The 989,070-nt window shown below is 42.7% G+C and overlaps 3 protein-coding genes and 3 non-coding genes across 16 annotated transcripts; 3 read left to right on the top strand and 3 right to left on the bottom strand.

Moving 5' to 3' along the window:
- The first annotated feature begins 76,028 nt into the window (after positions 1–76,028).
- KCNH1 (potassium voltage-gated channel subfamily H member 1) lies at positions 76,029–497,717 on the top strand. Of its 3 annotated transcripts, XR_007473256.1 has the most exons (12): positions 76,029–76,297; positions 107,140–107,263; positions 111,006–111,112; positions 122,853–122,981; positions 131,946–132,064; positions 171,019–171,492; positions 257,117–257,546; positions 374,690–374,889; positions 380,669–380,921; positions 403,968–404,164; positions 491,777–492,910; positions 495,136–497,717. XR_007473256.1 is itself a non-coding variant. In XM_004275288.3 (11 exons), exons 1-11 carry the CDS (start codon positions 76,219–76,221, stop codon positions 492,629–492,631), a joined length of 2,886 nt encoding a protein of 961 aa, XP_004275336.1. In that variant the 5' UTR covers positions 76,029–76,218; the 3' UTR covers positions 492,632–497,717. The 3 variants fall into 3 exon arrangements, 2 of the variants coding, with proteins under 2 accessions (XP_004275336.1, XP_004275335.1); XM_004275288.3 differs by having other exon boundaries at positions 171,019–171,411; positions 491,777–497,717; XM_004275287.3 differs by having other exon boundaries at positions 491,777–497,717.
- Positions 340,455–340,562, bottom strand: LOC117203474 (U6 spliceosomal RNA). Its single transcript, XR_004486243.1, has one exon. It is a non-coding gene; the product is annotated as a U6 spliceosomal RNA (small nuclear RNA).
- A 2,964-nt stretch (positions 497,718–500,681) lies between the features above and the next one.
- On the bottom strand, positions 500,682–860,150 carry HHAT (hedgehog acyltransferase). Of its 8 annotated transcripts, none has more exons than XM_049701435.1 (12): positions 859,707–860,150; positions 846,133–846,266; positions 832,435–832,502; positions 796,561–796,674; positions 781,189–781,269; positions 778,050–778,265; positions 768,690–768,861; positions 713,281–713,431; positions 658,502–658,537; positions 591,488–591,689; positions 557,545–557,689; positions 500,682–501,665 (listed from the first exon to the last, which is right to left on the bottom strand). In XM_049701435.1, exons 2-12 carry the CDS (start codon positions 846,221–846,223, stop codon positions 501,574–501,576), a joined length of 1,368 nt encoding a protein of 455 aa, XP_049557392.1. In that variant the 5' UTR covers positions 846,224–846,266; positions 859,707–860,150; the 3' UTR covers positions 500,682–501,573. The 8 variants fall into 8 exon arrangements, 7 of the variants coding, with proteins under 7 accessions (XP_049557392.1, XP_033293968.1, XP_049557396.1 ...); XM_033438077.2 differs by having other exon boundaries at positions 781,189–781,383; positions 859,707–860,149; XM_049701439.1 differs by having other exon boundaries at positions 781,189–781,383; positions 859,631–859,756.
- On the top strand, positions 649,476–649,561 carry LOC117203470 (small nucleolar RNA SNORD86). The gene has a single exon (XR_004486240.1). It is a non-coding gene; the product is annotated as a small nucleolar RNA SNORD86 (small nucleolar RNA).
- On the top strand, positions 822,230–822,345 carry LOC117203472 (U5 spliceosomal RNA). Its single transcript, XR_004486241.1, has one exon. It is a non-coding gene; the product is annotated as a U5 spliceosomal RNA (small nuclear RNA).
- A 76,320-nt stretch (positions 860,151–936,470) lies between the features above and the next one.
- Positions 936,471–947,665, bottom strand: SERTAD4 (SERTA domain containing 4). Of its 2 annotated transcripts, XM_033438079.2 has the most exons (5): positions 947,305–947,665; positions 945,228–945,588; positions 942,177–942,368; positions 940,832–940,947; positions 936,471–938,968 (listed from the first exon to the last, which is right to left on the bottom strand). In XM_033438079.2, exons 3-5 carry the CDS (start codon positions 942,349–942,351, stop codon positions 938,210–938,212), a joined length of 1,050 nt encoding a protein of 349 aa, XP_033293970.1. In that variant the 5' UTR covers positions 942,352–942,368; positions 945,228–945,588; positions 947,305–947,665; the 3' UTR covers positions 936,471–938,209. The 2 variants fall into 2 exon arrangements, with proteins under 2 accessions (XP_033293970.1, XP_004275342.1); XM_004275294.3 differs by lacking the exon at positions 945,228–945,588.
- Between the last annotated feature and the right edge of the window lie 41,405 nt (positions 947,666–989,070).

Here is a 989,070-nt window from a genome sequence, read left to right as displayed (position 1 = left end):
GGACGTCATTTATTCCAGTTTGTTTCCCTTTCCTCTATGATCTTGACTTCTTGGGCCTGGCTACCTTGGTTGCTCTTCAATGTCTTCAAATAACTGACTTATTTTTGTGTTTTACCTACATTTATAGTTGTCCTTGATGGGAGTGTTAATTTGAGAAGAGCTTCTCTTAAGAAGCTTAACTTTAGACTTAAAAACTGGAAGTCTAAAGCCTATGCAGCCTTTTAATGTTAAAAGAACCATACATTTCCAAATACTATTTATTAGACTCTTAGATTTTTAGTATCTTCTGTTACACCAAATAGCAGATGGCTTTCAAAGTTGTTCTCTCCTTGTGAGATAATCATATAACTGTTCATTATGTATCTATCTATCTCTTCTATTACATCTATCCCAACAGAAGAGTCTTTGAATAGCAACAAAACAAAAGGGGCCAAATACGTTAGCTGAGCGGGAGAAATACAGTTCTTTCTTAAGTAAATCATGATGAATCAAATCCTTGCCTTTTTCCCATTTAGAATCAGGGTAGTGGCCTATAGTAGTGCATTTTTGTTCTTGAAATAACTTTCTTTGGTCCTACTTTCTATAGCCCTCAGGTAGTAGCTTATCATAGTAGTGACTTTCCAAAAGGCAACTGATACATCTTTGCATTTGCCAGTAGACTATATTCATCAAAATTTTAAACTCTTTTTGTGATTTGGCATCCATATAGTTATCCACGATTCCTCAACTGAATGCCTGTCTTGTTTCAGGCACTGAGCATACAAATGGTGAATAGACACATGGCTGTTCTAGTCTGTGACAAAAATGACATGCCTCAGGGGTCTGAAACACGTAGAACTTAATCACTCTTATTCTTGAATACTGCCATGCTGTTGCACTGTCTTGAGTTATAGTTGATCTGTTTTCTCCATCACTGATGCTTTTGAAACTGTGAGGTTTGTAGGGCTGTTTCCACATTGCATGCTGTCATTCTCTTTTTGGTGGTGATAATGTTTTTTTTTTTCTGTCTTGTTGCATCTCTCTTCTCCATGGTAACTTCTTGAAGCTGCCAGAATGATGTAACTTTTTTTCTTTTCTTTTTTGTTCAGCCACTTCTGCATGGTTGCCAATGGAAACCAGATAAGTAAGTATTAAGTGTAATATTAATTTAAATATTCTGTGTCTGGATAGAGATAAAGTGCATGACTTTTATGACATCTATTTCAAACTAGCTTCAGGCACTTTCTGCATTTACTTTAAGCCTTTTGTCGGGCTGCTCCAGAGTGGGGGTTCCTGGAAGGCTGAGTACCAGATAAATAGGGTGATATGTATGAAGAGAAAGTCCAGACAATGTAGTTGGAGAGATTGGGGAGGAAGACAAGCACTATGGCATATTTTAGATGGTCCTAATTGAAAAAAAGAATATGAATGAATAAGGACAGACCTAAGGGTAATTTTTTAACTCATTCTTGGCAGCTTTTGCTTTTAGTTCCCAAGTAGTAAAGGACTAGTGGGAAAGAAAGGCCACTCACTGGATAAAGTCAGCAAACTTCATCCTGTTCAACTTTTCTCTTCAATGAGCTCATCAGTCCACTTTCAGCTTCCTAAATTCCCACTGACCTTAATTCTGTAGTTTTAATCTGCTCTTTCACTTTGTGACAGTTATCAACTAGTTTCTTCTCCAAACCCACCATTCTATTCCCTGTTTTGTGTTCTTGGACCCTGCAAACTACAGTTTTTGCTTTACCAGCTGACCCACTCCACCTTAGGCTTTGATAATAGGGGATGCTAGAGGAAAGCTATAAGTCTGGAGGAAAAAGAAACTTCCTCCTTCCTGTTTACGATCATTGTCACCAAGCAGTGATTCTTCACCTTAAAAGTGGCAGCCCTAAGAGCAGTACTTGCTTCCCTTAATGATTATCTTTGTGAAAACTTAGCTTCCATGTTTGCCTTTTCAGGGTCCTACAAATGACTAACAACTATTTAAGTTAAATTCTCTCTGTTGAATAATTTGTGTAGTTTCTCTCTTTCGAATTGGGCCCTGACTGATGCATATGTGCCATCTTTTTTCTTCCCTAAGAAGTACCATAGGTTTATGGCACACTAAAGGCATATAGAAGGTGGCCAATATTCCTATCAATGGGGCTCCATACCTTCTGGATTCCGGGTGAGGAGCATATACAGTTACATAAAGCTTTCCTTATCAGACAGGAACAAGGTAGTATATAATCACTGATTTCTATAGCACGGAAATTTCTCATAATAAATTCAGCCCAACACAGAAAACTGATGACAGCATAGCAAATGAGGTTTGTTACAACCCACTGAGCTTTCCAGATGCGCAGGCTCAGCGGCCATGGCTCATGGGCCCAGCCGCTCCGCGGCATGTGGGATCTTCCCAGACCGGGGCACGAGCCCGTGTCCCCTGCGTTGGCACGCGGACTCTCAACCACTGCGCCACCAGGGAAGCCCCCCACTGAGCTTTCTTTTTTGGTTCTTGAAGATAATGGAGTGCTCCAAATGGATGAGGCTTGGAAACTCAGTTGAAGTCAGCTGCAGTTCTGGCTTTCACAGTAGTTTATACTTAGCACTTGTCATAATGTGTTATTAAATAATTATTTGAGTAATTTTTAACTGTTTATTTATCCAACTGGGCTGCTTGTTAAGGGCAGGGACTATGTCTGTTTTGTTCCTTTCCATATTTCAAATTCATAGCACAGTGGCTGGCAGAAAGGTGGTCAAAAAATATTTGTCAAATGGGAAGCAGAAGGAAAAAAGATAATTTAAAGTCTAAAGCCCACAGGGGACATATTGTACAACATGTTCCTTTTTGAGAGTCACTAACTTGTCCATATGCCTAGGACATCATTTTTCTGTAAACTTCCTCGTCTATTGTTTAAGGATATCACCAACCATGTATAGAATTTAGGGAGTGAGTTGGTACGTAGTGGTTGTCATTCTACTTCTTTTTCCTAGTAATCTTTTATAAAGGAGGACAATAAGTTTTCTGGTCCCTGAAAAATAGTAGACCTGAAAACCTTTCTGCTAAAAACATCTAGAAGTACTGGATAATAGCTAACAAGCATGGTTTTAAATGCATTTCTGAGTTGGGCCTTGATTTTTTTATCTACTCTGATAATTCCTCTCCCCTTCTCCATTTTTGAAGTGTTTAGTCCATTAACATTTAATGTAATGATTGATATGGTTTAAGTATGGTGTTTTATTATTTATTTTCTATTTATATCCTCTGTTTTGTTTGTTTGTTTTGCTATTTCCTCACTTTCAACCCTCTTTGAATTATTTGAATAATTTTTTGAATTCTACCTTTATTTATCTACTAGCTTTTTAACTATATTTTGCATTAATTTCTAGTTGTTCACTCCAGAGGTTATAATACATAGCATTAGCTTTTCACAGTCTGTTTGGATTTAATGTATCATGTCACACACACACAAAAATGTATAAATTTCTATTTGTATAGTTCCATTTAACCCTCTATCTGCCATTCCTTTATGTTCTGGTTGTCATCTGTATTACATCCATACATGTTATAAACCCCAAAAGATAATGCTATAATTTTTGCTTTAAACAATCATGTTTATTTTAAATAAATTATAGGAAAAATAGACATATATATTTATCAGGTATTTACCATTCCTGATAGTCCTAATTCATTCCTGAAGATCTAAGCTTTCCTTTGGTGTCATTTCTCTTCAGTCTGATGAAATCCCTTTAGCATTTCTTCTTTAGTGCACATCTGGTGGTAGTGAAATCTCTTAGTTTAACTTTACTTGGAAATGTTTTTAGTTTTCTTTAATTCTCATAGGAGATTTTTGTTAGATACAGCATGGTAAATCAATAGTTTCATTCTTTAAGCACTTGAAAAATATTGCTCACTGTTTTCTGGCCCTCATATTTTCTGGAAAAGTCCAAAATCATTGAATACTTTTCCTCTTGTGTGTAATGTATTGGGGTTTTTTTGGGTTTTTTTCCTGGCTGTTTTCAGAATTTCCTCTTTATCTTTGGTTTCAGCAGTGCATTGGTTACCTATTGCTGTGTAGCAAATTATTTCAAAACTTACCAGCTAAAACAATACACTCTTATTATCTCACAGTTTCTATGGGTCAGGAATCCAGAATTTGGGCACAACTTTCTGAGTCTCTCACACATTTCAGTCTTCTCAGGTTTGACTGTGAGGAACCTGCACATAGTTCACTCATGTGATTGTTGCCAACATTCAGTTCCTTATGGGCTGTTGGCCAGATGACTCGGTTTCTCATGAACTATTGTCCAGAGGCTTCCCTCAGTTCTTTGCCACATGGTCCTCTCCATACAGCACCTCACAACATGGCAGCTTGTCTCATGAAAGCAAGCAAGCAAGAGGGAGAGAGAGAGAGAGTGAAAGACAGAGGCAGAGAGACACAGAGAGAGAGTGCTACCAAGAGTTATAATTTTTGTTACCTAATCATGGAAGTGACATCGCATAGCTTTTCTGTATTCTATTCATCAAAAGAAAGTCACAAGATTCAGCTCACACTCATGGGGAGGGATTACACAAAGGAATAAATACAAGGAGGTTGGGGTCATTGGGAACCATGTCAGAAACTACCACAAGCAGTTAGGCTATGATATGTCTAGACATGATTTTCTTTGTGTTTATCCTGACTGGGATTTGCTAAGCTTCTTGAATCTATAAATGTATGTCTTTCACCAAATTTGCGAAGTTTGTTATCATTTCTTCACCGTTTTTCCTATCTCATTCTCTCTCCTCTCTTTTTGAAATTCCAGTTGCCTCTGTGTCAGACCTTTTGGTTTTATCCCTCAGATTCCTAAGGCTCTGTTAATTTTTTGATAATTTTCCCTCTGTTTTCAGATTGGATATTTTCTAGTGATCTAACTTGAAATTAACCAACCCTTTCTATTCTCATCTTTGTTCTGCTATTAAGTCCACCCATGAATTTTTTAATTGCAGATATTATATTTTTCAGTTCTAAGATTCCCATTCAAAATATGCAACCATGTTATAACCCTTATTAGGCATTCTTCCTAATTTTTTAGTATAATAGTAGCCTCAAAAGATGGAAGTCATCAGACCTCCCACAACCTCTGGAAAGACTGCTGCTTAGAAGATATTCAACAAATGTTTACTGATTCGAATTTAATTGTAACAAAGCAAGTGAAAGCAACATCAAGCCATAGAAAGCCCAGGAAGGAAGCAAGAAACAAAAGGTAACATTATTGACTAGTTTTGGGAAGTCAGGCACACTAATAAGTTTGATTACTGGAGTACAAAAAAGGAGGGTATGTCTTAACTCACAGACAAGGAAGGTTTTAAATTTGTGTGGCAGACAGACTGTAAGGTCACTCCATGACCTCTGTCTCCTGGTGTCCACACCTTTGTGTAATCCCTTCCCCTTGAGTGTAGACAAGATTTATGACTTGCTTCTAACCAATAAAATATGACAAAGGTCATGGGATGCCATTCCTGTGACTATGGTAGGTTAAGTAAAACTCCGTGTTGCTAGCAGATTCACTTACAAGCTCTTTTTGCTGGCTTGATGAAGTAAATGGCAATGTTGGGGAAACCTACTTGGCAAGAAGCTACAGGTGGCCTCCAGCCTCCAGCCAGTAAGAATCTGGGCTCTTGGGCTTCCCTGGTGGCGCAGTGGTTGAGAGTCCCCTTGCCGATGCAGGGGACATGGGTTCGTGCCCCGGTCTGGGAAGATCCCATGTGCCGCGGAGCAGCTGGCCCCATAAGCCATGGCCACTGAGCCTGTGCGTCTGGAGCCTGTGCACCACAATGGGAGGGGCCACAGCAGTGAGAGGCCCACGTACCAAAAAAGAAAAAAAAAAAAAAGAATCTGGGCTCTTATAGCCACAACACACTGAATTCTGCCAATAGTTCAAATGAGCTTTAAAGCAGATTTTCCACCAGTTGAGCTTCCAGATGAGAACACAGCCCAGCTAACACCTTGATTGCTGCCTTGCAAAGGACCCAGATAAGCCATACCTAGACTCCTGACCCACAGAAACTGTGAAATAATAATGTATGTTACTTTAAGCCACTCAGTTTGTGGTAATCTGTTAGGCAGCAATAGAAAATTAATACAATCTACATTGTTACAGAATTTTGATACCTTTTATTTTGTTGATATTGAGTTTCCTAACTGTTTTTCATACTTAGTATGCTGCTTGAGTTTTTGAAAATGAAATATTTTGAGAGGAGCAGTTTTATAGTGTAATCGCAGGAAAAATAGGACTCTGGGGAACCCACAAGGAAAGCATTTTTTTAAATGATCTGGTGTCAGAAATTCCACTCTTGAGAATTTGCCCATAGAAATAAATTTTTAATAGCTATTGGCAAATTACTCTCCAAAACGAGTATAATGGAAATGTTATAATTCACATTTCCACAACAGTGTATAAGTACCCTTTTTCCTACATCCCTGTAACAAATTACTCCTATCCATCTGTTTTAGTTTTCTAGGGCTGCCATAACAAGGCCACAGAGACTGGATGGCTTAACAACTGACATTTATTTTCTTACATTTCTGAAGGCTAGAAGTCTGAGATCAAGGTCTTCGACAGGATTGGCTTCTTCTGAGGCCTCCCTCCTTGGCTCGTGGTTGGCTGACTTCCTCATATGTTTTCACATGGTCTCTACTCTGTGTGTTTATATCCAAATTTCCTCTTTATATAAGGACACCAGTCATATTGGATTAGAGCCCACTCCAATGACCTCATTTTAACTGAATTACCTCTTTAATAAAGACCCTATATCCAAATACAGTCAGTTACATTCTGAGGTACTGAGGGTTAGGACTTCAACATGTGAATTTTGGGGAAAAGACACAGTTCAGCCCATAACACCATCCCATAACACCATCCTTTATGGCTTAGCTTAAATATCACTTCCTCAGGGAAACACTTCCTGACTCTGAAAGAAGTTTGCATCCCTCTGTTTTATATATATACACACACACATATACATAAATGTTCCTACACTTCTCCTTTATGACATATCATAATTGTAATATTATCTCATTTTTATAAAACAAACCATGATATTCTCCTTTATATAAAGTTTGTATATTTGTGTGTAATAATATGAAAATGGAGAAAGGTATAGAAAGATACAATCTAGACTGGTAACATTGGTTACATGGGGACTAGAGGGGAGGGTCCAGTAAGAAGAGTGGGAGAGATATAGTAAGCAAGCAAACAAAAAAAAAAACCTAAATCAACAACAAGAGCTGAAGAAATATGATGTCCATGTATGCATGGATAATATTATACAATTTATTATTCAAAATTTTTTTTCATTTCCTATCTATTGTTGTATGGACAAAGAATTGCAAACTCTAAGTGACATTGGAATAAACATTTCTTTATCTTCTATATCTGTGGCTTAGCTGGGCTAGCAGGGAAGACATCACTCAATGTGGCTCTCACCCTCTTCCTGGGGAAGCTGGGACAGGCTCTTCTCATGGAATGGCAGAAGCTCAAGAGGTCAAGAGGAGATGTGAGAGGCATCTTTGGGCCTCGGCTTGACACTGGCACATTGTCACTTATTGGCCAAAGAAAGTGACAAAATCAAGGGATGAGGAAGTGTACTCTAAGCCTAGACTTGGGGATAGGAGAGGGAGTTAATAATTCTGATCTAATCTACAAATATAAATCTATATTTAGAGTTATGCATTTCTATGTGTACATAAAGAGTTTTATGAAAGGCTAGACCTCAAATTAATAGGAGTTTTGTGAACATGGTAGATTTTGAAATCGTTTTTACTTTAAAAAAATTATTTATTTATTTATTTATTTTTGGCTGTGTTGGGTCTTTGTTGCTGTGCACGCGCTTTCCCTAGTTGCAGCGAGCAGACGCTACTCTTTGTTGTGGTGTGCAGGCTTCTCATTGCTGTGGCTTCTCTTGTTGCAGAGCACGGGCTCTAGGCATGTGGGCTTCAGCAGTTGTGGCACGTGGGCTCAGTAGTTGTGGCTTGTGGGCTTAGATGCTCTTCAGCATGTGGGATCTTCCCAGACCAGGGCTCGAACCCATGTCCCCTGCACTGGAGGTGGATTCTTAACCACTGCACCACAAGGGAAGTCCCCTACTTTTTGTTTTTTTTACTTATGTGTTGTTTAAATTTTTGCCATCCATACACTTTTGTATAATCTTACCATAACAATAAAGATATTTTATTGGGGGATAAAAGTAATTTTTTCAGGTGAGGGTATAGTGGGGAGAGGGAAGAGCAGTGTAAGCAGAGAAAGCCCTCCAGATTCAGGCCAGCTTGACACACAGCCATGAATCTATAAATAACTTAAGCAAAATATTTTCTGTCATCATGCAAAACCACTGCGTTGAGTCATGTAGATACTCAACTATAACTTGGTATATTATCATCCTAACTTAATTTAATAATTACTTTATACTCTGTAAGAAAATATACTAAAGCAGTGTATCCCCAGAACCTAACTGATCTCTAACCCCTCAGGGAGATTTTCAAATTAAATAAATTTCAAAGCCTTATTGCTCACTCAAGTCCATGACATGGGGCTTAGAAATCAGCATTTTTGCCCAGCTCCCAGACAATTTTTATGATTACCCACATTTGGAAACCCTTGGATAAAGCTAATTTTGTAGAGTTTTTCCTGCATGCCCTCTTCCACACAGATGAAAAAAGCAAGGAAGAAACTAATGACCATAATTTGGGGGGATAGGGGAGATGGAAATGTTGAGAATGCTTGGATATGCAGGAAGGGAACTCCATGAGAGAGAAAGTGGAGGAAAACCAAGGAAGATGCAGCTCCTCTGACAAGCTTGTCAAGTTTGTCTCAATGTGGAGAAGCAAAACCAAACTGACAGACACTTAACAATCTGGACCAGTTTTCAAAAGTTCTTTGTATTACAGCCAAAGGAATTTGAAATTTACAGCCATCCAAGGTAAAGTAATTTCCTCCTCGTATTTCACATGGGTAAAATGTGCTGAGAAAAGTAAACCTAGACTAAAAGTACAGAATACATATTTCTTGTCCTCTTGCCCTTCTTAAGGGCTGAAAAATTCCATTTCTACCCATTGCATCTTAAACATCTCACTTGCTCACTTTTGGATGGAGTCTTATACTCCAGGCTATAAAAGATAAACACAAAGTCCGTCAGGTACAAAGATCCCAATTTTTAGCCACAAATTTGACCAATTTGTCCCTTGTGTCAATAATTAAGAGGGCCAAGAAAAGAGTGAAGAACAAATAAAAATGTGATTAGAATTACAAAAGAAAACACAAGTCACGAAACTCAAACTAGGGTCTGGTTCTACTGAAATGTGCTGACTCTGGTCTGGGGGAAATGCCACTCTACTGTGGCTAGACCCAAGGAGTTCAAACACGGCCCCTTCTCTCCCTCAACTTTTCCATCCATTATTCTTCCCTAACGTCTGCTATTCACCACTATATTAAACGTGGTGATGTCTTCATAAAAACAAAAGCAAAACAAAACTTCCAGTTCTCCTAGACATATACCATAAAATACTCAAGGTTAAAAGCACTGCCTTCCCTTCTCAAGGGGCAGAAACTTAACCACATGAATATCACTTCTCTTTAGGTTGTTTTGGAGAATATTTTTTGTAGACCAAATTTACTTAGTAATTTTATAAAAACAGCTGCACACTCACTTCCAATTTGAACTAGCGAAGTGCTTTTAAAATCCTTTAAGTTTATTTGAAGTGCAGTTAAATATAGTGCTCCAATTTAGTAAATGTGTGCAATTTGTTTTCAGATTTCAATTGTTTCAGTTTTGTTCCAGTGTCAGGCTAGGCTGCCACAATTAAAACAGTCTTAGAAATAAAAGGATGAGTCCAGTTAAATAAATATTTTTGTGTTATATTTGGTCTCACTGAGAGAAGAGTTTTTTCCTTCTGATAAAGGGACAGCAGGTTGGGAAGTGCTATGTCAATGATGTTTATGAGTTAAAAAGTTGTTAATACAGCTTATCATATGATGCTTTGAAATGGAGGTGGGGAAAGGAAGCAGAATGCTTTAGGTGATTATTTTAACAATATGTTAAGCCATACTCTTATTCCAATTTCCAAGATAGTGACCCAGAAAGAGATAAAAGAAGGAAAGGAGAGATTCAGCCAAAGAACGATTTTGGAATGTTTGAAAACTGGGTCAGATGGCGGCATTCCTCCCATTGCTCTTCCTAAATTCAAGTCCTCAAATGCATCTTGCTTCTCAAACAAACAGAGTTTATTTTGCCTTAAGGGAAGTCCTGGGAGTTTATTTTTTTTAATGCTAAGAACTTAACCAAAACTTCAACCAAAATAGCAAAGCAATTCAGATTGTTTTCATTGTTTTAAGGGGACCAATGATAGTGTTAGGGACTGAATGTCTGTCTCTCCAAAATATTTAATGTGATGGTATTTGGAGGTGGTGTCTTTGAGAAGTAATTGGGTTTACATGAGATCATGCGAGAGGGACCTGCATGGTGGGATTAGTATCTTTATAAGAAGAGGGAGAAACACTAGAGTTCTTTTTCTCTCCCCCATAAGAGCAAGAAGATAGCCATCTACAAGCAGGAAGAGAGTCCTCACCAGAAACTGAATCTGCCTGCACCTTGATCGTGGACTTGCAGGCTGCAGAACTCTGAGAAACAAATGTCTGTTGTTTAAGTCACCAAGTCTATGGTATTTTGTTATAACAGCCTGAGCTGATTAATACAGATAGGTTAAAGAGAGTAGTAGTCATGGGATGTACAGGACAATCTTAAAAGTAAGTGATGGGACATGTAGCCCGAGCATAACAGAAATAAAGTAGAATAGGTACAAGTTAATCAGCTGGTCTTGTGAAAACCAGACTTAAAAGGAATATATAGGACTTCTACTTCCAACCATTACTGAAATAATTGGTCTTGAATTTCCTATCCTACCTACAATAAGAAAACCAGACAAAACGTATGTTTTCAAGATATTTCTTTATTTTTGGTTTTCAGCAGTTTGACTCTGATATGCTAACTAGCTGTGGTTTTCGTTGTATTTATCCTGCCTGGGATTTGTTGAGCTTACTGGATCTGCTAGTTAACATGTTCCACCAAATTTGGGAAATTTTCAGCTATTATTCATCAGATATTTTTCCTATCCCATCCTCTCTCTTCTCTTACTCTGGGACTCCAATTACATGGTCCCATAGGGTTTTGAAATGGTTCATTCTTTTTTCTCTTTGTTCTTCATATTGGATAATTTCTTTGGATCTTTTTAGAGTTCCCTGATTCTTTCTACTGCCATCTCAAATGTGATGTTGAGTCCATCTAGCTAACTTTTCATTTCTATCATTCTACTCTTTATTTCTATTTGTTCTTAAAAATATATATAATTTCCACATGTCTGTTGAGATTATCTATCTGTTCACACATCAAGACCATGTTTTCCTTTAATATTTGAACACATTAAAAAAATCTTTATTGCAGTATAATTGCTTTACAATGTTGTGTTAGTTTCTGCTGTATAACAAAGTGAATCAGCTATATGTATACATATATCACCGTATCTCCTCCCTCTTGTGTCTCCCTCCCACCTTCCCTATCCCACCACTCTAGGTGGTCACAAAGCACCGAGCTGCTCTCCCTGTGCTATGTGCTGCTTCCCACTAGCTACCTGTTTTACATTTGGTAGTGTATATATGTCCATGCCACACTCTCACTTCGCCCCAGCTTACGCTTCCCACTCCCCATGTCCTCAAGTCCATTCTCTACGTCTGCGTCTTTATTCCTGTCCTGCCCCTAGGTTCTTCAGAACCTTCTTTTTTTTTTTTTTATTCCATACATATGCGTTAGCACACGGTATTTGTTTTTCTCTTTCTGACTTACTTTACTCCGTATGGCAGACTCTAGGTCCACCCACCTCACTACAAATAACTCAATTTCATTTCTTTTTATGGCTGAGAAATATTGCATTGTATATATGTGCCACATCTCCTTTATCCCTTCATCTGTCAATGGACACTTAGGTTGCTTCCATGTCCTGGCTATTGTAAATAGTGCTGCAGTGAACGTTGTGGTACATGACTCTTTTTGAATTATGGTTTTCTCAGGGTATATGCCCAGTAGAGGGATAGCTGGGTCGTATGGTAGTTCTATTTTTAGTTTTCTAAGGAACCTCCGTACTGTTTTCCATAGTGGCTGTATCAATTTACATTCCCACCAACAGTGGAAGAGGGTTCCCTTTTCTCCATACTCTCTCAAGCATTTATTGTTTGTAGACTTTTTGAGGATAGCCATTCGGACCTGTGTGAGGTGATACCTCACTGTAGTTTCAATTTGCATTTCTCTAATGATTAGTGATGTTGCGCATCCTTTCATGTGTCTGTTGGCAATCTGTATGTCTTCTTTGGAGAAATGTCTATTTAGGTCTTCTGCCCACTTTTGCGTAGGGTTATTTGTTCTCTTCATATTGAGCTACATGAGCTGCTTGTAAATTTTAGAGATAAATCCTTTGTCAGTTGCTTCCTTTGTGAATATTTTCTCCCATTCTGAGGGTTGTCTTTTCATCTTGTTTATGGTTTCCTTTGCTGTGCTAAAGCTTTTAAGTTTCATTAGGTCCCATTTCCTTATTTTTATTTTTATTTCCATTTCTCTCAGAGGTGGGCCAAAAGGGATCTTGCTGTGATTTATGTCATAGAGTGTTCTGCCTGTGTTTTCCTCTATGAGTTTTATAGTGTCTGGGTTACATTTAGGTCTTTAATCCATTTTGAGTTTATTTTTGTGTATGGTGTTAAAGAGTGTTCTAATTTCATTCTTTCACATGTAGCTGTCCAGTTTTCCCAGCACCACTTATTGAAGAGGCTGTCTTTTCTCCACTGTATATTCTTGCCTCCTTTATCAAAAATAAGGTGACCGTAGGTGCATGGGTTTACCTCTGGGCTTTCTATCCTATTCCATTGATCTATGTTTCTGTTTTTGTGCCAGTACCATACTGTCTTGATTACTGTAGCTTTGTAGTATAGTCTGAATTCAGGGAGCCTGATTCCTCCAGCTCTGTTTTTCTTTGTCAAGATTGCTTTGGTTATTTGGGATCTTTTGTGTTTCCACACAAATTGTAAAATTTTCTGTTCTAGTTCTTTGAAAAATGCCATTGGTAATTTGATAGGGACTGCATTGAATCTGTAGTTTGCTTTGGGTAGTATAGTCATTTTCAAAATATTGATTTTTCCAATCCAGCAACATGGTATATGTCTCCATCTGTTTGAGTCGTCTTTGATTTCTTTCATCAGTATCTTATAGTTTTCTGCATACTTAGGGAGGTTTATTCCTAGGTATTTTATTATTTTTGTTGCAATGGTAAATGGGATTGTTTCCTTAATTTCTCTTTCTGATCTTTCATTATTAGTGTATAGGAACCCAAGAGATTTCTGTGTATTAATTTTGTATTTGCAACTTTACTAAATTCGTTGATTAGCTCTAGTAGTTATCTGGTAGCATCTTTAGGACTTTCTATGTATAGTATCATGTCATCTGCATGCCATGATGACTTTACTTCTTCTTTTCCAATTTGTATTCCTTTCATTTCGTTTTCTTCTCTGATTGCCGTGGCTAGGACTTCAAAAACAATGTTGAATAATAGTGATGAGAGTGGACACCCTTGTATTGTTTCTGATCTTAGAGGAAATGCTCTCAGTTTTTCACCATTGAAAACAATGTTTGCTGTGGGTTTGTCATATATGGCCTTTATTATGTTGAGGTAAGTTCCCTCTATGCCTACTTTCTGGAGGGTTTTTATCATAAATGTGTGTTGAATTTTGTCGGAAGCTTTTTCTGCATCTATTGAGATTATCATATGGTTTTTCTCCTTCAATTTGTTAATATGGTGTATCGCGTTGATTGATTTGTGTATATTGAAGAATCCTTGCATCTCTGGGATAAACCCCACTTGATCATGGTGTATGATCCTTTTAATGTGCTGTTGGATTCTGTTTCCTAGTATTTTGTTGAGGGTTTTTTGCATCTGTGTTCATCAGTGATTTTGGCCTGTTGTTTTCTTTTTTATTATTATTTTATTTATTTATTTATGGCTGTGTTGGGTCTTTATTGCTGTACACGGGCTTTCTCTAGCTGTGGCGAGTGGGGGCTACTCTTCGTTGCGGTGCATGGCTTCTTATTGCAGTGGCTTTTCTTGTTGTGGAGCATGGGCTGTAGGCATGCGGCTTCAGTAGTTGTAGCATGTGGGCTCAGTAGTTGTGGTTCATGGGCTCTAGAGCACAGGCTCAGTAGTTGTGGCACATGGACTTAGTTGCTCTGTGGCCTGTGGGATCTTCCCCAACCGGGGCTCAAACCCGTGTCCCCTGCATTGGCAGGTGGATTCTTAACCACTGTGCCACCAGGGAAGCCCTGGGGTTTTTGTTGTTGATACTTCTTTTTTCTGTAATTGTGTTAGTTGTAAGGTTAGGTTGTTTGAGATTTTTCTTGTTTCTTGAGGTAGGATTTTATAGCTATAAACTTCCCTCTTAGAACTGCTTTTGCTACCTCCCATAGGGTTTGGGTCATTGTGTTTTCATTGTCATTTGTTTCTAGGTATCTTTAGATTTCCTCAGTGATCTCTTGGTTATTTAGTAGCATATTGTTTAGCGTCCATGTGTTTGTATTTTTTACAGTTTTGTCCTGTAATTGATATCTAGTCTATAGTGTTGTGGTCAGAAAAGGTACTTGATACAATTTCAATTTTTTTTTAATGTACCAATGCTTGATTTGTGACCCAAGATATGATTTATCCTGGAAATGTTCTATGAGCATTCTGAGAAGAAAGTGTTGTTGTTTTTGGATGGAATGTCCTATAAATATCAATTAAAACCATCTTGTTTAATGTGTCATTTAAAGCTTGTTTTTCCTTATTTATTTGTATTTTAGATGGTCTGTCCATTGGTGAAAGTGGGGTGTTAAAGTCCCCTACTTTTATTGTGTTACTGTTGATTTCCCCTTTTATGGCTGTTAGCATTTGCCTTATATATTGAGGTGCTCCTATGTTGGGTGCATAAATATTTACAATTGTTATAGCTTCTTCTTGGATCGATCCCTTGATCATTATATACTGTCCTTCTTTGTCTCTTGTAATAGTCTTTATTTTAAATTCTATTTTGTCTGAGAATTGCTACTGCAGCTTTCTTTTGATTTCTATTTGCATGGAATATTATTTTCCATCCCCTCATTTTCAGTCTGTATGTGTCCCTAGGTCTGAAGTGGGTTGCTTGTGGACAGCATATATACTGGTCTTGTTTTTGTGTCCATACAGCCAGTCTATATCTTTTGGTTGGAGCACTTAATCCATTTACATTTAAGGTAATTATTGATATGTATGTTTCTATTACCATTTTCTTAACTGTTTTGGATTTGTCATTGTAGGTCTCTTCCTTCTCTTGTGTTTCCTGCCTAGAGAAGTCCCTATAGCATTTGTTGTAAAACTGATTGGTGGTGCTGAATTCTCTTAGCTTTTGCTTGTCTGTAAAGGTTTTAATTTCTCCATTGAATCTGAATGAGATCCTTGCTGGGTAGAATAATTTTCATTGTAGGTTTTCCCCTTTCATCACTTAAATATTTCCTGCCACTCCCTTCTGGCTTTCAGAGTTTCTGCTGAAAGATCAGCTATTAACCTTATGGGGATTCCCTTTTATGTTTTTTGTTGCTTTTCCCTTGCTGTTTTTAATATTTTTCCTTTGTACTTAATTTGTGATAGTTTGATTAATATGTGTCTTGGCATGTTTCTCCTTGGATTTATCTTGTATGGGACTCTGCACTTCGTGTACTTGATTGACTATTTCCCTTCCCATATTAGGAAAGTTTTCAACTATAATCTCTTCAGATATTTTCTCAGAGCCTTTCTTTTTCTCATCCTCTTCTGGGACCCCTATAATTCAAATGTTGCTGTGTTTAATGTTGTCCCAGAGGTCTCTGAGACTGCCCTCAATTCTTTTCATTCTTTTTTCTTTATTCTGCTTTGCAGTAGTTATTTCCACTATTTTATCATCCAGGTCACTGATCCATTCTTCTGCCTCAGTTATTCTGCTACTGATTCCTTCTAGAGAATTTTTAATTTCATTTATTGTGTTGTTCATCATTGTTTGTTTGCATTTTAGATCTTCTAGGTCCTTGTTAAAAGTTTCTTATATTTTTTCCATTCTATTTCCAAGATTTTGGATTGTCTTTACTATCATTACTCTGAATTCTATTTCAGGTAGACTGACTATTTACTGTTTTTTTTTTTTTAAATCTTTATTGGAGTATAATTGATTTACAATGGCATGTTACTTTCTGCTTTATAACAAAATGAATCAGTTATACATATACATATGTTCCCATATCTCTTCCCTCTTGCGTCTCCCTCCCTCCCACCCTCTCTATCCCACCCCTCTAGGTGATGACAAAGCACCAAGCTGATCTCCCTGTGCTATGCAGCTGCTTCCTACTAGCTATCTATTTTACGTTTGGTAGTGTATATGTGTCCATGCCACTCTCTCACTTTGTCCCAGTTTACCCCTACCCCTCCCCATATCCTCAAGTCCATTCTCTAGTAGGTCTGTGTCTTTATTCCAGTCTTACCCCTATGTTCTTCATGACATTTTTTTTTCTTAGATTCCATATATATGCCTTAGCATATGGTATGTGTCTTTCTCTTTCTGACTTACTTCACTCTGTATGACAGAATCTAGGTCCATCCACCTCACTACAAATAACTCAATTTCGTATCTTTTTATGGCTGAGTAATATTCCATTGTATATATGTGCCACATCTTCTTTATCCATTCATCTGATGATGGACACTTAGGTTGTTTCCATCTCCTGGCTATTGTAAATAGAGCTGCAATGAACATTTTGGTACCTGACTCTTTTTGAATTATGGTTTTCTCAGGGTATATGCCCAGTAGTGGGATTGCTGGGTCATATGGTAGTTCTTTTTGTAGTTTTTTATGGAATCTCCATACTGTTCTCCATAGTGGCTGTACCAATTCACATTCCCACCAACAGTGTAAGAGTGTTCCCTTTTCTCCACACCCTCTCAAGCATTTATTGTTTCTAGATTTTTTGATGATGGCCATTCTGACTGGTGTGAGATGATACCTCATTATCATTTTGATTTGCAATTCTCTAATGATTAATGATGTTGAGCGTTCTTTCATGTGTTTGTTGGCAAGCTGTATATCTTCTTTGGAGAAATGTTTATTTAGGTCTTCTGCCCATTTTTGGATTGGGTTTTTTGTTTTTTTGTTATTGAGCGGCATGAGCTGCTTGAAAATTTTGGAGATTAATCCTTTGTCAGTTGCTTCATTTGCAAATATTTTCTCCCATTCTGAGGGTTGTCTTTTGGTCTTGTTTATGGTTTCCTTTGCTGTGCAAAAGCTTTTAAGTTTCATTAGGTCCCACTTGTTTATTTTTGTTTTTATTTCCATGTCTCTTGGAGGTGGGTCAAAAAGGATATTGCTGAGATTTATGTCATAGAGTGTTCTGTCTATGTTTTCCTCTAAGAGTTTGATAGTTTCTGGCCTTACATTTAGGTCTTTAATCCATTTTGAGCTTATTTTAGTGTATGGTGTTAGGGAGTGTTCTAATCTCATACTTTTACATGTATCTGTCCAGTTTTCCCAGCACCACTTATTGAAGAGGCTGTCCTTTCTCCACTGTACATTCCTGCCTCCTTTATCAAAGATAAGGTGACCATATGTTTGTGGGTTTATCTCTGGGCTTTCTATCCTGTTCCATTGATCTGTATTTCTGTTTTTGTGCCAGTACCATACTGTCTTGATTACTGTAGCTTTGTAGTACAGTCTGAACTCAGGGAGCCTGATTCCTCCAGTTCCATTTTTCGTTCTCAAGATTGCTTTGGCTATTTGGAGTCTTTTGTGTTTCCATACAAATTGTGAAGTTTTTTGTTCTAGTTCTGTGAAAAATGCCAGTGGTAGTTTGATAGGGATTGCATTGAATCTGCAGATTGCTTTGGGTAGTAGAGTCATTTTCACAATGTTGATTCTTCCAATCCAAGAACATGGTATATCTCTCCATCTATTTGTATCATCTTTAATTTCTTTCATCAGTGTCTTATAATTTTCTGCATATAGGCCTTTTGTCTCCTTACGTAGGTTTATTCCTAGATATTTTATTCCTTTTGTTGCAATGGTAAATGGGAGTGTTTTCTTGATTTCACTTTCAGATTTTTTATCATTAGTGTATAGGAATGCCAGAGATTTCTATGCATTAATTTTGTATCCTGCTACTTTACCATATTCATTGATTAGCTCTAGTAGTTTTCTGGTAGCATATTTAGGATTCTCTATGTGTAGTATCATGTCATCTGCAAACAGTGACAGCTTTACTTCTTCATTTCTGATTTGGATTCCTTTTATTTCCTTTTCTTCTCTGATTGCTGTGGCTGAAAGTTCCAAAACTATGTTGAATAAGAGTCGTGAGAGTGGGCAACCTTGTCTTGTTCCTGATCTTAGTGGAAATGGTTTCAGTTTTTCACCATTGAGGACGATGTTGGCTGTGTGTTTGTCATATATGGCCTATATTTTGTTGAGGAAAGTTCCCTCTATGCCAACATTCTTCCAGGTTTTTATCATAAATGGGTGTTGAATTTTGTCAAAAGCTTTCTCTGCATCTATGGAGATGATCATATGGTTTTTCTCCTTCAATTTGTTAATATGGTGTATCACATTGATTGATTTGCGTATATTGAAGAATCCTTGCATTCCTGGAATAAACCCCACTTGATCATGGTGTATGATCCTTTTAATGTGCTGTTGGATTCTGTTTGCTAGTATTTTGTTGAGGATTTTTGCATGTATGTTCATCAGTGATGCTGGCCTGTAGTTTTCTTTTTTTGTGACATCCTTTTCTGGTTTTGGTATCAGGGTGATGGTGGCCTCATAGAATGAGTTTGGGAGTGTTCCTCCCTCTGCTACACTTTGGAAAAGTTTGAGAAGGATAGGTGTTAGCTCTTCTCTAAATGTTTGATAGAATTCGGCTGTGAAGCCATCTGGTCCTGGGCTTTTGTTTGTTAGAAGATTTTTAATCACAGCTTCAATTTCAGTGCTTGTGATTGGTCTGTTCATATTTTCTATTTCTTTCTGATTCAGTCTTGGCAGGTTGTGCATTTCTAGGAATTTGTCCCTTTCTTCCAGGTTGTTCATCTTATTGGCATAGAGTTGCTTGTAGTAATCTCTCATGATCTTTTGTATTTCTGCAGTGTCAGTTGTTACTTCTCCTTTTTCATTTCCAATTCTATTGATTTGAGTCTTCTCCCTTTTTTTCTTGATGAGTCTGGCTAATGGATTTTTCAATTTTGTTTATGTTCTCAAAGAACCAGATTTTAGCTTTATTGATCTTTGCTATTGTTTCCTTCATTTCTTTTTCATTTATTTCTGATCTGATCATTATGATTTCTTTCCTTCTGCTAACTTTGGGTTTTTTTTTTTCTTCCTTCTCTAATTGCTTTATGTTCAAGGTTAGGTTGTTTATTCGACATGTTTCCTGTTTCTTAAGGTAGGATTGTATTGCTATAAACTTCCCTCTTAGAACTGCTTTTGCTGCATCCCATAGGTTTTGGGTCGTCGTGTCTCCATTGTCATTTGTTTCTAGGTATTTTTTGATTTCCTCTTTAATTTCTTCAGTGATCACTTCGTTATTTAGTAGTGTATTGTTTAGCCTCCATGTGCTTGTATTTATTAGAGATCTTTTCCTGTAATTGATATCTAGTCTCATAGCGTTGTGGTTGGAAAAGATACTTGATACAATTTCAATTTTCTTACATTTACCAAGGCTTGATATGTGACCCAAGATATGATCTATCCTGGAGAATGTTCCATGAGCACTTGAGAAGAATGTGTATTGTGTTGTTTTTGGATGGAATGTGCTATAAATATCAATTATGTCCATCTTGTTTAATGTATCATTTAAAGCTTGTGTTTCCTTATTTATTTTAATTTTGGATGATTTGTCTATTGGTGAAAGTGGGGTGTTAAAGTCTCCTACTATGAATGTGATGCGGTCAATTTTCCCTTTTATGGCTGTTAATATTTGTCTTATGTATTGAGGTGCTCCTATGTTGGGTGCATAAATATTTACAATTGTTATATCTTCTTGGATTGATCCCTTGATCATTATGTAGTGTCCTTCTTTGTCTCTTGTAATAGTCTTTATTTTAAAGTCTATTTTGTCTGATATGAGAATTGCTACTCCAGCTTTCTTTTGGTTTCCATTTGCATGGAATATCTTTTTCCATCCCCTCACTTTCAGTCTGTATGTTTCCCTAGGTTTGAAGTGGGTCTCTTGTAGACAGCATATATATGGGTCTTGTTTTTGTATCCATTCAGCCTGTCTGTGTCTTTTGGTGGGAGCATTTAATCCTTTTACATTTAAGGTAATTATCAATATGTATGTTCCTATTCCCATTTTCTTAATTGTTTTGGGTTTGTTATTGTAGGTGTTTTCCTTCTCTCGTGTTTCTCGTGTTCCTTTAGCATTTGTTGTAAAGCTTGTTTGGTGGTGCTGAACTCTCTCAGCTTTTGCTTGGCTGTAAAGGTTTTAATTTCTCCATCAAATCTGAATGAGATCCTTGCTGGGTAGAGTAATCTTGGTTGTAGGTTTTTCTCCTTCATCACTTTAAATATGTCCTGCCAGTCCCTTCTGGCTTGCAGAGTTTCTGCTGAAAGATCAGCTGTTAACCTTACGGGGATTCCCTTGTGTGTTATTTGTTGTTTTTCCCTTGCTGCTTTTAATATGTTTTCTTTGTATTTAATTTTTGACAGTTTGATTAATATGTGTCTTGGCATGTTTCTCCTTGTATTTATCCTGTATGGGACTCTCTGTGCTTCCTGGACTTGGTTACCTATTTCCTTTCCCATATTAGGGAAGTTTTCAACTATAATCTCTTCAAATATTTTCTCAGTCCCTTTCTTTTTCTCTTCTTCTTCTGGAACCCCTATAATTCGAATGTTGGTGCCTTTAATGTCCCAGAGGTCTCTGAGATTGTCCTCAGTTCTTTTCATTCTTTTTTCTTTATTCTGCTCTGCAGTAGTTATTTCCACTGTTTTATTTTCCAGGTCACTTATCCTTTCTTCTGCCTCAGTTATTCTGCTATTGGTCCCTTCTAGAGTATTTTTAATTTCATTTATTGTATTGTTCATCATTGCTTGTTTCCTCTTTAGTTCTTCTAGGTCCTTGTTAAGTGTTTCTTGCATTTTCTCTATTCTATTTCCAAGATTTTGGATCATCTTTACTATCATTATTCTTAATTCTTTTTCAGGTAGACTGCCTATTTCCTGTTTGTTTGTTAGGTCTGGTGGGTTTTTATCTTGCTCTTTCATCTGCTGTGTGTTTTTTTGTCTTCTCATTTTGCTTATCTTACTGTGTTTGGGGTCTCCTTTTTGCAGGCTGCAGGTTCATAGTTCCCGTTGTTTTTGGTGTCTGTCCCCAGTGGCTAAAGTTGGTTCAGTGGGTTGTGTAGGCTTCCTGGTGGAGGGGACTAGTGCCTGTGTTCTGGTGGATGAGGCTGTATCTTGTCTTTCTGGTGGGCAGGTCCACGTCTGGTGGTGTGTTTTGGGGTGTCTGTGGCCTTATTATGATTTTCGGCAGCTTCTCTGCTAATGGGTGGGGTTGTGTTCCTGTCTTGCTAGTTGTTTGGCATAGGGTGTCCAGCACTGTAGCTTGCTGGTCATTGAGTGAAGCTGTGTGTTGGTGTTGAGATGGAGATCTCTGGGAGATTTTCGCCGTTTGATTTTACGTGGAGCTGGGAGGTCTCTTGTGGACCAGCGTCCTGAAGTTGGCTCTCCCACCTCAGAGGCACAGCACTGACTCCTGGCTGCAGCACGAAGAGCCTTTCATCCACGTGGCTCAGAATAAAAGGGAGAAAAAGTAGAAAGAAAGAAAGAAAGAAAGAAAGAAAGAAAGAAAGAAAGAAAGAAAGAAAGAAAGAAAGAAAGAAAGAAAGAAAGAAAGAAAGAAAGAAAGAAAGAAAGAAAGAAAGAAAGAAGATAAAATAAAATAAAGTAAGATAAAATAAAATAAAGTTATTAAAATAAAAAGTAATTTTTAAGAAAAAAATTTTTTTAATTAAAAAAAAAAAACGGACAGACAGAACCCTATGACAAATGGTGAAAGCAAAGCTATACAGACAAAATCTCACACAGAAGCGTACACATACACACTCACAAAAAGAGGAAAAGGGGAAAAAATAATAAATCTTGGTCTCCAAATCCACCTCCTCAATTTGGGATGATTCGTTGTCTATTCATGTATTCCACAGATGCAGGGTATATCAAGTTGATTGTGGAGATTTAATCCGCTGCTCCTGAGGCTGCTGGGAGAGATTTCCCTTTCTCTTTGTTTGCACAGCTCCCGGCCTCAGCTTTGGATTTGGCCCCGCCTCTGCTTGTAGGTCGCTGGAGGGCGTCTGTTCTTTGCTCAGACAGGATGGATTCGAAGGAGCCACTGATTCGGGGGCTCTGGCTCACTCAGGCCAGGGGAAGGGAGGGGTACGGATGCGGGGCGAGCCTGCAGCGGCAGAGGCCGGCGTGACGTTGCACCAGCCTGAGGCGTGCCGTGCATTCCCCTGGGGAAGTTGTCCCTGGATCCCGGGACCCTGGCAGTGGCGGGCTGCACAGGCTCCCCAGAAGAGGGGTGTGGATAGTGACCTGTGCTCGCACACAGGCTTCTTGGTGGCGACAGCAGCAGCCTTAGCGTCTCATGCCCGTCTCTGGGGTCTGCACTGTTAGCCGCGGCTCGCGCCCGTCTCTGGAGCTCCTTTAAGCAGCGCTTTTAATTCCCTCTCTTCGCGCACCAGGAAACAAAGAGGGAAGAAAAAGTCTCTTGCCTCTTCGGCAGGTCCAGACTTTTCCCTGGACTCCCTCCCGGCCAGCTGTGGTGCACTAGCCCCTTCAGGCTGTGTTCACGCCACCAGTCCTCTCCCTGTGATCCGACGGAAGCCCAAGCCTCAGCTCTGAGCCCCCGCCCGGCCCGGCGGGTGAGCAGACAAGCCTCTAGGGTTGTTGAGTGCCAGTCGGCACCGATCCTCTGTGTGGGAATCTCTCCGCTTTGCCCTCCGCATCCCTGTGACTGCACTCTCCTCCGCGGCCCCGAAGCTCCCCCCTCTGCCACCCGCAGTCTCCGCCTGCGAAGGGGCTTCCTAGTGTGTGGAAACCTTTCCTCCTTCACAGCTCCCTCCCAGTGGTGTGGGTCCCGTCCCTATTCTTTTGTCTCTGTTTATTCTTTTTTCTTTTGCCCTACCCAGGTACGTGGGGGGTTTCTTGCCTTTTGGGAGGTCTGAGGTCTTCTGCCAGCATTCAGTGGGTGTTCTGTAGGAGTTGTTCCACATGTAGATGTATTTCTGATGTATCTGTGGGGAGGAAGGTGATTTCCGCGTCTTACTCTTCCGCCATCTTCACCCTCTCTCCTATTTCCTTTTCATTTGTTAGGTCTGGTGGGTTTTTACTTTGCTCCTTCATCTGCTGCATATTTCTCTGTCTTCTCATTTTGCTTATCTTACTGTGTTTGGGGTCTCCTTTTCTCAGGCTGCAGGTTCATAGCTCCTGCTGTTTTTGGTGTCTGCCCCCAGTGGGTGAGGTTGGTTCAGTGGGTTGTGTAGGCTTCCTGGTGGAGGGGACTGACTGTTGCCTGTGTTTTGGTGGATGAGACTGGATCTTGTCCTTCTGGGTGGCAGGACCACGTCTGGTGGTGTGTTTTGGGGTGTCTGTGAACTTATTATGATTTTATGCAGCCTCTCTGCTAATGCATGGGGTTGTGTTCATGTCTTGTTAGTTGTTTGGCTTAGGGTGTCCAGCACTGGAGCTTGCTGGTCATTGAGTGAAGCTGTGTCTTAGCGTTGAGACGGAGATCTCTGGGAGAGCTCTCGCCAATATTACATGGGGCCAGGAGGTCTCTGCTGGACCAATATCTTGAACTTGGTTCTCCCACCTCAGAGGCTCAGGCCTAACACCCGGCCGGAGCACCACAGCCACATGGTTCAGAAGAAAAGGGACAAAAGAAAGAAAGAAAAATAAAATAAAATAAACTTATTAAAATAAAAAAATATATTATTAAAATAAAAAAAATTAAAAAGTAATTTAAGAAAAGAGGAGAGCAACTAAACTAATAAACAAATCCACCAATGATAACGAGTGCTACAAACTAAACTAAGATAAACATATAACTCAGAAACTAGTCAGTTGCATACAGCAAACCCCAAGTCTACAGTTGCTCCCAAAGTCTACTTCCTCAATTTTGGGATGATTCGTTGTCTATTCAGGTATTCCACAGACGCAGTGTACATCAAGTTGATTGTGGAGATTTAATCCACTGCTCCTGGGGTTCAGCTTTGGATTTGGCCCCACCTCTGCGTGTAGGTCGCCCTCTGGCATCTGTTCTTCGCCCAGAGAGGAGGGGGTTAATGGAGTGGCTCATTAGGGGTCTCTGGCTCACTCAGGCCGGGGGGAGGGAGGGGTACGGATGCGGGGCGAGCCTGTGGCGGCAGTGGCCGGCATGACATTGCAACAGCCTGAGGCGAACCGTGTGTTCTCCTGGGGAAGTTGTCCCTGCATCACGGGACCCTGCCAGTGGTGGGCTGCACAGGCTCCCGGGAGGGGAGGTGTGGATAGTGACCTGTGCTTGCACACAGGTTTCTTATTGGCTGCAGTAGCAGCCTTAGCGTTTCACGCCCGTCTCTGGTGTCCACGCTGATAGCTGCGGCTTGTGCCTGTCTCTGGAGCTCGTTTAGGTGGTGCTCTGAATATCCAATATTGGGATGCACCCCAAAACAATGGTCTCTTGCCTCTTAGACATGTCCAGACTTTTTCCCGGACTCCATCCTGGCTAGCTGTGGTGCACTAGCCCCCTTCAGGCTGTGTTCACGCAGCCAACCCCAGTCCTCTCCCTGGTATCCGACCTCCGAAGCCTGAGCCTCAGCTCCCAGCCTGCACCCACCCTGGCGGGTGAGGAGAGAAGCTGGTGAGTGCTGGTCGGCATCGATCTATGTGGGAATCTCTCCGCTTTGCCCTCCGCACCCCTGTTGCTGCACTCTCCTCCATGGCTCTATGCTTCCCCCGCATCTACCCCCTGTCTCCACCAGTGAAGGGGCTTCCTAGTGTGTGGAAACCTTTCCTCCTTCACAGCTCCCTCCCAGAGGTGCAGGTCCCGTCCCTATCCTTTTGTCTCTGTTTATTCTTTTTTCTTTTGTCCTACCCAGGTACGTGGGGAGTTTCTTGCCTTTTGGGAAGTCTGAGGTCTTCTGCCAGCGTTCAGTAGGTGTTCTGTAGGAGTTGTTCCACATGTAGATGTATTTTTGATGTATTTGTGGAGAGGAAGGTGATCTCCACTTCTTACTCCTCCGCCATCTTGAAGGTCCTCTGAACACAATTTAATGCTTTACAAAATTTGCTTTGATATCTTTGATTTCTATATATAAAATATGGGCCCACTTGGGATCATTGCCTATTGACTTCTTTTCCTCCTGAGTGGGTCATGCTTTCCTGTTTTTTTGTACAGCTAATAATGTTTGGTTGAAAACTGAAGATTGTAGATAATACATTGTAGCCATGCTGGATACTCTTATAGTTTTCTAAGGATTGTTGGGTTTTTATTTTAATAGGCAGTTAACTTGACTGAGCTAAAACAGTTATTGTCCCATTGGTATCTCCCAGGCACTCATAAGTTAGTCGTTGGCCAGTAATATGGGCAGATTTATGTTCATATTTTGACACTTTTGCACTTCTAGAATTGTTTCTAAACTTCTAGCTATTCTTTCATCCTTGAACTCTGTCCTCTGTCATATTGAATGACTAAGGCTTCAGTTTTCTGCTTCTGGAAATATGGAGTTTAGGGGAATATTTTAAGACAAAAACACCAGAAACTCATATTCTTACTCATTTCACTTGTGGATTTTCAAGCATAAATTCTCATCTGGTTTCTTCTGAGAGCCTTTAAATAATGGATTTAAAAAAATATTTCAGCCAGATTTCATAATTATGATATGTGGATTTGCTTGAACACGTCACCGCACAAATATGGGAAACCAGACTTTCTCTCTTATTTTTGAAAAGTATTTTTACTGCATTTACAATTCTCTTCTGACAGCATTTTCTTGTTTTTTTTTCAGCACTTTAAGATCTGTTCACTGACTTCTGGCCTCCACCGTTTCTAGTGACAATTTAGCTGATTTGATGTTTCTTATCATTGTTCCCCTGTATGTAATGTATCTCTTTTTCTCCAGCTTGGGGTATGTGCGTGTGTGTGTGTGTTTTGAATTTGTCTAGCTTGGGGTTCACTAAGCTTCTTGGATAAATATGTGTCTAAATACATCTTTTTTTCACAAAATTTGAGGACATTTTAGCCATTATTCCTTCAAATGTATGTTCTGCTTCATTCACTGTCCTCTTTCCTTCTGGGATTCCAATTACACACACTAGACTGCTTATTGTATTTTAAAAAGAATATTATTTAAAGCAAAAATAGTAACATTGCATACTGGGATTTATATAGAAATAAAATACATCACAAAATGGCACAAAATATGGAGGGATAGGAAAGGAATCATACTGTATACTCTTCTTACATTGTATAATATTAACCTTAACTAGGCCATAGTAAGTTAAAAGTGTACAGTGTAATTCCTAGAACAGCCACTGAAAATAACTCAAAAACAAACAAACAAAATCAAAGGAGGAATTGAAATGTAATATTAAAACTATTAGAGTAAGCCAAAAGGGAAATGATGAAGACATGAAATAATAGATGTGGCACACAGAAAACTAAAAGCAAGGTGGTAAACTCAATTCCAACTATTATATCAATGATCAGATTCACTGTAATTGGATTAAATACTTCAATTAAAAGGAAAAGATTGTCACAATGGATTTAAAAAAAATGACTCAACTGTCTACAAGAGAATGTACTTTGAATATAAATACACAGATAAGTTCAAAGTAAAAGGATGAGAAAAAATACACCATGAAGTAATAAGCATAAGAAAAGAGTCGTGATTGTATTAATATCAAAGTAGACTTAAAGAAATATCACCATAGATAAAGAGGAACATTTTTTAAAATTGAAGTATAGTTCATTTACAATGTTGTATTAGTTTTTGATGTACAACAAAGTGATTCAGTTTTATATATATAACTTTTTCAGATTCTTTTCCATTATAGGTTATTATAATGCAAGATATTGAATATAGTTCCCTGTGCTGTACAATAAATCCTTGTCATTTATCTATTTTATATATAGAAGTGTGTATGTTAATCCCAAGCTCCTAATTTGTCTCTCCTCCCCCTTCCCCTTTTTCTGTTTTATAAACAGAAATTTTCTGTTTTATAAACAGAAATTTCATTTGTATCATTTTTTTAGATAACACATATAAGTGATATCATATGATATTTGTCTTTTTCTGTCTGACCCACTTCACTAAGTATGATAGTCTCTAGGTCCATCCATGTTTCTGCAAATGGCATTATTTCATTCTTTTTTATGGCTGAGTAATATTCCTTTGTATATATATACCATATCTTCTTTATCCACATCTGTTAATGGACGCTTAGGTTTCTTCTATGTCTTGGCTATTGTAAATAGTGCTGCTATGAACATTGGGGTACATATATCTTTTTGAATTAGAGTTTTCTTCTTTTCTGGATATATGCCCAGGAGTGGGATCGCTGGATCATATGGTAAAGGAGGAATGTTTTATAATGATAAAAGGATTAATTCATTAGTAAGACATAACAATCCTAAGTATCTATAAACCTAATAACAGAACTTCAAAATATGAGAAGCAAAACTGGCAGAACAAAAGGGAGAAATAAATGAACCCACATTTTTTTTTTTTTTTTTGGCCACACCACACGGCACGTGGGATCTTAGTTCCCCAACCAGGAGTCAAACCCATGCCCCCTACATTGGAAGTGTGGAGTCTTAACCACTGGACTGCCAGGAAAGTCCCCACAATTTTTAACATCCCTCTCTCAGTAATTAAGTGGATAAAACAAGCAGACAAGAATCTATAAGGACGTAGAAGACAGGTCAACCAACTTGACTTGTTTAAAATTTATAGACTATTTCACCCAACAACTGCAGAATATGAATTCTTTCAAAGTGAATATGGAATGGTTGCTAAGCTGGACCATATGCTGGATCATAAAATAATTCTCAGTATTTTTCAAAAGGTTGAAATCTTACAGAGTATATTGTCAGAACATGATGGAATTAAATTAAAAATTAATTACATATAAAATATCTAAAGAAACTCCAGATATTTGGAAGTTAACACATTTTTTCTCTAAACCATAAAAAAATCATAGAGGGAAGTAGAAAATATTTCAAACTGAATGATAATAAAAAATAAAATATTAAAGTTATGAAAAATGTTTAGAGGGTAATTTATATTTTTAATGCTTTTGCTAGAAAATGGGAAAGTTCTCAAGTCAATGATCTCAGTTTCTACCTTAGGAAGTTAGAAAATCAGGAACAAATTAAAACCAAATAAAGTACAAGAAAAAAATATAATAAAGAATAGAAATCACTAAAATAGAAAAAGTACAAGCAATAGAGAATAATTAACAGTTGAAAGTTAGTTTTTTGAAAGAAGTAATAAAATTGACTGACAAAAAGAAAAGGAGAAAACACAAATTTCTAAAATCAGGAATGAAAGAGGGGATATCACTATATAGATTCTACAATGTTATCTGGGGTGATGGAAATATTATATATCATAATTGTTATTTTGTTACATGGTGTGTACATTTGTTAAAACTCATTGAATTGTGCACGTAAGACCTATGCATTTCACTGTAAGTTGTACCTTAAATTAAAAAAATTAAATTGAGTATATCATGCTCTTAGTTGGCTTCTTTCTTTCCTTCTGTGTATACTTTTGTGCAAACCCAGGTTTAGGTAAGACTTGAATTTATTCAACCCATTCTCTAACTTGCAAATGCAATCTTTGACCTATTCATTTTGTAGTTACTATAATTGTATATTCTTATTTCCTTTCTTCCTAGATTATAAGGTCTTTAAGAAAAGGACTGCCCTTTCTGTATGCCATGTTCCGAGGACCTCATATGGTACCATGAATTTTGTGGGTGCTTGACAAATATCTGGATTATTTCTTGACTCTCAGCTTTTGATCATAATTAAAGCAAGTAGAGCTAAACCAAGATAGGGTCAAATATCAGGCATTTAAGAGAATGAATTAGAGCATAGCCGCAAGTGGTTATATGAGTGTTTGTGCACATATAGCTCTTTGTTCCAAAACAGATGAACAACGATTTGGTTTCATTCCACATTAGCTATTGCTTTTCTCATCCATACCAGGCATGATTAACACTCTCCGTTTTCAATGAGTCTACAAAGTCATCTCAAGAATGTTACTTTGTTATAAAAATGTTTAACAAAGTTAAAGATTACTATGACTCACTTTCTTGTCAGAAACTTCATGAACAGAAATGAAATCACAAATAGTAATCACACAGGATGCAGAGGAAAAAATTCCCTAATGTCAGTGAAATAGTTTAATATGTATACAAGTATATACAACATGCTCATGGTAAATATTAATTAAAAGAACATCAAATAGGGGGGAAATATCAAATACGCATTGGAGTCAAACTTGAGAGTCGATAAGTTTAACTTCTAAGAATATGCCTTTGTGGGGGACAAGATGAATTAAGAGGGCAGATGAGAGAAAGAGAAGAAGTGGAGGAAAAATTGGGGTGAGAAGGACTTATTTTTAAGGCATCAGAAAATTGATCTCATTATTTCAGGAGCTGTATGCTCCTTTCTTTCATCCTCAGCGTTTCTTGTGTATTGATTTTGTACCAGGTGTTCCGCAAAGCTCCATGACTATTGCGACAGTCCCTGCCCTTTAGGTAGCCTGGGACTCATGGGGATACTGCAGGTGTATAGGTACAAAGTGCGTCATCTTTCTGGACATTTGGGCAACTTCTGTCTTACTATGTTTGTTCACTTATGGATCCTAGTACTCTCCCCCTCCACAGTTAGATTTCACACTCTTATGAAGAAACATGCCATGTCTTATAATTTCATCTTTAATTTTACACAGTACTTAAGGCACTGTAGGCAGTATAGCATTACTGTCCTTAGACTCCAACAAAGGGGACTTTGCCTTGGACCATATGCCTCAGAGGGCTTCATTTATCATACACACAAAATATAAATGTGTTAAGTAACCCATGGGCAGTATGTCACTTGTGATTTGTTGAGCTGCGGCAGAGCAGAACCTGTAATCCTAAACAGCCTCCCTCAAGACTAACCTGCTCAATGTCCTCAGAATAAAAGTTGACCATATCTGAGTGCAGTGAAGGTGACAGGTTGTGCCATTGCCAATATCAGAATCAAACAGCATTCCTGAGGGAAGGATTTGAGCAGTAAAATTTCCTAAGTAAGAGAAAGAAAACAAATTAACTCTCAGATTATAGGAATAATAATATAACAGTATTATACAATATTTGTTTTTCTCTTTCTGACTTATTTCACTCTGTATGACAGTCTCTAGGTCCATCCATGTCTCTGCAAATGGCACAATTTCCTTTTTGACTGTAAATTGATACAGCCACTATGGAGAACAGTATGGAGTTTCCTTAAGAAAAGAAAAATAGAACTACCCCATGACCCAGCAATCCCACTACTGGGCATATACCCTGAGAAAACCATAATTCAAAAAGATACATGCACCCCAGTGTTCATTGCAGCTCTGTTTACAATAGCCAGGTCATGGAAGCAACCTAAATGTCCATCGACAGAGGAATGGATATACATATATACAATGGAACATATATACAATGGTACATATATACAATGGAATATTACTCAGCATCCACTTTCTTGCTCACAACAATTGAACATGGCATCTGAGAAACATTTTGTAATATTAAATGATTCACGTTACTCTTAGATTGATATATATGTAGGTCTAGATATAACATGGGTGAAGTGTGATACTGATCCTTTACATAAAAGCTTGGATATAAATATTGATTTAAGAGATGGTAAAATATTTTTATATGATAATAATTTATGTGATGAAATTAAAGTACTTTGTAATATTTAACAATTACAGTAATTTGTAATTATACATTTATTACAATAAGTTTATATTTTATTTATGTTAACAAATTTATTATGTTTGAACATGATACATAAAGTTCATGATTTGTTTCTGAATCTAAGTAATGCTCTAGAGATTTTTTTTTTTTTGCGGTACGCGGGCCTCTCACTGCTGTGGCCTCTCCTGTTGTGGAGCACAGGCTCCGGACGCGCAGGCTCAGCGGCCATGGCTCACGGGCCCAGCCGCTCCGCGGCATGTGGGATCTTGCCGGACTGGGGCACGAATCCGCGTCCCCTGCAATGGCAGGCAGACTCTCAACCACCGCGCCACCAGGGAAGCCCTGCTTTTGAGATTTTACTTCAGGTGCTGTTACCTCAGCAAAGTTTCTCTAAATTGAAATTAGTAAAAAACAAACAAACAAAAAATCCAAAATTTATATAAGAACTTCTGTTGTTCAAGAAAGGTCATCTAATTTGGGATAACTTAGAGTAAAAGCAAATTATGTGAAAATCTTGATTATGACCACGTAATTAGTGATTTTGCTAGAATGAAAACTAGAAATGTAAATTTCATACAAAAAATGTAATTAATGAATTGTGTATGCCTTTGTTCTGTTTCATTGGTAATCACTGGCTCATCAAAAGAACAACACCCAGACACATCCAGTAGTAATTAACTTCAGTTGCTTTTGATATTTAGCTGACTTTTGGTCATATGAAAACATAGTTTTAGTTATTAAAAGTTTTTTGTTGTTATGAAAGGCAATTTGTCAAGGTGAGAGGATAGAACATATTTTAGTTGAAAGCTTATTCATGTGTTGTATAACTTTCAAGTATTTTCTCTATTGGTATGTGAGTCTCCATTAGTACTCTTGCCAGGGGCCGAGCAAATACTAGGGAAAGTTCTACAAAGTCATATATGATGAATACATTTTTGTTTATTGGTTGACATAAGATCTTCATGGGAAATAAACATTTTCTTCATGGTTATAACTGTTTTCATTTTTAAAAAAACACAAAGCTTGCTTTGAATTGTTGAATATCTTTTTTCAAGCAGTTTTAAACCAGCATCTCCAGTGATTTCCTTTTCTTCTGAACAACTTCCATGTATTTAAATAGCATTAGAAAATGTATCAATTTGTTTCCCTTCTGCTCTCTGAAGAGTTGGGATGTAAAGTCATGAGATGCAGAGCAAAGTGGGCCTGGCCTGGGGCGGGGGTGGGAAGGTAGAACCAAAGCCCACACAGTAGCGAAGTGCATCCAACTGGACTTGACCCCATTCCCATCCAGTGTGAGGAGTGAAGAGCCCCAATGGGAGGGGGCCCTTTATGTTTGGGGGCAGCACAGTGTGGGTTTTACAGCTGATCTGGGTGAGGAGGGCATTCACGTGGGGGGCATCCCAGAGGGGAATTTTGGAGCCAAGCAGTGTGAGAAGGGTGCCAACGTAGGGCAGCCTGGCAAGAGGTTCCAGAGCCTGAACAGAATAAAGAGGGCATTAGGCAGGGGAGATGTGGCAATGCTAATGGGAGATGGATTAAAAACAGGGGGATTGATCAAAAAAGTAAAGATATCCAGAAAAAATAGGAATCAGAATTTTCATTGTTTAATGGAAAGGGAGAAAACTAGAAAGAACACTGTGGTTGTATATTTGTGAACTCATGGATTTCAATACATATAATAAATTAAATTAATTAAATAAATATAGAATTAAATATAGATGTGAAGGTGTGTGTGTGCCATCGCCTTGCAGTAGCACCTGCTCCCTCCCTCCCCAATAGCAATGAACACCCTTTTCACCCAGGTTTCTAAGTATCCTTTTCTACTCAAAAGAATCAGAGCTTCTTGGAGATGACTGATTTCAGGGCTCTGTCAAAACTTTTGGGACATCTTATTGAGCCAGAGAGTACAAGTGTTCTGGGAATGATAGGACCATGTCCAAAGGACACAGAAGCCAGCTGAAAGGAGATCCCACTCCTTTGAGCATCAGAAAGATAATGACATCTGTTATCTAAGTGGTGGTAACCCCTTGAATATAAGAGGAGGTCATAAGTCCATGCTAATGTAAATTCCTACATGGAAAGTCTGATGAAGAATGGGATATTTGCAAATGCCCATCGACAGATGAATGGTTAAAGAAGATATGGTACATATATACAGTGGAATATTACTCAGTCATTAAAAAGAACAAAATAATGCCATTTACAGCAACGTGGATGGACCTGGAGATTATCATACTAAGTGAAGTAAGTCAGACAAAGACAAATATCATATGATATCACTTATATGGGGAATCTAAAAGAATGATACAAACAAACTTAGTTACAAAACAGAAACAGACTCACAGACTTAGAGAATGAACTTACAGTTACCAGGGGGGAAGAGTGGGTGGGAGGGACAGATTGGGAGTTTGGAATTGACATGTGTGCACTGCTAGATTTTAAATTTAAGATTTAAAATATATAACCAACAAGGACCTACTGTACAGCACAGGGAACTCTGCTCAATACTCTGCAATAACCTAAATGGGAAAAGAATTTGAAAAAGAATAGATAGATGTATGTGTATAACTGAATCACTCTGCTGTACACCTGAAACTAAAACAATATTGTTAACTATACTCCAATATAAAGTAAAAATATTTTTAAATACTAAATTATTTCACATCTTTAAAACAATGTTTAAATGTGATCTATAGAACATTGCAAACGATTTTTTTTTAAACCCACATTTGTTTATTTATTTATTTTTGGCTGTGTTGGGTCTTCCTTTCTGTGTGAGGGCTTTCTCTAGTTGTGGCAAGCGGGAGCCACTCTTCATCGCGTGCGTGGGCCTTTCACTATCGTGGCCTTTCTTGTTGCGGAGCACAGGCTCCAGACGCACAGGCTCAGTAGTTGTGGCTCATGGGCCTAGTTGCTCCACGGCATGTGGGATCTTCCCAGACCAGGGCTCGAACCCATGTCCCCTGCATTAGCAGGCAGATTTTCAACCACTGTGCCACCAGGGAAGACCCACAAAAGATTTTTTTAAAGTAATGTGAAAATATTACAACCTAAATGAATTCTTAATGTCACAAGTGTTTTACTTTGATGATGTGCCTTTGATTTAATTTGGGACACTTCTAAAAGGATACTTTATTTGTGTTTGTTATAATCTTTGAAGTGCTTGGAAATAGAATTTCTGCTTAATTTTTTAAAAGTGGATTTAATTAAATAAAAACTTTTGATAAAGTTTGAAATAAAAGTGCCTCTACAGGAACTATTTATTTATTAGAAAGAGAAGAGTACGTTTACCGTGGAGAAGTTGGCAGACATCACCTTAATCAAATGATTAAGGCTGACTTTCTCAGTAAAGGAATAAATCAAAATCCTGCACCCCTGATAGAATGCAATCAGGAGATCACAGCATTGTTTCATAATATTGCTGCCAAGCATGCATCAGCTGAATTTAATCATGAGAAAACACCAGACATTGGGAGACATTCTGTAAAATAACTGGCCTGTAATCTTCAAATGTGTCAAGGACATGAAAGTCAAGGAAAGACTGAAGCATTGTTCTAGGCTGAAGAAGACTAGAGAAGGGACAACAAAACGCAGTACGTGACTGTGAGCTATACCTATAAAGGACATTAATGGGACAGTTGGGGTCTGGAGATTAAATGGGAGTGTAGTGTCTGTTAACTTTCTGTGATGGTTGTATTCTGGATCTGTAGGAGGCTGTTCTTGTTTGTAGAAAATATACACTGAAGTATTTGGGGGGTGATGTGGCATCAGGTTGGCAACTTATTCTCAAATGGTTCAGGAAGAAAAGGCCTTTGAATTCTGCTTACAACTTTTCTGTAAGTTTGAGATTGTTCCAAGACAGAAAATTTATACTAAATATAAAAAATAAAAATAATCCTTCAAGTTGGCTAATATAATTCAGAAAATGAATAGAATATAACAAATCAATTTTAGCCAACTAACCTAATGACATTTTCAGAGCACAGTTTTAAGTAGGACTGCTCAGGTTGTTCTAATGAAATGGGAGATAAAAATGCAAGAAACTGTGTGCTTTCTAAGAGATAAATAATCACAAAATACCGCAGAGCAAGGAGAGATGCCTACATTCCGTAGGAACACTGAGTACTCAGTACCGGGGGCTAAAGTGGACAGCTGAGTGTAGAGCATATTTCTACATCATTAGAGTAGAAAATAGCATGTGTATCTGTCTGCTAAGACAGAGCATCACAAGTGGCTTCACTGTTAATTAATTGATTGATTGATTCATCCTGGCTCTGCCATTTACTAGCGTAAGATCTGGACGAATCACTTAAACTCTCTGTGCCTCAGTTTCCTCATAGATAAAATAAGTATAATAGTGCCTACCTCGTAGGCACTCACAGAATGAACCTTAAACGAATTAGTATGTGTACAATGCTTAGAACACTGCCTGGTACAAAACAAGTGACATAAAAGTATTAGCTATTGTTGTTGTTATTGTTATTAACTCATTCATCAAAAGTACAGTTTGCATTCTTCAATATTAATAACACTGACTCCATGGTGCATCTCCCTACGAGGAGTTGAGAGAAACTTTCCCTGCTGTGGAAATTCCTTATCCCATCCCCCAGCCTGTGTCCCTTTGGTCCCTCCTTAATGGCAGAGTGTCAGTACCCAACATGGCTTGACCCCAGCTTTTCATCCTGATCCTAGAATCCCACTGGCTGAGCTCGGAGCCCTTAGCCAGTATATCCAGGACATATCTTTTATTTTCTGGCAAATGGTTCATTGTTTTCCTTCATTCGACTCTGCCTTTAAGATGTTGGGCTCTTCTTTACCTCCTTTTATTTATTTATTTTTTAATTAATTTATTTTTTTAACATCTTTATTGGAGTATAATTGCTTTACAGTGGTGTGTTAGTTTCTGCTTTATAACAAAGTGAATCAGCTATACATACACATATATCCCCATAGCTCCTCCCTCTTGTGTCTCCCTCCAACCCTCCCTACCCCACCCCTCTAGGTGGTCACAAAGCACTGAGCTGATCTCCCTGTGCTATGCAGCTGCTTCCCACTAGCTATCTATTTTACATTTGCTAATATATATAAGCCCATGCCACTCTCTCACTTCATCCCAGCTTACCCTTCCCACTCCCCAAGTCCTCAAGTCCATTCTCTACCTCTGTGTATTTATTCCTCTCTGGCCCCTAGGTTCTTCATAACCTTACTTTTTAAGATTCCATATATATGTGTTAGCATATAGTATTTATTTTTCTCTTTCTGACTTACTTCACTCTGTATGACAGTCTCTAGGTCCATCCACCTCATGACAAATAACTCAATTTCGTTTCCTTTTATGGCTGAGTAATATTCCATTGTATATATGTGCCACATCTTCTTTATCCATTCATCTGTCAATAGACATTTAGGTTGCTTCCATGTCCTGGCTATTGTAAATAGAGCTGCAATGAACATTGTGGTACATGACACTTTTTGAATTACGGTTTTCTCAGGGTATATGCCCAGTAGTCGGATTGCTGGGTCATATGGTAGTTTTATCTTTAGTTTTTTAAGGAACCTCCATACTGTTCTCCATAGTGACTGTATCAATTTACATTCTCACCAACAGTACAAGAGGGTTCCCTTTTCTCCACACCCTCTCAAGCATTTATTGTTTGTAGACTTTTTGAGGATGGCCATTCTGACCTGTGTGAGGTGATACCTCATTGTAGTTTCGATTTGCATTCCTCTAATGATTCGTGATGTTGAGCATCCTTTCATGTGTTTGTTGGCAATCTGTATATCTTCTTTGGAGAAATGTCTATTAAGGTCTTCTGCCCATTTTTGGATTGGGTTGTTTGTTTTTTTGATATTGAGCTGCATGTGCTGCTTCTACGTTTTGGAGATTAATCCCTTGTCAGTTGCTTCATTTACAAATATTTTCTCCCATTCTGAGGGCTGTCTTTTCGTCTTGTTTATGGTTTCCTTTGCTGTGCAAAAGCTTTTAAGTTTCATTAGGTCCCATTTGTTTATTTTTGTTTTTATTTCCATTTCTCTAGGAGGTGGGTCAAAAAGGATCTTGCTTTGATATATGTCATAGAGTGTTCTGTCTAGGTTTTCCTCTAAGAGTTTTATAGTGTCTGGCCTTACATTTACGTATTTATCCATTTTGAGTTTATTTTTGTGTACAGTGTTAGGAGTGTTCTAATTTCATTCTTTTACATGTAGCTGTCCAGTTTTCCCAGCACCACTTATTGAAGAGGCTGTCTTTTCTCCATTGTATATTCTTGCCTCCTTTATCAAAAATAAGGTGACCGTATGTGCGTGGGTTTATCTCTGGGCTTTCTATCCTGTTCCATTGATCTATATTTCTGTTTTTGTGCCAGTACCATACTATCTTGATTACTGTAGCTTTGTAGTATAGTCTGAAGTCAGGGAGCCAGATTCCTCCAACTCCAGTTTTCTTTCTCAAGATTGCTTGGCTATTGGGGTCTTTTGTGTTTCCATACAAATTGTAAAATTTTTTCTTCTAATTCTGTGAAAAATGCCATTGGTAGTTTGATAGGGATTGCATTGAATCTGTAGATTGCTTTAGGTAGTATGGTCATTTTCCAATGTTGATTCTTCCAATCCAAGAACATGGTATATCTCTCCATCTGTTTGTATCATCTTTAATTTCTTTCATCAGTGTCTTATAGTTTTCTGCATACAGGTCTTTTGGCTCCTCAGGTAGGTTTTTTCCCAGGTACTTTATTCTTTTTGTTGCAATGGTAAATGGGAGTGTTTCCTTAATTTTTTTCTCAGATTTTTCATCATTAGTGTATAGTAATGCAAGAGATTTCTGTGCATTAATTTTGTATCCTGCCACTTTACCAAATTCATTGATTAGCTCTAGTAGTTTTCTGGTAGAGTCTTTAGGATTCTCTGTGTATAGTATTATGTCATCTGCAAACAGTGACAGCTTTACTTCTTCTTTTCTGATTTGGATTCCTTTTATTTCTTTTTCTTCTCTGATTGCTGTGGCTAAAACTTCCAAAACTATGCTGAATAATTGTGGTGAGAGTGGGCAGCCTTGTTTTGTTCCTGATCTTAGTGGAAATGGTTTCAGTTTTTCACCACTGAGTATGACGTTGGCTGTGTGTTTGTCATATATGGCCTTTATTATGTTGAGGAAAGTTCCCTCTAGGCCTACTTTCTGGAGGGTTTTTATCATAAATTGGTGCTGAATTTTGTCGAAAGTTTTTTTCTGTATCTATTGAGATGATTATATGGTTTTTCTCCTTCAATTTGTTAATATGGTGTATCACATTGTTTGATTTGCATATATTGAAGAATCCTTGCATACCTGGGATAAAACCAGTTGATCATGGTGTATGATCCTTTTCATGTGCTGTTGGATTCTGTTTGCTAGTATTTTGTTGAGGATTTTTGCATCTGTGTTCATCAGTGATATTGGCCTGTAGTTTTCTTTCTTTGTGACATCTTTGTCTGGTTTTGGTATCAGGGTGATGGTGGTCTCGTAGAATGAGGTTGGGAGTGTTCCTCCCTCTGCTATATTTTGGAAGAGTTTGAGAAGGATAGGTGTTAGCTCTTCTCTGAATGTTTAATAGAATTCACCTGTGAAGCCATCTGGTCCTGGGCTTTTGTTTTTTGGAAGATTTTTAATCACAGTCTCAATTTCAGTACTTGTGATTGGTCTCTTTATATTTTCTATTTCTTCCTGATTCAGTCTTGGCAGGTTGTGTATTTCTAAGAATCTGTCCAGTTCTTCCAGGTTGTCCATTTTATTGGCATAGTAGTAATCTCTCATGATCCTTTGTATTTCTGCAGTGTCGGTTGTTACTTCTCATTTTTCATTTCTGATTCTGTTGATTTGAGTCTTCTCAAATCAGAAATCAGTCTTCTTAGTTGGCTCTTACTTGTTGGCTCACCATATTCCATTTTGAAGTCTACACAGTGTCTTCAATGCATTTGAAACTTAAATACTTTTGCATTGTTATTTGATGTTTTATATTTCCAATACCCATTCAAAAACTTAGGCCTCAAAAAGTCTAAGATTATGAGCACATGGAACACTGACAGAGGAGGGCTTATGTCATTTTCTTAGGATCGTGTGCAAAATTCTGAGCTTTAATTATTGTTACCAATCAATAGTTAGATTTCAGTTCTTGTTTGTTTGCTTCTGTTTATGGGACTCATTTAGGCAATTCTTTTAAGGTCTGTGAGTCACTTATTTATGCATCTATTGCCATGTCACTGTGAAGAGCAGATGGCAGTAAGTACATTTTGACTTGATTTAAGGACTTGAATTTCCCTTGCATTTATGGATCGCCATATTTAATGCTGCCTTCTCTTTTGAAGTTGCTTGCTTGTAAACATCTGAGAATCTACAGTAAAAATCTGTGTGTCCTTTATCTCATCTAGCACTTATGGCTAAATGTATACATCTGTGGATAGAATATGTACTTCAGAGTCAGTCACAGCTGTGTTTATCACCTGGTTCTTCAAGAATGTAGTTCATAGTAGCTGCATGAATTTGAGCAAATGTCTTCATCAAAGAACAGTGATATTGACTGTGACTCCCCAAAAGACCACCAGAAGAAACAAACAACTATTGATCAAACAAATCTAAGTGTATTGAATTTACTATGGTAAGGGTGAACATCACCTTGACAGACATAGGAACATCTCAGAAGAGAGAGGTCCAGGGAGGATATTTATAGGATTTAGAGTTAGGCTGCAAATTTTTTAAGGTGGAGAACTAGTTGAGATTGGGCAGAAATGATGACATAATAGCTTTGAATTGGTGGGCCCAGTGGGACAAGCATGTTGTTAATCTTAGAATGAACCTATTTTAGTTGTCTCATACTCTTATTTTCCTGGAGCGAGTAGTTAGGTCATTTTTGCTTCTTTTCAGCACTGACTAACATGGGGATAGGAAGGTATGTCCATTTCCAGGACTGTTTAACATAGGTTTAGGAAGTGTATTAGTTTCTGTTCTCAGTGATCAAATTAGGTCATAAGATTGTTGTGTTAAATAGAATACAGTATGTAAATGAGACGGGCACTAAGTGCTCATCAAAATGTTAGTTTTTCTCACTCCCACACCAACTGCTCCCCAACCCTTCCACCTTTGCTTATATGGGGATCTCAGCTTCATATTAATGAATACTATGGTATACCATAGTATTAGTACTATGTACTAATACCATAGTATTAGTACTCAAAAAATTTTGTTGAATGAGTAAATGAAAATCAAAATGTAAAATTTTAAAAAATCAAAAGCAAAGTACTTTGTAGAGTTTTAATACTAGTTGAAGCCCATGAAACCTGATTTTTTCCAAACATAATTAATTTATTGCCTTACCAAATGCAGTTTTCTCATTAACTTATTAAAGTTCTAGAAACTTGAAAACCCAAGGGAAAGCACTTAGATTTTGATCCCAAATATTTAGGTAAATTATTTATCTTTGTTAACTCTTGTGGGGAAAAAATTATCCAAATTAGTGGAGTCATTATTTAAGATATTCTAAAGAGTCTATAGCATCAGAATAAAGTGGGAGGTCTGAAGATCAGTTTCCTTCTTTAGCATTTTTTCATCTTTGAACTGATAGCCTTAGTTTTTAAATCACTCTTATTAGAAAACAGTTTCAGTAAATGCTCATTCTGTTTGCATCTACTTTTATCAATAGAGGCTCATATCTCATAATGCTCTATTTTCCCACAGTACTCACCTGTTTTCTTCTCTACCCCCAGGCCCTCCCACACACGAAAGGAGGATCCTAACATCAGATGGAAATGACGTTAGTCAGCAGTTCCCTGATAATTAGAGGCTCCCAGATCTTTTAAAGGCACACATATCAGAATACCTTTCTCTCCTCACCAACCCCTAGGAGATTCTGATGCAGTTAAGTCTAAACCAAGCATTTGGGAATCTGTTCTTTTTAAAAGCTCCTCAAGAGATCCTGGTGATCAACCAGGTTTGGGAACCACTCTCTGAAGATTAAGGTCTTAAGGGCACTCACAACCCAGGACGCCCGTGGTTTCAGAGGAGACCGGCATCCTCTGAGAGTCATTTACACACATCAGGTGCAAGTGCTTGGATGTTTTTCTTTTCTACAGGCATCCCAGTTTCAGTGGAAGCAAGCAGGGCACATCTGGTTACAGGCATGCTTCATTAGTTGCAAGGATAATACAACTGTGACTTTTTCTTTTCTGCAGGGACAGCAGGAGGGTAAGATGAACAGGAAAAGGAAAATGAATACAGTAAAGTTCTATTCTTCTTTTAAGAATTGTAATCCCCTTTATTCATTCATGTGCACTATATATAAGGATTTGAGGTGTCACCTGACAACTGATTATGAAAACCTCATCAAGAAATGTCTGAGTTTCTATAGAATTTAAAGCCCCAGACTGATCTATTTTAGTTTCAAAGCAGGTGCTAATTCTTATGGCTACTGCAGGCCTCTCTCACTCTCTCCTGTGGCATTGGACTAATAATAGTTACCATTTATTGGCACTTGCTATATTCTTAGAACAAGTTAAGCAGTTTCTCTACTCTGTCTCATTTAATCCTCACGACAACACTGAGATCAGTTATCCTTTTATTACATAAGAAGAAACTGAGGCTTGGAGAGATTAAATAACTTACCCAAGGTTAGACATCACATAAATTGCATAACTAGAATTGAGACCCAGGTTTTTTTTAGCTCTAAGACCTGTATGCCGAAGGATTCACCGATTAGTAGTTAGGACTGTGGACTTTGAGCCCACCTGCCCTGGGCTCAGCCCCAGCTTTGTAACCTTGGGCAATTTGTTGAACCCCTCTGTGCCTCAGTTCCCTATCTGAAAATGGGGTTCTTAACTCAGTTAATACATGGGCAAAATATTTGGACAGATAGCAAATAAGTGTGTAAAAAGATGCTCAAGGTCATATATCGTTAGGGAATTGCAAATCAAAACAACAATGAGCTACTACTGCACACCTGTTAGAATGGCCAAAATCTGGGACACTGACCATACCAAACTCTGGGGAGGCGGCAAAGCAACAGGGACTCTCATCATTGCTGGGGAAATGCCAATTGGTATAGCCATTTTGGAAGACAGTTTGACAATGTCTTACCTAGCTACACATACTCTTACCGTCTGATCTAGCAGTCATACTTTTTGACATTTACTCAAATGAGTTGAAAACTTATACCTACACATAAACTTGCACATGAATGTTGATAGCCGCTTTATTCATAATTGACAAAACTTGGAAGCAACCAAGATGCCCTTCAGTAGGTAAATGGACAAACAAACTGGGACATCCATACAATGCAATATTATTCAGCATCAAGCCATGAAAGACATGGAAGAACCTTAAATGCATACTGTTGGATGAAAGAGAAGCCACTGTGAAAAGGCTACACATTGTATGGTTTTGACCATATGACATTCTGAAAAAGGCAAACTATGAAGAAGGTAGAAATTGCAGTGATTGCCAGAGGGTCAGGGTTAGGAAGAGAGGGATGAATAGGTGGAGTGCAGGGGAATTTTAGGGCAGTGAAACTCTTCTGTATGATACTGAAATGATGGATACATGTCATTACACATCTGTTAAAACCCACAGATTGTAACAACACAGAGTCAACCCTAATGTAAACTAGGGACTTTAGTTAATAATAATGTATCAATATTGGCTCATCAATGTAATAAAAGTACTACACTAATGCAAGGTGTTAGTAATAGGGAAGACTGTGTTTACGGTGGGGTGGAAGGGGGAGGAGGAAAAGGAGGGTATAAGGGAACTCTCTGTACTTTCTACATAATTTTCCTGTGACCCTCAAACTGCTCTAAAAGAGAAAGTCTACTTAAAAAAACAGAGGGTTATTGGGAGGGTTTGATGAGTTATTATAAATAAAACAGAACAAGTGCCTAGCACATAGCGAGTACTGAATAAAAGTTTATAAATAGTAATAATAATATTGTTATTATTACTATTATCTCCACTGCTTTCTTGGAAATGACCCAAACATTTTTCTGGAAGAAACCTGAACTTTTGGTGGGAAACTTAGTGTGACCTTGGGCAGATAACATAAACCCTCTGAACCTCTGTTTCCTCCTCTATAAAATGTGGATTTCTTAGGTTGTGGTGAAGATTTAATGAGTTGATGCACATAAAAGGTTTACAACAGTGCCTGGCATGTAAGTGTACACTAAACATAGCTACTTTTTTTTTGTCTTCTATGCTATCTTCTAACCCTTAGTACTCTGTGGAACTCTGCTCAAGCATACTACCTAATTGTTTCTTTTTCCTTTGCTTGCTCCTATGTCAGCCCAAGAGCCCTTAAGCACCTTTTAACTCATTAACTCTGGCCTTGGTACAGGGCATAGCACACCGAGATGCTCAGTATCTGCTGAACAAACAAATGTTCAGAGCTACAGAGCTGAAACCTGGACAGTTCACCTGCAAGGAACCGTTTAGCATTCAATGTTGTGAGAGCACTTAAGTTACAGGTCTTATTTGCAGTATGAATGAGAAATAGTACACTTGATTTTCTGGGGCGTCCTCCTCTTTTACTATCTACTGTGGCTTGGGATCTTCTTAGCTTATTCTAACATTTGGGCACTTTTCCTATAATACCTATCTCCCACCTCTCTATAGTCAGGTTTACTACTTGGACAATATTGCCATGAATTTCAGCTGTTTGATCATAGGTTCATGGTCCTATGGTTGACTTTGAATTTGAAAGGTATCCTTTCTGGTATGTTAACCTCTTTTCATCAGAGAGTTTATCAATAGCTAAACTTCACTGTCTGATACAGATGCTAGGTTTCAAATAAACTTTAATGTTTAAGGGGGCAGAATTACAAATATTCCACCATAGTTAATTACTTTTTCTAGAATGGTGTATGTATATGTATGTGTGTGCATGTGCACGTGTATGTGTATGAAAGATTTATATTGTTTTCTGTTTCTTTATGAATTTTACAGATACTTAATTAAAATATATAGACACTGAATGTTCTCAAAACAGAACCACTTCTTTATAAGTGTATAAAAGATTGAAGTGTTTATGTATAGCTCTTCTAGAGAAAGGTAGAACTAACAAAGACACAGTTTTAACAACAACTAGACAATCTATTGCCTTACACTTTTAGATGTGTTAATTATGATTAAATTCATGCATGAAAATTGAGATCAAGTTATTCCAAACTAAAAATATCTAGGGAAAGTGTATATACAAGATGTGATATCATTAGTGGTTATTCTAATAATAGGTCGGAACACATATATACCTTTTATAAGTAAACTCTAAATTATAGTTGTTCACTGGTCCTCTTGAATCTTAATCTTTTGAGGTGGCCTGGAGAACGCATTTGGTTTATCAATGCGTTGATGGTGTAGAAAATCCTCAAAGCAGAGAACCCCTTCTTTCTCTGGAAAGTTTATCAATACGTCAGTGAATGCTCATCTCTGTTATTGAGCCAATCAACTGTGCTTACTGACTATTCCAGCTTCACTGGGAACCCTTAGTCTGAGAAGACAATGTTAGTAAAGTGCTTTTGGTTCCTTAGAAAAGAGGCATTTCACAAAAATGGAAGGGATATATCTTTAATAATTTAAATTCTTTTTAGAATGCTAGAAGTCTACTCTATCCTGAGGACCTTGCACATAATAGGCTCTGTATCATTGTGATAAGGGAGGGAGGACTCTGCAAGGCCAGGTATGATTCCATTCTCTAAGATAAGAAAACTAAGCTCCCAGGTAGTCAAGTGACTTTTCAATGCCTACATGAAACTTGTCTTTCTGCCTGATTTACCTGCTCCCACTCTCCTTCCTGCAAAGGTGTAAACTTCCCATAACTTCCTTAATTTTTCATTACCATCAGATTACTGCCAACTGGTCTCACTGCCTCCAGGCCTAGCCCATATTAGCAATATATTTTCTACATTGCAGCCGAAATGATCTTTGGAAAATACGAATCTAATCCTATGACTCCGCTCTTTAAAATCCTTCAGTTGGGGCTTCCTTGGTGGCGCAGTGGTTGAGTCCGCCTGCCGATGCATGGGACGTGGGTTCGTGCCCCGGTCCGGGAAGATCCCACATGCCGCGGAGTGGCTGGGCCAGTGAGCCATGGCCGCTGAGCCTGCGCATCCAGAGCCTGTGCTCCGCAACGGGAGAGAAAAAAATCCTTCAGTTGTTCTTTGAGAGAGTAAACCTCTAACAGGGCTAACAAGGTCTGACACAAGCACCCCATCAGCCTCCCTAAACACATCTCTACCCACGTGTCCTCTCATCCTCTTAGTTAAGCTGCACCACGTCTTGACCTTCTATTTCCTCAGCCTGTAATGCTCCCCCTACCAACTGATCCTTAGAATGGGTAATTCCTGCAGGTCTCAATTTATTTTCTTATTTTTAATTGGAAAATATTTTAATGTCTTTTCATTTTCCACGTAATAAAATCATTATTATTCCTGAAGAACTCCTAATCCTGGTTAATGTTCTCATTTGAAATGTTAACTGATTCACACTCTGGCATGCTGTAAATCTATCATTTCCTTGTAAAGAGCACTTTATCTGAATGTTCAAGTTACTATCAACTAGACTATCTTAAGCTACAATATTTGACCTGTGCCATAAAAATCTTTGTTGTGTTAATACTACTGATTTTAAATTTCATTATAATTGGTTCTATTTCAGTGTACATTTGTATTGTTACATAATTTTTTCAATTTCAATTGTTTTGGAAAAGCTTCCTCTGAACCTCCATAGTTCTGCAGTGTGTGAATGAACCCAGCATGAAATGTTGCTGGATGACAGACCCTAAGATAGAGTTTGAAACAGATATTATTTTACTCTCCATATACCTAGAACATGAGTCCACATATTATCACATGAATTAGCAATGTACATCATGCATAAATTAAAAAACATTTATTTTTCCATTATGCAGGTTCTCTAAAAAGCAAGCTATAATACAATTCTAAACTCAAGCTTTAATACATATTTTAGACATGATAATTCAGATTTAATAGTGACAATAACAAAAGAGCTTCATGTTCCTGTACTATGCTGAAAGGATCATTCAATAGCATTTAGTAATTACTCATATCTTTCCTTATTTTTCTTTTCCTTAATCAAATTAAAAAGCTAGAGAAGTAAGTTTCGGAAATAGCAAGAAAGTTTGCCTTCCTGGAGGAGAAAATTATCATTAGTCCCCAAAAAGCAGGAGTGTAAGTAGTTCCTGAGATAAACTGTAAACTCCTGAGACCATTTTTCTCTAGGAGATTCAGCCCACTGAGCTCAGATGAGAGCCACGCACATGTCACCTCAGCACCTTAGGGTGTGTGAAATGACCCGGCCCACTAGCTGCTCCCATGCTCCTGTTGGATCCAATGTGCAGTGTTGTTTCATTGTTACATCACATACAGTTTACACATTAATTTTCGAAGTAACAGCCGAAGGTTTACCTTGTTTTGCTTTTATTTCAACTAGTTTTTCACTGTCATGAGTGTTCTATACGAAATGATATTCACAGGAGAAATTTCTATTTTGTATCAATTCACTTACTATTTGGAATGTTCTCAAAGGTGACATAAGGTAGCCACTGTGGCACATGGATGTGGGTCACTGATCAGCCTTTGTACTTCTCATCTTCTCCAACTTGGCATCTGGCAGTGAGGGAGGCTCAGCACTTATCAGCCCTAAATCCTATAGGGCTGGCATTTAAGCAACTTCTGGAACTGAGTTGGGTGCATGGGTATGGGAGTGGGTAGAGCAGAGCTGGGGGCTAGGAGGCAAACTGACATTTCTTCCTGATGCAAGGGAAGGTGATGGACTAATTTTGGGAGAGACCTAAGGAGAATGAACCAGGGCTCACTGGCTGGCTGGACATTGGTTCATCCCTTTGCTGAAGGTCATTGTTACCACCAGCCCTTCTTCCTCCAGTCAGGTTCACTGTGGCTCCATTATTTTCTGTCAGGTTTTTACTCCACTTCTGTTTTTTTCTTCAGATCTCAGTTAGACCTCACTTTCTCTCCCCGTGCCCTACATATCTGTTCTTACTCTTCTTACCCATTTCCCCAATTTTGCATCATCAAAGATCTGGGAACTTTGATGGTAAAGCACATCTACTCTTTTGATCTTTCTGGGGATGCGGGGAAGTGGAGAGGCTGGAAGGCACAGGGAAGGAACAGTCCTGAATTGGCAAGTATTGCCTCCATCACATAAATGACTAGGATCTCTGTTCCCATTAAAAACAAAGCTGTTTGCTTCTCTTTTGCAAGATCTTGTGTAGCTTCATGGTTCCTGCATTGGGTAAAAAACTGGATTATATGGCATGCAAGAATCTCTGGGTCTAAGAATCTAGCTTTTCTCCTGGGTAAGCTATCTTTCTGTACTTGGGTTCAGTTATCATGCTCTTCCCATGTTGCAAAATGTTTGATCCAAGATAGCTATAAGAATTAATGAGAAATATCAATGTAATTGAAGAGGTACTGAATTATTGCCCTCTGTTAATTTCTTATCATTCTTAAGGCAATACCATCAGACATGTACTAGTAAATGTGTAACAACCAGCCCTCTAAGGGAGAGGGGAAAGCCCATATTTGCCATATTTACTTCTTTCTGTGGTAGACATACTCCCACCATGGTCTGTTTCAAGGTCCCAACCTGCAGTAGCATACCACTATGTAGCATTTCCACTGGACAGATTTAAATAGGTGTGAATAACTTCAAGGAGGCGATAATAGTAAAGTAGCAAAATAGAATAGTAGTAAAGTAATGAAATAATTAGGAACTGATGAGTTTTGAGTATTTGTTATCTTTATTTTTAATATAATTTATTTAATTATAATTTAATTGTATTCTAATTTAATTTAATGTTGAATAATGGCTGTATTTAGCAACTGGCTTGCAAAATTTTTTTTTTTTTTTAATTTTATTTATTTATTTATTTTTGCAGTACACGGGCCTCTCACTGTTGTGGCCTCTCCCGTCGTGGAGCACAGGCTCCAGACGCACAGGCTCAGCGGCCATGGCTCACGGGCCCAGCCGCTCCGCAGCATGTGGGATCCTCCCGGACCGGGGCACGAACCCGTGTCCCCTGCATCGGCAGCCGGACTCTGAACCACTGCGCCACCAGGGAAGCCCTGCAAAATTTTTGAAAATCTGTCAATCAGTTCTCGTAAACTGATGTGAGCCAGTTCAAACACATCATTGAATACAGTTTTCTCCCCTTAGCATGAAAGTTCTGTTCACACTGAGATTCAACAAACATGAAATTTCCCCCCCTCCCAATTCCCTTTAGGAATTTAAGTTGTGTGTAAAGTTAGAGTTGTCAGTTAGGCAGTAAGACTTTTGCAGGTAAGAAAGGTTAAGAGATGTTACAATGATCTTTTCTCACTGTCAGGCTATTTTTTTGTTTGTTTCAGTATGCTTTTTCCACATGAAAGGAACACACACCAACTTAACAACATATGGAAGCTTATATCTAATCGTTTACTGTAAATGGTCGCTTCAAAGGTAAATATATAAGATTTAAAATGATTTAAATCTTCTTAAAAGATAATTGACTCTTTAGACAAAAATAATAAGAATGCATTGTGGTGTTTATAGCATGTATAATAAAATATATGACAGTAGGAAGAATTCTTCCAGAAAATTGCAGAGGAGGGAATATTTCCCAACTCATTTTGTGAGGCCAGCATTACCCTGATACCAGAATCAGACAAACACATTACAAGAAAAGTACAGACCATTATCCCTTGTATACAGCAAAATTTCTAAAATCTCTCATGGGGCTCCTAATCCTATTCTACTGTCATTCTCTTGTGTACAGTAATGTTAGGGTTTCCTAGCTGGCTTTTCTGCCTCTCCTCTCCTCTTTCTTATTCATTTTATATACTTTCACTAGATCATTTATCCTTGCATATGCTTTGATGATGCCATTGCTCTATGGAAACAGCTCCTTACTGCATACTAAATAAATATAAAGTAGAGTTATTGCAGGAGGTGTTGAGGAAAATCTCTCTCCTACTAGACCATTAGGCAGAGTGTTCAAGGGTGATATATCATTGCTATGCTCTTCTCTGACATAGAAAAGGTCATGAAGTGACCGCTGGCCCTAACTATCCAACTTGTACACTCTGACATCAAGCTCACCTGTAATAACATGAAAATGATGATAGCTAACATTTATTTATCAAGTACTATGTGCCAGTCATCGTGTAAGTACTTTACATGCATTATTTCACCTGTATAATGGGAATAATAATAATTCCTGCCTCATAGAGTTTTATGGGGATCTAAAAGAGCATACAAAGTGCTTTACACCGTGTGGCAAATATTAAGTGCTAAGCTGTTGTTGTTGTTGTTGAATCTTTATACTCTTAAGAAAGTTGCCATTATTAACCTTTACTTACAGATGAGAAAATAGGCACAGAGAGCTTACATAAGTTGCCCAAGATCACACAGCCAGTAAGAGGTAGAGTCAGGTCTCAAACTGGTTCTGTTTGACTCTAAAACTTGTATTTTCAACCATAATGCTGACCTGACTCCAGTAGGAGATTATTTCTACTCCTTTGCTCTTCAGTACTGAGCTAGCTCTAAATCAGCTGGATCTGTCAGAGTGTCTTAGTATGAGTTGATCCTCAAAAAATGTGGTTGATAAGAAAGACAGTCTTTCCATGAACCATTTCTGGAAAAGGTCGATACTCCCTGGGAAACAATTCACACATCATTTCCCACTTCCCCCTGCCCTAAAGCTAATATGGATTTTTAAATGCTGACAATATGTGAGAAGCTAATTTTAGACTTTCTGTCTCTGTTAGGAACTAGAAATATGAAACAATGAGTTGATGATTTGAGCAGCTATCATATCTTTTCCAATTACTTTGACAATCAGAGCATTGCTCTCTGTCCTGTGTTTTATGAGATTATTTATTTATTTATTTTTACATCTTTATTGGAGTATAATTGCTTTACAATGGTGTGTTAGTTTCTGCTTTATAACAAAGTGAATCATTTATACATATACGCATGTTCCCATATCTCTTCCCTCTTGCATCTCCCTCCCACCCACCCTCCCTATCCCACCCCTCTAAGTGGTCACAAAGCACCGAGCTGATCTCCCTGTGCTATGCGGCTGCTTCCCACTAGATATCTATTTTCCGTTTGGTAGTGTATATATGTCCATGCCACTCTCTCACTTTGTCCCAGTTTACCCTTCCCCCTCCCCATATCCTCAAGTCCATTCTCTAGTAGGTCTGTGTCTTTATTCCTGTCTTACCCCTAGGTTCTTCATGACATTTTTTTCCTTAGATTTCATATATATATGTTAGCATACGGTATTTGTCTTTCTCTTTCTGAATTACTTCACTCTGTATGACAGACTCTAGGTCCATCCACCTCACTACAAATAACTCAATTTCGTTTATTTTTATGGCTGAGTAATGTTCCATTGTATATATGTGCCATATCTTCTTTATCCATTCATCTGATGATGGACACATAGGTTGTTCCCATCTCCTGGCTATTGTAAATAGAACTGCAATGAACATTTTGGTACATGACTCTTTTTGAATTATGGTTTTCTCAGGGTATATGCCCAGTAGTGGGATTGCTGGGTCATATGGTAGTTCTATTTGTAGTATTTTAAGGAACCTCCATACTGTTCTCCATAGTGGCTGTACCAATTCACATTCCTACCAGCAGTGCAAGAGCGTTTGCTTTTCTCCACACGCTCTCCAGCATTTATTGTTTATAGATTTTTTGATGATGGCCATTCTGACCGGTGTGAGATGATATCTCATTGTAGTTTTGATTTGCATTTCTCTAATGATTAATGATGTTGAGCATTCTTTCATGTGTTTGTTGGCAATCTGTATATCTTCTTTGGAGAAATGTCTATTTAGGTCTTCTGCCCATTTTTGGATTGGGTTGTTTGTTTTTTTATTATTGAGCTGCTTGTAAATTTTGGAGATTAATCCTTTGTCAGTTGCTTCATTTGCAAATATTTTCTCCCATTCTGAGGGTTGTCTTTTGGTCTTGTTTATGGTTTCCTTTGCTGTGCAAAAGCTTTGAAGTTTCATTAGGTCCCATTTGTTTATTTTTGTTTTTATTTCCATTTCTCTAGGAGGTGGGTCAAAAAGGATCTTGCTGTGATTTATGTCATAGAGTGTTCTGCCTATGTTTTCCTCTAAGAGTTTGATAGTTTCTGGCCTTACATTTAGGTCTTTAATCCATTTTGAGCTTATTTTTGTGTAGGGAGTGTTCTAATCTCATACTTTTACATGTATCTCTCCAGTTTTCCCAGCACCACTTATCGCAGAGGCTGTCCTTTCTCCACTGTACATTCCTGCCTCCTTTATCAAAGATAAGGTGACCATATGTGCATGGCTTTATCTCTGGGCTTTCTATCCTGTTCCATTGGTCTATATTTCTGTTTTTGTGCCAGTACCATACTGTCTTGATTACTGTAGCTTTGTAGTATAGTCTGAAGTCAGGGAGCCTGATTCCTCCAGCTCCGTTTTTTGTTCTCAAGATTGCTTTGGCTATTCGGGGTCTTTTGTGTTTCCATACAAATTGTAAAAAATTTTTTTCTAGTTCTGTGAAAAATGCCATTGGTAGTTTGATAGGGATTGCATTGAATCTGTAGATTGCTTTAGGTAGTATGGTCATTTTCCAATGTTGATTCTTCCAATCCAAGAACATGGTATATCTCTCCATCTGTTTGTATCATCTTTAATTTCTTTCATCAGTGTCTTATAATTTTCTGCATACAGGTCTTTTGTCTCCTTAGGTAGGTTTATTCCTAGATATTTTATTCTTTTTCTTGCATTGGTAAATGGGAGTGTTTCCTTAATTTTTCTCTCAGATTTTTCATCATTGGTGTATAGTAATGCAAGAGATTTCTGTGTATTAATTTTGTAACCTGCTACTTTGCCAAATTCATTGATTAGCTCTAGTAGTTTTCTGCTAGCATCTTTAGGATTCTCTGTGTATAGTATCATGTCATCTGCAAGCAGTGAGAGCTTTACTTCTTCTTCTGTGATTTGGATTCCTTTTGTTTCATTTTCTTCCCTGAATGCTGTGGCTAAAACTTCCAAAACTATGTTGAATAATAGTGCTGAGAGTGGGCAACCTTGTCCTGTTCCTGTTCTTAGTGGAAATGGTTTCAGTTTTTCACCATTGAGGGCGATGTTGGCTGTGTGTTTATCATATATGGCCTTTATTATGTTGAGGAAAGTTTCCTCTATGCCTTCTTTCTGCAGGGTTTTTATCATAAATGGGTGTTGAATTTTGTCGAAAGCATTCTCTGCATCTATTGAGATGACCATATAGTTTTTCTGCTTCAATTTGTTAATATGGTGTATGACATTGATTGATTTGCATATATTGAAGAATAGTTGCATTACTGGAATAAACCCCACTTGATCATGGTGTATGATCCTTTTAATGTGCTGTTGGATTCTGTTTGCTAGTATTTTGTTGAGGATTTTTGCATCTATGTTCATCAGTGATATTGGCCTGTAGTTTTCTTTCTTTGTGACATCCTTGTCTGGTTCTGGTATCAGGGTGATGGTGGCCTCATAGAATGAGTTTGGGAGTGTTCCTCCCTGTGCTATATTTTGGAAGAGTTTGAGAAGAATAGGTGTTGGCTCTTCTCTAAATGTTTGACAGAATTCGCCTGTGAAGCCATCTGGTCCTGCGCTTTTGTTTGTTGGAAGATTTTTAATCACAGTTTCAATTTCAGTGCTTGTGATTGGTCTGTTCATATTTTCTATTTCTTCCTGATTCAGTCTTGGCAGGTTGTGCATTTCTAAGAATTTGTCCATTTCTTCCAGGTTGTCCATTTTATTTGGCATAGAGTTGCTTGTAGTAATCTCTCATGATCTTTTGTATTTCTGCAGTGTCAGTTGTTACTTCTCCTTTTTCATTTCTAATTCTATTGATTTGAATGTTCTCCCTTTTTTTCTTGATGAGTGTGGCTAATGGTTTTTTCAATTTTGTTTATGTTCTCAAAGAACCAGCTTTTAGTTTTATTGATCTTTGCTATTGTTCCTTCATTTCTTTTTCATTTATTTCTGATCTGATCTTTATGATTTCTTTCCTTCTGCTAACTTTGGGGATTTTTTGTTCTTCTTTCTCTAATTGCTTTAGGTGTGAGGTTAGTTTGTTTATTCGAGATGTTTCCTGTTTCTTAAGGTAGGATTTTATTGCTATAAACTTCCCTCTTAGAACTGCTTTTGCTGCATCCCATAGGTTTTGGGTCGTCGTGTCTCCATTGTCATTTGTTTCTAGGTATTTTTTGATTTCCACTTTGATTTCTTCAGTGATCACTTTGTTATTAAGTAGTGTATTGTTTAGCCTCTATGTGTTTGTATTTTTTAGAGATCTTTTCCTGTAATTGATATCTAGTCTCATAGCATTGTGGTTGGAAAAGATACTTGATACAATTTCAATTTTCTTACATTTACCAAGGCTTGATTTGTGACCCAAGATATAATCTATCCTGGAGAATGTTCCATGAGCACTTGAGAAAAATGTGTATTGTGTTGTTTTTGGATGGAATGTGCTATAAATATCAATTATGTCCATGTTGTTTAATGTATCATTTAAAGATTGTGTTTCCTTATTTATTTTCATTTTGGATGATCTGTCAAATTGGTGTAAGTGGGGTGTTAAAGTTCCCTACTATGAATGTGTTACTGTCGATTTCCCCTTTTATGGCTGTTAATATTTGCCTTATGTATTGAGGTGCTCCTATGTTGGGTGCATAAATATTTACAATTGTTATATCTTCTTCTTGGATCGATCCCTTGATCATTATGTAGTGTCCTTCCTTGTCTCTTGTAACATTCTTTATTTTCAAGTCTATTTTAACTGATATGAGAATTGCTACTCCAGCTTTCTTTTGGTTTCCATTTGCATGGAATATCTTTTTCCATCCCCTCACTTTCAGTTTGTATGTGTCTCTAGGTCTGAAGTGGGTCTCTTGTAGACAGCATATATATGGGTCTTGTTTTTGTATCCATTCAGCCAGTTTGTGTCTTTTGGTGGGAGCATTTAATCCATTTACATTTAAGGTAATTATTTATATGTATGTTCCTCTTCCCATTTTCTTAATTATTTTGTGTTTATAATTGTAGGTGTTTTCCTTCTTTCATGTTTCTTGCCTAGAGGAGTTCCTTTAGCATTTGTTGTAAAGCTTGTTTGGTGGTGCTGAACTCTCTCAGCTTTTGCTTGGCTGTAAAGGTTTTAATTTCTCCATCAAATCTGAATGAGATCCTTGCTGGGTAGAGTAATCTTGGTTGTAGGTTTTCCTCCTTCATCACTTTAAATATGTCCTGCCAGTCTCTTCTGGCTTGCAGAGTTTCTGCTGAAAGATCAGCTGTTAACCTTACGGGGATTCCCTTGTGTGTTATTTGTTGTTTTTCCCTTGCTGCTTTTAATATGTTTTCTTTGTATTTAATTTTTGACAGTTTGATTAATATGTGTCTTGGCGTGTTTCTCCTTGTATTTATCCTGTATGGGACTCTCTGTGCTTCCTGGACTTGATTACCTATTTCCTTTCCCATATTAGGGAAGTTTTCAACTATAATCTCTTCAAATATTTTCTCAGTCCCTTTCTTTTTCTCTTCTTCTTCTGGAACCCCTATAATTCGAATGTTGGTGCCTTTAATGTCCCAGAGGTCTCTGAGATTGTCCTCAGTTCTTTTCATTCTTTTTTCTTTATTCTGCTCTGCAGTAGTTATTTCCACTATTTTATTTTCCAGGTCATTTATCCGTTCTTCTGCCTCAGTTATTCTGCTATTGGTCCCTTCTAGAGTATTTTAATTTCATTTATTGTGTTGTTCATCATTGCTTGTTTCCTCTTTAGTTCTTCTAGGTCCTTGTTAAGTGTTTCTTGCATTTTCTCTATTCTATTTCCAAGATTTTGGATCATCTTTACTATCATTATTCTGAATTCTTTTTCAGGTAGACTGCCTATTTCCTCTTCATTTGTTAGGTCTGGTGGGTTTTTATCTTGCTCCTTCATCTGCTGTGTGTTTTTTTGTCTTCTCATTTTGCTTATCTTACTGTGTTTGGGGTCTCCTTTTTGCAGGCTGCAGGTTTGTAGTTCCCGTTGTTTTTGGTGTCTGTCCCCAGTGGCTAAAGTTGGTTCAATGGGTTGTGTAGGCTTCCTGGTGGATGGGACTAGTGCCTGTGTTCTGGTGGATGAGGCTGTATCTTGTCTTTCTGGTGGGCAGGTCCACGTCTGGTGGTGTGTTTTGGGGTGTCTGTGGCCTTATTATGATTTTCGGCAGCCTCTCTGCTAATGGGTGGGGTTGTGTTCCTGTCTTGCTAGTTGTTTGGCATAGGGTGTCCAGCACTGTAGCTTGCTGGTCGTTGAGTGAAGCTGTGTGTTGGTGTTGAGATGGAGATCTCTGGGAGATTTTCGCCGTTTGATATTACGTGGAGCTGGGAGGTCTCTTGTGGGCCAGTGTCCTGAAATTGGCTCTCCCACCTCAGAGGCACAGCAGTGACTCCTGGCTGCAGCACCAAGAGCCTTTCATCCACATGGCTCAGAATAAGAGGGAGAAAAAGTATAAAGAAAGAAAGGGAATAAAAGAAAATAAAATAAAGTAAAATAAAATAAAGTTATTAAAATAAAAAGTAATTATTAAGAAAAAAAATTTTTTTTAAAGTACAGAAAAAACAACAAGAAAAACGGATGGATAGAACCCTAGGACAAATGGTGAAAGCAAAGCTATACAGACAAAATCTCACACAGAAGCATACACATACACACTCACAAAAAGAGGAAAAAGGGAAAAAATAATAAAGCTTGCTCCCAAAGTCCACCTCCTCAATTTGGGATGATTCGTTGTCTATTCATGTATTCCACAGATGCAGGGTACATCACGTTGATTGTGCAGATTTAATCCGCTGCTCCTGAGGCTGCTAGGAGAATTTTCCCTTTCTCTTCTTTGTTCGCACAGCTCCCGGGGTTCAGCTTTGGATTTGGCCCCGCCTCTACGTGTAGGTCTCCTGAGGGCATCTGTTCTTCGCTCAGACAGGACGGGGTTAAAGGAGCCGCTGAATCAGGGACTCTGGCTCACTCAGGCCGGGGGAGGGAGAGGCATGGAGTGCGGGGCGAGCCTGCGGCGGCAGAGGCCGGCGTGACGTTGCACCAGCCTGAGGCGCGCCGTGCGTTCTCCCGGGTAAGTTGTCCCTGGATCCCGGGACCCTGGCAGTGGCGGGCTTCACAGGCTCCCCGGAAGGGGGGTGTGGATAGTGACCTGTGCTCGCACACAGGCTTCTTGGTGGTGGCAGCAGCAGCCTTAGCGTCTCATGCCCGTCTCTGGGGTCTGCGCTGTTAGCCGCGGCTCGCGCGCGTCTCTGGAGCTCCTTTAAGCAGCTCTCTTAATCCTCTCTCCTTGCGCACCAGGAAACAAAGAGTGAAGAAAATGTCTCTTGCCTCTTCGGCAGGTCCAGACTTTTCCCCGGACTCCCTCCCTGCTAGCGTGGTGCACTAACCCCCTGCAGGCTGTGTTCATGCTGCCAACCTATGAGTTTATTTTTAATGGCCCCATTCACAAACTAAGATGCTCTGTAATTTGCAACTCTTCTGTTGCCTTCCCAACACCAACTGAGCATTTGATTGCCTATTTTCATGTCATTTTCTAGCCCCTAGGCTTGCCTACCACTCCATGTCAGCACCCTCAGTGTCTCTCTATCATCTCCAAGATCAAATAAAACTCTTTATTCTTGGTTTATGTAACCCACATGTCAATTTTAAATCTATTACCCACTGATGCCTAAATAAGGTTATGTCAAACCACAAGAAATCCAAGTTCTTCTTCAAGAGTCTCTGATCCTTTTGCATGAACACTCCTACTTCTGGGCTTGAGTTTTAGTGGGTAATGCCTCTGCAGCAACTCAGATATTTAATTCTGCTTCTTTTCAAGTTTACAAACAGTTAAGGAATCCCACAGAACTTGGCTAGAAAATTAGCTGACACAAAGCTAATCTTGGAATGGTTTACACTGCATTAATGCAAATGACTTCAAATTGAATATTAAGCATGCTTCTTTTTGAAATGCCTTTTAGTTACTCAAACACAAAGAATTTTTACTGGCTCTTCACCCTTCCTGGTCTCCAACTGCACACCATATTCCTGATTCTCCTCTTCCCCTCCATTTTCAGGAGCTAAAACACATTTCTTTCTTTGCTTTAGGAAGATCACGCTAGCCACCTCCTAAAATGTTTACCTTGGTCTCTGCTGACATCCATGTGGCCTATCACCAAGCAGCAGTACAAGTACTGACTCAAAAAAATTATAGTAACCTTCTTAAGAAGAATTCTCGTGCCAGCTCTTAAGATAATAAATTTTTCACTTCCATTATATCACAAAGCCCTTTTGACCCAATTTTGCTTACCCTCCCAAGCCTCATCTCCCCACTACTCCATGTGCCTTTTCTGCTATCAACACACTACATTCTTCCCCCTTCCCATATTTTAAAAACATGTCACTACTTCTTCTGGAAGTATATATGTTTATATTTATTTAAAATATACATATATATTTCAAAGGAAAATCATGCCTTTTATACAAATATAAAATAAAAACACATCAAAGATTTTATTTAACTCAATTAATGAGGGAGCTAGTAAGATGCTACAACTGGTTCAAAGGAGAATCCAAAGAGTAGCAATGTAATAGGCCATCAGAAATATTTAAATGAACTTTCTTCAAAAGTGCAAAACTGGCTTATTCCACATTGGGGGAGGAGAATCAACTGAACATCCATCAGAAACAATTCATTTGTACATTTCTGGACAAGAATCATTTGCATTGCTATAAGTTGTCTACAAATTACAGAGTTGTAAATAGCTCAAAGATCATGAAAGACACAAAGACCCCCTAAACCAGACACCTTGGAAGGGTATGCTAGACACTGCCTGGTTTTCACTGAAGTCATCCCACAACCTTTTTGGTCCATTTCTAAGTCTTTCACATTTTTTTTTATACTCTCTCTCTTTCTACCATGTTCTGCTCCTCTTTTTCCCCATTTGGTTTACCCATGCTGGTTCCCAGTGGTTAACTCTTTTCTTTCTAGACACTCCCACCCCATCTGTTTAATAACCTAACAGCAATTTGTTCAGAATCACTATCAAGCTAACCAGTGGTTTGCAAAATAATTAATTTCTTTCTCCTTTTGAACAAAATCAGGAAAATGTTTTCTTGTGCTTAGGCTTCTGGTGCCTCTAATGTTTCATTCAGCTGGGCTTGGAGACTTGAACTAGCTTTAACTAGCTCTACAGTTTCTCAATATATATTCCCATATCTTAGACTTCAATTTCTTCTTTATGACTTTGGAAAGTTGAGTACAGTTTAAATAGCATTCTCTTTAACAAAGAAGGTAACAGCAAAGGGGACCTTTAGTAATCCCATTTTCTCTGTCATTTGTTATATTTATATGCATACATATTCTCCAAATGGTGTTCCTCTGCCTGTGTATTCATTTACTTGCTCTAAGAATAAGATTTTGGCCGCCTACAACCTTTTCCACAATTCTCAGAATATTGAAGGAGTCAGTCTCTGGCATTTGGTTCACAGGTTGATACAACTCTCTGGCATTTATCTTTTGTCATTTCTGTATTTATGTCCTTCTAAATTTGAACTACTTGGAGAGCCATAGATGCTCTGGTTTCTTTATGCTCTTTCTTCCTTATTGGGGTGATTTATAATAGTACTTTTAGAACTGTGTTGTAATAGTCAATAGTTACTTTAAAGGGGTAAATTGAATTAAGGCTCCTGATGATTCATTCGACGTAGTTCTGAAACTGAGCAGGACCCTGTGAGGCTCCTGGGCGTGAAAGACTTTCTGTGTCCCCCATTCCCGTTTCTTGTTTGTAGGGAACAGACTCCAGCCTCCATGACCTTCCCTGAGTTCCAAAGGGCAGATTCGAACAGCTGCTAATCAGGGAAGGGAGGGGATGCAGAGACAAGGGAGGAGACCACCTGAAGTCAGATTAAAGGAGTGCAAACCCTGCACACACCCTAATCCTTATTAGCAACTCCACCCTTGAGCCACTGTTATAAAACTCCTCACCAAAACCTCCCTGGTTGGGACACCCAGATTTTGAGGCCCCAGCCTGCTGTGTCCCCCTTTGTGTTCCCCCCCTGGCAAAACAATAAAGCTGTTCTTTTCTACTTCACCCAAAACTCTGTCTCCGAGATTTGATTCAGCACCTGTGCATAGAGGCTGAGGTTTTGGCATCAGTTCTTACTAAAAGATAATTTACTAAGTGACTTACTAAGTAGCCACAGAGTGGGCCTGTTAATGCTGAGATAGTATATTCAGAGAAGGAGGGCCACAGTAAGTAATCAAAGTGGCATTTGAAGAGCAGAAGAAAGTAGACCCCATGCTGGCGAGAGTGAAATCTTGTGAGAGCAAGAACTTGTGTTATGTAAACAAACCAAAGCTATCTAAAGAGAATCACAATGATTTCCCAGTGACTTAAAAGCACAAACAGAAATTACTACTCAGTTGGATTTTCATTTCTGAATTGTGCCCTGTGTTAGGCACAGAGAGGGAGGTCTTATGCTGCTCTCCAGGATTTTGGGTGCAGTTAGACAGTCATTTTTGTGATTCAGGCTATAAAAACTGCTGCTCACAAGGCTGGGCGGACTGAGGATCCCTAGCCTGGGGTGGGGGAGGAAGGCACTACCTGAGGCAGACACAAGGGTGGGTGGAAAGCCAGGCTGAGGTGGGTAGCTCTCACCTTAAGCATGTTGTCATCAGTAGGCACCCTCAAGGCTTCTGCCCACTGCTTCTCTTAGGCGGCCTCTGCTACAACTTCTGGAAAGGTGGGGGGGGGGGAGACTTTAGCTTCAAAGATAAACTCCCAGAATTCATGGTTTTCCTTCTTTCTCTTCTCATGCAGTGTCCCTCTTCCATCCCCCTGAATTATAGGCAGTTTAGTTGCATAAATTATTTTTAGAAAACTAAAAGGGAAAGGCAGGGCATAAAGTGTATGACCAAAAACAAATCAACAAACAAGTGGACAATGGAGTGCCAGATATTGCTCTCAGTGCTTTACACTTATTAATGTATTTAATCCTCATCACAACCAAGTGAAGCAGATAATACGTATGTCCATTTTGAAGATGTGCAGCGTATATAAAATTACTTGTATCACTCAGCTATTTAGCCTTGCAATGTAGTGATCCATTCAAAAAGGGATTCTTCTTGTTTTACACGATTTACAGTCATGTGTAATCCCAAACCTTGGTGGGTTTAGGGGGAGTTAGTGGGGGAGTCCTTCTTTCTGAGTAACTGAGTTAATTTCTGCCCCCTAGTCCAAAGCATCCCTCCCACCTCCCTTTCCTTTTTTTTAATTCCTAAGGGAATAAATTCCACATGTGAAGACTGGTCACATTTTTCTGCAGTTGGCCACACCCAGAAATGTTGATTTAGCATTTCATACCACTATTGAAATCACACTGAATCTTCCAGCTCTCTATAGATCATGTCAAACTTCATGACCTGTTTCTTTATTTGTTGATCTGTCCATGATCTTCACCAGCAATATAGCCATGATAACAGATCCTCAGATGGTTTTGTGTATATTTGATGAAGATATTTCACTGATATAAGTTGATATTAAGTCTCTTTTTTTTTTAGGACTCTTTTAAACATTCTTTTGCATTATTTGAAACTGCATACAATAGGATAATGAGCTCTAACTCTTTTCTTTTAGGATAACTAAGAAAGTTTACTATACCCCCAAAGACTGTCAGAAGCCACCATTGTTCCCTTAAGAATAATAATAGCTAACACTTCCACAGTGCTTGTACGGTGCCAGGCACTGCTCTAATTGCTCCCTCTATATTATCAAATTGAATCCTCACAACAACCTACACAAGCAAAATGAGTTTGACTTGCTTTCCTGTCATTTTCTTCTAATTCCAAGTCTCATGTGAATGCAGTAAGTAGTGGGACTTGTGTCACATGCTTCCACTTGGTCGCAAGGGAGGCTGGCGAGGCAAGCTGCTGTCTTTGCTTTGGGAGTTAGGGCTCATAATGAAGGAAATGAACACAATATAGAATGTGTTTGAAAGATGCTAGGAAACCCTAAATATGAATAATACCACTACAGAGACACAGGAGGAAAATCAGTCATATGGCGTCACAGAAGCCAAGGAAAAAGTGCCACCAAGAGGCCCAGTACTATGAGGACTGAGAAGTGTTCATTGACTGTAGTGACACGGAAGTCACTAGTGACTTTAGTGAGGACCATTTCCGCAGAGTGATGGGAGGGAAGGGAGATGGATTGGATGGAGAAAAGAATAAGAGGAAATGGAAGTAGTGAGTTTAGGCAATTCTTTACAGATCAGCTGTGAAGAAGAGGAGGGATGCGCTTAGATTAGGTCACAGAAACGCTGTGGCTTCCATCTTGGGCATCCACTTGTGCTCTCTCACTCAGCCATTCTGAGGGAAGGCAGCTGCCATGTTGTGAGCCACCTTATGGAGAGGCTCACATGTCAAGGACTGACAAAGTAGCTTCTGGCTAACACCTGTGAAGAATTAAATCTTACCAGAAAGTCTTGACGGGGCTTGGAAAGAGATCCTCTGCCAGCTGAAACTTCAGATGAGACCACAGGCCTAGCCAACAGCACGACTGCAGTCTCACGAGAAACCTTGTACCAAAACACCCAGGATCTGGATTCCTGACTCATGTAAACAGTGAGATAATAAATACTGGTTGTTTTGATGCCTCTGCCTGAGACAGGAATCCACCAGTGCTGGTGGGAGCTAAGTGCTAAAGCGTGGGGTTAGGAGAACAGATCTGGGGAGACCACTGTTGGCTGTGTGGATACAACAGAGGGGATAGGAGTGAGGAGCTCTGTGGCCAGGAATGCCCCTAGAGGAAGTGTGGTCTGCCTAGGAAATGAGACACTGTGGTCAAGTGGTGCGCAAGGGGCAGGGCCGCCAGTACCCCCACATGCCAACCCCTGCCTCCATGGGCACTGGGAGGGACTCCCACCAGAGCGAGTGTGCCCCAGTCTCTGGTCCCCTGTCCATCAGAGGGAAAAGACTCAGCTCTAACCACCAGAGTGTGCAGGCACCAGTCCCTCCCACCAGGAAGCCGACACAAGCCCCTGGACCAATCTCAACCACCAGGGGCCAGACAATAGAGCAAGAGGAACTACAACCCTGAAGTCTGTGTAAAGGGACCATAAACACAGTGAGTTAGATAAAATGAGACAACAGAGAAATATGTTGCAGGTGAAGGAGTAAGGTAAAAACCCACAAGACCAAATAAATGAAGAGGAAATAGGCAATCTACCTGAAAAAGAATTCAGAGTAATGATAGTAAAGATGATCCAAGATCTCAGAAATAGAATGGAAGCATGGAACAAGAAGATAGAAGAAATGTTTAACAAGGACCTAGAAGAACTAAAGAACAATCAGTGAAGAACAACACAATAACTGAAATGAAACATACACTAGAAGGAATCAATAGAATAACTGAGGCAGAAAAAGGATAAGTGAGCTGGAAGATAGGATGGTGGAAATAACGGCCATGGAACAGAATAAAGAAAAAAGAATGAAAAGAAATGAGGAGAGTCTCAGAGACCTCTGGGACAACATTAAATGCACCAACATTCGAATTACAGGGGTCCCAGAAGAAGAAGAGAAAAAGAAAGTGTCTGAGAAAACATTAGAAGAGATGATAGTTGAAAACTTCCCTGACATGGGAAAGGAAATAATCAGTCCAGGAAGCACAGAGAGTCCCATACAGGATAAACCCAAGGAGAAACATGCCAAGACACACATTAATCAAACTAACAAAAATTAAATACAAAGAAAAAAAATTAAAAGCAGCAAGGGAACAGCAACAAATAATACACAAGGGAATCCCTACAAGGTTATCAGATAATTTTTCAGCAGAAACTCTGCAGGCCAGAAGGGAGTGTCAGGACATGTTTAAAGTGATGAAAGGGAAAAAACTACAACGAAGATTATTCTACCCAGCAAGGCTCTCATTCAGATTCGACAGAGAAATCAAAAGCTTTACAGACAAGCAAAAGCTAAGAGAATTCAGCATCACCAAACCAGCTCTACAACAAACACTAAAGGAACTTCTCTAGGTGAGAAATACAAGAGACGAAAAAGACTCACAGAAACAAATCCAAAACAATTGAGAAAATGGTAATAGGAACATACATATCGATAATCACCTTAAATGTAAATGGATTAAGTGCTCCAACCAAAAGACACAAACTGGCTGAACAGATACAAAACAAGACCCATATATATGCTGTCTACAAGAGACCCACTTCAGACCTAGGGACACATACAGACTGAAAGTGAGGGGATGGAAAAATATATCCCATGCAAATGGAAATCAAAAGAGAGCTGGAGTAGCAATTCTCATATAAGACAAAATAGACTTTAAAATAAAGACTATTACAAGAGACAAGGAAGATAATGATCAAGGGATCAATCCAAGAAGAAGATATAACAATGATAAATATTTATGCACCCAACATAGGACCACCTCAATACATAAGGCAAATGCTAACAGCCATAAAAGGGGAAATCGACAGTAACACAGTAATAGTGGAGAACTTTAACACTCCACTTACACCAGTGGATAGATCATCCAGACAGAAAATTAATAAGGAAACACAAGCTTTAAATGACACAATACACCAGATAGACTTAATTGATATTTATAGGACATTCCATCTGAAAGCAGCAGAATACCCCTTCTTTTCAAGTACACACAGAACATTCTCCAAGATAGATCACATCTTGGGTCACATATCAAGCCTTGGTAATTTTAAGAAAATTGAAATCATATCAAGCATCTTTTCCAACCACAACACTATGAGATTAGAAATCAATTACAGGAAAAAAACCTGTAAAAAACAGAAACACATGGAGGCTAAACCACAATCTCCAAATTCATCACACCACCATCCCACCCCACCACTTTCCTCCCTTGGTGTCCATACGTTTGTTCTCTACATCTGTGTCTCAATTTCTGCCCTGCAAACCGGTTCATCTGTGCCACTTTTCTAGATTCCACATATATGCATTAATATACGATATTTGTTTTTCTCTTTCTGACTTACTTCAGTCTGTATGACAGTCTCTAGATCCACCCACATCTCTACAAATGACCCAATTTCGTTCCTTTTCATGGCTGAGTAATTTCCATTGTATATATGTACCACATCTTCTTTATCCATTCCTCTGTCGATGGACATTTAGGTTGCTTCCATGTCCTGGCTATTGTAAATAGTGCTGCAATGAACATTGGGGTGCATGCGTCTTTTTGAATTATGCTTTTCTCTGGGTATATGCGTAGGAGTGGGATTCCTGGGTCATGGGGTAGTTCTATTTTTAGTTTTTTAAGGAACCTCCATACTGTTCTCCATAGTGGCTGTATCAATTTACATTCCCACCAACGGTGCAAGAGGGTTCCCTTTTCTCCACACCCTCTCCAGCATTTGTTGTTTGTAGGTTTTCTGATGATGCCCATTCTAACTGGTGTGAGGTGATACCTCACTGTAGTTTTGATTTGCATTTCCCTAATAATTAGTGATGTTGAGCAGCTTTTCATGTGCTTCTTGGCCATCTGTATGTCTTCTCTGGAGAAATGTCTATTTAGGTCTTCTGCCCATTTTTTGACTGGGTTCTTGTTTTTTTAATATTGAACTGCATGAGCTGTTTATATATTTTGGAGATTAATCCTTTGTCCATTGATTCATTCGCAAGTATTTTCTCCCATTCTGAGGGTTGTCTTTTCGTCTTGTTTGTAGTTGCCTTTGCTGTGCAAAAGATTTTAAGTTTCATTAGGTCCCATTTGTTTATTTTTATTTCCATTACTCTAGGAGGTGGTTCAAAAAAGATCTTGCTGTGATTTATGTCAAAGAGTGTTCTTCCTATGTTTTCCTATAAGAGTTTTATAGTGTCCGGTCTTACATTCCGGTCTCTAATCCATTTTGAATTTATTTTTGTGTATGGTGTTAGGGAGTGTTCTAATTTCATTTTTTTCCATGTAGCTGTCCAGTTTTCCCAGCACCACATATTGAAGAGAATATCTTTTCTCCATTGTATATCCTTGCCTCCTTTGTCACAGATTAGTTAACCATAGGTGCATGGGTTTATCTCTGGGCTTTCTATCCTGTTCCATTGATTTATATTTCTGTTTTTGTGCCAGTACCATATTGTCTTGATTACTGTAGCTTTGTAGTATAGTCTGAAGTCAGGGATTCTGATTTCTCCAGCTCCGTTTTTTTCCCTCAAGACTGCTTTGGCTATTTGGGGTCTTTTGTGTCTCCATACAAATTTTAAGATTTTTGTTTTGGTTCTTTTAAAAATGCCATTGGTAATTAGAGGAATTGCATTGAACCTCTAGATTGCTCTGGGTAGTATAGTCATTTACACAATATTCATTCTTCCAATCCAAGAACATGGTATATCTCTCCATCTGTTTGTATCATCTTTAATTTCTTTCATCAGTATCTTATAGTTTTCTGCATACAGGTCTTTTGTCTCCTTAGGTAGGTTTATTCCTAGTTATTTTATTCTTTTTGTTGCAGTGGTAAATGGGAGTGTTTCCTTAATTTCTCTTTCAGATTTTTCATCATTAGTGTATAAGAATGCAAGAGATTTCTGTGCATTAATTTTGTATCCTACAACCTTACCAGATTCATTGATTAACTCTAGTAGTTTTCTGGTGGCATCTTCAGGATTCTCTATGTATAGTATCATGTCATCTGCAGTGACAGTTTTACTTCTTCTTTTCCAGTTTGTATTCCTTTTATTTCTTTTTCTTCTCTGATTGCTGTGGCTAGGACTTCCAAAGCTATGTTGAATAATAGGAGTGAGAGTGGACATCCTTGTCTTGTTCCTGATCTTAGAGGAAATGCTTTCAGTTTTTCACCATTGAAAATGATGTTTGCTGTGGGTTTGTCATATATGGCCTTTATTATGTTGAGGTAGGTTCCCACTATGCCCACTTTCTGGTGAATGGGTGGTGAATTTTGTCAAAAGCTTTTTCTGCATCTATTGAGATGATCGTATGGTTTTTATTCTTCAATTTGTTAATATGGTGTATCACATTGATTGATTTCCATATATTGAAGGATCCTTGCATCCCTGGGATAAAACCCACCCTTGATCATGATGTATGATCCTTTTAATGTGTTGTTGGATTCTGTTTGCTAGTATTTTGTTGAGAATCTTTGCATCTATATTCATGAGTGATATTGGTCTGTAATTTTCTTTTTTTGTAGTATCTTTGTCTGGTTGTGGTATCAGGGTGATGGTGTCCTCATAGAATGAGTTTGGAAGTGTTCCTTCCTCTGCAATTTTTTGGAAGAGTTTGAGAGGATGGGTGTTAGCTCTTCTCTAAATGTTTGATAGAATTCACCTGTGAAGCCATCTGGTCCTGGACTTTTGTTTGTTGGAAGATTTTTAATCACACTTTCAATTTCATTACTTGTGATTGGTCTGTTCATATTTTCTATTTCTTCCTGGTTCAGTGTTGGAAGGTTATACCTTTCTAAGAATTTGCCCATTTCTTCCGGGTTGTCAATTTTATTGGCATAGAGTTGCTTGTAGTAGTCTCTTAGGATGCTTTGTATTTCTGCAGTGCCTGTTGTAACTTCTCTTTTTTCATTTCTAATTTCATTGACTTGAGTCCTCTCCCTCTTTTTCTTGATGAGTCTGGCTAATGGTTTATCAATTTTATCTTCTCCAAGAACCAGCTTTTAGTTTTATTGATTTTTACTATTGTTTTCTTTGCTTCAATTTCATTTATTTCTGCTCTGATCTTTATGATTTGTTTCCTTCTACTAACTTTGGGTTTTGTTTGTTCTTCTTTCTCTAGTTCCTTTAGGTGTAAGTTTAGATTGTTTACTTCAGCTTTTTCTTTTTTTTTGAGGTAGGCTTGTATAGCTGCAATCTTCCCTCTTAGACCTGCTTTTGCTGCATCCCATAGCTTTTGGATAGTTGTGTTTTCATTGTCATTTGTCTCCAGGTGTCTTTTGATTTCCTCTTTGATTTCTTCAGTGATCTCTTGGTTATTTAGTAACCTATTGTTTAGCCTCCATGTGTTTGTGTTTTTTACGTTTTTCCCTGTAATTCATTTCTAATCTCATAGTGTTGTGGTCAGAAAAGATGCTTGATATGATTTCAGTTTTTTAAAATTTACTGAGGCTTGATTTGTGCCCCGAGATGCAATCTATCGTGGAGAATGTTCCATGTGCACTTGAGAAGAAAATGTAATCTGCTGTTTGTGGATGGAATGTCCTATAAATATCAATTAAATCCATCTAGTCTATTGTGTCATTTAAATCTTGTGTTTCCTTATTAATTTTCTGTTTGGATGATCTGTCTGTAAGTGAGGTGTTAAAGTCCTCCACTATTACTGTGTTACTGTCGATTTCCTCTTTTGTAGCTGTTAGCAGTTGCCTTATGTATTGAGGTGCTCCTCTGTTGGGTGCATATATATTTATAATTGTTATATCTTCTTTGGTTTATCCCTTGATCATCATGTAGTGTCCTTCCTTGTCTCTTGTAACATTCTTTATTTTAAAGTCTACTTTATCTGATATGAGTATTGCTACTCCATGTTTCTTTTTTTTTTTTTTTTTTGTGGTACGCGGGCCTCTCACTGTTGTGGCCTCTCCCATTGCAGAGCACAGGCTCCAGATGCGCAGGCTCAGCGGCCACGGCTCACGGGCCCAGCCACTCCACGGCATGTGGGATCTTCCTGGACCAGAGCACGAACCTACGTCCCCTGCATTGGCAGGCGGACTCTCAACCACTGCGCCACCAGGGAAGCCCCTCCATGTTTCTTTTGATTTCCATTTGCATAGAATATCTTTTTCCATCCCCTCACTTTCAGTCTGTATGTGTCCCTAGATCTGAAGTGAGTCTCTTGTAGACAGCATATATATGGGTCTTGTTTTTGTATCCATTCAGCTAGCCTGTGTCTTTTGGTTGGAGCATTTAATCCATTCACGTTAATGGTAATTATCTATATGTGTGTTCCTATTACCATTTTCTCAATTGTTTTGCATTTGTTTTTGTAGGTCTTTTTTTTGTCTTGTGTTTCTCACTTAGAGAAGTTCCTTTAGTGTTTGTTGTAGAGCTGGTTTGGTGGTGCTGAATTCTCTTAGCTTTTGCTTGTCTGTAAAGCTTTTCATTTCTCCATTGAATCTGAATGAGATCCTTCTGGGATAGAGTAATCTTGGCTGTTGCTTCTTCCCTTTCATCACTTTAAGTATATCATGCCACTCCTTTCTGGCTTGTAGAGTTTCTGCTGAGAAATCAGCTGTTAACCTTATGGGAGTTCCCTTGTATGTTATTTGTTGTTTTTCCCTTGCTGTTTCCAAAAATATTTCTTTGTCTTTAATTTTTGCCAATTTGATTACCTTGTGTCTTCATGTGTTTCTCCTTGGGTTTATCCTATATGTGATCTCTGTGCTTCCTGGACTGGTGGCTATTTCCTTTCCCATGTTAGGGGAGGTTTTGACTATAATCTCTTCAAATATTTTCTTGGGTCCTTTCTCTCTCTCTTTTCCTTCTGGGACCCCTATAATGTGCATGTTGTTGCATTTGATGTTGTCCCAGAGGTCTCTTAGGTTGTCTTCATTTCTTTACATTCTTTTTTCTTTATTCTGTTCCGCAGCAGTGAATTCCATCATTCTGTTTTCCAGGCCACTTATCCGTTCTTCTGCCTCAGTTATTCTGCCATTGATTCCTTCTAGTGTAGTTTTCATTTCTGTTATTGTATTGTTCATCTCTGTTTGTTTTGTTCTTTAATTCTTCTAGGTCTTTCTTAAACAGTTCTTGCATCTTCTCGATCTTTGCCTCCATTCTTTTTCCGAGGTCCTGGATCATCTTCACTATCATTATTCTGAATTCCTTTTCTGGAAGGTTGTGTATCTCCACTTCATTTAGTTGTTTTTCTGAGGTTTTATCTTGTTCCTTCATCTGGTACATAGCTCTCTGCCTTTTCATCTTGTCTGTCTTTTTGTGAATGTGGTTTTTGTTCCACAGGCTGCAGGATTGTAGTTCTTCTTGCTTCTGCTGTCTGCTCTCTGGTGGATGAGGCTATCTAAGAGGCTTTTGCAAGTTTTCTGATGGGAGGGACTGGTGATGGGTAGAGCTGGTTGTTGTTGCTCTGGTGGGCAGAGCTCAGTAAAACTTTAATCTGCTTGACTGCTGATGGGTGGGGCTGGGTTCCCTCCCTTTTGGTTGTTTGGCCAGAGGCGACCGAACACTGAAGCCTACCTGGGCTCTTTGGTGGGACTAATGGCAGACTCTGGGAGGGCTCACGCCAAAGAGTACTTCCCAGAACTTCTGCTGCCAGTGTTCTTGTCCCCACGGTGAGCCACAGCCACCCCACCGCCTCTGCAGGAGACCCTCCAACACTAGCAGGTAGGTCTGGCTCAGTCTCCCATGTGGTCACTGCTCCTTCCCCTGGCTCCCCATGTGCACACTACTTTGTGTGCCCTCCAAGAGTGGAGTCTTTGTTTCCCCTAGTCCTGTCGAAGTCCTGCAATCAAATCCCACTAGACTTCAAAGTCTGATTCTGTAGGAATTCCTCCTCCCGTTGGCAGACCCCCAGTTTGGGAAGCCTGACGTGGGGCTCAGAACCTTCACTCCAGTGGGTGGACTTCTGTGGTATAAGTGTTCTCCAGTTTGTGAGTCACACACCCAGCAGTTATTGGATTTGATTTTATTGTGATTGCACCCCTCCTACCGTCTCATTGTGGCTTCTCCTTTGTCTTTGGATGTGGGGTATCTTTTTTTGTTGAGTTCCAGTGTGTTCCTGTTGATGATTGTTCAGCAGTTACTTGTGATTGTGGTGCTCTCGCAAGAGGGAGTGAGAGCACGTCCTTCTACTCTGCCATCTTGAACAAATCCAATTTGTTTTTTGTTTTCATATATCCTGCCTTTTCAATTTGAGAATTTCTTTAATTGTGAGATATTTGATTTCTTTAATTCTGGAAAATTTATTCTCATTATTCCTTTGAATGTTGCTTCTTCCCTATCTATGTTTTTATTCCTTAGGGAGTTCTTTTCAGACCTATGTTTGAGCCTTTCACTCCATCCACTTATCATTTACATTTCCCATCTATTTATTTCTCTAGGCTACGTTCTGTGTAATTTCCTTTTCAGTTAGTTGGATCTAGACTACTGTTTAAAATACCCAGGGGATTTTTTAATTTCTGTGAATATTTTAAATTTTCTTTATTTTTTTCAAACTCTGCCTGTTTTTTATTTTTTGTCATAGTGTCTTGTTTTCACCTTAAGGATTACATTTCTTTCTTATTTTCTGAATATTTAAAATATGCATCTTAAAGTCTCTTTCAACTTGCTCCAGTCTGCATTGTTCCTCAGTTGTCGTTTTCTCCAATTTTTAATTTGACCTCATTTACAGTGTAGAATTATTTTTGGTGTAATTTGTAATTATGTCTGTATGCTTACTATTGGGGGTAATTTTTATCAGTTGGACCTTAAAGTGTACTGGTTGGTATAAGTTTTTCCTATCAGGGTAGTTTCTTACTGGTTTCTGACAGGGTCATGTGACATTTCTGTATAAATTTCTTAGCACAAAATTCCCACACTGTGAGGGTAGCTGGGACAATTCTATCCCACATATGTGGAAAACTTGGTCAAGGGGTTCTGATTTGTGAAGGTTAACTGTTTCCACCCATGTTCTGGACCAGCTGAGAGCTTGGACTGGTAGGTTCTATTTTTCCAGGTTCCTGAGTCCATCAGGGATTCAGTTCCAGTTTCCCCACCATGAATGGGGCCTGTGTCCTCAGCTGACATCATCACACAAATACTAAAACTGCAGACGCTAAGGAGCATTTCTTTGGGGTTACACTCCCCTGTTCTACCCCCTGTATTCCCACCAACTGCTATGGATTCCTTCCTATTTTTGACCTCTGAAATTTCCCCCTATTTGCTTTTGATCTTGGCTATATATTAAAGATAAGCTTAAAAACAATTTATTTGGCATCTCTATATGTTTGGGGTAGAAAGGCAATACTTACTAGCTCAGTCCCTATCTGGATTGTAACTTTCTAATTATTCTTTAAACCCATTGTAATGTGGACAAACCCCACTATTCCATTGAAAATGTTTCTACTAAGGTCTCAAATGACCAACTAACCATTCTATTTGGTGGACATTTTCCAGTTTTATAGCACACAGCATATGATTGTGTTCTTTACGCTTCCCATTTAAAGATCCTCGCCCTCTGACCTTCTATGAAATGGCTTCTCCCAGTTCTCCCCACTTCCAGGTTGTTCCTTTTCACTCTCTTTTGAAGGCTATAACCTGGTGATTTTCAATCTCTGGCTCCATCCAGATGTTTCTCTTGGGCTCTGCACCTGTGCAACCAGCTGCCTACTTGATATTTCTCTGCAATGTCTCTCAGGCACCTCAACCTTTTCAAAATGGAATACAATTTTCCTTAAATATATTTAAAGAAGTGAAGAGGAATAGAGTTATTTTTATTGATCATGAACTTCAAGGGAGAAATTTTATATGAATGTAGAAGAATAGTGGTTTGGATATGGTAGTGAGGAACTGGATGAATTCTCATCTCAACTTCTGGCTTCTAGGTGATGAATATCTTCCAAAGGAGTAGGGTCTGTGGGACTCGAAGACCTTAGGGGAGAGCCAAGTCTCAGTGAAGAGAATGCAGGAAAGTCTTTAGTGAAGAGATCAAGCTGAAATGTAGTTTGTGGACAATGACGGCAAGATTTGGAGGACACAACTGAGAGAGGAAAGTAGCTGAAAGTAGAGAAATCATAAAGAAGCTAAGAGCTCACTAAGTGTTTACCGAGCTTTGTGAGGGCAGGTGCCGCTCATAACCATCTTTGCTTCTTTAGAACCTAGTCCAGTGTCTGGTGTACGCTAGACTCCAAGCAGATGTTTGTTATAATAAAATGAGACTGTTGTAAATGGCTTTTCATTATTTTTCATGAGAAGGATGAGGTAAAAGATCCTGTTCTCTTTTGATAAGAGGAAATGAGAAAGAAGGATAATAGCTTTGGGCATTTAGAAGGATATAACCCAGTTTGACAAACATTTTAAAATGCCTATTAGGTTAGCCGCAGTTGAGTGTCACACACACATTAGTGCATATTTTCCCTGCAGTCAATTACATTCATGGACTATGATTCTTATTGAGGCAGATTCTCATCTTTTTCCCAGCACTTGGTGGGAACAGGGTGGGGAGTAGATATCTATAATACAGAATAGATCTTTCCAATGGATATGGCCTGCCCAACACTTCCTATATGTCTATTAGAAAATACATTTTGAGAAGCGAAATTACATATAATAAATAATAAGTCAGTCATTGGGTTATAGAAGCTGAAATTTCCCATACTGCCTATCCCCCCCCCACCCTTTAGATATTTCACTCATGGTGGCCGGGTAGGTGAAATCATCTCTAGGTTCAGTTTCTCCTAATAATGCTACTAGTTTTCTGATGAGGAAGCACCGCTGCTTGCCATTCTGGCTCCCAGGACTTCCAGGACTCAGCTCTCTCCTATTCTGAGGGGTTCTTGGCTTTCTGAAATATGTCACCTATATCTCGTGGTCTTAATAAAAGAAAAACAATGTAATTCCTGTCTTTGTATGATGCCATCTGCCTCCTCTGGTGTGTAACATTGCCTTCCTCTTCATTTGATAGATTTTGTTGTTGTGCTTTGAGATTTTTCTGTCCTCTCCTGGAATCTTTTCCCAGCCAGTCTGTAGAGCTCTATCTCCATGCTCTCTCTGTAGCGTTATACCTTCATCATTATGAACTCATTTTGTGAAGTCACAAATTACACCATGGCTTAATTATATTTATGAGAACAGAGATTGATAAAGTTCATCTGTGTTTCAGGGAGCTTGCCATCTATTGTATGATACAGACATAACCATGTGTTATAATCGAGGGGTAACCGCAATACTGAGGGTATAGGAGAGGAGGACCACTGAGACACTGGCTACAGACATTGGTGTAAAATTTTAGAAGTTTTCATTTCATACTCTGTATTGCCCTTGGTAGAAGTTCTAGACAGATAGAACCCAATTTCTGCAGGGAGGGACGGAGGCAGTTTAATTGGAACTCTGGTCCCAGGTACTTAAAGCTGTCCCTTTGAATGAAAAGTGGCTTTGCCTGTTATGTGAAAATACAGAGGCTCTTTGCTAAGGCACAATGGTGTATTGTGGATCTATTATAAAGGTGTTACCAATTTTGACCAATTTGTAAGATTAAAGTTTGTTCTAGCTGAGTTTCCTACATTATAGTGCTAGATCTCAGAACTTTTAAGCTGAGCAGCTCCTGGAATTGAATACAGAGTAGGTAACAGAAGGTGGGAAGTAAGACGTAAGAAGCATAGTATATGGTACTGTCAAGCCAGCCCCAACAAAGATGGTATGTTTACCCAACAAGGAGCTACTGTATAGCACAGGGAACTCTGCTCAATGTAATGTGGCAGCCTGGATGGGAGGGGAGTCTGGGGGAAAATGGATACATGTATATGTATGGCTGAGTCGCTTTGCTATGCACCTGTAACTATCACAACAATGTTAATCGGCTATACTCCAATTTAAAATAAAAAAAAAGATGTTGTGTTTACTGAACACGTGCAACCTAGGCCTACAAATATCAAAGAGAACCTGGACAGGGCAGAACACAGCTTTATTCCCACAGTCAGACAGTGTTGAGGGTAGGCCAAGGGAATGGGGGAACAGAGGATGTGCTTTTGTAGATGCTGTGAGATATCCTCAAACTGAGTAGTGATGGTGGTTAAAGATTGCTGACTTTTTAAGTGTTAAGTCTTTTAATCTCTTTGAGTGTGCCACTAAAAATTATTTCATTCAAAATGGTGCCAATACACACACACACACACACACACACACACAGAGCACACAGAGAGCCACTGGAGTAGCACATCTGAAATTAAAATGGAAGATATTTCCTTGTTTCTTTTTCTTATCAGGTAGCATACCAAGGCTTTAACATCTCTCATCTCAAATGACTATAATCTGTTTCCTTTATACTCGAGCCCTGAAACATGAGAGCTCATTAAAATCTGAGAAATTTTATTAATTCTCTCTGATAGCTCCCCCCCCAATTCTTTTCTTTATCTTCATTTCACAAGCAGGATTATGAAGTTGCTTGATAGGTTTTTAATATCGTCATGAAAAGTCTTCCCTTGGGCATGTTTGTGCAGTAGATAACATAACCTTAAGAACCTTATTCAAATGAATGTATTCAAATGAAGTGGGCAGACACCACTGAACCAACTCAGCATCAATACATTTCAAAGGTCTCATCGACACTGTTATCTCATTTGTAATAGAACAAAGAACCACTAGACGGAGCTAGGGTTTAAGAAATCACAGCTTTGAGTTGGTGACAGCTGTGCCGGGTAGAATGTTATCTTATGGAAGAAGTGTATCATTACTGATTTCAAAGCCCATGCAAGCCTTCCTAACTCTGCAAACAGCCGTCATTTGTTTATTTTGTGTCTCCACAAGATGAGACACAGGGTGATGTCTGTAATGGCCCAATTTATTTAGTCACTCTAATGATGACGTCTGACCTTGGTGTAGTACTTCACAATTTAGAGTGTGGTCCCCTACATAATTACGTTTGATCTTCACAGCAACTCTGAGAGATTGCTGGGCAAGAATTAGTTCCTCTGTTTTGGAGATGAATAAACTTGAGATGGTATCTGCAGTACATTAGGATGCGTCAGGATGGTTAACCCAGACAACTGAGGTTGCACAGTTATTTTCCTCTTACATTCTTGTGTAGACTGTTGGTTGCCCCAGCCTGGAACTAACTAGAATACTATCAACTCATTCTTTTTGTGGGGCATTTCTTTAGTCTCTGATCACACACCCTCTGGGGACACATAGTGAAAAGACAGATAAAGCCTATGTGCAGGTAGAAATCTCCCCAAACTGGTGAACAAACTTGTCTGAGCTCCTGCCCAGAAACCTTGGGTTGATGTGATTCTTATAACAGGAGGCAGATGTGAAGACCAGCACATCATCCTCAGCAGGGTGGCCCATCCACCAGGCCAAGGCTGTGCTTTTTAATTGATGTAAAATGTCCGGGGAAGCTGCCCCCCCATGCCCGCCCGCCTCCTAGCATTTGCCCTCAGAGAGAAGCCCCCCTGTTTATATGTTTGTCAGACACACTGTTACTGTGTCCTAACGTCACACACTGATCATAACAGGTTGTGCTTCAGCTAAAAAAAAAAAAAAAAAAAGTTCTGTATATATACGTGTATCTTCTTGGTCTTTTAGTAAAATATTCTCTGGATAAGAGTGGAAATCAAGTCAGTCAGCAAGCAAACTTGTCAAACGTCTGGAACCTGCATTTTTGCCTTTGGTTATCTTTAAAAACAAACCAAGACAGCTCTTCTGGAGCTCACCCAGTCACTCTGCAAGTCTGACCGCTTACAGTGCTTCATTAATTAGTGGTCAAACCACTGGCTTCAGAAACCTGGTGGGGCAACTTTCACAACTGAGGCTAAGAAATCCTAGGGGCCAGCAGGAAGGTGTTCTAAGAGCCTCAGAGGTTCCAAGGGCTCCTGCCTGAAACGGAGCAAACGAGGAGAGGTACAGCATCATGCTCCCCCTCGACTCCGTGCGACATCGTTGGGAATTAACCCACTAAGACAGCTGTTCCTCTGTCCTCCTCTCCATCCAGCCCAAGACGCTTTCTGAACACGTTTCCCGTCCGTGTCCAGAGGGTGGCGCTGCCCGCCCAGCCTTGGCCCTCCGCCGCGTTCGGCTTCCCAGCCGCTGCGGGAGCGCCCCGCTAGGTCTCCAGCAGGCCGTCGGGGGGCACGCGCCCGGTAGGGGGCGCTGCGGGCCCGGGCGCGGCGGCTCCCTCCGCCCACCCGGAGGCGGCTGCAGCGAGGCGAGCCCCGCGCGAGTGCAGTGCGAGGCGGGCCGCGGGGAGGGAGGCGCGAAGAGGGCGCTAGGGCGGCAGCCGGTGGGAGCCGCCGCCCCTGCCCGGCCGGGTCCCCGTGGGGCGCATGGGGCGCTTCGAGCCGGGATCGCTCGCGGGCCCCGCGCCCAGCTTGCTGCTGTCCTGAGAAGCTGCGCCGGGACGCCCCCAGACCCCGAGCTGCCGGGAGGATGACCATGGCCGGTGGCAGGAAGGGACTGGTGGCCCCGCAAAACACGTTTCTGGAGAATATTGTCCGGCGGTCCAATGGTAAGAGATGCATTCGGATTTGTTACCCCTGCTTTTTATCTGTGCCTTTATTGCAGACGCCTCCCGCCGCTCGGCGCCAGCAGATGCAGCAGAACCCCGGGGCTCTGATGGGAGCCGCGGCGCGGGCGCTGGGGGCTGCCTCCCGGGGGCTAGGAGAGGTGGGCAGGGCAGGGCGGGGTCTGATGGGCCCCCATCCCAAGAGGAGAGCTCTCCTGGGGTCGCTTTTTGGGCCTTTCTCGCACCTTCTTGGTCTCATCTTCAGGGAGTGTGACAGTTGATGAGCAAAGTACTGGGAAAAGTGATGGGAAGCTGGTCTCATTAGGAACGGCAGCGCGTTCCCCCATCGGTACTGCCCGCCCCTCCACTTAGGCTCTCTGGGTTCTCTGGCCGTTCCCCACGGCGCCGCCTCTACCGGGAGAGAGCCCCAGTAGAGACCCGCGACTCCGAGTCCCGGCCCCCGAGGGATGGGAGGATGCGGCTGCTTCCACCTTCCATCCAGGCAGCTGAAAAGTACGAATGTAGGAACGTGGGAACCTAGGGACGGGCTGCAGGCTGCCCGATTCCACCTCCTCAGCCACCCAACCCTCCGAGGTTAAGTGAAGTCTCCTGAGGGGCAGGGTTTCCTGGACTCAGGTGGAAAGTGGAGGGCACAAATGCAGAGCTGGCCAAGTGGTCACAGGTACAAACCTGTCGTCGATCCTCTCTTCCAAACCACAGCAGTGTTTTATGTCTATAATTCTTGCTCCCCTATACATTCCCAAACTCACCAAACCTGTAAATGTATCTATTATTCAATAAGGTAGTGCTCCCAGATCCTCTCTTTTCCAGCGGCTTTAAGACGGCATGAAGCGGTGGGAGGCGAGAGTCCTAGGAGCAGAGATGGAATGGAAACATTTCAAAAGCCTTTAGTACCCACAGCAAAGCTTCCTGGAGAAAGCACTTACAGAGCAAACAGGAACCCAGCAGTTGGAAGGTGCAATGCACACCCGTTCATCAAAGGGCTAAAATGAAAGAGGACAAGCCTAGAGATGCTCTTTACAGGCTCCTGGACCACTCTCATTCCAGAGACAGATGACATTCTATTAGGAGGAGGTGAAGAGCCAACTCAGGAAATGGGCTTTAAAAATGTGTAAATATCACCATTACCGAGCCTTAAGGAGCTTGTGTTAAAACTATGTGCTTCTATTGGGATTTAGTTAGGAATTCAGGGGAAGGGCATGAAAGTGACTTATGCTACTAGGAAATACTCTTTAATTTAAAAAGTGATCTAAGTTTATCTTATAATAAAAAACTTAGCAACTAGGATAGCAAATCGTAATGTATTATTCAAGTACTTACAAAAATGATCATTTATTGTGTGACTTGAAGAATTTTGGGTCAATCACCTTTCCTTTCAAGGACTTCCTCACTCAAACTAAGGTGGCTTTTAGAACAAGGTCACAGCCATTACCTGGGGAGGGAAGGGGATGATAATTACTACATGAACAGCCACAATGAACCCTTCTGCCATGAAAAAGCTGGAGCTGTTCGTGGCTTAAGTAAAAATCACCATCTAAGAGTTAATTTGCTGTGATTGCTTTGTTGTTGGCCTGTTGAGGGAGATGAACAGAGTCTTGCTATTTGGGGATCCCATTGCCAGTGACATAAACTTTCTCAGAAATATCAATGACAATTCCATGTTTTAGTGAAGAGGCAGTGTTCTTTAAGTTAGAGGTGAAACTGCATCTAACATTTACCTTATTCTGTTTTTGAGTGGAGAGAGTGGCAAGAGAATCTTAAACGTAGCAATCACAAGGTTCCTTAGGCTTGCTGGAGGAATTTAAGAATCCTGGAGCTAATACCACAATAAAATAATAAAAACCATGAATTCTGGAGCTGACACAATTACAAAAAATCCTGGAGCTGAGAAGGCAGAATACCTTCTAGCTTAGTTGATCTTCTTGGACACCCCCCTTCCCCCCACTGTAAGCAGGCATAGACTGTCAGTAGAATAAGTGCCTGGCAGCGTTGTTAGCACTGGCCTTTTAATTTCAGCACCAGTTCCAACAGCTGGACTCTGATTAACCAACCAACCAAACAACATCAACAACAAAACCAAAACATCTTGGGAGGAGAGGTGGATGAACATTTAAAATGATCTATTGTTTCAGAAAGACTGTGATCTTGAAATGTGGGATTTAAGTTTTTAGTGACCCCTTTCATTGGATTTCCTGAACCCAAAGAGAAAAAACAATTTGGACTCTTGGAAATATCACAGTATCTATAAGTATTATGTTATTTTACTGTGATGGAAAAAAATCTATTTAAAAATATTGATTGTCTCCTAAAATCCACCAGCCCCTTTTTGGGGGGGGGCATTAAAGTGTTTAAATAGCATTTTACCTTAAAATAGCAATACTTTATTTATTTATTATCTTTATTGGAATATAATTGCCTTACAGTGGTGTGTTAGTTTCTGCTTTATAACAAAGTGAATCAGCTATATGTATACATATATCCCCATATCTCCTCCCTCTTGCGTCTCCCTCCCACCCTCCCTATCCCACCCCTCTAGGTGGTCACAAAGCGCCCAGCTGATCTCCCTGTGCTATGCAGCTGCTTCCCACTAGCTATCAGTTTTACATTTAGTAGTATATATAAGTCCATGCCACTCTTTCACTTCGTCCCAGCTTACCCTTCCCCCTTCTCCTGTCCTCAAATCCATTCTCTACGCCTTCATCTTTATTTCTGTCCCGCCCCTAGGTTCTTCAGAACCTATTTTTTTTTTATTTTAGATTCCATATATATGTGTTAGCATACGGTATTTGTTTTTTTCTTTCTGACTTACTTCACTCTGTATGACAGACTCTAGGTCCATCCACCTCACTACAAATAACTCAATTTCATTTCTTTTTATGGCTGAGTAATATTCCATTGTATATAAGTGCCACATCTTCTTTATCCATTCATCTGTCAATGGACACTTAGGTTGCTTCCATGTCCTGGCTATTGTAAATAGAGCAAAATAGCAATACTTTCTGATCATTTTATTGGGTATTTTCTCCTAGTGGCCCTATGCAGTATTATTGTTCCTCTTTTACAGATCAAAAAACTGAGTCCCAATAATATTAAGTGACTTATTGAAAGTGGCAGGCAGACAGTGCCTGAGGCAGTTCTTTAGAGGGGATCATTCATCCTTCTTGTAGCATCATTGTTTCTCCAGCCATTATGACTTAGCCTGTGGAACTGTTTTTATCATCCTTAAAAAAAACTCTCATTATATGCTAATGGATAATAGAACTGGATTTTTTCTGGGGCATTTGAATATCTGGTGTCTGGGAAATCATCAGACTGTCAGCTGAGACAGATCTTAGGTGCTCTGTCATCTGCCTTTCCTTCTCTATCATTGTATAAATGAAGAAATGAAAGCAAGTACACTTTCTCAAATACTTAAGGGCAGAACTGATGAGACCCTAAGCTCCTTGACCCCAGCATCACGTTCCTTATGGTACACCATGAAACGACCTTCCTTGTGTTACCATTATTTTCTCTAGAGGAGCACAGTTTCCCAGTGGAGATTAAATAAAATGTTATAACAACAGGAACAGCAGCCATTTTGGCTAACAGCCATGCCACCACATCCAAACACAATAATAGGGCAAAGGAGAAGCTAATTCTGTTTCAAGGAAGGACAATATTTTCACCTTTGTCAATGGTTTAGCTGGAGCCATAGGGAGGATAACGGCACTTATCTGTGCACCCGTTGTAAGGTATTAAGTTCCTTCTCATGGAACATCCCTTTGATACTCATAAGCCAGCAAAGGAGATGCAGTGTCTCCATTTTGGATTTCAGGAACTAAGAATCCTCAGGTTAAGTAATTTACCTACAGCTGGTTAGTAAGGGGCAGAGTTAGAAAAAGGCAGTTAGAGGCAGCTCAGGGAGTAGTCAGCAGTCGTTACTGGTTTGTTCATTCAACAAAGATTTATTGAGCATACTTATTGGACACTGGGGATATAGTGGAAAACAAGAAATCCTCCTTACCCTTAGTAAGTTACATTCTATTGAATCTTGGTCCAAGGATCCTGCCCCTATTCCACAATGTTACCTGGCTGCAACTCTTATTTAAACCTGACGTTGTATTTTGAAAAAAGTTTAAAAGATTACTGGCCTTGGTGGGACTAAAATCTAGTTTAACTTTCTTTGATATATTCTGAAACCATTTGAAGGTGCGATTTGATAATTATCTTTTTTTTTTTTTTTTTGCATAGTTGTAAGTAATCAGCAGGAACAATTAGCACCCTAGATGGGGTTTGATTTTGCTTATGCTCATTTCAGATCCTTCTGTGGACTTCATGGCCACATAGGCAAAGCCAGCCTGTTTCTCTTTATATTCATGGTTGGAAAGTGTTATTCCAGAATATTTTTTGATGGTTGCTTAAATCGGTAGGCACTTACTGTCAGAATGCTCTCTGAAGCAAATAGATCTGTCTTAGGAAGGCTGGCAGGCCTCCGTGCCAGGAAACTACAAAAATATTACCCTAAATGGTCCCATTCTAGGCGGAACATATGTTTTAGTGTTCGGAAACCTATATCAAACAATGGTAGGTGCCAGTTAAGAACCCAAGCGTGTTAGCAGGAGTGAAGCACAACACATTCTGGCACAGATTTATGTACATGTGTAATTTACAGATTGCTAAATCAGCTGTGTTTTTGTAACAGTTAAGTTGGTTCAGGTTGTTGATGTTAAGTAGTTAGCAAACAGGGTGAGAGCCACGGGTAATGTTGTGTCTCAGAGAGGGGCTGAGCCGTGGGAATATTTATAAAACAGAACACTGGTTAAAATCCATTGTTACTCTGAATGGGCAATGGATGATAATCTGGATTACTACCAGTTCAACAGAACTTGTTTTTTTCTTGTAATATGTTCTAAGATGACCTTCAACCCTGGCTCAGCTGTCTTTCTCTGAAAGAGTCACAAGTTTAATCTATTGACTGACATTGGCTGGGGGATTGAGAGGATGAAGCCTTGTGATTTAACGTAAGGCAACAAGGTTTCTAAACTCCGTGATTTTTATAAAATCCATATATTTTAATAATCTGTCATAAAAGAGTAGATGCATTTGAGGAACACTGTGGTAAATGGAATCTTTGGCTTCGCTCTTTCCAACACCAGCTCTTCATTTATGATTGGGCTTCCTTTGGCATGGTTCCTTCAGCATTACCTTGAAGCTCCTCAATTCGTCCCTTCCTCTTTATTTTTTGTTAGATAGTTAATGCCTTGTAAATGAACATTTAAAACACACTTTAGTTATTTATTCAAAGAAGCCCTTTATGTAAAGTGAGGATCTGCTTTATGCATTCAGGGTATTTGGACCAGGGTTGTAGTTGTTTTTTTCTCTTTAAGTGGTTACACCTATAACTGGTGAGAAAGAGAAATAGAATCACGGAATCTTAGGTCTGAAGGGACATACTTTGCAATTCCTTTTCCAGTGTTTGAATCTTCTGCAGAGCATCTCTCCCATTCACTTTTCTTTCTTAAGCAACTGTAATTGTGAACCGGTTTCTTCCCCTCCCTTCCCTCCTTCCCTTCCTCCTTCTTTCTTTTTATCGTCATTGTCTGATCTCACCAAAATCTGCCCTCTTACAGAAACTGCTCATTCCAAGTCTGCCCTGTGGAACAAAACCTAGCCCACTCCTCTTTCCACCTGAAAACCATCTTTTCGGTAGTTTAATAACAGTTATCTTGTCTCCATTCCTCTCCCTTGTTTTTATAAAACCTTTTTTATTGTTTAATACCATAATAAAAAAGCACACAAAATAATTTTGTGCAGCTTAACACACTTGTATAAAGTAAATACTGTGCTGTCGCCACGTAAGTGACATCTTGCCAACTCTCCAGAATCCCTGGGACCCTTCCTGTTCCCAACTCTGTTACTCTGTTACGGTGATCATAATTTCCTCATAATTTCCCCCCATATTTTTACCACCTTGTTTTGCATTCCTGGACACTACAGTTTATTTTTGTCTGTTTTTGAGCTCTATATGTGTGGGGCCATACAGCACGGATCCTTTGTCAGTTGGAGATTCATCCCTGTCGTTGCATGTACTGTCATCGGCTCATTTTCACTGCATAGTACTTTATGGTATGACCGTACCACACATTGTATTTATCCATTCTGCTGTTGATGGTCACGTGTTGCTTTGTAAACTGGCCCCCTTACAGGGATGGCAAGGAGAGACGGAAGAAAGAGGCAGACCACTCCAGATTGGTAGGTGGCAGGTTTAATAAGCAAGGGAACTTACTTACCAGGCATGTCGTGGGCACTGCAAGACGAGTAGATCTCTGCACCCACCTGCCAAAACTGAAAGTTTAAATAGAGGCCTTAACTGGGTTAAGTCAGGTATTCGGTCTACATGGTCTCAACAACACCTTCCTCTCTCCTTGGAACCGCTCCTACTGTGGGAGTGGTGGGCAGAGTGTACATTCCAAGGACAGGGGAGGGGGTGAGGAGTCTCTGATTGCCTGGGTCCGGTTCAAGGGTCAACTAGCGGTCACGTCCTCTCGCTGACCTCCTCCAACAACGTGTGAGTCGTTACCAGATTTTTGCTATTATTGATGCTACAAATATTCTTGCTACAAATATGTCTTTTGGGCATATATTGGGTGTGCACTCTCACTAGCAGTGTAGGAGAGTTTTCATCATTCCACAACATACCCTTGCCAATACTTGCTATTTTCTCCTTAATAATGGCATTGCCCAAACAATCTAGTAACCAGTAAAACAGAGTCACTTAGGGTGATGTTAGTAGTGAGCACATGATCAAAATGAAATGAAAACAGAACTTGCCCTTGTCCTTTGGGAGGCTTCACTATCTACTGTGTATTTAAATGTTATTACAGTGTGAATTCCCTCACCGTAATGGTAAATGATATGACAGACTCGCACAGTTAGAACTGTGTGCAAAGGACACATGCAAGTGTGTGTGTGTGTGTGTGTGTGTTTGTGTTTGGGAGACTCATTTTCTTAAATTGAGAAGCCTTGCGGACATATTGTGTAAGAATTGTGAGCTGGAAGTGAGAAGGGACTAGGAGGTGAATGACATGTTTATTTTAGTGAAAGAAATAAAACAAAATGACTGAAGGAGGGGTGCCGATTTCATGGAGGAATCAAAAAATCAAAGACAAATTAAAATGAAAAGCCAAGAATAGCTTATGGTTCGGTTTCATAGACACGGCAGACCTCCTTTGTGCCACATACTGTGCGAGAGACTGGGACTCGCAAAAGTGACTGAGATGTTTGTGAAGTTGGGGCTCATTGAGGAGCGCGTGATGAAGATCGACGTGCATTGCAAACTTGCCAAAAATTTAAGAGACGCTATGCCAATTCAATACTCACCACACATTTTTTTTCCGTTGTAAACATCTCACCCCAAATGATTCTGAGATTTTATATCTATTTAATTTTTTTGTGAGATTGGATATGGGATAACCAGATCCCTTACGTTGACTTAAAGGGGAAGATTGCAGGATGTGTGAAGCTTTGTTTTGCTGTGGTGGAAGTTTTCTTAACAACCTCTCACTCCTCTGGGATGTCCCATTGCCCTGTCTTCTTTGGCACGAGGTTTTGGGTTGCTTACCCATTGCTGTGCCTTTCCAGCCTTTCTTAGATGCTGGAATTTGTTTGATGCCCTGGCTGTTCTCTGTGCAAGTGCAGTCTTGCTGAACAGATTGCAGTTTGGCCAACTTCCGTGTCTCCCTCAGTTCTCCTGGCCTCGGCTCTAACAGTCATGTGTGGCTGTTAAGGACAAAACTACTTAGCTCTTCTGATTGGATATTAGAGAATTATGCCAATTATCAGAATCGGTTTGCTTACTCATCCTAAGATTGTTCATTCTGTCAATTAAAATGACAACTCTTTTGATTAGTCCTATGTTGCATAAAACTGATGTTCTGAAATTAACAGAGTCAATCCTGTAATTATTAATGTTAACAATTAACCGAGAGTGCCTCAAGGCTCTCATTTCTCATAGCTTCTTAAAGGGTCTATGATGACATCAGGTGCTTCTATAAAGAAGAGGGATGGCCTCTTGTTACTTCCTTCTTCCCTTAAAGCAATGATGTAGGCACCCGCCACCAGCATTCTCAGAGGGCTGGAGTCAGCATTTGAAAGATGATGCTATTTTGGCAAATTTTACCAGTATTTGTCTCCTGCTTAACTTAGGTTTCTATTAAGAGTGAATTTGGAAAGCATATTTTAGAGTAGAGCTTTATAACTATGGCAAAGAAAATGGAGTTGAGGGATAAAACTAGATTTATTTCATCTACATGGGTTTCTAAGCTTACATTTTCTTTACTTTTGTTTCCTCTCAGCATTATTGGGACCGAATTGATTAGAGTTCCATGCTGCAATCTTTAAGGTTGTTCTTTGAGTGTCTACAAGGGCCAGTGCACTGCTTACCTTCTCTGTGCCTCCCTCGGGCCATTCTCTTCTCTTCTGTAACCTGTTCTGCATCCTGGGAGGCTGAGCCCCACGGCTTATGTCAATAGGCTCCCTTGCTTCCTGGATGGCTTCACAGCACCATGAGATGGGGAAGGAGGGGTGGGAGTTTGTAGTATTTATTCTCCTCGTTTCCTCTCTGCAGGGTCATCATTGTAGCCTATCTGTTTTACCTTGATTAAAGGTTACATCTGCAGATTGCTCTCTTTGGGTTTGGGTAAACCTCAAAATTTGTAACTGTTACTAACCCTGGGGGTCCTGCCATCCCTGAAGTTTTCCTCCGTGGTGTGCTGGGGCAGGTGCAGCCGGCTGGTCCTACCTCTGAAGATCTGGTTATGCCCATCTTTTCCCTATTTCTGGTTCAGGGACTTCATCTTGATAGCTTGAACTCTGCCATCTGGGAGTATTCACACCTCAGAAATTGGCAAATGGTATAAATCGGGGATTTTTCTCCCCCAGAGAGCTATACTAGTTGTAAGCACCAATTATAATTATTGGTTAAAACCATGACCTTGCACAGATTAAACAGCCTTTCTCACGTGTGCGCCTGGCCGTGAGCCAAAGGTTCTACATGTGTCATCTCCTCTCATCTCACTATGACTCTGCTGTGGGCACTCTCACTGTTCCCACTGCAGAAACTCAGGTTTAATAAAGAGATTAAGTAAATTGCCTTTGGTTAATTTCTAGTGGTAGAATCTCTAGGAACTTGTTAGGAATGCAAATTCTTGGGCCGTACCTTATATCTAGTGAATCAGAAACTTGGGGGATGGGGCCCTGTTACCTGGGTTTTACTCAGTCCTCCAGGCAATTGTGGTGGATGTTGCAGTTGCAGGACTACTGCTTCCGAGCCAACCCCATGCGTCTCTTTACTTGAGAGGTAACTACGTGGCTGCCAGGGTGTATGGATGGAGGAAGGCGTGTGTTCGAGGGTGAGTGGTCTTTTTCTCTATAGACTTTCAACTGGTTTCCCAGTTTTTGCTCAGATCTCATTCCTGCCTCAGGTAGTAGCTACTAGCATTTCAAGGTCCTGAGTCTCATTAAGCCCCCTCCTTGTCCAGCTCCCTTTGGAATTTTAAAATTGGCTTCTTCTGCTGCACATCATCCTCCATCTACTTTTCATCTTCCAGAAACTGAGCTCATGCCTGCTGGTGACTCTTGTTGTTGTGTGTATATCTCTTGAATTTCTCAGCTATCATTCATGAATGAGGAAGTAAATGCATGTGCTCAATCTGCCATTTTGAAACAATCATTGGTAGTGTTAAAAGACGAAGGAGAGGGCTTCCCTGGTGGCGCAGTGGTTGAGAGTCCGCCTGCCGATGCAGGGGACACGGGTTCGTACCCTGGTCCGGGAAGATCGCACATGCCGCGGAGCGGCTGGGCCCGTGAGCCGTGGCCGCTAAGCCTGCGCGTCCGGAGCCCGTGCTTCGCAACGGGAGAGGCCACAACAGTGAGAGGCCCGCATACTGCAAAAAGAAAAAAGGAAAAAAAAAAAAAAAAAAAGACGAAGGAGGTCCTAAATTCTAGTCATTCTCGTTCTGTCAGGTAAAATTCCCCTGGACGCTTTTCCCACCTGGCTAGACCATCCAGGGATAGTGCTCCTGCCCAGCTTCACTCACTGTGCCACCTTTCTCCGTTATTCTTGTCAAATGATAAAACTAAAGCAATTTAGTAACGACTTCGATGTCCTTTATTTAAGGGAAAACAATCCATGGACTGGGGGAGTGCAGGGCCTTACCAGCCGTGGAACACTCTTCCCGAGGGATCTGAGGCAGGAGCGGGTTTTTTTTTTTTTTTTTTTTTTTTTGCGGTACGCGGGCCTCTCACTGTTGTGGCCTCTCCCGTTGCGGAGCACAGGCTCTGGACGCGCAGGCTCAGCGGCCATGGCTCACGGGCCCAGCCGCTCCGCGGCATGTGGGATCTTCCCGGACTGGGGCACGAACCCGTGTCCCCTGCATCGGCAGGCGGACTCTCAACCACTGCGCCACCAGGGAAGCCCAGGAGCGGGTTTTATAGAGCATTAGGAGAGGCATCTCAGAGCCGGGGCACGTTTGCCTGGGAGGTTGGGGATTTCCTTCGCAGGCTAGCTGGTCCTGCTTTCCAGCTCCGGCGTTGGAGGATTGTGACCAGCGTTAGGTTTCCTTGACAGTGAGTTGTTTCCCATAAGGGCAGGCTGACTTAGGTTGAGGTCTGTGATGTGGGCCACTGGAGTGGCCTCTGTTTCGTGGGTCCTGATACAGGAATTAACTTTGTCATTCTCTCCCCCAGCTTCACAATGCCCACCTCTCACTTGTCTCTAGCAGTGCCTTCTCTTTGAATGTTCTGGTTTTCTTCTCTCTCTGTATCTCCCTCTGGGTCTCAGTCTCTCCTGTACCGTCTCCGAGGGTCTTGAGCTCTCTCCTCACTCACTCTCTGGGTCTTGCTGTGGGTCTCTTACTCTGCAGTGTCCTCTTCAGCTCTGCCTCATGCTCTGTTGCCCGCCCCCCCCAGGCTCCATGCCTCTCCGTCTCCTCCCCTCTTCTCTCCTTTCCTCATCTCTGTGTCTTCCTGTTTGTCTCTGCCCATTGCTGCTTGCCCTGCCGCTGATTGTCTCTGTTGCTGCCATCTGTCTTTATCAGTCTCTGTCTGTCATCTCTTTCCATCTGTCACTGTTGCTGTCCGTCTTTGTCTGTAGTCTCTGCCTCCACCTCTCCATCTCTGACCCTCTCTTGTCTGTCCAGTGCTCCCCTCACGTTGCCTCAGTCTCTACTCTTTTGTGTATCTGTCCGAGGTTCCCATTTCTCTTCCAAGATGGCCTTTCTCCACCTACTCACCAGCATTGCGCCTGGTCAGCTCTGCCGACTTCTCAGCTTCAGGGTTTAGTTTTTGTTCTGGAGAGAGAATCTGATTGGCCCAGCTCTGACTGTGGATTGTTTGGCCAGTTGTCCACTCCTGGTCTACTCTGCTGTGTCTGGGTCCTGGATGGGGGAGCACAATGTGGAGTTATGTGATATACAGATAAAGCTAGGCAGGGAAGTTGGGTAGCGCTTTCCAGTGGACAGAAGTGTCCCCTGCACTCCTGTAATGCCTGGGACAAAGTAGATACTCAAATATTTGTTGCATTAAACTAAGCTGCTCTGAGATTCCTTCCATCCACCCTGATGCTATGCCCTGTCCTCACTGAGCCATTTGCCATGAAAGTGTTAAAATAATACAGGAGGTAAATGTAAAACTAACCTTAAAAAATCTTTTTCTAGTACCATTCAATATTTTTATATCGCTTACTTTAAGCCACTTTTTTTTTAGTTCTGGAAATGAAATTTTTGTGTTATTCATTGATGGTCTAGGAATTTTGTTTAAAGTGCATATAATATGTACAGATGTGTGTTAAGAAATTATTATGACTATAAAAATGAGAATAAAACACCTGGTTGACTAATCTATTGCACCACTTTTTAGCACTTGATCAGACAAATAAATGTTTCTTAGCAGTAATTCAACATATCATTGACCTCTTATTAAGTAAAATATCATTGAGTAATGAAAACATCTATTTCATGTATATTCTCATTGGCTTCCATTCTGCTTGTGAAACGAATTCTTCTGTTTTTATTGTTTTTACGCGGGCCTCTCACTGTTGTGGCCTCTCCCGTTGTGGAGCACAGGCTCCGGATACACAGGCTCAGCGGCCATGGCTCACGCATGGGCCCAGCCGCTCCACGGCATGTGGGATCTTCCCGGACTGGGGCACGCACCCGCGTCCCCTGCATCGGCAGGCGGACTCTCAACCACTGCGCCACCAGGGAAGCCCCTGTTTTTATAGTTTTAAAATCCTTCAATTTGATGCTGAATGAAGATGGAAGTCAAACTTTTGAAACCACATACTTAGGGGTAACTACCCAGTCAATGAAGCGTTTGAATTTGCTTTTGAAATTGAAATGTCTCTCCCCGTTGCAACTTACTGACTTAATCAAAATGTATTTCTGTAGGATATTAAAATCAGAGACAAAGCAAACACCTATTAAATCTCTTGGGAGTTCAGTTTGTGTAGCGCAAAGATTGGGCCCTTGACAATTTGGAAGAGTCATTTTCATGGAATTTTATCGTTGAAAAGCCACAATAGAGCCACAAAATGACTTTTGCTGATATTAAGATTTTAGATGTACCAAACTGACTTCGCTTCTTCTCATCCCATCCTCTCCATTCTCCCAAACCTTTTGATCTATCTTTTTTGTTTCAAAATTTTATTGATTCATTCATTTAGCAACCACATTCCATGCGTGTGTAACTGAGGCCCTTGGCAGTGAAATATTAGTGTTTCTTTTTTTTTTTTTTTTTTTTTTTTGCGGTACGTGGGTAGTGTTTCTTAATTAGAGCCAGGGCCAGGACTTCTAACTCACAATCCTATTCTCTTTTCACTGCATGCATTTTACATGAAAGAATGAAAGCATTAATTGGAAAGCACTTTGGTGTCATTGGGATCCATTGTCGTCCTCTGCCCTCTCATACTTTTGTTGTTTAGAAGGAGTGAGCCTGTAAGTGAAGGGTGAGGTGATCTAAGCCACTAATTACCACGGGCCAAAGTCCCCCCCATAATGTCACTTGAGGTGCGATGGAAAGACCCATCCCCATCTGCCTCCCCCACCCACCATATGTCAACACCTTCAACATTAGGGATTCTGGGCATCAGGTTAAGCATTATTCTGTCCCTAGGGTCCTGTCTTAAAATTCAAACCTTCTGAGAGAGGTGATACTTTAATCACTAACAGCTAACTCTGAATTTGTTTATAAGACAGTGTTTTTCCACGATGGGAGAAATAAGTTGATCTAAGTGACAGAAAGCTCAGAAAAGAGAGAAAAGTACAGAAAGAGGAGATGAAGTATCCCAAACTTATTCTGCTTCACAATCTTGCTTAAGCCAGATCTTCACTATATTGTAAACATTGTTGACATATAACATACAAGTGGCAAAATCCTCTAGTAACTGTAGATAAAAGATGACTAGTGCCCAAGGAGAATCTAAAGACCAGTTGTCATTTCTAATTGAGTCCAGAATTTTTTTGGCTACTAACATTTCAGAAACAATCCAGGGGAGATTGCAATTTGTGTGAGTTAATAATAAAGATGATGATGATGTCAATGACAATGGTAACATCAGGTATGCCTGGTACTGTTCTAAGTGCATTCATTCATTCATTCAACCAACACTCATTCAGTACTACTTCCTATGTGTAAGGCACTGTTCTAGATGTTGGGCATTCAGTGGTGAAAGGAAAAAAAAAGGCACTCTCCCTCATGAAGCTTGCATTCTACCAGGGAGGCAAATAATAAGCAAACAAGTAGATGCATAACATGTCAGATGGTGTAAAGTGATTGGAGAAAGTAAGGGAAAAGGAAACACGTGTTGTCAGGTGGAGTTTTTTTTTTTTTAAATTAGTTGATTCATTGGATAGCTATAGGAAAGGGACTAACAATTGGCAAATATGCTAAGAGTCCTACATTTGGTTAGGTGTTTTTTGTTTTTATAAAAATTAATTTCTGGTATGGATTTTATTTAGGTTCAGGTAAATAAAATCATTGTTTCCTGGTCTTTGTCTAGTGCTTATATATATACCTCTTGTCCTCTTCATTGATCTCAATCAGTCTTGTATTGTTCTAAAAGAAAAAAATATATATTTTTACTCAAACCTGCTTTTTGTAAGAGCGCTGATATCCTTAGTAAATCTATAACACTGAAAGTGTCATGAGGATGTGTTCTCTTCTAAGAAAAATATCCCGAGTTATTAGAAGCATATTGTGAAATATTTACTGTAGCCCTCTAAATAATCGGTGTTGGCAGGGAACAATAAAGTTGTGTGAACGGCTCGCTGAATGTAGCTTTTATCTGTGTAATTGCCCAAACTGAGTCACTTTTCTAAGTCATTGCTTTAGTTAGTTTCTCCTTTGTTAGTTGTGGTAATTATGATGAAAAGCAATTTTCTAATAATTTCTTTTTAGACTATCTCTGTGTTATGCTTTATGGGCAAATGGTAGGTTTGGGATGATTTTGACACATCTGACTACCGCCGTGTGGTTTGGCTCATACCCCATCCTCCAAAGAAACTTTACATGCTTGGGGGAGGGGACTCTTTCAAATGTTTAGAGAATGTTTGTTTTATTCTACTAACTGGAGGAAAACGGGTGTGTGGGCTGAGAACGGTTGAATTTAGGAAGCCTTACATTTAACTGCGTGCAGTCTGACAGCTAAAGACCCTCAGGGAGTAAAAAGGCATCAGAGGGAGACTGTGGAATCTGGTTAATTTGCATCAAAGGCCTGGAGCCAATGGGAACTTTCAGATGAGAGCCAATGAATAAATTATGTCTCCTTCCTCAAGCAAGGGCAGCCAGGTTGAACCCCCATGTTTTACTGAACAATGTGGAAGAGACTTGATCAATTCAGAAAATATGAATTTGGAGGCAGGCTTAGTGCTTCAGATGGGCCACTGGCTGATTGGAAGTTACACATTCTACCTGAAAAACCTGTATATGTGTACACACACACACACACACACACACACACAAGATATGTATGTATATGTCAAGAGCATATATCTTACCTGAATTTTATTGATTCCAAAGACAGATTTAGGCATTTTCTGTATATATAAGTGGACACACCAATATATGATTTATCGCTACTGTAGAATCCCTTGACAATACAGTACTTTTTTTTTTTTTTTTTCGGTACACGGGCCTCCCACTGTTGTGGCCTCTCCCGTTGCCGGAGCACAGGCTCTGGACGCGCAGGCTCAGCGGTCATGGCTCACGGGCCCAGTCGCTCCGCGGCATGTGGGATCTTCCCAGACCGGGGCACGAACCCGTGTCCCCTGAATCGGCAGGCGGACTCTCAACCACTGCGCCACCAGGGAAGCCCAGTACAGTACATTTTTACATTAATACTGTACATCACATCCTGTCTCCAAATCCAAACAATTCCACTGAGCAAAAGCCGGATACAACACAGTTCACCTGAGATGTATCACGTCCCACTGAGTCGAGTTTAGAAGGTGTTTCTGCTATTTTTAAAGTGACCCAGGCTCTACAGAGTCCAGCGTTTGGAGAAGTGATGTTTCAAGGTGAGGGCTGGTTGATGACTCCACATGGGTGTGAAGCTTGCCAGGTTGCAGAGGTGTCTTCTTATTCGTTCTTTGTTATGAGCCCAATTACTTAGAGCATCAGATTTTATTACTGCCAGAAGCATGGAGATCTTCTAGTTTGCCCCCATCGAGACTCACAGAGCTGAAGTGACTAACCCACACAGCTCATCAGGGACAGCACTGCCACTAGAACCCAACTTGTCCTTGTCCCCATTGTTACTCTTTCACATGGTGCTCTGGGAACCTAGGGAATAGCTGGGCAATGGTGGATTAATAAGGTGGCTCTTACCCCTCATTCTTCCACTGACTTTCTTTGTTGACTCGGTTCCTTGGTGCTTCTCCATGTCATCTCAGGGCCTTTTTCTCACTAGGTGGCCTCTGCTTGTAGAGTCTCCATATGGCCTGTCCTCTAGCTGGACTTCTCACCTGGCAGCTCAGGGCTCCCAAGAGTACAGAAGCAGAAGCTGCTGGACCTTAATGCTTATGGGATTGGAGTGACATCCATTCTACTGCAGTCTGTTGATTGGAGCATATCACAGACCCACCTAGTTTTAAGGGGACAACAGAAAAGCGTGAATGCAGGGAGGCACCGTTTATCGGGGGCTACCAGTATAATCTAAACTGTTTATAGTGTTGCTTTTTTTTTATATAAATTAATTTTATTTATTTATTTTTGGCTGCGTTGGGCCTTCCTTGCTGAGTGCGGGCTCTCTCTAGTTGTGGCGAGCGGGGGCTACTCCTCATTGCAGTGTGGGCTTCTCATTGCAGTGGCTTCTCTTGTTGCGGAGCACGGGCTCTAGACGTGGGCTTCAGTAGTTGTGGCACACGGGCTCAGTAGTTGTGGCTTGCGGGCTCCAGAGAGCAGGCTCAGTAGTTGTGGCGCATGGGCTTAGTTGCTCTGCGGCATGTGGGATCTTCCCAGACCAGGGCTCGAACCTGTGTCCCCTGCATTGGCAGGCGGATTCTTAACCACTGCGCCACCATGGAAGTCCTATAGTGATGCTTTGACTGTACCAGCTACCATTGAGTCAAGGGCCTGAGACATGTAAGGGGTTGGTCTTTCTAAAAAACATTTTTTTAAAAAAGAAGAGAGAAAGTGAAAAGGTCTGACAAAGCACTAGTAGTGTTCTAGAAGGGATTGTATTGTCTCTTTTTCTGTAGGTATTTTGTGAAGACTGTCACCAGTGTGATTCAGTAGTGCCAGGAGGCAGGAGAGCAGATGCTCTCTCAGTACCCTTTGGAGTATTAGAGGTTTGCTCCTTGTTCATGTGTCAGAGCCCATTTTATCCTCATTGGAGACTGGCTGAAGGAGCCAGAAGAAGGTCAAAATATAGCATCAGCTTTTTTTTACTGTTAAACTAGATTAGAGAACATAGCAGTGCTATCTGTCTCCTTCCCCAAGCCTAGGTGTTGGCTTCTAGGCTGTGAGTTACTGACCTACACCTAGGCCAAGAATCTGACAGCAGAGGGCTGGCAGGGCCTGTCGCAAGTAGGTTCTGAGTGTCATAAGGAGACAAGTAGCTCAAGCCCTCCCTCTCTTCTCCCACCACATTGGGGCTCAGGCTAGTTTGAGAGGCCAAGACACACAGAGTGGACACCTCTTGCTCTTGGTATGCCTACTGATAGCTTGATGACTCTACTTAGGGAGGTATAAGTGAGGGGGAGGGAGAAAGGGGTCGAAAGTATTCATTACAACATTTCTTTCTAGCGAAATGCCCAGCTGTGGAAGGATAAGTGTTGCCTTCATAAAAGCCCTTTACTAAAGTAGAGCTTGATAGAATTACTGTATTCTGCCTAAACTAGTGTCCCAGAGTACTACCAAGGACTCTGAAGGCGTCTCAGAATTTGTGAGCTCTGGTTCTGCTGATTCTGTTTAAAGATTATTGCAGAATGTCATACAGTTAAGAACATTGGCTTTGGCGCTTGTGATGGTTAATTTTATGCATCAACTTAACTGGGCCATGGGATGCCCAGATATTTGGTTAAACATTATTGTGAGTGTTTCTGTGAGGGTGTTTTTAGATGAGTTTAGCATTTAAATGAGTAGACTGAGGAAAGCAGATTGCTCTCCCTAATGTGGGTGGGCCTCATCCGATCAGTTGAAGGCCCGAATAGAACGAAAGTCTGACCCACTCCCAAATAAGAGGGAATTCCTCCTGCCTTACTGCTTTTGAGCTGGGACATTGGTTTTTTTTTTTTCTTGCCTTTGCGTTTGAACTGAAACACTGGCTCTTCCTTGGTCTTGAGCCTGCCAGCTTTCAGACTGGAACTTATACCATCAGTTCTCTGGGTTCTCAGGCCTTCGGACTCAAACTGGAAGTATACCACTGGCTCTCTAGGGTCTCCAACTTGCCAACTATAGACTTTGGGACTTGTCAGCTTCCACACGCACCAATTCCTTATAGTAAATCTCTGTCTGTCTTTCTGTCTCTGTCTCTATATATATGTCTATATATATCTCCTATTGGTTCTGTTTCTCTGAGTAGCCTTGACTAATACAGTGTTAGATGTGAGACAGTACCTGCTCTATTAGATGTGTGATGTAGGAAAAGTTCCTTTGATTTTCTAAGCCCTCTTATAAGATCTATAAAAATGTGTTAATACTAGTGCCTGCCCACCTGACAGATGAGTATTAATACATGTGGTCTTGGTGGTGGTGATGCTGTCTTCATAGATGAAGAATGTTAGATATCCTAACATTTCTCAGTTTAAAATCTTCAAATCTCTGAGATCCAGATCTGGCCAATTCTTTTTGTTTGTTTTCGAGTTTTTTCTTGGCCGCGGCCTGTGGCTTATGGGATTTTAGTTTCCTGACCAGGGATTGAACCTGGGCCCTCAGCAGTGAAAGCGTGGAGTCCTAACCACTGGACCGCCAGGAAATTCCCCAGATCTGGCCAATTCTGATGCAGTCTTAGGAGATTACGTTATTTTTTTTGATATTTTGTCCATGCAGTGGGTTACTTTCCCAATTGTTTTGTTTGGCTTCAAAATAAGTTTTCATTTACTGAGCTTGGAAATAGTAAATAATCTGAGTCATTTATGGTTGGATGTGGAATGCACATCTCTCCATTTGGCTAGAAGATCTGTGTCACTTCACTAGAGCCCTCTTAGTTGGCATTCTTAACCAGCAGGAATATAGCCAGCTGCCTGGAGGAATGAAGGAGCCTTGGCTCAACAAAGTTGCTGTCATGGAGTCCTTGCACCAGAATTTATGCACTGTTTTCAGGAGATTCCCACTTTCTGTGCCTGTCTATTCTCATGACAGATACACTTCTGGAGGAATGATGGCAAATTGACTCAGACCCACCTAGGTCCACTTCTTTATTTTATTTAACAGATCTTATCTCTCCCTCACAAGCTCCTACCCCACTGACCAGCAAGGGGAAATTAGTTAGTGGGGGGAATCTGAACCTCCCAGTTAGTATCTCAAGCTCTTCCAGTTTAGGTAGTCTTTTGGGGCAACTCGGTTTGTGTTCAGATGCCGATTCTACCCACCCCATATGCTTCTCTCCACATGGTGTGTGTGGTGGAGGCAGGCACTTGCGTCACCTCTGGGACCTCAGATCCCCAGATGCAAGGCCTTATTTTCCCCCACTATTTCTTTGGATCTCTGGCAATGGCCGCTGGTCGCTGGGTGACCAGTTGATCTGTGGGGCTCAAGTCTGCAGTTGGTGAACTTATGTTCTGTTCTTTGGATCGAACAGAACTTGGTGCTCTGCCCCAACTCAGCATATATTCTCTTTCTGTGTGTGTGTGTGTGTGTGTGTGTGTGTGTGTATGTAACTTGACCTAATCGAGGCTCTCACTGGCCCTGATAGTTTCCTGAACCCTCAAATTAATCTTAGGCTTGGGCAGTTTGACATGCAGCATTTGTCTACATGGTCACCCCACTCCACTCTGATAACCATCTGCTTAGGCAACTACAGCAGCAGTGGGACAGTTGGAACCTTCTGGATCCTTTCCAGACCCCATAGGAGCTGAGGGAGGCTCAGGAGTGCTGACAGGACCAGCACCTTTGAGTCACCAGTGTGGTGGTCTCTCCCACTCCTGAGTCTCAAATGGAGATCCAGACACAACATCTCCTCTCTCCTCCTCCTCTCCTGTCCTTCCTCCTCTTCTATCATTGTGTGGAAGGAGGACTGCTCTAGAAATAGGTTGGCACACTAAATTTTAAGAAGTAAGAGGTGATAGTTTACAAGAGAGAGAAGAGATGAAACATTGGAAAGTTAGACAGGAGAACCCAAGCATTTAGAGGAGGAACAATTCATTCCACCCACGTCAATATTTCCTGGGGGCATCATTGTATATTACAAGGAAGAATCATAATATAGGATGACAATAATGGTAATGGTAACTCACAAAGGTCTCATTATACTTAGCATTTTTACAGGGGGGCACATCAATCTAATGTGTTGCAAAGATTTTCATAGAAATGGTCTGATCTTAGTACTTAGTGGAATAAGAAGGAGACTATGTAATATAATGATTAAAAGTACGGATTTTGAAGTCAGATAGACCAGGTTCAAATCCCAAATGTACCCTGCTGTAACTATGTCCTTAGAGAGTTTTTTCATGAGTAAAATGATAAAGTCCATGACACTTCATTCAGTAAAGTAATACCACCTCACAAAGATTGTTGTAAAGGTTAAAAAAAACCCTACTTTGGTATATGATAAAGTACTTAGTACAGAGCCTGGCACAGAGTAAATTTCAGTGAATGGTACCCATTCTCATCAATACCTGGAATATCACCTATGTAGAATCCCTTAGTTCTTGATGATATGTGATGTTATGGTATTTGTATGGGTAGCCCCCAATTTACAAATCCAGAGATTGTGCTCTGGAATGTAATTTATAGATTACTTATTTATATCTTATTAATTGAAGAGAATCCAGAATATGCCCTTTTCCCGCCAACCAGAGCAGGGTACACATGCGGGTGCTAGGGATGGGGTAGGGAATGGGGAAGAATTTCTAAATGCTTGGGTTCTCTGGTATTAGAAGGAAATGTGTTTGTGACTGGAACTAGAATTCTTTCCTTCATTCACTCCAAGTCCTTGGATAAAGAGGGAATTCTTTTGTTTTCTCCCAAGGCATATTGTTTAATTAATTTGTTTGTTCAATTGAAGAATAGTTAATTTACAATATTGTGTTAGTTTTTGGTGTACAGCAAAGTGATTCAGTTATACATACATATATAAATACAATTTTTCATATTCTTTTCCATTATAGTTTATTACAGGATAGTTGGAATATAGTTCCCTGTGCTATACAGTAGGACCTTGTTTATGTACTTTATATAGAGTAGTTTGTACCTGTTAATCCCAAACTCCTAATTTATCCCTCCCTCCCATCTTTTCCCTTTGGTTCCCATAAGTTTGTTTTCTATGTCTACGAGTCTGTTTCGGTTTTGTAAATAAGTTAATTTGTATCATATTTGAGATTCGACGTACAAGTGATTTCATATGATATTTGTCTTTTTCTGTCTGACTTACTTCACTTAGTATGATAATCTCTAGGTCCATCCATGTTGCTGCAATGGCATTATTTCATTCCTTTTTTTGGTAACTGAGTAATATTCCTGTGTGTGTGTGTGTGTGTGTGTGTGTGTGTGTGTGTGTGTGTACACCACACCTTCTTTATCCATTCGTCTGTCAGTGGACACTTAGGTTGCTTCCGTGTCTCGGCTATTGTAAATAGTGCTGCTGTGAACATTGAGGTGCATGTATATATCCAGAGAAAACTCTAATTCAAAAGAGGGAATTCTTAGCCCTTCTATCACATAGTGAGTAAGGAGTCTTGCTATTTGGAAGCTATAATTTCTTGCTTGGGTTAGCAATGAAAGGAAACGCTTTTGGAATTTTATTCTATGATGAGAAATCCCCTAAGTGGATGATCAATAGGCTGATGATTCTATTTCTACTGCACTTCCTGTTCTTTGTCTCCTTTCTAAAGTCAAAGAAAATGCTAGTGGACTTGGTTTTTCCCAGATAAGGCTGTAATATGCATCCCAGGAACAGTGGCAATGCTTGAGGAACAATCACTACCTTTAAAAGATGACCAGAATACTTTTATGAGAAATTACAGTGATATCTGGAGCTTGAAATATATCCTGTTCTAATTTTTTTAGTAACTGAAAAATTTAAGCAATAAGTTAATCTTTTCTGATTAAATTCATTAAAAATTAAGAATATACTTATTTTTATCAAAGTAGTATATGTTCATGGTTAAAAATATCAAACTGAAAAGCTTATAAAGAAAAACAGTCATCCTATGCCTTGTCCTTTCACCCATCCTGCTCACCAGAGGCCACATTTTCTAATTTTAGCTGTTTCTTCTTATAGTTTCTGCCAGGTCTCTAAATAACATGCATTATAGCTATTTCCAGATTTATCAATTTTAGGTATTATCTGTTGACTTCTGTTAATTTATTTGAGCTTTTAGCTTACTTTATCTACTTCCTACCCCTCCTCCTAATATAATTATATTACTCCCTTATTGATTATCTTTGCAGCTTTAAGTGAAATATTTATACCTTTCTTTTTACTGTATCAGCTCTAGATACCATCTCATGATTGTTTTCTCTTCTCTCTCTAAGCTTATCATTTGTATTTTTGCAGTGTTAGAATTGATGTGGTTATTCAGATACTTATAGTTAAATATTCCATGCTTTGAAATGTTTTTGACATCTTTATTAGAGTATAATTGCTTTACAATGTTGTGTTAGTTTCTGCTGTATAACAAAGTGAATCAGCTATACGTATACATATATCACCATATACCCTCCCTCTTGCATCTCCCTCCCACCCTCCCTATCCCACCCCTCCAGGTGGTCACAAAGCACTGAGCTGATCTCCCTGTGCTATACGGCTGCTTCCCACTAGCTATCTGTTTTACATTTGGTAGTGTATATATGTCCATGCCACTCTCTCACTTCATCCCATCTTACCCTTCCCCCTCCCTGTGTCCTCAAGTCCATTCTCTACGTCTGCATCTTTATTCCTGTCCTGCCCCTAGGTTCTTCAGAACCACTTTTTTTTTTTTTAGATTCCATATATGTGTTAGCATACGGTATTTGTTTTTCTCTTTCTGACTTACTTCACTCTGTATGACAGACTCTAGGTCCATCCACCTCACTACAAATAACTCAATTTCATTTCTTTTTATGGTGGAGTAATATTCCATTGTATATATGTGCCACATCTTCTTTATCCATTCATCTGTCAATGGACAGTTAGGTTGCTTCCATGTCCTGCCTATTGTAAATAGAGCTGCAGTGAACATTGTGGTACATGACACTTTTTGAATTATGGTTTTCTCAGGGTATATGCCCAGTAGTGGGATTGCTGGGTCGTATGGTAGTTCTATTTTTAGTTTTTTAAGGAACCTCCATACTGCTCTCCATAGTGGCTGTATCAATTTACATTCCCACTAACAGTGCAAGAGTGTTCGCTTTTCTCCACACCCTCTCCAGCATTTATTGTTTCTAGATTTTTTGATGATGGCCATTCTGACTGATGTGAGGTGATACCTCATTGCAGTTTTGATTTGCATTTCTCTAATGATTAGTGATCTTGAGCATCCTTTCATGTGTCTTTTGGCTATCTGTATATCTCCTTTGGAGAAATGTCCATTTAGGTCTTCTGCGCATTTTTGGATTGGGTTGTTTGTTGTTTTGATATTGAGCTGCATGAGCTGCTTGTAAATTTTGGAGATTAATTCTTTGTCAGTTGCTTCATTTGGAAATATTTTCTCCCATTCTGAGGGTTGTCTTTTCATCTTGTTTATAGTTTCCTTTGCTATGCAAAAGCTTTTAAGTTTCATCATGTCCATTTGTTTATTTATTTATTTATTTTTTTATTATTATTTTTTTGCTGTACGCGGGCCTCTCGCTGTTGTGGCCTCTCCTGTTGCAGAGCACAGGCTCCGGACGCGCAGGCCCCGTGGCCATGGCTCACGGGCCTAGCCACTCCGCGGCATGCAGGATCTTCCCGGACTGGGACACGAACCTGCGTCCCCTGCATCGGCAAGCGGACTCTCAACCACTGCGCCACCAGGGAAGCCCCCTATTTTTGTTTATATTTCCATTTCTCTAGGAGGTGGGTCAAAAAAGATCTTGCTGTGATTTATGTCATAGAGTGTTCTGCCTATGTTTTCCTCTGAGTTTCATAGTGTCTGGCCTTACATTTAGGTCTTTAATCCATTTTGAGTTAATTTTTGTGTATGGTGTTAGGGAGTGTTCTACTTTCATTCTTTTACATGTAGCTGTCCAGTTTTCCCAGCACCACTTATTGAAGAGACTGTCTTTTCTCCATTGTATATTCATGCCTCCTTTATAAAAAATAAGGTGACACTATGTGTGTGGGTTTATCTCTGCTTTTTTTATCCTGTTCCATTGATCTATATTTCTGTTTTTGTATCAGTACTACTGTCTTGATTACTGTAGCTTTGTAGTATAGTCTGAATTCAGGGAGCCTGATTCCTCCAGCTCCATTTTTCTTTCTCAAGATTGCTTTGGCTATTCGGGGTCTTTTGTCTTTCCATACAAATTGTGAAATTTTTTGTTCTAGTTCTGTGAAAAATGCCATTGGTAATTTGATAGGGATTGCATTGAATCTGTAGATTGCTTTGGGTAGTATAGTCATTTTCACAATGTTGATTCTTCCAGTCCAAGAACATGGTATATCTCTCCAGCAGTTTATATCATCTTTACTTTCTCTCATCAGTGTCTTACAGTTTTCTGCATACAGGTGTTTTGCCTCCTGAGGTAGGTTTATTCCTAGGTATTTTAATCTTTTTATTGCAATGGTAAATGGGACTGTTTCCTTAATTTCTCTTTCAGATTTTTCATCATTAGTGTATAGGAATGCAAGAGAATTCTGTGCATTAATTTTGTATCCTGCTACTTTACCAGATTCATTGATTAGCTCTAGTAGTTTTCTGGTAGCGTCTTTAGGATTCTCTATGTATAGTATCATGTCATCTGCAAACAGTGACAGCTTTACTTCTTTTTTCTGATTTGTATTCCTTTTTTTTTTTTTTTTTTTTGCGGTACGCGGGTCTCACTGCTGTGGCCTCTCCCGTTGTGGAGCACAGGCTCCGGATGCGCAGGCTCAGCAGCCCTGGCTCACGGGCCCAGCCACTCCGCAGCATGTGAGATCTTCCCAGACCGGAGAACGAACCCATGTCCCCTGCATCGGCAGGCGGACTCTCAACCACTGCGCCACCAGGGAAGCCCTGTATTCCTTTTATTTCTTTTTCTTCTTTGATTGCTGTGGCTAAAACTTCCAAAACTATGTTGATTAATAGTAGTGAGAGTGGGCAGCCTTGTCTTGTTCCTGATCTTAGTGGAAATGGTTTCAGTTTTTCACCATTGAGAATGATGTTGGCTGTTGGTTTGTCATATATGGCCTCTATTATGTTGAGGTAAGTTCCCTCTGTGCCTACTTTCTGCAGGGTTTTTATCATAAATCGGTGTTGAATTTTGTCGAAAGCTTTTTCTGCATCTATGGAGATGATCATATGGTTTCTATTCTTCAATTTGTTAATATGGTGTATCACATTGATTGATCTGTGTATATTGAAGAATCCTTGCATTCCTGTAATAAACCCCACTTAATCATGGTGTATGATCCTTTTAATGTGCTGTCGGAATCTGTTTGCTAGTATTTTGTTGAGGATTTTTGCATCTATATTCATTAGTGGCAATGGCCTGTAGTTTTCTTTCTTTGTGACATCTTTGTCTGGTTTTGGTGTCAGGGTGATGCTGGCCTTGTGGAATGAGTTTGGGAGTGTTCCTCCCTCTGCTATATTTTGGAAGAGTTTGAGAAGGATAGGTGTTAGCTCTTCTCTAAATGTTTGATAGAATTTGCCTGTGAATCCATCTGGTCCTGGGCTTTTGTTTGCTGGAAGATTTTTAATCACAGTTTTAATTTCAGTGCTTGTTATTGGTCTGTTTATATTTTCTATTTCTTCCTGGTTCAGTCTCAGAAGGTTGTGCTTTTCTAACAATTTCTCCATTTCTTCCATGTTGTCCATTTTATTGGCATAGAGTTGCTTGTAGTAATCTCTTATGAACGTTTGTACTTCTGCAGTGTCAGTTGTTACTTCTCCTTTTTCATTTCTAATTTTATTGATTTGAGTCTTCTCCCTTTTTTTCTTGATGAGCCTGGCTAATGGTTTATCAATTTTGTTTACGTTCTCAAAGAACTAACTTTTAGTTTTATTGATCTTTGCTATTGTTTCCTTCATTTCTTTTTCATTTATTCCTGATCTGATCGTTATTATTTCTTTTCTTCTGCTAAGTTGGGGTTTCTTTGTTCTTCTTTCTCTAATTGCTTTAGGTGTGAGGTTAGGTTGTTTTTTTGAGATGTTCTTGTTTCTGGAGGTAGGATTGTTTTGCTATAAATTTCCCTTTTAGAACTGCTTTTGCTGCATCCCATAGGTTTGTTGTGTTTTCATTATCATTTGTTTCTAGATATTTTTTGATTTCCTCTTTGATTTCTTCAGTGATGTCTTGGTTATTATGTAATATCTTGGTTAACCTCCATGTATTTGTATTTTTTCCAGATTTTTTTCCTGTAATTGATATCTAGTCTCATAACATTGTGGTTGGAAAAGATACTTGATACAATGTCAATTTTCTTAATTTTACCAAGGCTTGATTTGTGACCCAAGATATGTTCTATCCTGGAGAATGTTCCATGAGCACTTGAGAAGAAAGTGTATTCTGTTGTTTTTGGATGCAATGTCCTATAAATATCAATTAAGTCCATGTTGTTTAATGTATCATTTAAAGCTTGTGTTTCCTTATTTACTTTCATTTTGGATGATCTGTCCATTTTGACTTGGTTGTAGAAATTGGAATTTAATAATGTGTTTACATGACAATGATGTGATATAGTATGATTTGGTTTCCCTTCCTGCACAGCTTTTGTTTTCTTTGATGTTTCTAGTTTTCTTTTCTGCCCCCCAAATTATATATGTTTACTAAACTTTTTTTTTTTTTTTTTTTTTTTTGCGGTACACGGGCCTCTCACTGTTGTGGCCTCTCCCGTTGCGGAGCACAGGCTCCGGAGGCGCATGGCTCACGGGCCCAGCCACTCCACGGCATGTGGGATCTTCCCGGACCGGGGCACGAAACTGTGTCCCCTGCATCGGCAGGCGGACTCTCAACCACTGCGCCACCAGGGAAGCCCTAAACTTTTTTTTTTTAATTTTAACGTGCCTCAGTATCTTTTTTTAAAAAAAATTTTATTCATTCATTTATTTATTTATTTTTGGCTGCATTGGGTCTTCATTGCCGTGCGTGGGCTTTCTCTAGTCGCGGCGAGTGGGGGCTGCTCTTCATTGTGGTGCACGGGCTTCTCGTTGTGGTGGCTTCTCTTGTTGTGGAGCATGGGCTCTAGGTGTGTGGCTTCAGTAGTTGTGGCATGCGGGCTTAATAGTTGTGATTCGTGGGCTCTAGAATGCAGGCTCAGTAGTTGTGGCGCATGGGCTTAATTGCTCTGCAGCATGTGGGTTCTTCCCAGACCAGGGCTTGAACCCGTGTCCCCTGTATTGGCAGCCAGATTCGTAGCCGCTGCACCATGAGGGAAGTCTGCCTAAACTTTTTATGTTATTCCAGATTATCAGGAATATCATTAATTCCTGACCTCCTTTATCTCTAAATAACTTCTCTTCTGGAACTTCTGTTCTCTGAAGCAATCCATATTGAATGTTTTCTATTAGCTTCCTTTCCTGCTTTCTATATTTGGAGCCACTTTTTTTTCCTAGTTCCCATGTTGTCTTCTTTCATGTATTACTCCCTCATTTTGCTGATACACATCCTCAAGTAACTTCCTAAGAAAGAATATATGGGAAATAAATTTCCCAGATCTTACCTGAAGATCATATCTGAAAATATTGTTATTCTACCCTCAGATTTGATCGTTTAATTAAAAAAAATGTCTTCTGTCCTATGCTTGTGTTGTTCTTTCTGCTCTTCTTATTAGGATGCATGCTGTTTTTCTTGATTGATCTTCTGTGTCTTATTTTTTTATGTCTCTTTCTGTACTATACTGTGTGAGACTTTATTTTGTCTTCTAACATTTATGCTGAATTTTTAATTGTTACTTTGAATTTACAGGAGCTCTTATTTACTTGTTCATTTGTTCTCCTATGGGTCTTCCCCACCCCCACCCCCACCCAGCATCTTGTTTTTGTTTTATGGGTATATTGTCACTTGAGTCTTTCTGAGGATACTAATTAGTTTTTTTTCTTTTTTTAAGTTCTTCTTAAGAACTTAAGAGAGAGTTAAACTGACTAGACTTCACATGAACTCAGGGATAATTCAGTGAATTTTGTACTTCTTTTAAGGCTTAGTTACTCAGTTCAAGAAACGTGAGTTTTTTCAGGGAGAGAAGACCAGCATGAAGGGTTAGCTTGTCTCCAGAATAAAGTCAGAGCTCCCTGATATTCAAGACCCTTTGCAGTCCAGTCTGCAGGCTCACCTCCTGCTCATTCGTCTTCCTGGCTGCCCTGTGTGTACACCAGTCTGCTCTGTGTCCTGTGCTGCCCGACCTTTGCTCATGCTGGGTCCTCTGCCTGAAATTTTCTGTTCTTCCCACAGCCTCTTACATTTACCAGAGGCAGGCGTCGTATTTTCAGTTCTCTATCTATTTTTGTGTCATCTGTGGCAGGTACATTTTAGGCATTGAAAATGTTTAAGTGAATTTTACTCATCCTTCCAGACGAGAGCAACTTCCACTGTGACCACTCAGAGACACAGTCCTTTACCTCCCTCGAACAGAGTTAAGTATTTCATGCCCTGTTTAGGTAGTTGTATGCAGGCCTATTTGTTCTGGTAAGTTCCCGAAGGGCATGGGCCATACCTTGTCAACCTGGATATCCCAGCGTTTTGCATTGTGCTTGATATACAATGGGAACTTGAAGTATTTGTGCATATATAGGGAGAGACAGAGGGAAGGACTGGCTGTGTATTTTTACTAAAGGCATATTTATAAGATTAGCAGGTTTGCAGATTCACTTCATGATGGTGCTGTTTTCTGTTCCTTTTCAGTATATCAAAGCATTCCCAAGAGTACATTAAGAGTAACTTACTGTATTACTCATCACAATAGATATGTACACAGATGCGTATCTTCAGCAAAGAGAAAGAAATTGAACAAATAAGTGATAGGCGCTCTCTAAATTTAGCCAGGGGTTAGCACTTTGAAGCTGTGTGTATTCATAAAATGAATCCCTCTAGTTGAAGTCCCTGCTCAGACTGACGGTAAGCGTAGCTTCCATTGCTAATAAATAAGTAAGTAAGCTCTTCTTTCATTTTAATTCTGCTACTTCTGACTGTGGAACCAATATTGTTGTTTTATCTGATGCTGAATCTCTGACCCTATGAGGCTCAGGTTGGCTGCAAGTGCCATAGCCCATGAGGTCAGCAGTGCCCACGTCACCACACCCAGGGGTTCTCAGTGAGGAGTCTTACTTCCAGTACACAGCTGAGCTCTGACAACTTGGAGTAGAAGGAAATTTTGAGCAGGAAATGAAGGAGGCACAGCACCCACCTTAGATTGGGGAGCCAGGCGTAGGATCCCGGGTGGCCCTGAAGGCATCTGCAGGCTGGGTGAGGGATGCAGCCATGCTCTCCCAGCAGGAAGGCGTGGATGAGCACCCCACGACCTGGTGACCACCTGCTAGTTCCCTCTCGTGTCCACCGGCAGAGGCTCAGGTGCGTGGGGTCCATCTGGCTGAGGTCAGGTCTCTCTTGGTGGGGTGGGGAGCCACTGCTACAGGCCCTTTAGCTGTCAGCTTTCCTGGTGGCCGAAACCACCAAGCAGAGACATCACCTTTCACCAAGATTGCTCACACTGGAAGGGGCTGCAGCAGATTGTGAGGGCACAGTGAGGTAGGTACCATCCTTTTGGACCACCAGAAAGGAACAGATATCCAGGTACGCTGTATAGCTGGAGCACTGCCGAGAGTCTTCTCAAAGCTGGTGGCAGCTAAGCTGCCCACTCAAATCTAAGAGCCTTCGAATGTTTGCAAGTGTTAATAAACAAACCAAATGTCAGAAAAAAGAGTAGATTATGGTATTTAGCTATTCCTCCTGCCTCTCCTTCCTCTTTTCCTCACATAGATAGGAAAGGATGGTTACCCATATTGTGCATAAACTGTAAATGCTGTACTAGAACAAAATTAACCTCCCAATTAAATGAGGACATTACATGTCACCATAATTCCACTCCACATAGTGTATATATATATAAACAAAACCCCCTCCGGTTTACAACAAAAGAAGGGTCTGTATGTGTGTCCTTTCATTCCTTTTTTTGGTCGGGTGGAGGTGTGGAAGGGGTGATTATTCTGTGGAGGGGAGAGAGCCAAGCCAAAATAATGATTATATTGAAGTTCTGGATGTTATTTGCTTAAGGTCTTGAAAAGAGAAGAGGGACACTTGATTTCCTGAGCACAAAAGGTATCGAAGACTTCTGATCTTTAAAAATGTGGAAAGTGGTGAGAACACGCTAAATAGCCCAACATATCTGGCTTACTTAATCCCCGCATCACAAGTGAATGGTGGGCCGGTGCTCCATGAAAGAGCTCTGCAATGTGCTTTCTGCGGCTCCATGATTTCAAAATCAGTAAGAAAGTTTTTGTCATTGCCAGCATCTTGATCAGGTTCTATAGAGCCCTAGCATTAGGAAGGTCTAAGTCACTTCTTTATGGAGAGGAAGGCTCTCTGGTGTGTGTATTCCAGGAGGCAACCTGCTGTCCCCTTGCCTTTCTAAGAAGGCCTTCTCCTCCAAGGATCAGCAAATATTAATCAGGGTGCATAAGGCCAGTTTGTAGCTTCTGCCCAAAAGACTGACAGGGCCAAGATGCTGGATGGAGCCCAGAAGAAATTACTTTTGGATTCTCTCTGGCTCCACATTACCAGCATAATCTCATGGAGATGAAAAATTAGGACTTGAGTATGTCTTACGGAAATCACTGGATTTCTGCCGAAAACGTTGGTTGGTTGGTGAAGCATGCTTCCTTTGGAGTACAGAAACCTCAGCATTTGCATTCCAAATATTCAGTTCTAAAGCTCTGTTCTTCTGTATTCCTCAGAGGGCCATTTTGGAGGGAAACAAAAATACCTGGATTGGTTATTATTTATGTCCTCATTGATTCTCAACTAATGTCTTGCCTCATATGCCCTTTTCTTTTCTCCTTCCCCTTCTTCTTCTTCTGTTTTTTTTTTTTTTTTAACAGATACTAATTTTGTATTGGGGAATGCCCAGATAGTGGACTGGCCTATCGTGTACAGCAATGATGGATTTTGCAAGCTGTCTGGCTATCACAGGGCGGAAGTGATGCAAAAAAGCAGTACCTGCAGGTATTTATGTTTGGGGTTCTGTTCAACACTCTATCATGGTATCTTTTTGGAAAAAGAAACTGGCTTACTCAGCTTGGGAATTTCCTTTCATGCAGCGTTCATTCAGGAATATTTATTGCACGATCATCTCTAGTTCACACACTGTACTGGGAAAATCAAAGAAGATCTAAAACATAGTCCCTACAGCTAATGAATTTACAGTCAGTGACATGGGAGAAAACCTAGAAAAACTCAGGAAAATCATTTTATCAATAAAATGTGAACTCAAAATTTTATGAGGGTTTAGATGGAAATTATGTGAAAGAAGATTAAGTGAAATCAAATGAAATGGATGATTTTAGATGATTAAATTAATTTTAAAACACGTATGGCCGTTTTTTAAGAATAAACAGCATGTTGGAGACAAGGGCCTTGTTCATAGGGCTTTTCATCAGAAAACGAGAAGAGAACCATGTCTTGCTGCCTTGTTGCTGTCACATCTCTCTCTGATCACTGACTCAAAGGCAGAAGCAAAGGGTGCTGTGAAGCTTGTGCATTTGACAGGGTTCCTAACCAAGCAGCGCTCTTGGGCTGTGGCACTAGAAAAGCTCTTTTAGAGCATCTTCAAGGTGTCCTGCGGAGCGTGTGACCCGGACCCTGTGCTGCCCCAACAAGGTCTTGGCTCCACAGCCTTTGGCGCCTCTCACTCCTCGCCTTCCTCAGAGTCTTCTGTCTTCAGTGGTGTTCGCATGCAGTGGAATCATTTTCCTAAACCTGCTACACCCAAAAGTGAACTCATCTCCAAAGGGTGGAAAAACCCATCTGACCCAGTCATAGTCTTTGGTTCTCAGAAGTTGCATTTTCTTGATATTAAATCAGCCAAGTAACTCATTTGGTGAAAAGTATTAAATGTTTTGAAAATATTATCATTTTCTTAAATTTTAGGTTTTTGGGACTGGGAAATGGAAAATTGAAGATTCCCTCAAAGGAGAGGGGTGGGATACGGAGGGTGGGAGGGAGACGCAAGAGGGAGGAGATATGGGGATATACGTATATGTAGAGCTGATTCACTTTGTTATACAGCAGAAACTAACACACCATTGTAAAGCAATTATACTCTAATAAAGGTGTTAAAAAAAAAGATTCCCTCAACGGTTTAAAAATGATGACTCAAGTATTACGATAGAATTCTCTTATATTCTCGGTGTGCTGTTATCCTCTTAAGTATCTGTGTATGTGCATCTGTGTCTCCATCTGTACGTGCACGTACACAGTCAGAACACACTGGGAGAGTGAGCTTCGCTTCTTCGTGTGACTTGAGCAGCCTTTCCTTACCTTTCTTGCTTCTTATTGGCTATAGTCAGACACTTTAAGAAAATCAGATAAGAGAACTGGATAATTTAGCCAACTTTCTTTTACGCGCAACTCTAAGAAACTTATTTAATTCCCTGAAGGTGTCCCTTCTCTAGAAGGAAAGTAAACGTGCCTTTGTGTTAGCCACATCCCTAATTGCTCAGGAGCCTTTTGGCTTATTTCTTGCATTGCAGGCATCTGAAATCTAATGTCCAGACAAAGGAAATGTACACCTACCACTAAACTACAACTTGAAAAAGTACATAAGAGTAAGGAAAGCTGGGCATAATTATGGTACTTCATTGATTTGAAGACTCCACTTTGCAGGGATTGGTTTTACCTTGTGAAGGAAATTGCCAGCCTATACAACCATCACATAAGTTGAGGTCACTTATCTAGCAAATCCATTCAGAAAGGGAAAGTGGGAGGAAGCTAAAAATGCCTTAGAGCAAAACCAGCTAAGTAAAATGGTTATAGAGCTTAAGTTTTTACCTCCTGGGAGAAAGAAATCCTCTTGTTCTCAGGCATGGCTAATTTAGTCTTGATCTATCCTTCTTTTTAAAGGTAATTCACCAAGCTCAATTATCTGTTTTCCTGGTTTATAGATGAAGAACACAGCCCCAAAGCAGAGTACTACATGAGATGGGCTCACGGGGAACCACAGATAATAGCATCTCTCAGTGGGCTGGGAAGGGACGTGATAACAAAAGTGACACAGAATTCATAAAGTCAATAGCTAGGGCACTTTTCTTGCAGGGTGCTGGAAAGTGGAAGCTCACAGTAAGCCCACGGCTGTTCCAGTATCAAGCTGAGCATGGCGCTTGACTTGGTGGTTCAGGAATTGTGCTTGATAACTTCTGAGGTTCTTGTTAGTTCTGAAATTCTGTGATTCTATGATTCAAGTCATCAAGAAAAAGCTAAATTGCACAGTTAGGTATGCGCAGTTTTAGAAGATGGGTTGTGTATTGTTTGGGAACCCACGCCGCTGCTTCTATACATTACATAAGCCTTGAGGGCTGAGCATGGCTGTCCTTCCTTGTTGGTGTCGTCTGAAGGCCTGGGGTGGGCAGGGGACATGCTTGGGCGGGTCCATGGGCAGCCTTTGTTGGAGGACTGGCTTTTCCAGCCCCATTGAGGGATGGTTTCTCTCCTCTCACGTTTTGTTAGTGTCGCTCAGCCTAGTTGTTGGGAATGTTATCCCATTCCTAGAGGGAAAAACCTTGGTCTTCAGACCATATTCAGTGTGCGGACCCAAGAAAATGGACAGTCCCGGCAGTTTTCCTTCCTCTGCTGAGAACCAGTATTAGTAGGCAGAAGCTTCTACTATCCAGAGGTTTTCTCTAATTTTTTTTCAGGATGCTTATTTACCCTGTTAGTTTACTTTTCTCCAAATTGTGAGGAGTGTGGAGAAGTATTAGAAAGAATTTGTAGAATTTTATCATCTGGATTTATTCAACCCAGAGCTCTTTTTTCTTTTTTAGTGGTGGGGTAGGAAAAAGAGCTGCACAGACAGTGGCTGAATCTTCTGTTTGCTGAATCTTCTTTTCTTTCCTTAGCTACAGTATGTCTTGATGTTTAGAGCATCAAATTGCGCCCTTTTTCTTGTTTGGTGACTTTTTTTTTTTTTTTCCTATTCTTTTGTTTAATTTGTTAGGAATTAGAAGAGGAAAAATCTGTGGTCCAGATTTATTCTGCCATCCTTCTCGGGACGTCTCTCAGAGTTGTATTTCTAAAATGCAGATCTCGTTATGTAACTCTTTTGCCTGAAACCCTGCAGGGGCCCTCCCTGCATTGCTTTCGGGATAAAGTTTAAATGACTTCACCTGACCTGTAATGCCATGATCTCCTCCATGATCTGGCCCTTGCTTACCTCTCCATATTACCTGTTGCTAATTTCCCCCTTACTGTCTACATTCCAGACATATGGAACTGAACCGTATTCAGGTTCCAGAATTAACCTTCCTCTCACCTCTGTGCCTTTGCACATGCTTGTCTTTTGCCTAGAATGTTCATTTCCCTCCTTTTCTCAGCAGATTTCCACCTGCTCTTTAGAGCTCTTTTGTTCTTGCCTCTGGGAAGCCTTTTCTGACCACTCAGTGCTCTGTGCCTATTCTTAGTGTTGTAATTCCTCATGTGTTGGTCATACTATTCTCTAATCTACTGTTTTCTGATCTACTGTTTTCTAGTGTGTCTCATTCGACTGTCAGTTTTGGGGGGACAGGGATGGAGTCTTGATTCCAGCTCAATCAGTAAATCGTTTTTGATTGAACAAATGTTTTCATTGTGTATGTGTGTGTGTGTGTGTTCCACAGTGCATAGCACAGTGCTGGGTATAGAGCAGGTAAAAACAGATGCTTGTAGAATAATAAATACTTGTTCATCTAACTTGGGCTGTTTGGTTGCTTTGCAGTTTTATGTACGGGGAGCTGACTGATAAAGACACCATTGAAAAGGTGCGGCAAACATTTGAGAACTATGAGATGAATTCCTTTGAAATTTTGATGTACAAGAAGAACAGTGAGTATTCAGACCATTCTGAACCATACCTTGATGTGCTTGGAAGAGTAAAATATCTCCTCTTTCTCTGTTGCTGTCTTAGGTTTTCTTTTCTTGCATCAGCTAAATGTTGTTCCTTGAAGCCAGTGTGTATGTTGGGGTAAATTGTATGGATTGATGAGTTACAGTTCTTCACATGAGCATTTGTACTTGTCACTAACCAATTAAGACTTCTTGATCTCTTTTCTGCCCAGAGTTAGTGTTTTTCCTATTGGTTTCCTTATGTTGAGTTGTTGGCCTAAGGCACTTGTAGACTTTAAGGCTTCTTAGGTGGGGAAGGAGGAGGTGGGTTAGAATCTCTGTCCAGTTCACATTTGTATCTATCTCCCTATAGCACTTAGCACAGCGGGTAACACCAGTAGATGCCCAATTAAGAGTTTCTAAATAAAATTTTGTTTCCCTGGTGACCCCAGTTTTCTGTCAGAGACAGTATTAATCAAATTAATACTGTAATCACTGTTAGTCAAAATGTATTGTTAATTGGTATTTGTTTTGTGTATAATAACTTCCACAAGTATATTAATGAAGAATCTAGGTCAATAGCTATACACAAGTATAGAACTTGCTTTCTCTTAGCAGTTTCCTGTTGAATGGAGATTAATTGTATTGGAAGTATGGAAAGTGGGCTGTATGGAAACATAGCCGTAGCAGGGCTGCAGAGATGTTGAAGAGTGCTTTGTTTTTTAAATTTAATATAATTTTTATTATTTTTTAATTTTTGGCTGTGTTGGGTCTTCGTTGCTGTGCGCGGGCTTTTCTCTAGTTGCATCGAGTGGGGGCTACTCTTCGTTGCGGTGCAAGGGCTTCTCTGGCTTCTCTTGTTGCAGAGCATGGGCTCTAGGCATGCAGGCTTCAGTAGCTGTGGCACGCAGGTTTCAGCAGTAGTGGCTCGCGGGCTCTAGAGCGCAGGCTCAGTAGTTGTGGTGCACAGGCTTAGTTGCTCCACGGCATGTGGGATCTTCGCGGACCAGGGCTCGAACCCATGTCCCTTGCATTGGCAGGCAGATTCTTATCCACTGCGCCACCAGGGAAGACCGAGTGCTTGGATTTTCCAAAACACTATTTGGTTGTAAGAAATCCTGTTCTTTATATGTAGGATTGAACTAAGTAGGTCATTGGTTCACTAGAACATTTCCAGAATGGCCCAGGTGGCACGTTAGGATAAGTGTTTATTTTGGTGGCATTCAGGATGATATGTTTTGCTCTGGAAAGCAGTGGGCACATGTGGCTTTTATCTGGAAGGAGCTGGGACTGTTTTTCAGTCTGGAGTGTTAGTGCAGGCAACTGAGAGGACTCTTTGCTTGGTGGCCAGTGCAGACGCTGAGCTGAGAGATTAGCTTTGGGCATCAGCAACTCTGAGAGGGTTGGTCCTGCACTTTCACACTAGAGTTGCTGCCTTGTACCATTTCACCTCCTCAGCCAGTAGGTCTAGTTCCTACCTCGAGACCTACCCTAGTTCCTACCCTGAGACATTTTGCCAAATAGGCCTGAGAGGAATGAGGTGAAAGACTGTGACTGGCTCCATGCCAGCCCTTCCTCTACGGGAGACACAACTCAAAGCAACAGCTGTTCCCAGGAGCACGCCAGCAGTGCCTTTGCATGGGAGGGGAGGGGTCTGCCCGTGTGCCCAGAGCTAAGGGAGTGAGTTAAAGGTTTCCCACACTGGTAGCTTTGTGTCCTGAACAGTGTGGATTTCCCCACATCACAGACTACTAATCAGGTAGGCGTATCACAAAGATAATGCCTTGCGTTTATACTTTGCTTCAGAGTTTTCAAGCTTCATTAGACTGTGCATTTAACTTGCTCAGAGTCAACTATACATGGTGGGCATAAAAGGAAGAGAGAGGGAAACATAATTAAAACTGAATTAGTGATTCCACTTGCTATTCTCTTCAGTGGGCATGTACCCCAGAGTGAGTATGAGATGGCAGGGGGGAATCTACTGTTCCCTCAGCTGCCTCGGGGGCTGAAGGCCTCGTATTGTGAGTATCTCATCGCACTGAGGGTGATTCTGGTACTTCTGGTTCTGTACGTTAGGTAGACATGGCCTAGGCATGGAAGCCAGTCAGTTCAACTGATGTTTTTACCAAAGAATCAGCATCTCTTCCCTCCCTGGAGGTTGTGGTGGGCTTATTGAGAGAGACGCATGCCAGTCACCAGAGTGGCATGTCAGCCTGGGCATGGACTCTACTTCATGGGTGATGTGAAGGCATTCTCAAGAGCAACTGTGGTCATATGCAACTTCTACCCTACCCTTTGATTTTAGAAAATACACTCTGTGGAAGGTATGACGTCACTCTATTTAAAAATGTTGAGAGAGCCCTGTGAAGTAGTCATGGCTGGCGTTACGTATCTCCATTGTATCACAAGGTAAATTCCCCACCCGAGGTCATGCAGAGCCAGGACCTGGTTTCCAGTGCTTGCTCCATGGCTGTTCTTTCCAGACGGGGTTGGTTTTAGTCAGGGCACAAGGCAGGGCCACCACATATGGTGGTGCAGGCTCTACCCTGCATGGGGGCAACCAGAAACCAGTTTGCTTGCTAGGTCCTCAGTGCACCCTGGCCTAGAATTGCCTCTGTGCTGAGGGAGGAACTTCTCTTTCTAATTTACACAAGGATGTCCAGTGGGCTGGCAGGGGTTTCGTCCAAGGCTAAGCCTGTACATAAAACATGAAGCAGACATGGATGCAGATAGTGTTGGTTTCTTCCTAGGAAACTGTGCACTGTCCCCAACTCCTCCAAATCTACCCTCACCTGAGGAAGAATTTAGAAACTTCAAATTATTTTTTAAGCCTGGGTATTTTACAGTTGCACCAAATTCTATGTTTTTGTTAATAGCTTTTTACTGACCAACTACAGGCATACCTCAGAGATATTGTAGGTTCGGTTCCACAAATTTTTTGGTTTTCCAGTGCATGTAAAAGTTGTTATAGTGGTATACTGTAAACATAACTGTCTATTAAGTATGCAGTAGCATTATGTCTATAAAAAAACCAATATGTATGCCTTAATTAATTTTTTGCTAATCATCATATGAGCCTTCAGTGACTTGTAATCTTTTTGCTGTAGAGGGTTTGAAATATTGTGAGAATTACCAAAATGTGACACAGAGACATGAAGTGAACAAATGCTGTCGGAAAAATGGTGCCAATAGACTTGCTCAATGCAGGGCTGCTACAGACCTTCAACTTGTTAAAAAATAAATGTGGTGTCTGTGAAGCGCAATAAAGCGAGGTCTGACTATACTCTGTCAGACAGTAGGCTTGCTCCTAGGAACGCGGTTATGAAAAGACAGACCCAGCCTCTGCTCCCACAGTGTTTGCAGGGGTCGGGGGCCACATCACAGTATAGAGCTGTAAGTGTTTTGATGGTGACATCACATGGGGGGTGTCCCTTCACCCTAACTTAGGAGGTCAGGGAAGGAAGTCTTCCTAGCAGGCAGGAAATTCATGCAGAAACTGAAGGATAGTGGGGAGTTAGGCAGAGAGAAGGGCAAAGAGTATCCCAGGCTGATGAAGGGCACGTGGAGAGGGCAATAGGGGAGAGCAGCACTGACATTTGAAGAAACGCAAAGCAGGGCTCCTCAGACTTTGACAGGATATATAACATCACCTGCAAATCAAAAAAAGTATATACTTGTATTCGGTAGGTCTGCAGAAGGGCCCAAGATTCTGCTCCAGGTGATGTTAATGCCGCTGGTCCAAGAATCACACTCTGAGTAGCAAGGACAGAAAGCAGCTGCAGTGAAGGCTGGCTTCCATGCCTACAGGGTGTGTCTCTACCCGGCTGGATCCCCTGCACCCAGCACAGTGCCTGACCCAGAAGGTGTTCCACCTGAACTCATGGAGTAATTAAATAAATCTGTAAATGCATGGGTCACCAGTGTAGCTGGAGAGGTTGAGAAGGGCCGGTCATGCAGCCACGTTAAAGAGTTTAGAATTTGTCTTAAGAGCAGAGGTGGTGGGGACAGAGGGTGGCGTGAGAGGCGTTGAGCGGTTTTAAGCAGGGTTAAGTGTGTAATAGTAAGATTTTCATTTCAGAAAGATGACTCCGTTAGAGAGTGGAGATGGAATGCATCGTAGGAGACCAGAGGTGGGAGACCCGTTAGGAATCACCGTGGCGGCAAGATGATTGTGGCCTGCTGGGGGAGCGGTGGGGAAGAGGCAGCTGAGAAGGAGAGGTGTCCGGGGAAATGGGAGGAGGCTGAGCCTAGGGACTTGCCAGTGGAGCCCACTGACTGGCAAGTGTCTAGCACACAGCCCAGCCCAGAGGAGGCGCTCGGCCCACGTTTGCTGAGTGACTTTGAAAGGAACTTGACAGTTACCAAGAAACAGATGAGTGACCCAAGAGTATGTGATTCACAGTGAGGGCTTCGGAGCCAAGGAGCAAGCCTTGTGGGGCTGAACTGACCGGCTGGCCCGGGAGGAGCAGACTGAACAGAGATGGATGGGAGGAGAGAGAGGAGGAGGCAGGTTTGCCGCTACTTTCACAATTTGTAGTTCAATAGATTGAAACTTTCAGCATTTTAAAGCAGTATGGAGTCCCGTGGGGGAAATGTCACCCCATTTGAGATTTTAAAATGTGAAATGTCATCATTTAAAGGAAAGTTTTTTTCTTTTTTCTCTGATTTTTAAATGAATGCATTTTTACTATGGAGAACACGTATGAAGGCTTAAAGAAGAAAATCAATCACCCTAAAGACTCAAAGACTTGGAGAAATACTACCATCCTATTAACATTTTGGTGTTTTGTCTTGCACATGTTACATAGTTGAGACTTTGACATGTATGCAATTTGAAATTGTACATTTATTTAATTTTTTTATCATAAAAATATCCTTATCATTAAAATTCCCCATAAATATAGTTTAGAAGGAATTTTATTAACACTTCCTTTATTGTTGGATATTTATGAGTCTCTAAATTTTCTTGATTAAATATAATGTTGAGGTGAAGATCTTCATGCAAAGATATTAGTTGACATTCTGAAATATTTCCTAGAAGTTGAAAATTCCTGTGTTAAAGAATGTGAACCAAGGTTCCTGAGACATTTTGCCAAATTGTGTTCCAGAATTGAATGCATTTCCAAGTTCACTTGCAGACTGTGAGTGTCTGACTCATTGAATTGCTCTAGCACCAAACAGATTGCCTATAATTACATTTTTTTGTTTAATGAGTATTTTTAATGCTAGTGAGAGTGAAGTATTTTTCCTATTTAATATCCATTTAAAATTACTTTTTTATGTTAATTGTTCAGATTCTTTGCCCATATGTTCTATTTAATTCTTGTGATTTTCTTTATAAACTCTTAATAAATTGTTTTGATTCTCCCCCCTCCCATTCTTTAGTATTTACAAGGATAACTTTGTAGAAAGCATCCGCTAGTGATAGGCATTCATGTTTATTTTACCTTTTGGGGAGTTGGAAGTAATTAGCAGAAGGCTTCATGGTGTGTTTTGGAATGAGTGTGTGTAATACTATTACCTATCTTGGAGACTGGCTTATTTGAAACGTTTCTTTCTATCTATTGGCCAGTCTGACCAGTAAACCTGGGCATTTTGGAATTGCTATATATTTTGTATTGTGACTTAACTCATTCTCAGTATGCTGGATCATTTTCTCATATCAATGACAGTCATCATTCATGAACTCATTCAGCAAATATTTAGGTGGCCACTTTTGGGCTGGCCAATTAGTTTTTCCATTTTTCGAACAAGAAAGGTAAGAAGTATCAGCCCTTAGTGAAATCAGTTCACCCTCTGGATAACACCCCCAGCATTTGACTGACTCCACAATTCATGGTGTGGCTGGGGACCCCGGTTTGGGAGCTGTGGATCAGCTTCTCCAGCAGAGAAGCCCAGGGAAAGGCAGCTTAGAGCAAGAGAAGCTGCCGGCTAAGTCCTTATTGATTACCTACTGCAGGCCTGTGGGTTTGAGCCAAAGAGATCCACATATAAGAAACCGACTCTGCCTTTGAGGAGGTGACAATCTGTTGTGAAGACAAATCTAATAGGAAACAGTCGTCTTTTGCCTATTTTACCAATAGATTGTCTTTTACTTTTTCGGTACTAGAAGCTGCTTATATGTGAGGGATATTGACCCTAAATCACACACATAGTGAAAACGTTTTGCCTATTAAAATTTTTCTCTTTAATTAAAGACTTTTAAAATACCATATAGAAGTAAAAAATGTTTGTCAGTCTTTTCCTTTATGGTTCTGACCTTTATATAATACTTAGGAAGCCCTTCTCCTTACCTAAATAATAAAAGTATTCTTCCATTTTTCCTTCTGTTACTTTTATAGCACTCTTTATTATCATCCAGCTCTTTCTTTCCAATTTGAAATGCTCTTTTTACACATGCTAAGTTCTCACACATTTCATGGGTTTGTGTCTCTCCTCTTTTTCCTTGTGTAACTTATTAGCTACATGAGTTTGGTTAAAATGCGTTCCCACTTGGGTTGTCCATATTTAAATTGGGGATAATGTCACAGTAGCAATTCCACTTCACAGAGTTGTTGTGAAAGGTAAACCGTGATGTGTCAGGGTTTGGCCCCGCTGGAAGCACTCAGTAAATGATATTATTGTCTTCATTATTGCTTGTTTTAGGGTCATTGCCAATGGCTCCTAGTTACTATAGTACGTAGTCGCTGTCATACGTTTTCTCTTCAAAAATTTCTTGGCTGTTCTTCTACCTTTACTTTTCTATTTGAATTGAATGTCAATTCATCAAGATCTGAGAAAAACAAATGAAAAAAGGAACAATTGACATTCTGATTGAAATTGCATCCAATTTATATATTAAAAAGGGAGGCTTGACATCTTACAGAATTGATTCTTTTAATCTACAAACAGTGTAACTCTCTCCATTTATTGAGGTTTTGTTTTTTGCCCTTCAGTCAAATTTAAATTACATGGAGGCTTAAGCATTGAATTTTCTACCTTTTCCCTTGTTATGGTTGAGACTGGCCCTTTTCCTTATGAACAGGTGGAGGCAGCTTTGGAGTTTCATTAAACACCTTAAGATACATTCTCTTTTAAAGTCATACGAACACCTCTTTGAGGTGAGACTGAACATTTTAACCTTATAGGTAAAGAATTTAAAAGGAAGGAAGAATGGAAAGTAAGAGTTTTAAATATCTGTGTATCATCGTACATTTTAACTTAGTCTAAAGTAGGTCTATTATTCCCATTTTACAAATAAGGAAACTGGTTCTGAGAGAAGTTAAAGTGGCGTGGCCAAGACATAAAATAAATGAAGAGATAGGGCTCAAACGCAGGGCTTGGGATTCTGAATCAGATGTTCTAATGGCCAGTGGTCACTACTTACCCCCTCATGCTCTCTCATCCTGTCTACACTTGTCATTTGTCTCAATAAAGTTGACTCAAATCCTATTGGTCTGTTTCCTGGGGCCGACTGCCATTCTCTAGTCTAGTTGCTGGACGCATCGGAATGGCCCAGCACATGCAACCCTTCTCAAGAGCCAATCACAGTGGCTTGGTCAATTCTGTTGCTGTCAAACGTGGCCTGGATGCCTGGCTCTAGAGAGTACCTGGGAGGAGGTCCAGGGAAGGAGGCCAAAAATTCTCTCATACACCTGAGCCTTGCTGTTTTGTTATCTGACTGTTGTGGTTGAGAAAACATATAGCCAGGTTAGGTTGTCAGGTTCATTACTGCATAACCCAAGGGAGCTACGTAAGGGATGACCATCACAGAGTGACCAGAAGGAGGAGCCTGACCTGGAACTCCCCTTCTACTGGGCATCCTCATCCAGGAGAGAGCTGCAGCCTTTGCCATCAGTAGGATGTGTTTCTCCTGGATTTGTGTATTGATCTGCCTTTAATAGAAAATTTATCATGGACCCTTTGTTCTTTTTTGCAGAAACAGGGCATTAAGTACTTGCTTTTCTTGGTTTTTCCCAGAATTTTAACCTCTTCCTGATTGTGTGTGTGTGTGTGTGTGTGCGTGAATATTTGTGCATTCATTGTCTCTCTTTTATCCTGATGGAATGGATGCTGCTGCAGAATCTGGGCTGTAGGAGAGGTCCCCAGAGGCCAACTGCTCGGGCGTCTGCCCCCGGACAGGTCTTTATTTGAATGGAGCCAAAGGGTTCCTGAATATCCCTGGGTGCATCCAGAGGGGTGTAAGGGAAATTGGGTGGGTGGGGCTCTGGGCTATGAATGGTTCATGTTTGCTTGAAGGAACTGTTTCATGTACTGAGACTTTGAGTATTGTTTCATTAGTTAAAAACGCTTCGCTCTAAAAAAGCGAAAGGTTGAAATGACTGGTCTGTGCTGTCTAAGAGGAACTCATAGTCTTTTTGGGAGGAATGTCAGAAATGAAAATTTAAACCCATTCTTCATTCCTAGATTGTTTGGGTGTGACAATTTGGGAGAGAGGCAGGTCTGAGTAACTGTGAAGACACTGGAAGTAGGATTTATTTCTTTGAAGCTCAGCAAGCATTCCTAGAGCTTGTTGAGTTTCACCACTGCAGTCCGGTGCTTCCTGGTGTTGAGCATCGTAATGGCCTGTGTGACGCCCCACGGGCGTCTGGATTGGATGATCCACTGCATTGGATGCCATTGGAATAGGGGTGCAGGACCATCAGACAGAGGAAGTAGATCAGTTCTCCTGCCCTTGCAGTGCATTATGACTTATTTACAGAAATAGTCTTCAACTGTTAAGCTTTGAGGGGGCCCAATACATAGCACTTTCTTTTCCTGCCTGTGGTCAGAAACAATTGGGAGAGATACAGGAATCATGCAAATGCAGGTTAAAATACCACCTTTATGACTCGTAAAGCAGATCCTAGAAAATGTAGTTTACATCTGTGGGCAGGTGAGTTTCTAAAAGTGAATCCTAGAATCAGACTTACCCACCCAACCCAGGTAACACCGGAGAACCTCCTCCTCCTACCAGCCATCCCCCCTGCCCTTTGACTTCTCCCCTAACATTTATAGAATGGGGAAGTAGAGCGGATTGCACACTAATCTCTAAGCAGAGGAGGAGAAGTGGCCAGGCTACACATGTCCAATTCTTGTCCCCCAAATTGCCAACCCAGGGAAAAAGGCCTGGAGTGTTACACTGAAAGGTGTCCCTCCACGAGGAAACAACAGTAGGAGAAAAGAGGTTCCTACCCTCAACAAGCCCAAGTGATCAGCCGGCGAGGAACTCTTAAAGTAATACACACTGACTCTATGAATTTTTGGCACAAGAAACATATTTAGATATTGGAACGGAATGATAAGAGTAGCATGCATTTAGTCAGGGAACATTTCTGGAAGGAAGCAATGGGCACAGTGTGGTGGAGAGAGGCACATGGCTTTAAACAGATTGACCTGTTGAAATGGAGGAAAGTTCACGGGGAGCTTGAACTATGGTAAAATGAAAAAGGCCTCCCGATATGACAAATACAGTAGCTCTTGTGATCTGGGAGATGTGGGTTAGTGTCATCAGTCCTAGTAGTCATAAAGATTAGGTGGCACAGTCCCAAATGGAACAAGTTCATAGATATCAGGCCCAGCTGGTACAACACAGGGGATGGCCCATAGGCGGCAGCTGTGAAGGGGATGGGTCTGGGGATTGCAGCAAGACGAGGCTCCTGGCGTTAGACAACATGCGGGGCCTCTCTTCTGATTTATTACTAGTTTGGTAAATTTGGAGTGCTTTCTTGTTTACCCAGCTGAGAGAATATTACTCAGTTTTCTTTAGAGCAAAAAGAAAAGATTTGGTTTTCCTCCTTTTGTCTTACCAGCTAGGATACAACTGAGAGCTGTGGGTACATGGGCTCGATTGGTGTGATGCTTTCTTTTGAGTTTTCTGTTGCTTAATTGAAAGTGGTTTAAAACCCACTGCAGGTTCTGAGGAGGATACTGGGAGGAGTAGTAACACAGACCTTCCAAAAACAGTGGATAACTCAGAGACCATATTCTTTTTGATTTTGGAACACTATGTGTGATTTTTTTTTTTTTTTTTTGGCCGTGTCAGTCAGGTTGTGGGATTTTAATTCCCCGACCAGGGATCAAACCCAGGGCCTCAGCAGTGAAAGTGCAGAGTCCTAACTACTGGACCACCAGGGAATTCCCCTGATATTTGTAAGGTGGATTTTCCTTTCAAAACACATTTTTCTTAGGGTGACACTATCATGTATTTGTCTTCTAAGAGTACCCAGAAACCAGCAGCTAAAAAGGGAAGGGGAAGTGGATAGAGGTTTAAAATTAACTGGATGAATATATAGATAACCAAGATTTAAGGAGAACGTATTCCTATCTGATCCGTTTGCTGCCTGTTTGACTGTACATTGTGGGGTTATTCATACTTACATATGAATAAGTGGTATAGTCAGATATATAATCTTGTAATTGTTAAGTAAAATTGGTTAATCCTAATGTTAATCAGAGATGTCTCTCTGTCCTTGTTGTATAGTATAGAGTTTGATGTGATTGCAGGCAGAGAGACCCAGGTGACCTTTTGGGGATCTATTTCCATCTCCAATATTTAGTGAGTTGTTTGCTTGCTATCTCCTAAAATAAAATATGTAAAACGCTGAGCACAGCACCTGGTACATAGGAAGCTTCTCTAATACTTAACAACATGGGGAAATATTTACTGTATTTTAATTTGAAAATGGTTATAAAATAGTATGTAAAGCGTTATCCTGGTTATGCAAAATTCAACAAATAGTTATTAAGTTCTTATATGCCAGATGCTGTTTTAGGAACGGGGATACAAGAACAAGATGGGGTGAACATACCATTGCTTTGTGCCCCATTTAATTTTGTATCACAGAAGAGATTGATAGATCTTGCTGTGGTGTCCTCAATAGATAGAAAACATCTGTTTCTTTTCCTTCTTTTTTCTGTTTTTGGAAACCAGAGACTGACTTTGTGCAGATATTTTTCCATAGATACCTGAGTGGGTGACCTCTCTGAGAAGTCAGTCAGATGAGCCCTGCCCACCTTCTCCTTCTGTGATTTAGGGCAGTGCTTTGGAAGAGCTCATTTATCCCCCAGTTTAGCTCAGGAGCAAGGATTGGAAGTTGAAACATTCATTGAGCTTCCTAAAGTACTAAGTAATCACAGCTGAAACCCACCTGGAAACTCCCTTTCTGGGGGAACCTTTGCGAGGAGAATCATTATGGTGATTCTTTTCCTTCCTCACTGTGTCCTTATTTGCCATTGTATAGGACCTTTGGGATTTTTATTCTGGGGAGAGAGGTTTAGAAACATAGTTTCTAGCCCATGGTCCATTGAGCCAAATTGATGGATTCCCAAGCTGAATTTTGGCACTGGGAGCTTTTAGCAATGGAAATTTGAGTTTCATGGTCGGCCGGCCATGGCTGGCAATACCCAAACTGGCCCCTATTCTTTACTTGTTCACTACATGGTCTAAGGTAAGTCTTTAGGTCTCTGTACCTTAGATCAGGAGGGATTTTCAACCCATTTTCTAATCATTTTACAAGGGTTAAGAAATCTGCACTTACAAAATTATTTGAACAGGAGAAAACTCCCCACTGAGTAGTTACTATGAAAGTTTTTATTCCAGCAAGAGGAAAAATTAATGTTGTAAAACCCAGTCCCTGAAGGAATGAAACGATTCTAAAAACGAACTAATATTTGTACCTATTCATTCCCAAGTCTTTACTTCCATAGCCCCTCAAATGAGAATACAAATTACTGACCAACCTTTTGGTATTTCTTTCAGGGACACCTGTGTGGTTCTTTGTGAAAATTGCTCCAATTCGAAATGAACAGGATAAAGTGGTTTTATTTCTTTGCACTTTCAGTGACATAACAGCTTTCAAACAGCCGATTGAGGATGATTCATGTAAAGGTTTGTAATTCTGATTTGTACAAATAATTTTATGCCTTTTTAATTTTTTTGCCTATAGTGTGACTCTCGTTACAGAGAATTTGAGGTTGCCAAGGCAATCTCTGCACAAGGATCAAGATTTAAACTTTAATTTGTGTTGGGTAAAGCATTGTATCGTTCTGGAATGTATTGAGGGAAAAGAAAGTGAGAAAAAAAAGCTTTGGTTAGGAAGGCATTTGAATCAATTTCATACCTTTGTAGATTAACCCTTTCCAAGTAGACAGAAGAAGGTACCTGGGCACCTCTGGTATTGTCAGAATCTTTGCAGGTTTTCACATGACAGATGTCAGTCACCCAAATGTGACAGTTCATGGTCACATTCATCTTATTTCTGTATAAACTTCTTTAGATTTGACTGAGTTCTAGCATTTTAAGAGTGTTAAAGTAGATTTTAGTACATCTCTGCCTCTGTGGTTGGTTAAGTCTGTGACTGGTTAATTCATTGGAAACATGGCATTAATGAGGCCAGTAACATTCCTGTATGGGTCATTTAATCAGCTCTGGGACCACAGATTTTAGCACTCACCTCAGCCATATCACATGCATGTATTGTTTAAATAACACTGGGGACCTAGGAGAGGAGATGGCTCAGAATTTCTAGAACAACTGTACTCCCGACGAGGTCCAGCTCATCAGGAAGCACAGAAGATGTCATTCCCAGAGGTTTGGGCTTAGGAGGTATCACAGCAGTCTTTTCCATCCCCCTGAAGGTAACCAAGCGGCCAGGAACTCTTTCACGTTGCAGTGTTTCCTGGCTCTGCGGCCGATTTTCCGGCTCTACCAGAGGACGCTACTCCTTGCAGTTTTCTGAGACGCAGCAGAGAGATAAAAGTGGAGTTCATGGGAGAGTCAGACTGGGGCATGTTATCCTCGAGGTGACAAAATTGTGATTGTTAAATGGCAAGAAATAAAAAACATTCTGTGGCTGCTCCCTTGGGGGCTGTGTCCTCTGAGGATATTTAAAATCCTACCACATTGGATGCTAATATTTATAGAGTTCAGAGCACAATGCTGTGTACACCGGAGCATCCTATTTCTTTTGTAAGCTATCTATAGCTCAGTAAGTCAATCACAGCCTGCCTTTGGGGTTCAAGACCAGAGCAGGTGTAAATAAAGTCTCTTAACTTGTCTCACCCTCCGGCAGTCTCCTTTTCTCCTGCAGATTTGTGATTCCCTGAGTTCTAGTTTCTGACCTGAAGATTTCTCAGTGCAGTAGCTCTTACACAGCGATAGGCTCACTCATGATGAGTGTCATCTTGCTACCATCTAGAAAGGCCGTTTACTTTTTTAACTGAGTAGACTCATAAATAGCATTTTAAAGGTAATCTGATATGTTCACAGTTATTTTTGCAAGTTTTCTCTGAAAAAGGTGAACTAGGGGATGTAATTGAGTCAGAATGTTTTCTTATCATCACCACTGGAACATTTTCAGGTGACGTGAGGGATTGTTTAGTAGGAAAGGCAGAGTTAACCGAGAATGCTCCCTGCATGCCACCTAGGTGTCTGCCTGGCATTCTCATGAAATCTGAAAGAAGAGATAAATCAGATTGATGCAGTGAGACTCACTGAGGTTTATTTTCCAGGAATAAAATGCTCTGTTTCATTTTTCCTGCCTCACTGTTGTATTTCCCTTGCTGATAAGGGTTTTGGTGGATGTGCGCACACACACACACACACACGCACACACACCTTATTCCCTGTTAGCCAAGGGGACCAGATATTAATTCTTTGTCAGTGAAATAAATTGGAGTAATACGTGACTTGATTTCTAAAAAGTAAAACACACACACACACACATACACGTACATACTCTTTAGCCCTCAATATAGGAATGCTGGTAGTGGATCATGCTTAATATTTCTTCCAGGACATGACTTTATAAGCCTGTTCGCTCCAAATGCTGTGGCAGATATGTTTAGACCCTCCCACTTGTCATGTCACTGTGCCCCTGACCCACTTCTATTTGGTGGTCTGTTTAGGACAAGGTCAAATTTTATATTAGTCTGTTGCTGATGGAAGAGCATGATAATTCTCCAGGCCTTTATCGTTATAAGTCTCTAAACTGCAGTTCTGGCTGTAAGGGTCCGATCTAGATGGAAAATACGCTGCCATGTGGCTGGATTATTCTCCTGACTTGACATTTCTACTTGGAGTTGTTCTCACATTGTGAGAGTCCAACAGGTCCAGCCGGGCTTTCAGTACAGTGCCTCAATTAGCATAAAGAGCCTTAAGAGTGTTGCTGACCCAGGCTTGTGTAGAATTCACTTTTGAGAGGGAATGGAAGGGTGGATAATGGAAAACCCCAGAAAATCCCTAGATAATTGCTTTTTGGCATAGCAATACAAGATGTTTTCCCACCATTAGGTTAGACTTTTATTTTTTTTTTTTTCGGTACGTGGCCTCTCACTGTCGTGGCCTCTCCTGTTGCGGAGCACAGGCTCCAGACTCGCAGGCTCAGTGGCCATGGCTCACGGGCCCAGCCGCTCCGCGGCATGTGGGATCTTCCCGGACCGGGGCACGAACCCGTGTCCCCTGCATCGGCAGGCGGACTCTCAACCACTGCGCCACCAGGGAAGCCCTAGGTTAGACTTTTTAAAGTCAACTGTGCTCAGATTGTCTTTAAAATGACTTTGTTTTCTCTCATCATGTTGTGCCTAACTTTGGGGCTTGAGAGTCGGGTGAATGCATCCTAATGGTGACTCAGGAAACCAGTTGGTGCCTAACGTTTTCCCATAAACCACACACAAAGGGGAGAACACATGGGATCACTGGCGATAAACTATTTTAGCATCTGACACAAAGTAACTCCCCTTTGGCCCTGAGCTCCGAGCACATGTGATGGGCCCTGAGGATGCTCCCTGAACCCCCTCTTTTATTTAGTGTGTCAGTTCTCATGACCCTTTTCATGAATTATCCAGACCCCTGACTTCCTCATCTCCTCTTTCCTGTTCATCTTTTGGCTACTTCCCTTTCTCTCTGATAAAAAGTGCCCACAGGTGGCATGGAGCAAGGGATCAAGGCAAGCTAGGTTTGCTGTTTGGTAACGGCTCTGCGGGGTGTGTGTGTGTGTGTGTGTATGTGTTTTTAAAGGCTGAATGAGAGAGTAGGTGAGAATTCTTGGTTGAAATGAGACTCAGTGAGGCTCCAGGCATTTCATTTCTTCCTCATCTCTTGCTTTTCTGGTACTTTGGATAATTGGGAGTAGGTTGCAGGAGTGTTTTTCTCTGTCCCATCCACCCTTCAAAGCCAGGAGTCTTGGGCAAGTGGGTAGAGAAGAATTAGAGTGTAGGGCTCAGAGTTTTCTCTTTACATTGTTCACCCAAGGATGAGTCACCCCTCTTCTTTTCTCTCTTACCTCACTGAATCATCTCACATTAAAGGAGCACATTCATTTTCAAAGATCCACTAAAGTAAATTTAGTATTATCTTGTAAATTCAGAGTTAAAATTGAGCCAAGAGTGGGCAATAAACGGAATGTAAAACTCCAGAGGAGATTTTTAAAGGCCAAAGATTTAGAATATTCAGGGCTGAAGCCTCCGGCAAGCTGTTGTAACTGCCAACCCTTCTCCAGGCGTCTTCATGCGGGATATATGTGAGGTGCTCTTGGGGGAGAAAGAGTGTAATGGACACAAGCCACAGGCTCCACCACCAATATTAACATTTTCTCTCTCGGCCCTTAGGATGACTGAAAGGTGATGATTTAGTGACTTCTGCTTGAAAAAGCCATCCTAGGTTTTTGGTTACTTGTACATCAGTAGGGAAAAGAGCTGGGGCAGAAGACTTGAGGACACCTAGTCATTGTCCAAATTGACCTGGTAGTGTCCTGTGTCCATTGTTCTCTGCTGGATGTTGGGTTATGGCGCCAGCTCCTCTAAGAGGATCTGTGACTCTTCAGATTAGGACAAGCCCGGCCTCGTCGCCTCCTCACCAGGGCGAGGATACTTTAAGGAGTCCTATGCAACCTCTGTTCCAAGTGGCTCAGCATGGTTTCCCAGGGAGGAGCCTGTAGGTCTGTCTTTCCTAGTATCTCTGGACTTAACCCTTGGAGGAACTGGAATTCCGGGTCATCCCAGAACCATCTCTTTGGGCCTAGGGAGGATACAGGGATGTGTGGGCTAAAGCAGCCTAGTGGGAGACTCACCCCAGTTGACACCAGTAGCCAATGTGGGCTCAAGCAAGGGAGATAGTGGTTGTCCTTACTGAGAACGGAGAAAGAACCCAGTAAATGCTTTTTAGCTGCTTGCTAGATTGCAAACTGCATTCCCGTCCTTCTGTCCTTTTTTCCCTTTCATGCTTCCTCTTCCCCTCCTGCTCGCCCCGTCTCATTTTTCCTGATCATGTGATGCTTTTGATCTTCCCACGGCACCCCCAGCCCTGCCTCTGCCTCCCTTGTGGTGACGTTTATGACAGAGCTGGAAGAACCCTGAGCTAGGGGTTTCTTCATTTGAGCTCAGTTCACTGTTAAACCCCCAAATGGGATATAATTGGAAGGGTGGGTGCAGAAATACCTCCTAAAACTTAACACAGTTTGTAAAATGGGCTACTTATATTTTGGGGCTTTATGTCTACCCGAAACCCAGGTAGAAGTAGGATAATAAGAGAACACAATTTGTTCTTCATGCACATTTATTCAGCATACGCACTTACTGGGTGTCTTTGGGGTGTTTAACCTTATGCTAGATGCTGACCTTAAGGAAATGTCTAAGAGCCCCTGCTCGTTACAGTCTGTTTGGAAGATAGGCAGACAGGTGAGCAAATAAGAACAATAAAGCCTAATCAGTGATCTAATAGAAGTCTGCCTAAGGCAAATGGGGGTGCACGGGTTGGAGCAGGCAATTCTGCTAGGGTAGGGTGGTACCAGGGAGAGGCTTCCTTGAAGGTAGCTGCCTTATTTTCCTTGTGGAAAATGACCATGTGGCTTCCCTTAAGCAAGATCATCTTGAGCTGGATTCTCATTGGCTTATTCTCACCCAGTTGACCCTTTGGACAATAGGAAATTGATTTTTCCAGGAATGTTTTTCCTGATGGCTCTGCTATGAGGGACATTGTTCGTCCAAATTGTCCATGTATATTCCACCAAACCCATTTGCTTCTCTTCTGTGGTTTCTTAAAATTTTTATTAAAGTATAGTTGATTTATAATATTGTGTTAGTTTCAGGTATACAGCATAGTGATTCAGATACATCTATCTATCTATCTATCTATATATTCTTTTCCATTATAGGTTATTACAAGATATTGAATATCGTTCCCTGTGCTATGCAGTAGGTCCTTGTTGTTTATCTATTTTATATATAGTAGTATGTATCTATATGTTATGTTAATCCCATACTCCTAATTTATTCCTCTCCTCCTTTCCCCTTTGGTAACCATAAGTTTGTTTTCCATGTCTGTGAGTCTGTTTCTGTTTTGTAAATAAGTTCATTTGTATTATTTTTTTAGATTCCACATAAAAGTGATATCATATACTTGTCTTTTTTAGTTTGACTGACTTTCTTCTATGTTTTTAATCTCATTTCATGTCTGTCACTCCAGTCACTCAAACCAGGGACCCAGAGGCCACCTGGCTTGCCTCTTCTCTCCCTCTACAGCCATTGATTCTACCTCTGCAGCTGTTGTCAAGTCTCCCCTTGTTACCTGGCTCAGGCCGTAGCACTGGTCCAGGCCCTCGTAGTGTCTTGCCTGGGATTCTGACTGGTCTTCTATCTGTTAACCCCCCTCCGCCCTCTTTATAGTCCACTATCCACACTGCCATTTTGTCCTAAAATTCCCCTACTATATTTAAACTCCTTCATTGGATTCCCTTCGGGTTTCAGGTTGAAGTTCAAATTTCTTAACTTGCCATCTAGGTTGTTACCACCTAAGTTCTTCTCGGCCTGGCCCTTGACAACCTCTTTAGCATTACTTCAGGCCACTGCCTGCATCCTCCTCCCCTCTACGGGCCACGCTCCATTCATCTAGCTATTAAGAAGGTCTTACTCTTCCCTGACATATTACCCTGTTGTATGATTTTTCTGCCTTCATAGGTGCTGTTCCTTCTGTGTGGAATGTCTGTCTTTTCCTTCCTGACTTCAAGTAGTTCCTACTCATCTTTTAAAAGTTTGCTCTAGTGTCACCTCCTGTGGGAAGCCCTCCCTGACTGCCCAGCCTGGATTAGATATGCCTTCTCTGGACAGTCTTGGCCATAGTGTCCTCTACACACCTGTTATAGAATTTAGCTTACTATATCATACTTTTTTATTTACTTATCAGTCTTCCCTACTAGAGTACAAGTTCTTTGAGGCCAGAGTCTGTGCCTTTTTTCATTTTAGTATCCCCAGGATTTAGCACTGTGATGGTATTTACATAGTAGTTATGTTTAGAATTAATATGTGAATGAATGATGTTCTTTCACCTGGCTCAGCATGAGTCCTGTTAGAAAGTGTCTAGAGTCCAGAAAGGACAACATGGGGGTGGAGCTTGGGAACTTATTTCCTTCCTTCAGAATAGGCAGAGTCTGCCTATCCTGGTAGAGGTGTGATGGAAGATTTCACACTGCCTGTCCATTTCCCAATCCAACACCCATTCACCTTCCTGTGCCCTTCACTCAGCCACCTGAGAGCCAACTCTTTTAAGAGCCACATTCTTGAAAAGAGAATCAGGGCTAGAGTGAGGGGCTAGCCTGGGCCTGGGGAAATGCCCTGAAGTCCAGGGATCTTTCTTTTAATTTTTTGTGCCATGTCATCTGATGGACCAGGGCCCTGAGCCCTGCCAAGCAGGGTCTGGGATATCTGCCCTGCTAGCTCCCTCTTATCATTGGTGCCAGAGTGTAGGTTGTGGTGGTGGTGGATGGGTAGGATTGAATGGGGGGGGGGGCGTGTTTCAGAGCCCTTGCTGATGTTTGAGTGCACAATTGTTTTCTCACCAGTTGAAAAATATACTTTCTGCTCCTCTTGAAAAACGTTGCAGAATTCAATTCCAGCTTTGTTTTCAGCTGTAGGAGAGCCTGACTCTGAAAGAGACTTTAAAAAATTCTAGTCCACGGTTCACACAAGCAAATTCCAGTGAACACTTTCATGAGTGGCCCATTTGGGGAAGATGTCAAATACCCCTGGAGAGTCTGGGCTGTCCCCTCCTGTCAACATCAGTGGGAGTCCCCGCAGCCCGACCACCGTGAGCCTCTTTTCAAGGTGACCCATATCTCTGCTTAATGGCATCGGGATGCGTGAAAATGCCACCATCTTTTATTAAAGCCCAGAACTTCTGGAATGAGATGAAAAGGAACTTGATTTGCTATTCTTGTTATGTTGACAAAATTTATACAGATCTTGATTCTTAAAGGTTGTGCAAAAAAAGGGCCATCATTCTGCTTGACCTCATTGTCCTGTGGATTCTGAGTCCGTCTTATAGAGGTGCTCCAGGGTAGAATTTGGTAAATGAGATTTCTGCTGCAAGGCACTGGCTACTTCTAAACTCTAAAGGACAAAAAATCAAATTGCCTAGTCTCGCTTTTAGCTGTCATGTAAAAATAGTTGCATGCTGTTTATTTGCTGTACCCCACATCCAGGTCTTTGGAGCTCCCTCACCCCAAGCTTGGTTTTGAGAACCCCTACAGACTTTCAGGGGTCTCATGAGGCAATTGGCACGGTCGTAACCTTGATGCAGATGGCTTGTTGGATATTGGAATGGACGGTTGTCTTTGGGGACCTTTAAATGATTCCTCATACATATTAAAATCTTAGTAAAGATCACTGGTACATCTTAGATTTTGGAGTATAGAGTGGTCTGGATTAGAAAAAGACAAGTGTTTTACTTTCCTTGGAGGGACTAGTCCAGAGGGCCAAGGAGGCCTCAGGACAGTCTTTGTTTTAGCCCAGTAAACTTAGCCACTTTGTTTTACCAGGAAAATGCATCCTGCATTTAAGGCATGTAGATAGAGTCTTTTAATTTCCACTTTACAGATGAGATCATTGAGGCCCAGATAATTTAAACAGTTTGTTGGTGACCTCAAGCAGGCCAGAGGCAGAGATGGGATTTGTATCCAGATTTCTTTACTCTAAGTTCAGTACTCGGCTCTTTGCGTTGCTAGTTTTCAGGGGACCTACCTGCCATCAGCTGTCCTTCCCCCATCCTAGAGCAGACTAAAATCAATTAGTATTGTTTCCCCACCTACCCATGGACTAAATTCATTTATTATTCCCCTGGCTTTGGAGAAGGTAGTACATGGAACGGCCATTTGACTAGCTTGTCTAGTCATTTAAAACCCAGAATCAGCTTAGTCTCTGCTAGGATCAGACGACAGGGGGCTTGGGAACAGCCTGAGCCATAGGGTCAGAGAAACATCTTGACTGCCTGGTGTTGTCTGGCAGAAAAGCCTTGGGCCAGAGTGGGGAGATCTGGGCTCTAGACTCTTAGCTACCTAGGCACTCTGTGCCTCGATTTCCCTAGGTGTAAAACAGTGCTAAGACCTGCCGTACCTGCTTCACCAAACTATGATTAGGGCCAAGTGAAAGTACAAGGGAAAAGTGCATCACTGCACAGATCTGAGCAAGTCTAGGTGCTTTTTTTTTTTTTTTTTTGCGGTACGCGGGCCTCTCACTGTTGTGGCCTCTCCCATTGCGGAGCACAGGCTCCGGACGCGCAGGCTCAGCGGCCATGGCTCACGGGCCCAGCCGCTCTGTGGCATGTGGGATCTTCCCGGACCGGGGCACGAACCCGTGTCCCCTGCATCGGCAGGCGGACTCTCAACCCCTGCGCCACCAGGGAAGCCCTAGGTATTTTTCTGATCAGCAAATCTTGATTACGAGGATGGCCGAGTGACTTGTGGATGTGCAGGAGGACATGGAGGGTGGGCGTCTGCTTCTGACAGGGTAACTCGTGGTATGAATGTCCGAGCACCTTCAGGACCTGGTTGAACCTGTCTCTCCTGTCTTCCACATGCTCCAGGCTGGGGGAAGTTTGCTCGGCTGACCAGAGCACTGACAAGCAGCAGGGGTGTCCTGCAGCAGCTGGCTCCCAGCGTGCAAAAAGGCGAGAACGTCCACAAGCACTCCCGCCTGGCCGAGGTAAGGGCAAGGGTTTAGCTCAGCTTAACCCTCACTCACTTCCATGGGGTCCCTGGGCTGAGAAAATGGTCCACAGTGAGTGTGATGGCTTGGAAGGGGCCTTCAGGACCCCAGACTCTTGTCTTGGCTGGGCTATACACCACCATGTGTGACCTTGGGTAAGTGATCTAACTGCTGTTAGTTGTGTACTCTCACATATGTAAAAGGAGCTGCAAACAACTCCATTCAAAATTGGTTGAGATTACAGTTGTCAGCTGACTCTTTTGAAGGAGTAGGGAAGGAGCTAGAAGTGCTATATACATGAAGGGGGTTTGACTTATAAATCATAACCAACTTTGTTATTTGAGCAATACATACTATTATAGGAAAAGAAGATACAGGAAGCAAAGAGGAAGAAAATAAAAATCACCTAGAATCCCACTAACCAGATAACATTGTTATAATTTTTGTGGACATGCCTTAACTCTTTTTTGCATTTAAGAAATATTCTATTCCTAAAGCCTAAGAAATACATTTTTTCACATTAATGAAGTTGAGATATATCTAAGAATCAATGTGTATGTTTAAGATGGGTTGTATTGCCTTTTCTTCATTTTATAAAGTTATGAACATCTTTCCAGGTTAATAAATATACTTAAAATTATTGCTGTTTCCATAACCTTTGTAGTAAGGAAAATTCATGGTGGTGGTATTCTCCCTTTTGCTGGCACAAGTGAGAGGCTGGGAAACCTGGACAAGATATTTGATCAGGCTTAATGCACCCAAATTATTATTATCTGTCTTTGGTGGTCCTGCATCCAAATCACTGTTATCTCCCTTTGGTGGTGCCTGGTCTTTTTTTTTTTTTTTTTTTTTTTCCAACTAGACCAGGGTAAGACCAATTAAGAGCATTATACTTTCCATGTAGCAAATTTCCATCTTACCCAAAGATGGCAGAGTTAGCTGTCTCTCTGCCTGGTCGTGGCCAGTCAGTTCCTGATCTGTGCTGAGATGACAGGGCACTTTCTGACCTGCCTCTTGGCTTCCATATCCCCGAGGGAGAAACTCCCAGCACGGTGCAGCTGACAGTGGGTGCTCTGCATATGTGCACCGAATGTTGAATGGGTTGACTACAGAAGATGTCCTTATAGCAGCCAAAAGCTTCTGCCAGCAGTGGGACGGGGGGCATTCATTTGTGTTGTATTAGAGAAGGTGAGATCCTTGGATGATGGCAGCATCATTTTTGTCATGATGTGGGCTCACCTTGCGATAGAAAGAATAAAAAAGAGACCCTTCAGCTCACAGCCTGCACTTTCTCTGTCCCTGCTGCTTCTTTTGGTTAATGATGTTCCCTCCTCTCCTACTGTCTCCAGCTTGCTCACTCTTATCCAGCCACATTCCTTGCTGTTCCTCTTATACACCAGGCTTGCTCTTCCCCCAGACTTTTGTGTTCTACTCCTTCACCAGCTGCAAGTCTTTGCTCAGATGTCATTTTCTCTATGTGGCTACCTCTGTCAGAGATACAAGAACTGGTAGGATATTTGTATGTTAAGGGATTGATTGTAAGGAGGTGCTTGTGGGGACTGGGGAAGTCCAGAATTCGTGGGGCAGCTTGGCCAACTGGAAACCCTTGGGAGGAGCTGGTTGGTGCTGAAGTCCCAGGTGGAATTTCTTCTCAGGGAAACCTCAGTTTTGCTCTTAAAGCCTTTCAGCTGATTAGATGAGGACCACCCAGATTATGGAGTATAATCTCCCTTCCTGCAAGTCAGCTGATTGTAGATGTCAATCACATCTACAAAATACCTTCACAGAAGCACTTAGTGTTTGACTGAACAACTAGGTACCATGGCCTAGCCAAGTTGACACATGAAACTAACCATTACAGTTTAATCCTTGTCAGTTCGGCACCCGTATACATTTCCTTAAACCATACTTAATCTCCAAATAAAGATAATAACAAAGTCATACTTCCACCTAACATGATCCAGTTATGTTGCATATTACCGAAACATACCAGCCCTTTCCCCAGAAGAGGATGCAAAGTCCTCGGGTGAGATCGCCACTCCTTGATACCCTGTAACTTAAACAGTGTGATGTAAACTTAACTCTTAACATCTTATGTTAGATAATAAGGGAATAAGACAGGGAAGAAAATAAAAATATTTGCCTTATATATACACTATATACTATATATATATATATATATATATATATACAGACACACACAGACACACACACTATAGTGTGTGTATATTATATATATATATATATATATACAAACATTAATAACAAAATAAGAAATACTCATTAACTCTTAATCCTCTCCTTAACCTGCTCTACGTTATGCTCCACTTAATGGCTTCCAATATACTATACAGTTTACTTATTGTGTTTATTGTTCACTGGTATATCCCAAGCATTTAAAACAGTGTCCAGCACATAGTAGATGCTCATCAGTAGTAAGTGTTTTTTTTTTTCCTTAATTGATCGAATGGATGAAAGAGAGGAAATCATGTTAATGTTTTTGCCTAACTGTCTGGCATGAGTAGTTGCTCATTGATTGGCAATATGAGGCAAACATCTGGGTCCCATCCCAGGGGCTGCTAAATTTTAATTAACCTGGCTAGAGGCTTATGGATTTTATTGATCTTTTCAAAGAACCAACTTTTGGTTTGTGGATTTTCTCTAATGGTTTTCTGTTTCCAGTTTCACTGATTTCTGCTCTAATTTTTAATTTTTTCTTCTGTTTAGTTTGGAATGAATTTGCTCTTCTTTTTCTAGCTTCGTAAGGTGGAAGCTTAGTTTATTGATTTTTGATCGTTCTCCTTTACTAATGCATGCGTTCAATCCTATAAATTTCCCTTTAAGCACTGCTTTCACTGCATCCCACAAATTTTGATAGGTTGTGTTTTCATTTTCATTTTGTTCAAAATATTTAAAAATTTCTCTTGAGATTTGTTCTTTGGTCCCAGGTGTTATATAGAAGTGTGTTGTTTTATCTCCAAGTATTTGGGGATTTTACAACTGTCTTTCTGTTATTGATTTCTGGTTTAATTCCGTTGTGATCTGAGAGCAGACACTGTATGATTTCTATACTGTTAAATTTGTTAAGGTGTGTTTTATGGCCCAGTATGTGGTCTATCTTGGTGAATGTTCCATGTGAGCTTGAGAAGAACGTATATTCTGCTACCGTTGGATGAAGTAGTTCATAGATGTCCATTATATCCAATTGTGTGTTGAGCTCCACAACATCCTTACTGACTTTTTGCCTGCTGGATCTGCACATTTCCATTAGGGGGTGTTAATGTCTCCAGCTATAATAGTGGATTCATCTATTCTCCTTGTAGTTCTATCAATTTTTGCCTCATGTATTTTAATGCTCTGTTGTTTGCTGCATACTCATTAAGGACTGTTATGTCTTCTTGAAAAATTGACTCCTTTATCATTACATAATGCCACTCTTTATCCCTGATAACTTTTCTTGCTGTGAAGTCTGGTCTGTCAGGAATGAATATTGCAACTCCCACTTTCTTTTGCTTAGCATGAGTATGTTAAATCTTTCTTCTTATTTTAATCTACATGTGCATTTATATTTGAAGTGGGTTTCTTGTCGACAACGTATAATTGGATGCTGTTTCTTGATCCACTTTGACAATCTGTGTCTTAATTGGCCTATTTAGACGACTGACATTTAAAGTGATTATTGATATAGTTGGATTAATATTTACCACATTTGTTGCTGGTTTTTATTTGTTGCCCTTGTTCTGTATTCCTATTTTGTCTTCCACTCTTTTCTGCCTTTTGTGGTTTTAACTGAGCATTTTATATGATTCTATATTTTCTCCTTCCTTAGCATATTATACTTTTTTTTACATTTTTTTTAGTGGTTTCCCTAGAGTTTGGAGTATACATTTACAAGTAATCCAAGTCTACTTTCAAATACAGTGGTCCCTAGGTACCCAAAGGGGGATATGTTCCAGGACCCCCCACAGGTACCAAAATCCATGGATGCCCGAGTCTTTTATATAAAATGGCATGGTGTTTCATATAAATTATTCACTATTCACATCCTCTCATATACTTTTTTTTTTTTTTTTTTTGGCGGTACGCGGGCCTCTCACTGTTGTGGCCTCTCCCGCTGCAGAGCGCAGGCTCCAGACGCGCAGGCTCAGCGGCCATGGCTCACGGGCCCAGCCGCTCTGGGCACGTGGGATCCTCCCGGACTGGGGCATGAACCCGTGTCCCCTGCATTGGCAGGCGGACTCTCAACCACTGGGCCACCAGGGAAGCCCTCTCATATACTTTAAATTATCTCTAGATTGCTTATAATACCTAATACAATGTAAACACTATGTAAATAGTCATAAATATAATGTAAATGTTATGTAAATAGTTGCTGGTGTGCAACAAATTCAAGTTTTGCTTTTTGGCACTTTCTGGAATTTTTTTTCTGAATATTTTGATCTGCACTTGGTTGAATCCACAGATGCAGAACCCACGGATTTAGAGGGCTGACTGTAATACTGTACGTAGTGCTTCATGGGTAGTGCAAGTACCTTGTAATAAAATACTCCTAATTCCTCTGTCCTGTCCATTGTGCCATTGCTGTGATTCATTTCACTTATTCATAAGCATGCAAAAGCATATATATGTATACAGTATCAAATACATTGTTGCTGTTATTTTGAACAAACTGTTATCTGTTGGATCAATTAAGAATAAGAAAAATTGGGACTTCCCTGGTGGTGCAGTGGTTAAGAATCCGCCTACCAATGCAGGGGACACGGGTTCAAGCCCTGGTCTGGGAAGATCCCACATGCCACTGAGCAACTAAGCCTGTGCGCCACAACTACTGAGCCTGAGCTCTACAGCCCGCGAGCCACAACTACTGAGCCCGTATGCCACAACTACTGAAGCCTGTGTACCTAGAGCCTGTGCTCCACAACAAGAGAAGCCACCTCAGTGAGAAGCCTATGCACCACAACAAAGAGTAGTGCCTGCTCACCGCAACTAGAGAAAGCCTGTGCGCAGCAACGAAGACCCATTGCGGCCAAAAATAAAAAAAAAATTCAAAAAATATTTTAAGAATAAGAAAAACAAAAGTTTTTCTTTTACCTTCCCTTATTCCTTCTCCAGTGTTCCTCTTTTTCATTAAGTAGATCCAAGTTTCTGACCTATATCATTTTCTTTCTCTCTGAAGAACTTCTTTATAAATTTCTTGCAAGGCATTTCTGCTGGCAACAAATTCCCTCAATTTTTATCTGAGACATTATTTATCCTTCGCTTTTGAAAGATAATTTTGCAGGGTACAGAATTCTAGGTTGGTGTTTGTTTTCTCAACACTTTAAATATTTCGCTCTACTCTCTTCTTGTTTGTGCAGTTTCTGAGGAGATTTAGGATGTAATTCTTATCTTCGTTCCTAATAGGTTAGGTTTTGGTTTTTTTTTTCCCCTTCCAGATTCTTTCAGGAATTTTTGTTTGATTTTCTGCAGTTTGAATATGCTGTGCCTAAGTTTTTTTCTTTTCTTTTCACTTATACTGCTTGGTGTTTTCTGAGCTTCCTGTATCTGTGGTTTGGTGTCTGACATGAATTTGGGGAAGTTATCAGTCATTATTGCTTAAAATATTTCTTCCATTTCTTTCTTTCCTCTCCTCTGGTATTCCTATTCCATGTGTGTTATACCTTTTATAGTTGTCCCACAGTCCTTGGACATTCTGTTTTATTTTACTTTTTGGTCCTTTTCTCTTTGCTTTTCAGTTTTGGAGGTCTCTATTGACATGTCCTCAAGCTCAGAAATTCACTCCTCTGCCATGTCCTGTCCACTAAGGAGCCCATCAAAAGCATTCTTTGTTTCTGTTATAGTATTTTTGATCTCTGGCATTTCTTTTTGGTTCCTTCTTAGAACTTCCATCTCTGCTTACATCATCTGTCTGTTCTTGCATGCTCTCTATTTTAACCGTTAGAGCCCTTAGCATATGAATCATAGTTTTTAAAATTTCTGGTCTGATAATTCCAGCATCCCTGCCATATCTAGGTCTGGCTCTGTCTCTTCAAACTGTGTTTTTTGCCTTTTACTATGCCTTGCAACTTTCTGTTGAAATCTGGACATGATGTACTGGGTAACAGGAACTAGGGTAAAGAGACCGTTAGTGTGGTATAAGATGTCGGGGGAGAGGAATCATTCTATAGTCCCATGATTAGGTCACAGTATTTTAGTGAGTCTATGCCCCTGGGCTATGGACTTAACAAGTGCTTCTCAGTTAGTTCCCCATTTAGACCAAACAAGATGAGGCAGTATGGCCTGCAGTGGTGTATTTCTCTTTCCATATGCCAGAAGCTAGAGCAATTGGGTATTTTTCTATACTCAGGTGAGTTAGGCTCTGATAAAACCCCCCAAATTAAGCTCTGGTTAACTAGTTTCTCCGGAGGGCAGGCCTTTTTAAGAGGAAGAGCGTGCTGTGGTGTTTTTTAAAATGGTTACTTTTCTATTCCTCTTTCCAGGAGCATGGGGATACTTTTCTCTGATGTTTACTGTGAGAATCTGGTGGAGCTCCTGGAAGTAAAACTCACAAATGTGCGAGGCCCCTGCCCATGACTGGATCCCCCTAGAATTTTTAACTCTCAGATTTGTCCGTGCTGAGGCTGCGGCAATTTGGTAGTTACAGTTTAGGCTTTCCTGTCCGGTACTAGTTCTTGTGGAGGTTTCTGCTTCTGGGTTTTTTCTGGCAAGTTGTGATTCTCTGTATTCACCTGTCTGTCTCTCCAATTTTTGGTGCAATAGTTTGTCCTCTGACCTCACCTCTTGTGTGGAACTAAGAAGAGTTGTTGACTTTTCAGTTTGTACAGCTTTTTACTTGTTAGGATGGAATGACAATTTCCAAGCCTCTTACAACCTGCACCAGAAATTGGAAGTTGGCTAGTAAGTGTTCAACAGAGAAAAATCTTTTCCCTGTCTAAAGCTTACAGCCAGTGTCCTGATGAGTTTTCTCACTGGTAAATGTCGTTGATCAAATGGAGATTGAGTAAGAGTATGGACACCTCATTGAAACCTCTCCCACCTCCAGGAAAAAAATTGACACAACGCACAAGTGGCTGGGAATGGCAGTTTTGCCTTTCAATGGGTTGCACATGTGATTTTCAAGGCCAACTTATATCCCTGTTTGAACTCAGGCAATTTGGCTTTCGTCCTCACATGAGTCCTCTTGTCTCCCTCCTGGACTGATTCTAGAAAAGAAGGAAGCACGTACTGTGTGCCAGGATCTGTGCTGCTCATCTTCTCCTTTAATCCCCTAGACATCTTGGAGCAGTGTTATAGAGGGGGAAACTGGGGCACAGGGAAGTTCATTAACTTGTTTGTGGTTCACCTGGCAGTAAGTGGTGGACTCTGGATTGAGAACCAGGTTTATGTGACTCCAAACCCAACCTGTTTCCCATCTGGGGCACTTCCTTCTGAGCACTGTCTCTTCTTCCCAGCCCTCTGCTACTGCTTATACTAGGGTTACCATACCTTCCAGCTTTAGACCTGATAGGGGACCATGGTCTCTCTCATCTCAGGATGGGACACCAAGTCCACTTCATCTCGCTATTCTTCAGCACTCCATCCTCTTCCCTCAGGCTAGTGTGAGCACTTGTTCTTTTGGAGGGCCAGTTTATTTTCAGATCTTAAATATATCCTATGTCATACACGCACCCTAATGTTCATGGCAGCACCATTTGCAATAGCCAAGACATGGAAGCAACCTAAATGTTCATCAACAGATGAATGGATAAAGAAGATGTGGTATACATATTTATAATGGAATACTATTCAGCCATAAAAAGGATGAAATAATGCCATTTGCAGCAACATGGATGGACCTAGAGATTATCATACTAAGTGAAGTCAGACAGAGAAAGACAAATATCATATGATATCACTTATATGTGGAATCTCAAATATACAAATGAACTTATTTACAAACAGAAATAAACTCACAGACATAGAAAACAAACTTAGGGTTACCAAAGGGGAAGGAGGGGGAGGGATAAATTAGGAGGTTGGGATTAGCAGATACAAACTACTATATATAAAATAGATAAACAACAAGGTCCTACTGTATAGCACATGGAACTATATATATATATATATATATATATATAGATAGATAGATATAGATATATATAGATAATGAATCACTTTGCTATACACCAGAAACTAACACAACACTGTAAAGTAACTATACTTCAGTGAAAAAAAAATCTTATGTCAGTACATAGATCAGGCTAGAGGACCCTTTTCACAGGTTGGGTTCTCTGGGATGCAGATACTGCATAACATCTGTGAAAGAAAAGGGGGAGGAAGCAGCATTGGGCAGGGAGGGCATCAGACACAGTGCAGATCCGATTGAGGCTCTGCCAGCCTGACAGGGAGCTCTGCAGCAGAGAAGGCAGCAGAGCAGCCCCATGCAGAGCAGGAAGGGCTGGGCTCCTCAACCACCTTCTTCTTCTTTTTTTTTTTTTTCTGTTTTTTGTGTTTATATATATATATAACATCTTTATTGGAGTGTAATTGCTTTACAATGGTGTGTTAGTTTCTGCTTTATAACAAAGTGAATCAGTATACATATACATATGTTCCCATATCTCTTCCCTCTTGCGTCTCCCTCCCTCCCACCCTCCCTATCCCACCCCTCTAGGTGGTCACAAAGCACCGAGCTGATCTTCCTGTGCTATGTGGCTGCTTCCCACTAGCTATCTATTTTACGTTTGGTAGTGTATATATGTCCATGCCACTCTCTCGCTTTGTCACAGCTTACCGTTCCCCCTCCCCATATCCTCAAGTCCATTCTCTAGTAGGTCTGTGTCTTTATTCCTGTCTTATTCCTAGGTTCTTCATGACATTTTTTCCCTTAAATTCCGTATATATGTGTTAGCATATGGTATTTGTCTTTCTCTTTCTGACTTACTTCACTCTGTGTGACAGACTCTAGGTCCATCCACCTCATTACAAATAGCTCAGCTTCGTTTCTTTTTATGGCTGAGTAATATTCCATTGTATATATGTGCCACATCTTCTTTATCCATTCATCCGATGATGGACACTTAGGTTGTTTCCGTCTCTGGGCTATTGTAAATAGAGCTGCGATGAACATTTTGGTACATGACTCTTTTTGAATTATGGTTTTCTCAGGGTATATGCCCAGTAGTGGGATTGCTGGATCATATGGTAGTTCTATTTGTAGTTTTTTAAGGAACCTCCATACTGTTCTCCATAGTGGCTGTACCAATTCACATTCCCACCAGCAGTGCAAGAGTGTTCCCTTTTCTCCACACCCTCTCCGGCATTTATTGTTTCTAGATTTTTTGATGATGGCCATTCTGACTGGTGTGAGATGATATCTCATTGTAGTTTTGATTTGCATTTCTCTAATGATGTTGAGCATTCTTTCATGTGTTTGTTGGCAGTCTGTATATCTTATTTGGAGAAATGTCTACCTAGGTTTTCTGCCCATTTTTGGATTGGGTTTGTTTTTTGTTATTGAGCTGCATGAGCTGCCCATAAATTTTGGAGATTAATCCTTTGTCAGTTGCTTCATTTACAAATATTTTCTCCCATTCTGAGGGTTGTCTTTTGGTCTTGTTTATGATTTCCTTTGCTGTGCAAAAGCTTTTAAGTTTCATTAGGTCCCATTTGTTTCTTTTTGTTTTTATTTCCATTTCTCTAGGAGGTGGGTCAAAGAAGATCTTTCTGTGATTTAAGTCATAGAGTGTTCTGCCTATGTTTTCCTCTAAGAGTTTGATAGTTTCTGACCTTACATTTAAGTCTTTAATCCATTTTGAGTTTATTTTTGTGTATGGTGTTAGGGAGTGATCTAATCTCATACTTTTACATGTACCTGTCCAGTTTTCCCAGCACCACTTATTGAAGAGGCTGTCCTTTCTCCACTGTACATTCCTGCCTCCTTTATCAAAGATAAGGTGACCATATGTGCGTGGGTTTATCTCTGGGCTTTCTATCCTGTTCCATTGATCTGTATTTCTGTTTCTGTGCCAGTACCATACTGTCTTGATTACTGTAGCTTTGTAGTATAGTCTGAAGTCAGGGAGCCTGATTCCTCCAGCTCCATTTTTCATTCTCAAGATTGCTTTGGCTATGTGGGGTCTTTTGTGTTTCCATACAAATTGTGAAATTTTTTGTTTAGTTCTGTGAAAAATGCCAGTGGTAGTTTGATAGGGATTGCATTGAACCTGTAGATTGCTTTGGGTAGTAGAGTCATTTTCACAACGTTGATTCTTCCAATCCAAGAACATGGTATATCTTTCCATCTATTTGTATCATCTTTAATTTCTTTCATCAGTGTCTTATAATTTTCTGCATACAGGTCTTTTGTCTCCTTACGTAGGTTTATTCCTAGATATTTTATTCTTTTTGTTGCAATGGTAAATGGGAATGTTTTCTTGATTTCACTTTCAGATTTTTCATCATTAGTGTATAGGAATGCAAGAGATTTCTGTGCATTAATTTTATATCCTGCTACTTTACCAAATTCATTGATTAGCTCTAGTAGTTTTCTGGTAGCATCTTTAGGATTCTCTATGTATAGTATCATGTCATCTGCAAACAGTGACAGCTTTACTTCTTCTTTTCTGATTTGGATTCCTTTTATTTCCTTTTCTTCTCTGATTGCTATGGCTAGAACTTCCAAAACTATGTTGAATAAGAGTGGTGAGAGTGGGCAACCTTGTCTTGTTCCTGAAACTGTGATTAAAAATCTTCCAACAAACAAAAGCCCAGGACCAGATGGCTTCACAGGCAAATTCTATCAAACATTTAGAGAAGAGCTAACACCTATTCTTCTCAAACTCTTCCAAAATATAGCAGAGGGAGGAACACTCCCAAACTCATTCTACGAGGCCACCATCACCCTAATAACAAAACCAGACAAGGATGTCACAAAGAAAGAAAACTACAGGCCAATATCACTGATGAACCTAGATGCAAAAATCCTCAACAAAATACTAGTAAACAGAATCCAACAGCACATTAAAAGGATCACACACCATGATCAAGTGGGATTTATCCCAGGAATGCAAGGATTTTTCAATATACGCAAATCAATCAATGTGATAAACCATATTAACAAATTGAAGGAGAAAAACCATATGGTCATCTCAATAGATGCAGAGAAAGCTTTCGACAAAATTCAACACCATTTATGATAAAAACCCTCCAGAAAGTAGGCATAGAGGGAACTTTCCTCAACATAATAAAGGCCATATATGACAAACCCACAGCCAACATCGTCCTCAATGGTGAAAAACTGAAAGCATTTCCACTAAGATCAACCACCTTCTTGCTCAGTTATTGGCAGGTGCCTCCCTGGGAAGCTCAGGTTTCTGTCCCTTAGGAAGCCAACAGGAGGCTGTCACCTAACTGCACACTCCACAGTGGGGCAGGGAATCCTTTCTTGAAGCAGGATCTAAGTCTGCCACCAGCTTGCTTCTCTCTTTCTGCCTTTATAGGAAGGAAAGTCACGGTCGATGTATGAGAGAACATCCCTCCTGCTCAGCAGGATTCACTCTGTGGTCTTCATGCGGGAGTGATCCTGCTGGGCTTTGGTCTGGCTGGGACAACTCTTTGCTGCCAGCTTCTCTCTTCATGGAAAGGCTGGGGGGGGGGGGAAGATATGGACGAGAAACCATCTTTTCCTGTCACATCTTCTCACTCTTCCCTATGAGGGACCCAGGTCCAGATAAAATCTGAGCTGTGCGTTTGTGATAGCTGGAGTGCAAGCATGCCCATTCAGCCACATCACAGCTCACAGCTCATGACGCTCAGCATCTCACTGTAAGGAGATCGGGTAAATGCTGTCTGTGCTGCTGTTTTTCATGTAGGTGACAGGCGTAGTGGGCTGAAACAGCATCAAATGTTACTGCCCACTTGACAACTTACCGTGTGATTTCAGGCAAGTCATTTCACTGTTAAGAACTTCCATTTCTTTCTCTTTCTTTTCTTCAAATGGAGGAATTGACTTCAATTGAGAATAATATGTACTTATAGATTTGTGAAGAGTAAGGGAGCTTCTGAATGTGAACAAACACTTCGGTATATAGAAAATGCTCAATAATGTTAGTTTAATATTAAATTTTAATTTTTGGTTCTTTATATTGCTTTTAAAATTTTTCTCAAGAGAAAGAAATCTTGCTATTTGCAGTGACATGGATGGACCTCGAGGGCATTACGCTAAATGAAGTATGTCAGACAGAGAAAGACAAATACTGTATGATCTTATTTTTATGTGGAAATAAAACAAAGCAAAACAAAACAAACTCCTGGTCTCATAGATTAGAGAACAGATTGGTGGATGCCAGAGGCAGGGGGTGAGGGCAAGTGAAATTGGTGAAGGGGGTCAAAGGATACAGCCTACCAGTTATAAAGTAAGTTCTGGTGAAGTAATGTAAAGAATGGTGCGTATAGTTAGTAATACTGTATTGTTTATTCAAAAGTTGCTAAGAGAGTAGTTAGAAGTTCTCATTACAAGAAAAAAAATTAGTAGCTACATGTGGTGATGGATGTTAAGTAGCCTTATGGTGGAGATCATTTTGCAATGTATACAAATAATGAGTCATTATGTTGTACACCTGAAACTAATAGGATGTTACCTGTCAATTCTATCTCAGTAAGCAAAATTTCTCAATTTTCAGAAATAAAACAGGTTCTTTATTGGATTTTAATACATAGAGGTATATAAAATAAAAGGTGAAACATCCACTGTTTCTTGAAGTAACCATTTTTAAACAGTGTATGTTTTTAGTAAACTATATATGAACAAGTGTTCATTTATGTTGATATTTTTTTAACAAAAATGTTGTCATACTATTATATATATTATTTTCCGATCTGCTTTTTTTCCCACTTACTAGTATATTTGGGATATTTTCCTAAGAGCATATATCCCCTTCATTTTTTTTTAATGGTTGCAATGTATTCATTGCATGACTATATCCGACGCTATTTAGTTGTCCCCTTGTTGATACATAATTAGATTGTTACCAGTCTTTGGTTATTAAAGATAATGCTTCAGTAAACCTCCTTGTATGTGTATTTTTGGTTTTAATTTAGAAACCTTTAAAATATTCAGAGTAGTAGAGAGTAATTTAACAAGCATTCATTTATTTATTCTGTTTATATAGTACATGCTGACAATTCCTCACTTCAAATTTTTTTTTAAAAATTAAAATATTACAGAGGAATCCCCTGGTGGTCCAGTGGACTTGGCGATTTCCCTGCCATGGGCCTTGGTTCGATCCCTGGTCGGAGAACTAAGATCCCGCAAGCCACTCAGCGTGGCCAAAAAATAAATAAATAAAATAAAATATTACAGGTAAAGTTGAGGTCCCCTTAGAACTTATTCCCAGAGGTAATCACTACCCTGAAGTTGTGTGTCTCCTTGCTATTGATGTTTTGATTTTTTTATTACTTATATATTTATCCCTAAAACACATATACTCTGATTGTGTGGTTTTAAAAAATATATTTGCACAAATGATATCATATTGTGATATTTTATGACTTGTGTTTTACACTCAACATTGATTTTTGAAAGCTTTCTATTTTGAAATTATTATAGACTCACGGGAAGTTGCAAAACTGGTACAGAGGGTGTTCTCTACCCTCCACTCAGCTTCCCTCAACAGTAGCATCTTATATAACTACAGTATAATACTATACAGTAAAACATATAACTACAGGAAATCAACATGTGTAGAATATTGTTAAACTAAAGATCATATTCAGATTTCACCAGTCTTTACATGCACTCATTTGTGCATGTGTGTGCCTTTGTATATACATGTAAGTGTATATTTAGTTTCATAAGAACTGCCAAACTATTTGCCAATTGCAGTTGGTTGTATCGTTTTACATTCCCTCCAGTAATGTATGAAACAGCCAGTTTATCTATATCCTTGCCAGCATTTGGCATTGCCGCTCTTTTTTATTTTAACCATTTTAATAAGTACGTAGTGATAGCTCATTGTGGTCTTAATTTGCATTTTAGTAATGGCTAAAGATGTTGAACATCTTTTCATGAGCTTGTTTTACAACCACATTTCCAGCTGGTGAAATGCCAGTTCATGTCTCTTGCCCGTTTTCTAATTGAGTTCTGTTAACATCTCTTCCTTTTTTATTGCTTTAGAAATGTCAGCTTACTTTAAATCCTCTCTTTTGGTGTTTACTTTCCTCTTGTAGTGAGCTTATGTACAATCTGAGTTTTTGGTGGGAGTCCAGTGGGTCCCCAACTGATGAGGCATCTGGATGTGGTGGTTGAGTTTGCCTGTGCCGTATTCATAAATTTTCACCTGGATCAGACCAACTTTCCTGTAAATGTTTTTAGCCCTGGGGCTCCCAACTATGTCAACAACGTGAGTTTGGTTCCACACTCGTATACGGCACATACCTGGCGTTCTGATCTCTTACAGATCATCCTTTTTCTACCCAAAAGTCTGGACAGATGACCAGTTTCTTTTTTATGTCTCTGAGATATGGGTAGACACTTCCTGTTCCATGTCTCTTTGTTAGGGCAGCCCCTTGTCACCCCAGCAAAAGCATATGGGTTCCCTTCCTGTCCCCTCCAGTGCACACCCAGCTCTAACAACCCCTGTTTCTGAAAAACTCCTGGGCTGTTTGGTTTCAGTTCCTACTGGCTGCTTTGGTTTTGCATTCCTGTTACGGTTCTGGCACCTAAGATTTTGAACTTTATTTCTTTTTAAATGTTTGTTTAAATTTTTAAACAGCATCTCAATGTGTTTGGTGTGAATGGACAGCTTACCATATTTACTTAGTCCACTCTGTAGATTGTTAATTCTCTAAATACTTGTGCTAATATGAATATAATAGATTACAAAAGTGGAATTAAGGAGACAGAGGGTACAAACGTTTCAAACTGGGTAGAACCTGCCAAAGTTCACACAACAAGGTTGTACTAGTTTACACTGCCAGTTTCTTTCTTCTCTCACCATTACCAATATTAATTGCTATCAATTGTTTTACTTAATCTTAAGTTTTAACGTTTCAATTAATTTTTAAGGGAAGATCATCTTTTTTTTTTAATGAACTGCACAAGGATTTGGTCTGATAAATATAGAGGCTGCCTTCCTTACATGCGTGAAAGTGCTGCCGCCCATCAGTAGCAGAGGCATGAGGAGCACGAGACGGCCCAGCACCAGCAACCTCCGGCAGGCAGCTGGACAGAGATGCAGAGAGCTCAAGTTTACTTACTGAACATGTGTACAGCTGGGCTTACTGTCCACATTCCCAGGTGACAAGCAGGTATGCTGTGCTCTGCTGAGGGAGAGTGGAAGGTGGGTATGTCCAGTCTGAGCTAGTGTCAGGGTCCCTAGTTTTTTTGTCCCACAGACCAGAATCACCAGTAGAAGCTGCCAGGAGGTATGTGAGCAAAGGTGTTTTTTTCTGAGAAACAGGCTCTATGTGACTTGAGATTTCCTGCCCGCTTTTTTTTTTTTTTTTCCCTCTTTGGTTGTTGACTTCATTTGACTCTTCAGACTCAGGGAAAAGTGACAACACTCAGTGGCGTCTCACCAGCAACACCGCATTCTATTGCTCTGCACAGGAAAGTAACTTGGCAACAGGAGCTTCTGCCACAAGTACCTGGGTTTGGAGCTCATTTTGCCTCTTGCAAAGAGTCTTTTTAAACACTCTCAACTATCGCAATATGCCGTAGGCTGTGCCTGGTAGTAAGTGTCATTTCTGGAGGTGTTTTGGGTGACCACCTGATGGCACGTGGAAGGTGAGCTTTGAAGTGTGGCTGGACTAATGGCCTTGCCATTGCCGTCGAGCTTTGAAGGGCAGCCTGGGCTTGGTGGCTCTACGTGCCCTCAGGGCCATGAGGTTCCTTCTAGTCAGTGCTCTCTTGTCTAAGGGCTAAAGTCTTATGGGGGGATTCTTTTCTTTTTTCCTAGGAGGGCCATTTGGGTTATTCAAGCAGGCAGGGGAAAACTCAAATGTTCAGCAATGCCAGGGATCAACTCTACACTTGATTTTGATTAAAAAAAGTTGTAAATGAACAGCTGAAATGACGTTTACGGATTTTCTGCAGGGTTTATTTTTTTTTCCCCCTTAGAGACAGGATGATGTAGTGGAAAGAGAAGGGGATTTGGAGTCAGACTGACCCGAGTCCTGTCCAAAACTCCAGTACGTTCCAGCTGTGTGACTTTATAAAAGTTACTTAGCCTCACTCATCTTTCCTCATCCTCATTAAATAAAGATACTACTTACCCTGAAAGACTGTCGTGAGGATTTGTGATGCTTTAAAAGACAGGCCCGATCTTATTTCTCCCTGCTTAAAATTCCTTTAACATCGTCTTGTTACTTCTTTGGATAAATTTAAAATTTACATTGTGACTTACAAGACCTAACTCACCTCTCCAGCCTGATCTGCTAGCTCTCCGCTCACTCTCAGTGTCAGCCTGGTGGCATTCACACTTGTCACACTCTCCCCTGGACCTTGGAAATGCCCTTCCTCTGCCTGCAGCTCTTGCTGTGTCTCTTGACTGGCGTCGTTCCTACCCATCCTTCCTTCAAGTCCCAATGTAGACATCAGACCTCCCCTGTGAGGCCTTCCCAACTGCCCCTGCCCCACCTCAGGCCAGGTAGGCCTCCCTTTCGGAAGCCCTCCTTGGCCTGGGCAGTTTCCTCTTTGAGCACTCAGGCCCCTGGGAAGGCTGTTGTTTAACATTGTCTTCCTCCAACAGATGAAAGGTCCATGAAGGCAGGGGCAGTATCTCTCTTGTTTATTCCACATGCCTACCACTGAACACAGTACCAACACGTAGTAGTGCTTGATAAATGTTCATTAAATGAACGAAGGAAGAAGGATGCAAGCCCTTAGTTTAGTAAATATTGATTCCCTTCCACATTTAACCTCTTCCTCCCCTCGTGAAAGTTGACTGCCTTGATCATGGATAATGGACAACTATTTGTAGCTGATTTGATGATGAAAGCCACGTTTCCATTGACTCCATCACCTCATCATAATTCTCAAAAACTTGAGTTTTAAAACTGTAGCTGAAGAATTCAAAATAAAAAGTTAAAAGAATACCACTGAAGTACTCCTCAGCAAAATAGGAAGAAAACAAAGATTGTTGCGCGATTGCATTTCACTCTGGGCTGATATTTGCGGAGGTATCGTGGGTTGGTACTCTACTGTGACATAAAGTATATGGGTTAATACTTTTAATTGCTTCCCACTGCCTTTATCTCTTCCATTAAAGAGCAAGTGCATCATGGAAAAAGTTCTAAAAATAGAGCCTGCCTGGTTTATGGAGAAGGGTGTTTATGACAAGAATTATGCAGTTGTTTAGCTCAGATGTCTGAAGCCCCAAATCAGGTTTTATTTTGTGGCTAGGGCCTTGTTAACATCCAGCTCTCCCTTTTTGTTTGAATATGCTTTTTCTGGCGGGAACACACTCTGTCCTCACTCTGTGGTCACAAAAAACCCATGTTGTTTCTAAACAGGGGAGGTTTTTGGAGCTGTACTTGGGGAAAGGGAAAGAGACACACGTATAAGAGGGAGAGGTTATGCCTGGAGTGAGGGGTTTAGGGAAGCGAGATTTCTCTTCACTCACAGGGCAGGATGTTTGAGGCAGTCGTGGGAGATGGTGGTGGTGGTGATGGTGCTGTTTGTGGAGGTGCTCTATCTGTGGCCTTAAATGGTGAATGAAGCCAGTTTGGTGGGCAAAGTGGTGAGTACCCACTCTGGGCTTCCCTGAAAGAGGAAGTTCTCTGTGTTTGACTCTGGTTTCTTCTGCCATCATCCAAGGTGATGATGCTGACATTCCCCATGAGATGGTGGTCTTGAGACGGCTGGGTCCTCTGACTCTTGTTGGGGGCCCTCCTGGCCATGATGGACTGGCCAGGTTTTCAGGCTCCCAGGGAGACCTTAGAGTTGGCGCGTTATCTCTGTCCCATGCTGCTTCCTGGTTCAAGTCCACATCCTCTCTTTCCTGGCATTGTGCAGCATCACGTAGCAGGTCTCCCTGTGCCTCCAGGCTTGTCTCTTCTGGTCCTTCTTCCACACCGATGCTCAGGTACCCTCGCACAGAGCAATTTGATTAGGCACCTCCCTTACTTACAGTTCTTACCTTGGTGTAAAGGGCATGTCAAGGCTTGCCCTCCCCTCCCTTATATTCAGCTTCATTTCTCAGTATTGGCCTCTCTAGATCCCGCCCCCCACCCTCCCAAGTGCAAACAACAGCCGCAACAAAAGGCAAAAAATCCCGCTGCCTCAGCACACCAGGCTCGTTCCACAGTGAGCTCTTATACCACCTCCTTCACCCTTCCCAGCTTGTACATACTGCCTGCTGGAAATGCCCTGAGTTTTGTCTGTCCGAGGCCCATCCTTTAAGGGATACGGGACAGTCACCTCACACCCAAGCCTTTCCTGATGACCTAAGTCAGTTTGCTGTCTCTTTCCCTCTGCTCTTTTTTAAAAAATTTATTCATTTATTTTTGGCTGCATTGGGTCTTCGTTGCTGTGAGCAGGGGCTACTCTTCACTGCGGTGCATGGATTTCTCATTGCAGTGGCTTCCCTTGTTGTGGAGCACGGGCTCTAGGCGCACAGCTTCGGTAGTTGTGGCACGTGGACTCAGTAGTTGTGGCTCGCGGGCTCTAGAGCGCAGGCTCATCAGTTGTGGCTCACGGGCTTAGTTGCTCCGCAGAATGTGGGATCTTCCCGGACCAGGGCTGGAACCCACGTCCCCTGCATTGGCAGGCGGATTCTTAACCACTGTGCCACTAGGGAAGCCCTCCCTCTGCTCTTAAAGTACTTTTATCCACGGTCTCTTACCACTTGTTGCATTATATTTTCATAGTTTGTTTGCACATCTCTCTTCTCTTCTAAACTGTGGGATCTTTGGATCCTTGTGGGTAACTTTTGGTGTCCAAGTGTCCATGGATCTTTTTATTAGGAGACCATAAGGGTCCATAGCATTGATGGGGTCTGTGAAGCCATTTTGTCCTTTTTTTTCCCCAAACAAATCTATTTTATCAGTCTCCCTTTCTTCCCAGGCCATTTTAGTTCTGTCATTCTTGGTCCCCGATCCTTGAGAAAGCCAAAACATTCAGGTTAAAAGGATGTACTGCATGAGTTGGAGCCTTCCTGATTCTCACTGAGAATTTCCTGAACCAGTCTTTTTTTTAATTTGTACAACAATCTTCGGGCTTCCCTGGTGGCACAGTGGTTGAGAGTACACCTGCCGATTCAGGGGACACGGGTTTGTGCCCCGGTCCAGGAAGATCCCACATGCCGCGGAGAGGCTGGGCCCATGAGCCGTGGCCGCTGAGCCCGCTCGTCCAGAGCCTGTGCTCCACAACAGGAGAGGCCACAACAGTGAGAGGCCCACGTACCGCAAAAAACAAACAAACAAACAAAAAAAACCCTTCATTTTTCAGGTGAGGAAACTGAGGCATGGAGGCCTTGCCTTGCTTAAGACTGATCAGCTGTATCACTTCTATGTGGAATCTAAAATATGACACAAATGAACTTATCTACGAAACAGAAACAGATTCGCAGACCCAGAGAACAGACTTGTGGTTGTCGGGGCGAAGGGGGGTGGAGGAGGGATGGATTAGGAGTTTGGAATTAGCAGATGCAAACTATTATATATAGAATGGACAAACAACAAGGTCCTCCTGTATAGCACAGGGAACTATATTCAATATCCCATGATAAACCATAATGGAAAAGAATATGAAAAAGAATGTATGTCTATGTATAACTGAATCATTTTGCTCTACAGCAGAAATTAACACAACATTGTAAATCAACTATACTTCAATAAAATAAATTTTTTAAAAAAGGTTGATCAGCTGTGAAATCAAGACTGGGGATTCCAGGCCGGGGCTTGGCCAGGTTCAGCCTGCAAGAGCTGTATCTTGATTGACTTGCTGTGTTTGCCACCCTGTCTCTGATGCTCTCCCCAGCCACCTCTTTGTTATCTGACGTCCTCCCTTCTCACCACCCCCCCACCCCAACTCGCACACAGTTAATGTGTACACACATTTGTGATTCACGTTTTTTAATCTATTTTTTTGGTTGTCTGGTGTGTGCTTAGTTTATCCATTCCAAATCTGCTTTTGAGAGCAATGCCTACATTTGTTTAAGTTAGTTCGGGACATTCTTATAGTGCAGTGTAATGTCATGGTTTACACTTGTGTTGTCCAGTGTGGTGACCGTATGTGGCTATATGGGGCAGCTTGGGTGTGGTTCATCTGAATTGAGAGGGGTAGTAAGTTACACTATACCTACTGGATTTAAATCACTATGATAAAAGGAATGTAAAATATCTCACTAATAATTTCCTGTATTGATTACATGTTGAAGTGATAATATTTTGGATATGTAGGTTTCAATTATTGGGTTGAATATTATAGTTCACTTGATCTGTTTTCTTTTACTTTTTTTTAATGTGGTTATTAAAAAGTTTAAAATTGCATTATATTTTCTTTGGTTAATGACTGTGGGCTTTCAAATCAGATTTGGGTTTGAATCTCAGCTTCACCACTTAATTCGCTTTGTGGTTTTGGGCAACATAGCCTCCTTGGGATCATTTTTCTTACCTGTAAAATAAAGACTAATGTCTACCTCACGTGGTTATTGTAAGGATTAAATTGTATTTTGTACATAAAGTGCTCGGCCAAGAACCTGGCATGAGAGCATAGCAGTTAAAAGCATGGAACTTGGAGTTAAACTTGACAAAGTTTTCAACACTGGCTGCACTCTTTAAAACTTTTGTGGCCTTGGACAAATTACTTTACTTCCCCAAGCTTCAGTTTCTTCATTGTAAAATAGGGATGATAATAATATGTACCTCATAGACTTGTGAGGATTAAATGCAAGACTATGTAAAGGGCTTACTAGCTCAGGGTAGGGCATACAGTAAGCACTCAATAAATGATAACCAGTGCCATAATACTTCTGGGGAAGGGCACCTGCTGGAAACTTTCGTGATGTTAAATGGTATATGCGGACTCCGGTTTTTATTTTTATTTCTTCATGACAGTACATATAATAGGAATATGGCCCTAAGATATAACACATTCTCTCTTTTCTATATCATGGTTATTATCGTGTTTGTAGAACATTCTTGATACTACATTTTCGTCAAGAATTATACTTTTATTTGAGTCTTTTTTTCTAGCTTTTTCTTTGGCTGTATTTGTTCAGTCAGTCATTCACTTCTGCAGGTGGTTTTGTTAAGCACTTACTACGTCCCAGACACTGTGCTAAGGACAGAGTATGTGGTGGTAAGAAGACAAACTTGTGCCCTCACGGAGCCTACAATCTAGTAGGAGAGACATCTGTGAACAACTGAATAAACACTGTAAGAGGAACAAACCTGGTGATGTGATAGAAGTCAACAGAGGAAGGGAGGTGGTAGAGAGTCTGTTTCAGAAGGTGGTCAGGGACGGCCTCTGTGAAGAGATGACGCTGACACTGAGACCCAAAGGTTGGGAAGAACCATCCATGTGGAGAGTAGAGGAGGGGCATTTTGAGCTCCCCTCAGGTGGGTAAAGAGCTTTGGTATTTTTTTTCAGAAAGCAATGGGGTCGAATGGTTGGTGTGGGGATGAATGGCTTAGATGGGGTTGGAAATTGCCAGGGGCAGGTAAATTACAAAAAGACTGTTGATGTTGTTTGAAGTTCAATGTAAGAAGCGGGAGGGTTTTGATCAGGGAAGTGATATGATCAAATCTGAGTTGCTGTATGGTACATGAACTTGATGGGGGGCCAGAATGGAAGTGGGGTGAGGTTAGGAAGCTACTGCTGTGCTGCAGTGAGAGGGGTGGTGCACTGGATGGAGTTGTAGAAGTAAGTCGGAAAATGGTGACTGGATCCTGAGTCAGATGTATTTGGTGGTAGAAGCAGCAGAACTCCCTGGTGGGTTAGTTCTGGAGGTTTTCTTGAAGGGAGATATCAGCTGCACACTTTGTGGTACCGTAGCAGGAGAGAGTGGCATTAAGAAAGCCAAGCAAGGAGAGTGTTTCAAGAAGGAAGAAGTGTGAACATCTGTAAACAGCTCCTGAGAGCATGAGTTAGATCAGGATGGAAACGTCCATTGGATTTAGCAACACTGAGTTTGTTGGTGACCTTGACAATAGCTGTTTGATTAGAGAGTGGAGGCAGTAGTCAGGTTGGGGTGTGTTGAAGGTGATTGGAGGGGAGAATGTGGAGCCATCGTGTTTAGGTCACTCTTTCAAAAACTCTGGCCATAAAGGGGGAAGAGCAAAAGGAGCTGAGCAAGAAAGGGCATTTGATTGATGTCTAAAGATGCTGATGGAATGATCCTGTGTCCAAGGAGAGGTTGATGGGAAGAAAAGAGGGGGAATCATGGGGGGTGTAAAGCACTTGAGGAGGGGGAGGAGAATGAGATTCAAAACACGTGAGAGGAATTGGCCTTTGATAGGAAGAAGGCACTTCCTCTGTAGAAACAGGAAGGAGGCAGGTGGATGAGGGTGGAGACTGATTTATAGATACATGACCATTGGAAGACTGGTTCTATTTTTTTCAGCAATTCATTAGGTAAAAACTTGAGCTAAGAGTGAGGTGTAGCAGAGGAGCACATAAGAGCTTAGAGTGAGATATTATGATCTCTCATCCACTTCAGCAAAAATCACTTTGCATGGTGACATTCATTTGACACAGAAAGGTTTCAGGGTAAGTGTAGTTTGGTCCTGCTTCTTCTTTTTTTTTTTTTGCGGTACGCGGGCCTCTCACTGTTGTGGCCTCTCCCGTTGCGGAGCACAGGCTCTGGACGCGCAGGCTCAGCGGCCATGGCTCACGGGTCCAGCCGCTCCACCGCATGTGGGATCTTCCCGGACTGGGGCACAAACCCGTGTCCCCTGCATCGGCAGGTGTACTCTCAACCACTGCGCCACCAGGGAAGCCCCCTGCTTCTTTCTTAATCTAGCTTGGTGCGGCTTGGGGACTAAGGTAGTTACTCTTCAGGGAGACAGGCTCTGGCCAATGTGGCTGGTTCAGGACTTTAATTAGGAAGTCCTGGAGAAGGTCTGTAATGGGAGATGGTACCTTTGATGACAGGTGGCATGTTGCCATCATTCAGAAGTCCTATGGAGAATCAATAGTTTATGAAGAGTCAGTATACAACAGAAGAAAAGCACTGAATCAGGAAACTGAACTTGAGCTTATGGTCCTGTTTTGTCATCTGCTATGTGACTATGAGCAAATCATTTACTCTCTGCGTTTATTTTCCCAGTCTATAAAATAAGAAAAACACCAGCCTTCCCATCTCATGAGGTTGCGTGAGATGTGATGACGTATGTCAGTGTTCTGTGAAAGGCATTTCAGGCTGTACAAATAGTTTCATGAAAAGACTCGGGGGCTTGGAGCTGGCGGCCTGGCTTGTACTCACAGCTCTCTGCTTACTCACCCCTGGTATGACTCAGGATGAGTCACTTCGCCGCACGGAACCTACATTTTCCCATCTGTAGAACACCCTCACAGGGTGAACATAAGGATTCAGAAGTACAGTAGAGGACTTTGGAAGTAAAAGTGCTAGAGAAATGTGATAATCAGCCTGATCTCCCTGTTCTTCATTTAGGGAAAAGCCCAAACTCTATTTTCCTTCCAGAATCAGTCTTCAAGATGAGCATTCTTTGACTCCATCAATAATGGCTTATAATGAGCCCTTTCTCTGGGCAGAGCCTGGGTGTTGTAGGGGGAGGGATGGGGAAAGTGTGAACTAACATTACACTAGGAGAAGTGGTACCTGCGTTTGGGGGAACTGCTGTCTGATTGGACGTGTAGGACAGACGCAAGCCCACTCTTAGGAAATGCGTTCTGGAAGGGCTGTGAGCTGTCTGCCTTGGGAAGATTCCATTGTACAAGACTTATCAGATGGAAGAATCTAGAAGCACATGCTCATGCTGATAAGCATAGAAAAGTGGTGGGAGAGAGAACTGACCCCGCAGTGGTCACCGGGACCACTGCACCAGGTCATTCTTCTGTCTCCGCTTCTGCTGAAACTTTCTCTGCAAAGTTTTGAAGCGTCACTGAGCATCTAACATTGAGCAAACTTGTTATGGCTGGATATAAGGTCGGTATTCCATCTCTTTTGACTCTGCACCCAGAGACTTCTCCCTTTGGACGACACTAACCCTTTGCCAGACGAGAATATTCAGAATGATTCTGAGAAAGCTTTTTCTCCTGAGGGTGGCAGTCATGGAGCTCATCAGAGCTGTGCTGTTACCTGTTGTTCTGGTCTGAATCCATTCCTGTACACATTTCTGTGGAGGAAGGTGGGTGAGTCTCACAGGAATCTTTCTGATAAACATCAGAAAGTCACTTGTCATTACACTCTGAAAAGACTATTGGTGTCAGGTAGTTAACTGGATGCAAAATACTCTTTTGGTCTGGGAAGTTTTCTTAAGAATCTTGATTTTCTGTAATGAAGAACTCACTCCTTGGAATTTCCATCTTCTGTTTTCCATATAATTGCTAAAGAGTTCATATCAGAGTGAAATACATAGGATCTCAAGTCAGACTATAAAAGCTTGGCCTTAGGGGAAAAATTCATAGCTTTTAACATAAAGATTTGGAAAGAGAATGTGTCACATTTATCCTCATCAAATGTCCTAGCTTCCAAGCCTCCTTGCAGAATGTAGATATCCTGTGTTTGCAATGTGAAAGTCTGCATCTCAGAGATGGGAAGAGGAAACTGAATACAAGTTCTAACATCCCTCCCTGTCTATCCTAGCACCTCTGTCTATACCCATCGAACACATGTTGGAATAGCAGCAGAGGGAGAGTCTCTGGGTCAGCCTGGCATTGTTGGGAGGTATGAAGACACTGTTTACTCAGGCCTTACTCAAGCGGGCCTAATAGTGTCCTGGAAAGCATCAGAATGGGAAATGCACCTGGGAATAATTATGGATTAAATCAAACTGTTACAGGAACAGCCATTTTTCTCTAAAAGGACATTTCCTTCTTGGAGTTCCAAGCGACTCTGGTGTGCAGTCAGCAGACGGCTGCTTGTGGATTCTTTTGACTTCTTGCTGAATGGTCTTATCACTGTATTTTGCAAACATACTGTATTAAACCCCTAAGTAACTCACCTCCCTTTCCCCTGCCTTTCCCTTAGCTCAATGCCCAGGACTCCTTTCTTACAATGCTTGTGATTCATCTATATTCAGTTGATTTTTTTAAAAATTAAATTTCTTATTTTGAGGTAACTGTAGGTTCACGTGCAGTTTTAAGAAATAATACAAAGAGATCCCATGTGCTTTTTACTCAGTTTCTACTGATGGTAACTTCATGCAAAACTATATAGTACAGTATCACAACCAGGATATTGACATGGGTACAGTCAAGATACAGAACATTTCCATCACCATGAGAATACTTCATGTTGCCTTTTTATGGCCACACCCTTCCTGCCTTTTAAGGAGTTAAACCCCTGGCAACCACTGATTTGTCCTCTATTTCTATAATTTTGTCATTTCAAGGATGTTATATAAATGGAATCATGTAGTGTGTTGTCTTTGGGGACTGGTTTTATAAACCTCTGGAGATTCATCTAGGTTGTTGAATGTATCAGTAGTTGACACCTTTTTCTTGCTGAGTAGTAGTCTATGGCAGCGGTCCCCAACCTTTCTGGCACCAGGGACCGGTTTCATGGAAGACAGTTTTTCCACGGACCTGGGGAGAGGGGATGGTTCACGCGGTAATGCGAGCGATGGGGAGCGGCATATGAAGTTTCCCTAACTCGCCCACCGCTCACCTCCGGCTGTGTGGCCCGGGGTGGGGGTGGGGGCTGTTGCGGACCCCTGGTCTATGGTATGGATGTGCCACAGATTGTTTAACCATTCATCTGTTTAAGGACATCTGGGCCAATTCTGATTTTTAATATTACAGATAAACTTTCTGTGAGCATTCATGTACAAGTTTTTGCATGAATATAAATTTTCACTTTTCTGGGATAAATGCCCAGGAGTGTAATTGCTGTTGCATACTTAGTTGTTTAGTAAACTGCCAAACTCTTTTCTGGAGTGGCTGTCATTTTACATTTGTATTAGCAATATATGAGAAGTCTAGTTTATGTGCAGTCTCAGCAGCATTTGATGTTGTCACTATTTTTTAGTTTGGCTATTCTGATAAGTGCATAGTGATATCTCATTGCATTTCCCTGATGGCTAATGATGTGAACATCTTTTCACGTACTTATTTGCCATCTGTGTATCCTCTTGGGTGAAATGTCCATTCATACCTTTTCCTCATTTCTGATTGTTTTTTATTGTTGAGTTTTGAGATTATATATTATAAATTATATATCCTAGATCCTATTTCTTTATTGCATATGTGGTTTGCAAATATTTCCTCCAAGTCATAGCTTGTCTTTTCATCCTTCTAACAGAGTCTTTTGCAGAGCAAAAGTTTTAAAGTTTGATAGTGTTCAGTTTATCAGTTTTTTTCTTTCATGGATTGTGCTTTGGTTTCAAGTCTAAGAACGCTTTGCCTAGCCCTAGGTCCTGAAGATTTTCTTCTATGTTTTTTTCTGAAAGTTTTATAGTTTTATGTTTTACATGTAAGCCTGCAGTCCATTTTGAGATAATTTTTATATAAGGTATAAGCCTTATATTGAGGTTCATTTTTATTTTATTTTTTATTTTTTTTGCCTGTGAATGTCCTTTCCTCCAGCATCATTTGTTGAAAAGGCTGTCTTTCCTCCACTGAATTGCTTTTTGCGCCACTGTCAAAAATCAGTTGGGCATTTGTGTGGGTCTATTTCTGGGTTCTGTATTCTGTTCCATTAATCTGTGAGTCTATTTTTCTATCAATATCACTCTGTCTTAATTACTGTGCTGTATACCTTGAAATTGGCTAGACTGATTCCTCCCACTTTATTCTTCTTATCCAAAATCGTTTAGGCTATTCCTGTTTTTTTGCCTTTCCACATAAATTTTAGAATCATCTCGTATGTATCTATAAAAACTCTTGCTGGCATTTAGGTAGGAATTATGCTAAACCTATATCAATTTGGAGAGAATGGAAGTCTTTAGTACGTTGAGTCTTCTAATTTACGTGCCTCCATTTATTGATATCCTCTTTGATCTCTTTTATCAGCATTTTTTTTTGTTTTTGACATCCAAGTTCTGTGCATGTTTTATTATACCTATAAAAATACTTAAGTATTTTTTTTTAGTGATTATAAATGGTACTGTATAACTTTGGTCTTCATTTCTAGTATACAGAAATACAATGATTTTTGTATGTTTATCTTGTGTGACCTTGTTGAACTCACTTATTCTAGGAGTTAGTATGTAGATTCCTTGGAATAGTCTGTGTACCCCATTATGTCATTTGCAAATCGGGATATTTTTATTTCTTCCTTCCTGATCTGAATGCCTTTTATTCCTTTTCTTTTTCTCTCTTTTTTTCTTTTCTTTTTGCCTATTGCAGTGGCAGTACTATATGGAATAAGAGTAGTGAAAGGTGATACTTTGCCTTGTTCTTGATGTTGAGAAAACTTTCAGTCTTTGACTATTAAATATGATGTTAGCTGTAGGTTTTTTATAGATGCTCTTTATCAAGTTGAAGAAGTTTCCCTCTGTTTCCATTTATTTCTGAGTTTTTATCATGAATAGATGTTGAATTTTGTCAAATGCTTTTTCTATTACATTGATTCATTTTTCAGTATTGAATTAGCTTTCCACCCTTGGAATATACCCCACTTGGTCATTCTTTGCATATATTGCTGAATTCTATTTGTTACTATTTGTTAAGAATTTTTGCATCTATATTTACGAGAGATACTGTTCTGTAGTTGTCTTGTTTTTTTGTACTGTCTTTGTCTGGATTTGGAATCAGGGTAATACTAGCTTCACAAAATGAATTGAGAAGTGTTCCTTCTACTTTTATTTTCTGGAAGAGATTGTGTAGAATTGTTATAAATTCTTTGTTAGATTTTGATACCATTATCCATTAAAACCATCTGGGCCTGGAGATTTCTTTTGGGAGTCTTAAAATTATGAATTCACTTTTCTTACAGTTTATGGGGCTATGAATTGTGGTAGTTTGTGTTTTTCGAGGACCATTTCATCTTAAGTAGTAAAATTTATACGTGTAGAGTTGTTTGTAGCATTCCCTATTATCTTTTGGGTATCTACAGTTTATAGTTGTATCTCCTGTTTCATTCCTGATATTAGTAATTTGTAGCTTTTCTGTCGTTTTTCGTTTAAGATTTATTTATTTATTTAACTTATTTTTGGCTGCGTCGGGTTCCAGTTGCTGGCACGTGGGATCTTTCATTGCGGCACACAGGCTCTTCGTTGTGGTGCATGGGCTTCTCTCTAGTTGTGGCATGTGGGTTTTCTCTTCTCTAGTTGTGGCGTGCAGGCTCCAGGGCGTGTGGGCTGTGTAGCTGTGGCGCGTGGTCTCCAGAGCACAGGCTCCGTAGTTTGCAGCAGGCAGGCTCTCTAGCTGAGGTGTGTGAGCTCAGTAGTTGTGGCACCTGGACTTAGTTGGCCTGCGGCATGTGGGATCTTAGTTCCCTGACCAGGGATTGAACCCGCATCCCCTGCATTGTAAGATGGATTCTTTACCACTGGACCACCTGGGAAGTCCCTTTCTGTCTTTTTTTTCTTTTTCAGTCTTGCTATAGGATTTCAATTTTATTTTTATTTTATTTTATTGATTTTTTAAAACCATTGATTTTCTCTATTGTTTTCCTGTTTTCAACTTCACTGATTTCTGCTCTTATTATTTCCTTCTTTCTGCTTGCTAATTTAGTTTTATTTTGCTCTTTTATAGGTTCTTGATTTGAGACTGCACATTATTGATTTGAGACCTTCTTTTTCCTTATGCAAATATTTAGTGCTATAAATTTCCCTTTCAGTACTGCTTTAGCAGCATCCCACAAATTTTGATATGTTGTATTCTCATTTTCACCTAGTTCAATGTATTTTTAAATTTCCCTTGCATCTTCTTCTTTAGTTCATGGATTATTTAGAATTATATTATTTGGATATTTAGTTTCCAAGTATTTGGATATTTTCCTGTTATCTTTCTGTTATTGATTTCTAGTTTGATTCCATTATAGTCAGAGAATATACCTTGTGTGATTTAAATTCTGTTAAATTTGTCAAGGTTTGTTTTATGGACTAGTATATCATCTATCCTGGATAATAATGTTCCAGTGCACTTGAAAAGAATGTGCATTCTGCTTTTGTTGGGTTGAGTATTTTATAAATGTCGATTAAATCCTGTTGGTTAATGTTGTCATTGAGTTCTTCTATATCCTTGCTTACTTTCTTTCTAGTTGTTCTATCAAAGGTTGAGAGAGGAGTGTTTAGGGTTTGTCTATTTCACCTTTCAATCAGTTTTTGCTTCATGTATACTTGGAGCTCTTTTGTTTGGTGCATATACATTAGGATTTCTATATCTTCTTGGAGAATTGACCTTTTTATCATTATGCAATGTGCCTTTCTGTGTCTGTTGTTTAGTTTGGGTAATTTCTATTGTTTTGTCTTTAAGTTCACTGATTCTTTCCTCTGAAAAATTGATTTTCTGTTCTTCAGGCAGTTTGATGTTTTCTTGGTTCTTGGTATAATGACTGACTTTTTGTTGAAATGGGCATTTTGGATATTATGTTATGAGCCTCTGGATCTTATTTAAATCTTTTGCTTTAAGTGACTACTTTTGACACAGATGTGGCAGAGGAGAAATAGGTATCCCCTCATTTCTGCCAGGTTGGGTAGAAGTCCAGGTTTCCAACTCAGCCTCCATTGAAACTTGATGGGGGCTCCTTGTTACTGATGGGTAAGAAAAAGAGTTATAGCTCCCCACTAAGGTTACATTGATACCTCTCTGCATTGTGGGATGGGGGGCCTCATTACTGCTGGGGGGAGGTGAAAGGAAGTCCAGGCTCCCTACTGGGACTTCTTTGGTAATACTCCAGTAGGAAGGAGGTGGAGGCTGGGTGCATCATTACAGCCTCAAGAAGGGGGAGATCTAGGCTTTCTAGTAGGCTTTGCTGACCTGGATGGGAGTTGGATCACAGCTTTTTCTGTAGTGTATGGACATGGTAGAGTGGTTATTATCTAAAGTTTTCTACCTTTTGAGGCTGTCCCCTTCCCGGTTCTTCTGCTAGAGAGAGTGGGCTTTTGTTGGGACTCTTTTTGTCTGCACTCATTGGTGTTTCCAGGTTGCTCCAAGTCTAGGAATATATGAAGCAAAAAGAAAACCCAGAGAATTCACCACTGTATTATTCCTAGCCAGTTTGCTTTCCTTTCTTCACCTTTCAGAGTCTTCCTATGTTTACTTTATATATAACATCCAGGGCTTTCAGAGGTACTTAGAGGGAGGAATAGGGAAAAGTATGTCTATTCCATCTTTCTGGAAGCAGAAGTCTCATTCAGTTTACTTTTATTTGTTTTATTCTTACAGGTCAATCACTTTTCCTACCTGAGATCTCAGGGCCCAAGTGTCCTTAATCATACTTGTATAAATTCCTTTTCATGGGGGGAGAAATTTAGATCCTAGTTCTTGAAGAGCTCTGCACATTGGTGGGAAGGGTGGAAATAGTTCCCATACCCAAACTGCACACTGGGCCCTCTGTGAACTTATAGCTTTCTTTTGCTCACCTTTAAGGCCTGGGGCCAACCCTAGGGGGACCAGGGATATTCAGATTATTTCATATTCACTAAGGGGTCTTTACCTCTAGAGGAAAAAGAGACGTTCCCATGACACTAGAGGAAGTTTCACCTAGGGGTTTATAGAAACCTATAAGTGGCACAGAGGAGCAGCTGGGGTGGGATTGGGTGGGGTGGGTCCCTTCCAGCTTGGCCTGGCCTCTAAAAGCAGAGGTTTTTGCCTTTGACTGTAGAGGGTGAAAACCATCCATGATACTTTCTTGGAGCCAAGCTTCTCTGCACTTCATCGTTCGCTAAGTCTGCTTCCTTAAAAGTCTGTTATTTAGAGAAATATAAACTTGATATGAGACAGCATGTGTTTTTAATTCAGCTAGACCTAGTTTGGGATCCTTGTTCCATCTTTTGCTAGCTGTGTGACCTTGAAGTTCAGTCATTCACTTAGAAATCATCCTGTAGTGACTGCTCTGGGCCAGCCACCATGCTGTGTTTTGGGAATAAAGTAATGAGTACCGTTCACTGCTCCCTTTTCTTCACTTTTTAACCAATAGCAAGTCCAGTTGGTTTTACTTCAAAACTCTATCCAAAATTGGACTACTTTTCTCCATTACCCTTCTTCCCAGGCTTTTATAATAAGTTCCCTGATGCTGTTCTTCCCACTAATCCTTTGCCTCAATTCATTATCTACACAGCAGCCAGGGTGACCTTTCAAAAACATGCATCAGATTATTATTTGCATACTTAAGACCCTCCAGTTATACTGAGAATAAAATCCGACACCTCCCCGTGGCCCACTAGGGCCTGTGTGGTCTGGTTTCTGCTTCCCCTCTGAGGTCATCTAGCATCTTTTCCCCCCGTCATGGCTTTAGTCACACCTGACTTTTTTCTCTTCCTAAAAATATCAAACTTCTCCTACCTTGGGGTCATTACACCAGTTATCCTCTCTACCTTGAATAATTTTTTCATCAAAGTTTGAATGGCTGGTGTCTTGCTTTCATTGAGGTTTTAGTTCAAACACTCTCCTCTTACTTCTCAAGTCACATTCTGTCAAAACACTGTGTGCCCCTCCCCCATCATCTTATTTAGCTCTTCTTACAATTTGAAATTATTTTTATTTGTCTACTACACTGAGTTCCATGATTTCTGAGAGCAGGAATCATGCTGTTTCCTTCATTGCTGTGTGCCCAGTATCTAGAACAATTCCTGGCACTGAGCAATCAATATTTGTTGAGTCAAGTTGCTTTTCTTTTTTTAGTAGAGTGCATTATTTTATTTTATTTTACTTTACTTTATTTTATTTTATTTTATTTTACTGGAGTAAAATTGCTTTCTAATGTTGTGTTAGTTTTTGCTATACAATGAAGTGAATCAGCTATATGTATATCCTCTATTCCCTCTCTCTTGGACCTGCCTCCCACCAACCCCCATCCCACCCATCTAGGTCATCACAGAGCACCGAGCTGAGCTCCTTGTGCTATACAGCAGGTTCCCACTAGCTATCTATTTTACACATGGTAGTGTATTTATGTCGAACCTAATCTCCCAATTCGTCCTACCCTCCCCTTCCCCACACCCTGTCCACATGTTTGTCCCCTACACCTACATCTGTATTCCTGCCCTACAAATAGGTTCATCTGTATATGTACCATTTTTCGAGATTCCACATATATGTGTTAATGTACGATATTTGTTTTTCTCTTTCTGGCTCACTTCACTCTGTATGGCAGACTGTAGGTCCATCCACATCTCTACAAATGACTCAATTTCATTCCTTTTTATGGCTGAGTAATATTCCTTTGTGTATATGTACCACATCTTCTTTATCCATTCATCTATCATTGGACATTTAGGTTGTTTACATGTCCTGGCTATTGTAAATAGTGCTGCAGTGAACACTGGGGTACATGTGTCCTTTTGAATTATGGTTTCTCAGGGTATACACCCAGTAGTGAGATTGCTGGGTCATATGGTAGTTCTATTTTTAGTTTTTTTAAGGAAACTTCGTACTTTTCTCTATAGTGGCTGTATCAATTTACATTCCCACCAACAGTGTAAGAGGGTCCCCTTTTCTCTGCACCCTCTCCAACATTTATTGTTTGTAGACTTTTTGATATGAGGTGATACCTCATCATAGCTTTGATTTGTTTAATGATTAGAGAAACAAAAATGATTTGTTTAATGATTAGAGAAACAAAAATTATTTGTTTCTTTAATCATTAGTGATGTTGAGCATCTTTTCATGTGTTTGTTGGCCATCTGTATGTCTTCTTTGGAGAAATGTCTATTTAGGTCTTCCACCCGTTTTTTGATTGGGTTGTTTCTCTTTTTGATGTTGAGCTGCATGAGTTGTATGTATATTTTGGAGATTAATCCTTTGTCAGTTGCTTCGTTTGCAAATATTTTCTCTCATTATGAGGGTTGTCTTTTCATCTTGTTTATGGTTACCTTTGCTGTGAAAAAGCTTTTAAGTCTCATTAGGTCCCATTTCTTTATTTTTGTTTTTATTTTCATTACTGTAGGGAGTGGGTCAAAAAAGATCTTGCTGTGATTTATGTCAAAGAGTGTTCTGCCTATGTTTTTCTCTAAGAGTTTTATAGTGTCCAGTCTTGCATTTAGGTCTTTAATCCATTTGAGTTTTTTTTTAATATGGTGTTAGGTAGTGTTCTAATTTCATTCTTTTACATGTAGCTGTCCAGTTTTCCCAGCACCACTTATTGAAGAGGCTGTCTTTTCTCCACTGTATATTCTTGCCTCCTTTGTCATAAATTAGGTGACCATATGTATGTGGATTTATCTCTGGGATTTCTGTCCTGTTCCATTGACGTGTATTTCTGTTTTTGTGCCACTACCATACTGTCTTGATTACTGTAGCTTTGTAGTATAGTTTGAAGATGGGGAACCTGATTCCTCCAGCTCCATTTTTCTTTCTCAAGATTGCTTTGTCTATTCGGGGTCTTTTGTGTTTCCATACAAATTGTACAATTTTTTGTTCTAATTCTGTGAAGAATGCCATTGGTAGTTCGATAGGGATTGCATTGAATCTGTAGATTGCTTTGGGTAGTATAGTCATTTTCACAATATTGATTTTTCCAATCCAAGAACATGGTATATTTCTTCATCTGTTTATTTCATCTTTGATTTCTTTCATCAGTGTTTTATAGTTTTCTGAGTACAAGTTTTTTGCCTCCTTAGGTAGGTTTATTCCTAGGTATTTTATTCTTTTCATTTTAATGATAAATGGGATTGTTTCCTTAATTTCTCTTTCTTATTTTTTGTTGTTAGTGTATAGGAATGCCAGAGATTTCTGTGCATTAGTTTTGTATCCTGCAACTTACCAAATTCATTGATTAGTTCTAGTAGTTTTCTGATGGCATTTTTAGGATTCTCTATGTATAGTATCATGTTATCTGCAAACAGTGACTGTTTTACTTCTTCTTTTCCAATTTGTATTCCTTTTATTTCTTTTTCTTCTCTGATTGCTGTGGCTAGGACTTCCAAAACTATGTTGAATAAGAGTGGTGAGAGTGGACATTCTTGTCTTGTTCCTGATCTTAGTGGAAATGCTTTCAGTCTTTCACCATTGTGAATAATGTTTGCTGTGGGTTTGTCATATATGACTTTTATTATGTTGAGGTAGGATCCCTCTATGTCCACTTTCTGGAGAGTTTTTATCACAAATGGGTGTTGAATTTTGTCAAAAGCTTTTTCTGCATCTATTGAAATGATCATATGTTTTTTATTCCTTAATTTGTTAATATGGTGCATCACATTGATTGATTTGTGTATTTTGAAGAATCCTTGCCTCCCTAGGATAAGTACCACTTGATCATGGTGTATGATCCTTTTAATATGTTGTTGGATTCTATTTGCTAGTATTTTGTTGAGGATTTTTACATCTATATTCATCAGTGATATTGGTCTGTAATTTTCTTTTTTTGTGATATCTGTGTCTGGTTTTGGTGTCAGGGTGATGGTGGCCTTGTAGAACGAATTTGGGAGTGTTCTTCCTTCTGCAATTGTCTTGGTAGAGTTTGAGAAGGATCAGTGTTAGCTCTTCTCCAAATGTTTGATAGAATTCACCTGTGAAGCTGTCTGGTCCTGGACTATTGTTTGTTGGAAGATTTTAATTACAGTTTCATTTTCATTACTTGTGATAGGTCTGTTTATATTTTCTAATTCTTCCTGGTTCTGTCTTGGAAAATTGTACCTTTCCAAGAATTTGTCCAATTCTTTGTGGTTGTCCATTTTATTCACATATAATTGTTTGTAGTAGTCTCTTACAATCCTTTGTATTTCTGTGGTGTCAGTTGTGATTTCTCCTTTTTCTTTTCTAATTTTATTGATTTGTGTCCTCTCCCTTTTTTTCTTGATGAGTCTGGCTAAAGGTTTATCAATTTTGTTTATCTTCTCAAAGAACAAACTGTTAGTTTTATTGATCTTTGCTATTGTTTTCTTCATTTCTATTTCATTTATTTCTGCTCTGATCTTTATGATTTTTTTCCTTCTACTGACTTTGGGTTTTCTTTGTTCTTTCTCTAGTTGCTTTAGTTGTAAGGTTAGATTGTTTATTTGAGGTTTTTCTTGTTTCTTGAGGTGAGATTTCATTACTATAAACTTCCCTCTTAGAACTGCTTTTGCTGTGTCCATAGGTTTGGGGTCATTCTGTTTTTGTTGTCACTTATTTCTGTGTATTTTTTTTTACTTCTTCTTTGATTTCTTCAGTGATATCTTAGTTATTTAGTAGTGCACTGTTTAGCTGCCATGTATTTGCATTTTTTACAGTTTTTTTTTCCTGTAATTGATTTCCAGTCTCATAGCATTGTAGTTGGAAAAGCTGCTTGATATGATTTCAATTTTTAAAAATTTACCAAAACTTGATTTGTGACCCAAGATATGTCTATCATGGAGAGTGTTCCATGTGCACTTGAGAAGAAAGTGTATTCTGCCACTTTTGGGTAGAATGTCCTATAAATGTCAATTAAATCCATCTGATCTGTTGTGTCATTTAAAGCTTCTATTTCCTTATTTCTTTTCTTTTCTTTTTTTTTTTTTTTTGTGGTACGTGAGCCTCTCACAGTTGTGGCCTCTCCCGTTGCGGAGCACAGGCTCCGGACGCACAGGCTCAGTGGCCATGGCTCACGGGCCTAGCTTCTCTGCGGCATGTGGGGTCTACCCAGACCGAGGCACGAACCCATGTCCCCTGCATCAGCAGGCGGACTCTCAACCACTGCGCCACCAGGAAGGCCCATCCTTATTTATCTTCTGTTTGGATGATCTGTCCATTGGTGTAAGTGGGGTGTTAAAGTCCTCTACTATTATTGTGTTACTGTTGATTTCCCCTTTTATGGTTGTTAGCATTTGCCTTATGTATTGAGGTGCTCCTATGTTGGGTGCAAAAATATTTATAATTGTTATGTCTTCTTCTTGGATTGATCCTTCGATCATTATGTAGTGTCCTTCCTTATCTCTTGTAACAGTCTTTATTTTAAAGTCTATTTTATCTGATATGAGTATTGCTACTCCAGCTTTCTTTTGATTTCCATTTGCATGGAATATCTTTTTCCATCCCTTCACTTTCAGTCTGTATGTGTCTCTAGGTCTTAAGTGGGTCACTTGTAGACAGCATATATATGGGTCTTGTTTTTTATCTGTTCAGCCATTCTGTGTCTTTTTGTTGGGGCATTTAATCCATTTACATTCAAGGTTATTATGGATATGTATGTTCCTATTACCGTTTTCTTAATTGTTTTGGGTTTGTTTTTGTGGGTCTTTTCTTCTCTTGTGTTTCTTGCCTAGATTAAGTTCCTTTAGCATTTGTTGTAAAGCTGGTTTGGTGGTGCTGAATTCTCTTAGCTTTTGCTTTGTCTATAAAGATTTTGATTTCTCCATTGAATCTGAATGAGACCCTTGCTGGGTAGAGTAATATTGGTTGTAGCTTTTTCTCTTTTGTCACTTTAAGTATATCCTGCAACTCCCTTCTGGCCTGCAGTTTCTGCTGAAAAGTCAGCTGATAACCTTATGGGGATTCCTTTATATGTTATTTTTTGCTTTTCCCTTGTTGCTTTTAATATTTTTTCTTTGAATATAATTTTTGTTATTTTGATTAATATGTGTCTTGGTGTGTTTCTCCTAGGGTTTATCCTGTATGGGACTCTCTGCACTTCCTGGAGTTGGGTGACTGTTTCCTTTCCCATGTTAGGGAAGTTTTTCACTATAGTCTCTTTTAATGTTTTCTCAGACCTTTTCTTTTCCTCTTCCTCTTCTGGGACCACTATAATTTGAATGTTGGCACGTTTAATGTTGTCCCAGAGGTCTCTGAGATTGTATTCAATTCTTTTTTCTCTATTCTGCTCCTAGGCAGTTATTTCCACCATTCTGTCTTCCGCTCACTTGTTCTTTTGCCTCAGTTATTTTGCTATTGATTCCTTCTAGTGTATTTTTCATTTTAGTTATTGTGTTGTTCATATCTGTTTGTTCTTTAGTTCTTCTAGATCTTTGTTAAACATTTCTTGTATTTTCTCAATCTGTGCCTCCATTCTATTTCTAAGATTCTGGATCATCTATACTGTCATTACTCTGAATTCTTTTTCAGGTATGTTGCCTATTTCCCCTTCATTTATTTGGTCTTTTAGGTTTTTACCTTGCTCCTTCGTCTGTGACATAGTTTTTTGTCATCTCATTTGTTTTTTGATGGGTGGGATTGTGTTCCTGTCATACTGGTTGTTTGGCCTGAGGCTTCGAGCAGTAGAGTTTGTAGGCTGCTGGGTAGAGCTGGGTCTTTGTGCTGAGATGAGGACCTCCAGGAGACCTCACTCCTATGAATATTCCCTGGGATCTGAGGTTCTCTGTTAGTCCAGTGGTTCGGACTCGGAGTTCCCACCACAGGAGCTCAGGCCTGACCTCCAGCTGGTGAACCAAGATCCTGCAAGCTGTGCGGGGCAGCCAAAAAAGAAAACAGGAGCAGAAGAATAACAAAGGGTCAAAAATAAAATAAGATTAAAAAACTAACAGATATGTTATAAAGAATAAAAAAAGTAAAAATACAGGTGAAACAACAGCTGCAAGGTAAAACAGAAGTATAATAGTAAAAAAGAGGAGGGAAAAAAAAGCTGGAAAAGTCCCTGGCTGTGAGGGGCGGGGCTCAGGCAGGGGCAGGGTTTAGGTGGTGGGGAGGGGCCTATGCTTAGGACCCACTGGGCTGGAAAAGGCACCAGTGGGCGGTGGGGGGGCTGGGGGGGACTTAGGCTCAGTGTAGCAGGAGGGTCCCAGGAGTGCCTCTGGCCTTGAATGGCAGAGGACCAGATCCAGGACCCCAGCAGGCTAGACGTGTTTGCCCCCATCCTCTGATCCTGAAGGGCCCCTCCCTGTTGGCCTCTCTTCTTCTTCCCCTCTCTCCCTCCCTCCTATGCCCCTAGGGCTCATGAGGCCAGAGGGGGCCCTGGAAGGCAGAGGACCAGACCCGGAAACCCAACAGGCTTCCTGGGCCGAGTCAGTGGGGGAAACACCCGTGGTGCTTCCCCTGATTCCCTGGTCCTGGAGCGCCCCTCTCGCCCACCTCTTCTCTTCCTCCTCCCTACCCCCACCTCTACGCCCCTAGGACGGACGTGGCCCGGAGGGGGCCTCGGAGGGCAGAGGACCTGGCCCAGGCCCCAGCAGGTTTCCCGAGCCTGATTGGACAGGTGAAATGCTAGGTGCACCCCACCCCCCATCCTCTGAGCCCCCGAGGGTCCCTCCAGGTGTGGGAATCCCTCCCCTCTCCCAGCCACCCCTCAGGGGTGCCTGTCCTGCCCAGCCTCCACTTCTCCTCCCCCCTCGCTCCCTTCCACGTCCTACCAGGTCGCTTGGGGGTTCCTCCTATCTCCTTAGGCATTGAGGTCCCCCACCAGCATCTGGCAGGTGCCCTAGTTGTGGGGAGACGTGAACTCTGCATCCTCCCCCACCACCATCTTGACTTCAGGAACCAAGTTGCTTAATTCTCTTGTGCCTCAGTTTCTCACTTGTCACACAGAATAATGATTGGCTAATAAAACAAGGTTGTGTTTAGAATTAAGTGAGATAATACTTGTATGTGGAGTACTTAGTACAATGATTGGCTCACAGTAAGCTGAATAATAGTGTTTTATTGTTTCATATGATTGATTATATTACAATGTTCAATTCCATTCTGCCATAGTCCTTTGGTACCTGTTCTTGCATCTAATGATCCGTCTGGAGTGTTATGAGTATTCGGCTCTGACAGGTACTGACTGGTTTGATGCTGACAGTGAAATCCTAACTTAGTTCTCTCTTGGCCATTTTTTTCTGTACAGGTTCTGCAGCTGGGCTCAGACATCCTTCCCCAATACAAGCAAGAGGCACCAAAGACTCCCCCTCACATCATCTTACATTATTGTGTTTTCAAGACCACGTGGGATTGGATCATCTTGATCTTAACCTTCTATACAGCCATCCTGGTCCCTTATAATGTCTCCTTTAAAACCAGGCAGAACAACGTGGCCTGGCTGGTTGTGGATAGCATCGTGGATGTTATCTTTCTGGTGGACATTGTGCTGAATTTTCATACCACTTTTGTTGGACCAGCTGGGGAGGTGATTTCCGACCCCAAACTCATCCGCATGAACTATCTGAAGACGTGGTTTGTGATTGACCTTCTGTCCTGTTTGCCCTATGATGTCATCAACGCTTTTGAGAACGTGGATGAGGTTAGTGCCTTTATGGGTGATCCAGGGAAGATTGGTTTTGCTGATCAGATTCCACCACTCCTGGAGGGGAGAGAGAGTCAGGTACATCCCTCAAATCTCAGACCTTGTTGTCATGTCTTTAAATTAATTGTGGGTGGTCAACAGAAGAGTAATTAAATGGGTGGGAACTAGCATGACTGATGTCTGGAACATAGGGAGCATGATGCTTGATTGATATCCTCGCCTGGTGTTTTTGTCCTTTGGAGGTTTGGAGGCCCTGCATGTCAGTGGATGGATGTGGAGGAGACCAGAGGCTTCCTTCTTATTCCATGTGGAGTTCAAGCCACTGGCTTGGGTGGTGGGGCTGCAGAAGCAGGCATGCATTGCCATTGCATTGATGAATCTTTCACTTGGTATACAATTGCTGAATGCCTACCTACTGATTACTCTCATTATGGGGACTTTTCTATTATCTGCTGCTGACCTTTGGCTGTTTGAAAGCTAATTAACTCTTGGCAACAGGGATGGTACTCTCCTCCAAGTTTGCTTGCGTTTTTTTTCATTTTCTTTCTTTCTTTCTTTCTTTTTGGTAAATGTTGGGAAAGAATGAGTTGTTTCTTTGCTGAAATGAGTTTTGGAGGCGACCAATGGCGTTCAATTGTCCATGCTCTCCATTGCCTAAATTTGCTGAGGTAGTCAGTCTGTGGTTAAGCCTGGCTCTTGTGGCCAAGAGGAGTACTGCTGCTGGATTACCCTGCTGTGGGTTGTTAGTCCTACAGGCCATGGAAGGAATTAAAAGAAGGTAAATGCTCTGTAAATGTGCTGGAATCAAGACATGCTTCAACAGTCACTGAATGGGTGCCTAGGACATGTTGCAGCAGGAAGGGGCCACTGGGCTGGTTAAAGTGATTTTCTCCTTTGAAAAAGCAAGGATGTAACGTCATGGCAAAGGAAAATGTCAGGTTCTTAATCTAGTTTAAGTGTTCTATGGAAATCGTTCTTCCTTTTTCCTACTCTTCAGTTGACACTTTAGATGGCAGTACACCTGGTAAGTCTTCAGCCTCAGATAGCAGCGGCCCTCATTGCCTCAGATTACAGAGGGTCCCAGAGGTCTCCATCCAGCTGGACTGCTAACTGGGTGGGTCATCAGGAAGCCATCGGGAGGCTGAGTTGAGGCAAGATACTCTCTCAGGGCTAAATGGCTAGTGGGACTCAGCCTTGAGAGAGTTGGAGGGAACAGCCAGCTTCCTGCCAGGATAACAAAACCTGCCAGTGACTAGATGTCTTGCTGGTGGCATAGTGATGCCTCTCTGCCTTCAGATCAGTACCAGCAGTGGGCAAGGACTCCAGCCCCTTCCTCTGTGAGGACCCAACTACCTACTACTTTTCTCTCCAGTGAAGAGGAGCTGAGGTTCAGATGCTCCAGACTCAGAACAACCCCTGCTTTCATCTGTGTGGTGTGTTTTAATAGACTTTAAAATCCCAAGGAATAATTCTCTGAGTGGCTCGTGTGGATTTTTTAGGGAGATTAAATGAGTCGAGACTGATCATTTACAAGAGAAAAATCGTCCCTAAAGTGAATGTTGGGATTCTTAAATGTGAATTTTAGTACATGTTGGGAATGATATTTTTCACTGTGAGCACATTTCTAGAAATTTTTATGTTAGTTAGTGAGGAAAATATGATCATTTTGGCTTAGATAATTCAACTGAAGATTTCAACCTAAAAGAGCTTCTTATACACATATGGGAAGTGAAATTTAACTTTAAAAAAAGTGATTGAGTTTTTAAAATAAACCATTTGCTATTTATAGCAATGGCATTAAAATTTTGCAGATAAATAGAACAGTTCTTCGGCTTCCACAGTTTCTTATTAAACACTGGCAGAGATGTAAACACATATGTGAATGTGTCAAGATTACCTTGTAGGTTAGCAGAGCAGAGAGCTTCTTCCCAGGCTCTGTGTATGTTGGGCTGGAATTCCTTTGCCATTAACTGTGAATACCCTGACGTGGTTTCTGATTTCCAGATTCATGAAATAGATTGTAGGTAGGAAAATCATAATTTCTCTGTAGATTTCTAGTTGGCAAAGAGTTTAGCATCAAAGCTCTTACTACCATCTCTTGATGATAAATAATAATATAAATATTAGGGGATTCTAATGATTTGCTTCTGTAAAGTCTTGTTTTTATATTTAGTAGCTCTGTTTAAAGCTTTGGCTCACACCTGAAATAATGCCTTTCCATGACAACTGTGGTGGAGTTGGGGAAACACGAGGAAGCTGAAGATTTGCCTGCTGGTCCTCTTGTTCTCACCTCTTAAGACAGCTGGGAACCTTGTGCATGTCATTTAGCCTTTCTGGGTTACAGTTTTCCTAGCTACATCTTAGGGATGATACTACCTTACCTGCCTGAAGGCATGGCATTTGGGTGGTGGATTTTGAGTTCCCTGCCGGCTGCAAAATCTGGTGAGTTCTAAAATCTCTTTTGTGTTAGTCTCACCTCCAGACTCACTATAAAAATGAGAGGTCCAGCCCCCTGACCTCCTACCTTTTGTGGGAGTTGGAGGAAAGTGGGGTAGGATGGGGACATTTAGCAGGTTATGGTGAGTAGACCTGTTGGAGATCAGAGCCCAGTTGAAGTATCATGTAGTTTAACCCTCTTAACTCACAAATAACCCAGGGGATATGACTCACTCAGGATGGTGTAGCAAATCATATGGTCACAGTAATGAGTCACCTTCTGACTCTTCTCTGTTCTAATAGTGACAGATTTGATAAAATAGGGACCGAACACTGAAGAATACTGTTGAGTCGAAACTGACCAAGAAGCTCCTGATGTGTGTGGCTCACCTATTAGCTTGGTTGTCGTGAGTGGGAGGTTGGGTATTAGGTACGGGGAGGTGGGCAGCTGCATTTTCCCTAAGGCAGCTGGGGTGGTGATGAGATGGGCAGGTTAAGATACTCACCAAGGGACAGACCCAGCACCCTTTTCCAGGTACAGGCCTTTTTGTTAAAAGGCACCATAAAATCAGTGGGCATGAAGGACTGGTGGGGCTAAGAGGAGGTTGGGGAGCCTGTGAAGGGCACCTATCTGTTGTCTACGTTCACCGTATGCTGTCTTCTTATCCAACACTCTGCTGTGAGGTTGCTCGTCTAATATTGCAGCTCCCTCGGCTCTAGGCCCTTCCTCTAAGAGAGCGTGGGGAGAAATAGGAAATTATTGATTCATTTCTCATAAAAATTACATGGAGCTGCCCTCACTCTGGTGTCTTCCTAATTATGCCAATGGAATTGTGTCTCAGTGGAGACCACCAGGGAAGAGGGGAATGAGCAGCGGGGGCTTTGCCATCTGTGTGTGTGGGGGTTTAGGGTGAGGGCATGGGTGTTGAGGTGGAGGCTCTTAGAGTGAAAGGATCGGACCCTCCCCAGCCTTGGGTCAAGAAATTAGGTTCGATTGCGAAAGCCAACAATTGTGAACTCAGCCTTGTGGATGGAGCCCATCTCCATGATTTCAGCCACACGGATGATCCCTTTTGGCCAGCTTGGTTCGCTTATGTAGGTGGCCTACATTTTCGTAATTCTCCAGTCTGTTGGTTGGTAATCATCTGTTTTGGAGGCAGTTCGTGAAAATGTTTGCATATTAGTTAAGCTGGTGAGAGGACAAAAGGTCTGAAAATGGAGTGGACGAAAGCTAGGAAGGGGTATGCTGAAGCAAAAGTCAAATGAGTCTCTTTCAAGCACTTAGCAGATTATTGGCCTGGTATGCTTCATGCCTTAAGTATGGAACTATTAGTCACAACACATATTCCCTCTCCGAAGGAGACCTTATTGTTTACGGACATTGGAGTATGGAAGTGCAAAGAGGAGGACGGAGCCAACTGTGCCACCTCCCAGGTCACAATTCTGGTGCCTTGGGGCCAAGAGCTTCCTTCTTTCCCTGACTCTGTAACCTCGGACAGCAACACCACTGGATAGTGGTGGTCACAGCTGACACTTGCCAAGAGCACACAGAAGATGCTTAGCCAGAGCAGAATAGGACTAGATGTGCGGATGGAAAGATCAGCAGCTTCCCTTTATGTAGTGCATCTAACCTTCCAAAATACTTTCACACAGATTATCTTTTTTATTATCGAAATGTGGTTGATGTACAATATCATGTTAGTTTCAGGTATATTCCAGAGTGACTTGACATTTGCAAACATTACAGAACGTTCACCTGTGCTAAGTCTAGGAACCATCTGTCCCCATACAAAGTTATTAAAATATTATTGATCATATTCTTTGTTGCACAGATTATCTCTGTTTTAGCTCTGTGGTGGTAAAAAAACCACACTGAACTGGGAGGAAGGCGGTTTGTCAGCTAGGTGTGACCGCCACCCAGCTGTGCACACTTACAGAAGTCATTTCATCTCCTTGGACTTTGCTTACCTCACCTGTAGGATGGTGCATTTCAGCTGTAACCTTCAGTGGCTCTAGGGCAGGTATTGTCCCCGCTTTGCAGATGAGGGGAAAGGACCAGGTTGTCCAGGGAGTTGAAACTGGACTCTGGTCTCCTGACTGCTAGATCTGTGCTTTACCCTGCCACTCATGCTGCCTCATCAGAAATTTGGAGACAGAGTGAGCAAAGCTGTGTGTTTCATTCCTCAAGTCCCTCTCTCTGAATCCTTCCCTGGCCTGGCCCCTTCCGCACAGCGCCTTCCCCCCACCGCCGACCTCCGCAGCTGAGGGGTGAGAGGTTTGGGCGGTCAGCCTGGGTGACCCTAAGCTGAGGTCGCTGGTGCATGTGTGTAGGGCCGGACAGTGAGCGTGGGGTCGGAAGTGACTCCACAGGCTGGTTGCCCGCCCTGCTTCTCTCTCCTTGACAGATGGGCACCCCTCTGGGTTCTTCTAGGATCACTATTACCTATGATTTCCTTATCACTGATGCTGAAAGCAAATTGGACCCATGTACCTTGCTCATCCCATTGATTTGTAGTTTTCAGGCCTTACCTGTGGTTTCTATTTAAGTAGATGGATACCGTTCGAGTTCTCACACAGGTGACGCCTCTGCTGTCCAGCTGTAAGTCATGAGATGACTAGGACTTTTCTTTCCTGGACTTCCAGCAATACAGGCAGTCCCCGTGTCTTGTCATAGCAGTTATTTTTATTCACAGACTATTTTTCAGAGCACTTTTAGGTTTACCGAGAATACAGTAGAAAGACCACCTTTACCATCCGCAGTTTCCCTATTATCAGCATCTTGCATGAGGGCGGTATGCTTATTATGGCCAATGTTGAGGCATTATTATCAGCGAAAGTCTATAGTTTCCATTAGGGGTCACTCTTTGCAATATACATTCTATAGGTTTTTGACCAATGGAGAACGACATGTGTCTACCATTGCGTATCACACAGAGTCGATTCACCACCCTAAAGATCCTCTGTGCTCCACCTCTTCATCCCTCCCTCCCCGCTAACTCTTGGCAACTACGGATCTATTTACTGTCTCCATCATTTTGCCTTTTCCAGAATGTCCTAAAGTTGGACTTATACAGTATGTAGCCTTTTCAGATTGGCTTCTTTCACTTAGAAATAAGTACTTAAGTTTCTTCTGTATATTTGGGGGGCTATCAGAGAGCATATTTCTTTTTATTTTTGAATAATATTCCATTGTATGTATGTACCATAGTTTATTATTTCATAATACAAAGTAAAAAACCCCGTTGCTGATAGCATTGGTTATTTAAGCTTGATCAGCATAGGTCTGGTCCTGGGATTTCCTCCTTCTGTGATCCCTTGGACATGGAGAGTGGGGAGGAGCTGAGACACTGACATGCCGACCAGCCCATCTCAGCAGCCTGTGGTATCTCCTGGGTAAAAACCGAAAACGTTTAACTCAAGTTATTATGTCTAGTAATACAACAGACAGAAAAACGAAATTGTATTATAGTATCCTCACACTTCATACTGTTTTCCTTGGCATTTCTCTTTTCTGTTTGTGCTGAGTATTTCTACCATACATTTATTTTGGCAAAAAGAGGACAAAACCAGACACCCTGTAATTTTCATCTAAGTGTCTCATTCGTGGGAGGAAGTGTTGTTCTTGGGTGTGTTTCTCTTCTGATGATCGAGACTTGTCAGCAGTGCCCGGTGGCTGAGGTCTGACTTCAGTGATGTTATCAATGTCACTACTGTCCCCATGCTGGCAATATTGTCATCTCTCCCCTCTCACCTGTGAGGGCAAGCTGGCATAGAAATTTTCCTCTTAGTTTAATTTAAAAAAATCAGTCTTCTTCCTGACTTGAGCTTACAGGAGCTGTGAGCTCAACGATTGTGTCAAGGATTGTGGAGGTTCCATGCCTCTTGTTCAAGCAGAGGCTTCAAACAGAAAAGCAGGCTGTAGGCACTGTACCCTACACAGTCACCTGAATCAAGATCACCCTAGGTGCGTGTGTGGGGACCAGGGAAGTGGCTGGGGGGCATTTTTAATGGGAGGAAGTTGATCCTGGGTGGCTTCCTGGAAGCAGTGATTTACTATGAGACTGTGATTCCAGAGTTTAAAAAAAAATGTAAAAACTTAATGATGCTCCAAAAGCATTGCACTTTGGAGCAAAATAGACTCAGCTGATGTGCCTGATTCCCCTCTGCTCTCACATTGTCTGTTTTCTCTCAGGCTCCTTTTTGGCCAACCCAAGTTCTACTCTTAATTCTCCACCAACTTTTCTTGGAATCTTGTTTAGGGTGTTCCTTCTTTAAAGAAAACTTATTGACTTAGGTGGTAGGGGATTGGGATACAACTCTTCAATTTTCTCCCAGTCTAGTGGGGACCACTGATAATAAACACCAATAGAGGATGTGAGAGGGGTCAGCTCAGGGTGTTATGTCTTACTATCGAGGAGCATTTAGCCTATCGAGAGAATCTAGGAAGGCTTCCTGGGAGGAGATGACTGGGGTTAGTCTGGTGAGGAATAAGGAGGGCAGTCTTGTAAGAGGAGAGATCGTGTGCAGAGGGAAGCGCTCTTGGGGACTAGCAAGGTATTCATTACGTCCAAAGCAGAGAGTCAGCATTGGGGGACAGAAGAAAGTTGAGAGTAGGAGGCAAGATCCAGTGATATAGAATCCCAGGGTCTTGCCAAGGAGTTTACCTTTTGTTATGTGGGCAAAAGGAAACCATAGAGGGTTTTCCTTAGATGATCTTATGATTGATTTTGATTTTTGGAAGTGCACCCAGACAACAGTGGTGTGAATGAGAGGGAAATGACGAGTGTCTCTACTTCCCCTCCTCTTGTTCTGTTGATCCTCCTGCAATCAGGCTGATACCTCCACCACGACACTGAGCCTTGGTCATATTTCAAGTGATTGTGCATGTTTAGGGTTATTTTTGGACCCTATGCTGTTCCACTGGTTTATTTGTCTATTCTTAACATCAGTACTACACTGTGTTAATTGGCATAGCATAATAGTAAATATTAATCAGTTACTGCCTTTGTTCTTTTTCTTCAAGACTGCTATGTCTATTCTAGGATCTTTGTACATACATTAAAACTTAGAGTCAATTTCCACCCAAACCAAAATATAAAAATAAAAAAAATAAAAGGCCTGTAGGGATTTTGAGTGGAATTATATTGAATCTAAAAACCAATTTGGAGAGAATGAAAATCTTAATATTGAGTTTTCCAGTTCATGACCATTGACCAGCCATATGTTTAGGTCTTCTTTAATTTCTCTTAGCAATATCTTGTAGTTTTCAGTGTCAAGGTCTTAACACACTTTTTTTTTTTTATTGTTGTTGTTAAACTTATTCCTAGATACCTGATATTTTTGGTGCTTTGTCAGTGGGATTTAAAAACTTCTTGTTTTTAATTGTTTATTGTTAGTATAAACCATTTTATTTACCGACTTTGCAGCAAAGTTGCCAAATTTGCTTATTAATGTGAATATTTTGTAGGTTCTTTTGGATTTTTATATACACAATTATGTCTTTGTGAATAAAAAAAATTTTATTTATTTATTTCCCAAAATCTTTACGTTTTATTTCTTTTTCTTGAATTAGTGCTGGCTAGGATCTCCAATGAAATGAATGGAAGTGGATAATAGACATCCTTGTCTTCAGGAGAATATGTTCAGTATTTCATCATTAAGTATTTAGTTGACTAATTGTTTTTAGTTTGCGAATACTCCTTATTAGGTTAAGAAAGGTCTCTTACATTCCTAGTTTTATGAGAATTTTTATCATTAACAGGTTTTAAATTTTACCAAATACCTTTTATGCATTTATTGAAATGGTATGTTTTTTTCTCCTTACTTTTGTTCATGTGGTGAGTTATGTTGATTGACTTTTGAATGTTGTATTAGCCATGCATTCCTGGAATAACTCCTACTTGGTCATGAGAGATTGTCTTCTTTTATATAATTGTATATGATTTTCTAATATTTAGCAATGTTGTATCTATGTTCATGAGAGATATTGGCCTTTCATTTTTTTTTCTTTGTGATGTCCTTGTCAGGGGTGATACACAGGGGCGTGTACCCTCTTCCACTGTCTCTGAAAGAATTTTTGTAACATTGGTAGTACTTATTCCTTAAATAATTCATCAGTGAAGCTGTGTGGCTCTGAAATTTTCTTTGTGGGAAGATTTTAAATTATGATTTCAATTTCTTTAGCAGATATAGGACTATTCAGATATTCTTTTTTTTTTTTCTTGTGTCGGTTTTGCATTGTTGAAGATTTAACCATTTCATCTAGTGTGCCAAAGTTTTTGGCAAGAAGTTATATATAATATACAATTATTCTTTTTAAAATGTTTGTTGGATCTACAGTGATTTTCTCCATTTATTCTTCATTGGTCATTTGAATCTTATCTCATTTGGTCAGTTCATTATGGTCAGTTGTGGTAGTGTTTTGTTAATTTTATTAATCTTTTAAAAGAACCAACTTTTGACTTAGCTAATTGTCTGTTTTCTGTTTCATTGATTTTTGTTCTCATTCTTATTTTCCTTTTTTGTACATTTTGTTTGGATTTAGTCTGTTTTTCCTCCTAGCTTACTGGGATGAAATCTTTGATCATTCAAGCAGATTTAATATATGAATTTAAAGCTTTAAATTCATATTTTAATATATGAATTTAAAGCTATTTTATCCTCTAAAAACTTTTTAAAGGCATCCCAGAAATTTTAATGTCATAATCCCATTATTTAAGTTCAATATACTTTCTTATTTCCACTGTCATTTCTTTTATTTAAAAGTGTGTTGCCTAGGGCTTCCCTGGTGGCGCAGTGGTTGAGAGTCCGCCTGCCGATGCAGGGGACATGGGTTCGGGCCCCGGTCCGCGAAGATCCTGCATGCCGCAGAGCGGCTGGGCGTGTGAGCCATGGCCGCTGGGCCTGCACGTCCGGAACCTGTGCTCCGCAACTGGAGAGGCCACAGCAGTGAGAGGCCCGCGTACCGAAAAAAAAAAAAAAAAGTGTGTTGCCTAATTTCTAAATATTTGATAATTTTCTAGTTATCATTTTATTATTGACTTCTAGATTAATCCCTTAGTAGTAAGAAAATATATGATTTTAATTCTTTGAATTTTGTTAAGACTTGCTTTATGGCTCAGTATCTGGTCTATTTTGGTAAATATTTTTTATGAATTTACAAAAATGTATTTTGCAGTTGTTGAGTGTTGTATTCTCTATATGCTAATTAGGTCAGGTAGATTAATAGTTTTAAAAATTGTCTATATTATTACTAACTTTTGTCTGCTTGTTCTATCACTTATGGAGAGAGGTTTGTAAAATCTTCAACTGTGATTGTGAAATTGTTTATTTCTCCTCTCAGTTCTATTGATTTTTGCTTCATGTATTTTTAGAGCTATGCTGCTATACGCATACACGTGTAGGATTGTTGTGTCTTCCTGTGAATGGGTCCTCTTGTTATTATGAAATATTCCCATTTTTATTTAATAATGCATTATATGCATTATGCATTTTTATTATAATGCATTTTAAAATGCATTATAATGCATTTATGTTTGTCTGATATTAATATAGACATCAACTTTTTTTTAGATAGTGTTTGCATTGCATGCCTTTTTCCATCCCTTTCCTTTAAGTTTCTTGTGTCCTTATTTTTAAAGGATTTTTTTGTAAATAAATAGCAAAGGATTGGGTCTTTTTATTTTTTGAAAATCTGGTCCATCAGTATTTGCCTTATATTGATAGTTGGAATATTTAGTCCGCTTATTTTTTATCATAAGTGTTGCTATCATTGGGTTTTAGTTTACCATCTTGCTATTTGTTTTCTATTTCTCATACCTGTTTTTAGGTTCCTTTATTCCTCCTTTTCTACCTTCTTTGGATTAACCAAGTATTTGTTTATTATTCCATTTGATTTTCTTTCAGTATTTTTTTAAAGACTTTTTTTTTAAATGTGCATGTACCATTCTTTTATATATATTAATTAATTAATTAATTAATTTTATTTTGGCTGTGTTGGGTCTTCATTGCTGCGTGCAGGCTTTCTCTAGTTGCAGCGAGTGGGGGTTACTCTTCATTGCAGTGTGCAGGCTTCTCATTGCGGTGGCCTCTCCTGTGGAGCACGAACTCTAGGCATGTGGGCTTCAGTAGTTGTGGCTCGCGGGCCATAGAGCACAGGCTCAGCAGTTGTGGTGCATGGGCCTAGTTGCTCCATGGCATGTGGGATCCTCCTGGACCAGGGATTGAACCCGTGTCCCCTGCATTGGCAGGTGGATTCTTAACCACTGCACCACCAGGGAATTCTTTAAAGACTTTAAAAACAAAATTTTATTTATTTTTGGCTGCATTGGTCTTTGTTGCTGCACTTGGGCTTTCTCTAGTTGCTGTGAGTGGGGGCTAGTCTTCGTTGTGGTGCGTGGGCTTCTCATTGTGGTGGTTTCTCTAGTTGCAGAGCATGGGCTCTAGGCACGTGGCCTTCAGTAGTTGCAGCATGCGGGCTCTAGAGTGCAGGCTCAGTAGTTGTGGTGCACGGGCTTAGTTGCTGCGTGGCATGTGGGATCTTCCCGGACCAGGGATCGAAGCCGCGTCCCCTGCATTAGCAGGCATATTCTTAACCACTGTGCCACTAGGGAAGTCCCCTTTCAGTGTTTTAGTTGTATCTTTTTGTATTTTTCTTTTTGTGCTTACTGTAGAGATTACAGTTGCCTTCAACACATATTAAAAGCTATTTAAATTAGTACTTTTACCACTTTTCAAACAACATAAGATCTTTAAAACAGTTTAATTTTATTTCACCTCCTTCTTGCCCTTTGTGTTATTTTTGTTATAACCCTACAAGTCTTTGTTATCATTATTGCTTTAAATAGTCAATATCTTTTGTATTTGTATTCATGCATTTTTTTACTCTTCCCTTATTTCATGTTTACTTCTGGGATCATTTTTCTTTCAGCCTAAAGATCTCCCAGTTTTTTTCCATAGTGTACTTCTTTTGGTGATGAACTTTTTAATCATTTATTTGAAATATCTTTATTCTGCCATATTTTTCCTGGGCATAAAATTATTAAACATAAAAGGTTTACTTTTAACTTTGAGCAGTTTAAATATGTTATTGCTTCTGATGAGAATTCAGATGCCATTCTATTATTATTTTCCTGAATGTAATTTTTTTCCCCCTTGAGACTTCTTTTAAAAATTTCTCTTTATTTTTTGTTTTCAACATTTTGACTATTAAGTTCCTAGGTGGGCTGTTTTTTCTTTCTTTTTTTTTTTTTTTGTATTTATCTTGCTTCATATTTGCTGAGCTTCATGAAGTTGTGGATTGATGACTGTTATAATTTTTGGAAAAATCTTAGCTCTTCTATCCTCGTATAATACTTCTGCTCTATTCTCTTTCTTCTTTCCTTTTAGGACTCCAATTATATCAATTTTAGGATTGTTTGACTATATTCTACATGTCTCTTATGTTTTGTTCTGTTCTTTATTCTTTTTTCTATCTGTTGATTCGAGCTGACTAATTTTTGTTGACTTATTTTCTAATGCGTGAATTCTATCTTCTGTTTTGACCAGTATTCTGTTAAACCCATCCAAATAGTTCTTAATGTCAAATATAGTTTTCAATTCTAGAATTCCCATTTGATTCTTTTTTTCCTTTTGTAACAGGTTGTGATATAATTCATATACCATAGAATTCAACCTTTAAAGTGTACAATTCAGTGGTTTTTAGTATATTCACAGAGTTGTGCAACCATGACCAAAAAAAGTTAATTGTGGTAAAATATACACAACGTAAAATTCACCATCTTAACCATTTTTAAGTGTACAGTTCAGTAGCACTAGTCCATTCACATTGTTGTGCTACCTTCACTACCATTCATCCACAGAACTCTTTGCACCTTGCAGCATTGAAACTCTGTACCTATTAAACAATAACTCCCTATTCCCCCTCCCCCTAGCCTCTGGTAACCACCATTCTTCTTTCTGTCTCTATGAGTTTGACTACTCTAGGTACCTCATATTGGAATCATGCAGTAGCTGTCTCTTTGTGATTGGCTTTTTTCACTTAATGTCTCCAAGGTTAATCCATGTCATAGCATGTGTCAGAATTTCCTTTTTAATGGCTGAATAATATTTCATTGTACAGATATACCACATTTTAATGCATTCATCTGTCAATGGAACTTGGGTTGCTTTCACTTTTTGGCTATTTTGAATAACGCTACTGTGAACATGGGAGTACAAATATCTACTCAATTCCCTGCTTTCAGTTCTTTCGCTATATACCCAGAAGTAGAATTGCTGGATCATATGGTACTTCTATGTTTAATTTTTTGGGAAACTGCTATACTGTTTTCCACAAGGCTGCACCATTTTACATTCCCACCACCAATACATAAGGGTTCCAATTTCTTCTCATCCTTGCCAACAATTGTTATTTTCTGTATATAGCCATCTTAACAGGTGTGAGCAGACATCCTAATGGATGAGAGGTGGCATTTGCTTCCTTTTATAAAAAACAGATGTTCTTTACTAGTTTTTCTTCTTCCTCATACATTTAAATACAGGCAGAGGAGAGTATTCAGAGAGGTAGGAAGTGAGACTATTGAAAGTTATAGAAGCCACTGGAAGATGAAGTTGTAGCACAGGAGGAATGACCTGCTGAAAGGCCCTTCTGGACTCCTATGTGCTGAAACTCTGTACCTATTACAGAGTTTGGGTTACGTGGATTGCAGAAGGCTTCCTATGGTGGGGGGGGACTATTTGGGAAGTGATTGGAAGAGGGGTGGAACTCTGATGTTGGGGAAAGGAAAAGGACCATATGAGAGTGGGAAAAACTAAGCACAAGGCATTGCACGTGGGGCTGAAAGAAACAGATTTTTAAATTTTTTTTTTTTTGTTTTGGTCTCTATTTGTGAAGTAAGACAAATGTTAGTGAAAAACTAGCTGGACTAGTCACTTATTAGTAACTTTAACTTAAGTGAAACTGTAAAAAGCAGTAGGAAGTCCATGATCTGGCTCTAACTGATGAGAACACTGGTGGTCTGAGGTGGAGCTGTGCAGACAGCTTATGATTTCTTCCTATGTTATATTGTGATGTTTAACTCTGGAGTCCACATATGTTAGCTTATAAGAAAGAGTGCTTCAGGCTTCAGAGGAGAAATATTCTGTTTCAAGGATGTGCTTCTATGGGAAGCCAGACTATGAGCTAAATTTGAGAGCCTCTGGACAATTTTCAGAAAAAGAATTTTTTTATTTCAATTTTTTTTATATGTTACCTGTAAAAATTTAGAAAATATAGATGAATAAATAAAGATCACCTATAATTTTCTCTCATTGTTAACATTTTGGTATATATTGTTTCAAGTCATTTTTTCTTCCTTGGAATATATGCATATATATGTTTGCATATATTTTATTAAAATGGAATTAAACTGTGTGTAGTGAGTTGTAACCCATTTTATTGTCTAAACAATAGGTTTTATCTTTCTATGACATTAAATATTCTTTTACAACATGAATTTAAGTAATTAAATGATAGTCTGTTATATGGACATATCATAATTTAATTAGTGTTTGATATCTAGGTAATCCCTCCTCTTTTTTTTTTTTACTTTTTTAATCATAATAAACAAGCCACAGAGAATATCTTTGTACATAAATCTGTATCACATTCCTGATTATTCATTTTCTTATTCTTTTTTTATTGTGCAGTACAACATACATAGGAAAGTACTCAAAGTAGAAATATGCTTCTAGATGAATTCTTACAAAGTAGGCATCTATGTGGCCATCATCAAGGTCAAGAAATAGGTCATTACCAGCACCTCAGACATCCCTCATATATCCTAATCACTTCTTCCTCCCCACCACCCCAAAGTAGCCACTATTTTAACCCTAATTTACTCTTGCCTATTTCTGAACTTTACAGAAATGAAATAAGACAATAATGTATTCTTTTATGTTGTCTTATATATTTTGTTTAGTACCACTGTTGGGAGAGTCAGGCGTGTTTTGAGTGTATCAATAGTTAGTTCATTGTCATTGTTGCATGTAATTGACTGTATGAATATACTTCAGTTTATTAATATAATGTACTGTTGACATGCATTTAGGTTATTTATGTTTTCATTTGATGAATATTCTTATTCACACTCTAGTACATGCATTTCTATTGGAAAGAGTGGAATTGTTGGGTCATAGGTATTATGTGTATTGTTAGTAAATACTGCCAAACAGTTGTTGTCCAAAGTGGTTGTACTAAGTGGTTATAATGTTTGAGAATTCCACTACTTTGCTTTCTTACTTTTCAATTTGTTTACTTCTAGTTAATCTAGTGAGCTTGTAGTGGTTTCTCATTGTAGTTTTGATTTGTATTTTCCTAATGCTTGAAAAGGTTTAGCATCTTTTTATAAATTTTAGTTGGGTGTTTTCATTTTTGGTTATCCTCTTTTGTGAAGTGCCTGTGTGTCTCTTTTTCCATATGTAATAGATTTTCTTTCAACAGAAGTGATTTGTAGAAGTTCTTTATATAGTCTGGATATGTGCAGTTTATGTGCTGTAAATATTTTCCCCCACTGTATGGCTTTCCTGTTTCCTCTCTTACTGGTGTCTTTTCATGAGCAGAAGTTCTTAATTTTATTAGAAAAATTTATCAATCTTTTTATGTGCCTTTGTGGCTTGTTTAAATTTCATACTCCCAAGTTCATGAAGATATTTTCTTATTATCTTCCAAAAGTTTTATTGTTTTCCATTCAAAATTAGAACTGCAATCCACTTGGAACTGATTATTATGGATGGTGTAAGATAGAGATCAAGTTCATTCTTGATCTCCATATGGATATGGATATTTGGTTGACCTAGGACCATTCATTTGAAAATACTATTCTTTCTTCGTTTGTCTGTAGTCCAGTCTTCAGCATATCAAGCTGTAGTCCAGTCTTTAGCATATCAAGCATCTATATAGGCATGGAACTTTTTCTGACCTCAGTTCTTTTCTCTTGATTTGTCTATATATTCCTGCACCAATACTGTGTAAATTAATGTAGTTTTGTAATGAATTTTAACATTGGTTTTATTTCTTCCTGAAATATTTGGTAGAATTTACCAATGAGGCAATCTGGGCCTGTTCTTTTTTAGAGCAGTTTTTCAATTATAGGTTTAATAATCAAAGACCCATTCAAATTTTCTGTTACTTCTGGACTCAGTTTTGTAAACTATATTTTTCTAGAAAATTTTCTAATAAGTTTCAATTTGCAAAAGTTATTAGCGTACAGTTGTTCATAAATAATATCCTTTTATCTTTTAATGTCTATAGGACATGTAGTGATGTCTCTTTTTTCATTCTTGATTCCTGCTTTTGGTTAATTGGATAATTGGTTAATTCCTGATATTGGATAATTAGTATTGCCAGAGGTTATTAGCTTTATTATTAAATATTTTCAAATAAACAACTTTGTTTTAAAAATTTGGAATTTTAAAAAATATTTCTGGTGCTTTGAGCCTTTTAACATTATGAAATGTGTATGTCTAATAATAATTTTCCTTTGAAGTCTACTGTGTGCAATATTAATAGAGCTATACCAGCCTTTTCAGTTGTTTTTAGTGTTTAATGGTATATTTTTTCCATTGTTTAACAGAAACCCTGCTATATTTTTATTTTTAGACATATATCTTCTAAGCAGCTTACTTTTAATCCGGTCTGGTACATTTGCCTTTAATTTGAAGGATTTAATTAATTGCCTTTAATTAATGTGTTATTTTGGTTTATATATTCTGTCTTATTTTGCTCTTTTTTGTCCCATCTTTCTTTGTTTCTTCTTTCATCTCATTTATTACCCTCGTTTGGGATTGGTAATTTTGTGTTATTCCAACCCTCTATTAATCTTTTATTTTCTTTAACTATTCTTTTAGTGGGTACCCTGAAAAATACACCATGATTTTTCTAATTATGATAAATTAATATTTATGCCTCTTCCCAGATGTTGCAAGGATTTTAAAACACTTTAGATTCTTTTTAACTTATGAGCTGTTGTTAAGTGTATATATATTCTATATGTATTTTCACTGTTGTTTCATGCAGCCAGTACTCATTTATATCTGTTATCCCTTTCATTGCTCCTTATTGCTTCCACCATCTCCTAGCTTCCATCTGGTAAATTTTTCCTTCTAGCCAGAGAATACCCTTTAGTATTTAATTTAGTCTGCTGGTGATGAATTTTCTTGAGGTTTGTTTGTCTGAAAATATCTTTATGTTGCTTTAATTCTTTAAAGATGTTTGCATTGGATATTGAATTCTAAATTGGAAATTACTTTCTTTTGGTTATTTGGATATATTTTTCCATAATCATTTGACTTCTATTATTTTCTTAGAATTCAGCTCTTGGGCTAATTGTTGTTTCATTGTAGGAATTCTGTCTTTTTTCATGTGGTTGCTTTTAAGATACTTTCTTTTTGTTTTCTTTTTTTCTTCTTCTCCCCTTCTTCTTCTCCCCACCCCCTTTTCCTTCTTCTTCTAGCAGTTTTATTATGATATACCTAGGTATGGCCAGCATCTGCTGGGGACCTTGTGGGTAAGAGATAATTAATGAAGGGGTGATTGACAAAGGCATTGGGCAACATATAGCAAAACAGTGGGAGATAGTGTAGACCTGGAGCTAGTAATAGCAGGAGGCTGGATTAGGATTAGAGTTCAGAGTCTTTACCACCCCAAGTATGAAGGAGTAAGAGGAACTTTTACTAAAAGCTGGAAACAGAGAGACAATATGGAGAAAGCCACTTTACAGGAACTGTCACTTTTGGTCAAGGGATGCAAGCAACCTATGTGACCTAGGAGACAGTGGGGGAATAAATACCCCAATCTCACTTTCCTTTCTTCTCCCTCCAGTCTCCTTCTCATGACAACCTGGGCTACTGAGCATGAGTGTGGATTTAGAGGAGCATATGGGGTTCATAGGGATTCTTGAATCTGTGGCTCAGATGTCACAAACATTTTCTGTAAAGAAACAGATACAAATTTTAGGCTGTGTGGGCCACATATGGTCTCTCCTCCTTCTCTTCTTCTTTTATGACCCTTTAAAAATGTAAAAACCATTCTTAACTCACAGGCCATATCAAAATAGGCAACTGGCCAAACTTGGCTTATCCCTATTATGGATTGAGCATTTTTTTCTTTTTTTTTTGATCAATTTTAAGGAATTTTCAGCCACTACCTCTTTATAACTTTATTTCTAGTTTCTCTTTCCTCCACTTTGGAATTCCCAGCACACATATGTTAACCCTTCTCACTGAATCCCCGTCTCTTCTACTTGCTTTTGTATTTTCTAATGTTTTGTCTTTCCATGTTTTATTCTGCATATTTTTTTCCTGATTTATTTCCCAGTTTCCTAATTCACTCTTTAGCCTTGCCTAATTACTTTTAAAACCTTCTATTGCATTCTTAATTTTGGTTATGGTATTTTTAATGTTAGAATTGCCATTACCTTATTTTATAGTTTCTAGTTTTCTGCTGAAATTCTTGATCTTGCCTTTTATCCTGTTAAATACATTAAGGATAATTATCTTAATGTTTCTGTATTCAATAACTCTATAATCTGGAGTCTGTGTGGGTTTTGTCCTGTTGTATTCTATTGCTTCTCTTAATTTTCTTACATATTGTTTCATCTCTTCCTGTGCCTGGTTATTTTTGACTGTGTAGTGGACATTCTATGTGAAAAGTTGTAAAATATTGTGGGTCCTAGGATGGCATTATTTTCCTCTAGAGAATATTAAAATTTGCTTCTTGCAGGTAACTGTAAGACCACTAGCATCCAGACTCGCTTGAATATAAATCCAAGTATTGAGGTGATTTGAAGCTGTATTTCAAAACTTTCTCTGGCTTACTTTGTTCTGAACAATAGCCACTGTGGTTCCATCCCAAAGCAGGATTACCAGGGCCCTTTTCTTTGGTAGCCTCCAAACTTTTACTTTTGTTCTCTTAAATCCAAGAGGCTGTCAAAAGCAATGCTCAGATCTTTAGCCTCTTAGCTGACCCTACAGAACTGGCAAATACTCCAGGGGAAAACCATTTCAAATGGTGGACTCACTCTTTGCAGTTCCATCTTCTTCTGGATTTGCCTCCATAATTCTTCACTGCCTTGCTAGCTTACTGATGCATTCAAGCTGATTTTTAAAAAAAAGTTTGTCCAGGGTTTGCAGTTGTTTTCAGTGAGAGAGTTTGTCTAAATTTCTTATTCCACTATTACCAGAGCCCCTGATTATTTCTTTGGGAAAATTATTAAAAGTAGAATTATTAGGACAGTGGGAATACACATTTTAAAGGCTTTTGATATATGCCGCCAGCTTGCCTATCAGTAAGATTGTACAAGTTGACAAAGGTTTGTGCTAATTTTCTCACACCTCACCAACACCAGATATTAATTGTTTAAATTGCTAAATAGATAGGTCAGAATTGGAATTCCACTGAGCTTTTATTAGGACTATCATTCAGACTGTCTGGGTTTGAACCCAGCTTCTGCCTTTTACTAGCCATATGACCTGGAGCAGTTATATTTAACTTCTTTGTACACCGTTTCTCATCTGAAGTATTGCAATAAAGATTATATCTGCCTCATGGGATTGAGGTGAGGATTAACTGAGTTAATCCAAGTGAAGTGAGTAGAGCAGTGCCTGGTATACTAAAATCTCTGAGTGAATGTTAGTTTTACTCTTATTTTAGTTATTAATATTTATCTGTTCTTGATCAGGGGCCAGAGGACAATGCTATTGAGGTCTTTTATAAAATTAATTTTTATTGGAGTATAGTTGCCTTACAAAGTTGTGTTAGTTGTTGTACAGCAAAGTGAACCAGCTACACATATACATATATTCCCCTCTCTTTTGGATTTCCTTCCCATTTAGGTCACCACAGAGCACTGAATAGAGTTCCCTGTGCTTTACAGCATGTTCTCATTAGTTATCTATTTTATACAGGGTATCAATAGTGTGTATCTGTCAATCCCATCTCCCAATTCATCCTACACCCCCTCCCCCCTTGGTCTCCATACGTTTGTTCTCTACATCTGTGTCTCTATTTCTGCTTTGCAAATAAGATCATCTATACCATTTTTCTGGATTCCACATATATGTGTTAAAATACGATATTGTTTTTCTCTTTCTGACTTACTTCACTCTGTATGACAGTCTCTAGGTCCATCAAGGTCTCTGCAAATGAACCAATTTCGTTCATTTTTATGGCTGAGTAATATTCCATTGCACATATGTACCACTTCTTCTTTATCCATTCCTCTGTTGATGGACATTTAGGTTGCTTCCATGTCCTGGCTATTGTAAATAGTGCTGCAATGAACATTGGGGTGTATGTGTCTTTTTGAATTATGTTTTTCTCTGGGTATATGCTCAGTAGTGGGATTGCTGGGTCATACGGTAGTTCTGTTTTTAATTTTTTAAGGAACCTCCACACTGTTCTCCATAGTGGCTGTATCAATTTACATTCCCACCAACAGTGCAAGAGGGTTCCCTTTTCTCTACAAGCTCTCCAGCATTTATTGTTTGTAGATTTTTTGATGATGGCCATTCTGACTGGTGTGAGGTGATACCTCATTGTAGCTTTAATTTGCATTTTTCTAGTCATTAGTGATGTTGAGCATCTTTTCATGTGTTTGTTGGCCATCTGTATGTCTTCTTTGGAGAAATGTCTATTTAGGTCTTTCACCCATTTTTTGATTGGGCTGTTTGTTTTTTTGATGTTGAGTTGCATGAGCTGTTTGTATATTTTAGAGATTAATCCTTTGTCAGTTGCTTCATTTGCAAATATTTTCTCTCATTATGAACGTTGTCTTTTCATCTTGTTCATGGTTTCCTTTGCTGTGCAAAAGCTTTTAAGTTTAATTAGGTCCCATTTGTTTATTTTTATTTTTTACTTTCATTACCGTAGGGAGTGGGTCAAAAAAGATTTTGCTGCTATTTACGTCAAAGACTGTTCTGCTTATGTTTTCCTGTAAGAGTTTTATAGTTTCGGGACTTACATTTAGGTCTCTAATCCATTTTGAGTTTATTTCTGTGTATGGTGTTAGGGAGTGTTCTAATTTCATTCTTTTAAATGTAGCTGTCCAGTTTTCCCAGCACCACTTATTGAAGAGACTGTCTTTTCTCTATTGTATATTCTTGCCTCCTTTGTCATAGATTAGGTGACCATAAGTGCGTGGGTTTATCTCTGGGCTTTCTATCCTGTTCCATTGATCTATGTTTCTGTTTTTGTGCCAGTACCATACTGTCTTGATTACTGTAGCTTTGTATTATAGCCTTAAGTCAGGGAGCCTGATTCCTCCAGCTCCATTTTTCTTTCTCAAGATTCCTTTGGCTATTCGGGGTCATTTGTGTCTCCATACAAATTGTACAATTTTTTTGTTCTAATTTTGTGAAAAATGCCATTGGTAATTTGATACGGATTGCACTGAATCTGTAGATTGCTTTGGGTAGTATAGTCATTTTCACAATGTTGATTCTTCCAATCCAAGATCATGGTATATCTCTCCATCTGTCTGTGTTGTCTTTGATTTCTTTCATCAATATCTTATAGGTTTCTGTATACAGGTGTTTTGCCCCCTTAGGTACGTTTATTCCTAGGTATTTTATTCTTTTTGTTGCAATGGTAAATGGGATTGTTTCCTTAATTTCTCTTTCTGATCTTTTGTTGGTAATGTATAGGAATGCAAGAGATTTCTGTGTATTAATTTCATATCCTGCAACTTTACTGAATTCATTGATTAGCTCTAGTAGTTTTCTGGTAGCATCTTTAGGATTTTCTATATATAGGTTCATGTCCTCTGCAAACAGTGACAGTTTTACTTCTTCTTTTCCAATATGGATTCCTTTGATTTCTTTTTCTTCTCTGATTGCTGTGACTAGGACTTCCAAAACTATGTTAAATAATACTGGTGAAAGTGGACACTGTTGTCTTGATCTTAGAGGAAGTGCTTTCAGTTTTTCACCATTGAGAATGATGTTTGCCATCAGTTTGTCATATATGGCTTTTATTATTTTGAGGTAGGTTCCCTCTATGCCCACTTTCTGGAGAGTTTTTATCATAAATTGGTGTCGAATTTTGTCAAAAGCTTTTTCTGCAACTATTTTTTTTTTTTTTTTTTCTGTACACGGGCCTCTCACTGTTGTGGCCTCTCCCGCTGCGGAGCACAGGCTCCGGACACACAGGCTCAGCGGCCATGGCTCACGGGCCCAGCCGCTCCACGGCATGTGGGATCCTCCCGGACCGGGGCACGAACCCGTGCCCCCTGCATCAGCAGGAGGACTCTCAACCACTGCGCCACCAGGGAAGCCCTTCTGCAACTATTGAGACGATCATATGGTTTTTATTCTTCAATTTGTTAATATGGTGTATCACATTGATTGATTTGTGTATATTGAAGAATTCTTACATCCCTGGGATAAATTCAACTTGATCATGGTATATGATCCTTTTAATGTGTTGTTGGATTTGGTTTGCTAGTATTTTGTTGAGGATTTTTGCGTTTATGTATCAGTGATATTGGCCTGTACTTTTCTTTTTTTGTAATATCTTTTGGTATCAGGGTGATGGTGGCCTCATACAATGAGTTTAGGAGTATTCCTCCCTCTGTAATTTTTTGGAAGAGTTTGAGAAGGATAGGAGTTAGCTCTTCTCTAAATGTTTGATAGAATTTGATTGTGAAGCTGTCTGGCCCTGGACTTCTTTTTGCTGGAAGATTTTAAATCACCGTTTCAATTTCATTACTTGTGATTTGTCTGTTTGTATTTTCTATTTCTTCCAGGTTCAGTCTTGGAAGGTTGTAGTTTTCTAAGAATTTGTCCATTTCTTCTAGGTTGTCCATTTTATTGGTACATATTTATTTGTAGTAGTCTCTTATGATCCTTTGTATTTCTGTGGTGTCAATTGTAACCTTAACCTCTTTTTTCATTTCTAATTTTATTAAGTCCTCTCCTTTTTTTCTTGATGAGTCTGGCTAATGGTTTCTCAATTTTGTTTATCTTCTCAAAGAAACAGCTTCTAGTTTCATTGATCTTTGCTATTGTTTTCTTCACTTCTATTTCATTTATTTCTGCTCTGATCGTTATGATTTTCCTTCGGCTAACTTTGGGTTTTGTTTGTTATTCTTTCTCTAGTTGCTTTAGGTGTAAGGTTAAGTTGTTTATTTGAGATTTTTCTTATTTCTTGAGATAGTATTGTACTGCTATAAACTTCCCTCTTAGAACTGCTTCTGCTGCGTCCCATAGGTTTTGGGTCATCGTGTTTTCATTGTCATTTGTTTCTAGATATTTTTTTATTTCTTCAGTGATCTCTTGGTTATTTAATAGCATATTGTTTAGCCTCCATGAGTTTCTGTTTTTTACAGTTTTTTTCCTGTAATTGATTTATAATCTCATAGCGTTGTTGTTGGAAAAGATTATTGATATGATTTCAATTTTCTTAAATTTACCAAGGCTTGATTTGTGAACCAAGATGTGATCTATCCTGAAGAATGTTCCGTGTGCACTTGAGAAGAAGGTGTATTCTGTTGCTTTTGGATGCAGTGTCCTATAAATGTCAATTAAGGCTATCTGGTCTAATGTGTCTTTTAAGGCTTGCATTTCCTTAATAATTTTCTGTCTGGATGACCTATCCATTGGTGTAAGTGAAGGGTGAAAGTACCTCACTATTGTGTTACTGTCGATTTCCCCTTTTACGTCTTTAGCATTTGCCTTATGTATTGAGTTGCTCCTATGTTGGGTGGATAAATATTTACAATTGTTATATCTTCTTGGATTGATCCCTTGATCATTATATAGTGTCCTTCCTTGTCTCCTGTAACAGTCTTTATTTTAAAGTCTGTTTTGTCTGATATGAGCATTGCTACTCCAGCTTTCTTTTGATTTCCATTTGCAAAGAATATCTTTTTCCATCCCCTCACTTTCAGTTGTATGTGTCCCTAGGTCTGAAGTAGGTGTCTTGTAGACAGCATATATGTAGGTCTTATTTTTGTATCTATTTAACCAGTCTGTGTCTTTTGGTTGGGGCATTTAATCCATTTACATTTAAGATAGTTATTGATATGTATGTTCTTATTACCATTTTCTTAATTGTTTTCAGTTTGTTTTTGTAAGTCTTTTGCTTATCTTGTGCTTCCTGCCTAGAGAAGTTTCTTTAGCATTTGCTGTAAAGCTGGTTTGGTGGTGCCGAGTTCTCTTAGCCTTTGCTTGTCTGTAAAGCTTTTGATTTCTCTGTCAAATCTGAGTGAGATCCTTGCTGGGTAGAGTAATCTTGGTTGCAGGTTTTTCTCCTTTATCACTTTAAATATGTCCTGCCAGTCCCTTCTGGCTTGCAGAGTTTCTGCTGAAAGATAAGCTGTTAACTTTATGTGGTTTCCTTTGTATGTTATTTGTTGCTTTTCCCTTGCTGCTTTTAATATTTTTTCTTTGTATTTAATTTTTGATAGTTTGATTAATATGTGTCTCAGCATGTTTCTCCTTGGGCTTATCCTGTATGGGACTCTCTGTGCTTTCTGCACTTGACTATTTCCTTTTCTATGCCAGGGAAGTTTTTGACTATAATCTCTTCAAATATTTTCTCAGACACTTTCTCTTTCTCTTCTTCTTCTGGGACCCCTATAATTTGAATATTGGTGCATTTAATGTTGTCCCAGAGGTCTCTGAGACTGTCCTCATTTCTTTCCATTCTTTTCTTTATTCTGGTCCATGGAATTTATTTCCACCATCCTATATTCCAGCTCACTTATCTGTTTTCTGCCTCAGTTATTCTGCTATTGAGTCCTTCTGGTGTGTTTTTCAGTTCAGTTATTGTGTTGTTCATCACTGATTGTTTGTTCTTTAGTTCCTGTAGGTCCTTGTTAAACATTTCTTGTATCTTCTTGACCTGGGCCTCCGTTCTATTTCTGAGATCTTGGATCATCTTTACTATCATTACTCTGAATTCTTTTTCCGGTAGATTGCCTATTTTCTGTTCATTTATTTGGTCTTGTGGGTTTTTACCTTACTCCTTCATCTGCAACATATTTCTCTGTCTTTTCAGTTTGTCTAATTTACTGTGTTTATGGTCTCCTTTCCAGAGGCTGCAGGGTAGTAGTTCCTCTTGCTTCTGTTGTCTGCCCCCTGGTGGGTGAGGTTGGTTCAGGGGCTTGTGTAGGCTTCCTGGTGGGAGGGATTGATGCCTGCACACTCTGGTGGGTGGAGCTGAGTCTTTTCCCTCTGATGAACAGGGCCGCATCAGGTGGTGTTTTGGGGGTGTCTGTGGGCTTAGTATGACTTTAGGCAGCCTGTCTGCTGATAGGTGGAGCTGTGTTCCTGTCTTGCTGGTTGTTTGATGTGAGATGTCTAGCAATGGAGCCTGCAGGCAGTTGTGTGGGCCTGCGTTTTGGTGTTGATATGGATACTTCTGGGAACGTGAACACCAATTAATATTCCCTGGGCCTGGGAATTCTCTGGTGGGCCAGCATCCTGAGCTCAGTACTCCCACCCCGGAGGCTCAGGCCTGACCCCTGGCCGGGGAACAAAGAGCCCACAAGCTGTGCAGCTTTGCTAGAGTAAAAAGAAAGAAAAAAAAAAAGAAAAGAAAACAAACCCCAAGACAAATAGCAAAAACAAAAACAATCCAACAGCAACAACAACACAACACACACAGAAAATAAAAAAGAAGAAAGAAAACAAACAGGTACACCAGATCCAAGCAAATGATAACAACAAAAGCAAAACCAAACTAAGAGAAACAAAGGAACAGACAGAGAAGAAAAACAAAACAAAACAAGAGAACAAACAAACAAAAGAACTCAAAAGTGAGAACAATCAATAAGGACTAAACTAATAAAAAGAGAAAATGAAAAATAAATCAAAAAGAAAGCAAACTAGAAAGAAAAGGCAAAGAAAACATAAAACAGCCACATAAAAATGATAAAAAAATTGAAAACTTAAAAAAAGTTAAAAAATAAAAGACAAAGAACAAAAACAAGAAAAAAACCACAAAGCAACAACAAAGTAAAGTAAAAATAGAAAAAACTTTAAAAAGATGTATTTAAAACATTTTTTAAAAAAACATAAAAAATAACATATAATGAAAACAACACCAGCAACAACTGAACAAAATGAAACAAAGAAGAAAAGCATAACAGTGCTAAGAATCTTTTCCTGGGGCCTCCTCTTGCAGTGTTCTTGCCCCCACAATGAGACACAGCCAACCCCCACCTCCCCAGCAGGCCCTCCTGTGCCTCCAGGTGGATCTTGGACCTGCTGTGGGCACTGTGGGAACAGCTCAGACTCTGACCTGGCCCAACTCCCACGTGTGCTTGCCCCCAAAGTCCACTGCTGCTGACGTAGACCATTTTCAGTTGTGGGAACACTCACCTCTTCAGATATCCCACAGATGTAGGATTTACCAAGCCGATCGTGGGGATTTAATCCGTGACTTGTGCAGCTGCAAGGAAAGATTTCCGTTCGTCTTCCTTAGTCAACCGCCCCAGGGCTCAGCTTTGGCTTTAGCCCCCCCTCTTTGTGTGTGCCACCCTTAGGCGTCTGTTCCTCACCCAGGCAAGAGGGAGCGAAAGCAGCGGCTGATTGGTGCACGCTTACTCTGGCCGGGGAGGGGTATGGCGGCCGCAGCTGGGGTGTGTGGGAATTGCCTGTGGCGGAGTAGACCAGCAGGCAGTTACAACAGACTGGGGCACACTCACTCTGGTGGGAGTCCCTCCCAGTGCCCGTCGAGACAGGGGCCAGTGTGTGGGGGTACCGGTGGCCCCGCCTCTTGCGTGCCACTCAGCTATGGTGCCTCGTTTCCTCGGTAGACCACACTTCCTCTAGGGGCATTCCCAGCTGTGGAGCCCCTCACTCCCATCCCCTCTTTTGTATCTGAGCAGCCAACAGCAGTCTTCTCCCTGGATCCTCTCTGTTAACCCCACACTTTGGGATTCAGCCCCTGCCAGCACTGTCAGATTCCTGACTCAGGCAGAGGCACCCAGGGCTGATTCTCAAGGTGGCTTTGGGCAGTGCTCAGGACCCTGCAGCCCACATGGGTGGAGGAGGCCTTGGCTTGAGGGGCGGGCAGTCCTGCCCAGATAGGTACCCCTTCCATTGCCCCTAGAGGCCAAAGAAGCTGGCAGGTGGGGAAAGGGGTTGCAATGGCATCCCCACTCCTTGCACGCTACTCAACAATGATGGCTTGCTTTTATGGTGTCCCTGGCGTTTTCCGCAGACTTTACTGGTTGTGGAGCTCCTTACTCCTGTCTCTTCAGGCTGTTTTTTCACAGCCAACAGCTGTCCCCTCCCTGGTTGCACACTCCAAAACCTACTGTCTAGCACCCAGCCACCCTCTGCAACAGGAGATGCACGACTCAGGCTGGGGTGCGCAGGGCTGTGGCACAGACCATGTGCGCAGTTCTTATTTTATCCTGCCTTCCACAGACGTCTGCTGTGTTCTCCTTTGATCCCCTGAAGGTCCCTTTCTGTCCCAGCTGATTTCCCCACCCTGAGGGGGTTTTTCTGAGTGCAGGGACCTCTGTTCACCTTCAGCTTCCTGCCAGGGTTGCTGATCCCTTTTCTGATTCCTCTTTTCTTTCTCTTGTCCTACCTGGTTGTGAGGGGATTTTTTCTTGTCTTTTTAGGTGTCCGAAGTCTTCCACTAATGTTCAGTGGGTGTTCTGTGAGAATTGTTCCATTTGTAGATGTATTCTTTTTTTTTTTTGTGGTACGCGGGCCTCTCACTGTTGTGGCCCCTCCCATTGTGGAGCACAGGCTCTGGACGCGCAGGCTCAGCGGCCATGGCTCACGAGCCTAGGCGCTCCACGGCATGTGGAATCTTCCTGGACCGGGGCATGAACCCGTGTCCCCCACATCGGCAGGCGGACTCTCAACCACTGCACCACCAGGGAAGCCCAGATGTATTGTTGATGTACTTGTGAGGAGAGATGAATTCTGCCATCTTCCTATTCCTCCCCCAGTGCTATTGAGGTCTTGCCCATGTATTTCTTTCTAATTCCCATGTCTGTCTCTCAAAATCTTAATCATTCTTCATGGCTTAGCTCAGATATTCTTCACTTTAGACACCTTTTCTACTTTCTCTGAGCCAGGTGTGATATATTTTTATATTTTCAATGGATTGACTTTTTTGTCCCCTTCCCCAAATTCATATGTTGATGTGATGGTATTTAGAGGTGGGACCTTTGGGAGGTAATTAGATCATGAGAGTGGAGCCCTCATGAGTGAGATTAGTATCTTTATATAAGAAGAGGCTCTAGAGAGCTAGCTAGTTCTCTTTCCATTATGCAAGGATGCAATGAGAAATCCGTTATCTGCAATCTGGAAGAGAGTCCTCACTAGATTTCCACCATGCTGGCAACCTGATCTTGGACTTCCGTCCTCCAGAACTTTGGGGAATAAATTTCTGTTGTTGATAAGCCAGCCAGTCTATGGTACTTTGTTAGAGTAGTCCAAATTGATACTATACAACCCTCATAGAATATTATTTAGATGTGGATTATAGCTAAATTCTGTCTTGTACTACAGATTCACTGTGCATTATCCATAATCCCAAAACCCAAAGGCTGTGAAAATTGAGTTTTCATAAGCTTATTCACTGCAGAATCTCCACTGACCTGAACGTACTTGGAGAAACCTGCCCCAAACTGATAGGTACTACTTATGGTACCTATCAATGCTCAGATGTCTCTCTGCAGAAATGTTAATGTGCTTGAGGATAGGGTGCTGCCCAACTCTACTCAGGGGTATTTGGTCATACACAGTATATGGACTCTATTAACTATCTGAATTCTGAAACCATCTGGGTATAAGGGGTTTGGGTAAGGTATTTTGGACCTGTTTAGGTAGTTGTGTTTATTTTAATTTCAGGAAACATGTCTTAATCCTGTTAAAACTAACTTCAGTTTCTTAGAAGGTGTGTGTGTGTGTGTATTTTTTTAATTTGGCTGACAGTGACAGAAAACCTAAACAACAGGCCTGGAAATAGGGGTTTACTTTTTCTCCCACCATTACAGATCTGTTGGTAGACAATTGGTAATATGGATTCGGTGACCTAAGTTTGTCTGGGCTGAGATTTCTGTGATTCTCTTGGTCTTCCCATGTGGGCACAGGATGGCTGCTCTAGCTCTAGCCATCAAGGTCATGTTCCAAGTAGGAAAAAGGAATAATGGCAAAAGACAAAAGAGCATGTGTGGCCTGAAACTGTTCTCCTTTTAAGGGTTTTTTTGGAAGTCTATCCAATGACTTCTGCTTATATCTCATTGGTCAGAATCATGTCCTATTGTTATTCCTCTCTGTAAGGGAAGGAAGTGTAATTTTTAGCTTGGTACATTGTTCCTCAACAATATACTTCCTAGTATAGTAGGAAGGGGAAATTTGTATTGGAGAGACAATTAGCAGTCTTGGCTACAATAATAAATCTCTTTTGAGAACTTAATAAATGTTTAGTAAATGACACACTTTATCTCTTGAACCCCTCACAAGAATCTTATGAATTTGACATGTCATCATCCCATTTTACATATGAGGAAAGTGAGGCTTGGAGAGGTTAGTCATTTGCCTAAGGTAGCACTACTCATGGAATTTGAATACAGGCTTGTTTGAGTCTAGAATACACTTTCAACCAGTCTGCTATACATCAGCTAGGGTAAAACATGGAAAGGTTAAGTAGAAGCTAGATTGTGAAGGGTCTTGATTGTAAAAAAATAAGAGTTTAGGCTATCCCCAGGCCTGCCTCATGGTTTCAAAGTGGTTTGGATTACACATCTGGCTAGTCAGATCCATGGCTTCATGCTATGGGTTTCTTCTCCCTTTTGTTGAACCTTGTGCTTTTCCTTAGCAAGACCTTGGAAGGGAGCCCATTCTTTAAGACCCTGCAGAGATAGCATCTTCTCCATGAAGACTTTTCCAGGCTGACATGGTCCCTTCCTTTTGTACATTCCCACACTATTCCATGCACACACAAACCAAAATATCTTTATGTTATTGTTGTATCATTTTGTTACATAATTAATTATGGTCAGACAATTTGACTGGAGAAAAGGGATTGTGTCTTGTTCTTTTGTGATTTGTGGCACTTAGCACAGTTTCTGGCACATAACAGGCACTGAGATATTGACAGAACGAAGGAAACAATGAAAGAGTGAATCAAGATCGCACAGTTCAGGCTAGTAAGGGAAAAAAGTCTGCAGAAAGTATGTTTTTATTTTAACTAGAATGCTTAACAATTGGTGGTATCATCATTTGAATGTGATTGATATCAGCTGCTCATGAATGGGTATACTATGTTTATAGGAGAATGTTGGCAGTTCTGTGTTTTGAGTTAATTAAAATTTGCATTTAATTCTTTCATTGCCTTTTAAACTCTAGAAGAGCCTTTTCCCCCTAATACTCTATAGAAGAGACTTTCTTTCCTAACACTAATGTAATTACTTAATATTTCTATAGTGTTCTATATTTTTACATCTTTGCTTTGAATCTCACAAAACCTTTATAAGTACAGGTTTTTGTATATGTATTACCTTCTGACTATGGATGGAGTCCAGGACACAGAGAGATTGGTGCCATTGCTGGGAAGCACATAGCCAGTAAGGGACAGAACAAATCTTGTTTTCTCAGTTGAGGTTCCAGAATTACTACATGTTTGGATGATGACTTAACCTCGAGTTCACTGCAGACTAGGGACCCTATTTGGCTTAGATCATTGTGACTTCTATTGGATTATCCAGCCTTTACCAACAACAGCATGGCATAGCCACAATATATAGAAAAAGGAGTCCAAAAAATGTGTAAACTCTACTAAAAGTTTATGAGAATGCAAACTTCTTGGGGAGTTAGTGTCAAACATATTCCTTCAAGCACAGGAAAGCTCTGTGGATAAGACATAAGGTTTGGGGATTAGCTGAGGTGTGTCTCAGGGTGCTGGCTAGGAGACAAGTGAGCATTGACTGTCTGATAGCAGAGGCTTTTGTAAGAACTAAAGACTAAGCTTTCCTTTAAGAAGCAGTAGTTTCTGTGTGTGTGTGTGTGTGTGTGTGTGTGTGTGCGTGCGCGTGCGTGTGTGCGCTGTTACCTTCTTAATATGTTGAAAACTTTTGAAGGCATAGTACTCAGTGCTTATTAATTGACTACATGAATGTCACTGTATGCATATTGGAAATTAGAGCGTATGAGAAGCACTCCTTCTAGGTTGAATAAGATACTCCCTAGTGAGTGGTATGAGATGATCAAGAAAAGTCCCTTAAAAAATCATCTCTCTTATCATACTAAGTGAAGTAATTCAGAAGGAGAAAGACAAATACCATATGCTATCACTTCTATGTGGAATTTAAAATATGACACAAATGAACTTATCTACAAAACAGAAACAGACTCACAGACATAGAAAATAGACTTGTGGTTGCCAAGGGGGAGGGGAGTGGGGGGATGGAGTGGGAGTTTGGGGTTAGCAGCTGCAAACTATTATATATAGAGTAGATAAATAACAAGGTTCTACTGTATAGCACAGGGAACTATAATCAATATCCTGTGATAAACCATAATGGACAAGACTATGAAAAAAAGTGTATGTATATAACTGAATCACTTTGCTGTACAGCAGAAATTAACACAACATTGTAAGTCAACTATAACTCAATTAAAAAAAAAACTTAAAGAAAACATCTCTCCCACTAGGCTACTTAACAGTTCTTTGACTTTTTTTGTTGTTGTTGTTCCTTGTTCCTTATATATTTTCATATTAAGCCAAGTAACTTAAAATAGTGCATGAGTTTTCAATCATTATAATTGTGAGGGTAGAGGTGCGGGCCTGATCTCTCATAAACTTCGGTGAGTAAGAGAGAAGAATGTGTACTCCATGGTCAGACCCCAGCCATGGACGGCGAGGGCCCAACCTAGAGTTTTTCAAAGCATAGCCTGCCTCAGAGACATGGATGGCGGTGCTGGAGATGGTCCCAATGGTCCAAAGATGTACCCATGAAAGCAGTGCCAATAGTGAGTGTAGATTTAGGTGTGTTGTAAACAGATTGGCAGACCATTTGGGGCTATTTAGGAAAGAGAGATGAAACCACATTAAAGTGAAACATAATGAAAAAAATAGAAGATAAAGAGTGCTAAGCAATAGAGGAGAGTTCCTTTTTTTAGTTACGTTTTTGTATAACCAGACTTCTTTGAAACGGATGTATAAAAATGAAAAGATTCTATTTCAATAGAGACAGCGACAAACAGCAAGGTAACACTTAGAGGAAAGAATGGGACCTTGTAAAAGATGTCATTTCAGATGTTTTACAGAACCCCTTATTTATGTCTCAATCCAATAAAAGTGTGTGTGTGTGTGTGTGTGTGTGTGTGTGTGTGTGTGTGTTTTGAAAGCAACCACTAGAACAGATGAGGTAGTAAATATGAATGTGTTTTGTGCTCTTCGGCAAAAAGTATGACAGAAACGTACTACCTCATGTCTGTTTATTCACTGGTTATGGATGGAATAGCACCAGAAATGGAGCTCTGTGTTTAGTGCTTTGGGAATTTTAGAAAAAAATATAATTTCTTCAGGTGGATGGTTTCAAGCCAGGTCTGCAGAAAAGGGGTGGCCTGAGACTGGCAGAGAGAATTGTCATTCGGTCAAACAGCAGCACCTTTTATCACGAACTAACCAAATGCCTGCTTGATTCTGTCTGTTACTAGCTATGTGGCCTTGGGCACATTAGGTATCCTCTTTGAACCTTGGTTTTCTTACCTTTAATGAGGGCAGTGTCTATCTTGCAGGAGGTTGAGGAGGTTAAATTAGATAACATGAGACTAGTGCAGTGCCTGGCACATTGCTGGCACTTGGTAACTAGTACTGCTATTATTATTTTTGTTGTTGTTGTTAGCCTTGGAAATGATCTGAAACCAATTACTAACCCCACAAGGATGCTTGGCTTCAGGAAGTATTGCTATGGTGAAGCTCATCTTTATTCTTGAGGTTACAGACTTGAACCACCTTGATGGTCATTCACACTCAGCCCCTTATGGAGCCTTGGCTAAAAACGAGAGGCTCCAGTTGCAGGAGAGATTTTGTACACAGCCAGCTCTAAAGGCCACGCCAGAACGGCAGTGCTGAGGGCTTATTCTGCTTTTTGGTTCTGGGTATAACGTGACTGCACATTAAAATCACCTAGGTTGCTTGTTCTAAATGTCCATCCACAGATGAATGGGTAAAGAACATGTGGTGTATATATATAACAGAATATTACTCAGCTGTAAAAAGAATGAAATAATACCATTTGCAGCAACACGGATGGACCTAGAGATTATCATACTAAGTGAAGTGAGTCAGACAAAGAAATATCATATGATACCACTTATATGTGGAATCTAAAAAAATGATACAAATGAACTTATTTCCAAAACAGAAAGAGAGTCACAGTCATAGAAAACAAACTCATGGTTACCAAAGGGGAAAGGGGGAGGGAGGGATAAATGAGGAGTTTGGGATTAACATATACACACTCCTATATATAAAATAGGTAACAAGAAGTCCTACTGTAGAGCACAGGGAACTATACTCAATATCTTGTAATAACCTATCATGGAAAAGAATCTGAAAAAGAATAGCTACATATAGCTGAATCACTTTGCTGTACACCCGAAACGAGCACAGCATTGTAAATCAACTATACTCTAACAAAAAGTTTTAAAAAATCACCCAGGTTGCCTGTTGAAAATACATATTCTCAGGCTCTACCCCAATCTATTGAATGTGAGTTCTGAAACTCATTTTAACACCCTCCTCAGCTGGTTTTTTCTGTAGCCAGCCCAGCTCCTGACTAGCATTTGGAGTCGCCTCAGACCACTTGGAAACTTTCCTGTCGGGCTGGTAGTGGCCTCACTAATCTTCCAGGCCTTATCTGCTTCTTCCCTGTTTTCCTCCATCTTGGAATGTCTTTGAACTTTGACCTACTGGCTACCTTCGCTCTCTTCTTTCTCTCAGGCTTGTCTTCCCTGAGTTCTTCACCACCCCTCCAAATTTGAATCAAGGAACACTTACTGAGCTTCAGAGAGGCAAGGTGAGCAGACAAAGCAGAGTGAGTCCTTGCTGCCTTTGCTCTTTGTGCCTTGCTCCACTGCACACATCTCTTTGTCTTGTAGTGGTGACAAGAACAATTATACCATAAAATAGCTACTACTTCTTGGGCACTTACCATGTGCCAGGCATGTGCTGAGCTAACTGACTATACTCATCATCCGGTTCATTTTATCTTCACAACTCAATGAAGGAGTCTTACTCCCATTTTAGAGGAGAGGAGATTGACGCTTAGAGTGACAGTTTGTTAAGGAGTGGCGCTGACATTCTCACTGTTGGATTTCAAGTGCCTGCTCTTCACCAATTTGTTGATCCAGGGGTTGGTATTTGCATCAACCTCTGCTGATAGGTCAGGGGGGACTTGAATCTTTAGTTGTCCAAAAGCCCCTTACATAAGCTAAATGCACCCTCAGATGTTGGGAAAGTGAACAAGTGGATGCAGAGGTCCTTGCAAAGTGCTCTGAGAGTGCAGAGGAAGGCATTGTTAGATGGACACGGGGGGATTTCATGGCGGAGGCGGCAGATGGCCTGTGCCTTAAGGGAGAAGTCTGGTTTTGACAGATGACACTGTAACCAAGCAGATTTTCCTCCACTGCTGCAGCGAGGATGATTCTGAATTGTGATGCCAACATCCACTAAGGACTTGAATGTCATAACATATCGGGGTGGGGCTTAGCCTACCTTTGACATCTGTTGATATGATTTCGCTAATATTGATAATAGAGCTCCTTGAGCCATAGTTTACTAAGTAGAGCTTCAAATGTGGAAAGCATATAGAATATGTTTAGATTTTTAAGCTTTTCAGAGGAAGCAGAGGTGTCCCAGAATAAAAGATGGCCTGTGTTGGTTGAGGACCATCTGAGGAAGCATGTCTTGAGGCTGGTCCCTCTTAGAGAGGGGTCAGGAATGCCGAAGATGAGGAAGTTTAACCAGGGGAAAAGTAGTATCAGGAGGTAGGAGTAAAGACAGACCCTCTAGGACAGCCACAGTCTGGAGTATGAGCAGCATGGTGTGTTCAGGGCCCGGCGAGCTGCCCTGTAGAGGACAAGAGCATAGTGTGTGAGGAAGGAATTGGGAGTTGAGGTTTGAAAGGTGGGGTGGGGCTGGATCGTGGAGGGCTCTGAGTTTAGGGTAGCCTTTTTTTTTTTTTTTTTTGCGGTACGCGGGCCTCTTACTGTTGTGGCCTCTCCCGTTGCGGAGCACAGGCTCCGGACGCGCAGGCTCAGCGGCCGTGGCTCATGGGCCTAGGCGCTCCGCGGCATGTGGGATCTTCCCGGACCGGGGCACGAACCCGTGTGCCCTGCATCGGCAGGCGGACCCTCAACCACTGCGCCACCAGGGAAGCCCTAGGGCAGCCTTTTGATGACGGTACACACAACGTTCGTCCTAGACTTTAACTCCAGCAATGGAATTGATTTTATATCATCTTGTCCAGTAGTGTTACTGAATCAGGTCCTGCTGCTTGCTGCTCAAAAATCGATACTCAAGAGAGGCAAATGTTGGTAGAAAGGAAAGTTGCTTTTTTTTTTAAATTGAAGTAGAGTTGATTTACAACGTTGTGCCAATCTCTGCTGTACAGCAAAGTGACTTAGTTATACACATACAGACATTCTTTTTTTATATTCTTTTCCATTATGGTTCATCACAGGACACTGAATACAGTTCCCTGTGCTACGCACCAGGACCTTGTTGTTTATCCATTCTAAATGTAACAGTTTGCATCTACCAACCCTAAATTCTCAGTCCATCCCTCTCCTTCCCCCTCTTCCGCTTGACAACCACAAGTCTGTTCTCTATGAGTCTATTTCTGTTTTGTAGATAGGTTCATTTGTGCCATATTTTAGATTCCACATATAAGTGATATCATATGGTATTTCTCTTTCTCTTCCTTACTTCACTTAGTATGATAATCCCTAGTTCATTCATGTTGCTGCAAATGGCATTATTTCATTCTTTTTCATGGCTGAGTAGTACTCCATTGTATATATGTACCACATCTTCTTTATCCATTCATCTGTCGACGGACATTTAGGTTGTTTCCATGTTTTGGCTATTGTGAATAGTGCTGCTGTGAACATAGGGGTACATGTATCTTTTTGAATTACAGTTTTGTCCAGGTATATTCCCAGGAGTGGAATTGCTGGATCATTTTTAGTTTTCAGAGGAACCGCCATACTGTTTTCCATAGTGGCTGCACGAACTTACATTCCCACCAACAGTGTAGGAGAGTTGAAAGGAAAGTTGCTTTTAATCAGAACGCTGGCACTCTGGGGAGATGGTGGACTCAGTGTTCCCCAAAAAACACCTCCAAAGATTCTGCTTAGCCATGAAAATTTTTAAAGGGAAAAAGGGAAGTAATCTCAGTTAATCATTGATATAGGGGGTCAGAGTCATCGCCATCCCCCACTGTGTGCAGGCTTGTCATGCAGGCTCGTAGATGCTGTCTTGTTCACAGTTTGTTCGCGAGATTACTGAACTGGAAGCTAGGGAAGGGATCTGGTCATCTGTTAGTTACTTATTCTTCATTTCTACTTCTGTGATCTACAGAAAGAACCAACCGGTTAGACAAGGCATTGTGTGATTGAAAGATCTGACAAGTGTGCTAGGACCAGAGATGAGTAGAGCATGGGGGTACCTGCGTTAAGGTTAGTGACAAGACAAAGGGCTGCCTTCTGCAGAGAGCTCTTTCCTGCCCCAAAGCTGCTTGCAGTAGGGGCCAAAGCAAGGGCTTTTTGGGGGGCATCCCACATAGTTATCTTGCCTGTTTTCCCATAATCCATGTTGGTATAACAAAATATAGGTTGTCCAGGTTATTGTAGAATTCTAACTAAACTCCATATTATAATGCTTTAAGCACTTAAAGTTTTCACCATACCATAGCTTTTTTCCACATGAAATCTCATTTTTGTTTCTCATAATCAAAATGGTTGGAATATAGATCTTGGAACCAATAATAGTTATCACTTACTGAGTTCCCAATATGTGTTGGGCACTGTGCCAGTGCTTCATAAACATTGTCACTCTGCATCCTCCCAGTTGTGCAGGGTAGTTGTGATTATTTCTGTTTTGCTGATGAGGAAACCAAGGCTTAGAAAGGCTAAGTAGCTTCCTCTCTCATAGAGCCCCCAAAGGTGGAGCCAGGTTTGGAATCCACATCTGTCTGACTACTGAGTCAGTGTTCTTTCCACCAAACTCTGCTGCCACCTCATCTTCCAATGGGATAGCTAATGTTCAGAGAGGGTACCTTGCCCAGGGTCACACTTGGAATGGTGAAACAGTAGCTTGTCCACGTCATTGTGAGTCTTTTCTTGACGTGTGAGCAGCCTGCTGGCTGCCAGATTTCCCTAGCATAACACTTAGTATGACATGAGTAAATGGTCAGCTGGCCCCTCTGGAATGTTGCAATGTTCATTCTTCTTCATTTACTCCAAGGATCCACAGTCCTCCCTCCCTTAATAGTTAGGTCTCAAAGCTCCTAGTGTTGGCTGCTTAGTCATTATACCCTCTTCTCATATTTACGATTGAATTCACCTATACTTGCTGTGTAAATCCCCAGAAACAGGCTGTTTATAAAGGGCATTTTGACAAGGCTGTAACTCCAGCCTGCTTTGAGGATGCTGCTGTAATTAGTTATAGGCTGGCATTAGCTAAACTGAATAGAATCCATCATGCTTATTAGATGTGGTGGGGGAGATCTGCACCCTGAAGGATCAGCAGGAAAGACACATTAAATATAGATGAGCTGAGTATTTTCCCAGGCAGCTGGATATACAGAGCAGGGCCATGTGTTCATAACACAGCTTTTCTGCAGTGGCACAGAAGAAATAGTAGGGACTGGGGAAGAGAAAGTACTTAGAAGCTTTAAAAATAAATTGGGCTGGTTACAGAGTGCCCCTTATAAAAGCCAAACAGCAAAACGTGAGAGTAGAAAACAGAGTAAGTGACTCTTCAGGTAAATTACCAAAGATTTTTCAGGTAGGATGAGTTATGTCCAGCCATAGGTATCTGATATCTACAGATTATCCTAGTAGCCCCATGGTTTTCACAGCATTTGAGAAGTTTGACTGTTTTCAATCTCCTGAAGTGCGATATATAAGATGCTCTAGATCACAATTTCTTTGCAGTTTTTTTTTTCATTTTTGTTCCTCAACATCAAATCAAACCTTTATTAATAGCCTGATTTTAGGAGGCACTGGGGCATATGAGGTATATGGCTCTGTTCACTCGGTATTTTGGAGGACATGCTCTTGTTGTGGCTGGCTACGTAGATGTCACAGTCAACCCAATATTTAAGTATCTAAATGGATAGACTCTAATATTGGGTTTGTTGTATATATGCCAGCTGGGGAGCAAATCTCAGCTCATGGTTATAATAAAATTCACAGACTGGTTTTGATGTCTGTTTCTGTTTACAAAATTAGTATTTGGTGTCTTTTACCTTTGTTTTTGCTTCATAAACACATTAGACGTTTGTCAAAGATTTCACTCACAGCACAAGCTCACATCTCTAGGAATCCTGAACTTAGAGTGTGGCCCTCGTATGGGGAGGATGCATTGAAAAACCACGAAGCTTGGCCTCACTGTGTTTTCTTTTACCGTTGGTGAGCTGGCCCAGGATCCCAGGAGCACTTACAGAGGTTGTGAAAATGCCACTGTTTGGCCCAGTTCATTCCTGGAAAAGCAATCTAAAATGCATGACAGTAGCACCTCTCCTGTGAAAAAAAAGAAAAAGGAAAAGGAAACGGAGCTCCCTAAGTTTTCATTTCCTGTTGGATACCTTGCTACACTTACTCTGCATCTCCCCTGGTTGTTGCTAAAACCTAAGGAGATACGTTGACCATCTCTTATGTTCGTCCTACTAGGCATGTCCGTCTCCAAGGCATGATAGAGACACACACAGCTAGTGGGAGAGCACTGCCATTTGACAAATGAAATTTACTTGCTTTATTGAATGTTGTCAAGTCTAATTTCAAGCAGGCAGCACAACATAAAGCATAGCTCCTATTTTATTTTGTTTTTATCCTAGAGTAAGAATCTGATTTTTTCACTCTACTAGAACATGGGCATTGCTTCCCTGCTGAGCCTCATATATTAAACAGAAATATTTGTATAAAGTGCTTATAGGTCCTCTGTTCTCACAGAATCCAATTCTAAGTTCTCATTCCCCAAATTAATCATTATGACCATTTATTATGTCTTGGGGCAACACTTTCAAATGTGTTACTTCTAAATATTTATTCCACTATCAGGAGATGACTTTCCCAGGTGATGGCTTATTGCAATGGTGCTGGCTTGAGTTACTGTGCTTAGTTTATTTTAGGTTCATCTGAATTTTTAAACAGTTCTTGGCCTGTCTCGCAATAATAAAGCTTTTTATTACTTTTCACATCCTTTTCCTATCTGTTATTTAATTTTATTTTCAACATCCCTGTGTGGATGTTGAAAACTTTATGAAAAAGGAAGGCAGAGGTCAGGAACAATTGACTTGTTCAAAGCCTTATTGCGGGTGGGACTAAGGATCAGATTTCTTGACTTCTAGACCAATTTTCTAATTCTTGCCTGATTGGTTCCTGAGCTTTTCCTTGTAACTGATATGATCTTTATTTTTGACATCTTCTTTCAGACCACGACTCTTCCCCAACCTACACACCAGACTTACACACGCATGTTCATACATGCATGTGTTCTCGCATATGGATTTCCCTTCCCCCTCACTCCCCATCATACCTTGAAAATTTCAGCTCCTTGCTCTGTCCCCAAACAGTCTTCCCTTCTAAAACAAAGTGGGAAATGAAGGCAGTTGGAACAAAGGAAACGATTCTGATGTGGAGGAAAAAATGTCTCAGGAAACTTTGCCTGAGTCACTGAAATTTTGGCCCCATTTCTACTTCACTTTGACAGTGTAGATGGACTTTGGGCAATTTGAACATATTTATAGAGAAGGAGAATCTGGTTTCGGATTATGTCACTCCTAGTTGAGATAGTGTTTATAGCTAGCCAGCCAAGAGATTTTTATATTGAAAAAGTTTCCCCCATATTAATTACCCAAGTCACTTGGAAGAGCCCCACAGTCACTCCTACTCAATCATTAAGAAAGCCAAACAGTGACTCTTCTTTTTCAGGCTGGTGATTTTCTTCAGATAGCCGTGGCATGATAAGGGATGATTCATTTTTGTTTGTTTGTTTCTCTTATGACTCATTCACGGGCTAAGGAGTCCCTTGGACTAGACGTAGTTCCTACAGCAATCATATCTCTAACGCTTAGCTTTCTTTTTGGCAGTCAGTTCCTTGGCATGTAGTCCAACATGGTTGATGTGTAGAATAAGACCTGGGTTAGATTCCTTGCCTGTTTCCATCTCGTCTAAATATGCTATAAACACTGTCTGCCTTGACTGGGAAAAATCTTACCTGAATGACTTTAGCACATGTTACCCCATTCATGAAAAATTTGTTCCTGAAAGCCAAAGGATTATTTAGAAAGAGGGATATAACTGTTCCAGCAATGGGATGTTAATGAAATCTTCTTCACAGTTTTAAGACACCTAATGAAGATTTAGAAAAATTGTCATAGTGGAAACACATAGGCCTTGGAGCTAGAGGACAAGAGTAGCAGTTATAACTAAGCTTCCTTATCTTTATATGTAAAATTCAGTTGGCAATATCTGCCATCTCATATATATATATATATATATGTGTGTGTATGTGTACATATACATGCCTACACACACACACACACACACACACACACACACACACACACACACACAGTGCCTAATATTGGGCTGGCCAAAAAGTTTGTTCAGATTTTTCCATAAGACGTTACAAAAACCCCGAATGAACTTTTGGGCCAACCCAATACATCGTGATGCCTGTTCTCATAGCTTCTTATGTTGTTGCTTCTCAATGTATATTGGGTGCCATCTCCCTACGGAGAGCCTACGATTAGAGTAGAGAGCTGGATGGACTGTCTCTGCCTATTACTGCTAATACCTTTTTCATGACCAGATAATTCAGCTGCAACAGTCAGAATCTCTTTCAGCCAAGATTGTGTCATAAAACTGTACATTATTCTTTTCTTTTCTTTTCTCTGGGGTTCCTGCTGACCCATCTGTTTGTTTGCACATGCCATTTCTGTATCATCTTCCTTCAATATGCATTTGTAATGTTATAGCTTCTTAGCTCACAAGACATTTATCCCAACAGCCTCCTAGGTGGATTGCTTCCTGGTAGTGCACTGGAGGGTAGGGATATCAGGCTGTCATCAGCATGCTGCCTGGAAATCCAATGATAGGGTAAGTTAGCTATAGGCTGATTACCTCAGGCAGCAAGCCCTGTTATCAGTGTGAAGATCCTTGTGGGGCCCCACCTCGTCCTCTCCGTTATGGCTGCCTTGACCTGCATCTGGGGATCAGGTTTCCATTTGAGCTCCTATCCCTTGTCCAGCTACCAATTTCATGTGGTACTGATTCAGCAACTGTTTCAGATGAAGCCTGGACTAAAGCTTTTCAACCATGAAGGAAGCCATTTCAAGGGAAAATGAGATGGAAGAGGTGGACAGAGCGTATTTAATCCAAATTTCTGAAATAATTTAACATTTGGGGATATGTTAATTATATTGCCAAATTACAAATGTCTTCGTTTATTATTCTGCTAGAACCTCCTGGTGTTACTTTGTCAAATGCAAAGGATAGTGCAATAAATATAATAAATAAAACTGTATTATATTCTTTAATTTGATTTCACTAATTAATCTTGCCTTTTATTTCAATTTCCTATTACAAATAATTTAATTCATTAAACACTTAATTAATATTTTGTTTGTATAAAAAAAGTACCGTATAAAGTTGGCTGGAGGTGAGAGATTGGGGGATTGTTGAGAAGCCACTAAAACTGGTTTTAGTAAAGTGTAACTGGGAAACATTCTCAGGTTTAACCACCAGAAAACACTCTAAAGCTTGAAATAAAAAGCCTCTGAGGAAAAATTATAGATAACATAAGGACTTCCCTAGTGGTCCAGTGGTTAAGAATCCGCCTTCTAATGCAGGGGACACGGGTTCAGTCCCTAGTCGGAGAACATGCTGTGGGACAACTAAGCCTGTGCTCTAGAGCCCGCACACCACAACTAGAGATCCCGTGCACTATGACTAGAGAGCCTGCGTGCCACAACTAGACATGCCACATGCCACAACTACAAAGCCCATGTGCTACAACTACTGAGCCCATGTACCACAGCTAGAGAGAAGCCTGCATGCTACAACTAAGACCAAGGCAGCCAAATAAATAAATAAATATTTTTTTAAAAAAGAAAGATGAGTGAAATAAACAAAGAATATTTAACAAGAAAAGGTAATATAAGAAAAATAATTGATTAATACCTCAAATATATAGGCAAAGATTTAATATCTATAGTAATCGTTCACAGAGATGAGAAAGATGAATAAGAGCAAAATTGGAGAGTGGAAAATTCACTCAATGGGAAACACAGATAAAAAAGTTCAACCTTTATAATAATTAAAAATGCTAAATTAAACAATAATGAGAAATTAAAAATACAGGCTACCTATGGCTGAGTGAGGAGGTTGGCAAATTCTCTCCCTAAAAGGTAGCTCTAAAACTTGACAAAATCGGCAAAAATAACAATTTCAGTGCTCTAGAAATTGGCCTAAGTTATACAATAATCTGAGAAGCATATATACTTAAAAACCTGCAGAACTTCAGGTAAGAATAGTGACAGTTTGTGACCTTTTCGCTTGGAGGTCCTCTAATATCCTCTCCTTCCCCCACAGCTCTGTTGGCATGGTGCTTCTACCAGGGCAAGGCAGGCTCTCGAGGACTCACAGCTGTACTGCTGCAGTCAAAGGGGATTCATTTGATTTGGATTAACTGGTGATGCCCACACCTATCAGCATTGTCATGGAAGTGACAATCTCAGTGGTAGGGTGAATGGGGAAGGCCACCATCTCTAGTAGCTTGAGGTTACAGCTGTGATTAATGCAAGCATATTTCTGACTGGGATATAGCAAAGACCAGAGAGGGCCCAAACTAACCACATACTCCTGGGCAATTGAGGTTGTTTGCACATGCAGAGGAGACAATAAAGACCTAACAGCAAGCAAAATACTATGCAGATTTAAACAACTTGAACTTTGAATGGACTCCCCTACCTACATATATATTCACTGGCAGAGGAAGGAAGCCTTATTGGCTTGAGGTGTTTGATCACATCCTTTGTCCTATCATTGACTGACATCCAAACTATGTAGACAGTAGACACAGGAGTGACTCCTAAGAATCCAGTCTTAAAAATAAAAATAAGAATAATAAAAGTTAAAAGAAATACAACTTAACAGAGGCAACACGACCACACACAGTGAGGGAGACAGAATTCACAGATTTCCCTCAGGCAAGGTATAAACAAACAAACAACAATAACCTTCAAGGGTAGAAAATCGGGATCCAGAGTTACTATGATTCTATGATTCTATTATCTATAATATCCAGTTTTCAACAAAATATGTTGACGCATACAAAGAAACAGTAAAGTGTGACCCATACTTAGGAAAAAAAAAGCAGTCAATGGAAACTGCCTCTCAGTGTCCTCAAATGTTGGGTTTAGCAGACCAGGACTTCAAAGAAGCTATATGCATGTTCAAAGAACTGAATGGAACTATTTAAAGAATTAAAGGAGAGTATGAAAATAATGATTCAACAAATAAGGAGCCAGATATTATAACACAGAATTAAACAAGAATTCTGGAATTGAAAAGTATAGTAACTGAAATATAAAAAATTCACTAGAGGGACTAAACAACAGATTTAAGATGGAAGAAGAAACATAAGTGAATCTGAAGATAGATCAATAGAAAAGATCTAATCTGAACAGAGAACAGAGAGAAGAATAAAGAAACATTTATGTAGTAAAAGACAAAGTGCAAATCGTGAAATCTGAAAGAAAAAATTGCTAGTAGGCTTATTGATACAATTAAAGGCCTACTTCTCATCTGAAACAACGGAGGCCAGAAAACAATGAAATGACATATTCCAAGTGATAAAAATAAAAGCAAAATTCTATTGAACCAAATTCAACCAAGGATCCTATATAAATCAAAATTATCCTTCACAAATGAAAGTAAAGTAAAAACATTCCCAATAAACAAAGAATGGAAGAATTGGTTGCTAGCAGGCATGCTTTATAAGATATATTAAATGAAGTCCTTCAGAATGAAAGGAAATGGCATTAGATTTAACTTGAATCCCCAGGAAGAAAAGAAGGACATAAGAATAGTAAATACATGTATTCAAAGACTATTAAATGTACCTCTTTATCATTTCTTCTCCTAACTGCCTTAAAAGACACAAGATTGAATGAAGGAAGAATTATAATCATGTATTGTTGAGTGTATAACATATATAGATGTGATATGTATGACAATAATAGCACAAAACTCTTTAATAATGGAAAAAGAGGGAACACATCAAACAGACAGAGAACACTCTATGAGACTAATAATACTTTAATAACAAAGACAATATAAGATATAAGAAAACAACAGACCAATATGTCTTATGAACATAAATACAAACCTTCTCAACAAAATATTAACAAGCCAAATCTGGCAACATATAAAAATAGTTACTCACCATGACCAAAAGGAATTTATCTCAGGAATGTATGGTTTTAACATCCAAAAATTAATTAATATAATATTACCACTTTAATAGAATAATGTACAGAGGCCACATGATCATCTTAATAATGCAGAGAAGGCATTAAAGAAATCCAACACCCATCCATGATAAAGACTCTCAGTACACGAGGAGTAGAAAGGTACTCCCTCAACCTGATAAAGAGCATCTATGAAATACCCACAGCTAACATCACAGTGGTGAAAAACTAGATGTTTTATCCCTAAGATTTGGAAGAAAGAAACAAAGGAAGGAAGGAAGGAAGGAGGGTAGGAAGGAAGGAAGAAATAGAAGAAAGAAAAGGAAGGATAGATGGGAGGAAGGGGGGAAGTTAAAGGTATTCAGATTGGAGAGGAAGAAGTAAAGCTATCTTTATCTGCAGATGAAATGATTCTGTGTGTAGAATAGCAAGAAATCTACAAATTACCAAAACTAATAAACAAATTTAACAAGATAATAGGATGCAAGATCAATATACAAAAATCAATGCTATTCTTATATACTAGCAACAAAAAATCGAAAAAATGAAATTAAGAAACCAGTTTTATTTACAATAATATCAAAAAGAATAAAAGTTGGATGACTTACACTAATTGAATTCAAAACTTGCTCTAATGCCATAGGCACCAAGAAAGTATGGAATTAGCACAAGGATAGACATATAGATCAATGGAGTAGAATTTGGAATCTAGAAATAAACTTTACATTTATGATCACCTGTTTTTCAACAAAGGTGCTAAAACAGTTCACTGGGAAAAGGGATAATCTTTTCCCCAGATGGTGCTGAGGCAGTCAGGTATCCTTATCCCTTCCTCAAACCATATACCAAAATTAACTCAAAATGAATCATAGCTCCAAATGTAAAAGCTAAAGCTATAAAAGTTCTAGAAGAAAACATAGGAGAAAATCTTTGCCACCTTGCGTTAGGCAAAGAATTCTTAGATACAATACCAAAAGTATAATATATAGAAAAAATGGATAAATTTAACCTTATCAAAATTAAAAACATTTGTGTTTCAAAAGACACCATTAAGAATGTGAAAATACAAGTTACATACTGGAAGAAATATTTGCAGATCATATAACCAATAAAGTACTTGTACCTAGGATATATAAAGAACTCTTACAATTCAATTAAACAATCCATTTAAAAATTGGCAAAAGATTTGAAAAGACTTTTCACCAAAGAAGGTATTCAATGGCTAATAAGCATGACTAAAGATCCTTAAAATCATTAACCACTAGGGAAATACAAATTAAAACAAAAATAAGATATGTCTACTCATCCATCATAATAAAAAAGACAGTATCAAGTGTTGATGAAGATGTTATGAAACTGGAATTCTTATACACTGCTGGTAGGAATGTAAAATGATGTAGTCACTTTAAAAAATATTTGGGCAATTTCTAAAACATTAAACATAAATTCACCACACACCTGAGAGATTCCACTCCTAGTTGTCTACCTATGGTATGTAAAAGCATATGCTCACACAAAAACATGTATGTAAATGTTCATAACAGAATTTTTAATAATAACTGAAAACCTGGAAACAACCCAAATGTTCAACTGGTGAATGAACCAAAATTTGGAGGATACTAGAAATGTAGTAAAGCTGTATTGTGGTGTTGGTTGCACAACCTTATACATTTACTAGTCATCATGAACTTCACACTTAACCCAACATAGTGCTCATTCTTGAAAGGTTGTGGTGAAACTGACAAACTAATACTTTGAAAATGGTTATGAACCTTTGGGAAAATAATGTAGTAATAGATGGCTAGAAAAAATATATTAATATAAACTTTTGGACCTAACTCACTCTTTAAAATATTCATTGGAAGTAATTCAAAGGAAGAAAAAAATCCCATGTGTGTGAATATTCCTGCAGCATTATCTCTAAACATGTAACACTGGAAACAACCTAAGAGTCTCATAATAGTGAAACGTTTACTACATCATTTGGATGAAATGTGATATTTTCATTTAAAGATAGCTACAAAGACTGACATGGATAAATATGAATGTGATTCTTATAATCAAGACAGGCTTTAAAATTAAATGTTTACTATAGTTAAATTGTATAAAATTATGTATACTGGGCCTACACTGGAAGGGAATGTTAACTGTATAGTTGACTATCTTTTTTTTTACCTTTAAAAATTTTCATTACTCTTGATATGGAATAGTCAAAATAAAACAAACATGGCACTGTGAAGAAAAAATAATGACTTGACAGTATTGGAGACATTTAAATTTGAATAGAGAAGAAGGGATAAATGAATGGATGGATGTATGGATAGGAGTTTTGCTTCATAGGTTCAATTGACATGCTTTGGTGGTTGATTAGGATATGGGGTTGAGAGAGAGAAAAGAGTGTCTGTCTCAGAAGATGGTGATTCCATTAGTAGAAAAGGAATACAGATACAAGGAGAATAAGTCTAGGAGCCACAGGCAAAGAAAGTGATTCCATTTTTGGTTATGTTACTGAGCATACACCTGAAATAAATGTATCCAATTAATGTTATTTCTCTTTTGGATATATTGAGTTTGAAGTGCCCCTGTGATTTCCGCATTGAGATGTCCAAAAGTCAGAATGAAATAGAAGTTTGGAGAGAAGTTGGACTGAAAGGATTGATATGGAAACCATATGCCTGTGGGTGCTAGAAAATCAGGAAGAGTCATTAAAGTTGATGATTAGGCATCGTTGTGACATGTAAGAGGGAAGATAAGGTAGATGATGGATGTCAGATGTCAAAGGGTAGAGGACTAAGTAGATGGGAGGCAGGCAGCCTGTTTAAATATATTTTGAGAGAGATGAGACAAAAGTCAGTAGCAAGACAGGGTTTTCCATAGAGATTTTCCTTAAGATTTTAGTCGAAAATTTATTGTTGCTTGAAGAACACCTGCATTCATTACTGCTGTGAATGCACTCAGCCCTCTGACTTTAATGGACCCTTGCTGGGCAGATATAGACCTTTCCTGATGAAGTAAATACAATTTCATTGTGTTCTGTAGCTGAAATGATTGTTACTCTAATGATAATTTTCTACTGCAGCGAAAAAAGAATTTTAAAAATCAATTTGTCATTTTACTGCCTCTTACAGTGACTGTCTTCATCAGAAAACAAACTAGCTTGCCAATTTTGACAGCTTCTTTGTTAAAAGCAGGGTTTTATCTTTTCTTTTCTCCCACAGTATAAATAAGCCTTTTAAAAAGTAACTTTAGGGCAACTGAAAATCATTAAAGAGATGGAGAGGTTTCCAGATGAGGACCAACAAAAAGATTAAAACTCCTTAGTCTGAAATTACAGAGGTGGAGCGGGTTGGAATTGGAGTCTAAATTAACAAAAGCTATGAGGAAACAATCTGGTCTGCAAGTCTCAGACACAAAATGGGAGACAGTCTTCTAGCTGATAATACCTACCTCATGAGGTCTTTGCTAATATTGAGAGATACTGTGTATAAAAATGCTTTGTAATCCATCAAGCACTATTCAAATGTATGACGTTATTATTAGAACTTGGTGGGTGGTATTTTGGGAAAAATAGGAAAAAACTGCTTTATGATTGGGTAGGGAGCATGAGCCAATAGTGCATAAAGAGAACTTAGAGAGCCTACATAAGGTCATCTGCATTTGCACCTGAGGGGATTTTTAAGGCCTTGTCTGTACCTTCCCTTTACCTTGAATGTGAACTACCACATGCTTGTGATCACATCTATTTGTTGAACCCAATAATAGGTTGGATGGACACTAAACCTACCATTTCTCTTAGTATATAGCATTTTTAAAAAGTTTATTTCACACTTAAGGATCAGTTTTTATTAAGATTTGTTTACTGAGGTATAGTTTATTTATAATATTATAATATATATATAAATATATATAAATATAATATATTAATATATAATATATTTTATATATAACAATATATATAATTATATATTAATATATTATATTAATATATATAATATATTATATATTAATATATAATATATATATAAATATAATATTATATTTACTGAGGTATAGTTTATTTATAATATTATATTAGTTTCAGGTGTTCAACATAGTGATTCAAAATTTTAATAGATTATATACTCCATTTAAAGTTATACAATATTGGCTATATTCCCTGTGCTGTATACTATATCCCTGTAGCTTGTTTATTGTATACATAGTCATTTGTACCTCTAAATTGCCTATCCACATCTGTGCTGCTCCCCATTCCCCCTCCCCACTGGTAATCACTAGTTTGTTCTTTGTATCTGTGAGTCTGTTTATGTTTTGTTATATTTGTTCATTTGTTTTATTTTTTAGATTCCACATATAAGTGATAACTTAGAGTATTTGTTTTTCTCTGTCTGGCTTATTTCACTAAGCATAACACCCTCCATGTTGTTGCAAATGGCAACATTGCATTCTTTTTTATGGCTGAGTAATATTCCATAATATATATACATATATATGTATATATATACATATATATATGACATCTTTATCCTACTCATCTGTTGATGGACACTTAGGTTACTTTCATATCTTGTCTATTGTAAATAATGCTGCTATGAACATTGAGGTATATGTATTTTTTTTTCTTTTTTTTTTTGTGGTACGCGGGCCTCTCACTGTTGTGGCCTCTCCCATTGCGGAGCACAGGCTCCGGACGCACAGGCTCAGCGGCCATGGCTCACGGGCCTAGCCGCTCCGCGGCATGCAGGATCTTCCCGGGCCAGGGCACGAACCTGTGTCCCCTGCATCAGCAGGCGGACTCTCAACCACTGCGCCACCAGGGAAGCCCTATGTATCTTTTTGAATTAGTGTTTTCATTTTCTTTGGTTGTATACCCAGGGGTAGAATTGCTGGATCCATATGGTAGTTCTATTTTTAATTTTTTTTGCAGAAGCTCTGTACTGTTTTCCATGGTGGCTCCACCAAATTACATTCCCACTGACAGGGCACGTGGGTTCCCTTTTATTCACATCCTTGCCAACATTTGTTATTTATGGTCTTTTTAATGATAGCCATTCTGACAGGTGTGAGGTTGATATCTCATTGTGGTTTTGATTTACATTTATCTGATGATTAGGGATGTTGAACATATTTTCATGTGCCTGTTGGCCATCTATATGACTTCTTTGAAAAAGTGTCTATTCAAGTCTTCTGCCCATTTTTAAATTGGGTTGTTTTGTTGTTGTTATTGAGTTATATCAGCTATTTATATACTTCGGATATTAACTACTTATTGGTCATATCATTTGCAAATATTTTCTCCTATTCAGTAGGTTGCCTTTTCATTTTGTCAGTGGTTTCCTTTGCTGTGCAAAAACTTTTAAGTTTAATTAGGTCTCATTTATTTATTTTTGTTTTTGTTTCCTTGTCCTTAGGAGACAGATCCCTCAAAATACTGATATAATTTATATCAATCAGCCTATATCTATCTGCTTATATTCCCTTCTAGGAGTTGTATTGTTTTAGGTCTTTAATCCATTTTGAGTTTATTTTTGCATAGGATGTGAGGAAATGTTCTAGTCTCATTCTTTTACATGTAGCTGTGCAGTTTCCCCAGCACGACTTATTGAAGAGACTGTCTTTTCTCCATTGTGTAATCTTGCCTCCTTTTTTGTGGATTAATTGACGATAGACATGTGGGTTTATTTCTGGACTCTCTATTCTGTTCCATTGATCTATGTGTCTGTTTTTGTGCCAGCACCATACTGTTTCGATTACTGTAGCTTTATAGTATAGTGTAAAGTCAGGGAGCATGATACCTCCAGCTCTGTTATTTTTTTCAAAGTTGTTTTGGCTATTCATGGTCATTTGTGTTTGTGCAGAAATTTTAAAATTATTAGTTCTAGTTCTGTGAAAAATGTCCTTGGTATTTTGATAGGGATTACATTGAATCTGTAGATTGCTTTGGGTAGTATAGTTGTTTTCACAATAATGATTCTTCCAATCCAAGCACATGGTATATCTTTCCATCTGTTTGTGTGGTCTTCCATTTCTTTCATCAGTGTCTTATAGTTTCCTGAGCACAGGTCATTTACCTCCTTAGGCAGGTTTATTCCTAGGTATTTTATTCTTTTTTCTGCAGTGTTAAATGGGATTATTTGCTTAATTTCTCTTTCTGATAGTTCATTGTTAGTGTTTAGAAATGCAAAAGATTTCTATATATTAATTTTGTATCTTGAAACTTTACCAGATTCATTGATGAGCTCTAGTAGTTTGTTGGTGGCGTCTTTAGGCTTTTTTATATATAGTATCATGTCATCTGAAACAGCGACAGTTTTACATCCTTCTTTCCAATTTGTATTCCTTTTATTTCTTTTTCTTGTCTGATTGCTGTGGCTAGCACTTCCAAGACTATGTTGAATAAAAGTGGTGGGCTTCCCTGGTGGTGCAGTAGTTAAGAATCCACCTACCAATCCAGGGGACATGGGTTTGAGCCCTGGTCCGGGAAGATCCCACATGCCGCAGATCAACTAAGCCAGTGCGCTACAACTACTGAGCCTGTGCTCTAGAGCCCACGTGCCACAACTGCTGAACCCTCACGCCACAACTACCAAGCCCATGCACCCAGAGCCTGTGCTCCGCAACAAGAGAAAGCCATCACAGTGAGAAGCGCATGCACCGCAGTGAAGAGCAGCCCGTGCTCGCCATAACTAGAGAAAGCCTGTGCACAGCAACACAGACCCAATGCAGCCAAAAAAAAAAAAAAAAAAAAAGTGGTGAGAGTGGGCATCCTTGTCTTGTTCTTGATCTTAAAGGAAATGCTCAGCTTTTCACCATTGAATATGATGTTAGCCATAGGCTTGTCATATGTGGCGTTTATTATGTTGAGGTATGTTCCCTCTATATCCCCTTTGTGGAGATTACATCCCTGGGTTAAATCCTACTTGATCGTGGTGTTGGATCCTTTTAATGTATTGTTGGATGCAGTTTGCTAATATTTTGTTGAAGATTTTTGCATCTATGTTCATCATTGATATTGGCCTGTAATTTTCTTTTTTTGTGGTATCTTTGCCTGGTTTTGTATCAGGGTGATGCTGGCCTCATAGAATGAGTTCAGAAGCATTCATTCCTCTGCAATTTTTTGGAATAGTTTGAAAAGGATAAATGTTAACTCTTCTCTAAATGTTTTATAGAATTCACCTGTGAAGCCATCCAGCCCTGGACTTTTGTTTGTTGGGAGTTTTAAAATCACAGTTTCAAGTTCAGTACTAGTGATCGGTCTGTTCATATTTTCTATTTCTTCCTGGTTCAGTCTTGGGAGATTGTACCTTCTAGGAATTTGTCCATTTCTTCTGGGTTGTCCATTTTATTGGCATATGGTTGTTTGTAGTAATCTCTTATGATCCTTTGTATTTCTGTGGTATCAGTTGTAACTTCTCTTTTTTCACTTCTGATTTTATTGATTTGTGCCCTCTCTTTTTCTTTATGAGTCTGGCTGAAAGTTTATCAATTTTTCTTTTCAAATGAGCTCTTAGTTTTGTTGATCTTTTCTATTTTTTTTAGTCTCTATATAATTTATTTCTGCTCTGATCTTTATGATTTCTTTCCTTCTTGTAAATTTGGATTTTGTTTGTTCTTCCTTTTCTAATTCCTTTAGGTGTAAGGTTAGGTTGTTTATTTGAGATTTTTCTTATTTCCTTAGGTAAGCTTGTATTGCTTTTGCTCTTAAAATTGCTTTTGCTACATCCCATAGAATTTTGGATCATCATGTTTTTGTTTTCATTTGTCTCCAGGAATTTTTAAAATTTCTTTTATTTCTTCAGTGATCCATTGGTTGTTCTGTAGCATATTGTTTTGTCTCAATGTAGTTGTTTTTTGTGGGGTTTTTTCTCTTAGTTGATTTCTAGTCTTATAATGTGGTGGGAAAAGATGCTTGATATGATTTCAGTTTTCTTAAATTTACCAAGGCTTATTTTGTGGCCTATCACATGATCTATCCTGGAGAATGTTCCATGTGCAGTTGAAAAGAATGTGTATTCTGCTGCTTTTGGATGGAATGTTATATATATACACATACACACACATATATATAGTCCATTTGTTCTAACGTGTCATTTAAGGCCAGTGCTTCCTTGTTGATTTTCTGTCTGGAGGATCTGTCCATTCATGTAAGTGGGATGTAAAAGTTCCCTATTATTATTGCGTTACTGTCAGCTTCTCCTTTTATGTTCATTAATATCTGCTTTATGTATTGAGGTGCTTCTATGTTGGGTACATGTATATTTACAATTGTTATATCTTCTTTTTGGATTGATCTCTTGATCATTATGTAATGTTCTTCTTTGTCTCTTGTAACAGTCTTTATTTTAAAGTCTATTTTGTCTGAGATAAGTATTGCTACCCTGGCTTTCTTTTCATTTTCATTTACATGGAATACCCTTTTCCGTCCCTTCACTTTCAGTCTATGTGTGTCTTTAGATCTGAAGTGGGTCTCTTGTAGACAGTATACATATGGGTCTTGCTTTTGTATCCATTCAGCTACTCTATGTCTTTTGATCAGAGCATTTATTCCATTTACATTTAAAATAATTATTAATAGATATTTACTTATTGCCATTTTGTTCATTGTTTGGGGTTGTTTTTGTATTTCTTTTTTGTTCCTTCTTTTGTTTTCTTCCCTTTTGATTTGATGACTATCTTTAGTGTTATATGTTTGGATTTCTTTCTCTTTTTTGTGTGTTTGTCTATCGTAGATTTTTGGTTTGTGGTTTTGAGGTTCATATATCTATATGTTTATATATGATTATTTTAAGTTTTGGATATCTTCATTTCAAATGCATTTTAATAAGCCACATTTTACTCACCTCCCCTCATCATTATTGTTTTTGATATCATATCATATTTTACATCTTTTTGTTTTGTGTATCCTTTAACTGCTTATTGTGGATAGAGATAATTTACTACTTTCATCTTTTAAGCTTCCTACTAACTTTGTATATGGTTGATATACTACCTTTACTGTATATTTGTTTTTACTGATGAGCTTTTTCCTTCATAATGTTCACGTTTCTAGTTGTGGCTATTCTTTTACACTTAGAGAAGCCCCTTTATCGTTTCTTGTGAAGCTGGTTTGATGGTGCTGAACTCTTAGTTTTTGCTTGTCTGTAACACTTTTGATTTCTCCATCAAATCTGAATGAAAGCTTTGCTGGGTAGAGTATTCTTGGTTGTAGGTTTTTTCTCTTTCATCACTTTAAATATGTCGAGCCACTCCCTTCTGACCTGCAGAGTGTTTACTAAAAAGTCAGCTTATAGCCTTATGGAAGTCCTCTTGTACATAATATGTTGCTTTTCCCTTGCTCCTTATTATTCTCTCTTTATTTTTAATTTCCCCCATTTTAAATACAATGTGTCTTGGTGTGGTCCTTTTTTGGTTGATCCTGTTTGAGACTTTCTGTGTTTCCTGGTCCCGGATGTCTGTTTCCTTTCTCAGGTTAGTGAAGTTTTTGGCTATTATTGTCTTCAAATATGCTACCTGCCCCTTTCTCTCTTTCTTGTCCTACTGGGACCCCAATAATGTGAATGTTAGTATGTTTGATGTTGTCCCAGAGGTCTCTTAAACTGTCCCCATTTCTTTTTATTCTTTTTTCTATTCAGCTTAGTGATTTCCATTACCCCAGCAGTCCCCAAACTTTTTGACACCAGGGACTGGTTTCGTGGAAGATAATTTTTCCACAGACGGGGGCAGGGGGAGGGATGGTTCAGGCGGTAATGTGAGCAATGGTTCAGGCAGTAATATGAGTGATGGGGAGCGGCAGATGAAGCTTTGCTCATTCGCCTACGACTCACCTCCTGCTGTGTGGCCCGGTTCCTAACAGGCTGCGGACTGGTACTGATCCACAGCCCAGGGATTGGGGACCCCTGCAATACTCTGTCTTCCAGCTTGCTGATCAATTCCTCTGTATCATTTAATTTACTGTTGATTCCTTCTTGTGTATTTTTCATTTCAGTTATTGTACTCTTCAGCTCCTTTTGGTTCTTCCTTATCTTTTTTACTCTTTGTTAAACTTCTCACTGTTTTCCTCCATTCTTCTCCCAAGTTCTTTGATAATTTTTCGATTATTACCTTGAACTCTTTCTCAGGTAGATTGCCTATCTCCACTTCACTTAACTTTTCTTCTGGGGTTTTATCTTGTTCCTTCTTTTGGAACATGTTCCTCTGTCACCTCATTTTGCCTAATTTGCTGTTTTTATTTCTATGTACCTAGCAGTTTTGTTAAGTTTCCCCACCTTGGAGGAGTGGCCTTTAGTAGGAGACAGTATGTAGCCTATTTAAAGCTCCTTTAAACTATAAAATAATATATATTAGAAAACAAATATAAAAATGAATAATTATTTAACATCTCACTAGCCAAAGGAAAAAATATCCTGATTTGTTGAGTTTACTAATATCCATGGTATAAATATTTCCTCCATAGCTGATTTAAAGCTACCAACACAAGAGCACTGAATGTCATTTGGGAAGAAATGCAGAGTAGTACATCATTATATAATATTTTCACTATCCTGACACAGTAAAAGTAAGAACTTTGAGAGCATGGACAATAGTAAAGTGGAGTAAAATCAAAAGCAATATCCTTTGAGTAGTTATTACATTTGCTTTTAATATAATTTAATTTTGTTTATATAATTTTATCTTATTTTTTTAATTTTATTTTTTTTGCGGTACGCAGGCCTCTCACTGCTGTGGCCTCTCCCACTGCAGAGCACAGGCTCTGGACGCGCAGGCTCAGCGGCCACAGCCCGCGGGCCCAGCCGCTCCGCGGCACGTGGGATCCTCCCAGACCGGGGTACGAACCTGCGCCCCCGCATCAGCAGGTGGACCACCAACCACTGCGCCACCAGGGAAGCCCTATAATTTTATTTTTAATAGTGGCTGTGTTTTAACAACTAGCTCTCAGACTTCCTGAAAAATTAACAATTGCTCACTTGAGCACATGTGAGCGGGTTCAAGTACACAATGCTCTGAATAACTTATTGGTTACAGACGAACTAATATGGAGATCAGAAAATATTTAGGCCTATAAAATGATAAAACTACTATGTATCCAAACTTGTAGGATGAAGCTAAGATATTACTTACATGGCAATTTAAAATATAAAATGCTTCTATTAGTAAAGAAGGAAGATTAAAAAATAATGAAATAAGCACTCAAGATAGTGAAAAACAAGTGGATAAATCTTTAAAAAGTAGAAGAAAGATAATAAAGATGAAAACAGAAATACAAAGGTAAGATCACCAATGTGAAAAGTTGGTTCTTTGAAGAGACTCACAAAATTAACAAAACTTTGCTGAGATTAATCCAGAAAATAAGAGAAGACACAAACAAAAAGTAAAAATAAGGCATGTATACAGATGTAATAGAAATGTAGAGAAGAGTAAGGGGAAATTGGGGACTTATAACAATATGTTTGAAAACTTGGATAAAATAATACAAGTCTGGGGAAGGGGATTTAAAATTGACTAAATAAAAAATATAGAAAACCTGAATTGTCTTATAACAATTAATACTTTGAGTGTTTTTTAATAAACTTCTAATAGAGAAAACACCAATACCAGGTGATTTTATAGATTTTATAGATACTGGACTTTCAAGATACATATCATGGTAGTCATATTTTAAAGTTTTTCAGAGAATAGAGAAAGGATAATTCTCCTAATTTATTCTGTAAGGCCAGTTAAATCACAATACCAAAACACACAGGGGTGGTGTGGGAAAGTAAAATTACAGGCCAAACTCATTCATGAATGTGAATGTAAAATTCATAACCACAAAAGAGTAAATATAATGCTGTACTGTACATAAAGGGTAGTATTTCACAAGTCAGTTTTGTTCCAAGAATGCATAGGTGGTTTAATACTAGAAAATATATAAGTCTAATTCATCACATTAATGGATAAATGGAGATAAGCAATACAGTACATATTAAAGATGCAGAAAAGGTAGTTTATTAAAAGCCAACACCCATTCATGATCAAAACTCTTAGCGTCTTAGAAATAGAAGAGAACATTCTTAATCTGGTAGAGAATATGTACTAAAAACCTCTGAAAATATCATTCTAATGGGGACATTTACAAAGCATTTTTTTTTAAATCAGGGCAAACCTGCTGACCAACACAGCTTCAAGTCAACATTGTAGTGGAAATTCTTACTAGTACAGTAAGAGAAAAAGAAGAAATAGTGTAAGGGTTGGGAAGAAACGAAAGAAGAAAAATTTAGTGGGAAGATATTCTCTAACAAATATCCAGACTCTCTCATAACAACGGGACAATTGGGACAATGTGATATTGATGCAAGATAGACACATTGGCTGATGGAACTTAGGCCAACACAAAGGGAAATCTGATAACGAACCAAGGTGGCACTGCAAGTCACTGGGGAAATAAGTAGTTCTTGGATGTTTGATTATTTGTGTGTGCAAAACTATATTGGTTCTTTCTCTCATACCACACATAAAAATAAATGCTGGATAAATTGTTGACTTAAATGTAAAAGGCAAAACTTTACAACTTTTAGAACAATATATGGAAAACCCCTATCCCCTTGGATAGCAAAGAATTTCTTTAAAAAAGTTAACGATAAAAGTTTTATAAAAAAGGTAACCATAGAAGTTTGATATGTTCGACCACATTAAAATTGAGAATTTCTATTCAGCAAAGACAGCATGAGAAAAATAAAAGACAAGTTACCAGTTGAGAGATCCATGCAAAACTTATAATTATTAAAGTACAAGTATTCAGAATATATATTTTTAAAAGTTCAACAAAGCAATAAGAAAAAGGCAAAATGCATGAATAGGTGCTAGAAGAGGAAACACAAATGGTCAACAGTATAGGAAGTGATGCTCTACCTCTTTTGTAACTAGAAAAATAGAAATAAGTATGCAGTGAGATACTCTTACATACTCGATAGCTCATGAAATTTAAGAGGTTTTACAACATCAAGTGGCAAGAACGTGATGGCACCGTATAAAATTCAGCAGTACTGCTATAGAATCCTAAATTCCCTAGAATCTCATGCAAAGGTGCGCCAAGTGACATGTTCAAGGATGTTCGTAGCAGCATTGCTCCTAAGAGTAAAAACCTGAAAACAACCCAAATCTCCATCAATGGAAAAGTAGACGCATATATTGTATATTCACCCAATGGAAAGTTACTCAGTGATAAAAATGAATAAATTTCAGTTATTTGCAGTAACATGACTGAATGTTAAAACTATAATGTTTACTAAAATCAGAGCAAAACTCAGGAGAATGCGTAAGGTCTAATTATTATGTTTATAAAGCTCAAGAACAAGCAAAGCTAAGTAACTTAGTATTTAGGGATCCCTATACTTGTTAGATGTATGTGTGTGTGGGAGAGAGAGAGAGATAGAGAGGGAGAGAGAGAGGGAGAGAGAGAGAGGGAGAGGGAAGAAAGGAAGGAAGGAAGGAAGGAAGGAAGGGAGGGAGGGAGGGAGGGAGGGAGGAAGGAAGGGGGAAAATAGAGAGAAAGAGAATATATTAGCCACAGCATAAGCACTGCTCTGGCCATGCCTAACAAATCTTAAAAAAGCAAGACCTGAAGAGACCAAAGTATATCCAAATAACTTAATGGTGTCCCAGAACAAAGCTAAGTAATATTTATAGGAATACAAAAATATCCAGCATCAAATGAGGTAAATTTACAATGTCTGGCATCAAATAAAAAATTACCAGTCATGCAAAGAAATAGAAAAATATGATGTATGGTGAAGAGAAAATTCAGTTAATCAAAACCGACCCAGAAATGATACAGATGATAAAATTAGCAGATAAGGCATTAAAGCAATTATTATAATTGTATTCCATAAGTTTAAGAAAGGAGAAAAGACTGAGCATGTTAAGTGGAGTCATGAAAAATATAAAAAGACCCACATTAAATTTCTAGAGATGACACAGACTTTGAGAATGAACTTACGGTTATGGGGGCGGGGGGAGGGAGGGATAGATTGGGAGTTTGGGATTGACCTATACGCACTGCTATATTTAAAATAGATAACCAACAAGGACCTACTGTAAAAAATAAAAATAAAATTTCTAGAGATGAAAACTACTATATCTGAAATAAAAAAATATGTTGGATGGACTTAACAGTAGGATAGAAAATATAGAAGAAAAGATTAGTAATCTTAAGGATATTCCGGTAGAAACAATCCATAATAAAATGCAGAGGGGAAAAAAGCATGGGAAAAAAATTGCTTTTTGAAAGATGCTGTTAAGAGAATGGAAAGATAAGCCACATTCTGGGAAGAACTGTTTGCAAGTCACATATCTAATAAAGGATTTGTACCAAAATATAGAGAGAACTCTTAAAACTCAATAATAGTAAAACAAACACCAAATAAATACAGGCAAAGACTTTTAACATACATTTGATCAAAGTAGCTATAAAGATGGCAAATTAGCATTTGAAAAGTTGCTCAGCATCATTAGTTATCAGGAAATGAAACTAAAACTATAATATCATTACACACCTATAAAATAGCTAAAACTAAGGACTGATCATACCAAGTGTTGATGAAGATGTGGAGGACCTGGAATTCTCACACACTGCTGGTAGAAATTTACGTAAACTAGAACAATCATTTTGGAAAACAGTTTGGAAGTTTCTTAAAAAGTTAAATAATACATCTAGTATATGACCCAGCTATTCAACTTTCATTTGCCAAAGAGAAAAGACAGCATATGACCATATAAAGTTTGTATGCAAATCTTTTTGGTAGCTTTATTTGTGTTTTGTTTAATTGGACAGTCCAAAAGTCCATCAATAGGTAATGCATAAGCAAACTGTGGCACATTCATGCAATAGAATACTACTTAGAAATATAAAGGAATGAACTATCGATATATGCAACAACACATATGAATTTAAAAATATTTTTGCTGAGTGAAAGAAGCCATAATATACACTGTATGATTTCATTTATATAAAAATTCTAGAAAATGCGAACTAATTTATATTGGGAGAAAGAGATTAGGCTGTAGAGTGGGAGATTACAAAAGGAAACTTTTGGGGTGATGAATATGTTCATTATCTTGACTGTGGTGATAGTTTGATGAACATGCAAAAATTAATTATGCCTCAGTAAATTTTTGCGTAAAGCAAGAGAATAAATAATCTAAAATTTATGATAGTAGTGACTTCCGAAGAAGGTTGGGAAGAAGCACATAGGTAGTTGCAATGGAATTGGTAATGTTTTAGTTCTTAGAATGGGCAGTGGTTTGTTGTTTTTATGTAGCATGTATATTTAAATAATTCTTTTATCTATATAAAAATTAAATAATAAATTTAACACAGTGTTGCTGGTGGTGAAGAACATTTCTGGCAGAGAAAGCATTTTATGTTAAGTTATGAAGGCAAGAGAAAGCATGGCCCATAAGGAAAACTGCAAGTAGTCCAATATATCTGGAGCTGGGAGCAGAAGAGGTCAATTATGAAGAGAGAAGATGTAGGAGGTTGACTGGTACCAGGTTAGAGAGGGCCTTGAATACCACACTGAGTTCCACCGTAACTTGAACATTGCTTATAGGTACTGGAAAGCCACTGAAGGATTTCAGGCATGGAGGAGATAGAATTAGGTTAGAATTTTAAAAGAATGGAAAATTTCTCCTTATGGAGGCCAGATTGAAGGGGGTTACACCTGAGCCAGGGGACCAGCTGAAATGTTGTTGGAGAAACCCATGCAAGAGAAGATGAGTGCTGTAGAAATGGAGAGAAAGGGATAGATGCAAGACATTTCCAGAAAAATACTGAGAAACACTAAGAGAGAGTTGTCATAGAAGCCAGGGAAGAGAGAATTTTAAGAAAGACATGATTGTCAACAATGGTACATATTACAGGGAGATCAGATACACAGGACTGAAAAAGCTATCAGTAGATCTGATAGAAGCCATACGGTGAGTCCAAGTAAGGTCCTGAAGGTGGATGCCAGCTTGCCCCAGATTCAACTTGAGTGGTGAGAAAGTGGAGACCTGGGGTGAGGAATTCTATTTCTGGAAACTGGTTTGTGCCTGGAGGGAGGGAAAGAATTTCTCTAAGCCTCTAAAAAAGAGGCAAAGGTGGCTACAGATATAGATATAATCATAGGTGTAGGAGATGGAATTTGAGGGAGTTGGTATTTGATAAATTTGATTATCTGGGTCAAATTAGAGCTGAGTTAACTTTTGGAATTGGGTATGGAAGTTCAGAATAGCTGTAATAACAGAGAAGGAGCTGACCAATGAACAAACAAACAAACAAAAAATCACGTAAAATTACTGCTATGATTAGGGCCAGTGCATATAGTTGTCTGGCTTACATACAGCACAAGACTAGAGACACCAATATTCTCATAATAGTCTATGTGAATGGTACCCTGGAGGGTTGTGAGGTATGCAACCTGAACAACTGTACCAGGCAGTCTTAGCTACAGGCTAGACTGAGATTAACCTTAAGTTTGCAGTAAGAACAATCAACATGTTTGTGTGATTTTTCTCTAAGAGTGAATTTTTGGATTGATCCCAAATATCCAAGGTTAGTGCACTTTTGGGAGCATGGAGTAGAAAGACAAATGGCTGGATATTAAAGATGACTGTTTGAGGGCAGTGGGAATGCTGAACTTTCATCTCTGTTCTAGTTTAGATGTCCCTATGGTCTCATCTCCTCCCTGTACTATGAGTCTTATTAGTCTCCTCCCCAAAGCTGTAAGCTCCAGAAAGAAGTGGCCAGTCCTTACTATGTGCATGTGTGACCCCATATTCCCATGCCCAGGTCACACATAGTAAGGACCCCATAAATATCTGTTGGATGGACTGATGGATAAATAAGGTCAAGGTACATGGGGAAGGAAGTTGCATCATTAAAGAGTTATGGACCACAGTAAAAAGAAAGAGTTAGAGTGCATTTGATGTGGTGAAGTAGGAATAAAGGTATGAAGGAGCTGGAAGGGGTTTGTGGCCAGAGGTGAGTATGGCAATGTTTGAGATTTTAGAAATTAGTATAACCTGGTGAAGTGGAAAAGCCTCAGATATGGCCCTGGGAGTGGGTGCTGGGGGAGAGGGGAGGTGATGAGAGGAGGAGGAAGACCAAGGCATATAGTGTGTGTGTGTGTATGTGTGTGTGTGTGTGTGTGTGTGTGTGTGTGTGTGTGTGTGTGTGTGTGTAGTTGACAAAAAAATTAATGATCAACATAAGAAAGAAATGAAAAATTTTATTTGAGCCAACCTGAGGATTTTAACCTGGAAGACTGTCTCTCAGAGAGCTCTGAGAACTGTTCCTAAGAGATAATGGGGGAGGCCAGTATATATGTGATTTTCCCTAAGGGGTACATGCAGTCAAGCACACATCTTGGCAGAAGGTTCCTACTATTCATGAGGAGCAGACATCTTGGTTAATGGTTTTAGTGCTTTTCTGAATATGGGAAGGTGCATATATCTATTTCTCCTGCAGATATCTAACTATCTGAGGACCAGTTTTGCCAGTTTTCCCATGCCTCATTCTCATCTTCACCCTTAATTCCTTTCAGGGTGTGTTGTAGGTCAGTGACTGTAGTGGCTAATGACTTGATTCTTGTAGAACTGGCTAGTGGGCAGCATTCATTATTTTATAATCCCCTCCCTTTTGGCCTTAATTTGGACCAGGTTTGGGAGGCATTTCATGACCAGTCTGCCCCTTGGCACTAGGAATGCTCATTCCCAGGTCAGATGAGGATTTCATTGATAGCCATTCAATGCGCTGTTACTGGACGAGGCCCTTTTGGCTTTTTACTAGCCAAAAGCCTCTGGACTGTCTGTCTTACTAGTCTGTTATGGTCCAGGAAATGGTTCCCTCTTGTTGCTTCCTTCCTTATCCGGAGTTAAACTGTTACAATCCTTGATCTTACAGAACTATATATTTGGTTGCTCATTTCAAGTGGCTTCGTCATCCTTACTTTTTTGAAGCCTCAGTCACACATCTGGTAATGCAGGAAACAATAATCTTGTAAAATAGGCAGAATAGAAGTAATGATATAGCTAGTAACATTAATAAGGTCATAAGTACGTATTTAAGCTAAGAACTGCCGTTAGATGCAGCCCTGTATCTCCCCAGTGTCTGACCCAGTCTGTTCTGCACCAATCACTATTTTTAAGGGAAATGATATATTGGCATTGTACCTAAAGTTCACCAAAGATGTCTGCACATACAAGGCGAGTGGTGGGTCATGATGACCCCTTATAAGATTAAGAAAAGAATGTTCTTCTAAAGAGTTACGTGGTTGGCACCAGAAGAAGCAAAATTGATCTTTATGGTTGAGCAGGTGTTTCTGCTGTTGCATAGGTCTGTTCAATGCATAATGCAGATGCACAATGCACAGTAGCAGGAAAGGAGGAGGCCCAAAGGGACAGAGAGAAATTTTATGTTTAAATTTTTCTCATCTTGCCTTAAAATACAAACTTTATTTCATCACATCTGTTTTCATTCTTGTTCTGTGTCTGTGTAGCTTGATAATCTTTTCCTCACTGACTTCTGATTTCAGAAGAATACTGTATTTGATTAAAGCCGGTTTCACAGGCTTCACCATTCTTTCTTTTAAAAATCCTCCCTATACCCAGCCAAATGATTCATAGCGTCTTTATATAGTGTTATCTCATAATGTTGATGCTAAGGCCTATAATTGAGGTGAGTGGTTCTGTGAACAGAATATAATTCTTTTGCAGCAGCTTGGAATGTGCCAATATAATGACCAGATGAACAATTACAATGGGCGATATGGCTCGTTGTGGAAGATCTGCAGAGAGTGCTAATCATACCGTTACTAAACTCACCAGCAGAAACCTGGACCATTTGCTGATGCATCCCATTCATTGGCTGGTTCTCTTCTCACCATTTATTCAACTAACATTGGTGAAGTCCTCTAGGAAGCTCTACGGGAGGTGGAAAAGTAGCAGAAGGCATAGGTCCTGCCCTTGATCTTAGTATCTTGTTGGGAGAGAAAACACACTGGGATGTAACAATTGGGAACAATGTAAAAAAAAAATCTATAGTCAAATTACATAATAAAGCAAAAGAGTGACCTATTTGGATTGTGGTCACTCAGGGAAGACTCCTTGGAGAAGGTGAGCCTAGAGTTTGGTCTTGAAGAAATTGGTCATGATGTTGAAAACTCGGCCTCTGTGCACCAGTGCTGAATCGAATCTCGGAGACAGAGTTTTGGGTGAAGTAGAAAAGAAGAGCTTTATTGCTTTGCCAGGCCAAGGGGGACACAGTGGGCTTGTGCCCTCAAAAACTGTATGTCCCAACCCAGGGGGATTTGGTGAGGAGTTTTATAGCAGTGGTTCAAGGGCAGGGTTGCTGATAAGGAGCAGAGTATGTGTAGGGCTGCGTTTCTTTAACCCGGCCTCAGGTGTCTTCTCTGGAATGAAGAATGCTAACAACTTCCATTTGTTGGGGGTTTTAGTTCTGTAGAAGAGCTCGAAGATATTGTTATGTGTCTCCCTTGAGGGGGAACGAGGACCCTGCCCCAAGGCTGCACTAGTGTTTCTTGGCTACTCCTCCCTTGTCTCTGCATCCCCTCCCTTCCCTGATTAGCAACTGTTCAAATCTGCTCTTTGGAACTCAGGGAAGGTCATGGAGGCTGGAGTCTACTCCCTACAAACAGGAAATTAGGGACACAGAAAGGCTTCCGTGCCCCACAGGGTCCTGCTTGGTTTCAGTCAGATTTGGGTTAAGACCTTAGACGGGAACTTGAAATGCCAAAGCTAAGGAATCAGCAAGTCTTGTATGAGTCTCCAAGGAGAGATGAGGCTAGACTTCTGGGGCTGTGATGGCTTGTTATGGGACATGGGTTCACAGAGGAAATGAAGTCCAGCTGACTCATGTTTGAATTTGAGGGTGGTCGGTTTTTAATGGCTCTGGCAGACCCCAGGGAATTCATGGTATTGTTCTTTTTCCCTTTAAATATAAAAATCATGTAACAATATTAAAGAAAATTATATTAAAAGAAAATAGTTCACTATATATCACCCTAACCTAGGGATCAGCAAATTGTCACCATCTGGCCAAATCCTGCCCACCACCTGTTTTTGTATTGCCTGTGAGCTAAGAATAGTTTTTACATTTTTAAATGGTTGAAAAAAGCCAGAAGAGAAGAATGATATTTTGCGATATGTGAAATGACATGAAATTCAAATTTCAGTGTTGATAAATAAAGTTTTATTGGAACACAGTCATGCTCATTTGTTAATGTATTATTTTTGGCTGCTTTGGGCTAACATGGGCAGAGCTGAGTAGTTGTGACAGACTGTATGGCTTCCAAAGCCTGAAATATTTACTGTGTGGCCCTTTACAGAAAATGTTTGCTGACCCCTGCCCTAATCCACTACTTTTTCATTTCTGCTCATTTCCTTCCAGTCTTTATCTAAACGTACATGTAATTTACATGGTTGTACACATGTTTGTACACAGCTTTTCTCACTTTGTGTTGTAAATATTTTTCTGCTATAGTCATCATAATTATAATTTGAACGAGCTTGTATTTGTATAGTGTTTTAAAAATGTAAAAATGCCCTTATATCCATTGTCTTGTTTTATTATCACAACAACCCATGTGATAAGAGGGAGACTTGGTGATGAAGTGATAAACTCAAGGTCACACAGATAGCAAGCAAGTAAAGTCAGGATTTCTGACCCCAAATCCCTTATTTATTTTATTTTACAATATGTTCTTCTGATAATTATATAAGTTTTCCAAAGTTAATGTAAATTTATTTTTATTCTTTTATTTTTTCTATTGTTGGATATGTAGGTTGTCCCCGTTTCTTCAATTTGACCAGTAGTGTCTCAGTGAACATAACATGTATAGCTTATTTTGTCTTTCATTTATTTTAAGGAGCATTTGGATTTGTTTTAAATTTGCTTTTCAGCATTCCAGTGGTGTGAATGGGGGTAGGGATTGAGCTGTGGATATGGGGGGTAACGATCTCACCCTTGTTCAGAAGCTGCCTCCTCGGAGGCTGATCTAATTTCCAAAGTCATTTCATAGTTATTTGTGGAGTTCCTGTTAACACCAGGCACAGGGCCAAGTAGGTTCTGGGGATTTGGTGTTGAAATTGACAGGGCCCCTGCCGTCAAGAAGCTAAGTCATGTATGGGAGGCAAGGGGGGGGACAGGTAAGCTGGCTGTGATAGCACACAGTGTGAGTACACGGGGATACCGTCTGGATGCTTGGCAGCAGGCTGCCTTGGCTGGGAGCTCAGGGAAGAGTCTTAAAATGAAGGATAAGTAGGGAATTGACTGGGTGAAAAGGGAGAAGAGGACGGTGGGAGGAGACATCGTTTCAGGCAGGGTGACCAGTCTCTGTGAAGGGAAGGCGGTAAGACAGAGCTGGTGTGTCTGAGGAATTCAGGTTGTTCAGTGTGGCTGGAGTGTAGGTGTGTGAGGAGGGGAGAGAGAAGGCAGGAGGGGCAGGCAGGGGCCAGATCACCAGGGACTTGCGTGCCCCACTGGGGAGCACGGACTGTATATATCATGAGGGCGTTGAGGAGCCTGAGCAGGAGAGGAGTGTGACCAGAATTGCCTTTTAGAGAGAATAATGGGGTTGCAGCGTGGAGGATGAATTAGATAGGGGTGGGCTTGGAGTCAAGGGGCCAGTTAGGGCAGCTGGGGCAGCAATCCAGGTGACAGACGACCATGTCGATGAGGATGGAGAAAGTTGGACTGGTTCTGGAAAGAGGTAGAGGCACAAGTAATAGAACTGCACGATTGCCTGTATGTGGGGAATGAGAGACAAGGGGGAGCCAAGCCAAAGATAACATCCAGCGTTCTGGAATGGGTGTTTTCTGTCTTTTAGATTTTTTTTCATCTATTAATGTCCAGTAAAAGGATTATTGGGAAATAACCTTTGAAGGTTCTTGATATGATTTGAGGGTAGTACATTCTCAAAGAAGCAATCAGTTAATAATACCAACAAATGGCTTTTTGTGCGGGAGAGTCATTTGATAAAACTAGTGTAAGATGGTAGAAACAGGTAGGTCAAATTCAGTCAGAGAGCCCTGGATGGATGCAGGCCTGAGGATAAGGGTAGGGTTTTAGCTATAACTTGTCATGTTCCTCCCAATAGCTAATCATGTGTTCATGATCATTCAGGAATCAATTACTGTATGCCGACCATGTGCTGGGTCTGTCCTGGATGCCTTAGGGACATATCTAGGTGAAAGGAACATGTTCTGTTCCTAAGAAAGTGTTTATATATGTAATAGGAGGTCAAGATAGAAAAACCTTTGGTAAAAGGTAGGACATGATGAATGTTGTAATAATGGTACCAAATGCTGTGGGAATTCAGTGAGAAGAGATTGATTACAGAGAGGGGCGGAGGGGCAGGGGAAGGGGAGATTCAGACCAGGCTTCCATGAAGAGGTATTGTTTGAGCTGGTTTTTATTGAAAAACGGTAGAAGTTTTAGACACATGGCTGAGAATAATCCAGGTGGAGAATAAAACACAAATCTGGGGACATGATACTCCCTTGTTTATTGTGAGATCTGTCTTTTGGGCTGAAGTGGATGCCCCAGAGAAGGCAGTGCCGTGTACTCTGCATCTAAAACTGGATGAGTATTACAGGAGTTTCTAAAGCCAGGAGTGTCCCAGCGATTGTCCGCTTCACAAACTAGTGTCCTAGTTTTGGTCCTGAGTGAAGCAAATGGAAAAGGATTTACAATTCCAAAACATGGTTTTGCCTCCAGGCTTTCACCAGTGAGGGGAAGGGCATCTTGCCTCCCTCAGGAAGACTGGTCTGCTCCCTGGCTTCCAGGACGGGCAGGTATGCTGGGACTGCTTTCCGGCCCAGTGCTCCCTAATTCCCCCAGGAAAGTACAAGCCCTGCCTCAGGCCACTAGGACCTGCTCCAACACCAGGGGGAGATATAAAGTTTGACCTTGTGACCTTGTGATTCCTCTAAGACATTTTCAGTTATTTAATGAAAACCAAGGGATAATGTTCATGGAAATACTTTGTAAACTCCTAAGTGCTAGGTGGATGCGATGTATCCATCCATTCAACCGATCATTACTGAGAGCTTGTTGCAGTGTTCTAGGTGCTGAGGATACAGCAGTGCTCCTCAGCGTGGTGTTTACCTTGTAGTATGGGGGCCAGGCAATAAACAAGCGTAAAGCCTATAATATATAAAATGCAAAGCCCATACAGTAGTCCCCTCCACCCCTACCCCTTATCTGTGGTTTTGTTTTCCATGGTTTCAAATACCCTCGGTCAACTGTGGTCCAAAAATATGAAACGGAAAATTCCAGAAAGAAACAATGGTGTTTAAGTTCTAAATTGTGTGCTGTTCTGAGTGGTGTGATGAAATCTCCAGCCATCCTGCTCTGTCTCACCCTGGACATGGATCATCCCTTTGTCCGTTACTCACTTGGTAGCTACGTCAGTTACAAGATTGGCTGTCGTAGCATCATGGTATCCCAGTGCTTGTGTTCAAGTAACCCTTATTTTACTTAATAATGGCCCCCAAATACAAGAGTCATTATGCTGGCAATTTGGATATTATTACTGTGCCTCATTTATAAATTAAACTTTATCACAGCCATGCATGTATAGGAAAATATATAGTATATAGAGTTCACCCTTGATCAACATGGGTTTGAACTGTGTGGGTCTATTTATATGCAGATTTTAAAAAATAAATACTATGGTTCTACCCAATCCACAATTGGTTGAATCCGCCAGTGCGGAACAGTGGATATGGAAGGCTAACCATAAAGATATACACAGATTTTCGACTGCTCGGGGGATTGACACCCCTAACCCCTGCATTGTTCAAGAATCGACTGGATAGGGTTTGGTTCTATCCTCAGTTTCTGGCATTCACTAGGGGTCTTGGAATGTACCCCCACAGGTAAGGAGGAACTACTATAAATGCTCTGGAGAAAAATGAAACAGGGAAGGGGATAGGGTATGTTAGAGAGAGAAGTAAATCTGAGATTTCTGGGGGCTGCGGAGGGGAGAATGGGGAATCCTTGTTTCATGGATACAGTGAGCTCTCCCTGCACCTTTGTTGTTTTATCTGTAAGATGGTGGATGTGGGCTCTGTGATCCCTGCGGTCCCCTCCTGAGCCAAACTTCTGTCATCCCAGGACTCCTGAGTGAGGCTTATGTCCTGCATTTAGGTTTGGGCCATTTAGTGGTCCCACCCTTTGGCAGCTTCCTTTGGCCATCTGCTTCCTGGGCTGGAGAACCATGGCTCTGTTCACCTGCCTGGAGGCCTTTGCAGCTGAGAGCTCTTTTCTGTATAAATATGGGACTGTCCTACTATCACCAGGAAGGGACTTAAATTACTGTCTCTAAATGCATCATGACTTTAAAAACCATTTATAAATAATATCAACAGTGCCACCAGCACTCACTTGTAGAGCTTTAGATTTTAATTTTCCAAAAGATGTCCCTATGAATTTTTTTGCTGTAGCCTCACTATAGCTCTGTGTACCAGCTGAGAGTTGGAAGACCTGCAAAATGGCCCCAGCTTGGCCACTGGCCTTTGGGTTAGTCTCTTCCCCTCTCTGGGCATCAGTGGCTTTGGCGAAGTGATTTGAATAATAAACAGCACTTAAAGAACTGGAGCCAGTTTCCTGTCACTGGGACTGTTACGTGTGGGGAACCCATAGTTACGGGATCTCCAAGGAACTTGCATGAGGTGCTGCCCTGGGTAGTGCTGGGATGCCATTCTGCCTGTCTGCAGGTTGGTCACCTTTTAAGAACCCAGAGTCCTCAGTCTGTACAAATACAGCACAGTTCCAATCTAAGCTTTTTCGTGTCATTGGTTTTTAGGTGATTGAAGGAGCGTCATCTTTTCATTCTACCACTGCTTTTGTTTTTTACTTTTTCATTCTGCTACTTGCTGTATATACACACAGCCTACTCGCTGCTAGAAGAGAAGGTGGCAATCATCAGTCTCTCCTACTGTAGCCAAGTTGGCTTTGGGGGAGGACTTCCTGAGTGAATGGAGGAAAAGAGCAGGCTCGTTGTGTCTTTGGAACAGCCGCGGAAGGGTTTGATTTTATTGCTTGTTTTTAAAATCTGATTGCAGCTCATCATCCCCCATGGTTGCTTGTCCATCAGTTAATTCATAGTCCATACATTTATATAAAATGGAGAGAATTATACTATTTATCCTATAGGATAGTTATAAGAATCAAGTGAGTTAATGCATATAAGAGTTAGGACTGCTTGGCGTATTGCAAGTGCTTAATGAATTATTGTGGTTATTATTTGTTATGACTTAGCATGGGGTTGACAGGTCAGGGTCTATACACTACTTTTCCATCGCAATAAACTTGTAGGTGGCATGTTTGTTATTTTAATAATTTCTAATCATTGTAGTCAAAGTGCTAGATCTTTAAAGCGCATTTAGAAATACAAATACCTAGGTGTAAGTTGTGTTCTATTAGTTTTCCAGATATCCTCGGGCTTTCATATCCTTATCAGGTGTATGGCCAGGCCACTCAACATGGCTGTTCTCTTGCTCTTTGTATGCCCTCTGACCCAGTCCCCGCTTCACCTGCACCCTACTCACATGAGCGTGCTTGTCCCCACCCCAGCTGGCGATTGTTCTAATGCTTAGGCCAGAACAGGTCCACCTGCTAGCTTATTAAAGGAAGGTATCTGCCCTTGTGTTGGTCGTTAACCTGAGAGGCTGTGAGGGAGGAGCCTCAGCTGCTGGTTTCCCTGGTAACTGATGAGCCAACCTGAACGTCACTTCCGCTATAAATGCTAGCCTGCGATGCTGCCATGTTCTGCCTGCTGCTTGCTGTGTGTGATGTGGTGTTGCTCAGGACCTTCTGCCTCAGCCTGCGTAAGAGTCCCTTGTCCAGTAATCCATTGATGTCTCTTTTGCTGTCTCTGGGCTCTTTCTTCGGTCTTGAGGCTGGGCAGTTACAAAGCTTGGGGGTTGCAGCCCAACATCAGGCGAGACTGACTTTCACCTACCCCTGGGGCTCTGCCTCTCCCGTTGTGGAGTACAGGCTCCGGACGCGCGCAGGCTCAGCGGCCATGGCTCACGGGCCCAGCTGCTCCGCGGCATGTGGGATCTTCCCAGACCAGGGCAGGCGGACTCTCAACCACTGCGCCACCAGGGAAGCCTGTCTTTTTCTTTTTTCTTTGGCTGAATTTTTACAGCTGAAGGAAAGCAAGCCGACCATTTCTTGAGTAATGACAACAACAGCTAATACTTCTGTGAGCATTAACCCTGTGTAAATGCATTTCCTCCGCTTTACAGGTGAAGAAATGAGGCTCAGAGGTTGAGTAACCTACTAGGGTCACAGAGTTAGTAAGAGCATGGCAGAGGCAGGGCCTGGCCCCAAGCCTGAGTCCTATATGTGGCTTTGTGTGTACATGGGACCTCCTCATGGTGGCTTTTTTTTTTTTTTCCTAATGAGAAAATAATTTCTTTTCTCTGTGGCTTCTCTTTTTCCCCAAAGTTGTAGTTGCTGATTAGTTTAACCACAGAGAATGGTGATTATCTTTACTTACTTCCACCTGCTTCCGTAAAGTTTGGAGCTCTATACTTACCAGAAGCCTCTTTAAGGAGCCATAGTTTTTCCTTACAATATTCCTACAGAGACTTACTCTCAGAGGGCCAGATGTTAGTAGAGTGAAGCTCTGTGTCTGTCATTGCTTCATGGAATGGAAGAGTCTAGAATGATCCCATCACCACTCACTGCTGAGGCTGCATGGAGGAATAGCCCTTGAGGGCTTTCAATCTGTTGTGAAGATGGGACAGAGTTAAAACCATGAACGATATTAGAGGCGAAGCACAGACCCTTCTTCTAGCCAAAAGGGAGTTCTTATTACCTTAAACCTAGGATTCCCTGAATTTAGGACCATGCTGTCATCTGAGAGTCTTCTGTTTCTCCCCCTCCCTTTCTCAGTGCCCTGTGTGTCAGTAACATCGAGAAGTGTCCTGGGGCTAAGCTGACCCCGTAGCCTGCGCCAGGGACCCTTCTTTGAGTTCCCTGTGGTCCCTCAGAAGTGTGCCCAGCAGCTTGTGTAGCTCTCGTCCTGGAATGCTCTGTGCCCTGGGGCTTGTGCTTGCTCAATGCAGGTGAGCTAGTTCCTGAGCTCTGGGAATACTTCACACCTGCCCCAGTTCTCACAGTTACAACCTGGGTGTGTGGGCTACTGGCCTGCTGTTTGCTCTGCCAGGCTCCCCAAACCTCAGGAACCTTTCCCACATCTAAACCAGCTGCGTGAGTCATCCCTCCTCGCCACCCTGGTGGAGGCCTCAAGGCCATACCCCACGTTCCCAGTGCTTGTCACGAGGCTATACATTTGGGGGCTACTTTATAGCTTTTGGGGTCTTCTGGGGTCTTTTTGAAGCTTGGTTTTGGGTGAAGATGAGAATGAAGTGGATCATGTCTGGGGAAGGAGGGTGTCTTTTAAGCCACATTAGATTGCATAGGGAATGATCTGCACCTCTCCTCTCCATGAATTAGTGTCATCACCTGTGGTCTGGAGGCCCAACCGAGTCTTCACATGTCGCTAGTTAAGATGATGCTTTCATAATATCAGTGTTGTTTCCTGTCAAGAGCTCTGGCCAGACAATGATTTGTGAACCAGTGCGCTACTTGGGCCCCAGTGCTGAGAACTCCTACAGACATGACCCTCCTGGAAGTCACTGGGATTTTCACCTGTGCCATTGATTTGACTTAAATTCTCTGATAATTTAAATCAGCCTAAAGCAGATTGAGGGCATGGCTGATTCTGCAGCAATATCAGACTTGCAGACACAACATAATTTTATTGCTTCCTTCATAGGAGAGAAAGTACAGTCTAGGCTACTTGGATTCATTTCACTTCCCTGCAAGAAGAAAACCTGAGATTACTATTCTGAGAAAGACAGAGACATGGCTTGATAAAACCAGATTCTGTATACTATATCCTTTGGATTTTATTTGGCCAGTGATAACGATTTCCATTTTTGGAGCCTCTAGAAAGGAAAAGAGCCTGATGGTATAATATCACAACTAAATACATAGTTTATTTTATGGTTTGAATTGTAAACAGAAGGAAAGTGGATGGTTTTAAGCAAAATTTCTAAACTTCCTTCAGTGATTGTTTTCTAAGACTGCAGATATGCCTTTTGGATACATTATTGGATTAAACGAATGGAAGGTTGCAAGCTATCCCATTTCTGGCTAAAAGCTCCCTTACACTTCCTAACCACATCCTTCCCCTGAATATGGTCCACAGACCTGTTAGGTGAACTAGAAACAAATTCCGTTTATGCACCACCCCCAGACTTGTGCTCTTTCAGTCTTTATAGTGGCAGCTAACTTGTGTTTGCTGCCACATTGCAGTCTGTGTTTTCAGGCTGTGTCATTTGCAGGCTGTATTCTTCTCTGTGGTCTGATCGTAGGCACTGTGAGGGCAGGGGATTGTGTCTGCCTTGGTTTTGTATCACTGGTAGCTCTGGGCTATGTCTTCCTATACTAAGTTTTCAGGAAATGACTGAATCAAATTAAATGAGAGTAAAGTAAAATGTTGAAGGAATGAAAGGGAAGCAAGTTATATTTAAGCTTCAGGGAGTAACCTCCAATAAGATCTGGTAAGCCAGTTTATTCCATTATGCAGTTAAAATGGACCTGCAGTTCTCAGAGTGGTGGGATCATCATGGAACATTTATTTTTGAAGTCATCTCTGTTTTAAAGATAACAAACAAACCAAGCTCTGTTAATAAAGTAGTAAATCCTTATAACAGACCTCTAGACTTACTACTGTCACTTCTCCTTGGAGAAAGTCTCAGGGTGAGTTTCCATTCAACAAACACTTATTGAACATCTGCAAGGTGCTAGAACTCAAAAGACGGGAAATTAAAGGTGGAGTCTTTAGAGCAGAGGGTTAAAAGCATACTCTTGGGAGTCAGTTGGTCAGCGTTCAGATTGCAGTTCTGCTACTTTCTACCTGTGTGATTCTGGACAAACGATTCTATCGGTTTCTTCATTTGTAAATTGGATATATAATATACCTACCTCACAAGATTAAGAGGTTTAAATGAGATAATGCTTGTAAAGCCCTTACTGTGTCTGGCACTTAGTAAGTACTCAATAAATTGCTATTTTCATTAAATTAAAATAATTAACTGTTACTCTCATGGAAGGTGTGTTTCCTGATCTCAGGGGCCTGCCAACCTAATATAAAGACCATGTGACCCTCCTACCCCGGAACATGTGGTACTTGCTGCTCCCTCTGTCTGGAGCATGCTTTCCTTAGATGCTCCGGTGGCTCAAATTCTCATCTCCACTAACTGTTACTTAAATGCCAAGATCTCAGTGAAGTTTTCCTTCACAGCCGTATTTAACACTGAGTGTCACCCCCTCTTCCTGGCACTCCTTATTTTCATTTCCTGCTAGTTTTTCATCTTATTGTCATAACATATAACATACCATTTATTTTACTTATTTTGCTTATTGTCTGTCTTTCCCGATTGAATGAAAGTGCCAGAAGGGTGAGGATATTGGTCTAGTTCATCACTCATCTATTATCAGTGTTTGAAACCATGTTTGCTTCATATTACACGTGCTCAGTAAGTATTTGTTGGAAGAATGAATCAAGGACCAGTCACGGGAATCTAGTGCAGGGCATGTTGAACTCTGCCTTTGGGTATCAGGAAAGGCATCATGGGAGAGATGACTGTGTTACGTGTTAGACTAGCAGTTCTCAACCTTTCTCCCACTAAGACCCTGTATTAGTCAGGGACCTACAGAGAAACAACCAGTAGGATGTATATATATTATAAATATATAAAAATCTTATCACTATCTATGATCAGGATTATTGGCTTATGGTGATTATGGCGCTGAGAAGCCCCATAATCCACCATTTGCAAGCCGGAGACCCAGGAGACGTGGTTAACGTCTAGTCTGAGTGCAGGAGAAGACTGATATCCCAGCTTGAAAGCAGTCAGAGAGCATGAATTCTCCCTTATGCGACTTTTAGTTCAATTCAGGCCTCCAGTGGATTGGACGAGGCCTGCCCACACTAGGGAGAGTGATCTACTTTACTCAGTCTGTTGATTCATCTCACTCCAGAGTCACCCTCACAGACACACCCAGAATAATGTTTAACCAAATATCTGGGCACCCTGTGTCCCAGTCAAGTGGACACATACAGTTAACCATCACGGACACTCAGTGGATTATGTTCCTGAATATGATATCAGATCCACAGTTTCTAGGGTGCCACCGTGCCTATACTCCTTTTTCTGCGGGTCAAGAAAGCAAATTAGAATTCAAACAAGAGAGTAATACTATTATTGGGATACATTTGAGTTCACTCTAATATTTATTTTAAAAGGTGAACTACTTTTAAACTTGATACAGTCACAATTTTAGTAATAAATATGTGAGTCATCCTACCACTGGGGTGTTGAGAAATGTCCTTAAGGATGGGTAAGGGTTTGCCAGGCAGACAACCAGGGTTGAGTCTGAAGTCACAGCATGTGTGAAGGCATGAGGGCATAGTGTGATTGTGGAATCACAAATAATTTGATATGATTAAAGCAGAGGATGCCTGGGAGGGAAGCAGTGAACGATGAAGCTGTCCAAGACCAAATTACAAAGGCATTTTTTTTTGCTCAACGAATGGAATTTTATTCAGAAGACAATGAAAGCCATTGAATGGTTCTAAGCAGGGTTGGGTCATATTTTAAAACTTGTATTTAATTATTCTTATAATTTAAGTTTTAAAATTTTTGGATAAACAAAAATTCACATGGTATAACATTCAAAAGGATATTACAATGAAGAATCTCCCTTCCTGGGACCATGAGTGTTTCTAGTATCTTATGTATAGTTCCATAGATATTATGTGTACAGACAAGAAAATATTTTTCTGTTTTTATCCAAATGGCAGCAAATTATGCATTGGAATACTGCTATGCCTTAACATCACGCTTGTAAAAAGAACATTCAATTAAAAGTTTGCATAGCTAAGATGAAGACATCTAGTTTTTCACTTGGGAGACTGTATACCTTGGGCACATTCTCCAGGCTGGGGAATAGGAGCTGGGCTGAGGGTTAGACATGTCAGACTGAGGAAGCCATGGGGTATGCCAGTGACATGCCCACAGGGGTCTTAAGGTCAGGAGAAATGTCTGGTTTGGAAAGATGGATTTATAGGTAGTTAGTATATAGATGGTGGTTAAAGCCACATTAATGGATGCAGCTGCCCAGGGAAAGGGGTATATTGCGAAGAGAAGAAGGCCAAGAGCAATGCTTTGGGGAATTATTGTTATAAAGCAGAAACTAACACACCATTGTAAAGCAATTATACTCCAATGAAGATGTTAAAAAAAAAAAAAAAAAAAAAGACGTGTTGTGGGAACTAAGGGAGGCAAGTCCATCCCACATTGTGGTAGTAGTCAGGGTTCAAGTCTGGCTAATGTAAGGAGGAAAAAGTTTATTCAGTTATGACACAGGATAACCACTTTTGGATTGGGCTTTTTTATTCCTTATGTTGTTTGTGAATATACCTATATGGTTGCCTGTTGTTGTGATCATGCTTTGCCACTGTTGCATAGGATTCCATAGTGTAAACATGTAACTATTAATTTATTCCAATGTGTATTACAATATGAGTGATTTTCAGTTTGTGTCTATTGAGAATAGCACTGGTCTATAAATTCTAGAACTTGAGGAAAAAAAAAAAAAGGATGTTAGGTACAGAAAACATTTGGAGGCTATGCTGCTAGGAACAATGCCCTAGATCATATAGCAGAGCTGGTCCAGTGAACATACCACTGCTGTTGATACTGGACATGGACTCGAAACATGCAGTGCTGACAGCACATCAGTGGACCCTGGGTATCAATTCCAGAATTGCTCCTGCTGCTTCTGGAAACTGGGTGATGCTGCCATGCTCTTGCAAAAGGGGTCCTGCACACTTCCTCCATTGGATACCATCCAGCAACTGGGGTGGGTGTCTCTGATGGGCAGGTTCTAGGTCATGTGCTTGCCCATTAGCTGCAAAGGAAGCTGCAGAGGAAGGTTTATGGTGTCTTCAACTTCTGGGTGGGAGGTGAGCTCTATTTTGTAAGATGGTGATTCCCCAAACATAGGCAGACAGTGTAGACCCTGTGTGGCCATGAAGAATGTCACATGCCCATTACAGGTATCAAACGCTGAAGGTATGACAATTAGAAGGTGACTGGTGACCTTTGAGACAGTAGAGTCTGGGAAGTGGTGCGAGTGGACATTTGAGTACAGTGGGTTGGGAAATGAGGAAACTGAGCCATTGTGTGTTGATTATGGTTTCAGGAAGAGAAGGAGAGTTAATATATCTGGAGAGTTGCATAGGACTAGAGACGGTAGTATGATTATAGTCAAGAGAAATGAGTCTGTGAAGGGGAGCTTTCAAGACAAAGGAAGGGAATAGAGGGAAGGGTGAATGGTTGATGGGATGATGTTCCTGGGTGGGTGAGGAGTGAGTTTTGGTCCAGTGTGGAAGGATGGTGCAAATGCTCATGCTCGTGTTTGTGAAGGTGGAATGTAGATGAGAATTGATACTCATGGCCTCTGCTCTCTCTCTGAATTGGGGAGATAATGTTGGCTGAGAATAAGAAGGCACAGGTCAGGTGGGATGTTGAAGAGAGTAGTGAAGATTTGGAATAGCTGTTGATGGGAATGGGAGAGGGGGTTGCTCGATGGAAGAGGAGAAGGATGGGTGCGAAACATCTGGGGACTTAGCTGAGAATGGAAATGATAGCTCAGTCCCTGCGCTGCTGGGTTTGGCAGGGCAAGTGGGGCGGGAGGGCAAGGAGAGAGATTGTGAGGGTTGGAGGAGGGTACTTGAAGTGATGCAACAGGGTCGAGTATGATGCGAAAGGAGGTGAAATCTGGAGACAGCTGATGGTTGGGAAAAAAAAGATGGTGGTAGAGATATGAAAGAGAAGCCCAAGAGCAGGTTGGATGTGATAAAGTGGGAGGAATGGAAGTGTGTAGTCATTGTGTTGAATGCTGGTGTGTAAGATTTCAGAGATGGAGCAGTTCCCAGTGATGACCAGGCCTGGAGCGGGGTGGGGGGCGTTGAAGGTCACTGGGAGTAGAGAGACTGGAGTGTTGAATGATTTTTCCCCATGAACATTAAAGTTTCCCATGCTGATAGCAGGAGATGGGCTGGCAGCCAGGTGATGAAAGGGGGAGGGACAGAGAAGTTGATAAATAGGATAATTAATAAAAGATGAAGCCCAAGTTCTGGCATATTTGTAAGCATTCAATAGATGTTAACTATCAATAATCAGATGACAGTAATGAGGAGGTGGTATTGCTGGATGGCATGAATCTTAAAGAAGGCGAGAAGGCGAGTTTCTTTTTCTTTTTCTTTTGAGTGTCAAACAACTCTTAACAGGAAGATGCAAGTGTGGAGTTTGAAACTCCCTACTCCTAACTCCAGGATGGGGAAAAGCAAGGTGCTTGGGAGAGCCAGTTTCAACTAAAGCAGGAAGGTGGTGGGAACAATCCATGAAAATCCTGAGGCTGGGAATTTCTCTATGCATGAGGATAGGTTCTAGAGGACTCTGAGGAAGCATATGAAGGAGACCTTTAGCTGGAGGAGGATGTGGGAGAAGAGTAATTTTGAGTAATGTGAGGTTGAAAGCAATCAAAAAAAATAGAGTGAACCTGCAGAATTTGCTATGGATGCTATATATCACCACACAGACTTGGAAGCCTGGGGAAACTTTTCAGGAACCCGAAAGACTGAGTTGTTCTTTTCAATAACACTTTGTCATCAGTCTGTGACAGTGTTATTTTCATGTGTACGACAGGAAAAAAAAAAAAAGAGCAGAAGATTGATGAATATGGCTAGTTGAGGCAAGGTATAGCCCAAGTTAACAAAATAATTTGGTCTGGGTAAGTAGGCAAAACTTGATAGTTCACACACGAACGAATCTGATAATTACCAAATGTCCATTTCAATCTGAATAACATCAAGATCACTACAACTGAGGTAATTGAGATTTCAGAAGGCTTCCTTCCAGTCGTACTTGTTGGCCTTCAATGGTGAGGCTCACCAGCCCAGGTTCTCACTGTCCTACAGCCATGTGGACTCAACTTGAAATCCTTGGTTCTTCATAACTTTAAGGTTTTGATAAAGAACTCTCTGGAACTATCTAAATGTGAGGCAGGACTTCTGATATAAGAAGTCCCTGGGGAAATGTGATTCTCTACCATATGGTGCTGTCATATTTTTAGCGTACTAAAATTTTAAAAAAGTTTGGAATATTCTATTTATCTAATCCACTGAACTTCAGGCAAATAAGGCAAAAAAAGCAAATTAATAGCTTGAAATGCTTTTAAACAGCTAGAATTCCAACTGTTAGTGCGATAAGAGGGAACTGATGCAAAACCGTGTAATAGAGCATCTGTGTATATACAGATAACACAGTGAGGAAGTGCTTATTTTATATTGTTCCAGAAGCTCATTAAAATGAGAAAGAATTCTCTCATAAGCCAAACTCTTCAATTTAGTTTAGAAAACATTTGAGACCCTCTCTGAGAAGGTGCTGGTTTTAAACCTTGTATAGCTATATTAGTTTCCTAGGGCTGCTGTGACAAATTACCACGAACAGAGTGGCTTAATACAGCAGAAATTTATTATCTCACAGTTCTGGAGGCTAGACATCTAAAATCAAGGTGTCAGCTAGGCCATCCTCTTTTTGAAGGCTCTAGAAGAGAAGCTGTTCCATGCCTTTCTCTTAGCTTCTGGTGTTGCTGGTAATCCTTGGCATTCCTTGGCTTGAAGACATCACTCCAACCTCTGCATTCATAGTCACACGTGTCTTTCTGTGTTTGTCTTATAAGGACACCTGTCATACTGGATTCTGGGTCCACCATATTCCAATATGACCTCATCTTAACTAACTATACCTGCACTTGTGGCCCCATTTCCACATAAGGTTACGTTCTGGGGTTCTGGGGAAGACTTGAATTTGGGGAGGAACACTATTCAACCCAATATAAGAAGCTTCTAAAATGAATAACAAATGGCTTCTACCTTCAGGAAGATGTAGTTCTGATGTAGTTGGGGAACCGGGTATAGGAAACTTTAATGCAAAGTGATGGATACAGAATACCGTGGACACATGGAGGGGTGGGGGATCGGTTGTGACTCCGGGGTGGTCATAGAAGTCTCTAGGGTGGAGGTAGTGGCAGACCTGAACGGAAGGGTAACTAGTGTACCAGCTGGCAGAAATTGGGGACCTGGGCATTCTGGGCTGAGGGAGCAGGCACAGAGATGCCAGTATGCATCCACTGTCTGGGATGCTTGTGTTGTCTGGAGTATATGGCCAGAGGATAGCACAGCCTTTGGGTAGTAGTTGCATGTGATGTGGTGGCCACTGGGAAGGGATGGAGAAGGGAAGAAGGATGAAGTGCGGATGGAGTGTAAGGGAGATGTGAAAGGTGATGGGACCCAGTTGTTCATCTGTGTGAATGCCTGCCACAGAATGGGATCTTCAAGAGGTACGGGAGAGTTCAAGGAGAGGCTGAATGACCATTCCTTAAGGGAGCTCTAGAAGACTTTGCTGGGCTCAGAGGAGCTGGACTAGATGATTTCTATGCTCCCTCTCAGCTCTCAAGTTCTGTGACTATTAGGTAGAAGTATCTCTTCACTAATTATATTAGTTATTAGGCTTTTGCTAATAACTAATTAGTTATTATCTCTCATTAGTTATTAGGCTTTTGCTTCCTCTCTCCTTTCTTTCTATCAAGCATCTTCCACATGGCAGGCACTGAAGATGCAATAGTGAGCAAGAAGACAAAGACAGCACCATTTTAATCTCTTCCCTGTAGCATTAGCACACGGAGTACATAGTCGGTTCTCCATAAATGTTGCTTTGGGTTGAATATGAGTGAGGAAAAAATGACGAGGCAGTCATTTTGCCCTGGGTAATAAGTTCTCCTTCAGAGTAGAACTGCTTTGAAAGATGATTGCAGGAAACTCCTTATGAGGAGGTGGCGAATAAGTGGCTGCTTATATGTGTTTGATTTCTGAGTCATCAAAAAGGCTCCTTTGCCTCCCAGAATATCTCCTTCCAGGCTGTGGGTGTTTTTTTTTTTTTTGCGGTACGCGGGCCTCTCACTGTTGTGGCCTCTCCCGTTGCGGAGCACAGGCTCCGGACGCGCAGGCTCAGCGGCCATGGCTCACGGGCCCAGCCGCTCCGCGGCATGTGGGATCCTCCCGGACCGGGGCACAAACCCGTGTCCCCTGCATCGGCAGGCGGACTCTCAACCACTGCGCCACCAGGGAGGCCCACTGTGGGTGTTTTTAATTCCACTATTGGAAGCTGGTTTCCCTCTGATAAAATGCAAATACTCTGTGGAGAGAGGATATCCATTTACCCTCATCCGTCTTTTACACCTTAATATGAGGATTTTCTCATGGCAGATTTTTGAGAAAAGCACATGGAGGGTAAAGGGGAGCCAGGGGATGAATACTGGACATGCCAACGGTAAACTTCATCATAGTTAGCAGTTTGGATGAACCGACCCTGGGGATGTAGTCCCTTGGCCTAGAAAAACCCATTATTATCTGTTTGCAGGTGTATGTTGGGCCAGAAATGATTATTTCTCTTGTGAGTTTTATGGCTACAAAACTGTTATTTGGTTTTTTTTTTTAATTTTTATTTTATTTTTGGCTGAGTTAGGTCTTTGTTGCTGCACGCGGGCTTTCTCTAGTTGTGGCGAGTGGGGGGCTACTCTGCGTTGTGGTGCGCGGGCTTCTCTTGTTGCAGAGCATGGGAATCTAGGTGTGCGGGCTTCAGTAGTTGTGGCACATGGGCCCAGCAGTTGGGGCTCACATGCTCTAGAGCTCGGGCTCCGTAGTTGTGGTGCATGGGCTTAGTTGCTTTGCGGCATGTGGGATCTTTCTGGACCAGGGATCGAACCCATGTCCCCTGCATTGGCAGGCGGATTCCTCTTTTTTTTTTTTTAGCAGTACGCGGGCCTCTCACTGTTGTGGCCTCTTCCGTTGCGGAGCACAGGCTCCGGATGTGCAGGCTCAGCGGCCATGGCTCACGGGCCCAGCCACTCTGCGGCATGTGGGATCTTCCCAGACCGGGGCACGAACCCGTGTCCCCTGCATCAGCAGGTGGACTCTCAACCACTGCACCACCAGGGAAGCCTGCAGGCAGATTCTTAATCACTGTGCCACTAGGGAAGTCCCCGTTTGTTTGTTCTTTTTTTAAAGGGCAATAAATCCTACCTCCTTCACCCCTACCTCAGTGAAATAATTTGTGGTAACCTGATCTGTGGTTTTTATTGCCAAGGCTATGCTCCATATGGTTTTAAGTGTTCATTTGTCAGAGACAGCTAATGATAGCTGCTGTAACAAATATCCCCCAAAGTTTCAGTGGCTTACTTCAGAGGTTCCTTTTTTTATTGACATCACAATAGGTTTCAAGATGATTTGGTGGGGGAGGGGGTGTTCCACATAGTCTTCCAGGTACCCCGGGCCCTTCCATGCTGTACATCCACCATCTTCAGTACTTGGCCTCAAGGAACACATGCCAGGGAAAAGAAAAAGCTTGTAGAGAAAGCACACTTAATTTTTAGCTGTCTTGGCTTGGAAGTGACACTCATTTCACCTCACATTCCACTGGCCAGAACTAGTTCCAGAGACCCACCCAGATGGAAAGAGGCTGGGAAATGTGGTTAGCTATGTGCCCAGGAGAAGAAAGCAGCCTTGGTGAGCCTCTGACACAGACTCACTAGAAAGCATTTACACGTTTTCCTTCAGTCTGTGACGTATCCTAACCCTTGGGGGTTGTCATTAAGGGTATGGAGGACAAAAGAGAATAGCAGTGACCTGGAAACTGTCCAGTCCTTAGGATAGTGAAAAGTCATTCATTCTACCTGGTGAAGGGCATCATTCTGCTGCTGGATTTTTGCTACGTAAGGGAGACCGAAGTCTTAGTTCAAAGAAATGTCTTTATGCCATTTGCTTGTTTGTTTGCTTTTTAATAGAAGTAGGAAAAGTTTAATGGAAATCTCCTTTCCCTACACCTTGGAATCACTTTGGAATAGGAGTTTTGAGGTTTTGAATGTTACAGCTTCTGTAATATGTTTCAGTTCCCTTTGGAGATAAAAGTACGTGAGCATTTGGAGAAGATGTAGAGCTCTTCCAGTCCACCTCCCACATTGTCTAGACAAGAGAACTAAGAGGTAGCTGCATTGTCCACATTCACATAGGAAGTTAGTGGCTTACCTGGGCGTCAGACGCCATTTTACAGATTTCTACACTGGTATTCCTGCCCCTACCACAGTGCTATTCCCTAGAGAACTACTATTCGGAGAATAGGCCTGTCCCGGTGGGACTGGAAGGAGGAGGCTTGACCAGGTGAAATCAGTCTTCTTCTGGCTCTGAGATTCTTTGATTGACTGTGATTAAGTACATTGTGTCTGATTGTATCCCTGACCTGAGGGAAGTGATGTAGCCTTCCAAGAATTTGTAACTTTCCTGAGAAAACAGAATCTCAGTTCTTTATTCTTCTCAGCTGTTTCTTTATTTTTATCTTAAAAACTATTTTTTTGTAATTGTAAAGTAAATACATATAAGCGTAACAAAAATATATACAAATATAACAAAAATTGCCTGTAATTCCATAACTTGACAGTGCACCAGTAACCACTGTTAAAGTTTTATGTTTTTCCATGTGTGTTTCCTGTTTTTCAACACATAAATATTTGTATATGTATGCACAATATAGAGTGAAATATACAATATGAAATAAATATGCAACTCTTAAAATATTTCATTACTTAATATGAAATGTTACACAACCCTTAATATTATATTATATTATTTATTTTTAACATCTTTATTGGAGTATAATTGCTTTACAATGGTGTGTTAGTTTCTGCTTTATAACAAACTGAATCAGCTATACATATACATATTGCCCCATATCTCCTCCATCTTGCGTCTCCCTCCCTCCCACCCGCCCTATCCCACCCCTCTAGGTGGTCACAAAGCACTGAGCTGATCTCCCTGTGCTATGCGGCTGCTTCCCACAAGATATCTATTTTACATTTAGTAGTGTATATATGTCCATGCCACTCTCTCACTTTGTCCCAGATTACCCTTCCCCCTCCCCGTATCCTCAAGTCCATTCTCTAGTAGGTCTGCATCTTTATTCCCGTCTTGCCCCTAGGTTCCTCATGACCATTTTTTCTTCTTCTTTTTTTTTTTTATAGATTCCATATATATGTGTTAGCATACGGTATTTGTTTTACTCTTTCTGACTTACTTCACTCTGTATGACAGTCTCTGGGTCCATCCACATCACTACAGATACCTCAGTTTCATTCCATTTTATGGCTGAGTAATATTCCATTGTATATATGTGCCACATCTTCTTTATCCATTCATCTGTTGATGGACACTTAGGTTGCTTCCATGTCCTGGCTATTGTAAATAGAGCTGCAGTGAACATTTTGGTACATGACTCTTTTTGAATTATGGTTTTCTCAGGGTATATGCCCAGTAGTGGGATTGCTGGGTTGTATGATAGTTCTATTTTTAATTTTTTAAGGAACATCCATACTGTTCTCCATAGTGGCTGTATCAATTTACATTCCCACCAACAGTGCAAGAGGTGTGAGATGATATCTCATTGTAGTTTTGATTTGCATTTCTCTAATGATTAATGATGTTGAGCATTGTTTCATGTGTCTGTTGGCAATCTGAATATCTTCTTTGGAGAAATGTCTATTTAGGTCTTCTGCCCATTTTTGGATTGGGTTGTTTGTTTTTTTAGTATTGAGCTGCATGAGCTGCTTGTAAATTTTGGAGATAAATCCTTTGTCAGTTGCTTCATTTGCAAATATTTTCTCCCATTCTGAGGGTTGTCTTTTCGTCTTGTTTATGGTTTCCTTTGCTGTGCAAAAGCTTTTAAGTTTCATTAGGTCCCATTTGTTTATTTTTGATTTTATTTCCATTTCTCTAGGAGGTGGGTCAGAAAGGATCTTACTGTGATTTATGTCATAGAATGTTCTGCCTGTGTTTTCCTCTAAGTGTTTGATGGTGTCTGGCCTTACATTTAGGTCTTTAATCCATTTTGAGTCTATTTTTATGTGTGGTGTTAGGGAGTATTCTAATTTCATTCTTTTACATGTAGCTGTCCAGTTTTCCCAGCACCACTTATTGAAGAGGCTGTCTTTTTTCCACTGTATATTCTTGCCTCCTTTATCAAAGATAAGGTGACCATAGGTGCGTAGGGTTTATCTCTGGACTTTCTATCCTGTTTCATTGATCTATATTTCTGTTTATGTTCCAGTACCATACTGTCTTGATTACTGTGGCTTTGTAGTATAGTCTGAAGTCAGGGAGCCTGATTCCTTCAGCTCTGTTTTTCTTTCTCAAGATTGCTTTGGCTATTCAGGGTATTTTGTGTTTCCATACACATTGTGAAATATTTTTGTTCTAGTTCTGTGAAAAATGCCAGTGGTAGTTTGATAGGGATTGCATTGAATCTGTAGATTGCTTTGGGTAATAGAGTCATTTTCGCAATGTTGATTTTTCCAATCCAAGAACATGGTATATCTCTCCATTTATTTGTATCGTCTTTAATTTCTTTCATCAGTGTCTTATAATTTTCTGCATACAGGTCTTTTGTCTCCTTAGGTAGGTTTATTCCTAGATATTTTATTCTTTTTGTTGCAATGGTAAATGGGAGTGTTTCCTTAATTTCACTTTCGAGTTTTCATCATTAGTGTATAGGAATGCTAGAGATTTCTGTGCATTAATTTTGTATCCTGCTACTTTACCAAATTCATTGATTAGCTCTAGAAGTTTTCTGGTAGCATCTTTAGGATTCTCTATGTATAGTATCATGTCATCTGCAAACAGTGACAGCTTTACTTCTTCTTTTCCAATTTGGATTCCTTTTATTTCTTTTTCTTCTCTGATTGCTGGGGCTAAAACTTCCAAAACTATGTTGAATAAGAGTGGTGAGAGTGGGCAACCTTGTCTTGTTCCTGGCCTTAGTGGAAATGGTTTCAGTTTTTCACCATTGAGGACGATGTGGCTGTGTGTTTGTCATATATGGCCTTTATTATGTTGAGGAAAGTTCCCTCTATGCCTACTTTCTGGAGGGCTTAATATTATTTTAAAATGAGTAATGATATGGAAAAATGCTCATATGTATTTGTATACTTACACACAGTATAATTAGAATAAAATTCCAATTTTATTTGTCTTATTTTTTTATTTGCTTTTTAAAGGAAGTAAAAAACGAAAAAAGCTAATGGAAATCTCCCTTCCATATACCTTGGAAAAACTTCGAATTATATTTTGCATAAGTATACAAATATACATGAGCATTTCTCCATATTATGGCTTACTTTGAAACAATGTTTTTAAGGTTGCCTTTTATTGCATCTCAGGGAATACCTGTGCTGAAAGACCAGCCCTGGTGAGTGGAGGGAAGGAGTTGTTAGTATCATTGTTCTTGGCCCTGACCCTGTGCTCCTCTTCTTCCAGGGCATCAGCAGCCTGTTCAGCTCTCTGAAGGTTGTCCGGCTGCTCCGTCTGGGGCGAGTGGCCCGGAAGCTGGACCACTACATTGAATATGGAGCAGCCGTGCTGGTCCTGCTGGTGTGTGTGTTTGGGCTGGCTGCTCACTGGATGGCCTGCATCTGGTACAGCATCGGGGACTATGAGATCTTTGACGAGGACACGAAGACCATCCGCAACAACAGCTGGCTCTACCAGCTGGCAATGGACATTGGCACCCCTTACCAGTTTAACGGGTCCGGCTCAGGGAAATGGGAAGGGGGTCCCAGCAAGAATTCCGTGTACATCTCCTCGTTGTATTTCACCATGACCAGCCTCACCAGTGTGGGCTTTGGGAACATCGCCCCATCCACAGACATCGAGAAGATCTTTGCAGTGGCCATCATGATGATTGGTTGTAAGTATGCCAGTGGCTGGCGCAAGGGGCAGGGGATGTTATGTTTGTCCATCCTTTCTGTTAGCTGGAAATAGGATAATGGCTACAGTGCCAGCAGGATCAGGGTGGTATAGCTTAAAATAAGGGAGAGATTTTTTTTTTAAAGGCTGGCTTTATAGTTTTCCTGATAATTTAAGCAGTACATGTTTACTGCAAAGAAATTTAGAAAATACAAAAGAGCACAAAGTAGAAAATAATGACCAATCATACATAATTCTACTTCTTAGAGATAACTGCTATTACCTTTTGGTGTTACAGATTATTGTCTATCCATATCTGAACACACAGAAACAGATTTTTATAGTTAAAATGAGATCATGCTATACATCTTGGTAAACTCCTTGTTCATAGAGCAGTGAATTGTGGAAGCCTTTCCATGTCAATTTAAAGATAGCTCTAGATCTGCACCGTCCAATATGGTACTAGAAGAAGAAAGTATGAAAACAAAATCTGAAATATCTCACTAATAATCTTTTGTATTGATTATACAGTAATATTTTTGTTAGAGTGGGTTAAATAAAATATTCTAACACAATAGTTTCATATATCTTTTTGCTTTTTTTAATGTGGCTCCTAGGAAAATTTTAAATCTTATTTCTGTTGGACAGTGCTTATCTAGATCAGCATTTTTGATGTCTGCTTGATGATTGAGAAATTTTCTAAATCCAAAAGAAAAAAAAATCTACAGGAAAGAAAAAAGTCTCTGTTCAGTTGAGAAGTAATGGGTTTTTGGATTAACTTGACTGAAAAACAAACAACCCTAGTTCTTGAGGAAGGTACAGTTGGTCCTCTGTATGCATGGATTCTGCATCCTCGATGTAACCAACCAGGGATTGAAAATATTAGAAAGAAAATTCCAGAAAGTTCCAAAAACTTGAATTTTTGGCATGCCGGCAACTGTTTGCATAGGATTTACATTGTATTTACAACTATTTACATAGCATTTACATTGCATTAGGTATTAAAAGTAATCTAGAGGTCATTTAAAGTATATGGGACGATGTGTATAGCTTATATGCAAATACTATGCCATTTTATATGAGGGACTTAAATATCCGTGGGTTTTGGTATCTGCAAACCTATTCGTCCTGGAACCAATTCCCTGTGGACGGAGGGATGGCTGTACTTAATTTTCAAACACTTAACCATTGACCATTGTGTCGCTGTTGCTGTTGCCAAGTCTGGAAACAGCCTTGGGCTGGAAACAACAATGAACTCCCCTCACTAAAGGGAGACTTAGGAAGTACTGACTAGACCTAACTGGACTGGGGAAAGCACATGAACTTGAGTGGATTGACTCACTGTGAACCTGCTACACGCACCTTGTTGGTGCTTCCATGCCACATTGTGACGTGGGAGAGGACAGTCCTGTGCAGCATCAGTTTGGACGGTAGTCTGGTCACACGCAGGCAGAAACCCTTCTGCTTGATGTGCTCCTTCAGGGTGGTGTTGATGCCTTGTTACGCCAACCAGGGAATTCTAAGGCCAGGGAAACTGAGGCTTCAGTTGGTTTTGCTTTGTCCAACCCATCTGCGACCCAGTGTCCCCTTCTGCAAGTGGATTTTGTTACCACCAAGTGTCCCTTTGCTGCTTGGCGCCTCCTGTTTTGCAATTACCTCGTCAGGTCTGATGCCATCTTTTGCTAAAAGCCCCCTCTTCCAGGCCCGGAGCTTGCCTCTGAGTGTTTACGCAGTGTGTCTAAGGCATAATTGATTTGTGGGAAGTGTGTGCCAGTGGAGCTTTGGGGTCTGCTCCTTTCTTTAAAATGGGTTTTAATAGAGATGATTGCCTGACCATGGGAAGCAGCGTTAAGTATCTGTGGGTGGCTAATTACTTTAGCTTAATTAGAACTTGAGGCGCTTTCTCATGTCATGTAAAAGGATTTAAGACCTTTGCTTTTCTAGAACTATTTCAGCCTTAACGTCTCCAGTTTTCTAGGCTGTGCTTGCAGCATTTTGTGAGCCTTGGGGCAGCAGTAAACAACCAGATGCACCGTGCACAATTTCTGTCTCTTAGAGGGCAAGATGCGACGCCCTGTCAGTCGAAATACTTCATTATATGCACTACAGAAAATTTGCTATGGGTGGTCAGTTAGGAAATGGGCTCCATTTCATGAGCTCCCCAAAGACTTTCAAATATGAGGAGACTTCCTTGCAGCTTTTTACCTGGAAGAAAAGAAAAGAAAGAAAACAGCTCTGGTGGCATATGAGGATAAGCTGTTTTTCCAAAACCATTCTCCTCTGGAGAGCGTAATTTCCTGGCTGTAGTCTCTAAGGAAAACCCAAACAATAATCATCACCTCTTTTCTCTCCCCACCTTCTCAGAGCTTTGTGATGTTTCCATTTCTTTTTTAAAAAAAAGTGTAATACGCAGGCAGTCACCTCTGCATTATGCAGCGAAGTATGATATTTAGGTAGGCAAGTCAGCTTAATAGTCACCCCATTTCCTGATCACTTACTATTTGCCAGGTGCTGTGATAAGTACTCTACGTACAACTACTGTTCGCAACAACTCTATGCCTTTAGAGATTATTAAGTCCATCTTACAAGGAAATGGAAGCTCAGAGAAGTTAACTGCTTTCCCCAGAATACAGGGCTGGTAAGCAGGGCGGACAGGATTTGTGTTCAGAACTCCCTGAATCACAAGCCCTGCTCTCCCCACGGTGCCCACCTGTGGTGGCGTGGGCTGAGAACACAGACTTCAGCAGCCTGCCCTCACTGGCACACTCACACTTTGAAAATTCTCTCCATAAATTTGAACAAACTGGCAGTTTCTGCAGTGGAAAGTGTTTGTACTCTTGCCTATTGTTGTTTTAAGAACAAGATTACGGTACAGACTCAGGGGACCAGGTGCTTCAGAAGCCAACCATTTTTTCAGCCACCTGTCACAGTTACAGCTCTTCCCCTTTTCGCGTGACATCGGACAAATTCTGGTGCTAACAACAGTTATTTCATTCTGTGTAATGTGGTGGTAATCATCCTTGTAAACTCACATTCCGAACCTTTGTTCAGGACAGCTGCTGATGTCTTATTAGACTTATGGGGTTCTCTTTTATCTTACTTTGCCTGTATGCACATGTGCACGCTTGCATCCTTACTGCATGGTTCCCGGGATTGGATAACCCCAGAAGTAGGATCTCGGACAACAGAGAGCACTGACCGCAGCCTGCATTTATCCCAAGGGGTCAGTGCCTCTCCCTCCCCGTCCCTCCGGCAGTCAGGCCAGCATTCCTCAAGGAGAGTAGAGAGACACAAAGCCAATGGACTTTGAAGTACTGGTAACATTGTGATTTTCTCCTCTTTGCATCGAATTTTACATGCATTAGTAATAGTATTTCTTGACTATTCTGTTGCCCTGTATTAACCATATTATAGATTATCCAGAAGCCTCTGTTGCTTCTCCTCTCTGTGCTCTGTTACTGAATATCTTATTATAACTTGGCTAATTCCCCAGAGGATGCCAGGAAACTGGAAAACTAAATATTTTCAAGCTTGCCCACCTTTCTCATTTCTGATTTAAAAAAAAAACTGCAGTAGGAAGAGGTGAAGACTTGGCTAAAATGAGCATTTGTGATCATCTCTGGGTGTAGATGATCTATGGTGTCTCCAAATGCCTGGTTGTATGTCTGACTTCCACTCTGGGGTCTTGACCTGGGTCGGGGGCAAGTCAGCCCTGCCCTGACCCTCCTGCCGTCCTCGCGTGGGTCTTTGGTGATCTCCAGCAAGGGCTCACCCTGAGGTGTGATGGGTAGATTCCCTCTTTTGCACATCTGGTCCGCCTGTGTGTTGGTGATGCTGAGAGAAACAGAGGGCCACTCTGGCCCTCAGTGTGTCACCTGGGAGAGGATGCCCCCACTCAGCAGGCACATACTGAGTGCCTCCCTTGATGGACTCTGAGGGTCGGAGACTGGACCTGTGGGTGTCACTGCCAGGAGTCAGTGGTCTAGTGGTGGTCGGGGCCCTACTGCCCACCAGCCAGTGACTAAGGCCTGGAGGTGGAGCCTCCCCTGTGGCCTGAGCCTTGCCGGGGCCTTTGAGGGACCTCCTCCAAGAGGGATTGCTGGGGGTGGGGGAGAGTCCCTTTATCTGGGGGTATCCTTCTCAGGTTAAGGACATGACCCTGTCTGGGGGATACTCTCCAGGGAGAATTTGATGGTGAAGTGACAGTTCCCATTTTCTTAATATGGTCTTTGTGCTTTTCCTGTTCTCTCCTCATAATGTCATTGCTGTCATCCTGTCATTAAATTAAGCCACATTTGTTTCCTTTCTCTCTGATAATGGCAGACACTCTCCACCCCCTAGCACTGCACAACACCTGTCTCTTTGAATTTTTTTTTCCTCCCCCATCTGAGCTCCTTAAATCCAGAGCAGAATGTCAGTGCTGAAGGAACCCTTGTGAGTATCTATTTAGTCCACAGCAGCCCCTCCTAATTCTTCTGCTGGGCCGGATCTCATCCTGATTTGTGCTTCAGTCAAGTTCCCCTACTCCCTCCCCCGGGTGGGGGGCTGGGAGCTCTAAGAGAGTAACTGGGCTCAGCCCTAGGGTTTCCTTATATCACCTCCTTTCTTGGAGGGAAGGGACACTAGTAACCTGCACTCCGCACCTTTGACCCTACCACCTGACCCCCATGCAGTATGCTTTGTGGCCCCCTTTCAGCTTAGATTATTATTTGCAAGCTTTTCCCTGCCTCCTTCAGGATTTTGTTTAACCATTCTTATTTCTTTTCATTCACCTTTGCTGAATATGCCTTTTTGCATTCTGTGCCAATATACTGTTTTTCCCAAAATGACTGGGTACACCTCCCTGGAGGCTGTAAAGTTACTCTTAGGAGACTTCAAACACATAACAGACTCTTAATAAATATGTATGGTCTTGTTGAATCCAAACAGTTGAGAAGGTTCTGGAGTTTTAGAAGTGGTATTCAGTGACACTGGCAAAACATCTTTATTAGTTAGGGTACAGGTTCTGTTACTGGACAGAGACACAGTAATAGTAGCATCAACAGGGTTTATGTTTCCTAAAAGCTTGGGGCTGGTCTGGCTGCTCTGCAGTCCTCAGAGACCAGGTTTCCCTGCTGTCTTAAATACATGACTTCCATATTGGGATCCCATATGGCCGTTCCAGCTTTGGCCATATATTCTTTTTCCAGAAAACAGAAAGAAGGGGAAGGGGAAGCCTGGCTGAACTCTTTCCTTTTGAGAACAAGACTAGGAAGTTGTGCATATTGCCTTTGTTCATATCACATTGGCTGGCGCTTGGTAACCTGGCCACACACCTAGCTGCAAAGGAGGCTGGGAAATGTAGTCTTCTGGGTGGTCATGTATCCAGGTAGGAATACAGTAATATAGACAAGGAGAACAGTTAGTGAGGGATGACCAGCAGTGTGTGTCTACCTCAGCTTTTCTCCCTCTCCTCATCTCCTCTCAGTTGATACCAGCAAACATTAGCTCTCCATGACAGGCAGGCCCTGTTGGAGCTTCATCCCTGAATTGTTAGTTGAGAGATTTGGGTTCAAGTCCTAGATCTGCTCTCTGCTTTAGGTTGTACCCTTTCATTTCCTGTGGATTAGGGGTAAGAAGCTCTCCTGACCATCTCACCTAGTTGAAGTGAGAACTAAATGAGATAATGACGTAGGATAGCTCTTTGGAAAGTTGAAAAGCTACATTCAGGTGTTGTGATTTTATTGTTAATAGCGATTATTTCTTGCTCAGCTCCGTTAATTTTTTTCCTTCCTGTTCTCAGAAAAAAAAAAGATTGCTGCTCCCTTCTCAGGAGCATGGGAATGCTGTTTAATTTCATTTTGGGTTTATGTTTATTTTGGGAAATGGGGCGGTGTCCAGAACACTATGGCAGAAATAACTATTCATTTCTCATTTATTCTTAGAGTTTTCTTCCTAGCCAGCAAATCAGCTTATTTTTCTTTAGAACCTGATTTTTTAAAAAGTTCTGTCTGCCATTCCGCATTTCAGGTGGGTCTCCCCATCTTTAACACAACCTCAGGCTACTTTCTGTCCTCTGTAGCCCTGCCGCCTTTCCTCCAGAAGACCGTCTCTGGTTACTCCCTCCTGGTTCTCAGCCCTTCATTGTCTCCATACTTTTAGGGTTGAAAGACCCTGCTTTGGGCTTACTTACTTGCAGTTAGAGTCACACTGCTCTGTAAATATTCTTGTGACTTCATAGTTACCTTTCTTGTCTCAAGTGTATTTCTTTTTTTTTTTTTTTTTTTTTGCGGTACGCGGGCCTCTCTCTGTTGTGGCGTCTCCCGTTGCGGAGCACAGGCTCCGGACGCGCAGGCTCAGCGGCTATGGTTCACGGGCCCAGCCGCTCCACGGCATGTGGGATCTTCCCAGACCGGGGCACGAACCCGTGTCCCCTGCATTGGCAGGCGGACTCTCAACCACTGCACCGCCAGGGAAGCCCTCAAGTGTATTTCTGACTGGCTCCTGTGAAACTCTAGGCTCCCAGAGGGCAGGACCTGTGGGTCTCCCTGCCCTTCCACTTCTCCTTTGTGCCTGGACACATACTGATGGAGTGTGGGGAAGAGCACAGGCTTTAGAACTGGCCAGTTCTTTAGAACTCTACTTTGTAAAAAAAAAAAAAAAAAAAAATTTTAATTGAAGTATAGTTGATTTACAATGTAACAGTCTCTGCTGTATAGCAAAGTGACTCAGTTATACACATATATACATTCTTTTTCTATTTTCTCTTCCATTATGGTTTATCACAGGATATTCAATATAGTTCCCTGGGCTAAACATTAGGACCTTGTTGTTTATCCACTCTATATGTGATAGTTTGCATCTACCAACTCTAAACTCCCAGTCCATTCCTCTCCCTCCCCCTCTCCCCCCTTAGCAACCACAAGTCTGTTCTCTGTGTCTGAATTTGTCTCTGTTTTGTAGATAGGTTCATTTGTGTCATATTTGAGATTCCACACATAAGTGATAGCATATGAGATTTGTCTTTCTCTTTCTGACTCACTTCACTCAGTATGATCATCTCTAGTTGCATAGAACTCTACTCTTGGTTAATGCTTTGAACCTTGGCCGTTTCCTCTGCTGAAAATGGAGATGCCAGCCCCTCCCTGATCATATTTGCAGGCTGAAAGAATGAAATGATGCCATGTACCTAGCACAGTGCTTCACACATGGGGTGTTCAAACAATGGTAGTTCTCTCCCTGGCCGCACCCCACACCCCCATTCCCTCTCTTGTACTACATTTCTAGGACTCATCAAAGTATGATGCTTCTCAGTCATTTGTTAGTCCTTTGGGTATGCTCTACTTTACACAGATTTGAACTTGCATAAAATATCAGGTGCCTTGCAGTGTTTAATGTACAGGCCATTAAAATGTGTATATCTGGTTGTGAGGTTCCCTAGATACAAAGCTTCTCTAAAAAAAAAAAAAAATTGGCCTGACCGCAGAGCAAGTTAGGGGAAGCTCTTAAAGGAGGAGAAAGTCATTTGTGTGGTCGGGAAGCATCACTTTCCAATCCTGACTGGCAGGATTTTCACTGGGTAGGAAATGGTACCACATGGAGTGATAGTGCCTCTCCCTGGAGGAGAGAAGGGACTAGAAACAGTCATGCGCTGAGCACCAAGATATGCCGATGCCATGCTGGGAACTCTACTCAACAACCTCACACATGGGCTTTATTATTCCTGTTTTGCAGGTAAGAAAACTGAGGTTCAGAAACACAAAGTCACTTATCTGAGGTCACAGTGTAAGAGGTGGCTGAACTGGGTTTTGAACCCAGTCTTATCTGACCTCAGAGTTGCACTTTGTTGCTTCCCTTGCTGATTTATGTTGGAATGTTGGGTAGGGGAAAGTGTTCTCTTCAGTGTGTGTGTTGTTGGGGGCAGGGAAAAGAGTTAGAGAAGGGGGCTGTGGAAGGATTGCAGAGAGGATGTGCTTTCCCTGGAAGCCTTGTCTGTTATTGTAAATGACAATTATGGTGACAAAAATATCTGACTGTGTGTTGTGGGAAGACACTGGATTACTTGTTCGTAGCTGGGTTACTGCACTGGGCAGAAGCGTTTATAACAATAGTCTTAGATGTTAGGAAATTCTGACAGTGGGAAGCCAACTGGATGAGGGGTATTGTCTCTGACCTTTTGGATACCCATGTCATTTGCAAAATCCTCTTTCCCTTTTCAAATGTAATTTTCATCCAAGTGGGAGCTATCCTGTGGAGATGTTGCTGTAGTCAAGTCTTTTGTTTCTGTCTATTGTCTCCTTTGAATTTCTCAATACTCCATGGGACAGGTAGTATTCTGTTTTTTTTGGATAAGGAAATTGTGGAGGAACTTGCCAAAGGTCGCACAGCTAGTTAGAAGCAAAGCTGGGCTCAAGCCCGTGTCATCACTCCCAGCTCAGTGCTTTCCCTGCACTTCCAGATCACCATGGTAGCAGTTGGTGCTGGTAGCCATGGATCACAAGTTATGCCAGTAGACTGTGGCACCTGGCTCCTTTGTGGGATGTCCTCAGAGCTTGATGAGAAGAGGTGAAGGTGGATGGAGAGTGGTTTACCTCTATTTTCAGCAAGGAACTTGACTAATCAAGTTTCACACCTCTTCAGCTGCTTTTTATCCAGCCTTTATTGTGGCTCTCAAATGCTAGGCTGACAGCTACAGACAGCTGGGGCAAAATCATACAGAGAAAATCATGTTCCTTTCCTTCTTTAAAATTGGTGAGGGGAGGGCTTCCCTGGTGGCACAGTGGTTGAAAGTCCGCCTGCTGATGCAGGGGACACGGGTTCGTGCCCTGGTCCGGGAAGATCCCACATGCCGCAGAGCGGCTGGGCCCGTGAACCATGGCCGCTGAGCCTGCGCGTCCGGAGCCTGTGCTCTGCAACGGGAGAGGCCACAACAGTGAGAGGCCTGCGTACCGGGGGAAAAAAAAAAAACAAAACAGTAAAATTGGTGAGGGGAGGAAAGCCCACCAGGGAAATGTTTTCTAAAATATACATGAATAAGTATGGTCCCTAAGAAGACATACATTAGATTTACCTGCCAATTCCCCAGAACCTCAGTCAATCGAGTCTGAGTACCTCTTTATTTGGTTAACAAACATTTCTTGAGTGTCTGCCGTGTGCCAGGCATCATGAGTACTGAGGATGGAGCGTTGAATGAGAGAGATGTAAGCCCTGCCCTCATGGTGCTTATGGTCTGCTGCGGGGGACCAGATCAGTAAATAAGAAATGGCTGTGACGTGAGATGAGTCTCTACTAAGGAAAGGACAGGTTGTTATGGAAACATGTGCAGGGGCCCCTCACACAGTCAGGGGTCAAGGAGCGGGGTCAGGGAGTATAGACCCCATTTATTCGGGAAGAGCTCTGTGCCCGGCCCTTCCCAAGATTTTTCTCATTGCATCTTTTTTGCAGATGTCTCCCCGGTCAGACTTCAGCTGCCTGGGGTCGGGGGCTGTGTGGGCCATTACCTGGTCCACAGTGGGCTCAGTAAATATTGAATGAATGCGGTAAAGGAGTTAAAATAAGACATCATCCCTTCCTCGGTTTGCTTGCGATCTAGTTTGGGAAATACTAATGCGAACAGGAGAGACCATGTGAAGCTGGAAAGCAGTGAATGTTCGTGGCATAAGTGGAGCCAGTTTGTGCTTTCAGACTTCTGGGAGACTGTGATCATTTCTATAAAGTGGTGGTAAGAGTGGCATTAAGGAGAGTTTACTCAGCCAGTGAATAATGGGTAGGATTTGTGTGACGTACAGGTGGAGAGGCAAGCATAGCACTAATAGTGATGTTAGTGAGCATATGCTATGTGTAGGACACGTTATACATATTCTTCATGAAGTCTCCTGACACTGCTGTGTCACAGGTGTTATTATTCCAGTATTACAGGGGAGGGAACTGAGGCTCGAAGAGTTCAATGATCTTCCCCTGGGTCAACCTTATTATGACTGGTAGAGTCAGAATTGAAACCTAGATTTCTAATCCCAAGCTCATTGTCTGTCCACCAGTCTGCACTGCCACCCATGACCATGGCCGTGGAGCAGAAGGCTGCAGGGAAAGCAGCACTTCCTGCCAAGTAGGACAGTGGAAAGAGAGGCATGCCGATCTGAGAGGGGCTGAGCGCCCGCTGTGTGCCTCCTGGCTCGTCAGCCTCTTAGATTCCTTCCTGCAGGAGGCTGTTGCTTGGTCACCACCTCCGACAGTCCATCACATGCCAAGAGACAGGGATTGCAACAAGTAGCAGTAAGGCTAAGCTGCTGAAGTATTTGAACACCAGATCTCAATCTTTTAGTCTGTCCTTTAGAAAAAACATCACTGGCTTGCAGATTTTATCTTTTTACTTGGAGGATACCACCAGTGATTTCTGCATTCTATCACTCAGACTAAAGGTGCCGCAGCCACGGTATTGGTCAGCTTGTCTCCAAGACCGCCCCCTTTTCCTGGACAGCTCCCTTTTGAATTGATGCTACCAGAGAGGAGACTAGATAAGGAGGATGGTTTCTGAAAGCTAATCTTCACTGCCATCAAAACCTGTCAAGCTGCACGTGCAAAAGACATTAGGTCAGGAACATAATTTTAATTTCTGAAATCATTATGACAGACAGTCCATGGGACCAAAAGAGATAAGCATGGGTACGAATCCTTGGTTCCACAACTTAATAGTAAAGTGAACAAGGTACTTCATTCCTCAGCCCGTTTCTTCATTTGTAAAATGGGGATGATGCACATTCACTGGCATAAATGAAAGTGAAGGGTCTTCCCTTTCAGAACGTTTCCGTCTGGTGCTCAGCCTGGAGCCGTAGATGGCGGGTTGGTTGATGGTGAGGCCGTTCTCCCAGCACCTTTAGTCTGCATGTTTTGCTTGACAGTTCAGCCAGGGACATTGGCTGGGGTTTTAGAGGAGGAGGAGGTGTTGTGTTCAAAGGCGGTAATGGAATTAGGGCAGCACAATGCTTTGCATACGGAAGAGCTTGACAATGGTTTGTTGGTGGAACTAGACATCAAGACAGAAATCTTCTGGTGAGGATGCTGCAAAACGAGGAGCTGTCGGGGCTCACTCCATAAATCCTCACCTGATAGTGACTTTGCAAACTTGAAAAATGTTTCCACTTTCACTTTTCCCCATTGTGGTCCTCTGTGCTTGTGTGAGAGAGAATAATTTTAGTTCTTGTCAGCTAGAGGTCTGGCTCTGAATCATAGCTACATGGTGATAAAAACCCACTGTCACCGCAAGAAAGCTTGGCAAGGAGAGAGGTCTTGGTAGGAAGAGCAAAATCAGAGCAGGAGGCTGAGAAAGAAAATCAAATCTGTGAAAAACTGCCAGTGGGTTCTGTAGAGCTGCAGTGCCCTGCTTGTAGCACTAACCCTGTGCAGCAGGGTGACCCTTTGTTCCTCCTTAGGGATGGGAAGAAGGGCTGGGCTGGGCTGGAATGGGGGTGGCAAAGCTAGAACAGGGGAGGGGGCCCCTCTTCCTAAACATAACTGCAGAACTGAGGGCCAGGCCCCCTTCTCCGAGCTCCCCGGGTTAGGGATGAAGCAAACAGAATGCACCCATTGGAGAAACAGCAGAAACCCTAAAGGGTCCCTGCAAAGCAAGGCACAAATGCACAGCTTAACGGAGAACAGCAGGCTGACTGCAGCTCTGAGAGACAGCACAAAGCAAGGGGAGCTCTCGGGCCACGGGACTACCTGTCAGGCCTGACCTTGCTACAAAGCAAGCGGAAAGGCAGGGAAGAAGCAGAAGCCACAGGTTCTCCTCTGGCAGTCTTTTTGATTCCATCCCTCCTGGGAAACTCAGGTGTTTAATTACACTGAGCTGAGCTCACAGGCAGACACTGGAGGCCTGGCTGGAACTCAGCATCTTAACGCATAGACGGGAGGCAGATTTCTGAGCACACGGTGGAATGTGTGATCTGGGCCTTTGGTCTTTGCTTCTCTCCGTCCCTCCCTCCCTCCCTTCCACAAATATTTATTAACCCCCTACTGTGTGCCAACCACTTAGAAACGGTGAAGACATGTGGATAATCAGTCATCCTTCTTCTGTGATAATTAACCAGATCTCCAGTTATCTCGTGGGTACTTACAGAATTTTGGAATTGAGAAGGACCTCAGGTGTCGTCAAGGTCACCTACCAGTTAGATCCTTGAATCTCTTGCCTGAAGTTTGAATGCCCCCAGGATGGGGCCATTCCACTTGCAGATAAGCTCAAGGGTGAGAACTTACCTCTTATATAAAAAGCTAAAATTCCCTCCATACGGATTTCACCCCTTGTACTTGGCTCTTTGCTCCTGGGACTTCGTGGGAGAAATCTAGCTTTTCTTTTACACAACAGTGCTTCAAACATTGGAGAACTATTATGTCTGCCTTGAGGCTTCACCTCTTCGAGACGGATAAAACCAACTTCTCTGTGGTTGTGAGAACTTTCTCCATCTAGATAATGATTTTTTGTGTGTCCTCTCTTATGAGGACACAAACTCGGTTGTCTGCCTATAGTTTGACTAGAGCAGAACTGAGCGGGACCATTGCTTTCCTCATGTGAAACCACATTTATAGATTGAAAGAGCATCAGAACTAGAAGGGGTCTTAGAGACCATCTGTTCTAACAGCATCATCATGCAGCTGAAAAGGTGAGGCCCAGAGAGAGGAGGTGACTCAACTAGTTAGTGGCAGAGCAAGAAAAGGACTTAAGTCTCCAAAACCCCCAATCCTCCAAGGTTTGAGCACTTTCCATCACGCCTCACCGCATCTCAACATCTCTTTAGCCTGCTCTTATTTCAAATTTGTAGTTTTGACTACTACATGATACTGTTAATTAAAATTCACTGGCGCCAGCTAGAAATCCTAAGTTATTCCATAGGTTCTACTGTAAACTATGTTTCTACCATCTTCTGCTTTTCTAGTTGACTTTTTGGGGCCAAGTCCATGATCTGACATTTACCCAAGTATGTCTCCCCATTTTCCTTGGCTGCACAAATCTGGGGATATAGTCATGAGACAGCGTCACTGTAGTAGGAACAAAACAACAATTTCTTTTTCTGTCCCTTTTCAGCAAGGTCATTAGAACCTAGCTCATGGTTTAAGAGGTATGAATGATGTCTCATGATCACTCAGGAGTGACTGTAGACGCCTTCTGCTTCCACCTGGTACGTGGCATCCATTTTCCTTCCTTGGTCCCCCCTGTCACTTACGACATGGTTCCCCAGTTACGACCTCCACCCTGCTGAGCTGTGGATCTTTTTCTCTGCCAAAGCGCAGATGTTACTCATTCCATGTCACCAGCAGTGACATGCAGGAGCTCTGGACTTTGCTCCAGTGCGAGTGAAACGCCCTCCTCCCACCTGTGCTAAACTCTGGCACCAAGACAGAACAGGATCACATTTATGTTGCCAGTGATAGAACACTTTCATTTGTCTTGCTTTAAAAATTTTTTTCTTTTAATTCCGGTTTCTTTTCTTAAACCCTGACTTGGATGCTCTTAGTTTGGGATAGAAGACACCGTGTATGCTGCCCTCTCTCTCTCGCTCTCCTGCTGTCTCACAGAATCTCACCTTATCCCAAGTTCCTTGTGCTTGGCAAACATCTGTGTATGGAGAAACCACATTTCTACCATTCTTTGCTTTTACAATTGGCTTTTTGGACCCAACTCCATGAGCACCAGTAGGGTGAACCCTTCCCCACTGGGGTACAACTTCTTGACGCTATAGGAGGGCCTTTGTTCCCTGACTACCTGGAGGTCTTAACCCTGGAAAGCACCGTTAGTTCCCCACACCGCTCGCATCTGAGTGGCTCCTGGAGCCTTGCATGTAAATTCCAGCCTTTGTGCCCCTGTGTGCTTGGGTGCAGCTTTGACCAAATTACAAGTTTAGATTTATTTTTGATTATTTGATTGTCAGATATATGATTTGCAAATATTTTCTTTCATTCTGTGGATTGCCTTTGCATCTTCTTGACGGCGTCCTTGGCACAAAGTTTTTAATTTCATGAAGTCCAGTTTTTCTGATTTTTTTCTTCTGCTGCTTGTGCTTTTGCCATGTTTAAGGATGGTGATCTTTAATCTACCCGTTATTTGTAGATTATAGTTATTATGGTTATTACCTCCTTTGCCTCAAGTCATCCATGAATTTGATCGACATGTCATCAATTTGAGGGTGTTCTGAGCCATTTAATTATTCCTTCACGTTCTATTGTGTAATAGCAGTACATACTCTGGTAACACTCCCTCCTCCGACTACTTCTGAAACTTACAGGGAAGCTTCCTAAATCTCTCAGAGAATCAGAGTGAATGTGCCCAAAGTGCTGAATTGATAGCAAGACACAGCTCATAAATTCACAGCTTTATCATGGATAGGATACTTGGAAACACTGCTTTGTGAATTTCACCCACTGAATGTCTCTTTTTCCCATTGGTAAAAGGAGACATGGGAAATGGCTCTGAAACTATCTTAATTTTTCTGGGATACTGCTGCAAGCTGGAACCGAGATGGTCACAGGGTGGAATGACAATCAGCATTGCTCTCCAGGGGAGGCTCCCGAGCGTTACCTGAGTCTGGGAGGGGGCGCGTGGTGTTGAACAGGGCTGTCTGACCCAGCAGCATCTTGTCATCGGGTCCCCTGGCACCGGGTCTGCCACGATGCTCTGGCAGCCACAGCTGGCAGCTGCTCGCCCCGCCCCGTATTCAGTCACAGACCCGCTTCTCACAGTCAGCTTGGCCCTGGAGACTTGGCTGTTTCTAATCCCCAGGCTTAGAAGCTGAGCAGGAGGCCTGGGGCAGGGAGGGGACTAGCACGAGGTCACATGCTGACCTTTCCACAGCCGGCCCAGCTGGAAATAGCACCTGGGAGGGACTTCTGTCTCCAGGAGTTCAGACCTGACTGTGCCTCTCTCGCCCGCATTGCCCCTTTAGCCAGCTGCACCCCTGGGACCCTGAAACCAGCTGAGACAGACAGAAATTGAGAGGAGTGTGCAGGTGAGCCTTGATTTGAGGGAAGTAAATGCCTACACTGGAGTTAGTGGATTTGATTCAGGGAGAATGAAAATAGGAATTCTAGTTCCCCACACTGATACACTGCTTTGCAGTAAACAGAGTGTATTGTATACATTATGCCACTTAATCCTCGTAGTAACACAGTTGAGAAAGTGAGTCTCGGAGTGGCTTACCGACTTTATCCCGTGACACAGCTACTGAGTGGAAGAACCAGAGCTTACATCGAAGTGTTCCCAGGTGTCCCCTGGGCACCCCACAGCTGCCCCTTTGGGAGCCCCACTGAGACCAAGGAGCGGCTGGACCAGTTCCACCTTGTTCTTTTTTCACTGAGATGAAAGTCGTGAGCCTCACAAAGAGCTCCCTTGCTCGAAAATCTCAGTGTGAACTGTTTATTATTAGCAGTGGTCTGAGTTCACTGGCCTCAGGGCCACATGTCCGGAACTGAAGACCGATTGACCGTAGAGGAGGACCAGTGCTCTGCTCTGGGGAGGGGTCTGTGTTGGCCACTTGTACCATGGTCAATATAAGGGAGGACAAGTGACCACAAGCCTCCAGTGCTCTGTGTCTGGAAGCTCCGTACCGGAGCTTTTCTATGTTTGGAACAGTCAGGATAATGACATTGCTGACGATGATATTAAGAGCTGTTCAGCTTTACTGAACACTTACTATAGACCAGTGTTTCTTAGCTCCTAATAACTCATTTAAACCTCACAATGCTATGAGATGGGACTATTATCATCATTCCCATTTTACAGGTATGAAAATAGAGGCACAGAAAGGTGGTAAGTCGTTTGCCTCAAATCAGCTGGGAAGTGGAGGAGCTGGGATTCACAGACTCCAGCTGCAGGTGCTCAGACCTACCCTGTGCCAGACCCTGGCGGTACAGGCAGCTTTCAGGGTGTGGCTCTTTCTTCCCTCTGTGCTGACTCTTCGCCCCTGCTTCTGCCTCTCTAAGGGGCTGAAGGTGTGGGGAGTCGTGAGGGAGGGCAAAGTGATGGAGACCCTCTGACGAAAACGGGCAATAGAGATGTTCTTCTCCTTGCGTTGCCTTAGCTGCTCACTCTCCGTGTGGCTCTGGGAAGTTCCCAAAGCCAAGGGTTATCTTCTGAGCTTCAGTTTCCTCATCTGCAAAATGGAGATGATAATGTCTACTTGGCAGGGTGGTTGTGAGGTGTAGATGTAATGTCTGTGAAATCCCTGAGAGGGGGCTTGACACAGAGTCAGTACCAAATAAATAGGGCTGGAGTTATTAATCACTGTTATTATTCCTCTTCCTCCTCCTCTGTGTCCCCAACCCAGGTAGAGATGTGGGTATTGCCTAGTGAGCAAAAAGTTGTCTGACCCCAGGTCACTTTCAAAAAGGGTACAGAGGCCCATGAACTGAGAGAAGGTGGCCTGCCCCCATGCACCCTGCCCCCAGAGCCTTCTCCTCTTGTTGTGAAATGGCAGGCGTTATTCACTTATTCATACCATTGGCCTTTGAGATAAATAACAGTGCCCCAAAGAGAAATTTCTCCATATTTTCCACTGAGTTTATCAACCCTCCCTCCCCAGCTTTGAGTCCAGTAAAGATGGAGCCCTTGCATGGTGGGGATGGGGAGACGGGAGGCCTGAGGAGAGAGGGTCCTGGGACCAGCGGGGACAGAGCCTGAGAAGGATGCCGTCTTGTACGGCGTGGAGGCTTCTGCGAGGTCACCACTTTGCAGGACTTACTCAGCTGCTACTTTCCCCCTTTAATCAGGCTTTTTGCAAAGCAATTATCTCATTATTTAAATGACCTCCAGTTGCATGTTCTCACATTCATAACTTAATGACCTAAATTATGCATATTAGTGAGAGAAAAGTACTTGACATGGCTTTGCGGCTGCCTGATACATTCCCAGGTTCCTTAGAGGCCGTGAGTTGCGCTTATAGGTGCATGTTTCCAGGTAAGTAAAGCGATCACAGAACAAGAGATCTACTGAAGGGCTACATGCCTTTCCATGCTGACTGCAGCTCAAGGTCCTCAGGCTGGGCATCTTGGCTGGCTGTCTCCCTCTTAGGGGTGGAGATGAGGAGAGACAAGCGTTGGTGATGGGCCCACTTCAATGTCTGCCCCCAAGGAGCAGTTCTCCTTTTCCGTGCCTCTGTGATTTACCACCTGGAGACAGGAAAGTAACCCCCATCTCTCCCTTCCTGAGAGAGGCAGATACTTGGGGTAAATTTGAGATTTACTCTGTAACTTAGTTCAGAACTTTCCAGAGAGAACTTCAGTGGGAAAAACCTCAAGGGTTGACTTGCGTATGTTACTCTAAACAGGAGGTAAACAGGGCCTTAATCTCTTCGTTATGGCATTCCACTTTTTCTGAACTACTATTGAATGCCTGCTGTGTGAAAGACACAAATACTTAGGTATTTCCAGGTAACCAAATAGACCTTTCTTTACTCTCAGCCTGCATATCAATGACAATTTTTGCTATTTGCTGCTGTAATGAAATATATACTGCAGCTACCGTCTGTGCTTAGAGTGGGTGGTGGGAATATCGCTGAGCTATTCAAGGAAAGACAAATGCTTTTGCCTAATTGTGCTTCCGGAGGCTTGCCATCGTCCTGTAGTGCTCTCAGCCCTTCCTGAGTCTTCCCGGAGAGATTGCCGATTTACTGCCTGTGATTGACAAGGATATTTTATTCATTTGATTGCTCAATCAAAAGGTTGAGCAGCTAGAGGCTGAGAATAAATAAAACAGTAAATAAAGTTGCAAAGAGATGACAGTAGAAGGGGGATCATTTAAATGCGGGCGAGAAGTCCTATGATTAGAGTTCTAAAAGAAGACATGGGTAGAGATTACCTAAACCAGTCTTAGGGCCGAAGGAACAATGGATGTTTACTGTGACCTGAAGGCCAACTAGACTCAGCTGGGTGAAAAAAAAAAAGAGAGATGGGAGGACATGGAGGCCATCCAAAGAAGAGAGAGTATTTGAAGAGAATGAAATGAGTTCATATAGTGGAAATGTAGTGGGAAAGAGAGCAACTAGCAAGCATCAAAGCTCCAGGAGAAAGTAGGGGTTAATTTTTTTTTTTTGCGGTACGCGGGCCTCTCACTGTTGTGGCCTCTCCCGTTGCGGCGCACAGCTCCGGACGCGCAGGCTCAGCGGCCATGGCTCACGGGCCCAGCCGCTCCGCGGCATGTAGGATCTTCCCGGACCTGGGCACGAACCCGCATCCCCTACATCGGCAGGCGGACTCCCAATCACTGTGCCACCAGGGAAACCCAGTGAGGGTTAATTTTAAAGGGCCTTAAGTGCTAAAGAACTTGCACTTTAGACTGAGGGCAGGACGGACTGTCCAAAGATGTTCATTGGGGAATTTTACCACTGGAGAATGGATTGGAGGGCAACAAGACCAGAGGCAGAAATGACAGGATGTTTTTGTATTATTTCAGTGGAGAAATGTGGGTGATGTGAGCTAAGGCAGTGATAATGTGGAAGGAAGGAGATGGAGGGATTCCAAAAATATTAAAGAGCTGGGCACTTCTTGGCCATGTCCCCGCCTGGGGCTGGGGACAGAGCGTGCCTCTGCACTCCTACTTGCTGTGGGGCTTCCTTCCCAGCCAGCCAGGTAGCTGCGACATTTTCACAATGCCCAAAAGCTACTTGCAGCCATATGGAGGGTCTGTGGGCGGCCGGGCAGCAACAGTGGGGAACAGCCGGCTGGCTGGCAGTGATGATGGGTGAGCACGGCTCCTGAAGCCAAAACTTCCCTCTCGGCATCCCTCCTCCTCCCCCCCGCCACCGTGTGCAAGGGCCCAGGGGTCACGCAGGGGTGGAGAGACACCGTGGTCAACAGCACAGCAGCATCATTATTTGTTATTTTTCCTGCAGTGCCCTTTGCTTGAGCTCCTCTAGGGCAAAACTGAAGAAACGCTCTGTCTTTATGGGATTATTTTGCTAAAGGAACAATCGGTCCGATCCTAAGACTCAACCCCCAGCCCCTCACCACGTGTGGATCTTGCCCCTCCTGGTGAGGCCCAAACTGGTTCCTGTGCTCGTGGTTGATGTTTCCAAAGGGTCTGTTCGTCACAGTCTCCCCAGGGCCCCCCACCCCTCTGGGCCACCCATATGTGCACCTTGGAAGGTGCCCAGCACCCTTGGGGAGGCCAGCCCTCAGCACTGGCTGAGAGGTGGCAGTGGTTGGAAAAGGGAAGGCTCGCCTCTGTCCTCCAACTGCCTGAGGTTGGGAGGTCTAAGTGCTTAGATCTATGCTCTTCTGAAATCACTACCCATTTGCTTTTCTTATTTGGGGCCCTAGGACTTTGCTGCAAGGTCTCAGGTCCTGGGGTCCAGGCTTATCCACACTTGTATTCCTCACCCACCGTGGCCCCCTCCTCCTGCCTGTGGGAATGACCACACTCATAACCTGTTGTGTCCCCAAGTGTTGCATTCCTTCCTTCTGGCTTTTTGCCTTTCTTTCTCACTGCTCTCTCTCACTCTCCTCTTCCTAAATGAGTCTGGGCCTTCGGTGTTTCCCCGGCAGCTTCACTGCGTTGTGAAGGAGAGATTCTCGCTCCCTCCTCAGCCAGGTTTTGGGCCTGTGCTTTGCTCAGAGCTGAAGACGGTGCCGGGGTGGTTGGCTGTGAGGTCAAAGACCCTCGAGGGTCATAGCCTCTCACCTGGGGCCTGTCCCAGCGGCATCCGGATCCCAGCCTCTGAAACCAGGCAGGGCCCTGACCCTTTGTTAGTTGTGGAAGAAACTGCTTCAGGGAAGAAGACCCCTCCTTCCTGATCTCCTACATCCAAGGCAGGGCTGGCTTCTGCTGACGTGGATAGAAGCACGGGGGAAGCAGTTTTTCTAAAACTCCTCATCTGCCCCTCCCACCCTACCCCACTCCAGCCCTGATGCCCCAAACTGGCTTCCTTGAAGTTACTAGGAATAGAAGGGATTGTCTCTTCTAGGGTGAAGAGAAGGGGCAATGGAGTGGGGCCTGTGTGTCACTACTGTTAAGCTCAGCAGCTGTGGTGACAGGGCTCTGCAGCACTTCAAGGCCCAGGAACCCACGGTGAGAAGGGCCAGTTAGATCTGTTACTCTGGCTTCGGCTGTGTCCGTGCTGCAGCAGGAGCCCTCTGGCCTGACCGTGAACTCCTAGACGGTGGAAACAGCAGCTCCGGAAGGCCTGGTGTGGCTCCCTGACCCTCCGGCTGCAAACAATCTACTCTCTGCCTTCCTCTGTGTTTCTTCTTTCCAGGACCTCGTTGGTGTTTGTCTTGGAGTTGGTCCTACCCCAATGCGTAGGAAGTCACATGGTGCCCTTCTCTCCGTGGATCGGGCTGCGGGGAGAAGACCCTGGCCCCGAGGGCTTTGTTGCCTTCCCTGTGCGTACACCGAGCCATCGGTGCTATCAGCAGGGGTGACACAGGAACCTTGCGTAACCGCCCCGCGATGTGCTCCTCTGAACTATAGTTGCATTGTAGTATCATTTTGTCTCTACCTGACAGCATTGTTTCCAAACCTCTAAGCATCAGTCAGGTTTTAAAACCCACACGGAGAGCTGTCTGTGTGGACGGTACTTTCCTTTATTCTTCATTGATCACATGAATGTGTGGAGTTCTGAGTTCCAGGGCGGGGCCAGGCCATGGGGATCGCGGTGATGAATCACTCTGAGGCCACCCTCAAGGAGCTTATCATCTGGTGGTTATTATTGAGAGTTATTTAACTCTCGGTCAAAGTAGGTGTGATAAATGCTGTAAAAAGTCTCTGGAGAAAGGGCTACAAGAGTTTGGAGAATGAGAAATGACTTTCCAGAAGAAATAGCTCTTGTGGCTACGAGAGCAGGCCTGTGAGGACACCGTGTTGATGGCAGGGAGCTTCTCAGAGGTCTGGCATTAGAATTACCGGGGAAGCAGGGATTTAGTCATATACAACGCCATGTTTGATGTGGGTGTTGAAGAAGGCTCTGTATAATTTGGGTACGGGGACATTTATCCATCTGGATGTACCATGGATCTTAAGCAGCCAGAAGGGGCAGAGTCAGGGGTCCTGCCTGCTTGGGAAGACCTCATTTAGTGGGCTTAGAAGACATTTAAACAAAACAACCAGCAAATATGGGTAGCTCACAGACAAGGAATGCCAGTTTGTAGGACAAGTGGGTCTAGGTGGCCTGGGCTGCAATGATACAATGTATGAAGCTGGGTAGAAGAGGCAGGGAAAGGCCTCTTATTTTCTCATTTTGAGAAGAAGAAGTGACATTCAGAGGTCAGGGATTCCAAGTCATAGGAGATGGGGTCCTGGCCCCAAGTAGCTCATCATCCAAGTGACTATTATCCCCTCACATAAGACACATGCATGGGGCAACAGGCACTGTATGAAACTGTTCTTCACCATCTCAGGGTCAGCAGGGTTGAGCCGAACCTGCAAAGCCACTCTCCCTCCTGATTTTCTTAATTCTCTTAATAGCACCACGATACCCCCAGATACCAAGCCCTTACCTCAGTCGCTGGCCTTTCCCCTCCCTTCCCTTCCTGTGTCACTCCTCCCTGGAAAGCCTGTAGAGTCACCTCCACAAGAACGCAGTGTCCACCCACTCTGCTGGTTCTCGTTACCACACCCCAATTCTGACCCCATCGTGGAAATATTGCGAGAGCCTCCTGATCTGACCTCCACTTCCTGCTTTTCCCTCTTCTACCCATCCTGCACGTGGTCACCCAACTCAGCCACCCATGTGGAGGTTGAACCAGAGGATGCAGGTGGAATGAGGCAGAGTCCTGAAAGGAGGGTAGTGTCGTTGTCTGGGTGAGAGCCTGGTAGGCTCTGACGATGGCAGTGGAGATGGAGGGAAGTGAGAAGGGCCTGGATAGATTTTCAAGGTGGAACGAATAGGACCAGGTGATGGATTGTCTGAGAAAGGGTTGGGGCTCAGGTTTTGAGACTAGTGGTGGGCTGGTTTGATGGAGGTGGGTTGGGTGTGGAAGCGGGGGTGGGGGCCCTGCTAAGAGGCAGATCGTGAGTTTGGATTAAGTATGTTGAGTTTGAGCTATCCAAGAGATGTGAGTAGAGAATTGACATACGGGGCTGGGGCTAAGGAGAGAGGTTTGGCCCAGAGATAGAGATCTGGGAGCTGCTGGCACATAGGTTCCCAGTTAGATCAGGCCATTAATAGCGTACGTACCGTTACATGCAGCTTCCCTACTAAAGGCCTTGAAGGCAGTGTGCATGCTTTATTTTTGCTCGGGTAATGTGAGCTGTGCATGACTGTAACAGGGTATGAAGCTGGCCTCTTTCTATCTGGCTGGGTTGAGGAGGAGGGTGGGAATAATGGAGAGCAAAGAACTATCTGCAGTAAAAAAAAAAGCCCATCAGTGAGGAAATTCTGCTGTTCCTTTAATCAACGGCTATGACAATGACCATGGCCCTTCTATTAGCCCCATGGAGAGGCGACTTGTGTGAGCCATTCACACTATCTCCTCTCTCCATCACGACCTTGGCCCAGTGTTTGTACACCACAGCAAGGAGTGTGGCTAACTGCATCAACCCACCTTGGTACCACCCACCGGCCTGGTTATTATTCCTGCTTCTGCCCAGAGTCCTATTACAGAAGTTCTCTATGCAGAGCAAACATGCCCAAGTGCTTCTCACCTCCCACGGCCTTCCCTAGCCCACCAGGCCTCACAAAACGTATTTGTCCTCTCAAACGAAACGGTAATCTTGGCTTCTCTAGAGTCAGTAGTCCAGAGATGGCTCCAGCTGAAAAATAAAGAAACAAAGGAATTTTTAAGTGCGTTTCTGCTCAGACTAACTGTCTACACAGGCCCAGCTAGGATCTGACAGGAGCACAGAGAGGGCTTGTGCCGCATGAGCTCTTGTCCTCCCAGCTCTCTCGGTACATCAATGGGGACTGTTCCGAGCAAACTCGATTCCCATCCAGACGTCGCTGTATTTTTGAACTGCTTAATATTTGTGTCATTATCTGTTTAAGGTCTGTCCTCCCCTCTGTAAGCTCCTTAAAGGGAAGGAAAAAAGTCTGTCTTGTTTACTGCTGAATTCCCTGGGCACAGGGCAGTGCCTGGCGGGCAACAGGTGCTTAGGGTTAAAGAATTATACTTATTTACTACCGTTTTATCCTGAAGTTTCCTCCTTCATGAGAAGTAGATCTCATCTACTTCTACTATTATGGGTTTGGTTTTTTAAAAAATCAAACTTTATCATGTATGACTTTGCAGTATTGATTTTTTTTAAGAGCAGGATAGTGGTTAACAGCCTGGGCCTTAGCATTTGGCAGACCTGGGCTTGAATCCTGTTCTGCTCACCTAATACCTGTGTGACCGTGGGCAAGCTCCTCAACCTCTCTGTACCTCATTTTCCTCATCTGCAAAATGGGGACGAGTTTCTTACCTTAAAGTCTTGTTGCAAAGATCAAATGAGATTACAAGTATAAACCGCCTAGTACAGGACCTGGCCCACCAGTTAGTAGTAGTGGTATGTTACAAATCTGTTCTCTATGTCTATGAGTCTGTTTCTATTTCGTAGATAAGTTCATTTGTGTCACATTTTAGATTCTACATATAAGTGATACGGTATTTGCCTTTATCTTTCTGACTTACTTCACTTAGCATGATAATCTCTAGGTCTGTCCATGTTGCTGCGAATGGCATTATTTCATTCTTTTCTACAGCTGAGTAGTATTCCATTGTATATAGGTACCACGTCTTCTTTATTCATCTGTTGATGGACATTTAGGTTGTTTCCATGTCTTGGCTATTGTAAATAGTGCTGCAATGAACATATTTATTTATTTTATTGGACTATAGTTGCTTTACACTGCTGTGTCAGTTTCTGCTGTACAGCAAAGTGAATCAGCCATACATACACATATATCCCCTCTTTTTTGGATTTCCTTCCCATTTAGGTCACCACAGAGCACCAGGTAGAGTTCCCTGTGCTATACAGTAGGTTCTCATTAGTAATCTATTTTATACATAGTAGTGTATATATGTCAATCCCCATCTCCCAATTCATCCCATCCCCCTTCCCCCTTGGTATCCATACGTTTGTTCTTTATGTCTGTGTCCCTATTTCCGCTTTGCAAATAAGATCATCTATACCATTTTTCTAGATTCAACATATAGGCATTAATATCCGATATTTGTTTTTCTGACTTACTTCACTCTGTATGACAGTCTCCAGGTCCATCCACATCTCTGCAAATGATACAGTTTTGTTCCTTTGTATGGCTGAGTGATGTTCCATCGTATATTGTACCACATCTTCTTTATCCATTTCTCCGTTGATAGACATTTAGGTTGCTTCCAAGTCCTGGCTATTGTAAATAGTGCTGCAGTGAATATAGGGGTGCGTGTATCTTTTCGAATTACAGTTTTAATCGGATAAATGCCCAGGAGTGGGATTGCTGGACCATATGGCAACTCTATTTTTAGTTTTTTGAGGAACCTTCATACTGTTTTCCATAGTGGCTGCATCAATTTACATTCCCACCAAGAGTGTAGGAGGGTTCCCTTTTCTCCACACCCTCTCCAGCATTTGTTATTTGTAGATTTTGAAATGATGGCCATTTTGCCTGGTCACATTTTGAGAATGGCTGTTCTAGGTATTGGGTTCCCAAAATTAGGATCATGGTCAGATATTTAGGGCTAATCTGGGCAAGGAAATCAATGAGACTGATTGAAAACCCTGTAAGGTGCTGCACACATCCCGAAGTCTGAGCATCTTCAGCTCCATCTTTCTTCCTCCTCTTGCATCCAGGCAGGTAGATAGCTCTCTGCAGAGACTTCTGGCACCTTTATCTTCTCCATACTTTCTGCCTCCACCCGAGTCCAGGTTCTAATTACCTACCACCTGAATGTCCCCTCCAGGAGTCTCTCTGGGGTATGACACTGTGCTGTAGGAGAAAGAGTGTGAATTCTGGAGTCATCTAGAACTGGCTACACATTTCATTTTTCATGAGGCATTGGTTTCCTCAACTGTAAAAGGGGGTAGCCAGGACTCTCCTCAGGGGTCTTATAGTTCTAATGAGATCAAAGTCACACACCTGGCACATGGCCTGTTTCACAGTGGGTACTGTGCCCACTGAGTCCTGCCAGCTCACTTCTGGGCATCACCAAATCCTCCTCCTCTGAACACCCATGGTACCTAAAGTCAATACTATTTGCATCTACTGCTCACCTGCAGGCTGTGTTGTTTCTTAACAAGTTTCTCAAGATGGAAAGACGGGAGGAAAAACCATGCCTCTTAATGTTTCTGTACCTTCCATGGGGCTGAGGTTTATAAATATGTATTGTTTTGTATAAAAGAAGTAGAGGGTGCATTTTCTGCCCTTGCCAGATGAACAGTTCAGTGGATGACACATTGCATTTGTACAAGGAAATATTGTGGTCCTTAGAAAGTGGTATTATCAACAAGTGACATCAGCAGGCAGGTCAGATCCATGGACAAGAGATGGCTCCTACAAACATATCTGTTTAACGGAGGAGATTTCCAAGCCTTTGCCAATGGTGGACATATTTTGAGTATTTTTTAAAAAATAACATAGTCCGCAGGGAGGAAAAAAAGGATGTAGTGGCTTAGAGTTATCTAGAAAGATGTTAGACTCATCCAGGTGTTACTGGAAGAGCCAGCTGAGAGGTGAGCCTGACCAGTCACTAAGAAGCCACTCCCACCAGCCCCATCGTCATGCCAGGTCCTGAGGAAACCCTCTCTTCTTAGAGCCTGCAGACTGGTGCAGGCTCTAAGAAGAGAGGGCTCTTCTGGTCTTGGAGCAGTGGCTCTCCCTCTCTGTTTTCTACCTCTTGGCTCCCTCTGTGACTTGACCCCCTGAAAGTCCTCAGAATGGCAGGAAACAAAAGCCCAGGAAAAGGTATTTAAAGGCAGGATTTGCTTTTTGCTCTCCTAAGTACACCGCCCCTCCCCCCTCATACCTGCAAAGGCAGGTGTGCACGCCAGGCCTGTACCTACTTGGAGCAAGGAAGAGAAAACCATAGCCAGAGCAATGAATATCTCAGTAAATGCTCTTGTCTCATTAGAAGATCATAGAAGGGCTCTTGTCTGATTTCCTACTCCACTGGAGCCTGCAGGAACCCCAGATGGAGGACTGGGGTGTCATCATCGCATGTCTGGGAGAGAACAATTGATCTCCTTGGCTCCCCGTGAAGGGCACCACAGAGTGTTTGAGATGGAAGGCAGTCCCTAAAGCGGATCCCTAATCTCTAATGTCCTGATGAGATTATAACCAACCCAGATAGAATGGGTAATTATTTGTCTTAGGTTTCAAGATGTTTAAGCCAGACCTCCTACAGTCTTCTTGCCTGCCCAGTTTTGTGTTCAGGTCATGTAGCTTCATCTGCTCCCAGATAAGAGGATTTCCACTTCTCTTTTCTGCTGAAGGAAGCACAACTGGCTGACCTTTTTCTCTTATTGGCCCTTATTGGCTGGCTTAAGGACCAACCCCTGTCTGTGCTCTCCATCACAGTGGTCAAGTTGCCTTTGAGTCATCTAGGTGTTAGTCGCCATGGTGCTGGCTTAACCAGAGCTCATTTCTGATCCGACTGTGATTGTACAAACCCTAGGGCCACTGAATGCTCCTTCTTGAAGAAGATCATTGCATTGAAATGTGTGGACTGGTTATGGGCAAGGGTTTGTTTGCCAAAACCAAATAAGCTTGTTTAAAAATGTTGCGGGGACATGGTCTGAGGGGGGATCCTATTCTATTGCTTAGAAAAATAGGATCTTCTTTGCTAGGAGAACCCAGAAAAAGATGGGATTTTGTTATGGTACCATTATCCAAAACCATGGAGTTGTTATCCCCTCCATGGAGTAATAGGAATAGGAAAGCAAAGTCTGCCTTCTTCCTTTTTCTTATTTTCCCTTCTTTTCCTCTTTTGTTCCTGTTCTTTCCTCCTCCCTATTTCCCTGCTTCGTCATCCCCTTCTGTTCTTCCTTCTTATCTTCTTTCTTTGTGTATCAGATCAGCGTGAGTTCTCCTAGAGAAAGCTGAACTTGACCCTGGGATGGCAGAGGCAGGAACCTGGACTGTCTGCATATCAGGTTGCTAGGCAGGTTCAACTGACCTTTCTGGAAGAGGCCTTCATTTTTAACCATAGATTTTTGGTTCATATGTAGAATAAACTACATCCTTCAGAGATTTAGCTGAGGTTCTAGGACCTAGGACCCTATTCTTTCCTTATTCTGTTTGCTTGCTCGCCAAATTCTGCTCCTCAGCCGGTCTGTCCAAGGTGGAGATAGGAAAAATGAAAGAAGAAAAATCTCCAGTCTTTATGGGGGCAGTCTTTGAGCTTATGTTTATCACAGCTTTACCCCTCAACTGCTTAAGAGTTTGAAGGCAACCGCCCCCAGCCTGGTTACTGGTTAGGTTTTCTCTAGGGTTTCTGTTTCTGATGGCAGGGATCTGTCAGGTAACATTTCAGAAAGATCCCGTATATTGATGACACCAACTTCATCAGTTACCTCTGATCTGGGGTAGTTGAGACTAAGATCTTAGAATTAAGGACTGGGAAGACTAGTTCTAGACTTTGTCATTTAATCACTTTGGATTGTGGTTCCTGTATGTAAAATGAGGGGGCATGGTCCTGTCTTAACTAAGGTCCAGGGATGGGAAGGATTTACGGAGATTGTTGGTATAAAAGCTCCTTGTCGTAGCTCACGTTAAGTTTCTTCTCACACGCCCTAACTCATGATAAGCAGTACCGGTAACAGTTGTTGACAACCTACATTACCCAGGATCTCTGGTGGCTGTCTGCAGTATTTACAGCCACCAGAGATCCTGGGTAATGTAGGTTGTCACTCGGATTGCTTGTCTGATGATCTGTCTATTTTAATCTCAGTTGCACGATGAGGTTTAGGGGGTGTGTATGCCCATGAGTGAGCCTGCGTGTGATTTAGCTCTCTTGGAGAAATGAAGGCAAAGAGATGGTCCTGCTAAGTTGGAACAATGTGAGAACCAAGGAGGAATATGAAGCCAGGAAATGAGGAGCCCCTGCCTTCTTCCTTTTCAACAGCCTCCTCCAAAGAGCCTTTTTCTTTGGTTTGGGCCATATCTCTTCTCTGATAACTATCTCTACCCTGTCTTCTGCTCTCAACTTTTATCCCTGCCCTACATTTGATGGTCCTGATGTCTTTGACTCCAGATCTCTGTTGATAATAGGTGTGTGGGGAGATAATTATGAGCCAGAGGGGCCTTCTATTGCATCCTGCGAGCAGATGAGATATGGTACCTCATCTCTCATCTTCCTCCCCTACCTAACCAACATATCAGCTTCTGATGCCTTGTTAGGGATGTATTAGAGGACTTCCTGTTTCATAAAGGGATAAAACAGAAGACCTATGTAGTCTCTTTCAACCCTGAGATGCTATTAGTGTCCTACGGATCACCCATGCCATTCCCCATTGTGTTCGAAGCAATGGCAAAAGTCAGCATACCTCTGTGATACTGCATTAACCTTTGTCAATTACTGTGCCAGGCATGTGTTAAGATATGAAGATGAATAAAGCACAGACCCTATCTTTAAGGAGCTCAGCGTCCAGTGGAATGATAGACACATAAACTGAGTGTTAATATACAGTGTGATTGATTGGGTCAAGATTGAGTAACAAGGTTGGATTTACCCTCTTTCCTGAAAACAAAATAAAACAAAACAAACAAAACAGATGAAACAATACTTTAATAAGTTTATTTTATTTATTTATCTTTGGCTGCCTTAGGTCTTCGTTGCTGCGCGCAGGCTTTCTCTAGTTGCGGCAAGCGGGGGCCACTCTTTGTTGCAGTGCGCGGGCTTCTCATTGCGGTGGCCTCTCTTGTTGCAGAGCACAAGCTCCAGGCGTGCAGGCTTCAGTAGTTGTGGCACACGGGCCCAGCAGTTGCAGCTTGCGTGCTCTAGAGTGCAGGCTCAGTAGTTGTGGCTCATGGGCTTTGTTGCTCCGTGGCATGTGGGATCTTCCTGGACCAGGGCTCGAACCTATGTTACCTGCATTGGCAGGCGGACTCCTAACCACTGCACCACAAGGGAAGCCCTGAAACAGTACTTTTAAAGATATTGGGCATCAAGCAATGAAGGATGGTGATCCTTGAGACACAGGAAGTAAATGAGGTTAACCATGTGATTCCCCCAGCTTACTGCCTTGGGAGAATTTCCAGGCCATGGGTGCAGGCAGGGGAAACCCAGGTAGAGGCAGAGCCTGAGGAGATGGAGCTGAGAGTCTGGGGCAGACCAAGGTAGCGAGATTTCACAGAATAGAGTGTCAAACAGAAGATGGCTGAACGGAGGAGAACTCTGGAGATATACCGAGTGTCTCCCTCGAGTCTTCAGGAGACCACTAATTAGTGCACGTCAAGGAAGAAACTACCCAAGACTAGGGAAAGGACTAGCCGAAAGGATAAAATAGTGCTCGGTGCTCACACAGGGCTGAGAACAGTGACTATTCCCGCCAGCCAGCCTGAATTCGTAGGCATTGGGTTGAGTTTTCAGGAGATTCTTTCCTCGGTAGTGGGGAATAATTAGCTTTAGACTAAACACTGCCTTCGTCCAACCTAGCAAATCTCAGAAGCAAGACCTGCAAGGATCAAACTGTTTCCAAGTGACTAAACTGTGTCCCAGAACAAGTCTCAAGAATATATTATAGGTATACAAAAATACCAGCACCCAGAAAGCTCAAATTCACAAAGTCTGGCATTCAGTAAAAAATTACCAGTTAGACAAAGAAGGAAGAAAATACAATGCATGATGAGAAGAAAAATCAGTTAATCAAAACTGACCCAGAACTGTTGCAGATGTTAGCATTGGTAGACAAAGACACTAAATTAGTTATTCTAACTGTATTCCTTAAGTTACAAAAGTTGAGACATGGAAGTTTTTTTTTTTTTTTGGATCCAGATCAGGCTTCTAGAGTTGAAAAGTACAATGTCTGAGGTTAAAAAAAAATGCACTGGATGGGATTAATGGCAGAAGTAGACACTGCAGAAGAAAAGGTTAATGAACTTTAAGACATAGCAATAAAAGCTATCCACAATGAAACTCAGAGAGAAAAGAACTTAAAAAAATGAACAGAGCATCAGTGAGCTATGGCAGAACTTCAAGGGGCTAATATACACATAACTGGAGTCCTTGAAAAGGATGGGAGGACAAAAGCAATATTTGAAGAAATAATGGCTGAAAAATTTCCAAACTTGGTGAAAACTATGAATTCACAGATCCAAGAACCCAGGAAATCCCATGCACCAGAAATATGGGGGGAAACAACCTACACCGAGGCACAGCATAATCAAATTGTTCAAGATCACTGATAAAAAGAAACTCTTAAGAGCAACCAGAGAGAAAAACGTGTTGTATACTAAGGAGCAGAGATATCAGATTTCTCACTGGAAACAATGCAGGTAGAAGACAATGGAGCACCATCTTTAAAGTAGTGAAAGGAAGGGAGGAGGGAGGGAAGGAAGGAGGGAAGCCCTACCAGCCTAGAATTCTATATCCAGCAAAAATATCTTTCAAAAATAATGGTGAAATGAAGACATTTAAGACATACAAAATCTGAAAACATTTATTACCAATAGAGAAGCACTATAAAAAATGTAAACAGAAGTCCTTCAGACTAAAAAGAAGATGGTACTGGATGGAAATACGGGTCCATATAAAAATGAAGAGGACCAGAAATGATTGCCTCTCTGCCTGAATAGGTATCTCCTCAAGCAGAAAGTGGAGAAAGGCTGTACCTGGCAGAGGGTACCGCATTTGCCAAAAGAATGAGCCTGGTTTGCAGTTGGGTTCCAGGCATCAGGGAATGATAAGTGTGACTGGGGGAAGGGGACAGGGGCTAAGGGTGAGAGTTTATTCTTGACTTCAGTCTTGGTTTGTGCTCAGTAATGCCACCTGAAGGCAAATAGGAAATGGTGTTGGCTTCAGATACTCAATTAAACCGAGAAATTGCCCTTCAGAGGTTTGAGTAACTGTCTGGGGCCAAGTAGGGGAACTTTCATCCTGAGCTTGTCCTAGAAGAGTGAAGTACACTCACAGTAGGCCAGTGACAGACCTTTTGCCCTCTGCCTGGGGTCTCCTCTGGAAGGGATGAAAGACACTCATCCGAAGATGTCATTCAGCCTCAGCTCAGGAATTGTGGTACAAACTGGCGTGAACACCTGGCAGAGAGCAGGACAGTTTGTGAACAGACATCTGCAGCTCTGCCCAGCACAGCCTTGCTCGGGGAGTGGCTACCTGCCTGATGCAAACATGGCTCCTGGCCAGGCCTGAGGAGTGAGGGGAGGGATGGAGGGTGGTGAGCCGGCTTCCTGGCTGCTGCCGCTCTTCCCCCACCAACAGCGGGAGTGACCCTGAGGTTAAGGAGAGATCAGTCTGGAGACTTGAGGGCCTACCTCCATGACTTACAAGTTGTGTACCCTTGGGCAAAGACACTTAATCTCCCTGAACTTTAGATTCTTCATCTATGTAATAGAGCTGGGAAGAACTTTTCTACCTACCTCAGGATTCTTGAGGCTCATAAGGTGATAAGTGCAAGAGTGCTTTGTGAACCCTCAGGTGCTCTACAGGGACTGAAGTTCTTTGGGGGAAGGGGAGCCCTCTCTAGCTCTTGAGAAGAAGCCTGCCTTCGCTGTAGATGCCATGTTGTTGGACTTGATACTGTTGAAGCTGAAGATGGCCAGGCATGGTCCTTGCCTGGCATTAGAGTGAGGCTTGTTGAAGGCTCTGTCCTTTTCAAAGAGTAATGGCCCTTTAAAGGGTAATGGCCTTGGCTCTATGCATGCACGTGCTTGTGGGTGCAACAATTTCTCTGTCTTCTCTTTGCTGCTCCCCAGTTTCTTTTTCTGTCCGTAACTCTCCCTAGATCTGATTTAGGTATCCAAGGACAAAGCTTAGAGCTGTTAGTGGCTGCAGAACTGATAGAGGCTGATAGCTCATCGTCCAGAGCCTGGGCTTGGATGAAGAGGTTTGCATCAGACCAGATCTAACTCAGGCCCTTGGTCTACCCATCTGTATTTAATCCTTTGATGAACCTTGTCCAGTAGTCATTCATCAGTGCAATGAATATCGCTTGAATCTCTTTATTTCAGACTCTGTACTAGGTTTTGTTTCCTTTTCCTGAATAGTCCAAATTCAATCAGACTTGCTTGGAATTGATGAAACTGGGCTGGCCAAGAGAGAATATCATAAGCCTATGAATTTGTATAGCTCTTTCCTTATACCCTACAGCGCTGTTCTCATGGCTGCCTTGAATACTCTCAATGACACTATGAGGTATGCAATTAATTTTTGTGCACTCGAAGACAGCCTGGCTGGAATGAAAATAGATTAAGCCGCCTGCTCAAGGATGCACAGCTAGTAAGTGATGGGCTCAGGATTCAATCCTAGCTTCTGATTCTAGAATCCCAGTGTCATTCATAACAGGACACAGTGTGCCTCATCCTTGAGGAAGGCTTACAACTGCCAGGATGTGTGCTTTGTGTTGTTCTAGGGCCAAGAGAGGGTTTGTAGAGAAACTCCTTCATCCCCAGATCTGGTCTGGTCTCTGGTGATCAAGCACCAACGTGCAGGAGACAGGCTGACTTGGTTAGGCTCCCATGTATCAGCCAGGAAAGAAGAGCTTTTCTCTGTCGGAAGCAAATCCCTGATGGCATCCTTTGTCTTCATTAGCACACATTCACTGCTCTAAAGCACTGAGCTTACCACCTATGACTGAATTCGTTTACATTCATTTCTCTGAAAAGGCCTAGACTCCGATTGAAAGTTTTGCTAAATGCTCCCTCCCCCCCGCAACTTCATACCTAGCGCTTGTTTCTGGTCTGGATTTGTAATTTAGGGAGAAGATTAGGTGACTTTATTTTTTAGGGCAGGATTTATTCATTTTAACCCCCAGCACTGCTAGCAGAATTTATTACTCATTCCTGCTAAATGTTGGTGGCTGCGTGCTTAACAGTCCTTTCCACAGTTTCTGTGTTTTACTGGGTATTAATGACTCCATTTTGCAGAGTGATAATGTGGTGATGCTTTTTCTTTTCAGGGCTGAAAAGCTTTAGAGATTCTGCCTGATGTGGCTTCTAATTAGGATGGAAATTAGATACAAGCATTGACTTCTTCCTTCTAAACAAAGAGAAACACCTTAGCAATTTTCCAGCAAAGCAGATGCAGCCTGAAATGGGAATGATTCTCCCTCTTACTCCTCATCCTCCTTGCGTTTGTGTTTTCTTCTCCATCTTGACTGCTCACAATCACACCAAAAGCTTCTCTGACTCACAGCAAAGGAGTCAGCAAGTTCCCCTTCTAACCTTGAATGTTTCATGCTTTGTAGTAATGAAGGTGCCACTGGGTTTGCCATGTGAGCCTGCTCTGGTCTCTGCAAGCCCAGGTCTCAGCACTTAAGAATCTGGAGGGTGATTTTTGATCTTGAGGAATCAAAAATCTGAGGAATGAGGTCGAATGTGTTCTTGGTTGGTGGCATAAGATAATTCCTTCCAGAACTAACTCTCTGAATCTATCCTGAGGGCTTCCTCAATAGGAAGTTAACTTCTTTCTCTCGTCTTCACATGGGGATGGGCTTTGCCCAATCGCTGTTTTGTAAGAATATTGCTTATTTGCTTGATAGGTGCATCCGTAAGTGCACATGGCTATAGGAAAACCACCCTTTGGGGGCACTGCTTGTTTTAACAATATCTAAAGGAGTTCTTTCAGCTAGAGATTCCATAAAGCCCAAAGATGCCAACATACAGAAATAACTAAGTACAATATTGAATTCATTTACCAGATTTATAATTCAGAAGCAGAATTAAGTGACTTCATTATTTATGCATTTAATTTATTTCTGTGCATTTGTATGTTTGGCTTATATTGTCAGTGACAGGAGGAAAGGGACTATTCATTCACTCATTTATTTGGTACCACCTGTATTCCAGGCAGTCCCTTATTGGGAATACTGTGATGAGCAAGGTAGACAAGGTCCCTGCCATCCTGATGGAGAAACAGAAAAATAAGTAGTAACTAGAGGGAGGAGATCAAGATGGCAGAGTAGGAGGATGTGGAACTTACCTCCCTCCATAAACACATCAAAAATACATCTATATGTGGAAAAGTTCTCTCTGAAAATTAACTGGAAACTGACAGAAACACTCCTGTACAACTAAGGCTGTAAAAAAGATCCACAGAGAATCGGATAGGAAGGGAAGAGAAGGGATCGTGTTGGGACCTGTGCCCCCTGGAGGGGACTCAGAGGAAAAAGAGGTTACATGGAGGGAGATCTTCCCTGGGGAGTGAGTGGTTTGAGCCACATATTGCATGCCCAGCCTGCCCTGCAGCACAGCTCCAAACCAGGATGATGGTGGCAGAGGCCAAGGAGAGAACTCAGCTGTGAGGGACAAAGATGCAGACTTGAGTTACTCGGGCTTAAACCAGCAGTGGATCAGAAGCAGACCCGATATCTGTCTCTGGCCAGGCCACCACAGCCCATGTCCAGAGCCATGCCAAAAGCCCACACAGGCCTCTCTCACTCCAGCACTGCTCTGGGGTGAGGGTGCCAGTGCTGGAAGTGGGGAGAACACACACTTAAAGGGAACGGAACCAGCTTGGACTCAACCCTCAGGGCTTCTGCTCCAGCAGCTTGAGACCTGCCCCCACCCCTAGTAGGGCAGTGATGGCCACTGAGCAGAGAAGCCCTGCCTCACACCTGGCACTGTATCTAGCCCCTCCATTTCCAGGTCCACCTCCTACCAAGGTGATAGCTTCCAGCACTCCCTGAGGAAAGATGTGACCTGTGTTCACATCAAATCCAGCTATCCCACCAAAACCACTGGGCACGTGCAGACTGTGTCGGAATGCTCTCACATAAGGACAGTCCTTCAAAACCACAATATAGAACTGTTTCACCTAATTTCATAGTGACAGAGAAAGTTAAGCAAAATGAAAAGGCAGAGGAATTAGTTTCAATTGAGAGAGCAAGAGAAAAATCCCTGAAAAAGAATGAAAAAAAGTAAACAATTTACCAGATAAAAAATTCAAAACATTAGTAATAGGAATACTAGCTGAATTAGGGAAGAGAATGGATGAACACAGTGAGAATTTTAACAAGGAACTAGAAAATATAAAAAAAAGACCCAATCAGAAATGAAGAATTCAATAACTGAAATGAAAAATACACTAGAGGGGATTAACAGCAGATTAGGTGTTACAGAAGAAGGCATAAATGGTCTGGAAGATAGAATAATGGAAATCACCCAATCAGAAGAGCAAAAAGAAGTATTTTTTTAAAAGTTAAAGCAGTTTAAGGGATCTCTGGATACCATCAAGTGTATCAACAGTCACATTATAGGGGTCCCAGAAGGAGAAAAGAGAAGAGAGTCAAATATATTTGATGAAATTATGGCTGAAAAGTTCCCAAAGCTGAAGAAGGAAACAGATATCCAGGTAGAGGAAGCACAGAGGGTCCCAAACAAGATGAACCCAAACAGACCCACACCAAGACACATAATTAAAATGGCAAAAGTTAAAGAGAATTATAAAGGCAACAAGAGAAAGTCAAAGAGTCATATACAAGGGAACCCTCTTAAAGCTCTTAGCTGATTTCTCTGCAGAAACTTTACAGGCCAGAAGGGAATGGCATTATATATTCAAAGTGCTGAAAGGGAAAAACCAGCAACCTAAGATACTCTACCCAGCAATATTATCATTTAAGATTGAAGGAGAGATAAAGAACTTCTCAGACAAACTAAAAGAGTTCATCAATACTAAACCTACCCTAAAAGAAATGTTAAAGGGTCTTCTCTAAGAAGACCCTTAGAGAAAGGAAAAGGTATAACAGGAAAAGGAAAAGAAAAGGTATAACACGTAGTATGAATCTATAGGAAAGAAAAAAATTCCACTAGTAAAGGCAAATACATAGTAAAGGGTGAGGATCAACCACTTAAATAATATAGTGTGAAGATTAAAAGACAAAAAGTATAAAATCAATTATGACTACAGTAATCAGTAAAGGGATAAACATGAAGATATGAAATGTGACATCACAAAATATGGGAAGGAGAGTAAAAAAATGTAGATCTTTTAGAACATGTTTGAACTTAAATGACTACCAGTTTAAAACAAGTAGATATGCTTATAGGTCAATGTATATGAACTGCATGGTAACCACAAATAAAAACCTACAATAGATACACAACAACTAGAGAGAAAGGAACACAACCATACCACTGAAGAAAATCACTAAACCATAAGGGAAGAAACAAAAATAAGAAAAAAACAGAATAACTAAAAACAACTGGAAGACAAATAATATAATGGCAGTAAGTATATACTTATCAATAATTACTTTGAATATCAGTGGACTGAATGCTCCAGTCAAAAGATGTAAGGTTGCTGAGTGGATAAAAAATAAGACTCGTCTATTTGCTGCTTATGAGAGACTCACCTCAGAGCTAAAGACACACAGGCTGAAAGTGAGGGGATGGAAAAAGATGTTTCATGCAAACAGAAATGGTAATAAATCAGGGGTAGCAATACTCATATAAGACAAAATAGACTATAAAACAAAATCTATAACAAAACACAAAGAAGGGCATTATATAATGATAAAAGGATCAATAGAAGAGGATATTGTACTCGTTAACCTATGTACCCAATACTTGAGCAACTAAATATGTAAATATTAACAGACATAAAGGGAGAAATTGAAAATAATTCTATAACAGTAGGGGACTTTTAATATCCCATTTACATCAATGGACAGATCATCCAGATAGAAAATCAATTAAAAAAAACAGTGGTCTTAAATGACACAATAGACCAGTTAGACTTAATAGGTATCTACGGGACATTCCATCCAAAAACAGCAGAATACACATTCTTTTCAAGTGCACATGGAATGTTCTCCAGGATAGATAACATGCTAGGCTACAAATCAAGTTACAACAAATTTAAGAGGATAGAGATTATATCAAGCATTTTTTTCTGGCCACAGACGTATGAAACTAGAAATCAATTGCAATAAGAAAAATGTGAAAAGCACAAGCACGTTGTGGATAATAAACAACATGCTACTAAAAAACCAATGGGTCAATGAAGAAATCAAAGAGGAAATCAGAAAATACTGATAAAAATGACAATGGAAACACAACTTTCCAAAAATCTATGGGATATAATAAAAGCAATTCTAAGAGCAAAGTTTATAGCGATACAAGCTTACCTCAAAAAAAAAAAAAGAAAAATTTCAGACAACCTAACCTACCATCTAAAGGAATTAGAAGAAGAACAAACAAAGCCTGAAGTCAGCAGAATGAAGGAAATAATAAAGAACAGAGAGGAAATAAATTAGAGATCAAAAAAGAAAATATTAATAAAAAGGTTAATTAAACCAAGAGCTGGTTTTTTGAAAAGGTCAAGAAAATTGATAAACCTTTAGCTAGGTTCATGAAGAAAAGAGGGAGGACCCAAATAAACAAAATAAGAAATGAAAGAAGAGAAATAACAGCCAATATCACAGAAATAAAAACAGCCATGAGTGAATACTACAAATAGGTATATGCCAACAAATAGAACTAGAAGAAATAGACAAATTTCTAGAAACATACAACCTTTCAAGACTGAATCAGGAAGAAATAGATAATCTGAACAGGTGGATCACTAGTAGTAAAATTGAATTTGTAATACAAAAACTCCAAGCAAACAAAAGTCGAAGACTGGATGGCATCACAGGTGAATTCCGTCAAACATGAAGAAGATATAATACCCGTCCTTCTCAAACTATTGCAAAAAATTGAAGAGGCAGGAACACTCCCAAATTCATTCTACAAGGCAACCATTATCCTGATACCAAAACCAGACAAAGACACTACAAAAAGAGAAAATTACAGGCCAATATCTCTGATAAATATAGATGCAAAAATCCTCATCAAAATATTAGCTAACTGAATTCAACAATATGTAAAAAGGCTCATACACCAGGATCAAGTGGGATTTATTCCAGGGATGCAAGGATGCTTCAGTATTCACAAATGAATCAGTATGATATACCACTTAACAAAAAGGAAGGATAAAAATCACATGATCATCTCAATAGACACAGAAAAAGCATTTGACAAAATTCAACATCCATTCAGGATAAAAACTCATCAAGTTGGTATAGAGGGAACAAATCTCAAAATAGTAAAGGCCATTTATGACAAACTCACAGCTAAAATCATACGCAATGGTGAGAAGCTAGAAGCCTTTCCTCTAAAATCAGGAACAGATCAAGGATGCCTACTTTCACCACTTCTACTTAACATAGTATTGGATGTCCTAACCACAGCAGTCAGACAAGAAAAAGAAATAAAAGGCATCCAAATTTGAAGGGAAGAAGTAAAACTGTCACTATTTGCAGATGACATGATACTATATGTAGAAAACCCTAAAGTCTCCACCAAAAAAACTATTAGAGCTGATAAATGAATTCAGCGAAGTTGTAGGATACAGGATTAACATACAGAAATCCATTGCTTTTCTATACATTAATAATGAACTATCAGAAGGAGAAAGCAGGATAACAGTCCCATTTAAAATCACATTAAATTAATCAAATACCCAGGAATAAACTTAACCAAGGACGTGAAAGACCTATACTCTGAAAACCATAAAACACCAATGAAGGAATTTGAAAATAATACAAAGAAATGGAAAGATATCCTATGTTCTTGGATTGGAAGAATTAATATTGTTAAAAAATCTATACTACCCAAAACAGTCTACAGATTTAGTGCAATCCCTATAAAATACCCATGACATTTTTTGCAGAGCTAGAACAAATAATCCTAAAATTTATGTGGAACCACAAACGACCTCAAATTGCCAAAGCAATCTTAAGAAAAAAGAACACAGCTGGAGGTATCATGCTCCCAGACTTCAGACTACACTACAAAGCTACACTAATCAAAACAGCATGGTACCGGCACAAAAACACACATATAGTTCAGTGGGATAGAATAGAGAACCCAGAAATAAACCCATATACCTATGGTCAATTAATCTACAACAAAGTAGGCAAGATTATACAATGGAGATCAAACAGTCTCTTCAATAGGTGGTGCTGGGCATACAAAGGAACGAAATTGGGTCATTTGTAGAGACGTGGATGGATCTAGAGACTGTCATACAGAGTGAGGTAAGTCAGGAAGAGAAAAACAAATATCGTATATTAACGCATATATGTGGAACCTAGAAAAATGATACAGATGAACTGGTTTGCAGGGCAGAAATAGAGACACAGATGTAGAGAACAAACATATGGACACCAAGAGGGGAAAGCATGGGGGGTGGGGGGGTGGGATGAATTGGGAGATTGGGATTGACATGTATACACTGATGTGTATAAAATTGATGACTAATAAGAACCTGCTGTATAAAAAACTAAATAAAATAAAATTCAAAAAAAATAAGTGGTGCTGGGAAAACTGGACAGTTACATGTAAAAGAATGAGATTAGAACATTCTCTAACACCATATACAAAAATAAACTCAAAGTGGATTAAAGACCTAAATGTAAGACCAGAAATCATAAAACTCCTAGAAGAGAGCATAGGCATAATGCTCTTTGACATAAATTGGAGCAAAAAGTTTTTTGAATCTGTCTCCTAAGGCAAATCAAATAAAAGCAAAAAACAAATAAAACAAATTAGACCTAATTACTTAAAAGCTTTTGCACAGCAAAGGAAACCATCAACAAAATGAAAGACAACCTACTGAATGGGAGAGAATATTTGCAAATGATATGACCAATAAAAGGTTAATATCCAAAATGTATAAGTAACTCATACAATTCAATACCAAAAAAAAAAAAAAAAGCCTGATTAAAAAAGGGGGCAGAAGATCCAAATAGATATTTTTCCAAAGAAGACATACAGATGGCCAACAGGCACATGAAAAGATGCTCGGAATGGCTATCATCAAAAGACCACAAATAACAAATGTTGGCAAGGATGTGGAGAAGGGGAATATTTGTACACTGTGGGAATGGAAATTGGTGCAGTCAGTATGGAAATTCCTAAAAAACTAGAGAGAGAATTATCATATGATCTAGGAGTTCCACTTCTGGGTATATATCTGAATAAAATGAAAACATTAATTTGAAAAGATACATGCACCCCAATGTTAAGAGCAGCATTATTTATAGTTGCCAAGCAACTATAAAGTTGGAAGCAGCCTAAGTATCAACAGATAAATGGATAAAGAAGCTGTAGTATATACAATGGGATATTACTCAGGCATAAAAAAGAATGAACTGTTGCCATTTGCAACAACATGGATGAACCTATAGAGTATTATGCTAAGTGAAATAAGTCAGACAGAGAAAGACAAATACCATTTGTTATCACTCATATGTGGAATCTAAAAAATAAAACGAATGTATGTAAAACAAAACAGAAACAGACTTAACAGTTATAGAGAACAAAGTACTGGTTACCAGTGGGGAGAGGGAAGTGGGGAAGGGCAAGATAGGGGTATGGGATTGAGAGATACAAACTACTATGTATAAAATAGGTAAGGAACAAGGATATTTTGTATAGCATAGGGAAATACAGTCACTGTTCATAATAACTTTATGTGGAGCATAATCTATAAAAATATTGAATCACTGTGTGGTACACCTGGAACTAAGTAATACTTAAATCAACTATGCTTCAGTGAAAATAAATTAAGTAAGCAGTAACTATTCCCATTGGTGGGTGTGCTATGAGTACTGAGGCTATAGATATATTGTATACGTTCCTCAGATGGTTAATATAGCAATAAGCATGTAGAAGTTGTTCAGTTATTTGCAGAACACATGAATTGAATAATTTGTATGCAGTAGTGCAGTGAGAAAATGGGCACAAATTTGGGGAGGACGTTTTGGGTGGTAATGGGGTCCCCTCATTGTCAGTACTGTTGCCAGTGAAGCTGGTGTGTGTTGATGCAGGTGTGGAAATGGGGCATCTCGCATCCTGCTAGCTAAAGACTTTGATGGCCTGTTCACTTCCTGAGGTTGCAGTTTCCTTCATGCCCCCAAGGAAGCTGGGCCTCAGAACCACTTTTCTATCTGATTTAGGTACTGATGAGCCTCCCTTTGTCACTACAGTCAGTGTCCTGCTTCAGATTCTGCAGCCCATCTTCTGCCCTCCTGCTAAGCCCCTGCCCTTGCTCCCTTCTTTCTTCTTTTCCACACAAATGAGCCAATCGATTACACCTCTAATTAGGGATGGCATAGCTGAACATCTAGAAAGCATCCTTCTGCCTCTGGTGACAAATAGCACATCCTGCAGGCAAGTTATTTATCCTGACTGGTGAGCTGTGGAAGTCAGGCTTGGTGGTATTTGTTTTTTTTTTTTTTAGTTGAGGGGAAAGCTGCACCTTAAATTGACTTAGAATTTCCCTTGGGAAAGAGCAATCACCAAATTATTTGGGAAGTGGTTAACTCAAGCTGAGAGCTAGGGTTAAGTGCTGGGGAAGGAGGGGTGGAGAGGACAAGCTGGTATACTTAATCCATTTTGAGTTGATTTTTATAGAGACTCACTGGAGGTCGAGCAAATTATACCTGCATTTGGCCATGGACTTAGAGGGGTGTAATGGTGCTAAGTTACAATAAGGGCACTAAAGGATTCCACGAGAAAACTAGATGTCCTTTGCAGCCCCACACAGAGCCCAGTAGTTTGTGTTCCTTGCTGCTTCAGTGCTCCTTGAAAGAATACAGATCCCAATGATTTCTTTTGTTTGTGGACATTAAATGCTGCTGCATTTTCATGGTTCTCAAGAGAAGCCCATAAAATCAAAGGCCCTACAGAGATGGGGGCGGAGCTCAGGGGACTTCTGTAGTTGTAGGGAGAAAGAAGAGCAATGAAGAGATTTCAGTTTTCCTCACAGGTCCATTTACCTCTGGCTATTTTAGTATAATTTCAGGAAATAAGTCTTGGTCCATCCCCGTCTATGGAGGAGTGAAGAATTGAATCTTAGGGAAATGGGCAAAACCACTTTTCCTCCCATCGTCGTAAGCAATGAGATTCCAGAGAGTATTTGTCAATGGAAAAGGGGAAGATGGGGGAAGAAAAGGTTTAGGATTGGGGGCAGGAAGGATAGATGAGGGGTTCAATTTTGTGCTTATTAAATTTGAGATGTCAAAGAGAGTTGTTTCCAGGGTTCTTTAATCTGATCTACCATTCTATTTGTCTATCATGGCATAAACATCTACTTTAATGTAGATGTTGAATATGTTTTGACCAGTAGTTCAGTTTTCTTCTTTGCTGTTCTTTTTTTTTTTACTTATTTATTTTTGGCTGCATTGGGTCTTCGTTGCTGCGCGCAGGCTTTCTCTAGTTGCGGCTCGTGGGGGCTACTCTTCTTTGGGGTGCACGGGCTTCTCATTGCAGTGGCTTCTCTTGTTGCGGAGCACGGGCTCTAGGCGCACAGGCTCTAGGCACACGGGCTTCAGTAGTTGTGGCACGTGGGCTCAGTAGTTGTGGCATGTGGGCTCTAGAGCGCAGGCTCAGTAGTTGTGGTGCACAGGCTTAGTTGCTCCGCGGCATGTGGGATCTTCCTGGACCAGGGCTCGAACCCATGTCCCCTGTACTGGCAGGTGGATTCTTAACCACTGCACCACCAGGGAAGTCCCTTCTTTGCTGTTCTTTAAAACATTATCTTAATTATTCATATACTGTTATTCTTGTATTGAAATTTTAAAATAAGTTAAATTGCCCTAAAAACTCTTGGGAATTTGCTTAATAATATTGAGTCTTACCATAATATATTATTTCCCCATTTATTCAAGAATTTAAACAGATTTCTTATGATATAGATTTGATAATTTTCTCCATAAATGTTCTACACATTTTTATTAGGTTTATTCCTAGATGTTTTACACTGTTTATTTCTATTGTGAATGTCCTCTCTTTTCTTATTAAATTTTATAATTGATATTGCTTCTCAAAATAATGCTATTAATTTTTGCATGTATATTTTATATCCAGCATCCTCCTATTCTAATATTTTCTGATGATTTTCTTGTGTTTTCTATGTAGATAAATAAATAATCTACATGTACAATTTTAACTCATGTTCTAATCATCATCGCTCTTTGTTTTTATTGAATTTTGGGGACATTCCATATAATATTCAACAGTAGTAGTCATATTAGGCTTTCTTCTTTTGTTCTTGACTTTAAAGGCAAAGCTTTTAAGGTTTTACAATTGAGAATAATGTTGATTCTAGGTTTTGGATAGATGCCCTTTTCAGGTTAAAGCAGTGCTTTCCTAACCTTGGCTTTTTAAGAGTAATTCATGGTAAGTTTTATTGAATGCTGCTTCTGTATCTCTTGAAAAGAATCTATGTTTTATTTCAGTCTATTAATGTGAATTACATTGACAGGTATTCGTTCCCCTTCCTTACTTCATTCCCCTTCTTCCTCCCTCTTCCCTCTCCTCCTCTCTCCTTTACCTTATCTCAGGTAGAGAGAATTGAGTTACTCATACTCCCCAGAGTATGGGACACTCCCACCCTTGGTCTGTCAAGGTCCTCTTTTTTAGAAAAATTTATTTATTTTAACATCTTTATTGGCGTATAATTGCTTTACAATGGTGTGTTAGTTTCTGCTTTATAACAGAGTAAATCAGGTATACATATGCGTACATCCCCATATCGCCTCCTTCTTGCATCTCCCTCCCAGCCTCCCTATCCCACCCATCTAGGTGATCACGAAGCACCGAGCTGATCTCCTTGTGCTATGTGGCTGCTTCCCACTAGCTATCTATTTTACATTTGGTAGTGTATATATGTCCATGCCACTCTGTCACTTCGTCCCAGCTTACCCTTCCCCCTCCCCATGTCCTCAAGTCCATTCTCTATGTCTGCATCTTTATTCCTGTCCTGCCCCTAGGTTCTTCAGAACCATTTTGTTTGTTTGTTTTTAGATTCCATATATATGTGTTAGCATACGGTATTTGTTTTTCTCTTTCTGACTTACTTCACTCTGTATGACAGACTCTAGGTCCATCCACCTCACTACAAATAACTCAGTTTCGTTGCTTTTTATGGCTGAGTAATATTCCATTGTATATATGTGCCACATCTTCTTTATCCATTCATCTGTTGGTGGATACTTGGGTTCCTTCCCAACGTCCTCTTTTTGATTATTATTACTCTTTTCACTTTAACTCCCATTTTACCTTCTATTTGTATATCTAGAGATATGCACATCCTTGAGAAACATAGCAGATATTGTGTGTATGTTGGGGTATGTGTATGTGTTTAATTTACATGAAAGTTATTGTGCTATCATGGGTTTTTTTTTGTTTCATTCAACACTGTGGTCTTTGGCATTATATCTATACTGTTACATATAAATATATATAATTTTAAAAAATTAATTGGAAAACTTTTAATGATATGATAGAAATCTATTACTTCTGATGTGATTCTGCAGAGAATGCAAATGTTATACAAAACTACATTTTACTTATCCAGTCCCCTAGTGATGGACTTAGGTTACTTCCCGTGGTTTGGTACCACAAACAGTGGCTGTGATGAATATCCTTGTTCGTGTTTCCATAGGACCTTTGGGAGAGTTTTTTTTGAGTATATAGAGATGAAAGTGTAGCATGTTTGCTAGGTTTTCTAATACTGACCAATTCTTACTTTTCTGTGATAAATCCTACTTGGTCATCAGTTAGGATGCTTTTGGCTATAGATAGAAATTTCTAACTCCAATTGGCTTAAACATTGGGAAAATGTATTATCTCACATTATTAGATACCTTAACGTAGATCTCCTGCACACGTGCTGGCTCAGTGAGCATCAGGTTCCTTCCGTCTTTCAGCTCTGGCATCTTCCACGTTGACATTTCCCTCTGCCAGAGTTCCAGGGTTCACATGCAGGTACTACAGTGCCCAGCAGAAGTAGAAGACAACTTTTTTCTTTGACTCCTTTTAAAAGTGAGGAAACTTTCCCCAAAAGCTTCCACCTCTATGCTCAGCAGACTTTCTTTTGTGCCTCATTGGGCAGAATTAGATTACATGCTGAGGCGTAACCCACTCCCCAGCCAGGGAAATAAAACCCTCACAAGTGGTTTATATGAGTGATACTTAAACATGGCTGCACATTAGAATCTCCTGGAAGCTTAAAACAATGAATCAGAGGCTGTCAATTCTGCTTATCTGAACTGCATTTACTAATGTTTTATCTAAACTTTTTCCTACTGTCTCAATGTCTTTTGTGGTTATTGGTCTATCTGAATTTTTAAATTCTTTGATTTGAATCTTTTATGATCACCAGTCTTTTTATGATTATTTGCTGTCAGCTGTATCTGGAGTAATTTCTCCATAACCATTTCATATATTATTTTTGTCTTTTCTTTTTATGACTTTGAACCAATGGCATGTTCTTCTCATGGCAAAAGGCAGGGGCACAAGAGGGAAATCCCGTCTATGCAAGTACATTTCAAGCCTTCGTTCATGGTAAACTTTCTAATATCTCACTTTTCAAATAAGTCACACGGTCAAGTCCAAACACAAGGAGTAGGCAATTTCATTACATCCACCATAAGACCATTGTAGGGGTGTAGATAATAAAATTGCTCAGGAGAATGAAGAAGTAAGACCAGTGATTCAACCTACCTCAGGTAGGAAGTGAAAAGGGCAATTCAGTGGTTCTGGTAGCCAAAGAAGAGAATGGGCAATTCTGTCCAAAGCTGTAGAAAGACCACAGACTAGTAGACCTTATAAAAGGCCGCTTAATGTGGCTCAGAGGTCGCTGGTGATTTTTAGAAGAGATTAAAAGTGTTGGCGGATAAAAGCTGGATTAAAGGGAGTTAAGAATGAGGTGGTAGAAAACTGAGAGAATTGATAAGCCATGTTTATGAAGAGCTGGGAAGGGGAAGAAAAGAACATATTCCTTTTTTTTTTTTTTGTAAAATAGGGGAAATCTGGGAATGTTTAGAAGCGGAAGTGAAGGGAGATTGAAGCTGCTTAACTGGTAGTTAAAGAATAATTGTAATAGGTCGGGCAGAGGGATGGTGTATAGAGTAGATGGAAAAGCTAGCTTTAATCATCACCATCATAACTAACATTTATTAAGCATTTGCTGTGGCCCAGGCACGGTACTTTACATGGATTGTCTTACTTAACCCTTAAAATAACCATAAAAGGTACACAGAATGCATTATCCGTATACCAAAGTATGAACACAAGCTCAAAGGGAGTAAGTAAATTGCCTAGGGCTACCTAGCTAATAAGTGGCAGAGCTGGTACCAGAATCCAAAGGCAGTGTTACTCATTCTAAGGAAGGATGGTGTGGAGCAATGATGAGTTGAAGTGAAGATGATTATGTACCCTCAAGCCTAAGGATTTCACAACTATGTAGCATGTTGGTGCTGAGTAGGGAGAGAAACAGGCAACTACCGTAGGAAGAATATATAAATATCATTGAGGACCACGGTGATATTAGGATCACTCTGTAATGGGCCAGTTCTCATCCCCCTGTCAGAGATCTTCACCTTGACAATGGATACTGAGAAACAAAAGGAACTAAGATTTGAGACACAGCATGTCCACTAATGAGTTGTGACTAGTAAGATGCTGGGACCAGGATAAGAACACTGGGGAAAAGCTAGCTGACTAACAGAGGCTGCAACTATTAGCAGAGATGTGAGTATATTTAAAATAGGGCTTTGAGGAGGGCTTTGGATGACATTGCTTACAATGGGAAAAGGGAGCTGAAAATCTTGCCTGGGAGAGTACCCTGTGCTTTTTCATCCCAACCCTGCTGCTGGGGAAGCCCACAGTGTTCTGGGTTCAGAGGAAACCATCAGACCTAAATCACATCTTGGATGTTGAATACCACAGAGACAGTTTTAGGGGTGGGGTGGGAAGGAGGGGCAACACTAGGTCTTTTCTTTTTAACATCTTTTTTGGAGTATAATTGCTTTAAAATGGTGTGTTAGTTTCTGCTTTGTAACAAAGTGAATCAGCTATACATATATCCCCATATCTCCTCCCTCTTGCGTCTCCCTCCCACCCTCCCTATCCCACCCCTCTAGGCGGTCACAAAGCACCAAGCTGATCTCCTTGTGCTATGTGACTGCTTCCCACTAGCTGTCTATTCATGGCATCAGTTACTTCTACTTCCATATGTGAGAGAGTAACTGGGACTGGATTTGTTCTCCTACTGAAAAGACTAGAAAAAACGGACAAAGTCTATGTAACAACTCTTTTCAGATACCAGACAACAGGCAGTGCAGTCCTCTGACCCCTCAGAGAAGAGAAACAAATGAGGTGAGCCCTATGATAGTATTAGTTTTCTGTCTGGAGGCACGTTCTGGACCACAGTACCGACTCAAACGTAGTATGGTTGTATCACAGAGTTTAGGAGATAGAAATTAGATTTTGGAGAGGCTGAGGTGGCTGGAATGTGCTATATAGAAAATTCTCAGGATCTGCCTAGAGGTCCTCTTGCAGCTACCTCTGAGTACTAACTGTAGGGTGAAACTGCATGAGGCCAGCAAAGAATGACTGAGTACCTGTAAGTTGAATAATTCCTAGAGGTAATACAGGGTTAGTAGAAGTGTGAGTTCTAATCGGCCAGGGTGGAGGATCCTTGATGAACATTAAGGGCATTCCAAAAGAGACCCCAAAGAGTCACAGCTTAGTAATAGGATTAAATGAATCCTAGAGTAAATTCCGCTTAATAAAGTTTTAATAAAACTTAAAGGATCAAGCTGATATGCGAGTAAATTAACTACCTACGAGAACATAGCCCAACACTCATTAAAGAAGACAATAAAATCCAACATTCAATAGCATAAAAGACACAATTTTCAGTATCCAATCCAAAATTATTAGACATACGTTAGAGCAAGAAAAGTCCATAATTAAGAGAAAGATCATTTAATATCAATAGAAAGAGGGTCAAAATGGCAGAGAAGATAGAATTAGCAGGCAATTCCTTCACAAGAGCTATTATAAATATGCATGTAATTGGAGTCCCAGAAAGGGAGGAGAGTAAAAAAAAATCAGAGGAACAATGGCTAAAAATTTTCTAAATTTTATGAAAATTATAAGCTCACATATCCAAGCAGCTCAACAATCCCCAATCAGCATAAACACAAAAGAAGATGACACCAAAGGAATTACTGACCAAATTACTGAAAACAGTTTATTAATACAAAATTTTAAGAACAGATAGAAAACTATTACATACAGACATAAAAACGTTACTTACAGAGGAACAAAGATAACACTGTCCACATACTTCTTGCCAGAAACTTTTTCAGCAGAAGAAAAAGAAATGTCATCTTTAAAGTGCTGAAACAAAAACAACCACCAAATAAGCTATTAACCTAGACCTCTATATACAGTAAAAATATCCTTCGGGAATAAACATGAAATGAAAACCTTTTCAGGGAGACAGTGCTGACAGAATTCTTCACCAGCAGACCTGAAATGCAAGTTCTTAAGGTGACTAATATCAGTGAAACTTAGATCCCCATAAGTGAGGGAAGAGCATCATATGTGGGTAAATACAAAAGAGTAAAAAGCCAACCTCAAAAGGTGATATACTTTATGATTCTGTTTATATAACATTCTTGAAACAACAAAATGATAGAAATGGAGAACAGACTAGTGGTTGCCAGGGGTTAAGGAAGGGAAGATGGGAGGAGAGTGGGAGGGAAGTGTGTGTGGTTTATACAAGGAAAACATGAAGAATCCTTGTAGTTTTGAAAAGGTGCTAAGAAAGTATTTCAATTGGGGAAATAGTCTTTTCAAAAAATGGTGCTAAAAGCTTGTTAATCATATTCAGAAATGCACCTCAACCCTCGATTCACACTAGACACAAAAATTAACTTGAAATAAATATAAAAATTAAAACTGAAACTTACAGAAATCATAGGAAATCTTTGCAGCTGTGGGGTAGGCAAAGATTTCTTAGTGCACATAAAAGAAAAAGTGAACACGTTGGATTTCATCAGAAACGCTATTAAGAAAAGACACCATTAAGAAAATGAAATTTCTAGCCACAGAGTAGGGTAACATAGCTGATAAAGGATTTGAATCCAGAATATATGAAGAACTCATACAACTCAGTAATAAAAAGTCAATTCAATTTTTTAAATAGACAAGAGACTTGGACAGACACTTCACAAGAGAAGATATATGAATGGCCAAAAGGCACATGAAAAGATGCTCCATTTAGTCATGAAGGAAATGCAATTTAAAATCAATGAGATATCCACGAGGATGACTAAAATTAAAAAGACTTCAACCCTCATTTATTGCTGGTGGGTGTGCAAAATGGTATGAACATTTTGGGAATCAGTTTGTCAGTTTCTTATGAAGTTAAACATATACTTACCATAATGCCCAGTGTTTCCACTTCTATGCATTTACCAAAAAGCATTGAAAACATATGTCCACACAAAACTTGTACATTAATGTTCGTAAAAACCCAAATCAGAAAATCCCAAATGTTCATGAACAGATGAATGGATAAACAAATTGTAGTATATTCATATGAGGTAATACTATCAGCAATAAAAAAAGCAGTGAACTAGAGATACACAGGTTGACTATCACATACATTAAGTTGAGTTTGTTTAAAAGCCAGATCCAAAGTAGTACACACTGTATGATTTAATTTATGGGAAATTATAGAAAAGGCAAAGCTATCTTACAATGACCTAAAGCGGATCAGCAGTTGCCTGGGGCTGGGCATTAGGGCATAGATAGAGATGCACAAGGGAACTCGGGGAGCTAATAAAAATGTTCCCTATCTTGATTGTGTTGGTGGTTACATTTGTCAAAACTCATCCAACTGTAAACTTCAAATGGGGACATTTTATCACATATAAATTATACCTCAGTAAAGTTGTTTTTTTAGAAAGCAGCAGCATCTAGTTGCTTTTCAGTCTACCTCTGGCACACAGCCCCATATGCCAGGCTGAAGCAGGCACCTGTAGGTGTTTCATTCCATTCTTGATATTGCCCAGGTTTTATATGACATTTTATACATATAAAGGTATGTGTATGTATTATGCATATATATGCACATATGAACATATGCTTTATTGAAATAAAACTCACATACCATACAATTCACACATTTAAAGTGTACAACAGTTTTTACAATATTCACTGAGTGGTGAAACCATCTGCACTATTAATTTTAAAACATTTTCGTAACCTTCAAAAGAAACCCCATACCCATTTGCAGTCACTTCCTATTTCTCCCCACATCTTCTAGCCCTAATTAGATTAATAGGGCTATTACTAATCTCCTCTCTCCCTTCTACCCCCATATATATGTGTGTATATGTGTATGTGTGTGTGTGTGTGTGTATATATATTATACATACACATATATATATATATTTTTTGCCTATTCTGGTCATTTTATATGAATTAAACTGTACAGTATGTGGCTTTTCTGACTGGCTTTTTTTTCACTTAGAATAATGTTTTCAAAGTTCATTCATGTTGTAGCATGTATCAGGACTTCATTTCTTTTTGTTGCTGAATAATATTCTATTGTGTGGATATACCACATCTTATTTACCCTTTCATCAGTTGATGGACATACAAGCTGTTTACACTTTATTTGGCTATTATGAAAAATGCTGCTATGCACATTCATGGACAAGTTTTGGAGTAGACATGTTTCCAATTCTTTGGGGTATATACCTAGGAGTGGAATTGATGGGTCATATGGTAACTCTATGTTTAACATTTTGAGGACTGCCACACTGTTTCCCAAAGCATTTGCACCATTTTACATTCCTACCAGCAGTTTACTAGGGTCCTCTGTCTCTGCATCATCACCAGCACTTGCCTTTTTGAGTATCACCATTCCAGCGGTGTCAAGTGGTATCTCATTGTGATTTTGATTTGCATTTCCTTGATGATTAAAGAAGTTGAGCAACTTTTCATGTGTTTATTGACCATTGGTATATCTTCTTTTGGAGAAAAGTCTACTCAGTTCCTTTGCCTGTTTTGCAGTTAAGTTGCCTTTTAAATTACTGAGTTGTAAGAGCTCTATGTTCTGGATACAAATCCCTTATCAGATTTATGATTTGCAAATATTTTCTTCTCTTCTGTGGGTTATGTTTTCACTTGCTTGATGGTATTTTCTGCAGCACAAAGGTTTTTAGTTTTGATATAATCCAATTTATTTATTTTTTCTTACTTGTGCATTAGGTGTCATAATTAAGAAGGCTTTGCCTAACTGAAGGTCATAAATATATACACCTATATTTTTTTCTAAGAGTTTAATAGTTTTAGTTCTTATTGTTTGGTCTATGATCCATTTTGAGTAATTTTTCTGTATGGTATGAGAAAGGGATCCAACTTCATTCTTTTGTATGTGAATATCCAGTGGTCCCAGCACCATTTGTTCAAAAAACTGTTCTCTCCCCATTGAATTTTATTGGTATATATGCATTAAAAAAAAACTAAATATGGCCTTTAACATACTTTTTGGATTCATATTTAGCATGTGCATCTATCAGCTGCCTGAGAAGGAGAATAACAATAAGGGTCAAAATGGGAATTCCCCCATCTTATTTGATTGTGGTTTGCCCCAAAGGCTAAATTTCAAAATAAAAAGTATCTGTTTTAAGGGGTTGGGGAAAAGCAGGAGAGGGGTCTTGTTCCATTTTGAAGAACAGAGATTCTGAGCTGTGCCCTTCTCCTCCCCACTCTGGGAAACGTGACTAGCGGGGAGGAAACTGGGGAGGGACCAGCAGGGCAACCCACACACCTAGCTTCCATCCCATCTGGAAGGAATGGGACTGCTTTCCAGAGTCTTTCTTTATTACATAAAATGCATTTATTAGCAAGAGAAATAGCATTTATGAGTTACAAGGCTTAACTGTGGCCTTCTGTGTACACTGTGAACCTTTAGGCATCAAATAAACAATTTCTGATGAATAAGAGGCTGCCTTTTTTTAAAACCTTGTTCCCACTACCCTAGAACCTAAGATCATTTTGTTTGCAGCACAATGTTCTGGAAAGATTATCAGCTTTGAGTCTGAGTAAGTTGTTAACAGATTTAGATCTGGATTTGATACTGTTTCTGTGCTTAAAAACTACGCGACCTAGGGCAAGTTATCTAAACCCGTTGAGTTCTGTTTTAGGTGCAAAATGGGATAATGATAAACGACCTTGAAGTGTTATTGTGAGGACTAAATTAATGAGCTGTCATAGGAAAACGTGGTCCAGACCTGGCACACACAGCTCTGCAGTGGGAGAGTATGTGCCCAGGACTCTGCTAGGTAAAGGGCGAGAGCTCGGTGGATGCACTGATAGGGTCACCAGGTAAATCAGATCAGGCCTCTCTATCCCTTGGCATATCTGAACTTAGAATTTCCTTTTTTGGAAGCTCTACGTGGATTCAAGGAAGTTCTCTTGGCCATTCCTTACTTTTGTGGGAAATAGGTATTGCTGGCTGCTCCCTTTGTGAATCTTCCAGCCTGTCACCACAACCGAACTCAACATGCATGCCCTGAAAGTTCCTTCTCCCACCTTCCAGGACAGGACAGATTCCATTAGTATCTGGTTTTCTTGACAGCACATTGGCTCCAGGGAATATGAGTGGAGGAAGGGGACACTCCTATCATGTTATACATTTTATTGGCTCAGCCAATCAGCTGTGAGCTGAGGCTTCCCCAGGTTGGGATAAGGACCTCTCCTCTGTGTTCCTGAGTGTTTCTTTAATGTTGCCTTTCCCACAAGAGCAGGGACTGGGTCTTATTTCTGTTTTTATGCTCAATGCCTAGCATAGTGTACCTGTCACATAAGTGGATGCTCATGGGTGTTTTAGGTAAAGCATGAAGAAACCCTTTCCAGTCCTGTCCCTAACTATTGAAAATATCCAGGCAAATCTTTTTTTTTTTTTTTTTTTCAGTATGCGGGCCTCTCACTGCTGTGGCCCCTCCCGTTGCGGAGCACAGGCTCCGGACGCGCAGGTCCAGCGGCCATGGCTCACGGGCCCAGCCGCTACGCGGCACGCGGGATCCTCCCGGACGGGGGCACGAACCTGCGTCCCCTGCATCGGCAGGCAGACTCCCAACCACCGCGCCACCAGGGAAGCCCCAGGCAAATCTTCTTGATCTTAGGCTCATACCCCTGTGTGATATGACTTGGTTTCATCCGAAGGTCTGGCCATATGACTTGGTTTCATCCGAAGGTCTGGCGTAAACAAAATAGGCATCCATTCTCATGGTATGATTTCTGGAGTGCTGGTAAGGACTTAGGACCCTCATTTATTCCTTTTCTAAAAACTGAAGTATAGTTGATTTACAATGTTATATTAGTTTCAGGAGTACATAATGATCTAATAGTTTTATAGATTATACTCCATTTAAATTTCTTATAAAATATTGGTTATATTCCCTGTGCTGTACATTACATCCTTGTATCTTATGTATTTTACACCTAGTAGCTTGTACCTCTTCATCCTCTTCCCCTACGTCTCTCCTCTCTGAACCCTTCTCCCTGCTGGTAACTACTAGTTTGTTCTCTGTATCTATGAGTCTGTTTCTCTTTTGTTATATTCATTTGTCATTTTATTTTTTAGATTCCACATGTAATTGAAAACATACAGTAATTTCCTTTCTCTGACTTCACTAAACATAATACTCTCCAGGGTCATCCATGTTGTTGCAAATGGTGCAATTTCATTTTTTATGGCCAAGTAATATTCCAATATATATATGTCTCACATCTTCTTTATCCATTCATCTGTTGATGAACACTTAGGTTGCTTCCATATTTTGGCTACTATAAATCTGCTGTGAACATTGGGGTGCATATATCTTTTCAAATTAATGTTTTAGTTTTCTTCAGGTGTATTCCTTTTTTCTGCTCCTACGTGCTGGAAATTCTTTTAACAGAGTAAAGCCTTTCACTGTAAAAAATATTAAATGTAGTTATTGGTGTGCACAGTAACTTACTGACCCAAATGTGCCCTGAGCCAGTGCTTCTTGGTCGTAAATGTATGTACAGATCACCTGGCATGAAGTTCATAGCTCTGCCTTTCTCCAGTGCTCTCAGGTGACGTTGCTGCTCCTGGCCTGTGGACCATACTTCGAATGGAAGACTCTGTTATGGGCTGAATCGTGTCCCCACAAGATTCATATGTTGAATCCTAACCCCCAGTATCTTAGAGTGTTACTATATTTAGAGCTAGAATCTTTAAGGAGGTAATTAAATTAAAATAAGGTCATTAGGGTGGGCCCTAGTCTAATATGACAGGGTTCCTTATAAGAAGAGGAAATGAGGACACAGAGGGATAACAACACAGATTGACCATCTACAAACCAAGGAAAGGTGCCTCAGAAGAACCAACTCTTCTGACACCTTGATGTCAGACTTCTCACCTCCAGAACTGTGAAGACATAAATGTCTGTATTTAAGCCACTCAGTCCGTGGTGCTTTGTTATGGCTGCCCTAGCAACGAATGCAGGCTCAAGCTGGGGCTTCTCAACGGAGAGTGTATCTATGATGCTGTTACAGAATTTAGATTTAAGACTTTCATTATTAGACCTACTAGGTGAGCACCCCCAGAGCAAACACCAGGCCTGAGTATAAACCATCCCAAAGAGCAATTTCTCTTGCTGGAAGTTCTAGCAAGGGGTTTTGGGTGAGGGGTGACTGTCTGGTGATCACTGCAAAAGCTTAAACGAAGAGAAATTAGAATTCTCCAGTGAGAATGTGCCCGAGTGGGTGACTTGTCCACATGGCTGACGGAGCCAGGGAAGGAGGAAGAGGCCAGGCATAGATCCTTGCATCCATCCGTGTTCAGGGACTTCAGTGTTTCATCCGGCTCAACTTTCTCACTGCCCCCCACCCCTACCCAGGTAGGCTGCCTCAGAGGTCAGTGGGGAAAACAGGTCTGGGTTGGAGGATGGGCAGCAGAAATCTTCCCTGAACACCCATTCAAAGAGCAAAGAAGCAGCAGACATTCAGTTCCTTCGAGGGGGTGTTTCCGGATCTCCTGGAGGAATAGGAATGGGGATTACTGTAGCCAGGCTCTGGTTTGTGAAAGCTACGTGAAACACCCCTCACAGCAAGCCTCTCTAAAGACTGGTCGATACTCATGCTAAGAATGAGTTTAATGAAAAATTTTGACTCTAGCTAAATATGAAAAATAGGGTTTTTAGATGGCAGCTGCCCATACAGTTTGGAGCTCTTGCTCTATAACGGACTCAGTTGAGAACTCAAGATTCAGTGAGGAGGAACATTTGAAAGTGTCTTGATGTTGAGGGTGAAGAGACATATAGGGGAAGAGGCAAGGATGACTCCAGAATATCAGTACCATTGCCTGGGGCATGAGGTCAGCTGCCAGCCAAGAGGCATATTAGACTAAGAGCAAGATAATTGCCTGATTTTTTTAAGCTCGTGAAATCATTTTTTGAAAATAAATGAGATATCTAACTATAGTTCAAATACTGGCAGGTAGATGACTCACTGAGGGAGAAAATACTGAGGGGAAAAGTAGATTACAGCAGAACTCAACCCCATAGACCATGTGTGAAAGCCTCATCAGCATTTCCAGCTGAGCCATGAGGCTCTGTCACAGAAAAACAGCAGGTAGGTGAGGAGGGCAGGGGCCCCTGAACATCCCATGAGGTTTACTGAGGCTGGGCTTGCTCTCCGCGTTGCCAGTGGAGCAGCTTCCATCTCTGGCTAAACTATGTGTGTGTGTGTGTGTATATATATGTATATATTTTTGGGGGGGGGGCTGCGCCGCACAGCATGTGGGATCTTAGTTCCCCAACCAGGGATCGAACCCGTACCCCTTGCATTGGAAACGTGGAGTCTTAACCACTGGACCTCCACAGAAGTCCCTAAACAATATTCTTGGTACCGTCATCTGCTCTGTGTCTCGTGTTTAGGTCCCTGCCTAAAAAGGGAGAACACAGTCAAGCTCACATTCTTAAAAATCAACAGACATTTAGAGCCTGGATCTCCCTCTTCTTCCTGGGTGCTGCCTGCAGCCTCAGCCACTGTGCTCACACCTTTGGTGGAGCCATTGGCCAGCACAGGGGAGGTATATTTGGGGGTTCGGGAGGAGAATCAACTCTGCTTAGAAGCTCACACAGATAAGGAGAGGTTTGAGGAGGTGTGGGTTCGTATCTCTTTTCTTTTAAAATCTTTGTTTAAACACTGAGAGGATCAAAGTCTTGGTCACCTTGCTGCGGTTTCTACCCGTCCTTATTGTGTTTCCTTCCTCTCGCTCTCAGTGGGTGCCTTTGCCCAGGGCTGATGATATCACTGGCCTGGGCTGTGGACCAGTATGGAGGTGGATAATTCTTCAGGTGATGCTCTTGAGAGGAGACTTCCCAAACTTCCCCACATTTGTACCTTTGTTCTTTTTCTCCTTCATCACTAAACATTTGTATCCAGGTGTAGTTAGGTCAAAATGAATAAGGAGGGCAGCCTTTTCAAGAGAAAGAAATTGCAAAGGGTAGGTTGGGGGTGGTCCCCAGGCATTTCTAGCATTAGCTAAAAGTCTGTTGTTTGAGTTACTACTTCCTCTCCATGGGGTTGTCATAATACGAAAGCCAGGGCTATGGATAATTGCTCGATTCCCTGTACTCATACATATATAGGCTGATATGAGGTGCAACTTGCACCTGAATGGGCTGGTGCCAGGTCAGTGATACACTCAGTTGTCACTGGTTGGGACTGGTGGACACCCACCGGTTGCCAGTCTGGTCTCCAGGCCTCCCAGACATAAGCTCTGCCGTCATCCCATTCATTCTGCAATGGTTGTGGATTGTCCAAGTCCCTTTTCTTTCCTTTGTGGTTGATCATATTGGAATCAAGCCCTGATTATTCTCCCCTCCTCCTAGACTAGATGAATTAGCTGAGCCTCAATTTCCTTATTTGTAAATTAACGGGCTCCCCCCTCTATTTTTGTTATTCTGTGAAAGGAAATAAAAGCTTTCTCATTATGACTTGATAATAAATGGTGATTGGAAGGACACTCCATTATTGTGTTATATAAAATCAGGTTTGCGGATTTCAAGTTAATGTATGGTTTCCAAATATAAAGGCTCCTTTCTTCTGATAATGGATCATTTGCTGAATTTTTCCTACTTAACATAGAGTCATATAAATGAGAGTAGCACATTTCTGGAATAATGTGATTTTTGATCCTTGGTTATTTTATCAAGAATATCAAACACATTACACCACTAGCTAAGACTTTGGTCTCGTTTTTCACTGGATAAATCCCTTTATTGCTAGGGAAATTAAAATGTTATGGATTCAGACTCATCACTGTCCTAGAAGAAGAATTGAAATGCTAGACAAAGAATTCACAAGTGGCAAAGGAGAATTGGGCTGACTTTAACCAGGATGGTTTGAGTCTGTAGGCAGAATTTAACAAGGGTATTGATCAGAAAGACAGGAATAACAAACAGTGGATCCATCTAGCAAAAAAGATGTGAGTGAGGGTGATGGCGAAAGCTGAGAAATCTCCCCCAAATTGTATTTCTCTGACACAGGGCTAGGGACAGTTGTAGCTTTGTGAGCTCTTGAAGGTGAATACTTCTCTAGTTAGTTCTACCCAGTGAGGCTGAGTCTGGGCTCTGTGGGGTTCCCTGGTCTCTGGTGCCCTTGCCCACCCAGGAGCTCTTGGTCCTCTTGTTCTCCTGTAGGACAGAGTCCCTGGGGGATTTGAGGTCCATTGGAAAATTTTGGACACTGGTGAGCTCAGTGGAGTTGGTCTCTCATGGCGAGCCCTAGCTCTGTCTGTTTGTCCTCTGTGTTGGTGGCCAGGCCTTTGGAGAGCAGCCCTGGCAGGAAGGGCTTTGCTACATCCCAAACGTGGGCCACCTTCCAAACTTGGCCTCTTGTTATTTTGTACCTATTGTGCTCCATACACAGGGCTAGGGCATTTTCCATGTGATCTGTTTTTAAAGCCACAAAGGCCCTGCCAGCTAGGTGTTATCTCTATTTGCCAGAAAAGGAAACTGAGACTCAGAAAGGAACAGAAGTTCACGTGGCAAGTGGCAGAGCTGTGGGTTGGATCTAGGTCCGTCTCACGGCAGATCCCTTGCTCTTTTCTATCACAACTGACAAATGTTACCGTGGCAAAATGAATGTTTTAGTGGCTTTTTTTTCTCAGCAAATTATGGACTAGAATCATTGAAATAGAAGGGTTCTTAGAAATCACTTAGATTATAAATTAAATCTACTCTACCAGCCAAACAAAGCATTTATATGGAGCCCATATTATTTTTTATTGAGGTAATAGTTAATTGACAATGTTGTGTTAGTTGCAAGTGTACAGCGAAGTGATTCAGTTATATAAATATATATTCAGTTATATGTTCAGTTATATATGATTCAGTTATATATGTGTGTGTGTATATATATATATATATATATATATACAACACATACGTATTCTTTTTCATATTCTTTTCCATTATAGGTTATTAAAAGACATTGAGTATAGTTCCCTATGCTATACAGTAGGTCCTTGTTGTTTACCTATTTTATGTATAGTAGTGTGTATATGTTAATCCCAAACTCCTAATTTATCTCCCTCCCCCTTACTATCCCCTCTGGTAACCTTAAGTTTGTTTTCTAAATCTGTTAGTCTATTTCTGTTTTATAAATAAGTTCATTTTTATCATTTTTTTAGATTCCACGAATAAGTGATATCATATGATACTTGTGTTTCTCTTTCTGACTTACTTCACTTAGTATGATAATTTCTAAGTCCATCCTTGTTTCTGCAAAGTGGCATTATTTCATTCTTTTTTATGTCTGAGTAATCTTCCATTGTGTATACGTGCCACATCTTCTTTATCCATTCATCTGTCAATGGACATTTAGGTTGCTTCCATGTCTTGGCTATTGTAAATAGCGCTGCAGTGAACACTGCAGCCCATATTAATTGAGGGCCTACTCTGTGCTCAGCGCAACACTGGGTCTTCCAGGAGTTACCTCGCTCAGCCAGCCACCTCCCCAGCCTTCTGCCTCACAGTCTTTCCTTGTTCCCAAGCTCCCAGCTCCAAACACCTGAGCTTTTTTGAGCTCTTGAACATGCCAAGCCCTTCCTTCCGAGCCATTGCCAGTGACGTTCCTTTGGCCTGGAACTCCCCTTCTCTACTGTTGCCTTAGCTGGCTTTTCCTCATCCCTCATCCCTCCCCTCAGATGCTTTTTTTCCCACTCTCTGGCTGGAAGAAAGTCCATCCCCTACCCCATGTTGCTTTCTAACACACTGTTTTTTTAACCCTTCTGAACACATCTAATTTGTAATTACATATTTGTTTATTTACTGATTGTTTCTTTCTCCCCCACTAGACTTTAAGCTATGTGAGGGCAAAGGCCAAGGCTGATTTGTTCACCAGAACATCCTTAGCATTTAGCACGACTTCTGACACACAGTAGCGGGCACTCAGTAAATAGTTACTGATTTTGGAGTGGGTCTTGTAATCCCCGATCGATGCCACTGAAGGTCAGAGAGGTAATGTGACTTCTCAAAGTCACCCACCTAGTAAATGGAAAAGCTAGGATGCCAGTCTAGTTCCTGACTCTCAAAATCCAGTGCTCACTTCACTTCACAGGCCGGTGACTTTTATTTAAAGAGAGTAGCTTTCTTGCCTCATTGATGGGCTGATGGAAACAGATTCTTTTAGCTGTTGTAGTTATGTCTTAGCTCAGGATTAGAGAAAGTACCAAATGAGGTACCTGGACACATCAGACTGTGAACACTTAGAAGGAGGAGGCAACATAGCCTCTGGTAACAGGGAGCTCCTTGGGCTCAAGAGTCACAGATGCCCAAAGGCTGGCAGTGCCATGACCAGAGAGAGGCCTGCGTTGACTCCCTTCTCTGTGTCCCAGAGCAGACAGCACATGGCTTTGTCTTATGAGAATCCATGAGCCAGGAAGACTGACTTTGAATAGCCCCATAGGTGAGCAAGAAGCCGGACTTGGTAGGCGTTAGAAGGCGGAGAGCTGCCTCTCACTCCCTGGATCTGAAATGACCTCTTTGGGAGTGAAAGGAGACACTGAACGTGGCTATTGGAGGCCAGTGGGCTCTCAAGAGATGGAAGGGGCATCTGGAACAAGCTTTAGAATGTGGGCTTTTGCTCTGCTCCTGGATGCTAACAAGCAGAGCCCATTTTCCCTTTCCTCCCATGAAAGGCTGTTATTGTGGCTTTGACTCATTGCAAGTCACTGATATTAGAGTGGCCTTACTCTGCCTCTTGGTTTGCTGTTGGGGCTGCTGTGTCAGACCTGAGCTGGTGCCCCAAAGTCCCTCTGGAGTCCCTGCTTTGCCCAGGCCGAGCCTGCAGAGCTGTACGAGGGGTGATATGCCTGCCCATCTTTGGAGCGCACTTTCAATTCAGCAGTTCATCTCTTTTCTGCATTCAATCCTGCTACAAATGCTTTTAGGTAAAAAATACATGGCTTGCTTTACCCCTTTGCTGCTGATGTCTTCCTTGACTTTTTGTCTTCTTCCTTTTCCGAAAGCCCTTCTTCCTTGGACGGGCCCGTGCATGAATGCTTTGCTTTCCTCCTTCTGACGTGTGTTCAGCTTCCTTCCCCAGTACAGAGAATACTCCCAGGGAGGATTTATTATTATTTTTATTTTTATTAATATTGGAAACTGGAGGAAAGGCATTCCTTGTCATAAAATGGCAAAAAATTAACTGTGTTCTAGTGTTTCGTGGAAGATAGAAATTGTAGGCAATGAAACTGGATATTTAGCTGAGGAGATTTCCAAGCAAAATATTGAAGTGTTTTATTCTTCCTGACTGCTTATAGTAAAATGCAAAAGCAGAGAGATGAATTTAGGAAGGAATTGTTAAGAATAAAGGGGCCGTAAGTTGAAGATTTAGAAAATTCTCAGCCTATCCACATTGCCAAACATGAGAAAGAATTTGAAGAGAAAATAAAGAGTATGGCTGGACTGTTAGTAAAGAGTTTTGGGGATTATATGAGCAGAAACACCACCAGTTTGAACCAAAGGGGACAGATATGGGGCAAAATGAAGGAAGGCTGTTGGACTTCTTGAGTTTGAAGACAGGATGATAGAGCTGACAGGATGATAGAGCTATTTGGCTGTGAATGTGTGCTGTCCTTCAAGAAGAAGAAAAATGACCCTGAAGGCAATTCAGAGGTCACCAGGGCCACCACCTCAGTTTCAACAGGCCAGATGGCTTCTGCCTAAAGTATTGGGGGTGGGATGTTCTGTAGAACCATGGGGGCAGGGCCTCCCGGAAACTTGGGGGCAGGACCTGGCTTAGCAGATCCTCAGGAGTAGAACCCCCAACTAGAGCTGTGAGGCTGATGCTGCCACCCCAGTGGGGCTGAAGGGCAGAGTATCAAACCAAAGAGGATTATTCTTGGGCCTCAACAGCTCATGGAATTTGCCTTACTAGGTTTTGGACTTGCTTTGGGACCCATCACCCCTTTCTTTTTTCTGATTTCTTCCTTTTGGAATGGGAATGTCTGTCCTATGCCCGTCCCACAACTGTGTTTGGGAAGCACATACCTTGTCTGGTTGCGTAGGTTCAGAGCTGGAGATAAATTTTTCCTTAGGATGAATTGTGTCTCAGCTCCCACTCATATCTGATTTAGATGATATTTTGATGAGACTTTGGACTTTTAGACTATAGAGTTGATGCTGGAATGAGTTAAGACTTAGGGGGCTGTTGGGATGGAATTAATGTATTTTGCATGCAAGAAGAACATGAATTTTACAGGACCAGAGGTGGAATGATATGGACTGAATTGTGTACCCCCAAAATTCATATGCTGAAACCTTATCCCCCATGTGACGATATTTGTAGATAGGACTCTTAGGAGATAGAGTTATATGAGGTCATAAGGATGGGGTACTAATCTGATAGAACTGGTGGTTTTATAAAAAGAGGACAAGCGATCATTATCTTTCTTCACATGCATGCACTGAGGAAATGCCATGTGAGCACACAGCAAGAAGGTGGCCATCTGCAAACCAGGAAGAGAGCCCTCACCAGGAACTGAACTTTGCTGGACTTTGATGTTGGACTATCCAACCTCCAGAACTATGAGAAAATAAATTTCTGTTCTTTGAGCCACCCAGTCTTTGGCATTTGTTTTGGTGGCCAGAGCTGATTAATACATTGGGATGCTGAAGATCACTCTCAGCACTAATGATCACTCACTCTTGCACTAAAGGGTGGTTAATATGGACTGTTGAATCTTGACAGAACCCAACTTAAATGCTTATCGTGTTGAATTGAATTCATTAAGACAAGGGTCAGGAGAAAGCAGGCGTGTGACCAACCAGCCAATGAGAGAGACATGAGCCTTAGAAGTTTTGTAGTGTTCATGTCCCAAGTTCTTTATGTCATATCATCTTCTAGGTGTAAAATGATAGGCAGGAGAAATCATGTATTGAGTAATTAAATTCAACAAATATTTATTGAATGTCTACTATCTGTAAGGTACCTTGCTAAGCCTGATTAGAAGGTATTAAGAGTCATAAGATATGGCCTCTACCTTCCAAGAACCTATAACTGTGGCATTCCTGACTCAACAATTCTTAACCACATAGGTGGACATTATCAACTTTTAACATCCTTCAGGTTATTACCCAGAGATTATAACTCTTATTCATCTTCAAGGATAGTTGCCTTCCAGGATCTGGCCAAGTCTATCATTCAGTTTTCTACTCTTCAACCATGACCTGTAACCTAGAGTTTGGGGACTGGCTGTGTTCTACCTACCTTTGTTCCTGGTCATCTTGACCACTGGGAAGATGGCAGAAATCTTCTAAAAAATGGAAAAAGGAGTGGTAGGTTCATGTATTACAAGAAGTATTGCATGAAAACTTGACTTAAGTTAGGTCCCTGTAGGAGATGTTAGAAGATGAAATTTAAATTTAAGTATAGTATAATTTCCTAATAGGCACTAGTGATCATAATGAAACTTCTAACCAGTGATTATGATTTGCAGTGAGAGTAACTTGACCCTAATGAATGGAGGCATTCATTGTGCTTCTTCAGTGTTGTCTGAATTTTGCTCTTTAGCCATGACATTGAACAACAGGCCATTTTAACTTTTGGATTGGGTGTTACTCTGCACATAAATGATGAGATTTTGTCACCTTGCTTTGAAATCTAGTACCTATCTCATAGGTATATTTCAAGGGGCAGGGATGTCTTTTGACTTCCCCACAAAAAATATGGAAAGAACTTGCCTTTCTTGTTGACACTGCCTTTGCCTTCCTGCAACTGTGGAAAAGGCTGTAATTTTTAAATTTGTGGGAATATTGGAGATTTGTGGGTTAACTGGCAATATATGCATGCTACAATTAGTCTCATTATGCTTTGATTATACTAATTAAACTCTTGTCCTGGAGAGTAGGGATTCACTCATTTTTGTTCCCTGCATCTCTCCAAATGTGCATGTGGAAGTTGCCTTCCTGTGGTTTTGTCAGCACATGGGGCAGGGGCCATGCTTGTTCATCCTTATACCCCCAGCACAGTTCTGGCATGTATAAGTGCTTATAGATGTTTGCTGAATTGAATCAAACAGGTAGGGATGTAGTTTGGAAAAGCCATGATGGTAACTCCAATGGCTGCTAAACTTGTTCTCCATGTAACAGATGCCTGTATTTGCTAGCCCACACAAATGCTTTGGAAGTCTTCTCATTCCCATCCATTTTCCTGCATTAGCAAAATAAATAAAACAACAATCTACCTGCAAGGTGAGAGATGGAAGAAAGGCGGAAACATATATTTCAATGTCGATTTTACACCAGACACAGTGTTAGGAACTTTCACATACATCATCTTAATTATCACCAAAGTGTTTTTTTCCCTGGCCCCAGCAGGTTGATTTGAACAAAAGCCAGCTAAAGCCAAAAGGAAATTGCAACTTGGCTTGATAGAAATCCCTAAAGGCATCTGATGCTGCTGAAGGGGATTGATAAAAACAGGTTCAGCAGAAGTCCTTCTTTGTGATCTCATCATTAAATCATTGCCTGTTGGGAAAACAATTACCTAGATTATATACTGACTGTAAGCCAAATGGATCATATTACTTCTTACTTAGAGTCGGTTGCTATTCACCTGGACAAGGCAGCTGACAGTTTCTGAAGGAGAAATGTGTATGAGATAGAGATGGGAGGCAAGTTCCCTCCTTAGTATGTCTGTGCTTTAAAAGGGGACAAAATAGGTTACACTGTGGTAGATAGGCTTCTAGAACAAAATATGATTACAGACAGTAAACAGCTGCCTTTCATCGCTGACAGTAAATGTGAATATTAATAGAGTAAATGTTAATACATATTAATTATATAATATAGTAAAAATATATAACAATATATATTAATATAATTATAAATAATTATTAATGGTATATTATATATATTATTATTTTTATATATGTTAATGGAATATTAATGTTTTATACACAAACATGCATTAAATGAACGTGATCCTGTGACTTTCTGGAAAATACTGTCAGTCATTTGGTTATGTATTTTTTTTGTTCCCTTTTTTTTCTTTTTTAAAAATCTTTATTGGAGTATAATTGCTCTACAATGTTGTATTTCTTTCTGCTGTATAACAAAGTGAATCAGCTATATGTATACATATATCCCCATATCCCCTCCCTCTTGCATCTGCCTCCCACCTTCCCTATCCCACCCCTTCTAGGTGGTCACAAAGCACGGAGCTGATCTCCCTGTGCTATGTGGCTGCTTATTACTAGCAATCTGCTTTACATTTGGTAGTGTATATATGTCAATGCCACTCTCTCACTTCATCCCAGCTTACCCTTCCACCTCCCCATGTCCTCAAGTCTATTCTTTATGTCTGCATCTTTATTCCTGTCCTGCCCATAGGTTCTTCAGAACCTTTGTTTTTTTTTTTTAGATTCCATATATATGTGTTAGCATATGGTATTTGTTTTTCTCTTTCTGACTTACTTCACTCTGTATGACAGACTCTATGTCCATCTACCTCACTACAAATAACTCAATTTCGTTTCTTTTTATGACTGAGTAATATTCCATTATATATATGTGCCACATCTTCTTTATCCACTCATCTGTCGATGGACACTTAGGTTGCTTCCATGTCCTGGCTATTGTAAATAGTGCTGCAGTGAACACTGTAGTACATGACTCTTTTTGAATTATGGTTTTCTCTGAGTATATGCCCAGTAGTGGGATTGCTGGATCGTATGGTAGTTCTATTTTTAGTTTTTAAGGAACCTCCATACTGTTCTCCATAGTGGCTGTATCAATTTACATTCCCACCAACAGTGCAGGAGGGTTCCCTTTTCTCCACACCCTCTCCAGCATTTATTGTTTGTAGATTTTTTGATGATGGCCATTCTGACTGGTGTGAAGTGATACCTCATTGTAGTTTTGATTTGCATTTCTCTAATGATTAGTGATGTTGAGCATCCTTTCATGTGTTTGTTGGCAATCTGTATAACTTCGTAGGAGAAATGTCTATTTAGGTCTTCGACCCATTTTTGGATTAGGTTCTTTGTTTTTTTGATATTGAGCTGCATGAGCTACTTGTATATTTTGGAGATTAATCCTTTGTCAGTTGCTTCTTTTGCTAATATTTTCTCCCATTCTGAGGGTTGTCTTTTCGTCTTGTTTATGGTTACCTTTGCTGTGCAAAAGCTATTAAGTTTCATTAGGTCCCATTTGTTTATTTTTGTTTCTATTTCCATTTCTGTAAGAGGTGGGTCAAAAAGGATCCTATTGTGATTTATGTCATAGAGTGTTCTGCCTATGTTTCCCTCTAAGAGTTTTATAGTGTCTGACATTACATTTAAGTCTTTAATCCATTTTGAGTTTATTTTTCTGTATGGTGTTAGGGAGTGTTCTAATTTCATTCTTTTACATGTAGCTGTCCAGTTTTCCCAGCACCACTTATTGAAGAGGCTGTCTTTTCTCCCTTGTATATTCTTGCCTCCTCTATCAAAGATAAGGTGACCATATGTGCATGGGTTTATCTCTGGGCTCTCTATCCTGTTCCATTGATCTATCTTTCTGTTTTTGTGCCACTACCATACTGTCTTGATAACTGTAGCTTTGTAGTATAGTCTGAAGTCCCAGAACCTGATTCCTCCAGCTCTGTTTTTCTTTCTCAAGATTGCTTTGGCTATTCGGGGTCTTTTCTGTTTCCATACAAATTGTGTGATTATTTGTTCTAGTTCTGTGAAAAATGCCATTGGTAGTTTGATAGGGATTTCAATGAATCTGTACATTGCTTTGGGTAGTATAGTCATTTTCACAATGCTGATTCTTCCAATCCAAGAACATGGTATATCTCTCCATCTGTTTGTATCATCTGTAATTTCTTTCATCAGTGTCTTATAGTTTTCTGCATACAGGTTTTTTGTCTCCCTAGGTTTATGCCTAGGTATTTTATTCTTTTTGTTGCAGTGGTAAATGGGACTGTTTCCTTAATTTCTCTTTCAGATTTTTCATCATTAGTGTATAGGAATGCAAGAGATTTCTGTGCATTACTTTTGTGTCCTGCTGCTTTACGAAATTCATTGATTAGCTCTAGTAGTTTTCTGGTAGCCTCTTCAGGATTCTCAATGTAGAGTATCATGTCATCTGCAAACCGTGACATTTTACTTCTTCTTTTCCAATTTGTATTCCTTTTATTTCTTTTTCTTCTCTGATTGCTGGGGCTAAAACTTCCAAAACTATGTTGAATAAAAGTGGTGAGAGTGGGCAACCTTGTTTTATTGCTGATCTTAGTGGAAATGGTTTCAGTTTTTCACCATTGAGGACGATGTTGGCTGTGGGTTTGTCATATATGGCCTTTATTATGTTGAGGTAAGTTCCCTCTAGGCCTACTTTCTGGAAGGTTTTTATCATAAATGGGTGTTGAATTTTGTCAAAAGCTTTTTCTGCATCTATTGAGATTATCGTATTTTTTATCCTTCAATTTGTTAATATGGTTTATCGTATTGATTGATTTGTGCATATTGAAGAATCTTTGCATTCCTGTGTTAAACCCCACTTGATTATGGTGTATGATCCTTTTAATGTGCTGTTGGATTCTGTTTGCTAGTATTTTGTTGAGGATTTTTGCATCTATGTTCATCAGTGATATTGTCCTGTAGTTTTCTTTTTTTGTGACATCTTTGTCTGGTTTTGGTATCAGGGTGATGGTGAGCTCATGGAATGAGTTTGGGAGTGTTCCTCCCTCTGCTATATTTTGGAAGAGTTTGAGAAGGATAGGTGTTAACTCTTCTTTAAATGTTTCATAAAATTCACCTGTGAAGCCATCTGGTCCTGGGCTTTTGTTTGTTGGAAGATTTTTAATCAGTCTCAATTTCAGTGCTTATGATTGGTCTGTTTATATTTTCTCTTTTTTCCTGGTTCAGTCTCGGAAGGTTGTGCTTTTCTAAGAATTTGTCCATTTCTTCCATTTTGTTGGCATAGAGTTGCTTGTAGTAATCTCCCATGATCCTTTGTATTCCTGCAGTGTCAGTTGTTACTTCTCCTTTTTCATTTCTACTTCTGTTGGTTTGAGTCTTCTCCCTTTTTTTCTTGATGAGTGTGGCTAATGGTTTATCAATTTTGTTTATCTTCTCAAAGAACCAGCTTTTAGTTTTATTGATCTTTGCTATCATTTCCTTCATTTCTTTTTCATTTATATCTGATCTGATCTTTATGATTTCTTTCCTTCTTATAACTTTGGGGTTTTTTTGTTCTTCTTTCTCTAATTGCTTTAGGTGTATGGTTAGGTTGTTTGTTTTAGATTTTTCTTGTTTCTTGAGGTAGGATTTTATTGGTATAAACTTCCCTCCTAGAACTGCTTTTGCTGCATCCCATAGGTTTTGGGCTGTTGTGTTTTCATTGTCATTTGTTTCTAGGTATTTTTTAATTTCCTCTTTGATTTCTTCAGTGATCTCTTGGTTATTAAGTAGTGTATTGTTTAGCCTCCATGTATTTGTATTTTTTACAGATTTTTTCCTGTAATTGATATCTAGTCTCATAGTGTTGTGGTCAGAAAAGATACTTGATACGATTTCAATTTTCTTAAATTTACCAAGACTTGATTTGTGAACCAAATATGATCTATCCTGGAGAATATTCCATGAGCACTTGAGAAGCAAGTGTATTCTGTTGTTTTTGGATGCAATGTCCTATAAATATCAATTAAGTCCATCTTGTTTAATGTGTCATTTAAAACTTGTGTTTTCTTATTTATTTTCAGTTTGGATGATCTGTCCATTGGTGAAAGTGGGGTGTTAAAGTCCCCCACTATGATTATGTTACTGTCGATTTTCCCTTTTGTGGCTGTTAGCATTTCCCTTATGTATTGAGGTGCTCCTATGTTGGGTGCATAAATATTTACGATTGTTATATCTTCTTCTTGGATTGATTCCTTGATCATTATGTAGTGTCCTTCTTTGTCTCTTGTAATGGTCTTTATTTTAAAGTCTGTTTTATCTGATATGAGAATTGCTACTCCAGCTTTCTTCTGATTTCCATTTGCATGGAATATCTTTTTCCAACCCCTCAGTTTCAGTCTGTATGTGTGTCTAGGTCTGAAGTGGGTCTCTTGTAGACAGCATATATATGGGTGGTGTTCTTGTATCCATTTAGCCAGTCTGTGTCTTTTTGTTGGAGCATTTATTCCATTTACATTTAAGGTAGTTATCGATATGTATGTTCCTATTACCATTTTCTTAATTGATTTGGGTTTGTTATTGTAGGTCTTTCCTTCTCTTGTGTTTCCTGACTAGAGAAGTTCCTTTAGTATTTGTTGTAAAGCTGGTTGAGTGGTGCTGAATCTCTTAACTTTTGTTTGTCTGTAAAGGATTTAATTTCTCCATCGAATCTGAATGAGATCCTTCCTGGGTAGAGTTATCTTGTTTGTAGGTTTTTCCCTTTCATCACTTTAAATATGTCCTGCCATTCCCTTCTGGCTGGCAGAGTTTCTGCTGAAAGATCAGCTGTTAACCTTATGGGGATTCCTTTGTATGTTATTTGTTGCTCTTCCCTTACTGTTTTTAATATTTTTTCTTTGTATTTAATTTTTGATAGTTTGATTAATGTGTGTCTTGGTGTGTTTCTCCTTGGCTTTATGCTCTATGGGACTCTGTGCTTCCTGGACTTGATTGCCTATTTCCTTTCCCATATTAGGGACGTTTTCAATTATAATCTCCTCAAATATTTTCTCAGTCCCTTTCTTTTTTTCTTCTTCTTCTTGGACCCCTATAATTCGAATTTTGGGTTTGTCCCAGAGGTCTCTGAGACTGTCCTCAATTCTTTTCATTCTTTTTTGTTTATTCTGCTCTGCAGTAGTTATTTCCACTATTTTATCTTCCAGGTCACTTATCCGTTCTTCTGCCTCAGTTATTCTGCTATTGATTTCTTCTAGAGAATTTTTAATTTCATTTATTGTGTTGTTCATCATCGTTTGTTTGCACTTTAGTTCTTCTAGGTCCTTTTTAAATGTTTCTTGTATTTTCTCCATTCTATTTACAAGATTTTGGATCATCTCTACTATCCTTACTCAGAATTCTTTTTCAGGTAGTCTGCCTATTTCCTCTTCATTTGTTTTGTCTGGTGGATTTTTACTTTGATCCTTCATCTGCTGCGTATTTCTCTGTCTTCTCATTTTGCTTAACTTGCTGCGTTTGGGGTCTCCTTTTCACAGGCTGCATGTTTGTAGTTCCCATTGTTTTTGGTGTCTGACCCCAGTGGCTAAGTTTCGTTCAGTGGGTTGTGTAGGCTTTCTTGTGGAGGGGACTGTTGCCTGTTTTCTGATGGATGGGGCTGGATCTTGTCTTTCTGGTGGGCAGGACTGCACCCAGTGGTGGGTTTTGGGGTGTCTGTGAACTTATTATGATTTTAGGCAGCCTCTCTGCTCCTAGGTGGGGTTGTGTTCCTGTCTTGCTAGTTGTTTGGCATGGTGTGTCCAGCACTGGAGTTTACTGGTCGTTGAGTGGAGCTGGGTCTTAGCGTTGAGACGGAGAGCTCTTGCCAATTGATATTACGTGGGGCTAGGAGGTGTCTGGTGGTCCAATGTCCTGAACTCGGCTCTCCCACCTCAGAGGCTGAGGCCTCACACCTAGCTGGAGCACCAGGACCCTGTCAGCCACATGGCTCAGAAGAAAAGGGAGAAGAAAAAAGAAATATATAAAATAAAATAAAGTTATTAAAATAAAAAATTTTAAAAATATTATTAAAATTTAAAAAGTAATTTAAAAAAGGAGAGCAACCAAATCAATAAACAAAACCACCAATGATAACAAGCACTAAAAACTGTACTAAGATAAACATAAAAATCAGAAACTAGTCAGTCACATACAGCAATCCCCAAGTCTACAGTTGCTCCCAAAGTCCACCACCTCAATTTTGGCATGATTCGTTGTCTATTCACATATTCCACGGATGCAGGGTACATCAAGTTGATGTGGTGATTTAATCTGCTGCTCCTGAGGCTGTTGGGAGAAATTTCCCTTCTCTTCTTTGTTCGCACAGCTCCTGGGGTTCAGCTTTGGATTTGGCCCCACCTCTGCATGTAGGTCACCCCTTGGTGTCTGCTCCCTGTCCAGACAGGATGGGGTCAAAGGAGCAGCTGATTCGGGGGCTCTGGCTCACTCAGGCATGGAATGAGGGGCCAACCTGCAGTGGCCGAGAGGCTGGCGTGACATTGCACCAGCCTGAGGTGCACCATGTGTTCTCCTGGGGAAGTTGTCCCTGGATCATGGGACCCTGGCAGTGGCAGGCTGCACAGCCTCCCAGGAGGGGAAGTGTGGATAGTGACCTGTGCTCATGCACAGGCTTCTTGGTGGCAGGAGCAGCAGCCTTAGCATCTCGTGCCCCTCTCTGGTGTCCGCGTTGGTAGCCGAGGCTCGTGCCCATCTCTGGAGCTTGTTTAGGCGGTGCTCTGCATCCACTCTCCTTGCGCACCAGGAAACAATGGTCTCTTGCCTCTTAGGCAGGTCCAGACTTTTACCCAGACTCACTCCCGGCTAGCTGTGGCACACTGGTCCACATCAGGCTGTGTTCACGCAGCCAACCCCAGTCCTCTCCCTGGGATCTGATCTCTGAAGCCCAAGCCTTAGCTCCCAGCCCCGCCCATCCCAGCGGGTGACCAGACAAGCCTCTCTGGCTGATGAGTGCTGGTTGGCACCGATCCTCTGTGTGGGAATCCCTCTGCTTTGTCCTCTGCATCCCGTTGCTGCGCTCTCCTCTGTGGCTCCGAAGCTTCCCCCCCGCTACCCCCCATCTCCGCCAGTGAAGGGGATTCCTAGTGTGTGGAAACCTTTCCTCCTTCACAGCTCCCTCCCAGAGGTGCAGGTCCTGTCCCTATTCTTTTGTCTCTGTTTTTTCTTTTTCCCTATCCAGGTACCTGGGGAGTTTCTTGCCTTTTGGGAAGTCTGAGGTCTTCTGCCAGCGTTCAGTAGGTGTCCTGTAGGAGTTGTTCCACACGTAGATGTATTTTTGATGTATTTGTGGGGAGGAGGATGGTCTCCAGTCTTACTCCTCTGCCATCTTGAAGGTCCTCCATTTGGTTATTTTTAATTAGCCTTGGCCTCCCCAGGCCTACATTAGTGTGGACCAAGACATAAGAACACATAGGGGCCAAATAATGTCCACTTAAGGGCAGTTCATCCCCAGTATGTCAGGTGCTGGGAGATTTTATTGTGGAGACACAAGAATTCTAACCCAAAGACCTGCTGAGAACAGATGCCAGAGTAGAGTTACAAAATGGAAAGATCGGCGTTCGGCAAGACTAGGGGGAGAGTAAACGTTTGTCACGTGTCTGCTTGATCCTTCCACCTTCTAAAGAGGTGAGCGTATTAGTGTTTGGTTTGCTAATGAATTATACAGCGGGTTGCTCCAGGGGGTCCATTTGCTGAAGGTGGGTGCTCAGCCTCATGGAGCCCTGAGCACTGTTAGCACCATTAATGGTCCATCGTAATTGTCCAGTGGTCTAGAAATGGCACTCCTGCGTTTCTTGAAAGCTCATTAATTCAACCTGAGAAGGAGCAGAGCTATACACCACACGGTCGATGTAATAGCATCCATTCTTCTCACTTCTTTGCAGAGAGCTCTCCCAACCTTCTGCAGGTCTGGTGATGGGTCCATGTTGGATGGTTTTGAATATTTTGTAGGCACATTCTGTATTTGTTTCACTGACGGCATTTTAGAGGAAAAACTGCTTTCTCCTTAACTCTGGCTTGTTGGCTTGTTACTAGATGCGTGAGGGAATGTGGGTGGCAGGGCACCCGTCCCCAGCTGGAAAACAGCAACTCCCTAGACTTCTTGCAGTCTATCAGGGTTGTCAACCCCATCATCACTGAGGCGTTTTTCAGCCTGCCTTACTTAAACTCCAGCTATCTTGTCACCTGAATCTGAAAATAGTGACACCACACAAGGGTGATTATGACTAATAAATGTCATGATTAAAGGAAGTATAGCCACTCAGTAAATATTAGTTGAATTTGAATTCCCCCATCACCCCTGGAGCATCACCTCATTAAAGGTATCATACTTTTGGCTGGTATATGATAGGTATTTTTCATCCTGTCCGTTTGTTAGCTCATTCCCTCTCCATCTGTGTTCCTTGTCCATCTGCCAACCTAGAAAAACCTTCTTCATGTTTATAAATGAAGAGTTCAGTTTTTTTTAGACAACACTTTTTATGTTTTGGGTTTTATTAAGATGGAGTGCTGTAGCATATTATTATTTGCAAGGAATAATTTAGTGTCTTATCAAGATAATTAAGACACTATGTTTTCTGTAGGTGAGCCTGGTCGTGGTAGGGGAGAAAACAAGGTACTCTTGTGCCCTCATGCTGTTTTTGGCTAACGGAGCAAATGTGAAATCCAGAGCTGGTGGATACAAAGTCAAGTTTGCACGTATGTTAGATTTACTGTGTGGGTGCATGTTGGGTCAGTGTCCACAGCCAGCCTGCAGTCAGTGGAATTAGGGCACTCAAAGGGGTATTTCTTTGCAGGAGTTTGTTAAAGAGGGCGCTCATGTTCTACCCAATTTAAAACCTGTTTTTCAGAAGTTTTCAGGATTTTCTCACACCCTGTCATCCACATGTATTTCTTAATCCCCACCAGAGTGTACATGGGGGTTTAAAGACATCAAGTCCCTGCCTCTGAACCCTCTGCCCCTCCCTACTTGTGCTTAGATTCCAGTAGTAGTTACAGTACCCAAGGGTCACTTGCTCCTGTTGATTCATTGGTTCTTAGGAAAAAAGACAGCCTCTTGATATATACAGGGACTATTAGTGGACAGTTTCCCCTGTATTAAAATAAGAGAAGAGATTGTGGAAGACTTGAGGTGTAAGATATATTAGCCGCTATTATTCCAACAAAGATTCAAGAATCTGGATCCTTGTGACCCAGTTACCTTTTCCTCCTGTCCCAGAAGGTTGGTTAAGTTGTCACAGTGGGTGGTGGAAAGAAACGTAAATTTCTTAAGATGCTCTTAAGAGCATCTACATTTAATCCAGATTTATAGGGTAGTAAAAGTCACCATCTCTCAATTAATTATGATTTTTCCTAGCCCGACTCATGTTCTAAAAATCAGACTTTACTGTCTTTACAGTGCAGAGGATCCCAGAGGCTTAGGGCTGGAAGGAACTAGCTGTGAGCTTACAGTCTCTGGGTTTTACAGTGAGCCTTGGAGGCTGGTCTGTTGTAGTATTAATGATATCAAACCACCGTGGCTCCCTTTTAGAAGAAGACAGGTATAAATACATTTCACTAAAATGAGAGTAGTTAGGAGGAAGGCGAGGCATAAGCTAATGAATCTCTTAAATTCTTGAATGGTATTAAGCAGGAAACAGCCCCATTTGTGATCCCATTAATGACTGACCACTTGGGGGCTCAGGCTTTGAATCATTTTTTAAGTAGCAGGGACAGATTTTTGCAGATGCTAAGGCTCTGTTTTGCTTGACCACCTTTCTGTTTACTGGCCCACATTGTAGGACAGCTGGCCTGGTGCCCATTTAAGAGGAGAAAGGTAACAGGCCAACATAAGATTCCAAACCTCGAGTCTGACCTCATTAGAAGTGTGCTTACTAGTGGTGTAAACCGTGGCATCCTTCCTCCTGATGGTTTGGATGATCTTGTGACTTGTTTGAGTTTTGTTATTTCAACAGTAGCAGGGAGGCAGCTGTAGTTTAGGAGATATTCCTTTGTGTCCAAGATGATACCCCCTCAGAACACTTTGAGTACTGACTCAGACCATCCCCTTGCCTTTAGACCATCCTTTGAAAACAGACTTTAACTTTCCTCGTCCCTGGAGAAGACTTAAGACTTGCTTTTGCAAGCCCTGTTTGCAAAATTCTAGAAGCAGGTGCTTCCAAAAGTCTCATCCAGGCCCACCTGGTGTGATGTTACCATTTCCATCTCACCTTTCCTAACTGGGTGCAGAGGAGAGCCTCATCACAGCTAAGTACCTCTCTTGCCTTGCCCCAGGCATGTGTACCAAAACCATGAGTTGCCCCAGCCAGTTCTGGTTTTCATGGGGCTTTTTCCCCTTGTTTTCTTCTCCATCTTTCTTTTTTCTCACAATGTATTTTCTTTTCCTTGCCTTTCATTTAACCCTCTAAAAGCCTGGAAATGTTCAGGAGAATGGTTGCTATGTTTTTGTTTTTTCAGATCTAGGCTACTTTTTTGAGAGAAAAACAACTCCAGAGCCGTTATCTAAGGTGTGTACTTTGCCTTTACTGGAAGAAAAGCACTGTAATTCAGCTAATGCTACAGATGAGAGACATCTATTCTACGATCCATGCTGTCATAGACTGAGAAAAGTAAATATGTGATCAGACATTTCCTGGAGAAAACTTTAAGAAAACATTAGAGTATGCACGTGCATGTGCGTGCGCGCACACGCACACGCACACACACACACACACACACACTCCTCCCTCTCCCAGCACTAGTTAGCTTGCTCATGGATCCTGGGGCCATTTCCTTATTACAGCCAGATCCCCCTGTAGACAGACAGTCAAGAAATCCTTCATTTGTTCCAGAGAAGATAGAATCCAGCCTGAGTGCTAAGTCAATTCCTTCTGCTATAAATACAGATTTTTTTCTTTAAAGTCTATCTTTAAAAGACAGTTTTAAAAAACTAAAAAGTTTTAAAAGATACACAGAATATTTCCAACTGAAATTGAGTAGAACATCACTTTAAAACTGAAGTCACATTTGATATACAGCTATGCTGTCTTATAGCCCTCTGGGGACTTTCCTTACTGTAAACTTGGAAAGACTTTGTGAAAATGCTATTTCATTGTTAAGATGATAGGAATTTGTTTAGCTCTTTACAAAGTATTCTCACAAACTAATAACAATGACAGTAACAATATCTGGTGTTTATCAGTTGCTGAGTATGTGGCAGACACTGTTCAAAGTGCTTTCCAGGCTCATTTAATCCTCTCAATAACCCTATCACATACGGACTGTTATTATCCCCATTTTCAGATGTGGAGACTGAGACATCAAGGGGCTATGTAACTTTACCCAAGTCACACAACCAGTAAGTGCTAAGGCAAAGAATTCAACTGAAGCTATGGTTGATTGTAAGGCTTTTGTACTTCCCACTACCTCGTGTGCCCTCTTAATCATTAGTGTCAAGTGAGAATCCTGTTTCAGATCAGTTAAGCGACTTCATTCTGGTGCCCCAACCAGAAGTGACCAAAAAAAGATTTAACGTTTTTCCTTTTCCTTTTACTGATTTTTTTCCCTTCTATGTCATGAGCCTCTAGGTCAATATTTTATTGAACTCAAAACATTCACTGAGTCCCTGTTATGCACCAGGTGCTACATGACCTTTGGTGGTACAAAGATAATGAACTTACTGTCCTTAAGGAATTCACAATCTGAATTTGGGGGATTAAGCAGATAAAACACAGAGACAAATGCAAGCAGTGTGGAAAATGTTCTACTAGGGCTAAGTACATGGCATTCTGGGAACAGAGGATGGGGCACTGTCCTAGTCTAGGGACTGTCCAGAGAAGCTTTGTAGGGGAATTGAGTCTCCAAGAACAAATGGGAATTAGCCAGATTGAGATAAGAAAGATGTTGTGGACAGAAGAAATACCTTGTGCAAAGGCCCAGATATATTTGAGAGCACAGAGCCTTTGGGGACCTCCAAGAACTTTTGTGTGACCTTGAGTTTAGAAGAAAAGAAGCCAGAGAGATGGGCAGGATTTTGATAATGAAGACTGCTGTAAGTCATTGTAAGCGGTGTTGACTCTGCAGTTGGCTGTGTCATTGAAGAATTTTAAGCAGGTCAGGTAGAGAGCGGGATAGAATAGATGAAGTAAGCTTAGAGGCAGGGAGACCCATTTAGGAGGCTATTATAATTGTCTAGATAAGAAATGATGAGGGTCCTGACCTAAGGCAGAGGCAGTGAGTCAAGCTTTTTCTGCCCCCCCAGGATACACTTAATTGCTTCACTTGTTGCCTTCAGCAGCCAGCCTGTCTGCCTGGCTGTCCATTCAGCCCCTGAATCTTCATCCCTTTCTTTGTCTTCCCGTACTGCAATTCATGTACCTGTCTCTCCTATTAGACCTCAACTCCTCAGAGGCAGCCAGTGTATCTTTTTAATCTTTATTTTCACTGTACAAGTACTGTGTCTGGTACATGTTTTTCAAGTTCATAATGGAGATCAGTTTAGTATGGCCATAGTCTAGGGTCCTTTTTGAGAAGGACTAAAGGGACTGTTGGAAAGGAAGGATGAGGGGGTAGAACTCTTTTGCTCTACAGTAAATTGAATGGCGTTGACAGATGAGAATTGCATATGACTTTACTTGGACTCTGCCAAAATGCATCAGCGTTCTTCTGGGATTTAAGGTAATTTCCTGGCAGGCTTAATGTTTACTATTAGTAACGTTTACACAACTTCTGTGCCATCTCTTAAAAACGAATTAGACTTCAACACAAGTAATTAAAGATGGGAATAGCAAAAAAAAAAAAAAAAGTTGGGAATAGCATCGTTCGATTCTATTACCTATGTCCCTGAGCACGAACCTACCTTCTACACTGTAAGTGAAACCCTGCTCTCCTCCCTGTAAGTTGTATGGGGGATGGACATTTAGCTAAGGGGCTTGCAAAATTTCTTCATCTTTTAAAATATGAAAGCCTCCACGGAAGCCAAATAGAGAAATCAGATTTTTACAAGGAGCTGTTCTTGCTGAAGTCAGGGCCAGTTTGGGGGGCCCACAGCCTTGTCCAGCTGCCTTTTCCACCCCTTCCCCACTCCTAAATAAAGGGGCTGTGAAAAGCACTAATCAAGACCATCCACATTTTCCCACCTAACTATTCACTTTGATCTAGTTCTCTTAAGTTTCAAACTATTATTACACGAGCTTTTCACAGGCACTCTGGTTTTGTTTTTATGTTCCATCACTTTTGGACCCTGGTGTCTTCCAACAAGAGGGGGATTTGGCTTCTCTTTTGTCTTCCTCCCAGGTTCTCATATACCCTTCTCCAGCACTGACTGGAAGACATTCTTGCACCTTGCAGTAGATGCCTTCCAAGACCTTAACCCAGAGATAATCATCATTTAGGTAAAAGACTTATCCCACTACTGGGCATATACCCTGAGAAAACCATAATTCAAAAAGAGTCATGTACCAAAATGTTCATTGAAGCTCTATTTACAATAGCCCGGAGATGGAAACAACCTAAGTGTCCATCATCGGATGAATGGATAAAGAAGATGTGACACATATATACAATGGAATATTACTCAGCCATAAAAAGATACGAAATTGAGCTATTTGTAGTGAGGTGGATGGACCTAGATTCTGTCATACAGAGTGAATGAAGTAAGTCAGAAGGAGAAAGACAAATACCGTATGCTAACACATATATATGGAATTTAAGAAAAAATAATGTCATGAAGAACCTAGGAGTAAGACAGGAATAAAGACACAGACCTACTAGAGAACGGACTTGAGGATATGGGGACGGGGAAGGGTAAGCTGTGACAAAGCGAGAGAGAGGCATGGACATATATACACTACCAAATGTAAGGTAGATAGCTAGTGGGAAGCAGCCGCATAGCACAGGGAGATCAGCTCAGTGCTTTGTGATCGCCTGGAGGGGTGGGATAGGGAGGGTGGGAGGGAGGGAGATGCAAGAGGGAAGAGATATGGGAACATATGTATATGTATAACTGATTCACTTTGTTATAAAGCAGAAACTAACACACCATTGTAAAGCAATTATACTCCAATTAAAAAAAAATAACTGGGAAAAAAAAAGATCCTTTATTGAAAGGATAAGTGTTAAGAAAGTAACATTTCCCTTGAATTCACGCAGTTTATTGTTCTTGTTAAAATTTAATTATACCTCACGAGCTCTGGCGCATGTGGGTATATTTAACGGCCTTTGTGCTTTTACCGAATGTGTTAAAATTAATACTTGGCCTTACAGAAAAAGAGGCTGAACTCTGTGCCTAAAGATTTTTCAGGATTACTAAGAGGCTTAAGAGAGATCAAAGAGACCTCAGTTTGTTTGTGCCTACATGTGAAAAAGTAGTTATTTTTTTCTTGAGCCACAGAGAAAGGATTTGCATACATAAAATTTGGTAGAGGATTACTTATTGGAAGAAATGAAAGGCATTCTATGGGTAAGAGTTTTTAGACACTTTGTTGAAGATGATCAGCCCAGTTCTCTCTTCTGTCTTAGCCCCGTTCTCCCCATCTGTTTTCAGAAAGCTTTACCGCTTATGTTCAGAAGCCCACCAAGGGTTGGGGTGAGGGGCTCCCTGTCAGCCCTGTTAGGTGGCTATGTAATGAATTCTTTCTGTCCAGTAAGGTAATGCTGAGGTTGTGCCCCACTTTTTTTTTTTTTTTTTTTTTTTTGCGGTATGCAGGCCTCTCCCCTTGCGGAGCACAGGCTCCGGACGCGCAGGCTCAGCGACCATGGCTCAAGGGCCCAGCCGCTCCACGGCATGTGGGATCTTCCCAGACCGGGGCACGAACCCGTGTCCCCTGCATCGGCAGGCGGACTCTCAACCACTGTGCCACCGGGGAAGCCCTGTGCCCCACTTTAGAAATCTGATTCATAAACACAATAGATTCAGTAATTCTCAGCTCTATTAAGGGTGATTATTCACTTTGAGAAAGGTCTTTGCGAGTAAGTGTATTTACCCCAATTCCTGAAAATAGCCCTCTTAATGCTTCCTGGGGACTGTGTATGGATCAGGTATACAATCTAGAGGAAGGAGAAGAGAAGCGCAAAGCTAAGATGTTTAGGGATCTGCTGGCTCTTTGCAGAACAATCCACAAAGGTGATGAAGAATCTCTGAAATGATTTGTTTCTCAAATTCAATTTATACATATCTTTTTTTGTAGAGATGCAACACCCATTTAATGATTTGTCTAAAGAGTATCACAATTGTAATTTTCTGATATTCGATGTGCTGTATAATATATAAGACATTTCAGTATATAGAATGATATCTGCAACCCCTTCTGAGTTCCCTCCAGGGCTCAGTGAGAAGCCAAGGATAGAGAATTTAACTTTCTCTCACTATGAGCGTCACTTGTGATCTCTGAAGGGTGGTGCTTACCTAGAGATTTAATTCTGCCCCCAGATAACAGTTACTTTCTTTCAAGAAGGCTAGTTATTGAGGGCTCATATACTCAGCCCTCAATAGTTATTGAGGGCTGAGTATATGCCAAAAATGTGCTGGCTAGGTAGGTTTCAAGGAGAGGATTATCAAACATCTGAGCAGAATCAGATAAGGGGCCAACCTCACCAGGAGTTCTCTGCTTTAGTACATTGTAGGAATTTGGCAAATCAGGACATATCCAGAGAGGACTGACTACAGGGAGAAGGTTCTGGAAGGCATTTTGGTTGAGAAAATGTTGAAGAAACAAGGGCTATTTACCTGGAAAAGGGAAGATTTTTGGTAAAGAGATTCATGAAAAATGTCTCAGTTCTCACTGTTCAGTATGATAGCTGCGAACCACACGTGGCTATTTAAAGTAATTAAAATTAAATAGAAATTTAAAAATTAGCTCTTCAGTTACACCTGCACATTTCAAGGGCTCAGTAGCCACATGTGGCAAGTAGTTATCATATTGGACAACACACAGATTTCCATCTCTGCAGAAAGTTCTGTTAGCGCTGCGCTGCATATCTGAGGGATTTCATGTAAAAGAAAGAATGGATTCAAACTGCATATCCCCAGAAAGTACAGTTTTGCCCAATGGAGAAGAACCAGGGGGGAAATTTTTCCAACACTTGAGGTAGTCGGGAACAGAAGAAGCAGAGTCGGAAGCTCTCTAAGAGGGGAAATACTGACTCTCGGTGACCCTCGTCCAGGATACTAGAGAGGAAGTATGAGCATCTCAGCTGTCAGACTTTGTCTGCTTGTGCATGTCAGGCCCTGAGCCTCAGCCCAGCCAGCACACTCAGGCACCGGTTCAGAGCTCTCTGCAGCTTCCTGCATTCTATGTGATAGAAAGTACCTGGTAGCCTGGCTAAGACCAAACTCAACTTCCTCTCTCCGTTCTGTTTTAAGCTGATTTAAACCCTCCTTGGGAAGTTGGTAATTTACAAAGCTCATGAAAAGCTTTCAAAGAAATTATGCCTACAAAAAAATGTATTTCTGGAAACTCAAAAATGGGGATATACTTTCTGAAAATAAATTCAGGTGGTTGATGGATGAGGATAATGAAAAGGCCTTGTTTTCTAACCCTATGCAGCCTTGAGTTATCCAAGACCCTATATATTCATACACTTGAACTTAAGCCGAATAAAATAATCAATTAGCAGTTGGCAGCAGTTTCTCCTTGGATAAGACACAAAGCAAATAGTTGGCCTGTGTTTGGAGAGGTCGGTGTTTGCAGGGTATCTTAATGGCAAAGTCATGCTTTCTCAAATACTTGGTCAAATTTATATAGAATTGAGGGACCATAATAAGTAGGTATTTATAAAGCTCTTTAGTAGCTTTTGAAGAGACTGTGCCTGAGAATTCAAATAATTATTTCTGGAAATCTGAAACCAGGGTTGGTTACCTGAGGGCATTCCTTAATTGAAGCTTGATGGTGTTGCCCTGCCTAAGAATCTCAGTTCTGGTCAAGCCTGGGCAGTTTTATTGGTCTTTTGGAGTTCTGAAAGGACACTCTCAAACTGCCTGAGAGTACCAGAGGAGGAAAATGACACTCATTAAATATTTTAGGATTGTCTGTCTAAGAGGTCAAGAGAAAAAAGGAATTGCATTTCTGTAGAGTCACTGGAGACAGATTGTGGTCTGAACACCTCAGCTATCTTGGATTGACCTTGCCATTTTCCAAACTCTCCATGGGAAATCATTGTCTACTCTTTTTTTAACCTTAGTTGTTTATTTTTCAATGTCTTTTAATTTGCTCTTTTGAGGACATGGATGGCATGGATGGTGTAAGCAGCTGGTCTCTCCTCTTCCTTCTCTCTCCTCTCCTATTCAATACAGAATCGGGTTTACTCCTATCCAATGGATGGGGATAAAATATGCTCTAGGCAAGTGTTTTTTTATCATTGATGTTTTCTAACCCGCCCTGTGCTTGAAACTCAGGTATCAGTCCTGTGCCCTGACCCTCTGAGAAAATGTCTCGTCCAGGCAGACACAGATGATTTATTTGCCAGAACTAAGTTTCTTCGGGAAAGCATCCTTGGTTTGATCTGGCTACACTGAGAAAGGAGCTCTTGACTATGTCTGTACACGGTCAAGAGAAAGTTCTCATGGGCAGTGATGAAGTTAAATGAAATTAAAGGATGGGTGGAGTTTGTGGCATGGGTGAGGGGGGCAAAGCATTCCAGGGAGCGGAAGTGGCACATGCAAGGGGAGAGAAACACCAGAGCTTGAGATGTTTAAAGGAAACTCAAGGATGGTTCTGTGAAAAGAAGTAATGGGAGAATCACTCATTTATTAACAAATATTTATTAAGAACCCATGATTTGGGCTTCCCTGGTGGCGCAGTGGTTGAGAGTCCGCCTGCCGATGCAAGGGACACGGGTTCGTGCCCCGGTCTGGGAGGATCCCATGTGCCGCAGAGTGGCTGGGCCGTGAGCCATGGCCACTGAGCCTGCGCGTCCGGAGCCTGTGCTCCGCAACGGGAGAGGCCACAACAGTGAGAGGCCCGCGTACCACAAAAAAAAAAAAAAAAAAAAGAACCCATGATTTGCTAGGTACTGTTCTAAGCACCAGAAATACAGTAGTAAATTTTTAAAAATTCCTGCCCTTATGGAACTGATATGCTAGAGAAAGGAGTCAGAAAGTAATCAATGCGTATAATCAAAGTTTTAAATTAGTTCTTTCTAAAGGGCTATAATAATAATAAGGGCTACATGAGTGTTTGATAAACTGAGTAATTTTGTGTGTTGGTTAGAAGGCAATAGATCCTGTCAGGGCTGGGGGGTGGGTATTATAGAGTTTGGTAAAGAAAATTGGAAGTGCCGAAGGGAGGGTTGGGAGTGGGTTGTAATGTTACAACCTCTTTGAGAAACCTTTTTGTTTTTTTAAGATGACTTTGGATTTATTGATGACTTTTAAAAAAATTTTTATTGGAGTACAGTTGCTTTACAATGTTGTTAATTTCCGCTGTACAACAAAGTGAATCAGTCACACGCATACATGTATCCCCTCCTTTTTAGATTTCCTTCCATTTAAGTCACCACAGAGCACCGAGCAGAGTTCCCTGTGCTATACAGTAGGCCCTCATTAGTTATCAGTTTTATACATAGTAGTGTATATACGCCAATCCCAATCTCCCAGTTCATCCCACCCCCCATCCCGCGTGGTATCCACAAATTCATTCTCTATGTCTGTGTCTCTACTTCAGCTTTGCAAGTAAGTTCATCTGTATCATTTTTCTGGATTCCACAATAAGCAATATTATACGATGTTTGTTTTTCTCTTTCTGACTTGTTTCATTCCGTATGACAGTCTCTATGTAAAACTATGGAACGCTTCACGAATTTGAGTGTCATCCTTGCGCAGGGGCCCTGTTAATCTTCTCTGTATCGTTCCAGTTTTAGTATATGAGAGCAGAAATTAATCCTCATGCCGAAGCGAGCATGAGAAGGCTTTTTGAAAATGCACCATTGAGCAAAGACTTAAAAGGGGTATGGAGTTAACAATACGGTTATTTTGGTAAAGAGCTTTCTGTGCGGGTAACAGCTGGTGCAAAGACCATGAGGCAGAAGAGTGTCTTCAGGAAATAGCAAGGATGCCAGGGTGGGAGAATGAGGCTGGGGAGATGGGAGGGGGGCAGATAGAAGGTCACCATAAGGACTTCGGCTTTCATTCTGATAAAATGAAGAGTTGTAAAGACTGACTTCGATTTTAAGAGGTCAGCCTGGCCGCTCTATTGAGAATAGACTTTGGGGGGTAAAACTAATGGCCACGTGATAAGGCAGCCAGCTGGGCAGCCACACAGGGTACTAACCTGTAAAGGGCACTAAAATAGCACTATGATAAGAAAAAGATCGTTCCTACCAGAGCTCACCTCAGGGAAGGTACAGTACATACCAATGAAATTTAATCAAGGACATGAGTAGTTGGGTAACAAAGGTATCCACTGAATGCTCTCTGAGGTCTGTGGGTCTAGTGAACTGTAGGCTTTTTGTTCTGCTGAGTGGGGCACTACAGTATAGGGCCAGAGGTATGTTATCAGAACCGTAGAAGAGAGGCTTCCGTCCACCTTGAGCTCACACCTCCTTAGACTGGGGTTCTTATTGATCAGAGCATCCAGAGAGCTGAGTTTCAGTCCCACCGCCCTAAGGGGAAATGCAGGGCTGGATCCTCAATGACCTTGAATGCCCTTCAGAAAATACCTAGTTACATAACCCATACACACTTTCATGATGGCCTTCTTTTCCCATCTCCAGACCCCGTAGGAGGAGAACCTATTCCTTCCTCCTGGGAGCAGTTTTATTCCACTCTTCAGTAATAAAGATTCATTGTTACTCAGAAAGACATTGTAAATCATTTCTAAAAGCCTCCGCTCTTGAACAATGGGGTTTAGCTGAGGATGGTTCAGAGGATTAGCTGCTGCTGTCGTAAAGATCTGGCCCCTACCTGGGAGTAGAGCCCTGGGGGTCACTGACATGGATGAGTAGTTCCCAGAACCACAGTTCAGAAAGGACAGTCTAGTCACCAACAGCCTGCTCTAATTCAGCACACTTTCGTTGAGTGCCTGAACCATGACTTGTGTCCTTGATGGAATCACTTCTGGCTCTATCATCTGTCCCCTGAGAATAGCACTGTTGTCAATCCCGCCCAGATTAGATCAATTAGCAAGGAAGAAGCAAGCTCATATATGCATGCTATTCATTCAAAGTGTGCATATAGGCATTTAGTATGAAGAACTGCTATTTCACTTGTAAGTTTGTTTAATTATGATTATGGAGTGACAGAAGTACAAGTGTAGCAGGAATTTTCTATATTAATCACCTCTGTATACATGTCAAATTAAAAATGTGCACAGTGTCTATAATTCTTTCCTTTTTCTTGGTGTTTGTTCTGAATACGTTTACTGAAATATACATTTATGTCTGAATCAAATTTAAAAATTGGGGCTTGTATTTTATTCATCTTTTTAAAATTTAACTTTTCTAAATTTAACTTATTACATTTTGACACAAGTATTAATCTGAGATAAATTGGATATTTGAAAAAATTAAAAATGAATTCTTTACCAGAGATAGCTTGAGAAGCACTGAACTAGAAAACTAAGAAGAGGGCATATGGTACTATTTTTATTTCTTACCTGTGGAGACTCTCCAGACCCATCATCAGCTGTGCTCCGAGCTGTTTTCTACTTACAACAATGGGTTTATGGGACGCCATCTACCCCCATTCTCCTGTCCTCACACCCACGACTGCACAAGGTGGTTCCCTATGGAGTTAGTAATGCTGCCCACAGAGAAGGAAGTGAAAATAATAAAGATAGAACCTCACATCGGCCCAACTCATTTGAGACAATAAAGCCAGCTATAAAAGAGTCAATCAAAAAGGTCAAACAATGTAGGGGTCACGGCATCTTACCCCTCATGGGAAGGAGAACTTTAAGGTTATTTTTCCTTTTCCTTCTTTCTAAAGGGAGCACAGCTATCAAAATAAGAAAGCTGACAACCTCCAGTGCAGCTTTCAGGATTTCAGTTGAGAATATCTATGAAGTATTTTCCTTCTCACCATGAAATTATCTGCTAAAGCAATTCTGCAGTCACTCTGAATACATACAAAGTAAAATGACTTACACTCTGAGAGTTACATTTCCAACTGACGACGTGCAAAGAGCAGCTTTGCAAAATGTACCTTTGTGTGCAGAGCCCAGTGAGCAATTAACTAGCCCTCTTGACAAAGCTGTGTAGGCACAGAGCCTGGGCAGCACCTTTGCCAAGTCTGCCCCAGGCCTGCCGAGGTGGCACGTGGCGACTCAAAGTCTAGTGGGAAACATATTCACCATCAAAGAGCTAGTTTCTTAAACCAGGGTAGAATATAAATTTACTTTTTTCAATCACAAAATTCAATTCTAACCTTTTAAAAACAGCAGCTGGCAAAATCCTTCATGAATATGCATTCTCTCCTTAACTTGTAATTTTGTCATGCAACAAACATTAACAAATACTGCTATATTTCAAGGCTCTAGGTGGAGAACCGGGAAGATCAAAGATGAATGACAGTCTCTAAGGTAAAGGAGCATTTGCCATGTAGTAAACAAGTAATTATTTTAATACCTTATTTATACATTACAGCCTACATTTGAACATCACAACTGCCCTCATCCCAATGAAACAGGCAAGAATGAGTTATGCCATTTTGCCAAAGAGGAACTGGAGATAGGATGTATTAAATCATCTTCTTATGATCATACCACAAACAGCAGATCCAGAACATAGTGCTGGCTAAGAGCATGGCTTTGCGGTCAGTGGGATCTGGGTTCACAAGCCAGTCATCACCTTAGCTGGTTATTTTGGATATGTTAGCCCATTTGTACTTCTGCCTTCGTTTTTTTTTAAATTTTATTTATTTATTTATCTATTTATCTATCTATCTATTTATTTATTGGCCACGCAGCATGTGGGATCTTAGTTCCCTGACCAGGGATCGAACCCACTCTCTGCATTGGAAGTGCTGAGTTTTAACCACTGGACCGCCAGGGAAGTCCACTTCTGCCTTCTTATCTATGAAATGGAGATAACATCTGCCTCATAGGCTATTGTAGGATTAATTGAGAAAATGTTTGTGAAGATGGGAGGAACTCAGTAAGTGATGGTAGGTGTCATTATTTCATCAAGAATCCTTTATTAAGCTTCCATTTACATACACTGCACTATGTGGAAGATAACCTAGACATAGGAACTCACCATATAATACAAGGAGAAACAGACAAAGGATGTAACACAATAAAACAAAAGTGACAAATCAGGCACTGATAAGGACTGCCTCCTCAGTGTTCCTGTAGCAATATCTAGATCTCAGAGCACGTATGGAATATGCTGTCATTGTCAGGGTCTCAGGCACTCTACCCTCACCCTTCACCAGTAGATTATGAACTCCAGGTAAGTTTTAGTATGTTCTTAAAACCTTACTTATTTACTCTATAAATACTGATAGAGATCATAGAGTCAGGGAATGAGTGCACCAAGGATACAGCCGTGGTCCTCGCCCCTGGGGACATGCCATGTAGCAGACACTCAACAAAAGCGTGCTGAATTAAGGTAGATTGTTGATGATTAGATTGTTCTTTCTGGCATTTTCCAGTTGTCTTTCTTTTATTGATTTCTAGTGTAATTCCATTGTGGTCTGAGAGCAGACATTGTATGATTTCTATTCTTTTAAGTTTGTGAAAGTGTTTTATGGCCGAGAATGTGGTCTGTCTTGGCAAACATTCTGTGTGAGCTTGAGAAGAATGTGTACTATGTTGTTGTTGGATAAAGTAGTCCATAGATGTCCATTATATCCAGTTGATTGGTGGTGTTGAGTTCAGCTAGGTCCTTACCGATTTCATTCCTGCTGTATCTCTTCATTTCTGATAGAGGGATATTAACATTCCCAATTATGATAGTGGATTCATCTGTTTCTCCTTGCAGCTCTATCAGTTTTTGCCTTGTGTAGTTTGACACTCTGTTATTAGGTGTATACACATTAAGAACTGTTATGACTTCTTGGAGAATTGACTCCTTTATTTTATTGTTATTTTATTTTATTCATTTTCAGTTTTTATCTAAAACGAGGCAAGTAGTGCTGTGTTTTCAAAATTCACTTTTGGGTCTTCATTAGTTAACTAATTATCCAAAAATAGTTAACTTTAAATTATCTTTTGATGAAAAATGAATCCATAGAATTTTTTATGCATAAATCTAGGAAAATAGATTCAAAACATTCTATCAAATTCAGAAAATATTTGGCGATAACTTTCGGCAGATGTGCTGTATCAATATCATCACCTCTTTCACTGATAACTGTTAAATTCTGGAACATGGTGTAAATGTGGAAAGTGTTCTTTTAAGCATCTAGCTTTTGTTTTAGGTCTTCAATCTTATCTGCCATTGAAAAACATTGTTTCTCCCGTACATGAAAGTATTAAGATCATTAAAATAACAAGGACAGGCAAATAAACAAGTCTGGCTCTAATTCATATCTTTACAAAGTTGGGACCAAGCGGATTTCTTCCCTTGTAAAACACTAAGAGTTTATTCCGCACTGCAGACATTGTTGAGAGAGCTTTTCCTCTCGATAACCATCAAACATCAACATGCAGTACTGTTGTGTATGATTAGCCACCTTCTTGATTATTCATTCAGAGTCACCGTGAATTTAACTCATTTACCTTTACGTCATTTACTATCTTTACTACGTCACTAAGTTCAATGTTTAGTTTAGCTGACTTATTTTTGAAGCCAGTCTTTCTCAACAAAGGCAGAAGTGCATTAATGTACATTCTGGTGTAAGTTTATTAATATGGGTACTCACTCCAGAATGTTTTCCTATCATTGCAACTGTGCTGTCAGAATATACTTGTACACAAAACAAACTCCAGACCACACCTGTTGACAATGTAATTCTTTTTAGCTTTATACATTTGAAAGCTAGTTGTGTCTTTTGACAATGAGCATGAAAAAATTTTTTTAAAAAAGATTCTTCCTTCATATCACCATCGTGTTCAAATTACATCTGTACTGAAAGATGGCCCTATTAGCCGTATCATTGGACAAGTCAGGTTGCAATGAAAAATACTTCACTTGCTTTATTTGGTCTATGAGTTGGTCTTCCATATCATTAGCCTGGTATGTTAATCTGTGGTGTCATTTGAAAGTGGTAGTGGACCTACCTTCTTTGCCAAAGATTCATGTTTCCAAACAAACACCTCTGCTGCAGATTGTCGCTAATGTCTCATCAATTGCATAGGTTTTTTTGGTCTTAGCAACCTGAGGTGCTATTTTAGTAGAAGTTCACAAAGCATGACTAAGTAAAATATTGAACATTTGCTTCTGTGGCTTTCTAATGCAATACTTTTTTATTTCAAAGAATACTTTTTAGTTTTGAGCTTTTATTTTAGCCTTTTGTGAGTAAATTGCTGCCCAAGAAGTTTTGAAGGAATCACTAGTTAGAACGTTTCTGCCAATAACACACTTTTGGGTCTAGCATGCCATCCTCCAACATGGCTACAAACCCAGCCCAAACTTAGTATATGAGGAATGATCCTTCAAAATAAAGCTAGCATGAAGTCTTTGGTCTCCATTTCTTCGGAGTCACTTCCATTGCCGTTATTTGGTTTCCTTCTACTGATGCATTCAGATAAAGTATGTCTTTTCTTGAAACGAACAAAAAAGTCATGTGTGATTTCTTGTACTGTTTGTAAATTAGAAATAAAAATGAGTAATACAGTTTTTTCTTTCTCAATTTAGCTAGTAATGTTAAGCTATAAGTTAAGCACGGTTGATTAAAAATTGAAATCATGAGAATAATAAGTTAGAAAAGTAAATCCATGCCAACATTTTCTCTCTCTTCCTTGTCTTTTGTGGCCTCTCTCATCTGACTTCTTAATCGACACTTCTCACGTGAGCTGACGAGGAGGTGGGTAGGAAGACATTTCTCTAGTAATTGTTGTTTAAAATCCCTCTGTAGCCTAATTCATGGAAAAAACAGGGAGACCAGGGTTTCGTGCCTTGTGTTTTACATTTCATGTTATTTCCTAATGAGTACAGTAGTATCTAATTGTGTCCCGGAGGAATGAGATGTTTTCACCATCCCATGTGTAAGATCCATGATTATACTGATGATAGGGATATGTGGCAACAAAAAAAGGTGCTAGCTTCAGGTCAACAAATATATTTTGAACACCTACAATATGCAAGGCCCTGTGCTACATGTAGTAGGGAACACTAGAGTAAGTCAATCATAGTTTCTGTCGTCTGTGAGCTGACAAATATAGGGTGTTGGTTATCTGTTGCTGCATAACAAATTACTCAAAGCTTAGTGATTTAAAACAATAAATGATTTTTTATTTAGCTCATACATCAGCAGCTGGGCAGTGGTTCACCAGGGTGTCTCATTTCTGTTAGGTTGTCGGTAGGCTCAGCTCAAACAGGGACTGGATGATCCACTTTCAAGATGGCTCACTCACATGGGCAACAGATTGGTCCCTGGATGTAGGCTGGGAACTCGGCTGGGGCTTTGAGCCAGTGACCCAGGTTGCTTTCCAGGTAGACCTCTGCACAAGCTGCTTGAACATCCTCACAGTATGATGGCTGGGTCCCAAGTGTTAGTGTCCCAAGAGGTCAGGACAGAAATGCATGGCGCTTTTAAGACCTAGCCTCAGAAGTCACATAGCATCTCTTCTACTAGCTTTATAGGTTGTACAAAGACCTGCTTTTACAGGCAGTCACAAAGACCTGCCAGGTTAAAAGAGAAGGGAGCAGACCTATTGATGGGTAAGTGGCAGGATTATAGAAGAGCGTGTGTGATGGGACATATTGTTGTAACCATCTTTAGAAAATAACAATCTGCCATACAAGTTATTCATTCATTCATTCATTCATTCATTTAACAGATATTTATCAGTCACCTACTATGTGCCTGATACTGTTAAGGGCTGAGTATTCAAAGATAAATAAGACATGGTTTCTGCCCTAAAGGAACTGACAATTGTAGGAGAGAAAGAAGATATAATTGACTATATGTAATAAAATATAAGTACTATGCCAGAAGTTTATACAAATCACAGTGGTGGCACAGAGAAGGAGAGGTGGTAAGATTTCTCAGGGAAGTTACATTTGCGACGGCTCTAGAAAGGTGTGTAGGGCAATAGTTCTCAAAGCGTGATCTGTGTATCCATGGGGATCCCCAAGAGCTTTTCAGGGAGTTTGTGAGGTCAAAACTATGTACATAATAGTACTAAGACATTGTTTGTCTGTGTTGATGTGCGGACTGATGGTACAAAAGCAATGGTGTGTGAAACACTAGCCCCTTAGCATGAATAAAGGGAGTGCCAAATTGTATTTGTAGTCACTGTATTTTTCACTGCTGTGCACTCATTAAACAAAAAATTTGGTTTCATTCAAGAATGCCGTTGATGAAGCAAAAATGATTAAATTTATTAAATTTCGACCCTTGAGTACATATTTTAATATCCTGTGTAACAAAATGAGACTTCTATGTAAAGCACTTCTGCATACTGACATTCTTTGGCTGTTTCAAGGAAAAGATTTTGTGCAATTGAATTTCTAACTGAAATAGCTGCTGTTTTCAGTACCGTTTTTACTTGAGAGAACAACTGACAAACTAGGGTTTTTCAGACTTGAGTATTTGGCAGACATTTTCTTGAAAATCAATGAGGTGAGCCTGTCACTTCAAGGAAAACAACTGACGGTATTCGTTGCCAATGATAAAATTAAAGCTTTCAAGCAAAAATTAGAATTGTGAAAAACTGGTATCTGCCACCATGAATTTGACGGTTTCCAAAGAATGGTTTGATGGAATTGATGTGATTAACAAATAGGATTTTTTGGTCTTTTTTAGTGAAATGTCGGTTTGGCACAAAGAAATGTGATTTTTGGAAGAGCTTTGTAACTCAGGGAACCCATATTTTCCAAATGACCAGCGCATGATGTTCAGAATCACGCATGAGAAAAAGGTCCTTTCAAAGAGTAAGAAAGACCTATGGATTAATGTAACAGAGTATGATAATTTTATTGATGTGGTTTCAGACTCCACATTAAATGGTAAGAAACTCCCACTTGTTGAATTTTAGGATAGTGTCAAAGAACAATGTTCTCAGTTATCCGAAAAGGCTATTGAAATAGTCTTCCCTCTTCCATCTACATATCTGTGTGAAACTGGATTTTCTTTATATACTTCAACCAAAACAACATATCACTTAAGATTGAGTGAAGAAGCAGGTATAAAAAGTCTGTCATCTCTGAAGCCAGACATTAAAAAGATTTGGAAAAATGTAAAGCAATAACAGTCTTCTTACTAATTTTTTAATGTTTTGGACAATATTGTTATTTTCATCACGTATATTATCTATGTTAACATATGAGTTTATTATTTTTTTCAAGTGGATAAGCAAATATTTTTAATTTCCTCAGATTTAATTTCTAACATGGTGAATAGTGATAGATGTAATTCACATAAATAAAAGCTCTTTGTTTTCCACAGTCCTTTAAGAGTGGAAAGGAGGCCTGAGACCCAAATTTGAAGCCAAAGTATAACAGGGTCACATTCACCAGCATAATGTACATGCTGGGAACAAAGGCTTGGAAGCCCGAGTGGGAGAGCTAGGCAGCTCGGAGGACTGTACATGCTCAGATGGGTGCCAGTGTGGGGCAGGAGACGAGCAGAGGTGTGAGATGGGGCTGGCTGGTGGGCAGGGGCCTGCGCAGTGATGAAGTGCTCAGGCGCTTCGAAGATGAACTGCTTTGAATCTTCTTCCACCACTTGGTTCCTGTGTGATGTGGGGCAAATTACTTAACCTCTCTTTATCTTAGTTTTCAAATATTTCAAATAGGGATAATCATAGCACTGTTCGCGACCAGGGTTCTTGGCCTCCTTAATCAATAGAGGCCAGACAAGAAATTCAGGCAAGGCTTTATTGGGGCCCCTGCTACACCAGGGAGGGGCAAGAACAAGTAACAGGTTCCCTTGCTCACTCGCACCCCAAGCTGGGGGGTGAGCCAGTTCCTTATATGGGGTGAGAGTAGGGACGGGTCCAGGGATTGGGCCAGAGGCGTGGCTTAGGTGTTTTGCCCACTGCTTTGGTAGTGTTGAGTGTAGGGGGCTCTTCAGAAGTGGCAGTTGGGTTTTTGGTCTCTTTGTATCTTTTTGTCCATAATTTGCCCCAACTGCACATACACGCAGTTATTTTTAGTCCCTTATAGTTTCTTTGTATTTTGTTGCTCCAGGAGATGTTTGTCCAGGTGCAAGCATGGCAGCAAAGGGTTCCAGGTCCCAGGTCCCAGCCTGTCTCAGCATCTATTATCTAAGTCTGTAAGAATTTATGAAACAATCTATAAAATACTTGATGTGGTGTTTGGCACAAAGAAAGCTCTCAATAAATGTTGGCTATACTAAGGTGTTTGGACTCTATTCTCTAGTAAGGAGAGTATTGAGAGGGTTTTTAGCAAGAAAAAGACATGACTGGATTAAGATGTGCTGTAAGTGACATACGGGGAGGGTGCATGTTGTACTTTCAGCTTTCCTTGATGCAGTATGGTCCTCAGCAAAACACCTCTGAGTTCCACTGGCTATGTTTGGGGTGGAGATCTTCAACCTCACGAAGCCTCCTGGGCATCCCAGTGCAACACTTACTTTAGGAGCAATTTTACATACCACTGGGAGTCAGTTCTCTTCAGTGGAAAATTTTGCTAGCCTAGTAACTTTCAAATTTGGGTTGATTTTTTTTCTCCTTTTCTCTCAAACAGCACTTCATGTGCTTTACTAGTTACAAAATCATTTCACTCTCCTCAAGTAATTGGCGGCCTAGTGCCTCTTCTTACATTACCATAGTCTCTGAGGTGGCCAGATGTTGCCGTGAGCACAGTTTGCAGAACTGGGCTGGGCTGCGAGCAGCCCATTGGGAGAAGAGGCACTAGGGGCCAAGAAATCACTGGGTTATTATGGACAGTGAAATTCAGTTCATCAATAATGTATTGAGGGTTTACTCTGTGCCAGGTACTGAGAAGCAACAGAAGTGAAAGAATGTACCTCCCACCCCCATCTCAGAGAAGCTTGCCTGTCCTTTTAGGAAGGAGGATGAGGCATGTTTGCAAATAACTACATTGTGAGTTGTGTGTGACAAGTGCTAAAACAGGAGTAAAAGAAAAGTGTTTTGGGAACCCAGTGGAGAGCCTGTTTCAGGCTCTGGGAGGCTGGCAAAGACCTCATGGCATTTGAGCTGGGCCTTGAAAGTGGGGTCAGGTTCTAGCAGGTAGGAAAGGTCTTTCCGTGGAGAGAACAACATGACTAAAGATAAGGATGTAAAGCAGGCAGCATCGGACTTCCCTGGTGATCCAGTGGTTAAGACTATGTGCTTCCAAAAAAAAAAAAAAGACTATGTGCTTCCAATGCAGGGGGCGCGGGTTTGATCCTGGTTGGGGAACTAAGATCCCAAATGCAGCATGGCCCCCCCCCAAAAAAAGGAATATAGCAGGCAGCGTCAGCAGCATGATTTGTGGGGCTCAGTGCAAAATGGAAATGCGAGGCTCCTTGTTCAATAATCATTAAGAATTTCAAATCAGTGACAGCAGAGCATTTAACCAAGTGGGGGACCTTCTAAGGGCAGAGTCCATGTGACTGCAGAGGTTGTATGTCAGTGGACTCAGTCCTCAATGCAGGGTGCACACTTGGAAGGGAAGGGTTGTCTGAAGCATAGCTGTGTGACTGTGAGTGGTGGAAGACAAGTGTGCAAAGGCAGGTCGTGTTACTGAATGCAAGTTTTGTGAGGCCAAACCAACCAAAAGGTCAGAGTTTGGAGCAGAGAAAGGTTTATTGCAGGGCCATGCAAAGAGATGGGTGGCTCGTGCCCAAAAAACCCCGAACTCCCTGAAGGGTTTCAGCAAATCATTTTTAAAGGCAAGTTGAGGGAGGGGTGTGGTTAGTTGTTGCAAACTTATTGGTGTAGGAATCCTTTGTTCTTGCAGCTGTCTGGATAGATCAGGTCACGATGTTCCCATAAACCTCCAACAAGACAAGTGTTATTCTCTGTTCTGCAACTTTTTATCTCTACATGAATGGACTCAAAAGTCAGAGCCCTGAGAATAGGCTATCCTGTATATTTTAGGCTATAGGCAACATTGCTTTTTTTTAATTAAATGGTTTGTGTTCGAATTTATTTATTTATTTATTTATTGGTTGAGTTGGGTCTTTGTTGCGATATGTGGGCTTCTCACTGTGGTGGGTTCTCTTTGTTGCAGAACACGGGCTCTAGGTGTGTGGGCTTCAGTAGTTGTGGCACATGGGCTCAGCAGCTGTGGCTTGTAGTCTCTAGAGCACAGGCTCAGAAGTTGTGGCACACGGGCTTAGCTGCTCCGCGGCACATGGGATTTTCCTGGACCAGGGCTCGAACCCTTATCCTCTGCATTGGCAGGCGGATTCTTAATGACTGCGCCACTAGGGAAGTCCCTAGGCAACATTCTTAACTCAAAGCAAAAGCAATAGAATAAAGAGGTTAAAGTAAAAGAAACAGATCTAATATGGAGTCAGATTTGTTCTTCCCTATTACAGTTGCTCCACATGCTTGGACACCATGCTTAGGAGGGTGGACTGGATGGGGAACGCCTGAGTTTGGAGCTGGGATTGATATGACCAAAAGAATGCTTTGAAAAGATGGCTACTGCAGTGTAGAGGCAGGATTTGAGGTGGTTTGGGAGGAACTGAAGAGAGGACCAGGGCTTGGGAAGCCGTTGAAATGTGGACCTTTTGAAAAGGAGTGGTTCTAGAAGAAGCAGCAGGAATGGAATGGAAAAAGTGGATGCCAGACACATAGAAGAAATAGAGATGTCAGGTCATGGAATCGAGAAGGGTGAGGAAAGGAGTATGCAGAAATGATACCCAAATGTTTAGCCTGTGTGATGGGACTGATAAGAAAAGTTGAAGGAGAGTTGGTGGGTGAGGAAGTCAGTCATTCAATCCATGTTCTTTGAACGACTGGCTAATTATCTGCAGTGGATTTAACCAAGCAGTAAGAGTTAAATGGTGGAAATAACTGAGTGTGTGTACATTCTTCTGCAAAGGGCAGTCCCTGTGCCCTCAGTTTATATATATATATTTATATATATATATATATTTTTTTTTTTTTTTTTTTTTTTTTCTGTACGCGGACCTCTCACTGCTGAGCCCTCTCCCGTTGCGGAGCACAGGCTCTGGACGCACAGGCTCAGCGGCCATGACTCACAGGCCCAGCCGCTCCGTGGCATGCGGGATCTTCCCGGACTGGGGCACGAACCCGTGTCCCCTGCATCGGCAGGCGGACTCTCAACCACTGCACCACCAGGGAAGCCCCCCTCATTATATTTAATGAAGCTCTGAAAATGTCCATGGGTTCATAGCACACACTAGTGGCTTGGTGAGCAAGTCTTGATTAAGTGCACATCCGAGTGTCTTGGCTGGGCATAAGTCTTAGGCCTGGCCCCTGCCCACTGACGCAGCCTGTTCTCTCACCACTCTCCATCCATACCTGGTGCCCCAGGGCTGAACTAGTTGCCTTTGCTTGGGAGCCTTCCTTCCCCACTCCACTGCCATACCCCTTAGCTCCCATTTATCTTTCAAAACTCTTTTCTGGGCATGCTGCATACCCTGCCCGCTTCCGCCACCGCCAGTCTAGATCTCACCCTGACCACACCATGGCTCATTTGTTTGTTCATATGAGACCAGGTCTTATCAGACATTGTATCTGAGCGCTAGTGCCAGGCCCACCAGAAAAGAGACACTTGGCAAATGTTTGTGGAATAAATGAATGAAGAGATCAAGTTTGTCCATTGGACTGAAGTGATTGTCTGAAAACCCATTCAATTTCAGTTAAGTAGTTGTACTGCTTTTAGTTCCAGAATGGGCACAAGATCTGAAATTTCTAAACAGCAGAATAACCAAATGCCAAATGAGGTTCAGTTTGATCATTCTGACAGCCCAGCCCAGATGTTGTAACCAGAGACCAGGGAGGAGCAGGGCTGTCCCAAGTGGGAGATGGGGGTGGAAGTGGTCCACACTAGTGGTTTGTCTGTGAGAATTTTAAAATATTAAAATACAGGGACTTCCCTGGTGGTCCAGTGGGTAAGACTCCCCGCTCCCAATGCAGGGGGCCGCGGTTTGATCCCTGGTCGGGGAGCTAGATCCCGCGTGTATGCCGCGACCAAGAAGTCCATATGCCACAATCTACTGCAACTAAGACCCGGCACAGCCAAAATAAATGAATACTTAAAAAATATTAAAATACGAATTGAAAGTTGGAATATTTCTATGATCACCGTGAGCTGGCAGTTCTAAATGTGTCCGTGATAGAACACTCGTCCCCCTGAGACTGATCATACGTGTCCCTCAGAGCGACCCAGTGAGCCCCATTGGGGAGCAGCACAAGGTTTTGATCATGCCTCTCAGGGCAGAATACAGACTATTTATCTGCTCTTTCTAAGCCCTGGGCCCCTTCGAACTTCCCTTTTCCTCATATTGATGGCAATGTCGTAGTGACCCTCCTAGGGCAGCCCTGTCACTTCTTGGGTTCTTTGCATCCCTCCTTTCAGATTCAGGGGGGGCATCCAGAGGGTCAGTTGGCTCAGAAGAGCCCCTCCGAGTAGAGTTGGAATCTAAGTTTTAGAAGAGAAGTGGAGGGCTGTCACAGAGCCAGGACCTCTGCTCTGTGTGTATGCCTGCGGGGGAGAGATGTCTAAGGGAGGGGAGGAGGGTCTACTGCTGATCTTCCAATTAACCTGCACACGTAGACCTCACTCAGTATGTTTCTGAAACTCCTTGCCTTGTGCTGAATTAAGCTGGAAAATATTTCAAAAGTTACAGAAGCTGTGGCAATTTGAAAACTTACTAGCCAACATTTTATATCAGAATTAGCAAATGGCAACTTAATTCTGTAACAGATATTGAGACCCTGTCTTGGCAAACCAAATTACCAATGGATCACTCATAAACATGGAAACGGTTAGTGTCTTCCTTGGCCTTACGCCAGCCGACGGGTGGGCTGCTCTGATCCCTCCCTTGAAACCCATGAGCGGAGAAGCATCTGCATCCTGGGATGCTGTTTCAGTTGGTCATGTCTGTGCTGAGCTCAGGGTGGGAGATAGCAAGTATAGATAAGGAGTTCCATTGCCTTCGGGGTAAAAACCCGAGGACACCCTTCGTGATGTGGGTCTTGTCATACCCCAAGCTCTTCCCTTAGGATTGCCCCACCACTACCCTTGAATTCTGGGCACCAGCCATGCTGAGAGACTTGCAGTTACTCAGACAAGATTTGTTCTCTCTAATCAAGGTATAGTATGCCTTGGACATACTATTCCCTTTGCGTGGAATTTTCCATGTATCCCCACTCCCTCATTTATCAGAATAATTCAAGATGTTCTGGCATCTTCTCATGCAGAAGGCCTTTCTTTGCTCAGTTCCCCAAATGGGGTCAGCTAGATGCAGACTCTGTTTTCATGTATATATTTATGTTGCAGCTAAATAACCTCGCCTGTTCTCTAGCCCATGTTGCCCTGTCCCTGCTTTCAGCTCCTTTGCAGACGTTATTTCTGTCATCTGGAACACCTTCCCGCGTGCTTCCTTCTAACCTTGGCCTTGCCCCTCCAGCAGAATTCTCTGAGGGTTATTCTACTTTCAAGGCTGATTGTGTTTTTCTAAGCACTGTTCTTACATTCTCTGACAGCTTCTGCCAAGTCAACTGTTCAGTGGTGATGCCGTGGTGAAAGTGAATCAGAAATCTAGAGGAATTCACCACTTGGGGCTTTTCTATTAACAACATCACTATCAACAGAACAGTAGAATTTAATAATTTCTGATTGCTGTTTTGGGGACAAATTTATCAAGGTATGGAAATACATTATTAAGTAAACTAAATACAAGTTGAACGTTGTTTTTTTTCCTCCCTAAATTCAACACATCCACCACTGCTAAGCTTACTTTTTATTTTCCTCCCTACCCTCAGGGTAAACTTGACTGTCTTGCAGCCCCAGCAATTCAGGGCAGAAAGCCCAGGACCCTTGGCCTGTCCTAAGTGTCACGGCAGACACTGAAGCTTGGCTGTTCCAAGCCCTGGTGAGGGCTCTGTTTTCTCCCCCTGACACTTGATGAGTCTCCTTAGCCATCTCTCTTCATGAAACATAATGACCTTGCTAATTTCAAGGCCTAAAAGTACCTTTTTCTCTACACATTATTTCTTAAACTTTCCTCTTTAAAGTGAGAAAAGAGAAAAAAATAAAGACTGTGATATTTTCCTAGTCTCTGTAAAATCTCAAGCTAGCCCCTGATTATTTCTCCTCAACTAAGAAAAAAGTCCATTTATCAACTTAGTACTAATTTCTTCAATTAACTACTCCCCCTGTTTTATTCTTTTAATCATCAGTACCCAATTAGCACTAAGTACTTCTTGGCTAAGCCTGTGTTTTATAATCTGTTTCAGAAAGACATCACACTCTTTTCCTTAAACATTTTTAAAACAGTTGAACATAACCAGACTTTCTCAAAACAAGGCATCTAGTGGTTACTCACAGACAAATTTAGAGGTTCACAGATGGGGATGAGATAATGGTGCCTGTAAGAATCATGGGATGTTTTAAAACCTCTACTTGCTCACCTCTTCTTACCCTACTTTACCCCTGAGTATAACTAAATTTTAGGAAACTATAATTTTTAAAGGGCTTTTTTTGGTGATTCTCATATGGCCCCTGGTTGAGAATCATGCTCATGGTGGTTCCGGGTGGGTAGGACCCATCTGAGTATTGTTGATTTCAAATATTAGTTACACTGGGGAGCACAGTGGAGAAGTCAGATGTGATAGATCTGGGATGCTTCTGGAAGACTTACATTTTGAGTTGGATCTTGAATGATAATAACATAGCAATAACTGACTTGTACTGGGCACGTACTGCACGGAGCGCTTCACGTACATCATCACATTTAATCCTCACCAAAATCCTACTGTAAGGCAGATGGTGTTATCCCCTGTTTACAGATGAGGAAGACAGAGATCAGAGAGATCAAGTGCTTTGCCCAAAATTACACAGCAAGTAAGTAGCAGAGCTGGCATTTAACCCTCAGTCGTGTGACTCTAAAGCTCTACTGCTATGACGTGTCAGACTTAGTGGGAAGGAAGTAACAGAGACTCAAGGTGTGTGTATTGGCAAGAGAATTATTTCGTACCTGATCAAAATCTTTGTGGAAGACAGATATCTGGGCTTATAAGAAGTCCTCAGAGTCAATTATGGACATCATCATTAGACTGGAAATTACCTTTATGTCTCTAAGAAGATGAGAAAGGCCACGTTTTTATCATCAGGAGTAGGCCTAGTGTGTTATCATCCACTTCAAGTTTTCTTTCTAATTCTGTAATCAGAATTCATAATCATGGTCATTTTTTGGAGATCAGAGGGACTTTAGATCCCATGCATCCTGTTTTTTGTCTGACTCCCTCATATGGCAGATTTATTTATTCAAGGAAAGGCAGCAGAGTGTAGAGCAATGGTTTTCAACTGGAGGTGAATTTGCCCGCCAAGGGACATATGGAGACATTTTTCATTGCCACAACTGGGAGGTGCTACTGGCATCAGTGAGTAGAGGCCAGAGATTCTGCTAAATATCCTGTAACATAAAAGACAGCTTCACACAGGAAAGAATTAGCTGGCCCAACATATCAGTAGCGCTGAGGCTGAAAAACTGGTGTAAAAGTTCAGGGCATGGACTTTGTATTTAGACTGCATGGGTTTGAATTCAGCTTCATACTTGCTAGCTGTGTGACCTTGGCTAAGTTACTTAACCTCTCTGTGGCCCATCTGCAATTAAGGCTGATGCAGTCCTACCTCATAGGACTGTTAAGAGATTTAAATATTCAATATCAATGAAGCATTGGAACAGTATCTGGCACAGCAGACATGTGTTTAGAGAGGCATCTGGTACAGTGGTGGAGTCAGTTCCCGAACCAGCCTGCCTGGGCGTGAATCCTCCATCTGCCTCTTACCAGCTTTGTGACTTTGGGCAAGTCGCTTAAACATTCTTGACTCAGGTTCCTTATGAGTAAAATGAAGATAATAATAGTATCTATCATTAAGATAAGTCATTTATGCAAAGTGATTAGAACAATAACTCTTACATCATAAAAACCATATAAGTACCAGCTGTCATCACTGTTACTATTATTCACTTATTCATTCATTAAACAAGTATCTGGGCCTCCTGTGTCCGAAGGGGTGGAGTCACTTGCTTTACATCTAGTATTAGACAGCAGAGTCGGGATTAGGACCACTGACTCAGGAAAGGACAGCTCTGTCCAGTATGATCGTTTACGACTCTCTGCTTCTTGGCAGTAGAAAGCTGAGGGATCTATCATTCTGGGTAATTATTACTTTGGAGGCAATGTGGAGAGAGGTACCCTGACCTACCGTGTCACTTAGCAACTAAATACCTCCAATTCTGCTTTTGAAAAATTAGGAGACTGACGGTGGTTCAGGGAGGAAAACCAGCAGATGCTGGAGGTATTGAGATCAGAGTAGTCAACAATGAAAAAGTGATTTTAATTCTTTTATTATTATTGAAGGAGGTATTTCTTTAAAAGGCCCTGTCTGTGGTCATTGTGCTGGTCCAGTTTAGTTCACCGTGGTGATAGTAGTACTTTCTGAAAAGTTGTTTTTTTCATTTTGAGATGTAAAAGATAAGTCTGATATATGTATACATATAGCTGATTCACTTTGTTGTACAACAGAAACTAACACAATATTGTAAAGCGATTATACACCGATAAAGATATAAAAAACAATAAAGGCCATTGAAATGACACCAGCATTTTAAAAAAATGTTTGAGCTTTGTGTGAGCTTATAGCTTTAGTAGACATAACCTTAACTGGGGTCATTTTCCAATGGTAGTTAACATGCTTGCTTAAATGGCTTTAAAAACGATGTCATTTTAGATGGCTTTGTTAATTAGATTCTTTTTGATGACTCATGTTGGAGAAATAGGGCTCTCATTGTGAAGTAAAGCAAGACCTGGGTTTGCAAACCTGCAAGCCAGCCAACCGTTAGCCAGGTATGACTGTGCCTAAGTGGTCGTCTCTTTGCGATCAAGAACTCAGGAAGCGCAAAATAAGTGAAGTAGCAAATTATTTGGAGACCTTTCCAACCTGCATCTGACCTTCTTGATTCATGTGCAGAAGTAATTCCCTGTGGAAATTGCTGGGCCTTTATCTGTGTTGCTATTAAAACACTGGTTGAAATGAGGTGGCACAGGCTGCATTGTTAATGGGTTACCGTGGGGTGGGAGCTGTTGTTTTATTCGACAGATGAGAAATAGCTGAAAATGACCTTCTGTCTCCCCTGTAAGAATTTTGCTTGTTAAGTGACAGTCACCAGCACGGTAGAGTTTTAACGTGGTATAGGAATTTGTGCTATTCTTAGCAAGATATTAAATGAGAGTTTGCAGGCTTTTCTTGTTATAAACTAGGGAACGTAAGAGTGTTTTATATTCTCTGATTTCTGTGCCCAGGGCAATAGCTGTCCAACTTGAGGAGGAATGAGGGCATAGTTCTAGCAGGAAATTCAGAGTTGAGTGTAGTCTATCCATCAGTGTCCCATACATCAAGGTATTACTGGCCTGTAGGATTGCTCTTTGTTTCTCTCCTGGCTTTATTTCCATTGTTCTGTCCAGTGGAGTAAGGTTAGCTGTCTTCATAGCTCCTTTGTGCTTCCTCAGTTTGGCCCACTATCTATTTTTTTTGCCTCTGACCATCCTCCTCCCTTCGGGTAGGCCTTAAACTTAAAACTTACAGGGAAATTCTGAGGATGAGTATGATTTAAAGCAGTGCTTCTCAAACTTCAAGGTGCATCGACATCACCTGAAGAGTTTGAAAAAATACAAATGCCTGGGCATCATTCCCAGAGATTCTGATCCAGTAGGTCTGGGGTGGGCCTGAGAATTTGCATTTCTACCAAATGCCCATGTCCAAGACCAAACTTTGAGAAGCTCGTGTGTGATATTATGATTTATAATAAGAAATATAAATATATTTAGTCTTTGTCCCTATTTCTGGCACAGCTAAAACCCTTGGAATTTCCTGTGATGAAACCAGTAAAGGTGTCTCTTGTTGTGTTAATGCGTGACTTATGGGTCCCATCAAAGGATGGGGCCTGGTTGCCAGTGGAGCCAACCATGTGATTAGAGGCTTAGAACTTTTAGTCCCACCCCTGACCTCCTGGGAGGGGAGGAAGTCTGAAGATTGAGTGCAGTCACCAATAATTTAATCAATCATGCCTATGTAATGAAGCCTCCATAAAAACTCAAAAGGATGGGTTTTGAGAGCTTTCAGGTTGGTGAACCAGAATGTTTCCACATGTCACCATGCTAGACCCCAAACTCCAGAGGGGCAGAAGTCCCTTTGTTTGGAGCCTCACCCTATGTGTCTCTTCATCTGGCTGTTGATTCTTGTCCCTTAATATCTTTTGTGATAAACCAGTAGTCTAGTGAGTAAAAGGGTTTCCTAAGTTCTCTGAGCCACTCTAGCAAATTAATCAAACCAAAGAGGGGGTTGTGGGAAGCTTTGATCTATAATCAGACAAGCAGAAGCACAGGTGACAACCTAGACTTGCAGTTGGCATCTGAAGTGGAGGGCTGTCTTGGGACTGAGCCCTCAGCTTGTTGGAATCTGATGCTCTCAGAATTGAGCCAAATTGTAAGACACCCAGCAGGTGTTGGAGAATTGGTGACACTGTGTGAGAAAAGCCCACCCACATTGTATTTGGATCTAGAACTCTTCTTACTTTGTGTAATTGAACCTGGGCAAACTCACCTCTTTGGAACAGTCTCTTCAATTGTTAGTCAATTGCATTTGCTGAGCACCTGCAAAGGAATGCAAAGGGATATGCCCCTGAAATGACTCCACCAAAGGTCCTGCACTCTGTAAAGTCTTCTGTTTAAGGAAAAGCACAAGCTATATGTTTCAGGAAGAGGTACCCACTCAAAGCCAAGGACTGAGGAGACTAGAGTCCAGGGGTGATTGATGGAGGGATGTTAACATTTGGTGGTTCAAGAAAGAAAACTAAGATTTATTTCGGGTCTACCCCGTGCCAGCGTTGTGGTTGGTATTTGTCGTGTTAATTCGTTGAATCTTCACAGAAACCCTGAGAGGTGGAGATTACGCTCTCCCTTTCATAAATGAGGAAACTGAGGCTCTTAAGACTTGAATTCGTGGCTGGGCCAATAATTCAAACTCAGGGTTTCTTCTCTTCGGAGCCCAAGCTATTTTCATTGTGCCATGTTGCTTCCCAGCATAGCACATGACTCACCTGAGTACTGGGTTGACGTTTGTTGAATTAAAACATCTGATGATTAAGTCAGTGAGGGAACATTTCCAGGAAATGATAACATAGAAACAGTTCTTAACCATCCTGCAATTAATTCTTGTTATTACTTATTGAGCATTTATTATATACCAGGTACTGTGATAAGCATTTTATGTACCTTATACCACTTATTTAAAAATAAACTAAAAGGTAATTAGTAACTCCGTTATATATGATGAAATTTAGAGAGGGTGAATGATCCCCCTGAGGTTGGGAGTGGAATCAGGATTCCAAATTGCAGCTTTTAGTCTCCAAAGCAGGACTTTTTGAGTTCTCGTATGCCGGCTTGATCTGCTAGCATGGCAATGAGCAGTTACTTCTTTTCCTTCCCATTGTTACTACCCATTTCTTCCCAGACAATGAGATTCATCAGCTATGGATTTCAAGTCATAGGAAATAAGATTGTGAAAGTTAGTCACCAGTTACCATGCCAATATAAACATCCTCACACCCACTCCATCATTATCACGTTAGAAAAAGCAAAAGCAATAACAGCAGCAAAGGCCAAAAATACGACATTAAGAGAAATAGATGTGTTGCTGTCATGCGGGCCAGATGACATGGAGTAAGGACTAGATCTAGTTCCCAGGCCTTATTCCCTTCCCCCTCCCTGCTTACACTTATTCTTCAGTCCTTCCTCATGCACAAATGGCTTCATTCAAAATCACTAAGTAGTCAGTATTTCAGCTGGTATGTCAAAGTTCTTAGCATTTATGGATTTTAGAGATTCCTTTGAAGGTCTCTTTTTGTACATGATGAGCTGGTTTCAGACATCTCTCTTCTGGACTCCAATATTTTTCTGTAATGATAAATTTTGAGTCCACCTATGCAATTGAAAGACAAGAGTCCCATTCAGGCTAGTGTTCCAGGTTATTGTCTTGAGGAAACGCTCTTGGATGTGCGTATTCTTGACAGTTGACTGCAGGACAGTGAGCTGTAGGGGAAGATAGATTTAGGGTCTGTATGTTCCTGCTCTGTACTCCAGGCACTTTCACACAGTATCCCATTTCCCCAGCAACCCAGGGAGGTGAGCAGGTGTTTCTCCTTTTGTCAGACTAGCAGAAATGGAAGGCAAAGAAGTAAAGTAATTTGCCTCTAAGTGACTGAGCTGGAATTTGAACCCAGGAGGGTATAACTCTGTAGCCCGCATCTTTATTTCCTTATCAGATAATATGATGGGTGCACAAGTCACTGCGTTCACCGATCAGGATTTGCTGGGCTACGCCTAATGTGGGAAGCAGAAGATTCAACTTCTGAGCTCCTTCTCTGCCTTTTTAGACTCTAATTGCTGTATCTCATTAATGTCTTGGAAGTGAGAGGGTGTCTCTGGACTGCTTTGAGCTCTCAATGCCAATGTTGGGTGTGTTAATAACCTTCCCCCCAAACCCACCAGTGTAGCTACCTGACTTAACGAGCATTTCATTCTCATCAGGTGGCTGCCAAATGGGGAATTAGGATCATTAGACTTGTGATTTTGTTTTAAGGGAAATTCATATAACGTCTTTTATTTTTTCTTCAAAAGAAAAAAAAAGGAAGAAATTAAGCGGCATTAAAATAAGCAGCAGTGAAGCATAATCTTAATGGATATTGAATTTCAGGCGCTATCTGGTTTAAAAACAGAGATTGGAAGGGGCTTCTACTTCCTCAGTTTTTCCTGTGGGTACCTATGAAATCTGGGGTGCAGGGTAGCCAGGGAAGGAGTAGAGTTAAAGAAGGGGCGAGGGGAGTGAGGGAGAGAGAATGTTATAGTCTATATTCAGAAAATGGGCTTTTTATACATAAGCAACTCTTTTTTTTTTTTTAGCCGGCCGTGCGGCATGCGGGATCTTAGTTCCCTGACCAGGGATCGAACCCGCGTCCCCTGCAGTGGAAGCACAGACTCTTAACCACTGCACTGCCAGGGAGGTGCAACTCCTCTCTTATCTATAAGGTTGCTTATAGATAAGCAACTCTTTTGATCTATCCCTGCTCTTAAAAAAAAATCAGTGAATAATCTAACCAGCTTACCTAAAGAAGAAATCAAAACCAATGTTTATGTCCATGGAGTTTGACAACATATGGTAAATTAAAACACGAACTGCAATAAAAGAAAGTCTTAGTAGCATGCTTCTCAAAGGTCTCAGTTGTAGCAGTATCACCTGGGAACTTGTTAGAAATAAAAATTCTCTAGGGCCCACTCAAGACCTACTGAATCAGAAACTAGCGGTAAGACCCCCAAACTGTTTTAAAAGCCCTGATGAACTTTTGCTGGAAATTAAGAGTACAGAAACAAACAGAGGTTTGAAGGTAGAGTCTTCTTTAAATTCCAGTTTATTATCTGGAATTCTGCATTGAACGAAGTCAGTTTGGATAGACCCACAAACTACCAACAGAGGGCAATGATTTTTTTTTTGTTTTTTGTTTTTTTTTTAAACATCTTTATTGGAGTATAACTGCTTTACAATGGTGTGTTAGTTTCTGCTGTATAACAAAGTGAATCAGCTATATGTATACATACATCCCCATATATCCTCTCCCTCTTGCGTCTCCCTCCCCCAGAGTAACTGTTAATTCAGAGCCAGGCTGTGGAGTCTTCCTTGAGGGTTGTTATAGCTTGTAATTGGTCTGTTCATATTTTCTATTTCTTCCTGATTCAGTCTTGGCAGGTTGTGCCTTTCTAAGAATTTGTCCATTTCTTCCAGGTTGTCCATTTTATTGGCATAGAGTTGCTTGTAGTAATCTCTCATGATCTTTTGTATTTCTGCAGTGTCAGTTGTTACTTCTCCTTTTTCATTTCTAATTCTATTGATTTGAGTCTTCTCCCTTTTTTTCTTGATGAGTCTGGCTAATGGTTTATCAATTTTGTTTATCCTTTCAAAGAACCAGCTTTTAGTTTTATTGATCTTTGCTATTGTTTCCTTCATTTCTTTTTCATTTATTTCTGATCTGATTTTTATGATTTCTTTCCTCCTGCTAACTTTGGGGTTTTTTTTGTTCTTCTTTCTCTAATTGCTTTAGGTGCAAGGTTAGGTTGTTTATTCGAGATGTTTCCTGTTTCTTAAGGTAAGATTGTATTGCTATAAACTTCCCTCTTAGAACTGCTTTTGCTGCATCCCATAGATTTTGAGTCGTCGTGTCTCCATTGTCATTTGTTTCTAGGTATTTTTTGATTTCCTCTTTGATTTCTTTAGTGATCACTTCGTTATTGAGTAGTGTATTGTTTAGCCTCCATGTGTTTGTATTTTTTACAGATCTTCTCCTGTAACTGATATCGAGTCTCATAGCGTTGTGGTCGGAAAAGATACTTGATACAATTTCAATTTTCTTAAATTTACCAAGGCTTGATTTGTGACCCAAGATATGATCTATCCTGGAGAATGTTCCATGAGCACTTGAGAAAAATGTGTATTCTGTTGTTTTTGGATGGAATGTCCTATAAATATCAATTAACTCCATCTCGTTTAATGTATCATTTAAAGCTTGTGTTTCCTTATTTATTTTCATTTTGGATGATCTGTCCATTGGTGAAAGTGGGGTGTTAAAGTCCCCTACTATGAATGTGTTACTGTCGATTTCCCCTTTTATGGTTGTCAGTATTTGCCTTATGTATTGAGGTGCACCTATGTTGGGTGCATAAATATTTACAATTGTTATATCTTCCTCTTGGATCGATCCCTTGATCATTATGTAGTGTCCTTCTTTGTCTCTTCTAATAGTCTTTATTTTAAAGTCTATTTTGTCTGATATGAGAATTGCTACTCCAGCTTTCTTTTGGTTTCCATTTGCATGAAATACCTTTTTCCATCCCCTTACTTTTAGTCTGTATGTGTCTCTAGGTCTGAAATGGGTCTCTTGTAGACAGCAAATATATGGGTCTTGTTTTTGTATCCATTCAGCCAATCTGTGTCTTTTGGTGGGAGCATTTAGTCCATTTACATTTAAGGTAATTATTGATATGTGTGTTCCTATTCCCATTTTCTTAATTGTTTTGGGTTCGTTATTGTAGGTCTTTTCCTTCTTTTGTGTTTCTTGCCTAGAGAAGTTCCTTTAGCAGTTGTTGTAGAGCTGGTTTGGTGGTGCTGAACTCTCTCAGCTTTTGCTTGTCTGTAAAGGTTTTAATTTCTCCATCAAATCTGAATGAGATCCTTGCTGGGTAGAGTAATCTTGGTTGCAGGTTTTTCTCCTTCAACACTTTCAATATGTCCTGCCACTCCCTTCTGGCTTGCAGAGTTTCTGCTGAAAGATCAGCTGTTAACCTTATGGGGATTCCCTTGTGTGTTATTTGTTGTTTTTCCCTTGCTGCTTTTAATATGTTTTCTTTGTATTTAATTTTTGACAGTTTGATTAATATGTGTCTTGGCGTATTTCTCCTTGGATTTATCCTGTATGGGACTCTCTGTGCTTCCTGGACTTGATTAACTATTTCCTTTCCCATATTAGGGAAGTTTTCAACTATAATCTCTTCAAATATTTTCTCAGTCCCTTTCTTTTTCTCTTCTTCTTCTGGAACCCCTATAATTCGAATGTTGGTGCGTTTAATGTTGTCCCAGAGGTCTCTGAGACTGTCCTCAATTCTTTTCATTCTTTTTTCTTTATTTTGCTCTGCAGTAGTTATTTCCACTATTTTATCTTCCAGGTCACTTATCCGTTCTTCTGCCTCAGTTATTCTGCTATTGATCCCATCTAGAGTACTTTTAATTTCATTTATTGTGTTGTTCATCATTGCTTGTTTCATCTTTAGTTCTTCTAGGTCCTTGTTAACTGATTCTTGCATTTTGTCCATTCTATTGTCCATTCTATCTCCAAGATTTCGGATCAACCTTACTATCATTATTCTGAATTCTTTTTCAGGTAGACTGCCTATTTCCTCTTCATTTGTTAGGTCTGGTGGGTTTTTATCTTGCTCCTTCATCTGCTGTGTGTTTTTCTGTCTTTTCATTTTGCTTATCTTACTGTGTTTGGGGTCTCCTTTTTTGCAGGCTGAAGGTTCGTAGTTCCTGTTGTTTTTTGTGTCTGTCCCCAGTGGCTAAGGTTGGTTCAGTGGGTTGTGTAGGCTTCCTGGTGGAGGGTACTAGTGCCTGTGTTCTGGTGGATGAGGCTGGATCTTGTCTTTCTGGTGGGCAGGTCCACGTCTGGTGGTGTGTTTTGGGGTGTCTGTAGACTTATTATGATTTTGGGCAGCCTCTCTGCTAATGGGTGGGGTTGTGTTCCTGTCTTGCTAGTTGTTTGGCATAGGATGTCCAGCACTGTAGCTTGCTGGTCGTTGAGTGAAGCTGGGTGCTGGCGTTGAGATGGAGATCTCTCGGAGATTTTTGCTGTTTGATATTATGTGCAGCTGGGAGGCCTCTTGTGGACCAGTGTCCTGAAGTTGGCTCTCCCACCTCAGAGGCACAGCACTGACTCCTGGCTGCAGCACCAAGAGCCTTTCATCCACAGGGCTCCTTAATTTGGGATGATTCGTTGTCTATTCAGGTATTCCACAGATGCAGGGTATATCAAATTGATTGTGGAGCTTTAATCCGCTGCTTCTGAGGCTGCTGGGAGAGATTTCCCTTTCTCTTCTTTGTTCTCACAGTTCCCAGGGGCTCAGCTTTGGATTTGGCCCCGCCTGTGCATGTAGGTCGCCGGAGGGCGTCTGTTCATTGCTCAGACAGGACGGGGTTAAAGGAGCCGCTGATTCGGAGGCTCTGGCTCACTCAGGCCGCCGGGTAGGGAGGGTCACGGAGTGTGGGGTGGGCCTGCAGCGGCAGAGGCCGGCGTGACGTTGCAGCCTGAGGCGCGCCGTGCGTTCTCCCGGGGGAGTTGTCCCTGGATCCCGGGACCCTGGCAGTGGCGGGCTGCACAGGCTCCCCGGAAGGGCGTGTGGCTAGTGACCTGTGTTCGCACACAGGCTTCCTGGTGGCGGCAGCAGCGGCCTTAGCGTCTCATGTCTGTCTCTGGGCTCCGCACTTTTAGCCACGGCTCGCGCCCGTCCCTGGAGCTCTCTCAAGCAGCGTTCTTAATCCCCTCTCCTCGTGCACCAGGAAACAAAGAGGGACGCAAAAGTCTCTTGCCTCTTTGGCAGGTCCAGACTTTTCCCGGACTCTCTCCCGGCTAGCCGCGGTGCACTAACGCCCTGCAGGCTGTGTTCACGCCGCCAACCTCAGTCCTCTCCCGGCGCTCCGACAAAAGCCGGAGCCTCAGCTCCCAGTCCCGCCCGCCCCGGCGGGCAAGCAGACAAGCCTCTCGGCTGGTGAGTGCCGGTCGGCCCGATCCTCTGCACTGGAATCTGTCCGCTTTGCCCTCCGCACCCCTGTTGCTGTGCTCTCTTCCGCGGATCCCAAGCTCCCCCACTCCGCCTCCCGAAGTCTCCACCCGCGAAGGGGCTTCCTAGTGTGTGGACAGTTTTCCTCCTTCACAGCTCTCTCCCGCTGGTGCAGGACCCGTCCCTATCCTTTTGTCTCTGTTTAGTTTTTTCTTTTGCCCTAACCAGGTACGTGGGGGGTTCCTTGCCTTTTGGGAGGTCTGAGGTCTTCTGCCAGCGTTCAGTAGGTGCTCCGTAGGAGTTGTTCCACGCGTAGATGTATTTCTGGTGTATCTGTGGGGAGGAAGGTGATCTCCGCGTCTTACTCTTCCGCCATCTTCCCGGAAGTCCGAGGGCAATGATTTTTAAATGATTACGAAAAGGAAAATGATTCATATTCTTTCTTTATCTCTAAGCTTTGATACAACTGCAGAAGTGGCAACTTACTTATTTTTCTTCTTGAGTTTAGGAGTCCATTATCCTGTGCAAGTTGTTTATTAGAAGGTGGGGTGCATTTTCTAACAGAAATAATTTTATGAATAATGACCAACTTCCTAGAGAAGCCCACAAGTCTGTTTAACACACCAATTATTAAAAGTATGGTGGTGAGGGTCTAACAGCTCTGCAGAAGCTGGTCACCTGGAATTCCAGAGATGCCCTTCTAACCAAAGGACAGGCTCTTCCCTTCTTCACTTCCTTTTGGTAGCAGGAAGATTAGGTGCACCTGTCGTAGATGTCCCAAAGAGACAGAGATGGGAGGGGGGAGGGGATTGTGACAGATGGCTCTCAAGACCAGGATGCTGTGAGGAGAATGGGGAGCTAGAGAGCCAGTTACATGTCGCAGAGAATAGCCAGGAGCTTAGGACCTGTGGCTTCCTGCTCAACACACTTCTTAGTTCCAGACTCACCCCTTGACCTTCTGCTTTCTGTCCCACCAAAGATCCTAGGGGTTGTGATGCCTACTTCCTTTGCCATTGCTCTTAATGTGTTGCTTCTGACTAGGGCTTCCTTCTATCTAGCGTCCATAGAATAGAACAGTCTCTCAATTTCTCTTCTCTCTTGCCTTTTGAGAAACTGTGAATTTTATCCCAAATGCTGAAAGATAGCTGACTAGAAATAAAAAGTATCCTTATTAATGCTTATCCTTCCCTCACTCCATCCTGTGATTACTATTACCACCCTGATCATCTACTCTTTCTCACCTCTCCTCTCTTTTCCTTTTCTTGTCACTTTGATCTGCTGGAGGAAAGTTAAGAAAAGAATAAAGGAAGAAAAGAATAAAGGGAGAAAAGAATAAGAAATAAACCCAGAAAGATGTTCTTGAAATGAAGGGCATAAATTCTTGGGTCGAAAGGGCTTATTGAAAGCCTAGCACAATGGATGAAAACTGAACCACAGCAAAAGGTACATCCTTATGAATTTGCAGAACATTGTGAAAAAAAAGAGCTTCTAGAGAGAAAAAAACAGGTTCACTGTGAAAGATGAAGGATTTGAATGCTTTTGACTTCTCAACAGCAAGACAATGGGCAATGCTTCCAAAATTCTGCGAGAAATGATTTCTAATCTAGAATTCTACATCCAGACAAGGTATTAACTGAGTACGAGTCAACATATTAGGTCTCAAAGGTTTTGCTCCCTTATAGCCTTTCTCAGAAAGCTATTAGAGGATATCTTCAACCAACAAAAACAAGTAAACCAAGACACCAGAAGACACGGGGTGCAGAAATTGAGGGCTCTAACTGGAATAAGTGGAGTGACTTCCCAGGATACTGGAGTGGAGACAGCTGGCATTAGATCAATTCAGAAGCCTCCAGGGAGGACTTCTTTATGGAAATGGAGTGGATAGACCAACTAATGTGTTTTAATATGTTAAGAAGAAACTTATTTATCTGTGGGAGAGTTTGGAGTCAAATTAGCCACAGGTAAGCTAAGCAAATGAAAAGACAAAGTCTGTTATTAGAAAACATTGCAGGAAAGGAAAAGTAACTGCAGTCATCACATGAAAAGTAATTACATGACTTAGATGTGACTAGCATTCATCTAGTTATAATATAAGCACAGATAATTGTCTCACCAAGATGGTGATATAAATATCCTGGGGGCAATGGGAAAAGGAGTGGGGTTTGAGTATGAGATTGGAAGTAAGGGATGGGGTAGTAGGAGGAAGCTAAATTCTCAGAGGTGGGTGGATGATGCCTGAAACTGAGGCATCAGCACACAGTGATTTGAGCATGATGTTCAGATCTGGCGATCAATAGCAGAGCAATCAGCTAATTGAAAGTGGCTGCTTCTGCAGAACAGGAAATTGACAAGGAAGAAGGCTGAGAGGACTAAGGATTTAACACAATGTCTTGGCCATTTAAATGACGTGTATGTATAATGTATATAAAAAGAAACACAAAATTTTCTAAAGAGAAATGAAAACTTTTGCTACCCTTCCCCCCAAATTCCATACAGCAATTTCTAATTAAGGGTCAGAGAATACGGTCTTATTTTTTTCTGGGTAGGACTCAGAGCTCTTGGTGTGATACAATATTAACTCTTAACCACTCAAATAAAGAAACCTGCTCTTATCCAAATCAGCATTTTGCCTTGGCATTGGTAAAGGTCTTCTTACTTCTTTCCCAACTTGGAAGGACCTAACTAATCCACACTGAGAGTCATCCAGCGCATCCTCTTCCCTGTGGGGTTCAGTTATGTCCAGTGACACAGCGACGTTACAATCTCCCTCTCTCCCTCCCCATACCACACTCAAATATCTGTTGAAGTCGTAGATGGACTTTAGGTCTTCCCTTCCAGTTAGGTTTTGAGTATTTAAAGGCATAATGCCTCATGTATAGATATCAATAAATAAAATATACACATTCAGAGCATATAACCCTACTTCACATAAAATTAGAGAAGGGACACTGAAAGCAGAATTACCCGTTTTTAATAATAATAACATTTCATAATAGTAATAATAATTGAATAAGGCCCTCCTGAGGAGCCTTAACCTTCTGAATGCCTCAGAAACAAAGAAGGGTGGGAGCAGCCCTGGGCTGTACATGATGGACGTGGCATCACTGCCTTAACTGTGTGACCAGCACCCCAGCGTCTCAGACCCGCACCTGGTTCTCAGATCATGGACAAGAGAGCTATTCTTACTGTATTGATTTGGTGTAACTAGTTTTTTAAGCTTAAGATTCAATCAATTTTTGGCAGCCATTCTAAAAATAGGCGCCTCAACTCTGCATTCTTGACTTCTGGTTCACTGTGGACTGGAAAACAGAGCTGAGTCAGGAGTGCCATGCAGGCTTGTTGAGTTACGGTCAGACTCACTGGGAACAAGGCTGGTCCTGACCGCACTCGGTGGCATTACTGTGCTGGAGGAGCAGCTTCGATCCCGTCTTGTGTGAGGTTATTTCTGAGCTCAGAAGAGCTGTGTCTGCGTTATTCAGGCTTGACGACTTCTGCTTTTCATCTGGTTCCTTTTGTTCAGATTGACACCACTCCTGGCGCCTTTCCAGAGCTGGCAGTCCTCTTTCCCATCCTTGTTTGCAATTCTTGTTGGGTGGATTTGTGTCCTCGGTTTTCCAGGCAGCCGTGTCCAGTGCTCCTGGGCAGATTTAACCGAAGATTTCCTTCCCTTCCTTCTAGAGCTATGCCTTTATTATTTTTCCCTCCCTTAGTCTGTCAGCCAAGCCTGAGTAAGATTATTTGAAAGAAATGATTGGGGTGTATCCATACAATGGGTTATATTCATCAGTAAGAAGGAATAAACTATGGATACATGCAACAGCATGAATGGATCTTGGACATTCTGCTAAGTGGAAAAAGCCAGTCTCAAAAGGTCACATACTGTATGATCCTGTTTATATAATGTTCTTGAAATGACATAATTATAAAAAAAGGAGAAGAGATTAGTGGTTTCTGGGGGGGAGTGATTATAAAGGAATAGTAGAAGGGGATGGCTGTGGTGATGGAACAGTTCTGTATTTTGAATGTGGTACTCAGTACATGAATCTACGCATGTGACACTGTGACACAGAATTACACATACACTTTATGGCAATGTGAATCTTCTGGTTTTTATATTACGCTCTAGTTATATAAGCTGTAACCAGTGAGGAAACTGGCTAAAGGGTATACACATGGAATCTCTCTGTACTATCTTTACAGCTTTCTGTGAATTTATAATTATTTTAAAATAAAACTTTTTTTAAAAAAAAAACTATTGCTATATGCAACAACATGGATAAATCTCAAAATAATTATGCTGAATGAATAAGCCAGTCAGAAAAGGAAACAAAAAAATACAGATAATTAGACTACATCAAATCTAAAAACTTTAATGCTGCAAACCATACCATCAAGGAAGTGAAAAGACAACCGACATGATGTGAGAAAATATTTGCAAATCATGTATCTGATAAAGGATTTATATCCAGAATATGTAAAGAACTCTTATAACTCAATAATAAAAAGATAAACCCAACTGAAAACCGAGCACAGGATTTGAGTGGACATTCTCCAAAAAGACATGCCAATGGTTATTAAGCACATGAAAAGATGTTTAACATCATCAGTCATGTGAGAAATGCAAAGCAAAGCTACAGAGAGATAACAGTTCACACTCACTAGGATGGCAATAATCAAAAAGACAGATAATAACAAGTGTTGATAAGGTTATGGAGACATTTGGGACCCTCATACCCCACTGGTGGGAATGTAAAATGGTGCAGCTACTTTGGAAGATACTATGACAGTGCTTCAAAATGTTAAACATAGTTACCATATAACACAGTAATTTTACTCCAAGAGAATTGAAAACATGTTCATACAAAAACTTGCACAGCAGTGTTCATAGCAGCATTGTTCATCAGTGGAAAGGTCCCAATGCCCATGAACTGATGAATGAATGAATGAATGAAATACGGAATATCCATACTATCCTTAATATTGTGAACATTCGTCAACGATAAAAAGGAATAAAGTACTGATGTGTGCTACAACATGGACGAACCTTGAAAACGTTCTGCTAAATGAAAGAAGCTACTCACAGGAAGCCACATGTATTATTTAATTTGTAAGAAATATCCAGAATAGGGAAGTCGAAAGGGACAGAACGTGGATTTGCAGTTGCCTAGGATTAGGGGATTAGGGAGGAAATGGGGAATGACTGATAAATGGGTATAGGAATTTCTTTTGCAGGGGGGCATGAAAATATTCTAAACTTAGATTGTGCTAACGGTTGCACAACTCTATAAATGTACTAAAAGCCATTGAACTGTACATTTTAAATGAATGTATTTTATGATGTTTAAAAAGAATATATACTGTCTGATTACATTTATATAAAATTCTTGAAAATTCAAGCTAATCTATGGTGACAGAAAACATCAGTTGCTTGGAGATGGGAGGCGGAGGGGGAGGGATTATAAATGCACATGACAAAACTTTTAGCGGTGATGGATATGTTACTATCTGGATTGTGGTGATTGTCTTATGGGTGTCTACATATGTCAAAGCTTATCAAATTGTATATGTCAACATGTAAAGTTCATTGTGTGTCAGTAGTAACTCATTTTTGGGCTTCCCTGGTGGCACAGTGGTTGAGAGTCCGCCTGCCGATGCAGGGGACACAGGTTCGTGCCCCGGTCCGGGAAGATCCCACATGCCGCTGAGCGGCTGGGCCCGTGAGCCATGGCCGCTAAGCCTGTGCGTCTGGAGCCTGTGCTCCGCAACGGAAGAGGCCACAACAGTGAGAGGCCCGCATACCGCAAAAAAAAAAAAAAAAAAAAAAAAAAAATAGTAACTTATTTTTAAAGTAAGGCATAGCAAAAGCATGTGAAATTCACTAATATGACAAATATTTATTGGGTACTGGCATAACATTAGCTCCCCCGGCTGCAATGGCAAGGAAAAGCTGAGTCCAGCCTTCAAGCCTATTGTAAGGGCACAGGCAAAGAAAGAATATGATTGCAAAATGGTGTCTATAACACGAGCTCAGTGGAAATACAGATAGTCCCTGACTTAGGATTTTTCGACTTTATAATGGTGTGAAACCGATATGCCTTCAGTAGAGACCGTACTTCCAATTTTGAATTTTGATCTTTTCCTGGGCTAGTGATATGCAGTATGATATGCTCTTGTGATGCTGGGCAGAGGCAGTGAGCTGCAGCACCTAGTCAGCCACGCGATCACAAGGATCAACCATTCTGTTTTTCACTTTTAATACAGGATTCAATAAATTACATAAGATATTTAACACTTTATTATAAAACAGGCTTTGTTTTTCACGACTTTGCCCAACTGTAGGCTAATGTTCGTGTTCTGAGCACGTTTAAGGTAACTAGGCTAAGCTGTGATGTTTGGTAGGTTAGGTGTATTAAATGCATTTTTGACTTACGATGTTTCCAATTTATGATGGGCTTATTGGAATGTAACCCTATTGTAAATCGAGGAAGATCTGTATGCCTGGGGAGTTGCAGTCACCCTCACGGGGACAGATGGAGGGGAGGAGTGTTGGGGAGGCTTCCTGGAAGAGGTAGCACTTGAGCTTAGCATTCAAGGGCAAATGGGGGTTACGTGTAGAATGTGGGGTTTTATGATGACGTAATGGTCCTTCTTCATGACACTAATGTAGGCGGAGCAGCAGTAGCATGTAGTAGGTGCTTGTTACATCTCCAGGGGACCTGATTTTATTCTGTTCATATCAAAGCCATGCTTTTTGCCCCAGGAGCCACATCACAGTGAAGTGGATTGTTGTGTTGACATGCACCTTAACAATAAATACAAAGCAAAGATATAACATCCTTCAGTGCTGTTGGCAGACTTGCTATTATTTAATTATTTGTGATTACATTTTTAAAGTCTGTTTACTGTGTTGTTTGCTGTGTGAGAACCAGGACTGAGTGGCACATTCCCCATCCTGTCTCTGGCAGGTAGTGTAGTTGGCACATAGCAGGGCTTTAAAATGATGGCTTGCTGATAGGTTTGGATTTGGGCTGGTCCAGAGCACCTAACACATTTGACTGAGGGCTTCAGGCATGGTTCAACCTTTTTGTGAAAAAACGTATGCAGTGAAGCAGTCCAGTTCTCCTGTACCCAGCCCCCACTGCTGTCTGTCTCCTACTTCTGGCCCCAGTCATGCCAGCTGCCCCACCCTAGCCCTGCCTCCCACAAGTTTGTCCTAGTGACCTGGTGTTTGGAGACTCTTTCTTTGGGTCCACTTCCAGAGGCTTCATGGGGTGAGGTTCTTCTGAGAAGGTCAGAAGCATCTGCCAATGGGTGGGCAGCTCTGACCATTGGACTGCTCTGAGGAAGCTGGGCGTTCTTGGGCCCTAGTTCACGGACCACTGATGTGTATTTTCCCTCCTCCTCTCTTCTCTAGCACTTCTGTATGCCACCATCTTCGGGAATGTGACAACTATTTTCCAGCAGATGTACGCCAACACCAACAGGTATCATGAGATGCTCAACAGCGTCCGGGACTTCCTGAAGCTCTACCAGGTTCCCAAGGGACTAAGCGAGCGCGTCATGGATTACATCGTGTCTACCTGGTCCATGTCCAGAGGCATCGACACAGAGAAGGTAAGGAGGCGACAGGTTCAGGTAAACCACTTGTCTCTCGGCTTTCCCAGGGAGACCTGAGGCTCACCTAGGGCAGTGCTTCTCACACTTGACTGTGCATCTGAATTCTCCTGGGTGTAGTTTTGGAATCCCAGGTCCTACCTCCAAAGATTTTGATTGCTTCCAGATCAGCCTTTCTCAAGAACTGGCAATTAAGAGATATTATTTTAGAAATTGGAAAGGCAGGGGTGTCTCCTGGAGAAGAGACAGACCTGCAGTCTAACTCTCTAGGACAGGATTTCCCAGGCTGGTATGCTGATAAGAATCAGGGCCACCCAGGGTGAGATGGCCAGTGTTACTGATTTTCCTTTCACCTCGGACTCCAAGATGGCACAGAATTGCTGCTGATCCGCTCTTTATTCAAACTTGCGCTATTTTGTTCATCATGGATTTTTTGCATGAATTTTGATTTTTCAGAGTATTGCCCTAAACTCTGATTTATCTTGATGACTGAGTTTTTAGCATCTCCTTAAATTTTGTGTCCAAGGCTGTTGCCTTACTCTAGTCTTGGCTCTGCTGAGAATCCCATGATATGGTCATTAAAAACAGATTCCCAGCCACAATCCCAGATCTTTGGAATCAGAATTTTGTGGGGAGGAATGGGGTGGAGCGGGGATTGGAAATCTGCATTTTTAACCAATGTCCTCTTAGTTAGACGAGCCTGGGAGATACCGACCAAGGGCTTGTGCCTTAATAAGCAGTTGACTTAACCAGAGCATCCCTTAGGCTCCTTTTTAGGCATCAGTTTTCCCACCTGTAAAGTGGAAATGGCAGTAAATATCTATCATTCTCCAAGAGTTGCATTATTCTAGATGCATTTCAATAAAGTGAAGAAAATTTGGTGGTACTGGAAAGAATAGAGAAAAGATACAGTGGACTTTCAATTAATCATTTATGAATGATCTCCTTTGTAATATTTGCTATGAGCAAAGATGTAATCCTAGGTTAGTTTTTCTCTGCTTCTCAAGTCTTTTTAATAGCACTTCTCTCTTTAATCACCATTCCTTAAGTGCTCAGGGAATACTGATACCTTTCATTGTTAGAATGAGGCAAACAGAACGATATCACGATTGCAAAAGTACCTTATGACACCTTCAGAGCCAAATTCAGCTGCCTTGGGGATCAGCTCTCCATGCTCCTGGCCTTTCTCCATTGGAAGAGTCAGTTGAGAGTTGACAGTTTAATTGGGGAAATTTAACTAAATTTAACTGATCCCAACTTAAACAGAACAATACCTTGATTGATTGAATATCTGCCATAATAACAATAACCAGCTACCCTGTCTTGAAGGTGCATTAAGAGCAGATGTTTGGGCTTCCCTGGTGGCGCAGTGGTTGGGAGTCCGCCTGCCGATGCGGGGGACGCGGGTTCGTGCCCCGGTCTGGGAGGATCCCGCATGCTGCGGAGCGGCTGGGCCCGTGGGCCATGGCCGCTGGGCCTGCGCGTCCGGGGCCTGTGCTCCGCAGCGGGAGAGGCTGCAATGGTGAGAGGCCCGTGTACCACAAAAAAAAAAAAAAAAAAAAAAAAAAGCAGATGTTTACTGCACAACTGCACATGCCTGGCCCTGCATTCGTGCTTCACTTAGGCTTCATGACAACGCTGGGAGGCATCCGCTCTTACTTCTATTGAAGGGATGAGGACACAGCAACCCAATTAATTTTATTAATTGCCCCTGGTCACAGAGTTCAGAATGGCAGAGTCAGGGTTGGAACCCAGTTTTGTCTGACTTCAAAATTTGTGCTTTTCCTACTATTACTTTTTTGTTGTTGTTTTTAATTCAAAACATGTACTGGAGGGAAGAAGGACGAGTCCAGGTGAAGTTGCCCTCATTTCTCAGACAGGCAGGTCATCGGCTGGGTGGGACTTCATCCCTGGCTTTGCTAACCCCTGGCGCCGCTGTGCCTGTTGTTTCTGCTCTGCCGTCTCAACCAGGTCCCTGTAGCTTCTGTGGGTGCCTGGCAGCTGATGGAGCAGAAAGGAACTTTGATCTCTCAGCCCTGGGGCTCCCTTTCCCAGGGGCCAGGATGCCTTTGTAAATCTGGTTGTTGGGAAAGAAACCCTTTCCTGCCCTCACTGCAGGGCTCGGCTGGGTGGCTGCCCATGGGAGACAGCACCCATCAGCATTGGCCCTCCCTTCCCCTCCCTGCTATCTCCCTGGAGGACTCTGGGATTTGCCCCACGTCCTGATCCAGATGGAAGGGGGACTATTGTGACACTCAGTGCAGAGCCCAGCCCGGCCTGGGGTGGCCGCTATTCCTTGGCAGGCAGCTCCTGGGGAGAAAGCCAGTCCCAAGGTTCTGAGCCCTTCCCTGGTTTCCCTCCCCTCCAATCTAGGTCAGAATGGTCGATGATGACCAGGCGATGTATGTGCGATGGAAGGGTGGGAGTGCTGGGCAACTCCGGTGTTACCAGTAATTATCTGATGACCTTGAGCACATCATTGGTCCCTCTGAGCCTCAGTTTTTCCTTGTCTGTGATACATGGAAACTAGATGACTTTTAAGAATAAGGCTGACCTCTAAGGCCCTTTTAGCTCTGACCTCCTGGACTTCAAAGCCTCCCTCAGGCTGACCTGCTGCTCTGCTGTGATAACAATGTCAGACATGGCAGCTCCCATGCATTGAGCCCTGTCCCACGCCGGGCATCGTACCAGGACTTTCACACAGCAGCTCATGGAATCCTCTGAAGAATTCTATACTCAAGTTAGAAGAAGAAGACTTGGGGAAAGAAGCATAGCTTCAAGTCCACACGACTAGTACATGTGGAAGCCAGGACTTGAATCCAGGTCTGCTTGATCCTAAAGCCTGTTCTCGCATCCATGCTTCATCCTAACCCCCACCCCTCCTCTCCCCCAGGGAGACTCCATGAACTTCTGTGGTGACAGCTCCTTGGGGCCTTCGAAGCCTCAGGGATCAGCAAGAGTGGTCTCTCCTCAAACCAAGTAGAAGGGCAGGTGGCCCAGGAAGGCTGCGGGGTCTTGAGCTGACACCCGCCCTCAGAGAGAGGCGTTCAGGAGCCCCTGCCAGTGTGAAGCCAACAGAAGAATGATGGAGATGCTGATGGCCGTGAGAGTGTAATTTCTCAACTCCAAGTGCCCTCTCCTCTCCACATGTGCTTTCCCGTGGCTCTGGAACAGTGCCCACGAATAAAGCATTATCTCCACACTCTGCCAGCAAAGCCCAGCCCAAGGGAAAGGAAATATTTAAAGGTGAGATCACCTAGAGAACAAATCTTTGTTTCAAACCACTGGGCACGGTTTTGACATGACAAGCCAGTGTTCCCCACTCCCTGGTGTTCTGCTTGGAGAGAAGAGGATCCAACTTAAATCTGCATTTCTACAGGAGTCTTGTTTTACTGAACCCGAAGGAGAAGTACTTAGTGAGCGCTCTGCCTGAGCATTGGCTGTCTGAATTTTCCTCTGCCTCAGTCAGTCCTCCATCCCCACTCCCAGAGAGCATGCTCACTTCCTTGGCATCCTACAGCCCCAGAGCAAGAACGCAGAGGCACATAGAGGACGGGGACCTGCATTTATTGAGTCCCTGACTGGGGCCAGCTGCTGTCCTGAGGATGTGTACTGGTAGATATAATTTCATTGACTCCTCATAAGGCAACATTAGCAGCATGCTTTTTTATAGAAGAAACTGAAGTGTAGAGCAGTTAAGTCACTTAGAGAGGAAGGAACTGGGATTTCAACTGTTTGACCTCCTCTTTCCAGTGCAGAGCATGGGGGCATGCAGAGGGGTGGGATTGGTGCAGAGCTGTCCTGGGCAAGGTGAGATTTGAGCTGGGTTTTGAAGGAGGCTGAGGGACTTCCAAATTCGGAGGTGAGGGCTTCCCTGGTGGCGCAGTGGTTGAGAGTCCGCCTGCCGATGCAGGGGACACGGGTTCGTGCCCCGGTCTGGGAAGATCCCACATGCCGCGGAGCGGCTGGGCCCGTGAGCCATGGCCGCTGAGCCTGCGCGTCCGGAGCCTGTGCTCTGCAATGGGAGAGGCCACAACAGTGAGAGGCCCGCGTACGGCAAAAAAAAAAAAAAAAAAAAAAAAAAATTCGGAGGTGAGCACCAGATGCAGAGGCAAATGTCCTGTGCTGAGGCGGAGAAGCAGGGGTGGGGAAGTAACCAGCACCCCAAGGAAATGTCTTCACTTAACACGTTTGATTTTATGCCCCCAGCTTTGTTCACAGGCTAGGACAGGAGAAAGGATTATTTTAGGAACACTCCTGACTTTTCTGGAAAACTACACTTGAAGGTGTCCTCTTGTGTTACTTCGTGCTTGCTACGTAAGGAGCTATGAATGATTTCTTGCAAAAATTTAGTCCAGAGAAATATTTCTCTCCATAGGAAAGGCTGAGAAATTTTTATTTCTTTGGAATATGAGACCCCCATGGCCTCTTACAGTTCCCATTTTGCCTTGAGTTCCTAGACGCTGAGAGTCAAATTACAAGCCCTTTTGTTTGGGGCAGCTTTATCATATAAGAAGTGATTTGTATCTAAACTGGGCTCTGGAGTCAGACTACCTAGTTGGAGAGCCCAGCTCTGCAGTTTCCTGGCTGTGCAACTTTGAGCAAGTTATTGATCTTTCCTGTACTTCAGTTTCCTCATCTGTAAAATGGTACCATAATAGCACTTACGTCATAGGGTTTATGTGAGGATTTCAATTAGCTTGAAAACGTAAAATCACAACTCTCCTGACTTTCCCTCTGCTTTCTTTCTTCATTGTTCTCCTTAGCACTTACTGCTAAATGTTACTTATTTTGTTTTTTATTTGCAACTAGCCCTAACCTCTAAATTTTACTTATTTTGCTTGTCCCCTCCCACTAGATAGTAAGTCACACAAAGGCAGGGGGTTTTGTTCGCGCTACATCCTCAGAGCCTAGAATGATTCCCGGCATACAATAAGGTATTCCATAGATGTGTGTGAAATGAATGAATGACTCCAAAGTGCCTAGCAATGCCTGGCACGTAGGAAGTGCTCAGTAAATATTACTTAATATCTTTCTTCAAATCACATCCACCTTCAGTCCATCAACAGACCATGTCAGCTGTATCTTCAGAATACATTCGGAATTTGATTACTTCTCACTGGCTTCCCTGCCAGCATCCCAGTCCAAGTCCCCTCACTGCTCACCTAGACACCTGCAGGAGTGAGCTAACTCGATTCCTGGCTCCACTCCTGCCAGCCTACAGTTGGCCCTCTAACTCCACTCTGGAGCTGCAATGATCATCTTAAAATATAGAGGATGCCCTGTCACTCCCCTGTTCCAAGTCCTCCAGTGTGTCCCCATTACACTCAGTATCATAATCAAGATCTTTTCATAGTTTAAAAGTCTCCACATGCTCTCGTGCTTGACGTTCTCCTGAAACCTCATCTCCCATGCCCACCTTTCCCGTCATTCACACTGGCTATTGCTCAGGTCTCCTCACAGCCTTGGCTATTCCGCTGGAATGTTCTTCTTTCATAGGGCTCCTTCTGACACGTTATGTAGATGTCAGCTTAATTGTCACCTCCTCAGAGAGGGCTTCCCGGATTTCCTGTCTAAAGGGTCCCAACATACTCCCAGCTCCCGACTCAGGCCCCTGTCCTGAGCATTTAGCACAGATTTTGGGGTCACTGCGGCTGTCTTGTCCATTGGTGCCTTGAAAAGTACGGTCTAGTCTAGTGGGTGTTGCTTCCGTCCTGGGAAGCAGTGAGCTGGAGGCCACACCGAGGATCCTGACACTTTTTCTCCCCATGCTTGCCAGGTCCTGCAGATCTGCCCCAAGGACATGAGAGCTGACATCTGCGTGCACCTGAACCGCAAGGTGTTCAAGGAGCACCCGGCCTTCCGGCTGGCCAGCGACGGCTGCCTGCGGGCACTGGCCATGGAGTTCCAGACGGTGCACTGCGCCCCAGGGGACCTCATCTACCACGCGGGAGAGAGTGTTGACAGCCTCTGCTTTGTGGTCTCCGGCTCCCTGGAGGTGATCCAGGATGACGAGGTGGTAGCCATTCTAGGTAGGTGTTGCCTTTGCTGGATGGAAACCTGCTGGTACCTGGGGTTGGTTTAGCTACTGCCTTCAACCAGAAATGGCTCCACAGGGCAGGACCAATGGTTGGCATCCATACATCTATCCAGCAAATATCTGAGTGCCTGTCTTGTGCCAGGCAGTGTTTGAAGCGCTTGGGATGTTTCAATGAAAGAAATGGATTTTGTCCTACAGGGGTTCTACTGGGGAGAGGTGAACAAATTAGCAGACATTTGTATACAGTGGAAGGGACATCTAATCCGGGATTCAGGTATTGGGGATGGCTTCCTGGAAGAAATGACATCGAAGTTGAAACCTAAAAAATGAATATGAGTTAACATGGTGAAGGGAAGGGACAAAGGAGTATTCTATGCAGAGGGGAAAGCATGTGTGAAATCACCACAGAGAGAGAGAGAGAAGTCATGATTCATTTGTACAAGTGTGTGTACTCAGTGTGGCTGGAACACGCAGAGTAAGGAGGGGTGTGGTGAGAGATGAGTCTGGGAAGGGAGCTCTGAGCCCTAGGCAGATCATGGCAGGCTCTGGAAGCCATGTTAAGGGACTTGGATTTTATTTTGGGGAGCCAATGAAGGGTTTAAAGCAAGGGAGAGGCACGATCAGATTTGTACTTTAGAAAGATAATTGTAGTTGCAGAGTTAATTGAAGGGGGAAGACCGGGGTAGGGAGATGAGCCTGGAGACCTGTTATCTAGGGGTAAGTTGGTGGAGCCCCGAACTAATATTTGTGGTGGGCAGAGGGAGAGAAGCAAATGGAGTTGACATATTTAAGAAGTAGAATCAACAGCACCTGATGATGGTTTGGCTGTGGGAGGAGAGGGAAGTCAATGAGGACTGCAAGATCCCTCACTTGGAAACTTTGGAGGCGGCGTGCCAGGCACTGTAAATAGGGAGTGTGGGGGGAGGAGGCATGACATGGGGGAACGTGGGTATTTGGTATTTGAGCATCAGTGGCCTTTGAGAGATTCATCTGGTTGCCTGAGGCAGCTGCAGAGCAGCTCTTTAGTGGGGGCATGTTTACCTCTCTGAGGGGGCAAGCCCTCATAATAATACCCATCATTTATGGTCATCTATTCTGTATCAGGCATTTTACATACAGATGCTCAGTTCATCTTTACAGTAACCCTATGAAGTAGTTTTATTATCCCCATTTTGTAGATGAGACACTGACAGCTCAGAGAGGTTGAGGAACTTTCCCAAGTCTTCGTAGCTGATGAGGTCCATGGAGCCAGCATCCTGGGGTCCCTCTGACTCCAGAACCTCTGCTCTGATCTATTTAGCATCACTTCATTCCCAGTGTTAGTATGTAGTTTGCTGACCCGTTCAGTTGCCAGACACCGCTAGACACTGTGGGCTTCTTTTTTTTTTTTTTTTAATCTTTGGGTGTGCTTTCTTAGGAAACTGAGGCAGGGAGACGTTGTTAAACTGAAGTTAGACTTGAGATTCAAACCAAGTATCAAGACATAGATAGTATCTTTTTTCTAAAGCCTAAACTTTGTTTCTGCTTGATTTGAGAGTATATGATATGCAGCCTCTTTTCTCCCCTGACCCTGAGCCAACTTGCCCTCTTGATCATATTCTACTCAGGTTAACCCAAGGATGCTTTGTATTCCTTCAGCGTGTGCTGACAGATGGTGGGAGGGAGGCTGGGATAGAGATTCAGTGGGGGATGGAGGCTGAAACTGTTTGTCGAAATAAGTTTTGGATTCCTAGTGTCCACTGAACTCTGCAGACAGGATTATTATTCTGTTCCTTGCCTTTCTCATCCACAGAGACATGAGATTTGACGTGTGTGTAAGGAACAGCACACATTAAGGGCAAAGCCATTGCTTCAGTATCACTGCAGGGAAAGGTTACTTATCTCTACCTTTAATACTATCAGTGTCCCCGATAAAGAGGACTTTCCTTTAGCGATGGCTCTCTCAGGACATTTGCCTGGCTGGGAAGAAGAGTCACTAGTGACTCTTTCCTTATTTGAATTTGAATTTGATCCTTTGGTGTAGGTCATCTTTCACCCATTCCCTTCACTGATAGCTCACCATATGCCTTTCCAAGGGGTCTAGCCTCAGACCAGTGCCATCTCCCTTACATATTCACACTCAGGGCTTCCTTACTGACACCTCACCACGCCCCCCCCCACCCCCCGCCCTAAGCTAAACAGCTGCACTATTAGGGGTTGGGTTTGGACACCTAGGCATGGAGGTAGGAAGAGCTGCAGAGGGTGAGGAAGGCAAATGATTACTTCCCAGCCCCATCTCATTTCTCCTCAGCCGGGGCTTCTTGTGGGGAAGCAACCAGGGCTTGGTTCAATTTTGATTTATTTGGTCAATTGACTACTTCTCCAAGTCCAGCCCTCCGCCTCGGTCCCTCCTGGGCATCCTGCCAGCTCTAGCCAGCAGCGTGGTTGGGGCCTCTGAAATAGCTCAGCAGCTTCAGATTCAAAGTGGTTGCTGCCCTCATGCTGTCCAGACTTGAAAAAGCAGGTATCCCCAGGAGCCAGATTGGGTCCAGAAAGTAGGTCCAAACTTGACGTCCTAAAGAATCTTTGACATTTCAAGAGGCTCTTATTCTTTAAAAGGATAACACAGGCCCTTTGAATGAACTTGACCTCTGGGCCAAGGGGTGTAAGAGAGTCCAAGCTCTTTTTCCCTTGGAAACTTCAGAGTTTTGTTGTTGTTTTCCTCTAATTAGAGTACCTTCTGCTCAATGAACTGAAATCAGTTAGTTCTTGTAGAGAGGGTTTAAGCATCCAATGGCTATTAGAACTAGATCTTTAGTGTCCTTTGATGCTTTTCAGTTCAGTCCAACTGAAATTTATTGAGGCAACTGGCACAGAGGTGGGGATGCATCACTGGATCAAGCATGAGCCCAGCCTTCAAGGAGCTGCTGCAAGGAGTTCCTCAAGGAGGAGCCTGACATTATTTAAAAGGCACCAGTCACACTGCTTGGCAACTCTTACCATAGAGAGAATACAAGTGCTTCTAGAAGGTTATAGGACATGTAACTATTGAGCAGCTACTGTGTGCCCAGTGCTCCAGTGAGAATAGCCAGGGAATCCTTAGTTACCATAAAACAGGAGGCTTTTGGAAAAAGCCCAGAACTCATCCATCTCATTCCTTTGGTCTCTAGTCTCTTGTTATCAGTTCACTCATTTACGCTCTGCTCATCTGTTTCCTCCTTCCAGTTCTAACATTCCACTCCCATTCTCTGTTTCATTTTAGCACAGACTCCAAAAATGAGGAAAAGGGTCAGGACTCATAACTGAGTGTGTTCAGTATGTGTTAAAAATAAAACCCTTTCTAATAAAAGTTTTCTAGAAAAGTGTTTTTCAAACTTTCTTGACTCAATGTATATTGTATTATGAGCTAATAAACACACGTTCACACACACAATTATACATAAAACGCAGCACTGAACTCTTGCTGCGTGAAATGCAACCTCGTGTTTTCTACTAGATTCTGTTCACTTTCATTTAAAAAGAAATGGACCGTCATGACCCACTAAATTACTTACTTGACCTGCTGTCAGCCCGCAGTTTAAAAACATGGTCCCACAAACACAGACGACCTCTCTCCTGGATTGAAAGCCATGCTGTCCCCTGAGGACAGAGAATATACTAGATGATCTCTTGTGTTCTCCCTTCCCTCTGAGGTTCTCTGCCTGATTTTTGAGGTGATACCCTCCTAATCTCCTTTTGGAATTCTCTTAGAAATCACTTCGTGGCTTCTCTAATTTAGTTTCTTGGCTCTTTGAAATAAATTCAAGCCTTTAGCCTGTGCATTTTATTCATTAGATTTTTTTTTTTTTTTTTTGCGGTACACGGGCCTCTCACTGTTGTGGCCTCTCCCATTGCGGAGCACAGGCTCCGGACGCGCAGGCTCAGCGGCCATGGCTCACGGGCCCAGCCGTTCTGCGGCTTGTGGGATCTTCCCAGACCGGGGCACGAACCCGTGTCCTCTGCATCGGCAGGCGGACTCTCAACCACTGCGCCACCAGGGAAGCCCCATTAGATTTTTAAAAAGTAATCTTCTAGTTTTTCATAGATATCAGAATAAAAAGTCACAGGTCCTCATTCTGTCCCTGCCCCAGTGGTACTCTTAGCATCTGCAAGTCAAGTAAGTTGTTATCTCAGTTCTGTGTTAGTTGACCAATGTAAATGAGAGATGAGCTTTCATCAGGGCTCAGCTCGAGTGTGATCCGTCTCTCTGTGTTTCCATCTTATAAGTGCAGTGTTTAAATGCTCCTGTTTCACTGTGATTTAGAATCCCTGTAGTAACTTTTATGGGTTTTGCATTTTAATACTTAATTTATATTTTAATCTCAGATCATCTTGTATCTTTTTGTTTTGGTTTGGTTCATCGTCTTGGGCAAGACAGACGTTTTTGTTGCCAGGCTACACTGAGTAGTGGAAAGAGCCCTGGAGACTGGGGACTGGAGATGTAACTGTGACCCCAGTTCTGCACTAACTCCCTGCAGGAGTTGCCACTAACTGGTTAAGTCTCCAAGGCCTCCTGTGGTTCTGCTAAGACCATCACACTGCCACAATTGCATGTCGACTCATCTGTCGCCTATGAGCTGAGGTCCTTTGGTTTCATATCTCTGGCATGGCCCAGCACATGGAAGGTACTGGGGGCTGTTTGCTGAATTGAGCTGAATTGAATTGAAAGGCAGAGGCTGGGCTGTGAAGGGCCCCATGGTCCAGAATAAGGGGCTGGACTTTATCTTGGGGGGATGAGGGGCCCAGAGAGGGTTTTAAACACGGCAGTGACATGAAGATTTGGGTTCCACAAATATCGAGGCATGGAGGCTAACAGGGAGTCTCAGGTGAGAAATCATGAGGGCCTGAGTGAGGTGGTGGAAGGGAGATGGGGAAGAAGAGCCAGAGAGAGCAGGAGAGGGGGAACCTCCAGGATATGGAGCTGAGAACCATGAAGGGCAGCAGTGGGACGTGGGCTGGAGAGGCAGATCTGGGCTAGCCTGTTGACGTTTCTAAATGTGAGCCTGAGGAACGAGGTAGTGGGAAACCACCAAGGGTGGTGAGTAAAGTGTGACACTGTTGGAGCTGTGATTTGCAAAAATTAACGAATTTGACATAGAGACAAGGAGACCATTAGGTGACTGCGGCTTATAGTAAGGATGAAAGCTGTTATGGTGTGGGCCGGAGAAACCGAGACAGGAGTCGGGCTGCCAAATAAAACACAGATATCCAGTTAAATTTGAATTTCATATAAACAAAGAATAATTTTTAGCTGAAGTATTTCCTAAATATTGATGGGGCATGTGTATGCTAAAATGTACCCATTTATCTGAAATTCAGATTTAACTGGGTGACCTGTACTTGCTGAAGCTGGCATGGAAGGGTCAGGTGGCTGAGACATTCTGGGAGGAGAGTCTGAAAGGTTGTAAATAATAGGATGTGGGGAGCAGATACAGGGAGGTGAGAGGGGACTGACCCCCGGTGGGTGGAGAGATGGAGGCGCCGACAACAGAAGAAACCAGTCAGGAGGAAGAGGTGGTGAGAGGGAAAGGTGATGAGCTCGGTTTGACTTGTTGCGTTTAAAGGCCAGTGGGGTATCCAAGTGGAGTGTTTAACAGCTACTCAGAAAGGCAGGTCTGGAACTGGTAAAAGAAGCTAGGGCTCAAGACAGAGATTTAGGATTCAGAGGAAAGAATAGGAACCTGGGGAGAAAAAATAGGTGCAGAGTTAATAGAGCTTTCTACAGGAAATTCTCATAACTTTAGAGCCCAGACAGAGGGGACTGGTTAAATCAAAAAATATGGTAAATCAAGGCAGTTGTTATGATGGTATAAGAAGTTTGATTGGAATGCAAAGTGTTTCAAATATAATGTTAAGTGGAGAAAAAAGCAGAATATATAACTATATATGCAGTAACTGTAACTACATAAAAATGCATATGAGTGGAAGAAAGATGGAAAATGTACCAACACGTTAACTGAAGCTTTCTGCATGGCGGTCTTAAGAGCCAATATTTTCTACTTTTTCAATATATGTCATTTATTTTATACAATGCACACATATCCTTTTATAAACAAAAGGGGAAAAATCAAGTCAATTTTGAATTCTTATCTGTAGCCATCCTGGAAAATTATCACCTGCTTTCAGTGGAAGATTTGTGATGTGTTCACTTAGTGGAGAGACATTTGGCTAATTTAATTTTATCTAACTGCACTTGTGAAGAACAAAAGGAGAATTGTCATGATGTTTCCAAGCCACGGCTTTAATGTAACCATTTATGTGTGGGCCCCCCTTCAGATAGCTATGCCAACATTGTTTCCTCAGACTCATATAGTCTCCACGAGGAAGGCTGGTGACCCATACTGGGGTGAAATTTTAATTCCTTTAAGGAGAGCATTTGTATCATAGGGTAATTTCTAACATCCATCATTTTTATTTCTTCTTTTTAAATAGGTCCATAAATTTTCAGCTCAGCATTAAGCTGGATCAGAGGGAATTACAGGAGTTTTTCTGAGCAGGTCAGCAAATTCCTTCTGGAGTCAGGCTGACAATGCAGCCACCACCTGAGGACGCCAAGGTTCTTGCACTTGGACTGGGGGCCAGTCCTGTCCTCAAAGTCATCCATCCTAAGTCATTCATAGTCTTTCAAATCCTCTCCCACCTTACATTATTCCACTCAGACCCATCTTTTCATTGATCTGTTGATTAGTTCATTCCATAAAAATGCCAGGTGTAGTGCTGGGTCTTGGAGATAAAACAGTGAACCAAACATACACTCCTGGCATAGAACTAACAGTCTCACCAGGGAAACAGACAAGTGAACATGCAGTTTCACGTATAAAATAGAGTGCCAAGAGTTGTAATAAGAGTACGAACAGGATGCTATGGGAGCTTATAAGACAGGCATCTAATTCAGCCCAGCCAGAAGAAATCAAGGAAGGCTTCCTGACAGAGGTGGCATCTGAGCTGAGACTTCCATGATGAACCGAATTCCACCAGGTGCATGGGAGCAGGGTGTGCTGAGCATAGGGGATTAAAGAGAGAGTGTTCCCTGGCAGAGGGGCAGCATCTGCAAAGACTTTAAAAGATAAGAGTCAAAAATCGCATTTGTGTTTAGAAAGATCATCCTGGCTGCTGTGAAGAGAATGGGTAGCAGGCAGGGAGACCAGTGAGGAGGGTGCTGAGAGAAGAGAGAGGCCTGAACTGACTTAACAACAGTGAGAATGGAGAAAAGTAGACAGATCCAAGAGATATCTGATAAATTATCAGAGCTTGGTCATTTATTGAATATGGAGACAAGCAAGAGGGTAGAGTCTGCAATGACTTGGACAACTTTCACAGGGAGGAAAAACACTGGAGGATGGGCAGGTTTCCCTGGGTGCAAGACCAGTTCCAGTTTTGAATCTGTGGATTTGAGCTAAGTGCAAGTATCCAGTGGCAGATTCTATGGACTCGGAAGAGAGATCGAAGCTCGAGGTATAAACCTGGGGATCATTGAGATCCAGGTGACAACTGAAGCTAAGGGAGAGGCTGAGAAAACTCGAGGAGAGAGAGGAGGGTAAGAAGCAACAAGGTCTAGAGCAGAGCCCCAAGGAATACCAGTTAATATAGGACACATGTAGGAGTCCGAGATGGACCGCCATCAGAGGGGGAGAGGCCAGGAGAGTGGGATGTCACAGAAGCCAAGGAGGGGCAGAAAAGGGCATTCTCAGATGCTACAGAACCACATTTCAGTGACTAGAAGATGCCACGGATGACAAGACACACCAGTATTCTGTGGCCCACTGAGAAATAATGCTGCCGATTAAACTGTGACATATCATTGATTGGAAGGCATCTTCTGATTTCAGAGATAAAAAATGCTAAACAACTTAAGTATATCTTAGAATCAAAGAGCTTTAATATGTTGAGGACTAAAATCTATCTTTTAGGCTGTTATCAGGAAAAGAGTTATTGACCACGGTGAGAGTAATGTTGAGTATAGGGTCAGAAGCAAGATGAGAGGTACTTGAGAAATGAAGAGGGTGGGAGTTGGGTTCAGGGCTGCTTCATAATTTGCATACATCTCTCCCAGAGTTCTGAACCAAGAGAGAGAGAATAAGTAAGATGGGCACCAGTCAAAATATCACCTTTTATTTTTGTGATAAAGCTAATATCAGAGAATATGCATTATATTTGCATCCAATAGTGCTTCCCAATATTAAGCCCCAGGATTGACCCACCCTTGTGTTGCTGACCAGCACAAGCCTACCCCTGTGAGGGTCTGCCCTGTATCTCTGGTGGCAGGAGGGACAGAGAGAACAAGCTCCTGGCAGGCAGATCCCAAGGAGAGCGAAGGGGCTGGCCTGCACACATGCAGGGTCTCCTCCCAAACTCATTAATCAGATGAGGGCACGAGGGAGGCCAGGAGTGTGGTATACCTGAAGCTGTCTTCTGGGCAGAAAACATCAGGAATAGGAGCAAATCATTCCCCCCTTGATAGTCAGAGCATGGAAGCAGTGTAAATAACACAGCCAAGAAATTGAGTCCTGAAAGAAAGGAGAACATAGCCCAAACCAGCTCTCTTCATTCCTGACCATCCAGCTTTCCCCCTGCTGTTTGAAGGGATTTCCCTTCTCTTTCATGTATCTGAATTCTCTTGCCTCACTGTAGAAGGCTAGCTCCGTTCCCTTTTTCTCTATGAAATCTCTCTAGTTCTGCCCAGACTAGCCTCCCACATATCTTGGTATTACATTTTTGTTTGTTTTAACTTCACTGTTACATACATGTAAGTTTTGTCTCATATTGTAAGCCCCTTGAATGTAGAGATGATGTCCTATCTTTTTGTCCTATCTCCCTTAATTGCTGGAACACTGCCTGATCCATAATAGGTCAGGCCAAATTGCTGAACCGGTTTGAATTGTGTGCAGGAGGGTGGTGAGACGTAACCCCACCTTTGGGAACTCCCAATCTCATAGCTGCCTGGGAGAATCAGAGGCAGTTCACATCGCACCTGGTGTATGACGTTACAGATTCTCGTGTGGGTTTCATTAACCAGATATGTGGCTGAACCACAGCATGGTCCCATCCCTAATACAGAGATGGTTTGCAGAAGAGCAGAACAATTGTTCTCCTTTGTACCAACTTGAAAAGAAAACAAATGTTTCTTGAACGTCTCTGAACTCTCCTACAAAGCTTAACATGGGACCAAACCTTTCTAGAAGGAGATGCCCCTCTGAGAAGTGGGGTGAACTGCACACCTGGAGCCACGCCTCCTGAGCATCTCCAGTCCCTGCTTTCTCTGTCAACAAAAAAAATCCAGTAAAACATGTTGGCTCAGCACCTGACATCACAACACAATCCGATACAATCTGGCACTTAAAGCTAAGGCTTTATTCCTAGTAGTAGATCTTCATGGCTTGGATGGGAAGGCAAATGGATGAGATTTCCACCGTGTCTGTCTGTCTTTGATGTACATTCTCACGTCTCTAAACTGCAGCAGATGAAGCAGAGGTCACAGACTGCCAGCATCTTTTTTTTTTTCCAGTGAGAACAAGAAGGGCTTGGTGGTTTCACTACAGATAAGACGAGGCAAAATTTATGAGGGGTCAGAACTCTGCTTAGCTACTCTCCCCCATGGTCTCAGATAATGCAAGGGAAATGTCCATAAGCGCATGCGGGAGAGTTAACTCTTCCAAAATTAGCTTGAAAGCCTGGACTTTAGCACCTTTGGGGCGAGGTACATGGCGGATGCCTGAAGCGGGGTCCCTGGCCAGTGCCTGGCCTCATGCACAGGGACCCCTCAGCAGATCCTGGGCCCCTGTCCATAGTCAGGGCTGGTGTGGGAGGTGGGTGGGTACCACCAAGGTGTTTAGCTCAAGTCGTTGGAGCTTTTGCTCTGAATGTGCTGCCAGCGCCTCCATCGTCATGTCCATCCGATTCTTCAGAGGTGCAGAAGCCCGTGCTTTTTCCTGGAGCAGGTGAAGAAAGCAGATGTGTGTATACCTGCCCCCGCAGAACCCAACACACTGTACTGCCCCAGTGGACCGTGGACTCCTGAGTTGGCTAGGATGTGGACTCAGCTGCTCCAGCAAAAACCCGAAATGATAGAAGCTTACACAAGACAGAAACTTCTAGCCTGTTGCTTCATCCTAACGAGGTTGTCACCTTGGCTTCCTGGCCCAAGAGAGCTCACATCTTGTTCCAGCCAGGAGGAAGCGGGGAGAGGGGAAGGGCAGGGCATGACCCTAGAGGTGGCACACACCCCTCTGCACCCCTCCCCTTTACCAGAGCTCAGACAAATGGCCACATTTAGCTGTAGTGCAGTCTTTCTTCTGGTCATCTTTGTGCCCAGCTATAAGGCATGGGTTTTATTTCCATAAGAGGAGAGAATGGGTTCGGGGAACATGTGGATTCCTAGGCCATGGCTCCTTAAGGTCAAGGCTGTCCCTCATTTATCCTCTTTCCCATCACCTAGCATGGTGCCCGCCCCAGGTAGAGCTCCCTAAATGTTGACTGAAGAGGAGGAGGCTGCTTGAGAGAGGGGATGCAGAAGACAACCCACTGGGAGCATTTCTCTCTCTCCCAATGTGGAGGCTGCATGGCAGTGGGGGGAAAGCCGGTGGGTCACGGACAGTCATTTAAACCTCTCTGGAGCCCTCTCTTCTCTTTCAAACGGGGCTGATGATCCCTGTGGGATTTGCTTCACACGGCTGTTATAGAGGACTCTTCTTTCATTGTGGCTACTAGTTTTTGAGCACCTACTCTGTTCCAAGCACGGTGCTAAGTGCTTTGTTCACATTATTTCATGTAAATCTTAAAACAGCCCTGTGAGACGGGTATTATTCCCACATTTTCTAGCTGAGTGAATTGAGACTGGGAGAGGTTAGGAAGATGCCTAGTGCCTTTGCTTTGTTTATGCATCCAACAACCATTGAACGCCAGCTGTGTGCCCAAGACCCTGCTGGGGACTGGGCAATGGCAGGGATGAAGAGTGTTTGCAGAGTGCAAGGGCACACGTAATGGGGAGCTGCTCTGGTCAAGGGTCAGGGAGGAGGTGTGGGTGTAGTTCGAGGCATGAGAAGGAGTTATCCAGACCGAGGAGCAGGGCGGAATGTCTGAGGCTGCGCTGAGATGGCCCGGAGGTGAGCCGGGAGCCGGACTTGGAGGGAATCTGAGAACCCACTGTGACTAGAGGCAGAGAGTGAGGGGGAGGGGCTGGCAGGGGCTGCTCCAGCACCCAGCAAGGCGGACCTGAGCTTGAAGCCAGCTTGTCTGGCCCTGAAGCCTGTGTTAAGAGCCTCATCCTCCTCAACTATCCAGTTCAGTGGGTGTGCAGTCTGCTCAGGACTTGCCTGGAGGGATTAATCCAGCTTCTTTGTTATCCCATAAGCAGAATTATCCCAAGGGCCAGGAGAGAGAATGGCTCTCCCTTAGAGCCTCCCTGGACTATGCCAGGATCTCTGCAGCCACATTTCACCGTCCTGATGCAGTGACAAGGCCCCTCTAGTCTCGAGATGGCTTGAGGGCAGAGGACTTCCTGATGCCCCGGAGAGGAGGAATAAAGGCACTAGGGATGGCCCTCACTGCAGTCTATATTCCTGGCACCTCTCAGCGCCCTGGGTGGAGCTCCGAGCAGAGCAGCGTTGGTATCACATGCTCACTGTAGAGTCTGGAAGGTGCTTAGATGAGTGTGCAGCTGAATGAGGAGACCAGGCATTTTCGTCAAAGGATTACAAAATATACTGTCCACACTCATCCCTGCAGGCAAGTGAAGGAGCAGATAATCCAAAGGCTTCTGAATGGCTTTCAGTTCTGCTAAAGAGACATATCCTGTGCCTCAGGGCCTTTGCACGTGCTGTTCCCTCTTCCTGGAATCATCTCTGTGCTGTGTTTTTATGCTGGTTCACTGAAACTCATCCTTTAGGTCTCAGCTCAGATGCCACGTCTTCCTGGAAGCCTGAGCTTGAGCCGGATACCCCTCCTGTACTCTCCGCATCATAGCCCCTAACGTGTTAGAATCACCTGAGTCTCTCTCAACTCCACTGCATCTGTCATCCCACTGCTATACCTCAGCACCCAGAACAGTGCCTGCCAAGAATTGCATGAGTAACCGAATCAGTTCTTTCTCAGTGGTGTGGGCCTAGAAATGGCTGATGATTTTAGCAGCATATGATGACTTTAACTGCAGAATTATGTTTTGCTTAGTACAGGATACCACTGTCAGTGGTCTTTATAAGAGGACATGATAGGGAATAGTGAAGAGAAGCAGCTGGGGTTTCATTTTTGCTCTGACCCCTCTGGTCCGCCAAGCTCACTCACAGCCAGTCTTTTAAAAACGGGGCTTTTTTCTGGAGTGTTCTAAACTCGGTTGTCCGTTTTTGCAACTCTTTAATATTCAGTAGGCTGTGGATCTTCTCAGGTCCCCAGCACCTCTTGAATTGTCCCCAATCACCCCTCTTAACCCTCCCAAACCCCCCACTCCCATCTTCCTTCCCGCTTCAGCCTCTGCAAGTGGCTGTTCCAGCCTCTGCCCTTCATGACGCCAAATTGTCTACAGGGTGTTTGTTTTCTCCTGTGCTGGACTCCTTGCAGAGATCTCCCCTCCCTCTCTCCTGGTGCCACCTTATCCCTCTGTCCCAACTCCCACCTCTGTCTTGTGAATGTTCCTCAGCCCCACGTTTGTACCCAGAGGGCTGTTTATGTCTATGGCAAAAGTGGAGGCTCAGTAAAGAAAGCTGCGTATGATTGGGGGTGGGAGGGCAGGAGGATTAATTATCACAGGGATGTTTGCTTGGAGTTTTAATGAGACTGCCTTTCCTTTATTCCCCCTCCCTTTTTTTCCTTTTTCTTTTCCCCCCAGCTCAGAATATCCACTTAGAATGTCTTTTAGAATCTTAGAACCTTAGGTTTTAACATTCTGCACCCAGCGCCTCAGTGTAATAAATAAATCAATAAGCTGAGGGTCTCAAGAAGTTTGATTGCCGAGTGCATTGGGGTACCTTTTGTTCTTCGGCGAACGATCATTTCACACTAGGGAACAAGAGATGAATGTGGTTATAGAGTTTGTCCTGGCCTCCGATTCGTAACCCTGACCTGGTAAGTCATTATTCCAGCGATGTGTGTAACTTACAAGCAGCCTGCCAAATGCTCTATGTCCTTCCCTTTGACAGTTTTCCCAAGTTATATGTGTCATAACTTTATTTCTCATTTGCCAGAATAGTCTTGGGTTTGTTTTTAATCTGACGGGTCCTCTGACACCACATTCTTAAATCTCACTAACAGGTCATTTATACCAAAAAGGCTGCCTTGACAGCAAGAAAGATTGTATGATTTTCAATTTGGGTTGAAAATCAAATGCAAGCTATGACAACACTGAGACTTCCTAGACCCTACAAGTTAATCATTATGATCTTACCTTGAAATGCCTTTTGTAGTAGGAACTAGTCTCCATTTATTGTTTCTGTCAAAACCTTTGATTGGAATACTCTTCACAATGGGAATATTGCCATTTCTAAACATGCACTGATTTATTTCCTGGAGTGTTTCAAACACAATATGTTTGCCTTTTGTTGTATGCAGTAGATATGCTCCTGAAGAGTTGTTTATAAACTGAATTTTTACAGGTAAACTCATATGTTAAAGGCACATGAGGGGCTATTATTTTACTTTATGGGTTCTTTTATAATTAGGAAGACTACTCCTAATTCATTTGAGAATGTTCACATATTGGGCTTTGTTTAAATGAAGTAATATTTTTTCTGATTACAAGATATTACACTTTAATTGAGTAAAAGCATAAATAAGGAAAATCACAATTTGTAAATCCACCTCCCCATCCCCAGGTAACACAGTTAATATTTTGATATATTTCCATTGAGTCTTTTTTTATGTCCATTCTTATGACATGGGAACATAATGACTACATTGCTAACTGACCCACATTTCCCCACTTCGTGTCTTCAACAATTTTCCCTCATATTTTTCTTCTGTAGCCTTTTTTTTGAACTTTATTTTTTATACAGCAGTTCTTATTAGTCATCCATTTTATACATATTACTGTATACATGTCAATCCCAATCTCCCAGTTCATCACACTACTATCCCCCCACTGCCACTTTCCCCCCTTAGTGTCTATACGTTTGTTCTCTACATCTGTGTCTCAATTTCTGCCCTGCAAACTGGTTCATCTGTACTATTTTTCTAGTTTCCACATATATGCGTTAATATACAATATTTGTTTTTCTCTTTCTGACTTACTTTACTCTGTATGACAGTCTCTAGATCCATCCAAGTCTCTACAAATGACTCAGTTTTGTTCCTTTTTATGGCTGAGTAATATTCCATTGTATATATGTACCACATCTTCTTTATCCATTTGTCTGTTGATGGGCATTTAGGTTGCTTCCATGACCTGGCTATTGTAAATAGTGCTGCAATGAACATTGGGATGCATGTGTCTTTTTGAATTATGGTATTTGCTGTATGCCCAGTAGTGGGATTGCTGGGTCATATGGTAATTCTATTTTTAGTTTTTTCAAGAACTTCCATACTGTTCTCCACAGTGGCTGTAGCAACTTACATTCCCACCAACAGTGCAAGAGGGTTCCCTTTTCTCCACACCCTCTCCAGCATTTGTTGTTTGTAGATTTTCTGATGATGCCCATTCTAACTGGAGTGAGGTGATGCCTCATTGTAGTTTTGATTTGCATTTCTCTAATAATTAGTGATGTTCAGCAGCTTTTCTTGTGTTTCTTGGCCATCTGTGTGTCTTCTTTGGAGAAATGTCTATTTAGGTCTTCTGCCCATTTTTGGATTGGCTTGTTTGTTTTTTTTAATATTGAGCTGCATGAGCTGTTTATATATTTTGGAGATTAATCCTTTGTCCGTTGATTCGTTTGCAAATATTTTCTCCCATTCTGAGGGTTGTCTTTTCGTCTTGTTTATAGTTTCCTTTGCTGTGCAAAAGCTTTTAAGTTTCATTAGGTCCCATTTGTTTATTTTTGTTTTTATTTCCATTACTCTAGGAGGTGGATCAAAAAAGATCTTGCTGTGATTTATCTCATAGAGTGTTCTTCTTATGTTTTCCTCTAAAAGTTTTATAGTGTCCAGTCTTACATTTAGGTCTGTAATCCATTTTGAATTTATTTTTGTGTATGGTGTTAGGGAGTGTTCTAATTTCATTCTTTTACATGTAGCTGTCCAGTTTTCCCAGCATCATTTATTGAAGAGACTGTCTTTTCTGCATTGTATATCCTTGCCTCCTTTGTCATAGACTAGTTGACGATAGGTACATGGGTTTACCTCTGGGCTTTCTATCCTGTTCTATTGATCTCTATTTCTGTTTTTGTGCCAGTACCATATTGTCTTGATTACTGTAGCTTTGTAGTATAGTCTGAAGTCAGGGAGCCTGATTCCTCCAGCTCTGTTTTTTTCCCTCAAGACTGCTTTGGCTATTCAGGGTCTTTTGTGTCTCCATACACATTAAAAATTTTTTTGTTTCTAGTTCTGTAAAAAAAGCCATTGGTAATTTGATAGGGATTGCATTGAATCTGTAGATTGCTTTGGGTAGTTTAGTGATTTTCACAATATTGATTCTCCCAATCCAAGAACATGGTATATCTCTCCAACTCTTTGTATCATCTTTAATTTCTTTCATCAGTGTCTTATAGTTTTCTGCATACAGATGTTTTGTCCGCCTGGGTAGGTTTATTCCTAGGTATTTTATTCTTTTTGTTGCAATGGTAAATGGGAGTGTTTCATTAATTTCTCTTTCAGATTTTTCATCTTTAGTGTATAGGAATGCAAGAGATTTCTGTACATTAATTTTTTACCTTGCAACTTTACCAAATTCATTGATGAGCTGTAATAGTTTTCTGGTGGCATCTTTAGGATTCTCTATGTATAGTATCATGCCATCTGCATACAGTGACAGTTTTACTTCTTCTTTTCCAATTTGGATTCCTTTTATTTCTTTTTCTTCTCTGATTGCCATGGCTAGGACTTCCAAAACTATGTTGAATAATAGTGGTGAGAGTGGACATTGTTGTCTTGTTCCTGATCTTAGAGGAAATGCTTTCAGTTTTTCACCTTTGAGAATGATGTTTGCTGTGGGTTTGTTGTATATGGCCTTTATTATGTTGAGGGTAGGTTCCCTCTATGCCCACTTTCTGGAGGGTTTTTATCATAAATCGGTGATGAATTTTGTCAAAAGCTTCTTCTGCATCTATTGAGATAATCATATGGTTTTTATTCTCCAGTTTGTTAATATGGTGTATCATATTGATTGATTCACGTATATTGAAGAATCCTTGCATGCCTGGGATAAATCCCACTTGATCATGGTGTATGATCCTTTTAATGTGTTGTTGGATTCTGTTTGCTAGTATTTTGTTGAGGATTTTTGCATCTATATTCATGAGTGATATTGGTGTGTAATTTTCTTTTTTTGTAGTATCTTTGTCTGGTTTTGGTATCAGGGTGATGGTGGCCTTGTAGAATGACTTTGGAAGTGTTGCTTCCTCTGCAGTTTTTTGGAAGAGTTTGAGGAGGGTGGGTGTTAGCTCTTCTCTAAACGTTTGATAGAATTCACCTGTGAAGCCATCTGTTCTTGTACTTTTGTTTGTTGGAAGATTTTTAATCACAGTTTCAATTTCACTACTTGTGATTGGTCTATTCATATTTTCTATTTCTTCCTGGTTCTGTCTTGGAAGCTTATACCTTTCTAAGAATTTGTCCATTTCTTCCAGGTTGTCCATTTTATTGGCATAGAGCTGCTTGCAGCAGTCTCTTAGGATGCTTTGTATTTCTGCAGTGTCTGTTGTAACTTCTCCTTTTTCATTTCTAATTTTATTGATTTCAGTCCTCTCCCTCTTTCTCTTGATGAGTCTGCTAATGGTTTCTCAATTTTGTTTATCTTCTCAAAGAACCAGCTTTTAGTTTTATTGATCTTTACTATTATTTTCTTTGCTTCTATTTCATTTATTTCTGCTCTGATCTTTATGATTTCTTTCCTTCTATTCACTTTGGGTTTTGTTTGTTCTTCTTTCTCTAGGTTCTTTAGGTGTAAGGTTAGATCGTTTATTTGAGATGTTTGTTTTTTCTTGAGGTAGGCTTATACTGCTATAAACTTCCCTCTTAGAACTGCTTTTGCTGCATCCCATAGCTTTTGGATCGTCATGTTTTCATTGTAGTTTTTGATTTCCTCTTTGATTTCTTCAGTGATCTCTTGCTTATTTAGTAATGTATTGTTTAGCCTCCATGTGTTTGTGTTTTTTCCCCTGTAATTGATTTCTAATCTCATAGCATTGTGGTCAGAAAAGATACTTGATATAATTTCAATTTTCTTAAATTTACTGAGGCTTGATTTGTGACCCAAGATGTGATCTGTCCTGGAGAATGTTTCGTGGGCACCTGAGAAGAAAGTGTAATCTGCTGCTTTTGGATGGAATGTCCTATAAATATCAATTAATCTATCTGGTCTATTGTGGCATTTAAAGCTTGTGTTTCCTTATTAATTTACATTTTGGTTGGTCTTTCCATTGGTGTAAGTGAGGTGTTAAAGTCCCCCACTATTATTGTGTTACTGTTGATTTCCTCTTTTGTAGCTGTTAGCAGTTGCCTTCTGTATTGAGGTGGTCCTATGTTGGGTGCATATATATTTATGATTGTTATATCTTCTTCTTGGATTGATCCCTTGATCATTATGTAGTTTCCTTCCTTGTCTCTTGTAACATTCTTTATTTTGAAGTCTATTTTATCTGATATGGGTATTGCTACTCCAGGTTTCTTTTGATTTCCGTGTGCATGGAATATCTTTTTCCATCCCCTCACTTTCAGTCTGTGTGTGTCCCTAGGTCTGAAGTGGGTCTCTTGTAGACAGCATATATATGAATCTTGTTTTTGTATCCATTCAGCGAGCTTGTGTCTTTTGATTGGAGTATTTAATCCATTCACGTTTAAGGTAATTATCGATATGTATGTTCCTATGACCATTTTCTTAATTGTTCTGGGTTTGTTTTTGTAGGTCCTTTTCTTCTCTTGTGTTTCCCACTTAGAGAAGTTCCTTTAGCATTTGTTGTAGAGCTGGTTTGGTGGTGCTGAATTCTCTTAGCTTTTGCTTGTCTGTAAAGCTTTTGATTTCTCCATCAAATCTGAATGAGATCCTTGCTGGGTAGAGTAATCTTGGTTGTAGATTCTTCCCTTTCATCACTTTAAATATGTCATGCCACTCCCTTCTGGCTTGTAGAGTTTCTGCTGAGAAATCAGCCGTTAACCTTATGGGAGTTCCCTTGTATGTTATTTGTCATTTTCCCTTGCTGCTTTCCATAATTTTTCTTTGTCTTTAAGTTTTGCCAGCTTGACTACTGTGTGTCCCGGCATGTTTCTGCTTGGGTTTATCCTGTGTGGGACTCTCTGCGATTCCTGGACTTGGGTGGCTATTTCCTTTCCCATGTTAGGGAAGTTTTCAACTCTACTCTCTTCAAATATTTTCTCGGGTCCTTTCTTTCTTCTCCTTCTGGGACCCGTATAATGCGAATGTTGTTGCGTTTAATGTTGTCCCAGAGGTCTCTTAGGCTGTCTTCATTTCTTTTCATTCTTTCTTCTTTGTTCTGTTCTGCAGCAGTGAATTCCACCATGCTGTCTTCCAGGTCACTTATCCATTCTTCTGCCTCAGTTATTCTGGTATTGATTCCTTCTAGTGTAGTTTTCATTTCAGTTATGTTATTGTTCATCTCTGTTTGTTTGTTCTTTAATTCTTCTAGGTCTTTGTTAAACATTTCTTGCATCTTCTCGATCTTTGCCTCCATTCTTTTTCCGAGGTCCTGGATCATCTTCACTATCATTATTCAGAATTCTTTTTCTGGAAGATTTTCTATCTCCACTTCATTTAGTTGTTTTTCTGGGGTTTTATCTTGTTCCTTCATCTGGTACATAGCCCTCTGCCTTTTCATTTTGTCTATCTTTCTGTGAATGTGGTTTTTGTTCCACTAGCTGCAGGATTGTAGTTCTTCTTGCTTCTGCTGTCTGCCCTCTGTTGGATGAGGCTATCTAAGAGGCTTGTGCAAGTTTCCTGATGGAAGGAACTGGTGGTGAGTAGAGCTGGCTGTTGCTCTTGTGGGCAGAGCTCAGTAAAACTTTAATCTGCTTCTCTGCTGATGGGTGGGGCTGGGTTCCCTTCCTGTTGGTTGTTTGGCCTGAGGTGACCCAACACTGGAGCCTACCCAGGCTCTTTGGTGGGGCTAATGGCAGACCCTGGAAGGGCTGATGCCAAGGAGTACTTCCCAGAACTTCTGCTCCCAGTGTCCTTGTCCTCACGATGAGACAGAGCCAACCCCTGCCTCTGCAGGAGACCAACACTAGCAGGTAGGTCTGGTTCAGTCTCCTATAGGGTCACAGCTCCTTCCCCTTGGTCCTGGTGCACACACTACTTTTTGTGTGCCGTCAAAGAGTGGAGTCTCTGTTTCCCCCAGTCCTGTCGAAGTCTTTCAACCAAATCCTGCTAGCCTTCAAAGTCTGATTCTGTAGGAATTCCTCCTCCCGTTGCCAGACCCCCAGGTTGGGAAGCCTGACGTGGGCACAGAAGCTTCACTCCAGTGGGTGGACTTCTGTGGTATAAGTGTTCTCCAGTTTGTGAGTCACCCACCCAGCAGTTATGGGATTTGATTTTATTGTGATTGTGCCCCTCCTACCGTCTCATTTTGGCTACTTCTTTGTCTTTGGATGTGGGGTATCTTTTTTGTTGAGTGCCAGTGTGTTCCTGTTGATGATTGTTCATCAGTTAGTTGTGATTCCAGTGCTCTCACACGAGGGAGTGAGAGCACATCCTTCAACTCTGCCACCTTGAACCAATCCTCTATAGCTTTTTAAATTGAAGTATAGTTGACATACAATATTATATGTTATGGGTATACAGAGTAGTGATTGACAATTTTTAAAGGTTATATTCCATTTATAGTTATTAGAAAATGTTGGCTATATTCCCCATGTTGTACAGTATGTCCTTTTAGCTTAGCTTATACCTAATAATTTGTACCTCTTATTCCCTTACCCCTATATTCCCCCTCCTCCTTCCCTCTCCCCACACTAGTAACCACTAGTTTGTTCTCTGTATCTGTGAGTCTGCTTCATTTTTGTTTTATTCACTAATTTGTTGTATTGTTTTTAGATTCCACATGTAAGTAATATCATACAATATTTGTTTTTCTTTGACTTATTTCACTTAGCATAATACCCTCCAAGTCCATCCCTGTTGCTTCAAATGGCAGCATTTCATTCTCTTTTATGGCTGAGTAGTATTCCATTGTGTGTTTGTGACATGTATACACACATATACCACATCTTCTTTATTCAATCATCTGTTGATGGAAGCTTAAGTTGCTTAAAGGAAGTAATAATAAGAATTAGGCAAGATTACCAATGGTCTACTCTCAATAGTTCTGGCTTAGTTATACCACATTTGATCACAGTAGGAGACTGCAGAACTTGTAAATTCCGCATTTTCTCACTGATGGGCAAAACGCTCACTTAAGAGAACCTGCCCATTAGAGCCACCTCTAGCTCTTTCTCATCTCGTTATTTCAGGGAAGGAAGTGGGGTGCCAGTTCAGAGCTGGGATGATTTTCAGTGTTCTGCTGGAATATTAGGTAAGCCCTTAAGTAATTTCTCATGGGCCTCTCATCCTAGAATTCTATGATTCTGTTTGTTCTGGTTATCTATTTCTGCTTAACAAACAGCTCCTAAATTTAGTGGCTTAAGAAAGTAATTGTTTCTCATGATTCTGTGGGTTGTTTGGCTCAGATGGCTCGTTCTCCCTTGAACTTCCCACGCGTGGTTTCTGTCCAGCATTGGCTGGGGCTACAGTCATCTGAAGGCTCGACTGGGCTGGATGGCCAAGATGGCTTGCTTACATGACTGACAGAGCCTGGCTGTCCCCAGATCACTTCTATGTGACCTCTTGTGTGGTTTGTTCTTCTTAAAACATGGTGGTTGGGTCCAAGAGGGAGCATCCTGAGAGTAAGTGTTCCAAGAGACACAGGCAGAAGTTACAAGGCTTCTTATGACCCTGCCTGAAAATCCTGCAACATCATTTCTGCCACATTCTATTGGTGAAGGCAAGAGACTAAAGTGAGTTCAGATTCAAGGAAAGGGAATTAGGCTTTGCCTCTTGAAGTAAGTTGCAGTATATGTGTAGGGTCCTTTTTTTTTTTTTTTTTTTTTTTTTTTACTGTTTACCATACTGCATGTCAGATAAAGAGCATTCTCTAGGAGAATAGGATTACATAATTTTGAAAGGTGTGAGAGGCACTGCAGAGCAGTAAAGAGGGGTTATAGAATGCTCCATATGTATGAATGAATTGGCCAGCCTTTTTGGTGAGAACTCCATGCTAGGGAGCACACACTGAATGAACCTCTCTCCATGGAAGCCAGGTGGTGTCACACCGAGAGAAACATTACCGTCCGCTGGCCTCTGCCCTACATTAGCCCACTCATATAACAGATGGCTGAAAAACACCTGGTAAGGGAATTTAAATAACACAGTTTTGAAGGCATATTTACCTAAATGCTACCCCAAGCATGTATCCTACTCATATTGAGTTGGTGAAACCATCTTCATAAATTAGAACTACACATTATTTCACAAACACATAGAGTAATGTGTCCAGTATACTTGCTTTTCAGCTCACGTAATGGAGGTGCTTAGAGAGGGCTGTACCCGTGGAGTCCCTTATGTACTTAGAGTGGACACTTTTTGGTGTTTGAGAAAAAGTCAAGTTCTGTCTAGATGCTTAAAACTCTAATTGCCTCCTTAGCCTGAATTAGGAAAACAGTTGCCCTGTGAATCACACTGAGTCGCGGGTACCTGGGTTCTCGCTGCAGAGTGTGGCTGATCTGGTTGCATGGGCTGACAACTCCCTTGAGAGTTGTTAGATTGGTTTTCACCCTTGTTGCATTGTTTCCTTCCCCCCACCACCCCCCTCCCCCAATACTCCTCTCTGGCTCCCTGGGGATTCAAATTTGTGTTTATCTGTGCTGAAAATTTAAAAGCAAGAGAAACAACATTTCAAGCTATTTATAACCAGAGGCTGTGCCAGGAATGAATTAAGCTTTGCATTAGACATATGTTAAAACATGGGTTTCTGGGAAAGGTAGGAAGAATATCCCTAGGTGTGAAAAACAGATATTTAGAGGAGATTGATAGAAGTTTGACCCAGAATATGGCTATGTGGGATGAGTACTCCATTGACTTATTATTAAATATATTGTTAAATATAGTCTTGTGGAATACTAGGTATAGAGGATCCTGGAGATGCCACTTATATAGGGCCCATCTTTTTATACCGCCATTAGGGCATTTGGCAAGGGGAGGAACATGGAAGGAGGTATGGGAGAGAGGGTGAGGAATGAGGCGCCATGCAAACATAAACCTCAGGGCAGTGGACAGAGTGTGGGAGAAGAGGAACTCCACTCTTGCCTGACTCCTTCCATGTAGGTCATCCTAAACGGGGGAGACACCGCCTGTACTTCAGCTTCCAATGAAGAGTCCACACCCTCCCCACTGCAGCCTAGTGTGCGCCTCTCAGTCCCACTAACGTAGACCCACCGTTCACCTTCATTCCTCACTTCTCTTTTGCCAGCAGATATTGTGAGAACTCCTACTGTGTGCCAGACACTGGGTGTTAGTGGAGAGATGAGACACAGGAATGCTCGTGTTGGGAGACAGACAAAAAACAAGTAAATAATATAATTGCAGACTATGATTGATGCTTCGGAAAACCGTGGGTGATAAAGAATAACACAGGGCTCCCATTTTGGTTAGGGTGTTCAGGAGGTCACAAATGAACCCAAAGTTATTGGTTGAACTTTGACATATATCCTATGGTATTTTAAAGTTTCTTAAATTGCATGTTGCTAAGGTCCAAATTAAAACCATTTTTGCCTTTTCTGAGCCCAAGCCATGGGATGCCAAATGGACAGCAACTCTGGGAGACAGTGGGAAGCCAACCCTGATAGCCAGACACCTCCTACTGATACTTTCCTCATCACCATTTTCTCTCCTCAGGGAAGGGAGATGTGTTTGGAGACGTGTTCTGGAAGGAAGCCACCCTTGCCCAGTCCTGTGCCAACGTCAGGGCCTTGACCTACTGTGACCTGCATGTGATCAAGCGGGACGCCCTGCAGAAAGTGCTGGAATTCTACACAGCCTTCTCCCACTCCTTCTCCCGGAACCTCATTCTCACCTACAACTTGAGGAAGAGGGTAAGCTGGCAATTTCAGTTTCTTTTCTACCAAAGGCAGTCTCTGTACACTTAGGATAACCACGTGAGCCAGGAAAGTCCTTTTGCTGTTTACTTCAATGGAGCAATTGGTTCTGTAGAGGTTCTGTTTGTTGCTTGCTCTTTGGAGCTTTTGCTATGAAATGAGAGAGAAAAGGATATTGCTAGATTAAAAGATGGATTGATTTTGGTGCAGAAGGGATTTGCTCATGAGTGTGTCTGTGGGCTTTTCCTCAGTAAAATCCTGACCTTCTAGCATTTTGAAAAGATGAGTAAAAAATGAGGTTGTTAGTCAATAAAATGGCTGAGTGGGACCACTTAATTAATATAAACCGAATTCTCCCTTGCGACTGGGACCCACTAAATGGTGTGAGGCTATTAGCCAGCTGGTAATAAGAATTTTTTTTAAGATATGAAAATGATTCAGTTGAGTCCAGAAAATAAGAGATGGAATCTGATTGCCTAGAGAATATTTTGTATACAACTGTCAATTTAAAGGACTGAGAAATGATTTGTAGTTTTAAAACCAGAAGATTTCTCATCTGAACTTGTTTCTTTCACCCTCAAATCATCAGAACTGCTCCGTCTGTCTCTGTGAGGATTAAAATATGTCTTGTACTCTTGAGGTTTTCATGACTGATTTTCTTGCATTTCATTTATGTCCTTCAGTTAAGAAGTAGCTCTCAACCTATAGACATCATCTGGGAGGATTGTCATAGGAATCTTTCCAGAAATGACCTCACGATCTGCCCCCCCCCAAAACTGTTCCTCTTCTCGTGACCCCTGTCTCTATTAACATTGTCTGTCTCGCCCCGGGGTTCCAGGTTAGAAACACTGCCGTCAACACTGATGCTTCTTCCCTGTCTCCCACGCCTCAGTTTACTCATCAGATCCTGTTGGCTCCACCGATGCTCTCAAACCTGGGTCCACACTTTGCAACCCCCCTCAGGGCTCTTCCTGAGCTCCTGGACCACGGTGCCCCTGATACAGAGTCTCCCCCTGTTCTGAAGCAAGCATAGGCTCCAAACACACCCTCCTCCCCTGTGTCTCTCCTCAATGCGGCGCTTCCTCCTTGGCCACTTATGTGACCTTAAAGACTAATGGGATGACGTCACTCCCCTCCATAAAGACTTTTTGCACCCACCCTAACTACAGGATAATGTCTGCAAACTTCAGCACGGCTTATGTAGTTTTTCACATCTGGCCCAAACTTAACCCCCGAGCTCCAACCCCAGCACTCCAACGCCCACCAGGAGAATGGCCCACACAGCTCTGCAGACATGCCACACCCTTTCAGAGCACTGTCTCTCTGCATGGGCTTCCTGACCTGGAATTCTCTTCTCTTCTTCTGTGTGTGACACATTCCTGTTAACCCTTAAGAGTCTGCTGAAATGTTTATTTGTTCATCAAATCCAGTACATGCCAACTGAACTAGACTAGATGTATAAAACGGAGTAAAACTCAGTGCCCTAGCTTCAGGAAGCTCAAGTCTAGTGGAGACAATCCACACGGGAAGGCTAAGTGTGGTGCACGATGCTAAGTACAATGAGTGTGATTTGTACAAGGTGTTAACGGGGTCATAAAGGAGAAGGGCAGATAAAGCGGGAGTCAGGGAGAAAGTATTGGTGGGGGCGGTGATGCCTAAGCTGAGTCTTAAGGGATCAGTTTGCCAAACAAAGAGGAGGGTTGCACTTGGAGGAGCAGCTTGAGTAAAGGCTCAGAGAAAGGAAACAGCCTTTTGCCAAGTTCTTTGTACAAAGCTCCAAACGCCTGTCATTGGGTTACCCCCACAATGTGCTTCTACCTATTTGACATTCCTTGAATTGCACTGCCTTGTGAGTCCCTGCTCAGAGACCTGGGAGGGCAAGGGCTTGGTATCCCCAGTGCCTAACCCAGCACGGGGAATTATAAAAACATCCGGGGATGGCATGGAGAAAGAGATGGGATCTCTGGGCCTCAGTATCCACATCATAAGATGTGAGGTTGCGGCCGATGATTGATGATTTTTATGGTTCTGTGACTGGAAAGCTGGTCGTTTAAATGCCAGTGGGGAATGGGTAGTGGGGGAGAAATGTGCATTCATAGTTCTTCCTTGTTTGTCTGCGAACATGGAACGCTTGCTGGTGATAGTTTTAGCCAAGTGGATTCTCTTAAAGTCTATTTTTTGATGGATTTCTTCTTTTTATGAAAGCAAGTTGATTATGTTCAGCCTTCAGTGTTGCTGATAACATAGGTTGGAAAAATTGCACAGTTTGGGTTACTTGGAGGACTAATCATCTTGGAAAAATTGTGGATCAAGTAAATCTGTCTTAGAAAAACAAGGACGACAACAAAAACAACAGTGTGTCAGCGGTCAGATTGTTTTTGTAAGTGCAGAATGATTGACAGCTCTGCAGAAGAGAAGACTCGGGACGACGTTTCTGAAGGGCTGTGTGGAGGAGCATTTGGCGTAGTCTGTGTGGCCACAGGGTGCAGAGGTGGAACCAAAGCTGTAGACAGTATAAGAAAGACCTCGGAAAGGATCGGAGCCGCCCGTTGAATTCAATAGGTATCTGGTTTCTTGTCCTGGAAGTATTTAGGCATCCCCTGGAGACCCCTCAGAGACACTGTGGAGAGGACTTAGCCATCCAATGGAGAGTCAGATCAGTTGATCTTCAAATGTCCTTCCAATCGCAAGTGCCTATGAGTTTGATATGGATCCGAGAGAATTTTAGTGAGGTCTTTTATATAAAGAAAAAAAAAGAGGCATTTTGGTATATTCATTGTAGTCTCTCATTTTGTCCTTCTGCGAATTAATGCCTAGTTACATAGGGCATAGAAGATGAGAACATTACATGCATGAATCATTCTTGTAGCTATTTTTTTCTGGCCAAATGAAGTGTATTCTTGCGGCTGTTTCTATCTTGGCAAAATCGAGTGTGTTATTTGCAAAGATTCCTGAGAACACAGTGCCTTTGACATCTGTTTGGGGAGTTGTTCGGTCCTGTCGATGTCCTCCAGTGCACAGCAAGAACTCTGTGCTGGAGGGTGCCTCCATGAACATCCAATCTCTCCTCCATTTCACCACCACCCTCATTTCACAAATATGACATTTTATAGAAAGGTCATAGTAAAGAAAGAACCGGAGCCAGAAATGACTCATTGACCAGGTCTCTTCCTGCTTCTCACAGCTTCATAGCTGACCCTAGCCTCTGTATTCCAAGTCTCACCCCCTTATCCCTGAACCCATGTGTATGAGCACCACCCAGCCCTTGGCACTGCTCTTGGGACCCAACTCATGGAGGACCTGTTACCTTCCTCCAAAGACACCTGAGGTCACAGGCAAGGATGAAGGAGGCAGAACCTGAAGGCCGATCCAGCATTTTGACCTTTGGTTTTCCTTGTCTGTGGGCTCTGAGCCAGATGAGACTTTAGTCTGCATCCTGCTCTGCCACTTAGTGCTCTGCAAGCTCTAAATGCTTCCCCATCTGTAAAATGGGGCTGATGGAAAGGTCTACTTGTAAGATAATTATGAGGATTAAATAAGATAATATTTGCAAAGCTCCTACATACAGGTTCTAGAACACAGTATGTGCTCAATTAAACTGTGAGTTATTATTTTGTTTCATGCACTTGACACTCCTTATCTTACGCTTCTGCCTTTGTGTATACAGGGTACCCGCTCTGCAGAATGGCAGGGCACTTGCTCTGCAGAATGTTCCGTGGGGTGGATGTTATCCCAGGGTTCTCTGCACCTCTTGCAGCAAAGGAGGGGCCAGCTGCTCTGGCCTCACTGTCCCTTTAGCTCCTGTCAGTGGCGAGGTTGGCGCACACCCACTCTTTTGGCTAGTTCCATTCAAGGAGGGAAAAATGAGGTTGTTCTGACCTGTTAGGTCAGTCACCAGGGCATCAGTATTTTGCCAAGAGGAAAGCACGGCATCCTCCTCTCTTCTGAGGAGGTGGTGTGTACTTGTTCATGAAAAAAATGGGAAGTGGGACCTTCCTCATCTCAGACCCTCGGCTTCCTAGGATGTCAGGCTCTCCGGGCATTTTCCTACAGGCAATCGGAGCTTTGTGCACTACTAATAGTAACGTGATTACCAACTCCAGATATGTCACAATGTCAGTATATGTTTTATGTCAGCTTATTAAATCCTCAGAACAACCTCATGACATTACAGTACCAACCCCACTTCTCAAAGGAAGCAGCTAGGACCCCATGGAGAAGAGAATCACTTTTCCAAGGCCACCCAGCTCATAAGGGGTAGATTCCAAACCGGCACCTGCCCCCATCTTCCTGATAAGCAGCATTGCATCCTGTGGTGGGCCTCGGTTAAGTGTGGCTCTCAGCTTTTCCCATGTTGGCATTCTTCAGCTTCTGCTTTCTCCCAGTCTGTTGACTTTTCAGGGGTGGCACATATTGTCTCCAAAATATCTCCAATGGCCTTTACTACCCTTCAGGACACTTGGAGGATACTTTATTGTACAGTAAATCCCAGTCACATCCCGGGTTGCGAGACATGAGAGGTTTTCCCATCAGAGTGACAGCTACACCATTGGTGGGTGTGCTGGGGAGGCATGGCCCGGCAGGTCAGCTTGGCCGTGATGTTAGTGACTTACTAAAAAGAGTACCCGCTTTGGAGTTAAGGACCTGGTTTTGAACCCTGGTGTGACTCCTGATTAGCTGTGTGCCCTTGTGCAAGTTACTGAACTATTCTAAGCCTCAGTTTCCTCATCTGTGAAAAGGGTCTAATAAAAAATCCCTCCTAACTAGGTTTATTGAGAAGATCATATGCATTAAAACAAAAAAAAGTTGACATAGTGCCTATAGGAACCACTCGCTACATATTTATTCCCTCTCTTCCCCGCCACCCATCCTCACCTTCCACCTTCAGTCCAGGAGGTTCTGAGTTCATGCTTTGCCCCTCTTTGTTTATAACTGGACCCTTTCTTGAATCATGTTTCACCTGGGCTCTACTCTGCTTACGACTGGGGAAGAGGTCTCACTTCCCAGGTGCTGGCTAGGAGATTGGTTCTCCTGCTCATTGTTAGGACAGTAGAGGAAGTGCACCTCAATTAAATGATGTATTGCAGATAAGCCGTTAGGTAATTAGCAGCAGGCAGTGCATGGGATAATTGGCATGTAGGTGGTTAGTAGGGTGGCGCTCATTCTCTGTGTAGGGCGATTTATTTTTAAAGCCAGTATTTTTATGTTTTTAAGTATGTTTTGCATCGTGTTTGCATATAGTAATTTGTTCCAGGATGGATTTTTCTTAGCTTGATAAGGCCCCAACATAGTGAGTTTGGGAGGGAGTTGGGACTGTAGTTACTGGTGGTTTCAAAGCACCAGTTTTCTAAAACTGAGGTTGCCATAGTGAATTGTCTTGAATACTATATGTACATTTCTAGCCCACTTTAACAAAAGGGCATTTTATTCTGGTGAAGAGGAGGTCAAAGCATTGGAGGTTTGGAGAGAGCCCTGTGTATAAGTGGCATTGGAAAGGCTTTCAGTTTTCTCCCTGAACGAATTCTTCTGGAAGGCTGATAAGATGGAAAGAAAGCACCACAGAGCCAGGTGCTTAGAAATACATCCCCTTCCTCACCGAAGAACTAAGTTTTCAAAATGATCTCTACACAGCCCATATTTTCCTTGTCATTCTTCCACAGTGAGGGCTTCTGCAGAATTAAAATCATCTATTAAACTGTCAAGGTATAAAGATTATTTTAAAATCAGGGTGTTGGAATTAAGGGTGGGAAGGGGACAGATGATGTGAGTGATAAGACCATAATTCTTTCTGGACAACAAAATATAAACCAAAGCCAAGTCCTTTTTCCATCAAGAGGATCAGAAGTGATGTCAGGGACCTGGGAGGCCCTCCATGGATTTTGGGGGACACTCCTTAGTACCCCCAAAAGCATATAGCAGAAACCCATCGTGATCCTGGGAGTGGGAGGTAATGAAAGGGCTCCATGCTTCACTATGTCTAACTCTGCTTAAACTGCAGGTGGTCAGGCTATATCCAGCCATTTCCAAGGTAGCAATAAAGTTCTGCAATAAGTATAGGCTTTAAAGGAAGATATTCACATCTGGGCTCAGCCACTTGTGAGCTGGGGAGGTGTGGGCAGCGGGGGGGGGGGAATTTGAACAAGTACAACTATTTCTCTTCTGTGGGTTCATTCTGTCTACCCCACTGGGTAGCTGTGGAAGGGTGATCAAGTGCCAGGCACAGTGCCTTACAGGTAGTAGGTACACAGCTGGGTTAGTTCTCTTCCATTATCGGTAGGAGTGGAGACAACAGAGCAAAGAAGGAGAGCAGGGACTGTAATAGTTTGGCTCATAGAATAATCCTGTGGAGGCAAGTCAAGAATACTTGAAATACTTCAAATCCTGGCTCTCCTTTTAGTGACCTTGGGCCAGTTACCTAACCTCTCTGGGCTCCATTCATTCACTGATAATATAGGAGTGGTAATAGTACCTTAGAAAGGTGCTTTGACGAAGCAAGTTCTCAATGTATGTGTTGCTATCCTTATTGTTATTGATGAGCTTTGTTTTTCTGGGAATTCAGAGGCCCTGTCAGGTGCTAAATGTTTTAAAAGGGGAGTAGGGGCTAAACTGTAACACCTGGAAATCTCCCAGACAGATGATTCCAAGATCTGTGCCTGGGCCCCCCAAGTAGCACCAGAGGACCAGGTGAGTCATCAGGGAGGTTTGGTAAAGCATGGTGCTGTCGGACTCATCATCACAGATCCGATTTCCTCCTAGGACAGAATAGATGGAGGGACTGGAAGAGCCCGACGTGGAGGCAGTGGTGCGGGAGGGAAGCTGTAATTTATCTTAACTCTTATCATCCTTGACGTCCTGTGACACAGTGTGTTTATCACAAGTTAGAAAGGATCCGGCCTACCTTAGAGGACTGCCATGCCAATGCAGTCCTTTGGAGAGTGATGTACCTTCCTGATATTTTCTTAGAAGTGTGTGGTTGACTCATAATAAACAGGGTGGTGCTAATGAGTCTGAGACCACGGGCTCAGTCCCCAGGTGAGCAAGCTGGCGTCCCGAAGTCTCAGATGTTTAGCCCAACATTTCTCACATTTATTTGGCCCCTGAACACTTTTTTGAATTATACCAATAAGTATTTATTATCTTTTTTTTATTATTATCTATTTTAATATACTTAATAGCATCCATCAGAGCTAGTGTTTTGCAGAACATCTTTGGGAAACAGGAACTAGATGATCTTTCATCTCTCTTCTGGCTCAAACGGTCAGTGACCTGTAGAATGGACAGGGCTTGTCGGTGAAACATCAAGAAGCCAAAGAGACTCAGCAGTGGGAGTGTCCCTCACTGGGTCCTCGGGAAAGCCCCAGCAGAGGTTGCTGGCGGAGGCTCCCTGCCTTCTGAACGTCCTCCTGAACTCAGCCTTCCCTCACCTCCCCACAAGGGCTCGGTAGCCCGTTGCTTTCTAGAGGGCAGCCAGCCTTACGTTATCAAAGAGAATTTGGCTGCACATGTGCTAAGAGAAGGCTGCTGAGACATGTTTTCGCCCTGGCCTCAAAGGCCCTCCTTGCAAGTTACTTTCCGGTTAGTTTATTGGCTCAGTCAGATTTCACGTTCCTACCTCATCTGCCATGTGTCTGAGCTTCCTTGTTCCCATTTAAATGCTCTTCCTACTCTGAAAAGTTTTCTCTTTGGCTATGAGCTCATTCTTATAAATTTTGCCAGTGAGTCATGGAGGTTTTTATTCCAGCCACTGCTCTTCGTTAGTGGAAAGTCAGGATTTGAACCTAGACTGCCTGTCATAATGATAACTACCTTCTAAGAGATGTTAGAATAAAGGAATCAAATGTGAGTTCAACCCCTCCAAGGGAGCTTGGGATGCTGGCATCAGGAGCTCACACGCAAATCTATCCCAGCCCAGATACCTGTGTAGATGGTTTCTAGTATAATGTGTGTCACGGAGCTACCCAATTTTGGTGCTTCTCACTGCAAACTTTGTTGAGTGTAATTTACTTGTTACCAGTGTCGCTTAATGGTCTTGTCCTGCCTTTCCTTAACTTAAACTTCTAGAGTAAATCCACAGTCAGGCCAGGACTCCATATAGCTTCTCTTCAGTCTCTCTGGTATAGGTGAGACCCTGTGTCCTTTTGATCCAGTAAGCACTGGTCATCTCCCTGGTAGCTCTCGCTATACTTCCAATTAACTCTGTGTGTCTTTCTTGCTATATAGAAGCTCCTTGAGGGCTGAGCCTTTGTCTGCCTGACTCGCCTCTGTCCTGATCAATTCTCTTAGAGCTTAGTACAAAGTAAGCATTCAATAGTTGAATGAATGAATAAGTGAATGAATGAATGAACGGACTTGCCGAGCAACCAGCCAACCAACAAATGAACATACAAGTCCATCAACTTATTGGCCATGTGCCTTTCTCTTGTTATTGCTATAGATTTTTGAAGCCTTGACTGTAAGATGGTATCTGTAGAGACACCTCTCCTTTCTCCCTCCTAATCTTTGCCCATATATCCCACACCATCCCTTTCCCATTTTTTCTTCCCCAGGCCCTGGGTATAGAGATCGCTCAGCCTCTGTAGGTACCACTGATGCCAGCATAAAATAATAACAATCACCCTCATATATTGAGTGTTTCCCAGCCAAGTACACGCTAAAATTTTTCTGTGCATTATTATCTCATTTCTGTGCAGAGCAACCTGAGGGCAATTAGGTTAAATAATTTGCCCCAGATCCAGTAAGCTAATTGGGGCTAGAATTTGAGCCCAGGTCTGGCAATCACCAAGACTGTACTCTTGCTTTTGTGCCCCTCCTCTAAGTGTGGACCCCATGTCCCAGATCCAGGGATAGCAGCACTGGTCCCTGTGCCCTCAGTTCCCCTGAGGAGCCTGTCAGCCACACAGGGCTTCGGAGGCTGCAGCACGCCCTGCCTGTCTCCTGTGTAATTCCATTAGAGAGCTGTGGCCTAAGGGCATCTCCGCCTCCTGGAAGGCACCGCAGGGCTAGATGGTTTGCTGTTTGTTCAGAGAAGGGGGAGGGGGATCCAGGTGCGTCACATAATCTAACGATGGAGTAGAGAAACCAGAAAATCGGAGGCAGAGTGATCCTCCTGACAAGCTCTCTTTGGCACGTGGGTCAGCTCCGGCACCATGGAGGTGGCATAAAAGCCTTGTGATGGTCTGTGGCTGGAACGTCCAGAGCTGCAGTGTGTCCCAGACCATCATGAAAGGCCAGAGGAATGACCTTCAGCTCTCAAGTGGGTGGCCAGCTGGGCTGGAGATTCGCAGCTGGGCAGCCTGGAGAGTCACACTGGGGCCCAGAGCACAGCCAGGGCTGGGGAAAGACCTTAACGTCAGAGCGGGCATATGAGAACCATGAGTCTAAGCCCTCTCTAGCCCAGGAGTAGTTAGCAAAGGCTTTGAGGGGGTAACTTTGAGCTGGATCTTGATGGAGGGGAGGTGGGAATTTACCTGACTGGGAGAGAAATCCAGTCCTATGGGGGTACACTTGTGTCTTATGGAAGGCAACTCTATGCCCCGTGGAGGGGACCCCCCCATGCCTGATGCCAAAAACTCAGCCTCTATGCACTGGTGCTGAATCGAATCTCGGAGACAGAGTTTTGGGTGAAGTAGAAAAGAAGAGCTTTATAGCTTTGCCAGGCAAAGGGGGCACAGCGGGCTTGTGCCCCGAAAAATTGTTTGTCCCAACCTGGGAGGATCTGGTGAGGAGTTTTATAGCGATGGTTCAAGGGTGGGGTTGCGGATAAGATCAGAGTATGTGTAGGGCCTGCACTCCTTTAATCTGGCCTCAGGTAATCTCTTGATGAGCTTCTCCGATCCTTTTAATCTGGCCTCAGGTGGTCTTCTCTGGAATGAAGAATGCTGACATCTTCCATTTGTTGGGGGTTTTAGTTCTGTAGAAGAGGTCGAAGATATTGTTATGTGTATCCCTTGAGGGGGAACCAGGACCCTGCCCCAAGGCTGCACTATTGTTTCTTGACTTCTCCCCGCCTTGTCTCTGCATCCCCTCCCTTCCCTGATTAGCAACTGTTCCAATCTGCTCTTTGGAACTCAGGGAAGGTCATGGAGGCTGGAGTCTATTCCCTACAAACAAGAAACGGGGGACACAGAAGGGCTTCCTTGCCCGGGAGCCCCACAGGGTCCTGCTTGGTTTCATGCCACATGGTGGACAGCACGTAGAGATGGCTGGTTAAATGGCTGCATGGATGACGGGAAAATAGTGAATCTAATCAGTAAGAATCTGAGAAGAGAGGGCCGGCTGAGGGAACCACTAGCCAGTCTCCTCACCTCTCAATTTTTTTTCTTTTTTCTTTTTTTCTAAAACTCCACCTGGTTTTACCTATGAAGAGGTTGCTTGAAGACTTCAAAAGGGCATTTGTCCCAGACTTACAGGCGAGGGCAGCTTCAGGATTCCCCTTTCCTAGAGGTGTCTAGAGACCCCAAGGAGAAGTGGACTAGGATATGATGCTCTCCGGGGTCTAGAGTGAGCTTGCTATCTCTTCTGTACCCAACAGTGTTATAGGAACCCAGCAGCAACTCAAACCTTTTTACTTTCCAGGCTTTTACATCCACCTGACTGTCCCTGGGCTGCCTATAATAGCAAAAGCCTGCGCATTTTCCAGAACAGATTTAATTTTTAAGAAGCCCCTTGTTACAGGCAGCATGCCGAGGATGGTGCCTTTTTCCTCGGAGATCTATTTGCAGACAGCTCCTGCGTTCTGCTGCATTTCCCAGCACACTCCTCGCAAGTGCTTAAACCAGACATGAAATAGCTTCTGGTTCACAGAGTATGAATTTTTAAAAGAGGGTACTTGTTTGTATTATCGCAGGGAAAATCTTGCACTTCTCCAGCTGGAGCACATCATACATTTGGCGCCTCCTGTTGGTGAGGTGTGATAGTGCATCTAACCGTGTTGGACCTCTGTAACCAACTGGATGCATGGAGAAGAGAAGCTGGTCCCAGTAACTTAAACAGGGAGAGGGCTTCCCCAGGCCTGGGACAAATCCTATGGCAGATGGCAGCGGGTGGGAGAATGACATGGAAAAAGAAGAGAACACCTGCAGAGTTAGGAATTGGCACAGATCACTTAAAATCCTTGGTGACCGTTGTTAATTGGACTTGCAATGATCATTTCACAATATCTACAAACATTGAATCATTATGCTGTACACCTGAAACTAATAGAATGGTACTTGTCAATTATATCTCAATTAAAACAATACTGAAAATCTTCACAAAATACACTACTCAGGGCTCTAGCTAGCAGCAGGCCATGTAGTAAACTGGTGACATTTCCTTCCCTGAAGTCCCATTCTCAAGCAGTTGGAGGAATTTTGCCACAGGAATTTGAACTCGATTTCATAGAAGAGATGATGCAATGATTATGTAAGGCTCGGGGTGGGGGTGGGGTGTGAAGGGTGCTGCTTTCTCCGACGTCCTCTCTGTTTGGTTTTCACTTGGCTCTGGGGAGGACTCAGAAAACTTGCTCTGAGAGGAAGCCGCTTCCTTTTGCTCTAGGACAGTGAGGGTGTGGGGAAAGAATTGGGCTAAGGGAAAGAAAGGGGAGAGAGAAATAAAGGCAAAGGATACCTGTGACTGGAGAGCTGCAGGGGGATGAGTGGATTTGGCGGGCATTATTTATCGAAGAGGGGAACCCGGTCCTTGCTGTGCACAGCTGGAATTTCGCGCAGGGAGGCAGATGCCTTTGCTAACCCCGAACTGTGAGCTGGGCTGGAAGAAAAACCCAGGGCAGAGCCAGCGTTCCAAATTCAATTTTCTCAACCCTTCTGCCTCAAGGCCAGATGAATCCAGCAGCAGAGCGGCTTTGTTTCACTGTTTGTTTCACTGCATGTCGGGGCAGCTGAGAAGCTGCCAGGCTCTTCATCCTGGGCTTTGTGTTTCAGCACCTTCCTAATTCCACTCTGACGTTTCTCTCAGGTTAGAACCTGAACAGGGAGGCTTTGGGCACAAGGCTTGCTGGCTGGTGCTCCTAATTACGGTCCCAGGGACAAAACTCCTTGGAGTCTATCATCAGTCACTTCAAGCAGTGTTTCTCCATGTCCCCCAGCCCAACTCACCTGACAGCACAGCTGCGTCCCGTGCCATGTGCAGGGGTAGCACCCATGGTGCTCTGTGTTTCTTCCTCCCCGCTCCGCACTGCTGGCGACTGCTCATGTGCTCAGGGCTCACAGAGGGGGCCAGAGCATAAGCAGCTGCCCCTTTGTCCCTGTGTGGGCTTTGGCTGCTGTCTCCTTCTGCAGAGCCAGGCACTGTTTGCACGTGGGCATGAGAGCCCTTCTCACATCCATGGCTAGAGGTTTGCGGGCTGTCTGCCAGCAGTGTTGCTGTTGCCGTGTGTGTGTGTGTGTGTGTGTGTGTGTGTGGTGTGTGTGTGTGTGTACTCACGTGCACACACGCAGCATTTCCTCCTGTCAAATACTAGTCCTAAAGGAAGCAGCCAGGGAGAAGAGAGCTGGATAATCCACCAACCATTCCCTGGATCCAATCACCCCAAGCATCTTGTTCCTTCACCAGCTGGTGTTGTCGGGTCCGCTTTGCTTGGCTAGGGAAGTAGTTTTTTCTTCCTTTGCATGAGCGGTAAAGATTCACCTGACATCTGTAAGCTCAGAAACCCTGTCATGAGCCACATGGTGATCCGTGGTTATTCATCTACATGTATACTTTATGGAGGGTAAATGTCCCCATTTGGGGCACTTGCTTGAGCCCCAAATCCTTCGTAAGTACAATAGGCTGATTATAGGGCTGGGGAAGGGCCTGGGGAGAATAGGAACCGTGCATGTAATGCACTCTGGGTGCAGGACCTTCTAGGCCAGGGGCCTTTCATGGCAGTTACAAATAATTCATGCCTACAAGCCCCCAGTGGGTTTACTATGGGTTATTTATGATCCTGAGGCTTTGGTTCAGGAAACAAAAGATGCTCCTCCACAGAAGCAGTGGGAATCGTGCGTCCGAGGCCCTGGCCTGAGACTGACAACAAATGTCCAGGGCGCGTGTTGACGCTTCCTGTCACTGAGGCCAAGGACAGCCCCGTGGAGGAGCCTGGCCTCAGGCTTTCTTAGGCTGTCAGTGGCATTTGGACTTCAAGTTTCAATTGTAGTTGACTTTGTTTCCACGTTATCTGCACGTCTCTACTATTATTTACGACTATGTCCTGTATGGCCTAGCAGTCTCAGATTTCCTTGGAGCTTCCCAGGGTAAAGAAAACCATCAGACCAGAAGCTTCTCTAGGTCGGTACACTGGTATCTCCCCACCGTCTCCCAACACGCACTCACACAGGGGATCCCCAAGTGCATTAGTGTGCTGCAGCAGCTGCTGTAACAGATGACCACGCACCGCAGGGCTAAAAACAACAGGAATTTATTCTCTCACAACTTCTGGAGCCCAGAGGTCAGAAATGGTGGCAGCAGGGCCAGGTTCCCTCTGAAGGCTCTGGGGGAGAATCCTTCCTTGCTTCTTCCAGCTTCTGGTGGCTCCTGGCGTCCCTTGGCTTGTGGGGGCATAATGTCCATCTCTGCCTCTGTATGGCCTTCACCCTTGGCCTCTGTGCATCAAACCTCCCTCTCCTTTCACTTATAAAGACACCAGTCATTGGATTCGGGGCCCACCCTAAATCCAGGATGATCACATCTCGAGATCCTTAAGTTAATTACATCTGCTGAGACCCTCTTTCCAAATAAAGTCACATTCACTGGTACTGGGATTTAGGACTCGGATATATCTGATGGGGAAGGGTGTCATTTAACTCAGTATGCCTCCCTTTCCTCTTCCTCATCTGCCTTCTCTTCTTCCTCTTTCTACACTTTTACCTCCTCATCCTTCCTTCTTCCTTCCTTCTCCTCTGCTCCCCTTTCCTCCTCTCCCTTCATCTCTTCCTTGAGTACATTTCCAGCACAGGAATTTTTTTTCTCATAAGGAATAGTCTTGTGTAAGTTGTGTTTCTTCTCCTGGATGGTTCATGGTTCTTGGAATAAAGTCCCAGTATTTGGTTAATCCTTCAAGTCCCAGAATAAAATATCATTTTCCTTTGCGTTCTCTTGAGTAGTGTCTCCTTTGAACCCTGTGGAACTCTCGGTTTGACATAGAGATTCACAAAGCACAGGAAACATCAGGGTCACAGAAAAGAGCTTTGTATTAGACATTAGAGAGAACTTCCTTCTGGTAAAGGTTATGAGGTGCAGTAAGTAATACCTAAGCGGGTTATGGACTCCCCTTCCCTGCAAATGGTTAAGAACAACCCTTTGTTGATTGTCTAGCTCTGATCTCTGTCGTTTTCTTGTTCTGAAAATCTTTGATGGATTTTTCCAGTCTCAGAATAAAGTCCAGGCCCAGGGATCTCATATAAGCTCATATTCCAGCTGCAATGCACGTTGCATCTTCATGCTGTTGTCTGATGCCCAGCCCCACAAGTTACAGAACATGCTGTGTACTTACTTCTGCATGTGTCCTCTCCCTCAGGATGTCCTTCACCCTTCCTCACCACCTCCCTTCAAACCAATCCAGTCTTCAAACCCCAGCTCGGCTTCTTCTTCCCACTTCTTCCCTCAGTCTGCATCCAGCTAGAATCTCTCTCTCCTCTGCTATTTTGTTTGTCCTTTAGAGGAGCTATCACTCATGGTTTCATGTAGGATTAAGCACATACTTAATTTTTCCTCTGGATTTGGGGGCCTTGTATTTTTATTCCTTGCATTTCTTCCTCCAGGGCCTGGCACTCATTAGACAATAGTTTAGGCTACTAGAGTCCCAACTAAATTGCCACTCACCCTGCCTTTGTGGTTCAAGTTTAAAGTTCGCAGGTGGGGCCCTGTGTTCTCAGTCAGCTTTCTCATTCACCTGTCTCCATCAGGCGCCCTCAGGCCCGGCTGGCTGCTCCCCCCCAGGGTGACAAGTCATCTCAATTTGCCTGGGGCTATCCTGGTTTCAGCATTTAACGCTCCACATCCTCAGAAACTCCTCAGTCCCAGGCAAACTGGTCACCCTACTCCACGCTCACCTTCTCCTGACTCTTGTTGAAAATCTCTGTGAGTTGAATTGTAAGTCAGCCTCCATCTCTCTCTAGACATTTGTCATATGGCCACTAAAACCGCTTTCCTTACCTGCAGGTGGGTGTCTGTCTGGCTCTGGCCCTGCACAGCCTCCGCAGGGCTTCCCCCAGTGCAGTCTCATAAATGTGACTGTGAACTTCCCACCAGCCAGCAGCGTCCGCATATTCCTGCTGTCTCTTCTGTTCCACCTCAACCCAAACTCACCTGATCCAAGTAGCTGACCCTCCCAGGCAACCGCTCACTTCTCCTCCCCCACCCAATTGCTTGCCTTTATCCCATCAAAGAGGTCCTGGGAGGATTGATCCCAGTCAGAACCCTCCCCTCTCTGGAGCCGCAACTCAAAGATGCCTCTTCCATAAAGTTCTCCCCAGGAAACTCCTTCCTGCCAGCTTATCACCCACCCACCGCCCATCATTCTTCCTCTGGGGGCTCCTAAGTGATTGAATGCAGCAGGACCTCTTGGGGAAAGTACCTGGTGGCCTGGACTAGCTGTCGGGACCTGGGTTCTACCACAAGTTTACCATTAGGGCACGTTCTTAACCTCAGTTTTGGTCATTGTAAAATGAGAAAGTTGAGTGAGCTCTAATGTTCTTATCAGCCTTACCAAACTTGGATTCTAAGGCTACCTGTCCACCCTGTCTGCTCTGCAGAGCATAGATACTAATGTCCTAAGCAACGCAGCATTGGCAGGAGGCCTCTGAGATCACATCCCCTATCACCTGTCCCTACTTGAGTTGTAATTCCCATCTTTATCTTTGATTCCCCATAATCCCATCCTGGCCTGGCTGTGAATAGGACAAAAAGCTGCCACCTACAGCTTAAGAGATTTTAAAGTACAATTCGAAGACCATGATTCCTTTCCCATGACTTGGCTTACAAAACTGAAGATTTAGGAGGAGAGGTTCAATTCCTGAGCGTTGTCCCTGGCTCAGTTTCCACCAGACCCAAAGCTATGTCTGATTTTTCCCTCTGTGCCCCAGATGAACTTGTCAGGACCTACTTGTTGCTGCCCTTGAATGTCCTCCATGTAGCTGAATCTGTTGAAGCCATGGGCTGGGTGACCATCTGCTTCAAAATCTATCACGTGTGCATGTCTCTGCGTGTGGTGCACACACCGTTTTAACGTCTGCACCCACTTTACTTTCACATATTTTATCTCATCTGATCCTTGCAGTAATTGGTGAGGTTGATGCTCTTATTTCTCCATGCAAAACCTGAGGCTCAAACAAGGGAAATGTGGGAGTATGTGGCAAAATAGAACTTGAACACAGATCCTCCAACTCCAAATCCCACGTCCTTTCCACTGGGCCACCCGCCCGTGTGTGCCTGCGTTGGATCCCCCCACCTCCAACAAGGGCCCTGAGAACACTGCACTGACAGAGGTGGCCGAGGGGAGCTGCTTCCTCCCCAGGTGAGCGCTGTAAACCAGCGCCTCTCAATCTTTAATGCGCACACAAATCAGCTTCAGTCTTGCTAAGATGCAGATTCTAATTCAGCGGGTCTGGGGAGGGGTCAGAATTGCATTTCTAACGAGTGCCCGGCTGATGTTGTTGTTGCTGGTTGTGGACACTTTGAGGAACACACTTGAGTGGCAGGGCTGTAGGCAGCTCTGGTTGACACGTGCAGAGGGGAAAGGATGAGGAATCTGTATCTTCCCAGGCCTGTACCCTGGAGTCCACTGTTCTTCCCCAAGTGGCCAAGGATGTTGAGAGGCCCAAGAACACTGATCCCTGAGGTGGAGAGGGAGTACTTCTGTGTAGAAACAGCTCACGGCTGCCATCACCCAGGGCTCAGATGGTGAAAACAGGCGGTCTCCCTGGGGCCACAGTCAGGGTGGGGAGGTGAGGGCCTGCCGGAGAGATGATGGTGAAGGTCCCTTCTCACCCTGACACTGAGGTTCTGAGCATAGTACTGAGCTATTTCTCTCTGGGGCTCTCTGAGTACTGCCCATGCTGTCCTTTGTTTGCTGTTCAATCCCCCTATACTGGGTATCCTCTCTCGCCCTAGCGAAAACCTGCCCATCCAATATCATCCCTTCTTATTTAAAAGCCCAGTTGAAGACACTCCCAAAAGCCTTCCCTGGTGCCCTACATCCCGTCTGCCTGTCTGTGTACAGGCGGTGTGCCTGCCTGGGCCCTGAGGTTGCCGTGGGCAACTTTCTTGCCCAGCCAGGTGCGCTGGAGGCCTGTCCTATTTGGGTTCTTCTTGAGGGGCTAAGTGAACCTGGTGGGAACCCTGACGACGTTTGAGTGGGACGGGAGACTGGACGGTGTCCAGGGCTGAGCCTCCAGAGCCAGGTGAGACCTGGCTGCCGAAAGCAGTAGAGCCAGAGGGAGAATTCAGTCTCGGGCAGAGCAAGGAGGCCAAAGCAGAGCAAATGTAGGGTGAGGAGAGGCTGTGAACAGGAAATGTTAGAAGGCTGAAGCCAGGGACAGCAGGAACAGGCAGAACAGTGTAAGGGTTTCAGGCCTGAGACTGTAAAGAAAGCTGAGGAGGGGCAGGCCTGGCTCAAGGGGTCTAGTGCAGGGAGGCCTCTGGGTGACAGGAGCCATGGGGGGGTCAGACAGCCCAGTCGGGGAAGGGGACAGGTCTCCACAAAGCCAGATCCAGCCTTCCAGTTAGAAAAGCACCTCAGAGTGGATGTCCGCTTGGAGTGGGCCAGGAGGGTCTTTGGTACAAGGGTTTGGGTCTCCTCTGGAAGGGCCTGTGTTTGTTGATCTTGGCCTGGGAAGCTCCCCTCCTAGGGAAGCAACATATTTTGGCAGAGTTATGATTATGGTTATATAATTTACACAATACCATAACATTGTTTTTGTTGTTGGTTGTTTTTATTACCATTCCCCAGTACTGAGTTTCTTCCTAATGTGCTGCCCTGTGCTAGGCACCGTGCTGTCTCTAAGACAAATCTAAGGATTTCAAGGGTGGGGACTATGTTTGGGGGATTATATGTACTTCTATACATAATAGTTGCTCAATAACTCCTCCGTTAACCGAGGATTTCTTTCTCCTTCTGATCTTTGAAAAGTGGCTGTCTGTGAGACACATTGAATGTGGTGTGTGTATGTGTGTTTTTGTTTTGTTTTTGATGGTCAAGGTTGGGCATTAAGGAGTGGAAATCATGCAGTAAGAGAACCCAAATTCCCACCCTTCCCCTCCATCCCCACAGAGTCCAGCTGGACTCAGGAGCATGGCTTGTTGGGTCCTATTAGCCTCCTGTATCTTACACACGATGCATCGTCCCAGGACCTGGCCTCTGTGCCCTTGCAGCTGTGGCCCCTTGACAGAGTGAAACCAGCTCTGCCCGGGAGCAAAGCCAAGGCATGCTCTAGCATGAATTCCGCCTCGCATCACATTATCCCGGATAGATGGCGTTTAAGTCTGGTGACCATAGTTTCTCAACTGGCCTACATAGCAAAGGTCTTTTCAGCTGCTTTCAGGAGCAAATGGCTATCTGGAAATAGAGTTCGGATATACCAATACCAGAATTTCCATATTTAAAAAAAATGGAGAATATTTAAATCCTGGTTTCCCCAGAAAATGGAGGGGATACAACGCCCCCATAAAGCATTTCCTCCCAGAGACCTCCGCTGACCCTCGTGCTCCCAGTGCAAGTTAGTCCTCCTATTGGCTTTTACTCACAGCACCCTTTTTCTCCTTTGTAGCCTTAAACAATTTATAATTTTAAATATACAATCTTTGTTTGATATTTGCTTCTCAGAGTTTTTTCCCCTGCTGTATCCCCAGTAATTAATGGTACCTGTGTGTTACAGGCTGGGTCCCTCTGATCTTTACCTCTCAGGCATTAGGCAGTGGTTCCCAAGGTGTGGTCCCTGGCTGGAAAGGCAAATTCTTGGCCCTACCCTAGATCTATTGACTTAGGATCTCTGGAGCTGGATCCAGAAACCTGTATTTCCATTCCTGTAGTGATCGTAATGTCTCTAAATCTTGAGAACCATTGCATTAGGGTTTGGGACCAGTTCTACAGGGTCACACGGCATGGGTTAAGGAACAGCCTTACGTGGGCTGAAGGTCAGTAAGAGAAGAGAGACATAAAGAGAGGTGTCGGGGCCCATTCCGGGTCTGTGTTCCAGCGGAGGGACCCCACCGCTCACGCATCTTCCCTCTCAGACAGTAAGGGAAAGAGCAGGCCGGCATGAAGGGCCTAGAAGGGCCTTGGCACAGGCAGGCTGGAGCTGGGGAGCCAGCGGATTACAGGAGTAGTCTGGGGAAGGTAGCTGCCTGGTACCCGGAGAAGCTGTAGACCCCACTCCAACAGAATGGAGATCCCCCGCCCCTGGGAAGCACCGCTTGAGCGCCACCATGCCCACAGGGAGAAGGGGACGCTCCCAGTCTCAGCTGGCTCACGGCCCAGACAATGCAGGGTGAGATCCCTGGGTCGTCCTGGGGCAGCTCTGCTCACAGCCCTGGCACATAGCAGGCATACGAGCTTTTAGGGGTGGGTAAGTAGGGTCACTTCCAACTCTGGAGACTGATTCTGCTTTTCTGAGGTTTGGGTTGGTCACCAGCAGACTCACAGCTGCTCTCGATTATTGAAGCTGAATTGTTTAATGATCTCTCTTGGCGGGCGGGCCAGAGGCTACATTAGCACCAGTCCTCACTCCTAGAAACAGGTGCTTGTGCTGGATTTCCCGATTCCTCACTCCCACGTGGGCAGCCTGGCTTCCTGCGAGGCCTTGAGGGTTCTCTGTTCCACCCCTCTGGTTGTAACCAGCACCCCCAGGCTGTCAGGCCTACTCAGGCCAGTGAACAGTCCCAGTCCCTCTCCCCCAGGACCGCCCAGGTAGAGACGGTGACTGCGAGTATTTCTTTCTACCCCAGTGGGAGAGCTATCTAAAGATCTGACCCCAAAGCCTTTCCATGAGGCGGCCTGGCCCTCCTTGCAAAGCTGATCTTGCCTGTATTCCCACCATTTCTCCCAAGAGCCTCTCCCAGGGCACTCGGATTGACTGTAATTGCTCAATTAGCAGCCTCCGAACAACTGGTGAGGAACCAATTACACAGCGCCTTCCCTGCCACCTAGGGAAATGGCAGGGGCTGTCTGGTGGGCAGGCCCCCAACCCCAGGCTCTCATCTCTTTCCTCTACCCTCCATGCCTCTTGCTTTGGCCAGAAGTTCACATTTCTCCCCCATCTTTTGTGAAGTAACGTCTTTATCACATGAAACATTTACAAATGGCTCCCTTCCTTGACTCTTAATCTCTTCTCAGTGCTTTAATCTCTATCTTCTTTCTTATTTCCTTCCTGCTGCAATACATTTTCTGGACCTATAAATAATGCCATTGACAATGCTTTGAAGTATTTTTGTAGTATCCTCCACCCCTGAAAACACAGACAATCAGATACACACAGACACGCCATGAACTGAGCTGCACTGATCTGTTTCTATAACTTGAATCTCTCAGGTCCATTATTCTTCCTCTTCCTCTGCATTAGGCTCCCGCAACTCATTAAACCTGCTCCAGGTATGATTACCTTCCAGGCAGCTTCTCTGGGACCTCATCCACAGGTGAGAGCTGGGAGGGTAGGACATTAGGGACCTAGCCAGGGCCTTTATTTACTGTCCTTTATTGGGAAAGTGCCTGAGGCAGCAGAAGCAGACTAAGACGTGAACCACAATGCTCCCTCTGTAATTCAGCCCAATCCCACAAGCGTTGCTGTGTGCCCAGGAAAACTACGAGTGATTCAGGGGTCTGGGTGTTGAGCCCACAGGAAATGGAGGGTATGGGACTCTCAAATAAGGAATCCCACTTTACCTCTGTTGGACTCCAGCTGGTTCAGGTGTGGACTTAGAGAGAAAAGCCATGGGTACTAGTACATAAGGACTTCTGGTTGAGTGAAGGGAATCCTTTTATGACAACTCTCTTTGGCCAAAGGTCTCCTTGAACCAATGGTCCCCTTTTGCTAAGATTTACTCCAGCCAAATTCTCAGAAATAAAATAAGATTTGTTCCAGCTAAATTCCCAGAAATAGAATAATTCCTTCAGAATTCATGGTGACTAGGTTTGATCCATTGTCATTTTCTTCATTGTTTTTGTTCTCTCGGCCTTTCTGCGCCCTAACTTGTTGCTTCTGAGAAGGCCTGCGTCTGTGCGGCGTCATCCCCACTTGCCCTGGGCTCCAGCAGGTGACTTCCTGACTCAGCCCTGGCAGCTCACCCAGTTGTCTTCCTTCCAGGAGTTATGAGGGCACTATCAGTAATCAATTTACCTCAGGCAAATTAAGCCAAATCTTGCCTGCCAGGAATCCTGTCTATTCTACTCCTTTTTTTTTTTTTTTTTTTTTCTGCTGTACGCGGGCCTCTCACTGCTGTGGCCTCTCCTGCTGCGGAGCACAGGCTCCGGACGCGCAGGCCCAGCGGCCATGGCTCACGGGCCCAGCCGCTCCGCGGCATGTGGGATCTTCCCGGACCGGGGCACGAACCCGTGTCCCCTGCATCGGCAGGTGGACTCTCAACCACTGCGTCACCAGGGAAGCCCCAACAGGTTTTTTTAATGCAGTTCTTTAGAACACTTCCACATTGATGTCAAGTTAATTAACACAGACGGTCACTGCAGGGGTCCCCAAGTGCCCCGGCTGGCTGTCCTTTCAGATTGGCAGGATGTTGACTCTTGCCACTTGGTACCTAAGGCTGGTCTCCGGCACACAGAATATTGGCGGTACACTCAATGTGTCACCTGAAAACTGGGCTTGAAAACACACACCTCAGGTTGGGACTCAAACCCCGCCGAAACCCAGATTGGGACTTGAGCCCATGGTCTTCTAATTAGAATTCTAATGGTCTTCTAATTAGAATCATTCACTTACTAAGGCTCAGGTTCTTTATGTCTCAGTGCAGAAGGAATTCAGTGGGAGGCAAAGTGATAGGCAAGAAGTAGATTTATTTAGAGAGAGACACATTCCATAGAAAGAATGCAGTCCGTTTCAAAAGGCGAGAGCAGCCCCAGGGCATGGGGTCGTCTTGGAAAGTGAGAGCAGCCCCGAAATATGGTGCAGTTACTTTTTATGGGCTGGGTAATTTCATAGGCTAATGAGTGGAAGGATTATTCCAACTATTTGGGGAAAGGGGTGGGGATTTCCGGGAACTGGGCCCCACCCACTTTTGGGCCTTTTATGGTCGACCTCGGAACTGTCATGGTGCCTGAGGGTGTGTCATTTAGCATGCTAACGTATTACAATGAGCATATAATGAGGCTCAAGTTTTACTGGAAGTGGAGTCTTCTGCCGTCTTGGACCTAGTTGGTTCTAACCAGTTTGTGTCATATCCCCAATGGCTGTCATTCTTTTAAAGGTTGCCCCCTTCCCTACTGTTTCAGGTTCACCTCTTGGGTGTCGAGCCAAAAGACACAACCAAGCCAAAGATAGGAGAAGGAAGGATTTATTATTGTTTGCAGCAAGTAAGGAGAGCACTGAGGATTATTCCCAAAGCAGTGTCTTCCCCAACAGCAAAATCGGGGAAGTTTTAGGCTACAGGTACATGCATATTCATGAAGGGGCTTAAGCAGAGGAGAACTCAGAGTAGAATTGGGACCAAGGTCCACAGAGTCCAGGCTTTAGTTGGTTGAAGTCAGGGGTCAACATCATCATTCCATCTTCCACCTGGGTGGGAGCCTTATTTCCTGTAGAACTCAAAGATATATTATTATATACATCCCTTGAGGAGGGATTAGGACTCTGCTTTATCACTGCACTATTGTTTGGCCTTTCCTCTGTTCCTGCATTCCTTTGTTCTATTTACTTATTTATTTATTTATTTTATTTATTTATTTTTGACTGTGTTGGCTCTGTTGCTGTGTGCGGTCTTTCTCTAGTTGCGGCGAGCGGGGGCTACTCTTCGTTGTGGTGGCAGGCTTCTCATTGCGGTGGCTTCTCTTGTTGCGGAGCATGGACTCTAGGCACACGGGCTTCAGTAGCTGTGGCATGTGGGCTCAGTAGTTGTGGCTCACGGGCTCTAGAGCGCAGGCTCAATAGTAGAGCATACGGGTTTAGTTGCTCCATGGCACGGGGGATATTCCCAGACCAGGGCTCGAACCCATGTCCCGGGCATTGGCAGGCGGATTCTTAACCACTGCTCCTTTGTTCTTTTAAGATCGTTAATTACTGAGACCTGTTCAAGGGGAACCATTGTGGCTCAGATCACAAAATGGCTTAGGCCAAAATGGGTTCTCTTATGTCAAGAAAACCATTCCTGGTTCTCTTTCTCTGGGGACCGCCAACCTATCTGCTTACAAGTTTGGGATGCACACTCTGTGGGCTAGGGCTCTCTGTGAGGGCCTTGCATTCAGCACTTGTACCTCCATCCTCCTCATGCCTGCTTCCCAGCAGCAGGGCTTGGGTAGAACAATTGCTCAGGTGCAGCTTAGTGTCAAGGCCCAGGGCTTGAAGGCCCAGGAAGGAAGATGGCCTGAATCTTCACTTCTGCCTGGCCCCATCTTTTACAGCTGCTGTGTTTTCCCTGTCCCTCCTCCTTCCTCTTCCCGCGCCTGTACAAGAAGTCCTGAGGAACAAGACTGCTAAGGAGGAATCTGTTTGGCCTGGTCCCTCTGCACTCTTCTTGCCTTTGGGGATTTTCCTGAACCATTTATACTGAGCGTGTTATATTTACCAGTGTGTTTTGGTTTAGTAATATGAATTCATCCATCCCATTGTTGGTAGGCTCTATGTTTACAGAAGCCAAAGTGAAGAGGAAGTTTGGCAAGGTTCTATTATTTTCTACGTCTTAATGATCGTGAGTCATGTGGTGACATGATTCAGAAAGCTCTCCCGGGCTTCCCTGGTGGCGCAGTGGTTGAGAGTCCGCCTGCCGATGCAGGGGACACGGGTTCGTGCCCCGGTCCGGGAAGATCCCACATGCCGCGGAGCGGCTGGGCCCGTGAGTCATGGCCGCTGGGCCTCCGCGTCCGGAGCCTGTGCTCCGCAACGGGAGAGGCCATGAAAATGAGAGGCCCGCGTACCGCAAAAAAAATTAAAAAAAAGAAAGCCCTCCCGCTCACACTGAGCAACACCCCCCCCAGCCATTTGAAGGGCCCCAGTGACAGGTGATCAAAGCCCACAGTGGGCCAATTTAAATGAGCACGTGTCCCTTCAGGTGGAAGTTATTTCATCTCTTTAGAGACTTGATCTTATGGGGAGAAAGCAGACACCTTGATCACTCTGATTAGGAGTGACTGAAGGCATTGCTTCAATTCTGGTTTTGAGACAGCTACCTTTCCCAGTCTTGGCCTCTGGAACTGGCTCTGCCTGATGATCCAGGATTCCTCCCTCTCGTCCATTGTTGCAGAAATGCTCTTCATCCCTTGCTCCTCACTCCCTGTCATTACCATATGAAAGAGACATGCTGAGTGTGTTTTGGCTCTCACTAGCCTGAGTTTGGTTCCTCAAAAGGCTCTTGAATAAAGAAAAATAGTTTTTAATCATAAAATTTAATCAGAGACTTTTTCTCAAAGTAGGGAGAAAGGGAGGTGACTATTTCTAATTCGCCTAATTAAATCCCGACAGGTAAATAACAACGGGCAAAGGAAATAAGACATTGGCAGCCTGTAAGTAAAATTCTAAAAGCTTTCCAGAAGAGAACAGTTCTGGCAGAGGGTAGGACTGAGGATCTAGGAATAAAGGAAGGAAAAATGCACCCAGAAACAATAGAGCTGAGTAATCGGGAGAGGAACAGCAGCGCTGAAAGTGAGAGGTCTCATAGCATGGCTAACATTTCATCAGGTCTAAATATAGTCACCATTGTTAGAAGGTAACAGTCCATTTTTAGAAAAAGATAGGAGGGAATGAAAAGAGCTTTATCAGAGAGTTGATTTTGAGACTATTTGAAGAATATAACTGAATATAATTCGAAGAAGACAGGGTTGGGCATTCTTTTCAGAGATGGTATTTCCTGGTGTGATGGGGGAACACTTCTAACGTATTGACGGAAATCAGTGTGTCAGACTTGATTGTCTGGTTCGTCTTTATCTGTCTGTGCCCTCCTGCCTTGTGTACCCGTCTCTCTATCACACCAAGCTCCTCCCTTCCTTCAAAGCTCTGGGTAGGCCTCTCTTTTCCAGAAAGCTTTACTATATTTATTTAGCTCTTATCCCTCCAGCAGCCTGATATTTTTACTCTACGGAGTTGCTGCAGATTTTTTGTTTGTTTGTGTTCATGTGTTTGTTTTTCCTCCTGGTATTCTGGGGTGATCTTGAGGACAGGCACTAAGATGGAACAGCTGGGCTCTTCCACCTGCAGAGTGTAGGACCTGGCCTCCTGGAGCTGGTTTCAGGGGTCCATCCTCTTTGGGCTCATGGAGGACACTGTCCAGGGTGCTGATCAACTGTTGGTCATTCAGTTAAGATGCCTTCTGAACTTCCAGAAATCTTAGATGGAAAATTCATTTTGGCTAAAGCCCTATGGCTGATTTCAGTTAGAGTTGAGAAATACTATCAGTGGACACTCATGCCAGACTGTTAAAGAGCTTTTACCAGCACTTCTTTCTCTCTGATCCCTGCTGCTCTCCTTCCAATGAAAACAAGCCTGGTGATGTCAGAGAAATTGTGCAGGATCAGCCCAACAGACAAAGCTCATGGTGGTTTGGGTCCTGCCAGGTGGGCATCATCTCTGAGGATTTTCCATGGCCAGACACGGCCTTGCAAAGGCAAGAAAGCAAATGACGCAGTCCAGTGGGGACCTCAAGCTATTGCTTGCGGGGGCTGTCGTATTCCAGCAGCTATGCTTTAGGTGGAAGGGATCAGTCCTAGACACTGTGCAGGAAGATGACTGACTCTACTGTTCTAGCACTTGCCAGGACTGAGAATGAGCATTTTTGAGCACACAGTTGGCCACTCTCCCTCTCAATTCTGTGTTCTTTCTTTAGCAACCAAGCTCTAAACTCTGGACTCTTTTCACACACTCTGCCACTTCAGTCTTGGGCTTCCATTTTCTTTTCAGTAAAATGAGGAGTTAACCTACGCTTTAGAGCTATAAAGGAATATGGGAGCCTGTTAGTATTATTTTTAGTACAAAAGTGACATTTTAGGGTAGAGGAGTTCTTAGAATGTCAATAGCAAGACAACTAAACTAGTCTGACTAGAACTCTCATGGAACGTGTAACACTTCTGCTGAGTGGCTGGGGAACCCAGAGCAGGAGAGAACAAGAATCAGGAAATGAGATAGCCCATCAATTAAAGTTGTTACGTTTTCACACAACAGAAAATGACACTGGCTAATTTGAAAAAGAAAGAGAATTTATTGGAAAGAGGTACAGTGGCTCACAGAATTGAAAGTATAGATGAAGAGTCAGTCTGAGAAAAAAATGGATCCAGGACAGGCCAGGTATCCAGGCCAAGACTGTCAGGGCACCACTGCTGGGATGGATACACTCCAGTTGGTGTTTCCTTCCTCCCATTCCTCAGGATTCACAGACCCAGGAGAGAAAGCTCAAATGTCCCAACTTGGATCATATGACCAACTTAGCTAGATTTGCTCATCCTTCAAAAGCATGTAATGAGTGTCTTTGATATGTCAGGCTGTGTTATGTATCAGGCATATATCAGTGAACAAAACTGGTGCCTTCACGAATCACTTGATATAGGGTGGTCAGAGAAGCCTTCACACAGAGTAGGAAACATTTGAGGAAAGACTCAAATCATATGAGGGAGCAGGCTGTGTAGTTATCTGGGGAAGAGGGTCTACACAGAAGAAACAGCAAGTGCGTAGGCCCCGGGGTGTCCAAGAGGACGCAAAGAGACCAATATTGTTGTGTGGAATAGGTGAGAGAAGAGTGTTTGGAGATGACATCAGAGAGGTGGAGGTGGAAGACTCATCCCTGTAGGACAATATGTGGACATTGTCTCTCACTCTATGGCAGATGGAACTGTTGGAGGATTTTGAGTAGGAGAGTCATATGCTTTGACTTAGATTTTGAAAACATCAATCTGGTAGCTACTTTGAGAACAGAATAGGACAAGGATGGAAGCCGGGAGATCAGTTAGGAAAACACTGTAATAATTCAGACAAGAAATGATGGTGACTTGGTGCAGGATGGTAGCAGTAGAGGTGTGAGGAAAAGTGGTTGGATGCTACAGCAGATGTTCCTGTGGGAGTAGGAGAGAGAGTGGTAGACAACTGCAAGGCCTTTGGCCTGATTAAATGGAAGGATGGAGTTGAGACTAAGTTGATGAAAACTTTTAGAGGATGGAGTATGAGGGATGGGAGAGGGTGGAATCAGGATTTCAGAATCAGAGATCAAAAAGGGACTGGCTATATAAATTTGAGAGCTATCTATCTATCTACCTACCTACCTACCCATCTACCTATCTACCTATCTAATATAAAGCCACAGTACTGGATGAGATATGAGTATGAGATGACCTGGAGAGTAAATACCTATAGAAAAGGGAAGAGATCAGAGGTCTCCACCCTGAGTAGAGGAGTATAAATATTAACTGACCTAATACTACTTGAGTGAAGGACTAATGTTCATAATTCTAAATGTCAAAAGGTAAGATAGCAGAGAAGCATGTAGTCTTTTGTTACTGAAGAAAAACAATCAAAATATTCATTAAGCATACCTTAATACATAATGAGAAGCCCACCTTCTCATTATGCAACAGATGACTTTCTTTCTTTCCCTTGGTCTCCTCCCTTTGGCTGTCTCCCCTCATCGTTGCTCTCTCTGTGACTGAACTGCTTAGCTGATACCACTTTCCACCAACATCTTGAGCACAGTTGCTTGTTGCTGTGCCTGCTGGCTGCCCAGTGACCACCCTTCCTCTTTCCCTCATTCCCACCTTAAATTCAATGGTAGAAACCCAGATGTTAGGGCATGGGGAGGCTGGAAAGAAAAGATCTGATCACCTCTTGGCTTTGTCCACTCCTTTCTCTCCTTGCTTTGGTCCTGTATCAGAAAGTGGCAGCAGCCTCCTTTAGGAAGTGCTGAATCATATAATTCAGCATAAATGGTGATGCTTGGGGTGGGGGAGGGGAAGGCTCTTGGGTGAGCAAGGAGCCCAGCCTCATAATCTTGCCTAGTGATTGTCCATGCTGTGTGGAAAACCCAGGAAGGAGGTGTGAGTACTTTGAGAATTACAGCCTAGACAATCTGAGAGGTAGTCATGACCGTTTGAGAAACTACTTCCCTGACTCTGCCCTGCCTGTCTAACCTCATCCTTCACTCATCTCCCTGCAACCTGGGTACTGAGGTGCTTGAGACTATTTGGGGCCCATTTTTGTGTGCCTTTTAAGAATTGATATGTCTTCTTTTTCAGGGTTTGTTTCCTGTCTTTACCATTAATCTGGGAATTCCCAAAGGCACAGACTGTATGCAACCTCTGTACCCCGGTCCTGAACAATCTTAGAGCTGCTCCCTTTCCTCGGGAGAATCCCCTTTTTTTAAAAAATCTGAAGGCTAAAAAAAAAAAAAAAAGATAAAAATAATACAAAACAATCATAACTTGAAATGCAGCCTGCAGAAAGCAAAATGGATAAGATAATGAAAATGACTATAATGAAACATATAAAGCTTTGAACAAAACACCCATGCAGGAGTAAAGAAACAGTTTTGGCAAAACTGAAGTGACAGGAAATGGCTAGTGTCAGGAAAGGCGTGTGTGTGTGTGTCCCCTGGACCTGTGCACTCAGCTGGAGGGGAGAAGACAGTATTGTTAGACTCATAGGCAAGCAAAAACCCTGTATCCACTGCAGTCGAAATATAGAAACTTTTTGGCAGCCTTCTTATCCTACAGCACTGGGTTGAGGATTGACCAGTCCACTTGTGTAGATGGAATCCCTACTCTCTGGGTGTGACAGTTCATGTTTACAGGCTGTAGTGCTGGGCAAGTATATCCTTCATCTTCTGTGGCACCCACCACCCCATCCCAGCATTATACATGCTCCCACCCACATGCCCACATACACACATTTATTCATCAAACATTTGTTGAGTGTCTTCTATGTGCAGAAAATACATAGAGAGCTGAAGTCTTACTCCGCGATGAGCAGGACGTCTGAAAGATGAGATGGACAAATAACAATTAATGGAGATAGAGCATGATGGGTGCTGCCTCAGGGACACACACTAGGTCCGTGGAGGCTTGAGGGGCTGAGACGTCTCACAGACAGGGTGCTGCCTCCCTTGGGTCTCGTCAGGTGAGGGGGGTCACAGGTGGATTGGGAGGCTGTATGGTAGGCATTCCAGGGAGAGCACTCAGAACATACGAGACCCAGAGGTGTGAAAGAACAGGGAAGTATGGGGACTTTAAATCATCCCAGACTAAATGGTGGAGTCCATGCACGAGTGACTGGGGGAAAGAAGCAGAAAATGAGGCCAGAGAGTTTGGTGGAGGCCCATGTGGAGGGCCTTGTAGCCTGAGGGGCCTCCAAAGGGCTGTAAATAGGGAAAAGATATGGTCTTTTCTTTTTTTAACTAGATACAAGGAGGAGAGAAATATTAATATTAATAGCTAACATTTCTTGAGTGCCTGGCATGGAGCATTTCATATGTATTACTTCCTTTAATCCTTCAAACAGCCTTATAGGGCAGGTACTGTTAAGACTTTGTGTTTAAGTGGGCACCCTCTCCAGGTCCTAAGAGGCCCCAAGAGCAGGCGGGCCATTACAGAGCCAGGGCCTGCAGCTCTCTGGCACAGGGCTTAGCATCTGCCCACATGTGGCTCAGATGGCAAAAAAGAAGGCTGAGCCACCCGGAGAGGTCCCTGCCTCTGCTCCAAAAAAACTGCTTCCTGGAGCATCCACTGTACCCAGGAATTTCAGAGTCGGGGGAGAATTATGTAAGAATAAAAGCAGATGCTTATGGAGTAGGATGCAAACTTTGTCTAATTATAAGATAAACGAAAGATAAAAGAAATGTTACATTTCTGATGGGCCTTGAGCTGGCCCTCTCTTTTCCCTCTTGCTTCCTGCCCTTTCTGGAGCATCTTTGGTGGGAAGGTTTAAGAAGCTCAGGAAACCATTGTTCTGACCCCCAAAGAATAAACAGCGTCTAGCGAGGTCTCTGTAGGTGGGGGCTGCCTGAGAGTAGTTGGGACCAGCTGAGGAGTGGGACACCTGCCACGACTCCCCCAGTTCATCAGCTTTGTAAGTTCATCATTCTTTGGAACTGAGTGCAGTATAAATAATGACAGTCATGTACATTTGAAGGTTTTTGTTTGTTTGTTTGTTCTTTTAAGTCTATGATTCCTTGTTGCAAGATTTCAGAACCTTGTCTAGTAGCACCATGGACAGCGCTACATGAGCCAGGACTGATTTGCTACTGACTCTAGGGGAGCTGAGTGTGATTTCTGAAATGTGAGAAATAGAAAGGTTAGTTGAAGGTGCTCCAGGCACTAACTTTGTGGAGATAAAAAGTGTTTATGACCAGACCCTGCACAGGGCAGAACAATGAAGCAGCTGACTTGTCCTCCTACCCTCTCCTCCCATGATCTTCCCCTCTTTGTTGTGTATCTCAAATGAATTTGTATCCCCCGGCCCAGTCTCTCTCTTCACAGCCCTGCCCAAATCTGCTCTCCTCAGAAGCATCTGTGTCCTGTTCCCTGATTGTGAGTCATATGAGGGCTTCCTCTTAAGCAAGAAAGTTCAAAATCCCAGGAGAACCCTGGTACATGCTCACGGCCAGTATGGCTTACTTATCACAGGAGGCAATGCCATTTTACTAACTATAGTGATATCTTGAATTTGCTCCCATTAAAACATCAATTTTAATGCAGAACCTTATCAATTGTTAATAGTGTGATTTTTTAGTCTTTGTGACTAAAGTAATTACTTTCCGGTATGGAAAGTAATTGAGGGTGAAGGGGGCCTCTTGGCCGCTGCCAGATCCCCTACTTCATCTGCACATAACTGGACAAGCATTGTGCTGCTTTATAGCCGCCCATCATAGTCTGGATTAACCTTCAGGTAAATTCCAACCCTTAGCCAGATTCCCATGAGCTTTGCTTCTTCTTTCCAAGTCAGAACATTTTCCAAACTTAAGCTCATTTGACTTCTACTCAGAAAGTCCATACACAATTTGCACAGCTTTCTGGGAAGGGGAAGAAGTACATTCTCTCAAAAACTTAAGGCAAGAAAGAAAGGAAAAATGAGGCCCTGTCAAATGATACTTTGTTTTCCATTATGCTTGCTTCATTTAATTGATAATTTGATCTCCTGGTTCTTCTGTCACCAAAAGCAAGTAGGAAGGAGCTTGTTTGTTCAACTCTGACAGATTGAGGGGTCCTGGGCATCTGAAGGATTCAGCTCAGGGAGCTGCTGCACCCTGGGCTCTGAATGACTCATCACCTAATCCAGAAAGTGTTGGGGCCTCCTGTGTGCTGAAGACTGAAGGAGGTTCTGTCCTAGAAGACAGCTAGAGGGAAGAACTCTGCCCTTGAGCCATGAACACACAATAGATGAGATGGCCAGGCTTGTGGCGGAGTATAAGGCAAGGATGCCCTGCTGTAGGAGCTCTATAAGGGCAGAGGTCAGGGTAGACTCCAGTGGTTGGGAAGAACCCTGGTGCTTGTGCACAAATCGTGCCCCTTTCTTGTCTGACGCGCTGTCTTCCCAGGTACCTCTCCTGCCATGTTGATGGTCTGTCCGTGGACTGCTTGGTTTCTGAATGTGAGGCTACTGGGTTGATACTGGAGCTGGTGGTGAATCCCAGAGGAGCCCACACAGGGTTACCTCATTCTGCCTATTGGGAGCGGGGCTTAGAACACAGTTCCTGGAGGGGAATTTATCCTCAACTAGCTAGCCCCTCTCGGGGCCCTGGCCTCATGGTAGGAGGAGCATCTGCCACTGTTTTCAGTGCTCTGATGGCCACAGCTGGCCTGAGCGCCCTCTGAGCTGATGAGCTCCTAAATGATTCTGAGGTGCCCAGGGGCTGCCTCCCGCTTTGGTACTCCAGGCCTCGGGCTACAGGAGAGCACTCATTTGCTTCATTTGTTCCAACCTGACACAAGTCAGCTCTGCACAGAAAATCAGAAGTGGCTGAGAATAAAAGGTGTGATCTCGCCTCTTTGACGTGGGTGGTGAAGCACCTGCTGAACTGGGAGCAAGAATCAGGCAGGGCTGGGCTTCCCTGGTGGCGCAGTGGTTGAGAGTCCGCCTGCCGATGCAGGGGACACGGGTTCGTGCCCCGGTCCGGGAGGATCCCACATGCCGCGGAGCGGCTGGGCCCGTGAGCCATGGCCGCTGAGCCTGCGCATCTGGAGCCTGTGCTCCGCAACAGGAGAGGCCACAGCAGTGAGAGGCCCGCGTACCGCAAAAAAAAAAAGAAAGAATCAGGCAGGGCTGACTTCCGTATATTGGTTCTCTCACTTGCCTGGTGTTTGCTCAGGTAATGATCTGTGGGTTTAATAAATGTACCTAGAGCTCTGTTACTTTACCTGAGAAGTCCATCAGAGCCTCCCTAAGACAGCTGTTATTTGAACAGCAACGTATGTGTTTTGGAAAAGGTAATTTAATGTGAATTTACACCATTCATAGTTTTTCAAAGGGCTTATGGCATTTCCTGAAATCCTACCTCTTTCATAAAATTTCTCCAGTAACTGGAAATAAGACCTTGAGTTCCTCTCCTTCCAGTAACTCACTTTTTAAAACTCTGTAAATAAATTGTCTGTGGAGAGAGAAGGTCTTGTGATAGATAAAAAGAGAAGTGGGCCCACCATGGTGAGGGGCTGTACAGTGATGGTGAAGCATGCAGGCTCTGAAGCCACACCACCTGGGTCCAGATGCTGACTCTGTCTCTCCTACCTGGTGATGTGATAATGTGGTAATATGTAAATTGTTTTGGGTAGTATTGACATGGGAAAGTCTCTTAATGTCTCTGGGGTAAGTGGCAGAAAAGAGTTGGACCCCAAGAGTAAGAGCTTTTTATAAAATGCGAAGAGCTATGTACACATTATTACTGTAACTACAAATAACATTTCATAGGAAGTTAGGGAAGGTGATGGAAGAGCTAGACATATTTCAGCATCATTTCTGCTCTTAAAAAGCTTGCAGTCTAGCTGGAAAGATAAAACACAAGAAAATAACAGGGCAGAGGCAACTCTCAAATCTTCTCTCCCTGTTCTCTAATCAGTTGGCCCCTTCTCTGTCATAGATTCAGCTGTCTTGTAAACAACAGAATCCTCATCTTTCATACGGAAGAGGAGAATTTAAAAGACAGGACAAGTATGCTAAATGTCCAGGTACCTGCCTGGATGGTGTCCAGAGGAGAGGGTTATAATGGTCATTGAATATATCGCAGGTCACAATTGAAAACAGAAAAGCCACTTGGTTTGATTATGATTGAGCATGAGTAGGCAACATGAGCATTCCAAATTGCTTTAAGTGTCTTTGGAAAAGTATGAAACACAAGGGTGTGCTGGGCTCGTGCCTGGATAAGAAGCTTGCTGCAGGGCCAGGCAGCCCTTGAGGCCAGGCAGCCCTTGAGGCCAGGCCAGGAATCCAGACTGTTTGAATACACTTTTGCTGGCTGCCATGTCAGACTTCCTGCCTTCTCAGAAAGTCATCCTGCCCCTACCCACCCCTGACTCCTTCAAAGTCATAAGACACCAAAAGAACTGCAGGTTAGAAAAGCATGGGAAATACTGGCAAGTTTCATCACTGATTACTAGATACACTCAAAATTGGAGGGTGTCAGAGGTAGGGAATGAGACAGGGTTATCACTCAACTGCTTCTCACCTCAAAGCCATTTGCTATCCTTAAAAAGATGACTTGCCAGGAAGCCGCTAGGTACCCAAGGTCACCTGGTGAATGGCTTAGGCCATTTCACTCTTTTTTTATACTTTCCAGTCAAGAGCTCTCTCTGAGTTAGATGAGCCATGCTTTGACACGCAGGAGTTTAGCTCTGACCATGTCCCTTTGGAAACTGGTAACACCTGCCTTTTAGAAAGAAAATAATTTGGACATTAAGTCTAATTTTCCTGCCTAGCCTCAGGCAGTGATGGTTCTCAGCTGTAGCTTTGAGATTCGTCACCATCATAATAGCAAACACTTACACAGCACTTACTATGGGCCAGGTACAATGCTTAGCACTTAGCAGGTGTAACTATTTTAATCTTACCCTTGTGTCATAATTGCTCTGGAAAATAAGACGACTGACCCTTATTTTAGAGTACAATTTTGGGCTTTACTGAAAGCTGCCTGCAGGAATGAATAGGGAGGGCCCAGCCAGAGGCTGGGGGACTCTCCAATCTCCATTCCTTCACTGGGTGGTTTATAAAAGAGGGTGGGGTGGGCAAAAAGACAATGGATAATCTTTAGCTATTCTTTAGCTAATGGATAAGTCTCAAGCAAGGTGATATGCCAACCTACAGCATTACAATGCTCTGGTGTTGACTTAACTTTTCATTTGCAAACTTTGAGAGCTATTTATAGAGCACTGATAATATGCTTTTGAAAGGATATTTATCCAGGGGGAAGGGTCTTCTCAGTTTGCTAGGAATTTTCATTTTTTTCCACACCCTGAGGAACAAGTACTCCATCTGTTACTGAGTAAGACAGATGATTTCTTTTTCCCAATAAGTTATGAGATGTTTTGCGAGTAATTTATTACTAATGACAATCAACTACAAATGTTTTCAGATGATTTACTTTAAAAGAATTATACTGCATTCAAGATTATACTTATAGTAATGCCATTTCACTCATTTGTATTTCAACTTGCTTTCTTGAGTAGAGAGAAAGGGGGAATTATAGCTCACAAGCTGGGAGGGCCCCATGGCAACGTACAGTGTGTTTGAACATCCCTTGCCACGTGTCAGGGTGACACTATTGCCCAAAGTATTTAATGCTAGATTTGGAGTATTTCCACCTGAAGTTTCCCTTTGATTTTGAAGCATGGGGGAAAGACAGGTGAATTTTTTCTTGATACTCTCTTAACCAAAGTTCAGGCCAGCAGCAGGAAGAATAGGCAAATACAAAATGAAAGGAAACCTAAAGGAAAAGCCATTTATTATGATTGATTTGATCTCTTGATTTATAAATGTACCTTGTGCTCTAAATTCCATTCCCCTCTCTATCTGCATGCTGGGGAATTTTAAAATACAGGATGGATTTTAAAATTTCCATTTCCAGCAAGACATTTTCTGGCTCTGTTTATGCCCCCGAGGTTAAGTAGCAAAGCCATCAGGAAAGGCTGCACCTTCTACCTAAGGGTCTTTCTAATCCAAGGCTGAAGTTTTCCATTGTAAATACATTTGAAGCTGCCTCTTCCTGCTGAGCTGATCAATATTGAATGCGGCGGCTAGATCCCTAGGGGTGTGTGTGTGTGTGTGTGTGTGTGTGTGTGTGTGTGTGTACATGCATATAGCGCATGCCTGTGTACATACTTCAGAGCAATGATCCACACTATTTCTTTCCCTATTTCAAGTAAGTGCCTGACATGGAATGTCCAGAGAGAAATTTATTTGTGATTTCTATGTCATCAAGGCAAAAAACTCACCCTAAGTTCATGTTTGGTAATTGCTGTATTGAAATCTATTATTTCTCCAATAGTTTCCATCATTCATTGTTTCATTTATGCAATCACCTGTCGTTCTATGTGATCTCTCTGTATAGTCTATTCACCTATTCCACCCTCCACCATTCATTGAGAATTCATTATGTGCCAAGCACTGGAAAGGACAGACACAGTCTCTTTCACATGGACTGAGGCTCTGACATTCTCAAAAAAGAAGGCACAAACTCAGTATGGAAATGCAGAGCTCATTAGAACTTGGACAAGGATGCCAAGAGTCTTCATACCCTTAGGCCTCAGTTCATTATGGTTTGAGAGAAATTGTCTGCCAACTTTAGTTCCTGAAGAGCTTATTTTAAAATGTAAGCGCTTGTGCCAACCCCCAGAGTAGATTAATTAAGATTCAGGAGATATTGGGTGTTCCCCATGAGTGTGCATTTTTAACAGGTACCAGGTGATTGTGAAGCAGGTGGTCTCTGACCATAAAGAATATAGTATTGGAACCTCCAAGCCTCCTTTGCTGTCCTTTAGTGGTCCAGCCACAGTTGCTTCACTTTGCTTTGTGCTTCAGATCAATCTCTTGTTTGGAGGATCACCAAGATCCCTGTGGGATTAGCGGTGAAAATCCCTAGGGACAGGAGATAGGCTTCAAAAGGGTTTTGTTTTTATTTATTAATTTTTTTAAGTTATTTATTTATTTGGCTGTGCCAGGTCTTTAGTTGCAGCATGCGGGATCTTCATTGCTGCATGAGGGATCTTCATTGTGGCATGCAGGATCTTTAGTTGCAGCATGCGGGACCCAGTTCCCTGACCAGGGATCGAGCCCAGGCCCCCTGCATTGGGAGTGCGGTGTCTTAACCACTCGACCACCAGGAAAGTTCCCAGAAGGGTTTTGTTTTTAAATGTTCTGCTGCTTTCTATCCCATAATAGTCTTCTGTACTCTTTCAAATATTGGAGGGAGGATGAAAATGTGCCTGGCTCTTACATGTCAGCAGAAGCTAGAGTCCAGAGAAGACTTGTCAAGTCATTTCCAAAGAACCAGACCTTCTCATGCTTTGATTGAAAGGAGCTTGTTTTGTTTGAAGTCAGGACAATTTCTTGTATATTTGGTGGCAGAACATCTAGACATATTTTTTTAAAGATTATCAATATCTCAGCTTGCTCCCATGCCTGTAGCTGCACACACCTCTTGCACCATTTTGTCCTCAACAACGAAAAGTTAACCAGAGGCTGTGATCCTGTGTCCTATGGACTTCTTGAGTAAGGGAAGCCTCTGTGTGCACGTTGGAACTATCACATACTTACCGTGAAGGAGACCCTGTGGGAATCTGCCTTGGTTTTGCTGATCAAAAATAGGGCTTCAGTATTGAAATATGTACTTCTTTTCCCCCTTTGAAATACACATTTCTCTGTGTTCTGTTGGCCAGAATAGTTTCTTTTGCAGTACAAGGAACTTACAAGAGAGCATGAAAAGACTTTGTGGTCTTCCTAACCACACACAGCATGTGAATTTTTGATGCGTTGCTTTGTTCCTTCATTCCTTCATCAAAAAGAAGGCATTGATATGTCTCCTGTCTACCAAACACTGGGCATGTGAGAATGATTAAGAGGCAGTTCCTGTCCGCTAGAAGCGTATAGCCTAGAGAGGCAAACAGATAACTATAATATAATGTCACAAGTGCTGTGATTGCCCCGAGGTGGGGAAATTTTCACAGAGAAGGTAACATTTGTACTGGACCTTGTTGGATTCGTAGGAGCTTAGTGGGCCAAGAGGGGTAATGAGCTTTCCTGACAAAGGATACAGGCCCAGCAAGAACAGAAATATATGGATGTATTAATATATGACCTGGTTGGGGAACGGTGTGGTATGGGATTCAGCACAGGGGACTGGGAAGGAGAAGGGGCTGGAAAGCCATTTTGTGAAGGGCCTTCAGGGTGACTTAAAACATTTAAACGAGGCAAATGCCGTCCTGGCTGCCCTGCAGAAGTGAGCTTCTACAGCTGGTCATTAAGCTCCTGATCATCTTTGATGCCTCTGTGAAGACTTCCTCCATTCAGATTTCCTTTTGTTCAGGAGGCCTTCCCCAATCACCCTTCATCCCCTCCTCCCCGGCTGAGTTAAGTGATCCATGGGCAGGTCCACCAGTTAGCCACCACGTTGGGTTATATTTGCCTTTTATGTATCAGGCTTCCCCGCTGGACTAGAAACTTGCTCAGGTCAGAGGCTGGACCTTACTTGGTGTTTTTCACCCAGAATCTTGGGTCATGTCTAGCACAGGTAGGATGCTCAGTAAATGTACCTTGGATGAATGTATGGAAACTGAATGAGTTCCCCACACTTCCCTGTAAGATGGAACCTAACATGTCACACTGAGGGGCTTAAAAATACTTTCATAAGTAATTCAGACACCAAAACATGTCTGTGGTATGCGGCTGTGAGTAATGAGAATGGAAGTTGCATGAGATGAACTGTGAGGGATGCCTTAAGGCAGTTATAAGCTATAATCTTATAGGGTAAAGAGGAAAGGTTTAATTAGATGGCAGTGACAGGCTGAAGGCTCTGAGTATCCAAGCCTTTATTATACAACCCAAACTAGCTGTCTCAGCTAAAGTGGCCATGGTGGCTCTCATCCTCAGAAAAACAGACGCTTTAATATGGAAAATTATTTTCCATCATTTCCTCATGACAGGAAAAGTCAGGGAGATGGGACGTTCTGTTCCACATGGCAGTCGGCGGAGGATGTTTAAATCCTGATGATTTTGCCCTAGAAAATGAGAGCTATTAACTGAAGCATTCGTTGGAATTGGCAGGCAGGACCTATCTGTCTGAACAGATGAGGTATCAGCATGGTGTGGGCCGTGGATGCCTTCGTGAGTTGAAACACTCACTGTGGGCCCCAAAAGGTAGCATGAGACCCTGAAGTCAGTCTCCAGCTCAGCCTTCCAGAAGCACATGGTGGAACTGGATGGTAAAATAGAAACATTTTGAATGTCTGAGAATCCTGTTCGCAAAGCCCATGCACTCTGTTGTATGGGAAAGACTCTTAGCCCTCAGCCTGTTTTCTTAATCCTATTTATAAGGAAAGTAAACATGATGTCAAATGGGATTTCCTTTTTCTGAAACCCAGGTCTCCCAGTATGTCCAGTAGGAAAGCCATTTGATGAATTTTTTAAAATCTCTAGATTATTCCTTCAGGATTGGCAGTATTGCAGAGAAAAGGAAGCAGAGGCCTGGAATCGGATTCAGATCCTACTAGTGACTAGATTCGTGGTTATCCAGCCGTGGTTGCACGTTGGAATCATCCAGGGAGCTTTAAAAAATACTCTACCCCAGAGATTCTGATTTCATTGGCTGACCATGCAGTCTGGGCACGTGATTTGGGGTTCTAAGAGTCAGCCATGGTTGAGAACTACTGTATTTTATAAAAGAATCACCTTGGAAAAGTTACCCAACCTCTGTGGGTCTTATTTTTTCTTGCCTGTAGACTGGGGATTATAATATGAAACTCACAGAATCGTGAGAATGAAATCAGATAAGGTCTGTTCAGTGAGTGATGATTACTGACAGCTATTACCACATTGCTAAAGATGGGATCATGGATGGCCCATGGAAGCTGGTGACCTTGGGCTTCCCATGTGAACAACCCAGGCCACACTCTTTCCCAGCCATGGTGGGGACCACATGAGAGGCTGTGGATACCCACGTGTGGTGTGTGGCAAGGAGTGTTCAGCTCACTGCACGGACAGATCACAGGCTTTCTTTCCACATGAGGACATCCGATGCTGTCCAACCAACTGTGCTTTGACTCACAAGTGCCCCTTGGTTAACCTTCTGAAGGCTGGACTTTTCCACTCCCATGGCTAACTTCCATTGTTTGTCTTCTTTGTCCTAGAATTATTGATTTCTTGTTTTTTTCTTTTTAATCTTCAAGAAATCAGGACCTGAAGCCAGAAGAGCCATGGGAGCAAAAACACCTCGCTTTTATTTTTCTCTTTGTTGCTTAGCACATGGGCTGACAGTCCCTAGACTGTCATGAGAAGGCCTTTCTGTTTTGGTGAGGTCATCAGGTTACCAATTAGCTTTACTTTAAAGGAAAGATACATTAGGAAAGAGTTTTTTCTGTGTTTCCCTGGGGAGGGCTTTCTGGGGGACAGAGTGAACCCTACCTCCCTTCCTCTCCTCCACCTCTGAGGAGTGGCTGGACCCACAAAGGAGGGCTTCTCTCCCTGAGGGCCACCATCACTCCTAGCGCAGAGAAGTTAGCATTGACTGCCATGATTGACCATGACCACCATGACCTTCCTCACAAAAGAACATTTTTCTGGTGGCTAAAGGGTGAGAGATGTGGTATTTTTATTCTGTATAACATAGTTGTTTTCTGTTTGTTTGTTTGTTTTACAGAGAAGTGCAAGGCTTTTTATTTTTATTATTTAAAAAAAATATTTATTGGAGTATAGTTGACTTACAATTGTTGTGTTAGTTTCTGCTGTACAGCAAAGTGAATCAGTTATACATATGCGTATATCCACTCTTTTTTAGATTCTTTTCCCATATAGGTCATTGCAGAGTATTGAGTAGAATTCCCTATGCTATACAGTAGGTCCTTATTATATATAACATAGTTTTTAGATTTTAAGTTTAAAAATGTAAGTTATCTCTGTTTTTTCAGGGAAGAAGGAGATTTGAGAGCTCTTCAGAGATACCCAATATGGGTGAGGCCAAATGGGTTTCCTGTCTGATCTGCCCTGCTTACTTAAGTACTTTGGTCAAACATCTTTACTGATTAATTTTACCCTTACAGTTGAATGCCCTTCACAAGTCTATTTACATTTCCATAAATTGGTGTTGGTTTTATCAGGATAAGTTATCTCCTTGGAGGCCTGACAGGAACGGGCAGTACATTAACCCCAGCAAGGCTAGTATGAGATATTTCCAGGAATGCCTTTGTTCCTCTACACATATGGGGTTAAAACAAACAGTCCAGTTTCTGGGAAGCTGTCCTCTGTTCATCACGTAAACTGAATCTCTCTTCTTCCATCCCTCAGGCTTTAGATTACTATATTTTACTAGACCCAATTATAGGGAATTTCAGAAATTCATAGGGAAGGATAAGCATACATTCCATCAACTTGTATTGAGTCATACACTGTGCGAAGCCAAGAGACGGAAGATGAATCAGACCCCAAGGAACTCAGGTGGCTGCGAGGAATCCTATGCCTCTATTATCTTTCTGAAGAATAAAGGCGATAAGCATGGGGCAGGTGCACGCAGAGGCAGGGGTGGTGGAGCACAGAATTCACCTGCGCTATCAACCCAACCAGGCACTTCTCTGCTACCCGCTCGCTGGGCACAGGAAACCTGATCCCTTCGCTCAGGGAGCCCCGGCTTTCCTTCATTCCCTGTCTATTCAGTGGGCTCCTGCTATGTGCCAGGCATTGCTCTCAGCCTTAAGGATAGAGCAATTGACAAGACAGCCGCAGTCGATCTGTGATGGCCAGAATAACGGGGGGAGGTGGGTGCCTCCCTGCAAGATGGGAGAGTAAAATATGAATATGGTGACGATGTATAAGCACACGTAACAGCAAACTCCAAAGCCAGAACAGCCCTGGAGCCCCAGGAACCCTTCTGGGGATAAATCAATAGTCCTTTCTCTCTGTAGGGCTTCATCTTTTGCAAGTGTCTTTCCATCCTCACCTTTTTCACTCCACCTCAAGAAGCAGCACAGCCTAGATTGTTATCCCTGTTCACAAGTGGGGTGTGGGGAGACTGCTTGGGTTTAAAGTGCAATCTCTTGGCCTCAGAGCAGATTTTCCATTTTATGTTTTTGTGGAGCTCGTGGTCTCTTGTGAGGCTCCAGCTCAGGGCATTAGTCTCCTTATAGAGTCTGGGGCGGGAACCCACTGGAATTTCTCAGTGCTTGGTCATGGACTGTTGGGCATGGAGGGAAGGGCGAGGGTATATGAGAGAGAGAGGCAATCTTCAGCAGATCATGAGTCAGCTTAGAAACCTAAGGACAAAAAGGTGGGCCAGGTTTGTGGTCTCTCCTGGAGCCACAGGGAAAAGGACAGCTCAGATGTAGCAACTGGCTTCTGACAGCTTCTGTCTGCAGCTTCTGACATGTCTCAGAAAGCAAGGAGGAGCTGAGACAGAGTCTTCTCTGTGCCTTGTTGCCTGGGGGCAATTGTGTTCATCCACAGAGTCTAAATTTTATTCCAGCCATCCACTTCTACGCACTTAAGTCTCAGAGTCATGTCAGGGATCTCATTATTATTAAAAAAAAAAAAAAACACCTCGGGCTTCCCTGGTGGCACAGTGGTTGAGAGTCCGCCTGCTGATGCAGGGGACACGGGTTCGTGCCCCGGTCCGGAAAGATCCCATGTGCCGCGGAGCGGCTGGGCCTGTGAGCCATGGCCGCTGAGCCTGCGCGTCCGGAGCCTGTGCTCCGCAACGGGAGAGGCCACAACAGTGAGAGGCCCATGTACCGCAAAAAAGTTAAAAAATTTTTAAAAAATTAAAAAAAACACCTCAAGAGAAAAGGCATTTTATAAGAGCTAAATATTTTATTAACCCAAACCACCAAGTGCTTATACAGCTGGTCACAGCCTTTGTGAGCCTGAGCTCTTGCATTCAAGAATTTTCATTAGAATTAAAAATCACTCTGATGACCAGGCTGGCGGTCAGAGCTAGGACAGCAGGACCTGGGTCATGCTGGTTAAATTTAGGTGTTTTTAGTCCCCAGAGCATCAGGTATGTATTGTGTGTGCAACTCCAGTGGCAGGTGGAAAAGCCACAAGATCCAGTGGAGAGAGCTCTTGAGCTGAGCCAGGAGGCTTGGCCTGGCTTCCCCACCTTAGCTCCAGGCTCCTGTGTACAGCCAGCACTTCCCTCCTGCTCTCTGGGCCACTGAGTCCTAGGTATAAAAAAGCAGGTTGAACTTGGGTCCCTCAGGGTCCTCCTAGCTCTAAGGCACCAGGGGCAGTAGTTTGGCTTGCAAGAATGATAAAGGAAGCAGCTGCAGAAGGGCAAGATGACAGCAGTGTCAGGGCTTATCCTTGTTCTATGACACCCAGTTTTTGTTGACTCTGTTCTCCTCCCACTAGCCCCTGAGGAGGCCCAACTTTCTGGACAAACAGTGAGGGGCAGAGAGAACATCTCAGCTGCTCTAATTGCTCCTCTCCTTGGTCAGGAGTGAGATCTGCCACCTTTTCCCAGCCAGGGTCCCTCTAGGCAGGGATCCAGCCAAGGAGAACAGGTGAGACAGTGTGGCGATGCCACTACATGTTTTATTACACACGCCATTTTTGGCCAGAGTTGGTGAGAAAAACAATAGATCTATATTGTTCCCAGCTCTTTTGAACAATCAGGTTCAAGTGAACCCATTTAGATATAATTAAACTTATAACCCTTATGACTTTTCCCTTTTCTTTAGCACAGATTGTTTTGTGTTCTGCCCCAGACTGTCCCCCAGCTAACCTGCCCTTGAGTGACACCACCTTCTTTACTGTTTAATTGCAGCTGCTTATTCTCACTTTGATATCATTGCCTATAAGATGGGGGTTTCATGGTCTAGACAAGCCAGTGCAGTGTCAGCCTTCATGAAATTCTATTTGGTTAAACCCTGCTGTCTTCTTGGTTCACCTCATTTTTTAGTCAGAAGAATGCCAAGAATTCCTCAATTCTCTCCCCTCCCCAATGCTTCCTTCCCACACATCTTTATTTTCTTGTACTCTCTCCAGAAGTTCTGGCTCACCATACTAATTTTACTGCTTCTACAAATCCTTGATGCTCTTTCTACGTTCTGTAAAGTGGTTTTCTCCTGTTAATTCTACCTACTTGGCAGTTTGCAAATTGCCTTCTCACAAGTCCTGTTTGGCCATAGCATGGCCCTCCTGCTATGGGGGCTTCAGGGTAGAGCAGTGGTGTGGCCCTCGCTTTCAGAGAGCTGAAAATCTGCGCACTCCCCCATTCAAGAGGAGTGGAGGAAAGGGGATGGAGAAACACACACACACACACACACACACACACGCACACACGCACACACGCACACACGCACACACGCACACACACACACACACACACACACACACACACACACACACCCCCGAGGGGAGGGAGGGAAGGGAGCCCAATGTGCCAGCCTTGGGTTGGGGATTTAACCTTTTTTGTCTCATTTGATCCTCATAACATCTTGTGAGGCAGTATTGGACTGCTTTCCAAATTTACAAATGAAGCAACATGCTCCAAAAGTTAAAAAGAGTGTCTATTAAAAGTTAAAAGAATTATGCATCTCATTCCACAGATTCAGTTAGGCAAGAAAAATGACCTTATTGTTCTGTAAATCAATTTAGGTTTTATTTCAAGCCCCCATAACTACAAGTGACAGCACGTTCAACTCAGGAGATTCGGGGCCACTCCCCCATTTCTCAGGGAGTGGTCCAAGTTCTGGCCAGCACTGTTCATTTAAAACTTTCTGTGATGATGGAAACCTATTTGCACTGCTCCATGCACCTAGCTCCTAGCCATAGGTGACTGTTGAGCATTTGAAATGTGGTTAATGTAACTGAGCTAATGACTTTTCAGTTTTATTTAAATTAATTTAAATTTAAAGAGCCATGTATGAATGCCTGTCATACTAGACAATGCAGTTGTGGGCAAAATCACATGGTTCAAAGGCATTTGGTGGGTCTTCGCTGAGGGCTTATCTGGGAATCGTCATTTACCATGTTGGGAACCCTGAAAATGATTCTGTTTCTATTGAAATGTCCAAGGTGTTGGTCCCTGCAGGCTCCTGGGTCCCTTTTATTCCTGACCCTGGGCCTCTTTAGGACTGGCTCCCTCTTCGCCACCTCTTCACAGTTCATTGGCTCTAGGATGACACTGTGTAACATGGGCCACTAGCCATGTGCACACGTTGAGCACTTGAAATACAGATGGTGAAGACTGATAGAAGGAAGGTACAATTGCGGACCTGGGGACTGAATGCCTTGACTGGTGGTCACACCCAGAGCTGGGACATGTCGGGGATGTGATGGGATTCATCAGTCAAACCCTAATGCGTCAGGATATGTAGTGTAAAAAGTACAATGGAGGGCTTCCCTGGTGGCGCAGTGGTTGAGAGTCCTCTAGCCAATGCAGGCAGGGGACACGGGTTCGTGCCTGCGTCCGGGAGGATCCCACATGCCGCAGAGCGGCTGGGCCCGTGAGCCATGGCCGCTGAGCCTGCACGTACGGAGCGTGTGCCCCGCAACGGGAGAGGCCACAGCAGTGAGAGGCCCGCGTACCACCAAAAAAAAAAAAAAGTACAATGGATTTTGAAGACTTAGTATGAAAAAATAGAATATCACATGTCATTATTTTATTTTAGATTCCATATATATGTGTTAATGTATGGTATTTGTTTTTCTCTTTCTGATTTACTTCATTCCGTAAAAAAAAAAAAAAAAAAAACACGTTCTGAAGAACCTAAGGGCAGGACAGGAATAAAGACGCAGGCGTAGAGAATGGACTTGAGGACACAGGGAGGGGGAAGGGTAAGCTGGCATGAAGTGAAAGAGCGGTATGGACATATATACACTACCAAACGTAAAATAGATAGCTAGTGGGAAGCAGCCGCATAGCACAGGGAGATCAGCTCGGTGCTTTGTGACCACCGAGAAGGGTGAGATAGGGAGGGTGGGAGGGAGATGCAAGAAGGAGGAGGTGTGGGGATATATGTATATGTATAGCTGATTCACTTTGTTATACAGCAGAAACTAACACACCGTTGTAAAGCAATTATACTTCAATAAAGATGTTAAAAAATGATCATATTTTAGACATATAAGGCTAAATTACATATTATTAAAATTAGTGGGGGTTTTTGTTTAGTTTCCATTGTTTTATTCTTCCTTATTCTTTTTTTAAATTTGTTTAAATTTTTTAATTTTTATATAATCTCTAAAGGTTACTTTCCATTTACAGTTATTACAAAATATTGGCTATATTCCCCATGTTGTACAATACATCCTTGAACCTATCTTATAGCCAATAGTTTAGACCTCCCACTCCCCCACCCCTATATATTTTATACATATAATATATAAAATTAGTTTTATCTTTTTATTTTTTTAATGTAGTTCTAGAAAATTCACATGTGTGACATCTGTGGCTCGGCTTAAATTTCGGGTGGAGAGCACGAATCAAGGGAGTCACCGTGCTACTCCGAGCCTCCTGAGGGAGATGCAAATCCACTTCCGGAGAGTCTGGCCTCCAGGATGGGGAAGGGTCAAGGCAGAACTGGAAATACACATTTCACAGTGTTACTCCCCCCACCCCAGCACCTGGGCTCTCCGGTGAGTTCTAAAAGAGAAGAGGGTTCCCAGCCTGGAGCTGGACCTCCCTACAGGCTGAGGGTCTGTCCGGGGAGTGAAGTGAGGCCCAGGAGGGAGGGAGAAAGTACAGTCAACCTCAGCCTAGGGCAGGGCCCGCCTCACCTTGTCAAAAGCTGAATCCCTGAGGAGAGGGAAGAGCAGGGCCTGCTGAGGGCAGTCTGGGGACTAAAGTGCATTCATATGCTGACCCATCAGGGTTTGACTGATGAATCCCATCACATCCCCAAGATGTCCCACCTCTGGGTGTGACCACCAGTCAAGGCATTCAGTCCCCAGGTCCGCAATTGGATCCTCCCTCTCTTACCCCAGACCCTAGCTGAGGACCTGGCCCTTCAAAATCCTTTGGGGAATGCTTGTAGAACACACTGGGCAAATGAGGACAGTGTCTCACCTAATCCCAGAGGCTCCCTGGGAGGCAAAGAGGAGCCACTTATGAAGCAATTTAGAAATGAATTAGTGTGTGGTCAAACAGAAGACAAAACTCAAACCAAAGATGTGAACTCATCTTTTTTGTTGTTCTCAGTCCGTCAATCAGCTTGTGTGCCCAGCACCTACTCTATGCAGAGCCCTAATGATCTCCATGGCTGGAATGGGGAGGATAGGAGCCCTCAGGGAGCTTGGTTGTAGAGGCTGTGGGTCACTGTGCCCATGGAGCACATAAACACCTGGAGGTGGGGAACGGAGGCCTCAGTGAACGTAGTAGACATGTTGGGGAAGGTAAACTTCCATGCAAGTTGGAGTTCAGAAATCAAATTCCATTTTAAATGCCTGTAAGGGAGACCCCACTGTTTGAAGAAACCTGCAGCAGATCATTCCACAATGTAAGTCCTTCAATAGTAGCATACAATTGTTGGGGGGGGGGTTCAGAAAAATCTGGATTTTTTTTGTGGGTCACACACTTTCTCAAATCAAAACCCACCTGAGCGTTGCAAACAGAACATCTTTAAGCAGGGATGGGGGTGCTTAGAAAACAGATGCCAGGGAACGTGGTGCGTCAACTTGCCGGTGGCTTTCTCTGAGGGGCTATTCCCATTGTCCCAGGATTTGCTTCCCTTTGGATCCCTGAGACCAGGGCAGCAGGGCTCCTGCAGCATCTCCTGAAGTTCTGTCTGGAGAGCTGTCCTGCTACTCTGATCTCAGAGCCTGTGCTGAGGCTAGAAAGACCCCACCGAGGACTCCTCCTGTCCCAGGGCCCCCAAACGCTGTGTTGTTTGGCTATATACCTCAGAGAGCATGTCTCCTCCAGTCCCCACAGAGAGTCACACATGGGCTGGTGTTTATGATTATTGTTGCTGATGTTGGGTTAGAACCTCAAGCCCCTTTTTCTCAGCCCTGAAAAATTACGGTTACTCATGATTGTCTATAACAATTAACTCTTGATAGGAAAATTATGCCCTAGTGATTATGGTGCAGAATCCCGGGGAGGTTGTTATGAGAGATCAGTGATACAAACTCGACCAAGTCAAACTAATCCCATTAAGATTTTTATTGTGAGTTGTGTAAATCTGGCTGTTGACAGTCGAGGCTCAGCAAAAGAAAACTGGGCTCCGCATCCCTCCTGGTCCACAGGCAGGGAGTGGCCAGAGGCGTGCTCAGTGCCTGGGCGTGAGCCATCTGGTGCAGGCAGCACATCTGTTCTTCCAGAAATGGTCCTAAGCCTGTCAGAGTGGGTGGAGCCTGTCCTGGCCCCTGATGGAGGAGAGCTGGGAGTTTCTATTCTAGAACTTTCACTGAGTCATTACCAGTCTTTACTGCTGTTGGGCCTTCCCGTGAAGGCAGATCTTTTCCGTGGACTTGATCTGAAGTCTTCCTGCTCCGAGGTCTGGCTTCTCCATGCCCTCCTTCCAGGACTAACACAGTCCTCCGACAGAGAGTCTGTGCTGGTCAGACATCACCATGGAGCATCCCTTTGGGAACCAGTCCTCTGTCTGAGGAGACAGCGTGCACCCCAGAACATTCCAAGGGACTCCTCTTAGAGCAGTGCCACTGGCAAGTGGGATCTTGCATCAGCCTCATACGGGTACTGCCTGAATTAAGTACCCGCATTCATTTCTTACCTTCTGGGTTGTTCCCCCCAAAGGAGAGACACCTAGATAGACAAATGGCGTAGAGAGGAGCTGGAATGCATAACAGATGGAGACAAAAGGATACAGACCACATCCTCTCTGAGGACAGGAACGGTGTGGTGATCCTCATGGTGTGTCCAGAGTATAGCCTAGAACACTGGAGCCACGGGGCTACACATTTGAGTGAATGGATGAATTAAGACCGTAATTCATGAATTAGGGTGTGCATGTATATTGACCCCTGTCATAAACATGTAATACTGACCCCTTGTGTAATGCAGCAAACTCACTGCATGAATCATCACATTTAGTCCTCGATGGCCCATTTCGCTGATGAGCACACTGAGTTTTGGGTTGAGAAATTTGCCTAAAGTCATATGGGAAGTAAGAAACAGACAGCCCAACCCCAGGTAAAGGCCGGGGGTGGGGGGAAAGGACAGACGAAAATGTTTAACAAGCACCTATCCTGAAGCAGGTTTCATTTAAAACCCTTTCATCTACCTTATAACGATTGTCGTAAAGTTCCACGAGATAGATTTTACTCTTCTTATTGACAGATGAGAAACTGAGAGTCAGAGAGGTTAAGTGATGTACATTAAGCACTCACAGCCATCAGCCATTGCACAGAGACGCTGCATCACAGTTCACATGCGATTCCACAGCCCAGAGCTCCTTCTGTGAACTGCGTGCCTCCCCACTGCACTGGACACAAGACAAAGGCCTCTTCACTTCTCACATCAGGAGCAGTGCAGGCAGCACATTGATCTGTAGGTTGGAGAAAGTTATCAATATTCACACCCTTTTGTTTAGGACAATCAAGAGAAGCCACCCCCCTGAGTGGTGGGAGAATGGTTGAGCCCTTCGAGGTCACTGAGGCTCCCAGCACACAGGTCTGCTTTGTTGGTGCTGAATTCCTGCTAGTTCCACCCAGAGCCACCTTGGTCCTGAATGAAGTTAACTTCTGTGTATTTGACCTCTGAACTTTCCACTTCGTGAAAATAGATTATCTTTAAGGCAATGCAGGCAGGTGTATACTGATTACTGCTTATGGGCCTGGCCCTGGGCTGTGTCCTGAAAATTCAGACATGAATAGGACAGGCCAGAGGGAAAGGCAGAAAAGTCTATGTCAGAAGGAAAAATGAATAAGTGCTAAATTAAAGCAATTGTCATGAACTGTGGGAACAATTACTTTAGCCTGGAAATATATAAGAAGGCTTCCTGGAGGAGGTGGCATTCGAGTTGGACTTGAAAGAGGAGAAGTTCTCTGGGCATAGAATGAAGGGCCAGACATTGCAGGCTGAGAAGAGAGTAAAGCTGAGACAGAAGGTCTGTTCTTCCCCCCCAACCACTTCCCTAACTCCCACACCTCTGGGCAAAAACTCACCACCCGAAGCCAAGGATAATTGGGTAGGCAAATCTATTTCTTTAAGAAGATCAGGGAAAGGGATCACATCTTGATATATATTTTACCCCCAGAGCTTACAGACCTGGCAATTAGAAGATGCTCATTTAATGTTTATGGAAGAAAGAGAGAATGGATTGCATTCCTCAAAGCCAGAACAGAACTGCAACTTCAGTGCTGAAAGTGTGATTTGGCACTTTGATGATCTCTTTGTGAGTTAAGGGCTGGAAACTTCCAATCCTATTGCCATCTTTGCTTTGGCCTCTAGGAGACACAGAACTAGATTGATGGCATCTGTTAGAACTTTGTGTTCGGTTTTCAGCTATATCTCATTTGCTACCTTTGTTTTCTTTCTCTCCTCATTTTCTTGCTAATGTTATCATTTATCTTGTCTTTTATGCATTTAAAAAAGCACCGCCGATTCTGTTGGTTTTTGAATAGAGTTGGAGAAATGGTTTTTTAAAGGTGAGTGAAATCAATTGGCAAACACAGGAGCAAACCAAAGTAAAGGATTATTGCCTGCATAAGAGCAACCCTCCCGATGAAGAAGGTGGAGCGAAAAGGATGCACGGAGCTCTCTGAACAAGTGCCAGGTGAGCCAGGCAGAAGGGAGGCCACCAGCTCTGCGGCTGGGATGCGGAGGGAGGAGACTGTTCACAGCTTCTCCAAGGCCTTGGCACTGGGCGGGGGCTCACAGGCTAGCATTCTGGGGCTCGCAGATTCCTGTTCATGTGGATATGCAACTCTCAGACCCTTTAGTGAACTTAAGACAAAAGCATGAGGGCCCCAGGCATTAAGAGAAAGCGAAAATGAGTCTTCTGAAAAGTTGGAAGCCAGATTATTTATGGCAGCAGCAACACAGTTGTAGATCTCCTCCTGCTTCCTTCAGCATTGTTTTTAGGTGAATGGACAGCCAAGCTAGTTGAGGAAAAAGTCAAAACGAAGTAGGTCTAGCATCAAATCTTCACTCACCATACTGCCAAGAACAGATTCTGGGCCAAACAGATCTGGAAAGTGCAGGAAGTCAGTCTCAGTCTCAGTCTCAGTCCCAGTCTCAGTCTCTGTCTCTGTCTCTGTCTCTGTCTCTGTCTCTGTCTCTGTCTCTCTCTCTCTCTCTCTCTCTCTCTCTCTCCCCCTCCCTCCCTCCCTCCCTCCCTCCCTCCCTCCCTCCCTCCCTCTCCTTCTCTCCCTCTCCTTCTCTCCCTCTCTCCTTCTTCCTCCTGTGAGAGGCTTAGGAATGGGAGTGCGGTTTGGGGAGATGATGGGGAGCCAGGCCTGGGCCCTGAAGAGGCTACCTCCACCAGTCCCCCCAGCTCCTCAAGACTTTAAGATTTACTCACATCTTAGCAGAGTCCCAGGTAGCAATCCCGGTGCGATGGCCCAGCAAGATTTCTAACTGCAAGTAGGATGACATTTGCATCAACCATAGTGTCTTGCTTCTTCCTCTCCCTTCCCCACGGAGGGGCCAGGGCTAGCCAGGGAGAGGCTGGCTCGGCTAGGAGTGGACCAGGGGTGAGTTCCACAGGTAAAAGGAAACTCTGGGACCAGAGAGGAGGACTGAGCTGGAACCTCTGCAGAAGAGCAGAGTCCAGGAGGGGCCAGATGGGCAGCGTGTTTAGAGCTGGTACTTTGAAGGGAAGCAGGTTGGAATTTTGGAGCAGAGGGCAGGGGCCTCATGATGACCCCTGATCATCCTCTGTTGCTGCAGAAGTGAGGGCGGGCTGGCCTGGATTATAGAGAGTAAAGACAAAACCTTCCCTTTTTAAAAAAAAAAAATTTTTTATTTTTGGCTGCATTGGGTCTTCGTTGCTACGTGCGGGCTTTCTCTAGTTGTGGCGAGTGGGGGCTACTCTTCATTACAGTGCATGGGCTTCTCGTTGTGGTGGCTTCTCTTGTTGCGGAGCACGGGCTCTAGGCACGTGGGCTTCAGTAGTTGTGGCTCACGGGCTATAGAGCGCAGGCTCCATAGTTGTGGCGCACGGGTTTAGTTGCTCCACGGCATGTGGGATCTTCCTGGACCAGGGCTCGAACCCACGTCCCCTGCATTGGCAGGCAGATTCTTAACCACTGCGCCACCAGAGAAGTCCCTAACCTTCCCTTTCTAGGTCACTCTGCATCCCTGGCTGAGTCTGCTGAGCTCCCTTATTTTAACATGGGATCCATGAGGGCAGGGTTTGTGCAAAGCAGCAGGTGTGACAAAAGAGCCTATGTTTGAGGCCAGGCAGACTTGAGAATGAATCCCAACCCTGCCACTTACTAGCCGTGTGGTGTTAGGCAAAAGACAACCTCTCTGAGCTTCATCTTTCTATTCTATAAAATGGGGATAAGAATATCTATACCACAGTGTGTTCAGGAGGACCAATTGACATAGTGATTGTGCAGCGTAGAGCCCATTGTCTCCCTGTGTGATGCATCCGCAAACAGGAGGACAGTCTCTCCCAGCCCCATGTGGGAGAGCTATGAGCTGGGGGAGGGCCCAGGCACAGTGCCTGTATAGCTGTTGGATCCATTTATCTATCTATCTACCTGTCTACCTATCCATACATCCATCCATCCATCCATCCATCTGTAGCTTCTGCATGTGTGTGTATATCTCTATCTCTATCTCCATCTCTGTATCTGTAGGATTGTGGCTCTGACCCTTAGTTAACTTAGCTTCATGATGGCACCATCAGCACAAATGGTCTGTCCTAAGACTCTCTGTTAATTTGCTAAAGCTGCCATAACAAAGTACCACAGCCAGGATGGCTTGAGCAGCAGGCATTATTGTCCCACAGTCCCAAAGGCTTGCAGTCTGAGGTTAAGGTGTCAGCAGGATTGGCTCCTTTTGAGCTCTGTGAAGAAGAGGCTGCTCCAGGCCTGTCCCCAGGCTTGTGGTGGCTTGTGGGATCCTTTGGTGTTCCTCGGCCTCTGCTGCATCACCCTGATCTCTGCCTTCATGTTCGCACGGCATTCTCCCTGTGTGTATGTCTGTCTCTGTGTCGAAAGTTTCCCTTTTTATAAGGACACCTGTCATATTGGATTAGAGGCCCATCCTACTCCAGTAGGACCTCATCTTAACTAATTACATCTGCAATGAGCCTATTTCCAAATAAGGCCGCATTCTGAGGTTCTAGGGGTTAGGATTTCAACAGATGAATTTTGGAAGACAAAGTTCAACCCATAATGGTCTCCCACTCTTTTATCCAACTGCCCTTGCATTCATGACACGGCCGTGTAGGGTCATGGCCACAACATGAAGTGGCGTTTGGGGGATTTGAGTCAAATGAGAACCCAGAACTTGAATCCCCAACCTTGATTTGCTAGGACCTAAAAAGTGGGTGGTTAATGTTATCTCTTGGACCTCATCGTCTTGAGTTATTTATGCCTGTCTCCCGCACGTGTAAAAGAGAGAGAAGTACCAGGGTACCCTTAGCCCATACACCCCTCCCAGGTACTACAGCCCCTGATCTTAGGGCTCGAACACAGATACCGCCCCCAGCTTGTCCTTCCTCCCAGGGAAATAAGACTCGTGCTGGTGGGAGGAGTTTGGAGACTGTTAAAGTAACCAAACGGAGACTTTTCACTTTGGAATTGGGAATCTGAATGTTGCAATAAGACCAAACGTTCTAGCCTTGCAGGAAGGCTTCTCACACATTATCCTGATCCCGTTCAAATTCCTTCTTATTTCAGCCTGTTGCCTCAGCACTTGTGCCTGAGTGGGTGAATGCACTTGAGAATGAGTGTGAGGGGACCCTTCCCCTTGGTGAACTCCAGGAATCCTGCAAAAGTAAAGGAACTCTGTCTAATCTGGGAGTGATCAGCAAGTTTAAAGAGTTCATTTGTGGAGCCAGTAAATATGAAACTGTCTGTCACCTGTGACTGTGTCCATGGAAGATCTAGGGATGTTTACTGTTTCATTAAACATCCAGGCACAGAAAGGGTATGTCCTACTTTAAAGGCTCAGGTTTCCTAGACGGTAAAAGTTTCCGTGAATGGAGGAAACCTCATGGGTCTTCGCGTGTGATGTGTGCTCTGGGTGCTATAGGTGTGGAGGCCTCTGCATTGTGCATCACTGCAGGAAGGGGCACAGCTCCACAGCCCCTGTCGGCTCCAGGGTAATGCAGTCTTAGTGCCAGACCCTTAGGAGCTCACAGGAGGTCCAATGCCTTCCTACCTATCTCTCCATCACTGTGCACATGGAGGCCGCCTCTGGAGAGCTCCGTTGGTTGGGGAGTCCCTTCTCTCAGCCACCCACCCGTCCCCCGACCTTTTCCAACTCCACCATCCTCTCAAGAGTCCTGGCTCTTTCCTCAAAGAATCACAGTGGACCTTTTAGTCCCTCCGAGGGAGCAGATGGCTGACTTTTCAAGCCTTGAGAAGGCAGCATCTACTGGACTCCCAGACAACAAGCTTCCTTTTTGCTCATGCCAGCTACCACTCACTGCACAAATTTGAAATGAAATTCAACGATTCATTGGAGAAAACAAAAACAGAAACAAAATTCTTCTACCCGGGGTGGACAGGAAAAGGAGTGAAATAGGTGAGGGTAACTGAAAAAGCTTCCTGCTCTCCTTGTGTGCTCTTCATGTGTATCATGTAAGAAGGTTGTGTTCATTCATTCAAGAGACAGTTCCTGAGCTCCTGCCATGTGCCAAGCACTGTGCTGAGCTCTGTGGGGATGCTGAGGTGAATCAGCCATGAACCCTGCCCTGAGGGGCTGATAAGTTAGTGGGGGAATTTGGACATTTACACAAAAGGCTAATTCAGGGTAGAAAGTGTTGCTTATAATCAGAGCAGAATGGAGATGGAGCTATGTTGAGAAAAGAGTTGAGCACTTCTGGCTGGGAGGCTCAAGGAAGGCTTCCTGGAAGAAGTGGCATTCCTCAGGCCTTTGCTGCAGGGATAGCATTTGAACCAGTGGAAATGGGCATGGGGGAAGGAGAGAGCAATCCAGTCTGAAGGCAGCATGAACAGCTTCTGGAGTGGGGTGGATGGTGGGCACGCAGCACGGGTGTCCTTTGCCTGGAGAGTGAGGGCTTTAGTAAACACATGTGATGCAGCCCCACGCGTGGCATTGTGTTTACGCATCTGTGCTACGTGCACAGGTGTGTTCGCGTTTGCATTGTGTCCGGTCTCATCATGTGCCCCAATTACATGCCTGTAAGGTAGCTGGAGCACACTTCAGACTGGGTGGCAGGCCAAAAGGAAGGCCTCGTTGGCAGTTCTGTGAAAATTGTGTCTGCTTGAATAGATTCATCTGACATTTCCAGGGAGCACAGGGAAGGCCCCTTTTATTTGTTCTGTCCCCAGGACCAGATGCATTGATTGCCCTTTTATAGGCTCTGAAGGGGAAAGAATGGCCAGGCTGTAGGAGTTTTCATCTTTGTTAGCACGGAGGGGCTTCTTAGAAAATGCTCCTGCAGACAGGCCACATCTGGAGCTCATGGCCCGCCCCTGGGCTTGGGCATGAACCCAGCTGCCTGGGGAAGATGGTCAGCTTTCCCCTGCACAGCCAGCATCTTCCTGGCTGTTCCACTCACACCTAAGGTCTTTGCCAAGAACCCGGCTCAGGTGGCCACTTCACTGACCATATATATAAAACACGCACAGGGGAGTGGAGCAGAGCTGGGCTTGGGTTTTACTGCCAGTAATTGCTTGTGCTGTCCCTGTCCTTGAACAGTTCTTGATGTAAGTAGCTCTCTCTGGGAGCAAAGTCTGGGTCAAGCCAGAGTGGATGCCTGCCACCTCATTACGGGAAGATTCTCTGCGCGCCCTGCGGAGGCTAAGGCCTTGTGCTTCTCGGTCCTGGGAGCACAAGGATGGACACTTCACTTCTGGCATGGGGGACCCTGCTTGGCCACTGAGTACCTGGCATTCCCTCCTGCCCCTTCTAGGCATGGCTGCCCTTGCCCACACCTACCAGACTCCTCTGAGATATTGGTCCAACAACAGTGTAAATGGAAAGCGGACCTCAGCGCCCTCTTGTACCCATCCCCGCACATATTCCCTCCCCACTCCCCTAGCACCTGCCGTTCTCCGGGACCTTGAATTCCCAGAGAGGAGGGACCACGCTTTCTGCCTCACACCCAACCTTCTGTGTGGTCCTGACATCACTCGGGTTTAGTACTGTTTGTCAAATGAGAGGTAAGAGAGGGAAAAGAGCAAGCGCCCATCAGGGACACCCCCGCCCCCCTCCCCAACCATGCTCAGGCTCTTCCATTAGTGCTGATGTGTCCTTGAGCCTCAGTCTTCTCATCTGTGAAATGAAAACAATCGCATCTACCTGGGCATTGTGGTAAGAATTAGCCGCTGTGCTTAGCACATATTACCAGTAAGCGCTCTTATTGCCTTCCACCCACCTGATAAGAGGGACAGTCTGAGACTTAGGAGAGCGGGCCGGTCCCCAGTTCACGCTGCTGTCTCCTGGCTGTGGGGCCTGTAGGACATGCCTACCCCTCTCTGGGCCTCAGTTTCCTCATTTGTGACACAGAGAAGTTGCACAAAGTGAGGACTGAGGTCCTTTCCAGCCTTGACAGTTTGTGGTTCTAATTAGATCGTTCGGCAGCAACCACCCACGTTCTGAGTCATCAGCCATGGCTCACATAATCCCAAGGAGTGACTAAAGCAAAGGTCATTTTTGTTTGACTTTCAAATATTTTGCTTATTTTATGGTAGATTTTACTTTCCACGTTGCATTTTGCTCAGGCAAATACTAAAGGTTGTTTGCTTTGTTTGCATCCCCTGAGTACACCCGTGACTTTGGGTAAGGAAGGGGCGTCATCACGCCCTCTGGGGAACATTCTCCGCCTGACACAGTCCTGGCTGTGAGCGGTGGTGTCTGAATTTTGTGAAGCTGATGGTGGCAAAGGCTGAGTGAGTCTGGAAGAGGCTTTACCTCTTCCTGTTTCTACAGAAGGCTTCATCGAAAAGGGGAGATTTTCAGGATGAATGAAAATAGTGACAATGAGGAGTAGAATTAATTGGTGAAAAGACAGGATCTGGGGCCCAGTTCTCTGGATATGAATCTCAGTTATACCACTTAACCTCTCCAAGTCTCAGTTTCTTCATCTGTAAAATGGGGCCAGTGATAGTACCTACCTTAGGGTTATTGTAAGGATTAAATAAAATATAACATGCAAAGAGCAGGTGGCACGTCTTCTGGCTCTCAGTAAGCATTCAGTAATGCTGCTGGTGATTATGATTATCGTGGGGGGAGCGTTGTTTAGGGGTGGCGTGGCATAGGAACAGGCTGGAATTGGAATTAGCAGCCTCCAGCATAGGGGAGAGATGCAGTATAGCCTGGGAGGGAGGATGTAAGGAGGAGCGATCATAAGGGGGTGAGTGTGGGCAGGGAAAAGGACCCTGACTCAGAACTACAGGGCAAGGGGGTCCCCAGGGGGAGGACGACCAAGGAGAGGCAATGAAGCCTCAGAGTTGGGAGCCCTGAGATTTGTCTTCTGATCACTCTCCTTCTCTTATATTGAATATCTTCAGAGCAATCAAATTAGGGTGTTTTAGCCTTTTTTTTTGGTTATGGAAATTGTAGCCAAATGGACTCTGTCTGGGCCTCAGTTCCCCGGGTACACCTCTGGCTCAAGCGGCACTAGAATTTGGCTTTCCAGCTCCCAAAAGCCAGCCCCAAGACTCCGTCACTGTCCTTCTGATGGACGCTGCTTGGTTAACCAAAAATCCACGCCCCAAGAAGTTCGTTTTCTCTGTCTGGCCTGTGACCTCCATGCATTTCTTGAGATGAAGGTTAAACCCCCAGGGAAGAGAGACTTGAGAGGCCTGTAATTCTTCTCTGCCAGCTTTGTTAGCTCCTCAGGTGGAGGAGAGTCTGCCAGCTGCAGGAGACTTCAGATTGGAAGCTTAGAAGAAAGGGTTTTTTCACCAAAGGCCTGAGCTGACAGTTCCTTTCCCCAGAGAGGCTGGCAGGTCTTGCTTATTTTGGGTCCTTCTCAGCAGGCACCCTCTATTTTTCCCTCCAGCATGGGCTGGCAGGGAGGCAGAAGGGAGGGATGTTGATGTCTGTGGTTTTCTCCAAAATTGTCAATGCCGATGAGATAAATTCCCATCTCCAGACCAGGCGCCGCCCCACCTCCCTGCTTTCCCCCTCCTCTCACTTCCACCTGGGAAACCTCAGACCAAGCCCCTCCCCGACCTACATTCAGCCCCACAGACCTCTGCTCACTGGGGAGGGAAAGAGAGCTTGAGTTTGCAGCCTAGCAAGGAGAAGGCTTCTGAATGAATCATTTGCTGTCCTTGACTTTGCAATGTATGTATAGGAAGAAAGGGTCCTGACAAGGTGCTCTCCATGTCTGAGAAGGAATGAGCAAGTGGAATTGGATTGAAATAAAAGCAGACAAAGCTGTGTGTGTAAATGAAATTGACCATTGGATGATTAAATACAGAATTGACTCTATGGCCCTTTAAGAACAAAAGTAGCATTTAGGGTTGGAAGAGCCAGGGACCTTGCTTCTCCCAGCCTCTGTCCTCATCTACAGAAGTAAGAATACTTGGCCCACATACACTGCGGGGCCACTGTGATCCCAAAGGAGACACTGTGTGTGCCAGCTTTCTGTCAACCGTAAACAGGGAGCAAATGTCAGTTGTCATATTGTTAATAATGCCAGGCGTGATGCCCGTTGCATTGAATGGTTGAGAAGGTCACTGGCCTGAAGACGAAGGACTGGACCACGTGACCTCCTGAGGTCCCTCTGACTCTAGCACTGCTCTCCAGGCTCCTCTGCCTTTGTTATCAGAGGAGCCCCGGCTACTGGGAAACAAAAGAGGAGGAATGGGAGTGAGTCTGGCGGAAAGGCTGTGTGTGTGTGTTTGGGGGGTCTGAGGTCTCTAATCTTTGAGGTTTAGTGATTGTTATTGGAAAAGAGGATGATAATCTAAACATTGAAATGGCCAGGAAGTCAAGAATCCTCCTATTGTACTGTTCCTCGCCCCTCCCTTCCCTTAGGCTTCCCAGCAGGGGGCAGGAAGGGCCCCTGCCATTGAGACTTGTTCTCAGGTGGCACCAGAGCTTCCCTCATCCTTGACCCAGGGAGATTGCATTGTGGTGTCTGTCCTGGCCCAGGGCACCTCTCCCTGCCCTGGCGTTGCCTCCTTAAGCTGAAAGCTGGGCATCAGTGATTGGCAGTCTTGGCAATGGCAGAGTGATGGGCCTCATCTCTCAGAGGACTGTGTGCTGATGGGGGGAGCGCTCTGCACTGCAGCCCTGGAGCTCCATCTCTGAACATGACCCTCCTGCCGGGCTCCTGCATTCCTGTTGTTCATCTTAGCTGCTGGCCTATGCCATCCTGCTTTGGAGCTGGACCATTTCACAGCAAAATGAGAAACTAAGAGCACAAGCCCAAGATTACAGGTTTAGCCGAAGAATAGACTGGTATACGTCAAAATCAGATGCTGTGTGCCCTGCATGATGCCTGGAACTGAGAGGGACACAGAAATATGAGACATGGTCTCTGTCCTCAGACATCTCATTAGAGAATTAGGAAGGTAGCATTTAATCTTATCTTTTGTAGAAGCATCAGTGAAGAAAAACAAAAGGACATGATCAAGTATATGTTAATAATATTAATAGGTAATATTCGTTAAGTGTGTATTATGTATGTGCTATGCACTTCACATTATTTCTTTTAATCCTTATAATAATTCTATAAAGTAGGTAGGCACTATTATTAGCTCCATTTTACAGATGAGGAAACTAATATTCAAAGACATTAAAAACTTTGCCAGCAATATATGAGAATGCTGGCTTCCCCACACCCTTATCAACAAAGTGGATTGCCAAACTTCTGAATTTTTACCTCTCTGATAAAAAAAAAAAAAAAAAAAAAAGTATCTCAGGATAGTTTAAATTTACACTTCTCTTATTATGAGTGAGATTTGGCTTTTTTTCATATGCTTAGAGTCATTTAAATTTCCTTTTCTGTGACCTCTCTTCATATCCTTGTCCATTCTGAAAATTAGAATTTTTTAAATCAATTTTTAGATGCTAGTTTTTGTAATAATATAAATTACAGATATTCGCCCATTTTGTCATTTGTCTCTAATTTTGCATAAGTTGTCTTCTGTCATGCAGAGGGTTTTTTATGTAACCAAATCTACTATTTTAATTTATAGCTTCTGGTTTCCAAGTTAGTTAGAAAGGGCTGCCAGTGGTCTCTTTAAAAATTAAAATAGTAAAATTATGTTAAACAGGGGGCATTGGACATAGGCATTTATTTTTTCTTCTTTCTCCTGAAAACCCAATGAAATTATGCTAAAGAAATTTAAAAAAAAAAAGAAACCCATAAGGACAAAAAAAATTGAGATAAATTTTTAGCAGATAGATAGTGGATGGAGGAATGGAAACTGATTTAGTAAAGCGGAGGAAGCTGCAGCCCAGATGCAAAAGGGGCTGAAGATGAGAAAGGAGTCTTTTTTTTTTTTCTCTTGTGAAACCCTAGAAAAGCTCTGGTCTTAGAAGTTCAAATCACCATGGGGGTGGGGAGAGAGAAACTGCAGCACTAAAACCAGGCGGTTGATTTAAAGTCTTTATCTGGTCACAGTAAGCTCTCTAGCTCTATATCTCAGCCTCATGCCACCGGGTAGCTGTCGAGTAAGTGCAGGGATCAAAAAGAAAATGCTAGAAAAAAGCAGTAATCAAAAGGTAAATAAGAACTTTTGAGTCTTAAAATATAGGGTAGCAGAAAATTTTAAACAAAATAAGTCTGGAAGGTAAAGTAAGGAAATCTTTCAGAAGGTAAAATAAGAAAACAAAGTGAGAAAAAAGGGGGTGGGGGGAAGGTGATAAAATTGAACCATCAATCCCACATTTCAACTTATAGGAGTTCCATAAAGAAAGAAGATTAAAAAATGGAGGAGAGAGGGCTTTCCTGGTGGCGCAATGGTTGAGAGTCCGCCTGCCGATGTAGGGGACACGGGTTCGTGCCCCGGTCCGGGAGGATCCCACATACCGCGGAGCGGCTGGGCCCGTGAGCCATGGCCGCTGAGCCTGCGCGTCTGGAGCCTGTGCTCCACAACGGGAGAGGCCGCAACAGTGAGAGGCCCGCGTACCGCAAAAAAAAAAAAAAAAAAAAGGAGGCGAGAAAAACTATTGAAGAAAATAATATAATAATACTTTTCAGAACTGAAGAAGAACCCTCAGGTTTCAAGGTCATCAGGTGTCCAGCTCTTTGAGGAAGGAAGCTCTTTGTCCACATCAAAGCATGTTGTTGTGAAATTGTAGAACTTCAAGGGATTGAAAAATAAATCCTAAAAACCTACAGAGGGATGTAACAGGTTACTTTCAGAAGACTGTTAATCAGAGTGGATATCTCAATAGCAACGCTGACATACAAAAGCTAGTGGAGCAATACTTTCAAAATTCTGATGGAAAATATCTTATCCCAGAATTCTGTACCCAGGCTGTTAGTCAAGGGTGAAGATAAAGACATTTTTAGGAATGCAGGGATTCAAATGACTTTCAGGACATTTTTCCCATGTGGAGCCACGAGTGGCTCCTACAAAATGAAGAGGAAAGTAAAAAAGAGAAAATCCAGCCATAGGACAGCAGTGGAGGGAGATCCTAGGACTAGAAAGATCAGCCAGACCAAATTGGAGCAAAGGGACTGAGGGTTCCAGAGAGCCTGTCTCCAAGGGTAAAAAATGGAACTAATGTACTTAAATACATGGGATATGTTATTAATGGGCATAAAATGGAGGTATTAGAACATAGGAAATAAATTAGTGATGGGTTCATGGACAACGAAGCCAATTAAGAAGTCTGAGATAATAATTAACTCTAGGAAGAAGAAAGGGTTGTATTCAAAAACAAAGGAAACCTTGGCTAAGTGGCAAAATTCGAAGCTAAGACTGTTTGATCCCAAAGTTGGTGCCTTAGAATCTTTTTTTTTCTTAAGATTTTTTTTTTTTTAATGTGGACCATTTTTAAAGTCTTTATTGAATTTGTTACAATATTGCTTCTGTTTTATGGTTTTTGTTTTTTTGGCCGCGAGGCATGTGGGATCTCAGCTCTAGACCAGGGCTTTAACCCGCACCCCCTGCATTGGAAGGCGAAGTCTTAACCACTGGACCGCCAGGGAAGTCCCTGGTGCCTTTGGATCTTCCAGGAGAAGAAAGCTCTCCCTGCTGCAGAGTAACTGTGTGACCTTAGTAAGCCAGCTCTCCCTCTCTGGGCCTTAGTTTCCTTACCTGTACAGTGAATGGATTACACAAAAAGGACAAACTGTACATGAAAAAAATGGAAAATTTTGATCACGTCAAAGTGAAAAATATTGGTATGACAAGAAGCCATAGAAAACGATTAAAAGACAAAGTTATGGACCAGGACAGCAGTTAGCAAACCAGACTCAAATCCGGCCCACCACTTGCTTTTGTAAATAAGGTTTTATTGGAATACATCCACTCCCATGCATTTACGTTTTGTCTGACTGCTTTTGCACTACAATAGCAGAGTTGCACAGTTGCAATAGAGACAGTATGGCCCGCAAAGCAGAACATATTTACCGTCTGGTCTTTTACAGAAAAAAGTTTGCCAACCAGTGAACAAGGAGATTTTTATAACATATGTAAACAGCAACAAATTAAGACCTGCCTATGTGATATGATAGATGTGTCCTGGGAGCGGTATCTTCGGCGGCTTGTCACCCCCAACTTGCCTTCATTGGCTCACATGTTGGCTGGCTGATTTTCAAGGGGCAGCAGCAGGGAGGGGGCTCCTCCTAGGTACCCCCCAGGAGGGGTACCTGGGACCATCAGGGAGTCACCACTGAGGAGTGGCTGTGTCCTTGGCGGCTGGGCAGGAGGGAAGCGAAGTAAGCCTGGCTTTGTGGGCTCACACCTCGGTTTGAATCCCAGCTCTACTAATTATCAACCAAATAACCTCTGAGCCTCGGTGTACACACTTATGAAATAGATGATGAGCGTTGTAACCCAGCTGCTGACTCTACTTATCTGATAAGATTGACTTTTTTTTTTTATCCAGAAAAAAAACATGTGTAGAATGTGGTATACTGATGAAATACTTTTGAAATATCCCTGGAAATTGGGGATGGGTGAGAGGCGCAGAGGAAGGCACGTAGGAATTTGTGGATCCTGCCAGGGGTGGGCAGTAAAACTCTTTGGCCACCTCCCATCCTAACCTCTCTGGTTCCCACGTTTCTCCTTTGGTCATGCAGAGTGACTTCCCCTGCTGCCTGCGGATTGGCCGACCCCAGGCGGGGAGTGCTGCAGGAAGGGGGACAAATGCCCCCAGAGTGGGCTCTTGTCTAATTCTTGGAAATGAATTGTCCAAGGAGCAAAAGACTTTATTGGGAACGGGCGTCTGGGAAGAGAGAAGCAGGGTAACGAAACCCAGGAGAACTGCTCAGCCACGTGGTTTGCAATCTCAGGTTTTATGGTAATGGGGTTAGTTTCTGGGTTGTCTCTGGCCAGTTATCTTGTTTGTGCCCATATTTGGTCTGACTCAGCATCCTTCCTGGTGGCGCACGCATCTCTCTCCATCCAAGATGGATTCCAGTGCAACAGATTCTGGAATGTTGGCAGGACAATATTATGGGCTAGCGTCTCCTCCCTCCTTTTGGCCCCTCTTGAGTTCTCCTGGTTAGTTTTTGGTGGCGACACCCTGTTCCTTACTGGGACCTCCTGTTGTGAGACAACTCAGGCAAGTAGTTTTCATCATGCCTGGCCAAGGTGGGCTGTTTCAGTCATCAGTTCCCTAACAGGAAGGTGGGGGGATTCTACTCCTGCCCCAAAGATGGCTTATGGAAGCTTCTTCTCCACCAAGTGGGGCTCTCTCTTGGCCATTCCCACAGTCACATTACAAAGGTATTCCTCTACCAGTCTTGGTCTGAGCAGCTCTGTGTCCACACAGTGCCCAGGTCTGACCACACACAGCTCCTTTGGCCCCGGTGGCAGGACTGCCCTTCCCACTGAATCAGTGACACAGGAGGACCACATTCGCAGAATGAGGAAGGTGAGACCTTCAATCCAGGGGGACTCAGGGCAGGAACTGCACTTATTACTGGGCATCACGAGTGCCGTGCCGCGTGCTGTATTAGATCTCCCTTAATCCACATGTCCACCCCAGGGAGCACACTGTTCTCTTTATACTGGCTATAAATATGTCAGAGAGACCTGCTTTGGGGAGGAGAAGGTCCAAAATACAGAGGCAGAGAGTGCAGGTAGACATCTGGCCTGGAGGCTATCGACTGAAAAAAATGCACAACCTAAAAGTTGAGAGTAATGTTTTATTTGGCAGACAAAACTGAGGACTTACGCCCGGGATGCAGCTCAGATAGCTCTAAGGGGCTGCTCAGAAGAGGCAAAGGAGGAGCCAGGATATATAGGAGTTTTTGCAACAAAGACCAGGTATCAAAAGATTACTGTTATTTAAAGAAAACCAGACATCTCAAATTAATGAATTTAGCGTAAGGGAAGATGCGAGAAAGTCTGGGCTCATTGAAATCATTCCTTTGATGTGCATCTCAGCTATCTGGGGCCAGTGCTTTCTCATCCGAGTGTCCTCAGGGTATACCATTGGCGGGCATCCTGCTTCTATCCTGAGTTCCCTCCGGGCGCACCGTGGAGGCAGCTATAGTGGCTGGTGGCTCATGTCTGTAACATCCTTTGTTTACTTATATGGCAGGCAACATTTTTTCATTGACAAGACATAAGCTTACCCACGTGGGTCTGTTATACAGTAGGCTAGGGGAAAGACTGGTGAGAAGGAAAGTGAGTCCCATTTTCAAATAAAGGCGTTTTCTACTCCCAGTGAGAACCAAGGAGGAAGGAGCAGCTGCACATGCCTCCTGGAGGGGGCTTAAGCTGGAAGGCACGTAGATGCTACAGCCCACAGCCTCGGGTGTCAGACAAGCCTGGGCTTGGCCCCTCACTCACTGTGTACCCTCTCTTGGCCTCAGCTTTCTCATCTGTATAATGGGATGACAACAACAGCTACCTTCTACCTTGTCTGGATTCATTGAAATCATGTGTGCACAGTGTTAGAACAAGGCCTGATGCACAGGGAGCGCACAGCACCTGGCAGCCGCTGTCATCAAATGATTCTGGGTCCCCTCTGGGGGTGCAGCCCCTGCTTCTCCCCTTCCATGGTTTGGGTTTAATGTCTCTGTGCCCTCTCTTCTCTGCCGTTTCTTATTTTATCCTCTCTGTGAAGCTCTTCTGCAAAGGCTTCTTCTCTTTCTCTTCTTCTCTCCCTCTTGCTATGCTCTGTTCTGTCTATCGTCTCTTAGGGCCTCTGTCCCTCTCGGATGCCTGATTCCCCCTGAGCGGGAGCAGGCATCCTCCAGGCCCACTTCTCCTGCTTCCTCCGGACCCTGTGGCCCATTTCTTGCTCACGGAGGATTTCCCACAGGCTAAGCTGGGGGAGGGACCAGCCCTCGGTGGTCAGAACAGACAAGTGGGGCCAGTTTGCAGCACTTGTGCTCCCATCGCCTCCTCTCCCTGAGAAAAGCCAAGAATACTGCAGGCATCCCTGCTTCAAGTTTGTGGGCTGATATAGACGTGGGATGGGAATGACAAATTGTCCAGACGTTCAGCTTCTGGGTCAGCTCAGACGCCAAAAGTTGTTCCTACAGTGAAAGCTTCATCAGAGAAATGTTGAAAAACTGAAGGCCAGATTCTGCAACCCAACAAACCAGCCTTCCTATCCTGTGTGGGATTCAGGACCAACTTCTGCCATCTGGATATCAAAAGGAGGAGAGAAATACAATCTGTAAGCTGCCTATCCACGCACCATGTGCTTATAATGATATCGTGTGAAACACATGCAGAGGAAAAGGAGGTGGAAGTGATGTCGTCACTTGATCTGCACCACAAGCCCCCTAATTTTGCATTAGCTGCTTCCTGAAAATTAAAACATCACTTTCCCAGACGCATTGATGTGCGTTACTCTGTTGGAAACAGGCTTGCCTGGTGCAGGGGTGTGTCTGATGGAAGCAAGATGAAGGTCCTTGGAAAAGATGGCCTTTGGCAGATTGCATGGCCAGGCCCCTTTAGCAAGGAGCTGGTCCCTGAGCTCAGCACAGATCCATGGGCCAGAAGGAGGGCAAACCCCCTCCCTCTGTGTCAGCGAGTGGCCGCAGAACCAGCGTACAGTCTGTAATTTTGTGTGAATGTGCAGTTTGGGACACAAATTATTGCATTTGCTCCGTAGGAATGAGGAGTCATCTGGGATTGAAATAAACACACCCTATGTCTGCATTTGGCAAAGGGTCTTAGGGGGCTGCAAGAGAAGCAGAGGAGCACTCCTGAGGGCTGAATTGACTTCTCAGCCCCCAGGCCTGGAGCCTGATCCCAGCGTAGGAGGCAGCACAGGGTCTGGGTAATTGACATTGGTCCTACTTTATCATTATCTCATTAATCCTCAGGGGTGTTCAGTGCTTAGCCCAGGACATGCTCCAAGCCCAGTGCAAGTAGGTATCCTGCCATGTTTCTTGTGTTCAGTCCACCAGAAAAGTCCTACTAGCCCCCACGTGCTCAGCTCTCTCCAGAGCCCTGGTGACCTTCCCAGCACATCTTCCAGAGCAGAGAAGCATGAACCTCTGCCCTACCCAAGGTCCCTTCATCCTGGAATCTGCAGGGATCTCAGCTCTGATGACAAAGCTTGGATATCAGCCCACTTGGGCTCTGGTCATGGTTCTGCAGACTAATCGAGTGAACTGTCAGCAGAGGACTTAACCCTCTCTGAGCCTGGGTCCCTCACCTTTTACAGAGGGGTGATAATAGTTCCAACTTGATGGGCTTGTGGTTGAGAGTTAAGATAAGGCTTGTAAAGGCTTAGCATTGGGCTGGGCTCAGTAGATGGCTGTGAATTACACTGCTTCACCCAAGGTCACAGCTGGCCAGTGGATGATTCCTCTAAAGACGGAGTATTTCTAAGACAGACTTGGGTAAAAACCTGCCTCTGCCTTCCCTGCACAGGCCTCTGTGCACACTGTTCTCTGGAAGCTTTAGAAACAACAGGTCCTTTAAAGGACGAGAATAGACCGAGCACAGAGGAGGGAGGGAGGGGACCCTCAGTGCTCGTAGCCAAGAGAACAAGGAGAAAGTCAAGGCCTTGACTGTAGCCCTCACAGGCTCCAGAGAGAGAGACTAAAGTGCTAATGACACCAGCAAAGGTGGCATTAGCCAGGGCCCCTGCCCCAGCCCCCAGTGGCAGCCTGTGGTGAATAACACAGGGGCTGTGGGTCATCATGTGGCGGTTAAAGTTCCTCTCCTTCTCATATGTGGTGAGGTTTCCACTGGAACCTTCTTCCTTCAAGGCTTCCCCCTCAGTGATAGTCCAATCAGGAAAACGGAAATTGAAACGACACTAATTTTTTTCTTTTCTTTTTTGCTGAGGATATAATATTTATGTTTAATACTGCTGCTTGCTTTAACATCTCTTTGTTTGATATTAGTATTGCCACATCAGCTTTCTTTATTGTTTACACAGTATATCTCTTTCCATCCTTTTCCTTTCATCATTGTGTTTAAAATATGTCTCTTGAAAGCAACATATAGTTAAGCGTTGTTTGCTTATTTTTGAAACTACACTAATTTTTAAAAAAATTTTTATTGGGGTATAATTGACTTACAATGTTGTGTTGGTTTCAGGTGTACAGCAAAGTGAATCTGTTATACAAATACATATATTCACTCTTTTTTAGATTATTTTCCCATATAGGCCATTACAGAGTATTGAGTAGAGTTCCCTGTGGTATACAATAGGTCCTTATTAGTTATCTATTTTATATATAGTAGTGTGTATGTGTCAATCCCAATCTCCCAATTTATCCCTCCCCCACCCCTTCCCCCCCAGTAACCATAAGTTTATTTTCTACATCTATAACTCTGTTTCAGTTTTTGTAGATAAGTTCATTTGTAGCCTTTTTTTAGATTCCACATACAAGCAATATCACATGATATTTGTCTTTCTCTGTCTGACTTACTTCACTCAGTATGACAATCTCTAGGTCCGTCCATGTTGCTGCAAATGGCATTATTTCATTCTTTTTTATGGCTGAGTAATATTCCATTGTATATATGTACCACATCTTCTTTATCCATTCCTCTGTTGATAAGGTTGCTTCCATGTCCTGCTATTGTGAATAGAAACTACACTAATTTTTTAAGAGAAGATTTAAATAAGGGAATTGGTGAAAGAGCAAAAAGGAAAGGTTGAGGATGCCCAGAGATTAATAATTAGAAGAAGCAGCACCCCCTCCCAGGGATGGGGGCAGAAAAAAGGTATCATTATTAAATCCTGGAAGGCCAGAAGAGGGCCCCAGTTTCTGGAAGGGGCGCTCCATGCAGCTGGTGTCAGACCTCTGAGGAAGAGTGCTGCACGTTTGGTGCTGGGACACCTGAGGAAAAGATAGCCCAGGGCGTGTCCCCAGAGCTCTACGGGCAGAGCTTGGCTTGGGGATGCTCAGTTCACGAGGAACACCATAGAACTGTACTCTGACTGCGCTGTGCACACAGCTGGGCTGCTGCCTGGGCCTTGGAGGAAGCATGGCAAAGCTTGTGCAGGGAACACCACGGACGCTGCTGGAAGGTGGGGCTGAAGCTAACCACTGCTGCTGGTGCCATAAATATAGGAGCAGAAAGCAAGGAGGAAGTCTCTTCTCCTGCCTTTCGCTCCTGCCAGGGCCTGCCATTGGCAGAACCTAACTGCAAGCCAGCTGGCAGGGAGTCTGGCAAACATGGTTGGCTGGCTCTCAGTGCAAGCATTTCCAAGCAGAGTATGGAGGGTGGATTTGGTGCTCATCAGCAATAGTAACTAATACACACACACACACACACACACACACACATACACACACACACACACACACACACACACACACACCCTGGGGTGCACTGTCTAATTTCACCCTCCTGGTGTTCATATATAGATTGTAGTAAAGAGTTTTATTCCCAAGTTAGAAAGACAAAACCAAAGGCCAGAGAAGTTCAGTGATTTGCCCAAGTCAGTCAGTCACCAAATAGTCCTTGAACGCCTACTGTGTGCCAGGCATTGTTCTAGCTTTAGGACCACAACAGGGAACAAAACAGAGCTTGTTTCAGTAAGGACACTTGTATTAGAACTGGGGGAGTGGAGACAATGGATGAGGAGATAATCAAAGCACACGTAGAGACAGGTAAATACATCAGTACTCTCACGTACCAAAAGCAAATAGGTGTATGGGAAGTTAGAAGAGGTCCAGGCTTCAGGGGACAGGTATGTCCTAAATACCAAGAACCCAAGTGAATGGCCAGTGGCCACTCTGAGTCACCCTCCGCATCTGTGAACTGAGAGCTTTGCTCTCAGGTGTGGAAAGGTTCTTCATCAGAGCAGATTCTGCAGAGCAGCAGATCAGGGGGCGTCTCGTCATGATGAAGCTGGAAGAGGTAAGCAAAGGCCTTGAGCCCTCAGTGGCAAGGCCAGAGCTGCTCTCAGGAACTGTTAGTTGCCCCCTCTCGTTAGGAGAGTGGCTCAATCCACGGCTCAGGAACAGAGCAGCGCCGACCTGTAAAGAGTGCCAGCATCATAAAAAGGTGGGCTGCCCTGGATGGTGCGAGTAGGATAAAGGCACACAGGGTCTAAACCATCTCCAGGATTCTAAGGAGAAGCCCCTGGCCTGGCCTCCCTCCCACTCTGTCTCATTCTCCGTGGGTCCTCTGTAAAATGCAGCTGCTTCAGATCAGCTCAGGCCAGGAAAGCATTGGACCATCAGCTCCCGAGGGGAGGGTTCTTTTTGCTTTCCTTAAGTGTGGACCAGCCACCTCGCCCATCATATTCAGTGGGCACTGCATGAAGACTTTTTGAATGGCTGATCAGAGCTGTTTCCTTGTGGAATGAGGTTTTGGGAGGGTGTCATTTCTCTGTAAGACACAACATGAGGTTTAAAACCAGCGCGAGGGATTCAGGATAGGTCTAAGAAAGGAAGTACTGAGCACAGAGGGCCCCGGCTGCTCTCCTGACAGGGTCTGGGGCGGGGGTAGGGGCCAGATGGGGTGGTCCAACTCCACGGGTGATTCACTGGGGCCTCTCTGGTGTCAGAGGAATGGGCTATATGATCCAGGCCCCATTCCATCCCTAGGATGGAATGCATTCTAGGGTGCCTACAGCTGCAGACCCCTGAGAGCTCTTCCCTACCTGGGGGACAGGGCGTGGCTCCTCTCCCCACCTGCACATGCCCTGCAGGCAGAGGGCTCAGACAGTACAGACGTAAATCACCCTGGCCGAGTTATTTTTGTCTTCAGATTCAGCATCTCAGGGCTCTGTCCAGGATGGAACTTGGAACTGGGAAGTGGGGTTAGCGATGCCTGGTGTCCAGGAGGGAAGCACAGAGGGAGAGAGGGCTGGTGTAGTCAGGAGGGTCAGGGGCTACATGTGTGCAGCTGGTACACAGGCACTGAGCAGGGACATCTTGTCTTCTGAGCGTGTGTGTGTGTGTCTGTGTGTCTGTGTGTACACGTGCATGACCTCTAAACAAGAGTGAAATATATGCCCACGTGGCAGTCTTGCTGTATTTCCCAGTATATGTCTATTTTCAGGTCACTGGTTCTCAAATAGAGGTGAAGTTTGGGGCAGGGGGTAGGATGCATAGACATTTTAATTTCATTTTTTAACTATATAATTCAGTGCCATTAATTACATGTACAAGATTGTGCGCCCATCACCATCATCCATTTCCAAAACTTTTTCATGATTACAAACAGACACTCAGTAACCGTTAAGCAATAACTCCCATTCCCCATTCCCCAAAACTCTCATAGCATCTAATGTACTTTTTGTCTGTATAAATTTGCTTATACTAGATGAGTGGATCTTATAAGTGGAATCATATAATATCTGTCTTTTTGCACCTGGCTAATTTCACTTAGCATAATGTCTTCACAATTCAGCCATGTTTTAGAAGGAGTCAGAACTTCATTCCTTTTCATGATTGAATAATATTCCATTTTATGTATATACCACATTTTGTTTATCCATTAATCTGTTGATTGACATTTGGGTTGTTTCCACCCTTTGGCTATGGTGAATAATACTGCTTTTGAGCACTGGTGTACAAGTATCTGTTCAAGTGCCTGCTTTCAATCCCTCTAGGTATATATCTAGGAGTGGAATTGCTGGAATACATAGTAATTCTGTGTTAGCTTTTTGAGGAACTGCCGAACAGTTTTCCATAGAGGCTGCAGCATTTTATATTGCCGCCAGCAATGTGTGAGAATTCCAATTTCTCCATACCCTGTCAAAATTAGTTATTTTCTGTTTTTGTTTTTTATTAAAAACCATCCTAAAGGGTGTGAAGTAGTATCTCATTATGGTTTTGATTTGCATTTCCTATGACATGTATTGTTGAATATCTTTTCATGTGCTTTTTGGCCATTTGTATGTTTTCTTTGAGAAATGTCTGTTCAAGTTATTTACCCAATTTTTAGTTGGATGGCTTATATTTTGTTGTTGAGTTGTAGGAGTTCTTTATATATTTCTGGTCATAAAATCCTTATCAGATATTTTCTCCCATTCTGTGGGCTGTCTTTTCACTCTCTTGATTGTATCCTTTGATGCACAAAAGTATTTAATTTTCATGAAGTCTAATCTACCTATTTTTCTTCTATTCCATATGCTTTCAGTTTCATAGATAAGAAATCATTGCCAAATCAATATTACAAACATTTCTCCATATGTTTTCTTCCAACATAAAATTCCATTTTATGGTTTTACCTCTTACATTTAGATCTTTGATCCTCTGTGAGTTAATTTTTGTATGCAGTGTAAGGAAAGGGTCCAGCTTTGTTCTTTTGCATATGGATATCAAGGTCTCCCAGCATCATATGATGAAAAGACTGTCCTTCCTTGGAACCTTTGTCAAAAATAATTAACTGTATAGGTTTAGGGTTTATTTCTGGATTCTCTATTCCATTCACTGTTCTGTAAGTCTGTCCTATGCCAGTACCACTCTATTTTGATTACTGTAGCACTGTAGTAAGATTTTATATCAGGAAGTATGAGACATCCAACTTTGTTCTCCTTTTTCAAGATAGTTTTGTCTATTCAAAATCCCTTGAGAATATATATGAAATTTAGGATGTATTATTTTATGTGTGTAACAATGCCATTGGGATTGTACTGAATCTATAGATTGCATTCACCAGAATTGTCATATTTTTTAAATTAAAGTATAATTGACATACAACATTCCATTAGTTTCAGCCATACAACATAATGATTTGACATGTGTATACATTGTGCAGTGATCACCACAATAAGTCTAGTTACCATCTGTCACCATAGAAAGTTACAGAATTTTTTTGGTGTGTGTGATGAGAGCAGCTTTAATATTTGCAATACAGTATTATTGACTGTAGTCACCATGCTGCACATTATATCCCCATGACTGATTTATTTTATAACTAAAAATTTGTATCTCTTGATCCCCTTAAGCTGTTTCACCCACTCCCCGATACCCTCCCCTTGGCAACTACCAATCTGTTCTCCATATCTATGAGGTTTTTTTGTTTGTTCATTTGTTTTGTTTTTTAGGTTCCACGTATAAGTGAATTCATAAAGTATTTGTTTTCCTCTGATTTATTTCATTTAGCATAATACCCTCAAGGTCCATCCATGTTGTCAAAAATGGCAATATTTCATTCTTTTTTATGGCTGAGTAGTATTCCATTGTGTGTGTGTGTGTGTGTGTGTGTGTGTGTGTGTGTGTGTATCTCCTGCACCTTCTTTATCCATTCATCCATCGATGGGCACTTAGTCGGCTTCCATGTCTTGGCTATTGTAAATAATGCTGCTACAAACATTGGAAGTGCATATATCTTTTCAAACAAGTTTTTTCATTTTCTTTGGCTAAGTATTCAGAAGTGGAATGCCTACGTTATATCATAGTTCTATTTTGAAATTTTTGAGGAACCTCCATATTGTTTCCATAGTGACTGCACTAATTTACATTCCCACCAACAGAGCACAAGGGTTCCCTTTTCTCCACATCATCGCTAACACATGTTATTTCTTGTCCTTTTGATAATAGCCCTTCTGACAGGTGTGAGATGATAGCTCATTGTGGTTTTGATTTGCATTTCTCTGATGATTAGTGATGTTGAAGATCTTTTCATGTGCCTGATGGCCATCTGTATGTCTTCTTTGGAAAAATCTCTATTCAGGTCCTCTGCCTACTTTTTAATTGGATTGTTTGCTTTGTTGTTATTGAGCTGTATGAGTTCTTTATATGTTTTGGATGTTAACTCATTTTAGATATATGATTTGCAAATATGTTCTCCAATGCAGTAGGTTTCCTTTTTATTTTGTTGATCTTTTCCTTTGTTGTACATAAGCTTTTTAGTTTGATGTAGTCCCATTTGTTTATTTTTGCTTTTGTGGCCATTGCCTTTGGAGTCAGATTCAAAAAAATATCACCAAGTGTGATGTCAAGGAGCTTACTACCTATGTTTTCTTCTAGGAATTTTATGGTTTCTGGTGTTACATTCAAGTCTTTAATTCATTTTGAGTTAATTTTTATGTATGGTGTAAGATACTGGTCCAGTTTAATTCTTTTGCATGTAGCTGTCCAATTTTCCCAACACCAGTTATTGAAGAGGATATCCTTCTCCATTTTTGCCTCCTTTGTCATAAATTAGTTAGCTATATATGTGTGAGTTTATTTCTGAGCTTTCTATTCTGTTCCATTGATCTATGTGTCTCTTTTTATGCTAATACCATACTGTTTTGATTACTGTAGCTTTGTAATATAGTTTGAAGTCTGGAAACGTGATGCTTCCAGATTATAGTTCTTTCTCAAGATTGCTTTGGTTATTTGGGATCTTCAGTGGCTCCATATAAATTTTAAGACTTTTTGTTCTATTTCTGTGAAAAATGCCATTGGAATTTTGGTTGGGATTACATTGATTCTGTAGATTGCTTTGGGTAATATGGGCATTTTTACAATATTATTTCTTCCAATGCATGAGCATGGTATATCTTTCCATTTTTTTGTCTTCTTCAATTTCTTTCATTAATATCTTATAGTTTTCAGTGTACAGATCTTTCACCTTCTTAAATTTATTCCTAGGTACTTTATATTTTTACAGTTGTAAATGAGATTGTTTTCTTAATTTTGGTTTATGATGGTTCATTATTAGTGTATAAAAATGGGACAGATTTTTGTATGCTGATTTTGTACCCTGAAACTTAACTGAATTCATTTATTAGTTCTAACAGTTTTTTTGGTGGATTCTTTAGGGTTTTCTATATACAAAATCATGTTATCCACAAACAAATAGTGACAGTTTTGCCTCTTCCTTTCCAATTTGGGTGCCTTTTATTTCTTTTTCCTGCCTAATTGCTCTGGCTAGGACTTCCAATTCCATGTTGAATAAAAATGGCAAAAATGGGCATCCTTGTCTTCTTTCCAATCTTAAGGGAAAAGCTTCCAGCTTTTCACATTTGAGTAGGATGTTAGCTGTGGGTCTGTCATATATGGACTTTATTATGTTGAGGTACATTCCATGTATAACCACTTTGTTCAGAGTTTTATCATAAATGGATATTGAATTTTTCCAAATTCTTTTTCTGCATCTATTGAGACGAGCCTATGATTTTTATTCTTCATTTTGTTAATGTGGTGTATGACGTTGATTGTTGTGAATATTGAACCACCCTTGCACCCCTAGAACAAATCCCAGTTGATCATGTTGTCTGATCCTTTTAATGTGTTGTTGAATTCAGTTTGCTAATATTTTGTTGAGGATTTTTGCACCTATGTTCATCAGGGATTTTGGCCTGTAATTTCCCTTTTGTGTGGTGTCCTTCTCTGGTTTTGGTATCAGTGTAATGCTGGCCTAGTAAAACTTTTCAGAAGAGTTTGAGAAGGATAGGTATTTAATCTTCTTTGAGTGTTTGTAGAATTCACCTGTAAAGCCATCTGGTCCTGGACTTTTGTTTGTTGGGAGTTTTTGTTTGTTTGTTTTTTTAAAATTACTGATTCAATCTCCTTACTAATAATTGGTCTATTCAGATTATATTTCTTCATGATTCAGTCTTGGAAGATTGTATGTGTCTAAGAATTTATCCATTTCTCATAGACATCTATTTTTTAAAAGATCATCAGGTGGTTCTGGCCCTCTTCACAGATGATAACCACTGCTGGGACAGGGGAGGTGGGTGACTCTAGGCTTCCTCCCACAAGGCATTGCCAAAGTGAAGGAGCTCTGAGTTACACAGTTGGGCCATGTGCTTCAAGGATGGAGCTTTTGATGAGAAGTGGGGAGAGGTTAAAAGCTCTTCAGTCTCTAAGAGGTGCCATTTAGGGCTGGTCTCCCCAAGTTTTCTTCTACTCTAATGATTTCTTCTGAGAATGGGGCCACTGTGACCCTTCTCCCTGAAAGGCCAGTGGGGTGAGTGGGGGCCCCTGGGAGTGGAGGCATGGACAGGCAGGCTACTAAAACTGCCTCTGATAGGACTAAAGGTAGCCTCATGGCTTACAGATGGTTTCATCCGGCTTCCTAGGGTGGGAGACAACAGAGGAATCGGTAGCATGTGTTTCTTGGAGATGTCCACAGTGCTGCAAATGCCCCTTGGGAACATGGTGTCGGTGAGGCCACAGGTTGAGATTCAGAGTTTACAGATCATGTCCATTTCTCTTATACCATGACCTGGCATGCCTGTCTAGAAGCAAGCCATGTTTCATTTCATCTGCCCTTTCCTCTGCTTCCCTGGGTCACTCCCTCCATACCTGTCGTTAGCTAGAGTCACAGCTTTCTACCTGGTCTCCCTCCCTTCAATTTGTCCAAACACCCCACCCCCCTTACCCAGTCATTTCTTTTTTTTTATTTTGCTGTACGCGGGCCTCTCACTGTTGTGGCCTCTCCCGTTGCGGAGCACAGGCTCCAGACGCGCAGGCTCAGCAGCCGGGGCACAAACCCGTGTCCTCTGCATCGGCAGGCGGACTCTCAACCACTGCGCCACCAGGGAAGCCCTACCCAGTCATTTCTTAAACGTTGCTGCCCTTTGTGCTTTGCACAAAGAGAAAGGTTCTTGTGGCCCCTGGGGCAAAGCTCGGAGATGGCCTCCCCTGCTGGGAGGTTACACGGGAATAATTGAGATGTAGCTCTGATGTAGCTTGTGTGTACAGCAGTCTACCTTGCACCAGCGCTGCCTGAGAGCCAAAGCAAGCATTAGCGTCTTCAGCTTGCAAATGAGGAAAATAAGGCTCAGAGAGGAAAGTTTCTCGGCTAGTTGTGGCTGGGGTATGACTCAGACATGGTTAGCTGGCTCTACACACAGTGCTGGAAGAGGATTCTGTGAGAAAACAGAACGCAGACTCAAGCTCTGGCCTCCTCTACTTCTGATGGTGTTTGCAGAGAAGGCTGCTTGAGCCCTTGGGTGGGCTCACCTTGCTACGTGGTCCAGGCTGCTCCCTCCTGTGCACCCCTCCTGAGTGAGCCCCGACTCTCAGTGGTCATTGTGGGACCAGGCGTGACTCTAGAGCTGGGGTATGGTGCCCACACTTTAGCAGGGACAGGGAGACCTCTGTCCTGGCCTAGGAAGGCAGTGGAGCTACTGGGGCAGAGACCCCGCTGTAACGCAGTGCTGCACGGGCAGAGAATGCAAGTGTGAGGATGGAGGAGACCCCCTCTAGTCACCCCTCTTACACATGCACCCCATATTCCATAGGGGAGGGGACTAGGCCTCAAAAGGAAAAGCTCAGGGAGCCAATAACCCTCTCCCTTATCATTAAGAGCCCTCCACCTCCGCGGAGCCCGTCTCCAGACCACTCTTTCTACTCCCCACCCCCACCCAGGCGCTCTTGCTTCTGCACGGCCCTGTGGGGAATGCAAGATTCCTCCCAGCTGGGCTCCCAGTTCCTCCCCACCGCATCCCCATCACTGAAACACCCCCCCAGGGATAGGGGCAAACGGGACTAGCTCTCCAGACGAGTCCCATCGCTTCGTTCAGGGCTGCTCTGCTGAGAGCTCGCGAGAAGGCACATGTACCCGAGTGCACATCAGGGAGAGAACTGGTCCTCACTCTGGGATTGTCCCACGCCACCTCTCACCTCTCCCCGTGAGGGGGGTGGGAGACTTCACCGTATAGCCCAGGTGTGCTGAATGTCTGGAGTTCAGATGTGGGTGGGACGGCAGTGGATGCTTTCTCAAGGAGGGCAGAACCGGCAAGTTTCCTTGGCACCTGAGCGGCTGCGCCCTGATGGAGCAGTGGGAAGGCACCCCACTTGGGGGTGAGGCATTTGATGGCTCTGAAAGTCAGCATCCTAGTATAAGAAATGGGAATTTTAACAGTGCAACAGAAAATTATTTATTGGGAGAGTCAGACCCTAGAAGAATCCAGTGAAATTGTTCTAACCATCATGTTTCAAAACTAGACAATTGCTTGAATCGAATTCTTTGCTCTAGTGCTTTGTGCGTGGGACGGTATGATCTGCTGGCTGAAATGATGAGTGTCACAGTAGCCCAGTCACATGCCACAGGGTGACACAGATCACAAGGGACGGTGATAGTGATGTCAGAGCCAACTCTTCAGTAACATACAAGTTCTCAGAATTCTCAGTTGTTTGTCCATTTTGGTAGAAAGCGACAATTTTTAAGAGTGGAATTACAACTATGCAACTATGCAAATATATGCTTTGTATCCGATTCTTTAATCCAGAAAAAATAAGAGAATGCAGCCAACCAGAAGATGTTGGGGGTGGGAGGTGGATGGACCGTTCCTTAATTATTGTCCTCTTTTGGCGGTGAGAAGGACAAACTGCAGAGGTAATCCAGAGTACATCAGGTGCAGGCTTGCCTGGGTGAATGACTTCCGCATCCACTTCACCGGGTGGCTGTGAGGAGTGAGTCACAGATGTGTACAAAGTGCTTAGCCCAACATCTGGTCCTTTGTTGAATGCCTGGTTGGTGTTAGCCGCTACTTGTGTTGAAGGCTCAGCTGAGGAAGGGAGAAGCGCTGGAGAGTGACTCGGATGTAAGGTGGTGATGAAACGTCAAGTCTCAGCGCTCGCCTGTCTCTCCCGACGCTGGGCTCCCCTTGCTGCTGTTTTCAGGACAGACCCTTTCCCATTTTCCAGGCCGGAAGGCAAAAAGAATATTCAGAAGACTATGCCTAGGGTGGAGATAAACCTGGTCCCAACTTTCCAAAGCCATGATAAGCAGGATTGTGCAGGAGTAGAAGGTTGAAGGGGGTGGAGGGCAATGAGCTGAACCCTCAGACAGGGAAGTATTTGGTGGGTTCGATTTCTGCAAGTTGCAGTTCATCTTCACCTTTTTTTAAATTATTATAGTTGATTTACAATATTGTGTTAGTTTCAGGTGCACAGCAAAGTGATTCAGATGTGTGTGTGTATATATATATAATTTTCCATTATAGGTTACTACAAGATATTGAATATAGTTCCCTGTGCTACACAGTAAATCCTTGTTGCTTATCTATTTTATGTATAGTAGTTTGTATCTGTTAATCCCATACTCCTAATTTCTCCCTCCCACTCTCTTTCCCCTTTAGTAACCAACCGTAAGTTTGTTTTCTGTCTGTGAGTCTGTTTCTATTTTGTATATAGATTCATTTGTATTATTTTTTAGATTCCACATGTAAGTGATATCATATAATATTTGTCTTTCTCTATCTGACTTACTTCACTTAGTATGATATTCTCTAGATCCATCCATGTTACTGCAAATGGGAATATTTCATTCTTTTTAATGGAGTAATATTCCAGTGTGTGTGTGTGTGTGTGTATGCCACATCTTCTTAAACCAGTCATCTGTTGATGGGCACTTGGGTTGTTTCCATGTCTTGGCTAGTGTAAATAGTGCTGCTATGAACACTGGGGTGCATGTGTCTTTCTGAATTATGGTTTTCTCAGGGTATATGCCCAGGAGTGGGATTGCTGGATCATATGGTAGCTCTATTTTTAATTTTTTGAGGAACCTCCATACTGTTTTCCATAGTGGCTGCACCAATTTACATTCCCACCAAAAGTGTAGGAGGGTTCCCTTTTCTGCACACCCTCTCCAGCATTTATAACTTGGAGACTTTTTGATGAAGTCATTCTGACAGGTGTGAGGTGATACCTCATTGTGGTTTTGATTTGCACTTCTCTGATAATTAATGATGTTGAGCATCTTTTCATGTGCCTGTTGGCCATCTGTCCTCTTTGGAGAAATGTCTGTTTAGGTCTTCTGCCCGTTTTTTTGATGGGTTGAGGGTTTTTTTCTTTTATTATTATGAGTTGTATGAGCTGTTTGTATTCTTTGGATATTAAGCCCTTGTCGGTCACCTCGTTTGCAAATATTTTCTCCTATTCTGTAGGTTGTCTTTTCGTTTCGTTGATCATCTCCTTTAATGGGAAAAGGTTTTAAGTTTGATTAGGTCCCATTTGTTTATTTTTGCTCTTATTTCTTTTGCCTTCAGAGACTTATCTAAGAAAATATTGCTACAATTTATGTCCCAAGAATGTTTTGTCTATGTTCTCACTAGGAGTTTTATGATGTCATGTCTTATATTTAGGTCTTTAAACCATTTTGAGTTTATTTTTATATATGGTGTGAGAGAACATTCTAATTTTATTGATTTACATGTAGCTGTCCAGCTTTCCCAACACCACTTGCTGAAGAGCCTGTCTTTTCTCCATTGTATACTCTTGCCTCCTCTGTTGTAGATTAATTGACTGTAGGTGTGTGGGTTTGTTTCTGGGCTCTCTATTCTGTTCTGTTGATCTATATGTATGTTTTTGTGCCCACACCACGATTACTGTAGCTTTGAAGCATTGTCCCAAGTCTGGAAGGGCTATGCCTCCAGCTTTGTTCTTTTTCCTCAGGATTGCTTTGACAATTCTGGGTCTTTTGTGGTTCCATATCAATTTTAGGATTATTTGTCCTAGTTCTTTGCATCTTCCACTTTCTTAAGTTCTCCTATGGAATCATGAGACAGCATAGTGTTAACCTGATTTCAAAGGTCACGATTAGTGCTTCCCTAGACAGGGGGAAGGTGTTGTTGAGGGAGAGTTGGAGGCTGAACGCTGGTCTACCTGTCTTAGCACTGGAGCAACTCTGATGGGGGAGGCGTGTCACCAGCTCCACATTTGGCCCCATTTCTTCCTGCTTGATTGGTGACTTGGCTCACACTGAGGAAAGACGGGTGGGAAGAGAGACTGCTCTGGCTGGGAGAGGTTGAAAGGTCTACGAGACATCGATATAGCCATGCTGTGTGTGGGAAAATTCAGGTTTAGAGTTGGGGCTGGAGTGAAAAGCAACATTACTTTGTGAATGTGAAGGGAGGGAGAGGTTTCTCACAAGTGTCACTTCACTGCATCACTGCAGCAAGGTTGGAAGTAGGAATTTTTGTTGAGAAGACAACTGAGGCTTAGAAAGATCAAGAAATTTCTTCAGGGTCACAGCAGGGTGGGCGTCTGTACCAGTCTCGTCAGCACCTCTGTTGGCTCTTAGCTGCATGAAGGTGAGGTGAGCATTGAAGCAGAAAGACCTCATGGAGCACAGAGAGCAAAGGGCAGGGCTTTGGGGGAGGACCGCATTTAGGGGATGGAGGAAGAAGAAGCCATAAAGGAACTGAGTCCTAGGACTGCCATTACAAATTGTCTCCATCTGGGTGGCTTAAAACAAGAGGAATTTATTCTCTCACAGTTGTGGAGGATAGAAGTCTGAAACCAAGTTGTCTGTAGGGTTGGCTCCTTCTGGAGGCTCTGAGAAAGAATCGTTCCATGCCTCTCTTCTAGCTTTTGGTTGCTGTCAGCAATCCTTGGCATTTCTTGGCTTGTAGCTACAAAACTCCAGTATCTACCTCTGTCTTCACATGACCTTTTGCTCTGTGTTTCATGTCTTCTCTTTTCTGTCTCTAAGAAGGACACTTATCTTTGGATTTAGGGCCCACCCTGATGCAGAATGATCTCACCTTAAGATTCTTAACTTGTTACGTCTGCAAAGACCCTTATGCCAAGTAACATCACATTTTGAGGTTCGGGTGGACGTATCTTTTGGTGTCTGTAATTCAGTCTCCTACACTGAGGGAGCACAAAGCAAGGAAGAGAGTGGCAAATATGGCCCTAGTGAAAGGCCAGAGGCAAGTGGCTCCCACACAGCAGTGCCATCTCTTCTCTGAGCAGCAAACAAGGGATGTATCTGCTTCACTTGGTGGCTTTGAGAAGGAGAGATCCTCATTCCTCTTGGGTTTGAATCTTCCTGAAGACAGGAACAGGTGCATCTGTAGGAGTCTTTCAGACACAGGCCAGTCTGTCAACAGAACACCTTGCTGACCCTCTAGTTTTCAGTGGGGGCCCTCACAAGAGTGAATGAGATGATGCCACTCCTCATGGGATGTCACTAAGGGATCATGGTCATGGTCCCTAAGGGACAAGGTCATTCTTGATTAATGCCAGAAGAAAGTGCAGATGTTGCATGGTAGTGGGAGGGACTGGCCTGTGAGCCGCACTCTGAGAGCCACTGGACCAGGCCACTTGAGAGCAGAGGACCTCTAACCTCTAGATTCTTCATGGATAAAGTCCACTGGGACCTCTGCATTCCTGTTCCTCCTACCCGGTGCCGTGCCCTGAGGGTAACTGGTGACCTCACCACTGTGCAAGGAGGCAAGGTCTTCCCAGTAACCAAAACACTCAGCTCATGTGTCTTACAGCTCCTCTTTCTTGCCTTGACCAATCAAAGCCTGACTCTCACGCTAAGTCACACCCCTATCCTGATAAAGGACCACACTAATAGGTCCTAATGTACCTAGTGAATCCTCTCCTTAAAAGCTCTGAGAGCCTCAGCCTCATGGCCTCTCCCCTCACCTTGGCCCGATCTCTCTGCTTCACAGTTCTGTCCCTGGATTCTTTAGAGAACTTGCTGATGGACTGGGAGTAAAAGAAACTAGTGGAGAGAGGTGGGGGGCAGGGATGGAGGTTATCAACGTATGTGAGAGAAAAATCACCCTTTTCCCTAAAACCAAGGCATTTTCCTAGCAGAATGGCTTAGAACATGGGCATGGATGGGGGCTCAGATGGCTGAGGTTTGAATCTTAGCTCCACTATCTGAGTATCCTTAGGTGGTCACCTACCCTTTCTAAGCTTGGTTTCTTCATTTAAAAAATGAGGATAAAGACTTTCCCCACCTGCTGGGGCTGCTATGAGGATGTCATGAGATAGCACACATTTAACAAAGTCAAAAATGTAACAAAGTGAGCCCCTCCCACTGGGACTACTACCACAAAGATATCTTTCTCTGGTGGGTGGCCTTTCTGCCTTTGTGTCATTACATGTGCTTTTCCCTGTGTGAGCCCCTTTGCCCAAATCTTGCACCTTTTATTCCCAATTCCAGCTCATCCTTCTAGAATCATCTCACGGGTCGTCCTCACAAAGAATGATACATAATACATTTACTCAGCAACTATTAAATGTCAGGTACTCTTCTTAAGAGTTTACTTATATTATCCAACCTTATCCTCATGATAGCCCTATGAAATCAATAGCTTTATCTGCTTTTACAAAGAAACTGAGGCTTGGGGACCATGATCCCAAGTCCGTCTGGGATCCAAAGCTTGTGCTCATGTTGCACGTGACTCCACTGACTCCACCCTCCCCCTCCCCACTCCGGGCACATTTAGCACCTTGTGCTTCAGCATGTGCCCACACGGAGGACAGCAGAGTGGCAGTGATCTCACCAGTCATCAGCCCTGGGGTTCTGAGTCCCTGGTCAGCAGATCTGGCCTGGGCTGCCTGGGTCAGAATCACCTGGGATCTTGTTGCAAATGCCAGTTTCTGACGCTGCCACGGGAAATTCTCCCTCAGTACATAACAACACCTCCTCCAGGTGGTTCTGAAGTGCAGCTAGATTTGAGAACTGTTGTTCTGGTCCAGCCAAGCAAGGACATGACTTGCCCAAGGTCACAGAGCAGCCAGTCAGCAGCAGAGTTGGGACCACTCTAAGCCTGTGTTCTTTCTACTGTTCTCTGTGTGTTTCAGATTTGGGCCATGCGTCTGAATTCAATTAAAACCAAAATAAATCCCTTTTGGTTTATCTATGGTTTTCTCTGATTCATACGTCAGTCTCTATTTATGCAAACCACTGAGAATTGACATTATGTAAATCTTTTTACTCCCCAGTCTAAGCTCTTTTAAGCAACTGGACTCCCATTCTCTGTGCTGTCAGAACTCTAGGTGGTCCATTTCCCTCCCAGGGCTGTCTTTCCCCTACGTGTGCTGCAGGGACCCTGTTGCTCAGTGACCCTGAGGGGACTCCTCCCCTTGGTCTGGTCTTAAGGGGGCTTAAGAGGGACTGGGCCCTCCTTAAATGCAACCCAGAAGAGGCAATCGATGGTCCTGACTCACCTCAGCTTCCAGTGGGATTACTTTTTCAGACAAACTTGAAAATAACTGCTCAGGAAGCCCTGCAGATTGAAGAGCCGGGTGTCAATTCAGTTCAGCTCAACAACTGTTTGTTAACGGCCTCCCAGGCTCTAGGCCATTGCTTGCTGAGCCTTCAGAGGAATGTGGAGATAGATGAATGAGGCACAGCAGCCACCTCTGCCCTGGGGCATTCTCTGTCTCCCCATATACAGTCAGTCACGAGCTGCTCAGCATTCAGCATGGGTCTCCCATGCCCAACACATCAGGCACCCCTGTGGGCTGGCAGGACTCTGTCTGGCTAGGGAGGATCCAGACCTATCCCATCAGTGGTGCCTGGACCAGTGTTAGCCTGTGTCTAGGGCTGGACCTCCCCAGTGGGTGATTAGTGGGGGTCCCTGGTAATAACCTCTCCAGACAGACCCTGGCACCTCTCTGTTGATGTGGCCCCTGTCTACGGACTGCTGATGTGAAGAAAGGTGACGTCAAGGCAAGAGCACTGGCCAATACCCTGAAGTTCTGTTTCTGCTTAGCTGTGTGACCTTGAGCAGGCCACCCTACCAACTAAACCCCAGTCTCCTCCACTGTCAGATTGTGGAGGAAGTCCTTGCACACCTCCCAGGAGCTTTAGCTAAAATGAGATGATGCACTTGAGTATGTGGAATATGCTATAAAACACAACACAAAGTACTGTATTATTAAAATCATTCATTGTTCATTCTCAAAGGGACTTTAGAGATGACCTCATCCAGTGGTTTTCATAATGATAGTTCAGGCCACAGAATCCTTTCCTGGGATGAAATCTTACATTGAAGCCCAATACGTAACAGGAAAATGAAAAGAAAGAAAACCCGGCACAACTCTGCTGGGAGCTGAGGGAGGAGGTTGTCCTGCTGGGTGCGAAGGGGCGGCTTGCTCAGGGCCCAGCAGGGCTGAAATGAGCACTCCCGTCTTCCAATTCCTAGTCCAGGCTCTTCCCATTGACATCGGACTGTCTTCCACAGGAAGATCCAAGTTTACATAAAAGAAAAATTCAAGAGCAGTTGTCCTTAGATCTAAAATACTTGGTCAAATGCCTGGTCACAGCTGCCTCTGGAGATGAAGACTCCATGACTAACTTTAACTTCTCCAAAAAATCAGCTGAAGCTAGTAAGCAGAGGCCTAGACCTCAGACTAGAAAAGCTGTTAGACCACATCAGCGCTGGTCCCCTTGGGGGAATGCTAATTTTACTTGCTGATTCTCAAAGGCAGGCTCAGGCATTTCTGCAGGGCAGAAAGATGTTCCCTAGTTTACCTGCCCATTGGATGAGCCAGTGATGTTCAGGTGGGGCTACCCCAGGCACACAAGATGACCCTTTAGGAAAAGCCAAGAAGCTTCAGAAGACTCAGCACAGACCCAGACACGCACGTCCCCTCCCCAGGAGAGCCCCAGCCCGTGAGTGCTGAACTGACCCCACTGATGATGTGGCCACAACATCCGAATATGCTGCCCAGGCCAGGCCCCTGGCCCCTGGTCCAGGATTCTGACCCCCATGAGGCATTTGGTTGAAGAGCCCAGTATTTCCATGCCCTCAAGGAGGAGCTACCATTTCCCGTCACACATATCCACCATGGATGCATATTAAGCATTTGTGAGCCTACTGGTATACTTCATACTTCACCGTACAACCACTTGGTATAGGAAGTTTGGGGTTGACTCCTCAATATCTGAAGAAGTACTTCTCTTTAGTCTTAAGACATCTCATTTCCGGTCTCAAGGGCCGCCTGACCTTTGATGTTGAGAGAGCTGTTAAGAGGACCCTGTGTGTTCTGAGCCAATCCCTTCCTTTTATTACATTATGACCTCTGTGATTGCATCTTTCCAGGTTAAGACATTCTCACATTGATTCATCGGCTCATATTTATCTGTTCTTCACCCATTCATTTCTTCATCCATTCTACAAATATTTATCGAGGACCCCCTAGGTGCCAGGTACTTTCTAAGTGCTGGAAGTAGCGAACAAAACAGACAATCCCTGCTCTCGTAGGGTAGGTAATAAATTTTTAAAAAGTAAAAGACACAATGTGACATGCAAAGTACAGTGCTAGACCTGCAGGGAGCCTTCAGGGGGCATAAGGTGTGGACGTAAGTAACTGGTATCTTGTTTGGGAATCGTTGCTTGCAAGGAATAGAACCCCACCCAAACGAGCTCAAGTAAAAAGGGGGATATTGATAAGAATCAGATGTCCTTCAGAATAAAGGCAGGACCAGAGCAATCGGCTCTAAACGTCATCATCTCTTTGGGGTATATTCACATTGTCATATGTTCTCCCTTCCTCCCTCTTTTTCTCATTCCTCCTCTCTGTCCCACCTTCCTTTCTTATCCCCTTTGCCCCTCCTCCCTTCTCTAAGAAGGGGTGTGAGTAGGGGAGGCAACAGATGGCATCACTACTACAGGTGGACGCAACATAGTAATTAGGGCAGAAGAGTGGTGTGAGCACAGCAAGGGCTGTTAGGGTTGGGAGGTGGGAGGATGACTTAGAGCTCCATGAAATCAAAGAAGGCTTTCTGGAGGAGGCGCTGTTTGTGTTGGGCCTTGGTGTGAGGAGGATTTGGACTCCTCTTGGAGATCAGGGTCCATTGCTAGAACAGAGAAAGGAGGTGGAAGACTGCCAACTCAGAGCACCGGGAGGACAGACAGAAAAGGTCCTGATCACTCTACTTATCATCATCCCTCCATCCCTATGATGCCTTCAGTTAGGTTCCTCTTCAGAGTGGATGGGATTCTCCTGAGTGCCATGGCTTGGATCTGCAGGATCCAGACTACAGGAGCACATGGGCTATGGCTGAAAAGGACCTGGGGAGACAGGGTTATGGAATTACATAACCCTGGGCAGGGCAGAAGACAGATAAGGGCAGGGCTGGGAGAAATGCTGTCCCGTGGAGGTCAGAAAGCCACTCACTGGGACCCAAGTAATGTGGCTTGAAGATTTAGCCAGGTGGCAAGAGGGGCGGCTGCTCCGTCCTACTCACCTGTTACTGTCAAGTCATCCAGTGACAGAAGCGTTGATGGAGAAGTCACGTGACAGGTGAGCCTCCAGTCTGCCAACGATGTGCTGACTGATCGCTGGCATCAAGCACGCAATTCAGTGTTTGTTGGGTTCCTCTGTATTTATTGGCACTTCATATAAAATGACAACGTTGTCGGTCATATCTGAGAACCTAATGAGTGGCGCCATCCGAGAGCCCCGGGTGGGGTGGGGCGGGGCCTTCCTGGAGGAGGTAGAATGAGTCACATATGATATGTGTCTACAGGTTAGAAAACAAAAAGGCCTTGAAATGGTGGGGACAGGAGGATTCGTTTTGAGCGTTCACAGTTAGCCAGTGCTTTCACATAAGTACTCTTCTGTTGGCTTTCCATCAAGTCGGAAAAGGAGGGATTTTTCCCACTTTTGAAGGAGGAAATAGAGACTCAGAAGTTAAGATACCTGTTGAGATCACACAACTAATTGGCAGAGCTGGGACTTAATTCTGTCTGACCCCAAAGCCCAGGCTCTGGGCTTGCCAACACACGTGCCTCTCCAAGAGCTGGGGGGTCCTGCAGCAAGTCTCTGGGGCAGGTTCTGGGCTGGTCAGAGGCTGCCCGCACAGGGCTGTCCAGATTGTGATGATGGAAAAGCTGCCCCTGTCCCTCCCACAGACCTCTCCTCTACTTCTCAAGGATCTCAATTCCTCTGGTCCCCAAACCAGCATTTACAGTTTAAAAAATGACCTATTGCAGGTTGCTTCTCTCTTACAAGTTCAGGTATGGGATGAGTCAGACATGCCCCTGAGTGTACCTGCTACACGCAACATAAGTCAGAAATTACAGGGCTTTCCCATAATCGGATGTCGGCGCAAGGGAAACCCTGTAACATGTGGCTTACGCTGCACTCAGATCCAGCGTCTTGAGACGGTATTGTTGGCTGCTGTCCATCCACTGCATGAAGCATTGTCATCGTCAGGAAGAACTTGTTGGACGTTGAATGGGTCTGGGGCTTAACTGCTTGAGTACAAGTGACTTAGAGGAGACCTATCTGTTATGTGACATTTAGCCACTCTGAGCCTTGATCTCCTCTTCTCTAAAATGGGGATAACAATATGTGTCCCTGTGGCTTTACAGTGTCGTCGTAAGAAATATACGAAGTAACATTAAGGTCACGGGGCCTTTCTTCTCCCGTAAGCTCCCTGACGACAGGGAGGGCTTCTGTGTGAGAACAGCGTGTACTTTTCACAGCCAACTGCATTCACGTAGGGTCCAGATCTGCAGATGACAAGGGCAGCCTTAGCCGTCACCCTGCCTGGGAACCCGGCTGAACTTTCTTGCCCTGGACTGTGGTGTAGAACTTCAGTGCATCAGAATCACCGGGGGAGCCTTTTAAGTTACAGATTCAAGGGCTTCCCATCTGGTGACTTTTAGTGCAGTAGGTCTGAGGTGGGGTCAGAGAAATGATTTTTGAAAAGCTTACCAGGTGATACGGAATTGCAGGCCAGAACGGGTTAACGGGGACCCAGGCTCAGAGGCCAGGACAGGCTCCTTGGAGGAGGCCACTTGGCATCTCCAACCTCTAGGCCTGTAGAGATGGAGAGGTTGGGGGTTTGTTTCTGTTGAAGAGGATGACAGCAGGAGTCAATTCCTTGCTGTTGGAGAGGTGGGAACGAGGGTCAGCAAAGGAAAGTGATGGCAGTCACTGAGCAAGGACCTGGAGGTCTTGCAGGGATGTGACTGGACTGTGAGCCCCCTCCCTTAAGGCTGGAGCAGGACACCAGGCCTGTGATGGGCAGAGGGGCCGAGCTTCGCTGATGCCACAGCTGGGTTAACAGGACGTGTCATTCTGTCTCCCTCCAGATCGTGTTCCGGAAGATCAGCGATGTGAAACGGGAGGAGGAAGAGCGCATGAAACGGAAGAACGAGGCCCCCCTGATCTTGCCGCCGGACCACCCTGTCCGGCGGCTCTTCCAGAGGTTCCGACAGCAGAAGGAGGCCAGGCTGGCCGCAGAGAGGGGCGGCCGGGACCTGGACGACCTGGATGTGGAGAAGGGCAGCATCCTCACCGAGCACACCCACCACGGCCTGGTGAAGGCCAGCGTCGTCACCGTCCGCGAGAGCCCTGCCACACCCGTGGCCTTCCCTGCGGCCACCGCATCCACAGGGCTGGACCACGCCAGGCTGCAGGCGCCGCCGGGGGCCGACTGCCTGGGCCCCAAGGCCGGCGGGGGTGACTGGGCCAAGCGCAAGGGCTGGGCCCGCTTCAAGGACTCCTGCGGGAAGGCTGAGGACTGGAGCAAGGTGTCCAAGGCCGAGTCCATGGAGACGCTCCCCGAGAGGACAAAGGCGAGCGGTGAGGCCACGCTCAAGAAGACAGACTCGTGTGACAGCGGCATCACCAAGAGCGACCTGCGTCTGGACAGCGTGGGCGAGGCCAGGAGCCCCCAGGACCGGAGCCCCATCTTGGCCGAGGTCAAGCATTCGTTCTACCCCATCCCTGAGCAGACACTGCAGGCCACCGTCCTGGAGGTGAAACACGAGCTGAAGGAGGACATCAAGGCCTTGAACACCAAAATGACGAACATTGAGAACCAGCTCTCTGAGATACTCAGGATATTAACTTCCAGAAGATCCTCTCAGTCTCCTCAGGAGCTGTTTGAAATATCGAGGCCCCAGTCCCCAGAATCAGAGAGGGACATTTTTGGAGCGAGCTGAGAGGTCTGCTGGAAAAAAACAAGTCGAAGACAGAACACCCTATACCCTCCTGCCCTATAGACATCACCTCTACCACACACACCTACATGACCAACAACTTTCAAAGCAGCCTCTTCCCGACAGAAAATCCAAGTGGGACCAGTCGCTTAGGCACGCTCTCTCCTTTTCTCTATCTGGGGGAAGGTCCGGGAAGAGGAGTGTGCCACCACCCTGCAAGACGGCAGCTGCATCTGAACTGTCTTTGCACAATTTTGGAAGAGGAGGCACGCCATCTAAAGGGTATTTTCCTTCATTTTAAATTTTTTACTGCCATGATATTTGTAAAAGATGAAAACTACCAGGAAAGAACAGCAGCCATTGGGGATTGGTGGGAGAGCACCGAGAACCCCTCGTGTATATTACCACGCTGGGCTCCTTCGCCAGGACCGCCAGAGACTGTGGTGGGCACAGGGAGTTCCCAGCATTCCCTGCCCTTGGACAGCCTGTGTCTGAGGTCACCGTCTATTTCCCTACTGTAGTCATTTGTAACAAGCTCGGGACAGGGGGAGCTTGAGGGACAGGGAGGGGAGGGTAGAGCCTTTCGACTTTCTGTCTCTAACGGTTAAGGCCGAAAAGCAGCTGAGGTGCTTTGGGTGCCTCCTGTAGACACTTCGAGCCGGGAATCTTCAGGTCTCACTTTCCCAAAAGAAATGAGCCAAGTGTAAGAGCTGGAGAGGGGCGGTGGCGATCCAGAGGTTCTCTGGGCTATGGTCTGCACCCTGCTCCTATAGGATAGTGGAAGGGGAGGGCCCTGGAGGCCCCGGATGAATCTCTGGCTCGGCTCCATGCCACTGGCCTCATCACACAGGCCCTTTGCTTCTTTTCCTTCTTGACCTCTTCCCAAGTGTTCCTGTGGCATTCCTCAGGGTATGGGGCATCGGCAGGAAGGGTGATGAGCCCAGATTTGCTTTATTAGCAAAGCAGACACACACACATGACCTCAGAAAAATGATTGTAGCGAGTGCTGTGTTTCTATTATGACTCTTGTTGGGATTGCCCTAGAGAAGTTTGTATTTTGTCCACGGCATGGGTTCATTCTAGGACACTCAGGAGCCGTGCTTGGCCTTATTTTTAAGCTAATCTCTTTATCTCATACTAAAGTCAGTAGGACTTCAAGAGAAACCATGAGATTGCAGGGCTGTGATTGTAGTGGCTTCAGGAGCTGGAAAAAGAGAAAGAGGCAGGAGTTTCCAGACTCTCTCTGTAAAGTGATGGAGAGAGGTGGCTGCGGGACAGTGGTCCACGAGGAAGGTCTGAGCTTAGAATGATGATCACGGAGACACCTATGGGCCATCCAGGTCCCTATGCCATGATGCTCGGGACTGTCCGCTGCCTCACAGTCCCCTGGGTTCAGGTTATTCGTGTGCTTGGGCTCCTTTCAGTGGTGTCTGAGAAAGGAAAGAGATCTCTCCCAGACAAAGTGGAGAAAAGGGGTCAGGACCCTAAAAATTGATAAGTAATATTGGAAGTTCAGCTCTAAAAACTCGGCTTTGAGAGAGTGAAATTAGGAGTGCAGGTGATCTGGAATGATTAGTGACAGCATGGAATCGTCTAGGGCACTGACCTTCTGCACATGTGATGCTGTGGCAATCCCGTCCTTAGCACCTCTGCCTGGCATTGCTTTGCAGTAGAGATCCTGGATCCCAAAGTTGATGTCCCTCAGTACTGAAGGGAACCTGACAGGTCAGGGCCTGCCCTACCAAAGATAGCTAGTGTTTCTGAAAGCCTCCTGTCTGAGCCTACCCGCTCTCTTTAGTCCTGCTCAGTGGCCATGGCATGACCCAGGACTTGGACCTCAGTTGTCTGTGCAAGAGTGGGGCTGTCCTCTCCTGGCTGCCAGGGTTGGCACAGACAGCCTTGGGGAGCAGAGTCTGAAAGGTCAACGTGAGGGTCCTTCCCCAGAGGCCCCACACACTCAGGCAGCTTCTTCCACGAGGCTTACAGGGGTGCCCCCGATGCTTCCCGAGGCTGAGACATTATTGGATTCAGCCTCAGATGGCAGCATACAAAGAAGAAGTGAAATTTCCCAGGGCCGAGAGTCATGACCGTTAATGACTCTGGGTAAGCCGTGGGGCTTTCAGCCTCTTTAACTTGAGAAGCTGCCAGCTAGTCTTCGGGGCTGCGGCTCTAAAATATCTGGGATCCCATCTGCTAGCTGCCCCTGAATCGTTCCAGCGTGCCATTCCTTAAACAGGCTCATCAACCTGCTTCCGGAGTTTAGGACTCACCACTTGTAAGGCAGGGCGAGGGCCCTGATGACTGCAACCTCCAACTTCAGAAGCACCTGCCCAGCACCCTGCAGGCCCTTCCCTCCAGCTCTGCCCGAGGGGTACAGGTGTCTATTAAGAAATGACCCCCCAGCTGGTTCTGAGGGGCAAAGATGCTAATGTGTGAGGCTTTGAAGTCCAGACCTGTTTTGGGGGGAAAATAATGCTTCGTGAATGTACTGCTTGATCAACTCCTAGGATTCAAACTGGGCTAGTGATGAGAAACCCGGATCCGCTCATCTTGGGGTCACAGGGCCTGCAACCCATGCTCCTGGGGGTGACAGCGCACCACAGGTATGGCTGTATATGCTTTTATTCTTCTCCCCTTAAGGATTTAAGGATTTTAGGGATTTTTGCTATAATGGTTTTCTCTGGAAAAAAAAACAAAAACAAAACATTTTTAAATGAGCCAAACCTTCTTTCCTTGCATTTTTATGACATGCACTTGGCCGTGGGCTGCTTCGTACTAACTACCTACACCCTTGCCCAGATGCCGCTCTGGCTTCCCAAGCAAGAACCACGAGCTTCAGATACCACTGACTCAGCCTTCCACTTATAAACCGTTCTCTGGTGGCTGAAGAGAGATTAGGGAAACGAAAGGTATTTGGGTATTGGACCCAACCTTTAGACTTCAGAAAAGTTACGCCGAGAGATGTAGCTTTACCTGAGCTACTTTTTTCTTTTCGAGGGAAGGGGACATGTCGTTATACCATTGCAGAGTGATTGCTGGTTACTTGATCTCTTACATCAGTTCCTTACTTTGAATGTCATTCATAGGGAGGCTCCATTTCCCAGGGTACCCTAACAGACAGGCTGTTTAGAGTAGGAGGTCCTGCCCCTACCACTTGGTTGGTTGCTGAACACGGCCACGCCCACCCCCGCCCCCACCTTGGCTGGAGGTGTGGGAGTGAGGGGTGAGTCGGTGAAATCAGGCGGTCAACAAGATGGAGTGCTTGTTCTTGGTGGAGACGCCGTCTCCAGCAATGACTGCTGCCGTTCCATGTACCTACAAAGGCTGCCCCACCGGCTATGACGAGATTCCCATAGGAAGGAGTGGGAGGCAGCCATCTGGTTGAGAAGCCTTGGTCCAGTGCACAGTCTTGGTACCTCCACCTTCATCCATCCCCTTCCCTCGCACTCACACCCCCTGGCTTGATTCTTTCTAAGACTTTTCTATATATTCTGGACCTCAGATTAAATCTGTGGGCAAAGGGTTTGTAGCTCGTGGTAGGCAGCCAATGGCTTCTAAAAACTCTGATGCTACAGCAACATGGGCCCTAGCGTTTCAAGGCTGTTCCCATTTCTTGTTATCCAATTCCTGGGCTTGTTTTACCCTCAGCCTTCTAGATCATCCTCTGCGCTGCTGCTGGTCCTGGAATCCTCTTTCAGAAGTGGAGTTAGCACAGCTCAGAGTAAAAATGCACCCCATCACACCACCCCATCCAGCGACCTTCCTCTCCTGAATCCTTAGGTGGGAAGGGAAAGCATTAAGCCAGCTGTTAAGCTTTGTGCCCAAGCCTGTGGGGAGTGGATGAATGCCTTCGAAATAACCAGGTACGTGTAGGAAGAGCCTTGTCTCCCCTTGCTGCCCTGACCACCAGTTAGCACATGCACCCTCTGGGAAATTTCAGGAGCCCTGGTGGACGTACAAGTGGACGTGCGCTTGATGCATAGGTTGTACAGTGTTTTGCAATAAAGATGTTTAGCCTTAAGACCCTTGAATGGCACTCCAACTGTGATGGAGCCGCCAACACTCTCTCCTCTCCTCCCTCCTCATGTAGTGTTGCTTAAAGAGGAGGCCCACTGAGGGCGCACTCAGGCCCCCGGACAGCCTCTCTTCTGTCACTCCATCATTGTACTGCCTTCTTTCTTGCTTCGATAAAAATTACCTTCACCAGCTCTCGTGCCCTCCAACTGGACGAGATTTCACTGTCCTCCCAGCACTAGCTGCGGCCATCAGAGACAGCACCATTTTCTCACCCATCATGTTCATGTTGAGATGTTTTCATTTCCACCCCCTCACAGTTCAAAAGAATCAATGTGAACTTGCCTCCTGCTTAAATTAGTTTCAAATGAAACTTCATTCTCATGCGAGCATATCAGACTTACTTATTCGGGAAACTTTAGAACTGGACTTGAATACACTGCAGGTGCCGGACCGGTGGGTGCCCTCCCCGCCCACCATTAAACTTTTCTTAGAGCCACTGTCTCTTTATCTGTGACTTCTGAGTCAGCCAACAGATCCATTAGCTGTTCAATGAGACGTTCACGGATCTTGTATCAGGATATGAACTGCTTTTATGCAAAGAGAGATACAAACCCGCCCCCGCCCCCACGATGAATGTATTCTCAATATTCAGACGCCGTATCTGTGCATCTGTTGGAGACTGCCCACATCTGACATCTCACTGACACTGCGAGAACGCTTCTACTCACGAGCAGTTCGTCATCCTGGGGCTCCTCCTTGTATCAACACTCTTGCCATTGAGTCCTGCCAAATCCTTCATTGGATTTTTCTTCTTCCTTTGCATCTGTCACTTTGTCCACAGGAGCATGAATCAACAGACGTGCAAACGAGCTGAGGCTACTTGTGTGGTCAGCTGAGTATGCTGACAGAACTCCACTGTATGACTGCAGCCTGGGGATGGTAAGAGGGACAGGTGGGCCCCTCCATTGATATTCCCTTCTCAACATTTTTAAACAAGCACAAATGATATTTGTTAAAAAAAAAAGTTTAATTTTATTTATTATGGTAATAAACTATTTTATACATGATCATACATGATTGCTTTTGCCTTGCCTTTTATAGACTTTCCAGGCATTGAATTGGGTGTTCGCACCTAAGATGATGACAGAACAAGGTGGTACTTTCTAGTCCTTTTCAAGAGCCCGGGGAGCTCTCATTTGGATAGCACCTGTAACTCCGGTTTTCGGAGAACTTAAAATTCTAGAGACACCAAGATTGTGTGCCAGTCAAAGTACTGCATAGCAAGAGAATGGTTGTGAAGGAGCTTCACCATATGATCTTGAAATAGAGCTGTATCTGCTATACAAATGTACAGAGATGCTCTCCAAACCTGGCATCACTGGAAAATTGCGGTATAACACACTGAACACAGAACTGAAGCTGACCTCCCACCTAGAACTGAACTTTTTAACCTTTCTTGAACAATTTGGATTAAAATTTGTGTACTCGTGCTTTGCTGCCTTTTAAAACATACATACTGTCAAAAACTTTACTGAGTCTTTTTGGAATGACTCAGCGTCAACAGTATGAGTTCTGATCTGTGCTTTAATTCACTAATCGTCACAGAAGCCATTAAGGTAGAGGACCGCGTGTCCCTAAGCTAGTCCTGTACACCAGCACTGTTTCAGTTCTGCTGTGGTTTGAACAGCTATTGCTTCCTGCTCATGGCAAGAGTCTCCAGAGTACTGCCAACATGAGTTCTTATTTCATACTAACGGACTACATTTCAAAAATGGCACTTTTCTTCTTATAGACAGTACAACTTAGGGATGAGGAATCTGTGATCTGCAAGCCCTATTCAGGCCTCTGCTGGATTTCATAGGGCCACAGTATAAATCCAGTATTTTTGATGACTTTCTCCCCACACCCTATTATTTTTTTACATTGCAGAAGAGCATAATAAAACTATTTTAAGGGTGATATTTTTTAAAATTCCAAATGATTGATGTTCATTGCAAAAGTCCCACCTCATAAAGCACTAAACATATTGTACTCTTTAGATATCCTCAACGATGAAAAAAAAATCTTTCTTTGTGACTATGATTTTTATAATTAGTCAAAAGGACTAAGCAACACAGAGCCAAGTAATAGATACTACATTTTGGATGACAAATGGGTTTCAACAATAAAAAAGAGGGATTTTGTTGGTTGGTTTTAAAATAAAACAATTACCCTGAAGAAGGGCCTCAGAGAGGCATCTCACCATGCACTGAGAGAGGCCAGGACCGTCCAGATAATCTGGTTTCTCCACAGTTGGCCTTTCTGTATGGATGTGTTCTGGTACATTTGCTAGAAAAGAAACTCATTGTATTATGGTTAATTTGTTATACTTAATCAGTAATTCTATTGTTACCTTAAATAAGCAATGAGCAGTCTCAGTTTCTCTAAGGGGAAACCCCCTCCCACTAAATTACTGTTCTCCCAATATGCAGATCATTATACAATTATATATATGATTGATATATTTTCTTTCTACGTCTGCAGCCTTTAGTAGAACAAAAGGCTTCTTCTGTCACTTCTCAAATAAATTAATCTGCGGAAATAATGAAATAAACACTTTTCAGCCTTCTTGCACGGTCCCAAGAATTAGTAAAAATCACCAAGATTTTGCTGTCCTTCAGATGTTTTACTTGCCTCCTTGGGGCTCATCGTGACGACCATGCTTGGAGCTCTCCGGTTTGCTCACAGAGCTAGGTTGGAGTCAGAGGATCCTGGGGCTAGAAATGATCTTGGGATCTGTCTAGCTGTTTCCCTTCCCTGTGCTTGAAGTGGCCCAGGGCTGATAACTATGGAAAGTGACGCATCGGATGCACCTCAGCTGGAACTGCTCTGTCTGCTCAGACACCTCGGGAGTCTTTCCTTTAAAGGAACTCCAAGATTTGAGCTCATATGCATGAAAAGAGACATCATTTTCATATTACAGTTGGAGAAAAGCAAGAGGTTAAAGAAAACACTGGTCCTGGATAATCCACATATTGTGTAACCAGGCCTCAAATATATAGATAGCTAAAGACAGTAATCATTTACTCATTCCTGAGAACCACTCTAAATCATAGAATAGCTTGAAAGAAATTCAGGGCTATTACTTTCAAATATATTCACTGACTCTTCCAATGTAGTTTAACGAGTAAATAAGCCTATTTATTTTTATATAAATGGCGTCTCTGAAGAGTTGAAAATATTTTGCACTGTTTATATATGCACATGCATTAGACATTTCCCTGCAATCATCTTCACACTACCTTTTCCCCTGTAAACTTCAGCCAAGAGGGTTCTGGCTGACCACAAATCTTGAATGTGTTAAGAGTCCATGAAGTTTTACTGTATTCATCTGACGGCTCAATCTTCCTCAACTTCATCCCCGCCTTAAAACTTCGCAGCACCTTGGACTCACCTGCCTGTCTCCCCACCCCCCGTCCTTTACCAAGGCAGCTGCCGAGGCGACTGCTGCCCTGGTCTGCTTGCCTCCCTCCAGCCTCTGTCCTTTGCTGCAGCTAACACGGTGTGTGCCCCTCCCTGGCATCCACGGCTGGTCCCCTCCCAACTCTCTTCCGAGCAGAGTGGCTAGGAAGAAAGCACGTCGGCAAAATGGTCCTGCACCAGGAGTTTAAACCTCATTGAGCTAATAACCACAGCCCGGACACAAGGACAACAGCAAGTGACTAACGGGAGACGGCGGGGCCCAGACCAGGTCCAGGTGCACTTTCACTCAATGACAATTAATTCACGTGCTTGAGATGTTCTATTCTCCCACAATTGGGTACACTCTGGATTCAAATTTTGAAACTGCTTCACTTACCCTCTTGCCCCCTCAGAAGACAAAAATCCAAAGCCACACAGAAGTATTCTGAATTATCTACCACTTGGGGCCATTAGTGGCCTGTCAGCATCTTTCCAGAAGAGTGAATAATTCAGAATTAGGTACGTGTGTTTTGATTTTAAACATTTTCCTCAAAAAATATTCAAAACAATTTTACAAAAATATGAATTATCTATGTGATAGAAAAGGCTCCATTTTATTGGAAACAAAACAAAACAAGGTAAACCACAGAGTGTAAACCGCTCAGTGGGAAGATGACTGCTGAGACTTGTGTGAAGAGAGGAGAGACCACAGGAAGTCATCTTTACCCTCTATGACTTGCCTGATAGCACCTGTCTGTGATACACTATTCCTTGGTTTTTAAATTCTGCTTCTTTATTGGGAAAGAGTTAACTGTCAGGTAGAGGAACTGCCATGTTTATACTTCTCTGCAAATCTAGGGAAGAAGCAGCCAAATGTAGATCAGCTCAAGTAACAGCTCTCCTTGGGTACTGACTCCTTGCAATGCCACAGAACACATTCAGTCTTCTCTGACCCGGTAATTAGAAACACCGCTGTGGCTTTGTCACCTCCCTGCTGAGGAGCTGAAGTGTGAAGCTGAACCCAGGGCTGGTTCTACAGACTGCACTGCAGGACGTGGGGAAGGGGACACTCGAATGCCACTGACCCAACATGTTTCAGAAATACCGCCCAGGGGAGGACAGGCCTATCACTAATGAGAATTTCTATGCCTCAGTCAAGAAATGTCTATTACATTTCATTCTTGGTAAAGGAGAAAGAACCCAAAGGGCCCTTGGGACTGGATTCTGGATCCCGTCACCATGTGCAGATAGGCAAGACACTTTACTGCTTTGGACCCCAACCTACTCAACAGGAAGGCTGGGAAGATGATCTCTAAGTTCCCAAAGTTATGAGAGCTCAAGCTTCCAGTCTTGGAGTGAGGTAACTTCGACAAAAGATGAGCAGATCAGGCACTGCTCCCCTGGAGGTTACCTTGAGGTGCAAGGTCAGGGTGAAGCACTATTTGTCTTGGAAGCCAGCCAGAAGGGCTGACCGGGGCCCAGCGCCATTAGTTCACGGAGTATGTCTGGGCCCAGGCAATGCCCACGTGAGAGTAGCAGTACAGGAATCCCAGGACAGAGAGGGTCACACACGGCCAGCCTGCAGGGAGAGAACAGAGATAGAGGATGGTTAGGAATGTCCGGGGCAGGACCTCCCACCGGTCCAAACTGTCCCCTTTGGAGAAGGCAACTCAGGAAACAACGTGGGCCTCCGTTTATGCGTTAAGACACATGCCTCCTAGAAAGTCTGCACTAACTGGAACACCAGCAAGTTGATCCCTATGTCCCCACTGGGAATGGGTCAGCATAAAATGAGGGGGTGCACTATAGCACATGCAAATTACGTTGAGAAACAGGACAAGCTTTTAAAGAATACATATTTAGAAGACTAACGTAGTTAGTAATCAAAAAAGATGAAACATCCATGAGACACATAGCAAATCTCAAAAATGTACATTGACCATTCTATTGAATTGAGTGCCGCCTGCCAGCACACAGAAGAGGGCCTACATTAAACATTCAGTTTCAGAAGTCAAAGCTCTTAGTGGTTCCTTCTACAAGTACTTGTCTTAGAATATCTGATGTTGTTTTCTTCTTTTTTACAAAATAACAGCCCTCTCTGCTACTTGTTACTTAGTGATCTCCATGTCTTCTACATGTTTCACTTATTCAAACACTGGGGGCTTGGGGAGCCAGAGGTGCTGTGGAAGGTACCAGATGCCAAAATAGAAAGATTTAGTCCTGTGTCAAAGGTGCTCTCACTTCAGCGTGGAAAAGACAAACACCCTCCAGTGGGATTTACGAGCCATGTAATGTGTGCTAGGTAATGATGTGTACAGAGCACATTTAAACTGCACCATGGGAGATGAGCAAGAGATGTCAGATGGAAAGGAACCAGGGACAAGCTACCAGAGAGACCACTTGACGTGTGACCTTAATGGGGTCATCCAAGGAACAGGGATCATGTGATGTGACTACTGCACAGGGAGGGGCGGGCAGGGTAGGGACAGAAGTGGGAGGAGGGAAGCCACTGAGGGTGATTATAACTCTGGCAGGCTCTCTCCTTGCTAAGTCAACCATTAGTTACTATTATTAATATGACATAGGTTCAGTCAATATAGCATAGTGGTTAAGTGCAGTTGCTGAAGTGGAATTGGACACAAGTTCAAATCCTGGCTCTGCCACTTGCCAGCTGTGTGACCTTGAGCAACTTAACGAATCTCAAATGTAAAACTAGGAGGGACAGAGCAACTTACTGAATAGTGTCTTTATAAGGTGCCACAGACTGAATTGTGTACTCACTCCTCAGTTCATATGTTGAAGCCCTAACCCTCAGTGTGATGGTACTTGGAGGTGGGGCCTTTGGGAGGTAAATAGGTTGAGATGAGGTCATGAGGGTAGGGCTCTCATGATGGGATTAGTGCCCTTATAAGAAGAGATACCAGAGACCTGGCTTCCTCTCTCTCTATGGCCTATAAGGACACAGTGAGAAGGCAGCCATCCGCAAGTCAGGAAGAGAGTCCTCACCAAGAATAAAACCATCAACCAACAAAACTTTGATCTTGGATTTTCCAGCTTCCAGAGAAATAAATGTCTGTTGTTTAAGCCACCCAGTCTATGGTATGTTGTGATGGCAGCCTGAGCTAAGATATAACAATTGTGTGAAATGATGTAAAGACCTGCACAGTGCCTGGCCCATGGTGGAGCACTAAAGAAAGGTAGTGATGTAATAGTGGTATTGAGAGGGTACAGAAGTCCTGCTACACCAAGATTAGAGTGACAACAGGGAGAGCAAGCCCTGGTCTTCCTCCTAACTCCTGTCTTCCCCTTGCTCCTGGGACTGGCTTGGCACAGTGTTTTCCCAGGCCCTGATGGCAAGAGAAGAAAGGGCAGCAGAGGAGGCCCAACAGCCTGGCTCTAGGACAAGTACTGCAGTCCCACCTCCCGTCTGCTAGTCGGCCAGGCTAAGAGTTTCCTATACCTGCTGGAACAAATTACCCCAGACTTAGTGACTTCAAAGAAAAGAAATTTATTCTCTCACACTTTTGGAAGCCAGAAGTCTGAAATCAAGGTGTTGGCAGAGCTCCCCTCTCTCTGAAGGCTCTGGGGGAGGATGCTTCCTTGCCTCTTCCAGTTTCTGGTGACCCCAGGCCTTCCTTGGCTTATGGAAGCCTTCTTCCCTGTCTCCTCTTCTCTAATAAGGACATGACCAGTCATTGGATATAGGGTCCACCCTAAATCCAGGATAATTTTTTTCTCAAGATCCTTAACTAATTATACCTGCAAAGACCCTATTTCCAAACGAAGTCACATTCTGAGGTTCTAGGTACATATGAATTTTGTGGGTGCTATTCAGCTCAGTACAGCCAGGTACTTTTTCAAGCTTCAAGACAGACCCATCCTGCCTGGAGGCGCCCTCAGATCCCTCACCGCTGTGGCTCAGACACAGATGCCAGGGGACCTTTCAACACCTGGTCCTCAGTAGCCTCAGGGAGCAGGAAGAGGGGAGGGGGCTTCAGGTGCAGGAGGCGAACCCAGACTTCAGCTGTGTTTAGGGTAAGGCATCAGCACGCGTTTGGTAAACACAGAAACCAGAGGCTGGCTGCAGAAGTGGGAGAACGGGGATGTTTCATTTACACAAAGCTGGGCCTGGGGAATGGCACAGCTGTGCTTGGCCCCGAGGCTGTCAAGGCACATCCCTGTGAAAGCTTCTGCCCAGCACACAGAACTGCAAGGAGCCCTGCCCAGAGGTAAGGCATATACATGTTCAGTCTGGACCACAGCTGGGCCCTGAAAATTCTCCCTGGTGTTACTGCATGCCATGCACAGAGGCAGCTAGACAGCAGTAATCCTGACGCTACTAGGAGACCGTAGCAGGATCTCAGTTTCTCTATCTACACATTGGAGGTCAAAAATAAATAAAAGCATGTGAACTAAAATAAAATCACAGGTTTGGTAGTGCTTTTAAAAAGTATTTCAGAAAGGCAAAGGATTACCTGAGAATTCTCTTATGTACACACAACTCATTGGTCTTTTTAATGCATGAGTGTTCCTCCAGACAGTAGCCCCAGTGTGTACCAGATGGCATTCAAGAACCCATTCTCCTTTCCTGACCTCAGGAGTAAGATACGTGATGACAACAAAAAGAGAGATTCCACAAGTCACCCTTCCATAGCATTCAACCAACACTGGACGAGCATTTGCTATGTGCCTGGCTCCGTTCTTCAACTGCGGCTGCTGCTAACCAAGCAGATGTGGCCCAAGCGTGACAGGGTGCTTGGGGCAGAGGCCCCTCTTCATCAGGGCTCAGATAAACGCAGGATCATAAAACTGGAAATAAATGGACGGTCATTCTGGCAACATGCCAAGGGTTGCTGTGACACACGGTCATCCAGGCTTGCCAACTGTTAACAAAAAAGATGGCATCAGAAAGTGTTCTGTCCCGCCACAGGAACAGGGATCTCATCCTTCGGCCCTCTCTCCCCCTGGCCTCTCCCTACTAAGTTTTCTTCTTCCATGTTGTCCTTTCTCACCAGGCTTTCCAAACCTATGTGTCCAGAAAACTCCCTTATCCCCATATCCTCAAACCCATGCATGCATACACACACACACACACATCATTAATGTGGCTTATAGAGACTGGTAGGCTGTACTGTACTGGTCAAAGGAAAAGATCCTACTTTAGGGCTGAAGCCCCCTGCACATGCTGTTCATTTACGGCTGGGCCCCCAGAGTCAATGATATGTGCAGCTTCCTGGTGGGCTTTTGATACCTAACAAGATGCAAACAGGTGAACACTTTGAACAGGTGAACAGCGAGGCAGCATTGAAGATATTAAGAACAGTGTGCTAGCGAGTCAGACAACAGTTGCAAAGGACTGGGGTATACAGTTAATAGGACAGATTATTTAACAGATACAGTGAAATGCATATAAGCAGGATGTTTAGCACAATAAAGTCAATTAAGAGGACCAAGGTAGGCGTATAATATATGGAGTTAATAGGTGGCTGTATCATGATATTGTTAATAGGATATTGGTGGGTTGTATAATAACTACAGCTAATGAAAGACAGGTAGGACACAGAGGGGAATGGCTGTAGCTAATAGAAAGTGAGCCATGTAATTTGACTTGAGGTTATTAAGGCTGAGCCTCTCTCTGAGCAATTACATCAGTAGGAAAGGACTAGAAAGGCAGAGGTTCAGGACACTGAAGGAAAAGACCGTTATCATGCAGGGCCATGAGAAGTCAAAGGATATCTCCAGCTGGGTTTCTGGAAAGTGAAGGGATAATCACAACAAGAAGCAGGTCTAATGAAAAATATTGTTTCAAAAGTAATGTTATAGAATGGTGCAGCCACAGTGGAAAAGAGTACAGAGGTTCCTCAAAAAAATCAAACATAGAATTACCACATATATACCCAAAAGAATTAAAAGCAAGAACTAGAAGAGGTATTTGTACACCCAAGTTCACAGCAGCACTGCCTCCAACAGTCCCAAGGTAGAAGCAACAAGCATCCACTGACAGATGGATACACAAAACGTGGTCTACATATATAACAGAATATCAATCAGCCTTAAAAAAGGAAATTCTGACACGTGCTACGACATGGGTGAACTTTGAAAGCATCATGCTAAATGAGATAAGCCAGTAACAAAAGGGCAAATACTGCAAGATTTTCACTTATATAAGGTACCTAGAGTAGTCAAATTCACAGAGACAGATAATACAATGGTGGTTGCCAGGGGCTGGGAGGAATGGGGAGTTAATGTTTAATGGGTACAGAGTTTCAGTTTTGCAAGGGGAAAAAAGATCTAGACATGGATGGTGGTGATGCTTGCATAGCAATGTGAATGTACTTAACACCACTGAACTGTAGAATTAAAATGGTAAATTTTATGTTATATAATTTACCACAATAAAAAATCATGCTGAATGAAAGAAGCCATCAACAAAATAATACATGCTGTATTATTCTACACATATAAAATGCAAACTGATTTATAGTAACAAAAAGCATGTCAGGGGTTGCCTGGGGCTGGAGCAGAGGGAGAAACAGATTACAAAGGGGCACTAGGAATCTTTGGGGATGATGAAGATGTTTTGCATCTTGATCATGGGACAGTCTTTCAGGGTATATACAACTGGAAAATACATTAAATGGATACATTTTATTGTGCGTAAATTATTTCTCAATAAAGTTGTCATAAAAAAAAATTTAAAGGTGTTCTTGGAACATTAGCAAATCACAGGCTTGTAGTACTCTACTGCAATGTCCTAGGCTATATATGCCCCAAGGTATTCAAACAAAAGATGCAATTCATTTATTTTTAACATCTTTATTGGAGTATAATTGCTTTCCAATGGTGTGTTAGTTTCTGCAGTACAACAAAGTGAATCAGCTATACATATACATATATCCCCAAATCCCCCCTCTCTTGTGTCTCCCTCCCTCCCTCCCTATCCCACCTATCCAGGTGGTCGTAAAGCACTGAGCTGATCTCCCTGTGCTATGTGGCTGCTTCCCACTAGCTATCTGTTTTACATTTGGTAGTGTATATATGTCCATGCCACTCTCTCACTTCGTCCCAGCTTCCCCTTCCATCTCCCCGTGTCCTCAAGTCCATTCCCCACGTCTGCATCTTTATTCCTGTCCTGCCCCTAGGTTCTTCAGAACCATTCTTCTTTTTTTTTAGATTCCATATATATGTGTTAGCATACAGTATTTGTTTTTCTCTTTCTGACTTACTTCACTCTGTATGACAGACTCTAGGTCCATCCACCTCACTACAAATAACTCAGTTTCGTTTCTTTTTATGGCTGAGTAATATTCCATTGTATATATGTGCCACATCTTCTTTATCCATTCATCTGTCGATGGACACTTAGGTTGCTTCCATGTCCTGGCTATTGTAAATAGAGAACATTGTGGTACATGACTCTTTTTGAATTACGGTTTTCTCAGAGTATATGCCCAGTAGTGGGATGCAGTTCATTTTTTGATATGATGCTGGGTCTTCAGTCCCTCACCTCCCTAGGGGCAGGAGGACTTGCCATGTGTGGGACTGAACACTGGGCTCCTCTCTTCATGCTTTCTTCTGCTGGGGCCTCTGAGGAGGACAACCAGAGGAACTCTCTTAGCCATGCCGATGTATTCAGCAGCTGAATCAGCACAAATCCCTATCCTGGGGAAGAAATCAATCCTTCCTAATGGGAGAGGAGTTAACTGAGTTGCTGCATTGTGTATGAGCTATCAATTACCCCATCAAAGGCTTGCTCTGCTGTCAGGATGGGCAATGCTGCTGAGCCTGTGACCGCCATCTTGGCTCTAACAAGGCTTTTTTTTTTTTTTTTTTTTGCGGTACACGGGGCTCTCACCGCTGCAGCGCACAGGTTCCGGACGCGCAGGCTCAGCGGCCATGGCTTACGGGCCCAGCCGCTCCGCGGCATGTGGGATCCTCCTGGACTGGGGCACGAACCCGTGTCCCCTGCATCGGCAGGCGGACTCTCAACCACTGCGCCACCAGGGAAGCCCTAACAAGGCTTTTTTAAAGGCCACATCCTGCTGTTAACCATTTTTAGAAGAAAATGGCTGGTGACCAGCATGTGAACAAACTTTGCAGTGAAGCCTTCTTCCCATCCTTGCTTCCAGTCAACCAGAAACATAGTCCCTAACCATATGTGAGTAGTTTACAAAGAATATGCAATCTACTGTACAGTTTACAAAGAATACACAATCTTTTTTTTTTTTTTAGTTTATTTATCTATGTTTGGCTGCGTTGGGTCTTTGTTGCTGCACGCGGGCTTTCTCTAGTTGCAGCGAGCGGGGGCTACTCTTCGTTGCGGTGCGCGGGCTTCTCATTGCGGTGCGCGGGCTTCTCATTGCGGTGGCTTCTCTTGTGGGGCACGGGCTCTAGGCACACGGGCTTCAGTAGTTGTGGCTCATGGGCTCTAGAGCGCAGGCTCAGTAGTTGTGGCACACGGGCTTAGTTGCTCTGCGGCACATGGGACCTTCCCAGGCCAGGGTTCGAACCCATGTCCCCTGCATTGGCAGGCGGATTCTTAACCACTGCGCCACCAGGGAAGCCCAAGAATACACAATCCTAGTGAATCCTCACAACACCTTGAGATAGAAATTACTAACCTATACTAATATTCTTTCTTGAAGCTATATTGCCTCAACGGGGCCCAGAGTCCACATCCCAAGGCCAGGGTGTCAGACTGAATCCTACCTGGAGGATAGTCTGAAGGACTTGAGTCTGTCCTTTAGTTTTATCTACAATTATCTATCATTTATCTACCATTAACAATGCCCTAGCTTCCTCCCTCCATCCACTCAGGCAAGATTTCTAGCCAGAGGCTCTGACGCCCTGTGGCCCGTTGTCCCTCCCACTCACCCACTGGCCCGTTGTCCCTCCCACTCATCCACTGCTCAGTCGTCCCCTTGCTGAGCCACAGTTCTCCTGAGGGTTGAAGGACATCTTGACCCTCTCAGCTTGGCTCTTGGGTCCCTACAGCTGGACGGATAGACTCTCACCTTCTGGCCCCATGAAGCAGCAATGTCACCCAGCGACTCACAGCCATTCTAAGAAAGGAAAAAGAGGAGCTTCCCATCCTAAGAGCCATCAGGCTACAAAGGAAACAAGTCTCACCTCTCCAGACAAACTCGCCTTGGCTGGAGCCTAGAACACAAATGTGAAGGATGTATCATGATCATCAAGGGCCACCAACATATCCATCCATAACCCTGGGGATGCAGGTGCATATATAACAGCCCACATCACCATCTGGGTGAAGACGAATGTGAGACTGATGAATTTCAACCTCTACAGCGGGCCTTTGTGAACGGGCAGGCTCGGAGGATATGCAATAGGGAAATGGAATGAAGAGGTGATTCTCGGAGATGCTGCAGAAGACAGAGACATAGGATGTGGTGACTGATGGAGTTGGGGGCCAAAGAACACACTCCCTCTCACTGACCCTGAGCACTGCCTCAGACGGTACCCTCAGGGCTGACACCAGCTGGTGCACCTCAGAGAGACCACACCTTACATTAATAGACTGATGCGCTACCCTACTAGTTAGTAAAAGCCATGGTCCCAGCCTCCCCTCAGGACCTCTCCTCTGATATATATAACATCCAAAGGAGTAACACCTGGTTCTGTAGGGGCCTCTAGGACCTGCTCCAGCACTTAGCCACCATCTCTTTGAGTTGACTGGTCTGTGCCCGTGCCTTACCATTTGTTAGATATCTTGAATACCATCCGCACATCCTACATATATATTGCTCTGCCTTGGTGGCATTTTCTACTCTGGGGCCAGTGAAGGCCGAGTGTTTCTTTGCTTGGAGAACGAGCTCGTGCATCAGACTCTAGTCCCAGAGGGGCTGGCTCAGGATCTGAGAAACACCAGGGCACTCTCTGCACCGCCCCACCGGCTTCGCTACTGTCATTTCATTAATTATTCAGAAGGACTTTATACGCTGTCTTCATTAAAACAGCTTGCTCTTGACAGCACTTTATTTTTAACAATACTCAGATCTGATGCGGGGAAATGAAAAAGGGCCTTGGTAGCTTTATTTCAGACTTATTTTCCCGAGTAGCCCCAGCCCGGAGATATTGTGGAGCCGTTCATCAAATGGTCCTGAGCCTGCAGACCTTCCTTCACAGCTCAATTTAGAGCTTTCATCTTAATAAAGCTATAGGACAGGAGCCTTTTCCTGTCCAAGGGCTACCTTATTTATTTATTTATTGTTTGCGGTACGCAGGCCTCTCACTGTTGTGGCCTCTCCCGTTGCGGAGCACAGGCTCCGGACGCGCAGGCTCAGCGGCCATGGCTCACGGGCCCGGCCGCTCAGCGGCATGTGGGATCTTCCCGGACCGGGGCACGAACCCGTGTCCCCTGCCTCCGCAGGCGGACTCTCAACCGCTGCACCACCAGAGAAGCCCAGGGCTACCTTATTGAAGGATACACAGCAAGAGCACAGCTGCCCAGGCTTCCAAGCCTGTACACTGCTGGGTCTATTTTCAAACCCATGGGCATATGCACAGAAGGTCTAAAGAACAGGCTTTTGCTATCTAGGGTTAGAATAACCATTTCTTGCCTTCAAGTCGTTTATAAACCAGGGCCTCAAACCCAGGTTTTGAGGCCTCGGTGTTCTTTCAAAAAACGCTCAGCTGCCTCTTTCACACCCTCGCGTGAGAAAGAAGAACTAGGTGGTTCTAATTTGTTCAAAATTGAAGCATGAAATTCTAGGGCACTGGTTCTCAAACACGAGCCCACATCAGAATCACCAGGAGGGCATGTTAGAATGCAAGGTCCCATCCCCCAGAGTTCCTGATCCAGGATGTCTGGGTGGGCCCAAGATTTGCATTTCTACCACGATCCCCAGTGATGTGGATTCTGCCGGTCCAAGAGTCACCCTTTGGGACCCCTGTTCTAGGGCACTCTGCACAGGGCTGAGGGAAGAGCTTATACCGGTCGTTCACACACCGACTGGGCTCTCTCTCGAGCAGAGGGCATGGATGAGCACTGAGCATTACAGGTCGCCAGGTGCTTTGCTGGCTGCACTCCACATCCTCACAAAAACCTTCTCAGGGAGGTATTATTCGCTCCACTTCACAGAAAAGGATACTAAGCATCAGAGAAGGAGAGTAACTTTCTTGAGGTCTGACAGCCAATTGGTCATCAGGTCACACTTGGAACTCACGACCGTGTGGCTCCAAGTGTGCTCGGCCGCCTAAGCTCCAAAGCCCTGACTGGCCTCGGACGGAGCACAGCGGGGAAAGGCTCACGTCAGAGCCCCACCTCCTAGCGTGGTGTCTTTCCTTTAAATCCTCTGCCTCCAAATCTTGCTTCATCCCTCTACTCATGGTGCTAAGGCAACAGGAAGTGGGAAGCATCAGGTTCATATTTTTAGGCGTCATCTTCACTAACTTGCTTGGTCACCCCATCTCTGGGGTCCTCAGTTTCCCCATCTTTGTCATAATTGGGAAAAGAAAGCCTGGATGAACATTTTACACCCCTCGTGGTGGCAGCTGCCTAATTTAGACTGGGGCCACGATGGAGCATGTCCCCAGTGCCTGGATGGTCTTTTATTAAAATTGTAAGAGTCACAGTTATTTGATCCTGGCCATGGGCTGAGCCTGCACAGGGTGTCCAGCAGGGAGACAGAGAGGAAGGGGTGACAGACGGCCCTCAGAGGGCTTCCTGCCATCCTGAGCAACAGTCATTTGCCGGGCGCTGTGGGCACATTTTAACAGGCACGAATAGCGTGCCTTCAATAACTCGCGTTGTTCACAGTCAATTTCACATTCTGAGGAAGCCAACCTGTGCTGTAGTTTTCACCCTTCCCCACCTCCCAGCACAAGCCCCGCAGACCGGTGCTTACGGAAGCACTCGCTGCCATAAAGCAAAATCATCTCACGTGAAACTGAGGACGTGGGGAGAACAAACCAGAGCCACTCTTTCTTATCCTGACAGCGTGAGTAGAAGGTGGAGCTGAGAAAACACAGATTTTCTTCTCTCTCCAGGGCAGGTGGGGGACCTGCTTCCGAGAAAACTGTCCCTGCCGTTGCTGCCACGCCCCCAACTCCGGCCACTGGGGCCAAAGGCTGCGCAGTCGGATCACGCTTCCCAGCTGTTTCTCTTCCTTCACGTGTTTTGTTTTAAACAGGCTGATTAGGGCTATTGTTCATCGTTCATTCATGACCACGTAACATAACACGGCGGAGACTGCCTAGCAAATGAGCTCGGGGAAGCGGCTTCCCGCAAATAAAGGGCTGGCGCGCAGTGTGGGGCAGGCTCCCTGTCGCACCGCCCTGACAACCACTCACCCACCTGGGCATTTATGAAGCACCTACTGTGTGCCCAGCGTTTAGACAGGCAGCCTTGACACATGTCACACAAGCAGTCTGAGCCTTCATCTGAGGCCTGTGAGAACGTGCCCCCAAAGGCTAAGAGCACGCTCGGGGCCCCCAACTCTCCACCTAACCTTGCCGTTTGGCTCTACAGCTCCACCTCCAAACGTGCACATAACGGAAGGCTTGGGGAAACACAGACGACAGAGACAAATTCTCAAACACCTGGGCCAGCCGGGATGATGGGCTGACACTAATAAGTTGACATTGCACTAGGATGAAAATGGCTGAGCTTAACGGTTTTTGTTTTGTTTCCTAATCCAACTATATACATATGGGATGGCGGCGACCTGGGATCCATGTCACGGGAGGAGGGGTTGACAGACCTGGCAATGTTTATCTGGAATCACGGAGACTCTGGAGAAGAGAAAAGAAGTACCTGCAAATATAGAACAGTCTACCCTTTGGAAGCAGGATGAGGAGACATGTGCACACCCCACAGGGGGTGCTGGTTGGGGGAGGGACACTCTGGAGGCAGAGAAACACTCTGGCAGCTGGAGCCCTCCAGCACTGGAACAAGCTCAGGACACTCTGAGCATCCCCATCCAGGGGAAGGCAGCAGAGGCAGGACAGGCGGCAAGGAGATTCCTCTTCTGGACTGGAGGTGGAATAGGTCTGAGAGTCTGTGAATCGGCTCCTTTCTTCCCAGGTCACTAGGACCAGGGCATCCATGGTAAAATGGTCAATGAATAAACAGACATGGGTACATGAGTACTTCTGAGTACTCAGTCACAAGACTCCCAAATCCCTAATACTGGTAATCAAAAATAACAGTTGTTGCAAAATCCCTGATCAAGAAACCCTATATATGTACATCCGGCCTCTATCTTCCCAGCCCATGGGACATGCAGCCAACGGACAGAAGTGCCCACAGTTGAACAGCTGAAGCATCATCTATGCTTGTGTGCGTGCCTGGGAGAAGAGGCGCCTGTCACCACTAAAGGAATACACCAGGGAGAGCTGGAAAGGAAGAGAAAGAGAGTGACGCCTAAATCACGTGAACCTCTGAAAAGGTGATGTCAGCAGATCCGGCTGACACGTTCTCTTCCTAAAGCAGTTATTAGATAAATGACTCCAAATTACTTGACTTAAATTTCTCAGCAAAGAATGCAATGATAAAACCAAGCTCCCGGCGGCGGTGGCAGCAGCATCTCTCCCCCGGAGCTCTTGGGGGCAATGGCGGGCTAGGCACTCCAGCCGCCCCTCGGGAAGAAGGAAATGTTCCTGCCTGTCAGAGCCACCTTTGTTCTCACCTCGCCGCTCCCACTTACTGTGTCTGCAAAAGTGTATTTTGCTCATCTCCACGCTGAGGAACGGGTTCAGATTGAGCACGGGAGGTACTGCGGCGCAAAGGGCTTGTCTGTGCACCATCCTCAGTGGGCGCAGTCGGTGGCCAGGATGTAGTTTCTCTCTAAGGGTACTGAGCCCAGAGGTTTGGTCTCATTAGTGCCGACTTTAACCACCTGAGCTGCTGCTCGCCTTCTTCAAAAGGCACTTGACAGAAGCACGAAACAGCTCTGAGATGAGTTCAGAAAAAACGTGGCTCCAACATTTATAAATGGTATTCGGGAAAGGCATCTTCACTTCCTAGGTGCTGGTGTAAGGAAGGCTGTGGGAAACAGAGGTAAGAAGAATGTCTAAGCTCAGGGGATGTGCTGCTGGCAGCAGCGTCCACATGTCCCCCAGCCAGCCAGCCAGCTTGAGGCGGGGGTAGCAGCCTGCTCATCCCACAGTAGCACAGAGCACCTAGGTGGTCCTGAGCACCAGGTGAAGGCAGCACAGGGAACGGCCAGCCACAGCCTCAAGGAGCCCGGGGCCCTTCTCTGCTGAAGAAAAATCAGCGCTTCCATGGGATGGGGCAAGGGCTCTTAGGTCACTGTTCCGGGGAGGGAAAAGAAACACGGAAGACTCCATAGGGCCCTCCCATCAAACCCACACACACTGGAGACCCAGGGCTCTGCTGAGGGTGAACAGAGAGGCACAGAGCAGCCCCACATCATAGCTGCTTTTCCTCTGCAGGAGGGTAAGGCTATGGGGCCATGTGCAAGCATGGGGCAAGCATGGCTCTGGACAGTGGCCATGGTCACTGCTGCTGTCACCTAAGGCCACAGGGCACACAGGGGCTAGCGAGAGGGATGTGTGTTCAGCCTGTGAGAGAAAGCACACACGTGTGAGTGTGGACTCGAGCAAGGCTGACCAATTCCAGGCACCATGTTTTACAAGTGACATGATCACACAGAAGCCACTTCAAGGAGGGTCCAGAAGGGCTCCTCAGGGTGGGCATGCTGATAAGTTAAAGTTTAGCCTGGAAAAAGGCCACGAGGCCACGTGGAAAGAGAATTAATTAGGCTTGATTTACGTCACTCCGGAAGACAGAACTGGGGCCAAGAGATGGAAGTTACAGGCAGATTTTGGCTCTTACCAAAAGGAGCCTGTAACATTTACAGCCGCCCCATCCTGGATGCCCACCCCTGTCGGCATTCATAGTAAGGATGGCTGCCTCTGATGGGCGATGGGACCAGATGACCCCTTCCAACTCTTAAAGAGATTACAGCCCTGTAAAATTCAAGTCCTCAAATCATCTTCCCCTCTCCCTGCCCCAGGAAAGGTACAGACAAAGACTGAAGTTAGACTAAAAGACCACTGCAGTCAGGTGCAGGGGGAGAAGGGGCATCCTGTCTGGACTGGGAACAGAAAGCAGGGTTCTAGCAAACTGTGGAAATGTCACAAGATACGACAGATTCTTAGTGAGGTGCTTATGAAGATATTTACCTGACATATAGAGTGACTCAGACACGTTTCTGATTACAGAGAAAGATGTTTTTGTGCCTTAAAGACCCCATTCCAAAGGAACACTGTGTTCCTCTCAGGCTACTGACTCTAGCCCGTGATCCTGAGGGTGGGTCTGCCTGGGACAACAAGGCTAGTACTGCCAGAAGCTGGGATTTGTCCCCCGCTTCCAAGGGTCCCTTCTGGCACCCCTGCTCACTTGGGCAGCCTGGATGTACCTGATCCCATGCAAACCTTTGCAGGGAGCAAACATTCAGCAATCTCACACGGGGTGCTCACAGGGAAGCACTCTTCCTCCCTTGCCCATCTGCTCAGAACCAAACACCTCGAACCAGTTTTCTACGGGGCAGAGAAGACAGGACAGGGCTCTGTTGAAGTGGAGCTGAGGAGGTGCAAGGCAAAGGCAGCCTGGATCTCTCCAGGGATGTTAAGAATTAACTAATGGTAATTAGCTGTAGTCACTAATAAGGAATGAGCACCCTTCCCCGCCGCCTCCTCTGAGCTTCCTGCCCAGCCAGCAGGAGTGGCGGGAGGCTGGGACCCTTCAAGGAAACTCATCCCACTGTTTACTCTCTTCCCGGTAGTCTTTACATGGGATTAATTGTCGGGCTCCAGGGAAGGGACAGCCTCCAGGGAAGGGATCTCAGTTGCCGCAGTTTCTGGCGTGGTTCTGCTTGTGACCTCAGAGCACACATGACACTCTGGACTCCTTGCAGAGTTCCCAGATGCTGCCTCGGTGTGGGTCAACTCAGGGCGTGGAACCAGCCCGTAATGCGCTTTCTCGGATTCCTCTAAAGGGACAAGGCAGTGTGTCTCCGCGAGTCAGCTCTATGGCGTGGATCTGGACTCCCCCGCCATCTGACCCGTCACATCTACCCAGTTCTTCCTAACTTGTGTCCCAGCAACGGAGCTTGAAGTGGTGATGGAACTGTGACAGTCCACTCTCCCATGACACTCCTGGGTGGAGGTCTGACCTTGGCTGTTGGCATCTTTCATTGCAGAGCCTCCACCTCCCTCCCCTAGGAGGCTGCCCTGTGCTCCATTTGGGAAGATTTGGCTCCGTTCTTGCTGTAAGGGCTGGGAAGGATCTGATCTTAAACTAATCATCTTCGTGACTCATCATTCAACATTACTGAGCTCCTACTACATACAGGGCACTGGGTTAAGTGCTAGGGATACTGGAGAGATTAAAAGGCTGACTTGCAGTTACAGATACAGGAATTCCACGTAAAAAGATAAGTCATGACCTCAGGGTGTCTCCCAATGTGGAGGATTTTTCCGTGCACTGGACATAATGTCAAAGGCTGGTAAAACTGGACAGGAAGAACTGGCTTCTGTGCTCAAAGAGCTCCATTCTGGAGAAGGAGAACCCAGAGCACTGAAAGCCCGGCCGTGGAGGACACAGGAGCAGAGAGAGCTACGGAAATGTGGACCGCCTTGACTTTGACCATCACCAGTGCGTGAGCCAGAAGGGCCAGCCACGGATAGCTATTCCACTCTCTTAAGCACATACCTTCCAGTAATTTCCGTCCTCTGGATAAACCCTCCCTCAGTGGAAGAAGGCCTGCCCTCCAGTAAGACTGTCCATCCAACAAGACTTAGAATGGATTTTTCCCCCAGATTTTAATCTATTTTTTGACCAGGTAACGCACAATATAAAATTCAAATGTACCAAAGAGTAATGCACAATATAAAATTCAAATGTATCGAAGAGTAAGCAAGGAAAAGTAAATCTCTATCTCCCAACCTCGTGTCCAGTCCACCCAATTCCTCTCCCTGGAAGGTCTGTTTCCAGTTCCTTGTTTCTACTCCCAGAGATATTCTTTGCACACAGAAGCATAAACATATATATCCATATATACACATGCACACATACAAATACATACATACACATATATATATTTAAAATGGTTTTTAACTCTTCATTTTGAAATACGTATTATTTTGAACACAAACACTACACACACTGTTCATTTCCTTATTTTATTAAGGTTTTATATACGGGGGATTGTTCCATGTAAGTACACGTAATGCTGCTTCATCCTTTTGAATGGCTGTGGAAATTTCTGACTTTATATACCATAATTTATTTACCTGACTCCCTCTGATGGGTGTTATGTCCATTCTAAGTTTTGCTAATACAAACAATGTCACAATAAATATTTTTGTAGAACACTTCATTTCACATGTATGAAAGTATATGTGAATGACAAATTCCTAGAAGTGGAATTTCTGCTGGGTCAGTTTTGGTAGATATTTCCAAACCATTCCCTACAGAGGAGTTACCGCTTTATACCCCAAGACGAATGTATCAGGTTAAACTTTTTGATCTGTGCAATCTGGTGCTTGTAATTTGCATTTCTCTTAATGAGGCTGATATACAAATACTGACTCCTTATGTTGTATACCTGAAACAAATATAATTTTATATGTCAATGACACCTCGATAAAAAAAAGAGTGAGGTTGGGCATCTTTTCATTTGTTTCAGAGCCACTTGTGTTTCACCCTTCTGTGACCTGTCTATTCAAGTCCTTTTTCCACTCTTCTACTAAGTTGGTGCTTTTTTTCTCACGAATTTTAGGGGTGAGAGTGGTTATTACTATGCCCAGCCTGAAGGGTGTTCTGCAACCATCAACAAGAGTGTGAGGTCAAGGGCGCTGAGTCAGTGGGTAGCTGGCCACAGTCAGGGACAGGCCTGGGTACAAGCTGCTGAGATGGGAGCAGTCACTGTGAGCAATCTAGGGGCCCCCATGCAGGGATCCCTGCCCAAAGAACACGGCCGGCACTAGGTTCCGCCTTCTGTAGCAGCTCAGTGTTCCACTGTTTCTGAATCTTTATTAAGTGAAGAAATCAAGACAAAGTTCTTTACTATTGGCATCATAATCTCTGCAGAGAGTTCTTGGTGAGCCAGGCAGGAAAGGCTGTATACTTCTATCTCCCTCGATACGGCCCTTCAGCTGGGAGCTGGGGCAAGGCTTTATTTGCCTGCCTTCCTTCCCTCCCTCCCTCCTTTCTTTCCTTCCTTCCTTCCTGCCCTGCTCTCTCCCTTTCATTCAACTCCCTCCCGTCCCCTCCCCTCTCTTCCTTCTATCCACCCCATCCACTGCTCACTTAATACTGAATTGTGGGGCAGGCAAGGCTTTGCTCCCTAAGCCTTCTCTCATGCATCTCCCAGTATAGCTGGGTGACATGTGTACCGTAACTAGCATCTATTCCAATGACTTACCCTCTACCTCCTTGACAATTAGGTCTTCCTTCAGTTCTGAGCCAATCACAACGGATGGAATTAAGGATTATATAAATGAGCCTCAGCCACCCCATGCAATGGGCCTCGAGGCCAGGGTTCTGGGCTGTTGTGAGCCTCTCATCTACTGCTCCACTAGCCCCTTCTCTGCGCTTTCCTTACCGCCAACCAAGTCCTGGCCTAGAGGCTGCCAGTGGCAAGTCCGGATGTCTGCTTATTACTGTGAAACCCAGGTTTTCTATGTTCCTCTCCAGGATGGTCCAGGGCTGATCATGAAGCTTGTTTTGCTCCTCAATTCTGAGCAATTTCTACTAGAATGGAGGAGGAAGAGGAGGGGAAGAATGGACTTCTTTTTGTTTCCAGTTCTTGTCAGTATTCCTCCAGCACTAGAAGGCGGCAGTGGCTTCAAACTGCAGCTCCTACTCACACTCTCAAACTCAGCAGCACTCGACTCCCTTAAGGTCTAAGAACCAGCCACAGCACCCCTGGTCTGAGGTTCAGGCATGAGCCAGAGGGCACCCCTCCGAGATCTGAACACCAGCTACCAGGGGCCTCTTCTCTGAGCTCCCACAGTCCAGTGATCCTACCCCTTCCTTTTTATTTCCCCAGCCCTAGGCTTAGTAACTGCTTTCTACAGTTGCTAATATCTGGGTTACTTCAGGGTCCCTTTTTGCTCTTTCAGCCTTCTGATACTTATGTAATTCCCTGTATTAAATCCCTCTGTTTGAAATACCTTGCATCATCTCTATTTTCCTGACTAGACCTTGACTTTGTGCATCACTTAACTCCCAGTTTTAGCCCAGAGCCTTATAAGTGCCCCCTGTGGTAGCAGGAGGACTAGGGAAGGAGAAAACAATAATCATGTTGAGTCTGGAGAGGTGAATGGGGGAGACTGCCATGCACAGAGGAGGGACCCAAGATTCTGGGGGTTCACCATTTAAAGAGAATCACCTGGAGGGTTCTCATCCAAGTATTATTTCTCCCATAGTCAGAGTCATGATCTGTTGTAGTTTTTTTAATTGCTCCAGGCTGCATTCTGAGCTGGTTCTTCTCTCCCTGCCAGAGATGAGACTGTATAACTCCCAGGAGACAGTTATCCAGGGCTTCTCAACACAATATTTAATCAGTAAAATTTCTTATAGTGAATTATCTTCTCTTTCTCTTTCTGAATTTATAATATGAAAATATGTTTTAAAAAAACACAACCCCCCCCCCATATTTGGCCCTCCTGGACGAACTAGAGAAGGAGTGTGCACGAAGTAAATAAGTTAATAAAGGGTAGGCTTGCCCAGTGCCCACATACCTCTCCATCCCTTATAAGGAGAGAAGGGTTCAACAGCTCATTCCCTACCTTCTCCATCCCTTATAAGGAGAGAAGGGTTCAACAGCTTATCTTGTCTAAATTAATAGCTATAAAGGGATATCCAGTTGCTCTAGAATGAGATTAAAAATTCCTTTTGTCCAGAAATAAAAGCAAAAATAAACAAGCGGGACCTAATCAAACTTAAAAGCTTTTCACAGCAAAGGAAACCATCAACAAAATGAAAAGACAACCTACGGAATGGGAGAAAATATTTGCAAATGATGTGACCCACAAGGGGTTAATAATGTCCAAGATATACATACAGTTCATACAACTCAATATACAAAAATAAACAACCCAATCTAAAAATGGGCAGAAGACCTAAATAGACATTTCTTCAAAGAAAACATACAGATGGCCAATAGGTACATGAAAAGATGTTCAAGATCACTAATTATTAGAGAAATGCAAATCAAAACTACAATGAGGTATCACCTCACACCCATCAGAATGGCCACCATTAAAACGTCTACACATAATAAATGCTGGAGAAGGTGTGGAGAAAAGGAAACCCTCCTACACTGTTGGTGGGAATGTAACTTGGTGCAGCCACTATGGAGAACAGTATGGAGGTTCCTTAAAAAACTAAAAATAGAACTACCATACAACCCAGAAATCCCATTCCTAGGCATATATCTAGACAAAACCCTAATTCGAAAAGATACATGCACCCCCAGTGTTCATTGCAGCACTATTTACAACAGCCAAGACATGGAAGCAACCTGAATGTTCATTGACAGATAAATGGATAAAAAAAGATGTGGTGTATATATATATATATATATATACAATGGAATACTACTCAGCCATAAAAAAGAATGAAGTAATGCCATTTGCAGCAACATGGATAGACCTAGAGATCATACGAAGTGAAGTAAGTCAGAAAGAGAACAACAAATATCATATGATATCATTTATATGTGGAACCTAAAATATGATACAAATGAACTTATTTACAAAACAGAAACAGACTCACAGACATAGAAAACAAACTTATGGTTACCAAAGGGGAAAGGCGGCAGGGGAGGGATAAATTAGCAGTTTGGGATTAGCAGATACAAACCACTATATATAAAATAGATAAAAAACAAGGTCCTACTGTATAGCACAGGGAACCATGTTCAATATCCTGTAATAAACCATAATGAAAAAGAATAACTGAATCACTTTGCTGAACATCGAAATCAACTATACTTCAATAAAAATGGTTTTTAAAAACCACAGTGAGATATCATCTCACACCTGTCAGAATGGCCATCATCAAAATGCCTACAAATAACAAATGCTGGAGAGGGTGTAGAGAAAAATGAACCCTCCCACACTGTTGGTGGGAATGTAAATTGGTGCAGCCACTATGGAAAACAATACAGACGTTCCTTAAAAAAACTAAAATAGAGCTACCATGCAATCCCACTCCTGGGTATATTTCCAGAAAAGATGAAAACTCTAATTCAAAAAGATACATGCACCCCAATGTTCACAGCAACACTATTTACATTAGCCAAGACATGGAAACAACCCAAGTGCCCAACAACAAATGACTGTTTTAAGATGTGATATACTTATGTCCCATTTTTTATATATAATATATAAATGGGATATTATTCAGCCATGTATATATAATGGGATATTATTCAGGCATAAAAAAGAATGAAATATTGCCATTTTCAGCAACGTGGATGGACGTAGAGATGATCATACTAAGTGAAGTAAGTCAGAGAAAGACAAATATTGTATGATATCACTTATATGTGGAATCTAAAAAATAATACAAATGAATCTATATACAACATAGAAACAGACTCACAGACATAGAAAACAAACTAAACTTATGGTTACCAAAGGAGAAGGGGAGGTGGGGGGATAAATTAGGAGTATGGGATAAACTACTATACATAAAATAGATAAGCAGCAAGGATTTACTGAATAACACAGGGAATTACATTAAATACCTTGTAATCACCTATATTGGAAAATAATCTGTAAAAAACATGTATATATATAGCTGAATCACTTTTCTGTATACATGAAACTAATATTATAAATCAACTATTCTTCAATTAAAAAATTGCCTTTTGTCCAAGAGCTTCCAATCATTCTGATAAGAATTTGAGTTGTAGCTGAATCCCCTTAAATGTGTTTACAGTGGGCTAAATTCCAAAACTGCAAATAAAAGGCTTCTGTATTATGTTTGCCCTTTTAATAAAAAGCAAAAAATAATCAGACTATGTTCTCCCCTTTGTTAAACCCAAGAACGTACCTATACTCCAACCTGTTCAATGGAATCTTTAAAAATAAGTTTTAAAAAATCCTCTCTTACTTCCGTCCTCTCTCTAGGATGAGGAACCACAAAGCAGAAAGGAGTAATATTACCCACCTCCATGGTTGGGCCAGTTTCAGGAGCCAGAACCCTCAGCCCCAGAAAAGAGCCCTGCCCCTGGACTCAGGAGTCTGAGTTTCACCCCATGTCAGCTATATATACTAACTTCATGTTAGCTATATATGCTAACTTCTCTGAACCTCTTGTTTTCTTTTCTTTAAAACCAGATTGAAAAATCTCCACTCACAAAATCATTATGATTCTCCATTCATTCAGGAGGATGCCTGAAGAGAGCAAAACATCTCAAAACTCTAAGTCCAAAAAGGTTTCCTTATGCCTAAAACCTGCTGTTGAACAAGCCCATTTCTGGCTTGTAGAGGTATGGAGACACAAACCCTGAATATACTCTGCCTGCATAAACATTTTGCTATTTTGTTGTTTCTAACCCCAAACTTGCTGCTGTTACTTAAACCTATCATCCCATCAGCATTGCTGTTTGTCAACAGCATGATTTCTGTAACACCAGCTTGGATCCCCACGCCCAACATTTCAACATTCTGCTTTCCCACTTCCCATAAGCCAGACAAGCTGGTTGACACCTACGTATGACAGGTCAAGGTCATTCGTGACTCTGACCCCTACGTGGTCACTGCCAGAGACAACACGGACCCTGAGGCAGCCACCTTTCAGACACAGTGCGGGCAGTGTGGACGGCGCCAAGCAGCCCACCCTCATAACTGGAAAAATAGTGTGCTACCTGCGTCCCACTATCTGAGGGTCATCCTTGTACAGTAAGGTCTACCATGGCCCTGGCAAGGTTTGCCTCTAGTACCACCAATCATTGCTGTATTCAGTGTGGCCAGCACCATGTGGGAGCTACCTCGGTCTGACCCACTCAGGCCTATCTAGGTTATTCTTTGGGAGCTGATATGAATCCACGGCTTGTTTTGTGAATTCCTTTGTAATTGTGCTATGCTTAGACTCCTAGAAATGAGTCTATATTCCTAAGCCCACTGAGACATGGGGGAAAAGGGACTTCTGTGTATGCTGGGTGGTCAGAGGGCACCCAGAATGGGATTCCAAATGCCATCTGAAGACTGCCATGTATCTGAGGATAATCCCCATGTACTAGAGTTGAATATATAGCCAAATATATGCGAAATATCCCTTGTACCCTCCTCAAGTATTTAAATGGCTGAGGCCAAGATGATACAGATGGGCTTATCCAAGGATTTAAATCAGTGTAAGCTGTTTCATATTCCCCAGGTGGGTTATTTAACACAAAATTCAACAGTGGTAGATGTCTGAGTCTGAATAAATTATAGAATCATTATGCTGGGAATGGTCTGTTTTTAAAAGGCTCAATTCTGGTGTCACTTTAACTGAACCACAAATTCCCTGAATATTTTTGCATGCAGACATGTTAATTCAAACGTTCATAATACAACCAGTTTTTGCATTTTGCATAATGCACTTTCAGAACTGTGTGCAATTTTACAATTAATCCTGCATTTTGTATGAACACACATGCAATACATACAGCCACAGATTTTTCTACAGAACAAATCAATCCTCCTTGGAGGGGAAAAAAAAAAAACTGCTGGAGAATGCATATGCTGCTATGCATAATCAATCAGCTTGTGGGGCTTTACACCAAGTGCATATGGATTTAGGGTCTTGGGATAATAACCAAAGAGCACTGAATAAGCAATTGGACACTGAGGGCAAGACTGAAGACCTTTACTGATGAGTAATGAACCCAGAGTAGTGAAATGACAGAGAAAAAAACAGATGCTGCCAAGATGGGGGGAACGTTTTCTCCACCACCAGCTCCACCAAGTACACAGCCAGGGGAGGAAGGGCCTGAATTATAAATGCATGGCTTATTATTCAACATAGTTTTGGAAGTTTTAGCCACAGCAATCAGAGAAGAAAAAGAAATAAAAGGAATCCAAATCAGAAAAGAAGAAGTAAAGCTGTCCCTGTTTGCAGATGACATGATACGATACACAGAGAATCCTAAAGATGCTACCAGAAAACTACTAGAGCTAATCAATGAATTTCGTCAAGTAGCAGGATACAAAATTAATGCACAGAAATCTCTTGCATTCTTATACACTAATGATGAAAGATCTGAAAGTGAAATTAAGAAAACACTCCCATTTACCATTGCAACAAAAAGAATAAAATACCTAGGAATAAACCTACCTAAGGAGACAAAAGACCTGTATGCAGAAAATTATAAGACACTGATGAAAGAAATTAAAGATGATACAAATAGATGGAGAGATATACCATGTTCTTGGATTGGAAGAATCAACATTGTGAAAATGACTCTACTACCCAGAGCAATCTACAGATTCAATGCAATCCCTATCAAACTACCACTGGCATTTTTCACAGAAGTAGAACAAAAAACTTCACAATATGTATGGAAACACAAAAGACCCCAAACAGCCAAAGCAATCTTGAGAATGAAAAATGGAGCTGGAGGAATCAGGCTTCCTGACTTCAGACTATACTACAAAGCTACAGTAATCAAGACAGTATGGTACTGGCACAAAAACAGAAACAGAGATCAATGGAACAGGATAGAAAGCCCACAGATAAACCCATGCACATATGGTCACCTTATCTTTGATAAAGGAGGCAAGAATATACAGTGGAGAAAAGACAGCCTCTTCAATAAGTGGTGCTGGGAAAACTGGACAGCTACATGTAAAAGAATGAAATTAGAACACTCCTTAACACCATACACAAAAATAAACTCAAAATGGATTAAAGACTTAAATGTAAGGCCAGACACTTTTAAACTCTTAGAGAAAAACATAGGCAGAACACTCCATGACATAAATCACAGCAAGATCCTTTTTGACCCACCTCCTAGAGAAATGGAAATAAAAACAAAAATAAACGAATGGGACCTAATGAAACTTAAAAGCTTTTGCACAGCAAAGGAAACCATAAACAAGATGAAAAGACAACCCTCAGAATGGGAGAAAATATTTCCAAATGAAGCAAATGACAAAGGATTAGTCTCCAAAATTTACAAGCAGCTCATGCAGCTCAATATCAAAAAAACAAACAACCCAATCCAAAAATAGGCAGAAGACCTAAACAGACATTTCTCCAAAGAAGATATACAGATTGCCAACAAACACATGAAAAAATGCTCAACATCATTAATCATTAGAGAAATGCAAATCAAAACTAAAATGAGATATCATCTCACACCGGTCAGAATGGCCATCATCAAAAAATCTACAAACAATAAATGCTAGAGAGGGTGTGGAAAAAAGGGAACCCTCTTGCACTGTTCGTGGGAATGTAAATGGATACAGCCACTATGGAGAACAGTATGGAGGTTCCTTAAAAAACTACAAATAGAACTACCATATGACCCAGCAATCTCACTGCTGGGCATATACCCTGAGAAAACCATAATTCAAAAAGAGTCATGTACCACAATGTTCATTGCAGCTCTATTTACAATAGCCAGGACATGGAAGCAACCTAAGTGTCCATTGACAGATGAAGGGATAAAGGAGATGTGGCACATATATACAATGGAATATTACTCAGCCATAAAAAGAAACAAAATTGAGATATTTGTAGTGAGGGGGATGGACCTACAGTCTGTCATACAGAGTGAATTAAGTCAGAAAGAGAAAAACAAATACCGTATGCTAACACATATATATGGAATCTAAAAAAAAAAAGTCCTGAAGAACCTAGGGGCAAGACGGGAATAAAGACGCAGACCTACTAGAGAATGGACTTGAGGATACGGGGAGGGGGAAGGGTAAGCTGGGACAAAGTGAGACAGTGGCATGGACATATATACACTACCAAATGTCAAATAGCTAGTGGGAAGCAGCCGCATAGCACAGGGAGATCAGCTTGGTGCTTTGTGACCACCTAGAGGGGTGGGATAGGGAGGGTTGGAGGGAGGGAGACGCAAGGGGGAAGAGATATAGGGATATATGTATATGTATAACTGATTCACTTTGTTATAAAGCAGAAACTAACACACCATTGTAAAGCAATTATACTCCAATAAAGATGTTAAAAATAATAATAATACTAAAAATAAATAAATAAATAAATGCATGGCTTCAAGTCTCCTCAGCGAAACATACACTGACTATATGTTCATAGTAGTCCTCTGAGGATTAGCACCACGGCACTCAATTTGCTTGAATATTTTTATCTGTGGTTGCCCTGCAGAACGCCACCACCTTCTGCAAAAGTGCTTCAGGTGTTGAGAAATGATGATGCCACACACGTACCAAGAGTGTATAGAAAGTTGTATTACTCACAGAATGAGGATTTCTGGGGAAAGCAGGCACCCAAGCCATCCTGAAAGGGAGTGGCAAATGGCTTTGGTTTCTGTCGTGGTTGGGGGCAGGGCCAGGGTTAGCAGTGGCTGGGTTTGCATGGTTTGAGTTTGCCACCAGCACCCAGGGAAGGAGAGTCTATTTTCTTGTTGGCTTGCCCAGAGATGGGACACAACGGGATGAAGGAGGGTGGGGTTTGGGTGCTGTCAGCAGTCGAACATCCAAAATGGAGCCAGAATATTTATTATCATCTTCCTATCTTCCAGCTGTCATTTAGGGATTTAAATGAAATCTACCTATGCTGAAATTTACCTACTGTGTGACTCAACCTACTTAAACTCTCTCCTCATCAGTAAAAATTGCATAACATTTAAAATAAATGATGTCACACATATCAGAGGAAACTGGCTCAGTGGCTGCATAAAACAGACACTCAATAATTGTTTCTGAATCTCAATCTGGAAATTTAAGGAAAAAAAAAAAAACCTGTTTCCTTCCCATAGTTCTATCTCTACCCTTAGTTTGTATTCTTATAAAAACTGGAGAGAGGCCACCAGTTCTAGTAAAGACTCTTGAAACTATTTAGCAGAGATGTTGGGATGAGGTTAAGAAAAGGGGAGTAGACAGGTAATAAGGCTAGTGGTGGTGGGAGGAGCAGGGAAGGTGGTGGTCAGGGCACTGCAGAGGGTGACTCCCCCAAGATGTGTCACAGAACATGCCTGTCTGAGGCATCTCTGCTGGTCACACTGAAAGGTAGGTGTCCTGGCAAGTATACCCACCGCTGGTAGAGTGGGTAAGGACAGGAAATGGTGTTATAGGTTGAATTGTATTGCCCCCAAAGCATGTGTCCTTATGTGGAAATTCAGTCTTTGCAGATGTAATCAAGTATGAGGTCATAGTCAATTGGAGTGGGTCCTAAATCTGATACGTTTGATGTCCTTATGAAAAGAAGAAAGAAAGACACAGAGACAGACAGTCAGAGAGCCTGCCATGTGATGCCCGCCTCTGCAGAGATTACAGTGATGCAGCGGCAAGCCAGGGGACACCAAGGATTGCCGGCCACCACCAGAAACAGAGAGACGAGGAAGGATTCTCCCCAGGGTCCCAGAAGAGCATGGCCTTGCTGACACCCTGATTTCAGACTTCTAGCTTCCAGAACTGTGAGAGAATAAATTCTGTTGTTTAAGCCACCATGTTTATGGTATTCTGTTATATCAGTTCTAGGGACCTAATATGATAGAGAAAAAATCATCCACTCCTTCTTTGAAGATCTGAGTAATTTTATTCAAAATTGGAATAACTGGGGATGCTGACATTTTTTGTTTTAGAATGATGACCAAATTGCAGGCCTTTATATATTGCCAATTACCCTTTAATTCCTCAAAATTATTTTAAATATAAATGAGAACATGTTTTATATAAAATATCTAGGATTTTGGCTTAAAATAATTTTTATACTCCATGGTTAATAGTATAACAAATTCACAAACAGAAGATAAAAGATGCATTTCTGCAAGATCTGTGAGCAAAGACAAAATGTTAACAATGATTATTTCTGGGCTATGGGATTATGGGCAATATTTCTTTTTTTGGTAACTTTTAAAATTTCCTCATTGTATAAAAAATATTTTCAAAAGAAACACACTTTTACTTTCCAGAGACATTATTATTTTCATAAAAGTAAAAGATAGGATTCAGGGCTTCCCTGGTGGCGCAGTGGTTGAGAGTTCTCCTGCCAATGCAGGGGACACGGGTTCGTGACCCGGTCCGGGAAGATCCCACATGCCGCGGAGTGGCTGGGCCCGTGAGCCATGGCCGCTGAGCCTGCGCATCCGGAGCCTGTGCTCCGCAACGGGAGAGGCCACAACAGTGAGAGGCCCGCGTACCGCAAAAAAAAAAAAAAAAAAAATAGGATTCAATGCCTTGTCTTATGGGCTTTTGTCTTGACTTCTTATCCTGGGGCTTGGGGATGTGTTCATAGCCTGCTGATTAGGCCTAAAAGGATTAGAATAGGGCATGCAGTAGTAGGATGCATTTGTTCCTTGCGAAATTGGAAAAAGATGAACTTATTCTGCCCGCACGAGAGACTCAAGCCAGGGAGTGTGAGGGTAATTTTTTTCTGATATAGTATAATAAAATGGATAGTCTTCTTATTCTCAGGAGTTTTCACAAATGAGCCTTACAGTTCTGCTGCCTGCTCATAAGTGTCTTTGCAACAAAAATCAAATATATTTAGTAAAAATAAATGGAGAGTTCATGTTCTGCAATGACCACATAAACTTAATACAGCCTGTCTCCTGCTACTTACTAAAATGACATTACCAGGGCTTCCCTGGTGGCGAGTGGTTAAGAATCTGCCTGTCAATGCAATAGACACGGGTTCGAATCCTGGTCCGGGAAGATCCCACATGCCACGGAGCACCTAAGCCTGTGCGCCACAACTACTGAGCCTGCGCTATACAGCCCGCGACCCACAACTACTGAAGCCTGTGCGTCTAGAGCCTATGCTCTGCCACAAGAGAAGCCACCACAATGAGAAGCCCGTGCACCGCAATGAAGAGTAGCCCCCACTCTCTGCACCTGGAGAAGGCCTGCACGCAGCAATGAAGACCCAATGAAGCCAAAAATGAAAATTAATAAATAAATAATTTAAAAAATTACATTATCAGCAACAAGAATTATAAAACTTCACTAATTAAGACATTACAGTATTGGCCCAAGAAACAAATAAATCATTGGACATCTGATTTATGACAAAGACTGCACTGCACATCATTGGGGAAATGATGGTCTTTTCAATCAGTGTTGCTGGGTCAATTAGATACTCACACAGAAAAAAAAATCGTCATCCCTATATCATATCATACACAAAAATTAGTTTTAAATGGAGTGGAGATGTAAATGGGAAAAATAAAAAAGTAAAAGGTCTAGAAGATAATATAGAGCGATACCTTCGTGACCTTGGCATAAACAAACACCTTCTTAAGGAGGACACAGAAACCACTAACAATGAAGGAAAAGATTGATAAACAGGGCTTAATGAAAATTAAAAATGTCTGTTCATCAGAAAACATCATTAAAAGAGTAAAACATGGAAGCCACAGAGGGGGAGAACGTATTTGCAATATATAAAACCAACAAAAGACTCTTAACCTGGAATATATAAAGAATGCTACGAATCAAGGGAAAAAAAGGCAACTGACTCAATTTTTTTAAATGGCCAAAAGACTTCTAAAGGCATTTCACAAAAGAGAATATACAAGTGTTCAATAAACATATGCAAAGCTAAGTACACTTTAGTCATCAGGGAAATGTAAGTAAATTCATGATGAAATCTCACACACACACACACACACACACACACACACACACAGAACAGAAGATCAAGAAGATGGACAACTCGAAGTTTTGGAGAGGATATAGTCATTGGAATCCTCGTGCACAATGTTTAGAGAATAAATTGGTGCAACAACATTAGAAAACTGATGACTTCTACGGAAACTGATCATATACACATTCTAAGACCCAGCAATTCCACTCCTGGGCTCACACCCAATAGAAATGTGTACATATGTCCAGTAAAAGACCTGTACAAGATTTTTCACAGTAACGCTATTTGTAATAGCCTCAATCTAAAAACAACCTATAAAGTCCAGTGGAACAGATACATGAATTGTGGTATATTCATACAATGAGATCTTATACATCAATGAAAGTGAAAAAACTACAGCTATATGTAATGATATTGATGAATCTCTCAAACATAATGTTAGAAGAAGGCAAAAAAGAGAAATATATTAAGATCTGCTAAAACATGATGTACATGTTCCTAAAAATCACCACACTATGCAAAATCATGCAGTTAAAACCATAGGGCCTAAGGGGGAAAAAAACAGAGTTAGGGGGCATAATACTCAAAAACCTTGCCAGTGACACACAAAAGAAAAAAAAAGATAGAAATCTAATCAAAGTGGTAGCATGGTTTTACACATGTAAAATGATGAAGAAATGAGTAAATACTAAAACAAACAGTACTTTAGGTTTACAAAGATCTGAAGTTTGCTTATGGAAGTGGGTGTCAGAAGGGCTGCAGCCTGCAAGTTACTATATACAAAGTGATGGAAGGAGGGTTGACTGACATTGGATGGAGTGTTGTAACAGTAGACATGGCTGGGTGTGGCTCACAACATGCTAGCTGGACTGAGGAGGCTGGTAGACCTTTGAGGTGTGTGCGTGTTGTGCATTCCTATGGGCTCGGTTCAGCTGGGTGCAGTTTTCTGCGTTCACCTAGAGTTTCTTGAGGACAACACTGTGCATAAGCAAACACTAAACTGCATTATGCTCAAATTGTTCCCTAATGTATCAATCATGATGGAAATTTGCATTTCCAAAACAAGCATTACAGCAGAACAGATAGTACCTTATTATTCTATTTAAATAAGGTTCAAACACAGGCAAAATTAATCCGTGACATTAGACATCAGGATGTTGTTTACCGTAGAGTGGGTTGTGACTAGGAGGGATCACAAGGAGAAACTTCTGGAGCGCTAGGTACTAGCTAAACAGGTATGTTCAGTTTATGAAAATTCATCCTGCTGTACACTTAAGATTCGTGCCCGTTGATTTACATATATTTTTAAATAAAAGTTCAAAAAAACTTTTAAATTGAAAAACAAAATCTGCCCCTTTTCAGGAAGGCTTCCTGGGCTTTTAGGATAAGTACTGAGATTTTCCTGCCCCACTGTATGGACATCCAGTTCCTCGCAGAACACAGGGTACACCAATCACTGACACTCATGTCACATTTATACAGCTCTTTTCATGCAGTGTTCAGTAGTTCATCATTCATACCCCAAAGAATTACAAACGAGGATTCCTAAATTATCAACTCCAGACAGATAGTTTAGCAGAAACTGCAGCATTTTCTTAGCCAGGTGAAAATAGCATTGAAGAAGGAACTACATGACATGGATTCAAGTCTCAGCTGTGCCATTTTCTAGCTAATTGGGTTTGGCAAGTCACTTCACCTAAGTTCTAGTTTCCTCACCCACTAAATAAGTATAATAATTCTGTTCAATCTGTCAAATAGGACTGTAATGCAAGTGAAAGTGCTTTGCAAAATGTAAAGAGATATACATGCATAAGGTGTTGATACAGTATTTTCTCTCTCATGTTTAACTAAAATTTAGTTTAAGCCTCCTCTTTCCCTGTTGGTGTACATCAACAATGTTGTGGACACCAAAATCCCAAATAACAAGGATGCTGGCATTAGCCTAAATTTTTTTATACAGCCTCGTGTGTAATTAGGGCTTCCACAAAGGCATTTTGATGGTGATGTTGTGAGGGATTTGTTGCTCTGATGCATTAATGTCTTCATCAGGAAAACATGTGTCCACTCAGCATTTGGAGTTATGTGCAGATCTAGAGACACTGTAAAGGCTTCCTCCCCACCACGTTGGAGTCAATACTCAGTTATCTGTGTTCAGAGAAGAGTTTTTGCTACAGCTAACACTGCCCCCTTTCCACTCCCCCTGACCCTGGTTCATTCTCTTCCTAAGGCCCCTCCATCCTGTCTCCTAAATTTTGAGTTTGTTTTTTCTATCACGTAAATTGAAGAGGGCACAAAAATCTGTTATCTAAAAATATGCCTCTAAACGCAGATGCTGGACTTCCCTGGTGGTCCAGTGGTTAAGACTCCGTGTTTACACTGCAGGGGTTCGATCCCTGGTTGGGAAACTAAGATCCCACATGCCATGCCGTGCGGCATGGCCAAAACAAACCAAAGAAACTAACTAAATAAATCTTATAAAAAATAAACGTAGATGCTGATTATTTGGATAAGTTCTTTTGGATTATCCATATCATTGTATATACGGATGCTGCCTAGAGGTGCTGGGCTGTTGGGTTCTTATCTCCTTCCAGAATCTCAAAGCTCATTATAAATTCTGCCCACTAAACTCAGTGGGAGAGGTTCACACACAGAATAATGCTTGCTCCTTCTTAGCCATAAAGCAACTCTTCCACGCTTGAAGGAAGGACACTAGAAGGGAAACTAGAAATTTCCCATATTGTTAACTAATGCTTGTATTAATAGACCGAATTATGCGACCAAAGGTCTCAAGGGTGACAGAGAGAGCATTTCAATTAGAAGCATTAAGAGTGTTCATTAAAATACAGAGTTGGGGTGCTATCCTAGACCTACCGAATCAGAATCTCTTAGAGAATCTCAGGGTTACGCATTTTAAATAAGCTTGTCGGGTGGTTCTGATGGGCAATAAAGTTATGAAACAACGGTCCTGGAGGTTGGGCAAGAGAACGGCTGACAACATACTGATTAGTGATGACACAAAGGGAAGCAATCTCGTTAAGGAAGCTGTGTTAGAACCCAGAAGCCCTTGTCATTCCTCACATAGCCTTCCTGACTGGCCTTCCTGTTCCTAGTACTGCTCTCCTCCAAATCAGCCTCCACATTACCTCTACATGGATCTTTCAAAAGTGAGATTTGTGCCACTCCCTCGCAAAAGTCTTTCTGTGACCCACCCCTATTTCAGCCTATTAAGGATGAAGTCCACACTCCATGGCATGGCATGCGTGGCCTTCGTTATCTTGTCTTCAAGTTACCTTTTTGGTGTCCCCTGGTGCAACCAGCCTATTCCCTGACATCATACGTCACATCTTCTCCTGCTATGATCCTAAGATGCTTGCAGTTTCCTGAATGTACAATTTTATGCCTCCATGCCTTTGTGCAAGCTGTGCCCATCCCCTAGGTCTGATACTTAAACATCCTTTAAGCCCAACTCTGAGGTCACCTCCTCCATGGTGAATTTCTCACCCAGAAGATAAAGTTAACCATTCACCTCTCTGTCCCCAAAACACTATGTCCCGAAGCACTGTGGCACACTGTGCCGTATTTGATTATCACTGTCTCCCAAGCACCTAGCACAATGACCAGGAGAAATACAGGAAGGCCCTCTCCTTTAAGCAATTTTCTCTGTAAAAAAAGATCTTAGCCTCATCCAGACTCATCTGAGCACTGTACCTCTTTTGCCTGAATCAAATAGGCAGAGACACTTCCCACATTTCTTATTTTCTTACTGTGTACTTTTGCTTCTTTTAGTAAAATCCTCCCTCTGGTAGCAATTTTTTACAGCAAGGCAAAAAGTATGACCCAACCCTCCAGCAATCTTGTTGGGGCAGCCATGAAGTGAGAAAAGTAATCAAGAGGCAAGCTTGAAAAATAAGAAAAGTAAGTGATAGGTAACTGTGGACACAAATAGAATGATAAAACAGAAGCAGAAACAATTTTATTATAAGTTACCTGTTTTCTTCTAGTTTTGTTAAAAAACAATGACTTTCTGAGGAAAGGCATGGCTCCCACGACAGGTCTGTGTGACCACCGTTTGTCTATCTGTCATTTGAAAGTCAGCCAAGTAACAGCACTCGTTATGTTATCTGACATCTTCGTGATTGACAGCCCTCAGAATGCAAATGGTCCCTTCCTGTCCCTTATTACAAATGTTGTCAAAAACCTTCTCACATAGGAAACTCAACCTGGAACCAAGACAAATGAGAGTGGACCCACTCTCATTTGGACCCCTTCGCATTGTTACCCAATGTGCAGACAAACAATTGGGGAAAGGGAAATCAGGTTTATCAAGCGAAATCCCATGTTCCCATGTCATAAACTGGGTGGCCTGGCCTCCTCCAAACAGCCCAGAGACATCTTCTTGGGCGGAATGTTATATCCCCTGGCTCAACCCTCAGTTACCTGTTTTCTTCTCCCCCTAAAAGCCAGAGGTTATAGGTAACTCCCTTTGGTACATACCCCTGGCCCCTGGAAGTCTTCTAACAGCAAAGGAATACAATCACCATTTAAAACAAGATATCAGATTTCCCCTTTTATTTTCCTGACAGCAGGTGAATCTTCTCAGTTTTTTTCCCCCAAGGTCACATGAAAATGTCACCAGAAAAATAAAGAAAAGTCCGGAGATGTGCTGCCTAGAGACCTAAATAGGGCTAAAATTAGCAGCTGCCTCCCTCTCCGGGCAAGAGCTGGCAGCAGCTGGAGTGTGACAATACCCCGAGGAGAACAGAGGGGAGCAGAGAGGCGCCGCGGGCATGCTGCCGCGGGCATGCTCTGTCCCCCACCAGGGCGCAGGGGCTTCGAGCCTCGGGCTGGCTGGACGCTGGGCAGCTGCCGAGTGGAGCATCGGCCCTGCCTGCCCCCCCCGGAAGCCTGACGTAGGGTGACGTATACCTCCAGACCAGCTATTTCTATCTGCTGCTTCCTGTATAATCAATGTCATGGTCAGAGAAGGTCACACGAGCAAGAGACAAATGTTAAGGCAGGCGGTAGTTGGAAGTTTGGCTTTGTTTTAAAATCAGCTGATTTGGGATTTCCCTGGCGGTCCAGTGGTCACGGCTCCGCGCTTCCAATGCAGGGGATGCGGGTTCGATCCCTGGTTGGGGAACTAAGATCCCACATGCCACACGGCGTGGACAAAATAAATAAAACCAGCTAGTTAGTGCACCCCTGGATGGTCACTGTGGGTCCCCGCCTCTGCCCGCCCATCTTCACCAACCATCACCACTCTAACCTGACAGGGATCACCCATGAAAGATGAGATTTCTCCAGGAACTAGGAGGTCAGCTTGCCTTGCTTCTCACCTTCACTGGGCTCTCACCACTGGGCTTCTGGCTCAGAATACCCTACTCTGAGTGACTACATTTACCACGTGGCATTGTTGTGGCCGGTGTGTAACTGCTCCCACCCTCATTTCAGACCTTTGGGATGCCTGTCCTGAGGCCCATGCCCAGAGAGCAAAGTCTAAGGTGTGGATCTCAACACCTGAAGAGTGTGTTTCTGACCGTCCAGCTCTGGACTCATGCTCTGCACTGCGTTTCTTATAGTGGGGAAGGAGTCACTCCCCGCCCAGCTCAGTCCTGCATCCGACCCCTCCACCCACCTTCCCACACCACACAACCTGTACGAGCTTCCTAGGGCTCCTGAAACAAAGTACCACCAACGGAATGACTTAAAACAACAGAAATTTATGGTCTCACAGTTCTGGAGGCTAGAAGTCTGAAGTTAAGCAGCTGGCAGAGCCATGGTCCCTCCGAGCCTCTAGGGGAGGTTCCTTCCTTGCCTCTTGCAGCTGCTGGTGGTCCCAGGCCTTCCGTGGCATGTGGCAGCTCAAGTCCAATCTCTCCCTCTGTCTTCACATGGTCACCTTTTCCTTGGGACTTTACATTATCCTCCTTCTGTGTACGCCTGTCTGTCCAAATTTCCCCTTTTGATAAGGACACGAGTCCTGTGGATTAGGACTCACCCTAATGGTCTCCTCTTGACTTGAGTCCCTCTGTAAAGACCCTATAAGGTTACATGTTGAGACACTGGGATGGGAACTCCCACCTATCTTTTTGGCGACACAATTCAATCCATGGCACCTCCTTTGCCATGCCCTCCTCTCTGAGTAGGTTCCCCTTGTAAAGAAAACTCCACAACAGCAGGTAATATGACCGGGGGCAGCTGGCAGGCTACAAGAATCCATCGCAGGGTCAGTGCAGAGAAAAATGGTCCAGATGAGGTTCAAGTGCCTGTCGGCATGAAGCTCTAACCTCCCCAACAATCCTGTGTGGAACCAAACAGGTGCTCCCCAAACAGGATTCTTCTTTTTCTCTATCTTTATTTCAAGACAATGAAAGGTTTTTCTCCATAGTTTTCATTCTCATTCACTGACTATTCACACAAATACTTGACTGCCTTAATTACACTCCAGAGAGGTGACCACAGCGCCTGACAGAATTTCTGAGGCGAGGGAACATTCCCCTGGATTCCAGCTCCTGATCTGTACTGCAAAGAAAAGAACCACAAGCAGCCCATGCTGCTGCCTTCTGCTGCATTTCCAGCGCTGCACAACACAATATATCACGGTCACAGGCCTTTGGCTCTTACAATAGCCATTCCTGAGATCGTTTCGTTTCTTTGATAATTCAGGTGGCACACCCATACAAAATCATTTTCTCCTTCCACTGCTTTCTTGGTCTGAGCAAGGGTGATGAGACACAGGACGGCAAGCTAATGCAATGCCCGAGTAAGCCTAAAAGGGGCAAAACCAACACCCTGAGGGCTGGTTCGTCCGGTGAGCCGGAGTCCTCCACCCACGGAACAAGATTAGGATAAAACTACAGCAGTCCCTCCTTGTCTGCGGGAGATATGTTCCAAGACCCTGGTGGATGCGTGAAACTGCGGATAGTACTGAACCCTATATATACTGGTTTTTTCCTATACATACACACCTATAATAAAGTTTAATTTGCCAAGTAGGCACAGTAAGAGATGAACAACAATAACTGATAATAGAACAATTATAACAATATACTGTAATAAAAGTTATGTGAATATGGTCTCTCTCTCTCTCTCTCAAAATATCTTACCGTACAAATTTAATGCTTTTCCCATCTTAACTAAGTACCTGTAATGCACCGTGGGCATAACTTTTGCAATTTGAGGTATAACAGCAAAACTAGCATGAACTTCTTTTTCCTTCTTCATAATTTCATGTATAGAAGATTCATTCTTACTGTAGATCTTAGCAGCTCAGCGTACAATTTTTTTTTTCTTTCCCTATTAAGTCAAGAACTTTCACCTTTTCACTTAAAGGACGCACTTCATGGTTTCTCCTTGGCATATCTATACTGCCGGCACCACTACTCCTGTGCTTTGGGGCCAGAATTAAGTAAAATAAGGGTTACTTGAACACAAGCACCGGGATACCGTGAACAGCTAACCTGATGACCAAGACGCATACTAAGTGATTAATAGGCAGGACAAGCTGTACAAAGGGATGATTCATGTCCCAGGTGGGTTGGAGCAGAACAGCACGAGACTTCACCACACTACTCAGAATAGCATGCAAGTTAAAACTTAAGAATTGTTTATTTCTGGAATTTCCCAGTTAATATTTTCAGACTGCAGTTGACAAAGGGTAATTGAAACTGAGGAAAGTGAAACATAGGATAAGTGGGTACTGCTATAGTTGTAGAGAGACACAGACCAGCTGGCGGCCAATCCAGCTAGTGGCCACGGGCTGGTCTATCAGCTCCAGAAACTCTAGGTCTGACCTCTGTCACCTAGCCCCAACCGCCTACTGATAACTACCAGAAACAGAACAACAAACTAGGCACCCTAGATTCTTGTCTCCAACAATGACACACAGGCATGTTCTGGGATGAAAACTGTGGTCACCTGCACGGTTTAGTTCTCACAGAGCAGAGAGGTCAGTGTAGTATAATACAAAGCTAAGGGATTTGGCATCAAAGGGCTTCTAACTCACCTGGTTCCTCTGCTTCCCAGCTGTGTGACGATAACCAAGTGTCCTGATCTCTGTGAACCTCAGTGTTACTAGTAATACTGTGATGATGTCTGCCTAACTATCTCACAGGGGGTTGTTGAGAAGAGCAACTGAACTAGTGACCTGGAAATTACTTAACCAACAATGAAGAGTTAAAATAGTAACAATGGATGCTACTAAGTGGCATTAAATTATATTGAGTCAGAGGACTCAGGAAAATCTGAATGCCAGGTAGCCTAGAAATCTGTGCAAAGGAAAGGAATACTTGGGCTCTGGTCCCACACCCTATGCAGACTCCACGTGGCCAGACTGGACCACAGAGAAGCTCCTTTAAGTGAGATCAGCCTGAATGTCTCAATGTCCCAGATTTTAACAATATGGATCTCTCTCTCTCTCTCTCTCTCTCTCTCACACACACACACACACACACACACACATACATGCACACACACACACACACACACACACACACACAGAGTGTTAGTGATTATTTCACAGAAAGATGCAGAGCTGGCCAAGGCCTTAGCCCCCAGGCTTGCTCCTGGCTTTCCCCAACCAAAACAAAGGGTCTGAGTTACCACACGGGAGGCAGAGAAACTCTCTGCAGGGAGAAGAGGGAGGGAATCTGGGAAGAAGAGGTCAAGGGAGAGATGGCAAACTGGGACCAAATTCATGGGATCATCTAAACGACCACACTCTTGTGTCAAGTGAGGTAGACTGCAAAAAACAGTCAGTCACACTCCTTCACTCCTACTCGTATCAGCACGCTTTACAATATGATTTCGTAGCTCTTCCTATCAGGAGATGGAATCTATTTCCCCTCCCCTTGAATTTGGGCTAGTATATCACATGCTTTGGCCAAAAGGATGCAACAAGACTGATTATGTGCCAGTTCTGAGCCTGAAAAGCCTTGCATACTTTCTGCCTTCTCTCTTGAACCACTATGACTGCCATATGAACAAGTCTGGACAGGTCTGCTGAAGGATAAGAAATCAACATGGAGCAGACCTGACTCAGCCAATTTGTCCTAGTCAAGGCCCTAGAAATGTGACAGCCCAGCTAAGATCAGCAAATCCAACCCAACCACAGCTGACCCATAGATGGATGCATGCAGCCGTCCTAGACCAGCCAGACCCCAGTTGACAGAGAGACCCATGAGTTATATAAATGCTTATTCTTTTAAGCCATTAAGTTTTGGGATGGTTTGTTATGTAGCAGTGGCTAACTGATACATGCTAACCTCAACCACTGTCCAGTCCAAATTAACACTTCTCCTTTGGGCAAGGATAAAGATGGTGAGATGGGACTCAAAGGACAGAGTGACCTTCTCTCCCCAGTAGAGCAGTAGTCTTCAAACCGGGTTATGCATACCACTAGGTGTATTCAGCAGGACTTTCCAAAGTATAAACAACATGGAAAACTTTAGAAGAATGGATTTCCAGATCCTAAAAATTAACCTAAAGCTAAGTTTCTCCTTTCCCCTTCTCTTCTCATAAAATATCCTTCATCTCACTTTAAAAACAAAAAAACCAAACTTCCTCCCCATCTTTCTTATCTCAGATTATTGCTCCAGGATGTAAAAACCTCAAGGGAATCAGTACAACACTTTGAGAAACTATTTGACAGTGGCTATGAAAGCTGAATATATGTACACCCAGTGACACAGCAATCCCCTCCCAGGTATAAGCCCAACAAAAATGAGAGCTTCACCACAGGTCATATACATGACAGCCCATAGGAGCTCACAGCTATTATGTTCATCAACATTAGAATGGATAAATTGTGGCATGTTCACACAATGAAATACTTTATAGTAGTGATAAGCAGGAAAAATCTATAACAACACTCCAAAATATGAATGAATCTCTCAATACGATATTGAGCAAAATAAGCCAGACACAAAAGAATACATATTATGTGATTCTCTCTCTCTTTACAGAATCACATAATATGTATGTATCTGTGTGTGTGTGTGTGTGTGTGTGTGCATTAAACGAACAAGCTCCTCACAGAAAGCTATGCATTTAGATGTCAGAATAGGGCAGGTAGTAACTGGTAGGGGTCATGAGAAGGAGCCTCTAGGTGCTGGTTATACATGTGTGTTTGCCTAGAGAAAATTCTTATGATATGTGCACTTTGCTAGGCTATGTTATATTTCAATAAAAAGCTTTACAATAAAGGAACAACATAAAGGGACAATTAGATAATTCCTTTAATCAAATAACCATAAATTCCTACTCCATCCATTTCAAGAGAAATTTTACTTTTTATGTTTAATAATTATGTATCAAACAGTATCGTCTTTAAGAGGAGTTATGCACTAATAAGAACTGTAATGATAACTCAACCCAGGAGAAAAATGATTACACTTCTAGCCTTACAGTGGTAGAAAAACAAACCAAAAAAAAAAAAACCAGTGCCACAGAGAAGTATGATAGTTGATAAAGGACATAACTTTGAGATAAGACAAAATTCTGTGGGAGCAATGAAATGGAAATATGAAATCAAGGAAATGTTACTGTGAAAGAGCATCTTGCTCATTTATATTTTTAAAGGATGATGGTGGATATCAAATCACTAAGTTATTTATAATTTATATTATTTAGAGGCATTGGTTTATCTTTTAAATGTCAATATTTATAATATGGCAAAAATTAGGTATTTCATAATTATTTAAATTTATAATACAAGAAATTAGATGCCTACTTTTTTTTTATATACCTACTTTAAAACACTTAACAGGGTACATAATTTCTCAAAGTTACTCTATTAGGAGGCACATAAGCCAAAAAAAATTATACCAAAAAAATGATTCAGTATAAAAGAATCTCCCCAAATATCCTTCCCTTAAGGACCTGTTACAGTGGTGTGTTCCACCAACATTATCTCATTAATCTACATTAATCATATGCTTTTGGTTACAAGTTACAGAAACCTAACCGAACTGGATTGTCAATAAGTGAAGGATCTGAGATTTAACTCTACTTGCAAGCAACAAATTAGCCTGCCACAGTTTCATGGATTCTGGCAGAAGACATGAGACTCTTAGGTCAGAGACGAAGGACTTTCTCGCTCATAGCAATAAAAGTCGCCAGAGCATTTGTACCGTTTCCCTGAGCCCCAGATCCCACAATGCGATGTGAAGAGGGCCAAGGTGATGCCTGCACGTGCAGTGGTTATGTTATAGGAGATAAGCCCCAGACATAGGAATCTAAATCTTTTATAATGGGCAGTAAGCCTGCCTGACCTTTGCCCCAGAGAGAGAGATTATTTTTATTATACTGGACAGTAATCAAATACCCTCTACTTTGGAGAAAGACACTATCTCCATCTTCCAAAGATGTTTGCTATACAAATATTCTTGGAAAGACAGCCTGGAACAAAAGCAGTCAGTATATCTGCTCAAAAGACATGCAGAAACACAAGAGAGCCCTGGAGAATTATGTGAACTGAGTAAAGAATAGAGGTTCCTATTATTGAAAAGCACATGTATATGTTGGCTTCAAGATCTCCTGGAAATCAGGAGCTTGGGATTAACATACACATGCTACTATACATAAAACAGATAACCAACAAGGACCTACTGTATAGCACAGGGAACTCTACTCAATATTCTGCAATAACCTATGTGGGAAAAAAAATCTGAAAAAATATGTATAACTGAATCACTTTGCTGTATACCTGAAACTAACACAACATTGTAAATCAAATATACTACAATAAAATCTTTTTAAAAAAGAATATGTTGGGGCTTCTCTGGTGGCGCAGTGGTTGAGTCCGCCTGCCGATGCAGGGGACACGGGTTCGTGCCCCGGTCCGGGAGGATCCCACATGCCGCGGAGCAGCTGGGCCCATGAGCCATGGCCGCTGGGCCTGCGCGCCCGGAGCCTGTGCTCCGCAACGGGAGAGGCCACAGCGGTGAGAGGCCCGTGTACCGCAAAGAAAGAAAAAAAAGGGTAAAAAAGAATATGTTGCAGTGGGTTGTCTCAAAATACTACCTCCAAAATACAGTTTCCAACATGCAGTTCTTTCCTCTTGGCTTCTCTACTGGTGACAGCAAGAGGGCTGCCAGCAGCTCCAGCCCAATATTCTGACACCTCTGCAACAAAAGAGAGCTTCTCCTCCCTGACGGTTCCAACAAAAACTCTGGAATTGCACCACGTGGGGAGACAGACCATACTGACGGGCCAGTCCCGCTCACATGTTGACCCCTAGATCTCAGTATGACATAGACTGAAAGTAGGGTAACAGAGATTTGTTACCAAAGAATGCGGAGCAAGTGTTGAACAAGCAAAACTGCAGCTTTTCCCTACACTGCTCTCTAAATGCCCTCAAGGCAACAAATCTCACATGTGTACTTCTGTGAAATTAAGCATCATTTCACAGATTCTTTTTTTTTTTTTTTTTTTTTGAGGTTTGCGGGCCTCTCACTGTTGTGGCCTCTCCCGTTGTGGAGCACAGGCTTCGGACATGCAGGCTCAGCGGCCATGGCTCACGGGCCCAGCTGCTCCGCGGCATGTGGGATCTTCCCGGACCGGGGCACGAACCCGTGTCCCCTGCACCGGCAGGTGGACTCTCAACCACTGCGCCACCAGGGAAGCCCACAGATTCTTATTTTAATAAGACTAGCAGTGTGTCCAAATTGCTATTTTATAATCAAATTTCTTGAGAAAGAAGCTACTGCAGTGGTGCAGTGGTGCCACATCCAGTGGCAGATGTTCTGTGTAATAGCAAATGTTACTCAATCGTGCCACGGTGGACTAAATAATGGCTCCTCCAAGGATGGTCATGTCCTAATCCCTGGAACTCATGCAAGTTGGCTTACCTGGCTTTGCAGGGACTCTGCAGGTGTGATCAAGTTAAAGATCTTGAAATGGGAAGATTAGCCTGGATTATCCAGGTGAGCTCAATAATCATAAGGGTCCTTATAGGAGAGACACAGGAGGAGTTAGAAAGTGGGCATGCGATGATGGGAGCAGAAAAACAGGACAGAGAGGAGGAGATTTTACAATAGCCAGGACATGGAAACAACCTAAATGTTCATCGACAGATGAATGGATAAAGAAGATGTGGTACATATATACAATGGAATATTATTCAGCCATTAAAAGTAACAAAATTGGGTCATTTGTAGAGATGTGGATGGACCTAGAGACTGTCACACAGAGTGAAGTAAGTCAGAAAAACAAATATCGTATATTAACGCATATATGTGGAATCTAGATAAATGGTACAGATGAACCTATTTCCAGGGCAGGAATAGAGACGCAGACGTAGAGAATGAACATGTGGACACCGAGGCGGGAAGGGGAGGGTGGGACGAATTGGGAGATTATATGTCAATACATATACACAATACCATGTGTAAAACAGATAGCTAGTGGGAACGTGCTATACAGCACAGGGAGCTCAGCTTGGTGCTTTGTAATGACCTAGATGGGTGGGATGGGGCGGGGGGAGGGGATATATGTATACGTATGGCTGATTCACTTCGCTGTACAGCAGAAACTAACACAACATTGTAAAGCAATTATACTCAAATAAAAAATAAAATTAAAAAAGAAAGATGCGGACGGAGCGCAGGGAGAGGACTGGGGTTGGTGGCTTGAACACAGCCTGAAGGGGTTAGTGTACCACGGCTAGCCGGGAGGGAGTCTGGGGAAAAGTCTGCACCTGCCGAAGAGGCAAAAGACTTTTTCTTCTGTCTTTGTTTCCTGGTGCGCGAGGAGAGGGGTTTAAGAGCGCTGCTTAAAGGAACTCCAGAGACGGGCGCGAGCCGCGGCTAAAAGCGCGAACCCCAGAGACGGGCGGGAGACGCTAAGGCTGCTGCTGCTGCCACCAAGGGGCCTGTGTGTGAGCACAGGTCACTCTCCACACCCCTCTTCCGCGGAGCCTGTGCAGCCCGCCACTGCCAGGTTCCTGGAATCCAGGGACAACTTCCCCGGGAGAATGCACAGCGCGCCTCAGGCTGGTGCAACGTCACGCTGGCCTCTGCCGCCGCAGGCCCGCCCCGCACACAGTGCCCCTCCCCCCCCCCGCCCCCCCCCACCACCAGCCTGAGCGCGCCAGAGCCCCCGAATCAGCGGCTCCTTTAACCCCGTCCTGTCTGAGCAAAAAACAGACGCCCTCCAGCGACCTACACGCAGAGGCGGGGCCAAATCCAAAACTGAGCCCCTGGGGGCTGTGAGAACAAAGAGAAAGGGAAATCTCTCCCAGCAGCCTCAGAAGCAGCGGATTAAAGCTCCACAATCAACTTGATGTACCCTGCATCTGTGGAATACCTGAACAGACAAGGAATGATCCCAAATTGAGGAGGTGGGCTTCGAGAGCAAGATCTATGATTTTTTTCCCTTTTCCTCTTTTTGTGAATGTGTATGTGTATGCTTCTGTGTGAGATCTTGTCTGTATAGTCTTGGTTCCACCATTTGTCCTAGGGTTCTATCCGTCCATGGTTTTTAAAAAAATTTTTTTCTTAATAATTAATTTTAATAACTTTATTATACTTTTCTTTCTTTCTTTCTTTCTTTCCTTCCTTCCTTCCTTCCTACCTTCCTTCCTTCCCTCCTTTAAACAACGAATCATCCCAAATTGAGGAGGTGGTCTCTGAGAGCAAGATTTATGATTTTTCCCCCTTTACCTCTTTTTGTGAGGGTGTATGTGTATGCTTCTGTGTAAGATTTTGTCTGTATAGCTTTGCTTCCAACATTTGTCCTAAGGTTCTATCCGTCCCTTTTTTTTCTAAATAAGTATTTTTTAATTCAATAACTTTATTATACTTTATTTTATTTTTACTGTCTCTTATTTCTTTGTCTTTTTTCCTTCTTTCCCTCCTTCCTTCCTCCCTCCCTCCCTCCTTTCTTTCCTCCTTGCCTTCTTTCCTTCTTTGCTTCTTTCTTTCTTTCTTTCTTCCTTCCTTCCTTCCCTCCTTTTCTTCTTTCCTTCCTCATACTTCTACTAATTCTCCCTACTTTTTCTCCCTTTTATTCTGAGCCGTGTGGATGAAAAGCTCTTGGTGCTCCAGCCAGGAGTCAGGGCTCTGCCTCTGAGGTAGGAGAGCCAACTTCAGGACACTGGCCAACAACAGACCTCCCAGCTCCACATAATATAAAACAGTGAAAATCTCCCAGAGACCTCCATCTTAACACCAGCACCCAGCTTCACTCAATGACCAGCAAGCTACAGTGCTGGACAACCTATGCCAAACAACTAGCAAAACAGGAACACAACCCCACCCATTAGCAGAGAGGCTGCTGAAAATCATAATAAGGCCACAGACACCCCAAAACACACCACCAGACGTGAACCTGCCCACTAGAGAGACAAGATCCAGCCTCATCCACCACAACACAGGCACTAGTCCCCTCCACCAGGAAGCCTACACAACCCACTGAACCAACCTTAGCCACTGGAGACAGACATCAAAAACAGCAGGAACTACGAACCTGCAGCCTGCAAAAAGGAGACCCCAAACACAGTAAGATAAGCAAAATGAGAAGACAGAAAAACACACAGCAGATAAAGGAGCAAGATAAAAATGCACCAGACCTAACAAATGAAGAGGAAATAGGCAGTCTACCTGAAAAAGAATTCAGAATAATGATAGTAAGGATGATCCGAAATCTTGGAAATAGAATAGACAAAATGCAAGAAACAGTTAACAAGGACCTAGAAGAAATAAAGATGAAACAAGCAATGATGAACAACGCAATAAATGAAATTAAAAGTACTCTAGATGGGATCAATAGCAGAATAATTGAGGCAGAAGAACGGATAAGTGACCTGGAAGATAAAATAGTGGAAATAACTACTGCAGAGCAGAATAAAGAAAAAAGAATGAAAAGAACTGAGGACAGTCTCAGAGACCTCTGGGACAACATTAAAAGCACCAACATTCCAATTATAGGGGTTCCAGAAGAAGAAGAGAAAAAGAAAGGGACTGAGAAAATATTTGAAGAGATTATAGTTGAAAACTTCCCTAATATGGGAAAGGAAATAGTTAATCAAGTCCAGGAAGCACAGAGAGTCCCATACAGGATAAATCCAAGGAGAAATACGCCAAGACACATATTAATCAAACTGTCAAAAATTAAATACAAAGAAAGCATATTAAAAGCAGCAAGGGAAAAACAACAAACAACACACAAGGGAATCCCCATAAGGTTAACAGCTGAACTCTCAGCAGAAACCCTACAAGCCAGAAGGGAGCGGCAGGACATACTGAAAGTGATGAAGGAGAAAAACCTGCAACCAAGACTACTCTACCCAGCAAGGATCTCATTCAGATTTGATGGAGAAATTAAAACCTTTACAGATAAGCAAAAGCTGAGAGAGTTCAGCACCACCAAACAAGCTTTACAACAAATGCTAAAGGAACCTCTCTAGACAAGAGACACAAGAGAAGGAAAAGACCTATAATAACGAACCCAAAACAATTTAGAAAATGGGAATAGGAACATACATATCGATAATTACCTTAAATGTAAACGGACTAAATGCTCCCACCAAAAGACACAGATTGGCTGAATGGATACAAAAACAAGACCCTTATATATGCTGTCTACAAGAGACCCACTTCAGACCTAGAGACACATACAGACTGAAAGTAAGGGGATGGAAAAAGATATTCCATGCAAATGGAAACCAAAAGAAAGCTGGAGTAGCAATTCTCATATCAGACAAAATAGACTTTAAAATAAGGACTATTAAAAGAGACAAGGACACTACATAATGATCAAGGGATCGATCCAAGAAGAAGATATAACAATTGTAAATATTTATGCACCCAACATAGGAGCACCTCAATATATAAGGCAAATAGTAACAGCCAAAAAAGGGGAAATCGACAGTAACACATTCATAGTAGGGGACTTTAACACCCCACTTTCACCCATGGACAGATCATCCAAAATGAAAATAAATAAGGAAACATAAGCTTTAAATGATACATTAAACAATAGGGACTTAATTGATATTTATAGGACACTCCATCCCAAAACAACAGAATACACATTTTTCTCAAGTGCTCATGGAACATTCTCCAGGATAGATCATATCTTGGGTCACAAATCAAGCCTTGGTAAATTTAAGAAAATTGAAATTGTATCAAGTATCTTTTCTGACCACAACGCCATGAGACTAGATGTCAATTACAGGAAAAGATCTGTAAAAAATACAAACACATGGAAGCTAAACAATACATTACTTAATAATGAAATGATCACTGAAGAAATCAAAAAGGAAATAAAAAAAATACCTAGAAACAAATGACAATGGAGACACAACGACCCAAAGCCTATGGGATGCAGCAAAAGCAGTTCTAAGGGGGAAGTTTATAGCAATACAAGCCCACCTTAAGAAGCAGGAAACATCTCGAATAAACAACCTAACCTTGCACCTCAAGCAATTAGAGAAAGAAGAACAAAAAAAACCCCAAAGCTAGCAGAAGGAAAGAAATCATAAAAATCAGATCAGAAATAAATGAAAAAGAAATGAAGGAAACAATAGCAAAGATCAATAAAACTAAAAGCTGGTTCTTTGAGAAGATAAACAAAATTGATAAACCATTAGCCAGACTCATCAAGAAAAAAAGGGAGAAAACTCAAATAAATAGAATTAGAAATGAAAAAGAAGAAGTAACAACTGACGCTGCAGAAATACAAAAGATCATGAGAGATTACTACAAGCAACTCTATGCCAATAAAATGGACAACCTGGAAGAAATGGACAAATTCTTAGAAATGCACAACCTGCCAAGACTGAATCAGGAAGAAATAGAAAATATGAACAGACCAATCACAAGCACTGAAATTGAAACTGTGATTAAAAATCTTCCAACAAACAAAAGCCCAGGACCAGATGGCTTCACAGGCGAATTCTATCAAACATTTAGAGAAGAGCTAACACCTATCCTTCTCAAACTCTTCCAAAATATAGCAGAGGGAGGAACACTCCCAAATTCCTTCTACGAGGCCACCATGACCTTGATACCAAAACCAGACAAGGATGTCACAAAGAAAGAAAACTACAGGCCAATATCACTGATGAACATAGATGCAAAAACCCTCAACAAAATACTAGCAAACAGAACCCAACAGCACATTAAAAGGATCATACACCATGATCAAGTGGGGTTTATTCCAAGAATGCAAGGATTCTTCAATATACGCAAATCTATCAATGTGATACACCATATTAACAAATTGAAGGAGAAAAACCATACAATCATCTCAATAGATGCAGAGAAAGCTTTTGACAAAATTCAACACCCATTTATGATAAAAACCCTGCAGAAAGTAGGCCTAGAGGGAACTTTCCTCAACATAATAAAGGCCATATATGACAAGCCCACAGCAAACATCATCCTCAATGGTGAAAAACTGAAAGCATTTCCACTAAGATCAGGAACAAGACAAGGTTGCCCACTCTCACCACTCTTATTCAACACAGTTTTGGAAGTTTTAGCCACAGCAATCAGAGAAGAAAAGGAAATAAAAGGAATCCAAATCATAAAAGAAGAAGTAAAGCTGTCCCTGCTTACAGATGACATGATACTATACACAGAGAATCCTAAAGATGCTACCAGAAAACTACTAGAGCTAATCAATGAATTTGGTAAAGTAGCAGGATACAAAATTAATGCACAGAAATCTCTGGCATTCCTATACACTAATGATGAAAAATCTGAAAGTGAAATTAAGAAAACACTCCCATTTACCATTGCAACAAAAAGAATAAAATATCTAGGAATAAACCTACCTAAGGAGACAAAAGACCTGTATGCAGAAAATTATAAGACACTGATGAAAGAAATTAAAGATGATACAAATAGATGGAGAGATATACCATGTTCTTGGATTGGAAGGATCAACATTGTGAAAATGACTCTACTACCCAAAGCAATCTATAGATTCAATGCAATCCCTATCAAACTACCACTGGCATTTTTCACAGAACTAGAACAAAAAATTTCGCAATTTGTATGGAAACACAAAACACCCCGAATAGCCAAAGCAATCTTGAGAACGGAAAAAGGAGCTGGAGGAATCAGGCTCCCTGACTTCAGACTATACTACAAAGCTACAGTAATCAAGACAGTATGGTACTGGCACAAAAACAGAAATACAGATCAATGGAACAGGACAGAAAGCCCAGAGATAAACCCACACACAAATGGACACCTTATCTTTGATAAAGGTGGCAGGAATGTACAGTGGAGAAAGGACAGCCTCTTCAATAAGTGGTGCTGGGAAAACTGGACAGGTACATGTAAAAGTATGAGATTAGATCACTCCCTAACACCATACACAAAAATAAGCTCAAAATGGAATAAAGACCTAAATGTAAGGCCAGACACTATCAAACTCTTAGAGGAAAACATAGGCAGAACACTCTATGACATAAATCACAACAAGATCTTTTCTGACCCACCTCCTAGAGTAATGGAAATAAAAACAAAAATCAACAAATGGGACCTAATGAAACTTCAAAGCTTTGACACAGCAAAGGAAACCATAAACAAGACCAAAAGACAACCCTCAGAATAGGAGAAAATATTTGCAAATGAAGCAACTGACAAAGGATTAATCTCCAAAATTTACAAGCAGCTCATGCAGCTCAATAACAAAAAAACAAACAACCCAATCCAAAAATGGGCAGAAGACCTAAATAGACATTTCTCCAAAGAAGATATACAGACTGCCAACAAACACATGAAAGAATGCTCAACATCATTAATCATTAGAGAAATGCAAATCAAAACTACAACGAGATATCATCTCACACCAGTCAGAATGGCCATCATCAAAAAATCTACAAACAATAAATGCTGGAGAGGGTGTGGAGAAAAGGGAACACTCTTGCACTGCTGGTGGGAATGTGAATTGGTTCAGCCACTATGGAGAACAGTATGGAGGTTCCTTAAAAAACTAAAAATAGAACTACCATATGACCCAGCAATCCCACTACTGGGCATATACCCTGAGAAAACCAAAATTCAAAAAGAGTCATGTACCAAAATGTTCATTGCAGCTCTATTTACAATAGCCCGGAGATGGAAACAACCTAAGTGCCCATCATCGGATGAATGGATAAAGAAGATGTGGCACATATATACAATGGAATATTACTCAGCCATAAAAAGAAACGAAATTGAGCTATTTGTAATGAGGTGGATAGACCTAGAGTCTGTCATAGAGAGTGAAGTAAGTCAGAAAGAAAAAGACAAATACCGTATGCTAACACATATATATGGAATTTAAGAAAAAAAAATGTCATGAAGAACCTAGGGGTAAGACAGGAATAAAGATGCAGACCTACTGGAGAACGGACTTGAGGATATGGGGAGGGGGAAGGGTGAGCTGTGACAGGGCGAGAGAGAGTCATGGACATATACACACTAACAAACGTAAGGTAGATAGCTAGTGGGAAGCAGCCGCATGGCACAGGGATATTGGTTTGGTGCTTTGTGACAGCCTGGAGGGGTGGGATAGGGAGGGTGGGAGGGAGGGAGACGCAAGAGGGAAGACATATGGGAACATATGTATATGTATAACTGATTCACTTTGTTATAAAGCAGAAACTTACACACCATTGTAAAGCAATTATACCCCAATAAAGATGTTTAAAAAAAAAAAAAAAGAAAGATGCTACACTGCTGGCTTTGAAGAGGAAGAAGGTAAGCCATGAGCCAAGGGATATAGCCGGCCTCCAGAAGCTGGAAAGGCAAAGAAACAAATTCTCCCCGGGAGTTTCCAGAAGGAACCAGTCTTGCCAACATCTTGAGTTTAGCCCAGCGAGACTGATTTCAGACTTCTGGCCTCCAGAACAGTAAGAGATAAAACTGTGCTCTTTGAAGTCAATAAGTTCATACTAATTTGTTACAGTGGCCACAGGAAACTAATGCGAGTGGCAGCATACAGCAAGTGGTCACTGTCCGGTGTGCTGGTAAACAGAAACCAACTCAAGGATGGGGTCTACTGCACAAAAGAATCTGCTCCCAGAGCTGAGACACCTGAGAATGATGAGTCTTGCTAGATTTGCCCTTCTGTTACAAAAATGTTACTGAATTCCAAATTAAATATTCTTAACTTTAACACTTAAAAAAAATGTTCAGTAATGACCTGAGGAGGTTTGGTGAAAAGGGCCTCCAGCGTGTGGGATAACCATTTCAGACTGCCAGGGCACTTCCCTTTCACTGTCAGCTGGCATTCACTGGCACGGCTCGTGCTGAGCTACTTCTGCACCCACTGGTAATATAATAACAACAGTGATAAGCAGTCAAATAAATTAATAATATAAATTCCAGGATGTGTGTTCATTTCAGAAATCCCACGTGACTTCTTGGTTTGAGCCTTAGAGTACAGACTTGGGAATGCGGCTACAGATAGCCTGTTATATATTGAACACATATCAGGTTTAATTAGAGGATAAAGGGAACTTATTTAAATTTTTTAAATTATTTTGGTTTGATTTGTAACATGCTTTTTTTTCCTATTGAGAAATAACTGACATATAATTATGGAGCTATAATTGACATGTAATATTGTATTTGTTTAAGGTGTACAATATAATGATTTGATTGTAATATGCTTTTGAATATCACACTGCATATATATGATTGAGGGCCAATGAGAGGTAGAGACTTCGCATCAGTAAAAATCAAAATTGTTTTCTTTTTATTCGATGAACTGTGTCTAACCATACTATCCTTTACTTGATATTCTATTTAAAGACACTTTAAAACGTTCCCAAATTCCATAAAACTCTTTTCAAATGAATTCGCAAAAACTCCTGGTTAACAGCAAAAAGTTTCACACGACCTCACAGAAAGCAGGACTTAAATGCATGATGATTCAAGCTCCTTTCTAGATATTTTAGAAATTCTCTCAGCTTTAACATAACCCCAGGCACACTTCTGGAGAAGAACTCCCACTCCCTATTTCTCACGTCCTATGCCTAGTGACTTGTGCTGAAATACTTTTAGGAAAACTGATGCCCACGACATCTGGGTGACCACGTGGCGCAGAATGAAGAAGAAACCAAGGCATCTGAAAGTCTTGAAATTCAGATTCCAAGAATGGTCTGTAATGGACCAATGTGCAACCATGGATAACTCGCTTCACCTATATCTACGTATCAACTTCACTGCCAATACGATGGGTGGGAAGCACCTGCTCCTCAAATGCTTCTAGAACTTGCAGAGGATCCAGTGGGGCAGAAGCAGAATCAATCAGAGCAATGAAAACTCCATTGCAAGGTAAGGGCTAGTGAAGAGGGTGAAATAAGTAATCACAAAGAAGGTGCCTGAGACACTGACATCTGCCTTCTGTCTCCCCTCATCAAAGATGAAATTTTAGTCCCAAGAATGTGACGAGATGTGAGGGGAATGAGTTTCTATTTAACCACAGCCTTTAGGAATTTCCAGTGCAACACCCCAATTCGGCTTTAAATAAAATGCCTGTCCAGAGCCATCTGAGTCAGGAGATGACTGAACTGCCTGGACAAGCTAGTAATCAGAGAGAAAATATACTGTCTCCTTTCTCAGCTAGAGATAGCAAGCAAATATGGGGAGTGTAAAGGTTCTGACCTACGTAAGAAAATTGCTAGCTCCTCTCTCATTGCAATCTGGTGGGAAAACAACCCAATTCTCCTCGCCTTGACACAGGGTCAGGAGCTAAGTGTTGAGATGGAGTTTGCCAACCTAGATCAGGCAACAAGAAGAAGGGAAAACAAACACGTGTGTGTGTGTGTGTGTGTGTGTTTGTGTAAGAAAGAAGAAGAGTCAGGCAGGAGAAAGGTTGATGGATACCATGTCTCTATCACCTCCAACAGATGCAGGATCTGGGGCTCTACCACTTAGGAAATGATTAGGTTCCTTTTTGACAAAATCCATGCCTTCTGTTGACTAGATGGACTTTTCAGAAGGAACACGACCCTGCACCCAAACAACATTATGAAGCTCTCAGCCCCCTCAAGGCCAGATATATTCCCAATGCATACCCATCCCCACTGACTGCCTTTTCTCCCCACTGTCCCAGGACGACAGAGCACTGCAAGGATGCTTAAGACACAGATTTGGAGATTTGGAGTTATAATGCATTGATACTTTTGAGTTACAGAGCAGTCATCAACTGCTTGTTCAAGAAATTAACTTACACTTCAATGTCGAGATTTTAAGGCAGACATGAGAAAGCTCCTTTCAACAACAAATCCTTTTCAGAGCCACAGAGTTATGTAAGAAGCAACCTGTGTTTGCCTCTGCAAAGCATGACACAGCAGGGTCCCTCTTAGAGCAGGCTTAGGGACCAAATCCCCAGCCACAGCCTTCTCAGATCCCTAGACCCAGCTAAGTTCCTTTAAATACATATATAATAGGCTTAAACAGTCACACTCCTCAAGCTGCTTGATGTAAATTTCAATAGTAAAAGTTGGGGGATTTTTTTAAAAGGCAAAGATCTAGATTCTTTATTCTCCACTGAATTAACTGAACATTACTTTTCCAATCTCTGCAGCAGAGATAACACTGTGTGACATGTACCAGACCCCCAGAAAGCCGCTCAGCATTTCCATCCTGTGGCTGGCATTGTCCACTTTTCTGGACAGCTGGGCAGAGTGCACAGCAGAAAGGGAAGGATCTGGGTTTACAGCCTCACATCACCAACCCCGTTGAGACCAGGATAGAGATATTTACATAAGGTAAATATTTAGATATTTACTAAAACAAGCTTTGTAGCTTAAAGCAAACAAATCCATGTCTCAAGCAGTGAACTGGAGTCAGGGAGACAAGGCAACTCCTCCAGGCTAATCGTGAGATACTTCTAGAGACACCAGTGATACCGGGAAAAGGCTCCCTAAGGATTAATGAGGCTGTCCTTTAGGGCGTGTGTGTATCCACATCCCATTCACTGTGGGGCACTGGTAATCTCCTCCATAATCCCTGTCCTCCTTGGACACCTTGGAAGTCTGTGGTGCTACCAGCTCCTCTCTGTCACTGCAAGTCCCAGCCCATCAAGGCACAAAGGGACAAGGGTGGTTACCCTTGGGGGAAGATTTACCTTCCCATGAAAGCTGGAAATCTAGAGACTGAGCTTAACCGCTCTCCGTTCCCCACAGTCAGACCTCCTGGCTCACTCCTTCATGTTTTCCTCCGTGTGTACAGATGGGTCTTGGAAAAACAGCTCCTGATCACGTGGCCAAAGGAAGAGGCCAGAGACAAGCAGGATGTCTAAGTCCTGGCTCATCCATCAGCAGCTATAGGTACAGCACAACAATCCCTTATCTGAAACCTTTGGAGCCAGACGATTTTCAGAATTCAGGTTTTTTTTATTTTAGAAAGCTAATATGACACCCCCAGCAGCGGCTGAGGAAGCAGCCTATAAACTCATTAGTACTTTTTTGTACCAAAACATGAATATTCATACTAATCTTCTATCAGGTCAACCAAATTAGTTATGAAAAGAAATCCAGAGTTCTCAAGGACGGTAGATTTGGCACCATCTGGTTCACTTTCCTCCAAGAGATATCTAAATTCAATCACTCAGGGATAAAAGACCCGCAGCGGGGAACAAACGAGGTAACCACCAAACCCCCAGGAAACCTTCCCAGACTGAGGGCACCCATGGGACAGACCAGCTGAGATGGGACCAGGCTGACGTGAAGAATCTCTGACACAGAAAATGCCTTCTAAGCTGAGCTGCCCTGGCCTCAGAACCCAGAGAGAAACGATTCCAGGGCCCTCCATATTCAGAGAATCATTCGCTCGGGACTCCAGCATCTGGCTCCAAGGAGGACACAGGTATATCCAGTTGTAGATCATAATAGGACCCACACAGCAGAAGCAGACCAGATATTTCAGAGCCCCGCTCCCCGCTCCCCCGTGTGCCTGATGTTAGCTCCACCGAGTGCAGGGCAAATCACGCTTTGATCTTCATGTCTTTGAGAAGCAGAAAGAACATCTTATAGCTGCTATCTTTCCTCTGCCCCTTTAAATGCCAGCATCGCCAGCTTTTACCTCCCAGCTGTCTCTTCTCACTCTGTGTATGCTGCTCGGCGAACTGTATCCACTCCCACGGCCTCACCCACCGCCTCCATGCCCTGTCTCACAGTCATTCCGTCCATCCTCCTCCCCAATGCCAGGTCACATTTTTAACTGCCTCCTGGGCGCCTCCAGCCAGTTGCCTCATGTGCCCTGTCCTGCCGTGCCACAGCCTACGGTACCTGTGTGCTTCCCCACATCTCCCTGAACTGCATTTAGGGTGGTCACATGACTGGTGCTGGCCAACGGAATGTGGCCAGAAACGCCGAGTGTTGCTTCTGGCGGGGGTGTTTAGTACCTGGTGACACTGTCCCCGTGTTCTCTTCTCCTCCATAATGCCGGGACAACAAGGTGAAGAATCAAAACAGAAACCATCTAGCTCCTGGAGTCACTGCTTAGAAAAAACCACTGGACCTTCACTGAACTGTGAGAGGAATACACTTCTATGGGGAAAAATTGCTGAGAGTTTGGGATGGTCTGACGTAGCCGCTAGTGTTCCATACTCTCTGTGAAGTTCAACTTCCACAGGAAGGCCAGCCCTCCGTGCTGTGACGTCCAGCAATCCCCTATGCCTTTGGCACAGCAATTACCTGACTCTGTTGACACGTCTGCATGTCTGGCTCCCACATTTGTGCTTCCTTCTCCACCCTTGTCTTCTCAGTGCCTCACAAGTAGCAAAAACCCACTGCGTTTATTTACTGAAGCAAAGATTAGAGTCTTCTTGTTCATGTGACCAGCAAAGCCCAAGTCAGCATTTTCCAGAGTCATCGTGTTCTTTGCACTGTGCTAGGCATGGTGGGAGGAGGCAAGAAAGGTCGACATTGTGTTGCCCACTTCAAGGAGGATTCTTTTATCTTTAGGTCCTCTGCACCCCATTAACTCCCATCTTTTTTTTTTTTTTTTTGGGCTGTGTTGGGTCTTTGTTGTTGTGTGCAGGCTTTCTCTAGTTGCGGTGAACGGGGGCTACTCTTCGTTGCGGTGCGCGTGCTTCTTATTACAGTGGCTTCTCTTATTGCAGAGCACGGGCTCTAGGCATGTGGGCTTCAGTAGTTGTGGCACGTGGGCTCAGTAGTTGTGGCTCGCAGGCTCTAGAGCACAGGCTCAGTAGTTGCGGCGCACGGGCTTAGTTGCTCTGCGGCATGTGGGATTTTCCCGAATCAGGATTCTTTTTTTTTTTTTAATTAATTTATTTAATTTATTTATTTTTGGCTGTGTTGGGTCTTCATTGCTGCGCGTGGGCTTTCTCTAGTTGTGTCAACAGGCTTCTCATTGCGGTGGCTTCTCTTGTTGTGAGGCATGGGCTCTAGGCGCACAGGCTTCAGTAGTTGTGGTGCGTGGGCTCAGTAGCTGTGGCTCACAGGCCCTAGAGCACAGGCTCAGTAGTTGTGGCACCCGGGCTTAGTTGCTCCGCAGCATGTGGGACCTTCCTGGACCAGGGCTCGAACCCGTGTGTCCTGCATTGGCAGGCAGATTCTTAACCACTGCGCCACCAGGACAGTCCACCTCCCATCTTTATTAAAGGGCAGCTTCCACTTAAAAAAGTACCTGGTCTTTTCAGGAACTATCAGCTAAAACATTTCTCAGAAAGCAAGATCAAAGGGGTATTGTAGTGACAAGATGAAAGCAGAACAGGGCTCTCTCACGGTCCCTTTGAGCCTGGCTCACCTAAGCCTGCCACAGTTTAGATTCATGACCTGGCACCCTGGGATCATGCAGCTGTGTTGGGGTTATTTCTGTTGTGAAAAGAGCTGCAGCCAAAGCATCGCTGGCTTGTCGGGGACCCAGATGTAGAGGTAACAGCCTAGCCATGACCATTACCACTTGGCAAAACTTCCGAAACCAAAAACACAAAACCAGGTCACTGGTCAGGGAAACGGAACAGGGGACCTTTGCTCTGAACACACAGTGAACTGGCTGAATAATGTGCTCTGTGAGCAGTTCCCATTCTCCCAATACTCTTAGGACGTGATGTAACTCTCAGTTCTAGCCCAAAGGAAATGATGACCATAAATAAATGATGACCAATTATTAATGCAATGCAATTACTAATGCAATTTTACCCGCTGCAGGGGTGACTCTGCTGTGGACATGGAGACATACATGACATTAAACACATGTACATTAAACATCAGGTTGGTTGCTGATGCTGGCAAGCCAGTGTTCAGAAAAACAAATCCACAACAAAGAGGTGTGGCAAACCAGGCACCGTGCCCATAGCAGCAGCACAATGGGGCTTCTAGGACATTCTCCTGGTAGGACGTTCAGGGTATTAAGTGGAACAAGGTTAAGACTCTACAGTGTAGTGAAGGCTGATCTAAAGATAGCAGGGAAGATTAGGAAAAATCCAATAATTGGAGAGGTAACTTAGTAGAAGGGGATGATAGAGTTTGGGAGATGTGGGATGGTACATTTTGATGATGAGTATCACACACGGCAGATAAAATGTACATCAAAATAGGGAACAGTTAAAACCACAGCTAAACACAGGACTTTGCTCCTGGCTGGTATGTTTATAGGTCACACACCACACACAGAACAAGGAATGCCTCCCCGCCGTCACATACGGGATACCAGCGGCACAAATGCGGAAAACAAGAAATTGTCTGAAAACAGCAACTTACCTTGTATGAAGATCCTATTCCAGTAGATTTTCCCGACTTGATTGCCCCCAAGAAACACCAGGTTGGACAGGATCAGCATGGAGGTGGAACAAGATGCCAGGGCAGCATGGAGTCGACGGCGAGCTTGTGGGGAGAGGAACTGGGCCTATGGGGAAAAGGTAGAAGGCATCTCAACACAAGGGTGGGAAAAATCGGGCTGAGACATCACACAGCCTTTCTCTGTTACCAGCTCAGGATGCCTCCCTGCAGAGCCTGAGGTAGGTTGATATTTAAACAGCTCTCAAAACTTCTATTCCGGCAAGATGCGCATCCTGGTGTAAGGAATGAAGTGACACACTCCCAAGTTGCTATTTCCTATTGCCAAAATGGGCTTCCCTCTGACATGCGTAACACAAGCACCGAACCTAGTGAGGATCTAGCTGAAATGTCTCCACACGCTTTCTGCACATAAACCTACAGGTACAAGAACTGTTTAGACTCCTCTCCATGACAACAAGCACAACTCTATGTCATGAGGTCAAGCTCAGGGCGATCTTCTGGGCCAGTTAACTTGACTCAGGGAAGCACCCCCATAAATCTGACCCACTAATAGTGGGAATCCCATTAAGAGGGTTCAGGAGAATCAGTACAAGCCAACCCCCTTCCTGGAATCAGAGCTCAGGGTACATGCCCCACCGAGAGTGAACTTGTAGCAGCATCAGAGAATGTCAGCTTATCACAGCGCCTAAAACATGCAGGAACTGGAGAGATGACTTCCAGTAATGATGATAAAAATTTCTGCTCGTCCGTCCAAGGTCTTCACTGCACTTTTCCTCCCCTTTTAATATTTTCTCAGGGATTTCAAAACTTAAACAAAGTGTTTATTTCTCAGCGTTGATCATTCTGGTGCCCTACTGAGTAGGATCACAATGCTGTGGCTGGAGTAGGTGCGCCCCATCGGTACGTGCACAGGGATTGTCCTTCGGGACTGCAGATTCAGAATGAGAACCAGGTACGGCTCAACCCAAGGTTTCCGACAAATACCTCAGCTTAATCCAAAGACACAGAAAAGAGGGATTTCCCTGGTGGTCCAGTGGTTAAGAATCCACCTTCCAATGCAGAGGACATGGGTTTGATTCCTGGTCGGGGAAGTAAGATCTCACACGCTGCGGGGAAACTAAGCCCGTGCGCTGCAACTAGAGAGCCCGCGGGCTGCAACGAAAAGATCCCGCATGCCGCAAAAAGACCCGAGGCAGCCAAATAAATAAAGATTTTTTTAAAAAAAACAAAAAAGACATAGGAAAGAGAGAGAGCAGAGGTTCTAGAGATCATTCCTGAATATCTTCTTAAAGCCTGCACATCTCTAGGGTCACTTGCATCTTGATTTCAGCTGTGCTCCTGTTACAAACAGAATTCTGAATTAACAAGCAAGAAGGACTAAGCTAGAGGGTGAGTCTCAAATAGGAGATTTACTTATTCCTGGTGACCCTATTATGGATCATCTGTGGCTACTCTGTAAGCCTTGGTAGCGTCCTCTGAAAGCCTAGAGAAATGAATTCCTGATCCCCTCCCCGTTTCTCCCCTGCCAATCCCAGGTCTGGTCTGTAGGCTCAGATGTACCTGCTACCCTATAGCTTCCCATCCATGGCTCTCTCCTCTAGCATCATTTTGGAGCATGGGTTTTACTGCCACCATCTGTGAGAGTGTGACTTTCTCATGGATAAGCTGTGTAGCAGGCAGTGACTAAGTTGTCTGCCTGCACATGGTTGTTCTGGAAAGCTCTCATGTGATGCTGACATGCCCCTGGTTAGAGGCCACCAGACAAGATGACCTCTAGTCTCTCCCCCTCCTCTGAGAGGCCACAAGCATGCACAGGGGATGCTGCCAAACGAGACCAGAGAAGAGAGAACTACACAGCATAAAAACTGGTAATGAAAGAGAAACAGGGATGAAGCAGGATTGTAATTCAGCACTCTTCACCTCTGAGAATAAGGAGACATTAATCTGCCAGTTTCTGCGTTTTCGAGCAGAGGAAGATACTTTCTGAGTGTTACTGACTCAATTAGCAGTGACTCAGGAGGTGGGGTGAGAGGAAGCAGGGAGATGGGGGAAAAATCCACAATAATAAATCCAGAAAATATGAACTGTTGTAATTGACATAAATGTGCCCAAATAATTCTCTCCAGGTACAGGGGTCACTGATGACACATTTGATGTCTAAGGAACGTGAGGAACTTCTGTTCAAACGCTATCAGTCTTCCCTAACCTTATATCCTGTTAGGGGAGTTCAAAGACCCCACTGATCTTTCCCTTTTTAATGTCGATTACAGAGAGTGCACATTGCTTGGTTAAAGCTCAAAGTGGTTCTCCTTTTGTGGGAAATGATTACAATTATTAAATAATCAACACAGAGATAACCAGAGAGGAAAACACTGTTTGCGTTAGGTTGCTAAGCGGGGCTGTGGTGCCGGGTTACCCGGTACAGGGCGAGGGCCAGGCTACAGGGGGAGGCAAAGCTGGGGGGCAAGAGGCAGAGCAAGGGAAGAGATGCAGCAGAGAGTGAGGGCTGGAGGCATGGGGATCCTCTCTCCAGCACCTGAGACCCTGGTTCCTACTGCTCTTCCTTTGATTCTCTGATTACCCCAGTATCTCTCTCAGCTACACGATTCAATAAATTCCTATTTCTGCTCAGGAAAAACGGAAGTCAGAGTAAGAGCAAATACAAAGGAGTCTCTTATCTCAGAGACAGGAGGGAAGATCTAAGATTTGAAATGACCGACCACAAGTCAATCTTTAGAAATAGTTAATTTATTTTTTAAAAATTAACAAGAATGGTAAAGGCACAGGCTGTTGGAATCAATAGGCTAGAAAGACTTAAGGCGAAATCAAGATGCTCATGGGCAATTCTTGATTATCTGACCCCCACCCCGGGGTGAGTGGGTGGAAGACAAAATAGACGATGATAAAGAAAATCCCAAAACCTAATTTTAACTAAGAGCCCCATCCTCTGAACTGGCAAAATTAGCCTTGCCAACACGCAGCAAACTTGACAGAACACTGTGTCTCTTCATTGTGAACCAGTGGGAAGGCAGAATGATGAGCCAGAAGAAAGGAAAAAGAGGACCCGTCTGGATAATCCACAGGAGGGTAATAATTAATAGCAAAGGGGACGGAAGCCTTGGCTGTAACTCGTCTTTCCTCTTTGGGTTCCCTCGTCTCATCGTAGAAGGTGACAGATTTGACATCAGGGATTTCTTTCTATCTTGGGAACCATCTGGCCTTAGTCATTGGTTTACAGGAACTCTAGAGGTAAGCACCACATTCAGGGTTCCCAGGAGAAAAAAAAATGCCATCTGGGCAAGGCTGGAAGAGTATATTCCCTTGGCCCAGCCAGCTCCGTCAATAAATATGACTTTCTGGGCCCCTAGGGCCACAGGGCCAAAATTCCCACCTTAAACACTTCCTATCTTTTGCACTGTCTCTTCTGAAGTCCTATTGCAAGTACTGTCATCACTCCTGTGGTCCTTCCCATCTAGGATACAGGTTGTTTATGGGCAGGGTCAAGCCTCACATGTTAGTCACCCATCCTCATGGCTCAGGTGCTTGAAAGGTTGAGGAATTGTAAACCAAATAGAGAGGGAAAAAAAAAAATCATTGTGCAATGAAGATCCATCAGGTATGAAAAGAACTGCCGACTTGATCAGATAAGGCACTGATTAGTAAACAGATTTTCATTTTCATTACCATGACTACATGAGGATAAAAAAGAGCCCTGGTCTCATCATGGTCTCTTCCCAGAGGACAGATGAGTCTGTGGCCATCCAGTATTCTGGCAGCAAAAAACCCCAGGGGACGTTTGGAAATTTGCTAGACATTTTCGGTTGTCCCAAGGACAACACAATTGGCAGGAGGTAACTGTGGCATTTGATGGGCCAGGGATTATAAACATACTGCAATGTGTGGGATAGAACCGTCCTGGCCCAAAATGTCAACAGCGCCCTCTTGAGAAAGGGTTAAAGGTTTTCTTCTACTTTCATTGTAGAGCTAACTTCTCTCTCGGCCCATGGGGCACAGAACCTCCCTTCTGCTCTCATCTCTAGGAGCAATGGCAAAAACATGCCTGTTTCCCCCTGGGGCCCAGAAAAATGCACCCCAGGGCAGGGAAAGCGTCCTTTTATAGTGTCCCAGTGCTAGGCCCCCTCGCTCCCCCCTCCCCACTACCACCTGGTATCACATTTGAGAGAGGGGGAGCCTCTTGTGTCCCCAGTTATGTTCAGGCAAGACGTAGCAACCTCCTCACCCTCACAGCCCTGAGACCTGGAGGAGAAAGGAAGAATGGGAGGCCAAGCACGTTGGAAAGCACCACTTTGTTCCCCTACAGGGATGACCAGTGCTTTCGCACTGACTCTTAACTCATGCGACAGGTTGGGGCAGTTTCTCTCCATGTTAGTGTCAATATAACCCACTCTTCAGGCCCAAGAGCAGGTACCCTCTAATTCCTCGGGGTGAGCTCACTGTCTCTGAAAGAAGAAACAAGGGCTGGTGTGTGGAAATGCTATAACTAACAGTTTAGCGACAGCTCTAAACTTCCCTCTAAGACACTAACTCCAAAGGTGAGGCATGTAACCCAAACAAAGGAAACCTGGGGCTGAACTAAACGTCTGTCAGAAGAGTTTGCAGTTCCTGCTGCGAGGTGTCTCCAAGTGTGTTTATTCATATCTCCATGGCAACCCCTCTATCTTTTCCAGTCAACATCCTGTCCTTGGAAATCACAGGACTGGCCAGGCAAACAAGCCAGGGCCTGGGGTGGGGGGTGCGGTCCACGGAATCTGGGTCAGAAATGATGCTCAGAGTGGCCATGGGGGTGAGAAGCAGATGGTGTGGTGGGGCTGCAGGTGGCTGTGCTCCGGGGGCCCCGCACTTGTCCACGGAGGGCCCGCACGTGGGGCTGAGACAGGAGGAGGGGACGGGCTGAGCATCTGGGGGAGCATATGGGCCGGAGGAACGGCTGCTGGAGACAGTGACAAAGGCTTGGCAAGTGGGACCTGATGCTTTTTATTTTTAAGTGGGGGAGAAGCTAAAAAAAGAAACTGGGTGGGTTTGAGCAGCTGGACACAGTTCTTCCATATAATCACTGAAGTTTTTCATTTTCTAATAAAAACACTAACGAGAGGGAAAGAGAGGATAAACAAGGACATGGCAACGGGAGAGACTAGTGCAGACCAGGGAGAGCAAACGAGGGGTGGACACCCCACAGGCCATAAAGATGAGACCAAAGACAACAAAAGAAACAATTATAGCTCTTGTGAAAGAGAAGGGTGGTCAGAGTGAAACGCTCAGGGTCAGGAGGACCCAAACCCCAAACTCATTCCAGTGTCCCTGTCCCATCTCTGTACCAATCTGCCAGGACACTGCTCCCCTTGCTTCCATTCTCAAGGCACTTGGGTCATTTCCACTTAGAAGTCTGTTTTACCAGTTACTCATCTCTCTCATGTTCCCACCAGCATGGTAAGTTCCTGAAGGACAGCGTGGCCTATTCTTCAATCTGTAACACCCAAGGCCCACGCATACTCTGTGTGTGCTCAGTAATTATCTTACACCTGTTCCTCCCTTTGCCCTACGTAAGTTACGGAATCTCCTGACTTCCTTACTATTCCATCCCCATGCTATATCCAAGCCAAATGAATACATGAAGGCACTCAGAAAGCAACACTTTGTACACGTATGGAGTGTCAAAAAATCTCTGGCCAATGAAGTTAAAATTTTCAATCTCTGTTTGCTACTGTGATCTAAGCAATACATGCTCCTAAGAGAGAGTCAGACACCTGCAGTGATGAAAGCAAAGCCGGCTTTGCTTAAACGGAACAGTTACCTGCTCCACAGTTTAGAAGTCCAGTTCAGTTAAAAACAGCAGAGGCTATAACTTAGGATCCAAATCCATGCAGCATATGAAAAGATTTCAGAGAACTTTCAAATAACTAAGGAAACAGCTGTCTCCTGTTACATTTAGAAAGCTTAAGCCATATATTAAGTGCCTGGGGTCTTGCTAAAAGTTCTGGAATGGCCAACAGAACCGTGTCACCCTGTGTTTTTACTTTTCCACTACCATGGACCCACCTCCAGTCTGTACGTCTCTGCTCTGGATTTCGCAGAAGACTCTTTCTTAACTGGCATGCTCTACTCTGGCCTTTACTCCTCTAGTTCATCAAGCACACTGACTATGACTCTCCATTATGCAAAGTATTTTAGTGGTTTTTCGTTGCTTACAGACTAAAATCCAAACTGGGAAGGCACTTTACAATCAGAGCCCATTTCACTTTCCAACCTTAACTCCTGCCACTCTTTATCAATGGTATAGCTCTATTCACTGCTCTCCAAACATAACATGCACTTTTACATCTCTGTGCCTTTGTCCAAGCTGTTTTCTCTACTTAGAATGTGCCCTCCTTATTCCTTCTTCAAGCTCCAGCCCAATGTCAGCTCAGGAGAGCAATGGCTTTGGACCAGCCCAAATTGGGTTCAGGTTCTGGCTTTCCACCTTTTAACTGTGCTGCCCAGAGCAAGCTCAGGATCCCCATCTACCTAATTCACAGTTGGTATTTGATAACCGTAGGCCACCCTAAACCTGGGAGTGTTGATCACCTATTTTCTGTTTCTATAAGCTATGGGATAGATAGCATCAATCTATATAGGTCTTAGAGAGCTACAATTTTTAATGTAAAAAAATTCACTATGTGAAGAGCTTTACCTATACTGCAAAGTAGGTTAAATTATTCCCATTTTACAAAGGACGAACTAGAGGAGCAGATATTAAGTAACTGGACCCACGTTATATACACTGGTAAGTACAGAGCAGGATTCACACAGGTTTCTCTAATTCAATGTCTTCCTACCCCCCACTACATTATACAACTTCATGTCTGTGTAACAGTGATTATCCCCTCCTCTAGACTGGAATCTTCAAGGAGTTTATCTCTTCAGTGCCAGATACAAAGTAGATTTTCAAGAAATGTTTGTTCCACAGATACTTCATACATGTGTTCCTTTAGCAATGGTTGATAGATACCCACCAAGTGTCAATTTCAGGACCTCAATATTTTCAAGAACAATATGGCTTAGAATGACATTGGACTTTTAAAAAGCAATTGGAATTCACAATTACAGAAGGAGGTTCAGTATATCTCCCTAGAAAATGACACCTAACAGACCAAAAGTAAGAAAGAATACAGAGTTGCTGAATAGAAATTAATAGGTCTAGCATCCAAATTGAAAAGGATGAAAAATTACCTCTGTTCACAAATGACATGATCTTATACGTAGAAAGCACTAAAGATTCTATTTAAAAAGTTATAACAAATTCAGCAAAGGTTGCAGTATATGAAATTAACATGCAAAAATCAGTTGTATGTCTATACATTAACAATGAACAATCTGAAAAGGAAATTAATAATTCCATTGATGATAGCATCAAAAAGAATAAAATACTTAGGAATACACTTAACAAAGGAGGCAAAATATTGTACACTGAAAACTATAAAACATTGTAGATGTGACATCCATATTCATGGGCTGGAATACTTAATATTGTTAAGATGACATTACCACCCAAAGCTGTCTCTAGCTTCAATTAAATCCCTATCAAAATCCTAAAGATTTTTGTTTGCTGAAACAGAAAAATTCATACTAAAGTTAACATGAAATCTCAAGGGACCCCTGAATGGTCAAAACAATCTTGAAAAAGAACAGGACAGTCGATCAAGATGGTGACATAAGGGGGTCCTGAACTCCACTCCTCCCATGGAGGCACTGAATGGACAGCTATATATGGAGCAATTCCCTGTGAATAAATCGATAAAATATAAGAAAGTATCAAACAGAAATCATAGAGCTGAAGAATACAATAACTGAACTGAAAAATTCAATAGAAGGGTTCAACAGTTCAACAACAAACTAGATCAAGCAGAAGAAGAGATCAGCAAACTCAAGGACAGGGCAGTGGACTTCATCCAATCAGAGGAACCAAAAAACAAAAAAAAAAACAAAAGAATGAAAGTTAGTGAAGATAGCTTAAGGGACTTATAGATCCCATCAAGCAGACCAATGTATTATGGGGGTCCCAGAAGGAAAACAGAGAAAGGGGCAGAGCACTTACTCACAGAAATAATGGCTAAAAGCTTCCCTAACCTGGGGAAGTAAACAAACATCTATATCTAGGAAGCCCAAACAGTACCAAATAAGATAAATCTAAAGAGACCCACACAAAGACACATTATAATTAAACTGTGAAAAGTTAAAGACAGAGAGGACCTTAAAAGCAGCAAGAGAAAGCAACTTGTTATATACAAGCGAACTCCCATAAGACTATCAGCATATTTTTCAATAAAAAGTTTGTAGGCCAGAAGGAGCAGCATAATATATTCAGATTGCTGAAAGAAAAACACTGCCAACCAAGAATATTCTACCTGGCAAAGCTGTCCTTCTGAATTGAAGGAGAGATAAAGAGTTTTCCCGAACAAAAACAAAAAAAAGAAAGCTGAAGGAATTCATCACCACTAGACCAGCCTTACAAGAAATGTTAAAGGGGGTTTTTTCAAGTTGAAAAAAAAGGATGCTAATTAGTAACAGGAAAACATGTGAACGTATAAAGCCTAATGTTAATGGTGAACACATAGTTAAATTCAGAGTACTCTAATGTTGTAATTGTGGTGGGTAGATCACTTATAACTCTAGTATAAAGGTTAAAAGCAAAAAGTTTTAAAGACAACTACAAGTACAATAATTTGTTAATGAATACACAATGTAAAAAAATGTAAATTGTGACATCCAAAACATAAAATGTGTGGAGTGGAAGTGTAAAAACCTAGAGCTTTTGTATGCATTTGAAGTTAACTTGTTATCAGCATAAAATAGACTGTTATAAGTATAAGATGTTTTATGAAAGCATAATGGCAACCACAAAGCAAAAACCTACAGTAGATATACAAACATAAGGGAATCAAAGCATACCACTACAGAAAATCATCATATCACAAAGGAATAGAGCAAAAGAGGAACCAAAACACAGGAATTACAAAACAAACAGAAAACAATTAACAAAATGGCACTAGTAAGTTCATATCTATCAATCATTACTTTAAGTGTGAATGAACTAAATTATCCAATCAAAAGGCACAGAGTGACTAAATGGGTTAAAAAACAAGATCCAGCTATATCATGCCTACAAGACACTCACTTTAGCTTTGAGGACACACACAGTGAAGGGATGGAAAAAGATATTTCATGAAAATGTAAACCAAAGAAGGCTGGGGTAGTTAAACTCTTCAACAAATGGTGCTAAGAAAACAGGATAACCACATGCAAAGCAGTGCATTTGAACCCTCACTTTATACCAGATACAAAAATTAAGTTGATGAATCAAAAATCTAAACATCAGGGACTTCCCTGGCGGTCCATTGGTTAAGACGCCACGCTTCAACTGCAGGGGACGCAGGTTCAATCCCTGGTCTGGAAACTAAGATCCCACATGCTGCATGGTGCGGCCAAAAAAAAAAAAAAAAAAAATCTAAACAACAGAATTGAAACTATAAAACTCTTAGAAGAAAACATAGGAAAAAAATTTCATGATATTGGATTTATCAATGATTTCCTGGATAGGACACCAAAAGCACAGGCAACAAAAGTAAAAATAGATAAACTGCACTTCACCAAAATTAAAAACTTCCATGCATCAAAGGACACTATCAGGCTTCCCTGGTGGTGCAGTGGTTGAGAGTCCGCCTGCCGATGCAGGGGATGCGGGCTCGTGCCCCGGTCCGGGAAGATCCCACGTGCCGCGGAGCAGCTGGGCCCGTGAGCCGTGGCCGCTGAGCCTGCACGTCTGGAGCCTGTGCTCCGCAACGGGAGAGGCCACAACAGTGAGAGGCCCGCGTACCACACACAAAAAAAGAACACTATCAACAAAGTGAAAAGGTAACCCAAAGAATGAGAGAAAATATTTAGAATCACATATCAATAAGGGATTAATATCCAGAATATATAAAGAATTCTGACAACAGAAAAACAACCCAATTCAAAAACAGGCAAAGGACTTGAATAGATATTTATCCAGAGAAGATATACAAATGGTCAATAAGCACATGAAAAGATTGTTCAATATCACTATTCATTATGGAAATGCAAATCAAAACCATAATGAGCCACATGAACCACACCTTTACACCTACTAAAATGGCTATAATCAAAAACAGAAAATAAGTGTTGATGAGGATGTGGAAAAATGGAGTCCTTGTGCATTGCTAGTGAGAATGCAAAACGGTGTAGCCATTGTGGAAAACAGTATGGCAGTTTCTCAAAAATTAAAAATAGAATTATCATATAATGCAGCAACCCACTTCTAGGTATATATTCAAAAGAAATGAAAGCAGGGACAGAACAGATATTTGTATACCAATGTTCATAGCAGTATTATTCACAGTAGACAAAACAAAGAAACAACCCTAATGTCCACTGATGGATAAATGTGTAAGCAAACTATGATATACATGTAGAATGGAAATACTGCTCAGTCTTAGAAAGAAAGGAAATTCTGACAGACACTGCAACATGGATGAATCATGAAGACGTTAGGCTCAGTTATAATCATGACACAGAAGGGCAAATATTGCACAATACCACTTATATACAGTACCCAGAATAGTCAAACTCATAGAAAAAGAAAGTGAAATAGTGGTTTCCAGGGATTAGGGGGAAGAGGTAACAGGAGTCATTGCTTAGTAGGCACAGAGTTTCAATCTGGGATGATAAAAACATTCTGGAGACTGATGGTGGTGACAGTTGAACAACAATGTGAATGTATTTAATGACTCTGAATTTTACATGTAAAAGTGGTTAAACTGGTAAATTTTCTGTTATGTATGTTTTATCACAAGAATTATTAGGCCTTGTCTAATAGACAGATCTGCTGAATAGTGAATACATGCAATTTTCATACACATGTGGGCCATAATCAAACTGAACGTGTACTAAGCCAGGAAAGGAATATAAGTACATTTTAAAAATTTATCATGAAGTTTATGCTCACCAACAACAAATATTAGCAAAAATTAACACACTGGTAAATTACTTTAAATTTCATTCATTTTAGCTAAAAGTTTTTATTCCAGGAATAAGAAAATGGATAAACTTTGGCAAGTGTGATCAATTAAGAAAATAAGGTGAAATAAAACAATAAGGTGAAATAAAACAACAAGAGGAAATAATACATACGACATTTAAAAATCTTTGGAAAGTATATAGCAATATATTTGGAAACCTAGATAAAAGATAATTTATCTAGAAAATTTAAACTACCTAAAACTCTCATAGGAAAAGTAGGAAGACTAAAAAAAAAAAAAAGCATAAACATAGAAGAATTGAAACTGTGGTCAAAGCTCTATGCTCAAAGAAAAACTGCCCAGATATTCTTAATGAGAAAGTTCTACCAGATGGTCAAGAAATGGATAATTTCCATCTCATAGGAACTGTTTCAGAGGGTAGAAAACCATGGGAAGCTTCCACTCATTTGAGGATGCCAGCACAACTCTGATACCAAAGTCATAAAAAGCCAAAACAAGAAAAGAAAACCAGAAGTCAATCTTTGTTCCAGAAATTACCTTAAAAATTCTAAATTAAATAGCCGCAAATCAAATACAGGAATGGTTCAAAGAATACTCTCGATCAAGTAAGATTTATCCCAGGAATGGAAGGATGATTCAACATTAGAAACATTAGAAATCCACGTAACTCATGGGATTAAATAATTAAAGCAGAATAATCATATGATAGCTCAATAGATGACAATAAAGTAAGCTTTTTTAAGTTGATAAAGAGGGTATATCAAAAACCCAGAGAAAATATTCCCACTAGCTTCAAGAAAAAGACATTTTTGGGGCTTCCCTGGCGGCGCAGTGGTTAAGAATCCGCCTGCCAATGCAGGGCACACGGGTTCGAGCCCTGGTCCGGGAGGATCCCGCATGCCGTGGAGCAACTAAGCCCGTGCGCCACAACTACTGAGCCTGTGCTCTAGAGCCCCCGAGCCACAACTACTGAGCCCATGAGCCACAACTACTGAAGCCCGTGCACCTAGAGCCGGTGCTCAGTGACGAGAAGCCACCGCAATGAGAAGCCCACGCACAGCAATAAACAGTAGCCCCTGCTCGCCGCAACTAGAGAAGCCCGCGCGCAGCAACAAAGACCCAATGCAGCCAAAAATAAATAAATATTTTTTTAAAAAACAGTAATTAAAAAAAAAAGAAAAAGACATTTTTTTCCTGTATCATTCAAAACTGTACCAAAGGACCAAGTAGAGTGAAACAATTAAATGCAGCAAGAGTTAAAATTGTTGGCAAAAACAAAACTGTCATTATTTGTAGATGATATGACCATCAATCTAGAAAATTCAAAGGAAACAACTGAAAAATCACTAGAGCTAAAAAAAGATTTAAAGTAGATGCAAAATGATCAACTCAAAACAAAAATCAATACCTTTCCTACACAATAGCAATAATTCAAAAAGAAATGCACAAGACTTCTGAGAAATGATAAAACTTTATGTAAGAACATAAAGGAAGACTTGAATAAATTACTATTCAAGGCTGGGAAGACTCAGCATTACAGACATGTCAACTCTACTCAAAGATACAATTCAAAGCAAATCTAATAAATTCCAATATAAATACCAAAGGGTGTTTTGAGAAACTTCACTTTTGAGGAATTCTAAGATTCATACAGAAGAAGCAATGTGCAAAAACAGCCAATGTAACTCCAAAAAAGAACAAAAAGGAGCACAGGACTTTCCTTACTGGGAATCAAGACATTCAAAACTCTAATATTTTAAACAGGACTAATTAAATAGATCAATGCAACAGAAAAGAGAGCCCAAAAATGAACCCGTGTGTATCTGGATATTTACAATATATTAAATGTGATCTTTCAAATCAGTGAGGGAAAGATTACTGAATAAAACAATTTTAAAATGTAGAAAGCATTCTTGGTGCAGGCCATACAAAAACAGGCAGCAGACCAGATTTGGTCCCTGGGCCATCCTTTGCCAACTCCTGCTCTATTCTATTCTCTGTATTGCCCTAAAGAAACACTTTATGAACAAGGAGGCATGAACAGGCAATGTACTGCAGCTGCATTTGCAAAAGAAAAAAAAAAATGAGAGGCAACCTAAATTTTCAATAGAATAATTTTCAACAATAGAATAAATCAATTCTCACATATCCAAATTATGTCCAGTTATGCAGATCTACATACTCTAATATAGAAACATTTTCAGAACATAATATGAGGAGGGAAAAAAGTGAAAACTTAAAAATATTTATACATTTCTAAACCACACACACACATATATGTACATACAAAGTATGAAAGGTATGCAAGGCTACACTGCAATCTGATAACAACGGCTACCTTTCATGGGAGGAAAGTGAACAAGGTGTGTCTGTTTGGGTGATGAGTGCCTTAGAGGAACTTCAGCCTTATCTGTATTTTTTTCAAGATCATATGGTCATAAATGACTTCATAAAGTATAAAGAATAAAAGAATAAAAAAAGGAAATCTAGGAATCTTTCCACTAAATGACCCTAGAGCCTGGCCACCTCCCCTGAGTATAGAGAGTCAAGGCACATGGGTGGAAAGATGGAATCCAGACGACCATCACACCCAAGTCGTGGCTGCTCATGGCACTGGGGTCCTCCCTCTCTAAGCAGCACTGAGGTCCATTGGGACTATTAAATAAGCCTAGGATGTCACAGCTATGGCCTCAGCTATATCCTGTTCAAACACAGAAACAACAGCTTAGGGCAAGGCCTGCTTCTAAAGCAAACTTGACATTTAAAAATCTAAAACTGACAAACAGGTAAAGCATTCCAAAATAATTCACCAAATGATGGCACAGAAAACTCTTCTAGTGACATTCAGTTAAACATAGTAGATGAGACATCTCTGCTCCCTTCACAAACCCCATTAAAATGAAAAGTAAACATTTGAAAAGGTATAAATCCACAGACAAGGAATGGAAGAGAAGTGAACAGTAAGTGAGCAAAGTCAAACCATCTTTATAAGATAGAAAGCAGATGAATGAATTAGCAGAGCCGAGATACCTGAATACTACTAGATGCCAAAGAGAAGAAAAGTCACTCATATACCAGGTCCCCAGAAGTCCCAGGCATTAGAGATACCATATACCACAGACAACAACAGTAAACCACGGAGGAAAAAACCAGAGATTGGTTAAAAACCTGGGTAATGAGCATATGGACCACAAGGATAAAGATCCTTCTTTCTCCCCATCCCCACCCCCACCCATGATGAAGTTTTTTTTTTTTCCATAAATAAACTCCATCAAAGAGATTCTAAAGTCAGGGACAATAAGCACAATGACATTTCAGAATTACCAAAGGTATCTGCATTAAGCTTCTAGAGAGAAAAACAGAGTACATACAAGGAATCAAGAATTAAATGGCATTTCTCAACAGTAAAGCTAAAAACTAGAAGACAAATAATATCTTGAAAATTTTCAGGAGAAATTACTTTTCAACCTAAAATTCAGTGCTAAGATAATCAATTAAATGTGAGGGTAGAATAAAGAGAGTTCTAGAAATACTAGGTCTCAAAAAAAAATAAAAAAGTATCACCCATGATCCCTTTCTAAGGAAGCTACTAAAGGATGTGCTCCAGCAAATCAAAGGGAGCGGGGGGGAAACAAGGAGATCTGGGGCCCAAGACACAAAGATTCAGCCTAGGAGAGAGGAAAGGGGACATGTCAGGACAACAGCCACAGAGCAGATCTGAAGAGAAATAATCCAGATGGGAAGGGAGGATGGAAGGTCTCCAAGAAATATTTTCCAGGTAAAGAGAACTGACAGATTACCAGAGACATCTGACCACATGGAAAATAAAACACTATTCTCAGAGATTTTTCCAATTTTATTAGGGAGTTTGGAAAGAAGTGATGACAGTAAACCAATTCATCAAACAAAATAGGCAAGGCAATTCTTAATCTGAGTTGCGGAAACGGGTGACTAAGAAAGAAAATGCAATTATAGAACATTAACTGGTTTGGCAGGGAGCCACACTTAACATAGTGATGATAATGTAAACACTGAGTTCTGATTTAACAAAAGGGAGAGATATTATTACATTAGGAGGAGAAGTGGGGAGTACATCTAAGAGGCTAAAACCTCATGTAGAAATCACTCAATATTTATAATCCATAAGTGAAGAATAATAGAATATACTTTAAAAAGACAGAGGTAAATATCAGAAACAACTAAGAGAATTGAAAGTTGTAGTGGGGTGAATTGGGAGATTTTGATTGACATATATACACTAATATGTATAAAATAGATAACTAATAACCTGCTGTATAAAAAATAAATAAAATAAAATTCAAAAAAATTGTTGCTAATGGAGATAAGAACATAAGAGTGGGAGGAATGGAGAGAGCTCTTCTATTTATTTATCTAAATGAAGACTTGTGTAATATTTGACTTTTGAACCATGAACCTATTTTTTTTAAACTTCCTGGGTTTCAGTTTTTCACACTGTAAAATAGGGATAATGATGATATTTACCTATCAAGCTACTATTAAAATCACACGAGATAATGCAGTAAAAGTGCTTTGGGGAACATTCTCACTTCCCTTGGACCAATTTTTCAGAAGAGTTCTTCCACAGACAAGTTGTGTGGAGCCACACTTAAAACACAAGTTGTCTAAGAACTGAGGGCTGTTTTGTCGACTCATCGAATGCCAAATCTGCACAAGCAGCAAGGAGATGGGACGTGGATGAGTAATCTAAGTGGCTTGGGTTTATCATGGAAGACTCCTAGTCTGAAATCAAGGAGGCTTGAATAGATCATGAGAAACTGGATTTGACTTCTTTCTATCAAACTAACCATCTGTTTTTAGAAAGATTACTTATAAATTCCTCATCTTTAGGTTCCTCATCTGTAAAACTGGAGGTAGTAACACTTGCCCTGAAGGGTTGTTGTGATGGGTAAATAATATAATGAACATGAAAGATCTTTGTGCAGTGTCTGGTGCAGTTCCTTCTACAGCACAGGATGGCAGTTACAATAGTCGCACATCCATCTGCTCCTGAGAATGGCAACTTTAACCTTCAATTTCTAACATAAACTAAGCATCCAGGGTCAACTAAGCAAAACCGGCGGGTAAGTCCACCCTCTTCCCTTTTCTCTCAATAATCTTTGATTAGATAGCAATACTTATTCACTGTAGAAAAGGTTGAAAATATAAATGAGCCAAAACAAGAAAACATGCACCATAAATAATGTGACCATTGACGTTTTGGTGTATAACCTTCCATACGCTTTTCTATGTTTCAATTTCTAAATAAAAATGCATTTTTATTATACCTACTATTTCACATTCTTCATTTTCATCTTCTCACAGAGAAATTATTTCAACATCATCACTTTCAAAAGCTGCATAGTTGGCTTGACAGATGTCCTGCACCGTTTATATTATACTCTTTCCTGTCACCCTTCAGGGGTTAAACAGTGGCCGTTCCAACACTCAATCTGGCCTACTGAGTGGATTACAGGGTTGACACCAGAGGAGAAAGCAAGAGCCACCTTAAATTGTGTGTTTCAATACATGTTGATGATCAAGAGTACATTGATTCCAACCCAGCTCATCTCAAAAAAGGCCAGCAGCTGCTTGATATGCTTTTTAAAGCAACATTTATTTCTAGGCATTGAAAGGAATGTGAGATATTTTGGAAGTCCTGCGCATTTCTGACATCTCAGAGATTTAAAAATGAATAGATAGACAAAGATTTACTGAGCTCTGCCCACCAGAGCAACAGCCATCTCTACCCACCACCAGTCCCTCCTGTCAGGAAACTTACACAAGCCTCTTAGATAGCCTCATCCACCAGAGGGCAGACAGCAGAAGCAAGAAGAACTACAATCCTGCAGCCTATGGAACAAAAACCACTTTCACAGAAAGACAGACAAGATGAAAAGGCAGAGGGATATGTACCAGATAAAGGAACAAGATAAAACTCCAGAAAAACAACTAAATGAAGTGGAGATAGGAAATCTTCCAGAAAAAGAATTCCGAATAATGATAGTGAAGATGATCCAGGACCTCGGAAAAAGAATGAAGGCAAAGATCGAGAAGATGCAAGAAATGTTTAACAAAGACCTAGAAGAATTAAAGAACAAACAAACAGAGATGAACATTACAATAACTGAAATGACAAATACACTAGAAGGAATCAATAGCAGAATAACTGAGGCAGAAGAACGGATACGTGACCTGGAAGACAGAATGGTGGAATTTACTGCTGCGGAACAGAATAGAAAAAAGAATGAAACGAAATGAAGACAGCCTAACAGACGTCTGGGACAACATAAAAACAACAACATTCGCATTATAGGGGTCCCAGAAGGAGAAGAGAGAGAGAAAGGACCAGGGAAAATATTTGAAGAGATTATAGTCGAAAACTTCCCTAACATGGGAAAGGAAACAGCCACCCAAGTCCAGGAAGCACAGAAAGTCCCAGGCAGGATACACCCAAGAAGAAACACGCTGAGACAAATAGTAACCAAATTGACAAAAATTAAAAACAAAGAAAAATTATTGAAAGCAACAAGGGAAAATGACAAATAACATACAAGGGAACGCCCATAAGGTTAACAATTGATTTCTCAGCAGAAACTCTACAAGCCAGAAGGGAGTGGCATGATATACTTAAAATGATGAAAGGGAAGAATCTACAACCAAGATTACACTATCCGGCAAGGATCTCATTCAGATTCAACGGAGAAATCAAAAGCTTTACAGACAAGCAAAAGCTAAGAGAACTCAGCACCACCAAACCAGCTTTACAACAAATGCTAAAGGAACTTCTCTAAGCGGGAAACACAAGAGAAGAAAAGGACCTACAAAAACAATCCCATAATAATTAAGAAAATGGTCATAGGAACATACATATCGATAATTACTTTAAACGTGAATGGATTAAATGCTCCAACCAAAAGACACAGGCTCACTGAATGGCTACAAAACCAAGACACATATATATGCTATCTACAAGAGAACTACTTCAGATCTAGGGACACATACAGACTGAAAGTGAGGGGATGGAAAATGATATTCCATGCAAATGGAAATCAAAAGAAAGCTGGAGTAGCAATACCCATATCAGATAAAATAGACTTTAAAATAAAGAATGTTACAAGAGACAAGGAAGGACACTACATAATGATCAAGGAATCAATACAAGAAGAAGAAATAACAATTATAAATATATATGCACCCAACATAGTAGCACCTCAATACATAAGGTAACTTCTGACAGCTATAAAGGAGGAAATCAACAGTAACACAGTAATAGTGGGGGACTTTAACACCTCACTTACACCAATGGACAGATAATCCTGACAGAAAATTAATAAGGAAACACAGGCTTTAAATGACACAATAGACCAGATAGATTTAATTGATATTTATAGGACATTCCATTGAAAAACACCAGATTACACTTTCTTCTCAAGTGTGCATGGAACATTCTCCAGGATAGATCATACCTTGGGTCACAGATCAAGACTCAGTAAATTTAAGAAAATTGAAATCATATCAAGCATCTTTCTGACCACAACGATATGAGATTAGAAATCAATTACTGGAAAAAAAACGTAAAAACCACAAACAAATGGAGGCTGAACAATACGTTAGTAAACAACCAAGAGATCACTGAAGAAATCAAAGAGGAAATAAAAAAATATCTAGAGACAAATGACAATGAAAACACGACAATCCAAAACCTATGGAATGCAGCAAAAGCAGTTCTAAGAGGGAAGTTTATAGCAATACAAGCCTACCTCAAGAAACAAGAAAAATCTCAAATAAACAGTCTAACCTTACGCCTAAAGGAACTAGAGAAAGAAGAACAAACAAAACCCAATGTTAGCAGAAGAAAAGAAATCATAAAGACCGAGCAGAAATAAATGAAATAGAAACAAAGAAAACAATAGCAAAGAGCAATAAAACTAAAAGCTGCTTCTTTGAGAAGATAAAGTTGATAAACCATTAGCCAGACGCATCAAGAAAAAGAGGGAGAGGACTCAAATCAATAAAATTAGAAATGAAAAAGGAGAAGTTACATCAGACACCACAGAAAAACAAAGCATCCTAAGAGACTACTACAAGCAACTCTATGCCAATAAAATGGACAACCTGGAGGAAATAGACAAATTCTTAGAAAGGTATAACCTTCCAAGACCGAACCAGGAAGAAATAGAAAATATGAACAGACCAATCACAAGTAATGAAATTGAAACTGACTAAAAATCTTCCAACAAACAAAAGTCTAGGACCAGACGGCTTCACGGGTGAATTCTACCAAACATTTAGAGAAGAGCTAACACCCACCCTTCTCAAACTCTTCCAAAAAACTGCAGAGGAAGGAACACTCCCAAACTCATTCTATGAGGCCACCATCACACTGATATCAAAACCAGACAAAGATACTACAAAAAAAGAAAATTACAGACCAATGTCACTGATGAATATAGATGTAAAAATCCTCAACATAATACTAGCAAATAGAATCCAACAACACATTAAAAGGATCATACACCATGATCTAGTGGGATGTATCCCAGGGATGCAAGGATTCTTCAACATATGCAAATCAATCAATGTGATACACCATATTAACAAACTGAAGAATAGAAACCATATGATAATCTCAATAGATGCAGAAAAAGCTTTTGACAAAATTCATCACCGATTTATGATAAAAAAATTCTCCAGAAAGTGGGCATAGAGGGAACCTACCTCAACATAATTAAGGCCATATATGACAAACCCACAGCACACATCATTCTCAGTGGTGAAAAACTTAAAGCATTTCCTCTAAGATCAGGAACAAGACAAGGATGTCCACTCTGGTCAGTAAGATTCAACATAGTTTTGGAAGTCCTAGCCACAGCAATCAGAGAAGAAAAAGAAATAAAAGGAATACAAATTGGAAAAGAAGAAGCAAAACTGTCACCGTCTGCAGATGAAATGATATTATACATAGAGAATCCTAAAGACGCCACCAGAGAACTTCTAGAGTTAATCAATGAATTTGGTAAAGTAGCAGGATACAAAATTAATGCATGGAAATTTCTTGCATTCCTATACAGTAGCGATGAAAAATCTGAAAGAGAAATTAAGGAAACACTCCCATTTACCATTGCAACAAAAAGAATGAAATACCTAGGAATAAACCTATCTAGGGAGACAAAAGACCTGTATGCAGAAAACTCTAAGACACTGATGCAAGAAATTAAGGATGAGACCAACAGATGGAGAGATATACTGTGTTCTTGGATTGGAAGAATCAATATTGTGAAAATGACTATACTACCCAAAGCAATCTACAGATTCAATGTAATCCCTATCAAATTACCAATGGCATTTTTTACAGAACAAGAACAAAAAATCTTAAAATCTGTATGGAGACACAAAAGACCCCAAATAGCCAAAGCAGTCTTGAGGCGAAAAAACGGAGCTGGAGGAAACAGACTCCCTGACTTCAGACGATACTACAAAGCTACAGTAATCAAAACAATATGGTACTGGCACAAAAACAGAAACATAGATCAACAGAACAGGATAGAAAGCCCAGAGATAAACCCACACACCTATGGTCAACTAATCTATGACAAAGGAGGCAAGGATGTACAATGGAGAAAAGATAGTCTCTTCAATAAGTGGTGCTGGGAAAACCAGACAGCTACACGTAAAAGAATGAAATTAGGGCTTCCCCGGTGGCGCAGTGGTTGAGAGTCCGCCTGCCGATGCAGGGGACACGGGTTCATGCCCCGGTCTGGGAGGATCTCACATGCCACGGAGTGGCTGGGCCCGTGAGCCATGGCCAGTGAGCCTGCACGTCCAGAGCCTGTGCTCCGCAACGGGAGAGGCCACAACAGTGAGAGACCCGCGTACTGCAAAAACAAACAAACAAACAAACCAAAACAAAAAAGAATGAAATTAGAACACTCCCTAACACCATACACAAAAATAAACTCAAAATGGATTAAAGACCTAAATGTAAGACCAGACACTATAAAACTCTTAGAGTAAAACATAGGAAGATCACTCTTTGACATAAATCACAGCAAGCTCTTTTTTGATCTACCTCCTAGAGAAATGGAAATAAAAACAAAAATAAACAAATGGGACCTAATGAAACTTAAAAGCTTTTGCACAGCAAAGGAAACTACAAACAAGACGAAAAGACAACCCTCAGAATGGGAGAAAATATCTGCAAATGAATCAAGGGACAAAGGATTAATCTCCAAAATATATAAACAGCTCATGCAGCTCAATATTAAAAAAACAAATAACCCAATCCAAAAATGGAGGGAGGACCTAAATGACATTTCTCCAAAGAAGACATACAGATGGCCAAGAAGTACATGAAAAGCTGCTCAACATCACTAACTATTAATGAAATGCAAATCAAAACTACAATGAGGTATCACCTCACAGTGGTTAGAATGGGCATCATCAGAAAATCTGCAATCAACAAATGCTGGAGAGGGTGTGGAGAAAAGGGAACCCTCTTGCACTGTTGCTGGGAATGTAAATTGATACAGCCACTATGGAGAACAGTAGGGAGGTTCCTTAGAAAACTACAAATAGAATTACCTATGACCCAGCAATCCCACTACTGGGCATATACCCAGAGAAAACCATAATTCAAAAAGACATATGCACCCCAATGTTCATTGCAGCACTATTTACAATAGCCAGGTCATGGAAGCAACCTAAATGTCCGTCGACAGGCAAATGGATAAAGAAGATGTGGTACATATATACAGTGGAATATTACTCAGCCATAAAAAGGAGCGAAATTGGGTCATCTGTAGACGTGGATGGATCTAGAGAGTGTCATACAGAGTGAAGTAAGTCAGAAAGAGAAAAACAAATATTTTATATTAATGTATACATGTGGAACCTAGAAAAATGGCACAGACGAACTGGTTTGTAGGGCAGAAATAGAGACACAGATGTAGAGAATGAATGTATGGACACCAAGAGAGGAACGTGGCGGGGTGGTGGTGTGATGAATTGGGAGATTGGGAATGACATATGTACACTTATGTGTATAAAATGGATAACTAATTAGAACCTGCTCTATTAAAAAATAAATAAAATATAATTCCAAATAAAATGAATAGATATATATACATACATATACACATATATAAATGCAGTATATATATGCTACACACAGTCACAGCCTATATACACAACACATATCATACACTGTAAATAAATACATACTGTAAAAATATATTGCACTAAGTATGTGCATATTATTTTGGAATGAAGTGACTATTTTACCTTTCCATTGATAATAGGAACACTGGAAACTCATGGTCTGCTACCTCCAGTGGGTAATTTGGATTTTCTGGGAGGAAAAAGAGACCCAGATTTGGAAACACACATCCAAAGCTTCAGCATGTACATAATAAGACTGTGCTTCTTCCTAAGCTCATCTATAGAAAACTGCTAGGCACTAGATTATGCTGTCGAAGCAGAAATCAGGGTCTCTCACATAAAGAATCTCATACCACAAGCCACCTAGAAAAGCCCATTTCAACCATTTACATTCAAGCCGTGGAATCTCAACTTTGGCTCAGTATTCTTTCCCGAGGCTACAGTTCCCCAGGGTGAGGGTTTGTGCTGCGCACTTGGAGGGGAGAATGGACAAGAGTGCCCTGGCGGCAGCAGTGATGAGAGAGCTGCCCCTGCATTGCTCAAGCCTAAACTGAGAGGGACGGGAAAGGCAGCAGAAGCCCCAGAGCTGACCAGACCAGCTGGGCTGAATATCTGAAAATTGCCTCCATTTCAAGCCTTCTCTGTCAGATAGCAGACTCAGTAATGGAAAGTTAAAAAAGAACCTTTGAGAATGCTTTTGCCTTTCTAAACATATTTGAACTAAAAGGTGGAATTATTTGCACGATTCTACCACTCAGACCAAGAGGGGTTAAGGCACGGGTTCAGATTCCCACAGAGAAGAAAATGTATAACCAGGTAATTGCATCATGTTTCCTGCATTGTTAATGATCCTTTGGAGTGGGAGACAATGAGGGGGGCGCCAAGAGGTCGTCATCCACCAAGGAACACATTGTTCATAACAACGGGCATTGCTTTTTTGAGACCCAGGGGCCCAGGTGAGGGCTAGCAAGCTACTACAAAGGCTTATTTAACGTGTGGGATTAATATGTTAATTTGATGCTCTCCTGTTTGGTTAAGTGTTGCATTTCTATATTTCTAAGTCTGGCATTCAAAACTCTTTATGGGGGGACTATTTGGCCTCTCTAACCTCTTTTCCTCCATCCTCCCCAGTGACAGCCCCTTGAGTGTCAAAGCAGCCTCCTCACCTGAGCATGGCATGCCCACGCCTGACTCCAGGCTGTGTGTGCTAATCCCCTAGCCTTGAGCCTGTCTTCTCTCTACCTATCCAAATCTTAATTCCTCAGAATCCTACTCAAGCCCCAGATCTTTAAATAAACCATTCCTAAAAGCTTAGCTCACTCTGACCACCACCCCATAAGAACATCAGCTGCCTCTATGACTCATTTGGGTCTCTCTGCACATAATGCCTTATACTGGTCCTCAACTGGTGTGCACACATCTTGCCTCTCCAACCAAATCATAAACTCGTGAGGATGGGGATGATGACTCACCGCTCTTCTCTTCCACTGTTAGCTCTCTGACATGGAGCCATAACCTCACCTTACTTGACTCCCCAGTAGCATCAACACCATTGACCACTCCCTCCATGAAGTACCTTCTTTTTCTTGGTCTCTGTGAAATTATCCTCTAGATTTCCCTCCCACCTCTTGGTCCCTCCTTCTCTATCTAATTTCTAAATGTTGGTGTCCTCAGTTCATTCCTGGGCAGTCTCCTTTTCCTCTCTTTCTGTACTCCCTCTCTTTAGAAAGTCTCAGACAATTCCACAGCTCCAAAATATCATCTACATGCTCCCAAACATCTGTCTCCAGCCCAGACCTTTCTTCTGAGCAATGCCTGGGAAGAATAGGCCAATTAGTATTTTATGATATTTATGAAGACAAGTCCATTTTTTAAATATAAATCACTTAGCTCCTCATGGAGAAAAGCCCTCATTCCATGGTTTTATTGCCTCTCTACTCCAAAGGAGCCACTACAAAGATGATCATCCTGATAGGAGGCCAGGTGAGATACCTTATTCATGGAGAAAATCAACTAATAATAGACTGTACCATTAAACACTGATAGACTAGTACACTGTATTCACTGAAGCACCAAAAGAATATGAAGAAAAAGGAATGAGGAGGGAGGGATCAAGTCTTTCACTCAGAGTTCCCTAACTGCAATGTGTCTCCCACATAGGGTGCTGAAATTTTTTTTTCCTAGATGAGCAAACTCAGAAACAAAGGACCAGCCAGGTTGACTCTGCCTAAATGGGCTCAGTCTAAGAAGGGTTCTGGTCTGAAGAAAAGGGTCACTGACAGGAAGCACTTGATCTCTGTTTGTCGAAATGAATGCAAGTGGTGGAGGAATAGAAGATCATGAGCCATTGTCCAACAGAATAACTCTTCTCAGACCAGTTTGCTTTGTATTCCTTCAGTGAGTTAGCTGGGCTATGATCACTGACCTCCAGTGAAAAGGTTTTCTGATCAGGCCAACTGCCATGTACATCTTGCCAACTGGTGAGTTAGGGTTCCACAGAACTAGGAAACCATTGGGTGGATCATGCCAATAGTTTTACAATCAATTATCCTTTCAGGCTGACTGATCTCTCAAACTCCTCTTCAAAATCAAACTGATCAATATAACTGATAAACTGAATGGACATCACCACAGAGCTATGGGTTCTTTCTGACACAGCAGAGCATCAGGTCCCTCCAAGAACCATTAGACTGACCGTCCATGATTTTCACTGGAGGCATGTTTTCTCAATTAAGTCTATACATAGAAATTTTACTGCTTCAGATAGGACATAAATCAGCTCAGCAGGATACTCTTGGCACAAAGAAGAAGGGACAAGGGCTGGGGGAGGAGGATGTATTTAAATTACTCAATGAAATGGAAATCAGGGGTAGGGTGGGTGAGCAGCTTGAGATATAGATTCTCCTTTGTGTAGGAATAACTAACAAGCACCCTGAAGGTGTCTTACTTCAAAGGAGAGATCAAAAGCTTTAAATGATACATTAAACAAGATGGACTTAATTAATATATACAGGACATTCCATCCAAAAACAACAGAATACACATTCTTCTCAAGTGCTCATGGAACATTCTCCAGGATAGATCATATCTTGGGTCACAAATCAAGCCTTGGTAAATTTAAGAAAATTGAAATCATATCAAGTACCTTGTCCAACCACAACGCTATGAGACTAGATATCAATAACAGGAAAAAATCTGTAAAAAATACAAACGTATGGAGGCTAAACAACACACTACTTAATAACCAAGAGATCAATGAAGAAATCAAAGAGGAAATCAAAAAATACCTAGAAACAAATGACAATGAAAACACGACGACCCAAAGCCTATGGGATGCAGCAAAAGCAGTTCTAAGAGGGAAGTTTATAGCAATACAATCCTACCTTAAGAAATAAGAAACATCTCAAATAAACAACCTAACCTTACACCTAAAGCAATTAGAGGAAGAACAAAAAAACCCCAAAGTTAGCAGAAGGAAAGAAATCATAAAGATCAGATCAGAAATAAATGGAAAAGAAATGAAGGAAATGACAGCAAAGATCAGTAAAACTAAAAGCTGGTTCTTTGAGAAGATAAACAAAATTGATAAACCATTAGCCAGACGCAAAAAGAAAAAAAGGGAGAAGACTCAAATCAATAGAATTAGAAATGAAAAACGAGAAGTAACAAGTGACACTGCAGAAATACAAAAGATCATGAGAGATTACGACAAGCAACTCTATGCCAATAAAATGGACAACCTGGAAGAAATGGACAAATTCGCAGAAATGCACAACCTTCCGAAAATGAACCAGGAAGGAATAGAAAATATGAACAGACCATTCACAAGCACTGAAATTGAAACTGTGATTAAAAATCTTCCAACAAACAAAAGCCCAGGACCAGATGGCTTCACAGGCGAATTCTATCAAACATTTAGAGAAGAGCTAACACCTATCCTTCTCAAACTCTTCCAAAATATAGCAGAGGGAGGAACACTCCCAAACTCATTCTACGAGGGTCTCACCCTGATACCAAAATCAGAAAAAGATGTCATAAAGAAAGAAAACTACAGGCCAATATCACTGATGAACATAGATGCAAAAATCCTCAACAAAATACTAGCAAACAGAATCCAACAGCACGTTAAAAGGATCATACATCATGATCAAGTGGGGTTTATCCCAGGAATGCAAGGACTCTTCAATATATGCAAATCAATCAACGTGATACACCATATTAAAAAATTGAAGGAGAAAAACCATATCAGCATCTCAATAGATGCAGAGAAAGCTTTTGACAAAATTCAACACCCATTTATGATAAAAACCCTGCAGAAAGTAGGCATAGAGGGAACTTTCCTCAACAAAATAAAGGCCATGTATGACAAACCCACAGCCAACATCGTCCTCAATGGTGAAAAACTGAAACCATTTCCACTAAGATCAGGAAGAAGACAAGGTTGCCCACTCTCACCACTCTTATTCAACATAGTTTTGGAAATTTTAGCCACAGCAATCAGAGAAGAAAAAAAATAAATAAAAGGAATCCAAATTGGAAAAGAAGTAAAGCTGTCCCTGCTTACAGATGACATGATACTATACACAGAGAATCCTAAAGATGCTACCAGAAAACTACTAGAGCTAATCAATGAATTTGGTAAAGAAGCAGGATACAAAATTAATGCACAGAAATCTCTGGCATTCCTATACACTAATGATGAAAAATCTGAAAGTGAAATTAAGAAAACACTCCCATTTACCATTGCAACAAAAAGAATAAAATATCTAGGAATAAACCTACCTAAGGAGACAAAAGACCTGTATGCAGAAAATTATAAGACACTGATGAAAGAAATTAAAGATGATACAAATAGTTGGAGAGATATACCATGTTCTTGGATTGGAAGGATCAATATTGTGAAAATGACTCTACTACCCAAAGCAATCTACAGATTCAATGCAATCCCTATCAAACTACCACTGGCAGTTTTCACAGAAGTAGAACAAAAAATTTCACAATTTGTATGGAAACACAGAAGACACTGAAGAGCCAAAGCAATCTTGAGAAAGAAAAACAGAGCCGGAGGAATCAGGCTCCCTGACTTCAGACTATACTACTAAGCTACAGTAATCAAGACAGTATGGTACTGGCACAAAAACAGAAATACAGATCAATGGAACAGGATAGAAATCCCAGAGATAAACCCATGCACATATGGTCACCTTATCTTTTTTTTTTTTTTTTTTTTTGGCGGTACACGGGCCTCTCACTGTTGTGGCCTCTCCTGTTGTGGAATACAGGCTCCACATGCGCAGGCTCAGCAGCCCAGCCGCTCCGTGGCATGTGGGATCTTCCCGGACCAGGGAATGAACCCACGTCCCCTGCATCGGCAGGTGGACTCTCAACCACTGTGCCACCAGGGAAGCCCTGGTCACCTTATCTTTGATAAAGGAGGCAAGAATATACAGTGGAGAAAAGATAGCCTCTTCAATAAGTGGTGCTGGGAAAACTGGACAGCTACATGTAAAAGAATGAAATTAGAACACTCCCTAACACCATACACAAAAATAAACTCAAAATGGATTAAAGACCTAACTGTAAGGCCAGACACTATTAAACTCTTAGAGGAAAATATAGACAGAACACTCTATGATATAAATCACAGCAAGATCCTTTTTGACCCACCTCCTAGAGAAATGGAAATAAAAATAAAAATAAACAAATGGGACCTAATGAAACTTCAAAGCTTTTGCACAGCAAAGGAAACCATAAACAAGACCAAAAGACAACCCTCAGATTGGGAGAAAATATTTGCAAATGAAGCAACTGACAAAGGATTAATCTCCAAAATTTATAAGCAGCTCATGCAGCTCAATATCAAAAAACAAACAACCCAATCCCAAAATGGGCAGAAGACCTAAACAGACATTTCTACAAAGAAGATATACAGATTGCCAACAAACAGATGAAAGAATACTCAACATCATTAATCATTAAAGAAATGCAAATCAAAACTACAATGAGATATCATCTCACACCAGTCAGAATGGCCATCATCAAAAAGTCTAGAAACAGTAAATGTTGGAGAGGGTGTGGAGAAAAGGGAACCCTCTTGCACTGTTGGTGGGAATGTAAATTGATATAGCCACTATGGAGAACACTATGGAGGTTCCTTAAAAAACTACAAATAGAACTACCGTACGACCCTGCAATCCCACTACTGGGCATATACCCTGAGAAAACCATAATTGAAAAAGAGTCATGTACCACAGTGTTCATTGCAGCTCTGTTTACAACAGCCAGGACATGGAAGCAACCTAAGTGTCCATCAACAGATGAATGGATAAAGAAGATGTGGCACATATATACAGTGGAATATTACTCAGCCATAAAAAGTAACGAAATTGAGTTATATGTAGTGAGGTGGATGGACCTAGAGTCTGTCATACAGAGTGAAGTAAGTCAGAAAGAGAAAAACAAATACCGTACACTAACACATATATATGGAATCTAAAAAAAAAAAAATGGTCATGAAGAACCTAGGGGCAAGTCAGGAATAAAGACGCAGACCTACTAGAGAATGGACTTGAGGATACAGGGAGGGGGAAGGGTAAGCTGGGACATAGTGAGAGAGTGGCAGGGATATATATACACTACCAAACGTAAGCAGCCAGATAGCACAGGGAGATCAGCTAGGTGGTTTGTGACCACCTAGAGGGGTATGATAGGGAGGGTGGGAGGGAGGGAGACGCAAGAGGGAAGAGATATGGGAACTTATGTATATGTATAACTGATTCACTTTGTTATAAAGCAGAAACTAACACACCATTGTAAAGCAATTATACTCCAATAAAGATGTTTAAAAAAAAAAAAAGGAGCGATCAAATCGAGAATTGGCAAGAAGTAGTGTCTCTCTACTGATGCTCAAAATGTTTCCACTTATTAAAAGATTTCTGTGCTGAACACAAATTCTAGCTCCCCGGGAGAGTACTTGTACAGAGAAGAAGCATGCTGCTTTAGCAGTAACTCCTCTTCATTCCACCCTGCTTGGTGCCTTGTGAAAATGCCTTTTGTCAGCTTCCCACAGCTCTGGGCCTCAGTGAGTCACAGCCAATATTCCCCCCTCTCATAAAGCAGCAGGGTACCAGGAAGGCTAACTCCTCCCTACCCTTTTCTTTCTTCTATATATATTTTGTGCATCACTAGACCAATTAGCATTTTGCCGTCACTAGACCAATTAGTGTCTACCCTGCTACAAAACAATCTCCCTATATAATGTTCAATAAGCCTCAGCCTTAGTGAGTTCTTCCAGTATTCAATCTATATTCTTCATGCTGCTGTGTAAGCTGATCACCTCTTATATGCCCCTCAGTGAAGTCAGAAAATATATTCACTCATTCATTCAGCAAGTAGGTACTGCATGCTTCCTCTGCGCCAGGCATCATATATGTCAAGGATGCAGATCTCTGATTTCATGATGCTTACAGTCTGGTGAGGGAGATAAGGATTAAATAAATTATTGTGTAAAAATATTTCATTGTAACTGTGATAGGTACAGCAGAAGAGACCACGTACAAGGTGCCCCCAAATGAGTTACTAATTGGGACCTGATTGACTTAGGAGGGTCAGTGAAGGGTACCCAAACAAGCTGTCATTGAAGGTGAAATCTGAAGGATGAAATAGGAGGGAAAGGAGCAAGAGCACTGTAGAGATGGAAGAGCCTGTGCGGGGGAGGTGGGGCTGGAGGGCCCAGGTATGTAAACGAACAGAAGGAAGGACAGAGTGCGAGGGGAGAGAGGCAGAGAGGATGGAGAGAGGTAGCAAGATCGAGATCAGCCAAGGCCTTATAGGTCATCTTCAATATTGTGGACTGAGCCCAGAGAAAACGGTATGCCACTAAGGATTTTAAGGACAACAGCATGGTTCGTTAGGTTTTTATTGAGAAGCATCATTTACTACTATGAGAATAATGAACTGAAGAAGGCAGAAGTGGAAGCAGGGAGACCAGTTCAAAGCTACTTGGTAGACTGGGCAAGAAATGATAACAGTGGGGTTAGGATGATTCAGTGGAAATGGAAACAATTTTTAAAAATTAAGATCTACCTAGGAGGTAGAACGTACAGTACATACAGGTAGAACTGGGAGAGAGGGAGGTACAAAGGATAACTTGATGGTTTTGGCCTTGAGTGACTAGAAAGATGACGGTGGCTTCTGTAGAAAGAGAGAATGCTAGAGGCAAAGGAGCTAATTGGAATTATTGGGGGACGGGGGTCCACGAGGTCAGTATTAAGCATGTTAAGTCTGAGATATCTGTGAGATATTCAAGTAGAGAGGTTCAGTAGCCAGCTGGATATACAAGGCACCACATCAGTAATAAAAATCATTCTATATTATAGCAGAGTCAAACACTATATACTTTTACTTTTCTTTTTTCTAGAAAAGGGGTATGTTCCAGAACTGTATTATTCAAAATGGAAGCCACTAGCCACAAGGGGGCTACTTAGATTCAAATTAATTAAAGTTAAATAAATTAAAAACTAGTTTCTCAGTGATGCTAGGCGCATTTCAAGTACTCAGGGTGGCTCGTGACTACTTGTATTGGACAACACAATGGACACTTCCATTACTGCATAAAGTTCGATGGGAAAGCCCTGGCTAGAACGTCAGAGGGCTTCCTATTTACAACACTCAGCTCTGACTGGTCTTTCAGTGAGCGTTCAACTGTCACCAAGAAATAGAATCCTACTGTATTTTGTGTCCCAGACAAAGCTTTGAGGTTGAAGATGAAGAAGATATGGGAAAAGAAGTAATGATAATCCTTGTTATTCAGATATCTTTCAATCCATCATAAAAAAAACCCAACAAAACAAAACAGATGAAGGATGAAAGGCATGGGGAGAGTGTATAAGAGGCATGCGGAGAGAGCCCATATTTTAAAAATACTATCAGATCAACTGGGGAGACTAAAATCAGATGAAATTAAGTACCAAGGAGGCATTAAGTGCTTATTTGGATTTTGACAAAAGAATGGTAAATTTATAGCCAATATTTTACAATAACTATAAATGGAGTATAACCTTTAAAACTGTGAATCACTATGTTGTACACCTGTAACATATAATATTGTACAATAATATTGTACCTCAATTTTAAAAATGAATGGGAAATGGATTCATGAAAGAGAGGGAAGGATGTAACCCAAGTGGGGAAACAATTTATTCAAAAGGCTGTGTACATCTGGAATGCCAGCCATGTTTTTCTGAAAGAAAACAGAATCTGTGCTGAACTGTATAAGAAGCAGAGTAATGGAGAAAAAGTCCTTAAGTGGACAAGTGGAAGAAGAACTAAAGAACCCAATTTGGAAGCATTAATTGTGTACTGACTTACTGAGGCTAACTCAGACACGCAGCTAACCACTGGGGATATAAGTGATAATGGGGTCCTGACCTTGTGCTCAAGGAGATCCTAGTCTAAACAGCCATAGCCAACCACCAGGCTGTCAGGATGCAAGACAGGTGATAAAAATAGGTTTTACAAAATGTGTTCTTGCTCAATAAGTATGTAAACTAAACACCACATTTGCAATATACAAGACGTATATCTCACCAAAGAAATGCATGTTCAGAAATTACTATACACCTGGGAGCTTGAATTGTGGATGGAAGCTCAAATGAGGTGAACACGTGAAGGTCCTGGAATGAGCTGTGATGGGGCAGAGCAGACATTCAAGTGCTTCATCCTGTGAGCATGTCTTTTCACTGTCTTCCTTCATTTTTAACCAAAATTAACAAGCCAGACACTACATTGCACAGCGTGGGTTACTCCTTTAATATTTTAGATTCTTTAGATTTCTTAGTAATGTAAGCCATGGCTCAAAGTCTACGGAGCTCTGCATAAGATTAAGTTCAAGGTTAATGTCAGACCCTTCATGAGGGAACATGGAAATGTGTCATAGGGCTTCAGCCGGGGCTGAAAAGAATTTTCTGGCTTTCATGCCTGATGACTGGGTTTCCCACTTTGGGGAAGACTACTTAGATTTGACGGTGAAGTTTGTAACCTTTATGATACCACCCTTTATGGTTTTTCTTTGTGTTACAAAGCCATGACTTTCATTGAAATTCCACTTTCTACTGGAATTCACTGACATTTCTTTCCTGCTGATTGCTGGGTACTAGTACTGAATAAAATACTTATCTGTAAACATACATAAACATATTTAACTTCCTTCAGGAGTGTTATTTTTGTTATGTGCTTTGTATCCGTTTTTATTGAAACAACTGTCCACTTGTACTATGGCTATCTTTATAGAAAAACACTCAGATGTATTATATTTTGGTGATGTTGGCTTTTTGAAATACATTTGCTTTAGTTGCAAATACGGGGGGAATTTACCCACGTTAATCATTTCCCAGTAAACTTCTTGTGTTTTACTGCCTGCCATGAACACTGATGTTAGCATATTTCTTTTTAGATACTTTTTTTCACGGTTATCGGAATATTGCTGCATATTCAGAATTGATGATTTCCTATAAGATTCTAATACATACTGTGCCACACTTACATGATAAAACACTTGCTCATAGTTTAAAATCACTTAAAATACGTGTGTAAAGAAAAATGCTTAATTTTCCAAATCATTTGCCTATAGAGTGCAAATGTGTCTTAAATCCTTACCTGATTTTTATACTACTAGAACTTATCAAAATAGCAACGATTAAAAATACCAGTACTACTCAGTATTGGCAAGGGCATTCTCAGGCACTGTTGGGTAGGAATGTAAATTGGCAAACTTTGTCTACAGGGCAGTTAAGAAACAGGTAAGCAAGTATGTATGGCAAAACTTAAAAGTGAGAAAAACCTTTAACTTAGCAATGTTACACTGAATAATGCACCCTGGTTATGATAGTCATCTCAATGCAACTGGTAACTGCAGAAAAACTGGAAGAACATGTTAATAATAGGAGACTAATTAAATAAGTTATGACACATCCACATAATGGAATTCTATGAAGCCATTAAAAAGGGTTGTTAGAGGGCTTCCCTGGTGGCGTAGTGGTTGCGAGTCCGCCTGCCGATGCAGGGGACATGGGTTCGTGCCCCGGTCTGGGAGGATCCCACATGATGCGGAGCGGCTGGGCCCGTGAGCCATGGCTGCTGAGCCTGCGCGTCTGGAGCCTGTGCTCCGCAATGGGAGAGGCCACAACAGTGAGAGGCCTGCGTACCGCAAAAAAGGAAAAAAAAAAAAAAGGGTTGTTAGAAATGCATTTGATGACAAAGAAAGGCGTCCTGATACAACTGTATCTCTAGTATAACAGCATGTTTTAAATGGTGTGTGTGTGTGTGTGTGTGTGTGTGTGTGTGTGTGTGTGTGTGTGTAGAGAGAGAAAAAATTTAGAAGAATGGGATTAACAGTGGTTTCTCTTGAGGAGACCTTTTCCTTTCCTTATACTTGTCTGAATTTTCTAATTCTCATATAATAAATATGTATTACTTTTATAGTTAAAACATTTATTTTAAAAAAATAGCTACAGAAGCCTCTTTTTCAGCTGTCCTACCTCTGGGCACACGAGTTTTGAACCAATCTAGCAGGAATGGCCCACAATGGGGTAAACGTGATGACCGCCTTCCCTCCCAAACCCAGTCCACCGAGCGTGGCTGTCCCCTACTGCACAAGCAAGGACCCAGCTCACCAAGCTGTCCTGGACACGCGGCGCCTGCACAAGCCTCTGGACTCCGTTCTCCACGGTGACTCCCAGCCAGTTGAGTGTTGCCCAGCACCAGAGGTAGTCATTCCCACCATGCCAGAAGCTCACAAACGCAAACGTCATTGCAGTGGAAAACAGTGTCCCTAGCAGGCCGTGCTGGGACCCGCCCGCTGGAATGTACACATACCTAGAGACAGAAGAGGCTTTTAGGAACCGTGTGGAGGGCTGTCCCGGCAATACCGCTTGCTCCCGGGCTTGATTCTCCCATCACACATTGCTGTTCACTGTGTGCAGACCCTTCCTGACTTCCAGGAAGCCACAGAGCACTCCCTGAATTCTCCATCACACACGGAGGTGGCAATACATAAACCTCAGCTCTGAGGGGCTTTAGCTTAAATGAACACACAGGCTAAAGAGCTCTCACTACTAGAGCAAAATAGCACTTATAGGAGGCAGGGTGAGGAGTACTGAATTTAGAGTTTCTAAAAGGGGTGCACCCCACCGTAGCTCACTCACAGAATGGCAGTTAAGTTTCTGGTTACATGAGGACACCAGACTTCAAGGCAGGTATGTATTTTACAGCTCAAACTATTAAGTTTCTGGTAAAACCAGTATTTAAGCACAATTGCTGAATTCAGGTCCCTAAATGGCAGGACAGCTCCTGCAGAAGAGGGGAGCCAAGGCCAGACCCTCGAGCTTTCCTGGGAAGCTGCCCAGAAGCAGTACGAATTCGCACAGTGCTCACAGGGCAGCCGGCTTATCACCCGAAAGCTACAGCCATCCCTCGGATATGTTCTCTACTGTTGAGACAGCTGTCTGACTACATACCCACAGAGCCGTGTTCTTCAATCAGTATGTTCCTGCCAGAGTTGGGCAAAACTCACATCTTGGCTTGTCAGGATCTGGACAACTAGGAACACACCCTCCTTACAGCAGCCTTTTTTAAAAAGCCCATAGGCCTTTGTTTACTGCTGGTCAGTGCTTCTTTGTCCAACCTTCTTCCACGAAGGAGAAGGAAATCATCATTCCCTGAATACCCAGTGTGTCCCAGGCACGGCACTAGACACTTTCCATGGATCACTCAGCTTCATTCTTTGAAACAACATATGCTGTTCTAGCATGCCAACCCATGGACAAGTTGTCTTGTTTATATATTATTTTAATATTTTGTCAGAAATGTTATCTTTAAAATCATTTTCGAATAGAACAGTTTTATAGGCAAGCCAAAAAAAAAACAAAATAAAAACCATTCCCCAGTCAATAAATACTTCTAAAGACTATGTGACTATAAGTAGTTTTAAATGTCCTCCCTCACCTTCAAAGGTGCTCCAGGTTAGACGGTAGCTTATGTGATCAGCTTAGCTAGCCCCACTATCTGGGTGAGAAAAACGGGCTGGGAAGGGGAAGGGCCTAGATGCAAATCTGCGACTATGGCACCAGAGTTAATGTTTTCCATTACACCTCTGGGTTTATTTTGAAAGCCCTCCTACCTTACATCCCAATCTGAAACAAACCGGAAACCGTGTGAGAGTGTAGGTATTTCAGAAACAAGCGAAGCAAAGAAAATACTTTCTCTTGTGCACAAACAAGACCATCTTGACAATCAAGTTAGCAGATACGCATCAAGCACTCACTACCGCTTAAGGAATCCTCCATCTGCTGTCAAGCATTTATTTAGGCCTCCAGGGCAGTCCTGGCATTATGAGCAACGCAGAGACACAAGACGTTGTTCCTGCCCAAAGGACAGGTAGAGCTGGTTGTGAAACAATAGCAAACAAGTCCCATCATTAAGCTGATATGGTACTTGTTTGCTATATGATACGGTAGAAAGTATACCAGGAGGGCTTAAGAGTGTGGAGGAGAACAGGGTCAGTGGAGGCGAGTGGGTTACGGGAGGCTTAATGGTAAAGGTCCCCACCCTGGCAAGGCCTAGAGGATGAATTTTGCCAGGCAAAGGGGAGAAGGGTGGGTGCTGCATCATGGACCAAAAAGGGGCGGGCAATGAGCCCGAAAAGCCTGACAGCCCCAGGAACAGGTGTTTTATTTGGCATTCTGCTGCCCCCTACAGGCTACTTGGTTATTGGTGTAGAACGCTCAGCAGAGGCAAAAAATGGACCACCAACCTCTGCAGCCTCCTACCTGCATGAAGGTAACGACTGACCCATCATGGAGCTCCATGGGGCTACACTCCACTTCACACAATCAGTTCTGTGTGTAAGAAGGTTGTACGTTAAAAAAAAAAATGGGGTGGTCAAACCAAGTTCAAAAGGATAAGGAATAACTGCTGTTTACAGAAACGTTGCAGATAATCATTTTATAAAACAAGTTAATTCTGAGCCTAATACTCTTCTCATCCAACACTGGTGTGTTTTATGTTGAGATTTTTGTTGTATCTCACTACGTTAAAGTGAGCTGCACTACATATATCAGAAAACCCCAGTAGAGAATAAAAACCTCGCATCGTCCACATCAATGGTCCTTAATATTAGATTCAACTCCAAAAAGAACATGTTTTCAAGCTTGTGACCAGGAAGCATCTAGCCCCATAATTACACGCACAGCTATTTCAGGCATCTCTCGGCATCATGGCTTTGCTACTTTGCCTTCAAAAGTGACAGCCGACAAAAATCTCTGAAAATGCCTTTTACTCCAGAAATTCATATATGGCAGGTCTCCAAGGACATGAGGTTGCTTGCTTGGTTTAAACCAGAAGAGGGTATGGTTTCTAGACTGGAAGACAAAAATCCCTTCTTCTCTCTTAATTTGAAGAAGGCAGTAGATACAGCAAGGAGAGCGAGCATGTTTCCTTTTCACAGATTCTACCAGGCTTGTGTCAGTTCCATGACTAATAAAAACAGAAGTATGTGTCTCTTTTAGAAAAGCAGTAGTACGACCTCACTCGCTTAGATCCGCTGCACACTGAAATTGATTTCCCAGTGGAAGAAAGCATTCAGTACCACCTTCTCAGCGAAGCAAAAATAAAAAGATTTTTTTTCCTGTCAGTGACTGTGTGAGCTTGAGTGTGCACAAGGCCTGCCCCTGCCAGGATGGCTTCGTGGGGTCACTGCTTGCAGAGAATGTTGCCTGAGGTAGTTACCATCCATCTGTGCCACCTTATTAATTTAAAACCACCTAACAGAATTAATGCAACATAGCAAACTCCCAACTCAGGAGGAGGAACCTGTCTAAAATGTAGATGTTATTTATAATGTCTACCCTCTACTGAATATCCATGTACCAGGTATTTTATATAAACTGTTTCTAATCACTTACACAACTTTGCAAGAACCAGCCCTATTTTACATGGGAGAGGTGGAATCCGAACCTGGAAGGAACGTTCTACTTTCAGAACCCCTAGGCCTGTGTTCTATGAAGCCATTTACCGTAATGGGAGCATCTCTTGGTGAGATGTTCCTCTGATTCAACCAAATCTTCAAAGTGGTCTCCACAGAAACATCCAACCAGTATTTTATTAACTGAAGAAAGATGCTCGTTATTTACAAAGGAGTTTAGGCCAAGGAGCTCTGTGCCAGAAAGCCAGAGTTACAAGTTCCATTTTTAAACAGACTAAATAAATTCCTTCCGTCCCTCCTACCGTCTTGTCCAGGCAGGCGTCCTGCAGATGTCTATGTTAGAAGTTACGTGTAAGAGGTTGATGGTTGGGGCTTGTTGCTGAGTAGTAGGCATACGTGAAGGGAGAAGAAAGTATCTACTTCCCTCACACCCCTCTGGAAAACAACTCAAGAATGTTTGACAGTTGGGACAGGGGTGGTGAGAATCCACGTGGTAACAATAAATGCTGGAGCGGCTGTGGAGAAAAGGGAACCCTCTTGCACTGTTGGTGGGAATGTAAATTGATACAGCCACTATGGAGAACAGTATGGAGGTTCCTTAAAAAACTAAAAATAGAACTACCACACGACCCAGCAATCCCACTACTGGGCATATACCCAGAGAAAACCATAATTTAAAGAGGGACATGTACCACAATGTTCACTGCAGCACTATTTACAATAGCCAGGTCATGGAAGCAACCTAAATGTCCATCGACAGATGAATGGATAAAGAAGATGTGGCACATATATACAATGGAATATAAATATAATACAATACAGTATATAATATATACTATATTATATAATATATAATTATACTATGTTATATATAAAAATATAATAAAATATAATGTAAGTCTCAGTCATAAAAAGAAACAAAATTCAGTTATTTGTAGTGAGGTGGATGGACCTAGACACTGTCATACAGAGTGAAGTAAGTCAGAAAGAGAAAAACAAATACCATATGCTAACACATATATATGGAATCTAAAAAAAAAAGGTTCTGATGAACCTAGGGGCAGGACAGGAATAAAGATGCAGAGATGGAGAATGGACTTGAGGACATGGGGAGGGGGAAGGGTAAGCTGGGACAAAGTGAGAGAGTAGCATTGATATATACACACTACCAAATGCAAAATAGATAGCTAGTGGGAAGCAGCCGCATAGCACAGGGAGATCAGCTCGGTGCTTTTTGACCACCTAGAGGGGTGGGATAGGGAGGGTGGGAGGGAGATGCAAGAAGGAGGAGATATGGGGATATATGTATACATATAGCTGATTCACTTTGTTACACAGCAGAAACTAACACAGCATTGTAAAGCAACGATACTCTAATAAAGATGTAAAACAAATTTAAAAAATTTTTAAAAAGACATTACTCTTAACATCACAATGCTCTCTTTTTTTCCAGGACCTACTCAATAGCTTCCTGGCTTGCCATGTTATTTTCAAACCCTTTGCCACGAACCCCAGACCCTAGCGAGGTAAGAGGATGAGGCACCTAAGATACTGAAAGACTTGGTTTTTACTGTCCCATGGATTGAGCTGAAGTTGCTGACTTCCCATCTTCAATTACCTATTACTTGGCTGAGCTGGGGCAGGCAGTGGCTGACATCCTATTCCAGCTCTGCCTTATCTTTCTACCCTATTTCCCACTAGTTCTCTTGAAAAATCCTGAAATCCTGAACAAATGGGGCTTTCACACTTCTGCGCTTTTGGTCATACCATTTTCATATCCTCCATCCTCTCTGGTTTCCCAACTCCTCCAGGAAGTCTCTTTTAAATATTCCCACTCTCTATTTAACCCAGAGAACCTACTGTTTGTACCACTGAATTGAACAGTTATTCATCAAAAGATGTCTTTTCTATTATGATGGTCATTTCAGCTAAACTGTAAAATTCTTTTAGGCAGTTCTACATATGTGTGTGTGTGTGTGTGTGTGTGTGTGTGTGTGTGTGTGTGTGTGTGTGTGTGTGTGTGTATGCATGCATGCGTTATTATACAGTTACTAGTCAACACTATTTAAATACCTAACAATATAATTTTCATTTACTTTTCATAATCTCCAATAGCTTTTACATTTGTGATAAACTGTCACACTGTCACAGACCCATTATGAAAGATTAGGAAACAAGGAAGGATTACACGGACCTGCTCTCATTATTGGGGAGACTTCGGAAGACACTCATTCCCAAAGAACATAGAGACCTGACGGCTCTGAAGTCTCCCCACACTTTGTAACCCTACTTCCCCTATTAAAGTAAAAATCATGCAGCCCCAAAGCTCCAGACATATCCCAACCTCGAGAGATTTCAAAAATGACAAGTACTAGTCTTTTAAACACTAGAGTCTTAGTGGCTGGGAAGGGAGGACTTCTGGCTGTGTCCCACTGGTGGTAAGGTGACCCCACCTTGGCTTCACCTGGGCTCTGAGATGAGTTCCTGCTTAGAGTTCTCTGCAGAGGTGGCCGTGCTCTCCTAAACCCAGCTCTCACGGGCAGTGGCTCCCGCAACCCGACCCTGGCTCTGGCTTTGGCCTTGGCCCACATCTGAGTTCTCTTTCTCACAGCCCGGTGATGACCCACCAGTCAAATCCCCATCCTCTAGGTAGTGGACAAAGGTCTGGTGTTTAGCTCTCACACAGGAACTAAACTATATATTTACTTATTAAAAGTTTTCAAAGGAAGATGCACGCAGAAAGTATAATTTACTTTTAATATCTTTCTGCCCAGTACAGATCATAATGGGATTTTAATAAGTAAAAACCAGCAGTTGGTTAATGGGCATCTGCAGACCTTATCATCTCCGGAGGCTAAGAGAGGTCCACTTTCAAAGCAGAGGGCACGTCTGAGCTGGGCTAAGACTTTACTGAAAGATGCTGGCTAAAGGTTTTGTATGCAACTCTGAAAAATTGCCTATTAAAAATGTTATGTCCTATTTGGCAACAAAATAGTGTGGAATTTATAAAACAGAGATTAAAACCTGGCTATATTTAGTCTACACTTAAACTTCTAGGTTCATGTAATTAGATGCCAACATTTTTTAAAAAATTAATGTTTTCATTCCACGAAGCCAGTAGCTCAGTGGGCTGAAGTACCGTGCTGATGAACCTAAGCCTATAACTTCCATCCTAGAGAAAGATTGAACTCTACCCTCATAAACCAAAAGCCAAACTCTAGCTCCCCAAAAGCTCTATCTTCCTTCCTGCGGAAGAGGCTAAAAGAGCATGAATGGCTCAGCCCAGCTGCCCTTACCACTAGAACACGCCCAAGCAGCAACAGCAGCAAGGCATGGGACAAGAAGGAGGGCAGCACCTGGATGCTGGAGATGTGGCCTTGATCCCGCTCTGCCACTTACCAATCTCTGTAACCTTGACCTTGACAATCAAGGCTGCTCAGCTTAAGTCTGTACATTGAGCACATACTGGGAATGTTAAAATCTTCTTTGGTGTGAGTTGTTGTAAAGATCAGATGATACAATACACGTTTAAGGAGTCTGGAGATTTGAACACTCCATGTAAACAGAAGGTTGTATACTTAATAACAATGGGCCAGCGGCAGCATGCTTGCACTCAGGAAAAAACAAGGTGCCGTTATCATAATGATTAGCATCCCTATATTTTTCACAAGCATTTCAAGGCACCAAGACCTCCGGCCTGCTTGCTCAGGGATGTTCTTCACTTAAAACCATTAGCCTTAAATATGCCACCATTGGCACCAGGTTGCTTAGTGCTAAGGGGTCAAAGCTAGAGCGGAGGAAAATTTTTTTCTCCTACTCTTCTAGGTTCTTTGGCTGGGCTAACAACATAAGAGACATAGGCAGATGAATAGGAGAAAGACAAATTTAATTACATATGCAGGGGAGTTCACAAAGACAGTGAGACTCAAGGGCAAGTGAGGCAGTTGAGGCTCATATGCTGTCCTGAGCTACGGAATGGGATAGGGATCTGGGGCTTCAACGTGTAGGAAGGGAATTCCCAGGGTGATTAAGAAGAGCAGATGTTTGGCCATTAGAAGTTTGCCCTGCCCTGCAGATACGTCTTTCAGATAAATATGTTATCTCTGGGAATAGCTCTTTTTCTGGTACAGGCCCCCTGTCTAAATTCTTTGAGATAGTTAAGTCAGAGGGAAAAGTTTTTCCTGAGTCTGCTGGATCTTGATTGCCTGCAGCTCAAAATAATCCACATGCCAAAGTGGCATCTTTGGGGGGTTGCACATTCTGCCCCCCTTCAAAGTTATGGGTTCAACACTCACATGGACTTGTTGATGATGCCTAACCCAGCCACCTGATACAGGCTACAGAAGATGCTGTAGGGGCCATGTGGGCGGACCAGGGCAAAGCAGCCTCTACCACAACTTGGTCCGATACCAACATCTCACCTTCAAATCGCCGTAGCCCTTCCGCTCAGGTCCCCTCTTATCTACAGAGTACAAGTCACCTCACCAAGTCCTTTCCTTATAATGGGGGACTGCTGGGCGGCAGGACCAGAAAGTGCTTATACTGGTTTAGTCATTCAACTCGTTTAAAGCAGCCTACTAATGTTCCAGAGGTTAGAGTCTTGGTGATGCCTAAGTCTTTGCAGTATTACAACCTTCATGCTTACAGACTGAAAAAACAAACAAGTCTTTAAGATGTCCTTCTTCAAAAATGAGCTTCTAGTCACAAATGAGAGATGGGAAGGCCCAGCGGGGGAGTGAGCAAAGAAAGGGGTGTGTGCTTTTTCCCTCCATGGGGCTGCTAACCCTCTTTTGCTTAAGAGCACACTGAAGCCTCAGCAATCCCCAGGGTTCCCGGGCCCACATCTATTCTGGGTTATACATAAACACCATATAAAACAGATTCTTTGGAGGTCTGAGCAAAGGAGAGTGAGCGGGAGTTTGCACTCTCCAGTGCTAAGGACTTGAGTCTCATCGCTAATAAAAAGGTCCTCAAAGCCTCAGTTTAATAACCACCAAGACTTCCTGGCTGCCTGCCTGTCTTCCCACCTTCCTCCTGAGAGGATGCTGAAAGCATCTATAAGCTGCCCTAGGCCGGACCAAGAGGGGGAGGGTACAAAAAGCCAGCTGTTGTGCAGGCAAACCCGCATGTTTGTAGGATGGAGGTGTGTGTGATTCCGTGTCTCAGAGTCAGAAGGAAAGGGTTGAGGGGAGAGACCCCATTGTCCCCTTCTCCTAACACACTTCTCAGTCTTTGCTCCATCAGCAGATCCCAAACCCAGGGTCCAAATTACCACCGTCGGGGCATATGCCTCCTCTTATCAGCGGCTGTACTGTGTCTCCTTTGTGCTCCCTTTTCAGCTCTGCCTCTCACCCACATCCTATTCGGTGCCACTCCTGCTCGTCCTAATCTTCTCACTCATTTAGCACAACTGTTAGGAAAATGTTCACTATAAAACGAACATGTACAACTCAAAAATGACTGTGCTGGTACAATGCCTTGGGTGGGTGGGGGGGCCTCTAGAAGAACGCGCTCTGCAGACAAGTGCGCTAAAGAAATGCCTGACCGAATGCTGAAGCGTTTCATTCTCCACCTGGGCTGGTGGTGTGATGATTTTGAGACAGCCGTGCTGGACAGGTCCCCACTGAGGCAGGCCCACAGCCTTGACAGGTGTATACTCTACATTCCTATGCTGACACAGTATCTCAAGTGATAAAGCCCAGTAGCTTGGTCACTCGGGCAAAAACAAAAATGAACCGCTGAGGCAAAGAAGAGGCAAATCCTTTGTCCTCGGGAAGCACCCAGTCTTAGAATGGCAGTCCCTAGCCTCAGGGGTCCTGCTTACAGTGCATAACCATCACATTACATCCTAAACTAAAACCCATCAGCCTGGCTTTTTAAAAATCATTCTCCCGCTGGCTCCCTCCTATGCCATGAACTCCATCTTACGAGTTTCCAAAACAGATTCTCCACTCCAATTAATGAACTTCATTCTTGCACAAGTGTGGGCCCTACCATCATGCCAGCCCACCCCCCAATCATGTAAGACCTCTGTCTGTCCTTTCCACCATCTGATCTTTCAAAATGGGTTCGGCATTCACTTCAGGGACTATTTCCCCCAGCTGATCCCACTGAATGCGGGTGGCCCGATGATTCTTCATCTCTGCAGAATTCACGTGTTCGTCTCGGGCTAAGTTATTTCTTCAGACTTGTTGATGTGCTGTTCCTTAGCAATTCTGAGCTACTTCATCAGGTCTGAGGGTACGTGGGACTCCCCACCTCACAGTCAAGACATGGATCAGAGAACTATAACATTTCTCTTTTTATTTCCCCCAGAATCTAACTTAAACTCTGAACTCGGGGGCGCTCAATGAACCCTGATCAACTGCCTTCTTTTCCTCATCCTCCTTTCTCTGACTCATTCATTCATTCCCTTCCTCTTTTCCTTGTCACTCTATATACACAAAAGAGAATTCTCCATCTGGAAAGCGTGGCCTCCTGAGTAAATGTCCTTGTTCACGTCTGCCTCCACCACTTTCTTCTCTAAAGGGCTATGGGGTTTGGAGGGTGATATTTACAAAGTCAGACTAAATCACAGATGCCAGCTGGAGGTGCCCCTAAGTGAGGGGACAGCTGGCAGGGACCGAGAGGTGGGACAATTAGCAACTCCAGCTTCCCCAGGAAGCTGCCAGAAGTACCCAAAAGGGAGATTTAACCAAAAAGCAAAACTTCAGCGTTAAATGGTTTTAGTATTAGAGACCCAAACTGGGAGGTTTAAGATTTGTGACATTAACCTTAAAAGCCACAAATAAAATCCTGGACATGCTCCTCAGGACCAGATGCGTGCGGGGGCGGGTGTTCGCGAGGCCAGCGGGAGTGTGGCTTTGGCCCTTCGCTGGATCGCTTGGCTTCACTTTGCTCACAAAATCTCTCCCTCTGCCGTGAACGTCACTTCCAAGTCCGATGCGCACTTTGGCCACAAGAAAAGTAGTGAGGGGTCAGGACCACTGTTGGACATGAATGAATGCACACACATACATACACACACACACACACACACACACACACACACACACAGAGTACCTCGGAGCACAGAGGAGAGTGGAGTGTGGATGGGGAAGCCAAGGTCACAGATTTCAGTGATGGTCTCTTTTCCAGGCCTTGGTTTACAACTGGTAAAAGTTTCAGGGCTATGGGACAACTAGGGGTGAGGTCTATATAGTTTGGAACATTTGGGACATAAGCACGAATGGTCTTGAAGAGTTATGATCAATTACAACAGTGTGCTGCTTTGCTACTGGTCTCTGCTAAAACAGAAAGATCTGTCTTCCCTAATGAATTTTCAGGACACGGAGCTCCTAAAACCATAGCTTATGCTCCTGAGTTCCCCATTCCCCCCACTTCTCTGCTGCCATGAAGCTAACGTATGAACTAACGCAAAATGCACAAGGAGAGGGTTATCTGAAGGAAGCCTGAAGTGAATCTTGACTCAAGGTGACAAATCCTTTCCTAAGAGCAAATTTCCACCCCCACCCCCACCCCACTCCCAGTTTATCTGCTTCGTCACTTCAGACATACATATTCTGGACTTCCTTAAAAAGTAACAGTCATTGGTAATAAAAATGTTCAGCTGAGTGGGCCACAGATGGGTTTCAATGCCCAGAAAGGGAGAAAAATGGGAGAAAATGCCAGCAGGTATACAGGTACCTCTTTCAAAAAACTGCCATTGAAGACTGTTTTCAGGAGGAAGAAAAATAAAGGTCCCAGGCAACGAAGTGCTGTTTAAAAAATAATCAAAGATGCAGACCTACTAGAGAATGGACTTGAGGACACGGGGAGGGGGAAGGGTAAGCTGGGACGAAGTGAGAGAGTGGCATGGACATATATACACTGCCAAATGTAAAATAGATAGCTAGTGGGAAGCAGCCGCATAGCACAGGGAGATCAGCTCGGTGCTTTGTGACCACCTAGAGGGGTGGGATAGGGAGGGTGGGAGGGAGGGAAATGCAAGAAGAGATATGGGAACATATGTATATGTATAACTGATTCACTTTGTTATAAAGCAGAAGCTAACACACCATTGTAAATCAATTATACTCCAATAAAGATGTTAAAAAAAAAAAAAAGAAAGAAATTATCCTAAAAAAAAAAATCAAAGAGAAATGGTTGCTGGTGGTAATAAAGAGGCTGCTGCTCCCTCTCTGGACTGAACTCAGTACTCACAAATCAGCTCTAACAGAACTGTTCCGAGTGCCTCTCATTTATCATAATTATGATCCACAGTCCCTACCAGACATGACACCTTTTAAGGCTGGGCACTGGAAGAGAAAACTGATAATGCTTGGGTCTGGGCATGAATGACGATAAATCTGCAGCAGCGTCCAACAAAACCACGCCAGCGCAACACTTAATGGAAACAAAGTAAGAGCATCATCCCATGCCCGGGAAACAATGCCCCATAAGCATTTTCCCCTTAATGCAGCGAGAGCCACCCAGATGACGCTGCTTATTCAGAAGATGCTATGGTATAATTGAATGAACTCTTGAGTGCCCATTTAGAGATTAATATTTTAAGAGCTAGCATTTTACAGAGACAGTCTAAGGATGACATTCAATGTGTGCCACAAAAGGGAGTCTCCTGTAGATTAAGAATGCCACCGTTTATACAATAAAACCATACGAAATCCAAAGATGTCAGTCATGGAACTGGATATTAACATGGTCGTCCATGTTGGGAAACAGTCCCTTCCCAAGGGTTGGAGAAAGACGTAGACCGTCAGAATGGGATTTTGCTCGCCAGGCTCCCTCTCAAGTGGGGTCGAGGTGAAGAAAGAAGCTTTGTGGGCTGCAGAGTACTATGCTTGACTTTTACCTTATCCCTGACAAAGGCGGGCGGAGAGGATGACGGGAAATCAGGTTCTCTCAAGCAACCTGTGGCTAATACAGCTGCAGAGAAAAGCCAGATCTTGAGTCCGAGCCTGCAGAGAGGCAGCTGGGGTCCAAATGAAAGAAGTGCTGTTGCCAGCTCTCCCCTCCCACACCACCATCTTGCCTCCCGGTAAAAGAGCAGACAAAGGGCTTCCCTGGTGGCGCAGTGGTTGAGAGTCCGCCTGCCGATGCAGGGGACACGGGTTCGTGCCCCGGTCCGGGAAGATCCCACGTGCCGCGGAGCGGCTGGGCCCGTGAGCCATGGCCGCTGAGCCTGTGCTCCGCAACGGGAGAGGCCACAACAGTGAGAGGCCCGCGTACCGCCAAAAAAAAAAAGAGTAGATAAAGAGCAGCTCCCAAGCAGAGTCATTCCGTGGAAGCCAAAGGGGCAAGGATGTCCCCTCGGAGCTCCTGCCTGCCCGTGGAGTCTCACTGGCTCAGGCTATAGCCACTAACACAAAGCTAAGGCCCGGTAACCGGTCCAGCAGGTCTGGGCCTCCAGCATCATCAGCTTCCCTAAGGAAGGAGGAAAGGACGTGGAGGACATGCAGTCTATTTGGGTCATGTGCCCAAAGACAAGGTGTAGGGCAGGAGGTAGCTGACTCTCGGTTTACTGTTGGCGCCTTAGGTGGCACAGATGAGGAAGTCTGTTTTGAGTACTCAATGAACAGACCCTTTTCAATTCCATGGCCAAGTCTAGGAGACAGGGAGCCCCCTTCTAGAATGAGTCTCTGGAACCTCCCGAGAGAGAGGGTGCCTGCCCAGGCTGCAAAGCACAGCACACACGGGCTGTATGGCCGTGGGCTTTAAACAGCAGCTCCTCGTAGGCAGTCAGGAGCCGAGAACCACCCAGGGGGATGCTGGAGTGGACCAGATGGAGGGGACAAGCAGTCTGCTCTTCAGAGTTCAACTCTGGGGCCAACATCCCCACCCATCTGGCTGTCATCACGTCTGCGACAATTTCCTGCTGTGTCCCGGTCATGACTAGACCCCTGAGGCCTCAGGCTGGACTGGAGGGCACTGCCTTAAGTGACCTCTTCCGGGAGTTTCAGGACTGCAATTCTCAGTCACTTCAGTCCTCAGTGTTCTAGCTCCTCGGCGAGAAGTTTGCTGGGAGAATGGAAATCTCTCCACCGCACTGGATGTCAAGGGTGACTCCCCAGTCACACTGGCAACAACTCACTCCACAGACAGCCTTGGGGCGGGTCTGGGGCTTATGCTCTGCCTCGGCAGCACCGGCCCCTGCACGTGTGGCTGCCTCTGATGCAGCTGCGGAATCCAGCACCCCCCATCCTCTCAAGGAACCCCTCGTTCTCGGGGGCTGCCCTGTGCACTGACAGGTGCCCAACACCAATCTTGAAGGGAGCTCGCATCAGGGTCTCTGCTGAGCCCCTCAGGGCTGCACAGCTCTTTGGAGGACCCGAGTCCAAAGTCCCTCGGGAGTAAGACACCCCACGGCATCACACTCTGAGCAGGGCACAGGACCCTGCCAAGGAAATGCCACCCTTTAAGGGCACAAAGCATATGAAACTCTAACGGAGACTCTGAGTTGCACCTGTATAACCTGGTATCACGTAACTGTACAGCGACTGTCCACTAGACTCAAACCAAGGGACTCCTTGCTCCCAAATCATGCATGTGTGTATTTGCTTTTGTGAAAGGAATGTGCCTATAAAAAAAATATGCCCACTAGCTACTACAGTCTAGGCACTGTGAGAGACACTGAGATAATAAAAAAATGAATAGAAACGTCCTGCTGCCTGGAGTGGATGGTCTAGCGGTAGAATTAGACATCTAGAGGTACAGTTAAAAACTGCACATCAAGGCAGAAGGAAATACATGCAGCCTAGAGATGTAAACAGCGCGCACGTGCTGGGGGTGTGCAGGGGAGGGGGGAGGGGGAGGGTCTGTAGAATGGTCCCCAGGGGAGGGTTTATAGAGAAGGCCACACCTGAGATAGAGAAGGAAGGGACTACAGAGAGAAGGGGGGCTCTATTTTGCCTTTACTGACTAGTTGACATCAATTTCAAGTTAACACTAATAAGGCTGGCAAACTCTCCCCAAAGCCAATGTCAGAGGAAAAAGTTTATCATTCCCTTCTTAAATCTCTCAAGGAAAAAAAAAATCTTAAAAGTTGACAAATCTGGGCTTCCCTGGTGGCGCAGTGGTTGAGAGTCCGCCTGCCGATGCAGGGGACACAGGTTCGTGCCCCGGTCCGGGAAGATCCCACGTGCCGCGGAGCGGCTGGGCCTGTGAGCCATGGCCGCTGAGCCTGCGCGTCCGGAGCCTGTGCTCCGCAACGGGAGAGGCCACAACAGTGAGAGGCCCGCATACCGCAAAAAAAAAAAAAAGTTGACAAATCTTTAGAAAATGTAATCTTACATTTCCCTTTGGAAAATCTAAATGGCAGGCTACAGAGAGATATTTGGGCACATGACACACGAAATAAAATGAGGCTTTCTTAACGAGTTACCTGGGAGCCAAGGGCACCTAGATGTCACACGTGGATGTTAATGAGGCTGCCTGGGGGGTGAGCCTGGCTTGGCAGGCAGCACCTCGCGTACATGCCAGGATCTGTCTCTACCTCCATAACCCTGAACTGCTGTGACCCAGGCAGGACCAGAGTGTCAATCTAGGAGATACACTATTTATAATCCACGTCCAGTTCACCTCATAGGATTGTACATGATCATCAGATAAGGCAAAAGGGATGAAAAGAACTGAAAATTAATGTAAAACAAATGATTATTATACTAACAGTATATAGATAATAGTATATTAGGATTACCATTAGCCATAATAATCAAGGAAGGAATTTCCAATGAATTAAATATTTTTCTTAATAAGGAAGAGAGAGAGAAAACACTGACTGCTCACCATAAGGCGGGCACTGTGCTGAACATTTTACATGTTATTCAATGTCCTAAACTACCCAGGGAATCTGCCCACTCCCCCCGTTTACAGATGAGGAAAATAAAGCTCAGAGAAGGTTATTTACAGCCCCAGTCAAAGAACTGGCAGACTAGATCTATGTTGCATCAGAGTACAGGACCCAGACCAACTGGTACGAATCACAGGGAAGCATGTTCTCTTCACTCTGAGCTGTCTGAAAGGAGAAAAGGAACACAGCTAATCATGGAGCAGGGAAGGAGAGTCAGGTCTGCTTCCAAAAACGCATGCTCTTTTCACTAGATCAGGTGGTTTCCCCACGATAACTACAGACTTGAGGCATAAATAACCTGTATGCCTAACATTAAAAAGATAGTTAAGAAATATTAGATTAAATACTATCTATCTTTTGACCCCAAATAGGTGTCAATCACCATATTCAGTGCTTTCTACAGCATCTCATTTGATTTAGATGGTACTTTAGCATCTTTTGGTCATTTCTGGGAACCTAAATTATCTTTGTAGCAGCAAAGCATGACAGTTCTAGATAAGTGTCCAGATCACTATGGGATGACAAAAATCCAGTGAACTTCCACTCAAATAAATCTGGTAGAAATGTATTATAACACCTCAAAGTCTAGAGGTCAAGGACAATCCCCTCTTGTTGGCACAAAGGACCCTGGAGACAGTAAGGATCTGAGAGATCATCTTGTGTACGGCTCCCCCTGTACTATACCCACAACCAGAAACCATCCAGCCTCCACCTCAACACTCTCAGTGACCAAGAACTCTCGGCTTTTTGAAACAGTCTTTTCTACCCTTTTAGGACAACTTAGATTGGAGAGAGCGTGCTTCTCTGTACCTTTCGCTGTTGACCCTGGTTCTCCTCTCTGAAGCAACATTTTGAACATGGGTACCGGGTCTTCAACTGGCAGCCTGTCAAACATCTGATGAAGGTTCTCATGTCTCTCCAAAGGTTTGATTTTGGACACAACGTATCCTCAGTTTCTTTATCCATTCTTTTACACCCAGTTCCAAATCTCCTGCTATAATTTCCCTTTTTCTAGATATTTCCTCATTTGTCTGTGTTCCCCTAGATTCTGATACCTGAAATAGACTGCACATTTATGGAATGACATGAATAGTGAAGAAGAGACTCGGAATACCGTATTCTTTTTCTAACCATATATTCATATCAACAAACATTTTCTACGCATTTTCTACGCATTTACTATATTCCAAGTACAACAATTAGCAGTGGAGACATTCAGGAACATGCCATGGAAGACTGCCCTCAGAGAGCTTACTAACCTATTATAATGATGAAGCCCGTTGTGACATTTATTTCAAGGCAGCCTTATCTCATACCAAAGTCTGCACCTACTATGTTCCTGAGAAAGTCAAGACCATCGCATAAGAGTGCCCTCACTTCTTTCCTAACCACATACGTTTTTCTCTCTTTCGGTACCTATCCACTCATTCATTTATGTGCCCACAGTGGAAGAGATGTCCTTTCCATGACTAAGGCTACCTCTGCTCTTTTGTTCTATCCACTTCTGACTCCTGAGGGACCATGCTCCATCAATTACCCTGTATCCTTATCCAGCTTAACTGAACTGGTTCCCTCCTTAGCACAAAGACATAGTTTCCAGTCCTTCCTATTTTATAAACACCCTTCTTTTACCCCGCAACTTCTACTTCTTCAACTTTGATCCTAACTACTTTTCTTCACAGTCAAGCATTTCAAGATCCTTGAAGGAGCAGTCTACACCCAGTCTCTAAGCTCCCCCACTCCCAATCGATCCCTAACCTGTTGCAATCTGACTTCTGTCCCTCCCCACTACATTCAAACAACATTTGTCAAGATCATTAATGGCCTCCAGATCGCCAAAGCCAATGAATATATTTATATCTTCCTCTTACTTGTCTGCTATATTTGGCATTGCCTGTGTCTTGCATTTTCCTCTTTTGATAAATTTCTGCTTTATGTCTTACCGTTACAGCACTACTTATGTTCATTATAGAAAATTTAGAAACAGATATATAAAAAATCCAGAAATAACCATCAATGACCTTTTTGTCTACATTCTCTCTGACATCTTCCTATAAATACACATTATGTACCACTTTAGGAAACTGCTCTGTTCACCTAATCTATCACAAGCATCCTTCCGTGTCTCCACCTTCCTTATTCACATTCTTTCCTCCCTTGGCTCCAGTGAAACCACTGTTTTTGTTTTCCTTTTACCTCCAGAGCCATCGCTTCTCAGTCTCCATCGCAAGCTTCTCACTTTCTGCCTCGTTCTAAAAGTGTCAGCAGCTTCTCAGGGCTCTCTCCCTAGACCTCTATACGCTCACACTGGGGGGGCTGCACTGGCACACTGACAAAGCTGTCACTGAGTGTGGGTTCATCTATCACAGCCAGCTAGTCTGCCACACATAGAACAGGTAAACAGAGATGTTAATATACAGAAGATGCTCAAGGAATCTCTGCTACACTCATCAGAAGGCAAGAGGAAGGGGGAGAAGGGCTCTGGTGAGCAGTACTGCTGCAGACATGACTTTCCCCAGCAGTAGACCCATCTGAGGGCAAGGAAAAGAAGAAAGAAGGAGTGAAAGGAAAACGACAGAGAAGCACCAAAACCAATCTCTCTCCTTCACGCCTTTGCTGAGAGCTGGATCTGTCATGCAGTGGCTGAGAGGCACTACTGAATGGGCAAGAAGAAGCTCCCAACCGGCCCCTCGGGTGGTCAGCCCCCAGCAATCCCTGGGCACAGGTACCCTTGGGAGGTGACCCTGAAGAAGTGCTCCCTGTATTTCACTCTAGAACCCTGCCCACCACGCCTCCCACCTTCCCACCCACTCTCTCATGAACTGCCTTCCACTCCCTGACCCACCCCAGCTTCACCTCTCAGCTCTTTCCCAGATTAACGTCATTCAGCTGCCAAACCCAAAGGACAACCCCTGACCTCCAACACAATTTTTTTTTTTGCTATTCTTAAATTTTTATAACTATACAAGTTTTCAGTTGCTTCATTCTCTTGACTACAGTTGAATGCCATAGGTTGAGACCTAGTCTGTTACTTGAAGCTACAGCCCCAAATGCCCAGTATACGTCCTTATTCCCTCTAGGTGCTCGCCACAGGCAGAATCACCTGACCCAGGGGCATTAACATAGGAGCTTAAAGTGCAGTGGTTGAGAGCGTGACTCCTCCCCTGGGTTCTCATTCCACCTTCACTTACTAGCTGTGAGGCTCTGAGTCTCAGGGTCCTGACTGGTCGAGTGGAGGTAATAAAACCCACCTCATAGGCTTGTCATAAAGATGACCTGGGATACTGAATGTAAAGAGCTCAGGACAGTGCCGGGCATACAGCAAGCACCCAATAGATGTCAGATGTCAGCTGTGACAAGGAAAACACACCTGAGAAGAAGACAAGTGAAGAGAAAGCAAGAGAGCCGAGTCCTCTCTCCAAAGCATTAATGTCCTCACATCCACAGCAACTTCACAATTCTTCACCCACGCCCACCCTCTTCACCCTTAGTGATCGGATTGAAAAGAACTTCTACAAAGCACTCTTTTCCTTATGAGCATTACATGCCTTAATAAGCTGGACCAGTGGGAGTCCCAAATGTCAACAATTCAGATTAGAAAAATACACATTATTCCCAAGTACCCTCTCTAATTAGTGTTTACATGATTTGTATGGCTAGTATATTTTACACTAAAGGGTGTTCTAGAAATAGCAGTAAATACCCAATGTCCTAAGAGTTCAATAGCTAGCTAAAATTGAACTGGCTTATTGCATGATATTTGTGAGTTGTAATCCTGTAATTAAGGCTTCATTAGTCCCTGCAATGCCAGGGCTCTGTAGTGGTTGATTTAATATGATGAAGTTTGTCATATTCAGTTAACCTGTCATATTCATTCATTCACTCATGCATTCATTCATTCCCTACTTTGGGTACCCACTATGCACCAGGCACTGGGCTAAGTATTGGGGATATACACACCTCAGTGATGTCTCCCTGAACATGTCATGGCACCGGATACCTCTTGTTTCACCATCTCTAGGTGAACCTTCATGAAGGATTTATTAAGTGGCTTTTAGGTATCAGACACTGTGCTGGGCACGATGAGAAATATAAAAATGCTAGAGACACACTCCTTACCTCCATGGAACTGAGGATCTGATTGATAGACTAAACAATCACTGCTTGAAAGAGACAGCAGTGTGAGTGCCTCTGAAAGACGAATAACAATTAACGTTCATCCAGTACCTTCTATATGCCAGCCACCTGGCTGGGCACTTGCCACATTTAAACCTATCAGGTAAGTTAAAAACTTCCCATTTTCCAGAAGAGGAAAACTACTCAGTGTGTTTAGACTTGGACTCAGATCTGTCTCTGAAACTGGCATTTTGTCGCCATACCATGCTAACCCTTAGCTCAATCTCTTCAGCTAAAACTTATTTATATAAAATGTATGCAAAACTAGGTATAGAATGGCTCATATTTTAAAATTACGAACAGATTTATTTTTAAGAGTTCTTAGTCTTTTAATCCTATAAACTCTTTATGACTAAACCAATAGCCCCTCTCTCTGCCCAAAAACGTAGCCCATGATCACCCAGAAGCCATAACAAGAGGCAAGAGCATAGGCCAGGAAAGAAATTACCTGGTTCCACAGGGCTCGTCCCAAACTCAGCTGGGGACTGAAGTATGGCAAACGATTCTGTATTTAAAGTAGGAAAGAGGGTGGCCACTGTCACCATATCTCTCAATTCTTTCTTTGAGAAAAGGTTTATGAAAGAACCTTGTAGAGAATCTGGCCCTCAGTAATGATTAACTTCTGCGATGGACTGATTGTGTCTTCCCTAAATTCATATGTTGAATCCTAACCCCCAATGTGATGGTATCAGGAGGTGGGGCCTTTGGGAAATAATTAGTTCATGAGGGTGGAGCCCTCATGAATGGGATTTGTGCCCTTATAAAAGGGACTCCAGAGAGCTCTCTTGCCCCTTCCACCATGTGAGGACACAATGAGAAACCAGCGGTCTCCAGGTGGAAGAGCACCCTCACCAGAACCTGACCATGCTGGCACCTGAATCTTAGACTTCCAGCCCCCAGAACTGTGAGCAGTAAGTTTCTAGTCCACCCAGTCTATGGTATGCTGTTGTAGGAGCCCGAGTGGACTAAGACAGCTTCCTTCTGTCTCCATGGTCAGTGTAGCTCAGGGTTCGGCATTTCTTAATCTGCAAAGCTTTCAAAGTGAAAAAAGAAAAAGGAAAAAAGGAATCCGCCATGCTGTCCCCCGCTCATGCCATCTGACAATGTCACTGCTGGCCTTTTTCTACTGGCTCTTTCTAACCTGCAGTGTCAGCGCTCTGCACCACAAACATGTCTCAGAATAATCCCATTTGGGGAAAAGCAACCAAGTATGAGAGAGGCAAGATGTCAGATACGTTCTCATCCTTTCTCTCTTTGTTCACATTTCTAAAAGAGAACAAGCAAGAACTACATTTAATCTTCAAGAACTAAATACCAATTCGAAGGTAGGGCCTACTCCTTAGAATGGTCCCAGAGAGAACCTGGAGGCCTGAACACCTCAGTACTGAGTATTTTCACATGATTCTAAAGGTTCATGAGAAAGGAAAGCACAGGAAAACTTTACAGAGTGGCGGAGCTACGAGGTGGTCAAACCAAAAGAAACAAACATTGGATCCTACTAAATGGCCTTTTGGGGCCTTCTAATGTCATAGTGGACCAAAGCTCTCACTCCCCTGACCATTACCCAAATTATTTCAGACTCATCAGGTTCTCAGCCTTATTAGAAACATTTCTGGGTGGAAATGCTATAATTTCTTAGATAATAAGTTATGGAGCCTGGAACATATTTTTTCCCTTATAACACACACACACACACACACACACACACACACCCCTTCATTTTCCTGGTAGCAAAATGACTAGACAGTTGAAAGAAGGAACAACATCTACATAACTCATGGCAGAGCTGCCAGCGCAGCATCACAATCAAATTAAATCCTGGGGCTTCCTTGGTGGCTCAGTGGTTGAGAGTCTGCCTGCCGATGCAGGGGACACGGGTTCGAGCCCTGGTCTGGGAGGATCCCACATGCCGCGGTGCAACTGGGCCCGTGAGCCACAGCTACTGAGCCTGCGCGTCTGGAGCCTGTGCTCCACAACGAGAGGCCGCGATAGTGAGAGGCCCGCGCACTGCGATGAAGAGTGGCCCCCGCTCGCCGCAACTGGAGAAGGTCCTCGCATGCACAGAAGCGAAGACCCAGCACAGCCAAGAATAAATAAATAAATAAATAAATTTAAAAAATATATATATAAAATAAAATAAAATAAAAATTAAATCCTGGTTGGTTGAGCACATGTAGACCAGATCTGAATTTCTGTCTCTGACCTGTGGTCCCCAGGACCTTTTGGGGGGAAGACCTGGCCATTTTTGTAGATGGCAGAATCCTGCAGCCGGAAGATGTGGCTTTAGGAGCCAGACAGGCCTGGGTCCAAACCCCAGCTCCACTACTCCAAACATCAGCCCAACTCTGCAAAGAGCTAAAAGCTACATACAACGGGTGCTGGATAATATATGCTGAATGGAATTAAAAATTAGGCCTATTACTAAACCCTGCTTCCCATTAACCTTTTCTGACAAACCTCTCCTCTAGCACTTAGGATCCACTCCACTGGTTCAACAGATAGCTACTGAGCACCTAATACGGGCCAAGCAGACAGAGATTAAATTGTTTATTTAAAATTGTGAACAAAACAAAGTCTCTGCTCTCACGAAGGATTCTGGTGGAGGAGACTTAAATAATAAACAAATGAATAAGTGAAATACTTTGATCCATAATAATTTTGATTATACTTTTGTTAACAATAATTAATTAACAATACTTTCTGTGAAAAAATAAAGATAAGGGGCTAGAGTAGGATGACGTAATTTAGAATCTCACTACAGATGACACTGTGTTATTCACTACTCTTTCCTGTATGTTAATCCGTATCCTGAACTAGGAGATAAACTTCTGGGGCACACACATCATGCCTATAAATTCTTTATTCTCTATGACATCTGTTAGAGTGTGAAGCACACAGCAAATGTTCAGCAAATTCCTATCAACTGACTAAAACTGAACTGGCTAAAGAGGATTCCTTCAAGTTAGAGGTTACCTAATTCCATGAGTTACTACTTGACATCATTATGAAATAAACAGGAACTTTACAAATACAGTCTCCTCACTATTTCCAGACTAGGAGGTATCTTATATACTCCTCATCCTTACAACTGATCTGATGCCAAGACAGAGCCTAGCCTTCCATTTCAATTTCTTTGGGCACCTTCCCCAAGGATGTCCATCAAACCACGTACCAACCATCTGACCCCACTCTATGGATGCCTAATCCTGAGAAAAACCTCTTTCCTCTGGAGCTGCTCTGGAGCTATGAAGAAAAGAGCAGAGATTGTTTAACCACATGGAAAGGAAAGTATTTTCCTTCCTCATTTTGCCTAAACATGTGAGCCTTTTCAATGAGGAATACCTCAAAACTGACCAGGGCTTCCCTGGTGGCGCAGTGGTTGGGAGTCCGCCTGCCGATGCAGGGCACGCGGGTTCGTGCCCCGGTCTGGGAAGATCCCACATGCCGCGGAGCGGCTGGGGCCGTGAGCCATGGCCGGTGAGCCTACGCGTCCGGAGCCTGTGCTCTACGGCAGGAGAGGCTGCAGCGGTGAGAAGCCCGCATACTGAAAACAAACAAACAAACAAAAAAAACTGACCAGAAAGCAACAAGAAAAGAAAGTAACTAAATCCATTTCCTAACGCTAAACAGCTTTTTTCCCTTCCCTATTCCTTTTCCCTAGCAATTCTCCCAACAGAATCACTAAACACTAAAAAAACCACTCAAGCCAACAAAAACAGACCCAAAGGCAAGTCCTGGCAGGTGGCAAGTGTCTGAGCTTTGGGACAAATGCATCCTTTGTGTCTGAATAAAGTAGCAAGAGAAAGAAACAGAGGGTCAGCTAAGTAGGAGAACCCTGCTGCAGCACTCTGCAAAACAACGTCACCAGCCTTCACCTAAAGCTCCCACTATCCTGATTCCTTCTGTAATACTAGGAACCACCTAATATTTGTGCTTCGTGAGGCACATTTCATAGTTTTTTTAGCTTTCACCCAACTACCATTTGTTGGATACCTTCTAGTAGAAGGTCCAGTGTTAGGTGTTATAGGATATTCAAACCTGAGGAAGAAGAAAGTCTCTGCCACTTGCAATATGGTATTTCCCCCAAATACAAAGTGGAGTCAACCACTGTTATTACCTAAGCTGAAGAAAAAATCCTTGGGGATCCAGGCCCATGTGAAGTGCAGCCACTTGCCCAAGACAGTTGAAGGTCAAGTAGGAACACTGCCCTTCTGGCCCTCCTAGAAGATGTGTCTGAACGCTCATGTAGACAGTGTCACCTGGCCTGCTCTACCTACATACTCCTGTTCACCCAAATAATCAGCTAACACCTTTCCCACTTCTTCCCTGACAGTAGCCAACAGATAACTGGCCCTGGGTACCTACTACCCAAGCAGGAGGCAGTCGTTCAGAAATGTGACTTGGGTTATGATCTCAACACTGGGAAGATTACAAAACTGCTCAACTCTCTGAACCAGGGATTGTGGAGCTGGAAAGGTAGGGAGGGGAGGTTGGCTCATCTGGGACTCACCCGTCATCTAAGGAAACTCTGACATCTGCGGGGGTATTTACTATAAGGAACCAGTCCTTGACTCATAAGAAAGACCTTTCTGTATCGTTTATCCAGCAATTTGCCAAGTGTCAGTTAATAGCGTAATGCATTAAATGAACTTTAAATGAACTATATACTCAAAGTTGGCCCCAGCAAATACAGCCTCTCTTCCTGAGGTCTCTTTCTCATGTACGAGTCTTCAGTGTCACTGGGCTTTCTCCACACTCCTTCAACACACTCAGGCGACAACCAGCACAGTCTGTAGGAAACCTCACATGAATTTGGCTCCCATGCCCCTCCAGCCACAATGCTGCACCCTCCCTCATGTAAAAGGATGAAATGCCTATCTGGCTCTGCAGGAGGTCACTGACTTTGAGCTGTTTTCCTGGTGGTACTAAATTATGGTGAGTCTGATACACTTACTCTCCCAGAACAAATCACACCCATTTGTGAGCGACTGGCCAGTTTAGGGGTAACATCTTTGCGATGTTGTGGTCAGCAAGTTGCTATTTTGGGGCAAATTACATGAAGTTAAATTTCACAGTCTTGGTCTCATCAGTGCCAGTCTGCAACTCAAAGAGCTAATCGACGGCATCTGCCAAGCTGCAATCAGTCTAACGTGGGCACGAAAGCAGAGCTGTCGTGTTGGACTTCGGGCTGCTTCTGAGCCTGCGGGAATGGTCTATGTGTGTATCAGTGGAAGGAAAGGACGTGCAGGGGTGGGAAGGTGATGACAGGAAGGCAGTACCGCGTGTTGGTAAGATGGCAGGGAGGGCAGCCCCCGGAGTCCTGGTGAAGCAGCGGGGAGAAGTGGGAAACAGGATGGGTGAGGATGCTTTTCCATATTCATGCACTTAACAATGTCTGGGGCTGACCACAATAACGCAGGTAGTGATAAGCAAAAGGGACACAGTGCTGCTCTAGTAGAACTGCCATTTTCGCAAAGATGGAGTCAAATTATAGAAGGTTTAGGGGTTTTGCTTGTTTTAAGAAAACTAGGTGAAAGATACCACCTAAGAGGAAACTCTCTCTGAAGGCTGGGTGACATGAGGAGGTGGTTGGTGGGACTGTGACTTGCAGCTGCTGCCCTGCCCCCCGACCCCGCCCTATCCCCACCCCTTCTGAGAGCTGGGGACTAGCTGAGAAAAAACAGGGGTGAGGGATCCTGGGCATATATCCAGAGAGAACTCTAATTTGAAAAGATACATACAGCCCAATGCTCATTTTAGCACTATTTACAATAGCCAAGACATGGAAACAACCTAACTGTCCACTGACAGGTGAATGGATAAAGAAGATGTGGTACAGGGAGATCAGCTCGGTGCTTTGTGACCACCTAGAGGGGTGGGATAGGGAGGGTGGGAGGGAGGGAGATGCAAGAGGGAAGAGATATGGGAATGTATGTATATGTATAACTGATTCACTTTGTTATAAAGCAGAAACTAACACACCACTGTAAAGCAATTATACTCCAATAAAGATGTTAAAAAAAAAAAGAAGATGTGGTACATATATACAATGGAATATTACTCAGCCATAAAAAATGAAATAATGTCATTTGCAGCAACATGGATAGACCTGGAGATTATCATACTAAGTGAAGTAAGTCAGACAGAGAAAGACAAACACCATATGATATCACTTATATGTGGAATCTAAGGTATGACACAAATGAACTTATCTACAAAACAGAAACAGGCTCACAGACATAGAGAACAGACTTGTGGTTGCCAAGGGGGAGGGGGAGTGAGGGAGAAATGGACTGGGAGTTTGGGATTAGCAGATGTAAACTATTATATATAGAATGGATAAACAACAAGGTCCTACTGTATAGCACGGGGAACTATAGTCAATATCCTGGGATAAACCATAACAGAAAAGAATATGAAAAAGACTGTATATATGTGTGTAACTGAATCACTTTGCTGTCCAGTAGAAATTACCACAACATTGTAAATCAACTATACTTCAGTAAAATAAATTAAGAAAAAAAAAGACAGGGGTGGGGGGGAAGGAAGAGGAGCAAAAGTGTGGAACAGACCAAACCCTCTGCAGATCACAGGGCTGAGCCTTCACAAATTACGTTTTCAAATGAAAACTGTCATTGCAAAAAAAAAAAAAAAAAAAATCAGGTGGAAGGAAGGGTGAAAGAGAAAAGAACAAAGATGGCTACTGCTCTTATGAAAACAGGGACTCCAAACATCAACATTAATAAGCAGATTTACTGGTGGGAAGAAATTCTAATCAATACCTATAAGGCTCCGCTGGCCCACCTTTCCTTGCTGGCTTTAATAACACTTCCCGGCCCTTATCTGATTGGAGTCCACACACATGCGTACTAACGAGGCCACCAGCACTGAATTTACTGCTAGGCTTCCACGGGGCCCAACAGGCATCATTTCTGTCCCTGAGTGCCTGTCAACCATACATGAGTCTCGTGCCATTAGTTCAGTTGGTTTGTTGGTTAGCCTCTAAAGGTTTCGACCCAGGTGTCTGATCACGGCCACACTGCCGAGTCCTGTTATCTGACGGTTATCAGGGATGGCATGTGAAAGACTGGCTGTGTAAAACAGCACCAACTCCCCCACGAAAACAGAAAACCAGAGAACTTCTTCTGACAGTGATTGACTGATGGCCTCTTCTGATATTTCCCTAATGGCCCCAGGTATTCTACGTCATCCCCACCCTCCCGGGAACTCCCACTGATGGGTGCCACTTCCTGAACAGGATCTCAGCCCAATTCCAGGACTTCTCAGGCCATGTGACCTACAACTCCAATCTCATACATGAATTAAAACTAATCTCTTTCCTGTTGCCCCAGTACAGGCAGGAATTGTTGTATGTTCTACTGGCTCAGAGAGAAGGGGAAGCGGGTTCTGTAAGCACACGTTTCTCCTCCCCCCCCGTGTGTGCTTCACTTCTGGTGTCAGGGTGGGATCGTGGGAGGAACAGATAGAGAGAGCTCTTCTCAGGTGAGGGCTTATGACAATGAGATAGTCCCCTTTCTGTGGCCTGTCCCTGTTTCCTCAAACTGGCTCGTGGTTAGTTTTTCCTTGGGGCAATGTGTCCAAACGCCAGTCTTTTGTGGCAAGCTTTTATTGGTTCTTAGGAGAGACCCCCTCCAGAAGGGTCTGGGTGTGAGGTGTCCACCCAAAAGTTCACCACGGAGCTCCCATCCATCCATCCTCTGGTCTTTCTCAGAGGAGGCCCAACCCATACCTTCTTGCTTCTGCGACCCCTTACCTGGTAGACAGCTTTCTTGGCAGAAGAGAAGATGCCAGCAAGACGGCTCAAGCCCTGGCACCTTCCAAGAGGCCCATCCAACAGACATGAACCTCGGGTATTCTAGCCTTACCAGATGGCCACAGAGCAGACTGCTGGATGGCAACCCCTTTCCAGACTCTCCATTTCTCCCCTGACCCCATCTCCAAACCACAGCAGCTCTGGGATTTTGCAAACCTGGTGGCTCGACAACTTTCAGAGGTGAGGTAATCACTAGTCCTGATTTAACTGAGGGGGAAGAGTTTTGGGCACCCCCAAATTTTATGAGTTATTTTCTTCGGATCGTCCTGTCTCAGCATCAGAGAGGGGAAATACTCCTTCTCCTTCCCCCAGGGATAGGGAATGGAGGAAATCAAGAGCATCTATTTACAAACACCTCACTCCCCCTAAACCCCTTTCCTCTCTTCTGGTCCCTTAATATTGGCAGGTAGGTGGCGGGAGGGGGCACGTAGGGCTGCTTCTCTGACTCAGGACTTTCAATAATCCCTGGCAGCCCTCTGCACTTAGAATGTGGGGTTCATTGCCTCTTGTCCCAGTTTTGGATCTTCACCAGCTTCCCAGAATAAAAAGAAAACTCTCTCTTGGCATCACGTTCCAACAGTTACCCACCCTTAGCTCAGATCTTCACTGATCACATGGGGCACCTTGAGGAAGACTAGATGGTTCCACATAAATCCATTCCTAAGGACAGGAAATCCAGGAAAACCCACCCTCCTGGCCATGCTTTAGGGATGGCATCTCCCCGCTTAAAGGACCACAGCGCCTTTACAGGCTTAAGCTGAAAGCTACCCGCTTCCTCCCCAGCATCTCCCCTACACACAGCAGCAATGCACTGACACACATGCTCACGGCACCTCCACAGACTCACACACACAGACCCATGACTCTCTCTGCGTAGAGAATGGTACCTTCATCCCCAAAGCCAAATCTCAACCTTCAAGGCCCAGACCCTACACTGAGCTCTAACCGAGACTTCACTCAACAGTGAAATCACTCCCTCGGCCCTCAGAGTTACAGCATCATCAGAGCACAGTACCGAACCAAAGCTTGTCTGCCAGGCCAGGAGAGCAAAGCAGCAAAATGAGGCTATGCCCTTAGCTGAATGAGAGTAGAGAGTGATGGTTTTCCTGGAAGTCATTCATTCAACAGTATATTTGAACCCCTACATTATCATAAACACTCTAGACGGTACTGAGGATACAGCAGTGAACAAAACTCTAATTACACAATTATAACAGTGGGTTGTCCTCGTCCTAAAATTATTAACCTACGTGTTTTTACCACTGCTGCTACTATTACAGTCTCTGAAAATTCCTGCTAGAAAAATCACAGGCACTCACCGTCCCCATCCCTGCCCCTCCACACACTCTGCTCATAAACGCCGTCTGCCCTCGGTTTCGCTCACTCACTCATGCAAGGCTTTATGTGCCCGTGATATATGACAACATAAACGGAGCCTGCTCCTCTTGAAACTTTCCATAAAAATACACATCTAAGTGATGAATATTTATCCAGGGGAGAAGACAATCTCAGGGCCATTTCTAATAACACGTCAACCCCAGACAGGAGTAGGAGGGAGCTGGAGACTAATGAGGTGGATAAGTATAATTACCAGCACCAGGAGAAGGCAGGGCCGGGGGCGACCAGAGGAGGAGAGAAAGAGAGGAAAGGAGGCAGAGCGTGGCCGCGACAGCCCCGTCTGCAGAGGAAGAAACCGAGGCCCACGGAGAGGTGATTTGGGAAGCTCACACCACAGGGGACTAGGCCAGTCCTGAACGCCAAGATGTTTAACCCTGGCCTCCGAGAAGAGCCCTGTAGGATGCTCTGCGAGCAGGTAGCAGGTGTAGGGACGGAACTTGGAGGGGCCTGTGAAACCCCATAGGTAAGCGAGCTGCCACTCCAAAATGCAGATGGTTTTCAGCCTCTTTGCCCTGCGCATGCTCTTGTGTCTAAAGTCTCTCTCTTTTGCCTTCGTGGGTGTGTGTCTGTCTTCTCCATGATCCTGGAAGCAGCTCGATGGAAGGAATAATGTCCCTCCCCTCCGCCTGAAAGGTTCCTGAGAAGAGGGAAGCTGTGTAGCCTCTCTCCACCCCAACCTCTCTGGGAGCCTCTGAAGTCAGAGTGCAGAGAGGGGCCCCAGCTGAGAGCTGAGGAAGAAGAGGCAGCAGGGGCTGCCAGGCTCTGAAAATTCACCGGACTTGGCCCTTCTTGCTGTGGACCGAGAAGCCAGCCTCGGTCCCCTGCTTGTGGGCAGCCCTGGAGCCCCTGGGGGCAGGAAACCTCCACAGCTGCCTCTGGAAACCTGTCTTCCTCTCCTCTCCTCAGCCCCTCAGTCTACTGGAGCAGTAAAAGATGCTGCAGACAAGCACAGATGGTTTACAGTCGCTGGAATGAGAGAGAAACTGCATTTAGTCATTCATTCAACCTGCGCTTACTGAGCCCAGGAACTGCAGTAAATGCTGGGACAAGAAATGGAGGAGGTAGAGGAGACCTGCCCCTGCACTCATGGAGCTCACAGTCCTACAGAGAGGCAGGCAGGGGGTGGGACGGGGGGGACGGGCAGCTATGGTCGCACAGAAGCCAAGCACAAAGGAGGGCAAGAATCACCCTGCGGGGGGAGAAAGTCACAGAACACGTCTCAAAGGAGTGCTGACGGCGACAGGACACAACCACCACGACCACCACGTGCATTTGTTTTCCTGGTGGATAGCTGAGTCTCTCTCCAGGAACTGCCCCCAGTCAGAGCTGCCAAGGGCCCAGCCGCTTCCTAGAGGCAGCTGCACCCAGTAACTGGTCAGAGGGAGAGGGCTGTAAAGGTCTAGCCTCTCTGTCTCAACTGTGAAGAGCATCCCAGCTCCAGAGCTACCCATGGGGCTCACTAAGGGAGGCCTCTTTGTGAATGACAGCAGCTCAATCTTCCCTTTGCTTAAACCCGCTTCCCGCGCTCCCTCAAAGGTGTTTGTCCAAAAAGCACTTCCCAGAAAAGAATCTGCACTCGGGATACTGAATATAGTTCCCTGTGCTATACAGTAGGACCTTGTTGTTTATCCACCCTGTGACAAATCATAATGGAAAAGAATATGATAAAGAATACACACACACACACACACACACACACACACACACATAGAGAGAGAGCGAGCTGAGGTACTCTGCTGTCCAGAAGAAATTAACGCAACGTTGTAAATCAACTATACTTCGATAAATTTTTTTAAAAACCCAAAGGGGAAAAACAAAGAATCTGCACTCAAATCTCTACCTTGGAATCTCTTTCCCAGATAACCCACTACCTCAGCCAGGTACAGGGCACAGGCAGAGGTTTTGGGGGAAGACATCTCTGAAGGAGGTAAGTCTGATGCATAAATAACTTACATTTTAAACAAGTAAAGCACTATTTGTCAAAGATGAAACTTTCTCCCAAAGCACTCAAAGTTATGAGACGTCTGGAGGAATCTATACGGAAAATTCTAACGCCTGGAGGAGTTCTCTCGAAACCTAATTCCCGCCACCTGCTTCCCTGTGGACCCTCTTCATTCTTCACAACGCTGTTTATCCACAGAAACAAAATGTTACCACTGTCACAAGGAATACAAATGGGGGGAAAGCTGCTCTCGAGGCAATCAATAACGCCGAGGGAACAATGTCACTGCAAACTTTTTATTTTTTTTTTTAACTGCTGGTCATGGATTTTGAAGCAGAAAGAAAGGAAACTGAACTCTTCACATTGTAGCTGACTGTCAGTAAGGACAGCCTGTTTCCCTATCAGAGTCTAGTTTCGCCACTTTGCAGAAAAATCAGAGCTCAGGCATAACTGAAATGGCCTTGAGAGTGAATTAAAAAACCAGCTTCCCTTTCCAAAACTTCAACATGGCAAAACCTTCAGGAGCTCAGCCATTCTGCAAAGCTTGCACGCCTATTTACAAAGGTAAAAGCTTCTGCGAAGTACCTTAGTTACCAGAGCAGCCTGGGAGACAATAAACCAATTTGTTTTCCCCTCCATAAATCATTCATAATGTTGCTATGACATTTAAAGTTTAAAACGGTTTTATGACTTGAGATTAAAAAAGAATCATTCCAATAAATTTCTTATAACCGAGAGGATTCCTGGCATTTTGATTAAGTCGTTCCTTGTGATGATAAAACGGTATCTTGAATAATGAAGGGGGAGAGCATTCATCACTTTAAAGTCACTGGTGGCTGGTCCTGGAAGCCAACAGCCCAGCTGCCTCTCCTCGGGGATTACACAGAAACACAATTAGAAAAACAAACTACCCATCTTCTAGCAGGGTTAGAATTTTCAGAAGAATTACTAACTCTGAGCTGTCTCTAAAATGGTGCAGGATCATCAGAATGGGGACAAGGAGGGCTGGGCGCCCTCCTTCCAGCTGGTCGTGGAATAGGGGTGGGGGAGGGCAAGGGTTCTGGGTCTTGTCTCATGGACGGCATTTCCACTGGGGGTTGCGGTAGGGCAGCACTGAGAACCTCTGCAGGCACTTAAATTTGTGCAGTGGAGTATGCGTCACATCATACAAGGAACCCAAGACTTGTGAAGAGTCAGGACATCGTTGCTGAAACCCACACTCTGGCTAACGTCAGGATTCTTGACACCACAAGATGTGTGCATCCGAGTGGTGTCGGTCTTCAGAAGATGTCCTCATTCCCGTTGAGAAATCATCACTTCTGAAGATGAGACAAGCCACTGAGAAGTAAATGTTGGGTTTCAGTGGGGTTAAAAATATCTTTTTCACCTCTCCTCCCCTACCCCACTAAGCCGTTCCCGGCAGGGGAGAAGGGAACCGAAGCAGCATTTACTGAACGCCTACCACGTGCTCGTCGCTGTGCTCAGAGCTTTCCATCATTTAAGCTGCAGAGAAATCCTGAAGTAGATATTAATATCACCATTTCACAGTTGAGAAAACTGAGGTTCAGAGAGCTGAAGTAACCCACCCAAGGACACAGATTGTGGAAGGCAGATTCCAATCTCAAGACTGAGAGTGCTTTTTCTGCTGTACAGACAGATCTATTTCTCCAACGTACTTCTGGACGCACACATGATAACCGCGGCTCGGACAGGCAAGTCACCTACAAAGCGGTTAGAAACCCAAGCTAGCTGAAGCATAAGTCGATGCTGAGTTTTGGATTTTAGAAAAGAGAGAACGCCTTGTGGCTGGAAGAGTCAAACAGCTTTGGAGAAGAGCGTGAAACGTAAGCTGGGCGTGAAGGCAGAGTCACGTTTAGAGGATGAGAAATAGGAAAGAAAACACTTCAGGAACCAGCACAAAGGCCTGTGCTGGGAATTGGGAGGTGGGGACTGACAGTAAATTTCCTCCTCGTTGGCCGTAATGAGCCTTTGGTACATGCATCCCAGGATAGACAATGACTCATTATGCTGTTTTAAAAGGCAGAATGTGAGGAGTGGGGTCCAATTTAATAAGAATAAAAAATTGCATTTATGGATATCTTAATCTTTTCAAACCTTTCCCTTCTTCGTTTTTATGCTGTCATAATGCCACAGGGCTAACAGGGCACGCATTATACCGCTCAATTTAAAGAGAGGAAAAATGAGGCGTAACTGACCCACAACTGCCCCAGGTTAATGGTGAACCTAAAACTCAAGACTCGTAACTGCCAGACCCTGCAGGGGCATGGATGATTTCCCATGAACTGGCCACAGAGAACTGATCAGAGCTCTGGGTTCTCCTCCACACACTTTCCTTCATACAGTTTCACAAGTTCAGCAGCCCTGCTGGCTTACCATGGACTTACTAGAGGACCAGGGACTCTGAATATCAAAGCCCACACAAGACCACACTCTGCTATAGCAGCAACAAAGACCCAACACAGCCAAAAATGAATAAAATAAAATAAATTAATTTTTTAGAAAAAGATTTACTATTTTCTAAGCCTTGTTGTATATATCCTTCGTATATAAACAACAAAACGCATTCCCTCACTGCCAGTAGCTCAATACTGACCCTTCATTCTAAGAACCTAAGCCTCGGTTGAAAAAAAAAAAAAAAAAAAGAGATGACATCTCATCCTGCCTCCTTCACCCTACTTTCAATGATAAAAATAACAATGAAAACAAAAACAACGATAATACCTAACTTAGCACTTTGAACGTATTATGCCATTTGACCCTCACAATGACCCTGTGAGGTAGGTACTATTATTAATCCCATTTTACAGATGAGCAAACTAAAGCACTAGATGCCCAGGGCAGTCAGTGGCAGAGCCAAGACTGAAACCTGGGAGTCGGGCTCCAGGGTCCATGTTCTTAACCACTGCACTGCCATCTACCACCTGGGAGGCCCCGCCCAATGAGAGGCTGGTGGCAAAGTACAGAATACCTTCCCCCTGGTGAGCGGGGGTCTAGAACAGTCTGTTGCCTGCTCCCCAGTGCACCAAGGAGAACCAGAGCCCTGGATGTGGCACGGGCATCAAGCTGCAGCCTGGCTCCTGTCTCCAGCCTCCTCTACCCACCTTCTCCCTGGAGTCCCCTGCCTCCTACTCTGGGGTCCTTGGCTTGGACCCTGATTCACCCTTTCATCCATTTGTTCTTCATTCATTCATTTGTTCGTTCATTCATTCGACTTACAAATAACTATTAAAGATTTACTATTTTCAGGATTTCCCTGGTGGTGCTATGGTTAAGAATCCGCCTGCCAGTGCAGGGGACACAGGTTCGAGCCCTGGTCCGGGAAGATCCCACATGCCGCGGAGCAACTAAGCCTGTGCGCCACAACTACTGATCCTGCGCTCTAGAGCCCGCGAGCCACAACTACTGAAGCCCGTGTGCCTAGAGCCCGTGCTCCGCAACAAGAGAAGCCACCAGAATGAGAAGCCCGCGCACCTCAATGAAGAGTAGCCCCCGCTCGCCACAACTAGAGAAAGCCCGCATGAAGCAACAACGAGCCAACACAGCCAAAAATAAATAAAATAAATTAATTTAAAAAAAAAAAAGATTTACTATTTTCTAAGCCTTGTTGTAGGCTGGGGGGATACAGGCTTTCAAAGCAGCTACTGTTTCTGTTAACCCTAGCATCACGTCCCCTTCAACAGAGCCCCAGAAGCTCTGTACCTCCTCGCATCTGCCCCAGTACCCACCATGAGAACACCAACGCAGGCCACAATCAGGCCTGAGTTCACAGTGGCTCGCTTGGCTTTAGTAACTGGGTCAGGCCCTTTTCCCGGGTGTCTGTGGGAGCTTTCCCCAAGTTCCATGAGGGGCACCAAGCAGATGGAAACGTTCAAATAAGACAACAGCAACTCCCGAGGATGGCCCATCACTTCTGGTGACAGTAAGCACGGTGGGATATGGAATGAGAGAGCAAACGCAGCTCTCTCATCAGTCTCCCCTGAAAGCTTCTTGGACTCTGTTTCATGTAAACACCACCTTGCCGCTAGGTTGTTTTATACTCCTTTTATGTGAATAGTTTCATATGGTGACTTTTCAAGCCATCGCACTTCAAAGCCAATTTGCTGGGCTCTCCACACACACTTGGGAACCAGCACCTGTGCGGTGTGACACACCTGCTCAAATAGCCCAGGTTCAGTAAAGGCTATGGGAAGTGGGTCCCTGAGGGAGGCTCTGGAGCCCCTGGGGTACTTGGGCAGATTTATAAAATAAAGCTATCTGGGGGGAAACTTGGGAGGCTGAGTCACCAGAGGCTTTAGAAGAAATGAGGTTTTCACAACTCACTCAATCGTATTCCTCACAGCTCCCAACTCAATGTTATACACACAGTGGGGGTCCGCTAAGTCTAGAAAATAAAAACAGTAACTAGATTACTGGAGTATTGCTAAATAGAGGCCCTTCGGGACCTGCCTTAGTAAGCAGATAAAACCAATGTGCCCTCGTCACAGCTAGCAAGAGCACTGCTCAGGGGCCGCGATCCAGATTCTGAACGGGCTCACGCGTGCCCCTGTCATTTTCTGTTAATACTATTAACAAGTCAAGTAGCTTGCTTTTTCATAGAAAACCAGTTCAAATTTCTGCTCAGGCTGTCCTCAGATTATGAATCAAATATTTTTTTTTCTTGCAATCTATTAAATTTAATTCTCTATATTACATTTCAACCCACACTGCTATCTGCAGACCAGTAAGGCCACCTGGGACCATCTGAAAAAGTCCAGAGAAGTCCTGCCCAGCTCAATTCAAAGCATCGTTATCTATCACTTCCCTCTAACTCAAAGCCCCAAGCCATCTTTGACTCCACTCTCCCCTCATTCTTACCCATCAAGACTCATTCATTATCAAGTCCTGTTTCTCCCACTTTCGTGATTTTCTCAAATCACCCCATCCGACCCCCTCCCACTTCCACGGCGAAGATTCAAGCCCTTCTCGTTGAGGGCGCAGATCATTGTAACAACCTTCTTACCTATCACTATGCCTCCATCCTTGCCACCACCAGCCGCCACATACTCTCCATACTAAAACTGGGCTATCGTTTTAAAAATATGATCCTGTTAATCCTGTGTTTAAAGCCATGCAGAGGCTCCACAGTGCCTGGGTAGGGTTAAGCCCCAGCTCCCTGGCCTGTTCCTCAAGCCTCCCCTCTCAGCATGAGACAGGCTGTGACCTGGGACCCTTTGCTGCAGTGCTTACACCTGGACAAACATCTCCTCAAGCAACAGAATACAAAGGAAATATAAGGGACTAAAAATAAATGCGTGCATGCACAGCTGGGGAAAATTATGGACAACAAGATACAAAGAGACCCAAACCCCAACTACCACTTCTGAAGAGCTGCGGGAGGGAAAGCACCTTGTCGGAGTAAAAAGCAGGGTACTGCGCATGTCCCCGGCACATACCACCACCAAAAGGGTGGGAAAACGACCTAAGCCCCGCCTCTGGCCCAACCCGTGGACACACGCCTACCCTCACCCCATATAAAGAACCAGCTCACTGCCCCTGGGCAAGCAAGCGAGCAAGGGAACCTGTTACCATGACAGTGGCCATGACATGGCCACTTGGATCTAACAGACAGTTCATACGCTATGTGCAACCCAAAGGCACAGAGGGGAGAACTGTCAACAATGTGTTCTGGACTAACAACCACTTCAGCTCCGAGGTTAAGTGCAAGGTAAGGAAAGCAGGTGTAGAGAAGTAAGGTTGGAAAGGTGACCTGGGGTCCAATATGAAAGCCTCTGATTGGCAGGCCTCTGACCCTCACCCTGTGGGCAGAGGGAGGGGGGTTTTCAAAGGAGACTCTGATCCATGTTCTGAGAAGGTAATGAGGCAGCAGAAAGGCTGGACTGAAAGGGCAAAAGAACACAGGCGATAATATGAAACACAGCGAGAAGACTATTGAAGGGTCCTATGAAGAAATGATGAGAGCCTAACGACAAATTAAAAGAAGGGAAAACATGCAATTATAAAAATTCATAAAACCTGAGTTTAGAAGTGTCAGGAGAGATTATTTGAGCAACCCCTTCAGTTTTTCAGATAAAGCATGAAGAACCATCCCACCCATGAGGTTAGCCCTTCCTGTCACCTTCTCTTCCTATCCTTCTAGTTAGCCTACCTTTATGAAATGTGCTGAATTTCTTTTCCTTCAAAACCCACCTGCTTTTTTTTTTTAAAGTTCCTTTGTCGTTTCCTGATCATGGACTCACTAAATGTGCTTCCCCCTTCTCAGTCGGACTGAGGTTCTATAGAGGCTTTGGAACAGGAAAATTAAAACCTTTGCTTAACTCTGGTCATTACAGTGAAGTAAATGTAATTTTCTCCATGATGCTTGCCTGTGAGCAACAGTGTCACATTAACCCACCTCTATAGGCAACCACCTCTGAGAACAGCCCCTAAACCTTTTGCAAATGTAGAACAAAACAATCGAAAATACAGAATCACACACATATATGCAATATCTATACAACACATATATGACTTAGGATAATATTGATTCTTTTACACAAAACACTGAAGCAGTAAAAATAGTTTCGGAATTTTATTAATTTCCTACACCTAACACTGGAACGGCAAAAACAGGAAAAGAAGCTAATGCTTTTGCTGGATTGGAGAGAAATCAAGATGTGTTTGTCAAACACAATGACCCCAGTGGGATAACCATGACAGTGGTAACCCAGGGGTAACAGTTCAGTGACAGCAAGAGACATCTAGGCAGTTGGAAGCCAGTCTCCCCCATCTGTTTATTTCCCACCTCCAGGCTGGAGAGGCTGGCAGATGGGAAAGCGGAATAGTCAAGGTCTATAAGGATGCAAAGGCATCATTCCTGTCAATAGTGACAGTTTCTCGTCTTGTCCATCTTGAAACAGTTTGAATTGCACCTTCCTTTGCCACCCAAAAAGTAGGGCTGGAGGCAAAGAGAACAGCCAGGAAGACATCCAGGGGGAGCGGGAAGAGAAAGCAGAGGGAGGAGAGAGACGAATCCACCAACTGGTCAGTTGCCCTGTTTAGACACTGGGGCACTACAGGCAACCACTGAAAAAAACCTTGACAGACTCCCCTAGCCAACTCAGAAGATGATCACCAAGGAGCCGCATGGCTGGCCTGGAATACTGAGCGGACCCCGGGCTGACTCATTCAGACTAGGCTGCAGATGATTGCATCGAAGCTCTCTAAAGTTCCCCCGTGGAAGTGGATATTCTTTTTGAGGACGGTCAACCTTCATGGGTAATGTACATTTTCTCAGAGGGTGGGTTCACAGGTACTGCATAAATACCAATTGTAAGGGATTACCCTAAGCCATCTCCAGAGGCACAGACCTACCCCTGCAGCTCTTCACCCCCAGCCACGTATGCACTGCTATTCAGGGGCCCTTCCACCACCCCCGTGTGGCCTTGATATTACCAAAGTGCCCAAGAACTCAGGTCCTGGAGTTGAACTACTTGAGTAAATGTTCGGCCGTTTAACCTTATATAGTTACTGACACTCTCTGAGCTTTCTAACTTTAAGTGGAGTAATAACAGTACTCTCTAACGTCAAAAGGATGTCCTGAGATTTAACTGAAATAACACATACAAAACACTCAGAAAGTACCTGAAACTTAATGAGTACTCAGTAAATGCTGGCTCTTATTGTCATATTTTCTGTGTATTTTGTCAGTCAAGCGGAGTCAAGAGCTCTTTAAAAAGTGAGGAAAAAGTAGTTTGTAGGCTACAGCAAGTGTTGGAATAGGCACAGTTCAACTCATTTTATAGATGAGAAAATTGAAGCCCGATAGGTAGAGTAATTTGGCCAGTTTTATATAGATAGGTAGGGGCAATCTCCTGGCTCCTAAGCCATTGTTCTCTTTAATACACACGTGGAACATGATGTATTCAGGTACAAAAACAGAAAGAAATTAAGATAATAACTTATGGTTAGGTCAATTGACTCATTATAGTGTGAATATGTCTGTAACTAGTGTCATTTAAGGAAAGTACTGGAACATGTGTTATGATTTCTGGTTAGAATGAAAAAACTAGAATTTTCCATAAAAAATGTTCAACTCAGGGGCTTCCCTGGTGGTGCAGTAGTTGAGAGCCCACCTGCCAATGCAGGGGACATGGGTTCGTGCCCCGGTCCGGGAAGATCCCACATGCCACGGAGCGGCTAGGCCCATGAGCCATGGCCGCTGAGCCTGTGCGTCCAGAGCCTGTGCTCCACAACAGGAGAGGCCACAACAGTGGGAGGTCCGTGTACCGCAAAAAAAAAAAAAAAAATGTACAACTCAGATGAAAAAGTAATTGCATGTTTCCAAATCATTGTTCAACCCATATTATGTATTGCATAATAATTACTGCTTTCTGGAACTTTAACCATAAAACTCTCTAACTGAACTCTACTGTACTTTACAACCTTGCCCATGTTTTTCATTCCCATCTCAAATCCCTGCTAAAGCAAAAACGAACAGCAAGCAACAACAAAGAAACGAGCCCAATTCTGGTTGGCGTGCTTGTTTAGATGAGCCCAAGAACATAAGAGTGGCAAGATGCCAAGGGACTGAGTGACCCAAGACCTTAGTTTCACAAAGAAACTGAAACTTGAAAGGGAGAAGAGTCGATGACTTGTTCCATATCATATACCTGGTGGTTTCTCTAAATAACCTTCCTCCAAAACCCTGGATTCTCCCCAATTCTCCCCTGGATTCTCTCTCTTTCCTCTTCATAGTGATTAATCCCAGTGCAGTGACACAAGTTTACAAGTCCCATCTCAATCCCTGGCTTATTCAGAAGATGCAGTGCAGTGGGGTAGAGAGAGGACTCGGGAGTGGAAGGGATCTGGATTCAAATTCCCAGACCTGCTAATTACTGCCTGTGAGACCTTGTCAAGTCTTTAACCTCAAAGAGCATGAGTTTCCTACTCTAGAAAATGGCAATAACCCACCCTCTCTTTGTTGGATTCACAACATTTGGGGAGACAATGTTTATAAACAGCCTGAACACGGTACCCACAAAGAGCAGGCTCTTAGTAAGTCATTACTATGGTTTTAGTTGGAAATGTTGCTCAGTATTTTTTCAAATGTTTTAATAATATAAAGTTTATCTTTTCATTTAAAAATCAACATTTACTCACTGAAGCAAACATATACACACAAACATCTGTGTGGATATGTGGTGTATGAGACAGAGAGAGAGAGAAAAGAAAAAAAAATCACTTCTTGTCCCACCATCAAAGAAAATCATGTCAATATTTTGGTATGTTTTTCCCCAGTTTTCTTCCCAGGCTACGTCGTAGATGTTTGCTACATTGTTGTAGTTATATTTAAATGCAATTAAAATCCTGATGATAAAACCATAATGGAAAAGAATATGAAAAAGAATATATATATGTACAATTGAATCACTTTGCTGTACACCGGAAACTAACACAACATTGTAAATCAACTATGCTTCAATTTTTTTAATTAATTAATTTTTTAAAAAGATAATGCCCTATGATAAACATACAAGATCATTATTTCTCTTATAACCACGCATTCTAATCAACAGATAACCTTTAGCTAACAAAGTAGCCTACACACTGTTAATTCTTAATAAATATTTGCTGAAAATCCTGATGATAAATGCTACCTCAGAGAGAAGCTGCTCTGGAAGATCCTTTATGTCAGATTATAGGATTATTGCCTAAGTTAGGAATAATGATCCCTAACAACATTCTTTACTTTAAAGTTTCATCCTGGTGCCACTGTGAAAAGAAGCACCAAACCCTCCGCCACCTTCTGTCATGAGAGTGGCTAAGACATCAGGGTGGCTCACTAGGTGACGAGTGTCCTCAAGAATTTAGGGATAAATTTAGTATTACGCCTGATGAGAGGCCCACAGAGCAATCCAAACTTTTCATACTTCATTATTATTTGATTTATAATTTTTATTCTACTTCAAGCAACTTTTTCAATTCCAGGTTCCAAGGTGGCGCACTTCATAAGTCCTCGATTATCTGAAAATGTCCTTGTAGTAAGAACTTTTCTTGACTGGAAGGAAGAGACACCTGCTCATGTCCAAGAGGATTTCCTGTAATGGCACAGGATAAAACTCGAAAGATGAAAGGGCTTCATGGGAACAAGAAAGGAACTGAGGTAGCAACCCTGTCTCCTTTCACGGCCACTCTGCTTCCCTCTGACCCTGGTCTCTTCTCCTGTCTCTCCCCCGATCAGCTTCTCTGCGTCCTCCTAGTTTCTGCTTCTCCCTGAAGGTGTTTTTTTTTTTTTTTTTTTGCGGTACACGGGCCTCTCTCACTGTTGTGGCCTCTCCCGTTGCGGAGCACAGGCTCCGGACGCGCAGGCTCAGCGGCCATGGCTCACGGGCCCAGCTGCTCCGCGGCATGTGGGATCTTCCCGGACCGGGACATGAACCCGTGTTCCCTGCATCGGCAGGCGGACTCTCAACCATTGCGCCACCAGGGAAGCCCTCCCTGAAGGTTAGTTTGCACGTGGTTTGACTTGCCACGGTGCTAGCAATACTCTCATCCCTGTGACTTCCCAGCTCCAGTCTTCAAACCAACCACCACATTTTCTCTGCTCCAAAATCCCTGAAGAAGAATCTAATTGGCTCGCTCATCTCCATTAGCCAACTCTTAAGTCACAGGTTACTTCCGAGAGATGTCCACTCCTGGTCCAACCAGGTTAGCTGGAGATGGCAAGTCACATGGCTCAAGGGCCCACCTACTCCTCAGGGTCCTTAGAGTTGAAGGTGATTCTACGAGAAGAGGGCCTGACCACAGCAGGCACCTCAAAGCATCTTTAGAGCAGTCCTTCTGTTGACTTCACACATTAAAGCAATTCTACTGGATATAAACTTCTCGAACTACCGTCTTCTCCTCTCAGTACTCGGTTACATCATTTCACTGTGTCTGGCATGAAGTGTTACCAAGCAGACGTCTGACATCTTTTTCCTCCTTATAAGCAACCCTGTTTTCTGCTTGGATCCTTATACACTTTCTTCCTTGATTCAGGAATTTTAAAATTATGGCAGACTGTGCCTCCATATGGCTCCCTTTCTGTGTATTTTGTCTGTAATACGGTTAGTCCTTTTAAGCCCAGAAAAGTTTTTCTTTTCTTATTTTTTTTTTTTTTTTTTTTTTTTTTTTTGCGGTACGCGGGTCTCTCACTGTCGTGGCCTCTCCCGTTGCGGAGCACAGGCTCCGGACGCGCAGGCTCAGCGGCCATGGCTCACAGGCCCAGCCGCTCCACGGCATGTGGGATCTTCCCGGACCGGGACATGAACCCGTGTCCCCTGCATCGTCAGGCGGACTCTCAACCACTGCGCCACCAGGGAAGCCCTCTTTTCTCTTTTTAAAAATGATTTCTGCTCTCATTGTTCCGGTTTCATCGTCAGGAACCTCAATAATTCTATTCTATATTTACTACTTCCTCTCATGATATTCTACTGTTTTTTCTACATTGTGGAAGAACATCTCAAGACTGCCTTCCACATATGAGTCCATATTCTAAAAGTGTCAATTCTGATCTTAACATTCTTCAAGTGAATTTTAATTATGTGTTTGCATCCTTATTCTTCCTATAATCCTTTCTTATTTCCCCTAACTCCATTTTCTTCCCTTCTTCTCCTCTATGTATGGCTCACCACTCCTATTTCTTATATACCACCATCTTCTTGTTTCATTCTGAGTAAAGAATTTTTAAAATATTTCTCCTGTTTCTTACAATAAATCACCTTACAGGTCTGCTCTTGCGCTGAGATGTAGGGTGATGTGGCCTTTGTTTTATAATGGAATTGTTTTTCAATGGCTAAATATTATTTTTATATATATATAAATCCCTAGATGAAGTAAATTATATTCAGACTTCGCATCTATCAACAACTTGATATCTATCAACAAAAACTATATTGCCTTTTACTTTTTTATATATTACATTCAGCATTATATTTAGGAGATGGAAATAACTCATTTGCATGATGTAGGATAATAGCAGATTATAGCACACAATGAATCCATTCTGATTAAAGTCTATATGGAGAAGAGCAAAGAATACAAAATACATACAACGGTTGAAAGGAAAAATGCCATGTAATATAAAAGATACTCTAATCACTCTTTCTAACTATGAAGAAAAGAAAACCACTAAAAATTCTTACAGCATTTAATCACTCAAAAAAGGACCCATAAAATTACTTTCTATAAAATTAATAGATCATGAGAGATTATCACAAGTAACTATATGCCAATAAAATGGACAACCTAGAAGAAATAGACCAATTCTTAGAAATGCACAACCTTCCGAGACTGAACCAGAAAAGAATAGAAAATATAAAACAGATCAATCACAAGCCCTGAAATTGAAACTGTGATTAAAAATCTTCCAAAAAACAAAAGCCCAGGACCAGATGGCTTCATGGGCGAATTGTATCAAACATTTAGAGAAGAGCTAACACCCATCCTTCTCAAACTCTTCCAAAATATAGCAGGGGGAGGAACACTCCCAAACTCATTCTACAAGGCCACCATCACCTTGATACCAAAACCAGACAAGGATGTCACAAAGAAAGAAAACTACAGGCAACATCACTGATGAACATAGATGCAAAACTCCTCAACAAAATACTAGCAAACAGAATCCAACAGCACATTAAAAGGATCATACACCATGATCAAGTGGGGTTTATCCCAGGAATGCAAGGATTCTTCAATATATGCAAATCAATCAATGTGATACACCATATTAACAAACTGAAGGAGAAAAACCATACGATCATCTCAATACATGCAGAGAAAGCTTTCGACAAAATTCAACACCCATCTATGATAAAAAAAACCTCCAGAAAGTAGGCACAGAGGGAACTTACCTCAGCATAATAAAGGCCATATATGACAAATCCACAGCCAACATCATCCTCAATGGTGAAAAGCTGAAACCATTTCCACTAAGATCAGGAAGAAGACAAGGTTGCCCACTCTCACCACTATTATTCAACATAGTTTTGGAAGTTCTAGCCACAGCAATCAGAGAAGAAAAAGAAATAAAAGAAATCCAAATCGGAAAAGAAGAAGTAAAGCTGTCCCTGTTTGCAGATGCCATGATACCATACGTAGAGAATCCTAAAGATGCTACCAGAAAAGTACTAGAGCTAATCAATGAATTTCGTCAAGTAGCAGGATACAAAATTAATGCACATAAATCTCTTGCATTCCTATACACTAATGATAAAAAATCTGAATGAAAAATTAAGGAAACTCCCCCATTTACCACTGCAACAAAAAGAAAAAAATACCTAGGAATAAACCTACCTAAGGAGACAGAAGACCTGTATGTAGAAAACTATAAGACACTGATGAAAGAAATTAAAGATGATACAAACAGATGGAGAGATATATCATGTTCTTGGATTGGAAGAATCAACATTGTGAAAATGACTATACTACCCAAAGCAATCTACAGATTCAGTGCAATCCCTATCAAATGACCAATTACCTTTTTTCACAGAACTAGAACAAAAACTTTCACAATTTGTATGGAAACACAAAAGACCCTGAATAGCCAAAGCAATCTTGAGAAAGAAAAACAGAGCTGGAGGAATCAGGCTCTCAGAGTTCAGAGTATACTACAAAGCTACAGTAGTCCAGACAGTATGGCACTGGCAAAAACCAGAAATATAGATCAATGGAACAAGATAGAAAGCCCAGAGATAAACCAATGCACATATGGTCACCTTATCTTTGATAAAGGAGGCAAGAGTATACAATGGAGGAAAGACTGCCTCTTCAGCAAGTGGTGCTGGGAAAACTGGACAGCTACATGTAAAAGAATGAAATTAGAACACTCCTTAACATCATACACAAAAATAAACTGAAAATGGATTAAAGACCTAAATGTAAGGCCAGTCACTATAAAACTCTCAGAGGAAAACATAGGCAGAACACTCTATGACATAAATCACAGCAAGATCCTTTTTGACCGACCTCCTAGAGAAATGGAAATAAGGTCAAAACTAAACAAAGGGGACCTAATGAAACTTAAAAGCTTTTGCACAGCAAAGGAAACTATAAACAAGAAGAAAAGACAACCCTCAGAATGGGAGAAAATATTTGCAAAGGAAGCAACTGACATAGGATTAATCTCCAAAATATACAAGCAGCTCATGCAGCTCAACATCAAAAGAACAAACAACCCAATCCAATAATGGACAGAAGACCTAAATAGACATTTCTCCAAAGAAGATATACAGATTGCCAACAAACACATGAAAGGATGCTCAACATCACTAATCATTAGAGAAATGCAAATCAAAACTACAGTGAGGTATCACCTCACACCGGTCAGAATGGCCAACATCAAAAAGTCTACAAATAATAAATGCTGGAGAGGGTGTGGAGAAAAGGGAACCCTCTTGCACTGTTTCTGGGTATGTAAATTGATACAGCCACTATGGAGAACCGTATGGAGGTTCCTTAAAAAACTAAAAATAGAACTACCATATGACCCAGCAATCCCACTACTGGGCATATACCCTGAGAAAACCATAATTCAAAAAGAGTCATGTATCCCAGTGTTCATTGCAGCACTATTTACAAATAAATCACAGCAAGATCTTTCTTGACCCACCTCCTAGAGTACTGGAAATAAAATGAAAAATAAACAAATGGGACCTACTGAAACTTAAAAGCTTTTACACAGCAAAGGAAACCACAAACAAGACTAAAAGATGACCCTCAGAATGTTCTCTGTCTTCTTAAACAAACAAGAGTCCAAGCTCCTTCTCAGGCAATGCACATGAAAATATAACGAGGTGTCAGCACCCAGTCCATTTCCAGTTTCTAATGGGTATTCTCTGATATGGCTCATCTTTCCTCAGTCCATTTCCTTGCTCATCCAATCAACCAACCAATATGACACATTAAAATGATGATTTCCGATGTGTTGGCAGGGCCCCTCCGTCTCCGTTCTCACCTCCAGCAGAAATGCACCACTACCAGTCCAATCCCACATCTCCCACTTCCTGCCTACTTAACTTATTACCATCAGAGTCAGTCTCCATATTGATGCAGAAAGAGAGGTGCTTATGAAGGGAGGAGGAACAGAACAACCGTATTGGGACAAAATACAACAGCTATGGACTGGCGGAGGGCAGTTCACTTTTCTGGTGGGGACAGACCACGTGTTTCTAAACTGGTGGAACAGATACCAGGAGAAGGGCGAGGGCACTGCACAGCACGGTATGCAGGAGCCACCGAGTTCCTTCTTCAGACCAGCTCCGTGTGCCATGTTAAAGGAAATTTCTCATTGATTCTTGCAACAAGCTGAATTCCAGCCCTACTTCCCAGTATTTATTTTCATCTCTTCCAGTGTTTTCCAGACATCATCATGGGTAAATGAGTGAGGCTGTATCAGAAGCCAGAGGCAGACATCATTTTAAACTTGAAGCCCTTATAGCCACCTTTTTCGCATCCTCTTTAGGTACAGTTCAAAACCAGACATGGTATTTTATTTTATAGAAGTTTCTCAACCAAGAGCAATTCTTCTCTCCTCACCCCACCCTCAGGGACATTCTGCACTGTCTCGAGACATTTTTGGTTGTCACAACTGAGGCTACTACTGGTATTTAGTGACTAGAGGCCAGAAATGTTGCTAAACATCTATGGTAGACAGGGCATCCTTCCACAACAAAGATGTTCCTGATCCAAAATGTCACTAGTAGCAAGGTTGAGAAATCCTGCTTTATATTTTAGCAAGGGTCCAATTTAGACAGTAGTTCTTGGGGGAACTCTTTGACAGAGGCCTTTGCTACTCTCCCGATCACCTGTATTAGCACCACATCCCTTATCTGAACGCCCCAGCTACATTCACTTTCTGTTGATTAGAATACACAAATCCTTCTCCAGCTGAAATGGGAAAGGACAGCTTTTGCCCTCTTTGGTCTTCCCATCAGGTGATGCAGTGCAGGAGAGACACACGATCACTAAAAGCCCCCAGGCCACCAGCAGTAAAGTGGTGCTGAATCCAGCATGACTGGGGTAGACACACACAAAAACAGCAGACAGCTGGGTTCCCCAGTGGGAAACTGGGGCGAACAGGACACATTTTGTCTAATTAGACAAACGGGGTTGAAAGAGCACCGGAAAGATGCTCCGAAACTCATCCTCAGAATACCAGCAGCAGCTTTGAACCAACAGGACTCAGAGCCTCTGGGCTGCATGGGTGGTGGACGGTGTGGGTCTGCGTGCGGGAATGGGCTACATTTATACAGCTGTCTCAGCGCCTTCAGATAGGTATCTGTATACTGAACAGCAGTGGCTTCGGTGATTACCTGACGAAAGCTCTAAAAGTATTTTCCCCAGTTAAAGGGAAGAAAACATTTAAAAAAAACCTCTGCCACTTTAAGAGAACCAGAGCAGTTACCCATGAGGCACGGCTGGACGTGACACGCCGGTACGCCAGGCCTCTCTGCAGCAGCTCTCTCTGAGCCAAGGAGCTGGCTGCTGGCTGAGTAATTGCTGGAATTAGCCTCGAGACCTCAACGCCCACTGCCAACATGCTCTTCTGGGCTCTGTAATTCAGAACCACGGGGGGTAATGCTACTGGTTGCAACGCTCTTAGCGTTTTTACATGTTTTCTGTGGTTGTCACTTTGGTTTGATCTGGAACATTGTTTATTTTGTGTCTTTGTTCTTTGGCTCTTGGAAATACACCCGTGGGTATGCTAGACACAGGGATTCTCCCTATCTCCAAAAAAAAAAAAATCAACCAAAACCTTTGCTGTATTTCCCATGCAGATGCAGCAGAAGGAGATACAGACCCTCACACATATCAGCAAGAGCATCCCTCAAAGTAGCTTCTGTTATAAAAGGCCAGTCCAGGTCTGACGTCTGATGTGTGGACAGAGCTTTCTGTACATGAAGCTGACTGGTTTCCTGCTCTTCTCCCTCCCCCAGCCACAGGGATTCCAGCCAATGTCCAGAGAATCATCAGCTACGAAACATCGATTATTTTTATATATGTTTCTCTTAGATCCTTGAAAGCAGGGCACATTTCTTCCACCTTAGAAAACAGCAAGAGGCAACCGACTGCCACATTATCCAGTCCCTTGTCCCCACAAGATTACAACCCAGTGGGTTAGAACAACGGGCTGGTAATTAACCTTAACGATATTTTACAAGGATACCAAGTTCTTCTGCATAGATCATCTAGCCCAGTCCTGCCCAGGGTGAGGATGGGCAGGGGGGCGGGCATTCCACCATTCAAGACATTTATATTAAACAAAGCGCTATACTAGATGCCATGGGTTTTTCAAACACTCAAGGAAAAGTGGAAGGGAGGAAGACCCACCCAACTATATTTAAAAAATAATAGAAAGGAAATAAATAGTCTAGGATAAACAACAAGGTCCTAATGTATAGCACAAGAAACTATATTCAATATCCTGTGATAAAACATAATGGAAAAGAATATAAAAGAAGAATGTATCTATGTGTGTAACTGAGTCACTTTCCTGTACAGTAGAAATTGACACAACATTGTAAGTCAAATATACTTCAAAATTTTAAAAAATAGAAAAAAAAAGAAAGAAAATAAATAGTTTAGATTTGGCTCAGCAAAGAGAGTAGAAAACCAAGTCCCATCATTCAGTTATAAATATTGTCCTTAGGAATTTGTCCAATTCCGCAGATTTCCCACTAGGACACTCTTCCTTCAATATTCCACAACAACTGGGAAAGCTTGAGCACTGGCATTTCTAACCGGCTTAATCTTCCTGACTATGTTATAAATGTTTGCTTTCCCTCTGCAACTAGACCACAGGAAATTTAAGCAGTTGCTTACTCTTCTGCCCCCTCGCTGGCCTTAATGTACTCTGCATACAGTAGGAGCTCTGTGCATGGTGAATAAAACAGAAAATCTAGTATCTTTAACTCCAGTCTGGGGCATCAAGGAGATCAGTGTTCTTGGATGGCTCAAGTGCTCACAGGAATCTGTCCACTTTCACCAAGGCACAGAATCCTACAATTACATATGGTCAGAGCTAGAAGAGACCTTTTAAATCATAAGGTATTTTACAGATGAGTAACTGATGCCCAGAAACGTAAAGTGACTTTCCCAAGACCATGAAATGAATGGAAAAGCCAGGACTAGAATCGCGGGGCTCTAAAGCATCAGATGTGAGTAAAAAATGTCACAGAACCTAGAGATAAAATGAGGAACCTCTCCCCTCTGCCTACCCTGATAGAACAGAAGGAGACAGCATATATTTGCATCCCATCCCAACTGAGTAATTTGCTTGTGTAATCAGATGCACTTCCTCGGCTAAGTGCTTTCCAGTTCACTGTTTGGCTTAAAAAATGATTAAAAGGTTCAAAAACAATTATCTATTTCCATTTCCAAAATGGATTTTACTGCAATAGACTCTGTATTAATAAACACATACAAATGTCACTCTATGAAGAACATATTGTCTGCAAATAACCTTTCAATTAGAAACAGACGCTGTGGCTTCCAGCATCTAAAGTGTTTTTAATTGAAATGGCCTGGTTGCAACTGAAATCAGGCTGGAGGCAAATTCTTTCCACTCAGGCTCTGTTCTGAAGGTCTGACCTTCCCTTGGGATTTTATGTTACTACTCTCAAGCACCCGGGATGCACACACAGCCCTCCAGTCCAGAATGTGCTCCTGACTCTGTCCTTTCAATACAGAGCATCCGGTCCTTGCCAGTAAGCAGTGTCCACACTGACTTAGGAGGAGGAAAGGAAACTGTGCTGGTTGCAGTCTATGTGGATATTTCTCACTGGATCCAAATTCAACAAATGTGGACCGAATGCCTATTACATGTTAGACCCTGTGAGAAGTACTTCACGCGAGCTTTCTCTCCTTACCCTTGAAGCAGATCGGATCGTAGACAGATAGATGAGAAGTCAACAACAATGGCCGTCATTTAGGGAACTGCCCCAAGTCTTTCACATGCATTAACACATTTAAGGCAGAATCCTCATTATCTCCATTTTACAAATGATCAAACTAGGGCTCAGACCTAGCACATGGGAGAGGAGGGATTCATACCCAGGTGGTCTGTCCACAGCCTGTGCCTCTAACTTCTATGCCAGGCCATATCTCTTGCCCTCAGCAATAAAGCAGCCTACTCTTCTCCTGGGGTTCCTCCTCTTAAATAATGCTGGGGATCCTTTATCCCACAGTCCCTTTATCTACAGGCCAAGGGTCTTCCACATTTTCAGGTTTATGGAACACTCTCAAATACACTCTCGTCTACTATAGCACACGTTTCCCTAAATACCATAGTCCATATGTCACTGGTAAATAGGAGAACAACGTCCATACAAAACACAAATGGTGTCTGTTTATATGTAATTTTTTCTTAGCTTGTTAATACTCAGCCCCAAGTAAAAGCATCTGAACACAAAACTCACTAACAGAGCTGATTACATTACTGTACCAGGTACCCATTCATCCCGCCCCTTTTTCCTATTAGCCTAGTAGAGCCACATGCTCTGTCACAGACAGACATAAGGCACAGTTCTCGAAGATGCAGTGTAAAAGAACATCACAAAGCAAGGATCCACAGCCGTCCATCTCAGTCATCACTCAAATCTGTGTGAAGCCTACAAGCACTTTTCCCCACCCCCCTCTAACCTTGCCTTCAGAACTCAGCAGTCTCTATCCCCCTTCCATCAAGGTACCGTCACCTTTTAAGGTAAAGGCTGGTACTGCCTAGAACATTTATTTCTTAGTAATTCAGTGTGACTTTCCAGTTGAGCTGACATCCTTATTAGGATTGTTGTTTTTCTTCGTGTTCTGGATGGAGTTTCATAGATTTGGGGTGATCTATCCAACTCTCTTTTCCCGTAAGTCCTGTTATCTTTTTATGTGCCATTTTATATAACCTGAGATTTTTCAAGTTTGTGTGCCTCGCATTACACCAGAAACACCTTGAATTGGCAGCACAACCAAAAGCATGAAACTGTATCCAGTTTCCTCAAGATTCCCATGGTCTCTGGTCAGCACTGAGTTGCTGTGAGGACAGAGCTGCCTTGGCCACGTCCATTTGTATAGTCTCCCATACCATTCAGAGTTTTTAGCTGTAAACAACAGAAGGCACTCTAGATAACTGAAGCAGAAGCGAAATTTCTTAAGGACATTAGGTCACAGAACATCTGGGTGGACCAGTGAATCAGGCTGGGAGATGACGGATTCACCAGAGAGCCCCTGCAGGCCCTACTGCAGATGCTACTACCACCCTCTCGAGAAACACTTCAGTGGGACGCCTCTCCTGACTGCCTTCTGAATCAAAGTCACCCCTTTGATGCATCTGACTGGCAGAGCCTGTAATATATTCTGGTACTAGCTTCCAGGGAGACGCAGAAAGTGACTTTTTGACTTGTACTTTGAGGAGGTAGAGTTCAGAAGGCCAGACATTTCCCAAAGCCAGAAGGATGTTCAAAAGGTACTTACTGAGTAGCCAGAGGATGGAGCAAATGTCCACTCTACTTAGGAAGCAAACTGTACCCAACTCTTGGCAAACATTGATCTCCTGGTACTAGGCTGGTGCCCTACCAAGCCCCTCCCCCATAGCAAGTCGACCCCTTTCCTCACAGGTGTGCTTGCTTCGATGTTCTGTCTGATGTCCACCAACTCAACAGCACGTATCATCCTCATTGCAACAGACCTTGATCTTGTATGTTGACTAACATTTGGAAACATCCCCAAGGTTCCAAGGCTTATTAACTTATTAACAGGTCATGTTCAAAGGAGTAACATATTCCCATGAGCACACCAGGATTTTGACAATCCCCCAAAAGAAATGATGGAGAAGAAAGTCGCTACCCTGACTCACAGCATCATACCTCCTCCCTGGTACATCAGCAACTCCTCATTCCTACAGACTGCAGGGTATGCCCAACTCCCAGCTCGCTGACTGTCCCTTCACACATTCTTCTCATTTGGGTAGAGGTTTTCTGAATGCAAATGAATCTTCTCTAATTGATATAAAAGTTTTCATCATTTTAAATGTTGGTATTATTAGTATTATTGACATATTAGTGATAAAGATCCTCCCACTCTAGTACATTAATAGGCTACACTATGCATTTTCTGCTGAAGGTTTTTTCCCTTCAGTACATCAATTCCATTGTCTAAGTGAGGACTTCAGATGTGTTAGGATACATATGCGTAAGTAATTTTTAACTACAACTACACTTTCCCAGCAAACTTTAGTCACCCATTTCCAAGTTACTGCTTAGAATCTGAGCCTGACTTTATTTTTTTTTAATTTTTTATTGAAGTATAGTTGTGTTAATGGTGTGTTAATTTCTGCTGTACAGCAAAGTAACTCAGTTATACACATGTACATTCTTTTTTATGTTCTTTTCCATTACGGTTTATCACAGGATATTGAATATAGTTCCCTGTGCTATACAGTAGGACCTTGTTGTTTATCCATTCTATATATAATAGTTTGCACCTGCCAATCCCAAACTCACAGTCCATCCTTCCCTCCCACCTCTCTGGCAACCACAAGTCTGTACTCTATGTGTGTCTGTTTCTGTTTCATAGATAGGTTCATTTGTGCCATGTTTCAGATTCCACATATAAGTGACATCATATTGTATTTGTCTTTCTCCTTCTGACTTACTTCACTTAGTATGATAATCTCTAGCTGCATCCATGTTGCTACAAACGGCATTATTTCATTCTTTTTTATGGCTGAGTAATATTCCATTGTATAAATGTACCACATCTTCTTTATCCATTCCTCTGTTGGTGGACAGTTAGGTTGTTTCCCTGCCTGACTTTGATCTTTCAAACAGCATTCAGTGGAGCTTATTTTAACCAACACATATCAACACTTCCCCCCGCCCAGTTAACGGTCCTGTCTCAGGAGATGTTGATAGACAAAAAAGACATCACAAATGGTCCTCATGGAGCTCACTGCCTCTCTGGGGAGACAGGAAGTGTGCCATGATGATGTGGTGGGGTAAGAGCTGTGAGGAAAAAGAAATCACAAGAGGCTGTGGATACATGTTGGAGAGCAAGGAGGCAACTCGGAAGAGGTGATGGATGGCCTGTGACTGAAGGGTTGAGTAGGAAACAGCCTGGAAGCAAGGGGGAAGGGGAAGAACTTTCGGAAGAGGATATAAAAGCCAAAGAGAGCATCGCCGGTTAGGGCGACACTGTTCGGCGTGACTATGGCTGGTGCCAGGGCAGCAGGAGGGAAAGTGGTGGGAGCTGCGGCAGGTCAGACCTTCACAGGGCTTGTATGGCCTGATGAGGAGAAAGCTTCAGGCGGATTTCAACAGATGACAGGACCCAACCTACCTTTTGAGGCATCTGTGGTGGCAGAGTAGAGGGTGGATTTGAGGAGGGTGAGGCGAGAGGCAGGGATGCACACAGAGGCTAAGGTGGTCATTCTCAGCATCCAAGGACTTGAATCAATGCAGAGGAGAGCGAGGAGGAGGGCATACAGTTCAAAAGGAAAAACAGCACTCAAGACCTTGCATGGCCCAGTCCAGGACAACCTCCCAGCCTCCCTGTGCCCCCGTCACTCTGCACTTCAACCACTAGGACCTTTTCTGTCCATCCTCCTGGAATGCACGCTGCTCTTTGAGGATACTTTTCCCTCCACCTCAGCACTGCCTCCTGGGGAGCCTTCCCCCCGGGGAGCTCCCGTTCCACTCCCGGGTCAAGTGCCCTACGCACTTGTAGGACCATGTGTCTCCTTCTTGGCACTACTGGCTACTATACTTGTCCACAAACGTGTATGATGTCCCACAGACAGTTCTCTGCTCCCGAACCCTAAGCCCCATGAGAGCAGGAGCCATGTCTCTATTTGCTTCCTACTGTGTTCTAGCCCACAGTAGGTACTAAAATGATCTGACGATACATGAGTGGATTCCTGCATTTAGAACGACTGATCTCACCCATGTGGTATGGATTTGCTTGATATAACTCATGTTTTTGAAGTGCCCGACTTTCCTCCTAATAGCAGCATTTCACAAATGGGGAAACGGCAGCCGTGATATGAAAAAACTTGCTAGTCAAGTCACGTTGCTAGTAAGTGCTAGAGCTGGCTTGGGTTTGGGCTACAGCCAACTCCACCTGTTCACGTCCATCCTGTGGACACACCATCTGTTGCCAGGTGCTCAAAGGAAAATGGAGGAGAAAGCAAGCTCAGAGAGCTTACATGTCAATCATCAAACCGAAGAGAAAGCACCATCCTAGATTTCTCTTTAAAAAAAAAAAAAAAATTGGTGTTGCCATTCAGTCTGCTATCACCCCAGCAGATGAACAAGGAGTCAAGTGAAGTATAATGATGGTGACAAAAATGAACAATTATTAAGTGCTTACTCCATGCTGAGTGCTATTTTAAGCACTTTAAATATATCAATGTCACCTCATCCTCAAAAAAAGCCTGGGAATTGGGTATTATTACTAATACTCTGTATAGATGAGGAAAGTCGAGCACAGAGCTGTCAAGTTGGTCACAGAATCAACAGTGATGCAACCAGCATTCAAACCCAGGCAGCCCAATACCGGAGCCTGAACCCCAAGCCACCAAGCGTGACCTTCAAGACGGCAGAGCGCCCCAGGGGGAGCACCTAACTCCTCCAGGGGAGCCAGCAAGAGCTCTGCAAGAGAGGTCATGACCTCTGCACCCAGTGCTGAGAAGGCCTATATGGGAAGAGGGAAGCAAACACGCACAAAAAGAAAGAAGAAAATTAAGGAGCGAGTCTTGTTCAGGGAACAGAAAGAAGTTAATGCGGCTGCTCATGGGGCTAAGAGTTAAGTCAGGAAAAGGCAGTTGAATACATGGCGGTGGAGGGAGGAAAATGGCTGATTAAAACTGCCTTTTGTTGGTTTGTCTGTAAACTGTGTTTCGATTCAATGGCTGGGCTGAGGGGACAGGTGGAATGAGGAAGAAAGTAAAGGTGAGGTTCACAATAGAAGGGAAACGGAAGATGAGGGGCCTCGGTTACGATGCACACAGTACAAATGAGGAAAACAGGGCACGTTCGGTTAATATTTAACAGGAGGAACTGACAGAACTTAGGGACCAAAATGGGGGACGTGAAGGGTGGTGACGAAGGGCATTTCCAGACGGCCCCCAAGGTTTCTGCATTGGTTAATATGGGTGGGGAGCCATCCCTAAGATGGGGGGAGAGTAGGGATGGGACAAAGGGGAGGTTGAGAGGGGGTAAGAGTAGATAAGGAGGTCCTTTTGGGGCAAGCTGAATGGCTAATAAGATGCATGTTGATCTTTCAACTAAGCAGGCAGAAATACAATTGAACACCCAGCACCTCTACAAAGGGAGCAGACACATGGCATTATCATGTAGACCAGTGTGGGCCAAGAGAATGTTCGTGATGATGGAAATGTTCTATATCTGCCTTGTCCAAGATGAGAGCTACACGTGGCTATAAGCACTTAAAATGTGGCTAGTGCAACTGAGGAACAACAAAGTTTGTAATCTTGCCGGACTTTAAACCATTTAAACTTACATAGCCACAGGTGGCTAGTAGCTGCTGTATTGAAGAGCACAGATCTGAACAGGAGCGGCTCGCTAATAATAAAAACACCAGAGCTGCTCATCAGAGGCTGCCGAGACTGGAAGGGACCTTAGAGTTTATCAGGTATAATTTTCTCATTTTACAAAGAAGAAAACTAAGGCCCCCAACAGGAGAAGTGACGGGCACAAAATCACTGCAGCGAGAGAGCAGCAAGGCAGGCTGGAGCCACGGCCTTCTGTATCTGATCCAATGCCCTTTCCATTTCACAGGCTGCTTCTGGTACGGATGCAAAAATAACTGCAATTTTATTTAAATCTGGAGTGTGGAATCCATGCGGCTCATGGGCAAAGCCAAGTAAAGATCATGTACTCCCCCTGCCGAGCGAGACATCCCAAACATCGCTGGGTAAGCAGCTACATCAGATACTTTAGAAGCAGGTAACAGAACCCACTCTGGTTAGTTTTAATATGAAAGGAATCGATTAAGGAAGGATCAGCAGTTTGCACAATCTCTGAGAGAGGGTCTCAAAGCCAGGCTTGGAGGCTATGCAGTCAGGTACTGTTGTCAAATCACACCACCACTGCTCTGATGGGGACCCTACCGTGCCTACCACTGGGCTCAGGGGAACGGCCAGCCAGATATCTGCCTCTCCACGCTGGACGGCACTGCTGCCAGGATCACCGGAATGCATTCCACGGCCCCCTCCCTCCACATGTCATTCTCAGTAAAAGCTAAAGAGAGGGGAGGAGACTCTTACAACAAAGGAAGGCAAGTTTCTGGCTTCTACCTGGTGCAGAAGCCCCACAGGTCAGAAATTAGGAAAAGAATTTTTTAAAAAGGCACCGGGCTTCCCTGTTGGTGCAGTGGTTAAGAATCCACCTGCCAACACAGGGGACACGGGTTCGAGCCCTGGTCTGGGAAGATCCCACATGCTGCGGAGCAACTAAGCCTGTGTGCCACAACTACTGAGCCTGTGCTCTAGAGCCCGTGAGCCACAACTACTGAGCCCGCATGCTGCAACTACTGAAGCCTGCGTGCCTAGAGCCCGTGCTCCACAACAAGAGAAGCCCCCGCTCTGCTCGCCACAGCTAGAGAAAGCCCGCGGGCAGTAATGAAGACCTAAAGCAGCCAAAACTAAAATAAATAAATTAAAAAAAAAAAAAGGCAACACCACCACCACTTAACAAATGCCCTGTTGAATAAATACCCCATCTGTACTGGTTTGGACCATGGATTTTACAGCCCATCCCACTTAGCAGCATCCTTCCCTGACCCAGAGCTTTGTACACTTAAAATTATGTCTCTATATTCCAAATTTTCTCAATTAATTCACCAGGGGCTCTTCTCAATTTTTTAAAGGATACATTTATTCACCAGAACATCTATATTGATAGAAGCTGTGTATGGTGGGAAGTGAATTATGCATTTCGACTCTTAGAGCGTGAAGGGTTTCTTTTCTTTTCTTTTTTAATCTGGATTTTCTAATTAACAAACTCGATATAGCACAGCCATGAAGATGAACAATTCTGGAAAGCTCTTCCTCAGAAATGGCAGCAGTAGGAAGGAAGCAAGAGTGGATCTGAGAAATCTTCTAAGAACTGAAAAGTATTGTAATGTGAGGCTTAATCATCGAGGCTCTTCCATCCTAAGATTCTACAAAGGGAAGGAAAAGACTACAAATCATTCCAGGTGTTGGAGTCTGGGGGAAGAGAAATGCTGTCTTGGACAGTGTGATGGGGGAAGCCAGGAAGGGGTTCAGTCTGTGACAAAAACTGAGAATGTACCAACCGAGAATATGAGGGGAGAATATACCAACTCATTATGCAACAGCTCTCATGAGCGAACCAGATGGAGTTCTCCTCCAGGCAGCCCCAAGGTGGGGGACCAGTGCTGTACTTAGATCGAGGAGGCCTCCTGTCCTGAGGGTGGCCGACATCCAAGGGGCGCGGCACAAAGACAGGAGCACGGAGGGTTAAGAACTGGACCTACAGAGACTCCACAGTGAAGGAACGAGAGCTCACGAGGCAAGATGGTTACTTGTCCCCATGAGAAAGCTACAAACACCACCCCAGGTGGCCTTCCCAGAGCCAAGCCACAGTCTCCAAATGCCTATTGCCAGGTTCCACCATCGTTTAACTGCCTCCAGGTTCATGTCCACATGTATAATCACACCTTTTACAACACACCAAGCAAACGTAAACAGAAGGAAATTAAAGGATAGTTAGGGCTACTGTTACTCAACACAGAGTAGCTTTCACAGCAGCTGGTTGTCAAAGAAACTTCCCTGAGGAGCATGGACAGGCCTGGGTCACCAAGCTCCAGCTCACGGTAGAGCAGCATGGTAATGGCTGAGGTTCAAAGATCACAATTTCACTAAATTCCTAGCTAAGCCTGACACAGACCTGTTACACCCCTACTGAAAACCCTCCAATGGCTCTTACTGCATCTAAAAGAGACCCTGCTCTTCTTCACCGTCCGGCCGTCGCCTCGTCCTCCAGAATCATTTTGGACCCTTGGCTCCTTGCTCCACACCCTCCAGCCCCACGGGCTTCCCTCCTTCCATTCCTCAAGGGGCTCCTTCCCATCTCAGGGTCTTGGCGCTTGCCCTTCCCTCTGCCTGAAACAGCCCAGCCTCAGATCTCCCCCGGAAGCCTCTTCCCACTCACCCTTCTCTTACCCAGGGTCACCTACCGCCTCCAAGAGGCCCTTCCTGCCCATGCTATCGAAGGGAGCTAGCTCTCCCACCTGGCTCCTCCATCACATCACGGGCAATACAGGGCTTGCTTACTTGTTTTCTCTGTCTTCACCCACACAAGGCAAGCCGAGGGAGGGCAGGGGTATTGTCTAGCTCATCATTGCTTTTATCCCAGCTCCTGGAATAGTGCTTAGACCACTTAATTGGTTGCATAAATAAATGCATTAAAAGAAAAAAGGATCACGGTGATGGTTGACCAGGGCTCCCTGACCTGTACAGGCCTCTGCTATGGGGGTAATGGCCAGTCCTGGTGTCTGAGTGATTCCCTGGGCCCAGCACAGGGACCAACTTTCCAGAGATCTGAAGACAAGGGGTAACACCCCAAAATATGGACTCATTTTCCACTCTACCTTCATTGGCCGAGCAGCTTCCAAGAACACAGGCCGCATCTCCCAATACCTGGCAAACACATGCAGTATTGCCTCACGAACTGATTGCTTCTCTGAGGTACCTACCAGTGTATTTGGGGAGAAGCTTCGAGAACAAGTTGAGGAGCGGCTGTCCTATGAGACTGGAGAGATTCCACGAAAGAATCTGGATGTCATGAAGGAGGCAATGGTTCAGGCAGAGGAAGCGGCTGCTGAGATTACTAGGAAGCTGGAGAAACAGGAGAAGAAATGCTTGAAGAAGGAAAAGAAAAGGCTAGCTGTGATTGCCCTGCATCTTCAGAAAACAGCAGTAGGACCCCGGAGGAATGTGAGGAGACAGATGAAAAGACCCAAAAAGACGAAGAAGCAAAAGCCCCAGGAGGCTCCTCAGGAGAATGGAATGGAAGACCCCCATCTGTCTCCTCCAAACCCAAAAAAAAAGAAATCTTTTTCCAAGGAGGAGCTGGTTCGTAGTGATCGTGAAGAGACAGCTGGCAGTGGAAGTCCTACCAAGAGGAAGAAATCCTTCCCCAAAGAGGAACCAGATAGTGACCCTGAAGAGTCAGGAGACAGGAGGGTCCCCAAGAAAAAGAGGAAATTCTCTTCCAAGGAGAAGCCTCTCAGCAGTGGACCTGAAGAGGTTGCTGCCAGCAAGACCTGCAGCTCCAAGAAAAAGAAAAAGCTCCGAAAGCTATCCCAGGAAAATGAGAATAGACATTTCCCTAGGAGGGCACAACTTACAGAGATATTTCCCAACCCATCCCCTATAGCCCAATAAAAATAAAAACAAATTCACGAGTCAAAAAAAAAAAAAAAGGAGATGGTTACTAAGTCATGTTACATTTTTGAGAAATAAAATGTATTCATTAAACATTTTTTTAAATTAATGGCGCCAAATGCTCAGGCGACCACTTCCCTATGCTCTATGTCCTTGGGTTAGTCAGACTAGAGATACTGGTTTCAGCTCTGTCACCAGGAAAAGGAACTTTCTCAGTCCATTGCTCTACTCTTTTTTTTTTAATGGAATAAATATTACCTTATTTTAAAATGGAGATATAATTGACATATAGCCTGTTAAAAACAAGACAATGGGCCCAAGATGGAGACACTTATGCTGAGCGTGGAGAAGGCCGCATCTGAGATGGACCTGAGAGAAGCAGGACTTGGACATGGGGGCAGGGTGGGCACTTCATGCACAGGGAACACATGAGCCAAGAAAGGAAGCCAGGGAATGGGGGAAAGACAGAAAGCAGCATTTAGACCCATTTGGCGGTGACCCAAAGGAGAATAATGGTGAGATGAGATGGAAAGGGAGCCTGAGACCTACTGTGGTGGACCCAGGACATTGGGCGAGCAGGGAGGGGATTAGTCTGGTTCTGACAGAGGAAAGAGAATCACTGACTGGTTCTGCGCAGGGAGAGACAGCATCAGGTAAGTTGTCAAGGGTTCAGAAAGGGACAGTGAGCTGCCTAAAGTCACACAGGTAGGGGAGGGGCCAGGCCTCAAACCCTGTTACCCTGATTCCAGAGGTGAAGTGGGGTCGGGGGAAGGACAAAACTAACCCCTACTACGTCCCCACTGTTTCCCCAGGCACGGAGCTAAGTGTTTTGCATATAGTATTAAACCTCACTACAGCCCTATGAGGGAAGAAGCCCAAATTACTGACAAAGGTGCATATCTTTCCTCCAGAAACAAAGGAAAGGGTGATGTGAGAGAAGGTGAGGAGACAGACTCAACAGGATCTGGAAGCTGACGGGGCCCGGGAGCAACGGTGGCTGCAGTCACCTTCTCTTCAGCACCCTGCCTGCATCCTATGATCTTTCTCCGTGGGGCCGCTTTGGGATCCGGCTTTCTTCACGTACAAGTTCCTCGCTTTTCATTGAAAACACTTTGTTACTGGAACACCACACAGCTCATGAAGTCGAATGAAAGGAAGCTTTAAAAAGAAGGCTGGGAGGCTGCAGTCCCTGCAAAGGAGAGGCGTGTGCAGTGGCCAGGGACCAAGGGGACTTGGTGGCTCCGACCCAGGTGCCACATCTCTCCTCCCACTGCCACTAAGAGGGGATCAGCAGTGCCTGATCAGGGGCAGAAATGCAGAGGTCAGGCTCCCTCAGGCGGGGGCAGCTTTTTAATCAGCTCATTTACTTTTTATACCACTATTAAAAAATTATCTACGTAGACAAACAAAAGTTGACTTCCGTGTTATAGTCACACAATAACAAATTCAAAATCCTATGTAACAAATCAGGTATTTGGCCTCTGGGTTATCACCTCTGTGTGTGCTGAAAAATAGATATATATTGGTTTTATCTTCCCTCCTTTTATATTTGTCTATAAAAATATACACAGGGCTTCCCTGGTGGCGCAGTGGCTGAGAGTCCGCCTGCCGAGGCAGGGGACACGGGTTCGTGCCCCGGTCCGGGAAGATCCCACATGCCGTGGAGCGGCTGGGCCCGTGAGCCATGGCCGCTGAGCCTGCGCGTCCAGAGCCTGTGCTCCGCAACGGGAGAGACAACAGTGAGAGGCCCGCGTACCGCAAAAAAAAAAGAAAAAAAAGAAAAAATATATATATACATAATGGTTTCAAGTATGTATTTAAGTTGTTTCTAAGCTACTAGACTGAATACAGATGCTAATTATCTTCCTGGTTCTTACTCCCAGGACCAAATGCCCACATTCTTCCTCAACATCTCCGCTTCCAGAGCAGCTCAGAGCCTAAACAGGTCTCAACTGTCCTGAGGAGACACAGGAAAGAGAGAGGCTTATCCCCAGCACTCTTCCTTCTCCTTCTCAGGAGGACACCTTTAGCCTGAAATGAATCTCGCTTTTGACTACTAGACTTCTTCTTTTTGTGTGTGTGTGTGGTATGCAGGCCTCTCACTGTTGTGGCCCCTCCCGTTGCGGAGCACGGGCTCCGGACGCGCAGGCTCAGCGGCCATGGCTCACGGGCCCAGCCGCTCCGCGGCACGTGGGATCCTCCCGGACCGGGGCACGAACCTGTGTCCCCTGGATCGTCAGGCGGACTCTCAACCACTGCGCCACCAGGGAAGCCCTTGACTACTAGACTTCTTAAAGATGCAAGGCGGACTCTTTTGAACATATTGGACATCATACAATCCAAGACATATTTCAAATGACTTCTTTATCAGCACCGTTAACTATAGCAAAAGTGGTGGTGAACTTCAGGGTGCTCAGAATAGAGGTGGAGAAAAACTACCCTGTGATTCATGAAGCTTCTGTTCTGCTGTGGGGCTGGGTTTATGAATGGGTCAGGTAGGTACAGGTTGTCACTAAGGGAAAGCTAAAAACCGTTTTGCTTATTTCAGAATTCAGTGAACCATTAATTCACACATCACTGAAATGTGCTGCCCTCCGACAATTCAAAGACCCTCCAGACCATTGTGGGATCCCAGGATCAACCTCCAGAAGAAGAACAAAAGACACTACAGAAGTGAGCAGCTGGCCCATTCTACCTTCTCTCTCACCAGAACAAAATCACGCTTCAAAAGGGCACAGCTGTGCTGTTTCATGGACACATTAGCATTTGTACAGGATTGAATCTGCACTATACTGAACATTCTCTAGGCAGAATCTGTTTGCTTATGCAAAGGAATTTATCTTCTGATGAGTGTATTAACTCCAGAGAGCTTCTCAAACAGCTTTAGGGCCATGCCTGAGGCTCACTGCCTTTTTCTGTTTGCCTAAGAAGTACCCATGGCATCACCGCCACACTGCACTTCTGGTCCTGACAGGATATCAAAACAGTCTCCCAAGGACAAAAGTAATGGCTCTGATGCACTCACACATGGACTTTAGAATAAAAAGGTAAAGTGATGACCTTTATTGAATAAATTGCTTTTCTTTTTTTGGCAGCGCCATGAGGCTTGTGGGACCTTAGTTCCCCAACCACGGATTGAAACCAGGCCCACGGCAGTGAAAGCACCGAGACTTAACCACTGGACCACCAAGGAATTCCTGCTATTTTTTTTTTAAGTTAGATTCTTATTTGAAATATGTATTTGAAATGGATTAAATAGCTAAATATAAACAATACAGAAAGACGAAAACACAGGTGAATACTTTCCTGTTTTTTACATGCATAAGCGTCGGAGCAATTGTTTAAAAAAAAAAAAAACACTGACAAATTTTATCTTTCAGACAACATGTAAGAGGGATGTCTCCAGGTTTTCTTTGAAAAGTCACGAGAGCATCCTGTATTACTTAAACCGATTCCCCAACCTGAGGAACTTAGAAGAGGGCAGGGAGGTAGGTACAAAGCAATTAGAGTATACCTTTCATAAAAGGGGTAGGGCTGGCTACAGTTCTGGGTAAAATGAAATATGCCTCAGTCAGCAAGAATCAAACCGAACATCACTAGTCAATTCTACTTTCTTGCCAAAACTTAACTAAGCTAAATTTAAACAAGCCATCCTGTTATCTAAAATCAAAGCGCTGGTTTCTTCTGTAATCTCTTTTCCTAGATTGGTCACTTTTTTCCTTTTCCTTTTGTAGCATCACATTAAGAATTCCAGCCAATATTCTTCTGAGGCTATTTCTTAAGTGAGTTGTGATTACTGTTTCCTGAAAGTCTTCCCTTTGGTTTCTGTAAGATGCAGAAGGACTGAGCACACTGAGTTTTCCCACAGTCATCATAAAACGCCAATATCAGAAATGCTCACATTTCATTAAACGTGACAGCGCCTTCCGGCCCCATAGCTCAGTGAAGCACTCCAACAACTTAAAAGGAAACATGTCCCTCCCTGCAGTTGCCCAGGCTGAGATCACAGATAGGGCTCTTGCCTTTGTGGAAACTGATGTCATTCCAGAGAAGTCGACATTGCTTCCATCAACGTAAAAGATGCAGCTGATTAATTTCAGGCATGCTGCAGCTTCTTTCCTTCCAAACGCTAAGCATTCAATACAGCGGGACAACCCAGAGTACATGCTAAGAGTTTACTGGAGCCAATAAATGCAGTTAATTAAAAAAAAAAAAAACTATGCCAATTCCCTTTTACAAAGGGAAATATATTTTCTTCTCCCGGCCATCACAGAACAAGAAGGGTCCCACAAGTACGACCCCACATTCTTCCAACCTCTAAGGTGCTCTCCAGCGGTATACTTCCAGGAAAGCGCCATTGCCCACTGGAGTCACTAAGTCACCATTCACTGCTTTGCTTCTTCGTTCCCCCGGCAATCGTGTGCTGCTTCTCTCCACCCAACTGAAAACACTTTCTCTAAGTCTAAAGGGCACTTAAGACCTTCTGGTGGCTAAATACAAGAGCTCCTCCAATTAAAAAGAAAAAAAAAAATCCCCACTCAAACCACCTTCTCCACCAGCTGCCATGCCTTTCTTTCCTCCCTATCACAGCTTAACTTCTTAAAGGAGTTGTGCTGCCATTCCCTCACCTCCCACTTTCATTGTGCCCACACCCTTCTTCAACCCCGCTGGCTTCTGGGGTCGACATGCAGATGAAACAGTTCTCACTAAGGTGCCCAAAGATCAACAGGGCTCAATCCCCACCAGGCATGACCTCCCAAACTGGGAGCAGAAAGGACCCATTTTCTAAAGACAGCTGCAAACAAAGGGGTTTGCACCCCATCCTGGGATTACTAAGAGATGGACAACTGACTGCTCCCCCAACCACCTCCCTACCCCACGCCCGGCCCCACCCTATCCCCAAGCTGGCAAGAGGACCGAGGAAGAGACTCCTTCGAGCCCCTAGGTTCCTGGCTTAATGGGGAGTGCTGCTGTATGTTGGGGGAGGGGATGAAGAGACTTCATCCAGAGACTGGGCATGCCTGCAAGAAGGGGAGACTTTTACTCCCACAGTGGATAACAGTGGGCACGTTGATTTGTCCTGCCCCTACCAGAGTAAAAGAAAGGAAAACTGCAGGAAGATAGCAGGGCAGAAAAAAGCCCCAGATCTGCTTGGTTCACAGAACAACCGATTAAGGTGACTAGTTGAGCATCTTACTAGCACGCACCCATAAGGGCCTCCTGCCAGGGCCAGGGCGTCCCAGCATCTGTTCCAGTTACATTAGAGGCACTTAACCCTTCCCTCTGCCTCCTCTGCACCCAACATAGGAAACACGGTTGGAGCCCAGAAAAAGGACAGGGAGGAGGGGTCCCAGAGGCAGACCACCCTCCTCACTTCAAGTTGCTCAAACCACAAGGCTGGCAAGAGATGAGCTCAGGGAAAGCTTTAAATCAAATGTCTATTTTCCTCACCGTGGTATTCCCAGATGTAACCAAGGAAGTGGCACATGGTAGGCTTAATAACTATCTGTTGAATAAATGAACAGCTTCTTCTTAATCCTCACCCTCTGTGTCCTTTCTGCCTCATTTCATTCATTTACTCATTCAGTCACTTCTACACAATTGTTTTTTTCTTTGGTTGGTTGGGGTTTTTTTGTGTTTTTTAACATCTTTATTGGAGTATAATTGCTTTTCAATGGTGTGTTAGTTTCTGCTTTATAACAAAGTGAGTCAGCTATACATATACATATATTCCCATATCTCCTCCCTCTTGCGTCTCCCTCCCACACTCCCTATCCCACCCCTCCAGGTGGTCACAAAGCACCGAGTTGATCTCCCTGTGCTATGCGGCTGCTTACCACTAGCTATCTATTTTACATTTGGTGGTGTATATATGTCCATGCCACTCTCTCACTTTCTCCCAGCTTACCCTTCCCCCTCCCCATGTCCTCAAGTCCATTCTCTAGTAGGTCTGTGTCTTTATTCCCATCCTGCCCCTAGGTTCTTCATGACCATTTTTTTTTTTTTAGATTCCATATATATGTGTTAGTATACAGTATTTGTTTTTCTCTTTCTGACTTGCTCCACTCTGTATGACAGACTCTAGGTCCATCGACCTCACTACAAATAACTCAATTTCGTTCCTTTTTATGGCTGAGTAATATTCCATTGTATATATGTGCCACATCTTCTTTATCCATTCATCTGTTGATGGACACTTAGGTTGCTTCCATGTTCTGGCTATTGTAAATAGAGCTGCAATGAACATTGTGGTACATGACTTTTTTTGAATTATGGTTTTCTCTGGGTATATGCCCAATAGTGGGATTGCTGGGTCGTATGGTAGTTCTATTTTTTTTTTTTTAAAGGAAACTCCATACTGTTTTCCATAGTGGCTGTATCAATTTACATTCCCATACACAAATGTTTGCTGAAGGTTGATTCCATCCAGTTTAATTATGGAAAGATGATTGAGGCGTGTTCCCTGCCCTCAAGAAAGTTACTAGAGAAAGTAAGAGAAGTACAAACTTGCAGCTACCACAGTAATTACGTGAACAGTAGCACAGGAGTAATACAAAGTACCAAAGACATTAACTCAAAAAATCCAAACAACTCCCTGAAGTACACCCAGACAGTTTTTCTTATCGGTTTAGGTATAGAATTCTCATGCCTGCCTTTCCCATGACCACTGGCCCTTTAACCCTCCTAACTAAAATACATTTACCCTTGATGTGTCAAGGGTAACTGTTTACACACTGCCTTGTGTGTGTCATATCCTGGAGAAAGCCAGGATAATCCAGATTCCTTGGGTCTGGGGTAGGCCAAGGAGATTTCCAAGCACAGCCTTGCATAAAGACCTAGAGAAAGGACAAGGTATGTATGGCTTTGCTCGGAACACCGCCATATGCAATCTGTCACAGAGGAAATGCTGCTGGTTTAGGATCAAGGTGATGCCAAAGATGTACATGTCCCCTCAGACAGCATCTTAACCACAGGGAGATGGCCATGCATTGTGGAGAACTGAACTACTGTAACATCTACCCAGAAATCACATGTGATTTACAATACTGTTTATTAGTAGACTCAGAATTAATTAGCATTTAGAGCTACATATTTGCAGAAAGTAAATCACTCTACATGATTTCTGGTTTCCTTGTGATCTTAGCTTATAGTCCCTCAGCAACCATTATTGCTCCCCACATTTATTTTTGATAGGTATTTTTAATGACCACTTTCCACCATTATTAGAATAATGAATATAACTCAATATAATAAAAAATCTAAAAAGTACAATAAAGTTTATAACAGGAAAAATATTGTGCATATTATTACCAACACTGTTAATCTTCTGGTATATTTCCATTTAACCTCTGTTTGATTTAATAGCTATTTGGAATTAATATGCCCCATAAGCCAACGCTGGTAAAAATCACCAATATACTAGGATATAAACTGCGATCTCTTTCAATGATGAACAAGACTGTATCTTCATGGTTGTGAAACAAGTAGTAGATTCAGTTTAAAAAGCTTAAATTCAACGGAGGGAAAATTGGTCAAGAGGGTTGTTTAATGTATGAACGCAAGCTGGCTCTCTTCACTTTTCTTTTTTTTATAAATTTATTTATTTACTTTATTATTTATTTTTGGCAGCGTTGGGTCTTCATTGCTGCGCACGGGCTTTCTCTAGTTGCGGCGAGCAGGGGCTACCCGCGGCATGTGGGATCTTCCCGGACCAGGGATCGAACCCATGTCCCCTGCATTGTCAGGCGGATTCTTAACCACTGAGCCACCAGGAAAGTCCCCTCTTCACTATTCTATTTGTCTTTCCAGTAGCCCAACAGTTGGGTAACTATCATTTCAGATACAAACCCCTTTAAAAATAAATTCCTTTGATTGTTTAAAAAGAATATTCTTGTGTGATTCTGGGAGGCACAAAAAACAGAGCTAGTGGTATTTTCTTGTCAAATATATGGTTGCCATTATTTATCAAGATATCTCACAAGGATTTTATTTTCATCTCAGTATTCCATAATAGACACACTATTCCAATGATACCTAAAATAAAAACTATTGGCTTACCTAACTAAGAAATCATGCAGTCCAACGTCAAAATACCTGTTGAAGGGAGACAAAGACAAGCGTATCAATAGAAGATATTCACAGCAGTGGTGAACTTGACCAAAAATATATCATTCACATTTGGAACATGGTGAATATATGGATTACTCCATGACAGTGGTTCTCGAAGCATGACCCCTGGAGCAACCACAGCAGCATTCCCAGGTCAAATTCTCAGTCCCCACCCTCACACACTGATTCAGAAATCCTGGGGATGAGGCCCAGTAATTAGCTTTAACAAGCCCGCCAGATGATTCTGATGCAGAACCACTGCTTCATGAGAGCAAAAGTATCTCAGCAAGCCTAAACTCTCTCTCTCTCTCTCGAAACAGAAGCCAGAAAAGTGAACTTCACCACTTTTCCAAAAGGGGAGTCATTTTATAGCACTAGTTGTCTCTGATGTTCATTTACTCAAAAATAAATGAAATTATGATTTAAAAGCATGAATCCACACTGGCCAGAGGGAAGAAGAGGGGTGGGGGAAGGTGAACTCTGTTCTTCCATCTCCTCCTGGCCATAGTCCCTGGAGCTTTTCGCAGGAGAGAACAACCCCCCCATATCCGGGTCCGCTCTAGCAGGGAAGGGAGAAGGCAGTTCCATGCACTCGCTGGTTGCATTGTGCTTGGGCGTCACACAAGCATCCAGAAAACCCTGGGCGGTAGTGGACCCCTTCAGTCACAGCCTCCCTCTGACACCACCAGACTGGCTCAGTCCATATGAGTGGGACGGCCTTGGTTGCCCTAATGAGCACGCTTGTTCCCCCTAAACCTCTGCCTGCTTAGCCGGTGTCCTTCTCTCACCTTTGTGTCTGGCCGTGAGTAAAAAGACTGGCCCGAGTCACGATGGTGCCGCCCACCAGGTATAATCACTACTCCTAACACCTGGATGGTGGTGGTTATGTGCCACCCACTGGACTGGCCCCCCCAGTTAGCAAGCAGCCTGGGGCAAGCCCGAGGGACTTCTGTCCCTACAGACAGTGAGCAGTGGACTCAGAAATTCCCCCTAGAGTGGGGTCCAACTGCCCAGGCAGGCCCTGACTGTCCCTAGCATCCGGGTCCACCCTAGCCCTTCCCTGGAACATCTCAGCCTACTTGGCACCCCACCGTCCCTGACATATAGCAGGTGATTATAGATATTAAGATTCCTTGTGGGATACCTTTAAATGACAAGATTCTTTCATGCGCTCAAGCATCTGTTTATAGATTATAGACACAGGGTAGGTGAGAATAAACAAAGCCAAAATACGAGGTACCTCATTTATTATATCACTTACCTGAAATAGTTATATAATTCAGGGAAACTCAAAGTCAAGGTATTGTGCGTAAATTCCATCTACTCATAAGCCTCTGAGCAGAGCTCTAGAGGGAGATATACCTGCAGGGGTAGCTGATTTGTTTCAGCTGATTTTACATTGACCTGGATAAGGTCAATTCCTATACTCATATTTAACACAGATTTAAAAAAAAAAGAAACAGAAACAGAAATGGTCCCTCCTCTCGACCAAAACCAAGGCTACATTGCTCAGCAACATAAGTAAAACCTTCATATGACAGACAGCAATTGTACGTTTGCCAGAACAGCAATATGGGCGGTAGAAGTATGTATGGATTAAAACAAAGATTTCAGTCTTTTCAATTACACCAGCAACAGACTCTGTTACAGGAATCAGAGGATGAAACAGACATGAAAGGAATCACAGAGACCCTCAGTGTAGAGGTGCGGTAGGGGAAGAAGACCCTCAAGCAATAATGAAAAACCTAAAAATATTCATAGAAATTGTTATTCATTTAGCATCTAGAAGGTAGCAACTACTCTGTTCAGTACTCACACACGTACCTGGTTGCCGGCGAGGTAGGTACTGGCATCCCCATTTATCGGTGAAGGAACTAGAGTGCAGAGGCTAAGTAACTGGCACAGAGCTCACAGCTAAGAGAGGACAGAGCTGGGAGTCAAACTGAGCCCTGAAAGCCATGAATTATGTGCTCCTCCCACTAAAAGTACAGGCTCTCACTGCCCCTCATTATTACTAATTGAAAATGGCTGTTGATTTTAAATCAGCGCTCCTTTCCACCTCCACCTGACCTCTGCTTCCCCCTGTTCCGGGCAAGCCCACGGTCTCTGCAGGCGCCACCTACCTCCTCGGGTCTTAGAGTCAGCCAGGCTCTGGAAAGCTGTGTCGATTCTCTGGGCTCCAGCTTCCCCACTGGGAAAAATGGAGACCCCTTACTCGTAGGGAGGTTATGAGAATTAAGTGAGAAAATAGAGAAAATACGGGGCTTAGCACAGTGCTTGGTCCACCACGTGTACTCAATAAATAGTAGTCTCCTTTCCTCCAGTTTTTAAGAGTTGTTTTAATGGCAGCCCCATTCCTAATAACTCAGCAGGAGAAGCAAGACACATTAAAAAGAAGGACATATGGGGCTTCCCTGGTGGCGCAGTGGTTGAGAGTCTGCCTGCCGATCCAGGGGGCACGAGTTCGTGCCCCGGTCCGGGAGGATCCCGCATGCCGCGGAGCGGCTGGGCCCGTGAGCCATGGCTGCTGGGCCTGCACGTCCGGAGCCTGTGCTCTGCAACGGGAGAGGCCACAACAGTGAGAGGCCCACGTACCGCAAAAATAAATAAATAAATAAAAAGAAGGACATAAGTTGTCTTACAATGCAGCCCAGAAAGGGAGGCCATTAATCCAGGGCACGGGCAGGGCCTGAGCCCTGGAGAAGGGGGCAGCGGGGCTGGAACTCTGAGGGGCGAGCACCAAGCTCAGGGCATAGGCAGGCGAGCCGGAGGATCAGTGTCCCACAAAGAGCCTTGAAGCTGAGTGCAGGGGTGAGGGCTGGGGTCACGGGGAGCCTCACCCTGCCTGCCCCGCTCCTGACCAGCATCTCATACTGGCACACCAATACACACCAGTGCACACCCAGCTTCACCTGTAGCTATGGCGGCCCTAAAAGTCAGGGTCTAAATGTACAGAAGTGAGGGGCTGTGACACAGGTTGTGTTTCAGACTGTTTCCTCTCATACACGTGTGACTGGTGGCGGATGGAATTTGAGGCTGGGACAAGCGGAGGACTTTCAGCATCCTTGTGACAGGCAAGCTGTCAAGAGAACAGTATAAAGAAGGGGTCCCCGACCTTTTTGGCACCAAGGACCAGTTTCGTGGAAGACAATTTTCCCACGGACCGGGGGGCAGGTGGGGGGGCAGAACGGTTCAGGCGGTAATGCGAGCGATGGGGAGCGATGGGGAGTGGCTGGCGAAGCTTCGCTCGCTCCCCAGCCGCTCACCTCCTGCTGTGCAGCCAGGCTCCTAACAGGCCGTGGGCTGCTACTGGCCCGAGGCCCAGGGAGTGGGGACCCCTGCTATAAAGGGTTAATAATTACCTGGAAACAAGTAGAATGGAGATGGTCGAGGTGAGGGTGGGATGGAGATTTGCATCAGAAAACGTGACAGGAAAAATGCAAGAGGACAAAAACAGAACTATTTCATAGGTAAACATATCTTACTCCTTTACGGCATTAATTCATCTGGTATTCATTCATTCGATAGATATTCCATCTGGGCCTTCTATGGGCCAGGCATTGGTCTAGCCCTGAGGATGCAGTGGAGGGTAACATAACAAGGCACCTACTTCTCATGGCACTCACATTCTAGGTGGAAGAGATAAACAACAAATAAGCACTTACATACAGAAGATAACATCAGAGGGCAGAGAATGCACACACAGTGACAGCACAGAGGGACAGGCCACACAGGCACTCTGGGAAGGCTTCTCTGAGGTGGTGACATTTGGGTTGAGATCTGTATGGTCAGAAAGAGCCAGCTATGCAAAGATCAGAGGATCTAGTGTTCCAGGCAGTAGGACATCCAGAGAAAGGGCCCAGGTTGGGAAGGAATGGGGCAGGTGAGAGATGGAGAAAGAAGGCCAGCGTGACTGGAGAATGGTGAGCGAGGGGAGACGGGGACAGCAGAGGTTGGGAGAGGGGGGCAGGGACCAGATCTGAAAGGACGCATGCATGATAAGGAGTTTGGGTTTTAATTTAACATTGATAGGAACAGAGGAGTGGTATTTTTTCCTTTATTTAAATTTCATTCTTCCAGCGGTAGAGCTGTGGTATGCTTTGGTTTGCATATTAAAAAGAACACTCTGGGTGTCCTGAAGAGAATGGATGGTAAGAGAAGCCGGAGGGCAGGGAGACCACTTAAACAGCCATTGCAGTCCAGGTGAGAGATGATGGGGGCTCAGCCCCCAGATGGAAATACTGGAAACAAGAGAGGAGAGACAGGGACGGATTCCAACAGGATTTTGTGTGGAGTCAAAAAGACTTGTTGACAGACTCATGCAGGGTGGAGCAAATAAAGGGAAACATAACCTGCAAAATAGGTGCGAGTGCCTCTTATCACTCAATTTCAAACCAAGCAGCCTCAAAGTCTTGGCTTCTTAGGGAATTACCACCTCAATAACGCTTGGTGACCCACATGCAGATTAAGGGAATGAGAATGGCCTGGTGATTACTTACACTTAAAAATGGCCCACCTGTTGGGAGAGCTATAAGTCATAGCAATATTTTTTTCTTTTTTTGTTGTATTAATGTATTGTGGTGAAGTATACATCACATAAAATTTACCATTTTAACCATTTTTAAGTGTATAGTTCAGTGGCATTAAGTACATTCACATTGTTGTAAAACTATCGCCACCATCCATCTCCAGAACTTCATCTTCCTCAAGTGGCACCCTGGGTTTCCTCTATACAATGGAAAAGCTGATTTGGGCTCCTTCCAAAGGGTTCGGGGTGGGGTCTCACCTGTGGGGCTTTGTCTTTAATTTCAAAACACAAGCAAACCAGTGAACTCTAGAAATATGTTCTCCTTGGTTTTCCTGGATAGATGAAAAAGGTGCCTTAAGGGAGCTAGAGTAGGAAGAGAATACTATTTTTGTTTTTAGATTTGTATGCCAGGCACTGCTAGGCAATCTGTGCATTCTTTCTTTTAATCCTCGCAACCACCCTGCAAAATAGGCCCCTGTTTCATAAAGCTGCATGGCCTTATCCCCAGCCACCTAGCTGGCAAATTGCTGAGTCAAGACCTAGCTCAGAGCACCAGATGCCAAAGTCTGTGTTTTTCCCTTCATGCATTTAGCTACTGACCCATTTAACACATATTTACCTTGTGCCTACAATGTGCCAGGTGGTGGGGATTCAGAAATGCATGGCACATAACCCCCCTGCTTAAAGGAGAGCAGAGCCTAGTAAAGAGGTGGGAAAGTCAATAATAATTCAATACAGTGCGATCGATATCAAACGCTGTCTCCCTCGGTGAACTGCAAACTCCTTAAGGGCAAGAACCAAAGGCAGTCACCAAGTAGATTCTCAGTATCTATTGGGTGAATCTGAGACAGGTTGGGACCTGGGACCCGGGACTCTTTGCTGCAATGCTTGTACCTGGACAAACGTCTCCTTGAGCAACAGAATACAAAGAAACTATAAGGGACTAAAAATAAATGCATGCATGCACACAGCTGGGGCAAATTATGAACAAGATACAAAAAGACCAAAACCCAACTGCCACTTCTGAGATGCATGGAGCAAAAGCAGGGCACTGCGCACCATCCCCTCCCCCCAACACACTCACAGAGCACCACAAGGGGTCACCCAAGCCACTCCTCCAGCCCAACCCACCGGTCCGCCCCAACCCTAACCCCATTTAAGGGACCAGCTGGCTCCTCCTCAGGCGCGAGCAAGGGAACCTGTTACTTGTGTTCGCCCCCTCGTGCTGCAGCAGGAGTCCCAATAAAGTCTTGCCTGAATTTCTCGTCTGGCCTCTTATCAATTTCTATTGATTAAAGAGTCCAAGAACCCAGATGGGTAACAAATCAACGTGTGACTGATGTGCTGTCAGAAGGCACCGACGCCCCCGCCTGCTCTGGCACTTAGCATAGTACACTGCAGATAGCAGATGCTCAAACGTAATCATTTAACACATCCACTACTATATGTAAATATATAACATTAATACCCACAGATAGAAATGGGGCTTCGCTCCTGAAATAAGATACCTACCAAACTATAGCACCATTATTCTGATCACCTTTTAAGAAAGGAATCTCTCACGGCTACCAGCTCACAGTAAACCAAGATATCCTTATGAGGAGACATAAGAAGCAGCGGTCCTGTGCATATTATTCCCGGTTCCTTAAGGAAAATAAAGATGGGAAATCTTCTGCGTGCATGTGTGACGTGGACATTTTTGTTGTCTGAACATCACCTGATAGCAGCAACAGTTTGACAGAGGAGAGGGAAATGTGGAACAAGCTGCAGTATCCTAACAAGGCAGTGAATTTCCCATCACAAGACGAGTTCAAGCATGGGTTAAAAGGGTGTTTAGAGGAGACTGAACCATCAGACAGAAAACCAGAATGGATGAACTTAAAGCTGCCACCTAGCCTCAGGCTTCCGACTCCCTGTTTCAGTCACTTTCAGGAAGCATCTCTAAGTTTGAAGCCTCACTTCCATAGCAGTAGCTCGTGTCCGATAACCATGAGCAAATTAGTAGACTGTGCCTGGGCTAATGCTTCCATTGCAACCCTGACGGTTTATTTATTACAATTCTGACTGCTGTTCCTGTTGGGGCCTCACAGTGCATCAAAATTAGGGTCGTACCACCTGCCAGAGTGGTGTGCACTTACAGTTACTCACAGAGCACAGAGAACCCCCTCTGAGAAAAGGAAGGGTCAGGCCAACACAGCATGTCCATGGCAGAACTCAGACCAGAGCCCACAGTTAGATCCAGGATCTGTTCTGCTCTGCCAGGCTGCCTGCCTTTTGGGGTCCTGGTCCTCTCTCTCAGGCTGATCTTGGCTGCTTGGGAGCTAGAGTTTAAAAAAAAAAAAAAAAAGCAATGAACTGTGGCCAGAAGCTGCAAATCTCATATAATCAGTGAGGTATGGTTTAGAACAGCGGTCCCCAACCTTTTTGGTACCAGGGACCGGTTTTGTGGAAGACAATTTTTCCACGGACCGGGGCTGGGGTGGGGGATGGTTTCAGGATGATTCAAGCGCATTACATTTACTGTGCACTTTATTTCTATTGTTATTACCTTGTAATATATAATGAAATAATTACACAACTCACCATAATGCAGAATCAGTGGGAGCCCTGAGTTCGTTGTCACTTGCCACTCACTGATAGGGTTTTGTCTTGTTTTTTTGTTTTGTTTTGTTTTTGTTTTTGCGGTATGCGGGCCTCTCACTGTTGTGGCCTCTCCCGTTGCGGAGCACAGGCTCCGGATGCGCAGGTCCAGCGGCCATGGCTCACGGGCCCAGCCGCTCTGCGGCACGTGGGATCCTCCCGAACCGGAGCACGAACCCGTGTCCCCTGCATCGGCAGGCGGACTCTCAACCACTGCGCCACCAGGGAAGCCCACTGATAGGGTTTTGATATGAGTCTGCAAGCAACTGATTTATTATGGTCTCTGTGCAGTCAAACCTCTCTGCTGATGATAATCTGTATTTGCAGCCGTTCCCCAGTGCTAGCATCACCACCTCAGCTCCCCCTCAGATCATCAGGCATTAGATTCTCATAAGGAACCTAGATCCCTCGCATGCGCAGTTCACAGTAGGGTTCACGCTCCTATGAGAATCTAATGCCGCCGCTGATCTGACAGGAGGCGGAGCTCAGGCAGTGATGTGAGCGATGGGGAGCGGCTGTAAATACAGATGAAGCTTCACTCACTTGCCCGCTGCTCACCTCCTGCCGTGAGGCCCGGTTCCTAACAGGCCACAGACCGGTAGTGGTCCATGGCCCAGGGGTTGGGGACCCCTGGTTTAGAACCACTGTTGTTATGGCCACTTAGCATGACACACGTGGGGCAGTATTTGGTGAGGTACCATATTCAGATCTCAATCCTTGCCTCGCCTTCTTCAATGTACAATCCTCACAGTTTTTCATCTCCAGACCTGTTTATCCCACGAGTGGGCTGCCAAAGTTTAGCTCTCACATTCCTACCTGGGAAGTTTGAAGACTGACTTAAAGGGCTGGAGGTCAAAACGAAATCAAGTCACTAGGAGAATAAAGTTTACACCCAGACTCAAGAAGCCCTGATTAGTTCTGGTTGGGCTACCTAGCTTAATTTCAAAGAGTGAAAAAGACCTTAAAGTTTATCGGCTCTAACCTCCTCACTTGGCAGTTTAGGAAAGAAAGGATAAGGAAGATGAAATAATTTGAAACACAACGGGCAGCAGAGCTGAGGCTTAACAGTCCAGGTCCCCTAGACCCCAGTTCTAATTTATTCAAAGTGTCACAATAGCGCCCTCCTCTCAGCCTCAATCAGCGTCTTTATTTTCGGAGAATGCTCAGGACATAATATTGTTACTTAGAACAGGCTTCCTGTTGACATCATATAATAACCGACATCAGGTCACACCATCTCCATCACCACCTGTAGAAGTCCGTGTATAGAGTCTGCAGCATGCCATTCCCTCACTTTCTTATGCTTTTCCACAGTCTGGTCCAGTCTGGATCTAACCTGCCTATCAATTTGAGATTAGAGCCTGCACAGTCACGAACAGAAAGTGATGTGGGGAAAACAGGGAAAAGTGAAAGTGAAGTTAGGCCAGTCAGATCCCAGTTGGCAGCCAAAACATGTTTGGTGAAATACAGTTTGACGGGAAGGTAGAAAATGAGAATTGTAGCCCTGGGAGGACAAATTTTCAAAAACAAACATAGTGAAAGCTAGTGCCAGGTTTTCACATGACAGCTCTTCACTTTATCAGACAAGTGTGTCTGCCATCAGATTATCAGGGAGCAAATTCTGAGAAAATAACCCCAAAGCCTAGAGATCTGGACATCTCATACTGTCGGAGAAAGACAAGAAGAGAAGGCACAGTGCCAGGCATACGTGGCTTGGGAGTGAAGAGCTATCCTAAACTACAGCGGAAACCACATCCCATGTTTCCTTATGTGGAATTAGAAATTCAAGGTCTGCTCTCTGGCTCTCCCACTTCATAGTATTTGATCTCAGGCAAAAAAAAAATAAATCATCCTTGCATGTCTCAGTTTCGTTCACTGTGGCATGGAGATGATGATACCTACAGTGCCAAAAAGGAATAAATGTAGTGGGTACAAGTGCATTCTACAAATGTTCGAGATTATTTTCTCTCCTCCTCAGTCTTTATTATGTTCCTAAAAACTCTTCTCCAAACTGCACTAGTGCTACTTATATTCATTCATTTATCCCACAAATATTTATGGAGCCCCTTCCAAATGTCATGCACTGCAATAGATGCTTAGAATACAAAAGTGAACAAGAAAGCTAAGTTCCCACGCTTGTGTACATTCTAGAAACAGGTCCTTTATCCAATGTGTGACTTGAAATATATTCTCGCAGTCTGTAGCTTGTCTTTTTATTTTCTTAAAATTGTCTTTTGAAGTGCAAAAATTTTGAATTTTTAAATGTCCAACTTATCAACTTTTCTTTTATGGATCATGCTTTCAGTGTCATGGCTAAGACATCTTCGCCTAACCCACAGTCTTGAAGATATTTCTCCTATGTTTTCTTCTAAAAGCTTTAAGTTTTGCTCTTATATTTAAGTCGCTAAGCTATTTGAAGTTAACTTTTGTGCATGGTGATCTAAGTTCATCTTGCTTTTCATTTCTTCATGTAAAACTATCCACTAGACATACTGGCCAACATGAAAGGTCACTGGCAGCTTGGACCAGTGCAGTCTCACTGAGTGGCTGAAATGGAAGCCAGGCCAGAGTGAAGAGTGAATGAGAAGGAGAGGAAGCAGGGACAGTGGGTATAAATAACTCCCAGGTTGGGAATACAGCATGGTCCTAAAGGGGAGAAGGGAGGGTCGTAGCTTCAGAAGGATGAGAGGTGTTTTTTTTGGTTCATCTAGGGGGAAATTTTCCACTGTGCCAAGGGATGGGTGCAGAAGCCAGCAGAATTAGTAGAGGGAGGTCTTTTAACAGAGCATGAGACAAAGTCATCCATTGAGAGAAAAATGGATAAGAGTTACGTGGTAGACATTTGCTGCTTCTGTTTGCTTGCTTGTTTATTTTGGGGGAAGTCTGACATCCTTCTGGGGACCTCCCTCTCACCCACTGTGTCCAGTTCTAGCGAGACAGTCAGTTCCTGTTTCTGCCTTCCTGAGGAGGATAGGAAAGACACCGAGGCTAAGCCAATGGGATTCTTGTTCTCAGGATTATATTTCAAATGTAGAGATAGCAAGGAAGAAAAAAAAAAGAATTAAGGCTGATCCACCCCAGATGTTGCACTTTGATATGTCCATAACACTTTTCTGATGTGGCTACAACAAATCCTACTAAAGAAGCAATTCTCTGCTTCTTTGTTCTATTCTATTCCTAATGCACAAGTCCTTGTCCATTAAAATAATAATAATGTCTCAATAGAGCTTTACATTTACAAAGCACTGTCACAAACGTTCTTAACAAACTGTAAGGAAAATTAGGGCGCGTATATTATGCCCATTTGCTAGCTAAGGAAGCCAATGCAGGGTGCCTAACAGGGACTGGCCCATAGGCTCAATAAATATGTGAATGAATGAATAAATGCATGAATGAAGGTTAAATGATTTGCCTACAATCATATCGTTAATAAGGAACCCAACTTCAACTTGAACGCAGATCTCCTCATTAAAAATTCAGGGCTTTAGGACATGGAAGCAACGTAAGTGCCCATCAACAGATGAATGGATAAAGAAGATGTGGCACATATATACAATGGAATATTACTCAGCCATAAAAAGGAACGAAACTGAGTTATTTGTAGTGAGGTGGATGGACCTAGAGACTGTCATACAGAGTGAAGTAAGTCAGAAAGAAAAAAACAAATACCGTATACTAACACATATATATGGAATCCAAAAAAAAAAAAGAAAGAAAGAAAATGGTCAGAAAAACCTAGAGGCAAGACGGGAAAAAAAAAATTCAGAGCTTTTAAAGTGACATATATTATAAATCAAATGAGATATGCTTATCAAAAGATTGTGTTTGTAATTTCTGGACTAGGAAAGATTTTTTTTTTTTATTCTTAAGAAGAATACACTGGGTTTGGACGCCTGAAACATAGTAATAGGGGATATTAATTGCTGAGGTAGGACTATGGTAGAGGGGGTCCCCTCACATTAATAAAATTAAAGCACCTACTGATGGGATGGACAGGGTCTTGTAAAAAATCAAACAAACTGGGCTTCCCTGGTGGCGCAGTGGTTGAGAGTCTGCCTGCCGATGCAGGGGACACGGGTTCGTGCCCCAGTCCAGGAAGATCCCACATGCCACGGAGCGGCTGGGCCCATGAGCCATGGCCGCTGAGCCTGCATGTCCGGAGCCTGTGCTCTGCAAAGGGAGAGGCCACAACAGTGAGAGGCCCACGTACCACAAAAAAAAAAAAAAAAAAAAAAAAAAATCAAACAAACCAAAAGACCCCCCAAAAAACAAACACAGTGTCCAGCTGCTCACGAAACAGGTATTTACATTATAACAGCAGGGGAGGCATTCAGTAAGGGCTTCCCAGAGGAGGTAATGTTCTAGCTGGGGTTTGTAGGATAAATAGAAGTTGGCCCATCTGGGGTGGGAAGTGCCATCTAGGCAGCATGTCAATTCCATGGTGCTTAGGCTCCTCCCCCTGGAAGCCAGTTACTAGGACCCCCACAGAACATCACTATGGGCTGGAATCTAAAATATTGCTGAGTAGAAGGAGAGCTGGCTCCAGAGCCATAGGAGATGGTGATAGATGTACTCTTCTCTCTCCCAAGCAGCACTTGCAGTGATGATGCCCAGAAGGCAACCAGAAGCAACAAGACAAAAGGAGAGAAAACATACCCCCATGGAATTGCTGATGCGGCCCTGCTGATCTTTGTGCCCAGGTTGCCCTTGACAACCTGACTACCGAATTATCTCCAAATAGAAAATGAGAACATCTGATCTTCGCCTTTCATTCCCCCATCAGGGAAGATATATAGAGACATGGGCCTCAGCTTCTGTTTATAAAGTAAACTGGACCCAAGATACTCAGTGTTTCGGGAACCTCGACAAAGTAGGTCAGGCCTCAGAAGGTTGGGATTGGGAACTAGGCAATTAAACAAGTCAATACTTATCCCCCAAATGCCACCAAAACACAGGAATTCAACACAGAGCAAATGTTAACACAGTCTTAAAAGTTGAAAAGTCTTCCCTGTACCTGTATATTTACAATCAGTCATCTGATTAAAATCCTGTTCCACCATACAGCATTTCTCTTGTGCATACAACATTACGATGAGTGATCCCTCATGCCATGTGCCTCATGAAGCTGTTCATTATGGTCTGAAGAATTGCATCACATGATCATCAATGATCTAGTTTCACTCCTGGGGACAGTCAAACATTTGGTTCTGCCACTATTAATAATCTAAGGCAAATAGGTTTGAAAAGACAGAAATAAGGCTCAAGTATGTTTAACTGGGGTGAGGGACACAGGTTCTTCCTCTTTTTTTATACTGAAACAAAAGATTCATTACCATAATTGGAATTTCAAAAAAATGAAATATATATATTATATATATCATTATATATAAAAATGATACTTGATAATACATTTTATAAATAAATTAGATATTAGTGTCAATTCTCACTAATTTGTACCCTTTCCCTCTTCAGTTTTATTTTCATACTAATTATATATGGGAGCCTTGATAAGAATGCCCCTTTGCTATTTATTCCCTACTTGACTGTCCAAGATGTAAGCAGAGTTTCAGGGTTTTAAAACAATGGGTCTCCAAGTCTTTGCGGCCTCTGCTATGCTAATTACTAGCAAAATTTCTTAGTCTCTCCTTAGGCATCTCTTTTACCTAGGTGGCTCCAGCTAATCAAGGTGAATATGACTATCTTTCCTTCTGTAACTTTCTATCAAATTCTCTTTATTGAAATTCAGAAGAAAAAAATAGAAGAGGTTACAAAGCAACCTTTGTCAAAGGGAAAATAACTCACATTGCAATAAAGCAGATACAGGTATAGGGAATGGGGAGCAGGGAGCAGAGGGGCACAGATGAGGATGGAACTTTGCAGGGCTGTATCACGGTGCAAGACCTGAGGCTTAAAGCAGCATGACACAGATGGTCTTACGCAAACCAGACAGGACATACTGCATGGGACTGATCAGCCCAGCACAGCCAGCGAGGAAAAATCAAGAGACAGCAAGGCAGAGAGCTAATACACACAAAATCTCTTGACTTTTCACAAACCATCATGCAGACATTTGCTTTTGTTTTTCATAGTTATAATGCCAAAGCCAGGTCAGTGGGCCAAGCCTACGTCAGCCTCATTAGTGGTTCTTTGTTCCATGTTCTGGATGTAACCAAGCAGGACCCTATGGGGCCTTCCAGGGACAGCCCTCCCCTCGTATCCTGTGCTTTCGCTGCCCTCTGAAGTACCTAGATAACAGTATCTCATGCACATTTCCTGAGTTACTTTACAGATGCAGAAAAACCCCACCAAATGAAGTTAACTACTTGATGACCATGAGCACATAGTCTCCAGGCCTACTAGAGCCTAAAGATGGATAATGTTAACCACTGTGACACCACCCTGTTACCTAACCATCAACCAATCAGAGAATTGGACACGAGTTGATCACATGACCTAGAAATACCCTCCCTCACCTTGCCTTTAAAAATGCTTTGCTGAAACCCATCGCGGAGTTTGGTCTTTTCGAGCATTAGCTTTCCAGGACTCCTTGTCTGGCGCCTTACAATACGCGCTGCACTTTCCTTCGCCACAACCCAATGTCAGTAGATTGGCTTTACTGCGCATGGGGGGAGAGTACCCAAGTTTGGTTCAGTAACATGGATAGAGAGGAAGGCATCTCATACAGCTGACGGATGATGCTGCCTGGTCTACAAGGACTCTGGCCTTCAGGGATGTACACAGCTTTGAACCTCAAGAGACCTTCAGTTCTTTAGCTCAGCAGTCCTCGACCTGCTCACTCATACTGTCAGTGGGCCACGTCTGCATTATGAAAATTAAGCCCTTCTCCCATTGAATGTTACTGAAAATGAGATAGGCTTCAAAGGAAAAAAAGATCTCACTTCAAGAAAGAAAAATGATATTGTAAATAGTCTTCAACATTTTAAAGTTCACATATTTCAGGGAAAATTAAATTTTACTACACTTAATAGAAACACTGAGAAAAAGTAGCATCATATGCATATTGTACCACAAACCTTGTTCTTCTAAACATAAACCCATTCAACAGAATAAAGAATTTTCTTCCTCCCTTCAACAAATATGTGTCTAGTCCCTGCCTTGGGCCAGTTACTGGCAGGTGCTGAGGGCAGTCTCTCCTTGTAAGAGTTTACTGGTTAGGGAGGTAACTAATACACAAATAAAAAATACAGTAAGCCCAGATTGCTAGGAGAGCTCCTCTTTGAGAGCCAAATGGGCCTCTGTCCCTGGGAGCCTGCTGAGAATAACAGTCCTCCTCTGATCCTCCCCTGCAACTTGTGATGGAGAAAAGCCCTCAGTCACAAGATCTCAACAAGTCAGAAAAAACCTATGGTTGCAGGGCTGAGAAGCAGTATGAGCATTTTGAAGCACAAACAGTAAACAGCAAACCACAAGGCTTCTTGTAAAACAGCTGCTTTCCAATCAATTGGTAGCACTCCTTTTACTCCTAAGAAACTACCCCATTTTGAAACTCCCACAGTTTTAAGTTAAAAGCCAAGGGTGAGGAGGGCTTCCCCGGTGGCGCAGTGGTTGAGAGTCTGCCTGCCGATGCAGGAGACACGGGTTCGTGCCCCGGTCCGGGAAGATCCCACATGCCACGGAGTAGCTGGGCCCGTGAGCCATGGCCGCTGAGCCTGCGCGTCCGGAGCCTGTGCTCCGCACCGGGAGAGGCCACAACAGTGAGAGGCCCGCGTTACCGCAAAAAAAAAAAAAGCCAATGGCCATATTTTTTTACTTAGTGTTGTGCTTTCCACTGGTCTCTTAAGTGTTTAACTAGAGACTTCCTAGCCTGCTTAGAGTCTCTTAGTGCTTCAAAGATCATTTGTTCTTTTTCAGTCACTTAGCGTTTTTTAAAAAATCGGCTAGGAAAGCTAAAACAGGTTTGCTTTTCACAGCAGGGTATATTAAGCTATATTAAAAGTCACAGCTATAAATATTCTATAAGAGTCCTTTAAATAGGGCACATTGTTATGTATGTAATAAGCCTTCTTCACAAAACATAAAAGTTTAATTATAAACCTACATCTTTATCTACAGGTAAACCCCTTTATCTACAGGTAAAATTTCCCACAAGCTCATTACTCAGACCACACCCACAGGCCAATAAGCAAACAGAAAAAAAAAAAAAAAAGCAGAAAGTATAATTACTATCACAAACCCAGATATCATATTCCACAAGATACATGAAACAAGTCACACAGTTGGCATAAAATATGGCCACAGATTTGAAGTGAGAACCCACAAACAGCAGATGTGTTGGCAGATGACCAGATGGGTAAGTGATGCAGCACTACAGAAATCAGATGGGGGACTAGGAAAGGACACAAGCACAGGCTCATTTTATTTAAGGATAAACAGACCCACACAGCCCATTTAAGACTTCAGTTGTATTGTTTCATTGTAAAAATCACTGGTGTTCATATTCATGATCTGAAAGTCACTGGTAACTAACCATGGGTATAAAAGAGCGGAGCTTCTTAAATGGGCTTCTGCCAGCTAATGTACACCTCTGTCCAATGGCACACAGTATGAGACATCGTAGAGCAGTGTTTCTTAAACATTTTTTCACATGACCCACATTAAGAAATGTAGTTTATATCTCAACCCAGTATTCACAAATATCTAGGGAGGTTGTGGTAGCCAGGCTCCAATGTTGTCCTCAACGGCCCTTGCCTCCTGGCATCACAGCCTTGTACAGTCCCCACTGTGCCAGGATTGGTCTGTGTGACTAACGGAATAGAAGAGAATCATGGCAGAAGTGATGAGAGGAGGTTATAAACAAGACTGTGGCTTCTGTCTTGGAGATGCTCTCTTGCTCTCTCTCTCAGGTCATGTGCCCTGGGGGAAGCCAGCTACGATGTCATGAGCAGCCCTAAGGAAAGACCCACATGACCAGGAGCTGAGCCTCCAGCCAATGGGCACAAGAGTGGTTGCAAGTGGTTCCTCCAGCCCAGTCAAGTCTCCCGATGACCACAGCCCTGGAGGGTAGCTTGTCTTCAACCTGAGTCAAACCATCCAGCTGGGCAGCCACGGACCCTCAGAAATAATAAATGCTTGTTGTTTTAAACTGCTAAGTTTTGGAGTGATTTGTTACATAGGAAGAGATAACTACTACAGGTATATAACTGAAACAGAGACTTCCAAGAAATCTGACTTACCTTTACTCTGAGCAATTCACAGTGATGCTTTCTATTCTATGTTTCAAAACGCTGTCTGCAACCCACGAAAATGATTATGACCCACTAATAGGTCATAAACCTTTGTGATTCATGAGACATTAATAATATACCAAATATCTGGAATCCCATAAATGCATATATTCACATATAAGTATACATGCATATATACATGTGTGTATATGGATAGAGACAGAGCATATAGATATGAGAGAGGAGTACGTGCTAACAAACCACATCTATATCAATTGTTTCAACTGATTCTCACAATAACTCTGATAGTAAAACCAGGATTAAAATCCCCACTTTCCAGATGAGTAAAAAAATGTTGCTCAAAATAGCTATTTAAATTGTCTAGAGTCAAAATACTAAAAACAGGAGAACTGAGCCCAACACCCAGGTGTTCTGATTCCTGGTTATTCCCCCAGATGTAATCCATTACATATACTTTCTAATCTATTTGTATTTATATAAAGATATATTTATATGAAGTATTTATTACATATTCATCTTAACTGTTACATATGATGTATATTGATATTGTTTGTAATCTATCATATAAATATCTCCCCTGCCCTTCATTTCACACTCTGCTGGTTTTACTCACAACTCACTGGCTGTTCCTTCTCAGATGCCTTTGCCGACCTCCAACCTGTCAGGTCAGAGAGCCTTGGCTCACTGGTCCTCGGTCCTCTTCTCGTCCCCATATATTCATTGTTTTGGCAGTCCCGCCATCCTAGATCCAAATTTTAAATGCTATCTGTATGCCCAAAACTCCCAAATTGGTATTTCCGACCCAGACCTCCCTCTTATCCTCCAGACCCACACATCTCCCTGTGTTTTTTAAACATATCTAGTCGGATGTCTAAAACAAGTTTCAAACTTAGCGTATCCAACAGCTGGTGTTTGTCAAGTGGAGTAAAAGTGGAGCTTCGTTCTCCCTGACACTCCAAGGACAAAGTTAATGGGAGGAGCTGAGCTCTGCTGGAGTAAAGAGATAAGATGCCCACTCCTGAGGTTAAGGAGACCTCCCCAACTACAAATGTGCAGAAAAGTTCCATGGGGGTCAAAAAGGGAGGGGGCGCCACCCCATTATAGGTGGTGTCAACCTCCCCATAGGCCTCTGCGCTGGACTCCATCTTCGCAAAAAGATGTGCACACATATGGGGGAGGGTCCTAGGACAGGTCAGGTGTGGGGAAAGAAGTAAGAACTGGCCCAAAGTAAACAAAGACCCGGAAGAACTGCCCTATATAAATGATTTAACTACCTCTTCACTGCGCTACTCCTCATTAGGGAGGATGCACACACCCTTTCTCTCCCAGTGTGTATTTCTGCCTTGCCTCTGTCTTAAATAAACAAACTGTTTCTCTGTGTGCTCTCCCACATGTTGTGCTGTGTCTCTAATAATAAACTTTGTACCTGTTTTTACAGTCTTTGCCTCCTCGAGAAATTCATTTTTCAAATGGGGCAAGATCCAGGGCAACTTTGCCTCTAGCCTCTAGCCTCTAGCCTCTAGCCCCTAGCCCCTGGTGGATGAGCAGTTAGCATTCCTGATTTTTCACCCAGGATACCCAGGTTCAATTGCTGGCCAGGGAACTAAGATCTTGCTTCAAGCCACCACTCTCTGCTGTCTCTCCAAGATCACAATCACACAGTGCATAGATAGTGAGTATACAGAAATGACCAAGATATAATCCCTCTTTCACAAGTATAAAAGCAGTGAGGAAAGACCTACACGTGAATAGGCCGTCATTCTATCATGTGATAAGTGGTAGGATTAAAGCAAGAACTGGAGCAATGGGAGCCTAGAAGATGCAGACAATGACACGTGGGTAGGCCAATCAGAGGAAAGGAGACTTGACTGAGTTGAGCTTTGGAGGTTGAAGAGTTAGCCAGAGGATGTAGCAGGTGAATGGAGAGGATGTACATAGATGTGTAAGAGTGCGTGTGTGCATGCGTGTGTGTGTGTGTGTGTGTGTGTGTGTGTGTGTGGTGACATTCCAATCAAAGGAATCGGCTTATAGAAATAGAGACCAGAGGAAATATGTCCCATTAGGTGAATGGAAGTGGGGAAGGTATTGCAAACAGTTGATACGACTGAGGGGCAGAGGCAAAATGACAACAAAATATAAACAATCATGTAACCAAGCAGGACCCTACGGGTCCTTCCAGGGACAGCCCCCTCCCTCATCTCCTCTGCTTTCACTCCTCTCTGAAGTACCTAGATAACAGTATCTGATGCACATTTCCTGAGCTGTTTCACAGATGTGAAAACCCCAACAATGTAAGATGTTAACTACCTGATGACCATGAGCACACAGCCCTCAGGCCTCCTGGAGCCTAAGGACTGAAAATGTTAACCCCTGTGACATGGCCCTGTTACCTCACCATCAACCAATCAGAGAATTGTGCACAAGCTGATCACATACCCTGCGACACACCCCCGTCCACCTGGCCTTTAAAAATGCTTTGCTGAACCCCTTCGGGGAGCTGGGTTTTCCTGGGGGGCATGAGCCACCTGTATCCTTGCACGGCCCTGCAATAAACCTTTCTCTGCTCCAAACTCTACCTTTTCGGTTTGTTTGGGCTTCGCTGTGCGTTGGGCACATGAAGTTGCCTTAGGTAGCAATCAGCATAAGAGTGAATGTTTATTGGGTGTTTGGCATGTGTTAGAACTCATTTAATCCTCACAACAACCCTAAAGGATTCTATTATTACTATCATCTGTTTTACAGTTGAGGCAGCTGAAGCCCAGAAAGGTAAATAGTTTGCCTAAGGGTTCTCAGCTAGGAAGCGGCACAGGCAACTCCTAACCCGGGAGGTGTGGCTGCAAACCCACAGCAGTGAGCTCAGCCTTCACGCTGCCTCTCTCAACAAGCTCGCACATCAGAGTCTGCAGTTTATCCTAAGGGCACTAGGCAGCCATTACAAGCAAAGGAATGACTGGCCACAGATTCGTCTTCTGCCAAAGATCCCACCCTGGTCCCAGTGAGGGAACGGAGGAGGTGGGGAGGCCAGTTCTGAGAGATGGCGGTGGTCCTGCTGAGATCAGCCCGAGGTGCCTGGACCAGGCTTGCACCAGCATGGACTAGGGTCACAGAGGATTTAGCAGCACATAAAGAAATCACTGACCCTCTCCCATCTCTTCCCACTTTCAATCAAGGGCTTTATGTAACGTCATTAAAAAAAAAAAAAAGTGGTGTCTTTGGGCAGGTTACATGAGATGGTTGCAGAATAAAAAAGCTTCAACACACATTGGCTGTTTTCAACTGTTTCTTTATGGGACTTCTGGGTTTGGCCTGGTGCTCCTTGCGATGTGTTATTTTTGTCTCTGGTGTGAATAAAATGGTTTTGTAATTTCATATTGTAAGTACTCTTCTAGATGCTAAGTAAAAATCTCTCCTGTGTATGTTTTTCTTAGTAGATGAAAGTCTTCACAATCTTTCCCTATTACTCAGCTTAGACTTGACGAAAATTATGATGTTGACACCCAGGTTAAACGCCACAGACCTGATTTCAATTTCTAGTATAATGCCACCATCAGGTCTGTGGGTCCTGTTTCATTCCTTTTGTGAGAACATTAGTTTTGACTAATCTTATTAAAGGTTTTTGCCTGAGGACACGCATGCGTGTCAAACCTGGGGACTTTTCTAAGGCGTGTGATTCAGCCAGAATACCACCTCTTGGGTGAACATGAACGTTCTCAGATTTGGCATTTGAGTCTCAATTTTCATGTCCAGAGGGGTTCTCCTCTAGAGAATTCTCCCGGGAGCCAGGTCTAAGTAAAGGTGTGTCAACACCAAATGAAGATGGTTCAAGAAAATCAGTAGAAACACCTCCTCACTCATTTAAACTTGTGGTCGTTCCTTCTGGCAGAGCACCTGCAGGGGGCTGAAATTTCTCTGAGACGCTCAGAGATACATTTTCTTTCTTTAGAACGTGTTAAAGGCCAGTTTTCCTCTTAATTTAACAAGTCTCTTTGCCTCCCCTTCTTCTAAAACATTGGTTGGCCCATCACTTCATTGAGGCCCAATGGAACTTGAAGGTCTGGCAGCCTATGAGCCCGGAGTCCAGCTCCCTTATCAGACATCAGGGAGCCAAGCTCAGATGCCAAACCTGGGCTGACTCAGGGGCCTCTTGGCTGGTTACCAAAATGGTGTGTTTCAGATACATTGTGGACTTTTGTCAAGTTACTGTTCTTTCTAAAATGGTTTCATAAGGAACAGACGTGTGGTTGCCAAGGGGGAAAGAGGGGTGGGGGAGGGAAGGATTGGGAGTTTGGGATTAGCAGATGCAAACTAGTATATATAGGACGGATAAACAACAAGGTCCTCCTGTAGAGCGCAGGGAACTATATTCGATATCCTGTGGAAAAGAATATATATATGTCTAACTGAGTCACTTTGCTGTACAGCAGAAATCAACACAACACTGTAAATCAACTATACGTCAATAAAATTTTTAAAATAAAAAAATAAAATGGGCTGATAAGATTCTTTGCTTCCTTACATCTCAGTGGTTAGTAAAGGCTCTATGTTAGGACATGGGAAAATGTTTAAGGACTATGCCTCCGACAGATAAGCCCACTCAGTTGATTTGAAATAACCTTACGTGATGTAATGACCTTCCCAAAGGAAGCACCATAGGCCACTGGAGGCAAATACTTGCAAGTAACGTGGGATAAGCGTCCAAAACTTTCCACTGCGCCCTTCTTTAACTAAAGGCATGCACTCGACAGGTGTACGCTCTGATTAACATGGTCAGGGGCAGTTTTCCTGGATTCTCCAGATTAGTCAACATGTAGGACACCTGACCTCCAACCTCAGCTTTACAAGCTCCAAATAAGAAACTGAAACACAGCAGCTGATAGTTAGCAGGACTGCACTGAAGACCCGTTGCCACGGAGTAGACAAAGAACATTACAAAAAGAGACCCTGGTCAAGAGAAACTGCCGAAAAACTCGGGGAGGCTGAGAACAAACAAAATAATGCTATGGGGACAATTACAAACACAAGCCAATGGCACAGAATAAGATCCTCAAATCAGGCCTGCTTCTCTCTCGTGAAGACTTTAATCGGCGTGTCCACAACATTTCTGTATTTAACTATGTAGACCAATCATGTAGTTAAATTCACAGGGTCTCCAAATGACTCCTGAGTCGCTTCTCCTAAAGAATCCCGGTGCGGCCCTGACCCCAGGTTTCTTCTTCCGCTCTTCCCACTCTCTTCCCTCCAGCTTGGCTAATCGCACGCCCCACACTTGGCTCTTCACCGCCGGCAGAAAACTATTACCACCAGTAACGCAACCTTTTGCAAGACTGTCATATTTGAAAGAAATAACTTATATTGCATTCAACTTCAGCTCTACCAAAAATGAATAATCAAAATAACGCCTTTTTTTTTTTGAGTTGTCATCTGAGAACACACTATGTGCATTACTGTGAAATTTGGTTACACCTACTGTTTTTCAAGGCTAGAATGTCTTAGGTGTTCCTTCCAGGTAGTATCTTTTAGTCTAGTGCTTAGTATCATTGCTTTTTTTTTTTTTGAATTTTTGAATTTTATTTATTTTTTTATACAGCAGGTTCTTATGAGTTATCCATTTTATACATATTAGTGTATATATGTCAATCCCGATCTCCCAATTCATCACACACACCCCACCCCACTCCCACCCCACCCCACACCCCCCAACCGCCCCCCCACCCGCTGCTTTGCTTTTTTATCAAAGAGATTGAATCTTGAATGAACAAGCACCGGAAATCCCATTACATATCAGTTGATAGAATTTATCGTAAACCATTCAGGAAAGTATCGCTTCTGTTGTTCACCTTTTGTTATGGAAATTCCCTTCTCCTCTTACACCAAACTGGATCATGGGATTCCTCCAGGACCCTATTTGGCTTCTGGGCTATCTGTGAATGTTTTCTATCTTAGTCATTTCATTCAACCATTGAACAAATAATAACGGAACACCTACTAGGTGCCAGGCATCGTTTTTGTCTCTTGGAATACATCAGTGAACAACACAAACACGGAGATCTGTTCCAACGGGGAGAGAGAAACAATAAGCAACACGCACTACAGGTAAGTAGACCGTATAGTGTGTCAGGGGATGGTGAGCGCTGGAGCAAACAGAAAGAGTAGAGTGGGGAAAGGGAGATGGGTGGGGATGGTCAGGGTGAGTCTCATGTTGAAGGTGACCCCTGAGTCAAGACCTGAAGGAGATGAGGGAATGTGTGATACAGAAGTTTGGGGGAAGGCCAGAAGAAAGAAAGGAAGAGCCAGGTGACTTTTATAGGTGTCCCTCTGTATTATGAACTACCGCCCTGAACTGTCAAGTTCTCCAGCAACTCTGGACCTCTTTTCCAAGGTGTTCACTATCCATCTCTCATCACAATGAAACATACCCATCTTTCCCGGTCGTCAAAACAAATGTGCAGGAGGATGGTGCTCTGTGGCGACCACCATGAACCTTCCTTCAGAACGCTCTTGATCTTCCATCTTTCAGCTGGATGCCCCGAAGATCATTCTCTTTGAAGTCCGGGAAGAAACTCAAATAGGTGTTGTGTGGCTCTGCAGGAAACCGTGTTTATCCTCTTCCATTGCTGAAAAGCCTTCTTGGTAGCTTTCCCTTATTTTTAAGTCTTAACTAATCCTAGGCATTCCTAGCCATTACCATACCCTCCCAGTTCTGCAACGCCCCGTGCTCTCACCCGTGGTCCTGAGCCCCTCCCTCCGTCCACACCTGCTGCGTTGCCATCTGGCTGACTCCCAAGCTCTTCCACAGCCACACAGATGCATGGCAGCCCCCGTTCTCTTCTGTCTTCTCCCACCCTCTGCCCCAAGATCTGGATGTCTTAGGAGTGAAACCTGAAAAATCACATCATAGGTAGGAAGCATAGACAATGAAAACGATTTAAAATAATTACATGGCTTTAGGTGGAGAAGGACTGGGGACTTTATTATCCCTCCATTTTAACTTCCTCAGAGGCAGATCTTTCCCTCCTTTTTAAAAAGAGCTGATGAGCCTTTCAAAGCCACAGTATAAACAGCAAATCAAGCTTTCCTTTAGGTCAGCAGCCTGTGCAGGATTTCATGACATGGAGGAGGGGACACTTGCCTGCCTGTCACCAAAGCCAATAAGAAGAGAACCAAGAGGCTTGCTCTTAGATGACACTGACTCCTGAGCCGGATGCTCTTGACTCTTGAGTTTGCAGAACCCCTTAACTTTCGAAGTACAAAAACTACAGGAAAAGTACTGGGACAAATCCGCTCTAATTAACCACCTCAGAAGCTGATGTGACGCATGGGAACCACTGTTCCTTCCCCGCACTGAAGGTCTGTGTGTGGACTCTGACTGTCCCCTTAAATGGACACACCCTCAGCCAGTTCTACCATCATCTAGCAGATGAGGACACAGAGCTGCTGACGGTCAGAGTACCTAGAAGAGCACCCAATCTCTAGACAAAAGCTCTAGTTATTAACAATGCGAATAGCACTTTCAGCATCTCCAGAACAATCCTTCAGAATGAGCGAAGAAGAAATGCGAAGCTGACTGGAGTGGCTTCATTATAGGTAAGCGTTAACTTAAAATGTAGGCTCAGAAGGAATTCAGAAATGTGCCCTTTCACAGACTGTTACAGAAATTCACCTCCCTTCCTTCGAGAATACTTTGTGTCTATGCATCTCTACGTTATAGCTAGCAAGAGTATTAATTAACATCCTGATGATAGAATTAACATTAACATAGAATGATAGAATTAACATTCTATCATTAGAGATAATTTGGAGGGTAAGAAATTATTAAAGAAGGTAACTATGCAAAGTGCCTGTTTTGCCTGACCCAAGAGCAGACTCTGTAGGGTTGATGGATATGGACAAATGTGTGAGAGTATCGATTCAAGCCCATAAAATCCCTACCTCAACTTCCAGAATTAGAGAATTTTAAAGCTGAGGAAGATTTTAAAGACCCTAATTCTAGTCCCTCTTTTAGCATTAAAGGAAACTGAGGTCCAATATGACAGCTTATTAGATGCCCTCTGGAAACACAAGACAACATAGGGCACGCAGTCTTTGATCCCATGGTCCAAGTGGCCCTGGGACATGAAGAGTTGCTGGCGGAAGAGGTCCGCATGTCAGTTCTGCTGGGAGCCCCCAAGGAGGCAATTAAATAGCCCCTGTTCTTAAGCATCTGTGAACACAAGGATGAGGCCATAGCTCTGAGTGGATATGACTGGTGAACAAGTCTACAGAGCCTGACCCTGAACCCACAGAGAAGGACCAGCCTCCAAGCGATCATATTCTGGAGCTCTAACTGTGCCACGTGTACTAGAGGGAGGAGTTCCTGTGTTAAAAGCCAAGCACACAGCTGTGTTCCTTATTCTCATTCCCATCTACGTCCTGGGCCCCCTCTTACATGGCAGCGGGGGGGTCTGGCCTCTTTGTTCTTTCTCCTTCCTCACTCACATTCTCACATACCCTCTTCTCTCTCTTGTTCTTCTTGAGTCGTTTGACATGAGACAAGACATTGAAGTTCAAGTTTGGGTCCAATAATGAGCAAAGAGACCCCAAAAACCTCATCTTACTAATACTCTGCACATAGCCATGACCCTGGACTTATTTGTAGACACTTCTGGGACCAGAGGAGAGAAAGGTTATTGGCAGGACAGAGGTTTGCACATATGAGTATCCTTCCCAAATACCATTTGAGCATGTCCAAGGCAGGTTGATGGGGGCCTCACTGGCTAAGACTGGGACAATGTGAGCACTAAAAAATGAAGTACAGTAACAAATTATAAACCTCTGGAAAATAGGAAGTGGTGCAATTATACAGATAATAGTGAGTTAAACAAATGGGCGAGAGGCTGCTGTTTACAATAGAATGCCAAGTGCCGACTGGTAAGCGCCAAAGTTGGAAAATCATCATTTTGCAATCACCACAGTGAACACTGGCTCAGGCAACGATCACCCATAATGCTAAATCTGGGGGGAATGTCTTAAAGAAGAGCAGAATATTTCTATCATACTAAAGTGTCTCCTACAGAATGCTTATGAGTTACAAGGCCAAAAAAGTAGTACTAACTATACAGTAGATAAATCCTTATCTACTGAAGTGTTCAGTATTCTCTTCCAGGATGGTGAAAACTAACATCACCAATGAGACGGTTGCTCATGATCTGCCTCCAGATGTGATGCCCTAAATAGGACACAATCAGGACTTCCCTGGTATTGCAGTGGTTGGGAATCCGCCTGCCAATGCAGGAGACACGGGTTCGAGCCCTGGTCCGGGAAGATCCCACATGCCGCAGAGCAGCTAGGCCCGTGTGCCACAACTACTGAGCCTGTGCTCTAGAACCCACAAGCCACAACTACTGAGCCCGCATGCCACAACTACTGAAGCCCACATGCCTAGAGCCCGTGCTCTGCAAAAAGAGAAGCCACCACAATGAGGAGCCCGCACACTGCAACGAAGAGTAGCCGCCGCTGACCGCAACTAGAGAAAGCCCCCCAACACAGCCAAAAATAAATGAATGAATGAATGAATGCATAAATTTTTTAAAAAACGACACAATCTAAATCTACTCACAAGGAAACAGCAGACAAACTCAAAATGGGGAATGTTCTATTAAATAAGGGGGAACTATACTCTTCAATGTCATAAAAGACAGAAGGGCTGTGAAAATCTTCCAGGTGTGAGGAAACCCTACAACCACAGCTCCATGGTAGCCCAGAACTTTCCACTCTCTCCTCTGAAAGACATCAGGCATGGAGTTAATAACAGGGTATATCATTCCTATATGAATAATGAATGGGTGGAAAATCAGAAGTTGTTTTTTTTTTAATTCACAGACCTCTTACATAAGCTAGCCCACACTGAATCTTGCAAAAATGAATAAAGTTAGCCCTCTCTTCAAAGATGAGCCTGTCAATCAGCCACAATCCCACTTTGCCTCTGGGCTTTGCTTCTTAACTCTTTTTTTTTTTTTTTTTCTGAATTGTGAATTCACAGCATTCTGAACCCAGCTTTTGCTTTGTGGTAAAAAATGGATTTATCTTTATACTATAGAAATAGATTTATACTATAGAACGGTGGATTTATACTTCTATTATCCTACTTTGGTTGCTATGTCTTAATCCCCTTTCCAACTGAACTTTCAAAAGGCAGTACATTTGAAGATATACAGTACATGTAATACAAACAACTTTCTTCTGGGAGCTGAGGTCCTAGTTCAGCTGGATATCTAAAATACATCACTTCTTCGACTTTGTACTATAGAATTATTTGTCTAGATCATGGTTATTGAACACAACCAGAAGCTTATCTATTTTTCACACTACTTCCCCTTGCCCCCCCCCCACATACACACAACCTACAGCTGGAAGGAGCCATTAGAAATCAAGCAGACCTCTCCCTGTCTTAGGATGAGAAGATATCAGGAGCCCCACTTCACAGATGAGACAATCACAGCTGACTTAAGTTCATGCAAGCAGGCAACACTAACTATGGGATTAGGATCTGCCAGAGGCTCCAAGAAGCATTCACTGTACTCTTCTAAACAAATTTATACAATCAGTATAAAGTATTGCATTTCACAGTCTAGCTCTCCAGCTCATCTTGAGAATCACTAATATGGTTTGATTCATTACTTTTGATTTCCCACCATGTGAACAGTCTCAGCGCTCTCCTCATAGCACTAGAAGTAAAGGTCTGTGGACTCGGTGCCAAAGTAACACTAGAAAGATTTACAGTGACAAAGGGCCATCGAAACAGAAAACAGTGCTATTATTTGTGCATTAGTTAAATTTACTGGTGGTAAATCGACAAGAGGTACATTCACATCAGACAATGTGGGTAAAAACCAGCCCACCACACGGCCCCAGTGTCTGGAAGCACAAAAGGGGCTACACAATACAACACAGTATCTTTGGAAAATAACCCCTGGCTTTGAATCCAAGACGGGAAGCCGAGATCCGCTTGAGAGCGTGAGGAAATGAGAGAGTGATGAAAAACTACCGTCGTGAGCCCATTACACCTTTTAAGCAGTGAAAAATTCATTTAATAAACCGACTGAAGCCTGAAATCGAATTAAATCTAAAAGAGGCATCAACCTGAAATGCTAATAAGTTCACACTTAGATTGTATACAAGGCAGCTCTGCCGTGCGTGCCTTTAATAATGCATTACCCAAAGTCTTTTCTGTATTCATTTGAGCCATGCAGCCACGTGACGTGAATTATTTCTACACTCTACTCTGGGTACAAATATCTTCACGCAGGCAATCTGTCTGGCCACGTTCTCCTTCCCTGTCAAGGTGAATGAGATGTGGTTCTCAAGGGATGTGATTGTGGTTGTGAAAAGGAAAGTCAAAACAGTAAGGATACATCCGTACCTTTCATTACGAAAAACAATGGAGTATTTTTCTAATTACTCGGCGTCCTGTATTTAATTTGAATGTGCAAGACTAAGAATGCAGATTGCCAAATTGCTTTATACAAACTAAAGCTTCAATTAGTTCAATTTCAAGCTGGAGCCCATCTTCAGACAGGCACCGGTAGCATTGGGTACAGCAATCCTGTGGTTCAGCTCTCTTTTAGTTCCTCCCGAGGCTGTGCTCCCTTTTTTAACCTGAGAGTGGTTTAGGGGCAGAGGAGGGGCTGGAAAGTTCTTGTAAGCTGTGAGCCTCACAACATCAAGGCCTGGTTCTGGGTTACTACAACACCCTCTTAACTGCTCACGGCTCTTGCCCTTAGCCCTAAGGACTGGTCTCATAACACAGTACAGTGTCACTTCCAGCTCAAATCCTTTCCACGTCTGCCCATCTGTGATGGTTCACTTTATGTGTTGACTTGACTCGGCTAAGGGATGCCCAGATAGTTGGTAAAACATTATTTCTGGGTGTGCTTGAGAGGGTGTTTCCAGAAGAGATTAGCAATTGGAATCAGTAAACTGAGTAAAGAAGATCCACCCTCACCAGCGTGGGTGGGCATCACCCAATCCATGGAGGTGCTGAATAGAACAAAAAGGCAGAGGAAGGGGGAATGCGCTCTCTGCTAGAGCTGGGACATCCATCTTTTCCTGCCCTCGGCCATAGACACTACTGATTCCCAGACCCTCTTACACAGACCAGGATGTACACCATCAGCCCCGGATCCTCGAGCCTTTGGACTGGGACTTACACCATCGGCTCCCCTGGACTCAGGGCCTTTGGACTCAGACTAAATTATATCACTAGCTTTCCTGGGTCTCCAGCTTGCAGATGGCAGACAGTGGGACTTCTCAGCCTCCATAGTTACATGAGCCAATTCCTATAAAAAGTCTCCTCATATATACAGTTGACCCTTGAACCCTGTTGGGGTTAGGGGCTCCATCAACCCTCTGTGCAGTCGAAAATCCATGTATCAAGAGTCGGCCCTCCGTATCCACAGATTCACCTGACTGTGGACCGTGTAGTACTTTAGTATTTGCTATAGAAAACCATCCATGTACAAACAGACCTGCACAGTTCAAACCTATGTTGTTCAAGGGTCAACTGCATGTATTATTGGTTCTGTTTCTCTGGAGAACCCTAAATAGTAAACTATCTAACTCGGATAAAATGCACAATAGTTTACAAAGCCCTACCTGACACATATACGTACACACGCACATATATTTTATTTATATGTGTATGTGCGTAATTATATATATACACATTTACACACACGTATACATATATATACGTGCACATATACATACATATATATACACATACGTATACATACATATGTATATATACACACACACGTATAGATACACAGGCAACCCTCGAACAACATGGGGGTTAGGGACGCCAACTCACCACACAGTCAAAAATCCAGGCATAACTTACAGTTGTCCCTCTGTATATACGGCCCCTCTGGACCCACTAATTCAGCCAACTGCAGATCGTGTAGTACTGTAGTATTAACTACTGAAGAAAATTCACCTATTTAAGTGTCCCTGCGCAATACAGACCCATGTTGTTCGAGGGTCAACTGCATTGATTACTGGCTCTGTTTCTCTGGAGAACTCTATCTAGTAAATCTTCTAACTGCAATAAAACGCACAACGGCTTACAAAGCCCTACGTGACCTGCCATCCCCCCCACTCCCGTCTCCTCTGATCACTCCGCACTCCATTGCAGCTGCCCTGGCCTCCTGGCTCCTCCTAGAGCACTTTGGGCATGTTTACAGCCCGGGGCCTCTGCGCTGGCTGCACCCTCTTCCTGGAACCCTTCTCCGGATGTCCATGTGATTCCCACCGTCTCCTCCAAGTCTTCACCAAATGTCACCTTCTCAGTGAGGCCGACCCTGATCACCCCATTTACAGTCAGTCCTCATTATTCTCTGATTCTGTATTTGCGCATTTGCCTACTCACTAAAATTTATGTGTAACCCCAAATCAATACTTGACGTACTTCTGCAGTCATTCACAGACAAGCTCAGAGCAGAAGAAAATGTGAACCACCCAGCACCCATGTACCTGGCCAAGACGGAACGAGACAGCACTCTGCTTCTTGTTTCAGCTCTCAGACTGTAAACAAGTGTCCTTTTCATAGTCTGTCTGGTACCATGTGTTTTGTACCTTTGTGCTTTTTTTTTTTTTTTTGGTGATTTCACTGTTTAAAATGGCCCCCAAGGATACTGCTGAAGTTCTGTCTACTGTTCCTAAGCACAAGAAGGCTGTGATGTGCCTTACGGAGAAAACATGTATGTTAGACAACCTCACTCAGGCATGATTTATAGTGCTGTAGGCCATGAGTTCAACAATATATATTAGAATCAACAATATATATTATGAATCAACAATATATGAATCAACAATATATATTAGATAAGTGCCCTTAAACAGAAACGTACATTAAAACAAGGTTACATATTGACTGGCTGACAAAAATGTTGCAACCAGAGACTCACAGGAACCTAATCCTGTATTTCCCTAGGAGCGATGGCTCAGTATTCGCTGATTCAGTGTTCGCAGAACCTTTATTGACTGAATATTGCAACGCTTCCCCTGGAACTCCAGATCTCCCTTACCTGGCTTGAGTTTTGCCACAGCATTTATTATGTCCTAACATGCCATATTACTTATTTATTATGTTGATTATTATCTGTCTCACCAGCTGGAAAGTAAATTCTGTGAGAGGGCATGCTCTCACTTGTTTTGTTCACTGCTCTGTCCCTAGCACCTAGCACAGTTTTTGGTATAATAGGCACTCAGAAAATATTTGTTGGATCAATAAACGAATACACAAATCAACGGACAGTCAGAACTTCCCCTGAAGCAGGGGTCTGGACAAGAAGGTTCCTGCAGGGTAAGTCACACACGAGGGCATCAGAGAAACAAGGAATACGGTGGCGATTCTGGGCTGGATAGGGTTCATGAGAGGAAGGTGAGAGAAACAACAGCTCAGGGTCAGCTGAGACTAACGGAGGTGGAGGCCAGATGGGACAGAAAAAGTTTGCCCGCAGGCTCTGAAGCTGAACCAGGTGGACAGTTAGGAGGTTTCTAAAGGTGGACTGTACGCTGGGAAGGTGCAGATCACCTGGGACACAGAACCCAATGAGCTCCAAATGGAAGGGAAAGGGGGCACCAGGAGCACCCATAACGTTTCCTAGGTCTCTATATGGTCAATGCAGAACTGCTAAAAGAAATTATTAATAATCCTTGATAAATAAATTGCTGACATTGGTTCCCCCGGAATAAGTTCCAGAGGTGCCCAGGTAAGGAGGACTGTCTCACCAATCAACAGCTGCAGGTCAGAGTGTCTGCCCGGGCAACTTTTGACTTGGGGCTCGACTCTGACAACTCAGCTTGTGTTCTGCCTGTGGAGTCTGAACTACACAGGCTACACCTCTCCCAATCCTCATTCACTCGCTGTCAGCACACCTGTAGGGTGACCGCAACCCATCCTGCCCCAAGTGAATTCTGATATGCTGTGCAGCTTATATTTTAAGTCAGTTCACCCCAACCACATACATCTTTAATGTCTGCATGATTCAGTAACAGCCAGAACATGAACCTTATTTAATTTATAAAGAAAGATTAAACCCTCATTTCCACCCCAGCACGTACGCAGCGTTAGCCCATTAACAGGTGGAGAGACTAAAACTTAGAGAGGTTAAACAAACTTAATCAAGGTCACAGACCTACTAAAGAAAGAATGTGATGTCGGGTCTGTCAGACTCCAAAGGTCCACCTTATTCTCTGTACTATGTAATTCTTTAAATTCTTTTTAAACAAATTGATATAAAAATTGCTGTACTTTCTCGACAGCTTTATGTCAATGGTCACATATTATTATCCAAATGAAACAACTTATTTTATATATTTTCAGGGAATTCATGTAAATCAATTTATTTTTCATGGTGTCCATTAACTCTATGATATTTGCACCTTAAAGACCTAACTGTTTAAACCTAATTATTGTTAAAATATTTTTTTAAAAAAGCTAACATTAAGTAAATGAAGACATGTTATTGAGAAAGGACATGGTGTCCCAGCTCTACTACTTACCTCTTTGGGAAAATCATTTAACCTCTATGGCTTTTATTTTCCTTGTCAATAAAATGGGAATAATAAAAATAAGACCTTCTCTGACTAACCCACTGAACCCACAAATGAGACAACAGATGTGGAAGTATTTTTCAATGCTGAAGTACTTTACAGGGTCAAGGATGGTCATGCCTGACTTGGGATACATTACTTGTTGCCATTTAATTCCCTGAGGGCAGAGACTACCCTACTCAGCTCTGTATGCATAAATTGGTGGCTGGCACATAGTAGGTGCTCAATAAATACTTACTGAACAAAGAGAATTTGGACTTTTAGTTATAATCCCTTAAGACAGCATTTACAATTTATTTAAATAGTCTGTAAGTGGAAGATAATAATAAAATCAATCATTTTAATATTTGAGAATGAAATATGAAGTTGCAGAATAATTTGGAAATAAGCCCATGCACCAGGGACACTCTGCTCAGTGAGATGCTGATGAAACTTGCCTTGGAAAAGCAGACAGGTTTTTTGCTGCCCCTGCTGCTGGGCACCTCCACCAGTGGTCCCAGCACTGAGCCATCAGTCATGAATTTAACCCCACATGGTCCAAGTGGCTTTGCAGACAGACCGCCCCATCGTGCTAATCCTCTCACAAATGCCCTTCTCTCATCGTGGAGGGAGGGGCTTCGGACAATTATTCTCAATACCAGAAAAACATCAAGGCACATTCCCTGCCGCCAGCAGTTCAAGTATCCATCTGTGTTTGGAGGAGCAGCATGTTTGAGAAACTCACAAGAACAGCCTGTGTGGAGTTCTCAAGGGCAGTTCCTGTATCTCTCTACATTGTGCTGACATAGCACTAAATCCCTGTAGCCCAGGCTCCATCATGGAAGAGCTTTTATAGGGTGGGAGACGATCGCTTTCCCCACCTCACCTCATACCCTCCCCTCTCCTCTGACTCCTCAGCCAGGAGACCTGGACCTCAGGTCACTAAGGATTTTCCCAGATTACCAGAGGTAACCCTAACCCTCCCCTTTTGCCATGCCAAGGAGTCAAGGACCACAGTCAAATCCCTCAGGTCATTCAAGCCGAGGTCTCCCACTCACACCCACACGAGGTGATGGCACAGTTTCTTGGTTTTACTGATAGGACTTGAGGGACCAATGACCTTCAGAAAGTAAAGTGCACAGACCACGTGGTAGTTGCTCATGATTTTGAGTCAAACACAAAATTCTGGCAGACGATCTTGCCAGCAACCTTTAGGAAATTAAATCTGCTGTCAAATAGGAAATGAAACACAGAAAACCTGACATACAAAACCGGTCCCCCGGATTTCTTTATGGACCAACCTCATGGAACTGAGTGACCACACAACTATTAGGAGAAAACACACCCTGTCTCAGATATACCACATCTCACCCTGTTGTCGAAACTCACTTGAGAAATCCTAGGGAATCTAAAATATTGGCGCTCAGTTTTTGCAGTAAAACTGCAGACTGCAAGAAGGGTACCTAATCCCAGCTGTAACAAAAATATAAGTAGTCTGGGAGATATATTGCTACGACAATTACTGTTACCAGTGAAGTCAGTTGCCAACTAGGCAAGTAATATCTTTGCATGCAAATTTATGTTATTGTAAGCAGCTCTTTACAGGAAACCACCCTCAGCAGGAAGCCCCTTTTCTTGTCACTTTGGCAAAGCTATATTGTAACTAACTTTCAAACCAGGCACCTGCATGCTCTACTCATTTCCAGCCCAAGCACAGCTTTCAAATATTTTAATCACATGATACCTTGCCTAACTTGCCGGTTCTTTCCATAGATCAAAGAAGTGGAAATGAAGAATAAGTAATTAACAGATGACCAGATCTCCTCCCTAGCTTCCCCTTCAGTAATCTCTGGAACAAGCCATAAACAAAGCGTGTGAACAAGCGAACATCTGGAGGAAGATCACGAGGAGTCCACAAGCCTGCACACACTGGCAGGTGGCGTGGACTCTGACCCCCATCTCAATGCTTAACTGAAATTACTTCCCTGTTGCTTTTTTTTTTTTTTTTTTTTTGCTGTACGCAGGTCTCTCACTGTTGTGGCCTCTCCCATTGTGGAGCACAGGCTCCAGACGCGCAGGCTCAGCGGCCATGGCTCACAGGCCCAGCCGCTCCACGGCATGAGGGATCTTCCCGGACCGGGGCACGAACCCGTGTCCCCTGCATCGGCAGGCGGACTCTCAACCACTGCGCCACCAGGGAAGCCCCCCTGTTGCTCTTTAAATGCTTTCATGGCTGAGTAGAATCTTCAGAGGTTGTTTCTGGGGGACACTGAGTCTACCATCTCCCCAGATTGCTGGCATTCTGATTAAAGGCAACTTTCCTTTCTACCATGTGTGAGTAATGATTCTGTAAGCAGCGATCAGCGGGACCCCCATTCGATAACATTAGGATGACAATGTATCATAATGGGATTTGGGCTACGTCACCACCAAGCCTCTGTGAGTCCATTTTCCTGTCCCCCTGATAAGAACCCTGCTTCCCACCCACAGCAGAAGAACCTCAACTGTAATAAGGAAGCCAGCAACCTCGTCTGACTGCTGCTAACTCATTCACTGTTCACAACCCAGTTGGCACCTGTAGGATACCCAAGATGTATATTTTAATTAACTTCTTAGCAAATCCTCTATACACTGCTGCTAGCAACATTTCCCAGAAACATCACGACTACTTGTATCTATCATCTCGACTTTAACAGTAAGGTCATGTCTGCAGGCATTGCTTTCCAGAAGCCTGGTGGGCCAGATCTCCTGTGTAAATAGTCTCATAGGGAAAGCCGTGCCCCTCCCTGCAATGGGGAGCAGGAAGGAAGCCCTCCAAAATCCAGAGAAGGTTGTCTGCAGGACACAGTCAGCTCCCAGGAGAGAGAGGTCAGACGTTCCTTCCTGGATGGCACATTCCCTCACCCGTGGGCTTCTTACACAAGAGGAACAATTCTAGGAGAACTGAGGGAAGAGGGCAGAGAAAGGGAGAAGTCCACATGAAGGAAAAACAAGTTGGAGGACAAACGCATCCTGGACAACAAATAGGGGTGGCTCACTGTTCCTAAGTTTCTGTGACTGTAGGTCAGTGGCCTCCATCTTGCTTGGGTGGCTCCAAGTCTGGTTTGACTGATTCCTTATCTCGGCATCAAGAGCTACCCCCCAGGCCCCTCCTTACCTTGGGGCTGATTGAGTTCACCCTCCCCCCCCATCTCTTTAGTCCCTCTGTGGTCCCCTCCCCTGAGAACACCAGCAAAAGCTCCTGCTGGAGTTGTTCCGGGGCCCAGTCCCGGTGACCCATGTGAATGTAAGATACTGAACGTTCACAGATACTTAGAGTCACCCAAGGCCATCGTCCAGGTAGTCTACGGTCATGGCATGTCAGCGAGGAGGAGTCCTTAGGAGACCTCTAGCCCAGCCCAGTGCCCCTTAAGTTTTAATGCGCACACAATGTTCCTAGGAGATCTTGTTAAAAAGCAGATTCTGACTCAGTAGGTCTTGGGTGGGACCCAATATTCTGCATTTCTAAAAAGCTCCCAGAAGAGGCTATTCCCCAGACCATACTTGGGCTAGCATGGCTCTTGCTAAATACAGACATTGGCTGTATTAAATACCAAAAATACAAAATAACCAAATACAAAATAAGTAAGGTATGGTAGTCCCTGGCCTCCAAAAGCTCAGTGAGCTAGACACAATGACTGCAAGAGCATGTATACGTATTAAAATACATGAACGTACACTGTACCATGGAGTAAAGAGGAGACAGCAATCCCTCTGCTGGGGGGTTCAGCACAGCTTGACAGACACTGAAGCTGGGACTGACTTGAAGACTATGCGGTATCTTGCCTGATAGAAGGAGAAGCATGACAGCGAGCCCTGCAGAACTAGCACATCAGCACCAAGGTCATGAAGGTTTGTGAGAGAACTGGATGGGCTCGACTGAGGAACAGTGACCAGTTCTGCCCCGTTGTGTTATAAGGTGAGTGAGAAGCATTTGAAATGGTAGGTTGGAGCCAGGTTTGTATGTCATGCTTAACAATGAAATATTATTAGAGAATTAGTCTTAACTTTACCCTGCAGGTTATCTATAGCGTACAGTACTCAGGAGGCGACAGTATTCATCTTGTTCATTAGGTAAGTAGTTGGACAGTATCAGAGAATTTCATTAGCACACCAAGAGAAAAATCTTTGAATGCCTACTGTAGTCAGGTGGATCGAATAAAGATGGCAGGTAACATGTCTGGAGCTAAAGTAGTCTGAAATCTCAGGACTCACAAGGTGGATGACATCAAATATTTTTGTACTTCTTCTTGGTATAATGGGAAAAGGAAACCTAGTTACCCGCGGTGCTAGGGAAGGTATGAATTTTCACATACTCATCTACAAGCAAATGCATTATGCATCTAAACCTTTCTTATTAAGAGGATTAGGATTTAGATTTTAATGCAATTAGAATGTACTACCTATGTGACTCTGGAAACATTACTTACATCTCTAGTTCTTACATGGTGATGATGATATTTAAATCCTTATCCAACGATACTACTACAAGAAAAAAATATGTTAATTCTAACAGGGGACTTTTTAAAACTAAAACAATGTATTTTGTTCTCAGCAATCCCTACTTCCGGTTTGTCCAACTGCTCACAGATTTAGCACTAAGTCTAACTGAATTGGATCTTAGGGTATTTTTCTCCATATTAATAAAGAACACCCCCTTCTATCTATAATACCTGGGCCACAAGGCTCTCTGCCCTAGAGGAGAAGAATATGTCAAAAGAGAAGATAGAAAACCTGCCCCTGTGACTCAGTGGACTCTGGGAAGGGGAGGAAGGGATGAAAGAGGATGGAAGAATTCAGAAACCTGTCCCGGCTCCTCTTCCCATCAGCCCACCCCATGACACCCTAAAAGGGAAGTCCATTATACAGATGGAGATAAAAACCCAAGCAGAGAGACTCCGTCTTTCCTTTCTAGTTGGAACTCTGAGAGACCACCTTGCAGGATGCTCTCTACAACAAAGGGTGGCATATTGGAAGATATATAGTTAGGCAGAGTGAAGGAGAGAGCGTAGCTGCATTGCTGAGTCTCCTTCAGCAACCTTATGGCAAAAGAGATTCAGAAGTTCCACATGGAAGGTAGTAAGATGAGAGCCAATAAATCTGGTTTAGGGACACCTGTGATGAATGGCAAGGTGAGTACACTGCAAAGTGTAGTGCACAGCCTTGCCAGGGCCTGGCCGAGACTCAAAGGGGTCTGCCTAGTCAAAAGAACTGTGATGAGGCAGAGTCAGGAAGACAGGAAGTCTGGGCCAGCTTCACCGGCTTCTTTGCATTAGACTCTGCACAGGTTCCTGGGGCTCAGATAAGATCCGCATTCTCCTTTGAGTCCACTCTAATGGGGCTTTTGCTCCTATCACTTCACTAAAACTGCTTCTGTCAAGGTCACCAGTGACCTCCATAGGGGCAACTCCAGTGTCAATCCTCATCTTCCTTTACTACTTTAGGTAGGGATATGGAGAAGCAGACTGGACACAACAGAAGGAAGGAGCAATGAACTTAAAGATAAGCCAATAGAAAGTATCCAAATCAAAACACAGAAAGGAAAAAAAAAAGAATTGGGAGGCAAAAAAGACAAGCCAAGCATCAAAGAATTGTGGGATAATACCAGACAGTCTAATTGGAATGCCAGCAGGGAAAGAGAAAATGCTAGGAAAGAAATATTTGAAGAGATAATGCCAAGAATTTTTCAAAATTAATGAAAGAAAATAAACCATAGATCCAAGCTCAGAGAACTCCAGGCAGAAAACAAAGAAAACTATACCTAAGCACATCACAGTCAAACTGCTGAAACCAAAGGTAAAGGGAAAATCTTGAAGTCAGCCAGAAGGAAAAAAAAAGAAACACACAGAGGAATTATATGAGACTTCTTGTCAGAAACGAAGCAAGCCAGCAGATAATGGAAAGACATCTTTAAGACGCTGAAAGAAAAAAATAACTGTCAACAAAAAATTCCATACCCAGTAAAACTATCTTTCAAAAATGAATACAAAATAAGAACATTTTCCCCCAAAAAAGAAATAATAGTTTATATAATTCATTGCCAGCAGACCAGAAGGCTAAGGAAGTTCTTCAGGCAGAAAGAAATATAATATCAAATGGAATATTTGGATTTATACAAAGAAATTAATAGCACCAGAAATGGGCTGGGGAAGAGAGTTATCGTTTAGTGGGTCTGGAGTTCGTGTTTGGAAAGATGGAAAAGTTGCACAGACGGATGGTGGTGATGATCACGGAATAATATGAATGTACTTAATGCCACTGAACTGTACACTGTAAAATGGTTAAGGGACTTCCCTGGCGGTCCAGTAGTTAAGACTCTGCACTTCCAATGCAGGGGGGGCATGGCTTTGATCCCTGGTCAGGGAATTAAGATCCCACATGCTGCACGGCACAGGCAAAATAAAATAAAATAAAATGATTAAAATGGTAAATTTTCCCATCTCGTTAAGGGAAAAAATGTAGATACTTCAGTAACTGAAGGGCGTCATAATATCACAGGAAAGGAAAGTACTGATAAGAGCTCAGATGATGCTATTGACCTGAGCTGCATTCAAGTTCACATTAGTATAGTGACCTTAGGTGATAAACTTTATAAACCCCAAACTACTTACTTGTTCATTAGGGAACTAAACTCTTCTTCAGAGATATATTGTGGGAACTGATATAACCTTTGAAAAATACATAGCTCTATATAGTGACATGGAGTAAACCTTCAATAAATGTGAGCTCCTCATACTACAAAAAAAGTAAATTTTATATTAAATTGTGTATGTTACCATGATAGATAGATAGACAGACAGACAGACAGATGGGTAGATACGAAGGCATAAAAAAAGAACAAATAACAAATGGGATAAACAGAAAACAATTATCAAGAGGGTAGATTTAAATGCAGCCACACCAGTAATAACATAAATGCCCCAATGGTAGAGACTGTCAGTCTGGATAAAAAAGTAAAACTCAACTCTGTGCTGTCTACAAAAAAAATTATTTTAATTATAAAAACACACAAGGTTAAAAGTAAAAGGATGGAATAATATATGCCATGAAAACACATCAAAAAAAAAAGCTGGATTCACTATATTAACATTAGACAAAATAAACCTCAGAACAAGAAATATTAACGATAAAGAGGATCATTATAAAATGATAAAATGGTTCCTTCATCGAGAAAGTATAACACTCCCAAGTGAGAGTGCACGCAGCAGCAGAGCTTAAAATTCATAAAGCAAACATAAAATCCAAAGCCCTTAAAACGGCCCCCTGTTCTCTTGGCCACCCATTTGCCTCTGCATTTACTCTTGCTCCTTCTGCCCCACCACACTGGCAGCCCTGCCATGCCTTCCACACCGAGGCTCACGCTCTGTCCTCCACGTACTTTCTGCTGGGAACACCCTGCTCAGCCACGCATGTGGCCACTCGCTCATTTCGTCCAAGGCTCTGCTCACATGGCGCCTCCTCAGTGAAACTTCCTCGTCCGCCACATTTCACACTGCAACTGCTGGCACTCCCTATCCCCTTCACCTGGCTTATCTTTCTCTGTAGTTATGAATTTCTAACAAACTACCTAGTTTACTTATTTTGCTTATTATCTTCCTCTTATTATTATTATGGAAGTTCCATAAGCGGCAGGATGTTCTGCTTCTTTTCTCACTACTTCACGTCATGAGCCTAAAACAGCATCTCCCCCATAGGCACTCGACATTTACTGACTGGCTTTTAAAACTGAAATGCCCTCTTCCAGCCCCATTCCCAGATATCATAATGAGGGAGAGTGCATAAACTGTTTGAAATAGAGAGATTACATTTATTTGGTATATTAGAGTGATAACACATGAACTACGCTCCATGACGTGGAGAATATGAAAATGACCAGCCCAGTACCTGGCACATGTGATCACTTGCTCAGCCCTCTTGCTCCACTCCTTTCCCATCTCTCCAAAAGTTTGGGGACTTTATCACATACACTTTTGTACAGCCGAAACCTAACAGAGCCTGGTTCATGGGAGGCATGATGATAAATGAAGAAATGAGCCCTCCTCTTTATTTTTTTTAAAACATCTTTATAGGAGTATAATTGCTTTACAATGGTGTGTTAGCTTCTGCTTTATAACAAAGTGAATCAGCTATACATATACCTATATCCCCATATCCCCTCCCTCTTGTGTCTCCCTCCCTCCCTATCCCACCCCTCTAGGTGGTCACAAAGCACCGAGCTGATCTCCCTGTGCTATGCGGCTGCTTCCCACTAGCTCTCTATTTTACATTTGGTAGTGTATATATGTCCATGCCACTCTCTCACTTCGTCCCAGCTTCCCCTTCCCCCTCCCCGTGTCCTCAAGTCCATTCTCTACGTCTGAGTCTTTATTCCTGTCCTGCACCTAGGTTCCTCAGAACCTTTTTTTTTTTAGATTCCGTACATATGTATTAGCATACGGTATTTGTTTCTCTCTTTCTGACTTCCTTCACTCTGTATGACAGACTCTAGGTGGATGGACCTGAGCCCTCCTCTTAATGCCAACTCATTCAGAACATCTTGCTTGATAAGCCCAGCTGGAAGTAATCTCCGCTGCCCCTGTACTCCACATACACTCACTGCCTAAATTAGTCTTTAAGCCTTGCCATATTCTGCCATGTATTTGATATTTAAGCACATGTCCTCAGAGGGCAAACAAAATTCACATTTCTTTATTTCCCTCTGTTCTTCTTAGCACATGGGATATACTCAATAGTTACGTCTTAAGTGAATGGAAGTAGCATTAGAAAAGACGGGAACCACAGTACGTTTCACCTCTACAAAGAAGAGTCCTGAATGGCTAAGAGCACGCGTATTACCAGCTATATAACAATGGTATATTGTCATATAGTCAGTAACAAGATGTTATATATGATAGGGGTATACATGATAATGATCCTACCACAGACATCACTCTAGCCATAACTGAATTATACGCTCATTCATTCATTCACTGTTCATTCCACAAACATTTACTGAACGCCTCCTAACTGCTCAGCGATGCAAAAGGCGTATGTGATACGATAGGAGCACAATGCTGGCCCTGCCTTGAGGAGCTCAGAGCCCAACAGAAAGAGACAGGCAAGTTGACAAGTGATAATAATGCCAATGGGTACAAACCATGGTAATAGTGAAAGTACAGAGCGTACCATGGAAGCACAGCAAAAGGGTACCTAATTCAACCTTAGAGAACCAGGTATCCCAGAAAAGGTGCAGTGTGAGGTAAGAACAGAAGATGCAGAAGTAGGAGGGAACAGAGAATGGGTGGAGGAGGAGGTGAATGGGCAAAGGCTCTCAGTGAAGAGACAGCTGATGGCCTTGGAGGCAACAGAGAGTCCGACAGAGCCAGGACATCGAATTGCGGGAGGGGCTGCAAGGAGATAAGGGTTCCCTCCCCTCTCACACTGAGATCCCTCACATCCAGCCCCCAGCCCCTTTACTCCACTGAAGCAACCTCTCTTGATAAGGTTAGTAATAACCTTCAGTTGACAAACCCCAAAAGGCTTCATCACCCTCAACCTCAGAAGCACTGGGCTCTGGTAACCACTTCCTCCTTTCTCAAAACACTCTTTGCTCTTCTCGGTAAAATATGCTCCCTGGTTGTTCTTTTTTATTTACCAAGAGAAGTTGGCCTTCTCTAGCCAATCCTCTTTTTTTAATCTGCTTTACAGGCTCAAACCTGTCCACCCAGGCCGAAAGTGCTGAAGTCCTAAAATCTCGGTCCTTGTTTGAAGACTAAATTCCTCCCTGGGCCTACAAGGTCATCTTTGGTCAGAGACCCCACCTGTATGAAATCTCATCTCAAATGAGCCCCAAACATGTGCTCTCTGCACACCACACAATGGCCTTCTTTGGGCCAGAGAACTGCCACATTCTCCTACCAGAGGGCCTTTGGACATGCCATTTCCTCCTCCTGGAAAACTCTTTCCCCTTCTACTCAACTTTCAGACCTCAGGTCAATCCATATCTCAGCAGAGGAGCTTTCTATGATGAGAACAAATCCCCCTACACAGGTTCTAAGAGCACCATGGATCTCCCCTTCACAGTATCTGTCTCAGTGCAATTCTATTAGTTTTTGAATTCGTATCTCTCTTCCCCATTAGACTATCACATGGCAAGTGCTCAGAATAAAGAGAATGAAAGACAGTAGCTGGGACCACATCAGGAAAGGCTCTGCAGGAATCTGTTCTCCTTCCCAGGGCTAAGGGTGATGGTAGCAAATGTTTCTTAAAGCGCGGTCCGTGGACCACAGATCACTTTAGTTGCTTGACAAAATTCAGATTACCGGGCCCTACTCCAAACTACTCAAATAGAATCTAGACACGGACTCCTATTCTGCCATTTAATAAGCCGTGCAGATGATTCTAACACATACTATCATCTGAGGCCTACTCCTCAGTCCACTAGGAATAGTGATGTGGAATCTGACCATGGTTTAGACCAATTTTCCAAGGGAACATGCACTCAGGGGGGCAACCTGGGATGCCAGGAGCAATCTTCACTCAAAGCAAAGAAGCGAGGGCCTGCCTTCCCCTCGACTGATAAGTGATCAAGCTGGTCCTACTCCTCCCAAGCCCAGGCCCAGGCAGGAGACGTTATATCATGTAAAACAGGGAGAGAGGACAGAGAGGAGAAGCAATGGATGGAAAGCTCCAGGGGGTCCAAGGAGGAGAATCTGAGGTTCAGTTACTCAGAACCCCCGGGGGGCAGAATTTTCCCATCCCAGATGACACCTACTCAGCCCCTTTCTTTTCCTCAGGAGGCTCCAAATTTGACCCTTATCCTTTGCTTCTGCACAAACACCACTGACGGTCCACGATGAGGGTTTCACGCCTTCCCACCCACTGAAAGAGGACAGCCTCTCCCTAGTCTGTTATCCCTGAAATAATGAAAGTCCTTTAAATTTTTCTTTTTTTGTTGTTGTGGTGGTGGTGGTGATGGTGATGGTGGCTGGTTTGCTGGTTTGGGTCCTTTAATGAGGAGGAATAAGAGTTGTTTTCTTTACTCACCCCCTGCTCTTTTTTGCACCAGACCCAACAAAGAAACACAAATTCCCTCTTGGATTCTAATGGTAAGTCATTCAATACAGAAAAGATAGAAACATTCACATTTGAAAGAACACAGAACCTAGAATGCACACTGTAGGAGTGGGAGCCCAGAAAGAGCCTCAGGTGCAACATAGGAAACAGATTATACGGAAGCAGGTGGCATTGTATAAATGCACCATAAATGCGGTCAGGATGGCAGGTTAGCCACTGGGAATAATTAAGTTCGACCCATACTTCACATGTAAGCCAATTTCCCTTTTATCTCTTAAAGGAGTGGGAGGCCTGGGGGATCATCTTTCTTTACTTGGGATATATGTTTGTTGAGGGCCTACTATGTGCCAGGCCCAGTGCTAGGTGATGCAGAGACTATGGAGAGCGGGTTTCTGAGAATCTACAGAAAAACTCTTTCAGTAGCTTGCGGATCCCCAAATGAAGGATTCTTGCCTTATATAAAAGTTAGTAAATGTCAAATGGACTTCCTCAGATTATCACCAAAGGCAGAAACTACACAGGAAAATAAGAAGAGACCTCACCGCATACAAACGTAAAACTGATACATCAAAATGCCTATAAACATTTCAGGGAAACAGCAGGTTGCACTTTGAATTTAATCCTCAGAACGGAGGTGGGGCAAAAAGCAACAAGGGTTTGCTAAAGGGAGGGCGTGAATTAGAAACAAGAGAGTGCTAAGTGCCCATAAGGTTACCGGCTGGCAGATGTGGGACGATTCTCCATCCTTGTTGACAAAGAGGGTCTGACCCAGCCTGATGTAAGACAAAGAAACAGAGCAGGAGGGGGAGGACAGCCATCAAAGTGGCCACGTGCCAGGGGACACAGGAGGAGGAGACACTGGCAGGAGAAACAAAGTCCAGTTTTTATGTGGCCTCCTTCCCACCTCCACTGAGGCAGCCACTTCTGGATCGCCATTTGTAACGTAAGGGATGTAACGTAAGAACAGAAACCCCGTGGACCCCACACCATTCCCTTGGTCATTTACTCAGGGTTAAATGTCAACTCCCTGTCTCCTCATCCCTTTGGTACATAGAGGCCGACCCACTGCCCGACTGCCCCCTCCCCTCACCCCCTGCACCATCTCCCTTTCTAGGGAGTCAGTACAAAAGCCATCGTCATTCTCAAGTATCCCTGAGTTCCAGAGCCTGTCACACAAGCCTTACATTCCAGACCCTGGAGGAGGAATCCACTTCAGCTCCATTTCACTGGAGACAGTGAAAGGCAGTGATTCGGAGCACAGATGCTACAGCCATGTGTCGGGTTCAAATCCCAGCTCCACCACTAACTAGCAGTGTGATTTAAGGATTTAAGGTGTGTGATTCCATCAGTTTCATCATTTGTAAAGTGGGGATAATAGAACCTACATCGTAGGAGTTTTGTGAGGATTACATAAGTTAAATCTATAAAAGCATTTAGAAATGTGCCTAGTGTGATGTACGCACTGTTTGCTGCCACTGCCTCTATTATTATTATTACTCCTGCCATACCTGTTGACCCTTGAACAACACGGGTTTGAACTCTGTGGGTCCACTTATCCTCGGATTTCTTTCAATAGTAAATACGACAGTACTATTTGGTCCGAGGCGGACTGAATCCAAGGATGCGGAACCACGGAACCATGGATACAGAGGACCAACCATAAATTATACGTGGATTTCCAACTGTCAGGAGGGTCGGCGCCCCAACCCCTGAGCTGCTCAGGGGTCAGCTGTATTCGTTGTGAGGACATGTTTTCAAAGCACTTCCCTCCAAGTCCTGTTCCGCGTTCTCCATCGTAGCCCCTCCCTTGGAAAAATCCTATCTCCAAAGAGAAACAGTTGTCAAACTCCTCTCTCACATCAAAGTCTGAATGGAATCTCTTTTCTTCCTGTAAGTTTGCAACTTTCTCCCTCATCTGGTATCAAGGACGTGGCACAATGTCAGATAAAATAATGATAGTAATTAAGTGAGAAAGGCGTACATCCCTCCTTCCTCACAAGGCAGATTCATTCTCAGGAAAACTGCAAGCAGACACAGTATTTTGGCAAGCCATGTACACACATTTAACGAGAAAAACAGGGAGACAGAGAGGGTGGGGTATTGACAGTGGTCACGGTGTGTGTACCTCAGCAAGGACATGTCAGTGCCAGCGACACAGAGCAACTGCTCAAACACCAGATCAAACTATTTGAAAAATCTCGCTCTTCAGACCTTTAGTGTCCAAATTTAGTGTCCAAAATTACAGAGAAGAGTGACTATTCACCCATTCAGCACATATTTCCCGAGTGCCCACTACATGCTGGGAACCAGGGAGGGTGCTGGGGACACAGCACTGAACAAAACAAGATCTGATCATTGCCCTCAAAGAGCTTATAGTCTGCTGGGATATGAACAGCATGGCTGCTGCATGACAAGTACAGAGTCTTAGTTCCCAGAGATGAGTATTATAATATCCCCATTTTCCAGAGAAGGAAACTGAGGCACAGAGGGGGGTCACTGGGTAATGAGGAACAGAGGCAGGATGCAAATGCAGGCAGTCGGGCTCCACGTCTGGGCTCTGGTGACCGGGTGACCAACGAAAGCCTTCTGTTTGAAGATGCCCTGGTGTTTCCTGCATCAAAGCGCTTCGTACTCTAAAAAGTTTGAGGGTTCGCTCAGTAATACGTGAACTGAAAACACTCTCCACACAGGGAGAAATGGAGAGAGGAGCAGAGCAACTGCCTTTGAAGTAAAAATAAATCCAGGAAGCAAAACATATGATGGCTCACAAAATCTGTCTCAACTTGACATCCCATCTCTGCTTTGATTTACGGAAGTCTGTGCTTGGAGGAAAAGGTAAGAGGATTTTTGAAATATGAATGGAAGAAGAAAGAAAATATGTTTTCTGAGTCTGTTGGGATTCAGAAGAGAGAAGGGTAGACTAAGAGAGGTATCCAAAATGTGAGAGAATACGAATGGCCCGCAGCTGGAAACTATTTGCAAAAAGAATTCCCGCAGGGGTGAAGGGGAGGTCGCGATGGTCTAGATTTCAGGGACCCCCGTGCTTCCATTTTGAAATCCACGCCTCCCACATATCGCCCTCCACCCCCACTTGCCACATCCTCACCCAGCCACCCGATCAGGCCTTTCTTTTCTGAGAAATTAAAAAACAAACAGTGCAGCCTTTACTCTCCTGTCTGCAATTCTGATTATTAGCTAACGTGTTGATGTCTACAGTGTGCCTGCTTGCGTTCACTGCTTCAGCACATGGTCTCACTTCACCCTCGCACCTCCCCAGTGAGGCAAACACTATGATTCGCCCCATTTTGATACCTCAGAAAACACAGGCATAAGGAGGTTAAATTACCTGCCCAATTACACGGGCTGGGGAGGAGTGGGAGTATTTTAGCACGAGGATACTGGTGGTCACCTCCATCCAGTGGGGCTGGGGCTAATATAATGGTAGAACTGCAAGGGACCATAGACATCATCTAGTGACGAGAGTCTGTCTTTCATTTAACAGAGGAGGAAACTGAGGTAAAAGTAACCTGACCAAGCTCCCTCCTGAGGGCAGAGCCCGTCTCTTTTCCACCACAGTCTGTATCTCTGAATTGTCACATCTCAGGCTCAGAGCTGGACCAGAGCCTCTCTTCAGCCAGTCTCATCCACTGCTTCCCCAACCCGGCCCATCTCTCAGTCACCTCTGGCTTTGTTAGATTTTCAAGTGCAAAAAAGTAAGAAGCTACCACTTCCTGAGGAACGACTATACCCCAGGCTCAATCAACCCTCATGTGACCACGAGGAGGCAAGGGCTATTATTATCTCCATTTTAGAAACAAAAAGATTGGCCCAGAGACTTTTAATCATTTGCCCAAATCACACAGCTAGTATGTGGTGTAGCAAACTCTTAGTTACTAGTTGCCTCCAAAAAACAAGTGAACTCTTATTAACAGCACCTGTTAATAAGCATCCTTTCTCCTTTATGTTCATAATTTCCCTGCTTTCCCCCCAACAATGCTGGTAGATACGGTGTGTATTTCACAAACTCCATGCTTGCCATCCTGCCCCGCAACTTGAGGTTAAACGTGATTCAAAGGCAGGACTCACACAAGGCCAGGACTCATATAAAGTCGGCAGTCTGTGTAGCTGTTTTTTAATCATCTACTGCAGGCCTGGACCAACTCTCCATCTGGGAACCTAAATTCTTCTATTGACCTAACAGTTCATGCAATCAATGCCCCACTGAAAAAGGAGGCTCGGATTCCTCCCATCCCCAGTCCAAAGACGTCCCCATACATTAAAGTCTAGTAGCCACCAACAGCACCCAGATCCCTCTGGGATAAGCAGTGATGCATGAATTTGCCTGTGAAGACCTGAGAGCATCATAGTTGAAGAAATGCAGAGGGCAAGCTGTGCGAGATTCCTGAGATAATTGAAATTGACCCATAACTCACCAGCCACCATGGGAAATTCTATCACTTTGCACACTTTGCTTCCATAGCTAGAAATCAAATCAGAAGAACATGATCAGATTTCTAATTTGGAACCTCAGACACGCAATGTCATCTTTAATGACTCCTGGAAAAAGATGCTCATTACAGATCTCAGCCTACCTAAATTAAAACCTGAAACCCCCCCAAATTAAGCAGAAAATTCTCAATTTCTCATGTCTGTACAGCCACAGAAAAATCACACAAGCAGGAATACACACACTCCTTAGGGGTTTGTTCTGCCTGCAAATATCTGAGCAAGAATTACACGAAACAGAAGAGCTAGTAGGAAAAAAAAAATAAACACATCAGGTCCTAACTTTTACGTTTGGGCCATCTGGGCGAATAGCAATTTTTCATGATCAATTTGAAGTATCATGTCAGGGAACATTATCTCTCTGCTGATGGCCAGTTTCATCTCTTCTGTAATGTGGAGCTCAGATTCCTCTGATACGGTCAGCTGCCGGCTTCAAGTCTTCTCTCACTGCTAAGGGGGCTGAAAGATGGTGCAATCAGTCAGCACAGGGTTCAGGTGTGTAAGGCTCCTTTCAAATAGGAGGCTAAAACTCCATCTCTCATCCTCAGTTGTAAACCTCATTCAGTGTGGATTTTCTAGAAGCTTAGGTAGCCATTAGACAATCTCCGGAGATTGGTTTTAAATCTCTTCCCTCCACTTCCGATCCACCTTGCCCTTTGCGTCACTGGATGAGTGGCTGCCACAGCCCCGCAGAATGAGCTGCATCACCAGGTTTCACAGCTGCTCATGACTCAATTCTTCTCGAACCTTAACCCAGGAAGGGGGAGCAATGCCCTGTCTACAGCAATGCCTCAATGATGGCCCAGAAATATTAGATATAAATAGAAACTACAGATTGGAAATTTTATTTTCCTTTGGCATGGCTTCTTACGGAGAAAAGTTAGAGAATGGGGACCAGGACCACTGCAGGGTTATGCGACCAGATCCTGACTATGAGCATCGTAAACTAAGGGTGGGGGAACATCATAAATAGTGCAAAGGAGAATCTACAATTTTTATTCTTTCTTTTTTCACTTAAAAAACTACTTCTTCTGAACCTTAAATTAGGCACCGAATTGCTCAAAAAGAGTTCATCTCCCTTCCTAAATTCAACTACTTAATGTGGAACAGTTATTGTACAAAGAATGAAGGCCCAAGCATTTCTACATATAACTGGCAAACCAGAAAACCCTTCAAGAAACTGAAACAAACATGAAGGGGCAGATCTACACCCATGCCTGCTAAAGGAAGCCAGGATACAAGTCTAGGTCACAACCAGGAAAGACCATGTCTGCTGCTTCATCCCACGCCCTTGTGAGCACCGCCCTTTAGAATCACATCACTCCAAGCAGTCACCCCAGAGCACCCCCTCAGAGTAACTTTTCATGATTACTCTCTTGCCCGCACAGTAACGGAGAGGGAGGAGGGAGGGTTTCAACAAGCTGGGGTTTACACTATTTGAGTCTGGTTCCAAACAAGAATGACAAAGGTCTTGGCAGATATACTTTCTCCACCTCAGTGGTTTGTCTATAACAGAGGATCCTGGACAAAAAATAAAATACTTAATTCACTCGCCTGGAGCCAGCATGCATGCCAAGAGTCAAGGATTTTTTTATTATCCCAGCCAACAGTGGAGAAGCCCTTTAGGAGAATGTGCTTCCCAAGAAATGCATGAGAGCAAGCATTCACACCAAGGAGGCAGAGGAACCCTGCTGGGTGCCCACAAGGCATTCATCACATGTCCCCCAGGCCATGCTAGGTCCCAACCCGTCTATTCAGTAAATTACTTTTATGAGCAGGTCAGAAGTGAACAGAGCCTTCCAACGAGGCTCACCTTTCAAACAGAACCACTTCCTGGCCCCCTAGCTACAGAGAGAGCCCCTTTCCTAAACTTGCCATTAAACCCAGGCAACTTATGATACTTGATGAAATAATTAAAGACAAATCACAGTTCTAAGAGGGAAGTTTATAGCAATACAATCCTACCTTAAGAAACAGGAAACATCTCAAATAAACACCTAACCTTGCACCTAGAGCAATTAGAGAAAGAAGAACAAAAAAACCCCAAAGTTAGCAGAAGGAAAGAAATCATAAAGATCAGAGCAGAAATAAAGAAAAAGAAATAAAGGAAATGATAGCAAAGATCAATAAAAGTAAAAGCTGGTTCTTTGAGAAGATAAACAAAATTGATAAACCATTAACCAGACTCATAAAGAAAAAAAGGGAGAAGACTCAAATCAATAGAATTAGAAATGAAAAAGGAGAAGTAACAACTGACACTGCAGAAATACAAAGGATTATGAGAGATTACTACAGGCAACACTATGCCAATAAATTGGACAACCTGGAAGAAATGGACAAATTTGTAGAAATGCACAACCTGCCAAGACTGAACCAGGAAGAAATAGAAAATATGAACAGACCAATCACAAGCACTGAAATTGAAACTGTGATTAAAAATCTTCCAACAAACAAATGCCCAGGACCAGATGGCTTCACAGGCGAATTCTATCAAACATTTAGAGAAGAGCTAACACCTATCCTTCTCAAACTCTTCCAAAATATAGCAGAGGGAGGAACACTCCCAAACTCATTCTGTGAGGTCACCATCACTCTGATACCAAAACCAGACAAAGATGTCAAAAAGAAAGAAAACTACAGGCCAATATCACTGATGAACATAGATGCAAAAATCCTCAACAAAATACTAGCAAACAGAATCCAACAGCACATTAAAAGGATCATACACCATGGATCAAGTGCGGTATATTCCAGGAATGCAAGGATTCTTCAATATATGCAAATCAATCAACGTGGTACACCACATTAACAAACTGAAGGAGAAAAACCATATGATCATCTCAACAGATCCAGAGAAAGCTTCTGACAAAATTCAACACCCATTTATGATAAAAACCCTGCAGAAAGTAGGCATAGAGGGAACTTTCCTCAACATAATAAAGGCCATATATGACAAACCCACAGCCAACATCGTCCTCAATGGTGAAAAACTGAAACCATTTCCACTAAGATCAGGAAGAAGACAAGGTTGCCCACTCTCACCACTATTATTCAACATAGTTTTGGAAGTTTTAGCCACAGCTATCAGAGAAGAAAAAGAAATAAAAAGAATCCAAATCAGAAAAGCAGAAGTAAAGCTGTCACTGTTTGCAGATGACATGATACTATACATAGAGAATCCTGAAGATGCTACCAGAAAACTACTAGAGCTAATCAATCAATTGGGTAAAGTAGCAGGATACAAAGGTAATGTACAGAAATCTCTGGCATTCCTATACACTAATGATAAAAAATCTGAAAGTGAAATTAAGAAAACACTCCCATTTACCATTGCAACAAAAAGAATAAAATATCTAGGAATTAACCTACCTAAGGAGACAAAAGATCTGTATGCAGAAAATTATAAGACACTGATGAAAGAAACTAAAGATGACACAAATAGATGGAGAGATATACCATGTTCTTGCATTGGAAGAATCAACATTGTGAAAATGACTCTACTACCCAAAGCACTCTACAGATTCAATGCAATCCCTATCAAACTACCACTGGCATTTTTCACAGAACTAAACAAAAAATTTCACAATTTGTATGGGAACACAAAAGACCCCAAATAGCCAAAGCAATCTTGAGAATGAAAAATGGAGCTGGAGGAATCAGGGTCCCTGACTTCAGACTATACTACAAAGCTACAGTAATCCAGACAGTATGGTACTGGCACAAAAACAGACATATAGATCAATGGAACAGGATAGAAAGCCCAGAGATAAACCCACGCACCTATGGTCACCTTATCTTTGATAAAGGAGGCAAGAATATACAGTGGAGAAAAGACAGCCTCTTCAATAAGTGGTGCCAGGAAAACTGGACAGGTACATGTATAAGTATGAGATTAGAACACTCCCTAACACCATACACAAACATAAGCTCAAAATGGATTAAAGACCTAAATGTAAGGCCAGAAACTATCAAACTCTTAGAGGAAGACGTAGGCAGAACACTCTATGACATAAATCACAGCAAGATCCTTTTTGACCCACCTCCTAGAGAAATGGAAATAAAAATAAACAAACGGGACCTAATGAAACTTAAAAGCTTTTGCACAGTAAATAAAACCATAAACAAGACCAAAAGACAACCCTCAGAATGGGAGAAAATATTTGTAATGAAGCAACTGACAAAGGATTAATCTCCAAAATTTATAAGCAGCTCATACAGCTCAATAACAAAAAAAACAAACAACCCAATCCAAAAATGGGCAGAAGACCTAAATAGACATTTCTCCAAAGAATATATACAGATTGCCACCAAACACATGAAAGAATGCTCAACATCATTAATCATTAGAGAAATGCAAATCAAAACTACAATGAGATATCATCTCACACCAGTCAGAATGGCCATCATCAAAAAATCTAGAAACAATAAATGCTGGAGAGGATGTGGAGAAAAGGGAACACTCTTGCACTCCTGGTGGGAATGTAAATTGATACAGCCACTATGGAGAACAGTATGGAGGTTCCTTAAAATACTACAAATAGAACTACCATACGACCCAGCAATCCCACTACTGGGCATATACCCTGAGAAAACCATAATTCAAAAAGAGTCATGTACCAAAATGTTCATTGCAACTCTATTACAATAGCCAGGAGATGGAAGCAACCTAAGTGTCCATCATCGGATAAATGGATAAAGAAGATGTGGCACATATATACAATGGAATATTACTCAGCCATAAAAAGAAATGAAATTGAGTTATTTGTAGTGATGTGGATGGACCTAGAGTCTGTCATACAGAGCGAAGTAAGTCAGAAAGAGAAAAACAAACACCGTATGCTAACACATATATATGGAATCTAAGAAAAAAAAAAAGTCATGAAGAACCTAGGGGTAAGATGGGAATAAAGACGCAGACCTACCAGAGAATGGACTTGAGGATATGGGGAGGGGAAGGGTAAGCTGTGAGAAAGTGAGACAGTGGCATGGACATATATACTCTACCAAATGTAAAACAGATAGCTAGTGGGAAGCAGCCACATAGCACACGGAGATCAGCTCAGTGGTTTGTGACCACCTAGAGGGGTGGGACAGGGAGGGTGGGAGGGAGGGAGACGCAAGAAGGAAGAGATATGGGAACATATGTATATGTATAACTGATTCACTCTGTTATAAAGCAGAAACTAATACGCCATTGTAAAGTAATTTACTCCAATAAAGATGTTAAAAAAAAAAAGACAAATCAAAGCAATTACTTGACATTCCTTACAATAATCACATGACATTTCTAACCCCAAGAAGCAAAGTGGACCAAAAATAAAATGTGTACAAGAGGCTTAGATCAATTCAGCCTTCATAATAAATTACTATGGAAAACCAGGATGTTTGTTGCATGCTGTCTACTCCCCTTCCAAGAGCATCATTAGATATAACAATATTCACTGAGCTCAGAGACGAAATATAAGACTGGATGAGCCAGGATGGATTTTCTGAGCAGGGCCAGGATTCGGGTGAAGCGAATGGAGGCTTCTAAGGAGCACCGTTGAAGTAGGTATTGCCTCCCACAGATGTGCAAGTCCTCAGCCTGAGGTTCTTACATTAGCTTTGCAATTGCAAAAGCCAGCCGGCCACTTGTTCCACACTGGAAGTGATAATAAAACACAGTGGCAAGCAAGCCCATCTGGAGAACGACAATCAGAAACAGCAGGGGGAGCTGAGGGATCTTTTAGAACAAAGACTCCAGGGCAACTATACGTTTATGGGGCAAAATCAAGAAGACTAAGAAAACTCAGAAGAAGCACCTGTGTACCCAAGTGCATGAGTGTAGGAATAATATAAGGATAGGGACTTCCCTGGTGGCGCAGTGGTTAAGAATCCGCCTGCCAATGCAGGGGACACAGGTTCGATCCCGGGTCCAGGAAGATCCCACATGCCGCGGAGCAACTAAGCCCGTGCGCCACAACTACTGAGCCTGCGCTCTAGAGCCCACGAGCCACAGCTACTGAAACCCTTGCAACCTAGAGCCTGTGCTCCGCAACCACTGAGCCCACATGCTGCAACTACTGAAGCCCGCACACTTAGAGCCTGTGCTCCGCAACGAGAAGCCACCACAATGAGAAGCCCACGCACCACAACGAAGAGTAGCCCCTGCTCGCTGCAACTAGAGAAACCCCTCGTGCAGCAATGAAGACCCAACACAGCCAAAAACTAAACAAACAAATAAATAAATAAGGATGAAAGCTAACGTCTGTAAACACCTACTATGTGCCAGATGCTTTCAACGTACATATTAGCTTATTTAATCTTCAAAACAGCTTTTAGAGATGAGTATTATTATTATCGTTACCATTATTCTTACCATGTAAGAGATAAGAAAACTGAAACTTAGATTTAGTAAGTTGCCCTGGATCTGAGAGCTAGTAAATGCCCTGGCCTGTGCTATTAACCTAAGTCTATTTTTTTAATCTACAGTCCCACATACAAAGACGTTATTTTCAAGAAAAACAGACAGCGATGAAACCATCAAAATATACGTCATGGGGGCTTTCCTGGTGACACAGTGGTTATGAGTCTGCCTGCCAACGCAGAGGACACGAGTTTGAGCCCTGGTCTGGGAAGATCCCACGTGCTACGGAGCAACTAGGCCCGTGCACCACGACCTCTAGGCCTGCGCTCTGGAGCCCACGAGCCACAACTACTGAAGCCCGCGAGCCTGGAGCCCGTGCTCTGCAGCGGGAGATGCCACCACAGTGAGAGGCCCGCGCACCGCAACGAAGAGTAGCACCTGCTCACTGCAACTAAAGAGAGCCCGAGCGCAGCAACAAAGACCCAGTGCGGCCAAAACTTAATTAATTAATTTTATATAGATAGATAGATAGATAGATACACGTCATGTCCCAAGTTAGTAAAAAACCGCTTTAGACATAGCCCTTTGTGTATCTGTACACAAACTTGGTGAGAAACTTTCGTACCTCACAATTTTCATAGCCTGACAATATTTTTGAGAGGGTCAGAAAACATGGATTGCCATCCTGTTACACAGATTAAAAAAACCGAAGGGCCAAACGCGACTTGAGTGAAGGGCAGAGAAAGGATGGTGGCCCAGGCGCTCTGAAGCTGGCCAAGCCATGGGTCCTCCCACTGGATGTCCCTGAAGGGCTTTAATAAACCAAGCCACTGACCTCCACATCCCCGTGAAACTGAACATGGTGCTCACACAGCGAGGGAGCGGCGGTGGCGTGAGTCCATCCAGGCGCATGAGCAGAGCTGGGACACCAAAGAGCACCAAGTACTTCACATAGAAGAAGAGCACTTGGGCCAACGCCAGTCCTCCTGAAAGACAGAGGGGCCTGTGAGACACAGCGACAAGAAGTGGAGCAATCTCCTGGGAAAGATGCAAGGCTCCAGAAACACACTACCTGCTCCCGCTTCTCCGACCACTCCCCTCCCCTCCCCGCAACTCACACATTTAACAAGTCTCCCATGTCGGTTCTGGGCAATGATATTTTGGCATTAACAAATACTGAAATCTCCTTTATTATTGTGACAGGCAACAGGACCTCTTAACAGTCATGCTTTTACAAATGCTACAAAAGGGCACACTTTAAAAATACACAGATATGTAAATAAATAAATAAATAAATAAATAAATATATATATATATATATATATATATATATATATATATATATATATATATGGCATTAAAAACTATTAGAAAGGAAAAATCCTTCCCAAATCCTTTCAAAACCTCACGTGAGTTCACACCCACTAGGATGGTTAGAAGCATAAAGTCAGATCAACAAGGGGGCAAAGATGCGGAGAAACTGGAACCATCATACACTGTTGGTAGGAATGTAAAATGATGTGGCCACTTTTCTTTTTGGCCACGCCACACAGCATGGGGGATCTTAGTTCCCTGACCAGGGATCAAACCCATGCACCCTGCAGTGGAAGCACAGAGTCTTAACCACTGGACCACCAGGGAAGTCCTGATGCGGCCACTTTAGAAAACATTTGGCAGTTCTTAAATGATTAAACATACAGTTACCATATGACCCAGCAATTCCACCCCTGGGTATATACCCAAGAGAAATGAAAACAGGGGTCCACATAGAAACTTGTACCTGAATGTTCATAGCAGCATTATTCACCCAATAATGTGGTTAATAATCCGCCTCCCAATGCAGAGGACACGGGTTCGAGCCCTAGTCCAAGAAGATCCCACATGCCCTGGAGCAAATAAGCCCGTGCACCACAACAACTGAGCCTGAGCTCTAGAGCCCGTGAGCCATACCTACTGAGCCCGTGTGCTGCAACTACCGAAGCCCATGCACCTAGAGCCCGTGCTCCGCGACAAGAGAAGCCACTGCAATGAGAAGCCCGCACACCACAACAAAGAGTAGCCCCTGCTCGCTGCAAATAGAGAAAGGCCGTGCGCAACAATGAAGACCTAATGCAGCCCAAAATTAATAAATTTTAAAAAAGAAAGAAAGAAATGAAGTACTGATACATGCTGCAACATGAATCTTGAAAACAACATGCTAAGTGAAGTGAGCCACAAAAGGCCACATATTACATGATTCCATTCATATGCAAGTCCAGAAGAGGGAAACAAAAACAGAAATAGAGACAGAAAGTTGATTACTAGTTCCTTAGCACTGAGGGGCTGGAGAGCAAGATTATGGGGGGTGGTGGCTAAATGGTAGGGGCTTTTTCTGAGGTAATGAAAATCTTCTAAAATTGGTGGTGGTGATATTTGCACATATCTGTGATATACTAAAAGCCATTGAGTTGTACACTTTAAATGGATGGATTGTATGATATGTGAACTCTATCACAATAAAACTATTAAAAAAAAAAAAAATAAGGGCCCCAAGCTATAAGAACCAGCAGCTTCTTGGCCAGAACTGTGTCCTTCTGGAGCAAAAGGAATGCAGGGTGTGGGCGCAGGGTGAGATCTGAGGCCGAGACACATACTCTGGCGCCACAGGCCTCCGCCTGCACCCTCTGAGGGCGACCCACGTCTCCAGCTGGAGCTCAGGATGCTCTACTGATTGACACATCCCTGTGGGCTTCTGGGCCAGTTGCTTCCAACCTCTTCACCCTGCGAGGAGGATGGGACATCTGGGCTCTAGGTCTACGGGGCACCACAAACCTGGGCAAACTGCTGGCCTCAGCAGCAGCGTGAGGAGGTGAAGCGAGTCTGCCAGAGCAGTGCCCATAAGGAGAAGGCCAAGGGCAAAGTGCACGAGGAAACCCTGGAGTAGATGACCAGTGGCCACGTGCTGTCCAACCTCCAAACTCACCTTCCCCAGCGTGCAGGGAAATAATGCAGGGCAGGCTGATGCCACTGACCAGCTTATCTATGGGATAGTCTGAAGGAAAGAGCTAAGCCTTAAAGAAGTACTAGCAGAAGATATTACTATCTGGTCCTCTTGATGTTACACGAGGATCTTTGAAAGAATATCACTACCAAGGAATGTGTGTCTATAAATAGTAACTCTGCGCCAGAAGAAACACATAAGCCCTTTTCTGAATATACAATTTGGGCAAAGGCAAACAGTGGTTCAAATTCAACAGCCATATGTCTTATAAGGAGAAAACCCCAGGAATCACCATGTCTCAGTCCCATTCGGGAGTGGTCAAACAGGTTCTTTTTGGAAACCAGACTACAGTCATATCTGTTGGAAGGGCTGGTATATAACGGTAGCCTTCTTGGATGTATCTGATAAGACACAAGAAAAAAGCTGATGTGTGTGCATGTGTGTGTGTGAATACATATATATGTGTGTGTGGGTGTGTATATACAAATTCAACAAGAAGAGGGATATATATGCTAACAATACGATCCTAAAAGCATTTGCTGGGGGGCACAGGACTACCCTGAATGGTGGAGAAATCAGTTCCATTGGCTGAGATGGCAGTGAGGGAACCTATAACATATTTCAAAATGAACCACCAGGCTCTAGTCAGAAAAGTCTCAGAGCTACCAAAAGGCAGGACAGAAGTAAGAATGACTAATTAAAAGGCACAAAGCTTCCAGATCTGACAATGATCAGCCTGAAGAACTGAAGGTATCAAAGGACCTATGGAAGACTGAACATGGATGGTCAAGGCCACCCAGAGCTCTTTTATAGATGAAGCATAGGAGATTTCTTTTCCTTGTTAACGGATACCAGATCAGGAAGAACAGGCTGCTCCTCGTCTCAAATGCTGCCTTTAATTTGACATTTTTTTCGTACAGCTGTTATATATGAGGCATATGAATTTAAATCCATAACTGAATCTACATTTTTGTGAATCACCATTTGCATGCAATCGTCACCATTTGTTAGTACTTTCATATGGAACTAGGCTAAGGAAAGGGTTGCTTTTGTACAGGTATTTAATAGAACTCTGTGGCTAGATCTAATTGAAGATAACATAATTGGGGATTTTTTCCCCCAATATGGATGGAAAGCACAAGAAGCCACATATTTATCAATATGCAACAAGTGCCCCATTTACCTGATATTGAGTATTTTTTTATGGATTAAGATACAAAAGGCTTAACTTTTTCCTTGACATGTTAGTAACTGGTTCATAAGCTTATAGAAAAAGAAATGATACATAGTGGTTGTTAAAACATTATAATTGTGATTTCTGTATTTAGTCTTTCTGAAAAAAAAATGTGTTAAACCCATGTGTTAAACCCATGAGTTGAACAATTCTGCTCTCTTGCTGTTGATTTCTATCATCCCTATGAAAGACGCATGGCTCATTCTTCTTTCCCCTTGACCTGAAGATTAGTCTTTCCCTTTTAAGATTTGGCCCAAGGTTTCAGGGCTAACAATCTCCTAGGGATTAACAATCTCCCACTAGGAATATGATATGCTGGAAGGCAACATAAGAAAGAAAAATATCATATGATATCACTTATATGTGGAATCTAAAAAATGGTACAAATGTACTTATGTACAAAACAGAAATAGAGTCACAGATATAAAAAAAAACAAACTTATGGTTACCAGGGGGGAAAGGGGGGAGGAGGAATAAACTGGGAGATTGGGATTGACATATCTAAAATAGATAACTAAGAAGGACCTACTGTACAGCACAGGGAACTCTACTCAATACTCTGTAATGACCCATATGGGAAAAGAATCTAAAAAAGAGTGGATGCATGTATATGTATAACTGATTCACTTTGCTGTACAGCAGAAACTAATACAACACTGCAAATCAACTATATTCCAGTAAAAATTCAGAAAAAAGAATACAAGTGACTCTACTCTGATTGAAAGTTATTTGACATACATAAATTGAACTCACTTTCAGTATATTTAAAAATACAAAATTTAGCTATTTTTTAAAATATTTTAAAACATTTTTGCCAGGATTATATTTAAAAGATCTTCTTACTAGCAGGAGTTATGATTGGTTTTAACCTAACCCAACATCTTCCTCCCAAAAAAGTCATAGATGAGTTCATACGTTACACTCATTCATTCAACAAGCATGTCCCGAGCACCTGACCACTGAATCACTAGTTCGTTGCTATGGGAAGTAGACTAGTGGTCAGACCAGGTGGTGACCCAGGCTTCAGGGAGCTCACAGGTCAGTTTCATTACAGGTCCATTTATCTCTCCCCTTGGCACTTGGTGTTTTCTTCTGCCTTTATGCCCTATCCCACCGTTTCCTGGCAAAATCCCATGTATCCTTCAGGCCCCAATTCCAATATGGCCTCTTCTTAACTTCCCTATGCTTCAAGTGGAATCAATAACTTATTTTGCATTAATTCAATATATAATTATTGAGCACCAACTGCTTACCACATACTGAGCCATACAGTGTTGAATAAAGACATGAGATCCCTGCTTTATGGAGTATACAGTGTGTTAAAAGTGACAGAAAATAATGTAAATCAGGAGTGGGATTAAAATCCTCACGTCTAGAACAATCTGAACACAGTGACTTAGACAAATTTGTTAGAACACTTAAAACTATTCGTTGTAATTATTACATGCCTAGTATGGTGTAGATGCTTGGTATACATCAGTGGACATTCCTGCCTTCATGGGGCTTACATCTTAACAGGACTCAACAAAAAACAGACATAAAAATAAATGAATTCTATATGGATACTAAGGAAGTATGGCAGAACATATTCCCCAACAGTGGCTGCAATGATATCTTCCATCTCACATGCCCTTCTGTAATGTAATCTTGCCACTCCCCCCATCAAAAGTAAATCTGGGCAGATCCTAGGACCAGGAGATTCAGAAAAAGTGATGCTGTTCCAATTCCAAGTGTAGCCTGTCATCGGCCTGGCATCTTCTGCTTCCTGCCCTTTGGAACGCTCACTCCTGGATCCAGCTGCCAGGCTGCGAGATGCCTGAGCCACGGAGAGAGGCCACATGAAGATGCTCGAGAGGACAGCACCCGCTGAGCTCCCAGCCAAGTCAGCCTCAATTGCCAACCGTGTGAGGAGCCACCTTCGATGTCCTGCCCAGTAGAACCTTCAGATGCCTGCAGCACGAGCTGATATCTGGCAGCAACCACAGGAGAGACCCCAAGCAAGAACTACCCAACCGGGCTTCCCTGGTGGCACAGTGGTTGAGAGTCTGCCTGCCGATGCAGGGGACACGGGTTCGTGCCCCGGTCCGGGAGGATCCCACATGCCGCGGAGCGGCTGGGCCCGTGAGCCGTGGCCGCTGAGCCTGCGCGTCCGGAGCCTGTGCTCCGCAACGGGAGAGGCCACAACAGTGAGAGGCCCGTGTAACACAAAATAAATAAATAAATAAATAAATAAATAAAAGAACTACCCAACCAAGTCCTGTCAACCAACGAAACAGTGAGAGAGAGGAAATCACTGTTTTCAACTAAGTTTGGGGACGGTTTGTTATTCAGCAACAGCCCACTGGGACAGAGGGTGATAAATGCAATGGAAAAAGAAATAAAAATTGTTGAGCAGGGTAAGGGAACTCAGAATGCAGAGATGGCAGGTGCTGCTATGTTTTAAAAGGGGAGTCAGGGCAGTCCTCATTGAAAAGAGGATATTTGAGCAAAAACTTGAAGGTAAGGGGGTGAGCTATGCAGCCCCCCAGCTCTCTCCAGGCTGTCATCATCCTTTGTTCTATGGTTTGTGCTGTGATTATCACACCAGACCACAGTTGTACCCATTCTGCGAGACCACAAGCTTTTCAAGATCAGGAATTATATCATATGCCTCTTGCATTCCCAGCACCTAATATCTGACCTATAATTAAAGCTTAATAAATGTTTCCTTGAAAAGTAACTAAATTGATAATTCACCCTGTAGTATGAAAACTATTTGTATCAGGGTTTTTCTGGGAAGTATACTGCTTTCTAAGATCTTAATCCTCTATTCTGAGAACTAAGCCACTACTGAAGTTCAGACCTGCCACCAAATAAAAGAATCCTCTGTGGGTCTGGGACTTCCCAGCATCAAGAACAAAGCCGGGAAAGGGAGACAGAAACAGAAGCCCTAGGTCTATGCTTGCTGTTGCCTCCAAGTGACTGAATGTGTAGTGAATTCTACCACCTGTGGGCCACCTCCAACTGGAAGGGCCTCAAACTCAACTTGTCCAAAGAGAATGAGGCTTTCTCTCCCTCAAAACCAGAAACAGGGTAGACTTTCGAGACAGGAGGAGATTAATTCTACAAAGAGTTCTAAGAGAATGGGGACTGAGAAAAAGTTCCAAATGTTGGGGTTCCCTTGAGTTCAGCCCTTCCTCCATTGACACCCCTACCTACCCAGCCCTCCATACTCTCTGCATTTGATATGACCTCACCGTAATTTGAACTGATCTAAAGCAGCTGGTGATGGGCTCGCATTTGGATCTCCCCCTCCTCTCAGCTCTGGTCCTCAAACAAGTAGATGAAGAATTTCATATTGGGGGGGGGGGTAGGTGTGAAGGGGAAAGTGAGTCAGGCCCAACTCACTTCTCCTCCCTGGAACTACTCATTTTACCCAATCGCACCCTTCACTCTCTCTTTGCTCACTCATTCCTCTGCCTAAAGGTCTTCCCCTCTCCATTTTGTCTGCTGAAACTGTATCCTTCTTTAAGGCCCCACCTAAGGCCATTATTTCACAAAGTCTTCCCTAAAGCTCCAGCCAAAACAGTCACATGCTTCCTTGCAAGTAGTAACGTGGGACAGCTTTCTGCGAAGTCTGGTCACCGTAAGCTCTATGGGGCAGGGGACACAGCTGTCCTCTCCACCTCCATCCCCTCAGCCCCAAGCAGTGTCTGACACAGCATGGATACGACCAATGGGTATTTGCTGAATGAAGAAATGCACTGAAAAAAATAAATGTACTTTCATGTATATTAACCCACTGCTATTTTTTATTCAACCCTGGGTCATAAGTATTACTCCCATTGTCAGATTTAAAAAAAACAAACATTTGTAAGGATTATGACCTCCTCAAGTCTCAGGGGTCATCAACACGGGATCTTAAAACCCAGGTCTCTTGTTTCCAAAATCAATGACCTCTCCCTCTAGTGAAAAGCCTTCACTAACCAGAGAATGGGTCAAGTCATGTCTTATGCCACAGTTTGCCGAGGATCGAAGAGAGAACGTCCCTCGGCTCTGCTGACCTGCTGCAGAGCTGCCATCTTTGCATGCCTGAGCCCTGTCCTTGGGATGCCAACAGTCAGTGAAAGGCACTGGCTCCAGCTTCACTCCGCTTCAGGAGGCATGTTGTCTCTGCACTATCATACTGTCGTATCTGTCCCCACCAGCTTGTGCCACCCTGACCCACCACTATACTCCCATCTCCAGCCTGTCCTAGGCTCCTGCCTCAGTCCATACCCTGACCTCAGCCCTGGACCTTTTCTGCTCCAAGGCAAATGACTCCAGTCACTTTCATCTTGCCTACATCTAACCTATTCTAGATTTTGTGAACCATTCTGTGATTGTCTGTTCGGATTAGGAAGCCTAGATATTTTATAAAAGTTTCCTCACACATAAAGTTCTTTATAAGAATTTTCATGCCTACAGTGATCAGTACCGTATTTTACACCTAAAAATGTGGTAAGAGCATAGATCTCATGTTAAGTATTCTTACCACAATAATAAAAAAAAAAAGAACCTTTCCTATATAAGATCAGGGTGAGTACTAGAAGTATAAAGATTAGTCAGTAAGAATACAGATCAGGAACCACAACCTAAAGAGAAGTAGTGCCATGATAGAATTGGCAATTCTTCCCTTCCCGCTGGGGGTATCAGGAGGAAGGGGAGCTCACGTCTTGGGAAGGTCAACACCTGTGGTCAGAATTACCATAATTTCACAGGTTCCCATAGAGACACTAAAGCAGAGATAGCTATTGCCTTGCAGTGGTTACATAACACTCTTTGTCAGGAGGAGAAGATGGACTGGTGCCAAGAAAACCAAGTCAGTAAACGTGATTGACGGGGGAAGGGCATGAGATAATAAAACTGAGGAATTGCTACCACGAGCTACAGAAGAGCAAGCATTGAAGTCAGGAAGGAAAGAACAGCGTGCTGGTGAGAGATGTCGCCGACGGAGCTCATGAACCTTGCCCAGCCTGCCGAGGCCAAGGAGATAAAAGGAATTCAATAAGTAACTACAGCAAATTCTGTAGTTTCAACCTAAACCTAAGGATTTAGAAGTTGAACCTGCAGCCCCACCAGGTAGGAGTCAGTGTCTCACCTTCTGGGCTCAACAGGATAACTGACCTACTGAAGGAGAAACCAGCTGGAGCCCAGTAATGAGCTCAGACTCATCCACTACATCATCCTGAGCTGAATCTCTAACTAACGTGAATACCTGTCATTTATCTACCGGGGCATGGTTTGCATCACAAGATTCCCTGCTCATACTATAGTAATAATATGCTCTAAACAACTGGCTGTATATGTAGATGACAAGGTCACCCACGCCCAGCAGTTGACCCTCCAGGGCTCAAAAAGAAGGGACGGTGGTCCCAGCACCCAGGCTGCATCTCCCCCATGAGCAGTTCAGAGAAGGCTGCTTCTTAGAAATGCAAATACTGAGTATTCAGTGCAGGTAATGCCAAACCAAGGAGCTGGGAGGAGTCAAAAAAAAAAGGCAATGAGTTGGAGAGGCTAGAGGAATGGTACTCAAAGTGCCCAAACCCCCAAACTGGAGGTGAGCCAAGAGGGTGGATGCCAAATGAAACAAGAACACACTCAAGTTGTTCAAGAGTGATCCTGGAGATGTAACTTTCTGGCCACGCAATTTCTTTCTAAGTGACGTACAGCAGAGGACAGAGAGGCCAGGCTGTAGTCCTCAGGTGGGTCCCCGTTCCGGCGGGGGGCGGGGCAGCAGCCAAGCAAGGGGACCAAGGCCTGGGCTCTCCTGACAGGGTGTAAGTCAGAGCTCTGCCCTTTCTTCTCTTCCTACGACTGTGAGGATGGGACCCACAACATCCTTTACATGAGGCTCCTCAAACAACTCTAGTTCATTTTCCACATGCCCTATTCGTTACCAACAGCCATTTAAAAGAACAGTCACATACGTAGTGAAAGTGTAAAGAAACACATGAGAGGAAAAATCACCAAACTCAGGATACTGGTTACCATTTAGAAGAAGGAAGGGAAAGGCAACCAGGAGGGGTCTCCACGGGGCTTCAACTATGTTGGTAATACTTTACTTTTTAAACTAAGTGATGGATAAACACATATTCACTATATTTTTAATGACTTTTGAAATATCTCAAGTGTGTGTGTGTGTGTGTGTATAAAATATAGTCTCACTGCCAGGACAAGTTTACCAACAAACTAGTTTCTGAGAATACGTTCTGGCATACTAGCAGCAGCTACTGGTTATTAAGCACTTGCTCTCTCTATATACCGAGCAGTATGCGTCATCATTTTTAATTCTCACAACATACCCCTCTGTGGGCATGGGTATTATTACGATCCACATTTTATAGACAGGAACCTGGGCACAAAAAAAGGTTACAAAGCTCGCTTAAGATCACACACTAAAGTAGCAGAGTCAGGACTTGAATCTGGATCTGCTGCTTCCGAGTCACCACATTTACTAGATTCACATACAACTCTGAGACCAGACTCGGAACAGAGTCTGTGTGAGGTAGACCAGATGACAGGACAACAAGCGAGCTGCTAAAGGGAGTTGAAGGAAGTATTCCAAGCAGAAAAAAACAGGCAGGGACCGAGCTCTAAAGATCCTCTGGAAGCCAGCCTCAAGGAGCACACAGTAAGTAAAGATATGCAAAAAACAAATGGGCTGTGGTGAGCAGTTCTGGATTCACAGATGTGAGAATTCTGATCCTCATAGCATCAAAATAAGTAGTTATTAACTCAGAAAGTTTACCTTCCAAAATGCTTAATCTTTGGGCATACTAGTTAATGCAAAATCTAGTTTTCAAAACTTTCTTCTTGTTAGAGTTTAAAGCACCAAAATGCCTCTCTTCAAAGAAAAGGTATATTGCTAGGGGGAAAAAAATTATCCGGATAGAATATTAAATCCTATTTTCCCATCCTCTTTAATTATAAATTGTTAACATCTTTAGGGAAAAGGCTATAAGCCACAATAAATCACACTTCATATCAAATTATAATTGTCCAATAAAAATATTAAATACATCACAAAATAGATCTTAAAGTAAAATCAAAGTGTTCCAGAAGCATTTTTAAATGGTAAAATATATTTAAAATCTTTTTTAAAAATGACTATTGTCATGTAACAGAACAGACATGCTGAATTAAGAGTTTATATAAGTCTGCAAAGGCCCCTCCCCATCCAAAAACTGTGAGGGAAGAAGAACCCACGCAGCAGAAACAGAGTAATACTACACACACAGCTAAGTAAGACTTAATGAAGTTATGTGGGAAAGGAGGGAGATTTACACGGGGCTGAGTGCCCTGAAAACTCTAAAAAGCAAATCTGCAGGTAGAGATCAGGTGTAGATTATTGTTTGGATTTTGATGCTTCAGTGTAACTCATTTTGCCCAGAAGAAGTGGTCTGTAAAATCTATGTGCAAAAAGAATTGGAAATTAACTACTAATTAAAGTATTCTATTGCAAATCCTCAAGAAACCACAAAATCCCTTTAGGAAGCAAATAACTGCCTCCCCAAAGTATCCAACAAATTTAGACTTCCATATATCAACTTTGCTTAAAAGAAAAATACGCCTGTTTTATGGTATCTAAGAAGTTAGCTGTACACTAAGCTACCTGAGCACAATAATGGGTTAGGTAGGGATCAACAAAGATCACAGTATTCTGAGGGATACTGGGGAGGGCAAGGGAGGGCAAGGGATAGTGTTTTAGTGTTTTAAATAACTGTGGTGCAACTTGCTACCCTTTATGACCCCACATGGAGCAGGCATCTCTCCCGTTCTGCAAGCATGCACCATGAAATTATCCTCCCACCACACGGAGCACCTGTAATTGAACAGTCAAGTCCCACAGTAGTAAATCCCAGGGGTTCACACTATATTAATTTTAAATAACCTCAGGATTCTAATCCAAGGAGAGAATTTATAAAAATTTTCTGTTGTATCTTAACAAACCTCGGCATATTTAATGCCTCCAAGGGGTGAAAAAACGAAGAGACTCTTAATGCTATCTGACATGTGTTTGTGTCCCTAGTTTTCAAGACAGACATCAGATGTCAAACGTCTGATCCCTCTTCCTTCATTGTGATGTTATAGAAGGAGAAAAAGCCAATGGATGGCTTTGTTAGCATTTCATTAACATTTAGGTAGGTGCGCAGACATTATTTCAACAACAGCTAGTGCTTAAACAATGAGTTACAAAACTACATGTACTTAGGAGATGGGGCTCTAGAGTCCAACCAGTGAACAGTTAAGATTTCAAAAGACTCTAATGTACATTCCGCAGAGCTTCATTATATCTTTACCTATGAGGTAAGAACAACTCACCCGCAATTATTTTCACCACCCCACCCCTTCAATCACTCTCAAATCCCTTGCCAAAGCTCTCTTTTATCCCCATAACCTCATATACCTGGATTTACCATAGATTTACCATGGTGAAACACTATTCAATAATGAACTCAAGAAATGTGATCTTTTTGGGGTCTTTTAAAGAAAAGCCATAAGCTATTGCCTTTGCCCTCCTTAATCCTAAACTCCTAAACTCAAATTCAGGTATAGTTTCAGGTTGCCATATTTTGTCTTCTTATAAGATTCTGATGTTCAAAAGAAAATGAGGATACATGTCATTGTACATTTGTCCAAAGCCCTAGGACGTACAACACCAAAAGTGAACCCCTATTGTAAACTATGGACTTTGGGTGATAATGATGTATCAATGTAGGTTCATCAATTTTAGCTGATGTACCTTCTCTGATAGGGGATGTTTACAGTGGGCAGCCAGGGGAACAGGAGGTATATAGGAAATCTCTGTACCTTCCTCTCAATTTTGCTGTGAACCTGAAAGTGCTATAAAAAAATAATAAAGTCTTTTTAAAAAAGAATGAAAGAAAAGAAAATGAGAGTTATTATCTTCTAGAGATACTACTGAAATGTTTATGTATAGTGATAAGACATCTGGGATTTGCTTCCAAACAGTAGTATCAGAGAGAGTACAGACGAAAGAAAACATGGCCATGAGTTGATAATTGTTGAACCTGGGTGATGAATATTTGGGGGTTAATTATATGCTTATGCTTTTATTTTTCCAAAGTATGAACTTTTAAAATGGGAGGCATTAAGAGCCCCCACCAGAATGCTGAATTTTAGCCAGAAATATTTAACTTCCTGTTTACCCACCAACCAAACACATCTGCAGGGGATAGTGAGCAAGATGTACTAATACCAGCACAATTCCACCTCCTTCTCACATTGTGAGCACAGAAAGTCTGAAAAGGGTAAAATGGAGAGGCCAGTGACAGGAAGGAGAAGGGAGAGAATGCCATGAGGTGGAATAATGAAACTGCTAATCAGTCCCTGAATCACTGGGAACTGGCAGCCCATGAAGAAGCATGTCTCCATATAGGAAGATGCCCCACGGCGATCTTCATCAATAACAACGTTTCTCAAGTTGATTTGGTCCTAAGAATCACCTAGGATAACAGGTAATCACAGAGATTCCCAGGCCCCTCCCTGACAGATTCTGGTTCAGTAGGTTTGGGTCTGAGCCCTGAAATCTGAATGCAGAACAAGTCCTGGGAAGTTATGTTCAGTCAAGTTTGAGAAATTCTGAGTTAAAAAATCCACACCCTATTCCCTTTCCCCATGTTTAAAAACATACATCAAAGTGTAAACAGCAATTTTCCTGGGGAAAGTAAGGTTACCTTTCTGCTGCTGTTCATTCACATTTTCTGATTTTCATGTATAGAAAAGAGACCCCTCTCTTGCTCAATCTGTTGGTTCTATGACAGAACTTCAAAGGTAATGTTTCAGACTCATTCTGACACTCATGGCCGAGTTACCAAAAAGGGAACATGCAGGGAATTTCAAAGAAAAATCTGAGCCACAGACTGACCTTCAATCGTCTTAGCTAAAGACTGCTATAATTTTGATAACAGCAACATAATTGTGAAGAAATAATATTCTTCTAGCTTGAGAGGGAAGACCGGTGGTCTCCTGGGCCCAATCTGATACCCTCCATTAGAGAAAGGAAGCCCCACATTTCTCTGCAATGAGTTCTGCTAAAATAAATACGTCCTCAAAAAGTCGTGCTACTCTATTTACAACAGCCAAGCAACCTAAGCATCCATCAACAGACGAACAGATAAAGAGGATGTGGTACATATATACAGTGGAATATTACTCAGCCATAAAAAAGAATGAAATAATGCCATTGGCAGCAACATGGATGGACTTAGAGATTATCATATTAGGTGAAGTAAGTCAGACAGAGGAAGACAAATATCATACAATATCACTTATATGTGGAATCTTAAAAAATGATACAAAATGGGCTTCCCTGGTGGTGCAGTGTTTGCAAGTCCGCCTGCCGATACAGGGGACGCGGGTTCATGCCCCGGTCCGGGAGGATCCCACGTGCTGCAGAGCGGCTGGGCTTGTGAGCCATGGCCGCTGAGCCTGCGCGTCCGGAGCCTGTGCTCCGCAACAGGAGAGGCCACAGCAGTGAGAAGCCCGCGTACCAGAAAAAAAAAAAAAATGATACAAATGAATCTATATGAAAAACAGAAATAGAGGACTTGGTTCAAGGTAGCAGAGTAGAAGGACGTGCTCTTACTCACTCTTGGGAGAGCACCGGAATCACAACTAACTGCGGAACAATCATCAACAGTAAGACACTGGAACTCACCAAAACAGATACCCCACATCCAAGGACAAAGGAGAAGCCACAATGAGACAGTAGGAAGGGCACAATCACAATAAAATCAAATCCCATAACTGGTAGGTGGGTGACTCACAAACTTGAGCATACTTATACCACAGAAGTCCACCCACTGGAGTGAAGGTTCTGAGCACCACGTCAGCCTTCCCAAACTGGGGGTCTGGCAACGGGAGGAGAAATACCTAGAAAATCAGACTTTGAAGGCTACTGGGATTTGACTGCAGGACTTCGACAGGACTAGGGAAACACAGACTCCACACTTGGAGGGCACACACAAACTAGTGTGCTCATTGGGACCCAGGGGAAGGAACAGTGACCCCATACGAGACTGAACCAGACCTACCTGCTAGTGCTGGAGGGTCTGAAGCAGAGGCAGGGGGTGGCTGTGTCTCACCATGACGACAAGGACACTGACGGCAGAAGTTCTGGGAAGTACTCCTTCGCGTGAGCCCTCCCAGAGTCCACCATCAAACCCACCGAAGAGCTGGGTAGGCTCCAGGGTTGGGTCGCCTCAGGCCAAACAACCAACAGGGAGGGAACCCAGCCCTACCCAGCAGCAGACAAGCAGATTAAAGTTTTACTGAGCTCTGCCCACCAGAGCAACAACAACCAGCTCTACCCATCACCAGTCCCTCCCGTCAGGAAACTTGCACAAGCCTCTTAGATAGCCTCATCCACCAGAGGGAAGACAGGAGAAGCAAGAAGAACTACAATCCTGCAGCCTGCGGAACAAAAACCACATCCACAGAAAGACAGACAAGATGAAAAGGCAGCGGGCTATGTACCAGAGGAAGGAACAAGATAAAACCCAAGAAAAACAACTAAATGAAGTGGAGATAGGCAACCTTCCAGAAAAGGAACTCAGAATAATGATAGTGAAGATGATCCAGGACCTTGGAAAAAGAATGGAGGCAAAGATCGAGAAGATATAAGAAATGTTTAACATAGACCTAGAAGAATTAAAGAAAAAACAAACAGAGATGAACAATACAATAACTGAAATGACAAATACACTAGAAGGAATCAATAACAGAATAACTGAGGCAGAAGAACAGATAAGTGACCTGGAAGACAGAACAGTGGAATTCACTGCTGTGGAACAGAATAAAGAAAAAAGAATGAAAAGAAATGAAGACAGCCTAAGAGACCTCTGGGACAACATTAAACGCAACAACATTTACATCATAGGGGTCCCAGATGGAGAAGAGAGAGAGAAAGGACCCGAGAAAATATCTGAAGAGATTATAGTCGACAACTTCCTAACATGGGAAAGGAAATAGCCACCCAAGTCCAGGAAGCGCAGAGAGTCCCATACAGGATAAACCCAAGGAGAAACACGCCAAGACACATAGTAAGCAAACTGGCAAGAATTAATGACAAAGAAAAAGTATTGAAAGCAGCAAGGGAAAACAACAAATAATATACAAGGGAACTCTGATAAGGTTAACAGCTGATTTCTCAGCAGAAACTCTACAGGCCAGAAGGGAGTGGCATGACATATTTAAAGTGATGAAAGGGAAGAATCTACAACCAAGATTACTCTATCCGGCAAGGATCTCATTCAGATTTGATGGAGAAATCAAAAACTTTACAGAGAAGCAGAAGCTAAGAGAATTCAGCACCACCAAACCAGCTCTACAACAAATGCTAAAGAAACTTCTCTAAGTGCGAAACGCAACAGAAGAAAAGGACCTACAAAAGCAAACCCAAAACAATTAAGAAAATGGTCATAGGAACATACATATCGATAATTACCTTAAACGTGAATGGATTAAATGCTCCAACCAAAAGACAGGCTTGCTGAATGGATACAAAAACAAGACCCATATATACGCTGTGTACAAGAGACCCACTTCAGACCTAGGGACAGATACATGCTGAGAGTGAGGGGATGGAACAAGATATTCCATGCAAATGGAAATCAAAAGAAAGCTGGAGTAGCAATACTCATATCAGATAAAACAGACTTTAAAATAAAGAATGTTACAACAGACAAGGAAAGACACTACATGATGATCAAGGGATGAATCCAAGAAGAAGATATAACAATTATAAATATATATGCACTCAACATAGGAGCACCTCAATACATAAGGCAACTGCCAACAGCTATAAGAGAGGAAATCGACAGTAACACAATAGTAGTGGGGGACTTAAACATCTCACTTAAACCAATGGACAGATCATCCAAACAGAAAATTAATAAGGAAATAGAAGCTTTAAATAACACAATAGACCAGACAGATTTAATTGATATTTATAGGACATTCCAACCAAAACCAGATTACACTATCTTCTCAAGTGCGCATGGAACATTCTCCAGGATAGATCACATCTTGGGTCACAAATCAAACCTCAGTAAATTTAAGAAAATTGAAATCATATCAAGCATCTTTTCTGACCACAATGCTATGAGATCAGAAGTCAGTTACAGGGAAAAAAACGTAAAAAACACAAACACATGGAGGCTAAACAATATGTTACTAAATAACAAAGAGATCACTGAAGAAATCAAAGAGGAAATCAAAATATACCTAGAGACAAATGACAATGAAAACATGACAATCCAAAACCTATGGGATGCAGCAAAAGCAGTGCTAAGAGGGAAGTTTATAGCTATACAATCGTACCTCAAGAAACAACAAACATCTCAAATAAACAATCTAACCTTATATCTAAAGAACCTAGAGAAAGAAGAACAAACAAAGCCCATACTTAGTAGAAGGAAAGAAATCATAAAGATCCGAGCAGAAATAAATGAAATAGAAACAAAGAAAACAAGAGCAAAGATCAATAAAACTAAAAGCTGGTTCTTTGAGAAGATAAACAAAATTGATAAACCATTAGCCAGACTCATCAAGAAAAAGAGGGAGTGGACTCAAATCAATAAAATTAGAAATGAAAAAGCAGAAGTTACAACAGACACCACAGAAATACAAAGCATCCTAAGAGACTACTACAAGCAACTAACTCCATGCAAATAAAATGGACCTCCTGGAAGAAATGGACAAATTCTTAGAAAGGTACAACCTTCCAAGACTGAGCCAGGAAGAAACAGAAAATATGAACGGACCAATCACAAGAAATGAAATTGAAACTGTGATCAAAAATTTTCCAATAAACAAAAGTCCAGGACCAGACAGCTTCACAAAGGAATTCTATCAAAGATTTAGAGAAGAGTTAACACTCATCCTTCTCAAACTCTTCCAAAAACTTGCAGAGGAAGGAACACTCCCAAACTCATTCTATGAGGCCACCATCACCCTGATACCAAAACCAGACAAAGATACTACAAAAAAAGAAAATTACACACCAATATCACTCATGAATATAGATGCAAAATTTCTCAACAAAATACTAGCAAACAGAATCCAACAACACATTAAAAGGATCATACACCATGATCAAGTGGGATTTAACCCAGGGATGCAAGGATTCTTCAATAAATGCAAATCAATCAATGTGATACACCATATTAACAAACTGGAGAATAAAAACCGTATGATCATCTCAGTAGATGCAGAAAAAGCTTTTGACAAAATTCAATACCCATTTACAATAAAAACTGTCCAGAAAGTTGGCATAGAGGGAACTTACCTCAACATAATAAAGGCCATATACGACAAACCCGCAGCAAACATCATTCTCAATGGTGAAAAACTGAAAGCATTTCCTCTAAGATAAGGAACAAGACAAGGATGTCCACTCTCGCCACTATTATTCAACATAGTTTTGGAAGTCCTAGCCACAGCAATCAGAGAAGAAAAAGAAATAAAAGGAATCCAAATTGGAAAAGAAGAAGTAAAACGGTCACTGTTTGCAGATGACATGATACTATACATAGAGAATCCTAAAGATGCTACCAGAAAACTACTAGAGCTAATGAATGAATTTGGTAAAGTAGCAGGACACAAAATTAATGCACAGAAATCTCTTGCATTCCTATACACTAATGATGAAAAATCTGAATGAGAAATTAAGGAAACACTCCCACTTACCATTGCAACAAAAAGAATAAAATGCCTAGGAATAAACCTACCTAGGGAGACAAAACACCTGTATGCAGAAAACTATAAGACACTGATGAAAGAAATTAAAGATGAAACAAACAGATGGAGAGATATACCATGTTCTTGGATTGGAAGAATCAATATTGTGAAAATGACTATACAACCCAAAGCAATCTACAGATTCTATGCAATCCCTATCAAATTACCAATGGCATTTTTTACAGAACCAGAACAAAAAATCTTAAAATCTGTATGGAGACACAAGACCCCGAATAGCCAAAGCAGTCTTGAGAGAAAAAACCGAGCTGGAGGAATCAGACTCCCTGACTTCAGACTATACTATAAAGCTACAGTAATCAAGACAATATGGTACTGGCACAAAAACAGAAACATAGCTCAATGGAACAGGATAGAAAGCCCAGAGATAAACCCACACACCTATGGTCAACTAATCTACGACAAAGGAGGCAAGGATATACAATGGAGAAAAGACAGTCTCTTCAATAAATGGTGCTGGGAAAACTGGACAGCTACATGTAAAAGAATGAAATTAGAACACTCCCTAACACCATACACAAAAATAAACTCAAGATGGATTAGAGACCTAAATGTAAGACCGGACACTATAAAACTTTTAGAGGAAAACATAGGAAGAACACTCTTTGACATAAATCACAGCAAGATCTTTTTTGATCCACCTCCTAGAGTAATGGAAATAAAAACAAAAATAAACAAATGGGACCTAATGAAACTTAAGAACTTTTGCACAGCAAAGGAAACTATAAACAAGATGAAAAGACAGCCCTCAGAATGGGAGAAAATATTTGCAAACGAATCAACGGACAAAGGATTAATCTCCAAAATATATAAACAGTTCATGCAGCTCAATATTAAAAAAACAAACAAGCCAATCCAAAACTGGGCAGAAGACCTAAATAGACATTTCTCCAAAGAAGACATACAGATGGCCAAGAAGCATATGAAAAGGTGCTCAACATCACTAATTATTAGAGAAATGCAAATCAAAACTACAATGAGGTATCACCTCACACCAGTTAGAATGGCCATCATCAGAAACTCTACAAACAACAAATGCTGGAGAGAGTGTGGAGAAAAGGGAACCCTCTTGCACTGTTGGTGGGAATGTAAATTGATACAGCCACTATGGAGAATAGTATGGAGGTTCCTTAAAAAACTAAAAATAGAATTACCATATCCCCAGCAATCCCATTACTGGGCATATACCCAGAGAGAACCATAATTCAAAAAGACCCAAGCACCCCAATCTTCATTGCAGCACTATTTACAATAGCCACGTCATGGAAGCAACCTAAATGCCCATCAACAGACGAATGGATAAAGAAGATGTGGTACATATATACAATGGAATATTACTCAGCCATAAAAAGGAACGAAATTGGGTCATTTGTTGAGACGTGGATGGATCTAGAGACTGTCATACAGAGTGAAGTAAGTCAGAAAGAGAAAAACAAATATCATATATTAACGCATATATGTGGAACCTAGAAAAATGGTACAGATGAACTGGTTTGCAGGGCAGAAATTGAAACACAGGTGTAGAGAACAAACGTATGGACACCAAGGTGGGGGGGTAGGGGTGGTGGTGTGCTGAATTGGGTGATTGGGATTGACATGTATACACTGATATGTATAAAATGGATGACTAATAAGAACCTGCTGTATAAAAAAATAAAAATAAATAAAAATAAAAAACAACACCATTCTATTGCATAGTGTAAGGAGTCACTGCAGGTATCAAAGCTCCCCTCAATGGGTAAATCATCAGGTAATTGGTAAGTCTACTAGAATTTCAGGGGAAAAAAAGTTTATAGATTTTATCTATGTGTTTATTTAACCTATAGTTTCATCACAATATGTTCCCTCTGCTATTGTGATAGTCCTTAAGGTACATGAAAATGATTTAAAATGTACCAGCGATAAAAGATATACAATGATTTCTTTTAATCTTTCAGAAAATGGAAGTTACACTCTGGGCACCTTTCCTTTCACAGGAAGAGAAATGTCTGAAAAGCAAGCTGTGCTCAACACCCCGGCGATCTATGTGGAGTGCATTTGCCCCACCTGGTGTCAACTGCTCCCACAGCTTTAATGGCCACCCATTCGCTATGAAACCCAAACACATATCGCTAACACCGATATTTCTCTTGAATTCCAAAACTGTAGATGCAATCACCCCGGGACACCTCCACTTCATCTCCATACCTCTGGTCCCCACACAGTATCTGGCATCCAACATGCGCCTGATGGAGGTCTGGAGAATGAGTGAGCAGACAGTGACTCCCTTCTGGAGGCTTAATGAAACCTTGTTGAATTGATTTGAATGAAACGACCATCAATTTCTCATTGACCACAACTAGATCTGAGGAAGCTTAGCACTTAAATAACACTTCACAATCATTGAGCCCATCTCAACTCCCTTAATATGCCCAGTATTGCAAAGTTGGTGACAATTCAGGACTAGGACACTCAACTTTGCTCTCCTACCCAAAAGTAATTCATCACAGTCGTTGGAGGTGAAGGGAGGCATCACCGGAACCTGAGCAATGGGGGAAGTAGCCCAGAAGTGAGATGTTTTGAGGGAGGAGTTAGTTAGACAAAGGAAACCTCAAGCAATGACGTGTACAAAGCATGAGGAAACAAAACGGTCCAACAAACGAACCTATCTACAAAACAGAAACAGACTCACAGACGTAGAGAACAGACACATGGTTGCCAAGGGTGAGGAGTGGGGGAGGGAAGGATTGGGAGTTTGGGGTGAGCAGATGCAAGCTGTTATATATAGGATGGATAAACAGCAAGGTCCTACTGTATAGCCCAGGGAACTATATTCAATATCCTGTGATAAACCATATGGAAAAGAATATTAAAAAGAATGTATCTACGTATAACCAAATCACTTTGCTGTACAGCAGAGATAAACACAACACTGCAAACTGACTATACTTAAATAAAGTAAGTTTTTTTAAAAACGGTTCAATATGCCAAAAGGAACAGCATTTGCGGGAATGGTACTGCAGCTTCAGCGTCAGGAGAGGCATGATCAGAAAGGGTCATCTGTCAGTGAAGAAGCACAACTGTACAGTAAAAGACCTGAGAAACCAATCAGGAAGGTAAGATGATCTGTTTTGTTTTATTTTATTTTCTTTTAGGCTGTGTTGTGTCTCCGTTGCGGTGCGCGGGCTTCTCATTGCAGTGGCTCTTCTGTTGCAGAGCTTGAGGTCTAGGCACACGGGTTTCAATATTTGTGGCATGCAGGCCCAGTAGTTGGGCGCACAGGCTTAGTTTCTCCGCAGCATGTGGGATCTTCCCAGACCAGGGCTCGGACCCGTGTCCCCTGCATTGGCAGGCGGATTCTTAACCACTGCGCCATCAGGGAAGCCCTGTTTTATTTTAGAAAGCTCTGTCTATAAGAAAACGGGGGATGGTTTTGTTCCGGAGAGAAGGGCAGAAAGAGGAGGAGGACAGAGAAAAGGATGGAGCAGCATAGCCGGGACCTGAGCCTGAGTTCCGACGTGGTGGAGGAGCCAGGGAGCTCCAGTTGTCTATTTCAAGCTGTTAGCGTGGCTATCTGCCAAACCTTTGCTAAAGTCCCCTAAAACACACAAAGGCTTTACCTGAACAGATTTCAGTTCGTGCGTGCGTGTGTGTGTGTGTGTGTGTGTGTGTGTGTGTGTTTATGTAGTAGTCAAAAAAAAGAAGAAAGTACCATGTGATAATGAGGGCAATGTCCAGTGGGGACAGCACAAGATCCCTAAACAGAACAAACTCCACAAAAGCCAGAGATGAGGGACAGAGGAGACCACGAACCGAGTCTCAGGAGAGCACTGGGCTCTGCTCAGTCCAGGGAACAAGAAGTCAAGTTCACGTTGTCTAGAAATTAAGGGGCTGGGAGACGCTCACAGCTAAAATCCAGTGAAATCTGATCGACAGCCTATATATAAAAACATGTTCCACAAAAATCCCTGAAAATTAGAGTATATTAAGATTTTTTATTATTATTTTACAGAATTTCATAAAAAGAACTTAGAGTGTTAAGACTCGGGGATATTGCGATAACTGGGATGAGAATGGCCACTATGGTAGACCACCTCTCTCTGGTCCGGCAGCAGTACCACCACCTTACCCCCACTTCAAAACTCTGGCAATTGCCCAGGAGAGGCTGAAATGAGTTTAGTAAAATGTTGTCTAATTGGAATTGCTCAGATGACTGCCTAGCTTTTACTGCCACCTCCTGGCCCTTTCTGGTATGTCCCCCCTGAACCAGTGGTGCTGATAACCACACACACACAAAATCCATTACCACATTCACGCATCTCCAGCTAGACAGAGCATCAAATTAAACCATGATTACACTGCAACTGTAAAGCTGTGATATCGCGTGGGAGCCCCTGAATAAGGCAGCTGTACACTGATAAGGTCACCCCAGCCAGGCTGACTACCCCCTGCCCCCAATCCGTCGGCACGCTGAGGGCAGATCTGTGTCTAGGGGCAGATGCATATTCACCAAGCTCACGGAGACAGATCTCTAATACATAAACACCAAAGTACCAATTTAGAGTGAGAATCGTCACCTCCAAGGTAACCCAGGCCTCATATCTTCCTACAAGAACCACTTTTCTCTCTAGGTCAGGCACACTGGAGATCAAATCATGCACTCAGAGAACTGCTTAGTGAGGAGGAAATCAGGGCCAGGGCACTGGCCAGAGAATATGAACTTTTCAAGACATCGGGCTCTGAGAGATGGGGTCGTCTGCCCCACAACTGGAATATTCTGCCACTGGACACAACAACGCAAATCTCTGGAACAGGGTATCTATCCTTCTCCCGTCAATGCTTGAATGGGAATGATCAGGCCTTGCCTTTGAGATATTTCCCTGTCCAGTTCTGGCCAATCCACCTCCCTTTCTGGTTGGCAGAATGTTTTCATGGGGATGATAAAGCCTCCAGTGAAGCTTCCATCAGTCAGGTGTTGACCGAGATCCGATGTCTCTGCTCCACTGTGCACTGGTACCACAGTCGGCTGTCTGTAACGGGCTGTACCGTCCCTATTTCCAAGCTTTTGGGGGCACCACGGTAGTTCCATGTACTTCCAATAAACAGGTAATGATAATTTCCATTTGTTGAATGATCAGAAGTTTACACAGAGTTTGTACATCCCTCATTGCAGCCAGTCCTCTCAAGCACCCTTTAGGGTTCTTTGGGTAAATATTATGATTCTTGTTTTACAGATAAAGACACTGAGATTCAGAGATGGTAAGTGGTTTTTCCAAGGTCACAGAATTAGTGAATACAGGGTTAAGACTAAAACTGACATCTTTGAACCCCAGGTGAGTCTACTGAGGAAGCCAGCTCTTAACAGTAAACATAAAGGAACTCCGCCTGACCGACTGACCTACTCCTATATAACAACTAGTTATGGACAGTCAATTCTCAGCTACCTGTTGTTCTAGGCACTTTGGAACACCAGGATGATGAATTATTTATTTTTCATGCTACAACGTGGATGAATCTTTTTTGTTTTTGTGGATCTAAGATTTCTACTTTACTTTTTTTAATTTTATTGGAGAATAGTTGATTTGCGATGTTATGTTAGTTTCAGGTGTATGGCAAAGTAATTCAGTTACACACATACATATTTTCATTCTTTTTCAGATTCTTTTCTCATATAGGTGAAGGATGATGAATTTAAATAAGGTTCCTATTCCGTGGAACATATATTCAGTGGTGACAGACAAACAAGGAAAGATTCAGATGGTGATAAGCCCTGTGCAGAGAATAAAAGCGGGGATGTCAAATGCTGATTGGCTATTTCCGTTTGGGTCACCAGGGAAAGCTTCTCTGGGAAAGGACATTTAAGCTGAGGTGGAAATTCCAAGAAGACATACAATGATGAAGGGGAAGAGCATTCTAACCGGAAGGGACAGCTAAGACCACAGCGTGGTCCCCTGAGATGGGACCATACTGGCTATGTCTGAAAAAGAACAAGAAGTTCAGTGCTGTGGGGAGCAGAGGGCAAACAGGGGGTGGTAAAAGGCTAGTCGGGAGGTGGGTGGGAGCCAAACCACACGGCCTTTTGTTAAGGAGGATCAGTCAGATTTTATTCAAAGCGCAATGGAAAGCCATTATGCTACTACGGAAATGTGCCACCTTTCAAAGAAGTCACAGCATTCTAGAATAGGTTTTACACCCCAGAATTCCAAAGTCTCAATCAGCTCACTATTCCTACTGCACAACGATTCAAGTCTTTGATGAACTTACAATGCCTTCCATAAACAAGTAAGAGGTATCTGAAAAACTCAGAACACAAGTTATCTGGGGAGAAGGAGAAAGGTTTGTCCTGATAAAAGAAATGTTCATAGACTGAGGTCTGGGGAAGCCATTCTGGCTTCTACTTGAATTTTATGCTAAGTAAAATAGCCTGTTCGTGGCTTAACAAACACACATTGCACATCTGCTTTAATTATTAAAGAAATGGGCACACTGACCAGAAGTAAAGAATGTCATGTTAAAAATAAAGATGAAATGCCTCCCTTCCTGGGACGCCAGTGCTGGTGATCCTTCAGTGATACGACTCCCTTTCCAGGTACCAAAGCCATGCTGACTCACTGTGCATGTGTTGATCTGTTGGTTTTGGGTTTGGGGTTTTTTTTGAAACCTTGAAGAAATGTATCCCTGACCTATTTGACGTTCTTTGTTCTGACAAGATATAAAACTGTGTTGAAAACCATGCTTCTCTGGAGCAGTTTCTCAGAGTAATCTGGGAAGCTGTCTTCTGGGCTATGGTCTTCAGTTTGGCTCAAATAAAACTCTTTTCTGTTCCTATTATAGGTTGTTTGTTGATTATTTTCATTGGGAATCCTATCTATGAAAACCCGTACTTAGAAATAGTGGATTCATGGCCTCCGCGCTCCAGAAAGCCCAGCAAGGCTCCCAGGAGGCCCAGCGAGGCTCCCAGGAGGCACTGACTGCCTTCTAGAAGAGCTCAGTTCAGAAACACGGGGGGGTGGGGGGTGGGGGGGGCCTGCCTGACTCCTCCCCTCACCCACCTGGACAGCAGCATCTCCCTCAGGCCCAAGGCCATCCTGCTTTGCCGCAGGTCACTGCTCAGATGGCAGCCTGACGACTGCTTTCTCCGCAACTCTGAGATAAAACCTATAGCTGTCCCATAGCAAAGAGATGTTCAAAAACACCCCAAGAGGTGAGCAGGGAAGGAGAGTCAAGAAAAGAGAATGGTGGGGAGAGAAAGAGAGAATGGTGGCGGGGGGCGGGGGGGGAAGAGCACTGAGGGGTAGGGAAGGGGGTAAGGTAGGGAGGATACATGCCTTCTACATAGAAGTTCATTGCATAAAAAATCACTGCCCTCCACACCCACGTTTAAACACTGCTGACACGGGGAAAGAAAAACGGCCCTATCTTTCTTTCCAAAGACTGGTTTGGCAACAGTAGCCTTTGACCTAGGAAATCACCCTCAGGACGTCATGAGGGATGAGCTCAAAAAGGCTTACACAAATATGCTCGCTGAAGGTTTATTTACAACAGGGCAAACTTTTAAACAGTGGTCAACAACAGAGAATCAGTCAATTCAATTACAGTCAAGTCATAGGAAGGAATGTGGTAAAACTGGTAAAAATCATACTCTAAGGGAATTCGAATCTACAAGACTCTTTCAACACATAAGGAAAAATTCAGAATATACTCAGTTAAAAAGGAGGTTGGAAGGTAAACAGGGGGATGCACAAATCTTTGTAAATAATCTGGACAAGAAACAAAAGGGAAATGGGGAAAGTAGAGGGCGGCTGGGGAGACTTTTGCAGTTTTAACTCTGCACTGCTAGTATGCTCGCTGGTGAGCATGTGACTGTTAGAAGCTCATTTGGGTAAGAGTTTGGCATCAGGAGGGTGTGGAGAAAGATCAACCAGAGAAGTGCGCAAGGTCTCTTTTCGAAAGACCTTTGGGCCTGCAGCTCTGTGAAAACTACCACCGAGCTCCCTGCCTGTGGAGGGCCCAGCAGGCTTGAGATTTCCTAGTAACCCCCAGGAGGCCTCAGTGGCAACTCTAAGATTCTCAGGCCATTCAACAACAAGCTGCTGTTGCCTGAAATCAATACTACATTTGCAAAACTTGGCTACAGTCCCCTTCCTAGTCCTCATTCCTTACCATCCATCCGCATCACACAGGCAGAGACATCAATGGTTTGCATTCTTACCCCTTTCAGGAAGACGCCCACATCAGCCCTGACTGGCAACACTCACATACCCGGCGATGCAACGGGACCAAATGAGAGGGAGTGAAGGCCACAGAAAGAACAGGGGCCTGGAAATGGACACACTTGGCTCCCACCTATGCTTGGTCACCAACCAACCGTGACCCTGGAAAGGCCACTGAGTTTCTCTGAGCCTCCATTCCTAATCTGCAGAATAAATGTTAGACAATCTGTGAGGTCTAATTTGGCTCTAAAATTTCAGAGTTCAAAATCTCCCAAATATTTCACTTCCAAAGAAACCCCTGGACCATGGGAAACAGATGGCCCAGTGTACCTGGAGGCCAGGGGATCTTCTCAAACAATTCCATTTTATAGTAACTCTCACTGCACAAATCTGGACTCTGCAAAACCAGTTCGGGTGCCTCCTCTATGGGCCTCTTGGGGAAGCCATTCTTTACAGCACTTCTTCTTTAACCATGCATTTACTTGATCATGCAAAAGCACCCCTTCATCTGCTCTATATTCAGCTCTGAGTTCTTACATAGGGGAACCAAGCATCCCAGTTTGCCCAGGACTGCAGAGTTTCCCAGGATAAAACTCTCAGTGCCAAATCCAGGACAGTCTCTGGCAAACCATGTCAGTCGGGTCACTCTATCTCTCAACATGCTCTCTGTTTGGTTTGCTTCCCCCCAGACGCCCTCTACACTCTGCGTCAGAACAAAATATAACACTTTTTTGACTTGTACGCACACTGCTGCTCAAATCAACACCATCTGCAGATCACCGGCAATGGAGGCCTTGGGTTGCCTCAGGGACACTTATGTTCCTTAATTAAAAGTGCCTTCATTCACCTTGGCCCATTAGGTGCTCTTAGTTTGACAGGATTTTTTTTTATAACCAATAAAACACGTACACAGAGGAATTTTTGTAAGTATTCAACAACAGTCATATGAATAAGAAAAATCCCTTATTTTAGCATTGAACCATCACCGTACATTATTTCACTGCGTCACTAATGTCTTAAAGAAAATCAACTGAAAAACAAAGAAAACATATGGCTGACAACAGAAGAGTCAACAAAGGAATCCATTTGTTCACCTGCGATCCTTTCGACAAATATGTACGGAGCACTTATTCTACACCAGGCAAACAACGATGAAAGAGAGACACAGTCACATGGAGGGCACGATCCATGTCTGCTGACCATTAATGGATATTAACCAAAACATTTAACAAACACATTTCTCAAATGGACTCCAGTCTGGTTACCTATAATAAAAGTTAAAACATTAACTATTTTACCCTTAAGATTACAGAAAAACAGGAGTATTACCAGAATATCCACCTGTTTGTCTCTTCCAAAACATTGCATATTCATAGATGACAGACATTGTGTCTTTTTGTAACCCTTCAGAGCACCTAACAAAATTTATGAAATTGACCTGAAATTTTCAAAAAGAGTCAAAGAACAAAGGATAAGAATGTCTGAAGCCAAAAGACAGAAAGGAAGCTGTTCTACTGCCTGTGATTAATCAACTGTTCCCAGTCACCCCTTAGAGTCAGCCAGAATTCAGAAGCACCGGAGTAGCTGAGAGCTCACACCCAATCTTAAATGCAGAGAAACCTTAGAACCAGAACAAAAGGAAAATAAGTGTCCTGCACTCAGTTTTCAGAAATTCTCTACATACTCAGGCAATGGCTAGTTTAATCTCAGGCATGTCTTTAAAACACCAACACATGCATTCATGCAGTGTGCCACCTCCAGAGAAGCTGATAGTGGTTGCTTGCAATCATCAACCTGTCACAGGAGAGTTGGGAAGACATGTTTAGTTGCAAGAAGGTCTGGGTAGAACGTGTGGATTAAAAGGCTGACGGCAACTCACCTGCCAGGTTTCCAAGGCAGAATCCCAGCCTTCATCCCTGACTCCACCCTCTCTCCCTCACTCCCACCACCGGTTGTTTAGTAATGCCAGTCAATTCTACCTCATGAATGTCCCCAATTTCCTTTTATGTTCATTATCAGAGATCTTGAAACTTTCCATCACCTCTTGTCTGCCTGCCTTCACTCCAATCTTGCTTTCCCCCAAAACACACACACACATACATATCACAGGAGCTTCTAACCATGCTGAACGTCTCTCTTTTCCCCAAACCTGCCCTTAGATGTTTCCTCTTTGGACTTTTGCATGTGCTGGTGCCTCCGCCTAGAGCATCCTTCCCCCAATCTTCATTCCCTCATCTACCTATTATCTGCTTAATTCCTAGTCATCCTTCAGGTTTCCTCTTAGATATCACTTCCTCTGAGAAGCCTTTCCAGGCTCCCCTAGACTGAGCTACGTACTTCTTGACACTTCCACAGCACCTTGGACTCCCATGATCACAGGACCTATTGCCCTGCATTGTTATTGCTTTTTTTGTTTTTCCTTTATTTTGTTTCTTAAACAACTCTTTAAACCACGCATTACGCCAGGACAGAGGCTGAACTTGCCTGTTCACCTCTACATCCTTGTTACCTAACCAAAAAAGGTGTGAATCAATTAGTTCATTTGTGAATGAGTACAGCACAGTTCTTTACCTGTCAGTGTCTTTGCCACAAGGCTCCACCTCCTGGCCAGATTCTCTGACCCAAGGTGGGTTGTGACCTGCTTTCTGTCTGTCTCCTAAGCTAGACCTATGTAAAAGACCAGTGCACTGATAGGTAGCACCTTGAGAGGAGACAGTGTTACATAAATGAGCCAAAACTGGCTTCTGTGTACTGGCTCCTAAACTGTTTATTTCTTCACATCAGGCTGAGACCCATTAGTTCACAACCCCACTAGTGCCAAACTCAAATTTTTATACATCCAGTTTTTTAAATAAGCAGACTTTTTTGCCACCTAGAACCTGCTTTGCATACCCTGTGAAACTGTGCCCAACATCTACTAGCCGTAGACAAGACAAACCTCAGGGCTACAAGACCCACACCACTGCTGCCCTTTGGCGCTCTCTGACTCAAAGACACCAAGCCATGGTGCTGAGCGACGTCACCTAGACACCCTCTCCTCTCTGATTCCACTCTGCCCAGGGAGTTCCCTTGCCCTCCTCCCCTTCTGAGTGGGGACCCACACCATGTAGCCTCTGGAGGGACTCATACCGTGAGGGACTTCCCCTGAACACAACCTGTCAAAGCATCCCCCAAATAAAGCTTGTATGTGCTACTGCCACGTCGTGCTCATGTCTTCTTCCTTGATCAGCCATAGAACCCCCTGAACCCCCTACAGGTAGATATCTGAGGAATTCTGCATATTTATAATTTCTATGTAGTCCCAGCTTGATAACTTTTAACCTGCCTTGGTTACAATCCTAGCTTTAAATTCATCATCTGGTTTAGTCAGGATTGCTTCTAAAACCAAATCTTCACCTGCAGAGTTCCATTCCAGCAATTCAGGACAGTCTTCTAGCTCTCATGACCCTGGTCACCCATCTCAAATCTCACTGGACTTTCTAACTCTAGCTTCTGTTCTCCTGTCTTGGACAATAATCTGGGACTGGCTTTATTAGTCCAATCCATCTTTCTAGCCTGCACTCCTGGCAAACAGCCCTGGAACTATACCTTTATCCATGGATCCTATAAGAAGGTCTTGAACTGAAGCTCTATGAAATTTCTAGTTTCCATCCCTAAGATTCCAATGTCCATACTTTTGCAACAGAACTCACAGTAAGGTGGCTGGAGATAAACTCAAGGGTAATGAGCAAAAGAGCAAATGGCATTTATGTTCTTGTTCACAGGTCTACAGACGAGGAAAGAGATTTGTTAGCATGATAGGATCTTGTGTCTTGATTTTTTTTTTTAGTATACATTTATTTATTTATTTTTGGTTGCATTGGGTCTTTGTTGCTGCACGGGGGCTTTCTCTAGTTGTGGCCAGTGGAGGCTACTCTTTGTTGTGATGTGCGGGCTTCTCATTGTGGTGGCTTCTCTTGTTGCAGAGCTCGGGCTCTAGGCACACAGGCTTCAGTAGTTGTGGCACACAGGCTCAGTAGCTGTGGCTCGTGGGCTCTAGAGCACAGGCTCAGTAGTTGTGGCACACGGGCTTCACTGCTCTGCGGCATGTGGGATCTTCCCGGACCAGGGCTCGAACCCGTGTCCCCTGCACTGGCAGGTGGATTCTTAAACACTGTTCCACCAGGGAAGTCCCATGTCTTGATTTTTTTTTTTAAGTTATCTGTTAGGACACTGAGCGAGCCTGAGATCCTATTAAGAAATGCTGGAAGGAAATAATTCATCATCCACGCTTCTGAAGGCCAAGTACATTTTCTTACTGAATTTTAACTATCCAAAAATATCCAGAAGTAAGGTCTCACTTCCCACAAATCAAACAGTGCAGTGGATAAGAAATGTTAACACACCTAATCTAATCATTTTTCCCTTAGGGATATCAGCCCAAGTTCAGGCTTTAACCACATAGAACTCTTGGCTAGGAAGAATGACCAAGAGTCTAAAGAGAATGCCACAGGAGATGGGATAATTAGAGAGGCAAGTATAACTACAAAGGCTAGAAGTGATAGTAGTCTCAGATGACTTATTCTAGGGGCCTGCTGATTTGAGTGGTTCGATCTGCCTATCCTCCAGGCTGCATAATAAATTTCTGCAGAGCAAGGTACTCTAATCTTTGCATCTCTTGCTCTGGCTTCAGAGGTATCAACATCTGACAAATACATGCACAGAAGCATTTGCTGCTGGGGAAGAATTCTCAGGTGGTGTCTATGGTATCTATCAGATAAGTGCCCCCCCACAAAAAAAAACTTGACGATGAACATCTGGCCTCCATTTTTCAGTAGGCACTCAAAAGTCTTTTTCTTCCCTTTTTCTCAAAAGTCTGGGGCCTATAAGAAAGTGCAGCCTTAAGCAAAGGGAGATGCCACAAAGAAATAGCCTCAGAGCATGAGAGGAGATCTTTTCCCAACACCAGGATCTTTACTGTCATCTCTCTTGTCCCCAACAGAAAGCCTCAGGTAGACACCCAGTTCACATGGTACCACATTCAGGACATACAGAAGATGTTTTCAGCTTCTCACGGATCTGCTCAAAATATTTAGATGCACTAGAACCAGGATACAGGTATGAAATATTCAAATAGCACATATGTATACACATTCATACAAATACAACATGCATGCACACACACACACACACACACACACACACACACTCCAACTTATGAGAAAGCAACAGGCCATATCATCATGGAGAAGTTAGGTCTGAGAGTGGAGACTGGGCAAGAAAGAACATAATTGGGAAATGAGGATTCGGAAAAATGAGAACAAGGAAGTCATAGAAAGACAGGCTCTTAGTTCAGAGAAAACCAACAGTTCTCCCATTTTAGTTCCTGGGACAGAACTGTGCATCCTAGCAATGCCAGATTACTTGACTTCTGATCTAAGGGACAAAACTGGCCCTATGCTTCTACAGTTATGGCGTTTTCCAAGAGAATCCACTCTTATTTTTATTTACAGTTGCAAAAACACAAAGAATTCTTAATTATCTCACAATTAACCCCACACGTCTACTTTTAAACGTCTCGGTTTCTCGGCACATACGTGTCTGTGCTCTGTAGGTTTGTCTCATTCTTCATTTGTCCATTCAACAGACATTGATGTGCCAGATATTGTGCTTGGTGTGGAAGACACCGCCGCTCACCTATCCAATATCCATTTGCCCTTTCTTCCTAATAGAATCTTGACTTTGCTCAAGTAGCAATGTGCCTTCTTAAAAATAATCACCTTCCCAGGATGCTTTGCACCTAGGAGTGGCCATGACTCATATCTGTCCCATGAGAATATAATAAGCAATTTTCTATTCCATCGGGCTTTTGGGAAAATGACTGTTTTTCCAACAAAAGGTAGAGCATGATTTGAAACTCATCTTTAACCTTTCTGTCTTCCCACTTTTTCCTTCTTATAATGCCTAAGTGAGGCCACCTTGAGACCACAAGCTACAGAGAGCTGGAAGGAGCCCAGGTCACTTGTAACTCCTTAGAGCAGCTACACCAGCACTGACCTGCTCATCCTTCCATTTCTTGTTCTGTGAGAAAAATAAATGCCTATGTGATTGTGCTACTACAGTCAGGCTTCCATTATGTGCAACCTAACTGGGGATACAACAGTCAGTAAAAAAGAAACTCTGCTCCCACCCTTAAGAGCCTCACTCTCTCTCTAAAGGGCCAAGCGTCACCAGTCATTTATTAACATGAAAGACAGACCAACAAAACAAAGGAGAAAATAGGAACCTGGAAAAAGGAGCAATGCGAAGAGAAGAACCCCCCACCCAAAGACATAAGTAAAGTCACCAATGAAATAAGAAAAGATACCATGATCCATGAAAACAGAAGGCTAGGAAATACCAACATTTGAAGAGCAAAAGGAACTCATGAAAATTAAAACTGTGAAAGCCAAAATTTTTTAAAAATATATTAAATAGACAGATTAGAGACAGTTGAAAAAAATATCCCAGAAAACAGAGCAAAAAAAAAAAAAAAGGTGAAAAAAATAAAGGAAAAAGTATTAGAAAATTAGAGGAGGCCCTGTCCAGGAGGTCCAACAACTGAACGAAAGGCACCAAAGAGAGAGAACTAAAAAATTAAAATTAAAGTATGGAGGTAAGGAAAGCATTAGCAAAATAATTCAAGAATATTAGCCAGAATTAAAGAAAATCAGCTCCTTTTTTTGAAAGGGCCTCTGACTATAGATGAAAATAGTCCCAAACCAGGACATATCATTATGAAATTTTAGAACATTCTGGACAAAGAGAAGACCTTAAAAGCTCCCAGAAAGGAGGCTCAAAAAAGTCGAATTTCATACACAAGATCCAGAAAATGAATGACGTCAGACTCAACTGTAGCACCACAAGCCAGAAAATACTGGGGCAATGTTCTCAAAACTCTGGTGAGGAAAAATGATTTCCAACTCTGAATTCTATACCTCGCCACCTTATAGAGCACGAAGTGGGCAGAATAAAAACATTTTAGGGCTTCCCTGGTGGCGCAGTGGTTGAGAGTCCGCCTGCCGATGCAGGGGACACGGGTTCATGCCCCGGTCCGGGAAGATCCCACATGCCGCGGAGCGGCTGTGCCCGTGAGCCATGGCCGCTGAGCCTGCACGTCCGGAGCCTGTGCTCTGCAACAGGAGAGGCCACAACAGTGAGAGGCCCGCGTACCACAAAAAAAAAAAAAAAAAAAAAAAATTTTAGATATGTAGACTATCAAAAATTGACCTTCCCTGCCTCCTTTTTCAGAAAGATATTGGAGGATATACTTTGTCTAAATGAGGGAGAAACTCAAAGAACAAGTTTATTTCAGGAAACAGGGCTCCAACGCACAAAAGCAGCAAAAGGAATCCCCAGGATAATGGAGAAAGGAATTTCCCTGGACAACAGTTATGCAGCAGGCCTGGAAATCAACAAACCCAGATGGCGTCAGGACAGAAGACTCCAGAAAAGGCTTAAAGATAAAATTCATATATACCCAATCTCTGTGAACACATTCAAAGGACATATACGTAGCTGGGGGAGAATGTGGGAATAGATTAATGATGAATAAATAGAAAAGCAAACAAACAGACAAAAATTATTAACTTCAGGGAAACTGAAAAACTATTCAGTAAAAGAAAAATAATGATGGTAAATACCTAATTCAGATTGTCATGTAATGAAAGCATTACCTACTGATCTAACCAGAATTGAAAATAACTATATGGGAAGGATGGGAGGGTGAGAAGTATGCATTTGTATAGTGGTGGTGGGGTATAAAAAATTAAATGATCATCTTCTAGAGGAAAAATGTAAGCAATAGCTTACTGCTGTTGTGCTGGAGGAAAAAGAGACAGAATGGTGACTATGTAAGGAATCAGTGGTCGAGTTTGTTTGTTTCAAATGATACAGTAAACATTTATAATGACTTTTGGCTGCCTAGCATCTACCCTCTTGTGTTCAGGGAATTCCCCATCTTACAAGTCTTTGTAGTTGGTACAGCCTTCCTCCCACTATAAAAGTAGACCATGCCAGACACGTGCTTCCCCAGATTCCCTTGCACTTTACTTAGGCTCTGCCAATTAGACAGGGACACTCTGGGGGCAGTGACATTAATGGTGGCACCCAGCGGCCAGTGCTGGTGTTGACAGTATGGGCTACAGAGACGGGTGCCAGCAGTGGCTGTGATGAGGGCAATGGTACCCTCACAGATCAGTTCTGTGGCATAGTTTGGGGTTTGATTCCTGGCTGCATGCCCTGAATTCAGCTCTCCAGCCCTCCCTATGATTCTATGAACTACCCATTTTCCTTTTCATGCATTTGATTTTCTGCATGAATCACCCAGAGGTGGTTTTTGCTACTTCCAAGGAAGAAACTGACTGATTAAGAAACTGATACCGGAGTAGCTATAGACATCACACCCTTGGTGAAAGCCAGGAAATATGGTGTGGGCTCCAACAGCCATGGAGAGCTTTAACAGGAGAGTAAGAAGAGGATGACAGGCTCACAGTCCTAAATTCTCAGCTCAAGCAAAGGATTGAAATCCAGAGACCTTTTATTACTCTGCTTTAAAAAAAAAAATCTCATCTCCTGCAGTCATAGGTCTGCGAGAGCCAAAAGCAACCCAAAAGTTTGATCGTTAGGTTTATCGAATTACAACATGAACTGAATTCTCACCCGTGCCTTTAATGCGAACATCAGGCACCAATCTTTAAAGGGTGGGACCCCTGAGAACTACAGTGGAGACTACCCAGAATACCCTGAACCCCCAAGCCTTAGTGAGCATCCCTTGCCAGTAGAAGCAGTCCTTCTTCCCCTGTGAGATAAGGCTGATCTGGCCTTGACTGAAGACTCCTTTAGTGAAGTCACTTGAGGGAATTCCTGTGCCAGTGAAGCCCATTTTCCTCGTTCCTTCTGCCTACCACTCTTTACCAGCTAGGATGGACCCCAGCATGACCCAGGGGGCCTACTTCAAGGCTTTCACTCCAAAAGAACGGCAAGAGTTTGTCATCTTATATTGACAAAAGTTGTGGACGTGGATTCTGAGGATTCTCGATGGAGGAGAAAAGAACTAATGCTACATTGGGTGGAATTATCAATATGAGTGCACTTACCAGCAACTCGGGATTCCATATGACAGCTGTAGCCGCTGGGAATGGTGCCAATCGTTTGAGAGTTTAGAAACCCAGCCACCACAACTGCCCATACTTACGGGACTGAGATGCCAGAAATTCTTTAGGAAATCATAAAGGAAGTAATAGAATCATTTCAGGAGATAAGAGTGTTCGGGTAGATTTATCATGTGTGACCTGCTAACCCACCCCTAACTATGTCCCCAAGAGAGCCCAGAAGATACTCCCTTCACTAAGACTTTGAGATTATACATTAGTGAGGAGAGCAGGAACATCTCTGAAATGCATTGCCAAGGCCGTCCTCTGTGGGCTGGGGAGGCTGTTTAGGGAAAGTGAGATCCCACCTTTCATTGTAGAGACAATGTTAAGTGATAAAGACTAAATAGCAGTGCCTTACCCTCAAGGCAAAGTGGGCATAGTTATGACAGTAAGGCATGTGGCCAGCTTGGTAGTCACAATGCTCTGACCCACAGGCATCTTTGGTGAAGGGTAACTGACCATGAGGTCCCTGGACCTTAAATCAATGGGGATTCTCATCACTTACTTTGGACAAACTTCTTCACTTACTAAGTTTCTCTGTGTTTGTTTCCCCACCTGTAATATAGGTATAGACCTACTACCTACTCATAGGACTGCTGTGAAGATTATATACGTCGATATATGTAAAGGTTTTAAGGAAATGTCTGGCACAGAGTAAGTGCTCAATAAATGTTAGATATCATTATTACCACTACCGTTATTATTATATGAATAGCTAGGGGAAAAAATCAAGTCTTAATGAACAGAGACCAGACCTAAGCCACCATGACAGTTATAGCTCTTCAACCTAACCCAAGACCTGAGCCAATTCATAGATCTAGAGTCCCTTGAATGAAGGGGAGGCCAAGTTACCATGAGGGAAAAAATTCTACAACAATATCACAAGTACACAGTATGACTCATCTCTTCTCCCTAGCACTCCCTAAAGAGATGAGGTCATTTACCGGGATGACTGTGCACCCAAAAGACGTAGGTAAAATGATTCTAATCACATTGTCATTTAACTTGCCAATCTCTCAAGTATAGGAGATAGATGAGCCTTAGAGAATGACTATGCATTACTGTATATTTAATACAGTTAGGGACTCCAATTACAGATTTAGAAGGTGCTCTTCTAGCCGTAATATATTGGGGAAAATTCACACAGCCCCCGGCACCTGATTTTCAGCTCTTAACCTGGAAAATTTTTTCTCTTTCCTAATAAGAAAAAGTATCAAAAGTAGAATACTTTAACTTGGTTGGGACAGAAGGACACCTCTACAGTGTGGCCTTAGGGGTAACACTACCTCTCCAGTTCTGTGTCCCTCATTTACCTGTAGGAAACAAGTTGGTCTCTTCCCTCACGGAAGACCTGAAGTTGATGTGGTACCTTAATAGGATCATGCTAATAAGACCTATAAACCTAGAAGTTCCAGGTATACCAGATGTAAGATACAAGCAAACCAGAAATGAAAGAGAATATAGGGCTGAGTTACCTTCGAGAAATTTCTGTGGGGGACCTTGAGATCCAAGTAAAGGACAAGTAGATCCACCTTATGCTCCTTAGTCCTAATAAAGAGGTACGACTGTTAGTAAGCCTCTTGGGACTTTGGAAGCAATATATACACAGCTGGGCAGGCTGCTTTGACTCATCGTTTACTAGATGAACTATGCCTAACCATAGGATACCAGAAGACCAGGCTACCCGAGTTGTCTTTTATCCACTGGGAGTTATCTGATCCACCTAGCCATAAAATCAGGTATGCCTGGTAGCACTCCATCCTCAATGGATACACACACATATATACACATACATGTACATTCATACACACATACATATACACATACATATATTCATAGACGTACACACACACACACACACACATACACACAAAGAGAGAGGATCTTGAAGTCACAAATATGTTGCAGGAAAAGGGACCTCATCTTCCCAGTATGGTGACTCCTGCTAATTGCCATCTTTCTCTCATCCCACACCTAAGGCCCCATGAGAATTTGATAAAGGAGGGAAAAAATGAGCTCTGTTCACGGATGGCTGTCTATGGTAAGCTTGGAAGTGTTGATAAGGAGATTTTGAAGAAGAGATGTGTAAGTGAACACCTTAGAATGAAGCCAATGAGAAGATTGTAACCCATGTAAATACTCAACCAAAGGGCCCTACTGCTCTCGACAACAAGGTGATGGGCCCTGTACATACCAACCAGCCTCTTTCCACAGCCATTCCAATGATTTTCAAGGGTTCCATGACCAAAGTGGCCACAGTGGCAGCAATGAAGGCTTTGCATGGAATCAACAATACGGAATGCCCCTCACCAAAATTACCCTATCACTGCTGCTGAGCATCTAACTTTCCAGCCTCCATACTCTGGTGTCAGGTTGATTACACTGAACCTCTTCCACCCTGGAGGGCCCAGAGAACTATTCTTATTCTGGATGTGAATTTGCTTTCCACAATGCTCATTCCAGTACTGCCATCCATGGACTTACTGACTGTCTTATTCACTGCCATGTCATCAGACCTAACACAGCTTCTGACTGGTGACCTGACTGCATCAAATGGAGTGAGACAATGAGTTACATCATTGGGATTCACTGGTCTTATGCCATCACCCAGAAGCAGCTGACCTTATAGTCTATCAATAGTTCCAGTGTGGCACCAGAGGAAAGACACCATCTGATGACGCTGAGATGCTGTCCTTGCCTATGATGTTGAGGTGCTGTCTCATGGGATGTAGCAAGTGTTCTGAACCAGCAAACTACATATGCTTTACTCATTGCTTAAATAAGTAGAGTCGGTATCCAAGAAGTAGAAGTGGATTAATTATACCTATTAATCCACTCCTAAAATAGTTGCTTCCCATCCCTGTCAACTCTGATCTACTTGTCTAGAGGCTTAACCACCCAGCAAGGAAACGCTTCCATCTGGGAATACACAATGATTCCACTGAATCAAAAGCTACTATTATGTAGCCATTTGGGGCTCCTCATGGAACTAGGTGAACAAGCAAAGAGGGATAATGGTGTTAGCTGGCTAAATTAATCCTCACTATCAAGGGGAAACAGAGTTACCCCTACACATTGGAGGCAGGAAGGAATACAGAGGGAACTTGTGGGGTGCTTCTCAGTATTGCTGTTTCTATTGGTTAGTTAATGGAAGACTACAGCAGCCAAACATACATAGAAGCACCTAGGGCTTAGAGCCCTCAGGAATGGAGATTTCGATCACACCACTGGGCAAAGAACCCCAAACAACAAAGGTACTGATTGAAGGCAAAGAGAACATGGAATGGAAAGTAGAAAACAAAAGTCATAAGTCCTCTGATTAGAATTAGCTCTAAAACATTTACCATTTTTCTTATGTGCTGTGCACTGTATTCACATATAAATTTTTTTTTTCATTTCACCCAACATAGGTGTCTTTATTACCTGGACAAGAAGAATCTGTGCAGTTTGAGCCTGCCTAGCAATGCCTTTGATGGTATTAAGTAGCAGTATACTGAGGTATAACATTGTGAGTAATGGATTACACCTGTATTGTCCATATAGTGACTAGTGCAAATGAAGAACTGATTTGTAACTTTAACTGATTTTAATTTTATATTTAAATAGCTACATATGGCTAGTGGCTACCCTATTGGACAACGCATATAAATTTTAACTAATATTCCTCTTCACTCCTAGCCCATCCCCCTACTATTTAACATAAAGTGTGCTGTTGGTGGTGAACTCTACAACTGAGCCCACAGTTATAGAATGTTATCATTACGACAGAACTCAAGGCGACACGGACACCCCCCTGAGAGCCTGGACTTGGACTTGGACTTGTTGATGGGTTGTTCCTCTGTGGAGAAGGATGTGCATGTTTTGCGCTCCGTGAGGGATAGCTGTGTATCTTCTTGAAGGTCAGTCAGTGGCAAAGCACTTGAGAACCATATCTAACAAGGTCTCCTTGCTTTAACTGAAATCTTGTTTGAACTCAACAGACATGAAGAGGAGCTGGTCAGCATCTTCTTCCTGTAAATTCCTGCGTCTTAACAGAATTCATCCTCCTGTTGGCCTTCAGAAAGGTACAATTACTGTCACTGTTCCCACTTGTGTCTGCCCTTCTGATGGTTTTTAGTTGGTCTCAACAGACACATTAAAAGTTACTCCCCAAACTGCTTCTATGTTCTCACTGCCGCCTTATTCTACAACCCCGGTTTATACTCCTCCAAAATGACCAAAGAGAACAATGACTTCTTAACTGCCAAATGAAACAGAATCCCTTCCAGTCCCCTCTTACTTGACCTCTCTTCAAATTCTGATCAATGGAGCACTGCTTTCTTCTTGAAACCTTCACAAAACCATTTGCTTTCTTCTTCATTTATTAATATTCCTTCTCATTTGTCACTGGATCCTCCTTTTCTACCCGTCTCTTAAATGTTGATGTTTTCTAAAGTTCTATCCTTCTAGTAAGATATGTCTAATGGAGGTGCTGGAACAACCCCACAGCTCCACAGGGGGCAGAGGTAGCCCCTTGAGGGCATGCACAACCCTGACATGGGCACCACCCATAGCCCCTAAAGCTCTGTCCACTCTGTTCATGTAGCAGATCTTCCTAGAATCTGGTCTCCACCTGAGAATCTGATTATAGCAGCTCTAAGCCTCACTGGAAACTGAAGTAGAAGGGAAAAGAAACCAACATCTCGCTGAGAAGAGATAAAATACATGGGAAGAATATCTTATTTTGACATCTCTAGGAAAGTATGAAAGGGAATGAAAGAAAAGCAAATGTCACCTGTTGCCATGGAGCTCCTAAAGTCCTCTTAATTAGTGAGGCACACTTGAGCTCTGATGGCCAAGCCAGCCACCACTGCTTTTTCCATCCCCACCAGGAGAGGATTTAATACCTTCCACAGAGTTTGTGAATATCTTCACTGTTGGATTAACCAAACCAAATGAATCCCATAGTAAACAACCTCTATTTACACCCCTATTCCTGTTAACTTTGCAGTCATCACTTTTTTTTAATTGAAGTATAGTTGATTTACAATATTATATTACTTTCATGTATACAACCTGGTGATCCAATAATTTCATAGATTATACTCCATTTAAGGTTATTATAAAGTAATGGTTATATTTCCCTGTGTTTGTACAATATACCTTTGTTACTTACTCATTTTATACATAGTAGTTTGTGTCTCTTAATTCCCTACCACTATCTTGCCCTCCCCCCTTCCCTCTCCAAACTGATAACCACTAGATTGTTCTCTGTAACTGTGCATCTGTTTTTATGTGCTTATATCCATTCATTTTATTTTTCAGATTCCACAAATAAGTGATAACAGATTATTTCTCTTTCTCTGTCTAACTTACTTCACTAAAGCATAATACCCTCTAGCTCCAACCATGTTGTTGCAAATGACAAAATTTCATTCTTTTATGGTTAATATTCCATTTTATGTATATAAATATATGCACATATATATATCACATCTTCTTTATTCATTCATCAGCTGATGGAATTTAGACTGCTTCCATATCTTGGCTACTGTAAATAGTGCTGCTATGAACAGTGGGGTGCATGTATCTTTTCGAATTAGCGTTTTCATTTTCTTCAGATATATGCCCAGGAGTGGAATTGCTGGATCATACAGTAGTTCTAGCTCTAGTTTTTTAGGAACCTCCATACTGTTTTCATAGTGACTGCACCAATTTACATTCCCACCAACAGTGTATGAGGGTTCCCTTTTCTCCACAACCTCTCCAGCATTTGTTATTTGTAGACATTTTAGTGATAGCCATTCTGACTGGTGTGAGGTAATAATGTCTCATTGTGATTTTGATTTGCATTTTTCTGATGATTAACTATTTTGAGCATCTTTTCATGTGCTGTTGGCTATCTGTATATGTTCTTTGGAAAAATGTCTATTCAGGCCTTCTGCTCACTTTTTAAACAAGTTTTTTATGTACTGAGTTGTACAAACTGTTTATAAACTTTGGACATCAACCCCCTTATCAGTCATATCATTTGCAAATATTTTATTCCATTCAATAGATTGTCTATTTGTGTTTTTTGTTGTTGTTGTTGTTGTTGTTGTTTTGCGGTACGCTGGCCTCTCCCGTTGCGAAGCACAGGCTCCGGACGCGCAGGCTCAGCGGCCATGGCTCACGGGCCCAGCCGCTCCGTGGCACGTGGGATCCTCCCAGACCGGGGCACGAACCCGCGTCCCCTGCATCAGCAGGCGGACTCTCAACCACTGAGCCACCAGGGAAGCCCTGTCTATTTGTTTTGTTGATAGTTTCCTTTGCTGTGCAAAAGCTTTTAATTAGGTCCCAATTGTTTATTTTTGCTTTGGTTTCTTTTGTCTTACCCTTAAGATCCAAAAAACTATTGCTACAATTTACATCAAAGATTGTTCCACCCATGTTCTCTTCTAGGAGTTTTATGATTTCTCGTCTTACAGTTAGGTCTTTAATCCACTTTGAGTTTATTTTTGTATATGGTATGTATAAAAAGTTATAATAGGCTTCAGTATTTAATCTGTATCCTGCAACTTCACTGAACTCATTTATTAATTCTAATAGTTTTGTGGTGGGTTTTCTACATGTAGCATCATGTCATCTGCAAACAGTGACAGTTTTACTTCTTCCCTTCCAACTTGGATGCCTCTCATTTCTTTTTCTTGCCTGATTGTTGTGGCTAGGACTTCCAATACTATGTTAAATAGAAGTGGCGAGAGTGTGCATCCTTGCTTTTTCCTGATTTTAGAGGAAAAGCTTTTAACTTTTCACTATTCAGTATGATGTTAGCAGCAGGTTAGTCATAAATGGCCTTTATTATGTTGAGATATTTATGTTCCCTCTATAACACTTTGATGAGCGTTTTCATCATGAATGGCTGTTGAATTTCGTCAAATGCTTTTTCTGCATCTTTTGAGATGATCATGTAATTTTTATCCTTCCTTTTGTTAATGTGGTGTATCACATTGATTGATTTGCATATGTTGAACCATCCTTCCATTCCTGGAATAAATTCTGCTTGATCATGGTGTATGATCCTTTTTATACATTGTTGGATTCAGTTTACTAATATGTTGTTGAGGATTTTTGCATCTCTGTTCATCAAACATATTAGCCTGTAATTTTCCTGTTTTGAATTGTCCTTGTCTGGTTTTTGTATCAGGGTAATGGTGGGATCACCAAATGTATTTGGGAGTGGCCCCCACCCCTTCATTTTTTTGGAATAGTTTGAGAAAGATAGGTACTAAGTTCTTCTTTATATGTTTGGTAGAATTCCACTGTGAAGCTGTCTGGTCCTGGACTTTAGTTTGCTGGGAGTTTTTTTTATTACAGATTCAGTTTAATTACTAGTCATCAGTCTGTTCAGATTGTCTATTTCTTCCTGATTCAGCTGCAGAAGGTCTATGTGTCTAGAAAGTTGTCCATCTCTTCTAGGTTGTCCAATTTGTTGCCAAATAATGGTTCATAGTATTCTCTTATAATTTTTTGTGGTACAGTTGTTATTTCTCCTTTCATTTTATTTTTTAAATTTTGTTCTTCTCTCTTTTCTTCTTGATAAGCCTGACAAAAGGTTTATCAATTTTATTTATCTTTTAAAAAAAACAGCTCTTGGTTTCCTCGATCTTTTCTAACAGTTTTCGGTCTCTATTTTATTTATTTCTTTTCTGTCTTTAATTTTTCCTCTTTCCTGCTGACTTTGGGCTTTTTTCATTGTTCTTTTTCTAATTTGTTAGACGGTAGGTTAGGGTATTTGAGATTTTTCTTACTTCTTGAGGTAGGCCTGTATCTCTGTACACATCCCTCTTAAAATTATTTTTGCTGCATTCCATAGGTTTTGGAAAGATGTGTTTCCATTTTCATTTGTCTTGAGGTATTTTCTGATTTCCTCTTTGCTTTCTTCACTGACCCATTAGTTCTTTAGTTTCATGTGTTTGTGTTTTTCCCATTTTTCTTCCTATAACTGATTTCAATTATAGTTTCATACCATTGTGGTCAGAAAAAAATGCCTGATATAATTTTTATCCTTTTAAATTTGTTGAGACATGTTTTGTGACCTAGAATGTGGTCTATCTTAGAGAATGTTCCATGTACACTTGAAAAGAATGTGTTTCTTCTGTTTGGGGATGGAATGTCCTGTAGATATCTATTAAGTCCAACTGATCTAATATGTCATTTAAGGCCAATGTTTCCTTACTGATTTTCTTTCTGGGTGATCTGTCCATAGATGTCAGTGGGGTGTTAAAGTCCCCTGCTATCAATGATTATTGTAAATTTCTCCCTTTATGTCTGTTAATGTTTGCTTTATATATTTAGATGCTCCTTATTGAGTACATATATGATAAGGAGTGTTATATACTCTTCTTATATTGATACCTTTATCATTATAGAATGCCCTTCTTTGTCTTTTGTTATAAACTTTGTTTTAAATCTATGTTGTCTGATATGAGCATTGCTACCCCCACTTTCTTGTCATTTCTTTTTGCATGAAATATCTTTTTCCATCCCCTCGCTTTAATCTGTGTGTGTCTTTAGATCTGAAGTGAGTCTCTTGTAAGTAGCATATAAATGGGTCTTGTTTTTTTATCCAATCAGCCACCATATATCTTTTGATTAGAAACTGACATTTAAAGTGATTACTGATAGGTATGTACTTATTGCCATTTTGTTACCTGTTTTCTGGTTGTTTTTGTAGGCCTTCTCTGTTCTTCTTTTAGTTCCTTTCCTTGTGATTTGATGATTTTCTTTTATGGTATGCTTGTGTTCCTTTCTCTAGTTTTTGTTATCTATTGTAGGTTTTTGATTTGTGGTTACCATCGTGTTCATAAATGTTGACCTATAACTGTATCTACTTGTTTTAAACTGGTAGTCATTTAATTTCAAATACGTTCTAAAAAATCTACATTTTTTACTCCCCTCCCCCATTTTGTGTTTTTGATGTCATATTTTACATCTTCATGTTTATCCCTTTACTATTTATTGTGGTTGTAGTTGATTTTAAAATTTTTTGTCTTTTAATCTTTGTACTAGCTTATTTAAGTAGTTGATCCTCAGCCCTATTTGCCTTTACTATAGAGTGGGATTTTCCCCTCATCTACTGATCCTTGCTATAGCCTTTTCTTTTCCATTTAGATAAGATGCTTTAACATTTCTTTTAGGGTAGGTTTAGTATTGATGAACTTTTAGTTTTTGCTTTATCTGAGAAGTTCTTTATCTCTCCTTCCATTCTAAATGATAATCTTGCTGGGTAGATTATCCTATGTTGCAGGTTTTTTCCTTTCAGCATTTTAAACATATCATGCCACTCCCTTCTAGCCTGCAAAGTTTCTGCAGAAAAGTCAGCTGACAACATTATGGGGGTTCCCCTGTATATGACTCTTTGTTCTTCTTTTGCTGCCTTTAGAATTCTCTCTTTAACTTTTGCCATTGGTGCACTTGATGTTGTTCAAGAAGTCCCTTAAACCGTTATCATTTTTTTTAATTCGTTTTTCTTTTTGTCCTTCTGATTGGGTGACTTCCATTATTCTATCTTCCAGATCACTTGTGTGTTCTTCTGTACCACCTGGTCTGCTATTAATTCCTTCTAACATGTTTTTTCATTTCAGTTATTGTATTCTTCAGTTCTGACTGGTTCTTTTTTATATTTTCTAGTTCCTTGTTAAAATTCTCACTGTGTTCATCTATTCTTTTCCCTATATCAGTTAACATTCTTTTTATTAATGCTTTGAATTCTTTACAGGGTAAATTATTTATTTTTGTTTCATTAGTTGTTTTTTCAGGGGTTTTCTCTTGTTTTTACAATTGAAACAAATTCTTCTGTCTTCTCATTTTGCTTAACTTTCTCTGTCTGTAGGAAATTAGGTGAAATAGTTACCTATTCCAGTCTTGAAGGTGTGCTCTTGTGTGGGATTCTCCCTATACAGTCTGCATGTGCCCAGTGCCTGAATCTGACAGTGGGAGAGCTGGATCTGATGTGAGCAGGAGTCATGTCTTTCCCCAGGATGTGCTGGCAGCTATCACCTTGGTAGGAGATGGGGCTGGAGATGGAGCAGATAGGGACAGAGCCAGGTGTGAGCTGGGGCTTCTCCTCTGGTCAGTGGCCACGACCACCCTACAAGGGGCAGGGGTGGGCCCCAAGCTGCTGGAGCAGAAGCTCTGAGGGTTGGGTCCAAGATGGTTCCATTCCCTTTAAGTGTGTGCTCTCCCCACTCCTAGCACTGGCACCCCTGCCCCAGAGCAGAGCAGTGCTGGAGCAAGAGGGCCTGGAGCAGGGGCTGGAGCAGGCGCTCAGCATGGGTCAGGGCTCAGGCTGTGGCAGCCCTGGCCCCAGAGTCCAAGACCACTTCTGATGCGCTGCCTCCATAAGGACCAGTACAGCTGTCCCCACCCTGTTCAGATGTCATTCCGGGTCCAAGCAGGCTCTATCCCTCACAACTGAGTACTCCGCTCAGCTGCAACAGCCCTTACCCTAGTGTGGAGCTATATCACGAAGCAAGTGGGGCCAGAGTGGACACTCAGTGCAGCCTGGGGTGCATGCGAGGGTGGTCACAGAAAACCAGCCAGAGTCCCATGCAGTTTCGATCTACTTTCTCCACCTTGTTCCCAGGAGTAAGCAAGTGTGTGCATGCTCTTCCTGAGAGGAGTCTAGGTTTCTTACAGTCCTCCTGTTAGTCCCACCGGCTTTCTAACCAGCTAAGGAGACTTGTCTTCCTGGTGTTGGACCCCAGTACTGCGACATCCAACATGTGGCTCAAACCTCTCACTTCCAAGGGAGGACCTCCACCTCTGTAATCCCCTCCTCTTCTGAGTCCCCTCCCAGGGGCACAGGTCCCAAACCTAATCGCTTCTATTCCCTTCCTACCCCACTCCATGTGGATCTTTCTTACAGCCTTGGTTGTGCAAGAGTCTTTCCGCCAGTCTCCAGTTAGTTTTCAGTGAGCATTGCTCTGCATGTAGATGTATTTTGGATGTTTTCATGGGGGGAGGTGAGCTCTGTGTCCTCCTACTCCACCATCCTCATTTGAATCTGCACTCATCACTTTTTGGATGATTTCCCTTTGGCACCTTAGCAGAATGTTGAATATCACTGGTTTGAATGTCTGATCACTCACATTCACTAGGCAGAATTCCTAGAAGATTTATTTTGTTCACCTGAACGTGTGTGTGAGTACTCCTTAAGCACCTGTGCAGTGCACTCTTCTTTAGTGAGCACTGAGGGGGACAGACACCAAAGGTAGTGGCACAGCTTCTTCTCCAAAGCAGCTTTCACCCTACTTAGTGGTGCTCAGAGGGAGTCATCTCTGGGCAGAGTAGAATGTTACTCAGTCCTGAGATCCTTGGAGGTGAAAACCCGGTTGTATATCTTCTCGCATGTGAGACAAAGAGGCACCTTTTATTCTGTCTGTACTGCTGCCTCACACTCAACTGCAACTTTAGGGTGGGGAAAAAAGGCCACCGCAGAAGAAGGTAGAACCCTTTCATCAAGAGAATAAAAGTCTAACAGAATAAAAAAAAATAAAAGTATTTCTTCACTATATCAGAAGGAAATCATAAATTGCAGACCAGCGCCCAAGGGCCTTTGTAAGCCTTACACTCCCTGATGCTTATTTTCTTTATCTCTCTGAACATCCCAAGAGGGATTAGCCCCCAAACCCTGAAGCTGGGGAAATCCTGTGCATAAAGAAAGGGGATGCTTGTCAGGCTCTACTCCAATCCCATGGCAGCCAGGAGGAAGGGAAACCCCGAGGAGAGACACAGGGGTGGCAGGTCTGCCACAAGAAAGTGAGAAGCAGGCCAGGCCATCTGAGCTTCCTTGACAGGGAGACAGAACACAACAGGCATTATCATTTAACACCATTAAAGCAGCATATTAGCTTCTGCCTCTATTTTCTCACTTCTGATTATTCTACTACCCTGGTTTATACTCCTTAAAAATGACCAAGTCAACTACAAAAAAAGTCAAACATGGCCAAAGTCAACAATGACTTTCAGAATGAAACACTCTCTTCAGTCCCCTCTTCCTTGGCCTCTCTTCAATTTCTGATAAATTGAGCCTCCCTTTCTTATCGAAACCTTCGCAAAACCATCTGCTTCCCCCTTCATTTGTTAATATTCCTTCTCACTTGTTGCTGGCTCTTCCTTTTCTGCCTGCCTCTGAAATGTTGGCATTCCTTCAAGTTCTATAGTTGGCCCTCCTTTAGTCTCACTCCACACATTTTTCTAGGAAATCCCTGTACTCCCATGGACTCAACTATCACATATACATGATGGCTTTCAAATGTCTGTCTGCATCCCCAATCCCTCTCCTGAGCTCCAGTGCCGTCTAACTGTAGCAGAGATGTCTCCACCTGGATGTTCAGTTTTAAGCATAACTTGTCAAAAACTGGACTCTTTATTCTTCCCTAAAACCTGCTCCCAGTCCTCCTATATTCCCTGCTCTTGGTGAATGGAAGTGTCAATCATCACCTAAACTCTAAATCAGAAGATTCCCTAGATCTTCCCTCTCTCATCTTCCCTGTCTCATTGGTGAGCAGAGCCTATTGACTGTACCTCCATCCCTCTCATCACTCCCTTCTTCTCCAACCTCCCTGCTTCACTCAAGTCTTTATCACCTTGCTCCTGACTGAGTCTAATGTTCCATCATGTAAAGCACTGTCTGGCTCTTTAGTATTTGTTGAATAAAGACATGGACCTTTTTCTATTCAGATTTTCCTATTTCTAGTTTTACTCCACTCTGATTCATATTCTACACTGCAAACAGAATATTTCTAAACCCCAAATCTAATCCTGTTTCCTCTCCCCTTAAATACTTTGTGGTTTTCACTCTTTGGGTATTTAAATTACTTAAACTATATAAATACGTCCATGGGTCCCTATCACCTAGAAGGTAGGACAAATCCTCCTTAGCATGCTCCAGAAGCTCTTCCTAATAAAAACCCTTCATGTCTTTCTGGCAGAATCTCTCACTATACCTTAGACTCCGCGTCCAGCTCTCCTTATAACTCACAGTTCTCTGAGTACAGCAGAGTAACCCATACCAAGCAGGACCTTTATTTAAGCTGCAGTCCAACCCCTCCCCCTCAGCCCTGTCCATATGTTCTTCTTAACAAGGACTGTCCTCCTTGTTAAGACAAACTACTTTACCAGAGCCTAATCTACTGGGATTTTATCAGAGCTTTACCAACTTGGGGGAAGGAAAATTCCCAACTCTAGTCTGCTATCTAGCCTTCCACATGAATGGAAAAAATACCCAACTCCAGTACCCCCTAGTCATCCTACCAAAGAGGATGGGGGAAAAAAATCTGAGACTCATTTGTGAAGTTCACATCACAGGGGCATAGACTCACTGAAAGTCTGAGACCTAATCACAGAACTAAAGAACACTTCCCCTCTCCCAACACCTTATATATAAAGTTCTTTTTACTCAGCACATCATGTCCGCCTTTCCAAAAAACATTACAAAGCATACTAAAAGGCAAAAAAACAAAACGAAAACACAGACAAAGCAGCAGAACCAGACCTAGATATGGCAGGGATGTAGGAATTATCGAATTGGGAATTTAAAACAACTATGATTAATATATGAAGAGCTTTAACGGAAAAGGTAGACAACATGCAGGAATAGATGGATAATGTAAGCAGAGAGATGGAAACGCTAAGAATCAAAGAAATGCTAGAGCTCAAAAACACTGAACAGAGATGAAGAAAGCCTTTGAAGAACTTATCAGTAGACTGCATACAGCTGAGGGAAAAACCTCTGAGCTTGACCATTTGTCAATAAAAACATCTAAACATGAAAAGCAAATAGAAAAAAGACTGAAGGAAAAAAAACACAGAATGGAGTACACAAGAACTGTGTGACAATTAGAAAGGGTGTAACATAAATGTAACGGGAATACCAGAAGGAGAAGAACAGAAGCAATATTTGAAGCAATAATGACTAAGAATTTCCCCAAATTAACATGAGACACCAAACCAAAGATCCAGGAGCTCAGGGAACACCAAGCAGGACAAATGCCCCCAAAACTGCACCTATGCGTATCATATTCAAACTTCAGAAAACCAGAGGTGAAGAAAAAACACTGAAAGAAGCAAGGTGGTGGAGGTGGGAAACATCTAACCTGTAGAGGAACAAAGACAAGAATTACCTGCCACTTCTCCTAGAAACGTGCAAGCAAAGAGAGCAGAAGAAAACATTTAAAGTACTGACAGGAGAAAAAACAACCACCTAGAACGCTGTGGTCCTGTGAAAGTACCCTTCAAAAGTGAATGAGAAATAAAGCCTTCCTCAGACAAACAAAAATGGTGGAATTTGTTTCCAGTAGACTTGACTTGCAGGAAATGTTAAAAGAAATTCTTCAGAGAGAAGGAAAATGATATAGGTTAGAAACATGGATCTATATAAAGAAGGGAAGAGCTAATAAATGAAGGTAAAATAAAACCTTTGCTAATTCTTTTCTATTCTTGATCTAACAAATAACAGTTTGTTCAAAATCATAAAAGCAACAATGTATTTACCACTACAGTTTATATATAAGTAAAATGAATGATAGTAATTACACAAACGATAGGAGGGAGGAATTAGGAATATTTTATTATAAGGAACAATCAGGAATATTTTAAGGTACTTGCAGTACCTGTTAAGTGATATTGTGTTATCTGAAAATAGATTCAGAGTAGTTGTAAATGTATACTGCAAATTTTACGGCAACTACTGAGAAAGTTAAAAAAGAGGTATACTTGATATGCTAAGAAAATAAAGAAAATCGAATGATATAAAATGTTTAATTAAAAACAAAAAAGGCAAACAAAGAATGAAACATAAAAATAGGAACAAAAATCAAGGGCGATGAATAGAAAAGAGTAACGAACATGATAGATAATAATCCAATCATATCAATAATCACTTTAAACATCAATGGTCTAAATATATCCATTAAAAGATAGAGATTATCAGAGTGGATCAAAAACTAGGACCCGGGCTTCCCTGGTGGTGCAGTGGTTGAGAGTCCGCCTGCCGATTCAGGGGACACGGGTTCGTGCCCCAGTCCGGGAAGATCGCACATGCCGCGGAGCGGCTAGGCCCGTGAGCCATGGCCGCTGAGCCTGCCCGTCCGGAGCCTGTTGCTCCGCAACGGGAGAGGCCACAACAGTGAGAGGCCCGCGTACCGCAAAAAAAAAAAAAAAAAAAAAAAAGTAAAGGCATAGAGAAAGATATACCATACTAAGACTAATCAAAGCTGGAGTAGATATATTTCAGACACATCAGACCTCCAAGCAAGGAAAGTTATCAGAGATAAAAAGGGGCATTACATAATGATAAAGGGGTCACTTCTCTAAAAAGACATAATAATATATAATACGTATGTGCATAACAACAGTGGGTCAAAATATGTGGGGCAAAAACTGATAGAAAAGCAAGGAGAAACAGATGAATCCAACTATTGTAATTAGAGATTTCACCACCCCTCTAACAGAAATGGACAGATTTATCAGGCAGAAAATCAGTAAGGACATGGTTGAACTCAACAGCACCATCGGTCAAGTGGATATAATTGACATCTATAGGCTATTTTATCCAACAACAGAACACACAGTCTTCTCAAGCTCACAGGGAACATTCTCCAAGACAGACCACATTCTGGACCATATAACACACCTAAATAAATTTAAGAGAACAGAAATCATACAATGTCTGCTCTCAGATAATAATGGATAATAATCAAATTAAATTAGAAATCAACAATATATAGCTAGGAAATCTCAAAATACTTGGAGATTAAACAGGAAAAAAGACAACGATGTCCCCTCTCACCACTCCTTTTCAATATCATACTGGAAGTCTTAGCTAATTCAATAAAAGAAGAAAATGAAACAAAAAACATATATTTGGGAAGGAAAAAATTACTTTTCCTTGCAGATGACATGACTGTCTATGTAGAAAATCCCAAAGAAACAACAACAACAAAATCTCCTGGAATAAGAAATTGTAGCAAGGTTGTACAAAATAAGGTTAATATAGTAAAGTCAATCACTTTTCTATTTACCAGCAATAAACAAGTGGAATTTGAAACTAAAAACACAATACCATTTACATTAGTACTCCCCCCAAAAAAATTCAGGTATAAATATAAATATAACAAAATATGTGCAAGTTATATATGAGGAAAACTAAAAATGTCTGATGAAAGAAATCAGAGAAGAACTAAATAAATGGAAAGACAGCCATGTTCATGGATAGAAAGACTCAAGATAACAAGATATCAATTCTTCCATACTCCATCTATAGATTCAATGCAATCCAAATCAAAATCCTAGCAAGTTATTTAGTGGATATCGACAAACTGATTCTAAAGTTTATATGGAGAGGCAAAAAGACCCAGAATAACCAGTACAACATTGGAGAAGAAGAAGAAAGTCAAAGGCCTGCCACTATCTGACTTCGAGACTTACTTTAAAGCTACATTAATCAAGACAGTGTGACACTGGTGAAAGAATAAACAAAAAGATCAATGGCACAAAACAGAGAGCCAAGAAATAGACTCATAAATATAAATAAAGTCGACCAATCTTTGACAAAGGAGCAAAGGCAACATAATGGAGCAAAGACAGTCTTTTTAACAAATGGTGCTGGAAGAAATTCATGTCTAATTTCTTACACCCTTCACAAAAATTAACTCCAAATAGATCATAGACCTAAACATAAAACACACAACTCTAAAACTCTTAGAAGATGACACAGGAGAGAACCTAGGTGACCTTGGGGATGGTGGATTTTTTAGATACAACACCAAATGCACGATCCATGAAAGAAATAATTGATAAGCTGGATTTCATTAAAATTAAAAACGTTTGCTCTGTTACAGGCACCGTCAAGAGAAAGAGAAGATAAGCCACAGACTGGGAGAAAATATTTGCGAAAGACACACCTGATAAAGGACTGTTATACTGGCAAGTATGTGCAGTAGCAGGCACTCATAACTTGCAGGTAAGGAAAAAAAAAAAAGCCAGCTTGAAAAATGTCAGTGTGAGAGTTTCTTACGAAAATAAACATTTTCTTACCATATAATCACTCCAAAGGAGTTGAAAACTTATGGCCACATAAAACTCTGCACGTGGGTATCTATAGCAAATTTATTCATAACTGCAAAACTTAGAATCAACTGAGATGTACTTCAGTAGACAAACAGATAAATGAACTGTGGAACATCCAGACAATGTAATATTATTCAGCACTAAAAACGAATGATCTATCAAACCATAAAAAGACATGGAGGAACCTTAGATGCATATCACTAAGTGAAATATGTCAATCTGAAAAAACTACATACCGTATGATTCCAACTATACAACAACATTCTGGAAAATGTAAAACTATGGAGATGGTAAAAAGATCAGTGGCTGCCAGGGATTAAAGGGGAGAGAGGGATGAATAGAGCACAGAGAATTTTTAGGGCTGTGAAACTACTCTGTCTCATATTATAGGAGTGGATACACGTCATTACACATCCGTCAAAACCCACAGACTGTACAACACTGAGTAAATCCTAATGTAAAGATGGACTTCGGGTGATAATGACGTGTCACTGTAGGTTTATCAATTGTAACAAATGTACCACACTGGTGGGAACATTGATACTGGCGGAGGCTGTGCACGTGTGGGGCAGGGGATATATGGGAAATCTCTGTACTCTGCTCTCAGTTTTGCTATAAATCCAAAATCGCTCTAAAAATAAAGTCTATTTAAAAAAAAAAGATTTTATAAAAAGGGAATGATAAACCCAAAAGTCAGGTTATCTTTGTGGAGGGAGTGAAAGGAGGTGATGGGGTTATTATGGGTGAAAACAAAGGGCTTGTAGGATTCTGGTTAGCTCTTAAGCTGGGTGGTTGGTACCCAAATGGACCCCTAATGACTTTTCTTTGTCACTGGATTTACCACCCTTAGTGCTGACCTTAGGAGTAATAGCTGTCTGAGATAACTTTTCCTTTTCGTTTAAACCCCATTTTCAGTTTTGCTTTCCAGTTTTCATAGTTAAAATCACCCAAACGGATACAATCTCTTAATTTGGATGTAGTACAACTGGGCTATGATTTAGCATAAGCCATCACTTAATCCTATTTTGTTTGCCTAAGTGTATCATTAAAGCCTTGGATTATTAGTTACCCCCAAGTATGAAAAAAGATTTTGTCTGGGAAGAACAGACTGTCATTAAAACAACTCAGCATTTTTCCAGTCCTAAAAGGCATCTTCCTTGAAAACATTCTGATTCAGCATGTGTGATAACAAGGGCAATCAAGATTTTTTTTTAAATCTATAAATCACCAAACAGATAAGGAGTCAGGCTATTACTCTTGCCCTCGGCAGGGAGCTTAATCTGGCCGGAAGATCGCTCATTTCCCATTGGAGCCACAGGCTGGAGGTCAGACCACGGGGCTGAATTTCAGTTCTTGAAAGGAGTGCAAAGAAATGAAAAGATTTCGTTCAGAAAGGAGCATGTTCTCTGATGTTTCGGCCAGAGGAATAAAGAATGATAGCATCTCCACAGAAAAGTCTTATACTGGAGACTGTGTCCTGCTAAGGAAATAAGACCTCCAGCCCACCTACCTGCAGACAGAAAGAAATGGGCAAACAAGAAAAAGGGGCCAACAGAGGGGCCTACATAAGAACACACCATTAATTCTATCTATCAGACATTTTACGAGGTAAGCCCTTCACCTTCATGGTTTCACTTAATCCTCCAAACAACCCTGCAAAGGTGAGTCTGCTCATTTGACAGGTGAACGTGCAGACAGTTGTAGCAAGCTGCCAAAGGTTGCCCACTAGCGACTGGTGGAGCCGAGGTTCAAGCCTATGTCTGGCTGTGAATAGATAAAGAAGATGTAGTACATATAGACAATGGAATATTACTCAGCCATAAAAAGGAATGAAATAATGCCATTTGCACCAACATGGATAGACCTAGATTTTATCATACTACGCGAAGTAAGCCAAACAGAGAAAGACAAATATCATATGCTATCACTTATATGTGGAATCTAAAAAAATGATATGAATGAACTTATTTACAAGACAGAAATAGACCCACAGACATAGAAAACAAACTTATGGTTACCAAAGGGGAAAAATGGGGGTGGGGGGAGGGATAAATTAGGAGTTTGGGATTAACAGATACACACTACTATATATAAAACAGAAAACCAACAAGGTTCTACTGTATAGCACATGGAACTATACTCAGTATTTTGTAATAACCTATAAGGGAAGAGAATGTGAAAAAGAATATATATATATATATATACACACACACACATATGCATATATGTGTGTATGTATATATATATATACACATATATGTATATATAACTGAATCACTTGCTGTACACCTGAAACTAACACAACAATGTAAATCAACTACACTTCAACAAAAAAAAACCTGTATCTGTCTGACTCTAAAGCTCATGCTCTTTGCTTTATATCATAGAGGAAAACAACAAGGATTACTGCAGAACTCGGTCTTAAAGCATTACCTCTTAGCAGGGGCTACAAGGCTGCACCCAGCATCTCTTGCCTTCTCCTGTCAAGCGCAATGCTGGCCATACCAGGAAGATGCGGACCCAGCTGAACTTAGCAGGATTCCATTAGGAAGAGGGATTGCTACCACCCTTGGTTCCAAGACCACCAAGCCTGACCCTCACCTCTGTCAGCCACCTCACACATGCGTCACCTCAGCCACAAGAGGAACAAGGTGAAAAAAAAGGAGGGTTTGCTCAAGGCAACTACACCCCTGTCTGCCCCCCGTCCAGCTTCGCCGCGAAGCTACCTCTCTCGATGCTTGTTCTACCGCCAGTGATTTCCACCATTACCTAAGGTCCAACATGAGACGGCCCTCAGGAGGGAGGTGCTGCTGTAGATGGCGTGCATGTACATAAGATGAACCATCAGCTCCGCCAGCCACCAACAGGAGAGGAGGCGGCCCAGCCCCCGGGCAAGGGTGGGAAGGCCGGCCTTGGGCGAGCCCTGCTCCTGCTGCTGCATCTAAAGTAGAAACAGAAGAAGTCATTAGATGGCAACTCCATTTTTTTTTTTTTAAGAAGATGTTGGGGGTAGGAGTTTATTAATTAATTTATTTATTTTGGCTGTGTTGGGTCTTCTTTCCTATGCGAGGGCTTTCTCTAGTTGTGGTGAGCGGGGGCCGCTCTTCATCGCGGTGCGCGGGCCTCTCACTGTCGCAGCCTCTCTTGTTGCGGAGCACAGGCTCCAGACGCGCAGGCTCAGTAGCTGTGGCTCACGGGCCTAGTTGTTCCGCGGCATGTGGGATCCTCCCAGACCGGGGCTCGAACCCGTGTCCCCTGCATTGGCAGGCGGACTCTCAACCACTGCGCCACCAGGGAAGCCTCACCTCCATTCTTAAAACCTTTCAGAGTCCCCTAGACAACGTTTTTATAAATTTTCATTTTCGCTGTATCTTCTAAGGGAGGGCTGGTTTAGTTTGCCTCGGGAACACTCGGCGTTCTCGGGTAAAAAAACAATATGTTGGGCTTCCCTCGTGGCGCGGTGGTTGAGAGTCCGCCTGCCGATGCAGGGGACGCCGGTTCGTGCCCCGGTCTGGGAGGATCCCACGTGCCGCAGAGCGGCTGGGCCCGTGAGCCATGGCCGCTGAGCCTGCGCGTCCGGAGCCTGTGCTCCGCAGCGGCAGAGGCCACAACAGTGAGAGGCCCGCGTAACACCCCCCAACCAAAAAAAAAAAAAAAAAAAATGTCCGACAAATACCATATGACATCACATATGTGTGGAATCTAAAAATTATGAGACAAATGAACTTATTTACAAAACAGAAATAGACCCACAGACATAGAAAGCAAACTTACGGTGACCAAAGGGAAAAGGGAGTAGGGATAAATTGGGAGTTTGGGATTAACAGATACACACTACTATATATAAAATAGATAACCAACAAGGACCTACGAAAGACACAGTAATATATTACAAGATGTTCAATATCTTGTAATAACCTATAATGGAAAAGAACCTAAAGAAGAATAGATAGATAGATAACTGAATCACTTTGCTGTACAACTGAAACTAACAGAACATTGTAAATCAACTATATTTCAATTAAAAAAAAATTTTTTTAAGTCATGTCCAAGCTAGAAAACTCTGTCCAAGAGCAAGAAAAGGGCGGAGGCCACAAGCTAGCCCAGTGCTGAGAACCAAGAAGGGATTCCCTTCACCCCAGCGGCAGCCCTGCCCAAAACCCAGGCTGGAGGGCAGTTCCTGATGTGTCCTAGACAAACACAGAAGAACAAGAGAGCACGTATACGTTTTCCGGATCTTACACTGACACGATTTTATTAGACTGAAGGCTGCCTGGAAATGCAGAGGTGAAGTGATGGCCTTAATTAGGAAGTTGTATCTGCACACATTAGCTGGCAGAGGCTATGGACCTGGTTCAGCAAGGGCTTGACAATTAGGGCTCCAGACACTACATGAACGAGAGGCCCATCCCTAGGGGAAGGTGATCCTGACATGCTTCTTTAACTTCCCCTCTCCTCTAACCATCAAGGCGCAGTGGGTCCCACGGCAGCCAGGAGGGGCGGCAGGCACTGCCCTTAGAGGTGATGGGCTATCTACACGCCAAGGAGTTAATTTCTATTCCATTCTTGAGCATCTATTCTATCACGGTCTCAAACGGTCCTCTTACAACAAGAAACCAGACCAAGAAATTCTGGCTGGCGCAGTGAAACTGCATAAATGGCTTTCCCCCTTTTGCCATCTGCTTGGTTAGCTACGTCCAGGAAAGCTGTTGTTTTCAATTTTTTAATGTAAGTTGATCAAATTAACAGGAACTTCCTTGCATTTTCTTCAGTTCACCTCAGAAAGATATTTATTAGGAAACAAAAGTAACTGCTTTGAAGGATACACCCAGCCAAGTTTGACAGGGGAAGCGCTAGCTGGGAAGGTTATCCAGGAAGGAAGGTGGGGCACAGATGGGTTTGCAGTCTTGCAGGGATCACAGCTCACTGCAATTATAGCCGCAGCACAGCGACCCAATGCAGACCCCTTTCCCTCTCTAGGCATAACTGAGGGTGGTTTTCATGTGAATCCTTACGTCAAGCGTGCATGCTACAAAGTCTGGAGCAGAGCATCGACAAGCCAGTGGATGGAGAAATCCTCAGTGAGAGACCCCCTACCTGCCCGATCCCTCGTGTCTGCATTATATAATTGAGAAGAAAAAGGAAATAACCCAAACTTCCAACAGTATGGGCTTGGGGCTTGGTTAAATGCATGAGTGAGTGCGCCTCAATCTTACGTAGCCGTGCAAACTATTTTTTGATATAAATGTGCATAAATAAAGAAAGGCTGGAGACACAGACACCAAAATGGCAGCAGTGATGGTAATCTTTGGATACTAAGATTCTTGTTATTTTTTAACTATTATTATTTTTGTAATCAGGGCAAAAAGTAATGTAACTTTACGATATCGTGAAGACTTTGGTCCTCTCTGTTAAAGAGGAAAGCCCTCTGTTTCTGCAGCCTTCTTGTAAAAAATGCCGAGTCTCAGGACCTCCCCAGGGAAGCCCAGCATCCTCTCTATGAACAAGCAAGCCTGTCTCTCTTTTGTGCTACCCATCTTTATTTTTCCTTACCTTCCCACCTCACTCGGAGACTTTCTTAGTTACATGCTGAGTTGCCCTTTGTTCATTCTCAATCCTTTTTCAGCTCTCTAAAGCAAACTCATTTTGACCAAATGACCATCAGCAAATGAAGAAACAATTACGAATACAGTGTCCATTAGTCTGTGGAGGCTAGAACAGTTCACACCAAGGCAACTGGGGAAGCTAAGACATGAAGAGGCACCTAAAACCATTCCAGACCAACAGAAGGGGCCTTTCCTGGTGCCAGACTCTTGGAGGAAAGCAGATTCCCTGAATGAATGTGATAACGACCTCAAAAGCAGTGCTGACAAAAGACAATCTTTGCACAACTGTCTCCAGTGTTCCCAAATAAGCAACTATGCACATGGCCTGCAGGCCCCTGAGCAGTTGCCTAACCCCAAGCTCAGGTCCCCTGGAGACCAGAACTGCACCCGAGGCCTTGGAGCACCACTGGGTGTGCAGCCCCGTCCCAGGGAGAGGAGGAGCATCTAGACAGGAGGGAAGCCACTGTGAGATCAGAACAAACAGCTACGCCGGGCCATCAGGAAAATAAGTCTGTCCGATCACCTCCAGCTCCAGGCGACCACATCTCAAGGTCAGTCCAGAGGCCCTCCTTTCCTTCCCCAAACAATGCACGGTCTAAAATGACACGAGTATCTGTAATTAAGAAGAAACGTGAGGTGCATTTTATGACTGACTGGCCTCCCAATAATGACTTCCCTACTTTCCCCAGGGCCAAACTTGCTCTCCAGGTTTAAAAAGGCATACTTATGGGCTTCCCTGGTGGCACAGTGGTTGGGAGTCCGCCTGCCGATGCAGGGGACACGGGTTCGTGCCCCGGTCCGGGAAGATCCCACATGCCGCAGAGCAGCTGGGCCCGTGAGCCATGGTCGCTGAGCCTGCACATCCGGAGCCTGTGCTCCGCAACGGGAGAGGCCACAGCAGTGAGAGGCCCGTGTACCGAAAAAATAAAATAAAATTTAAAAAAAAAGGCATACTTATGTGTCACCACTGGACCAGAAGGGCTGGACTTCTCTCTGCAATGCTCCCTTTTTGATGCTGGATGCCTCCCCATCCAGAGTAAGAGAAACGTCTATTCCTTAATTGCACAAGTAAACACAGCAGAAGGAAACCAATCCAATTTTTCATTCTATTCGCTTTTACTTAAAAACATGGTTATTAGTCTTTCTTCAGAGTTGTGCTGTTATTACAGCCCATTTATATTTGTCCCTTGTCAATTCAGCAGCGGGAAAAGACACACCACACAGCTCACCTAACGAGCAGGGTTGCTCACTATTCAACCTCTGCACGCAAAGCGTTTCACTTGAGGTATTTCAAACTGAGGGGAGTGCCAATCTTAAGACCACGGGAAACTGCCGTCAATGGGAATTTTGAGTTAAGGCTCCGCTAAAAAATACACCTTAACTCATCTGCGAAGCGCATTTTAAAACACGTTGTATTTTAAAACCTCATTTCATGCAAATTGCATAAAAAGGAATATCGAAGCCCTTCCAAGATATTCTAATGATTAAAGATGACAGTGCTCAAAGATGAAAGGTTCTTTTCTTTCGCATACGAATAATACCCATGTTGGAGAGCAGCAAACAGAAGCCTTCCCCAGAGGCAACTGCTCAACTGAGTTACCTCTGCTCCAACCTCCACGCTTGGGTCAAGGGCACTGTAGCCCGCGTCTTGTTCCTTTGTAACACGGGAGCTTCTCTCCAGCCCAGGGTCATAGACCGTACCCCTACTCCCAGGAAATCATTCCCTAATTAGACCCTCACTGCCCCTCCCCAGCATCCGGACCAAGTCCAGTAGTACCGAGTGGTCTCTGGCAGAACAGCAAGTAGGGCCTGCAGTTGGTGTAGCTGTCACAGGACTGGGACCCGGTCTGGCCAGCTTGAGCCTCCAGACCCGCACGTCCACCAGGCCACACTGCTTCCTCCCTCTAACTCCTGTGCGGCTCCCCGAGCTGGCGACAAGGCTCTGTCTGGTCTTCGTCCCTCCCACCCTAACGTGCATTGCGTTAGCCTGTCCTTGCCTCCGTGTTACCGTCTGTGAAGTGGGAGTAACGACAGTGCCTCTCTCCTGGGGTTGTTGCCAGGATGAAAGGCATCAGAACATAGAAAGCCTGGTTAGGAGTAAGTGCTCGGTTAGGGTTACTTCTCACAGTTAGCACCATTCCAGATGCGCCCTAGAACCAGAGCCCACCCCATACCCTGAGTGGTTTGTCTGGGACGCTGACTGCCAGGCCTGGTCCTTCAGGGGCTGGGCCCGCCCCTGCACCTGCAGCCACTGCCTGCATCTGTCTTCCGCTGGCCTCCTCTGAGATCAAGGATGGTCCCTGCCCAGAATCCTGCCCAGAATGGCCCCTGCTGCTGCCCTCACCTATCAGCCTGGACACCCAGGGCCTCAGTGCTGGCATGAACTTATGTTAGTTCTCACCCTCGGGAGCTTCCCCGGGTGAAATCTGCAACTGGCCCCTTGTACACAGAGGGCGAGGAGAGACCAAAGAAAAACAGCCAGACCATTCCGGGTTGGCAGGTGGCAGGTTTAATAAGCAAGGGAGCTTACAGATGAGCCTTGTCTTGGGCGCTGAAAGGCAAGTAGATAGATCTCTGCATCCACTGGCCAGAATTTTAAAGTTTAAATAGAGGCCTTACCTGGGTTTAGTCACATAGTCAGTTCAGATGGTCTCAACAACGCCTTCCTCGTTCAAGGTCAAGGCTATGTCCCTGAAATGGCTCCTAGTGTGGGAATGGCAGGCAGAACGTATATTCCAAGGGCAGGGGAGGGGTGAACAGCCTCCAACAGCCCAGGTCCAGACTGCAGGTCAACCAGTGGTCACATCCTTTCAATACCCTCCTCCAACAACTTACCCTAGAAATGCCCCTGCTTTTGGATAACAATAACAACAATAATAGTAATAGTTAACACCTCATAGTGTTACATGTCAAGCCCAACTATCTATACAAAATCGTTTAATCCTTATGACAACCCTGTGAGGGAGGTATTATTACTCTTCCCATTTCATTGATAAGGAAACTGAGTCACAACTAAGGTGAGTAACTCACCAAAAGCTCTCAAGCCAAAGCAGAGCAGGGATTCAAACCCTGTAACAATAGGATTGGGCGCTAGAGTCTTTGCTCTTAACCACCAACCTAGTTCCCTATTTGAGCACTGGCTCTTCCCCTCGGGGCAGGAACACAGCCCTCAGCAAGGAAAACCCCCTGGCCCTCCCACACCCAGGTTCACCGTCCCCCCCATATCAGCTCCTCCCTCACTGCATGATTCAACCTGCTCAGAGTTAAGATGTAGTGGCCCCAGGCTCCCAGCTCAGCAAATAAACAGCATTTCCTGCCTTTCCCTAGACCTCCCCGACCCTGTCCCCCGACCTCACCCCCGGCTCCGTATCTGAGTTCCATAGAACCCTGGGAGAAAAATAAACGGGGCCCATATTCCTGAAACTCCAAATGCCATCAGAGATGGCCTTCAAGTTAAGGCACTGAGGCCTGTTGACAGGCACATTTTCCCCTGTTCATGATTGATGTGTACACATTTCACATGCCATACATTACAGAGGCACCTCTTCTATACTTGACTCATCTTGGATATGTAAATTTACACACTAAAAAAAAAAAAAAAAAAAAAAAAAAAACTGGGTGAAAGAGAACATTCTCCCAGGGTGGGCCTAGTACTGTAAATTTATGGACTGTGGTTTGCCCAGCTGGGTTCGTCTCCACGGTGAGGCTCTGCTGCCCCCTGGTGGCAAGTCTCTCCCTGCTCTTTAGAGTTTGTGAGTGTTGACCTGAGAAGCTAAGAGCCAAAATTTCAATACTACCATTTCCTATTAACATTTATTCATTCACACAAGCACTCGTTCAGAGCAAACCTTACTTACAAGCTCTTCCAGTTGGCTTTCTTCTGCCCCCTCCCGGCTTCTCTGAAGGAGCCCTTTCACTACTAGATTAGCTCCCTAGTTTAACTGCTCTCCTTTTAGACCCATTTTTCTCACACGAGGTCACCCCCAGCAACTGCAGAAACCACCTGGTTTGTTTTTATTGCCCTGTAGCTTATTAAACATTTTGCCTTTTCTAGACTGACTTTTCTATGAATCTTCTCAGACCACAGAGAAAGGTTTCAACTTGCCTTTTTGAGTTCCCTGCTTTCGGCAATTGCTACCACTTTGAAAGGGGTAAAAAAAAAACAGAGAGAGGGGCCATAGATCGTACCTGGAGTCTCCCAGACCTGACTCCCTACAGGGAGAAACCCCTTCATTTCCCCAGGCTGAAACTCAAAAACAAGAGCCTTTGGCTAAGGATTTAGGTGAGCGATAATCTCAAAGCTCGCCTCTGTGTAACATATTCAGGACCCTGAGACCCGCCTCTCATATCCCCTCAAGACCCTACAGGGTACAATCAGAAAGGAGGAGACAGACGAGAACTAAGAATGATGATTTGCCTAATAACAAAGTACAGATCCCATAGGGCTAAGCTCCTTAATGGATAAGAGGCAGTTAGGAAAATAATTTGTTTCCTCTTTTTTTATATATAAATTTATTTATTTTATTTTTGGCTGCACTGGGTCTTGGTTGCTGTGCACTGGCTTCCTCTAGTTGCGGCGAGCGGGGCCTACTCTTCATTGCGGTGTGCGGGCTTCTCAGTGCGGTGGCTTCTCTTGTTGCGGAGCACAGGCGCTAGGCGCACGGGCTTCAGTAGTTGTGGTGCACGGGCTCAGTAGCTGTGGCTCGCGGGCTCTAGAGCGCAGGCTCAGTAGTCATGGCGCACGGGCTTAGTTGCTCCACGGCATGTGGGATCTTCCTGGACCAGGGCTCGAACCCGTGTCCCCTGCACTGGCAGGCGGATTCTTAACCACTGCACCATCAGGGAAGTCCCAATTTGTTTCCTCTTAATGGGTTTAGTCTATGTTTCTCTGAGAATTATCTGTCTTCAAGGGAGGGGTGGGGGTGTGCTTGTGGATGTTTAGTCCAAAAGTTATTGACTGCAACGTTAGAATTAAAAACTTACAGTGGCAAGGAGGTTGTAAAGGAGACAAAATTCGGAGAACCTGAACCCACCCTACCCCGGGTCTACCCCACCCTCACCCAACCCCCTGCTCTTCTAAGAACTTCGGATAGTGGTTCTCTACCTCTAACAGCATCAGGACCACGCTGCTGGGCCCCGCCCCCGGGTTCCTGATTCATTAGGTCTGGGGAGGGGCCTGAGAATATGCATTTCTGACAACTTCCCAGGTGATACTGTAGCTGCTGGTCCAGGGACCACACTTGGAGAATCACTGAGTTAGAAGATCACTAAACCACCTCTTTCTTTTACACAATTTTAACCGTGATTTTCAAACACAGACTTCAAATTCCTTCACGGCAAAAGAGCGATCCTAGACAACCCAAACTGAGGTATGAGAAACCATGTACTAAACATACATCTGCCCAGAATATCAATTTCACTTAAAGATGTGCAGAGAGGAAAACATTCAATGATTTAACTGGTAATGTTTAAACATTAAGTTATTGTTGTAATGCAGAAATATACTTCTGAGTACAATGTGCAACTCAGTGAAATTTTTAAGACGAAATAAGGGATTTCTAAGAACCCTCCTATTTGTGCAGGGGGCACCTTTCGGGTTGCCCTCCGAAAATGTCAAACACTGCTGCTGGCCCTGCTCTTCGAACTACGTGTCCAGGCCCCAGTGTGTGTGCACACGTGTACACGTGTGTGCTTGCACATGTGTGCACTGTGTGTGCATACGTATTATTGTTCTCACCTCCATGGGGACTGTTTTGTTGGGGGGAGGGAGACAGGAATGTCCTTTGAGAAACACTGTTTTTCGGGAACATCAATTGATTACTCACACTTCAGGTGAATTAACTTAGTACACGTGTTCCACGAGGCTAGCTGTGGAATGAGGAAAAAAATCCGAACTAGGAGGAAAAGTGAGGTGGCAATGACGAAGGTGGCTTCCCATGAGCTTCAGACAAGGCTGCTGTCCAGAAGTAGGGAGGCGAGATCCTGGGCAGAAACAGGCACCCAGACCCGAAAGCACATCATTGCTCTCAAACCCTCTTCAACTCCACTCTGTTATCCCATCCAGATCGCCCTGAACAATTCCCAGGCCACGGCAGAGCTATTTCATAAGCAGTTTGTGAAAATAAAAGGGCACCTATTATTTGCCAAACAAGAGCTTAGCCAGTTCCTCCTTCCACTTTCCAAGTAATACCACGAGAAGCCAGTTTTCTTTCTCTGGGACGGCCCTGCAGGGGATGCCTACCCTCAAGTTCCTGGCTGTGCCCAGTTATTATTTCTGGCTGCCGCAGTCCACAGAGAATCCGGGTGGGAGCTCCTACCACCAACAGGCACAAGAGATATGCTGACCTTTATTCTGAAGGCTTATTTCCCAGAAGTATTTCATTTATTATCAGAAATCATGACAATAATGTGTGTTCTTAAACTTGTGGGCACCCCTGTATGAAAAGACTCATGGATGACCACAGCAACAAAGACAGAAGCATCATCTGCAGAAACACCCATCCAATCCCCGAAAGGCTCTCACCTGTGCGATGAACTCCGGGAAGCTGAGGATGGGCCCGTTGTGGAAGACTGGGTAGTAGAAGACATAGGCCACCATCCAGGGAAAGGAGCAGAAGGTGCGCTCAGCCGGCGGCTGCTGCCAGCAGAGCTCCAGGCTGAAGCTTGTGTAGTACAGGCAGCGAACGGTCAGTGTGAACTGCAGCAAGTAGTACTCATTTTCCGTCTCGTACCACCCTCTCTGCAAAGTCACAAGGAGACAACAACCTTGAGTGGCAAGGAGGGACGTCATCCAGTCTCCCAGGAAGGAGATCTCTTCCACGGGCAGAGCAGCTGTCCCATCCAGGGAGTCGAGAACCACTGAACAGCAGGTAAACATCATCGATCATCAAAACAAGCAATTAATGAGGAACGGGCAGGAGAGTGTCGCTAACATCAGCCATAAGCTTCGCATTAAGCCTGATGCAACACAGAGTGAAGGTTTTCCCAGATATGCTTCTGTCAGATACACCAGCAGACAGCATGGAGATCAGCTACATCCAGTGGGTACTCTAACAGCTCCTTCAACAACTCTGAAGACAACAACAGACTTATACAGGCAGACCTCAGGGTACTGCAGGTTCGGTTCCAGACCACCGCATTAAAGCGAACACTGCAATAAAATGAGTCACAATTTTTTGCTTTCCCAGTGCACATAAAAGTTATGTTTACGCTATACTGTAGTCTAGTAAACTGTGCAACAGCATTATGTCTAAAAAGACAAAGAACATACCTTAATTTAAAAATACTTTATCGCTGAAAAACAGAAAAAATGCTGTTGATCATCTGACAACGCAGGGTTGCCACAAACCTTCAGTTTGTTAAAAAAAAATGCTTGTTAAAAAAAAATATCTGCAAAGTGCAATAAAATGGGGTGTGTCTGTAAATGTCACGTGGGATTTATGTGTTCAGTGTAGCTTTCCTTTTGTTCTTCTATCATTAATTTGGCTCCACATGTAGTGGAAGACTATTTTCCAAATAAGCTTTAGAGAAACATCATCAAAAGAAATAGTCCCGGGGCTTTCCTGGTGGCACAGTGGTTGAGAGTCCGCCTGCCGATGCAGGGGACGCGGGTTCGTGCCCCGGTCCAGGAGGATCCAACATGCCGCGAAGCGGCTGGGCCCGTGAGCCATGGCCGCTGAGCCTGTGCGTCCGGAGCCTGTGCTCCGCAACGGGAGAGGCCACAACAGTGACAGCCCCGCGTACCGCAAAAAAAGAAAAAAAAGAAATAGTCCCTGCCCTCAATGTACCTAAATTCTCATACCGGAGATAGGTATGTAAAAGTATAATTACAACACAGCATGAAAGAATAAAAAGCACGTACAAAATTAGGTACGGAACAAAAGACTAAAAGCAAATGTGGTAAAATCTTAATAGCGAGGGCATAAAATTATGGATCATTTTATAATCTTTATATTTTTCTATATTTTCCATATTTTCTATAATACATATGTATTGCTTTTTTAATGAGAAAATAGGTTATGAAATAGATACAAGAAATAAAATTGGGACAAAGGAAAGAGTTGTTCACTTGATCCACGAGGGTCTTTTAAGGCTTTACACTGAAAAACTAAGTACCGAACAGAGTTTCTATTCCACGTCCAGGACTTCAGCAGCCACCAAGGAAAACCAAGAAAACTGCATGTGTGAAAGTATGGAAACCCAGGGCAACTAGTTTCTGGTCATTTGCTCTCTCCCCTTCAGCAATATTTTTCATACCACCAGCTTACATAACAAATGGAATACTTATTCACCACCAACACCCATAACTGATGCTAACAGTTCCCAAATAAAGGATAATTACAACTGGAGACCATCTTTGAGCGTTTGCCAGGTCCCCCAAAAGTTAGGTGTGAATTTGTTTTTATTTTTATCACAAATCTTTTTTTTTTTTTTTTTTCGGTACGCGGGCCTCTCACTGTTGTGGCCTCTCCCGTTGTGGAGCACAGGCTCTGGATTTGCAGGCTCAGAGGCCATGGCTCACGGGCCCAGCCACTCCGCGACATGTGGGATCTTCCCGGACCGGGGCACGAACCCATGTCCCCTGCATCGGCAGGCGGACTCTCAACTACTGCGCCACCAGGGAAGCCCCCACAAATCTATTTTTAAGCACACTTATTTAAATGATCGCCTAGTTTAATCATTCTGGGAAGTTACGTATCTTTGTTAGGAGAGAGACGCTACCCTGCTTATTCTCTTAAGTCCAGGTTTTGAGACATGTGCTTGAAGTATTCGCCCCAGTCCATTGGTAAGAGTGAAGAAAAATTAAGGCAGCCTAACAACAGCAAGAATTCTTGAATTTTCAAAATGCTACCATTTTTACAAAATTGCTTAACACGTATTATCTTGTTGGATCCTTAGAACAACTCCATGAGGAAGGCAGAGCAGCTATTACCTCCATTTTCCAAATGACGAAATTAAGACTCAGAGGTTAAACACCGCCTCCAGTTTCAAGAGGAGAAGAGACAGTGAATAGAAGAGACTAGAAAACCACTGGCTCATCCTTCCCGTCGCATTCTTTCCCATGACTGTGCAGATCCAGGGCTCACCAATTCTAAGTGCTATCACTTAAATCAACGAAAAGGTGAACGAATGAGTGAACAAATGAACAAAAATAAAGACACCATGGGAAGCCCAGTTCTACATGACTAAAGAAAGAATATCAAAAGCTTCCCAAGATGTTCTGTGCAAGGAAAATACTTCCCTTATCTGTTCAGGGACTATCGTGGGCTTCTGATGAGATAAAGAATGTGAGAGTTCCCTATAAACCGTGCAGCATTCTACAGATGATTGTTTTATTAAATGCATAGGGGATTTTTTTTTTTGCATATTGCTTTTTTTTCCCCTTTGTTCCTGTGACATCTGGCACCATCCATGCCTGCCCAAACTGGGAGAAAAGGTACAAGGTCAGCGCTGGGCAACCTCCAAGGACTAAGGCATAGTCAGATACAAAAGACTGCAGAACGCAACACCAGGGTTCACATGCATCAACCCCCTGTGGCCACTAGAGGGAGCGCCACCACAGTTCTTCAATTGACTCTTGTCTGAAAACAAAGACATCTACCTGGATAAAGGCACTGCCAAAGGGGCCTTCTCCTTCCCAATGGTAAAACGGAGACTCTTACCATAACTTCCTCCACATCTTGAAGCCTCAGTGTAGAGAGCAGGAAGAGAGAACAGAGCCATGACAGGAACAGCGACCGGAACTGGGCAACACAGAAGGAGATGGTGGTGTGAATAAGAACCATGGCTGTGCCTTGGGTCTCCAGCACACACCAGCAGGCCCACATCCCATAGGCTGTGAGGATCCAGGGTTTGTGCTGCAGACAGGGAGGGACCCAGTGAGAAAGACATGGGGGTGGGGGGAGGAAGAAAAAAGAGAAGGGTAAGTTAACAGGCATTGCTATTGAAGGTTCTACATAAAAGACGGTAATGTCTTGTGACCCATTAACCAAACTGTTCTCACTGGCCTGGAGATTTAGTGTAACAGAGACAACGAGGATTCAGAGGGACTTTCCACATTAACCCCAGAGCGATGGCTGCCTAGCCCCAGGTCCCCAGAACTCCACCAGATCTGCCCAGAGAAAGGAGCCACGTTCCTGCCTTCAGCCAAAACCACCCAGACCACTGGATCCCACAACAATGAGATTTATGGCTGACTTTCAACAGACATTATGGGAACCTGAAGACAGTTAGAAAAGCTGCCAACCTGGCACACTAGCCCCTGCGTACACTGTTCTGCAAAACGAAGGTAAGATAAAATACTGGTGCAAACTTCTCAGGAGTCTTACTGAGAAAACTGGACCCTCTAAACCACAAAAGCTTTCTAAAGTTTAAACCAGAGACTTACAAGTAAATCTCTAATTACATTTTTATTTCATTAGCATATTATTTACAGTCAAGTTTGTGTCACAGAAAAAGTATAGCTTACCTGTTTTCAGTGATAGTGAGGCCTTTGAATAATCAATCCAATTAATACATTTATTCCCATTTTAGGAGAGAATTTTTCTATTTCATTATCAAGTTTTATAGTTATTGACACTGAATAACTAAACAGATAAATTAACATGTCTTTGCTTTTACAATATACGCTTGGTCATATCTGGCTGGTAAATCCTTACTTAAAAAACCACAATAATGTTTTAACATTGTTTGAGAGGCAACATATCATAGTGGTGTAATTACTCAAGCTTTGAAGTCCAACTACCTAAAATAAATCCTGGTATCCCCATTAACTAGCTGTGTGACCCTCGGCAACTTACTTAATCTCTCTGTGCCTCGGGTTTCTCAGGTATAAAATTAGGATAGTAACAGTATCTACTTCATGAGGTTGTCATGAGGATTAACTAAGTTAATGCACGTAAAATGCTTACAATGGTGTCTGCATACACAGGAAGGACAAGGCAAATACTAGTTATTATTCCTATAGGAAAATATGATGTGGCTTTTTGGTGAGCATTCAAAAATAAGATTTCCAGGAATACACTGAGTTGAAAAGTAGGGGCTGCTTGAAATTAGGTCTTCCTGTGAAAACAAAAAGACTTCTTTAAGGGAAAGACAGATGTGGACTGCACACTGTAAATGCCGTCCTTCAGTGCTAACTCTCCCAAAATATTGCCTTAGTACAATTCCTTACCAAACTTACACTCCAGCCTAAGAGAGAACATTTTAAATGAGGGACTAGGTCAGCCACTTTGAAGTTCCAAGAAAATCAGAGAAATCTGCAGTTCATTTTTACTATTTTTCCATCCTACTACCCTCATTAAACAGCCACATAAATTTGCTTCAAACTTTCCCCCAAGCACTCACCTCTGGACAGAGTTCAATTATAAGGAACAAGGTCACGAGAGACTATTTTAAGAAGCAGTTCTAATGAGCGAAAAAAAGGGAAGGGGTGTCTTTTTCAACTTGATCTATAGCATTTACCACTTGGAGTCTTTTTCCATGTGTGCATGGCTACATACATATACACATAACACAGCTACATTTTTATTGAATGCTATTTGATCCATTTGGAAGAAGCCTGTTGGGATTCATTTGGGAACTTAACCACAGACTTAAGCTGCTTCAGCTTGAAAAAGCTGGAGGAACCTTCAGGAACTACTTAATAGTGCTGTGCAAACCCCATCTGCTCCAGAGATTCTCTGATGAATTTACCTGTGCTCACAAATGATACCATGGGGGCACACAAGGTTGTCCTATACTCTCATCCCTCACCATCTTCCTCCTGCCGAAGAGTAGAGGCAGACAACGTCTAATTTTCTCTAAGACATCACAGAAAATGCACCCACGTGAACCTCATATTCTCTTCTATCCCTCCTATTACACACTCATCCTCCCCAACGGGCAAAGACAACTCCACGATACACATTCACGGCGGGCAGGTGATAAAAAGGGAAAGATGTGAACAATGCAAAAAAGAAATCACCTATTTTAAAACATAAATTAGAACCCGACTAACATATTGATTTTTTTCATTCTATAAAGTGAATGCAATTGGAATCCCATCCTTGAAAACACCACTAAGATGCTGATACAGCATGATTAGTCTTCCATGCCTTGTTCTCTGACTGGCATCAGAGGAACAGTCCCCCACCATCAATGCAGCCCTTAGGGCACACCTCCTCCGACCGCTATCCCCCCCATCCCCGCCACACACACGCCTAGACCAGCAAGAAGCAGGGCAGAGAGGGCGAGAAGTAGAAATGTGACACTGCCTAGCCACGCAGGCAGCAGCATAGAAGGTCTGCTGCTCTGAGGAGGAGGGGGGCTTTGCCCAAGTGTTTCAAAGACCCTTTTCATATGCAAAGCCCTAAAGACAGCCCGGTCCCACCTATTTCTACTCCAAAAGTGCTTATGTATTTACTTTATCAAACCTGTGTCCTCTTTAGCAAAAATGCTTAAATATCAGACATTGAGCCTCTGACATCAAATATGCCAGGAATCTTTTAACTTTTCAAAACTAAAAAAGAAAGTGTGTTATGTTTTATTCCAAAACAATACTTCTGATTCATCACTAGAAAGGCTTTAAAAACGTTTTCTCCAAGTTCTCAGGGCGATCTGGGCAGATACGCACAGTTTTGGTCACAGACATAATCTATGTCAAGTTCAAGATTTAAAAACCTGCCTAGGGAATTCCCTGGCAGTCCAGTGGTTAGAACTCCGTGCTTTCACTGCTGAGAGCCTGGGTTCAATCCCTGGTCAGGGAACTAAGATCCCGCAAGCCGGGCAGCGCAGACAATGTAATTAATTAATTAAAACCAATTAGTTAATTTTAATTAATTAATTTTAATTAATTGATAAAAGATCTGCCTAAAAGTCAGAATAGCCCAATTCATTTAAGTTAAGAGGTTCAAATGACGATTATGATTGGAAACTGCTGCTGTTCACTTGAAATGAGGCACAAAGAATCATGCTGATCAAATAATGTGTACAAATAAAACAATCTTAATTTAATGTTGGGTTGTGATGTTTCTAATTTAGAGATTTAAATTCGAATCAAGTGTTATTTTATATGATGCTTTTTTTTTAACAGATTTTTATTGAGACAGTTGTAGACTCTCCTGCAGTTATAAGAAATAACACAGAGAGATCCTATGGACACTTTACCCAATTTCCCCCTATGGTAACATTTTGCAAAACCAGAATGTATCACAACCAGGATGGTGACATTGCAACGATCCACAGACATTCAGGTTTCCCCAGTTTTACCTGTACTCGTGTATGTGTGTGTGTGTGTGTGTGTGTGTGTTTAGTTCTTACGGTTTTATCACATAAAAGGTTTTATCACATATAGGTTCAGTGTCCACCACAGTAAAGATACTGAACAGCTCCATCACCGCAAGCATCTCTTGCATTGCCCTTTTATAACCACACCCACCTTTCTACTGCTTCCTTTACCCTACATCCTTAATCCCTGGAAACCACTAATAATCTCTCCTTTTCTAAAATTTTGTCATTCCAAAAGTCATACAGTATGCAACCTTTAGGATTGGCTTTTTTTTTTTTTAATTTCCTTGCTTTTTATTTTTTGGTTGTGTGGGGTTTTCGCTGCTGGGTGCAGGCTTTCTCTAGTTGTGGTGAGCGGGGGCTACTCTTCGTCGCAGTGCGTGAGCTTCTCATTGCGGTGGCTTCTTTTGTTGCGGAGCATGGGCTCTAGGCACACGGGCTCAGTAGTTGTGGCTCGCGGGCTCTAGAGCGCAGGCTCTGTAGTTGTGGCGCACGGGCTTAGTTGCTCCGCGGCATGTGGGATCTTCCCGGACCAGGGCTCGAACCCGTGTCCCATGCACTGGCAGGCGGATTCTTAACCGCTGCGCCACCAGGGAAGTCCCAGGACTGGCTTTTTTTCACTCAGCATAATTCCCTGAAATCCACCCAAGTTGTGACAGGTATCAAAGGACTTCCCCCTTTATATTGCTGCGTAGTTTCCACGGTGTGGATGGACCACAGTTTCTTTAACCCTTCACCTGCTGAAGGACATCTGGGCTGTTTTCCAGCTTGGGGCTATGATGAGTAAAAACTGAAATGAACATACATGTACAGGTTTTTATGTAAATATGTTTTCATTTCTCTAGGATAAATGCCCAAGGGTGAGCTTGCTGGGCTGCATGGTAGTTGCATGTTTAGAGCTCTGTAAAAACTGCCCAACAGTTTCCCAGAGTGGCCATTTTACATTTCCACCAGTAACATACAAGGGATCCAATGCTGCCTCCTCACCAGCATTTGGTGTTGTTACTATTTTTTACCTGATCGACTCTGGTAGTTGGACAGGGGAATCCCACTGTGGCCTTAACTTGCATTTACCATTATGCTCTTTTAAAGGGTATCAAAGTGTGAGCAACCTGAACCCTGCATCAATAAGATGGACTGAGTGAACTTCGCTGGGGCACAAGAAGCCAGCCCATCAGAACTCTCCTGACCCCCTTACCTCTCTTTATTCCAGGTTCTTCAGTTCCTGATTAGGAGACCAAAAGGAAGGCAGGGGAAGAGGAGAAACTTTTAAAAGTTTAACAAACAGTAAGAAAGAAACTGTACTCTGTTTTCGTGGCAGTTGAGATAAAGCGAGACTAAATACTATGGCCTTTCTGATGGAATTAGGCCAGACTGAACTGGGTAGGCGAACTTGCCCTCGGTTCCCATTGCCCCCTGTGTTTATACTGAACCACTTCTCAAAACAGGGCATAACCGTCTCTCTTTTTGATAGGCTCCCTTAACAAATTAATATCCTGTCTTGTTCATAATACAATAACGTAAGAATCTTACATGGTACCTAGCACATAGCAAGTGTTTCATAAACACTGGATAAATGAACGGTTAGAATAGTTGGATGGATAGATGGGTGGACGGATGGGTGGACGGATGGGTGGATATGCTTCTCCAGGTATTGGGGTTTAACCTGGCAGTTATGACTAAGAACAAGAAATTAGCACCAAAATTTGGGGCTTTTTAGTCACTAATATGAAAACCTGCTGATTTCCAAAGTCTCTGCTTGTACACCTAACCCCTTATGAACAGACTGCTTTGCCAATGCAGATAGGATAAAAAGGTGTTATTTCACATCTCACTGCCTACTGCCTGTTTTCACTCACAGGGATCTCTTACAATCTTGTGCTGGGGGAAGCCTCAAATAGTGCACAACTGATAGGGTACAGGCACCAACCTTTGAAAGCAGACTCTCTGATAGAACCTGATTCCTGTCACCCCAGGGAAGACTTCCGAGAGATCAACAATTTCAGCTGGCGTGTTTCAAAGGCTGAAATCAGCACCCCTGAGAAAAGACCATGGACTTGTGGCCTTTTCTTTTGCAAATCTATATTCTTCAACTCTTCCTCATAGGGAGCCAGGACCCAGCCACAGGAGGAGCTGGCTGGCCATGCCCCCGTCACACCATCTCTTCTTCCCTTCTGCATTAGCTTGTTCTGTGCTGTGGACACTGAGTGATAACAGGATGTGCCTGAGTGGTTCCCCTCATTAGCTCACCTCTGTAGGGAGGAACCAAAGTGCAAAGGCTTGGTGAAGACTCCTGCTGGCAACTGGACCAGACTTTGCTGTATATTAATTCTTTTTGTACATCTGCCCAGAAACCACTCAGTGGGGGGCACTGTTTGAGAAATAAATAAAAGGAGTCAATCAATAACCCTTATGCACGGCATAATTTATTGCATACTACATAATCAACTGCAGCTGCTACTGAAAAATATATATATATATATGTGTGTGTGTGTGTGTTTGTGGTGTGTGTGTGTGGTGTGTGTGGTGTGTGTGTGGTGTGTGGTGTGTGTGTGTGGTGTGTGTGTGTGTGGTGTGTGTGTGTGGTGTGTGTATGTGTGTGGTATGTGTGGTGTGTGGTGTGTGTGTGTGTGTGGTGTGTGTGGTGTGTGGTGTGTGTGTGGCGTGTGTGTGTGTGTGTATGTGTGTGGTGTGGTGTGTGTGTGTGTGTGTGGTGTGTGTGTGGTGTGTGTGGTGTGTGTGTGTGTGTGTGTATCCCCACACAAACAAAAAGGGAAAATAACCAAAACCATCGCAGAGTCCACACAACGGCCTTCTAGCCTCCTTTTCCTGGGAGCAAAGCCCCGTGGGCCCAAACAAAGCCAATTTCATCCCTCCTTAGAGATGCAGTGATGGAGGTGGAAGAGTCTGATTCCAGGAAAACCATTAATGCATGAGATTCCTATTAGGTGTGTGGTTTCGATAATATGCTGGAAGGGAGCGCCTGTTCACCACGGCCTTCCAGAGGTTAGTTTACTTGTCTCAGCCAGCGCCATGGGACCACACTTTTCAGCCTGCATCCAATGAGCTCAGCCAGCCGGGGCCCAGTGCTAATAATGCAGGTGCTGCCAGTCAGAGGTCAGGTGAGAACGCACCCTGTGGTCAGCAACAGCACCCAGCCTCGGCCCCCCCACACAGCTAGCCTTCTCAAAAAGTTTGCACAGGGGTATTTTTGGTTCTGAGGGCAGGGAACGCAATGTCTCAGGTGGTGAGGGTGTTCAAGAAAGGAGGCCACTGTCTGACCACTCCACCTACGTTCCAATCATAACAAACCCCTAGCCAAAGCTCAGAGCCGTTACTCAGCCTCCCCTCCCTCCCAGGGCACTGCCTGCGATGTAGTCTTGCCAAATCCCAGAGAGAGCCCTACCCAGAGAAAAGGCGTTTAACCTTGGCCGAGGAGCTCAGTGGAAAGTTTTATTACTTGTCATGGCAAAAAAAAAAAAAAAAAAAAAAGGAAGAAAAAGAAAATCCCACTTTTGAAAATAAACTCTTCTTTGCCTCTCTCTGGGAGGAGGTAGGGCCACAAAGGCAGAGACGGGATTATAGTAGATGAAGGCAGGAAGCATCCTTCAGGGTTCAAGGGTTGTAACCGCAAGAAGTGATAGTGCCTAATCCTCTGCACAGCATCGTCCACAGTTCATGATGCCCCCCAGAATGGGGAAACAAAAGACAACTGCAACCCAAATCTTCCACCCTGAATAAGTACCAAAAGCATCCACCCAAATTAAGGCCATCTGGAACACTCAGTCCAGGTGGTGAAAGCATGGAGCTAATGGGGCCAAAGTTGTGGTTCATACTTACATAAGGACCAAGCGGACTCAGACAAAGAGCACACTGTGCCCCAACCCGACCAGAACCCTGCCCACCAGCTGTTGCACAAATCAAACCTGTGGTCACAAAGAGATGGGAGACCACACACACACACACACACACACACACACACACACACACACACACACACACACACGGCTCACTGCAAACTCTGCCACATTCCAAGAAAAATGCAAACAAAACCTCCTACTGAGTTTGGATAAGATGTGCTCTGCAGATAAAAAGACAAGTCCACCTTGTGGACTTACTCATGCCTGGTAATGAGATGCAGATGCTTCCACTCCCTTCAAGGCACAGCTCACAAGCTACTTCCTCGGGGGCCTTCCCTGACACCCCCAGGCAGATGTGGCCCGCTCCTCCCAGCATCCTGATCAGGATCTGGTTTCCTCTGTCACTTCTCACTCAGCTCCTGGGGGCGGGACTGTGTCTCCCCATCCTTTCTCCCACAGCCCAGCTCAAGCTTGAAACAGGGTCAGAGAAAGACATTCAGGAGAGGAAGGTAGGTATGGCTGGACAGACAGCCTCTGCCCTCTGGGGTTTCAGAAGTTCTGACAGTCGCCTCCTTTTTGAGCACCACAGAGGGAACGGCTCCCAGGAGCACACACAGACCGCAGTTGCGGCACACAGCAAAGGCCAGCGGACCCCAGCAGCAGTCACCTCTTACTTGGCTGTCATCGTATGTATGCCAGCACAACCTTGAAAACCATCGGACTCTCACCACTACCCCAGGAAGCAAGAGGTACCGTCCCTGTTGTACAAATGAGGAGAAAGCCTTCAAGATATTAATTAACTGGCTTAAGACTGCATCACTAAAAAGTGACAAAGCCGGGTTTCAGCCAGGAGCCCTTAGCCACCCTGAATGTGGACTCCTATCAGGAAGAGACTTAACTCAAAGTTACAAGCAAATTAACCACAGGAACATCTATATCCTAACCTAGGTAGGTTTCTGATGGTGGTAGGCACAAAACAGGAGCTGAAAACAGAGGAAATTTGGAAAGAGGGAGGAATATCCGTCCACGAGCAGAGGGTGAATCTACATCTTGCACTGTCTACTGGGGCTATATCTGCTCCAAGGGAAGGGGGGAATTGGTTCTTGCAGACAAGAAAACCTTCCTCTATGCATAAAGCACAGGCAGGTACACAGTACATAAACAGACAGTACATCTGTGGTATTAAAATGTCATAAAGAGGAAGTGACAATTGGGGGAAAATAGCTAAAAATGCTCCTGGGGGAGAAATAAAGAAAAAAAAAGCTAGAGAAACACTGATCTACAGGAAGCAAACAAGAGGTAGCAAGACAAAGAGTGGGAAGCAAAGGAGACCAGTCGGATGGGGCCATGTTGGGCCTGATGCACATGGCAGAACGGTGAGGAAGGTAGGGGATGAAAACTCAGTGTGCCCAGGGCAGCCTCATCTTTCCTTCTCCCTGCCACACCATTCTTCCACATGTTCAGTGAAAAATATATCACATATCAAACACAGGGAAAGGAATAGTTATAAAGTTTATAAGGTATAAAGAATAATGAAATAACACCTGCATACCTAGCACCAGCTTAAGAAAGATAAAGCTATCAGTGCTTTAAAGGGCCCCTGAGCATATGTCAAATACATCTCAATTTTTAAAATGTCAATTATACCTCAATAAAAATAAATAAATAAATAATCAAAGCAAAACCAAAAAAGGGCCCTGGTTATCTCTCCTCTGATTCTTTTTTCAGCTTTTTTTTTTTTGGCTGCGTTGGGTCTTCATTGCTGTTTGCGGGCTTTCTCTAGTTGGGGTGAGCGGGGGCTACTCTTCGTTGCAGTGTGCGGGCTTCTCATTGCGGTGGCTTCTCTTACTGCGAAGCACGGGCTCTAGGTACACGGGCTTCAGTAGCTGCAGCACGTGGGCTCAGTAGTTGCCGCACACAGGCCCTAGAGTGTGCGGGCTTCAGTAGTTGTGGTGCACAGGCTTAGTTGCCCCATGGCATGTGGGATCTTCCTGGACCAGGGATTGAACCCATGTCCCCTGCATTGGCAGGCGGATTCTTAATCTCTGTGCCACCAGGGGAATCCCTCTCCCCTCTGATTCTATCTCCCCAACGAGATGTGACCACTATCCTGAATTTATTTTCATGGCTATCTCATCTTTGTGATCATACACATGAATGTGTCAATGTAATCTGTACAGCTCTATGTGCATAGGAGCATATCTGATAGATTCCTCTGCAACTTGCCTTATTAGCTCAATGTCGTGATCCAGAAATTCAGCCACGTTGACAATTACAATTATAATTCATTCCTTTCCATGGAATAAATTCACTACAATTCATCCATTTCCCCATAAAGAATATTTGGATTGCTTCTGCCTCTTTGTTACTACAATCCCATTGCTGCAATGAACGTCCTGGCTCACGTCCCCTGATTGGCAGAGAAGAGCTTCTGCAGGGAACACGTCCGAGTTAGCACTGGTAGCTGTGGACTTTGCACCTCTTTGACTTCACTAGGTAATGTAATACAAAGAAGCCATACCAACACATACTCACAACCTCTCTGTATGAGTTCAGGTGGCCAGTACTTGATATCATCAGGGGATTTTTGTTTTATCTTTGCCAAACTGAAAGTATGAAATGGTATCTTGTAGATTTAAGGCATATTTGCTTGACTACTAATGAAGTTGAACACATTTTCATAAGTTTATTGGTCATTTGTGTTTCCTCTTCTGCAAATTCCTTTTCCCATATTGAGCCCTTTTTCTATTGGGTGACTTGTTTTTTCCTTTTGAAATTTCTTTATATATTCCAATACCAAACCTCTGTCAGGTTGCAAATAACTTCTCAATTAGTGACTTGCCTTTTCACTTTCTTCACTGTGTTTCTGGATACATACAAAGATGTACATTGATTATTATACATTGATAAGTTCTTGGTTTTAATGTGGTTAAACTTATCAAATTTTTCCTCTACAAGTTATACTTTTTGTGTCTTAATTAAGAAATCTTTCTCTACCCTACCATCAAGAAATATTCTCCTCCTACACCATGCTTTCTAAAAGTTTCATACTCTTTTTTTTTTTTAAGTCCTTTTTTTTCTGGCTGCATTGGGTCTTCGTTGCTGCGCGCAGGCTTTCTCTAGTTGTGGCGGGTGGGGGCTACTCTTCGCTGTGGTGCGTGGGCTTCTCTTACGAAGCATGGGCTCTAGGCGTGCGGGCTTCAGTAGTTGTGGCACAAAAGCTCAGTAGTTGTGGCTCTCGGGCTTCGCTGCTCTGCGGCATGTGGGATCTTCTTGGACCAGGGCTCGAACCTGTGTCCCCTGCACTGGCAGGTGGATTCTTAACCACTGTGCCACCACGGAAGTCCTATTTTAAGGACTTAATTCACCTTGAAAATGATTATGAATGGTATGAGGTAAGTATTCATTTCTTTTTAATATGACTCAACAATTGTGTCAGCACTGTTTATTGACGTTTATCTTTTCCATGCAGATCTGAAATGCCACATCTGTCAAAATCAAGTTTCCATCTATGTACAAGTATTTTCTAAACTCTATTCTGTTACATTGGTCTATTTACCTATCCTGGTGCCAATACAACAATGTCCTAATTATTATATCTTCATTAAGTCATAGTATCTGGTAGGGCGCATACTCTGATTTTGGTATCAATTTTATGCTCTCTTCTTCATAAAATGAATGTTCCCTCTTTTTCTATTTTCTGAAAAAGCCTGGAAAAGATTTAAATAATTTGTGCCTTGAATGTTTGGAAGAAGTGCTGTGTTAGACTATTGTTTTCTTTACAAATAGATTTTTAACTACTTACTCAACTTCTTTTCATGGTTATAGTACTATTCAGTCTTTCTATTTCTTCATGAGTCAGTTTTGGTAAGACACATTTTCTAGAAAAGTGTCTGCTTTGCCAAAGTTTTCAAAATTATTGTCATAAAGTTGTGCAAAATATCCTTAGTATATTTTTTTATCCTCTTTTCCACACCTAATATTGGTTATTTGTGCATTTTTTTGACCAATCATGCCACTGATTGTTTCATTAATGTCTACTCTTATTTTTGTTCTTTCCTTCTTTTTTCTGTTCTTTCCTAATTTCTTAAGTTGTATGCTTAGCTCATTAATTTTCAGCTTTTCTTTTGTTTTAATAGGAGCATGTAAAGTTATGCACTTACATAAACTTAAAATTATCCAAGTAGCACCCTACAAGTATTGATATGTAATATATTTTTCATTCATTTCTAACTATTTTCTAATTTCCAGTATGATCTCTTTTTTTACCTATTGTTATTTTAAAGTTTGCTTTCTCTTTTAATTTCTAAATTAATTACAGTTTTCAGGTCATTGTGTTACTGGTTTCCAACTTAATTACACTGGGATTAGAGAAGGTAACCTATTTAAAACACAGCCTTTGAAATTCATTGAAAATTACTTTATGGTTAAGATGTGGTCAGTTTTTATAAATATTCTATGTGTTCTTTAAGAGGATGTGAATTCTCCAGTTGTTAGATGTAATCATTTACGTTTCTTTTTTTTTTTTTAAACCTTCAGTGGATTCCTGCTTCCCAAACTATAGTATTTAAGATCCTTCATAGCCCGCTTATAAACTACCTTTTTATTTATTTATTTATTTGGCTGTGCCAGGTCTTAGTTGTGGCATGTAGGATCTAGTTCCCCGACCAGGGATCGAACCCAGGCCCCCTGCATTGGGAGCGTGGAATCCCAGCCACTGGACCGCCAGGGAAGTCCCCATTTACGTTTCTTATATCAAGCTTATTAATTGTATTATTTGTTTTCTTCTATCTGATATATCAATTAGTGATAAAATTATGTTAAAATCTCTCCCTAAAATCACAGATATATCTATTTATCTTTATGGTATTGATCAACTTTTGCTTTCTATATTTGGAAGGAAAATAAACAAACTTAGAATTATAGTATCTTCCTAATGAAATGAACTTTTTATCATTAAACAAGAACCCTCTTTGTCACAAATAATGTTCTTCACCAGTTATTAATGAAACTGCACTAGTATCTAGGTGGACGGGACAAAGATGAGTCTTATATTTGCTGGAACACCTTTCTCCATCCTTTCACTTTCAAACACTCTGTGTCGTGTCCTTCCATTTTAAGTATATCTTGCTAGGAAGCACCCCTGTGGATGCTGTTTTATTTCTTTGTTTATTTTCTTTTTTTTCTGTTTTACTTTTATCCAGTCTGACAATCCTTTTCTAGGGTTGGGGGGTGGATTGGGTCCATTCACACTGATTGTGACTACTGATATATTTGCATTTATTTCTGCCATTTCTTTGGTGCTTCCTCTTTGTCCTACCTTTTCCATGTTTCATCCTTACTTTTTAATGAAAGTTCTAACAAATGAAGCCCACCCTTTTTTTTAAATGTATTTTATTGAAGTACAGTTGATTTATAATGTTGTGTTAATTCCTGCTGTACAGCAAACTGATTCAGTTATACATATATATACATTCTTTTTCATACTCTTTTCCATTATGGTTTATCACAGGATACTGAATATAGTTAGGACTTTGTTGTTTATCCATTCTATATATAATAGTTTGCATCTGCTAATCCCAAACTCCCAATCCATCCCTCCCCCACCTCTCTCCCCCTTGGCAACCACAAGTCTGTTCTCTATGTCTGTGAGTCTGTTTCTGTTTCATAGATAAGTTCATTTGTGTCATATTTTAGATTCCACATATAAGTGACAGCATATGGTATTTGTCTTTCTGACCTACTTCACTTAGTATGATAATCTCTAGGTCCATCCATGTTGCTGCAAATGATATTATTTCATTTTTTATGGCTGAGTAGTATTCCACAGTATATATGTGCCACATCTTCTTTATCCATTCATCTGTCGATGGACATTTAGGTTGCTTCCATGTTTTGGCTATTGTGAACAGTGAGAAGCCCACCACGTTTTAAAAGGAGGAAAAGAAAAGGAATAATACTATCTCATCAACCCTACTTTACAGAAAATGATAAATTAAGATTCAGTGGTGAAAAGCCTTTCTAAGGTCAGAAAGCTAACAAATGAGAAAGCCCAGGACCTAATCCATCATCCAGCACTCTTCCACTCCACGACAGCTGACCCTTTCCAACAGCAGCAGTAGTGAGACGGGCTGAATTTCACATACTCCTCAAAATAGTTCATCTTCCCCCCCGCCCCGCCACAGAGATAGAAAACACAAGTAATTAAGCTATTTATTTTACAGATGGGAAAACTAAGACCTAGGGGCAGTAAGTCATTTATCTAGGGGCAGAGAAACTTTGTGTTAGAAACAAAAATGTTAAATTTCTAGAAACATTGATGTCTTAGCAAATACCAAACAAATTTGTGGAAGAAAAGAAACACATTAATGAAGGCTGAGGTGGATATGTTCATAACTAGTTTAGGAATACAAAAAACAATGGATTACTTATTATTATGTTTGCTCAGAAGGTTATATAAAATTGAATGAAGGTGATCAAAAGGTACAAACTTCCAGTTATAAGAAAAATAAGTACTAAGAATATAATGTACAACATGATGACTATGGTTAACACTGCTGTATGGTATATTTGAAAGCCGCTAAGAGAATAGAATAGATCCTAAAAGTTCTCATGACAAGGAAAACACATTCTTTTCTTTTTTCTCGTTTTTTCTTTGTATCTATATTAGACAATGGATATTAACTAAGCTTATTGTGGTAATCATTTCACAATATGTGTATGTTAAGTCATCATGCTGTATACCTTACTTATACAGTGCCATATGTCAATTACATCTCAATAAAACTGAAAAAAAGAAAGTTGTATGAAATTTTAAAATATACTCAGATCTGACAGCATCTAAAATTTTTAATTTTTTGCTACTTTAGAAGATGGAAACCACTTGAGTACAAAAAAGTAATCATTATCATATTTAAAACAAAGAAAGTTGGTGTGCTACTGGGATTTTCTGTATTCCAGGATGAGAAGCAGGCCCAGAAAGTACCAATTTTCAGGAAAGAGCTGAAAAATAGCCCAAGTCCGGTGACATCTCTAAGCACATGGCACTGTTTTCTCAGTTCACGTCCAGGTCTCTTGAGCCCAGAGGCTCCTGCTCCTTCTGTCCCTTCAGTTTCTTCACCTCCGTGAACCTCTAAGAATCAAACATTTCTCCTGGGTTGACTTCCAAGTCCATTTTTGGCTGTGCTTTGTTTTTACTGGGTAGAATTCCAAGCACAGACTCATTTCTTTTCAGATTAGGAAACCACAGAGGCAAGATGCATATATGAGAGGATGCTGGACAAAGCCTGGCCCCTACACTAGAGAAAGATCCTCCTGGCACTATCTCAGGCCCCGTATTAGCTACAATATAAAGAGGTTCTCAATCCCAGCTCTTGCAAAAGCACTTTTCAAACATCTGCTTGGAAGAATCTCTTGTTCTCGAAACCAGGCCAAGGAAAGAGCAAAATACTAGAATTCTGATCTATAACAGCTACTGTAGCATAAATTACTTGACATGAAAATCATTCCCACTTCTTAATGAAATCATTCTCTTTCTTCTGAACTGACATCACATATATTCTCAACAGGTGGTTTTTATAGGATTAAGAATGGTCTTAAAGAATACCATCTGAAGTTTAGTTTTAGTCTAAAACCTTCATATTCATTGGTTTGAAAAACGACTTGGAGGAAGTAAGCACAGGATAAGCATGTATGATATTTTTATCTTATCAACATCATTAACAATTTATCTTATCTTTTATCTTTTTATCTGATAATTTATCCTATTGACCAGTAACAATTCTTTCCCATCTTTTCCAGTCTTCCAAGGCTAATATCCATGTCTCCTGATTCGCTAGCTCAGGTCTCTTTCTTCACAAAAAGCAAAGGAGAAAGAAGCTTAAACGGAAACGATGCACATAACCGTACCTTCCTTGTAAGCAGGTTGGCTACTTGAGACACACCCATGTGGCCAAGGAGAAGCCACACCAGCCGCTGCTTGCCCCACTCCATCCAGAAGCTCCACTCAAAGTCAGTTGGGTCCTAAATCGGCCAAAACAGCAGTTTATCAGAGGGATCTTGGTAGGTGTTTGAGGCAGAACACAAACTCCAGTTAATAAAACAATTGCAAGAAGAAGGCCAGTGTGAGTGAGTCCAAATGCTATACAACGGCATTTACACAACATTTCCAGCATCTACCCCACCACACACCGCACCTACTTATACCCTCCCCTCCAGCTTAGCTGGTTTCATTGCCATTGCCCCACTGAGTGTCTCTGTTAAAGCTGATCCCCCAACCTCTGGACCCTCTATGGGACAGAAACTATTACTGACCCCACGTTATAAAATATGAAACAGAGACTTAAAGAATTCAGTTCATTTACCCAGCGTCACATAGATAGTACAAATAACAACTTAGGTTATCTCAGTTTCATCACCTAGATGCTTTCACCAGCAAGAGAAATGTACGCTGGACACTAATAAAATTGTGTAAGGTCAGTCATGTTAAATCTTGCTGTCACTTACAGGCAGGAGGATAATTTGATAGAGAAGTTAACTAATTCCCTATAAGATTACAAGGAAAGAATGAAAGATATACTTCCCTTCACCTTGGGAAGCTATGTCCATCAGTGCCCTTTGTCTGCGTCTGTACCAGGCTCTGTGTCTATATGGCTCCCTGACAGGGGCAGGTGAAAAACCTCTGGAAAGATTGGACCCATGGACACCTGGGGGCTCACACCTAAACGCCTCGGCCTCAGGAGCTCCGGGGAGATCATGGCAGCCAAGCTGAGCATGGAGGGAATAAGCACAGTGATTGGCGACTCTCAAACGGAGAATGTGGGCTTGGCCATGAGCATCTCGGCACCACCAGGATGGAGTGCAGATTTGAGGCCCTCAGAATTTTCTAGCCAAATCGTGTGGGTGACGAAGGAATCCCCCACTGACTACTGATCTACCGATACTGAACATCTCATCAGTCTCTACAAGTGAAACTTTGAGTCAAATTTTTAATTGGGTTTAAAGGAAAATAGGATTTTTTTCTTTTTTTTTTTTTTTTGCACCTGAGGATTGAGGGGCAATTTCATACAAGTTACACATATTACAAAACTTTTTTTCAGAAGGTAAAATACAGATTGAAGTGACCTTGATTCATATCAGACTATGGATGTAGAGGTAGCAAATGTATGTAGCAGCTAAGGCTGCCGATTCATCTTGGGTTTGGATCCCAGATCTATCTACATACTGGCTGTGATGACCTTGAGTGAGATACTTCACCTTTCCGCTGTCTGCTCATATGATAACAGGACTGATTTTCTAGGAATTTGTGAGGTTTAACTGAAAATACATGCATATCAAAATTTTAAAACAGTACCCGGCACACAGTACTCACTAAAAATTGTTACTTGCCACTAACTGCTAGTCCCATGTGCTTTCCATCCTGTGTTAACCAGCTAAGGTTGTATCACACTTTACATGTTGCCTCTTGTTAAAAAAAAAAAAAGTTTTTCTATTTTCCAAATGAAGAAAGACAGCAGTACTGTGCTTCTCAAACAACACGTTTTCCCCACAACCAAGATCCTGATACACACACAACCTGCTCATAGAGACCCCATCCGATGAAAATCATAGATCTAGTCCAATTCCTTCCATTCAAAGACTGACTACATCAGAGCCCAGGACGTGCCCACGCTGCACACCCAGGCAGCAGCAGAGCAAAGAACTCAAATCGTCAACCCGGCTTTATCCCTGTTCCAGAGCTCACTTCCCCATCTTAAAAATGTCAAATTAGTGGAGAGTCAATCAACTGATTAAAGGCGCAAAGGTCATGTGATGAGGCCATGCTAGTAAAATGCCACTTTGTAACATGGATGCAGACGCTAAAAACTAAGATGGAATTTTTTTACCCCCCTCAAAATAAAAATCCCAACATTTTAGCTTTTTAAATATAAATAATGTTTTTGAACATTCAGAATTACATTAGAATTCATCACCACAGACTTATACCTATGTTTCAAAACTTGTCCAAGTTTAATTTCTAGGGGGTAAAAATGAAATAATATCTCATAACATTCAGGAAACCAAAAAACCTTTATGCTTCATCCTAAGGCCCAAAACTACTGAAAACCCTGTGCTGGTAAAATCCCATCAACAGGGCTTCCCTGGTGGTGCAGTGGTTAGGAATCCACCTGCCAATGCAGGGGACACAGGTTCGAGCCCTGGTCCGGGAAGATCCCACATGCCGCAGAGCAACTAAGCCCGTGCGCCACAACTACTGAGCCTGCACTCTAGACCCCATGATCGACAACTACTGAGCCCGTGTGCCACAACTACTGAAGCCCACACGCCTAGAGCCTGTGCTCTGCAACAAGAGAAACCACCGCAATGAGAAGCCCGTGCACCTCAACGAAGAGTAGCCCCCGCTCGCAACAACTAGAGAAAGCCCGCGCGCAGCAATGAAGACCCAACGCAGCCAAATATAAATAAATTAAATAAATAATTTTTTTAAAAAAATCCCATCAAAACTACACAGTCTCTCATCACTAATTATTTCAGAAAAGAGCCATTTAAAGGAAATAAAAACATTTTTCTTATGTCTATTCTTCTCCATTTAAAATATTTACCTAAAGGAAATAACCAGACAGAAAAGCTGAATTAATGAATAGAAGATGGCCAATAAGTAGCAGTTACTGATTTGGGGAAGAAAAATGTTGACTTGCCTGATTCCATAAGCAAAAGCCTTATAGACCCTGAGCTCACTCATTTCAAGGTAAATCTTAAAGTCTCAAATCAAGAACAACTTTTTCATGTTCTGTTCCCTCCCCATTTTCTTTCTCGATCCTGTAATTCTTAGTCAGTTAGAAGTCTCTTCTTTGGTTCTGTAAGGAAGTCAAATATAAACGGGGGATAAATTCTAGCTGGACAGAACCAGGAAGGCTCCCCCGTGGAGAAAGGGGAGCCTAAACTCCAAGATTCACAACCAGTCTTCTACATCAGCGCTTCTCAAACCTCAGTGGACACACAAATCACCTACAGATTTTGCTAAAATGCAGATTCTGATCCAAGAAGTCTGGGATAGGGCCTGGGATCCTGTCTTTCATCCAAGCTCTCAGGGGATGCCATGCTGCTGGCCTGGGGACCACATTTCAAGTAGTAGAGATTGACATCATCAATCATGATTCCCTACATTGTTCACAAGCCCAGAGAACCCTTAACAGCTCACACCACCCCACGCCATTCCCAGGCAGGGACACACTAATGCTGACCACCTAATATCCACAAACAGAGCAACCATCATCCTGTAATAAACTGAGTGAGTTAAGCATGGTTATTCATTCTGAGGTTTTCAGTGTGCAATGAGGCAAGAACAGAGAACTCTAAGGACATGATGATTCTTGGTCTCTTAAATAGTGACTCTAACTTCCTGGTGAAACATTATTTCTCCTACTCTTAACAAGGAAAAGGATCTGGGCCTCTTTTCCCATAGAGAGCAGAGTTCTACACTAGGTACGGGGGGAAGAAATGTAGAATTCCTCACCCTGGAGGAGGTCACGGTACCAACACTAACACCCCGGACTCTGAAAACCACTGCAAAGAAAGACAGGTAACAGTGGTGTCATTCATCTACATATACTAGAGATACAACTGAGACCTTTCCTTTTTTTTAATCCATGTTACAGATGAGTTAACTGGAGGTCAGAGCAGGCAAAACTAGAGGCGGCAGAGCTGGGTTTCAAACCCAGTCTTGTCTGATACCAAAGAGGAAGCCCTTTTCCAAGCTGTTTCTACTTGTGCTGACGCTCTACCTGGATTCCCCCACCACTCCCAGACACATACACACACCCCACTATCCGACCAAATTGTTTCCAACCTCGGGGATGCCTCGTTAATGCCCCGTATCCACAGACATGTCAGCTCCAGTGTGAAGCCTTCTCCACCCTTCCAGGTGGCCCTCACTGCAACCCTTTCTCTGTCAATTCACAACTCAATTCCAGCACTTTTATGATAGCACATTTTACTACAGCGTATTTAGTATAGCACTTTTCACTCTAGCTATTTCATGTATTTTCTCTCTAGAGGGAAAAAATAGTAAGTTCCCGAGAGCAAAAACCTTGACTTAACCACAAATTTCTATCATGATTACCCAACAATCAGTAGGCCTTTAAAATGGTGGGGAAGTAAAATCAGGTGACCTAAGTTCTCATCACATTTCTCCCCCTGTGTAAACTTGGACAAGTCACTTCACTATCTGGCCCTGAGCCTTCCTGTATGTAAGAAGAAGGGCAGATTGCTTTCAAAGGGTGGAAAAAAAAAGTTATTTTTTTCCTAAAGGAAAAAATACTAAAGGAAAGAAATACTAAGAGAACAGCTAGTCACCCGCCTACAGACAGCGTCCTGACTGAGTGCCCATCATTCGGGGGGTAGGGGGGAGAGATTCCCCCCTCACACTCCCATGTCACCAACCCAGGCCTCCAAGTTCCACATCCACACTGTCAGCCTGTTCTGTTCCAGCAAGTTCCCCAGTCATCCAGCCTCTTCCCCAGATTGGGAAGAAACTACAGCATACAGACTGACTATGTGCTATGATTCTGCCTATAGCAAGATAAGAAAAAGAAAACTATCTTCAGAAAGGTTAAATACCACATCCAAGGTCCCACAGCTAATATATGACAGAGCTCGACTTTAAAGCCCCAGGTCCTCAGGCTGCAGAGTCTGTGCCTCACGTAGTAAAATACATGTAACATACAATTTACCACCTTAACCCTTTTCAAGTGTGCAGCTTAGTGGCATGAAGTACATTCACGCTGTTAGACAACCGTCACCACCATCCACCTCCAGAGCTCTTTGTTTTGTAAAACTGAAATTCTGTACCCATTAGACAGTAACTCCCCGTTCATACCTCACCCCCGCCCCTGACAACCACCATTCTACTTCTGTCTCTATGGATTTGACTACTCTGGGTACCTCATGTAAATGGAATCATACGGCATTTGTCCTTTTGTGTCTGGCTTGTTCCACCTGACGCAATGTCCTCAAGGTTCATCCATGCTGCCGCATACTGCAGAATTCCCCTCCTTTTTGAGGCTGAATAATATTCCACCACTGTATGGATACCCCACATTTTACTTATCCATTCATCTGTCAATGGACATTTGGGTTGCTTCCACTTCTTGGCTGTTGTGAATAATGCTGTTACGAACATAGGTGTGCTAAAGGTTTACTTTTTAGTACTTTGAATTTTAAATGATTTCCTAATGTTGCCAAATGACCTTTTTTTTTTTTTTTTCTTTTTAACATGTGTACTCATATCTGGCGGTTCAAATCTCTTTCAAAATCATCTAGTACTTCAAGGGCAGAAAGTTAAAAGGAAAAACTCCTGGCAAATGAAGATCTTATGTTGCCAACTCACCACTGAGTAAATTTTTCCTTATTCTAGCCATGAATTCCCATCAGCCCTGAAGCTCACCAGATGACAGCACCCTCACTTCTGGCCTCTTAGCTGGAGTCCTGCAGTGTTATCACAGGGGAATGGCCAAAACTCTCCTTCTCTGCTTTTTTTTCCTGCATTCCTCAGACCATGTTGAATTAACATTGGCTGAAGATAATCCCATGGCTAATATGGCCAGACCACTGGACTCAAATGTTGTTAAAGCATCTGGTACCAAGTACAACCCCAAGGCACCTACCAAGACACCCCAAGGGAGGCTGAGGAAGTCATCCCACAGATAAAATCAGTTACACCAAGTCCACCACTGTTTTTTTAACCCAGACTCTCCCAAGACCTTGCCTACTTTCCAATAAATCACTGCTCTTACCAGTAGCTGAAACTTTAACTCACATATTATTAGAAGGGTATTTGCCAAGATTTAACAGAACCGAAACTCCACAACTTAGGGATTCTGAAAAAGCTTGAGTTTGGGGGAATTTCTTGTTTTGCTGCTGTTGGTTTAAGGTAAATTCACATAGCATAGAATTCATCACATTAAATTCAACTCAGTGGCATCTACACTTCCAGGGTTGTGTAACCACCACCTCTATCTAGTTCCAAACATTTCCATCACCCCAAAAGGAAGCTCTGTACCCATTAACTGGTCACTCCCCATTCCACCCTCCTCCCCCAGGCTCTGACAATCATGAACCTGCTTTCTATCTCTATGGATTTAGCTACGCTGGGTATTTCATATAAATGGAGTCCTGCAACGTGCGACTTGGCTTCTTTTACTCAGCATAACATTGCTAAGGTCGATCCACATCGTAACACGTACGAGTACGCCATTCTTTGTTATGGCTGGATCACATCCCGTTATAGGGATATACCACATTTTGTTTATCTATTCAACCATTAATGGATATTTCAGCTGTTTCCCCCTTTCGTCTACTGTGACTAATGCTATAAATATCTGCGTACAAGTGTTTTTTAAAATACCCATTTTCAATTCTTTTAGGTCTACACCTAGGAGTAGTACTGTTGGGTCATATCACGATCTATGTGTAATGTTTTGAGCAACCCGCAAACTGTTTTCCACAGTGGCTACACCATTTTACATTCCAAGTTTGAGTTTTTAAGGCCAAAAAAAAAAAAAAAAAGGCTTCCTAAGCTAACCCTCTGCCCACGGGGAGTTCTACTAGCATCACAGAGAACTCAGCTCTTTCAACAAGGCCTCTCGCTGCTCTGAGCCTGCTTACCTCCTTGGGCAGACACTTGAGGAATCTGCTGTTTTAACATTCCAATTTCATCCTGGGGGCAAACGTCAGCAATGGCTGGAAATAAGGGGGTAAAAATTGGCTTTGGGATATATCTTATTACATAAAGTGCTCCCTGAAAAGTTAATCCTGTCAGTCTGCAGGATTTTGCATCTGAATTTTTTAAATTCAATAATTCTTTCGGTTCGTTTGAAAGAATTATTGTTTTGTTAAGATCGATACAAAGGCTAAAATGGCTATTTACTTAATGATGAAATCTGCTCTGACCAGCAAATTTATTACCATCCATAAACGCGATCAGGAACTGAAAGAACGTGATAGAAATCTCCCGGGTGCAGACAGTCTTGGCTCAGTACCCACCAGAAGGAGGGTTCAGGACCTTAGAATCGTAAAATTCAATTCCTCAGGGTTCAGGAAGAGCTGCAGCCTAACTGGAATGTTCAGCTACTTCCATTGATTCAACAGAGTTAAATCTGACCTTCATTTCTACACTCTTCTGGGGCCTTGAAGGGAGCACGGGTGGAGATTCCCACAGAGTTAACAGAGGGAATTAACATCACTAATGAGGAGATCGTGGGCTTTAACATCCCTCCCAGTAAAGGACACCAAGAACACAGAGGAAAGTGATTGTCATGGGTGGCCTCAGAGGAAGACCTGCCTGTTTCCCGGAGATACTATTCTCACCTCGAATTTGTGTCTATCACAATGCAGGGAAAGTGACCTTATTCTCGAAGTGGCTGATGGAGCCAGTGGTGTGCTGTGTGTGGCAGAGACTGGACTGTGTTCACGTTCAGGAGCGCCAGGCTTGAGTCTCAGTTCTGTCACCTACCCTTATGTGACCTCAGGCTGGTCAGTCCTCCTTTATATAATTAGAATATTTTTTAATTTATTTTATTGAAGTATAGTTGATTTACAATGTTAATCTCTGCCGTATAGCAAAGTGACTCAGTTATACATATATCTATGTGTATATATACATACACACATATATATATTCTTTTATATTTTATTTTTTATTTGTTTAATTTTTTTATTTTTATTTTATTTATATATTTATTTATTTATTATTATATATATTATATATATATTCTTTTATTCTTTATATATATATTCTTTTTCATATTCTTTCCCATTATGGTTTATCACAGGATATTGAATATAGTTCCTGTGCTATACAGGAGGACTTTGTTGTTTATCCATTCTATATGTAATAGTTTGCACCTGCCAATCCCAAACTCCCAGTCCATCCTTCCCTCCCACCTCTCTGGCAACCACAAGTCTGTTCTTTATGTCTGTGAGTCTGTTTCTGTTTTGTAGATAAGTTCATTTGTGTCATATTTTAGATTCCACATATAAGTGATAGCATATGATATTTGTCTTTGTCTGACTTACTTCACTTAGTATGATAACCTCTAGGTCCATCCATGTTGCTGCAAATGGCATTTATATAATTAGAGTTTAAAGTGATCATAAAAGCTAAAGGGATTCATTGGTAAAGTGCAAACTCTAAAGTTAAAAAATGTTAATGCCTCTAAAATTGAACTCATCCCTCCAAATCCATCCTGCGTATTGCTATCAAAATAATCACACTGAAACAAGGGCTAGCAAACTTTAATAAAGGGCTAGATGGTAAATATTTTCAGCTGTGTGAGCCATAGAGTCTCTGTGGCAACTACTCAACTCTGATGGTGTAGCCCGAAGGCAGTCATAGTAAGACATAAAGAAATGGGAGCAGTTGTGCTCCAAAAAAACTGTACCCACAAAAACAGGTGGAGGGCCAAATTTGGTCCAAAGGCCCTGGCTTGCAGGCCCCTCTTCTAAGGGACTACCATTTCTCCTAGACCCACCACTTGTCTCCTAGTGAGAGTAGGTCAGGAACATTGTTTTATTACACAGATGGATGGCATTTTTAGGTAATTTACTATCAGCTCTGAAGTCTACATCTACAGATGAAGCAGATTCTACGAAGGCCACAGAAGCCTCAGCTGCAGCACACCCATTCCCCTTGGTTATCCAGGAAAAACTCGGAGCAACTGCACATCTTTTTCCTCCCGGTACTCTGCACTGGACATACTTCAAAGGTGGGGACTATTCTCTGCACAACTGGTCTTGTTCCCCCCATTCTGTTCCCTCTTCACAGCACCAAAGTAACATTTTTAGGATCACACCTGATCAAGTCACTCTCCCACTTAATATTCTTCAGGTTTCCCCCTTAGCATACCAGAGAAACATTCTCAGCAAGACGCATGCAGCTCTTCCTATCTGGCCCTGCCCAGCCTTCATCATCCTACCCAACTTTTCTCCCCAGTTCTGCAACATGGCCGTGCTGACCACCCAAACGTGCTGCGTTCATATGGCCGAAACTTCCCACCCTTTGCTCCCTTTACTTGGAGAAACCTGTCCCTCAAACATCAGGATGATGACCTACCTTTCAGGCCTCAGGTCAGGCAAGCCCTCTCCCAGGAAGCTTTACCTAATCCATCCATTTATAGTCCAGACAGATTGTCCCTTGTCTATTTTCCCTCAATGTACGACGGTTACCCATATCATGGCAATTTACCACATTGTACTTTAATTGTAGGTTACTGAGCTGCCTCTCCACTAAACTGTGACCTCTCCCCCTGCCCCAAAAGGGACTACATGTATATTCAGCATTGTATCCTCCAAGAAACCAACACATACTAGACACTCAATAAAAGCTTGTTGAATAAACTGAATGACATATGGGTCAAATCATTTTTAAGAACCTAGTGTAAACACAGTCTACTGGGAAAAGGGAATAAGAAATACAGAAAGTGGAGAACCTGGCACCTATCCTTGAATGCCTTTATAATCACAGTTAGAGAACAGAAACTCATGGAATATTTCTAGTGTATGTTGTGCTCTGCAGATTATCTTCACCAACTCAAGGCCCACCCTCTGGTTATATCAATTACTTGCTCTAAAGAGATGGACAAAATAGAGTACTGTCATAATAGAGGGTCTATTTCATGGTTTAATTATAAGACTTAAATAAATTAAAATATGGAAAACACTTGGAATAGTGCCTAGTACTTATTAAGTACTATGTGTGTGTTTGTTAAGTAAATATGCAAACAAAAAAACAAACAACAAACTCTATTTTATTCTGATAGCCCCAGAAATATAAAGCTGAGAGTTTTCAAGCTGTATATCCTGAAACAGATAGAGATACTCATAGATATGGAGATAGATAGAAGTAGAGAGGGGACCTGCTCAAGATTCCCTCAAACCCAGTCAAAAGAAAGGAAAGCAGAAAGGTTCTAGAAACTAGACTGGAAAGGACTGAATCCATGATTAACAAAAGGGGAACATCTGCATTCAGAGAAGCTGCAACATCTAAAATGCCTTGGGAAAGCAACCATCTTAACCTTCTTCTCAAAATAAAATATCTGCTCTGCGTGGCTGATACTGCCAATTGCCTCAATCAACACTCCTCCGACCACTTCTCGTTTGACTTCCTATACATTAGAGGTTAGAAGGCAAAAAACTACATTTCCCAGAATTCCCTGTAGCTAGCATATTCCCTCTGGACCTAGCTTCTGATGAAAAAATACACAGACCTGAAGGTGAAAGAACGAACATAAAAATGTATGGGTTTTGAGACTTCTGAAAGAATGGTGGCAGAGGCTTTTGTTATTCTGCAGCAGCCACGGTGGAGGCTCCAGGGTCCAGTCAGTCCAGAGGTACTGTAGCTTCCTGGTGTGGCAGCTTTTACTAGTGCACCATAGCATTGCATTCTCCAGCCAGGAGCTGGGCAGCAGCCACGGTTTTACAGGGTGGCTCTGGGAATTGCTCCAGGAACCTTACTTAGTGCCCATCCCTATAGACCTTTCGACTATTCTGAAATCTCCTTAAATCCCTGCAATAAAGTCCTTTCTGCTTAAACTAAATGAGGTGGATTCTGTTGTCTGCAATGGAGCCTTGATCAACATACTTTGGAAAGGATTTTTCTTCTGACTGCAGTACAGCTCTAGCTGTATTATAGAAGCATTATGAAAATAATTCACTTTGAAGAACATCATTCTGAAATAAGTCTATTCAGTGGAGAAAAATAAATGGAGAAAAAAACACCAGGTAGATCACTCCAAGGAGTGTTCTAGAACTGGATAATGAAGGCAGTGAGTGTTTCACATTCATAAGTGCACCAATTTATGGATTTCAAAACCAAATAAAAAATTAGCTACCTTATCCACTGGTCTGTATTTTTCATTACCATGGCTATTTTCTCCTTGGATAGGGAAAACAAGGAGAGCTGTATATATTTACTGTTTTCCTTACTTCATATCCAACATTTTGAAAAAAAAAAAAGCAATACAACAGAAACACTAAACACTTTTGCATATCTGTTTCCTAAACAGCATTTGTGCATATTATTTACTTTGAGACCACACCTAATTCCCAAACACACTGAGCAAAACTTATCTATGAATAGAGAAAACCTTTATAAGATACTTGAATCCAGAAATGTTTCCCTACACATTCAAAGACAGCAAGCTCACCTTAATGGTCTATAATTCTCCAAAGGGGAAGGAAAAAAAAATATGACTAATTTGTAGGGATTTTGCACAGAAGCAGCACTGCTCTCTGGATGAACTCAGGCTAATGATTCATTTAGCAATTATTGGAAGAGTTTTCTTTATCTTTCAACAGATGCTTTGCTATTTCTAAAATAATTTGAACTAAATTATTTTACTGCTCACAATTTCCAGAGACGATACTCTTTCCCCAACATTTCCTCAAAGATAAAATATTTTCACTAACAAAACTTTTTTTTTTTTCTGTAAATAACTAGTGTCTGTTTAAACATCTTTACCATCCTGCCCAGGTAAAGAAGATGCTCACAAGGGTGGGGACGCCATCAACAGGACTAGCAAAAACAGGGCAACAGGGAAGAGCCAATTCTGACTCCATGTTGGATCTGCTTCTTTTACTTTAACCTTTGCTTTTCACTGCTTTTGTTATTATAATCACTGTCTATGGCTGTAAGCATACATAACGGCCTGCCACAGGGAACCCTGCCCCTCTGCCTGTTAAACTAAGAGGTCTTTGTTCAGCTCACAGACATACATTCTGACCCTGCCCACCTGTGGATGGCTGCAGAACATCCCCGTCCTATCTTGCAAGATAAATGGCCTTCTTACTGTACTTCCTCACCTCCTCCCCTTCTGTTCTATAAAAGAAACTGTCATCCAGACCCCGTAAGATGGTTTCTTGGGGACCCTAGTCCGCCATCTTCTCAGTCTGCCGACTTTCCGAGTAAAGTCGCTATGCCTTGCCTCAAGGCCTCGTCTCCCGATTTATTGGTCTGTCGTGTGGCAAGCAGAGCAAGCCTGGACTCGGTAACAACAGTACTGTTTAACATGTACCATCCAGTCTCTTAACTGGCCCTCAGGATCTAAGCCTTGCTAATAGGTCCAGGGTATAATGGGGGTGGGAGGTGTTCTGCACAAGGAAAGAGAAAACCTCTCAAAATGACTTAATTCATCAAGGGGACCTAATTAACATGGGTGGATTCTTTGAATCTCTTCAACCCAGTTGCCAACCCAAACTCAGTAACATCCTCGGGCTATACCTCTACCTCCCTGCTTTCTAGAATTTGCTCCAGATTATTCAAGATATGTGCAATATACGTGATCGAACATATATAGATTCTCTCTCTGTACTTTGTCTATTCCATATTTCTCCCTTTCTTCCTAAAGCTAAAAAAGAATCCATTTTTTAAAAGAAATATTAAATTCTGGTATGAAATCAAAGGCACAAAAACTATATTATAGTCCCCATATCTGTCAAACTGTTAAAACACTAACCATATTTTCTATAAGGTATGTGGAGAAGTGAGCTACAAACAATAAAGCTGCTAAACAAGTTAGGGGTCATGACCAAAAAAAAAAAAAAAATTAATAGAATGGGATGACTAGACAGCAAGTTATACAAGCTCATAAGATTTCCCAGCTACAACTATGCTAATAAATCATGCATCTCATTAGTGTCACTCCTCCAGAACACCAAAAAGACAAAGTCACAGTAACACGGAGAAAAAAACAATGATCCCCAGTCCTTTGGGAGCCACGGCCCCTAAAATGGCCCTCACGCTCGGAGAATTTGCTTTCTTCTTAGGAAGTCTTCACACAGTCAAGAAAACTCATTAACATGTAACGTCTCTGTGGTGGGCAAATACTAGCAAACTACAACTCCAGATGGAATCCCAAAATGTTGAAGGTCCCCAGGGCAGAAGGCCAATTAAGAATGGTAAGAATAATACAAGAGAGAAAAAGGAAAAACTGACATTTTTGCCATCCATCTAGGGGGGAGGAGGGGAGCTTTTCATAATCCCACATACCATTTCTCTCCTTGAATTTTACACACTGCATGAAAGACCAGGAAAGTGAGCAATCAGAGTATGTGGAAGGATTCTCCCATGTATCTCTTCAATCTGTCCCCTTTGCCCATTAGCTGGCTGCCCAAGCTCTCAAAGAGAGACCTCCCTGTGAAATAATAGAAAATGTATATTGTTGACTGCCCATGGTGCCTAGCACAGAACTTCTGAAACCTTGGAATTTCCTGTGATAAGAGCACTAGGAACACCTTTTGTTTGAATATTTGGTCTTTGACCCTGGTTCCTGACACAAAGCTTCTAAATGCCCTGGAATTTCCTGAGTAACAGCAGTGTCTTTTGTTCTAATAAGGTGACTTTTAGTGGGCTACTGGATGTGGGCTGGTCACCAGAAAGACCAAGCCGGGATTAGAAGCTTGGAATTTTCAGCCCCACTCCCCGTTGTCCAGAGAAGGGAGAAGGCCTAGAAATGAAGTTAATGATCGATCCTGCCTGCATGAGGAAGCCTCCATAAAAATCCCAAAAGGACAGAGTTCAGAGAGCTTCCGGATTAGTGAACACATAGAGGTCCTGGGAGAGTGACGCTCTCAGAGAGGGCATGAAAACTCCATCCCCCTTCCCACATACCCTGCCCTATGCATTTCTTCCATCTGGATGATCATCCTTTATTACATCCTTTTATAATAAACCAGTAAACAGTAAGTTAACTGTTTTCCTGAGTTCTGTGAGCTGCTCTAGCAAATTAATTGAACCTGAGGAAGGGGTGGTGGGAAGCTCCGATTTAAAACCAGTTGGTCAGAAACCAAGGTAACAAACCGGACTTGCAGTTGGCACCTTAAGGGAGGTAGGGGGAGCAGTCTTGTGGGGTTGAGCCCTTAACCTGTGGGATCTGATGCTATCTCCAGGTAGTGTCAGAATTGAGTTAAACTGTAGGACACCCGGCTGTTTTGCAGAACTGCTTGGTGTGGGGAAACCGCACACACAGCTCGTGTCAGAAGTACTGTAAGTGTGGTAGTATTATGAGAGTAAAGGAGAAACACAGGAGAAGGGAGGTTTTCTATACCTTTCCCTCCCAAAGCATCCCTTAGAATTGTCAGCCATCACAGTAGCTGAGATACCTCCAAGGCTGGGAATGCAAACAAACAAAAACAAGATCCAAGGCTCACCACATCTTCCGGGCACATCTCCACCAACCATACCCCCACAGTGCATTGCCTCAGCCATCTCTCTGCAGAAACTTATTTGCTATTAAAATGACTTATCGTTTTTTTTTTATCATTTCTGAATTTATTTTAAATACTTCAACACAGAGACTTCTAGTTCCAGTCAAGATACAATGAACACATTTCTCCCTAACCCCCCCCACTAAGGACAGCTAAAAACCCTGGATGTAATTATAAAACAAACATAAGAAGATTCTGAAAGATGGAAAGAAGAAGGCAGACTGGCTAGGGACCTCAGGACTTGAGGAATAAATAAAATAAAATAACTCATTGGATGGACTTAATAGCAGAGGTAGATTACAGAGCAAAGAAACACTGAGCCTAAAGATATGTCAACAGATATTACACGGTCTGAATAACAGAGAAAAAAATAGACTGAAAAACATAAACAGAGCCTCAGGGACCTGTAACACGGTTATAAAAGGTCTAACATTTGTGTCATTGGAATCCTAGAAAGAAAGGAGAAAAATGTGGGGATGAAAAAATATTCAAAGAAATAAAAACTAAAAATTTCCCAAATTTGCAAAAGGAATAAACCTAAAGATTCAACAATCTGAACACAATCAAATTAAATATACCAATTAAAAGACAGAGATTGGCAGAATGGACTTTTAAGAAGCAATCTAACTCTATGCCATCTACAAGAAATTCACTTCAAAATAACGATATAGGTAGGTTGAAAATAAAAGGCTAGAAAAGGATATGGCCTACAAATATTAATCAAAAGAAAGCAGGAGTGACTATATTAATATCAGATAAAGTAGATTTCAGTGAAGAAAATCACCAGTGTCAGAAAGGATCATTAAGTTATGATAAAACAGTCAATCCATAAAGAAGACATAACAATCCTAAATGTACATGCACCAAACAACAGAGCTGTGAAACATATGAAGCAAATCCTGATAGAACAGATAAAAACAGACAAATCCACAACTATAGTTGGAGACTTTAACACCTCTCTCTCAGCAACTGATAAAACTACCAGACAGAAAATCATTAAGGATACAAAAAAACTTACCACTACCAACCAACAGGATCTAATCAACATTTGCAGAACATGCCATTCAACAACATCAGAATATACATTCTTTACAAGTACCCATGGAACATTCATTAAGATAGACTATATCCTGGGCCATAAAACGAATCCCAACAAATTTAAAAGAATTTCATCATACAGAGTGTATTCTTTGACAACAATGGAGAATCAGTATCAGAAATCAGTATCAGTATCAGAAACATAATAGGAAACTCTCCAAACACTTTTCTAAATAACACGAGTCAAAGAGGAAGTGTTGAGGGAAATAAAAAATAAATAGAACTGAATAAAAACGAAAAGACAGGGACTTCCCTGATGGTGCAGTGGTTAAGAATCCACCTGCCAATGCAGGGGACACGGGTTCGAGCCTTAGTCTGGGAAGATCCCACATGCCATGGAGCAACTACTGAGCCTGCATGGCACAACTACTGAAGGCTGCACACCTAGAGCCCGTGCTCTGCAACAAAGAGAAGTCACCACAATGAGAAGTCCGCGCACCACAATGGAAAGTAGACCCCCCTCGCCACCACTAGAGAAAGCCCCACGCAGCAACGAAGACACAATGCAGCCAAAAATTAATTAATTTTTTAAAAAATGAAGACAATTTATCAAAATGTATAGCTAAAGCAGTGCTGAAGAAAATACAAAACACTTAACAGTTACATTAGAGCAAAAATCTCAAAATTCTAAGCTACCACCACAAGAAACTAGAAAATGAGAAGCAAAACAAACACAGAGCAAGCAAGAAGAAGGACATAAAGAGCAGAAATCAATGAAATCAAAAACAGAAAAATAGAGAAACCTCATGAAACAAAAAGCTGGTTCTCTATAAAAATCAATACGCTCACAAATTTCCAGTAAACAAGCAAAAAATAAAGAAGAAGATGACCCAAATTACCAAAATCAGGAATAAAAAGGGGGCTATCACTACAAAGTCCACAGACATTATGAGGATAATAAGACATACTAAGAAAAACTCTATATACATAAATTTGACAACTTAGATTAAATGGCCTAATTCCTCAAAAAGCACAAACTACCAAAATGCACCCAATAAAAATATAACATTTTGGCCTCCCTAAGGTTCTCAGCCCCTCTCAGACAAATCACGGGGCAGGCCCTGAACCAAGATGGTGGAATAAAAGGACATGCTCTCACTCCCTCTTGTGAGAACACGAGAATCACAAAGAGCTGCTGGACAGTTATCGACAGGAAGACACTGGAACTCACCAGAAAAGATACTCCACATCCAAAGACAAAGGAGAAGCCACAATGAGACGGTAGGAGGGGCGCAATCACAGGAAAATCAAATCCCATAACCACTGGGTGGGTGACTCACAGACTGGAGAACACTTATACCACAGAAGTCCACCCACTGGAGTGAAGGTTCTGAGCCCCACATCAGGCTTCCCAACCTGGGGGTCTGGCAACGGCAGGAGGAATTCCTAGAGAATCAGACTTTGAAGGCTAGTGGGATTTGAATGCAGGACTTCGACAGGACTGGGGGAAACAGAGACTCCACTCTTGGAGGGCACACACAAAGTAGTGTGCACATCAGGACACAGGGGAAGGAGCAGTGACCCCAGCAAAGACTGAACGAGACCTACCTGCTAGCGTTGGAGGATTTCCTGCAGAAGCAGGGGGAGGCTGTGGCTCACCGTGAGGACAAGGACACAGGCAGCAGAAGTTCTGGGAAGTACTCCTTGGCGTGAGCCCTCCCAGAGTCTTCCATTAGCCCCATCAAAGAGCCCAGGTAGTCTCCAGTGTTGGGTTGCCTCAGGCCAAACAACCAAAAGGGAGGGAACCCAGCCCTACCCATCATCAGAAAAGCGGATTAAAGTTTTACTCAGCTCTGCCCACCACAGCAACAGTCAGCTCTACCCACCACAAGTCCATCCCATCAAGAAACTTGCACATGCCTCTTAGATAGCTTCATCCACCAGAAGGCAGACAACAGAAGCAGGAAGAAATACAATACTGCAGGCTGTGGAACAAAAACCACATCCACAGAAAGAGAGACAAGATGAAAAGGCAGAGGGCTATGTGCCAGATGAAGGAACAAGATAAAACCCAAGAAACACAACCAAATGAAGTGGAGATAGGCAACCTTCCAGAAAAAGAATTCAGAATAATAATAGTGAAGATGATCCAGGACCTCGGAAAAAGCAAAAATCGAGACGATGTAAGAAATGTTTAACAAAGACCTAGAAGAATTAAAGAACAAACAAACAGAGATGAACAATACAATAACACAAATGAAAACTACACTTGAAGGAATCAATAGCAGAATAACTGAGGCAGAAGAACGGATACGTGACCTGGAAGACAGAATGGTAGAATTCACGGCTGCGGAACAGAATAAAGAAAAAAGAATGAAAAGAAATAAAGACAGCCTAAGAGACCTCTGGGACAACATTAAACACAACAACATTCACATTATAGGGGTCCCAGAAGGAGAAGAGAGAGAGAAAGGACCCGAGAAAATATTTGAAGAGATTATAGTCGACACCTTCCCTAACATGGGAAAGGAAATAGCCACCCAAGTGCAGGAAGCACAGACAGTCCCATAAAGGATAAACCCAAGGAGAAACACGCCGAGACACATAGTAATCAAATTGGCAAAAATTAAAGACAAAGAAAAATTACTGAAAGCAGCAAGGGAAAAATGACAAATAACATACAAGGGAACTCCCATAAGGTTAACAGTAGAATTCTCAGCAGAAACTCTACAAGCCAAAAGGGAGTGGCATGATATACTTAGAGTGATGAAAGGGAAGAACCTACAACCAAGATTACTCTACCACGCAAGGATCTCATTCAGATTTCACGGAGAAATCCAAAGCTTTACAGACAAGCAAAAGCTAAGAGAATTCAGCACCACCAAACAAGCTCTACAACAAAGGTTAAAGAAACTTCTCTAAGTGGGAAACGCAAGAGAAGAAAAGGACCTACAAAAACAAACCCAAACCAATTAAGAAAATGGTCATAGGAACATACATATCAAAAATTACCTTAAACGTGAATGGATTAAATGCTCCAACCAAAAGACACAGGCTTGCTGAATGGATACAGAAACAAGACCCATATATATGTTATCTACAAGAGACCTACTTCAGACCTAAGGACACATACAGACTGAAAGTGAGGGGATGGAAAAAGGTATTCCATGCAAATGGAAATCAAAAGAAAGCTGGAGTAGCACTACTCATATCAGACAAAATAGACTTTAAAATAAAAAGTATTACAAGAGACAAGGAAGGACACTACAGAATGATCAAGGGATCAATCCAAGAAGAGATAACAATTACAAACATTTATGCACCCAACATAGGAGCACCTCAATACATAAGGCAACTGCTAACAGCTATAAAAGAGGACACCAACAGTAACACAATAATAGTGGGGGATTTTAACACCTCACTTAAACCAATGGACAGATCATCCAAAATGAAAATAAATAAGGAAACAGAAGCTTTAAATAATACAATAGACCAGATAGATTTAATTGATATTTATAGGACTTTCCATCCAGAAAGAGAAGATTACACTTTCTTCTCAAGTGCGCATGGAACATCCTCCAGGATAGATCACATCTTGGGTCACAAATCAAGCCTCAGTAAATTTAAGAAAATTGAAATCATATAAAGCATCTTTTCTGACCACAATGCTATGAGATTAGAAACGAATTACAGGGGAAAAAAACGTAAAAAACACAAACGCATGGAGGCTAAACAATACGTTACTAAATAACCAAGATATCACTGAAGAAAACAAAGAGGAAATCAAAATATACCTAGAGACAAATGACAATGAAAACACGATGATCCAACACCTATGGGATGCAGCAAAAGCAGTTCTAAGAGGGAAGTTTATAGCTATACAAGCCTACCTCAAGAAACAACAAATATCTCAAATAAACAATCTAACCTTACACCTAAAGGAACTAGAGAAAGAAGAACAAACAAAACCCAAAGTTAGCAGAAGTAAAGAAATCATGAAGATCAAAGCAGAAATCAATGAAATAGAAACAAAGAAAACAAGAGCAAAGATCAATAAAACTAAAAGCTGGTTCTTTGAGAAGATAAACAAAATTGATAAACCATTAGCCAGACTCATCAAGAAAAAGAGGCAGAGGACTCAAATCAATAAAATTAGAAATGAAGAAAGAGAAGTTACAACAGACACCACAGAAATACAAAGCATCCTAAGAGACTACTACAAGCAACTCTATGCCAATAAAATGGACAACCTGGAAGAAATGGACAAATTCTTAGAAAGGTATAACCTTCCAAGACTGAACCAGGAAGAAATAGAAAATATGAACAGACCAATCACAACTAATGAAATTGAAACTATGATTAAAAATCTTCCAACAAACAAAAGTCCAGGACCAGATGGCTTCACAGGTGAATTCTATCAAACATTTAGAGAAGAGCTAACTCCCATCCTTCTCAAACTCTTCCAAAAAATTGCGGAGGAAGGAACACTCCCAAACTCATTCTAAGAGGCCACCATCACCCAGATACCAAAACCAGACAAAGATACCACAAAAAAAAAAATCACAGTTCAATATCACTCATGAATATCGATGCAAAAATCCTCAACAAAATACTAGCAAACAGAATCCAACAGCACATTAAAAGGATCATACACCATTATCAAGTGGGATTTATCCCAACGATGCAAGGAATCTTCAATATATGCAAATCAATCAATGTGATACACCATATTAACAAACTGAAGAATAAAAACCATATGATCATCTCAATAGATGCAGAGAAAGTTTTCGACAAAATTCAACACTCATTTATGATAAAAACTCTCCGGAAAGTGGGCATAGACAGAAACTACCTCAACATAATAAAGGCCATATAGGACAAACCCACAGCAAACATCATTCTCAACGGTGAAAAACTGATAGCATTTCCTCTAAGATCAGGAACAACACAAGGATGTCCACTCTCACCACTATTGTTCAACAGAGTTTTGGAACTCCTAGCCATGGCAATTAGAGAAGAAAAAGAAATAAAAGGAATACAAATTGGAAAAGAAGAAGTAAAACTGTCAAAGTTTGCAGATGACATGATACTCTACATAGAGAATCCTAAAGAGGCTACCAGAAAACTACTAGAGCTAATCAATGAATTTCGTAAAGCAGCCGGATACAAAATTAATGCACAGAAATCTCTTGCATTCCTATACACTAATGATGAAAAATCTGAAAGAGAAATTAAGGAAACACTCCCATTTACCACTGCAACAAAAAGAATAAAATACCTAAGAATAAACCTACCTAGGGAGACAAAAGACCTGTATGCAGAAAACTATAAGACACTGATGAAAGAAATTAAAGATGATACCAACAGATGGAGAGATATACCATGTTCTTGGATTGGAAGAATCAATACTGTGAAAATGACTATACTACCCAAAGCAATCTACAGATTCAATGCAATCCCTATCAAATTACCAATGGCATTTTTTACGGAACTAGAACAAAAAATCTTAAAATTTTTATAGAGACACAAAAGACCCCGAATAGCCAAAGCAGTCTTGAGGGAACAAAATGGAGCTGGAGGAATCAGACTCCCTGACTTCAGACTATACTACAAAGCTATAGTAATCAAGACAATATGGTACTGGCACAAAGAGAGAAACATAGATCAATGGAACAAGATAGAAAGCCCAGAAGTAAACTCACTCACCTATGGTCAACTAATCTATGACAAAGGAGGCAAGGATATACAATGGAGAAAAGACAGTCTCTTCAATAAGTGGTGCTGGGAAAACTGGACAGCTACATGTAAAAGAATGAAATTAGAACACTCCCTAACACCATACATAAAAATAAACTCAAAATAGATTAGAGGGCTTCCCTGGTGGCGCAGTGGTTCAGAGTCCACCTGCCGATGCAGGGGACACGGGTTCATGCCCCGGTCCGGGAAGATCTCACATGCCGCGGAGCGGCTGGGCCCGTGAGCCATGGCCGCTGAGCCTGCGCGTCCGGAGCCTGTGCTCCACAGCGGGAGAGGCCATGACAGTGAGAGGCCCACATATCACAAAAAATAAATAAATAAATAAATAAATAAATAGATTAGAGACCTAAATGCAAGACCAGACACTATCAAACTCTTAGAGGAAAATATAGGAAGAACACTCTTTGACATAAATCACAGCAAGATCTTCTTTGATCCACCTCCTAGAGTAATGGGAATAAAAACAAAAATAAACAAATGGGACCTAATGAAACTTCAAAGCTTTTGCACAGCAAAGGAAACCATAAACAAGACGAAAAGACAACCCTCAGAATGGGAGAAAATATTTGCAAACCAATCAACGGACAAAGGATTAATCTCCAAAATATATAAACAGCTCATGCAGCTCAATATTAAAAAAACAAAAAACCCAATCCAAAAATAGGCAGAAGACCTAAATAGACATTTCTTCAAAGAAGACATACAGATGGTCAAGAAGCATATGACAAGCTGCTCAACATCACTAATTATTAGAGAAATGCAAATCAAAACTATAGTGAGGTATCACCTCACACCAGTTAGAATGGGCATCATCAGAAAATCTACAAACAACAAATGCTGGAGAGGGTGTGGAGAAAATGGACCCCTCTTGCACTGTTGGTGGGAATGTAAATTGATACAGCCACTATGGAGAACAGTATGGAGGTTCCTTTAAAAACTAAAAATAGAGTTAACATATGATCCAGCAATCCCACTACTGGGCATACACCCAGAGAAAACCATAATTCAAAAAGACACATTGCACCCCAATGTTCATTGCAGCACTATTTACAATAGCCGGGTCATGGAAGCAACCTAAATGCCCATTGACAGACGAATGGATAAAGAAGATGTGGTACATATATACAATGGAGTATTACTCAGCCATAAAAAGGAACGAAATTGGGTCATTTGTTGAGACATGGATGGATCTAGAGACTGTCATACAGAGTGAAGTAAGTCAGAAAGAGAAAAACAAATATCGTATATTAACGCATATATGTGGAACCTAGAAAAATGGTACATATGAACCAGTTTGCAAGGCAGAAATTGAGACACAGATGTAGGGAACAAACGTATGGACACCAAGTGGGGAAAGCGGCGGGGGGGTGGGGGGGGTGGAGGTGGGGGTGTGATGAATTGAGCGATTGGGATTGATATGTATACACTGATGTGTATAAAATTGATGACTAATAAGAACATGCTGTATAAAAAAATAAATTTAATAAAATTAAAAAATGTAAAAATATATATATATCATTTTAACCATCAAACAAATTGAATTCATAGTTTTAAAGTCCCTAAAAAGAAATCTCCAGTCCCACGTGGTTTCACTGAAGAATTCTACCTGACACCTAAAGAACCTCTCTGTAATAGGGGAGATACTGCCGAACTCATTTTCTAAGTCTAGTAATAAACACATGAAATCTGAAATTAAAGATACAAGACCATATATAATCAGTCAAAAATCAGACATAGACAGTCCTCAGAGAGAAAGAGAGAACTACAGTCTAATATCCCTCCTGAACACAGACAAGAAAAATCTCAACAGAATATCAGCTAGTGTAGTCCAGCTACATATATAAAAAAATTATACACCATGACCAAGTGGAGTTTATCCCAGGGATGCAAGGCTGGTTCAGTACTCAAAAATCAATCAAAGTAATGCAACATATTAACATTTTCTTAATTAAAGAAGAAAAATAGCATCATCATACCAATTGATGCAGAAAAATCATCTAACAAAATTCAATACTGATTCATAAAAATTCTCAGAAAACTAGGAATAGAGGGAAACTTCCCCCCCTTGATAAAGAACATCTACAGAAAAACCTACAGAAACATCATACTTAATGGTGAATGACTGATGTTAATGGTTAAGACTGGGAAAAAGCCAAGGATGTACACTCTCATAACTCTTATTCAGCATAATACTAGAAGTCCTAGCCAGCACAATAAGAAAAGAAGAGTCATAACAGATTGAAAAGGAAGACATGAGAATGTCCTGATTTGCAGGTGACATGATTGTTTACACAGGAAAACTCAACAAGTCTGTCCAAAAAGAAAGGAAAAAAAAACCCTCCAATGAGGAATAAATGAGCTCAGAAAAGCCATAGGATATAAGATCAACATATAAAAGCCAACTGTACTTCTATATACTAGCAATGAACATGTGGAAATTGAAATTTAAAATGTAAAACCATTTATAATCACTCAAAAAATAAAATACTTAGGCATAAATGTAACAAAACATGTATAGAATTTGTCTCCTAAAAACTACAAAATACTAATGAAATAAATCCGAAAAGATGTAAATAAGGCTAAAGACACACTGTGTTCGTGGATTGGAAAATTCAACATAGTGAAGACATCAATTTTCCAAATTGATCTATAAATTTATCAGAATTGTACCAAAATCCCAGCAAAAAGTCTTGTAGATATAGAAGAGCTTATTCTAAAGCATATTTGGAAAGGCAAAGGAACTAAATGAGCTAAAACAATTTGGAAAAAAAGAATAAAATTAGATTACATTACTTGATTTTAAGACTCACCAGTAATCAAGAAAATGTGGCATTAGTGTAAAGACAGATACATATATCAATGGAACAGAAATGAAAACCCAGAAATAGAGCCACACAAGTTTGGCCAACTGATTTATGACAAAGGTGTGAAACAATTCAATAGAGGAAGACAGTCTTTTCAACAAAAGGTGCTGTAGCAATTGGATATCCATAAGCAAAAAAATAATAATAATAAATCTCTACCTAAATTAACACAAAAATTAACCCAAAAGGGATCACAGACTTAAAGGTAAAATGCAAAACTAGGCAACTTTGTGGGGGGGAAAAAAAAAATCTTTGGGTCATAAAACTAGGCCAAGAGTACTTAGACATGACACCAAAAGCACAGTTCTTAAGAGAAAAAAAAATTAATAAACTGGATTTCTGTGAAAGACCCTACCAAGAGGATGAAAAGTCAAGCCACCGCCTGAGAAATAATATTTGCAAACCACCTACCTGACAAAGAACTAGTATCTAGACTATACAGAGAACTCTCTGAACTCAACAGTGAAAATAAACCAAACACTCCAAGTAAAAACAGGCAAAAGATATGAACAGAATTTCACTATAGAGTATATAGAGATGACAAATAAGCACATGAAAATATGTTCAACGTCTTTAACTATTAGGGAAACGCAAATGAAAACCATGATGAGATATCACTACCCACCTATCAGAATAGCTGAAATTTAAAATGTTAATAAGGTCAGATGCTAGTAAGTGTGCAGAGAAACTGAGTATCTCATACCTTTTTTTGGTGGGAATGTAAAATGGTAGAGCCATTTTGGAAAACAGTTCATACAGTTTTTCATAAAACCAAACATGTACTTATCATACAATCCAGCAATCAAACACCTGGGTATTTATCCCTGAGAAAATAAAACTGAAGTTCACATGAAAACCTGTACACAAATATTCACCTCAGATTTATTTATAATAGCCAAAAACTGGAAACAACCGAAATGTCCTTCACGGGTCAAATGGTTAAACAAACTGTGGTCCATCCATATCATTAACTAATACCCTGCAAAGAAAAGGAATAAATTACTGATACACACAACTTGTATGAATCTCAAGGGCATTAAGCTGGGGGCGGGGGAGGGAGCCAGTCTCCAAAGGTTATAATACCGTATGACTCCATTTATATAACATTCTCAAATGACAAAATCATGAGATGGAAAGACAAAACTGTGGCTTCCATGGGTTCGGGATGGCGAGAGCAGGATGGGTGTGACTAGAAAGAGGCAGAAAGGAAGTTCTTTCTGGTTCTACATTTTAACTGTGTTGGTGGTTAATGAAAGGAAAGGAATAGAACCACACTCAAAAGTCCCAATATACCACATACAAAAACTGCAGTTTCCGTGGTTGAACCAGGATGGGGTTTAAAGCCCAGCCACGTAGACCTCTGCTTCGCCCCCTAATGGTGGTTCCTGAGGCATGCTAGGAATACTATGGTATTTGCAGAATCTCAAAGTTGATGAGTCAGACTTCTCATTTGCATACCCACAGTACCCTGTATAGAGTACAATCCTTTCAAGTTTAAAAGAATATTCCTTTCAACTCAACATTTCTAACTATGAGAAGTTTGCTTACCAAATCCCTTGTACAAACGTTAAGCAGGAAGTGCCTTTGGGGACAAAGAGCCCCCATCAGTGAAGTAGGATCCGCGGTTACTGGAGAAATGAGCTTAGTAAACCAGCGTTAGAGTCTGGTTTCTCTTCAGATAGAATAAATCTTTCGCCTTTTACTAAAGATTTCCGTGAAGAGAACTAAGTCTGAATGTTCCACAAACTTTTTGAGGCCTTGCTTTGGCAGGGCTAGTGTCTGATGTTGTAATAAAAGACATGATCTTTCTGAAATAACCCATCTTCCTGCCGCTTTCAACATGCCATTATTCCTCTTAACCTACAAGGTTTAGTATTATAAGAAGCTTATAGGCTAAGGTTTTATTGGTTTTCTACCTGAACTGTTCTGATTAACCTACACAGTTTTAGTATTATAAGTAAGAAGCTTATAAAGTTTTATTGGCTTTCTGCCTGAGCTGTTCTAGTAAAATGTCATAAATTTATGTCAAATGAATTTCCACTGATGAAGTGTTGACTTGCCAGTTGCCACTCACGTCAGAAACATTGGCTAAAACAACTGAACCGTTCCCCTTCCCTCCCCTATGTAATGAAGAATCTAAAATGTTGAAAACATATATCCTAAGTGATGGCCCTGAAGCCCCACTCAAAGGTCCTGTATTCAGTTCCAAGTTGTAAAGTATGTGGTGGTCTGATGCCAGATCGTCCAGAATCCCCAGTGCATGATGTCATAGCCACGAGAGGAACCTTAAATGCATGGTAGTGGTACCAGCTCCTAAAGGACAAAGAGCCTCCTGAAACTTCACCCAGCCCAGCAAACAGGCTGGTGTGAACTGGTTTCTACTGCTTGCCTAATAAACGTCTATATGTGTGATCAAATTTAGCTGGAGAACGGCCTTCATACAACCCACGAGCAAAATTATAATGGACTAACTAACCCTCACCAACGTGAACCTTTCAGCAGATACTGTGATCCTGCAAGTGGCTTCAGTCAGTTCCCCACACAAAGACACCGCCCTTCACATCTCCCACGGGCCCATGATCTCACTTTTATCCTGCAGCTGCTTCTAATTTCTTTTTAACAGAGACTTATCAACTGTCATGTCATGATTTTAAAAGGTAATAACCTTTTAAAGAATGGTGACAGGCATCACTTTTAGGGAAGGTACTGGGAAAAGGAAGGGTTTCCCCTCCTCCACCCTCCCCCATGTCTCTCCCCAAATTTCAGCTCTAAGCCGCTGCTGAACTCTGCTCCTTCTACTCTCAGAATCCTATCTGTTGGAGCACTTACATAGGATGTGTTGTGTAAACAACCTCCTCTACCCTGAGGGACTGTTCTTGACAATAAAAGTGCCCAAATGCAGAGTCCACATTCCAGAAGGGACGAGTTAGCCTCCAAGGGTCCCAGTCAGAAATCCAGTTCCAGACATGGCTACAATTCAACTGATTTCAATATTGGTATTGAAAGCTGCACCTGAGAATTTATTGGCATTAAGGATGTTAGAAAGAAGTAATGTACAAATGAAGGAAGTGGTGTTCAACATGGGCAGTGGGTGAGAAATTTTCTCAGCCTCCAATAACCTCATAAGGGTGAGGCATCAGAATCCCTGGAGCAGGCACCCAGAGCTTCAGAGAAAACAGCCCTCCTTCTAGCACCCCCTGTGCTTCTATGTCCCTTTACTTCATAAGGTTCCATTCCCCCTGTCAGACTAGCAGGGTGTCTGCTCCAGCCCAGAGTAGAACTGCCTCAGCCTCAGATGAATCCTTCCTGCAGGGTGCTTGTTGGAGAACCTACAGACAGAGAACAGGTCCAGTGGCAGATTTTGTACCTGCCACTGAAGAAATAAGTAATAAGTGTTTGCACATGTGGCAGAATTCAGATCTGAACTCTTTCCCTATGACGTATCACTTGGTAGTGAGGTTACAGGAAAGGAAGATATTTAACTCCTACCCACCTCCAACTACCAGAAGCTAATAAGAGTAAAACCAAAGAATTTGACTTTTGTTCAACAATCAGACAGACTCGGGTCAGTTCAAAACACTATCCTCCTGTTCAAGGCTCAGCTCAGATCCACCTCCTCTGGGGAGCCTTCCCTGGTCATTCCAAGGTTGGAAACTCACCTGGCAATTTTGGGCTATACCAACCAGGGACACTCATAAAACTGGAAACACTTTGTTCAGTGTAATGCCGGTTTTCAGGAAGGACACACAAACAGGGTCAGTTGTCCTGGCTGTGTACACCTGCTATCTCTTCAGCTTGACAGATGCTGCTGCCCTTAGTTAAATAATTAGAGCATCATCCCTATTAAAGCCACATGGCAGCCTGGCATTCTCAGATGGAGTATTAACTTCTTGAGGAGAGAAGCTATGCTTCTTACTTCCCTTAACCCACAGCACCTATAGAAAAGCAGTTGATTAGCAAAGAATTACTTGTAAACTGACTGGCCTGGGGCTGAGAAATGTCTCACTGCTCCAAACCTATATCATCACCTCAAGGTTTTACTAAGTAGTCATGGGGAACCTCTCTCTCTCTCAATCTGTTTCTTTTTCTCCCTTCTCTCCCTCCATACGTGTACATGCACACATACACACACCTGATTTTTTAGTCCTGCAGGGCTAAACCCCTGGTTCTAACTTCACCTTATCTTCTCCCGGCTCCTTCAAGAAACTTTATAACAAAATAAACAATATTTGGCAGGACTTCCCTGGTGGCGCAGTGGTTAAGAATACGCCTGCCAATGCAGGGGACACAGGTTTGATCCTTGGTCCAGGAAGGTCCAACATGCTGCGGAGCAACTAAGCCCGTGTGCCACAACTACTGAATCCTGCGCGACTACAGCCCGTACTCTGCAACAAGAGAAGCCACCGCAATGAGAAGCCCGTGCACCGCAACAAAGAGTAGCGCCCGCTCGCCGCAACTAGAGAAAGCCCGCGTGCAGCAACGAAGACCCAACGCAGACAAAAATCGATCAATGAATCATTAATTTTTTTTTAAAAACCAATTATTTTGCATGAGTTAGTAGATATAAAAGAGAGAGGAGGGCCAAGCAGGGGCCTTAGTGATTGAGCTAATAAGCAAATTTGATGCTTGTCCATCTGCATTACAGACCCTATTTTCACATAAGGTAGAGAGCTTCCCTTTCCTGTGCTCCCCAGGAAATCACTACTGCCTCACTTTTCCCCCCGCCTAGTTGCAAATCTCCTACATATCAGGAAGGACATCCAGCAGGGATGAGACTAGACAAGAGACAGCGTACTGGCAGGTTAAGAGCAGGAGTTCTTCATGTGAACGAGAGGGAATCAAGCCCAACGTGTGCTCAAGAACCTTCCCTCCATTACTAGTCTGCGGGCTTCTTGCTCCGACCATTTGGAGACTCCTCAGCCCACACCCTCTCGCCTGGAGAGGCCGGCACAGGACACAAGAATCTCCCTCCGCTGAGCAGCCCCTCTGTGAAGGGGCAAAGCTGCATCCAATCCTCTGTTCATAAGGACGGGCTGAAAATTCACACGAACAGCCAAACCACACGTTCACCTGTTGCCCTCAGATGGAGGAAGGCAGACACGACCAGAACACCGCAATCATCTTGGAGGAGCTACGGCTGAATGAAAATGAGGTAAGGCCTACACTCTCTAAACCTGCCAGAGTCTAGACATGTGAAACAAAGCAAACATTGCCAGGGGGCCAATGATCCTTCACAGTAAGTACCCAACCAGACAGCCATGTCCACCTTAACCCAACCGCCACTACTGAATGCCTGCTCCAGTGAGGCAGGGATGAAAGATCCTCTTACATCTAAAACAGGTAACTGCTCTATAACAGGCTCGGGGAGGAGTCCTGGGAATGGAGCTCATAGGAGGGAGGAATCAATGCCAACAGGGGGAGGAGCCGGGGGGAGAGGCGTCAGGAAAGGTTTCACGTGGGCTGTTGCTTGAGCCGCAGGGAAGTGTGCCCAGTCTGCATGAGGATGACGGGGAGGAAACCTCAAGGCATCCTTGGGGAATGGCAGACGATCCTGTTATTTCGTAGCACGTCGTTACTACATGGAGATGAGGCTGCTAAAACGAGGTAGGGCCAGTGGACAAACGGGGCTGAATGTCAGCCACCGAGTCTGGACTTCATACTGTGAGAAATGGGGAGCCATGCATGGGTTTTGAGGAACATTATGAGATATACATTCCAGGACGTTAAGTCCAGGGATGCACAAACCTTGAATGGGGGAGATCGGCGGAGGCGGGCAAGGTAGAGAAATGCCAAGGCTCCTCAAAGAGTCCTCAGAAGAAATGGCAATGGCCCCAACCCCTTCAGTAACCGTCCCTTGCCTTCTGAATAAAGTCCAGGCTCCACCTATAGCACCCAGTGGCCTTTATGATCCAGCCCCTGTCTATCCTGTATCATCCCTTGCTCTCACTCAACCTCCCAGCCAAACTGAAGGACTCTCTCAAATCCAGTCCTTAGGCCCGCTGCTCCCTTCACCCATCCTTCCCCAGTGCCTCAGCTCTAATTTCTGTGAGTCTGGGTTACAGGCACCTTCTGTTTCTGCATGCCCCGTGAATAGCTGCATCACTTACCTCACTGTCTCAGCATCAGTGTCCCCCGAATTCAGGGCCCAGTGAAGACAGAGCCTGGAAGGTCACAGCCCCCCAGCCCCCAGCCTAGAAGCCTCTCACACAGCAGCCACTCAATGAATATTTGTTAAATGATTCAACATAGAGCTTGCTGAGGGTTTTTTTTTTTGAAGTATCAAACTACAGAGGAATTTATAAATAAGTTGAATATTAAAATCTTTATAGGTAAAATCTGAGTAGCTAAAAATTTTATCTTTACTTTAGAAACGACCTCTTCTCTCTTAACATTCAAAGACATAAGTGATCAAGCTTCCCTTCTCTGATCTTCTCTTCTCTTTCTAACCTTCTTGGCAGGCACTGAAAATTCCTCTCTGATTCGACTTCTGAAAGAACGTCTCATTCACAAGTGGGCCCCAATTTCAGAACTGTCACAGGAAGAGATGTCCTCAGGAAAGAAATGAGTAATTGATTACATGTAAAATTCTTCATAATGCATTAGGCTTTTGAGAGCTCCTTTCAGTAGCAATCCATCCCCTTCTAGATTTAAATGTTTCTCTGTAGAACATTATCTCCTTGCCAGACAGGGGGAATCAACAAATCTTAGCTCTAAAGCAAGGACGTCACCATCCATGGAAGGACAAAATAATGACCACAGCAGCATGGACTGAGGATCCAGTCTGTACCAACCACATACATGCTGGGTGTTTTATCATCATCTCTTTCTCCACAATAAGCCCTCCCGTTCCCATATTCCACAACATAAAACTAAGGCTCAAATGAGGTGAATGATTTTCCAAAATGGAGCAAACTGCATTTTGAACTCAAGTCCATCCAACTCCACACCTGTGCTCTTTCCATTATAACAACTATCTTGAATCATAAATAAAAATAGGGGCTTCCCTGGTGGCGCAGTGGTTGAGAGTCCGCCTGCCGATGCAGGGGACACGGGTTCGTGCCCCGGTCCGGAAGGATCCCACATGCCGCGGAGCGGCTGGGCCCGTGAGCCATGGCCGCTGAGCCTGCGCGTCCGGAGCCTGTGCTCCGCGACGGGAGAGGCCACAACAGTGAGAGGCCCGTGTACCGCAAAAAAAAAAATAATAAAAAAAAAAAGGAAAACAAATTCATGATAATACAACCCAACATGAGCTTCAGTCATGTCAGTTTGATTCAGAACCTACTATCTAGAAATATCAAGCAAGGAACATGACCACTAAAAAGTTTCCTTCATGTTCTTGGGACATCTAGCAAGAACACTAGGCAAGACAAAAGGGAACCACCAAACACCGAGACAGATGGCCAGAACTGGAAAGGCATCGGGCTCGACCTGTCCCTGGCCACACACAGGTTCCCAGCGCAGGACTGCTCCAAGAGGCCACTGGAGCCCACGCGGGGAGGCACTCTCAAGCCTGGAAAAAGATACATCACGAAACAGGATGCAAACGTCACAGCATATCTAAGCCGAACACTCCTTGAGAGCTGCACCTACGCAATCTCCCCCACCACAACTGGCGTCTCTCGGCAGAAACAAGCAGCTTTACACCAAAGGAATGATAAGACCCAAAGGTATTCCTGATTTGGGCTATAATCCTCCCTACCATCATCGGCAACCGGAGGACTGTGGTCAGACCCAGCAACCTTTCACTGTCCTAAGGGAAGCTTCCCCTTGAGTCACCATCACCCTGATACATTCGTCTCCTTTCCAACCACACTGAGCCCCTCTGGAAGAGCATCTTCTCTACAGATGACCTTGCCAAATCCCACCCATTCTGTGGAGCTCAGCTGAAGGTCTGCCCCCAGAAGCAGTGTGGGATTGCTTGTGCCCACGGTGGTCTCTCCCTGCTCTGACTGTCAACACTGTCCCACTCGGCATTCATGTACATGCCAATCAAGGTGAACTTAGGACTGATGCATTTTACGCCAATGTTGCCACCTGGCACAGTGTTACTGTCTCCTGCAGTTAAATTCAGCAAAATACTCACCTACTCTGTCCCAGGCACTGAAGATACAGGACTCATTAAATCCCAGCCCTGCCCCTGTGAGATTCACAGTCTGGTGGAGGATGGATACTACAAGATAACACTGTACAAATATATTTATCATAATAGGGTACAAGATTCAATCCAAAGCATGACTACACATCACCCTGTTCATCTCCTTCAGATCATTTAGCTCAATCTGTGGCTGTTAACGTTTATTCATTTACTTACTGTTGGTCTGTCCCCACTAGGAGACACTGGGACAGGAAGTTTGTCTGTCTGGTTCACTACTATGTCCCTAGCACTCCACATGGACTTGGGCACAGAAACACATGCGTTAAAAGCTGTCTTTGTGGAAGGAGATAAAAAGAGAAACAGAGAAGTGTCAGGAACTAGGCACATTAAAAAGCCCAAGTTAAAGGTCCACGCAATGCTTCCGTGATAGGAGACACCTGGGCTCAGATGTGAAGTGTGAGTGAGGACCAGATAGGGAAGAGGTGGAGCACGATCCAGAGGAGGAAACAGGATGAGCAAAGGTAAGAAATGGCCAGGTCAGCATGACAAAGCCCTTAAATATGACTGCAGGCCAGCCGTTCTCAAAGAGAGGCGGTTTTGTCCTTAGGGGGCATGTGGTGATGCCTGGAGACATTCGTGACTGTCATGACTTGGTGCTACTGGCACCTACGAGGTGGAGTCCAGGGATGCTGCTGAACACCCTACAATGTACAAAACAGGCCCCCAAACAAAGGAGGTCAGCAGTGCTGAGGTTTAGCGACATTTAAAGGATGGACTGGTCGGAGGACATAAAAGCTTCCTTCTAAAGTTCACAATTTCTACTCATGCCTAATGTCACCTTTTGATTAGAATTTAGACCAGAATAGCGTTTGCTTGCCACCTCCCATAACCTCCAAAGGAAATACTCAGAACCTATTAGGTTTCTGTTTTAGCTGCAATAAGACTTTCAGCAGACATCCATGAACCTCCTGTCACTACATATGGCCCCGGGTCTATTTTATGATCTTCACCAAGGACACAGAATCAATTTCCTTCATCTGTTGGCTATCCACCCTGGCTCATCATTTTCCCTCTAAATTCTAGGACTCCAAACTACTCATCCCCTATGCAGGGTAATGAGATACAGAAAGATGAGGACAAGAGGTGCTCAACACCATCAGATGAATGGATGGAAGGATGGTCAGCAGGACAGAGGAACAGAGATTTTTCCGAATAGAAAAAGTCCTTGGAGCTTTTATCTGAGCCTTGTGCACTGTTCCACAAAGGCAGGGTCGACCTAAACGTTGACATCCACTGCCTGTGCCCATCACCACAGGGGGCTGTCATGGAGAATGCACAGAAGAGGTCATGTCCCCAGGATTCTGAAGCTTTGGCAGGGAGTCAAGCAGCTGAACGTGATGGGGTGGTGGGAGCTGGGAAGTCAGCGGAGACAAAGCCCCTTTGTCTAGAAGTAGCAACACCCAGCAGGGCTGAGCCTGCAACAATGAAATCCATGGGAGCTCCAAACCTGTCAGGGCCTGATCCTCGTTCAGCTTCTCATACTGCCTCACAGTTGCTTCTCTTCAGCGAAAAGTCTCTTAGTCTAAAATGAGTTTGCTTATTTTTGCCCCTGGCAAACAATTCAGTATTATCTGAAATGCCTGAATTATGACTCTAAAATTTTTTTTAAATCACCATTTTTTTTCTGTTGTAAGAGATCCAGTAGCAGTATATTTCTAAAGAGTAGATCCCAGACACTCACAAGGGCTATCTGCTGTTGTAACCAGAGCAGGACCCAATGGGGCCTTCCCAGGACAAACCCCCCCCGCACTGTCCTCCGCCTGTCTCGTCTGCAGAAAAACTGTAATCAAAGAGTAAGTTTAATCAGAGAAGTGAGAAAATGCAAAAGCAAAGGAAAAAGTCAAACAAGGCAAAACGATAATAGTTTAGCCATTAAACAAAGTCAAGGACCTTTAGTTTCTCCTCAGGGGCTATAGATATATTCTGAGCCGTATCCTTTGAGCTGTTTTGCAGATACTGAAACCCCCACCAGGTGGAAGAAGTTAACTATATGCTGCCCACAAGCACGTAGACCCCAGACCAATCAGAACCAGAAGGTTGATGATGTTGACTCCTGGTTGTCTCACCACCAACCAAGAATGTCCATGAGCTGATCACGCACCTTGCAACTCTCTCCTCAACACATAGCCCCTTCCTCTTTTCCCTATATAATTTCTGAACAAAACTTGGGGAGTTGGTTCTTTGGGACATGAGTCCACCTTCTTGCCAGGATTGACAGCTACCTCAATAAAGCTACCTTTCCTTTTACCCAACACTTATCTCTCAGTATTGGATTCCTGAGCGATGAGCAGCTAAACCTGAGTTCTGTAACACTGTGACAACTCAAGTTCCACTGTGACATAAAGCTTCCCAAATTTCCTCATCTCTGAAGTGGGCACATTACACGTCTTACTAATAATCCTAAAAAGGGCTTATTTAAATCAGAAACATTTACAAATGGATTCGATGTACGAAAATTAAATTTATATCCAACTTTTCATGGAAATGTCTGGTGGGCAGAACAACTGGGAAGAGCATCATGCAGGGCAGGACATTCTTCCCAGCCCCAGACAAACATGAACCATGTATTTAATACAGTGGCTCTGTACAGAGCCAGAGCTGGAAGAAGAGGGACAGGTTACCCTAGAAAATCAAATGGAAATGGAAGCCAGTTTTCTTCAATTCTAAGTAAGATCTGTAACTCTCAAAGTAGGAAGATATCAATACAGGCAGTACCCTGTTTGGAAACGAATTGTCTTCCAAAGTTCATTTGTAAGTCAGGTGCTCCGAACCTGGAGTGCAAGCATCATTCTATGCCCCAAGCCAACCAACAAAAGCTGATTAAACTTACAATATACCTGGCACTCTACACACTTAGAGCAAAAATAGTAAAAAGCAATGGTGTGATATCATTTTTTTAAACATATCCAAATGCCTAGAAAAACAAATACACATCTCCTCACTAGGGTTGACCTGAACCCAAACTATGAGCTGAAGCTGGACGTCATGTGGTCCAAGTCATTACTGAAGTGGGGTCCTGGAAAACTGAAAGGGGAAGAATGAGAAAAACTCCAGACTCAAGAGGAAAGGGGTTCTGGTGGGACACAGAAAGTAGTCTAACATCTTGCAATCAAAAGAGGAGGGTCTGGTACCTACCCATGACATACTCTGAAGAACAGAAGTGCTAACCGTCACCACTAGGAGAGCAACAGCGGCCACCCTGCCAGCGATCTAAGCAGGCACAATGAGCTGCAGTGGAGGATAAATGGCCCGCTGCCACCCGGAACCAGGGAGCAGAGGGGCAGGGGATTCCCAGCATGCTCTGCAGGGTGTGGACGGCCAGGGGCAGTAGAGGCAGGAAGGAAACAGTTCCACAGTTGCCATGAGTTGGTATAGGGAGTGTCCAGGAGCCACATTTGACTCCAATAGCTATGGCTAGGTCAGGAAGGAACTTCCTAAACTTTACAGAAGTGAAATCTGCATGAACCAATAAGGTTACTGATCCACATCTCTAGTATTTTGAGAGGAGAACATGGGATGAGATAAAGACAAAGCACGGGGAATGCCTTTCTCTACACGGCACACTCGCACCTTTTACAGCAGGAAAGGTACTTAATGTCCAGTCGTTGCTGAGTACTATGGCTGGGTCAATGCCAAATACAAAAGTGATGCAAAACACTGAAACCGGGTTTGAAAATGGAAAAGGTTTATCACTGATCCACTCTGTACCTTCTTTAATCCTCCAAATAAAGTGTCAGTGTCCAGGTCAAATTCTTGGTCCAGTTCCTCTTCATGTTCTGACAAGAAAAACAGTGTGCATTAGTCACGAATCCAAATGAAACTGGGCTTGGTGTAACAGGAGAGGTACCAAAGGAAACTGGAATACGTCCTGGAAAAGCTGCCCGTGGACTGAGCTACAGGCATGGAAACATGTCACACTCCTTCATTTCTGTGACCTCATTTCCTGGAAATACATGGTGGGGCTGATGGAAATGTCCCTTTAATTTGTCATAAGCGTCACAAAAGGAGAGGGATTAAGCGCAAAAGCTTCCAGCACAAGGAAGCACAGGAGGGATGAGGGCAAATGCCCCGCTTGTACAGATGGTGAAAAAAATTTTTAAACAGACCATGCCACAAAATGATGGTGATCATAGCCCTGTGATATAAAGCTAACAAGATTATTGATGGAATTGTATAATGGTAATATATGTGCTTATAAGTAAACAGTACAATTGGTTTAAAACAAAAAATATTTTAAAATCTTATTCAAATACTTCCTAAGGGTGAACAATAACCAGGCGCGGTGTGAAATAGTAGGAGTAACGCAGAACACGATTGGCAAGACTTTTGCTCTCCTGGGACTTACTGTACACTGGATGAGAGAGACAAACAAATAATAAGAAATTACAATGGTGCTGAAGAATGCCATGATATGGGAGGTAAGGAGTGCTGTGGGGGTTGAGTCTGGGGTGTCTATTTGATGTCAATAGGCAGCTGGATGGGCATGGACAGAGCTCAAAACAGCGCCTCAGTTGGAGGTAAAGACTTAGGAGTCCCCAGGGTAGTAATGAAGCCTCCAGAATGACTGAGATCACCCAAAAGGGCACAGACTGCATAGACATAGACAAGAAAAGAAAAATCCAGTGCTCATCGGACCAACAAACATACAAAAAACACAGAGGACCACAAAGGAGCTACCCAGAAAGATCAAAGGAAAACCAGGAGAGAGTGCATCACTAAAACATAATCGTGAAATGATGCTGGTTTCAGAGTAGGATCAAAGGGCAGATTTACACACACTAGATGCAAACAGCACCCCCAGCCTCAAACCCCAGGCAACACTGCCCCCAGGAAAAGCACAAAAGGGAGGCTCATCGAGTCCTGGGGCCCCGTGTGCCACAGGGCGCAACTCCAGGTCACATTCACACTGAATTTCTTAAGGTCCAGGAGGTGCTGTGGCTGTGTGTGATTGCCCTGGTCCTTTCTGTTACAGCTGCACACAGGCCACGTTGTGTGTGTGTGTGTGTGTGTGTGTGTGTGTGTGCGTGTCTGTGTGTGTGCGCTGTGCTGTACACAGACTCAAGTTCCAAGGGAACAGCCCACAAACAAGCAGCAAGCTATTACAATCCAACAAAGTAACAGGTCTCTCTGAACACTAACAAAAACAAGGGGGGAACCTCTCTGCTTTCCTGCCTCCTCTGTTTTGGCTTCACTTTCCTACAAAGTGCAACCTCCAGAAACAACAGAATTATGCAGAATTGAAACAAAGCAAAAACGTGAGTGCTTCTTTTTTAAAAGGGTACATTCCAAAGCCGTGAAGTTTACAAGCTAAGCAGCTGACTCCCCCAAATTAGGACACATCTCCCTCTAGTGGGAAAGAGGAATCGTATGCAGACATGAGAATTAAGATGAAATCCTGTCTGGCGCTGTCCAGTGGAAATACTATCTGAGACACATTTATAATTTTAAAGTTTCTAGTAGCCACACTTTAAAAAAATAATTTTTCAAAGTGAAATTAATTTTAGAATATTTTATTTACCCTAATATGTCCAAACATTATTTCAACATGGAATCAATATTAAACAATTATTAATGAGTTATTTTACATTCCTTTTTCTTACTAATTCTTCAAAATTCCATGGACACATTATCCTTACAGCACATCTCAATTTGAAGTGGCCACATTTCAAGAGCTCATTAGCCACGTGCGGCTATAGCAATGGACAGTATGGTTCTACACCAAAACCCTCCCTCAGCTTTTGGAGAATTCCTACCAATCACCCTTCTCTGATTTCTTGACACAAACAAATGCTGTATGACGTACATTTAAATTACAACTTAGATCCTTTCATGATACTTTGGTGATCTCTGTCTTCAGACCGTCTTGAATTAGCTGAAATGCATTGCTATAGAATTTGGTAGAGTTCTACCAAAGTTTGGTTGAATTCTACCAAATTTGGTAGAATTTGGTAGAACGGAAGCTGAAAAACTGTAGCAGGAGATCTTTCCGTGAAGGGTGACGACCCTCAGAACTTCTCTGATTATCCTGCTTAGGTGAGGGCCCCACACCCTCACCCTTTGGGCAAGAACGAGATTTCATCATAACTCACATTCCCTCAAGCAAGAGGACGCTGCAAATGGAGAGAAGCCTTCTCTACCTGAGCACTTTTCTCTGCACCACACGGGCCTGACTGTGGGCAGAGCCAGCCCTTTCTTCTAGGTGCCCTGGTTCCACTTCCCCAAATTCAGCGCTCCACAAAACTGCCTGAGAGCAGAGAAATTAAGCAGTTTCTGCTGATGAGCCCTCAATACTACGTCAGCTGTTGATTCTTCCCCTGCCCTTCACCACCAACCACCACCCAGCAATGGGATACATCAAAGCCCCATTCCACCTGCTGAGTGAGAGGGTTCGCATTTCAATCGCCAATGAGCTGTGGTGGTAAACCATTCACTTACAGCCTCTAACCTACCTACCCTTTCACCCTCAACAGTGTGATGGGAAATCAATTCCGGTGTGGGGTAGGGGTAATTAGAGGGAAGGGGAGGGAAACACACACACACACACACACACACACCCTCGTCTGATACAAGCCACTGTCGGGCACATGCACACCCAACCGTGGCCCAACTGTCCTGCTGTTTCTATGCATTTGAAAAATTCCAATCAGCTCCTATGGAGTCTTTATTTCTCTAGGAAGCCGGAGGATAGAGCAGACCGTGGTAGTAAATGAGAGTGGGGGAAGGGAGCCGAAAAGATGGGCTTCTAAAGGTAAGAGAATTTAATAGTAAGCAACTCTCAGATATGCACAGGTACATGATCACACACAAGAGGGAAGAAAAGGTGCTGGGTTTTCCATGAGATTCTTGAAGTATGTGGGCTCCTTCTCTCTTCTCTTCCAGTTCCCACTCAGGGAATAGTAAAGTGGTTTAGAAATAGCCCAAGCAAAAACAAATCATATATGTAAATAGGATGCAAAGCGATATACACATAAATGACCTTCAAATCTCCCTGAAAGAGCTGCTCATCTGCGACTCCTTAGGAATTCTGGGGTCTATCAAGGCAGGCCACCAGGCACACAGTTTGCATGGGAATCCTTAGGGCTGCCTGGAGAGCCAGAAGCCCCAGACTAAGATGGAAACGCTCCAGTAAAGAAAAAGCCGTAAGCTTTGACGCAACACAGAGCAAAGGCTGGGGGAGCAGGGGGCCTGAGGAGTGAGGCGCTGTAGAGTCTAACACTGAGGGTTGCCTTCAAGTGCCCCCCAGCCCAGGGCCCGTCCCGAGTCATTGTGAGAGGTTAATCACGGGCTTTAAGAAAGCAGACTCTCTGGAAGCCAACAAGCCCCTCCCTTGAGGATCAGTGTCAATCTAGGAAGAAAACACCAGTGCAAGCCTGAGAGGAAGGGGTAGGCCAGGAGACTTGGAATTCCAGTAGGAAGGCAGCGACTTGACGGTTTCCTATGACCCTGGCCATAGGTAACATGGAAAAAAAAGATCAAATATAACACGAAGCCCTGACAAATAGAACACTCGGAGTCTTAGCTGCACCACAGCACAATTAATGCCGGCTATCTAGACAGGCTGTCCAGACCTTGCCCCCTGCACTTGGGTCCTTTCACAAGGCTGTATTAACTGAAGGGCCCCTAGTGGTTCTGTCCATGGGCAGCCAGCTCACCAGGTTCCAAGGGCACCTGTACAAACACAGGACTGGTAGCCTTTGTTTCCCTGCCCTGAACTGGGGCCACCAGATAAGTAACCAGCCATCTTGCAACCAAACTCCTAATCACAGAAGCAAGTGGGAAAAATTACCTCCGGATTGACAAAGACTGTCCCCTGTGACAGGTTAGTATGTTGCATGAACGACATAAAAGAATTAATCCATAAATGAGCTGCTATAGCCTTTTCTCATAAGCTGGGATTAGTGACAAGTGATAAGAAAAGGCATGTAAAGGAACAAACAAAAGTCAAAAGATGAATATGCTCAACTATATTTGCATCCCACTTTAAGAACACCTACTAGAAAAAAAAAGAGAAAAGAAACTGGAGGCGGCAATTCAAATGATTTGCTCCATATCTGCTTAAATATCAGGGCTCTCTGGTGTCACAGAGTTTATTTAGAGAAACATTAACTGCTTGTCACTGAAGATTAAAGAAATGAAAATAAAATACCTGTGAAATAAAAACTCAAATCAATGGAAAGCACAGTTCCTTTTATAAAAATGTCTCTAACTGCAAATTTTCAGGAAGATAGCTACTCCATGAAAGGTGAGCCTGGGCTCTGTAAAGCCAAAAAGATCTAGGGTGGCTGCTGTTCATCAGAAAGTAATCACAGAGAACAGAATAATGGGAGAATTTATAAATAAATCCAAGAGCTTGTTCTTCGAAAAAGAGAATCAACCTACCAAGTAGACAAAATCTTTTTAAATTTCCTAAAACAAGGGACACACGTAGAATTCAAAACATTTTAAGAACATGACATACAACCGTACATTAATACATGTGAAAATTTCAATGAAATCGAAAAATATAAATTACTCACACTGACTTAAGAAGAAAAGCTACGTATACCAATAATCCTGAAAGATACTGAAAAGTTTTCGATAAGTCTACTTCCAAAGAGACTCTGTGGCTAGACAAACTTACAAGCGAATGACATCAAACTTTGATGCCGACGCTTCGTATACTACTTAAACAGTTCCATAATATTGGCGGAGTCAGTGGGGGAGCTTCCCCATTCATTTCAAAAACTTAACAGAATGCTGATACTGAAATCTGAGGATGAAACAATAAAACTACAGGCCAGTTAATCTCACTCAGAAATTATTAATATTTTTTAAACACAGAAACAATCAGTGTATTTAAAAATAGCATAGTCACAGTAGGTTTCTTGTAGGAAACCACATGAACTATATTGGAAACATGATTACAATATCAATAGGTTGAGAAAGGAAAACTATGTAATCATCTGAATAGATACTTTAAAATGGATAAAATTCAACATGTATTGCTGATTTTAAAATTTTAGTAAAAGGGAGCTAGACATATTCCTTAACATGTTTTTTTCCCAAAGAAAAGCTTATTCAGCGTTTCACTAATGGTAAAACAATATACGGCTTTCCATTAAAGTTAGGGATAACAAAATCAGGACAGCATTCTTTTCCAACTAGTATATTGTTCTAGAAGTCCTGGCTAAGTAATAATAGATGAAGCAAAACCATTATCATTATGTGTGGATATTATCTAAGTACAAAAACCAGGAGAACCAAATGATAAAAGCCAGTGGAACCCTAAGAGAATTCAATAATTTTTGGAACATAAAATAGAGAAACCAAAATAAACAACTTTACTATAGACCAGAAATAATCAGCTAGAAATTATAGAAAATATAATTGGAAAGGTTCCCAATTATAAAACGAAGAAAAAGACTTACAAATAATCTTAGGAATTTTAACAGGGCCTATTATGAAGACAACCATGAACTTTTTTTAAGGGAAGTAACAGAAACCTTGAGAAAAAAATACCATACTCCTGGATGCAATATTATAAGATTGTCAATTATTTACAAATTAATTTCTAGGCTTACTGTAATTCTGATTAAAACCCTAATGAGATTTTTTTGGAACCTGTCAATTTCAAATGTATCTCGAAGAATAAACCAGTAAGAATAGCTAAGAAAAGAATGGAAGTAAAGAACAAGGAGTGGTAACTTACTCCACCAGATATTCAGACATTTAAAAAGCAAAAATAATTAAAACAGCACAGTACTGATGTAAGAATTAATTGAGAAATCAATGAAACAGAAAAGACAGCCCCCATACTGTGTGTGTATGCATGTGTGCATATCCATAAAAGAATTTTGTAGATATGATAATTTAGTACATGATCAAGACTACATTATAATTCAATAAAGAAAGACTTATTAAATAGTGTTTGGTTACCTATTTGGGAAAAAAAGTAATTTAACTCTTCACACTTCTTATCAATATACCAAATACATACGAGGTGGATTGAAGAATAAAGGCTAAACTTACTGAGACTACAGTAAGATGGACATTCTCCAATAGAAAACGTGTTAATTGGCACAGCCTTCCTGGAGAACAGTCTGGGTTTATCTATCAAGAACCTTAAAAACATTCATGTAGTTTGACTCTATACTTCCTCTTCCGGACATCCTTCTGAGAAAAACAATCAGGTACGATAAAACAGTACAAATAGATTCCTCACAAAATAGATGAGCTAAGCATTCAACTCATGAAGTTGGAATGAAGGAACAGAGCAAACCCAAAGAAACAATAAGGAAGGGAATAATCAGATAAGGGCAGAAATCAATGAATTGGAGAACAAAAAGAAACAATTGAGATATCTAACAAAGCTGAAAAGATTAATAAGATCTCTAGCACAATTGATCAAAGGAAAAAAAAGTAGGACGGACGGAGTGAAGGAGAAGATGTAAATAACAAAGTATACAATGAGAGAAAAGCCAACTAGAGAAACAACAAATTTTTTCTAAGGTAAGTATTACAAACCACAATATACTAATCAAGTTGAAAACCTCCATAAAATGCATAGATCGCTAGAAAGCTACAAAATGTCGAAATAGGTACAAGAAGAAAGAAATTTTGAATATAAATCAATAGTAAGCTGAAACAGTAGGCCATGACTTCCCTTTCCAGATGCTTTTCCAGGTGACCTCCTATCACCAATGGTTTTCACTGATGAGAATTCAACTGTTTTCATTCCAAGAACTGCATTAAGCTGATATGAGCAACAAAAATACATAGCCCTCTTTTAGGCAGAGGCATTAATTCTTTCAAGGTTACTGCATGACACATTGTATCTTTCCTCAAATTAAGTGCAATCAGAGAGACATAAAAGTATTTCTACATGTTCTAAACCATAAGACACAAACTTAATGTAGCAGGTTTGGATTAGCCACAATACTGCAGAATACCAGGGGAGAGGTCACCAAGCATAGAAGATCACCACTACCACCACCACCCCACCCCCAAGCATTTCCATATGACTTTGACATACTCTATGTAGACTCTTGGAAGAGCTGAGTGGAAGAAGGGCTGTTCTGTTCAGTCCCTGCTGTGGATTTACCAAGAGATCCCTTGTGACTAGGGCTGTTATAATCAGTCTGCTGCTGTCCCTAATGGTCAGACCACCCTGCTACTGCTGATGGGGAAGAGAGCAGCGAATGAGATGCCTGCTCTGTGCCCAGAGAAAGCAGCCGTGTAAGTGCCCACCCGTGGCATTCCACTTAACAAATAAGTTCTGAGCCTCTAGTATGTTCTAGGCCCTATATTTGCTCCAGAAACAAACACCCAAAAAAGTTCAAAGAAGAGACAGTTTTCCCAGTGGATCTACTTCCATAATTGGGTTAAGTGGCACTTTTTCCTGAATCAGATAGTAAGATGTGGAGCCAAAGAAACTCAACATTGCGTTAAACACACTTTGGCAAGGCAGGGGGATCTGGCTTCCATGAGCTGAATGGAAAAAGGAATAGAGAAATAAGACACTTCTTGGGAGCGGCCACTTTGGCAATGGTATTAAGAGAAAAAGCCTGAAGGATAAAAGAAGCTCCAGGCTAGGGTGTGGTCAGTAATAAATCAAACAGGATGACAGCCGCTGGATCAACTGAGATGCAGAAAAGTTCTGTATTCTCCACAGAAGGATCCCCTCCCACCTCCATCCCGGTAGCTTTCACCACATAAGAAGGAAAAATTTTGTTCCAGTGGGATAAAATTTTAAGGTTTGAACTTTTACAGTATAATGGATAAAAGGGCTTCTCCTATAAAGCAAGCTGCTTTAGGAAATTAAATTATCAATAAATACGAGTGGCAGAATAGAATAAAATATTGGTCTAGAGTTGGACAAACCTGTTCCATTATTTATTAGATGTGTGGCCTTGGACAAGTTATATTTTTCAACCTCAGTATCCCCATCTGGGTAAAGAAGTATAACACCCATTGTGGTAGAGAGACTCCAAAGTTGGCCACTATCAATTCCTTGTCTCCGTGTCTATGTGCACTGCTCCAGCCATAAAAACCCATAGTCCTTCCTCCCCTTGAATCTGGACTGGCCCTATGATTTGCTTTGACCAATAAGTGAGGCAGAAGTGACCTACGCAACTTCCCAGATTGGGCTTTAAGAGATCTGCAGTTTCTGGTTTTACACGCATGCAATACTCCTTCTTCAAAGCCACGTGGAGAACCACATACAGAGAGCCACAGCATTCCAGTTGACAGCCTCCAGCTGAGCTCTTGGCTGATAACCAGCCATCTTGGACGCTTCAGCCTAGCTGAGCCACCAGATAATTGCAGCCCAGCAACAGCACACAAAGCAGAAGAACTGCCCAGCTAAGTCCAATCCAGATTAATTAAAAACAAAGTCTCACAGAACATGAAACTCCATCCATGTAATCCCTCAAAACAACAGGCCAAAGAAAAATTACATGAGCATATCAGTAGATGCACAAAAAGCATTCGAAAAAATCCGACACCCATTTATGATTCAAAACTCCCAGTAAACTAGAAATAGAGAGGACCCTCCTCAACTGAGTAAAGAACACCCACAAAAACCTACAGCTAACATCATCCTTAATGGTGAGTAACTAGAAGTTTTCCTGCTCAGATCAGGAAAAAGGTAAGGATGTTCCCCCTCATCACTCCTTCTCAACACTGTACTGGAAATCCTAGCTAATGTAGTAAGAGGAGAAAATGAAATATAAAGTATACAGAATGGGAAGGCGGAAATAAAACTGCCTTTGTATGCAGATAACATGATTGTCTATCTAGAAAAACCAAAGAATCGACAAAAAAACTCCTGAAATTAATAAGCAATTATGGCAAGGTTGCAGGAAACAAGGTTAATATATAAAGGTCAGTCGCTTTACTATATATCAGCAATGGGGCTTCCCTGATGGCACAGTGGTTAAGAATCCGCCTGCCAATGCAGGGGACATGGGTTCGAGCCCTGGTCCAGGAAGATCCCAGATACCACGGAGCAACTAAGCCCGTGCGCCACAACTACTGAGCCTGTGCTCTAGAGCCCACCAGCCACAACTACTGAGCCCATGTGCTACAACTACTGAAGCCTGCGCGCCTAGAGCCCATGCTCTGCAACAAGAAAAGCCGCCACAATGAGAAGCCCGCACACCACAACGAAGAGTAGCCCCCGCTTGCTGCAACTAGAGAAAGCCTGCGTGCAGCAATGAAGACCCAACGCAGCCAAAAAATAAATAAACAAATATATATCAGCAATGAACAAGTAGAATTTGAAATTAAAAACAACAGCACCCCCCAAAATGAAATATTTAGGTATAAATCTAACAAAATATGCATGTTATATATGAGGAAAACAACAAAACTCTGATTAAAGAAATCAAAGAAGAACTAAATAAATGGAGATATATTCCATGCTCATGAAAAGACTCAATATTGTCAAGATATCAGTTCTTCCATACTTGATCTATATATTCAATGCAACCCAAATCAAAATCCTAGCAAGTTATTTTGTATATATCAACAAACTGATTCTAGAGTTTATATGGAGAGGCAAAAGACCCAGAACAGACAACACAATATTGAAGGAGGAAAACAAAGTCGGACAACCAGTACTATCCAACTTCAAGACTTACTAAAAAGGTATGGTATGCAAGACAGTGTGGTATGGGTAAAAGAACAGACAAAGAGATCCATGCAACAGAATAGACAGCCCAGAAACAGACCCACATCAATATACACAACCAATCTCTGACAAACAAGCAAAGGTAATACAGTGGAGCAAAGACAGCCTCTTCAACAAAAGGTGCTGGAACAAATGGACATCCACATGCAAAAAAAAATGAATCCAGACACAGACTTTACACCCTTCACAAATGGACATCATAGATCTCAATGTAAAATGCTAAACTATAAAACTCCTGGAAGATAACATCAGAGAAAATCTAGATGACCTTGGACGTGGCAATGACTTTTTAGATACAACACCAAAGGCATAATCCATGAAAGAAAAAAATTGATAAGCTGCCTGTGTTAAAATTTAAAAGTTTTGCTCTATGAAAGACACTGTAAAGGGAATGAGAAGACTAGCCACAGATTGGGAGAAAATATTTGCAAAAACATATCTTATAAAGGGTTATTATCTAAAAGATACCAAAAACTGTTGAAAATCGACAGTGAGAAAATGAACAATCTGATGTTAAAATGGGCAAAAGTCCTCACCTGACAGCTCATCAAAGCATGTAGATGGCAAACATATGAAACTATGCTCCACAATACACATCAGGGAAATGCAAATTAAAACAATAACAAGACACCACTACACACCTATTAGAATGGCCAAAATCTAAAACACCAACAACACCAAACGCTGACAAGGATGTGGAGCAACAGGAACCCATTGCTGGCGGGAGGGCAAAATGATACAGCCTCTTTGGAAGAAAACTGGCAACTCTTTGGAAGAAAGCTGTTTATAAAAATAAACATACTCTTAACATACAATTCAGCCATTGCTCCTTGGTATTTACCCAAAAGAGCTGAGAACTTATGTCCGTACAAAAACCTTCACATGGATGTTTATAGCAGCTTTATTCATAATTGCCAAAACTTGGAGGCAACCAAGATGCCTTTAAGTAAGTGAATGAATAAACTGTGGTACATTCAGACAATGGAATACTGTTCATCACTAAAAAGAAATAAGCCACCAAGCCATGAAAAGTCATGGAGGAACCTTAAATGCATATTAAGTGAAAGAAACTCACGTGAAAAGGCTACATACTGTATGATTCCAACTATAGGATACTTTGAAATAGATAAAACTGGGAATTCCCTGGGGGTCCAGTGGTTAGGACTCTGCACTTCCACTGCAGGGGGCCCAGATTCGATCCTCGGTCAGGGAACTAGGATCCCACAAGCTGTGCAGGGCGGCCAAAAAAAAAAAAAAAAAAAAAAATTTTTTTTAAAAACTGAAATAGGTAAAACTATGGAGATGGTAAAAAGATAAGGGGTTGCCAGTGGTTAAAGGGGAGGGAGGGATGAACAGAGCACAAAGGATTTTTAGGGCAGTGAAACTACTCTGGATGACACTATGATGATACCAAGAATGCACCCTACTATAAACTGTGGACTTTGGATGATAATGATAAATCAATACAGGTTTGTCAATTGTAACAAACTGTATCAACTCTAGCGCAGGATGCTATAGTCAGGGAGGCTGTGCTTGCCAGGGGGCACTGAGTGCATAGAAGCTCTTTGTATTTCCTGCTCAATATTGCTGTGAACCTAAAACTGCTCTTGAAAAAACAGTCTATTTAAAAGGAAAAGAACCTCGCAGAACAGTGAGAGATAATAAATGGCGGTAGTTGTTTTAAATCACAAAGCTTCAGGATGGTTTGTTAGGTAACAATGGACAACTATCGCACCCATTTTATGGAAAAGACTGATGATTAACAGCTAACACCCATTCTTTCTTTCTTCCTCTATAATAAAACCCTTTGGTTTAGCTGGGAAAAAGATGGCCTCCCGAGCAAAGATTACATTTACTAGTTTCCCTCATTGTTGATATGGCCACGGACTAGGTTCTAACGAACAGCGCATGAAAGAATACGACATAAGCAACTTTCAAGGTTATGCTCTAAAAGAAGAGAGGGTCTGCCCTCCCCCTTCCCTTGCACGCTTCCTGCTGGGAAAAAAGCGAACATGGCAGCTGGAGTTGGAGCAGCCACCTCACGTCATGAGGTGGAACCATATGTCAGGGATGGCAGAGGAACATAGTAGAAGGAGCCAGGGTCATGGATGCTATCCAGACACCATACCAGCCCTGACCACAGTTATTCTGGAGGCTATGTTTCTGCAGCCAAGCCTATCTTCTAAGTAACACACCATCTCACAGGGCTGCTGTAAAGACAGAATGAGACAGGGTACATAAAGTACCTAACATGGTGCCTGACAAAGACCAGGTGAGTTCCTTGCACATGGGCCCTGAGAGCTCAGGGAATGCATCTACTTGGACAGCCTTGACCAAACAGTCTTCATCTACTTATTTATTTATTTATTTATTTATTTGCGGTACGCGGGCCTCTCACTGTTGTGGCCTCTCCCATTGCGGAGCACAGGCTCCGGACGCACAGGCTCAGCGGCCATGGCTCATGGGCCCAGCCGCTCCGCGGCATGTGGGATCTTCCCTGACCGGGGCACGAACCCGTGTCCCCTGAATCGGCAGGCAGACTCTCAACCACTGCGCCACCAGGGAAGCCCCCTTCACCTACTTTAGATGGTCAGTCTCTCCCATGGCTTTGAGTGGGACATATGTAGAATGTGGGCAAAGCTGATCCCAGTGCCGCAAATCAGTCCCAGTGATCCACAGCGAGGCAGCTGCTGGGGGCACAGCACTGTCAGCTGTGCTTCCCAAAACCTACCTTTGCCATTTTAAGTGACCACAATTACTTTCAGCAAACTCCCCTGCGTTCAAGATAAAGTCCAGACTCCTCGGCCAAACGAATACACAATGTCATTCACAATCTATCTCGCTCTTTGATCTAAGCTCAACTCTTACCGCTCTCCCTCCCCACACTACACTCCAGCCCTCCTGAGTGGTTTGGGGTTCCCAGATCATGCTGTGTTTTCTCACACCCCAATGGCATTGCACATACTGGTCCATTTGCCTGCAAACACATCTCTGTCCACAGAGCCTCTGCCCCTTTCTCTACTTGGCTGACTTCTGTTCTTCCTTAAAACAAGGCTCACCATCACCTCTAGGAAACTGTCCCTGACTACGGAAGAGCTCACTCATGGACCCTCCAAAATTCTTTCTTCCATTCTTCCCCAGTATGGGAAGTTTTATGTAGCACACGGCCACCAAGCTAACGACAAGATTTCCCAGCCTTCCAGCTGTGGCCAGGGAACTCAGTGCTGGCCAACTGGTGTGAGCAGAAGTGACAGGGCAATGTTTATTCCAAGCTGCCCTTAAAGGAAAGGAGGGTTCCCATGCCCCTTCCCATGGGCTGGCATGAGGACTTGGTAATGAGTCCTCTTCAACATGTGCACAAAAGCACTGTGGACAGCAGAACAAGAAGAGTAAACAGTCCGGGCCTCCATGTGTCTGAGAGGAGTAATGGCGAGAGAGAAGTTAAAGAGATTACTGCTAATTATGAATGCAAATCATCTCCATGGCCTTCAGTAGCCATTGAATCAAACCTTCTTATTACAGAAGACCAGCCACAGGATCCCCTAAAAGATCCAGGATTAGGGTGGAAAACTCCACGACTCAGGTCATTGATTCAAACTGTCCAAGACAGGAGGAAAGCAAAGCAGAGCTCAAGTCACCCCGAGCCCATGAGGCTACCTTCCTGAATCTTCCACCTCTGAGCACTCCCTCCTCCATCTTTCTTTCTTGATACAAGTTTAGAAAAGTTGGGGCCTTACCTCTGGAGACTTTGTAAACTTCATAGAAAGAATAGAAGTGGAAGCCTAGGGAAGCAAACAGGTAAAAAGACAGTTCCCATCGGGGCAGCATTGCTCCTTGTGACAAAGGGTCCCGTGGCCCACGCTGAGAGTTTCTAGGAAGAGAAACAGAAATAAAAACATTAAACCATAAACATGACACTAGAGGACAGAATCTTACTTGTTCTCCCAGGGACCCATCACTATTCAAGGGGATACAGACATAACCCTCCTCCTATCACACCTCCTCCTGCCATGACCTTATCCCACCTGCATCGCATCGCATCACACACACACACACACACACACACACACACACACACACACACACACACACACACACACACACACACACACACACACACCCTGCCTGCCCAGGGTGGGCAGGTCTTTCCTTATGAGTTCCCACAGCCCCCCATCTGTCTCCCATCACAGTGTACACCAGACACTTCTGTTCTCATTGCCTGCCACACCTGTCTCCCCCTGTGGAGTGGACCTTTAGAGAGTAGGGACCATGATCTCTGAGTCCCAGCACCTAGCACAGGACGTGGAATGTAGCAGGAAAGGACTACTAAATGTTCCACAAATAAATAATAAATTATTATTCAAAAGCCTGCATAAAAGAAAAGCACGAATCATCTCCAAACCTCTTCTAAGCCAACAGCATTAACCTCCTTGTTCTCCCCTTCAAATGTCATCCCACAGTTGCTTATAAGAATGGATTAATAAAGCCACTCTGTCTTCCATCTTCTGGGCACTTCTTAAACAGAAGTTAATAGCCTACTAGTTGCCCACCCTGTATATGCAAGCTCCCTTCTTACACAGTAATTGAATTTCTATCTGAACACATGGTTGCTGAGCTCGACTCTACAGTGTATTCAAGTGTGGACATTTGAATAGTTCTGGCTCTGAGGCTGTGGTCATCCCCTTCCTGCTGGGTGGAGTTGGAACAGCCACCTTTGGACCAAGAGGTAAAAGCCACATAGAAAAACAAGACAGAGGCGCCTCGGTCCCTGACTGCATGTACCACCCCACCTCAGCCCCACCCCCAAAACTGCCCTGAACCTCTTATATCTGGACGATTACATGAAAGAGAAATGCACCCCCAGGATATTTAAGCCTGTGCTGTTCTCCATCTCTCTGTTACGGCTGCCGTGTCTATATTCTAAGTAATAAAGCAGGTAACAGAAAGTCCTAAAATGCTGTAAATTAAATGATCAGTTCCCAAATAACAAAGAGTTAATTAAATGTAAACCCTTTTATGGCCCTCATTGCTTTACTTAAACCTCTCAAATATGTCTCACTGTGGATGTCAAATTAAAACAAGAGCAAAATTTTAAGCCCCAAGCAAGCATTTCTATTATGTGACAGTAACGCCAAAAATCAGAATTCACACGTGAGCTCGTTTTACCTTCACAACAGCCAGGTGAAGTAGGTGGAGCAAGGGAGGTAGGCATTTACAGATGAGGAATGTGAAGCACGGCGAGGTCACACAATCAGAAACAACTGAGCCAGGGCTCAAATCCAGGTCTTGGGACCATTGGGTCCCCACCCCACTGCTCAGGTACAGCCACCAGCCCCATTACTGCCAGTTCACAGGGTTACTTGTCCTTAGGGCCTGGCTCAGAATCTTCCACACACAAACTCCTTTCTTCAGGCTACAGGGAGATGCAGCAGGAAGGGATATAAACTTTAGCTTTTGTAATAGGGAAGAACAAATCTGACTCCATGTTGGATCTGTTTTGTTTAACTTTTAACCTTTGTATTCTATTGCATTTGCTACAAGTTAAAAATATTGCCTATAGCCTGAAACATACAGGAGAGCCCATTCTCAAGGCTCTGACCTTTAATGGTATAATACTTTTTCGTTCATATAGAGATAAAAAGTTGCAGGACGGAGAATAACATTTGTCTTGTTGGAGGTTCACAGGAACATCATAACCATCTGACCTACATGGACAGCTGCAAGAACAAAGGATCCTGACAGTAAGATGTTTGCAACAACCAGCCATACCCTCTCTCCTTTCACTATAAAAGAAACCTGAATTCAAATTCAGGTAAGATGGTTCTTTGGGACACTAGTCCACCATCTTCTCAGTCTGCTGGCTTTCCGAATAAAGTTGCTATTCCCTGCCCCAACACCTTGTCTCTCAATTTATTGGCCTGTTGTGTGGTGAGCAGTACGAGCTTGGGCTCAGTAACACCTTCATAAAATATGAGGACAGAAATCAGTGGTCCTAGAACCAGAGGACCCTCTGGTCATTACCTAAAAGTTGCCAAGCCAGTCTAGTCTGAATTTCTCCTGCAGATCTCCTAAAAAATCCAGAAGCAGCCACTCATGCTCTCAATCCCAAGCTCTCTAAGCCCTAGTACTCCAACAATGCCTTCTCAGGTTGCCCTACTACTTTTCAGAGCCACTTCTAACTTCATACATTTCTAGTCACACTTTATTTTTAAATACCTGGCATCTCCTAGAATATGTTAAGATTTCTTTCTGGAATTTGTAGGAATATAGTCATTTTCAATTTACTGGGAAGTGAATTTCAACCTCTGGGTTTCGTATTGTCTCTCCTTTCCAAGGATGTTGGTATTACTATATTGGATGACCTCCTCAATTAGCAAAGAGCTGAACCCCTCTTGAAATGCTACTAAATTTGAACATAAATAATCTTGGAGATTAAATCAAAGTTCCTGAAGCCCTGCTCTTTTGAACCTTTTCATGGACATTCTCCTTCTAGGACAGTTCCCCTGAATTAGTGACTTAACTGTCAGGACACTAGAAAACTCAGCGTTATAACATTTTCCTTTTTGACGCTGCGCTTAGCTACAGTGTATATGTTTTGCAGACATATACACAAAGTTACATAGTAATAAACAACAAAGCAGCAGGGCTGTGTCCTCATATCTAAAATCTGGGGACTGGACCAAATAGCCTCCTGCTGACAGCGTATCAGGGAGAGATGCATCAGGGAGAGATGCAGACCTAGGGTAGCCTCCTGCTGACAGCGTATCAGGGAGAGATGCATCAGGGAGAGATGCAGACCTAGGGGAGACCGGGCTCCGCCGCTGACTGGCTGAGGAATTTAAGTGGATCACAACTTTCCAGATACGTTTCCTCATAGAGTTATTGAATGGATTAAATGTAAAATGTTTACCCAGGGCCTGGCACAGAGCAAGCACTCAATAAACATTAGCTAAGATCTGCCAGAAGGACCAGTTAGTAAATTTAACTCATCAGGAGCTTACCTAGCCAGAGCCCTGGTTTCCTTCCAGAATTGATGACAGCTAACTGACCTTCCATGGGGAGAGGGGGTGAGCATCCTACCTGCCGCTGGGCCTTCTTCAGCTGACCGGCATCCCCAGAATTCTCTCCAGTTTCTCATCCCCATCCTCTCCCCACATTCGACCCAAGGCCACCCCAGACAGCTAACAAACTGTCCTTGGGAGCCACCTGGAGAGCTTTCTGACCACTGTCTCTTCTCACCACCTCTTTTCTTAGCCCCAAAGGAATTATATACAGTCCTCACTTTTCTTGCCTCATCATTCACAATCCCAGGAATGTGACCTCAAAACACCACCACCACACAGACACCCACCTGTCCTTCTTAACAGATCTTTCTTCCTTAATACTTCTTTTCAACTCTTGTCCACTTATCTCAAGAAAATTCCTCTCCCCAGTGTTTTCCCCCCTCCCTGTTCACTTCAGCTGTGCACTCAGAGAGCCAATCAGAGTAGATATGTTTTAAAGGATTCAATGACACAACACAAAGCTGTACCTTTGGGAATGTAACTAGAACTTTTTTTTTTTTAATGTCCAAACGCATAAACGTTCCTAAAAACTCTCTCAGAGACTTCTCAAGTTTCCATGTCTCATTTTCTAAACACGCTTATGTTCTTCTTTAGGCATAAGCTACCACGATGAAATCAAAGAAGCCCTTACTCAAATGTGTAAGTAATGCCTCTTTTCTGTTTTTCATGCATAAGATTCAGTCCTGCAGCAACATTATCAGCTAAGTGGGCATCCATTCGATAGCCTAGAAACTCGTCACCATTTGTAACATGACTTCTATAGGAAACAGCCAATCTACAGCAACACAGCCTGTTTTTAAGTAGGAGACTACCTGATCGATCTATATAAAGGAGGTTATAGTACTGATATGTGAGAGCTAAGGAGGGTTGCTGGGATGTCTGATGGGGAACATGTGTCTGAGAACACTTCCACTTTGGTGGGAATACTGGTCAGGACTGTGAGGAAGAAATAAATGGGGACAGTTTAGGAGCCAAGTGGCGGAGGGTCTTAAACATATATGATGACAGGCTCGGATCTGATTACGTGAAGAAATCTCAGGCTTGTGAGCCAGCACATTTAATTTTTTCAGGAAGAAGCCCCTTGACATAGCAGTAGAGACTAAAGGCAGGGAGGTCAGCGATTCAGGCTCGCGGTGGGAAGTGGAGAGAAAGTGCTGGAACCAAGCAACAGAGAGGAGGGAAAATTAAGTTGCACCTGACACCAAGTTAGTCCAGGAGGCATTGGGGGGGGAGAGGAAAATGAAAGACATAAAATAGCATCTCCAAAGCTGTCTAGACTACAGTGTCTCATAGCTGAATATTATTGATGAAAGTGAGAAACGGGCACAAAGTGAAGACAGAGAAAAAACGCATTTAAGATTAGGTCTTGGAAGAAAATCATAGCAGAGGTTTCCCTGGGATTAGGGGAAAGAAGTCAAACTGGAGGAACAAGATTTCTCTACCCCCATACTGGGTATAAGAGCCCCAAGCTGGGTATTTCCAAAAAGTATTATATTTATCTGGGAACTGTAGAACTCAAGCGGCCCACATAATAAAATCTTAGCTGGAAAACGGCAAGAATTCCTCAGCTTAGAGGGATTTTTCTATACTGAAGCAATGTACATTTGCATTCACATTGTAATTTAACATTCCACCTGCTTTCAAAGATGCCATCCACTCTCATTCTCACCAGGAGGGCTAACTGTTAGCTCTTTTTTCAGGAATCAGAATCTTGCTCAGAGAAAAGACAGGATCTGCCCAAGGATCCAGAGAAGCCAGCAATGGAGCAGAAAAGAGAACCCAAGTTCCCAACTCCCACTCTCTTAGGTAGAAATCCTGTTCTTTACTCTTGGCAGAAAAGTATAGCTCACTATGCCAGAGCCTGAAGTGTGCATACACATAACTTCTGTAAGATGCTTTTCCCCAGTAACTTCCAATATCTTTTCAAAAGTCTTTTATCTGGGCTTCCCTGGTGGCGCAGTGGTTGAGAGTCCGCCTGCCGATGCAGGGCACACGGGTTCGTGCCCCGGTCCGGGAGGATCCCACATGCCGCGGAGCGGCTGGGCCCGTGAGCCATGGCCGCTGAGCCGCTGAGCCTGCGCGTCCGGAGCCTGTGCTCCGCAACGGGAGAGGCCACACAGTGAGAGGCCCGCGTACCACACACACACACACACACACACACACACACACACAAGTCTTTTATCTTTAGTGTTGATAAATACAACACATGGATTCCAACACTCCCACATTAAATTCTTTTCTGCTCCTCACCCTTGATATTTAGCGCTAAATGGGCTATCACCAAACACTCCCACGCACCAGAGGACTTTAAAACGGCACTCGCAGCATGAAGCTAACAATCTCCAGTGCCATCACCATCATCACTCCCAACTAACTACACTGAAATTTTTCTCTGAGTTTTCCCAGAGTTTAGCAACAGCTGTACTACAATAAGTAGTATTTACAGATTACCTATGCTGAGAAAGCACTTTACAAGTATTCTTTCATTTAATCTCCATAACAACTCTTTGAGGTTGGTACTTCTGGTATCCTCATTTAACACAAAAGATAACCAAAGCCCAGAAGGATCAAGAAACCTGCCCCAAATCACACAGCTAGTAAGCAGCAGAGCTTAGATTCATACTTACCAAGTCTAATTCCAGAGCCTTCTCTCACCCACCTCCCTATTCTTACAGAGTTCACAGGATTCATTTTTTTCAACATCTATGACAAAATCAATTCATTGGGAAAGCTAGAAGATAATATAAGCTATATACATGCAAAAGAATTTAAAGTTATGTATAACGTAGATACACCCCAGGAAGAAAATCAACTAGATGTACTCAAAATACACATGAAACATCTAACTCGTACGTTCCTTAGAAGATTTACTGAAGAAGACAAACTAAACCAAACCAATTTACCTCGGAAATAAGAGGGGAAAGTCAGGAGTTATATAGAGGTAAGGACTGAATAAAATGGAAATAGTTCTAAATTTAGGAACAAATGAGCACTCTGGAAACCACAAAGTAATAACGTAAAAGGAACTCATGCCCACTGAAATGACAATGGCTTTGAAGAAAAGAAAATATAATAGTAGAGCAATATTCTAGCACATCTGGAAAAGATGTTAGGGGGCTTTTGCTCTTTACCAGGTAGAATTTGATGAAACCTATTTTGCAGAATATAAATTACATGACTTTCACCAGGAAAACCAGGCCCAGATTCATCGTGTCTTCTCACAGTACAGTGTTCTCCAAACCCTGCTTAAGAGTCTTACAAAGAGTCTTATTCTTCTACCCACGTGATACTACGGAGAAACGCTTTTCCACACCCAGAAGCCTTCACCAACGCACTGGAATGATCAGCTAGATTGACGAGGTCCATTGGGCTGGGCAAAAGTCTAATTACAGAATATTTAAAAATACATGTCACTACTTCTAAATATGCACCAAATGTTATGTATCACTGTGCAATGAACTATCCCGAAACACAGTGGCTTAAAATAACAAGATCTATTCTCTCTCGTGATTCTATGGGATGGCAATCTGGGCAGTTCTTCTGCTGATCTCACCTGGCATCACTCGTATGACTAAGTCACTGCATGGCTCAAGGAAACTGGGGAGGACAACATGATCTCACCCACATGCCTGGCATTTTGTGCCGGCTGTCAGCTAGATGCCTTACTTCTCCTCCATGTGGGCACTCATCCTCCAGTAGGCTGGACCCTTCATAGCATGGTGGCTTCAGGGTCTTAAAAGAACAAAGGCAAGAGGTGCAAGGTCTCTTAAGGACCGGTTCCAGAATTCAAAGAACATTTTATTGGTCAAGAGCCCAGCCCAGATTCAAGTGGGAAGAGAGAACAGCTTCCATCTCTTTACTGGAGGAACAGCAATGGCACCTAAAAAAGGGGCGGGGACGTAGCTTACCATACCAGTATGTTAGAACTCCTAATAAATAAAATCTGGAAAGTTAGTGGGAAAACTACATCTCATAGTAGGTCTTTATTACATAAAATGTCACAAAGGTTGAGAGAGATGTATATTTTAAAGAATTACGTTCTCAAATCAAAATTTCAAAATCAATATTGTCATCTGGTCTAATCTCCAGCCAGTTTGGGAATTCCTTTTACAATAACCTACCTGACCACTTCCAGCAACACTGCAAGGCAGGGAAACTCTGTTTCGAAGAAGTTCTTATTGTTATCATCTTTTTTTTTCTTAAACTGAGTCAAAATCTGCCCCTCTATTTCTAAAAAACGTTCTGCTACTAGTCCTATTGTACCTGCAGGAACTAAAAGCACGGAGGCCGGATAGTATGATAGTTTAGAGGATGGCTCTGGAGTCAGAATGCCAAAGGCTGAATCCCAGCTTTGCTACTTTCTAGCTGTGTGACCCAGCACAAGTTGCATGACCTCACTGTACCTCAATGTCCTTACTTATGAAATAGAGATAATAATAACCCTCAGAGAGTTGCTGTGAGGATTAAACGGGTTTACAAAGAGATAGAATCTTACCTTGGCCATTGTAAGCTCTAAAATGCTCATTCTTGTTGTGTTTAATATTACTGCTACTATTAAGTATACTGAAAGGCTTAATTATTCTTGCCAATCATACTCCTTCAAATATTTAGAGATAATTAATGCTACCCGCTCCATCCCAAGCCCTCTTCCAGGACAAACCCCCATGCTTCCTTCAATCATTTCAGTGGCTTGCTTCCCAGACCCTTTCCCATTCTGTCAGTTATCTCTTTATAGTATAGGTACCTAAAGCTGAACCCAAAATTCCAGCTGTGGCAGAGCAAGAGTAGGACAAGACCATCGTCTCTCTTCTTCCGAAGCTATACTTCAAACAGTGAAATCTTAGACTCATTCCTGCATTCGACAGATATCAGTGAGCTCCTACCGAAGATCAGGAACTGCACTATTTGTGAAGGCAAAATATAAAGATTCTGTCTGTAGGATCCCCCAAATACAGCTACCCCAGAAACGTCCATGCCCTAATCCCTGAACATGCAAATATGTTACCTTACATGGAAAAGGGACTTTGCAGATGTGATCAAGTTAAAGATCTTGAGATGAGGACATTATCCCTGATTATCTATGTGGGCCCATGTAATCACAAGGGTCATTCTAAGAGGGAAGAAGGAGGGTCAGAGACAGAGAGGAGATATGATGATGGAAGCAGAGGTTAGAGTGGTAACCCTTTGAGGATGGAGGAAGGGGCTGAGAACAAAGGAATGGTAGAGGCAGAGAACAGCAGCAACGAAGAAAGACACCATTCCTCTGCCTCGCCCCCCACCACTCCAAGCCTCCAGAAGGAATGCAGCCCTGCCACCCCATCGTGGACTTCTGATTCCCAGAACTGTAGGTAATCAATTTCTGTTGTTTGAAGCCACTAAGTTACAGAAACTAATATGCTACCCCTGCCCTCAATTAGCTCATGGCCTAGTGGAAGGAAAGTACCTAATTAAAGGGATTTATCTAAAACATCAGAATATTTTAATCTAATTGTTATAAACTTTAAAAACTTAAACTGCAAGAAAATGAAACCTGAAAACAAAAATTTTGCATTCAGTTCTCAACTTAGCATTTTTTTTGGCTTCTGTCTCACACTGATATCAATCTTAATATCAAACATAACTCTTAAGTCCTTTTATATGAACTGCCCTTAAGCCAGATCTCTGCTGTTAAAGATTGGCAGAAACGGAGTCAGATTTATAAGCCCCTAGTTCAGAAAAGCTACTGGTGTGATATTGTATCCTTTCCCCGGAAAATTCTCAACCTATTTTAAGCCTGTTTAATCACCAAGAATCATGCCCACCACATCTTCCACTCTCCAGATTAGGGGCATCTTGAGTGAATCAAATTTCTTAATAATATATTTTAAGTAAACTTTGTATTAAAGTATGCTTAAAGAAAAAAAAAATGTAAGGCTTTCAAAAAGCAGACTCACGCCAGGAATTACTGCTCAGATGAAAAACTGAATGCCCCTTCTGTTCTTTCCTTATAACTCCACTAAAGGTGACCACTAGCCTGACTCCTAACGCCCTAGTTTATTTAGTTTTGCCCATCTTCGGACTTCAAAAAAAAAAAAAAATGGAATCACATAGCTCTTACTCTTGTCGTGTCTGCCTTCTTTTGGCCCCACTTTATATTTGTACGGCTCATCCGTGTTGTGTATAAAGCAATACTTTGTTATTCTTATTACTGTGGCGTATACCATTGTATAAGCAATTTACTTAGGCTTTTGTCCATTCTACTCTGGATGAACCCACGGGTTGTTTCCCACTTGGGGCTATAAGGAATAATACGGCTCTGCATATACTTTTACATGTCTTTCGGTACAAATACACCTGTCTTACTGCTTAGTGTTTATCAAAGAATGATAGAAACTAAACAGTAAACTAGGTCATAGGGGATGTGTATGTTCGTCTTTAGTAAATGATACTGCAAAACAATTTCCAAAAGTTACACTAATTTTCATAACAATCAGCAATGTATGAGAAGTTCAGGTTTTCCATATCCTAACCAATACTCAGCACTGCCAGGTTTTTGGGTTTGTTTTTTGTTTTTAGCCACTCTGTTGCGTATAGAGTGATATCCCATTGTAGTTTTCATTTGCATTTCCCTAATTACTAATGAGGTTAACCACTTTTTCATATGTTTATTGGGAATCTGGAAATCTTTTGGGGAAGTGACTTGCCCGTTCTTCTACTGGGCTTTTTCTCAATGATTTGTAAAAATTATTTCTACATTCTGGGTATGAGTCCTTTATGGGATATAACTATCACAAATACCTTCACCCATTCTGTAGCTTGCCTTTTCACTCTCTTTATGGAATCTTTAGATGAACAGTAGTTCTTACCAATATTTTCCTTTATAACTACTGCTTTTTGTGTCCTAGTCAATAAACCTTTGTCATAAAGGTGTTTGACTTTGCTTTCTTCCAGAAGCTTTCTTGTTTTAGATTTCACATTTAGGTGTATGATGTATCTTGATTAATTTTTGTGTATGGGGTGAGGTAGATGATCAAAATTCATCTTGTCCATTTGCAATATCCAATTGGCCCAGCATCGTTTACTGAAAAGGCTGTCCTTTCTCCAGAGCACTGCAGCGCCACTTCTCTCATAAATCAAGAGACCTCATACATGTGAGGCTGTTCATGGATTCTCTACTCAGTTCCGTGGCCTGTCTAGCACTGTGCCAACACCATGCTGACAAGCTACGTACAGTACTATTAGCTTGAGTTTTCCAATTGTGTTCTTTTACTTAGATTTTCTAGAATTTCCAAATATATTTTAAAATTGGCTTACTATTTTTGTAAAAAATCTGCTGGGATTTTGATTGGGATTATACTGAATCCACACATTTATTTGTAGAGCAATGACTTACCCTTCATTATTTTAAAACTTTAAATTCTCTCAATAATGTTTTACTTTGCAAAGAATTTTTATCACAAATGGGTGTTGAAGTTTATCAAGTAGTTTTTTTCCTTTATTCTGTGACTGTGGTTAAATTATTTATTGATTTTCTAATGTTAGACAAAGTTTACATTCCTGGAATAAATCCAACTTGGTCATGGTTTGGTATCCTATAAATATAGGTATAGGTCACTAGATTTGATTTACCAATACCCATTTTAGGGCTTTTGCATCTTTTCTGTGAGAGTTTGGACTATAGTTTCTTGTAACCTCCTTATCAAGCTTTAGTAACAAGGTTATGCTGGCCTTATAAAAGCAGTCAGGGAGTATTCCTTCTTTTTCATTTTTTAAAATGTTTGTAATATTGCACTAGTGACACCATCTAGGCCTGGAAATTCTGCTATGAAAAGATTTTTAATTACATATTTAATTTCTTTATAGATATGGAACTATACAGATTTTCTAGTTCTTATGTCTTATGAGGTATTTTATTGAAAAAACTTGTCCATTTCATCTGAATTTTCAAATGTATTACCATAAAATTGTTCATAATAATATCTGAAGATTTTTTAAATGTCTGTAGGATATGTAGTGATAACTCCTTTTTTCTTCCCTGACACTGGTAATACCATACACCATTGGAGGGAGGGAAGGGAAGATGGTCATGCATTATATGACACAAATAAATCCACTATCGCTGGAATATTTTCCAGCAGAATTACGCACAGAAGGAGCAAGAGAGGTAGAGCATGTAAACAATCCAGCAATTCTCTCTCAACAGCTTTTATCATCACAAACAACCGTGCACCTGCGGAAAAGGAGACACGAACTGAAGGAGAAGGGAACAGCCATTAGTAACGCTGTAGGGTGGCCAGCAAGAACGTGGAGGAAGAAAAACCACCACTGGCTGGGTTTGTAATCTCGATACCCAGCCCTCCACCCACAAGATGTCCATAGGCAGAATTCAGGAGGCCATGAACTTAAATTTCTTTTCTCATATGTCTGTATTTTCACGAACCTCTAACTGAAATTCAGGATTTCATTTGATTGTAAGTGCGAAGAGCAAATCACACTAGTAAGAGCATTTCTGGTGACTGTCACCAATAAGTGTCACAAATTCTGTCATACTACAGTGCAGCTGTTGCAAATACTGCAAAACATCATTTACATGGGCATCACTACTTTGAAATTCTGAGACTTACCTGATACAGCCCTGAATTTTGTCACTTAATGCACTAATCAAGAAAAAAAATACTATTATAAATGTTGGGGGGTTTACACTATTTTGATCACTGTTTCAATATAATTTGTAACTCTATGTACTTTGAAATGCCTTTTAAAAATTGGCTTCCCCAGACTCCAAAGAAGTCCATGGCACAAAAAAAGGGTAAGGAACCCCTACAAAGAATCAAGGATCTCACCCAAGCCATGGAACTCCCAGGCAACGGTTAAGGAGCACTTCCCTTTGGCCAGGCCCTGGCCTGGACGAAGACACACAGATGAGTAAGGCTCACCCTGGCTAGTCCCTGACATTACCTTCAGAGCTCCCACCAACATCTAGCCACCCACAAAATGACTGCTCTCTCTAAAGACTTGGCCTTCACTCTAAGTTAGTCTATATAACTTACTTCCCAAGGAGGGGGCAAAGTAAACAGCAGATAAAGCATAGGCTTTGACCCAGAAAGAGGAGTGCAAAACCCCATCCCAGCACTTACTTTCTGTGGCTCTGGCATCTAAGTATTCCTTTCTTCTGCTGTGAAAAGGGCTAACACTAGGTATCCTTCCCAGTTATTGCAAGGTTTAAAAATAATGGATTTAAAGCACCTGACAAGCACATCGTCCCCATCACTATTAGCTGAATCTTTCAAGTCAGAACTGACTGTTCCTATCCAACACTTAATCACAGTTAGGGGCTGCCACTGAGAAAGGAGGGAGACAAATTATAGGAAAGGCGGAACATGAAGAATGAAAGGGAAAAAAAAAATCATACTTATTCTTCAAATTCCAGTATAAAAACCACCCCCTCCTCAGGAAAGCCTTCCCTCTCCTCGTGTTCCCATAGCACTTATCACATGGAAGTAAACTCCTAGCTGTGCGAATGAATGAAGGAGGAATACAAATCAGAAAAGGACAGAAACAGTGAGTCGCACCCCCATATAATGTAAACCACCGAGGATACCGACTGGCTAGCCTGACTGCCCTGATCCAAGAGCCACGAAGCAATGAAGCAGCACATTTCTTACCACCAGTGCTATCCATCCCAGTACCTCTCCCGCCCACTTTGTAGGGCTTGAGAGGAGGAGGGCCTTTCCACATCAAGACTGATGCCACCTAAAGGCCACAGGTAGAAGAAAAGAGGGAAACTGAGTCCGGAGAGTAGAAAGCAAAAGTCTCTAACTTTGGGGGTCACTGGAGCCGCAGCAGTCAGGCAGGCGCACTTCTAAGATCGCCAAGGGGACCGGCGTCCACACTTCCAGCAACAGTGCCAGAAACTGGGGACGAAGCCAAGGATGGGGGACGCTGGCAGGGGCGTGAGCGGACTCGGCCGGCCGGGGGTGGAACGCAGCCTTGACCCGGGCGCACGCCCCCCTCACCCCCCCCACCCACCGCCTTTGTCTTCGCTCCTCTGCCCCGCCCTCGGGCGCGCACGCAGGAACGGGAATTGGAAACAGAAAGCATATTGGGCGTTTCTTTTTCTCAACCGAGTCAGTCGAAGCAGAAAGTCAACACCTAACTTCCCGAGGACCCGCTACGATTACCAGCTACCAACCTCCGGGCTGTCCCGGGTGGCGGCAGCGTTGGTGACGCTCACGCGCGCCCCGAGTTCCCAACAACCCTCTCCGCACCTCCGAGCCGGCGGCGGCGGCGGCGGCGACGGGCTTCCCGGGAAGCTGCCCTCTTCCCCGGGAGCGGCGGTTGGAGAACCAGCCCCGCGCGCGTCCTCGGAGCACGTCCCCGCCGCCGCCGTGCCCGCGCGCGCCGCTCCAGGCCGCCGGGCTCGCAAGCAGGCGGCGCCCCGGGAGCGGTGGCGAGCAGGCCGCGCGGCTGCAGGGGTCCCGCAGGAGGACTGCCCGCCACTCCGCACCCGGAGCGCCTGGCGCCGGCCCGCGGAGCCCCAGCCCCCGCTCACCCGTGGGCCCCGGTGCCTGCGCCCAGCAGCGCACGGACCTCTCCACCCCCGTTTGTTAATTGCAGGCCTGGGGCTGCAGGTTTGGGAGCGGAAGTCACCTGAAGTCCAGCCCCAGTGGTCCCCACGTACTTTGTACGCGAAAGGAGGTAGCTCGGTGGGGTGGAAAGAGGGCGGGCCTTGCCGTTCCGGCGGCTTCTTGCTGTGTGAATTTAGCGCCTGTGAGCCTCCTTGTCCTTCTCTGTAAAGCGGAAATAAGCTTCCCGGCTTTCCTGGAGAATTAGAGTGAAGACCAAATGGGATGAACTTCATGAACTGTAAAGCAGCTTACAAAGATGATCAGCACTGCAAAATGTATATCAGTGATTTTGAATAGGTCGTAAAAGAGTGGAAGATCTGAAGCTGCCTTGGACCGTGACTTTGTGCCAGGTGTTACTCAGAGGCCTCCAACGCCAAGGCTGCCAGAGTTCCACAGACTTACCTGGGCAGGAGAATCACCTGGGCTCTTGTTAAAACCGCTGGCACCTGGATCCCTCTTCAAACCAAAAGAATCAGACTCCCCAGGGGAGGGGTGTTTCAGGTGGTTCTGTGGTCAGGTGAACGTGGACAACTCTGCGTTAGGCAGCAGGAAAATACAGAGGCCGTGCTCAAAGTTTATTCTAGCAGTCATTGAAATAGTCCAGGAGATTATTTTTCTGATCGCAAAATTCTTTGGGAAACCAGAATATAAACTCTCTGAGGACAGGAACTATCTCCTCGTTCAGCTCCCACCATCCGCAGCCCCAACACAGTACAGGATGGTGTTAAGTAAGCAGGTGTAAATAAACTAGTCCCAAGTAGGAGTGCCAGATGTAGCAAATAAAAATACAGGCTGCCCAGCTAAAATTGAATCTAGTCTCAGATGAACAATGAATACTATTTTTTTAGTATGCGTGTGGCCCATGCAATATTTGGGACATACTGATGCTTTTTTAAAAAAGTATTTGTTGTTTATCTGAAATTCAGATTTAATTGGGCATCCTGTATTTGATCTGGCAACCCTCACCTGAAGGGTTTGGCAGAGGGAGGGACAGAGTAAGAACTCTCACTACTCAGGTAGTGTCAAACTCAGGGACAGGAATGAGATAACTCCTGTGTTATTTCTAAATGACACTATTGGACAATAATGTAGGTTCACTGTCATTTACATTTAACCACTTTCTGCACACACAACATATTCACTGGAAAACACAAATGAAAATAAGGGCAGATTCCATCATAGGTAAATTAGAAACATCAATTAAATAAAAATAGTCAAAATTGAAATGTAAGCAATAGACCGGGGAAAGTACTTGCAGGAACTATGATACAAAGTGTTACTGTTTATTATATATAAATTAAATACAATTAATAAGAAAACATTAGAATCCAATTGTAGATGAGCAAGACACATGAATAAACAATCCACTAAAAAAAAACTAGGATATACAATAAGGACACAAACATACTGAAAGAAGCTCAAAGAAGTGCAAAGTAAAATAACACAATTTTTCACAAAAATAGTTGACAAAAATTAATAAATGGCATTAAAGGCTGGCGAGGGTGCTGTGTGACAGCACTTATACACTTTTTAGGTAGGTAAGCGATTTGGCAATATCAAAACCCTTACAATTATGAAAACCCTTAATGTTTAAACCTTTTGATGTTGAATTTTGTTTATGGGAATAAATCCAAAGGAGATAATCCATAATGTAGAAAATGCTCTTTACAAACAAAGATTTCAATTTTAATTTATATTGTTTTAATTTATACCATAATAAGGTAAATATAGTATAATGCACCAAAATATAGTATAACTGGGGGGGGGGGGAATCCTGAAAATTCCCTAATTTTCCAAAAATAAAAAAGTGGAAATTAAACTAAAACTTATATACTCTGTCATCTATTATACTTGCAACCTCTTAAAATAATGATTACTATTCATATGTAATATGATCATAACTAAATTTTTTTTTTTTTTTGCGGTACGCGGGGCTGTCACTGTTGTGGCCTCTCCCATTGTGGAGCACAGGCTCCGGACGTGCAGGCTCAGCGGCCATGGCTCACGGGCCCAGCCCCTCCGCGGCATGTGGGATCTTCCCGGACCGGGGCACGAACCCGTGCCCCCTGCATCGGCAGGCGGACTCTCAACCACTGCGCCACCAGGGAAGCCCTAAATATTTTTTTAAACTTGTGCATGGAAAAATGATTGGAAAGGAAATAAGGTTAAATTTGGGTGGTGGGACTTTATTCTTAATTTTTCCACTTTTTTATTAAGCACAAATTAATTTTATAACAGAAAAATCTTAAGGTGATACCCCCTAAAAAACAAAGGACTTTTCTTATAATGTCAGTTTTACAAACTCTAGAATCTCACCATTGCACACTCATGTATTAAATGCTGAAACTATCTAAACAATAAAAGCTCCTTAAAACATTTTCCCTAAATATAAACACCTTAGCCAGCTCTGCATGCTGTCTGTTAACCTAGGGTCTATCTTAGCAAATTGTTCTATGTTGAATCTATCAACTTTGTCATTCACATAACCATACCGTAATTAAAGTACCTTAAATATTATTTTTAATTCAGCAAATTATATACAGCCTTGGGTTTTACATTCTAAAAGGGGACAAGCTTAATAGCATCGAGTTTTTTTTAATTTTGTAGTAAAATACCCATAACACAACATTTACCATCATAACCATTGTTAGGTGTACAGTTCAGCAGTGTTAAGTATATTCACGTTGTTGTGCCACTCCAGACTCTTTACATCTTGCAGCACTGAAACTCTGTACCCATTAAAAAGTAACTCCTCACTATGCTAGTCCCTGGCAACCACCATTCTACTTTCTGTCTCTATGAATTTGACTACTCTAGGCCACTTATATAAATGGAATCATACAGCATTTGTCCTTTTGTGAGTGGCTTATTTCACTTAGCATAATGACCTCAAGGCTTAGCCTGTTGTATCATGTGCCAGAATTTCCTTCCTTTTTTAAAGCTGAATAGTATTCCTTTGTATGTATAGACAATCTTTATCCATTCACCTGTCAATGGACACTTGAGTAGCTCCTACCTTTTGGCTACGCTGAATAATGCTGCTGTGAACATGGGTATATAAGTACCTCTTCCAGACTCTGCTTCCAATTCTTCTGGGTATATACCCAGAAATGGAATTGTTGGATCAAATAGTAATTCTATTTTTTTAATTTTTGGAGGAACAGCCATACTGTTTTCCGTAGCCTGTTTTCCATAGCTACACCATTTTACATTCCAAGCAACACGTACAAGGATTCCAATTTCTCTACATCCTCACTTTATTTTGAAATTCATTTGTTTTTTGTTGTTGTTTTGTTTTGTGTTGTGTTTATTTGTTTGTTTTGATAACAGCCATCCTAATAGGTATGAGGTGATAAATCATTGTGATTTTGATTTGTATTTCTCTAATGATTAGTGATGCTGACCATTTTTCATGTGCCTATTGACCATTTCCAAGTCTTCTTTGGAGAAATGTCTATTCAAGTCCTTGGCCCGTTTTTTAATCAGGTTGTCATTTTGATGTTGAGTTGCTGTAGGAGTTCTTTATATATTCTGGATATTAACCACTTATCAGACATATGATTTCCAAGTATTTTCTCCCCTTCTGTGGGTTGCCCTTTCACTCTGTTGATTGTGTCCTTTGATGCACAAAAATTTTTAATTTTGATGAAGTCCAGTATATCTATTTTTTTCCCTGCAAGCACTGTGGGTGTCATAGCCGGGAAATCATTGCCAAATCCAGTGTTATGAAACTTTTCCTCTAATATTCCCCTGTTTTTTTTCATAGTTTTATAGTTTTAGTTCTTTATAGTAGATATTTGATCCATTTTGAGTTAATTCCTGTATATTGGGTAAAGCAAGGGTCCAAATTCATTCTTTTGCATGTGCATATCCAGTTTTCCCAACACCATTTGTTGAAAAGCATGGACATCTCGCAAAGGCCAGGGTTTAGAGTGGAAGGAGTGGATGGTTGGATATTCAGCCCCTTTTGGAAGTGAGAGGGAAGATAACTGGAGTAAATGTCAGAATCTAGACACCAGGAGAAAAGTTGTGGGTGTTGAAGAGGAGAGGATTTTCCCTTCTCTCTTCAGTGCTTTACACATAGGCGGAAGTATCTGGCCTTCAGTGATCTGTGCCTGTCTTAGAGCAGAAGTATCAGGGTTCTGGAGCTCCCTGACTTGGAGCTGAAGTGGCCAGTCCAGGGCCCAGACATAGCCAGAGATGCTTTGCCTTGGAAGGCCTCTGTTCTGACCATTCAAGTAAAGCCAGAGAAATTCCTCCCTGGAGTTGAGAAGCGAACCATGCCTAGAGTAAACTGACCAAAATTGATGATAACTGAGGTTTAAAAGAGGAAACTAATTTGTGCCTTGGTATTATGTTTCTTTAAAAGCAAAAATATCAAAATTAGTATGTAAATGTGGGCAATTAATGGTCAGTCATTCTTTATACCATTATTTTGATCCTAAAGTCATTAATCAGGTGCCTTCACTGGGCATGTTTTCTCTCCGGCCCTCTCAGTTAGTGGGGCCTAAGTAGTCTAGTGGGGCCTCCTGTCTCGACAGGCAGCCCTGAGCACCTGGGAGCCACTCTCCAGATGGCAGGACTGGTACTTAGGAAGGATTAACCAGCCAACTCTTCTTTGTGAATTCAACTATGACTCATAGAAATTATACTGATTCAACAGAGGCACAAATGATTGTTGAGACTTAATTGATAAAGGCTTAAAGATAAAGGAGTGAATTTCTAATTATGAAATTTCAGGCATAGGCAATAATGGGGAGCTATTCAGAAGGATTCAAGGGCCTTCCCAACCCTCACCACCTGGCACAGGCTCTCATCTGCTCCACCTACGAGGATGTTCGCTCTACTTTATGGTGATTTGCAATAGTCAACATTGACCTAGCATTTGTCCAGCATCTACTTTACACACAGCACAAATTGAATGCTGGGGGAGATTTTTTAAGTGAAAAAAAGACTTGTCCCACAGGAAGTTGCAGTCTAGCTGGGGATTCATCAAATATACACAGAACAGCTAAAAATAATAAGTATATTTAAAATAATATAATTCAAACTGCCCATAAATGCTGAAGAATGGATTCATATCAGTAGCGTAAACTCTACAGAGGACAAGTCAATGCCACCTCCTCCGAGAAGCCTTCCCTGACCACCTTGGCAAAATTAGTCTCTGCCCAGTCATTCTCTGTTCTATTACACTATTCTTTTATATTTTACTATAGCACTGCCACTCTCTGAACTTCTCTTGGTTTTTTAACAGGTGTTTATTATCTATGCCAGTATTATTCCGGCTATTTGCAAGACATAACACTTTAGTAGATTGTAAAATAAAGCTAACGGGTCATAACCAGACTTAATTTTTTTTAAACAAAGTACAATAGGATAGAGTAGAATAGAATAGAATGAGAACACATCACTGGATTTTTATTAAGAATTGTGAACTTGGAAATACTGCATCTGTTTGCTAGGAACAGAATTAAGAGAAATAATGGAAGGCTATGATGAATTTCAGTTGACTAATACAAGTTATTCTACCTTCTTCTAATTAACATCTCATTCTATTTTTTGGTATATGATGTGAATATGACCATCACCATTACAAGACAATTAACCAGAATTTATATTTTATATTAAAATTTTTCAGACTTCATTTAAAGCATTTTTCTGAAAGAACGTTATCAAACATGATATGTTTCAGGTTTGCGTCAAATGTACATTTAATTAAATTAGCATGAATTTCCCTTTAATGGGATTTCTCCTTACCATTACAAGAGCAAAGAAAGATGAAGGGAAAATTGGAGGAACGCCCCAGTTCAAACTCTAGGTATCTAGAACTGTAGACAATGTTGAGAAAAATATTGGCTCTAATAGTAAGCTTCAACTTCATTGGAGGAGCATTCTAAAAAGAAAAAAAGAATGGAAGATCTTATGAGGCAGATTATTTACAGTATTTTTTTCAGTGAGTAAAATCCAACAAAAGCGACAAATCCCAATATATTATTTGTAATGACACCTTCAAAACTAAGTAGGACACTTAGAAACACAGCATACTGGACTTGTCAACAAGCCACTCAAACACTTTTAAATGAAAACAAAAGACGAAAAATTATTGGCACAGTTTCTTAGTTGTTCTACAGACTGTTAATGAGATTTTGTTGCATATGGTTTGGCAAAGAGAAAATGGCTCATACAGATGTTAAAACATTACTCTTCTAACATAAATAGAAATGATGCGTATGATTTTTAATGCTAAATCAGCTGATAAATTAAAATTTACAACTCTTTGGGATAATACTATTTCTAGTTGAATCTGCACTATTGCAGAAACTTCCAAAGCCATGCTCCTCATGTAGTTAAAATCCAGTATCGAGTTTGAGATCCATCTCCAAAAGAGCATGGGTGCTCTAAGTTATTCAACTCTTCTAGTTTATGCAAGATGACAAGGAATGTGTCTGTGTGTGTGCGTGTGCGTGTGTTTAAATTTAACCTGGCATACACTGGGTCAGATGTATTTACAAAACTGGAAAAAAAAATGCCTTGTCGGTCAATATCTATCAAACTGGAAAAATAATAAAGGAAGTGTGAGTGGTGGAGCCAGCAGATGTGGCTAGAAAACATAACAACAATTATTTAAATATTGTTAAAAGCTACTAATAACACTTGTGCTTAGAATCAATAGGAATTCTACTTGACATCTCTAGAAATGATTCTGCTGTATCTCATGGAAGCGTTTAAAAAACAAAAAAAAGAGGGCTTCCCTGGTGGCGCAGTGGTTGAGAGTCCGCCTGTTGATGCAGGGGACGCAGGTTCGTGCCCCGGGTCGGGAGGATCCCACGTGCCGCGGAGCGGCTGGGCCCGTGAGCCATGGCCGCTGAGCCTGCACGTCCGGAGCCTGTGCTCCACAACGGGAGAGGCCACAACAGTGAGAGGCCCGCGTTAACCATGGTGAAGGTGTTAAATTTATTAAAGAGAGCATGGAACAGCCAAAATATTGACGTGTTTTGTTCAGACTGGAGCTAGCCAGACCCTCATGCTGAAGCATACTGAATGAAGTTCACTGACTGTCCTAAGAGAACCCAAGGAAAATGTGACTCACTATTAAGCATGGTGAGTAAACTCAGAAATGAGTCACATTTTTCTATATGAAAAGCAATCTCATTTGGCAAGCAATCTCACTTTTGAAGATGATGTTTGGGATTTAGAATTAGTATATTTAACTGATGATATTGATTTTTTTTTTTTTTTTTTTTGCAGTACGCAGGCCTCTCACTGTTGTGGCCTCTCCCGTTGTGGAGCACAGGCTCCGGACGCACAGGCTCAGCGGCCATGGCTCACGTGCCCAGCCGCTCCGCGGCACGTGGGATCTTCCCGGACCGGGGCATGAACCCGTGTCCCCTGTATCGGCAGGCGGACTCTCAACCACTGTGCCCCCAGGGAAGTCCGATACTGATATTTTTAATAAACTGAAATTTATAACTTCAGGGAGAAAACAACATGATAATTCAGCAAGCTAAACATATCCAGGATTCCAAACGACATTTTGTTATGGCAAGTAATGTGAAAGCAATCACCCTCGCTCCTACTTGTTCCCAGTATTATCACAACATATTGAAAAGGACATTATCAGTAAAGACAGGGACGGAAATCAAATTAGGGAAATTGTTACATTCCATTTCTCAGTTTCAAATGTGTAATCATTACTTTCCAGAAGAGAAATTATAAATAGTAAGAAAATTCTTTCAGATGAAAAAACCATTTTCTTTTTTAAAATTCTGAATCAATAATTGACCTAAACTTGGTGCCTCAGAGAGGCAAATGAATTATTGCACCTTAGTTCTTCATTTGCACTAAAGGATGATCACAAGGAATTAAATTCGTCACCATTTTAGGGTGAGATTAAAGAAGAATCTCCATTGCCAGGTAAAAAGAATGCATCAGGGGCTTCCCTGGTGGCGCAGTGGTTGAGAGTCCGCCTGCCAATGCAGGAGACACGGGTTCGTGCCCTGGTCTGGGAGGATCCCACATGGCGCGGAGCAGCTGGGCCCGTGGGCCATGGCCGCTGAGCCTGCGCGTCCGGAGCCAGTGCTCCGCAACGGGAGAGGCCACAACAGTGAGAGGCCCGCGTACCACAAAAAAAAAAAAAAAAAAAAAAAGAATGCGTCACTATTATTACCATTATTGCATGAACCAGGATTTTCAAACTTTAAAACTGATTAAAACAAAGGAGAGAAACAGGCTCGTGCATTGATGCACGAAGTATTGTCCTTGTATGTTCTGGACTGGAATGAACTGAGAAGCGTACAAGCACCTAGTGCACTAAATAAAATCTTGCGTAATTTTTGTCTTTGTATTGCTTATTTGGGAATTTTTTCTATGCTGCATTCAAGTATTAATATTAATTCTGGGTTTTTTTTTAATACGTAATAAGAGTGTTACTCTACAAAACTTTTTATTCTGTTGGGTGAGGAGAAGAGAAAACGAATGAATTTCTCAGCTGTGCAAAAGTATTCTTACTGGGAGGTGTGATTTGCGAGAAGGTTGAAAAGCACCCGACCTGTTAGTGTCTACCCTCCCCTGAAAACAGCCCCTATAGAATATAAACTCCAGAAGGGCAAGAGTTTGAATTGTCTTGTTCATCATCAAATATCCAGTACTACATAGCATAGTACCTAGTACATAGTCAATAAATATGTGTGGAATACACGAACTAACCAAATTGCAAGGGAAAAAAATTCATAGTTTGTGATTTATCTCTTGTTTGCTTTATCCAGGCATCTTTCTCCCTTCTAAAGATGTGGGTTTTAGAAGATAAAGAGAAGTTACTAGAGTCATTTCCTCTGAGGGCCTGCAGGTTGCTAAGAACCGGGAAGGACTCCAATCTCTTCTAGTTTGGGAGAAGATTGTAGATGACCTTGAGTTCTAGGCCGTAGGAAGAAGCCCTGGATGGGAAGTGACTAAGAGCAACGGGAGGGATCATGTGCAGGTCAAACTACAGGCTTACAACGGACTGTTACTTTTCTGTTTTTTTTTTTTTTTTTTTTGTGGTACGCGGGCCTCTCACTGTTGTGGCCCCTCCCGTTGCGGAGCACAGGCTCCGGACGGGCAGGCTCAGCGGCCATGGCTCACGGGCCCAGCCGCTCCGCGGCATGTGGGATCTTCCCGGACCGGGGCACGAACCCGTGTCCCCTGCATCGGCAGGCGGACTCTCAACCACTGTGCCACCAGGGAAGCCCCAGACTGTTACTTTTCAAACTTCACAGAAAGCAGCTGTGCCTTGTGTAAGGTTGCTGAGCTCTTTTTTAGCTGAAAGAGATAGTCTAGTCCCCATCCCTCATCTTATGGAGGTGGAATCAGCACAAAGTAGGAAATAGAAATGAGAAATGGTCTTTAGATGTTGAGGGAGGGGACAGAGTCAAATGTAGGTTAGCTTTCATTTCCTCTTTATAAAATGGGGATAATATTTGTACCATATCACTGAGATGTTATGGGGATTAACTGAAATAGTAAATGTGAAAAGCCAAGTACAGTGCCTGGCCCATAATATGCACTCAGTCATCATTAGCTATTATTATAACTATGAGCAATAGAACATAAGATGTTTGGAAATACTAACTGAGGTTTGATTTCTTTCTGTGTCTTTCCGCTACTCTTTCCTCTACCATTCTGTCATATTCTACACATATTGTTCTCAGAGAGTAGAGAAAGCTGAAAATTAAAAGTCTGTTGAATGTCTGAATGGATAACTCGTAGTAGAGATAACATCTTGAAAGGCAGAACTTTCTTTTATTCCAAAAGCTGTGCATTTTGAGAAAGAACCACCCAAGTGTGGAACTGTTTCCTGATTTTTGATTTGGGGTCCAGTGCCCACCCCATGAACCAAATCCCAGGACTAGTGAAGGATAGAAACCCACTATTAGGGGGCAGTGTTTTTCAAACTGTGGGTTGAGACCTTCTCGTGGATAATAAGATTGATTTATTGGGTTAAAGCTGGTATTAAAGGAAATGGAATGAAATAGAAAATACCAGAGTACATTGCAGTACAATGGAGTACATTGGAGTAATAGTAAATATTATTTCACGAAGCTGTTGTTTCACTTATGTTGTGTACATGTACTCAGCCATGATGTAAAATGTATTTCCTACTGTGCTCACAGTCAGTGAAATTTGCACATACCAGAAATGCCATAGCAGAGGGCACGTGTGTCTCTCCATTCAGAGTGTCCCAGGAAGAACAACGGCTCCTGGGAGAATTGCTGCATCCAGAATGGTGCTGGGAGAACACGAAAGCTGTAGGCTAGAGTGGCTGCACAGAGTTCTAGGCATCTTGGCAAGGTGGGAAAAGATATGAAAACTTTCTGTGGCCACCAAGAGGAAGGCATAAGAGGCCGTGAGCCAGCCAAACAGACTCAGAAGAACTAGAGTCTAGACTATGATGATATAGGCAAGGAGAAGCAATGGTGGAAACTTGGACTTCAGGAAATGACACTGGCTTAGGACAATGGGACCATGTGGGAAGAGCTGTAGCAGTGACAGAGCCTCCTGGTGGGCTGTACACTGCTTTCCCTTCCAAATCAGGGTATGCATAAGCTCCACTCCCCAGACAGATGTCCTCTGCAGCTTCAAAGACTGAAAGAAGTAGAAGGAATAAAGAGAAGAAAACTCCTGAATAGCTACCCAAAAGAGACCATGTTTTAATCCTGTTTTAGAACCAGAATTATAAAACAGTATGGAGGTACCTCAAAAAATTAAAAATAGAACTATCATATGATCCAGCAATTCCACTTCTGGGTATTTATCTGAAGAAAATGAAAAGTCTAACTCAAAAAGATATATGCACCCCCATGTTCATTGCAGCATCATTTATAACAGCCAAGATATGGAAACAACCTAAGTGTCCATCAATGGATGAATGGATAAAGAAGAGGTGAGATATATACATATATATATATATAAAATATATATTACATATAATATATAATTGTATATATTATAATAATTATATATATATATAATTCAGCCATAAAAGAATGAAATCTATGCAAAAATCCTCAAGAAAATATTAGCAAACTGAATTCAACAATATATAAAAAGGATCATATACCATGATCAAGTGGGATTTATTCCAGAGATGCAGAGATGGTTCAATATCTGCAAATCAATCAATGTGATATACCACATTAACAAAATGAAAGATAAAAATCACTTGGTCATCTCAATAGATGCAGAAAAACCATTTGACAAAATTCAACACCCATTCATGATGAAAAAAAAAACTCTCAACAAAGTTGGTATAGAGGGAACATATCTCAATATAATAAAGACCATTTATACAAACCCACAGCTAACATCATACTCACTAGTAAAAAACTGAAAGATTTTCCTCTAAAATCAGGAACAAGGGATGTTCACTCGTGCCATTTCTATTTAACGTCGTATTGGAAGTCCTAGCCACAACAATCAAACTATAAAAAGTAATAAAAACATCCAAATTGGAGAGGAAGAAGTAAAACTGTCACTATTTGCAGATGACATGATATAGAAACCCCTAAAGTCTCCACCACAAAACTATTAGTACAAATAAGTGAATTCAGTATAGTTTCAGGATCTAGGTTAATATACAGAAATCTGTTGCTTTTCTGTACACTAATAATGAACTACCATAAAGAGAAAGCAAGAAAACAATCCCATTTAAAATTGTATCAAAAAGAATAAAATATCTAAGAATAAGCTTAACCAAGAAAAAGACCTATACTCTGAAAGCTATAAGACACTGATGAAGGAGATTGAAGACAATACAAATAAATGGAAAGATACCCTGTGTTCATGGATTGGAAGAATTACTATTATTAAAATGTCCATAATACCCAAAGCAATCTACAGATTTAATGCAATCTCTATCAAAATACCCATGACATTTTTCACAGAATTAGAACAAATAATCCTAAAATTTGTTAGGAACCACAAAGACACCAAATAGCCAAAGCAATCTTGAGAAAAAAGAACAAAGCTGGAGGTATCACACTCCCCGACTTCAGACTATACTACAAAGCTGCAGTAATCAAAACAAATTGGTATGGCACAAAAACAGACACACATCAACAGAACAGAATAGAGAGCCCAGAAATAAACCCATGCATATATGATCAATTAATCTATAACAAAGGAGGCAAAAATATACAATGAAGAAAAGAGAGTCTCTTCAGTAAGTGGTGTTAGGAAAACTGGACAGCTACATGTAAAAGAATAATGTTAGAACATTTTCTCACACCATATACAAAAAGAAACTCAAAATGGATTAAAGACCTAAATGTAAGACCAGAAACCATAAAACTCCTAGAAGAAAACATGGCAGGACACTCTTTGATGTAAGTCTTAGCGATATATTTTTTGGATCTGTCTCCTCAGGCAAGGGAAACAAAAGCAGATATAAACAAAAGGGACCTAATTAAATTTAAAAGCTTTTGCACAGCAAAGGAAACCATCAATGAAATGAAACGACAACCTACTGAGTGAGAGAAGATATTTGCAGATGATATGTCTGATAAGGGGTTAACATTCAAAATATATAAAGAGCTCATACAAATCAATATAGAAAGAACAAAAAACCTAATTACAAAATAGGCAGAAGACTTGAATAGACATTTTTCCAAAGACACACAGATGGCCAACAGGCACATGAAAAAATGCTCAACATCACTAATCATCAGGGAAATGCAAATCAAAACCACAATGAGGTATCACCTCACACCTGTCAGAATGGTTATCATGAAAAAGACAACAGATAATAAATGGTGAGGATGTGGAGAAAAGGGAATTCTAGTAAACTGCTGGTGGGAATGTAAATTGGTGTAGCCACTATGAAAAACAGTATGGAGGTTCCTCAAAAAACTAAAAATAGAACTACCATATGATCCAGCAATTCCACTCCTGGGTATGTAGCCAAAGAAAACAAAAACACTAATTCGGGGCTTCCCTGGTGGCGCAGTGGTTAAGAGTCCGCCTGCCGTTGCAGGGGACATGGGTTCGTGCCCCGGTCCGGGAAGATCCCACATGCCGCGGAGGGGCTGGGCCCGTGAGCCATGGCCGCTGAGCCTGCGTGTCCAGAGCCTGTGCTCCGCAACGGGAGAGGCCACAATAGTGAGAGGCCCGCGTACCGAAAAAAAAAAAAAAAAAAACACTAATTCGGAAAGATACATGCACCACAGATATTCACAGCAACACTATTTACAATTACTTACAATAGCCAAGATATGAAAGCAATCTACGTATCCATCAACCGATGACAGATAAAGAAGATGTGGCATATGTACACAATGGAATATTACTCAGCCATAAAAAAGAATGAAATGCTTCCATTTGCAACAACATGGATGGGCCTGGATGGTATTATGCTAAGTGAAGTAAGTCAGATGGAGAAAGACAAATACTGTATGTTTTCACTTATATGTGGAGTCTAAAAAATACAACAAACAAATGAATATAACAGAACAGAAGCAGACTCACAGATATAGAAAATAAGGGGGTGGTTACCAATGGGAAGAGGGTAGTCAGGAGAAGCAAGACAGGGGAAAGGAATTAAGAAGTACAAACCACTAGGTATAGAACAAGTAGGATACAAATATGTAATGTACAACACAGGGAGTATAACCAATATTTTATAGTAATTTTAAATGGAGTATAATCCATAAAAACACCAAATCACTATGTTGTACACCTGAAACTAATATAATATTTTAAATCAACTATATACCAATTTTAAAAAAAAGAATGAAATCTTGCCATTGCAACAACATGGATGGACCTTGAAGCCATTAGGCTTAGTGAAATAAGTCAGACAGAGAAAGACAAACACTGTAAGATCTCGCTCATATGTGGAATCTAAGAAACAAAACAAAACCAAAAACCAAGCTCATAGATACACACAGATAACAGATTATAGTCGCCAGAGGCAGGGGCAGCGGGGAGGGGATGGGTGAACTGGGTAAAGGGGGTCAAAAGGTACAAACTTCCAGTTATAAGATAAATAAGTCCTGGGGATGTAACGTACAGCATGGTGACTAGAGTTAATAACCCTGTATTGCATATTTGAAAGTTGCTAAGAGAGTAGATCTTAAAAGTTTCCATCACAGTAAAAAAAATTATAACTATGGGCTTCCCTGGTGGTGCAGTGGTTGAGAGTCCACCTGCCGATGCAGGGGACACAGGTTCGTGCCCCGGTCTGGGAGGATCCCACATGCCGCGGAGCGGCTGGGCCCGTGAGCCATGGCCGCTGAGCCTGCGCGTCTGGAGCCTGTGCTCCACAATGGGAGGGGCCACAACAGTGAGAGGCCCGCGTACCGCAAAAAAAAAAAAAACAAAAAAAAACTATGTTTGGTGATGTATGTTAATTAGACTCATTGTGGTGATCATTTCACAACATATACAAATACTGAATCTTTATGTTGTACACCTGAAACTAACATAATGTTATATGTCGATTACATCTCAATAAAATACACATACTTTTATTATGTTATGTTTTCCTTACCATAATATAAAGGACAAAGTGATATATAACACAACCATGTAGAAAACAGAACTGCCTGGAGTACCAGAAAACAAAGCTAATTTTTGAATCATAATCCCCCAAGTTATTGTCTGTAAATGGATCAAAAAATAAAACAGAATTGGCTGAGTTTATGTTGAATTAGGAAAGGCTATGTTTTCTGCTGCCAAGCAGACACTGGAGTCTGAGTTGCTGGTCTGAGGTCAGTTCTAGGAAAATAAAGTTATATCCTTGAACACCAGGGGCTGAGACTGTAAGAAATATCAAACCTGACATGTTATTAGTAATGAGGCCTTTGGATTGGGCACCGAGAAAGTCCTGAGCAGTCTCTAAAAGGGCAATTTCCAGGGAATGGTTAAGACAAAAACCAGATGGGAATAGGACAGAGGGGTCAGAATAAACTGCTCTTCGGTACTGATGAACCTAGGGGCAGGACAGGAATAAAGACACAGGCATAGAGAACAGCCTTGAGGACACAGGAGTGGGGAAGGGGAAGCTGGGATGAAGTGAGAGAGTGGCATGGACATATATACATTACCAAATGTAAAATAGATAGCTAGTGGGAAGCAGCCGCATAGCACAGGGAGATCAGCTCGGTGCTTTGTGACCACCTAGAGGGGTGGGATAGGGAGGGTGGGAGGGAGACGCAAGAGGGAGGAGCTATGGGGACACGCGTATGCATATGGCTGATTCACTTTGTTGTACAGCAGAAGCTAACACAACATTGTAAAGCAATTATACTCCAATAAAGATGCGGAAAAGAAAAAAAAGAATAAACTGCTCTTTGGAGACACCTGTACGGAGAGGAGAGTGGATGTGGAGGAGCACGACAAGAACTGAGGACAAGTTCTTCTTATTCTAAATGGAGAAACCTAAGGATCGATAGGGAGAATTTGTAGGCGCACAGGAAGGGCTTACACGGAGCCATCTGGGTAAAGGTAGGCGCCAGGGCTAGAGGTGATTTCCAATGTGGTGCACAGTCAGGCAAAACCTGATAAAATTAGCAAAGGGGGCTTCCCTGGTGGCGCAGTGGTTGAGAGTCCGCCTGCCAATGCAGGGGACGCGGGTTCGTGCCCCGGTCCGGGAAGATCCCACATGCCGCGGAGGGGCTGGGCCCGTGAGCCATGGCCGCTGAGCCTGCGTGTCCGGAGCCTGTGCTCCGCAACGGGAGAGGCCACAGCAGTGAGAGGCCCGCGTACCAAAAAAAAAAAAAAAAAATTAGCAAAGGAAAGGTGACGTCTCACAATAGTCTCATTCTTTGTGGCACCTGCAGGATGAGTGTGAAATTGGGGGACGCTCTTGGTAATGGTGTGTGTCTCAGCAATGCTGATCTTGTAGTTCCGTCTCCCAGCGCCACCCCCTTCTTGGGGCCCAGTACTCAGGGATCTACGTAGATTGAGGGCCCCGTGGGAAGGTTCTAGAGTGTCTCCTCCTAGGAGCCTCTTTCTATGTCACAGCCCAAACTCCTCATTTAAACTCCATTTCCCAGCGGCTGTTGAGTTTTGCTGGCTCTGTTCTCTGATCACCATTTTGCTGCTCCCTTTCTGTGTCCTCCACAATCACTACAGTTCCTCAGTCCCAAAGAACAATTCTCTAAAGGAACTCGAATGGAGAGTTCAAAATTGAGGCGAGAGATCTTTACTAAAAAGTCTCTCAAAGCCTGACCTTTCCCAGGAAACAAGGACTTTCTGTCTCACCCGGGCACTCATTCCACTCTCCCCGCCTCCCACACACACACACCCCACCCTCCGTTTCAAAGGCATCTCTGAGGAGGAGGCCGTGACATCACTTCCTCCGGCTGGATCAGGGTCGCCCAGCCTCAGGCGCGGCAGGCTTTGGCCACCCATCCCTGCGGAAGTGGGGCAGCGACCCGAACCGGTCACGCCTTCAAGTTCACCCGCCTTTCTCCTCTGGCTTACATTCCAGGGCGGGTCTCCAACGTCCTGAGGAAGTGGGGAATCTTCGGAGTACCTCGTGCCTGCAGTTTCCCTCAGCTCCTTCAAAAGCTACGAGGAACTGCAGGGATGAAGAGACTCCACTAGGTGGCCGCACAGACCACCTGTTTGTTCCTGTTGGAGACAAGCTGGTGGCAGACACCAGACCCTCTCCAGCTACTCCTGTGTGTGGTGTGTGTGTCTGTGTGTGTGCGTTTAGGAGCGTGCCCAGTGGAGAGGATGAGGAGGCAAAGATGGAAGTTTAAGAAAAATAATCAACATCAAAATACCTAAATTTATAAAACAGGTAAGTAGAGGGTTATTTTTCTTAATACCTATTAATGGAAGGACCTCAGAGCTAATATGGAGCAGAATTCCCTCAATACCTTTAATCATTTTGAGATCAGTTATTTAGTAGAGAAGTGTTAGCCTGTTAACATTTCTGCCTACTGAAAATGAACCAGAAATGAAGGCACTGCATGAGATCTGTACTCCTCTAAGAATATGATTCATACATTCATTTTCAGTCATAATCAGAAATTAAAAGGGTATCTGCTATGTGCCACACCCTGAGCTAGGCTCTGAGGATACAGGTGTGAAGAACAGGACAGTAAGACCCCTGTCCTCTCACAGAACTTATAGTTTCTAAACATTCATACACATAGGAACGATTGCAAACGATTTCTCCAGCTCTTTCATCCTGTGTTCCATGACTACCGTCCTCCTTTGCCCAGCCCTCACCTGTAAACTATGGGATAATAAGATACAGTTTATCTACCACAATTAGAGGCACACATGTTTTCTGGAGTAGGGTCGTGATGTAAATTCCAGTACTTGGTCGTCATACCGTCAGGAGTTCCATGAAGAAACAAAGCCCTGGAATTTCCAAGCCTCTCTTCTTTATCCATCACCCTCTTTCTGAATGATCTGCCAGAGCCAGGACACACCATCTGAGACGTGACCACTCCTGGGGCAGAAAGAACAGTGGACCCGCCGAAGACCAGAGACTGAAAGACTCAAATGGAAAAGAAGAAAAGAAGTGTTCCGAAACCCAGGACAGGAAGATTGTGGAAAGACTCAGGATATAAAGGTGCGGCATTTTTAAGCACTGCCAAATAGATTTCTCCAGCCAAGTCAAACATGACACAATGGAAGCGAGATTCCAGACTCCCCACATGAAACAGTATAAATTCAATACTCAGCTGGGTGACTGGGAGGTGTCTGGCTTGATCTGCAGCAGGGAGGGGTGTGCTTTGCATGCACGCATGTGTGTGTGTGCGCGCATGTGCACACATGAACACATGTGAGATCTAATTAGAAGAAAGACTATCAAATGGAACCATAGAACAGTGGAGCTGGAAGAGCTCATTTAATCCATTTTCTCATTTTCGAGATGCAGCAATGGAGCCTACAGAAGGGAGGATATTGCCCAAGATTGCAGAATCACTATTATTGACAGAACTAAGACTATAACCCAATATCTTCACTCCCAGTTCACAACTCCAGTCTATTTGATCTGTTCTACGATTGTTATAGAGATGTTGGTTACCTTTCTTATTTGGATTTACTTGATTTTCCTTTACATGTTGTATTGGTTAAATGTATCTCCCCAAAAGATATGTCTACTTAGAACTTGTGAATGTGACCTTATTTGGAAAAATGGTCTTTGCAGATGTAATTTAATTAAGGATCTTAATTAGAATGTACCCTGAATCCAATGGCAAGTTTCTTTATATAGGAGAGAAGACACTCAGTGAAGAAGGTGCTGTGAAGACAGAGGCAAAGGTCATAGTGATGCATCTGCAGGCCAAGGAAGGCCAAGAGTTGCAGCAGCCACCAGAAGCTAGGAGAGAGGCATGGAGCAGATTTTCCCTCAGAGGTACCAGAAAGAACCAACTTTGTTAGCACCTTGACCTTGGACTTCTGACCTCCAGACCTGTGAGAGAATAAATTTCTATTGTTTTAGGCTACCAAGTTTGGGGTAATTTGTTGCAGCAGATGTAGCAAACTAATACATGTGTATCTCACAGTTCCCTTCACTGCCTTTTTTTCCATCCCTCCTTCACCTTGGAAAGGAGTTCTTTTACCACAATAACATGTCACAGTCATTAGAGGCCATCACTATTGATAGAAGCAAGACTGCTTCAGAATGGTGTTTTGGGATGATTCTGAAAATGTTGGACTCTAACGAGCCACTAACTGAAATCAGCTCAGAGAAGTCTTCAAGAAGGACTGTCTCCAGTGACCCAAAAGGAGAGCCAATGGGGAAGGAGACAGTAGGTTTTCCCCATCCTAGATGCTGAATATGGTCATGACTCGCTTTTGTTAGAATCGTTTTCTCTCTGGTGATGTCCTGTGTGAGTGTCTCTTTCCAGCTGTGGTGCATCTCGGCTTATGGACCAGCATTATGGACTGAATCTTTGTGTGCCGTGCCCCTAATATTCATATGTTGAAACCCTACCTCCCAATGTCATGGTATTAGGAACCGGAGCCTCTGGGAGGTTATTAGGTATGGATGAGGTCATGAGGGTAGAGCCCCACGATCAGATTAATGTCCTTACAAGAAGAGGAAGAGACCAGTGTGCACACTTTTTCATGTGAGGACACAGCAAGAAGGCAGCCATCTGCATGCCAGAAAAGGAGACCTCACAAAACCCCAAACATGCTGGCACCCTGATTTTGGACTTAGCCTCCAGAAATGTGAGACATAAATGTCTGTTGTTTAGGCCACCCCGTCTATGGTATTTTGTTATACCAGCCCAAGCTAAGATGGACCAGAGATAGATGCATAGTTGCCTCAGAACTTTTCTACAGATACACATAAGGGCCAGAAACTTAGACATCAGTCTTAGCAGTGAGGTGGCTGGAGGAACAGTAGAATAGCCTGTCCAGTCTGGTGGGCAGAATAAAGAAAGAAGGAACTTCAACCCTTTGAGAAAATGCCTCAGGTCAAGCATGAGCATGAAAATACTAGGGAGAGACAACAGCCAGTGGTGATGACCCTGAGGGCTTAGGGAAAGGGGGATGTGATCAGCCCAGGGGCCTTAGGCAAGCAGCCCTACTCTCTTCACAGACACTGACAGATGCACAGCAAAGTCCTCGCCATTCTGTCCCTGATTTTCTCCCTTGGGACCAGGAACAGTTGTATTTCTTCCCCAGCTCTCTGAGGTCTGCTCTCAAGGCAGATGTGGTCGCTTAAAACCAGAAGTCATAGAGCTGAAGAGAACTTTCAGGGTCCTTCCAACTTTTCTCCCACCCTAGGAAACTGACACGTAAGTTCTTTCAGGCCAGTGGGGCTCGCTGCCTTCAAGCTCCAATGCTCTTTTGCTGCTCTCTGTAGCAAGTCCTTTCATCCCAAGGAGATCTTCTCCCAAGCTCTGGGATCAGCCAGTGCACCTTCATTGGGAACAGATCTCCTTCTGGGGAAACATGTGGGCTAAGTGGTTTCTGTTACCATCCGGGCTATGGTCAATCCCCTGGAAATCCCAGGGGCCACCCACCAGGAAAAACAGTGTAGGAACCTGCAGCTGGGTGGCACAGGAAAAGCTCAAAGACCTGTGGTATTGATAGCCCAGGTTTATTGCTTCTTACCCACTCACACAATCCAGCCTCTAGACCTCAGGAGCAGGGACTAAGTAGGAGACCCACAATGACTGAGATAAGTCTATGTATCTGGCCTGGGTATTGGGGCATGAAGACCAGGACTAGGTTAGACCAGGCAAGGAGGCCACGGCCAGGGTATCTGTCCCTGACAATCTGGTGTGTGTGATAATATCTCAGTTCCATCTGTATCATGCCTAATCTCAGAGACCATGACATTGTTAGAGTACAAGCTGTCATAAAAAGTCCCTAAGGTTTGGACTGACTCACGCAGACACTATGGAAAAATACATTTATGCCCCACTTTGAGGAACCTGAGAATGAGAATTTCTACATAACAGATATACTATGTATATAGTGAGCGTTCACTTTATTACCTATGTCTTTCTCGGGGGAGCATGACTTTTTTGGGGGGTTGAGGATGGTCATACCTTGAGTGAATTTAACACAGAAACGGAATTATAAGTCATATAAAAGGGCAAATCTATTACATAATGCAACGCCTTCAAGTTTATTTTTCCTTTTCATGTGGTTGTTGGCAAATCTCTGGAATGGGAAACGGGATCATCCTTTTGGGAGACTTTCTCTTTGTGTTTCTCAGTGTTGCAGAAATAAACACACAACTTTAATTTGTTCCCCAAAGGAAGGGATAATAAAAAACAACCACTCAAAACTAGTCAGAGTTGCTGGGAGAGCCAGGAAATAGCTTTTGTGGTTGGTTTGTTTGTTTGTTTTTCCTCGTAGCTTTCTGGGAAATATAATCAAGACAGTAGCTGCCCTTTGGGTAGCACATTCATTCCAAGGGCCAAAAGAATTGATGTGTTTGCTGAGACTGTCTCATATCCTGAGCACATCTCTGTGTTTAAGCTCATGGCACCTCAGGGGCTGGGCTCAGAGCCTTGGCTTGGACAAGTCAATGGTGTCATTCTAAGCAAAGCAGGACAGCTGATATCAAACTTGGCTCAAAGTAACATAGTCTGATGAATTCCACCTTGAGCCCAAACCGAGGTCCACACATGTCAGAGAATGTACCTAAACTGCTGAGTAGATGAGAGTAGTCAGTTTGTAGTTTTGTTGTATGGGGCTGAAAGAGAAGGGAGGAAGTTTAGTGACGACTGGTGGGGTGAAAATGAAAAGCCAGCATGGGATTTGTTCCCTCCTGGCACTTTAGCTTGGTGTTTGAGCCCTGTAGAAGAGGGCCTGAGCCAAAGCTGTAGGGTTGGTCTTCAGGAAGGACTCTGCGAGTAGCATTCTTATATCCCCAGGAGAGCATGACACAGGCTGCTGGACAGATGGGTGAGAATATAGCGCTATTCTGACCCTAATGGATTGACAGCTTTGGACCCTATATTTATTTGCTTTGGCTTGAAAGTTGAAATTCTGACTGTGGTGGCCAGAAGCAGGGGTCACGGGGAGGCACCCTCAAGAGGCTTTGTGGACAGAGGACCTTGGATCGGCCAGGGCCAGGGAAAAGGGGATGCACCTGGGAGAATCTGCATGTTGCCTGTAATAACATGGTCACCATTCATAAGGACATGTGAGACATCTCTGTGGAGTCTGGGTGGGACTTTATGGAAATAGGTTGAGGGTCCTGGTTGAATACACAGCAAGAAGACTCACTAAAATTTGGATTGATGCTGTTAAGGTGACCCCCCTCTGCACCCAAGAAGAACTAGGGTTGAAGTCACATTTCGCCTATCAGGTTGTAGCTTTCTAACTGTGCTTCACGGTAGCCTGAGTGCTTGGAGGTAACCCTTGAGAGACACCTTGAGATTGGGGGAGTAGCTCCTGGCAGGTTCTGGGCCTTTCACCACCAATTCAACCATGACCGTCAAGATTTCATCTGTTTTCCCTATAGTAGGAAAGTTTTCATAAATTAACAAAAAGGTCTCCATAGCTTAGTAGAAAGGTCTTGAAAATAGGTCTGTTTTAGGTGACTTGTATGTAGTAGATTTTCAATGGATTCTATATTTATTTGTATTCACAATCTAGCCAAAAGAGGATTTGAAGTCATAATAACTTTTTATTAATGGATAAGACCAGAGTAAGTGATTTATTTCTAAAACACACTGAAACGAACAAAGCAATTAAAATATTAACTGTTGGGAATACTGTTTTATTTCTTTTGCACACACCAGAAAGGAACAAACACAAATCTTAACACGAGACATTTATATTGATTCTTATCACTGAGAACAAGCAAGATAGTGAAAAATCATGAATACGTTTGGTATTAACTATATTTCAAAGTTATTGCTGGTTGTGTGGGTCTGTTGAACAGCTGTTGGCTAATTTTCTATAGCAAGAAAGAATAATGACCAGCTCATAAATTGTGTTTCTGTATGCATTTTGATTAACAGAGATTATTATTGATTTTAAAAAGCCAGTTTGAAAAGATGAAAAGTCCATTAATAAATAAAAACTGTCTGAGTGTTAACAGTTTTGAATGTCACTAGCCTAACACTTCATAACACACAGATTTAACAAGTGTTTTCCTCCAGGCAGAAGGTCTCAATGAAAATAGCTTTGAAAATAGCAGTACTTTGAGACACAACTAAAGGCTCGGCTGGTTGTTTTGCTCTCTGTAAGTTGATTGACCATTTGCAAGAAGCTTCCCATTTGTGTAACTATGTCTGACCAGATAGGCCTGCTTCAGGGCAGAGCATTCCTTCGAGGGCAGGTCAAAGCTAGCCAGATCACCAGATCGACGCATTTAAAAAAGGCCTCGTCATAAATCTATCAAATCACCTCTGACTTGAGCTAAGCCGCTGAGCAAATAAAACCATGTTATCTTCTAGAATGTTCTTGGGAACTTTCCGTGGAAGACTTTGAAAAATAGATAAAGTTCTCTGAAAGTCTCCTCACTCGATAAGCTTTCTTTATTTTGTTTGGCACAGGTTATATCTCTAAGGAACTATTCTGAAAGGGGGCTAGCATTACCTAGAATTCCAGATCAGAGCCTGTTGCACCACAAGCTGGGGAGACAGGGGGTAACTTGAATCAGAATATATGGAGAGACGTGGTACAGCCACCATCTGTTTCCAAGCAGGCAAAGTGATCCGGCAGGGTCTGATCAGAAGGGGCCAAATGGGAATCCAGTTTCATGAGTTCTTGGCAGGAGCTATGCTCCCTGTTAGGGGTAGACTGAAACGCTAACAGGAACCAGCCAGCTCCATGTGAGGTGTGAGACTGGGATTAGACCCAAGTCCTGGGAAACTGAACTGGCAGCAACCAGCCGGGCGGCTGGAACACAGGCTAGGCCTACCTCCATGCCAAAGACCAGGGCAGAAGGGACCAGGCAGACAGTCTGGCTACTCATGTACTTCTATTTTTTCTATTTACAGTCCGTTTCAAGGCTGTGTCCACAGTGCTCCAGCTACCAGCAAAAGGCAGCTGCAGAGGGTCTTCCCATCCCGGTCCTGATGGGAATGAAACGCAGCCTCTAGGCTGGGCTTCCATGGGCTGTAGGCAGGACATGGTGGTGGGATGGGGCTGGGAATCACTGCAAAAGGTAGCACCCAAGCTTCAGGCCTGCAAAGTCCTGATTTTGTGGTGGCCAAACTTGAACAGCACAATTCACAGATTACGTGTACTTGGTAGACCACCACCAAATTCTGCATCTCCATCTTGAAAATGTGCTTTGACCAGGAAATCAAGATCAACTCTTCTCTAGCCAAATGCATGAAGGTGAATTCTACCTTCAACCTAGCTCGACAACAAATTCTCTGAAGAATTTCTGAATCATTTGGAGAAGCTTGAGGAGGTAACGTTAGCTTTCCCATTTTCCTCCATAAGTGGGCCACATCTTTGCTTTTGTGCATTTTCCCAGAGCCTGGGAACCAGGGCGAAAAAATGTTGAAAAAGGAGGGGTTTTTGGACATAAAGCCAATTCAGGTTCACATTTAGACGATACTAAATGTAAATGTGCAATGTCATGTCACAGCCTCGCTCTTAATTTTCGTCAGTCCGAGAAACAAGTATCCGAAGCTGTTCTGAGTCTTAAGTCTAAAAGCAAGTACCTTCTGCTGTCTGGAACCAGTTTCCACCATACCACACAGCCCCCTGAAAGATTAACCAGAATTTCTTTCAACTTACTCCTTGCAGCTGTTTGGAATTCCACAATGATGCTCTGCTGAGTCGCAGAGCCTAGCTGGGAGAGCTGTACAGTAAACACAGGAATCTCTGCCAGCACTGGCATCTAACAGCACCATGATTTGCAAACATGTTGAATTGCTATTTTATTCAATAAACGGAACTTACAATAGAAAATAGATTTGGAAGTTACATCAAACTTGTTTATCCTGTTACAGTGGGCTGGGTGAAGCTTTTGTGCTTTGGTTATGAAGGAATCTCGGTCGGGGAAAGAGGAGGCGGAGTTTCTGCCATTCCTTCCTAGCCTAATATTAAGCACTCAGAGTGTACCCCGGCCACACTCTCTCCCTTTAAAGACCTCTTCCCTCGGCACTAACTCCAGAGTTTGGGTCAGCTGATACTAATTATGTCCTCGTTTTCAAGTCTCACCGTTATTCATCAATGCCACTTTTCTATAAGCATTCTAAGAAAAACAATTTATATATTAATAAATATAATAATGTTTAGTGGAAATATATAATGTATATGGCTGTGCACATATGTATGAACGTGTGTATGTGGATATATACGAATATGTGTGTATATGTATATATGTAAGTTTCCTCAGTGTCAGCGCTGTGCTCCATCAACTAGGAGCTCTCCAACCACAGATGGCTGTGTCTCCTCACCCAGTCTCAGGGTTTCCTCCCCCACCAGTCAAGAGGCATCCTCTGTCCTAGGACTGGGAGTTCCCTGACCCTTGTCAAAGGAGGGCTCAGGAGAAAGGAGGCAATACTTTCTGTACATGACCAAATGAACAGGGGACAGTGAGCACACAGCGGAGCACACAGGAGGGGGAAGACACGCAAAGATTTGCCCACGTAATAGCTATACTCACTTCGCCAGCTTTTTCTGTCTGAGCGAATGGGTGTGGTCATTATAAGAAGGTGACTATTCCCCTAAGTAAATAGGGTATGCTATTTGGAGGAAAAGGAAATTGTAAGAGAAGGTGTCTCATTTCTGCCGTTTGAAAGCTGGTAATCTCTGTAGTCTGGGTGTCTATTTACACGGCTTTTCAGCAATAAAGGGTAACATTACCTTAATAACCCGCTCATCTGAGGCAGGGAGGATACTTAAGGCATCAGAGAAAGAAGCATTTACTCTGATGAGCCACTTTCCCCAAACAGCACAAGATCGACACCATTTGCCCAGGAGATTTTTTTTTTTTAATTTCTAAACATATTTCCTGGTTAGGACATGTGATCTAACGCAGAGGCACCCTTGGCTCACTTTCTGGGATGGCTAATGCCACCTTGATTCCCACCCCTGTCAAGGGCGGGGGGAAGGGAAAATAAATGTAGCACTAGACTTTGAAAGAAGAAAGTTTTACAAGTTAAAAACCCAACCAAGTAATTGTGAGGCAGAAAATGGCTTAGTAATTTGATCTCTATGCTTCCAGAAACACCTCTGGGAGAAAGTGCTCAGTCAATGGGAAAATACCAGCTCTGCTCCCCTCCAGACACGGAGGAGCAGAAAAGTTGTTATTTTTTTTCCTTCAAAGAGACCTCTGGACATTTCTGACCTAGGTACCGCTCTCTTTGAAGCAACAGGACCATTTATTCCAAATTGGCCTTTTTTTGACACCTGTTCAAAAGCTGCCGGATGACAAGCTGCACCCACTCCCACACCCACGCCCACAGGGCATTGTTCTCCGTTCCAGCCAGCTTGGAAACCTCGTCTCAACTTGCACTTCTAAAAGGATCTGAGGACAGACTCAGGGGAAGATTTTTTTCTTTTCATAGCTATGGCCTAAGGCATACAATGTTGCGTGTGGGTTTTGTTTTGTTTTTTAATCAACAACTAGTATTTACAATGCAAGCAAATGCCTTTACTTTGACTGAAAAATCTTCACTGGGCATTATGGCAGTGATGGGCACTGGAGGTGTGAACTCCAGTGAACTCACCGATTCAGACACAGCTAAATCAAAATCCGATCATTTTTGACCTTCGAAGAAAGGGTTGGGTCTTTTTGCTTTCTCTTAAAAACCTGTTTCTAAAGGTAAATTGAAAGGGTAGGCGAGATCAGAGAAGGTACGCTCAATCTATTTGGCATGCTTCTAAGTATTGTAGGATATTACCAGCATCTCAATGGATGCTGCTCGGTACAAAATAGTCTTACCTGTTCATTAACCAGGCTCCAGAGGACCATAAAACCACCTCTGGGAAACGCTATGAACAGTTGACTCAAATATGATCATGAAACTAAAATAACTGAAATGGACTCAACCGTCTTTAAAATGATTTTGTTAAGGCAGGTTGGGTTGAGGTGGGAAAGTATAGGTTGTGACTTTGGCATTTCTGGGTTCAAATCCTGGCTTACTCACTCTCTAAGGGACATTAGGTAATTCACATAACCTCTCAGAGCCTGAGCTGCCTCATCCTTTGTAAGAAGTTTCTCATTCCCAAAGAGTAAATGGAATATTGATTGTCAAGGTGCTTTGTCAACTGTGCTAGACAGATGTACATTGTTGGAAGGACACTGTTATTAGATGACAAGATCTTTGAATCTGCATTTCTTCAAGTGGAGCCCAGGAATCGGTATTTTTCAATATGATTCCTTAAGCGCGTCCCGTTAGGCTTGGGAATCAGCTTAATGTGGTCCCTGGACCAGCAGCAACTGCACCACCTGGAGATGTATCCGAAATGCAAATTCTTAGCCACTCCAACCTACTGAATCAGAATCTCTGGGTCCTGCATCCTGAGTTTTAATGAGCCCTCCAGGTGACCCGAGCCAAGTAAAAAATTGAGAACCGCTGGTCTAGGGCATTACTTCTCAAGCCTTAGTATTCATACAGATCACCGGGAGGTCTTGTTAAAATGCCTGGAATGGGGGGTGGAAGGGGTGAGGTGATTTTGTGTTTTGAAGGGGTTTCCAAGTGATGCTAATGCTTCTGATCCCATTTTAATTGGCAAGGACCTGGAAAACACCAGCCACCTTCAGCAGAAGGAGTTCCCACCTGCAGGGCCAACACCCGACAAGATTGCAGAATTTCTCCTCTGGCACACAGCCCCAACGACGGGGGAGTTGAGTAGGAGCTGGGTCGGGGGGGGGGGGGGGGGATTCTAAGTTGCCCTAAGGCCACTGTGCCTGGTGGAGGATGAGGAAGTATGGCTGGGAGGACTCTAGGGTGCCCAATCTGGGCCATCTCTTTGTATGGTTGGAAAAGTGGGTAACAAGAGCCCCCTCAGATCCTGATATCAATGACTGTGTGGGCATCACCCCAGCCCTGGAAGAATATGATTCAGTGTCTTCTCTGGAATCTTTTCACCAGGATGGGTTCTTGACCTTTTTTTTTTTAAATTTATTTATTTTATTTTTGGCTGCATTGGGTCTTCATTGCCATGTGCGGGTTTTTCTCTAGTTGCGGTGAGCGGGGGCTACTCTTCTCTGCGGTGTGCAGGGTTCTCATTGCGGTGCCTTCCCTTGTGGAGCACGGGCTCTAGGTGCACAGGCTTCAGTAGTTGCAGCACGCAGGCTCAGTAGTTGTGGCTCATGGGCTCTAGAGTACAGGCTCAGTAGTCGTGGCGCAAGGGCTTAGTTACTCCGTGGCACGTGGGATCTTCCCGGACCAGGGCTTGAACCTGTGTCCCCTGCCTTGGCAGGCGGATTCTTACCCACTGTACCACCAGGGAAGCCCAGGATGGGTTTTTGATAGGGGAGGAAGAAAGAAGAAAAGCTGATTCAGATAACTTTTCTTTTCTTTCTTCTTCATCTTTCTTTCTTTCTGTTGGTTCAGATGATTTTTTAAAACTCACAGTCCAACACCCCCTCCTGATTACTGTCTCCGCCACAAGATCCTGCCTCTGGGGAAAATGTGGCCAGAGAAGACTTTGATTTCAGACTCACGAGGATATTTCCAGTGATGGAAAAATTAGATATTGTATTCAGACAAGGAAAAACATTTGGCACAGCCCTGCCCCTCCCATCCCTGGTCCCCGGGACCCAGCACCCGCCTCACTGACACGGCTCTCTCGTCAGAGATCAGGGCGTTGAGGGAAGGTTCTTCTCGACGGGGAGAAGCATCTTTCTGGGTTTTAATGAGATCATTTATTGTCTCTTTGCTCTGACGAAGATTGTAAATGTGACGGGTGAAATATAAAGAATAATTAGTCCCAGAGGTGAATCCATCCCCTACAATATGTCTTTTCTTTCTCTCAGCCTGTTGAAAAGTTTACTGCTTCCAGATGCGCCTGATTTCAACAGTTAAGAGGGGCCGGCTTCTTTTGAGCTGCAGACTTGTCAGGGGAAAGCTTGTTTCTGAAAAAAGGCTTAAGCTGGAGAGATGATTCCCGAAGAAACAGCTGACGTTGGGAGGAAATATGGCCATAGTAAAGCACTGCTGACCTCCCCAGGGGCCTTGACCCCTAGGAGGAGGTGGAGGAAGGCCCAGGTCAGCCCCCATCACAGTAGCGACTTCTCACTAATTAGCTGTTAAAGGAATCCAGCAGCCTCTGAAGGAGACATTTGTGAGGAATGCTTTCCTCAGGTCCTGCCAGTTCTCCAGCAAAGCCAGCAAGCCCCAGCCTAGCCGGGAGCTTCCTGCTTCCACAGCGCTCGGGACAGGCCTCAGCCATCGTCTGGAGGGGCCACTGGAGCCCATCAGTCTTTGATAAACACCAGCCACTCCCACTTTCGAAACATAAGTTCTTTAGTTCCCGCCAGTTGCCTGGTAGCTTGAAGAGAATCATAAGGGCTTTGAGGCCCCAGGGGCGGCGGGATCCAGCCTTGTGACTTGAGACAGGCAAGAAGCTAATATCACGCAAAAGCGGCTTTTTTTCTCCCGTCCACTCTCCTCCTGAGGCTCTCGGAAGCTGAAGAGGGGGCCTGCTCCAGGGAGGAAAGAGGGTGGGGAAGGCACAGCCAGATATGCCAGATGTGGGCCTCAGGAGGCGCGCAGTGAGGGAGGCCGGCTGAGAGCCCCAGGGCCCGGGATGTCCCCTGGCAGGAGGGGCAGAATAGATGCCCGTCCCTGAAAAGGGACCGAGGAGATGGAGCTAGAGGGGTGGGTGGGCCTCACTCTACTTGCCTGGGTATGAGCAGAGGGAGTGGAAATGAAGGCATGGAGGTGCAGAGGGCACATGTGAAGGAAGCACGGTCTGACCCATCCTGCAGGGAAGTCTGCACCACAACCCGCATGGGGTGGAGACTGGATGGGAGGGGGCAGTGGGTGAGGAGTTTGTGAAGCTGCTCCTTCCCGTCCCCCAGCCCTCAGTCAACACACTCCTATCTCAGTAGCTTCTCTGCTGGAGTTCCTCTAACGCAGTATGTCTTAGTTTGGGCTGCCCCAAAAGCAGACTCTGAGCTGAGGGCCCAGAGTCTCACTGGGTGAGGGCCGGCCCACTTACCATTACGATTATCCATGCAGAGGGCCCACAGTACTTTTGGGAGCCCGTGAAAATCTTTCCTTTGTAGAAACAGAAGAAAAAAGAAAATTTTAGATTAAAAAATGTTTTAGTACATGAGTATATGCATCTTTATACCCATGCGATCATAAAATAGATTTTTATTAAAAAAGAAAACTTTGGGCTTCCCTGGTGGCGCAGTGGTTGAGAATCTGCCTGCTAATGCAGGGGACACGGGTTCGAGCCCTGGTCTGGGAGGATCCCACATGCCGTGGAGCAACTAGGCCCGTGAGCCACAACTACTGAGCCTGCGCGTCTGGAGCCTGTGCTCCGCAACAAGAGGGGCTGCGATAGTGAGAGGCCCACGCACCGCAATGAGGAGTGCCCCCCCCCCCCCCCGCGCTTGCCGCAACCGGAGAAAGCCCTCCCACAGAAACGAAGACCCAACCCAGCCAAAAATAAATAAATAAATAAATAAAAACTGCCTCTCTCTCTTTAAAAAAAAGAAAAGAAAAGAAAACTGTTTGAGGAGCGGGCCTGCAGCCACAAAGGTAAAAGTGGCTACGATCCATGAAAGTCACAATATGGCCCTGGCTACAGTCCTCTCGTTACCCATGTAATCAGTAAAGAAACTGAGGCTCAGAGAGGTTCAGTCACTGGCTCAAGGCCCCAGCCAATGGACTGTGGAGTTAGGATTCCAGCGCATGGCTGTCTGACTCCCATGGTTCTTGCTATTCCCCCACCGTCTGCAGAAACTTGCGGGCCTTGGGTGGGCGGCAGGAGGAAGAGTGTGGTAGGGAAGATGTGCCTGCTCTCTTGGCTGGTCTCACTTCTTAGGAACCGTCCTGGGAGGGCACCCGAGCCTCTGGCAGCTTGACATCTGCAAACAGCCGTCACAGTGCACTCTGCAGACTCGGAGCTGCTCCGTCTGCCGCGGCCAGATGCGTATTTGTGGCTTTCCTCCTTGGCTTCTTTCCCCAGGTTTTCATTCCTTTTATTCTGAGATGGAGCTGAAATTTTTCCAACAAGGCCCATGGTGGACACCCAGAAGTCAGTAGGGACTCCAAAAGGAAGTTAAGGCCGGGGAAGGGGGCCAAGAAGAGGGGGACCAGTCTAAAGTATACAACACTCAATCCTTTATTACTCACATGTGGCCTGACTGCCAGTGGACTGGCTCCAGGAAAATCTGAACCCCGGACTAAGCCTCACTCCTGGCTGCCGAAGTCAGGCCTGGATGTCTCCCCCATCTCCCGCAGAGCCAAGGTTTTTTCTTTATTTTTTCCTATCATCGCTGCAGAAAGCACTGCGCTGGGCTCAACAGACTTGGTTCCTCCCAGCCCAACCACAAACTTCACCTGTGTGACCTTGAGCAAAACGCAAAACCTCTCTGGTTTCCAGTTCCCTCATCTGGGAAAGGAGAAGGCTGTTGTTGGACTTAATGATCTTTGAGGTTCTAATATTAAACAAACAGAAAACCTGTGTTTCGAAGCTGACGAGTCTAGCAAGGAAGTCTCTTGCCTTAAAAAACAGTGCCCGAAGTCCCAAAGGCCACTAACGCCCTGTTTTCTGAGTGTTCTATTGAGGACCATCTGGGCGCTGCCCTCCAGTTCTGGCGGGGTAACTGAGGACCGCCGGCTTTAAGCGGACATTCGTCGCACACAGCATCCGCGACCTTGACGCCCCGGCAGACGCAGAGGCATTTCTGGGGAGATGATTGCAGAGCTGGAGGGAGGCTCAGGGGGCCCGTCCGCATCCGGTCAAGGGCGGCCCGCCTCGGACACCTGTGCGGGACCCATCCTCCCGCCGGGCCCGGAGCAGACACAGGCCGAGCCCGGAGCCCCTCGGCCTCCCCTCCCACCCGGGCCGCGTTTCCCTCGGGCCCCAGCGGCTCCGGCTCGCGGAAGTCGCGCGTTCTTTCTTTCTTTTCTCCTGTTTAGTCGAGCTGAAATCTGATCGTGAAAAGTCTGGGGCGGGTCTCAGACCTGGCCGGCTCGGGCTCACAGCGCCTGGGGCGATTCCTGCTGGAGGAGCCCCGGCTGGGCCCGCCAAGGGGGCGGGAGGTCAGACACCTCGGGAACAGACCGCTTTGTCTACGGGCAAAGCAGGAGAGGGAATTAATTGCAGGGGCGGGGAGGGGGAGGGGGCCCGGGAAAGCCGAGTGACACCTGACAGCTCTGAGCGAGTCCCCCCAGCCCCCGCAGGGCGGTGGGGGGGGGTGGTCCTGCTAATCGCCTTCGCGAGAGGAAGCTAATTGCTGCAGCCAGAGAAGGCAGGATAAAAGCGAGCGTGGACCCACACCCACCAGCCCCGGAGTCATGCTATTTGCTGCTAAATTAATATAATTATATTACCTAATGCAAAAACCACGTTAAGAACTCCGTCTTTTGGCTCTGACTAGGAGCTTCTGATGGGTTAAAAGCAACATCTTGGTTTAATTCTCCATTTTTTCCCATCCTCCCCCCACCCTTCCCCACCAACTACAAATGTCAGAAATAAATTATCGAAACCAGATGTAAGGTTTTGGGTGCACATTTTCGGGCAGTTCTGTGCTAACAGATGCCTTGTATTAATAATGTACAGTTGTGACAGGAAATATGGTTTAGAGTCCTGGAAAAACATGAAAGCTAATTCCATTACCCCTTTTCATGGTACCTACTTCTTCTCAAATGCTCAACTGGTTTGGATTACAGCGAAACTTTAGAGGAAAAATGATTTGGTCTGAAATGGTAACTTAGCTCTGCTTTCCAGCCTCTCCCCTCAAGCAGCACCCACCTTCCCAGGCACCTGCAAACCTACATTCTAAGTGCAAATAATCAGGGATGAGAACATCTGGGCCAGGTCACTCCTCAGGGGAGACGCCTCCAAATGTTCCCTACTCTCCTGTTCATGAGGATTTAGTAGACAGGAAAGCACGGCCAATCATCCCCACTTCACACTCTTGCCTGGTACAGTCCCTTTAAACCTGGCCTACCCCCTCACACTTCACTTGGAGCAAAAGTAAAAACAATAAAACACTTTTATGCTCGAGGAACCAGATAAATCCCGGTAATTGATCTCGCGAGAGGGATTATTAAGGGGCTAAGTGCAATGCTTTCCAGAACCGGGGTGTAATAAGCATGAAGCCAAACAAATGCACAATTTGTTATCTGTATTTCATCACTTGATGCATTGCAAACAACTGGCTTGAAAATGGCTTTTCTCCTGGAGAGGAGAAGGCACTAAAATAGCTGTAACACATCTATTGACAGTTATGCTCTGTTGCTGAAAAATGTCTGCACTCGCCGTGTCTCACACAGGCAGGCACACTCAGGAAGGTCAGAATGTTCCTGCTTTCCTTTTTTTTTTTCCCAATAAATTTATTTATTTATTTATTTATGGCTGCAGTGGGTCTTCGTTGCTGTGGGGTTTTCTCTAGTTGCAGTGAGCGGGGGCTACCCTTGCAGCACGCAGATTTCTCATTGCAGTGGCTTCTCTTGTTGCGGAGCACGGGCTCTAGATGTGTGGGCTTCAGTAGTTGTGGCTCGCGGGCTCTAGAGCGCAGGCTCAGTAGTTGTGGTGCACGGGCTTACTTGCTCCACGGCAGGTGGGATCTTCCTGGACCAGGGCTCGAACCCGTGTCCCCTGCCTTGGCAGGTGGATTCTTAACCACTGCGCCACCAGGGAAGTCCTGCTTTCCTTTTTAAGAGACAGATTCCCCTCCACTTAAGGCACTGTGCAATGCAAAAAGGGAAAACTCTTTCCAGGTCTTTCTCTCTCATACTTTCTGCCTATGAAGAAACAACAGGGCAACCAGCAAGGACATCCTAACTGACCTGGGCCTGCCATGAGAAAGGCTTTTCCTATCCCAGATAAAGGACAGTTAGGAAGGATAGATATCTACCAGTCAGTTGGGTGGAGCCAAACATCCAAAGTAATAGCTAATATTTATGGAGAGCTTACTAAGGCCAGGCACTGTCCTATCTGCTCACGCATCTTGTGTTATCTAATCCTAACAATGTCTGATAAGGTAGGTGTGGTACAATCCTATCCCTAGTTTACAGATGAGGAAACTGGGTTTTTGGGATACTGAGTCATCTGCTGAAAGTCACAGAGTTAGTGGCAAAGCCAGCACGCAAAATTAAATCTGTCTGATTCCAAAGACTGTCTTTTACAACACCAACCATGATTTCCACCTGATGGGTAAGGAACGTGTGTCCTGAATTGTTGGCAAATCCGAACTGCGTCATTCTTTTAGCAAAACTTTTCTGCAGGCAGAGTGCATTAAGTCCAGAATAAATTAACAAAGGCAGCCCTGTAGATGGTTAGTGTTAATGACATCAATAAAACTAGGAGTGGAAGAAGCTACTGGGAATCAGGAATCAAAAGTCCTGGCTTTAAGCCCTGGCTTTCGCCCTCACTGGCCATGAAATCAAATCAGTTAGTCTCTTTGGCTTCAGTTTCTGTACCTTTAAGGATGACTTGATAATACTTGCCCTGCTTGTGAAGATTCTGCGAAATAATGCCTATTCAAATTTTTGTCAAATACTAAAGAGCTGTGTGATCTTGGACACATTCCTTTCCCTTTCTGATCTTCATTGCCTCAATTGTAAAACTATGGGATTGAATGAAAGAACAAGTAACTTCACGCTTGGAAACTAACTGTATATTTCAAGGATGGGTGTTGTGGCATAGTTCAAAGGAGGAAAAACCAGGAAACAGAGAGAGAATGCCTTCCAAGAGGGAATAGCTAAACAAATTATTGTACATCCACACCATGAAATAGTATGTAACCAACGAACATGAAAAATCAGAGCTATGCCAGATAATATAGAGGAATTTCTATGAAATGTCATTGAGGGAGAAAAGTACAGCGTGGGGATAAAAGGTGTATAAATGATCTACATTTGTGAACCAATGAACAGCCTCCCCTCAGTATGTGCATATGTATATATTCTATGTAGAATATGTGAGCCTAGAGAAAATATTGAAAAATATACTCTATATTGAAGGCATTAAGCTGGGTAGAAAATGCAGCTAGGGCTGACCATAAAAAAAGGAAATGGGGCTTCCCTGGTGGCACAGTGGTTGAGAGTCCCCCTGCCGATGCAGAGGACACGGGTTTGTGCCCCGGTCTGGGAAGATCCCACATGCCGTGGAGCGGCTGGGCCCGTGAGCCATGGCTGCTGAGCCTGCACGTCCAGAGCCTGTGCTCCGCAAAGGAAGAGAAAAGGAAATGAAAAGAAAGACTGCATTAAAAAAATAATAAAAGAGCATGTATACACTCGACACATGCATTTGTATAAAGATATGTATTGTGGATATGTGCTATTTTTAGAAGATTAATCAGTCATAAGTTATTTAAAATAAATAAATAATTTTTTTCATTTAAACCTGTGTTGAGATGCAAGAAATTGCTCACATCCATATAAGTACCAACCTAACGGTGCTCCCATCACAAGTTGGCTGTGTGGCAACAGGTATTTAGAATAGAAAGTTCCCTAAGGTAGTTTGAATATTACCCCTGCCTTAAATCATGTTTACACTACACATTTGCATATGAAACCCTGTTCTCATATAAAGAAAACCTTCCCAGCTCCTACACAAGTGCTTCACTGTGTTCACCAAAGACCTGTGAAGGGTCTGTTTGCAGGCACTGGCCAAGAGGCAAATCCAAGCCCCTGCCCTCACGGAGCTTACCTTCTAATGGGGGAAGACAGATGATAAAAGTAAGGAAATAAACTATAGAACAGAAACTACAGAACAGGGAGTGATACAGAATGTGAATAAAAATGAAGCAGGGAGGGAATTCCCTGGCGGTCCAGGGGTTGGGACTCTGTGCTTTCACTGTCAAGGGCCCGGGTTCTATCCCTGGTCAGGGAACTAAGATCCCAGAAGCCTCTCGGCCTAGCCCACACCTCTCCCCCACCCCCACCAAAAAAATTAAAGAAGGGAATGGGAGTGAATGAGAAGAGCGTATCTGGCACCAAATGCAGAAAGGTATTGAGGTACAGATGTATGAAAAACAAGGTCCTACCGTAAAGCACAGGGACCTATATTCAATATCCTGTGATAAACTGTAATGAAAAAGAATATATATATGTGTAACTGAATCACTTTGCTGTACAATAGAGATTCACATGACATTGTAAATCAACTATATTTCAAAAAATAAATTAAACAAAAAAAGGGATTGAGACTTCCAAGGAGGTGGCGTTTGGGCAGAGAGCTGAATGAAGTGAGTTGGAGAGTGAACCAGACCCAGACGAGGAAGTGAGTTTGGTGTGCTTGAGAAGGAGCAAGTTTTCATCACAGGGGAGACACAACCTGGTTTGTCTCATCCACACCCCCGCTACCAACCTGGTCAGCCCCCACTGTCTCCCACCTGATTCACTACTACAGCCTCTAGCCAGACTCCCGATTTCTGTTTCTTGTTTTCTATGGTTGATTTTCCACACTTGCAGCCCAAGTGATCCTTTTAAAATGCAAATCAGATCATATTACAACAAGGTGCAAAACCCTCCAAGACCTTCCCATCACTGAGAACAACATTCTAAAGAGTCTCGCTTGGCTGACAGGCTCTCTGGGATCTGGTTCCTGCCACCTCTGTGACCTCAGCTCACTCACTGGCCTCCTTGAACAGGCTGAGCCCACACCTGCCTAGGCCTGCAGTTCCCATAAATGGACCCATGATTCACGCAATTGCTCCGGCCATGGATTTAAGAGTCATCCTTGACTCCTTTTTTTCCCCCAGACTCCATAGCCAATCCATTAGCAAGTCCCGACAGGTTTACATGCTAAAGAGATCCCAAATCAGACTACTTATTATCATCTCCATCAACAATCCTAATCCAAGCCACCACCATCCCACACCTGGATTACCATAGCAGCCCACTAAACGGCCACCTTACTTCGCATCTTACCCCTGACAGCCTATCCTTCACCCAGTAGCCAGAAGGATGCTTTTAAAACATGTATTCCACATTCAAAAAATATTTATTGAGCTCAGCTATGTCTATTTTAGTTGCTAGGGATTCAGTACTGAACAAAATAGATAAGGTCCCTGCCCTGCGAGAGGGAAAGATTTGGGGAAGAAAACGAAGAAGGGTTTTGTTTTGTACGTGTTAAAATAAGCAGTCAGTTTAATCAATCAATATTACCAAAAAGCTTTGGGTACAGAGATGAAGCATCAGCCACTGGCCCTTTACTGTTGTCCTTTTAAAACTTTAGTTTTACAGATACGGCTCTCAGAATGTTCTATTTTTCCCAGAATTGGAATGCTCTGCACCCAGCTGGTGGTAGACGCTTTGCTATCACATTCCAAACTACATTGCGTGTGTTGTACCTAAGCTCTAGCCTGGAATGATAAAATTTTCAGATACTTTAAAAACGAAAATTACAATTCTTTGCTAAAGCATATGAACCATTTGGATAAGATGCTCAGGAAGCAAGCTTTTCAACAAAACACACAAGCAAGGATATCTATCTACTGACTCACGTCAGTTCCAAAAAGGATTTCAGGGAAACAGCTACACAGAGTCAGTTAATTTTAACTGTCATCAATCACAATTTAAGCTTGGTCTTATTCCCAAAGTTTGATTAGAATTTTTCTTCCAAGTTACCTCTTTTTTTTTTTTTTTTTTTAAACTTTGGATACTTGCCCCAGGTACTTGGAGGGCAAAAATCATGGTTTATTCTTCATTTGACCCCAGTGCCTGGCCTAGTCTCTGGTACAAAATAAATGTTGAGTGAATGAATTAAACTTTCCTAGGGCAAGCTTGAAATCTAAGTCTTCTTTCCAAACTGGAATAAATATTGCCATAAAGAAATACCTTTCTAGCTTTTTATGGGCATTTCAGCAAGAAGAGTAATATGACTTCCTCTTTCCACAGGCAAATACTAAAACTTCTTTTCCATAGTTCTCAACTCTCTTTTCTTCCACATCTTCCTATTTCAAAAGAGTTTAGTTGTAGGAAACAGAAACCATTATACCTATGTTAAACAGAAATATTATTTACTACTGGGAGTTAGGTGCCTGAAAAATTGTTGGAAGGGCTGAAGCAGGAGGCTCTAGATGGTGCCTCTGGAATAACTCCCAGAGCACCCCGGAACTGCCCCAACACGGGAGCTGACACCTAGGTGGGTGAATCTGAAGCTGATGAATTAAAAAACCCACATGGCCATGGCTATAGCTGGATTCAGGGATCAGGAACCTGTCACCACCACCACCACAGCCACTGCTTCTTGACACCTACAAGACTGGTGACAGAACACTGGAAGGCTGCTGCAGAAACACAGAGTGTCTACACAGCCACACTCGCTGCAGGTTCCAGGATTACTCTGGGCAAGACCACGAGGTCGGACAAGCTGAAATCCCTGGTTCTCAGGTAGATGCTCAACAGCCTAAGCTGCAGGAAGAGGGCCTTTGCCTACTTGCCTCAAGTGCATCAAGTTGGCAGAGCCCAAATCCTCATCCCAAATCCTAGCTGCAAGGGAGTCTGAGAAACAGAGAGTTTAGTTTACCAGCCTGTGTAATCCAGGAAGTCAAACTTGGGGAGGTGGAACAAATACTGAGTGACCATCAACCATCATCACTGCAGTCTTTTCAGCCATTTTGGCAGAATAACAATAATACCGCTAACACGTTGCATTTATTCTATGGTAGTGTAAAGAACAAAGACCTATCTGTGGCACCCCTAGCAGGAGAGCATGAAACTGCCCCGCAGACAAACACTTTAATGGGAGGAGGAATTACACTCTATTAACTTGAGGGTACACACCATCCTTGTTGCAACGGCAAGTGGGGAGCAAGAAACAGAGGGATGTTCTAGGTGGTAAGAGGAAGGATGAGAGAGAGAGGCAGAAGAATTTTCCATTCTGAATAGGCATCTTTTACTTCATATTGATTTCTCTGTGGCTGTACTGGGTGTTTTTCAGCTGGTCAATGTGAGGGGTGGGGGAAAGGACACAGTTGTCCCCAGGCTGAGGGGAGAAACCCAGTTCCTCCTCCTAGGGTCCTCTGGGGGTCTGGCATGGTGACTTACTCTCTGCTAGAATGTGGTTCTAATTAAACTCGGAGCTTGACAAAGAAAAAATAATTAGATAAAATGGAGAGGGCCTGAGGGTGAGGATTGGAGGATTCTGCGGGGCCCTGGGGGACAACACCATTTAAAACCACTGTGAGGGCTTCCCTGGTGGCGCAGTTGTTGAGAGTCCGCCTGCCGATGCAGGGGACATGGGTTCGTGCCCCTGGTCCGGGAAGATCCCACATGCCGCAGAGCGGCTGGGCCCATGAGCCATGGCCGCGGAGGCTGCGCGTCCGGAGCCTGTGCTCCGCAGCGGGAGAGGCCACGACGGTGAGGGGCCCGCGTACCGCAAAAAAAAAAAAAAAAAAGTAGAGCTTCATGTTTGGGGGCTTCCCTGGTGGCGCAGTGGTTGAGAGTCTGCCTACCGATGCGGGGGACACGGGTTTGTGTCCCCGGTCCGGGAAGATCCCACATGCCGCGGAACGGCTGGGCCTGTGAGCCATGGAGGCTGAGCCTGTGCGTCCGGAGCCTGTGCTCCGCAACGGGAGAGGCTAACAACAGTGAGAGGCCCGCGAAAAAAAAAAAAAAAACCACTGTGGAGCTATCTGTGGGGAGCAAGGAGGAAGAGGAAGAGTGGGGCAGTGTGTAAATGACAACAGAACCCTGAGAGCAGCCGAGTAGCTTCTTGAGAACCAGACGTGCCGCAGGAGACCCCGAAGTTTCTTAGCTTATCTCTACACCCCTATTAGGGTTCTGCCCAGAACCATCCCTGGTACCAGAACAAGGTAGGCTCTGAATGCCCACCTCATGTTAGTTCTGGTGAATCAATGGCAGGACTGTTCCCCTGCTAAGGTAAGACCCGCTCAAGGACACTGGCCAAAGACCCAGTGGTCCCTGGCGAGGAAGACTGATGAGGTCAATGACAAAACGAGGTCTACCAAGAGGAGCTAGGGAGATGGTGATGGCGGAGGAGGGGAATATATGGAATTACACGTTTAGGAAAGTCTGCCTAGGGAATCCCGTCAGCTTGTCCTGTAAAGCTCAACAACCTGGAATACAAAAAGTGCCAGCTGCTCCCGGCTCTGCTTCTTTACCTGCTGCTGGTCGCCTGGAGTGACTTGTGCAAGAAGAGGCTGCCCGCAGCACATGGGTTTCAGGGCCATCAGAGAAGAGCCCGCAGCTGCCCCCGGGACCTCCTTGGTCATATATAGCCTGGTTTTCACACTCTTCAGTGACCTCGAGGACTTTATCCTTGTGTGTCTCTATTTAGGATTTCTAGAGTCAGGATCCCTGTATGATTAACGGTAAGAGCATCCCCTCAACATTTTGTGCCTCAGATTCCTCATCTTCAAAATAGAGGGAATAAAACTTTTTACATCAAAGTGTTGTTGAAAGGTTAAAATGAAATGTCATTAGTTAAGATGTTACTTGAATGAGTAATTAGTTTAGAACAGAGAGTGGCACATGAAAAGCACTGAATAAATATTGTCAGCATTTGTTCTTTTATTTCGATGGATTCTTTTCAGAAGCTTGAGATCACAGATTGCCTAGAGATGGGCCATGGTGGAGAATTGAGGATGGGATTGGATGGGGAAGTGATAGAAGCTGCAGTAAGTAAGGGAGAGTGACTGAGGAAACTGGATCATGGTGGCAAAATGTCAGAGGTTGACCAGCCGGATGAAATGCAGTCTAGACGAGGATAAAAGCAACTAGGAGCAGGAAGAAATGTGGCTGGGACCAAGATGGGGTAGAACACAGATTTGGCTACTATGCCAAAGGCCAAAATAATGGTGTCTCTAACAACGTATATTTCTCTTACGTAAAGATTAGGATAGATGGTGATTTAAGGCTAGGAGGGTGATTCTGTGTTGTTGGAGATACAGGCTTCTTCTATCTTCTTGGAGAGCCAGGTTTCTTCTATATTGCTGCTTGCAATTCTACCTCCTGGTCTAAGATGGCTGCTTCAGCTCCTGCCATAACTTCTACCTTCCAGCCAGTGGGAAGGGGAGAAGAGGTGATGATGGGCACATCTTTTTCCTAAAGGAATGATATGGAAGGTGCACATATCACTTCTGCTTACATCTCACTGGCCAAGACTCAGTCATACATCCACACTGAGCTGCAAAAGAGCTGGAAATGTGGTCTTTAGCTACGTAATAACGTGCCCAGATAAATCTTGGTGATTCTATACTAAAGAAGGGAAGGGAAAATGGATATTGGGGGCAAACCAATATGCTATAGGACTAATGCATATTTTAGGAACTAAGTGGAATTTTTATTCCTGATGATTTCTGAAAATACCTGGCAAAGTTGTACCATATTGTTTGTGACTAATATTCAAAAAGCCAAACTGTACACAGAGTTGGAAGCTGGAAACTTCCTACAGTGACCCCACAAATACCTAAGTACCAAAGCCACTTCTCACTGTTACTGACAGAAAAAGTCTTGAATTGTCCGATTCCTCTCCAGGAAAATATTTTGAAGACTAATTAAGTCAAATGACTGTTAAATAAACTTTCTTCCTCCTGACTGATTCCATCCATTACCACTGAGATTTATTAAGTAGCTTACCTTTTCTGAGAAGGGATTATTAAAGGACAGAACATGCCAAGCTTTTTAAGTTTGACAAAAATACTCACATAGATTATTATTAGATTCTGAGATATGCTCTAAAGGTGGGGAAGGAGCTTTTTGGAATAGAGCCAAATGCTAATTTCAACCACTGAGCAAGGTCTCTGCCAGCATTCCAGGATCACTCCTGTGTTCTCTATCCTGCTGTCTGATACCTAAGACATAGGTTTGCATATGTTGAAATATTTTTATTTGCCGCAAGCCCTTTCTGGAGGGAGCTGGGATACAAATAAACCATTGGATGGATACCTTCCCCACTAGAAAGTGAGAGTGGGGTCAGCGCCTTTGTTTTTCCCCATTCTCTCCTGATAGGGATGTTTCATTTTTAAACAAACATATCAGAAGTATGTTATGAGGCCTTCCCTGGTGGTCCAGTGGTTAAGACTCTGCACTTCCACTGCAGGGGGCACAGGTTCCATCCCTGGTTGGGGAAGTTCTGCATGCCACACAGTGTGGCCAAAAAATAATGAAAAAAAGTCTTATTAATTTTAAAAAAGTGTGCTATGAGAAGGGATCGGTATTAACAACAAAGGGCATTTTTTGTCTTGCAGTTGCCCTGCTAAGAAAACTGAGAAAGGAGATAGAGAGGAGAGAAAAGGAAAGAAAGGAGAGAGGAGAGAGAGGCCCTGGGTTCTTAACCATTTTTTGGTACCATAGACCACTTTGACAAACTAGTGAAGCCTCCAGACCTCTTCTCCAAATAGTGTTTTCAAATATATAAAATAGGGCTTCCCTGGTGGCACAGTGGTTGAGAGCCCACCTGCCGATGGACGGTACATGGGTTCGTGCCCCGGTCCAGGAAGATCCCACATGCCGCGGAGCGGCTGGGCCCGTGAGCCATGGCCGCTGGGCCTGCACATCCGGAGCCTGTGCTCCGCAACGGGAGAGGCCACGACAGTGAGAGGCCCGCGTACCGCAAAAAAAAAAAAAAAAAAAAAAAAAATATATATATATATATATATATATATAAAAATACATGGGATTACCTGGGAAACCAATTGTATTGAGATAAAGCTCTACTCATGGACTCCTTTGGAGGTCTCTGGACCCCAGATGAAAAACTCTCTTGGTTGCTTCCTATGTTTAGATTATCATCTCCCTTAAAATCACGCCCAGTTTCCAATTATTCAGGCTGCTTTAGCTGAGCGTTTGACAAACACAGTCCCTCATGTGAAATTGCTACAAAATATGCCCAAACTCTTTGTCAGGTGCATAGTCACTTGTGTACTGGAGACAGGTACCTAGCATTTGAAGGCTGTTGCTATAAAGCTCAAATGCACAGGCATATGATTTTCTGATTCTTGCCATCCTAGCAGGTGATTTTGATTTTGTACTTCCCTAATGACTAATGATGTCAAGCAACATTCCATGTACTTATTGACCGTTTGTTTATCTTCCTTGGAGAAATGTCTATTCAGATCCTTTCCCCATTTTTTTAAAAAATAAATTTATTTATTTTTGGCTGCGTTGGGTCTTCGTTGCTGCACGTGGGTTTTCTCTAGTTGAGGTGAGCAGGGACTACTCTTCGTTGCCGTGCGCAGGCTTCTCATTGTGGTGGCTTCTCTTGTTGCAGAGCACGGGCTCTAGGCACACGGGCTTCAGTAGTTGCAGCACGCGAGCTCTAGAGCACAGGATCAGTAGTTGTGGCGCACGGGCTTAGTTGCCCCGCGGCATGTGGGATCTTCCCGGACCAGGGCTGGAACCCGGGTCCCCTGCATTGGCAGGCGGATTCTCAACAACTGCACCACCAGGGAAGCCCCCCCTTTCTGCATTTTTAACTTGGGTTACTTGTGTTATTATTGAGCTGTAAGCATTCTTTATATATTCTGGATACAGTCCCTTTATATATATGTGATTTGCAAATATTTTTTCCCATTCTGTGGGTTGTCTTTTCACTTTCTTGATGGTGTCATTTGAAGCAGACGAGTTTTTCATTTTGATGAAGTCCAAATTATCTAATTTTTCTTTTGTTGCTGGGGCTTTTGGTGTCATATCTAAGAATCCTTTGCCAAATCCAAGGTTATAAATATTTACCCCTATTTTTTTTTCAGAGTTTTATAGTTTTAGGTCTTACATACATATCTTTGGTCCACTTTGAGTTAATTTTTGTATATGGTGTGAAGTAAGGATCTAACCTCATTCTTTTGCATGTGGCTATTCACATTTCAACTATTTGAAATGTGATTATATGTCTTCCCTGTGCCAGTACCATAATGTTTGTTTACTGTTGCTTTATAGTAAGTTTTTTAATTGGTATGTATGAGTCCTACTTTATTTTCTTTTTTCTTCAAGATTTTTCTGAGTTCCTTGCAAATCCATAAGAATTTTAGAATCAGCCTGTCAAAGAAACTTTCTACAAAGAAGTAGTGTTTTAAATACCACAGACTATCACTTTTCTCACCAAATACTTGTCCATTTTTCTTTAGTAGAAATTTCTTTATTTGCTATATGCCATTATGGTCATTTCCAGAGCCTTTAAATGTTGTTGTTGTTTTTAAAGCATTGTTACCAATTTCACTGGGGAGTGGTCCTGCAGAGCTCCCCACTCTCTCATGTCAGAAGTCAATCTCCTGAACAAAACTCCTACAACCCAGTAGCAAAGAGGAAAAACAACCGAACGTTGATGAGGATATCAAACAACCAGAACTCTCATCCATTGCTGGTGGGAGCGTAAAATAGTACAAACACTTCGGAAAATAGTTTGGCGATTTCCTATAAAGTTAAACATTCCACTTACCCTATTACCCAGCAATTCCACTCCTACATATTTAGTGAAGAGAAATTAGAGCTTATGTCCACAAAAAGACTTGTGTAAGAAGGCTCAGAGTGGCTTTATTCATAGCAGCCTGGAAACAGCACAGATGTCCATCAGTGAAAAACATGAATAAGAAAACAGTGATATATGCATTCAGTGGAATAGAAAGGAGTAAACTGCTGATACAAGCAGCGACACGGATAAATCCCCAAAACATTACGCTGAGCCAAAGAAACCGGACAGACATGAACATATACTCTATGTTCCTTTAATATGAAGTTCTAGAACAAGAATAACTAATCAATAGTGAAAGGAAGATTGAGATAGTGGTCAGGGTATCTGAGGGTTGAACAGGCTATAGAGAACGCCAAAGAATCTTCTGGGAAAAGTACTAGGCATCGAGGAGCTGTGAGTGATTCTTTCTCACCCAAGAAATATGTTTAGCCCAATCAAACCCTGGTTTACTTACCTCAGTGACTACAACTGCCCTGAATTTGCCCTGTGGCCACTGCAGACCTACCACCTGGTGGTCACTTGGGCTTCATAGGGCAGGGTACTTCCCCGTGGGGCTATGGTTAAATGGTCCTAGGAAGGTCCTCTTCTGTCTCAGGGCTATTTCTCTTGGGACATGGTGCCTTTTCTTAGGCCCTTAGGATGAAATCTCTACCCCTGGGAAGACGCTTTATTGGGAAGAAGGACAAGGAGGGAATGAGAGAGAGAGGAAGAGGAGGAAAACAGTGGTGGTTGCAATGGGCTCCAGGACAATTCCTAACATGGGGGGTGTTGGTGCGGGAGGATAGCTTCTTTCTCTTGAAAGTGACCATATTTCTAGTATTGGAAAGGGCCACGATGGTGTTGGATTATTACTTTAAGGGTTCTCCATAGAGAAGCCTTCAGTCATAAAGCTCTATGAAACTACTATCTCTGATTTTCAAAATGCTGTAATTTTTCCATGACGAAAAAGCTACCTTCAAGAGATTAAGAACATGGGCTTTGGAGTAAGGTATTCAAGTTGCTGTGTGACCTTGGGCAGATTACCTGGCCCTTCAGAGTCTCTGTTATCTTTCTGTAGATGGGGATTGTTGTGGGCTGAGTCGTAACCCCCCCGCCCCTGAAATTCATGTGTTGGAGTCCTGACCCTAGTACAACAGAATGTGAGTATTTGGAGATAGGACCTTTAAAGAGGTAATCAAGGTAAAATGAAGTCATGTGGGTGGGCCCTAATCCAATATAACCAGTGTCCTTATAAGAAGAGGAGACTAGGACAGGAACAGGCACAAAGAGACAACTATGTGAAGACACAGGGAGAAAGCGACCATCTACAGGCCAGGGAGAAAGGCCTTACAAGAAACCAACCCTGCCAACACCTTGGTCTTGGACTTCTAGCCTCTAGAACTGTGAGAAAAAGAAATACATTTCTATTGTTTAAGCCACCCAGTCTGTGGTACTTGGTTATGGTAGCCCTAGCAAACTAACACAGGGACCCTAACTTCTATTGATGGAATTGTTAGGAGGACGAATTGAGATAATATATGAAAAGCACAGAGCACGGTGCCTGGCACACAGTGAATGCCCAGTAAAAGGCTGCTTAATACTACAGTTGACCCTTGAACAACTCAGGAGTTAGGGGAACCCACCCTCCGAGCAGTGGAAAATCCACATACAACTTTACAGTCGACCCTCCATATCCACAGTTCCGCATCCTCGGTTTCAACCAGCCATGGATCGTGTAGGACTGTAGTATGTATTTAGTGGAAAAAATCCACGTATAAGTGGACTCAGGCAGTTCACAGCCATGTTGTTCAAGGGTCAACTGTACCCCATCTGGAAATATAAACAACATGTAAAAGGGAGCTTAGCTAGTGTAAATGGACATAAGGCTGGGGAACACTGTGTGTGTGTGTGTGTGTGTGTGTGTGTGTGTGTGTGTGTGTGTGTGTGTCCACAGATGTATGTAGTTTGCATGTTAACAGATGGAATCTGTCAGTCACCGCATGCATCCCACGACGAAGCTTGGAGCAGAGTGTAAGCTTTCTGAGGGCAGGGCCCCTGCATGGGTAATCAGATTTCTTATAGAGCAACCTGGCCAAAGGGCCAAATCCAGCCCTCTTCTTATTTGGTTAAATTCTGTTGAAGCGCTGCTGTGCTCATTGACTCACACATTGTCTATGGCTGCTTTCACACTATGAAAAGTAGAGTTGAGTAGTTGTGACAACAGACGACAAAGATTGCACAGACCTCAAGGTCTAAAATATTTATCGTCTGGCTCCTTACACAAGCGTTTACCGACTCTGTTACAGAACCCCATGTAGTAAGGACTTAATTCTTCTTTCTCCTTCCTTTTCCTCCTTCTTGTTGTTAAAAGAGACCAACAAAAAGAAAAAAAAAATTGGTGTTGAAAGGTACCTTAGCTTTATCTCATCTAACCTCTCTTTATAGTTATGAGGAAACGGCAGTTCAAAACAGGGATGTGTCGATGTCCTGAAGGTCGTACAGGTCTGCCTGTTTCCTCATGTGTAAAATAGGGATATTTTGAGAACTAAGTATGCCAATGTATATAAAGCAATTAAACTAGTGCCTGGAACACAGTTTTGCTATTATTACCATCATTGTTAATTTCTGTTCTCCTGTGAACATCTGAAACGCCATATCTTTCTTAGTTCAAATATACTTAACCCACATCCTTCCCTGCAGAGAGCTTGAGAGATGGGGGCAGAGGGGGAGTGGAACCTGGAGAAACAGAGACAAGCAACTGAAGGCCCTACTTGGCACCAAAAGCTGCTGGATGCCCCCCTCCCCTTTATAGCGCTACCCGCCCCCATCCCCGCCCCAGCCAGCCTGTGCTAATAGAATTCAAAAGGTAATACAATCCCCAGGCTCTGAATTCCTCGGGACTCCTGGCTGGGGGCGACTGGGAGCTGGCAGGAGGCCGGGAGGCAGAGAGGGCTCTGATATAGATCAAGTACCCACAGCCCTCCCATTTCACTGGGGGCTGCCTCCTGAAGCCTGGCCTCAGCGCAGGTTTACAGATTTTCTCCAATTGGCTGCCTGGAGAGAAAGTGTTCAAGCCCAGAATCTCAGGAATGGGAGTCTAATGAGACCCAGGTGTAGAGAAAGCCTCTCTTCCCTTCCCCTTGTTCTTGCTGCTTCCACCCGACCTGGGAGGAGACAAGAGTGGCCCGATCTGGGAGGGCCTTCCTCTGGTGGAAAGCTGGTGGCCGGGGTCCCTCCCGCCCTCTCCAACGGTCCTGCCCCAGGGCTGGAGCTTAGAGATGTCCTCACCTGGTCAGGAAACCTGGATACCCACAAGGCTTTTGTTCCTCTTTTCCTTCCCTCCAGGAAGAACAATCAAAGCAGAAGCAACAAACAGAAGATAGTTGGGACTGAGAGGGAAGGAGGGCAGAAAACACACACAGGGCAAGAGTCACGGCCCCCTTCATATCCCCAGGCTGTGAGGAGACATGGCACGTGCCTAGAGCTCCTTGTCTGAGGACAGAAATGTGAGGCATCCAACGGCTAGAAGAGGAATAAGAGAGCAACGTATTTACAAGAACAAAATTTGTAGCAGCGGGATGGAGCTATAAGGGGTGGTTACACCCCATTGTTTTATTACTGATTCTGCCAGGAGAGAATGGTGTGGGGACGTGCAAAAAGAATTTTTTTGACTCTTTTAGGAACCAAATTCCTGGCAAAGCATGAACAATTATGGCAATGAACTGGCTGGAGGGCTTCCTGCCTTCTTCTCACTGAGATTCAGAGACAACACTTCTGAATGCTTATCTACACCAGGTGCTGTGTAGGTGCTTCCACATCGTCCGTTCTCATTGTTCATGGTGGTTTTATTTGTAAAGTCGCTGTGAACCCTGAATTAGCAAACCATTGCTGAGCCATTGATTTTGGGGAAAATATGGGTTTAGGCTCCTGTGAGTCTCTGGTCAACCAGTCAACACACAACCTTGTTTTATGTGTTTATTTAATATATATTTTTGATTCATTAGCATTGAACTCACAGCCAACAGCACTATAACTCACGGCTGAATGAAGGACATCTAACCCATGTGTTTTCTCCACAAGGCACATCACTGCCTTCTTGTGCTTGGGAACGATAGACAGCACATCAGCGCTGTGCTGGGGGAGCCATTTTAAGCAGCGAAATTGCCAACAAGAAGCACAAAAATGCGGAAAACGTGGCACTAAATAAACCATAAAGTGGACACTTGTTTATAGTATGAGGGCTGAAACAAGAAGGCAGAGCGTGTCTTATTTGACCTCAGCTGGAAACGTGCATACCAGGCGACTCAAACTTTCTGCATTCTTCATGCATGTCCAGGAACGATCCTGAATGCACAGCAAATATTGATTTCAGATTTACAAATACATTTGAGTTAGTAGGTGAATTTGCAAAGACAGAACCCCACAAATAATGAGGGCTGACTGTGCATTATCTCACTCACTTTTTCTAGCAACCTCATGTGGTGGGAATTGTTATTCCCATTTTAAAGATTGGAAAACTGAGGCTCAGAGAGGTTATGCAATTTGCACAATGTGATACAGCTAGCAAGTGATGCTTTGTATTTCTCCCACATCAAATTTAAGACATTTCACTTGGAAAAAATACTACCAGAGAGGACCACCCTGCCTCAGTCAATTCTTTATTCTGTATTTATTCACTGTACCTAAATGGACTTGCTCAGCTGTTGCTGTGAGTTCATATATTCTGCCTACCTGATTTAGGAATGCTGCTGGGGATGGGGAACCATATCCTCTTTCCCCTGTCCCCATATGGAAGCTTCCTGAGTATAGAAAGGGTCTCTTCTGCTGTTTATTCCCCAGGAGCAAGCAGATTCTTGAAAACTCATCCCCATCCCTCTCCTGGATTCAGCTATTGCTACAAGCTCAAAGGACATGTAGTCTGGGCAGGTGTGGGAGACCACAGGGAGGCTCTATGCTGATTCATTCAATGGTTGCAACAAATATTGGTCTCCTGCTGTTTGCTTAGCTCAATGCTGGATATTGAGGGTAACTGTGAAGACATAGGAAACATCTTAATCCTGCTCCTCTTTCAAGGCGGTTGCATGGGGTCTGGGGAGACTAAATAGGATGTACAGGTCATGGGCTGGTCAGAACCACACCAGGTGCAGGATCAAGCTTGGGGCAGTGTGTAAGGGGATCCATGAAGCCTGGAGTGGGTGTTTCTTCACAGAGAAGGAGTCTTGAACTGGGTCTCAAGTGGTGAGTGGAATGGGAGAAAGGAAGGGAGGGAAGGAGGGAGGGAGGGAGGGAGGAGTCCAGGCATCAAGAGGGTGGGACCAGGTATAGCCTGTGAGGAAACCAATGTGGCTGGAGTCTGGGCTGCAGGTTCAGGATGGAGCTGGGCAGTAACCAAAAGCCATTCAGGGAAAAATCCATGACAGGAAGGGAGACAACAGAGCTGTTGGCTAAGGTTTGGAGGAGGGGCTGCAGAAGGCAGCACATTCTCTCAGTTCCCTCCCGAACAACACCGTGTGGAGCCCGAGAAAAATTCATCCAGGTTTCTTTCCAGTTTCAATGGGGCTTCAACTCCTCCCAACTTCTGTGTCCCTGGGCTTGAAGAGCCAACACAGGTGTCCAGACTGACAACAGGACATGCTATAGAGGGGATGCAATGCCCAGGCAGGGGTTCTATGGTGGCCATCTTTATCGCCAGAAAGCCAGAGCTATCTTCACCTCCCCAATCCATTTATTACATTCGTTCCTCAACCAGCCCCAATCTGGCTTCCAAATAAAGCCGTTTTTATAACAGTCACCACTGACCTTCATGTCACTACATCCAGGCACATTTATTTTTGGTCCTCACCTAACTAGATATTTTCCTCCTAGAATATAACCATCATGAAGTCAGGGAATTTTGCATTTCCTACTATAGTCCCAGTACTTAGAACAGGCTGGCATAGATGATCCTTGATAAATTTTGGTGAATGAATGAATGAACTGTCTTCCAATGGCTTCTGTGATGCCGTACTCTCCAGTTTGCTCCTCTCTCCTTGCCTGCTCCTTCTCTGTCTCCCTGGTAGACCCATCTCCTTCATCCTGCCATGTGGGATGACTCCAAGCCTCCATTCTAGGCTCTTTTCTCATCTAGATTCTCTTTCCTCAAGACATCTTATCCATTACCTTCAATTACCATCTATGATGGACGGTATTGCCCAAGGATAGCCACATCTATATATTTATTCCATCCCACATACTCTTCTTACAATGTAACTGACACCCTTCCACCAAAAAGTGGGGTCTGAGTTCCCTCCTCTTGACTCTGGGTTGCAGCTTATGCCTTCCTTGGCCAATAAAGTATGGTGAAAGTGACACTATATGACTTCTGAGGTTAGGTCATGTAAAGGATACAGTTTCCACCTGGCTCTCTCTCTTGGGATTTTTCCTTTGGGGACCAATCCATCCAATTGTGAGGAAGCCCAGGCCACATGGAGAGGCCACATGTGGGTGTTGCAGCCAACAGCTAAGCAGTTAAGCTAAGGTCTCAGCCAACGGCCAACATAAACATCAGATAATTCCAGCTCCCAGCCATTGAGTCTTCCAGCTGAGACCTCAGACATTGTAGAGCGGAGTTAAGTCATCCCCTCTGTACCCTGTCCAAAGTCCCAACAGACCCAAACCGTGAGAGATAATTAATGATTGTTGTTGTTCTAAGTCACTAAGCGTTGAGGTAATTTGTTACTTGGCAATAGACAGCCACTACCCTATCTGTATGCTGATATCTCCTACATTTATATTTCCACGCCAGTCTTCTCCTTTGACCTGTAGAGCCATATTCCAAATGCCTACTCATCGTCTCCTCTTGGAGGTCTCAAAAGAGCTGCCATCTCACCATGTCCAAGGCTAAACTCTAATTTTCCCACAAGTCTGCTCCTTTTCCAGTGTTTTCTTTCTCAGAAATGGCTCCCCCTTCCTCCCATTTTCACAATCCAGAAACTTAGAACTCAGGCTTACTCATCTGTAACCCTTTCTTCTTTCCCCTGGTCCACAACACATTCTGTCCGTTTTCTCTCTTAAATATCTCTCTAATCTAAGAGCCTCTCTTCCTTCTTACTACCAGCCTGGTTCAAACCACCACGACTCCTCACAGGCCTCTAGCCCTGCCATTCCCCATCTTCCCAAATCTCACTTGATTCTCTCCAACTTGTTCTTCACACTGCCATCAACGTGATCTGTGTAGAACACTTGAATGACTTTTCCATGCCCTTAAGATCAGGATTAGAATCCTTAGCATGTGCTATAAGGCCATAGGAGATGTAGCCCTTGCCTAACTTCTCAAAATCTGGGCCATCCTCTGGATCTCTGCTCTGCACTCCACTGCCATTTGCCAATTCCTGGATTGAGCTGCGGTCCTCCCTTCAGAGGGATGTGTACAGGTGCCCATCCTCCCAGGAAAATCTCCTCTGTTCCCCATCTTTTACCTAATTAATTTTTATTCATTCTTCAGATCTGACTCTCCTCCATCCTCCCTGTAAGATTTTGTCATATGCTGTCACAGCTCCAGGTACTTTTAAGCCACAGCATATCTCTGTCTATAATTGCATATCATCCATGAGACTGTTTGAATGATATCTCCCCTACAAGAGCAAAAGCTTCAGGCCGGCAGCAGCCATGTCTGTTTCACCCCTAGCACCGGGAGGAGGCTTTCTGTAATAGCTGTTGCTCATGAAATGAATGACTTAAGGAGAGCTGGGTCCAAGTGGATAGGTGAGTGGCAAGCTCCGGTCTTGAGGGCCAGGAGCATATCTCTCAGTTTTATGAGCCCAGTAAGCCAGAGAGATTTTGTCATGAACTACACAGTGCACTGTCTCCTCTCTGGAAGGCACATATTTTTCTAACAAAATATAAATTGCCTCCAGGTTTCAGGCCCCAGGGGGGTGGGGGAGATGAAGAATCACAATTAATTTAAAACCAGTCATGAGACTCCCCTTGCCCAGGACTGATTTAGGAGTCGGCACGTGATACAAGGCTTGTGACACAGGAAGGGAAGTTGAGCTTTAAAAAGGGACAGGAAGATGCTCTTGGGTTAAGATGTAGCGTTGGAGTCATCGTAGTCTCTTGTGGCCCTGAGAGAACACAGTCCCCATAAATGGCAGAGGCAAAGCCTACGGATGGAGAGAACCTAGCTCTTCAATTAGCAAACAGAATAACCAACCATAGAACTGCTTGTGGTACAGGACAATAAATTGTTCCTTATTGGTTTAAGCCAGAGTTTGTCAACAACATCACTACTGACATCTTGGACTACATAATCCTTCATTGTGGGCTACATAATCTTTTATCGTGGGTAGCCACCCTATACATTATAGGATATTGAGCAGCGTCCCTGGCCTCTAACCACTAGATAATAATAGGAGAGATCCCCCATCCCAATTGTGAAAACCAAAAATGTCTCCAAATATTGCCAAATGTCCCCTACGGGGATCAGATCATCCCCCATTGAGAACCACTGGTGCAAGCCAACCGAACTAAACTATTTGCTACTTGTTGTCAAAAGCATCTTAAAAAAAAAAAAAAAAAGCATCTTAAGCATCCGCTGAACTTTGTTTACTCAAAACAGACTAATCTGGGTTTTTTTAAACATCTTTATTGGAGTATAATTGCTTTACAATGGTGTGTTAGTTTCTGCTTTACAACAAAGTGAATCAGTTATACATATACATATGTTCCCATATCTCTTCCCTCTTGTGTCTCCCTCCCTCCCACCCTCCCTATCCCACCCCTCTAGGTGGTCACAAAGCACCGAGCTGATCTCCCTGTGCCATGCGGCTGCTTCCCACTAGCTACTGATTTTACGTTTGGTAGTGTATATATGTCCATGCCACTCTCTCACGGGAATAAAGACACAGACCTACTAGAGAATGGACTTGAGGATATGGGGAGGGGGAAGGGTAAGCTGTGACAAAGTGACTAATCTGTTTTTACCTTTGCCCACCCACATCATCGTCCAGCCCCAGACCTGCTCACAGATCCATTAACATGATTACACTGTCCCACCAGTCCCCTTCCATTCTAGCCTTCCTTACCTGGGCTTCACCGGAACTCTCGAAACTAACTCGCTGCTGCAGCCACATCCCCAGACGTCTCTCCTTTGCCATCTCCTGACACATGCTGATGGGGATGCTCTCAGTTACAAGCTGTGGCTCTGACACAGACCTCTGCCCCCTCTCCACACGTCAGGTGAGGTCACTGAAAGCTTCCTTCCGACCTCCCCCTACCGAGACTCTTTCCGCGTGCCCCCATTCCTACCTCATTCATCTTATGAACCTATCCCTCCCTCCACTATTCAAGACATAGTTTGCACACTTAGTAGGAGCTACAATAGACACTGGTTAGCAAACGGATAAGATGCGGAACTTGTCCTTAAAGAGCATACAGCCTGGCTAAGAAGACAATTTGCTAAGCCAATGAGAAGTGCTACTAATGTTGAAAGTATCTGACCTATTATGAAATAATGTATTTTCACACGCTGAGGAGCTCTCACATTTAACTAGGTATTCAAGAGGTTGCTAATGACAGACTTCATCTATACATGAAGCAGACCTGGCAGGACCACATCTGCCAGTGCGGTTAGTCCATTTCCAGTAACTCGATGAACTTGGGGGGAATGAGAAGGCCTACATTTCAACGTATTCTGTTAAGTCGGATTTTTTCTTCCCCTCCGGACTGTTCTCCAACTGGTCTGAATTAGTGAGGTCCAACTGTTTCTATTTAAAGAAAAAGGCAACAAAATCTTCAGGGTGTGCCTCCAAAAATCATGCCAGAAGACACACACACACACACACACACACACCCCGCCACCGCAGCCACCAACTCCATCATTCACACACTCTGCCCTAGGGACTGGGATGCACACTGACATACACTGTCAGGCAGTTGAGGAAAAAACAGAAGTTGGGCATCAGCTCAAACAGCTTGAAGCTAAAGAGATGGAAGGACGGCAGCGGGAGGGGCAGAGCAAGAGGGGGGTTGGTGAAGAAACGGTTCCAAGCACAACAGCAAAGGTCTCGCCTGAAGATTCTGGATTTCCTCTTTGGTTCTTTCAAAGAATAAGTCTCTGGTTCTATTTGGCTGGGGGACCAGCACTTGTGGGGTGTGGCCTTGGGCTCTCTCTTCCCCTTCACAGTAACTCTATTGTTCAGAAACTGTGGCCAATTTATGGAAAGAGGTGGAATGTTTATGTAACTGACTCTGCTTTAGACAAGACGTTTGAAAGGGGAAAAAAATGACAGATGGAAGGAGGCCAGTCCAAACAGGGTTTTTCTTCCTTTCTGGACACAGAGGTTGGAAAATGGAGGAGAGGGAAGGAGGGAGGGAGAGAAGAAAGTCAGGGGCTGAGAAGGAATGCCAAAGTCCAAGCTGGCCGGAGATGGCCAGAGTCTGTCTCCGTGGACAGGGGCAGAGCCTTGGGAGCAGAACCTCCATTTTTGGAAGCTGCTGTTTTAATTAAATAGGTCAAGCCAGTCAGAGCAGCTCCGGTGTGGGGTCTGGATCTCATTAGCCTAAAATGGGTGGGGCAGGGCCGGCCGTGAGGGAGTGGATCCCCTGATGTGTACTTGAGGGGCGGGGGCCAGGGATGAGGGAACTTCTTTACTGCTTTCCCCAAAGCTAGGCCCCCGGCAGCTGGGGCTGCCAGGAGGGCCAGACCACAGATGGAGAATGCGCTTCATTAAGCAAGGAGTCCACTCTGCAGCCTGGAGGCCCAGGCAGACTGGAAAAATCAGAACTGCTCTGAGGGGGAGCAACAGGGACAAATCTCACCCCTTCACTCAGCCCAAGTGGGTGAGGAGTTAGGAGAATGCGCCTCACGCCTGTAACTTCCCTTGAACCTTGGGAGCTAACTTCGGACACAGAAGGCAAAGACGGTACCAGGATGAGTTGAAATATTTCTCTTCCAGATGACAGGATTCCCGTCTTTGGGAGCCCCCATCTGATAGAAGAGACAGTTCTCTGCCCTTAGAGAACCCCAGTTTCATGGGGGAAATCCAGTCCCTGCATTTAGGGATCCCCGATAGACATCTCCTGACCCTGGGGTCTCCAGTCTGATAGGGAAGGCAGGACTGTAGTAGATGAAACAGGTACGGAACTCATACCAAATGAGCATGAAAACAGGCTCCACTGAATTTCATGCAAAGTGAGGACATGGCTCACCAAAGAATTATATTTACAGTGGGATGGGTTAGGGATGTTTCCAATAAAAGGGCAGTTTTGAGCAGCTGGATGGCCATGGCTTGGCAAGGACAATAGGACAACAGGCTGAGTATGAGAGTCTATGAGCTGCACATTCTTAGCTCTTAGAGAGCAGGAGTTAGAAGCCCACATCCCCAGAGGTCTCAGTTTGACTAGTCCAGGGTGGTGAGGCAGGGCCTGGATCTCCAACATCTGATAGTAGGAGCATAAAGACAAATCGACGGACTGCTAAGTTTTCCCCAAGGGATTCAAACCCAGCCGCCGGGATTGCTGGGTCAGGCTGCAATGATATCTCTGCCAGCACACCCAAGAGGCCAAAGACCTGTCAGGTGTCCCCCAAGAATAAAATGACCATACCATTTCTCATCAAAATGGGGACATTTGGGAGAGGGAAAGGGATGTTATTAATAATTATGCCGGCCCACAGGCATAAACCAGGACTGTTGCAGATAAACCAGGACATTTTGCTAGCCTCCCTTCCTAAAATCTTTCAGGGCCTAGGTGTGTGTGCAGCTGAGGTTTTAGGCAACCAGAAAATTAGCTTCAAATATCGCCCTCAGCATCTCAATTCTATTTGAAGATTTTAGGAGAAATATGATTACTATGCTAAATAAAACATATATATATACACATATATACATACATATATATATACATATAGAGTACGTGTGTGTGTGTGTGTACTTATGAGTAGTATATGTGTGTGCTGTGGTAGACATATATACATACCTATGTCTATATAGGTAGATAGATTGAGATATATTCACATATAATACAGAATTTTCATGAATTTTCAAAAAATATTTAAATTAAAATATTTTCATGAATTTTCAAAAAATATTTAAATTAAAATTATTTTTAAAATATTTAAATAAAAATTAAAAATATTTAAATTAAAATTTAAATTAAAATGAGAGACCTCAAAAAACTTAATTCTTGTAGCAAACCTCTTGGGACTATGTCCCCAGCATCCCAAGGGGCACTATCATAGATATATGTTATTTGTGGTTGCCCAAATCTTTTAGACACCCTCTTGATATTTTAATAGTTCTTCAGAGCATACATCCTACTTTCCCAAGAAAAGTAATACAAAATGAAACTGCCCAGGTTTTCCAGTTTCCCTTGCTGTGAGGGGGCAGGTAAGGGCTTTAAGTTCTACCCGTCAGATGCACTTTTGACTGAGAACAGAGTTACCTAAAGACAGGGATGTAGCAGGGGTCATACTTTTTTGCTGGCATCAGATCGCAGCAGGCACAGTATGGGTCGGAGATAGCATCTTCCTGCTCCTGACAGAGGCAGCAGCTCCCGTGGCAGCCAGATCTGCAGTGTGGCTCTGGGAGTTGTCCTAGAAACTCAGCTGGAGTCTATTTTTTCAGTCCTCCCAATATCCTTAAAAAATCTCATTATACTTAACCAGATGGAGAAGATTCCCGCTTTTTTGCTTTGCTTTGTTTTACAAAGAAGGACTCCGATAATACAGATGATTCAGGGGCAAAGTTTGAGGAGAATTTTGCTACACAGTGCAAGGGAAGGGGCTCATCCCAGGGGAAATTTAGTCCCAGGGAATGAAGTGGGACTCTAAAACAAACCTATCTCATTTATCGAGTGCCCAGCCCTGGCCTCTTCAACCGGGGTCCACATCCACTTGCTTCCGTCTGTTCTTCCCTCCACTGTCCTGCATCTCTGGAGTTCCATTGCGTTTCCTACCTTTGTATCCTCACACTGATGCTCAGAAGTAAGGAGTCAGGGGATACCTCTCTCTATGGTTCAGGAAGGGAAAATGAGGTCCAGAGAGGGCAGAGTCATGGCCATGGTTGTGCAGTGGCAAAGTGTAGAGCTGAGACGGCACATCCATTCTTAGTCTCTATCTTGCTTCCGAAGCCGTGATTCCCTGGATCCATGAGCAGCTAGTTCAGGCCCCTGCAGACCTCATTAGCTTGGTGAACAGTGAAAGGAGCAGCCTGACTCAGATGTCCCACCTCTGCCCTGAGGCCAAGTAATGCTGCGTACATCACTAGCCCTCTTTGAGCTTCAGTTTCCTTATCTGTTCAATGAAGGCATTGGAACAGCTCTCTAATTCTTAACCTTTTGGATGTCATAGACTCTGTTAAAAATCGGATCCTCTTTCTTCTTGTCTCTACTCCCCACCCCTAAAAATGGACACATAATACGTTCTCTAAAATTTCAAGGGGGTTGTAGACCATTTGAAGTCCAGGTTTTCAGTGAGGGGATTCAAAGTTTTAACGAGACTCCCCCAAAAAACTAAAACCCCCCAATTTTAAGAACTTTGCTCTCAGGTCTCTGTGGGCGATGATTTTGGAGAATTCGATGCTGGAAAGGCCTGTCTGGCTGTTTATCTTGGCGCTGCCCCTTGAAGGAGTCTTTTGCTTCACTGAGCCACACAGTTTTCTCATCTGTAAAACAAAGATAATAATACCTGCCCTGGCAACGTTATAGGATTGTTAGGAGAATTATACCGCAATCGAGGTAAAAGGTTTTATAAGCCAAAAAGTATTTTATAATATGAGAGCTCAATTAGCCGGCTTACTTTTTCCATTTCTAACATCTGGGGGCTGGTGGTGACATCCAGCCAGAGCTCACCAAATTCCTGGTATGAGAACTGAACCCCACTTGTGTTCTCTCACTGACAGATGGTCCTCTCCCCACTCCCAGGGCCTCACTGAGGCTGCGCCACGTTCCACAGTCCAGGCCTGTGGACATCATTTCCATCAAAGCTCTCTGCTCCTTGTAACCCCCGTCTCCCTCTACTCAACATACTGATGGTGGGGACACTCACGTGGTCACCCACCCACTTCTATTCCACAAGGTGGCAACGAGCAGTCCGGGAGGAAGGATGGACTTGATGAGTACAGTATCGTCTGTCCCAGTCCTGTGGTCCTCTCCATCACACTCCCATTTCTCATGTCTAAATTTGGGGGTCAACATATGAACCCAGGACTCATTCCCCCGGGATACTCTCAGACTGGAGAGATGCAGAGACAGGCAGGGGCAGCCTGATTAGAGGCTGGGACACACACTCACACACCCAGTCACACTCACCCGGGGTGGGCTGTGTCTGTCACAGGCTTGACCTGGCCTGCATGGCACCAAGGCACGACATCAAAGGAGGGGCGTGGTGGACTTGGCAGTTCCCCGGGCATGTGGCTCACCTTCCTGCCAGTATTTTCCCCGACAAGACTTTACTTGCCGCCTCTCTGGTAGCACAGAGGATTAAAGACTGCTCTGCTTCTAACAGAGGCCTTTGCCAGCCTGGGAACACGGCTGTCTGCAGCCCCTTCCCACCCCCTCCTGGGGAGTGGGGATGATGTGAGGAGAGAATGGACCAGAGCCAGGCCAGCCCAAGATGTTAACCCCCTGGTGCTGGGAGTTTTCATTGGAAATCACTGGGAGCGGCAGAGCTTTTGATGCCTTTCTCTGGTCCCATGGCCTTGCACTAGAGGGCTGGGCCTGAGGGTCCCCAAGAAGCATAAACATGGTGCCCGGACAGCGGGGAGGAGAAAGGATGTGATTGTGAGCCAGGTGGAAGCTTCATGTCTCCCTGTACAAGGGATCATGGGGATCCAGGCTTAGACCCATAGCCAGGCCTTGTCCCAAAGGGTCCAGAACTACCCTGTCTGGTACGGTAGCCCCTAGACACACGTGGCTATTGAGTACTTGAAAGGTATCTTGTCCTAAGTAGTATGTGTTGTATAAAACACACACCAGACTTCAAAGACTTAATATACAACAAAAAAGAATATGAAATATCTCATTCATTATTTGTATATGGATTACACGTTGAAGTGATAATGTTTTGTACATATTGAGTTAAATAAACTATATTATTAAAATTAATGTCACTCATTTCTTTGAAATTAAAAAATGTGGCTACTAGAAAATTTAAAATCACATCCCTGGTTTGCACTATATTTCTACTGAACAGTAATGGTCCTGCAAAAGTGAAGCAAAGAGCCCATCCAGGGTGGTCAGCTTTGGAGAGAGGACCAGCAAGGAAGGGCCTGCTACGCCCTCCTCACAGGCCTCACTATGAAGTTCATCTGGGGTTAGGAGCCTCTGCAGAGCTTATCTGAGAATGGGCCAGACCTGGAACTAAAACCAGAGCTCCTGGCACCCATTCCTATGCTGGATTCCCTCAAGACAAGCCCCATCATTCCCTTACTCTCAGGGCTGGGTTGAGGAACTTGTGGCTTGCAGTGGAGGGGATGGAGGAGATGCCCCCTGGGATGTTGTGGCTTCTGTCTAGGGGAACATACCTGCTGGACCCACTGAGGTTTCAGGGACCAAGGGATGAGGTAGTGGTGGGGATGACCCATTTCTTCCTGCGGGGAGGGCTTGTCACAGCCTCTGAGCTCAGAGAAGAGAGAGACCCCTTCCAACACAGGGCATGTTCTATTATTTATTAACCCCGAGGAGGGCTGCCCACACCGGCCTTCCAGCTGGTTAATTGGATTTCATGACAACTTTTTTAAAGGGAATTTTCTGAGGAGCAGTGTTGTGTCCTGCCCCAGGGGTCCTGTGAGTTTTCCTCTATCTCCTTGAAAACACAGCCGCTGCTGTATAACACGGAGCTTTAATCATATATGTCAGGCTAGTCCCAGCCCCATCGGAAGCTGTGGTGAGGCTCACACAGCCCTTGATGCTCAGGGATGGGAAATGAGTCCCTTTCTTGGCTGAGATGAAGAAAATATACACTGTGTCTGATATGTGGGGGACTGCTGGTTAATTTGTGTGCCACTTCTGTTTTGATTACAGCCCCTGGTAGGTGAAAGTGTGCTGTTTATCAGAATCAGAATGCCATATGTTTGCATTTCCTTCTGATGAGGAGACTCTAATAAACATAAGGTCTTGTGATAATAGTTATTATCAAGGCAGAGGCCCTATTTAAACAATTACTTGGAGAATAGGCAGCTAAACACTAGTGCCTTGTGATCTGTTCATTGTCCTTCCTCTGTGGTCAGTTCTGCCATGGTTAAGACTTCATCTAAAGGATGCTCAGGGGTGAACAGCAGGGAAGGCTCCTGCTCATTCACGGCCACTCACTGTCTCATGGCCTAAGCGACAGATAAGGAGAGGTGCAAGGTCTGCTATGCAAAATCCTCAGATGTCCCAAGCTATGTTTTCAAGCGCAGGCAAGAATGCTCGGTGTTATGGTAGGATTTACTGGAGAGCTCTTTTTAACTGTTAGATCCCTGCCAGAATGTGTTCATTTACAGGAAGGGTTGCTGAGGATGGAGGCTGAGAAACTTAAAGCAAGAAGGCAAGGAGCTGACACCCACGGTCCAGTGTCTTTCTTCTTCTGAGTTCTGACAGTAGATGCTTGTAGTAAGTATGTGCCCATAAACTACTGCCCTGTGGTCCCCAGAGAAGAGTCCTATCCCAGGGTTTGGGAGAAACCCTGGAGAGAAGGAATGAAGGGGAGGCACTGAGGCACTGAAACCCCTAGAGATGCGTCTAGCAGTTCAGGTAGCCGGGGAATCCCTTTGACTGTGGGCTGTCTCTTCTTGGTGTACTTGTTCATACCCCCTGAATGGTGCGCCACATCAACAATGACAATGAGCACAGAGCTATTAGTATCATATGCCTGCACCGTGTAAAATGACTTACATGCATTATCTATTTACACATCCTAATAACTTAGTGATGTAGGTATTAACATTAGCCTCACTTACTCATGAGGAAACCAGAGCTTAGGGAAGTCAAGCCATTTACTAGACACGAGATATTTAGAGCAAGGATGTGCCCATAAATCACTTCACAAATTTATGGGAAGCCAGGATTGTAACTAAGGTCTCTGTTGCTAAAACCCATGTTTAATTCCGACTTTATAATTTTATATATATATATATATATATATATATATATATATATATATATATATAAAGATTCTAGCTGAAAAGCATTATAGATGGGGGGGGGGAATATTACATTTTATAAGTCATGGACCAGCCTATAATAGCCTGGGAAGGGTTCATACAAAATGTGGACCTTGGCTGCAAGCTAGGAAGGGTGCTCTCGCTAGAGACCAATCAGCCGGCATCTTGATCCCGGACTTGCCAGCCTTCAGAACTTCCCAACTGGCCCAGAAAGCTGTTTTCTTGGTTTCCCACCAGCTCATCAGCCACAGGATCCAATCCATTGCCAGCACAGGCTGTTACAACTCCAACCTGGGTCCAGAGATGGGCTTTGGACTGTGCAGGCATAAAGGATAATAGTTTAAAAAAACAAATATACCAGAGGGCAGACAGCAGAAGCAAGAAGAACTACAATCCTGCAGCCTGTGGAACAAAAACCACATTCACAGAAAGAGAGACAAGATGAAAAGGCAGAGGGCTATGTACCAGATGAGGAACAAGATAAAACCCCAGAAAAACAACTAAATGAAGTGGAGATAGGCAACCTTCCAGAAAAAGAATTCAGAATAATGATAGTGAAGATGATCCAGGACCTCGGAAAAAGGATGGAGGCAAAGATTGAGAAGATGCAAGAAATGTTTAACAAAGACCTAGAAGAATTAAAGAACAAACAAACAGAGATGAACAATACAATAACACAAATGAAAACTACACTAGAAGGAATCAATAGCAGAATAACTGAGGCAGAAGAACGGATACGTGACCTGGAAGACATAATGGTGGAATTCACAGCTGCGGAACAGAATAAAGAATGAAAAGAAATGAAGACAGCCTAAGAGACCTCTGGGACAACATTAAATGCAACAACATTCGCATTATAGGGGTCCCAGAAGGAGAAGAGAGAGAGAAAGGACCAGGGAAAATATTTGAAGAGATTATAGTCGAAAACTTCCCTAACATGGGAAAGGAAATAGCCACCCAAGTCCAGGAAGCGCAGAGAGTCCCATACAGGATAAACCCAAGGAGAAACACGCTGAGACACATAGTAACCAAACTGGCAAAATTTAAAGACAAAGAAAAATTATTGAAAGCAGCAAGGGAAAAATGACAAATAAAATACAAGAGAACTCTGATAAGGTTAATAGCTGATTTCTCAGCAGAAACTCTACAGGCCAGAAAGGAGTGGCATGATATACTTAAAGTGATGAAAGGGAAGAAACTACAACCAAGATTACTGTACCCAGCAAGGATCTCATTCAGATTCGATGGAGAAATCAAAAGCTTTACAGACAAGCAAAAGCTAAGCTAAATCAGCACCACCAAACCAGCTCTACAACAAATGTTAAAGGAACTTCTCTAAGTGGTAAACACAAGAGAAGAAAAGGACCTACAAAAACAAACCCAAAACAATTAAGAAAATTGTCATAGGAACATACATATCGATAATTACCTTAAATGTGAATGGATTAAATGCTCCAACCAAAAGACACAGGCTTCCTGAATGGATACAAAAACAAGACCCATATATATGCTGTCTACAAATGTCCCACTTCAGACCTAGGGACACATACAGACTGAAAGTGAGGGGATGGAACAAGATATTCCATGCAAATGGAAATCAAAAGAAAGCTGGAATAGCAATACTCATATCAGATAAAACAGACTTTAAAATAAAGAATGTTACAAGAGACAAGGAAGGACACTACAGAATGATCAAGGGATCAATCCAAGAAGAAGATATAACAATTATAAATATATATGCATCCAACATAGGAGCACATAGGAGCACATCAGGCAACTGCCAACAGCTATGAGAGGAAATCGACAGTAACACAATTATAGTGGTGGATTTTAACACCTCACTTAAACCAATGGACAGATCATCCAAAATGAAAATAAATAAAGAAACAGAAGCTTTAAATAACACAATAGACCAGAGAGATTTAATTGATATTTATAGGACTTTCCATCCAAAAACTGCAGATTACACTTTCTTCTCAAGTGTGCACAGAACATCCTCCAGGATAGATCACATCTTGGGTCACAAATCAAGCCACAGTAAATTTAAGAAAACTGAAACTATATCAAGCATCTTTCTGACCACAATACTATGAGATCAGAAATGAATTACAGGGGAAAAAAACATAAAAAAGACAAAACACATGGAGGCTAAACAATATGTTACTAAATAACCAAGAGATCACTGAAGAAATCAAAGAGGAAATCAAAAAATGCCAAAAGACAAATGACAATGAAAACACGATGATCCAAAACCTATGGAATGCAGCAAAAGCAGTTCTAAGAGGGAAGTTTATAGCTATACAAGCCTACCTCAAGAAACAGGAAAAATCTCAAATAAACAATCTAACCTTATACCTAAAGGAACTAGAGAAAGAAGAACAAACAAAACCTAAAGTCAGCACGAGGAAAAGAATCATAAAGATCAGGGCAGAAATAAATGAAATAGAAACAAACAAAACAAGAGCAAAGATCAATAAAACTAAAAGCTGGTTCTTTGAGAAGATAAACAAAATTGATAAACCATTAGCCAGACTCATCAAGAAAAAGAGGGAGAGGACTCAAATCCATAAAATTAGAAATGAAAAAGGAGAAGTTACAACAGGCACTGCAGAAATACAAAGCAACCTAAGAGACTGCTACAAGCAACTCTATGTCAATAAAATGGACAACCTGGGAGAAATGGACAAATTTTTAGAAAGGTATAACCTTCCAGGACTGAACCAGGAAGAAATAGAAAATATGAACAGACCAATCACAAGTAATGAAATTGAAACTGTGATTAAAAATCTTCCAACAAACAAAAGTCCAGGACCAGATGGCTTCACAGGTGAATTCTATCAAACATTTAGAGAAGAGCTAACTCCCATCCTTCTCAAACTCTTCCAAAAAAATTGCAGAGGAAGGAACACTCCCAAACTCATTCTATGAGGCCACCATCACCCTGATACCAAAACCAGACAAAGATACTACAAACAAAGAAAATTACAGACTAATATCACTGATGAATGTAGACGCAAAAATCCTCAACAAAATACTAGCAAAGAGAATCCCACAACACATTAAAAGGATCATGCACCATGATCAAGTGGGATTTATCCCAGGGATGCAAGGATTCTTCAATATATGTAAATCAATCAATGTGATACACCATATTAACAAATTGAAGAATAAAAACCATATGATCACCTAAAAAGATGCAGAAAAAGCTTTTGATAAAATTCAACACCCATTTATGATTAAAAAAACCTCCCAAAAGTAGACATAGAGGGAACTTACCTCAACGTAATAAAGGCCATATACGACAAACCCACAGCAAACATCATTCTCAATGGTGAAAAACTGAAAGCATTTCCTCTAAGGTCAGGAAAAAGACAAAGATGTCCACTCTCACCACTATCATTCAACAGAGTTTTGGAAGTCCTAGCCACGGCAATCAGAGAAGAAGAAATAAAAGGAGTGCAAATTGGAAAAGAAGAAGTAAAACTGTCACTGTTTGCAGATGCCATGATACTATACATATACAGTCCTAAAGATGCCACCAGAAAACTACTAGAGCTAATCAATGAATTTGGTAAAGTTGCAGGATACAAAATTAATGCACAGAAATCTCTTGCATTCCTATATACTAATGATGAAAAATCTGAACAAGAAATTAAGGAAACACTCCCATTTATCACTGCAACAAAAAGAATAAAATACCTAGGAATAAACCTACATAGGGAGACAAAAGACTTTTATGCAGAAAACTACAAGACACTGACAAAAGAAATTAAAGATGATACCAACAGATGGAGAGATATACCATGTTCTTGGATTGGAAGAATCAATATTGTGAAAATGACTATACTACCTAAAGCAATCTACAGATTCAATGCAATCCCTATCAACTTACCAATGGCATTTTTTACGGAAGTAGAACAAAAAAATCTTAAAATTTGTGTGGAGACACAAAAGACACTGAATAGCCAAAGCAGTCTTGAGGGAAAAAAACGGAGCTGGAGGAATCAGACTCCCTGACTTCAGACTATACTACAAAGCTATAGTAATCAAGACAATATGGTACTGGCACAAAAACAAAAACATAGACCAATGGAACAAGATAGAAAGCCCAGAGATAAGTCCACACACCAATGGTCAACTAATCTATGGCAAAGGAGGCAAGGATATACAGTGGAGAAAAGACAGTCTCTTCAATAAGTGGTGCTGGAGAAACTGGACACCTACATGTAACAGAATGAAATTAGAACACTCCCTAACACCATACACAAAAATAAACTCAACATGGATTCAAGACCTAAATGTAAGACTGGACACTATAAAACTCTTAGAGGAAAACATAGGAAGAACACTCTTTGACATAAATCACAGCAAGATCTTTTTTGATCCACCTCCTAGAGTAATGGAAATAAAAACAAAAATAAACAAATGGGACCTAATGAAACTTCAAAGCTTTTGCACAGCAAAGGAAACCATAAACAAGACAAAAAGACAGCCCTCAGAATGGGAGAAAATATTTGCAAACGAATCAAGGGACAAAGGATTAATCTCCAAAATATATAAACAGCTCATACAGCTCAATATTAAAAAAACAAAAAACCCAATCCAAAAATGGGCAGAAGACCTAAATAGATATATCTCCAAAGAAGATATATAGATGGCCAAGAGGCACATGAAAAGTTGCTCACATCACTAATTATTAGAGAAATGCAAATCAGAACTACAATAATGAGGTATATAACCTCACACCAGTTAGAATGGGCATCATCAGAAAATCTACAAACAACAAATGCTGGAGAGGGTGTGGAGAAAAGGGACCCCTCTTGCACTGTTGGTGGGAATGTAAATTGATACAGCCACTATGGAGAACAGTATGGAGGTTCCTTAAAAAACTAAAAATAGAATTACCATATAATCCAGCAATCCCACTACTGGGCATATACCCAGAGAAAACCATAATTCAAAAAGACACATGCAACCCAATGTTCATTGCAGCACTATTTACAATAGCCAGGTCATGGAAGCAACCTAAATGCCCATTGACAGACGAATGGATAAAGAAGATGTGGTACATATATACAATGGAATATTACTCAGCCATAAAAAGGAACGAAATTGGGTCATTTGTTGAGACGTGGATGGATCTAGAGACTGTCATACAGAGTGAAGTAAGTCAGAAAGAGAAAAACAAATATCGTATATTAACACATATATTTGGAACCTAGAAAAATGGTACAGATGAACCAGTTTGCAGGGCAGAAATTGAGACACAGATGTAGGGAACAAACGTATGGACACCAAGGGGGGAAAGCGGTTGGGGGGTGGGGATGGTGGTGTGCTGAACTGGGTGATTGGGATTGACATGTATACACTGATGTGTATAAAGTTGATGACTAGTCAGGACCTGCTGTATAAAAAATTAAATAATATAAAATTCAAAAATTAAAAAAAAAATGACCTTGAATTGGCCTTGAGGGAAAGTTACTCTTTGCATAAGTGAGGACAGGGCAAGGTTATCCCAGGCTAAGGGTGAAGCAGGGGTGAGGGCTGGGCGACAGGAAGGAGCGGATCAGCAGGAGAGGATACTGAGAAGACAACAGTGGCTGGAGCAGATGCTTCCCTGCAGAGAGCAGGAGGTGAGGTTGGGCAAATAGCCTGGGCTGAAGTCTGCAGGGCACTGAGAGGCCTGAGAGGTGAAGGAAACTGCTAGCCTGGTGATTTTGGACAATCAGCCATAGAATGGATGGGGAAGGAAGGAATGCCTGGAGACAGATGGGGAGCTTTTGAGAAAAGGTGAGGTCTGGGGTAAATCAGGGCTGTAATGGTAGTTCATTTCCAATTTAAAGATAATTAGAGGGAGAAAACTGGCCCATTATGGGACAGAGGGAGACGGTCAGGGGACTCTGAGGCTCCAGTTGGAGAAATGTGGACAGAGGATCCCTGCCCACAGCTGTGCCCCAGCACAATATGAGGCCACCCAAATCTGGGGTCTTCTGGGCATCCACCTGACACTCCTGTCCTGCAGGTCTGGCTTGGAGCTAGCATCTCCCTTCCCAGCTCCTCCCTGCCCCCTTCTGCAGAAAGGCTGAGACATTCCCCATTTCTGCAGCCTCTTGTTTCTCTAATTTTATGATTGTATGAAAATAAGGCTCCCAAATTGCCTTTAATTAGCTTTAATAAGACAGCTTTTTTCTAATTAAAATGATTATTAAGAAACCATTTATTGAGAATGAACGCAGTTGTTAGAACGCAGGAGAATTCTGAACTCTTAATAACAGCAGCCACCACCATCCCCTTTAGACCATCAGTTCACCTGCCGCACTCCTTAACTCAGATGGGGTGGCACTCAGGCTAGGGGCCCAGGGTTTCAACCCTCTTCCTCTCCAGGACACCTCCAAGAGCAGCTGCTGCCTGCATTCCTAGCGCCGCTCCTTTCCTCGGCACTGGGGTTCTTACTATAGACTATGGCCCTGGTAAGTAAGTACCGGGGTTTGCCTATCAAAGAGTCTGTGCAGCTGAGCAAAGCTGGGCAGGCAGACAGAGGGCGGTGAAACTTGGAGATTTACTTCATCTCCCAGGGGCCTTGGTCTCCCAGACGGTGAGAAGCCTGAGTGGACCCCGGTGGCCTGAGAGGGAGGCCTTTTCGGCTCTAGATCTTGGCGATGCTAAGGCGCCCGAAAACAGGCTGCGCTTGTGGAAATGCACACCTCCGGGTAGTGCGGAAGCTTGGGACTGGCAGAGCCCCGCAGCTCGTTCAGTTCTCCTCCCCTCCCTCTCCGGGAGGGTTGTGCAGGCAGCCGAGGCCAGGGACTCCTGTCAACGGAACGCGTGAGGAGCCTCAAAGGCGCCCGGCGCCCGCAAGGAAGAAGCGGGCGCGGTGCAGCGAGGCGAGACCCAGGCGCTGGGCCCGAGGCGCGGAGGTGTAGCTCCCTGGTCCCCCGGTCCCCGGGTCCCCGGCTGCAGCGCTCTCTCCCTCCAGCCCCCGCCCCCCCCCGCCCCTGGCTGCGCAGTTGCCGACAGCTCCCGGATGGCGGCCAATGCCTTGTGCCGTCATTTTCCCTTCCTGTAGGGAGGGGGCTGGGGGCCGGAGTCTGCGGGGGGCTGTACCGAGAGCCGGGCAGAGCGGGGAAGGGGCGATCAGGTCGAAGGTGGCGCAGAAATCGGGGCTGGAGGAGAGGCCCTGGGCATTTTCTAGGGACGTCGTCTGGACTGTGTCTGCCTTCTCGGGCCATGGGTCCTTGCAGGAACCTGGTCAGCTTGAGGTCTGCTGCGCATTAAACAGCGGTGTTTGTTTTTGTTGTTGTTTAATGTCACAGTGGAAAGAACGTGGGCTTCGAGGCCCACAGCCCTGGGCTCCAATTCGGTCGGCCGAATTACTGCTTTGTGACCTTTTGTGACACTTAACGGAGCCTTAGTTTCCCTACAGTTTTCTTCTCACGGGCAGCTCTAAGGATTATATGCAAACACTGAGATGAAGTTGCCCAGTCGGAAGCTTGAGACCCAAGCGCTAGTGTGGGAGGAATGTGCACTTGACCTCAGCCAGTGAAGGCGAAGGCAAAGATTCGAGGCCCTAAACGCAGGGCTCGGAGGTCCTTGCTTCCTCGGTCGCTGGCTGGCGGCCGGGTCAGCCAGTCCTCACCTGTTCTCACCCCAGGGGCGGGTCGGAATCCGCGAGGGCGGATTAGGAGACACCGCGCCGGAGACCCCCGCAGGGGCCTGTTATTCGCGAGTTGGGGGCCGGGGGCTTTGTAAAAGCTCCCCAGGGGGTTCCACGGGGCAGCCAGAGTTAAGAACCGGTGATTCCCTCCTCTCCAGGGAAGGAATAAACAAAGAGGCCTAGGTTGGGAGGGAGCGAAGGGAGCTAGTGGGTCCCCTCCAGTCTGCAGGTGGCCTCTTCACATGCCCACGGCCACAGTCACATGCACGCCCATGCACACACTCACGCACAGTCAGAGGGACCCACAGCATCCCGACACAGGCGCGCGCGCGCACACACACACACACGCCCACTCACGTTGTCACGGGCACTCACACCCACACGCACTAATTTCTCCCGGCGAGCCCGGCGGCCGGGACGCTGGCCGACCTCGCGCTGGCGCGGTCGTCTGCAATGGGGTCCCGCCCGGCAGCTCCGAGGATCTCCGGCCCCGCGGCCCGGGGTGCGCTGCTGATGACAGCGCGGCTTCTCCGAGCCCGGGGCTCTCCGCAGAGCCCCAGCCGGGCCGCGCGGCGCTCGCTCCGGCTCTTTGTTATGCTAATTCCCCTTCCCAGCTGGTGCCAGCTGCCTGCACAATGAGCGCCCCGAGCCCTCGCCAGTCCTCGCCAGCCAGGGAGTGGGGGCGGGGTGTGGGGTTGCTCTGCGACCTGCGCTCTGGATCCCAGCTTGGCCCAGCCTGGCGGGATGGTGAGCTGCTCCCCTCGAACGCAGCTTCCCCCCGTCCTCCCCTCCCCCACGCTAGCAGGGCCTCGCCCCTCGGGGCCTGCAGGGCATCCACTGATTCATTCCAGTCACCCCGGCTGCCTGTCTTCCAGGTGCCAGGGCTTGATGAAAAGTAAAAGGCTCCTCGGCGGCTCGAGAGCAGTGCGGATGAAAGAGAAGCAGCCGCCTCCCAGACCACACAGCTAATCCTCCCATAAACCTCGAGCAAATAAGGGGAGAGGAAGGACAGGCCAGCTACAGATGTGGAGTGCAGCCTCCGGGGGTCCCCAACTTAAAACTCGTGCAGGGGAAGCACTTGGACCACCACCAAATGACACTAATTGGCTTACGGCACCATAATCTTGGCTCATATGAAAAAAAAAAAAGTTACAGTCACAGCTTCAAGGACTGTCTTCACAAAAAGAAGGGGGAAAGTCCGCTATTTCTTTGCTCATAAACATGAGAGAGAAGAGGGTTCTCGGATCTCCTGCCTGCGTAGGACAGGCAGGCTGGCTGCTTGAAGGGGAGGACAATCTTGTGTCAGGAGGAGCGGCGCTGCGCCCGGCTGGCTCCGAATGTGTGGAGCTAATGGGCTAATGGATGGGGGGGAGTCCTCTCCGGGGAGGGGGAGGGTAACTGTACTGAGACACCGCGGGGGAGCGTGGCCTATCCGGAGGAATGTATTTCAGCCAATTGGTTAGCAACCATATGCAGAATACAATCATCTGGACGAAAACTCAGAGATTTATTCTTTAAGAAACATCCAGAAGCAGTAGCTCGGTTTCACTGGGGGAAAAATAATAAAGGCATACTGGGGAAGTAAAGGAAGGAGTGACACGTGTAGAAAATTCAAGTGAAAATCTTCAGAAAGATTTCCGGTTGTTAGAATCACAAATGTCAGGGCCAGAGGAGACCAAGGCCCTTTGAGTGGAGCCTCATCATTTAACAGATGGGAAATTAAGACTCAGAAATTAAGGGCTTGTTGATGGTTAGACAGCTAGTGAGTGGTACAGCCCGGCAAGAACCTGCCTCCTAACTCCTAATCTAGAGCTCTCAACATACTTGGTTATATTTCTATGGTTAAGAAACAGAAGTCATTTGATCAGAAACCAGTGCAATAGACTATAGGTAAAAAGTTAGAAAATTGTAGAATGAGTTAAACCGTGTCTGCTCTATAATGAGCATAAGGATTGGAAATCAATCAATTCTTGCAAACTCCACCCCAGGGTTCTTCCTAACATTTATCTATTCATTCATCCATTGCAACACACAGATAGACAGATGGCCCCAGGATTTCTTTATGGGTCCTTTCTGTGCAGACTAATACCTTTTCCAGAGAGATCCCCCCCCACACACACACCTGCCAATGCCTCATGTCCCTTGCACATTTAGTCATCTTGGCTAAAACCAGCTAGGTTAAGGCTAGACTGGTTAAGAATTCCAACTGAGCATGCTTACTGGTTGGAATACTACCCGCTGGAAAATAAAAAATCTACTCCAAGGGACTTCCCTGGTGTGCAGTGGTTAACAATCCTCCTGGACTTTCCTGGTGGCGCAGTGGTTAAGAATCTGCCTGCCAATTCAGGGACCACAGGTTCGGAGCCCTGGTCTGGGAAGATCCCACATGCCGCGGAGCAACTAAGGCCCTGTGCCACAACTACAGAGCCTGTGCTCTAGAGCCCACGAACCACAACTACTGAGCCTGCATGCCGCACCTGCGGAAGCCCACGCGCCTAGAGCTGGTGCTCCACAACAAAGAGAAGCCACCACAATGAGAAGACAGCACACCGCAACGAGGAGTAGCCCCCGCTCTCCGCAGCTAGAGAAATCACGCGCGCAGCAAGGAAGACCCAACACAGCCAAATAAATAAATTAATTTAAAAAAAAATCTCCTCCAGCTGCTGAGTTTCCAAGTAAGGGGAGAACAAGAGTCTGGAGATGGCCAGCCTGGATCTCCCTGGGCAGGTTGACGTGTCCTCCCACCCCATGCCCATCTCAGCTGTTCTGCTAGCTCAAATGGCAACTACTGGTGTCACTTATGAGATCCTAGAGCTCGGTTGGGTAGGAGGAGAACCTGTCCCAGAGAAGTTCTGGAACCATCACGGCACAACACTGCATTTTCTCTCACTCTGGCACCAATTTCTCATTCTCAAACTATATGGTTCAGTTTTGTCTTCATTTCAGTCCTAGCAATCAGCAAGCATCACTACAGGTGATGTACCTCAGCTTATGGAAAAATATATACTCTTGGAACATCGAGAGACACGGAAATGTAATTTTAAAAATGAAATCCTATTTTGAAGTCATCAATTGGGCTCTGAGTTTAAAGGCAACATAGAAAGAAATGAGGTCTTGAAGTAGGGGCAACCACTCCCTAGTTGAGCTGTTTCTAAACTTAGATCTTGTAAGTGGAAACTGTATCGAAGTTATTTTATAACTACTTTGAGGCCATGTCCTCGAAGTTATAATTATACAGAAAATTCTGTTTTGGCCTCCATTATCAGATATAGGAACATAAGGAATAATGCTTGGTCTGTATTTATTTACTCCATAATGTATTTTTTCCTGAGGAAACACTAGGTCTAAGAGAATCATTCAATATAGTAATTGGATAAACTTGAACTTTGGCAAATCCTAGGGGTGAATCAGAGGTCAGTGGTTTTTAATCTTTTCATTTGTAAAGGACACCTCTTACGCCTTTCAGGTAGCCAATGTTCTGAAAGATACTATCCTCAAAATAAATTTATTTATTGGGAAAAATGCCTTCATTTTCCCAGAGTTTCTTCTCAGTTTGTGCTGTGTTAACCCAGAGCTGATTTAATTCTAGCCAAGGGTAAAGAAATCTGACAATTATACAACTGCTTTCAGGAAATTTTATGATTTCCAATAAGCTTTTGAAATATTAAACATATCTCAGGAAAACCAATGACTACTTTCATAGCTGTCTAAGGGTCCTGGGTCCCCAGGTTTGACACCATCCCCCTATTTAATTTCAAATTTGCTGTACAAAACCCAGGAGGCCGAATAATTTCCCCAAAGAGGATCTGGTACTGTCAGCTCCAGCTTTCAGGGGGTCCGGGGACATTAGCGGAGAAGTCATGGAGGCTCACTGCTATTTCACACCCATAATGTGTGCCCGGGCAAGATCAAGCCACTTCCCCAATATTAAAGTCTTTAATCATGACAAACTGACAAGGTGGGTACGGCATGCCACCCCATTTTACAGACAAGGAAACTGAGGTGCTAGGAAGTGAAGTGGCTTGCTGGCCAAGGCCAAGTTTGCACAGCTGCACTGGCAGAGCTGGAATTTGCATCCAGGCAGTTTGACTCCAAGTCCCGTACTCTTAACCCTCTGCTGTATTCCAGTTTCACGAGAAACCCGCAACCATTGTGCCTGAACTGAATAGGAGATATGAGCTAATGCCTATACTTAGTCACAAAGACAGTTTGGTTGGTTTATTGAAAAGCGCAGCATCTAAGGACTTGAAGAACAACAATGAGAACCCCTCCCAGCTCCCAGAAAGGACAGACAAGCCATTTCTCTCTTCCTAAAAAAAATCAAGGAAATCCCTTAGTACCTGAAATGGTTTTTCTTGTCTTCATAAAGAGGTTTGACAAAAAAATTGCCTTCTTTCCTTTTTAATCTTTAGACTTCTCCGTAAAGAAAGTGAACACACTCCTCAGTGCACGTGGAGTGCTGGATTTCCCAGACTTCTTCCCCTCCACTCCATCAGAGATCAACTCCCCAAACTTTTGCTGAAATCCCTTGCCTTGAAGGCTGTCATTCTCCATCTTCTCCTTATTATGCACACAGGGGTTGTGTGAGTTTGAGGATGGTATAGATGCCTGAGCACTGTGCCAGATGTGTTTCAGAGAGATCTGCTCACTTCTTAATTGACAGAATACAAGGGATACGTCACATCTGAGCTTAGCTCATTGCAGTTGCCTCAGAAGACATCTGCAGAAAAGCACCGTGTCTAGAAGTATCTGGGTTGGGTTCATGTGTGAGCTGACCAATCAGATGGGGTGGTGGAGGATCACACACCTGATGCCTGGACTCAGCTGCTCCCATGGAATGACCTGATTGGAGGCAACTCCTGCTGAAACCCATCCCCCCCTCCCCAAAGTTCTGCTATTTACCCACTGTCTTGGGATCTCAGCAGGAAGCAAGATCACAACTTACATCTCTGTAGTTCTTTTCTGTGTGTGTTCTCCCCCCCAAGATATGGCATTTAATAAGATTTCATAATGTTAAATGAAAGGAACAGTTCCATTGACTGGGGTTGAGAAATACGGGAAATTTCATGAGAAACGACTAATTCATCTCCATACATTCCATCAGTTTCATTGTGGTCAAAAGCAGGTGTTTCCAGGCTGTGAATAAGTAGTTTGCATTTTAAAAATTAACAAATTGGACCAACACCAAGGGAAAAAAATACAGCAATAGACAGCCCACCAGAGAATTGTTTACCAGAGAAGATGAAGCTCATGGTGATGGTTTGCAAACACCACCAGACTAGCTTGTGTAAATTCCCTTCGTTTAGTCATCGTTCTTCAGCCTGTCACAGATACTGAAGGGAAATGCAGAAACAGGAAATTACAGACTATTTTAAACAGCATGTTTTATTGAACTCACTTGCTGATGCACTTTATGGCAGGATGTGAGATTCAAGTGTTCATAACTTACATCTTTGCAAGTGCTTTTCCTAAGTGAATTCTCCCAGCTAAAATATGGCAAGTACACAGGGCTGGAAATAATCTCTAAACTAGTAACTGAGTTACTCCAGGTCATGTAGCTGCATCACATAAAATGGAGAAGTTTTAGCCAAGTGAAGAGAATATACCTTGCTTATTCACTATACTACAACTAAGAAAGCACTGGAGGCATCGTGCAGTTAACTTAAAAGATCCTTAATGCATTTATTTTAAACCACAGAATCAAAGCACAACAATCTTAAAATGAAATCCTAGAAAACATACATTGTCTCTTTTATTATTTAAATATTGATTTCATTCTTCTCTTCACAGGACATTTCTGTATCTAGTTTAAACCACCATTATTGATGCCATGTTGAATCCTTGTTTTTGAATAAGGCCTAGTAAAACTGGCAGGAATGTGATTTCACTCCAAATACAATGACTAGAAATTTCAGGGACTGTCATAAAAGTGGATTTGAACAGCTAATTATTTTCAAAAACGTTTTCTGCTCATAAGTTGTTTGAGGGACATGAAAGCTTAGCTGCATTGCAAACAAACCCTTATATCCCTGTCTGATATTTATTGTGAGGCTGGTACCTCTTAACACCCATGTCTTCTGCAAGTTGTTCTTGGCTCTCTTCTTGATGCACAGAAAAGAAGTACTCAAGGGAAGCTGTAGTGCAAGTTCACGTTTGGACGGGTGGGTAGCCATGCTTTGATGGAGTTATAATCTATGAGCTCTAAAAGCAAATACCTTACATTCACCCGCTTCAGCATCTATTTAACAAAGTAGCAGGTAAAATGTTCAACATTTCCATTGTCTTAAAAGATCAGGCCGAAGATGCTTTACCCTAATTATTGATTGTTGTCAGATAGCCACTGCCACTAGGTTTAAGTTTTTCGTTAAAGTTTTCCTCCCAGGTCCCTGTGCCTACAATCCTGTCCCTAGGACACCTTCAAGGTGAACTTTAGAATAATAGGATTTTAAGAGTGGAAGCATATAATGATACCTTTGCCCTTTTAAAGGGCCTTTGCCAGGCTATCCTCTACAAATCACACACTTTAAGAGAGGAAGGACCAGAGGCAGAGGTTAATGATTTGGTTACAGACATGCACCTAGATGCCTAGGGGAGTAGCAATTAAAGGCACATTTGGGGAGCTGGGCCATTTTCTTAAGTGAAGGTTTCCCCTCATTCAACTTTTAAAAGTCTGGATTCGGCCATATGAGCTTTTCCTTAAAGCAAAGAAAGCAGAGCAATAAGAAAAGGTGTTACTTCCAGCTGGAGAGACAGCAGTGTGCTGTGGAGGGCGGTCTTAGCTTTTCCCATCTCTGAGGATATAACTATAGAACCCAATTCATAGGCTTAACTTAACTATGAAGGGGAGCCTTGACCACTCTGGAAAATCTAACTTAACAGCTCTTGAGTAGAAATCACAAGGTAGGCACAGAGGAAGCCCTAACGCTTTCACACCAACACCAGAAACATTTTTGTTACTTGGATGGGTGTTTAGGGATTATTTTTTAGTAAAGAAAAAGTATGCTGGAAATGTCCTAGAAACAAAAACTTGATTACTAAATATTACACATTTTAATGCTGCTGGATTCAAAGGCACCCGTCATCCTGCAAAGAAGCGCTAGTGGGTTCTGTGGAAAATTAAAAAGCAAAAATATAAGTCCTTTCTTTCATATTTAAATCTCCATGATGTATTACGCTCACAATAAGAATGCTACTTTTGGCAAATTAACTAGCTTCCAACTAGCTTGCCCCTTTTATCAAATGAAATATTAGCCTCTAAGAGTAACAACAATACAGAATTGCATGGAATACTACTGGCAATAACCTCTGTAGCTATTTTAACCGTTTACACATGGGCCATCTTCTTGACAATTTGACATTTCATAAAGGAATCAGCTAGGATTCAGTATTTATGGCTTCATGTTATGCTATTTTTTTCAGAAACTTTATAAAAATGAAAACCTTCAGATCCTTTAAGATAAAACCTTATCGATCACAAACCACATCATTTACTGTGCTCTTAATCAACAGAAATCTAAACCTACAAACTAGGAGCATTCTGAAACACCTGTTAGATGGGCCTCTCAAAGTACACTCTAACTTTGAAAACGCCTGTGTGGCCACTGCCCATGACAGTTTCTAGACATTTTGAGTTTTTTAAAGGAGAAAGAGCAATGGAAAAGAGAAACATAGCCAACAGTCATTAAAATAAGAAAATCTAAATGAATTTTGATCATTTTAATAAATATATATCAAGAAAACTTCACTTTATTACAACAACACAATCATATACAAGCATCTATCATCTAAGTTTTCAACATCAAATGTTTATCAAATATTGAAAATAAAGGACAAAACATCACTATTCAGCCATAACACAAGAACAGGTTTTAAAAATTGGTCCTTGTGGACATTGTCCAAATGATGATCCTACTCATACACTGTATGAATGAGACCTATATTTAATATTAATAGCAATAATAAAAAAGCTTTATCTTGGAGAAACTGGGAGGACTTACTTATTTCCTCCGTTTGGCATTTGGTTCCTGTGAAGTAGTGTGTAAGGAGGCCCAAGTCAGCCAGTAACCTTGGAAATGGGAATACAGTTTAGCAGGCGGAGTTGGCTGGTGTGGAAGGAAGGATGGTCAGAGGGGTACTCTGAACATCCTTGCCAATGCACAAATGAAAGAAATGATTGAGAAAAATGTTGACCAAATACATAGGAGCTTTTGCCGACTGAGTCCCATTTCTCCAAAATAACTTCCCCAAACTAAAATCTTTACATTCTTTAAGATAAAACCTTATTGATCACCACATCATTTATCAACATTGTGCTTCGTAATCAACAGCAAAAGTCATATATAAAAAACCACATGCTTTTATAATCTAAACGAGTGAAATGATGCAAAACAGATTAAAGTATGATGCATGCCACTGGTTCATGAACTTCATTGGACAAGAAAGCGAAACAAAACAACCCAAAACCCAGAAAACCCAAACCCCAGCAACAGACCGTTGCCATAGAAAAGCTCGAGCAGCCAGTGCTGGTTTCTAACAGCTCTGTCTATTGTTTCCTCCACCCCTTTCTAAAAATGCCAAATCCGAAAGCAATTGGGCATCAAAAACAAAGGAAGAATAGAGATGTTGAATCAAAAGTTGAATGCAATAGTTCGACATTAACGGTTTCCAAACAATATTGATCCACCCTGTGTTTTTTTTTTTTCCTGTTTGTTAAATCCCTGCTGTACTCTGATTTATCCTTAATTTTCACACTGGCAAAAATTAAGATAAAGTAAGGCACCACAAATCGCCCTGTATAATATATCTCTAAAAGCCTCATCACCCATCACAGGCAAGCAGGGATTAGCCTCTACTCATCTTGTTGATTGCTGCCCCTAGACAGGTGTGCCTCGTTACGTTCTATTCCTGTTTTCATCTGTCACACACTGACTGTTGAATCCAAACACTTAACAGCACCAGGAAGCCATTTCACCTAGCTCCCTGTCTTCAGTCTTTTAGTCAGAAAAAAAAATACTGTATCACAGAGAAGCAGCAGACATTCTTTGCTGGTTATATTGATTTGCTTACCCAATAACTACCTAATTAAGTGGCAAACAGGTGGAAGGTTCTTCGCTAGTGACAGGCTCCTGGAGGCCACGGAAATATCACAAGGGCACATTGCCCCCCCCATTCTAATCTACTGATCTTTTCTGTAAGAAAACTAAGATATACTTTTAAGCGTCAACTGTGTTCTCGGTAACGTCACCACATTTATAAGTAGCTCGCCGATGCCTACTATACAGGTGTCTTATGCAATCTGCTCTCCAGGCATTAAAATGACATGGCATGTTCATGGCATAATTGTATCAGTTGTACAAAACTCTAAAATCCATTCAAAATACAATTTATGAGAGCTAATTGATCATGCTGTGCGTGCGTCAAAGTTTCGGGGAGAAGACGGCTCATATCTTACTTCCTTTGCTGCAGCACAGTTTGTTACTTGGTGAAGGCTCCTTTTTCCTTAAGGACTTTTTCCACGACTCACTTACATTGCTCTTTTCATTATATCCAGTCTCAAAATAATCATAAAATTGGCCTTTGCACTCAAAAGCAAGGTCATTTCCCACAGGTTCATGGCTTAGGGGGCCACCATCCCTGTTGGTGTCATCATTTGCTTTCTCGTTTAATTTGGCCTTTTCCTGGACACCAAGTGACCTCACATTAGTAACAAAGATTTCATTGGCAGGTATCTGGCCATCGCCCTTGTAAATAGGTGCACTGCCTACATCAAAATCCACCTGGTGGGAACAGCTCGGTAAAGGCAGAGGGGGAGAGGAAGAGGAAGATGAGGAGGAGGAAGAGGCAGTGGTGGAGGCATTTCCGACATTAGCATTGACAGAAAGGGGTAAATTTAGGTAGTGACCACCACATTCTTGGTACAAGCAGCAGGCATGAAACTTTTCACACTCCTCTTTGGCCATCCGAGGTCGTTTCCGGTAAGGACAGTCTTGAGCCATAAACCACTCCTGGGCAGAGGTGCCATTGAAAGAACAGGCAGGAAAGCACCAGTTATTCTGCATGATAATCTCTCCATGGATCCTTTTCATCAAATTGTTTATAAGGACAGATCTTCGGAGGTACACTTCAGGATCATCGATAAACTTTAGCTTTTCTAAGGACATATAAAGGATGTGGGCTCGTTCCTCAAAGATTGAGATGGTCTAAAAATCAAAAAAGGAAGAGAAAGCTTAGGAAATGGTCTATATTAAAATATCATCACAGCACATTTCTCTCTTGGCAGTTTGGGAGTCTGGGAGTCTGTGATCTTGTTTCCCCAGGTTGATTTAGAGATGCTGTCCCAGGGGCTGCTCATGTCTCCCCTTCCCAGCAGACTCACTGGTGATGTCGAGCACTGGGAAATCCAGCCACAGTGCAGAACTCGGCAGGGACAGGTCAGGATGTCTGCTCTTTAATGGCTGGTGAGGGGGATGCCGAAATGCACAAAACTAATCTATGCTGTTAGAAGTCAGGAGAGGGGGTTCTTTGGAGGGCAGAGAGGTAGTGACTAAAAGGGGACACAGGAAAGGTTCTGGGTTGCTGGTTATGTTGTTTCTTTATCTGGATGTTAGTTATACGACTATTTCACACTTTGTGAAATTCATCAGGCTGGACTCTTATGACACTTGGGCCTTTATGTGACACATATATATTATATGTCAATAAATGCTTTTTAGAGTATGCCAACATGCAGGTCATCATAAGTATACTTCAGACCCTGGCCTAGCCGTCAAGGGGCATGAGATCTGGCTGTCAGATCTCATGGCTCTCTCTGGCTGTTTTTCTGGGTTTCATTCTTGCAATTATCTTTGCTTGATAGAAGGACAAAAATAATGAATGAGGCTCAAACCCTAAAAGGAACTGTTGGTTGAAGGGCCAAAGTAGGCTTTTTCTGGTGTTGGGCAGGTGGAAAGATGCAGAGAGGGAATCAGACGACTCACTCCTGAGCTGTGTGATACCATCACTGTGTGATCATTGCTACAAACCCAGTGGCAATTTGGAAAACTGCTATAAGCCACAACACAGAAACCAAAAAGGACTTAAAATGCTTGTGTCCTGGGGGCTAGCTCTTCCAGGTCATAAAAAAAAAAAAAAGCCAGCCTGAGGAGCTGTGAATTAAACCAGCCCAAGCTGACCTAACGGAGGAACTACAAATGCAGGGGAAAGCCCAGCACCTGCCAATGCATGCTGATGACATTTTATGAGCAGAGTCAAAGCAACATCTAAAGGGTGGGAGTGGGGGAGAGGGAGTAACAAGTGAGGAAGATGATTAAAAAATTAAAATTCTTCTCTGAGTTTCAAAAAACTCTGGTCTGGGTTATCCTCTCCTCGATTAAACCAGCAGATTGTTTTTGAAGGAAGGTAGCCATAAGGAAAAGGAACTGGTATTTCAAAAGCTTAGATAGCCAGTTTCGTACTTCTGTGCACTTTCCCAATCCTGTTATTTTCTTCTTATACATGCAAAAAAGTCAGCTTTGGTCTTTTCCTGGGAATGAATTATATATTTTAACAAATGAAACATGTGTAATGAATGCACCATGAAGGACGTTTCTTACTTTCATGCACACGTTCAAAGGATGGTGAGTCCCCCGCTGAGAGGTCAGGAAAAGCCCTGGGTGACCACCCCCGTGTAGGCACATACGTGTGGCATTGGCCATGGTAGCTGGAGCTCAGACAGGGGGAACAGGTCAGGAAAGAACAGGTGCATTTCTGCACATGTGAAAGCACCAGTCACAATGACCCTTAATGCAACTTGAGAAAATGAAATCATTAGTAAAAAAGACATTCTTCAGATTATATAATTTTGTTATTTCTGGGCAGAGGAGCTCTTGCTGGCTCTTTCTTCAAATACTTGTGAAAAATAACACAGGACCCAAAAAAGTGACAACGATTAATATGGCTCTGCTGAGAAGTGGCTCATTTTCATTGCTTGGGTGGAACAATTTAATTTCTGGAAATGGATCAAGCAACTGTTACTAAGTATCTTAAACTCTTAATAAAAATAATGACTATTAAAAAAAACATACTTTATGGCTACAGCTGCTGAGTGGTGGGTGAAAATCCTCTTCTTCCACATACTTCCTCTTAAAGTATGTGATCTTGGATGTTGTTATAGGATTTGAAATTCCCCTGTAATGTGATCCTGTGGTAATAAATCAGATACGACAAATGACATGCGGTTTGCCAGAGGTTCTCCAAACAAAATACTTTCCTTGCCTTGCCTTTTAGAAGATAACTTGGCTACGTATTTGTCTGTACATGTGGTGATTAAAAATAAACATTAGTCTTAATAGTTGCTATCATACGGAATCCTGTGACCCAGGCTAGGCAAGGATTTCTAGACAATTATAGACGAAAATGACATATTTCAGCACTTACTAAATACTCAGAATCTTAACTCTGTGCACAGGCAAACAGCAACATTCATAAAGGGGAGTAGTGTAATAACTCTGAAATAATATTAGTATTTATTCCAATTATTTAATTAAACCCATGGTAATATAACACCACTGTTCAAATGTATGTATCTTTAACTGTAAGCACTAATAACCAAATAACATTTAAATATTACTGGCTCTCAGTAAGTAAGCAAATTATTATCTGCACACTGGAGTCATAATATTCCTTCTTTTAAAATTTTAAATTTTTAAATTTAAAATTAAAATTCAGGGTAACAAAAGTCCTTTTTGCTCTCAAAAATGTAACATATCAACCATGAATAAAAATAGGGTCTAATTTTTAAAGAGCAAGTTTTTAATCCTTTTTAGCAAATCTGACTTCAACAAGTACTCATTTTACATTTTAGGTTTTTGGTTTTTTTCCAATCACTAGTACTACACAAAAATCCAAAGGACCTCACCTTAAAGTATAAGAATAAAGAATCAGGGAGAACATATTTTTTTCTGGGCTTAAAATTTTTTTTTTCCTATAATACCAAAGCCAATTGCACGCTTAATAAAAAGAAGAGCCACATAGCTGCTGGCCCAAAGTGCAGATTCCTTTATGTCTCATGGGATAAAGATTTCATTGTCAAGCCCACCAGGGCTTGTGCAGCTCTGAGAGAACCATACAGTTCCAGAAGGTAGAAAACTGAAACTCAAACTGAAGTTTCAAGATCTGGTTTGGTTCTCTTAAAAATACAGATGCCTGACTTTTACCCGAAGCAGCAGCACATGGAAACTCAGGTTTGAATGCAATTAACATCACTCCTGGTCCTTTCCCTGGAGGCTTGGGCTCACTTATGAGCGGTACACAGGCAGCCTGGGACGTCCCTGGAGCACGAGCTCTCTCAGCTCAGAAGGGCGCCCCAGACACCACCGTTGCCCATCAGTCTGGCCGCAGAGGGCAGCAGGGGAAGGTCAAGGGCAGTACCTGCCAGCGGGGGACCAGCTCCCCGGTCTCCCTGCAGAGGAGCCTGTGCTGGCGCTGGGGGGCTTGGGCCTCCGTAGCTGTCAGCCTCCCATAGTGTCTGGTACCCGGCAATTTCAGCAGCTCCTTCCGAGACAATGGGCTCGCAGAATCTATTCATGGACAGAACCAGAGTCATCTCTGACAGCCTCAGATCTGAAAAAAAAAGAAAACAGCCCTAATCAAGAGCAAGCCAGGGGATGGCCTTGGCTCCTTCTTCGTTTGCTTTGGGAAACTTTTACGTCTCAGTCCTCCCCTTTGCCCTGAAACATTTTATTATTTTTTCAAAGAAAACCTCAGCAAACTCTCTTGCTGCTATTAGCTCAGCCTCTGTGCTCAGCAATCTGCATTTCATGGGCGGATCTTTAAAAACCCCATTTCTTATTGTTCTCAGATTCCCCTCAGCCCTCTTCCAGACAGCTGCTTTGCCTCCTAAACACATTTTCCTCCTGACCTTCCACAGAAAATGTACCGCTAAGAGGCAAGGCCAAAACCCTTGCCGCTGTCTTTCTATTAATAAGGCAAAATCAATTTTCTAGTCAATCCCCTGAGAGTCTCCTTTGATGAAATCCGCTAATCAATCAAAAGAAAAGGAAGGAGGAGACAGAAATCTTCCCCGGAATCCCTACTGATGCTCTCAGCTTCAGTCTGTTCCGCTGCCCGCTGCCCCCTCTTCCTCTGTTTCTGCAGGGCCAGTTCCTCTACAACATTCTGGGGCTCTCTCCACTTTCTTCTCCCAAAGCGAAGCAGACAGAGACACACTTGGTAGTTGTTTCCACCAGCCCTGATTGGCCTGAACTGGATCTGCCTCCAGTCAAAACACTGAGAGATGAAGACAGAAAATTGGCTCCAGTTTCCAGCCATGAGTTGCAGTCCCACAGGAGCCAAGCACAACATCAACGGAGCAGGCGGAATATTAAACAGGAGCCAGGGCTTCAGGGCCAGAGGCAGCGGACAACTCCACACCGCAAAGCCCAGAGGCAAGGCAGAAACTTCCCAAGAGGCAAAACACCACTGCGCTTCTGTCCAGTTCACGCCCTTCCCCAGGGTCTGCGGGGAAACTGGGAGCCTCTCTACTCTTGGGATGCGCCCTGGGCTCCTCGGCACCTTGGGTGGTGGGGGCCTTTCCCTGGGGGCTCAGTGTCTTCACCTGGTCCTAAGTAGGGCTCAAGGTGGGGTCCAGAGTGAGTGCAAAGGAGAAGAGGATCTAAAGCCAGAAGACCTCGGGGCCATAGATCAGTGGTGACTGCAGAGCTGCCTCAGTGCCTTATTATCCACCAATTCCTTTACGAGACCCAAACCTCCACTATCTCACTTTGCCGTTTAAAGAACTGTCACAAAGAGTGATGACAGGCCTGCTTCCTTGAAGATTGATTGTCTTTCAAATAGACGCTAAGGGTCTAGTTCTTGCTTTCTTCTCCAAATTATACAGCTTGTAATGTTTGGGGGAAAGAGTGAATCTACTATTGTCTCGTGGGAGACTATTATTACCTACATGTTATAACAAGGGTCCACTTCCAGGTAAAAGGAGGAAAGGCACAAGGGGAAGGGCTTCATTAAGAAACAATGTCCTTCTGGCTAACAGAGCAGCTCTTGGCAGCAATGACTCCATCACCCAGACTCCTCTCTGAGACCTGAAATTCTGTCCCAACCTCACTGAAGAAGTAAGTCAGGCGTTCTGACATACAGGGGAGGTGTCCAGGTCAGTGGCTGGAATTAGGACCCAGCTGATTTGGGCTGCTAAATTACCCACCCCCTTTCTTTTAAAATGCCCTCCAAAGAGGCTGCAGCAAGGACTTATTAGAAAACCTTATTTCAAGAGAATAAAAAAGGTTCAATTAATTCTCTAAAAAGAAATGGTTGGACATGCCATTTATTCTGTTCTTTGAGTCATCGATCAAGAAATTTAGACCACACTGATTTCACAAACTAAGCCATTCTATCACCCCTCAAACTCGACATCCAAACCAAGTATTTATTTCCTGGAAGACTCTTACGAAATGGTCCAATTTCTTAACTTATCTAAGAGACAACTGTATCAGGAAGTGCTATTGCCAGGAGCACATGAATTATATAGCTTTTTCTCAGAGTCAGTAGCCCCTGTCTCATTGACTGCCACAGTATTTTCTTGCTTGAAATTTACACTCACTTTGTGCTAGATTCTGGGAATAAGATCCAAGCTTTTTGCCTACATGGAAATTTTATTACATATAAACCAAAGCACGTTGACAAATCCATATCGCATAAGACAGAGAAGCATTTGCAGGCCCCTAGCAGCAATTACCTTTGTTTAAAAGGACATTATATGGGTCCTGTGCTATTTTATGTTAGTAAGAGTTTGTTTATATTTTAATGACTTATCCTTGTAGCTTTTTGGTTGTTAAGGATTTCAGCATTTCAATTTGTTAGTATTGTTTCCCGCACGAAATTCTACTCATGCATTTGAACTTGAAACATGGCATAATAGTTTTTATCTTGGCTGTTTCTTTCCTTTTATGATATCTAGTTTCAGTAAGTTTTTCTTTTCTTGAATGGGAAACTTTTACACACAAAATCCTAAACTGGAGAGGTGAGTTCCAAGAGTGATTTATGTAAGTCCGAATAAAAAAATAAATGAGTTGGGATTATTTGGGAGCAGGGAGGAGATTTTGCAATTGAACCTTCCTAGTCTATCCAGAACTTACACTGGGATGTTAAGAAATTAAGAAGGCAAGTTTAACGTTCATGAAATATTGGAGTATGGGGCACGAAGCCATGATTCTTTTTATTTGTATTATATGTACAGATCCAAACTGTCATTTTTTCTCAGTACAATGAGATTTACATTATAATTCTGTTACTGAGTTCAGAAGTTGAAATTCACAAATTTGTGTGCTGTTAATACTAGAGTCACAAAGATGTACATATAAATTTTGTTTTTTAACATCATTGGTGAGTGAATTCAAAAGAACGGTGTTAAAGTGTGTTTTGTCTACACAAGTGTTTAAAAAAAATAAAAACTAGAAAGGTCCTAACCTTTTATCCTCAGGCTCCTGCATGTCTGTTTCGTCAGCCAAGGGAATGTATTAGAATGACACCTCAAGCATTCCCAGAAGGCCAAGGGCTAAAGTGTCAAGTTTTTCCAGCAAATGTTCACAGTAAAGTTACCAGGCATTTCTATACAACTTGGTTTTTCCAGATGAGTTGGGCTTCTTCTTTCCTTGGAGTCATGATGATGCCAATAGAAGTAGCACACATAACAGGGTAGCTGCAGATTCAGTGATGCCTTCCATCCAACAGGCGATCCTGGTCACTCTTTGCCAACCCCTCCCCTTCATCCATCATTAGAAAACATTTTATTAAGAGCATCATAGAAGTTAGAGGTCTGATTCCAATACTGAAATGCAAGAAAGTAAAGGGCTGGTATTTTCGATACACCTTTGACACTGCCGGTCTTAGCTGTCCTGCCCAGGTGTAATCAAGCCCTTGACCTGACACTGTTCCTAACAAGACCTCAACAGCTTGTCCAGCTCGTGGTAGTGGTGGTGGTGGAAGGGGCTGGGTGGGTGGCATGAAATCCTTCAACCCTTCTAAATAGAGAGATACTACTTTTCTACGAGTCCCAGCAGTACACCTGTCTGCCCTGGGAAATACATTTCCTCAGCTGCAGTTCTGAAAGGCCAAAATCTTTAGGTCGGGTTCTGGGGCTGGAATGTGGCTGCTGAGCAGGAGGGAGACGAGGGGGTGCCCGGGTGCCCGAGCCCGGGAGCCAGGTCTCCTCATCCCAGGCCTAAGACTGGGGTCCGAGGTTTAGAGACCCACCCCCTGCAGGCGGGCAGCAGACACCACGTCCGAGTTCCCACACTGACACACCCTCGCGTGTCGGTGCCGCAGCCCAAGCCCCTCTCCGGGGAAGCGGGCAGAGCCCTGCAGGCCGCCGACCGAAGGAGAAAGTAAACAACACCCCAAGTGTCTGGGAACAAAGGCAAGTTGTCTTTCCACGGTGCTGGAGCCGTGCGCCTCTCCTGAAGAATAAGAGCTATGATTATTCTTCCTTTTCTTCTTCTTCTTTTTTTTTTTTTTAAAACCAAGTTTCCTTCTAAGGGCAATAAACACCAAAGGTAGGATTCCAAGGAAATGACTCACGGCGGTTGGCAGGGCTCTAAAGAGGCTGGCCCCGGCCCGCGCTCCAGCCCGCAGCAGATGCCTGCCCGGCCCTCCCCCCTTCGCCGGCCAAACCCACTCGGAGCCCGCGCCTGCGGGATCGCCCTGCGCATCCGTTGGAGCCGGGCGGCCAGGACTCTGCCCGTGCCTCCCGCAGGCGCCCGCCGTGTCCGCGCCACCCTCGGCCGCGGAGCCGCCTCTCCCCCCGCCTCTGCGGTCCCGGCCGGGCACTCCGGAAAGTTGCTAGGGCAGTGGAGGCGGGAGGGGAGGCAGGGAGGAGAGAGGCGGAGGCGTGGACCAGGCGGGCAGCAGCCGAGCCCGCCGGGGAGGTGAGCTGAGGACAGAGGAGCCGCCGCCGCCCGCAGCGCGGCTCGGCTGCCTGGGAGGAGAGTGCGGGGGCGGAGGTGGCGGGGGGGACAGAAGGTGTCAGCTCCTGCAGCTATTCCTTTTTCTTGCAAACGCGCGCTCCTGACATCCACCATCCCTCCCTCCCCACCTGCCAAGCGCCGCGGCGTCCAGACCTGGTGGCATACCTCCTACTGACCCCCGTCCCCCAGGACAAGGGAATAAGCGGCCACTGAGGACCCTGGGGTCTCACTAGAGCTGTGGTCCCCACCCGCCCCTAGACTCGCCTCAGTGCGCGCGGGCTGCAGCGCGAGCAGCCCTAGAGGCGGCGGTGGTTCCCGCCCGGGTAAAGGCTCCGCGGCGCTCGCCAGCGCCGGGAAAAAAGCCCGCGCCGCCTCCGCGCCTAGCAGCGCCCCGGCGCCCCAGCCGCCCCGGGTCCCGCTTCGGCCGGTGCGCGTCCACTCGGTGACCCCGGAGCAGCCCCCGGGCCGGAAGGGCGCGCGGGAGCCAGTCAGCCCCAGAAGACGCCCGAGGGGACCGGCTGTCGTGCTCCACCCGGCCCGGCCTCTCCGCCCCCGCCGCCCGCGCCCAGCCCGGCTCTTACCGCGGGGTCAGCCGGAAGGCGGCGGCCGCGGCTCTCGAGCTGCTCCTGGCCCTCTCCGGGCTCGGCGCCAGCCCGGCCGCCGGTACACACTCGCGCGGGTCCCGGCCCAGCGGCCCGGTCGGCGGTGGCCGCTGGAGCGCGGCGGGCGAGGGTCCCGGCAGGTCCCGCCGCCGCGACTGGGGTGCTGCGCCGCCGTCGCTGCAGACGGTTATGGTAATGAGCGGCTCTGTCTAGCGAGGAGCGTGTGAAACCCGTCAATCCTGTTTGCCATTTCCCCGTGGGTTTCCGAGGAGAGGTTCTGCAGGATGCCCCCAGGGTGAGAAAAGGAACATGACAAGCGCGCCCGCTCTCCTTCCCTCCCTCCCTCTGCTCCCGCCGCCGCCGCCGCCGCCGCCGCTGCTCCTCAGGCAGCACACGGGGCGCCTTCCCCTCACCCCAGCCCGCCCCCTGCCTTCTTCCCTCCTTCCCGCCCTCCCTCCTTCTCTCCTCCCCTCCACTCCCCTCCCCTCCCGGTGCCCGGGGACACGCGGGCCCAGCTCCAGCCCGCAGCCCAGACCCCACGCTCTCCCGGGCTCCCGCCCCAGCCCTGGGGGCTCGGCTCCAGCCGAATAATGTATTCACTCTGCAACCTTCTGAGATGTCGTCTCTTTTTTATTTGGTTTACTTTTTTGTTGTGCGTGCGTGTGATTTAAAAGAGAAAGAAAGAAAGAAATCTGTGCCTTTCCCACCCTTTGCAAAAGACTTTCTTCTCCTTTGCCACAGCAAACGGAGATGAGAAACAGATGTCTTTGCAGGACCAAGCAGTTATTCTCCCCTCGCCACCCGCCCCCGCCCCTCTGGAGCTGTATATGTATAAAAAAGCAACCTTGGTCAGACTGCAACTTGAATTGGTAACTCCTTCTGGGTGGGGAGCCTCAAGGGAAAGCCTCCAGGAAATAAAAAAGTAATAAAGGAGGCTGTCCTTGGTCAAAAGAATTTAATTTAAGCCCCGGAATCACATTATTTTGCAAATAGTAATTTTCCCCTATATTGGACTCAACTGGAGTTTGTGTTTTGAAACATTAATTCATAACTTCTGTCTAGGGACCCCTCCATAGTCGAGATGGGTCATTTCAGGTGTAATGAACACAGAGGCTTGGAAGGCATAGACCTAATAAAATGGGGGGAAGGCACCTGCACAAAAGTGTTACAAAGACCGTAATGTTTGTTTACTGCTACTATGCCAGATGTGCTAAATATAACACTTCTTTAAAACAGAGATCCTCCGACTGTGAAAAACCAAACCTCTTGCTGCCTGGCTCCCTAGGAATCAAGAGGAGGCACAGACTGAAAATCAGGGAGAAAAGGAACAAGATCAAGGATGAGGATTAGCATCTGCAAATTGAACCCTATCTAATTTGCATGTTTATTTCTTAGAATTGTAATTAAATTTGTGTAATAAATGTTTTCCATTTCATTTGTACGCTTAAAATTTGGGTGACTGACATGCAGTTAAGTGAATTTCTTTTTAGAGCAAATGTAGTTTATTCTATTAATAAGGCAGCAAACAAATATTAAACATAATTAGAACTAATCTGCTTTGAAGGTATTTTTGCTGAACTTTGTACATTAAAGACTCTCAGAGGTTTTAAGGGTATTAGGAAGCTGAGAGAAGGCAATTATGCTGAAAACAGACTAACTCAACAGACTTCCAGGAGCACTATTTCATTTTTTCCAAAAGGCATTTCAGGGTTGCATGCCTAGGATTGGGAATTGGGCATCCATTTTGGCTTTATTCTGAACCAGATTAAATTGCATTGGCTCATGCACGATATATAGGCCATTATGATGATAATTTAAGAATTGTAAAGATTCTACCCAGGTTATGGATAGAACGTAATTTTCATTTAGGTGGGGCGAGGAAAGGCACAAGGGCATTTAAAGCAGTGCAAGTACTTGAAAATCTAAGTGTCTAAAACTGGTTAGTGCCTAACTCAAATAAAGAACTAAATGTGAGGGCTTGGAGGCATGGCTTATGATTGTTTTTATCTGCCTGTATTAAAGTTTTATAGCATTTAAAGGACTTTGGGGAAATCCCCACATACCCTTAGCTGTGTCAAAATACATAAAACCAAAAGGAGCAAATTAAGCATAAAATTGAGAAAAACATGAGACTTGAGTATCAGCATGGGTTGCATTGGCATCTTTGGAGCCTTGGCTCTGAGAAATGAGCCTTCTGGGAAACTGGCATTGCCCTTGGGTGGGGAGGACTCTTGGCTTTAATGTTACGAGAAAATGACATCATAACAGAAGTATGAAATCATTCTACTTCACAGCACCCTTATGGTTCTGAGTAAGAACTTGACCCTGTCCTGTTCAGATATGTTAGGTTAGCATGTTTTACCGAAAGCTTTCCCTGGCCTACTTTTAATCTCAAGCTTAATGTTTGCAGAAATTCAGGGCCCAGCTGTTGACAATGCGAACTAATGTCTACAGGCAGAGGAGGCAGTCAAATGTCCGTGGAATGAGAAACATCATTTAAAAATTTCAAGTGAGTAAGTGGTGGCTATGGCACAAGGAAGGGACTCACTCACTATACATCAATAATGAAATATTGGAATGAATGAATGTAATTTATGAGCTGCAATATTCAACCTGAGAGCTCTGACGTCATCATTCCTGGATGTGTGTGCGTGTGTGTTTGAAGTTCCAAGACAAAAGTTTGATTATGAAACTTAAAATATCTTGAACTGCAAATTCACTGAAGACCGTGATTGTTTTTCTTCAGTGAACAAAGAGAGTGCCAGACTTAAAACTGCTGAAACCCATTTCTCAAAAACTTGTTATCATTTGAAAGGGGGATTTCTCAAGTAAAATTTGACGTATTCAGATTACTGTGGACACAATGCCCATTTGGGTTATAAAAAGTCGGAATTACTGGCATTTTTTAAAAAGTGCAACCTTTTTTAACAACAAAAAGAGTTATCTAATATTAAATCTCTCCAATTCCTCTTCTCTTATTCTCAAACCTTCTCTAATCAGGCTTTCTTATCCCATCACTCCATTGAAACTGTTATTGTCAATGACACCAGTGACCTCTGGGTTGCTAAATCCAAAGGGCTTTTTTTGGTTCTCATCTTTCTTGACCTGTAAGCAGCATTTGACCAGGTTGATCACTCTCTCTTCCTTGAAAACTTATATCCTGTTTCCAGGACAACATACACACCTGGTTTGCCTCCCACCCTACTGGTTCTTCCTTCTCAGTCTCCTTTACTGATTCTCTGTGACCTCTGAAAGCTATAGTGCCTCAAGCCCAGTCATTGAACCTTGTCTCTTCCTTTTAACCACTCTCTTGTGGAAATCACTCAGTCTCATAGCTTCAAATACTGTGTATATTCTGATGACTCCCAAATTTAGATCTCCAGTCGAGATTTTTCTCTTGATCTCCAGACTCCACTTAGATGCTTAATAGACATCAGAGGATTTACAGATCCCAAACCAAATTCCCGATTGTCTCTGTTCCCCCTTCCTTAATATTCTCCACTCCAGTTAATAAACCACACTATAGCTTTGGAGTCACCCTTGACTCTTTTTTTCCTTTACACCCTACATCTAATACATCCAAAAATCCTTAAGGCTCTACCTTTAACGTTTTTCTAGACTCTGATCACTTCTCATTATCTCTGCTGCCACCACCCTGGTCCAAGTCACCATCATCACTTTTGCCCGGGATATTGCAGTAGCCTCCTCCTTGCTTCAGTCTCTGGTCCTTTCTACTTTCAGTCTCAACCCAATAGCCAATGATGTCAGTTTTTGCTCAGACTCTTCCTAACGCTCTCCATTTCACTTAGTGTAAAAACCACATCCTTACAAAGGCCTACACAGGCTGCAAGTCTCCCTTTACTTCTCTGACCTCACTCTGTCTCCAGCTACTTTGGCTCCAGTGTGTCAGGCCTGTGCTTACCTCCAATTCTTTCTGTTCCTCCAGTATGTCGGGCCTGTGCTTACTTCAGGACATTTGCACATTTCCCTCCGTCTGAATGCTCTTTCCCCGGATAGATGCACAGATCATCACTCCACCTCTTCCAAGTCTTTGCTCACATATCACCTTCCTAACAAAGCCTGACCACTCTGCTCAAAATTCTAACACTTAGTCTCCATATCTTATTTTATTTTTATCCAGAGAATTTATCACCTTCTAGTAAGTTCTATATTTTATATATTTATTCTATTTATCACTTATCCCTTCTCACTAAAAAGGTCCTTGAGGGCAGGGATTTTTGTCTTTTTTATTCACCCCTATATCTCCAGCACCTAGCACAGTGCTTGGCATACTGAAAGCACTCAATAATTATGTACTGATTAACTGAGCAATTAACTGACAGTTTCACATATGTACAGAAACCCAAACAAGGCTAAAATAGAGCTACTTTAGTGTATGTAGAGTGGTGAAACACGCAGTTCATTTTATCACCTACTCATTTGCCTATTCTAGAATTCTCTGACCCAGTGCTCTTATCTGCCCTGCAGCATTCCAGGACCTGAAGACACTCCCAAGATCCCCAAGCACCCAAATTGTTTCATGCTGTCCTGCCTTCATTGAAAGTCCCCAGTACCATGTTTTCATCCAGGTGGGTGCTTGTGCTCTGGACCAGCCCTCCTTTCCGCCAACGCAGATTTCCATCCATTGCCAAGGTGCTTGTCCTAAGCCGTAGTCTTCAGGTTACAAAGTATGTAAAGTTGCTCTCCAGAACCCTGTAAAGTCACTTCTTGGCAAGGCCACCCTTTCAGAAGCCAGGAACTCCTCTACTGTCTTTTTCATCCTCCATCAAAACTTGCTAAGAAACCTTCAATAATTATGTGCATTTTATATGCGAGCATTGAGCTAGGAACTGCAGGTGAGGTAGAAATGAATAAGACACTGTTCCTAGACTTAGGGAGTTGTCAGTGTAGTGAATAGCATAAGACAGGCATAAAAATAATGATACTATTTAGTAATTCAGGGAATAGTGGCTGCCATGGGAGTTCAATGGTGGGACAGATCGCATCCAGCAGGGGGGCACTCCAGAAGGACTTATTGAAGAAAGCAAAATTTGAAGTTGACCTTGAAGGATAGGCTCTTAATGGGTGGAAATGGAAAATGGATGAAAGTATTTCAAGTGGAGGAAACCATTTGAGGCACATAGGTTGGAAAGCTAAAGGCATCTTCAGACAACAGTGAGTATTCCAGTTTTACTAGAGGGGTTAAAAAAAAGCATGTGAAAGTGGAAGGTAGATGAGGCCATAAGTTAATAAACATTGAAAACCAAGATGAGTTTGATTTTAATTTAATGGGCAATGGGGAGAAATAAAGGGTTTTGAATTGGAGAATGACACAATCAAAGCCCAGCTTTAGGAAGAGTAGTGTACAGTGCAGAGTGGTGTTTCAGCAGCCCAGGTGAAGGGAAATGGGGGTCTGTGTTACAGTGGGGGGTCCCTGGAGAGGAGGAAGGAGACAGGTACGAGATGTTGCAGTGTTGGAATCTTTAGGATATTATCATTGATTGGTTGTGGGGAAGGGAGGAGTGAAAGATGACTCTGAGGTTTCTGCTTGAGTTACCGTGTGGTTAAGTGAACCCACAACAAATGAGAAGAGGCAAGTTTGAAGGGAATAGAATGTGTTGCCTCTGCTTATGTTGCGTATGAGATGTTCACGGAACAGACAGATGGAGATGTCCGACAGACAGACATCTGAATATTCTGGTCTAGCTGAGGATGGAATTTGAGAGCAAATTATAAAAATTTAGGATGATTTCAATAACTATGGAGGTGGAAGTCTTAGGACATGATGAGGTAATTGAAGACATTACAGAGAATTTAAGAGTGAAAGGCTTGGGTCAGCACCTTGAAGAATCTGATAATATTCAGAGGTTAAAATAATGTTTTGGCCTAATGTGTGACCTCTTTCAGGGATTTTTGTATTTAATGGTGTACTAAGATCCTTTTGGCTTAAATTTAAAAGAAGAAATTTGGGATGGGTTGGTGGATGGGGGGGTAGCAGGCAATCTTTCCTGACTATCCTGACATCACAACACAGAAGTGGTTATATGCTGTGCTTCCTCGTGTGACTGAGTCTACTGATTTGCCATCACAGGTGGAAAGGGATTTGATATTTCATCAAAGAATCTTGAGAAAATCCCTGAAAAGATGTAAATCATTGATAACAAGCTTGGAGTGTTTTCTCTCAGGGATATTTGTATTTTAATAGGAGTCGCCTAAATACCACACAAATTTTAATCAAAGTAATTAATAATTAATGACATGATTTCAGATATAACACAAGCCAATAAGTATTATTTCTGAATGGAAATCACACAACGTATATGATCCCTTGTTCAGCGTACTCTTTGGGGGCACCTATATTAGTGACTAGGTAGGAATGGTTTACAGTAAACATACCAATTATTTGTAAAGAGATGTTCTTCCAACATACTTGGTAATTTTTGCCATTTAAAAATTTCTATTAAAACACTTTTAATGCTGTGAATCTTGTATTAGCTACAAGAGTGTGGTGCTTGGGTGTACATCACCCTTACTATTCAACCCAAGTCTTCAGGAAAAAGACGTGAGGCATGAAAGTTGGGTGGGACCTGGATAACCAGAGATGGGGAGGGAGGAACCCCCCATGAGGATTAAGGGCAAGTGCTTACATGGTGTGATCCAGGGATGAGGGACTGGACGGATAGAAGCCAACTCTAAGGTTTAAATCTTCATATTTGGAAAGATGGCAGTGCTGTTGTCGGAAGGAAGAATTATGTGAGCAAGAAATGGTCAAAGTGTGTGTGTGTGTGTGTGTGTGTGTGTATTGGGGGTGGGGTGGGTTTAAAGTTTGTACAATATGAACTTTTTACAATATTCATTTAGTAAATAAATAAATGAAAAATGGTGATATGAATACTTTCTGGGTATATCACCTTTTTCTGTTAAACTATTTTCCTTTTTTTTTCTTCCAAGGAGATTTCCCCACCGATATTCCTTTCCTTCCTTTGGGATCAAGGGCCTGTACAGTTTTTTCTTGACCAAAAACTTAAGCACATGTGTTCACCTGTGCCAGAGCACTGGTTCAGAAGTCTGAGTTACTGAATAAAGAGGTGCGGTGTTTCATCTAAATCCTGAAGACAGATTTTGGCGAGACCAGGGAGAGGCTAGGTAGGGTTGCAGGAGGGGATGCAGAGCTGGCCAGCAGAGTGGACCCCAGTTAATCTTAAGCCTGAATAGAAATCTCACCACATAAACAAGGGTAGGATCCAAAATTCACAATTTTGTCATCCTTTTTAAAAAAGACATAAACCAAGGGGAATGAGACCCCCAAAGGGGGCAGTCTGTGGAGAAACTGTAGCTACTTGCAATTTGATTTCAAAATCCCTTTCCTACTTTATCTACAGATAAGTACATTGTTGTAAAACAGATAAGCTAAACATTTTATGAGGCTTAATATCAGAACAGCAGGTTATATTTATGATACTATGTCATCATATCAAGAAGCATTTATTAAGTCACTAATAATTGCATTGGCACATAGAGAATTAATACAACATGGTTCTTTCAGGGGCTTGAGGAGTTGGCAGTATTTTCTTGGACTCGCCTTTTGTCTTATATATGTGTAATTTCTAGAGGTCTTTTCATCTTGGTGCATAGCTATTCTATTTTTTTTTTTTGCAGTTTTTAAAAGATTAAAGCCTCAGAGAAGAGTTTTGGTAGCTGACGAAGGCAAGGATGTAATCTGATTAAGTAAAATTTTAAGCTATATAAAATTATAGAGATTTAAGTGTGACCCTAATTACATTTATTAAATATTACCCAATTTGTTTTAAGTGGTATGCTGTCTCTTTACTGAACGAATCAATACTGGGTTTAAGTGAAATATGTGTGCTTTTCACAAGCATGTTTGATTTCCACAGGTCAAACATTCTATAACAGAGACTAGGAGAAGGAAATCAGTATTGTGAAGGCATATAGCTCTAATTAGGATGAAAATGTAAGGGAAATATGTGGTTATCATTCTGCCCGTCTGTAGGCATTAGCCTGATTTCGATCTACTTCATATAATGTCCATGTACACAGTGCCAATAGAGTAAACCAACTGTATCAATAACTAGTGTCAGGAAAGGGAAATAAGGAGTCATGTTTCACCAGGGGGATAGTTGAAGACAGATTTGTCTTTGAGCATTTCGTTTTGTATTCCTAGTTTCTGAGTGATATAAAATGCATAGGCATATCAAAATTCATAACAAAAACTGCTTATGCCACCAGGAAGATGTATTTATTTTCAATAATGTAAAGGGAAAAGCATACAATTGAGGTGGAGAGAGAGAGACAGAGACAGAGAGACAGAGAGACCTGCAGCAGACATCACCTGAGTGGGAAATTACACATCCTGCACGCACACGCCCGCTCTGCACACACATGCACAGAATTCATCTCTGACAATTTAATTGTTTAATGGTAGGACTAACAAGGAATCCTTTCTAAAGTAATGGCATATAAAGGCTTCCTAGTGAAGTTAATATTCCTGCTGCATTTGATGGGTGTTTCCCATTTGTGCAGTTCTGCCCTAACAGATTCCTGGCGTTTGATGGGGGGGAATCAGGAAGGGTGGCGTGTCTGTGCTCAATTGCAGAATCTGGAGAATGCCTCAGCCTGTGACCTTAGCCTCGAAAGCAATAAATCCGAGGCCATGATTGGCACCAGAGCAATGGCTCCCATCAGTTGTAATGTCTTGGCTTGCAGTCTGAGGATCTGGTCTTCGTGGACTGTAGGCTGGGTGTTTTGGGCACAGGGCTCTTGCTTCTTATGTAGTTATCTGTTTTCTCTTAGCTCACTAGAACCAGGATTTGGTAGCCATTTGTGCTGAGTTTCAGGACGCCGGTTTGACCAGTCTTCCAGATAACGAAATGCATGATGTCTCAGATGCTAGGGTTTGAATCCTCATCCTGAGCCGCAGTCTCTTCTCCTCATATTTCCTTATGGTTCAGCCTGGCTCATTTCGGCGCTTTAATTGCATCCCTGGGTGGCCTTCCCGTTACAGCAGTGTACACAACCACAGATGCTCTGCGAGAGGAATAACTGTGTCTCAAGAAGCATAAAGTTCTCAAAGCAGACCCTAAAATGTTCTCATTCTGTAGCTTCCATTCTTAAATCAATACATTTTACATTTATTACTCTGGTTATTTAACTTTGAAAAAAAGTTTCATTGCCTGCACCAGAGAAACCCGGTGGTGGTGGTGGAGATAGAGTTTGACCACAATAGAGAAGCTGGTTTGTTGTGGAGCGGCGGTTGCCCTTTGGTTGTGGTCTGGGTCCCAGGCTGCCTGCTTCTCTCCCCGAAGGTCTGTGTCTTTCAGTCTAGGAAAAAGCTTAGTAGGCAGAGTTGAAAATGACAGACTATTTTAAACACACGCTTTATATCCCACAGTTCTGGTTCTTACTTCTATTATCATTAATTATTCATAGACTTTTATTCCCAAATATCATTACCCTTTACAGTAATAGGATCAGCAAAGCGACCACTTAAAACAAAATAAACACACACAGTAATCCGAGGCACAGAAACATTTCCCCCCTTTTCTCCAGCTTTCTGCCTCTCTCTGACTACTTGGGGGAGGAGCAGTTCTTACCAGGCACTAAGAAGCTCTGCTGCTTCAGAAATACCAGTGTAATGGGGGCTTGGCAGTGGGAAATGATATGAGGCCTCCAGCAGTCTAAGGGAGCAGCAGAGAGGTAATGAAATCTGAAAAAAAAAAAAAAAAAAAAAAAAGAGGGAAAGAAAGGAGTGGAGGAAGGTGGAAATCAGGAAGAAAACTAAGAAGAATATACAGTGTGCATCCCTTAAACTCAATTTCAGCAGAGGAAAATCCCCCTAAAACAGATCCCATTTAATTTAGAGCAACTCTAAAGTGGGATCACTTACTTATTCCTTGTATAGTAAGAATAACCACAGTACACTGAGGGCCTACTACATGCTCCATGCTTTCTGTATGTTATTTGATTTGTACAGCTGTTAATAGCGGGTGTGATTATCTCCATCTTACAGTTAAGGAAACTGAGGTTTAGAAAGGTCAAGTGACTTGTCTAAAGTTGTGTGCCTCAATCTGGTGGGCCCAGAGCATACATTTAGATTTTATGAGTCTAAAACTGCTCACTAGAGTTTTTTCATCCTGACTCCCACTATGTTATATTGCATTCTATTTTATTCAGTCATTTGTCTCTCCACTCATATATTTATTTACATATATACCAACTTGTTCCAGGAAAGATGTAAGATGGTGTAAAGGCCTTGGAGCTACACACATATCTAGGCAGCTTGCACGTGGTGAGGACATTCTACTTATTTGTTGATTGAGCTGTAGAACATCAACTGTCAAGAGTTCAGAATTCTCTCACTGTGGAGTTCCCTTCCTTTTTTATCTTTAAAAGTAGGCCAGCCAGAAACCCATCTGTGCAGGATGGCTTGGGCCCAGAAACTGAGCTAACTAATCTCCCCAAATCTCCTCTACGTCTATGCTTCTATAAAGGACTAGATTAACATGCTGTATGGGAACTATTTTTTTTTCTTTAGTAATTAATTACAGAGATGTAAAAATTGAGTTGTTAGGAGGAAAAAAGAGTAACTTTACCATGATGTAACCTGACAAAAACTACTTCAACCAGGTGATCAAGGTCACCATTAAAAGTGGTAAATCACGCTGATAGGATGTACCCTTGATATGATGTGATAAAAATGAAACTTTATCTCTGTAGTCTTCCGCCCCCAAACTCATCGCTACCGTCCAATCATGAAAAAATATCAAACAGATCCCAACTGAGGGATTCTAAAACTGCCTCACCAGTATTCCTTGAAACTGTCAAGGTCATCAAACACGAGGAAAGTCTAAAAAACTATCACAGTCAAGCGGAGCCTAAGGAGACAGGATGACTAAATGTAGTGTGCTGTCCTGGATCAGGAAAGGACATTAAGTAGACACTAAAGAAATCTGATTAAATGATGGACTTCAGTTAATTGTAATGTATCCGTGTGAGTTCATTCATTGTAATAATGTACCACACTGACGTAAGTGTCAATAATAGGGGAAACTAAGTGCAGGAACTCTTTGTACTATCTTCTCATTTTTTGGTAAATCTGTAACTTCTAAAAAACAAAATCTATAAAAATACTTTCACACGCACACGCACGTGAATTGACCAAGATTTTTGGGAGAAGGAATGGTATGAGTAGAAGTAGAATATATGTCCCTGTCCTGAAAGCCTAACCCAATAATCAGGATGGGTGTTTCTTGGATTTTTATGACTGGCTTTTTTGTTTTAATTTATTTATTTTATTTTTGGCTGCGTTGGGTCTTCATTGCTGCATGTGGGCTTTCTCTAGTTATGGCAAGCGGGGGCTACTCTTTGTTGTGGTGCGCAGGCTTCTCATTGCAGTGGCTTCTCTTGTTGCGGAGCACAGGCTCTAGGCACGCAGGCTCAGTAGTTGTGTCTCATGGGCTCTAGGGTGCAGGATCAGTAGTTGTAGCGCACGGGCTTAGTTGCTCCGCAGCATGTGGGATCTTCCCGGACCAGGGATCGAACCTGTGTCCCCTGCATTGGCAGGCGGATTCTTAACCCCTGCACCACCAGGGAAGCCCTATGACTGGCTTTTGAATAACTGAAGATAGGATCAAGCTGCTAAGGAAGGTCCACTCAGTTCCTGGTTCCCAGCAGATAATCCTTGTTGAATGAATAAATGCCACTGCCACCTACACTTCATGAAGGAGCTTTTCTGGCTCTAAGATGCATATAGCTTAGCTTGGGTTCCAGACCTTCCAATGATGGTACCCTGCACCCCAGTCCAACATGTAGCTACTCCAAGGTCTCTGTCTCATTCTTCACAACCCAGCAAGAGTTGTTGAACCACTCCAGAAACCGGTCAAATAACTATTTCCATTCAAAACTCTAATACCACATCCTGTTTCGCTTACTATTTACTGGGGACATCCAAGGTCTCATATGTAGCAGTGCCAGTTACATTGTCACCAGTAGGAATCACAACCTTTTGCATATCACAGTACAGTTGTTGCAGATATATCAATTTCAATATCTTTGAAATTGTGGTAGTTATTAGGTTTGCTACTGTATATTGATATTTAATGCATTAATAAAAAGCCCATGTATCACTGTATCAAACATTTTAAAATATTTTTATTTTTGATAATTATATTTTAATATAATTGGTTTCCTTTGTAATCATATGGTGATTCTAAAATGCAATTAAAAACATTTTTCTGCGAAGGGGTCCAAAGGCTTCTGCAAATTCCCTAAGAGGCTCATGGCACAAAAAGATTAACACTTGATGTAATGGAATAAACACTCATGAGTCCTAAACTGCGTAGTCTCCATCAAGTCCTTTGACCTCTAGGTTCCTCATTTTTCTGACCGGTTCCCACCTTGGGGGAAAAATTGAGCAGATGAAATATTTTTAACAAATAGGGAGATGCTTGTAAATTGCGAACCCATGTACATATAAGGAATCATTGTTATTATTGTTATGTATATTTGGCCATTAGATAAAAATGACTTTTTATTGAGGTTTTAAATGCAGTTCATTGCTAGGAATACTTCTCACCCAGTGATTTAGGCCATGCTTACATGAGTAAAGTGAAATGGAAAATTGATTCAATTCTCTGGATAATAATTCATACTAATAGTTTCCTACGTTTGCCTGCAACATCCAGATAATCAAAGAAAATGTGATTTTAACTTGAATTATCAGCATAGCTATATCACAATCCTCAACTCTTCTTTGAATGTATAGACTCAAGTGCCAGAATTGAAGTTCTTAATTCTAAGAGGAATAGAATCTTTTCAGGCCTTTATTCTAGAGATACTCCAGTTGTGCACATTGAGATAGACCATGTGTTCTAAAGACATAAGTGGTTGACTGCACTGAAACACGTATATATCATTAATTAGAAATTTCTTCTGTGTTAGGCAACATTTTCAGTTCCATTTGTTTTCACAGATCCCTAAACCACTTGAACTTCTGTGTAATGCATATGTCTCAGGACAGTGTTGTCCAGTTAGAACCACAGTATTTTGCCGTCAGAGAATATTTTAAATGGAAAGGCAGGCTTACTCTTGCCTTACAGTGTATAGATATTAAGCATTCTACACACAACTATGTGCATTCATCTTTTAAGAAAACTTACAAATGAAATGTAAACTGACAGGAATTGGATTAGGTAGAAAATCAAATAAAGAATGCAACTGGAAAGTCGTAATGATCTGATACCTTCCACCCCTGATGTAAAAATAAATGCATTTGTTCAGTTTAAAGAAATCAGTAATTACATTTTCTTTCTCTGCTATCTCACCCCCCTCCCCAGCTTCTCATACACAACCATACAAATGTAACTCTAAAAAGGAATTTAATTCAGTTGATGATGCATTTGTGTTGTGAAGATACACTATACCTATATTGACTCTTTGGAAAAGATTTGCAACAAAAAGAAAATCATCTGGGAATTAGACCTTCACTTAATAGAGAAAGCATATTACATACCGTGTTAGTTTGCCAGGGTGGCCATAATGAAGTAACACCAATTGCGTGGCTTAAGCAATTGAAATTTAATTTCTTACAGTTCTAGAGGCTAGAAGTCTAGATCAAGGTGTTGGCAGGGTTCGTTCCTTCTGAGGACTGTGAGGGAGAATCTGTTCCATACTAAGCCCTTAGCTTCTGGCGGTTGGCTGGCAATCGTTAGCATTCCTTGGCTTTTAGAAGCATCACCAAGTTCTCTGCCTTCATCCTGACAAGGCATTCTCACTATGTGTGTGTCTCTATGTCCAAATGTCCTCTTTTAATAAGGACACCAGTTATGATGGATTGGGGCCCACTGTAATGACCTCACCTTCACTAATTATATCTGGAATGACCATATTTTCAAATAAGGCCACATTCTGAGATACTGGGGGTTAGGACTTCAACCTATGAATGCTGGTGGAGGGGACACAATTCAACCCATAACATACAATGGAGTGTTCAATATATATCTGACACACTGAACTGAAGCATAATATACTTGTGAAGAGCTAGAGGGGCATGTACTTGGGAGGAGACACCTCTCAAAACCTCTGATGATAGTGTAACCATGTATATATCTTAGCAGCCAAAGTAATCCAAATCTCTATCCTTCCTTAAAGTAACTTCTAGCGGCTGTTCTTAGTTTTAATTCTGAAGTATCTGTAACACCAAAGAATGAACACATGGAAATTTTTCCAGAAATGTATTTGAATGTTCCACCATCCTCCATAACATACGTGTGTTTTCTAATACATACAAAGAAGATTTCCATGAGTTCCACCTGGGTAATCTTGACTCTCTACTGTAAAGATGGGTCATGCTTACACTGTAGTTTCTCATTCTCTCAGGAACATATTGGTTTTGACTATCATACAATTTGAGGAGGCTGTCCTTACTGCCTAAGGACTTTATGTTCCTGAGTATATGTCCAAAGCAGTGAGATAGACCCTGGATAAGTCTTTGCTTGAAATAATTTGAAGGAATGTGTTTAACCCAGACTTAAGTTACAAATCAAACTTAAGAAGAACTTTCCCTTTACTACTTATTTTTCCCCCAACTTCTATTGAAGATACTTATATACATAGCTTAAAATGTCAAAATTCTGTAAGTCTTATAACTAAAATTGACAATCCCTATCCCACCTGTCCCCATCCCAAATTATTGCTACCCAGAAACAACCCCTGCTAACACTTTTAGGTCTTTCTTTTGGTATTTACCTTCATATTTCTGAATAGCATTTTTATAATGTTTCTTCCTCATGTTTTTCATTTTGATTATCATTTATCATTGATTTCTGTGTAAGAAGGGGCTTTAATACTCTCATATCTCTTTTTATTCTTCCCTCTGCTCACTTCATCTTCCTACTACATGAGTTGGCCAAAAAGTTCGTTCGGGCTTTTCCATAAGATGTTACAGAAAAACCCAAACACACTTTTTGGCCAACCCAATAGTTATATCGTGATTTTTGGTTAGTTGAATATTTGTTTAGATTCTTAGGACTATGTAAATACTTTGCACAACTAGCCATGTAGTGAACCTTCTTTGTAAAATAGTGTTTTTTTTTCCCTCTTGTATTAATAATTGTCAGGGTTGGGTTTCTTTCTTTCTTCCTTCCTTCTTTCCTTCCTTCCTTCCTTTCTTTCTTTCTCTCTTTTGCTAAGTTTTTGATATATCTATCATTAATTCACCTCCAAACTCACTGCCAGAGCATAAATTCCTTTCAATAGTTCATCAGTAGTTCAAACCTTTTTCTTTTCTTTTCTTTTCTTTCCTTTCCTTCCTTCCTCCTCTTTACACCCCCCTCCCTCAAGCGCTCCCCCGACTCTTCTCTCTCTCTCTCTCTCACACACACACACACACACGCACGCACACACGCACGCGCACACGCACACACACACGCACACACACACACACACTTTCTGTCTTGATGCATCCCTCCTGGAGCCCTGTATCTTCCTGCTCCAATCAGAGATCCTGATTGCTCCCTAGGCTGCTGCCTTTAGCTGTCATTCTGGGTCTTTCATTATCATCCTTCTGGGATTCCCTTTACCTCATTCCTGTGATCAATCCCCTATCTCTTGTTTCTTGGATTTCATATATTCTTCTTTCCTAATTTACTTTCTTTTGGGGGATCACATTTTTAGTAGCTTCCTGAGAAAAGGCACTTGGGAGGTAAATATTCTGAGACGTTGTGTGCCAGTTATCAATTACTGCTTCTCGGCTCCATTGTCCTTCTTTATGGAAGTAGAGGTGGACCTTGTGAACATGTCTCCTTTTCCAGCAGTGTTAGGTTCGGTCAATAACCAGGTTCTGGAAAGACATTGCAAGGCATGGCAGAGGAAAGGGCTTCTCCTTCTAGGTCCCACGTGCAGCTGCCAACAGGTGTGCAGGGAACTCAGTGGCTCTTGCCCTCCAACAAGTTTCTCCGCTCACCTCCAGTGAGTTCCTCCAGTTCTCCAACAAGTGACTTCTAGTGAGCCACCTCCCGCTTGCTCCAGTGGGTGGTCTCCTGCACACTGGCTGCAGTTCACCCCACCCCAGAGGGCAGCTTCCTATGGACCAGCTGTGGCCCACGGTACCCTAGTGAACATCTCCACCAACTAATGGGTCTCAGCAGCGCCCTCTATGATGAGGTCTGAATCTCAGCCTTAGGGAGAGGAGGCTCTTCTGAGTTTATTCCTTCCTTGGTTTGGGGTACTCTGCCTCAGCCCTAGAAGAAGTAACTGCTGCCTACACCTGGTACTCCTGTATGCTTTAGGGTTCTTTTTCAAGGGATCTATTTTTCTTTTTTTTTAAATGGAAGTATAGGTGATTTACAGTGCTGTTAGTTTCAGGTGTACAGCACAGTGATTCATTTATATATATATATACATATATATATTCTTTTTCCAATTCTTTTCCCGTATAGGTTATTACAAAATATTGAGTATAGTTCCCTGCACTATACAGTTGGTCCTTGTTGGTTATTTATTTTACATATAGTAATGTATATATGTTAATCCCAAACTCCTAATTTATCCCTCCTCCCCTAGGGTTCTTTTTTCTTTTCTTTTCTTTTTTGTGTATTTTTTTTGTTTTTTTTTTACCACATTTATTAGTTAAGCATCTTCTACTAATTAATAATTCTTCATAATAAATTTTCCTTGTTCCAGTCAGAATACCCACTTGGCACATCTAAAAATGTCTTTATCCTCTTATTTGATTACTTGGTTAGGTAGAGAATTCTGGGTTGAAAATAATTTTCCTTAGAATTTTGAATACTGTTACATTTTTTCTACTTTCCATTGTTATTATGGAGAAGTTTGATGCTCTTCAGCTTCCTGATCTCTTGTATAGGACAGTTTGAAAAATCTGTGGAAGCTTTTAGGATCTTATCTTTATTACCAGGGTTCTGAAATTTTATGACATATCATGGCATGGTAGGGTGTAGGGCATAATCCGAAAACTCATGTCATTGAGTTCTAGGACATTCTCTTGGATTATTTCTATAATAACACCCTCCTCTTCATTTTCTCTACTCATTCTTTCCAGAATCCCTATTACATGGATTATTGGTTAGTCCAGACTGGTGCTCTAATTTTCCCTCTCTTATTCCACCTCTGCCTTTTTTTTCGTTCTGTGAGAGTAATTCAGCTCTATCTCACAATCTGTCTCCTCTATTGTGTGTCTTACTTAAGGACTGAGGCACTAAGAAACTGTATTCAAGCCCTTGCATGAGTGGTGGAGATGCTTCTGGAATGGTGATCTTCATCACAGGGTGACCGGGGTGGACAGTGTCATAAGTATCCTCTGCAGTCAGTATCTGTGAGTCTCTCGGGTTGGTCAATTTTCCCAGAGAAGAATCTTTCCATTTTCTGCTTGTGGGTATCAGCCTGAATGCCAGCATTCTTGGGCATCGGATTAAAGAAAGGCAATGAGATTCTCACCTTTCATATGAAGACTTTCATTACCAGCAGTGTATCCCTGTCTTTGGCTTCCTGATGTCCTATGACCTGAGCCACCTGGTGCAGCTCCTTCAGAGATTAAACCAGTCTTCTACTGGGATGTTGAAAAGGTAGTCACTATGTGAGGTAGAAGAAGGGATTTGAGAGCTTTATTTCCTATACAGATTTACCCTGTCCTGTTTTTAGCCCCACCTGACCAGCACTTTGAGGTATATGATACCCATAATTTCTGAGCCTTTTTGAGGTTCTGTGGAGTTCATTGTTTTGATTCTGCGTAACCCTACTTTGTCTCGCTGCTGGTTTAAATTTCAGCATTCTTTTATCTAATAAGTCATTTACCACTCATCTATTTACTTTCCAAATTCTAACATGTTATGCTGCCATATCCTTTCTCTTTCTCATGGCCTTTCTTGGTTTATGTCTTTTAGGAAATCTATTTCATGTCATGAGGTTCTGGAAGGAAGTGGAGGTAAATATATGTGCTTAATCTGTCATGTATGATCAGAAGTCTCTTTTGCTTCTTAAAGCTCCATTCTAGGACTTCCCTGGTGGCACAGTGGTTAAAAATCCGCCTGCCAATGCAGGGGACATGGGTTCGAGCCCTGGTCCGAGAAGATCCTACATGCCACAGAGCAACTAAGCCCGTGCACCGCAACTACTGACCCTGCACTCTAGAGCCCATTAGCCACAACTACTGAAACCCACATGCCTAGAGCCCATAGTCCGCAGCAAGAGAAGCCACTGCAATGAGAAGTCCACGCCACAACTAAAGCCCGCATGCAGCAACAAAGACCCAACCCAGCCAAACATAAATAAATAAAATAAATAAATTTATTTTTAAAAAAGCTTCATTCTAAGTGATATGGAATAGGAAAAAAGTTCTCCCATTAGGCCTCTGTGTTGACCTAGATGAAAAGGCCACATTTTCTAAATGCAAAGCTTACTACTGGGAGAACAGAAAATTTGAATCAGGATATCCTACATGAATATAGACCTTTCAGACCGCAAGCATCAACATTTCCAGCATATTAGAAATTTACTAAATTAATAGATTAAAAAATACATTCAAGATTAATAGATTAAAAATATAATCAAGATGGCCAAAATTAAAAGCAGTCTATATATTCCACGATAACATGCTTCTTGATATGAATGGACTGGATAATCTATCCCAAATCTCAAAAGATAATTGGAAGCAGAAAGTTATGCCCTTCATGTATCTAAATTGGTTTGCAACCTAAATTATTTATAAAAGAGAAAATTAACTAATTAATTTCTTTCTTTCTTAATATTCTCCATGTTTAGAGATTTTCTATCTATTGTCACTTCTCTAAAATTTCAGAGAAAGAGAGAAAGGGGTTTGGTAGAGATGAGCAGAGGGGAACAGGTTACAAGCTGTAGTAGGTGACCACTTGGACCTTTATATTCATTCATCAGCAAATTTATACTCATCAGCCACCAGAAATGTGTGAAAACAATGTATGAAAATGTCTGCTTCTCCTCACTCTCACCGATAATCTAAAATAATTTAAAATTCCTTGATTCTTTGTATTTAAAATGTTTTTTTCTCTGTACATTAGTAATAGATATAATAATTTTGAAGAATTTAAACCAATGTAGTCTTAAATTTCTTTTAAAAATGTGAAGCTCACTGGATGATGTCTTTACTCACTGAATCAGTATTTCATTGTTTTAGAGAGAGGGCAGATACCAGCTAGAAAAACAAAGTTATTGTTCAGTTCTGACTGCCATTTTTTTTTTTTTTTTTTTTGCAACTGAATAAGAGAAAAGTCTTAAAAGCCAGGCTTGGTTTAGAGAGAAAATGTCAAGCCTTCCCTTTACTTACCAAAACCAAACCTCAAAGATCTGAACATAAAGTTCTGCATAAGAGAACTTGGAATATGAAATAAAGCAACACCTCCTTGCCTGGAGAGGAAGTGGATGGCATTTCCAGCTGAAGGATGGAGTGGGTGGAAGGAGGAAGATTCAGAAGGCGCAAGATTAGGGTGGAGAAACCAGGAGATTCCTGAGAAAGGATCCGGCAATCATACTCCTGTGCTTAAGGGTGAGGGTGTGCATGTGAGATCAGAGAAACTTCAGATGGATTGAGGGAGACTCTGGTAATATCTAAGCTTGCACTTTGTGCTGTGAAGGATAAGGCTTAATCTATTCCCACTTGAGAATAAATAAGGAACATCATCTGCAAATAAGTGACACCTTGCAACTTGGTCTTCTATTCACAAACTGCTATTTTAATAATAATAATAGGTAATTATAAAAGCTCTTTTTATGGGTTGGACACTGCTAAGTATGCTACATGGATTATCTCATTGTTGTTTCACAGTAGTCCTAAAAGAGACACTATTTCACTGAGGGGCAGTGGAGTTTAAAGATAAGTACCTTGCCCACGATGACTTGTTAGTAAGTGGTGGAAACAAGATAGGGACCAAGCTCTGGCTCTCCAAGCTCTGAATCCCTCTGCAGTGCAGCCTCTCTCCTGTGCCCCTCCTCTTCCCTTCCACCCTCCCAAAAAGGCTTTCTGCTCTCCTCAACCTCTCCCCAAACAAAAGAGGCTACGCTCTATAACCACCCATATTAGTTCAGAGTTTGACTAACTGCAGTGTACTTGAGACTCATTCACACTAAACTGTTACCTCAAACAGACACTTAGTTATTTTTTAACTTTATTGAGGTATCTTCTACATATTGTAAAACTCACTCATTGTAAGTGTCCAATTCAGCAATTTTTAGTAAGCTTACTGAGCTGTGCAACCATCCCTATAATCCAGTTTTAGAATATTTTCTTCACCACCTCAAATTCTCTTATGTCCATTTACAGTATATCCCTGTAGTCACCCTCAACCCCAGACAACCACTAATCTACTTTCTGTCTCTATAGATTTGCCTCTTCAAGACATTTCATATAAATGAAAGCATACAGTATGTGGTCTTCTGTGTTTAGCTTCTTTTACTTAGCATAGCATTTTTGAGATGCTGTGGTAGGCATCAACTCATTCTCTTTTATCACGGAATAGTATTCCATTCTGTGGATATACTGCATTTTGCTTATGTGTTCGCTAGACCTTCACTGGACATTTGGGTTGTTTCCAATTTTTGGCTATTATGAATAATGCTGCTGTGAACACTCGCATGCTGGCCTTTGTGCAGACATACGTTTCCATGTCCCTTGAATAGGTATCTAGGAGTAGAATTGCTGGGTCATATGGTAAGTTTATGGTTAACTTTTTAAGAAACAGCTAGTTGCATTTTAAGCCTCATCTCTGTGAATTTCAAGTCTTTTCCCTCAATTAAAGGAATTTCAACCATCAGTAAGCAATGGGAACTCTGACTTCATTCTCTCTCTTTTTAAAATAATTTTAGGGGCTTCCCTGGTGGCGCAGTGGTTGAGAGTCCGCCTGCCGATGTAGGGGACACGGGTTCGTGCCCCGGTCCGGGAAGATCCCACATGCCGCGGAGCGGCTGGGCCCGTGAGCCATGGCCGCTGAGCCTGCGCGTCTGGAGCCTGTGCTCCACAACGGGAAAGGCCCGTGTACCGCAAGAAATAATAATAATAATAATTTTAAAAACACATTTATTTATTTATTTTTGGCTGCGTTAGGTCTTCATTGCTGTGCGCGGGCCTTCTCCAGCTGTGGTGAGCAGGAGCCACTCTTCGCCGCGATGCATGGACTTCTCATTGTGGTGGCTTCTCTTGTTGCAGAGCACGGGCTCTAGGCATCTGGGTCTCAGTAGTCGTATGTGGGCTCAGCAGCTGTGGCTCAGGGGCTCTAGAGCACAGGCTCAGTAGTTCTGGTGCACGGGCCCCGTTGCTCTGCAGCATCTAGGATCTTCCCGGACCAGGGCACGAACTCGTGTCCCCTGCATTGGCAGGCGGATTCTTAACCACTGTGCCACCAGGGAAGTCCCTGACTTCATTCTTCTTTTTTTTTTTTTTTTAAGGTTTTCAAAATAACATTTATTTCTTAAAAGTTAACATGTGCATAATAGGAAACCAAACAACACAAGAAGCCTGACTTCATTCTTTAAGGATGCTTTGCAGAGTGCCCCGGGCCCTCACTGAAGACAGCCGTGGCTCCCTGTGCCACACAGCTCCTCCCTACTTGGGTCAACTGTTGAAGGCTCCTGAGGTCAAGCCTCGTTGTCATGGGGACTGCAGAGGTCTCCTGCAAGGGCTGGTGCTCTACAAGAGATCCACCAGGAAGTCTTTTCCTTCTAGACAAACTGGCAGTCTACAGACTGAATTCAGCCTACAGATATGTATTGTTGGCCTACACAAATTTTTAAAAATTAGAGTGTTTATAGATTGGTCATACATTCTTCATTTTACCTGCATTTCTTATCACTTCCCATTGACTTACACAAGAACAAAGTTGGAGGACTCACACTATCTGATTTCAAGACCCGCCATCAAGCTATAGTAGTCAAGACTGTGGTATTTGGTGAAAGAATGGACATATGGATAAATGAAACCGAATAGAGAGTCCAGAAATAGACCCGCTTTCTGCAGTCAATTGATATTTGACAGAGATGCCAAGGCAACTTAATACAGAAAAGACAGTCTTTTTAAGAAACAGCGCTAGAAATTCGACACCCATATGCAAAAAAAACCCCACAAAAACTAAACAAAACAAAACTAAATACCTCTGCTCTTCAAAAACACTGTTAAGAGAATGAAAAGAAAGTCACAGACTGAGATAAAATATTTGCAAAACACTTACCTCCTAAAGGACTGGTAACCACATTACAAACATAAAGAACTTTAAAAAACAATAATAAAAAAACCAAACAACCCAATGTGAAAATGGGCGAAGTGTTTAAACATATACCACACCAAAGAATATATACAGATGGCAAATAAGTACATGAAAAGATGCTCAACACTACCAGTCATTAGGGAAATGCAAATTCACATCACAGTGTGTTACCATTACACATCTAATAGGTGTGTAACATAGGTAATGGCTAACATTAAAAACCAAAACCAGGGCTTCCCTGGTGGCGCAGTGGTTGAGAGTACGCCTGCCGACGCAGGGGACACGGGTTCGTGCCCCGGTCCGGGAGGATCCCACATGTCGTGGAGCGGCTGGGCCCGTGAGCCATGGCCACTGAGCCTGCGCGTCCAGAGCCTGTGTTCTGCAACGGGAGAGGCCACAACAGTGAGAGGCCCGCGTACCGCAAAAAAAAAACCAAAACCAAAATAAAAACTTCTTTTGATAACAAATGCTGACAAGGATGCAAAGCACCTTGGCCTTTCGTACATTGCTAGTGGGAATGAGAAATGTTAACAAGCTTTGTGGACAACAGTTTGGCAGTTAATAAACTGTTAATAAAGTTAAGCATATACTTCCTGTAAGATTCAGAAGTCCCACTCCAAGGTACTTACCCAAGAGACATAGAAACTTATGTTCACACACACAAAATTGTATATGAATGCTTATAGCTGTTTTATTTATAATCGCCCCAAACTGGGAACAAACCAAATGCTCGTCCACTGGTACATGGGTACGGAAACTGGTACACCCACACTGTGGAAGAGTATTCAGCCATTAAAAGGAACCGACTGCAGATAAACATGACAACATGAGTGAATCTCAAATGCATTATGCTAAGTGAAGGAAACCAGCCTCAAAAGGTTTAACACTGTACAAGTCCATTTATGTGAGGTTCTTAAAAAGGCAAAACACAGAAAAAAGATTAGTGCACTGGTGGGTTGAACTTGGGGGAAGAGGTTGAATAGAAAGAAGCATGAGGAAACTTCTGGGGAGAGGGAGATGCTCTGTATCTTGGGTGTGGTGGTGGTGATGGACTGTGAATGTTTGTCAAAACTCACAGGACTGTACACTGTACACTAAACATGACGAATTCTCCTGCATGTAAATTATTCGGCAATGAACCTGAACGCAATATAGGACTACTTTCAACTTTAGCATTTATAAGATAGTAACCTGATGGTTCCAGGTAACCTTACCATATGGAGAAAGTCTCTCTCTTTTTTGGATTAATTATTAAGTTTTCAATATGAGAAGATGAAGGTTACCAAAGTTAGCTTGTATAAAAGATGCTTACAATTGTAGAGTATCTCTCTAGCATGAATCTAAATAACGCTTTTCCATTCATATTTATAGGCATGCTCACATTTTTACGTCCCTAATATAGCTGTTAAGAATGTGAAATCTTCCCAGTTTCCACTTCAGCCATGAGCATTTTTCATTAGCGTTTTCTGGTGTGCAAGCAGTATAAATTTTGTTGCGTCACTTTACACCTTTTGTTATTTCTGACTGCACCATTTGCAAATCACGTTTAATTTTGTTTGCCCAGAAGAACAACGAAATGCTCTACATATATAAATGTTTTTGCTATTCACCCTTCACACTCTTATAGTAACATAAGAGCCTTAATGCACTTCTGTCCTCTGAGGAAGCTTGTGGTAAAACAGGAGAAACATTATGAATAATTAAAAATATGATATTTACTCCAGGAGGAAGATGAATCTTTGAAAAAAATCTCTGCCAGCAGAAAGCCTCACAATCAGGTACCATATCCTGATAAATAAATTGCTAGTCTTTTCAGGTGTCAAGGTATTTCATAGTCAGATACTAATGAGATAAAGATGCTCAGCTTGATCATTAGGGGGAGAAGAATAAGGATTGAGTTGCTTCTTGTTAATTCTTATCATTCTTCATTATTAGCTAACAAGTAGGTACCAGATGCTTACCTATGTGCCCAAACTAGAGTTATAAAAAGATAAGGAGAATTCTAGGTTGAAGAATTAATTCTGAGAGATTCCATTTCAAAATATTCAGAACTTAGGATATTAATTTTTCTTCATTATAGAGATCTGATGTCTTTTGTGTGATTGGCCAATGGCCCCATTATTCTTTTGTATATTATTACAGAAAAATCTCACTTTTCTCTAGGTAAGGAACACGATCAATTGAAGAAAAAAGTATTCTCTTAGTCAACCTGGCCAATAAATGGATACAGTAATTGGCTTGAACTCAATAGATTTGGGATCCAGCTGCACTGTGACATTAACCAGCTGTGTGGCTTTGGACAAGTGACTTCACCTATCTGGGTCCTTAGTTTTCTTATCAGTACAATGATGCAGTTGAATTTGATAATCTCTAAAATCAACTGTTGTTCTAAAATTATTGCTGATTCTGCATTCAATGTCAATATTCAAATTGTTTGAATATGATGTATAAGCCTATATTAAATACAATTAAGTCCTTGATAATTCAGAATGCATTTCAAAACAATGCAAACTTTAGAGTTGTCATTATGAACGCCTAGCAAAATTCTGGTTAAATAGAAGTTTCAGACTAATGAAAATACTTATTAGATTGGCTTTTGCAAGCATTTTACACAAATATAAAATTCTAATTGTAATGAGAAATTTACCCTCATTTCAATAAAACAAAGCCAAATTTTGAAATTAACCAGGAAAGAAAGGGATATAAATCCTCTATACATGGGTTGAGGAAGTTCACATATAACATTCTGACAATTATCAGCCAGTCCAAACTCTCTCACTAGTGTGAAAGGCGGATTATCAGCTAGTGTTTATGAAAAAATTCATACAAGAGAGAACTTTCTTTTTTAAAAAAAAGTATTTATTTTTTGGCTGCATCGGGTCTTAGTTGTGGCGCACAGGCTTAGTTGCCCCGCAGAATGTGGGATCTTAGTTCCCCGAACCGGCGCCCCCTGCACTGCAAGATGTATTCTTAAGCACTGGACCACCAGGGAAGTCCCAGAGAGAACTTCCTGATGGGCTCTAGGTAGGCATCTGCAATGCATTCTATGTGGATTTTATTATAATTGACTGATTTAGAAGCCAACATATTAATTTAAAAAAGAATACAGTTGGGCTTCCCTGGTGGCGCAGTGGTTGAGAGTTCGCCTGCTGATGCAGGGGACACGGGTTCGTGCCCCGGTCCGGGAAGGTCCCACATGCTGCAGAGCGGCTGGGCCCGTGAGCCATGGCCGCTGAGCCTGCGCGTCCGGAGCCTGCGCGTCCGGAGCCTGTGCTCTGCAGCGGGAGAGGCGACAACAGTGAGAAGCCCACGTACCGCAGAAAAACAAACAAAAAAAACAGTTAACCTCTTTTAATATGATTATGTGAACTGAAATCTGTGATTCTGTAGACAAAGACCAGGTTGAAATTCACATCTCTTTCCCTCATTTCTTCCTTCATTCCAGCCTTCCTTCACTAAACCTGTATTGAATGGTTATCATACCAGACTCTGTAGCTGTGAGATAACTCAAAAACATATAAAACAAAAATCCCTGACCTTAAGGAAGGTCACAATCTATCAGGCAAAACATATTTTGATAATTATAAAGTGATGTGACAATTTAGTGATAGAAATATGTATATAGGCTGAAGGGAGAATTTACTTACCTTGGCACTGTCTCACACACACACACACACACACACACACACACACATATTTGTGTGACATGACCATTCCACATCAAATTTTAAAGAAAAACTTTGAACCACTCTGAAGCATTTTCAGAGCACTAGGTTTACACACAAATAACACCATTCTCATTGGTTTTTTTTTTTTTTAATTTATTTATTTATGGTTGCCTTGGGTCTTCGTTGCAGCACGCCATCTTTCTCTAGTGCCAGTGAGTGGGAGCTACTCTTCATTGCAATGTGCGGGCTCTCTTACTGCGATGGCTTCTCTCGTTGCCGGGCTCTAGGTGCGCGGGCTTCAGTAGTGGTGGCGTGCGGGCTCAGTAGTTGTGGCTTGCGGGCTCTAGAGCACAGGCTCAGTAGTTGTGGCACACGGGCTTAGTTACTCTGCGGCATGTGGGATCTTCCCGGACCAGGGATCGAACCTGTGTCCCCTGCATTGGCAGGCAGATTCTTAACCACTGCACCACCAGGGAAGTCCCCATTCTCATTGTTTTTGAAAGCAGATACAAGAGTCCATACTTAAAAAAAAATTACTATACTTTTGTAGTCGCTATCAGTAGGAGAAATCAGAAGTAATAAAACCACATTTAAAGACAATCTTAGATGGAATGGCCATCTTGTTTTGGTGAAAATGAAGAGAGGCAGGCATTTTTCATATATTTCTGGCTAGGAGTAAAAATTGGTACAACCTTTCTGGAGGGCAATATGGCACGATTTATCAGAAGGTGTAAAAATGTACATACCTACTTCCAGCAAATTTATCCTAAGAAAATAACTGAGTATGAATGCAAAGATTCAGCTCTAAGTGCATACACATTTAGGATTGTTATGTCATTTTGTTGAATTGACCCTTCTATCAGTATGTAATGTCCAGCTTTATTTCTAAAGACTGTGGGAGAAATAAGATTCTCAGTGGAGGGATACAAATAAATCAATTCCTGTTGTAAGAAGTGGAAACCTGGAAAAATATGTTCTTTAACTTACAGTTAAAAACAGTTGCATGGATTCTGCTTGAGCCAGAGCAGGTACCTGTTAGTGATAATGTATATTTGTAGAAATAGCTTCCTATTATCAAAAGTCTGAGAGGCATGACTTCTAATTAGTCACAAAACAAAAGTAAACTTTACACATTGTTCATAATCATATTAAGGGTTTATTGTTTCTGTAAAATTCGCATGACTTGTTATCTCATTGGATAAATTTTATTGCCTTCCTATGGCTTTGTGCTTTTTCTTAATATCATTTTAGAGCACCCCTTTGAGTTTATATTATAGCATTTAAAAATGATTAGAACTAAATAACTAAGCAGAATGCCAAACACAAAATAGAGAAACTAAGCTACATTGCCTTCTTTAGACCAACTCTTCCCTACCCAATTATCCAGATATTTTGATGAGAATTAATTGAATTCAAGCTTGTGCTGACACCTTGTGTCTAAATATATTTGAGCGACGTTTTGCCAAGTTAAAAGAATACGAATATGAAAACTAATGTATAGCTGTATCTGCTTCACCATTTCAATGGTCTGCATTTTTCTTAATTATAGTCAATCACCCATTTCACTTTCCACTTGCTATTTTTTTTGGGGGGGGCTGCATTGGGTCTTCATTGCTGCACGTGGGCTGTCTCTAGTTGCAGTGAGCGGGGGCTACTCTTTGTTGTGGTGCGCGGGCTTCTCACTGCGGTGGCTTCTCTTGTTGCAGAGCACCGGCTCTAGGCGCGCAGGCTTCAGTATTTGTGGCTCGAGGGCTCAGTAGTTGTGGCTCATAGGCTCTAGAGTGCAGGCTCAGTAGTTGTGGTGCACAGCATGCTTAGTTGCTCTGCGTCATGTGGGATCTGCCCCGGCCAGGGATCGAACTGTGTCCCCTGCATTGCCAGGCAGATTCTTAAACACTGCACCACCAGGGAAGTCCCCATTTGCTATTATTTGACATTGCAATATATACAAATGTTCATATTCTAAGTAATGAAATCATGTTATAAAAGTAGATCTCTTTCAAACAAAGATGGCTGCAAATTCTCTGCTGTTCTTTCCATTAACAGGTGGAACCTAATTTCACTCCCATTAAATCTGGGCTGGCTAGAGTGATTTGCTTGACAGATACAATGTGGCAAAAGTGACCTTCAAGGACCTTTGAGGCTATGTCATGAGAAGCCTTGCAGCTTCCTCCTGGGCCACAGTACACTCATTCTTGGAGCTCTGAGCTACCACTTTTAAAGGTCTGACTACCTTGATGCCGCAACGCTGTAAGGACACCCAAGCCAGCTCCTACTCTGTTATAGTTTCCAGCCATTCAAGTCCTACCTGCTGAGGCCTCAGACATCCGGAGTAGAGATTAACCCTCCCCACTGTTCTGTGTCTGAATTCCAACCCACGGATTCATGAGCAAAACAAATGATTGTTATCTTGAGTAGCTGCACAGCGTTGATAACTGAAACAGAATTTGGTGCCAAGAATGGGTTGCTTGTAACATTGGTTTGGGACTGGGTGGTGTGTGGAAACTGGAAGGGCCTCAGGAAACTCTTCGTAAGGCCTTGAAGGACGATGAGGAAAATGTTATCAGAGGCGGGAGGAAAGGACACACGCGTTCTGTCCTGGTAGAACAGTTAGCCAAACTGTTGCCTGTGGTAATGTGGGAAAGAGAGATCGTGAGCTTCTGGCTGTATAGATCTCCAGGCAGAATCCTCAAAGTGCTACTTGGCTTTTCCTAGTTACTTATTATAAAATACGAGAAGTGAAGGAAAAAATTAAAGATGGAACTGTTCAATTTTTGAGAATCTAGAGGACCTATTAAGGTGTCAGGACATTTTTTGGTTTTTTAGTATGAACTCAATACATATTTATTGAATATTTGAATAATAGTATGATTTTCAACTTACTTGGAAAATGTCTTCTTTTTTTTAACATCTTTATTGGAGTATAATTGCTTTACAATTGTATGTTAGTTTGTGCTTTGTAACAAAGTGAATCAGCTATACAGATACATATATCCCCATATCTCCTCCTTCTTGCGTCTCCCTCTCACCCTCCCTTATCCCACCCCTCTAGGTGGTACAAAGCACGGAGCTGATCTCCCTGTGCTATGCGGCTGCTTCCCACTAGCTATCTATTTTACATTTGGTAGTATGTATAAGTCCATGCCACTCTCTCACTTCGTCCCAGCTTACCCTTCCTCCTCCCCAAGTCCTCAAGTCCATTGTCTACATCTGCGTCTTTATTCCTGTCCTGCCCCTAGGTTCTTCAGAACCACTTTTTTTTTAGATTCCATATATATGTGTTAGCATACTGTATTTGTTTTTCTCTTTCTGACTTACTTCACTCTGTATGACAGACTCTAGGTCCATCTACCTCACTACAAATAACTCAATTTCATTTCTTTTTATGGCTGAGTAATATTCCATTGTATATATGTGCCACATCTTCTTTATCCATTCATCTGTCGATGGACACTTAGGTTGCTGCATGTCCTGGCTATTGTAAATAGAGCTGCAGTGAACATTGTGGTACATGACTCTTTTTGAATTATGGTTTTCTCAGGATATACGCCCAGTAGTGGGATTGCTGGGTCGTATGGTAGTTCTATTTTTAGTTTTGTAAGGAACCTCCATACTGTTCTCCATAGTGGCTGTATCAATTTACATTCCCACCAACAGTGCAAGAGGGTTCCCTTTTCTCCACACCCTCTCCAGCATTTACTGTTTGTAGATTTTTTGATGCTGGCCATTCTGACTGGTGTGAGATGATACCTCCTTGTAGTTATGATTTGCATTTCTCTAATGACTAGTGATGTTGACCATCCTTTCATGTGTTTGTTGGCAATCTGTCTGTCTTCTTTGGAGAAATGTCTATTTAGGTCTTCTGCTCATTTTTGGATTGGGTTGTTTGTTTTTTGGATATTGAGCTTCATGAGCTGCTTGTAAATTTTGGAGATTAATCCTTTGTCAGTTGATTCACTTGCAAATATTTTTTCCTATTCTGAGGGTTGTCTTTTTGTCTTGTTTATGGTTTCCTTTGTTGTGCAAAAGCTTTTAAGTTTCATTAGGTCCCATTTGTTTATTTTTGTTTTTATTTCCATTTCTCTAGGAGGTGGGTCAAAAAGGATCTTGCTGTGATTTATGTCATAGAATGTCCTGCCTATGTTTTCCTCTAAGAGTTTGATAGTGTCTGGCCTTACATTTAGGTCTTTAATCCATTTTGAGTTTATTTTTGTGTATGGTGTTAGGGAGTGTTCTAATTTCATTCTTTTACATGTACCTGTCCAGTTTTCCCGGCACCACTTATTGAAGAGGCTGTCTTATCTCCATTGTGTATTCTTGCCTCCTTTATCAGAGATAAGGTGACCATATGTGTGTGGGTTTATCTGTGGGCTTTCTATCCTGTTCCATTGATCTATATTTCTCTTTTTGTGCCAGTACCATACTGTCTTGATTACTGTAGCTTTGTAGTATAGCCTGAAGTCAGGGAGCCTGATTCCTCTAGCTCCATTTTTCTTTCTCAAGATCGCTTTGGCTATTCGGGGTCTTTTGTGTTTCCATACAAATTGTGAAATTTTTTGCTCTAGTTCTGTGAAAAATGCCATTGGTAGTTTGACAGGGATTGCCTTGAATCTGTAGATAGCTTTGGGTAGTATAGTCATTTTCACAATGCTGATTCTTCCAATCCAAGAACATGGTATATCTCTCCAACTTTTTTATCAGCTTTATTTTCTTTCATCAGTGTCTTTTGTCTCCTTAGGTAAGTTTATTCCTAGGTATTTTATTCTTTTTGTTGCAATGGTAAATGGGAGTGTTTCCTTAATTTCTCTTTCAGATTTTTTCATCATTAGTGTATAGGAATGTAAGAGATTTCTGTGCATTAATTTTTATTCTGCTACTTTACAAAATTCATTGATTAGCTCTAGTAATAATTTTCTGGTTGCATCTTTAGGATTCTCTATGTATAGTATCATGTATAGTTGCAGGTTTGTAGTTCCCGTTGTTTTTGGTGTCTGCCCCCAGTGGCTAAGGTTGGTTCAGTGGGTTGTGTAGACTTCCTGGTGGAGGGGACTGGTGCCTGTGTTCTGGTGGATGAGGCTGGATCTTGTCTTTCTGGTGGGCAGAACCACATCCGGTGGTATGTTTTGGTGTGTCTGTGACCTTATTATGATTTTAGGCAGCCTCTCTGCTAATGGGTGAGGTTGTGTTGCTGTCTTGCTAGTTGTTTGGCATAAGGTGTCCAGTACTGTATCTTGCTGGTCATTGAGTGGACCTGGGTCTTAGCCTTGAGGTGGAGATCTCTGGGAGTGCTTTTGCCATTTGATATTACGTGGAACCAGGAGGTTTCTGGTGGACCAATGTTCTGAACTCGGCTCTCTCACCTCAGATGCACAGGCCTGACACCTGGCCAGAAGACCCTGTCAGACCAAGACCCTGTCAGCCACATGGCTCAGAAGAAAAGGGAGAAAAAAGAAAGAAAGAAAGTAAAAAATAATAAAATAAAATAAAGTTATTAAAAAAATTATTAAAAATTAAAAAGTCATTAAAAAAAAGAAAGAACAACCAAACCAATAAACAAATCCAACAGTGATAACAAGCACTAAAAACTATACAAAAAAAAAAAAAAACAAAAAGATGGACAGACAGAACCCTAGGACAAATGGTAAAAGCAAAGCTATGCAGACAAACTCACACAAAGAAGCATACATATACACACCCATAGAAAGAGAAAAAAAAGAAAAAAATATATATCTTTTGGGAAGCCAGCATTCAGTCGGTGTTCTGTAGGAGTTGTTCCACATGTAGATGTATTTCTGATGTATTTGTGGGGAGGAAGGTGATCTCCACGTCCTATTCCTCTGCCACCTTGAAGGTCTCCCAGTTTTGGGTTTGAAATAAAACTGTGTTATCCCCAGATTCTTTCAGCAAAAGTTCTCAGTGTAAGAAATGGCTTCAGAGAAAATGAACTCTTGATATGGATCTGGATGGATTTCACAATTATTGTGAACCAGTGACTATTAGGAGCCTTTTATTCCAAACTTCTCTGTTTTGAATGGCAGTGTTAACTGTAGTTACCTTACAGCAGATAACTTGTATCTTTATTTCCCAAGTCTTCAGATTCATACGAACTGTATTTAAGGAATGGCACCCAGGTGCTTCATCCTGATTTGCATGATGAGATGCTGGACTTTGGGTCAGTGCTGAAATGGGATGAGAGTTTTGGGAGCCTTGGGAGGGGGAAAGTGTATTTTGCATGTACAATGATTGTAAATACTGTGGCCAGAGGACAAAATATGGGAGATTGAAGATGGCTATGAATTCCTTACTACTGCCTCCACTGAGAGGCGGAGTCTATTTCCTTCTTCTTGAATCTAGCCTGGTCCTAGAGACTCACTTGACTGATAGAAAGTGGCGGAAGTGATGTTCTGGGACCTTTTGAGGCTAGGTCATAAGAAGACTTGCAGCTTCCTCCCAGTCCTCTTAATGACACTTGTCTTGGAGCCCTGACTGCCATGTAAGAAGTCTGAAAACGCAGAGGCTGTCATGCTTTGAGGATGCTCAAGCTAGCCATGTGGACAGGCTGTGTGCAGAGAGAGAGACGAGGTGTGGGGGAGGTCGTGGGAGCTCCCAACTTTGGGGTCATCCCAGCTAAGACCTTCAGACATCATGGAGCACAGATGAGCCATTCCCTCTGTGCCTTGTCCCAATTCCTGACCACAGACTTATGAGCAAGATAAATGATTTTTTTGTTATAAGGCATTAAATTCGGGAGTTGTTTTTTATTTAACAATAATGAAGACATCCCCCTTTGCTCTTAGGGATGCCACAGCCATTTCCTGTGATCCAGACTTGGTCTGGTCCTACCTCAGTTCATCAGAAATGTTATTTTATTCTTAAGCCTGATTGGATGGCAGTTACATTCTTGCCGCTTCCCCTCTCAAGGGGATGCCTCAGTCCATGCGTAAATCAATGGATGCAAAGCACTTCAGTGGAAGTTAAGCTGACTGAATCTACACTTTAGTACCTATGAAGTTGGCTCAGTTCCAAAAAGATGCTAGTCGTGACAAGGGTTAAAGAGAAGTTCCTGCCCAAATAAAATGTCCTGCTAGAAACAAACATATTTAATGAACACATAACTGGACTGAAACATTTTGAAAACAATATTCAATGTCTAACAAATATAGTTGAGTTCTACAATAAACATTAAAGCCAGGTAACATTTTCTAGACCTCCAGAGAACACACATTCATTCAAAGCCTGAAGATGCTTGAGAGTAAACTCTGCACCTGAAATTCTTCCAGGTGACATCAGGGTTTGGCCTCACATTCAGGCTACTTCAGAAGAAACATTTAAAGTGTTTTCAGAGGAAGGAACCAGAAAGGGTAATTCTCCCAAGTTGAGAGGAATTGATGCATAGATCCAGTCAAGGGTTACGCCGTTGGCCCTAGAGGTAAATCTAATTGATCTTCGGGGTTGTCTTGGTATGCATCTATGAGGCCTGAAAATCTGTATTTTTAACACTTCTCCCTCCCCAGGTGATTCTCAAGCACATGGAAGTCTGAGGCCCACTGATTTAAGAACTGTGATGCCTGAGGTTTTCTCCTATGCCCCCCGTCTACCACCTGACCTCCCAAATGCCCTTCGAGACATTTCACTCTGTTGCTGTCAAAGAGAGACCCATTTAGAACAAAATCAAATGCAAGGAGAGAATCAGAAATACCTTTGTTGGGAACAAAGTGATTAGATTTGTAGTGACAATGAGCAGGTAGATGACCATCCACTAATGGGTTTCAAGAAATAAAGACTAAAAAGCCTTGGATGGTCCAAACAATTTTTCTTTCTTTTCTATGCCTCAAGCGCTAGGCACGTGTCTCTAGTTTCTAGTGCATTTGGCATTATTTCAGTGAGCATTTCATTTTCATACCATGAACCCCAATTTGACATCTTGAAATATAGCCCTGTAACTCACATATTATTTCACCCAAGGGTTTTTATGGAAGATAACTTCTTCACTTAATATTAATATTGCTGCATTCAGAGCCCCAGTCAATCCAATTTGGCAGGTATTTTATTTCAAAACTATCGTATAGAGCAATTTCCCCTTCAAGAAATTTTACTCTGTTGCTGTCAAAGAGAGATCCATTTAGAACAAAATCAAAATCAAAATGAAGGAGGGAATCAGAAATTATTGGGAGCAAAATGATTGTGTTTGTAGTGGCAATGAGAAGGCAATGACAAACCTCCACTAACAGTTTTCAAGAAATACAGACTTAGGGCTTCCCTGGTGGCGCAGTGGTTGAGAGTCCACCTGCCGATGCAGGGGACATGGGTTCGTGCCCCGGTCCGGGAAGATCCCACATGCCGCTGAGCCTGCGCGTCCGGAGCCTGTGCTCCGCAACGGGAGAGGCCGCAGCAGTGAGAGGCCTGCGTACTGCCAAAAAAAAAAAAAAAAGAAATACAGACTCAAAAACCTTGAATAATATGAATAACCAAATTCATTTTCACCTTTTAAGGTTTCCTATAGCCTACGAGTACAGTGTTAAAGAAGGTTTATTATCTATCACCTATCATCTATCTATCTATCTATCTTTAATAATGATTCAAAAGAACAACTTTAATTTTTTTTTAAAAAAGAACATAAGTGGGACTTCCCTGGTGGTCCAGTGGCTAAGACTAAATGCTCCCAATGCAGGGGGCCCAGGTTCAATCCCTGGTCAGGGAACTAGATCCCACATGCTGCAACTAAGAGTTCGCATGCGGCAACTAAAGATGCCATGTGCCGCAACTAAAAAAAGATCCCTCATGCAGCAAGGAGGATCCCGCATGCCGCAACAAAGATCCTGCGTGCCACACTGCTGAATAAATAAATAAATATTTAAAAAAATAAAAAAGAACATAAGCAAGGAAGTTTCCTTTGCATTCAAAGGCTGACATTAAGATTTATGTAGTAAAATCAGTATTTATATATTACTAATTAGTATGGCTAATGTTTAAGTTTACTTTTGGCTTATAGAACAATTCAATTAATTAATCAAGATACTACAATGACTCAAAATAACATTGATGCAAATTATACTTTTAAACATCTTATTATCCTTTAAGATGTATTTCAAGTCCTACCATCTCCATAAGGCTCTCTCTCCTTGTTCTCAATGACAAAGTAAAGTCAGTTGAAGAATCAGCATCATATGACTTGGAAAAATTAGGTTGATGCTTAAATCTAGGAGAGAAAGCTGAGGAGCTGTAGCAATCCTCCTAAAGATGGCTCACATATGTAAATAGAAGAAAAATCTGGCAGTTTCTCTAAAGTCATACTTAAACTATTTTCTAAAACAGTATTACCCCCTGAATCTATGACTATATTTGCAAATCTGATACTCTAAAGTTTGGGTGTTTCCTTCCTTCCGCAATTAGAATAGAGCAACAGTAAATGGCGGTGAGGTCTTGGTAAGAGTTACATGGTCCCAAGTGAAGGCTGTCATTCCAAGCATGCTTATTTGACATGTGAAGATGCAAATTTTTCTTTTAAAATCTGTTTTTAAAGAAATTTTATTGGAGGATAGTTGATTTACAATGTTGTGCTAGTTTCAGGTGTTTTAAAAGTTGAACTTGTAACTATTACTAACATGATTTAAACTGTTATACCTACACAGCAAGTATGTAGAGAAAGACACTCAAGTAAAACCTGCTAATTTTCACTAAAACATAACATATTAATCACTTTTGAGTAGGAAACTTTTTTTTTATTACTCATTCTGCTTCTCTTACTTTTAAGTCAAAAGTCCTGTTCAGGGTGACTGCAATGATCCAGAATATCTGTAGCCACCCCAAGCATGTCTCTTCCTGTGCTTATTTTTCTTCTGTAGCCCTATGCCTAGAGTACTCTCCATGTGTTGAGTGTCTCAAATATAGCAGAAAGGATTATATATTAAATACTTCTCAGGGGGCTTCCCTGGAGGCGCAGTGGTTGAGAATCTGCCTGCTAATGCAGGGGACACGGGTTCGAGCCCTGGTCTGGGAAGATCCCACATGCCGTGGAGCAAGTAGGCCCGTGAGCCACAACTACTGAGCCTGCGCGTCTGGAGCCTGTGCGCCGCAACAAGAGAGGCCGCGATAGTGAGAGGCCCGCGCACCGCGATGAACAGTGGCCCCCGCTTGCCACAACTAGAGAAAGCCCTCTCACAGAAATGAAGACCCAACACAGCCATAAATAAATAAATAAATAAAATATAAATAAACAAATAAATAAATAAGAAAGCCAAGCATTTGAAGCCCTTAAAAAAAAAAATACTTCTCAGGGATTCCCTAAAAGCCTGCATCAGTTATGTCTTCCTTTGGATACAGAATTTAGCAAGAGATCCTACAACCAACTTTTAAAAAGCTACCTCTTGGAAGAATTAAGCATACAATTAGATTGTTACATACTCTTGGGCTATATTCACAGAAAGTGTATATTAGTTGATTTTCTTCATGGAAATGTGCTAGTGGGAAAGAAAAATTAAGCATGCTAATAATTAACCATATCAAAGTTCTCATAAAATTATTCGCAGGTTTTGGGGAGCTTGGGAAATTAACTAGTCTGCCCCTTGCCAGCAAAATTTAATTCTCTTCTTGATAGTGGTAATCTAACCATTGTAATTGATAGTCGAAGTAGACAATGCATTCGATTACACATATAAACAATCTATTTTAAAGGGTTGAGTTAGAATTTGTTCAAACAGTTAGACTGTTCAAACAGTCTTTCCAATATTTTTGTTCAAAATATTTAAAAAACTCTTTGGGTATTTGAAAGCCTCCACGATATTCTTCCCAATACCTCAGTTATAGTTCCTTGAAAATGGGTTTGATCTTCAGAAATATAAAAATATCATTTGGGACCTAGACTTGTGAATGAGTTAAAGTTAAAACCGTAAGTTAAAGCTAAGTAATATCCCTGAACAGTAGTGTGGCAGATTTTATTTCCCAAAGATGGCTGCCACCTCATATTATATCTCCCATATTCCCTCCATTCTCACCTGGATAGACCTGTGTCACTGTGTCAACCCACAGAGAATGGAGGAAGTGACACTATGTGGCTTCCGAGGCTAGGTCATACAAATGCCACACACTTCTGCCAGTTCTCTTGGGACACTAGTTCTTGGAACCCAGACACTATGGTGCTAGGAAACAAGAAGAATTCATGCGTAAGTGTCCTAGCTGACAGCTCATTATCGACTGAAAAGAAATCGAAGAAAATGTTATTGGGAATTGGGGAAAAATACCTTTTTTTTATAGTGGTGGAGAGTTGTCCCCAAAGTCACCTACAGTAATATGGAAAAGAGGAAATGCACCCAATGCAATCAATAATCTAGTTAAAGAGATTTGCAGGCCAAGTGTGAAACTGCCACTTGACCTCTCACTGGCTCTGGATTAGAAGAGAGATAAGAGAAAGAACGGTTAAACTTAGAAGAACCCAGGAATTGCTGGGTGCAAAACTTAAACTTTCTCATTTTCAGCCTCTCCAGATGGTAAATGACACTCAAATTAAGAAATGGCTTCTAGGAAATCAGTGGTGCTGCAGAAAAATGTGGTCTAAATATGAAGCCAAGGACATGACTGGAAATTTCTTTGTTAAGATCTCAGAAAGACAAGACGGTGTTTTATGGACCTTTTCAAATGGACAAAATATCCTTCTAAAGATCTTGAGGGTGTTGTCAAGTAGCAGCCCCACAGAGGTTCCTAGGTAGAAAAGGGCTTTTCTTAAAAGCCCTTCTACATTTAATGGCAAAGGAAGGACTACTCAGAGGGCAGAACTCTTTTTGAACAGCAGGGTTTGGAGTGGTTATCCTCTGCCTGAACCATCATTGTGTGGAGAGTCTATGTTGAGTATAAAACTTATTTCTTTAGTTCATAGTTCTTCAGAACTCTACTCAAGGAGCTGAATTCAAGGAACTGCTCCCAAGGAGCCTCAACCACACTTAGACCTGAATGACGTGACATGATGATACCTTAGACCATCAGTGAATACCATAATGGTTAGAGGCTTAGGGCTCTTGTGGGAGGGGTTGAATACACATTGTATGTGGGAGGGATGTGAACTCTTGTGGCCAGAAGGGAGACTGTGGCAGATAGCATTATCCAAAGATGGCTATCATAATATGTTCTATCCCACACATCTTACAGTGTGACATTGACACTTATGAGTCATGAAGTCTATGTGCTATTCCATTGAACCTAGATAGAACTTTATGACTGTGATGGCCAATAGAGTATAAAGAAAGCTATGCTCTGTGATTTCTGAAACTAGGTCATAAAAATGCCACACTCCTGCCTTGTTCTCTTGGGATGCATGTTCTTGGAGCCCAGCTGCCAGGCTGTGAGGAAGCCAAGGCCCCAGCTGAGTTCCCAGCTGACAGCCAGCATCAACCATCAGGCATGTCAGTGAGTCTTCAGATGATTCCAGCCTCTAGCCCTCAAGTGACCTCCAGCCTTTGAGTCACCCCAGTTGATGCCATGTAGAACAGGGAGAAGCTGTCCCTCCCATGCCACGGACACAAAGTGCAGATTCATGAGTGAAATAAATGGCTGTCAGTTTTTTAAGCTACTTAGTTTGGAGTGGTTTGTTAGGTGGCCATAGGAAACTGGGACAGGGAGGATGGATAAACAGATTGTGGGCTATCCATACAATGGAATAGTATCCAGCCATAAAAAGGAACGAAGTGCTCATACATGCAACAACACAGGTGAATCTCAAAGCTCTTATGCTGAGCAAAGAAGCTGGACCTGAAGAGTACATACTGCATGATTCCATTTATTTGAAATTCTAGAACAGGCAAAATTAACATAAGATGAATTCACTAAATAGTGGTTGCTTTTAGGTGCAACTGACTAAGAAGGGATACAAGGGGACATTCTTAGTAGACGAAAATGGTTTATATCATGATAGAGGTGTAGGGTTCCAAAGGTGTATCCATTGTCAAAATTGTACAGCCAACATTGGTGTATTTCAATGTATGTGAAATTTACCTTAAAAACTAAAAAATTATAAATAAAAATTAAGTGAGAGTGGGAAGTGTGTCTGAAAATATAGATGCATTAAGAACAGCAAAATGTTGATAACTATTAAATCTGGGTGAGCAGTACATAAAAGTTCATTTTTTTCTATTCTGTTGAATTTGTATATGTTTTAAATTTCCCATAATAAAACATTAAAAAAGAGGAAAAAAAGTTCTGATTTTTCTGAAAAATGAGACTTGACTATAAAACAATGAAGTTTTTTTTCTTGTATGGCCACTAGGGAGGCTCTGAAAATACTACCAAAAGAATATGTTTCTAAAATGTTTTGAATAGGCAGTATTATTTATTTAAAATTAATTTTTATTTTATATTGGAGTATAGTTGTTTAATAATGTGTTAGTTTCAGGTGATTCAGTTATACATATACATGTATCTATTCTTTTCAAATTCTTTTCCCATTTAGGTTGTTATAGAATATTGAGCAGAGTTCCCTGTGCTATACGGTTGATTCTTGTTGGTTATCTATTTTAAATATAGCAGTGTGTGCATGTCAATCCTAAACTCCCAATCTATCCCTCCCCCCGACACTTCCCCCCCGCCAAGTAACCATACGTTCTCTCTCTAAGTCTGTGAGTCTGTTTCTGTTTTGTAAATTAGTTCATTAGTATCATTTGTTTTTTAGATTCTGCATATAAGTTATATCATATGATATTTGTCTTTCTCTGTCTGACTTACTTCACTTAGCGTGATAATCTCTAGGTCCATCCATGTTGCTGCTAATGGCATTATTTCATTTTTTTAATGGCTGAGTAATATTCCATTGTATGTATGTACCACATCTTCTTTATCCTTTCCTCTGTCGATGGACATTTAGGTTGCTTCCATGTCTTGGCTATTGTAAACAGTGCTGCCAGAACATTGGGGTGCATGTATCCTTTTGAACCATGATTTTCTCTGGATATATGCCCAGGAGTGGGATTGCTGGATTATATGGTAGCTCTATTTTTAGTTTTTTAAGGAATCTCCGTATTGTTCTCCATAGTGGCTGTACCAATTTACATTCCCACCAAGAGTGTAGGAGGGTTCCCTTTTCTCCACACCCTCTCCAGCATTTATTGTTTGTAGATTTTTTGATGATGGCCTTTCAGACTGGTGTGAGGTGTGATATATCATTGTAGTTTTGATTTGCATTTCTCTTATAATTAGTGATGCTGAGCATCTTTTCATGTGCCTTTTGGCCATCTGTATGTCTTCTTTGGAGAAATGTCTATTTAGGCCTTCTGCCCATTTTTGGATCGGGTTGTTTGTTTTTTTGATATTGAGTCACATGAGCTGTTTGTAAATTTAGGAGATAAATCCCTTGTCGCTTGCATCATTTGCAAATATTTTCTCCCATTCTGTGGGTTGTCTTTTGGCTTTGTTTATGATTTCCTCTGCTGTGTGAAAGCTTTTGAGTTTGATTAAGTCCCATTTGTTTATTTTTGTTTCCATTACTCTAAGAGACAGATCGAAAAAGATATTAGTATGATTTATGTCAAAGAGTGTTCTGCCTATGTTTTCCTCTAAGAGTTTTATAGTGTCCGGTCTTACATTTAGGTCTTTAGACAATTTTGAGTTTATTTTTGTGTATGGTGTTAAAGAAAGGGCAGTATTATTTAAATGGATAAGTAGCATACCATGTTTTAAGACTACCAGAGCACAACGCTCAATGTAACACGTAAATATTTGTTTTAAAAATGTTTATTACTTTATATGGTTCAACATGTTACTTTAACCAGCTTACAAAAAATTTTCATTATTTAGTTAGTATTTACTGTCCTTCCACCTAACATCAGTTATGTCCCTCCACCATGAAACATCAGTTGTAGAAACTAGTTCCAAACAGAATAAAAAACACAAACAAAAGAAAACAAAAAGCAAAGAAAAAGAACTAGTTCCTTATAATGATCTAACTGGCAGAGGGACAACAGCAACTTAAGTAAATACAACATTAATTATGGTGGCTCTTTACAATCTAGTGTGAATTTTTAGTTGTCATTTAATTTATTTGAAATCTCTTCTAATTATTTTACAATAATCCTTTTTAGCGAACGGTAGGAGTGTTTGTTAGACACTATGCCATCTTCCCATTGGGTTTAGTGTTGCCTAAATGATTTTTAAATGTTCACCCATGTAACATATACTGCTTATACTATATACTATTGGCATATAACAAACCCCATTTATCCAGACTTCAAATAATTTGAAATTTGATGAACCACAAATTCATTTCTTCACCTCAGAGTTTTCTTTTTAAAATTTTTTTTTTTAAATTATTTTTATTTTATTTATTTATTTTTGGTTGTGTTGGGTCTTCACTGCTGCACGCAGGCTTTCTCTAGTTGTGGTGAGCGGGGGCTACTCTTTGTTGCAGTGTGCGGTCTTCTCATTGCAGTGGCTTCTCTTGTTGTGCAGCATGGGCTCTAGGCACATGGGCTTCGGTAGTTGCAGCACACAGGCTCAGTAGTTGTGGCTCATGGGCCTAGCTGCTCTGCGGCCTGTGGGATCTTCCTGGACCAGGGCTCGAACCCGTGTCCCCTGCATTGGCAGGTGGATTCTTAACCACTGTGCCACCAGGGAAACCCACCTCAGAGTTTTCTTCTGGGCTTTGGATCTGCACATGGAAATCTTCTCTGGGATATCCTCACAGGCATCTGAAACAAACTTACATTCAGAGGGGCTCACCCTGTTAGTAGATAGCAACATCTTCTATCCAACTGTCCAAACCAGGAATGGAGTATCTTCGCATACTTCTCCCTCTCTAATCCTCCATATCTAGTCACTCACCAAGGCAT

The sequence above is a fragment of the Orcinus orca genome, chromosome 1 (assembly GCF_937001465.1).
Source record: "Orcinus orca chromosome 1, mOrcOrc1.1, whole genome shotgun sequence".
In the NCBI taxonomy this organism is placed as follows: Eukaryota; Metazoa; Chordata; class Mammalia; order Artiodactyla; family Delphinidae; genus Orcinus; species Orcinus orca.
Note: the sequence above shows the minus strand (reverse complement) of the source record. Positions and strands in the feature narration are given on the sequence as shown.

Coding starts and splice junctions, on each gene's coding strand:
- KCNH1 (XM_004275287.3), top strand. CDS start 76,219: ATGACCATGGCCGGTGGCAGGAAGGGACTGGTGGCCCCGCAAAACACG. Junction 107,264..111,005: donor CAAAAAAGCAGTACCTGCAG/GTATTTATGTTT, acceptor GTTGCTTTGCAG/TTTTATGTACGGGGAGCTGA. Junction 122,982..131,945: donor TGAGGATGATTCATGTAAAG/GTTTGTAATTCT, acceptor CACATGCTCCAG/GCTGGGGGAAGTTTGCTCGG.
- HHAT (XM_033438077.2), bottom strand. CDS start 846,223: ATGCTGCCCCGATGGGAACTGTCTTTTTACCTGTTTGCTTCCCTAGGC. Junction 796,675..832,434: donor TATTTGGAGGATTAAAGAAG/GTACAGAGTGGA, acceptor TGGCCGATTTAG/GACCCAACTGACTTTGAGTG. Junction 778,266..781,188: donor AAGATGTGGAGGAAGTTATG/GTAAGAGTCTCC, acceptor GTGACTTTGCAG/AGAGGGTGGTACGAGACGGA.
- SERTAD4 (XM_033438079.2), bottom strand. CDS start 942,351: ATGACTCTGGTTCTGTCCATGAATAGATTCTGCGAGCCCATTGTCTCG. Junction 940,948..942,176: donor AGCTGGTCCCCCGCTGGCAG/GTACTGCCCTTG, acceptor TTATTACCACAG/GATCACATTACAGGGGAATT. Junction 938,969..940,831: donor TCAGCAGCTGTAGCCATAAA/GTATGTTTTTTT, acceptor TTTGATTTTTAG/ACCATCTCAATCTTTGAGGA.